Source organism: Bos grunniens, chromosome 23, assembly GCF_055505025.1.
Source record: "Bos grunniens cultivar Pamir isolate PY7600 chromosome 23, Bosgru_T2T1.0, whole genome shotgun sequence".
NCBI classification, from domain to species: Eukaryota; Metazoa; Chordata; class Mammalia; order Artiodactyla; family Bovidae; genus Bos; species Bos grunniens.
In genome coordinates, this window is record NC_141187.1 from 1,361,786 (window position 1) to 2,515,218 (window position 1,153,433).

Here is a 1,153,433-nt window from a genome sequence, read left to right on the forward strand (position 1 = left end):
CATTTAGGGAGCATCTTTAAAACAGATTGTTTCACTGGTGGCTCAAACAGTAAAGAATCTGGCTGCAATGCAGGAGACCTGGGTTCCATCCCTGGGTCAGGAAGATCCCCTGGAGAAGGGAATGGCAACCCACTCCAACTTCTTGCCTGGAGAAGTCCATGGACAGAGGAACCTGGTGGGCTACAGTCCATTGGATCACAAAGAGTCGGACACGACTGAGGGACTAACACTTCCACTTTTCTTTGTATAAAATAGTTGCCTATAATTAAAGATGCCACAGAGATGTGTCCCAAGGGTTTGGACAAACCACAGATTATATAGCTGTTTTTGGTCAGTCTCCTAACATGGGGTGGCAAAGATTCAGACAGAAGATTATACTAAAATACACCATTTTAACCAAGTGTACAGTTGAAGAACGTTAAGTACAGTCATACTATGCTACAAGATCAAAGTATTTCTTTAAGTCCTGTGTGCTACCATAGAACAAAATGATGCCTGTGAAGTCTAGGTTGAAAAGGGAGGGAAAGGAAGGTAGGTAAAATGATAGAGGCAAAGGTAACAGCTTTGGCTTGGAATGAGTGAATCCAGACTCAGCCCTTAAAACGCTGCCTGGCTTTGGCTAAGTCTTTTTAACCTTTCTGGACCATTCTTTTCCACGTCTGAATAATGAGAGGTTAGGTTTAGATGATTTCTAAGGAATCTTTAAGTTCTGAAATAGCTTATGTAGAAAAAAATAAAATCACTTATGAAGAAAAAGAGAGAAGAAACATTTCCCAAAGAACAGAAGATGGGGAATGTCACCAATAAACTCAAGCCCCACCTGCTGACTAAAGTGGGTGTCGGTAAAGAGAGTATCTGCTCTGCTGCTTCAGCCTGGAGCTCTGCAATATGAAAGTTGACTACTTCTATCTGCACCCAGTACCACTCTCAGCACCCACCTCTTAATCAATTCCAATCCCCGGGTTCCCAGGGGGCACGCTGGTTCTCAAACAGGTTTTGGTGGTCTCTCAATAATAGGGTTCCAGGCTTGAGTGATGAGAGTCGCTGCACTGTCTCAGCAGGGAAGGGAGGGAGAGCTTTGCAAAGGGGACTGAGGGCATTTAAGAAAAGCTTCCAGAGCGCGGAACGACTCTGCTGGAGCAGGACAGGGCCAGGCATCAGCCTCGGCACGAGGTAAAGAGCAACAAAACCTGCAGACGGGTATCCAGAAGCTGGGTTCAAAATAGGAGCGCTCGGCCGAGCGTGCTCAGCGCGCCTGCGCCGTACGTGCGTGCGCATGTGCCGCGGCCATCGCGAAAGCTCTCGGTCGCTCAGAGGCGCACACTGGTGGTCCTCGCTCGCTCCGTTTACCTGAGCGACCTTCGGCCGCCCCCGGCCGGCGCCGCAACCCCCCGGGAGCCCGGCCCCGAGGTGTGAGGTGAGCCCCGGGTCGTGCAGGCCCCTTCCCGTCCTGCTCAGCGGGAAAAGGACTTGGGAGTGGGGACTTAGGAGGTGCCGCCGCGGCTGCCCGCTCCTCGGTCTAAGCCTGTGCCAAAGAGGCACGAGCAGCTGCGGCACCTCCTCCTCAAGGACTGTTATTCTCGTCTCTGACAAAACAAAAGCCTTGGGCGCTGTGCTGTGGAGGGGTGTCTCCGGGCTTTCTCGGGGTGGGTGGCGGGCTGGCGGGGGAGCGAGTTTGGGGCTGGGCGGACTGTGCGAGGACTGGATTAACCCTCTTGGTCCTGAATCTGCGCCGAGCAACCTGGTCGAGTGTGGCCCACGCACCCTGCACGCCGCCCTCGGCCCAGCCCTGGGGCTCGGTAGGCGGCGCAGGGGTGGGTGGCGCTCCCGGGCCCCTGGGGGCTGTGGGTGGAGCACGCGGATGCTGGCCGGGAGGACGATGCACGGAGGGCTGGGTGCGGGGGTGTGGGCAGCATCGCAGCATCTGGACTGCTTCCTGTTTCTAGTCCTGAAAGGTGTCCCCTCTCCTCCCTCCCATCAGTTTTGCAAAGTCTGCATATTCCTCCTTGAGGCTTTCCCCTCTGCCCCCTTGGAGGCTCCGTGTGTTTGCCCTGGGGTACCTCGGGGAGGTTCATCCATAGCCTCTGAAATAAGGTTCTGTTAAACATTTCAAGACATTCTAACATCTTCCTAGAGGCCTTTTTCAGAATTAGTTGCCTTCCTCAATAAGAGAATAAGGGGTGGTTTTTTCTTTCTTTCTTTTTTTTTTCTTAACAAAAACATATGCCACTAATTTAGGCAGAGGAGTCAACTCGAAGTTGCAAAATATCTAGGAAGGACAAAAGGTCTGGTTTTGGGCCCAGAATAAATGAAATTTTGAATTTTTGTTCCCTTTCTGAATGTAGGCAGACAGAGCAGCAGAGCAGACCAGCAGCTATAGAAATAAATGACTGCTCTATAAGATTGGTCAGACAATATCTTATTTTATAGAAGTAGTTTGGAGAGACCTGTAATGTTTATATAGGGGAATTGGGTTACTTGGCAAGGCCAATACCACAGGAGCAAGGAAACAAACACTTGACAAGGGGGATGTTAACCTCCCTCTTGAGCCTTCTGAAGCCGTTAGTGGCATGCTAACAGTCAAAGGGATGGATAAATCCGTAGTTCTGTTATTAAGAACCAATTACTCCTCAAGATAATGATTTCCCTCCGTCCTTTTTTTTTTTTTTAACCCATCCGTACTTTTAAGCAAATAAATACCATCTTTTTCCTCTATAAGAAGAAGGGGGAAAAAAAGTGTTTGTTTGAAGTACCAAACCACAACATAGAGGTAATAAGACAGGAAAGTGATGTAAAAGTTTAAGTGGGCAGGCTTGCAAGGATGTAGCTGAAAATAAAAGATAATTGAGATGCAGTTCTTCTTACAGTGTTGCCTTTTATTTAGTGAAATAAGAGGTTCCTCCTCTACTCCCCTCCCCACAAATGCTTTGAAACTGTCAGGAAAATAAGGTAATTAGTTTTCAGGAAGCATTTAACAGGAGGCTTCCTGTGTGCTGTTTTGGATCTGTCAGAAATTCTCTGTTCCTTATTAATTCCTAAATACTCAAGCGTCTCCTGGGGGCTGAGGAATCCAGGCATTTCCTTCATTAGATTTTCTATACGGAGATAAGTACCCTCTCCTTCTTGTGAACCATACAGTAAAAGTGATTGTTTACAACTCTCTCTCTCTTTAATATGGATCGCCTATGTTTTGTAAGTCTGGAATTTTAATCTTTACATTTGCTGAGAATAACTACCTTGTAAGACAGTCTATATGCTCACACCATGTTAATTAAAACACCTTTGCTCCATCAGAGCTCTGATTCCCGTGTCTTTCTTTTTCTCTATCAGGCTATTTCTTTGGAGCACAGAAGCCCTCTGAATTCACTTTTCTGCCCAGGCTTCTAAGACCCCCTTGAGAAGGTGTTGTGCGCCTTCACCGCATTGAGAGGGAGCCTGAGGCCTCTGTGAACTGAGCGAACCCCGTGCCAGGGGCTTTCTTGGCTTTCTGCGTAAACCAAGGAATATCAGCCTCTTTCTCTCCTTTACTTTCTTATCGTCGACTCTGGACCACCAGGGTCTGGTCCGTTAAAGGACCTCAACAATTAGTAAAGCCTATCGTCTAACCTTCTCTTTCCTCCTCCTCCGTTTTTTCTTTTTTCTTTTTCTCTTCCACTAATATTCCCTGCCTCTACATCTCTCCTAAATCTACCAGTGCCCTATTAATAGAGGAAGAAAGGACTTTAGGTTCTTTGATCCCTTTTTTCATCTTAGGTATTGTATTCCTCTGACCTTTATTTTGTGCTTTGAACATTTAGGTGGATTTTTCTAGAGAGATCCCAGCCATGATTGAGATATTTGAAGTAGGGAGACTTGCTGCTGCTGCCACCAAGTCACTTCAGTCGTGTCCGACTCTATGCGACCCCATAGACAGCAGCCCACAAAGCTACCACATTCCTGGGATTCTCCAGGCAAGAACACTGGAGTGGGTTGCCATTTCCTTGTCCAATGCATAAAAGTGAAAAGTGAAAGTGAAGTTGCTCAGTCGTGTCCAACTCTTGGCGATCCCATGGACTGCAGTGCACCAGGCTCCTCAGTCCATGGAATTCTCCAAGCAAGAGTACTGGAGTGGGGTGCCATTGCCTTCTCCGGGGAAGCTAAATAGTAAAGTGCACGTTCTTTTTTTGTATGTCACAGTGTTGTGAGCGAGTCATCACTGGGCAAAGAGAGGGGATTTTAAACTCACTGTAAGTCCTCTGTTGCCCACTTGACAGGCAAAACATCTCTCTCCCCAACTTAAATTTCATAAGTGTTAGTAAAACTGTGAGATTTCATACTGAAAACTTATTCTGAGCATGTTAGTTTGTTGATGTTAGACTGCTGTTGACTTTTATTTTCTTCAGGAGACATGTGCTAGGAAACAGTTCTTACTGCATCTTTACCTTCTTTCATAGGGAACAGCAGTGTTGGCCTCAAGCATTTTTTAACCTCTAAATCTCTAGAATTAGAGACATTTAAAGCTGCAGCTGCCCACAAAAAGAGCAGTAGTGCAAATGAAAAGCAAAACTTTGAAATATGTATGAGAGGAATTGTTCAGTATAGATTTGGGAGAAGAAGGGTCACAGCATCTTGAGGAAAGAAGTGAAGGTTTTTAATAGTGGCATTTCCAGAAGGTTAGGAATGAATGTTTGAAGAGTAGCAGCTCCTCTTTGAGTAGAAATTAGTTTTAACTGACTGTTGCATCAGAAATGATGAATCTGTCTTTGAGTTACAATTTGTTATGCTGAGAACTAGCAATAGTTTTGGGGGATCCAAGGAATGCACTGTGAATGAAGTTTAAGAAAAAACAACTAGGCTGCTGCTGCTCCTGCTAAGTCACTTCAGTCATGTCTGACTCTGTGCAACCCCATTGACTGCAGCCTACTAGGTTCCTCCATCCATGGGATCTTCCAGGCAAGGGTACTGGAGTGGGGTGCCATTGCCTTCTCCAAACAACTAGGCTAGTAGGCCTAAAAAAAAAATCCTGGTCCTCAAAGTTTATCTCATTAAACTAATTTTATAGTTAAAACATGCAACCATGCTAAAGGGGAAAAAAAAATCAGGAGCTTGATATTAGAGCATTTCCTGAACACATTTTAATGGAACAGGGAAATGAGGCTGGAATTTCAACCTGTTTTGTTTTTTTTTTTTAAAGTCCAGACTCTGGCCATCTTTTAGGACTTCCCTGGTGGCTCAGATGGTTAAGTGTCTGCCTACAATGCGGGAGACCTGGGTTCAATCCCTGGGTTGGGAAGATCCCCTGGAGAAAGAAATGGCAACCCACTCCAGTACTATTGCCTGGAAAATCCCATGGACAGAGAGGCCTGGTAGGCTACAGTCCATGGGGTCGAAAAGAGTCGGAAACGACTGAGAGACTCCACTTCACTTCACTTCTGGCCATCTTTTAACTTTCCAGTTTTAGTTTTAAAAGATCTTCTGCTTCTGCTGTCTCTAGAATTAAAAGTATATATAAGTTGTAAGATGGCCTGGATTTTGATGCCTACTATTCATTTTAGTTTTGAAATTTATTTGTTTTTCCTGTATTTTTTTAAGCCCCATCACTCAGCACACTGGAAGATTAGAATATCTTTTGTAATCAGTGGATGAGTAGACGGACTTTAAAAATGAGATAATGTAGCAAAGTGATACCTTGAGATTCGTAAGAATCTAGGCCCTATGAATTAAATATGCTACTGCTAAATCGCTTCAGTCATTTCCAACTCTGTGCGACCCCATAGACGGCAGCCTACAAGGCTCCTCCACCCATGGGATTTTCCAGGCAAGAGTACTGGAGTGGGTTGCCATTGCCTTCTCTGATGAATTAAATATGGAGCAGAGATCAGCCCTGGGATTTCTTTAGAAGGAATGATGCTAAAGCTGAAATTCCAGTACTTTGGCCACCTCATGTGAAGAATTAAATCATTGGAAAAGACTCTGATGCTGTGAGGGATTGGGGGCAGGAGGAGAAGGGGACGACAGAGGATGAGATGGCTGGATGGCATCACTGACTTGATGGACGTGAGTCTGGGTGAACTCCGGGAGTTGGTAATGGACACGGAGTCCGGGCTTGCTGCGATTTATGGGGTCGCAAAGAGTCGGACATGACTGAGCGACTGAACTGAACTTTTTATCATCAAAAGAGAACTGGTAAATTGGGGAATATCAGATTTCTGATGTTACACATTGATAAAAATTAAAATGTAGGGTTAAATGTATCTAGTCCTTTTTGTTTTCTGATGAAATAGTCATCAGGTCACTTAACTGGAAATTAGTTTTCCACATATATTGCTCTGTAAAGAAGTGAATGTCTTCGCTCAGGGTTAGGGCATGAAAAACTGTTGCCAGACCCCTCACTTTTTACTGGTCCTTGATGCCTGAGACTGTTCCCTCCAGTTAATCCACCAATTCCCTTTATTCAACTGAGATTCTGCAGATTGCTATAGTAAAAGATATAATATCAAAAAGAATGGAAAAAATCTTTTAACCTTTATGTGATCAGTTGCTGTATTTGGTCAGTATTTCCTGGTTTCCTCAATCTTCTGTGTCCTCTCTGAAACTTACAGCTTCTTCAAGGATGGTTCTCTTAGGAAAAAGGACTGTTGCTATGCATACTCACGTGATCCTGATTAGAAGCATTCATTTCATTATGTTATTGAAAAGCAACTTAGAATATATATCAAAAGTTTTTTTTTTAATGTGCATAATATTTGGTTCAGCTGAGAGGTGATCTGATTTTTTTCAGTATTCAAAACCAATTTTTGACCCATTCTAAATTTATCATCATTTTTTTTTGCTTTTCTTGCTACCTGTAGTAGGGTATTTTTGTGTCCCTTGGCTTGTTATTTAATCAACAGCCAGTAAATCATTGATTCAAGTAGTAGTATTGTCAGCAGACATTCACAGATTTAGCACTTAATGTTCCCATACATAAATAACATGCGACAGACTTTAAAATACCATTGCAGCATTTATAATACTTTACTACTTTTTTGTTTTGTTTTTGTTTTTTGACCACGCTGTGCAGCTTGTGGGACCTTAATTCCCTGACCAGTGATGAAATGCGAACTCCCTGACAATCACTGGATTGCCAGGGAAGTCCCTATAATATTGTATTTTTAAACAGTTCAGGTAATTTTATTCTGTTCCGTGTATGTATATTTTTGACAGAAGTGGGAGACTATATGCTGTTTTGTAAACCATTTAAAATTCTATTTTTCAGTTTTTGTATTGTTACTGTCTTTTGAAGTCAGTATATACAGATCCTGCTCATCATTTTTAGTTAGTGTGTTATATGTGGTTGTACCTTAGTTTAACCAGTTCCTTATTGGCAGACTTTCAGATTGTCTCTGGGTTTTTGTACTAACATTTCAGTTATACATCATGTATACTTGTGTTTACTTTCTTAGCATAAATTGTAGAATAGGTCTGCTGAATCAAATTATATACATTTTAAGGGCTTTTGATGTCCATAGCTATTTTTTTTTTTTGAAATACCAACTAGTTTGCTTTTCCTCCAGTAGTATTTGAAAATGGAGAATTTCCTGGCGGTCTAGTGGTTAGACACTCCACTACTCTGGCCCGGGTTCAGTCCTTGTTTGGGGAACTAAGATTCTGCAAGCCGTGTGGGACAGCCAAAAAAAAAACAAAAAAAAAGTACTTCCAAGTGTTGGAATGTTGAATATATTCCTTTTTCTGCACCCTCTCCTATACTGTGTTCTGTTATTCTTACTTTGCTCATCTGATTGGCAAAAATGTAAAATATCATGTTTGTATGTTTTTATTAGTAAAGTTGAGTATCTTTTCATATGTTTTTTGGCCATTTGTAAATTTATGTCCTTTTTCAATTTTTCTATTAAGGTAGTATTCTTTATCTGCTTTTTAAAAAATTCATTTTAGATACTACTTTTGCTAAGCACATAATTATGTGCAAATATCCTGTACTGTTTTAAGTTATTCTATTTTAGAATAGCATTTCTCAAAATATGACTTATAGATCACTTGTAACAGTACAGAGATAATCGTTAGAATGCATGTATATAATTCATTTTCCAGAGGTTCGGATTTCTTAGACCCATGGGGTTTCTATGAATCTACTGCACATTAAAATTAGGGAACCTCTAATTTGGAAGAAATATGAATTCCTTAATATTTTTACTGTTCCTATTTTTCTTCTTGTCTCATGGCATTCTACTGTTTTTTCTTATTTATCTTAATAATCATAAACTAGTCTTAATGTATTAAGGTTTTATCCTATCCCAGCCTAACAATAATTTTACAAAAATGTTTGGATATATGGAAATTTGAATGTTAAAGTACATAAAGGAAAGCACTTTTGTAAGTCTGTGAGAAGTATTGTTTGTAAATGAGGCAAAAGGAATAACTGAGGGAAAACCAAGTAAAATAGAGTAGACAGAAGTATAAGGGGGTTTCTCATCTAGTTTAAAAAACTCAATATTACTTTGTTTCTTCCTCAAGTTTTGTGTGGTCATCTTCTTTGAACCATCAATTTAGAACCCATACAGCTTGAATAATAGTCTAAATGAAAAATTTGAGATTCTCATTGTTATACACATATTCAGTAGGGAGCAATGTTCCCTTTAACTTTTTTTAAGTTGCAAGCAGATGAACATGCTGCATAAGGAGCAAACTACAAAAATGGAACTTCTATGGATGTTTGATACTGTAGCCAAATAAAGCGTTCAGGGCTTATTTGACACATTTAATGATATGCATAATTGTTACCGTGCTGCATGATAATTAAGCTTAAATATACATGACTGTGTTTAATATCTCTTTTCCATAGCCAGACATCACATTTCTGGGCCCAGCTTGAAGGAGGAAAAAATATGGCAGGCCAAGAAGCTTTAACAGATATTTCTGGTTTAGAGATTTCCGTATTAGAGAGATGAAACGTTTGGGGCAGAGGTTGCTTGTAACTTTGGTGTCTCTAATTCCTAAGGTTGTAGACTTTACTTTTCTCTTCTTCTACTCAAGACCATATGCTTGGGGGAGAAATTGGGAAGATTCAGCCATGGCTTTACTTTCTCCAAATAGTTTTTTCTGCCCAGTAATGAAAGCCTGGGATGCAGAGGGCCCTGTCATTGGTAGTGTGCAAAGGACAGTTTCTTTCTCTGCTTTAGCCAAGACGGTTCAAGTTCTCTGTCACAGGCCCTAATATCTATTTGAGTTGTCCTGTTAACCTGGGTCTCTGAGAATTTCTGAACCTGACTTTCTCATGTTTTCCCAGCTGAGGTTGTGTACTTGAAACAGAAGTATTTGACATCTGTGAAGCAAAAGTAAAGTAAAAGCAGACTTAACATCATTACAAAACCAAATGTAAGTATGATAGTTTTAGAATACGCTTTTTTCCTACCAATCCTGCCTTCCACTCTACCTACCCTTCCAGCCCCAAAAGAGATGCATATTTTTGTCCCTAGAAAAAAAAGTGAATGTGAAAGTTGCATCCAACTCTCTGCGACCCCACGGACTGTAGCCTGCCAGGCTCCTCTGTCCATGGCATTCTCCAGGCAAGAATACTGGAGTGGGTTGCCATTTCCTCCTCCAGGGAATCTTCCCAACCCAGGGATCGAACCCATGTCTCTAAGGGATCGAACCCATGTCTCTAGCATTGCAGGTGGATTCTTTACCATCTGAGCCACCAGGGAAGCCCCCAGGAAAGGCAGTGTCAAATCCAACTCTGAAACTTGGTAAAACTCTTCACTGGAAATCATTCATATTCCATGCTGTAACTTTCTAGAGTTGACTCTTCTCTGCAGCCTGACTGTGTATAATGAAGCATTTGTTGGTCAAACGTTTTCTCCATCTATGTACTGAATTTTTGTACTATCTAAAAGGATGAAGCATTGTTGGGAAAATGTCCTGATACTACTTTTAGAATCTTCTGTTTGCCAGTTCAGTATTGGTTGATAGAAGTAAGTCTTTGTATCTGCTGTCATTCAGTAATAAAACTACCTAAAGTTTGATGTTGCTTTACCTTTTATAGAGTGCATTATTTTATAATTCACTCATACATCTTTGATAGGGAGGTGCAATTTTTAGAAAGGAAAGTTCTGAGCTCAGAGAAGTTAAGTGATTCACATGGTTGGAAAGAGGCTTCAATCCATATCTTTTGATTTCTTTATAGTTTACACCTTTCACAGATACCATCTGCTGAATCATGTAATGATTAAAACGTATATAATAACATTTAAATAACTTGTTACTAAGTGTGGCAGATATTTAAATAAAATTTAGGACAACAGCATGCAAGTTTTTCAAAATGGATCAATTATGTCTTGTGACAAATGAAAAACTACCACTGTAGATGGGAAATTAAACTATATGTTATATAAACAACTGAGGGAGGAAATAGTGCTTTCCTTTAAATGCTGTTTATGGATTCTCTTGTATATCTATAGCAAGAATGAGAAGGTAGAGAAAGTGTTGTATTTTTTCTGAAATATCCATGTATTTTATCTGTAAGGCAGTCAAAGTTTGTGATTGTTGTTGTTAGCCACACGCCTGGCACTTGGAATTTTAGTTCTCCACCAGGGAGTGCACTGGAGCTCATCAGTGGATGTGTGCAGTTTTAATTACTGGACCACCAGAAAGTCCCAAAGGCAGTATTTTAAAATTTCTCTTTCTAGTAGCTGATTGTTAGTGTGTAGAAGCGCAACTGATTTTTGTATACTGATTTTGTATCCTGCAACTTTACTGAGCTAATCGAAGTTTTAATATCAAGCTTGCAATATTTTAAGAGGAAATTGCTAATTTCACCCATTTTTTTTCAATTATTTTTCAGATATTTCAGTCAAAGGAAGAAATAGCTCTTCTCCTAAGATGGAACCTGTTGTTTGGGAATGTGGTTGATCAGCTTGACACGTTGGCCACATGGTACCCGATGTAAGAAAATGAAAAGAAGAGGCAAGATGATGTCATTTTCCCATATTGTGAAACCAAAAACAAATGCCTTTTGTGAGACCAAGCTAACAAACCTCTGACGGTGCAGAGTAATTCTGTTTGAAGAACTTAACAGTAAGATAGAAGAAGTACTTTCAAGCTGAGACCTGTAGGTGTACAAAGATCTAAAATACATATTGAGTAGGCCTGATCATCTGAATCCCATTCAATCGAGAAAGTGTGGCTATGGGTTGGATCATCTTTTGACTGTGGCCCTTGACTATGTTTGTGGGCCAAACCGGTGGGCACAGTTTATTTTCTTTGAGCCTATTACCTTGAGGGTGTGCCAGGATTTGCCTTACACTGCCTTCATGCCCAATCTTCTGAATCACTATGACCAACAGATGGTAGTTTTAGCAATGGAGGTAAGACTTCATCTATTATTTGGCATATCATAGAAAATTATTCTTGTATTGCCCTTTTAATCAGTCTAATGAATGTGTTTGATAAACACCAGGAACAACTAACATGTTATTTTTAACTGCATCTTGTACATTAAAAAGTTATGTATTTAGGCTCAGACTCTGATAGATTGAAGATTTCATGTTTGGGGGATGTTACTTATCTGAGTTTTCAGATATTATTCTTTTATGAAGAACTTTGAAACATTGGAACTGGGGAAGTAATAGCTTTTCAGAAGTTTAAATTGTCCAAGTTATGGTTACATCTTTTCTGTTATTTGATAATAAGACTTTAAAGAGCAGACTATAATAATAATATTCATAATTCACTTAGTAAATATTGAAGGTTACATGATTTTGAAAATGGGTGCTTTGGTTCAGCCTTTAGGCTGGTGAGTGTACAGTATTTACATTGTCTTAAATAGTTAAGATGGTATCCTGGTCTTACTATCTTTACATCAATTTAAGAACAGTAACTCCCAAGCAGTGATAGAGGTTTTGTTGTGTGAATTATCTGTTCTTGACCTCTCAATACGTCATGAAAATCTGTTGCCTTACTTGAATTTTTCTAATGATAATTCTTTAGGCACTTTTTATTTATTTATTTATTTTTATTATTATTATTATTTTTTACTTTACAATATTGTATTGGTTTTGCCATACATCAACATGCATCCATCATGGGTATACACGTGTTCCCCATCCTGAACCCCCCTCCCTCCTCCCTCCCCATGCCATCCCTCTGGGTCATCCCAGTGCACCAGCCCCAAGCTTCCTGTATCCCACATCGAACCCGGACTGGCGATTCGTTTCTTATATGATATTATACATGTTTTAATGCCATTTTCCCAAATCGTCCCCCCTCCCTCTCCCACAGGGTCCAAAAAACTGTTCTATACATCTGTGTCTCTTTTGCTGTCTCGCATACAGGGTTGTTGTTACCATCTTTAGGCACTTTTTAATTATTTTACTTTAGAAGCTATGACAAATTAATGGATACAGTTAATAATAGGTTTAAATAATTTTGTATGTGTTTCAACAGTGGTTTTAGAATTGTGGACAAAGATATGTTTACCAGATAGGAATTGGAGCAGTAAACTGTGACAACAAGAGGTAAAAGCTTTGGAATTGTATAAACTGCAGCAGCAGCTACCACTTTCTACCTGTATTACTTTGGTCAAGTTACTTGGGCTTTCTTACCATTGTCACTTTGCTTGTAAAATAGAGTTAACACTTTGGAAGATACAAAATGAAGTGTTGATACAAAATGAAGTGTTTATAAAGTATTTGGCACAGTACTTTTGGAGTAAGTTCTGTTAAAGTGATAGCTTTTACCGTTTTCTCATATTCTAAGATTAATGTAGCTACATAGTACATAGAATTTAAAGTTGTTGTTGTTGTTTTAATTTTAGTCTTTAAGTCTTTGTTACAGTGCTTTCAGCAAATCGAATACTACTTATTTTGGAATCTTCATTTTATTGTAAAATTCAAAGATTTAATACTTCCAAGTAAACTAGCATAAATCTGGGAAATTTTGTAGAAAGATGATTATTCATAGATTTTGAAACGTAGAGGGCAAGTTGTATAGTCCAAATACTTGAAAATATTGTAGAGGTTGAATAAAATATTTCTGCTCTTCCACTGACTACACACAGTCTAACTGGTAAGGAGAGATTTGGTATAGACTGTTAGAGTGGGTATATGAAAATGGGTATTGGTTTAATATAGGAATTTGGTTCCTTGCATGGTAGTCCCTATTGGGTGTTAAAACTACCCAGTTCTCTCACCAAAAAAATGAAGGAGGACTATCTTTGGTTCTGGTATCATTTTAAGTCAGTATAATTCCTTTGGAAAGCAAATAGAGTTGTCAGAAATAAGTCATAAAGATTTATATACTGATTTGGGTTTAACTTTTGCCTCTTTCACGTAGTAGCTTTCAGACTTTGAAATTAAGTCACCTAACATCTCTGTGATCTGGAGAAGGAAACCCACTCCAGTCCTCTTGCCTGGAAAAGCCCATGGACAGAGGAGCCTGGTAGGCTACAGTCCATGGGGTCGCAAAGAGTCAGACACGACTGAGTCACTTCACTTCACTTCAACATCTTTGTGAAAATCATTTGTGAAAAGGCACTAATAACAAAAATACTTTGAATGGCTATTAGGATTAAATGAGAGATTTAAGTAGCTAGCACAATGCATGATGCAGAATAGATGGTCCAGAAGTGTTACTTCTATTCCAAATTTCATTTCTAAGTGACCCTAGAGAGAAAGTACTAGAAAGACGATGTATTTGTTTCATATGAATTTGCATCTCTCATTGTGGCCTCCTGGGGGTTTCATAATGGTGGCATGGTGAGCTGTCTCTGTCCTCTCTTCAAACATGCCCATATAGGCTAGACATTTTACTGGCAGTGAGACTGCATCTTTTTGAATTTCACTCCTTCTAGGGAGAGCACCTAGATGTGTAAGAGAAAGCTCTGGTGATATGAAGTGATGTCGGGGATAGTTGGCTTGGTTGTCATATCAGGCCAGTGATGTCACTGACAGAGTCTCCTGACAGTCTGAGAGTGTAAAGTTTCTGTAATAGCAAAGGATATGGAAATTCAGCAATCAACACAGCACACTTGCAAATAGAAGTAAGGATTCTTAGATCCTTACAAGGACTTGTCTGCTGATGACTCCCTCCTGTCTCTGATTCCAGGAACTTTGGATCAGCTTGCCAGCTTTTAGTGGGAGCAAATAATTGGAGCAGGTAACCCCAGCACATTCTTGAGTGTTCTTTGTGGGACTGGATGAGTTGAAAGACATTTCCTAGGTAAAGCATCTTTCAGCAGACCCAGGCTTCAAGCCTGCCTTGGGTTCATTCCTGTACTGATGTTTGGTGAAATCAAAATGAGTGCTTCGAATGAAATAATATATGGTATTGAGCTAAGGATGCCAGGAGAGAAATTGCAGAATTTGGGTTATTTCAAATTTGCTTATTATTGTTCACAATCAACAAGTTGGGTGTTCTTTCATTGGGTAGAGAGAATTCCTCCTCAATACTTCGATTGAAATTGGAACATGTTCAAATAAATGGGGTGAATGTCCATTTATTAAATTGGAGAAAAGATCCTTGTTAGTATGTTAGTATGTTTATTTCTCTTTACAAAACGTGCATTTATACACAAACACACACGTTAAATTTTTCTTAAGTTCTTAACTTGATGTCTGTCTTTTCCCCGAGTATTGTGGCTTTTGGTAGAAACAAGATTGCTCATTCCTGAGTTTGGCACACTGTTTTGAACTGTCTCAATTGCCAAGTACATGGTACAGTATAGTTGTCTCCAATGTACAATTGACATTGTACAGGAGACAGGAATCAAGACCATCCCCAAGAAAAAGAAATGCAAAAAAGCAAAATGGCTGTCTGAGGAGGCCTTACAAATAGCTGTGAAAAGACGGTAAGGAAAAGCAAAGGAGTAAAGGGAAGATATCCCCATTTGAATGCAGAGTTCCAAACAATAGCAAAGAGAGATAAGAAAGCCTTCCTCAGCGATCAGTGCAAAGAGATAGAGGAAAACAATAGAATGGGAAAGACTAGAGATCTCTTCAAGAAAATTAGAGATACCAAGGGAACATTTCATGCAAAGATGGGCTCAATAAAGGACAGAAATAGTAGGGACCTAACAGAAGCAGAGGATACTAAGAGGTGGCAAGAATACACAGAACTGTCCAAAAAAGATCTTCATGACCCAGGTAATCACGATCGTGTGATCACTCACCTAGAGCCAGGCATCCTGGAATGTCAGGTCAAGTGGGCCTTAGGAAGCATCACTACGAACAAAGCTGGTGGACGGGATGGAATTCCAGTTGAGCTATTTCAAATCCTAAAAGATGACGCTGTGAAAGTGCGGCACTTGATATGCCAGCAAATATGGAACACTCAGCAGTGGCCACAGGACCAGAAAAGGTCAGTTTTCATTCCAATCCCAAAGAAAGACAAAGGCAAAGAATGCTCAAACTACCGCACAATTGCACTCATCTCACACTCCAGTTCAGTTCAGTTCAGTCGCTCAGTCGCATCCGACTCTTTGCAACCCCATGAATCGCAGCACGCCAGGCCTCTCTGTCCATCACCAACTCCAGGAGTTCACTCAGACTCATGTTCATCGAGTCGGTGATGCCATCCAGCCATCTCATCCTCTGTCGTCCCCTTCCCCTCCAGCCCCCAATCCCTCCCAGCATCAGAGTCTTTTCCAATGAGTCAACTCTTCGCATGAGGTGGCCAAAATATTGGAGTTTCAGCTTCAGCATCAGTCCCTCCATTGAACACCTGGGACTGATCTCCTTTAGGATGGGCTGGTTGCATCTCCTTGCAGTCCAAGGGACTCTCAAGAGTCTACTCCAACACCACAGTTCAGAAGCATCAGTTCTTCAGCACTCAGCTTTCTTCACAGTCCAACTCTCACATCCATACATGACCACTGGGAAAACCATAGCCTTGACTAGACGGACCTTTGTTGGCAAATTAGTATCTCTGCTTTTCAATATGCTATCTAGGTTAGTCATAACTTTCCTTCCAAGGAGTATGCGTTTTTTAATTTCATGGCTGCAGTCACCATCTGCAATGATTTTGGAGCCCAGAAAAATAAAGTCTGACCCTGTTTCCACCATGTCCCCATCTCTCTGCCATGAAGTGATGGGACCGGATGCCATGATCTTCGTTTTCTGAATGTTGAGCTTTAAGCCTACTTTTTCACTCTCCTCTTTTACTTTCATCAAGAGGCTTTTTAGTTCTTCTTCACTTTCCTGCCATAAGGGTGGTGTCATCTGCATATCTGAGGTTATTGATATTTCTCCCGGCAGTCTCGATTGCAGCTTGTACTTCTTCCAGCCCAACAATTCTCATGATGTACTCTGCATATAAGTTAAATAAGCAGGGTGACAATATACAGCCTTGACGTACTCCTTTTCCTATTTGGAACCAGTCTGTTGTTCCATGTCCAGTTCTAACTGTTGCTTCCTGACCTGCATACAGGTTTCTCAAGAGGCAGGTCAGGTGGTCTGGTATTCCCATCTCTTTCAGAATTTTCCACAGTTTATTGTGGTCGACACTGTCAAAGGCTTTGGCATCGTCAATAAAGCAGAAATAGATGTTTTTCTGGAACTCTCTTGCTTTTTCCATGATCCAGCGGATGTTGGCAATTAAGTAATGCTTAAAATTCTCCAAGCCAGGCTTCAGCAATACATGGAAAGAGAACTTCCAGATGTTCAAGCTGGTTTTAGACAAGGCAGAAGAACTAGAGATCAAATTGCCAACATCCGCTGGATCATGGAAAATGCAAGAGAGTTCCAGCAAAACATCTATTTCTGCTTTATTGACTATGCTAAAGCCTTTGACTGTGTGGATCACAATAAACTGTGGAAAATTCTGAAAGGGATGGGAATACCAGACCACCTCACCTGCTGCTTGAGAAACCTGTATGCAGGTCAGGAAGAACTGGACATGGAACAACAGACTGGTTCCAAATAGGAAAATGAGTACGTCAAGGCTGTATATTGTCACCCTGCTTATTTAACTTCTATGCAGAGAATATCATGAGAAACGCTGGGCTGGAGGAAGCACAAGCTGCAATCAAGATTGCCGGGAGAAATATCAATAACCTCAGATATGCAGATGACACCACCCTTATGGCATAACGTGAAGAAGAATTAAAGAGCCTCTTGATGAATGTGAAAGAGGAGAGTGAAAAAGTTGGCTTAAAGGTCAATATGTAGAAAACGAAGATCATGGCATCCGGTCCCATCACTTCATGGCAGAGAGATGGGGAGACAGTGGAAACAGTGGCTGACTTTATTTTTGGGGGCTCCAGAATCACTACAGATAGTGATTGCTGCCATGTTATTAAAAGATGCTTACTCCTTGGAAGGAAAGTTATGACCAACCTAGACAGCATATTAAAAAGCAGAGACATTACTTTGCTAACAAAGGTCCGTCTAGTGAAGGCTATGGTTTTTCCAGTGGTCATGTATAGATGTGAGAGTTGGCCTATAAAGAAAGCTGAGCGCTGAAGAATTGATGCTTTTGAACTGTGGTGTTGGAGAAGGTTCTTGAGATTCCCTTGGACTGCAAGGAGATGCAACCAGTCCATTCTAAAGGAGATCAGTCCTAGGTGTTCATTGGACGGACTGATGTTGAAGTTGAAACTCCAATACTTTGGCCACCTGATGCGAAGAGCTGACTCATTGGAAAAGACCCTGGTGCTGGGACAGATTGAGGGCAGGAGGAGAAGGGGACGGCAAAGGATGAGATGGTTGGATGACATTATTGACTTGATCGATATGGATTTGGGTAGACTCTGGGAGTTGGTGATGGGCAGCGAGGCCTGGCGTGCTGCAGTTCATGGGATCACAAAGAGTTGGACATGACAGCTACTGAACTGAACTGATATGCTTCTTAATTTATAGTTTCTCCTTCCCTTTCCCATCTTCCTTTTTTCTCGTAACACACTTGCCCTGCAGATTGTCTCAGACTTTATTTTGCTGTTTGCATCCCTGTGATGCTTTTGACCATGTTCCTCTGTCTGTTTTTGTTTTGAAAGAATAGTTCCAAGGCCCTGTAATATCTGCTTGTTACTCTGTATAATTTTAGCAGCCGTCGATCTTTCCCTAGTCAAGAATTTTATTAGGGGTTTGTAAAATGGTGATATTCTGTCATTCTTCGTTTCTCAGCTAGAATACTTTATCAACAGAAACTTCCTCATTTTGATTATTGGACTGTTGAGTTACTCTTGTGTTCAGTTTATATAAAAAAGACAGTAAATATGCAGCTGTTCTGCTTTGTTAGTTTTTAGGATAATAAATTGATTCATAAGAATCTTTCAAAAGTGACTAATGAGATCTTTCTCCTTTCAAATATCATCATTCTCCTTTCAAGTATCGTTATGAAGTCATGGATTTTTTATCATATTTTATGTGTTTCAGTCCTTTTGCAGTTATTATTTTGTTGTGGCTCAGTCTGTTCTGCTTTTGGCAGTGAGCACCTCTTCAAGATAGCTCCTAAGTGTTTTTGATACTATCCTAGTGGTTTCTGACTGCTTCCTTGCTTTCTGGTATGATCCAACCTCATTTCGTAAAATTCTGCCTCAGAAGTTGAATTATCAGTTTCTTTTGTGAGCGCTGGTTCCTTTTAGTTGGAAGGAATTTTCACGGATTTTTACAGACTGCTCTCTGGGTGCTATGCTTATTGATACTAGGTTAGTAATTGATAGGTCTCTTCAAAGATGGAGCTAGGAAATACTTTTTTTAAAAAAGAAAGTTCAGCATGAGTTTATACTGATAACTTGTAATGAAATATTATTGGAGAGTTTTTATTTAAAATTTTAGAATTTTTGTTTCTTCTCATACCGAAACCTTATGATATACAGACATTACATAATTTCAGAATAATATCAGTATCATTACTGAAAGCACTGTAAGGTTTCTTTGTATTTCTTATGTCCTTAGGATGCATTTCACCAAGGATGTGCAGTCAGATTGCTGTGTTTTAGAGTTAAGCACTCCTCTGTTTGGTTTAACTCAATACACAGTGTAGGTTTGTTTTTCATTTTGATTTTGAGGAACGACTTAAAAATATTTTTTTGTTTAAATTTATTTTATAATCATGTTTAACAACTTGATATATATGACAAGGTACATTGAGAGGAGTCTAGTTTCTGGACTGTGTTTGTGCTTAGTCCCTCATTTGTGTCTGACTCTTTGAGACCCAATGGACTGTAGCCTGTTAGGCTCCTGTGTCCGTGGGGATTCTGCAGGCAAGAATACTGGAGTGGGTAGTCATGCCCTCCTTCAGGGGATCTTCCCAGCCCAGGGATTGAACTCAGGTCTCCCGAATTTCAGGCAAATTATTTACCATCTGAGCCACCAGGGAAGGCCATGAATACTGGAGTGGATAGCCTATCCTTTCTCCAAGGGATCTTCCCGACCCAGGAATTGAATCGGAGTCTGCAGCTGGATTCTTTACCAGCTGAATCCTAACCTTATTCTTTCCTTCCCTTGGGGGTAGTTGTTTTTTTAAAGCTTTTTGTTTATCCTTCCATTAAAAGTTATAGTAATTGTAGAAAATGTCTATATAATATCTGTGTATAGCTATATATTCTTCCACGCTCTTTTGGTGTAGTGTCATACTGTTTGTTTTCTCTACCTTGTTTTTTCTTTACTTAACAATATATCCTGGCTATTTCATAGTAGCACTTATAGATAGTATTCCTCAGAATTTTTTTTTTAAATTGTGGCAAAATATACATGTTGCACTAGTGGTAAAGAAACTGCCTGCCGATGCAGGAGATGTGGGTTCGAGCCTAGGGTTGGGGAGATCCCCTCGAGGGAGGGCATGGCTTCCCAATCCAGTATTCTTGCCTAGAGAATCCAGTGAACAGTGGAGTGTGACAGGCTACAATCCATAGTGTTGCAAAGAGTTTGACATGACTGAAGTGACTTAGCATGCATGTACACAAAATATATATAACATAAAACTTACCATTTGAATCTTTTCTTGTTTGTTTTTTGGCATGCCATGCAGTTTGTGGGATCTTAATTCCTCAACCAGGGATTCAACCCAGTCCCCAGCAGTGACAGTTCAGAGTCCTAACCATGAAACCACCAAGGAATTCCCCCATTCCAGTCATTTTTAAGTGTGCAGTTCAGTGGCATTAAGTACAGTCACCTTGGTATGTCATTACCACTATCCTTTACTTTTTCAGCTTCTGAAACTGAAACACTACCTATTAAACACTAATTCCCTGTTCTCCCCTCCCCTCAACCTTTGGCAACCACCATTCTACTTTTTTTCTTTCTCTCTGAATTTGACTACTCCAGTACCTCATTTAAGTGAAATCATAAAATATTTGTCCTTTTGTGATTGGCTTATTTCACTTTGTACAATGTCTTCAAGATTCATGCATGTCGTAACAAATGTCAGAATTTCCTTCCTTTTTAAGACTGAATAATATTTTGTTGCATATTTATGCCCAACGTTTAGTTTAATCATTCATGCATCAGACACTTGAGTTCCTTCCACTTTTTGGCTATTATGAATATAGCTGCTATGAATACAGATGTATAAATATTTGTTCCAGACATTGCTTTAAATTTTTTTTGGTTATTCTCAGAAGTGAAATTTTAGGATAGCATGATAATTCTGTTTAATTTTTTGAGGACCCTCCGAACTGTTTTGTATAGCAGCTGCTCCATTCTACATTTTTGCTAGCGATGCACAAGGGTTCCAGTATCTCTGTACCCTCAGCAACACTAGTTATTTTCTGGGTTTTTGTTTTGGAATAATAGCCATTGTATTGGGTACGAACTTGTCCTCATTTTTTAGTTCAGGTCCTACTGCAGGACACTTGCTTTTGAAAGCAGAACTTGCTATTGAGGTCCTTATTCATCTTTGTAGGGCCAGCAGGTAACATAGTACCTAACACATCAGATCAGATGAGGTCAGATCAGTCGCTCAGTCGCGTGTGACTCTTTGCGACCCCATGAATCACAGCACACCAGGCCTCCCTGTCCATCACCAACTCCCGGAGTTCACTCAGACTCATGTCCATCGAATCAGTGATGCCATCCAGCCATCTCATCCTCTGTCATCCCCTTCTCCTCCTGCCCCCAATCCCTCCCAGCATCAGTCTTTTCCAATGAGTCAACTCTTCGCATGAGGTGGCCAAAGTACTGGAGTTTCAGCTTTAGCATCATTCCTTCCAAAGAAATCCCAGGGCTGATCTTTAGGCAGGCAGGGTAGGGAGTTCTGAGATATCATGGAAACAAGCCACAAATATGTTCCCTCAGATATCCACACGTTCTTTCCTCTTAAATGGCAAAATGTGCATTGACTCCTATACTTGCAACAAAGTAAATGATTTTTGGAATAAAAAAAAAAAAAAAAAAAACTCTTTCTGTGCTAAAAAAAAAAAAAAAAAAAATGAAATCCCAGGGCTGATCTCCTTTAGAATGGACTGGTTGGATCTCCTTGTAGTCCAAGAGACTCTGAAGAATCTTCTCCAACACCACAGTTCAAAAGCATCAATTCTTCAGCGCTCAGCTTTCTTCACAGTCCAACTCTCACATCCATACATGACCACAGGAAAAACCATAGCCTTGACTGGACGAACCTTTGTTGGTAAAGTAATGTCTCTGCTTTTGAATATGCTATCTAGGTTGGTCATAACTTTCCTTCCAAGGAGTAAGTGTCTTTTAATTTCATGGCTGCAGTCATCATCTGCAGTGATTTTGGAGCCCAGAAAAATAAAGTCTGACACTGTTTCCCTATCTATTTCCCATGAAGTGTTGGGACCGGATGCCATGATCTTCGTTTTCTGAATGTTGAGCTTTAAGCCAACTTTTTCACTCTCTCTTTCACTCTCATCAAGAGGCTTTTTAGTTCCTCTTCACTTTCTGCCATAAGGGTGGTGTCATCTGCATATCTGAGGTTATTGATATTTCTCCCGGCAATCTTGATTCCAGCTTGTGTGTCTTCCAGGCCAGCGTTTCTCATGATGTACTCTGCATAGAAGTTAAATAAACCGGGTGACAATAAACAGCCTTGACGAACTCTTTTTCCTATTTGGAACAAGTCATAGGTAACTGCTAAATAAATGTTTGAGTGAGTTAATGAACTTCATAAACTGTGAATTCCAGAAGAGGTGGTTAGTCGTGTAGAGGTTGTAGAGCTGTACCCAAGCACATGATCTCCTGGAATTGTAAGTAGCTGTGAGTTTGTTGGGGTTAGTAATGGTAGTCCTGACAGGAGTACCAGAGATACCACTTTTCTGTGAACACCAGTGTTTTACTTGGCCCTTTTTTTTTTTTTTTGGAGCAGGGAAAGGTCAAAGTGACTTGAAGCTTTCGACAGTATGTGTTTACACTTGTAAGTAGTATAGTAAAGTAAAGTACTAAAACAAACCTGCTTTCTTATCTCTAGACCTCTCATTCTCTTTCTGCCTAAAGAATCATCTCATCTCCATCTTTGCCTGTCAAATTCTAATGGTTATACTTGATGGATCCCTCCAGGCTTCTCTGTCAGTGGGATTTCCCAGGCAAGAATACTGGAGTGGCTTTGCCATTTCCTCCTCCAGGGAATCTCCCTGAGCCAGGGATTGAACCAGAGTCTCCTGCTTGGCAGGTGGATTCTTTACTACTGAGCCACCAGCGAAGCCAAATCTGATACATTAATTAATAGGAAAAAAAATAGGAAGAGATAATAAAATACTATATATGATATCATCCTGTTTTTGTTGAAGAAAAGAAGTGTATTCATGTTCATGTAGTGTAAGTGATCTGGAAAGATTTTTGTCAAGACCAACAGTGATTGTTCTTGAATTAGCACAGTTTATTGTGTTTTCTGTGTTTTTCATTTAATGTTTGTGTTTTCTGGGTTTTTTTTTTTTTTTTTTTTGTAAGAAACGCATTGTATTTTTAAAATAGTAAAATTAGTACAGAAACTTTATTTTTAAAAATCCCAGCTGTCCTTTTTTGTCTAGCTCCCAGTTGCAGTGTCTAAGACTTAGTAACTTTTATTAAATATGTTTTTATCTGAATGACTGAACTTAAGGAAGAACTTGGTAAATGCCATAAATAGGCATATAGTGCTGAGAGGATTCAAAGAGAAAGAAAAGGATCATGTGTGGAAAGGATCAGTTGCAGATGATGTTTGAATTGACCTTGAAAGACAGAGTTTTCTGTTGTTTTGTTTTTAAGAGGATACTATAATTTAATACCTCTTTGTACCCGTGATTAACATTTTGTGGATAGGCATTTGAGGAAATGAAATTTCTTTGATTGTATTTATTCTTTAAACTCATGGCTTATATTTTTAGGATACGTGCATTATCCAGCAGACTGACTTATTATCTTCTATTTGGGTTAGTATTATTACGGTGGTTTTCCCTAAGCAAACAACAGCCTGGTGAAGTGGATTGAAGAGCCTATTGTGTGATAGGGAAAGCAGCCAGGAATTAGGAAACTTCTGAATCGAAAAGTGTGGAAAATACACAAGTAGTGGAGAATTAATTGCATTTAGTGATTTCTGACTTGAAGAAAAAATAAGCTTTTAAAATTTTAATTGATTATCTTGCATTTTAGATTACTTTAAAAGAATGCCTTAAAATGCTTATTGTAAAGTATTAATTGTGATGAATTTGGTTTGTAAAGTTTTATCTTTTGAGTCAGACTATAATTCACAACCATTCATGATACTTGAAATGTTAAAAGTACTTCCTGAAGAAAAGTCAGATTTTATGGGCTGCTCCAGGAGCTCCCCTTTGACTTAAGATAAATATACTCCTGTGATAAAGTCATATTTCTGCAAACTAGCTCACTGAACTAATATTGGAAAGTATTTAATATGCTGTCATAAGACATTAACAAAATAAATTTGTAAAAGAAAAGCAAATCTATGGGACTAAAGGTATTTTACAAACATAGAATTTTTAATATATTCTATATAAAGTAATTCTTAAAGTTTTAGACCTTTTCTCTTTAGAATTTTATTCTCGCAAAAATGTTTTCAAAGGTCTTATTTTACGTCACTTAAAATTATTCTAAAAAATTGTTTAAAATAATTTCTTACTCTAATTTGGACCTAAAATAGAATGAATACCATTTTTGAATTTTCAAGGCCATTCCACATTTGGTTTCACATTTAGTAAATTTAGTCATAATATTCCCAAACCCAGTAGGATACAGTTTCTGTGGTTCTCAGACCCTTTGTAGAGTGACAGAGATTGGAATTCTGAATCTCACGAGTCAAATTTTGGCCTTTGACTCTGTTCCCCTTTCACACTCCTTGCTAAGCTTGGGCTGTTGCTATGCTTGAAGGCTTGTCAGCTAGCAGGTTCCTATGGTAACAGGAATGGAAATTTCAAAGAAGAAAGAGAATAGGAGCACAAAGGCTTGGTTGATTTGACTTTGAACAAAAAATAGAAGGTTCCCTGTCTTGCACCTTTGTTGAAGAAACCAGAAATTTAATATTAGAAAGTTATTTTTGAGTTTGTAAACTTCATATACCCTAGTCTTAATTTTGTGAATAAAAGTGCTGCTGCTTAGGGGAGTACTCAGTAAGAATCTTCTAAAAACTTTATCAGCTGAAGATTCTTTTCTCCTCCTTTATAGAGCTTTGATAGCCTGTGTTCCTTATATATATTCTCAACTTGGCAGTATGCTGGCTAACATTTAATTTTTACTTTGATGAAATTAAAAATTGTGAAGAGTTCTAATCAGGGCAGTTTGCTTATTTGAAAAATATTAATGTTTCTTGTTTTGACATAATTGTATTGAGGTATGATTTGTATACAGTTAACTGTACCCATTGAACAGTGTTCAGCTTGAGTTTTGACAGAAGTATATATCTGTGAAACCATCATCACTATCAAGATATCATACATTTCCATCACCTCAAAAGCTTCCTAGGGATCTTCCCTGTGGCTCAGACACTGAAGAATCTGCCTGCAATGCAGGAGACCCAGGTTCGATTCCTGGATTGGGAAGATCCTCTGGAGAAGGGAATGGCAATCCACTCCAGTATTGTTGCGTGGAGAATCCCATGGACAGAGGAGCCTGGTGGGCCACAGTCCGTGGGGTCGCACAGAGTCCAACACTACTGAGCGACTAACACTGCTGCTGCTGCTAGGTCGCTTGAGTCATGTCCGACTCTGTGTGACCCCATCGACGGCAGCCCACCAGGCTTCCCCATCCCTGGGATTCTCCAGGCAACTGACACTACTACGCTGCAAAAGCTTCCCTGTGCCCATTGTAGTCCACCCCTCTGAGTTGACTCCCTGCAGAAACAGCCACTGATCTGCTTTCTGTCACTGTGGATTAGTGTGTTCATTTTCTAGAGTTTTATATGAATGTACTTTTTTATGTCTGATTTCTTTCACCCAGAATTGGGATTTAGATTTTAATGCATGTTTTATTTTGCTTTTTAAAAACACCATTCCAGTTGACAATTGACTTTTTCACTTGGTAATTGATTGTGCACAGGGAATTGAGCAGGGTTCCTGGTGCCCATCAAATAGGCCTTCTGCAGCTTTATTAATTTGTAACTCTTTCCTAATCTGTTTTTAAGCTGTCATTTACTAGGAGCTGTATCCTATTTTATATATTCTTATTTGTATATGTTGTTGTTGTTCGGTCGCTAAGTTGTGTCCGACTCTTTGCAACCCCATGGACTGCAGCATGCCAGGCTTCCCTGTCCTTCACCATCTCCCGGAATTTGCTCAAACTCATCTCCATTGAGTCTGTGATGCCATCCAGTCATCTCATCCTCTGTCATCTCCTTGTCCTCCTGCCCTCAGTCTTTCCCAGCATCAGGGTCTTTTCTAGTGAGTCGGCTCTTCACATCAGGTGGCCTAAGTATTGGAGCTTCAGCATCAGTCCTTGCAGTGAATATTCAGGGTTGATTCCCTTTAGGATTGACTGGACTGGTTTGATCTCCTTAATACTTCTATATATATTAACACCATTTTATAGAGGAAAAGCTGAAATTTAGAGAGGTTACAGAGAACAAACTGGTTAATAAGCTCAAGGGCTCTAGACAAGAATGCCAAGGTTGAACTCTTGGGACTGTCTCTGTAGCTCTGTGATCTTCGGTGAGCTACTTAGATTTCTGTGTCTTCTTTTCTTCACATTTATTATCAAATGGTATGACTAATGATAGTACCTGCCTTATGGGATTGTTGAGAAGATTAAGTTAGGTGTGTGAAGCACTTACAGCACTGCCCAGCCTGTAGTGAGTGTCCATCAATGCTAGCTGAGCCACAGCACAAGATACTTAGAGCTAGTGAGTGACAGAAGCATACACTTAAAGCCTTATACTCAGTGCAAACAGCACAAAATGGTGATTCAAGTCAGTTTTATAATTCATGATGGGGCTCACAAATGCAGGTTTTACTAACATGGTAACATATCAATATCAGATTAGTTGGTATTGTATAGTTGAGGACTAAGCAAGTTTGAGACTTACTTAAGGCATACATATGCTTGTATGTATGATGTCTATACATACATCAGCATGTGAATATAATGCATTTTTAAGCTTTGAATTTTTTTTTTTTTTGGTGGCACTGGGTCTTTGTTGCTGTGCACAGTCTTTCTCTAGTTGTGGTTTAAGAGCTTCTCCGTTGCAGGGGCTTCTCTTGTTTCAGGGCACAGGCTCGAAAGTGCATAGGCTTCAGTAGTCATGGAGCGTGGGCTTAATAGTTGCAACTTGCAGGCTCCAGAGCTCGGGCTCACTAGTTGTGGCCCACTGGCTCAGTTGCCCTGTGGCATGTGGGATCTTCCCAGACCAGGGATTGAACTGGTGTCCCTTGCATTACAAGGTGGATTCTTAACCACTGGACCACCAGGGAATCCCTAAACTTGAAAATAGTTACAGGCTCACAGGGAGAAGGCAATGGCAACCCACTCCAGTACTCTTGCCTGGAAAATCCCATGGATGGAGGAGCCTGGTAGGCTGCAGGCCATGGGCTGGCCAAGAGTCAGACACGACTGAGCGACTTCACTTTCACTTTTCCCTTTCACGCATTGGAGAAGGAAATGGCAACCCACTCCAGTGTTCTTGCCTGGAGAATCCCAGGGACAGGGGAGTCTGGTGACCTGCCATCTATGGGGTCGCACAGGGTTGGACATGACTGAAGCAACTTAGCAACAGCAGCAGCTCAGGAAATTAAAGGCGTGTAGAAATTCTATATACTGTAGCTAGTTTCACTGGGGGCGGGGGGCTGGGGAACTGTGCCTTGCTATCTTATGTAGCCATTAGTATCAAAACTGGGACCTTGGACTTCCCTAGTGGTCAAGTGGTTAAGAATCCTCCTGCCAGTTTGATACTGGGGGCACCAGTTTGATCCCTGATCCAGGAAGATCCCACATGCTTCGGGACAGCTGAGCCCAGGTACCACAACTACTGAAGCCTCTATTCCCTAGAGTCTGTGTTCTGCAACAAGAGAAGCTGCTGCAATGAGAAGCCTGCACACTGCAACTAGAGAGTAGCCCCCACTCACTGCAGCTAGAGAAAGCCTGCACTCAGCAGTGAAGACCCAGCACAGCCAAATAAATAAATAAAAAGTTTTAAAGGCACAGGTGATCTAAAAAAAAAAAAAAAAGGAAAGTTATCATAGGTATACTCTTTAGCCCGTTATCATATTTCACCCGTTTTTACATATACTCATTTTTGTGTCTGTATATGCACATGTCCATGTATTTTTATTGTCTTTGCATTTGTATCACATGTATAAGTTCATGGAGCCATCACTTTGGTTAAGATACTGTGGAAATTCCCTGGCAGTCCAGTGGTTAGGATTCTGTGCTTCCACTGCAGGGGGCACGAGTTCAGATCCCTGGTTGGGGAACTGAGATCCCACAAGACCCCCAGCGTGGCAAAAAGAAAACAAAACCCCCAAATGATACAGAACTGTTTTTATCACCACATCTTTCTTGTGCTTCCTTTCTCCCTACCACTCTTTCCTGTTCCCAGGCAACCACTAATTTGTTCTCTGTCCCTATAATTTTGTCAAGAATGTTATATAAATAGATTCATACAGTGTATAATCTTTTGAGATTGACTTTTTTCATTTAGCATAATACCTTGAGAGCCATCCAAGGTGCTTCATGTACCAGTAGTGACTGTTTTTAATTGCTGAGAAGTATTCCGTTACAGAGATGTTCTGCAGTTTGTTTAATCGTCCACTGAAGGATACTGAGTTGTTTCCAGCTTTTTGCTATTGCAAGTAAAGCTGCTCTGAACGTTCATGTACAGGTTTCTGTGCAGACGTAAATTTTCCTTTCATGTAAATAAATGCCCAGGAGTGTGATTGCTGGGTTGCAGGATAAGCATGTATTTGAATTTTTAAGAAACTACTCAGTTATTTTCCATAGAAGTTCCACCATTTTACATTCTACCAGCAGTGTATGAGAGACGTATGTTCTCAGCATTCTTACCACCGTTTGGTATTTTCACTATTTTTTATTCAGCTTTTCTCAGATGATGTGATATCTTACATGATTTCAATTTGCATTTCCCTTATGACTAATAATATTGAACATCTTCATGTGCCATTCATGTATCTTCTTTGATAAAATGTCTGTTCATGTCTATTGTTCATTTTCAGTTGAATTGCTTTTTACTTTTGAGCTTTGAGAGTTCTTTATAGATTCTAGATACAAATCCTTTGTTGGAAATATAGTTTGTAAATAGTTTATTCTAGTCTGTAGCTTGCTTTTTCAGCCTTTTAACAAAGTCTAGGAGACTAGAAGTCTTAAATTTTAACAAAGTCCAGTTTACCAAGTTTTTTTCCTTTTAGGGACTGCATTTTTGGTGTCGTTTCTAAGAATTCTTCAGTGGGTCTGCAAATTCTCTGAAGTTTTATAGCTTTATGTCTCACATTTAAATCTATGATCAATTTTGAGTTAATTTGTATCAATTGAGTTTCATTTTTTTGCCTGTGAATATCCAATAGCTTAAGCACCATTTGTTGGGAAGGCTATCTATCCTTCCACCATTGAACTGCTTTTGCTTCTTCCTCAAAAATCAGTTATCTGTCCTTGTATAGATTTATATTTGGGTTCTCTATTCTGTCTTGTTGATCTTTGTGCCTATTTCACCACCAATACCACAGTGTCTTGATTTTTGGAGCACCAAAGAATTGATGCTTTTGAACTGTGCTGTTGGAGAAGACTCTTGAGAGTCCCTTGGACTGCAAGGAGATGCAACCAGTCCATTCTAAAGGAGATCAGTCCTGGGTGTTCTTTGGAAGGAATGATGCTAAAGCTGTAACTCCAATACTTTGGCCACCTCATGCGAAGAGTTGACTCATTTGAAAAGACTCTGATGCTGGGAGGGATTGAGGGGCAGGAGGAGATGGGGGACCACAGAGGATGAGATGGTTGGATGGCATCAGCAACTCAATGGACATGAGTTTGAGTAAACTCTGGGAGTTGCTGATGGACAGGGATACCTGGCTTGCTGCAATCCACGGGGTCTCAAAGAGTTGGACACGACTGAGCAAGTAAACTGAACTGAATATTAAGTAATCCGGACTTCATAGAATTGGTTTGGATTAGTCCTCTGCTGTTTTCTGGAAGAGATTGTGTAGAATTGGTATCCCTTTAAAATTGTTAGATTTTACCAATGAAAGCATCAGGCCTGAACATCTTTGTTCAGGAGATTTTAAACTACAAATTCAATTTGTTGAATCGTTACAGGACTGTTCATATTATCAGTTTCATCTTGGGTGAGTTTTGGCAGTCTGAGGAATTGGTCTACTTCATCTAAATTGTCTGGTTTATATGCATAGAGTTGTTTGTACTATTACTTAGGTATTTTTAACATTTTTATTGGAAAGTGAAAGTTAGTTTTGGTTGTGCTGGGTTTTCATTGCTGTGTGCAGTCTTTCCCTAGTTGCAGAATGTGGGGGCTACTCTTTGTTTTAGGCTTTTCATTGTGGTGGCTTCTCTTGTTGCAGAGCCTGGGCTGCAGAGTGTGTGGGCTTCAGTAGTTGTGGCACATGGGCATGTCACTCTGAAGCATGAGGGAATTTCCTGGACCAGGGATTGAACCCATGTCCCCTGCATTGGCAGGCAGATTCTTAACCACTGGGCCACTAGGGAAGTCCTTCCTTATCATATTTTTAATGTCAGTACGGTCTCTAGTGATACCCTCTTTTTCATTCTTGATATTGGTTAAGTTGTGTTTCTCTGTCGTTTTAAATCATTTGTACTAGAACCTTATCAATTGTACTAAAGTTTTCAAAGAACCAGCTCTTGGGTTGTGTGATTTTTTTAAAAAAATTGGTTTTCTGATTTCAGTGTCATTGACTTCTCTTCTTTGTTATTTCCTTTCCTTTGCTTGCTTTTGCTTTATTTTGCTCTTTATGGTTATTATGAATAACACTGCTCTGTTATGAACATTCATATGCACATTTTTGCTTCAGTTCAGGTCAGTCGCTCAGCCGTGTCCAACTCTCTGCGACCCCATGGACTGTAGCATGCCAGGCCTCCCTGTCCATCACCAACTGCCAGAGCTTGCTCAAACTTCTGTCCATTTAGTCGGTGATGCCATCCAACCATCTCATCCTCTGTCGTCCCCTTCTCGTCCCGTCTTCAATCTTTCCCAGCATCAAGGTCTTTCCCAGTGAATCAGTTCTTCCCATCAGGTGGCCACAGTATTGGAGTTTCAGCTTCAGCATCAGTCCTTCCAATGAATATTCAGGACTGATTTCCTTTATGATAGAGTGGTTTGATCTCCTTGCCGTCCAAGGGACTCTCAAGAGTCTTCTTCAACACCACAGTTCAAAAGCCTCAATTCTTTGGCACTCAGCTTTCTTTATAGTTCAATTCTCACATCCATACATGACTACTGGAAAAACTACAGCTTTGATGAGACGGACCTTTGTTGGTAAGTAATGTCTCTGCTTTTTAATATGCCGTCTAAGATGATCATAACTTTTCTTCCAAGGAGCAAGTGTCTTTTAATATCATGGATGCAGTCAGCATCTGCAGTGATTTTGGAGGCCCCCAAAATAGTCTGTCACTGTTTCCATTGTTTTCCTGTCTATTTGCCATGAAGTGATGGGACTGGATGCCGTGATCTTAGTTTTCTGAATGTTGAGTTGTAAGCCCACTTTTTCACTCTCCTCTTTCACTTTTCATGCAGAGGCTCTTTGGTCCTTCTTTGCTTTCTGCCGTAAGGGTCGTGTCATCTGCACATCTGAGGTTATTGATATTTCTCCCAGCAATCTTGATTCTGGCTTGTGTTTTGTCCAGTCTGGCATTTCACATGATGTACTCTGCATAGAAGTTAAATAAGCAGGATTATTTTTGCTTAGACATGATTTAAAATTATTTGGGGTATATTCCTAGGAGTGGAATTCTGGATCACGTGGCAGTTTTATGTTTAACTGCTTGAATAGTCACCAGACTGTTCTCCATAGTGGTTGCCTCATTTTACATTCCTATCAGCAAATTTTTTTTGTACCTAGTCCAGCAATCTTACTCTCTTATGTAGTCGATAGTTCATTTATATATAATGCAATTGGTGATGTACTTGGGTTAATATCTGCCATCTTATTATTCGATTTCAGTTTTTCCAAACTGTTTTTCTTTTTCTCTCTCCTGTCTTGACTTCTTTTGTATTATTGTATTTCTCTCTCTGATTACCTAGTTAGTTGTGCATTCTTTTATTGATTACCCCAGAAATTATGATATGTACTCTTGACTTACAGTATTCTAATACAAATAATAACTTGGATCACTCTCCCATTAGTGTTCCTCTGACTCCTGTCTTTATCATTTTATTATTACACATAATTATTTTGTATTTTATATGTCTCTTAAGGCATTATTGTTTGTTTTTACAGAGAATATTCATTTCTGTTTTCCCACATCTTCCTATTTATTTAGGGGCTTCTAAGAGGCTCAAAGCATTTTATGAAAGAGTTACACATTTCAAAGTTTGTTGATATTTCTAGAAAGCCATTCACATGTAACATATTTATTAAGAACATGGGGTTTACAGTCCCATCTGTAACACTTTGAGTCTCAGTTTCCTCATGGAAATATAGGGAATAATATGTTAAATACAGTAATATCTACCTCATAGGTGGCTGTGAAGATTAAATGAGAAAATAAAGTTAAGCCTCTTACTAGAATGCCATACACAAAGAAAAATTTCATTATTCTGTTGTGGCAAGTACATAATTCCTGAGGTTTAAAAAAGAATTGTTCTTATATTCTGTATTAGAATCATCATTTTGTCTTTTAAACATTGATTTTCAAAAGAACATGTTTCCTTTCCTAAAGTTTCCCCCTTCAGTTTTTTCTCTTTCATCCATCTAATCCAATTATCTATGTCCCAAGGAATATTGATACTAGAACCTGTGTTTCAATAATAGAAATGTGTTACTGTAATAGAAGCAGCTTAGCCAAGACTGTCAAGTTCACCTTAGAGCCATTTGTAGAATTAAAATTATTTGTGTAGAAAACAAACAACCCATTATTTCTATTTTCAGCCACAGAAGGCAGCCCATCTGTTGTTTATCTAATCTTGATTCAGAAACATACAAAAATAGAACAATAACATCATATCTAACTTATAATTTTAGTTTCATTTTCTGATAACAGTGTTTCCCCTTCACCAGACAATAACAGAAGGACCTGACAGAGGAGCACAGAACTAGAGAAACACTGTTTATGTGTTTAAAAGACAAACTAGAGAAGCATTGTTTATGAAAGGACCATAAGGAAATGGGTATGTTTTGCTCTTCCAACATTAATGACAGCAAGTAATTCTCTATGAATATATAGTATATACTACTAATCTTTTTTTTTCTGCTACTAATCTTTAAAGTTGGTAAGTATCCTGCCTGTGACTTCCTAGCACCAAACTGATTTTTCCTCAACATTGTTCAATGCCTGTCATAGAGGGAAAGAGGGAGAGTTACTGAAAAAATATTCAAAGTCTCTTATAGGAAAATATTTTGAAATATTATATTTTAGAAGTATAGACTATTAAATTTATTTTAAAAATATTCATCCTATTATGTACAGGCTGTAAAATGCTATCAAGGGGCACTTTTGGATAAATACTTTAAAATATACGAGTCATTTTGGCCTGTGTGAAACAGACTAAATAGCCTAAGCCATGAGTTCCGTTTTAGTCTTAACTTAGATCAACTGGTGGTGGTGGTGGTGGTGGTGGTGGTCATTCGTTAAGTCGTGTCTGACTCTTTGTGACCCATGAACTGCAGCACGCCAGGCTTCTCTGTCCTTCACTATCAAAGAGCCCTGTCTTTTTCACTATCAAAGAGCCCTGTCTTTTTGGGCTACTGTTGTAAATCCCGTAGACTAGCTGATAAACAACAGAAAGTTGTTTCTTGTAGTCCTAGAGGCTGAGGAGTCCCAAGATCATCAGCAGGTGCCACGTCTGGTGAGTCATGTTTCCTGGTTCCTAGACTGCCTGCTGCTTCTCCCTGTCCTCGCAGCACGGGAGCCCATTCCTTCCTGGCCTGACCCCTCCCAGAGTGCCTGCCTCCTAGCATCATCACCACGTGCGGGGTGAAGTTTGAGGGCCCATAAACTGTCAGCCCATTGCAGTCCCTAAGTATACTCTGCATTATTTCAGTCTTTTGAAATAATTCGAGCTTTCCTAATAGCCCAATACATGTTCTTTTTGTTATATGTTCGTTGGGCTCTTGAAAATAATATGTATCAGTGGGAATGCAGTGTTCCGTGTGTATCAGTTACATCAGGTTTGTCACTCATGTAATTCAGATTCCAGTAGCCACGTTGAGTAAAAGCAGAAGTAGGTGAAATTACCTGTAATATATTTTATTTTAACACACCCCAAATATTATCATTTCAGTGTGTAATCAACATGATAAAACCTAATGCAATAGTTCACGTTCTTTTTTTCATGCTAAGTCTTTAAAATCCAGCATGTGTTTCAGGCTTGCAGCGCATCTCATTGTAGAGCCAGCCACATTTCAGGCACTTCATGGTTGCAGGTGACTACGTACCAGGGAGCCCAGTTCCAGGAGAGATGTGTCTTTAATGTCTCCCACTGGGATTATGAACTCGGCTGTTACTCCTTTTCTATTTCTGTCAGTTTTTATGTATTGATATTTTGAGGTTATGTTATTAGGTACATTCAAGTTTAGAATCCTCATCTTCTTGCTAGACTGAACTTGTATCAGTATGAGATGTTCTTTTTTATTGCTAGTAATGCTTCTTTCTTTAGACACTATTTGACAGTGATGTTGCCATGTCAGTTTTCTGTCTGTGTTAGCTTGGGTATCTTTTACTTTCACCTGTCTAAAAGATCTTCCATCTTAACATGTACCTCTGAATAGTGTATAGTTTTCACTGGAATCAGTTTGAGTATTGGCTCTGTTTATAATGTTGATTATTTCAGTGTGTAGACACCATGTTGCTGTGTGATTTCTGTTTGTCCCACCTAGTCTGTGTTCTTTGCTCTTGCCTTCTTTTAGAAGTATGAAGTGTTTCTCTAGTTCTGTGCTCCTCTGTCAGGTTGTTGGGTGTACATTTGCAGACACAGTGTGTGTTTTACATTCAAGTCTAACTTAGTACTCTTACTGCCTCCCTGACACGACTGTTTCCTCCTTGTCACTGTCACACTTTAAACGGTTAGATATATTTTTGGCATTAACATCATTGTTTTGTAGAGTTAGTATTTACCCTCACAGTTACCTCATTGTTGGTCTTTACTTGTTTTTTATATTTCCATCAGAGACTACTTTTCTTTTTCCCAAAGCACTGCCTTTTTTTTTTTCTTTAATAGAAAATTATTTAATTAGTATACATGTGTTCCCCATCCTGAACCCTCCTCCCTCCTCCTTCTCCACACCATCCCTCTGGGTCGTCCCAGTGCACCAGCCCCAAGCATCCAGCATCGTGCATTGAACCTGGACTGGCATCTCGTTTCATACATGACGTTTCACATGTTTCAATGCCATTCTCCCAAATCTTCCCACCCTCTCCCTCTCCCACAGAGTCCATAAGACTGTTCTATACATCAGTGTCTCTTTTGCTGTCTCGTATACAGGGTTATCGTTACCATCTTTCTAAATTCCATATATATGCGTTAGTATACTGTATTGGTGTTTTTCCTTCTGGCTTACTTCACTCTGTATAATAGGCTCCAGTTTCATCCACCTCATTAGAACTGATTCAAATATATTCTTTTTAATGGCTGAGTAATACTCCATTGTGTATATGTACCACAGCTTTCTTATCCATTCATCTGCTGATGGACATCTAGGTTGCTTCCATGTGCTGGCTATTATAAACAGTGCTGCGAGGAACATTTGGGTATACGTGTCTCTTTCCCTTCTGGTTTCCTCAGTGTGTATGCCCAGCAGTGGGATTGCTGGATCATAAGGCAGTTCTATTTCCAGTTTTTTAAGGAATCTCCACACTGTTCTCCATAGTGGCTGTACTAGTTTGCATTCCCACCAACAGTGTAAGAGGGTTCCCTTTTCTCCACACCCTGTCCAGGATTTATTATTTGTAGACTTTTGGATTGCAGCCATTCTGACTGGTGTGAAATGGTACCTCATAGTGGTTTTGATTTGCATTTCTCTGATAATGAGTGATGTTGAGCATCTTTTCATGTGTTTGTTAGCCATCTGTATGTCTTCTTTGGAGAAATGTCTATTTAGTTCTTTGGCCCATTTTTTGATTGGGTCATTTATTTTTCTGGAGTTGAGCTGTAGGAGTTGCTTGTATATTTTTGAGATTAGTTGTTTGTCGGTTGCTTCATTTGCTATTATTTTCTCCCATTCTGAAGGCTGCCTTTTCACCTTGCTAATACTTTCCTTTGATGTGCAGAAGCTTTTAAGTTTAATTAGGTCCCATTTGTTTATTTTTACTTTTATTTCCAATATTCTGGGAGGTGGATCATAGAGGATCCTGCTGTGATGTATGTCAGAGAGTGTTTTGCCTATGTTCTCCTCTAGGAGTTTTATAGTTTCTGGTCTTACGTTGAGATCTTTAATCCATTTTGAGTTTATTTTTGTATATGGTGTTAGAAAGTGTTCTAGTTTCATTCTTTTACAAGTGGTTGACCAGATTTCCCAGCACCACTTGTTAAAGAGATTGTCTTTAATCCATTGTATATTCTTGCCTCCTTTGTCAAAGATAAGGTGTCCATATGTGCGTGGATTTATCTCTGGGCTTTCTATTTTGTTCCATTGATCTATATTTCTGTCTTTGTGCCAGTACCATACTGTCTTGATAACTGTGGCTTTGTAGTAGAGCCTGAAGTCAGGTAGGTTGATTCCTCCAGTTCCATTTTTCTTTCTCAAGATCGCTTTGGCTATTCGAGGTTTTTTGTATTTCCATACAAATTGTGAAATTATTTGTTCTAGCTCTGTGAAGAATACTGTTGGTAGCTTGATAGGGATTGCATCGAATCTATAAATTGCTTTGGGTAGTATACTCATTTTCACTATATTGTTTCTTCCAATCCATGAACATGGTATATTTCTCCATCTTTTAGTGTCCTCTTTGATTTCTTTCACCAGTGTTTTATAGTTTTCTATATATAGGTCTTTAGTTTCTTTAGGTAGATATATTCCTAAGTATTTTATTCTTTCCGTTGCAATGGTGAATGGAATTGTTTCCTTAATTTCTCTTTCTGTTTTCTGATTATTAGTGTATAGGAATGCAAGGGATTTCTGTGTGTTGATTTTATATCCTGCAACTTTACTATAATCATTGATTAGTTCTAGTAATTTTCTGGTGGAGTCTTTAGGGTTTTCTATGTAGAGGATCATGTCATCTGCAAATAGTGAGAGTTTTACCTCTTCTTTTCCAATTTGGATTCCTTTTATTTCTTTTTCTGCTCTGATTGCTGTAGCCAAAACTTCCAAAACTATGTTGAATAGTAATGGTGAAAGTGGGCACCCTTGTCTGGTTCCTGACTTTAGAGGAAATGCTTTCAATTTTTCACCATTGAGGATAATGTTTGCTATGGGTTTGTCATATATAGCTTTTATTATGTTGAGGTATGTTCCTTCTATTCCTGCTTTCTGGAGAGTTCTTATCATAAATGGATGTTGAATTTTGTCAAAGGCTTTCTCTGCATCTATTGAGATAATCATATGGTTTTTGTTTTTCAATTTGTTAATGTGGTGTATAACGTTGATTGATTTGCGGATATTGAAGAATCCTTGCATTACTGGGATAAAGCCCACTTGGTCATGGTGTATGATCTTTTTAATGTGTTGTTGGATTCTGATTGCTAAAATTTTGTTAAGGATTTTTGCATCTATGTTCATCAGTGATATTGGCCTGTAGTTTTCTTTTTTTGTGGCATCTTTGTCAGGTTTTGGTATTAGGGTGATGGTGGCCTCATAGAATGAGTTTGGAAGTTTACCTTCCTCTGCAATTTTCTGGAAGAGTTTGAGTAGGATAGGTGGTAGCTCTGCTCTAAATTTTTGGTAGAATTCAGCTGTGAAGCCGTCTGGACCTGGGCTTTTGTTTGCTGGAAGATTTTTGATTACAGTTTCAATTTCCGTGCTTGTGATGGGTCTGTTAAGATTTTCTATTTCTTCCTGGTCCAGTTTTGGAAAGTTGTACTTTTCTAAGAATTTGTCCATTTCTTCCTCGTTGTCCATTTTATTGGCATATAATTGTTGATAATAGTCTCTTATGATCCTTTGTAGTTCTGTGTTGTCTGTTGTGATCTCTCCATTTTCGTTTCTAATTTTATTGATTTGATTTTTCTCCCTTTGTTTCTTGATGCGTCTGGCTAATGGTTTGTCAATTTTATTTATCCTTTCAAAGAACCAGCTTTTGGCTTTGTTGATTTTTGCTATGGTCTCTTTTGTTTCTTTTGCATTTATTTCTGCTCTAATTTTTAAGATTTCTTTCCTTCTACTAACCCTGGGGTTCTTCATTTCTTCCTTTTCTAGTTGCTTTAGGTGTAGAGTTAGGTTATTTATTTGACTTTTTTCTTGTTTCTTGAGGTGTGCCTGTATTGCTATGAACTTTCCCCTTAGAACTGCTTTTACCGTGTCCCACAGGTTTTGGGTTGTTGTGTTTTCATTTTCATTCGTTTCTATGCAAATTTTGATTTCTTTTTTGATTTCTTCTGTGATTTGTTGGTTATTCAGCAGCGTGTTGTTCAGCCTCCATATGTTGGAATTTTTAATAGTTTTTCTCCTGTAATTGAGATCTAATCTTACTGCATTGTGGTCAGAAAAGATGCTTGGAATGACTTCTATTTTTTTGAATTTACCAAGGCTAGCTTTATGGCCCAGGATGTGATCTATCCTGGAGAAGGTTCCATGTGCGCTTGAGAAAAAGGTGAAATTCATTGTTTTGGGATGAAATGTCCTATAGATATCAATTAGGTCTAACTGGTCTATTGTATCGTTTAAAGTTTGTGTTTCCTTGTTAATTTTCTGTTTAGTTGATCTATCCATAGGTGTGAGTGGGGTATTAAAGTCTCCCACTATTATTGTGTTATTGTTCATTTCTCCTTTCATACTTGTTAGCATTTGTCTTACATACTGCGGTGCTCCCATGTTGGGTGCATATATATTTATAATTGTTATATCTTCTTCTTGGATTGATCCTTTGATCATTATGTAGTGACCTTCTTTGTCTCTTTTCACAGCCTTTGTTTTAAAGTCTATTTTATCTGATATGAGTATTGCTACTCCTGCTTTCTTTTGGTCCCTATTTGCATGGAAAATCTTTTTCCAGCCCTTCACTTTCAGTCTGTATGTGTCCCCTGTTTTGAGGTGGGTCTCCTGTAGACAACATATGTAGGGGTCTTGTTTTTGTATCCATTCAGCCAGTCTTTGTCTTTTGGTTGGGGCATTCAACCCATTTGCGTTTAAGGTAATTACTGATAAGTATGATCCCGTTGCCATTTACTTTATTGTTTGGGGTTTGAATTTATACACCATTTTTGTGTTTCCTGTCTAGAGAATATCCTTTAGTATTTGTTGGAGAGCTGGTTTGGTGGTGCAGAATTCTCTCAGCTTTTGCTTGTCTGAGAAGCTTTTGATTTCTCCTTCATACTTGAATGAAATCCTTGCTGGGTACAATAATCTGGGCTGTAGGTTATTTTCTTTCATCATTTTAAGTATGTCTTGCCATTCCCTCCTGGCTTGAAGAGTTTCTATTGAAAGATCAGCTGTTATCCTTATGGGAATTCCCTTGTGTGTTATTTGTTGTTTTTCCCTTGCTGCTTTTAATATTTGTTCTTTGTGTTTGATCTTTGTTAATTTGATTAATATGTGTCTTGGGGTGTTTCGCCTTGGGTTTATCCTGTTTGGGATTCTCTGGGTTTCTTGGACTTGGGTGATTATTTCCTTCCCCATTTTAGGGAAGTTTTCAAGTATTATCTCCTCAAGTATTTTCTCATGGTCTTTCTTTTTGTCTTCTTCTTCTGGAACCCCTATGATTCGAATGTTGTAGCGTTTAATATTGTCCTGGAGGTCTCTGAGATTGTCCTCATTTCTTTTAATTCGTTTTTCTTTTATTTTCTCTGATTCATTTATTTGTGCCATTCTATCTTCTAATTCACTAATCCTATCTTCTGCCTCTGTTATTCTACTATTTGTTGCCTCCAGAGTGTTTTTAATTTCATTTATTACATTATTCATTATATATTGACTCTTTTTTATTTCTTCTAGGTCCTTGTTAAATCTATCTTGCATCTTCTCAATCCTTGTCTCCAAGCTATTTATCTGTGATTCCATTTTAATTTCAAGATTTTGGATCAATTTCACTATCATTATTCGGAATTCTTTATCAGGTAGATTCCCTATCTCTTCCTCTTTTGTTTGGTTTGGTGGGCATTTATCCTGTTCCTTTATCTGCTGGCTATTCCTCTGTCTCTTCATCTTGTTTAAATTGCTGAGTTTGGGGTGTCCTTTCTGTATTCTGGCAGTTTGTGGAGTTCTCTTTATTGTGGCTTTTCCTCGCTGTGTGTGGGTTTGTACAGGTGGCTTGTCAAGGTTTCCTGGTTAGGGAAGCTTGTGTCGGTGTTCTGATGGGTGGAGCTGTATTTCTTCTCTTTGTTCAGTCGCGCTCCTTTCGAAGAGTTGGGTTGCTTTTCTGGGTGCCTGATGTCCTCTGCCGGCATTCAGAAGTTGTCTTGTTGAATTTACTCGACGTTTAAATGCTCTTTTGATGAATTTGTGGGGGAGAAAGTGTTCTCCCCGTCCTACTCCTCCGCCATCTTGGCCAGCACTGCCTTAATATTTTTTTTTAGTTGATGTGTGTGGGTGATGAGTTGTCTCATTTCCATTTGCCCTCAAAGTCTCTATTTTGCTTTCACTTTCGAAGAGAGTTTTTGTTGGATGTAGAATTCCAGGTTGGTGGTTATTTGTTTTTCAGCATTTTACAGATGCCAGTCCATTATCTTCTGACTTCCTTGTTCTTGGAAAGTCAGCTCTCAGTGTTGTTGTGCCATTAAAAGCCACACCCTTTTTCCTCTGAGTGCTTGAACATTTGCTTCTTGCCTTAGGCACCCGCAGAGCTGCTGAAACCAATGTGTGGTTTTCATTTTTGACTCAATGGTCTGATTCTTGAACCAACTCTTACCACTGTCCCTGTCAGTCAGTTCAGTCGCTCCGTGTCTGACCCGTTGCAACCCCATGGGCTGCAGCATGCCAGGCTTCCCTGTCCATCACCAACTCCTGGAGCTTGCTCAAGCTCATGTCCATCGAGTTGGTGATGCCATCCAACCAGCTCATCCTCTGTCGTCCCCTTCTCCTCCTGCCTTCAGTCTTCCCCATCATCAGGTTCTTTTCCAATGAGTCAGCTCTTTGCATCAGATGGCCAAAGTATTGGGGCTTCAGCATCAGTCTTTCCAATGAATATTCAGGACTGATTTGCATTAGGATTGACTGACTGATTGGATCTCCTAGTAGTCCATGGGGCTCTCAAGAGTCTTCTCCAACTCCCCAGTTCAGAAGCATTGATTCTTTGGCATTCAGCCTTCTTCATGGGCCAACTCTCACATCCATACATGACTACTGGAAAAACCATAGCTTTGACTAAATGAACCTTTGTTGGCAGAGTAATGTCTCTGCTTTTTAATATGCTGTCTAGATTTGTCATAGGTTTCCTTCCGAGGAGCAAGCATCTTTTAATTTCACCATCTGCAGTAATTTCGGAGCCCAAGAAAATAAAGTGTGTCACTGTTTCCACTGTTTCCCCATTTATTTGCCATGAAGTGATGGGGCTGGATGCTATGATCTTCATTTTTTGAATGTTGAGTTTTATGCCAGCTTTTTCACTCTCCCCTTTCACTTTCACTAAGAGGCTCTTTAGTTTCAACCCCTGGAGGCATTTCTTATTCCCCTTTCTGTCTTTTCTCCACCATGAGGGTCCCCATTTATAGTTTTTAACAACATAGTTTAACAACAGATTCCTTAAATACATTCTATCCCTTTTCCCTCTTATATATATATTGTAACCGATCCGTCCTTCAGTTCACTGATCGTCTCTTCAGCTACGTCCAATCTGATGTTAAGCCCAGAGACTGAGTTCTTAAATTCAGTCACTGTTATTATAAAGTTCTAGATTGGTTTTGATTCTCAGAAATTTTTCCTTTTGTCAAGTATATTTTTGAACAGGTGACATTTGCATCTGATACCTCTAGCATACCTCTGATACGCTGATATATATCTCATACCTCTGGATCTGGTTCAGTTCTTTTTCTCTTGGTCCTGTTTGTTGTTACACCCTCTTTTGCTTCTTTGGTTGCATGTTGGACATTATGTTTGGAAAACCCTAGACGTTCTGAGTGATGCTGCCTTCTCCAGAGTTTCCTCTGACGCAGACCTCCAGTGGGGACAGAGCTGTCTGTTCACTCAGGGCCTGAGGGACTTGAGGCTTGGGGGTCCTTTTAAGCTCAGTCTCAGTAGCCTTCACCCACCTTCCCCCCAGACCCCAGGGAGGAGCTTTCCAGCGTCTCCAGTGTCTGGAAGCCTGGGGTGCCTCCCAGGGCCCCGTGTTCTCGGCAGGTCCTGAAGCCCACCGTCTCTCCTGAGCACCACGAGGTGACTGATAGTCAGCGCTCAGCCGGTTTGGGCAGAGTGTTGGGTACGTTTTCTGACATCCAGACTGACTCGTCAGGCCTGTGCTTGACTTTTTGTCTCCACAGCCCAAGGAACCCTCCAGAGCTGTGTTAGCCAGCCCCCTCTGCTTGACTTTTTCCCTTCCTTTTCTTCACAGGGTCAGCTTTGCTCAGATGCCCCGAGGGAACGAGCGGCCCTCTCAGTCTCCAGCTCCCTCACCGAGCTTCGCTTTTGTTTGAAATCTTGGATTGTGGCTGCCTAAGGACCTCTTTTAAACCTTATTTAGCTTTTCTAACTCTTGGTAGGCTGACCTACAAGATGCTTGCGTCTGTCACTGGAAGTGGAGACACCCTGGGGGGGGGGGGGTCTTCTGTCATCTGAAGCCACATGTAACAGTCACAGTAATTGTCTTGATCAAGTTTATTTGATACCAGGGAAAACAAGAACCAGGGGTCCTTGCTTGGTACCCATGGTTGTGTTTCTGGTCAGAGTCCCCAGCTTGCCTGGGCTGTTTCAGTGCCATGTGAACTTGGGAAGGAGGTGGAGCAGGCGGCCCACGCGGCCTGGAGACAGAGGAGCCGGTCTCCCCTCTGCCCTTGCCCCTGGCGGCCCAGGGCAGGCCTTGCATTGCTGGGCTGCTGGTGGTGGAGGCCAAGGCTGAGGAGGGAGGGGTTACGTGACCTGTATTCTGTGACATGGTCACATGTGGGTTTTCTTTTTCAGTTTGAAAAAATGACTGCTTTTAGTCTTTCCTCCAGTTTCACTTTAAGGTGGAAAATGAAGATTTTATTCGTAAAGTTGAGCACAGTGACCTTACAGTCTTTTTGAAAGCAACAGTTGATGTTTTAAGAACACATCTCAGAGAACTCCAGTAGATAAAGCTAAAAAAAGAGAACGTGTTCAGAGTGAACTGTGGGCGGGACCCCAAACTGTACCCTGTCTCTCCCAGAGTGTGTAATTGGTGAGATGGGTGGATATAGGACCCCAAGCACCCTGGGGACCGAGGTCCTCAAGTGACAGCAGAGGTCCGGGCTGAGCCAGGAGCAAGTGGCCTGTGGAGAACCGCGAGGGTGGGAATGGAGCCAGGAGAGGGGTGGGAGACTCAGGCGGGGTCTGGGAGGCGCTGGCTGTCGTGGCTCGAGGCAGGGACACCCCTGAACCTCCACCATGCAGTCCCCACGGGGCAGAGTCGTCTGGCAGCCGAGGGTCGAAGTAAAGAGGGCGAGTTCACAGCAGGTTGAATGAACCCCTGTACTCACTGTGGGTTCATTTTAAGTGCCTGGAGTGAAGTTGGTCAAGCCCTTGCTGAGCTCGAGTGAGGGAGTCCGACAGGGAGGACCGAGCTCAGGGTGAGAGTGAGGGGCAGCTAGCGTGGTGAGTCCTCCTCAGCTGAGTGGGTTCTGGGGACGCCCTTGAGTTCAGGGCTGCCCTTTCAGTAGCATCACTGGAGGCTTGTTTGGGGGGTAGAGGGGGCAGAAGCCCACTTAGAAGACGTGCTCATTCCCAGGGGTGGTGGTTTCTGAAGGAGTTTATACTGGTTGGTTCGACTGTGACCCAGTACCTTGCAGGGTCGTGTTTGACAGGGGGCCTGAGCTGTGGGCACAGCCTGCCTTCTCCTGCACTCCGCACTCAATTGTTGTCTTTTTGGCAGCCCCTCCCCCCTCTCTGCACCCTTGACAGTGGACCTGAGCCCAGCCCCCTGTTGCCACGGAGCCCCTTGTGACCGAGTGGGTTCCAGTTCTGGGCTCCTGGGAGATGTGCTGGAGGCGGAGTCTTCATGCCATTTGGTGGTCATAGTGTGAGAGCAGTGGTCATAGTGTGAGAACAGTGTGTGTGAGAGTGGTGTGTGAGAGCAGTGTGTGTGAGAGTGGTGGTCGTAGTGTGAGATTGGTGGTGATAGCTCGGTAGCCGAGGTATCCTACCGTGAAACAGCGGTTGCCCCCGAGTGGGGGGCTGCCCCTATCCGCGAGGATGGGTCGCAGAAGGGCCCGCCTTTGGGCATTATTCCAGCGCTGCAACCCCAAGGCAAAGGCGAAGACTAGGAAGGACTTGGCCTCGGCCCACGTCCTGGAAGCAGAGCGGCCTGAGGTGAGAGCAGCCGGGGGCTGGGCCCGTCAGATTGGCCCTCACCCGGCGAAGCATTGGGGCTGTGTTTCATTTTGTTAGCATGGTTGTGGGCCCTGCCGGCCAGGGCATTCTGGTCTTAGTGGGCAGGATCGACCCCAGCAGGTTTACCTTGTAAGAGGTTGTGCAGTTGCTGTATGGAGGATGGGCGGGGGCCCCACAAGAAGGGAAACACTGGCTGGAGAAGTCACTGGGGCAAATGGACTGAGCTATAGAGTCAGTCCTTGAAGCAGAAAGGATAAGGCCCTTAATGTCTCCCTTCTTGCAAAGAAAGGATATACGGGCTGGGGGAATCTCTGGGGCATGAGGATCGAGCTAGAGAGTCAGTCCTTGAAGCAGAACGGCTAAGCCCATTAATGTCTCCCATGTTACAAAGCACAGACCAGTGTGTCCAGTATTTTAATGACAGGTACCTACTGTTTACGTGTATGACATACACCCTCATAGCTACACATGTCTACTGCATGCCTCTTACAAGTGCTGGGCACTGTTCTGGGTGCTGAACACTCAGTATGTAGTAGTGGATACGTAGCCCAGGATTTTTTTAATTTCTGCAAAGAAAAATAGAAGAACGAAAGACTCCTTGTGGTTCAGTTTGAGCAAGTTCACCACGTGGATGGCCCCGCATGCACGCAAATTGTGGTAAAGTACATATAACATAAATTTAACATTTTAACCAGTTGATTGAATGACTGGGTGGCTTCTGTGGAGTCAGGCTAACAGATGGCTTTGAGGTGCCATCTGCCTTTTTCCCAGAGGAACACTCCAAAGCCTCGTGGCCTTGTAGACCTTCCTTTTTTTTTTCACTTTCCCCAGTGGCTCCAGGTCTGTGTGTCATTTAAGAATCTCTTTATCCACTTTGTTGTTAGGTTTACGTTTTGGAAAGTTTCTCAAGTGTCCCTGGGTCTTGAGAAGGCAGGCTTGGATTCCAGGTTCTCTCCTGCCACGTGCCGGCCAGGTCGAGGTGGAGGCTGAAGGCCGGTCTGAGTTGTGGTGGTCTGTGTGGTCTTGGGGTGAGTGGACCCCTCTTCTCTGGAGGGGCATGGAGATCCTTTGTGTGGAGCCTGGAGAGACTTGACAGGGTCAGTCTTCACAGTCTCGCTCTCTTTTTAATTTATGTTTGCATTTAGTTTCTCATTTAACTGTTTTCTAGGAATTTCCAACTCCCGAAGGATACACCTACAGGGAGCAGCTTTGTAAAAGCAAAGAGGAAATCGCTCAGCTGAAAGCTGAAAGAAACAACACCAGGGTCAGTAGGGGGATTCTCACGTGTTGACATTTGCCCCGCGGGGGTCACCGCTGGCCTCCGTGTGCTGTCTTTAAACTTTGTCTGATTTTCAAGTCATTTTCCACATCTTCCCACTGAACAGACCAGGGTGGATCAGTTCTGGGTTCTCATACCTTGCTTCAAATTTCTGATGAGAGCTAATGTAATTTTAGTACATATGAGGGGGGAGTTCTCTTAACTTACATTTTTGTCCATGCTACACTTTGTGTGGGATCTTAGTTCCCCGACCAGGGGTTAAAACCCATGATCCTTGCAGAAGTGTGGAGTCATAACTACTGGACCCCTGGGGAAGTCCACTCTAACTTTCGACTGAACTGGCAGGATTCCGACGTGCCTTAGCATGTTTCCGGCTATAGCGTGAGGCTGAGAGGAGTTATCGGCCCGGAATTCAAGCATGAGGTTGAAGGTGTTCCTTTGGCCCTGCCCTGCAGCTGTTGCTGGAGCACCTGGAGTGCCTGGTTTCGCGATATATTCCACCCGTCGGGATGACAGCAGGCAAGCGGCAGGCGCAGTTCCCAGCCGGCATGAGGAGTGAGGTGGAGGTGCTCAGGGCGCTGAAATGGCTCTTTGAACACCACAAGGCCCTGGACGAGAAGGTACCAGCCATCCGGCCGTCCTGGATTTGTACACTTGCTGCCTTGTTAGGCGGATGATGCACATATTTATGTAACTAGTTGACTTTTGAGCGTCTTGAATTCTTGTATATACATTTTTTTCTGTAAGAATTCAGAGTTTTATATGGTTAAAAAGCGTTGCCTGCATACATGCTCAGTCGTGTCCGAATCTTTGCAACCCTGTGGACTGTAGCCCACAATGCTCCTCTCTTCATGGGGCTTCCCAGTCATGAATACTGGAGTGGGTGGCCATCTTCTACTCCAGGGAATCTTCCTGACCCAGGGATCGAACCTGCCCTCTTGCATTGGCAGGCGGATTCTTTACCACTGAGCCACCTGGGAAGCCCCCAGTTAAAAAGTATTAGTTGGCATGAATGTCTCAAGATTTATTATATTCTGTATATCAATTTGCAGTTAAAAACTGGGTAACAATTAATTTAGGAGAACATTTTGTTCTCTCAAACTTAGAATTTAAAGCTGTTAACAAGCAGATTCTCTTGACGTTAAGATCAATGAGAGACATTCAAGGTATTCTGTGACAGTATCCATGTATTAGGGTGAGTATACACTAAGAAGTGTACTAACGTATATACACACATCAACACACAGTGACTCGGCCCCTTTTATTTGAGTTGAGAGCGTGATTACGAGTAGCACTCGAAAGGTGTAGTTTGTTAGAAGAAGAATTAGGTGCCACACATAAAGAGGTAAGTTTGATCAGTCTTTGTGTAATTTCCATGAAGGGTTTGTCATTTGAATCCTTTCATTTTAAAAAAGAATGAAGGCTGTAGTGGTGGGCATCAGATGTTATTTATCTTTCTGATTGAGGACCCGCCCACCAGGGTTATTTTAATGACTAGTAAACTAGACTTGTGGCTCAGAGTTGCAGGATCTCTTAAGTACCCCTTTGTCCAGTAGAAGACAAATTCTGACTCTAATCACCTGGTGGTATTCGGGATGGATAGCATCACCATGTATTTTCTTTTTATGTTGTGTTTTCAGTTTAGAGTTGAGTTTTCCAGGTGGAGTTTTGCTGTCTTTACTTATTTCTTTACTCTGATTCAATTTTTTTGGTTTTAGCAGATGATTCTTTCAGAGGAGAATAACCAGGAAAAGATACTAATGGACAGGGTGCTTGATGTACATCATGAGCAAGAAAACATGCCAAGCGCCAATGGAAAGGCAAGTCCTTGGTCTCGCTCTCTGTCTGGTTCTCGTCTTACCATCCAGTCTGTGCGGGGCTGTTGGGACCTCTCACCGATGCACCATGTAGGTCTGAGTGGCCACGAGGGTCCTGTGAGCTCCCAGAGCACAGAAGGCAGTTTTGACCTCACAGATTGCCTGGAAGTACTATGTTCCCTCCCTCCCAAAACCAGGCTGTGTAAGGCTTCCTTTCCCCCTTAGAGACCCTCCGACGGCTCTCTAAGCCACAAGGAAGACATGGTTAAGAAGATGGAGCTCCAGGAAATCATAGAGAGGCAGTTGCGGGGGCAGAGCCAGATGGAGGAGCGCCTGGCAGCCCTCTCTGCCCACGTGAAACATCTGGAGGAGGACCTGGACACGGCCAGGAAGGACCTCCTCAAGTCCAAGGACATGAACGGAGAACTTGAGCAGGACGTCCGCGAAGTGAGTGACTGCAGCTGTGTCTGTTGTCCTGAGGTGGAATGTGGGTTTCTTGTTCTCCCGGGGAGCTCAGCCTTGGGATGGCTGCGTGAGTAAGAGCAGAGCACTGGAGAGACCACAACTGGCTGCCTCCCTGCCTCTGCATCGAGGTCTCTGGGGCAGAAGAGGCCTGGTCCAGGCGGTCCGTTGGCAGTGGACCAACATGAAGGCAGCCCTGACGCTGTGCCACACCCTGGGTGTGGACTCCTCATTTCCACAAGTTCTAGGGGGCCCACTGTGTTCCTTTTTTAAAAATTCATTCATCCATTCATTCATTTATTGGCGTATAGTTGCTTTACACTGCTGTGTCAATTTCTGCTGTACAGCAAACTGAATCAGTCATCTATCTATTTACGTATCTGTCTCTCTTTTAGATTTCCTGCCCATTTGCTTCACCACAGAGCACTGAGCAGACTTCCCTGTGCTGTACACTAGGTCCTCACTCGTTGACTTTATGTGTAGTATCAGTGCTGTATATGTCAACCCGAGTCTCCCAGTTCATCCCCGCCCCCCGCCCCCCACTACTGCCTGTCAAATGTGTTCCTGATGATGCTGAAATTTGCTTCTGATTCACTCAGGCGAGTCTGGTGACACCTGTGGAGCCTGTTCTCTCGGAGAGATGCGAGCATGCTGTGTGGGCTCTGCTGAGGCAGCTTGCCTGGCCATCTTCTCGAGTTTTCTGAGGTTCCGCTCCTTGAAGGGATGTGTGACAGTGATACCGGCGGTCAGACAAGTCGAGTGGTGTTTGCTCACCCTCAGATCCTCAGGCCCGAGCTGTGTAACCATGTGGAATCATGATGTCTCTGGCGGTCATGTCTGCGGGTGTCCTGATTTATGAGAAACTCCCTAGCGGTCACTGTGAAAACAGAGAGTGCTGGGGACTCAGGCCTCTTCCTGTGAGCCTCGCCTCTCCTCTGTGCACAGACAGACAGCACCCACCCGGCCCACCCCTCCCCCGTGAGACCATCTCAGAGAGAACCCCTCCAACATGTGGTACAGCAGGTGTACTTGTTTAGTAGCTTGGTGTGAGTAATTCTGTGTGAGAACTCAAAACAGAAATATTTGCACAGGTTTGCATAAGCTATTCACACTACTCTTTGGCAACAGGAGATTAGGTGGCAGAGTTTAATACGTATAGAATTCTAGAAAACGCGTTTTCAAGACCTTTCACTTTTAAAGTTAGGACTTTGCCCACATTGGTTACTTAGTGACCAGGGAGGGACCTGAAGTGGATTTTGAAGTGGCGGACAGGAGTTGCACCAGCAGCAAGTTCTGGTCCTGGTTTGAGCGTTTCATCCATGTGGTGTAACTCTGCTTTTGAAGAACTAGGCTTGAGAAGGCTGCTCCCAGTTGTGTACAATTTGACTTCTGTTTCCACTCGTTAATATTCTACTTTAATTCTGAGGAAATTGCATGAGACTTTTCCAACTTTCACTCGAGGAAACGAGCCTCAGAGCTCCCCGTTGGATCTGTTGAAGGTCCCTCCTTGTTCTGGGTCAAGCCCGCCTGTATGGTGTAGCAGACAGAGGTCCTGACTTCATGCCAGATACCTTCCCTCCTGGAATTCTTGCAATAACAGGGTAGTTTAGTATACTTTGCGTTTGCTGTTTGGGTTTATTATGTAGAAAAGAAGCTTGGTAAACCAAGTGGCTGGACAGAACGTTAAGACAGATGGGTGCCAATCGTGACCTTTGGGATAGGCGCATTTTTGCTCACGTCCGAGAAAACTGCCGTGTCTAGGACTTTTATTCTGAGGACGTTAACTTTATGTTTGATTTGAAACTTAGGACGACATCAGTAATAAACTTGAAAATGAAATTGCAAATAAGGATTCTAGGCATCGACAGGTAATGGCTTTTATGAACTGTGTCTGACTTTTATAGTAGTGAATTACTGAGGAAGGAAGGTAAAGATCTTTTCATGTGACTCCCACATTGGAAATCAAGTCCCAGTGTAAAGTTCTTATGACCCTAAAATACTGTGTTCAAAAGTGTGGATGTACATCATGGTAAATCAGCTGTACTGGAAGGAAATACATTTTTTAAAAATTGCGGGTGACTGCAACTTACAGGTTTGAATTATTTGGGACTTGGTTTAACCATTTTGTGGAATTCCATTCCTGACTCTTTTGTTGTACTTGAAGGTGAATCTGTTGGCTTGTTAGAGTTTTTACCGAAAGAGTAGAGAGCAGCAGGGAACTTCACGGCAGCTGGCTGCCTGTTGGGAACTGGGGTCACTGTGACAAAAGGCAGGGTTAGAGCTCCGGTCTGATTAGGGTTTGTACTTCCTGTGGTGTGGTGAGCCTTACTCGCTCCTGTTCCCGAGTGGTCTCAGATAATCAGGACTTAACCAGGAAAACCAAATCTGGCTTCTCCAAAACAAAGTGAGTCAGTCTGGTGTGTGCCAAAGTGTATCATTGTCCCCACCACAAAAATAAAATACTAGAAAGCCATTGAAAAGTATGATGGGGAATGCTAATTAAAAGCATCACGATATACAAAATAATGGCTGTAAAAGGCAGATCAGAAAATACTATGTACCATATGCTATTATTTTCTGTGGGTTTTAAAGCATAGCATATTGTTTGTGTACGTACATAGAGGAATACGCACACAGAAAAAGTAAGAAAGCTGCTTAGAAACAAATGCTAACCTCTCAGGAACCTGAGCTTATAGATAGTTTAATTTTTTTCTTTTTTAAAAAAGAATCTGTCTAAATGTTCTACATTGAAAGTTTTTCAGAGTAAGAAGATCTGTTAAAAGAATAATCGTGCATTTACGAATACTAGTTGACTGGCATTTCACCAGGCATGCTCTTATCAGGTCTGTATTTCAGAGGAGATGAAAGCCATATTTTGGCTTACACGCCTGTAGCCATCTGCGGTCGGTAGGGTTCCCTCTAAATGATGATTCTGGTGATGTTTTAAGAAGGGTCTGTAATGAACCCTTCTTCCCTTAACTTGTCAATAAGAATGAATAAGATTCTACAGATCTTCTTTAATATAGAATAACTTTTTTGTTTGTTTGTTTTTTAAGATGTCCTTGGGGAATGTTTAGGAAAAGCAAATACTCTGGCAGGAGGCGTTCTGCTCACTGAGACCAAGCCCAGGAACACTGAGAGAAAATTTACCCTGAGGGAGCTTCCGAAACAGAATGAATCCACTAGACACGTGCATTTAGGTTTTGTCTCAGCTTACTTAAAGCGACAGTGGCTACACCTCTCGGCCTGTGTTGATCCTCTGCTCTCCCTTTGTAGACAGAGGATAAGAACCGCCAGTTGCAGGAGCGCCTGGAGCTGGTAGAGAAGCTGCAGCAGAGACTGCGGAGGGCAGAGACGCTGCCCGAGGTGGAGGCGGAGCAGGCGCAGAGGGTGGCCTCGCTCTCCAAGGTGCTGCTCTGGGTCCCTGGGGGGCGGGCACAGGGAGGGCCTGTTCCCCTGCTCTCCCACCGCGCCCCTGCCCGTGCTGCTCAGTCCACACAGGAGCGCAGACGTGGGGGTTGTGCTGCCCGTCTGAGATGGGAGCTCTCCCTGAGTGTCAGGTACGCCCCACTTCTGCGTCATCCCTACGTTAATTTCCTTCCAGTTTTGTCCCGAGTTCTGTGTGTCCCTAGGACGCTTCAGCTCCGAGTCACTGCTGCTCAGAGTTCAGTCAGCCACTCAAAGCCTAGCAAGATAGAGACCTAGAAAAATCCCATTCTCGTTTAAGAGATGGCCAAAATAGCTCTGTAATGAACACAGTTTTAAGTTGTTATCCATACACTTGTTAAAGAAGTACCAGCAGGGCACGTGCAGACCCGAGGCCCCACTCTCCACTCGCCGTCCCCAGGAGCCCACGGGTGAGAGGCCATGTCCTTGGGATGTGGCGCTGCTGGGGGCACCGACCCCATTGCCAGCCAGCCAGCCCACCCTGTCCTTCTGACGGGAAAGGTGTTGCCCTGCGCTGCCGGTGGGCACTGGCTGAACATAGAGAGTCGGGCCGGGTCTGTGCTGACGCGGCTGTCGGAAGCCTTGCCGGGAGCTCAGTGAGCTCCCGAGGGGCCATCACGTCGCGGGAGGCCGCAGGTGTCCTGTGCTCACAGACCCTCCCAGAGCAGGGTCACTAACAGCCGCCAGGGGGCACCCTTCTGCCTGTGATCTTCCTCTCCAGGCTTGGTTTCTCCTCTCCCCTGGCATCTCTGCTGTCCATCCCCAGTCGGCCTTGTAGTCCGACCTTTTGTCTTCCGGAAGCTCTACCACTCAGGAGGCTAAACAGTTCGAACTTCCTTCCCAGTTTAGGAAGGTAGAACGTGTGCCTCGGGTTTGCCGCTGTCTGCTGCCCACGCGGGCTCGCCACAGGCAGTCCGAGGAGGGAGCGCAGCGGCCGTGGGTGTGGGGCCTGGGGCATGGGGAGCACGTCTCCTCTCACGAGCTGGTCACCAGCATCCTCTGTGAGCCATGTGTCACACACGAAGCCGCGCAGGCTGTGTGAGCAGGCATGCGGGCGTGCCCCCGGCGAACCCAGGGCCCGTGGTTCGCACAGAGCATGGCCCGCTTGCCGCCCCTGCGATCACAGCCCGCGTGCTGTCAGGACAGGGTTGTTGTGAGCGGAGCTGACGCTGTTCTTGGCCGACAGGCAGGAGAGAGAGACACAGCAGCATCGAGGATAGGCTGCGCCAGATGGAGGCCCAACTGGAGGCAAAGAACAAGGAGCTGCAGCGGGTGCCTGTGCTGACAGGGAGGCGGCGTCTGGGCAGGAGACGTGGCTTGGGCGGGGGCCAGCACTGCCTTTCTCCACCACTCCCGTCTCTGGCATCGAGTGTGTGCCTGTGTGGCCCCATCTGCTGATCCGGGCACCCACCTCCTTGGGAGCAGGGCCAGAGGTGGTCGCCCATAGGCAGTGGGTAGGAGCCAGGGCTTCCCCACATTCAAAGAGGCTGCTTGTTGCTCTGACCAGCCAGTCCAGAGAGCTGCTTGGGATACAGGTGGACCTCCCAACTGCCCCTCAGACAAACCTAGGGGTGCCAGCCCAGGGCCCATGAAACTGAAGGCATGGCACCCAGGTGTGGAGCCTACTTGCCTCGGACATGGCGCTGGAGTCCCACATGCCAAACCGCTGGTCCAGACACGGTGTGTGTGTAGGATGGCTGCCTCTAGACAGGAGAACCGCAGTTGCGCTGCAACAGAAGGCGCGTCAGCAAAGGGTGATGGTGGAGGCTCACATCACCGAGTCCTGAGAGAGGTTTCCTGGAAAGGTTGGCCACACGGCAATACAGACCATCCAGGAAATGGAGTGGGGATCCCGGGTCCAGCCTCACGTGTCAGTACTGTCCCCACCATACCTGTGTTCTTGGGCCTGGACTGCAGAGCCTCACAGGCGGACTTCCAGGGGGCAGTGGTTCTGACTCCCATCGTGAGACCCGCGGTGAGGCGCCCTCCCCGTTTAGGCAGAGAGCTCAATATCTCCCGATCAGGTGTGCACTTCTTACTTTCATAACTGCTGCTCAGAGGCTGTTGAGATCGGGATGCTGTTTATGACTAGACTAAGCCAATTCAAAGTTAACTTTTGTTTTGCTTTAAAAATCTTTGAATGCCGATGCCTTATTGTGGAAGCTGTGACAGGTTTTGTTTCCTTGGGCTCAAAAATCACTGCAGACGGTGACTGCAGCCATGAGATTAAAAAATGCTTGCTCCTTGGAAAGCTATGGCAAACATAGACAGCATATTGAAAAGTAAGAGACATCACTTTGCCGACAAACCATATACTCAAACCATATATGACAAACCATATACTCAAAACTATGGTTTTTCCGGTAGTAACGTATGGGTGTGAGAGTTGGACCATAAAGAAGGCTGAGCACTGAAGAATTGATGCTTTCGAATTGTGTTGCTGGAGAAGACTCTGCTTTAACAGAAAATAAACTTTTTAAATGTATTATGATGGAGAATTGCAAACATGCACAAAAGTGGATGGAGTAGTATAATAAATACCCATGACCCGTCCCGTCAATTAGTCTCAGCAATTTCTCATACAGAGCCAATCTCAAATAGATCATTCTTTTGTCTTCTCTCCATTTTTTTTAATACAGTAGGTCCTAAAACAGCTTTTTAAACCTTGAAATTGATGCTCATCTTATAAAACACAGACTTGGCAACTTTGTTATTGCATTTAAAAATTGCTTGAGGTAATTATTTCCAGTTTTTTAATATGAATTCTCATATTGGAAAAGACCCTGATGCTGGGAAAGATTGAAGTCAGGAAGAGAGTGGATGACAGAGGATGAGATGGTTGGACGGCATCACCAACTCAGTGGACATGAGTTTGAGCAGATGCTTAGCAGAAGTCGAGTTCTATTTTCCTTATGGCTAATCCACTGCTATAACACGTATAGCACTTCTGGTTTTGAACACTGAATGTGTTTGCATTATAGATGGATTTAGAGTGTGTGGCTGTTGTGTGTGGTTCAGAATTCTGAGTAGTCCTTTCAGGGATCACCCAAAAGCTCAGACAAAGCGTGAGCCATTCACGTGGACTGTGCTGTGCGTCAGAAAGATAATACGAGCCACCTACACAATCTAAAATTTCCTAAAAACCAACGGGCTACTCGACGTCCTTCTTTCACCACGAGTCTTGAAATCCTCTGTGTGATTTCCACATCGGGCTTTGCACCAGCCTGTCTCACGTGCTCAGGGGCTGCACGTGGCGAGTGACTGCTGTGGCCGACAGCACAGAGCTTCCAGGTTGAGTTGAGTGACTCACAAACTTGGCCCGTTTGACTTGTTTTACCCCATGAGCAAGTGAAGTGGGCTGTAGAGGAATGAATGTGAGGAATGCAGGTGAGCTCCATGGAGACAGTTTAAAGCAGTGAGAGGAGGGAGGGCAATAGAGTGAGTCATGTCCCCCTGACCCGAAACCCCCGCCTGAAGTCTAGCTTCTCTCTACAGACTTCATCGTTGTTAATGGCTTGCCATGTTTCCTCCAGAGAAACCTTTTCTACACCTGAGATGGAACTTCCTCTTCATTATGGTTTATAAGGGTTAATATTGTTCTGAGTGTTTCTATTTGCTAGGGACTCTTAGAGAACATTTTCTCAGAATTAAAATGTTGGGAGTTGATACCTACTGATGTAACCTGTTCTGCACATTTTGGTGCAAGTCACTTTACATCCAAAAAGCAAGCGGTGCAGGCTGTGTCATTTGCTGTTTCGTAGGACCAGCTGATTCTAAACCTGGAAACCCTGAGAGCCGAAGTGGACCAGACGAGACTGCGAGGGGCTCCCTTCCACCACAGGTAGGCTGCTCCCCCGGGCAGCTCCCCCCAGCGCTGTCGAGTGTGACGAGGGCCTGTCTGGTGTGTGGACAGTATGACTGGGTGTTGCTCATGGTCGCACCTCGAGGAGCCTCTAGCTTCGTGGCCAGCGAGAGGGAAGAGACAAGCATCGTTCCTTAGGGTCAAACTTGGTACCACGGAGTGGTCGTCACAGGATTGACAACACTCAAAACCACAGGCAGAGGTTTGGAAGTAGGGGGCCGACCAGTTGATATTTGAGCGTATTCATTTGAGGGGCCTGACAGACTGTGACACTGATGTTTCTGAAGAGTCGCAGAAGGTTAATGACCTGTAGTCTTTTGACTGTGGTGGGAGGAATCACCTGGCTTGTGAATGAGGAGAGCAGATTACTGAGCATCCTGATTTTTTCTTCCTCGTTGTTATAGGGGCAGTCATTCTTATTAAGTATTTAAATGTTTCTTTGGCTTCTTCACGGAAAATGGTCACAAGTGAGAGATAAACTTTAGCAAAGGTTATTAAGTGCTTACTGGTGACATTCATTCATCTGTAGGAAATGGACTACTGCTTGAATCCTGACTTAGGAGACAGTTTGAAGCCCATACGCATATTTCTGTGTTTGTGTGCTTAGGGGATCCTCGCAGTCCAGAGCCCCCACCCAGCCTTCTTCTAGAGAAAAGGAGATGTCATTTGAGACAAAGGCAGAGCCAGAAACTGGTCCTGTGTCTGAAACCATGGTGGGTGGAGTTCAAGGAGAGCACGTGCCCTGCAGAACAGGAGGGGACGTGGCCAGACTTGGTGGCAGAGCTCCTCCAGGGTGAGGGGCTGGGGCTGTCAGAGGTGGGGAACCCCTGCTCCCGGGGTGGACAAGGTGAGTGTGAGGAGGACTGCATAGACATTGGAGGAAGAGGAGGTGGACACGGCCTCCTCCTCTTGGGGGTTTTTGGGTAACGAGGAGGGACCTGGTGACAGGAACCGAGGCCTGACACAATTGGGGGCTTCAGATGGAGAAGCCTGGGGCCTGGTCACCAGTCCCGTGTGTGTCAGTGAGAGTGAGAGACGAGAAGAGGAAGCAGCCGCGGGGCAGGAGGAGCCGCTGTGCTCTGAAGACAGTGGGCCACAGCGGCTGGTGCAAGGGAGGGGTGTCTCCAGGAGGCAGCTCTGGAGGGGTCACAGCAGTGACTTAGCAGCACAGGTGGGGCCTCAGAGTGGGGCTTGTGGGCAGTGTGGGCTGGGTGGGGGGCACTGTGCTGCCTCAGGAGGGAGGGAGTGGGGACTGAAAACTGGCTCACAGGCAGGGCAGGCACGGCGTATTTGGTGGGACCTCCCAGAGGAATTGGTCACCTTGTCTCTGAGACCTTCTCCCAGAGGAAAGAGCTTCGGGTGAGGAGGGGGAGAGAGATGGAGGCTGCACCCCGCGAGGGGACTGGGAGGTGATGGTTGGGGGTCGACCCAACCTGGAGGCCTCTGTGGCCCTCAGAGGACCCTCGAGGGTCCCCAGTCCACAGCGGGACTGTGTCGTACCCCCCACTCAGTTCCCAAGTGTGCTCTAGCCCCAGGCCCTTGGGTGGCAGTGGAGCAGAGAAGGGAACAGTTCTGTCAGGAGGGAGGGGAGATGGGAGAGAAGACAGGTGTGGCTCCGGGAGATTCCAGATTTCCATCTCCTGTGCAGCACAGTGTTCGCAAAACGGTCGAGCAGAGCAGCGTGTGACCCCGAGCAGGCTGAGCTGGTGGTTGGCCCTGGCTACTCTGCAGACGTATGGGGTGTCCTGTCCTCGGAGGAAGGCCCTGTCTCCTGGGTTTAGGGAATCCTGCACATGAAGGCACCACCCTCATCCCAGAGACAAGACTGAGCAGAGCCCGGGCGGTCCTGCAGTGCAGGCGGCTCACAGTCAAGGCGGGGCTGCCCTGCCTCCCAGCAGGCCCCTGCTGAGTGAGCTCCTGGTACCTGCAGGCCCAGGCCTTAGTGCTCAGGGCCTGAGCATCTGTGCTGGGCCTTGTTCAGCCCAGACTCTGGTGACACGCTCACCTCTGCTTTAATGGGAGACACCAATGGTGCTCAGCTCCGAGCTGTGGGTCTGAGGCTTTTCTGCTGCGGGTTGTCTGAGGCGCCTTTAAAAACACTGAGAGCGGTGCAGACAGTGTTCCAGGCAGACCGGTGACTGTGATCCACAGACTTCCCGTGGGAGAGGGAGGTCAGAGCAGGCGTGGGCCAAAGGGGAGGTGGGGTGCCAAGGGGAAAGCAGAGCAGGTGCACGCCCTGCCCTGGGACCTGAGAGCGGGCTCCAGGGGGACCCTGGACGCCCCAACCCCAGACAGCCGATCCTGTCCTAGTCAGCTCCACACCCTCGCGTCAGCACTCTCTTCCCCACATTCGGGAGTTTTCCAGCTGCTGGGGATGAGCCCTGAGTGTCTGCGGAGCAGCGGGTGGCCTGTTGCTATTGGAGCCAGGAGGGCAGTGCCCTCCCAGGGACCCTTTTGCTGTGAAATTGCCGATCTTCCAAATGCACAGGCTTTGGCTCGTCTGACAGAGTGAGCTCTCTTTTCTTCTAACAGTGCTCTTCTTCCCCGTGTGTTTCAGCCGACCCCACTTGGGCAGCGCCCCGGACCTCAGGTTCCCTGTGGCGGACCGGCCGGCAGACTCCTTGGGCAATGGGGCGGTGCTGCGGTGCCCCCAGAAAGGCCGGCTGGCAGCGCTGCACGATGAGCCATCCGAGGCAAGGACCCCACCGCCCCCTTCCCGTCCCTGGTGGGCACCTTGTGAGGCACCTGCCCCCTCACACCGTGGTCCTGAGGTGGGTTTGGAATAAAGCGCTGATAGATTGCTTTACATCTCCCCATTTTCCTTTTTCTGGCTAAGAGTTTACTTTGAAGGCATGCTTTTTTTCCTTAACCAATTTTGATAATTTGTGGCCTACTGTGAGGCCCAGCATGGTACTAATTAGCAGTTTTGAAATCGTCCTACAAGTAAATGGATACACATATCCATCAGCTTATAGTGAGAAGAATTCTCATTGGAAGTTTAAGTGCCTTTATCTTTTCACCTCATTGATGCCATGTATTTGTTCATACATGTCTGTGTTTTGAGCTTCCACATTCAGTGAGCAGTTAGTTTGGGCCAGACATGGTCAGAAGTAGGACTCCAGCAGTGAATTAAAAACCGTGTGTGTCCTTTATCCACTGCTACGTAACGAATCATTGCAAAGCTTAGTGACTTCCCAGGGAGCAGCTCACAGTCCCCAGTGCCTGTGCATTGTAGCAGGCGGGCCTGGTTCAGGGCCTCCTGAGGGCAAGGGAAGGCCCCCCAGGGCTGGATAGCAGGCTTTCAGACTCACCTGGCTGCTGGGGACAGGCCAAGGTCCCTGCCGTGTGGCTTTCCCATGGCCTGGGTTTCCTCGGAATACCCTCTGAGAGCGAGAGCGTGGGGTTTAGCCCGGGTCTTTCATGCCCTGGTCTCGAGGCCGCACACCTTCACTTCTGTTTGTGAGAGTGAGCTGCAAAGTCCTGCCTCGCTCAGGGGCTGAGCAGGAGTTGCGCCTTCTGCCTCTTGAAGGGAGGAGGATGGAAGAATTTGTGGACCCCTTTTTAAACCCGCACAGCCTGTTGAACAGTAATGAGCAGGTAAAGGAGACCAGAGTGCCTGAGTTGTCCAAGGAGGATGGGACGATCGTGTGTAAACAGGGTGGCCAGTGAGGTGACACCAGGAGGGTGACCTTGAACCAGAGACCTGGAGGCAGGAAGAGAAGTAGCCACTTGGAGAAAGAAAAAGGGTCATGTCAACCAGCGGGGACAAGGGAGAGAGCGGGCCACATCAGGGAGGAGCCTGGGCTCAGGCCTGAGCAGCTCGAGGCCAGAGCCTGTTTCCTGAGGTGAGGAGGGCTGCCGGGGCGGGGAGCTAAGAGCCGGGCCTCAGCCCTGTTGAGGTGGACGAGCCCATTGGGTGTCCCGGGGACGTGTCAGGAGAACAGCTGAGTGTTGTGGCCTGCATCCGGGAGAGAACTCATTCAGCTCAGGGTGGACTTTGGGTTGTGGGCGTACAGATGGCATTTAAAGGCACGAGCACGGTAAAGTCACCAGGTGGGTGCCGGTGGAGAGAGATGGGGTGCAAGGGTAGGGCTGTGGGGCATCTTGCATTCCAAGGTTGAGAAGGGGCGCAAGGGACTGAGGAATAACCCCAAGGGAAGGCAGGGCCTGGAGCCCAGGGAGAGACATGCTGTGGGGGGGGGGGGGGTGGCGTGGGGGAGGGCAAGGAAGGGAAGGGGCTTGGTAACATGGGTTCCTCGAGCCCCCAGGGAATTGCCCTGCAGGGCAGGGCTCACCGCGTGCTGGCAGAGAAGTGGAGACCTGGCGGGGAGGGGGACTGTAGAGGCCACTCCCAGGGAGCTTTCAGAGACCTGCAGTGGGCGCTGCAGGGAGCCCTGGAGGAGGAATCTGCTGGTTCCCCTTGTGCGATTGGAAGGCGAGAGAAGGGAGAGGACATGCGGACCAGGCTGATGGGGGTGAACCCATAGGCAGCTGGTTCGCTGGAGCAGAGCAGGAATGATGGCAGGTGGTCCTGGAGCCAGCGAATGGAGTAGCCCAGCCCTGGGGCGGGGTCGTGATGAAGACAGGAGGCCAGGGCCCTGGCCCCAGGGGTAGGGAGCCAGCAAGCCAGCACCTCGAGGCTGCCCCTCAGTTCCTTTGAGGTCATGTCTGTGAAAGAAGGCAGGACCTGGGTGACAGTGTGGCAGGGGGGATGTTTTCAGAGAGAAGGGTGTGAGGTGTGAGAGCGGGAGGGCGGCACGGGGCCCCGCAGGCACTATCCCATGTGTCTCTGATGACAGAGCCACCCTTGCGGCGCGAGGAGCCATCCCCTAGAACAGCCCAAGGGCCTGTGTCCTGAGAGGAGAGCCGCGGAGGGGCTGGCCCTCCCGTCTCCTGGCTGCCCCTGCTCGCTCCTGTCTGTGGGTGTTCAGACCAGCCTGGGAAAAGGAGGTCTGGGAGCCTGGGAGGACGGCACACTCTGGTGAACTGGTACCAGTGATGACCGCTGATAGGGACCCAGCGGCTGCCGAGCTGAAAGGTTCTTTTTTCTTATTTTCCTCCAGCCTGGCTGATGGAGGCATGGATGTATTTTTGTAATTTTCAGTTTCTGTCTCTGACTCCATCAGCCCACCCTTGTGAATAACCTCATAGGATTGCCTGCCGTCCACGCTGAGACCTGAGTGTCACCAGGCCATCTAGGAACTGGATTCTTCCCCTGCCTGTTTCTTGAGTCCTGTTCGCTTAAGAGATGGCAGTGTCTCATGAGCATGGCCCATTTATCCAGAGTCAGGGCTTCCATGTAAAATTGGGTTCAGTTCCTGATAGACTTGAGCTGCCCTGAATGTCGCTGATGAGACGTGGTCCTCTTGTGCCCAGGTGCAGACCCCAAAGGAGCAGGACTACGAGCACACGCAGCAAGCCAGCATGCTGGCCGACGTGGCCCAGGCATTTGAGAGTGACGAGGGCGTGTCTGATGACGAGGGCGACAGGGTCACCCTCTTCAACTCGGCCACTCAGCTGTCGCCCAGCAGGCAGGCCAATGCCAAGACTCTGACCGTGATGATGCAGGAGCAGCTGGACGTCATCAATGAAGAGATCCGGTGGGTGATCCTTAACTCAGCACCAGAAACTCAGTTTCTCTGAGGAGCTGTCTTCTCCTAGGGACGTCTGAGTGTTCCAGAGTAAGAAACCTGACCTCAGGTCTGCGTCAAGAATTTTCAGTTTTGAGATGGCCCTTGATTACAGAGCTCGGTCAGCCGGGGCGTTCTGTCCATGGTGTGGTTTCCGTACTCTGTGGGGGCGGCAGGAGGCGTTGTGGGGTGTCCCCCCTCAGCTCTGAGCACCAAGGTGGGTGAGGTGCCGAGGCGGTGTCCCCTGCGGCCCGTGGACCCTCCTGTGTCCCTCAGAGTCCCCCATGTTCTGGTGAAAAGCCACCTGGTGAAAGCTGGGGTTTTGGGGTTGGCAAATTCCCACTCAGATCTGCATTTTCCTTTTTAACTTAATGTAGTGTGAAGATTGGCTTGTTGTAAGACAGTGGTCCAAGGACATGTGTTTGAGTTTTTCTCATCTCATCAGTATATTTAAGATGTTTTCTTTAGACACCGTCTTGGCAGTTATAACAATTTTCAAAACAGGATAGAATCCAAAGGCCTCCCTCGTGGTGAGCAGGGGGCCTTGGGTCTGGGTGCAGCCAGGTGGCTGGGGGTCCCGAGGCCTGCCTGGTGCCACACCCTCACAGCTATGCCCATGTCCCGAGTCCACCTTCAGAGTGGCCGCAGGCCGGTGACCCTGCACAGGACCAGGCAGAGCTGCTGCTCAGACTGTTCTCACCACGTCAGCCCAGGCCGAGGTGCCCGTTCCTGTCGGCCGAGCGGGATGCTCCGGGGGAAAGGCAGGGGGTGTATGGGACAACCAGCAAACGCAAGTGGTGTCACCTGCCCATTTGACGCCAAGACAGACAGCTTTGTGGGCCGTGTTTGAGCACAGATGAGCTCAGAAAGATGGTCTTTCCACGTCCCTGCAGGAAGTATGGAACGGTTATAGATTAATATTTTTATTTTTACAGCAAGTTGTCACGTAAAAGTGATTTTTCCTTATTCGACAAGTTGACTTGATGTAAATGGTCAACTCTATCCATCAACTTGTTATCAACAGTGAAAAACTTTCCAGATGTATGAGTAGAAGTGAAGCTGGAGAGTTTACTTCCTGTAAGAATCTTGTATTTTAATTTGAAAATCATTTTATTTGCATAATCGTGTATTTAAACTGCTATATAAAAACATCCACCACACCTTAGGGGAGAAGAGCAGAAACTATTCTAGGTTAATGCAGCACATTGACATGAATCCAGAAACTCAGACAAAACTGGTGGAGAACTTGATCAAGTGATGCGTTTGTATATATACAACCTTAAAAAAAAAAAAAATCAACTCAGCACTTCATCTGGTCTGGAGACTTGTGTTTAGAAACTGCAGCTTGTTTGTGAATTGGTGTTTTGATTATACAGAGTTCCTGATTCCCAGTGGAAAAGACTTGAGGCACTGACGTGCATCTTTGCCCTGAGAGCAGGGGAGGTAAGGGTTGTCAACTTGAGGTATCTCTTCACAGGAAAGAGAGTTGCCACCAGGGCCCCTTCAGAATGTTAGAGTAAATAAGTGAACATCAAGCGTGAGTGATCAGGGCCAGTTTGTAAGACTCAACGCTAAGTTATTCTAAGTTTGAGAATATTCAAAAGAGGAAACGTAGAACCTTTTGGCTGAGATGTTCATTGAGCAACTGTTTGTGGAATTTGCTAATCATGACACAGAATGCCAGCCCAAATTTATTGTCCAGACAGGTTCCTCTGCTGACAAAGGCAGGTGATGCATTTTATTCTATTTTAGGTTGATCGAAGAAGAGAAGGAGAACACAGAGCAGTGGGCCGAGGATACTGAGAGCAGGGAGGGCAGGGGGAGCTTAGGCAGCCTCCGTCGTTTTAAATCAGTGAGCTCCCTCAACCTGCTTCCCACCTCCTTGCATGCTGGCTCCTGCCCGCCCCTGCCCAAGCCCAGAAGGAGGCGGCACAGCCTGGCGCAGGAGGGAGACCAGCTGGGCATCATGACTCTGGTATGTGTCTGCCTCCTCCCTGCTGCATCCCTCCCCCAGCACGCTGTTTTCTGTTTGTTTTTTGTTTTTTCTCTTTATACCCAGAAGAAAATTAGGTACATTTGCTACGCTCAGAGGTCTAAAAGTTTTTAAACTGCCTAGTCTTTAATCATTCCACAATGGCACAGCGACAAATTAGTCTTGATATTTGGACCACTACTTAGCACGTCATCATGAACTCAGCCAGAGCCTGCCTCTGTAACGTTGCAACTGGCCTGTGCTGGGCACAGCAGCTGCAGGGAAGTTTCTGTTCTCAGGGAGCAGACAGCTTCGTGAAAGTAACCATAGGCAGCTCTCATGGCATGGGAAAGCCGTACAGCAGATTTTCCATTAGGGATGCCTGGCTGCAGGGTGCAGGGCATGCGGTGGGTACAAAACCAAGAATCTACACTGGTCTGCTTGCTGATGGACCTGGCCACGTGCCCAGTCCAGCTCTGCGTGTGAAACCAGGTTAAAAGCCCAGGGCCCCAGGGCCCCAGGGAAGACGTCGGGCTGCCTCACTTTTCCGAGTCTAAAACTGGGATGACGACCTAGGGCTTTTGGTGACAGAGTGTGCGGCTCTAAAGCACATGTTCCAGCTTTCTTGCGTGTTTAGCTTAGGTGTTGTGAGTGTATTGCTGTTTACCCCATGAAATCACGTGTGCAACATTCTGCTTTGTAACTGGACTTGTATTGTCTCTTTTTTCTGTTACCACTCATTTCATGTTAGCTGCATTGTTAGTCAGCTTATAATTAAATTAACCGTGAATCATTTTAGCGGCCTGTGAAGTGGTAACTAGTCCATTTTGTGGTCTTTTGACACTGTTTTTATAATTGGCATCATTGGCTAATTAGTTGATATTTAAAATTCTTTGATGATTTCTCTGCGGATTCATGCTTGATTTCTTTCCAAATATTTGGAAAAGAACAGTTCTGTATGTTTTCCCTGCTGTTGGAGTTCTCTGACAGTGTGTCTGCTTTCATCATTGCTTTTGATTCCCTCTCTCATCCTGTTATCTGCTTAGTCGTCATGAATCCAGATCCCCACCAGCCCCCGAGGCTGTAGTTTACCTATCCATCTCCCCACCCCTGTCCCCCCACTTCCTCTGGTCATAGCCGTTCTGTGGTCCACAGCATGTGTCCCCTTAGTTGGGTTTGTGCTTTGTCTTCATGTCTCATTAAATGGTGTTTTTCCCCCATAGCAGTAAGTCGAATTGGTGTATCACTGTGCAGTTACAGGAGAAGGCAATGGCAACCCACTCCAGTACTCTTGCCTGGAAAATCCCATGGACAGAGGAACCTGGTAGGCTGCAGTCCATGGGGTCACACAGAGTCGGACATGACTGAAGCAACTTAGCAGCAGCAGCACGCAGTTATAAGCATAATATATGTAGATGGATCCTAAACTACATATCATGTGTAATTCATAAATGAGATTGTGCTTACATAAAGAAATGATCCTCTTAAGTGTAGAATTAATGGACTTTTAGATATGCAGATGACATCACCCTTAAGGCAGAAAGTGAGAGGAACTAGAAAGCCTCTTGATGAAAGTGAAAGAGGAGAGTGAAAAAGTTGGCTTAAAGCTCACCATTCAGAAAACTAAGATCATGGTATCTGGTCCCATCACTTCATAGGAAATAGATGGGGAAACAGTGTCAGACTTTATTTTTTGGGGGCTCCAAAATCACTGCAGATGGTGACTGCAGCCATGAAATTAAAAGGCGCTTACTCCTTGGAAGCAAAGTTATGACCAACATAGATAGCGTATTCAAAAGCAGAGACATTACTTTGCCACCAAAGGTCCATCTAGTCAAGGCTATGGTTTTTCCAGTTGTCATGTGTAGATATGAAAGTTGGACTGTGAAGAAAGCTGAGCATCAAAGAATTGATGCTTTTGAGCTGTGCTGTTGGAGAAGACTCTTGAGAGTGAGTCCCTTGGACCGCAAGGAGATGCAACCAGTCCATTCTAAAGGAGATCAGTCCTGGGTGTTCATTGGAAGGACTGATGCTAAAGCTGAAACTCCAGCACTTTGGCCACCTCAAGTGAAGAGTTGACGCACTGGAAAAGACTCTTATGCTGGGAGGAATTGGGGGAAGGAAGAGAAGGGGACGACAGAGGATGAATGGCTGGATGGCATCACCAACTCAATGGACATGAGTTTGGGTGAACTCCAAGAGTTGGTGATGGACAGGGGGTCCTGGCATGCTGCGATTCATGCGGTCACAAAGAGTCGGACACGACTGAGCAACTGAACTGAACTGAACTGACACAATATCCTTTCTGTCTTGGTGCTTGTATTTAAGACTGTAAATCTCATCAGCTTTTGCACAGTTAATGTCTCTATTAGACTCGTTAAGAAAGTATCTTCTATGGTTAATAAAATGTAAAGACTGCACCTGCTATTATGCTAGCTTTCATTCTTACATATTTTCACAGCGAACTTGCTTTAATGAATTTATTGTGAGAAGTTTTAAATCAAATTCTATGTCAGGATTTTACATTAATGTCCAGGAGGTGGTTAGATTTGTTCAATGTTAAAATAGATATTATGGTAACTTCCTCATCAGTTAAATTAATAATTTAAAGTATAACATGTTTTTGATTAAGAGAAACTAACTTATAGAGAAATTTGGCTGAGAATAGACACCTGTTAAGGCCCTTTGTTGTACAGAATGCTATGCTTTAATAAATCATGATGTTGTAATAGAATGGTATCTTCCTGAGTAATAATTTATACTGTTTCTCTAGTAAATCTTGAATAGCTTATTTAACTTCTGTGGTCAAAAAAAATGTTCTGTTTCCAGTCACATGTTCTCTAAATCTTTATGTCACTCACATGTTTGCCATCATTTTTGCTTTACTGTATTTGCCTCTATGGATTCTTGAAATTTTAGCTTCAAAGTTGCAATAAATCTGGTTTCTCTTCATTTCTTTGCATGCATCTATCAGCCTAGTGATTTAAGGAAGCAGTGTCGAAAGGTAAACTATTTAGTAATGTAGCACGCCTTTGTTTCTCTGTGAAGTATTAAAGAGTCCTTATCATTTAACGTGAATGAACACTGTGTGGTTATGTCCTGGTGAATAACTGACGTTTTAATGGAAGTGATGAAACTCACCCACCACTTAAAATGTGCTGATGGTTCTGTTGGAAATAGGTCATTCGTTGGGACAATTGTAACAGTTTGCCTTTCTCCCACTTGTTTGCCTTCTGATCATCTCATGCTTGTTTATAATAGACATAGTATTATTTCTTATTTTAAAAAATTTCTGTACTTATGTTTTTGGCCATGCTGCACAGCTTATGGGATCTTAGTTCCCCAAGCAGGGGTCAGACCAGTGTGCCGGCAGTGAAAGTGCCAAGTCTTAACCTTTGGACCACCATGGAATTTCTGCTTAGTGTTTTCATGTAAGAAATGACTGAGGCACACAGCCATCCATCCTCCCTTCCCCTTCTCTTCCCTGTTCTTCTCTCTAGGCCTCCATCTCCGCCGCCGGCCAGGGGGGCACAAAAAAGAAGAGAGAAAAAAAAAAAAAAAGAAATGACTGAATCAGAGCCATAGACGTTAGATTTGCGGGAAGCCAATTTAATGATGGTGGGTAGGAGTGTGCAGGAGACTCTGTGTGCTGGGCTTGTGCTTTCCGAGTCTGTCTTCTCATCCTCAGGTGAGGTCCAGGCTGCTGCTATCCCCATTCAGCAGACATAGACACTGAGGCTTAGCGAGGCCGGGCACCGTGCCCAGGCTGTCACACCCAGCAGCGTGGTGCGGACTGGTCTGATCAGAGCCTAGACACTTAACCATGGTGCTGTCCAGCCCGCTTTCCTCTAGAGGCTCTCGTGTCCATCACGGCATCCCTGATGGAGGGAGCATCAGGAGGGAGTTCTGCCTCTCCCCTCAGGTCACTTGGATGAGCCCCTGTTGTTGGAGTCCAGTGCCCCAAGGGCTGGCCTTCCATGTCCCTCTCCTGCTCCCAGCACACTGACCAAGCACTCCTGGGCCTTCCCGCAGGACTGGGGTGGCCGTGCTCCAGTTCAGGCAGCTCAGTGCCCAGGAGACCTGCTGAGCACAGCAGAGCAGCGCCGTCCCCCTGGGGTTGGTGACCTGGGTGTGCCGCTCGCCTGCTCTGTGGCCTGCTTTGCTCTCCTGTTCAGCGAGGACACGGCACTGCCCTTCCTAGCCACATGTGGCACCAGTGGGGCAGCTCCCATCCTGGGGGAGGGCAGCTGGGCTGCAGACCCAGAGGCCTTCCTCAGGAGGAGGCCCGGGGGAAGGTGCTGGCCTGGGCCCTGACTCTGAGGCAGGTGTTTGTCTCCACTGAGTCCATAGTCAACCCAGGTGTGTCACTTCCCTGCTCTGTTTGTTGTTGTTTTCTGATTTTTATAAATGCTTCTTTTTACTTGACTTTGAGATTGATCCCTGTTCAGTTCCATGTGGAAAATTTCTAGCCTTTGTAGCCTTCTGTTGTCTGAGGGTTCTTGTTAGAGCTCAGGGGAGGGAGCCCAGTTTATCCAGCTGCTGTTAAATGAGTTCAGCTGTATTTTGCACTAAGTTACTTTGTTGTCACCAAGCTCCTGTGGGGCTGCACGGGATCAGTATTCCTTACAGAATCCCACCAAAGAGGCACAGGTTAGTTGGTCAAAACAACGCACTCATTGTTTATAACAATACATGCCATGCATGTTTCCTAAAACCTCCCCTGGTTTAACCACACACCGAAATGTATCAGTGAGACCTGTTTGGACCCTGTAGGGTTAATCTGTTCCCACACTGTCTTTCCTTTCCTCACACCCAGGACCAGTGGAAACGCTGGGAGTCCAAGAGAGATCATCTTCTTCTTCTTTTTTTTGATTAGTTTATTTTTTAATTGAAAGGTAATTGCTTTACAGAATTTTCTTTTCTGTCAAACCTCAACATGAATCAGCCATAGGTACCCATATATCTCCTCCCTTTTGAACTTCCCACTGCTCTAGGGTGATACAAGATCATCTCTTAGTGAAGACCTGGGGGTGCCTTATGGAAACCACTGTGAGCGAATGACACTCAAACTGCGTGTAAGTACTTCAGTGGGTAGTCCCCAGTCTGTATGTTACCGAGAAATATGATCCAGGCACACGGTGTTCACGTGGAGGGGTTAGGTACCTTTTCTGTGTTTCTGTTGTTGTCATGGCTTCCAGTAACCTGCATCATCACTACAAATGATCTTGGATGGTGGCACAAGCTGTGTCTTTTTCTCCTTCAAACAGAAAGGTCTGGACGCCTTTGCTGAGAGGTTTTGTACTCTAGCTGTGGTGCTTCTGAGCAGCATCTGGTGATGAGCACAGTCCTTTCATCAGGGCAGTTCATGCCATGCAGGATTCATGGTGCCAGCATCGCTCTGCTGTCCTGCCCCGCAGGGCCATCTGGTCGCTGGATTCCAGGGAGGGCCGAGGCCGGCTGCAGGGAGGCTCCCATCTGGGGTCTCTGCACTCAGATGCTCTCACTGCCCCATAGCCCCGCATTTTTTGAACAAGACAGTCCTTTAAGATGGCATTAAGCTATAACAAGGGTTTTTTTGTACTTGGGGGAAAGCATAGCTAATAGATCTTCAAATAAGTTTCTGGTTATAATGTAAAGCCTGTGTGATTGCCTTTTTCAGAACAGTCTATTGTTAGCCAATTTGACACTTACCTCACTCCCTCAGCTGCCAGCTATACGGGAAGAGGTAGGAGATGACAAGACCTCCATCAAATGTGAAACCTCGACCCTCGCCTGGCCGCGGTCCCTTCAGCTGGGCCGCCTGCACACGGGGGCGCTGCGCACAGCCACCCATGAGGACCTCAGGGACGCCCACAAGTAAGCGACCTGTGTGTGCATCGTCAGTTTCAGGAGCCCTGCGCCTCTTGTCTTGAAAGAGTTGCAAGGATGATTTTAAAGGAATACCACTGAGTTCGGTGCCTGTGTTTAGTGGTGAACTTCAGGTGCTGGGGAAGAAGAGCTCAGTGACCTCAGTGATTTTAGAAAACGTCCATCTCTACAGATTGACTCCTGTGGGAGCTTTCTTCCTGCTCTTGGTAGAGGTCTGCCTGGCCTGGGGCACGTTCCTGATGGTGACGGCCCCGTGCCTCTCGGGTTCGCTCTTGAGGGTCCCTCCCTTTTCTGCAGGGGTCTCCTCTCAGGAGACCCTGTCCCCTCCTGTGACTGACACTGTCCTCATTCAGACCACTACTTGCTGAGCTCCCGTCCTGAGCCAGGCAGCACTCGATGGGGAGCACGTGTGGTCACCTGACCAGCAGCCCTACACGGTGACCTGCCACGGCCGCGGATGGTTACCCTGTGGGAGGCGGGGGGACCTACCCAGAGCAGGGGAGCTCGTCTTCTCCTGGAGCGTCATCACCTGCCGAGCAGCGACTCTAAGGGAGGGTCAGAGCGCCCTCTGCACCAGCTGGCCTGGAGTCAAGCCCTCCTCAGGGGAGAGCTCGAGGCAGAGAATCTCAGCTTCCCGGTGCGGTTGTCTTACGCCGCGAGCCTGCATTGCTCGTGTGGAGTGTGGTTGGTGAAGGAGACTCCAACTGTCAGCTGCGAGGTTGAGGCGCGGGTGTTGCTGGGTGCCCGTTTCTATCAGTAGCTCTTGTGGAGGGGTGTGTGTTTGCACAAGGGTGCCAGTTAAAGGTCGTTTTCTCTCCCCGAAGCTCCACAGGCTCTCAGGACAGCCCCAGGAATAACCCCAGCAGCAGCACCAGCAGCCAGGGCTCGCTGCACAAAGCCCCAAAGAAGAAGGGCATCAAGTCCTCCATCAGCCGCTTGTTTCGCAAGAAGGAAAAGGGCCGGCCTGAACACCCCAGCAAGGAGGCGTTAGGACCAGGTGGGTGCTTCACCGATCAGAGGGAGGAGGGCCTGCAGGCATCTCCCTTCTGTGTCTCCCCTGCCGTCCCCATGAGGCTCCTGTCAATCACGCTGGGGGTCCTCCTGGGAGCAGGAGTGGAGGAGGCATCTGTCTTCTCAATGGGTCTGAGATGATCGGCTGAGTTAATGAGTGGATGGTTGGATGGATGGATGAATTAGGAGTGGATGGATGGATTGATTAGTGAGTGGTGGATGGATGAACAGATGGCTGGCTGGATGGGTGGATGAACGGAGCATGGAATGAATAAAGCAGATGATTGTACTCCAGTGCTAGAAACATATTCTACGAAATTGATTGAGTAGGAGCTGGGCGATGATTGTTTCATCCTAACAGTGACATGTGTTTGGAAACGGCCTAAGTGCTCCTCAGTGAGGGGTGAGGTACAATCTGTGGACACCCCACAAGGAACAGCCCGCCCTCCTTCCTGCCACCTTCCCCATCCCCAGGAGCTCATCAGGGGTTCTGCCCATGCCCCCCCACCCCACCCCACAGCCACACAGGTCCTCCTGGGGTCCCCTCATCACACAGGGTTATCATCAGGCCCCCATATCACTCAGCTTCCTCTCCTTGAGGACAGCGTATGTTCCTGCCTCTTCAGCCACAAATGTGTTGAGTCTCATTTGTGCTGGGTGTGGGATTTACAGGGGTAAGTAAAGCAGATGTGGTCTGGAGCACAGTTAAGTGACAAGAGAGAAAAAGGAGCAGATTATTAAATGCTGTCCCTATTAGTAGTAAATACAATGCTGAGATGGATGGTGCATTGATTATGTACCAGATGCCGTGTGTGCCCCTTACCAAGCAGGTGCTGCCCCCTCCCGATTTACAGAGGAGGACACAGTGACAGTCACGTGGTTAGGGAGCGGTGAGGGCAGGTTCACACCCACCCAGTGGGACCAGACACTTTGCCGAGCCCCAGCCACCTCTCTCGTGGATGAAACAGGAATGAGATGGCTCTATGGCATGATGATTCAATGGACATGAGTTGGAGCAAACTCCAGGAGATAGTGAAGGACAGGAAAGCCTGGAGTGCTGCAATCCAAGGAGTGACAAGAGTCGGACACAACTGAGCGACTGAACTAAAACCTGAGTGTGTGCTAACCTGGTTCAGTCGTGTCTGACTCTGCGACCCCAGGAACTGTAGCCCACTAGCTCCTCTGTCCATGGGATTCTCCAGGCAAGAAGACTGGAGTGGGTTGCCATGCTCTCTTCCAGGGCATCTTCTCAACCCAGGGATTGAACCCACATCTCTCATTATCTATTGCATTGGCAGGCAGGATCTTTACCCCTAGCGCCACCTGGAAAGCCCCAGTGAATGCTGACAACTAGAAATGCAGAAAATAAGGGCTGCTCCTAAGTTAAACTGGAAGAGCAGCAAGCACAGGTTGTAAAGAGGAAAACACACGATGAGCGACAACAGCGCCAACAGAAACAAGGGATGCGTTCACCCACAGAAAGAAAATATCTGTGCCATTCGGAAGAGGAGCCCGTCAGCCCTTGGAGGGACAGTTGGAACCAGAATAGAAACCGAGGCCATGGTCAGCAGTGCCCACCACACGGCCTGGGTGGCGTGGTGTCACTCACCGGGCTTCCTGTATCCCCAGAGCTGCTGGCAGTAACATCTCTGAGTGCCAGGCCGGGCAGCGTTCCCGAGTGAGCTAAGGCACCACTGCTGTCCTTCCAGTGCTGCTCCGGGACCCTCTGTGGGCGGCCACCCTCATCCCCTGCCCTGCCACTTGCTGGGGCCCGGCTGTCCCCCTGGAATCCTTTCAGCCCTTGAGCTTGGGTGTTCCCAGCCCTCTGCCACACTGGACTGGGACGCAACTCAGGACTTGGGCTTGAGATATCAAGGAGACCGTGAATCTGGAAGGACATCACCCTGCGGCCTGTGAGAGAGCAGGAGAGCAAAGCCCCTATGGGGAGGAAGCAGAGCTGGGGGAATGTGCCCACAGCCTCCACTGCCTCCTGCACAAGTGCTTTTTCTTTGTCTCTCCTTGACCTGAAACAAACCCCAGCTGCTGCTGCTCTGCAGGTGATTCCTAAAGATGCACCTCCTGCCAGAGCTATTGTCCTGCTGCTCTGGGGCTGCCTGAGTGTGCTCAGGAGTATCAGACAATTAGGGCTGCCACACCTCATACTGGAGTTGGGGGGCCTGATACTGGGGAAGGGTCGGAGGTGGGGGGAGGGTTTGAAGGTCGGGGAGGGCCTGATGCTGGCCTAGGGCCATGACGCTGGACTGGGGTCTGATGCTGGGGGAGGACCTGATGCTGGGGGAGGACCTGATGCTGGACTAGGGTGCATCATTTGGGTCCCCGTCAAGGTTGCCCTCGGACACCCCACCCTGTGACTGATGGCGAGCCTAGACACCTGCACTTTGTTCCCACCCTTGGCCAGCTGCCCACGCCTCAGCAGCAGAGGGGCCCTGTCCCCACAGATGCTGAAGTGATGGAGCCTCTTATCTCCAGAGCCAAGGGCGTGAACACACCGTCGGTCGTCCTCTAGGGACACCTATGCTTCCGCCTTCTGGCCTTTCCATTGCATCCGTCCGTTTCTCTTAACAGAATGTCCGTGTGATGACACGGGCTCCCATTACCAGCTCTGGTCTGTTCTCAGTGAGAGTACAGCTTACCCTCGGCACTCTTTATTGGCCCTGGGAAATTTTGCTTCAGTACTTTATTGAAAGAAAGCAATAAATAATACTGTGATAAAAATAGTTCAAAAGTAGACTGTACATACTTTGTCACATATTCGGGAAGTTCACAAAAGATTAATAGGAAAATAGAATGATAACAATGAATTGTACAAGTAAATTAAAGGCGGAACCCACATGTAAAGAGACATGCTGTCTCTGTCTACCAAGATACTAGCTGCATAATAAATACCACACTGTGACCTGAACGCATCTCTTGCTGGCTTTTTTAATGTGCCACTGAAAAAGTAAAAATTACATTTGCTACTTATACAATCCAGAATGGCTATGTCATCACAATCTAAAAATGTACACCTAGGTCCATTCTTTAAACATGTTTACAATCATGTAAAAAGATGATTTACATAAAAATAAGGCCTTTGACAGAGCTACACTACCCTGTCTGTCTGGGAAGTGGCACCTTCACTGTCCAGCTCGATGGCTCTGCAGCGGGTGCAGGGCATCGTGATTGGTCCCCAAAGAGTCTCACCAGACAGGAGGGATCCAGGTCCACAGATTTTCATAGTCTTCTAGGCATCCTTTCAGCCCAAATTTCATTAGAAGCTCACATTTAACACCCAGTACTTTTAAATCACTTCACGCTGCAGACAAAAAGCATTTCTTGCTAGAAAAAGTACAGTTTAGGCCAGTCGTTAACATACAACAACAATTGGTTGAAATTAAGTTTGCTTATTTCAGAGTGATTGTTGGAGAGCTTGGTTACATTCTGGAAGGATAATAAAGCACACCGTGTCATGATGATTTTACAATCGCAGGAAAACCCCTTCTCTCATGGTTTAACATTGAAAAATTAAACAAGAATAATTACAATAAATGCATCATTTACAAAAGCCCTGTGTTTGTTCATAGGATTTATACAGACAAGCACTACAGTACATTCATTTGAAAGACTGAAATCAGGTATCAGAACATGAATTGGTCTGAAAGGATATTCATAGCCTGAATAGACAAGAAAAAGGAAGTAATTATATAAATGAAGTCATAAGTTTACATAAATATCAGAAACATTAAATTCTAAAATATTTTCTCTATGGTATTCATGAATTTTTCACTAATTAAAAACCCTGTAATATCTTCGGGTCCATGTAACAAGTATTAACAGAGTAAAGATTACATCGAGTTCAAAATGTAGTCTTTGTTGTATACTGGATGCTGTATAAACATCTGGAGAATTCGTGCAGGTAAACTGGAAACACACACAGAAAAGTCCTGGGTTGGCAGCTGGTGCCCCAGCCCCTGCCCCTCCTGGCACCCCCACCCCCTACCCCATTTGGGGCTTCAGCTGCTTTGAGAATTCAGAGAAACATGGAGGACCAAGCAGATCAAGGAGAGAACTCTGTGGCTGACTTTATTCTGACATATAGCTAAAAGCTGCTGGTAAAAAAAACCTCAAAAGCCCAATCCAGCTTTCTAGCTGAGATGTGAACAGGACAGAGCAGACAGCCTCCTGCCCTCAGAGTTGCTTGAGCAGGGCTGGGCCCCAGGGCCGGACCCACCAGAGGACCACCTAGAGCAGCACCTGCAAGGGAGGGTGGCCCCTTAGCGGTGGCCGAGCCCCAGATGCCGGTGCACCTCCGTGTGAAACGCTGGCCTCCACACGGAGAGGCCCAGGGCAGGGCAGCCTCGTGAACCCTGACGCTCTGGGCCCGCTTCCCTCCGAGAACGTGCACGCAGGGCATGGCCGGCAGCACTGCCGCTGTGGGAGGGATACCCATGCGTCCCTATGCCAAGGGCCTTGGCCATGCTCTGACCACTCCGGCGGCAGTGGGGCACCAAGGTCACATTCTCTGCTGTGAGGGTTCTCCCAGGCTAACCTCTGGAGACCCACTGACCCTCCACTCCCTGGGGCGTGGGCTCCGTGCCCCCGCAGGACCAGGCCGGCCTGTACTCACCCCGAAGCACATCAGGAGCAAGTCCTGACTGTAGCAGAATCCAGCCCCTGCGTTCCCGCCACGCTACCTGGTCCCATGAGCGCGGGAGGAAGGGTGCAAACACAGAGTGCGGTTAGTCGTGCAACGTCACATGGGGCACGAGGACACACAACGCACACCCGCAGCAGTGCCCACTCCTACTGAGGGTCTGGGGAAACTTGTAGAGGGTGGATGAGCCAGAGAGAGCGAGCCTGGGGGCTGCCACGTGGGGGTCCCTGCCACCCGGGGTGGGGGGAGGGCGGTCAGTGGCACATTTGATGACATAAACGTGGTCATGGGGACAGATACTCCACGTCGGCAGCTTCCAGTCTCTCCTTAGACCTACGGATTCACAGAGCTCCACATTCACAGATTCTACACAGTCTATTGTTATTCAATTTTACACTTACCTCATTCCCTCAGCTGCCAGCTTTACGAGAAAGAGGTACAAGATGACAAGACCACCATCAAATGTGAGCCCTCGAGATCAGACGAGATCAGGTGCGTTCAGGGTGGTATGGCCGTAGAAGGAGGCGGCTGCCGCCGGGCGCCCTCAGAGCCCTGCGCTGTGCCTCCCTTTCGCTCTGACCTGCCGGTCGGGCCAGCCGGCCGCACCTCACCACGGGGGCGAGCGATGTACTTGAGCCGAACGACCTGCGACCAGACTCCGGCCGGCCAATGCCGCCACGCCCCTGAACACCGCCACCCCGCGGCCAGCAAACGCCTGGCCAGGTTCGGCAGCCCGGAGGGCTTCCGGGACCCCCAGCGGCATGCCGGGCGTGCGTGCGTGCGGGGCCTGGGGGGGTGGGCTGAGGGGCGCGGAGGTCTCGGCGCCCTCCACCCCGGGCCTTTCCAGGCCCGGCCGAACTCGGCGAGCCGGGCCTCCCCCTATCCCGTTTGCTGCCCAGGGCCACGCGGCCCGGAGGTGTCTGGCTTTCGGCCCCGCCGCCGCCCGACCCCCGCGGCCCTCGGGCCTCTGAGCCTCCTGTGGGCCTAGGCGCAGCCCAGCCAGGGCCCTGAGTGCCCATCCTGCCCGACACCTGCCTGGTGCCAAATCCCACCGGGAGCCACGGAGGCGCGGTCCACCCGAGCGCCTCAGCCCCGCCCCTTCACCCTACCGAGGCCCCCAACCCCTTTCCCCCATGTCGCCGGACAAGCACACAACCTTCCTGCGAGAGCAGACGAGCGACAGGCAGGCACACGGACAGACACACAGACAGTCGACAGCTCGCCGTCGCAACCTCGTCAACCAGAGCCATAGCACCTGTGAGAGGCCGGGGCCAGAGGAACGGACGGGCCGCCGGGTGTCAGGAGAGACAGAGGCAGAAAGAGATGAAAGTTCAGAGATAGACTCCAGGACTGTGAGAGGGAGATACAGATAGACAGACAGACAGACGCATGCGCGTGCGCACACACACACACACACACGGAGGCAGAGACAGAGGGAGACACAGAGCGAGTGACAGAGAGACAGCAAACAGGAGACAGACAGGGAAGAGAGGATGGCATCGGATCTGAGACAGACACACTGGCACAGCCCGTGACGCACCTCAGAGGAAGGCCACGAGGAAGAAGCAGCTTCCCCAAGGGAGGGGGCGTCAGCTTTGGGCAGGGCCCGGCTGGACGTGGTGCCCTGGGGCTGGCGGTCACCCGTGGGGACCCCAAGACTTCCTCGAAGCCGAGGTCTCAAAGGTCCCCTTCGGCCTGGCTACCTAAGGCGAGACCCAGCCCCCACCCCCAGGCCAGAGGGTGAGTGTGTGAGAGTGTGTGTGAGTGTGTCGGTGGGTGAGGGTTGGGTCGGGTCGACTTGGGGCCGGGTGGATACCCAGAGTGGAGGGGGGAGGGTGTGGAGGCCGGGGGTTGGGAAGCTTGGGTGTCCTCTTGCTGTCTCTCTCTCCCTCTTTCTCGTTCTCCCTTACCTGTGGTTTCTAGCTCTTGACCTGTCTCGGCGGCAGGGTGTGTGTGTGTGTGTGTGTACCTCCAAACCCAAAGCAACTTTCTATGGAGACATAGTGAAGGGTAAATGCATTCTTACTCATCTGATATATCCTAAAACACTGAACATGTCTGGACTCAAACTTTCAGGGCCGCCTTCCTGCCACCTCTGGCAAGCATTGATGGTGCAACTGTAATCCTCTAAAGGACCAAAAGTCCTGTACAAGTCCAGACATCTGCTCTGTACAGTCTCTTCCTACAGTACAGAAAAGTATAGAACAGAATAACACATTCTTTGTTAATTGTACAGATGAATCAGCTGCTATCTGCTGCCTAGTCAACATGGTCAACATGAGGGAGTCAAGCAAGAGTTCCAAATCTCTTGAATGTGGTCCTTGGAAATACTTCTGTTCTTAGTTGCTCAGTTGTGCCCAACTTTTATGCTACCCATGGACTGTGGCCCGTCAGGCTCCTCTGTCCGTGGCATTTCCCAGTCAAGAATACTGGAGTGGTTTGCCATTTCTTTCTTCAGGGGATCTTCCCAACCCAGGGATCAAACCTGAGTCTCCTGCAGGTGGATGCCTTCCCATCTGAGCCACAATACAACTAACTGCCTAGTCAAAATACAAAGAAAAGAGCTAGTGTTCTACTAAGTGGAAAGATGATTTAAGAAACGGAAGCTTTCCTTTGTTGGTATATTTGAATCTTTATTTAGTTTTATTTTATTTTTACGATTAAGGCTACTTGAACAAGGCAATGGAGAAACCCCAGAGTTGAAAAGCAATTGACTTTTTAAAAGACCCATGTAGCAGGTGAAACTTTCTTCATTTTTTAGAGTTGGTTCAATGCAAAATCTTTATTCAACAAATATGACTCTTGTGAACTTTATTTCAAATCTCCATGATGAATCACTAAGGCATCAAGGAAGAAAGGAGTAGAGGTGGAGAGAAAAAGAGCAACCTTTCCCCTTGGCTCCATCTCAACCAGCTGCTTAGTTCCTTCATCTCATGGACTACGATCTGGGATAATCTTGTTTGTCTGATTTTTGTTTGGGGACCGTTTCTAGTCACAGGGCTAGAAACAGTGGAGGGGGTAAGCCCTTCTTTCCATTCCACATCAGACCCAAGTGGGCAGTCCAGGCCCTGCCCACTGCATTGAGTCTGTAGCAACAGAATCACCAGTGATGCTGGTTAACAATGCATATTGCTGGAATCCACTCCATTCGCTACTGACTCTTTGAGGTGGTGGTCTGGAACCTATACCTGGAAACTTTCTTGATGATTCCAAATCACACCAAAGTCTGAGGACTATGGAAGATCTTCACATTTCTGGAAGAGCCACACACCTCCAGAAGGAACCACAAGACTTGCCTGAAATCATCAAGGTATAAGTATTGGACTGAAAGTTGGAAGATCTCCACCTTTGCTATGTAAGTAAAATGATCTTTCTTTGAAATGAAAATGGATAATACTAAAAGTTCACATTGTTCTAGAGCATTAAAAAAAAAACACCTGAATTATAGAAATCTGATGTACGAGTTCCTGGAAAGCAAGAACCTATATTTATTGATATGTCTTCATGCCTTAGATCATGCCTTGAATATAGTGTGCACATCAACAGAAGAAAGAAAAGAACTGAATCGACAAAGATACAAAGAGATCAAAAGTGCTGAGCCAAGTGAAAAGTTGAGGCTTCACAGAACTTTTCTGTCTTTCACACACTGAATAAATATTGAGCACCTACTATGAGCATGCAATATGTTTCTGGAAATAGAATGCTGAGAGAAGAAGAAACACAGTTCCTTCTTTCACTGAGACTAATCTAATGATAAATAACAGGCAGATACTTTGAGAACTTCTATAGGGGCCTCTTCCCTCACCAAAAACTGGGTGTCAGAGAAGGCTTTTCAGCCTAATAATTGAGTTGAGATCCATAGGTTGAACCAACGTAAACCAGGGTTGAGATGCAGGAAGAATTTCAGGCAGGTAAAATAGCATCTTGGAAGGCTACGTGACAAGGGAACCTTAGTACATTCAAGAAATGAAAAATGCCCTATGGGATGGAACCAAAAGAGTGCAGAGGGCATTCCAGTGAAAAGAAATCAGAGAAGAAAGTGGGGACCAAGCAATGAAGGGATTTGGTCATATCTTCTCTATGATGGGAAAATACAAGAGCAGTTGGAGCAGGGAGGTGATAGAAATGCATCTGCATTTTAAAAAGGTCATCTTGCTCCACATCACTCATGATTGGACAGACTCAACTCCAAACTACAACGAGGTTCCACTTCACATTAGTCAGAATGGTCCTCATGGAAAAGTCTGTAGATAACAAATGCTGGAGAGGATGTGGAGAAAAGGGAACTCGCCTCCACCTTTAGTAGGAATGTGAGTTGGTAGAGCCACTATGGAAAAGAGTATGGAGGTTCCTGAAGGAACTAAAACTAGAAGTACCATATGATTCAGCAGTTCCACTCCCAGGCATATATCCACCAAAAGTATACATGCACCGTCTGTGCACATATATCTGTGTGTGCGCGCGGGTGCGCGCGAGCTCGGGCATTCGCCTGGGAGGATGGGGGGTGGGCGGTGGGGCTGGGGGTAGGGCTGGGGCTGGGGCTGGGGCTGGAGCTGGTGCAGCCCTCCGGGATTGCCTGAGGCACGCCAAGGGAGCCCCAGACGGAGACCCGAGGGAAGGTCGTCTGGTTTCCTGGAAGCCAAATGCGGAGGGGCTCGCAGGCCGCGCGGAGGCAACCCAGGTCTGCAGCGGGAGTCGGTGCCCTGGCCACCCACCCCCAGGAGGGGCTGGGGCTGCGGGAGCCCAAGAGTTGGGACTTGGGGCGGGGGCTAAAGGAGAGGGAAGGCAAAGAGCCTACAGCATCCGGTATTCCCAGGCGGTCTCCCACCCAAGTACTAACCAGGCCCGACCCTGCTTAGCTTCAGAGATCAGACGAGATAGGGCGCGTTCAGGGTGCTATGGCCTTAGATGCAGGCTGCTGCCGCCCGGCGCCCTAAGAGCCCTGCGCTGCACCTCCCTTTTGCTCTGACCTGCCGGTCAGCCATTCCGTCTACAAGTAATTTTACTCCCTCCCCTTTCTCTCCCTGCTTTCTGAGAGTCTCTCTCCTTCCATACTTGATGGTGTAATGAATGGATGCCTTAGATCATTTTCCCTGAACATTTTTTTCTCTTTATTTTTACATTGATTTCTATGAATTCATCTTCAAGTTTATGGATTATTTCTGCTAGCATCTCAAATGTGCTGTTGAACCTATCAGTTTTTCATTTCAATTATTTTAGTTTTCAAATCCAGAATTTATGTTAGTTTTCTTTAAAAAAAATAATAATTTGTAGCTCTTCATTGAGTCTCTCTGTTGACTTAGTATCATACTGTCATCTAATTCTTCAAACATGGTTCCATTATTTCATTTTGTAGTTATCATTTTGATATTTTATCTTTTGACCTTCATACTGAATTTATACGTGATATACTTATATGAGTTATCAGTGGTATGTTATACAAATGCTTTACTCACCACCATTACAACATTAGAGTTTTCTGAGTTTAACTGTATACTTACCTGTCCCAGCAGGTTGATAAAGAGTCCAAGCCTAAAGCCCCTTTAAGGAGGAGGCAAGCTTGCTTTCTTTTTCACATTCTTTTGCTTAAGACAAGTAGGCATTGTAGGGAGCAGTATCTCAGGTTCAAGGACATTCCTCTTTTTGAGCTTTGGATGTATGTTATAGGAAAGGGTCTGGGCAAAACGCTCACATCCTTGAGATGTTTTTTGTCTATTCTCAGAGGCTAGTTGAGAAGTATATATGGCCCCACTTAAATTAGTGAGCCCCTTCTGATGTCTGTGTCAGAAGCTTTTTCTGTCACCTTCACTTTAAATAAAATATACACAAAGCTCTGAGTGACTGAGACTGTCTTTGACCCCAGATTAATATCTTCTTCTTCAGACACCATGAATCCAGTGGCATTGGTCACCGTTGACTGCTAGGTTATCATCTTGGGGGCTTGTCCAAGATCTTCGAGACAAGGTAAGAACACTCAGAGTTGAGATTCTTTTGCTCTTTTACTGTGGTCTCTACTACGGAGAAGGCAATGGCACCCCACTCCAGTACTCTTGCCTGGAAAATCCCATGGGTGGAGGAGCCTGGTAGGCTGAAGTCCATGGGGTCACTAAGAGTTGGACACGACTGAGTGACTTCACTTTCCCTTTTCACTTTCCTGCATTGGAGAAGGAAAGGGCAATCCACTACAGTACTCTTGCCTGGAGAATCCCAGGGGCGGGGGAGCCTGGTGGGCTGCCAACTCTGGGGTCTCACAGAGTCAGACACGACTGAAGCAACTTAGCAGCAGCAGCTACTTTACTAAATCAGAAGCATGTGGACTGAACTTCTTTTCCCCAGTCAGCTTTTCCTGGTCCCTCTGACCATTTCATATCTGCTTGGGGAATTAAAGTTATTAACCTTGTGTGCCGGATTGCAGACTTTCAAGGGACTGGCAATCCATGCTGTTATTGTGCTTTTCTAGCAAGGTCCCCATTCCAAGTTTTATAGGACACTGCAGACAGGAGCACTTTAGGGAGCTAGCTGGAGCTCTAGCTCCAGGGACATCTCTCAGACTGGAAATCACCATCCTGACCCCACAGACACTCAGGAAAGTTCTTGTCATGGCTATGCCTCTGGACTATATGGATTGAGGCATTGCTGGTGAGCATGAGATTCCTGAGGACACAGATTGGGACACCCCAGATTTGGGCAGATTGAAAGTGCATTGGGCTTCTTCCCTTAGTAACGCTAGCTCTTAGCAGAGCAGACGAAGCCCTCCAGTGGCTCTTGTCTCAACTCCTTAGGTATTCTTTTTGTACAGTCTGATGGACAGGAATAAAAAGGATGATGTTGGCATTCCATGAATATGAAGGATTAGTTTTTCCTCGCAGGCAGGCCCTCCATTGCCTCCTTTGTTATTAAATAGACTCGTGTGGCCACTCTCAGGAGGATGTCTTGGGTTTTCTGTTCATCCCTTTATGACTTGCCACTTATACTGTTATGAGGAATGTGTGCAGGTACACAGAAGTTGGGTGCTTCCCCTAGTGGTCTTGGCTCGGCAAGCATCCGGAAAACTACTCTGTTCCACCCCAGGTGGTGCCGGAATAAAAGGGAAATCAAACCAAGGTTTTAATGGTGAAGACCTGGACATCAATCTGGGATGCCATCAGGTCTAACCCTGGTGCATCTCCACCATGCCTGGGTGGTAGAACGAGGGGGGTTGGGAGTAGGACACCTCCACCTGTAAGAGACAGGTTAGCTCTGGCCAGGGAAGGAAGCTTAGGTGGAAAATCAGTCTCCAACCCTGTCTAGAGCAGGGGCAGACACCTCTGGTAGAAAAAAGCCATGGCACTGGGCACTGCTTTTTTCTCTCTTACAGATGGGGCCTAACAGTCCAGAACCACCCCCCTTGAATAATATCTTGAAAAACTGGGATAATTTTGATCCTCAAGGCCTAAAAATCCCTTATATATGAGGTTTCTTTTCTTTAAGAGAAGACCTCGCCTGCCCAGAGAGATAATCCCTGCTGGGACATCTTATCGATCAGTCTACCCCTGTCATCAGAGCCAATTTGAGCACTCTCTGGTTTAAATTTTAGCTATGAAGCTATGACTACATGAAGGAGAAACGACATTTTGAACCCTGAATGGCCATGTGTATTCTTTAGACTCCGGAGAAAACTAGGTAAAATGGAATCTTTTTGAAATTGCAAAACTGGTTCTTTTTGCACATGTAATTACTAAAAGTTTGACTTGTGAAAATACTCTTTTGGGGAGCTCTGATCCTGCCTGAGAAACAGAAACATGCCTGGGGAAAAACCTGAGTTAACTCTTATCATGTCCTTGAGATAAACAGCCCACTCTATCTGGGACTCCAGCCATGAGCTGGGACTCAAGCCAAGAAAATAAAAGGGACAAAGAGACATTTTAAATTTCAGGTGGAAAATCTGAGGTTTCTGTCTGTCCAGATTTGTGTGTGTCTCAGTGTGTCTCCATCCTTGGAAAAAATTGCTAAAGGCTAAGTGGTTCAATGAGCTCTAATTAATTGGCCTAAAGAGAAGTAAATGCTTACAAATCAAACAATTCTAAATTCAAGAAAATTAAAGTAAATGAATTGGAGGCTTGTGTGAACTGGGAAATAATCATTATTGAATTGATACATGATATTGATGTTTGTTTATTGATCTAATTAACAGAGACATTGTGAAGATACTTTTATAAATGATATAACTTTGGGTGATTTATCCTTACCAATCTACAGAATGATGATGTAAAGTACAAGTCATGGTTTCTGAAGAAAAGTAAGATGTGTGTTTTTAATAAAAAGTAATAAGGAATGGAGTTACATTCTTTAAGGAAAAGCAAAGTAAGTCTAAACGTACAGGTGGCTGTCTTCTAAATGGACAAATGAAGTGATGAATACAGAAAGTGTAAACAGGTGTGTTGCAAGTGAAAGAAGAGTTTTGTGCATGGTATAAGTTTGTTAAGACATTAAACTGCCTTTGAAGTCTTATTGTTACTATGACTAAGTGAATAACTATTATTTCACAGTGAATATAAGCTGTTACCAAACTCGAATTTGGTTTTCTCTCACTGATTAAAAGAACACAGTTTTCTTGGAATGTGGCTTTTGACAATAGACTACAGCACATATGAACAAAGCTCCTTCTGCTTCTACAAAAGTTAACACCTCTTCAGGGAATTTAAAATGGATTAAAAATGGCCATAAACCAAAGAGTTGGGGCTATGAGAGGTCCAAGATGGCCACTTGGCTTTTCCTGGCTCCCTGACAAACCTCATTTTTATTTGATAATGCCTTTCCTGGCTTCAGGATTAATATCTCAGAATAGAAAAAATGGTTAAAAGGTGCTTTCCACAATCTCCAGTGATCAGGGCACCCACTTTGCTGGACAGGTCACACAGACGTTCACAAAAACTTCATGAGTCTCTTCGAGACTATTGCTTTCCCTGATGTCCTTGGTCATTGGGCAAGGACAGCAGAACAAAGGGATCAATTGCATGGGATGGAGTAGACTGCTAAATATGACCACAATTTTCACGACTTTTTGTCTGACATATTGTTGACTTTTACTCTGTGTTTTCAGATATAAAGAAGCACTTCTCCTCGAGTTACTGATCATTTAAAACAATCTAGTGATTTACTCCTAGGGGTAAAATTATGCCTTTTTTCTCCCTGCCTCATCCCTCCAGAAACTGGAGACACTTGGGTTCTGAACAGCCTTAACAGGTAAATAAAAAGACTGTCTCCTGACATATACAGAAATCTCAACGTATACTGGGGAGCTCTAAAAGAAAAATCCACCTAACTGATGTCAGGCCTATGGCATCTATTATGTTTCATTGAATATTAAGTTCCAGTTTTTTTAATTAAGGTCTGTATTTACTAAGACTCACTCCTTAGATAGTTCCTTGTGGTTATGTTACATTGCTAAGAGGTTTAATTAAGTTGTTAAAAAGGACATTCTGAGTTTGTTTCTAAAGCTTATCTCAATAACCAGTCTTTGAATAAAGATGAGATGCTCAGGATCTACAACCAGGATATCAACAGCAAGCTATAGTCATTTAGCAAACTAAGTCAGATGACATGGAGATGTCACTGGGCTACACCTAATAGAAGTTCTTGACTTAACTTCTTACTTATGATTCTACTATTACTGCTATTGTTTTCTATATTGCCTGTTTCAAGAAGTGTTGTTCCTTACATTATCAAGTGTGTGACTGAGCCACTAAGTGAGTCACTGTATGACTTAGCTGTAAAAAGAAGAGAAGTGAAAAGCAAAGGAGATAAGGAAAGATATAAGCATCTGAATGCAGAGTTCCAAAGAACAGCAAGGAGAGATAAGCAAGCCTTCCTCAGTGATCAATGCAAAAAAATAGAGGAAAACAACAGAATGGGAAAGACTAGAGATCTCTTCAAGAAAATTAGAGATACCAAGGGGACATTTCATGCAAAGATGGGCTCGATAAAGGACGGAAATGGTATGGACCTAACAGAAGCAGCAGATATTAAGAAGAGGTGGCAAGAATACACAGAAGAACTGTACAGAAAAGATCTGCATGACCCAGATAATCACGACGGTGTGATCACTGACCTAGAGCCAGACATCCTGGAATGTGAAGTCAAGTGGGCCTTAGAAAGCATCACTACGAACAAAGCTAGTGGAGGTGATGGAATTCCAGAGGAGCTATTTCAAATCCTGAAAGATGATGCTGTGAAAGTGCTGCACTCAATATGCCAGCAAATTTGGAAAACTCAGCAGTGGCCGCAGGACTGGAAAAGGTCAGTTTTCATTCCAATCCCAAAGAAAGCAATGCCAAAGAATGCTCAAACTACCGCACAATTGCACTCATCTCACATGCTAGTAAAGTAATGCTCAAAGTTCTCCAAGCCAGGCTTCAGCAATACACGAACCGTGAACTTCCAGATGTTCAAGCTGGATTTATATTTTCTTCTTTTTTGTAGCAAAGTCAGTTGTAGTTTATTTATTCCTTGATCATGTATACTTAATGTCAAACCCAGTTAAAATAGCAAGAGTTTGTGTGTGTGTATATATATATATATATATATATATATATATATATATACACACACATATATTTTCCCCAATACTTACAATGTTACTTCACAAACAGATCACACAGTGACTTGCGTTTCAGACTGTAAGACTTGCCATGTAGACTATAAGGCTGGACTTTACACTATGTTGTATTTAGATCTATATATTCTTTTCACTTAAGTAAAATAATCGCAGTTCACAAATACACACAAAAAAATCTCTAGGTACTTGATTAAAAGAAATCTAGAGTTGTAGGATACGAGGCTAGGTATATAGTTCTGAAAGGAGTTTGCAGTATGTGATTGTTCTTATTTTCCTATAACTGCCTTTTTGTTTTTGTTTATTCGCTGAATCATGTCCAGCTATTTTGCATCCCCATGGGCTGTAGCCCACCAGAATCCTCTCTCCGTGGGATTTCCCAGGCAAAAACACTGGAGTAGGCAGCCATTTCCTTCTCCAGAGGATCTTCCTGGCCCAAGGATTGAACCTGTGTCTCCTGCATTAGCAGGTGGGTTCTTTAACTGTCTTTTACCTTTTAACATATTATTACCTTTTATACCTTGAGGCCAAGTATTTTGAGAGCGAGGTCTCCCCCAGGTTTAGCCTTCAATACAGGCAGGATCACTCTCCCTCCAGATTTTTCAGTGTGTTTTTACTCTGTAAAAAGTTTTCTTTTCTTTTCTTTTTTTTTTAAACAAAGGGGATTATTAGTGAAAAGTGAAATCAAGGAAAATGCATTGAGAGGAAAATAAAGAAGGAACCACTGAAGGCAAGCTGTTGTTGGAGGCTTGGCTTTTACACATTCTGAATGATTTTCCCATTAGCAGGAGAGAATCAGCAACAGAGGGAGTGATGAGAAGACAGTCACTGGCGTCAGAGACAAATGACCTTCAGATCATTAAGCTCCCTTCCCAGAACCTTTTATTGCACCAAACTCTTCTTATGGAATTTTTCATCTCCATGTTTCTAAGTGTGTAGATAAGCGGGTTGAGCATGGGGACAATAATTGTGTAGAAGAGCGTAAACACTTTATCTTTTGGGTATGTGGCAGGTCTAATGTAAACAAAGATGACAGGTGTGAAAAAGAGGATCACGGACTGTGATGTGGGAACTACAGGTGGAAAGTGCTTTATGGTGGCTTTCTGCAGAATATGTGCACACATTATACAGAATCAAAATGTAGGAGGCCATCAAAACCACAAAGAGCACCAGTCCCATCAAGCCAGAGTTGGCAATGACAAGAAAGCCAATTTTGTGTGTATCAGTGCAGGCTAGTTTCAACAAAAGATATGCATCACAGAAATAGTGATCTATTTCACTGGGGTCACAGAAAGGTAAAACAATCGCAAGAAGAAAGAGACCAAGAGAATGAAGAAGTCCCCCTGCACACGATGCTATGAGAATTGAGTGACGTTTTTGCCTGTTCATGGTGATGGCGTCGTGGAGAGGTTTGCTGACGGCCACGTAGCAGTCACAGGCCATCCCTATGAGGATGAAGACCTCAATCTCCCCCCAAAGAAGTGGGTGGTGAAAAGCTGTGTCATGCAGTTTTTATAGGAAATGGCCTTTTTCTCCATCAGTAAGTCAGTCATGAGTTTGGGTGTCACAGTGGAGGTGTAGAAGAGGTCTGAGAGTGCAAGGCAGTTAAGGAAGAAGTACATGGGCTGGGTGATTAGCTGACTGCATGTAATAGAAATCACAGTGATCAAATTCCCCAACCAAATGGCCAGGTAACAGAATAAGAAAAATAAACAGCAGAGGATCTGGACTTTCTTGTCCATAGAAAGTTCTAAGAGGATAAATTCAGTAACATTATTTCTATCTTCCATGATATGATGTTCAAGAAAGTTATCTGAAATGACAAAACCAATGAAACGAATCATTGATGAGAAAATGGAAACCTAATATCTACTTAAAATGGCACCAATGCCTTTTAAAGACAAGTTATTTTGAGACCCACTGAAATCATTTTCATTTAATATGAGTCTTTTGAATATCTAGTACTAATATTCTTCTAAGAGCTAAGAATACAGTGATAAATTAGACAAAGTTCCAGTTTTTATATAATTTAAATTATTTTGTGAGGAAGCAAGGAATTATATTTGTCAAGAATTTAAAAAAAAAGAGATAATCTTAATAGTGTTAAGTAGAGTGACATATAATGTGCCAATTTAGGATGTAAAATAGAGGCAACTGTAGAATTTGCTTGATTAAGTGGTTTCTAATGAAATTACAAAATTGGTGTAGGGTGTGTGGGTGGGTTTTGCAGTGCTGGCACAGAGTCAATGTTAAATAAATATCAATTAAATAAAAATCTGGAAAGTGAACAATGTGCTATAATTTTGAAGGAATAATACAATAAATAATCATCCTTTAGTCAGGTAATTCATGATAAAACTGAAGAACAAATCATTTTTATGAGTGGACTCATAATCCTTTTTGACTTTTAAGTTAGTTAAGTTGCTCAGTTGTGTCTGACTCTTGGTGACCCTGTGGACTGTAGCCCACCAGGCTCCTCTGTCCATGGGATTCTCCAGGCAAGAATACTGGAGTGGGTTGCCATTTCCTTCTCCAGGGGATCTTCCTGACTCAGGGGTCAAACCCAGGTCTTCTGCATTGCAGGCAGGTGCTTTAACCTCTGAGCCACCAGGGAAGCCCTTTTGACTTTTAAGAGGAAATAATTCCTTCATGTGAAATACTCCATGAAACTTTCATATTTCTTAAAATTTATTTGTAGCATCTCTAGGTTAATATATTTACAACTCTGCTTTTCCTATTTGTCTACATTTCTCTTGCAAGATTATTTCCTCTTTCAAAATAAATTAACATTCAGAAGTTATTTGAGTTACATCTTATCAGACTGTAATTATAGTTGCCTAGTTTGGAAATAATATACTGAGAAATGGGCTCCTCTAATTCCAAAATAGTTCCCCCAAACACAATACAATAAACAAGATGTAGCACTTCTTCCCTTAATTTCTTAGAGAATTCACCCACACAATCTGCATGACTATATAGAGGAATCTCTTCGGTTCTCTAAAATAGAAACAGTTATACCTGTATTCATGTAATCATCTGGTAAATACACTATGTAAGTAGGCAAAATAGCTAGTTTTTTCCTCCCACTTTGTTGCTTAATTGTTCATTCCCTAGGATCCCAGGCTCCCATTCATAAAACAAAAGTGATTAGATAATCTCTGAAGATCTTCCCAGATTCCAATAATGTGTGACTTCTGATTCTCCATTAATTTGGGGAAGACATCTGTTTACCTCTCTCCTGCCTTCCCTTCTCTGTTTGATACATTGAAACTATAAAAAGTAACAAGTACAGTGGTAATTTCATTACAATTCCTGTGCCTCAGTTTACTTCTCTGTAAAATCAAGGTAAAGATAATATCTCTTTATATGGTGATTTTTTGAATAATTAGTTTCTAAATATGAAATTTCTTAAAGCAATATCTGGAAAGTACTATATATTTAATAGTTATTGGCCATCCTCAACAATTACTAAGGGCTTCCGTGGTAGCTTCGCTGGTAAAAATCTGCTTGCCATGAAGGAGACCAGGGTTCAATCCCTGGGTTGGGAAGATCTCCTGGAGAAGGGAATGGCTACACACTTCAATAAATATTTTTGCCTGGTGAATTCCATGGACAGAGGAGCCTGGTAGGCTATAGTCCACTGGGTCACAAAGAGTCAGATACAACTGAGCAAATAACACACACATGATTACTAACTATAAGATCAAGGCCTCAGAGAAAATGTGAGTACACCACCTCAGGAACTGTACATTGTACTATCCTTCCCTGAACAAGATAGGAAATATTATTAATATTAATATCAGAAACTTCAGAGATAAGAGTTGTGTTCAGACACAGCTCTGATACTCAAATGCAAGACTCTTCACCTCCTTAAATACTTTTTCCTTCTTCCTTAAAATAAGCATGCAGTGCCTAATTTACAGGATTACTGTGGAATGTAAATAAGCTTACATATACAGAACTTGATGCTCAAAAACATGTTAGTTTCCCCTCCTTCCTCTTGGAACCCCCATAGTGTTATAAATTTAGGAGGTCCTCACACTATTTGAGTGGTAGTAGAGTCTAGTAATTAAGGTTATGAGTTCTGGACCTACATAGAATGAGATACTGGCTCCAAAATTCACTTGGAGCATAATCACAGATAAAATATATAACCTCAGTTTCTTCATCTATAAAATGAATAATACTGTAATTAACTCTGGGATCTGCTGTAAAGATATGATGAGTTCACTTATATAACAGCTTAAGACAGAAACTGGTATATATTAAGATAAAACATTTAGTAAATATTCATTGTCATTGACATTATATTTGTCCTATCAATGGGTACACTGTATTATTCTTACTTTTTATTTTGAATCGCTTACTTAAAATATGTAATATTGTAACATGGGATAAATATGGATAAGACATAGCAGAGTTTCCCTGCCATAAACAATCTGCTCTTTCTTACCTGAAGGCTGGGGTTGCTCACTGTGGGGAAACATCCTGTCATTAAGCCAAATCGTTCTCTTTGGTCAGGGTTGAGCTGACTTTCCACATTTCTGAAGATAAATGTACTGCTTATTTCATCCAGTTAATACTTTTGTTTTCTTTCTTTTGAATTAATTAACCTTATTGATGGACAGGTGCTGTGATTCATGGCGTCCTAGTCGGACACGACTGAGCGACTGAACTGGACTGAACGACTGAACTGAACTGAACTGAACTGATCTGAATTAGACAGATATTTATGTTCCCCTTTGATAATTTTTCTTCATCTCAACTAAGGAAAAAGAAACCTACCACTTAAATACTATCCATTCAAATAGCTTCTTTGAAAATTTCATCATATATTTTTGCTTCTGCATAATCTTAGAAGCGTACTGGTGTTTTGATTTTAATTTTTTAAAATACATCTTCAGTTCCTTCACTGCAATACTGTCCACTTATCTGCTGGGCCAGTGCATTCTTCTTCATATTAAACTTTTTTCCATAATGGAATCCAAAGAGCTAATAATATGATTAAATTTTTGAAATATGAAAAGACAAATCTAGCAATATTTTGAGAGCTGCTGAGAGACATGGCACTGATAATTTTAAGAGCTCATGTACAAATCACAAGTCATGATAGTTGAAGCCAGGTTTTCCCAAATAGTAAAAATAGCATTTTAAAGTTTCTGGAATTTTTCAAAGGTTAGTTAGAAGGCTTAGATCATAAATACAATCAGAATGATTCAAATATTCATTTTAAGGAAAATCACTATTATAATTACGAACTGGATTTAACTTACCAGCTGCTTAACTCATCAGACAGATTTCTTATAAGATGAGGCTTCATACCTAAGATAAAGTCAGAATTTAAAAAACTGGAATTTCCATGCAGTAATCCATCTCTAATTGCATAAAATCTTACAAGAGAACTTGTGAGTTCCACTGCTACAGATATGTTTGGTAAATTGAACTAATTTTGAGATTTTTTTTAACATGCAGTTTTTCCACTTCTAAAAAATAAATATGTGTCTCTCTGATATTTTGCCTTTGTCTCTATAGAAAAGTGACATATATACATATATATGTATCAGTTCAGTTCAGTCGCTCCATAGTGTCTGACTCTGCGACCCCATGAATCGCAGCACGCCAGGCTTCCCTGTCCATCACCAACTCCTGGAGTTCACTCAGACTCATGTCCATCAAGTCAGTGATGCCATCCAGCCATCTCATCCTCTGTCGTCCCCTTCTCCTCCTGCCCCCAATCCCTCCCAGCATCAGAGTCTTTTCCAATGAGTCAACTCTTCGCATGAGGTGGCCAAAGTACTGGAGTTTCAGCTTTAACATCATTCCTTCCAAAGAAATCCCAGGGCTGATCTCCTTCAGAATGGACTGGTTGGATCTCCTTGCAGTCCAAGGGACTCTCAAGAGTCTTCTCCAACACCACAGTTCAAAAGCATCAATTCTTCAGCGCTCAGCCTTCTTCACAGTCCAACTCTCACATCCATACATGACCACAGGAAAAACCATAGCCTTGACTAGATGGACCTTTGTTGGCAAAGTAATGTCTCTGCTTTTGAATATTCTGCTTGATGTTAAATTGGCATTTAAGGAGAATTCTGACAAAATGTGTAATATAGAAAAGGTCTCAATATCTCTAAAAATATAGAAATTTCCCATCAGTATACTTTGCCAAAGACGTAAATCATAGCTTCAATTTCTCAATTTCTACCTAATCAATAAATATGCCAAAGTTCTTAATTATATTTCCCTATTGCATCAACATCCAAAGCACTGAGATCAGACATGGGACATAGAGACTATGAGGAAATGGAGTATATGATGACTATGGACATGGAGTATATAATGCTCATTTGTCAGGACGGGGCAGAATCAGTTAGCTGAGGGAGACTGAAGTGAGCTGCCATGGGAAATACTGAGAGCCCTACAGCTAGAATTAAAAGTTCAGCGAGTAGACCCAGGATTTAAGACAATTCTTCCTGGGGAGGAAAAAAATAAGCTTGTTAGGGCATTATAATTTCTGGCTGATGCCTGGAAAAGACTCCTGTGCTTTACTCCTTTATTCATATAAAAATATATACTATGTCCTAATTCTAAAAGGTCTGACTTGGACAAAACTTACTATGGAGAATGCATTTGTTGCTGTTTAGTCGCTAAGATATGCCCCACTCCTTTGCAAACCCACAGAATGTAGCCTGCCAGGCTCCTCTGTCCATGGAATTTTCCAGCAAGAATATTGGAGTGGGTTTCTGCAATATGTTTCCTTCTCCAGGGGAACTTCTTGACACGGATCAAACTCACATCTCCTGCATTGGCAAGTGGGTTCTTTACCATAGAGCCACCAGGGAAGCCCTAGAGAATATATTTAGTGGTGACCAAAACAGCCTTTGTCCTCAGTGAGGCTGGAGACTAAGGAAAGAGATAGACAATGAAATAAACAAGAAAATAAGCAAATGTATAATTACAAATAGTATATTTTAAATAAATGAATAGGAAGTTGTGGGTCATTTCTTTTTAATCTATACAAATTTTAATCTATAGACATTTTAGTCAAGTGTAAATCTTGGACATTCTTATGTTATACAGACATTTATTCCTTAGTTGCCTCTTGAATTTTACTTTATGTAATTCCATAAGACAATTGTATTTTCTCATCCATTTTTTACCTGCAAATGTAGTATTTATATTTGTTGAAAGTTGAAATCATATGATTGAATTCTTATTTTTAAAAATTTATTTAATCTTTATTGTTTGTCTAAAAGCTTCTAAGATCTTTTCATGTACCATTGAATTTTTTAAAACAGTCAGTGGGTATCTGTGAATGGATCTATTTCTATAGTTCTTTAAAGTTTACCATTTGAAAAGGATACATTTTAAAAGAGAATATTATTGAATTTTTATGCAAATGATGAATGGACACATGTCAAAGATTCTATTGAATTTATTATTAATATTTAATGTAGAAACCAGTAAGATGTTACCATCAGTTCAGGCAACAGTTTACCACATATTTTTCATCAGTAAGGGGTGCTAAAATGAATTTATAAGTTGATGCAAAACTAGTCAAGTATCCAAAGGGCTATCATTACTTGCATTTCACCTGACACAATTTGAATTTCTATGGCCAGACATTGTTGACATTGATATTATTTTGTGTGAGTCAACTTCTCTATTTTGAGTTGTAAAATGTCTTAGCCAAAAATACTGAAAGATAGGTAATAACCTGAATGCAAGAACTAGTAAGGTCACTCACTAAATTACAGAGAATCTCACTGCTCTTTCTTGATATTATATGTGCTATTAATGACTCAACTGAAGAGAGAAATATGGCTGATGCTCTTGAGAAGCTGAGAAGGGAGGAGATCACAGTGCAAAAGTGAAGGAGTTAATCATAATTCCCTAGTTAATGATTAATATTAACAATGAAGTGTTTGCTTGCTTATCTTATTAAACTATAGTTTATTTACAATGTTGTATTGGTTTTGGGTATATAGTCATGTGATTCAGTTCATATATATGTGGTTCATATGTATGTATATTTTCCATCTCAGATTACTTTTCATTATAGGTTATTATAAGATATTGAGTATAGTTTCCTGTGCTATACAATAGATCATTGTTGTTTATCTATTTTATATTTGGTAGTCTGTATCTGTTAATCCCAAACTCCCAATTTATCCCTCCCCTCCCCCTTTTTCTTTTGGTAACCATAAGTTTGTTTTCTGTGTCTGTGAGTCTTTTTCTGTTTTGTAAATAAGTCCACCTGTGTAATTTTTTTTATAAACCACATATTAGTGATTATATATGTTTGCTTTTCTCTGACTTACTTTACTTAGTAAGATAATTTATTGGTCCATCCATGTTGCTGCAGACTCCAAGTATTTTAATAATCCACATTCACAACTTTTGTTCCAAGAATAAAAGTAAAACAGAAACATTCGTGTTAATTTTTGAAGTTTTATTTGTCAATAATACAAGTCTGGTTGGTTGGAGGATAGGGCTTCTGACGCAGAGGGAAACTTTGAGGGTTGGCTGGTCTTATTAAAGACCCTGCTTATTTCATACCAGAAAGTGATCTTTCACTTTCCTGCTCTGTTATGTTCTCTGATATGTATACTGTGCATGCCCTATCCAGGAGTTTTCAGAGAGCTGTCAAGAAGTAGGTTTAAAACAACAACAAGCAAATATGTTAGGATCTTTCTATAAGAATTTCTAGCACATAATATTTTTAGGTTTATTTGTTGGGCATTTTCAACTGAGTCATAGGACTATGCTATTTTTCTTTTTTATATTATGAACCCATCTTAAGAATCCTCAACATTGACAACTCATTTTTATCTAACCTGGCTCTCTCTACAACTTGAAAATAAATTATCATGCAAGTACATCATATCCATGAAGCTTTGAGATTTTTTTGAGAGTTTTGAGATTCTACTCATTCCTAATCAGTTATCTAGTGGCCTGATCTTGCTCCTAGTCATTTCTGACATTGGGCAAAGGTGCTCCAGGGTGACTTTAAATTCCTACTGGAAAAACTGCTATTAACTTGAACAGTGCCAAAGATGTGATCATTGACTTTGAGTGATATTCTCCACTTGCCCACTCTAAGAAAAGATTAATTTCACCAGTAATAGGTGCCCATTGCACACTGTGCTGTGCTTAGTCACTCAGTCATGTCCTACTCTTTGTGACCCCCTGGACTGTAGCCTGCCAGGTACTTCTTTCCATGGGGATTCTCCAGGCAAGAATACTGTAACAGATTGTCATGAGCTCCTCCAAGGGATCTTCCCACCCAGGGATTGAACCCAGATCCCCCACATTGCAGGTGGATTCTTTACTGTCTGAGCCACCAGGGAAGCCTAGTAATAGGAGCATGACATTAATATGAGCCCCATTCTCACACCCTCACTGTTGCAAAGGAAAGTTATTATCAGAAGGGTTACATTTCTGATGCATAACAGGAGACTGGGCAATAAAATAGCTCATACGTGTTGAGCACATACTGTGTGACCAACAGTGTTTCAGTCCTGCACATATCCTCACTAGACTGGGTGCTGGGCTATTATTATCACTTGATGGATGGTTTGTTGAGCATATGTCCCAGTCCTCATAGTTAGTAAGCAATTCTGAGTCCAGAACACATGCCCATAACAAATATACACTATCAGGTGCTAGAATTAGCCAGAGTTGCAGTTCACATTTACACGGACAGAGTTGGGAGAGACAGTTCCTTTGAACAAAAGAAAAGAGATTGATGTGGGACTTAGGTAAGAGTACTGGTGTTGGACATATGAGAAGCTCCAGATCACCGTTGGCTACAAAATTATCAGAGTAGAAAGCTATATTTTTAAGAAATATAGTTGCAGGTCCAAAATTTGGTCTTTTAGAATATTCTTTAAAAGATGCAAGTAAAATGTTGGAATTATCTTCTAAATCATTGCTACCTGGGACTGGCTTTATGACTAAAGTCACATACAAGAATGGGCTGTATAGGTTCTCAGTGTTGATTTGTATTACATGATGCCTTTGATAGTCTACTGCTAAATATCTAAATTGATTACACAGCCAAAAGATCAGAGGGGAAGAGGAGCTATAAATAAGAAAACAAGAAAACTAGAAAAGAGCACAGTAGAGTCTGGACAAATCCAGGGAGTCGTAAGCTTTTGCTCATACTTAAATCTATATATTGCTAAAACAAAATGAAACAAAAAAGCATATAAGGCAAGCGTTATACATTTTAAAGTCTTCATTGTAGAAAATCCATATATTCAACCAAGTTCAGCAGTGAAAATCAGAGGTATATTTTAGTTCATTTCCTTTCTTACTGTGATATGGCATCAGAATTTCTTTATGTCATTCTTCATCTCCAAGTTTCTCAGTGTGTAGATTAGAGGATTGAGCATGGGAGCAATGATAGTATAAAAAAGAGCGAACACTTTGTCTTCTGGTAAAGTAGTTGCTGGTCGAATGTAAATGAAGAACAAAGGAGCAAAAAAGAGAACCATCACGGTGTTGTGGGAACTGCAGGTGGAGAGAGCTTTGTGGCGATTCTCTACAGAGTAGGACCTGACAGTGGACAAGATCACAGCGTAGGATACCAACAAGACCACAGAAGTCACCAGGCCCATGAGGCCCGAGTTGGCAATGACAGGGAGACCAATTCTGGTGGTGTCAGTGCAGGCCAGTTTCAGCAAATGATACACATGGGCCACAGTAGGGTAAAAAGATTGCCAGGAGAAACTGACCGAAGGAACGCAGGAACCCCCCAGCGCAGCAAGCAGCGATCATGGCAATGCACTTCTGTCTGGCCATGATCAGAGTATAGAGCAGAGGTTTGAAGATGGTCACATAGCGGTCACAGGCCATCCCTATGAGGATGAAGACCTCAATCACCCCAAAGAAGTGCATGGTGAAGAGCTGTGTCATGCAGCCATGGTAGAAAATGATCTTCTTTGCTGCCAGCAAGTCAGCAATCAACTTGGGGGTCACAGTGGAGGTGTAACAAAGGTCTGCGAGGGAGAGGTGACTCAGAAAGAAATACATGGGCTGCTTCACAAGTTGACTGGAGGCGATAGAAATCGTGACAAGTAGGTTTCCAATCAGAATTGCAACGTAACAAAGTAAGAACAGTAAAAACCAGAGAATTTCAGTTTCCTTTTTCTGAGAAAGTCCTAAGAGAATAAATTCTGTGATGTTATTCCTATTTTCCATGACTCAGAGCAGTTTGTAGCCACTTGAAATTAAATAGTTATCAATCTTTACAAATATGTAAATACAATTATGTATATTATTCCTTATTATGGGCATTTTAAAATGGAAAGCATTCAAAACTTGAAGAAAAAGATTTGATTTTTATTTGAAAGGCTTCCCTTGCATTCTTTTTGTCCCTCTCTGGAAAATATTAATTCCTGATAAACAACTTTGATACCTGATTTAAAAACTAACCCTGTAGAATGCAGCATATTTATGCAACCATTCTATTAGCATGTATTATCAAACATAACTGGATAATAGGCCCTGGTTGAATTCAAAAATGGTACTGTAGATAAAAATCAGTCATCCCTTTCCTATTCTCACTATTTGTTATTGAGAAAATAGACACAGAAATGAAACCTTGAGAGAAAATTAAAAAGCACTTATATGTGGATAATGCTATATGTGAGAAATTTCCTTCCATCCATCCTAGGTGGAAATGTGATAAATAGAAAAAAAATCAACCAATTTGGAATCATGAGGTATATCAGTTCAGTTCAGTCCCTCAGTCATGTCTGACTCTTTGCGACCCCATGAACCACAGCACGCCAGGCCTCCCTGTCCATCACCAACTCCCAGAGTTCACTCAGACTCACATCCATCAAGTCAGTGATGCCATCCAGCCATCTCATCCTCTGTCCTCCCCTTCTCCTCCTGCCCCCAATCCCTCCCAGCATCAGAGTCTTTTCCAATGAGTCAACTTTTCGCATGAGGTGGCCAAAGTACTATATACATGACCAAAATCAGCTATATATCTGTTGTACCTAATTTACAAATATTATTAATTTACAAATGTGCTTAATTTACAGATAGAATATTATATTTTATAGTCAAACAAAAGGATAACAAGCAAAGTATAAGTACCTCTATTTTTTCAAAAGGTATCACCTCAAACTTTAAAAATATTTGTTTTTTACGTTCAGTAAGGCATTTGAGGTTAATAGTAGGTTTCACTTGAATTTTAGTCTCATACAGTGTCTTACTCACTTGCATAAATTGGCTTCTTTCTAAGCGATGTACTCAAGCTGTTCAACTCTTCCTAATAATCACTCATCCTGAAAACGTTTGCTTCTTTCTGTTCCTATATCATATGTCTTAGTATTTCAGGCTGGCTTTTCTCTCTTCCATTCCTGTTATTTTTACCTCCTCCTCCTTCTAGTCACTGCTGTAAAGTAATGTAAAACCAGCTCTAATAATATGCTCATAACTATTATGCCTTTGAACAAACCAATACCTTTCTCCTGGCAGAAGTTCAAGAAGCATAGACTAGGGAGAACTACTGAGAATTAATCATTCCACTAAATCACACCAAAATTCTCTACTTCAACTATATAAAACACAAGGCCTTAATATTTAAAATATTTTATTTCATTTACTCCAAACTTCAGAACCAATATATCCACAATTTATTTTCAAATCTGTAATGCTCCTCTCCTTATTTTTCATTTTCAGTGAAATTGCCATTCAAATCTGTGTACATAAAGTAGGGTTTGGAAGAGAAAAACTGCAAATCTATCTAGTGTGTGAGAGTCAACATCAGTGGCCACAAAATGACATTCAAGTATGTAACAACTGAATAGTGAAGAGAGGATATTTGTAGTGGTCAAATAAACCATCTCATTCAACTAACAATTACATTTTAGGCTTTTAAAATAATTCCCAATAATTTTTAAAAATTCAGGGCTCTATTCTAACTTCTCCCCTAAATTATATTCTTCTGATTTGGTGGGAAACACTGTAAGTTATATACTCAATCACAGATTATTCTTAATTTAATACTTGACTTACTGCTTGAATTGATCAATTAACTTATATCTTCTCAGCATCTTTTCCCTTACTATTTGTCTAAAATCCTACCTCTGAGATTCTTTATCAGATAGCAGGTCAAATCATATTTGAAAAAGACAATGTAAATGCCATTTTGGTAAGTGTATTTGCAGACTAAAAGTGGAAAATCAATGAAATGATTATGAATTACCAAGAAAATAAACAAAAGCTTTTAAAATGCAGATTCTTTTGTCTTACCAATACTTGAATATTTCAGACAGATTGAAAATTATTTTAAAAATTTTAATCTTGAAAATGCACTCAGTCTAGGCCATTAGAAAGAGAGGGAATATGTGAAAAATACATAAAAATTAATTTGCATTTTAAAATATAAAAACTGTTTAATGCATGACTCAAAACCATAATCTATATTCCTGAACGACTTGAAAGCATTTTCCCTATTTTCAGGTATTTCTATGGAAAATAAGAAAGCATGCCTCCATCAAAGGAAACTATTAGCAAGGTGAAAAGACAGCCTTCAGAATGGGAGAAAATAATAGCAAATGAAGCAACTGACAAACAACTAATCTCAAAAATATACAAGCAACTCCTACAGCTCAACTCCAGAAAAATAAATGACCCAATCAAAAAATGGGCCAAAGAACTAAATAGACATTTCTCCAAAGAAGACATACAGATGGCTAACAAACACATGAAAAGATGCTCAACATCACTCATTATCAGAGAAATGCAAATCAAAACCACTATAAGGTACCATTTCACACCAGTCAGAATGGCTGTGATTCAAAAGTCTACAAATAATAAATGCTGGAGAGGGTGTGGAGAAAAGGGAACCCTCTTACACTGTTGGTGGGAATGCAAACTAGTACAGCCACTATGGAGAACAGTGTGGAGATTCCTTTAAAAACAAAATAGAACTGCCTTATGATCCAGCAATCCCACTGCTGGGTATACACACTGAGGAAACCAGAAGGGAAAGAGACACGTGTACCCCAATGTTCATTGCAGCACTGTTTATAATAGCCAGGACATGGAAGCAACCTAGATGTCCATCAGCAGATGAATGGATAAGAAAGCTGTAGTACACATACACAATGGAGTATTACTCAGCCATTAAAAAGAATACATTTGAATCAGTTCTAATGAGGTGGATGAAACTGGAGCCTATTATAAAGAGTGAAGTAAGCCAGAAAGAAAAACACCAATACAGTATACTAATGCATATATATGGAATTTAGAAAAATGGTAACAATAACCCTGTGTACGAGACAGCAAAAGAGACACTGATGTATAGAACAGTCTTATGGATTCTGTGGGAGAGGGAGAGGGTGGGAAGATTTGGGAGAATGGCATTGAAACATGTAAAATATCATGTATGAAACGAGTTGCCAGTCCAGGTTCAATGCACGATACTGGATGCTTGGGCCTAGTGCACTGGGATGACCCAGAGGGATGGTATGGGGAGGGAGGAGGGAGGAGGGTTCAGGATGGGGAACACATGTATACCTGTGGTGGATTCATTTTGATATTTGGCAAAACTAATACAATTATGTAAAGTTTAAAAATAAAATAAAATTTTAAAAAAAGGAAAAAAATTAAAAAAAAAGAAAGCATGCCTCATTTGTCTATAAGCATCATTTTCATATTTTAAAATATTAATAATTATATCAACAGAAGGTATTCTTTAAAATACTGGACTATTTGGAAAATGAAGCAAAATATTGTCTCCTTCATCTCGTTGTACTATTTTCTAACTTGTTGGCATGAGTATACCACATCCCTTTTTTGTATTTCAGTTTAGGCATCAATAAGCAATGGGAGTTAAACTATATGTTTAAGGATCTCTGCTGGACCCTAACTCCTTGTCCATGGTTCCGACATATATTTTGAGGAGTTAATAGCTGGATTTTGATGACTATTATTTTCCAAACAAATCAGAATAAATTTACAACTCCCCTCCAGGTTATTGTCTCTCATTTCCTTTAAGATTAACTGATCCAGTCTCAGAAAGAAACACAACTCCTCCAGCTTTCCTTTTCTTTGGATCCTTTATAGCCTGATATTTTAAATTCCCTTTATCCAATCCAAGTATATAGAAGGCTCCATCATCTATAGTTCAAACTTAAGTGTTCTTCTCTGGAATCCCTAATGATTCCCTGAAGTAGTGAACCTGGACTAGCAGTTTCAAACCAATCTTTGCTCAATACTATCACAGTGTATTAAACTCTGTGAAATCTACTACTTCCAGGTAGATTTCACTAACTACAGCCCACCATGCTATGGTTACTCAAATATTCTAAGTCTTGGGGTTCTTAGAACTATCTACCTTGCTTCATATTTTTTTTTCTAATAATTACCAGATACTGTTAAGTGCTTTAGCTTATCTCTCTAAAACAATCTTATCTTGGTGAGAGTTAGGGCCAGTGCCTCATTTTCTCCCTAACCTGGACATAATGAAAAACAAAACCAAACAAAATTTATGCCATTCAAATCTATGTTGAACAGTGAATGTTTGACTTTGGAACAGATTATATAAACTTTCTGAGCCATCTTACTTGTTTGATCTCTAAAGAAAGGAAAATAAAGCTCATCTCTTTTGGATGAAGGTTCATCTAGTCAAGGCTATGTTTTTTCCTGTGTCCATGTATGGATGTGAGAGTTGGACTGTGAAGAAGGCTGAGCACCGAAGAATTGATGCTTTTGAACTGTGGTGTTGGAGAAGACTCTTGAGAGTCCCTTGGACTGCAAGGAGACCCAACCAGTCCATTCTAAAGGAGATCAGCCCTGGGATTTCTTTGGAAGGAATGATGCTAAAGCTGAAACTCCAGTACTTTGGCCACCTCATGCGAAGAGCTGACTCATTGGAAAAGACTCTGATGCTGGGAGGTCTCGATGGAGGTGAGTCTGAGCAAACTCCGGGAGTTGGTGATGCACAGGGAGGCCTGGTGTGCTGCAATTCATGGGGTCACAAAGAGTCAGACACGACTGAGCGACTGATCTGATCTGATCTGATCTTGGATGTGGGAAAAGTTATTAACCAGTTATCAATTACTATGTGTCAAGAATTGTGCTAGGTGAAAAAAAGACTAAAATCATTCAGGAGGCTTTATTGAAATTCTCATTTAGTAAGTTAGTTATCTAGTTCTCCCATAATAAGGTTGTGACTGGATAATGACAAATTATCAAGGATTTGATGAATTAGGTTATACAAAACACTCCTCATTTAATCAATTATATGGCACTGTGTCTCATCATGAATTAAATTATTAATTCTGTTGGCTTTCCCATTATACCCTCACTCTATACTTTGATTATTTTAAGTATTCAGTATGCATTTGTCAAATAAATAAATTTTATTTCAATATTTGATAGAATGAAATGAAAATTCATTTTAATTACATGTCATTATCATTATAATTATTTTGTCATGTATTTAAGAGACATAAAAACACAGAATGCTTATAATAAAATTTACTTTAGAATGATAGAGACTCAGAAAGATCATCTTAGAATTGCTGTCAAATTTTTCCTAATATTCTATCAGAAAAAACCATTTGAAGGTCACATAAATCCATCCCTGTAACCTTCCCCCACTTCTCACTCCCTTGGCTTACTGTGGAGACTAGACCTTTAAGAGTAGTCTTATATATTAAAACTCAGTCACTTGCCCTAAAACCCTGGTTGTCTCCAACCTGGGTGGTCTCCAAACTGTACAGAACTAAATCTTCCCATGTACTATTAGCCACTCTCATTTATTCTGATATTTATTCAGATCATATTCATTAACCTCCTCTTTTAATAGACAGCCCTGTCTTGGCCAACTTGTAATAGAATAAGTGGTGTTTTTAAATACAGGAGTGAGAAACTCAAGCTACAAATATGGCACATTCAGGCAATTAATAGAAAGTTAGTGCAGAGTGATTTAATATACTTTGTACTACTTGAGTTTTTCCTTAACAGATTTTCTGTATCCTTTACTGGAATTTAAGTCACAGACTTTCTGCTTTACTAGCTTCCCTTTAACATTCCCCAAGTTATGAAAAAATGTTTATCACTGTCATTTTTATTACTTTATGCAATTGACATAGGAAGGGTAAGTTATCACACATAACTTGCACAAAAAATGTGTAGCCATGAAAGAGATGCTCTGTGTTACCAGGTAGATAGAGCAATAGTTTCAAATGTTGACTGTATGAAAATGTGGTTAAAGTTTTTTAACAAACATTAGCCAAGGGGCAAATGATCATTAAATTATATTTAAATAATAAATTCTAAAATCATATTGATCTGATTAATTGTGGATTGATTAAAGAAAAGTTAATTCATGTCCAACTCACTTGGCTTAAATCTCAGGTACATGTAATATTTCACAGTACCATAATGTAAATTAACCAGTAAATTCTATGACTATGAAGTAATATGTCTCATTATACAAATAATTCTCTAGAAATCTGAAAATAGAAGTTACCTGCTCTCTAAGGTAAAGTGTCCAGCTTTTTTCTTAAGCAAATTCAAAAGGCTTTTCCCAGTTTTATTTTAATGTTTAAGAGAACAAAATGGTGCCATCATTTATGTTGGCAACTATTCTTTATTTCTCTTTAAAAAACACTTTTATTATATTCTATGGTGAACATTAAAACAAAGACAGCATAAGGTTCCTATCTGATTTCTAAGCAAGTTTACTAGGGAGATATTTAACTTGCAGACATTTATTGCAGTATCTCTGTGAGTTTGGGAATTCCCTTTGGGATAATGTGACCAAAGTGAAGCTGAACTTTTCTGAACATTATTCAAAGACCTAAAAATAATTATATCGACCAAATCATATTTTCCCTATGTGTATATGGAAACTAAGTACAACTTTCATTGGGGGACTATTGTGAGAAAACTCAGATGACCTGGAAAGAAAGCTCATAATACGCACACCTCAGAAAGAAGAGGCAAAGAAAGAGAAGGAAACTCTTTCTTTGTTGCAGGTAAAAGGAAAACATTGATGCTGCCTCAATTCAGTTTGTGGAGTGTGCTGGCTATTTCAGCATGCATCTCCTGTAGTCTATCAATAATAAAACCACTTTGAAAAGTTACCACAATCTGTTGTCCATTTTTCCTCAATTTCTTTCACTGTTGATTTTTCTGTCCACAGTTTACCAAAATAGCTCCCTTATATACCTCATCCCTGTAATGGAAGGTAACACCAAGTCTTTTTGTGGTTACTTATGTTTTTCTTATTTCTCAGTAACATTTGGAGACAATATTTTCTCTTCTCTGACAGCATTTTATTCAAGCTCCAGAGACCATATTCCTCAAATGTTCACGTTTTTAAAAAATGGCACTTGTAACAAATTTAAGTGCACAACTCAGTGGCATTGCTTATATTTACAATATGGTGTAATTGCTATATATTTCCAAAACTTTTTAATCACTCCAAACAGAAACTTCACACCCATTAAGTAATAACTCCTCATCCTCCTTTCCCTCTGCCACTGATATCCTTTAATATACTCTGCCTCTGTGAATCTTCTTCTATTTCATGTAAGGGAAATCATGCAATGTTTGTTTCTCCTATCTTTTTTTTTTTAATTACTTAGTTACCTTGGCTGTATCAGGTCTCAGCTGTGGCACAGGGATATCTCATTGCACTGCCTGGGCTCTTCACTGCAGTGGGGGGTGTCAGTTGCTCCTCCACAGGTGGGATCTTAGTTTCCAACAAGGGATTGAACCTGTGTTCCCTGTGTTGCAAGGTGGATTCTTAACCACTGAACCACCAAGGAAGCCCCCTATCCCTTTTTTTATACATTGCAATTTAATCTTGATTTCTCACAAAATTCTTTTTTTTTCTTTTTTTTTACAATCTCTTTCTTGAGTCCAACCAACTCCTTTTTGGCATAATCTCTTTTTTCTATTCATGTTTTGTTTTATATTTATGACATATTTTTAATATTTCCAAATAATATTTAAGGAGATTTTCATGCAAAGATGGGCTCGATAAAGGACAGAAATGGTATGGACCTAACAGAAACAGCAGATATTAAGAAGAGGTGGCAAGAATACACAGAAGAACTGTACAAAAAAGATCTTCATGACCAAGATAATCACGATGGTATGATCACTGACCTAGAGCCAGACATCCTGGAATGTGAATTCAAGTGGGCCTTAGAAAGCATCACCACAAACAAAGCTAGTGGAGGTGATGGAATTCCAGTTGAGCTGTTTCAAATCCTGAAAGATGATGCTGTGAAAGTGCTGTACTCAATATGCCAGCAAATTTGGAAAACTCAGCAGTGGCCACAGGACTGGAAAAGGGCAGTTTTCATTCCAATCCCAAAGAAAGGCAGTGCCAGAGAATGCTCAAACTACCACACAACTGCACTCAATTCACACACTAGTAAAGTAATACTCAAAATTCTCCAAGCCAGGCTTCAGCAATACATAAACCATGAACTTCCTGATGTTCAAGCTGGTTTTAGAAAAGGCAGAAGAACCAGAGATCAAATTGTCAACATCCACTGGATCATGGAAAAAGCAAGAGAGTTCCAGAAAAACATCTATTTCTGCTTTTTTGACTATGCCAAAGCCTTTGACTGTGTGGATCACAATAAACTGTGGAAAATTCTGAAAGAGATGGGAATACCAGACCACCTGACCTGCCTCTTGAGAAACCTATGCAGGTCAGGAGGCAACAGTTAGAACTGGACATGGAACAACAGACTGGTTCCAAATAGGAAAAGGAGTACGTCAAGGCTGTATATTGTCACCCTGCTTATTTAACTTCTATGCAGAGTACATCATGAGAAACGCTGGGCTGGAAGAAGCACAGCTGGAATCAAGATTGCCAGGAGAAATATCAATAACCTCAGATATGCAGATGACACCACCCTTATGGCAGAAAGTGAAGAGGAACTAAAAAGCCTCTTGATGAAAGTGAAAGAGGAGAGTGAAAAAGTTGGCTTAAAGCTCAACATTCAGAAAACGAAGATCATGGCATCTGGTCCCATCACTTCATGGGAAATAGATGGGGAAACAGTGGAAACAATGTCAGACTTTATTTTTTGGGCTCCAATATCACTGCAGATGGTGACTGCAGCCATGAAATTAAAAGACGCTTACTCCTTGGAAGGAAAGTTATGACCAACCTAGATAGCATATTGAAAAGCAGAGACATTACTTTGCCAACAAAGGTCCATCTAGTCATTCCAGTTGTCATGTATGGATGTGAGAGTTGGACTGTGAAGAAAGTTGAGCACCGAAGAATTGATGCTTTTGAACTGTGATGTTGGAGAAGACTCTTGAGAGTCCCTTGGACTGCAAGAAGATCCAACCAGTGCATTCTAAAGGAAATCAGTCCTGGGTGTTCATCGGAAGGACTGATGCAAATCTGAAACTCCAATACTTTGGCCACCTCATGCAAAGAGTTGACTCATTGGAAAAGACTCTGATGCTGGGAGGGATTGGGGGCAGGAGGAGAAGGGGATGACAGAGGATGAGATGGCTGGATGGCATCACCGACTCGATGGACATGAGTTTGAGTGAACTCCGGGACTTGGTGATGGACAGGGAGGCCTGGCGTGCTACGATTCATGGGGTCGCAAAGAGTCGAATACGACTGAGTGACTGAACTGAACTGAATAAATGATATTTTTATTATTAAAATTGTTGTGTTTTACTTATGGGCTAAGACATAGTCAATTTTTAAAACTTCTTAAGAAAGATTGGAAAAAATTCTATTCCTTATTAGTAGATTTCTGTAATGTAATTGTGTCATTTGGGATTATAACAGAAACACAATCACATATATATATATATAAATATATATATACATATATATGTATACATATATACATATGTATACATACATACATATACATATATATACACATATATATATATATATATATCATATATTGTTTTTAGTTTGAATTTAGAGTCTTTTTATTTCTCCTCTCATCTCTTATAGTTTATGGCTTATTAATATTTTTGCTTTGTCATTGAATTATATATATATATGTTAATAAAATTATAACTTCATTATGCATTCTTGTTTTTGTAATATATTAATAGTATTTGCTTCTGTAAGATTTTAATATTTATACTAATATTTGCACATATTATTAACCATGTTTTTGTGTATTTACTTCTTATAAAATTAATTGAGATGTATACATCAGTGTCTCTTTTGCTGTCTCGTACACAGGGTTATTGTTACCATCTTTCTAAATTCCATATATATGTGTTAGTATACTGTATTGGTGTTTTTCTTTCTGGCTTACTTCACTCTTTATAATAGGTTCCAGTTTTATCCATCTCATTAGAACTGATTCAAATGTATTCTTTTTAATGGCTGAGTAATACTCCATTGTGTATATGTACCACAGCTTTCTTATCCATTCATCTGCTGATGGGCATCTAGGTTGCTCTTATGGACTCTGTGGGAGAGGGAGAGGGTGGGGAGATTTGGGAGAATAGCATTGAAACATGTATAATATGTATGAAACGAGTCGCCAGTCCAGGTTCGATGCATGGTACTGGATGCTTGGGGCTGGTGCACTGGGACGACCCAGAGGGAGGGGAGGGGAGGGAGGAGGGAGGTGGGTTCAGGATGGGGAACACGGGTATACCTGTGGCAGATTCATTTCGATATTTGGCAAAACTAATACAATATTGTAAAGTTTAAAAATAAATTAAAAAAAATTAATTGAGATGAAGTGTTAACACTCTTCATTACCTAAACTATGCGATTATGTATCACTCACAGTTCAAAAATGAAAATTGGAAAAAACAAAGATAAAAATCAAAGGTGAACTGCTGCTTGAATGTGATCTAGTTAATTGCCATCATTGAACACTGGTTTCCTTATTCCTGAAAGAGACATGAAATTACTAACGGACCAAAAAACAAACAAACAACAACAACAAAACCTAAAAACAGAATTATTTTTTATTCTATGGACTTAAACCTAGAAAATAAGTGGCTTCCCTGGTGGCTCAGATAATAAATAATTCACCTGTAATGTAGGAGACCCAGGTTCAATCCCTAGGTCAGGAAGATCCCCTGGAGGAGGAATTGGCTACCCACTCCAATACTCTTGCCTGGAGAATCCCATGGACAGAGGAGCCTGGTGGGCTACAGTCCATCGGGTCACAAGAGTCGGACATGACTGAGCGGCCACGCACACACAAACCTGCAAGACAACTTCAGAGAAACTGCTCTGAAAAGGGAAACGAGGAGTCAGAATGTATATGCATTTTGCAACAAAAAACAGGTAGTCAGACCATCAGAAGATTATCGGAAATTAAAACCAGAATGCTCACGTTAATGAATTTAGGGCTTTTCTGTGCCTGGGAGAGGGAACAGTCTGGGCTCCTTGAAATCAACCTTTTGAGCTGCACCTTGACTACTTAGGGCCAGTGCCCTGCTCTTTTCTATCCTGTGTTCCCTCAGGGTGCAGCTCTGTTCCAGAGTTCCTCAGGGCTCAGCAGCCTGAGCGGGAGGTGGGGGTGCAGGAGCCGTGCAGATGGCTTGGTGGCCTGAGCATCCTCTGTCGGTCGACATGACAGAGCACATTTTTCATTCACGGAATAAAATGTTTTCAAAGTTATATTTAAACCACGAACATCTTGCTTTCTATCAGTTTCTGCTACTTTCTCTAAAGCAGTCAATCAATGCACATTATTTGTGCCTTGATTTAAATTACAGTGTCACTCTGCCATCTAGTGGATATGCTATTTGTATCACTTGCTGCTGCTGCTGCTGCTAAGTCGCTTAAGTCGCTTCGGTCGTGTCCGACTCTATGCGACCCCATAGACAGCAGCCCACCAGACTCTGCTGTCCCTGGGATTCTCCAGGCAAGAACACTGGAGTGGGCTTCCATTTCCTTCTCCAATGCATGAAAGTGAAAAGTGAACGTGAAGTCGCTCGGTCGTGTCCGACTCTTAGTGACCCCATGGACTGCAGCCTACCAGGCTCCTCTGCCCATGGGATTTTCCAGGCAAGAGTACTGGAGTGGGGTGGGGTGCCATTGCATCACTTGTTAGGGAAAGACAAATTCATACTCTTTGCTACTAATTTGCAGAGGGATTTTATGCTACTTGAGGCTCAAAAGGTAAAGGATCCGTCTAGAATGTGAGAGATTCTGGATTCGATTCCTGGATTGGGAAAATACCCTGGGGAAGGGAACAGCAACCCACTCCAGTATTCTTGCCAGGAGAATTCCAGGCAGAGAGGAGGCTACAGTCCACAGGGTTGCAAAGAGTCAACCATGACTGAGCGATTAGCACTTTATACTCTTAGATCCTATGAAAAAATTCTACCAATTACTATGTAATTTTGCTGAGAATGAGACCACAAATAGATAATGTAGGGTCAAACTGGGAATGTTGGGGGAAATAAAACCAACATTTCCTTCCCATTGTGTCAAACTAGTATTTAAACTGTATATAAACTTAAGCGGAAAAAATAACCTCTTGTGTAATAAATGATACTGGACTGAGACTGTCAGATTTACTTTAATCCTTTAATCTTTTCTGAATATGTGCCAAACTGGAGCCCCAGACCAGATCAAAGAAAGATAAATAAAAGTGCCTGTGTGCACACTAGACACCAGGGTGCCTGTGACAGCCTGCACTTCATACTTGCCATTCTCAGAGGTATCTACACATAAATACATGCAGGGAAAAAAGAGCAAGTGTTAGTTGCTCTGTCGTGTCTGACTCTTCATGACCTCATGGACTATAGCCCACCAGGCTCCTCCATTTATGGAATTTTCCAGGCAAGAATACTGGAGTGAGTAGCCATTCCCTTCTCCAGGGGATCTTCCCACTCTAGGGATAGAAGCCAGGTCTCCTGCATTGCAGGTCAAATCTTCACCATCCGAGCCACCAGGAATCTATCTAAAATTATGATTTACATGTCATACTGTATTTAGGAGGCTATTTTGAATTGAATTTCTTGCTTTTTTTAAGCATGCTTTACCTACATACACTTATAGGAATGATCTCTTCAGTTATGTGCTGTGCTCAGTCACTCAGTTGTGTCTGACTCTTTGTGACTTCATGGACTAGAGCCCACCAAGCTCTTCTGTCCATGGGAATTCTCCAGGCAAAAATACTGGAGTGAGTTGCCATTCCCTCCTCCAGAGGATCTTCCCAACCCAGGGATCAAATCTGGGTCTTCTGCATTGCAGGAGGATTCTTAACCATCTGAGTCACCAGGGAAGCCCCTCCTCAGTTATAGACAAAGATTAATAAAGTTTGTATTTAATTCAATCCTTATGTATTAAGGTGGTTAGAATGTACTACTTAGTTATAGTAATAGATTTTTTATCAGATGGAGTAGTTAAGTCAACCTGTTACAGATGTGTAAATTATGGATTTTGAGAATTATACAGATAATTTTAAAACAGTATTTTGGGAACACCAAGCAAAAGGTGATCTTAGTGAAAGCTCTAGGCCAGTGTGAGGACCAGTCACAGAATATGGGAAATGTAGAGAGACATTGTGGAGTTTAATATCTTGTCTGCATTCTTCCGGAAGAGTCTCCCTTTTCCTTTTGTTTACATTAAAGTTTGTGTCTCTAGAGCCCCTTATATACTTTTAGTGAAACTGGGCAACCCAGAGACTCTGAGTCATTCACACTATTCTGTTCATTGACACTGGAGAAAAAAAAAGAAAATTCTTTTATTGTTGTTGGTCTGAAATTAGCTTCCTGCGGCTTTTAAAAGTTAATTCATTTAAAATTAAATTTTTGTTCTCAGGACACAGAAAAAAGGTCAGTGTTTCTTTCATACTTTAGCCTTGAAATATTTGAAGACAGTGGTAAGAGTCTCCTTTTGTTTTCCCTCTGTGTTCCAGATGTCTTCAGGCCTTTGATTTGTTTATCAGCTGCTCTAGCTCCCATATTACACCTCACTGTTTACTACTTCACATTGTAGGTGCCTGTGTAATTATTGTAGCTTCTGGGAATCATTGACTCGTCTGCAATGAGATGCTGTCAAGAACATAATGTTTGTTTCTGAAACAAAATGAAAATGGGAGTTACTTCTTTCTGTTTACATCAACTACTAATGCAACTGCATTGAATGCCATGATTATAATATTGAAACTGAGTCAATTTCATTCCTATTGTCGACACAGGTTTACAACCACACTCTCTTCATTACTACATACTTGTCCTGTGGGCATAGAACTCTATTTCAACTCTATTCAGCAATCGGTTTAGTTCAGTTCAGTTCAGTCACTCAGTCATGTCCGACTCTTTGCGACCCCATGAATCACAGCACACCAGGCCTCCCTGCCATCACCAACTCCCGGAGTTCACCCAGACTCACGTTCATCGAGTCAGTGATGCCATCCAGCCATCTCATCCTCTGTCGTCCCCTTCTCCTCCTGCCCCCAATCCCTCCCAGCATCAGTACTAATCCTAATTGCATTCTTTACACGATTTAGATTCTCTGGTCCTCTGATCGTATCTCATACTTTTTGTTGTTGTTCACTCTTGCAGTCATGTAAGACTCTTTGCAACCCCATGTCCTGCAGCATGCCAGGCTTCTCTGTCCCTCACCATCTCCCAAAGTTTGCCCTGCAAAAACTCTACTTCTAATTGAAAAAAAAATTTTGAACATTCAAATTCCTACCTTGGTTCAGACTGTCTTCTCTGTTTAAAATGTCTTTTGTTTTTCTTTCTTATCCCTTCAATCTATCTTAACACTATGACTCAAAGTTCAAAGTCCTATTGTGATTTTATTGATCAGGAAATATCTTGGTCATTATTCAAGTATCTCAACATGTGAAGAACACTCTTAATATGCTTGACAAAAGGTTAATGAAAAATAAATAAGCAAAACAAAAATATTTTGCGCAGTGCAATGCAGAAAAGTGTAGTATTTTTTAAAACAAATTATTATTTCTCTCACTACATTATAATTATACCATAACAATGCCATTGTTGAACTTCCCAGGTGGCGCTAGTGGTAAACAACCCAACTGCCAATCCAAGAGAGACAGGTTTGATCCCTGGGCTGGGAAGATTCCCTGGAGGAGAGCACTGCAACCCACTCCAGAATTCTGCCTGGAGAATCCCATGGACAGAAGAGCGTGGCAGGCTTCAGTCCATACCCTCTCACAGAGTTAGACACCACTAAAGTGACTTAACACACACGCACCCAGTCACATTATCATAAGCCATAATTGAGAACAAGCTTAAGTCTCTGCATTGCCACTCAGAGGACATCTGCCTACTGATCTTGAAATAATTTTAGATTTTGAACAGTCAAGAAATGCCTTCTATTCCATAGGTTGACAAGGTGTGTTCTGCAAACCAAATCTGTCCTACTGTCTTTTATAAATAAAATTTTATTGGAACAGAGTCATGCCTATTGATTTATATATTGCCTACAGGTGAATCCATGCTGCAAGATACAAAACAGCATAGCTGAAATTGAGACTATGTGGCCTACAAAGGCTAAAATATTTACTTTACAGCTTTTTCCACTTTTTTGTGCTGCTCCCTGTTCTATTAAATTAAGTCACTGGAGTTGAGATGTTTATATGTTAAGATATGACAGCCTTTTAAATAATAAATATACTATACTTCTCATAACCTAGACTACAAATTGAAAAATAGAATACCAGAATACTTTTTTGCAATTTCAATAATAAATGTAAGAATAAAAAAGAATTGTGCTCATATTTGTAATAGTAATGCAAGTTGTATTATCTTAAGAAAACCAATGGTTTTTACAGAAAATGAAACTCACAACACAATGTTAAAGAAAGGATAAAAAACACTATAATATTATTCATCTTGTATAAGTTTTACATCCAAACACATCAATATGTCCCTCAGATACAGAGAAAGTGAAAGTCGCTCAGTTGTGTCAGACTCTTTGTGACCCCATGGCCTGTACAGTCCATGGACTTCTCGAGGCCAGGATAATGGAGTGGGTAGCCTTTCCCTTCTCCACGGGATCTTCCCAACCCAGAGATCAACTCCAGATCTTCCACATTGCAGGTGGATTCTTCACCAGCTGAGCCACAAGGGAAGCCCAAGAATACTGAAGTGGGTATCCTATCCCTTTTCCAGGAGATCTGCCTGACCAGGAATTGAACTGGGGTTTCCTGAATTGCAAGAGGATTCTTTACCAACTGAGCTATGAGGGAAGCCCACAGATACAGGGGGACAACCAGAAATTCAACAAAAATTAAGAATCTTTGGATTGTTACCCAATAGCTGATTTTACTTTTTCATATTTCTGCATTTTGCAAGTATTTAAAAACAAAAATATAGTGTCTAGTTCAACATTTTAAAAAGATCAATGGACTAGAGTGCAGGATGAAATTGTTCCCCAAACTTTGGGAAAAAAATGCATATGCAACCAAAGTGTCACAAGGGCATTATTTCATCTAATTGCCCCATTTGTGGTCTCAAGGCAATAGTTAAATAATATTCTCTAAGGTTAACCTCCTTAGGATTTTGGTGGCATATATATGTGACAATTTTATGTTAGGGTTCAGCTTTTTTGGTCTCCTTTTTTCTTGGTCAAGTCTGAATATATTTTTAATACATTATAAGAGAAATTCATTTTTATGAAATATTCACTGCAATATACTCTAGATTCCTGTTACTATTTTTCAGGCTTATTACTATATTAAAAAAAAATGACTTCTCAGCAGAAATTTTCCTGGAATCCTTTAAACTTAGAAAAGTTTTATTAAATAAGCCAGTCAAATTCTTCTACACTCAGGTGAGTTGATTTTTATTTCACTTTAAAAGGAATATAATATGTTCCTAATATACTCCATTAATCTTTGCAGGAGGCAAACAAGCACGTGTATATATCTAACTGCCAGGTTACCTGTTTAGTTGACTAGAAGTCTTTGATTATTTATCTTTCACCACATTTATTATTGTTCACCACACTACATCACAAGGAAATTTTTTTGTTTTTTTCTGGATCACAATATTTTCATTCCCTTTATACATATAAACTTTAATAATAAACAAGAACTATAAGTTGTCATTTGTGCTTATATAGATTATATCCTGGAATAATGCTCTAAGAAACAAATTGAGGCTGAGATTTTATAATTTTATAGTTTCTAAAATGCTTGTTACATGACTGAGTACATAGTGGGTCTGCAATGGGAAAATTATTCCAGACTAATTGCACAGAAAAGAAGATAAATACTATGCACAGCACCTGTGCTCACAGCTGAGCATGGCTGACACTTCCTGGGCCACATGAGTGATTGGGAACGTTGGCCTCAAGCCTGTTGACAAATACAGAGTGTGGGAGATGGCATGAAAAGCTACAGGTGTGGAGAAGGAGTGTGGGGAAGAAGAAACAAGTGTGCATCAGAAATTGTATTCATCTTTGGAAATGAAGATTTCCCTTTCAACCCTGGACTACTCAAACTTTGTTACCATAGACATAGGGAACACATCCTGACTTTTTAAAAAAGTATTTTCAGTTAGAGAATATGTGCTCTATGATTTATATGTTAAATTGAAACATACTTTCAGGATATCAGGAATTAATCACATGTTTAAGAATGTAAAGGAATAACTGAAGAAAAAGAGTGGGGGAATATGTGAATGACATAGTTATACATGTACAGGAAATCTTGAAGTGTTATATGTGTTCTTGGAGTATAAATTTATAAAACCTGAATGAAAATAACAGTGTTTAATTTCAACTCCTAATGAGATATAGAATTTTTAGAGAATTCTATGTGGAATGAACTTCCCTTTATACTGAGTGCCATTTCAGGTTTTGGTAAGAATTTAGGAAGTAGCTTTGAAAAGAATGAATTTTAATGTCAAAAAAAGACAGTAGAGGCATTTTGGAGGGAAAGAGGCTAATTAAAAAAAAAAAAATAATTCAATGCACTCTTTTTCCCCATAAGTACTCTCAGTCTTTGCCTACGTGAGGAAGATCCCCTGCAGGAGGGCATGATAACCCTTCCAGTGTTCTTGCCCAGAGAATCTCATGGACAGAGGAACCTGGCAGGCTACAGTCCATGGAGTTGCAAAAAAGTCCGACAATACTGAGGGAATAACATTCTCTTTCATTCAAATTTTGCTTCAGATTTCTCTGAATCAACTTTTACATTCTGTCCACAGGAACCAAGAAAACCAGATTGCTGAAGTCACTTTCATTCTCTTGGGGTTCTCAGAATATCCAGAACTCCAGATACCCCTTGTCCTGTTATTCTTAACCATCTACTCCGTCACTGTGCTGGGGAACCTGGGCATGATTCTAATTATCAAGATAAATCCCAAACTCCACACCCCTATGTACTACTTCCTCAGATATTTGTCCTTTGTTGATCTCTGTTACTCAACAGTAGTTACACCCAAGCTACTAGAAAACTTGATTGTGGAAGACAGAACCATCTTCTTCATAGGATGTATCATGCAATTCTTCTTTGTCTGTATATTTGTGGTGACAGAGACATTCCTGTTGGCAGTGATGGCATATGACTGATTTGTGGCCGTTTGTAACCCTCTTCTCTACACAGTTGTCATGTCCCAGAAGCTTTGTTCCTTATTGGTGGGTGCATGATACTCTTGGGGTACAGTCTGTCCCCTGACTCTTACCCACTTTTTATCTGAATTGTCCTTTAGAGGGAATAATATCATAAATAACTTTGTCTGTGAGCACGCGGCCATTGTTGCTGTTTCCTGCTCTGACCCCTACATTAGCCAGGGGATCATTTTAGTCTCTGCCACGTTTAATGAAATAAGCAGCCTGATGATTATTCTCACCTTCTATGTTTTCATTTCTATCACTGAGGATGCCTTCAACTGGGGGGCGCCACAAAGCCTTCTCCACCTGTGCCTCCTACCTGACCGCCATTACCATCTTCCCCGGGACCATCCTTTTCCTTTACTGTGTTCCTAACTCCAGAAGTTCATGGCTCATGGTCAAGGTGGCCTCTATCTTTTATGCAGTGGTCATCCCCATGCTGAAGCCAGTGATCTACAGCCTCAGGAACAAAGATGTGAAAGAGACTGCTAGGAAGCTGGTCAATATCAAATTATTATGTCAATGAATGTAAAACGGCTTAGGTTTGCTTTTTCATTTACAAGAGCACTGTGGAAAACTGTGCAAGTTTTCTAGCATTTTTAATAGCATTTCAAATTCCAACTTTAAGGAAGAAAAACAGTGCACACATTTAACGAAATTCCCTTGTTGATATGTCATTCAACAACTTTAGTAAACTGTAGAGACTTAGCAATAAAATAATAAATAACACCTACTTAAAACCTAGACTATTTAAGTCTCTAGATAAAGCATTTGTCATGTAAAGATTTCTGAGTAAAGACACATTACCATTTGGCTGTTCAGGTGAGTCTTCTTTTTTCTTTTTTTTTAGTTTTTTTTTTTTTAATTTAATTTAATTTAATTTAATTTTTTTAAATTTTATTTTATTTTTAAACTTTACAATATTTTATTAGTTTTGCCAAATATCGAAATGAATCTGCCACAGGTATACCCGCGTTCTCCATCCTGAACCCTCCAACCTCCTCCCTACCCTCCCCTGCCTCTGGGTCGTCCCAGTGCACCAGCCCCAAGCATCCAGTACCGTGCATCGAACCTGGATTGGCAATTCATTTCATACATGATATTATACATGTTTCAATGCTATTCTCCCAAATCTCCCCACCCTCTCCCTCTCCCACAGAGTCCATAAGACTGATCTATACATCGGTGTCTCTTTTGCTGTCTCGTACACAGGGTTATTGTTACCAACTTTCTAAATTCCATATATATGCATTAGTATACTGTATTGGTATTTTTCTTTCTAGCTTACTTCACTCTGTATAATAGGTTCCAGTTTCATCCATCTCATTAGAACTGATTCAAATGTATTCTTTTTAATGGCTGAGTAATACTCCATTGTGTATATGTACCACAGCTTTCTTAACCATTCATCTGCTGATGGGCATCTAGGTTGCTTCCATGTCCTGGCTATTATAAACAGTGCTGCAATGAACATTGGGGTACATGTGTCTCTTTCCCTTCTGGTTTCCTCAGTGTGTATGCCCAGCAGTGGGATTGCTGGATCATAAGGCAGTTCTATTTCCAGTTTTTTAAGGAATCTCCACACTGTTCTCCAGAGTGGCTGTACTAGTTTGCATTCCCACCAACAGTGTAAGAGGGTTCCCTTTTCTCCACACCCTCTCCAGCATTTATTGTTTGTAGACTTATGGATTGCAGCCATTCTGACTGGCGTGAAATGGTACCTCATAGTGGTTTTGATTTGCATTTCTCTGATAATGAGTGATGTTGAGCATCTTTTCGTGTGTTTGTTAGCCATCAGTATGTCTTCTTTGGAGAAATGTCTATTTAGTTCTTTGGCCCATTTTTTGATTGGGTCATTTATTTTTCTGGAGTTGTGCTGTAGGAGTTGCTTGTATATTTTTGAGATTAGTTGTTTGTCCATTGCTTCATTTGCTATTATTTTCTTCCATTCTGAAGGCTGCCTTTTCACCTTGCTAATAGTTTCCTTTGATGTGCAGAAGCTTTTAAGTTTAATTAGGTCCCATTTGTTTATTTTTGCTCTTATTTCCAATATTCTGGGAGATGGGTCATAGAGGATCCTGCTGTGATGTATGTTGGAGAGTGTTTTGCCTATGTTCTCCTCTAGGAGTTTTATAGTTTCTGGTCTTACATTTAGATCTTTAATCCATTTTGAGTTTATTTTTGTGTGTGGTGTTAGAAAGTGTTCTAGTTTCATTCTTTTACAAGTGGTTGACCAGTTTTCCCAGCACCACTTGTTAAAGAGATTGTCTTTAATCCATTGTATATTCTTGCCTCCTTTGTCAAAGATAAGGTGCCCATATGCGTGTGGATTTATCTCTGGGCTTTCTATTTTGTTCCATTGATCAATATTTCTGTCTTTGTGCCAGTACCATACTGTCTTGATAACTGTGGCTTTGTAATAGAGCCTGAAGTCAGGTAGGTTGATTCCTTCAGTTCCATTCTTCTTTCTCAAGATCGCTTTGGCTATTCGAGGTTTTTTGTATTTCCATACAAATTGTGAAATTATTTGTTCTAGCTCTGTGAAGAATACCATTGGTAGCTTGATAGGGATTGCATTGAATCTATAAATTGCTTTGGGTAGTATACTCATTTTCACTATATTGATTCTTCCAATCCATGAACATGGTATATTTCTCCATCTATTAGTGTCCTCTTTGATTTCTTTCACCAGTGTTTTATAGTTTTCTATATAGAGGTCTTTAGTTTCTTTAGGTAGATATATTCCTCAAGTATTTTATCCTTTCCGTTGCAATGGTGAATGGAATTGTTTCCTTAATTTCTCTTTCTGTTTTCTGATTATTAGTGTATAGGAATGCAAGGGATTTCTGTGTGTTGATTTTATATCCTGCAACTTTACTATAATCATTGATTAGTTCTAGTAATTTTCTGGTGGAGTCTTTAGGATTTTCTATGTAAAGGATCATGTCATCTGCAAACAGTGAGAGTTTTACTTCTTCTTTTCCAATTTGGATTCCTTTTATTTCTTTTTCTGCTCTGATTGCTGTGGCCAAAACTTCCAAAACTTATGTTGAATAGTAATGGTGAAAGTGGGCACCCTTGTCTTGTTCCTGACTTTAGAGGAAATGCTTTCAATTTTTCACCATTGAGGATAATGTTTGCTGTGGGTTTGTCATATATAGCTTTTATTATGTTGAGGTATGTTCCTTCTATTCCTGCTTTCTGGAGAGTTCTTATCATAAATGGATGTTGAATTTTGTCAAAGGCTTTCTCTGCATCTATTGAGATAATCATATGGTTTTTGTTTTTCAATTTGTTAATGTGGTGTATAACATTGATTGATTTGCGGATATTGAAGAATCCTTGCATTACTGGGATAAAGCCCACTTGGTCATGGTGTATGATCTTTTTAATGTGTTGTTGGATTCTGATTGCTAAAATTTTGTTAAGGATTTTTGCATCTATGTTCATCAGTGATATTGGCCTGTAGTTTTCTTTTTTTGTGGGATCTTTGTCAGGTTTTGGTATTAGGGTGATGGTGGCCTCATAGAATGAGTTTGGAAGTTTAGCTTCCACTCCAATTTTCTGGAAGAGTTTGAGCAGGATAGGTGTTAGCTCTTCCCTAAATTTTTGGTAGAATTCAGCTGTGAAGCCGTCTGGACCTGGGCTTTTGTTTGCTGGAAGATTTTTGATTACAGTTTCAATTTCCGTGCTTGTGATGGGTCTGTTAAGATTTTCTATTTCTTCCTGGTCCAGTTTTGGAAAGTTGTACTTTTCTAAGAATTTGTCCATTTCTTCCACGTTGTCCATTTTATTGGCATATAATTGTTGATAGTAGTCTCTTATGATCCTGTGTATTTCTGTGTTTTCTGTTGTGATCTCTCCATTTTCATTTCTAATTTTATTGATTTGATTTTTCTCCCTTTGTTTCTTGATGAGTCTGGCTAATGGTTTGTCAATTTTATTTATCCTTTCAAAGAACTAGCTTTTGGCTTTGTTGATTTTTGCTATGGTCTCTTTTGTTTCTTTTGCATTTATTTCTGCCCTAATTTTTAAGATTTATTTCCTTCTACTAACCCTGGGTTTCTTTATTTCTTCCTTTTCTAGTTGCTTTAGGTGTAGGGTTAGGTTATTTATTTGACTTTTTTCTTGTTTCTTTAGGTATGCCTTTATTGCTATGAACTTTCCCCTTAGGACTGCTTTTACCGTGCCCCACAGGTTTTGAGTTGTTGTGTTTTGATTTTCATTCATTTCTATGCAAATTTTTATTTCTTTTTTGATTTCTTCTGTGATTTGTTGGTTATTCAACAGGGTGTTGTTCATCCTCCATATGTTGGAATTTTTAATAGTTTTTCTCCTGTAATTGAGATCTAATCTTACTGCATTGTGGTCAGAAAAGATGCTTGGAATGATTTCTATTTTTTTGGATTTACCAAGGCTAGCTTTATGGCCCAGGATGTGATCTATCCTGGAGAAGGTTCCATGTGCGCTTGAGAAAAAGGTGAAATTCACTGTTTTGGGATGAAATGTCCTATAGATATCAATGAGGTCTAACTGGTCTATTTTATCGTTTAACGTTTGTGTTTCCTTGTTAATTTTCTGTTTAGTTGATCTATCCATAGGTGTGAGTGGGGTATTAAAGTCTCCCACTATTATTGTTATTGTTAATTTCTCCTTTCATACTTGTTAGCATTTGTCTTACATATTGCAGCGCTCCCGTGTTAGGTGCATATATATTTATAATTGTTATATCTTCTTCTTGGATTGATCCTTTGATCATTATGTAGTGACCATCTTTGTCTCTTTTCACAGCCTGTTTTAAAGTCTATTTTATCTGATATAAGTATTGCTACTCCTGCTTTCTTTTGGTTCATATTTGCATGAAAAATCTTTTTCCAGCCCTTCACTTTCAGTCTGTATGTGTCCCCTGTTTTGAGGTGGGTCTCTTGTAGACAACATATGTAGGGGTCTTGTTTTTGTATCCATTCAGCCAGTCTTTGTCTTTTGGTTGGGGCATTCAACCCATTTACATTTAAGGTAATTACTGATAAGTATGATCCCATTGCCATTTACTTTATTATTTTCGGTTCGAGTTTATACACTGTTTTTGTGTTTCCTGCCTAGAGAATATCCTTTAGTATTTGTTGGAGAGCTGGTTTGGTGGTGCTGAATTCTCTCAGCTTTTGCTTGTCTGTAAAGCTTTTGATTTCTCCTTCATATTTGAATGAGATCCTTGCTGGGTACAATAATCTGGGCTGTAGGTTAGTTTCTTTCATCACTTTAAGTATGTCTTGCCATTCCCTCCTGGCTTGAAGAGTTTCTATTGAAAGATCAGCTGTTATCCTTATGGGAATTCCCTTGTGTGTTATTTGTTGTTTTTCCCTTGCTGCTTTTAATATTTGTCCTTTGTGTTTGATCTTTGTTAATTTGATTAATATGTGTCTTGGGGTGTTTCGCCTTGGGTTTATCCTGTTTGGGACTCTCTGGGTTTCTTGGACTTGGGTGATTATTTCCTTCCCCATTTTAGGGAAGTTTTCAAGTATTATCTCCTCAAGTATTTTTTCATGGTCTTTATTTTTGTCTTCTTCTTCTGGGACCCCTATGATTCGAATGTTATAGCGTTTAATATTGTCCTGGAGGTCTCTGAGATTGTCCTCATTTCTTTTAATTAGTTTTTGTTTTATCCTGTCTGATTCATTTATTTCTACCATTCTATCTTCTAATCACTAATCCTATCTTCTGCCTCTGTTATTCTACTATTTGTTGCCTCCAGAGTGTTTTTAATTTCATTTATTGCATTATTCATTTTATATTGACTCTCTTTTATTTCTTCTAGGTCCTTGTTAAACCTTTCTTGCATCTTCTCAATCTTTGTCTCCAAGCTATTTATCTGTGATTCCATTTTGATTTCAATATTTTGGATCAATTTCACTATCATTATTCAGAATTCTTTATCAGGTAGATTCCCTATCTCTTCCTCTTTTGTTTGGTTTGGTGGGCATTTATCCTGTTCCTTTATCTGCTGCGTATTCCTCTGTCTCTTCATCTTGTTTAAATTGCTGAGTTTGGGGTGTCCTTTCTATATTCTGGCAGTTTGTGGAGTTCTATTTATTGTGGCGTTTCCTCGCTGTGTGTGGGTTTGTACAGGTGGCTTGTCAAGGTTTCTTGGTTAGGGAAGCTTGTGTCGGTGTTCTGGTGAGTGGAGCTGTATTTCTTCTCTCTGGAGTGCAATGAAATGTCCAGTAATGAGTTATGGGATGTCTATGGTTTTGGGGTGACTTTGGGCTGCCTGTATCTTGGAGCTCAGGGCTGTGTTCCTTGCTGCTGGAGAATTTGCTTGGTATGTCTTGTCCTGAAACTTGTTTCGCCCAGAGAGGTGTACAGCGTTATATGGAGAAGAGAAGAGTGAGGAGAGAATTAGAGGTGACCCGAATGAGATGAGTTGGAATCAATAGAGAGTGGGCTATTCAGTAATCTCTTCCTTATATGCAGTCCACAGCTGGACTGCTCAGAGTTGTTCACAGAGTTATACAGAGAAGAGAAGAAGGAAGAAGGTGGCAGAGGTGGCCAGGAGGATAAATGGGGGGAATAAAAAGGAGGGAGACAGATCCAGCCAGTAATCAGTTCCCTAAGTGTTCTCCACCCTCTGGAACACACAGAAATTCACAGAGTTGGGTAGAGTAGAGAGGGGTTAGGGAGGAGACACAGGCGACCTGGTGGAGAAAAAGGAGAGTCCAAAGGGAGAGAGAGCAGTTAAGCCAGTAATCTCGCTCCCTAGTGAAAAATGGGTACTGAAGATTGGGTTCTTAAAGGTACAAAATTGGTAACAAATATGTAAAAGCAAAATTTTAAAATCTAGAGTAGAGTTTGGAATTTCAAAAATACGATGTTAAAGAAAAGAAGAAGGAAAAGAAAGAGAGAAAAAATGAACAAACAAAAACAAACAAGGTCGCAAAAATTATAAAAAAAAAAAGAATACAGGTACAAAATTGATAACAAATACCAAAAAGCATAAATTAAAAATCTAGAATAGAGTTTGGAATTTCAGATATACAATGTTATTTAAAAGAAGAAACAGAGAAAAAGAAAAAATAAAAAAGGGTCACAGAAATTATATAAAAACAAAACAAAAAAAAACTATAGGTACAAAATTGATAACAAATACTAAAAAGCTAAAATTAAAAATATAGAGTAGAGTTTGGAATTACAAAAATACAATGTTAAAGAAAAGAAGGAAAAAGAAAAAAAAGTCAAAAAATTATTTTAAAAAATATATATGAAGTTTGCTTTAAAAAAAATAGGATCTTTTTTTTTTTTTTTGCAAAGTAATCGGTTATAAAAGTGGAAATTAAAGGAATAATAGAGGACTTAATTTTTTTTTTTTTTTTTTATAGGCTCACTTGTTCAGTCGCACTGAGAGGAGTTAGGGAGGGATGCTGCAATCAAATAACACTGGCGTGTGCTCGCACTGCCTCAGCCACACTGGGTCTGCCCTCTGTTCACGGCGCATGTAGCCTCTCTGCCCACGCTGCTCAGGCTCTAGGTTGCTCTGCCGCGAACCATCCACGCCCGGCCCTGGGCTGCCTGTACTTCCCAGGTCCAAGCCGCTCAGGTTCAGGCACTCGGGTAGTCCTCAGAGGCGCAGACTCTCGGTTGGGCCTGCGTTTTGTGCCCTTCCCAGATCCGAGCAGCTCAGGTGATGAGGTGTTTTGCGCGCATGCTTGCTGTGACTTATTTCCTCCCCGCCGCTCGGTTATCTAGTTGTGAACCGGCACACCTTCTCAGGCAGATGTTGACTGTCCAGACCCCCAAGAAGTTTTAGTTAGCAAAGAAGCCTGCTTACAGTTTTATAGATAATGTCTCTCTGAGGCTGCAATTGTCCCCTTCTGGCTCTGGCTGCCTGTCACCAGAGGGAGATGGTCTGCCGCCGGCTATCTCTGTTCAGTCCTTTGTTCTGTGCGCGGGCCTGGTGGTGTCATAGGTTAGGGCTGGCTTTTCACGTGGTAGATATCCCACAGGCTGGTTTGCTAGCGCAAATTATTTCGCTCAGATAGTGCTCGGGGTATTCAGGCCAGATTCTTGCAATGCAGCCCGTGCCGCACCTCCCTGCCCAGCCCCCACTTGCTAATGGCGTATGCAGGCGTCTGCGCTGCTTCTCTGCTGGGGGAATTACCGTAGGGCTTGCAATGTGCGGGTTTTAATTATTTATTTTTCCTCCCTGTTATGTTGCCCTCTGTGCTTCCAAGGCTCGGCACAGATTCGGCAGTGAGAAGGTTTCCTGGTGTTTGGAAACTTCTCTCTTTTTAAGACTCCCTTCCCAGGACGGAACTCCATCCCTCCCTCTTTTGTCCCTTTTTGTTTTTTGTCTTTTATATTTTTCCCTACCTCCTTTCGAAGACTTGGGTTGCCTTTCTGGGTGCCTGATGTCCTCTGCTGGCATCCAGAAGTTGTTTTGTGGAATTTACTCAGCGTTTAAATGTTCTTTTGATGAATTTGTGGGGGAGAAAGTGTTCTCCCCGTCCTACTCCTCCACCATCTTCGCTCCTCCCTCCCTTTTTTTCTTTTCTTTAAGTCATTATAAGTCATTGAAGAATGGATTTGAGTTCTTATGAAAGTTTATAGTTAACCATGAGGGAGTTACATCAGTTGAATCATAGTAGCTAAGAGTTGTTCAACACTAAGACACTAAAGTTAAAAGACATGCCTGTGCTTAGTTGCTCAGTTATGTCTGACTCTCTACAATTCTATGGGCTTTGGCCTGACAGGCTCCTGTGTCCATGGCAAGAATACTGGAGTGGGTAGTCATTCTCTTCTCCAGGGGATCTGCATGACCGGTAATCAAACCTATGTCTCCTGCATTGAAGGCAGATTTTTGTCGTCTAAAGTACGAGGGAAGCCTAAATTTAAAGGATATATTTATTTAACACCACATAGAAAGAATTGGTACATTGTAAGTGCAAAGTACATTGTACCCCACGTCCAAGGTAAGAGAAACCCAAGTAAGACAGTAGGTGTTTCAAGAGGGCATCAGAGGGCAGACACACTGAAACCATACTCACAGAAAACTAGTCAATCTAATCACACTAAGACGACAACCTTGTCTAACTCAATGAAACTAAGCCATGCTCGTTGGGCCACCCAAGATGGGCGGGTCATGGTGGAGAGGTCTGACAGAATGTGGTCCACTGGAGAAGGGAATGGCAAACCACTTTAGTATTCTTGCCTTGAGAACCCCATGAACAGTATGAAAAGGCAAAATGATAGAATCCTGAAAGAGGAACTCCCCAGGTCAGTAGGTACCCAATATGCTAGTGGAGATCAGTGGAGAAATAACTCCAGAAAGAATGAAGGGATGGAGCCAAAGCAAAAACAATACCCAGTTGTGGATGTGACTGGTGATAGAAGCAAGTTCCAATGCTGTAAAGAGCAATATTGCATAGGAACCTGGAATGTCAGGTCCATGAATCAAGGCAAATTGGAAGTGGTCAAACAGGACATGGCAAGAGGGAACGTCGACATTTTAGGAATCAGTGAACTAAAATGGACTGGAATGGGTGAATTTAACTCAGATGACCATTATATCTACTACTACGGGCAGGAATCCCTCAGAAGAAATGGAGTAGCCATCGTGGTCAACAAAAGAGTTCGAAATGCAGTACTTGGATGCAATCTCAAAAACAACAGAATGATCTCTGTTCGTTTCCAAGGCAAACCATTCAATATCGCAGTAATCCAAGTCTATGCCCCAACCAGTAACGCTGAAGAAGCTGAAGTTGAACGGTTCTATGAAGACCTACAAGGCCTTTTAGAACTAACACCCCCCAAAAATGTCCTTTTCATTATAGGGGACTGGAATGCAAAAGTAGGAAGTCAAGAAACACCTGGAGTAACAGGTAAATTTGGCCTTGGAATATGGAATGAAGCAGGGCAAACGCTAATAGAGTTTTGCCAAGAAAATGCACTGGTCATAGAAAACACCCTCTTCCAACAGCACAAGAGAAGACTCTACACATGGACATCACCAGATGGTCAACACCGAAATCAGATTGATTATATTCTTTGCAGCCAAAGATGGAGAAGCTCTATACAGTCAACAAAAAAAGACCAGGAGCTGACTGTGGCTCAGATCATGAACTCCTTATTGCCAAATTCAGACTGAAATGGAAGAAAGTAGGGAAAACCACTAGACCATTCAGGTATGACCTAAATCAAATCCCCTATGATTATACAGTGGAAGTGAGAAATAGATTTAAGGGACTAGATCTGATAGATAGAGTGCCTGATAAACTATGGACAGAGGTTCATGACATTGTACAGGAGACAGGGATCAAGACCATCCCCATGGAAAAGTAATGCAAAAAAGCAAAATGGTGTCTGGAGAGGCCTTACAAATAGCTATGAAAAGAAAAGAAGCAAAAAGCAAAGGATAAAAGTAAAGATATAAGTATCTGAATGCAGAGTTCCAAAGAATAGCAAGAAGAGATAAGAAAGCCTTCCTCAGCGACCAGTGCAAAAAAATAGAGGAAAAAAACAGTGGGAAAGACTAGAGATCTCTTCAAGAAAATTAGAGATAACAAGGGAACATTTCATGGACCTAACAGAAACAGAAGATATGAAGAAGAGATGGCAAGAATACACAGAAGAACTGCACAAAAAAGATCTTCACAACGCAGATAATCACGATGGTGTGATCACTGACCTAGAGCCAGACAACCTGGAATGTGAAGTCAAGTGGGCCTTAGAAAGCATCACTACCAACAAAGCTAGTGGACATGATGGAATTCCAGTTGAGCTATTTCAAATCCTGAAAGATGCAAGGATTAGGATCATAAAATCAGTTCCTGAAAATACCTAAATATCTACAGACCTGTTCCACCAGTTTCCCTGGGGCACAGAGTGCCTCCCTCTCTACCCTGAGTTCCCCTCAGGGGTGTCGCAGGTCAGCAGCAGCTGCAGCAAAGGGTTTAGTCTCCACAGAGGCGGATGGCAAAGGCCTTTGCTGTTGTTCAGTTGTTGGCAAAGATTTTGGCAAGAGATAATTTGTAGTTGACACCTCCATCAATATTCTCCTTCTCTAGTCAGAAGAAATCTAACAAAAATCAAATACATCCCTCTTTTCCAAATTCTTTGGATTGTTCATTGTGTTTTAGAAGCATTCTCCTTAACTACCTCATGTGGGGATATTACTACACTTTGATCATATTTATTTTTATTTAAATGTTATACACACACACACCATTAAATTTACTCTTTTCATATAAATAATTCTTTGGGTTTAAATATATGTTCAAGGTTGTTCACCCATCACCATTATCTCCTTCTGGAACATTTGCAGCAATGAGACACTCATGCTAATGTCTGTCACTACCTCTTCTTCCCTTCCCCAGCTCTGGCAACCACTAATCTGCTTTTTCAGTCTAAGTAATTGCATATCTGCCCATCTCATGTAAAAAGAATCATGAAATAATGTGTGTCTATGTGTGTGTGTGTCCTGTCAGGTTTCTTTTCTTCAGTTAAATATCTTTAAGGTTAAGTCATGTCGCTGAATGCATTGGAATTTTGTTTCAGTAAGTGGCATAACAATATTGCATTTTACAGATACAGCACATTTTATTGATCCATTCTTCAGATGGATGAATGTTGGCTTGTCTCTACTTTTTATCTATTATGAATAATGATGTTTTAATATTTATATCAATGTTGCCTTTCAAGTTCAGTTCAGTTCAGTTGCTCAGTTGTGTCCAACTCTTAGCGACTTCATGAATCGCAGCACGTCAGACCTCCCTGTCCATCACCAACACCTGGAGCTCACTCAGACTCACGTCCATTGAGTTGGTGATGCCATCCAGCCATCTAATCCTCTGTCGTCCCCTTCTCCTCCTGCCCCCAATCCCTCCCAGCATCCGAGTCTTTTCCAATGAGTCAACTCTTTGCACGAGGTGGCCAAAGTACTGGAGTTTCAGCTTTAGCATCATTCCTTACAAAGAAATCCCAGGGCTGATTTCCTTTAGAATGGACTGGTTGGATCTCCTTGCAGTCCAAGAGACTCTCCAGAGTCTTCTCCAACACCACAGTTCAAGAGCATCAATTCTTCAGTGCTCAGCCTCCTTCACAGTCCAACTCTCACATCCATACATGACCACTGGAAAAATCATAGCCTTGACTAGATGGACCTTTGTTGGCAAAATAATGTCTCTGCTTTTCAATATGCTATCTATGTTGGTCATAACTTTTCTTCCAAGGAGTAAGCATCTTTTACTTTCATGGCTGCAGTCATCATCTGCAGTGATTTTGGAGCCCCCCAAAATAAAGTATGACACTGATTCCACTGTTTCCCCATCTATTTCCCATGAAGTGATGGGACCAGATGCCATGATCTTCGTTTTCTGAATGTTGAGCTTTAAGCCAACTTTTTCACTCTCCTCTTTCACTTTCATCAAGAGGCTTTTTGGTTCCTCTTCACTTTCTGCCATAAGTGTGGTGTCATCTGCATATCTGAGGTTATTGATATTTCTCCCAGCAATCTTGATTCCAGCTGTGCTTCTTCCAGCCCAGCGTTTCTCATGATGTACTCTGTATAGAAGTTAAATAAGAAGGGTGACAATAGACAGCCTTGACGTACTCCTTTTCCTATTTGGAACCAGTCTGTTGTTCCATGTCCAGTTCTAACTGTTGCCTCCTGACCTGCATAGGTTTCTCAAGAGGCAGGTCAGGTGGTCTGGTATTCCCATCTCTTTCAGAATTTTCCACAGGTTATTGTGATCCACACAGTCAAAGGCTTTGGCATAGTCAATAAAGCAGAAATAGATGTTTTTCTGGAACTCTCTTGCTTTTTTGATGATCCAGCGGATGTTGGCTGGATCTCTGATTTCTCTGCCTTTTCTAAAACCAGCTTGAACATCTGGAAGTCCACAGTTCATGTATTGCTGAAGCCTGGTTTGGAGAATTTTGAGCATTTTATTAACGTTTGAGATGAGTGCAATTGTGTGGTAGTTTGAGTATTCTTTGGCATTTCCTTTCTTTGGGATTAGAATGAAAACTGACTGTTTCCAGTCCCATGGCCACTGCTGAGTTTTCCAAATTTGCTGGCATATTGAGTGCAGCACTTTCACAGCATCACCTTTCAGGATTTGAATTAGCTCAACTGGAATTCCATAACCTCCACCAGCTTTGTTGGTAGTGATGCTTTCTAAGGCCCACTTGACTTCACATTCCAGGTTGTCTGGCTCTAGGTCAGTGATCACACTATCGTGATTATCTGGGTCGTGAAGATCTTTTTTGTACAGTTCTTCTGTGTATTCTTGCCACCTCTTCTTAATATCTGCTGCTTCTGTTAGGTCCATACCATTTCTGTCCTTTATCGAGCCCATCTTTGCATGAAATGTTCCCTTGTTATCTCCAATTTTCTTGAAGAGATCTCTAGTCTTTCCCATTGTGTTGTTTTCCTCTATTTCTTTGTACTGGTCGCTGAGGAAGGCTTTCTTATCTCTTCTTGCTATTCTTTGGAACTCTGCATTCAGATGCTTATATCTTTACTTTTCACTTCTTTTCTTTTCACAGCTATTTGTAAGGCCTCTCCAGACACCATTTTGCTTTTTTGCATTACTTTTCCATGGGGATGGTCTTGATCCCTGTCTCCTGTACAATGTCATGAAACTCCGTCCATAGTTTATCAGGCACTCTATCTATCAGATCTAGTCCCTTAAATCTATTTCTCACTTCCACTGTATAATCATAAGGGATTTGATTTAGGTCATACCTGAATGGTCTAGTGGTTTTCCCTACTTTCTTCCATTTCAGTCTGAATTTGGCAATAAGGAGTTCATGATCTGAGCCACAGTCAGCTCCTGGTCTTTTTTTGTTGACTGTATAGAGCTTCTCCATCTTTGGCTGCAAAGAATATAATCAATCTGATTTCGGTGTTGACCATCTGGTGATGTCCATGTGTAGAGTCTTCTCTTGTGCTGTTGGAAGAGGGTGTTTTCTATGACCAGTGCATTTTCTTGGCAAAACTCTATTAGCGTTTGCCCTGCTTCATTCCATATTCCAAGGCCAAATTTACCTGTTACTCCAGGTGTTTCTTGACTTCCTACTTTTGCATTCCAGTCCCCTATAATGAAAAGGACATTTTGGGGGGGTGTTAGTTCTAAAAGGCCTTGTAGGTCTTCATAGAACCGTTCAACTTCAGCTTCTTCAGCGTTACTGGTTGGGGCATAGACTTGGATTACTGCGATATTGAATGGTTTGCCTTGGAAACGAACAGAGATCATTCTGTTGTTTTTGAGATTGCATCCAAGTACTGCATTTCGAACTCTTTTGTTGACCACGATGGCTACTCCATTTCTTCTGAGGGATTCCTGCCCGTAGTAGTAGATATAATGGTCATCTGAGTTAAATTCACCCTTTCCAGTCTATTTTAGTTCGCTGGTTCCTAGAATGTCGACGTTCCCTCTCGCCATGTCCTGTTTGACCACTTCCAACTTGCCTTGATTCATGGACCTGGCATTCCAGGTTCCTATGCAATATTGCTCTTTACAGCATCGAACCTTGCTTCTATCACCAGTCACATCCACAACTGGGTATTGTTTTTGCTTTGGCTCCATTCCTTTGTTCTTTCTGGAATTATTTCTTCACTCATCTCCAGTAGCGTATTGGGCACCTACTGACCTGGGGAGTTCCTCTTTCAGGATTCTATCATTTTGCCTTTTCATACTGTCATGAACATTACTGCTGTTCTATTTGTAAGTAGTTTACTTATACAGCCTAAAACAAGTATGAGTGTGTTTGTTCTTTGCATCAGACATTTACCAAATCTAACATTGCCTTGCCATGTTTCAGTTTAGTTCAGTCACTCAGTCATGGCCGACTCTTTGCAACCCCATGGACTGAAGTACGCCATGCTTCCCTGCCATCACCAACTCCTGGAGCTTCCTCAAACTCATGCCATTGAGTCAATGATTGCCATTTTTATGCTAAAGTATTTCAGTGGCAAGGATGAAGAAAGAGGTCAAGATATAGGAATTTGACTGCAATATTAAAAACATTATATCTGTCATTGATAAATTGCATTTGCACAATGATATTTTCCATGAGTCATTGGTGCATGTATGAGGAGAATATGATATGAAGACATTAAAATGGTAAAGAATGAAGAATACTGAAATTGACAAGCTCAAATAAATTTTGTGTTGTATTGTTCCATTTTTTTTCCTCAGATTAATATCAGGAAAGAAGAATCATTTTGCCCAAATTCCTATCTGACTTAGAAATTATCTTTAAAAATTTCCATAATTTCTTGTTAATTTCTTCAATTCAAGGAGAGGAAGCCTACAATCAACAGAATCAGTTCTTTGGAAGTCCATTTAATGGGCTTAAAATTTTCTTCTCCTTACGTATTACTCACTAGATACAATAAAATGGGCTAGTATTCATATTGAATCAGTCTTTAGACTGATGTAAAACTAATCATATATATGAAGATGGATTAATTAGATCAGTGTTTATTAATCTCTGAATTAATGGTAATCCATTGACACCCATTTTGATTAGCTATATTTCTGACCATGTTTGCTGTCATGTTGCTGCCTTGTTGTTGGAACAAGTCAAAAGAAGTTTGAATGAATTGATAAAGTATGCCAGGAGCACACATGTAAGTCTTTTATATTATTCAAGAATTTAGGGTTTTTCTTTACATGTCATAGTGTTTTACAAATACCACCTTGAACAACAGAGGAATTATGTAGGCTTTATTTTTCCATTCTGAAATATTGTCACACAAGGACATTTTACAATGGCAGCTAGAAAATTGAAGACCATCATAGGCTTTTAATTTTATAATTGCAATGAATAAATATCAGTCTCTTTCAGTACATTATGGTATTTAAAATACATTGTCACATCCTAGCTTTCTCAACAAACTAATTTAGTGCTTTAGCCTTCAGGAAGCCAGATCAAAGGCAGATGAAATAGTCAAATAGCAAGAACTTGGAGCTTATTCATTCTAGTGAGGTTAATAAGCATGTCTTTATAGTATATTATCTTAATGTCCAAAACCATTTTATGTACCTTCCAAACAAACTTGTGTATATGTATTCAATATGTTAACTGTATCCCGATATACATTTTTAAGCTACTTATCAAACCCTCATTTAATTTTGCATTAAGGAAAGTGAAAGTGAAGTCACTCAGTTGTGTCTGAATAAAGATGAACACACTGAAATAACTCGAGAGGATCTCTCACAATTACAGAGGAAGAATCCCACTAAAAACTAGTGAGGAGAACCCAGTGCCAAAATTAGAGAGGACTCCCCACCCACGGAGACAATCCACCACAACTTGAGAGGAGATTCAACAAAACTCGACAAGAGCTCTGGGTCCTCAACTCAAGTGGAGCCTTCCACGGCAACCCAAGAGGAACTCTGAATTCCAAGCTGTAATCAAGAGGAACACCAAGTACCCGCTGCAAATCGAGAGAAGCCCTGAGTCCATTGCTGCAACTGGAGATGTGGCACCAAAAGAACTTGAGAGGAGCTCTGAGTCCCCTGCCTCAACTCAAGAGAAGCTATCATGGCAAATCCAGATAAGACCTCAGCACAACTAGAGAGGAGCACCACACCACCACAAGAGAGGAACCCAGGCACACATCACTATAAGAGAGGATCACCCTCAATTAGAGACGTGCAGCTCTCCACAATTAGAGAGGAGTCCACACACCACATCTGGAGAAGAGCCCCACTACACATTGCAACTACTGGATCTGGAGGGCTCCTCTCTCATTGAGGATGGTGGCTTTCCAGGAGTTGCATTGTAGGGCTCCTCTAGAGTTTCTGCAGGGTACTCGGGTCTCCCTTTGAGTTGCGTGTGTTCCTCCTCTCAGGTTTGTCATGTGGGGGACTCCACAGTGAGGGGGGGTCTTCTCTACTTTTAGCACTAGGGGTTCCTCACTAACTTTGGTGGGGTTGACCCTCTCTATTGTGACAGGTGGTCAAGCCTCTAGTTGGGTTGTGGTGGGTACCTGGCTAGTTGCATTGGGTGGGGATTTTCCACAACCCAAAGGGGTTGTGTGGGGCTCTTTTATGGGGTGTGTGGGGTTCTTCTCCACCTGAGGAATGCAGTCTCCTCTGGAGTTGTGGCAGGAGGCTTGTGTATTTTTGTGCCAGCGGGCTCTTCTCAAAGTCGAATTCCAGTGGCTCCTGTCTAGTTGTGCAGGTCTTCTCTCTAGTTTTGATGTGCAAGCTCCTCTGTAGTTGTGGCAGGGTTCGAGGTTCTTGTTGTGGCAGGGCACTCCAAACAATGCAATTAGAGAGGAGACCTCCACCACAAATAGAGACTTGACCACCCACTTCAAATAGAGAGTTACCCAACTGTAACAAGAGAGGAGCCTTCTGGATAAAACTATATTGGAAACCCCACCACAACTACAGAGCCACCCGTTGCCAATAGCAAATAGAGTAACAAGTGTAACAACTCAAAGGAGCCACCAGATCACAAATAGTCAGAAACCTCTAGTACAGTGCACCTAGAGAGAGCCCCTGGGCACAACTAGTGTGTTGACCAGGTGCCACAACTAGAGAGGAGCCTGAATACCACATCTTGACAAGAGACCCCCCCATCCTGTGATGATTGAGGGGCAACACTGCCCAACACAACTATAGAGGAACCACCAAGTCCTGTGCTGCATCATGAGCAGAGCCACTGGCCACAATGACAGAGGAGCTACCCACCAAAACTGGAGAGGTTTCCTCAGCCGCAAGTAGAGAGGAATCCATCACGACATCACACATAGAGAGGAGTGCCTCTGCTGCAAATAAAGACGAGCCCACTGAAGTAACTCAAGAGTAGGCCCTCACAAGTAGAGAGGAGCAATCATGCTACAATTTTGAGGAACACGTAGTTCCCAACGAAGATAGAACCCCACTGCAGAGCCCCCCATCACAACCTAAGAGGAAGCCCCAATACAAATCGAGGGGCCCCAAATCCACTGCCACAACTCAAGAGGAGGACTCCACCACTGCTCGAAAAAAGCCACCAGCCACAATGGAAGAGGATACCCCAGACAGCATACTTAGAAGGAGTCACTCTGCAGCAAATATAGATGAGACACCCCCTCCCCCGACCAAAAAAGAAAGGAGGCCCCTGAACATTGCGATGAGAGAGGACTCACTGAAGATATTGCAACTAAAGAGCCCCTCACCATAACTAGAAAGGAGCTAGCACACCACAACTATAGAGCAGCCCACCAGCACACCAGAACTAGAAAGGAGCAGCCACACTGCAGCTAGGGATATTCCCCCACAACAACTAAAGAGGAGACCTCACTGATACTCAAGAGGAGCTCACCAGCACACCACAACTATAAAGAAACCCCCAAGCTACGGAAAAGAGGAGTTGCTGACCACAACTAGAGAAGAGTCCTCCACCGAAACTCGAGAGGAGCCACTGGCTTCATCTCGACAGGATCTGCTGCCTAATTTTAGAGGAGCCCCGAGGCCCCACAACAAATTGTTATGTGGCTGCTGATACTATTACAGAGGAGCCAATCATTGCAAGTACAGAGATACAACCACCACAACATGAGAGCCCTGTGAACAATGTAACTAGCTTGGAGTGCCCTGCCACAACAAGAACCTCGAACCCTGCCACAACTACAGAGGAGCTTGCACATCAAAACTAGAGAGAAGACCTGCACAACTAGACAGGAGCCACTGGAATTCGACTTTGAGAAGAGCCCGCTGGCACAAAAATACACAAGCCTCCTGCCACAACTCCAGAGGAGACTGCATTCCTCAGGTGGAGAAGAACCCCACACACCCCATAAAAGAGCCCCACACAACCCCTTTGGGTTGTGGAAAATCCCCACCCAATGCAACTAGCCAGGTACCCACCACAACCCAACTAGAGGCTTGACCACCTGTCACAATAGAGAGGGTCAACCCCACCAAAGTTAGTGAGGAACCCCTAGTGCTAAAAGAGAAGACCCCCCCTCACTGTGGAGTCCCCCACATGACAAACCTGAGAGGAGGAACACCCGCAACTCAAAGGGAGACCCGAGTACCCTGCAGAAACTCTAGAGGAGCCCTACAATGCAACTTCTGGAAAGCCACCATCCTCAATGAGAGAGGAGCCCTCCAGATCCAGAAAGGAGCTCTCATGGAACAATTAAACAAGTGCAGCTCACCATATGTAGAGAAGAGCCTGCACACCACATCTGGAGAAGAGTCCCACACATACCACAATGATTGAGAAACACCACTGCCCATGGCAACTAGAGAGAATCCACTAAGTCCTTTGCTGAAACATCAGAGGAGCCACTGGCCCCAATGACAGAGGATCCCCCCACCAAAACTAGGGAAGTTTCCCTCACCACAAGTAGAGAGAAGTCCACCAAGACATCACACATAGATAGGAACACCTCTGCCGAAGATAGAGATGAACCCCCCTGAAGTAACTTGAGAGGAGGCCCTCACAAATACAGAGGAGCAACCACACACAGGTTTGTGAGGAAAACCTAGTGCCAAAAGAAGAGAGGACCACCCTGCACAGCCACCCATCAGAATATAAGAGCAGTGACAACTGAAACTCAAGAGGAGCCACAAGTCCACTGTCACAACTCAAGAGGAGGATGTCGCTGATACTTGAGAGAAGTCTCAGACCACAATACGAGAGGATGTGCCCAGATACTGTACCTAGAGATGAGTCACTCTGCAGCAATTATAAATGAGCCTCCCAACCACAACAAGAAAAAAGGCCCCTGCACATTGCAATGAGAGAGGATTCCCCTCAGATATTGCAACTAAAGAAACCCACACCACAACTAGAAGGGAGCCCACACACCAGAATTAGAGAGTAGTCCACCAGCACACCACAACTATGAAGAAGCAGCCACATCACAGCTGGAGAAAATTCCCCATACAAATAGAGTGGAGCTCCCACTGATACTTTAGAGGAGCTCACCAGAACACCACAATTAGAAAGAAACCCCCATGCCACATGTAGAGAGGAGTCCCCAACCATAATTAGAGCGGAGTCTTCCAATGAAACTTGAGAGGATCCACCTGCTTCATCTCAACGGGATTCCCTGCCTCCTTTTAGAGGAGCCTGAGCCCCCACAGCAAATTGATCTGTGCCTCCTGAGACAAAGAGAGAGGAGTCCACAACTGCAAGTACAAAGAGGCCCTCCACCACAACTCGAGAGCCCTGTGAATACCACAATTAGCTTGGAGTCCATTGCCACAATAAGAAAGTTGCACCCTGCCATCACTAGAGAGGAGCTCAAACATCACAACTAGAGAGAAGCACCCCCGCAACTAGACAGGAGCCTCTGGAAATTCACTTAGAGAGGAGCCAGCTGGCACAACAACACACAAGTCTTCTGCCACAACTCCAGAAGAGCCTGCATTCCTCATGTGGAGAAGAGCCACATACACACCACAACTATTGAGGAAAAGCCTCAGCATCAGAGAGCCACCCACCGAAACTGAAGAGATCACCAGCACACCACAACTGGAAAGGCAGCCCCACACCATAGCTAGATAGGAGTCCCCCACCATAATTACAGATGAGCCCCGCACAAAATCTTGAGAGGTGCCCCCTACAGCAATGTGAGAGATGCCTCTCACTACAGCTATAGAGGAGCTGCAGCCACAAGTTGAGAGCCCCGTGAACCCTGCAACGAACTTAGAGCCCACTGCCACAACTAGAAAGGATCAACCCTCCACAGCTAGAGAGAAATCTGCATACCACAACTAGAGAGGAGCCCACCCAACATAATTGAGTTGATATCCAACACCAACTACAGAGGATCCCCATGATGCAGGTAGTGTAGCCACCTACACACTGCAACTAAACAGAAACCACCCTGTACATTGCTACTACAGAGGACCACCCCACCACCACTGAAGTGCAGCCCCACCTCACCTTGAAAGGAATACCAAGGCCCCTGATGCAACCTCACTGGAGTCTCCCACCACAGCTTGAGAGGAACCCACACACTGCAACAAGAGAGGAGCCCACCTGGACACCACATGTGGAAAGAAGAACCCGAACCCTGAAACTAGGGAGGAGCAATTTTGCATACCACATCTTGAGAGGAGGCTCCCCACAACTACTAGAGAGTAGCCCATCAAACCACAAATAGAGATGAGTCAGCAAACTGCACCTAGAGAAGAGACACACAGCATAAAGCAACAAGACAGGAGTTACAACTCCACAAATAGAGAGGACTCCCCCAGGTACAGCACATCTAGGGAGGAGCACCCCAGCACATTACAACTAGACAGAAGCCCAACCGCCAAAATAGAGAGTTGAATACATGCCAGAACTAGATAGGTGATCCTCAGATGCAACTATTGAGGAGCACACTGCAGACACTAGAGAGGTGCCCCCCAATACATCATATCTAGAATCTAGAACTACTGACACAACTGGAGTGGACACCCCTGCCATAGAAAAGTGCCTATGCACATCAAAACTAGAGTGGAACTACCATACATATCATAAGAAAAGAGGAGGCCAATACTGCAACTAGAGAGGCTACCCCTGCTTCAGTTAGATATAAGCCCCCCTGAACATCACCATTAGAGAGGAGCATATGCACACATCCCAATTAGACAGAAGACCCCTGCCAAAAATAGAGAGGAGCCCACCATGCTACAACAAAAGAGGACTCCCACTGCCACAACTTGAGAGTAGCCTCCTGCACATCACAACTAGAAAACGTGTCCCTTTCCATCACACTGGAAAGGAGCCACCCCCATCACAATTTGAGAAGAGCACACTACTGCAACTAGAGAGGAGCTGACCCACCACAAATGAAGAGTGGAAACCCACTGCAACTAGAGTGGAGCCCCATGCTGCAACTAGAGAGTAGCATCCCACATATTCCCGCCAGACAGAAGCCAGCCTGCACATCACTACTAGAGAGGATCTCTCCCACTGCAGCTAGAGAGGAGGCTCCAGCACAAATCTAAAGGAACCCTGAGTCACCTGCTGCAACTCAAATGGAACCTCGAGTTCCCCACTGCAATTCTCTTGGAGCTCAGTGCTGTAACAAGGCAGGAAACTCTGGCAAAATGACATAGGAACCCCCCAGCCATTAGTGAAGTGGACTCCCCTGGCACTATCAGAGTGGACACCCAGAATATCACCTAGAGAGAAGCCCCTCTGCCACACATACAGATGAGCTCCCTGAAGTAAGTTGAGTGGAATTCCTCACAACTAGAGAGAAGAAGCCCCATTAATATTAGCAAGGAACCCCTAGCACCAAAATTACAGAGAACCTACCCAGTGGAAATTCCCACACCCTAACCAGAGAGGACACAGCCCCACAACTTGAGAGGAGCCCTCCACCACAACTCAAGAAGAGCCCACTAGGCCTCACACATAGAGAAGAGCCCCTCTGCTGCTAATAGAGATGAACCTCATGACAAAACTAAAGAGGAGCTGTCACACCACAACTAGAGAGAATCGAACCCACCACAACTACAGAGTTTACCCTGAAAACAACTAGAAAAAAGACAAATGTCAAAACTAGCGACTAGCCATCCACATATTGCAACAAGACAGGAGCCATCCTGCACATCCCTGATAGAGATGAGCTGCCCCAAGGCAATTCAAGAGGAGGCCCCACTGTAACTTGAGAGGAAGCCACACCGCAACTAGAAAGGAATCCTGCATACTGCTCAACATGAGAGGAATCCCAAGATGCCCCCTTGGCTCAAGTGGAACCCTGAGTTCTGTGCTGCAACTGGAGAGGAACACAGTGGTCTTGCCACAACTTGAGAGGAGCTCTGAGTCCCCTGCCTCAACTCAAGAGGAGCCTTCCATGGCAACTAGAGAGGAAATCTGAGTTGTGCACTGTAACCAAGAGGAACACAGAATATCTGCTCCAACTCGTGAGAGGCCCCGATTCCACTGGTGCAACATGAGAGGAACCTGGAGCTTACCACCACAACTGAAAAGGACCCCGAGCCCCCTGCTGCAACTCCAGAGGAGGCACCACCAGAACTCTAGAGGAGCTCTGAGTCCCCTGCCTCAACTCAAGAGGAGGTCTCACAGCAAATTGAGCTAAGACCTCAGCACACTAGAGAGGAGCATCAAACCATACAAGAGAGGAGTCCAGGCACACATCATTACAAGAGAGGAGCACCCATGGCACAACTAGAGAAGTGCAGCTCACCACAACTAGAGAGGCTCTCACACATCACATCTGGAGAAGAGACCCACCTCACATTGAAACTATTCAGGAAAAGCCCTGCCCAATGCAACTAGAGAGGAGATTCCTACCACAACTAGAGACAACCAAGAACCACAACTAGAGAGTTGACCCCCACAGGAACTAGAGGGGAGCCTTCTGGGTAAAACTAAATTGGATATCCCACCTTAACTAGAGAGTAGCACCTTGCCCACAGCAACTAGATTAATGACTGCAACAACTCAAAAGAGCAGCACACCACATCTAGAGAGAAACTCCTAGTACAGTGCAACTAGAGCTCCTGGCCTCAGCTAATGTGTTTACCACAAGCCATAGTGAGAGAAGCCTACACACCGCTTATGTAAAGTGTCCCCTGCATACCACAGTGACTGAGAAACACCATTGCCCAATGCAACTAGAGAGGTCCCACCGAGTCCTTCCCTGAAACATGAGACCTGACACTGGCCACAATGACAGAGGAGCCCTCCACCAAAACTGGAGAGATTTCTCCCTCTACAAGTAGAGAGGAGTCCACCAAAGCATCACAGATAGAGATAAGCTCCTGAAGTAAGTTGAGAGGAGGCCCTCACAAGTAGAGAGGAGTAACCATGCTAAAATTTATGAGGAACACCTAGTGTCAAAAGAAGAGCAGAGCCACCCACAGAGCTCCCCATCACAAAACTAAGAGGAGGGACTACTGCAACTCGAGAGGAGCCCTGAGTACACTGCCACAACTCAAGAAAAGAACTCTGAGCTACTCGAGAGAAGCCACTTGCCACAACATGAGAGGATGCCCATAGACATCATAAATAGAGAGGAGTCACTCTTCAGCAAATATAGATGAGGCCCTCCACCATAACCAGAAAGGAGGCCCCTGAACGTTACAATGAGAGAGGACTCCCCACAAGTATTGCAGCAAATGACCCCCTCACCATAACCAGAAAGGAGCCCACATACCACAACTATAGTTTAGCCTATAAACACACCACAACTAGAAAGGAGAAGCCACACAACTGCTAGAGATAACCCCCCACCACAACTACAGAGGAGCCCACCAGCACACCATAACTAGAAAGAAACACCCATGACACAGTTAGAGAGAAGTCCCCAACCACAACTAGAGAGGTGCTTGCAAACCACAACTAGAGAGAATCAAAACCACCACAGCTACAGAATTAAATCTGACCCAAACTAGAGGAAAAAAACCCATGCCCAAACTACAGAGTAGCCACCTGCACATTGCAACAAGACAGGGGCCCCCCTCTGAACATCCTTGCTAGAGATGAGTCACACCACTACAACTTGAGAGGAGGCCCCATTGCAACTGGAGAGGAAACCTGAGTACACCCCAAATGGAGAGGAACCCTGAATTCCCTGACACAGCTCGAGTGGAACACTGATTCTAGCGCTTCAACTTGAGAGGAATCCTGAGATCCCTCTGCAACTCAAGAGGAGCTCTGAGTCCCCTGCTGCAACTTGAGAGGTACCCCAACTTCCCAGCTGCAACTCAAGTGGAGGCCCAGGTCCCCTGTTACAACTTAATAGGAAGCCCGAGTTTTCTGCTGCAATTGGAGAGGAACTCTGAGTTTTCAGCTGCAATTCTAGTGGGCCATAGTCCCCTGTTGCAACTTGAGAGGAACCATGAGTTCTCTACCTCAACTTAAGAGGAGCATTGACTCTCTTCCTGCAACTCGAGAGGAATCTTGAGTTTCCCATTGAAAACTGAGACTAGATCCTAGCCCCCTAATGCAACTTGAGAGGATTCCCAAGACCCCAACCCCAGCTCAAGAGGAACTGGGAGAATCTGCCTCAGTTCAAGAGGAGCCCTATTCTGCATCATGAGGGAAGCCCCCAGCAACAAAGTCAGAGGCACTCCTATGCCAGAGTTGGAGGCCCCAGGACATCACACTTTATAGGGGTCACTCTGTCACAAATAGAGATGAGCCCATGAACTTGAACGGAGCCACTCAAAATTAGAGAGTAGCAATCCCATGAAAAACTAGTGAGGAGACCCCAGTGCCAAAAGTAGAGAGGACTCCCCACTCCACAGAGACAACACACCACAACTCAAGAGGAAGCATCACTGCAACATGAGAGAAGCTCTGAGTCCCCTGCCTCAAATCAAGAGGAGCCTTTCATGGCAACTTGAGAGGAAATCTGAGTTGTGCACTGTAATCCAGAGGAAAATCAAGTACCTGCCACAACTCAGATAGGAGATCTGGGTCCACTGCTGCAATTTGAGAGGAATCCCTAGTTCCCCAATGCAATTCGAAAGGACCCCAACACCCCTGGTGCAACTTGAGAGGAGGCACCACCAGAACTCTAGAGGAGCTCTGAATCCATTGCCTCAACTCAAGAGGAGCTCCCATGGCAAATCGAGATAAGACCTCAGCACGACTAGAGAGGAGCACCACACCACCACAAGAGGAACCCAGGCACATATAAATACAAGAAAGGAGCACCCACAGTACAATTAGAGAAGTGCAGCTCACCACAACTAGAGAGGTGCCCACATATCAAATTTGGAGAAGAGTCCCACCACACATAGCAGCTGTTGAGGAAAATCCCTGCCCGATTCAACTAGAGAGGGGAACCCCACCACAACTAGAGACTAGATCACCCACCGCAAATAGAGTGTTGACCTCCATTGCAACTAGAGAGGAGGCTTCTGGATAAAACTAGATTGGATATCCCACCTCAACTAGAGAGTAGCACCTTGCTCACAGCAACTAGAGTAACGACTACAACTCGAAAGAGCCACCACACCACAAGTAGAGAGAAACCCTTAGTATAGTGCAACTAGAGAGAGCCCCTGGCCACAGCTAGCTTGTTGACCACATGCCAAAATGAGAGAGGAGTCTGCACACCGCATATGTATACAGTCCCCTGCATACTGCAATAATTGAGAAATACCACTGCCAAGGAAACTAGAGAGGTACCACAGAGTTCTTTGCTGCAATACGAGAGGAGTCACTGGTCACAATGACAGAGACCTCCACCAAAACTGGAGAGGTTTCCCCCACCACAAGTAGAGAAGAGTTCACCAAGACATCACACATAGAGAATCACACATCTCCCCTCTGCTGCAAATAGAGGGGAGCCCCCTGAAGTAAGTCGAGAGGAGGCCCTCACAAGTAGAGAGGAGTAACCATGCTAAAATTTGTGAGGAACACCTAGTGTCAAAAGAAGAGTATAGCCACCTGCAGAGCCCCCCATCACAACCTTAGAGGAGGGAATATTGCAACTTGGGAGGAGCCCTGAGTACACTGCCACAATTGAAGAAAAGAACTTCACCGCCACTTGAGAAAAGCCACTGGACACAATGCGAGACGATGTCCCTAAACATCATACCTAGAGTGGAGTCACACTGTGGCAAATGTTGATGAGTTACCCCACCACAAGAAAGGAAGCCTTTGCACATTGCAATGAGAGAGGACTCCCCTCAGATATTGCAACTAAAGAGACCCTCACTAGAAAGGATCCTGCACACCGCATCTAGAGAGTAGCCCACCAGCACACCACAGATAGAAGGGAGCAGCCACACTGCATCTAGAGATAATCACCCACCACAACTAGAGAAGAGCCCCCACTGATATTCGAGAGGAGCTCACCAGCACACCACAACTAGAAAGAAACCCCCATGCAACAGGTAGAGAGGAGTCCCCAACCACAATTAGAGAGGAGCCCCAAAGGAACTCCAGAGGAGCCCCCTGCTTCATCTTGACAGGATCCTCTGCCTCCTTTTAGAGGAGCCCCGAGCCCCCACAGCAAAATGATATGTGTCTCCTGAGACAAATAAGGAGGAGCCCACAATCGCAAATACAGAGATGCCCCCACCACAATTAGACAGCCCCATGAACAACACAACTAGCTTGGAGTCCTTTGCCACAATAAGAAAGTTTCACCCTGCCACCACTAGAGAGGAGCCCGCGCAACACAACTAGAGAGAAGCCCCCCACAACTAAACAAGAGTATCTGGAATTAGACTTAGAGTGGAGCCTGCCTTAACAACAATAGATAAGCCTCCCGCTGAAACTCCAGAGGAGACTGCGTTCCTCATGTGGAGAAGACCCCCAGACAAACCACAACTATTGAGGAAAAGCCCCCACACACACCAACGCAACTGGAGAGGAGCTCCCTCACCACAACTAGAGAGTTGACCACCCATCACAACTAGAGGGGGTCAACCCCACCAAGATGAGTGAGGAATCCATAGCGCAAAATTAGAGAAGACCCCTTGCCATGTAGTCCCCCCCCCCACATGACAAATGCTATAGGAGGCACAACTACATCTCAAGAGGGGTTCCGAGTACCCTGTGAAAATTCTAGAGGGGACCTTCCACCCAACTCGAGAGAAGCCCCAGTCTACAATGGGAGAGGAGCCCTCCGGACATCACATCTAGAGAGGAGGCCATTCACTGCAAAGAGAGACAAGCCTCACATCACAACTAGAGAGCAGACCCCCTGCACATTGCAATGAGAGAGGAATCCCCACAGACATCACAACTGAAGAAGAGCACCTCACTACAACTAGAGAGGACCCTGTGCACTGCAGCTAGAAAGAGGCCCCCTTATTACAGCCATAGATGAGCTAGCTAGAGAGGAGTTGCCCACCGAAACTTAAGTGGAGCTCACCAGCACAACACAACTAGAAAGGAGCCATGCCACAGCTAGAAAGGAGTCCCCCACCACAATTACAGATGATTGTGTGTTAACTGCTCAGTCATCTCCAACTCTTTGTGACCCCATGGACAGTGTAGCTAGCCAGGCTCTTCTGTCCATGGGATTCTACAGGCAAGAATACAAGAGTGGGTTGTCATGCACTTCTCCAGGGGATCTTTGTGACCCAGGGATCAAACCCAGGTCTCCTGCATCCCAGGCAGATTCTTTACCATCTTAGCCACAGGGGCCTATGATGAAAAGGGAAAGTGAAAGTGAATATGCTCAATAGTGTCTGACTTTTTGCAACCCCATGGACTGTAGCCTGCCAGGCTCCTCCATCTACGGGATTTTCCAGGCATGAGTACTGGAGTTGGTTGCCATTTACATCTCCAATTTCAGATGAGCCCCCCACCAAAACTCTAGAGGTGCTTCCTGCATTAACTTGAGAGGTGACTCATGCAACAACTGGAGAGGAGCCCCAGCCACAAGTTGAGAGCCTCGTACACCCTGCAGCTAGCTCAGAGCCCCTGTCACAACTAGAAAGGGGCACCCCTCCACAACTAGAGAAAAGGCCTCCACAACTAGAGAAAAGGCCCCCACAACTAGAGAGGACCTTTCACTCAGATCATAATAAGAGAGGAGCCCCACACCACAACTAGAGGAGAGAACCCCACGGGAACTAGACATTAGCCCTGCTGATCATTGCCACTAGAGAGAACACCAACACATCACAGCTAAACATAAGCCCCCTGCTATGAGTCGAGAAGAGGCCAATACACCACAATAAAAGAGGATGTCCCTTGCTATGATTAGAGTATATTCCTTCAACTCACAACTGGAAAAAATGCCCTTTCACATCACAAGCAGAGAAGAAACACCCTCACCACAATCCAAGAGGAGTATGTTACAACATCTGGAGAGGAATCCTCATACCACAACTAAAGAGGAGCCCTGCACCCCGCCACAACTGTAGACAAGTCTGCAAACCACAGCTAGAGGAGAGCAGAAACAAAAATGTCAGTTGACCCCCACTGCAACTAGAGTGGAACCCTATGCCGTAACTATACAGTAGCATACCACACATCACAACTAGACAGGAGCCAGCCTACTAATTGCTATTAGTGAGGAGCTGCCCCACACAGCTCAAGAGGATGCCCCTCCACAACTCTAAAGGAACCCCAAGTCACCTGTCACAACTCGAGAGGAACACCAAGTCCTCCACCACAACTTGACTGGAGTCCTTTGCAATCACAAGGAAGGAGCCCCCAGCAATGAAACTAGGGGACCTCCCCTCACCAAAACTATAGAGAGTTTCCCTGCCAAAACTAGAGAGGAGCCCTCTGGCACATTGCGCCTAGAGAGGACCCCTGTGCTGCAAACAGTGATGAAGCAACTGAACTAATTCAAGAGAAGCCTGTCATAACTAGAGTGGAGCAACCCCATGAAAAGCAGTTAGGAGCCCCCAAACAACAAGTAGAGTGAACACCCACCCCACAGAGAACCCCCAGATGAGGCACCCTGTAATGAAAGAGGAGCCCAAAAACCCCTCCTGAATTTGAGAGGAGGCCTATGCCACAATGAGAGAGAAGCCAATGGCCACAATGAGAGAGGAGCCTACCCACCAAAACTGGAGAGTATCACCCCTACCACAGCTAGAGAGGAGACCTCTGACATTGCACACAGAGAGGGTCACCTCCACAGCAAAAAGAGATGAACCCACTCCTGCAAGTCGAGTAGATGCCCCTACAAATGTTAGAGAGGAACAAATTAGCCAAAACTAGCAAGTAGACCACATGCCACAAATAGAGAGCAGCTCACTAAACATCAACACTTGAGAGGAGCATTCCAGCACAATGCAATTAGACACAAATCTCCTGTCAAAACAAGAGAGGAGGCACAGATGCCACAACTGAAGAGGAGGGGCCATGCCAAAATTAGAGAGTAGGCTTGCAGATACTGAACTTGGAAAGAGTGCCTGTGCACATCACTCGCAGAGACTAAACCCCCACCACAATTGGAGAGGAACACTCCACCACAACTCTAGAGGTGCCCCCCAAATGCTACAACTAGGGAAGACTTCCCTTAACACAACTTGAGAGGAGTCTGCACACCACCACTAGAGAGGAGCCCATCCAAAACAACTAAGTGTTGACCCCCCACACCAACTAGAGAGGAGCCCCATGCCACAGGTAGTTTAGCCACCCACACATCAAAATTAAACAGAAGCAACCCTGCACACTGCTACTAGAGAGGAGCAACCCCCCGAAAAACTCGAGTGGAGGCCCTACCTCAACTCGAGAGAAACAAGAAGTCCCCCAAAGCAACTCTATTGGAGTCTCCTACCACAACTTGGGAGGAGCCCAACACTGCAACAAGAGAGGAGCCAAACCGGACACTGCATGTAGAAAGGAGCCCCCACACCCCACCCCTAGAGAGAAGCAGTCTTGCACACCACATCTAGAGAGGAGGATCCACTCCAATACTAGAGAGTAGCCACTCAAACCACAAATAGAGATGAGCCAGCAAACTGCACCTAGAGAGGAGCAGCACAGCATAATGCAACAAGATAGGAGTTCTCACTCCGCAACTAGAGAGGACAACCTCAGGAAGCATACAACTAGGGAAGAGCACCACAGCACTTCACCACTAGAGTGAAGCCCAACTGCCAAAACTAGAGAGTTGAATACAAGGCACAACTAGATAGCTGACATTCAGGCATAAGGAGCATATTGCTGCAACTACATAGTAAAGAGCATATCGCTGCAACTACAGAGGTGCCACCCCCGCCTTAAATCACAACTAGAGTGGAGCACCACTGCCATAACTAGAGTCAATAACCCTTGCACAGATAGATAGGAGTGCACCCAAAACATCACAATTAGAGAAAAGTGCCCATGCACATCAAAACTAGAGTAGAACTCCCACATGGATCAAAAAGAAAGAGGAGGCCAACACTGTAACTAAAGAGGTGACTCTTGTCACAACTAGAGATAAGCCCCCATGAACATCACCATTAGAGAGGAGCATACCCACACATCACAATTAGACAGAAGCCCCTTGCTATGAGTAGAATGGAGCCCACCATATCACAGCTAAAGAAAACACTCACTACCACAACTAGAGAGTACATTGCAACTAGAAAAAGGCCCCTTAACATCACAACTAGAGAGGAGCCATACCCATCACAATTTGAGGAGAGCTCTTTACCACAACTGGAGAGGAGTCCAACTACATAACTAAGGAGGACTCCCCCCCCCCGCCCCGCCACAACTAGTGAGGAGGAGCCCCCCTGCCAAAGCTAGAGAGGAGTCTGCAAATGACAACTAGAGAAGAGCTGACCCACTACAAATAAAGAGTGGATCCCGACTGCAACTGGAGTTGAGCCCCATGCCGCAACTAGAGAGTAGAGTCCCACAAATTGCAACAAGACAGGAGTCAGCCTGCACATCATTTCTGTAGGATCTGCCCCAGTGCAGTTCAAAAGGAGGCTTCACCACAACTTAAAGGAACCCCAAGTATCCTGCTGAAACTCAAGAGAAATGCCAAGTTCCCCACTGCAATCTGACAGGAACACTATGCTGTAACAAGAAAGGATAACCTGGCCAAATGACAGAGGAGCTCTCCTGGTAAAACTGTAGTGGATTCCCCAGGCAGAAATAGAGTGGAGTCCCCCAGGACATCACACCTAGAGAGAAGTCCCTCTGCGGCAAATAGAAGTAAGCTCCCTGAATTAAATCGAGTGGAGTCACTCACAACTAGAGAGAAGCAAGCCCACTAATATTAGAAACCTCTAGCACCAAAAGTAGAGAGGACCCTTCCCATGGAACCGTCCACACTCCAACCAGAGAGGACACAACCCCACAACTCAAGAGGAGCCCTTCACTATAACTTTAGAGGAACCTGGTGGACATCACACATAGAGAGGAACTCTTCTGCTGCTAATAGAGACGACCCTCACAACACAACTAGACAGGAGCTTGCAGACCACAACTAGAGAGAATAGAACCCACCACAACTACAGAGTTGATCCCAACCATATCCAGAGAGAAGTTTCATGCCAAAACTAGTGAGTAGTCACCTGCACATTGTAACAAGAGAAAAGCCAACCTGCACATCCCTACTAGAGACCAGTCGCCCCAAGACATCACGAGAGGAGGCCCCAAAACAACATGAGAGGAACCATATGTAGCCCCCCAACTTGAGAAGAAAACTTAGTTCCCTGCCACAGCTCAAGTGGAACCCTGAGTCCTGCACTGCAAATAAAGAGGAACCCTGAGTTCTTGCCACAACTCGAGAGGAGTTCTGAGTACCCTGCTGCAACTTGAAAGGAACCCCAAGATTTATGCTGCAACTTGAGAGTAACCCAGTGTTACCAGCCACAACTCGAGTGGAAACCCAAGTCCCCTGTTGCAACTAGAGAGGAACCCTGAGTTCCCCCTTATAACTTGAGAGGAGGCCCAACTCCCCTGCTGCAATTCGAGAGGAAACCCAAGTTCCTCACCTCAACTCGAGAGACCTGACTCCCCTGTTACAACTCGAGATGAACCTCGAGTTTCCCCATCACAACTCAAGAGAAATCCTGAGTTTTCTGCTGAAATCTGAGAGGAACCCTGAGTTACCCACCTCAACTGGAGAAGAGGCCCGATTCCCCTGCTGTGACTCGAGAGGAACACCAAATTTCCCATCACAAATCGAGACAAGCCCCAAGCACTGAGGCAACTCGAGAGGATTCCCAAGAGGAGCCACCCCCACCACAATTCAAGAGGAGAACTCTACCACAACAAGAGAGGTAGCATCATACCACATACCACTAAAGAGGAGCCCTACCCTGCCACAACTATAGAGGAGTCTGCAAACCACAACTAGAGGAGTGGAAACAAAAAAGTCAGTTGACCCCATTGCAACTAGAGTGCAGCCCCATGCTGTAACTATACAGTAGCCTACTGCACGTCACAAGTAGACAGGAGGCAGCCTGTTAATTGCTACTAGAGAGGAGCTGCCCCATGCATCTCAAGAGGAGGCTCCACCATGACTCTAAAGGAACCCCAAGTCATCTGTCCCAACTTGACAGGAACCCCGAGTCCTCCACTGCATCTCAAGAGGAGCCCTATGCCATCACAAGGAAGGAACCCCCAGGGACAAAGCTAGGAGCCTGCCCTCCACTGCCAAAACTGGAGAGGATTCCCCTGCAAAAATTAGATAGGAGCTCTCCAGCACATTGCACCTAGGGAGGAGCCCCTCTGCTGCAAATAGAGAGGAGGCCCTGAAGTAACTTGAGATAAGCCTGTCACAACTAGAGCAGAAGAACCCCATGAAAACTAGTGAGGAACCCCCAATGCTACAAGTAGAGAGAACAAACTCCTCACATAGAACCCTTGGAAGAATCACCACCCCAACTAGAGAGGAGCCCCGAGTCCCCTCCTGAACTTGAGAGGAGGCCTATACCACAGCTCAAGAGAAGCCCATGGCCACAACAAGAGAGGAGCCCACCTGCCAAAACTGGAGAGTGTCCCACCACCACAACAGGAGAGGAAACCCTGGACATTTCACCTAGAGAGGGTCTGCTCCACTGCAAATAGAGATGATCCCTGGCTGCAAGTCGAGTTCATCCCCCTACCACCATCAGAGAGGAGTATCCTCGCCACATCTAGAGAGTAGACCCCATGTTGCAAATAGAGAGCAGCCTCTTGAACATCACCACTTGAGAAGAGCATTCCCACACATCACAATTACACAGAAGCCTCCTTCCACAACTAGAGAGGAGGCTCCCACGCCACAGATAAAGAGGAGGGGCCGTGCCAAAATTAGAGTAGGCTCACAAGTATCACACCTGGAAAGAGTACCTATGCACATTGTTACCAGAGAGGAAACCCCCTTCCCAATTCTAGAGGAATATTCCACTGCAGCTCTAGAGGTGCCCCCCAAACACCATAGAGAAGAGATCCCTAACACAACTTGAGAGGAGATTGCACACCACAACTAAAGAGAAGCCAAATCAACACAACTAAGAGTTGACCCCCCATACCAGCTAGAGAGGAGACCCATGCTGCAGGGAGTTTAGCTACCTACACATCACAGCTAAACAGAAGCCACCCTGTACAATGCTACTAGAGAGGAGCTACCCCACCAAAACTCGAGTGGAGGCCCCACCTCACCTCAAAAGGAATACCAAGTCTCCCGATGAAACTCAAGAGGAGTCCCCAACCACAACTAGAGAGGAGCCCACACACTGCAACAAGAAAGGAGCCTACCGAGACACTGCATGAAGAAAGAAGGCCCTGCACCCTGCTCCTAGAGAGGCGCAATCTCGTACACTTCGTCTAGAGAGGAGGCTCTCCACCACTACTAGAGAGTAGCCCATCAAACCACAAATAGAGATGAGCCAGAAAACTGCAACTAGAGAAGAGCTGCACAGCTTAATGCAACAAGATAGGAGTTCCCACTCCACAGCTAAAGAGGACTTCCCCAGGCACAGCAGTCCTAGAGAGAAGTGCCCTGGCACATCACAACTAGAGAGAAGTCCAACTGCCAAAACTGGAGATTTGACTACATGCCACAACTTGATAGTTGACCCTCAGGTGCAATTAGAGGAGCACACCACCGAAATTAGAGCAGTACCCTGCCCTCCCTTACATCACATTTAGAGTGGAGAACCACTGCCACAACTAGAGTGGAGACACCTCCCACAGGTAGATATGAATGTGCCCCACACATTGCAATTAGAAAAAAGTGCCCATGCACATCACAACTAGAGTGGGATTCCCACACGGACCAAAACAAAAGAGGAGGCCAACACTGTAGCTAGAGAGGAGACCCCTGCCACATTTAGAGATGTTGTCTTAATCCCCTCTTAACATCACCATTAGAGAGGAGCATACACATCACAATTAGACAGAAGCCTCATTCCACAACTAGAGTGGAGCTCACCATGTTACAACTAAAGAGGCCTCCCATTTTCACTAGAGAGTAGCCTCCTACACATTAAAGCTAGAAAAAGTGCCCCTTCACATCACAACCATATAGTAGCCGCCCCCATCACAGTTTGAGGAGAGCACTCTACCACAACTAGAGAGGAGCCCAACTACCACAACTAAAGAGGAGCCTCCCTGACACAACTAGAGAGGAGTCTGCAAATGACAAGTAGAGAGGAGCTTACCCACCACAAATAAAGAGTGGACCCCCACTGCAACTAGAGTGGCGCCCCATGCCGCAACTAGAGAGTAGCCTCCCACACAATGGAGGTAGACAGGGACTAGCCTGCACAGCACTACTAGAGAGGATCTTCCCCACTGCCCCTCGAGAGGAGGCTCCACCACAACTCTAAAGGAACCCTGAGTCACCTGCTGTAACTCAAGAGGCACACAGTTCCCTGCTGCAATTTGACAGGAGCCCTAGGCAATAATAAGAAAAGCGGCCTCTGGCCATAATGATACTGGGGCTCCCTGGATAAAACTGAAGCGGATTCCCCCAGAAAAACTAGAGTGGATTCCCCCAGGACATCACACCTGAAGAGAAGCCACTCTGCCACAAATAGAGACGAGCTCCCTGAAGTAAGTTGAGTGGCATCCTTCACAACTAGAAAGAAGAAATCCCACTAATGTTAGTGAGGAACTCCTATCGCCAAAAATAGAGGACCTTCCCCATGGAGCCACCCACACTCCAACTAGAGAGAACATTGCCCTGCAACTCAAGAGGAACCCTCCACCACTATTTGAGAGGAACCCAATGGACATCATACATTGAGAGGAGCCCCTCTGCTGCTAATAGAGATGAACCTCACACCACAACTAGAGAGAATCGAACCCCCCACAACTACAGAGTTGACCCTGACCACAACTAGAGAAATCCTATGCCAAAACTAGTGAGCAGCCACCTGCACATTGCAACAAGAAAGGATCTGCCCTGCACATCCCTACTAGAGATTAATTGCCCCAAGGAAACTTGAGAGGAGGCTGCACCACAAGTTGAGAAGAACCCTGAGTAACCTCCAAACTCTAGAGGGACCCAAGTTCCCCACCACACCTCTAGTGGAACCCTGAGTTCCATTCTGCATTTGAAGAGGAACCCTGAGTTCCCGCTGCAACTAGAGGGGAGCTTTGAGTCCCCTGATACAACACAAGAGGAATCCCGAGTTTCCCACTGCAACTTGAGAGGAACCCCATGTTCCCTACTGCAACTCTAGAGGAACCTTGGGATCAGATTTCCACATTCTTCAGAGTGACACCCTTCACAGACCCTGTGGGGTCACACATCCATGTTCACCAGGGTGTAAACCCTCCCAGTTCATACACCTGGTCTCACATGTCCACAGTCTTCAGTGTGACCCCATGTCTCAGGCGCTGCACCTGGGGTCATGTGGCCACAGTCTCCAATGTGACTCCCTTCTTCCACCTGGGGTCACATGTTCATAGATTCCAGGGTGACACCCCTCCCAGAACCTGCAGTTGGGGCTACACATCCACAGTCTCCAGTGTGACCCCACCTCATCAAACTTTGTACCTCAGTTTACTTGGCCTCTGTCTCCAGGGTGAAACCATATCTCAGACCCTGTACCTGGGATCACATGTTCATGGTGGCCAGGATGACAACCATCCCCAGACACTGTAGCTGGTGTCACATGGGCACAGTTGCCAGGGTCACCCCAACTTCCAGACCCTGTACCTGGGGTCACACATACACAGTCTCTAAGGTGAGCCCCTTGCAGACACTCCCCCTGGAGTCACATATCCACAGTCTCCAGAGTGACTCATCCAAAATCCTGTACCTGGGGTCACACATCCAGTCTCCAGGGTGACTCTCTCCCAGACCCTGAACCTGGGATCATATGTCCACAGTCTCCTGTGTGATGTCACATCCCAGACACTGAACCTGTGGTCACAGGTCCACAGGCTCCAGTGTAACCCCCTTCCCAGACTCTGTAATTGGGATCATATGTCCTCAGTTTCCAGTGTGACCCCACCTCTCATAATTTGTACTTGGGGTTAGTTGTCCAGTTTCCAGGGTGACCCCACAGTTTCCAGGGTGACCCTACCCTGCCAGACCCTGTACTTGTTTCCACACATCCACAATCTCCAGGGTGAATGCCCTCCCTTACCCTGCAGCTGGATTCACATGTCCACAGTCTCCAGCATGAACTCCATTTCACACACTGCACCTGGGCTCACATGTCCACATTCTCCAGGGTGACACCCCTTAAAGATGTCTTTACCTGTGGTTAAAAGTCTGCTGTCTGCAGAGGAACCTCCCCATACACTGTACCTGGGGTCACATGTCCACAGTCTCCTGGGTCATTCCTGTCCCAGACCCTGTACCTGGGGTCAGATAGCCAAGTGTCTAGGGTGACCCCATTCAGATCCTGTATCTATGGTCACATGTCCAGTCTTCAGAATGATGTCCATCCCAGACAGTGCACTTGGGGTCACACTTCCACAATCTCCAGGGTGACCCTGCCACACTAGACCATGCACCTGGGGTCACATGTCCACAGTCTGTAGGGTGACCTCCCAAACACTATACTTAGGGTCACATAGCTACAGTCCCCTGGGTGATCCCTCCCAGACACTACCTGGAGTCACACGTCCACAGTCTCCAGGGTGACCCCTTCCCAAGCCCTGCAACTGGGCTCACAATTCTACAGTCTCCATGGTGGCCCCCTCCCGACTATTCCCCTGGGGTCACATATCCACATTCTCCAGGGTGACCACCCCAGTCCCTGTCCATGGGGTCACATACCCACAGTCTCCAGCGTGACACTCCTCCCCAGACCCTGAACCTGGGGTCACATGTCCACAGTTTCCAGGGTGACTGCATCCTCCAGACCAGAACCTGGGTCACACATCCACCGTCTTCATGGTGAACCTGCTCCCTAAGCCCTGCAACTGGGATCACATGTCCACAGTCTCCAGGGTGACTCCACCACCCAGATCCTGCACCCAAGGTCTCATGTCCACTGTCTCCAGGGTGACACCCCTCCCAGACTCTGAACCTGGAGTCACACGTCTTCAGTCTCTGGGGTGACAACACCTCACAGTGCCTCCGTCTGAGGTCAAATTTCCACAGTCTCCAAGGTTACCCACTCCTAGACCCTGTACCTGCAGGCACACGTCCACAGTCTCAAGGGTGATCTCATACTTCAGACCCTTTTCCTGGGGTCACGTATCCAGTCTCCATGGTGAAACCCTTCCCCAGGCCCTGTACACATATCCGTCTCAAAGGTGACATGCCTCCCCACATCCTGTACCAGTGATCACATGTTTAGTCTCCAGGGTGATCCCACCCTCAAGACCCTGTATCCGGCTTCACAAGTCCACACTCCCCGGGTGACCCCACCTCCCAGACTCCACACCTAGGCTCACACGTCCACAGTCTCCAGGTTGACCCCACCTCCTAGACCCTCTATTGGGGTCACACATCCACAGTCTCCATGGTGAACCCACCTCCCAGAACCTGTACCTGAGTAGCGGTTACAACAGACAATGCAGAAATACAAAGGATTATAATAGACTATTATGAACAACTATATGTCAATAAAATTGATAAATGGAAGAAATGGATAGATTCTTAGAAAAGTTCAACTATTCAAGACTGTCTCCACAGTATCCAAATTTGGTGAAGATTGAAACACACCTGGCCAAGGAAGATAAAGAGATTATAAATAAGCATACAAGGGTATACTCAAGATGCTAATGAAATGCATGTACAGTCAACTTTGGAAGACAGTTTGGCACTTTTCTCCAAATCTAAAGAGTCTCACCCTAGGAATCAAGAAGTGCACCTCTTGTATTTAGACAACTGCTTTGGAAAACCGAAATAAAAACTAGCATCAAGTAATGTATGAGAGCGCTATTCATGATTCATAATAATTAAAAACTTTAAAATATCAGGATATCCTTCCATAGATGTGCATTCATAGGTAAATTAGGGCACAGACATTTCAAGGGGAGCACAAAACAGCACAACCAAAATATGCCCATTTGACAAAAGGATTATTTTAGATTGATTAATTAAAAAAAAAAAAAAAAAACAGCAGCCCCTGGAGAATTTTTGAAAACCAAGTAGAAATGCCATTTTATGAAGTAGATTTACATTTATTAAGGACATCTCCATCTGTAAGGATGTGTCCCTCTATGGACAATGAAATGGAGGATGACTAAATATCAAGAATGACTTGACTTTGCTAAATATCAAGAAGATCTATGTACTGGACCTGGATGTTAATCTGCATAACCACCATACCTTTGTTTACTGTGCTTCACTTAAAAATCTCTCTTAAATAGCTTCTTCCATCCTCTAACCTCCTTCTTTCATTCTTAGCTGATGATAGCATTTAAGGTGAAGTCTTGGACCATTTCAGGAAATGACTCAGTTTTCCCACGTATCTTTAAACTATACAGGAGGTATGCATGGCATATATTAGACTTCTGATTGTTTTTCTCCAGTCCATCTCCCTTTCATTATGAGTATCTCAATGAAGAACATTAAGGGTAGAGGTAAAATTATTTTTCCTCTCATATAATGCAATACAATAGTATTCAGAGATATAAAGGAATGACCAATCAACCCATTTATAAAAAAAAAGAAAAGTAAAGCATATATCTAACACTTATATTACTAAGTGAAGGAATCCAGCCTCAAGTGCTACACACTGTATGACCTTATAAGATATTCTATAAAAAGTAAAATAGATATGATAAACAGTTTATGGAATAAGTGGCTGAAATATTTCACATGGTATTTTAGTGATGAATACCTGCCACTATGAATTTGTCTAAGCACATAGATTTTTGTTTTCAGAACCCAACAAGTAAATTATTAACTATTAACATTTATTTATTTATGATATGGGAACATCAAAGACTAGAATGAAGAATTTAACAAAGAATCTAACAGATTGAGAAGTATATGAAAAGCTTCAGACTTCCCTGGTGGGCCAGTGGTTAAGACTCCATGTTGCCAATGCAGGAGAGGTGGGTTCAGTTCCTGGTGAGGGACCTAAAATCCCACATGCCACAGCACAGCCAAGAGATTAAAAAAGAAGAAGAAAAGGTTTTATTTAAAAAACCACTCTTAGTATTAGGACAAAATTATCTGACCTAAGCTCACTGTGGAAATGAATAGATTCTTCAGGCCAAAAGCAAAATGTGCCAAACATAAACAATTGGCTCTGTAAGTTCTTTCCACAGGAGGTTGTAGCTAACAGGTTTGAAACCACTGTTTCAGTCATCGAATGGAGCAAGCACTGAATTTGATAAATGACAAGTAGTGGAAACCAGGTTTCACTGGAGGGGGAAGTTATAGGCAGACAAAGGGAGAAGGTTATAATACTTGTGTCATGAAAATTAAGGTTGGGGACATCATTATAAACTATCTTTACCTAATACAGAAACACATAGCTCCATGTGAAAATCTTCATAACCATGTGTATGCATAGTCTGGAATACAGGCATATGTATTTCCATGCATTTTCTGCTGAGATTATTAAGCTCCCACATGCAAATTTTTTTAACATTCTTTAATAAAAAGGAACAAGGACTCTTTAAATATGTGGCTGATACTAGGACTGAGACAGTAAATATGTAAAGCAGCATAATCTTAAAATATGAGAAAGAAGAACCAAAAAAACCCATGAAAGCTGAATTATTTAAAATAAAAACAGGACAGCATGGAAGAAGCTCTCAATAGTCAAAGCAAGAATGAACTAAGAAGTCTAATTAGCTGGATTATAGTCAAAAGAAAGTGAAAGTGAAGTCTCTCAGTCGTGTTTGACTCTTTGAGACCCCATGGACCATAGCCTATGAGGCTCCTTCATCCATAAAGCTTTCCAGGCAAGAGTACTGGAGTGGTTTGCCATTTCCTTCTGCAGGGGATCTTTCCCATCCAGGGATTGAACCCAGGTCTCCTGCATTGTAAGCAGATGCTTTTACAGTCTGAGCCACTAGGGAAGCTCCCAAAACTTTAAAATAATTTTCAGGTGTCCAAACAGGTTAAAAAAAACATGGGAGAAAACAATAGCAAATGAAGCAACTGACAAACAACTAATCTCAAAAATATACAAGCAACTCCTACAGCTCAACTCCAGAAAAATAAATGACCCAATCAAAAAATGGGCCAAAGAACTAAATAGACATTTCTCCAAAGAAGACATACAGATGGCTAACAAACACATGAAAAGATGCTCAACATCACTCATTATCAGAGAAATGCAAATCAAAACCACTATGAGGTACAGTTTCACGCCAGTCAGAATGGCTGTGATCCAAAAGTCTACAAGCAATAAATGCTGGAGAGGGTGTGGAGAAAAGGGAACTCTCTTACACTGTTGGTGGGAATGCAAACTAGTACAGCCACTATGGAGAACAGTGTGGAGATTCCTTAAAAAACTGGAAATAGAACTGCCTTATGATCCAGCAATCCCACTGCTGGGTATACACACTGAGGAAACCAGAAGGGAAAGAGACACGTGCACCCCAATGTTCATCACAGCAGGGACATGGAAGCAACCTAGATGCCCATCAGCAGATGAATGGATAAGAAAGCTGTGGTACATATACACAATGGAGTATTACTCAGCCATTAAAAAGAATACATTTGAATCAGTTCTAATGAGATGGATGAAACTGGAACCTATTATACACAGTGAAGTAAGCCAGAAAGAAAAACACCAATACAGTATACTAACGCATATATATGGAATTTAGAAAGATGGTAACAATAACCCTGTGTACGAGACAGCAAAAGAGACACTGATGTATAGATCAGTCTTATGGACTCTGTGGGAGAGGGAGAGGGTGGGGAGATTTGGGAGAATGGCATTGAAACATGTATAATATCATGTATGAAACGAGTCGCCAGTCCAGGTTCAATGCACGGTACTGGATGCTTGGGGCTGGTGCACTGGGACGACCCAGAGGGATGGTATGGGGAGGGAGGAGGGAGGAGGGTTCAGGATGGGGAACACAGGTATACCTGTGGCGGATTCATTTGGATATTTGGCAAAACTAATACAATATTGTAAAGTTTAAAAATAAAATAAAATTTAAAAAAACATAGGTTTTATGAGTAGTGTTGAACAAATATCTCTACATAGAAAGATTCTAAATAATTGATACAGACACTCAGCTGTCCATTAAGTATGTGAAGCTAACTCCCCTCTCCTCAAATGTAGGTCCTGCATTATGACTTCCTCTTTAATAAGGCACTCAGGATGGACGTGGGGGAAATCAACAATAAAGTCAAATGACAAATGTTGGGGGGAAATGTACAGAAATTGGAACTGAAACTTTACTTGTGGAGATGTAAAATGGTGCGATCTATGTGTGCAAAACCAGCATTTTCTCAAAAACATAAAAATGTAATTATCATATCACTCAGCAGTGGCCACAGGACTGAAAAAGTTCACTTTTCATTCCAATTCAAAAGAAAGGCAATGCCAAAGAATGTTCCAACTACCACACAGTTGCACTCATCTTACACATTAGCAAAGTAATGCTCAAAATTCTCCAAGCCAGGCTTCAACAGTATGTGAACCATCAAATTCCAGATGTTCAAGCTGGATTTAGAAAAGGCAGAGGAACCAGACTTCAAATTGCCAACATCCATTGGATCATTGAAAAAGCAAGAGAGAAAAACTTCCAGAAAAACATCTACTTCTGCTTTATTGACAACACCAAAGCATTTGACTGTGCAGAGCACCACAAACTGTGGAAAATTCTTAAAGAGATGGGAATACCAGACCACCTTACCTGCCTCCTGAGAAATCTGTATGCACGTCAAGAAGCAACAGTTAGACCTGGACATAGAACAACAGACTGGTTCCAAATTGGGAAAGGAGTATGGCAAGGCTGTATATTGTCACCCTGCTTATTTAACTTATATGCAGAATACATCATGTGAAATTCCAGGGCTGTATGAAGCACAAGCTGGAATCAAGACTGCCAGAAGAAATATCAATAATCTCAGATACACATATGACACCACTCTTATGCAGAAAGCAAAGAAGAACTAAAGAGCCTCTTGATGAAAGTGAAAGAGCAGAGTAAAAAATTGGCTTAAAACTCAGTATTCAGAAAACTAAGATCATGTCATCTGGTCCCATCACTTCATAGCAAATAGATGGGAAAACAATGGAAACAGTGACAGACTTTATTTTGGGGGGCTCCAAAATCACTGCAGATGGTGACTGCAGCCATGAAATTAAAAGATGCCTGCTCCTTGGAAGAAAAGTTATGACCGACCTAGACAGCATATTAAAAAGCAGAGACATTACCAACAAAGGTCTGTGTACTCAAAGATATGTTTTTTCCAGTAGTCATGTATACATGTTAGAGCTGGACTACAAAGAAAACTGAGTACCTAAGAAGTAATAGTTTTGAACTGTGGTGTTTGAAAAGACTCTTGAGAGTGCCTTGGACTGCAAGGAGATCCAACCAGTCAATCCTAAGGGAAATCAGCCCTGAATATTCATTGGAAGGGATGCTGAAGCTGAAACTGCAATACTTTGGCCACATGATGTGAAGAACTTATTCGTTGGGAAAGACCCTGATGCTGGATAAGACTGAGGGCAGGAGCAGAATGGGATAACAGGATGAGATGGTTGGATGGCATCACCAACTTGATGGACATGAGTTTAAGCAAGCTCTGGGAGTTGGTGATGGATAGGGAAGCCTGGTGTGCTGCAATCCATGGGGTCCCAAAGAGTCGGATATGATTGAGTGACTGAACTGAATTATCATGTGTTTTGGCAACTCCTCTCCTAGATATACATCCAAAGAATTTAAAGCAGGTGTTCAAATATAAACTTGTACACCAATATTCCCTGCAACAGTGTTCTTGAGAGCCCAAGTTAAAAGCAATGAAAATGCCCACCAACAGGTTAATGGAAGAGCAAAGAGGGTAGATCCATCCATAAGATGAATTACTCTACCATATAAAGGAATATAGTAAAATAGTGCCACAGCTGCAGAAAAGAGGGGGCTTCTCAAAAACATAAACACAGAGTTAACACAGAATCCATCCATTCAGGTCCAGGTTATACACCCAAAATATTTAAAACCAAGAACCGGAACAGATATTCGAGCCCTATATTCATAGCAGCATTATTCATAGTAGCCAAAAGGTGGAAGCAACACAAGTGTTAAACAGATGACTGGACAAGCACAATGTAGTATAAACACAATGGAATATGATTCAACCTTTAAAAACAAGATAACTCTCACACATGATATAATGTGGATGAAACTTCAAGTCATTATGCCAAGTGAAAGAAGCCCGACACAAAAGGAAAACTGTTCTATGATTCCACTAGTATGAGATATCCATATAAGACAAATTCCAAGTAGAATAAGATGGCCAGGGGTTGAGTGTGGTTGAGTGTTTAATGGTTACAGTGTCACTTCAGGAAAAGGAAAAGATTCTGGAGATGTATATGGTGGGGAAATTTTTACAATGTGAGTGCAGTTAATGCTATAGAAGTACATACTTAAAATGAGTCAAATGATAAATGTTGTTATATGTCTGTAAGCTCAATGAAAAAATGACACGTGGAACAACATGGAAAAGCACTGAAAACATTCTCAGTGAAAGAAACCACACAGAAAAAGCCACCCAGATCATAGTCATCTTTTCACTTTAAATCCACGAAGGCTTTTAATATGAGGGAAAGGCCCAGTGATAGCTCCAGAAAATGAAAACTGCATTAGAATGGAGAAAGACATTTGCACAAAGCTTGGACAGCTGATTAAAGTTGAACTGCTCCTATGGATAAGATTGTAATATGGAACCATAATTATCCCCAATTTTGGGGTTATGGGCTGGTTCCCCAGGAAAGTGACCCTGTTTTGAGCAAAACACATTGCAGTATTTGGTGTGACTGTAGAAAAATTTGTACCACTATTTAAAGTTGAAGCATTTGAAAATTTACTAGAAAGTAAATTACTTTCAATACAACCATGTATGTCACATGCAGAAAATCAGAGATGACATTGAACATTGCAATAGAGGCCAAGACTTAACCAAACCAAATTCAATGAAAGTAGTCATGCTAATTGCCTTATACTAGTCCACATGGTATTAAAAGTCACTGTAGGAAGAGTATATTAGTAGACACCATGCCTTGGGTGCTGTGGATGACCCAGATAGAACTAAAACTATGAGATATTTTAATTCTAGTTTTCCCATAACACTACACCAAAGCAACTTTCAGAACTAAAAAGTTAATTCATGGACTTGCCTGGCAGTCCAGTGGTTAAGACTCTGCACTTCCACTACAGGGGATACAGGTTTGATCCTTTGTCAGGGAACTATGATCCAACATGTCAAGCTGCAGGGTCAAAAAGAAAAAAGAAAGTCAATAGAACTGCAAGATAATTTGTGATTCTCTACACTAATAATGAACTATTATAAAGAGAAATTAAGAAAATAATCCCTTTTACAATTGCATGCCCCCCCCCCACCCCTGCAACCCAGCCAAAAAACTAGAAATCTAACCAAGGACTTGAAAGCCCTGCAAGCTAAAAATGACAAGACAATGATCAAAAAAACTGAATGGACACGAGTAAAAATATATCCCATGTTTAAGGGTGAAAATACCATTAAAATATCCATTCTAACCAAAGCAAAGTACACATTCATGCAATCACTGCCAACATTTCAATGACATTTTTCACAGAAACAAAAGCAATCTTCACATCTGTGTGGAGCCTCAAAGGAACCAGAAGAGCCAAAGGGACCTTGAGAAAGCAGAACAGGCTGGTGGCATGTCTATCCCTGACTTTAATCTAGAGTACGCACCTAAAGTCACCACAAGACGTGTGGAATTGGCACAGAAACAGGCACAGAGACAAGAGAGCTCCGAAGTAAACCTACAGGTACATGGTAATTAATTTACAAGAAAGGAACTAAGAACATTACACACAGGAAAGGACAGCTCCCCCCCCCCCCTGCCCCCGCCAATAAACCATGCTGGGAAAAATGGAAACCACACACCAAGAAACAATACAGGACACCATCTTATACCACAGACAAAAACTGACTAAATTCTCACAACTTTCCACATCAAGCCCTAACAGTCCTGGGTTCTCATAAGGCAGACTTTCAGCAACAGCCACACACAGAAAGCTTCTTCCCAATTTTCCTCACATTTTCCTTCTCCAGCACCACCTCCTTGCAGGTCTTGAGGAAACTAGATTCCCGTCAGACTCGACTGAATCCCATGATGTCCCAAAGCTGAAGCCCCAGCAGGTCCTGAGGAGACCAGAGTCCTGTAAGCCTCAACTGAACCCCACAATGTCCAAAAACTGAAGCCCAAGTGGGTCCCCAGGGACCAGGCTCCCATCAGCCTCAACTGAACCCCACCATACCCCAAAACTGAAGCTCAAGTGGGTCCTGAGGAGACCACATTCCATCAGCCTGAACTGAACCCCACAATGTCCTGAAGCTGAAGCCCCAGCAGGTCCTGAGGAGACCAGATTCCATCAGCCTGAACTGAACCCCACAATGCCCCAAAACTGAAACCCCAGTGGGTTCTGAGGAGGCAAGACTTCCATCCAGCTGAGCTGAACCCCACCATGTCCCCATGAGCTGAAACCTCATGGGTCCTGTAGTGACCCATCTCCTGTCAGCCTGCACTGAACCTCACAGTCTCCTGAAGCTGAAGCCTCAGCGGGTCCTGAAGAGGCCAGAGTCCTCTCAGTGGCCACCCATAGCCACTGGAAGTGTTCCAGCAGAGCGGGGAGTTCCACTTGGCTGTGGTGGGGGGGGAGTGTCAGGGAGGCGGGCTCTGCATTACCATGGACAGGCATGATCAAGCAGGTTTGCAGGGGCGAGGGCCAGGGTGAAGGAGGCAAGCTCCAGCTCCAAGTATTGTAAGTGCCCACTTTCTGAGACTGTGTAACCTACATGATCCAGACTTTGCAAGGAGCAAGCTGAGTTACAGAGGCAGAAGGAGCAGGAGGTGATGTAAAATTTTAACATTTCCTCTTCAGGTTCAGGAACATGAAGGCCTCCCAGGTTCCCAGTTCCTTGTGCCCTGGTGACTGTGAGCTCCTCCTCCAGGGCATATGGCCAACCCCCACACTAAGTCCCTCGACATCCACAGCCTTGGCCCAAGCCTAACCCCTCCATCAGGCCCTGATGAAGCTCCCTGCCACCATGGTGCATCTCTAACATGGTCTTTTTGACCATGGTCTTTTTGAATCCCACCTAACATGTTTTTTTTTTTTTTAATTTTATTTTATTTTTAAACTTTACAATACTATATTGGTTTTGCCGAATATCAAAATGAATCTGCCACAGGTATACATGTGTTCCCCATCCTGAACCCTCCTCCCTCCCCATACCATCCCTCTGGGTCGTCCCAGTGCACCAGCCCCAAGCATCTTTTTGAATCCTGAATAAGGCATGCCCCTCTTCTCCCTGTGATTTCCCTCACCTGATGAAGCCAGGCCTTCATCTGTTCCAGGTGACTCCAAGGGCCTCATTCTCTATAGACTCCATGTGTGTGGCCACCGTCTGTACCCATCTATATGGGCCTGTGGTGATCTTCTAAAATGAGGGTTATTTGATACACAGAGAATGGGGTGAATTGTGGCCACCAAAGACATGTCCCCGCAGAACAGGGCCATATCTGGGAAAAGGGTCTTTGTAAGGTAAGGTGATCTAGGGTTAGGATGACCTTCATTCCAACTGACAGAGTCCTTCGAAGAGACAAAAGAGGACACAGAGGAGAAGCCTCTTAAATGCAGAGGCAGAGATGGGAGGGAGAGGGCCACAAGTCCAGGGACCCCTGAAGCCCCTGAAGCTGGAAAAGGCAGGAAGGACCCTATCCTGGAGCCTCTGGAGGGACCTCAGCCCTGTGCCACCTTGATCTCAGGTGTCTGGTCTCCAGGACTGGGGGAGGATGAACTCCTGTTGTTTTAACCCACCCAGCTTGTGATCATTTGTTAGAGAAGCCACAGAGCAGCCACACAGACCCTGCTTTTTAGGATCCTGCTGTTGCTGCTGCTACATTGCTTCAGTAGTGTCCGACTCTGTGTGACCCCATAGATGGCAGCCCACTAGGGTTACCCCCGTCCCTGGGATTCTCCAGGCAAGAACACCGGAGTGGGTTGCCATTTCCTTCTCCAACGCATGAAAGTGAAAAGTGAAAGTGAAGTCGCTCAGTCATGTCTGACTCTTCGCGACCCCATGGACTGCAGCCTACCAGGCTCCTCTGTCCATGGGATTCGCCAGGCAAGAGTACTGGAGTGGGGTGCCATTGCTTTCTCCAGTAGGATCCTAGAAGTGTGGATATCACTAAAGGAAGATGGAGGGTGGATTACAGAACCTTAGAGTCAGTACTGGGCCCTCAGAAATGCTAAAGCAGTAGCTGGACATCAAAATGTTGAGGGGTCAAGTCTGAAGCCTGTCTCAAGGGGTACTGGCTGCACCCGCCTCCTCAGGTTCTTACACTGGTACATGTGGTATAACATCTCAGTCCTGACTGAGGACATTTTTTAAATCACTGTTCACATTGATAATTAAGAAACCACTAGTTACACAGGTGAAAACTGAATTAGGATGCTTGCTCCAGGGATGAACAATTCTGAAGATGGTCAGGGGTGAGGACTCACACATGTGCAGCCAGCAGCCCTTCCACACTCCCTACCCCCATCCCTCCTAATGAGGGTCTTCAGTGGGTAGCTGGGAGACTCCCATGGAGTCATCTCTAAGTAAATGCTGGCTGACCCCTAGGCTAGCCGCTCCCGAACCTCAACCACACTTCCCAAGTAAAACACTTGAATGAGGCAAAGACCTCACAGGCTGGAGAAAAGTTTTGGAGCCACTCCAGTGACAGCAGGCTTACCGAGTTGGCTCCTGTAGGTCAGGCAGGATGGTCCTGGCCTGGGTGATCTTCTGGAAGCTTCCCACTTTCCTACCTGAGTTACTTCTCCTGTCCTGCTCCCACTGCCTGTTTTCTTGCTTCCTCACCTCTGCCTGAAAAGATTTCCAACAGCAGGAACAGGCGACACAGCCCATTCTTAGCAAGTGACAGCCTAGCACCTCCTGAAGAAGGTCTAGCAGAGCCCCACACAGACCAGATCCCCTGAAATGCCATGGCCCCTCACTCTCTCTCACCAAACAGGCGCTGCAACGTCTAGGCAGAAAAGACGGCATCAAGTACAGCTGCAGGCACTTGAGTGGGTTTATCTACACCTAAACCCACGAACATGTACAAAGGGCAGGACAGCCAGGCCAGCCAATCATTGCCCACATGGGCTTGTGATTTCAGAAAATGGGCCTCATTGTGCTGGTCAAGGTTCCAGGAGCACCTGTGGGTCCTGAGGGTAAGGATGGATATAGGGCTGCAGCTCTGACTTGTTTTCTATTTTATCTGGCCCACAACTGGGAGAGAATTTCAGGAAGGACTTCTTCTAAATGAGAGAGACCCAGGAGTCAGGGAGAGGAGGGGTGGTGGGTGGAGACAGGCTCAGTGCCCAGGTGCAATGGAAGCCTCTGGAAAACCTGCTGGAAGGAGGCTGCACACAGTGAAGCACAGGGTCACAGACCTGTCCAGAAGCTGCTGTTTGTTACCTCAGGTCCTGCTCTGAGGGGCTCAAGGTCAGATCTGTCTAACAGAAGGGCTTGGGGTGCTCTGAAAAGAGGGCTTTGTGGAAAGTTCCTGGGTGCTGAGCCCTGTGGGATAACTGCCCAGGTGAACCCCATATCCTGGGAGGCACCTGCCAGTAAGAATCCTGTGTTCCTGGGAGGTGCGAGTGAACAAGTATTCTCTCTGTGCAGTCATCACAGAGTAGCTTAGCGACTCTAATGTGGGCAGTGCTGGGATTAGATGAGAACAAGGACATGTTGGGGGATGTCCCCTGAAACACCCTCAGGCCCATCCAAAGTGAAGAGGTCAGTAGCAGGGTACTGGTTGCTGTGCTGGTGTGAGAGACTTCATGGGTACCTCTTGTTTCTTCCACCTGACACCGCAGAGGCATCTCCAGGACACAGAAGACAGCCTGCCCAGGAACAGTGGGAGTTCCTGGTGACCAGGCGTGGGACGTGGGAGGGAAAGACCAGGCTGAGGGGGCCTTTCTGCTCTGAGCTGGGAGTGGACAACAAATGGTGAGTGTGATCCAGGAAAGAGGCCCTGGTGATGGGAGACTTGTTGAGGCAGTCAGAGCACGAGTTGGAAAAGAATTTCGAGACATAGAGTGTTTCAGAAGGGAGTGAGTTTTTATTAAGAACAAAGAGCAGAGATAAAGTGGGTACTGTGAGCATAGCAGGCCAGCCTGCTTACAGACTAAGGAAAGTCTGTAAGCTGTAAGACAGCTTTCATGGCTTCAAGACAAAGAAAATTCCTTCTGGAAGGTTGATGTTAGGTGATTGGTTGGGGCACCATAGGGTGTTTACTGGAGTTGGCATCTTTGCCTGGTAGGCAGTCAGGAAGCTTGTTCATGATGATCAGGGGCTTTTGGCAACAGTTGCAAAGGGACTCAGTCAGATTCACAGATGACCTTGGTTCTGGGCTCCACTTTTGTGGCCTTGTTGTGAGGCCTCCCAGCTGTGGCCTTGGGGAAGGACTCACCTCAAGACTCACCCTTGAGAGTAAAAGTTCCATCAAGTTATCTCTTTAGGAGAGATCCAGTGATCCTAGGTCTGTTTGGAAAATTCTTGGATACTGCAGGGACACATACTGAGTGTGAACCTGGTTATTGAAACTTGTTGGCAAAATTAGCATTTTCTCTCTGTTGGTGCTAAAAGGGTGTGGGCTGGCAGCTGACTGATAATCCAGTCAAATGATATTTTCCTACTTATGACATCAATAGGTTTGGTCAAACTTTTTTGATTTCTTGTGTAAGCAGGCAGCTTGCAACTCTTTTCTGCAGGATCATTTCCATTAGAATGTCAACTAATCAAGGTAACAACAATATGGCACTCAGCACTCCTAGACAATTTCCCAAGCCTGTTTCCTCAGGGGCAGACCCAATATGAGCTAGGAATGGGTTCACAAGGCTCAGAAAATGCAGGGTAATATACTGCCTATGACCCTGAAAATTAGGGGCTCTTGCAAACCTGGAGTTCTCACATCTTAGAATCTAGACAGTTGCTGATAGATAGATATCTGAAAAGCACTCTGTTTTTATGCCTTTCATTCATATGGGAGGCGGGGTCACCCTGAGGACTGTGTATGTGTGATTTAAAGTGCAGATTTAGGGGAGGATGATCTCCATGGAGACTGTGGACATGTCATCCAAGATGCATGCTTTAGGAGGGGGTCACCATAGAAACTGTGGATGTGTGACTCCAGGTGTAGGGTCTAGGAAGTGGGGTTATCCTGCTGATTATGGACATGTTTCCACAGGGGCAGGGTCTAGGAGATGGTGCCTGTATGACCCCAGGTACAGGATCTGTGGAGATGTGCCAGCCTAGAGACTGGAATGTGACCCCAGGTGCAGGGTTGGGTGGGGGTCACCCTGGAGATAGTCATCTTGTGATCCTGGATGCATGGTCTAGGAAGGAGTCACCATGAATACTATGGATGTGTGACTACAGGCTTAGGTTTTGGGGTTACCCTGGACTGTGGATATGTACTCCTAGTTGTTCAGTCTGGGGGGTGGAGTCACCCTGGAGACTGTGGACATGTGACCCCAGATACAGTGTCTGCAGAGGGGTGTCACCCTAGACACTGGAAATGTGACCCCAAGTCCAGGGTCAAGAGGGTTCACCATGGATATTGTGGACATGTGACCCCAGGTGCAGGGTGTAGGAGGTGGGGTCACACTGGAGACTTTGGACATGTAACACCAGATGCAGGATATCTGAGGTGGGGTCTCCCTGGAGACTGTACACATGTCCCCCAGTACAGGTTCTGGGAGGTGGGTTCATTAGGAAACTGTGGACATGTGACCCAAAGTGCAGTGTCTGGGGAAGAGGCTGACCCTGGAGACTGTGGAATTATGACAATATGTATATAGTCTTGGAGGGGGTAACCCTGGACATTATGTACTTGTGACCACAGATGTAGGTTTGGGAGGGGTGTCACCTTGAGACTGTAGATGTGAGAACCCAGGTGCAAAGTCTGAGAGCTGGGATCACCCTGGAAACTATGGACATTTGACCTCAGGTACAGGGTCAAGGAGGTGGGGTCACCCTGGAGACTGTGGACATGTGACCCCAAGTCCAAGGTCTGGGAAGGGGACAGCTTGGAGCTTGTAGATGTGCCAACCCAGGTGAAGGGTCTAGGGGGTGGGGTAAGCCTGGAGACTGTGGATGTGTGACCCAAGGTTCAGGTTATGGGGAGGGTCTCACCCAGGAGATTGTGGACCTATGATCCCAGATACCTGGTCACTGAGCTGGGGTCTGTGAGATGGGGTCACCCTGGAGACTGTGAATGTGTTACCTCAGGTGCAGGTTCTGGGAGGGGTTTACCCTGGAGACTGTGGTCATGAGAACCCAGGGGCAGGGTCTGTAAGGTTAGACCACCTCAAGACTGTGGTCCTGATACCCCAGACCAGGGTCAGTGAGGTTGGGTCACCCTGGAAAGTGTGGACGTGTGACCCCAAGTATACAATCTGGGGAAGATTGTCACCCTGAAGACTGTGGACATGTGGACACCAGGTACAGGGTATGGCAGGGGGGCTGTCACAATGGAGACCATGGACATATGACCCCAGGTGCAGGGTCTGGGAGAGGTGTCACCCTGGATACTGTGGACCTGTTAACCGAGGTGCAGGGTCTGGATGGGGTCACATAAGAGACTTTGGATATGTGAACCCAGGTGCAGGGCCTGGATAGGGTCACATAGAAGACTCTGGATATCTGAACCCAGGTGCAGTGTTAGGGAGTTGTCACCCTGGAGTCTGGATATGTGACCCCAGATACAGTGTTTGGGAAGGGTGTCACCCTGGAGACTATTCATGTGTGACTCCAGGTGCAGGGTGTGTGAGAGGGGTCACCTTTGAGACTGGACGTGTGACCCCAGGTACACAATCTGGGAGGGAAATCACACTGGTGAGTGTGGACATGTGACACCAGGGACAGGGTCTGGGAGAAGGGGTCACCCTGGGGTCTCTGGACCTGTGACCCCAGGTGCTGGATCATGGAGGGGTTCACCCTGGGAGACATGGATGTGTGTGCCGAGGTACAGGGTCTGGGAATGAGGTCACACTAGAGACTGTGCACAGGTGACACCAGGTGCAGGATCTGGCCGGGGATGTCATCCTGGATATTTTGTAACTGTGACCTCAGGTACAGGGTAGGAAGGGTGTCCTCTGGACATGGCAGATATTTGACCCCAGGTACAGGGTCTGGGTGCGGGTTCACACTTAAGACTGTGGACATGTGACCCAGGTACAAGATCTGGGAAATGACATCACCCCGGAGACTATGGACATGTGTCACCAGGTACTGGGTCTGGGAGAATGCACACAGTAGAGACTGGATATATGACCCCCAAATACTGTGCCTGGGAGAGGTAACCCTGGGGACTGAAGACATGTGATCTCAGATACGGGATCTGGGAGGGTGTCACCCTGGAAACTGTGGACATGTAACACCAGGGTATGGTCTTGGAGGAGAGCTCACAGTGGAAACTGTGTCTGTGTCATCCCAGGTGCTCAGACTGATGTGGTAGTGTCACTCTGAAGTCTGTGGACTGTATCCACAGGTACGGGTCTTGGGGGGGTGTCACCCTGGAGACTGGAAATGTGACCAGAGGTTCAAAGTCTGGGAGTGGTGGTCACCCTGGAGACTGTGTACATGTGACCAGAGGTAAAAGCTCTGATGAGGTGGGGTCACCATGGAGAATGTGGACATGTGACCCCAGGTGTAGGGTCTGGGAGAGGCAGTTACCCTGGAAACAGGAAATGTAACCCCAGGTACAGGGTCTGGGCGAGGTGTCACCAAGGAGACTGTGGACATTTGACCCCAGGTGCTTGTATTTCAAAGGGATCACCCTTTAGCCTGTGGATGTGTGACCCCAGGTGAAAGGTCTGGGAGTAGGGCTCACTCTGGACTGTGGTTGTCTAACACCATGTGCAGGGTCTGGAGAGAGGGCTCTCTGGAGAATGTGGACATGTGACCCCAGGTGCAGGTTCTGTGAGGTGTTTTCTCCCTGGAGAAAGTGGACGGGTGACCCAAAATGCAGTGTCTGGGGTAGAGGCTGACCCTGGAGCCTGTGATATGTAAAGCCAGGTGAAGTTTCTGGGAGGTGGGGGTCACTGTGGAGACTGTGGACGTGTGAACCCAGGTGCAGGGTCTGGAAGAGTGTTCACCCTGGGGACTACGGACATGTGACCCTATGAATAGGGTCTATGAAGGGGTTCATCAGGGAAACTGTGGCCATGTGACACCAGGTAAAGGATCTGATGTGGGGTGTGAACGTGGAGACTATGGTCATATAACCCCCGATGCATGGGGGAAGGGAATCACCCTGGAAACTGTGGGTGTGTGATCCCAGGCACATGGTCTGGGAGGGGTTCATCATGGAGACTATGGATGTGAAATTCCAGGTATAGGATCTGGGAGGTGGGGTTACCATGCAGATTGTGTGCAGGTGTTTCTGGTTACTGGGTCTGGGTGGTGGGGTCACCCTGAGGACTATGGATGTGTGACCCAAAGTGCAGGGTCTGGGGAGGGGGCTCTCCCTGCATACTGTGGATGTGTGATCCCAGATGCAGGATCTGGGGTGTGGGGTCACTCTTGGGATTGTGGACATGTTACATCAGGTGAATGGTCTGGGAGGTGGTTACCCTGGAGACTCTGGACATGTTACCCTAAGTGCAGGGACTGGGAGGTGGTGTCACAGGACACTGTGGTCATGAGACCTCAGGTACAGAGTCTGGATGTTGGCTCATACTAGAGACTGTAGACATGTGATCCCATGTATGTGGTCTGGGAGGGAGTCACCCTGCACACTACAGAAATTTGACCCCAGGTACAGGGTCAAGAGGGGGTTACCCTGGAGACTGTTTATGTGTGACCCCACATGCAGTTTCTGGGAGGTGGAGTCACACTTTAGACTTTAGACATGTGACCCTGGTCCAGGGTGTGGGAGGGGGGTCACCCTGAATCTTGTGGACATGGGACCTTAGGTGCAGGGTCTGGGAAGTGGTGTCACTCTGGGGATTGTGGACATGTTACTCCAGGTGTTTGATCTGGGAGGGTTTTACCCTCGAGACTGTGGATGGGCAACCTTAGGTGCAGGGACTGGGAGGAGATGCCACACTGGGCACTGTGGTCATGTGACCCCAGGTACATAGTCTGGAGGTGGTTTCACCCTAGAGACTGTTTATGTGTGACCCCAGGTGCAGGCTTTGGGAGGGTGTCACCCAGATGAATGTGGACTTGTGAACCTGGTAAGATGTAGTCACCCTGGAGACTGTGGACCTGTGAACCCAAGTGTGGGGTGTGAGCAGTGTCAACAAGAATTTTGACATGTGACCCCAGATGCTGGTACTTCAAAGCAGTCAACATGGAGCCTGTGGATGTGTGAACCCAGGGCAAGGGTCTGGGAGGTGGGGTCACTCTTGAGACTGGATGTGTGACCCCAGGTGCAGGGTCTTGAGGTGGGTTCACCTTGGAAACTGTGGATATGTGACCCCAGGTTCAGGGTCTTGGAGGACATTCACCCTGCAGAATGTGGACATTTGATCCCTTGTACAGGGTCTGCAAAGGGAGACTGTGGCCCTGTGACACCTGGTATAGTGTCTGATAAGGGGTATCAGCATGGAGACTGTGGACATGTACACCAGGTGCTTGAATGTGGGCTGTGGTCACCATGGAGACTGTGCATGTGTGACCCAGTTTCAGTGTCTTATATGTTTGTCACCCTGGAGATGGTGCACCTTTGACTTCAGGTACAGGTTCTGGGGGGTGCTATCACCAGGGGGACTGTGGACATATGACAGCAGGTATAGTGTCTAGGAGGTGGGGTACCTTAGAGACTTTGCACATGTGACTCCAGTTACAGGGTTTGTGAGGTGGGGTCTCCCAGGAGACTGTGTACATATGTTCCCAGTACAGGTTCTGGGAGGTGGGTTCATTTCTGGGACTGAATGTGTGACCTAAAGTTCAGTGTCTGGGGAAGAGGATGACTCTGGAGACTGTGGACTTGTGACAACATATATATGGCCTGGGGGGCTGGGTAACCCTGGAGACTATGTACATGTGGCCACAGCTGTAGGGTCTGGATGGAGGGTTCACCTTGAGACTGAATGTGAAAACCCACATGCTGGGTCTGAGACCTGGGGTAACCCTGGAGACTGTGGACATGAGGCCTCAGGTACAGGGTCTCTGTGGTAGGGTCACCCTGGGGACTGTGGACATGTGACCCAAAGTGCAGTGTCTGGGGAAGAGGTTGACTCGGGAGATTGTGGATGTGTGACCAATATATATGGTCTGGGAGGGGTTCATCGTGGATACTGCAGACATTTGACATCAGGTATAGGATCTGGGAGGGGGGTTACAATGGAAACTGTGGCCATGTGACCCAAGTACAGGGTCTGGGCAGGGTTGTCATCTGGTGACTGTGAACATGTGACCCCAGATGCAGCATTTGGAGGGGGGTCACCCTGAAGACTATGGACATGTGACACTAGATGCAGGGTCTGGGAGGGGATCACCCTGTAGACTGAGGACATGTGAACTCAGTACTGGGTCTTGGAGGCAGGGTAACCCTGGAGATTATGTATCCGACCACAGGCTCAAGTCTGGGAGGTGGGGTCACCCAGGAGACTGTGGATGTGTGACTGAAAGTGCTGCATTTGGGGAGGGGGCTCTCCCTGGAGACTATGCACATGTGATCCAAGGTGAGTGATCTGAGAGGGGATCATCAAGGAGATGTGGACTTGCAACTCCAGGTATTGGGTCTAGGAGTTGGGGTTACTCTGGAGAGGGTGGACATGTGATCCCAGGTGCAGGGTCTGGTAGGTGGGGTCACCCTGGAGACTGTGGATGTGTGGTCCCAGGTACAGGGTCTGGGAGGTGGGATCACTTGGGGCCAGTGGACATGTGACCCCCAAGTGCAGGGTCAGGGAGGTGGGGTCACCCTGGAGACTATGGACATGTTATCTCAGGTACAGGGTCTGGGAGGGGTTTATCCTGGGCCATGGATATGAGAACCCAGGAACAGGGTCTGGGTGAGTGTCACTCGGGAGACTGCAGATATTTGACCCCAGGTACAGGGTCTGGGAAGGGAGTCACCCCAGAGAATGTGGACATGTGACCCAGGTACAGGGTCTGGGAATGGACATCATGATGGAAACTGTGGATGTGTGACCCCAGGTACAATGTCTGGGAGGATGTCACAGTAGAGACTGTGGATGTGTGACCCCAAATACAGTGCCTGGGCTTGGGCACTGAAGACATGTGATCTCGGGTACAGGGTCTGGGAGGGTGTCATCCTGGAAATGGTGGTCATGTGACCCCATGTGTAGTGACTGAGCGGTAGGTTAACCTGGAGGCTGTGGACATGTGATCCCAGGTGCTCAGATCAGTGTTGTGGGGTCACCCTGAAATCTGTGGACACGTAACCACAAGTTCAGCATCTTTGGTGCTGTCATCCTGGAGACTATGGATGTGTGACCACAGGTAAAAGTTCTGATGAGGTGGGGTCACCCTAGAGACTGTGGATATGTGACCCAATGTACAAGTTCTGGTGAAGTGCAGTCACACTGGAGACTGTGGAGGTGTGACCCCAGGTGCAGGGTTTGGGGGGGTTTTCACCCTGGAGACATGGACATGTGACCCCATGTGCAGGGTCTGGAAGTGAATTTACCCTTGAAACTGAAAATGTGACCCCAGATACAGTTTTAGAGAGGAGTCACCAAGGAGACTCTGGACATGTGACCCAGGTGCAGGTATTCCAAAGGGGTCACCCTACAGCCTGTGGACGTGTGATGCCAGGTGCAGGGTCTTGGGAGAGGGCTCTCCCTGGAGGCTGTGGATGTGTGACACCAGTTACAGGGTCTGGGGAGAGGGGATCACCCTGGAGACTGTTAACATGTGACCCCAAGTGCAGGGTTTGGTGTGTGGGATCATCGTAGAAACTGTGGAGTTTTGAAACCTGGTACAGGTTTTGGGAGGTGGGTTCATGCTGGAGATGGGACATGAGACCCTATGTTCATGGTTTTGGAAGGGGGTCACCCTGGATATGGTGGACATGTGACCTCAGGTGCATGGTCTGTGAGGGGGTTCACCCTGGAGACTGTGACCATGTGACTCCAGGTACAGGGTCTGAGCTGGGGTGTCAGCCTGGAAACTCTGGACATGTTACCCCAGGTGCAGGATCTGGAAGGAAGTCAACCTGGAGATTCTGGACATGTGATTCCAGGAACAGTGTCTAGGGATGTGTGTCACCCTATAGACAGTGGAAATGTTACCCCAGGTGCAGGTTTGGGAGGGGGGTCACCCTGAAGACTGTGAACATGTGACACAAGGTGCATGGTCTGCAAGGTGTGGTCTCCCTGGAGAGAGTGGACATGTGACCCCAGGTAAAGGGTCTTGGAAGTGGGGTCACCCTGGAGAATGTGGACATGTTACCTTGGGTGCAGGGTCTGGGAGGGATTTACCCTGGTGACCGTGGATGTTAGAATACAGGTGCAGGGTCTGGGAGTTTTGATCACCCTAGAGACAGTGGTTGTGATACCCCAGTACAGGGTCAGGGAGGTTGGGTCACCTGGAAAATGTGGATGTGTCACTCCAGACAGGATGTGAGGAGGATTGTCACCCTGGATACTGTGGACATGTATCCCCACATTCAGGGTCTGGGACGATGGTCCCAGTAGAGACTGCAAATTTGACCCCAGGTGTAGTGTCTGTGAGGGAAGGTTACCCTGGAGACTGTGGATGTATGATCCCAGGTGCGCAAACTGTAGTTGTGGGGTCACATTGAAGTCTGTGGACATGTGACCACAGGTTCAGTGTCCTGGACGGTGTCACCCTGGAGGCTGTGGACGTGTGACCCCAGGTACAGGGTCTGGGAGGATGGTCACAGTAGAGACTGTGGAAATGTAACCCCAGGTGTAGTGTCTGTGAGGGAAGGTTACCCTGGAGACTGTGGATCTGTGACCCAGGCGCTTGGACCATAGTTGTGGGGTCACCCTGAAGTCTGTGGATGTGTGACCACAAGTTCAGTGTCCTGGGAAGTGTCACCCTGGAGACTATGGACGAGTGAACAGATGTTCACCGTCTGGTAGTGGTGGTCACCCTGGAGACTGGAGGTGTGACCACAGGTAATAGTTCTGATGAGGTGGGGTCACCCTAGAGACTGTGGACATGTGACCCAAGGTACAAGTACTGGTAAGGTGCAGTCACCATGCAGGTTGTGGTGGTGTGACCCCAGATGCAGGGTCTGGGAGGGAAGGTTACTCTGGAAACTAGAAATGTGACCCCAAGTCATAGTGGGGTGTCACCAAGGAGACTCTGGACATGTGACCCAGGTGCAGGTATTTCAAAGGGGTCATCCTGGAACCTGTGGACTTGTGACCCTAGGTGAAAGGTCTAGGAGGTGGGGTCACCCTGGAGACTGTGGACGTGTAACCCTAGGTGCAGGGTCTGGCAAGAGGGTTCTCCCTGGAGACTGACATGTGACCCCAGGTGCAGGGTTTGCTGGTGTGGGACACCCTGCTACTGTGGACCTGTGACCCCAGGTGCAGGGCCAGAGAGGGGGGTAACCCTGGAAATTTCGGATGTGTGACCCCAGGTATAGTGTCTGGGAGGTGGGAATATACTGGAACTGTGGAGGTGGCTCAGACGAAAAGCGTCTGCCTGTAATGCAGGAGACCCATGTTCAATCCCTGGGTTGGGAAGATCCCCTGGAGAAGGAAATGACAACCCACTCCAGTACTCTTGCCTAGAAAATTCCATGGATGGAGGAGCCTGGTGGGCTACAGTCGATGGGGTCGCAAAGAGTCAGACACGACTGAGCGACTTCACTTTTACTTTCACTTTTCATACGGTCTGCGAGGTGGAGTCAGACTGGAGACTGGATATTAGACCCCATTTACGTGGTCTGGGAAGGGGGTCACCCTTGGACATGGTGGAGATGTGACCTCAGGTACAGGGTCTGTGTGGCGGTTCACCATGGTGACTGTGGCCATGTGACCCCAGGTACAGGGTCTAGGGTAGGGTGTCAGCCTGAAGACTCTGAATATGTTACCCCAGGTGCAGGTTCTGGAAGGGGGTCACCCTGGAGATTCTGGATGTTTTATTCCAGGTACAGCCTCTGGGTACATGTATCACCCTATAGACAGTAGAAATGTGACCCCAGGTGCAGGTTCAGGAAGGGGTCACCCTGGATACTGTGAATGTGTGATCCCAGGTGCATGGTCTGAGAGGTGTTGTCTCCCTGGAGACAGTGGGCATGTGACTCCAGGCACAGGATCTGGGAGGTGGGGTCACTTGGGGACTGTGGACATGTGACTCCAAGTACAGGGTCTGGAAGGATGGTCAATGTAGAGACTGTGGACATGTGACCCCAATTACAGTGCTTGGGAGGGGTCACCCAGGGGGCTGAAGACATGTGACTTCAGGTACAGGGTCTGGGAGTGTGTCCTGGGAAACTGTGGACATGTGAGCCCAAATGCAGGATTTGGTGGGGGGTCACATAGGAGATTTTGGATATGGGAACCCAGGTGTTGTGTTTGGGAGTCATCACCCTGGACTGTGGATGTGTGACCCCAGGTTCAGGGTCTTGGAGGGGTGTCACCCTGGAAACAGTGTACATTTGACCCCAGGTGCCGTGTGTTTGGAGGTGGGTCACCTTGGAGACTGTTGACGTGTGACTGCAGGTGCAGGGTCTGTTAAGGGGTGCCACACCAGAGACTACAGATATTTGACCCCAGGTACAGGGAGGCCTGGCGTGCTGCAATTCATGGGGTCGCAGAGTCGGACATGACTGAGAGACTGAACTGACTGACAGACTAACAGAGTCTGGGTCGGGGGGTCACACTAGACACTGTGAAAGTGTGATCCCAGGTGCAGGGTCTGGGAGGGAGGTAATGCTGGAAACTGTGGATATGTGACACCAGGTGCAGGATTGGGCAGGGGTGTCACCATGGATATTATGGAAGTGTGATCCCAGGTACAGAGTCTGGGAAAAGGCATCAGACTGGAGACTGTGGATGTGTGACCCAGGCACAGGTTCTGAAAAGGGTGTCAGCCTGGAGACAGGATGTGTGAACCAGGCACAGGGTCTGGGAAAGGGCGTCAAGCTGGAGATTGGACATGTGAACCTAATTACAGTGTCTGGGAGGATAGTCACAGTAGAGACTTGGATATGTGACCTCAAGTACAGTGCCTAGGAGAGGACACCCTGGGATATGAAAATGTGTGATCTCAGAAAAAGGGTCTGGGAGGGTGTCAACCTGGAAACTGGACATGTGACCCCAGGTGTAGGTCTGTTAGGGGTAGTTACCTTGGAGATTGTAGACATGTGATCCCAGGTGCTCAGATTGGTGTGGTGGGGTCACCCTGAAGTCTGTGGATGTGTGACTACAGGTACAGGGTCTGGGGGGGCAGGGTGTCACCCTGGAGACTGTGGATGTGTGACCACAGCTAAAAGTTCTGATGAGGTGGGTTCACCCTGAAGCTTTGGACATGTGATCCCAGGTAAAGGGTCTAGAAGTTGGGGTCACCCTGTAGACTGTGGATGTGTGACCTCATGTACTGGGACAGGATAGGGATCACATAGGAGACTTTGAGATATGTGAACTCAGGTGCAGTGATTGGGAGTCCTCACCCTAAAGACAGTAAACATGTGACTGCAGGTACAGTGCCTGGGCAGTGATGCCACCATAGAGACAGTGGAAGTATGACCCATGTGCAGGTTTGGGAGGACATTGCCCTGGAGACTTTGGAAGTGTGACCCCAGGTACAGAGTCTGGGGAAGTGGGGTCACCCTGGAGACTGGACATGTGATCCCAGGTACAGGGTCTGGGAGGCGAGGTCTCTCGGGGACTGTGGACATGTGATCCCATATGCAGAGTCTGGGGAAGGGGCTCATCCGAGAGACTGTGGACATATGTCCCCAGGGACCTGGTCTGGGAGGTGGGGTCACCCTGGAGACTGTGAACATGTTACCTCAGGTGCAGGGTCTGGGAGTGGTTTACCGTGGAGACCGTGGACCTGTGACCCAGGTGCCAGGTCTGTGAGGTTTGGTTACTGCGGTCGTGATACCACAGTACAGGGTCAGGGAGGTTAGGTCACCTGGAGAATGTGGATGTGTGACCCTATGTACAAATCTGGTGAGGAGTGTCCATCGTGGACTGTGGACATGTGACCCCAGATGCAGGTTTGGAGACTGTGGATGTATGACCCCAGGTGCAGGGTCTGGGAGCGGCTGTCACCATGGGGACTGTGGACCTGTAACCCCAGGTATAGGGTCTGGGAGGGGTTCACCCTGGAGACCATGGATGTGTGAGCCGGGAAATGGGATCACTCTTGGGATTGCTGAAAGGTTACCCCAGGTGCATGGTGTGGGAAAGAGTCACCTTGTAGACCATGGATGTGCAATACTAGGTGCAGGGTCAGGGAGGTGCTGTCACCCTGAAAACTGTGGTCATGTGACCCCAGGTACAGGGTCTGGAGGTGGGCTTATCCAGGCAACTGTTGATGTGTGACCCCAGGTAAAGTGTCTGGGGTGGTTTGTCACCCTGTAGACTCTGGACATGTTACCAACGTGCAGGGTCTGGGAAGGGGTAACCATGGAGACTGTGGACATGTAACCCCAGGTACAGGTTCTGGGAGAGGTAAACCCTGGGACTGTGGGCATGTGACTCCAGGTGTAGGGACTCAGAGGTGGGCTCACCTTGAGACTGTGGACATGTGATCCCAGGAACATGGCCTGGGAGGAGGTCACCATGGAGACTGTGGATGACTCCAGGTATATGGCCTGGGAGGTGGGGTTACCCTGGACTGTGGACATGTGATCCAAGTTACTCAGTGTGAAAGGTGGGGTCACACTGGAGACTGTGGATGTGTGAGCCCAGATACAATGTTTGTGGAGGGATATCACACTAGACACTGGAAATGTGACCCCAGGTCCAGGATCTAGAGGGTATCACACTGAAGACTGTAGACATGTGACTCCAGGTGCAGGGTCTGGGAAGTGGGGTCACCCTGGAGACTGTGAACATGGGACCCCAGGTACTGGGTGTTGGAGGTGGGGTCACACAGTAGACTGTGGACATGTGACTCTAGGTACAGGGTCTGCGAGGTGGGGTCACCCTGGAGACTGTGGACGTGTGACTAAAATTGAAGGATTTGGTGAGGCAGCTCTCCCCAGAGACTCTGATGTGTGATCCAAGGTGAATGGTCTGGGAGGGGATCACCATGGAGACTGTGGACTTGTGACTCCAGGTATAAGGTCTAGGAGTTGGGGTTACCCTAAGACTGTGAACATGTGACCCTGGTATAGGGTCTGAAGGTGGGCTCATCCTGGAAAGTGGAGGTGTGACACCATGTTTATGGTCTGAGGGGTGGAGTTTACCTGGGATACTGCAGATATTTGACCCCAGGTATGGGTCTGCAAGGGGGGGTCACCATGGAGACTATGCACATGTGACCACAGGTACAGGACCTGGGAGAGGTATCACCCAGGGGACTGTAGAAATGTGACCCCAACTGCAGGATCAGGAGCAATCACCCTGGAGACTGTATAAGTGTGACTGCAGGTACAGGGTTGGGAGGTGGGGTCACCCTTCAAACTGTAGACATGAGACCCCAGTCCAGGGTCTGAAAGGGTGTCACCCTGGAGCCTGTGGACATGCAACCCAGATGCAGCGTTGGGAGGGTTTCACCGTGAAGACTGTGGGCATGTGACTGCAGGTGCAGGGTCTGGGAGGTGGGTCACCCTGGAGATATCGGACGCGTGACCCCAGGTGTAGGGTGTGTGGAGGGGGGTCACCTTGGAGACTGGAAGTTTGATCCCAGGTACAGGGTCTGGGAAAGGGAGTTACCCAGGAGACTGTGGATGTTTTTCAGGGTAGGTTCTGGGAGGGGTTCATCACAGAGACTGTGGACATGTGACCCCAGGTGTAGATTCTGGGAGATGGAGTCACTCTGTGGAGTGTGGACATGTTCAGGGACTTGAGAGTGGATGTGTGACCCCAGGTATTGGGTATTGGAGGTGGGGTCACGTAGTAGTATCCAGGGACATGTGACGCCAGGAACAGAGTCTATGAGGTGAGGTCATTGTGGACATGTGACTAAAAGTGCAAAATTTGGTGAGGGGGCTCTCCCTGGAGAATCTGATCTGTGATTCAAGGTGCATAGTCTGGGAGGGGGTCACCATGGAGACTGTGATTCCAGGTAGAGGGCCTAGGAGTTGAAGTTACCCTGCAGACTGTGGACATGTGACCCCTGATGGAGGGTCTGGAGGTGGACTCATCCTGGAAACTGTGGAGGTGTGACCCCATGTTTATGATCTGGGGGGAGTTACACTGGATACTGCAGATATTTGACCCCAGGGACAGGGTCTGGGAGGGGTGTCATCCAGGGGACTGTAGATATGTGACCCCAGGTGCAGGATCAGGAGTGGTCACCCTGGAAACTGCTAAAGTGTGAGCCAGGTGCAGGGCCTGGAAGGTGGGGTCACCCTTCAGACTGTAGACATGTGACCCCAGTCCAGGGTCTGGGAGGATGTTACCCTGGAGCTTGTGGATGTGTGACCCAGGTGCAGGGTTGGGAAGGGTTTCATGGTGGAGACTGTGGACATGTGACCCCAGGTGTAAGGTCTGGGAAGTGGGTTTACTCTGGAAACTGGAAATGTAATGCCAGGTACATGGTCTGGGAGGTGGGTTCACCCTGGAGACTGTGGACGAGTGACATCAAGGTCAGGGTCTTGGAGGTGGGACCACCCTGGAGACTGTGGACGTTTGAACCCAGGTATAGGGTCTGGGAGGTGGAGTCACTCTGAGGAGTGTGGAAGTGTAACCCCAGGTGCAGGGACTAGAGAAGTTATTCACCCTGGAGTCAGTGACATCTGACCCCAGGTACATCATGTGGGAGGTGAGGTTACCTGGTGATGGTGTACATGTTACCCTAGGGGCAGGGTCTGAGGTAGGTCACACTGGAGACTGTGGATGTGTGACACCAGGTACAGTATCTGGGCAGGGAATCACCCTGGATTTTGTGGAAGTATGACAACAGGTATAGGGTCTGGGAGGGTTGTCACCCTGGAGACTGGACGTGTGACCCAGGTACAGTGTCTTGGAAAGGGCATCACCCTGGAGACTGTGGACATGTGACCCTGGGCACAGCATATGAGAGGAAGGTCACAGAAGAGACTGTGGATCTGTGAACCCAAAGACAGTGCTTAGGAGGGGTCACCTTGGGGACTGAAGACATGTGACCTCAGGTACAGGGTCTGAGAAGTTGTCACCCTGGAAGCTGTGGACATGTGACATCAGGTGTAGGGTTTGTGAGGGGCAGTTACCCTGAAGACTGTGGACAGATGATCCTAGGTGCTCAATCAGGTGTGGTGTGTCACCCTGAAGTCTGTGGACATGTGACCACAGGTACAGGGTCTGGGGTTGGGGTGTCACCCTGGAGACTGTGGACATGTGACCAGAGTTAAAAGTTCTGATGAGGCAGAGTCACTCTAGAGACTGTAGACATATGACCCAAAGTAAAAATTCTAGTGAGGTGGGGACACTCTGGAAACTGTATGTGTGACCCAACATGTAGGTTCTGGGAGGGGATGTTACTCTGGAAACTGGAAATGTGATCCCAGGTACAGAGTCTTGGAGGGATGTCATCAAGGAGACTGTGGACATGTGACCCCAGGTGCAGGTACTTCTGAAGGTTCAACCTGGAGTCTGTGGACATGTGACCCCAGGTGAAGGGTCTGGGAAGGGTTTACCCTGGAGACTGTGAATGTGAGAAGCCAGTTGCAGGGTCTGGGAGGATGGTCATCCTGAAAACTGTGGTTGTGATACCCCGTGCAGAGTCAGGGAGGTTGGGTCACCCTGGAGAATGTGGATGTGTGACCCCATGTACATAATCTGGGGGGTATTGTCACCCTGGAGACTGTGGTTAGGTGACCACAGGTGCAGGATCTGGTACATGGGTGTCACAATGGAGACTGTGGACATATAATCCCAGGAACAAGGTCTGGGAGGGTTGTCCCCCTAGAGAGTGTACATGTTTGACCCCAGGTGCTGGGTGTATGGAGATGGGTCACCTTGGAGACTGTCGACATGTGACCCTAGGTGCAGGTTCTGGGGAGGGAGCTCACCTGGGAGACTGTAGACATATGGCCCTAGGTACATGGTCTGGGATGTGGGGTCATCTTGGAGATAATGAACATATGACCCCAGGTGTAACATCTAGGAGGGGAGGTTCCCTGTAGACTGTGGTTGTAAGACTCCAGTACAGGGACAGGAAGGTTGGGTCACCCTGGAGAATGTGTATGTGACACCATGTACAAAATATGGGGAGTATTGTCACCCTGAAAACTGTGGACATGTAACCCCAGGTACAGGGTCTGGGATGGAGGTCATGCTAGAGACTCAGAACATGTGACACCAGGTTCAGGATCTGGGCAAGGCTGTCACATAGGATATTGTAGGAGTGTGACCCCAGGTACAGGGTCTGGGAGGGCATCACTCAGGAGACTGAAGATATTTCTTTCAAGGTACAGTGTCTGGGAGGGTGACCTGCCCTAGAGACTGTGGACATGTGTCCCAGGCACGGGTCTGGGAGGTGGGTTTACACTGGACACTGTGGACATGTGACCCCAGGTGCAGGTTCTGTGAGGTGGTGTCCTCCTGGAGACTGTACATGTGACCCTAGGTACAGGATCTGGGAAGTGTGGTCTCCCTGAGGACTGTGGATGTGTGATTCAAAGTGCATGGTTTGGGGAATGAGCTCTCCACAGACACTGTAGACATGAGATCCAAGTTACATGCTATGGGAGGGGATCACCATAGGGACTGTGGACATGCGACTCCAGGTATAGGGTCTAGGAAGTAGAGTTACACTGCAGACTGTGGACATGTGACCCCAGGTGCAGGGTCTGGGAGAGGTGTCACCAAGGAGACTCTGAACATGTGACCTCAGGTGCAGGGTCTGGGGAGGTGTTCACCCTGAAGACTGTGGACATGTGTCCCAATGTACATGGTCTGTGAGGGGCTTCACCAGGGAGATTGTCCATGTGACACCAGGTAAAGTGTCTGAAGAGTGGTGTCAGTGTGGAGACTATGTATTTGTAACCCCTGGGCAGGGTCTGGAAGGGGCTCACCCTGGAGACAGTGGATGTGTGATTGCAGGTTCATGGTCTGGGTGGGGCTCACCATGCAGACTGTGGATGTGTGAATCCAGGTCCAGGGTTGGGAGGGATCAACCTGGAGACTCTGGAAGTCTGACCCCAGGTGCAGGGTCTGAGAGGTGGGGTCAGCCTGGGGATTGTGGACATGTGACCACAGGTCCAAGGTCGGGGAAGGGAGCTTGGAGCTTGTAAATGTGCCAACTCAGGTGCAGGATCTGGGAAGTGGTGTCTCTCTTGATACTGTTGAAGTGTGTCCCACATACAGGTTCTGGGAGGTGTCGTCACCCTTGAGACTGGAGGTGTTACCCCAGATACAGAGTCTGGGAGGGTGTCTCCCTGGAGAATGTGGACTGTGAACCCAGATGCTGGGTCTGGTTGGGAGTCACATAGGAAACTGGAAATGTGAATCCAGGTACAAGTTCTGATGAGTTGGGGTCACCCTGGAAACTGTCAACGTCTGAACCCAGGTTCATGGTCTAGGATGGTGTCACCAAAGAGAATCGACATATGACCCCAGGTGCAGGTACTTCAAAGGGGTCACCCTGGAGCTTGTGGACATGTGACCCCAGGTACAGGGCCTGGGAAGGGGTCACTGGAGGGGAGTACCCTGGGGACTATAGACCTGTGACCCAAGGCACAGGGTCTAGGGATTGGGCATCACCCTGGATACTTTGTGTGTGTGACCCCAGGTACAGTGCCTGGGAGGGGTCACCCTGGGGACTCTAAACATGTAACTTCAGGTACAGGGTCTGGGAACATGTCACCATGCAGACTGTGGACTTGTGACTCCAGTTGCAGGGTCTGGTGTGTGGGGTCACCGAGAAGATTGTGGACATGTGACCCCATTTATAGTGTCTGGGTTGTGTCACCCTGGAAACTGTGGATCTGTGGTTCAGTGCTTAGAAGCAGTGGGCACCCTGGAGACTTGGACATGTGACCACAGTCAAAAGGTCTGGTGAAATGGGGTAACCTAGAGACTGTGGATATGTGCCTCCAGGTACAAGTTCTTATAAGGTGGGGTCACCCTGGACACGGTGGACCTGAGAGACCAGGTGCAGTGTTTGGGAAGGTTGTCACCCTTGCGACTGTGGACGTGTGACCCAAGGAGCAGGTTCTGTGAGGGCTCACCATGGATACTGTGGACGTGTGATGCCAGTTTCAGTTTCTGGTGAGGGGGGGATCCCTGAAGACTTGGATGTGTGACCCCATTTACAGCGTCTGGTGGGTATCACCCTGGAGACTTTGGACATGTGGCCCCAGGTCCAAGCTCTGGGAGGGGTTCATGCTAGAGCCTGTGGACCTGAGACACCAGGTGTAGGGTCAGGGAGGCAGGATCACCCTGGAGACTGAACATGTGACCCCAAGTTCAGTTTCGGGAGGGCTTCACCATGGAGACTCTGGACATGTGATGACAGGGGCAGCAACTGGAGACATTGTATGTGTGTCCCCCGGTACAGGTTCTAGGAGGTGGTATTACCTGGAGACTGTGGATGTCTGACACCAAGTTCAGTGTCTGGGAGGAGGGGTCACCTTGGAGTCTATGGATGTTTGACCCCAGGTACAGAGGGTGTCACTCTGGAGAATTTAGATATTTGACCCCAAGAAGGATCAGGGAGATGATCACCCTAGGGACTGTGGACATGTGATCCCAGGTGCAGGGTCTGGGAGGTGGGGTCACCCTGGAGACAGTGGACATGTGACTGACTCTGGTCCTCGAAAGGCCCTGACTGTGGTTCTCACTGTTCCCTGATTCTGGTCTTCTCTATAGCCTAAATGTGGTCCTATTGGTCCCTGAATCTGGTCCTGAATTGGCACTCACACTGGACCTCACTCTGCCCTGACTCTGGTCTTCACTAGGTCCTGACGCTCATCCTCACTATAGCCTATTTTGGTCCTTTCTATGGCCTGAATTTTGCCTAAGAGCTTCCTGATTCTTTGCCTCACTACAGCCTTACTCTTATCATCACTGGGGCCTGAATCTTTGTCTCACTGGGCCCTGACACCTGTCCTCACTACTGATTGACCCTGATCCTCACTGGACCCTAAATGTGGTTCTCTCTCTGGCTTGACTCTGGTCCTTTCCACGGCATGCCTGTCTATGGCCTGAATCTCGTCCTCAGTATGGTCTGATTCTTCTCCTCTCTCCAGCCTATTTATTTCCCTCACTTGGACTGATGCTTTCCTCACTGGGCCCTGCTATTGGTCCTCACTGGGCCCTGAGTCTCGTCCTCTAGACAGTTTGACTCCGGTCTCACTATGGCCTGACCCTGTTCTTCACTACAACAAGATTCTGTTGCTTACTAAAGCCTGACTCTGGTCCTCTCTAACAGTTGACTCTTTGTCTCACTCTGTCTTGAAGATTTGATCACTGGCCATAACTTGGGTCCTGTCTGGTCCTCACTGGGCACTGAATCTGTTCCTCTGTACATCCTGACTTGGGTCCTCACTACAGCCTGACTCTCATCCTCAATATGGCCTGACTTTTGTCCTCCCTACAACCAGACTCTTTGCTTCACAACAGCCTCACTTTTTACTTCACTGTGACCTGACTCTATGACCTTAGCTCACTAGGCCCCAGATCTGTTCCTCATTGGGCTCGGACGTGAGTCCACACTACGGACTGACTGGTTTTTCACTTCTGCCTGACACTGGTCCTCAATAGGGCCCGATTCTCATCCTCACTTGTGCCTGAATCTCACACTCTCTATGTCCTCTCCTGACTTGTGCTCACAAGGACACACTTGTCCTCATTAGATATTGACTCTTGTTTTCACTGCACCATGAGTCTGGTCTTCACTGGACTCTGACTTTGGTCCTCACTCTGGCTTGACTCTGGTTGTACTAGGGGCTGACTCTTCCACCTCATTTTGGCCCAACTCTCTTCCTTACCACAGCCTGACTCTTATCCTCACTGGGGCCTGACTCTGTAGACTATGGCCTGACACTGCCTCACTACGGCATGACTCTCATTCTCATTAGGGCCTGACTCTAGCTTCAGTTCCCCCAGACTCTGACCCTCACTAGGCACTGATTCTGTCCTCACTGGGCTCTGAACCTTGTCCTCTCTGTGCCATGACTGGTCCTCTCTACAACCTGGCTTTTTGCCTAACTATGGCCTGATGCTTTGCCTCACTGACCCTGACTCTGGTCTTCACCACAGCTTGACTCTCATCATAACTATGGCGTGAGTCACATGCTCACTAGGGCCTTACTTTTGTCTCTGTATGGCTTCACTCTGGTCCTCACAGTACCCTCACTCTGGTCCTCACTATGTCCTCATTCTGGTCCTCACTATGAACTAACTCTGGTCCCTCTTCTTCCTCACTCTTTCCTCTCTATTACCTGACATGCTTCTCATTCTGCACTGCCTCTTCTCCTCAATTGTACTGACCCTGGTTTCTCACTCTGCTTTGAGTGTGGTCCTCTCTATGGCTTGACTCTGAACCTCTCTATGGACTGAATCTGGTCCTGCCAACAGCCTGAATCAGTCCTCACTATGGCCGAACTGTGGTCCTCAGTACAGCCTGACTCTGTTCCTGTCTACAGACTGGATCTTTGACTCACTATGGTCTGATTCTTTGCCTCAGTGGGCCCTGACTTGGGTCCTCATTAGGCCCTTACTCTGGTCCTTTCTTGAGCCTGGCTCTGGTCCTCAATATGGCCTGACTCTGGTCCTCTCTACAACTTTACTCATTCCTCTCAGGGCCAGACCAAGTTTCACACTATTGCATGAGCCTGGTCTTCACTACAGCATGTCTCTGGTCCTCACTCATCCTCATTCTTTTCCTCCCAAGTACCTCAGTCTGATTCTATCTATGCCCTGACACTGTTTTTCACAATACCCTGACTTTTGTCCTCACTACGGGCTGACCCTGGTTCTCACTATAGCCTGACTCTGGTCCTCTCTACATCCTGACTCTTAGCCTCACAACAGCTATTCTTTGCCTCACTGTGACCTGACTCTGATGCTCTCTATGTCTTGACACCCGTCCTCACTATACACTGTCTATGGTCCTCACTGTGCCCTGATTCTAGTCCTGACTACCACTTAACTCTTTTCCTTACCATGATCTGACTATTGTCCTCTCTGGCCTGACTCTTATCCTCACTAGTGCCTGAAGCTCCCCTCCTCTCTACATCCTGACACTCATCCTCACTATACGCTGTTTATGGTCCTCACTGCACCCTGATTCTTGTCCTGACTACTGCTTGACTCTGTTCCTCACCTGGGCCTGACTACTGTCTTTCTTTGGCCTGGCTTTCATCCTTACTAGGGCTTGTCTCTCTTCCTGATTTTAGTGATTCTCACCACTGCCAGACTCTTATCCTCACAAAGGTCTGACTCTGTCCTATATGGTCTGACATTTTGCCTCACTATGACCTCACTCTTGGCTCACTAGGACCTGACTCTTGTCCTCACTATGCCCTGAATGGTTGTCACTCAGCCCTGAATCAGTTCCCCACTGAGCCCTGACACTGGTCCTCTATACAGCTTAACTCTGGTTCTCACTATGGACTGACTCCTTTCCTCCTTATGGGCTTTTTTCTTTGACTTGTTTCACACTTTGACTCACTGGGCCTGACTCTGGTCCTCACATAGCCCTGATTCTCATCCTCACTCTGTCCTGATTCTTGTTCTGGCTATGGTCTTAATCTTTACCTCACTACAGCCTGACTGTTTTCCACACAGGGACCTGACTGTGGTGCTTACTAGGCTCTGATTCTGTTCCTCACAGGGCTCTGATCCTGGACCACTCTACAGCTTGACTGGTCCTTTCTACAGCCTGCATCTGGTCCTCTCTATGGCCTGACTGTTTGCCTCACTACAGCCTGACCTTTTCCTCACTGGGGCCTGACTCTTTTCCTCTATGGAGACTGAAACAGTTCCTCACTGGGCCCTGTTTCTGGTCCTCACTGTGGCCTGACTCTGGTCCTAGTACAACATGACTCTCATCTTCACTAGGGTCTTACTCTTGTGTTTACCAGAGCCTGACAATCATCCTTTGTATGTCCTGAATCTGGTCCTCATAAGGCCCAGGGTTTGTTCCTCACTAGTCTCTGACACTGGTACTAACTAGGCCCTATTTCTGGTCGCTACAGACTGACTCTGTCCTCACTAAAGCAAGATTCTCATCATCACTAGGGCCTGAAATTATTGTGTACTAGGACCTGATTTTCTTCCTCATATGCCCTCACACATGTCCTCACTATGTCCTCACTGTTCCTCACTAAGTCCTCACTCTGGTCATTTCTATGGCCTCACTCTGGTATTCACTAAAGCCTGACTCTGGTCCTCACTGTGGCCTGATTCTGGTCCTCACGGCCTCAAATTTGTCCTCTCTACAGCCTGACTCTTTACCTCACAATGGCCTGATGTTTGCCTAACTGGAACCTAACTGGTTCTCACTGGGCCCTGCATCTCTTCCTCACTGGGCTATGATGCTAGTCTTCACTACAGTTTGACTCTTGTCCTCACTATTGCCTGACTCTGGTCCTCACTAGGGTCTAGCTCTTTTCTTCACTAGGTCCTGACTCTTGTCCTCTCTATATTCTGACGTTCATCCTAATTAGACGCTGACTCAGGTTTTCACTGCACTCTGAGTCTGGCCCTAACTGGACCTGACTCTGGTCCTCACTACAGAATGACTATGGTCATCACTAGGGCCTGACTCTCATCTTCAGTAGAGCCAGAATCTCATCCTCACTTTGGCCTGACTATCATCCTCACTGTGGCCTGACTCCCTTCCTCTCCACGGCCTGACTCTGTACTGTATGCCCTGACACTTAGCATCACTACTGCTTGACTTTTTGCCTCACTGGGTCTTGAATCTTGTCCTCACTTGAAACTGACATTGTTCCTCACTGGGCTCTGATTTTGGTCCTCACTACAGCCTGACCCTTGTCCTAATTATGGCATGACTCTGCTCATTTTCAATAGGGCCTGGCTGTCATGCTCATTAGGCCCTGACTCTCAGCTCAGTACTCCTTGACTCTGGTCCTTACTAGGCACTGATTCTGTTCTACCTTGGGCTCTGTTCATGGTCTCTCTATGGCTTGACTCTGCTTCTTTCTACATTTTGAACATAGTCCTCTCTACAACCTGACTCTATTCCTCTATTTAGCCTGACTCTTTGCCTTATTGTGGTCTGATATTTTGCTTCAATGGGTGAAGGAGGACTCTGGTCCTCACTGCATCCTTTCTCTTCGGCTCACTATGGCCTAACTCTTTACCTCACTGGGACTGACACTGGTCCTCAGTGGACCCTGATGCTGAACATCACTATGGCCTGGATATGGTCCTCACTATGTACTCATTCTTGTCCTCACTAGTGTCTGAATATCATCCTCACTAGGACCTGACTCTCATTTTCTCTAAGTCTTGACACTCGGCCTCACTAGAGGCTAACTCTGGACCTCAGTGTACCCTCAATCTCCCTGATTCTTGTCCTCAATACATCTTGACTCTGATCATCACTAGGGCTTGACTCTCATTCTCACTTGGGCCTGACACTCATCCTCACTAGGGCTAGAGTTTCTTCCTCACTTTGTATGATAATGTCCTCTATGACCTGAACCTTTGCCTCACTATGGACTGACTCTGTCTCAGTGGGGCCTGACTCTTATCCTCACTGGAACTGACAGTATTTCTCATTGATCCTTGATTCTGATCCTCCCTATGGCCTGTTTCTAGTCCTCACAATGGCATTACTCTCATCCTCACTAGAGCCCGCAATCGTGCTCACTACAACCTGATATTTTGTTGTTGTTGTTGTTGCATTAAACCCTGACTTGACTTTGGTCCTCACTGTGCCCTGAATCTCTTCCTCACTTCACCTTGATGCTTGTGTCTGTACAGCTTGACTCTTGTCCTCACAACAGCCTGACTCTGGTCCTCTCTGGTCATCTTACTGCTTGATTCTTTGGCTCACTATGGCTTGACACTTTGACACACTGTGGCTGGTGGTTCTCAGTGGGCCCTGACTCTGGTCCTCTCTATACCCTGACTTTTTGGCTCACTATGGTCTGACTCTTTGCCTCACTCAGATCTGACACTGGTCCTCAGTGGGCCCTGATGCTGGACATACTTGCAACCTGATTCTGGTCCTCACTACAGTCTGAGTCTCATTCTCACTAGGACCTGACTCTTGTCTTTTCTATCTCCTGACACTCATCCTTGCTAACTTCTGAATCTGGACCTCACTCCATCCAGAGTCTGCTCCTCACTCAGGCCTGATTCTGGTCCTCACTACATCTAGACTCTGATCCTCACTAGGGCCTGACTCTCATCCTCACTTTGCTTGAAACTCTCATCTTGACCTGAGACTTTGCCTTACTACAGTCTGACTCATTGCCTCACTAGGACCTGACTCTTATCCTCATTGTGGCTGATAGTGTTCCTCACTGTTCCATGATTCAGGTCTTCCATACAGACTGATTCTAGTCCTGAATATATCATGACTCTAGTCCTCACTATAGCCTGCATGCGTGTTCACTACAGCCTGACATTCATCCTCAGTAAGCCCTGACTTTGGTCCTCATAGTGCCCTGAGTCTGTTCCTCACTGGACCCTGAAACTGGTCTCTTTAAGGCTTGACCCTGGTCCTCACAACATCCTGACTCTGGTCCTCTCTATGGCCTGAGCTGTTCCTCTCAACTGCTTGACTCTCTGGCTCATAATGGCCTGGAACTTTAACACACAGGACTGCCTCTTGTCCTCAATAGGCCCTGACTCTCGTCTTCTCTACGGTTTGACTCTTTGCCTCATAGTGACCTGAGTATGGTACTCACAGTTGTCTGACTCTGGTCCTCTCTATGGCCTGACTCTGGTCCTCTCTAAGGCCTAACTCTTTGTCTAAGTACTCCCTGCAGCTTTGCCTCATTGGACCCTGAATTTGGTCCACACTATCCCCTGAGTTTGATCCTCAATAAGGCCTGAATCTTGTCCACACTATGGCATGACTCTTGTCCTTGGTAGGGAATGAATCTCATGTTCATTTAGGACCTGACTTTCATCCTTGCTATGCCCTGACTGGTCTTCAATGGACCCTGATTCTATTTCTTGCTGGGTTCTGCCTCTCATCCTCACTAGTAGGGCCTGGCTGTCATCCTCACTACAGATGACTCTGTCCTTTATGGCCTGGCAGTTTGACTCATTAAGACCTGACTCTCTGCCTCAGTGGGGCATGAATCTTGTGCTTACTGGAACCTGAAACTTCTTCACTGGCCCCTGGTTCTGCTCTTCACTATGGCCTGACTCTGCTCCTCCCTACGGCGTGAAATTCGTCCTCTCCACTGTCTTACTATCATTTTCACTATGCCCTGACTCTGGTCCTCACTGTGCTCTAGTCTGTTCCTACTGGGTCCTGAGTGTGGTCCTCACTACAGCCTGACTCTTGTCCTCATTAGGCCCTGATTCCATTCCTCACTACAGACTGACTCTGTCTGCACTACAGCATGATTCTCATCATCACTGGGGCCTGAAGCTCAAGTCTACTAGGGCCTGACTCTCGTCCTCACTAGAATATGACTTTCCTCCTCATTATGGTTTACACATTTCCTCACTACATGCTCACTCTAGTCCTCATTCTGGCCTCACTCTGTTCCTTACTATGGCATCACTGTGGTCCTAATTCCTCACTCTGGTCTTCTCTGTGGCCTCACTCTCATCGTTAATACTAACTGACTTTGGTTTTCACCAAAGCCTGACTTTGGGCCTCATTATGGCCTCTGTGTAGTCCTCTCTACAGCCTGACTTTTTGCCTCACTGGGACCTGACTCTGGTGCTCACTGTGTCCTGAGTCTTTTCCACACAGGACTCTGATGATTGTCTTCACTTCAGTCTGACTCTATTGCCTAACTTTGGTGCTTACTAGGGCCTGGCTCTCATCTTCATTAGGTTCTGACTTTTGTCCTCTCTACGTTCTGACACTCATCCCCATTAGATGCTGACCTAGGTTTTCACTGTGCCCTGAGTCTGGTCCTCACTGTGCCCTGAGTCTGGTCCTCACTATATTTTGACTCATCCTCACTAAGTACTGACTCTCATCCTCACTTTGGCTGACACTGTCCTCTATGACCTGACACTTTGTCTCCTTACAGCTTGACTCATTGCCTCACCGGGACATGACTCTTGTCCTCATTAGTGCTGACAATGTTCCTCATGGATCGCTGACTCTGTTTCTCTCAATGGCTTGAATTTAGCCTCATGACAACTTAAGTCTGCTTCTCAAAATTGGCTGACTCTGGTTTGCTCTAAGGCCTGACTCTTTGCCTCATTACCACCTGATACTTTGCCTCACTGGGCCCTGAACCCAGTCCACACTATGGCCTGACTATAATCCTCAATACAGGCTAACTCTGGTCCTCACTGCAGGCTGACACTGTTTATCACTGGGCCATGATTATGGTCCTAACTATGACCTGAATCTGCTCCGCACTATGTCATGACTCATCCTCAATGGAGCTGGACCTTCATGCTCATTTAGGCCTGACTCTCATCCTCACTTCAGTCTCACTAGCATCCTCATTACATTCCCAGTCTTGTCCATTCTCTGGCCTCACTCTTGTCATCAGTATAGACTCTGGTCCTCATTATGCCTCACTGTGATCTTCACTATAGCCTCACTTTTGTGCTCACTACATTGTTATTCTTTTTTTCTTTCAATTACCTGACATTGCTTCTCAATATGTCCTGACACCACTTCTCGCTGTGACCTGACTGTGCTCTTCACTATGCACGGACGCTTGTCCTCACTATGAACTGAGTTTGGTCCTCACTAGGCCCTGAATCTGGTCTTTTTAGGGCTTTAATCTGGTCCTCATAATGGACTGACTCTGAACCTCACGGAGTCTGATCCTCTCAACTGCTTGACTCTTTGCCTCACTACGGCCTGACAGTTTGCCACACTGGGCCTGACTCTGTTCCTCAATGGGTGCTGAATCTAGTCCTCTCTATGGCTTGACTTTTGCCTCACAATGACCTGACTCTGATTCTCACAATGGCCTGACTCTGGTCCTTTCTATGGCTTGACTCTGGTGCTCTTTACACCCTGAATCTTTGTCTCACTACCAACTGATGCTTTGCCTCACGGGGCCTGATTCTGCTCCCCAATGGGCTCTGAGTCAGTTCTTCACTGGGCCCTAAGTATGGTCCACAATATTGCCTGACTCTGATCCTCAATACAGCCTGAATCTGGTCCTCACTATGGCATAACTCTCGTCATCACTAGGACCTGACTGTCATGTTCACTAGGACCTGACTCTTGTCCCTACTACATCATGACTCTGGTCCTCAATGGGCCCTGATTCTGTTCCTCACTGGGTCCTGACACTTGTCCTCACTAGGGCCTCGTTTTTGTAATCACTATCACTGACTGTCCTCTATTGTCTGGACACTTTGTCTCATTATGACCTAACTCTTTGCCTCAATTGGGGCATGAATCTTGTGCTCACTGGAGCCTGAAACTGTTTTTAACTGGCCCTTTATTCCGGTTCTCACTATGCTGTGACTCTGATCCTCACTGTGCCCTAGTCTTTTCTTCACCGGGTCCTGACAGTGGTCCTCACTATGGCTTGACTCTGGTCATCACTGAGGCCTCACTCTGGTTCACTCCTAGGGCCTCACCATGGTCCTCCGTATGCCCTGACACACTGTTTCACTGGGTCTGTCTCTGGTCCTCATTAGGCCATGATTTTGCTCCTCATTCATACTAACTATCCTCACTACAGCAAGATTCTCATCATAATTAGGGCCTGAAGCTTGGGTCTACTAGGGTCTGGCTCTGGTCCTCACTAGGGTCTGACTTTCTTCCTCACTATGATGAAACAGAAGCAGAAGATATTAAGAAGAGTTGGCAAGAATACACAGAAGAACTGTACAAAAAAGATCTTCATGACCCAGATAATCACAATGGTGTAATCACTCACCTACAGCCAGACATTCTGGAATATGAAGTCAAGTGGGCCTTAGGAAGCATCACTGCGAACAAAGCTACTGGAGGTGATGGAATTCCAGTTGACCTATTTCAAATCCTGAAAAATGATGCTGTTAAAGTGCTACACTCAATATGCCATTAAATTTGGAAAACTCAGCAGTGACCACAGGACTGGAAAAGGTCAGTTTTCATTCCAATCCCACAGAAAGGCAATGTCAAAGAATGCTCAAACTACTGCACAATTGCACGGTAGTTTTTCATCATCACAGTTAATTCATCTCACACACTAGTAAAGTAATGCTCAAAATTCTCCAAGCCACGCTTCAGCAATACATGAACTGTGAACTTCCAGATGTTCAGGCTGGTTTTAGAAAAGGCAGAGGAACCAGAAATCAAATTGCCAACATCCGCTGGATCATCAAAAAAGCAAGAAAGTTCCAGAAAAACATCTATTTCTGCTTTATTGACTATGCCAAAGCCTTTGACTGTGTGAAAAACAATAAAATGTGGAAAATTCTGAAAGAGATGGGAATACCAGACCACCTGACCTGCCTCTTGAGAAACCTATATGCAGGTCAGGAAGCAACGGTTGGAACTGGACATGGAACAACAGACTGGTTCCAAATAGGAAAAGGAGTATGTCAAGGCTGTATATTGTCACCCTGCTTACTTAACTTCTATGCAGAGTACTTCATGAGAAACACTGGGCTGGAAGAAGCACAAGCTGGAATCAAGATTGCCGGGAGAAATATCAACAACCTCAGATACGCAGATGACATCACCCTTATGGCAGAAAGTGAAGAGGAACTAAAGAGCCTCTTGAGGAAAGTGAAAGAGGAGAGTGAAAAAGTTGGCTTAAAGCTCAACATTCAGAAAACTAAGATCATGGCATCTGGTCCCAGCACTTCAAGGGAAATAGATGGGGAAACAGTGTCAGGCTTTATTTTGGGGTGCTCCAAAATCACTGCAGACCATGATTGTAGCCATGAAATTAAAAGACGTTTACTCCTTAGAAGGAAAGTTATGACCAACCTTGACAGCATATTAAAAAGCGGAGACATTACTTTGCCAACAAAGGTCCATCTAGTCAAGGCTTGGTTTTTCCAGTAGTCATGTATGGATGTGAGAGTTATACTGTGAAGGAAGCTGAGCCCTGAAGAATTGATGCTTTTGAACTGTGGTGTTGGAGAAGACTCTTGAGACTCCCTTGGACTGCAAGGAGATCCAACCAGTCCATTCTAAAGGAGATCAGTCCTGCGTGTTCATTGGAAGGACTGATGCTAAAGCTGAAACTCCAATACTTTGGCCACCTCATGCGAAGAGTTGATTCATTGGAAAAGATCCTGATGCTGGAAGGGATTGGGGGCAGGAGGAGAAGGGGACGACAGAGGATGAGATGGCTGGATGGCATCACCCACTCGATGGACATGAGTTTGAGTAAGCTCCTGGAGTTGGTGATGGACAGTGAGGCCTGGCATACTGTGATTTATGGGGTTGCAAAGATTCGCACATGACTGAGCAACTGAACTGAACTGAACTGATAGTCTCACACATGTCCTCACTGCATCCTCACTTGAGTCCTCAGTCTGGCATCACTGAGGTGTTTACGATGGCATCACTCTGGTCCTCATTAAGTCCTCACTCTCTTCCTCTCTATGGCCTCACTCTGGTCTTCAGTACTACCTGACTTTAGTCCTCACCAAGGCCTGGCTCAGGTCCTCAGTATGGCCTCAATCTAATCATCTCTACATTCTGACTATTTGCCTCAAAATGAACTGATACTTTGCCTCTCTGGGACCTGACTGTGGTCCTCATTGTGCTCCTAATCTGTTCCTCACTGGGCTCTGATGCTTGTCTTCACTATGGCCTGACTCTGGTCCTCACTATTGCCTGCCCTCAGTTGTAACTAGGGCCTGACTCTCATCTTCATTAGGTCCTGACACACATCCTCTGTACATTCTGACACTCATCCTCATTAGACGATGACTCAGGTTTTCACTGTGACTTGAATCTGGTCCTAACTGGTCCCTGACTCTGTTCCTCACTAGGGACTGACACTTTTCCTCACTTTGGCCTCACTCCCATCCTCACCACGGCCTGACTCTCCTCTATGGCCTGTCATGTTGCCTCCCTATGGTCTGATTTTTGCCTCACTGGGCCGTGAATCTTATCCTCTGTGGAGCCCGACATTGTTCCTCACTGGGCTCTGATTTTTTTCCTTATTACAGCATGACTCTCATTCTCAATAGGGCCTGAGTTTCATGCTTGCTAGGACCTGAATCTCATCCTCAGTACACCAATTCTGGTCCTCACTAGGCACTGATTCTCTTCCTCAATGTGCTCTGATCCTGGTCATCTCTATGGCTTGAATCTGGTCCTTTTTACATTCTGAATCTGGTCCTCACTATGGCCTACTCCTGTCCTGTCTATGGCCTGATTTCTTGCCTTGCTACAGCTTGACATTTCACTTCACTGGGCCTGACTCTTGTCCTCACTGAGCCCTAATCTTTGGCTCATTATGGCCTGACTTTTTGCTTCACTGGGACCTGACACTGATCCTCAGTGGGCCCTGACACTGGACATTCTGTGGCCTTAATATGGTCCTCACTATGTCCTGATTCTGGTCCTCACTAGGGTCTAAGTCTTGTTTTCGCTAGGGCATGACTCTCGTCTTCTCTACCTCCTGACACTCGTCCTCATTAGCCTCTGACCCTGGACCTCAATGTGTCCCAAGTCTGGTCCTCACTGGGCCCTGATTCTGGTTCTCAGTACACCTTGACTCTGATCTTCACAGGGGCCAACTCTCCTTGAGGAGCTGACAATGTTCCTCACTTGTCCCAGATTATGGTCCTACCGATGGACTAATTCTAGTCCTCATTTTGTCATGACTCTCATCCTCAATAGAGCCTTCACTCGTGCTCACTAGGACCTATCTTTCATCCTCTGTAAGCCCTCACTGTGATCCTCACTGTGCCCTGAGTCTGTTCCTCACTGGGCTTGAATGTGGTCCTCACAATGGCCTGATCTGGTCCTCTCTATGGCCTGAGTCTGGTCCTTTCAACTGCTTGACTCTTTGCCTCACTAAGGCCTGGCACGTTGCCACACTGGGCCTGACTATTCCTCAGTGGGCCCTGTCTCTTGTTCTCTCTATGGTTTGACTCTTTGCCTCACAATGACTGGACTCTGATTCTCACAATGGCCTGATTTTATTCCTCTCTATGGCCTATTTCTTTTTTTTTTTTTTAATTTTATTTTATTTTTTAACTTTACAATATTGTATTGGTTTTGCCATATATCAAAATGAATCCACCACAGGTATACATGTGTTATCCATCCTGAACCCTCCTTCCTCCCCATACCATCCCTCTGGGTCGTCCCAGTGCACCAGCCCCAAGCATCCAGTATCATGCATCGAACCTGGTCTATGGCCTATTTCATTCACTCGTAGAATGAATGCTTTCCTCACTGGGCCCTGAATTGGACCATCACTGGGCCCTGTGTCCTGTACTCACTAGGCCCTGAGTCTGGTCTTTTCTACTGTCTGACTCTGGTCTCACTATGGCCTGATTCTGCTCCTTTCTATGGCCTGACTCTGCTACTTTTTACCATCTCACTCTTTGCCTCACTCTGGCTTGACGATTTGCCTCACTAGGCCATAACTTGGGTCCTGTCTTGTCCCCAATGAGCCCTGACTCTTGTCCTCTATACATCTTGACTCGGGTCCTCACTACAACCTGACTTTCATACTCAATACAGTATAACTCTGGTCCTCTCTACAAACTGACACTTTGCCTCACAACGGCCTCATTTTTTGCCTCACTATGACCTGACTCTGTTCCTCAAAGGGTCCTGAGTCTGTTCCTCACTGGGCTGTGATGTGAGTCCTCACTATGGCCTGACTCTGGTCCTCACAAGTGCTTGAATCATGTCCTCACTAGGGCCTGACTCTTGTCCACACTAGCAGTTGAATTTCATCCTATGTTCTCCAATTGTCCTCATTAGACGCTGGCTCTGGATCTAATTGCACCCTGAGTCTGGTCTTCACTGGACTCTCAATATTGTCTTCACTGTGGCTTGGCTCTTTTTCTTACTAGGGCCTGAATTTCCACCTCACTTGGCCTGACTCTTGTCCTCACCACAGCCTAACTCTTGTGCTCACCAAGGCCTGACTCTGTCCTCTGTGGACTGATACTTTGTGTCACTGTGGCCTGAGTCTTTGCTTCACTGGGGCATGAATCTTGTCCTCACTGGAGTCTGACACTGTTCCTCACTGGCCCTGATTTTGTCCTGATTTCAGCCTGACTCTCAGCCTCACTAGAATCTGACTCTCGTGCTCCCTATGATGACCCTGACTCTGGTCCTTACTGGGCCCTGATACTGGTCCTTTCTATGTCCTGACTCTGGTCCTCTCTATGGTTTTACTCTAGCTTCTCTATGGCCTGACTCTGGCTCTTACTATGGCCTGACCATGTCCCTCACTTCAGCCAGACCCTGATCCTCACTAAGGCCTCACTCTAGTCCTCACTACATTCTCACTCTTTTTCTCTCTATTATATGACCTTGAAACTCACTATGCTCTGACACTGTTTTTCATTATGACTTTGGTCCTCATTATGGACTGACACCTGTCCTCACTTGGCACTGAGTCTGGTCTTCACTGAGCCCTGCCTTGATTATCTCTATGGCTTGACTCTTTTCCTCTATACAGACTGTTTCTGGCCTTCATTATGGCCTCACTCTTGTTTTCAGTATGTCTTGACCCTGTTCATCTCTATATCCTGACTCTAGTCCTCTCTATGAACTAATGCTTTGACTCACTGTGCCTGACTCTGGTCCTCACTGGGCCCTGAGTTGGGTCCTCATTGGGTTCTTACTTGGGTGCTCACTGGGACCTGAGTCTGGTCCTCACCATGGCCCTACTCTGATCCTCACGAAAGTCTATAATCATCTCACTAGAGCCTGACTCTGGTCCTCTCTATGGTCTATCTTTTTGCCTCCAAATTGACTGTAGCTTTGCTTACTATGGCCTGAGTTTTTTCTTCACCTGACACTTTGTCTCAATGGGTCCTGACCCTTTCATCACAAAGCCTTAAAAATTCCTCACTAAGCACTGATTCTGGACCTTGCTAGAGGCCTAATATGGTCCACACTACCTGCTGAGTCTGGTTCTCACTGGGACCTGAGTCTGGTACTCACAAGGGCTTAACTCTGGTGTTCACCAGGACCTGATTTTCATCCTCTCTTTAGCCTGTTTCTCATCCTCACTTCGGCCTGACTCTTGTCCTCACTATGGCCTATGTCCAATATGTCTTGACCCTTTGCCTCATGACGGCCTGACACTTTGCCTCACTGGGGCCTGACTCTTTTCCTCTCTGGAGACGGACACAGTTCCTCACTGTGTCCTGATTCTGGTCCTCACTACAGCCTGATTCTGGTCTTAGTACAGCATGAATCTGGTCCTGACTAGGGTCTGACTCTCGTGATTACTAGAGCCTGACTCTCGTCCTTAGTATGTCCTGAATCTGGTCCTCACTTGGCCCAGACTTTGTTCCTCAGGTGACTCTGATACTGGTCTACTCTACAGCTTGCATCTGGTCCACTCTCTGGCCTGACTCTGGGTCTGTCTGCAACTGAATCTGGTCCTGTCTACAGCCTGAATAGGTCCTCCCTATGGCCAAACTCTGGTCCTCGCTATGGCCTGACTGTTCCTCTCTACAACCTGAATCTTTGACACAGTACTTACTGATGCTTTCCTCAATGGGCCCTGACTTGGGTCCTCAATGGTCCCTTAGACTTTTCCTTTGTAGATCCTGCCTCTGGTCCTGAATATAGCCTGAGCCTGGTCCTTTCTCTCTATAGCTTTACTCTTTCCCCTCCATGGCCTAAATTAGTTCTTCACTATGGCATGAACCTATTCTTCATGACTGCATGATTCTGGTTCTCATTACATCCTCACTCTTTTCCTCACAAGTACCTGAATCTGATTCTCTATATGGCCTGATATTGTTTCTCATGATACTCTGACTCTTCCCCTCACTAGGGACTGACCCTTGTTCTCGCTACACCCTGAATCTGGCCCTCTTGACTGCCTGACTCTTTGCCTCACAACAGCTTGATTCTTAGCCTCACTGGGACCTGACTCTCGTCCTCCCTGGGCTCTGAGCCAGGTCCTCAATGGGCACTTCCCTTGGTCCTCACAACAGCTAGACTCTGGTCCTCTCTAGGGCCTGACTCTGTTTCTCACTAGGGCTTGACTCTCATCCTCTCTATGTCCTGACACTCATCCTCACCGTAGACCATCTATGGTCCTCACAGCAACCTGATTTTTTTCCTGACTATAACTTAACTCTGGTTCTCACTTGAGCCTGCTTATCTTCCTCACTTTGGCCTGACTCTTATACTCATGAGGGCTTGTCTCTCTTCCTCATTCTAAGCCTAACTCTTGTCTACCTGATGATTAGATTCTTGTCCTTACCATAGCCAGACTCTGTCCACTATGGTGTGACACTTTGTCTCAGTATGGCCAACTCTTTGCCTCTCTAGGACCTGACTCTCGTCCTCACTGGAGACTTATACCATTCTTCACCAGTCCCTGATTCTGGTCCTAACTAGGACCTGACTCTTGTCCTCACTATGGCATGACTCTCCTCCTCACTAGGGCCTGACACTCGTCCTCATTTGTACTGAATCTGATTGTCACTTGGCCCTGATTCTGTTCCACACTGGACTCTGATGCTGGTCCTCTCTACAGCCTGACTCTGGTCTTTGTTATGACCTAGCTCTGGTTCTCTGTATGGTCTGACCCTTTGCCTCCCTGGGCCTGACTCTGGTCCTCACATAGCCCTGATTATCATCCTGATTCTTGTCCTGTCTAAGGCCTAAATCTTTCCCTCACTACTGACTGACTGTTTTCCACACAGGGACCTGATTCTGGCCCTCATTGGCCCAGATTCTTGTCCTGACTATATTCCTCACTACGACCTGACCCTGGTCTTCACTAGACCTGCCTCTGGTCCTATTATGAAATGACTAGGTCCTCACTAAGGACTAAATATTGTCCTCACTAGGTCCTCACTCTCGTCCCCACTCCATTCTGACACTCGTCCTCATCAGACAGTGATTCTGATCTCACTGGGTCCTGACTCTCTTCCTAACTAATACTTGACTCTTGTACTCACCAGGGCCTGACTTGCGTCCTCACAATGACCTGACATTTTCCTATGTGGTCTGACTCTTTGCCTCACTATGACTGATATTTTGCTTCACTACAGCCTGCTTGTCCTCACTGGCGCCTGACCTTGTTCCTACTTGGCCCTGAATCTGGCCCTCACTATGACCTGTCTCTCATCCTGACTCTGGTAATAATCTTTTGTTTATTAGGTCCTGACTCTCATGCTAACTAGGGCCTGATTCTCGTACTCACTACACCCTAACTCTGGTCCTCACTGTGACCTCACTCTGTTCCTAACTGTGGCATGTCTCTCATCATTAACGTGGCCTGCCTCTAGTCTTCTCTATGCTCTGACTCTTGTCCTCACTATGACCTGACACTTTGCCTCACTGGGCCTGACTCTGGTCCTCACTGGGTCCTGAATCAGGTTCTCACTGGACCCTGAGTCTGGTCTTCACTGGCCCTGACTATAGTCCTCTCTACAGCCTGTTGTGTCCTCACTATGGATTGACTCTGATGGCTTAACTCTTTCGTATCTACTGCCTGACACTTTTCTTCACTACACACTGATTCTTGTCTTAATGGTGCCTAACTCTGGCCATCAGTAGGCCATAAGTATTGTCCTTAGTGGCCCTGACTCAGATCCTCACTTTGACCTGACTTTGATCCATCCTCTCATCCTCTCCAGGACCTGACTATCATTTTCACTTCGTCCTGACTCTGGTCCTCACTGTGCCCTAGTCTATACTTCACTGGGCCAAGACTGTGGTCCTCACTATGGCTTGACTCTGCTCCTCACTTTGACCTGACTCTGGTCCCCTCTACAGCCTGACTCTGGTCCTCTAATGGCCCGATACATTGCCTCACAGGTCCTGACTCTGGTCCTCTAATGGCCCTGATCTTGTCCTCACTACAGACTGACTCTGTCCTCACTAAAGCATGATCTTCATCATCACTAGGGCCTGAAATTCGTGTCTACAATGGCCTGACTTTTGTCTTCACTATGGCTTCAGACATGTCCTCAGTACATCCTCACTCTAGTCCTCACTCTGGCCTCACTCTGATCTCACTAAATCATCTCTTTGATCTGCTCTATGGTCTCACTCTGGTCCTCACTATGGCCTGACTCTCATCCTCACTTGGGCCTGACTCTCGTCTTCAGTAGGGCCAAACTCTTGTCCTCACTGTGGCCTGACTGTTTATCCTCATCATGGCCTGACTCTGTTCTCTATGACCTGACACTTTGCATCACTATGATTTGACTCTTTGACTCACTAGTTTATGAAGCCTGTCCTCACTGGAGATTGATACTGTTCTTCCCTGGGCCCTGACTATGGTCCTCACTATGGCTTGACTATGGTCCTGTCTTTGGCCTGACTGTGTACCTGTCTGAGACCTGATACATTGCCTCACTGGGCCTCACTCTGGTCCTTATTAGGCCCTGATTCTGGTCCTCACTACAGACTGACCCTTCCTCATATACAGCAACATTCTCATCATCATTAGGGCCAGAAAATCATATCTACTAGCCTGACTCTTATCCTCACTAGGGACCGATTTTATCCTCACTGTGGCCTCACACATGTCCTCACTATGTCCTCATGCTAGTCTTCAACCTGGCCTCACTCGGGTTCTCTCTGGCATCACTCTGATCTTCACTAAGTCCTCACATTTCTCCTCCCTGCAGCCTCACTCTGTTCTTCACTACTACCTGACTTTGGTCCTCACTGTGGCCTGATTCTTGTCCTCATTATGGTCTCAATCTAGTCCTGTCTATAGCCTGACACTTTGCCTCACTGGGACATGACCCTTTTCCTCACTGTGCCCTGATCCTTTTTCTCACTGGGCTCTGACACTAGTCTTCACAACAGCCTGGCTCTGGTCCTCACTATTGCCTGACCTTAGTCCTCACTAGGGCGTGACTCTTGTCTTCATTTGGTTCTGACTCTCATCCTCTCTGCCTCCTGAATCTTGTCTTCATTAGTCTCTGACACAGATTTTCACTGCACTGTGAGTCTGGTCCTAACTGAGCCCTGATTATAGTCCTCACTAGGGCCTGACACTTTTCCTCACTTTGTCCTGACTCTCGTCCTCAACGGGGCCTGACTCTGTCCTTTATGGCCTGACACTTTGCATCACTACTTCCTGACTCATTGCTTCACTGGGCCATGAAACTTATCCTCCCTGGAGACTGACATTCCTCACTGGGCTCTGATTTGGGTCCTTACTACAGCCTAACTCTGGTCCTGACCACATCAAGACTCCTGTTTCAAAAGGGCCTGATTGTCATGCTCACAAGGACCTGATTCTTGTCCTCTACACCCTAACTCTCTTCCTCTCTAGGCACTGATTCTGTTCCTCACTGGATCCGATCCTGGTCCACTCTATGGGCTTGAATCTGGTCCTTTCTACATCCTGAATCTGGTCTTCTATACAGTCTGACTCAGGTCTGACAGTGCAGCTCTTTGCCTGACCATTGCCTGAAATTTTGTTTTAGTGGGTCTGACTTTGGTCCTCACAGCACCCTGACTCTTTGGCTCACTGGGAATTGACACTAGTCCTCAGTGGGCCCTAATGCTGGAGATTACAAAAGCCTTAATATGACCCTCACTATGTCTTGATTCAGGTCCTCATTACAGTCTGAGTCTCATCCTATTAGGGCCTGACTGTTTTCTTGCCCACGTCTTGCCACTTGTCTTGACTACATCTGACCCTGGACCTCAATGTGCCCTGAGTCTCATCCTCATTGGGCCATGATTTTTATCCCCACTACCTCTTGACTCTGATCCTCACTAGGGCTTGACTCCTGTCATCAGTTTGCCCTGACTTTCATTTTTACCACGGCCTGACTCTCATCCTCACCATGGCCTGACTTTGTCCTCTATGGTTGAGGCTTTGCATCACTACAACCTGACTCTTTGCCTCACTCTGTCATAAATCTTGTCCTCACAGGACACTGACACTGCTGCTCACTCAGCTCTGAATCTCGTCCTTACTATGGCCTGACCCTGGTACTAAGTGGTACCTCACACTAGTCTTCACTATGGCATGACTTGGTCATCTCTAAGGCCTGGCACATTGCCTCACTTTGACTCTGGTCCTCATTAGGCCCTGATTCTGGTCCTCACACTGAATGATTCTGTCCTCACTACAACATGATCCTCACCATCACTAGGGCTTGAACCTTGTGTCTAATAGAGCCTGACTCTCATCCTTACTTTTGCCTGACTCATCCTCACCATGGCTTGAATCTGTACTCTATGGCCTGATACTTTGCATCACTACCTCCTGACTCTTTGCCTTACTGGCTCATGAATCTTGTCCTCACTGGAGACTGACACTGCTCCTCACTGGGCTCTGATTTTGGTCCTCATTACAGTCTGACTCTTGTCCTCACTATGGCACGAAACTTGTTCTCGATAGGGCCTGACTTGTGCTCACTAGGACATGAGTCTTACCTCAGTATGCACTGAGTTTGGTTCTCACTAGGCAGTGATTCTCTTCTCACTGGGCTCTGCTCTTGGTCAACTGAATGGCTTGACTCTGGTCCTTTCTACATCCTGACTCTGGTCCTCTCTATGGCCTGACACTTTGACTCACCTCTGCCTGACATTTGTTTCGCTGGGCTTGGTCCTCCCTGTCCCCTGACTCTTTGGCTCACTACAGTCTGACTCTTTGCTTCACTGGGATCTGACACTGGTCCTCCATGGGCACTGATGCTGGACATCACTTAGCCTGAATATGGTCCCCACTATGTCCTGATTCTGGTCCTCACTAGGGTCTGAGTCTCATCCTCACTATGGCCTAAGTGAGCACGAAGGTCAGGCCCTAGTGAGGATGAGAGTCATCCATATTGTGGAACGGAATCAGATCATAGTTAAGACCATATTACAGCCCAGTAAGGAACAGTGTCAACATGCAGTGAGGACCAGAGTCAGGCCATATTGAGGATCAGAGTGAGGTATAGTGTGGACCAGACACAAGTCCCAATGAGGAATTAACACAGGGTCCTGTGAGAAGCAGAGTCCTGAGCAATGAGGCAAAACACTCTGCATCCTGACACTTGTCCTCACTGGAGGCTGACTCTGGACCTCGGTGTGCCCTGAGCCTCATCCTCACTGGGTACTGATTCTGGTACTCACTACATATTGCCTGTGGTCCTCACTAGGGCTTGACTCTTGTCCTCACTTTGGCCTGACTCTCATCCTCACTAGTGCCTGACTCTCTTCCTCACTCTGGATGAAAATTTCCAAGTAATTGGTTACTCTCAGGAAAAAGAATGCTGGGAAACATATGTTCCTTGGTTGAATTAATGGCAATAAATAGAGTGTTTTTCAGGCATCTAGCTTTCAGCAAATGTCTAGATTCTAAGATGTGAGAGCACCACATTTCCACAGAGGCCCTAATTTTCAGAGTCACAGCCAGGATGTTTCCCTTCACTTTCTGAGCCTTGGGAACACAGTACTACATCATAATGGGACTACCCATGAGGAAACAGGCTGCAGGAGTGTATCCAACCGAGATGAGTGCCATACTGCTTTTACCTAGTTTAGTTGATGTTCCAGTGGAAATGAGCTTGCCACAAGGAGTTGCAAGCCACCTGCTTGCTTTAGAAAGCCCAGTGTTTTGATCAAAGTGATTGCTGTCATAAATGGGAAAACAGCAATTAGACTGATTTTCAAGCAGGTACTAAGTTGGAGCCTACTATGGCCAAAAGAGAGAAAATGCTAATTTTGCCAATAAGATCTAATATTCAGGTTCACACTCAGTATGTGTCCCTGAAGTATCCAAGAATTTTCCAGACAGACCTAGGATCACTGGATCCTTCCTACAGAGAAAAATTGATGAAACTTGGGTTTCTTTTGTGTGTGTGTGTGTGTGTGTGTGTGTGTTCATTTTTCCATGTAATTATCCTTCCCTTCTGTGTCACCTGTGAGGGGAAATTGTTACTTAAAGTTGATCTCCAAGCAGCGATTTCCAAGTAGTGGGTTACTCACAGCAAACAGAAGGCTGGGAAATGTACATTGCTTTGATGAATGAAAGGCAAGAAAAAAGAGTGCTCTTCAGGCATCTATCTATCAGCAACTGTCTAGATTCTAAGATGTGGGAACTCCAGGTTCGCACTCAGTATCCAGGTTCACACTCAGTGTGAGTCCCTGTAGTATCCAAGAATTTTCCAGATAGAACTAGGATCATTGGATCTCTCCTACATAGAAAACTAGATGGAACAGATGTTTGGATGTTTGTTTGTTTTTCCTTGTGAGTGTGGGGCCCTTCCCTATGGTAACATAGTCAGGGGAAATTGTTACTGAAAAATGACTTCCAAGCAAACATTTTCAAGCAGTGTGTTACTCTCAGGAAACAGAATGCTGGGAAAGCTATGTTCCTTCAATGAATGAAAGGCATAAAAAGAGAGTGTTTTTCAGGCATCTGCAGGGATTTCAGGCATCTTTAAGTCTGCAAGGATTCCGGTTTCATTAGGTGAAAATGCTGCTTTCTCTTCAGGTCCCGAGTTCTGTGTTCAGAAAAACGTTTCCCCACAGGGTCAGGGTTGTGCCAAGACACTACTAGAACACACTGTACCATTCCCTTAGAAAAGAGTTTAGGCGAGAGTGTTCTGTGAGTGCTTCTGCCATATCAGTTGTTACCCTGAGTGGGTGAAATTACACTGTCAGATGACTTTATAGCATTAATAAGCAGGAGCCAGTGCTTTCAGAAAACACAAATACTTAAGCCAAGCTGTGGTCAGAAAGAGGAGAAAACTGAGCCCGCGTGCACTTCTTTCAGGCTTATGACTGCAGCCACTCTGCAGCCACACAAAGAAATGCTGCTTCTGTCATTAGGCTCCAAATCCCATGTTAAGAAAAACAAACGTCCCTGTAGTTGAAAGTTATATAAGGGAGCCCAAGGACAGATTGCACTATTCCAAGAGTAAAGAGTTCAGTGGGGAGTGTTCTGTGAGTGCTGACTTCCACACCTGTTATCAGCCTAATTTGGTGAAATGGGACTGGGTGATGACTTGCCAGTAAGAAATGGCAAGGAGCGCTGCAACAATCCAGCTTTCACAGGAAGAATACTGTGATTTTCCCTTATTGCCTGGATTTCCAGCTTGAAGATTATACATTTCCCTCCATATTTGCTGTTTCTGTTAAGTTGCTTCAGTCGTGTCTGACTCTGTGCGACCCCATAGACAGCAGCCCACTAGGCTCCTCTGTCCCTAGGATTCTCTGGGCAAGAATACTGGAGTGGGTTGCCATTTCCTTCTCCAGTACATGAAAGTGAAAAGTGAAAGTGAAGTCGCTCAGTCGTGCCCGACTCTTAGCGATCCCATGGACTGGAGCCTACCAGGCTCCTCCATCCATGGGATTTTCCAGGCAAGAGTACTGGAGTGGGGTGCCATTGCCTTCTCCATCCCTCCACATTTAGAGCTCTGTAAAGACACTCATAGCATACAGACAGTGTGCCATTTCTGAACAAAGATATCAGTGGAGAGTGCTCTGGGAACTTGGATGGCCAAGCCTGTTTTTACTCTGATTAGGTGAAATGTACTGTCAGATGACCTCCCAGCAAGAAGTGGCAAGCAGAATGATTCATGAGAAGTGAAGTTACTTTGCCGTGTGTGGCTCCTTCAGATCTCATGATTTGTAGCCTACCAGGATGGTCTGTCCATGGAATTTTCCAGGCAAGAATATTGGAATGGGTTGTCATTTCCTTCTCCAGAGGATCTTCCAGACCCAGGGGTGAACCCAGGTCTCCCACATGACAAGCAGACACTTTACCCTCTAAGCCACAAGGGAAGCCCCCTGGATTCATTAAAAACTCAGCTACTTAACCAAAGCTGTTCTAGGATTGAAGAGTAGAAGGAGCCTGTGTCTTTTTCTGGCAGGTTGGATGATGCAAACGATACAGTTTTCACAGAGGAACTGACTGCTTTTTGACATCATCCCCCTGTTCAATGTTCACAAAAGCACATCTGTCTGAATTCCCAAAGCTGTGTCAATTTATTCCTAGGACAAAATTTATAGTCCCTGAATGTTAACTTTTATATCTGTTTTTACCATGATCAGCTAAAACTATACTGTCAGAGGACTTCCCATCAAGAAATGGCAAGCAGTGTGTTTTATCAAACACAAACATGTGATGAAACTTTCTGTCATAAAAAAGGGAAAAATGCACCAATGTCTTTTTTCATCATATTTGAGACCACAAGGATTCCATTTTGTTAGGCAAAAATGCTGCTTTCTCTTCAGGCCCCAATTTCTGAATTCAGAAAAACCTTTCCCCACTGGGTCAGAGCTATGCCAAGACACTAGTAAAATATGCTGTACCATTCCCTTAGACAAGGATTCGGGAAAGAGTGTTCTGTGGGTGCTTCTGCCATATCAGTTGCTACCCCAAGTGGGTGAAATTACACTGTCAGATGACTATGTAGCATTAATAAGTAGGCGCCAGTGCTTCCAGAAAACAGATCCTTAAGCAAAGCTGCAGTCATAAGAAAGAGAAAAATGAACCCAGGTGCGTTTCTTTCAGACTGAAGACTTCAACCACCCTGCAGTCACAGGAAGAAAGGCTGCTTCTGACATGAGGCTCCAAATTCCATGTTAACAAAAACAAATGTCCCTGTAGTTAGAGAGCTGTGTAAGACAGCCCAAGGACAGATTGTACCATTCCAAGAGCAAAGAGTTCAGTGGGGACTGTTCTGAGACTTCAGTGGGTAGGATTTTCTGAGTGTTGACTGCTGTACTTGTTGTCAGCCTAATTTGGTGAAACGGCCTGGGAGATGATTTCCCAGTAAGAAGTGGCAAGCAGCATGATCCTCTCAGCAAACTCAAATAATTGACCAAAGCTGTTGTCATAATGAACAGAGACATGCCCCCAGTGAGTTTTGAGTTATCCTGGCTGGTTGGAGGCTACAACTATCCTGCTTTCACAGGAGAAATATACTGATTTTGCCATATCAGCTGGATTTCCAACTTCAAGATAACACAATTTCCTGCACATTTAGAGCTGTGTAGACACTCCTAGTGTAAAGACACTGTACCGTGTGCTGAACAAAGATATCATTGAAGCGTGCTCTGTGAATGTGGATGTCCAAGCCTATTTTATTTTGATTAGGTGAAACTTAAATGTACTGTGAGATGACCTCCAGCAAGAAGTAGCAAGCAGCCTGATTCATGAGGTGTGAAGCTGCCCAGCCATGTGAGACTCTTTGCCATCCCTTGGACTATAGCTTGCAGGTAAGAATACTGGAGAGAGTTGCCATTTCCTTTTTCAGGGGATTTTCCTGACCCAGGGATCGAGCCCGGTCTCCCACATTGCAGTTCGATGCTTTACCCGCTGAGCCACCAGGAAAGCTGGCCTGATTCACTGAAAACTCAACTACTTAAAGAAAGCTGTTCTAGGATTGAAGAGTAGAATGAGCCTGTGTGTTTTTCTGACAGGTTGGGTGCTGCAACTATACAGGTTTCACAGGGGAAATGACTGCTTTCTAGGCAAGAGTACTGGAGTCAGTTGTCATTTCCTTCTCCAGGAGATCTTCCCAACCCGGGGATCAAACCCATGTCTCCCTCTCACATTTCAGGCAGACCAGGGAAGCCCGCTTGATTCCTTGAACCCTCAACTACTTCACCAAAACTATTCTAGGGTTGAAGAGTACAATATGCCTGTGTGTTTCTCTGGCAGGTCGGATGCTGAAGCTATCCAGGTTATATGCAAGACAAATGACTGCTTTTTGACATCATACTCCAATTCCAGGTGCAGAAAAACACATCTCCCTCAGCTTCCCAGCTGAGTAAATTATTCCTAAGACACAATGTACTTATCTGTGAATGTTGACTTCTGTATCTGTTTTTACCCTGATGAGGGTAAAACTGTACTGTCATGGGACATCCCAACAAGAAAGAGCAAGCCGCGTGTTTCCCTCAGAAGACAGAAATACTTGGTGAAACTGGCTGTCATAAAGAAGGGGGAAATGTACCAACGTGTTTTTCCATCAGGTTGAAGACTGCAAGTATTCCAGATTCAGTTTGCGAAAATGCTGCTTTCTCTTCAAGCACCGAGTTCTAGGTTCAGAAAAATGTTTCCCTACAGTTGTGGAAATATGCAAAAGCACTCCAAGATCACACCAGACCTTTCATTCCCTTAGAAAAGTGTTCAGGGAAGAGTTTCTGTGAGTGCTTCTGCCCTACCTGTTGTTACCCTGAGTGGGTGAAATTACACTGTCAGGTGACTTTGTAGCATTGATAAGCCAGTGCTTGGGCTTTGAGAAGATGCAGATACTTCAGCAATGCTGTGGCCATAAGGAAGAGGAGAATGAATCTGTGTGCATTTCTTTTAGGCTTAAGATGACCACCATCCTGCAGTCGCATAAAGACATGCTGCCTCTGCAATTAGGCTGCAAATCCCATGCGAACAAAAAGCAAATGTCCCTGTTGTTAGAAAGCTGTCTAAGAGAGCCCAAGGACAGATGACACCATTCCATGCAGTAAAACGTTCAGAGGGAAGTGTTCTGAGAGTCCAGCGGAGAGTGTTCTGTGAGCGTTGACTACCATACCTGTTGTAAACCTAATTCAGTGAAACTGGACTGGGTGATGACTTTCCAGTAAGAAGTGTCCAGCAACGTGTTTCTTTCAGAAAAATCAAATAAGAAACCAAAGGTGTTGTCATAATGCACAGAAAAATGACCCAGTGTGTTTTTGTGGCTGGTTTGAGGCTGCAAGTATCCTGCTTTCACAGGAGTAATATACTGATTTTGCCATATTTCCTGGAATCCCAGCTTCAAGGTAACCCATTTCCTTGCACATTTAGAGCTGTGTAAAGGCTCTTGTAGTGGACAGACACTGTACCATTTAAGAAGCAAAGATTTCAGTGGAGAATGCTCTGTGAATGTGTATTGCCAAGTCTGTTTTTACCCTGATTAGGTGAAATGTAGTCAGGTGACCTTGCAGCAAGAAGCAGCAAGCAGACTGATTCATGAGAAGTGAAGTTGCTCAGTTGTGTACAACTCTCTGAGATCCCATTGATTGTAGCCTGCCAGACTCCTCATCCATAAAATTTTGCAGGCAAGAGTACTGGATTGGATTGCTATTTACTTCTCCAGGGGATCTTCTCGACCAGGGATCGAACTCAGGTCTCCCGCCCACATTACAGACAGATGTTTTACCCTCTGAGCCACCAGGAAAGCCTGCCTGATTCCTTGAACCCTCAACTACTTCACCAAAGCTTTTCTAGAGTTAAGAGTAGAATGAGCCTATGTTTTGCTGGCAGGTTGGATGCTGCAGCTATCCAAGTTTCACAGGACAAATGACTGCTTTTTGATGTCTTACTCCAATTCCAGGTGCACAAAAATGCATCTATCTCAGTTTCCAAGATGTGTAAATTCATTTCTAGGATACAAAGTATTTATCCGTGAATGTTGACTCCTGTATTTGTTTTTACCTTGATGAGGGTAAAACTGTATTGTCAGAGGACTTCCCAGCAAGAAAGGGTAAGCTGCGTGTTTCTCTCAGAAAACAGAAATACTTGATGAAAGTGGCTGTCATAAAGAAGGGGAAAATGCACCAGTGTGTTTTTTCCATCAAGTTGGAGACTGCAAGTATTCCTGATTCTTCATTTGGTGAAAATGCTGCTTTCTCTTCAGGCACCGAGTTCTAGGTTCAGAAAAACATTTCCCCACAGGTGTGGAAATGTGCAAAGACACTCCTAGATTATACTGGACCATTCATTCCCTTAGAAAGCACTCAGGGAGGAGTATTTTGTGAGTTCTTCTGCCCTACCTGTTGTTACCCTGAGTGGGTGAAATTACACTGTCAGATGACTTTGTAGCATTAATAAGTCAGTGCCTGGGCTTTGAGAAGACACATATACTTCAGCAAAACTGTGATCCTAAGGAAGAGAAAAATGAACCCTTTTGCATTTCTTTCAGGCTTAAGATGGCAACCATCCTGCAATCACACAAAGACATGCTGCCTCTGCCATTAGGCTGCAAATCCCAAGCAAACAGAAACAAATGTCCCTGTAGTTAGAAAGTTGTCTGAGAGAGCCCAAGGACAGATGACCTCATTCCATGAGTAAAGCATTAAGTGGGGAGTGTTCTGAGAGTCCAGCAGGGAGTGTTCTGTGAGTGTTGACTCCTAATTCAGTGAAACTGAATTAGGTTCAGTTTCTTACTGACTTCCCAGTAAGAAGTGGCCAGCAATATGTTAATTTCAGAAAACTCAAATAATGGACAAAAGCTGTTGTCATAACTAACAGAAATATCAGCCAGTATGTTTCTGTGGCTGGTTTGAGGCTGCAACTATCCAGCTTTCACAGGAGGAGTATACCGATTTTGCCATAATGCCTTTATTTCCACCCTCAGGATAACACATTTCCCTGCACATTTAGAGCTGTGTGAAGACACTCCTCATGTACAACACTGTACTGTTTGCTGAGCAAAGATATCAGTGGAGAGTGCTTTGTCAATGTGGATGACCATGTCTATTTTTAACCCTAATTACGTCAAGCATACTGTCAGATGACCTCGCAGCAAGAAGTGACAAGCAGCCTGATTCATAAGTAGTGAAGTGCTTAGTCATGTGTGACTCTTTGGGATCTGATGGACTGTGGCCTACAAGTCCTCCATCTATGGAATTTTCCAGGCAAGAATACTGGAGTGGGTTGCCATCTCCTTCTCCAGGGGATCTTCCTGATCCAGGGACCAAACCCAGGTCTCCCACATTGCAGGCAGATGCTTTACCCTCTGAGCTACCAGGGAAGCCCACCTGGTTCATTGAAAACTCAACTACTTAACCATGACAAATATTTGGGGAAACTATGTAAACAGTGACAGACTTTATTTTCTTACACGTGTCTTACAAATCACTCATGGGTTAGACTAAGGTAGTTGCTGAGTTGAGTAAAGAAAAAGAAAAAGAAACCAAAGTTCTCTCCATCTCACTTGCATTCTATACCCACCTAGCTTTCCATGGCAGACGTATAGCTTTAGTGATGTGCTCGGATTCAGAGTTACACACAGCATATTTCTGAATGTTGTGGAGAGTTGAACAGGACACACTGGATCCTTCTTTGTGAACACTGGTTTGAACAGAATTCCGGGACTACTTAGTACTATACTTCTGTTACCCTGGATAGGTGGCAATGGAATCTGAGATGAACTCCTAACAAGGAGTTAAAAGGAGGCTGTTTCTTAGAAAAAACTCAAGTGTCAGACTAAGAAAGCCATTGAACTGAATAAATCTAAAGAAATGAGATGCCAGTCCAGGTTCGATGCACGATACTGGATGCTTGGGGCTAGTGCACTGGGACGACCCAGAGGGATGGTATGGGGAGGGAGGAGGGAAGAGGGTTCAGGATGGGGAACACATGTATACCTGTGGTTGATTCATTTTGATATTTGGCAAAACTAATACAATATTGTAAAGTTTAAAAATAAAATAAAATTTAAAAAAATGAAGAAACCAAAGTGTTTTTTGCCTGTCAGTCTGCAACTAACTAGCTTTCAGAGGTAGATGGTACAACTTGAGTGATGAGGCTCGGATTCCAAGATTCACTCACAGCATGACTCTGAACAGTGCAGAAACTTAAACAGCACACGACAGATCTTTCCTTGGGAACACTGGTTAGAGCAGAATTATGAGACTAGTTCATGCTATATCTTTAAGTAATCTGGTTAGGTGAAAGTGTACTCTGAGATGTTCTCTTAACAAGGAGTTCCAAATGGCATGTTTCTTTCAGAAAACTCAAAGATTAGATGAAAGAATTTGTTGAACTGAATACAATAAAAGCAACCAATAAGTTTTACAACATTCATACATAAAATGTTTCTGATGAATGTTAAGACATAAACAGAGCACACTGGTTCCTTCATTGTGAATATAGGTTCGAGCACAAAGTTCTGTAAGTAGCTAGTATTATATATACTGAGAACTAATCTGGTTAGGGGAAATATACAGTCAGAGATGACCTCCTTGGATGATTATTTCCAAGCCAAGCAGCCCTTTCCTTTTGGAACACTCAAGGGTTAGCCTAAGGAAGCTGTGGAACTGAATAAAAGAAAAGCAATCAAACTGGTTTTCAACAAACTTTTAGTCTATTACTAACAGGCTTTCTGAGGCAGAAAATACAGCTTTAGGCAAAAAGGAACATCATTCAAGGCTCACTCACAGAAAGCTCCTGATGAATGAAAGATACAGACAAAGCACACTGCTTCCTTCAGGGAGAATGCTGGTTTGACCGGAGGGTTCTGTGACTAGTGAGTAACCCAGGTAGGTGAAAGGTCACTCTAAAGGTAGGTAACCCAGGTAGGTGAAAGGTCACTCTCAAGTGACCTCCTAACAAGGAGTTCCAGGCAGGGTGATTCTGACCTACAACTCAAGTGTTAGACTGAGGAAGCTGTTGACCTAATAAAACTAAAGAAACCAAAGTATTCATTGCCTGTCAGTCTGCACCTAACTAGCTTTCAGAGGTAGATGGTACTACTTTTTGATGAGGCTCTGATTTCAAAATTCACTCTGAACAGCATAGAAACTGAAACAGGAAACAATGGATCCTTCCTTGGGAACACTGGTTTGAGCAGAGTTTGGGACTGGTTCATGCTAGAAGTAACAAAATTACGGGTTAGGCGAAATTGTACTCTGATATGTCCTCCTAACAAAGAGTTCCATGCAGTGTGTTTCCTACATAAAATTCAAGGGTTAGATGAAGGAATTTGTTGAAATGAATACGATGAAAGCAACCAACAAATTTTACAACATTCACACGGTGTTCCTGATGAATGCAAAGACACAAACACAACACACGTTCCTTCATTGTGAATATAGGTTTGAGAACATAGTTCTGTGAGTAGCTAGTATTATATTCATAACTAACCTGGTGAGGGTAAAAATGAAATTAGAGAGAACCTCCTAACAAATTTTTCCAAGCAGCATGTTTCTTTAGGAAAACACAATGGTTGATCTAAGAAAATTGTTGAATGTAATACAACAAAAGCAACCAAAATGTTTTCCAACTAACTTTAATTCTATGATTATCAAGCTTTCAGAGGCAAACAAACAAACAAACAAAACTGCAGCTTTATCCTAGAGCCTCTGATTTCATTGTTCACACACAGAATGTTCCTAATGAATAAATGCAAAGACAGAAATAAGACTTCTGGTTCTTTCAGTGAGAGTACTGATTTGACCAGAGAGTTGTGTGGCTAGTTAGTAGTATACTTTTAACTAACCTGGCTCAGTGAAAATATACTCTGAGAGGACATCCTAACAATTATTTCCAAGCCCATTCCTTTCATTATAGTCAAGAGTTAGACTAAGGAAGTGGTTGAACTGAATAGAACAAAAACAACCTGTATTTTTCAACTAATCAGTCTACAACTAACTAGCTTTCAGAAGCAGAGAATACAGCTTTAACCAACAGTTTCCAATTTTGAGATTCACACACAGCATGTTTCCAAACTGTAGAGACTTAAACAGGACACACTGGATCCTTCTTTGTGAACACTGTTTTGATCAGAGAGTTGTGTGAATAGTCAGTATTCTAACTATAACTAACCTGGTTTGGTGAAAATGTACTTTGAGATGACCACCTAACAAAGTTCCAAGAAAACTGTTTCTTTCAAAAACTCAAGAGTTAGACTAAGGAAGTTGTGGAACTGAATTAAACAACAATAACCAAAGCATTTTTCAAGGAACTTTCAGTCTACAACTAACTAGCTTTCAGAGGCACTAAATACAGCTTTGCCAAGAGTCTCAGATTTCAAGATTCTCACTCAGCATGTTTCTGAGCAGTGTAGAGACTCAAACAGGACACACCGGGTCCTTCTTTGTGAACAGTGCTTCGAGCAGAGCTTCTGTGACTAGTCAGTACTCTAGCTATAATTAACTTGGTTAGGTAAAATGGACTCTGAGTTGATCTCCTAACAAGGAGTTCCAGCAGTCTGTTTCATTCAGAAAAATCACTTGTTAGGTTAAAGAAAGTGTTGCACTGAATAGTAGAAAAGCAATCAAAGAGTTTTCAAGTCACTTCTGGTGTGAAACTAACTAGCTTTCAGAGATAGAGCTTTTACCAACAGACTCTGATTTCCAGGTTCACACACAGTTTGAGCAATGTAGAAACGAACACAGATCACGGTAGTAGTGAGCGCTGTGAGCAGTGATAGCCATTGAGAACAGAAGCCCTAGCTTGCACCTTGTTCTGGCTGTAACCCTTCCATGTCCAGCCATGCCTTCCACCAATGCAGTGAGTGAGTGAGTGAAAATCCCTCAGTTGTGCCTGACTCTTTGCAACCTCATGGACTATGCAATCCATGGAATTCTCCAGGCCAGAATACTGAAGTGGGTAGCCTTTCCCTTCTCCAGGGAATCAAACCCAGTTCTCCCGCATTACAGGCAGATTCTTTACCAGCTGAGCCACAAGAGAAGCCCCCACCAAGGCAGTGGCTACCAGCATACCCAGGGAAAGATGCACTGTGTACACTTCAGTCCCATATCATAGCAAAGCTACAGAGACATAAAATGACATAAGGATGCTCCCACACAAGCACAGGCCTTCATGGCTGGGAGAGGTAATTTTTTACCTAATTTCATAAAGTTAAGTAAAAAAAACAGAAGAATTTTCTTCAAATAAAAGAACAAAAAAGAAGAAGAATAGCAAACAAACAAAACCTTGAAAAACCAACAAATGAAACAAAAAGTCCAAAACAGTATTAAGAATGCTAACTGAATTAGGGGAAGCGTAGACAAATACAGGGAGATTTTAATAAGAAATTAGAGAACAAAAAAAGAACCAGTAACAACTGAAGAATATAGTACCTGAAATTGAAAATACAGTAGACAGGGACTTCCCTGACAGTCCAATATTTGAGACTCTGCCCCTCCACTGCAAGGGGTATGGGTTCAATCTTTGACCTGGGAACTAAGTTTCTGCATGCTGCACAGTGTGGCCAAGAAAAGAAGAAGAAAGAAATTTTTTTTTTTTTAATACAATAAGGAAAGTGAACAAGACGGTGGAGGAGTAGAAGGATGTGGAATACATCTCTCTCCTTGGATGCACCAAGAATACCTTTTCAGAGGCAGAAGTTGTTACAGAGCACCAGCTGAGTATTGGCAAGTCTCCCTGACCACTGGAAAGGAATATATAGATCCATGCACAACTTGATAGGAAGAAGGGAGAAGGAAGAGCAGAGTGAGTGGAATTGGACCTGTACCTGGGGGTGGTACAGGTACCACCTGGAAGCTGAAGCAGAGGAGAGATCCTCACATCAGGACCAATTGTATGGGAGAGAAGGGAAGCATTTGAGGCTGTCAGAGAGTGACGCAACTGATTTGTGACAGTCTGAATGGTGTGAGAACCACATGGATGATCCATGCTGTGGCCCTACTTACAACAGACAGGGACCAGAGTCAACTGGTGGGCATGGTGACTGGGAGCTGGAGCATATGGACTGGAAAGAAATCTCGGGGTGAGGACTGCTGTTGATGTGGGCAGAGGGCACGAGGGGATGGTAGGGTGGAAATTTGCAGTGGGGAATGCATTTTGAGGAAACCCAGGTGGCCATGGAGGTAGAGTGCTACTGCTGAGTCACAATGGGGAATGAAACCACCATTATAGCCTCTCCCTCCCCACATGCCAGTTATGGGCAGCTGATCAATGGAGGAAGACCCCAGTGAGGGTAGACTTTTTAGTGCCTGATGTGTCAAGAAATAGAGAAAGACCAGCCTTAGAGACCCTTGAGTGCCAGCTGCAGATGCTAGAAAAGACTCCTTATAGAGCCATATTTCCTGTACCCATAGCCATTGACTTCCCTGTGTACCTGGCACTGCTGAAGTCCCCATGATCCAAAGAGCCACACCACTTCCATGAATGGACCTCACTGGGGGCAGACCCAACCCTCCAGGACAGCCTTGGGTGCGAATTCCTATAGATGACCCACATAAACCCCCATGCCCCCATAAATTCCTATAGATGACCCGCATAAACAACAAATGAGCTCCAGGGGTGGAACAACTAAGGAAGGGATCCACCAGTTGTACAAGATGCAGATTAAATCCACATGATCAACTAGGTAGACTCTGTGTCTATGGAATATATAAAAGGACAATGAGTGTTCCCACAAAAGATAACACTCTAGCTCTGGCAGCTGCGGATGTTGGAAGCAAGTACACACAAATGTAGGACAAGAGTAGAGTCTGAGCTGTCCTCACAGTAGGTTCACAGACCAATCTTCCTCAGTACCAGAGGGACTCCTAGGTAGATGGAAGTAGGCTATGGCTCACAGTGGGGGAAAGGACACTGAGACCTGAGAAAAACATATATAATTTTTTATGTTTTGATTTGTTTTGCAGTTGATTCTGTTTTTTTTATTTTTCTATTCTTTTTTTCTTTGTTGTTGTGGTTGCTGTTTACATTATTATCTGTAGGCTTTTGGGAATTATTTTTAATCACACATTTTGTTTCTTTTATATATTTCTACTTCTAGTTTGGCTTTCTGTGGTTTTCTGTTTTTGCTTTTTGTCTTTCTTTTTTTATTTTTTATTTATTTTCTTCTTGCAGTTTTCCCTTTTATTATGTATAAATCTTTTTATACATGTCTATTTATCTTTGTTTTTCTATTTTTTTCTTTTTTTTCACCATGTTTGTTTCTTTTATTTTCTTTGCTTTATCCCTCAATTGACACTTTAGTCTCTTGTTTTCTGTTTTGTGTTTTACTTAGCTTTGTTTTTAATTGATGATAGCATTTTTGGTTTCATTTGCTAGCTGAGTCACTCTCTTGTACTTTATTTTCTTTGGATGCTTTTGGTTTCATATGCATGTTGTGTATTACTTTATTTTCATTTCTATTTGTCTGATTTTGTTTTTATCTTTTGTGGGTTTCATTTTGCTTCTTGCTTTTGCTTGTTTGTTTTAATCCCCTTTTATTACCATAATAAACTGCTTGTGGGACCTTGCTTCCCTGATCAGAAGTTGGGCCTGAGCCCAACTTGTTGAATCCTGGGGTTGTTGAGTCCAGGGCTCTAGACCATCAGATAATTCCTGACCCCTGGGAGTATTAATCAGTCAGAACTCCCACAGAGGTCTCCACTCAAATCCAGCATCCAGTACCACTCAAGTGCCTGCAGCATCCAGTGCTGGATGCTTCACCCAAACAACAAACAAGACAGGAATATAAACCAAGTTATCACAGACAGGCTGCAAGACACCCCAAAACACACCACATCACATGATCTTTCCCATCAGAGGGAAAAAGCTCACCTCCTCCCACCAGAATATGGGCACAGGTCCCTTCCAACACAAAGTTGACAGAAGCCACTGGACCAACCTTACCCACTGGGGTCAGAGACCAAAAGCAAGAAGAACTGTGACCCTATACCCTGAGGAATGGAGACCACAAACACAGTAAGTTAAACAAAATGAACAGACAGAGAAATATTGTGCAGATGAAGGAACAAGGTAAAAACCCACAAGACCAAATGAACAAAGAGGAAACAGGCAAACTACTCTGAAAAATAATTTAAAGTAATGATAGTAAAAATCATCCAAAATCTCAAAGATAGAATGGGAAAAATGCAAGAATCATTTAGCACATTTAACAAGGATCTAGAAGAAATAAAGAGCAAGCAATCAGTGATGAACAACAAAATAACTGAAATTAAAATTTTTTCTATAAAAGATCAAAAGCAGAATAAATGAGATAGAAGAATGGATAAGTGTGCTGGAAGACAGAATTGTGGAAATAACTACTGAAGAGCAGAATATAGAATGGAGAATGTAAAGAATTAAAGATAGTCTCAGAGAGCTCTGGGATGATATTAAACACACCAACATTCGAATTACAGAGGTCCCAGAGAAAGAAAAGAAAAAGAAAGGAAAAATCCTACAAGATTACTCTACTCAGCAAGGACTTCATTCAAAATAAATAGAGAAATAAAAAGCTTTACAGACAAGCAAAAATTAGAATTCAGTACCACCAAACCAGCTTTTCAACAAATACTGAAGGGATTTCTCTCTGCATGAAACACAAAGGAAGAAAAAAGCCTACAAAAACAAAATAAAAACAATTAAGAAAATGACAATAAGTACATGCACTGTGTGCTCAGTCCTGTCTGACTCTTTATGATCCCATGGACTATAACCCTCCAGATTCATCTATCCATTAAATTTTCCAGGCAATAATCCTGGAGTGGATTGCCATTTTCTTCCTCAGGGGGTCTTTCTTGACCCAGGGATTGAATCCACTTCTCTTGCATCTCCTGCACAGGCAAATGGATTCTTTACCACTAGGGCCTTCTGGGGAGCCCACTAATAGATACATATATATCAATAATAGCTTCAAACATAAATGGATTAAACACCCCCGTAAAAAATGACACAGACAGACTGAATGGATACAAAAATAAGGGCAATTGGATTCTGGGGCATTAGGTCTACATTTGTTTTAAAGAGGCTTGTACGTTCTGAGACTGACCGATAAATGACAATGCTGCAAAACTTTGTTGTTATAAAGCTGAATTTTAAAATACAGCACAAAAAAATCTATGAATAAAGATATGTATAAAAAGCAAGATAAAAGGAAGAGTGAAAATTAACTTCACTGAAAAGCATTACCTAAGTTATTTAATAAATTACCAAATTTCATATAAAATTCCATATTATTTTTTGCTATTGTTGTTCAGTCACTAAGTCATGTCTGACTCTGTGACCCATGGACTGCAGCATACCAGTCTTCCCTGTCCTTCACTATCTCTCATAGTTTGCTCAAATTCATGTCCATCGAGTTGATGATGCTTTCTAACAATCTCATCTACTGCTGCCCCCTTCTCCTGTTACCTTCAATTATTCCCAACATCAGAATCTTTTCCAGTGAGTCAACTCTTTGCATAAGGTGGCCAAAGTATTGGAGCTTCAGTTTCAGTATCACTCCTTGTAGTGAATATTCAAGGATGATTTCCCTTAGGATTGACTAGTTTGACCTCCTCACAGTTCAAAGGACTCTCAAGAGTCTTCTCCAGCACTACAACTGAAAAGCATCAATTGTTTGGTGCTCAGCCTTCTTTGGAGAAGGCAATGGCACCCCATTCCAGTACTCTTGCCTAAAAAATCCCATGGATGGAGGAGGCTGGTAGGCTTCAGTCCATGGGGTCGCTAAGTCGAACACGACTGAGCGACTTCACTTTCACTTTTCGCTTTCATGCATTGGAGAAGGAAATGGCAACCCACTCCAGTGTTCTTGCCTAGAGAATCCCAGGGATGGGGGAGCCTGGTGGGCTGCCATCTGTGGGGTCACACAGAGTCGGACACGACTGAAGTGACTTAGCAATAGCAATAGCAGCCTTCTTTATGGTCTAATTCTCACATCCATACATGACTACTGGAAAAACCATAGCTTTGATTTGGATATATATATGGACAAATATATGGATATTTGTCAGTAAAGGGACATTTCTTCTTTTTAACACACTGTCTGGGATTGTCATAGCTTTCCTTCCAAAGAGCAAATGTCTTTTCATTTCATGGCTGCAGTCACAATCTGCAGTGATTTTGGAGTCCAAGAATATAAATTTTGTCACTGCTTCCACTTTTTCCCCATCTATTTGCCATGAAGTGATGTTACTATTTGCTGTGATCTTAGTTTTTTGAATGTCCATTTTTAAGCCAGCCTTTTCACTCTTATCTTTCACCCTCATCAAGAATTCCTCTTCACTTTCTGAATTGGAGTGGTATCATCTGCTTATCTGGGTTGTTGATATTTCTCCTGGCAACTTTGATTCAAGCTTGTGATTCATCCAGCCAGGCATTTCACATGAGGTGCTTGGCATAGAAATTAAATAAGCATGGTGACAATATACAGCCTTGTCATACTCCATTCCCAATACTGAACCAGACTGTTGTTCCATGTTCAGTTCTAACTGTTGCTTCCTGACCTGTATACAGGTTTCTTGGGAGACAGGTAAGGTGGTCTGGTTCTCCCATCTCTTCAAGAATTTTCCACAGTATGTTGTGATTGAAATAGTCCAGTGTTCTACATAGTCAATGAAGCAGAAATAGATGTTTATCTGGAATTCCCTTACTTTTTCTATGATCTAACGAATGTTGGCAATTTGATCTCTTGTTCCTCTGCCTTTTCTAAACTCAGTTCTGTGCATCTGGTAGTTTTTGGTTCATGTACTGCCTAATTTGAAGGATTTTGAGCATTACCTTGGTAGCATTAAAATAGTTTGAACATTCTTTGGCATTGCACTTCTTTGGGATTGGAATGAAAACTGATCTTTTCCAGTCCTGTGGCCACTGCTAAGTTTTCCAAACTTGCTGACAGTAGTTAGTGCAGCACTTTAACAGTGTCATCTTTTAGGATTTGAAATATCTCAGCTGGAATTCCATCATTTCCACTAGCTTTGTTCACAGTAATTCTTCTTAAGGTCCACTTGACTTCACATTTCAGGATGTCTGACTCTAGGTGAATGACTACATCATCATGGTTATCCAGGTCATTAACTTTTCTGTATAGTTCTTCTGTGTATTCTTATACCTCTGATTAATGCCTCCTGCTTCTGTGAGGACCATACTATTTCTGTCCTTTATTGTGCCCATTTTCCCATGTTATGTTCCCTTGGTATCTCCAATTCCTTAAAGAGATCTCCAGTCTTTCCCATTCTATTGTTTTCCTCTATCTTTTTTTTTTTTGTATTGTTCACTTAAGAAGGCCTTCTCATCACTTTTTTATATTCTCTGGAACTCCTCTCTTCTTTAATCAGCTATTTGTAAAGCCTCCTTGTGGAAGTGGAAGTCACTCCGTTGTGTCAGACTCTTTGTGACCCCATGGACTATACAGTCCATGGAATTCTCTAGGCCAGAATACTAGAGTGGGTATCCTTTTCCTTCTTGAGGGGATCTTCCCAACCCAGGGATTGAACCCAGGTGTCCCTCATTGCAGACAGATTCTTTACCAGCTGAGACACAAGAGAAGCCTCCTGAGACAACCTTTTTGCCTTTACAAGAAGCATTTCTTTTTCTTGGGGACAGCTTTGGTCACCACTTCCTGTGGTGTTACCAACAATGTTATGACCCTTTGTTCAGTTCTTCATGCACTCTGTTTACCAGATCTAATCCCTTGAATCTATTGATCACCTCCACTGTATAATCTTAAGGGATTTGATTTAGGTCATACCTGAGTGGTCTAGTGGCTTTCACTTTCTTCAATTGAAGCCTGAATTTTGCAATAAGGAGCTCATTATCTGAACCACAGTCAGCTCCAGGTCTTGTTTTTGCTGACTGTATAGAGCTTCTCCATCTTTGGCTGCAAAGAATACAATCAATCTAACTTCAGTATTGTCCATCTGGTGATGTCCATGTATGGAGTTCTCTCTTGTATTGTTGGAAGAGAGCGTTTGTTATGACCAGCATGCTTCTTGATGAAACTCTGTTAACCTTTGCCCTGTTTTGTTTTGTACTACAAGGACAAACTTACCTGTTACTCCAGGTGTCTCTTGACTTCCTACTTTTGCATCCAATCCCTATGATCTTTTTTTGGTGTTAGTTCAAGAAGGTATTGTAGATCTTAGAACCATTCAACTTCAACTTCTTCAGCATCGGTAGTTGGGGCATAGACTTACTGGGATGTTGAATGGCTTATCTTGTATATGAACTGAGATCATTCTGTCATTTTTGAGACCACACACAAATGATGCATTTCAGACTCTTTTGTTGACTATGAAAGCTATTCCACTTCTAAAGGATTCTTGCCCACAGTAGTAGATATAATGGTCCTCTGAATTAAATTCACCCATTTCCATCCATTTTAGTTCACTGATTCCTAAGATGTTGATGTGCACTCTTGTCATGTTCTACTTAACAATGTCCAATATACCTTGACTTAACATTTAATATTCCTAGGCAAAGATGTTCTTTATAGCATCAGACTTTCACCACCAGATACATCCACAACACAGCATTGCTTCCACTTTGGCAAAGTCTCTTAATTCTTTATGGAGCTATTAGTAATTGCCCTCTGCTCTTCCCCAGTAACATATAGGACTCCTTTTGGCCCGGGGGGGGCTCATCTTCTGGTGTAATATCTTTTGCCTTTTACACTGTTCATGGGGGCTTTGTGGAGAGAATACTGAAGTGGGTTGCCATTCCTTCCTCTAGTGAACCGGGTTTCCCTGGTGGTGCTAGTGGTAAAATTTCGCTTGCCAATGTAGAAAATGTAAGACATGCAAAATTGATTCCTGAGTTGGGATGATACCCCTGGAGGAGGGCACAGCAACCCACTTTAGTTCTTTCCTGGAGAAACCCTTGGACAGAGGAGCCTGGTGGGCAACAGTCCTTAGGGTCACAAAGAGTTAGACATGACTGAAGCGACTTAGCAAAGTATTTCTAGTGGATTATGTTTTGTCAGAACTCTCCACTATGACCCACCAGTCTTGGGTGATCTTGCATTGCATGGCTCATAACTTCATTGAGTTATGCAAATCCATTTGCCCTGACAAGGCTGTGATCCACAAAGGGGATATTTTTAACCACAGTCAATAGAAATATATTTTTACAGATCTTGCTTTGTCAAATACAGTCTTGTAGTGGTTCCATATTGCTAAAGCTTATGATTTTTCTCAAGTAGTATTTTCACCTACAGCTTTGTGTGTCAATATTCATTAAAAAACACTCAGCAGGATTTTAAAAGTAACTTACATCAATTCAGAGGGATAGCAAAACTTTTTAGTGATATAATGGTCTGTAAAATGAGATGGCAACTGAAAAATTCAGCCATTTCTACTTTCTTAATCTTGCTTCTTAAATTAGTTGTTAAGCATTCTATTGAGCTGGTAAGAAATCAGATTAGTAGAAAGAAATGTACACATGTGTATATTTTAAACACATTTAGTTTCAAATTCTACAGTATATACTGTATGGTAAATATAGATCATCCTTGAACCAAAGTAAATTTAAGCAGTAAAGTTTAGCACAGTCACTCAGTCATGTCTGACTGTTTGGGACCCCATGGATTGCAGCACACCAGGCTTCCCTGTCCATCACCATCTCCTCAAGCTCAATCAAACTCATGTCCATCAGGTCGGTGATGCCATCCAACCATCTCATCCTCTGTTGTCCCCTTATCCTCCCGCCTTCAATCTTTCCCAGCATCAGGGTCTTTTCCAATGAGTCAGTTCTTTACATCAGGTGGCCAAAGTATTGGAGTTTCAGCTTCAGCATCATTTGTTCCAATGAATGTTCAGGGCTGATTTCCTTTAGGATTGACTGGTTGGATCTCCTTGAAGTCCAAGGTAATCTCAAGAGTCTTCTCCAACAACACAGTTCAAAAGCAGTAAAAGGAAGAGCCAAAACAGAGGTGAATGACTGCTTTCTGGTGAAGGTCCCCAACTCCAACTAATAGAGGGTCCAATCTTTTCCATGGTGAACATGATTGCCTTTTGAGGAAATTACCTGGAACCAAATAAGAAGTATGTGTTTAAGAAAGGCTTTGGGGGAAATTTGTCACATGAAATAATGTGTTGAATTATGGCAACAGTGCTGCATATTCCTGTGAGTGACAGTAAATTTAAAATGACGCCTAAAATGAGGAAATGCAGAATAGATTCCAACTGAGTATGTTTTCTATCTTAGGGTGTCCTCAGGCATTGGTTTTGAGAACAAATTTGCCAGAAGACTGTGGTAAGTGTGGGGAGCAGGAAAAGAGATTTCATTATATCACCAAGAGGGAATAGCTGAAGCTCTATACACAGAAAATAAAACTGTCCCAAAGAATGACATCTTGGAGTTTGGTGCATGTTTCTAGGGTTGAACTGAGTGATGAAGTCTTATGTCAGGATTCTGCATATACTTCATATTTGTCTCATTTGATTCTTTGGCCTTTGAGACTCTTTAAGGAGAGACAATATTGCTTTAGAAACAAATTATTTTGATTCATGTTAGGAGCCCCAAGTCATGTCTCTTGCTTTTTCTGATGAGCATCTGAAATTACACTAGAAGTGGGAAGAAATATAAAAAGAAGGAGAGAAAGGAAGAATTTTACCTAGAAGTGAGGCATCAGTACATTTTTGGCACCAGAAACACAATGCATAATACTATAAATGTCATTTATTCAACAGTCATTTTTCAGCATTTCTGACATGGCAACAATTTAGTAGACATTTGAGCACTGGTATGACCCAGAGGGATGGTATGGGGAGGGAGGTGGGAGGGGGGTTCAGAATGGTGAACACTTGTACACCCATGGAGGACTCATGTTGATATATGGCAAAACAAATATAAAGTTGTAAAGTAATTGGCCACCAATTAAAATAAATAAATTAAAAAAAAAATGAATTGAAGGTGTTTCTTTCTGCCCAAAGCAGACATATGCTAATGGGGGATATGGACAGATAAGCAAAATGTGACAACAAAGTATCCTTTCTCTGATAAATTTGCTGGGGACATCTGGAAGGGGAGGGGGTACCTAACCCACATCAGGGACAAGGGGGAAGGATCAAAAATATTTTTTTAAAGGGGGAGGGTGAGCCAAGTTTCATTTTCAGATAAATGTACTTGGAATTTCTTCCACTGAGTTGTAACAAGTAATTATATCAATGCTATTTAAAGATGGGTTAGTATTAAGCCTTGAAAGTCAAACTAGGGGATTTAATTTGATAAAAAATGGGAGGTCATTTAAGTTTTTAAACTGGGAGTGAAAATATGATCAGTTCAGTCAGGTCAGTTACTGAGTCATGTCCAACTCTGTGACCCTGTGGACTGCAGCATGCCAGGCTGCCCTGTCAATCACCAATTCCCAGAGTTTACTCAAACTCATGCCCATCAAGTTGGTGATGCCATCCGACGATCTCACCCTCTCTCTCTCGTGCCATTCTCCTCCTGCCTTCAATATTTCCGAGCATCAGGGCCTTTTCTAATGAGTCAGTTCTTCACATCAGGTGGCCAAAGTATGAGAGTTTCAGCTTTAGCATCAGTCCTTCCAATGAATATTCAGGGTTGATTTCCTTTAGGATTGACTGGTTTGATCTCCTTGCAGTCCAAGGGACTCTCAAGAGACTTCTCCGACAACACAGTTCAAAAGCATCAATTCTTTGGCACTCAGATTTCTTTATAGTCCAACTTTCACATCCGTAAATGACTACTGGAAAAACCATAGCTTTGACTAGATGGACCTTTTTCAGCAAATTAATGTCTCTGCTTTATAATATGCTGTCATGGTTGGTCATAGATTCCTTCCAAGGAGCAAGCTTCTTTTAATTTCATGGCTGCAGCCACCATCTGCAGTGATTTTGGTGCCCCAAGATATAAAGTCTGTCACTGTTTCCATTGTTTCCCCGTCTATTTGCCACGAAGTGATGGGGCCTGATCATGATCTTAGTTTCTTGAGTGTTGAGTTTTAAGCCAACATTAACATTCTCCTCTTTCACTTTCATCAAGAGGCTCTTTAGCTTTTCTTTGCTTTCTGCCATAAGGGTAGTGACAACTGCGTATCTGCGGTTATTGATATTTTTCCTGGCAATATTGATTCCAGCTTGTGTTTCATCATGATATACTCTGTATATAAGTTAAATAAGCTGGGTGACAATATACAGCCTTGACGTACTCCTTTCCCAATTTAGAAGCAGTCTGTTGTTCCATGTCCAGTTCTAACTGTTTCTTCTTCACTTGCATACAGATTTCCACCTCATCTCATTCGGATCACCTCTAACTCCCTCCTTCCTCTTCTCTTCTCCATGTAATGCTTTGAACCTTTCTGGGTGACCCTCATGGTGGAGAAACTTTTCATCTTTAACCCAGATGTTTTATCAATGGTGCTGTATAGAAGGAGAAGTTTTGAGACTACTGTAAAAATAAGACCGATAACAGGAAGCAGGAGGCTCAAATCCAAACCCTGACTCCAGGGAATTCCTGACACCAGGGAACATTAATTGACAGGAGCTCATCAAATGCCTCCATACCTATACTGAAACCAAGCACCACACAAGGGCCAACAAGTTCCAGGGCAAGACATACCAAGCAAATTCTCCAGCAACAAAGGAACACAGCCCTGAGCTACAATATACAGGCTGCCCAAAGTCACCCCAAAACCATAGACATCTCATAATTCATTACTGGACACTTCATTGCACTCCAGAGAGAAGAAATCCAGCTCCACCCACCAGAACACCGACACAAGCTTCCCTAACTAAGAAACCTTGACAAGCCACCTGTACAAACCCACACACAGCAAGGAAACACCACAAAAAAGAGAGCTCCACGAACTGCCAGAATACAGAAAGGACACCCCAAACTCAGCAATTTAAACGAGAGGAAGAGACAGAGAAATACACAGCAGGTAAAAGAACAGGATAAATGCCCACCAAACCAAACAAAAGAGGAAGAGATAGGGAATCTACCTGATAAAGAATTCCGAATAATGATACTGAAATTGATCCAAAATCTTGAAATCAAAATGGAATCACAGATAAATAGCTTGGAGACAAGGATTGAGAAGATCCAAGAAAGGTTTAATAAGGACCTAGAAGAAATAAAAAAGAGTCAATATATAGCGAATAATGCAATAAATGAGATCAAAAACACTCTAGAGGCAACAAATAGTAGAATAACAGAGGCAGAAGATAGGATTAGTGAATTAGAAGATAGAATGGTAGAAATAAATGAATCAGAGAGGATAAAAGAAAAACGAATTAAAAGAAATGAGGACAATCTCAGAGACCTCCAGGACAATATTAAACACTACAAAATTCGAATCATAGGGGTCCCAGAAGAAGAAGACTGAAAGAAAGACCATGAGAAAATACATGAGGAGATAATAGTTGAAAAATTCCCTAAAATGGGGGAGGAAATAATCACTCAAGGCCAAGAAACCCAGAGAGTCCCAAACAGGATAAACCCAAGGCAAAACACCCCAAGACACATATTATTCAAATTAACAAAGATCAAACATAAAGAACAAATAATAAAAGCAGCAAGGGAAAAACAACAAATAACACACAAGGGAATTCCCATAAGGATAACAGCTGATCTTTCAATAGAAACTCTTCAAGCCAGGAGGGAATGGCAAGACATACTTAAAGTGATGAAAGAAAACCTACAGCCCAGATTATTGTACCCAGCAAGGATCTCATTCAAATATGAAGGAGAAATCAAAAGCTTTTCAGACAAGCAAAAGCTGAGAGAATTCTGCACCACCAAACCAGCTCTCCAACAAATATTAAAGGATATTCTCTAGACAGGAAACACAAAAACGGTGTATAAATTCGAACCCAAAACAATAAAGTAAATGGCAATGGGATCATACTTATCAATAATTACCTTAAACCTAAATGGGTTGAATGCCCCAACCAAAAGACAAAGACTGGCTGAATGGATACAAAAACAAGACCCCTACATATGTTGTCTACAAGAGACCCACCTCAAAATAGGGGACACATACAGACTGAAAGTGAAGGGCTGGAAAAAGATTTTCCATGCAAATAGGGACCAAAAGAAAGCAGGAGTAGCAATACTCATATCAGATAAAATAGACTTTAAAACAAAGGCTGTGAAAAGAGACAAAGAAGGTCACTACATAATGATCAAAGGATCAATCCAAGAAGATATAACAATTATAAATATATATGCACCCAACATAGGAGCACCGCAATATGTAAGACAAAGTATATATATGCTAACAAGTATGAAATGAGAAATTAACAATAACACAATAATTGTGGGAGACTTTAATACCTCACTCACACCTATAGATAGATCAACTAAACAGAAAATTAACAAGGAAACACAAACTTTAAACAATACAATAGACTGGTTAGATCTAATTGATATCTATAGGACATTTCATCCCAAAACAATGAATTTCACCTTTTTCTCAAGTGCCCATGGAACCTTCTCCAGGATAGATCACATCCTGGTCCATAAATCTAGCCTTGGTAAATCCAAAAAAATAGAAATCATTGCAAGCATCTTTTCTGACCACAATGCAGTAAGATTAGATCTCAATTACAGGAGAAAAGCTATTAAAAATTCCAACATATGGAGGATGAACAACACCCTGCTGAATAACCAACAAATCACAGAAGAAATCAAAAAAGAAATCAAAATTTGCATAGAAATGAATGAAAATCAAAACATAACAACCCAAAACCTGTGGGACACAGTAAAAGCAGTCCTAAGGGGAAAGTTCATAGCAATACAGGCATACCTCAAGAAACAAGAAAAAAGTCAAATAAATAACCGAACTCTACACCTAAAACAACTAGAAAAGGAAGAAATGAAGAACCCCAAGTTTAGTAGAAGGAAAGAAATCTTAAAAATTAGGACAGAAAGAAGTGAAAAAGAAACAAAAGAGACCATAGCAAAAATCAACAAAGCCAAAAGCTAGTTCTTTGAAAGGATAAATAAAATTGACAAACCATTAGCCAGACTCATCAAGAGACCAAGAGAGAAAAACCAAATCAAGAAAATTAGAAATGAAAATGGAGAGATCACAACAGATAACACAGAAATACAAAGGATCATAAGAGACTACTATCAGCATTTATATGCCAATAAAATGGACAACGGAGAAGAAATGGACAAATTCTTAGAAAAGTACAACTTTCCAAAACTGGACCAGGAAGAAATAGAAAATCTTAGCAGACCCATCACAAGCACGGAAATTGAAACTATAATCAGAAATCTTCCAGCAAACAAAAGCCCAGGTCCAGACGGCTTCACAGCTGAATTCTACCAAAAATTTAGAGAAGAGCTAATACCTATCCTACTCAAACTCTTCCAGAAAATTGCAGAGGAAGGTAAACTTCCAAACTCATTCTATGAGGCCACCACCCTAATACCAAAACCTGACAAAGATGCCACAAAAAAAGAAAACTACAGGCCAATATCACTGATGAACATTGATGCAAAAATCCTTAACAAAATTCTAGTAATCAGAATCCAACAACACATTAAAAAGATCATACACCATGACCAAGTGGGCTTGATCCCAGGGTTGCAAGGATTCTTCAATATCCAAAAATCAATCAATGTAATACACCACATTAACAAATTAAAAAATAAAAACCATATGATTATCTCAATAGATGCAGAAAAAGCCTTTGACAAAACTCAACATCCATTTATGATAAAAACTCTCCAGAAAGCAGGAATAGAAGGAACATACCTCAACAAAATAAAAGCTATATATGACAAACCCACAGCAAACATTATCCTCAATGGTGAAAAATTGAAAGCATTTCCTCTAAAGTCAGGAACAAGACAAGGGTGCCCACTTTCACCATTACTATTCAACATAGTTTTGGCCACAGCAATCAGAGCAGAAAAAGAAATAAAAGGAATCCAAATTGGAAAAGAAGAAGTAAAACTCTCACTGTTTGCAGATGACATGATCCTCTACATAGAAAACCCTAAAGACTCCACCAGAAAATTACTAGAACTAATCAATGAATATAGTGAAGTTGAAGGATATAAAATGAACACACAAAAATGCCTTGCATTCCTATGCACTAATAACGAGAAAATAGAAAGAGAAATTAAGGAAACAATTCCATTCACCATTGCAATGAAAAGAATAAAATACTTAGGAATATATCTACCTAAAGAAACTGGAAACCTATATATAGAAAACTATAAAACATTGGTGAAAGAAATCAAAGAGGACACTAATAGATGGAGAAATATACCATGTTCATGGATTGGAAGAATCAATATGGTGGAGATGAGTATACTACCTAAAGCAATTTATAGATTCAATTCAATCCCTATCAAGCTACAAACAGTATTCTTCACAGAGCTAGAACAAATAATTTCACAATTTGTATGGAAATACAAAAAACCTCGAATAGCCAAAGCGATCCTGAGAAAGAAGAATGGAACTGGAGGAATCAACCTGCCTGACTTCAGGCTCTACTACAAAGCCACAGTTATCAAGACAGTATGGTACTGGCACAAAGACAGAAATATAGATCAATGGAACAAAACAGAAAGCCCAGAGATAAATCCACGCACATATGGACACCTTATCTTTGACAAAGCAGGCAAGAATATACAATGCATTAAAGACAATCTCTTTAACAAGTCGTGCTGGGAAAACTGGTCAGCCACTTGTAAAAGAATGAAACTAAAGCACTTTCTAACACCGTACACAAAAATAAACTCAACATGGATTAAAGATCTAAACGTAAGACCAGAAACTATAAAACTCCTAGAGGAGAACATAGGCAAAACACTCTCTGACATACATTACAGCAGGATCCTCTATGACCCATCTCCCAGAATATTGGAAATAAAAGCAAAAATAAACAAATGGGACCTAATTAAACTTAAAAGCTTTTGCACAACAAAGGAAACTATAAGCAAGGTGAAAAGACAGCCTTCAGAATGGGAGAAAATAATACAAATGAAGCAAATGACAAGCAACTAATCTCAAAAATATACAAGCAACTCCTACAGCTCAATTCCAGAAAAATAAATGACCCAATCAAAAAATGGGCCAAAGAAATAAATAGACATTTCTCCAAAGAAGATATACAGATGGCTAACAAACACCTGAAAAGATGCTTAACATTACTCATTATCAGAGAAATGCAAATCAAAACCACTATGAGGTACCATTTCACGCCAGTCAGAATGGCTGCAATCCAAAAATTTACAAGCAATAAATGCTGGAGAGGGTGTGGAGAAAAGGGAACCCTCTTACACTGTTGGTGGGAATGCAAACTAGTATAGCCACTATGGAGAACAGTGTGGTGATTCCTTAAAAAACTGGAAATAGAACTGCCTTATGATCCAGCAATCCCACTGCTGGGCATACACACTGAGGAAACCAGAAGGGAAAGAGACACGTGTACCCCAATGTTCATCGCAGCACTGTTTATAATAGCCAGGACATGGAAGCAACCTAGATGTCCATCAGCAGATTAATGGATAAAAAAGCTTTGATACATGTACACAATAGTGTATTACTCAGCCATTAAAAAGAATACATTTGAATCAGCTCTAATTAGGTGGATGAAACTGGAGCCTATTGTACAGAGTGAAGTAAGCCAGAAAGAAAAACACCAATACAGTATACTAACGCATATATATGGAATTTAGAAAGATGGTAACAATAACCCTGTATATGAGACAGCAAAAGAGACACTGATGTATAGAACAGTCTTATGGACTCTGGGAGGGGGAGAGGGTGGGGTGATTTGGGATAATGGCATTGAAATATGTATAATATCATATATGAAACGAGTCACCAGTCCAGGTTCGATGCACAATACTGGATACTTGGCGCTCGTGCACTGGGGCGACCCAGAGAGATGGTATGGGTAGGGAGGAGAGTTCAGGATGGGGAACACATGTATACCTGTGACAGATTCATTTTGCTATATGGCAAAACCAATACAATATTGTAAAGTTAAGTAAAATATAATTTAAAAAAAATAGAGAGACATTACTTTGCCAACAAAGGTCCATATAGTCAAGGCTATGGTTTTTCCAGTAGTTGTGCATGGATGTGAGAGTTGGACTATAAAGAAAGCTGAGTGCCGAAGAATTGATAGTTTTGAACTGTGGTGTTGGAGAAGACTCTTGAGAGTCCCTTGGACTGCAATGAAATCCAACTAGTCCATCCTAAAGAAGATCAGTCCTGAGTGTTCATTGAAAGGACTGATGTTGAGGCTGAAACTCTAATACTTTGGCCACCTGATGTGAAGAGCTGACTCATTTGAAAAGACCCTCATGGTGGGAAAGATTGAAGGTGGGAGAAGGGGATGACAGAGGATGAGATGGTTGGATCACATCACCAAGTCAATGGATATGAGTTTGGGTAAACTCCGGGTGTTGGTGATGAACAGGGAGGCCTGGCGTGCTACTGTGTATGGAGTCTAAAGAATCTGACACGACTAAGTGTCTGAACTAAACCGAAGCACCAAGAAAGTAACAGAGCATCTACAAAGATGAAACATAGTTCTTTCATTAGAGAACTTTGAAATCTAATTTGAGATAGAAACAAATATATTTCACACAAATTATTTGGGGGCATGAACAGGGGTCAAGTGTGTAGGAAAATTCAGAGCATACTCCTGGAAAGATGGTTATTTGATTGAGAATTCATAACACAACAAAAGAAAATAGAAGGAAAAAGAATATCATTTCATTTAGGGGGAGCAAAACATGCATTGCGTTAGGATGGAGTGTAGGGGGAAATGCAAAAAAACATTTATAAAATGATATTTTTAGAAACTCAGCATTAATGAATATTTCAATGTTCGGAGTCCAAAATAAGTTTAATAAATACATGAACATATAATGCTAGCTTGATACCTCTGGTGTAAGAGAATAATTATAGAGCTAATTTAAACTCCCTAAAATCAATTTAAGATATGGAGTTGTTAAGTGGCCCAAAGTTACTTTCTTGAAAAGAAAGAAGGGATATAGTTTTAGAGTGGTAACATCTCACAGATGCATATTCTAGTCAGATACATGAAAATATTCATTTTCGGATACATTAAAATTATCTATAGGCTCTATCATCCTTTGTGATTCTCTAGAAAGGGTAATAATGTCTGAGAAAACCACTACCTGCAAGTGAATTTCAGGGACATAACCTGAAGAAGGAGGCAGGCTGGGCTAACAAGTGTAATGGCTGAGGTTCTTCTTTTTTTCTTTTTAATTTAAATTTATTTATTTTAATTGGAGGCTAATTAATTTAAAATATTGTATTGGTTTAGAACAGTCTTATGGCTGAGGTTCTTGTGACTCTGATGTTAGCAGAAATAAAGAAAATTACTTTTTCTCTGACTCCATCTCAGATACATGGTGCAGAGCAGTCTCGAGGTAGAGCTGTCATTTAACTAAAGGAAAAGTGCTGTGAAGGGGAGAGTGACCTCAGAAGCTCATGCTACAGAAAGGCCTATGAGACCTTTGTGATGGATACAGAGGAGTTGTGCTTTCAACAGTGTCATGTGCCTGAGAATTCAGTTAACTAGGAGGCCTGTGTTAGATCTTGGGCCAATCAGGTTCCAGTCAAGGAAAACTGTATTCACCTATAATACTTCAATGTTGGCTTCTAACACAGGGAACTGATTAAAGCATAAAACAGATGATGGAAGGGATAGATGAAGCCAACCAGAGAAAAATGAGGCAACCCAGAAATTAGCAACAGGGGTAAGCCATACCAACCTTGGGCAGGAGGGTCACAAGGATCAGGAGTTGCTGCTATAAAATAGGAGTCTTGGATTACCTGATGAGAGCTGCAATCATGCAGGCAACAGTGGTGGGAAGTGGAGCATCGAAGAGACATAGCTCCTGATTAAGAAGGTGCAGGAGGCAAGTTGGCTGTTGGAAGAAACAGCTTGGTTCCTCTCTACCCCCTAACCCTCAGTCTTGTACCCCAACCCTCAGCCCGTATCAGCAGAGCCAGGTTTCCAGAACAGGAAGCCTCAGGGGTCAGATCTCGCTCCCCATCACTGACCCAGGGGATCCAAGCACAAAATCACCTGAGACTCAATTTAGAGAGATAACAGGACTATGTGGTTGAAAAAAAAAAAAAAGGAAGCCTGCAAAGACTAGGTTCTTATAAGTTCTGAGTGTAAGAAAATACATGTAAAACACATTCCCTCTCTTATTCAACAGTGCTTGACTAGAAGCAGTACTTGACTAGAAGGTCAACATAAAATGGGAACATCTGTATGCACACCCCCAAATTAGTTTTAATTTGGCTAGAAACACTCATCAGAAAAGACAATTGTTTTTTTTTTCTCTAAAGAAAATTACATTTTAATATCCTATTTTGCAAAATAGCCTGCATGTAAGATTTTCTCTTTGTTGTGCTAGTGCATTCTACAAATTAGAAGATCCTTGAATAATCAAAGGCTTACTTACCAAATTACAAAGCTGGCCTGACCCTGAGATGCAAAGTTTGATTTGAGTCTCTGTGCTTTTAGTGACCTGTAGTATTTTGATAAATGCCATTGCCTAAAACTACTCAGTAGAAGGTTTGGGCACCATTTATGTTTGTTTCTCTAGAAGCAGTAATATCTCCTAAAGGAAAATATGGTGCTTATTTCAAAGATGCAGTATAAATAAAATTCAAGATGATGCCTTTTACATAATTATTCAATCTTTCATTACATAGTGCTTTATGCATTTCAAAGTGATTTGATGTGTTTTCATTTAACTGATCATCACAAAATTTATGGAAGTTGGGTAAGGGCTTCTAAAATATACAAAAGCTCAACAAAGAAAATAACACAATTGAGGCAGGTTTTTACACCAGGTCTGTAAATAATCATACAGTCTTATTTATTGTTAATACTAGTAGAAAATACTTGCTGAGCACTTTATATGTGCCAGGCACTTTAAAAAGAGCACCACATAGGAGGTGGGAGGGGGGTTCAGGATTGGGAACACATGTACACCTGTGGCAGATTCATGTTGATGTATGGCAAAACCAATACAATATTGTAAAGTAATTAGCCTATAATTAAAATAAATAAATTTTAATTAAAAAAAAAAGCACCACATATATTAATTCTTTGAGTCATCAGAACCATTCTATGAAGTAGTTATTATAATGTTTTTGTTTTAAGGATAGAAAAACTAAGACAAAAGGAGGTTAAATGATGGCTAATAACAAAGTGAGCTTTGGTAGTCTAATGAAATGCCTTCTCTTTAAAATAGTGTCTTTAAATATTTACTCAGCAAGCAATATTCTTAAGTACAAAACCATACATTTGTATTAGGACTCTTCTTCTAAAATGTGTATGTAATTCAGTGGTGTGCTGTCAAACTATTTCAGTGGCTCTCTGCAAAATAGAAAGCCCTGATTTGTTGAATGCTATGGTGGCTCAGTGGGTAAAGAATCTGCTTTCAAGGCAGGAGATGCAGGTTTGATCTCTGGGTTGGGAAGGTCCCTTGGAGAAGGAAATGGCAATCCATTTCATATTCTTGCCTGGAGAATCCCATGAACAGAGGAGACTGGAGGGTTACAGTCCATATCGTTGCAAAGAGTAGGACATGATTGAAGCGACTCAGCACTCATGCATAGTCTGAATGCTTGTGTTCACCATCCCCCCAAGTTCATGTATTGGAATTCGAATGCTCAATTTGATGATGTTAGAAGATGGAGCCTGTGGGAGGTAATTAGATCCTCTTGAAAGGGATTAGAGATCCCATTGAGCTCCTTATCTCCTTCCACCATGAAGAAAAGTGAAAGTGAAATCGCTCAGTCCCGTCCAACTCTTTGCAACCCCGTGGACTATAGCCCATCAGGCTCTTCTGTCCATGGGATTCTCCAGGCAAGAATACTGGAGTGGGTTGCCATTTCCTTCCACCATATAAGGATACAAAGAGAACTTTGCAATCTGGAAGAAGACTTACACTTGACCACACAGGCACCTGATCTGAGATATCAGCCTCCAGAACTGTGAGAAATAAATTTCAGTTTTTGATAAGCCACCTAGTCTGTGTCGTTTTGTTGTAACAGCCCAAAGGGATTAAGAATCCTGTTTGCCAATTTCTGTGGTATAAAAATCCTATCTGGATCTACATAAAGCTACCAAAGTGAGGAGAGAAGCACACATTTGGAATGCATAGACCTGTGGCTCTAGCACACCCTTGTCTGATTAAAATTACTACTGTACCCAAGATGACATGTAAGGCCTTAAATGTGATAAGCCACCCTTGAAAATATTAAAATACAAATTCATTTTATTTTCTGCTATTCTGTGCAACCTAATGTGAATTAAACTATTTAAGATATGTTCATGTTCAGTCACTGCTTATGAAGAATTATGTTTATTTTTGATTTTTTTTTTTTTTTTACTGATTACAATCAGGCTTGTCTGGGATGAGGCAATCATGTAGCAGCGGAGGGGCCAAAAATTTGCCACAGTACGATGATCAGTAGATGTAATCCTTGAGTCAGGTGCCAGATACTTTCAAAATCATAGTTCCTGAGGTTATTTTGCAGCCAGAACAGTTACCAAGAGTCCAAATAGTACCTTGGAAGTCTTGAGTTTGGGTCTATGAATTACACGTTTGCCAAAGAATGTAGTTTCCCCAAGAGTTCCTTCAGTAGTTCTTTAGGGGAAAATGGCCATTTATTTAGGTCCTTATAGCCTACAGCCATGTCAGCTGAACTAAAAGCAGCCAGTGGGACAGCCTGGACTTCTCCTGAATGGCACCAAGGTTGATCTCACAGGCATCTTGTTCTGTGACACCTCCTTCTGACCAAGCTCCCTCTTCTCTAATACCAGTATTGTCTATCCTTATTATTAAAGCTGCTGCACAATAAAAATATTTTATAAATACATGTCTGGAACTAAACACTGTCTAATATTTTGCATTTTCTCCCTCTTTGTTCTCCAAAATACATATGTGAAAAATAAAATCAAAGTCTTCTGTCATCAGCTCACCATACTCTTCCCATCTGTGTTTTGTTTTCTGTTCATTCTTCTTATTCTGCCCCTGCCATGAAACTGTTCCAGAAGTATCATAAAACTCTCCTGAGGAAATGTGAATATCTTCTGACATTTTTTTCTGTAACAACAGTGCTGAAAGGATGTAATACAGCAAGATAAAAGTTCTTAGTGATCTTTTTTGCTGTCATGCCTTTACAATTCTATTAACATTTCAAATCTAAACAATGACAAAATCACCTTATTCTATGAAACTGTATGGCCAAGCTTGAGCAAGCTGGGAGGCCCTGCTGCTTTCTGCTAACATGTGGGTGACTCAGCTTACCGCACCCTCTGGAGAGACTGGTCTGAAGAGAAAGCTTTACCAGCTGGTGTATGTGTCCACATGGATGGAAAACTCCCCTGGTATTAGGATGCTTGGAACTCTTTTGCCTTTTCCATTGTTATTATTTTCCTTCAGTCTTTCATTGGGAAAGAAAAAGCCTAAAAGTTAATGATTGTTAAAAGTCTTTGCCAGCTCATTGGTTCTGGATTAATAAAGAAAAAACAAACCAAAACCATTATAAAATTCTTATATCAAAGAATTTGATCAAGATTAAAATTCTTGATCTTTCAAATGGAGACTATTGAAATCTGCCCCACAACCAAGGTGGGATGAATTAACCAAGTAAACCCAAATATTTCATTCATTCAACAAACAAATGTATGTTATTCAGCTTCCAGATACCAATCCTATATTAAAGATCTAAGAATCCAAATTTGGATAAAACATCAATTGGCAATTTTTCATCCAAAATGCATTTACTAGCTTTGATAAAATTTTCAAATTAATATATTAATGCTAATCTGTAGCAATTAGTGAATTTTCAAGCAAAATATTAAATCGGAGTTTCATGTAGCCACATCATGGATTTATGAGAAGCTAAACATTTCCTGGAATTTATTATTATAAGTTTTATTATCTATTCTAGATCAACCCAATTAGGAATCTGAAACACAGATAAAATTCTTAAAGGAAAGATTTTATTTTGAGGTAAAAAGTAAAAGAAAGCAGCCTGTTTCACCTACCTTCTGTCCATCTCATCTTTCATTCAAATCTCATCTCTTCTATGAAGCCATCTTTTAAAATTTCAGCCTAAATTAACCTCTTCTTTTTTAATCTGTGTATATAGTATATTAATGTTAAACCAATGATTGTTATTCCTAGTACACTTTATTTTTTTATTTTTATTTTTTTTTAATTTTTCAGCACTTTATTATTTTTTTTATTTGATAAATTTAACGCCTTTTATTGCCATACCTCATTTTACTGTGCTTTGCTTTAGTGAGCTTTATAGATACATGTTTTTTTTTTTTTTCCTTGTTAATTTTCTGTTTAGTTGATCTATCCATAAGTGTGAGTGGGGTATTAAAGTCTCCCACTATTATTGTGTTATTGTTAATTTCTCCTTTCATACTTGTTAGGATTTGTCTTACATACTGCGGTGCTCCCATGTTGGGTGGATATATATTTATAATTGTTATATCTTCTTCTTGGATTGATCCTTTAATCATTATGTAGTGACCTTCTTCGTCTCTTTTCACAGCCTTTGTTTTAAAGTCTAATTTATCTGATACGAGTATTGTGACTCCTGCTTTCTTTTGGTCCCAATTTGCATGGAAAATCTTTTTCCAGCCCTTCACTTTCAGTCTGTATGTGTCCCCTGTTTTGAGGTGGGTCTCTTGTAGACAACATATGTAGGGGTCTTGTTTTTGTATCCATTCAGCCAGTCTTTGTCTTTTGGTTGGGGCATTCAACCCATTTAGGTTTAAGGTAATTACTAATAAGTATGATCCCGTTGCCATTTACTTTATTGTTTTGGGTTGGAGTTTATACACCATTTTTGTGTTTCCTGTCTAGAGAATATCCTTTAGTATTTGTTGGAGAGCTGGTTTGGTGGTGCAGAATTCTCTCAGCTTTTGCTTGTCTGAAAAGCTTTTGATTTCTCCTTCATACTTGAATGAGATCCTTGCTGGGTACAACAATCTGGGCTGTAGGTTATTTTCTTTCATCATTTTAAGTATGTCTTGCCATTCCCTCCTGGCTTGAAGAGTTTCTATTGAAAGATCAGCTGTTATCCTTATGGGAATTCCCTTGTGTGTTATTTGTTGTTTTTCCCTTGCTGCTTTTAATATTTGTTCTTTGTGTTTGATCTTTGTTAATTTGAATAATATGTGTCTTGGGGTGTTTCTCCTTGGGTTTATCCTGTTTGGGACTCTCTGGGTTTCTTGGACTTGGGTGATTATTTCCTTCCCCATTTTAGGGAATTTTTCAACTATTATCTCCTCAAGTATTTTCTCATGGTCTTTCTTTTTGTCTTCTTCTTCTGGAACCCCTATGATTCGAATGTTGTAGCGTTTAATATTGTCCTGGAGGTCTCTGAGATTGTCCTCATTTCTTTTAATTCGTTTTTCTTTTATCCTCTCTGATTCATTTATTTCTACCATCTATCTCCTAATTCACTAATCCTATCTTCTGCCTCTGTTATTCTACTATTTGTTGGCTCCAGAGTGTTTTTAATTTCATTTATTGCATTATTCATTATATATTGACTCTTTTTTATTTCTTCTAGGTCCTTGTTAAACCTTTCTTGCATCTTCTCAATCCTTGTCTCCAGGCTATTTATCTGTGATTCCATTTTAATTTCAAGATTTTGGATCAATTTCACTATCATTATTTGGAATTCTTTATCAGGTAGATTCCCTATCTCTTCCTCTTTTGTTTGGTTTGGTGGGCATTTATCCTGTTCCTTTATCTGCTGGGTATTCCTCTGTCTCTTCATCTTGTTTAAATTGCTGAGTTTGGGAGTCCTTTCTGTATTCTGGCAGTTTGTGGAGTTCTCTTTATTGTGGCGTTTCCTCGCTGTGTGTGGGTATGTAGAGGTGGCTTGTCAAGGTTTCCTGGTTAGGGAAGCTTGTGTCGGTGTTCTGGTGGGTGGAGCTGTATTTCTTCTCTTTGTTCAGTCGCGCTATGGGGAGGGAGGGAGGGATGCTGCAAACAAATGACACTGGCGTGCGCTCGCAGTGCCTCAGCCACACTGGGTCTGCCCCCGCTCACGGCGCGTGTAGCCTCCCTGCCCACACTGCTCAGGCTCTAGGTTGTTCCGCCAGGAACAATCCGAGGCTGGCCCTGGGTTGCGTGCACCTCCCAGGTCCAAGCCGCTCAGGTTCAGGCACTCAGGTAGTCCTCAGAGGCGCAGACTCAGTTGGGGCTGCGTTTTGTGCTCTTCCCAGGTCCGAGCAGCTCAGGTGATGAGGTGTTTGGCGAGCGCCAATGCTGCGACTTATCGCCTCCCCGCCACTTGGTTATCTGGGTGTAAAACCGGCGCACCTTCTCAGGCAGATGTTGACCGTCCAGACCCCCAATAAGTTTTAGTTAGCAAAGAAGCCAGTTTTATAGATAATGTCTCTCTGGGGCTGCGATTGCCCCCTTCCGGCTCTGGCTGCCTGTCACCGGAGGGGGAAGGTTTGCAGCCGGCTACCTCTGTTTAGTCCTTTGTTGCGTGCGCGGGCTGGCGGTGTCTTAGGTTAGGGCTGGCTTTTCGCATGGTAGATATCCCACAGTCTGGTTTGCTAGCCCAAATTATTTCGCTCAGATAGTGCTCAGGGTATTCAGGCCAGATTCTTACTCTCAGCGATGCAGCCCGCGCCGCGCCTCCCTGCCCAGCCCCCGCTTGCTAATGGCGGATGCAGGCGTCTGCGCTGCTTCTCCGCTGGAGGAGTTACCGTAGGGCTCGCAATCTGCGAGTTTTAATTGTTTATTTATTTTTTCTCCCTGTTATGTTGTCCTCTGTGCTTCCAAAGCTCGGCACGGATTCGGCAGTGAGAAGGTTTCCTGGTGTTTGGAAACTTCTCTCTTTTTAAGATTCCCTTCCTGGGACGGAACTCCGTCCCTCCCACTTTTGTCTCTTTTATTGTGTTTAATATTTTTTCCTACCTCCTTTCGAGGAGTTGGGTTGCTTTTCTGGGTGCCTGGTGTCCTCTGCCGGTATTCAGAAGTTGTTTTGTGGAATTTACTCGACGTTTAAATGCTCTTTTGATGAATTTGTGGGGGAGAAAGTGTTTTCCCCGTCCTACTCCTCCGCCATCTTGGCGCCTTCCCTACACTTTATTTTTTAAATTTTATTTTATTTTTAAACTTTACCTAATTGTATTAGTTTTGCCAAATATCAAAATGAATCTGCCACAGGTATACATGTGTTCCCCATCCTGAACCCTCTTCCCTCCTCCCTCCCCATACCATCCCTCTGGGTCGTCCCAGTGCACTAGCCCCAAGCATCCAGTATTATGCATCGAACCTGGACTGGCAACTCATTTCATACATGATATTATACATGTTTCAATGCCATTCTCCCAAATCTTCCCACCCTCTCCCTTCTCCCACAGAGTCCATAAGACTGTTCTATACATCAGTGTCTCTTTTGCTGTCTCATACACAGGGTTATTGTTACCATCTTTCTAAATTCCATATATATGCGTTAGTATACTGTATTGGTGTTTTTCTTTCTGGCTTACTTCACTCTGTATAATAGGCTCCAGTTTCATCCACCTCATTAGAACTGATTCAAATGTATTCTTTTTAATGGCTAATACTCCATTGTGTATATGTACCAAAGCTTTCTTATCCATTCATCTGCTGATGGACATCTAGGTTGCTTCCATGTCCTGGCTATTATAAACAGTGCTGCGATGAACATTGGGGTACACGTGTCTCTTTCCCTTCTGGTTTCCTCAGAGTGTATGCCCAGGAGTGAGATTGCTGGATCATAAGGCAGTTCTATTTCCAGTTTTTTAAGGAATCTCCACACTGTTCTCCATAGTGGCTGTACTAGTTTGCATTCCCACCAACAGTTTAAGAGGGTTCCCTTTTCTCCACACCCTCTCCAGCATTTATTATTTGTAGACTTTTGGATCGCAGCCATTCTGACTGGTGTGAAATGGTACCTCATAGTGGTTTTGATTTGCATTTCTCTGATAATGAGTGATGTTGAGCATCTTTTCATGTGTTTGTTAGCCATCTGTATGTCTTCTTTGGAAAAATGTCCATTTAGTTCTTAATCAACACACAGAAATCCCTAGTACACTTTAGAATCACCTGTCGAGTTTAAAATTACATGCACATTTCCAAGCTACAACCTTAGAAACTTACTTGGTAAACACATGTATGGTCCTGGCATTTGCATTTTTATTTTATTTTTTTTTATTTTACAGAAAAAGTCTTTTATTTTACATTTGCATTTTTAAAACATACCACATATAACATATTCTTAGCTAAAAAGCACTATTCAAGTTACACTCTACAATTTGGTACTTTATAATAATACCTAATCTATATTTGTATTCTTGTATCCCAACTGAACTGTGACTATTGTTTGGGTACAAGCACAGACTCATATGTACTTTGTTCTTTGCAACACATGAAAACTTACTCTGAACGTGTAAGTATTTCCACACTACTTGTTTGAAAAAGTGGCAAGGAATTTCCTTTCAATACCTCTATATGATACACTTGTTTTTCTATTCATATTATGTATACAGTGGTGAATCATGTGTAAATGTTATTTATTCATTTACATTTAATATTGATTTTCAGAAAGTTTCCTAAATTAGAGAAGATACTAGAGAGTCAGAGAGGGATACTCTCTCTAGTATAGTGGAGTTAAACTTATATTGGATCAAATCCAAAATTTGGCCTTTTTTATTTTTATTTTTTATTGAAGGATAATTGCTTTACATAATTTGGTGTTTTCTGTCAAATCTCAACATGAATCAGCCATAGATATACATATACCCCTCCCTTTTGAACCCCCTCCCATCTCCCTCCACATCCCACCCCTCTAGCGTAATACAGAGTCCCTGTTCAAGTTTCCTCAGCCATACAGCAAATTCCCATTGGCTATGTAATTTGCATATGGTAATATAAGTTTCCATATTACTCTTTCCATACATCTCACCTTCTCCTCCTCTCGCTTCATGTACATAAGTCTATTCTCTATGTCTGTTTCTCCATTTCTACCCTGTAAATAAATTCCTCAGTATCATTTTTCTAGATTCGGTATATATGCATTGCTGTTTTTGCTGCTGCTGCTGCTGCTGCTGCTGCTGCTGCTGCTAAGTCACTTCAGTCGTGTCCGACTCTGTGCGACCCTAGAGACAGCAGCCCATCAGGCTCCCCCGTCCCTGGGATTCTCCAGGCAAGCTCTGGAGTGGGTTGCTATTTCCTTCTCCAATGCATGAAAGTCAAAAGTGAAAGTGAAGTCGCTCAGTCGTGTCCAACTCCTAGCAACCTCATGGACTGCAGCCTACCAGGCTCCTCAGTCCATTTTCCAGGCAAGAGTACTGGAGTGGGTTGCCATTTCCTTCTCCAATATATGCATTAGAATATGGTATTTATATTTCTCTTTCTGACTTACTTCACTCTGTATAATAGGTTCTAGGTTCATCCACCTCATCAGAACCGACTCAAATGTGTTCCTTTTTATGGCTGAGTAGTATTCCAATGTGTACATGTACCACAACTTCTTTATGCATTCATCTGTCAATGGGCAAGTAGTTAGCTTCCATGTCCTAGCTATTGTAAATACTGCTGCAATGAACAAAGGGATACATGTGTCTTTTAAAAAAAGTATTTATTTTAATTGGAGGCTAATTATTTTAAAATATTGTGGTGGTTTTTGGCATACATTGATATGAATCAGCCATGGGGTACATGTGTTCCCCATCCTGAACTCCCCTCCCATCCCCTTCTCCATCCCATCCCTCAGGGTCGTCCCAGTGCACTGACTTTGATTGCCCTGTTTCATGCATCAAACCTGGACTGGTGATCTATTTCACATATGGTAATATACATGTTTCAGTGCTATTCTGTCAAATCATTCCACCCTCAACTTCTCCCACAGAGTCCAAAAGTCTGCTCTTTATATCTGTGTCTCTTTTGCTGTCTTACATATAGGGTCATTGTTACCATCTTTCTAAACTCCATATGTATGTGTTAATATACTCTACTGATGTTTTTCTTTCTGACTTACTTCACTCTGTATAATAGGCTCCAGTATCATCCACCTCATGAGAAATGATTCAAATGTGTTCTTTTTAATAGCTGAGTAATATTCCATTGTGTATATGTACCACAGTGTTCTTATCCATTCGTCTGCTAAAAGACATCTAGGTTGCTTCCATGTCCTAGCTATTGTAAACAGTGCTGCGATGAACATTGGGGTGTATGTCTTTCTTTCAATTCTGGTTTCCTCAGTGTATATGCCCAGTAGTGGGATGTTGGGTTGTATGGCAGTTCTATTTCCAGTTTTTTAAGGAATTTCTACACTGTTCTCTATAGTGGCAGTACTAGTTTGCATTCCCACCAACAGCGTAAGAGGGTTTCCTTTTCTTGGCACACTCTACAACATTTATTGTTTGTAGATTTTTTGATAACAGCCATTTTGACCAGTGTGAGATGGTTCTTCATAGTGGTTTTGATTTGCATTTTTCTGATAATGAGTGATGTTGAGCATTTTTTCATGTTTCTTAACCATCTGTGTGTCTTCTTTGGAGAAATGTCTGTTTAGTTCTTTGGCCCATTTTTTGATTGGATCGTTTATTTTTCTGGAATTGAGCTGCAGGAGTTGCTTGTATATTTTTGAGTTCAATTCTTTGTCAGTCGCTTCATTTGTTGTTATTTTCTCCCATTCTGAACGCTGTCTTTTCACCTTGCTTATAGTTTCCTTTCCTTTACAAAAGCTTTTAAGTTTAATCAGGTCTGACCTGTTTACTTTTGTTTCTATTTCCATTACTCTAGGAGGTGAGTCATAGAGGATCTTGCTTTGATTTATGTCATTGAGTGTTCTGCTTATGTTTTCATCTAAGTGTTTTATAGTTTCTGGTCTTACATTCAGGTCTTTAATCCATTTTTAGTTTATCTTTGTCTATGGTGTTAAGAAGTATTCTAACTTCATTATTTTACATCTTGCTGTTGTGTCTTCGCAGGACTACTTTTTGAAGAAGTCTTTTCCCCCATTGTATATTCTTGCCTCCTTTGTCAAAAATAAGGTACCCATAGGTGCATGGGCTTATTTCTGGGTTTTCTATCTTATTCCATTCATCTACATTTCTGTTTTTGTGCTAGTACCATACATGCTTATTTAACTTATGTACAGAGTACATCATGAGAAACTCTGGGCTGGAAGAAGCACAGACTGGAATCAAGATTGCTGACAGAAATACCAATAACCTCAGATATGCAGATGACACCACCCTTATGGCAGAAAGTGAAGAGGAACTAAAAGCCTCTTCATGAAAGTGAAAAAGGAGACTAAAATATTTGGCTTAAAGATCAACATTCAGAAAACTAAGATCATGGCAAATGGTCCCATTACTTCATGGCAAATAGATGGGGAAACAGTGGAAACAGTGTCAGACTTTATTTTGGGGTGCTCCAAAATCACTGCAGATGGTGGCTGCAACCATGAAATTAAAAGACACTTACTCCTTGGAAGGAAAGTCATGACCAACCTAGATAGCATATTCAAAAGCAGAGATATTACTTTGTCAACAAAGGTCTGTCTAGTCAAGGCTATGGTTTTTCCTGTGGTCATGTATGGATGTGAGAGTTGGACTGTGAAGAAAGCTGAGCACTGAAGAATTGATGCTTTTGAACTGTGGTGTTGGAGAAGACTCTTGAGATTCCCTTGGACTGCAAGGAAGTCCAACCAGTCCATCCTACAGGAGACCAGTCATGGGTGTTCATTGGAAGGACTGATGCTGAAGCTGAAACTCCAATACTTTGGCCACCTCATGCGAAGAGTTGACTCATTGGAAAAGACCCTGATGATGGGAGGGACTGCGGGCAGGAGGAGAAGGGGACAACAGAGGATGAGATGGCTGGATGGCATCACTGATTCGATGGACATGAGTTTGAGTAGACTCCAGGAGTTGGTGACGGACAGGGAGGCCTGCATGCTGCAATGCATGGGGTTGCAAAAAGTTGGACATGACTGAGCGACTGAACTGAACTGAACTGAACCATACTGTCTTGATTACTGTAGCTTTGCAGTATAATCTGAAGACAGGAAGGTTGATTCCTCCAGCCCCATTCTTCTTTCTCAAGACTGCTTTGGCTATTCGGGTTTTTTGTGTTTCCATATGAATTGTGAAATATTTTGTTCTAGTTCTGTGGAAAATGCCATTGGTAATTTGATAAGGATCACATTGAATCTATAGGTTGTATTTGGTAGTTCAGTTATTTTCACAAAATTGATTCTTCCTACCCAGAAACATAGTATACCTCTCCATCTGCTTATGTCACCTTTGGTTCTTTCATCAGTTCAGTTCAGTCACTCAGTCATGTCCGACTCTTTGTGACCCCATGAACCACAGCACGCCAGGCCTCCCTATCCATCACCAACTCCCAGAGTCCACCCAAACCCATGTCCATTGAGTCAGTGATGCCATCCAACAATCTCATCCTTTGTCTTCCCCTTCTCTCCCTGCCTTCAGTCTTTTCCAGCATCAAGGTCTTTTCCAGTGAGTCAGTTCTTCACATCAGGTGGCCATAGTATTGGAGTTTCAGCTTCAGCATCAGCCCTTCCAGTGAACACCCAGAACTGATTTCCTTTAGGATTGACTGGTTAGATCTCCTTGCAGTCCAAGGGAATCTCAAGAGTCTTCTGCAACACCACAGTTCAAAAGCATCAATTCTTCGGCGCTCAGCTTTCTTTATAGTCTAACTCTCACATCCATATATGACTATGGAAAAACCTTAGCTTTGACTGGAGGGACCTTTATTGACTAAGTAATGTCTCTGCTTTTTAATATGCTGTCTAGGTTGGTCATAACTTTCCTTCCAAGGAGTAAGCATCTTTTAATTTCATGGCTGCAATCACCATCTCAGTGATTTTGGACTCCCCCCCCAAAATAAAGTTAGCCACTGTTTCCACTGTTTTTCTATTTATTTTCCATGAAGTGCTGGGACCAGATGCCATGATCTTAGTTTTCTGAATGTTGATCTTTAAGTCAACTTTTTTACTCTCCTCTTTCACTTTCATCAGGAGGATCTTTAGCTGTTCTTCACTTTCTTTCATCATTGTCTTATAATTTTCAGTGTACAGTTCTTTTCTCTCCTTAGGTAAGTTTCTTCCTAGATATTATTTCTTTTTGTTGCAATGGTGAATGGGATTGATTACTTAATTTCTCTGATTTTTCATTGTTAGTATATAGAAATGCAAATTATTTCTGTGTGTTGTTTTTTTATCTCACAACTTTGCTAAATTCACTAATTAGCTCTAGTAATTTTCTGATGCTATCTTTAGGGTTTTCTGTGTGCAGTATCATGTCATTTGCACACAGTGAGAGCTTTACTTTTTCTTTTCTGATCTGAACTCCTTTTCCTTCTTTTTCTTTTCTGATTGCTGTAGCCAGGACTTCCAAAACTATGTTAAATAATAGTGGTTAAAGTGGGCACCCTTGTTTTCTTCCTGATCTTAGGGGAAATGCTTTCAATTTTTCACCATTGAGAATAACGTTTGCTATAGGGTTATCATATATGGTCCTTACTATGTTGAGGTAGGTTCCTTCTATGCCAATTTTTTAAAAAGTTTTAATCATAAATGGGTGCTGAATTTTGTCAAATGCTTTTTCTGCATCTGATGAGATTATCATATGATTTTTACCTTTCAATTTGTTAATACGGTGTATCATATTGATTGATTTGTGTATATTGAAGAATCCTTGCATTCCTGGAATAAACCCAAGTTGATCATGGTGTATGAGCTTTTTGATATGTTGCTGAATTCTGTTTGCTAAAAGTTTGTTGAGGATATTTACATCTATGTTCATCAGTGATATTGGCCTGTAGCTTTCTTTTTTGTGTTGTCTTTGTATGATTTTGGTATCAGGAAGATGGTGGCCTCAAAGAATGTGTTTGGAAGTTTTCCTTCCTCTGCAATTTATTGATAGAGTTGTAGAAGGATAGGCATTAGCTCTTCTCTAAATGTTTGATTGAATTCTCCTGTGAAGCCCCATCTAGTCCTGGACTTCTGATTTTGGGGAGATTTTTGATCACATCTTCAATTTCAGTGCTTTTAATTGGGTTGTTCATAATTTCTATTTCTTCCTAGTTCAGTTTTGGAAGATCAAACTTTTCTAAGAATATGCCCCATTTCTTCCAGGTTAACCATTTTATTGACATATAGTTTTTCATAATAGTCTTATAATCCTTTGCATGTCATTTTCTGTTGTAACCTTTCCTTTTTCATTTCTAATTTTCTTGACTTGATTCTTCTCTCATTTTTCTTGATGAGTCTGGCTAAAGTCTTGTCAGTTTTGTTTATCTTCTCAAAACCAGCTTTTAGTTTTATTAATCTTTACTATTGCTTCTTTCATTTCTTTTTCATTTATTTCTGCTTGGATCTTTATGATTTTTTTCCTTCTAATAATTTTGAGGGTTTTTTTTCCCAGTTGTTTCGGGTGTAAAGTTAGGTTGTCTACTCAATGTTTTTCTTGTTCCCTAAGGTAGGATTGTATTGCTATAAACTGCATCCCATAGGTGTTGAGTTGTCGTGTTTTCATTGTTATTTGTTTCCAGAAAATTTTTTATTTCCCTTTTGATTTCTTCAGTAACCTGTTGGCTAGTTAGAAAAATGTTGTTTAACCTTCATGTGTTTGTGTTTCTTACAGTTTTTTTTCTTATAATGGATATCTAGTCTCATAGTGTTGTGGCCTAAGAAGATGTCTGATATGGTTTCAATTTTCTTAAATTTACTGAGGTTTGATTTGTGACACAAGATGTGGCCTATCCTGGAGAATGTTCCATGTGAACTTGAGAAGAAGGTGTATTCTTCTGCATTTGGATGGAATGTCCTGAAGATATCAATGAGATCAATCTCATCTAATGTATCATTTAAGACTCGTGTTTCCTTATTAATTTTCTGTTTTGATGTGCTGCAATTCATGGGTTCGCAAAGAGTCGGACACGACTGAGTGAACTGAACTTGATGATCTGTCCATTGGTAAGAGTAGAGTGTTAAAGTCTCTTACTATTATTGTGTAACTGTCAATTTCCCCTTTTATGTCTGTTCAGTTCAGTTTAGTTGCTCAGTTATGTCCGACTCTTTGCGATCCCATGAACCACAGCATGCCAGGCCTCCCTGTCCATCATGAACTCCTGGAGTACACCCAAACCCATGTCCATTGAGTTGGTGATGCCATCCAACCATTTCATCCTCTGTTGTCCCCTTCTCCTCCTGCCCTCAGTCTTTCCCAGCATCAGGGTCTTTTCCAATGAGTCAGCTCTTCATATCAGGTGGCCAAAGTATTGGATTTCAGCTTCAACATCAGTCCTTCCAATAAATACCCAGGACTGATCTCCTTTAGGATGGACTGGTTGGATCTCCTTGCAGTCCAAGGGACTCTCAAGAGTCTTCTCCAACACCACGGTTCAAAAGCATCAATTCTTCGGCATTCAGCTTTCTTTATAGTCCAACTCTCACATCCATACACGAACACTGGAAAAACCATAGCCTTGACTAGACGGACCTTTGTTGACAAAGTAACGTCTCTGCTTTTTAATATGCTGTCTAGGTTGGTCATAACTTTCCTTCCAAGGAGCAAATGTCTTTTAATTTAATGGCTGCAATCACCATCTGCAGTGATTTTGGAGCCCAGAAAAACAAAGTCAGCTACTGTTTCCCCATCTATTTGCCATGAAGTGATGGGATCGGATGCCATGATCTTAGTTTTCTGAATATTGAGCTTTACACCAACTTTTTTACTCTCCACTTTCACTTTCATCAAGAGGCTCTTTAGTTCTTCTTCACTTTCTTCCATAAAGGTGGTGTCATATGCATATCTGAGGTTATTGATATTTCTCCCAGCAATCTTGATTGCAGCTTGTGCTTCCTCCAGCCCAGCGTTTCTCATGATGTACTCTGCATATAAGTTAAATAAGCACGGTGACAATAGTGTTTGTGTTATATATTGAGGTACTCTTATCTTGGGTATATAGACATTTACAATTGTTAAGTTCCTCTTGGATTTATCCCTTCATCATTATGTAATGTCCTTCCTTATCTCTTGTAATCTTCTTTAAGATCTATTTGGTCTGATATGAGGATTGCTACTTGAGCTTTCTTTTGCTTCCCATTTGCATGAATATATTTTTCCATACTCTCACTTTTAGTCTATATGTGTCTTTAGGTCTGAAGTAGGTTTCTTGTAGACAGCATATATATGGGTCTTGTTTTTGTACCCATTCAGCTAGTCTGTGTCTTTTGGTTGGAGCATTTAATCCAGTTACATTTAAAGTAATTATATATATATATATATATATATATATATATGTTCTGGTTGCCATTTTCTTAACTGTTTGGGGTTGATTTTACAGATCTCTTTTCTTCTCTTGTATTCCTTGACTATATACATCTCTTTAACATTTATTGTAAAGCTGGTTTGGTGGTCCTGAATTCTCTTAATGTTTGCCTGTCTAAAAAGTTTTTTAATTCTCCATCAATTTTGAATGAGATCCTTGTTGGGTATGGTAATCTTGGTTGTAGATTTTTCCCTTTTGGTACTTTAAATATATCCTGATATTCCCTTCTGGCCTGCAGAGTTTCTGCTGAAAGATCATTTGTTAAGCGTATGGATATTCCCTTGTATGTTACTTGTTTTTTCTCCCTTGCTGCTTTTACTATTCTCTCTTTGTGTTCAGCCTTTGTTAGTTTGATTAGTATGTGGCTTGGCATGATTCTTCTTGGGTTTATCCTTTATGGGACTCTTGCACCTCTTGGGTGATTGACTATTTCCTTTTCCATGTTGGGGACATTTTCAACTATAATCTCTTCAAAAATTTTTTCATACCATTTTTTATATTGTCCTAGAGGTTTCTGAGACTATCCTCAGTTATTTTCATTCTTTTTACTTTATTCTGCTCTTCAGAAGTGATTACCACTGTTTTATCTTCCAGCTCACTGATTCGTTCTTCTGCTTCAGATGTTCTGCTATTGATTCCTTCTACAGTATTTTTAATTTCAGTCATTGTGCTGTTTGTCTCTGTTTGCTTATTCTTTAATTCTTGTATGTCTTTGATTCTTTCATTTTCTCTATTTTGTTTTCAAGGTTTTTGATGATCTTAACTATTATTATTCTGAATTCTTTTTCAGGTACTGTACCTATTTCCTCTTCATTTATTTGGACTTCTGTGTTTCCAGTTTTTTCCTTCATTTGTGTAGTATTTCTCTGCCCCTCCCCCCCTTTTTTTTGTTTCTTTTGTGTTTGAGGTGTCATTTTCCCAGGCTTCAAGGTTGAATCCTTTCTTCCTTTTAGTTTCTGCCATCCTAAGATTGGTCCAGTGATTTGTGCAAGTTTTGTATAGAGTGGGATTTGTGCTGAGTTTTTCTTTGCTTGTTTGTTTTTCCTCTGCTGGGCAAGACTGAGTGAGGTGGTAGTCCTGTCTGCTGATGATTGGTTTTGTATTTTTGTTTTATTTGTTGTTTAGATGAGGCATCCTGCACAGGGTGCAACTGTTGGTTGGGTGATGCTGGGTCTTTTATTCAAGTGGTTTCTTTTGTGTGGATTGTCACTATTTGATACTCCCTAGGTGACTATGCCAAAGCCTTTGACTGTGTGGATCACAATAAACTGTGAAAAATTCTGAAAGAGATGAGAATACCAGATCACCTGACCTGCCTCTTGAGAAACCTATATGCAGGTCAGGAAGCAACAGTTAGAACTGGACGTGGAACAACAGACTGGTTCCAAATAGGAAAAGGAGTACGTCAAGGCTGTATATTGTCACCCTGCTTATTTAACTTATATGCAGAGTACATCATGAGAAACACTGGGCTGGAAGAAGCACAAGCTGGAATCAAGATTGCCGTGAGAAATATCAATAACCTCAGATATGCATATGACACCACCCTTATGACAGAAAGTGAAGAGGAACTAAAAAGCCTATTGATGAAAGTGAAAGAGGAGAGTGAAAAAGTTGGCTTAAAGCTCAACATTCAGAAAACGAAAACCATGGCATCTGGTCCCATCACTTCATGGGAAATAGATGGGGAAACAGTGGAAACAGTGTCAGACTTTATTTTTGTTTTAATTTTTATTTATTTAAAGTATATATATATCTATATCTATCTATCTATCTACATATATATTTTATATATATATATATATATATATATATATATATATATATATATATATATATATACTTTACAATATTGTATTGGTTTTGCCATACATCAACATGCATCTGCCACGGGTGACTTTATTTTTGGGGGCTCCAAAATCACTGCAGATGGTGATTGCAGCCATGAAATTAAAAGACGCTTACTTCTTGGAAGGTAAGTTATGACCAATATAGATAGCATTCAAAAGCAGAGACATTACTTTGTCAACAAAGGTCCGTCTAGTCAAGGCTATGGTTTTTCCAATGGTCATGTATGGATGTGAGAGTTGGACTGTGAAGAAAGCTGAGCACCCAAGAATTGATGCTTTTGAACTGTAGTGTTGGAGAAGACTCTTGAGAGTCCCTTGGATTGCAAGGAGATCCAACCAATCCATTCTAAAGGAGATCTGTCCTGGGTGTTCTTTGGAAGTAATGATGCTAAAGCTGAAACTTCACTACTTTGGCCACCTCATGCGAAGAGTTGACTCATTGGATAAGATTCTGATGCTGGGAGGGATTGGGGGCAGGAGGAGAAGGGGACGACAGAGGATGAGATGGCTGGATGGCATCAATGACTCGATGGACGTGAGTTTGAGTGAATTCCGGGAGTTGGTGATGGACAGGGAGGCCTGGCGTACTGCAAATCACAGGGTTGCAAAGAGTCGGACACGACTGAGCGACCAAACTGAACTGAACTGAGGGTTAGTTCTCTGGTGGTCTAGGGTCTTGGAGTCAGTCCTCCCACTCCAAAGGCTCAGGGCTTGATCGCTGGTCAGGAACAAAGATTGCACAAGTGGTTTGTTATGGCATTAAGTAAGATTAAACAAAATCCAAAACTGAGAAACCAAAGATGAACCCCAGACAAATGGCAGTTATAAAATCAGGCAAATAATAATAAAATAATGGAATATACATATACAACTATGAGCAAAGTCAAAACAGTCCAACAAAAATAAAGTACAATTGATTGACCCAGCGAACAAAGGAAATCAAAAATTATATATAATTTACCACTTAAGAACAAAACTAACTAAATAAAAAAAATGGAAAACAAAACTAAAGCAAGGTGCCAAGTGAGGAATAAATCAGTGCAAACAAAATTAGCAAATATGTTGAAAGGAAAGGAAGGAGAGAAAAGAAAGAATGAATAGATATGCAAAGTTAAAAAGAGGTAGATGAAAATTTATATATGTTAAAGATTAACTGCAAGGGGAAAATAACAATAGGAAAGGCAAACAAAGGAATAAATGTAGGAATAGCATAATACATTTTAAAAAATTAAAATTTAAAATTATAAATATGAGAAAAGAAAAAAAAATGGAAGAAGAAAGAAAAAAAGGAAAAAATAAAAAGGAAAACTCTACAGAACTGCAAAGGCCCAATGTAGATGCAGAGGTTTATAACAAAAATAAAAAGTGTGACTGAATATACACATATACATATATAGCCATAAGCAAAATCAAAACAGTCCAACAAAAACAAAGTACAATAAATTGATCCAGTGAACAAAGGAAACAAAAAATCATGTATATCAGAACAAAACTAACTAAAGCACAAACTGGAAAACAAAACTAAAGGAAGGTGCCAATTGGTGAATAAAGCAATGAAAATAAAACTAATAAATATGTTGAGAGGAGAGGAAAGAAAGAAAGAATAGATATACAAATTTAAATAGAAGTAGATAAAGAAGATTTATATACATTAAAGTTTAACTGCAAGGGAAAAAGAACAGTAGGGAAAGCAAACAAAGGAATAAATGTAGAAAAACAATAATAGGTTAAAAAATTAACCATTATAATTAAAAAAAGAGAAAAGAAAGTTAAAAAAAAGAAATAAGAAGACTCCCCAGAACTGCAAAAGCCTGTTGTAGAGGCAGAGGTTTATAACAACAATAAAAAATGTGTCTGAGAAAAAAAAGAAAAAAATTTCAAAAGCTTAATTAGATTTCATAGTGCCAATGAAATCGACAACTACAACAGAGGGGGGAAAAGGGCAAAAAAAAAAAAAAAACAAGAAAGAAAGAAAAAATCCAAAAGAATCTACAGAACAAATCAAAACATAATAAATGTTTTTCTTGAATCAGTGCTGTCAGAGTCCTTTCATTTGCTGGGAGTCACAATCCACCTCACCAGCTTAGGATGCTCTCCAACACCGTACTGATCTCTGGACCTGTTGTGGGGGCAGCTCAGGTTCTAATCCAGTCCTACTTCTATGCCTCCAATGTCCACAGCTATCAGAACTAGTGCATTTTCATTTGTGGGAGCTCTCAATGTCCTTCTATATGTTCTTTAGACACAGAACCTGCCTAACTGATCATGTGGATTTAATCTGCAGCTTGTACTGCTGGTGGGAAACTTTTGTGTCTTCTTCCTTAGTCACACTGCCTCTGGGTTTGAATTGTGGTTTTATTTGCACTTCTGCATGTGGGTCGTCCACTAGGGTTTGCTCCTGAGGCTGCCCTGGAGGACTTGGGTTTGCCCCTGAGAGGGCCGGGTGTGGAGGTGGTGCAGCTGCTTGGGTCACAGGGGTTCTGGCAGTACCAGGTATTCAGGAGGGCTGGCGGCTAGGGCAGCAGGAATATAGTGCTCTACATGCTTATGGCAATCAGTATTGGCCAATATGTTTCAGTATTCTTGCCTGGAGAATCCCTTCTCCGACAGAGAAGCCTGGCAGGCCACAGGCCACAGGCCACATTCCACAGGGTCACAAAGAGTCAGACACGAAGATGCAAGATTTTCCCCCCCGCCCCTGTGGCAGCTCTGCCCCAGTGAGGGTTGAGCCTGAAGGTGGCTCAGCTGCTTGGCCCGGGGACCCTGGTGATGCCAAGTGTGCAGGGACACAGACTGCCTCCGTGGCAGGAGTTATGGCCCTATCAGAGTCTTTTTTTGAGCCTCTTATAGCTGGAGATCAGGCCTCTTTGGCCAGTCTTTCTCTGTAGCTCTGCTATTCAGACACTCAGAGGCCCCCCTTACCTGAGGTCCTTCTCTATTGTTTGGCTTGTCAGGCATATAGAAGGGCCCCCCTGGCTGGGGTCCTACTCTGTAGATCGGGGCATCAGTCACTTAAAAGTTTCCCACCCCCCACCCCACCTGCCTCCGCACCTTGGAGTACTACTCTAGTTAGGCTCATCAGGTGCTTGATGGCTTGATGGGCCAGCCTCTCTATTGGTCAGCTACCAATGTTGACATGTGGGGAGAGAGAGGCTATGGTGATGGCTTCACCACCTACGTGTGACTCAGCAGTATCCATGGCTGTCTGGCTTTCCTCCACAGGAATTTTCCACCACAGTCTCCTTCCTCACTTCCCCTCAATCCATCTCTCCAGTCAACAGCAGCCCTCACCCTGGGATTGCTCCACAATCCACAAACTCCAGCTCCCAGCTGCTGCACCTTGAAGGGGATCTATGTCTCTGTCTGGCTATGGCAAGGACTGTCTGATTCTCATTTCATTTAGGCTGCCACAGATCAGCTGTCTCACTCTCAACCTTAAATGTTTCTCCTCTGACCCAGACAATTGCCACAATGTGGGGATCGGATGCCTGTTCCAGTTTCCCCACCTGCTGGGTGCAGATCCAGTCCTACCAACACTCCCATTTCCCCCCTAGTTCCTTCATCCTACTCAGTTTTGCATGGGTCTATACATCTCCTCCACTGGTCAGATACTCCTGTCTGCTCTCAGCTGGTGTTCTGCATGCACTTCTGTGTCTGAAGGTGTATTCCTGATGCATCCATGGAGAGAGATGCACTCCACTTCCACCTATTCCTCTGCCAACTTGTTCTCCCCCCAATTTTCTTCTTATTTGGCTTATGGTGAGGAGAAAAAAAAAAGATAAAAGTTAGTAAGATTCATACCCCTTCCGAGTAAATGCTCAATATATATGATAGCTAATATAAATGTAAGGTATTAGGGAAGTCGCTGCCCCCATGAATTTTCCTCAGCATTTAAATTCTATGCCTTACATACTGATATCAGAGATTGAGAGGCCTGCTGAAATTCTTTAATCCCCCAATCTTCGTTTTATATCTCTGAACCAATTCCAGGCTAAAGCAATTCAAACACATTTGTGGGGTGCAAATGCTCTGATTCACAGATCTGTTATACGGGTCAATGAGAAAACACAGGGAAAATCCCATGTACAGTGCCTGGCATAAACTAGTTATTTAACAAGCCGTCATTATTATCACTAAGTTGATGATAGTGGTATCCTGAACTACAAACCAGCTGACTTTTAGTTCAGTTCAATACTCTTTTTCTACCTCAAAATGAACTATATAAAATATGATTATAACAAGCTAAGAAGTATAACAAATTAGAACTATTGGGAACCTTTGGACTTTGTAAAGTAAAAGCAAGTTTATTATGCCAATCAGCAAATAGGAAGATAGTATATCACCTTCTGGCATCTATTGTTATAGAATCAGACTTTCATCAAGTTTCCTGACTTTGAGAAAAACCTTGCTGTTTAACTCTATCCATGTTCTATCTCATTGTTTCCTCAATTGTGAAAAACCTTTCTCATTGAGTTATTTCAAAGAATTCATTACATATGAAAGTATTTCAGTGTCTGACACATTGCAAGCTTCCAATAAAGGTTGTCTTATTAGAATTTTATTATTATTTATTGATAAGTTAACTGTAATTCATCCTCTTAATTAGGACACCCCTGAGACTGAAAGGTGATGTTCTTAATAATTACACTGGGACAGGATGCATGGTCACCTTATCAACAACATATTTTATAACTCAAAACAAATTTATAAAAGAGTGTTATATTATGCAGGATAATTTACATCTTGTGTAAGTTAGAAAGATGTTATGTGTGGGTCAGATTCAAGGTGAGCATGAAATTATGGTGCTACTTCCTTCCAAACTCCTCTGAGACAAAATGGAAGGAGGTGGGCTGTTTCTATAGTATTTATAACTGTCTTTCCTTTTTCTAATTTAATCTCACCCAAGTCATTTGTGAAGATCAGGTCCTGGGACATACACTTTCATTTTTAAAATTTTATGTACTTTCAAGTGAAAATTTCTGAGTGGTTTAGTTGCTAAGTTGTATCCAACTCTTGTGACCTCATAAACTGTCGCCCACCAGTCTCCTGTGTCCCTGGGATTTCCCAGGCAAGAATATTGGAGTGGGTTGCCATTTCCTTCTCCAGGGAATCTTTCCTACTCAGGAATTGAACCCAGGTCTCCTGCATTGCTGGCAGATTCTTTACCTACTGAGCTACAAGGGAATTTCTGTACTATATATACCAATAACTAATCTGATTAGGGAAATATGCAGTCAGAGAGAACCACCTAACAATTATTTCCAAGCAGCCTGTTCCTTTCTTCTATAAAATTTCCTGTCTCATTAAACAAAGCTACTTTAATTTATATTTTAAGTTCTTTTTTATAAAAAATATGTATAAAGAAGGAATCAGGATCTTCTTTAGTTTTTCAACCATCTGTACCACTGACCACTCATCCAGTCATATATTTATTTTTCCTTATTAATTTTTAGAACAAATCAGACATTTAGGAGAGAACAAATAAGCATGGTCCTAGTCTATCATGTTCTGCTCCACTTTGCTCCATTTCAACCGATTTACTTCTTCAGACATATATTGGAAGCACACTATGTATTGACCTTCTGTCTAATAAAACTAAACTTTCCCTCTAATACAAAAATAGCATATTGGGAAGGATGACTATAATAACTCTTTAGACAAAGACTCCATGAAAATCCATCAGGTATGGTGGATGACATTTCCTCTCTTCAGGAACTTTTTGTCTCCTACCCACTTATTACCAGAAATAGTGTGAATATTTACCACATTCTCTAAAAAACATGAATATTTCCTTATTAATTGATTTTTTGGTAAAATACAGAAATTCTCAACCTCAAATTCTGTTGATTAAGACATACGAAAATCATGTGCATAAAAGAACTGATATATTATGCTATGCTGCTACAATTAAGAATAAAACTAAAAGCTCCACACTTGTTTGACTTTAATTTAATGTCCCATTTAGCTTCTATCATATGCAAAGAGATGTCTCATCCATTTAAGACTTTCCTTTTGGGTCTATAATGAAGTGTTCCATATTTGTCTTGTAAACAGAGTGCATTCATGAAATCATAAAGGGACATGGGGACTCACTTTCATTGCCAAAAACATTGAACCTCCAAACAGCTATTGTCAGATTTATTCTAGTTTTTGTTTTTCTTTTTTTTTTAACCATTTTATTTATTTATTTTATTTTTTAAAATTTTATTTTACTTTTAAACATTACAATATTGTATTGGTTTTGCCAAATATCAAAATGAATCCGCCACCGGTATACATGTGTTCCCCACCCTGAACCCTCCTCCCTCCTCTCTCCCCATACCATCCCTCTGGGTCTTCCCAGTGCACCAGCCCCAAGCATCCAGTATCGTGCATCAAACCTGGACTGGCGACTCATTTCATATATGATATTATACGTATTTCAATGCCATTCTCCCATATCATCTCACCCTCTCCCTCTCCCACAGAGTCCAAAAGACTGTTCTATACATCAGTATCTCTTTTTCTGTCTCCTATACAGGGTTATTGTTACCATCTTTCTAAATTCCATATATATGCGTTAGTATACTGTATTGGTGTTTTTCTTTCTGGCTTACTTTACTCTGTATAACAGGCTCCAGTTTCATCCACCTCATTAGAACTGATTCAAATGTATTCTTTTTAATGGCTGAGTAATACTCCATTGTGTATATGTACCAAAGCTTTCTTATCCATTCATCTGCTGATGGACATCTAGGTTGCTTCCATGTCCTGGCTATTATAAACAGTGCTGTGATGAACATTGGGGTACACGTGTCTCTTTCCCTTCTGGTTTCCTCAGTGTGTATGCCCAGCAGTGGGATTGCTGGATCATAAGGCAGTTCTATTTCCAGGTTTTTAAGGAATCTCTACACTGTTCTCCATAGTGGCTGTATTAGTTTGCATTCACATCAACAGTGTAAGAGACTCTTCCCTTTTCTCCACACCCTCTCCAGCATTTATTGCTTGTAGACTTTTGGATCGCAGCCATTCTGACTGGTGTGAAATGGTACCTCATAGTGGTTTTGATTTGCATTTCTCTGATAATGAGTGATGTTGAGCATCTTTTCATGTGTTTGTTAGCCATCTGCATATCTTCTTTGGAGAAGTGTCTAGTTCTTTGGCCCATTTTTTGATTGGGTCATTTATTTTTCTGGAATTGAGCTGTAGGAGTTGCTTGTATATTTTTGAGATTAGTTGTTTGTCAGTTGCTTCATTTGCTATTATTTTCTCCCATTCTGAAGGCTGTCTTTTCACCTTGCTTATAGTTTCCTTTGTTTTGCAGAAGCTTTTAAGTTTAATTAGGTCCCATCTGTTTATTTTTGCTTTTGTTTACAATATTCTGGGAGGTTGGTCATAGAGGATCCTGCTGTGATGTATGTCGGAGAGTGTTTTGCCTATGTTCTCCTCTAGGAGTTTTATAGTTTCTGGGCTTACGTTTAGATCTTTAATCCATTTTGATTTTATTTTTGCGTATGGTGTTAGAAAGTGTTCTACTAGTTCTAAAGTGTTCTAAAGTGTTTTACAAGCGATTGACCAATTTTCCCAGATCCACTTGTTAAAGAGATTGTCTTTAATCCATTGTATATTCTTGCCTCCTTTGTCAAAGATAAGGTGTCCATATGTGCGTGGATTTATCTCTGGGCTTTCTATTTTTTTTCCCATTGATCTATATTTCTGTCTTTGTGCCAATACCATACTGTCTTGATGACTGTGGCTTTGTAGTAGAACCTGAAGTCAGACAGGTTGATTCCTCCAGTTCCATTCTTCTTTCTCAAGATTGCTTTGCTATTCGAGGTTTTTTGTATTTCCATACAAATTGTGAAATTATTTGTTCTAGCTCTGTGAAGAATACCGTTGGTAGCTTGATAGGGATTGCATTGAATCTATAAATTGCTTTGGGTAGTATACTCATTTTCACTATATTGATTCTTCCAATCCATGAACATGGTATATTTCTCCATCTATTAGTGTCCTCTTTGATTTCTTTCACCAGTGTTTTATAATTAGAGCTAATACCTATCCTACCCAAACTCTTCCAGAAAATTGCAGAGGAAGGTAAAATTCCAAACTCATTCTTTGAGGCCACCTTCACCCTAATACCAAAACCTGATAAAGATGCCACAAATAAAGAAAACTACAGGCCAATATCATTGATGAACATAGATGCAAAAATCCTTAACAAAATTCTAGCAATCAGTATCCAACAACACATTAAAAAGATCATACACCATGACCAAGTGGGCTTTATCCCAGGGATGCAAGCATTCTTTAATATTAGCTTTTGTTTTTCTATCAAACATCTTTACCTATATTCCCCGATGAGCTGAACAACTTTAAAGCATTATGCAATCACACATGCAGGCTCTATAAGGCATTCCCATATGTGTGTTAGTCACTCTGTGTCTGACCCTTTGTGACCCCGAAGATTGTAGCCCACTAGGCTCCTCTGTCCATGGGAATCTCCAGGTAAGAATACTGGAGTAGATAGCCATTCCCTTCTTCAGGGGATCTCCCTGACCCAGGAATCTAACCCAAGTTCCCTGGATTACAGGTGGATTCTTTACAATGTGAGCCACCAGGGAAGCCCATGGCATTCACATATGGAATATCAGTTAGGTTCATGGCAAATTTAACAATGGTATCAGTTGTCAAACATATTCAAAGTAAATTATTCAATTCACCTCTTGTACTGTGTTTAATATTCCATTTTAAAAAACCGGTTTAACTTTTCGTATTCTAGCTATGATTTGTCTCTCCTGAGGAAGTATTTTATGAGATTTAGTGAGGACAATGACAACTGTTAGTCACTGCCATTAGCATAAGGCATGAGACACACTACAGCTAAGCCATGACAGTCAAAATATGACTTCCTCTGTACCCCAGGCAAGCTTCTGAGCACAGCTGACATTTTATAAAGTGTGCCTCTAGGCTCAGTGTGGTAGGAGCACAGCTGATGGAACCTCAACTATTATTAAAAATTTCAAGGTTTCTATAGTAGCTCAAAGTATCAATTAAAGAATACAGAACATACATTGATATTCAAAAATCTTCTACTCTTCTACAAGGACAGAAAAGTCAAATGTCTGGAAGGAAATGACCTGTGTAGCTTGAACCTTGCTGCCTTCAAGTTGAAGATCAAAATAGAGTTAGAATAGAAATGACCTAGTCAAATCAAGTCAAAAATGAAAATTTTGTTTGTTAACAAACACTAATATAAACATTATATAATTTAATTACTTTCTTAACTTTTAACTTCACACCTATCATATAAGACTTAGCAGAAAGCACTAGTTGATTGACTGTATTAACTAAACACCCTCTGATAGAAGCTTTGTAAAATAACTGAAAATGCATTTTCACTGAAGAACTGTCATTTTCGCATTTGTGAAAAAAAAATGACTTCTGACTTTTGTAGTTATATGGATGTAGCAGTACTCTATTCCTTCACCACTTTTCATTCTATTATAAGAACCATAATCTCACCAACACTAGGGAAATTAATTAATATTATCCCTTATTGTAGGGTCTCCCTGGTGACTCAGTGGTAAAGAATTCACCTGCAATGCAGCAGACACCAGAAGCCTCGGTTCAATCCCTGGATCAGGAATATCCTCTGGAGCAGGACATGACAATGTGCTCAGTATTCTCATCTAGAGAATCCCATGGACAGCAGAGCCTGGTGGACTACAGTTCATGAAGTCACAAAGACATGCAGGACAGAAGCGGCTGAGCACACATGAACACACACATTCCTTATTGTCCCAAATTAGCTGGGTACTATTAGATGCAAGAAAAAGAAAGAAAGGTAAAAAAGAAAACTGAAGACATAAGATATTGCACATTTCTTTATAGAAATTCGGGGTCCTTTAATACTATGAATAATAATATTTACAAATGCTGTGGTATAAATTTTATTAGGGCTGTGGCTGTCCTCTTATTTCTGTCTTACAGTTTAACATAATATCAACATGAGGCTCATTAACAGGGAAAAATGAGATAATAAGTTTAAAAAATATCAACTGTTCTTGACAACTTCCCACCAAGAAAATTGAGACATGACAGACTTGCCACTAGGTTGCTTGAAGTTTAAAGCTCACTGCTTTTGATTGTAAGGTGATAAAGCTTTCATTTTTCAGTCTGTGATTCTTAAACATTGTTTCAATGAAATGTATGTAACTGAATTGGTTTGAAGTTATAATTGGTAACACATAAAATTGGCTCTATTGTTTAAAGTACATTAAGAAACATTTTAGCAGAACAATTGATTTGCTTTCATTATCAGTTTAAAATATATAATTACTTGATATTTAAATGTATGCATTTAATGTGTAATTTCAACTTAGGTCATTTCAGTCACTAAGTCATGTACAACTGTGACCCCTTGGACTGCAGCATCTCTGTCCTTCACCATCTCCTGGAGATTTCTCCAAGTCATGCCAATTGAGTTGGTGATGCCATCCAGCCACCTCATCTTGTATGGTCCCTTTCTCCTCCTGCCTTCAATCTTTCCAAGCATTAGGGCCTTTTCTAATGACTTGGCTCTTTGCATCAGGTGGCCAAAGTATTGGAACTTCACCATCAGTCCTCCCAATGAATAGTCCAGGTTGATTTCCTTTAGGATTGACTAGTTTGATCTACTTGCTGTCCAAGGGGCTCTCAAGAGTCTCCTTCAGCACCACAGTTTAAAAGCATCAATTTTCAGGCACTCAGCCTTCTTTATGGTTCAACTCTCACATCCATACATGTTATTACTTGATAATTAAATTCATTGCAACTTAACTGGATATACTTTTCTAATTCTACATACTTTAGGTACTAATACTCATCTGGTCTAATTTTGAAGATACAGATCATGTGACAGAAATAACATGTGACAAAAATTTGAATGTGTTGGGTGAGCATTAGGAGGATAAACTGATTAGGAATGAAATAAAATATCCTAAATATTATTTGCAATTAAAAATACACATATTGTGTTTCTTCAGTTATTTTATATCTGATTTTCACAAGTCAAAAATTAGAGTAGAAGAAAATAGTTTTGGAAATGAAACAACAGGGATGTCTTGGGATTTATTATAAGACATGAATTATGAATTATAAGACATGAATTATAGTGTTAGGTGCAGATAGAACTATTACATGATACTGAAGTGTTTTATGTTATACATATTTTCTATTAACTTCACTATAAGGGTATATTTTGAGATGTGAAAGTAATTATATCACTTAGAAGTAATGCTTACATTCTCCACAAATGCAAAGTGAAGAAGAAAGTTCACAACTTGATAGGTTATTTTGCAAGTGTCCTATTTTGAATTGCTTATAAGATCAACAGATAATACTTATTTCTCAACTTCATTGTTTTAAAACAGAAAAGAAAATATTATAAACTTTCAGAAATGCTTAATCAATAAATTTGGAGGCAGGGTATGTACCCAATATGGAAAATAGAAGATATATACAAATTCAATTAAAATCTGAAATAAAATTCTTATCATTTACTCAAGTTCTGGTAAGGTTCTGAATATCTTTTGAAGGAACAATTATACCCAGAGTTAAAGATTTTGTGAAATTGCTATTTTATACAATATAAGCAAGACTTTATTTTGTTATTTTTAAAAACCTTGAAGATGATTAATAGCTTATTTTGTACTCGTTATTTGATTTTGAAATGTCATTTAATCATAATACATAGTTATTGACAAATTAACAAATTGTACTCTTCCTGAAATTCTGTTCTTAAACTCTATTTTCTTCTCTATTTGTAAAGCCAAATTTAGCTTCTGTACTGGCATCTGGCCCCATTACTTCTTGGGAAATAGATGGGAAAACAGTGGAAGGAGTGTCAGACTTTATTTTTGGGGCTCCAAAATCACTGCAGATGGTGATTGCAGCCATGAAATTAAAAGATGCTTACTCTTTAGAAGGAAAGTTATGACCAACCTAGATAGCATATTGAAAAGCAGAGATATTACTTTGCCAACAAAGGTCCATCTAGTCAAGCCTATGGTTTTTCTTGTGGTCATGTATGGACGTCAGAGTTGGACTATAAAGAAAGCTGAGCACCCGAGAATTGATGCTTTTGAACTGTGGTGGAGAAGACTCTTGAGAGTCCCTTGGACTGCAAGGAGATCTAACCAGTCCATCCTAAAGGAAATCAGTCCTGGGTGTTCATTGGAAGGACTGATGCTGAAGCTTAAACTCCAATACTTTGGCCACCTGATGCAAAGAGTTGACTCATTGGAAAAGACTCTGATGCTGGGAGGGATTGGAGGCAGGAGGAGAAGGGGACGACAGAGGATGAGATGGTTGGATGGCATCACCGACTAGATGGACATGAGTTTGAGTGAACTCTGGGAGTTGGTGATGGACAGGGAGGCCTGGCATGCTGTGATTCATGGGGTCGCAAAGATTTGGACACGACTGAGTGACTGAACTGACTGACTGAACTGACCGTGACACCAAACTAAATCTCAGAGATGGAGTTTTGGATGAAGAAAAGAATAGCTTTAATTCTTTATCAAGAAAAGGGGGCCACTATGGATTAACATCCTCAAAACTGTGTGCCCTGAGCCAGGGGAGTTTGTGAGGGGTTTTATGGTTGGGGTTGGGGCTGCTACTAAGAATTGCAGTGCTATGCAGGGTCCACATTTCTTCAAACCATAAATCATGTGGTGTCAGGTAATGATGGGCAAACTGTGACCTCTGGAATGACAAATGCTTTATCAAATAGTTAACATCTTCCATTTTGTGGGGATTTCAGTTCTGCAGTAGAGTTTAAGGTTGTTGTTATGTGCATCCCTTGAGGCCCCTTCATGGATCACTGTCTTGTTGTTGTGCAGGGGGTTGCATAACTCAATGAAATTATGAGTCATGCCATGTAGGGGCACCCAAGATGGACAGGTCATACTGAAGAGTTCTGACAAGACATGATCCACTGAAACAGGGAAAGGAAATCAATTCCAGTACACTAGCTGTGAGAACCCCATGAGCTATATAAAAGGGCCCAAAAATATGACAACAAAAGATGAGCCCCCAGGTCAGAAGATGGCCAATATTCTACTGGAGAAAAGTGGAGGACAACTACTAAGCTCCAGAAAGAATGAGGCAGCTGAGCCAAACTGGAAATGATGCTCAGTTTGGATATGTTCAGTGATGAAAATAAAATCCAATGCTGTAAAGAACAGTATTGCATAGGAATCTGGAATGTTAGGTCCATGAATCAAGGTAAATTGAACATGGTCAAGCAGGAGATGGCAAGAGTAAACACTGACATCTTGGGAATCAGTGAAGTAAAATGGATGGGAATGGGTGAATTTAAGTCCAATGACTATTATATCTACTACTGTTGGCAAGAATCACATAAAGTAAATAGAGTGGCCTTCATAATCAACAAGAAATGTGGTACTTGGTCAGTCAGTTCAGTTGCTCAGTCGTGTCCAACTTTTTGTGACCCCATGGACTGCAACACACCAGGTTTCCCTGTCCATCACCATCTTCCAGAGCTTACTCAAACTCATTTCTGTCAATTCAGTAATGCCATCCAACCATCTCATCCTCTGTCATCCCCTTCTCCTCCTGCCTTCAATTTCCCCCAGCATCAGGGTCTTTGCCAATAAGCCAGTTCCTTGCATCAGGTGGCCAAAGTATTGGAGTTTCAGCTTCAGCATCAGTCCTTCCAATGAATATTCAGGACTCATTTCCTTTAGGATGGGTTGGTTGGATCTCTTTGCCATCCAAGAGACTCTCAAGAGTCTTCTCCAACACTATATTTCAAAAGCATCAATTCTTTGGCACTCAGCTTTCTGTATAGTCCAACTCTCACATCCATACATGACTATTGGAAAAACCATAGCTTTGACTAGACAAACCTTCGTTGGAAAAGTAATGTCTCTGCTTTCTAATATGCTGTCTAGGTTGGTCATAACTTTTCTTCTAAGGAGTAAGCGTTTTTTAATTTCATGGCTGCAGTCACTGTCTGCAGTGATTTTGGGGCCCAAGAAAATAAAGTCTGTCACTGTTTCCATTGTTTCCCCATTTATTGGCATGATGTGATGGGACCAGATTCCATGATATTAGTTTTCTGAATGTTGAGTTTTAAGCCAACTGTTTCACTCTTCTCTTTCACTTTCATCAACAGGCTCTTTAGGTCATCACTTTCTGCTATAAGGGTGGTGTCATCTGCATATCTGAGGTTATTGATATTTCTCCCATCAATCTTGATTCCAGCTTGTGCTTCATCCAGTCTGGCATTTTTCATAATGTACTACTCTGCATGTAAGTTAAATAATCAGGGTGACAATATGCATAGTTGACATGCTCCTGATTTGAAACCAGTCTGTTGTTCCATGTCCAGTTCTAACTGTTTCTTCTTGACCTGCATATAGATTTCTCAAAATGTAGGTAAGGTGGACTGGAAATCCCAAATCTTCAAGAATTTTCCACAGGTTGTTGTAATCCACACAGTCAAAGGCTTTGGCATATTTCAATAAAGCAGAAGTAGAGGTTTTTTCTGGAACTCTTGTTCTTTCAATGATCCAACCAATGTTGACAATTTCATTTCTGGTTCCTCTGCCTTTTCTAAATCCAGCTTGAACATCTGGAAGTTAACAGTTCATGTACTGTTGAAGCCTGGCTTGGCGAATTTGGGGCATTATTTTGCTAGCGTGTGAGATGATTGCAATTGTATTCTGGTTTGAATATTCTTTGCCATTGCCTTTCTTTGGGACTGGGATGAAAATGATCTTTTCCAGTCCTGTGGCCATTGCTGAGTTTTCAAACTTTGCTGGCATATTGAGTGCAGCACTTTCACAGCATCATCTCTTAGGATTGAAATACCTCAACTAGAATTCCATCACCTCCACGAGCTTTGTTCATAGTGATGCTTCCTAAGGACCGCTTGACTTTGGATTCCAAGATGTTTGACTCTAGGTGAGTAATCATATCATCGTGGTTATCTGGGTCATGAAGTTTTTTTGTATAGTTATCCTATGTATTCTTATCACCTCTTATTAACATCTTCTGCTTCTGTTAGGACAATACCATTTTTGTCCTTTATGGTTGTACCTGGATGAAACCTTAAAAATGACAGAATGATCTCAGTTCACTTCCAAGGCAAACCATTCAACATCACAGTAATCCAAGTCTATGCTCCAAAACTGACACCAAAGACGCTGAAGTCAATCAGTTCTATGAAGACCTAGAAGACTTCCTGGAACTAACATCAAAAAAAGATATCCTATTTATCATAGGGGATTGGAATGAAAAGTAGGAAATCAAGAAATACCTGAAGTAACAGACAAGTAAGTACTTAGAGTAAAAAATTAAGCAGGGCAAAAGCGAACAGAATTCTGCCAAGATAATGCACTGGTCATGGCAAACACCCCTTTTCAACAATACAAGAGACAACTTTATAGATGAACATCACCAAATGGTCAATATCAAAATCAGATTGACTACATTCTTTGTAGCTGAAGATGGAGAAACTGTATACAGTCAGCAAAAATAAGACCTGCAGCTGACTCTGGCTCAGATAATCAGCTACTCATAGCAAAATTCATGCTGAAACTAAAGAAAGTGGGGAAAACCACTAGGTCTGTCAGGTATGATTTAAATCAAATTCCCTATGAAAATACAATGGAGGTGACAAATAGATTCAATAGATTAGATCTAGTAAAAAGTGCCTGAAGGACTATGGACAGTAGTTAATAATCCTTTACAGGAGGCAGTGAACAAAATCATCTCAAAGGAAAAAAAAATGCAAGAAGGCAAAGTTGTTATCTCAGGTGGCTTTACAAGCAGCTGAGGAAAGAAGAGAAGTGAAAAGCAAGGGAGAAAGGGAATGGTACACCTACCTAAGTGCAGAGTTCCAGAGAATGCCAAGAAGAGATAAGAAGGTCTTCATCAATGAACAATGCAAAGAAATAGAGGATGACAACAGAAAAGGTAAAGCTAGAGATCTCTTCAAGAACATTGGAAATATCAAGGGAACATTTCATCCAAAGATGGGCAAATAAAGGACAGAAATGGTAGAGACCTCATAGAAGCAGATGAGATGGAAAGAATAAACAGAAAAACTGTACAAAAAAGATCTTAATGACCCAGATAAGAATGATCTTGTAGTCTCTCCAGACATTCTGGTGTGTGAAGTCAAGAAGGCCTTAAGAAGCACTGCTGCCAATAAAGCTAGTGGAGGTGACGGAATTCCAGCAGAGCTATTTAAAATCCTAAAAGATGATGCTATTAAAGGGTGGCACTCAATATGTCAACAAATATGGAAAACCCAGTAGTAGCCACAGGACTGGAAAAGGTCAATACTCATCCCAATTTCCAAGAAGGGCAGTTTTTTGACAATTGCACTGGATAATTTCATTCATCTCCCATGCTAGTAAGAGAATGCTCAAAATCCTCCAAGCGAGGCTCAGCATTACATGAACCGAGAACTTCTAGATGAGCAAGCTGGGTTTAGAAATGGAAGAGAAACCAGAAATCAACTTGTCAACATTCACTGGATCATAGAGAAAGTAAGAGAATTCCAGGAAACATCTACTTCTGTTTCATTGTTTACACTAAATCCTTTCTGTGGATCATAACAAACTGTGGAAAACACTTAAAGAGGTGAGAATACCAGATCATCTTACCTGTCTCCTGAGAAACCTGTATGTGGGTCAAGAAGCAAGAATTAGAACCCTGTATGGAAAAACTGACTGGTTCAGGATTTAGAAAGGAGTAGAACAAGGCTGTGTTGTTGTCACTTAATTTAACTTATACACAGAGCACATCAAGAGAAATGCTGGGCTGGATGAGTTACAAGCTGGAATCAAGTTTGCCAGGAGAAATACTACCAACTTCAGATATGCAAATGATACCACTCTAATGGCATAAAGTGAAGAGGAACTAAAGAGACTGTTGATGAGCATGAAGGAGGAGAGTGAAAAAATTGGCTTAAAACTCAATATTAAAACAAACAAACAAACAAAAAAAAACACTAAGATCATCTTGTCCCATCCCTTCTTGGCAAATAAAAGGGGGGAAAGTGGAAGCAGTGACAGATTTCCTCTTCTTGGTCTCTAAAATCACTGTGGATGGTGACTTCAGCCATGAAATTTGGAGACAATTGCTTCTCGGAAAGAAAGCTATGACAAACATAGACATTGCATTAAAAAGCAAAGACATCACTTTGCCAACAAAGGTCCATTTAGTTAAGGTTATGGTCTTTCCAATAGTCATGTATGGATGTGAGAGCCGGAAAATAAAGAAGGCAGAACACTGAAGACTGATGCTTTCAAACTGTGGTGCTGGGGAAGACTCTTGAGAGTACCTTGGAAAGCAAGATCAAATTAATCAATCCTAAAGGATGTTGCCGGGGTCCAGCCCCAGTGGATCCAGGGAAATTCAAAGGAGAGACGGCATAGGCGAATACACTGGCTTTAATTAGATATTAATTAGAGACATAAAGAGTAATAGAATGAGAATAGCTCAGCAGGAAAATTCAGTGGAGAAAAGAGGCTGAGTAGCTTGGTTTACGCGGGAAACCAAAAAAACTTCAAGACAAGAAGCTTGCACCGCTTACGTAGGCCGCAGGTGTCCTTCCGTTCTCCTGAAGGAGAGGAGACACTGAGACCTCCCCGGTCGGATCTTAGAAGCCCAGGCAAAATTAGTAAGCTTGGCGGGCTCCACGCTCCAGATGGAAACTCAGCCAGAGTTTGAGAGAGAGTGACATGGGGAGACCAGTATTTCGAGGAACTGATCCCAATTCTTTATTTTCCAGAGTCTGTTTTTATACACTGAGGTGTTATACAAAAGTCACATGGGGTCAGCAGTCCTGACTTTTATTAAAGTCAGGTGCTTCATACAGATGTATACAGAGGTCTTAGGGGTGTTACATCATCTTCTGGCCAGGGGGCCTGCTGACAATTTATGACCCTCTCCTTGTGACAGTGGTCAGTCAACCAGAACACTTATTTCTCCAGGGGTGATTATTCTTAAAACAGATGCCACCTTCCGAAGGTACCAGATAAAGTTACATTCCTATAGGGTGAGGGTGTAGTGGGTTTTAATTAAGGAAAGAATTGGCTTAGCCTAAGGTCTAACGTGATTAATATCAAAGGTTAATACTTATTTCTTCTATATATTCATTAATGTGTATAAGGGCAGGGGATGTGGAGACTTAGCAGTAAACATTGGCTCAACAAATGATAAACCCTTCACCAACACAATTTCTAATCGGCCCACTATACTTATGATAATAGTTTTCTAACTTCTCTAAAGAACCTGTTTTTATAAGGTTTAAAGCATCTCGTGCCTCTCATGGTTGGGAGGCTGTGAGCAATCACATGTGGCCGGACAAGCCTGTCAGGCAGGCTAGAGAACCTTCAGAGGAGTTTGTAGGTTGAAACACTCCTATCACACCCAGGAATTATTATTAACTGGAGCTCTAAGTTAACTCCTTCTCTGAAAGAGGTGGTGGGGGACAGCCCTCCGTAAAGTCAGAGGTGTAGGTGGGAGCACAAAGTAGTAAAGTAGGCAGACTCTGGTTTGGGGGATAGATGCTCGAGAATTTCCAGGGGGACTCCTGAGGCTCAATCCTGCCTTTGCATATGTCGAGCCTCCTTCCTCATGACCTTTGCCACGGGTGGAGGTCCTTACACCAGCTCCTGGCAGGATGTCAACCCTGAATACTCTTTGGGAGGACTGATGCTGAAAGTCCACTACTTTGGCCACCTGATGTAAATAACTGACTCATTGGCAAAGACCCTAATGCTGGGCAAGACTGAAGGCAGAAGGAGAAGACGGCAACAGAGGATGAGATGGTTGGATGGCATCACCAATTCAATGGTCATGAACTTGGGCAAATGGCAGGAGATGGTGAGGGAAAGGGAAACCTGGCATGCTGCACTCCATGTGGTCATGAAGTCTCGAACATTACTTGGTGACTGAACAACAGCAATCCCTTGAAGGGGAACCAGGACCTTGCCCCAAGGCTGCACTATTATTTTCCGGCTGCTCCTGCTTTGTCTCTGAATTCTTTCCTTTCCCTGGTTAGCACCTGCCCATTGGAACTCAGTGAAGGACATGGAGGCTAAATCTTATTTTGTGCACACAAGAAAACAGGGGGGCACATAAAGGCTTTTGTGCCAGTGAGCCCCAGAATGTCTTGTTTGTCTTCAATCCTCACTTTTCTTTGATATCTTTCAATCCTAAAGAGAACAAGTACTGGACAAGAAAGGGGATAATTACTTTAGATAGAGACATTAATCACAAACTCAGCAGAGGAACTTGGTTTTAGTAGACTTGCTGTCAATTGCCCCTTTTAACCTTTTCCCAATCTTTCAGCGAATGGGACAACAATCACTCTGATTATTTCCTGTTGAATTAGGGCATGTGCTGTGTTGTACTCAGTTGTGTCCAACTCTTTAAAACCCTATGGACTGTAGCCTGCCAAGCTTCTCTGTCCATGGAATTTTCCAGGCAAGAATGTGGGAGGGGTTGCCATTTCCTACTCCAGGGGATCTTCCTGACCCATGGATAGAACCTATATCTCCTGCATCTCCTGCATTTGTAGGTGGATTCTTTATCAGTGTGCTATCTGGGGAGCTTGAAATGGGGATTAGTCCTGACTAAAATTGGGGAGTAAGGGAATGGATATAAAATTAGATATATCTGAGTACCAAGTCCTGGATCTGAGTCTTGAATGATTAATATCTCAATCCCTTGGTCCACAAATTTTGTGCAGCAGATCAAATTAGTAGTTGTTGGAGGAATGACAACTGGGATTTTAATAAGCAAAATAGATTTCATTCTCTTTGGAATCAGGGAGAATTAGCCTGAAACCCAGTTAGGACCTGGCACATCAAGGGAGACTTGTGCCAGTTGTCTAACTATTCCCAAGTAGGTTTTAACTTCTGATATGGTATTAATATATACATAACAGAATTTATCAGTCACTACCCATCTCCTTTCTTGTTAATACCTGATCTAAAGCAATTTTATCTTCTAAAATTTTTATAGTTGTTAGGAGACCTTGAAAGAGTAAGGTTACAACTGCCATCTGTAAGCAAGTGCTGCTTTGACAACGTCTGGTGCCATCCCCTATTCTGACACAGTTCAGAAAATTAAAGTCCTCAGCAATACAAGAATGTGCCTGAAAATTCACAGTAGCCACCTAGTTTTACCTTGACTGTTTGAACCATCATTAACTTCATTTTTTGACTTTTAATTGCATTTTTCTCCTTAATGTCCAAAGCATATGTCACTGTTAAGGTTTCAGTGTTTTTCTGGGTATGATAAGATATAAAAATTGGGCTCATAAAATCTTCTGAAATTTCTCACCATCTCAAGGCCTGTTCTGCCAGTTATTCCCAGAGTATGAGTGTCTCTTTCTTGACCTCCACCCTGAACTCCATTCAGGGGGTCTTGAAGGTCAGTGGCTGCAGTGGCCATTGACTTAATCCTTGCAGAGGTGGATGGCAAGTGCTATTTTTCAGTTGGCAGGGCCCCTTCAGGGTTATAAATTCAACCAGGACTTGGGAGGCATTCATGACTATTTCATACTGTGGTGCTAGGAATGCTCACTCCCAGATCTGACAAAGATTTGTTGATAGGCCACTCAGTGGCCTATTACTGAACTAAGCTTTATTAAGGCCCAGGTAGCCAAAGGTCTCCAGGCCACCTGTCTCTTACGATCTAGGATAATATTTTCTCTTCTTGCTTCTTTCCATATCTACAGTTACACTATTACAATTATTAATCTCATATGGAACTATACACCCTCAGTCACACATTTGGTAACACAAGAGACAACAATTTTGTAAAACAATATAAAAATAATATAGCTAGCAGTATTAGTAAGCTCATAATTAAGAATTTAAATCAAATTTAAATTTAAATCAAGAACTTACATTAGGTGCAGTCTAGCATATTCCACGGAGAAGGCAATGGCACCCCACTCCAGCACTCTTGCCTGGCAAATCCCATGGATGGAGGAACCTGGTAGGCTGCAGTCCATGGGGTCGCTGGGAGTCAGAAACGACTGAGTGACTTCATTTTAACTTTTCACTTTCATGCATTGGAGAAGGAAATGGCAACCCACTCCAGTGTTCTTGCCTGGAGAATTCCAGGGATGGGAAAGCCCGGTGGGCTGCCATCTCTGGGGTCGCACAGAGTCAGACACGACTGAAGCAACTTAGCAGCAGCAGCAGCATATTCCAGGCCATTTGACTTAGTCTGATCTATACCAATCCTTTAAGATAAATTGTATATTGTCATTTTCCATAAGGCACCCAGCCCAATTTCTTAGTGTCACTAGGCCGGTTATCCGTAGTGTGGTTTAATTGTCCTCAATATTAGTGAACCTTTAAATTTAAATTACCTAGTATTAATCTTTTGGCTACAGATCATGGACCATCTGACCTTCATTCACAGGTAGAATCCTGAGATAAGTTTCAGATACAAATTTAGAGTATCTTTTTAATAACTCAAACGTTTCAAAAATATAGCAACAAGGAACTATCTGGGAAGTAAATTTTAGTGAATTCAGTTCAGTTCAGTTCAGTTCAGTCGCTCAGTTGTGTCCAACTCTTTGTGACCCCATGAACTGCAGCATGCCAGGCCTCCCTGTCCATCACCAACTCCCGGAGTTCACTCAGACTCACGTCCATCGAGTCAGTGATGCCATCCAGCCATCTCATCCTCTGTCGTCCCCTTCTCCTCCTGCCCCCAATCCCTCCCAGCATCAGAGTCTTTTCCAATGAGTCAACACTTCACACGAGGTGGCCAAAATACTGGAGTTTCAGCTTTAGCATCATTCCTTCCAAAGAAATCCCAGGGCTGATCTCCTTCAAAATGGACTGGTTGGATCTCCTTGCAGTCCAAGACACTCTCAAGAGTCTTCTCCAACACCACAGTTCAAAGGTGTCGATTCTTCAGCACTCAGCCTTCTTCACAGTCCAACTCTCACATCCATACATGACCACAGGAAAACCAAAGCCTTGACTAGAGGGACCTTTGTTGGCAAAGTAATGTCTCTGCTTTTGAATATGCTATCTAGGTTGGTCATAACTTTCCTCCCAAGGAGTAAGCGTCTTTTAGTTTCATGGCTGCAGTCACCATCTGCCGTGATTTTGGAGCCCCCAAAAATAAAGTCTGACACTGTTTCCACTGTTTCCCCATCTATTTCCCAGGAAGTGATGGGACCAGATGCCATAATACAGACCTCAATAAAGAGAATTAGAATTTCACACTTGCCGGGAGCCGGCGAGAAACATTCCACTTGTGACAAAGGTCATGAGGAAGGGGGCTCGGCATACTCAAAGGCGGGATTGAGCCTCGGGAGTCTCCCCAGATATTCTCGAGCATCTTCCCCCCAAAAAACAGAGTCTGCCTACTTTATTGCTTTGTGCTCTCACCTCTGACTTTACTGGGGGCTGTCCCCCACCACCATCTCGCTCTCTCTGTCAAAGAGTTAACTTACAGCTCCAATTAATAAAGTTCCTGGGCAATTAGGAGTGTTTAAATCCAAACCCCTCAGATGGCTCTCTAACTCGCCTGACAAGTTTACTCGGACTCCTACAGCTAGGCATACGATTGTTTACAGTCTCCCAGCCTCGAGAGGCACGGGAAACTTAAGATATTCAAATAGTTTAGAGCCTCTCAGAGAGTTAGAAACTGTCAGAATAAACTAGTAAAGGATTTCATTTATGAGCCAATGCTTGTTGCCAAGTTTTCACATCCCCTGAATTGTATCCTTGAATATGTGTTAATTAATAGTTGGTATGTAGAAAAAATAAGTAGTGGCCTCGGTGTTAGTAACTTTAGACCCTTAAGGTAATAAATTCTTTTCTTTGTTGTAAACCCATTACACATCTGCCCTATAGGAATGCAATTTTATCTTAGGAAGATGGTGCCAAACCTTAAAATAATTACTCTTAGAGAAAATAAGTCTTTGTTAATAAGTCCTTGTCAAGAGTCATAAGATGTTAGTAGGCCTTCTGGCCAGAAGGTGATGTAAATCACCTAAACCATTTGTATACGATAAATTTGCAGGAAAGAAACCCTGGTTTTTGATAAGACTGCTGACTTTGCATCCCCTATTATCCTCTATGTGTAACTTAGGGTATATAAGCCCCTGTTAAAAATAAAGCTACGGGCCTTGCTCACCAATGCTTGGTCTCCCCATGTCATTCTTCCCCTTAACTTCCGGTTGAAGTCTCCATCTGGAGCGTGGATATCCTCTGCAACCACTTATTTGCCTGGGCTTCTAAGACCCACTCAAGAAGGTGTCTAAGGTGGGGCACCTTCCGCTATTCGAGAGGGCGCCTGCGGCCTCCGTGGTCAGAGCTAACCTGGTGTCATGGGTTATATTGATTTTCCGCGTAAACCAAGCTACTCAGCCTCTTTTCTCCACTGAATTTTCCTACTGAGCTATCCTCATTCTATTACTCTTTATATCTCTAATTACCATTTGAATAGGTCACCGATGCCGTCTCCCCTTTGAATACCCTGGATCAGCCGGGGCTGGTCCCTGGCACACACCCACTGAAACATGTTATTTTCTCTGAAATTGCTCTCATTTCAACCAAACACAGCTAATCAGAACTCATCTGCTTGCAAAATAAGTCTGGTCAATTGACCATAAAGTCTCTTCCACACTGGCTGTGGTGGAACTCTAGGAGTCTCAGACTGAATTCCCAATAGGCCTCTCAAAGCCAAGAAAGCCAAGCCAAAAACCTGACATCAGGCTCCACCTCAGCGGAGTTTTCTTTTCTAGAGGTCCCCAAAATATTGAGAATCCTAAACATGAACAGGAGAGAGACAGTCTTTCCCATGCAGCTGATTAGGCTTCTCAGAATCCAAAAGTCTCCAATTTCTGGAGGGACCAGGTGGAGAAAAAAGAAAAAAAAAAATCCTTAATTTTACCCACAAATGTAGTTTTAAAAATTGCTATAAATCATAACCAACATGAGGGTAAGGTCTTCCCTATACCTAAAAAACAAAACAAAATAACAACAACAACAACAACAACAAAAGATCAAAACCAGTAACATTTCAGATAAAACCTATAAACATTAAAACTGTATTCACCAATTCACTCAACCAATCCTCTAGTTAACTTGTAATGAAGCCATCAAATTTTCCCTTAGGAGTCTTTAATTTCTTACCCAGTTCTCCAGTATAATCTGAGATTTATCAGAGCATAACAATAATTGTGTATAAATCACAAAAAGACTTAAAAGGTCATGATTAAACATTGGTCTCAATGTAAATGACAAAACAATCTTTTTTTTTTTTTTCATTTTCTGAATGTTAAGCTTTTTTTTTTAAATTTTATTTTATTTTTAAACTTTACATAATTGTATCAGTTTTGCCAAATATCAAAATGAATCTGCCACAGGTATACATGTGTTCCCCATCCTGAACCCTCCTCCCTCCTCCCTCCCCATACCATCCCTCTGGGTCGTCCCAGTGCACTAGCCCCAAGCATCCAGTATTGTGCATCGAACCTGGACTGGCAACTCATTTCATACATGATATTTTACATGTTTCAATGCCATTCTCCCAAATCTTCCCACCCTCTCCCTCTCCCACAGAGTCCATAAGACTGTTCTATACATCAGTGTCTCTTTTGCTCTCTCGTACACAGGGTTATTGTTACCGTCTTTCTAAATTCCATATATATGCGTTAGTATACTGTATTGGTGTTTTTCCTTCTGGCTTACTTCACTCTGTATAATAGGCTCCAGTTTCATCCATCTCATTAGAACTGATTCAAATGTACTCTTTTTAATGGCTGAGTAATACTCCATTGTGTATATGTACCGCAGCTTTCTTATCCATTCATCTGCTGATGGACATCTAGGTTGCTTCCATGTCCTGGCTATTATAAACAGTGTTGTGATGAACACTGGGGTACACGTGTCTCTTTCCCTTCTGGTTTCCTCAGTGTGTATGCCAAGCAGTGGGATTGCTGGATCATAAGGCAGTTCTATTTCCAGTTTTTTAAGGAATCTCCACACTGTTCTCCATAGTGGCTGTACTAGTTTGCATTCCCACCAACAGTGTAAGAGGGTTCCCTTTTCTCCACACCCTCTCCAGCATTTATTATTTGTAGACTTTTGGATCGCAGCCATTCTGACTGGTATGAAATGGTACCTCATAGTGGTTTTGATTTGCATTTCTCTGATAATAGAAGAGCTAACACCTATCCTGGTCAAACTCTTCCAGAAAATTACAGAGGAAGGTAAACTTCCAAACTCATTCTATGAGGCCACCATCACCCTAATACCAAAACCTGACAAAGATCCCACAAAAAAAGAAAACTACAGGCAAATATCACTGATGAACATAGATGCAAAAATCCTTAACAAAATTCTAGCAATCAGAATCCAACAACACATTAAAAAGATCATACACCATGACCAAGTGCGCTTTATCCCAGGGATGCAAGGATTCTTCAGTATCCGCAAATCAATCAATGTAATACACCACAGTAACAAATTGAAAAATAAAAACCACATGATTATCTCAATAGATGCAGAGAAAGTATTTGACAAAATTCAACATCCATTTATGATAAAAACTCTCCAGAAAGCAGGAATAGAAGGAACATACCTCAACATAATAAAAGCTATATATGACAAACCCACAGCAAACATTATCCTCAATGGTGAAAAATTGAAAGCATTTCCTCTAAAGTCAGGAACAAGACAAGGGTGCCCACTTTCACCATTACTATTCAACATAGTTTTGGAAGTTTTGGCCACAGCAATCAGAGCAGAAAAAGAAATAAAAGGAATCCAAATTGGAAAAGAAGAAGTAAAACTCTCACTGTTTGCAGATGACATGATCCTCTACATAGAAAACCCTAAAGACTCCACCAGAAAATTACTAGAACTAATCAATGACTATAGTAAAGTTGCAGGATATAAAGTCAACACACAGAAATCCCTTGCATTCCTATACACTAATAATGAGAATACAGAAAGAGAAATTAAGGAAACAATTCCATTCACCATTGCAACGGAAAGAATAAAATACTTAGGAATATATCTACCTAAAGAAACTAAAGACCTATATATAGAAAACCATAAAACACTGATGAAAGAAATCAAAGAGGACATTAATAGATGGAGAAATATACCATGTTCATGAATTGGAAGAATCAATATAGTGAAAATGAGTATACTACCCAAAGCAATTTATAGATTCAATGCAATCCCTATCAAGCTACCAACAGTATTCTTCACAGAGCTAGAACAAATAATTTCACAATTTGTATGGAAATACAAAAAAACCTCGAATAGCCAAAGCGATCTTGAGAAAGAAGAATGGAACTGGAGGTATCAACCTGCCTGACTTCAGGCTCTACTACAAAGCCACAGTCATCAAGACAGTATGGTACTGGCACAAAGACAGAAATATAGATCAATGGAACAAAATAGAAAGCCCAGAGATAAATCCACGCACATATGGACACCTTATCTTTGACAAAGGAGGCAAGAATATACAATGGATTAAAGACAATCTCTTTAACAAGTGGTGCTGGGAAATCTGGTCAACCACTTGTAAAAGAATGAAACTAGAACACTTTCTAACACCATACACAAAAATAAACTCAAAATGGACTAAAGATCTAAACATAAGACCAGAAACTATAAAACTCCTAGAGGAGAACATAGGCAAAACACTCTCTGACATACATCATAGCAGGATCCTCTATGACCCATCTCCCAGAATATTGGAAATAAAAACAAAAATAAACAAATGGGACCTAATTAAACTTAAAAGCTTCTGCACATCAAAGGAAACTATTAGCAAGGTGAAAAGACAGCCTTCAGAATGGGAGAAAATAATAGCAACTGACAATCAACTAATCTCAAAAATATACAAGCAACTCCTATAGCTCAACTCCAGAAAAATAAATGACCCAATCAAAAAATGGGCCAAAGAACTAAATAGACATTTCTCCAAAGAAGACATACAGATGGCTAACAAACACATGAAAAAATGCTCAACATCACTCATTATCAGAGACAAAAGAATCTTAGTAATTGCTGTGATAATTTTTTTTAATAACTAGAATTATGACAGATAACATTTTATCAGGTCATACTAGACTTCTAAGAATTCTATGTAATTTAAAACAGCAATTAAATAATTTTGTTTGAGGTGACTTGGGGGCCACAAATTTAGCATCTCAAAATTAGCTGGAGGTCAAAACTATTAGAATCCATGAACAGATTTCAAAAGCAAATACATATTACTTAAAGGCAGAGAAACTTAAGATCTTATCAGAAGTAGCTTAACATTTTAAGAAAACTTTTCTTCTTAACAGATAAAAGACAAATTCAAGTTGTGCATGAGCTTATTTTTAAAATTTGTTTACTCAATTAAGTTTATTCTAAACTTGGCCAGTCTCAACCATACATGAAACTCTTTTCAAGATCCACTTTCCACAAAACCTCTATCACTTTCTGCATCCATACTAGCCTTTTCATTGTTCATCCAAAACCAAACGACTCCAAGACAGACTCACTTTCTTTTTCCTAAATGCAATGGGATTTCATTCCTCATACCTTCTTTTACTGAAAAAAACACATCCTACTTTCTATAAGCAAGCATGAATTGTCTTCTATATCAGCACTCTGTAGACTGAACATAAATATCAATACTTTCTCATAGAGAAATGCTTTCTCATAGAGAACATCTCAGGGTGGTACCAAACATATTATTCATCAGTAGTCCTAAATACCTTTAGTTTCTCTGTAAAAGGAAGCCCATATTCAGCAGTTAAATGTTTCAGTTAAATGTTTCATCTTATTTTATTTGGAAATGACTTACCTTTTAAATAAACTTCCATCATTTAACTTAATTTAGCACAACTTTGAATTTTAAACTACCAAATATCTGGGGAGATTATTCTTAAGTAGACATTACTAAAATAGTTATTCCTTAAGAGCTCACCCCGAAGTCCTTATTTTATTTTCATTTAATCTATATCAAACCAACTTATTTCTTTTTTTCTGCTACCAAATATTGCAGCAGAAGTAACATAAACTTATTGAACTTCAGTAAACCTAGTTATAATATATATTGATAAAATAAACTAATAATCCACATTTAATAGCAGATATGGATTCAATACTAAATATTTCCTACATTATGTGGGCCTGAAACTCCTCTTGGCAAGTTTTCTAAATAATTAGACTTAATTTGTAAGCACTTACTTTTAAGCCAATTAAATAGAGCTCATTTACAAATTAACTTCATTATTATGCAAAGACAAAGGCACATGCTACGAGACAAATGGAGATCTCATTGTTTCATCTCAATGAAGTTTTTCTGGATTCTGAAGAATATTGTTGTCACATAGTGTTCCATATTTATAGGTTCATAGCTATAGGTAGAACAGTCTGTCATAATCTTCCTTAGGGAGCTATCAGATATAACTGAAGAAGTACTTCACATATGTGATCAAAAACACTCACATGCAAACTGAGAAAAACCAAAACTCTCACCAGCAGACAGAACACTTACAGTAGAAAAAGACAGCACAAAGCTCAGAGTGGCCACGTCCAAGTCCAAATAAACCCATGACCTTAGTACAAGCAGCACCTTGTATGTGTGTATGAGTGCACTTAGTTGTGTCCTACTCTTTGCAACCCCCTGGCCTTTAGCCCACCAGGCTCCTCTGTTAAGAATATTTGAGTACATTGGAATTTTCCAGCCAAGAATATTGCAATTGGTTGCTATTTCCTAGCAGCACCTTACAGATGGGATTTCCAAAACGGAAAATCCCCAGATGGGAACTGAATGTTCCCAGTATGAAAACAAAAGTTCCTCAGAGGTACAAGCTCAAAGGGGCCTTGGAATACATACCAGGGGACTTACCCAGATTCTGGCAGAGGTGTCATGACATAGACACCATCCTTCCTCTTCCCCAAAATAATTCCTCGAGTAGAAATTTTAGGCTGAGTAAGGCAGGAGGAAGAGTGAGTGTCCTCAAGGCAAAGGTATGACTGGGACTTGGCCTTTACAGGCAAGGTCCCGAGTGATCTAGCCTCTAAAGGAATTCTCCTACCCCTGACTCTCTTGAAAGAGGCTGGGATGGAGAAAATATTTGAGCATCTGATCAAACCAGGGGACCTTTCTTGGGCCATCTCCAAGTCAGCCCCATGTTGGTACCAAAATTTGAAGCTGAAACTGACCTCTGTACCATGACACCAAATTAAAACTCAGAGACAAAGTTCTGGGTGAAGTAGAAAAGAATAGCTTTATTTCTTTGCCAAGCAAAGGGGGCCAATATGGGGTAATGCCTTCAAAACTGTGTGTCCAACATAGGGGGTTTGCTAGGAGCTTTATAGTCAAGGGGCAAAGTTGATGATGATGGTCAGGGTGCTGTGGAGGGCCTGCATTCCTTCAGTCTAGGGACCATCTGGTGTCAGGTGACGATGAGGAAACCGTGACCTCTACAATGAAGAATGCTTCATCAAATAGTTAACAACTTCCATTCAGTGAGGGCTTTTGTTCTACCAAAAAGAGCTCAAAGATACTGCTATGTGTATCCCCTGAGGGAGGACCAGGGACTTGCCCCAAGGCTGCACTATTGTTTATATTTTTAAACTTTACCTAATTGTATTAGTTTTGCCAAATATCAAAATAAATCCGCCACCGGTATACATGTGTTCCCCATCCTGAACCCTCCTCCCTCCTCCCTCCCCATACCATCCCTCTGGGTCGTCCCAGTGCACTAGCCCCAAGCATCCAGTATCGTGCATCGAACCTGGACTGGCATCTCATTTCATACATGATATTTTACATGTTTCAATGCCATTCTCCCAAATCTTCCCACCCTCTACCTCTCCCATAGAGTCCATAAGACCGTTCTATACGTCAGTGTTTCTTTTGCTGTCTCATACACAGGGTTATTGTTACCATCTTTCTAAATTCCATATATATGCGTTAGTATACTGTATTGGTGTTTTTCCTTCTGGCTTACTTCACTCTGTATAATAGGCTCCAGTTTCATCCACCTCATTAGGACTGATTCAAATGTATTCTTTTTAATGGCTGAGTAATACTCCATTGTGTATATGTACCACTACTTTCTTAACCATTCATCTGCTGATGGACATCTAGGTTGCTTCCATGTCCTGGCTATTATAAACAGTGCTGCAATGAACATTGGGGTACACGTGTCTCTTTCCCTTCTGGTTTCCTCAGTGTGTATGCCAAGCAGTGGGATTGCTGGATCATAAGGCAGTTCTATTTCCAGTTTTTTAAGAAATCTCCACACTGTTCTCCAAAGTGGCTGGACTAGTTTGTATTCCCACCAACAGTGTAAGCGGGTTCCCTTTTCTCCACACCCTCTCCAGCATTTATTACTTGTAGACTTTTGGATCGCAGCCATTCTGACTGGCGTGAAATGGTACCTCATAGGGGTTTTGATTTGCATTTCTCTGATAATGAGTGATGTTGAGCATCCTTTCATGTGTTTGTTAGCCATCTGTATGTCTTCTTTGGAGAAATGTCTATTTAGTTCTTTGGCCCATTTTTTGATTGGGTCATTTATTTTCCTGGAATTGAGCTGTAGGAGTTGCTTGTATATTTTTGAGATTAGTTGATTGTCAGTTGCTTCATTTGCTATTATTTTCTCCCTTTCTGAAGGCTGTCTTTTCACCTTGCTTATAGTTTCCTTTGTTGTGCAGAAGCTTTTAAGTTTAATTAGGTCCCATTTGTTTATTTTTGCTTGTATTTCCAATATTCTGGGAGATGGGTCATAGAGGATCCTGCTGTGATGTATGTCAGAGAGTGTTTTGCCTATGTTCTCCTCTAGGAGTTTTATAGTTTCTGGTCTTATGTTTAGATCTTTAGTCCATTTTGAGTTTATTTTTGTGTATGGTGTTAGAAAGTGTTCTAGTTTCATTCTTTTACAAGTGGTTGACCAGATTTCCCAGCACCACTTGTTAAAGAGATTATCTTTAATCCATTGTATATTCTTGCCTCCTTTGTCAAAGATAAGGTGTCCATATGTGCGTGGATTTATCTCTGGGCTTTCTATTTTGTTCCATTGATCTATATTTCTGTCTTTGTGCCAGTACCATACTGTCTTGATGACTGTGGCTTTGTAGTAGAGCCTGAAGTCAGGCAGGTTGATTCCTCCAGTTCCATTCTTCTTTCTCAAGATCGCTTTGGCTATTCGAGGTTTTTTTGTATTTCCATACAAATTGTGAAATTATTTGTTCTAGCTCTGTGAAGAATACTGTTGGTAGCTTGATAGGGATTGCATTGAATCTATAAATTGCTTTGGGTAGTATACTCATTTTCACTATATTGATTCTTCCAATCCATGAACATGGTATATTTCTCCATCTATTAATGTCCTCTTTGATTTCTTTCATCAGTGTTTTATGGTTTTCTATATATAGGTCTTTAGTTTCTTTAGGTAGATATATTCCTAAGTATTTTATTCTTTCCGTTGCAATGGTGAATGGAATTGTTTCCTTAATTTCTCTTTCTGTATTCTCATTATTAGTGTATAGGAATGCAAGGGATTTCTGTGTGTTGACTTTATATCCTGCAACTTTACTATAGTCATTGATTAGTTCTAGTAATTTTCTGGTGGAGTCTTTAGGGTTTTCTATGTAGAGGATCATGTCATCTGCAAACAGTGAGAGTTTTACTTCTTCTTTTCCAATTTGGATTCCTTTTATTTCTTTTTCTGCTCTGATTGTTGTGGCCAAAACTTCCAAAACTATGTTGAATAGTAATGGTGAAAGTGGGCACCCTTGTCTTGTTCCTGACTTTAGAGGAAATGCTTTCAATTTTTCACCATTGAGGATAATGTTTGCTGTGGGTTTGTCATATATAGCTTTTATTATGTTGAGGTATGTTCCTTCTATTCCTGCTTTCTGGAGAGTTTTTATCATAAATGGATGTTGAATTTTGTCAAATACTTTCTCTGCATCTATTGAGATAATCATATGGTTTTTATTTTTCAATTTGTTACTGTGGTGTATTACATTGATTGATTTGCGGATACTGAAGAATCCTTGCATCCCTGGGATAAAGCGCACTTGGTCATGGTGTATGATCTTTTTAATGTGTTGTTGGATTCTGATTGCTAGAATTTTGTTAAGGATTTTTGCATCTATGTTCATCAGTGATATTTGCCTGTAGTTTTCTTTTTTTGTGTGGGATCTTTGTCAGGTTTTGGTATTAGGGTGATGGTGGCCTCATAGAATGAGTTTGGAAGTTTACCTTCCTCTGTAATTTTCTGGAAGAGTTTGAGCAGGATAGGTGTTAGCTCTTCTCTAAATTTTTGGTAGAATTCAGCTGTGAAGCCATCTGGACCTGGGCTTTTGTTTGCTGGAAGATTTTTGATTACAGTTTCAATTTCCATGCTTGTGATGGGTCTGTTAAAATTTTCTATTTCTTCCTGGTCGGGTTTTGGAAAGTTGTACTTTTCTAAAAATTTGTCCATTTCTTCCACATTGTCCATTTTATTGACATATAATTGTTGATAATAGTCTCTTATGATCCTTTGTATTTCTGTGTTGTCTGTTGTGATCTCTCCGTTTTCATTTCTAATTTTATTGATTTGATTTTTCTCCCTTTGTTTCTTGATGAGTCTGGCTAATGGTTTGTCAATTTTATTTATCCTTTCAAAGAACCAGCTTTTGGCTTTGTTGATTTTTGTTATGGTCTCTTTTGTTTCTTTTGCATTTATTTCTGCCCTAATTTTTAAGATTTCTTTCCTTCTACTAACCCTGGGGTTCTTCATTTATTCCTTTTCTAGTTACTTTAGGTGTAGAGTTAGGTTATTTATTTGACTTTTTTCTTTTTTCTTGAGGTGTGCCTGTATTGCTATGAACTCTTGCCTTAGGACTGCTTTTACTGTGTCCCACAGGTTTTGGGTTGTTGTGTTTTCATTTTCATTTGTTTCTATGCAAATTTTGATTTCTTTCTTGATGTCTTCTGTGATTTGTTGGTTATTCAGCAATGTGTTTTTCAGCCTCCATATGTTGGACTTTTTAATAGTTTTTCTCCTGTAATTGAGATCTAATCTTACTGCATTGTGGTCAGAAAAGATGCTTGCAATGATTTCTATTTTTTTGAATTTACCAAGGCTAGTTTTATGGCCCAGGATGTGATCTGTCCTGGAGAATGTTCCATGTGCACTTGAGAAACAGGTGAAATTCATTGTTTTGGGATGAAATGTCTTATCGATATCAATTAGGTCTAACTGGTCTATTGTATCGTTTAACCTTTGTGTTTCCTTGTTAATTTTCTGTTTAGTTGATCTATCCATAGGTGTGAGTGGGGCATTAAAGTCTCCCACTATTATTGTGTTATTGTTAATTTCTCCTTTCATACTTGTTAGCATTTGTCTTACATACTGCGGTGCTCCCGTGTTGGGTGCATATATATTTATAATTGTTATATCTTCTTCTTGGATTGATCCTTTGATCATTATGTAGTGACCTTCTTTGTCTCTTTTCACAGCCTTTGTTTTAAAGTCTATTTTATCTGATATGAGTATTGCTACTCCTGCTTTCTTTTGGTCCCTATTTGCATGGAAAATCTTTTTCCAGCCCTTCACTTTCAGTCTGTATGTGTCCCCTGTTTTGAGGTGGGTCTCCTGTAGACAACATATGTAGGGGTCTTGTTTTTGTATCCATTCAGCCAGTCTTTGTCTTTTGGTTGGGGCATTCAACCCATTTACATTTAAGGTAATTACTGATAAGTATGATCCCATTGCCATTTACTTTATTGTTTTGGGTTCGAGTTTATACACCGTTTTTGTGTTTCCTGTCTAGAGAATGTCCTTTAGTATTTGTTGGAGAGCTGGTTTGGTGGTGCAGAATTCTCTCAGCTTTTGCTTGTCTGAGAAGCTTTTGATTTCTCCTTCATACTTGAATGAAATCCTTGCTGAGTACAATAATCTGGGCTGTAGGTTATTTTCTTTCATCACTTTAAGTATGTCTTGCCATTCCCTCCCGGCTTGAAGAGTTTCTATTGAAAGATCAGCTGTTATCCTTATGGGAATTCCCTTGTGTGTTATTTGTTGTTTTTCCCTTGCTGCTTTTAATATTTGTTCTTTGTGTTTGATCTTTGTTAATTTGATTAATATGTGTCTTGTGGTTTTTGCCTTGGGTTTATCCTGTTTGGGACTCTCTGGGTTTCTTGGACTTGGGTGATTATTTCCTTCCCCATTTTAGGGAATTTTTCAACTATTATCTCCTCAAGAATTTTCTCATGGTCTTTCTTTTTGTCTTCTTCTTCTGGGACCCCTATGATTCGAATGCTGTAGCATTTAATATTGTCCTGGAGGTCTCTGAGATCATCCTCATTTCTTTTAATTTGTTTTTCTTTTATCCTCTCTGATTCATTTATTTCTACCATTCTATCTTCTAATTCACTAATCCTATCTTCTGCCTCTGTTATTCTACTATTTGTTGCCTCCAGAGTGTTTTTAATTTCATTTATTGCATTATTCATTGTTTTTCAGCATTTCCTTCCATTTTTAGCATCTGTTTAAACCAGCCTTTGAAACTCAGGGAAGGTCACGGAGGCTCAATGAAGCCTGTTTCCTATAATCCAGAAAAGAGGACACAGGAGGGTTTTTGTGCCCAGGAGTTCCATAGGGTGCTTCTGAGTTTCATTTGTACATTGAAGACAATTAAAAATAAACAAAACAAGTACTATATTTGGGAACAGTTATATTTTGTGTTGTCTGTCATCTTATTAACAATATAAATATTAGTTATAAATAAAAATCATTTGAGAATTGAGGTAGGTATCATTTCTATAAAATTTCTATAATATAGACTGAACACAGCAATGTATTAATGCTAAAAATCATGGTTACTTTGAGAGGTAAGGTACATTTCTACTATAGTAATAATGAAGTTTAATTAGAAAACAAATAAAACATTTATATTTTAACATGCTAAAAGCACGTTTAGCCAAAATAGGGAAGGAAATAATGCCCAACGGATATTTACCAAAATGGGGGCTCCCCTGGTGGCTCAGACGGTAAAGTGTCTGCCTGCAGAGCAGAACGGGGTTTGATCCCTGGGTTGGGAAGATCCCCTGGAGAAGGAAATGGCAACCCACTCCAGTACTCTTGCCAGAAAATTCCATGGACTGAGGAGCCTGGTAGGCTACAGTCCATGGGGTCGCAAAGAGTCAGACATGACTGAGTGACTTCAGTTTAATGTCAAATAATCTATCTTTAAAAATAAATACATGTTCTAGAAAAGTGACAGCATATTGAAATTCTACTACTTTTGTGTGAACATCACAGACATAAAGTCATCTCTCATTTATTCTGCATTTCTAGGCATTTCTTTCCTTTAAATTTGGGGAGGGAGGCAGCAAGGATCATTTCATCACAAACACATGTATTTGTTTCACTATTTACAACTTTTGTGCCATATCTTATTTACATAATTTGCCCTAATATTTTAATAGCTATTTACACTTAATAAAAAGTACATTTCCTGATCTCAGTAGTGCATCAGAAATATACAAGGTTCTGAGCACACCACAACCTGAAGTGTATAACAGACTCCAGCTATCTGACCACAGAAGCAAGAATTCAGGAATTCATATCAAATTCAGAAATGAGGTTTGACCTGAAACTGAGTAAATCTAAGACCCTCAGTAATGTTAGTAAGAGGGTAACAGGCAGGAAGGCCAGGGGTATCCAAATGGAGGAAACAGGTGGCAAATGTCAGACATTTTTTCTCTCTCCTTTAAGCGGCAGGAGGAAACAAACTACAAGTGTCAGATTTTTTTCTCTAAAAATTCTGTGTTGCCATGATGACACCTGGTTCCACCTGAACTTAACTTTTCTCAAACCTGGAAATGCTTTTCTTAAGCTATGTTAATGAAACTATGTATTTACTTTGGAATTTGCCTTTCTTCAAAATGGTTCCACCTAGGACTAACTTTTGGCTGATACTAGCTCAACAAACCAGTATTTATATCAATTGTTTTATGGCTGGGGGATGACACACCTCGTATCATCCTATCTCAAACGTGTGTGTTGTGGGAGAGGAAACAGGTGAAACTTCGTCACCATGAGGTGTCTCTCTTATCCAATTAATAGCTTTATTAACAGACATAAAAGAGCTTGCTAAACTAGCAAAGGGGGGCACTCTCCATCCCCTTTTGATATCCATGTCAGAAGCTTTCTCTGTCCCTTTTTCACTTTAATAAAACTCTGCTACACAAAAGCTCTTGAGTGATCAAGCCTGGTCACTGGTCCCACAGCTAAATCTTCTTCAGAGATCACAAATCCAACACTTCACTATAAGCTATCATTAGCATATAGGAAAAGGAGCTAGTATATTTCAACAATGCACCTGTGACAAATAGATATTTCTTGATCCTTTCTATACACTTTTACAATAAAGTGGATGGAGATAAATTGGACCAAATAGCAGAATCTTTCTAGATGTCTAAACTCTTAGGAAGAAACCCAACTCTTTGCACAGTTAAATGAAATTGCTTAAAATTAAATCAAGATCAATTTAACTGATCAAATGTTTAATTTAGACTCAAATGTTCTGGGATCTTTCCCTCAAAACAGTTTCTTGTTTTCAAATTAGGAATTTGCTGTGACTTTTTTTGGTCTTTGTAGACCAAGCCAAAATTAGATTTTTCAACTCACAGGCATTTAAAAATCTCAGTTATCCAATGCTCATAAATTCCAGTAAAAATAAGAGAGAATAATGTAAGACAATGATGGCCACAGTTATGCTAATACTTATCTAGTGGTACAATAATTACACATTTTTTTTCTATTGACCTTCTTATAATCACAGATGGTAAAGAAATGGAGTCAAAATCTTGATCTATTATAAATAAAAATGAGAAGGTTTCCATTGATTTTTCTTAATTTCAATTCCATCTTCTTCCAGTTAAAATCAGAAAAATTATTAGTTAATTTCAATATTACAGATTCACTATACATCTTCATATTCATTAGGCTCTTGAACAATGTCATTGTATCAGAAACCAAAGGCTGTTTTTTAAAGTATTCAGTACTATGGCATATTTTAAGGAGAAGTCATATAAATGTTAATTATTAAAGTTCTGAGTAAATATTTATATATATAAATGTTGTAGTTGTCTAGTCGCTAAGTTGTGTCCAACTCTCTTGTGACCCCATGGACTGTAGCCCTCTAGGCTCCTCTGTCCATGGGATTTCTCAGGCAAGAATACTGGAGTTGGTTACCATTTCCTTCCCCAGGGGATCTTCCCAGACCAGGGATAAAAACCCACATCTCCAGCACTGAAAGGTGGATTGATTACCACTGAGCCACCTGGGAAGCCCAATACTTCTATCTCAAGACATTTGATTAAGTGTGCTTAGTTGCTCAGTCCTGTCCGACTCTTTGTGACCCCATGGACTGCAGCCCTCCAGGCTCCTCTGTCCATGGGGATTCTCCAGGCAAGAATACTGAAATGGGTTGCCATGCTCTCCTCTTTGGTTAAGTAGGAATTTATTAAGATATGTTAATAATTACTTCACATGAGTAGTGTTCTCTCATACAACTTGATCTCTTCCATCACTGGACACTGCTGCTGCTAAGTTGCTTCAGTTGTGTCCGACTCTGTACGACCCCATAGACTGCAGCCCACCAGGCTCACCTGTCCCTGGGATTCTCAAGGCAAGAACACTGGAGTGGGTACTGTCACTTAGCAAAAAAAAAAAAAAAAAAATTGTTATTTATTTTGGAGAGGTAAATGTTGCAGATCAAATCATATGATTTTGCACAGACCTTTTAACCCTTTGAAGTATTATCTCCTCATTTTTAAAATGAGGATAGGAAAATTTGCCATTTTCATCATAGAGCTGTTGTGATAATATTACCTTAAACATTTTTAAAGTATAACTGCATATAAATAGTTATGTATGTGCACATAATGTCATATATGGTATTAATATTTTATAAATAAATCAACTTAATTTCCATATATTCTAAATAGTACATAAGAAATATGATTAGAAAAAGATAGAGTCAAATTGATATTTATTAATTTAGTTGTATTTGATAAATGCCTTTCATCAATTTGTTTTTTATTTAATTTTATTACTATTATTATTATTTTTTTTTTTACTTTACAATATTGTATTGGTTTTGCCATACATCAACATGCATCCACCACGGGTGTACACGTGTTCCCCATCCTGAACCCCCCTCCCACCTCCCTCCCCATACCATCCCTCTGGGTCATCCCTGTGCACCAGCCCCAAGCTTCCATCAATTTGAATGAATATAGTAGATTGAGCCAAAGATTAAAATGTTAAGCCTTTTCTTTGGAGGGCTCTGATTTTGTTGTTGTTGTTGTTTTTATTAGAAAAGTAAAGCCTGACTTTTCTTTCCCAAAATATTTCTTTTTTTTTTTTTTTTTTGCACACCCAGCTGTATTTATTGTGAGCAACCATGTGTCTGACTAAAAATTAAGAATCCTAATACAATGTGAGAATGGTGATAACAGATAACGGGCACAAGTAGCATATATCCATCAACATTTTTCCTATTACTTAACAAAGTATTTCCATCAGCCAACAAATGATATTTATACAGGCATCACTCTGACCTCTCTAAAGAATCATGCCAATGGTGTGAGTCACAAGAAAATCCAACTGTTATATTGGGTAAAACACAGTGAATTGTAAAACTATTTTTCTTTCAAAGTTCTTTTCAGGGATACTCCTAGAGAATAATTTACAATGGTGGTTTTGCCTAAGGGCTCTTAAATCTCCTAAATGTTGCTCTCTAGACATTGGGTTGGCTAAAATTTTTGTTTGGATTTTTCCATAAGATGTTATGGAAAAAGCTGAATGAACATATTGGTCAACCCAGTATTTATATTCTTCATTCCTTCATGTATTGTCAGAAAATATAGAGCTAACAAAAAATATTTTCTCTATGTAAGAGGCTGGAGACATCACTATGACATTAGGAACTGCAAGGAACACCATCATGTTCCTGATCTATAATTTTCCTTTCACATACAATCCATTCTTGGATACCCACAGTAGTGGATTTTTAAAATTTTATTTAACAATATGGTCAACCCCAATCAAAGCATTTAAAACTGCCTCCTTTTGTGCATTAGTCAAACTAAAACAAATTAGGGAAACATATATCCAGAAATACATTACAAAACCAAAGAGAAATTAGTTTAAAGTATTAAACGGCTTACTGCAAAGCATATATTATTGTTTCCTTACATCATTGTGAAAAATGAGGGTATTGTAATTCCAAGACAATCTGCTTTTGATTGGTCCCAGTGGTTATTAGATGGCTATTATCAAATAATTCAGGCTACAGAGGTCAAGGCTTATAGATATGATTTGACATATTGCTACCCAGTTCATTTTCACATAAAGTCCTCCATTTTCACCCAGATACTTAGTCATCAGTTAGCATGACATAAATAAAACACAGTGAATCTTACAAAATTTCACCATAAAAAGACTCAGTCTGAGTTCACATAATCTTTTCATGATGTCATGTACTGCACTGTGCTTTTTTTTTTTTTTTTCAAGTAAGGAATGTAAAATTCAAAGGCAAGGATTATAAGTGTTCTGTAAAGTATTTCAATGCCACACTCTCAGTGCTCAGTAAATTTTAAATAGCAAAAAGTAAAGTTACAAGTTCTAAAGTCTTATTCTGACATCCTAGAGTATGATAGTATTAATATTTAAGATTTTGATCCTGTCGCCTATAAACAAATGCTGTAAGAGTGAACATCTTCAAACCAGGATGCTGCACTTGATGACATTTTTCTTTGCAATGTACTTAGCCCAGTGGACTATTGGGCACTCACTAAATATGCGCCCCCCCCCCCCCAACACTGCCATTGGATGGACTGATGCTGAAGCTCTAAAACTTTTGCCACCTGATGCAAAGAGCCTGCTGTTGAAAACAATTGAAGGCAAAAGGAGAAAAGGACTGGCAGAAGATGAGATGGTTAGATAGCATTACTGACTGAATTTGACCAAACTCTGGGAGACAGTGAAGGACAGGTAAGCCTGTTGTGCTGCTGTCCATGGGGTCACAAAGAGTCAGACGTGCCATAGTGACTGAAGAAGAACAACAGTAAAATACGTTTTAGTTGCAAACTGTCATAAGGCCACTTTCTTTAGAACCTTTTTTAATTTAGTAACAGGCTCTTATTTCTATTATTATTTTCAGGTAAAAGTGTTTCCTTGAATAACATAATTAACTGCTATATTTAGAGACAGAAAACTATGTGGATTTGGTAAGTCATTTGAATTTTACTAAAAATACAAAAATACCTTGGACTTAAATCCTGAGAGAATTAATTAATGGTCTTCTCTTACTTCTGAACAATCAAACTCATGATCAAGTTTTACTTATTAGTGAATTAACCTTTATGATGCCCTATTTAGATATCCCCATAATAATCTTACTAGAGGAAACAATTCTTATTGAGAAAACATACAGTTAATGCTTCCAATAAGGTCTATTATTTTTATTTACTCATAGTAGCTACATAGTACAAAACTATATGTTTCTTAAAATATAGGTTGAAGGACAGTAACTCTCAAACCTCAAAGTACTTGTAAACCAATGTGATAAAATTATTTTGGTGTATACTTGATTTGTACATTTAGTACTCCTAATTTTTAAAATATATTTGAACAGTTCTGAAGTTCTATGTATCTAGTAATTTGTAATTTTCTAAAAGATCAAATTGGTACAAATTTTTGTTCTTGATAATCAACATTGGACACATAGAAATTTTCTTGAGGTTATTTAAAAAATAAAACAAAAAAAACAACTCTACTGGTGGAAGTGAAGGGTAAATGCAGTGGATCATGAGGGTGACTGTTCTGAGAAAGACAACAGACTCATGCAACAGTGACATGTTCTGTATTTGCTCTAGAGGAGAGGCACGTTTTTAATTTCTAAAGTCACTGCTTTTTGTGATAAACTGCCTGGTTGTGACTTAATGAGAATTTTCAGATGTTAGGGCACTCCAGTGTTTTAAGGTTGTAAGGGGTGGGTTATTTTACATTTTTTGTGTTACTACCTGTTTTAGCACTTCTAATAGGCCTTTCTCAACCTTTCAGCCATGTTACCTTCTAAACTGATTTTTTCCTTATTCTCATGTTCATTTTGGCATCCTTTCAAATATTTATAAAGTATAAATACATTATACATTTAAATGGCATGCTAAGTCGCTTCAGTTGTGTCCGACTTAGTGTGACACCACAGATGGCAGCCCACCAGGCTCTGCCATCCCCGGGATCCTCCAGGCAAGAACACTGGAGTGGGTTGCCATTAAATGGTATATATCATCTATATAGGATAAGAGACAATAAAGGAAAACATTTTTTAAATAATAATCACACAGATTTAGAGAAATCAATAGAGCATGCTGTTACAAGTAAGTGACCATGACTATTTTTCTAGACATATATTTATCCAGTTTATTTTTATTTTTCATTGATGGTTTATGTCAAGCTCCATGAAGTCTACATTCTATACTTAGACAGAGATAACTTCCACTTAATCCATGGTAAGATGTGAAAATAAATATAGTCGGGCACAACCTACATCAAGTTAAGGTTACTAAGCAAGACTTACTTTCTAGATAATTCAGGAAAAAGAGATATTCTGAATACTTCGGCTTATGCAGATAGAGGCATTTAGAAAATTATCATTAGACTTCAAAGTTAGTACTGACTTTGCCACTACTCATGGTAAAAGAATTTATCTTAATTCTTTTACTAGCTTGAAGAATGAATTACATATCTGCATTTTGTTTTCGTCTAAAATTTAGTTTACTACAGAATCTGTGATCAAAGTAATAGAGCACAGTAAAGCATATGAACTAAAGATTAAGCCTCTGGGTTTAGTCCAACCCACTGGCCAGTTATGACCTTGGTGGGATTAATTCTCCTCTCAGGCTTAGTGCCCTCATTTAGAAAATGAGAATGCCCCAGAACTTATATCATGGGGCTGTTGAGAAAATATATGAAATAATTCCTAAAAATACCCAATACAATGTTTATGTGTTCACTCCATTATTGTAAATATCTGTTTATTCACATTATTATTACTACTGCTGAAATAGTTATACAAACTTATTGCTAGTTTTATCTTTGTTTTTAACCCTATTTCATTGTGAGCAAAATATATGCAACAGTATTATAAGATTCTTCTGTATAAACATATAATACATGTTATATATGTTATGCCCATATAATATACCCATTATACCCAATATATGCTTTCTTAATGCTATAATGATAATCATTTTTGCAACTGTGTTCTTTTTTTTTTTTCTAATTTTATTTTATTTTTAAACTTTACATAATTGTATTAGTTTTGCCAAATATCAAAATGAATCCGCCACAGGTATACATGTGTTCCCCATCCCGAACCCTTCTCCCTCCTCCCTCCCCATACCATCCCTCTGGGCCGTCCCAGTGCACCAGCCCCAAGCATCCAGCATCGTGCATCAAACCTGGACTGGCATCTCGTTTCCTACATGATATTTTACATGTTTCATTGCCATTCTCCCAAATCTTCCCACCCTCTCCCTCTCCCACAGAGTCCATAAGACTGTTCTATACATCAGTGTCTCTTTTGCTGTCTCGTACAAAGGGTTATTGTTACCATCTTTCTAAATTCCATATATATATGCGTTAGTATACTGTATTTGTTTTTCCTTCTGGCTTACTTCACTCTGTATAATAGGCTCCAGTTTCATCCACCTCATTAGAACTGATTCAAATGTATTCTTTTTAATGGCTGAGTAATACTCCATTGTGTATATGTACCACAGCTTTCTTATCCATTCATCTGCTGATGGACATCTAGGTTGCTTCCATGTCTTGTGTACCCCAGTGTTCATCGCAGCACTGTTTATAATAGCCAAGACATGCAACTGTGTTCTAAAGCCTACATTACTTGATTTCAGTAAAGAATATTTTAAAAATGTTTAGGCTATAAATTGATTTGGGTAATAAGAATATTTTTATGGATTAAACTAGCTTCTATTCATGCATTTGATAAAAACCATGAAGACATTTTACAATTAAAGTCTTTAGTCAAGGAAAAATAACTTGGGAAAGAATAACTAAATTTGGGAGAGGGATATATGTATGATTTTACTTTATATATGTCACAGTTATATGATTATATACTATTAATTTTTTACCCAATTTTACCTATAAAAACTGAAACTCAAAAAGTGAAAGCAAGTTTGTTTACACTCTAGAGCATGTACTTTGGGTTAAAGTTCATAGTGTCACAATACAACTTTAATCCTCCACACAAACAAACATTAAGGGAATAGATCCCTTTTTCACAAAATAACAAAATTCATCTCACTTCTGAAAGTTAAAATTGCACTTATGGATAAAGTAGAATTTCACTGCCAATGAATAAGTAACAAGCAATTGAGGAATGGAGGAAGGAGGGAAGTGAAACAAGATGAAGAAAATCAGAAGGCATATAAAGCAATCTATTAACAGAGTTGTCTCTAAGGGATAGGATTATAGACTTTTGATTTTTACATTACACATTTTACATTATACAATATAATTTTTAACCCTGACTGTGGATTAATTTGTAATAAAAAAGGAGACAGTATTAAAAAAGACACCCCCTCCCCCCAAATTACTAATTCACTGACAATTCTGACATTTTGTAAGACAATCATTACATGTTCCTGAATAATTTACTCACAAGAAATGAAGAAAGGTCTTTAAGAAGTTAAACCAATTTGTACTTTGAGGTTAACAATAATTAAACAGTTCCAAAGTATATCTGATGGATTACTTATTTTAAAATATATTGCCTTATAAGAAGGCAGCACATCTAATGTTAGCTCTAAATAAGTATGTATTGGTCAATAAATACATTTACATTCAAAGTTTCCAATAATAAAATTGAAAGAAACAGTTTAAAAAATGCAGCATTAATTTTATCATGAAGATTATCTTTATGTAACATTTAAATATAATCCTCCCTGGTTAAAGACATATAAAACTGGCTCCCTTCCAGTCACAGACACTATGCACTGATCTTTTTGAATTCCATTAGGAGGTTTATTTATTTGTAAGTTTAAGGTTTCTATTTTGAAATTGAGAACTTAGACTAATTGGACACATTTTCTTACCTATTGCATCACCTTCTACATTACAGGTAAGAAACCAAGATTTTGTGACCAGTAGGACTCCCCTGGTAGCTCAGTTAGTAAAAAATCCACCTGCAATACAGGAGACCCCAGTTCAGTTCCTGGGTAGGGAAGATCCCCTGGAGAAAGGATAGGCTACCCACTCCAGTATTTTGGGCTTCTCTGGTGGCTCAGCTGATCTACCTGCAACGTGGGAGATCTAGGTTCAATCCCTGGGTTGGGAAGTTCCCCTGGAGAAGGGAACCCTCTCCAGTATTCTGGCCTGGAGAATTCCATGGATTGTATAGTTCATGGGGTCGCAAAGAGTTGGACACTACTGAGCGACTTTCACTTATGACTCCCTAGGTGGTGCTAGTGATAAAGAATCCACCTGCCAATGCAAGAGAAACAAAAGAGGTAGTTTCCACCCTTGGGCTGAGAAGATCCCTTGGGGTAGGAAATGGCAACCCGCTCCAGTATTCTTGCCTGGAAAATTCTGCCGACAGAAGAGCCTGACGGGCTACAGAACAAGCCAGAAAGAGCTGGACGTAATGGGGGAACTGAGCACACACACAGGTTATAAATAAATGTGAACAGTTGTTCTTTTTCTGTTTTAAGTAAATACTTTTCATAGTTTTTAGCTTACAATGGGTATGTATTGGTTTCATAATTAATACAACGAACATTTCTTAATGTGGGGAAGGCCCTATTGTATAGATTGGGCACCACTCCCTTCCCTAGAGACATCGACTAATTGCCTTTTTCTTTTTCCTCTCATATCCCATGTGCCGTTGGGAAAACGACAGCGACAGCGACCTTGAGAAACGAGGGGTGAGATGGCATCAGAAAGGTTGAAAAATGTCCTGATCTAAAAAAAGGCAGGCTGTGAGGTCAGAATGCGGCAAATGCAGTGCACTTTTGTGGGGGCAGACAGAGACAGACAGGAGGGAGGGGACATTTTCCTGTTGGTGGAAGTCATCCTGAGATGCATTAAGGGGACAGGAAACCTGTGTCCAGTGGTGACATTTCCTTCCAGTGAGGTTCTAGGACGAGGCTCCAAGAGTCTCCAAATTTCTCTTGGAAATAGATAATTGTCTATATCCCACTGTGACATATAAAACATGATGAAACAGAAGCTTGAACAAAATAAGCATTCAGTAGTTTGTTACCAATTTTTCAGATGGCTCATTCTGTACTTGTTTTTGGTAAAGGCAGCATACAGAATATTGAAGACTGATACTGCCAATCAATAAGAAAAGTGTCTTACTTTCAACTCAGATATTTTAATAGGAAATTAGAATGTCCAGGCACATGCTACACATTATATTGGCAACAGAAAATGTTTTGTTTAAAATATTTTAAATTGAGTAATAACTTCACTTTGTTTCTTAACACATGATTGCATGGTTTACACAAAGTATTTCTAATTTGAATGGACTCTCATACTTTAAAACAGAGTTCTGACTTATAGATTGAAGAATAAAAGCCTGAAATTTCTTTCATGCTTATTTATGTGAGGATTTTTGATATTAAAACGGACCTTAAAAGTATAAATGAATCCATTTGTTCTACAAAGCACGGTAGCATTTGCCTCCATTTTCTATGGTGGAACTGTTGACAGAATGACAAAATTGAGGAAAGATCAAAGTAGATGCAAGTCAAGCTAAAATATTTTATCATAGCCTTTTAATTTTTTTTTCAATTTTCTGTTTTCTTTTTTTTTGACTTTTTCTTCATTTTATTTTTTAACTTTACAATATTGTATTGGTTTTGCCATACATCAAAATAAATCCACCACAGGTATATACCATGTTCATGGATTGGAAGAATCAATATAGTGAAAGTGAGTATACTACCCAAAGCAATTTATAGATTCAATGCAATCCCTATCAAGCTACCAACAGTATTCTTCATAGAGCTAGAACAAATAATTTCACAATTTGTATGGAAATACAAAAAACCTCGAATAGCCAAAGCAATCTTGAGAAAGAAGAATGGAACTGGAGGAATCAACCTACCTGACTTCAGGCTCTACTACAAAGCCACAGTTATCAAGACAGTATGGTACTGGCACAAAGACAGAAATATAGATCAATGGAACAAAATAGAAAGCCCAGAGATAAATCCACACACATATGGGCACCTTATCTTTGACAAAGGAGGCAAGAATATACAATGGATTAAAGACAATCTCTTTAACAAGTGGTGCTGGGAAAACTGGTCAACCACTTGTAAAAGGATGAAACTAGAACACTTTCTAACACCATACACAAAAATAAAATCAAAATGGATTAAAGATCTAAACGTAAGCCCAGAAACTATAAAACTCCTAGAGGAGAACATAGGCAAAACACTCTCCAACATACATCACAGCAGGATCCTCTATGACCCACCTCCTAGAATATTAGAAATAAAATCAAAAATAAACAAATGGGACCTAATTAAACTTAAAAGCTTCTGCACAACAAAGGAAACTATAAGAAAAGTGAAAAGACAGCCTTCAGAATGGGAGAAAATAATAGCAAATGAAGCAACTGACAAACAACTAATCTCAAAAATATACAAGCAACTCCTATAGCTCAACTCCAGAAAAATAAATGACCCAATCAAAAAATGGGCCAAAGAACTAAATAGACATTTCTCCAAAGAAGACATACAGATGGCTAACAAACACATGACAAGATGCTCAACATCACTCATTGTCAGAGAAATGCAAATCAAAACAACTATGAGGTACCATTTCACGCCAGTCAGAATGACTGTGATCCAAAAGTCTACAAGCAATAAATGCTAGAGAGGGTGTGGAGAAAAGGGAACCCTTTTACACTGTTGGTGGGAATGCAAACTAGTACAGCCACTTTGGAGAACAGTGTGGAGATTCCTTAAAAAACTGGAAATATAATAGCTTTTTTAGTAAGCTGCCACAAATAAAAATTATTCTATGGTTATCTGAGATTTTAGATTCACTTTGAATCAAATTCATTAAAAGTTGGGACTCATGACAGCATTTTGGGAAATGTATGTGCTATAAAATTTTGTTTTAAATACTGGTTTTCTTATATGTTAGTACTGTGACATTAGCTAAGTCACTGAACTTTGACTTTCTCTTCTATAAAATGGGATTACCTGTTCTTCCTAGTACCTTGCCTGGTATGTACACTCAGAAAACTGATGGCCTCATTATTATTGTTGCTGTTATTCCCTGGCCTCATACATAATGTAAATAATGTGATCAGTTTTGTTAATTACTGTTCAATTGACTATTTGCAGTCATTCACTCCATAATTTTTCTGCAACAAAAATTAAGCTTTTCAATGGAACCTGAAGTTAACAATTTCTTTATACTAAAACTGATACTTGATATTCAATCAACTTGGGAGATTACCAATCACTGCTTTCTATTCCCTTTAAAGCCTCCCAAAGTAGACAAATTTCTGTAATTATTTTAACCAAGAGACACAGAGATTGAGATAAGGAAGAAAATGCTACATAATTAAAGGGTGACATTTTTAAGGGACATTTATGATTTCAAAATACAAACCTGTATATTTTTAAGTGGAAAACAAAAGGAACAAGAGTAATATTTTAATAATATAGTTTGAAAAGCAATTTCCTTGAAAGGAATTCATGAAAATCTTTAGCATGTCTTTCTGTGCCAAATGTATTTAAAAACTGTTAGTGTTTCAGTTGTTATTAAGCTAAATGGCCTTCAGTTCAGTTCAGTCACTCAGTTGTGGCCTGAGTTCCTTTGATCTACTGAAAGTGAAAATTATCTAAATATTACAAATAAGTCCTAAAAGTATTATCTGGTCTTATAATTGACATCAAAATGATTCTGATTTAATCCTACTGAAATGCCCTAAAACTTTTTGTTGGACATACATGAGTAGGTATAAAGACTTTCTTACTTATTAGTGTTTAGTGCCCAAACTAGCTACCTTTGGTGCTTTGTTGAGCTCCCTGATGTCACAGGATCATTAGTGTACCAAGAGCTATAGCATTATCTGAAAGACTGTGTGGAGGATGGACATGAATAATGTCAACTGTAATTTAGAGAGCTTGATATGTCATGTAACTTACACAGACAAATGTCAGACATGAGAATATCTATACAGACACTGGCTCCTGAACTGGCATAGTACCTGTTTCTGCCATCTTTGGAAGACAACACTTTGAAATGAGTGAGAGGGGACATGATTCCATGAAAGGATCCAATGGGACCAGTATCACTGACAAAAGAAAGCTCCCTCCAATTGGGCAGATGTCCACTAGTCAGGGCCACAATGAACAGTTTTCATTCTATCGAAAGTTTCTGCTGAGAGACCACTGACGTAGGGAAATTCTCATTCTCTGTTGTGTTCATTTCTGCTTATTTTGAGTTGGGAAAGTTATGTGATAAGTGACTGCAATGTTAATACATCATTATATTTATACATCCTGGTCAGTGCTGGTCAAAGCTAATGCTGCAACTTCCTTCCCTGCCTTCCGGCAGAGGTGTCTGTGAGTGGCTCTCTGCCACATAAGCTCCAAGCCTGCCAGCATGTAGAAACATTCTATACAAATGTTTTCTTAGATGATTGCACCTAAAATACACTGAGATGGGGAAATTCAGTGAAGCTGAACTCAGTGAATCCTCTCCAGGCTCCACTCTAGACAAATATTTCTTTTGTGTTCTAAGCCTATCTGAGCGTAAGGCTTTTATTGAATAATTGATTTAGTGTATAGACTCAGATTCAAGACCACACTGATGTCTTTATACTAGTATCTTAGATATTGCTATCTCTTGAGCTTTCTTCTCAGTCTGAACAATATTTGTCTTATAGATATATGGAGGTGGATAGGAGTCTTTATTAATTCATTAATTAATTTGTTCTTTATTTTTGGATAGGAGTCTTTAAAATATACTCTTTTATGTCTTATTCTGAACCTACTCAAAACACAGGTTTTGAAACTAAAATTCTCCTTTCTTACAAATCATTGTTTTTGAACTTTAAAAACTCTTACTTTTAACTTAAATAGCCAAGAATATTTTCTCTTGTTCAACATTGGCATTTCTGCTGTGATAGTCCTGCTCTGAGTTAATGCATTAGAAGATCAAGTCTGAATGATTAGAGAATCATGGCATATACAATGACAATAACAGCAACATAAAATAATTACAGTGGAGACAAAAACATATTATTAATATATCCAAGTAGTAACAAATTGCAACTGATTTCTCTATCTGGCTTTACAAAATAAAGCCTACTGTTTAAAAAGGATCAGAGAAGAAGAATATGCAGGATACTGGATTAAAGATTCCTCTCCCCTTGGTTTATAAAAAGAGTAATTTTTTAAACCTTTTTTAAAGTTAATTTTATTGAAGCATAGCTGCTTTGGGGTTCCCTCATGGCTCAGATTCTAAAGAACCTGCCTGCAATGTAGGAGATCTGAGTTTGATCCTTGCGTCAGGAAGATTCCCTGGAGAAGGGAATGGCTACCCACTCCTGTATTCCTGTCTGGAGAATTCCATGAACAGAGGAGCCTGAAGAGTCAGATATGACTGAGAGACTAGTACTTATTATAGTTGCTTTACAATGTTGTGTTAGTTTCTAAGGTATAGCAAAATGAATCAGTTATATGTATACATATATCTTCTCTTTCCTTGGATTTCTTTCCCATTTAGGTCACCATAGAGTACTGAGTAGGGTTCCCTAAGCTATACAGTAGGTTCTCATTATTTATTTATCTTATGTGCTTAGTCACTCGGTCATGTCTGACTGCAACTCCATGGACTGTAGCCTACCAGGCTGCTCTGTCCATGGGGATTCTCCAGGCAAGAATACTGGAGTGGGTTGCCATGCCCCTTCTCCAGGAGATCTTCCCAACCCAGGGATCAAGCCAGGTCTCCTGCATTGCAGGCAGATTCTTTATCATCTAAGCCACCAGAGAAGCCCATGAATACTGGAGTGGGTAGCCTATCACTTCTCCAGGGGATCTTCCCAACCTAGGAATCAAACTGGGGTCTCCTGCATTACAGGTGGATTCTTTACTGCTGAGCCACCAGGAAATATAAGGTATTAAACAGTTATTTTAACAGTTTGGGTCTTAGAAAAGCTCGCTCAGATGTAAAGGCAGTTCTTAACTATAAGACTTAATGTAAGTTTTGCCTTATTTTCTTGGGAATATTTCTTCTGATTCAAACCTACAGTGGCTTCCTTTTATTTTTCCCATAAAATCTAAACAATTTAGTACAGTACTCAGGGACGACTCTGACTTGACTCAACCCCATCTCTCCAGGCTTTGCTTTTGCTCGGTGCCTTCATGAATTGGACCCTCATGGCCCATTGACCTGCTCCTCTAGGCACATCCTGAGCTGTTTGGACTCCAAGATCTGCTTCAGCCCATTCCCTCCCCAGGCAGCCCTCCCTTCCTCCTCCCTGCATACTGCTAAGTTGCTTCAGTCGTGTCCAATTCTGTGCAACCCCATAGACAGCAGCCCACCAGGTTCCTCTATCCCTGGGATTCTCTAGGCAAGAACACCTGAGTGGGTTGCCATTTCCTTCTCCAATGCATGAAAGTGAAAAGGGAAAGTGAAGTCGTTCAGTCATGTCCGACTCTTCGTGACCTCATGGACTGTAGTCCACCAGGCTCCACCGTCCATGGGATTTTCCAGGCAAGAGTACTGGAGTGGGGTGCCATGCCTTCTCCTCCTCCCTGCATAAGCTGCCCCTATTAGTCCCTGAGTCTCTCAGCCTCTTTGCTCCGTCCAGTCATGAGAAATCTTCTGGCTCTCTCATCCCTTGCCTATGGCATTAGTTTAAGGCTACAATATATTAGGAATGCTTGTGTGGTGATAAGAGGACCAGACCCAGCAGGAGAAAACTTGGGTTTTATCTTGGTTTCAAGCATCCTGGCAAGATCATGTCAATTCTCAGGTCTGTCTGTGGATCCCAAAACTGGCAGTGCATTGTTTTCAGTCTGAGGTTTATTGACTAGAGATTTCTGCTCTTTGTGTATAGAACAATATTTTAAAGTAATTAACCTCCAATTAAAATAAATAAATTTATATTAAAAAAAAAAGAAATTAAGTTTCAGTTCCCAATAGTGCTTTGTACTTAGAAATATTTGCTGAATCAAATACAACAACAGATAAGAAACAAGGACTTTACTGATAAATGTAATGGGATAATGAGGAAAATGATGGTAAGTTTATTTATTTGACTAAATATCAATGTTAATAAATAGTATCTTATTGACAGAGAGTAGGCAAGGAGTTGGTTATGGGGCTTCCTTTCCCATCCCCTCTATCTCAGTCAACAATTGTGATTTCCTTTTCTTATACCTGCAGAATAAAATTTTTAACACTTTTTCTTTGTACAGTGAAGAAGAGGTAATATATAGAAGCTCATAGCAAAAGGGCTGTAGATTAACTACAAATTCATGTTTCATTTGACAAGCGTCTGACTAAGCTCAGAAAACTTTGCCAGTAAATACAAAATTAGATCACTTTATTCAAAAGAAGATACAAATATCTCAATTCCTAGACAACAAAGTAAACCTTTAGTATTTCAACAAGTGACATTTGGTGTTTTAGCTTGCTGCACAGCTTCATGTTGGTGAAGATTATCTATCTTTCTCTGGATAAAAATAATCTTACCTCTGTGCTTCTTAGCTCATCACACCTGTTATTCAACTATGTGCTCTTTGCTTGTGGTTACCTGAAATATTGAAAAAAAAAAATAGAGTACAAATTAAATACAACTCAATAGCACTTTGTGAAACATAAATGTTAGACATTTAATTGATGACAGACACATACTTCATAAAACTATCAGCATGCAACTCCAGCTGCAAAAACTGAACAGCAATATGCCTAAGCTGGTTAGCAGCAAAAAAGTAAACCAATTACATTGACAAAAGCCACCATAAACAAAAAAAAAAAATCATTTTTAAGAGATTAACAGTTTTGGCATTCATCCCTACCATCGAGTCTTTCATTTTCTTTGTTCCATCAAAATTTAGCTTACATTTGATGTTAACAAGAGTTGCATTACTATTATTGTTAATTTTAGTTCTGTTTATTACCTTGAGGGTTATATATTGTAAAATAATTTTGGTGCCTCTAGTTAACGTTAATTAGTTGTTTTAATAACCTATATACCTATTTGTTATGTTTTTGTAGGTTTACTTTTTTAACTATCAGGAACTTAATAACTGAGAATATTTAACATTACTGTTGCATAGCAAAATTACAGAGTTACTATTAGTGTTACCTGTTTTAACGTTTAGTCATCCTTTGAGTCCTGCGACATATTTCGTTAACAATCATCAGCCATCAAGTCTGATAGTCTCAAAAGAAATATCAGCCCTCTAAACTGCCTTCAAGGGAGGTGATATTTAGCACTGAAAATTACAAATAGAGTTTTTGAGGTTGAATAGCAACAAGTGGCCAGTGACACTGATGATTTGTTTGTCAAAACAAATTGTTGTAAACTACGCAAATGAAGACCACATATTCCTTTGAGTGAAAACAATAAAGTGAATCTACGCAATGCTTACATGTTGGATGGGATATTTAATGTGCGGGAAACTCAAAGGTTGAAGAACTAGGCATTTAGACAGTGGTAAGTAGTAATCTTACCTCTTTACACTCCATTACTCTTTCTCACGAGAGACAAGCTAATGCAAACAAGTCAACCAGAATTTGTGTTTAGCAAGATAAAGCTTAGAGGATAGTTTAAAATCCATTTATTATTCTAAATCCATTTTTTTCCATTAACATGTTATACATTAGTGTCTACTAACCACGATTCATGTAACAGTTTAGTTTTCTAACTTTTAAATTATTTAACAACCATAAGTTATTGGTACACTTTTAAAGTATTACACAAATATCTTAAAACAGGCTTGGGTTCATTTTTGTAATTTTTAAATAGAAAACATTTTAGGCATATCTTGAAGAAGAAATAAAGCAGGCATTTAAAGCTAGAAAACAAGTAATTCCAAATTTAGTTTTTACAAAAGCTTTCAGCTTTATTGACAAATTATGGCAAACATATTTGACAAATTGTGGTTTCCTATTTAGAGAAACTTACACATGGAACTTTATGTGTGTGTGTGTGTGTGTGTGTGTGTGTTTCCTTTTTAAACAAATACAGGTTAAAACACTAAACAAATTCAGTTAGCTACATACATACAGTAGCTTCTTGTTTGCAACCCCATTAAAACAGCATTTAAAATTAAATTTACAAACTTAATATCAAACAGCTTCATCTAACAGATATTAAAAGACAGGTTAAAACATCTTATCTACAACTTTTATTATAGCTAGTTCAAATGTTGTGTTACAGTCTTTTAGTAAACTTAAACAAAGTTTTTCTGATGGAGACTCAAAGTCTGTTAAGAGATTCATGCTCTTTGTTAAATTTGAAAAAAAAAAAAAAAGAGAGAGAGAGAGAGAAAAAGATTACACACAACAATGAAAACAACCCAGAGCATATCATCCTACTGAATGATGGTTTATAGACGATGCTTGCCAACATCTTTTTTAGTCTGTCTTGTAAAATAATAATAGTGTCATTGTCATGCCAACTGTATAGGGGAAATACAAGAAATATATGGGAGCAATCATGGGCAGTTATCCCTAGAATAGGAACAAAAAAAAGGACTATTACTTGTCATGTTGTTGTTTATGTGGAGACCACAGGCTATGAACTGTCTTTGAGGTGAGGTCACAGGTGAGGAGAACCCTCAGTATCTACCATAGGGGTGCTCCCTGTATCCCCCTCGGGCTGACCTTGACGGAGGTGCTTTCAGGCTGGAGTGAGTCGTGGCCCATTCTTCTGGTGCTATGAACAAGAGATAGATAGTAAAATTCATTTTGCTTCACAGTTATTGAAAGCAGTTACTTACAATGCAATAGTAGAAAAGAGAGTAAAGCATCTTAACACTGAAGGTCTAGCTTTACTACATGTTTCACATGGTGAGATCATCCAAAAAAGCATATATTTTGAAATGCAACCACTTAGAAATAAGCCAGCATGGCATTTTTCAAAGCACAGAAAGTTAAGAACGTTTAAACAGAAAGTCCATATTAAAAAAAAAAGAGGAGCATCAAGGTAAATCACCCCTTCCTTATTCTTTACACAGACTCCTAAAAGAAACTGGATAGGGGAAAACAGCAGTTTTTAGCCACTGATTAACATTAGAATAATCTAGAAATCTTGAAACGAAACCAGAACCAAAATGCCTAATGTCTGTTTTCTATCTCCAAAATCAAATGATTAGAAACTCTAAAGGTTGAGACCCAGGGTTTGGCATTTTTTACATGGTTCCCTAGATCAAGGGTCCCCAGCCTCTGGGCCATGGATTGGTACCTCCTGTCAGATCAGCAGCAGCATTAAGTTAGAAATAAAGTGCACTTGAATCATCCCCAAACCTTCCCACACCCCTGGTCTATGGAAACATTGTCTTCCATGAAACCAGTCCCTGATGCCATAAAGGTTGTGGCCACCGATCAGGGTCAAAGTTTGAGGTTCATTGTGCTAAACTATCCAAGTTAGTGAAAGTAAGTTTCAGTAGCCAAATAAATGAAAAATCTTCTATCAGTTTTTCCAATAAACAAGTTGGAAAATAAAGAGGTATTAGTACACTAGGACAATTCATCGTTTATGTTTATTCTGACTTCCAGTAACCTCAATGTTCTGGGACCTGGCCAACAGACAAGAAAAGCAACCAAGCTTTTGGGTATTGTGAAAAATAGTTTCTGTAAAGTCCGTGTACCCATAAGGGAAACATAGTGCTTTTCCAAAGGGCCAAGGGGTCTGTGGTGATTTATACAGTCCCAGAAGCTAGGTTATTTAGGCCTTTCAATCAGAATTCAGTTCTTTATTAGAAAGCAGACTGGATTTTGGTGGGAGGAAATATGGGACTAAGAAGAGGAATTACTAGAAAGACACACACTGACATCGATAGCTGATATAAAAGGTGGTGGTAATGGAAATAACTGGAAAATCACTGCAGACTGAGGGCATATACCTCTGGAAAGTTCAAGTGCCTCTAAAAAATGTCTTCAGCAAACATAATAAGAAAAAATTTAAATTGTACTTACTATAAGGCAAGGAATAATGACCTACAATATAGAAAAATGAACAAAAGTTGGATCAATGTAGGGGAAAATAGCATTAAAGGGGTGAACATTAGGTGTCTAAGGATATCCTTCATTAGAATACCTTCATTACAAATGATATATGATGATAAATGAAGGGTTTCATCTCTTTCACTATTTATTCTTTATCGTCTGAGCCACAAGGGAAATGCTTTAAGGTACATGCTTATGTTTATTGCAATATATGTTGGGGCATAAAAGTGAGACCCTAGATAAATATGAGAAATGTTACTTTGGGTCAGAATATAGATATACCTGGATCAGGGGTTGGAAAACTAAGACCTTTGAGCCAGATTTGGCCAGCTGTCTGTTTTAATAAATGCAGTTTTTTTAGAATACAAGTATGCTTATTTATTAAAACATTGTATGTGGTTGCCTTTTCTCTACAAAGGAAGACTTGCTTGATTACTTTCGTGATTGTGACCATACTGGCGCAAAGCCTAAAGTATTTACACTCTGGACTTTTACAGGAAACACTTACAGGCCACAGTCCAGATCATGTTTTTTTGATGGGGGATTGTAGGTATTGGTCTTTTTCACAGTATCTCTTGAAGACAGGAACTTAAGTCTGAGCTGCTGGACTTTCTCAACATAGACATTTTGGAGAATAATGTTATCTGTGTACTTCATTGGAATTAAAGAAAAGTTTCTTTGATGTACTGGAAGGGAAAATAAATCTTGCTTCGAAGCTTGAAAGTGCCTTGTCAGCCTCATATAATGTGAATTTTATATTTTGTCTATGAATTATCAAGAATATGTCAATTTCTTCACCCTCTGGTGGTAGAAGATAAAATCTACCCTATTCTATTACTGTATTTAACAAAGGGAATGTACCACCTTTTGCTTCATTTGGTCTAAGGTGTTGAAGATCCCTGAGTTGCAATTTATGTGTTTTAGGAGCTGCAAATAATATAGGCTTCAAGTTTCCCAGGGGGTGGAAGTCCTGGATTATTTCTTAGATGCTGAATGTTCCTGCAGAAGAGCAAAACAACACAGTCGTAACTGCCACATCTACTCCCAGATTTGTCACATCTTTTAAACTGGCATAATCTTGGGGACGTGTCACAGAGCACATAATAAAAACTCACTGACTTAGTTTTATTTGACTTTATCTAAAGCTCCAGGAGGCTTCCTTGGTGGCTCAGTGATAGTCTGCCTGCAAATGTAGAATTCACCAGTTCAGTCCCTGGGTCAAGAAGTTATCCTGGAGAAGGAAATGACAATCCACTCCGGTATTCTTGCCTGAGAAATTCCATGAATGGAGGAACCTGGCGAGCTACATTCCATAGGGTCACAAAAGAGTCAGATATGACTTAGCAACTACATAACAACAACTCTGCTGTCGCTGCTGCTGCTAAGTCGCCTCAGTCGTGTCTGGCTCTGTGCGACCCCATAGACAGCAGCCCACCAGGCTCTGCCATCCCTGGGATTCTCCAGGCAAGAACACTGGAGTGCGTTGCCATTTCCTTCTCCAATGCAGGAAAGTGAAAAGTGGAAGTGAAGTCGCTCAGTCGTGTCTGACTCTTAGCGACCCCATGGACTGCAGCCTACCAGGCTCCTCAGTCCACGGGATTTTCCAGACAAGAGTACTGGAGTGGGTTGCCATTGCCTTCTCCAACAACAGCTCTCCCGAACAGCAAACTGATGGTGGAGGTGTGGTGGCTGGGCGCCACCACTAGGGGCCCCTGGGCCGTTCAAAATGATCCGGATTCAAGTAGGCCCCCGGGACCCGCCAAGGGATCTCACCGTCAGAGGCCTCCAGCACAGGGCCGGTCCGGGCACCCGCCCTGGGTCGGGGGGCGGGTGCCCCTCTCGGGGGTGGGGGGGGTGCCCCTCTCGGGGCTGGCAACCTCCAGCGCCAGTACCCGGAGCCGGGAGAACACTCCGGTACTGCTGTCCTACGCCCCCACGCGCAGCCTTGCGTGCCCAGCTGCCCCCAGGCACACGAAGGGCACTCCGCCCGGCGGGCCGCCGGCCAAGAGGCAGGGAGACTGCACCCCCGCGAGACGAGGCCAGTTCGGCGCCAGACTGGGGACGTGGGCGAGGTTGGCCCCTTGCGGGCCTGGGCAGTGCCGGCCGCGACTGGGGGCGGTGCGCCAGCACGGCGAGGGGCGCAGGCGCTCCGGGGGCCGGAAGACCGAGACGCGGCGGTCTGGCGGGAACACAGGCCACGCAGACACGGGGGTGGCCCGGGGGCGCCGGCCGGCCCAGCCACCCCGGAGCCTTCCGCGTCCCTGGCCCGCGGTCGGGGCCGGCGGGCGGCGGCCTCACCGCATGTAGCGGAGGCGCCCAGCCCGCCCTTCTCGCCTGTCTGTCCTCCGCAGAGCCGTCTTTTTCTAGCCCGACCCCAAGGCTCTCATCCTGGGGACACGCTCTCGAGCGAGGCGACCCAGCCGGGTCCGCACACAGGCTGCGGCTGGAGGCTCCTCAAGGCTGCGGGACTGCGGAGCCCGACCTCTCTTCCCCGCCCTGGGCTCACCACTGGGCCTGCCGGGCAAACGAGTGGCCCCACTTGCCGGGTGCCTGGCGGGCCCAGCAGGACCCTCCCCCGACTGACGGAAGAGGCATGGGCCCAAGTCTGTTCTTTTCTGCTTCACCCCAAATTCAGTCTCTGAGATTTAATTTGGTGTCAGGCTACAAAGGCCATATTCCACTTCAATGTTAACAAAAAAGGCAAACTGAAGTCCTCGCAGTCTAAGCGTCCTTACCATTAGCAGAAGAAATCAATTTCACTTAATTCAGATCTTGGGCCCGTTGTTTACATCTTTTCAATAATAAAAGGTCAGGGGAATACTATATCTATCTGTGCGTATTTCCTTGATCTATATTTTTCTTAATATCAGAATGGCTACATATAGTGAGTCACGTCTACACCACAATATAATAGAAGCCAGCTTCTCTCACTCAAGTTTTGGTCTTTGGGTCTGGACTGGAAAGCACTGACTCAATAAACAGTCTCCTTGGTCATGAATCATCTAGTGTGTCAGTGAGCCTTGTGTCGCCAGCCAATACCCTCACTGCTCACCAGAAGCTCTTGAATTAATTCAGAGAAATAAGTAATTTTTAGAAATTCAGAGTGATTTCAACTTAAGTCCACCATAGAACCTTGCACATAGGGATAGACAAATTATTATAAAGTGGTAATGATGGGAATTCTCTAAAATGTGAACTTACAAAGATCCAGGTGCACTTTGAATTTGTCTGTCTTCTTGCGATTCTTCTATTTAGAAGATAGAGTAGATTTAAAATATTTTAGGACTCCATACAAATTTCGGAGTCCTGGTCAAATGTTTCAATTCCTATGAAGGATGCTATTAAAAAATCATTGCAGACAATAAAATTTAGAGATCTTTCTTTTTACTTTTGGAAAATGATAAAGTAAAATTCTCTCAATATCAAGATCATTGTTTCCTGAGAAGCACTAGCTACTCTATGCATATGAATAGAGCAAATAAATACATTTTTCCTTAGAAAAGGTAACACACTCACTGCCAAGTTGGAAATTACTGGAATGGTTTACTGAATTGTGACTCAGGAAAAAGCAAATAAAGATATGAGAAGTAGAGTTCAACTGATTTGATCAAATCCCTACCATTTCTGGTTGGGTTTCCCAATCCAGATTTTAATGTACCTTACAGTATATAATGAAAGCTGAGCTCCAAAGAACTTATGCTTTTGAACTGTAGTGTTGGAGGAGACTCTTGAGAGTCCCTTGGACTGCAAGGAGATCCACTCAGTGTATCCTAAAGGAAATTAGTCCTGAATATTTGTTGGAAGGACTTACACTGAAGCTGAAACTCCAATACTTTGGCCACCTGATGCAAACTGACTCATTTGAAAAGACCATGATGCTGGGAAAGATTGAAGGTGGGAGGCGAAGGGGATGACAGAGGATGAGATGGTTGGATGGCATCACCAACTCAATGGACACGAATTTGGGTAAACTCTGAGAGTTGGTGATGGACAGGGAGCCTGGCATGCTGCAGTCCATGGAGTCACAAAGAGTCAGACAGGACTGAGTGACTGAACTGACTGACAGTATATGATAGGAAGGAAAGTAGGCAAATAAAGCATTCATTAAATAAAATTTTCTTGTTTTTCCTTCAGATCTCATATGTGCCAGTCCTTATACTAAGCCCTGCATATGAAGATGGTTTAAAGAGCCTTGAGGAGACCACAGGACAACACTAACATGTCATAAATTACGACAGTTGTAATAGACATTTGAGGAAAACACTGAGGAAAGCCTGCAGAAGGGAGTTACTAACTTCCATCATTCAATTGACTTGGATTGAACTCTAACACTGAATCAAATAGCTTATTTTCTGAGTAAATATATGGCACGACTAAGAATTCAGGCCCTGTTTAACCCAGAGAACTCATATTCTTTAAAATGTTGCCTGTATTAATTATTTTGTACCGAAATGGAGCAGGACTCTATGATCCTTGCCCACATCCCCAGCCCCAACCATGCCTTCTGCCTGCCTTTTGCTTGTGGAAAACTTTAGTCAAAGAATAAATTTAATCAGAGAAGTGAGAAATGCTGAAGCAAAGGAAAACAGTCTAAGGAGACAAATAATAATAACGTAGTCATTAAACATAGTCAAGGACGTTTAGTTGTTTCTCAAAGGCTATAGATAATATTCTGAGCCATATCCTGTGAGCTGTCTTATAGATACCAAAACACCAGGTGGAGAAGTTAACTACATGATGACCAGACTGTACCCAGGACTTGCAAGATGATGTTCTCTGATTGCTGTAGAGATACTATGAACATTGAGGTTGTTAGAGGGGAAATGAAGCTCAGGAACAAGGTGCCAATTTATGAAAAGTCTGTATTATTTACCTGGAAAATAAAATTTTAATGTTTATGCTCCCAGTAGTAGGTTTAACATGCTATCTTCAGAGTAAATTGACATTAGAGAGCAGTTCAGAAAGAACATAGTGCGTCATAAAGATTATCTAGGGCATAGCTCTTATGCTCACATTTTGCTAGATAACTAGTTGCTTATATTTCTGAGATATGAAAAAGAATATCAAAAATTTTTAATCACACTGCAACAAAAAAGACAGCTCTTGTCACTTATTTTTCACATACTGCAAACCAATTTGCAAAAAGTGCAGATTAATGTGAGAAACCTAAATTGATCTCTATTATTACAAATCACAAGTGTCTGTAGTTTCCCATCATATAATCATAAAAGAGCATTATAACAGATTGATTAAAGTTCACATTGGCTCTGAGCCACTCAGTTTGTTGGACTCAGATTTCTCATTTCTTAAAGGAATATCATTCTATTTAAAAGCATCTTTCAAATATTTAAGAACATGTTGCTTTATGGCTATTTATTCCCAAAGAGAATATGTTAAGTTAGATGCTTTTTAGTTATTGTAAGACTCTATAATAATAATGCAAATTTTCATTATTTAATTATAAAATACCTATCCTGCTAAAAAGATGAAGATACACCTACTAGGGGTCATGTATAGTGCTAGGCATTTTATGTATTTTATTAGCAAATACAATTTTCTTGCAAGATAGTTGCTAGTGTTATCTTCCTTTAAGATGAGAAAGCAATAACTCAGAAAGTTTAGTAGCTTTCCTAACATATATATGGAATTCCTTGCTAAAATTTGGGACTTCATCTTAAATGTGCTACAAGAGTATAGAACATATATATTTGTAATTGTCTCACCATCTTTCCACCCAGTGAGCAGACGGTAAAGCGTCTACCTGCAATGTGGGAGACCCGGGTTCGATCCCTGGATAAGGAAGATCCCTGTAGAAGGAAATGGAAACCCACTCCAGTACTCTTGCCTAGAAAATTCCATGGATGGAGGAGCCTGGTGGGCTACAGTCCATGGGGTCACAAAGAGTCGAACATGACTGAGCAACTTCACTTTCTTTCATTTTCTTTTATCTGAAGGAAGCCCCTGGATTCCATTCTCTTTTTACTTTGCTTGGTTAGCAAATAAGACAATTTATTTTACTCCTCTCTGATGGTATAATAATTGGTGAGTCCAACAACAAATAATTGATGAGCTAAATGTGTGAGAATGTAGCTTTAATTTTGTTAACCAAAATGTGGGCTGCTTGAAGTGAATTTGCTGAGGGGAAAATCTAGGTGTATATTTATCCAAAGTGAAAGTCATTTTTAGCCTATCTGCTCTGAACTTTTTATAATATTAATGAAATATTGGAACCTAAAGGTTCAACCATTTCTTTCACACAATTTGTATTGTCATTATATGTAATTGCAGAGTTTATTGTTTTAAGACATAAAGGGTAAAATCAAAGAGTAATGAGGGGGAAATATGACTGACCGATATCTCTTTTCAGAGATGAACATAATGAGTTACGTTTTAAGAAGTGACAACTACAAATTGACAGTCGCCATCTACCACTAGAAGGACTAAACCATGTACTGCTGCAGCTGTTGATTTTCAACACCCCCTGAAAGAAGTGCATGATGGAGAGCAGAAATGAGGCATTCTTTGAGCAAAAACTAGAAGAACGGGTCTTCAGGTATCTCGGTATTTTCAGGAACCAATTTTATAAGCCTGATCTGCCTTTTCATGCCTAGCAAAGTACCAACATTCTTAATAGTGATGACTACTTCTTGTGACTGGCACAGAAAGTGAACGTGAAGTTGCTCAGTCATATCTGATTATTTGTGACCCCATGGACTGTAGCCTATCAGGTTCCTCAGTCCATGGGATTTTCCAGGCAAGAATATTGGAGTGGGTTGCCATTTCCTTCTCCAGGGGATCTTCCTGACCCAGGGATCAAACCCAGATCTCCCACATTGCAGGCAGACGCTTTACGGTCTGAGCCACCAGGGAAGTGACTGGCACAAGCCCTCAGAATAAGATATGTGTTTGACTGCATGTACTCCCGTCTTCATCAAAATTACGTATATACTGATCTTCCCACCTAACCTCTTTGGAATTAGAAACAAGTAACACTTGGGATAATCCACTTAGAGAATAATTAAGCTATTCCAATCCAAACTCTATGGCTTAGAGGGTAAAGCGTCTGCCTGCAATGCAGGAGACCTGGGTTTGATCCCTGGGTAAGGAAGATCCCCTGAAGAAGGAAATGGCAACCCACTTCAGTACTCTTGCCTGGAAAATCCCATGGATAGAGAAGCCTGGTAGACTACAGTCCATGGGATCACAAAGAGTCAGACACGACTGAGCAGCTTCACATGATAGGTACTTGGTAATTGTTTATTGAATAAACTATTATATTTAAATATTTTGCATGTTCATTTTGTACCCAAAAAGAAGCCACAGGCCTCCCTCAGATGTATCCTTCAGCTTGAATGAAAGTCCTGTTAGTCCTAACCCATGGACAGAGGATCCTGGCAGATTCCTCTGTCCATGGGGGTCACAACAGTTGGATATGACTTAGCAACTAAGCAACAACAACAACAACCTGTTAGTCCTATAGCCAGTCCTGTGTTTGGGTTCTAGTTCTGCCTCTTTCTTGTGGAAAAGCATCTTTGACAAGTCAGCAAGTCTTTTCATCTACATATTGATGGTGTATTTTAATTGTCACAAACCATTGTGAGCTTCTGACATGCATATCTAAATGCCTGCGGAATATCTCCTCGAGTGTCTCAAAGTCATTTTTTTTAAAAATTAAACTCTTTCTCCATGCTACTTAATGCTCTAAATTGCATATTTTAGTGACTAGCACTATTACCAACAACTTACCTAGTTGCATATCAAAAACCCTCAGCATCCTCTGAAGTTTGCTCAGTATATCTAAGCAATCATCAGGCTTTATCTTTTCTCAACCATTTAATTCACCCATTTCTTTCTATTCCTACTAATCCTATCCATGCCAAGCCATTATCATCTTTGCCCAGAGTATATATACAATTACCTTGTTATTGTTTTGTTTTCCCATTATTTTAAGCATCTATACATGTATATGTAAGTATATATGTATATGCCATAATTATATATGTTTTATTATACATATGCACACACATTATACACATACATATATATGTATTATATATATATATATATACACACATATACAGTAGAGTGTATATATATATATATTCTCTACTGTTGTGTGTGTGTATACATTATTCTTCTCCATCTTCTTGAGAGAAGGACTTGTCCAAGTACAATTAGTTATTCTTATTCAGTTGCTCATGCAGCACACTTAAGATAAAGTCCCAAATTTTTAGTAAGGATTTCCATGCAGGGCCAAACATGGTCTGACTCTTGACTCTATTTTATAAAATTAGAGTTGATGATTTGGTGATCATGTGAAGAATATAAGTATTCTATATTGCTTATTGAAAAAAAATTCTATGGTTTCAAAATACAAGTAATGTTATTGATAAAGGTAAGACTTTAAAATCTTTTAAAAATGGAAAGTCATTTTATTATTGCATGGAAATGGACAAATTAGGGAAAAGAATGAGTAGAATACATTAATTTAATATTTCAAGTACAAAAGACCCAAATTGAGATACCTATTAAATATTGGCAAATGAAAAATTTCACTTTGCTTAATTTATTGAGAAAAACATTGCATTTTCCCTAACAATGAGCAAATATTATAGATTATATTTTTTGATCACTTACTATTTTGGTTCATCTTAAGAATGATTATTTCTGGTAAACCTCCCACAAGTTGGAGACGGGTTGGGTCTTTGGGAATTTTGAAGTGCTTCTCTTGGCTATTGAGATTGTTGTTATTTGGTCACTAAGTTGTGTTCAACTCTTTGTGACCTCATGAACTGCAGCATGACAGGCTTCTTTGTCCATCACTATTTCCCTGAATTTGCTCAAGCTCATGTCCATTGAGTCAATAATGACAGGAACTTCTTCTGAATACTGATATTTTCCTGAAACACTGAGACCCATTTAAGTCTTTGAAGAAGTTCTTAGGTGAAGTCCCTAATGATTGGCATAACATCCCTCTCCTTTGTGCTTGTGCTATTTATTTTTATTTTTTAATTTATTGATTAAAAATAATTTATATTATAGTTGATTTATGATGTTGTTAGTTTCAGGTGTACAGCAAAGTGATTCATGTATCTATTCTTTTCAAATTATTTTATCATTTATATTGTTACATAATACTGAGTGGAATTTCCTATGTTATACATTAGGTTCTTGCTGGTTATCCATTTTAAACAGAGCAGTGTGTACATGTCAACCCCAAACTCCCTAACTATCCTTGCCCCCCCAACCATTCCACTTGGTAACCATAAGTTTGTTCTCTAAGTCAGTGAGTCTGTTTCTGTTCTGTATCATTTTTTAAAAGATTCTGCATATAAGTGATCTCATACAATATTTCTCTTTCTTTGTCTGACTTATTTCACTCCATGACAAATCTTTAGGTTCATCCATGTTGCTGCAAATGGTATTATTTCATTGTTTTTAATGGCTGAATAATATTCCATTGTGTATATGTATATATATTCACATCTTTATCCATTTTTATTTTGATGGACATTTAAATTGCTTCCATACCTTGCCTATTGTAAACAGTGTGCTGTAATAAGCATTGGGGTGTATGTATCTTTTCAGACTATACTTTTCTCCAGATACATGCCAAGGAGTGGATTTGCAGGGTCATATGATAGCTCTGGGGAGAAGGCAAGGGCACCCCACTCCAGTACTGTTGCCTGGAAAATCCCATGGATGGAGGAACCTGGTAGGCTGCAGTCCATGGGGTCGCTAAGAGTCGGACATGACTGAGCGACTTCACTTTCACTTTCCACTTTCATGCATTGGAGAAGGAAATGGCTACCCACTCCAGAGTTCTTTCCTGGAGAATCCCATGGATGGAGCAGCCTGGTAGGCTGCAGTCCATGGGGTCGCACAGAGTCAGACACGACTGAAGTGACTTAGCAGCAGCATGATAGCTCTGGGTCTTCCCTGGTAGCTCAGCTGGTAAAGAATCCACCTGCAATGCAGGAGATCACAATTTGATTTCTGGGTCAGGAAGACCCCCTGGAGAAGGGTTAGGTTACTCACTCCAGTATTCTTGGGCTTCCCTGGTGGCTGAGATGGTAAAGAATCTGCAAGCAATGTGGGAGACCCGGATTCGACCCCTGGGTTGGGAAGATCCCCTGGAGGAGAGCATGGCAACCCTCTCCAGTATCTTGCCTGGAGAAACCTGTGGACAGAAGAGCCTGGAGGGCTACAGTCCATGGGGTCACAAAGAGTTGAACACAACTGAGCGACTAAGCACAGTGCAGCACATGGTAGCTCTATTTTTAGTTTCTTAAGGAGCCTCCACACTGTTTTCCATAGTGGCCAACCCAATTCATATTCCTATGAACAGTGTAGGAGGGTTTCCATCTCTCCACACCTTGTCCAGCATTTATTGTTTGTGGATCTTTTGATGACAGCCATTCTGACAGGTGTGAGGTGATATCTCTTAGTTTGATTTGCATTTCTCTAATAATTAGCAGTGTTGAACATCTTTTCATGTGCCTCTTGGCTATCTATATGTCTTCTTTGGAGAAATGTCTGTTTAAATCTTCAGCCCATTCTTTGATTAGCTTGTTTGTTTTGATGATGGTAAGTCTCATGAGCTGCTTGTGCATGTTAGAAACTAATTCCTTGTTGGTCACAATGTTTGCAAATATTTTCTCCCATTCTGTGGGTTGTCTTTTTGCTTTGTTTATGGTTTCCTTTTCTGTATTAAAGCTTGTGTGTTTAATTAAGTCCTATTTGCTTTGCTTTTATTTCTATTACTCTGAGAGATGAATCTTTATCTTGATCCTGTGACTCATGTCAGAGACTGTTCTAACTATATTTTCATCTAAGAGTTTTATTATGTCCGGCTTCATATTAGATTTTTAATCCATTTTGAGTTTATTTTTGTGTATGGTGTTAAAGAATAATATAATTTCAATTTTTTTTCCGCATAGTTGTCCAGTTTTATCAGCACCATTTATTGAAGAGAATGTCCTTTTCCCATTATATAGTCTTGGCTTCATCATCATAGATTCTTTGACCATAGGTGCATGGGATTATTTCTGAGCTTCTCCTGTTCTATTCATCTATATTTCCATTTTTGTGCCAACAACATACTGTTTTGATGACTATAGCATTGTAGTATAGTCTGAAGTCAGAGAGTCTGATTCCTCCAGCTCTATTTTCCTTTCTCAAGATTTCTTTGGGTATTTGGGGTTTCTTTTCATTCCATACACATTAAATTTTGTCTCTAGTTCTATGAAAAATGGCACTGGCAATTTGATTGGGATTGCATTGCATCTGTAGATGGCTTTGGGTAGTATAGTCATTTTGACAGTACTAATCAAGAAGACTCTTGATAGTCCCTTGGACTGCAAGGAGATCCAGCCAGTCCATTCTAAAGGAGATCAGTCTTTTAGGTAGATATATTCCTAAGTATTTTATTCTTTTCATTGCAATGGTGAATGGAATTTTTTCCTTAATTTCTCTATTTTCTCATTATTAGTGTATAGGAATGCAAGGGATTTCTGTGTGTTGATTATATATCCTGCAACTCTACTATATTCATTGATTAGTTCTAGTAATTTTCTGGTGGAGTCTTTAGGATTTTCTATATAGAGGATCATGTCATCTGCAAACAGTGAGTTTTACTTCTTCTTTTCCAACTTGGATTCCTTTTATTTCTTTTTCTGCTCTGATTGCTGTGGCCAAGACTTCCAAAACTATGTTGAATAGTAATGGTGAAAGTGGGCACTCTTGTCTTCTTCCTGACTTTAGAGGAAATGCTTTCAATTTTTCACCATTGAGGACAATGTTTGCTGTGGGTTTGTCATATATAGCTTTTATTATGTTGAGGTATGTTCCTTCTATTCCTGCTTTCTGGAGAGTTTTTATCATAAATGGATGTTGAATTTTGTCAAGGGCTTTCTCTGCATCTATTGAGATAATCATATGGTTTTTATTTTTCAATTTGTTAATGTGGTGTATTACATTGATAGATTTGCGGATATTGAAGAATCCTTGTATCCCTGGGATCAAGCCCACTTGGTCATGGTGTATGAACTTTTTAATGTGTTGTTGGATTCTGATTGCTAGAATTTTGTTAAGGATTTTTGCATCTATGTTCATCAGTGATATTTGCCTGTAGTTTTCTTTTTTTGTGGGATCTTTGTCAGGTTTTGGTATTAGAGTGATGGTGGCCTCATAGAATGAGTTTGGAAGTTTACCTTCCTCTGCAATTTTCTGGAAGAGTTTGAGCAGGATAGGTGTTAGCTCTTCCCTAAATTTTTGGTAGAATTCAGCTGTGAAGCCGTCTGGACCTAGGCTTTTGTCTGCTGGAAGATTTCTGGTTACAGTTTCAATTTCCATGCTTGTGATGGGTCTGCTAAGATTTTCTATTTCTTCCTGGCCCAGTTTTGGAAAGTTGTACTTTTCTAAGAATTTGTCCATTTCTTCCCTGTTGTCCATTTTATTGGCATATAAATGCTGATAGTAGTCTCTTATGATCCTTTGTATTTGTGTGTTATCTGTTGTGATCTCTCCATTTTCATTCTAATTTTATTGATTTGGTTTTTCTCCCTTTGTTTCTTGATGAGTCTGGCTAATGGTTTGTCAATTTTATTTATCCTTTCAAAGAACCAGCTTTTGGCTTTGTTGATTTTTTGCTATGGTCTCTTTTGTTTATTTTGCATTTATTTCTGCCCTAATTTTTAAGATTTCTTTCCTTCTACTAACCCTGGGGTTCTTCATTTCTTCCTTTTCTAGTTGCTTTAGGTGTAGAGTTTGGTTATTTATTTGACTTGACACTATTAGATGGAGAAATATGCCATGTTCATGGATTGGAAGAATCAATATAGTGAAAATGAGTATACTACCCAAAGCAATTTATAGATTCAATGCAATCCCTATCAAGCTACCAAAGGTATTCTTCACAGAGCTAGAACAAATAATTTCACAATTGGTATGGAAATACAAAAAAACCGCAAAAAGCCAAAGCAATCTTGAGAAAGAAGAATGGAACTGGAGGAATCAACTTGCCTGACTTCAGGCTCTACTACAAAGCTACAGTCATCAAGACAGTATGGTATTGGCACAAAGACAGAAATATAGATCAATGGAAAAAAATAGAAAGCCCAGAGATAAATCCACACACAAATGGACACCTTAGGCAAGAATATACAATGGATTAAAGACAATCTCTTTAACAAGTGGTGCTAGGAAAACTGATCAACCACTTGTAAAAGAATGAAGCCAGAACACTTTCTAACACCATACACCAAAATAAACTCAAAATGGATTAAAGATCTAAACATAAGATCAAAATGGATTAAAGACCAGAAACTATAAAACTTCTAGAGGAGAACATAGGCAAAACACTCTCTGACATACATCACAGCAGGATCCTCTATGACCCACCTCCTAGAATATTGGAAATACAAGCAAGAATAAACAAATGGGACCTAATTAAACTTAAAAGCTTCTGCACAACAAAGGAAACTATAAGCAAGGTGAAAAGACAGCCTTCAGAATGGGAGAAAATAATAGCAAATGAAGCAACTGACAAACAACTAATCTCAAAAATACACAAGCAACTCCTACAGCTCAATTCCAGAAAAATAAATGACCCAACAAAAAATGGGCCAAAGAACTAAATAGACACTTCTCCAAAGAAGACATACAGATGGTTAACAAACACATGACAAGATACTCAACATCACTCATCAGAGAAATGCAAATCAAAACCACTACGAGGTACTCTTTCATGCCAGTCAGAATGGCAGCGATCCAAAAGTCTACAAGCAATAAATGCTGGAGAGGGTGTGGAGAAAAGGGAACCCTCTTACACTGTTGGTGGGGATGCAAACTAGTACAGCCACTTTGGAAAACAGTGTGGAGATTCCTTAAAAAACTGGAAATAGAACTGCCTTATGATCCAGCAATCCCACTGCTGGGCATACACCCTGAGGAAACCAGAAGGGAAAGAGACACGTGTACCCCAATGTTCATTGCAGCACTGTTTATAATAGCCAGGACATGGAAGCAACCTAGATGTCCATCAGCAGATGAATGGATGAGAAAGTAGTGGTACATATACACAATGGAGTTTTACTCAGCCATTAAAAAGAATACATTTGAATCAGTTCTAATGAGGTGGATGAAACTGGAGCCTATTATACAGAGTGAAGTAAGCCAGAAAGAAAAACACCAATACAGTATACTAATGCATATATATGGGATTTAGAAAGATGGTAACAATAACGCTGTGTACGAGACAGCAAAAGAGACACTGATGTATAGAACAGTCTTTTGGACTCTGTGGGAGAGGGAGAGGGTGGGATGATTTGGGAGAATGGCATTGAAATATGTATAATATCATATATGAAACGAGTCGCCAGTCTAGGTTCGATGCACGATACTGGATGCTTGGGGCTGGTGCACCGGGACGACCCAGAGGGATGGTATGGGGAGGGAGGAGGGAGGAGGGTTCAGGATGGGGGACACATGTATACCTGTGGCAGATTCATTTCTATATATAGCAATACCAATACAATATTGTAAAGTTAAAAAATAAAATTAAAAAAAAATAAAGGAGATCAGTCCTGGGTGTTCTTTAGAAGGAATGATGGTAAAGCTGAAACTCCAGTACTTTGGCCACCTCGTGTGAAGAGTTGTATCACTGGAAAAGACTCTGATGTTGGGAGGGATTGGGGGCATGAGGAGAAGGGGACAACAGAGGATGAGATGGCTAGATGGCATCACCGACTCGATGGATGTGAGTCTGAGTGAACTCCAGGAGTTGGTGATGGACAGGGAGGCCTGGCGTGCTGCAATTCATGGGGTCGCAAAGAGTCAGACATGATTGAGTGACTGAACTGAACTGAACTGAACTGAATCCTTTCAATTGGAGAACATGGTATATCTTTTCATTTGTTTGTGTAATATTTAATTTCTTTCATCAACATATTATTGTTTCAGAGTACAATAAAATTGTTTCAGAGTACAATAAAATTGTCTCTTTAGGCATGCTTATTCCTAAATATGCATTTATTTAGAAATGGCAGATTTAGAAAAGGCAGAGGAAATAGAGATCAAACTGCCAATATCTGGTGAATCATAGAAAAGCAAGAGAGTCCCAGAAAAACATCTACTTCTGCTTTATTGAATATGCCAAAGCCTTTGTGTATACAACAAACTCTGGAAAATTCTTAAAGAAATGGGAATACCAGACCACCTTACCTGCCTCCTAAGAAATCTGTATGCAGGTCTAGAGCAACAGTTAGAACTGGACATGGAACAACAGACTGGTTCCAAATTGGAAAAGGAGTACATCAAGGTGGTATATTGTCACCCTGATTATTTAACTTATACGCAGAGCACATCATGTGAAATGCTGGGCCGGATAAAGCACAAGCTGGAATCAAGATTGCTGGGGAAAATATCAATAACCTCAGATATGCAGATGACACCACCCTGATGGCAGAAAGTGAAAAGGAACTGAAGAGCTTCTTGATGAAAGTGAAAGAGAAAAGTGAAAAAGCTGGCTTAATACTCAACATTCAAAAAAAGATCATGGGGAGCACATGTATACGTGTGATGGATTCATTTTGATATTTGGCAAAACTAATACAATTATGTAAAGTTTAAAAATAAAATGAAAAAAAAAAAAAAGATCATGGCATCCAGTCCCATAACTTCATGGAAAATAAGTGGGGAAACAGAAACAGTGACAGACTTTATTTTCTTGGGCTCCAATATCACTGCAGATGGTGACTGCGGCCATGAGATTAAAAGATGCTTGTTCCTTGGAAGAAAAGCTATGACCAACCTAGACAGCATATTAAAAGCAGTGACATTACTTTGCAAACAGAGGTCTGTCTAGTCAAAGCTATGATTTTCCCAGTAGTCATGTATGGATGCGCTGCTGCTGCTGCTAAGTTGCTTCAGTCGTGTCCGACTCTGTGTGACCCCAAAGATGGCAGCCCACCAGGCTCCCCCATCCCTGGGATTCTCCAGGCAAGAACACTGGAATGGGTTGCCATTTCCTTCTCCAATGAGTGAAAGTGAAGTAGCTCAGTCGTGTCCGACTCTTAGCAACCCCATGGACTGCAGTGTGTGCATGTGAGAGTTGGACAATAAAGGAAGCTGAACACCAAAGAATTGATGCTTTTGAATTGTGGTGTTGGGGAAGACTCTTGAGAGTCCCTTGGACTGCAAGGACATCAAACCAGTCAGTCCTAAAGGAAATCAGTCCTGAATTTTCACTGGAAGGACTGATGCTGAAGCTGAAGCTACAATACTTTGACCATCTGATGTGAAGAACTGACTCTGGAAAAGATTGAAGGAGGGAGAGAAGGGGACAACAGAGGATGAGATCATTGGGTGGCATCACTGATTCAATGGACATGAGTTTGAGCAAGCTTCAGGAGTTGGTGATGGACAGGAAAGCCTGGAGTGCTGCGTGAAGTCCATGGGGTTGCAAAGAGCTTTACATGACTAAGTGATTGAATTGAACTGATTCCTAGGTATTTATTTTATTTTTTGGTAAAAAGGTAAATGGGATTGTTTCTTGAATTTCTTTCTTATCTTTTTATCTTTATCTTTTATCTTAACTATCATATTGTTAGTATGTTAGAAATGCAACAGTTTTGGGTATTAAATTTGTACCCTGCAAAGTTACCAAATACATTGATGAGGTCTAGTAGTTACTGATAGCCCCTTTAGGATTTTTTATGTATAGTATCATGTCATCTGCAAACAGCGACATATAATTTCTTCTTTTTATATTTGGATTCTTTTTATTTATTTTTTCCTCTCTGATTTCCATGGCTAGGGCTTCCAAAACTATGTTGAATAAAAGTGATAAGAGTAAGCATCCTGGTCTTCTTTCTGACCTTAGAGGAAATGCTTTTTGCTTTTCACCATTGAGAGTAATGTCTTCTGTAGCTTTGTCTCTATGACCTTTATTATTTTAATGTAGGTTCCTTCTATGCCTACTTTCTGGAGAGTTATTATCATACATGGGTGTTGAAATTTGTCCAAAGATTTATATGCATCTCTTGACATAATCCTATGATTTCTATTCTTTAAATTGTTGATGTTGTGTATCACATGGATTGATTTTTGAGAATGTTGAAAAATTCTTCACCCCAGACCTCATCATGGTGTATGATCCTTTTAATATATTGTGGGATTCAGATTACTAGTATTTTGTTGAGGGTTGTCCTATCTAGTTCATCAATGATATTAGTCTATAATTTTCTTTTGTTGTGTATCTTTTTCTGATTTTGGTATCAGTGTAATGGTGGTCTCTTAGAATGAGTATAAATGTTTTCCTTCCTCTGAGGTTTTTTTTGTTTTTGTTTTTTTTAAATAGTTTCAGAAGGATAGATGTTAGCTCTTCCCAAAATGTTTGATTGAATTTGGCTGTGAAGATTCTGGAACTTTTTTTTTTTTTTTTTGAGAATTTTTAAATTAAAATTTATATTTCAGTACTTGTGGTTAGTCTTTTTATATTTTCTATTTCTATCCATTTCAATCTTGGGTGATTGTACCTTTCTAAGAGTTTGCTCATTTCTCCAAAGTTGTTCATTTTATTTACATACAGTTTCTTGAAGTAGTCTCTTGTACTCATCTGTATTTGTGTGGAGTCTGTTGTAATTTTTCCTTTCTAATTTTATTGAATTGAGTTCTTTCCCTTTTTTATGAGTCTAGCTAAAAGTTTAATAATATATTTTTTTATCTTTTCAAAGAACCAGATTTTCATTTCATTGATCTTTGCTATTGTTTTCTTCATATTTATTTCGTTTAATTTTACTTTGATTTTTCTGATTTTTTTCCCTTTTACTAGCTTTAGGTTTTATTGTTCTTTCTATAGTTGTTTCAGGTGTAAGGTTAGATTTTGTTTATTTGTTTCCTGAGGTAAGATTGTACTGCTATTATAATAGCTTCCCTCTTAGAACTGCTGAGTTTTGCATCCCATAGGTTTTGGATCATTGTGTTTTTTGTTTTCATTTGTCTCTAGGCATTTTTTTTTTTAATTTTCCTTGACTTCTTCAGCGATCCATTGGTTGTTTAGTAGCATATTATTTAACCTCCACTTTTTGTGTGTTTTATGCAATTTTTTTTCCTTGTAGTTTATTTGTGGTGGTTGGAATTATTGTGGTTGGAAAAGCATTGTGGTGTTTGATAGGATTTCAGTTTTCTTAAATTTACTGAGGCTCATTTTGTGGCCCAGCATGTGATCACTACTGGAGAATATTCCATGTACACAGGAGAAAATATATATTCTGCTGCTTTTGAATGGAATGCTATATAAATATCAATTAAGTCCATCTGTTGTAATGTTGTCATTTAACCCTATGTTTCCTTATTAATTTTCTATCTGGATGTTCTGTCCATTGATGTAAGTGAGGTGTCAATGTCTCCCATTGGGCAAACTCTGGAAGATAATGAGGAGTGCTGCAGTCCCTGGGGTCACAAAGAGTCAACAAATGTCTCCTACTATTACTGTGTTACTGTCAATTTCTCCTTATATGGCTTTTAGTATTTGCCTTATGTATTGAGGTTCTATGTTGGGTGCATATATATTTGCAATTGATAAATCTTCTTTTAGTATCCCTTGATCATTATGTAATGTCCCTCTGTTTATCTTATAGCAGTCTTCATTTTAAAGTCTATTTTATCTGTTTTGGGTATTGTCACTCCAACTTTCTTTAGATTTCTATTTACATGGAATATCTTTTATCATCCTCTTTACTTTCTGTCTGTATGTATCCCTATGTCTGAAGTGCATCTTGTGTATACAGCATATATACAGGTCTTGTTTTAGTATCCATTCAGCAAGTCTTTGTCTTTTGGTTGGAGATTTTAATCCATTTAATTAAAAATAATTATCAATATAGATGTCCTATATGCATTTTCTTAATTGTTTTGGGTTTGTTTCTGTAGGTCATTTTTTTTCTTCTTCCTTATTCTCTTCTCTTGTGATGTGATGACCATCTTCAATGTTGTATTTAGGTTGCTTTTTCTTTATTATTTTTGTTTGTTTGCTTGTATCCACTGTAGTTTTGGGGTTTGCTGTTCTCATGAGATTTGATATAGCAGTCTCTATATGTACAAAGTCATTTTAATTTGCTGTCCTCTTTCCTGCCTAGAGAATCTCCTTTAGCATTTATTGAAAAGCTGGTCTAGTGGTGCTGAATTCTCTTACCTTATGCTTATCTGTGAAGCTTTTGATTTCTTTGTCAATTCTAAATGAGAGCCTTGCTGGGTAGAATATTCTTGATTATATTTTTTTCCCTTTATCATATTGACCATATCTGTCACTCCCTCTGATCTGCAGAATTCCTGCTGTGAAATTAGCTGATAATCTCATGGGAGTTTCTTTGTATATTACTTGTTGCTTTTATATTGGTGCTTTTAATACTTTTAATTTGAATTTTATTTTTGTCAATTTGATTACTTTTGTCTTGGCATGTTCCTTCTTGAGTTTATCCTGCCTGGTTTTCCCTATGCTTCCTGGGTGTAGGAGACAGTTTCCTTTTCCATGTTAGGGGAGTTTTCAGCGATTATCTCTTCAAATATTTTCTTGGGTCCTTTCTCTCTTCTCCTTCTAGGATCCCTATAATCTGAATGTTGGTATGTTTAATGTTGTCCCAGAGGTTTCTTAGACTGCCTTCATTCCTTTTAAATGTTTTTCCTTTATTCTGTTTTGCAGCAGTGATTTCTACCATTCTGTCTTCAAAATCACTTATCTGTTCTTCTTCCTCTGTTATTCTTCTTTCATTACTTCTATTGTATTTTTCAATTCAGTTATTATATTGTTCATCTTTATTTGCTTTTTAGTTCTTCTATGTGTTTGTTAAACGTTTATTACATCTTCTCAATGCTTGCCTGCATTTTTTCCCCAAGATTCTGTATCATCTTCATTATTATTATACAATTTTTGGAGGGTTGCCTATCTCAACTTCGTTTACTTGTTTTACTGGGGTTTCATCGTGTTTCTTCATCTTAGACATATTCCTCTACCATTCCATTTTATCTACTTTCTGTGATTGTGGTATCAGTTCTAAAGGCTGAAGGATTGGTGGATGAGGCTATAAAAGAGGCTTGTGTAAGTTTCCTGATGGTTGTTGTGGTTCAGTCACTCAGTCGTATCCAACTCTTTGTGAACCCATGGACTGCACCATGCCAAGCTTCCTCTCCTGCCTTCACCATCCCCCAGAGTTTGCTCAAACTCTTGTCCATTGATTCAGTGATGCCATCCAACCATCTCATCCTTGATCATCCCCTTCTCCTCCTGCCTTCAATCTTTCCCAACACCAGGGTCTTTTCCAATGAGTCAATTCTTTGCATCAGGTGGCCAAAATATTGGAGTTTCAGCATCAGTCCTTCCAATGAATATTCAGGATTGATTTCCTTTCTAATTGATTGGTTTGATCTTCTTGCAGTCCAAGGGACTCTCAATAATCTTCTCCAACACCATAGTTCAAAAGCATCAATTGTTCAGCGCTCAGCTTTCTCTATGGTCCAACTCTCACATCCATACATGACTACTGGAAAAACCTTGACTAGCCTTGACTGCCTTTTAATATGCTGCAGATGGTAAAGCATTTCCCTACAATGAGGGAGATCTGGGTTCGATCCCTGGGTTGGGAAGATTCCCTGGAGAAGGAAATGACAACTCACTCAAGTGTTCTTGCCTGGAAAATCCCATGGAGTGACGAGCCTGGTAGGCTACAGTCCATGGGGTTGCAAAAGAGTCAGACACCACTGAGCAACTTCACTTCACTTCACTTCACTAGGTTTGTCATAGCTATTCTTCCAAGGAACAAGCATCTTTCAAATTCATGACTGCAGTCAATATCTGCAGTGATTTTGGAGTCCAAGAAAATGAAGTCTGTCACTGTTTCCATTGTTTCCCCATCTATTTGCCATGAAGTGATGGGACCAAACGCCATGATCTTTATGTTATGAATGTTGAGTGGTAAGCCAGCTTTTTCACTCTCCTCTTACACTTTCATCAAGAGGCTCTTCAGTTCCTCTTTGCTTTCTGCCATGAGGGTGATATCATCTGCATATCTGAGGTTATTGATATTTTCCACAGAAATCTTGATTCCAGTTTGTACTTCATCCATCCTGGCATTTCACATGATGTGCTCTGCATATATGTTAAATAAGCAGGGTGACAATATACAGCCTTGATTTACTCCTTTCCCAGTTTGGAACCAGTGTGTTGTTACATGTCTGGTTCTAACTGTTGCTTCTTGACCTGCATACAGGTTTCTCAGGAGGCAGTTGAGGCAATCTGGTATTCCCATCTCTCTAAGAATTTTCCACAGTTATTGTGATATACACAGTCCAAGAAGCTAGCATAGTCAGTAAAGCAGAATTAGATGTTTTTATAGAATTCTCTTGCTTTTTCTTTGATCCAGTGCATCTTGGGAACTTGGCCTGAGTTCCTGTGCCTTTTCTAAATCCAGCTTGAACATCTTGAGGTTCTCAGTTCATGTTCTGTTGAAGCCTCGCTTGGAGAATTTTGAGCATTACTTTGCTATAGGTGGACTTTTGACTGAGTGAATTTTAGACAAAATTAACTTTTAATTTAACTGTTTAAACATACTTCTTCAAAAAGGGACTAAATTTCCTCAAAAAGGGACTAAATTTGATTTTTCATTATTAAAATAAATTTTAAAATGCCCAGTTCCATAACACAATGTTCACTTATAAAATACTCAGTGTTCTAAAAGTAGCCTGTATAAAAATTGTATTACCTTCAAGAATGTATATGGCTGACACAGTTTTGACCCTTCATATTAAGACTGTGAGTCACATCAGAATGCTCCCATATATCCACCTAAAACTTATTATCAACCTTAACATCCAGGAAGACCACCCAGCAAACTTAACCAAGGACCATTTCTCAACTTAAAATATTTTGATAAAGCTCTACTGGGATGGTAACTGGACACTGGTATTTTTTTCAAACTTCACCAGCTGGTTTTAAAATGTAAAATTAAGGTTAAGAATCTCTGATCTAAAATACTGAAACACATGTTCCAGTGTTTCTAAAACTGTTGAATTCAGGAGTTCAGGATTCAAAACAAAATTGAAACCATTGTAAGCATATCTACCTTAAAATGAGTAATGCAAGCAGTGAAGTAGTGATGCCATGCTCATTTTGGCTGTTTCTTCCTAGGCAACATAGTCTGCATTTATTACTAGGATAGTTGGTTTAGATATCCATTTCATTGCAACCTCTGAAATAGTAAGGGACAGAAAACTAGCTTCTCCTTAAATTCTCTGATGGCTCAGATGGTAAAGGATCCACCTATAATGCAGGAGACCCGGGTTTGATCTCTGGGTTGGGAAGATCCCCCTGGAGAAGGGAAGGGCTTCTCACTCTGTTATTCTTGCCTAGAGAATTCTGTGGACAGAGGAGCCTGGTGGGCTACAGCCCAAGGTCTTGAAAAGGTCAAACACAACTGGGCAACTAATACTTAAGTTAATTTTACAACTGGATTTTAAAAATACTTTAGAAGCACAATTTCTTTAGTTCTTCTTTAGTTGAAAATAAAGTTTAAAAAAATTAAAAAAAAAGAAAATAAAGTTTAATAATCTATATTAAAAGTAAAATTCGATATATCACAGTGACATTTTCTCAATATTTCTCAATAACATCAATATTAATAAATCCTACAATATTTCGTATACATTACTTTTAAAAATTACTGATACATTCTTGCTTATATTAAGAAAACTCATCTTTATTTGTAGAATCAATTTCCTCAAATTTCTATTTTTATTTAATATTGCAAATGAACAGTGATTGCTCATGAATCACATGGCAGTATGTTTGCCAAGTAGCTTCATTTTCCTTTGCTGTTTTCACAGCTTAATTGAAACAGGGTTCATTCAGCTCCTTGACACAAAATGAATGCATTTGTGTTCTGCAATCAGCTTGAAGTGAGGCACTCAAATGTCCTAGAATAGGGCACACAAATTTTTGCTTTCATTCATTTCAAGACAGTGTGTTAGTATTACCCTCCATGTTTCCATACAGCCATCATCTAAAGTTCCACTATGAAATAGATCCATAATTAATTGTTCAGTTTGTACATTAGATACATTTTAACAAACAGCTCTCTTCTCTGAGAAGAGAATGTTACTGCCATTCTTAGCTAACAATCTCAGTTTAGAGGGTATTGATTACATAACATACTCGTAAGACAAGCTGATACATTGTCTCTATTCAAAATGCGTCCTTATTGAATTATGAGCTATTTAGACTTATCCAAAGTAATTATAATGGACTCTAATAAACTAGGAAATATTTTAAAACTGTAAAAACTGTTTTGTGATTTCTGTAATTCAAATAGTCATGTGCCAAAAATAAGTTTAAGTTATTATAAATCTACCATTTAAATATTAATTTGACAATAATTTAGCATCAATGAAATGTTTAATAATAATTAATTCATTGATGGTTATTAAATATTATATTTCTATATTAAATAGAATTGTATATTTAATATTAATATTTATTTAAAATATTAAATATTTACATCATTGTAAGAAAATAGTTTAATATCCAAATTAAATTTTAGAAAAATATCTTGAATAATTTAATTGCAGTGAAGCCTAAAAGGATACATGATATTCACAAAAGTCAGCATATTTGTCACTTCAACATGAAATATGAGCCCAAAAGAGACAAATACAATTTCAATCTGGTGATATATGAAATATGATATGTAAAGATTCAGAGTGAAGTGTCATACTCAGTGACTAGATTTCTGCTTCCACTGGTTAATCTTGAAATATTTTGGAAGGAATCCTGAATAAGAGATTCCATCCATGAATCTTTTAATGCAGGATCCAATCATCCTGGGTAGCATTCCTTGTTCCTCTCTTGCAACTCAATCCTGAGATGAAGAGGAGGGTCTGGGGCAGCTGGTTGTGAGTCTCCTCACACCATTGTTCAAGTCTAGGTGTTATCAGGAAACTGAGAATTGGGAGTTCTTTATTTTATAAAAATAGAGATCTGTATCCATGATACAACCAAAATGTAACAGAGAGGAATTAGTAATTCAAAATATAAGTGGATAAACAGAGATGCAAAGTTTACACTTCGAAGTAGATGTTATTAATTTAAAAGACTGCACATAGTTCATTACACATAAGCTATAAGTGGATACTTGGTAACATGTGAGGTATAGAAAATTAATGAAATGCATCAATCTATAATTTATATGAATGGGTCCTCAAATCACTTGTCCACATGCATATTTAAATGTTATCATCTGTCCATTTGGACATGGCAAGATGAGCAACCTATGGAACAAGAAGCAGAACTGAAAGCTCACTTTTCATAATAATCTAATACTAAAATCAGTGAGTCTAATGCATATTAATTTAATTAGCCTCCAAATTTATGATGCTCAACACTTACTATTTCTCATCATTTGACTATCCTTTTTCAATTGTCTGTATAGGGTATGGGAACATGAACACTCCCCAAATATAAATCTCATGACTATATACATTGACATGCAAACAGTTTCTTTAAAAAGAACAATTCTATGAAGACCTACAAAACCTTCTAGAACTAACACCCAAAAAAGATGTCCTTTTCATTATAGGGGACTGGAATGCAAAAGTAGGAAGTCAAGAAACACCTGGAGTAACAGGCAAATTTGGCCTTGGAATATGGAATGAAGCAGGGCAAGGGCTAATAGAGTTTTGCCAAGAAAATGCGCTGGTCATAGCAAACACCCTGTTTCAACAACAAAAGAGAAGACTCTACACATGGACATCACCAGATGGTTGACACTGAAATCAGATTGATTACATTCTTTGCAGCCAAAGATGGAGAAGCTCTATATAGTCAGCAAAAACAAGACCAGGAGAGGTGACTGTAGCTCGGATCATCAGTGCCTTACCAAATTCAGACTGAAATTGAAGAAGTGGACAAAACCACTATACCATTCAGGTATGACCTAAATCAAATCCCTTATGACTATACAGCGGAAGTGAGAAATAGATTTAAGGGACTAGATGTGATAGACAGAGTGCCTGATGAACTATGGATGGAAGTTTGTGATATTGTACAGGAGGCAGGAATCAAGACCATTTGCAAAAAAAGAACTGCAAAAAAGCAAAATGGCTGTCTGGGGAAGGCTTACAAATAGCTGCGAAAAGAAGAGAAGCAAAAAGCAAAGGAGAAAAGGAAAGATATACCCATTTGAATGCAGAGTTCAAAAGAAGAGCAAGGAAAGATAAGACAGCCTTCCTCAGTGATCAATACAAAGAAACAGAGGAAAACAATAGAATGGGAAAGACTAGAGATCTCATTAAGGATATTAGAGATACCAAGGGAACATTTCATGCAAAGATGGGCTCACTAAGGACAGAAATGGTAGGGACCTAACAGAAGCAGAAGATATTAAGAAGACGTGGCAAGAATCCACAGAAGAACTGTACAAAAAAGATCTTAAGACCCAGATAATCACAATGGTGTGATCACTCTCCTAGAGCCAGACATCCTGGAATGTGAAGTCAAGTGGGCTGTAGGAACCATCACTACAAACAAAGCTAGTGGAAGTGATGGAATTCCAGTTGAGCTACTTCAAATCCTGAAAGACAATGCTGTGAAAGTGCTGCACTCAATATGCCAGCAAATTTGGAAAACTCAGCAGTGGCCACAGGACTGGAAAAGTCAGTTTCATTCCAATCCCAAAGAAAGGCAATGCCAAAGAATGCTCAAACTACCACACAATTGCACTCATTTCACATGCTAGTAAAGTAATGCTTAAAATTCTCCAAGCCAGGCTTCAGCAATACATGAACCATGAACTTCCACATGTTCAGGTTGGTTTTAGAAAAGGCAGAGGAACCAGAGATCAAATTGCCAACATTCGCTGGATCATGGAAAAAGCAAGAGAGTTCCAGAAAAACATCTATTTCTGCTTTACTGAGTATGCCAGAGCCTTTGACTGTGTGGATCACAATAAACTGTGGAAAATTCTGAGAGATGGGAATACCAGACCCCCTGACCTGCCTCTTGAGAAACCTGTATGCAGGTCAGGAAACAACAGTTAGAACTGGACATGGAACAACAGACTGGTGCCAAATAGGAAAATGAGTATGTCAAGGCTGTATATTGCCACCCTGCTTATTTAACTTATATGCAGAGTACATCATGAGAAATCCTGGGCTGGAGGAAGCACAAGCTGGAATCAAGATTCCTGGGAGGAATATCAATAACCTAAGATATGCAGATGTCACCACTCTTATGGCAGAAAGTAAAGAAGAACAAAAAAGTGAAAGTGAAAGAGGAGAGTGAAAAAGTTGGCTTAAAGCTCAACATTCAGAAAAATAAGATCATTGCATCTGGTCCCATCACTTCATGGGAAATAGATGGGGAAACAATGGAAACAGTGGCTGACTTTATTTTTCTGGGCTCCAAAATCACTCTGGATGGTGACTGCAGCCATGAAATTAAAAGATGCTTACTCCTTGGAAGGAAAGTTATAACCAACCTAGACAGCATATTAAAAAGCAGAGACATTACTTTGCCAACAAAGGTCCATCTAGTAAAGGCTATCGTTTTTCCAGTGGTCATATATGGATGTGAGAGTTGGATTATAAAGAAAGCTGAGCACGGAAGTATTGATGGTTTTGAACTGTGGTGTTGGAGAAGACTCTTGAGTGTCCCTTGGACTGCAAGGAAATCCAACCAGTGCATCCTAAAGGAGATCAGTCCTGGGTGTCCATTGGAAGGACTTATGCTGAAGCTGAAACTCCAATACTTTGGCCACCTGATGCGAAGAGCTGACTCATTTGAAAAGACCCTGATGCTGGGAAAGATTGAGGGCAGGAGGAGAAGGGGACAAGAGAGGATGAGATGGTTGGATGGCATCACTGACTCGATGAATGTGGGTTTGGGTGGACTCTGGGAGTTGGTGATGGACAGGGAGGCCTGGTGTGCTGGGAGGTTCAAGGACAGGGAGGTTCATGGCGTCGCAATGAGTTGGACACGACTGAGCAACTGAATTGAACTGAACTGAACTTAATCACTCATGTCTGACTCTTTGTGACCCCATGAACTGTAGCCCGCTGGGCTCCTCTATCCATGGAATTCTCCAGACAAATATACTTGAGTGGGTTGCCAGGGGATCTTCCCACCCAGTCATCAAACCCGGGTGTCCTGCATTGCAGGCAGATTCTTTACCAACCGACTCATATGGGAAGCAGTTTCTTTATTTCCTGGTTATACAAAAGGAGCATCCTGTTTCAAATCTATATGTTCACAGATAATTATAACAGTACATATGAATATATATTAAATTTTACATTTTGTCAAATGCAGAACTAAAAGAAACTTTTATGATAGGAAAATCTTATAAGAAGCTTTAGAAAGCAGTCTATATTTTGTTTTCTTTTTAAATAAGATATGTATCATGATGGACTTAAAAATCAGTGAAACATATAACAAACAGTAAAGAATGAATAAATAAATGAGTATAATTTAAGTTTCCTTTTTTAACCTAAATTTTCTATAGTGTATACATATTATTTTTAGAGTAATAAAAATAACTTATTTTTAGGTTAGTCATACCTATGTATCTACTTACACTTCTTAACATCTGTGGCAAAATTTTTCTAATAATATGTAATTAATTTCACATGTGCAATGTGTAAAACACAGGCACTTTTGTTCATAGTTCCAAACTGCATTCTGTGGCCCAGTGCAGCAGAGATGGGTTATAGTGAGTGGATAATGGGATGGTGGAAGGGGCACTGAGATGCTGGAATCCTGATTTGTGAGTAGCCTCCTTTCTGTACTTCATTGTTTTCTATGAACTAAATCATGGAAAAGCATTGCAGTGCATTGGTTACTGTCTCTGGAATGTTATCTCCAGACTCCAACAAAAGAAACAAATTCTGTCAGAATAATTACCCTTCTGACATGAAAATCAAGAAACACTTCCTAAGTCAGCATGCATAAAGGGTTGATACATCAACATTTACAAACAGCGAGTCAAATTATCTTGAATGTGAAGTGTATTTTTGAACTAACATTTGCTCAACAATGTCAGAAAATGGCAAAAGAAGTTGGTGGCCAAAGAAAAAGTCAAGATCCTAAAGAGAAGTCTTCTTTTGGCCATAAATGTGTTTAATCTTTCAACATTAAGAATATGGCCAATTTGGCTGAAATATTAGGTAATAAAAGTTATTATATACAAATTCCTGACTCAAATCTTTCTTAGTGTGTCCAGATAAGCCAAACAATTTTCTACATTTTCCTCATCACTTAAGAAGTATTTTATTATTATTATTATTATCAATTGCTTTCTGTATGCAGAGAATCGCTTGTTGGTTAATTCTAATTTATTCAGAATGAAATCTAGTGTTTATGAGCAGGGTGGCTTATAAAATGATAGAGTCTATCTCTAGAATTGGCTGCAGCAGAAGAGCTAAACAAACATGAAAGAACAGAATAGGTTTCAGAAGTGAGTCCAGATCTCCTGACGATGGCTCCTGCAGCTCCATCAGAAGGTCTGAGAAGTAATTATTTATATTCACACATTTTCCCTATTGCCTTATTTACATGTATTAACATTTTAAATGTAAATAACTGAGAAATAGAAATAGATAGCCTGCATGGGCAAAGAATCTTTAAAAAAAAGAGTGGATATATGTGTATGTGTAACTGATCCACTTTGCTCTACACCTGAAATTAATAAAACATTGTAGATCAACTATACTGCAACAAAAAATAAAATGAGAGTAAAGAAATATGAGAATAAAATGCAATGCTTACAGAAAGAAAATATTGATAGAAAAAGTGATACAATCTAAATAAACTCCCATCCTGTTACCAAATATGCAGTCACATATCATCAATTTCATCCTTGCCATTTTCTTCAGAGCATATAATTTTGTAAACTAAATCTCACAGGTGATGATTCTTCCTCAAATTTATGTGCCACATGTGAAAAGCAATTACTGTATTTTATAAATAAAAATTCCATTTGAAAAAGTGATCCATAAATAATAATGTATCTTCTACTTAGAATGTAAGCTTTAAAAGATTGTTCACTGAAGTATCTCCAGGATTGAGGTCAATGGCATGCATGTGTTAGCCATTAATTAAGTATTTGTTGCATGAGTAATGATTTCTGGTCTTCTACTTCATCCCATGATTTATAGTCTGGCACAATTTTTAAATGTAGGAATATGTTTCTCAAAAGTAGACAGTAAGAACCAGGGAGGGACAATGTCTGTTGTGTACACCATCATATTCCTAAAGCCTGACAATATCTTTGTGCTCAAAGGACAAACTCAATTTTTGGATAGAAATCATTATGATGGTGGCTCCTGTTTCTGAATTGACCTTATGATAGTCACCAGAGAAGTGAGTTGATTTGATGCTTCTGTTCTGAGGAGGGTGCACTTTCTCCCAATGTCTGAACACTTCCTTCCCTGTCCCAATGGAGTACTACACCTTCATTACATGGAGCCCCAAACACAGGCCACATTCATCACTTCTTTTACTGCTTCTCATAAAGAGGAACAGATTGGCCTTCATATTATTTTAATAAAAATCTAGGACTGGGAGTATTTAAGTGAATGATATTTTTTCAAGGCAGTCAACTGGTGATACTGCATATATATTTTCAGGAACCATAAACTATACTTCTAAAGTAATGAACTGTATTGATATATCATAGGCACTCAATAATATTACTGAGTTGAAGTACAATTAACTTCAAATGGGTTTTAAATTAAATTATGTAGTTTTGAAATTAATTTATAGACTGATATGCTTACTATTAATTCTTATTAATCAATCATTATTTGGCACTTTCAGGAACTACATGCAATAAAAATAACTTGAAAGTTATAATTTCTGTCCTTAAAAGTTTATAAATCTTTTAACCATGTATTATTCTAATGAACTTTATGGTAACAGAAAGACAAAACATTGTTGTCATATCAATGAGTCAGACAATGGAAACAGTGAAACATTTAAGAAAGACACTATCCAGAATGTTCATTGTTGCTGTTGAAAATTATCTATGATTGTGGTTAATTGCTTTTGGAATTTTGATAAAAATTAATCTGTCCAATTTTCTGGCTCTTTAGGTAAAATCTCATCCTGTAATTACATAAATTAGTGTGACCTGGACTTCTAAAAAAAAACTGGGGTTAGAAAGATAGAAGTAATTTCTGAGTTGTCAGTGACTGATGAATGTTTTGATTTCAGTTTTAGTAAAGAAAAGGTCTTACCGTAGCTGTCATAGGCATCCTCACTTACTCCATGACCATAGTCATAGTACTCAGGAACACTGCAATAGATTTAGACAGTAATCAATGTTACTGTATTTGGGAGGAATCAACCCTAAAACTTATATGGAATTTGAAATCAAAATGTGTACTAAGGTAATATCCCAAGAGTCTCTAGACATAAAACACATATTTGAACATAAATAATAATAGAATAATATTCACTGAATAATACAATTCTAACAAGAATATTCAGTAACCTGTGGCGGATTCATTTTGATATTTGGCAAAACTAATACAATTATGTAAAGTTTAAAAATAAAGTAAAATTTTTAAAAAATAAAAAATTAAAAAAAAAAGAATATTCAGTAAGAACAATACAGGTTATTGACAATGAGTGCTATAATTTTCTCATCCCACATTAGTACTTTATAAAAAATCTCTATCCTCCACTTATATAAATCAAATGTCCTCTAAAACACAAGTATGGACTTCAAGAGAAGAATTATGAAAGGTCTATTTCCAAGAAAAAGTGCTACAGAAGATGACAATCTGGTCAATTGTGTATAACCTTTAATGCAATTAGCTTAAGAAATATACATAAATTTCATCTTCACTTTCATACACTGAAATTATACTCCTCTCCAACTTTTTCACAGCATAGGTCCATAGGTTTCTCATATATATAAGCTATTTCCTCTCATTTAATATTTTGCTAGATGCTTAGCATAATGTAACCAAGTTATAATTTTTAAAAATACTACACAAAAAGTGGAAAATATTTAAACTAACTTAATATTTGGATAATTAATGTGTATTATACTTAAAAATCCACAATATTTTTGGTACACTATATTTTTTCACCCCAGCTCCTTCATCTAAAGATTTCTGCCTGAATAAATTTATGCTTATGTACATAAAATTTATATGTATATTCACATATATAATTTTATGTATAAATTTATAAATTCTATCACAATTATGAATTCTTACCAAGTATATAAAAGGGTAACAATAAAAGGGCTTAATATCAAATACCAAATTGTATAAGGGTGGAAGGTGTGTGATAAATTGCCAAAGGGTTAGGTTGGAAGGAAGACAGGAAGACCTAAAATTATTTGGTTGTCTTTATCCCTCAAGACAATCCCATAGGCCTAATTTTATAAAATACTTGAGACTTCATCAATAGTAAGGAATGAGAAGGGAAAAAGAAATGTCTATATATTAGAGGTGAAAAGAAAGATAGATGGAAGTTCTGTCAATTTTATATTTCTGGGAAGCAATTGATATGGAATAATTCATTTTAGTGTAATGTAGCTGGAAAAGAGAAAGATAACTTCATCTTCATTGGCAGGATAATTATATACAGACTCTCTAAGGAAAAAAAAAAACTTACAGTAATAAGTTTTCTCTGCATACTTCTAAGACTTGAGATTGTAGAAATCTAAGGCTGGTGGCTGGATGTTTATCTTCTTAGAAATGATGCAACCCAATTGAGAACCCACATATATGTGTACCAAAGTCCTGAGAGTTTACACTGATTTCCAGGATTATCAAGAAGTGGCAGTCATGACTATCTAGCGGTGGTAATTTGTTTTTGAATGGATTTCAGTTTAATTTTAATTGACCAAGCTAAGAATGGAAAAGGAACATGACTAAGAGAGACCATGACAAGAAGCTGAGTTATTGTCTAACATAAATGACATATTTACACAAAGAGGGAATTTTAACTTTCAAAACTCAGACCTTTGTTCCATCCCTCTGTCCATGGGATTCACCTTGCAAGAATAGTGGAAAGGGTTACCATGCCTTATTCCAGGGGATCTTCCAAACCCAGGGATCAAACCTATGTCTCTTATGTCTCCTATTGGCAGATGGGTTCTTTACCATTAGCACCAGCTGGGAAGTTGAAAATAATGGATAATGCAAAATAATGGGAGAATAATAGATAACAATCATAATGGACTCTTACAGAGTTCATGCTTTTACTTATCCAAATATTACTTCTCATTGCTTCCATAAGAAAATATTTTACATTAACAAATGGCCACACAGTGAATGAAATACACTCTCAACCAATCTAGAAGCAAGAAATGCCCTTGTGACTGTGTCAGGAAACATGGGATATGCACGAAAATAAGGGTGTTAACTTTGAGGTCATTTCCAAATGAAGAGCAAGCTCCTCATCTTGTTACTGTGCAGTCACCTCCTCAGATGGTAGAATGCACTAAAAAATATGATCTAGCATTTACCATGGAAATAAAGTTAATACCTAGGAAGTCTTTCACTGCAGCATATAAGGAACTTGTCTCTAAATTATTACATAGAAGCAGACTTACTCTAAATCACTGCCTACCTCAGGGATTGTTATGACAAAAAAAAAAAATCTCAAATATAGACTATTAGTTCACTGGAAGAGCAGAATGTGTAAGAAAAAAGTACTGTTTGATAGAAAGCTGATGGCTCATTTTATACTATCACCAGTAAAACCTAAATGGCAGGCTATAAGCATATGTATTATAGCATTATGAGGAAAAACCAGAAAAAGCCCAATTATTGGTAATCCTTGCTGCTTTAAAAAAATGTTTAAAGAAGTTATGAACTCAAATAAGAATGTGCCATTTTTCCAGAAAAAACAAAAGTGAATAGAGATTTGTTAAGAGCGGTGGCAGCACAGGCACAGGAGGGCCGAGAGGAGCTACTCCACGTTCAAGGTCAGGAGGGGTGGCCGTAAGGGGATACCCCTTGTCCAAGGTAAGGAGCAGCCATGAAGCGATACCCCACGTCCAAGGTAAGAGAAACCCAAGTAAGATGGTAGGTGTTGGGAGAGGGCATCAGAGGGCAGACACAATGAAACCTTAATCACAGAAAACTAGTCAAGCATATCACACGGACCACAGCCTTGTTTAACTCATTGAAACCAAGCCATGTTGTGTGGGGCCACCCAAGATGGGTGGGCAATGGTGGAGAGGTCTGACGGGATGTGGTCCGCTGGAGAAGGGAATGACAAACCACTTCAGTATTCTTGCCTTGAGAACCCCATGAACAGTATGAAAAGGCAAAATGATAGGATACTGAAAGAGGAAATCCCCCGGTCGGTAGGTGCCCAATATGCTACTGGAGATCAGTGGAGAAATATCTCCAGAAAGAATGAAGGGATGGAGCCAGGCAAAAATAATACCCAGCTGTGGATGTGACTGGTGATAGAAGCAAGGTCTGATGCTGTAAAGAGCAATATTGCATAGGAACCTGGAATGTCAGGTCCATGAATTAAGGCAAATTGGAAGAAGTCAAACAGGAGATGGCAAGAGTGAACATCAACATTCTAGGAATCAGCAAACTAAAATGGACTGGAATGGGTGAATTTAACTCAGATGACCATTATATCTACTACTGTGGGCAGGAATCCCTTAGAGGAAATGGAGTGGCCATCATGGTCAACTAAAGAGTCCAAAATGCAGTACTTAGATGCAATCTCAGAAATGACAGAATGATCTTTGTTCGTTTCCAAGGCAAACCATTCAATATCATGGTAATCCAAGCCTATTCCCCAACCAGAAAGGCTGAAGAAGCTGAAGTTGAACGGTTCTATGAAGACCTACAAGACCTTTTAGAACTAACACTCAAAAAAGATGTCCTTTTCATTATAGGGGACTGGAATGCAAAAGCATGAAGTCAAGAAACACCTGGAGTAAGAGGCAAATTTGGCCTTGGAGTACAGAATGAAGCAGGGCAAAGGCTAATAGAGTTTTTCTAAGGGAACACCCTGGTCATAGCAAGCAACCACTTCCAAGAACACAAGAGAAGACTCTATACATGGACATCACCAGATGGTCAACACCGAAATCAGATCGATTATATTCTCTGCAGCCAAAGATGGAGAAGCTCTATACAGTCAGCAAAAACAAGACCAGGAGCTGACTGTGTCTCATATCATGAACTCCTTATGCCAAATTCAGACTTAAATTGAAGAAAGTAGTGAAAACTACTAGACCATTCAGGTATGACCTAAATCAAATCCCTTATGATTATACAGTGGAAATGAGAAATAGATTTAAGGGACTAGATCTGATAGACAGAGTGCCTGATGAACTATGGATGGAGGTTCGTGACATTGTACAGGAGACAGGGGTCAAGACCATTCCCATAGAAAAGAAATGCAAAAAAGCAAAATGGCTGTCTGGCGAAGGCTTACAAATAGCTGTGAAAAGAAGAAATTTATTTGTTCAAATCTCAATCCCTATTGTGGTGGTATTAGGAGGTGAGACTTTTGGGTATTAAATTAGATTATGAGGGTGGAGCCCTATTAATGAGATTAGTGCCTTTAAAAAGGTGAAGCCCCAGAGAGCTCTCTTGCTCTCTTTCCTCCATATGAGGATACAAAGATACAGCAGTCTGCAACCCAGAAGGCTTCATCAGAACCCAACCATGCTGATATTCTGATCTAGGACTTACTGCCTCCAGAACTGAAAAAAAAAAAAAAATCTATTGTTTATAAAACCCCCAATCTATGGTATCATGTAGAGCAGCCTGAATTAAGACAGGTGGCATTCCACTTGCCTGGAACCCTGAATGGTGTCATGAAGCAAAGCCCACCTACTTGCCATGCTTTAGTGTGTGTGAGGGAGATAAGTGTTTCTCTTGTATGGGCAACTGAATTGTGGATCTTCTTATAACAGAAGCTTAGCCCATATCCCAAATAATAGAATTGGCAATTAAAGAAATTCATTGAAGATAAACAGGTATTCAGAAAATATTTGTTGATGAATAAATGATTAAATAAAAGAATTCAAAATAATAAAACATTTGGCAAAAAAATCTTTAGAAAACTTTGCATATGCTTTAGAAATGCTGTCTACTTATATCAGTAGCAATGGAAACAGCAAAGAAGAAAAAGAACAAAAGAACCGATAGTTACAATAGCCAGGACATGGAAGCAACCTGCTGCTGCTGCTGCTGCTGCTGCTAAGTCACTTCAGTCGTGTCCGACTCTATGTGATCCCATAGATGGCAGCCCACCAGGCTCCCCCGTTCCTGGAATTCTCCAGGCGAGAACACTGGAGTGGGTTGCCATTTCCTTCTCCAATGCATGAAAGTGAAAAGTGAAAGTGAAGTCGCTCAAGTCGTGCCGGACACTCAGGGACCCCATGGACTGCAGCCTACCAGGCTCCTCCATCCACAGGATTTCCAGGCAGGAGTACTGGAGTGGGGTGTCATTGCCTTCTCCAATGGAAGCAACCTAAATGTCCATAAACAGATGAGTGGATAAAAAAGATGTGGTACATGTACACAATGCAATAATACTCAGTCACAATAAAGAATAAAATTTGCAGCAACACAGATGCCACTAGAGATTATCATACTAAGTCAGTCAAAAAGTGAAGGACAAATACTGTAGGTCTTCATTTATATGTTGACTCTAAAAAAAAGGCAAACATAGCAATAAATGAATGGACTCACAGATACAAAGGACAAACTAGTGGTTACCAGCAGGCAGAAGAGTAGAGGCTTGTGCAAAATCAATGAAGGGGATTAAAAAGTGCAAACAGGTGTAAAATAAGTATATAACATGTCAGTTACAGGATGTAGTGCTCAGCACAGGGAATACAGTCAATATTTTATAGCAACTTTATTTTTTTATTTTTATTTTTTATTAAATTTTATTTCATTTTTAAACTTTACAAATTGTATTAGTTTTGCCAAATATCAAAATGAATTTGCCACAGGTATACATAATCTATAGAGATATTGAATGACTATACTACACATAAACTGAAACTAATAAAACATTTAAGACAAATATAATTCATTAATAAAAAGAAAAATCAGTTCAGTTCAGTTCAGTCACTCAGTCATGTCCGACTCTTTGTGACCCCATGAATCACAGCAGGCCTGATTAAAATTCAAATTAAAAGTTTAAAAATATTGTAACTGATGCATTTGTAATTTCTACAATGTTATGCTTTTTTTCAATCATTTTTAAATACATATATGATTTGGTTAGAGACAGTAAGCTATGTTATTGGCTCTATTTCTTCCTTTTCATTATTTCAGAAAGTTATATTGCATTATATTTATTTTAATTTATCATGTTGTTTAAATATGTTACATACAAGTTAAAAGTGGACAAATGAATTCAAGCACAATATGATCATTTACTTTGAATGGACATTATTATTCCACCTTATATTTTAGAAAATGTAGCAATCAAAGCTTGCAAACACAGTTACAACTAGAGAAGTGTTAATTAAAATTAGGATAATTATTGGTGATTTGAAACTTGAAACTTTATTACTCCAGTGGTTAGAGCAGATATAATTTTCCTAGTAGCTGGTATATATGTAAAATCATGATAGAACACGTTACCTGCATTAATGCATTAATCCTTGTCTAGTTATTCATTAAAAAAAATTATATACAACATTTTGGCTTTTTGACATCATGACTTAGACACTAATACATATATAGAAAAAGTACATAAAATTTCTGACAGGAAAAATACCAGAATGCTCAAACTACTGGACAATTGCACTAATCTCACACACTAGTAAAGTAATGCTCAAAATTCTGCAAGCCAGGCTTCAGCAATATGTGAACCGTGAACTTCCTGGCGTTCAAGCTGGTTTTAGAAAAGGCAGAGGTATTTGGCAAAACTAATACAATTATGTAAAGTTTAAAATTTAATAAAATAAAAAAAAAAATAGAAAAGGCAGAGGAACCAGAGATCAAATTGCCAACATCCACTGGATCATGGAAAAAACAAGAGAGTTCCAGAAAAACATCTATTTCTGTTTTACTGAGTATGCCAGAGCCTTTGACTGTGTGGATCACAATAAACTGTGGAAAATTCTGAAAGAGAGGGTAATACCAGACCACCTGACCTGCCTCTTGAGAAATCTGTATGCAGGTCAGGAAGCAACAATTAGAACTGGATATGGAACAACAGACTGGTTCAAAATAGGAAAAGGAGTACGTCAAGGCTGTATATTATCACCCTGCTTATTTAACTTATATGCAGAGTACATCATGAGAAACGCTGGACTGGAAGAAACACAAGCTGGAATCAAGATTGCTGGGAGAAATATGAATAACGTCAGATATGCAGATGACACCACCCTTATGGCAGAACGTGAAGAGGAACTAAAAAGCCTCTTGATGAAAGTGAAAGTGGAGAGTGAAAAAGTTGGCTTAAAGTTCAACATTCAGAAAACGAAGATCATGGCATCTGGTCCCATCACTTCATGGGAAATGGATGGGGAAACAGTGGAAAGAGTGTCAGACTTTATTTTGGGGGGCTCCAAAATCACCTCAGATGGCGACTGCAGCCATGAAATTAAAAGACGCTTACTCCTTGGAAGGAAAGTTATGACCAACCTAGATAGCATATTCAAAAGTAGAGACATTACTTTGCCAACAAAGGTCCATCTAATCAAGGCTATGGTTTCTCCTGTGGTCATGTATGGATGTGAGAGTTGGACTGTGAAGAAGGCTGAGCGCTGAAGAGTTGATGCTTTTGAACTGTGGTGTTGGAGAAGAATCTTGAGAGTCTCTTGGACTGCAAGGAGATCCAACCAGTCCATTCTGAAGGAGATCAGCCCTGGGATTTCTTTGGAAGGAATGATGCTAAAGCTGAAACTCCAGTACTTTGGCCACCTCATGTGAAGAGTTGACTCATTGGAAAAGACTCTGATGCTGGGAGGGATTGGGGGCAGGAGGAGAAGGGGATGACAGAGGATGAGATGGCTGGATGGCATCACTGACTCGATGGACGTAGGTCTGAGTGAACTCCAGGAGTTGGTGATGGACAGGGAGGCCTGGCGTGCTGCAATTCATGGGGTCTCAGAGAGTCGGACATGACTGAGCGACTGAACAGAACTGAACTGAAGACAACTAATTAAATGGAAATTAAAACAATAGAAAAAAAGTAAGATAAAATTTAGTTTCTGGGGAAAGCTTCATTATAATCAAGCTAATTTTTGAAGAAAGTTCTTAGTGAGCCCACCAGTGTCATGATGAAACTGCCATTCCCATAGTGCTTCTCATCCAGCACTCGGTGCTCATGTTCCTGTGGCCAGAGAAACTGCACTGATGCTAGGATAAACCTGTTCACAGGTCAGTGAGACTAACCAAGCTTATAAACAAGTTTTTAGACATTCAATTATTGTGAATAGAGACATTGGCAGTAACAAAAATGAGATCTGTTCTATAGGTTTGTGTTCATATAATCAAACCAATTAGACCTGTAAATTTGGGAGGAATAGAGAATGAAATTTGTTAAAGAGCAACATTTACTTAACTTTTCAAACTATGTACTTTGGTAGGATATTAAAAAATATATCAGAGATGATTAAACACTCTACAGATACACCAGAGATTATTGTGGCCTCATAAGATTAAAGCTTTCACATTCACAGTGTTCGAGTCATTTGGTTTATACCCTGTGTGTATTCCAATGTTTTTAAGCTGTAGATTTTTGGGTATAAAAGTAGAAAACACAGATGACTATGAATTTCAACTAAAGCTTTACTGACTATTTTCTGAATTGAAGAGAAGTAAAACTTATAAAATAATATTTCAGATGAAAGGATAAAGGGATTTAATGTATTAATATGAATGATTCATAACTATCTTACTATTCTTAGTGCTTAAGTGGGTTCTCTTAATATTTGTTTCTTCAGCATTTACCCTGAAACTTTGTTATATTGTGCATTTACACTGTATTTTCAGAGATAACTGTTAAGTAAAGACACATTTTCAGCCCAATCCCCACCTTCAAATCAAAAATTGTTAGTTCCCTTATTTTTAATCCATTGACATGATCATCAAGCCCATCTGTTAAATTCAATAAAGCTTCATACAAGTGCTATTTATAAAGCTCTTGAATCTAGTGTGTAGATTAATGGGTAAAACACACAGGTTTATGAATCAGTTCTTGCCACCAACCACAACCTTTCTCAGTGTCATCCAGGGCATTAACCAAACACTGGTGGGACAGAGACATTACAGACCCTTCATCAAATAGCTCAAGACTTCACAGCTTCCTTCAACATCATGTTACTGTAATGTTACCTGATAATTCTCATAGCTCTTCCCAGGTCTTCCTTTGGCAGTCATCTCCTATTATTTCCAACACTGAAGGTTAAGACTGCCAATAGGATCAACTTTATGCTTACATTAGAGAATGTGACCTATTTGCAAATAGATTCTTATAAATAATTTCCATTTTGACATCTTTTCTAGAACAAAATTTACTTTCCCATGGAAATTAGCTGCATTTTTTCCCTTCTCTCAGCACTCAATATATTCTTTGTTGTTCAATCACCCAGTCATTTCCAACTCTTTGCAATTCTGTGGACTACAGCACACCAGCTTTCCCATCTCCTGAACCTTTCTCAGACTCACGTCCATTGAGTCGGTGATGTCATCCAACCATGTTGTCCTCTGCCTTCTCCTCCTGCCTTCAATCTTTCCCAGAGTCAGGGTCTTATCCAATGAGTCAGTTCTTCACATCAGGTGGCAAAAGTATTGGAGTTTCCGCCTCAGCATCAGTCCTTCCAATGAATATTCAGGATTGATTTCTTTTAAAATTGATTGGTTTGATCTCCTTGCAATCCAAGGGACTCACGAGAATCTTCTCCAACACCGCACTTCAAAAGCATCAATTCTTTGGTGTTCAGCCTTCTTTATGGTCCAACTCTCACATCCATACATGACTACTGGAAAAACCATAGTTTTGACTATAGGAACCTTTGTTGGCAAAATAATTTTTCTGCTTTTTACATGCTGTCTAGGTTGGTCATAGCTTTTCTTCCAAGGAGCAAGCATCTTTTAATTTCATGGATGCAGTCACCATCTGCAGTGATTTTGGAGTCCAAGAAAATAAAGTCTGTCACTGCTTCCATTGTTTCCCCATCTATTTGCCATTAAATGATGGAATTTAATGCTATGATCTTACTTTCTTGAATGTTGACTTTTAAGTAAGCCCTTCCACTTTTCTCTTTAACTTTCATCAGGAGACTATTTAGTTCCTCTTCACTTTCTGCCATAAAGGTGGTGTCATCTGCATATATGAGGTTATTGATACTTCTCCTGGCAATCTTAATTCCAGCTTGTGCTTCATCCAGCCCAACATTTCACATGATGTACTCTGCATATAAGTTAAATAAACATGGTGACATACTTGACGTACTCCTTTCCCAATTTTGAACCAGTCCATTGTACCATGTCTGGTTCTAACTGTTGCTTCTTGACCTGCATACAGGTTTCTCAGGGGGCAGGTAAGGTGATCTGGTATTCTTTAATTTTCATTATCTCTGCCTATACATGTAACAATACAATAACCATTATAAAACATAGCAGTTCCATATAGATACATTCAGTCTATTTTGTAAAACACTAAAAATGAAACAAATGGCCCTGGAAAAGCCGTTATGAAAATTACAGTCTCACAGAAAAGCCACTAAGCAAGTGATAAGGAGTGACTTATTGGTTTTTCATTCATCAAATGACAAAACTGAAAAGAAGAAGAAATTAAGTGCTTAAATGAAAATGGAGTAAAGAAGGCTTAAGGGCAAGTCACTGGCACAAGTTCAGAGGTGATTAAAAGCATGGCATGGGCAGCTACTCCTCCAGAGCAGGTGCAGGCGGGTGTGAGCTAGACAGGGTGAAAAAGGAGGCAGGGGCCACGACTTGAAGGACCTTTATTAATCATGGTAAAGAGTTTGGAATGATTTAAAAAGGGGACAAACATAAGCATTTCTTGTCTTAAGCAAATCCCTCTGTTGGTGGTGTCTCATTCTTGTTGTTGTATCATCATTAACAGCCAGAGTATCAATCATATAGTAGGTACTCAAATATTTATTGGAAAAATGAATACCTGTACAATGAATATTTCTCTTCACAACTGCTTTCTCCCTTGTGTTTTTCCATCTCTATTTTCTTTATATCTATGATCTTAGACTTTTTTTTGTTAAAACACGTGAGAAAATTCAAATATTAGGATAAATTATTTGAAGATAACTCACAACTATTTCATTTCATTAGATGTCACATTCAATAACTGCAGTTTGAATTGCTACACATCTAGGTTTTTTTTTTTTTTTTCCCTTACAACTTTACAGGTATTAAAAGGCAAGAAAAGAGGTTAATTCCAGGTTAACCTCACTCAGCAGTTTAAAAAGTATTTTGGAAGATTTGGTGGATCTTGAGAGTGATACATATATTAAGCCAGATGTTTTGGAGGCCCAAACTCAAATGCATGGGTTATAAACTACCATGATTTGTTTAATTCTCTTTTGCTAATATTTTTAATAACACTTGCAGTGAAAGACAGAACCTATATCACGTTATTTCCTTATTGATTTAAATCTTCTTTTCTATTTCCTAACCATTTTCATCACCTGATTTTTAGAACTGAGAAATTTAAAATGGAAAGGGGCCTTAAACAAGAAATTAGATTATTTGTCCTTTTGAAATTCTCCCACTCTTCCTTCCCAGAGGCCATAATAACTGTAATAACCATAAAAACAAACATTTAATACTTTTCTCATATTTAATACATCCCAAACTTTGCTAAGTTAAAACTGTCATATTTAATCATAACAACAATTTTTGAGTTAGTTGTATTGAGCAAAATACAGAATAGATAATCTGGGTTTATCTGATTAAGTTATTTGTCCTAAGCTAACCAGGTCTTTGGTGGTAAAACTGGAATTGAACTTTGGTGTATCTGATGACAGAATTCAGTGGACAACCTATACTTCATGTAGTCCATTATATCTATTCAAACAATCATTATCAACTTATCTACACAGTACTAGACAAAAAGATGGGAAATAATTTACCTAATGACATTTTGATCTTGACTTAACTGTGATTAGGAAGACCAGATGTGAGAGTTGTGAGAATCCCTCTGCATTTACCTGTCTTCCTCCTCAAAAAAAATCCCAACATGATCAAGAACAAGGCCTGACCCAAGCACACAAAATTTTCAAAACCCTCTTAATTTCCTGCTCAACTATTTCCTCCTCTAGGAAACCTTCTCAGATTCCAAATAACCTTATGATGTGTTCCAACAACTCTGTTTACCTCTCACATATATCATTGTCATTTTTGAATTTCACTTTTATGTGTGCTAGTAATTATTTATGTCTTTCCAAATAAAGCTTTATTTATAATATTCAGGGCTATTTGGACCATCATATATTTACAGGGAGTAACCCAGTGCCTGATATATGGTAAATGCTCAAGAAATGTTGGCCAACTGAGTAAATTGATGTCTTGGAACTGATGAGTTTTATGCCAATTTCAGTTTAAACAGCTAACTTCTAATGTAGTTATCATCCAACAATCTATTGCATTGGTTACATCCCTCACTACCTGTGTATTCATCCCTTAACTCCCCTTTCTATTTGGAGAATCTAATGCTATCTTATTCCACTGAGGTCTTAGCATTCAGTTCTATTTAGAACAGGTCTCCATTTTTTTTTTTAACCAATTTATTTGATCCTTACTTAACATAACTTCAATTAGAGTTATCTATTTATCTATCTTTCTCAGGCTATGTTAGTGGTAAAAAATCTGCCTGCCAATGCAGAAGTTAGAGACTCAGGTTCTATCCCTGGATGGGGAAGATCCCATGGAGGAGGAAATGGCAACCCACTCCAGTATTCTTGCAGGGAGAATTAAATTAACAGAGCAGCCTGGTGGGCTACAGTCCAAGGGACTGCAGTCAGTCATGACTGAGCATTTGAGCCACATCTATATATCCATCTATCTATCTACCTAAAGGTTTCAAGAGGTTTTATCAGGAAAAGTAGATTTGGTGCTTACTTAGAAAACTTCTATGTAGCAGAATAAAAGATTTTATTCACCTACAAAAGAATAGCACACAGGTTAAGGAACTTAGATAAGATGCCTTTAAGCCATTGCAGGCAGTTTGAACCTGGGGTTTTAAAGTACAGAGATTTTGAGTTTATTATTCTCCTTTTCAATTTCTTATGGGATTGAGGGTCAAAACTTTGCTTTCAGTGCACTGTAGACTGTCAGACTCCTCTGTCCATGGGATTTTCCAAGCAAGAATACTAGAGTGGGTTGCCATGCTCTCCTCCAGGGGGTCTTTCTGACCCAGGGATCAAACCCACATCTTGTGCATCTCCTACCCTGGCAGGCAGATTCTTTACCACCGAGAAGCTACCTAGAAAATTGTGACTACATGAAATCATTCAATAAATATTTACTGAACAGCAGTATCATCCTGAGAATACAAATAGGAGTAATATTAACATATTACTTAGATATGTTGGAATAATAAATGTAAGTACTACAAGGAAGTATGGGCTTTCCAGATGGCACTCAGTTCAGTTCAGTCACTCAGTCATGTCCAACTCTTTGCAACCCCATGAACTGCAGCACGCCAGGCCTCCCTGTCCATCACCAACTCCCGGAGTTCACCCAAACCCATGTCCATCGAGTCAGTAATGACATACAACCGTCTCATCCTCTGTCATTCCCTTCTCCTCCTGCCCTCAATCTTTCCCAGCATCAGAGTCTTTTCAAATGAGTCAGCTCTTTGCCTCAGGTGGCCAAAGTATTGGAGTTTCAGCTTCAACATCAGTCCTTCCAATGAACACCCAGGACTGATCTCCTTTAAGATGGACTGGCTGGATCTCCAGATGGCACTAACAGTAAAGAATTAACCTGTAGATGCAGTAGATTTAAGCGATGCGTGTTCAATCCCTGGGTCAGGAAGATCCCCTGGAGGAAGAAATAGAAATCCACACCAGTATTCTTGCCTGGAGAATCCCATTGGCAGAGGGCTACTGTCCATAGAGTTGAAAAGAGTCAGACAGAACTGAAGTGACTTAGCACACGTGTACAAGGAAGTATAAATAGATGAATATTGTGGATATTTCCAACCTACTTTCTCTTCATTTATCTGACAAAATTTATTGAGAACCTATTATGTACCAGGCACCATTCTAAGTGCTAAGGACTACAGCAGTGAACAAAATAGACAAAGATGCCTGCCCTCACAGAGTTGAGAAGTAAAAAAGTTTAATAGTCATAAGTGCCAAAGAGAAAAGACTAAAGCTGGAAGAAGGACATCAAGTATTAAAATAGGGGGTAAAATCATAGTTAAAGTGGTCAAAGGAGTGGCCAGATGAGGTTGGCATGCTGCCAATCACTGAGTAAGACACAGCTTAGCATGTGAACAACAAAAGCGGTCAAAAAGTGCTTTTCTGTTAAATCAATATTAAACTGTTGGCTCTTTACCATCAGGTCAGATGGTAAAGAAGCTGCCTGCAAAGCAGGAGACTCATGTTCAATCCTTGGGCCAGGAATATCCCCTGGAGGAGGCAATGACAACCCACTCCAGTATTCTTGCCTCAAAAATTCCATGGACAGAGGAGCCTGGTAGGCTACAGTTCATGGGGTCACAAAGAGTTGAACATGACTGAGCAACTAACACGGCAATATTATACAAACACCTGTAGGAGATAAAGGAGCAAGTCTTAGAAATTTAGAGGAAGAGTATTCCAGAAAAAAACTAAAAAGACTATGAAGTAGGTGTGTGCTTAGCACATTTGAGTAATGGCAAGACAGCTAGTGTGGCAGGGCAGAGGTGGGTTTCAGGAGATGAAGTTGGAAGAATGGTCAAGGCGACAGATGCTTTTCCACATCCACCCATACATGTGGTCCTTCCCAAGGCTGTCTCCTGAGTTCAATTCCTCAACCTCTAATTCTTCACTTTTACTTCAGATCCATTCCCAAGACTCCACTGATCACAAACTAGGCAATGTCTATATAGAAGTTCTTAACATAAAAACAATGCTTGTTAGATTCTCCACATTAACATCAAGTAGTACAATTGGTTCAAAGTATTAATTATCATGTTGTAAAAGTTAAAATGTACTTTATCATCCAAATATTAAAAGCTAATTATTTAATTTAAATGTAAAGCAACATAGTGGTTTATAGAAGGCATTATTTGAAAGCAACCAAATGTGCTTGAATTTTGATAACAGACATTATAAATGAGTGGTGGTCTTTAAACTCACTGTCATGATTCATACTAATAGTAAATAGAATAAAGACTCAAAATATTTATTAGGTCATTAGCAAATATTTTCAAGAGTTTATAAATTAAACTCTCTTAATTATAAATCTGAATGCAGAGTTCCAAAGAATAGCAGGAGAGATAAGAAAGCCTTCCTCAGTGATCAATGCAAATAAATGGAGGAAAACAACAGAATGAGAAAGATTAGAGACCTATTCAAGAAAATTAGAGATACCAAGGGAATATTTCATGAAAATATGGGTACAAAAAAGGACAGAAATGGTATGGAATTAACAGAAGCAGAAGATATTAAGAAGAAGTGGCAAGAATAGACAGAAGAACTATACAAAAAGGATCTTAATGACCTAGATAAACACGATGGTGTGATCACTCACTTAGAGCCAGCCATCTTGGAGTGTGAAGTCAAGTGGGCCTTAGGAACCATCACTATGATCAAATCTAGTGGAGGTTATTGAATTCCAGTTGAGCTATTTCAAATTCTAAAAGATGATGCTGTTAAAGTGCTGCACTCAATATGCCAGCAAATTTGTAAAACCCAGCAGTGGCCACAGGACTAGAAAAGGTCAGTTTTCTTTCCAATCACAAAGAAAGGCAGTGTGAAAAAATGTTCAAACTACCACACAATTGCACTCATTTCATGTGCTAGGATAGCAAAGTAATGCTCAAAATTTTCATATTCTAGCATAGCAAAGTAATGCTCAAAATTCTCCAAATTAGGCTTCAATAGTACATGAACTTAGAACTTTCAGATGCTCAAGCTGAACTTAGAAAAGGCTGAGGAACCAGAGATCAAATTGCCAACATCTGTTGGATCACAGAAAAAGCAAGAGAATTCCAGAAAAACAACTGCTTCTGCCTCATTGACTATGCTAAATCCTTTGACTGTGTGGATCACAACAAATTATGGAAAATTCTTTAGGAGATGCTAATGCCAGACCACCTTATCTTCCTCCTGAGAAATCTGTATGCAGGTCAAGAAGTAGTAGTTAGAACTGGACATGGGATGATGGACCAGTTCCAAATTGGGAAAGGAATATGTCAAGGCTGTATTTTGTCATCCTGCTTATTTAACTTATATGCAGAAGACATCATATGAAATGCCAGACTGGGTGAAGCACACACTGGAATCAAGATTGCAGGGGGTAATAACCTCAGATATGCAGATGATTCCACCCTTACAACAGAAAGTGAAGAGGAACTGAAGAGCCTCTTGATGAAGGTGAAAGAGGAGAGTGAAAAAGCTGGCTTAAAACTCAACATCAAAAAACAAAGATCATGGCATCTGGTTTCATCACTTCATGATCAATAGATGAGGAAACAATGGAAACAGTCAGAGACTTTATTTTCTTGGGCTCCAAAAGCACTGAAGACGGTGACTGCATCCATAAAATTAAAAGATGCTTGCTCCTTGGAAGAAAAGTTATGACAAACCTAAATAGCATATTAAAAAACAGATATATTATTTGCCCACAAATGTCCATATAGTCAAAGCCATTGTTTTTCCAGTAGTCATGTATGTATGTGAGAGTTGGACCATAAAGACCGAGCACCAACGAATCAATGCTTTTGAACTGTGGTGTTGGAGAACACTCTTGAGAGCCCCTTGGACTGAGAAGAAACCAAACAAGTCAATCCTAAATGAATTTAATCCTGAATAGTCATCGGAAGGATGCTGAAGCTGAAGCTTCGATACTTTGGCCACCTGACGTGAAGAGCTGACTCATCAGAAAAGACCCTGATGCTCGGAAAGATCGAATGCAGGAGAGAAGGGGACGACAGTGAATGAAATTTTTGGATGACATCATCTACCCAATGGACCTAAGTTTGAGCAAACTCCAGGAGGTAGTGAAGGACAGGGGAGCCTGGCATGGTGCTGTCCATTGGGTCACAAAGAGTCAGACATAACTGAGTGACTGACCAACAAGTATGAAACACTATTTGATATATCCAGCCATAAAGCAAAAGAGAACATAGGAAAGAAAACATATACTACATGCAGTTGCCAATTATTAGTGAATTCATATATATAATTCAAAGCTCATAATCTCATATTTTTAGAATTAAAATCATAGGGACTAATATCATTGGAATTAATAAGTGATTTAAATATTAAAAATTTATAGCTTAAATTACTTAGCCACAATTGTGTACATATTTTATAACTTCATTTTCTGTTTAAGAATTTCTATGCTTAGAAACTTGCCTTTTTCTGAGGACAAAAGGAGGATTAAAATAAACAAATTAACCTTCCTTCACTAGAAATTAGTGTTTAAGCATAGCTGTTTTCTTTGTTGAGTATTCACTCTCAAAACTTGGTATTAAATATAAACCATATCAAAACTTTAAACTCTTCTGCATAACTTTTATTTCATACATTTCTAGTACAAAAATAATTAAAATGGATTTGAAAATGAAACTCAAAAGTAATTTTATTCAAAAATTGAAGGATGTTGATAATTTTATGTATGTGTTAAAAAATGTTAATTGAAATATGTTCCTTTTTGTGTGTATGTGTTAGCTAAAACATAAATACCTGTTTCCATACTCTACTGTCAGTGGTTTTCAGAGATATCTATCATGGGGAAAGAGAAATGATTTATATTCTATATTTCTAAAATACTCCTTCAAAATCCATCAAGATTCCATGAATAGTTTCAAAGTATCTTTGAAATTTACATTGTATCTTTTTTTTTTTTTTAATTCATTGCATTCAACCATTCATATCACAGAAAAAGTACTGTGGTATAGAACAATCATGTTTGTGGATAAATAGAACATAAATATTGTCTCCTGAAATTATTCAGTAAACTAAATACATTAAACATAGATATACAGATAGATAGATAACACAACAAAGCTCTGTGGTTATTTTTCTGACCAGTTTGTTTTGAGAAAGTCAAAGCTATGAGTATTCCACTCAAAAGTAGCTCATTAAAAAGTTCACCATTTCAAGATATCCTTTGTCTGATCCATGCAGAGGAAAATCAGCATGTCTTGTAAAAAATGATACAGAATACAGAAAAAAAAAAAGATATTTGAACTGCAATTTGAGATCTGTTATCTTTCATTTTTATTGAACTGTTATTTGGACAAATCTCTTTGAACTCCATTTTTTCACCTTTATGGCAATGGTTATATTTCTCTCAAGTATTAATAAGAATCTGTGACAGCCCATGATAAGTGCTTAGTATATAGCAGACACTCAATAAATACTGATATTGGATAACTGTCCATCATTGAAGCCATAGATATAAAGATCCTATTTTCTATATTCATAAATGTTGCAGTATTGATAGAGAGATTCCCATCTTTCTTCTTGAAATATGCTGAAATGTAAAATAACCACAAATACCCTCTTAAGTTTCAACTGATGGTATTTGATATTCAGAAGATGAAATATAGGATGATTATTCATGAGGGAAGTGACATATTTGTTCTTCTCATAGACTAAGGATTAATATAAATGATACATATAAGGCATGTCATATAGAATTATGATCAGCTTTGCAGTGAATCCCTTTATAGAAAATAGATCTATTGAGAGTATAGCCTCATGCCTTAAATGAGAGAGAAAAACATTTAAATATGCTTTTTTTCCCATGATTCAGCACTGTGCATAAATTTATGAAAAGTCTTTTATAAACACTTTAATCATTTTTTCTAATTCAAGTTATATTTTTTGCTTACTGTGATGCTTTATTACATAAGTGAGGAGTGAGCAATTTTTTAATAAAACATTAATTTTGTTTCATTGTGTGTAATAATCATTACTTAGTAGCAATTATTTTCTATAAATAAGACCTTCAACTGACTGATTCATTAAGCTCAAGAATACATGACATTAATAAATGCACTGTTGCTTACTTTTGGTACAAATACCTGGGTTCAAAGCTATTGAACCCTAGCTTGAAATGGACATAATTTTGACTGTGTACGCACATTTCTTTGGTTGAGTCATAATTCATGAGTATCAATAAGATTTTAGTGCTGTAAAAATCAGTATAATTTCTAATTATTTTAATACTTAATCTAGTTGCCTTTGAGACTAAATTCATTGGTACAAGCTGCACTATGTCTATTTAATAATAGTGATTTATATTATTTTCCATTTAAATCACAAATGAAATCTCACCTGTTTTGTGTAATGTCCCAAGATGACTTGCTACTTATTAAAGAGTTATTTTCATGCTCTAGACTTTGAAATTTCAAATAAGTAAGTTATTTAGTGTGTTAATCACACAGTTGAGTCTGACTCTTTGGAATCCCGTGTACTGTAGCCCTCCAGGCTCCTCTGTTCATGGGTTTTCCATGCAAGAATACTGAAGTGGGTTGCCATGCCTTTCTCCAAAGGATCTTCCTGACCCAGGGATCAGGAAGATCTCTGATGTTCCTCTAGGTCTACCATGTTGCAGGTAGATTCTTTACTTCCTAAACCACCAGGGAAGCCCCAAAATTTGATAAGAGGGATTCTACTTCTTTAAGTCTTTTCTTTATGTGAGGAAACAAGGCTACATTTATTCAGAGACTCTAAGCATATAATGTGAGTCAGGTGCTATCTCCATGCGCCACCAGAGTAGCATCATGCTTTGAACTGAATTATAATTATGTATTTTCATGTCTTCCTTTTCTCCAATTCTGAGACTGAGTGATATTTCCTTAGTACAGCATACTAGTCCCTTTTCTATCTATGTTCTAATTATGCAGCCTCTTCCCTATTACTCCCCTATTTATATACCCTACACCCTGAAATGGTGGAGTCTGTCTCAAAGTTACAAATCTTTTCACAGCCGCATGCCCCTGACCATGGTTATCCTTCTATCTAGATGAAAATTCCTCTACTTCTTCACATAGGAAGGTATTCGTACTCTTCCCAAGATCCAACTCCACAGTCAGCATCTTATCAAAACTTTATTCAGGGACTGGAACCAAGATAACAGAGGGGAAAGACATGGAGTCCATGTTACCCCTACATCTAGGATACTCACCAGACTTTGGTGAGGGACTTCCAACAATCAGGCAGATAGAAAGAAACCCCCAGGCAACCAGGTACCATGTAGGGTGAGGGGGCAAGGAGGAGAGGGGAAGTCGAAGCCAGAGGGGACCAGTGTGGCTGAGGGGTGGCTAGGGAGGGGAGAAATTCAGGTATCAGGAGAGGAACACTTGCTTCCAGGAGACTGACAAGGAAGGAGGAGAGCCTCAGGGGTTGGAGGATCAATTGCAGGAAGTGCCTTGAATTCCCCCTACACTTAACCACAAGGAGCCTCTCGAGGCCCTGGCCCTGGTCCTCTGCCCTCCAGAGATCCCTCTATTTTTCAGGGTCCCTCTACCAGGGGTAGGTCCTGTGAGTGTGAGAGGAAGAGGGAAGGAGAAAAAGCCAGGATGCCTGGGAGAGGCTCCTCAGGGTTTGAGGAATGGGGAGCCACCTGGTGTTCTCCCTTCCACTTGGCCCTGAGGAGCATCCTGAGTCCTCAGGCCAAAGCCCTTTGCCCTCCAGGACCCCTCTGCCTTTCGGGAGCCATCTGCCTTCTGAGCCCCCTTTCTTCCTCTGGGGACCCCCTCTACCTTCCTGTCACTCATCCTCCTTCTGCCCACTGTGGCCCCCTCTGTAGTCCAGGGTTCCCTCAAAGGGCACCCTCTGTCCATGTATGTCTGGCAGGTGCAAGAGGAAGAGGAGAGGATAAACAGCCACCTGACCAGGAGAGAGTGCCTATAGGTGTGGAGGAACAGGAACCCATCAGGGGTCACCCCACCACTCAGCCCTGGGGTGCCCCCTGGTGCCCTGGGCCTGACACTCTGGAGGACCCCATGGCTGGTTTCAGCCTAGCCCCCACTTCCCCAGGCCCACATAAGACCTTTTCCTGAGGTGTGGGTCATGAGCAGGAGCCCACCCCTGCCTAGACTCTGCCTCCACGTAAACCTGACCACTGCCTAGGCCCTTCCCCATTTAAGCCCCAACAACAAAAACCAGAGATTTTTCTACCTTCCTTTTTTTCTTTTAACTCTTTGCCAGTGGAGTTCAATTTTACCTTCCAGTGCTTGTTTCACATTTATTTTTATTTTTTTTCTATTTCTGTTAGTTTTCTAAATTTATTTTATTTCATATATTTGTTATTATTCTCCTCCTTCTAGTCTTTATCTATTAATATAATATATATAATATTAATATAATTATCAGATATATATATATAATATATAATAATATATATTTCCCTCTCTTTGCTATTGGAGTCTGGTTTCATCCTCAAGGGGTTGTTTCATTTAGACTTTTATATTTTCTAATAGATCTGTTAGTTTTCTAAATTCACTTTATTTTTATTCTTTGATATTGTTATGCTCCCTTTTATTTTTTTATTATTTTTTTCTTTACTTTTGGAGCTCAGTTTTACTCTCTAGTGCCTATTTTATAGGTTCATATTTTCTCTAACATGTCTGTTAAATTCTAAATTTACTATATATATATATATTTTTTTGTCTGCTTCTGTTTTGTATTTTTCTTTTTTTGCAGTGCCCTACAGCTTATAGGATTCTGGTTCATGGGCCAGAGACCAGACCTAAGCTCCTGTGGCAGGAGTGCTGAGAGCCTGATCTGCTGCACTAACAGAGAACATCAGGCCCCAGGGGATATAAATCAGAGCATGGCATCCCTGAATTCTACATCTCAACACCAAGACCTGACCCTACCCAACATCCTGCAAGCTCCACTGCTGGAAACCTTAAGCCAAACAAATAGTAATATAGGAACAGTCCCATTCATCAAAAATAAAGAAAATTACAAAAAAAAAAAAGAATGCTACAGATGAAGGAGCAAGATAAAAATATATAAGACCAAATAAATGAAAAGGAAGTAGGTAACTTAACTGAAAAAGAATTTAGAGTAATGGCAGTAAAGAAGTTCCAAAATTTTGAAAATAGAATGGAGAAAATGTAAGAAACATTTAACATATTTAACAGGAATTTAGAAGAAATGAAAAACAAACAAACAGCAATGAACAAAACAATTACTGAAACTAAAAATGCCCTAGAAGGAATCAATAGCTAATTACTGAGAAGAGTGGATAAGTGAGCTGAAAGGTAGAATGACAGAATAACTGCTGAAGAAAAAAAAATTAAGAAAAAGGAATGAAAAGAACTGAAGACAGTCTCAGAAATCTCTGGAACAATATTAAATAAAAAAACACTAGAATTATAGGGGTCCCAGAAGAAGAAAAGAGTTTGAGAAAATATTTGAAGAGATTATAGTTGAAAACACCCCTATCATGGGAAAGGAAATAACCACCCAAGTTCAGGAAGTGCAGAGAGTTCCATACAGGATAAACTGTAGAAGAAACACATCAAAATACATGCTAATCAAACTAACAAAAACTAAATACAAAGAAAAGAATATTAAAAGCAGCACAAGGAAAGGAAAAAATCAAAACAACAACAACAATAAAACAGCATACAAAGGAATTCACATAAGGCTATCACCTGATTTTTCAGCAGACACTCTGCAGGCCAGAAGGGAGTGATAGAATATATTTAAAGTGATGAAAGGGGAAGAAACCTACAACCAAGAATACTCTGCCCAACAAAGAACTCATGTAGGTTTGGCAGAAAAATTAAAAGCTTTGCAGACAAGCAAAAGTTAAGAGAATTCAGCACCACCAAACTAGCTGTACGACAAGTGCTAAAGCAGCATTTCTAGGCAGGAAACACAAGGCAAGAAAAAGAACCATGAAAACAAACCCAAAACAAGAAAATAGCACCAGGAACACACATATAAATAATTATCTTAAGGGTAAATGGAAAAAAAATGCCCCAACCAAAAGATACAGACTGCTTGAATGAATACAGAAAAAAAGATCCATGTATATGTTGTCTACAAGAGACTCATTTCAGACCTAGGGACACATATAGCCTGAAAGTGAGAGGATGGAAAAAGATATTCTATACAAATGGAAATCAAAAGAAAGCTGGAGTAGCAATATTCATTCAATATTCATTCAAACAAAATAGACTTTAAAATAAACACTTACAAGAGAGAAAGAAGGACACAAAATAATTACCAAGGGATGAATCCAAGAAGAAGAAATAACAGTTATACATATTTATGCACCCAACATGGTAACACTTCAACATATGAGACAAACGCTAACAACCACATCACATCAGATGGATCTAATTGATATCTACAGGATATTTCATACAAAAGCAGCAGAATACACTTTTTTTTTTTCCTCAAGTACATATGAAACATTCTGCAGGACAGATCACATATTGGGTCACAAGCCAAGCCTTGGTAAAATTAACAAAACTGGAATCGTATAAGTATCTGTTCTGACCAGAACACTAGCATATTAAATATCAATTACAGGAAAAATTCTGTAAAAAAAAAAAAAAGTGGAAGCTAAAAAATATTATTCTAAATAACCAAGAAATCAAAGAGGAAATTTAAGAGAAATAGCTAGAATTACTTAACAGTGAAAACATGATGAGCCATGAAATTGAAAGACGCTTATTCCTTGGAAGGAAAGTTATGACCAACCTAGATAGCATATTCAAAAGCAGAGACATTACTTTGCCAACAAAGGCTTGTCTAGTCAAGGCTATGGTTTTTCCTGTGGTCATGTATGGATGTGAGAGTTGGACTGTGAAGAAGGCTGAGCACCGAAGAATTGATGCTTTTGAACTGTGGTGTTGGAGAAGAATCTTGAGAGTGTCTTGGACTGCAAGGAGATCCAACCAGTCCATCTGAAGGAGATCAGCCCTGGGATTTCTTTGGAAGGAATGATGCTAAAGCTGAAACTCCAATACTTTGGCCACCTCATGTGAAGAGATGACTCATTGGAAAAGACTCTGATGCTGGGAGGGACTGGGGGCAAGAGGAGAAGGGGACGACAGAGGATGAGATGGCTGGATGGCATCACTGACTCTATGGACATGAGTCTGAGTGAACTCCTGGAGTTGGTGATGGACAGGGAGGCCTGGTGTGCTGAATTCATGGGGTCGCAAAGAGTCGGACACGACTGAGCGACTGATCTGATCTGAAAACATGATGACCCAAAACCTGTAGGATGCAGCAAAAACAGTTCTAAGAGGAAAGTTTAGAGCAATAGAACCTATCTCAAGAAATGAGAAAAAATCAAGTAGACAATCTAACCTTACACCTAAAACAACTAGAAAAAGAAAAAAAGGGGAAAAAATCAGTTAGTAGAAGAAAAGAAGTCATAAAGATCAGAGCAGAAATTAATGAATATGTAATTAAAAAAGCAAAAGTCAAAGATCAATACAATTAAAAACTGTTTCTTTGAGAGGATAAAAGAAAGAGAATGGGAAAATACACAAAACAATAAAATTAGAAATGAAATTCAAGAACTTAAAACAGAGAACACAGAAATATAATGAATCAAAAGAGACTACTACAAGCAACTATATGCCAATATAATGGACGAGTTGTAAAAATGGACAAATTCATATAAAAGTATAAGCATTTATGTTTGAAACAGGAAGAAACAGAAAATATGAACAGACCAATCACAAGCATGGAAATCGAAACTGTAATCAAACATCTTTCAACAAACAAAGCCCAGGAGCAGTTGGCTTCACAGATGAATTCTACCAAAAATTTAGAAAAGACCTAGCACCTATCCTGCTCAAACTCTTCCAGAAAATTTCATAGGAAGGAAAACCCCCAAACTCTACAAGCCCACCATCACCCCGATACCAAGACAAAACAAAGATATCACTGAAAAAGAAAATTACATGCCAATATCACTGATGAACATAGATGCAAAACTCCTCAAGAAAATTCTAGCAAACAGAATCCAACAACATATTAAAATGATCATACATCATGACCAAGTGGACTTTATCTCAGGAATGCAAGCATTCTCCAATAGTCACAAATCAATCAATGTGATACACCACATTAACAAATTGAAAAATAAAAGCCATATGATTATCTCAATATATGCAGAGAAAGCCTTTGACAAAATTCAACATCCATTTGTGATAAAAACCCTCTGGAAAGCAGGCACAGAAAGAACATACTTCAACATAATAAAAGCCATATATGATAAGCCCATGGCAAATATTATCCTTAATGGTGCAAAATTGAAAGCATTTCCCCTAAAGTCAGGAATAAAATAAGGGTGCCCATTCTCACCACTACTATTCAACATAGTTTTGGAAGTTTTAACCACAGCAGTCAGAGAAGAAAAAGAAATAAAAGGAATCCTGATTGGAAAAGAAGAAGTAAAACTCTCACTGATGCAGATGACAAGTGTTGATGCTTTTGAACTGTGGTGTTGGAGAAGACTCTTGAGAGTCCCTTGGACTACAAGGAGACTGAGCAACTGAACTGAACTGAACTGAAACAAACAAAATCAGTCGCTCAGTCGTGTCCGACTCTTTGCAACCCCACGAACTGCAGCATGCCATACCTCCCTGTCCATCACCAACTCCCAGAGTTTACCCAAATTCATGTCCATCAAGTTGGTGATGCCATCCAGCCATCTCATCCTCTGTCGTCCCCTTCTCCTCCTGCCCCCATTCAGTCCCAGCATCAGGATCTTTTCCAATGAGTCAACTCTTTGCATGAGGTGGCCAAAGTACTGGAGTTTCAGCTTTAGCATCAATCCTTCCAATGAACACCCAGGACTGATTACCTTTAGGATGGACTGGTTGGATCTCCTTACAGTCCAAGGGACTCTCAAGAGTCTTCTCCAACACCACAGTTCAAAAGCATCAATTCTTCAGTGCTCAGCTTTCTTCACAGCCCAACTCTCACATCCATACATGACCACTGGAAAAACCATAGTCTTGACTAGATGGAACTTTATTGGCAAAGTAATGTCTCTGTTTTTTAACATGCTATCTAGGTTGGTCATAACTTTCCTTCCAAGGAGTAAGCATCTTTTAATTTCATAGAAAACTACAAAACACTGATAAAAGAAATCAAAGGTGACACAAATAGATGAAGAAATTTACCACATTTATTGATTGGAAGAATCAATGCAGTGAAAATGAGTATACTCCCCAAAGCAATCTCTAGATTCAATGCAATCCCTATCAAACTACCAATGGCATTTCTTAGAGAACTGCTGCTGCATCTCTTTAGTCGTGTCCGACTCTGTGAAACCCCATAGACGGCAGCCCACCAGTCTTCCCTTCACTGGCATTCTCCAGGCAAGAACACTGGAGTGGGTTGCCATTTCCTTCTCCAATGCATGAAAGTGAAGTCGCTCAGTCGTTTCCGACTCTAGCGACCCCATGGACTGCAGCCCAGCAGGCTCCTCCGTCCATAGGACTTTCCAGGCAAAAGTGCTGGAATGGGGTGACAATGGCATTTCTCAGAGAACTAGAACAAATAATTTCACAATCTGTATGGAAATACAAAAACCTTGTATATCCAAAGCAATCTTGAGAAAGAAGAATGGAATTGGAGGAATCAACCTTGCTGACTTTTGACTATACTACAAAGCTACAGTCATCAAGACAGTATGGTACTGGCACAAAGACAGAAACATAGATCAAGGGAACAAAATCCAAAGCCCAGAGATAAATCCACTCATCTATGGACACCTTATCTTTGACAAAGGAGGCAAGAATATACAACAGAGAAAAGACAATCTCTTTAATAAGTGGTGCTGGGAAAACTGGTCAACCACTTATAAAAGAATTAAACTAGAATACTTTCTAACACCGTACACAAAAATAAAATTGATTAAAGATCTAAATGTTAAGACCAGAAACTATAAAACTCCTACAGGAAAACACAGGCAAAACACTCCTTGACATAAATCACAGCAGGATCCTCTATGACCCACCACCAAGAGAAATGGAAATAAAAGCAAAAATAAACAAATGGGACCTAATTAAGCTTAAAAGCTTCTGCACAATGAAGGAAACTATACGTGAGGTGAAAAGACAGCCTTCAGAATGGGAGAAAATAATAGCAAATGAAGCAATTGACAAAGAATTAATCTAAAAAATATACAAGCAGCTCATGCAGCTCAATTCAAGAAAAATAAGAGACCTGATCAAAAAATTGGCCAAAGAATTAAACAGACATTTCTCCAAAGAAGACATGCATATGGCCAACAATCACATGAAAAGATGCTCAACATTACTCATTATCAGAGAAATGCAAGTCAAAAACCACAATGAGGTACCGTCTCACACTGATCAGAATGGCTGCTATCAAAAAGTCTATAAACAATTAATGCTAGAGAGGGTGTGGAGAAAAAAGAACCCTCTTACACTACTGGTGGGAATTCAAACTAGCACAGTCACTATGGAGAACAATGTGAAGATTCCTTAAAACCTGGAAATAGAAGTGCCATACAACCCAGCAATCCCACTGCTAGGCATACACACTAAGGAAACCAGAATTGAAAGAGACACATGTACCCCCAATGTTCATCTCAGCACTGTTTACAATAGCCAGGACATGGAAGCAACCTAGATGTTCACCAGCAGATGAATGGATAAAAAAGCTGTGGTACATATACACAGTGGAATATTACTCAGCTTTTGAAAAGAATGCATTTGAATCAGTTCTAATGAAGTGGATGAAACTGGAGCCTATTATCCAAAATGAAGTAAATCAGAAAGAAAAATACCAATACAGTATACTAACACATATATATGGAATTTATAAAGATGGTAACAATGACCCTATATGCGAGACAGCAAGAGACACAGATGTATAGAACAGTCTTTTGGACTCTGTGGGAGAAGGCGAGGGAGGGATGATTTGAGAGAATAGCATTGAAACATGTATATTACTATATGTAAAACAGATCACCAGTCCAGGTTCGATGCATAAGACATGGTGCTCAGGGCCGGTGCACTGGGATGACTCTGATGGATGGGATGGGTAGGGAGGTGGGAGGGGGTACAGGATGGGGAACACATGCACACCCATGGCTAATTCATGTCAGTGTATGGCAAAAACCACTACAATATTGTAAAGTAATTAGCATCCAATTAAAATAAATTAATTAATTTCAAAAAAACCCAAGAACCTGGAAACAAAGAGGAAGAGTTGGTGACATTCCACCATTCATGTGGTTAAAAGCAAGAGTAGGATGTCTTTCTACTGTTGCTGAGAGGTCATGTAAACATGATGCAGTAGAAATAAACCAGCCTATACCTTTTTATTTGCGAGTGGGTTCTTCTAATGAGACCTGTCAGATGCTTGTTACTACAAAATAAACTCCTTTTGTCTGCTTTAAAAAAAAGAAAAGAAAAAGAAAATTGTATATTAACACATATATTTTGAATCTAGAAAAATGGTATTGATGAACCTATTTGCATGGAAGGTATGGAGACACAGATATAGAGATGGCTTGTGGACACAGCAGAGGAGGTAGAAAGGAAGACTAATGGATTAAGTAATGTGGGGAGCGAGCTCCGCCCGTGGCAAAGGTCATGAGGAAGGAGGCTTGACATACGCAAAGGCGGGATCAAGCCTCAGGAGTCTCCCTGGAAATTCTCGAGCAATCTACCCCCAAAACCAGAGTCTGCCTACTTTCTGCTTTGTGCTTTCACCTACACCTCTGACTTTACGGGGGGCTGTCCCCCACTACCTCTCTGAAAAAAGAGTTAGCTTACAGCTCCAGTTAATAATTCCTGGGTGTGACAGTGTTTAACCTACAAACTCCTTTGGAAATCCTCTAGCCTGCCTGAATAGGTTTTTCCGGCCACATGTGATTGTTCAGAGCCTCCCAACTGTGAGAGGCAGGAGATGTTCTAAACTGTGTAAACACAGATGCTTTTGAATAGTTAAAAGATTGATTAGAAATTGTATTGGTGAAGGGATTTTCACTTGTTGGGCCAATGTTTGCTGCTAAGTTTCCATATCCCTTACCTGCTGTGTCCCTGGCAGTGTATTGATTAATATAATTGGTGTAAATAGTAGCTTTAATGTTTGTAACCTGGGACCCTTAATTCTTTTTCTTGTTATAGCCCACCACACTTTTGCTCTGTAGGAATGCAACTTTATCTAATGCTTTTGGAGGGTGGCTCCTGACCAATCACCTTTAGAGAAAAATAAGTTTTCTGAAGAAAAGGTCTTAAAATGTTAACAGGCCTCCGGGCCAGAAGATGATGCAAATCACCTAAGCTTTTGCATATGATAAGTTTGCAGGAAGAAAGCCTGGCTTGCTGCCTGACTCTACCCCTTCCCCCATTATCCTCTATGCATAACTTAAGGTATAAAAACTACTTTGGAAAATAAAGTGTGGGGCCTTGTTCACCGAAACTTGGTCTCACCATGTCGTTCTTTCTCTTACCTTCTGGCTGAATTATTCAGCCTCTTTTCTCCACTGAATTTCCTCACTGAGCTATCCTTATTTCAGCCTCTTTTCTTCACTGAATTTTACTGAGCTATCCTCATTCTATTACTCTTTATATCCTTAATTAACATTTAATTAGGCAATTGTTTCCTGATCTTCGCCTACGCCGTCTCTCCTTCGAATACCCTGGATCAGCTGGGGCTGGTCCCCGGCAAAGTAACATCAACATGTATACACTATCATGTTTAAAATGGATAGCTGGTGAGTGGTGGCTGTTTAACACAGGGAGCCCAGTCTCATGCTCTTTGATGAAACATGGTCTGTGATGACAGGGGTGGGATGGAAGAGGTGAGGGAAGCTCAAGAGGGAGGGGGTTTATGTATAATTATGTCTGATTTGTGTTATACAGCAGAAACTAACACAACATTGTAAAGTTGAAAAAACAGAAAAACAAAAAATAAAAAGTATCCTGAAAAAAAAATATCCAAAAAGGTAGCTCAAAATCAACCACAGAAGGCTAAAAGCAAGGTGAATCTTCACAGTGATCAATGTACATTTATGTGTTTATTAAAAAAAAAATTCTAAAGACACTGGATGGTGTTGGAACTGGTTCAACAGCAGTTCATATAGAAAGAGCCAAGATTTTCAGTTGAAAAGAAATTCAATAAAATCCAGTAACATGACATAGTCATTATGGAAAACTGCATGGTCAGATGATGTTGAGGGGCTTTAAAGCAAGAAGCAGAGGATGTAATGTATTTTGTTTGTGCCAGTCAACTCTCATCTAATAAAATATACCTCATGATCACTGCCATATTTTGAGATGAACAACAGGAATGCTTCTAGAAGAGAACAACTATGGTATTTGGTGAAGTAAGAATCATGATACACAAAGAACAATTGAGGAAACATGCCTGTCTGGTGGGCATTCACTCTGGATACTGTTTTGCTGTGGGTACAATAATGTTGCTTAATGAACAATCATAAAATATTAGCTTCATACAAAAATAAACAGTTATTTAGCTCATGTATTTTGGCTTGGCTGGGAGTTTGCTGACAGAGGCTGGGCTTGCTGGGGGCTCTGTCCCAGGCTGTGTGTGGTGCTGTGCTTGGCCTTGCTCAAGTTTGGGCTTTGTTCAATCTGTTCACTGTATTCACTCTGGAGTTCTGATTAAGGGCACAGCAATTACCTGGGGAAGCTCTTCTATGACAATGACAAAAGAGCAAGTGGGAAACACAGTCCTCTTAACAAACAGTCTAGGCTTAGAAAAGTCATTATTCTATTAGTCAAAGCAAGGTACACAATGATGAGGAATCAGGAAAACATACTCTTGCACTCTTGTTTTGAAAAGGCCTGAAAAAAATCACACAGCAAAGGGTGTGAACACAGAAGGGATGAAGAATTGTAGTCAAGAGTGTACTGCAGTACACTCTGGATTGGATATCATTAGAGGAACATTATCTTCATAAAGAAAGGGTGAAAGTGGAAGAAAAACTTGTTTTGTGTAGCTTCACAAAGACAATTAGTGATCAATGTAAATAAATAGAAATTACAGAATAGGATATGTTACTTCTCTTTAAGTTTCCTAATAAGCTGATGTTTTTAAAAGTATGGTTAAAATTAAAAGGAAACAATATGGCAATAATACACGGGGCCAATCTTTGAAATTGGATAGGAATTACTTTAAAGCTTTGATATTTTGCCTATTAAGCTATAAAGTCCTGGGAAAGGTAACATTCAAGGTCTTCAGTTAAGTTCAGTTGCTCAGTTGTGTCCAACTCTTTGCAACCCCATGAATCACAGCATGTCAGGCCTCCCTGTCCATCACCAACTCCCGGAGTTCACTCAAACTCATGTCCATCAAGCCGGTGATGCCACCCAGCCATCTCATCCTCTGTCGTCCTCTTCTCTTCCTTCCCCCAATCCCTCCCAGCATCAGGGTCTTTTCCAATGAGTCAACTCCTCGCATGAGGTGGCCAAAGTACTGGAGTTTCAGCTTTAGCATCAGTCCTTCCAAGGATCACCCAGGACTGATCTCCTTTAGGATGGACTGGTTGGATCTCCTTGCAGTCCATGGGACTCTCAAGAGTTTTCTCCAACACCACAGTTCAAAAGCATCAACTCTTTGGTGCTCAGCTTTCTTCACAGTCCAACTCTCATATCCACACACGACCACTGGAAAAACCATAGCCTTGACTAGACAGACCTTTGTGGGCAAAGTAATATCTCTGCTTTTCAATATACTATCTAGGTTGGTCATGACTTTCCTTCCAAGGAGTAAACGTCTTTTAATTTCATGGCTGCAGTCACCATCTGCAGTGATTTTGGAGCCCCAAAACATAAACTCTGACACTGTTTCCACTGTTTCCCCATCTGTTTCCCATGAAGTGATGGGACCGGATGCCGTGATCTTTGTTTTCTGAATGTTGAGCTTTAAGCCAGCTTTTTCACTCTCCTCTTTCACCTTCATCAAGAGGCTCTTTAGTTCCTCTTCACATTCTGCCATAAGGGTGGTGTCATCTGCATATCTGGGGTTATTGATATTCCTCCTGGAAATCTTGATTCCAGCTTGTGCTTCTTCCAGCCCAGCATTTCTCATGATGTACTCTGCATAGAAGTTAAATAAGCAGGGTGACAATATACAGCCTTGATGTACTCCTTTTCCTATTTGGAACCAGTCTGTTGTTCCATGTCCAGTTCTAACTGTTGCTTCCTGACCTGCATATAGGTTTCTCAAGAGGCAGGTCAGGTGGTCTGGTTTTCCCATCTCTTTCAGAATTTTCCACAGTTTATTGTGATCCATACATTCAAAGGTTTTGGCATAGTTAATATAGCAGAAATAGATGTTTTTCTGGAACTCTCTTGCTTTTTTCATGATCCAGCAGATGATGGCAATTTGATCTCTGGTTCCTCTGCCTTTTCTAAGTTCATGGTTCACATCCTGCTGAAGCTTGGCTTGGAGATTCTTTATTTATGACATGAAGATAAAAGTGTCTCCCTCATTCAGTAACTACCTAATATAGGTATTTGCACATAGCAACTGCTCTGTATTGTGGCCATTATTATTATTATTAGAGTCTAACTGTCTTTAAGAATGGTTGAGTGTTCCTTGACTGTGTGTGCTTAGTAGTTCTCTCGTGTCTGACTCTGTGGGACCCTATGGACTACAGCTTGTCAAGCTCCTCTGTTCATTTGGATTCTCCAGGCAAGAATACTGGAGTGGGTTGCTATGCCCTTCTCCAGGGGATCTTCCCAAGCCAGGGATTGAACCCAGCTTTCCCACAATGCAGGTGGATTCTTTATCATCTGAGCCACAGGGAAGCCCTTGACTTTCTGTTTGAATTCCTCTCTTGCCTCTCACCTATAATTCAGAATTGAATGGCTACCCACTCTGGCATTCTTGGCTGGAGACTTCAATCCACGGAGTTGCAAAAAGTTGGACATGACTGAGCAACTAATACACACACACACACACACACACACACACATGCTAAATATTATCAATATAAGAATACAAGTTCAGAATCACACTTGAATTCTAAATCCAAGAACTTGGACATCAAAATTTGTTCTTTAATTGAGTGCATAAAATCATTAGGTAACCTAAATTCTGATCCAAAATAAGAAACTATTATAGACATTTATTGGAGAAGGCAATGGCACCCCACTCCAGTACTCTTGCCTGAAGAATCCCGTGGATGGAGGAGCCTGGTAGGCTGCAGTCCATGGGGTCGCTAAGAGTCGAACACGACTGAGCGACTTCACTTTCACTTTTCACTTTCCTGCATTGGAGAAGGAAATGGCAACCCACTCCAGTGTTCTTGCCTGAAGAATCCCAGGGACGGGGGAGCCTGGTGAGCTGCCTTCTATGGGGTCACACCGTCGGACACGACTGAAGTGACTTAGCAGCAGCATAGATATTTATAACCTGCTTAACTGTGAAGAAAGCTGAGCACCGAAGAATTGATGCTTTTGAACTGTGGTGTTGAAGAAGACTCTTGAGAGTCCCTTGGACCGCGAGGAGATCCAACCAGTCCACTCTAAAGGAGATCAGTCCTGGGATTTCTTTGGAAGGAATGATGCTAAAGGTGAAACTCCAGTACTTGGCCACCTCATGCGAAGAGTTGACTCATTGGAAAAGACTCTGATGCTGGGAGGGATTGGGGGCAGGAGGAAAAGGGGACGACAGAGGATGAGATGGCTGGATGGCATCACCAACTCGATGGACGTGAGTTTGAGTGAACTCCGGAAGATGGTGATGGATAGGGAGGCCTGGCATGTTGCGATTCATGGGGTCGCAAACAGTCGGACACGACTGAGCGACTGAACTAAACTGAACCGAACTGAATTTATTTATTCATATTTCAATACAATAGTATTGACATGTTGTGGCCTAGATGCCACTGGGAGTGATATGTAGTACCTGTGTTGTATTGCCATTCTAAAATACAAACATATCTGAATATGAAACATCTGGTCTGCATTATTGCAACTATAAGATTGTGAACCTCTACTGAAGTGCACCAAATTATTTATTTTTCTACTTCCATCACATAGAAAACAGTGCACCTTTAATAAACACTAATTTAATGAAACTGTAAAATAAGATATTGCAAATACTGTAGTAATCATGGAAAACAAATAATATCTGCATCTTCTTATAATTCTATTTCATGTGCATCCAAGATAAATTCTATTTCCTTTTCTGAAGTCATCAAAAGTGTCTTGTTTTTGGTATTCTAACCTTGAAACTTAATAGATCACAGATTACATTTTCCATCTTGATCACAGTATTATAAGAAAAAATATCTCCCCTCTTTCATTATCAGTGTGCAAGTGCAAAAAAGCAAGACCTGCAGGGTATTTTTTTTTTTTTTTAGTGTAAATTGACTAAGAAATGAAGGAAAACAAAGAAAGGAAAAAAAAGTTTTTCAGGAAAGGGGCAAAGTAGCAACTAAGAACTTAGTGCAAATGACCAAATCTGCCTGATATGGAAAAAGGATAATCGTAATTTTCCCCAGTGATGATTAATTTCTGGACTTGAAGACAACCTCAGATCAGATCAGATCAGATCAGTCACTCAGTCGTGTCCAACTCTTTGCGACCCCATGAATTGCAGCATGCCAGGCTTCCCTGTCCATCACCAACTCCCGGAGTTCACTCAGACTCACATCCATCGAGTCAGTGATGCAATCCTGCCATCTCATCCTCTGTTGTCCCCTTCTCCTCTTGCCCCCAATCCCTCCCAGCATCAGAGTCTTTTCCAGTGAGTCATCTCTTTGCATGAGGTGGTCAAAATACTGGAGTTTCAGCTTTAGCATCATTCCTTCCAAAGAAATCCCAGGGCTGATCTCCTTCAGAATGGACTGGTTGGATCTCCTTGCAGTCCAAGGGATTCTCAAGAGTCTTCTCCAACACCGCAGTTCAAAAGCATCAATTCTTCGGCACTCAGCCTTCTTCACAGTCCAACTCTCACATCCATACATGACCACAGGAAAAACCATAGCCTTGACTAGACGAATCTTTGTTGGCAAAGTAATGTCTCTGCTTTTTAACATGCTATATAGGTTGGTCATAACTTTCCTTCCAAGGAGTAAGCGTCTTTTAATTTCATGGCTGCAATCACCATCTGCTCAGATTGTATCCAAATAGCATTCTTTTCTTACTTCTATATACAAGCTTTCTTGCTCCCTTTCTATTACATAGCTAAACGCCCTGCCACTGTTATAATCTGATTCACCTGAAGGACATGTGATTCTTTACTAATATATTTTCATTTCTTTCTCTTTGCACATGAGGATACACTTGCCTGGCTAAATTTTATTTCCCTGGTTAAATGGTAGCTTGGCATCAGTTCTTCTGAGGAGATTTTTGGTACTTTCTCTTAACCTTATATTTAGATGGCCTCCTATATACCCTCAAACCCTCTGGCACATCCTAGGATAGTACTCATCACAGGCTTATGCACTTGTTTGCATGTCTGCCTTCTTAATTGTCTGCAAATAAACCACCCTCGGACTTCAGAATATTCTTCAACAGACCATATAGTGCCCTCAGAGAGCTGTTCTGAAGGACTCCTTTTTTTTACAATGCCCTTGGAAGCATTTTCTGAATATGTCTTCTTCTCTATTTTTATTTATTTATTTTTTGTTTTTGTAAGGCAGAATTTGGGAAACACTGTTATGTGTATGGCTACCTAACACTAGTCTCTAAAGTATTTAATTTAAAAAGGAATTTCATCATATAAAATTCAGAATATTGCACTGAAAAACTGATGTGTCAAGTTATATTTTCCAAAAAGGCCCATGATATAATTTTTCATCCTTGAACCATGCCAGTCCCCATTGTATGGTGATGTCTAATAAACCATCTCTTGAATCTGGCTGGACTTGTGACTTGCTTGTAACTAACAGAATGAGGCAAAGTCACAAAAGATGATATAACGTTTATTTTGTTCCTGGGGTATTCATATCTGGCAGCTCTGAGCTGCCAAATGATGAGGAAGCCTAAGTGACATGGAGAGCACTAAACATGAGTATTTCAAACAGCAGCCACAATTAAGATACCAACAGACATATAGCATCAACTGCTAAAGGAACCTCCAGATGATTCTAGCTTCCAGCTTTACCTTATTAGACTTCCCAGCTAAGGTCCCAGACACAGGAAAGTAGAAGCAACTCACATCTCCTGTACCTTGTTAATATTCCTGATGTGAAAAATCCTCAAGATAATAAAGATGGTAAACTTGTACCACTTGGTTTTGAAGAGGTTTGTTATGTAGGAATAGTAACCAGAAAAGCTAGACTTCCAGATTTTCTTTGGAGGAAATAATGAACACTACTGAGTCCTTTACCATACATGGACCACGTGGCCACAATATCCTAAAGTTGAACAGGAGATGGTTGGTTTAGACAGAGTACATACTTTCCAGTTTGCAACAGGTTTATTGTTACACCTTGACAATTACACACATTCATGAACATTCACGACCCCTTAAGTATGTTGATTAACTATTTGTTCAATGTATTTCTTTTTTTTTTTTTTTTTCTGTGAAACCAAACTTCTTTGTCTACCATTTAAGCCAGAATTTCACCTTGGATTCTTTAACTTGCTTTTTGAAACACATACGGTTCTTCAAGAGTCTAAGCTGATCTCATATTACACATTTCTGAAGCTCTGATTGCACGCGGTATGCCTAATACATTCCTGATTCATGTTGCTGCTTGCTGCTGCTGCTGCTAATTCGCTTCAGTTGTGTCCGACTCTGTGCCACCCCATATACGGCAGCCCACCAGGCTCCCCCGTCCCTGGGATTCTCCAGGCAAGAACACTAGAGTGGGTTACCATTTCCTTCTCCAGTGAATGAAAGTGAAAAGTGAAAGTGAAGTCGCTCAGTCATGTCTGACTCTTAGCGACCCCATAGACGGCAGCCTACCAGGCTCCTCTGCCCATGGGATTTTTCCAGGCAAGAGTACTGGAGTGGGTTGCCATTGCCTTCTCCGGATTCATGTTGAGGGCTGTCTATAAATCTAAATGAATTTTCTGACATGTGCTGATTTCAGCAACTGATTGAGCAGGTCTCAGGTACTAACTGTATGCTTCCTTAAGTCCTCTTAGGAAACTTGTTATTCAAATAATCAAGGAAAATTATTTTTATAACTCTTATTAGAGTCTTATGAAATGCACCTTAATGTATATTTTATATACAAACTGACTATTTAGACAAATAGTTACAATATCATTAAAATTAAATTAACAAAAATACAATGAATACATAATTAATAATTTTAAGAAACTCATTGCTTCTTTCCTAAAACTATCAGTTATCTTAGATACTTAAAATAAATATGTCAGATAATAATAATAGAAGAGTAGTGTGTATCAAGATATGGGTTCCCCCTCTGGTGAGATATTTTCAAACAGCACCAGATCCACTGTCTGTGTAGAGGTCTGTAGATGTGTGAGAAAGCCATGAATGGGGAAATATCTAAAATCAAAAAACCATCTGTAAGTTCAAACTCATTGCTGACTGTAGTTTAAGACATAAGAGAACTGAATTACAAATAAGGATGAGTCTTTCATTCTCATCAGGAGACTCTTTAGTTCCTCTTCACTTTCTGCTATTAGAGTTGTATTATCTGCATAACTGAGGTTGTTGATATTTCTCCCAGAAATCTTGATTCCAGCTTGTGATTCACCCAGCCCAGTATTTTACACGATGTACTCTGCATGTGATCTAAATAAACAAGGTTACAATATACAGCCTTGTCACACTACTTTCCCAATTTTGAACTAGTCTGTTGTTCCACGTCTGATTTTGTTGCTTCTTGACTTGCTTACAGGTTTCTCAGGAGACAGTTAAGTTGGTCTGGTATTCCCACCTCTTTAAGAATTTTCCACAGGATTTTGTGATCCACACAGTCAAAGGCTTTAGAGTAGTCAATGAAGCAGAAGTAGATGTTTTTCTGGAATTCTTTTGCTTTTTCCATGATCCAGTGAATGTTGGCAATTTGATCTCTGGTTCCTCTGCCTTCTCTAAGCCCAGCTTGTATATCTGGCAGTTTTTGGTTCACGGACTGATGAAGTCCAGATTGAAGAATTTTGAGCATGACCTTTCTAGCATGTAAAATGAGTGAAATTGTACTGTAGTTTCAACATTCTTTGACATTACCCTTCCTTGGATTTGGAATTAAAACTGACCTTTCCTAGTCCTGAGTGCAGCACTTTAACAGCCTCACTTTTAGGATTTAAATAGCTCAGATGGAATTCCATTATCCCCACTAGCTTTGTTCCCAGTAGTTCTGCCCAAGGCCCACTTGACTTCACACTCCTGGCTTCTAGGTGGAATAACATACTATTGTGGTTGTAGGGGACATTATTATTATTACAGTTCTTCTGTGTATTCATGTCACCTGTTCTTAATGTCTTCTATTTCTATTAAGTCCTTACCATTTCTGTTCTTTATTGTACCCATCCTTACATGAAATATTCCCTTGATATCTCCAATTTTCTTGAAGAGATCTCTAGTCTTTCCCATTCTATTATTTTCCTCTATTTTTTGCATCATTTACTTAAAAAGGCCTTCTTATTTCTCCTTGCTGTTCTTTGGAACTCTGCATTCAGTTGCGTATACCTTTCCAATTCTCCCTTTCTGTTCACTTTCTACTTTCCTCAGCTGTTTGTAAAGCTTCTTCAGACAACTACTTTGCCTCCTGTGTTTCTTTTTCTTTGATGTGGTTTTGGTCACTTCCTCCTGTACAATGTTACTAAGTTTCATGCATAGTTCTTCAGGCTCTCTCCCTACCAGTCCCTTGAATCTCTTCATTACCTCCACTGTATAATCACAGGAATTTGATTTTTGTCATACCTGAATGGTCCAGTGATTTTTCCCTACTTTCTTTGATTTATGCCTGAAGTAGCAATGAGGAGCACATGATCTGAGCTACAGTCAGCTCCAGGTCTTGTTTTGCTGACTATATAAAGCTTCTCCATCTTCAACAGCAAAAAATATAATCAATTTGATTTCAGTATTGAACATCTGATGCTGCCCATGTGTAGAGTCATCTTTTGTGTAAAGAAAGAGTGTTTGCTATGACCAGTGTGTTCTCTTGACAAAACTGTTAGTCTTTTCCCTGCTTTATTTTATACCCCAAGGCCAAACTTGCCTGTTATTCTGGGTATATTGTGATTTCCTACTTGTACATTTCAATCCCCTATGATGCAAAGGACGTGTGTGTGTGTGTGTGTGTGTGTGTGTGTGTGTGTGTGTTAATTCTAGAAGATGTTACAGAACTTCACAGCACTAGTCAACTTCTGCTTCTTCAGCATCAGTGCTTGGGGGATAGACTTGGATTACTGTGATGCTGAATTATTTGCCTTGGAAATGAACCAAGGTCATTCTGCTGTTTTTGAGGTTGCACTCAAGTACTGCATTTTGGACTCTTGTTGACTATGAGGCTACTTTAAGGGCTAATATTTCTTTTAAGGGATTCTTGCCCATAATATTGAATATAATGTAAATATGAATTAAATTTGTTTATTACAGTCCATTTTAGTTCAGTGATTCCTAAGATGTCGATGTTCAATCTTGCCATCTCCCACATGACCACATCCAATTCATAGACCTAACACTCCAGATTCCTATGAAATATCAAATACCATGGCTCACATTAAACTTATAGCCTAAAAAAAAATTTAAGCAATTTTATTTTTTCCTGCTTATTAGTATCCTTTCGGAGAAGGCAATGGCACCCCACTCCAGTATTCTTGCCTGGAAAATCCCATGGACAGAGGAGCCTGGTAGGCTGCAGTCCATGGGGTCGCTAAGAGTCGGACACAACTGAGCGACTTCACCTTCACTTTTCACTTTCATGCATTGGAGAAGGAAATGGCAACCCACTCCAGGGTTCTTGCCTGGAGAAACCCAGGGATGGGGGAGCCTGGTGGGCTGCCATCTATGGGGTCGCATAGAGTTGGACACGACTGAAGTGACTTAGCAGCAGCAGCAGCAGCAGCAGTATCCTTTGTTCAGAGCCCTTTGAAAAACATGCAAATAGCTCACTATATTGTTATTATATTAAAGCATATTCTATCTGGATTATTTGGGTATATAACAAGTCTGCTGAATCAATAAATCAATTTAGATTTTTCAGACAGTATTTATTAGTCTTTATGTCTCAAACATCTGGAGTTAGCAGATATGATTTTGAAGCCAACATTCACTACTTTATGAACAAGGGAAAGTCATTTAACATTTTTAAGCTTCATTTTTTTCTGCCTCATGGTATTGCAAGGATTAAATGAGATAAAGATCCTAAACAATTAGCATAGAAACTAGCACAAAACTAATGCTAGTTATCATGAATCATGAGGTCCAAGCAGCCTCTGAACAACAGAACAGTGGTCCCCACCCTGGATGCCCTGACCCTCAAGGAGCTAACCTGTGCCAGGAGATTCAAGAAGATATTAGCTCATGAATGTATAGTTTTATGTTCATGCATATTGTGACTTTTCAAGTAAAAATTCTTTGTCATTAATAAAATACAAATTTAAAAGCACTGCTGTTTCCATAGCAAATGCATGTCATTATATCGTCAAGCAACTGACACTAATATATACAATGAACTGTCATCAAATTTTGATAATCATTCTGGATGTTGTGTTGGGTCTCTTCCATTTGCCTCCCCTGCTTCCACCCTTCCCTCCACCCTGCTCTATACCCAGATGACTGCTGGCAACTTCATCTACTCAGTTTCTTGTCCTTTGCCTCCTAATGGGTTCAGCCAATGGGAACAAAGTGAGGTCAGGATATGAACACCTGAGCTTCTTCTATGTTGGTTGGCCATGGTTGCCACACTGATTCAAAGGAGAGGAGCCTTTTTCTATTAGGACAGCTCTCTGACAGTTTGCCATCTTCCTTCCATTCCTGGATTTTGGTGGTAAACACCTTGCCCTGGGATATACTCTGAAGAGAGTTCCCTCATTAAGATCTCTTTAAACTTTCATAATTTGTCTCATTTACACCTGACAGTTGTAAATATTCCAAGATGGTCTCCATTCTATAAAACTTTGGAAACTATTGTCTAATATATGTGAGATGGACCTTTATCTTTCCTCCCGTAGCACATTCCTCCATTAATCTAAAGAGGATTATTTTCCTAGTTTGTGTGAATTAAACACCTGATCATACAAGGAAAGCAAAGTCTTTCGTTTTTATATTTGCCTATTACAATTCTGCACTTAGAAATTTATATTGAAAAACTACAAAATCTTAAAACTTCACAAAAATTACAAAATCTTAAAATCTTATAAGAATCAGGGCTGTGTTCCTTTGTTGCTGGAGAATTTGCTTGGTATGTCTTGCCCTGGAACTTGTTGGCCCTTGTGTGGTGCTTGGTTTCAGTGTCGGTATGGAGGTGTTTGATGAGCTCCTGTCTATTAATGTTCCTTGGAGAAAGGAGTTCCCTGGAGTCAGGGTTTGGACTTAAGCCTCCTGCTTCCAGTTATTGGTCTTATTTTTATAGTAGTTTCAAAACTTCTCCTTCGATATAGCACCATTGATAAAACATCTACATTAAAGATGAAAAGTTTCTCTACTGTGAGGGTCACTCAGAGAGGTTCACAGCGTTACATGGAGAAGAGAAGAGGGAGGAGGGAGTTAGAGGTGACCCAAATGAGATGAGGTGAAATCAATTGTGGAGAGAGTGGGGTAGCCAGTAGTCACTTCCTTATGTGCACTCCACAACTGGACCACTCAGAGATGTTTACGGAGTTATACAGAGAAGAGAAGAAGGAGGAAGGAGACAGAGGTGGCCAGAAGGATAAAAGGGGGGAATGAAAAGGAGGGAGACAGATCCAGCCAGTAATCAGTTCCCTAAGTGTTCTCCACCATCTGGAACACACAGAAACTCACAGAGTTGGGTAGAGTAGAGAGGGGTTAAGGAGGAGACACAGGCCACCTGGTGGAGAAAAAGGAGAGTCCAAAGGGAGGGAGAGCAGTCAAGTCAGTAATCTCGCTCCCTAGTGAAAAATGGGTCCTGAGGATTGGGTTCTTAAAGGTACAAAATTGGTAACAAATACATAAAAGCAAAAATTAAAAATCTAGAGTAGAGTTTGGAATTTCAAAAATACGATGTTAAAGAAAAGGAGAAGGAAAAGAAAGAGAGAAAAAACGAACAAAGAAAAACAAACAAGGTCGTGAAAATTATAAAGAAAATACAGGTACAAAATTGATAACTAATACCAAAAAGCAAAAATTAAAAATCTAGAGTAGAGTTTGGAATTTCAAAAATACAATGTTAAAAAAAAGGAAGAAGAGACATAAAGAGAGAAAACAAACAAAAACAAACAATGTCACAAAAATTATAAAGAAAATACAGGTACAAAATTAATATAAAATACCAAAAAGCATAAATTAAAAATCTAGAGTAGAGTTTGGAATTTCAGATATACAATGTTATATAAAAGAAGAAGAGAAAGAAACAGGAAAAAAAAAAGTCACAGAAATTATAAAAAAAGCTATAGGTACAAAATTGATAACATATACCAAAACGCTAAAACTAAAAAATTAGAGTAGAGTTTGGAATTTCAAAAATACGATGTTAAAGAAAAGAAAAAAAATATATAACAAGGTCAAGAAATTATAATATATATATATATATATATATATATATATATATATATATGGAGTTTGCTGAAGAAGAAAAAAAATAGGGTCTTTTTTTTTTTGCAAAGTAATAGGTTATAAAAGTGAAAATTAAAGGAACAATAGAGGACTTAAAAAATTTTTTTTTCTAAAAATTAAAAAAGAAAGAAAGAAAGAAAGAATGATCATAAAAATAGTAAAAATATATCTAGGACTTTTTCTGGTTTTATTGTGAGTATTGTGGGTTCAGTTCATTTTTGGCTAGTTCCTTGGTCCGACTTATATTTCTCAAGATCTATAGGCCCCTTCCTATGTAGTCCGTAGTAACCACGGGGTGTTAATCTATTGCCTGTAGCTTCCAAGGCGTTTCCCTCTGTTATAACTTCTTCTATTTACTGGTCTCTTCAGCGTCTGGTTACCGCCCTGACACAAAGGGGACGGTGGGGGAAACTTTTTTTTTTAGGCTCACTTGTTCAGTCGCGCTGTGGGGAGGGAGGGAGGGATGCTGCAAACAAATAACACTGGCATGCGCTCGCAGTGCCTCAGCCACACTGGGTCTGCCCCCGCTCATGGCACATGTAGCCTCCCTGCCCATACTGCTCGGGCTCTAGGTTGTTCTGCCGGGAACAATCCGAGGCCAGCCCTGGGCTGCATGCACCTCCTAGGTCCAAGCCGCTCAGGTTCAGGCACTCGGGTAGTCCTCAGAGGCGCAGACTCAGTTGGGCCTGCGTTTTGTGCTCTTCCCAGGTCCGAGCATCTCAGGTGATGAGGTGTATGGCGAGCGCCAATGCTGCGACTTATCGCCTCCCCGCCACTCCGTTATCTGGGTGTAAAACTGGCGCACCTTCTCGGGCAAATGTTGACTGTCCAGACCCCCAAGAAGTTTTAGTTAGCAAGATACAAGCTGCCCAAAATCACCCCAAAACCATAGACATCTCATAACTCATTGCTGGATATTTCATTGCACTCCAGAGAGAAGAAATCCAGCTCCACCCACCAGAACACCGACACAAGCTTCCCTAACCAGGAAACCTTGACAAGCCACCTGTACAAACCCACACACAGCGAGGAAAAGCCACAATAAAGAGAACTCCACAAACTGCCAGAATACAGAAAGGACACCCCAAACTCAGCAATTTAAACAAGATGAAGAGACAGAGGAATACCCAGCAGATAAAGGAACAGGATAAATGCCCACCAAACCAAACAAAAGAGGAAGAGATGGGGAATCTACCTGATAAAGAATTCCGAATAATGATAGTGAAATTGATCTAAAATCTTGAAATCAAAATGGAATCACAGATAAATAGCCTGGAGACAAGGATTGAGAAGATGCAAGAAAGGTTTAACAAGGACCTAGAAGACATAAAAGAGAGTCAATATATAATGAATAATGCAATAAATGAAATTAAAAACACTCTGGAGGCAACAAATAGTAGAAAAACAGAGGCAGAAGACAGGATTAGTGAATTAGAAGATAGAATGGTAGAAATAAATGAATCAGAGAGGATAAAAGAAAAACGAATTAAAAGAAATGAGGACAATCTCAGAGACCTCCAGGACAATATTAAACGCTACAACATTCGAATCATAGGGGTCCCAGAAGAAGAAGACAAAAAGAAAGACCATGAGAAAATACTTGAGGAGATAATAGCTGAAAACTTCCCTAAAATGGGGAAGGAAATAATCACCCAAGTCCAAGAAACCCAGAGAGTCCCAAACAGGATAAACCCAAGGCAAAACACCCCAAGACACATATTAATCAAATTAACAAAGATCAAACACAAAGAACAAATATTAAAAGCAGCAAGGGAAAAACAACAAATAACACACAAGGGAATTCCCATAAGGATAACAGCTGATCTTTCAATAGAAACTCTTCAAGCCAGGAGGGAATGGCAAGACATACTTAAAATGATGGAAGAAAATAACCTAGAGCCCAGAGTATTGTACCCAGCAAGGATCTCATTCAAATATGAAGGAGAAATCAAAAGCTTCTCAGACAAGCAAAAGCTGAGAGAATTCTGCACCACCAAACCAGCTCTCCAACAAATACTAAAGGACATTCTCTAGACAGGAAACACAAAAACGGTGTATAAATTCGAACCCAAAACAATAAAGTAAATGGCAATGGGATCATACTTATCAGTAATTACCTTAAACGTAAATGGGTTGAATGCCCCAACCAAAAGACAAAGACTGGCTGAATGGATACAAAAACAAGACCCCTACATATGTTGTCTACAAGAGACCCACCTCAAAACAGGGGACACATACAGACTGAAAGTGAAGGGCTGGAAAAAGATTTTCCATGCAAATAGGGACCAAAAGAAAGCAGGAGTAGCAATACCCATATCAGATAAAATAGACTTTAAAACAAAGGCTGTGAAAAGAGACAAAGAAGGTCACTACATAATGATCAAAGGATCAATCCAAGAAGATATAACAATTATAAATATATATGCACCCAACACGGGAGTACCGCAGTATGTAAGACAAATGCTAACAAGTATGAAAGGAGAAATTAACAATAACACAATAATAGTGGGAGACTTTAATACCCCACTCACACCTATAGATAGATCAACTAAACAGAAAATTAACAAGGAAACACAAACTTTAAATGATACAATAGACCAGTTAGACCTAATTGATATCTATAGGACATTTCATCCCAAAACAATGAATTTCAGCTTTTTCTCAAGTGCACACGGAACCTTCTCCAGGATAGATCACATCCTGGGCCATAAAGCTAGCCTTGGTAAATTCAAAAAAATAGAAATCATTGCAAGCATCTTTTCTGACCACAATGCAGTAAGATTAGATCTCAATTACAGGAGAAAAACTATTAAAAATTCCAACATATGGAGGCTGAACAACACGCTGCTGAATAACCAACAAATCACAGAAGAAATCAAAAAAGAAATCAAAATGTGCATATAAACAAATGAAAATGAAAACACAACAACCCAAAACCTGTGGGACACGGTAAAAGCAGTGCTAAGGGGAAAGTTCATACCAATAAAGGCACACCTCAAGAAACAAGAAAAAAGTCAAATAAATAACCTAACTCTACACCTAAAGCAACTAGAAAAGGAAGAAATGAAGAACCCCAGGGTTAGTAGAAGGAAAGAAATCTTAAAAATTAGAGCAGAAATAAATGCAAAAGAAACAAAAGAGACCATAGCAAAAATCAACAAAGCCAAAAGCTGGTTCTTTGAAAGGATAAATAAAATTGACAAACCATTAGCCAGACTCATCAAGAAACAAAGGGAGAAAAATCAAATCAATAAAATTAGAAATGAAAAGGGAGAGATCACAACAGACAACACAGAAATACAAAGGATCGTAAGAGACTACTATCAACAATTATATGCCAATAAAATGGACAACGTGGAAGAAATGGACAAATTCTTAGAAAAATACAACTTTCCAAAACTGGACCAGGAAAAAATAGAAAATCTCAACAGACCCATCACAAGCACGGAAATTGAAACTGTAATCAAAAATCTTCCAGCAAACAAAAGCCCAGGTCCAGACGGCTTCACAGCTGAATTCTACCAAAAATTTAGAGAAGAGCTAACACCTATCCTGCTCAAACTCTTCCAGAAAATTGCAGAGGAAGGTAAACTTCCAAACTCATTCTATGAGGCCACCATCACCCTAATACCAAAACCTGACAAAGATCCCACAAAAAAAGAAAACTACAGGCCAATATCACTGATGAACATAGATGCAAAAATCCTTAACAAAATTCTAGCAATGACAATCCAACAACACATTAAAAAGTTCATACACCATGACCAAGTGGGCTTGATCCCAGGGATACAAGGATTCTTCAATATCTGCAAATCAATCAATGTAATACACCACATTGACAAATTGAAAAATAAAAACCATATGATTATCTCAATAGATGCAGAGAAAGCCTTTGACAAAATTCAACACCCATTTATGATAAAAACTCTCCAGAAAGCAGGAATAGAAGGAACATACCTCTACATAATAAAAGCTATATATGACAAACCCACAGCAAACATTATCCTCAAAGGTGAAAAATTGAAAGCATTTCCTCTAAAGTCAGGAACAAGACAAGGGTGCCCACTTTCACCTTTACTATTCAACATAGTTTTGGAAGTTTTGGCCACAGCAATCAGAGCAGAAAAAGAAATAAAAGGAATCCAAATCGGAAAAGAAGAAGTAAAACTCTATTTGCAGATGACATGATCCTCTACATAGAAAACCCTAAAGACTCCACCAGAAAATTACTAGAACTAATCAATGACTATAGTAAAGTTGCAGGATATAAAGTCAACACACAGAAATCCCTTGCATTCCTATACACTAATAATCAGAAAACAGAAAGAGAAATTAAGGAAACAATTCCATTCACCGTTGCAACGAAGGAATAAAATACTTGGGAATATATCCACCTAAAGAAACTAAAGACTTATATATAGAAAACTATAAAACACTGGTGAAAGAAATCAAAGAGGACACTAATAGATGGAGAAATATACCATGTTCATGGATTGGAAGAATCAATATAGTGAAAATGAGTATACTACCCAAAGCAATTTATAGATTCAATGCAATCCCTATCAAGCTACCAACAGTATTCTTCACAGAGCTAGAACAAATAATTTCACAATTTGCATGGAAATACAAAAAACCTCGAATAGACAAAGCGATCTTGAGAAAGAAGAATGGAAATGGAGGAATCAACCTACCTGACTTCAGGCTCTACTACAAAGCCACAGTTATCAAGACAGTATGGTACTGGCACAAAGACAGAAATATAGATCAATGGAACAAAATAGAAAGCCCAGAGATAAATCCACGCACATATGGACACCTTATCTTTGACAAAGGAGGCAAGAATATATAATGGATTAAAGACAATCTCTATAACAAGTGGTGCTGGGAAATCTGGTCAACCACTTGTAGAAGAATGAAACTAGAACACTTTCTAACAACATACACAAAAATAAACTCAAAATGGATTAAAGATCTAAACGTAAGACCAGAAACTATAAAACTCCTAGAGGTGAACATAGGCAAAACCCTCTCTGACATACATCACAGCAGGATCCTCTATGACCCACCTCCCAGAATATTGGCAATAAAAGCAAAAATAAACAAATGGGACATAATTAACCTTAAAAGCTTCTGCACATCAAAGGAAACTATTAACAAGGTGAAAAGGCAGCCTTCAGAATGGGAGAAAATAATAGCAAATGAAGCAACTGACAAACAACTAATCTCAAAAATATACAAGCAACTCCTATAGCTCAACTCCAGAAAAATAAATGACCCAATCAAAAAATGGGCCAAAGAACTAAATAGACATTTCTCCAAAGAAGACATACAGATGGCTAACAAACACATGAAAAGATGCTCAACACCACCCATTATCAGAGAAATGCAAATCAAAACCACTATGAGATACCATTTCACACCAGTCAGAATGGCTGCGATCCAAAATTATACAAATAATAAATGCTGGAGAGGGTGTGGAGAAAAGGGAACCCTCTTACACTGTTGGTGGGAATGCAAACTAGTACAGCCACTATGGAGAACAGTGTGGAGATTCCTTAAAAAACTGGAAATAGAACTGCCTTATGATCCAGCAATCCCACTGCTAGGCATATGCACTGAGGAAACCAGAAGGGAAAGAGACACGTGTACCCCAATGTTCATCGCAGCACTGTTTATAATAGCCAGGAAATGGAAGCAACCTAGATGCCCATCAGCAGATGAATGGATAAGAAAGCTGTGGTACATATACACAATGGAGTATTACTCAGCCATTAAAAAGAATACATTTGAATCAGTTCTAATGAGGTGGATGAAACTGGAGCCTATTATACAGAGTGAAGTAAGCCAGAAGGAAAAACACCAATACAGTATACTAACGCATATATATGGAATTTAGAAATGTGGTAACAATAACCCTGTGAACAAGACAGTAAAAGAGACAGTGATGTATAGAACAGTCTTATGGACTCTGTGGGAGAGGGAGAGGTGGGAATATTTGGGAGAATGGCATTGAAACATGTAAAATATCATGTATGAAACGAGATGCCAGTCCAGGTTCGATGCGCGATTCTGGACGCTTGGGGCTAGTGCACTGGGACGACCCAGAGGGATGGTATGGGGAGGGAGGAGGGAGGAGGGTTCAGGATGGGGAACACATGTATACCTGTGGCGGATTCATTTTTATATTTGGCATAAAAATTAAATAAAATTTAAAAAAATCTTATAAGAATCAAAGATCAGAATTGATCTTTCGACTTTCATTTGCAAAATTACTATTTGCCTCTAAGTACATGAAAGTTACTTTTCTTCTGTATCTATTTGATTTGGTGTAGAGTTTTGTGTTGGGGAAAAAAACAATTTGTTTGTAAAGACTTGTGAATTTACGTGATTACAGAGGACTGATTTCTGAGAATGTTAATGACTTTGAGGAGTAACAAAAAATAAGATACCAGAACATATACAGAATTTAATATTTGATCTAATTACAGGTGTTGATCACAGATGTTGATTCTATAGCTTGTCTCAAGCCATAGAATTCAAGTAATTGAGCTCCCCTGGAAACTGCAATACTAGCCCTGCAATTTGAAACTTGTATAGTAATCTTATTAATCTATTTCTTTACTTTTCCTTCTCATAGATGCAGTACAAGAGAAAAAGATGACTGGAAACCCTCCATATCATTTTCATCTTCATCAGACCTTAACGTATTATTTAGTTGAGCTGCCTCCTAAGGAATTTTTAGTAAAGCCCCTTTTATGATCCTTTTGAAATTTTCCACAACTAACTAACAACATCTTATAAGACAGTTGGGGGCTAATTGATGTCTTATAGTTTCTGAACTCCAGGTGAACATTTGTAGGGCTGTTACCTTGTGAACTTCTGTTAGATTCTCTACTAAAAATGAAATAATTATTCCATTTAGGCAACTGCCAGATCTGATTTTATAATCTCCACAAATTCTGTATTCACTTGTGCTGAGTAACTAGTCAATTAAGACCCATTTTATCTAAATAATTTTTTCCTTTTATCTCAGTTCTGCTAAGTCACACAAAACCTATAGTTTTACCTTCAAAGTTCTAAATCAGTGTTTCTTCTGATTTTACCACTACATTGTCAAAATAATACTCATATTATTTTTAAATAATAGATATGCTTTATGATCACATATTTCTCTAAAAGCTTTCTCCATTTGTCCTCATAAATCTAAACAATACTTTAAAAAGTCCAATTAAAGAACCACCAGCTGAAAACAGAACCAATTTCAAACTGATTTTTCTAGAAAGTAAACTTTTATTTCTAATTCTTAATAATTGTTTACTCTATAATAGCTGTTTCACGTATATTAATTTAAGTATATATGCAGCTTGCACATGACTCCTTCTCCAACACATTCTTAGGAGAAAATGTTAAAATACATTTACAAACTGAAAAATATTTATTGTCACTGTATGGTGAGTATATTCTCTGGCACAAGTAATCATTTAACAAGTGCTTAATTATTATTACATACAGAGTACTAATATCACTGTAGTTAATTTCATGACCTCTTTCTTTCTGCTTTAGCACTGATATTCAGAAATATATAAATATTTTGTTGGTAAAAATGATACATGTAATTCCAAATATTGGATTCTCTTTGAGGGATAAGGCTCTTATTTTTTATCCCCATCTTGTAGATACCTCTCAGGTCTCACATCCATGATTTCTATGATCATCTGTTCAGCACACACATCATGAAATGCTCAAAGATAGATTTTGTGAAAGACAAGAGGATGTATCAGACTAGGATTATAGGCAAGTAGTTAGAGTGAAAAGGGACAGGTACATAAATATTCCCAGCACAAGGCAGAGAGAGAAAATGTAAAGAAATAAAGATAGGATGCTGTTGAAATTCAGCATAGAAACAGATTATTCACAAATATAGATTTAACAAAAGACTTCAGAAGTATTGGTTTTTGAACTTGGTCTAGGAATGTGGGAAGTATTTATCCATAAAAAATTGAATGGATAAGAAATGGAAAAGAGAAGGTAGTAGAATGCATAGAAAATATATTTTACATATAAATTATGTTTCATAAATACAAAGTGATTTTCAGGTTATTCTACATAGCCATTAAATTTTATACATGTGTGTGTGTGTTCAGTTACTTCAGTCAGACCCTTTGCAATCTTATGGACTGTAGGCCACCAGGCTCCTCTGTCCAGGGGATTCTACAGACAAGAATACTGGAATGGGTTGCCATGCCCTCCTCCAGGGGATCTTCCTGACTCAGAGATTGAACCCGCATCTCATGCATTTTCTGCATTGCAGGCAGTTTCTTTACTGCTGAGCCACTGGGGAAGCCAAATTTTATTCATAATTATATCCAATTATTCTAGTATTCACTTTTCAAACATTCAAGGTAAGTTATTATAATCTCCAATTTTTTCTTCTTCCTTGTTTATTAGAGTAAACCATATCCAATTAAATCTAACCAGAATAAAGATGCAGAAAGTCATTCCAAAATTTCTACAAGTTGAATGTAACTGTAGAGCTACATAAAAAAAATCATTTTACTCTATTTTAGCAGTGTTCATAGTATGTGGTAATTATATTTTCTGTCAACACTTTCTGAAACATGGTACAGAACTTTATTATCACTGTTTTTATGCACTAATATACAGTGATGAAATATAAATTTGATTGAAAATATTAGCAAGTATTTTAAATAGCCAATTTGCATACAGTAGTCTATTTAAGGTTTGGGATGTGGTACAAAGCTTCTCCCCCACACTAAGTAACTGCTGTGTTCCAATGTGTAATTGGAACAATTAAGTTATTACCTGAAGCAGTAGCTTTTGGTTCATGATGCCTTTTTTATTTACTCTGATACAAAGTAATCAAGAACTCAAAGCTGAAAATGGTCATTTCCTTAGTGATATCTTAAGTTACATTGAGTTTTACAGGCGTATGTTCACATGAGTTTTTTTTTTTTTTTTTCTAATTGTCTAAAGTGATTTCCCAAAATAGAATTCTCTGTCATACCTTTCACTATGCTGTCTCTCAGGCCATAAAACATTCACTATGTAATACAACACATAGATGTCCTCCACCACTTAATGAACTTAAAGTGATTTCTTTATTTGCCATTTCCCTCCTCCAAATATTACTTAATGCATTCAAATCTTTTTGGGTGTGAATAAACTGATCAGTAAATGATCAATGTTATCATGATTTTGTGACCTTTAGTCCTATTGTGTTTCTGTGAATCATATATGGGAAGAATCATTTAGCTAATAATCACATGGATTCCTACTTGCCCATGAAATTTATAATTTATTTTCAGAAAAAAAAAATACATGATTAACTTTTCTAAAGATGTATTTGTTTTATACCAACTTTATTCATAATTGCAAAATATAGAAATAACTCAAATGTCCTTAAACTGGTGAATGAGGACACTGTGGTACAGTGAAATGCCACACCATAGTAAAAAGGGAAAGAACACTAATACACACAACAACATGAATAGATATGGAGTGAATAAGAAGGCAGATTAAGAATTCTATACTTTTTATTGGTTCTTCTTATACAACTCTTGAAGATGGCAAACAATGGGCTGAAACAAAGGATTAGAATTGGGAGCTTGATGTTTAAGATTTACAAAACTTAATGAATTTGGAGGAAGTTCAAGTGAACTCTCAGGTGATGTTTTATAAGTTTGTAGCATTTATACTTCTACAAGTATCAGAGCTTCAAATTGCACAAAGACTTCAGGAGGATATTTTGTATCTTTATAGACTTGGCCACCTCTTTTTAAAATAGTGCTTTGTCTAGGTGGGCTGTTTATCTGCTTGAGCACCAAAGTTTCTTTTTTCTAGATTTAGTAAAGGAATTATGAACAACAGCATTAATTCTCCTGTAATAAATTGAAGGGAATTGGGCCCTAATAGTAGTCTTGCCTGGAAAATCCCATGGATGGAGGAGCCTCGTAGGCTGCAGTACATGGGATTGCTAGGAGTCGGACACAACTGACCGACTTCACTTTCACTTTTCACTTTCATGCATTGGAGAAAGAAATGGCAACCCACTCCAGTGTTCTTGCCTGGAGAATCCCAGGGACAGGGGAGCCTGGTGGGCTGCCGTCTCTGGGGTTACACAGAATCGGACATGACTGAAGTGACTTAGCAGCATATGACATTCTAGAAAACTATAGTGACAAGGTGAATCATGGTTCCCAGGGCCTCGGGTGTGGAAAATGTTGACCCTAAAGACCAGTATGGAAATACTTGGGGTTGATTAAAAAGCCCTATATTATAATGTTGGCATAATAATGGATTGTATTGGTCAAACTTGTACAACTGTAGCCTAGATGGGCAAATTTTACCATATGTAAATATAATACTTCAATAAATCCAACTTTCAAAAAGTAGAAATTCATTTTATCACAGATTGTGAGTATATATAGAGATATTTATAAGCTATTCACTAAGAAAGGAAAGAATTCTTTCTTTGCTTGCTTTTTTTTAATTGTAATTCACTTTTATTGTTGATGACCCCTCCAGTTCCTTCAGACTAAATTTTATGAAAATATGTTGTCTCTATGTAAGAATTGCAGGTATTTGAACACAAAAATGAGGGAAAAGGCTTGAAAAAAATACAATTTCTAAAGACTGAATATTTGTGTCCTAAAATTCATATATTGAGCCTATAATTCACTTTCTTAAAAGCATATTATATTAGAGTTGATTAACAACATTGCATTATTTTCAGGTGTAGAGAAAAGTGATTCAGTTATACATATGTATGCATCTATTCTTTTTCAAATTATTTTCCCATTTAGGTTACTGTATAATATTGAACAGAGTTTCCTGTGCTAGACAGTAGGTTCATGTTCATTTAGTTCAATTCAGCCACTCCATCATGTCCGACTCTTTGCAATTCCATGGACTGTAGCACACCAGGCTTCCTTGTCCATCACCAACTCCCAGAGCTTGCTCAAACTCATGACCATTGAGTCGGTGACGCCATCCAACCATCTCATCTTCTCTTGTCCCCTTCTGCTCCTGCCTTCAATCTTTCCCAGCATCAGGGTCTTTTCTAATGAGTCAGCTCTTAGCATCAGGTGGCCAAATTATTGGAGCTTCAGCTTCAACATCAGTCCTTCCAATGAATATTCAGGGTTGGTTTCCTTTAGGATTGACTGGTTTGATCTCCTTGCAATCTAAGGGACTCTCAAGAGTCTTCATGTTGGTTATCCATTTTAAATACAGCAGTGTGTACATGTCAATCCCAAATTTCCAAACTCTCCCTTCCTCAACTCTTCACCCCTGGTAACCATAAATTCATTCTCTAAGTCTGTGATTCTGTTTATGTTTTGTAAATACATTCATTTGTATAATTTATTTTAGATTTTGTGTATAATCAGTCCCATATGATGTTTGTTTTGTCTGGCTTACTTTACTTAGTATGATAATTTCCAAATCTATTCATGTTGATGCAAATTAGATCATTTGATTATTTTTAAGCTGAGTAATATTCTATTGTATATATGTACCAATTTTTCTTTATCTACTTATCTATTTTTCTGTCAATGGGCATTCATGTTGCTTCCATGTCTTGGCTATTGCAATAAGCATTGGAATACATGCATCTATTCAAATCATGTTTTTCTCTGGATACAAGCTCAGGAGTTGGATTATTAATAATATGGTAGCTCTTTTAGTTTCTTTTTTTAATATAAATTTATTTATTTTAATTGGAGGTTAATTACTTTACAATATTGTATTGGAGCCATTAAAAAGAATACATTTGAATCAGTTCTAATGAGGTGGATGAAACTGGAGCCTATTATACAGAGTGAAGTAAGCTCTTTTAGTTTCTTAAGGGACTTTCTTATTATACTCAATAGTGGTTTCACCAATTTACATTCCCACCAATTGTGTAAGAGGACTCCCTTTTCTCCACACCCTCTCCAGCATTTATTGTTGATAGGTGTTTTTTTGATAATAGCCATTCTGACTGATGTGAGGTGATACATCCTTGTAGTTTTGATTAGCATTTCTCTAATCATTAGTGATATCAAACACCTTTTCATTCACCTGTTAGCCATCTGTTGTCTTCTTCAGAGATATGTCTCTTTAAGAGCATCTTCTGCCCATTTTGGATTGCTACTTTTATGATATTAAGCTGTGTGACCTGTTTGTAGATTTTGGAGATTAATCCCTTGCTGGTCACATAATTTGCAAATATTTTCACCCATTTTGTGGGTTGTCTTTTCCTTTGCTTAGGTTTCTTTTTCTGTGCAAAAGATTTTGAGTTTGATTAGGTCCCATTTGTTTATTTTCATTTTTATGTCCCTTACTCTAAGAGACAGAGGGGAAAGTATATTGTTATGATTTATATAAAATAGTATTCTACCTATATTTTCCTCTAATAATTTTATAATATCGGGTCTTACATTTAGATCTTTGATCCGTTTTGAGTTTATTTTTGTGTATGGCATTAAAAAATGTTCTAATTTCCTTCTTTTGCACATAGCTGTTCAGTTTTCTCAGCACCACTTATTGAAGAGACTGTCTTTTCTTCATTATATATTCTTGCCTCCCTTATCATAGATTAATTGACCATAGGTGTGCGAGTTTATTTCTGGGCTTTCCACCCTGTTCTATTGATCTTTATTTCTGTTTTTGTGCCAGTATCACACTCTTTTGATGACTGTAGCTTTGTAGTATAGTCTGAAGTCAGGCAGCCTGATTTTTCCAGCTCCATTTTTGTTTGAAGATTTCTTTAACTATTTGAGGTCTTCTGTGTCTCCACAGAAGTTTTAAGATTTAAAAAAATTCTAGTTCTGTGAAAAATGGCATTGGTCATTTGAGAGCAATTGCATTGAATCTGTAGATTTCCATGGGTAGTATATTCATTTTGACAATATTGATTCTTCAAATCCAAGAACTTGATATATCTTTACTCCATCCATTTGTGTAATCATTTCTTTCTTTCCTCCTTTCATTCTTTCTTTCTTATCATTTTCTTATAGTCTCTTGTAGTTTTCAGAGTAAAAGTATTTTGGCTCCCTAGATAGGTTTATACCAGGATATTTTATTTATTTATTTTTTTGCAGCAATTGGATGGTTTCCTTGGTTTCCCTTTCTTATCTTTGTTAGTGTGTAGAAATGCAACAGACTTCTGTGTGTTAATTTTGCACCCCAAAACACCAATTAGCCAAATTCATTGATTAGCAGATGGCACCACCCTTCTGGTAGAAAACAAAGAACCAAAGAACCTCTTGATAAAAGTGGAAGGAAGAGTGAAAAAGTTGGCTTAAAACTCAACATTCAGAAAACTAAGATCATGGCATCTGGTCCCATCACTTCATGGAAAATAGATGGGGAAACAATGGAAACAGTGACAAACTTTATTTGGGGGGGGGGGGGGGCGCTCCAAAATCACTGCAGATAGTGACTGCAGCCATAAAATTAAAAGATGCTTGCTCCCTGGAAGAAAAGCTATGACCAACCTAGACAGTATATTAAAAAGCAGAGACATTACTTTACCCACAAAGGTCCCTGTCTAGTCAAAGCTATGGTTTTTCCATTAGTCGTGTATGGATGTGACAGTTGGACTATAAAGAAAGCTGAGCACAGAAGAATTGATGCTTCTGAACTGTGGTGTTGGAGAAGACTCTTGAGAGTCCCTTGGATTGCATGGAGAACTAACCTGTTAATCCTAAAGGAAATAAGTCCTGAATATTCATTGGAAAGACTGATGTTGAAGCTGAAACTCCAATACTTTGGCCATCTGGTGCAAAGAACTGACTCATTTGAAAAGACCCTGATGCTGGGAAAAATTAAAGGGGGGGAAATAAGGGGACAGCAGAGATGTTTGGATGGCATCACTGACTCAATGGACATGAGTTTGAGTAAGTTCCAGGGGTTGGTTATGGACAGGAAAGCCTGGTGTGCTGAAGTCTGTGGAGTTGAAAAATGTCAGACACAACTGAGTGACTGAACTGAACTGAACTGAGCCATCTGGTGGCATCTTTAGGATTTTCTACGTATAGTATCATATTGTATACAAACGATGACAGTTTCACTCCCCCGCCCCCAATTTGTGTTCCCTTTATTTCTTTTATTTTTTCTCTGATTTCCAAATCTAAGACTTCCAAACCTATGTTAAATAAAAGTGCAAGAGTGGAAATCCTTGTCTTGTTACCGATCTTAGAGAAAATGCTTTCAGTTTTTCACCATTGAGTATGAAGTTAGCTGTAGGTTAGTCATATATGGCCTCTATTATGTTGAGGTATGCTCCTTCTATGCCCACTTTCTGGAGAGTTATTGTCATAACTGAGTGTTGAATTTTGTAAAAAGCTTTTTATGTATCCATTGAAATGATAGTATGGTTAATATTCTCCAACTTGTTGATGTGGTGTATCACACATTGATTTGTTGATATTGAAAAGTCCTTGCATCCCTGGAATAAATACCACATGATCATGGTGTATGATGATTTAATGGAACGTGCTAGTATTTTGTACGATTGTTTTAATCTATTTTCATCAGTGATGTTGGCCATTAATTTTCTTTTCTTTTCTTTTTGCAGTATCTTTGTCTGGTATTGGTATCAGGGTGCTAGTGGCCTCCTAGAATGAGTTTTGGAGTTTTCCTTTCTCTGAGACTTTTGGAATGATTTCAGAAGGACAGGTGTTAGTTCTTTGCTAAATGTTTTTTAGAGTTTGTTTGTGAAGCTGTCTGGTTTTATACTTTCGTTTGTTGGAAATTTTAAATCAGTTAAAAGAAATAAATTCTTGATTCCATAAGATGTTTTAAGATTTTTTCTCTTTTCACAGCACCAATATTTTCCTATCTTTTGTCTTAAAAATAAAAATTAAATTTCTGGCAATATAGCCCCAATGAACAAGAGATTTGTTTTTATTATTGTCTTAATTATGAATTCACTAAAAATAAACTCTAATATTAACAGTATTTTTTAAAATATAAACTCACATAATGAGTTGATTAGTTATGATAATCACCTAGTTTTAAAACTGCATACTACTATTTCATTATTACCAATTGTAAGATCATTATCTTTTACTTCTCATAGTCTAGTAAGTAATTTGATAATTCAGAAGGACAATAAATTAAATCCACTGCTGGAAACTTTCACAAAATGTAACTAATATTCAGATACAAGAAACAAAATAGCATGATAAAAAATCATCCCAAGAAGGATGCTTTAGACAAAGTATACCTTACCTTTGTGCTTGGATGGGATAGCTATTGTCATAAGTCTCATAGATTTCATCATCATATTCACCCCCATAGCCATCATAACCCTGAGGCAAAAATGGTAAAAAGATATATTAGCAAACAGCTTGAGTAACTGATTAATCTGTTTTTCATTAATGAGATCTTAACTTAGTTTTTATGTTTGTTTAATCACTTTACATCATATTTTACTAGGTAAACAATTTGTATGCAATGTCGAGCAATATTTCATGGTCCAAATTTTAATATATAATAATCAAACTCAACATATCATTGAAGCAGCAATGCCTATTCAAGGATTTATTTAGAATTTTGTTCAAGACAAATTTTAAAAATCATAATATTTTGTTAAATGCTATGAGAGAGTCCCTTGGACTGCAAGGAGATCCAACCAGTCCATTCTGAAGATCAGCCCTGGGATTTCTTTGGAAGGAATGATGCTAAAGCTGAAACTCCAGTACTTTGGCCACCTCATGCGAAGAGATGACTCATTGGAAAAGACTCTGATGCTGGGAGGGATTGGGGGCAAGAGGAAAAGGGGACAACAGAGGATGAGATGGCTGGATGGCATCACTGACTCAATGGACATGAGTCTGAGTGAACTCTGGGAATTGGTGATGGACAGGGAGGCCTGGCGTGCTGCGATTCATGGGGTCGCAAAGAGTCGGACACAACTGAGCGGCTGATCTGATCTGATCTGATGAGAGAATATGAATAGTTATGATAACCTAATGGTGACAAAAATCTATTTGTTACAATGCTACTGGAATTTGTTTCTTCCCATAATAATAATAATTAGACTGAATCTGAAATCTGGATTCTTAAACTTTTAGTAAAAAAGGTATAGTAATTATTGTTAAAAAAAATGAAAGGAGAAAGGAAAGAATGTATAATGTATACAAAGTATATATTCCAGTTGTACGTTGTTCTTTTAGTGATTTAGTTTTGTTTTCTTTTGTGGTCATTGACTTTATTTTAAACTCTTGCTATCCATCTCGATTACTCTGAACTTGTAAGAAAACCTTTATTTTTTCTGCTCTGTATCTTTGTTGGTGCAATACTTTCTTTAGAATGTACATCCATCCCACCCTATCAATTTTATAACTCCATTTCAGTCTGGAGGCTTGCAAATCTCTCCTTATTGTGTTCATAAATTTAAACCAAAATATGTGTATTTTTCCACATTAATTTTGACTAAGATTTCTGAGTTAATTTAATCTGAAAACAAGTTTAATCAAGACCTAGCTTCCCCTTTAGCCAGTCTATCCCATCAGGAAGCTTCCATAAGCTTCTTATCCTTCTCCATCAGAGGGCAGTAGATTGAAAATCACAATCACAGAAAGTTAACCAATCTGATCACATGGACCACAGCCTTGTCTAACTCACTGAAACTATGAGCCATGATGTGTAGGGCCACCCAAGATGGACAGGTCATGGTGGAGAGGTCTGGCAAAACGTGGTCCACTGGAGAAGGGAATGGCAAACTACTTCAGTATTCTTGCCTTGAGAACCCCATGAATAGGAAGAAAAGACAAAATGATAGGACACTGAAAGATGAACTCTCCAGGTCGGTAGGTGCCCAATATGCTACTGGAGATCAGTTGAGACCTAGCTCAAGGAAGAATGAAGAGACAGAGCCAAAGCAAAACCAACACCAAGTTGTGGACATGACTGGTGATGGAAGTAGAGTCCGATGGTGTAAAGAGCAATATTGCATAGGAACCTGGAATGTTAGGTCCATGAATCAAGTCAAATTGGAAGTGGTCAAACAAGAGATGGCAAGAGTGAACATAGACATTTTAGGGATCAGTGAACTAAAATTGACTGGAATGGGTGAATTTAACTCAGATGACCATTATATCTACTACTGTGGGCAAGAATCCCTTAAAAGAAATGGAGTAGCCATCATAGTCAATAAGAGTCTGAAATGCAGTACTTGGGTGCAACCTCAAAAATGACAGAATGATCTTTGTTCGTTTCCAAGGCAAACCATTCAATATAATGATAATCCAAGCCTATGCCCCAACCAGCAATGCTGAAGAAGCTGAAGTTAAACAATTCTATGAAGACTTACAGGATCTTCTAGAACTAACACCAAAAAAAGATGTCTTCTACTTGATAGGGGACTGGAATACAAAATAAGAAAGTAAAAAAAATAACTGGAGTAACAGGCAAATTTGGCAATCAAGTACAGAAAAGGCAGGGCAAAGGCTAATAGAGTTTTGCCAAGGGAACACTGGTCATAGCAAACACCCTGTTCCAAAAACACAAGAGAAGATTCTACACATGGATCACCAGATGGCCAAAACCAAATCAGATTGATTATATTCTTTGCAGCCAAAGATGGAGAAACTCTATACAGTCAGCAAAAACAAAACTGGGAGCTGACTGTGGCTCAGATCATGAACTTATTATTGCCAAATTCAGACTTAAATTGAAGAAAGTAGGGAAAACCACTAGACCATGTATGACCTAAATCAAATCCCATATGATTATACAGTGGAAGTGACAAATAGATTCAAGGGATTAGATCTGATAGACAGGGTACCTGAATAACTATGGATGGAGGTTTGTGACATTGTACAGGAGATCATTCCCAAGAAAAAGAAGTGAAAAAAGGCAAAATGGTTGTCTGAGGAGGCCTTACAGATAACTATGAAAGGAAGAGAAGCAAATGGCAAAGGAGAAAAGAAAAGATATACCCATTTGAATGCAGAGTTCCAAAGAATAGCAAGGAGAAATAAGAAAGCATTCCTCAGTGATCAATGAAAAGAAATAGAGGAAAACAACAGAATGGTAAAGACTAGAGATCTATTCAAGAAATTAGAGATAGCAAGGGAACATTTCATACAAAGATGGGCTTGATAAAGGACAGAAATGGTAGGGACCTAACAGAAGCAGAAGATATTAAGAAGAAGTGGCAAGAATACACAGAAGAACTGTACAAAAAAGATCTTAAGACCCAGATAATCACAATGGTGTGATCACTCTCCTAGAGCTAGACATCCTGGAGTGTGAAGTCAAGTGGGGCTTAGGAAGCATCACTACAAACAAAGCTGGTGGAGGTGATGGAATTCTAGTTGAGCTATTTCAAATCCTAAAAGACGACGCTGTGAAAGTGCTACACTCAATATGCCAGCAAATTTGGAAAACTCAGCAGTGGCCACAGGACAGGAAAAGGTCAGTTTTCATTCCAATCGCAAAGAAATGCAATGCCAAAGAACGCTCAAATTACTGCACAATTGCACTCATCTCACATGCTAGTAAAGGAATGCTTAAAATTCTAAGCCAGGATTCAGCAATGCGTGAGCCATGAACTTCCAGATGTTCAAGCTTGTTTTAGAATATATGCCAATAAAATGCACAACTTGGAATAAATGGACAAATTCTTAGAAAAGTACAACTTTCCAAAACTGAACCTGGAAGAAATAGAAAATCTTAACAGACCCATCATAAGCACAGAAATTGAAACTGTAATCAGAGATCTTCCAGCAAAAAAAAAAAAAAAGCCCAGGTCCAGACAGCTTCACAGCTGAATTCTACCAAAAATTTAGAGAAGAGCTAACACCTATCCTACTCAAACTCTTCTAGAAAATTACAGAGGAAGGTAAACTTTCAAACTTATTCTATGAGGCCACCATCACCCTAATACCAAAACCTGACAAAGATCCCACAAAAAAAGAAAACTACAGGCCTATATCACTGATGAACATAGATGCAAAAATCCTTAACAAAATTCTAGTAATAGAATCCAACAACACATTAAAAAGATCATACACCATGACCAAGGGGGCTTTATTCCAGAGATGCAAGGATTCTTCAATATCCACAAATCAATCAATGTAATATAACACATTAACAAATTTAAAAATAAAAGCCATATGTCTATCTCAATAGATGCAGAGAAAGCCTTTGACAAAATTCAACATCCATTTATGATAAAAGCTCTCCAGAAAGCAGGAATAGAAGGTACATACCCCAACATAGTAAAAGCTATATGTGATAAACCAACAGCAAGCATTATCTTCAATGGTGAAAAATTGAAAGCATTTCCCATAAAGTCAGAAACAAGACAAGGGTGCCCACTCTCACCACTAGTATTCAATATAGTTTTGGAAGTTTTGGCCCCAGCAATCAGAGCAGAAAAAGAAATAAAGGGAATCCAAGTTGAAAAAGAAGTAAAACTCTCACTGTTTGCAGATAAGATGATCCTCTACATAGAAAACCCTAAAGACTCCACCGGAAAATTACTAGAGCTAATCAATGAATATAGAAAAGTTGCAGGATATAAAATCAACACACAGAAAACCCTTGCGTTCCTATACTCTAATAATGAGAAAATAGAAAGATAAATTAAGGAAACAATTCCATTCACCAATTACAATGAAAAGAATAAAATATTTAGGAATCTATCTACCTAAGGAAACTAAAGACCTATATATATAGAAAACTATAAAACACTGCTGAAAGAAATCAAAAAGGACACTAATAGATGGAGAAATATACCATGTTCATGGATCAGAAGAATCTATATATTGAAAATGAGTATACTACTCAAAGCAATCTATAGATACAATGCAATCCCTATTAAGCTACCAACAGTATTTTTCACAGAGCTAGACAAATAATTTCACAATCTGTATTAAAACAAACAAACAAACAAACAAACAAAAAAAAAACCTCGAATAGCCAAAGCTATCTTGAGAAAGAAGAATGGAACTGGAGGAATCAACCTGCCTGAATTCAGGCTGTACTACAAAGCCACAGTCATCAAGACAGTATGGTACGGGCACAAAGACAGAAGTATAGATCAATGGAAGAAAATAGAAAGCCCAGAGATAAATCCACACATTTATGGACACCTTATCTTTGACAAAGGAGGCAAGAATATACAATGGAGAAAAGACAATCTCTTTAACAAGTGGTGCTGGGAAACCTGGTCAGCCACTTGTAAAAGAATAAACTAGAACACTTTCTAACACCATACAAAAAGATAAACTCAAAATGGATTAAAGATCTAAATGTAAGACCAGAAACTATAAAACTCCTAGAGGAGAACATAGGCAAAACACTATCTGACATAAATCACAGCAGGATCCTCTATGACTCACCTCCCAGAACACTGGAAATAAAATAAAAAATAAATAAATTGGACCTAATTAAAACTAAAAGCTTCTGCACAACAAAGAAAACTCTAAGCAAGGTGAAAAGACAGCCTTCAGAATGGGAGAAAATAATAGCAAATGAAGCAACTGACAAACAACTAATCTCAAAAATATACAAGCAACTTCTGCAGCTCAATTCCAGAAAAATAAAGGACCCAATCAAAAAATGGGCCAAAGAACTAAACAGACATTTATCCAAAGAAGACATACAGATAGCGAACAAACACATGAAAAGATGCTCAACATCACTCATTATCAGAGAAATGCAAATCAAAAACACAATGAGGTACCATTTCATGCCAGTCAGAATGGCTGCGATCCAAAAGTCTACAAGCAGTAAATGCTGGAGAGGGTGTGGAGAAAAGGGAACCCTCTTGCACTGTTGGTGGGAATGCAAACTAGTTCAGCCACTATGGAGAACAGTGTGGAGAGTCCTTAAAAAACTGGAAATAGAACCCTCTTACGACCCAGCAATCCCACTACTGAGCATACACACCGAGGAAACCAGAATTGAAAGAGACACAGGTTGTTTCCATGTCTTGGCTATTATAAACAGTGCTGCGATGAACATTGGGGTACACGTGTCTCTTTCCCTTCTGGTTTCCTCAGTGTGTATGCCCAGCAGTGGGATTGCTGGATCATAAGGCAGTTCTATTTCCAGTTTTTTTAGGAATCTCCACACTGTTCTCCATAGTGGCTGTACTAGTTTGCATCCCCACCAACAGTGTAAGAGGGTTCCCTTTTCTCCACACCCTCTCCGAACACATGTATACCTGTGGCAGATTCATTTTGATATTTGGCAAAACTAATACGATTATGTAAAGTTTAAAAATAAAATAAAATTAGAAAAAAAAAAGAAAGAGACACAGGTACCCCAATGTTCATTGTAGCACCATTTATAATAGCCAGGACATGGAAGCAACCTAGATGTCCATCAACAGATGAATGGATAAGAAAGCTGTGGTACATATACACAATGGAATATTACGCAGCCATTAAAAAGAATACATTTGAATCAGTTCTAATGAGGTGGATGAAACTGGAACTGATTATACAGAGTGAAGTAAGCCAGAAAGAAAAACACCAATACAGTATACTAATGCATATATATGGAATTTAGAAAGATGGTAACAATAATGCTGCATGCGAGACAGCAAAGAGACACAGATGTATAGAACAGTCTTTTGGACTCTGTGGGAGAGGGAGAGGGTGGGATGATTTGGAAGAATGGCATTGAAACATGCATAATATCAGATAAGAAATGAATCGCCAGTCCAGGTTTGATGCAGGATACAGGATGCTTGGGGCTGGTGCACTGGGATGACCCAGAGGGATGGTACGGGGAGGGAGGTGGGAGGGGGTTCAGGATGAGGAATATGTGTATACCCATGGTGGATTCATATTAATGTATGGCAAAACCAATACAATATTGTAAAGTAATTAGCCTCCAATTAAAATAAATAAATTTACATTAAAAAAAAAAAGAAAAGTCAGAGGAACCAGAGATCAAATTGCCAACATCCGCTGGATCATCTAAAAAGCAAGAGAGTTCCAGAAAAACATCTATTTCTGCTTTATTGACTATGCCAAAGCCTTTGACTATGTGGGTCATAACAGACTGTGGACTCTTCAAGAGATGGGAATACCAAACCACCTCACCTGCCTCCTGAGGAATCTACACGCAGGTCAGGAAGAAATGGTTAGAACTTGACGTGGGACAAAAGACTGGTTCCAAATAGGAAAGGAGTATGTCAAAGCTGTATACTGTCACCCTGTTTATTTAACTGATATGCAGAGTACATCATGAAAAAAGGTGGAGTCAAGATTTCCCAAAGAAATATCAATAACCTCAGATATGCAGATGACACTACACTTGTGGTAGAAAGTGAAGAAGAACTAAAGAGCCTCTTGATGAAAGTGAAAGAGGATGTGAAAAAGTTGGCTTAAAGCTCAACATTCAGAAAACGAAGATCATGGCATCTGGTCCCATCACTTTATGGCAAAAAGGTGGGGAAACAGTGGAAGCAGTGATAGACTTTATTTATTTGGGCTCCAAAATCACTGCAGATGGTAACTGCATCCATGAAATTAAAAGACACTTGCTCCTTGGAAGAAAAGTTATGACAACCTAGACACCATATTAAAAAGCAGAGGCATTACTTTGCCAACAAAGGTCCATCTAGTCAAAGCTATAGTTTTCCCAGTAGTCATATATGGATGTAAAAGTTGGACTATAAAGAAAGCTGAGCACCAAAGAATTGATGTTTTTGAACTGTGATGTTTGATAAGACTCTTGAGAGTCCCTTGGACTGCAAGGGGATCCAACCAGTCCATCCTAAAGGAAATCAGTCCTGAATATTCATTGGAAAGACTGATGCTGAAGCTGAATCTCTAATACTTTGGCCACCTAATGTGAAGAACTGACTTACTTGAAAAAAACTTAAAGCTGGGAAAGACTGAAGGCGGAAGGAGAAGGCGATGACAGAGGATGAGATGGTTGGATGGCATCATCGACTCAATGGATATGAGTTTTATTAAACTCCGAGAGTTGGTGATGGACAGGGAGGCCTGGCGTGCTGCGGTTCATGGGGTTGCAAAGAGTCGGACACAATTGAGCAACCGACCTGAACTGAATCTGAGAGCTACTATTTTTCATCAACAAAGAATATCTTAAAAACATTACTTCTTTATTACTCCCCCATTTGATTTACTCATATATAATGATAGTTTGGGTTTTTTCTGAGTCTGATCTCAATTATTTCTATTTTCTTGTACTTTTCTTGTATTTTTCTGTTAATGGTTTTGATTTCATCTTATTTATGCTCTGAAGTATGGACCAGTTCCTCAGTTTGATCTTTCAAGTTCCTAATTGTTTCTATTGAATTAAAAAAAAAAATAGTGTCTGTATATAATATTGCATACAGATTGTTTTAAAATAGGGCCAAAGGATTTTCTTTTCCCCAAAACGCAACAGCTACTTTTCTTCTCCTTCTCCAACTTCCAGTTCTCATATAGCTTTTTCACCTATTGTTTTAGTAGTATTTTAGTATTTCAGTTCAGTTCAGTTTGGTAGCTCACTTGTGTCCAACTTTTTTGGACCCCATGAATCACAGCACGCCACACCTCCCTGTGCATCACCAACTCCCATAGTTCACTCAAACTCATGTGCATCGAATTGGTGATGCCATCCAGACAACTCATCCTCTGTCGATCCCTTCTCCTCCTGTCCCCAGCCCCTCCCAGCATCAGGGTCTTTTCCAATGAGTCAACTCTTCGCATGAGGTGGCCAAAGTATTGGAGTTTCAGCCTCAGCATCAGTCCTTCCAATAAACACCCAGGACTGGTCTCTTTTAGGATGGACTGGCTGGATCTCCTTGCAGTCCAAGGGACTCACAAGGGCCAAAGGATTTTTTTTTTTTTTTTTCTCCAGCCCCACAGTTCAAAAGCATCAATTCTTTGGCATTCAGTTTTCCTTATAGTCCAATTCTCACATCCATAAATGTGATTTTATTTATTTTTGTGTTAAATAATATGTTTAAATTTATGCTGCTTGATTTACGAATGTTAGTCATCTTTCTCTTGACTGGCCATTCATTCTTTACAATAGTTCTTTAGAACTTTATTATAGACTCCACCAAACATGTCTTCCTAATATAGTTGCATCATAACTTTTCATTAAATTTTGCTTGTTACTGAGTAATAACTAATTATTATTCTCAAATGAGACAAAGAGTTTATAATATTTCTACCTTATTTTCATATCTTCTTGTTTCTTCTAAAGTTAATCATTGCTCATTAACTTTATTGTTTTCTTATTTTTCTATATGTTTAGAATTGTTTTACTTCAATTGTTCCAATAGTTACACTAATATAGCAATACTATTTCCACATATTCCCAAGTATCAGATAATCTCTCATATCCTTTTGTTCTCCATGGAGATCACCTCCTTCAGGACCAGATTATTGCACTGGTCTAGACTGTTGAACTCCTAGGCCTGAAGGCAGAGTATTTTTCCCAAACCTCCCCCACCCCTGCAGTTCATGTGGAGTTCCATTTTACCACATTCCATCTTCTGCTTGTTCTCATTTCTTCCTGAAACATGGCTTTCAGTAAACTTTGATAAGAGGTATATAGGAGAGAAATATCTATATTTTATCTCTCTTTCTCTCCTTTTTAGTTTTATATTCCCTCCATACCTAGCTTTTTTATTTTACTTTTCTTGGCATGAAAACTTTAATTATACAGAAAAGTTAAATAATAGTACAATGAACTCATCTACTCTTCATCTAGATACGTCAATTTTGTCCCATCTGTATTATCTCAATATATATATGCTAAACCATTCACAAGTCTACTCCAAGAATATGACATTTCATCATTAAACATCTCAGCTTCCAGCTCCTGAGTATATTACCCTACATAGATATAGTACTATTGCTCCCTCAAAATTGCTCACAATAATTTAATAATACCATTTACTGTGATACCATTTACTGTGTGTAGTTAAAATTCTGTTATTGTCAAAAACAGGGCTTTCTTTTACAGGTTTTTTTTTTTTTTTTTGGAAGGATAATTGCTTTACATAATTTTGGTGCTTTCTGTCAACCCTCAACATGAATCAGCCATAGATATACATATATCTCCTCCCTTTTGAAACTTCCTCCCATCTCCCTCCACAACACACCCCTCTAGGTTGATACAGAGTCCTTGTTTGAGTTTTCTGAGCCATACAGCAAATTCTCCTTGGTTATCTATTTTACATATGGTAATATGTTACTCTTTTCATACATCTCATCCTCTCCTCCCCTCTCCCCATGTCCATAAGTCTATTCTCTATATCGGTTTCTCCATTGTTGCCCTGTAAATAGATTCTTCAGTACCATTTTTCTAAATTCCATATATGTGCATTAAAATACAATATTTATCTGTCTTTATGACTCACCTCACTCTGTATAATAGGTTCTAGGTTCATCCACCTCATCAGAACTGACTCAAATGTGTTCCTTTATATGGCTGAGTAGTATTCTATTGTGTATATGTACCACACCTTCTTTATCCATTCACCTGTCGATGGACATCTAGGCTGCTTCCATGTTCTAGATATTGTAAATAATCCCACTCCTAGGCATATACCCTGAGGAAACCAAAATTGAAAGACACAGGTATCCCATTGCTCTCTGCAGCACTATTTACAATAGCTAGAACATGGAAGCAACCTTTTACAAGTATTTTTTAAAGATCAAAATCCAATGAAAATTCATGAATAGTATTTAGTCACCAAATCTGTTTAGTTTTTTTGGAACTATCATAGTCTCCAGCCATTTATTATTTTCTGTAGCATTAATTTTTGAGTAGTCCGGATAAGTTGTTTTTCAGACTGTCCAATATTCTTAATTTGCCTGATTAGTCTCATAATTATATTCCAACTGGATATTTTTGAAAGAATACTACATATGTGATATTGTGTTGAACATTTACAAAATTTAAAATTCTAGATTTACATTTGACTGATTGGCTGAGTATTAAACTTATACTGGGAGTTTTGGCTGAGAGTAAATCTTACACTGGGAGAAGGCTGGGACTTTCCTGGAGGTCCAGTGGCTAAGACTTCGTGCTCCTAATGCATGGAATATGGGTTGAATTTCTGGTTGGGGAATATCCTGCATGCCATGTCTCATGATTTAAAAAAAAATCGTTTAAGCTGAAAATTATTTTCATTCAAAATTTCCCATTCTTTGATTCAATGTATTCTATCATTATATACATATGATGTTGGGAATTCTTGCTCTTGTATGTTACCTAGTTTCGTTTTGTCTCATTTCATTTTTCCCCCCTTTCTAGATGCTTTTTACAACTTTTCTCTAATGTTCTGAAATTTTCCAATTCTGTGTTCATATGTTCACTTCCTTTCACTCCTTGTGCAGGGTACTTAATAAGCTCTTTCCATCTGGAAGCTTATGCTCTCCAGTTCTGGGAAGTGCTTCGTTTTTGTTTTCAATTTCTTGAGCTCCTACTAGTGAAATGCTGGATCTTCTGGATTGGTGCATTAATTTTTATCTTTGTATCCTATGTGAAACCTCTTACTCTTTTTGTTTTACTAAAGTGAGACTTCTATAAGTTCATCTTCCAACCATTCTATAAAATATACACATGAACACTCATAACTATTAGGGTGTGGAGAGAAGATTTCCTTGTATTAACATCTTATCCTCATCTCTCCTCTGGTAGATTAAGAGTTAACATCACAGTTAGAATTTCTCAGTGCAGCAATGGGCAGTGCCTGGTCCCAGCTTTTTATCCTGGTATCCACCTGGGGCTGTACCTGGGAGATGAATGATATTTGCCACAGGTGTCTTTTTTTCCAGCACCTGAGCTATTGTTCCTCTGCCAAGCTTGTAAAAATTTAGCTTCAGTCATCTTTATGTCCTGCTCATGACTCAAGAGCTCAAGCATCCCACCGGAGGCAAGCAAGTTTTGTTTCATCTTGTTTCTTTGTATGTATGTGCGTGTCCTACAGCAAATGGCTAGAATAGCTATGGAGGGGCAGATGCATGTCTTTGGGGCCTCCAGTCTCCTGAATTCCCTTCCCTTGTCGTATTCCCATCTATTAAAATGCTACTGACTTCAAAAGGCCATTGAAATTACATAATTTCAAGAGATTTTCCTACTCTTACCAAGCATATGGTAACCCTCCATGCATGCTAAGTCTCTTCAGTTATATAAGATTCTTTGTGATGCTATGGACTGTAGCCTGTCAGTCTTCTCTCTCCATAGGATTCTCCAGGCTAGAATATGAGGGTTAGAATAAGAGGGTTTTTGTGCCCCCCTCCAATGATCTTCCCCACCCAAGGATCAAACCCACATCTCCTATATCTTCTTCAGTGCAAGCAGATTCCTTATCACTGAGCATTAGTAACTCTCTACCCTCTGAATTTTCATAGCCCATTGTTTTCTTCTCACTGCTACTGTGGATATCTAAACATATACCATATTTATTTTTCTATAATTTTCTCTTTTCAGAATTTAAGTTCCTGAAAAGCAAGTTAATCACTTTTTTGTTGCCTTGTGGTGTTTATCATAGTGTCTTCCACAGAGTATTTGCAGGGAGAGAGCAAATTAACCAAAATGGTGTGTCCAGGCTCTCTTGTCCCACATTGGCAAATAATGACTATGTAACAGCTGAGATCATTTATAGCACTGCACATGCTCATCAGGAGGTACTCACTTGGTCACGAACTACTTTGGGCTGTAGGGATATATCAGCTCACCTAGAAAGTGGTGGCATTTACTGCTGCATCACAGTTGGGTCATCCACGAGAGTAGAGAATATAGCGTGTCTAGTGCTACAGCTACTGCATCAACCAGGAGTGAATAATGTTATGGCCACTGTGCCAGCCAGGAGAGAATAAATGTGCTTGTAGTTCCTATGGCTTCGCTAGTCTCCTCCCAGCCCTCAAGCCTTGCCTACCCTGGGTTAAACGAACAGTGTGGACACTGTGAAGAGTGAGACAATTGTTGCTGTGAACAGGATCAGCAATACAGTATTTATTAAATAAATATGCACTGAGTTGTTAAATTAACACAAAGAAGACTATTTTCACCCAGTGTAGATACATGTTGACTCATATCAATCACTACTAATAGGCAAATATTACAAATGATGAGTAGAAAGTAGCTTTATCTCTATTTATGAAGAATAGCTTTATCATTTGGCCTTTGGATGACTATTACATTTTTTCCCTTATTTACATTTACACTCTTTAAAAGTCTTAACACAAAAAATCCACAGAATAGATAGAGATCTTTCCTGGCAGCCCACAATTTCCTAAAGCACATAGAGCAGTCATCTATAATTACTTGTATGTTTGCACAAGAAAGATACTTATACTTAATATGTTTTTGTTTTGTAACAACTGATGTAAATGTTTCTGTGATTTTCTTAGGACAGGAAAAATATTGATCATGCTGGTGGTGTTCTAAGGTAAATCACTAATATAGATATGCTTTCAAAAGGGCCACTCAATATCTGCAAGACATTCAAATTAAATAAAAGCAAGAGAGTTTCAGAAAAACATCTGCTTCTTCTTTATTGTCTATGCCATAGCCTTTGACTGAGTTCAGTTCAGTTCAGTCGCTCAGTGCTGTCCAACTCTTTGTGACCTCATGGACTGCAGCATGTCAGGCCTCCCTGTCGATCACCAACTCCCAGAGTTTACTCAAACTCATGTCCATTGAGTCGGTGATGCCATCCAACCATCTCATCCTCTGTCGTCCCTGTCTCCTCCCACCTTCAGTCTTTCCTGTCTCCTCCCACCTTCAGTCTTTCCCAGCATCAGGATCTTTTCAAATGAGTCAGCTCTTCGCATCATGTGGCCAAGGTATTGGAGTTTCAGCTTCAACATCAGTCCTTCCAACGAATATTCAGGACTCAATTCCTTTAGGATGAACTGGTTGGATTTCCTTGCAATAGAAGGGACTCTCAAGAGTCCTTTGACTATGTGGAGTGTGTGGATCAGAACAAACTGTGGAAAATTCTCAAAGAGATGGGAATACCAGGCCACCTGAACTGCCTCCTGAGAAATCTGTATGCAGGTCAGGATGTAACAGTCAGAAATGGACATGGGACAACAGACTGGTTCCAAATCGGGAAAGGAGCACATCAAGGCTGTATATTGTCACGCTGCTTATTTAACTTATATTCAGAGTACATCATGAGAAATGCTGGACTGGATGGAGCACAAGCTGGAATCAAGATTGTCAGGAGAAATATAAATAACCTCAGATATGCAGATAACACCACCCTTATGGCAGAAACTGAAGAAGAACTAAAGAGGCTCTTGATGAAAGTAAAAGAGGAGAGAAAAAAAGTTGGCTTAAAACTCCATATTCAGATAACTAAGACTATGGCATCTTGTCCCATCACTTCATGGCAAATAGATGGGGAAACAATGGAAACAGTGACAGACTTTATTTTTGGGGGCTCCAAAACTGCAGATGGTGACTGCAGCCATAAAATTAAAAGATGCTTGCTCCTTGGAAGAAAAGTTATGATCAACCTAGACAGCATATTAAAAGGCAGAGACATTACTTTGCTAACAAAGATCCATCTAGTCAAAGCTATAGTTTTTCCAGTAGTCATGTATGGATGTGAGAGTTGGACTAAAAAGAAAGCTGAGCCCGGAAGAATTGATGCTTTTGAACTGTGGTGTTGAAGAAGACTCTTGAGAGTCCCTTGGACAGCAAGGAGATCCAACCAGTCCATCCTAAAGGAAATCAGTCCTGAATATTCATTGGAAGGATTGATGCTGAAGCTGAAACCCCAGTACTTTGGCCACCCGATGTCAAGAAATGACTCATTTGAAAAGACCCTGATGCTGGGAAAGATTGAAGGCAGGAGGAGAAGGGGATGACCGAGGATGAGATGGTTGGATGGCATCACCAACTCAATGGACATGAGTTTGAGTAAGCTCCGGGACAGGGAAGCCTGGTGTGCTGCAGTCCATGCAGTCATAAAGACTCTGACATGACTGAGTGACTGAACTGAATTGAATGGACAGCTGAAGTATGTATGAGATACAAAATTTTAAATATATTTGTGTAAGATAAAATATTAATATATATTAATATAAATATAAATTTATTACATCTAAATTATTAATGACATCATTCAAGATGCTCCTATTCTATTTTTCTGCAGTTTATAAAATATTCTCAAGAATACTAAATGTTAATATGTCTCACTATGATTTTGTATCTTTTTCTTTTCCCTTGTATTTCATCTGATTTTTGCTTTATGTATCTTTGTTTCTTTTTTAGGTGTCTAGCACCTATTATACAGAGTGAAGTAAGTCAGAAAGAGAAAGAAAAGTATTGTATATTGATGCATATATGTATGAAATCCAAATACTGATGCATTTATTTTTAGGACAGCAATAGAGAAACAGACATAGAGAACAGATATATGGACACAGGGGGATGGGAGGAGGGAGAGGGTGAGATGTATTGGTACAGTAACATTGATATTTACAATAGCATATATAAAATAGCCAATGGGAATTGATGTATGACTCAGGGAACTAAAACAGCAGAGGCTCTGTGGCAGTCTAGAAGGATGGGAAGGAGAGGGAAATGGGAGGCAGGTTCAGGAGGAGGGGACATGGGTGTACCTATTGCTGATTCTTATTGATATCTGACAGAAAATGACAAATTCTGCAAAGCAATTATCTTTCAGTTAAAAATTAAGTTTAAAAAAGTCTTTATCATGATTAAGGTCATGAAATATAACACATTATTTGCTCAATAAACATTTTTATGACAAAACAACACAAATTTTATTGGAGGAATTTGTAAAATATTTTCAAAATTAAAGTAATTCATAATACTGACACTGCTAGAGAAAAGCAAAATCAAAGAATATGCTAAATCAAGCAAAGCTAACTTTATTGGCAGAGAAAAGGCAGGAGTTTATAAAGACAAAAAAATAAAACTGCAACGTTGCAAAATTTCTTTTCAAAAGATTATGGTTGGTGCTGCAAACTAAAGCTGTGCTTATCTGTATATGGTTAGCTGCTAAAAGCTATCACTAGAGGGAGGTAGAAGTCCAGTACTGAGACAAGTTGCAGGTGTTCTTGAGTGTCCTTGGCACTGTTTTCCTTCCAGTGTTATTGAGATGTAATCAACATACAGTTCTGTTTAAGGTGTGCAGCATGATAATTTGACATATACATCATTAAATAAAAAAAGTCTAGTGATCATCATCAATTATGGATACAAGATTAAATAAATATAAAAAAGTCTTTCCTTGTAAGGAGAACTCTTTGTATTTAGTCTCTTAGTAACTCTCATATATAACATGTAACAGTGTAAATTATGTGTATTAAATTGTATGTTACATATTAAGTATTTATCTTATAACTGGAAGCTTATACTTTGTGACTACTTTCCTCCAATTCACCCTCAGCCACCTGTTGCTTCTGGTAGTCACAAATCTGATCACTTCTATGAGTTTGTTTATTTGTTTTGGAAATATAATTAACCTAGAACACAATGTTATTTCCTGATATGTCACATAGACAATATTTCTCTACATTTCAAAATGTTCATCACAGTAAGTCAAGTTATGATATGTCACCATACAAAGTTACTACGAAGTTATTAACTCTGTATTCCATGCCCAGGAGTCACTTGTTTTGCAACTGGAAGTTGGTATCTCTGAAATCTCCTTCACCTATTGTTTTTTCATTCTCCCATCCCACACCTGTTGCTTCTCTGTGTCTATAACTCTGTTTCACTTATGTTTGTTCATTTGTTTTGTTTTTTAGATTCCACGTGTAAGTGAAATTAGGCAGTATTTGTTTTTCTCTGATTTATAACAGTCTGGATAATATCCTCTAGGTCCATCCATGTATTTGCAAGTGGCAAAATTTCATTCCGTTTTCACGACTAATATTATATTATATATCTATACATATTATTTATCTATTTATCTACTGATGGGCACTTAGATGGCTTCCCAGGTGGCATTGGTGGTAAAGAACCTGCCTACCAATGCAGGGGATGTAAGAGACACGGGTTTGATCCCTAGGTCAGAAAGATCCCCTAGAGGAGGACATCGTGACCCACTCCAGAATTCTTGCCTGGAGAATCCCATGGATAGAGGAGCCTATTGGGCTACAGTCTATAGAGTTGCCAAAAGTTTAACACAACTGAAGTGACTTAGCATGCATGGGCAATTAGATTGCTTCTGTATCTTGATAATTACAAATAAGGCTACACTGAACATACAAGTCTATTTTTTTTTTTGTTTTTTTGTTTTTGAAAATTAGTTTTCTTTTCTTTAGATAAACACACAAGAGTGGAATTGTTGGATAAAATGGTAGATTAAAAAATATATATATTTTGAGTAATCTTTACATTGTTTTCCATAGTGGCTGCACTGATGTACATTCCCACCAACAGATTATGAGGATTCAATTTTTCTCCATATCCTCACTAACACTTGTAATTTTATATATTTTTGATAATTGCCATTCTGACAGGTGTGAGATATCTCACTTTTCTTTTGATTTGAATTTTTCTGATGATTAAAGATGGCAAGGGTCTTTTCATGTGCGATTGGCCATCTGTATATCTTCTTTGAGGAAAAAAGTATTTTCAGAACTTCTGCCTATATTTTAATCAGGTCATTTATTATATTTTCTTTTTAAATTTATATCAGTTCTTTGCATATTTTGAATATTAACCCCTTATCAGATATATCAATTTAAAATATACTCTGCCATTCAGTACGTGACCTTTTCATTTTCCTGAAAGTTTCCTTAATTTTGCAAAAGCTTTTTAGTTTGATGTGGTCTCACTTGTTTACTTTTGCTTTTACTTCCATTGTATGAGGATACACTCAAAATAAATATACTAAAACTAAAGAGTTTACTGCTTTTGTTTACTACTGGAGGTTTTATGGTTTCAAGTCTTACTTTTAAGTCTTTAATACATTTTTAATGTATTTTTGTGAATGGTGTGAGAGAGTAGTCTAGTTTCATTATTTTGTATGTAGTTGTCTAGTTTTCCCAACACCATTTATTGAAGAGGTGCTCTTTTACTGACAGTATATTATTGCCTCCTTTGTTTTAGGTTAATTGCCCAAATAAGTGTGGATACATTTCTGGGTGCCCAGTTCTGTTCCATTAATCTAATTGCCTCTTTGTTCCAGTTTCATCCTTCGTGGATTACTTTAGCTTGTAGTATAGACTAAAGTCTAGGACTATGGTAAGTCCAGCTTTGTTCTTCTTTCTCAAGATTGCTTTGACTATTCAGTCTTTTGTGTGTCTGTACAAATTTTAATATTTTATGTTCTAGATAAACAAAAAAAAGCCATTGTAACTTGATGGGGATTGCACTGAATCTATCAGAGAAGGCAATGGAAACCCATTCAAGGACTCTTGCCTGGAAAATCCCATGGATGGAGGAGCCTGGTAGACTGCAGTCCATGGGGTCGCTAAGAGTCAGACAGGACTGAGCGACTTCTCTTTCACTTTTCACTTTCATGCATTGGATAAGGAAATGGCAACAGACTCTAGTGTTCTTGCCTTGAGAATCCCAGGGACGGGGGAGCCTGGTGGGCTGCTGTCTATGGGGTCACACAGAGTCGGACACGACTGAAGTGACTTAGCAGCAGTAGCAGCAGCCTTGTATCTACAGATTGCCTTCGGGAGTGTGATCATTTTAACAATATTAATTCTTGCAATCCATGAACATAGATTATCTTTCCAACTGTTTGTGTCATCGTCAGTTTCTTTCATCAATATCTTATAATCTTATTTTTAGGTATCTTGTTCTTTTTGATTTTATTGTAAGTGGGATTGTTTACTTAATTTCTCTTTCTGTTTTCTCAGTTTTGATGTATAGAAATCCAACAGATTTCTGTATTTTAGTTTTGTATTCTATAAGTATACTGAAGTTTTTAATGAGTTCTAATAGATTTTTGATTTTTTACACACCAAAATCATACAGTATTTGTCTTTCTCCATTTGACTTATTTCAGTTAGTGTAATATCCTCTATGTCCATCCATGTTTTTGCAAATGACAAAATTTCATTCCTTTTTATGGTTGAGTAATATTTCATTATATAGCTATACGTTTTCTTTATTTATCTACTGATTTTTTATGTATATTATCCTATCAACTGCAAAGTGAGAGTTTTAATACTTTCTATATAATTTAGATACATTTTATTCCCTTTTCTAATTATTGTGTCTAGTATTTCTAACGCTATGTTGAATAAACCTTTGAGATTGGACTTGTCTTGCTCTTAATCTTAGAGGTTAGGGTCAGGGACAGCGGGCCAGAGGAGCTACCCTATGCCCCTAAGCCTGAGGCCAAGGGTGGCAGCAAGGAGGAGCAACTGCACAACCAAGGCCAGGGGCGGTGGCCGGGAGGACCAACCCCACGTCCAAGGAGCCATGGCTGTGCGGGCGCAGGAGGGCCTAGAGGAGCTACCCCACATTGAAGGTCAGGAAGGGCGGCAGTGAGGAGATACCCCTTGTCCAAGGTAAGGAGCAATGGCTGCACTTTGCTGGAGCAGCCGTGAAGAGATACCCCATGCCCAAGGTAAGAGAAACCCATGTAAGATGGTAGGTGTTGCAAGAGAGCATCAGGGCAAACACACTGAAACCATACTCACAGAAAACTAGTCAATCTAATCACACTAGGACAATGAAACTAAGCCATGCCCGTGGGGCAACCCAAGATGGGTGGGTCATGGTGGAAAGATTTGACAGGATGTGGTCCACTGGAGAAGGGAATGGCAAACCACTTTAGTATTCTTGCCTTGAGAACCCCATGAACAGTATGAAAAGGCAAAATGATAGGATACTGAAAGAGAAACTCCCCAGGTCAGTAGGTGCCCAATATGCTACTGGAGATCAGTGGAGAAATAACTCCAGAAAGAATGAAGGGATGGAGGCAAAGCAAAAACAATACCCAGCTGTGGACGGGACTGGTGATAGAAGCAAGGTCCGATGCTGTAAAGAGCAATATTGCATAGGAACCTGGAATGTCAGGTCCATGAATCAAGGCAAATAGGAAGTGGTCAAACAAGATATGGCAAGAGTGAATGTCGACATTCTAGGAATCAGTGAACTGAAATGGACTGGAATGGGTGAATTTAACTCAGATGACCATTACATCTATTACTGCGGGCAGGAATCCCTCAGAAGAAATGGAGTGGCCATCATGGTCAACAAAACAGTCCAAAATGTAGTACTTGCATGCAATCTCAAAAACGACAGAATGATCTCTGTTCGTTTCCAAGGCAAACCATTCAATATCACAATAATCCAAGTCTATGCCCCAACCAGTAATGCTGAAGAAGCTGAAGTTGAACGGTTCTATGAAGACCTACAAGACCTTTTAGAACTAACACCCCAAAAAGATGTCCTTTTCATTATAGGGGACTGGAATGCAAAAGTAGGAAGTCAAGAAACACCTGGATGTATACCTGTGATGGATTCATTTTGATATTTGGCAAAACTAATACAATTATGTAAAGTTTAAAAATAAAATAAAATTAGAAAAAAAAATAAATAAATGTTAACCCCTTAAAAAAAAAAAAAAAAGAAAAAAAGAGAAAGAAACACCTGGAGTAACAGGCAAATTTGGCCTTGGAAAATGGAATGAAGCAGGGCAAAGACTAATAGAGTTTTGCCAAGAAAATGCACTGGTCATAGCAAACACCCTCTTCCAACAACACAAGAGAAGACTACACATGGACATCACCAGATGGTCAACACTGAAATAAGATTGATTATATTCTTTGCAGCCAAAGATGGGGAAGCTCTATACAGTCAGCAAAAACAAGAAGAGAAGCTGACTGTGGCTCAGATCATGAACTCCTTATTGCCAAATTCAGACTTAAATTGAAGAAAGTAGGGAAAACCAGTAGACCATTCAGGTATGACCTATTCAAATCCCTTATGATTATACAGTGGAAGTGAGAAATAGATTTAAGGGCCTGGATCTGATAGATAGAGTGCCTGATGAACTATGGAATGAGGTTCGTGACAATGTACAGGAGACAGGGATCAAAACCATTCCCATAGAAAAGAAATGCAAAAAAGCAAAATGGCTGTCTGGGGAGGCCTTACAAATAGCTGTGAAAAGAAGAGAAGCGAAAAGCAAAGGAGAAAAGGAAAGATAAAAACATCTGAATGCAGAATTCCAAAGAATAGCAAGAAGAGATAAGAAAGCCTTCTTCAGTGATCAATGCAAAGAAATAGAGGAAAACAACAGAATGGGAAAAACTAGGGATTTCTTCAAGAAAATCAGAGATACCAAAGGAACATTTCATGCAAAGATGAGCTCGATAAAGGACAGAAATGGTAGGGATCTAACAGAAGCAGAAGATATTGAGATGGCAAGAATACACAGAAGAACTGTACAAAAAAGATCTTCATGACCCAGATAATCACAATGGTGTGATCACTGACCTAGAGCCAGACATCCTGGAATGTGAAGTCAAGTGGGCCTTAGAAAGCATCACTATGAACAAAGCTAGTGGAGGTGATGGAATTCCAATTGAACTATTCCAAATCCTGAAAGATAATGCTGTGAAAGTGCTGCACTCAATATGCCAGCAAATTTGGAAAACTCAGCAGTGGTCACAGGACTGGAGAAGGTCAGTTTTCATTCCAATCCCAAAGAAAGGCAATGCCAAAGAATACTCAAACTACTGCACAATTGCACTCATCTCACATGCTAGTAAAGTAATGCTCAAAATTCTCCAAGCCAGGCTTCAGCAATATATGAACCATGAACTTCCTGATGTTCAAGCTGGTTTTAGAAAAGGCAGAGGAACCAGAAATCAAATTGCCAACATCCGTTGGATCATAGGAAAAGCAAGAGAGTTCCAGAAAAACATCTGTTTCTGCTTTATTGACTATGCAGAGAATATATGAGGTTATAATTTGTACCAGTGAAACTTCTTTAGTTATGTGACATTATTAGAAAAGAATGATTAATTATGGTTAGTTTGCTCAGAGAACTCGATAGGTAGTTAAATATCTACTGTGAGGCTTGATATTCTTTCAAGGCTTTGCAGCATCAATTATAAATTGTGGTGCAGTAATTTTTACACTGTAGTATTTTGTTTCCAAAGTACCTTTTCCAAGGCATTATATATAAATATAAATATATATGACTAAAGTATTAAATAAATGATCAGAGATATGAGGAGGCACAATAAAAGCTATAGAAGTGTTCTTTTTTTTTCTTTCTTTTTATCATTTTGAGCATCTTGATGGCTTTTCCTTGCAGATTCTTACTGCTCTAATCTTAGAAAAAAAAAAAGTTCCTGATTTCTAAGCTTACTAAGACTTTTTCAGTTTGTGATTTTGTTCACAATTTATACATTAAATAAAATAACCAAGAGGGATTACTATCATTACGACACCTTAGTGAAACAAAGTAATGACTTATAATTTCTAAAATGAAATCAAACATTTTTTAAAGCACATAATCACAAAACCATTTTTGATTGATTATCTTTCCATTAGTCCCCTCCTGGACATGGAACAATGGACTGGTTCCAAATTGGGTAAAGAGTATGTCATGGCTGTATATTGTTACCCTGCTTATTTCACTTATATGCAGAGTACATCAGTGGAATGCTGTACTGGATGAAGCACAAGCTGGAATCAAGATTGCCGGGAGAAATATCAATAACTTCAGATACACAGATGATACTACATTAAGGCTCAAAATGAAGAGGAGCTAAACGGCCTCTTGAGGATAGTGAAAAAGGAAAGTGAAAAAGCTGGCTTAAAACCCAACATTCAAAAGACGAAGATGATGGCATCCTTGGAAGAAAAGCTATGACCAACCTTGACAACATATTAAAAGGCAGAGACATTAATTTTCCAGGAAACGTTCATATATTCAAAGCTATGGTTTTCCCAGTAGTCATGTATGGATGTGAGAATTGGACTATAAAGAAAGCTGAACAGCGAAGAATTGATGCTTTTTAAGTGTGGTGTTGGAGAAGACTCTTGAGAGTCCCTTGGATTGCAAGGAGATCAAACCAGTCAGTCCTAAGGGAAATTGTCCTGAATATTAATTGGAAGAACTAATGCTGCAGCTGGATCTCCAATACTTTGGCCACCTGATGTGAAGAGCTGACTCACTGGAAAAGACCCTAATGCTGGGAGAGATTGAAGGCAGGAGAAGAAGGGGACGACAGGCATTAGATGGTTGGATGGCATCACCGACTCGATGGACATGAGTTTGAGCAAGCTCCGGGAGTTGGTGATGCACAGGGCAGCCTGGCGTGCTACAGTCCATGGGGTCTCAAAGAGTTGGACACAACTGAGTGACTGAACTGAACTGAGTTAGCTTCTCAAATAAATCTCTTGACATATGAATTCAAAATATTCATCAATAATAGTATGCCTCTATTTCTCCATTCATGCATGGAATGTACTAATATAAAGTGTAGAAGGAAAAAATAGCTGGATGGGCAGTAAAGATGGTTTTAGTATGTAATCTTAATTTAATTCATCCCTCTATTCCATCTCATACTTTCAACACTTTATGACTCCATTGTGGCTCAATAGTTTCATGAAATATTATTTATGAGTATTGATTATTGCACATGGAAGTTATAAAGTAGTAAGCTATGTGTATTAATCAAAACATATGTGTAGCTAAGTTACATGTATGCCTGTAAATAACACATTTCTAATAAGATTTCCTTTATAATATACCTACACGAATCACTGCAAAATGGCATTTTAGCATCTTTAGCTCAAGTTTGCATTTCTACTTATGCTGGTTGGACTTGTCCTAGTGTCTCTAAGTTTTTTATCCTTTGAGGTAGGAGACAGTTCTTGATCCCTGACTAATCTTAGCATAAATTGTTTACAAGAGAATGATTATGAAATTAAGTTCATATTTTTGTGATTCAAGTCCTATTCAGATGAACAGCACACCGCTTTGGACAGCACTCCTAATTCTAAACATCTGTGACTATGGCTCTGCTTTCTGATGCACACTGTTTTCAAGGATATTTAAATATCAAGAGCTCCCAGATTCTGTGTTTCCATAGGACGTCCAGCTGCCTGTGAGGACGTCCTGGGTGCATGTGCTGATTTCATTTGTGTTGAGTATTTGTCTACAGGAATGTATCTATTTAATAATTTAATAATTTCACATCTTATTTGTTATGCCAGGACATTTCTTGAGGATGATCAGTTCAGTTCAGTCACTCAGTCGTGTCTGACTCTTTGAGACCCCATGAATTGCAGCACGCCAGGCCTCCCTGTCCATCACCAACTCTCAGAGTTCACTCAAACTCATGTCCATTGAGTCAGTGATGCCATCCAGCCATTTCATCCTCTGTTGTCCCCTTCTCCTCCTGCCCTCAATCCCTCCCAGCATCAGAGCCTTTTCCAATGAGTCAACTCTTCGCATGAGGTGGCCAAAGTACTGGAGTTTCAGCTTTAGCATCAGTCCTTCCAAAGAACACCCAGGACTGATCTCCTTTAGAATGGACTGGTTGACTCTCCTTGCAGTCCAAGGGACTCTCAAGAGTCTTCTCCAACACCACAGTTCAAAAGCATCAATTCTTTGGCACTCAGCTTTCTTCACAGTCCAACTCTCACATCCATACATGACCACTGGAAAAACCATAGCCTTGACTAGATGGACCTTTGTTGGCAAAGTAATGTCTCTGCTTTTGAATATGCTATCTAGGTTGGTCATAATAGGCATTATTTTTTATCCATAAAGAATCTAAATGCTACTTGAAGAATAAAATATAAAAGTAGATGGCCCCAAAAGAGTACAAATATTCTTTAATTAAGCTGGGATAGAAAAAAGAAGGAAATGTCAGTAGAACTTTCTAGAGAAGGTGATGGCATTTATGTTGACTATTCATGATTATTATTTGAAGCAATGTCCAGTGGAATTATAATCTGCCTTCATATTTCTTAACTTAAAGTGATAATTCAGAGACATTATATCTGATAAAGAAAGAACATCAATGAGCAGCTGTTTGGCCTCATTCACTTTAGCTGCATTTCAGCCAAAATTTGATGTAGGGTGTCACTGCTCCCCCTCCTGTGTTGGTGATGACTGTGATGAAATCAGTGGTGTTGATGATGAGTGCTCTTATATTCCAAGAAGTTTGCTAAATGGCTTTATAGCCTTGCATACCAGATTCCATTTGGTTCTTGTAGTGGGTAGAATTTTAAGCTGGTCTCTGATTTCTGGCAACTGGTGTACATACAGCTTCTCCCAATATTCAAATACTAATCTAGGTATTTCCATGAAGGGGTTTAACAGCTATAATAAAGGCTTCAAGTCAGCTGACCTTAAGAGTATTATTTGGGTGAGCCTGAACTAATCATATGAGCCCTTTAAATCTGATCACAGAGAGAGAAATTTGGAGAGATCCAAAGTACAAGAAAGATTCACTGTGCCATTGCTGGCTTTGTGGAGCCTCATGGCAAGGAAGTGGGTGGCCTTCAGGATCTGAGAGTGACTCCTATATGACAAGAAGCAAGGATTCAAGGGTCTCAGACTTTACTCAACTGAGAAACTGAATTCTTCCATGACACATGAGCTTGAAAGAGGACTCTGTGCTCCAAATGATATCAGAGACTGATTGACACCATTGTTTTAGACTTATGATACTTGGAACAAAAGACAGTTGAGCACACCCAGGCTTCTGACTTACAGAAATGAGATAAGAAATAGATATTGGTTTGAGCTACTAGGTTTGTCATGAAAAAATAGAAAATAGACAATCATCCTAACCAATAAATTAGTAGCAGCATTTTACTCATTCTAAGATGAGAAAATTGAAAACTAAAGACTTTACCTATTTTGCTCATATTTATCATGTATCAGTATAGCTGGTAAGGCAAAACACAGAACTTCAATATTGCAAAGATAATACTTTCAAATTACACTAGTTTTATTTTCATGCTATGACTAAGAGTTGTTGCCTGTTCAATATATTCATTAGAAGTTATATTTTTTTCATCACAAGTCTAGTTCCAAATATCGACAAATATGGACAAAGAATTGCAAAAACACTATTTAGAAAATGCTTCTAATTTTGTGGAGATGGGAATGGCAACCCACTCCAGTATTCTTGCCTGGAGAATCCCATGGACAGAGGAGCCTGGAGGGCTACAGTCCATGGAGTCACAAAGAGTCACATGCGACTGAATGACTAACACTGTCATTTTTCTAATTTTGTTTAAGGTGTCTTTTCTCCAGTACTTAATCTATAATTTTATACTTTTCCCTTGTGGCTCAGCTGGTAAAGAATCTACCTGCAATGTGGGACACCTGGGTTTGATCCTTGGGTTGGGAAGATACCCTGGAAAAGGGAAAGGCTACCCACTCCAGTATTCTGGCCTGGAGAATTCCATGAACTATATAGTTCATGGGGTCACAAAGAGTTGGACACGACAGAGTGACTTTCACTTCTTTTCACTTTATACATTTCCCTAGGTACAGTTTTTAGCTATGAGCTTCAGAAACTCCTTTTTCTCATTTATTCATTGGAAGATCTTTCTCATCAACTGAGGCTTGGATGGGTCATGGAAGAGGTAAGGAGAGTTAAATTCATGTCTTTATGCTCCCCTATCTTGAAATGATGGAAGAATGAGGAACAGATGGTAAGATGAAGTGTGTGTGTGTGTGTGTGTGTGTGTGTGAGAGAGAGAGAGAGAGAGAGAGAGAGAGAGAAAAGGCAGAGACAGAAAATTATGGCTTTCCACATTCTGACAAAGAGCAGACATAAAGATTTAAGGCAATTATCTAAAAAAATATATAAGGGTAAAAGAAGGGAAATTAGGTTTCTTTCCTTGAGCTTTTTTGACTACGACACTGCTGATTTACATCTTGACTTGTTTTTCACAGATTTTAAATATATTTTTATGGATTATGGACTGAATCGTGCTTCCCCACTTCCTACTCCTTCTTCTCATTCTTTAGTTGTTCTGTACAATGGGAACTGAGAACAAAACAATTTGCCAATTGTTTGCAGACATAAAGATACAATTCTTTTACAGGCATCCTTGTTGTCTATGGAAACAATATTTATTAAGAAACATGAGAATTGAGGTCATTCCCAACACCCCCTTCCAGAGAGGGACTGAACACCTAAAAGCATCCTTGCAAGGAATAATATTAAAAGCCTACAAACTCTGGAGTTATAGTGGTGATTTAGACATACTATCTGATGTCAAAAATTCCACAGACTCATATGTTTATACTCTCAAACTTACTTGAACAAATAAAGCTAAATAATTATAACTGTAGACACTTACCTGTGCTTCTCAGGTGGCTCAGATGGTAAAATGTTTGCCTGCAATGCAGGAGACCTGGGTTTGATCCCTGGGTCGGGAAGATCCCCTGGAGAAGGAAATGACAACCCACTCCAGTACTCTTGCATGGAAAATTCCACGGACAGAGGAGCCTAGTAGGTTACAGTCCATGGTGTCACAAAGAGTCAAACACAACTGAGTGACTTCACTTTTACTTTCTTTTCACCTGTTCTTACTATATGCCAGACACCGGCTTATGGTAATTTTACACATATCATCTCATTTAATCTTGAAAATATTTTTGGCTAGATGTAACTACATTCCCTTCTTAGAGATTGAGGCAGAGTGGTTCAATTTGTGCATGGTCCAGCTAGTGCTGGGACACAAACCCAAGAAGTCAGGCTTCAGAAACTCCTCTAACCATTGATGCTGGCAGAATTTATTTTCTAAAGATGTTTGCCACAATATTACATATCCAACTTGCTTTTCTTATAAAGTACTATTGACATACTTAACTTTAGCATATACTATTTTTTCTTAAATTGGAGCAGGGTTTGAGGCTAAGTTAGAAATGAGACTATGTAATATTTAAGATCAGATGATAAAGCTTTCATCTGATTCTCTGTTGAGCTATATACTTTTGCAGCCCTGAGCTGCCATGTAAAACAGTGTAATATCCCTGACATCCCATGATGTGAGGAAGCCCAATTTCATCAAAAAGAGAGATCACAGAGAGGCCTTGAACCTTCATGAAGATGGAGAGATGCTCAGGAAGCCCCTGGTGGCTTTAGCATCCCCAATACCTCAGCCACCATCCGAATCCAGCCACATGTGAGGCCTAAGTAACAGCTCCTTGGCCCAAACATCCCCAAATTTCTGACACAAAAGACCAAGAGACAATAAAACAGCTGTTGTTTTAAGCCATAACATTTGAGATGACTTGTTATATAGCAATGAATGATTGGAACATCCTTTTTATGGAAGATAAGTGAATTCAGTTAAAAATGAATTATAATTGCTATTATACTACTTAAAATGACTTTTAATTGTAAGTTTATATTTGGTATATTTATTTGTTTCCTAGACAGAAATATTCCTACTATGGTATCATTTTTAAAGTTAATAATAATTTAAGAATTTGTATTTTCTATTAGAGTACAGTTGGCTAATGGGCTTCCCAGGTGGTGCTAGTGGTAGAGAACCCATCTGCCAATGCAGGAGACATAAGAGATGCAGGTTCAATCCCTGGGTTGGGAAGAACCCTTGGTGGAGAGCTTAGCAACCCAGTCCAGAATTCTTGCCTGGAGAATCTCATTGACATAGGAGGCTGGTAGACAAAAGTTCATGATTTTCAAAGAGTCAGACACAACTGAAGTGACTTAGCACATATGCATAGTTGATTAACAATGTTTTGTTAGTTTTAGGTGTACAGCAAGTTATACACATATATGTATCTATTCTTTTCCAAATTTACTTGCCATTTAGGTTGTTACTGAATATTAAGCAAAGTTTTATGTGCTATACAGTAGGTCCTTATTGGCTATCTACTTTAAGTATAGTAGTGTGTAACATTGTATGGGGACATAAAAGACCCAAAATAGCCAAAGTAATCTTGAGAAAGAACAATGGAGCTAGAGGAATCAGTTTTTCAAACTTTAGACTATATTACAAAGTATTACAAAAAACAGTATAGTAGTGGCACAAAAAAACTGAAATATAGATCAACGGAACTGGGTGGAAAGCCTGGAATTAAACCCATGCACCTAGGGTTAATTAATCCATGACCAGGAAGGGGAAACAAAAATGCAATGAAGAAGGGAAAATCTCTTTAATAAATGGTTCTGGGAAAAGTGGAAAGCTACATGTAAAAAATAAAATTAGAACATTCTTTAACAGCACATTCAAATATAAACTCAAAAATGGTTAAAGACCTAAAGGTAAGACCTGATACTATAAATCTCTTAAAGGAAACATTGGCAGAACACACTTTGATGTAAACTGCAACAATATCTTTTTCAATCAGTCATCTACAGCAAAGGGAATAAAAACAAAAACAAACAAATGGGACTCAAATAAACTCAAAAGCTTTTGCACAGCAAGGGAAACCATTAACAAAGCAAAAGACAACCACATAAGTAAATGATGTGACCAACAAGCATTACCCTCTGAAAGTTACAAACAGCTCACTGCAGCTTAATATCAAAAAAGTAAACACCTAATCAGAAAATGGGCAGAAGACTTAAACAGACATTTCTCCAAAGGACACACACAACTGGCCAATGGGCACATGAAATGAGGCTCAATGTCAGTAATTATTAGAGAAATAATAATAATAAGAAAACTATAATGAGATATCACTTCACAAGGGTCAGGATGGAAATCATTAAAAGTCTACAAATAATAACGGCTGGAGAAGTTGTGGAGAAATGGAACCCTCCTGCACTGTTGGTGGGAATGCAACATTAAGAAACTATGGAATTTTACTATATTCATTGATTAGTTCTAATAATTTTCTAGTGGAGTCTTTAGGGTTTTCTATGTAGAGGATCATGTCATCTACAAACAGTGAGGGTTTTACTTCTTCTTTTCCAATTTAGATTCCTTTTATTTCTTTTTCTGCTCCGATTGCTGTGGCCAAAACTTCCAAAACTATGTTGAATAGTAATGGTGAAAGTGGGCACCCTTGTCTTGTTACTGACTTTAGGGAAAATACTTTCAATTTTTCATCATTAAGGATAATGTTTGCTGTGGGTTTGTCATATATAGCTTTTATTATGTTGAGGTATGTTCCTTCTATTCCTGCTTTCTGGAGAGTTTTTATCACAACTGGATGTTGAATTTTATCAAAGGCTTTCTCTGCATCTATTGAGATAATCTTATGGTTTTTATTTTTCAATTTGTTACTGTGGTGTATTACATTGATTGGTTTGCAGATATTGAAGAATCCTTGCATCCCTGGGATCAAGCCCACTTGGTCATAGTGTATGATCTTTTTAATGTGTTGTTGGATTGTCATTGCTAGAATTTTGTTAAAGATTTTTGCATCTGTGTTCATCAGTGATATTGCCCTATAGTTTTCTTTTTTTGTGTGGCATCTTTGTCAGGTTTTGGTATTAGGGTGATGATGGCCTCATAGAATGAGTTTGGAAGTTTACCTTCCTCTGCACTTTTCTGGAAGAGTTTGAGCAGGATAGGTGTTAGCTATTCTCTAAATTTTTGATAGAATTCAGCTGTGATGCCGTCTGGACCTGGGCTTTTGTTTGCTGGAAGATTTCTGATTACAGTTTCAATTTCCGTGCTTGTGATGGGTCTGTTAAGATTTTCTATTTCTTCTGGTCCAGTTTTGGAAAGCTGTACTTTTCTAAGAATTTGTCCATTTCTTCCATGTTGTCCATTTTATTGGCATATAATTGCTGATTGTAGTCTCTCATGATTCTCTGTATTTGTGTATTGTCTGTTGTGATCTCTCCATTTTCATTTCTAATTTTATTGATTTGATTTTTCTCCCTTTGTTTCTTGATGAGTCTGGCTAATGATTTATCAATTCTATTTATCCTTTCAAAGAACCAGCTTTTGGTTTTGTTGATTTTTTGCTATGGTTCCTTTTGTTTCTTTTGCATTTCTTTCTGCCCTAATTTTTAAGATTTCTTTCCTTCTACTAACCCTGGGGTTCTTCATTTCTTCCTTTTCTAGTTGTTTTAGGTGTAGAGTTCGGTTATTTATTTGACTTTTTTCTTGTTTCTTGAGGTATGCCTGTATTGCTATAAGCTTTCCTCTTAGGACTGCTTTTACAGTGTCCCACAGGTTTTGGGTTGTTGTGTTTTCATTTTCATTCATTTCTATGCAAATTTTGATTTCTTTCTTGATTTCTTCTGTGATTTGTTGGTTATTTAGCAGCATGTTGTTTACGTGTACCCTAATGTTCATTGCAGCACTGTTTCAGCAGATGAATGGATAAGAAAGCTGTGATACATATACACAATGGAGTATTACTCAGCCATTAAAAAGAATACATTTGAATCAGTTCTAATGAGGTGGATGAAACTGGAGCCTATTATACAGAGTGAAGTAAGCCAGAAAGGAAAACACCAATACAGTATACTAATGCATATATATGGAATTTAGAAAGATGGTGACAATAACTCTGTATACAAGACAGCAAAAGAGACACTGAAGTATAGAACAGTCTTATGGACTCTGTGGGAGAAGGAGAGGGTGGGATGATTTGGGAGAATGGCATTGAAACATGTATAATATCATATATGAAATGAGTCGCCAGTCCAGGTTCGATGCACGATACTGGATGCCTGGGGCTGGTGCACTGGGACAACCCAGAGGGATGGTATGGGGAGGGAGGAGGGTTCAGGATGGGGAACACGTGTATACCTGTGGTGGATTCATATTGATATATGGCAAAACCAACACAATATTGTAAAGTTAAAAAATATTTTTTTTAAAGGAAAAAAAAAAAGAAATTATGGAAGAGGAACAAGATGGTGGAGGAGCAGGTGGATGTGGAGTACATCTCTCTCCATGGATACATCAGGTATACACCTTCAGACACTAAAGTGCTTTCAGAACACCAGCTGAGAGTGGGAAGGAGTACCTGTATACTGGAAAAGAATACACAGCACCAAGCAAAACTTGGTAGGACTCAGGAACTAAGGGAAGAAACAGGAGAGTTAGTAGGACTGGACCTGCCCTTGGTGGGTGGGGGAACTGAAGCAGGGGTCCAATTTCCACTCTGGGGCAATTGTTTGGGTCACAGGAGAAACATTTGAGGCTGAGAGTGAAGCAGCTGACCTGTGGCAGCCTAAATGAAATAAGAATCACACAGACAACACTTGCTGCAGACATACATACCCCGGACAGGGATGTGGGTCCCCTAGAAGGCACAGCAGCTGGGAGCTGGAAAGCAGGGGTTGTGGAGCAATCCCAGGGTGAGGTCCTCTACTGACTGTGGGGAGACCGCCTGAGGGGCATGAGGGAGGAGACTGTGGTGGGAAATGCCTGTGAAGGAAAGCTAGGCAGCCAAGGCAGCAAGGTGATACTACTGAGTCATGCGTATGGGGTGGAGCCATCACCTTAGCCTCTCTCCCCCCACAGACCACTAACGGCAGCTAAACAATAGAGAGGCTGGCCCTTTCAGTGCCTGATGCATAGAACAGCAGAGTAGGACCCCAGGGTGCCCTTTAAGTGCCTGACACACCAAACAGCAGAGAAGGACCCTAGTCAGGGGAGCCCTTTAGGTGCCTGATGAACTGAACATCAGAATAGGATCCCAGCCAGAGGGACGGCTTTATGTGCCTGACATGTCAAACAACAGAAAGGACCCAAGGCAAGGGAGCCCTTTAAGTGTCTGAAAAGGTGGAGCAACAGATAAGGACTATCCAAAGAGGCCCTCTGATCACCAGCTTCCAGAAGCTAGAAAATTATTCTCATAGGGCCACAACTTCTACAGCTGAGGCAGTCTGTATACCTGCACACTTGGTACGGCCAGGGTTTCCATGACACAAGCAGATGTGCCTCCTTCATGCTCGATCCACAGTGGGACAAAGCTGCTACAGGCTAGAAAAAGTACTGCCTGTGTATATGCAGGGTCATTTCAGTTGTGTCCAACTCTTTGCCACCCTGTGGCCTGACAGGCTTCTCTGTCCAAGAGATTCTCCAGGTAAGAATAAAAGTGTGGGTTGCCACATGCTTCTAGAAAACCATATTTCTTGCTTCCTTATCCACCAGCATTCCTGAGTATGTGTTGCTTCCAGGGCCCCTGCGACGTAAGCAGCTGCAACACCTCCACACCTGGCACTCACTGGGGAAGACCCAAGCCCTCTAGGGCAGCCTCAAGAGCAAACCGCTGTGGATGACCCACATGCAGAGGTGGAGATAAAACCACAATTGAAACCCAGGGGCAGTGTGGCTAAGGAAGAGAATCCAAAACCTTTCCACCAGCTGTACAAGCTGAAGATTAAACCCACACTATCAACTAGGCTTCCCTGGTGGCTCAGATGGTAAAGAATCTGCCTGAAATGGAGACTTGGGTTTGATCCCTGAGTTGGAAGATCCTCTGGAGGAGGGCTTGGCAACCCCCTCCACTATTCTTGCCTGAAAAGTCCGCATGGACAGAGGAGCTTCGTGGGCAACTTGGGATCGTGAAGAGTCAGACAAGACTGAATGACTAAGCACCCACATATCAACTAGGCAAATTTTGTGTCTATGGAATATATAAAAGGACATTGAGAGTTCTCACAAAAGAAAATGCACTAGTTCTGACAGCAGTGGACATTGGAGGCAAGAACATTCAGGAGTAGGACCAGATTAGAGTGTGAGCTGCTTCTACAGCAGGTCCAGAAACCAGCACAGTTGTTGGAGGGCATCTGAGACTCCCAGAGAGGGAAAGGACACTGACAGCAGAGACTCAAGAAAAACATTTATTATTTATGCTTTGACTTGTTCTGTACTTTCTTCTGAATTTCCCCCTTTTTTCCCTCTGTAGTTGTAGGATTTATTAGTATTAAATTATTTAAGATTTTGATAAAAATATTTTTAATCACACTTTATTTCTGTTATAAACTTCTGCCTCTATTGACAGAAGTTCTGCCTCTGTTGACCTTTTGTGGTTCTGTGTAGTTTTCCTTCCCCCCCACCCCCCCCTCTTTTTTAATTTTAATTACTTTTTGAAATTTATTATTATTTTTTCTACATTTATTCTTTTGTTTGCTTTCCTACTGTTCTTTCACCCTTGTGGTTAATCTTTAATATACATAAACCTTTATCTACCTCTATTTAACTTTTAATTTTATTCTTTCTTTCCTTTCTTTGTCTCACCATATTTGTTAGTTTGTTTGGCTTTCATTGCTTTATTCCCCAGTTGGCTCTTGCTTTAATTTTGTTTTCCACTTTGTGCTTTAGTTAGTTTTGTTCTTAACTGGTGGATAATATTTTTGGTTTCCTTTGTTTACCAGGCCTATTGTACTATATTTTTCTTGAACTGTTGTGATTTTGCTTATTCGTGCATATGTGTGCAAGTATATTCCATTACTTTAGTGATTATTTGCCTGACTTTGTACTTGTCATTTGTCTGGGGTGCATCTTTTGCTTCTTGTTTTGAGGTATTTTTTTAAACCCTGCTTAATGCCATAACCAACCACCTGTGGAATCTCTGTTCCCAGCCAGAGATCAAGACCTGAGCCTTTGCAATGGGAGTGCTGATTCTGAGATCCTAGATTACCAGAGAACTAATAACCCCAGGGAGTAGCAAATAATGAAAACTCCCACAAAGGCAACCACTTGTATACAAGACCCCATATCACCCAATGGCCAGTAGCACCCTGTGCAGGACACCTCATTCAAACAACAAACAAGAGAAAAATACAAACCCAGTCATCAGCAGAGAGGATTACCACCTCACTCAGCCTTTCCCACTGAGTTAGATTTGCATTCACTTGAAGGAAAAAAAAGCTTACCTACTCCCACCAGAATGCAAGCAAAAGTCACAACATACCCAAAGATTACACAAACTACTGGGCCAACCTCAAAAGGGCAGAAACCAAAAGGAAGAAAGAATTCAAACTTGGAGCCTAGGAAAAGGAGATCTCAAACACAATAAGCATCCAATGCTGAGGAGGAGTCTGGCTCCAGCAGTGCCTCTGAGGAAGAAGACACAAAACTGAAGCCCACCAAGCAGAAACGGAAAGGGTCCTCTGCAGCGGGGTCTGACAGTGACTGAGGCCCTGTTCCCTGTCCACCTACAGTTGGGCTGCCCTCCCCTCCTTGGTGAATCAGAGGTTAACAGAGGCTGGAGAGATCGCAGTGGAAGCAGCCTGTCCCCATCCCAGAGCTCACCCGGGGAGAAGGATGGGCTGCCTCCTGGAGCCTAGCCCTCACGAGAAGCTGCCATGCAGCCCCAACCCCACCCCCTCCTCTCTGGGGCCTGCAGCCCTGGCACTGCTGCTCCCACTGAAGCCAGAGGCTGTGCGAAGCCTGGACTGTGGAGGAAGTCCTCGCCCCCTCCCCCAGCCTCCCCAAAAGCTATTTCAATAAAGGAGAGAAATGGCCGAGGGGTGGCCACAGAGGCTAGGATGAAAGTAAAAACTGTGCATGCCCCTCCCTGCTCCCCTTTTGGGTCTTGATCTGCTCTGAATAGGCATCTTATAGTTGCCCTCTGTACATTGGTGTGAAATGAGAATTTAATCTGTGATGTGCTCACTTCACCTTTTCCTCTCCGAGGGCCAGATGCCACAGGTGTTCAGGAAGGAATCCGAGAGGGAGGCCACAGGGGTGTCCTGGAGGCTTGTGCTGACCCGAAGTTGCACCTCACGCCAGGCCAGAGCCCTGGGAGTCCCAGAGATATGTTCCACAGAACTGTCAAATGGTCCCATTTCCTTGGATCTGTCCGTTTTTTCTTTTTCTTTTTTGGCGGAGATAATCACATTTTAAAAGTTGTTTTTAAATGAGACTAGAACAAGCCAGAACCACACAAAAAAAAAGAAAAAGAAAAGGGAGGGAAATACTGCACAAATAAAGGAACAACCTAGAAACACACAAATCCAAATAAATGAAGAGGAAATAGGCAAACTACCTGAAAAATAATTCAGAATAATGATAGTAAAGATGATCTAAAACCTTGAAAATGGAATGCAGAAAAAGCAAGAATCAAAGCAAGAATAATTTAATGAGGATACAGAAGAATTAAATAATAAATATACAGAGACAAAAAACACAATTACAGAAATTAAAAATATCCTAGAAGGAATCAATAGCAGAATATCTGAAGCAGAAGAATGGATCAGAGAGCTGGAAGATAGAATGGGGGAAATAACTGCTGAAGAGCATAATAAAATAAAAACAATGAAAAGAAATAAGGATAGTCTCAGAGACCTCAGGGACAATATTAAATGCACCACCATTCGGTTTATAGGAGTCCCAGAAGAAGAAGAGAAAAAGAAAGGATGTGAGAAAATTTTTGAAGAGATTATAGCTGAAATTTTCCCCAATACGGGAAAGGAAATAGTCAATCAAATTCAAGAAACACAAAGTATCCCATACAAGATACACCCAATGAGAAACACACCAAGACACATACTAATCAAACTGACAAAGATTAAACACAAAGAAAGAATATTAAAAGCAGCAAGGGAAAAGCAAACAGTAACATACAAAGGAAACACTATATGTTTAATGGCTGATCTTTCAGCAGAAACTCTGCAGGGCAGAAGAGAATGGCAGGATATATTTAAAGTAGTGAAAGGGAAAAACCTACAGCCATGATTACTCTACCCAGCACAGATCTCATTCAAAACCTATGGAGAAATCAAAAGGTTTACAGACAAGGAAATGTTAAGAGAATTTAGCACCACCAAACCATCTTTACAACAAATATTAGAGGGAATTATATAGTCAGGAAACGCAAGAGAAGAAAAGAGATCTACAAAAACAAACCTCCAAAAATGAAGAAAATGTCAATAGGAACATATATATCAATAATTGCTTTAAGTGTAAATGAATTTAATGCTCCAAACAAAAGACACAAACTGGCTGAATGGATATATACATATCCATTATATATGTCTGTAAGAAACTCATTTAAGACCCAAAGCACATATATTCTGAGAGTGAGAGAATGGAAAAACATATTCCATGAAAATGGAAATAAAAAGAAAGCTGGAGCAGCAATCCTCATTTCAGACAAAATAGACTTTAAGGTAAAGAATATTACAAGAGATAAAGATAGACACTACATAATTATCAAGGGATCAATCCAAAAGGAAACATAACAGTAGTAATTATCTATGTACCCAACATAGGAGCATCTCAATGCATAAGACAAACAATAACAGACATGAAGGAGAAATTGACAGCAATAATAGTAGGATATGATAATTGACAGTAATAATAGTAGGAGACTTTAACACCCTACTTACACCAATGGACAGAAAATCAACAAGGAAACACTAGTCTTAAATGACACATTAGACCAGATGGATCACATTGATATCTTCAGGACATTCCATCCAAATGCAGAAAATCACACCTTCTTCTCAAGTGCACATGGAACATTCTACAGGATAGACCATCTCTTGGGTCACAAATCATGTCTCAGTAAATTTAAGAAAGTTGATATCATATCAAGCATGTTTTCTGACTACAACATTATAAAACTAGATATCAATTACAAGGAAAAAAAACACAAAAAACACGGAGATCAAACAATATATTACTAAACAACAAAGAGGTTACTAAGGAAAAAAAAAATCCTAGAAACTAATGACAGTGAAAACATAATGACTCAAACCTAAGGGATGCACCAAAAGCAGTTCTAAGAGGGAAGTTTAACAGCAATACATTCCTACCTGAAGAAACAAGAATAACATCGAATAGATAACCTAATTTTACAACTAAAACAAGAGGAAAAAGAAGAAGAAGAAGAACAACAACAACAAAAAAAAACCCTTATTTAGAAGAAGGAAAGAAATCATAAAGATCAGAGCAGAAATGAATAAAAAAGAAAAGAAAGGAAGATTAATAAAACTAAAAGCTGGTTCTTTGAGAAGATAAACAAAATTGACAAACCTTTAGTCAGACTAATCAAGAAAAAAGAGAATAATAAAATCAACAAAGTTATAAATGAAAAAGGAGAGGTTACAACAGACAATGTAGAAATAGAATCTGGAAATAGAACTTCCATATGACCCAGCAATCCCACTGCTGGGCATACACACTGAGGAAACAAGAATCGAAAGAGACACGTGTACCCCAACGTTCATCACAGCACTGTTTATAATAGCCAGGACATGGAAGCAACCTAGATGTCCATCAGCAGATGAATGGATGAGAAAGCTTTGGTACATATACACAATGGAGTATTACTCAGCCATTAAAAAGAATACATTTGAATCAGTTCTAATGAGGTGGATGAAACTGGAGCCGATTATACAGAGTGAAGTAAGCCAGAAAGAAAAACACCAATACAGTATACTAATGCATATATATGGAATTTAGAAAGGTGGTAACAATAACCCTGTATGTGAGACAGCAAAAGAGACACTGATGTATAGAACAGTCTTTTGGACTCTGTGGGAGAAGGAGAAGGTGGGATGATTTGGGAGAATGGCATTGAAATATGTATAATATCATATATGAAACGAGTCGCCAGTCCAGGTTCGATGTATGATACTGAATGCTTGGGGATGGTGCACTGGGACGACCCAGAGGGATGACATGGGGAGGGAGGAGGGAGGAAGGTTCCGGATGGGGAACACAAGTATACCTGTGGCAGATTCATTTTGATATATGGCAAAACCAATATAATACTGTAAAGTTAAATAAAATTAAATTAAAAAAAGAAAATAAATTTACTAGCATCTCATTTAACTTAGTATGAACTTTGAAAAACAAAAGAATGTTCAGATATGAATGCTTCCTAAAATCAAAGTTCATTGCAGCAGGATAGGTACTGTCACCCAGAGACTTCAGTCAAATCCAGGCCCTGACACTTAGTAACTCTCCATCTGTGAGTAACCTCAGAGCTTCAACCTCCAAACAGTTAGGATGGAGATATAAACCTGCATTTCAATTGTCAACTCTCAGGCATAGAGCTTCTGTCAGTTGAATTCAGGCAGCTGCTGAGGGCAAGCTGAGGCAACGCTCCTTCAGAGAGAGAGGGGGCTCTGATGTGCTGGGGCTAAGAAGATCCAGAATAGCAGGGGTGCTTTAGAACATCACCCCTCCCCCAGATCACTGTTGTTATAACCAAAGGTTTTATTGTTTCCTTCAGACTCGTTCTTGTTGGAGAGGTTGTAAATAACTTGTCAAAGAATCTGAAAATGCCACTTGAACGGTCATCTTATGTTGTCAACTGGTTACAACATTGCTGAGAACCTCAAGGTTTCCATCCTAGATTCTTCTAAGAGTCCTCTGGCTGATCACCCATCTCCATTTTTTCTCTCAACCTTCAATAATGTTGTTAGCATCAACTATCCCACAAACAAATACTATTTTAACTTACTTGTCTAAAAACCTCTTCAAGAAAACTGAACAAAAAATATCCTCTACTTGTCTCACAATGTAAATTCTGTCTTTCAGCATTTGGATATTATAAGCTGAACTGTGTTTCTAAAAATCCATGTTGAAGTCCTAACCTGACCCAAGACCTCAGAATGTGATTGGTTTTGAAGAGGGGCCTGTAAAGAGGTATCTAAGGTGATAAAAGGCCATTTGTCTGCCTCTAATCCCATATTACTGGTGATCTTATTAGAAAATATTAGGACACAAACAACATACAGACTGAGGGGTAACCTGTGAGGACATGGAGAGGATTTGACCATCTGCAAGCCTATGTCTCAAGAGACAGGTCAGGTGGTCTGGTATTCTCATCTCTTTCAGAATTTTCCACAGTTTACTGTGATCCACACAGTCAAAGGATTTAGTTTCTTGAGAAACCTATATGCAGGTCAGGAAGCACCAGTAAGAACTGGACATGGAACAACAGACTGGTTCCAAGTAGGAAAAGGAGTACGCCAAGGCTGTATATTGTCGCCCTGCTTATTTAACTTATACGCAGAATATATCATGAGAAACGCTGGGCTGGAAGAAACACAAGCTGGAATCAAGATTGCTGGGAGAAATATCAATAACCTCAGATATGCAGATGACACCACCCTTATGGCAGAAAGTGAAGAGGAACTCAAAAGCCTCTTGATGAAAGTGAAAGAGGAGACTGAAAAAGTTGGCTTAAAGCTCAACATTCAGAAAACTAAGATCATGGCATCTGGTCCCATCACTTCCTGGCAAATAGATATGTCAGACTTTATTTTTCTGGGCTCCAAAATCACTGCAGATGGTGATTGCAGCCATGAAATTAAAAGACGCTTACTCCTTGGAAGGAAGGTTATGACCAACCTAGATAGCATATTCAAGAGCAGAGACATTCCTTTACCAACAAAGGTCTGTCTAGTCAAGGCTATGTTTTTTTCAGTAGTCATGTATGGATATGAGAGTTGGACTGTGAAGAAAGCTGAGCACCAAAGAACTGATGCTTTTGAACTGTGGTGTTGGAGAAGACTCTTGAGAGTCCCTTGGACTGCAAGGAGATCCAACCAGTCCATTCCAAAGGAGATCAGTCCTGGGTGTTCTTTGGAAGGAATGATGCTAAAGCTGAAACTCCAATACTTTGGCCACCTCATGCGTAGAGTTGACTCATTGGAAAAGACTCTGATGCTGGGAGGGATTGAGAGCAGGAGGAGAAGGGGACAACAGAGAATGAGATGGCTGGATGGCATCACTGACTCAATGGACGTGAGTTTGAGTGAACTCCGGGAGTTGGTGATGGACAGGGAGGCCTGGCATGCTGCAATTCATGGGGTCACAAATAGTCGGACACAACTGAGCAACTGAACTGAACTGAACTGAACTGAAGCCTATGTCTGTTGGATCATAGAAAAAGCAAGAGAATTCCAAAAAACATCTCCTTCTACTTCACTGACTACACTAAAGCCTTTGTGTGGATCACAAGAAACTGTGGAAAATTCTTAAAGAGATGGGAATACCAGACTACCTTACCTGCCTCCTGAGAAATGAAGGAAAAGAAACAGCAGTTAGAACCAGACATCAAAGAACAGACTCGTTTAAAATTGGGAAAGTAGTACATCAACACTCTATATTGGCCCCTGCATGTTTAACTTATATGCAGAGTACATCATGTGAAGTTTGGGCTAGATGAAGCATAAACTGGAATCAAGATTGCTGGGAGAAATATCAATAACCTCAGATATGCAGATGACACCACCCTCATGGCAGAAAGCAAAAGGAACTAAAAAGCTTCTTGATGAAGGTGAATGAGGAGAGTGAAAAAGCTGGCTTAAAACTTAACATTCAAATAACTAAGAGCATAGCATCTGGTCCCATCACTTCATGGCAAATACATGGGGAAACAACAGAAACAGTAACAGATTTTATTTTCTTGGGCTCCAAAATCATTACAGATGGTGACTGAAGCCATGAAATTAAAAGACACTTGCTCCTTGGAAGAAAAACTATGACATATTAAAAAGCAGAGACATTACTTTGACAACAAAAGTCCATATAGTCAAAGCTATGGTTTTTCCAGTAGTCACATATGGATGTGAGAGTCGAACCATAAAGAAGGCTGAGCACTGTGATGTTGGACAAGACTCTTGAGAGTCCCTTGGACTGCAAGGAGATCAAACCAATCTATCTTAAAGGAAATCAATCCTGAATATTCATTGGAAGGACTGATGGTGAAGCTGAAACTTCAATATTTTGGCCACCCAATGTGAAGATCTGACTCCTTGGAAAAGACCCTGATGCTGGGAAAGATTGAAGGCAGGAGAAGAAGGTGATGGCATGGACAAGATGGTTGGATGGCATCACTGACTCAATGGATATGAGTTTGAGCAAGCTCTGGGAGATGGTAGAGGACAGGGAAGCCTGGCATGCTGCAGACCAGGGGACTGCAAAGAATCGGGCATGACTGAAGTTATTTAGCAGCAGCAGCAGGAAGGCTAGGAGTAGGCCTCAGAAGAAGTTAAACCTGCTGACACCTCATCCTAGAATCCTAGCCTCCATGACAGTGAGAAAATAAAATTTAAGGCCCTAGTCTGTGATATTTCCTTAGGACAACCCTAAGCAAACTGATACATACATCTTAAAGAAATAGTCACTAAGTTTTGTCCCTTATGTTGTTGTTTTTCATTCACTAAGTCATGTTGACTCTTTGCAACCCCATGAACTGCACTGCAGTACTACTGCACAAATGAAGCGTGCATTTGACAGATAAGCCAAGAATATTAATATACAATTAAAAACTAAAATTAGTACATAATGGTAAGAAAATATGCACTTTCTGTATTGATTAAACCAATGTAAACCAGAATAACATTGACTTAGTCACCTATCAAAGAATTTTTTTCCTTTTAATATTTCTGATAATATCAGTATGATTAAAGAAGAAGGTCAAATCTACCACTGGTAGAAGTCTTATTTGCTAGAAGCTTTACAGAAACCAACTGAGAAAATTTTATAAAGAATTAAAAAAACACACACACAAAAAGTGAAATATTGCCTAGCAATTCCATTTCTTCTAAATAATTCATGAAAGTAATCTAAAAAATTGAATGTGTGTTTGTGGAGGTGAGTGGGCTATGTTTTCTTTACTGAAATATTTATAAAGAAAAATTAAAAACCTCTTACAAATGTAACTGAGGATCACTTTCATCTTAACTCTGCCTGCCACATCTAACTGGTTAAGCAAAAACCTACTAAATGCCAAGACCCTGTTCCCTCCATCCTTGTACCCATGCACACAAGCATCCTCCCCACCCCAACATGCATATACAATTTTAAGATACTCTTGTGTTAGGATCCTGCCCTTGAGGTGGGAATCCCTCCTTGGTCAGTCCAGAGCTGGTCATGTTTGATGGTTTTCATTTCTTTGGCCTCCGTGGGCCCTGCCCTCCTCGTGATTCCCCACCCCTCCACCTTTGTGTCCTCTGCTCCTCTGGCTGTATGTTGTTCTAATGAGTTCTCTTTGCAGCCATAAACTGTCTAGAATTTATCCCCAAATCTAGTCAATGAGTCTCTTGCCTAACTAAACTATTCTTACACGTTCATACTTTATACCCATTACATTTACTTCCCATAGTTAAGTAAGTAAGTAAGTGTTCATCACTCAGTCATATCAGACTCTTTGTGACCTCATGGACTGTGGCCTGCCAGCCTCCTCTGTCCATGGAACTCTCTAAGCAAGAATAGTGGAGTGGGTAGCCAATCACTTATCCAGGGGATCTTCCTGATCCAGGGATGAAACCTGGGTCTCCTGCACTGCAGATGGATTATTTACTGTCTGAGCCACCAGGGAAGCCCTTACTTCCCATATGCTTTAAAAACCTATTGCCATTAAAACGTATGTGTTGTTTTCTATGTGCTAAGGGCTACCCTTGTGGTTCAGATGGTAAAGAATCCACCTGCAATGTGAGAGACCTGGGTTTGATCCCTGGGTTGAGAAGATCCCCTGGAAAAGGGAATGGTTACCCTCTCCAGTGTTCTGGCCTAGAGAATTCCATGGGCTATACACACCGTGGGGTCGCAAAGAGTCAGACACAACTGAGCAAATTTCACTTTCATTGGTATGTGCTAAGTCGCTTCAGTCATGTCTAACTCTTTGAGACCCTATGGGCTATAGCTCACCAGGCTCCTCTGTCCATGGATTCTCCAGGCAAGAATACTGGAGAGTGTTGCCATGTCCAACTCGAGGGGATCCTCCTGACCCAGGGACCGAACCCATGTTTCTTAAGTCTCATGCATCAGCAGGCGGGTTCTTTACCACTAGTGCCACCTGGTATTAAAAGTTATGTCTTAAGTCTATGTAAATACCACAGAAAAATAATTTAAAGGCTGCATAAATATAATAACAATTATGTGACCAAAAATCTAGTCATTGGGAAAAAGAAGACTAGAAGGAAATAAACTAAAATATTAATAATGAGTTTCGTTTCCTACCTTCTTTCATCCTGCTGACAGTTGGGAATGTAAAAATATCTTGAAAAGTAATGGTTACCCAGGCAAGTTCATATACATATGCATACATATATATGTATACATATATATATATATATATATATAATCATATATCTCAAATGTACATCAATATATACACTGACCTATATATCAACTATACATCAAATATGTGTGTGTGTGTGTGTGTGTATATATATATATATATATGTGTGTGTGTGTGTGTGTGTGTTAATTGATATGTCTGCAGCAACAGTGGCAATATTCTTATTTGCTTAATTTTGTCTCTATGTCCAATAGGATTAGGTTCAAGGGCAGGAAACATAAAGCCCCAGATAGAGATAATTTAAAAATCATTCTGCCTAAAAGTCAAGGTGAATGCTTAAGTTTGCTGTGGTTTCCTAAACATCAGGTCCTTCTGTTGTTGCTTCCCTGTCCTGAAATACTTTGACCTCAAGGTCCACTAGGGATAGCATCTGCTTTACTGAGAGTTGGCTGGATGAAATGGAGAATAAGAGAAAACAAAGATCTCTTACACTATCTTGAAAAACAATTTTAGAAACTCCTATTAGAATATTCTATCCTGGCCAGAACTTAGTCACAGGTCTCCCCTACCTGCAAGTATACCAGTGGCCCCAGCTATGAAACTTAGAGAATTATTGAAAACTCATCATTTCTGGCACAGTCTCAACAATTTTGCAAATTTTGAAATATGATTGTGAAATTAAAGCTATGGGACTTTATACTTTTTCCATAGCAGTTTTACAATATACTCTAATTTTCCTTCTGCCTCTTTATTAATATCATCTTTGGCTTATATCATCTCGATTCGAATTTCTTAATTATTTTAGAATTAATTTATTCTTTAATGTATGGCTTTTATGACATAAATATTTGCTCAGAACCAGACCTATAAACCTGGGTGTTGGTTGTTGCTATTTTCTCTTGAAGCTTGGAGAAAGCACTCAGTCCATACAGGCACTTGGGACTCCAGGAAAGCATCTCATGCACTGTCCCAATGTCCCTTTCCTTTGGTGTATGTTCCTGAGGTGTCTTCCACATGGCTCTGGAGAGGACACCAGTGAGAATGAGCCACATCAGTAACCAGTTACACAATGCACCTTTTAGGGCTTTGTGTCCCTTCCCTTTCAGTCAGTTCAGTTGCTCAATTGTGGCCAACTCTTTGAGACCCCATGGACTGCAGCACACCAGGCTTCCGTGCCCATCACCAACTCCCGAAGCCTACTCAAACTCATTGTGTCAGGGATACCATCCAACCACCTCATCCTCTGTCATCCCTTTCTCCTCATGCTTTCAATCTTTCCCAGCATCAGGGTCTTTTCCAATGAGTTAGCTCTTTGCATCAGGTGCCAAAGTACTGGAGTTTCAGCTTTAGCATCAGTCCTTCCAATGAATATTCAGGACTGATCTCCTTTAGGATGGACTGGTTGGATCTCCTTGCAGTCCAAGGGACTCTCAAGAGTCTTCTCCAACACCACAGTTCAAAAGCATCAATTCTTTGGTGTTCAGATTTCTTTATAGTTCAACACTCACATCCATACATAGCTATTGGAAAAACCTTTACTAGATGGACCTTTGTTGGCAAAGTAATGTCTTTGCTTTTTTTTTTTTTTTATTACTTTACAATAGTGTATTGGTTTTGCCATGCATCAACATGAATCTGCCATGGGTGTACACGTGTTCCCAATCCTTAACCTCCCACCCCCACCTCCCTCCCCATACCATCCTTCTAGGTCATCCCAGTGCACCAGCTCTGAGCATCCTGTATCATGTATGGAACCTGGACTGGCGATTGGGAACCCTGTTACACTGTTGGTGGGAATGTAAACTAGTACAGCCACTATGGAGAACAGTGTGTAGATTCCTTAAAAAAATGGAAATAGAACTGCCTTATGACCCAGCAATCCCACTGCTGGACATATACACCGAGGAAACCAGAATTGAAAGAGACATGTGTACCCCAATGTTCATCACAGCAGTGTTTATAATAGCCAGGACATGGAAGCAACCTAGATGTTCACCAGCAGATGAATGGGTAAGAAAGCTGTGGTGCATATACACAATGGAGTATTACTCAGCCATTAAAAAGAATACATTTGAATCAGTTCTAATGAGGTAGATGAAACTGAAGCCTATTATGCACAGTGAAGTAAGCCAGAATGTCTCTGCTTTTTAATATGCTGTCTAGGTTTGTCATAGCTTTTCTTCCAAGGAGCAAGTGTCTTTTAATTTCATGGCTGCAGTCACCATCTGCAGTGATTTCAATCATACTACTCCTTAAATTTTGGCTATTGGATAAGCTACCTCACTTATATCCTTTTAAATAAACCATCTCTACCAAACTCCTTGTCTCCAGCTCTGATTTTTATCAGAACAAAAACTAAGAGCAACTTTACCATTCTCATGTTCAGTCTGAGCTATACCTGCCACCACCTTCTAATTCCAGTCTCACTTCCTTTTCCCTTTACTTGTGTATCAGTTCAGTTCAGTTCAGTCACTCAGTAGTGTCTGACTCTTTGCAACCCCATGAATTGCAGCATGCCAGGCCTCCCTTTCCATCTCCATCTCCCGGAGTTTAATCAAACTCACATCCATCGAGTCGGTGATGCCATCCAGCCATCTCATCCTCTGTCGTTCCCTTCTCCTGCTGCTCCCAATCCCTCCCAGCATCAGAGTCTTTTCCAATGAGTCAACTCTTCACATGAGGTGATGTGTATAGTGAGTTTTTATCCAGTTGATTTTTCCCACCTCTCTCATGTCTGACGTTAAATTTTCACTTTGTACTTTCATTCTCTATTTTGTATTTTAATTTCTCTGTGCCTCTCCTTCCCTGACCCTTTATTACATTCATGGTCCACAGTGGGATCCCTGACACACGTGTTCATGCTTTAATGTCTGAGCTTCACCGCTGGTGTGGTTGAGAGTAGATAATGCTGATTCAGCCCCAACCTGGTGACTAGTCTGTTGCCCTGCTAATAACAGAAACAAAACCACCTCGATTTTTGCTTCTATATCACATACCTATTTTTACCCAGGACAGATGACTGAATTTGAAGGAAGTCCCCCAATCTTTATAAATATGCTTAAAGTCTCATGGTTTTATCTGAAAATAGAAGAATATTGTGGGGTATAATGAAAAGCCCATGAAGCCCATGTTACAGTCACTTTATTTTGAAAGATAATTTTGTGCTATTTTTTAGTTTAGATGTAAGTTTTATTTTAAAGCTTTCCTTTTGCCTCTTCAGTTAGAAGATAGATTTAGGAGATTCTTTCCCAGGTTACTGAGTTATTGTGCTGTTTTGTAAAACCATTGTGTTTTTCCCTTATGCTTCCCCCTAGGAGTATGGGTGTATTTTCTGCTGAGACCTCAACAGCAGTGCTTTTTAAGGCTTGCAGGTGCTTGAAAAGGTCCAGGCACATTCCTGGAATTTCTGAGCAAGGCCAGCAATACAATACAGTGGCTGTTCATCCTGTGTTTTTGCATAGTTTTTCTGTCCAGAATATGAGAACAATCATGAGCGGCAAGTCCCTTCAAATATTGTGTTGATGAGTATAGCTCTAAACTTGCTTTGGACACATTTAATAATATGACATAGTAATTTCAGGCTTCCTTGGTGGCTCAGATGGTAAAGAATCTACCTGCAATACAGGAGTACTGGGTTTGATCCCTGAGTCGGGAAGATCCCCTGGAGAAAAGAATAGCAAACCACTCTAGTATTCTTGCTTGGATAACTCCATAGACAGAGGAGCTTGGTGGGCTACAACCCATGGTGCCTCAAAGAGCTGGACACCACTGAGCAACTTTCACTCACTCACTCATAGTAATTTCAGTAATGATAATAGTATAAATTAGACTTTAATTAAGTAACTGGCCTTCCTGGATTTGCCTCACCCACCTTATTTTTAAGGTGGACTTAAAAATGGACTTAATGGACTCCAGACTTTATTTTTGGGGGGTCCAAAATCACTGCACATGGTGATTGCAGCCATGAAATTAAAAGATGCTTACTCCTTGGAAGGAAAGTTTTGACCAACCTAGATAACACATTAAAAAGCAGAGACATTACTTTGCCAACAAAGGTCCATCTAGTCAAGGCTATGGTTTTTCCTGTGGTCATGTATGGATGTGAGAGTTGACTGTGAAGAAAGCTGAGTGCTGAAGAACTGATGCTTTTGAACTGTGGTGTTGGAGAAGACTCTTGAGAGTCCCTTGGACTGCAAGGAGATCCAATCAGTCCATTATAAAGGAGATCAGTCCTGGGATTTCTTTGGAAGGACTGATACTAAGGCTGAAACTCCAATACTTGGCCACCTCATGCGAAGAGCTGACTCATTGGAAAAGACCCTGATGCTGGGATGGATTGGGGACAGGAGGAGAAGGGGACGACAGGGGATGAGATGGCTGGATGGCATCACCGACTCGATGGACATGAGTTTGGGTAAACTCTGGGAGTTGGTGGTGGATAGGGAGGCCTGGCGTGCTGTGATTCATGGGGTCGCAAAGAGTTGGACACAACTGCGTGACTGAACTGAACTGAACTGAATGGACTCCAGTAATATTATAACTATGTATTTCACAAATATATGGAAAATATATGCCAGATTAGTCTTGGATATAATAGCATATTCATTTCATTTTATGAAGTGAAATGACTACATAAATTAAGATGAATTGGAAAATATAACTTTCAGTATATAGGTTAAAAGAATGATTAAAATTTTCTCTAAAATCCCATGACATTTTCATGGTATCCCTTTTTGTATGTTATCATTTAACTGTAATTAAAGCTTTACAATTTTCACAAATTATCAACTAGCATTCAAAATAAGGAACGGGTATGCATAGCAAAGAAAGAAAAGAAAATCAAGACTGGTGTAAGAGTATGATTTTCTCTGGAGCCTCATAGAATCTATAATCAATCTTTCCATGGATAAAGGAAAATACAACTGTTTATTACATTAAAAAAAGACAATTGAAATTGCCACACCCCCTTTAAATAAAAAACATGTTAGTAACATACTGCAGGTTAGTTTACCCAACCCCAAAGTGAACCCCCAGGCTACTTACATACATGTCGTTTACCTTCATAGCTTTTAGAATTGATTAAACAGTATGATGTATAGAACAGTCTTATGGACTCTGTGGGAGAGGGAGAGGGTGGGAAGATTTGGGAGAATGGCATTGAAACATGTGAAACGTCATGTATGAAACGAGATGCCAGTCCAGGTTCAATGCACGATGCTGGATGCTTGGGGCTGGTGCACTGGGACGACCCAGAGGGATGGTGTGGGGAGGGAGGAGGGAGGAGGGTTCAGGATGGGGAACACATGTATACTAATTAAATAATTTTCTATTAAAAAAAAATAAAAACCAAAACTAAACAGTATGATCTCATAAATCTCAAGCAGGGTAATGTTGATGTGATCATAAATCATTTGTAGCAACTCTTGCTCCCTGTAATGCTTTGAAATTCTTGGTATATTGAAATTCTTGGTATACAACATGACATGGACTTTTCACTGTCAGATTGTCAAACAACCAGACTTATTTGGTTGATTGTTTTTTTTTTTTTTTTCTTTTAATCTCTGAAACAACTGAATGAACACTTCAGAAGCATTTATTCCTACTTGATATTCTACATTACATTAACAGCTGTTTGTATTTGAGAGACTTAATGTTTCACTTCCAAAAATCTTCCTTTCCATTAAAAAAAAGCAAAAATTGTGTGTTTTTGATGTAATGGTATATAAAGTTTTTGTTTCTTTATAATGTATAAGGACTAAATTTACTCATAAGGGAATATAAGAGTTAATATTGAATCTTCTTATTTCATTTTTGACTTTTATCATTTTTTTTTAATTACTAACTTTGTAATATAATATACAACAGCCAGTTTTTACATAAGAGCTGTATAGTCACCAGATTCTCCAAGAACCTATGCAAATGATATAGTATATTTGCTCAGTATTCAACTCATAATATATATTGTAATGTATACATTTAAAGCCTAGATCTGATAGATAGAGTGCCTGATGAACTATGGAATGAGGTTCATGACATTGTACAGGAGACAGGGATCAAGACCATTCCCATGGAAAAGAAATGCAAAAAAGCAAAATGGCTGTCTGGGGAAGCCTTTCAACTAGCTGTGAAAAGAAGACAAGTGAAAAGCAAAGGAGAGAAGGAAAGCTATAAACATCTGAATGCAGAGTTCCAAAGAATAGCAAGAAGAGATAAGAAAGCCTTTTTCAGCGATCAGTGCAAAGAAATAGAGGAAAACAACAGAATGGGAAAGATTAGGGATCACTTCAAGAAAATCAGAGATACCAAAGGAACATTTCATGTAAAGATGAGCTCAATAAAGGACAGAAATGGTATGGACCTAACAGAAGCAGAAGATATTAAGAAGAGATGGCAAGAATACACAGAAGAACTGTACAAAAAAGATCTTCATGACCCAGATAATCACGATGGTGTGATCACTGACCTAGAGCCAGACATCCTGGAATGTGAAGTCAAGTGGGCCTTAGAAAGCATCACTATGAACAAAGCTAGTGGAGGTGATGGAATTCCAGTTCACCTGTTCCAAATCCTGAAAGATGGTGCTGTGAAAGTGCTGCACTCAATATGCCAGCAAATTTGGAAAACTCAGCAGTGGCCACAGGGCTGGAAAAGGTCAGTTTTCATTCCAATCTCAAAGAAACGCAATGCCAAAGAATACTCAAACTACTGCACAATTGCACTCATCTCACATGCTAGTAAAGTAATGCTCAAAATTCTCCAAGCCAGGCTTCAGCAATATGTGAACTGTGAACTTCCTGATGTTCAAGCTGGTTTTAGAAAAGGCAGAGGAACCAGAAATCAAATTGCCAACATCCGTTGGATCATAGGAAAAGCAAGAGAGTTCCAGAAAAGCATCTATTTCTGCTTTATTGACTATGCCAAAGCCTTTGACTGTGTGGATAACAATAAACTGGAAAATTCTGAAAGAGATGGGAGTACCAGACCACCTCATCTGCCTCTTGAGAAATTTGTATGATGGTCAGGAAGCAACAGTTAGAACTGGACATGGAACAACAGGCTGGTTTCAAATAGGAAAAGGAGTTCGTCAAGGCTGTATATTGTCACTCTGTTTATTTAACTTCTATGCAGAGCACATCATGAGAAACGCTGGACTGGAAGAAACACAAGCTGGAATCAAGATTTCCGGGATAAATATTAATAACCTCAGATATGCAGATAACACCACACTTACAGCAGAAAGTGAAGAGGAACTCAAAAGCCTTTTGATGAAAGTGAGAGTGGAGAGTGAAAAAGTTGGCTTAAAGCCCAACATTCAGAAAACGAAGATCATGGCATCTGGACCCATCACTTCATGGGAAATAGATGGGGAAACAGTGGAAACAGTGTCAGACTTTATTATTTTCGGCTCCAAAATCATGACAGATGGTGACTGCAACGATGAAATTAAAAGACTCTTACACCTTGGAAGGAAAGTTATGACCAACCTAGATAGCATATTCAAAAGCAGAGACAATACTTTGCCAACAAAGGTCCATCTAGTCAAGGCTATGGTTTTTCCTATGGTCATGTATGGATGTGAGAGTTGGACTGTGAAGAAGGCTGAGCGCTGAAGAATTGATGCTTTTGAACTGTGGTGTTGGAGAAGACTCTTGAGAGTCCCTTGGACTGCAAGGAGATCCAACCAGTCCATTCTGAAGGAGATCAGCCCTGAGATTTCTTTGGAAAGAATGATGCTGAAGCTGAAACTGCAGTACTTTGGCCACCTCATGGGAAGAGTTGACTCATTGGAAAAGACTGATGCTGGGAGGGGTTGGGGGCAAGAGGAGAAGGGGACGACAGAGGATGAGATGGCTGGATGGCATCACTGACCCAATGGACGTTAGTCTGAGTGAACTCTGGGAGTTGGTGATGGACAGGGAGGCCTGGCGTGCTGCAATTCATGGGGTCGCAAAGAGTTGGACACGACTGAGTGACTGATCTGATCTGATCTGATACATTTAAAATTATGTATAAATGTGGATAAAGGCTTCAAAAAAATTTTAGAAAGCTTTTCTCTTTTGGATGCTGGGTACTATGGATGAGAAATTCAGAAAAGCTTTTTAGACCTAAATATGAGGGACAAAATATATTTTAAAATGTGCATATGTGTGTGTGTTTAGTTGCTAAGTAGTGCCCAACTCTGTGTGATTCCATGGAATATAACCTACAAGGTTCCTTTGTCCATGGGATTTCCCAGGCAAGAATACTGAAGTGGGTTGCCATTTCCTCCTCCAGGGGATCTTCCTGACCCAAGGATCACACCTGAGTCTTCTACACTGCAGGCCATTGCCTTACCACTGAGTCTCGTGGAAAGCCCCTATTTTAAAATCTGTATTTTTAAATTATATAGGTGAGCATATGTAAAAATAAAGAAGCCCCAGATAGTTAGAAAATGGGATTTCAGAAAAGTGAGAAAGTTCTGTGCCCACAGGTATGGAAGCAACCTAAGCGCCCATCAACAGATGAATAGATAAAGAAGATGTAGTGCATATATACTATGGAATATTACTCAGTACAAAAAGAACAAAATAATGCCATTTCCAGCAACATAGATGGACTTGGAGGGCATTATGTTGAGTGAAATAAGTCAGACAGAGAAAGATCAATAGTGTATGATGTCACTTGTATGTAGAATCTAAACAAATACAACAAATTCATGAATAAGGGGGGGGGAAGTAGACTCACAAATATAGACAGCAAACCTAGTAGTTACCATTGGGGGTGGGAAGGGGAGAGGGGAAAAGTAGGGGTAGGGGGAAATAGTTTTATTATGGAATTATATGAAATTGTGTGTGTGAAACTTTTGAAAATTTTAAAGCACTACAGAATTTAAAGAACCTGTCATTCATTAAAAAAACAAAACAAAACCTCAGAACGCTATGGCCAAACTTTTCCCCTGGATTATGTACTTATACATGCTGCCTAATGCTTGATTTTTAATAGTCTGCATACATGCATCAATAGGAAATACAGTAACTTTTAGGACTGTTGCTGCTGCTGCTAAGTTGCTTCAGGCATGTCTGACTATGTGCGACCCCATAGACGGAAGCCCACCAGGCTCCCCCATCCCTGGGATTCTCCAGGCAAGAACACTGGAGTGGGTTGCCATTTCCTTCTCCAATGCATGAAAGTGAAAAGTGAAAGTGAAGTTGCTCAGTCGTGTCTGACTCTTAGCAACCTCATGGTTTGCAGCCTACCAGACTCCTCCATCCATGGGATTTTCCAGACAAGAGTACTGGAGTGGTAGAAAGGTCAAAATCAGGTTAAAAAATTTTTTTTATAACTCACAAAATTTTGGAATCCTTTTAAAGATGACACTTTATTGGGTAATAAGGAAAAATCACCTAACAGAGAAAACCAATGCAAATACCTTCCAGAAAAGATCTTTGAGTAAAACTGACAAAAAAAAACAAACAAACAAACAAAAAATCCTTCCATTCATATGGGATTTGGGACTATATTTATAATATCAACTGACTCAAAGCCTTTTAAGTTCCAGATTTGGTTAAATGGTTCTCTTTGGCAGTGCTCCCACAAGCCTGGGAAGCACTTCTGGCCTCAGTGTAGTTCCAGTGGTTCTGAGCTCACACTTCATCATGAAATAAGCCATCTCAAGTATGAACCAACACAGAAATCAAAGCTCAGAATGATGTTCAGAAAAACTTCAGGTATCAGAACTGCAGAAAGGATGGAGATGTGTTCAATGCTGCTGCTGCTGCTAAGTCGCTTCAGTCATGTCCGACTCTGTGCGACCCCATAGACAGGAGCCCACCAGGCTCCCCCTCCCTGAGAGTCTCCAGGCAAGAACAATGGAGTGGGTTGCCATTTCCTTCTCCAGTGCATGAAAGTGAAAAGTGAAAGTGAAGTTGCTCCATTGTGTCCAACTCTTCATGACCCCATGGACTGCAGCCTACCAAGCTCCTCTGCCCATGGGATTTTCCAGGCAAGAGTACTGGAGTGGAGTGCCATTCCCTTCTCCAGGTGTGTTCAATACATTTACATAAATAGAAATGGGTAACTGAGAAGAAGTAGGAGGCAGTAGAATGTGATTGGATTGAAACACAAAATATAAGTTAAAGATATAACTATTAAAGTAACCAAATATCAGATTAAATAAAGTAACATGGAAGAAAGATCTGAGAAATGAGATGAGATCTCATTCATGCAGATGAGAGGAATAGGAAAAAAATGAAAAAAATTCTGGTATAATCAATGTTTGAAAATGACATAACAAATGGAATAAAAAAGGGCAGTTTTGAAATTATAAGAGCTTCTAGAATTGTTGAAAAAACTAGCCCGCAAATTTAGTAAGTCTAAAAAACCTAAAGAAGAATACATAAAAATAAATCCATACTTAGGCATTTCAGGGTAAAAACAGTAGTATATCAAAGATGAAGAGAAAGTCTTAAAAGAAACCAGAGATAAATGGGTTCTCTATCAGTCAAGGCCGATTTCTGAATAACAACCATGAAAGCAAGGTGAATATCTTCAACGTAATGAGAGAAAATATTTGGTAACTCAGACTTCTATGTCCAGTGAAACTATCTTTCAGTGAACAAGGGTAAAAATGAAAACATATCAGACAGATTAAAAACTTAGAGAATTACTATTAAGAACTGACAAAATTAGCTTATAAGGAATGCATTTTAGACCGGAAATTTATCTCAAATTTTGAGAGTAAGGAAGCATGAATAATTCAGAAATAAAGTGAAAAATTACTGGAAAGTAGTCTAGGATTTGAGAAGTTCATAGGAATTAGTTAATTCTGTGTTATCACTTCATGAGAAATAGATGGGGAAACAGTGGAAACAGTGTCAGACTTTATTTTGGGGGGCTCCAAAATCACTGCAGATGGTGACTGCAGCCATGAAATTAAAAGACTCTTTACTCCTTGTAAGGAAAGTTATGACCAACCTAGATAGCATATTCAAAAGCAGAGACATTACTTTGCCAACAAAGGTCCATCTAGTCGAGGCTATGGTTTTTCCTGTGGTCATGTATGGATGTGAGAGTTGACTGTGAAGAAAGCTGAGCGCCAAAGAATTGATGCTTTTGAACTGTGGTGTTGGAGAAGACTCTTGAGAGTCTCTTGGACTGCAAGGAGATCCAACCAGTCCATTCTGAAGGAGATCAGCCCTGGGATTTCTTTGGAAGGAATGATGCTAAAGCTGAAACTCCAGTACTTTGGCCACCTCATGCGAAGAGTTGACTCATTGGAGAAGACTCTGATGCTGGGAGGGATTGCGGGCAGGAGGAGAAGGGGATGACAGAGGATGAGATGGCTGGATGGCATCAATGACTCGATGTATGTGAGTCTGAGTGAACTCTGGGAGTTGGTGACGGACAGGGAGGCCTGGCATGCTGCGATTCATGGGGTCGCAAAGAGTCGGACACGACTGAGCAACTGAACTGAACTGAACTGAACTGTGTTGTAAGGGAGCTGTTTTAAAATATTTATAGACTTTTTTTTTAAAGTATAATGCACACAGGTCCAAATTTCTGGGCTCAAAGAATCTTCAGACGCATTATTAGAATTAGCAAAAAGCTTTGTAATATTATAGGAGATTATATTCATATACAAGATTTAATTAAACTGCTTTATGGTAAAAACAAATCTTAGAATAATATGTTTTACAAGTTTACCATGTAATATGGAAGCCTAAAAGATATATATATATATATATTTTTTTTTTTTTTTGGGGGGGGACATTTTATTTTATTTATTTATTTTATTGTATTTTTTAACTTTACAATAGACTGTTTACAAAAACATAAAACTTTTTGAATGAAATTGGAAACTCAATCTCATAAAGATATTAATTCCTTCCCAAATAATATATCAATGCTTTTTGTATGAAGGAAAACAGGCTCAGAGTAGTGTAGGATGTTCCTGAAGAGGGAACAAGAGGACTTGGGTGACTAGATACCAGGATTCAATAAAAAAAAAGTTATGAAAATTAGTCACTGTTGTATAGACTTGCAGAAAGAAAACTAAGGACCAGAGAACTTGGAAACAGATCTGCATGTTTGTATACATACACTTGTATATATGAGAACAGACTGCTCAATATATTGCGCTGATTTAATTGGTAATCATGGAAGGAAAAAAAAATGAAACGCTGTTCACATACCACACAAAACATCTGTTTCTGGTCATTCAATAGAGAAAGAAAAACAATATCACTTTCAAAAGACATCTAATGGAAAGATTTTTACTAGTTTAAAATAGGAGAGGATTTCTTATATAGGACACAAAAATCACATTCTGTAAAAGAAAAACTAACAAATGCTACCACATTCAAAGAATAACCTATATTCATCAAACATCATAAAAAAGAGTTAAAACCACAAATCAGGGGATGATTTAAAAAATAAATATAAATGACAAAAGGTTACTAACACATATATGCATATGTATACATAGAAAGAATTCTTAAAAATAAAGGCAAAAGACAACCCAAAAGAGGCAAACATCATGCAAACACATCCCCAAAGAGAAAATTGCATAAATATATGAAAATATAACAAATCATAAAAATGCAAGATAAAACCACAATAAAATTTGATTTATTCGATTAATTGAAAAGAATGTGGAGTAATGAGGACTCTAATAATACATTGGGTAACATATCTCAAGAAACTAAACATTCTCTTTTCCTATGGCACAGCCCCAGGAAACAAGCACAAGAATGTTCATAAAAGTAAAAAATGAGAAACTTTCCGAATGAATTTTAAAAACTATGGTATATTCCCCACTGAAAATGAACAAGCTATAGCTACGTGTACCAGTATAAATAAACTTTAAAATTAAGAACAAGCATAGTCGGTATATAAAGTTTAAAAAGAAACAAAACTAAACAGCACATTATTTTGATATATAAGTGACAAAAGAGAAGCAAGGTGATGATTACTATTCAGTTCAGCCTATTACATGTGAAAGGGCTGTGATTAGATAGGGATGTATGGGGAGCTTCAGACTTGTAATGGTTAATTTTTTTGTCTCTGTGTTGTCCACGTATTTATTTTATGAATAATGTTATTCTTAATAAAAAATTAAAAAAAAATAAAAATAAAAAAAAATAAAAGCAATCAAGAGCTCTGGAAAAAAAAAAAAAAACTTCACATTAATGATATAAACTCTTATATGTATGAAAATCTCTACAGGGGAAAAAAAGAATAATGAAAGCAATTTAGGATAAGGGATGATTGCAGTTTTAATTTTTGAAAATTGCCTTTGATTTTATAATGCTGCTTTTATATTAAATACCAGAGGAATTGATTCATTTGTATGATTTTTTTTTTTTCAGATAAGAAATAGCAGCTAAAAGACTGTTCTATACATCTGTGTCTCTTTTGCTGTCTCCCATACAGGGTTATCTTTACCATCTTTCTAAATTACATATATATGCATTAGTATACTGTATTGGTGTTTTTCTTTCTGGATTACTTCACTCTGTATAATCGGCTCCAGTTTCATCCACCCATTGAAACATGTATAATATCATATAAGAAACAAATTGCCAGCCCAGGTTCGATGCAGGATACAGGAAGCTTGGGGCTGGTGCACTGGGATGACCCAGAGGGATGGCATGGGGAGGGAGGTGGGAGGGGGGTTCAGGATTGGGAACACGTGTACATCCATGGAAGATTTATGTTGATGTATGTCAAAACCAATACAATATTGTAAAGTCATTAGTCTCTAATTAAAACAAATAAATTTAATTTTAAAAAATTTAAAAAATTAAAAAAAAAAAGAAATAGCAGCTAACATTCATTACACATATGCACAAAACATAAGTTTAAATGTCCTCAAAAATAAATCCTGATAAATAATTTTCTTTTAAGAAACCTAGTAATTAACAGCCATTTCCACAAAGTGCTTCATTTAAAACTTTTGTCAGCATCATGTAAGAATTCATATTGTTTAAACAGAATAGCTGGCAAAGACACTCAGTCATGTCTGACTTTTTGTGACCCCCATGGACTACACAGTCCATGGAATTCTCCAGGCTAGAATACTGGAATGGGTAGCCTCTCCCTCCTGCAGGGGTCTTCCCAACCCAGGAATCAAACCCAGGTCTCCTGCATTGCAGGGAGATTCTTTACCAGCTGAGCCACAAGGGAAGCCCAAGAACACTGGAGTGGGTAGCCTATCCCTTCTCCAGCGGATCTTCCTGACCCAGGAATCAAACCAGTGTCTCCAGCATTGCAGGTGGATTCTTTATCAACTGAGCTATCAGGGAAGCCTGGCAAAATGAACACAAAGTAGTCTCTAGTTTACATCAGGAATCAATTGATGTGATTTAGCTCCCTTCTATCTAAATGGTATACTTTTTTTTTTTTCTCCTTTATCCAAATCATTAATTACTACTAAGAAAATACTTTATTTAATCAGTATTTAACCTAAATATTTGCTTAATTGCTTCTTTATTATTTGTGCCTGTATCACAAGGTTGATGCTGGTAAAGAAAGTGATGCCTTATGAGAATACATAGCTCAACCCCAATGGGCACCTCATGTAGATGAATCCGAAGGTCTAAAGGAATGAGTAAAACACCTCTGGATAATGGAGGCAACTTGATGGACAGTAGCCTATACACAGATGGCTAGCCTTGCCCACCACACTCATCCCCAGTCAGTACTGGAGTCTAGTCAGAACTCCTGATGCCACAGTTTAAAAGCCTCTTGGGACTTTCACATCATTCTATCCCCTCACTGGGTTTCACATCTTTTTTCAAGTGACTGACTAGATTGATTATGGTTATTCATTTAATTGATTCTTCTTATTGGCTGCTTGTTTGTAAATAACATAGAAAATAAATGAGAATAAGCCATATGGTGTCCTCAGTGGGACTTACAATCTAGCAGAAGAAATAGTCAAGTGTGTAATTAATTATATTAAAGGCAGACCACACCCAGGATCACTTTTTAAGGTGTCACAGTTAAAGTAATGCTTGTGTAAATTCTGAGTTGGGAACCTGAAGGTTGAGTAGAACTTATGTGTAAATCTTTGTGTGTATATGTTTGAAAAGTAGAAAGAAACAGAACAAATGCAGGAGGTGTGAAAATGCACATAGTGTTGTGGGTTAGTAAATAGAAGCTAGGGTTTATAGAAGTAAGATGCAGGAGGAAATGAAGCAGAATGTCAAGCCAGCATTGAAATACCAGTTCCAGGGTAAACAAAAAACATCTCATCATACACCCATGTAACAGGTGCCAATGAGTAAAGTCCATTCAGTCTGTTTTACTCAGATCCCACTCTTGCCTGAAGGTGATGCTCTTCAGAAATTTACAATCTACACTGTTCAGGACTGATTCAGGTTCTCTGAGAAATTTGTTGCAATTATCTTTCTAAAACTGCCTGTCCTTCACAGACCATGGGGAGCCATGAACAAAGAACTTTCCACATGTCCATGAAATATTACATCTATGCTTCTATTGAATTCTGTCATTACTATAACATGTGCCACTAACATCAAGCTTCTAAAAGGTGTCACATACAAATATGACTTTTTCACCCTCTCTTATCAACTTGATAATTATTTAAATCTCCATGCCCATAATAGTTGATTCCATATTATTTTATTTCTAAAGCCAAACTAGCCTATTTGGTTATAACTCTCCAAATGTAAATTCAATTATAGTCATCTTATTGTACTTATTAATTGTTACATTCTTTTAAAAATCATTTGCTGTTTTTCTGCTGTCCTCTGTCCTCTGTGAAGATGGAATAATCTTAAAATCTTCAGATCTATCCTCCTTAGATTAAAAAAAAAGTGCCGAGAAGGAAGACATTATTTATTTATTAGTTTGTACATGTGGGGAACCCTAGAGCAGCAGTAGGTGACAAATAAATGACCAACTTGAGAGATTAGGTTGGTAACCTGTTCCAATTTCTCAATTTATGCCTTTAGAACTATTACCTTGGAAGTCAGTTGTTGCCTCTCTGGCTTACTGATTGCCGAAGTCCCTAAGTGGCCTTAATGTCAAATCTAAGGTGCTAAATTTTACAACAAGATCAATTCCCACAAGATTTTTACTGCCAGATACATTTTTAAAAGGTTGCATTAAATTTGAGTCTGTCTGAGGCATGGTGGTGAATGAGTTCTTTCAGGAGAAAACAAGTAGTGCACTTTTGTGAATATTTATCTGACAGCAGGTTATAATACTAGATTAATACAAATGGCAGGGCTATAGCACTCCCAGTGAGGTGACAAAGAGGAGAATTTATCATCAGAAGTAGGTGGCATTATACAATATTAGTATTACCGTATCTACATTATTCTAAAAACCATGATGATCGAAGTTCACTTATCATTTAACAAGACACTCATCTGCATTATGCCTCCATTCCCCAGCCTTCAGAAACTCTGCTTAAAATGAGATATTTTTCTTCAGTGGTATTCAGCTGTTGTGGTGAGGTGTTTGTCAGTGTGCTTCATGACATAAGCATCTTTAAAAGGGCAGGAAGGGCTTGAAATGAAATTAATTTTATGTAAACAGCCATCTCTGAGAACTGATGGAGTAAATTTCATATGGTTTGTTGTAATATCTTACCCTTCTCTTTGGTAGGCAGCTCCTATGAGATCAGGGGCTGCCTCAGGTAATTTACTTGAGATAAAACTCCAGGGTCTTCTTTTTCCCACCATTGCAGTAATATGTTACTTGTAAATCTGATTCTGGTATGTGTTTTGGGATAAATGCAAAATGCAATGGCTGCTATACATTAAGCCAGTGGGCCAAATCAGCCCTGCCATATATTTTTTTGTTATTTTTTATTGGACACAGAAGTCACTTTCATTCATTTTTATGCTGTGCATGGCTGCTTTTGTGCTACAAAAGCAAATCTAAGTAGTTCTGACAATTACTATGTTTCTCAAAAGCCAAAAATGGTGACTTTCTGGCCCTTTATAGTCAGAGCTTGCTGACCCCTGTGTTGGAATAGCTCCATTGTGTACTGTCCAGATGTTCTGGTGGTTCTGGCTGAAGAGCCTGAAAGAACAGAAAGGTAAGAGGCAAAGGAATGCAAATGCCTACAAAATACACTGGGGTAAAAACAATTCCACAATTCCTAAACATTGTAAATGTTTTCCTAAAAGTAGAAAGAAAATGTAATAGGTGATAAGCAAAAGGAAGGTGGTCTATTACTCATCCCGGCTTCTCTTCCTCAAACTCCCCTCCTCACCCACATCACTTCCCCACTCAGGCTCAGCACTGCTCCTCCTCTCAGAGGTCATTGCTCCTTGGACCACACCATCCCCCCAGAGGAACTGCAGAAGCCCTGCAAACAGAAAAATGACCTCTGACACATAATGAAGATTAAACGGATGAACAGAACAAAACGAGAAACTTGTTCCCCACTATTATGTAACCAGAGCAAGGTCTAAAATTGCCTTTGACAGATGGGTGCCTCTAAAAAAAATAGTGTAAAAACCATGTTGTTATAGTGATGATATATCACTTGAAATATCACTTTAGAAAGTGGGTCAAGCATTTGGCTGAAGTGAAATCAGTAATCACTATAGGAGTACATTATATTATTTTACTTAAAGAAAAAAATGAATACAATTTTTCTTTTCTAAATCTCTTTTTTAAAATCTCATTTAAAGTTGTGATTTTCATAAACAATTGTCTAAAATGTGTCTTAAATTAAGCTTTTATTATGATGTAGATATATTGGAAAACAAGACTTACAGTAAAAGAGAGTGAAAAAAAAGTAATATTGAGAGTAGAGAAATGGGACGATGTTGGTCAAAGGAAATAAACTCCCACTTAAAAGATAAATAAGATTTATGGTCACAATAACAATAATGTGTTATATACTTGAAGGTTGTTAAGACAATAGATACTAAATGTTATCACCACACACAGAGAAATATTGTAATTATGTGAGAGGATGGAAGTGTTAACTAATCTAATTGTGATAATCAATTTGCAATATATAATCTATCTAATTATTGCATCATACATGTTATAATTGCATATGTTTTATGTCAGTAGTATCTCAACAGGGCTGGAAAAGAAACTGATTGCCACATATATAAATTTTTAAAAGACATTTTCTATGATAAGCTGTTTTCAACCTGAAAATAGGGAAACAGAAATAGTAATGAATAGCATTTTATTTTTACATTACCTGAAGTGGTTTGCTGAACTGAAATTTTGAAATTAGTTCCAGAGTTCATAATTCACCATCTCTTTCATTCTCCCCTTTTGTCTATTCCCTCTTGTTGAGATCATGACACAGAGTTTTCCATGGTGTTTCCTGCCTCTGGTGTCTGCCTGCCTCAGTCCTTGCCTATTTGCACAGCCACATTAATCCCCGGGTGTCTTAGAAATGTTTAATCAGTCCCTACTAACGATCAACTTAAATCCTATATCTCCTTCCAGGCATTTCCCCACAATTCATTTTATTATTTGGCTCCAACACATGATCAAGCCTTCCCTCCTCATTCCATCCCTGACAGGTTCTTGATTGTATTTGTTCATTCTAGAACAGGTGGATTTACCAGGTGGTTTTCTGAAGTGTTTCACTCATTTCTTTTTCATTGGTATCATTTGCAAATAATTTTTCAAATGACTTTTTTTTTTTTGCTAGTTCCCTAGTTCCCTTAGAGACAGCAGAGCAAGGTGATGTGGATTGGAACCAGAAGGTTTGAAATCCCAGTTCTGCTGTTGGTTACCTGGGTGATGTTGGCTGAGCTACTCAATCTCAATCTATCCTATATGTAAGCTTTTGTTTCTAAGAAAGTAATAGTACCTAATGCATAGAGATGACAAGAGGGTCACTTGAATCTGTGCACATAGAGTACTTAGGCAAGCACCTGCTGTGTACTATGGACCATGTTATAGCTTGAGAGCATGAGAACCATCCTTGGGTTCTTAAGAACACTTTGCTTTGTTGCTTACTGGCCATGTAACTTTGAGTGAACGATTTACCCTCTTTAAATCTCAGTTTCTTCAACTGTTAAATGGGAATAATGCCAACATAGTAAGACTGTTGTAAAAATTCAATGCTGAAGCTGAAGAATAGTGTGTAGTATCTGGCTGGTAATAAGTACTTTTATTATTAATAATTGTTTCTATTATCAATATTATCATTATTTATTATTGTCTTTGGACTTTTTGCTACTTTTTATTTTATGCTTCTGGAGAACTTGAGGATGTGCCCAACTGCCCCAGTTTTTTCTATTGACTACTATAAAGTTGAAGATTATTAGTTGCTTTCCTTCTAAATTTCTTTATTTGCAGGATATCAAATAGACAGCATTAGAACTAATAAGTTCATCAAACTTTCTGAGTGGAAGAAAAGCAAATTAAAAAATTACAAATATGTTTAGTTAGTGGGATTTCCAGCAAGTGTCATAACTACTTTACACCCAGTTTATTAAATAAATCAGAAAAATATCAGCATATTTCATACAATGAAGTCTTAATCCACTCTCAAAAATTCTACTCTGCCCTGAACTTGTGGAGTTTTGTCCAGGTGTTTTTTATCTGTTGTCCTTTTAAGCCAGGAGATTTGAATTTTGCATATTTATATCCAAATATATATTACTTATGAAGACAGAGCTATCTGGTTCTGCTGTCAGATGGGTGACTGATAGAATTGTTTAATCCTCTGACCCCACAATTTCCTAATAGAAAAGCAAAGATTCTACCTCCTACCCTTTATGCTTGTTGTGAGATTATGTATGTAAATGTCTTAAAATACAACAGCCAACTATTAAAAGATACCACAGATTTTTTTTTTTAATCCCGCATTGCCTCTTCCTGTGGAAATTCACATAATATAGACTGAGCATTCAATAAGTGATAAGTTGAATTGAATCAACTAGCACAATACATTCTAATATGCTAAGCATTATGAAGTTGCTGATAACTGGATTGGCTATATAAATTTAGAACTTTTATCTCTTGTTTATTCATTTCTGTATTCATGTTCAAAATCTCATTTGAAAAGGAAACAAGGTTAATAGCAAGTAAGCACATAAAATTAGAGTGCTTCTCCTTCTAATAAAATTAAGAAGATGGACTTTTATTCTTTAGGCACCAGGGAGAGATTGTTGTTTTTTAACAAAGTAGTAACATTACGAATTCAGTATTTTAGTAAAACAAACCTGAATTTAGCAGTTAAAACAAAATAAAGAAACAAAATTGAGTGCAAATTGTGTGTGTGTGTGTACTCAGTCACTAAATTGTGTCCAACTCTTTGTGACCCCATGGACTGTAGCCTGCCAGGTTCCTCTGTCCATGAGATTTTTCAGACAAGAATATTGAGTAGGTTTCCATTTCCTTCTCCAGGGAATATTCTTGATGCAGGGATCAAGCGTGCATCTTCTGAGTCTCCTGCATTGGCAGGTGTATTCTTTACCATTGAGCCACTTGGAAATATTTTGAGGTTCAAATAAATAGAAGAAGACAAATCAGTAGAAACACTAAAATGGGAGACACTGATGGATAGTTTAGATGAGCATGCATAGGAAGAGAAAGGTGTTTGAGTGGAAAGCTCCACAAAGATTTGGAACCTCTAAAGACAAGTAGGTCCACAAGGAGAGTCAAAATTTAAGATAGTTTTGGAGATGGAAACTGAAAATGTTATGTTATGATAACCCAATAGAAAAAGTGGAATACAGCTAGATTAAACTCGGTTGTTTAGGAAGAAATTTTAATGGAAATGTTTAATGGAGGAAGGGGATTTGGTAGATTTATTTTAGAATGTTTATTTGCTGCCTAAATTACATATGAAAACTATCATACAGTATGGTTTCATTTAGAGGGAAAGTAAGATTTCCTATCTTCACTAATTAAGAGAAATTGCTTTAATTCAAATAATGAGCTTATTAAAAGTTATTGCAAAGAACATATAGTTTCACCAGTAAAAGGCTTTAGTTCATAAAACATCATGGAAAATCATCACAAAAATCTGTAACTGATGGAAACAATTAGCAGCCACTATTTTCCACTGAATGAAGACACCAAAATGGAAGACAGCCAAAATATGGACAAGGACTTAATGCTATGTAACCATTTCAATTTTGAAAAACCATTGATAATCAAACTACCCATGCAAGTTGCATTTAATTAAGCTTTCTTTTACTGAAAGTTATAAAAGTGGTGTTGGCAAAACACACAGAATAATGCTTTTCAACCAGCAAAACAAAACAAAACAAACAAAAAAAAACTTTGGGATTCTTAAGTATGCTTAGGTATTTGTCACCTTTTACTGTGTCTTAATTTTTCATTGGACATATAATCATCAAAATCATAAACAATTCAGAAAAAAATTATATAAAAACTATTAGCTTGTACCCAAAGAGCCTTTCAAGAACATACCTATAGCAATAAATTAAGGCTCACCTCACTTTCATTATTAAACCTTAGGCCATGTTTAAAAACTAAAGATAACTAAAGATAAAAAAACTAACCTAATATATACTAATAATGGCGAAAAAACAAGGGAAAAACAACAGAATGGTAGACTTTCTCAACGTTGAAGTGGCAGTTTTGCTCTTCTCCCCACATAAGACACTATGAAAAGATCATAGCTGCAGAGTTTAGAAGAAGCTTTAAAATACTATTAATACATAAGATGTATTTTCTATCAGCTAAAATTTATCTTAAAAAGATGCAGAAAGAAAAATCTATTTTCATCCTTGCAAATGTTACAAAAGAAATTAATTATCATGGCAATTATAAGGTACAAGTTTGGGGGTGGGTCCCAGGATGGTGGAGGAATAGGATAGGGAGACCACTTTCTCCCCTACAAATTCTTCAAAAGATCATTTGAATATGGAACAACTTCCACAAAACCACTGAATGCTGGTGGAGGACTCCAGACACCAAGAAAGGCAGCCCAGTCTCTTTGAAAGGAGGTAGGACAAAATATAAAAGATGAAAACAGAGACAAAGGATTTAGGGATGGAGCCCAATCCTGAGGAGGGAGTAATGGGCGATAGGTTTCCAGACAACAGGAAACCCTCTCACAGGTGTGTCAGTGGGGAGCTTTGAAACCTCAGAGGGCAAAATAATTGGAATGTAAACACCCACAGAGTATGGGCCTAACTGCAGTTACCAGCGGAAGAGGGGCTCAGATGCTCATGTCCACCAGCAGTGAGTGTAGGCTGGTCAGGGAGGCGTAGGTTGCATCATCGGTCCTTAGGGTAAGGACTGGGCTTGAATGTCCTGAGAACAATGTGAGAGGGCTAATGTGACATAGCAACCCAAACTGTGGGATGGCCAGAGAGACATTAAAACAACAACAACAACAACAACAACCTTTCCCATGAAAGGCTCTAATGCTGCACAGTGACACTTGGTGTGCTCACAGAACAAAGGACTGTGCCCTAGTGAATAACAAAAGAGAAGAAGCTGGCTTCCATTTAGGGCTCTCCCTCCCTGGAGGCAGAAAGGCAGGTGCAACAGCCAGAGCCAGAAGGCTAGGGGCCATGGCAATCTCAGTCCCAGAGACCTCATGTTCTACCAAACTGTGAGCAGGCTGCCAGTTGTAAAGCACATCTTCCTGGGATCCTTGATGGTTCACATCCACCAGGAGTGTCACAGCTGGAGATCAGCTCCCCAGAGGAGACACATGGCATACTTGGGACTGTGCCCTCATGGTTCCCCCAGGAAACCAAGCAGCCAGGAACAGGGAGGTACATAAGATGCATAACCCACCTGGTACAGTGTGCTCACCAAGCACCTGATCACCTGAGAAGCTTGGACCTGGGAAGAGCACAAGATGCATAGCCCATCTCCGTCTGTGCCCTTGCAGAGCAGCTGAGAACCTGAGCACCTTAGACTTGGGAATGCACGAAACACAGGGTCCAGTTGGGACAGTGCCCGCATGGAACACCCTGGGAGCCGGAGCAGCGTGCACCCGGGAAATACACGCTGCCTTGGGCTATGGCTAACCCAGTGTGGTCCATCCACCGCGAGCACTCCCCACATACACCAGCAGTATTTGTTGCAGCGTTCCTCTCTCCACAGCACAACTGAACAAGTGAACTTAAAGAGTGGCCACTTTCACCCCATCATGTCAGGGCAGAAATTACACTGAAGAGACTTGTTAACAGAGGACGCCAAAATGAACAAAGAAGAAGGAACTGCTCTGGAAGTCACAGGTGCAACAGATTAAAACCCTCCGACATACATCACAGCAGGATCCTCTATGACCCACCTCCCAGAATATTGGAAATAAAAGCAAAAATAAACAAATGGGATCTAAATAAAATTAAAAGCTTCTGCACAACAACAGAAACTATAAGCAAGGTGAAAAGACAGCCTTCAGAATGGGAGAAAATAATAGCAAATGAAGCAACTGACAAACAACTAATCTCAAAAATATACAAGCAACTCCTGCAGCTCAATTCCAGAAAAATAAACGACCCAATCAAAAAGTGGGCCAAAGAACTAAATAGACATTTCTCCAAAGAAGACATACAGATGGCTAACAAACACATGAAAAAATGCTCAACATCACTCATTATCAGAGAAATGCAAATCAAAACCACAATGAGGTACCATTTCATGCCAGTCAGAATGGCTGCGACCCAAAAGTCTACAAGCAATAAGTGCTGGAGAGGGTGTGGAGAAAAGGGAACCTTCTTACACTGTTGATGGGAATGCAAACTAGTACAGCCACTATGGAGAACAGTGTGGAGAGTCCTTAAAAAAAATGGAAATAGAACTGCCATACGACCCAGCAATCCCACTGCTGGGCATACACACTGAGGAAACCAGAACGGAAAGAGACACGTGTACCCCAATGTTCATCGCAGCACTGTTTATAATAGCCAGGACATGGAAGCAACCTAGATGTCCATCAGCAGATGAATGGATAAGAAAGCTTTGGTACATATACACAATGGAGTATTACTCATCCATTAAAAAGAATACATTTGAATCATTTCTAATGAGGTGGATGAAACTGGAGCCTATTATACAGAGTGAAAGAATTTAGAAAGATGGTAACAACAACCCTGTATATGAGACAGCAAAAGAGACACAGATGTATAGAACAGTCTTTTGGGCTCTGTGGGAGAGGGAATGGGGGATGATTTGGGACAATGGCATTAAAACATGTATACTATCATATAAGAAATGAATCGCCAGTCCAGGTTCGATGCAGGATACAGGAAGCCTGGGGCTGGTGCACTGGGATGACCCAGAGGGATGGTATGGGGAAGGAGGTGGGAGGGGGGTTCAGGACGGGGAACACATGTACACCCGTGGCAGATGCATGTTGATGTATGGCAAAAACAATACAATATTGTAAAGTAAAAATAATAAGGAAAAAAAAAAAAAAACAACACCCTACAGTTAATGCTGAGACTGCATTTGAGCAGCAACTATATACTTTGAGAACAAGTACAAGTAGGAACAAGGGATAATCTTACACTGAACTGACCCCACATCGCCCACAACAGCTCCAGAGAAATTTCTAGATATATTTTTACTATTATCATTTTTTATTATTTTTTAAAATTTTAGTTATTACTTTTAACTTTCACTTTTATAGCCTACTAGCCTATTATAATCTTTCTTTAAAAAAAAAAACTATTAAAAAACATATTCCACATTTTTTTTTAATTTTTGTAGTCAATTCTGTTTTGTATTTTTTATATTGTATTTTCTAGAGTCTAACCTCTATTCTAGGTTTTTAATCTTTGCTTTTTGATATTTGTTATCAATTTTATACATTTAAGAATCTAACCTACATTATCTGTTATCACTTATGGATCTGATTACTGGCTTGATACATCTCTCCCACTTTGACTCTCCCTTATCTCCTCCTGGTCATCTCTATCTCCCCCTCCCTCCCTCTTCTCTTATTTAAATAATTCTGTGAATCTCTCTGGATGTTCTTGGCTGTGGAGAGCACTTACGGAGTTGATTACTGGCTTGATTATTCTTTCCTCTTTTGACTCTCCCTTTTCTCCTGGTCACCTCTATATCCCTCCTCCCACTTCTTCTTTCTATATAACTCTGTGAATCCTCTCTGGGTGTTCCTAGCTGTGGAGAGTTGTATCACAATTAATCTAGGGTTTTATGTTCTGTGCCGTATGGATGGAAAAGTATTGATCTACTGTAAGATGGGGACCAAAAGTCAGAGGCAGGAGGCTAAACTACAGAACTTTAGAATATCAGAGAATGTCTGACTCCAGGGAACATTAATAGATAAGAGCCCACACAAAAGTCTCCATACAAACACTGAAACCAAGCTCCACCCAAAAGGAAGCAAGTTCCACGGCAAGACAAACCATGATAATTCTCCAGAAAATAGGAACACAACCTTGACCACTAAAAGATGGGCTGCCCAAAGCCATACCAAATTCACAGACACCCCAAAACACATTACTGGACATGTCATTACACTTCAGAGAGAGGAGATCGAGCTCCACACACCATAAGACAGAAACAAGTTCCAGCAACCAGGAAACATTCACAAGCCACTAGTCCAACCCCACCAACATGGAGCAGATTCAAAATTAAAAAGAACCAAGACTGTGAGCTGACAGTGGCTCAGATCATGAACTTCTTATTGCCAAATTCATACTGAAATTGAAGAAAGTGGAGAAAACCACTAGACCATTCAGGTATGACCTAAATAAAATCCCTTATGATTATACAGTGGAAGGGAGAAATAGATTTAAGGGACTAGATCTGATAGACAGAGTGCCTGATGAACTATGGATGGAGATTCATGACATTGTAGAGGAGACAGGAATCAAGACCATCTCCAAGAAAAAGAAATGCAAAAAAGCAAAATGGCTGTCTGAGGAGGCCTTACTAGCTGTGAAAAGAAGAGAAGTGAAAAGCAAAGGAGAAAAGGAAAGATATAAGCATCTGAATGAAGAGTTCCAAAGAATAGCCAGGAGAGATAAGAAAGCCTTCCTTAGTGATCAGTGCAAAGAAATAGAGGAAAATAATAGAATACGAAAGACTAGAAATCTCTTCAAGAAAATTAGAGATATTAAGGGAACATTTCATGCAAAGCTGGGCTCAATAAAGGACAGAAACTGTGTGGACCTAACAGAAGCAGAAGCTATTAAGAAGAGGTGGCAAGAATATACAAAAGGCTTGTACAAAAAAGATCTTTATGACCCAGATAATCATGATGGTGTTATCACTCACACTCACCTAGAGCCAGACATCCTGGAATGTGAAGTCAAGTGGGCCTTAGAAAGCATCACTATGAACAAAGCTAGTGGAGGTGATGGGATTTCAATTGAGCTATTTCAAATACTAAAAGATGATGCTGTGAAAGTGTTGCACTCAATATGTCAGCAAATTTGGAAACTCAGCAGTGTCCACAGGAATGGAAAAGTTCAGTTTTCATTCCAATCCCACAGAAGGGCAATGCCAAAGAATGCTCAAAGTACTGCACAATTGCACTCATCTCACACACTAGTCAAGTAATGCTCAAAATTCTCCAAGCTAGGCTTCAGCAATATGTGAACCATGAACTTCCAGATGTTCAAGATGGTTTTAGAAAAGGCAGAGGAAGCAGAGATCAAATTGCCAACGTCAGCTGGATCATCAAAAAAGCAAGACAGTTCCAGAAAAACATCTATTCCTGCTTTATTGACTATGCCAAAGCCTTTGACTGTGTTAATTACAATAAACTGTGGATAATTCTAAAAGAAATGGGAACACCAGACCACCTAACCTGCCTCTTGAGAAACATGTATGCAGGTCAGGAAGCAACAGTTAGAACTGGACATGGAACAACAGACTGGTTCCAAATAGGAAAAGGAGTATGTCAAGGCTGTATATTGTCAGACTGTTTATTTAACTAACATGCAGATTATATCATGAGAAACGCTGGACTGGAGGAAGCACAAGCTAGAATCTAGATTGCCAGGAGAAATATTAATAACCTCCGCTATGCAGATGACACCACCCTTATGACAAAAGTGAAGAACTAAAGAGCCTCTTGAAGAAAGTGAAAGAGGAGACTGAAAAAATTGGCTTAAAGCTCAACATTCAGAAAATTAAGATCATGGCATCCGGTCCCATCATTTCATGGCAAATAGATGGGGAAACAGTGGAAACAGTGGCTGACTTTATTTATTTGGCTCCAAAGTCACTGCAGATGGTGATTGCAGCCATGAAATTAAAAGACGCTTACTCCTTGGAAGGAAAGTTTTGACCAATCTAGACAGCATACTAAAAAGCAGACATTACTTTGTCAACAAAGTTCCGTCTAGTCAAGGCTGTGGTTTTTCCAATAGTCATGTATGGATGTAAGAATTGACGCTTTTGAACTGTGGTGTTGGAGAAGACTCTTGAGAGTCCCTGGGACTGCAAGAAGATCCAACCAGTCCATCCTAGAGGAGATCGGTCCTGCGTGTTCATTGGAAGGACTGATGCTGAAGCTGAAACTCCAATACTTTGGCCACCTGATGTGAAGAACTGACTCATTTGAAAAGACCCTGATGCTGGGAAAGATTGAGGGCAGGAGGACAAGGAGATGACAGAGGATGAGATGGCTGGATGGCATCACCAACTCAATGGACATGGGCTTGGGTAGACTCTGGCAGTTGGTGATGGATAGGGAGGCCTATCGTTCTGTGGTTCATGGAGTTGCAAAGATTTGGACACAACTGAGTGACTGAAATGAACTGAACTGATTATTTACCAGCCTGCAGAATGGGGCACCCCAAACACAGCATGTTAACAAAAAGAAAAGACAGAGAAATCCATCAGGTGAAGGAATATGATAAAAAAAAAAAAAAAAAAAAACAAAAAAAAACACCAAATCAAACGAAGAGAAGAAGATAGGGAGTTTACCTGAAAAATAATTCAGAAAAATACTGTTTAAGATGATCCAAAAATTTCAAAACAAAATGGAATTACAGATAACAGATTAGAGACAAAGATTGAGAAGAGACAAGGAATGTTTAACAAGAACCTAGAAAAATAAAAAAAGCCAATCAATAATGGGCAATGACATAACTGATGTTAAAAACACTCTGGAGGGAACTCAGTTCAGTTCAGTTCAGTTCAGTCTCTCAGTCATGTCCGACTCTTTGTCGGACATGAATTGCAGCACACCAGGCCTCCCTGTCCATCACTAACTCCCGGAGTTCACTCAAACTCACGTCCATCGAGTCGGTGATGCCATCCAGCCATCTCATCCTCTGTCGTCCCCTTCTCCTCCTGCCCCCAATCCCTCCCAGCATCGGAGTCTTTTTCAATGAGTCAACTCTTTGCATGAGGTGGCCAAAATACTGGAGTTTCATCTTCAGCATCATTCCTTGCAAAGAACATCCAGGACTGATCTGCTTTAGAATGGACTCATTGGATCTCCTTGCAGTCCAAGGGACTCTCAAGAGTCTTCTCTAACACCACAGTTCAAAAGCATCAATTCTTCAGCATTCAGCTTTCTTCACATTCCAACTCTCACATCCATACATGACTACTGGAAAAACCATAGCCTTGACTAGATGGACCTTTGTTGGCAAAGTAATGTCTCTGCTTTTGAAAATGCTATCTAGGTTGGTCATAACTTTCCTTCCAAGGAGTAAGTTTCTTTTAATTTCATGGCTGCAATAGAATAACTGAGACAGAAGAGAGGATAAGTGAGGTGGAAGATAGAATGTTGTAAATAAATGAAGCAGACAGGAAAAAAAAGATTAAAGAATTAAAATAAGTGAAGATAACCTCAGAGACCTCTGGAACACTGTTAAACATCATTAAACACCATTAAACATTCAAATAATAGGTGTCCTAGGAGAAGATGAAAAGTTCATGAGAAAATACTTAAGAAGATAATAGGCAGAACTTCCATAAAATGGGGAAAGAAACAGCCACCCAAGGTCAAGAAACCCAGAGAGTCCCAAAATGGGTAAACACAAGGCAAAACACCCCAAAACACATATTAACCAGGCTAACAAAAACTAAACACAAAGAGCAAATATTAAAAGCAGCAGGGAAAAGCAACAAATAACACATGAGGGAATCCACATAAGGATAACATCTGATCTTTCAATGGAAACCTCAGGCAAGAAGGGAATGGCAGGACATATTTAAAATGAGGAAAGAGAAAAATGTACAACCAAGATTACTCTACTCAGCCAGGATCTCATTCATATTCAAAGGAGAAATCAAAAGCTTTATAGATAAACAAAAACTGAAAGAATTCATACCATCAAACCATCTCTTCAAAATATGCTAAAGGATCTTCTCTAGACAGAAAATACATAAAAGGTTTATAAAAATGAACCCAAACAACAAAGTAAATGGTAAAGGGATCACACTTATCAATAATTACCTTAATTGCAAATAGGTTAAATGTTCCAACCCAAAGACAAAGGCTGGCCAATTGGATGCAAAAACAAAACTCCTATATATGCTGTCTCCATAAGACCCACGGAAAACCTAGTGACACATACAGACTGAAAGTGAGGGGTTGGGGAAAAGTTTTTTTTTTTTTTTTTTTTCACACAAATGCAGACCAAAAGAAAACAGGATCAGCAATGTTCATATCAGATAAAATAAAGTTTGAAATAAAGGACATGATACCACATAATGATCAAGGGATCAATCCAAGAGAAAGATATAACAATTATAAATATATATGCACCCAACATAGAAGCACCTCAATACGTAAGGCAAATATTCACAAATATGTAAGGGGAAATTAACAGTAACACGATAATAGTGGAGGACTTTAATTCCTCACTCACACCTATGAATACATCAACCAAACAGAAAATTAGCAAGAAAACATAATCTTTAAATGACACAAGAGACTAGTTAAACCTAACTGATATCTAAAGGACATTTTACCCAAAAGCAATGGATTTCACTCTTCTCAAGTGCACATGAGACATTCTCTAGGATACATCACACCCTGGGCCACAAATCTAGCCTTAGTAAATTAAAACAAAAACAACCACAACAACAACAACAAATGAAAACATTTCATGCATCTTTTCTGATCATAATGTAGTAAGATTAGATATGAACCAAAAACAAAAACCAAAAAATCTATGACCATATGGAGGCAAAACATATGAATAACCAAACACATCATGGAAGAAATCAAAAAGGAAATCAAAACATACAGAAGAGCAATGATAATAAAAATATGACAACCCAAAACTTATGGGATTAGTAAAAGCAGTACAAAGAGGGAGGTTCATAGCAATAGAAGTCTACCTCAAGGAACAACAGAAACATCAAATAAACAACCTAACATTACACCTAAAGCAACTAGAACAATAACAAGAGAACCCCAAAGTTAGTAGAAGGAAACAAATCATAAAAATCAGAGCAGAAATAAATAAAAAATAAATAAAAGACACTATAGCTAAGATCAACAAAACTAAAAGATGGCTCATTGAGAAGATAAATAAAATAGACAAACTGTTAGCCAGACTCATCAAGGAAAAAAGGGAGAAGATTCAAACAAATAAAATTAGAAATGAAAATGGAGAAATCACAACAGACAGCACAGAAATAAAAAAGATCATAAGAGACTACTATGAGCAACTATATGCCAATAAAATGGACAACTTGGAAGAAATGGACAAATTCTTAGAAAAGTGTAACCTGAACAAGGAAAAATAGAAAACCTGAGGAGACCAATCACAACTGTAATAAAAAATCAAAGCTGTAATAAAAAATCTTCCAACAATCAAAAGCCCAGAACCAGGTGGGTTCACAGGTGAATTCTACCAAAAAATTAGAGGAAAGCTAACACCTATCCTACTCAAAATCTACAATAAAATTGAAGATGAAGGTAAACTCTCAAACACATCATGATCAAGATTTATTCCAGGGATTTAAAGATTCTTCAATATTTGCAAATGAATCAAGGTGATAAACCATATTAACAAATTCAAAGATAAAATATCATGACTTTCTTAATAGATGCAGAGAAAGTCTTTCACGAAATTCAACCCCCATTTATGACAAAAACTCTCCAGAAAGCAAACATACAAAGAACATACCTCAATATAATAAGCACCATATATGACAAACTCACAAGAAACATTATCCTCAATGGCAAAAAACTGAAAGCATTTCCTTTAAAATTAGGAACAAGACAAGCGTGCCCACTCTCACCATTACTATTCAACATAGTTTTGGAAGTCCTAACCACAGCAACCAGAGAAGAAAAATAAATAAAAGGAATCCTGGTTGGAAAAGAAGAGGTAAAACACTCACTGTTTGCAGATGACATGACCCTCTACATAGAAAACCCTAAAGAAACCTTGAGAAAATTACTAGAGCTAATCAATGAATATAGTAAAGTAGCAGGATATAAAGTTCATACACAGAAATCTCTTGCATTCCTATACACTAACAATGAAAAAACAGAGAAATTAAGGAAACAATCCCATTCACCATTGCAATGAAAAGAATAAAATACTTAGAAATAATGTTGCCTAAAGAAATGAGAAGAGGTGACAAGAATACACAGAAGAATTGTACAAAAAAGATCTTCACGACCCAGATAATCATGATGGTGTCATCACTCACCTAGAGCCAAACATCCTGGAATATGAAGTCAAGTGGGCCTTAGAAAGCATCACTACGAACAAAGCTAGTGGAGGTGATGGAATCCCAGTTGAGCTATTTCAGATCCTAAAAGATGATGCTGTGAAAGTGCTGTACTCAATATGCCAGCATATTTGGAAAACTCAGCAGTGGCCACAGGACTGGAAAAGGTCAGTTTTCATTACAATCCCAAAGAAAAGCAATGCCAAAGAATGCTCAAACTACTGCACAATTGCACTCATCTCACACGCTAGTCAAGTAATGCTTAAAAGTCTCCAAGCCAGGCTTCAGCAATATGTGAACCGTGAACTTCCAGATGTTCAAGCTGGTTTTAGAAAATGCAGAGGAACCAGAGATCAAATTGCCAACATCCACTGGATCATTGAGAAAGCAAGAGAGTTCCTGAAAAATATATATTTCTGCTTGATCGACTATGCCAAAGCCTTTGACTGCATGGATCACAATAAACTGTGGAAAATTCTGAAAGAGATGGGAATATCAGACCACCTGAACTGCCTCTTGAGAAACCTATATGCAGGCCAGGAAGCAACAGTTAGAACTGGACATGGAACATACTGGTTCCAAATAGGAAAAGGAGTATGTCAAGGGTGTATATTGTCACCCTGTTTATTTAACTTATATGCAGAGTACATCATGAGAAATGCTGGGCTGGAAGAAGCACAAGCTGAAATCAAGATTGCCGGGAGAAATATCAATAACCTCAGATATGCAGATGACACCACTATTATGACAGAAAGAGAAGAGGAACTAAAAAGCCTCTTGATGAAAATGAAAGAGGAGAGTGAAAAAGTTGGCTTAAAGCTCAACATTCAGAAAACGAAGATCATGGCATATAGTCCCACCAATTTATGGGAAATAGATGGGGAAACTGTGGAAATAGTATACAACTTTATCTTTCTGGGAACCAAAATCACTGTAGATGGTGACTGCAGCCATGAAATTAAAAGAGGCTTACTCCTTGGAAGGAAAGGTATGACCAATATAGATAGCATATTACAGTGCAGAGACATTACTTCGCCAACAAAGGTCCGTTTAGTCAAGGCTATGGTTTTTCCTGTGGTCATGTATGGGTGTGAGAGTTGGACTGTGAAGAAGGCTGAGCACCGAAGAATTGATGCTTTCGAACTGTGGTGTTGGAGAAGACTCTTGAGAGTCCCTTGGACTGCAAGGAGATCCAACCAGTCCATTCTTAAGGAGATCAGCCCTGGGATTTCTTTGGAAGGAATTATGCTAAAGGTGAAACTCCAGTACTTTGGCCACCTAATGCGAAGAGTTGACTCATTGGAAAAGACTCTGATGCTGGGCGGGGTTGAGGGCAGGAAAAGAAGGCGACGACAGAGGATGAGATGGCTGGATGCCATCCCTGACTCGATGGACATGAGTCTCAGTGAACTCTGGGAGTTGGTGATGGACAGGGAGGCCTGGCGTGCTGCGATTCATGGGGTCATAAAGAGTCAGACACGGCTGAGCGACTGAACTGAACTGAACTGAATTGATACAGAAAACTATAAAACACTGATGAAAGAACTCAAAGAGGACACAAATAGATGGAGAAGTATACCATGTCCATTCATTGGAAGAATCAATATAGTGAAAATGAGTATACTACCCAAAGCAATCTATAGATTCAATGCAATCCCTATCAAGCTACCAATGGTATTTTTCACAGAACTAGAACAAATAATTTCACAATTTGTATGGAAATACAAAAAACCTAGAATGGTCAAAGCAATCTTGAGACAGAAGATTGGAACTGGAAAAATCAACATGTCTGACTTCAGGTTATACTACAAAGCTACAGTCATCAGGACAGCATGGTCCTGGCATAAAGACAGAAAAGTAAATCAATGGAACAAAATAGAAAGCTCAGAGATAAATCCACACTCCTATGGACACCTTATCTTTGACAAAGGAGGCAAAAATATACAATGGAAAAAACACAATCTCTTTAAAAAGTGGTACTGGGAAAACTGGTCAACCACATGTAGAAGAATGAAACCAGAATACTTTCTTTCTTTCTTTCTTTTTTTTCAGAATACTTTCTAACACCATACACATAAATAAACTCAAATGGATTAAAGATCTAAATGTAAGACCAGAAACTATAAAGCTTTTAGAGGAAACATAAGGTTTTTCTCTATTATCTACCTCAGAGTAATGGAAGGTGGATCGCTCTATGATCCTCCTCCCAGAGTAATGGAAATAAAAGCAAAAATAAGCAAATGGTACCTAATTAAACTTAAAAGCTTTTGCACAAAAAAGGCAACTGTAAGCAAAGTGAAAAGGCAGCCTTCAGAATGGGAGAAAATAATAGCATAGGAAACTGACAAAATATTAATCTCCAAAATATGCAAGCAGTTCACATAGCTCAATATCAGAAAAATGAGCAATTCAATAAAAAAGTGGGCAAAAGAACTAAACAGACATTTCTCTATAGAAGACATATAGATGGCTAATAAACTCACGAAAAGATGCTCAATATCATTCGTTTTTAGAGAAATGCAAATCAAAACCACGATGAGGTATCATCTCACGTTGGTCAGAATGGCTGTCATTAAAAAGTCTACAAACAACAAATACTGGAGAGGGTGTGAAAAAAGGGAACCCTCTTCCATTGTTGGTGGGAGTGCAAACTGGTACAGCCACTTTGGAGAACAATGTGGAGATTCCTTAAAAAAAAAAAAAAAAAATGGAAATAGAACTGTCATATGGCCCAGCAATCCCACTGCTGGGCATGCACACAGAGGAAAGCAGAACTGAAAGAAACACATGGACCCCAATGTTCATTGCAACACTGTTTAAAAAATCTGGGACATGGAAGCAACCTAGGTGTCCATCTGCAGAAGAACTAATAAGGAAGTTGTGGTACATATACAAATGGAATATTACTCACCTATAAAATGGAACACATTTAAGTGAGTTCTAATGATGTAGATGAAACTGGCGCCTATTATACAGAGTAAAGTGTCAGAAAGAGAAACACCAGTACTATATACTAACACATTAATATGGAATTTAGAAAGATGGTAACAATGATCCTATATGCAAGGCAGCAAAAGAGACACAGAAGTAAAGAACAGACTTTTGGACTCTGTGGGAGAAGGCAAGGGTGGGATGATTTGAGAGAAGAGCATTGAAACATTTATATTCAGATCAGATCAGATCAGTCAGTCAGTCGTGTCCAACTCTTTGCGACCCCATGAATCGCAGCACGCCAGGCCTCCCTGTCCATCACCAACTCCCAGAGTTCACTGAGACTCACGTCCATCGAGTCAGTGATGCCATCCAGCCATCTCATCCTCTGTTGTCCCCTTCTCCTCCTGCCCCCAATCCCTCCCAGCATCAGAGTCTTTTCCAATGAGTCAACTCTTTGCATGATGTGGCCAAAGTATTGGAGTTTCAGCTTTAGCATCATTCCTTCCAAAGAAATCCCAGGGCTGATCTCCTTCAGACTGCACTGATTGGATCTCCTTGCAGTCCAAGGGGCTCTCAAGAGTCTTCTCCAACACCACAGTTCAAATGCATCAATTCTTCGGCACTCAGCCTTCTTCACAGTCCAACCCTCACATCCATACATGACCACTGGTAAAACCATAGCCTTGACTAGATGAACATTTGTTGGCAAAGTAATGTCTCTGCTTTTGAATATGCTATCTAGGTTGGTCATAACTTTCCTTCCAAGGAGTAAGCGTCTTTTAATTTCATGGCTGCAGTCACCATCTGCAGTGATTTTGGAGCCCAGTAAAATAAAGTCTGACACTGTTTCCCCATCTATTTCCCATGAAGTGATGGGACTGGATGCCATGATCTTCGTTTTCTGAATGCTGAGCTTTAAGCCAACTTTTTCTCTCTCCACTTTCACTTTCATCAAGAGGCTTTTGAGTTCCCCTTTGCTTTCTGCCATAAGGGTAGTGTCATCTGCCTATCTGAGGTTATTGATATTTCTCCCGAGGTAAGAGAAACCCAAGTAAGATGGTAAGTGTTGCAAGAGGGCATCAGAGGGCAAACACACTGAAACCATACTCACAGAAAACTAGTCAATCTAATCACACTAGGACCACAGCCTTGTCTAACTCAATGAAACTAAGCCATGCCCGTCAGGCAACCCAAGATGGGCGGGTCATGGTGGACAGATCTGACAGAATGTGGTCCACTGGAGAAGGGAATGGCAAACCACTTCAGTATTCTTGCCTTGAGAACCCCATGAACATTTATATTACCATATATATAATTGATGACCAGTGCAAGTTCAATGCATGAATCAGGGTGTTCAAGGCCGGTTGTCTGGGTGGGGGATTCAGGATAGGGGGAAACATGTGCATCCATGGCTGATTCATGCTAATATATGGCAAAAAAGCATCACAGTATTTTAAAGCAATAGTCCTCCAATTAAAATTGATTAAGAACATTAAGAACACCATTAAAAGAGTCAAATATGCCAAAGTTCAATTAATTTAAAAATTAAATTTCGTCCACTATTTGAGCTCTTATTTTTTCATTTATTGAGGGACTCCCTCACTTCTAGGGAGATACATTTACTGTCTTCCTATTTGCAAGTCTTATTTTGAATAAATGGAATTTTCTGGAAAAAAAAAAGCTGCAAGTACAATCTTTAAGTGTGTGGTAATTGAAGAATCTTAATCTGTTCTTATTGTTGTTGTTCAATCTCTAAATCATGTTTAACTCTTTGTGACCCCATGGACTGTAGCATTCCAAGCTTCTCTGGCCTGCTGTATCTCCCGGAGTTTAGTCAAGTCCATGTCCGTTGAGCTGGTAATGCTAAAACCTCAGTTATACCAACTCATTCTCTGCTGCCCCCTTCTCCTTTTTCTAAGGTGGCTTAAAAATCTAAAACACGAGGCTAGAAGGATAGTTTATTCAAGGCTCAACCTTGAAAGAAAAAATGCACACAATTTTAAAAGACAGAAGTTATACTCTTTGGGAATATAATTTAATATTTAATACTGTTTAAATATCACTAACTTTCTATGGGCATTTGAACCACACTAGTATTATGCCCATAGTATAGTTTCAAAAAATACTTCATTAACCTTACATGTTTTAGTTATTGCGAATGTTAGTTGTTGTTCCATCACTACATCGTTTTTGACTCTTTGAGATCCCATGGACAACAGCACACCAAGCTTCCCTGTCCTTAACTATCACCCGGAGTTTGCTCAAACTCATGTTCACTGAGTTGGTGATGACATCCAACCATCTCATCGTCTGTCATTCCCTTCTCCTCCTGCACTTAATCATTCCATTTCACAAAACAAAATTCTACAATGCATTCTGGTTAATTTGTCTCTACTAATGGGAGAGCTGAGTATGAAACTTAAACAAGAACATTTAATGGAATACAAATATCCAATCTAGAAACTCTAATAAGAATCTCCCTTCACTGGGTAATGGTTCTTAGCTATTACACAGAAAATTAACTAACACATGGCTCCTCCTAAAATGTGTTGTAAATCAGACTCATAATCTTTCCTTCCAAAAAATGGCACAAGAATTGATTTCAATGAGTATTTAATATTTATTTCCCTCCCTTTTCAAAAAAATGCTCCATACACATGAAATATAAGGTTGGCAGCCTGAATTCATTCATGGAACTTTTAAGGACTCTTCATTTACAGTGAATTTTCTAGTTCTATCAATGTTACTGGAAATCTGAAATAGATGGTAGGATGTGCTGAAGTGCCAATAGGCTTAGGGGAAGAAAAGCTTCTCAAAATTTTTCTAAAATGAATTTTATGAATTAGGTTAACATGATATTATATATAACCAGTACCTCTAGCACAGAACTCAGCTGACAACATTCCTTGCTTTGCTTGCTCCCATACATGTCTCTGATGTCTGCGTATGAACTGTCAGCAAAACATCAGATAAAGTAATTAGCCTCCAATTAAAATAAGTTAATTAAAACAATAAAATAAAACAAAAATAAATTAGGTCTATGTCTTTGAAAGCTAGAAAGTATTTTGTGCATTGGAAGGGTTTTCTTTTTTTTTTAATTTATTTTTATTGGAGGCTAATTTCTTTACAATATTGTGGTGGTTTTTGCCATACATCGACATGAATCAGCCATGGGTGTACATGTGTCCCACCATCCTGAACCTCCTTCCCACCTCCCTCCCTTCCCCCTCCTTCTGGATTGTCCCAGAGCACCAGCTTTGGGTGCCCTGCTTCATGTATTGAATTTGCACTGGTTTGACTTCTTCTTTTGTTTGTTTTCATGTTATACCAATGCATAAGGTGCTAGAGGGTATTTATAGTGTTGGCAGTGTGTTTTCACAGAGTGTTAGGTTCCAGTGGGCACTTCCAAAATTGTGTGCCTTTACTTACATGCTCAATTCTCCCACAAAGGTTTTGTTAAAAGGACAGCATCTCCACCGGGAACAGCATACATATCAATAGTAGCAGCATGCAGTACTGGAAACAAACTAAGATTACACAGTTTTGTTTTTAAACAATACCCACTGGACCCCTCCAACCTTATATATACACTTTCCTATCAATGTTTCTATTGTTTTCCTCTATAGGATCCAGAGTTCATGGGTTTGAAGATAATAAAATTTTGCATTCTATCTTTAAGAAAAAAGGTTGCAAAATTATTAATGGAAGTTAAACACTAGAGTGAACAGTTATTTTGAGAGAGAAAAGCAATCAATACCAACTGCAAAATTTTAAAAGCTGATGATCATAAAATCCAGAAAATGATACAGTATTTTATTAACTACCTGATATAGCCCTAAACCTTTCCCTACTTTTTGACGCATAGTTCTTCTTCATCTCTAATATGACATAGTATTTTCTATGCAGAGGTGGAGAAATTCAAATTTTTCCCTTTAGTGTGATTGATAGAAAACATTTTTAACACTGATATTTTTGAAGCCTTTCTTTCAGTTTCACATCTCATTAGTGTTATGGTATATAGACTGTTAGAATTGTCAAACTGGGGGAAGCCTCTATCAAATTTCTTTCCCAACTGAACTAAATGTCATAGAAGAGTTTTTGACAGATCATTTCTGGCCCCAAACAATTCAGTCCCTGTTACTCCAACACTAACCACATATTGCAGCACCAGTGCCGGAGGTCACAAATGCACAGCAGAATCAGACCTCCATCCATCAAGACAACAGAAGAGATGGGAAAAATATCCTTGGAGTCATTTCTACAAAAGAGTGCTACTTATAACTAAATCACACAAATAAAACTAGTCTGATAAATCCAAACTTACAGATCTCCAACAGAAACTCCACTTGGCATGATCCCACAAGCAACTTTGTTTACTCTAATACAACCCACCTAAGGGGAAGTGTGACAGATGGGCAAGTGATCACATCTGATAGCAGGTAAAACACTTTACTTTCCAAACAAGGAAACATGACCGTGTGAGCACCCTTGGCAGGCTCTTCCCTGAAGCTGGGAGGTCAGTTCTTTACTGCTCACCCTCCCTGGCACAGCCTTCCTTTCTCCTATCCCCCATGAGCAATCCCCCAAACACAGAGACACACCTCTGCTTGAGCCTAGACCACCTGACCTGATTCCTTCCTCATCCCCCTGATGTCAGATTTTAGTGTTTCCATCTTCAGTGTTACCTTTGCCTGATTTGCAAGCCCATCATTGTGCATCTAGCCAAGGCCACATCTCAGTAAATCTCATAATGGTTGAATTCCTAAATATTTTCCCCTTTCTTTACTCTGTTCTCCAATCCTCCCTTAATCATTGAGAATTAGAAAATCCTCCCAAACCTTACTGTATCCTCTGCCTAAAAACTTTCAGGTGGCCCTTAATTACAATCAGTAATGTTATAACCTCAGCCTTTGAGGTCATCTTTATCCCTGTATTATTTTCCCTGCTATTTTAAATGAATTCTGATTCTGCTAACTGTTTTCCCACATATTTTAGGTTTGCTTTAGAAAGTCCCTCTTCTTGTCTTGTATTCCACCCCCACTCCACTTTTTTTTTTTTTTTTTGGCATGGAGCATCCTAGCTCTTCTCTCTCCTTTTCAAATAAACGTCTAAACTAATTGTAATTGAATATCAATGATATTATTGATCCTCAAATTTCTAGAATAAAAAGGTTTTCAAATAAAAAATAAAAGAACAAATATAATTGATTTATATTATACTGGTTAAAAAGAAAAAAAAAAGTAATTCTTATTCATCTTGGTCTGCTGCTGTTTTGCTTACCATCTTTGGGATTTCTCTAAATACCTATAGTCATAAAGATAATTCTCTTTTCTGGAGAAGGTACAGTCTCTATTTGACACAATACATACTATGATGTGACAGGAAACAATAAAGGACTGAAATGGTATGGACCTAACAGAAGCAGAAGATATTAAGAAGAGGTGGCAAGAATACACAGAAGAACTATACAAAAAAGATTTTTATAACCCAGATAATCACAAAGATGTGATCACTCACCTAGAGCCAGAAATCCTGGAATGCAAAATGAAATGGGCCTTAGGAAGCATCATTATGAACAAAGCTAGTGGAGGTGATGGAATTCCAATTGAGCTATTTCAAATCCGAAAAGATAATGCTGGCAAAGCGCTGCACTCAGTATGTCAACAAATTTGGAAAACTCAGCAGTGGCCATAGGACTGGAAGAGGTCAGTTTTCATTTCAACTCCAAAGAAAGGCAATGCCAAAGAATGATCAAACTACTATACAATTGCACCCATCTCACTCGCTAGTAATGTTCAAAATTCTCCAAGACAGGCTTCAACAATACGTGAACTGTGAACTTCGAGATATTCAAGCTGGTTTTAGAAAAGGCAGAGGAACCAGAGGTCAAATTGACAATATCCACTGGATCATCAAAAAAGCAAAAGAGTTCCAGAAAAACATCTATTTCTGCTTGATTAACTATGCCAAAGCCTTTGACTGTGTAGGTCACAATAAACTGTGGAAAATTATGAAAGATATGGGAATACCAGACCACTTGACCTGCCTCTTGAGAAATTTGTATGCAGGTCAGGAAGCAATAGCTAAAACTAGACATGGAGCATCAGACTGATTCCAATAAGGAAAGGAGTACGCCAAGGTTGTGTATTGTCACCCTGCTTATTTAACTTATATGAAGAGTACATCATGAGAAATGCTGGGCTGGAAGAAGCACAAGCTGGAATCAAGATTGCCATGAGAAATATCAATAACCTCAGATATGCAGATGACACTATCCTTATGACAGAAAGTGAAGAAGAACTAAAGAGCCTTTTGATGAACGTGAAAGAGCAGAATGAAAAGTTGGCTTAAAATCCAATTAAAATAAATAAATTTATATTTAAAAAAATAAAAAAGTAAAAAAAAAAAATAGAATAGAATGTAAAAAAAAAAAAAAAAGTCCAGCATTCAGAAAACTAAGATCATGGCATCTGGTCCCATCACTTCATGGTTCCAATAAGGAAAGGACTACGTCAAGCAGTTGCACCACCCTCATGCTCAATCCTCACTGGGCCAGAACTGCCACAGGCCAGGGGAAAAAAAAAAAAAAACAAAAACACGAAGTCACATGCAGGGTCACTTCTGTCCTGTCTGACTCTTTGTGACTCTGTAGACTGTGGCCTTCAGGCTTCTGTGTCAGGGAAGAGGTTCTCCAGGCAAAAGCTCTACATTTCCTACTACCCTAGCTGCCAAGACTCTGAGTACCTGGTGCTGCCAGAACCCCTGCGACCCAAGCAGCTGCACCAGCTCCACACCTGGCCCTCACAGGGGCAAACCCAAGTCCTCCACGGTAGCCTCAGGAGCAAACCCCAGTGGAGGACCCATATCCAGAAGTGGAAATAAAATCACAATTGAAACCCAGGGGCAATGTGGCTAAGGAAGAAGATTCAAAACCTTCAGACCATTTGTACAAGCTGTAGAGTAAATCCACACAATCAAAAAGGCAGACAATGTGTCTATGGAATATATAAAAGGACATTGAGAATTCCCACAAAAGAAAATGAACTAGCTCTGACAGCTGTGGACATTGGAGGCAAGAGCACAGAGGCATAGGACCAGATGAGAATCTGAGCAGCTTCCATAGCAGGTCCAGAGATCAGTACAGTGTTGGAAGGCATCCTAGTGAGGTAAGCACAGGAAAGGACTCTGAGAACAGAGTCCTTTTAAGGACTCAAGACTCAAGAAAAACATTTATTATTCTTATTTTTTGACTTGTTCTGTAGATTCTTTGGATTTTTTTTTTTCTTTTATTCCTTCCACTCCCCCACCCCCCACCCCCGCCCCGCGTTGTAGTTGTTGATCTTACTGTCACTAAGAAATCCAATTAAAAGTTTGAGCTTTTTTTTCCCCTCAGTCACAATTTTTTATTGTTGTCATAAACCTCTGCCTCTATGTTGGGCTTTTGCAGTTTTGTGGAGTTTTCTTTTCTCTTTTTCTAATTTTAAATTTTAATTTTTTAAAACTATTATTATTTTGTCTACATTTATTCCCTTGTGCACATTTCCTACTGTTCTTTTCCCCTTGCAGTTAGTCTTTAATGTATATAAATCATCTTTATCTACCTCTATTTAACTTTGCATATTTCTTTCTTCCATTTATTTCTCTCCTTTCCTCGCAACATATTTGTTATTTTTATTTTCATTGCTTTATTCTGCAATTGGCACCTTGCTTTAGTTTTCTTTTCCATTTTGTGTTTTAATTAGTTTTATTATGGTAGATATAATTTTTCGTTTCCTTTGCTCACTGGGTCAATCTATTGTACTTTTTGTTGGACTGTTTTGATTTTGCTTATGGATGTATATGTATATGTGTATATTCAGTCATACTTTCTATTATTTTCTTTTTATTAATCCTCTGTCAGATGTGTCTCTTGCAAATATTTTTTCTCAGTTTGTGGTTTCCTCATTCTCTTGGCATTATTTTTTACAGAGCAGAAGTTATTAATTTTAATGAAGTTCAATATCAATTCTTTCAAGATCTGTGCTTTGGTGTTGTATTTAAAGTCATTGCTCTATCCAAGGTAATCTAGTTTTTCTTCTATGTTACAATAACCCTGTGTACGAGACTGCAAAAGAGACACCGATGTATAGATCAGTCTTATGGACTCTGTGGGAGAGGGAGAGGGTGGGGAGATTTGGAAGAATAGCATTGAAACATGTATAATATCATGTATGAAACGAATCGCCAGCCCAGGTTCGATGCACGGTACTGGATGCTTGGGGCTGGTGCACTGGGATGACCCAGAGGGAGAGTAGGGGAGGGAGGAGGGAGGAGGGTTTAGGATGGGGAACGCGGATATACCTGCGGCGGATTCATTTCGATATTTGGCAAAACTAATACAATATTGTAAAGTTTAAAAATAAAATAAAATTTAAAACAAAATAATAAAATAAAAGCATCTGGAATGGGAAAAAAAACAATAATAAATGCAAAGGAGTGAATATAGATACAAGCCTTTTACACCCGTCACAAAAATTAACTGAAAATGAATCAAAGACCTAAATGTAAAATTATAAAGAATAACATAACATAACTTTCTATTATTTTTATAAATCTCTGCCTCTATATTGGGCTCTTGCAGTTCTGTGGAGTTCCCCCCACCCCCGACCCTGCCTTTTTCTTTCTTCTGCTTTTTTGTTTCTCTTTTCTATGATTTTAATTTTTAAAACCTATTATATTTTTCTACATTTATTCCTTCATTTGCCTTCCCTACTGTTCTTTTCTCCTTGCAGTTAATCTTTAATGTATATAAATCTTCCTCATCTACCTCTATTTACCTTTGCATATCTATTCTTTCTTTCCTTTCCTTTCAACTCTTTGTTAGTTTTGTTTTCATTGCTTTATTCACCACTTGGCACCTTGCTTTAGTCTTGTTTTCCAGTTTGTGCTTAAGCTAGTTTTGTTCTTAACTGGTAAATATAATTTTTTTTATTCCCTTTGTTCACTGGATCAATCTACTGTACTTTATTTTGTTGGACTGTTTTCACTTTGCACATAGGTGTATATGCATATGTGTATATTCCATTATTTTAATTATTATTTGCCTGATTTGGTAACTGCCATTAGTCTGGGGTTCATCTTTGGTTTCTTGTTTTTAGATATTTGTTTTACTCTCCCTTAATGCCATAACAAACCACTTATGGAACATTCATTCCTGACCAGAGATCAAAGCCTGAGCCTTTGCAGTGGGAACACTGACTACAAGACCCTAGATTACTAGAAAACTAACCCTAGGGAGTGTCAAATACTGAGAACTCACACAAAGGAAACCACCTGAATACAAAACCCAGCATCACCCAACCAACAGTAGCACCCCATGCAGGTCGCCTCATCTACACAACAACAACAATAACAAATACCAACCCAATCATCAGCATACAGGAGTACCATCTCATTCATCCTTGTCCATCAGAGGAAAAACAAACAAATAAAAACTGATCACAAATCTCACCCTATACAAAGCTCACACAAACCACTGTACCAACCTTAGGAGGACAGAAAACCAAAAGGAAGAAAGATTTCAACCTTCTTCAAGGAAATAATTCAACTTTCCTTTAAGCCTGGGAAAAGGAGACCTCAATAACTTAAAAAAAGAAAATGAAAAGGCAAAGAAATACTGCACAAATGAAGGAACAAACTAGAAACACAGAAGTCCAAATAAACACAGAGGAAATAGGAAAATTACCTGAAAAAGAATTCAGAAAAATGATAATAAAGATGATAAAAAACCTTGAGAACAAAATGGAGAAAATGAAAGAATCAATTAACAAAGACCTAGAGAAATTAAAGAATAAGAATAAAGAGACAAATAACACAATTACTGAAATTAAAAATACTCCAGAAGGAATCAATAGCAGAATATCTAAAGCAGAAGAATGAGTCAGTGAGCTGGAAGATAAAATGGTGGAAATAACTTCTAAAGAGTAGAATAAAATAAAAAGAATGAAAAGAGCTGAGGACAGTCTCAGAGACCTTTGGGACCATATCAAATGCACCAACATTTGAACTAGAGGGGTCCCAGAAGAATAAAAGGGAAATAAAGAGTATAAGAACATTTTTGAAGAGATTATAGTTGAAAATTTCCCCATCAAGGATGGGAAAAGGAAATAGCCCATCAATTACCAAGAGGCACAAAGAGTCCTATACAGGATAAACCCAAGGAGAAACATGCCAAGACACATACTAATCAAACTAATAAATACTAAGCACAGAGAAAGAATATTAAAAGCAGCAAGGGAAATGCAACAAGTTACATACAAGGGAAACCCCATACTCTTAACAGCTGATCTTACAGCAGAAACTCTGCAGACCAGAAGGGAATGGCAGGATATATTTAAAGTACTGAAAGGGGAAAATCTACAACCAAGATTACTGCACCCAGCAAGGATCTCATTCAAAATTGATGGAGAAATAAAAAGCTTTTCAGACAAGCAAAAGTTAAGAGAATTCAGTACCACCAAACCAGCTTTATGACAAATGTTAAATGGACTTCTATAGTCAAGAAATACAACAGAAGAAAAAAGATCTACAAAATCAACCCCCAACAATTAGAAAATGGCAATAGAAACATATATATTAATAGTTACTTTAGTTATCCAAGATGAAGTGTTTTTTTTTTTTTTTTTTAATATAAATGTATTTAAATTGTATGCAAGACAGCAAAAGAGACACAGATATATAGAACTGTCTTTTGGACTCAATAGTTATCTTAAATGTAAATGGATTAAATGCTCCAACCAAAACAGACTGGCTGAATGAATACAAAAAACAAAACAAAACAAAAAAAACAAAAACCCACTCATATGCTGTCTACAGGGAATCCATTTCAGACCTCAAGACACATATAGCCTGAAAGTGAGAGGAAAAATATATTCCACGCAAATGGGAAGCAAAAGAAAGCTGGAGTATCAATCCTATTATCAGACAAAACAGACCTTAAAATAAAGAAGATAACAAGAGATAAGGAAGGACAACACATATTGATAAAGGGATCAATCCAAGAGGAAGACATAAAAATTGTAAATATCTATGCACCCAAATACAGTCCCTGTAGGCTTCCCTGGTGGCTCAGAGGTTAAAGCATCTGCCTGCAATGCAGAAGACCTGGGTTCGATTCCTGGGTTGGGAAGATCCCCTGGAGAAGGAAATGGCAACCCACTCCAATATTCTTGCCTGGAGAATCCCATGGATGGAGGAGCTTGGTGGGCTACAGTCCATGGGGTCACAAAGAGTCGGACATGACTGAGCAACTCTACTTTCATGCACCCAAATAGGAGCACCTCAATACATAAAACAAACACTAACAGACATAAAAGGAGAAGTTGACAGTAACAAAATAATAGTGGGAGGCTTTACCACCCCACTCACACCAAAGGACAGATCATCAAACAGAAAATTAAGAAGAAAATGCAAGTCTTAAATGATACATTAGATGAAATGGATCTTATTGATATCTTCAGGACATTCCATCCAAATGCAGAGAAATACACCTTCTTCTCAAGTGCACTTGGAACATTCTCCAGGATAGACCACATCTTGGGTCACAAATAAAACCTCAGTAAATTTAAGAAAATTGAAACCGTATCAGACATCTTCTTCAACCACAATGCTATGAGACTAGATACCAATACAAGAAAAAGAATGAAGAATCACAAACACATGGAGATTATACAACACGTTTCTAAACAACCAACAGGTTACTGAAGAAATAAAAATGGAAATCAAACAAAACCAATACAATATTGTAAAGTAATTAACCTCCAATTAAAATAAATAACTTTATATTAAAAAAAAGTTCTAGAAACAAATGACAATGAGAACACAACTCAATACCTATGGGATGTAGCAAAAGCAACTCTCAGAGGGAAGTTTAGGGCAATACAATCCTACCACAAGAAACAAGAAAAATATTTAACAGACAACCTAACCTTACACCTAAAGCAACTGGAAAAAAGAAGAACAAAAAACCTCAAAATTAATAGAAGGAAAGAAAGATCCGAGCAGAAATCAATGAAAAAGAAATCTAGGAAACAAGAGTAAAGATTAATAAAAATAAAAGCTGGTTCTTTGAGAAGATAAACAAAATTGACAAATCCTTAAACATACTCATCAAGAAAAAAAGAGAGAAGAACCAAATCAACAAAATTAGAGAAAAAATGGCGGAGGAGTAGGACAGGGAGAACACTTTCTCCCCCACAAATTCATCAAAAGAACATATAAAAGCCGAGTAAATTCCACAAAACAACTTCTGAATGCTAGCAGAAGACATCAGACACCCAGAAAAGCAACCCAAATCTTCGAAAGGAGGTAGGAAAAAACATAAAAGATAAAAAAAGAGACAAAAGAGGGAGGGAGGGAGTTCCATCCCGGGAAGGGAGTCTTAAAAAGAGAGAAGTTTCCAAACATCAGGAAACCTTCTCACTGCCAAATCTGTGCCGAGCTTTGGAAGCACAGAGGGCAACATAATGGAGAAAAAATAAATAAACAATTAAAACTCGCAGATTGCAAGCCCTACGGTAACTCCCCCAGTGGAGAAGCAGCGCAGATGCCTGCACACGCCATTAGCAAGCAGGGGCTGGGCAGGGAGGTGCGGCGCGGGCTGCATCGCTTAGAGTAAGGACCTGACCTGAATACCCTGAGAGCTATCTGAGCGAAATAATCTGGGCTAGCAAACCAGACTGTGGGATATCTACCATGCGAAAAGACAGCCCTAACCTAAGACACCGCCAGGCCCGCGCACGGAACAAAGGACTGAACAGAGATAACTGGCTGCAGACCTTCCCCCTCCGGTGACACGCAGCCAGAGCCAGAAGGGGGCAATCACAGCCCCAGAGAGACATTATCCATAAAACTGTAAGCAGGCTTCTTTGCTAACTAAAACTTCTTGGGGGTCTGGACGGTCAACATCTCCCTGAGAAGGTGTGCCGGTTGTACACCTGGATAACCGAGCGGCCAGGAGGCGATTAAGTCGCAGCAATTGCGCTTGCTAAAAACCTTATCACCTGAGCTGCTCGGACCTGGGAAGGGCACAAAACGCAGGCCCAACCGAGTCTGCGCCTCTGAGGACTACCCGAGTGTCTGAACCTGAGCGGCTTGGACCTGGGAGGTTCAGGCAGTCCAGGGCCGGCCACGGATGGTTCCCGGCTGAACAACCTAGAGCCTGAGCAGTGTGAGCAAGGAGGCTACACGCGCCCTGAGCGGGGGCAGACCCAGTGTGGCAGAGGTACTGCGAGCACAAGCCAGTGTTACTTGTTTGCAGCGTCCCTCCTTCCCCACAGCGCGACTGAACAAGTGAGCCTAAAAAAAAAAAAAAAAGTGTCCTCCACCATCCACTTTGTGTCCAGACACTGAAGAGTCCAGCAAACAGAAGAAGCTATAACAGAGGGAACCACCTTTGAAGCTACAGGCAGTAGATTAAAACCCTGTGGTTACTACTGACTACATAGGAAGGGGCCTATAGATCTTGAGAAATAAAAGTCGGACCAAGGAACTAGCCAAAAATGAGCTGAACCCACAATACTCACAACAAAACCAGAGAAAGTCCTCGATATATTTTTACTATTTTTATGATCATTCTTTTTTTTTTAAATTTAAGTCCTCTATTATTCCTTTAATTTTCACTTTTATAACCTATTACTTTGCAAAAAAAAAAAAAAAGACCCTTTTTTTCTTCAGCAAACTTCATATATATATATATATTTATAATTTTTTGACCTTGTTTTTTTTTTTTTTTTTCTTTTCTTCTTTTCTTTAACATTGTATTTTTGAAATTCCAAACTCTACTCTAGATTTTTAACTTTAGCTTTTTGGTATTTGTTATCAATTTTGTACCTATAGTTTTTTTTTTTTATAATTTCTGTGACTTTTTTTTTTTCTCTGTTTCTTTCTCTTCTTCTTTTATATAACATTGTATATCTGAAATTCCAAACTCTACTCTAGATTTTTAATTTGTGCTTTTTAGTATTTGTTAACAATTTTGTACCTGTATTTTCTTTATAATTTTTGCGACATTGTTTCTCTTTCTTTTTCTTCTTCTTTTTTTATAACACTGTATTTTTGAAATTCCAAACTCTACTCTAGATTTTTAACTTTTGCTTTTTGGTATTAGTTATCAATTTTGTACCTATATTTTCTTTATAATTTTTGCGACCTTGTTTGTTTTGGTTTGTTAGTTTTTTCTCTCTTTCTTTTCCTTCTTCTTTTCTTTAACACCATATTTTTAAAATTCCAAACTCTACTCTAGATTTTTAATTTTTGCTTTTATGTATTTGTTACCAATTTTTTACCTTTAAGAACCCAATCTTCAGTACCCATTTTTCACTAGGGAAAGAGATTACTGGCTTAACTGCTGTCTCTCCCTTTGGACTCTCCTTTTTCTCCACCAGGTCGCCTGTGTTTCCTCCCTAACCCCTCTCTACTCTACCCAACTCTGAATTTCTGTGTGTTCCAGATGATGGAGAACACTTAGGGAATTGATTACTGGCTGGATCTGTCTCCCTCCTTTTCATTCCCCCCTTTTATCCTTCTGGCCATCTCTGTCTCCTTCCTCCATCTTCTCTTCTCTGTATAACTCCATGAACATCTCTGAGCGGTCCAGTTGTGGAGTGCACATAAGGCAGTGATTATTGGCTAGCCCACTCTCTCCACTGTTGATTCCACCTCATCTCATTCGGGTCACCTCTAACTCCCTACTCCCTCTTCTCTTCTCCATGTAATGCTGTGAACCTCTCTGTGTGACCCTCATGGTAGAGAAACTTTTCATCTTTAATGTAGGTGTTTTATCAATGGTGCTGTATCGAAGGAGAAGTTTTGAAACTACTGTAAAAATAAGACCAATAACTGGAAGCAGGAGGCTTAAATCCAAACCCTGACTCCAGGGAACTCCTGACACCAGGGAACATTAATTGACAGAAGCTCATCAAACGCCTCCATACCTACACTGAAACCAAGCACCACACAAGGGCCAACAAGTTCCAGGGCAAGACATACCAAGCAAGTTCTCCAGCAACAAAGGAACACAGACCTGAGCTTCAAGATACAGGCTGCCCAAAGTCACCCCAAAACCATAGACATCTCATAACTCATTACTGGACACTTCATTGCACTCCAGAAAGAAGAAATACAGCTCCATCCACCAGAACACGAACACAAGCTTCCCTAACCAGGAAAACTTGACGAGCCACCTGTAAAAACCCACACACAGTGAGGAAACACCACAATAAAGAGAACTTCACAAACTGCCAGAATACAGAAAGGACACCCCAAACTCAGCAATTTAAACAAGATGAAGAGACAGAGGAATACCCAGCAGATAAAGGAACAGGATAAATGCCCACCAAACCAAACAAAAGAGGAAGAGATAGGGAATCTATCGGATAAAGAATTCTGAATAATTATAGTGAAATTGATCAAAAATCTTGAAATCAAAATGGAATCACAGATAAATAGCCTGGAGACAAGGATTGAGAAGATGCAAGAAAGGTTTAATAAGGACCTGGAAGAAATAAAAAAGAGTCAATATATAATGAATAATGCAATAAATGAAATTAAAAACTCGCTGGAGGTGACAAATAGTAGAATAACAGAGGCAGAAGATAGGATTAGTGAACTAGAAGATAGAATGGCAGAAATAAATGAATCAGAGAGGATAAAAGAAAAACGAATAAAAAGAAATGAGGACAATCTCAGAGACCTCCAGGACAATATTAAACGCTACAACATTCGAATCATAGGGGTCCCAGAAGAAGAAGACAAAAAGAAAGACCATGAGAAAATTCTTAAGGAGATAATAGTTGAAAACTTCCCTAAAATGGGGAAGGAAATAATCACCCAAGTCCAAGAAACCCAGAGAGTCCCAAACAGGATAAACCCAAGGCAAAACACCCCAAGACACATATTAATCAAATTAACAAAGATCAAACACAAAGAACACATATTAAAAGCAGCAAGGGAAAAACAACAAATAACACACAAGGGAATTCCCATAAGGATAACAGCTGATCTTTCAATAGAAACTCTTCAAGCCAGGAGGGAATGGCAAGACATACTTAAAATGATGAAAGAAAATAACCTACAGCCCAGATTATTGTACCCATCAAGGATCTCATTCAAGTATGAAGGAGAAATCAAAAGCTTTTCAGACAAGCAAAAGCTGAGAGAATTCTGCACCACCAAACCAGCTCTCCAGCAAATACTAAAGGATATTCTCTAGACAGGAAACACAAAAACGGTGTATAAATTCAAACCCAAAACAATAAAGTAAATGGCAACGGAATCATACTTATCAGTAATTACTTTAAACGTAAATGGGTTGAATGCCCCAACCAAAAGACAAAGACTGGCTGAATGGATACAAAAACAAGACCCCTACATATGTTGTCTACAAGAGACCAACCTCAGAGCAGGGGTCACATACAGACTGAAAGTGAAGGGCTGGAAAAAGATTTTCCATGCAAATAGCGACCAAAAGAAATCAGGAGTAGCAATACTCATATCAGATAAAATAGACTTTAAAACAAAGGCTGTGAAAAGAGACAAAGATGGTCACTACATAATGATCAAAGGATAGATCAACTAAACAGAAAATTAACAAGGAAACACAAACTTTAAACGATACAATAGACCAGTTAGACCTAATTGATATCTATAGGACATTTCATCCCAAAACAATGAATTTCACCTTTTTCTCAGGCACACATGGAACCTTCTCCAGGATAGATCACATCCTGGGCCATAAATCTAGCCTTGGTAAATTCAAAAAAATAGAAATCATTCCAAGCGTCTTTTCTGACCACAATGCAGTAAGATTAGATCTCAATTACAGGAGAAAAACTATTAAAAATTTCAACATATGGAGGCTGAACAACACCCTGCTGAATAACCAACAAATCACAGAAGAAATCAAAAAAGAAATAAAAATTTGCATAGAAATGAATGAAAATGAAAACACAACGACCCAAAACCTGTGGGACACTGTAAAAGAAGTCCTAAGGGGAAAGTTCATAGCAATACAGGCATACCTCAAGAAACAAGAAAACAGTCAAATAAATAACCGAACTCTACACCTAAAGCAACTAGAAAAGGAAGAAATGAAGAACCCCAGGGTTAGTAGAAGGAAAGAAATCTTAAAAATTAGGGCAGAAATAAATGCAAAAGAAAAAAAGAGACCATAGTAAAAATCAACAAAACCAAAACCTGGTTCTTTGAAAGGATAAATAAAATTGACAAATCATTAGCCAGACTCATCAAGAAACAAAGGGAGAATAATCAAATCAATAAAATTAGAAATGAAAATGGAGAGATCGCAACAGACAACACAGAAATACAAAGGATCATAAGAGACTACTATCAACAATTATATGCCAATAAAATGGACAACGTGGAAGAAATGGACAAATTCTTAGAAAAGTACAACTTTCCAAAACTGGACCAGGAAGAAATAGAAAATCTTAACAGACCCATCACAAGCATGGAAATTGAAACTGTAATAAAAAATCTTCCAGCAGACAAAAGCCCAGGCCCAGACGGCTTCACAGCTGAATTCTACCAAAAATTTAGAGAAGAGCTAACACCTATCCTGCTCAAACTCTTCCAGAAAATTGCAGAGGAAGGTAAACTTCCAAACTCATTCTATGAGGCCACCATCACCCTAATACAAAAACCTGACAAAGATCCCACAAAAAAAGAAAACTACAGGCCAATATCACTGATGAACATAGATGCAAAAATCCTTAACAAAATTCTAGCAATCAGAATCCAACAACACATTAAAAAGATCATACACCATGACCAAGTGGGCTTGATCCTAGGGATGCAAGGATTCTTCAATATCCGCAAATCAATCAATGTAATACACATTAACAAACTGAAAAATAAAAACCATATGATTATCTCAATAGATGCAGAGAAAGCCTTTGACGAAATTCAACATCCATTTATGATAAGAACTCTCCAGAAAGCAGGAATAGAAGGAACATACCTCAACATAATAAAAGCTATATATGACAAACCCACAGCAAACATTATCCTCAATGGTGAAAAATTGAAAGAATTCCCTGTAAAGTCAGGAACAAGACAAGGGTGCCCACTCTCACCATTACTATTCAACATAGTTTTGGAAGTTTTGGCCACAGCAATCAGAGCAGAAAAAGAAATAAAAGGAATCCAAGTTGGAAAAGAAGAAGTAAAACTCTCACTATTTGCAGATGACATGATCCTCTACATAGAAAACCCTAAAGACTCCACCAGAAAATTACTAGAACTAATCAATGATTATAGTAAAGTTGCACCATATAAAATCAACACACAGAAATCCCTTTCATTATTATACACTAATAATGAGAAGACAGAAAGAGAAATTAAGGAAACAATTCCAATCACCATTGCAATGGAAAGAATAAAATACTTAGGAATATATCTACCTAGAGAAACTAAAGACCTATATATAGAAAACTATAGAACACTGGGGAAAGAAATCAAAGAGGACACTAATAGATGGAGAAGTATACCATGTTCATGGATTGGAAGAATCAATATAGTTAAAATGATTATACTACCCAAAGCAATTTACAGATTCAATGCAATCTCTATCAAGCTACCAATGGTATTCTTCACAGAGCTAGAACAAATAATTTCACAATTTGTATGGAAATACAAAAAACCTTGAATAGCCAAAGCTATCTTGAGAAAGAAGAATGGAACTGGAGGAATCAACCTGCCTGACTTCAGGCTCTACTACAAAGCCACAGTTATCAAGACAGTATGGTACTGGCACAAAGACAGAAATATTGATCAATGGAACAAAACAGAAAGCCCAGAGATAAATCCACGTACATATGGACATCTTATCTTTGACAAAGGAGGCAAGAATATACAATGGATTAAAGACAATCTCTTTAACAAGTGGTGCTGGGAAATCTGGTCAACCACTTGTAAAAGAATGAAACTAGAACACTTTCTAACACCATACACAAAAATAAACTCAAAATGGATTAAAGATCTCAACATAAGACCAGAAACTATAAAACTCCTAGAGGAGAACATAGGCAAAACACTCTCTGACATACATCACAGCAGGATCCTCTATGACCCACCTCCCAGAATATTGGAAATAAAAGCAAAAATAAACAAATGGGACCTAATTAAACTTAAAAGCTTCTGCACAACAAACGAAACTATAAGCAAGGTTAAAAGGCAGCCTTCAGAATTGGAGAAAATAATAGCAAATGAAGCAACTGACAAACAACTAATCTCAAAAATATACAAGCAACTCCTACAGCTCAACTCCAGAAAAGTAAATGACCCAATCAAAAAATGAGCCAAAGAACTAAATAGACATTTCTCCAAAGAAGACATACAGATGGCTAACAAACACATGAAAAGATGCTCAACATCACTCATTATCAGAGAAATGCAAATCAAAACCACTATGAGGTACCATTTCACACCAGTCAGAATGGCTGCGATCCAAAAGTCTACAAGCAATAAATGCTGGAGAGGGTGTGGAGAAAAGGGAACTCTCTTACACTGTTGGTGGGAATGCAAACTAGTACAGCCACTATGGAGAACAGTGTGGAGATTCCTTAAAAAAACTAGAAATAGAACTGCCTTGTGATCCAGCAATCCCACCTCTGGGCATACACACTGAGGAAACCAGAACTGAAAGAGACACGTGTACCCCAATGTTCACTGCAGCACTGTTTATAATAGCCAAGACATGGAAGCAACCTAGATGCCCATCAGCAGATAACTGGATAAGAAAGCTGTGGTACATATACACAATGGAGTATTACTCAGCCATTAAAAAGAATACATTTGAATCAGTTCTAATGAGGTGGATGAAACTGGAGCCTATTATACAGAGTGAAGAAAGCCAGAAAGAAAAATACCAATACAGTATACTAATTCATATATATGGAATTTAGAAAGATGCTAACAATAACCCTGTGTACAAGACAGCAAAAGAGACACTGATGTATAGAACAGTCTTATGGACTCTTGCAGAGGGAGAGGGTGGGGAGATTTGGGAGAATGGCATTGAAACATGTATAATACCATGTATGAAACGAGTTGCCAGTCCAGGTTCGATGCATGATACTGGGTGCTTGGGGCTAGTGCACTGGGACGACCCAGAGGGATGGTATGGGGAGGGAGGAGGGAGGAGGGTTCAGGATGGGGAACACGTGTATACCTGTGGTGGATTCATTTTGATATTTGGCAAAACTAATACAATTTGTAAAGTTTAAAAATAAAATAAAATTTAAAAAAAACAAATAAATATTTTAAAAAATTAGAAATGAAAAAGGAGAGGTTACAACAGACTTGCAGAAATATAAGGGATTATAAGAGAATATTGTGAACAAGTATATGGCAATAAAATATATAACCTGGAATAAATGGACACATTCTTAGAAAAGTTGAATCTTTCAACACTGAACCAGGAAGAAATAGAAATTATGAACAACCCAATTATAAGCACTGAAATTGAAGCTGTGATAAAAAAAAAAAAAAAAAAAAAAAAACTCCCCCAAAACAAAAGCCCAGGACCAGATGGCTTCACAGAAGTCTATCAAACATTTAGAAAAGAGCTAATGCCTATCCTTCTAAAAGTCTTTCAAAAAATTGCAGAGGAAGGAACACTTCCAAATTCATTCTTCGAGGCTACCATCATCCTGATACCAAAACCAGATGAAGACAACACACAAAAAAAGGAAACTACAGGCCAACATCACTGATGAACATAGATGCAAAAATCCTCAACAAAATTTTAGCAAACAGAATTGAGCAACACATCAAAAAGCTCATACACCATGATGAGGTTGGTATTATTCCAGAGATGCAAGCATTCTTCAATATATGCAAATCAAACAATGTGATACACTATATTAATAAACAAAGATAAAAACCACATGATCATCTCAATAGATGCAGATAAAGCCTTTGACAAAATTAAGCACCTATTTATGATTAAAGTTCTTCAAAAAATGGGCATAGAAGGAACCTACCTCGACACAGTAAAGGCCCGGTATGATAAGCCTACAGCAAAAATTATTCTCAATGGTGAAAAACTGAAAGCATTCCCCCTAAGATCAGGATCACGACAAAACTGTCCACTTTCACCACTATTATTCAACATAGTTCTAGAAATCCAAGTGACAGCAATCAGAGAAGAAAAAGAAATAAAAAAGAATCCAGGTCAGAAAAGAAGAACTAAAGCTCTCACTGTTTGCAGAGAACATGATACTGCACATAGAAAACCCTAAAGATAGTATCAGAAAACTATTACAGCTAATAAGTGAATTTAGCAAAGTTGTGGGATACAAAATCAATACGGAGAACTCAGTTGCATTTCTAGATATTAACACTGAAAATCAGAAAGAGCAATTAAAGAATCAATCCCATTCACCACTGCAAAAAAAAGCATTAGATATCTAGGAATAAACGTAGGCATCTGGTCCAATCACTACATGGGAAATAGAAGGGGAAACAGTGGAAACAGTGTCAGACTTTATTTTGGGGGGCTCCAAAATCACTGCAGATGGTGACTGCAGCCATGAAATTAAAAGATGCTTACTCCTTGGAAGGAAAGTTATGACCAATCTAGATAGCATATTCAAAAGCAAAGACATTACTTTGCCAAAAAAGGTCCATCTAGTCAAGGCTATGATTTTTCCAGTGGTCATGTATGGATGTGAGAGTTGGACTGTGAGGAAAGTTGAGAACCAAAGAACTGAGGCTTTTGAACTGTGGTGTTGGAGGACTCTTGGGAGTCTCTTGGACTACAGGGAGATTCAACCAATCCATTCTAAAGGAGATCAGCCCTGGGATTTCTTTGGAAGGAATGATGCTAAAGCTGAAACTCCAATACTTTGGGCACCTCATGCAAAGAATTGGCTCATTGAAAGAGACTCTGATCCTGGGAGGGATTGGGGGCAGAAGGAGAAGGGAACAACAGACGATGAGACGGCTGGATGCCATCACCAACTCGATGGACATGAGTTTGGGTGAACTCGGGGAGTCGGTGCTGGACAGGGAGGCTTGGCGTGCTGTGGTTCATGGGGTTGCAAAGAGTCAGACACGATTGAGTGACTGAACTGAACTGAAGGAGATGAAAGAACTACACACATAAAATTATAAGACACTAATGAAAAAAATCAAAGATGACATAAACAGATGGAGGGATATTCATTGTTCCTGGGTAGAAAGAATCAATATTTTGAGAATGACTATACTATCAAATGATATCTACTGATTCTATTAGATCTCTATAAAATTTCCAATGGCATTTTTCACAGAACTGGAACAAAAAAATTCAGAATTCATATGGAAACACAAAAGACCCCGAATAGCCAAAGCAGTCTTGAAAAAGGAGATTGGAGCTGGAGAGAACAAGCTTAATGACTTCAGGTTATACTACAAAGCTACAGTCATCAAGACAGTATGGTACTGGCACAAAAATAGAAATATAGACCAAATAAACAAGATAGAAAGCTCAGAAATAAACTCATCCATCTATGGGTACTTTATTTTTGACAAATGGAGCAAGAATATTCAATGGGGCAAAGACAGCCTCTTCAATAAATGGTGCTGGGAATACTGGACAGCCATATGTAAAAGAGTGAAAGTAGAACACTTCCTAATTCCATACACAAAGATAAACTCAAAATGGATTAAAAACCTAAATGTAAGATCAGAAACTAGAAAACTTTTAGAGGAAAACATAGGCAAAACACTCGATGACATAAATCAATGCAAGATCGCCTATGATCCACCTCCTAGAGTAATACAAATAAAAACAAAAGTAAACAACTGGGACCTGATTAAACTTAAAAGCTTTTTCACATCAAAGGAAACTCTAAGCAATGTGGAAAAAACAAAAAACAAAAAACAAAACAAAAAAAAAAAACCTCAGAATGGGAAAAAAAACAATAGCAAATGAAACAACTGACAAAGGATTAATTTCCAAAATATACAAGCAGCTCATGCAACTCAATACCAGAAAAATAAACAACCTAATCAAAAAGTGGGGAAAAGGCCTAAACCTAAAGACTATTCTTCTCCAAAGAATACATACAGATGGCTAACAAACACATGAAAAGATGCTCAACGTTGCTCATTATACAGTTCAGTTCAGTTCAGTCACTCAGTCGTGTCCGACTCTTTGCAAACCCATGAATCGCAGCACGCCAGGCCTCCCTGTCCATCACCAACTCCCAGAGTTCACTCAGACTCATGTCCATTGAGTCAGTGATGCCATCCAGCCATCCCATCCTCTGTCGTCCCCTTCTCCTCCTGCCCTCAACCCCTCCCAGAATCAGAGTCTTTTCCAATGAGTCAACTCTTCGCATGAGGTGGCCAAAGTACTGGAGCTTCAGCTTCAGCATCATTCCTTCCAAAGAAATCCCAGGGCTGATTTTCAGAATGGACTGGTTGGATCTCCTTGCAGTCCAAGGGACTCTCAAGAGTCTTCTCCAACACCACAGTTAAAAAGCATCACTTCTTTGGCGCTCAGCCTTCTTCACAGTCCAACTCTCACATCCATACATGACCACTGGAAAAACCATAGCCTTGACTAGATGGACCTTTGTTGGCAAAGTAATGTCTCTGCTTTTGAATATGCTATCTAGGTTGGACATAACTTTCTTTCCAAGGAGTAAGCGTCTTTTAATGTCATGGCTCCAGTCACCATCTGCAGTGATTTGGAGCCCAGAAAAATAAAGTCTGACACTGTTTCCCCCGTTTCCCCATCTATTTCCCATGAAGTGATGGGACCCGATGCCATGATCTTCGTTTTCTGAGTGTTGAGCTTTAAGCCAGCTTTTTCACTCTCCTCTTTCACCTTCATCAAGAGGCTTTTTAGTTCCTCTTCACTTTCTGCCATAAGGGTGGTGTCATCTGCATATCTGAGGTTATTGATATTTCTCCTGGCAATCTTGATTCCAGCTTGTGCTTCTTCCAGCCCAGCATTTCTCATGTACTCTGCATATAAGTTAAATAAGCAGGGTGACAATATACAGCCTTGATATACTCCTTTTCCTATTTGGAACCTGTCTATTGTTCCATGGCCAGTTCTAACTGTTGCTTCCATATGACCCAACAATTCTACCCCTAGCCATATACCTTGAGGAAACCAAAACTGAAAGAGTCACATGTATCCCATTGTTCACTGCAGCACTATTTACAGTAGCTAGAACATGGAAGCTACCTAGATGTCCATCATTAGATGAATGGATAAATAATTTTTGGCATATATACACAGTGAAATATTACTCAGCCATAAAAAGAATGCATTTGAGTCAGTTCTAATGAGGTGGATGAACCTAGAACCATTATACAGAGTGAAGTGAGTCAGAAAGAGAAAGATAAATACCGTATTCTAACACATATATATGGAATCTAGAAAAATGGTACTAATTTATTTACAGGGCAACAATGGAGAAACAGCCATAGAGAATAGACTTATGAACATGGGGAGAGGGGAGGAGAGGGTGAGATGTATAGAAAGAGTAACATGGAAACTTACGTCAGCATATATGAAATAGATAGCCAATGAGAATTTGCTGTATGGCTCAGGACACTCAAACAGAGGCTCTGTATCAAACTAGGGGGGTGGGATGGGGAGGGATATGGGAGGGAGTTTCAAAAGGGAGGATATATATGTATACCTGTGGCTGATTCATGTTGAGGTTTTACAGAAAACAGCAAAATTCTATAAAGCAATTATCCTTCAAAAATTAATTAAAAAAAAAAAAGAAATGAAAAACCATAGCTTTGACAAGACGAACCTTTATCAGCAAAGTAATGTCTCTACTAATACTAATGATGGTTTTAAACAGCAGTCTCATTGATGGTGAGCCACAAAGAGATGATCTGGCCACCTGTAGACAGTCATGTGATCAGAGCCTTAGCAGGGAAGGAAGAAAATTGTGAAGAGTGAATTGCTCTGTAGTGTCATTTATAATAAAGGGAAACTTGTCTAAGAAATTTTATCTTAAAGTGAAGAACTCCTTTGATATTTGCACCATAAACTTATCATGGTCCTGTTATTTTGCTACTGAGACACTTAAACTTTTGTTTAAGAGGAATCAATTGTTTAAAATTAAAGCAGAGAGCAGCAGCCTTTGAATGTTTGGATGGAGATATCAAAGACTAGTGTCAGAGATTATCAGCCAAGTGTTCAACTTTGTATGTATTCATTGCATTATTTATAGAAAAAATGAAAATATGACAGGTTTTAATAAAATATGTTTTTTTAAGAGATAATATCTCCTTTTACTTATTATCAACAGTATGCTATTAAAGGTATAGTTAGGATATCTGCAAAATTTATAATATTTTTCTCCTTTTGTGGAAACTAATGTCTCTCCATATGACACTTGGAGCTGAGTCCCCAGGAACCGTGCTTGTATCCATGAACTTGTATCAGTGAACTTCACACCTGAACCACCCATGTCACTGGTGGCTAATGAGTGTGGATCCCAGATCTGATTTCCTGAAACTCTTGTTCTATAGTCATAGACACCTGGCATGCCCAAGTGAATATGATTCTCCTACCTAAGTATCTGAATTCTATTCAGCCAGCCAGCCAGTATCTGCAGGTGAGGAGAACTGGACGTGTAGATGTGGCAGTCCTAGGGTGGACGTATTTCACCACGAGCTGAGCCAAGTTGACCAGAGAAGCCAAATATCCAGTCTGTATGTTAGCATAGGATGAAAACATATGGGCACATAAAATAGAGAGGAAATGTGGGGAGACAATCCAGTGCCTCAGTCTAGCTGTTTCTTCAGCCCTGATGGCATTCCTATTACTGGACTTCATGACACCTGATAAAAGCAATGCTCACATGCTGAGGTGTAGGGAAGTCATTCTGGCCTATAAACGTTAACTTGACTTTTTTGCTAACTAGAACAGTCAGTTTGATAACATACATTGTATATCTGCTTTAATTATTAAAGAAAAGAGTGCATTGACCAGAAGTAAAAAAATGTCCAAGTTTACAATAAGATTAAATGCTTCCCTTCCCAGGACAGTGTTAGTCCTGCTGGTTGATAAGATTCCCTTTGCATGTGCCAAGGCCATGCTGACTACCTGTGTATATGTTGATCTGGCTTTTCAGAAAACTTGAAGGGAAGAATCTCTAAATTGTTTGGTGCTCCTTCCTCCGACAAGACATAAAACTATGCTGAAAACCCTGCTTATCCTGAACAGTTCTTGAGAGTAATCTTGGAAGCTGTCTTCTGGGTTATTGTCTTAAGTTTGGCTCAAATAAAACTCTATTTTATTCCTATTATAGATAGTTTAGTGAATGTTTTCATCAACACAGCACCCCCCAGGTTTGTTTGTTCACTTATTTATTTATCATTAAAAGAAGATGATAGAGCTTCTCTATTTGAAAACAACTAATTTGCCCAGTTAATTTACAAAAAGTACCTAAATATTTGTGACTTCAGTGGGTCCATAATTTACCTAGGGAGAAACTGTAGAGTATGATACATAATGAAATTTTTATAATAGTTACTTCTTATTTACTGTCTATAATCTTCAGGGTACTCATGAATACTCATGTTTTAAGTGCTTATGGATGTTTATTTCTAATATTCAGTGCAGTCTTGTGAGGCTGAAATGATTATCCCCATTTTATAGAAGAGGAAATCCAGGACCCAGAGTGTTCTAAATTACACAGCTAGTGACACAGTTAGAATTCAAACTGTGGGATGCTGCTTTCTGTTTTGAAAGTCAGGTAAGGTCCACCCAGCAACACTACAGACTTTCCTGAAAGCCAAACACCACTAGCTCTCCAATGACCTTTCCATTCCCTCCACCCCCACCACCCTGCACTCAATTCAACAAATGACACCTCAATTTTATCTGGTTGGTAAGTTTAACCTGCGTTTCACAAAACTTCACAAAGTTATCTTTTACTCCTTTCTGTTTACACACATTCTCCCTCTGTGCCATCATCAAATCCTTCTAGATCATTTCCATAGACTCAGAATAGATCTCTTCTCACCCCTCTGAGCCTTGTTCTGTCCATGGGGATGTCACTAGCCTCCTTGTTTCTATTCCTGCGTCCATCTCATTGTATATTCTGTCCACTGCAATGTGTACAGAAGAAATCTTTTAAAACATAAACCTGCTCATGTGGCTTTCCTGCCTCAAACTCTCCAACAGCAACATGAATTGGCCTGCCCCACCCTTGTCCTTCTCTGTCTCCCCCACATACTCTCTAGCTCTGATGTTTTCCTAGCTGACCCCCAAACATTTTGAGCAGATTCTTCCCAGTGCCTTTCTGCTTGCTGTTTCCTTAACCATGGATGTGCTTATACAGATGCAGACCCTTGATCTAGACTCAGAGGTTTACTGAAACCTGAATGAATGAATGAATTGATACTTTAAGTTTTAAAAAAATCAGATTTACAAGGCTTGACATACTTTCTTTACTTACTATAAGAACCATCCTCCTAAAATTTCCAATTCAGAATATAACCTTTTTCAGAATATACTCATGTTTCCATAAAATCTTTATGCCTTTGCAGCTTACTGCTTTTGCCTTGCATTCCTTGATTTATTCACTACAAATTGGAATGAATGTGAAAGGCCACAATGCTTTTGTAGCTACATGAAAGACTACAGTTTTTCAAATCTTGTTCTCTTTTATTGTGCCATATAAGTGCTGTAAATTTATTTATTGATAACAATGTTGACTACTAGTTCTCTCTTTTAATTTTTGAGATAAAGATCTGACTGTTTAGCTTTCTGTTTGGTAGACAAAAACATCATAGTGTCCATACACATGAATGTGGTAGACCTAGTTCCTCAGAGATTAAAAAAAGAAGAAAAACAAAACAAAATAAAACAATTCCACTGTCCCTATTGTGGATTATTCATTCATTCATTTAAAAAGCACTTATTTCTGAAGCAGTACATATGTCTTACTGAAGAGACAGTAGGACCAGGACCAGGTTCTAAGTTTCTAGACCTATGGGCTTGTTCAGAAGGTAGAATACAACATCGGCTGCAGATTTTTCAATTTTTCAGACTAAGATTTTAAATATTGATAGCTGATGTTGTACAAAAGATACTTAGATGAACACATTTCCATTTTCCCATAGAAATGGATCGTTAAACTTAATATTTTTCTTCACTCTTAGAGACATTATTCCATGTTTCATACTTAATCAGTAACTTTCCTAAAAACTAACATGCTCTAACCATTAAAGTTCTTAGAGATGCCTAGCAAACATTTTTACTTTATTTTAGGATTAAGTTTTGCTTGATTATTGACCAATTCATAAAATATTTATATGCTTTCAATGAATAGAATGTGATGCTAACTGTCCCTGAAGAGTTTATATAACTAATAATTCACAAAGGACAGTGTATCTATGTTAGAATGAAGCAAACACCTAGGTTAGTGGATGGACATCTTGGAGAGGTTAAAGGCAAAATGTATCTGTTTCATAGGATGATAATCTGGTTGTGTCAATTCAATCAAACTTTTACAGTGGACTTATTATAGTTCCAAAAGTGAATAGGAAACTACCCCTTTTAACAAGTTTCACAATCCAGTAGGAGAAATGGAGACAGAAAGTAAAACATGTGATCAGCAGAAAGTTAACAACTCAGGTGAAAGGTTCAAAGGGAGTGTAACGTAATACAGAGGATTAGAAGGGGAAGAGGTACTTAGAGACACTGCAATTCATATATTCATTCTGTACTGAGCTCTGAATTCACACCTGCCAATTCCTTATCTTTCATACACTCAGAGAGTAGGATATTTAAATGAAAAACCAACCACATGGTCTTAAATTACTAACAAAGTTTGTAATATAATCACATTATATTTGTCAAATATTTCTGAGTTATATTCATCTTTATCATGTCCCAGGAGAATCTTCTACATAATGACTATTCACATTATGTTCATAATTATTTCTTTTTGAAATGACTCAAGTCTTCTAAATATAAGAAAACCCCAAGATAGTTTGTTTCTTAAAATGTAAGCTATTTAACTGGTAATAACAAGTGATGGAACCTGTACAATGAAAGCTTTTTACAAAATGGCCTCATTTAAATGCACTACTACATTCTGTTGCAAATGACACTTGTTTCCTGCAACAAACATCATCTACTATACTGATGGTATATGAATGTCTTTGAAGATTAGCTTGATGCTCAACCAGTTTAACTCCTCCTAACAACTGATTTCTCAAGAGTACTTACATACGCTTCATACCCCTTGTGGGCTGGCAGAGGGGGTGCCCTGTATCCTGGCATGGTGGGTGACCCCCGGGCTCGCGGGGTAGGAACGCCTCTCGCTATAGGGGGCACTGGAAGAGCACCACGGGTCACAGTGGTCCCTCGAGGGGTGAGAATGCCTCGTCCAGGTGGTGGGGGAGGAGGAATGGCTCCCCCACGTCCCCTAGGAGAAACAGGCCAAGTACAGATGAGAAACAAGTGATGAGAGAAAGGAATTAAAGCTGGTGAATTTCTCATCTTACAGGCTGTATACAATGGGAAGAAAACCACATTAATTTCTGTATGTCTGAGAGTGTGAGTGTGTGTGTTTAATGGAGATTCTTTAAGATATAAAGCATTTTGACCTCCACAGAATAAGTTTTGTAAATATTGGGTATGACTTAGTTATCATGAAAACCGTATAAAATACTTTGATATTTTTTATAACACTAAAAATTTAAAGCAAAACAACCAAAAATTAACCCACTCTGATTTCTATTCCAAGTTTACCAAAAAGGCGAAAATGAGAGCAATGTCTAATATATGACTCACTGGTCCATTCAGAGCACCTAATTTTCAATGTCTCCTCCATGCTGGAGGTAACCGACAGTGATAGGTAATTTTGTCACTTAAAGAAAAAAAAAAAAAAAAAAGCTGTATGCACTTTGACAATACTTGGAGCTAAGGGTATCATTCTGCTTATTATAGTAGCTTAGATTTAATTTAAGGTCACTTGAATCACAACTCATTGTCACTGATTTATTGTTATGCATGTAACCCTTTAAACAGCAGAGTCTCTGATATAATTTATTTCCTGGGGTAACTATGGTGCTAGTGAACACATGCGGACTCTGCTATAAAAATAATAACTGAGTACCTTGTACTGTAGTGCTGGACACAAAAGTAACTTGTACTAAAAGCATGAGATCAAATGGCTGCAGTTAATTGTTAAGTATTATGAGGCCTTTGGAAAGGTTGAATGTTTGTCTAAAATCTTTGGGCAAAACCATCATTATTTCACTTTTTATTTTGTCTGAAATTATGGCCTTCAGAAAGCACTACTTTCAGCAAGATCACTAAGCCTTTTAGGAAAATGATGATAATGGGATGTAGAATGGGAAAGACTAGAGGTCTCTTCAAGAAAATTAAAGGGAAATTTTCAGGCAAAAATGGGCACAATAAAGGACAGAAATGGTATGGACCTAACAGAAGCAGAAGATACTAAGAAGAGGTGACAAGAAAGCACAGAAGAACTATACAAAAAAGATTTTCATGATCCAGATAACCACAATGGTGTGACCACTCATCTAGAGCCAGGCATCCTGGAATTCAAAGTCAAGTGGGCCTTAGGAAGCATCACTATGAACAAAGCTAGTGGAGGTGATGGAATTCCAGTTGAGCTATTTCAAATCCTAAAAGATGATGCTGTTAAAGTGTTGCACACAACATGCCAGCAAATGTGGAATATTCAGCTTTGGCCACAAGACTGCAAAAGGTCAGTTTTCATTCCAATCCCAAATAAAGACAATACCATAGGATACTCAACTACCACACAGTTGCACTCATTTCACATGTTAGCAAAGAAATGCTCAAAATTCTGCAAGCAAGGCTTCAACAGTACATGAACTTCTAGATGTTCAGGCTGGATTTAGAAAAGGCAGAAGAATCAGAGATCAAATTGCCAACATCTGTTGGATCATCAAAAAAGCAAGAGTGTTCCAGAACAACATCTATTTCTGCTTTATTAACTATGCCAAAGCCTTTGACTGTGTGGATCACAATAAACTGTGGGAAATTCTTCAAAAGATGGGAATACCAGACCAACTCACCTGCCTCCTGAGAAATCTGTATGCAGGTCAGGAAGCAGCAGTTAGAATTGGACAGAACAACTGACTGGTTCCAAATAGGTAAAGGAGTACATCAAGGCTGTATATTGTCCCCCTGATTTTTTAACTTATATGCAAAATACATCATGATAAATGCTGTGCTGGATGAAGCACAAGCTGGAATCAAGATTTCCGGGAAAATATCAATAACCCCAGATATGCAGATGACACCACCCTTATGGCAGAAAGCAAAGAAGAACTAAAGAGCCTCTTGATGAACGTGAAAGAGGAGAGTGAAAAAGTTGACTTAAAGCTCAACATTCAGAAAACTAAGATCATGACATCTGATCCCATTCAGAACAGATAAGATCAGATCAGTCACTCAGTCCTGTCTGACTCTTTGTGACCCCATGAATCGCAGCATGCCAGGCCTCCCTGTACATCACCAACTCCCAGAGTTCACTGAGACTCACGTCCATCGAGCCAGTGATGCCATCCAGCCATCTCATCCTCTGTCATCCCCTTCCCCTCTTACCCTTAATCCCTCCTAGCATCAGAGTCTTTTCCAATGAGTCAGCTCTTCGCATGAGGTGGCCAAAGTACTGGAGTTTCAGCTTCAGCATCATTCCTTCCAAAGAAATCCCAGGGCTGATCTCCTTCAGAATGGACTGGTTGGATCTCCTTGCGTCCAAGAGACTCTCAAGAGTCTTCTCCAACACCACAGTTCAAAAGCATCAATTCTTCGGCGCTCAGCCTTCTTCACAGTCCAACTCTCACATCCATACATAACCACAGGAAAAACCATAGCCGTGACTAGATGAACCTTTGTTGGCAAAGTAATGTCTCTGCTTTTGAATATGCCATCTAGGTTGGTCAACTTTCCTTCCAAGGAGTAAGCATCTTTTAATTTCATGGCTGCAGTCACCATCTGTAGTGATTTTGGAGCCCAGAAAAATAAAGTGTGCCACTGTTTCCACTGTTTCCCCATCTATTTCCCATGAAGTGATGGGACCAGATGCCATGATCTTCGTTTTCTGAATGTTGAGCTTTAAGCCAACTTTTTCACTCTCTACTTTCACTTTCATCAAGAGGCTTTTTAGTTCCTCTTCACTTTCTGCCATAAGGGTGGTGTCATCTGCATATTTGAGGTTATTGATATTTCTCCCAGCAATCTTGATTCCAGCTTGTGTTTCTTCCAGCCCAGCGTTTCTCATGATGTACTCTGCATAGAAGTTAAATAAACAGGGTGACAATATGCAGCCTTGACGTACTCCTTTTTCTATTTGGAACCAGTCTGTTGTTCCATGTCCATTTCTAACTGTTGCTTCCTGACCTGCATACAAATTTCTCAAGAGGTAGATCAGGTGGTCTGGTATTCCCATCTCTTTCAGAATTTTCCACAGTTTATTGTGATCCACACAGTCAAAGGCTTTGGCATAAATAGATGTTTTTAATAAAGCAGAAATAGATGTTTTTCTGGAACTCTCTTGCTTTTTCCATGATCCAGTGGATGTTAGCAATTTGATCTCTGGTTCCTCTGCCTTTTCTAAAACCAGCTTGAACATCAGGAAGTTCACGGTTCACATATTGCTGAAGCCTGGCTTGGAGAATTTTGAGCATTACTTTACTAGCATGTGAGATGAGTGCAATTGTGTGGTAGTTTGAGCATTCTCTGGCATTGCCTTTCTTTGGGATTGGAATGAAAACTGACCTTTTCCAGTCCTGTGGCCACTGCTGAGTTTTCCAAATTTTCTGGCATATTGAGTGCAGCACTTTCACAGCATCATCTTTCAGGATTTGTAATAGCTCAACTGGCATTCTATCACCTCCACTAGCTTTGTTCATAGTGATGCTTTCTAAGGCCCACTTGACTTCACATTCCAGGATGTCTGGCTCTAGGTCAGTGATCACACCATTGTGATTATCTGGGTCGTGAAGATCTTTTTCGTACAGTTCTGTGTATTCTTGCCATCTGGTCCCATTACATCATGGCAAATAGATCAGGAAACAATGAAAACAGTGACACACATTATTTTTAGGCTCCAAAATAAAAAATTAGGCAAAAATTAGTCTATATTTCCATAGTGACTGAAGGCATGTAATTAAAAGATGCTTACTCTTTAGAAGGAAAGTTATGACCAATCTAGACAGCATATTAAAATGCAGAGACATTACTTTGCCATCAAAGTTCTGTCTAGTCAAAGCTATAGTTTTTCCAGTAGTCATGTATGGATGTGAGACTTGGACTCTAAAGAAAGCTGAGCACTGAAGAATTGATGGTTTTGAACTGTGGTGTTGGAGAAGATTTTTGAGAGTCCCTTGGACAGCAATGAGATCCAACCAGTCCATCCTAAAGGAAATCAGTCCTGAATATTTATTGGAAAAACTGCTGTTGAAACTCCAATTCTCTGGCCACCTGATTGTAAGAACTGACTCATTTGAAAAGACCCTGATGCTGGAAAGATTGAAGGCAGGAGAAGAAAGGGACAACAGAGGATGAGATGATTGGATGTCATCACCAACTCAATGCACATGAGTTTGAGTAAACTCTGGGAGTTGGTGATGGACAGGGAGGCCTGCCTTGCTGTAGTCCATGGGGTCGCAAAGAGTCAGACAGGACTGCGTGACTGAATTGAATTGAACTGAACTGAACAGGTAGGAGTGTAGGTTATGCTTTCTGCTATGAATAGTAGGCAGTTGGCTTTTGTGGTAAATGAGCTTTAAGAATGAACAATAAGAATACTGGTAAAGCTTTTAAAAGTTTTCAATAGATTATAGAACTGATGAATAGAGAAATTATTAGGGAACTTATGGTGAATCTAATGTATAGAGAATGCTCTCCTATTTTGGGAGACCCTGAAAGGCCCAGTGCCCCCTTCAATCACAATATATCTAAGCCCATAATATTCTAAACTACTGTGATAACACAAAAGCCCATCTATAAAATGGAAATATAGACTAATTTTTGCCTTCACTGGGCTTCCTAACACTTCATATGTAAGATGTGCATATATCCAGGTTTGCCCAGCATAGTTCAGAATTATAACTGTTGTCCTAGTTTAGCATTTTAATACTTTTGAAAGTGTCCCTTGGGTGGGTAGTAAATCATGTCACCATACTTTAGCCACAAATTCTATTTATGCCATTGAACAATCACAGGTAAGTTGTTAAAACTCCCTGAGCCTGAGTTGTTATAACTGTTTTCTTAATGGGTAAAATAAGATTTCTGCTGCTGCTGCTGCTAAGTCACTTCAGTCGTGTCCGATTCTGTGCGACCCCATAGATGGCAGCCCACCGGGCTCCTCCATCCCTGGGTTTCTCCAGGCAAGAACACTGGAGTGGGTTGTCATTTCCTTCTCCAATGCATGAAAGTGAAGTCGCTCAGTCGTGTCTGACCCTTCGTGACCCAATGGACTGCAGCCTACCAGGCTCCTCCGTCCGTGGAATTCTCCAGGCAAGAGTACTAGAGTGGGGTGCCATTGCCTTCTTCCTGCTTTAGAATTACATTACGCTCACATCAAATCTAATTTCTCATTCCATTCCTTCATCAAGTGTCTCCCAGACAGAGCCTTGCCTGTCTCTTGAACCTGACTCATTATCTCTGATATCGTATGTTCTTACTCTGAAATATTAACCCTATATCTCTCATCAACTCAGATTTTCAATTCAACTCAAGATTGATATCACCTATTTAGAACATAGTGTTCCTGGCTGAACCAACACTATAGTGTTCTTTTCTCTACTTTTCTGACTTCTTGAAAGTTTTCTATTCTTAATTCCACACTCCCTGCTCATTCCTGAATCAAATGAAATCTAGTTATTATTTTCTCCACTTTGTTGAAAATACTCTTGACTGGTGTCACCAGTATTTTACTAGTTTCCAAAACCACTGGGTTCATTTACATAGTCCCATATCACAGTACCTGCTACATTTATCACTGTGGGTTATAAATGCCTTCTTTGGATATGTATAACTCTGCTTATCTTCCCAGTCTTCCTTTTTACTCTTCAGGTTTATTCACTGACATCTGCTCCTAGGCCCTCCTTGGGAGATTAATGTCACTATTTTCTGTGCCTCACAGTGCACTTTGAACTCTCTCACTCTGATGGCTGTTAGCACTTTCCTCCCTACCATACACCATAACCTGGACCATGTATCCTTAGCTGGTCTGCATGTTAGAGTCACCTAAAATTCGTTGAAAACGTCCAGACTCCAGACTCCACTCCACGATGATTAAATCACAGTCTCCAGCAGCAGTGATCTTCAGTGATTCCAGTGTGCTAACCAGTTTGGCCATGGTGTCAGAGAGTCAGATATGACTGAGCAACTGAACTGAACAGAACCAGTTTGGGAAACAGTGCTTAACATGTGTCATCTAACTTAAAAATCTTGACAAAGTTGTCACATAGCTATTTCTAAGCTATTATAAAAGATTGAGAACCAAGTCACATAAAATACAAGTCATGTTCCCAAGGACACACCAGCAATCCATAGACCTAGGATCAATTATAGGAATAATTATATTCTTCATTAAACTTGGTCTTTTACCGAATTTTAATGGATGCCATTAATCTCTAACCAGGGCATACATCAGAGATTTATCCTGTGTAGGACCACTCTCTGATCTCCAACATCTAATCAGGTACTGAAAATAAAGTGAAAATGAAAGCCGCTCAGTTGTGTCTGACTCATTGCAACCCCATGGACTATACAGTCTGTGGAATTCTACAGGCCAGAATACTTAAGTGGGTAGCTTTCCCCTTCTTCAGGGGATCTTCCCATGGGTTGGGAATCCAGGTCTCCCACATTACAGGCAATTCTTTACCAGCTGAGCTAAATGGGCAGCCCAACCAGAAACTAATTCATAAAAATTTTCATCTCTAATCTCATCACTTACCTCTAATATTCTGAGTGGTATTTATTTCTGGGTGGAATAATGGACTTGCCTTTTCACTGGGTTCTCTGCCATGAGTGTCTATCTCTCTGTGTCTTTCTCTAATTTTTCTCTGTCATCACAGTGGTGATTGAGTCATCTTTCTTAGAAACAAATGTGATTACTCTTCTCTTTCACAAGCTCCATTTGTTCTATCTATTTGTCAGTTCTCATTTTTGCTGCTGCTGCTAAGTCGCTTCAGTCGTGTCCGACTCTGTGTGACCTCATAGATGGCAGCCCACAAGGCTCCCCCATCCCTGGGATTCTCCAGGCAAGAACACTGGAGTGGGTTGTCATTTCCTTCTCAATGCATGAAAGTGAAGACGCTCAGTCGTGTCTGACTCTTAGCGACCCCATGGACTGCAGCCTACCAGGCTCCTCCATCCATAGTTCTCATTGTAGCAAACAAACAAAAATAACTTCAAAGACTGCTTCAATATTTTTCTAATGTTCACATTCATCCAACATGTAGTGGTGATATATGTAAAGATCTTAAATCTTCAATTATGTAATGTTTTTATTGTTCAGTAGCTAAGTCATGTCCGACTCTTTGTGACCCCATGGACTATAGCACATCAGTGTCCTCTGACCTCCACTGTCTCCCAGAGTTTGCTCAAGTTTATGTCCATTGAGTTGGTGATGCTATCGAACCATCTCATCCTCTGTAGCCACCTTCTCCTTTTGATTCAATCTTTCCCAGTGTCAGGGTATTCAGCAATAAGCTAATTCTTCATATCAGATTTGTCACAGCTTTCTTTCCAAAAAGCAAGCATCTTTTGATGCTTATTCTTACAATTGCAGATGCATTTCATCATGTGGTCTGAAACAGAAGACATCAGAGTTCTGCTACATTTACTTTTATTAATGTTAATATATTAATGACATTAAGATGGCATTGAAATTAAGGTTTAATTTTCAATATTAGTTCTCTTTTTTACATATGCAGTATCAGATTAAGCAAAGCTTTCAATCAAATTTTTTCCAAGGTATTTAAAAATCAAGAATACAATGCTCTATCCTTTACTAAACAATTGGAGAAATTAATACTTTAGAGTAAAAACTCACTAAAGTTGAAATTTTATATGGCTTACTCAAATATGGCAGCTATATTATTATCTTAAGAAACATCAATAACAAAACAAAATCCTTTAATAGAATTATTTTATAATTTCAAAAACAGGTTAATGCATTATTTTTAAAAAATGGTCTCAATTCCAAGGAATATAGAATATAAAAAGACTAGTTCCCTGTATACTCGTTCAATACATACTTGGTGGTGGTGGTTTAGTTACTAAGTCATGTCCATCTCTTTTGACCCCATGGACTATAGCCCACCAGGCACCTCTGTCCATGGGATTTCCCAGACAAGAATACCGGAGTGGATTGCCATTTCCTTCTCCTTTAATACATAATTTACACAATAAAAAACTGCCAAAATTATCACTTTTTTAACTACAAAAATGACAATTTCATTATTTAAACACTAAGATATGATCAATTTAATATTAGTTGCAGTGATGTCATCCCCCAACCCATAAAAATGGGGTTAATATAAGGGTTTTATAAAAGGCTGATTCTATAAAAGGTATATCCATAAAAATAAACTGTTTCTGGGTAGCATTAGAATGCTCAATTATAAAAAAAAACTTTTAAAGAATAAAATGTAAAAATAATCACTGAAACATTTTCAGAAGGTTTTTCATTAGGCAAAGTAATTGCATAACTGCCAGGTTTTACATTTAGATAGTCAATTATTCCCTTGATACTTTATTTGGGGAATTTTTCATTCTTATTTTTTTCCTGATAAGTATAAATGTTTTGATGTGTGTGATTAAAGGTTAAAACCAATGATGGAAGGTGGTTAAAATATTTGGGACATAATTGAAAAAAAAAAAAAAAGGCACAGTTCAGAGGGATAGGGTGAGGAAAGAGGTGGGAAGGATTTCAGGATGGAAGGACGCATATATAGCTGTGACTGATTCATGTTGATGTATGGCAAAAATTGTCACAAAATTGTTAAGTAATTATCCTCTAATTAAAATAAATAATTTAATTAAAAAAGAAAAATAAATTAATGATGATGTTAATAAAAGCAAATAAAAGGCAAATTGAATTAGTAAAGTATCTTGGAATCTCTGGAGATGGTTTCTAGGCATTATACTACTCTAATTCTAAGACATTTAAAGATTTGAAAGCCAACTTCAACAGAATAAAGAGGACAGAATTACACAGTCTCTGTGTGAAATGTGTGAGTATTTTTCATTTTACCTCTTTACAGAACAATGCTTTCTGTTGAAAGACTGACAAACACAGAATCCTACAAAACAAATTCTGATACAGAAAGATTCCAGTTTATTTGCGAAGTTAATAATATCAAATAAAATATTCTCTAATGACATTGCACAACCCAATATAACTAAACTTAAAGTATTTTTACACTCACCCATGTATGTAATATGCATCTGGCTTTCTGGACTCTTTATTTATTTAAATATCTACTTACTTACCTCCATCTATCATTATCCTCATTTATCTCTATACCTATCTGGCAAGACTGTATCAATTCAAGGGCCACTTAAGGCACCAAAAATTTGAAGTTTTCTCTTTATGCAAGGTCATCCTGGTTCAAAGATGTGTATAACTATATCATCTGCTTGCCTTAATCCTGGGGACAAGACCAGAGTAAAAAGTCTCAGGTTTGCTCCTCTTTTCTTTTTGGAACAGTTATTAAGAGCTCAGACTCTGAATTTTGGAGTCAGACTGTTTATGTGTTCTCAGGCATATTGGTTACATCTTTATCAGTTGCTCACTTGTAGATAATGCTTAACAGTATGCTGGTGATAATTTATGTAAAGCTCTTATGAGCTATATAAGCATCTGTTGTTGTTGATTTTTTTGTCAGTGGTAGTTATTGTTGCTGATGTTGTTTATTCCTAGCTGTGATCATGACACAGAACAGGCCAGTGAGGGATTGCCATGCTTAGTGACTGTTAATTTATTTAAAGCAAGAAGTAATGTACCTTGATGGAGCTGTGGGGGCTATTCTTATCCCTCTGCCTCTAACACCTCTGCCACGACCAGAGTCCTCTGAGCCATTTAAGTAAGATAATTCACGTAGTTGTTCCTGACGAATTTCATCATTATAGTCCTAGGAAAAACAAAAAACAAAAAACACATGACCTGTTGAGTTAAAATGGGGCCTGGAGTTCTTAGAACTGAACAAACACAGTAAGAAAAAGTTTTTTTTTTTTTTTTTTGCTGGAGGCACATACAAAAATCCAAAATGATGTAAAAGTAAACATACTGTAAGTTCTTAGTTTTATAGAGAGAAATTGAAATTGCTTCTTTTGTCAAGGAAGTACACAGCTGGAAATCAAATGAGATTTGCTGGGATATCACTTTATATGTTAGCCAGAAAATAAAAGATAACAATACAGAACAAGATTTTAGAAGGTACCACCGGTTATGGTTGCTCATAAGAGAAACAACTTTAGTAGAATGAGTATGTGCAGATTGTGTATGACTGCATAACACTCAATTATCCCTGACATAAACTGAAGAGGGTCAACTCCAAGGAGCAAAGTAGACATTGTGGTAAAATAATTTAAAAATTCAGTGAATGGCCAGTTTCAGACAACTTGAAAGCTGTGCAATTGAACTAAACAACTTGATGAGCAGTGTTTAAAAATAAATACTTTCCTATGTGTTCTAGCTATGGGCTGATGGAGAATAATAGCCAGAGCAGAAAGCAAGCTTCATAGCAGTCAGAGACTGGGTCAAAGTCAAAGAGACTAGCTTGGTCCTGCACCAGTGTGGAAACATACCTGTCATTTAAATAGGACCAAATAATGACCTGAGTCACTGAAGATGAATACTATCTGCAAAAAACTAGTGTCAGTCTTACATGTTCCTCTTTTTACTGCTACACTTATGTGAATGTACACACACACACTCCTGGTGGAGCAATGCAAAACTGGATAATTGGTATTTTTGCCAAATGGGCAATCCAAGTAAATTCTATTTCATTAAAGATGGGTTTAGGTGAAAGTCATGAGCTATCTAGGAATTGAGATGAGAAATATTTGTAGCAATGTTTGGGTTAACATAAATGATGTCTGAAGTCTTGTGGACACTTGAGCCAGGTTAGCTCTATGCATGTGAGTTATAGTAACAGCACATGGAAACTGCGCACTCACCTGCATAGCCCAGCCTAGAAGATAGGGGAATGCATGCAATCTACAAACATTTCTAACACAAATTTTACCTCAAGCTCCCAAAACTATTTTGTTCACAAGTAAAAGTACTAGTCATCCCAAAGCATTTACTTTTTATTTTTAACATGTTGCTTTCATGTTCACCCTGTTCAGCACCTGACTATAGTGATAATGGATTCAGGAGAGTAGACTGACAGAAGAGCTATTGACAATTAACAAGTCATATATTACTCAATTTATACCTCTTATTTTTCACATTCATACAGAAATAAAACTGAAGAATTAACATGCCTAATATTTTATTAGGATTGGGGAATGTGACGAATTGCTACTTCTGATTGAAATGACTAGTCACTATCAAATGAAAAATTAATTCCATAATGTTTCTCCCATGTAATATTCCTAATTTGACAGCAGATTTTTGCAGCTTCTTATCTAATGAAAATCCATGGACCCCCAAAGTTGTTTTTATTTATTTTAATTGAAGAATAATTTCAATATTGTGATGGTTTTTGCCATACATTAATGTGAATTGGCCATAGGTATACATATATGTGTCTCTTCCATCCTGAATCCCCTCTTCCACTTCTCTCCCCACCCTATCCCTCCAGGTTGTCATGAATTAAAAAAAGAGACATATTCTAATTCTTGCAACATTGAAGACTGAGAAAAAGTTAACAAATTGCAGATAAATTTATACATGTAATATTACTTTAGAGCATATATTATGACAGAATTAGACAATGTACTATTATGAATATTAATGTCAAAAGTTGACACTAAAATTAAGTTAGCTCTTAGTGTAAGCAAAACACTATTGCTAATATGTAATCAAATTTCTTATGAGCTAGCTAGATATAATATATTTTAAAAACTGGATCATCTTCCAGGGTTGTGTTGGCCAACTGAACTCAGAGCTGTAACTGCAGATGTAACTGACAATAGAATTCCTCTTGCTTTGTTCTGAACTCATATTTCTCCCAAGGCCATCTACCCAAGAGCAACTCCCAGTGAATGATCAAATGTGATTGAAATGCTAAAATAAGTGATACCTGGGAGTTACAGGTCTCCTCTGCCTGTGCCACAAGGATTTCTAGACAGCCAAGCTGAATTTCCCTGTAATGCCATTTTCCCAGGCTGTCTAGGACCTCTCTTTACTTTGGGTCAGATATTCTATTGTGAGGGCTCTCCAGCCTTCCTTGGCTCCCTCTTTACTTACCGATTTATCTTTTTAGCCATAAAAACATTTTCCTTAATGAAGTCCTTATATGTCTAATCCAAGTTAATCCTGATTCTGGGAGAACCAGAACTAACATAGAGAATGCTGACAAAATCAAGCTCCCAACATTACAGGCTGAGAGCTTTGGTATATCCATTGATGTAAATGCTGGTGGAGCCTATTCTATTCAACATACCTTGTACTCTGATTAATTAGAATATTTGTCACTCTCTTATTTTAAAATGATTACATATAAATTAAACATGGAACGGATTGCTGATTAGCAAAATGTGTTAATTGCTCAGTCCTATCTGGCTCTTTGTGATGCCATGGATTATTGTCCACCAGGTTCCTCTATCTATGAAATTTTCCAGGCAAGAATACTGGAGTGGGTTGCCATTCCCTTTTCCTGGGTATCTTCTCAACCCAGAGTTCAAACCTGGTTTCCTTCATTGCAGGCAGGTTCTTTGTCATCTGAGCCATGAGAGAAGCCCCACTGACTAGCAAAAAGGATAGTAATTGATATTTTAAGAAAATAAATTGAATGTTGTCCACTTTTCTAAATCATTTCACTTAATAAAAAGGTATGGGAGAGTCACAGAATGAGCAAAACAAGACATGTTTTAGGCTTTAGCTAAGGTAGATGAATTGTGGAAACAATGAAATTCTATTTAGTATGTACCTGTGTGATGTAGTGAGAGAGGATGGGCAACCACAAGCTCTTCAAGAATACCTTAGTGGAAGGTGTACAATATGACTTGGGAAGGTAGGAATAAAATACATTTTAATGCAGAAATGGCTATAAGTATAATGACACCATTAACCAGAGAAAGAAAGGAATGAAAAAAGTTTGAATGTAGAGAATTTACATTTGATCTTGATAACCTTAGTTTAAAATGCTAAGGAAACATTAAGGTTTATCTTAGAAATTCAGAGATGGGTTGGGGGAGTAATTCTGAATGTCATTTGCATGTTAAATTTGAATGTCAAATTTGGAGTAAATTTGAATGTCATTTGTGATAAATGAAACAGATATTGCATAAGAGAATTGCAAAGTAATAGGGACAAACATTTTTTAATCATACTTTTAATACAAATTTATATCATTGAAGAAAAATCAGTCAATACATTAATTACAATATTCAGTTCAGTTCAGTCACTCAGTCATGTCCGACTCTTTGTGACCCCATGAATTGCAGCACGCCAGGTCTCCCTGTCCATCACCAACTCCTGGAGTTCACTCAGACTCACATCCATCGAGTCAGTGATGCCATCCAGCCATCTCATGCTCTGTTATCCCCTTCTCCTCCTGCCCCCAATCCCTCCCAGCATCAGAGTCTTTTCCAATGAGTCAACTCTTCGCATGAGGTGGCCAAAGTGCTGGAGTTTCAGCTTTAGCATCATTCTTTCCAAAGAAATCCCAGGGCTGATCTCCTTCAGAACGGACTGGTTGGATCTCCTTGTAGTCCAAGGGACTCCCAAGAGTCTTCTCCAACAGTTCAAAAGCATCGATTCTTTGGCACTCAGCTTTCTTCACAGTCCAACTCTCACATCCATATATGACCACTGGTAAAACCATAGCCTTGAGTAGACGGACCTTTGTTGGCAAAGTAATGTTTCTGCTTTTGAATATACTATCTAGGTTGGTCATAACTTTCCTTCCAAGGAGTAAGCGTCTTTTAATTTCATGGCTGCAGTCACCATCTGCAGTGATTTTGGAGCCCCCCCAAAATAAAATCTGACAATGTTTCCACTGTTCCCCATCTATTTCCCATGAAGTGATGGGACCAGATGCCATGATCTTAGTTTTCTGAATGTTGAGCTTTAAGCCAACTTTTTCACTCTCCTCTTTCACCTTCATCAAGAGGCTTTTTAGTTCCTCTTCCCTTTCTGCCATAAGGGTGGTGTCATCTGAGGTTATTGCTATTTCTCCCAGCAATCTTGATTCCAGCTCGTGCTTCTTCCAGCCCAGTGTTTCTCATGATTACAATATTAGGACTATTAAATTGCTAGGTTTTTAATAAACTCAAGTTTTTCTAAGTATGCAACTAAAGTATATATATCACTGTATTTATGGTAATAAAGTATCTAGCTCTTTCAAATAAATGATAAATAATTTTAAATGCCCAAATGTAAAGCTACTGAAACTCTAAGTATTCTCTAGACTAAATATATCTTGTGTATTATTTTCTTGATATAAATTTAATTTTTTAAACTCCAAAGCTTTTAAATGTGTATCATGTGCTCATATCCAGTTCTTCATTAAGCACAGATCAAACTTTGAATTAATCGTTCGTTACTAGGTCATGAATCCAGCTGAAACTAGAGCATCTTGCTGCTAAGTCACTTAAGTCGTGTCTGACTCTGTGCGACCCCATAGACGGCAGCCCACCAGGCTCCTCGTCCCTGGGATTCTCCAGGGAAGAACACTGGAGTGGGTTGCCATTTCCTTCTCCAGTGCCTGAAAGTGAAAAGTGAAAGTGAAGTTGCTCAGTCGTGTCCGACTCTTAGCGACCCCATGGACTGCAGCCTGCCAGGCTCCTCCGTCCATGGGATTTTCCAGGCAAGAGTCCTGGAGTGGGGTGCTATTGCCAACGTTTAATTGAAGCATATGTTCCTGATATTTTTGTTACTTAGAATCTTAAAATTACTAGTAAAAAAAGAAATGCTCCACGATTGCATTGCAAATGTGATATTATAAAAAATATACTACAACCTGAACTGGAGACAAGATGTTTGAGTAGAAGGACTTGAGCTCATCTCCTCTGAAAAATAAGATAAAATAAAATAAAATTTAAAAACTCCACCAAAATCACAACTAAATATTGACCAAGCATCAACCAAAAATACTGGAACTAACAAAAAATGATAGTCTACCTCCAAAGACAGAGAAGAAGCCACATTAAGATGGTAGGAGGTATGCATTTGTGATATAATTAAATCCAATATCCACTGAGTAGGTGACCCACAAACTGGACAATAATTGTACTGCAGAAGCTCTCCTACAGAAGTGATCATTTTGAGACACACAGCAGGCTCCCAGGACTGGGGAGTCTGGCATTAGGAGGAGGAACTTCTAGAGCCTTTGGTTTGGAGGCCAGTGAGGCTTAATCTCAGGAGCTCCACAAAATTTGGGGAAAGAAAGTCTGCTTTTAGCAGCACAGACAAGCTCTTGTGCATGCTGGGACCCAGGGAAAAAGCAGTAACTTCACAGGAACATGAGCCAGACCATGGTTTTTAAGGGTCTCTTGTGGTGGCAGGGGCAGCTGTGGATCACTGTAGGAATGAGGACATTAATAATACAGGGGTCATAGAGTGCTAACTGGGATGAGCCTTCTGGAGGTTACTTTTTTGGCAATAAGATCTGGACTCACCCAATAGACTACAGTCTCCAGTGCTAGGATGCTTCAGGCCTAACAAGGAACAGGGCAGAAACGCAGATTCACACATCAGCAGATAGGCTGCCAAAAGTGCTACTGAGCTAACAGCCACTTGTAAACACACCATTTGGCATGGATCTTCCTACATGATATCTTGCTCACTAGTGGTCAGACACTAGTCCCTCCCACCAGGAAGCCTGCACAAAGTTCTGGTCCAGTCTCACTCACCAACAGCAGACACTAGAAGCAAGTGGAGCTACAATCCTGCATTTGTGGAATGGAGGCCATGAATACAGACAAAATGAGATAGCAGAGAAATATGTCCCAGATGAAAGGACAAAATAAAACTCCAGAAGAACAGGTAAGTGAAATGGAGGTAGGAAATCTACCCCAAAATAAATCAGAGTAATGATGGTAAAGATGACGCAAGGTCTTGGAGAAAATGGAGATACAGACCTAGAAGATACAAGAAATTTTTAACAAAGAGCTAGAAGATAGAAAGAACAAACAGCTGAAGAATAAAATAACTGAAGTAGAACATACACTAGAAGGAATCAGGAGCAGAATAAATGAGGCAGGAAAACTGATAAGTGATCTGGAAGATAGAATGATGGAAATCATCAAGTGGAACAGAATAAAGCAAAAAGGACTGGAAAGAAATGAGGAAAGTTAAGAGACTTCCAATATTAAATGCACCAAGATTTGCATTATATAGTCCCAAAGGAGAAGATAGAGAAAGAGACTGAGAAAATATTTGAAGAGAAAATAAATGAAAACTTCACTAAAGGGGAAAGAAAACAGTCAAACAAGTTCAGAAAGTGCAGAGATTCCTATACAAGAAAAGCCAAGGAAGAACATTCCAAAACACATGTTAATCAAATTGACAAAACTTAAAGACAAAGAAAATATACTAAACTCAGCAAAGGAAAAGCAATAAATAACAAACAAGGGAATCCCATAAGATTATCATCTGATTTTGTTCATCAGAAACTTTGGAGACCAGAAGGGATTTGCATGATATATATAGAGTGATGAAAGAGAAAAATTTTCAACCAAGAATACACAACAGAGCAAGGTTCTCATTCAGATATGAAGAGACCAAACGATCTATAATAAGCAAAAGCTAAGAAAATGGTAATAAAGATATTTTTTGTTGTTGTTCAGTCACTAAGTCATGTCTGACTCTTTGAAACCCCATGGGCTACAGTATGCCAGGTTTTCCTGTCCTCCACTATCTCCTAGAGTTTGCTTAAGTTCATGTCCATTGAATTGGTGATGCTATCTAACTATTTCATAATATATATCAATAACTACTTTAGGTATAAGTGGATTAAATGCTCCAACCAAAAGACAGACTGGCTGAATGGATACAAAAACAAGACCCATATATACGGTGTCTACAAGAGACGTATTTCAGACCTAGGAACACAAGAAAACATACAGACTGAAAGTAAGGAGATGGAAGACATTGCTTCATGCAAATAGAATTCAAAAGAAAGCTGGAGTAGCAATACTAATATCAGACAAAATGGACTTTAAAATAAAGACTATTACAGGAGACAAGGAAGAACACCACATAATGATCAAGGAATCAATCTGAGAAGAAGATATAACAAGTGTAAATATACATGCACCAAACATAGGAGCACTTCAATACATAAGGCAATATTAAGAGTCATGAAAACCAAGAAGCAACAGTTAGAACTGGACATGGAACAACTGACTGGTTCCAAATCAAGAAAGGAGTATGCCGTCTATGGGGTCGCACAGAGTTGGGCACGACTGAAGCGACTTAGTAGCAGCAGCAGCAAGGCTGTATATTGTCACCTTGCTTAATTAATTTATATGTAGAGTAAATCATGGAAAATATTGGACTGAATGAAGCACAAACTGGGATCAAGATTGCCAGGAGAAATATCAGTAACCTCAGATACGAAGATGGCACCACCCTTATGTCAGAAAGTGAAGAAGGACTAAAGAGACTATTGATGAAAGTGAAAGAGGAGAGTGAAAAAGTAGGCTTAAAACTCAACATTCAGAAAAACAAGATCATGGCATGTGGTCCCATCATTTCATGGCAAATATAAAGGGAAACAGTGACACACTTTACTTTTTTGGGCTCCAAAATCACTGTAGATGATGACTGCAGCCATGATATTAAAAGACACTTGCTCCTCGGAAGGAAAGTTATGACCAACATAGACAGTATATTAAAATGCAGAGATATTACTTTTCCAACAAAGATCTGTCTCATCAAAGCTATGGTTTTTCCAGTAGTCATGCATGGGTGTGAGAGTTGGACTATAAAGAAAGTCAAGAGCTGAAGAATTGATGCCTTTGAATTGTGGTGTTGGAGAAGACTCTTGAGAGTCCCTTGGACTGCAAGGAGATCCAACCAGTCCATCCTCACAGAAATCAGTCCTGAATATTCATTGTAAGGACTGATGCTGAAACTGAAACTGCATTCCTTTGGCCACCTGATGTGAAGAACTGACTCATGTGAAAAAGTAGAAAAAAAAAAAAAAAAAAACAACCAGATGCTTGGAAAGATTGAAGGCGGGAGGATAAAGGGATGACAGAGAATGAGATGCTTGGATGGCATCACCGACTTGATGGACATGAGTTTGAGCAACCTCTGGGAGTTGGTGGTAGACAAGGAAGGCTGGCGTTCTACAGTCCATGGGGTTGCAAAGAGTTGGACACGACTGAACGACTGAGCTGAACTGAACTGAACTGAACAGCCATGAAAGGGGAAATTGACAGTGACTCAATAATAGTTGGGGGCTTTAATGTTCTTCTTACACCAATGGATAGACCATTCAGACAGAAAACTGTTAAGGAAACACAAGTTTTACATGACACATTAGACCAGATAGAATTAATGGGACATTCCATCCAAAAACAGCAGAATACATGCATACAGAATATTCTCTAGAATAGATCACATCTTGATACACAAATCAATCCTTGGTAAATACAAGAAAATTGAAGTCATACCAAGAATCTTTCTGATTACAACACTATGAGATTAGAAATCAACAACAAGAAATCAATCAAACTTTAGGAGTCAAAATATAGGAAGCAAACACATGGAGGCTAAACAATATGCTACTAAATAACCAATGGATCACTTAAGAAATCAAAGAAAAAAATAAAAAAGTACATAGAGATAAACGATAACAAAGGCAAGGTTATCCAAAACACGGGATGCAGCAAAGCTGTTATAAAAGGGATGTTTATAGCAAAACAAGGTTACCTCAGAAAACAAGAAAAATCACAAATAATCAACCTAATCTTTTCTTTAAAACAATTAGAGGAAGACGAACAAGCAAAACCCAAAGTTAGTAGAAGGAAAGGAATCATAAAAATCAAAGCAGAACTAAATGAAATACCAATGAAGAAAACAATAACAAAGCTTAATGACACTAAAAGTTGGTTCTTTGGAAAGATAAACAAAATTGATAAACCTTCAGCCAGACTTATCAAGAAAAAAAGAAGAGGACTCAAATCAATAAAATTATTAATGAAAAAGAAGTTACCAGTGACATTGCAAAAATACAAAGGATCATAAAAGACTACTATAAGCAAGTATATGCCAATAAAATGGACAATCTAGAAGAAATGGATACATTCTTGAGAATTCCAAGTTCCAAGATTGGTTACGTTCCCAAGACTGAACCAGCAAGAAATAGATAATATGAAAATAATAATTATAAGTATGATTTAAAATCTTCCAACAGACAAAAATCCAGGAACACATGGCTTCATAGGTGAATTCTATCAAATATTTAGAAAAGACTTAACACTTATCCTTCTCAAGTTCTTCTGAAAGCTTGCAAAGGGATGGATACTGCCAAGCTCATTCTACAAGGCCATAACTACCCTGATACCAAAATTGATAAATATATCACATAAAAAAAGAAAACTACAGGCAAATATCATTGATGAACATAGATCCAAAGTTTTCTTAAAAATATTAGTAAACAAAATCCAACAACACATTAAAAAGATCAGATAACACAGTTAAGTGGGATTTATCAAGTGCACAGATGCAAGGATTCTTCAGTATATGCAAATTAATAAATGTGATTCACCATACTAACAAACTAAAGAATAAAAACCATTCGAGCATCTCAGTGGATTCAGTAACAGCTTTTGACAAAATTAAATAAACATTTATGATAAAAACTTCCCAGAAAGTGGGCATAAAGGGAAATAACCTCAACACATTAAAGGCCATATATATATATATATATATATATATATATATATATGAAAAATCCACAACAAACATCATTCTCAATGATAAAAATGGAATAATTTCATCTAAAAGCTGGAACAAGGCAAGAATGTCCTTTATTAATTACTCCAGCCTTTATTAATCAATACAGTTTGGAAGTCCTAGCGAAAGCAATCAGACAAGGAAAGGGAATAAACCGGAATCCATACTGGAAAATAATAAAACTGTCACTATTTGCAGATGACATGATATTACATGTAAAATATCCCAAAGATCCCGCCAGACACTACTAGTGATAATCAATGAATTTTGCATAGCTGCAGGATGTGAAATTAATATACAGAAATCTTTTTCATTTCTATACACTAAAGATGAAAAATCTGAAAGAGAAATTAAGGAAACAATCCCTCTTACCATTGCTGCAAAAAGTAAAATACTTAGGAATAAATGTATGTAAGAAGGCAAAAGATGGGCACAGAATATGTGATACTGTTATAAGAAAGTAAAGATGACATAAGCAGATGCAGAGATAGACCATATTCTTGTATGGGAAGAATTAATATTTTGAAAGTGACTGTACTAGCCAAAGCAATCTACAGACTGAATGCAATCTCTGTCAAATTACCAATGGTATTTATCACAGAATTAGAAGAAAAAAAACTGTATAATTTGTATGGAACACAAAATACCTCAAATCGTTAAAATAATCTTTAGAAAGAAAAATGAAGCTGGAAGATTCAGGCTCCTTGATTTCACACTATACCGCAAAACTACAATAGTCAAGATAGCATGGTAAAGGCAGCAAAATGGAAATATAAATTGATTGTATTCTTTGCAGTTGATGATGAAGAGGCTCTATACTGTCAACAAAAACAAGACCTAAAGCTGACTGTGGCTCTTATCAAAACTCTTTATTGGAAATTTCAGGCTTATGTTAAGGAAAGTTGGGAAAGCCACTAAGCCATTCAGATGTAGCCTAAATCAAATCTTTTATGATTTTAGGCTGGAGATGACACATAGATTCAAGGGATTAGATCTGGTGGACAGAGTGTTGGAAAAACTACAGACAGAAGTTTGTAACATTGTACAGGAGGCAGTGATCAAAACCATCCCAAAGAAAAAGAAATTCAAGAAGGCAAAGTGATTATCTAAAGAAGTTTTACAAATATATGAGAAAAGAAGAAAAATGAAAGGCAAAGGAGAAAGAGAAATACATACCAAAATGAAGGCAGAGATCCAGAGAATAGAAAGGAGAGATAAGAAGGCCTTCTTAAATGTGCAATGTGAAGAAATAGAGGAAAACAATAGAATGGGAAAGACTAGACATCTCTTCAAAAAAATTAGAGAAATCAAGGGAATATTTCATGCAAGTATGTGCGTGATAAAGGGCAGCAACAGTAAGGACCTAACAGAAGTAGAAAAGAAGGGTGGCAAGAATTACACAGAACTATATTAAAAACATCTTAGTGACTCAGATAACCACGATGGTTGTGGTCAGTCACCTAGAGCTAAATATCCTGGAATGTCAAGTCAAGTGGGCCTAAGGAAGAATTACTATGAACAAAGCTAGTGGAGGTGATGGAATTCCAAATGAACTATTTAAATTCTTATAAGATGTTGTTATTAAAGTACTGCATTCAATATGTCAGCAAATTTGTAAAAGTTAGCAGTGGCCACAGGACTGGAAATGGTCAGTTTTCATTCCAGTCCCAAATAAGGGGAGTGCCAAAGAAAGTTCAAACTACCACACGATTGTGCTCATTTCCCATACTAGAAAGGTTATGCTCAAAATCCTTCAAGCTAGGCTTCAGCAGTACATGAATCAAGAACTTCCAAATGAACAAGTTAGGTTTAGAAAAGGCAGGGGAAACAGAGATCAAATTGCCAACATTCATTGGATCATACAGAAAGCCAGGGAATTCCAGAAAAACATCAGTTCCACTGACTATGCTAGGCTTCCCTGGTGGCTCAGAGGTTAAAGTGTCTGCCTGCAATGCGGGAGACCTGGGTTCGATCCCTGAGTCAGGAAGATCCCCTGGAGAAGGAAATGGCAACCCACTCCAGTATTCTTGCCTGGAGAATCCCATGGACGGAGGAGCCTGGTGGGCTATAGTCCACGGGGTCACAAAGAGTTGGACATGACTGAACGACTTCACTTTCACTTCACTCACTGACTATGCTAGAGCTTTGACTATGTGGATCACAACAAACTGGAAACTTCTTAAGATGGGAATACCATCTTTACCTGTCACTTTACCTGTCTCTTGAGAAACCTGTATGCAGATCAAGAAACAACACTTAGATCCCAACATGCAAAATGGGAAAGGAGTTTGATAAGGCTGTATATTGTCACCCAGCTTATTTACCTTGTATGTAGAGTATATTATGCCAAATGTCAGGCTGGTGAATCACAAACTCGAATCAAGATTTCTGGGAGAAATATCAACACTCTCAGATATGCAGATAATACCACTCTAATGGCATAAAGTGAAGAAGAACTAAAGAACCTCTTGAAAAAAGTGAAAGAGAAAAGTGAGAAAGCTGGTTCTACACTCAACATTCAAAAAAAAAAAAAAAATATGGCATCCAATTCCCTTCATGACAAATAGAAGAGGAAAAATTGGAAGTGGTGACAGATTTTATTTTCTTGTACTTCAAAATCACTTGTGGACATGTGCTCTTTCTTAAAAGACAAAAAGCGGTCAAAGAATCTCACTCTACCATCGTTTCTAAATTGGTATTATTGTCATTCATGGTGGTGGTGGTGCTAATGTTGAATTTTTGACATGTGTGTAAAGTGTGTGATGGTAGCTGTCTGACTAAGGAATTGAGACAGGGGAAGAAAATGATTAGATAAGTGTAGAAATCAGATCAATTTCTAGGCCTAAAAACAGGCATTTTGAGCTCTAGTTCAGATTCTGACTGTGTGACATTACGAAAATCAGCTTTCTCAGTCAGGGAAAGGTCAGCAAAAGCAACATAAGTGTGACTTGGGGCACAGAGAAATGGGATTTGTAGCTCACACTGTAACAAAATGGGCAATAAATGACGGCATAGTCATTTTTAGTACGTTGGAAATTGACCAACAGAGGCTGATGAGATCTAAGCTCACAGTGTGACTAGATAAAACTGTTGTGTCAAAATTATTTACATGAACTGTATAGCTCTAAGATTTTTTTTTTTTATTTTTAATTCTCATGGACTGGCTAGTTTGGCATAACGTGACTCTTCTTTAATATCTCCCTTCTAAAAGGTAGTCTTTTATCTAATTTCCTCATTTCAAATTATTTCTGGCCATGTCAACTGGCATAAATTCTAAAAAGAATAACCCCAAAACAGTCACATTTTCCAGAGTTTGAAAACCACTGGCTTATATATGAGGTAAGAAGAAAAGACCTACATTCCCTCTGTGGGAGCTGCAAGATCTGGCACATTCACATGGGGCTCAGAACTGATGTTTCAGAGAGATGAGGGGGTGAAATATCACTTAGTGCCTTTCTCTCTACTTGTACAATTCTGAGTGGTGTGGAAAAAATCTATTTTTATGTATTTGAGTTGAGATGAAAATCATTTTCTACTTTAAAAAAATGATACACGACATTGAGAGCTTAAAGGGGAAATAACACATGATATGGCATCACTGTAAAATAATTGTGGCATTACTGTGCATTGGTAGGATTTAGGTTAATTTCATGATAAAAATATTTTATGAGCCATGGCAGTTTTCTGAAGAGTTAAGTTTTAAAACCATGAGCAAAAAATAAAATTATCTGTATACAACTCTGAAGACACAATGTTTACCAATTATTCATGTAAAATTTTGGTCCCATTGCCTGCCTGGGTCAGATTCTGGCATTGGTGCTGATTATCTGTGTGGTTTAATGTAAGAATTCAAGGCCATGAATTTTCTTATCAATAAATGAAATTAATAATAGTAATGAAACAGTATGACTATTTGGAGGATTAAATAAATAAGAATATGTAAACTGCTTGAGATAATGCCTTGCACATACTGATCACATGAAAAATGTTCGCTATTATTTTTCCATGCAGGTTACAGGATTCCCCAATCTGATATATTATCTACTTAAATGTTATATCAACCTCATTTTATTTCTTTGCAGAATTATTTTTTTTAGTTAAAAAGGAAATCTTCAAATATTGCATGCATGTGAATGTATTATATCACATAAGTTTCTAAAGTAGTAGAGACTTTTAGGACTATACTAAATCATGAAATATTAAAAATTTGCTATTGGTTATTTAGACTCAAAAGCTTAAGGCCTTGGGTGAAAATGTGTAAACAGGAAAACCCTTATTTGATGAATTCAGGAAGTTTCAGAGCCATGAAGTAGGACTGCTTTTTTGTACAGTAAATTTAACCTACAGTCAAGTCTGAAGTTAGTCTGACTGAATATCTGAAAAATATCCTGTCCTAAAAAGTCTGCAAGCTAGAGCATATTTAGACTTAGTGAGCATAATATCATTGGTATGAGATGAAGTCCTACGGACAATAAATAAAACAAAAATTTCTTGTTGTTTAGTTGCTAAGTCATGTCCCATACTTTTGCAACCTACTCACTTTTAAAAGAAGGTGAGAATGCAACTGGAAAAATAAAAGTGAAATGCTTGTGATGAAACAGAAGACTCATTTAAATCACTCCATAAAAGAAGTTAATAAAGTATCAACATAAGCAAAAATATTAGAACAGTGTGAGGAGGGACACTGTGAAGTCGCTAAGTTGTGTCTGATTCTGTTACCCTATGGACTGTAGCCTACCAGGCTCCTCTATGAGATTTTCCAGGCAAGAGTACTGGAGTGGGTTACCATTTCCTTCTCCAGGGGATCTTCCTGACCCAGGGATTGAATGCGGGTCTCCCGCATTGTAGGCAGATGCTGTACCATCTGAGCCACAAGGGAAGTCTCTCGTGAAGAGGGACATTACCCATCTTAAAAATCAGATAAATTTTAAAAATAAAAAACTACAAAAGCCAAAAATTTTAAAGAAAACAAATATTTAAGAGAAAAGTTTAAATTCAATTTATTTATAAGGGGTATATAAACAAGGAAAACAAAATATCAGTTCACTAGGTCAAATCTCGGAGAAGGCAATGGCACCCCACTCCAGTACTCTTGCCTGGAAAATCCCATAGACGGAGGAGACTGGTAGGCTGCAGTCCATGGGGTCACTAAGAGTCGGACATAACTGAGGGACCTCCCTTTCACTTTTCACTTTCACGCATTGGAGAAGGAAATGGCAACCCACTCCAGTGTTCTTGCCTGGAGAATCCCAGGGATGAGGGAGCCTGGTGGGCTTCCATCTATGGGGTTGCACAGAGTCGGACACGACTGAAGTGACTTAGCAGTAGCAGCAGGTCAAATCTGTATTCTTACTTTACATTACATGATAAAATACTCAGGCAATGAGCATCACAGGTCAAAGTTACGGGATATGTTGCTGCTGCTGCTGCTAAGTCGCTTCAGTCGTGTCCAACTCTGTACGACCCAATAGATGGCAACCCACCAAGTTCTGCCCTCCTTAGGATTCTCCAGGCAAGAACACTGGAGTGGGTTGCCATTTCCTTCTCCAATGCATGAAAGTGAAAAGTGAAAGCGAAGTCGCTCAGTCGTGTCCGACTCTTTGCGACCCCATGGACTGCAGCCTACCAGGCTTTTCCATCCATGGGATTTTCCAGGCAAGACTACAGGATTGGGTTGCCATTGTCTTTTCTACTGGATATGTTGAGGTACTTGTAAATGTTCCTGCCATTTCTAGTGCCTTAATCGTACCCATCTGCAACTGTTCTTGTATCATTTAACTAGTAAGTAACTTCTCTTGCAGTTATATTTAAATGGTATATTCTATACACTTCTCGTTTCATTCAGTTCAGTTCAGTTCAGTCGCTCAGTCGTGTCTGACTCTTTGCGACGCCATGAATCACAGCACACCAGGCCTCCCTGTCCATCACCAACTCCCAGAGTTCACTCAGACTCACGTCCATCGAGCCAGTGATGCCATCCAGCCATCTCATCCTCTGTCGTCCCCTTCTCCTCCTGCCCCCAATCCCTCCCAGCATCAGGGTCTTTTCCAATGAGTCAACTCTTCACATGAGGTGGCCAAAGTATTGGAGTTTCAGCTTCAACATCAGTCATTCCAATGAACACCCAGGACTGATCTCCTAAAGGATGGACTGGTTGGATCTCCTTGCAGTCCAAGGGACTCTCAAGAGTCTTCTCGAACACCACAGTTTCATTACCTACACAATGAAGTGAACTTCCTTATTTATTTTATTTCACTCTTTGTGTAAATATTTTAGCAAATTATGTTTGACAATATGATTGGCAATATTCCTGGGATTTTCAAATTCTTATTAATTCTTAAGATTGAAAGCAATACTTGTTTAGAATAAAAGGCAATAGGTAATGAAAAAGTAAGTAATCTTTTAATGGCATCTCTCCAGCACACACTCCTGAAGTTTTAAAAAAAATAGAATGGTGTTTATTCTTTTGCTTTTTCCTCTATCATTTTATTTTTCCTAATAAAAATCATCAGAGTATTCATGTTGCTTAGTGAGTTTCTCTTTTAACTGAACAAGATATCATGACCAGTCTTCATGGTCACAGAGATAGACCTCACTCTTTTTAGTAGCTGATTAGGTTTCCATAGGGGGGAAAAAAAAAAAAAAAATATATATATATATATATATATATATATATATATATATATTTATATATAACTGATATGTTTTATCATTCTACTGCTTGTGGAAGCTTAAAAACTGTCTACTCCTTTGTGATTATTATTTTGTTGCATTATTTTTATGCTGAAATTAGATTCTCTGAAAAGGAATATTGAGTCAAATGATTTTTTTTTAATTGCCAGACTTTCCAAAATGGTTTGCATTAATTCACACTTGTACTAACAAGATATTAAAGTACTCATTATCCATAACTTTGCAAACAATAGTAAGTCATTATTTTTTAAAAATAATCATTGATGTGGGTAAAAGTTTTTAACTCATGGTGAATATCTTCTTCTTAGTCATTTGGATACCCTTCCTAAATACCCTATTCACATTTCTATTGAGTTATTTTTAAATTTTAAAACTCTCTTTATAGTAATTCCTGTTTCAATTCATGATGAACTAATGGGGAGTAAATTTATCTTTCCAGCTGACAAAAATAACAAAATGAATGCACCATCATCTTTATTCCATTGCTTTGAAACTGTTGAGTTTTTTAAAATTTTTTCCATTCTCTTTCAAAATGAGAGAAATTTTTAAAAAACTCAACAGTTTCAAAGCAATGGAATAAAGGTGATGATGCATTGTCATCTATTAGTAACAGGAAACAAATCGGGTAAACTTTATGATTTATTGCCCTTTGAAATTTTCCAAGCCATGACATACATAAAAGAAATTGATGCAGAACCCAGAACACTTCCTGTGTTGTAAAGACATGGCTGAGGTTCCATGGAGACCAAAGTGGTTAGAGTTCCAGGGAAAGAGTAGTGAAGAGCTGCAAAATTAGACAACTCTGAAATATAAAGAGGATGACTTCTGAACATTCAACAGAGTCCATTTCAGTGACTGTTTGAGAAGAAACTACCCAGAGACAAGAAAAGCATCACCAGAAAAGACTAGAAGAAAATGCTGATGTTTCTTAGAGGACCAGGAGTGGAGATTGTCCAACTACACTGAAAACTTTTAATTAACAACAATATTGGGTCAGGTACTCAGAGTCTTTCATCAGGTTGGGGAATTACTAGCCCTAGATTGACCCGTTCCTTGTCCTTGTCTAAAAAAACCTCAAAAGTGAGACTAAGAAGAATCAATCTGTTTAAAGTAACTTAACCACATTCCAGACTACAGTTCAACAATTAAGAAAATGGTAATAGGGATATGTATATCAATAATTACTTTAAATGTAAATGAATTAAATGCTTCAACCAAAAGACACAGACTAGCTTAATTTGTAACTCCATGGACTGTAGCCTGCCAGGCTCCTCTGTCCGTGGGATTTTCCAGGCAAGAATACTAAAGTGGATTCTCATTTCCTTCTCCAGGGGATCCTCCTTATCCAGGGATCAAACATGTGTCTCCTGCATTGCAGGCAGATTCTCTACTGACTGAGCCACCAGGCATGTCCTCAGTTCAGTTCAGTCACTCAGTCATGTCTGACTCTTTGTGACCCCATGAATTGCAGCATGCCAGGCCTCCCTGTCCATCACCAACTCCCAGAATTCACTCAAACTCACGTCCATCAAGTCGGTAATGCCATCTAGCCATCTCATCCTCTGTCGTCCCCTTTTCCTCCTGCCCCCAATCCCTCCCAGCATCTCTTTTCCAATGAGTCAACTCTTCGCATGAGGTGGCCAAAGTAATAGAGTTTTCACTTTAGCATCATTCCTTCCAAGGAACACCCAGGGCTGATCGCCTTTAGAATGGACTGGTTGGATCTCCTTGCAGTCCAAGGGACTCTCAAGAGTCTTCTCCAACACCACAGTTCAAAAGCATCAATTCTTTGGCACTCAGCTTTCTTCACAGTCCAATTCTCACATCCTTACATGACCACTGGAAAAACCATAGCCTTGACTAGACGGACCTTTGTTGGCAAAGTAATGTCTCTGCTTTTAAATATGCTCTCTAGGTTGGTCACAACTTTTCTCCCAAGGAGTAAGTGTCTTTTAATTTCACGGCTGCAGTCACGATCTGAAGTGATTTTGGAGCCCCCCAAAATAAAGTCTGATACTGTTTCCACTGTTTCCCAATCTATTTCCCGTGAAGTGATGGGACCAGATGCCATGATCTTAGTTTTCTGAATGTTGAGCTTTAAGCGGACTTTTTCACTCTCCTCTTTCACTTTCATCAAAAGGCTTTTTAGTTCCTCTTCACTAACATACCTAACATAGGTGCATTCAATACATAAAGCAAATGCTAACAACCATAAAGGGGGAAATTGACAGTAGAACAATAATAGTGGGAGACATTAACACCCTACTTGCAACAATGGACAGACCATGCAGAAAGAAATTTAGTAAAAGCATATAAGGCTTAAATGACTCATCAGATGAAAAAAGATTGGTATTTATAGTAATTCCATCTTAATGCAGAAGGATACACTCTCTACACAAATGCATGCAGAACTTTCTCCAGGATATATTTCATCTTGGATCACAATCAAGCCTCAGAAAATCTGAATAAAATCAAATTTTATCAAGCATCCTTTCTGACCACAAAACTATGAGATTAGAAATCAATTACTGGGGGGAAAAAAGGTGAAAAATACAAACACATGGAGTCTAAACAATACATCCCTAAATACATAGATGATTATAGAAGAGATTTCTAAAACTACATAGAAACAAATGACAAGGAAAACACAAAAACTCAGACCTATATGATGCAGCAAAAGAAGTTCTAAATAAAAACTATGTCAAAACAAACAAACAAACAAACAAACCCAAGAAAAATCTCAAATAAATAACCTAACTTTCCCCCAAAGCAGCTACAGAAATAAGAACAATATTATAAGTTAGTAAAAGAGAAGTCATAAAAATCAGAGCAGAAATAAATGACATAGAAACAAATAAAACAATAGCAAGATCAATGAAACCAAAAGCTGATTCTTTGAAAAGATAAACAGACTTTAGCCAGATTCACCAAGAAAAAAAGGATAGAACTCAAATCAGTTAAATTGGAAATTAAAGGAAGAAATTACTCCAGACAACATAGAAATACAAATATAAGAGACTACTATTAGCAACTAGATGCCAATAAAATGAACAACCTGGAAGAAACGGACAAATTCTTAGAGTGCTACAATCTTCCAAGACTAAATCAGGAAGAAATAGAAAACGTGACCAGATGAATTACAAGTAATTAAATTGTAACTGTGATTAAAAATCTTCCTACAAACAAAGTTCAGGACCAGATGACTTTGCAGGTGAATTCTATCAAACATTTAGAAAACGGTTAACACCCATTCTTCTCAAACTCTTCCAAAAATTTGCAGGGAAAGAAATACACCAAAGTTAATTCTATGAGGCCACCATCACCCTGATACAAAAACAAGACAAAGAAGTCACAAAAAATTAAATAACAATATAGACGCAAAACTTTTCAATAAATATTAGCAAGCAGAATCCAACAACACATCAAAAAGATCATAAACCATGATCAAGTGTGGTTTATACCAGGGATACAAGGATTCTTCAATAAATGCTGATAGATCAATGTGATACATCATATTAACAAATTAAAGAACAAAATCCATATAATAATCTCAATGGATGCAGAAAAAGCTTTTGACAATATTCAACATTCATGTATGATAAAAACTCTCCAGAAAGTGGGCATAGAGGGAACCTACCTCAACATAATAAAGGCTATATATGACAAACTCACAGCAAACATCATTTTCAATTGTAAAAACTGAAAGCATTTCCTCTAAGTTCAGGAACAAGACAAGGACTTTCACTCTGGCCACTAGTAAGCAACATAGTTTTGGAAGTATAGCTATGGCAATCACAGAAGGAAAAGAAATAAAAGTAATCCAAATTAGAAAAAAAAAAAAACTGTCAGTGTTTTGCAGATGACCTAATATTATACATAGAATATCCTAAAGATACCATCAGAAAACTACTGGCACTAATCACAGAATTTAATAAAGTTTCAGGGTATAAAACTAATTCACAGAAATCTCTGCATTCCTGTACACTAGCAGCAAAAAATCAGCAAAAGAAGTTAAGGAGAAAATAATCTCATTTACCATTGCAACAAAGAGAATAAAACACCTAGGAATAAACTTATGTAAGGAGGGAAAAATCTGTACTCAGAAAACTCTAAGACACTGATGAAAACAATCAAAGATGACACAAACAGATGGAAAGATATAGCATATTCTTGGACTGGAAGAATCAATATTGTGAAAATGACTCAACTACCCGAGGCAATCTACAGATTCGTTGCAATCCCTGTCAAATTACCAAGGGCATTTTTTCACAAAATTAGAACAAAAATTTTCACAGTTTTCATGAAAATACAAAAGACCCCAGATAGTCAAAGCAATCTTGAGGAAAAAGAAACAAACAAACACAAAGCTGGAGGAATTAGGCCTTTTGACTTAAGGTTAAACTGCAAAGCTACAGTAATCAAGACAGTATGCTGCTGCTGCTGCTAAGGTGCTTCAGTTGTGTCTGACTCTGTGCGACCCCATAGATGGGAGCCCACCAGGCTCCCCCATCCCTGGGATTCTCCAGGTAAGAACACTGGAGTGGGTTGCCATTTCCTTCTCCAATGCATGAACGTGAAAAGTGAAAGTGAAGTCACTCAGTTGTGTCTGACTGTGACCCCATGGCCTGCAGCCTACCAGGCTCCTCCACCCATGGGATTTTCCAGGCAAGAGTACTGGAGTGGGGTGCTATTGCCTTCTCCAAGGCAGTATGGTACTGGCCAAAATTTAGATCAATGAAATAGAATAGAAAGTCCAAAGTCAAATCTATGCACCTACTAATCCATGCATCACTTTATGACAAAGGAGTCAAGAATGGAGGAAATATAGCCTCTTCAATAAGTGGTGCTGGGAAAACTGGACAGCTATGTATAAAATAGTGAAACAAGAACACTTCCTTACAACATATACAAAAATAAACCTAAAATGGATTAACCATATATAGGTAAGGCCAGAAACTGTAAAACTCTTAGAGGAAATATAGGCAGAACAGTCTTTGACATAAATTGCTGTAAGATTTTTTTGATACACCTCCTAGAGTAATGAAAATTTAAATAAATAAATAAGCAGATGGGACCTAGTTAAACTTTTACAGCAAAGGAAATCATAAACAATACGAAAAGATAACTCTCAGAACGGGAGAAAACATTTGCAAGTGAAGCAACTAACAGGAATTAATCTCCAAAATATAAAATAGCTAATGTAGGTCAGTATTATAAAAACAAACAACCCAATAAAAAAAAAAAATGTGTGGAAGATCTAAATAGCCATTTCTCCAAAGAAGACATATGTTCATTATCACTAATATTTAGAAAAATGCAATGAGGTATCATCTCACACTGATCAGAATGGCCATTATCAAAAATATCTGCAAACAATAAATGCTGGAGAGGGTGTAGAGAAAAGGGAACTCTTACACTGTTAATACAGTCACTATGAAAAGTAGTATGGAGATTCCTTAAAACCCAAGCATAGAACTACCATATGACCCAGAAATTCCACTTTTGGCCCCAGGAAAATCATAATTCTAAAATACACATGCACATCAATATTCACTGCAGCACTATTTGCACCACCAAGACATGGAACAATCTAAATGCCCATCAACAGAGGAATACATGAAGAAGATGTAGTACATATATACAACAGAATATTACTCAGTATAAAAAGGAAAAAAATGAGGACATTTATAGAGACATGGATTGACCTTTAGACTGTCATACAGAGTGAAGTAAGTCAGAGAGAGAAAAACAAATGTATATTAACCCATATATATGGAATCTATAAAAATGGTACAGATAAACCTAATTGCAAAGCATAAATAGTGATGCAGACATAGAGAACTAATGTATGGTTGCCAAGGGGGTGAAGGGGGGTGGGATGAATTGGGATATTGCATTTGGTATATATACAGTAATCATATGTACTAATGGTACGGATGTGAGAGTTGGACCATAAAGAAGGCTGAGAACTGAAGAACTGATGTTTTCAAATTGTGCTGCTGAAGAAGACAATTCAGAGTCCTTTGGACAGCAAGGAGATGAATCCTAAAGAAAATCAACCCTGAATACTCAATCGAAGGACTGATGCTGAAGCTCCAGTAATTTGGCCACCTGATGCAAAGACCCAATTCATTGTCAGAAAAAGATGAATGGCATTGAAAACATGGCAACAGCAACTGCATACCATAAACACAAGAAATAAAAAAGAATGAAGAAAAAAGGAACAGAAAAAGAGAAAACATGAATTACTAAGGTCAGAATCAAGAAAGGTAATATCAGTACAGATCTTACAGGTATTAAACCTACTAAGGAAATATTATAACCAAATTTATTGACAATATATATAATGACTTAGATAAAGGGGATAAATTCGTTGAAAGACAAAAGCCACCAAAGTTCACTTGAGATGATATAATAATACAGATAATAATCTTTCTTTTCACAAAACTTCAATCTGAGATATCTTCACTGATGAAGTTAACTAAGTATTTAAACAAAAAATACTACCAATTCACCACAAAATCTTTCAGAAATTTGAAGAGCATGGGATACTTGTCTGACCAAAAACAAAGCAAAATAAAAAAATAAAAATGAAACCTTAACAAAATAAGAATAGAAGCAAACTTTCTTAACCTGTTAAAGGGCAAGGGTGGGATGATTTGAGGAATAGCACTGAAACATGTATAATATCATATGTGAAACGAATTTCCAGTTCAGGTTCAAAGCATGATACAGGATGCTCGGGGCTGGAGAACTGGGATGACCCAGGGGGATGGGGAACACGTGTACACACGTGGCAGACTCATGTTGATGCATGGCAAAACCAATACAATATTGTAAGCTAATTAGCCTCCAATTAAAATAAATAAATTTATATTAAAAAAGAACTATGAAAAGTCTATAACCAATATCATACTAATTATGAAAGATTGAATCATTCTGCTTCAAACCAGGGAAAAGGTAAGTCTGCTTGCATCACTTCTACTTAACACAATATTGAGGTTCTGGCTAATGAAACAGGACAGGAAAAAAAGAAGACATCCAAATTGAAATGTAAGAAGTTAAACTGCCTTTGTCCACAGACGACATATTTATTCATCTATATAAGGAATCTAATGGAATTTACTAAAAAGTTAATAAAACCTTTTTATGAATGAACTCAGGAATCCTGAATATATATGAAATACATATAAACTAAATTATATTTATGTGCTCAAAATAAATGATTAGAAATTAAAAATATAAAAGCATGTTCTTTGTAATAGCATCAAAAATATGAAATAGAGATACTCTAGTAAAAGATGTAAGAAAATTTTACACGAAATTTATAAAACTGGCTAGAGAAATTAAGGAAAATCCAATAAATGGAGAAATAAACCATGCCATGGGTTGGGAGATCCAATATTGTTACATGGTCAATTTTTGTCAAATTGTTTTATTTCTTTAATGCAATCTAATCTATAGTGTCATCCTGGGGACAGTAAATGGACCATGTGGATAGCTGGGAGGAAGAGATTTTTTACAAAGATCTGTAAGGAAAATTTGGGGTGATGGAGATATTAATTATTTTGAGTGTTGTGATTGTTTCACAGCTGCATACATATGCCAAAATATAAAAATTTTCACTTTAATTATGTTCAATTTTTAACAATCATAATATATTTAATAAAAAATTTTAGATGTTCCTTTTACATTATAAATGTTAGTCCTTAAAGTGTAATGGACATTATAATTTTTGAAGTCTAACCATGGTCTTCAGATTTTATGATATATTAAAATAGGTCTAGTCAGATAAATATCCAGTTTTTTATTCATAAAATCTAGGATTATTGGATTGCATTATGCTATGCTATGCTAAGTCACTTCAGTCGTGTCCGACTCTGTGTGACCCCATAGACGGCAGCCACCAGGCTCCCCAGTCCCTGGGATTCTCCAGGCAAGAACACTGGAGTGGGTTGCCATTTCCTTCTCCAATGTACGAAAGTGAAAAGTGAAAGTGAAGTCACTCAGTTGTGTCCGACTCTTAGTGACCCCATGGATTGCAGCCTACCAGACTCCTGCATCCATGGGATTTTCCAGGCAAAAGTACTGGAGTGGGGTGCCATTGCCTTCTCCAGGATTGCATTAAATACTGTAAGAAACTAAAGTTATGTAAATGTTATCTCATAGTTTATTTAATATCATTGACATTAGATTTTATACAATTTAGAATTATTCATTAATTTAAAGATGTGTTAATTATGCATCATTTATTATAAGCAGTAATTGTACAGAAATAAATGTTAACTTGGACCATAATAGTTATGCTTAATTATCCCTACATTTCTTTTCTTTTTTTTTTTTTGCTATTCAATTAAATTATTCACTCAGTATTTATTGAAAGGCTATCATGTATCAATAAAGGAGTTCAGGAGTGAACTAAATTGACAAAAATTCTTGCCTGAAGTGAGTAAAAATTTTAGCGGTGTGGAGGTGATAGGCAAACAATTTATTTATTTTTGTTTTTTAAATTTTATTATTATTATTATTTTACTTTACAATATTGTATTGATTTTGCCATACATCAACATGCATCCGCCATGGGTGTATACGTGTTCTCCATCCTGAAACCCCCTCCCACCTCCCTCCCCATACCATCCCTCTGGGTCATCCCAGTGCACCACCCCCAAGCTTCTTGTATCCTGCATCGAACCTGGACTGGTGATTCGTTTCTTATATGATATTATACATGTTTAAATGCCATTCTCCCAAATCATCCCTCCCCTTCCTCTCCCACAGAATCCAAAAGACTGTTCTATACATCTGTGTCTCTTTTGCTGTCTCACATACAGGGTTGTCGTTACCATCTTTCTAAATTAAAATAAATAATGTGATGAAGTGATGTATTAAATATTAAATATATGATGATACTGCTACACTAAAGAATGTGATGATATGTGCTATATGAAAAAATATGGTAGGAAAATAGAACCAGAAAATGTTGGAAAAGGTGATAGTAATCTGAATTTTTAAACAAGGTAAGGCCTTGTGGGCTAAGACTTACTGGGGTGAATGGAAAGCTCTGAGGAAGAACTTAAAGGAAGTAGAGAGAGGGAAGGCAGGGGGATATGTGGTGGGAATATGTCTGTCCTGCTTATGGATATCAGTAAGGCCTGTGTGGCTTGAGCAGCCTTTGGTCTTTACTCTCAGCACACTAGAAGTCAATGAAGATTTTTAAACAGAGAAGTGCCAAGATATGACATATGCTTCAAAGGGATCACTAGATGTGCTGTGCTGAGGCTAAGTGATGAGCAAGAGAGAGGCTCTGAGTAGGATGGAGGTGAATCAGAACAGTCAGGAGGTCGGTTTACTTTAGCCTAAAAACATGGTGTCCAGATAAATGAGGTACATGGGAATGAAGCCAAATGAGGAGGAACACCTTTTCCCATGTGTTCTATAACACTCAGGGTTGCTCTGCATAGTTTCAATTAGCCCACTCTACTGAGCTGGTGGTAGTGAATCGAATGGATTGAATAAACCATGAAAATAACAAGGGTTTGGGTTAAAAACTGCTAATACTAAGATTAAGCCATTTACTTTTTTCACTTAAATGAACAGCTATTTTATAAAGTGGTGCAGGCTTGTGATTGAGTTGGTTGATGTTAGAACTTGCAAAATTTGCTACAAGCATGATCACTAAGATTTCTAACTAAACAGAGAACAGTCACATTGTACTGCTTCACAGGTATGCATTGTGTGTGGTCTTTGCAACATGATTTAAATCACTGCTTAACAGTGATTGTCATCCAAAATTTGTAAAATCCACACTTTCTGAAAAGAGAAATGGGATTAAAATTAGTGCTAATTGAAGTGTTAAGGAATAATAACAAACTTGTAAAAAAGAATTTATCACATAGTATGTGTCAGTAACAAGGAGATTTCTTGCAGTTACAAAGATGAATATTATCCTTATTAAAAGAATTCATAGTTTTGTGGGTTAAAGAAAGTTCCAATAGAGATAAATGCATGAATATTCCTCAGAATATTTATTGAGCACTCACTGTGTGCTGGGCATTTTGTTTCACAAGTATTATATCTTCAATTTTATGTACCTATAAAGTAGGGATATATTCAAGAAAATTAGAGATACAAAGGGAACATTTCATGCAAAGATGGGTTCTGTAAGGACAGAAATGGTAGGGACCTAACAGAAGCAGAAGATATTAAGAAGAGGTGACAAGAATACACATAAGAACTATACAAAAAAGATCTTAATGACCCAGATTACCATGATGCTATGATCACTCACCTAGAACCAGATATCCTGGAATTAGAAGTCAAGTGGGCCTTAGAAAGCATCAGTAAAAACAAAGCTAGTGGAGGTGAGGAATTCCAGTTGAGCTATTTCAAATCCTAAAAGATGAAGCTGTTAAAGTGCTGCATTCAATATGCCAGCAAATTTGGAAAACTCAGCCGTGACCACAGGACTGGAAAAGGTCAGTTTTCATTCCAATTCCAAAGAAGGGCAATGCTAAAAAATGTTCAAATCACCACACAACTGCACTCATTTCACACACTAGCAAAGTAACACTCAAAATTCTCCAAGCCAGACTTCAACAGTTCATGAACAATGAACTTACAGATGTTCAAGTTGGATTTATAAAAGGCAGAGGAACCAGAGATAAAATTTCCAACATTAACTGGATCATAGAAAAAGCAAGAGAATTCCAGAAAAACATCTACTTCTGCTTTATTGATCATGCCAAAGCCTTTGGTTGTGTAGATTACAACAAACTGTATAAAATTCTTCAAGAGATGGGAATAGCAGATCTACTACCTGAGAAATCTGTATGCAGGTCAAGAAGCAACAGTTAGAACCAGACATGGAACAACAGATGGGTTCCAAACTGGGAAGGGAGTACATCAAAGTTGTATATTGTCACTCTGCTTATTTAACTTATATTAAGAGTATATCATGTGGCATGTTGGGCTGGATGAAGAACAAACAAGAATCAAGATTGCCAGAAGACATAGCAATAACCTCAGATATACATATGACACCACCCTTATAGCAGAAAGCAAAGAGAAACTGAAGACTCTTGATGAAAGTGAAAAAGGAGAGTGAAAAAACTGGCTTACAACTCAACATTCAGAAAACTAAGATCATGGCATCTGGTCCCAGCACTTCATGGCAAATAGATAGGGAAACAATGGAAACAGTGACAGACTTTATTTTCTTGGGCTCCAAAATCACTGCAGATGGTGCCTGCAGCCTAGAAATTAAAACTTGCTCCTTGGAAGAAAACCTATGACCAAACTTGACAGCATATTAAAAAGCAGAGACATTACTTTGCCAACAAAGGTCCATCAAGTCAAAGCTATCACTGTTTCATAGTCAAGTATGTGAGTTCAGTTCAGTTCAGTTGCTCAGTCATGTCCGACTCTTTGTGACCCCATGGACTGAAGCAAGTCCCTGTCCATCACCAACTCCTGGAGTTTACTCAAATGCATATCCATTGAGTCAGTGATGCCATCCAACCATCTCATCCTCTGTCGTCCCCTTCTCCTCCTGCCTTCAATCTTTTCCAGCACCTCAGGGTCTTTTCCAATGAGTCAATTCTTCACATCAGCTGGCCAAAGTACTGGAGCTTCAGCTTCAGCATCAGTCCTTCCAATGAATACTCAGGACTGATTTCCTTTAGGATGGACTGGTTGGATCTCCTTACAATACAAGGGACTCTCAAGAGTCTTCTCCAACACCACAATTCAAAAGCATCAATCCTGCGGTGCTCAGCTTTCTTCACAGTCCAACTCTCACATCCATACATGACTACTGGAAAAACTATAGCTTTGACTAGATGGACCTTTGTTGGCAAAGTAGGTCTCTGCTTTTTAATATGCCATCTAGGATGGTCATAACTTTTCTTCCAAGGAGCAAGCATCTTTTAACTTCATGACTTTTTCATGCTTCATCCAGCCCAGTGTTGGAAAAGAAGAAGTAAAACTCTCACTGTTTGCAGATGACATGATCCTCTACATTGAAAACCCTAAAGATGCCACCAGAAAATTACTAGAGCTAATCAATGAATATAGTAAAGTAGCAGCATATAAAGTTAATACACAGAAATCCCTTCCATTCTTATAAACTAACAATGAAAAATCAAAGAGTAATTAAGGAAACAAGCCCACTCACCATTACAATGAAAAGAATAAATTTACCTAAAGAAAGAAAACACCTGTATACAGAGAACTATAAAACACTAATGAAAGAAATCAAAGATGAAACAAATAGATGGAGAAATATGTCATGTTCTTGAATTGGAAAAATTCAATATAGCGAAAATTAGTATAGTACCCAAAGTAATCTATAGATTCAGTGCAATCCATATCAAACTAAAAACAGTTTTTGTTTTTGCTTTTTTTTTAAACAGAACTAGCACAAATAATTTCACAATTTGTATGGTAACATAAAAGAGGTTTCTGGAGGTTTCATTTGATTCTAAAGTGATCTTGAAGTGAACAGTGATCTATCTGGCAGAAGAAATAAGAATGACACCTTAAGGAACCAAAGTGTTTGTGATTTCATATGATGTGACAGATGACAGACCAATCCTTATTTTTATGTTCTATAAATAACTAAGTTTTCCCCAGCTTTACTGAGGTATATTTGACAAACAAAGTTGTACGATATATGCAGTATACAATGTGAGGATTTGATATATATGTACATTGTGAAGGAATTCCCCTACTGAATTAATTAATGTCATATATTTATCTTCTTATCCCAAAGTCTTAATATTGTACCTAGCTGCATGAGTACCCCATAACCATTTTAACCCTGACTTCATCTTTTTGGACGGTGGATTATATGATACATAAGAGGCCATGAACCACTGGAATAAAGTGAACATTCCTGGTTTCGAGATTTTATGTTTTTTTTTTTTTTTTTCCTTGTCTCTCCCTATCCTGTATTTAAAAGAAACATTTTAAAAGCATAAATAGATATTTATTCATTCATATATTTATAATTTATAAAAATCAAGCTAATTTAAGTAACACTGAGAACATATTTAAACAACACTAAGAACATATTTGGGCTTCCCTGGTGGCTCAGATGGTAAAAGTGTCTGCCTAAAATGCGGGATACCCGGGTTCGATCTGTGGGTTGGGAAGATCCCCTGGAGAAGGAAATGGCACCCCACTCCAGTACTCTTGCCTGGAAAATCCCAAGGATGAAGGAGCCTAGTAGACTACAGTCCATGGAGTCACAAAGAGCCATACAGTACTGAGCAACTTCACTTTCACTTTTCATTTTTAAGGACATATTTGAGTGATTTATCAAATAATTCCTGATACTTATTAAATGGATGGCTTAGTGTTATGAACTAAAGTATATCAAAATTATACATTTTCAATTGGAATACATTTTAAAGGACATTAGAATTTGTGCTATTTTCTTTTAAAATTTAAGAAATATCTTTTTCCGTTAAAGTCATACAAATATAACAACACATATAAAGTTACAGTTTCAATACTGTGTTATGTTTGAGTCACTGGAGAATAAAATAGTAATCCACTCAAGTATTCTTGCCTGGCAAATCCCATGAACAGAGAAACCTGGCGGACTGCAGTCCAGGGGGTTGCAAAGAGCTGGGCATGACTTAGCTAATAAACAAAAATGAAAAGGCTTTCCCTCTCTCATGTTTACAAGAAATAAATAAATGCCTCTACTGAAACTTAAGAAAGAAAAGAAGGGAAAAAAAAAGGAAGAAAAGTGAAGAGAGAAATACCTTATGGTAACAATATATCAGTGAAACTTGAGGCAGAAAAGAATTAGATTTGAAAGTGCTTTAATATTTAAGTCAATTTTCCAAGCTGTACGCCTTGAATCAGTAATCACAGATACATGCAGATGGACACCAAGGGCACATGGGAGCCACACTGGAAGGAGACCCAGAGGGTAGAGGGAGAGGAAAATGAAGTTGGAAGAGTCTGGAAGCCTCAGAAGAAGAACGGAGAGGTGTGGACATGACTGGTAATGGAGGCCTGGAAGGAAGTTAAGGAGAGACCAGACACACAGAGGGGTGGATTGTTTTTGTATTGAAAATGCTTCATGGATTCCCCTCAGTGCCTGGGACCCCCAAGATTAGGTTTTCTGTGAGGCCTCATCACTATGTTTCCTGATCTCAGATTGCCTTGAGAATCTGCCTTCAGTCTCTGTTTCTGACAATCTCTCTCTCCCTCCAACCCGCATTTGTTAACTTATTGGTAAATGATTTTACGATCTAACCCAAATGAATCATTTCTCAAGGTGTCTAAATTAAATAGAATAGCCTCTTCATAGTGAACTTTGTTAAATCTATGACTTCGTTGGTCTTCTCAGGTGACACTAGTGATAAAGAATCTGCCTGCCAAAGCATAAGACATAAGAGACATGCATTCTGTCCCAGGTTGGGGAAGATCCCATGGAAGAGGGTATGACAACCCACTCCAGTATTCTGGCAAGGAGAATCCTGAAAGGTTACAGCCATGAGCTGTGAGCAAATCTGGTATCCTTGGCCTCTGAAGAGGATTTTGATCTGGGGCCAGAGATGAGGCCAGATCACTCAGAGCTTTTGTGTAGTAGAGCTTTATTAAAGTGTAAAAGGTATAAGGAAAGTTTCTGAAATAGACATTGAAAGAGGACAGAAAGAGTGTCCCCTTGCTAGTTTTTAGCAAAGTGTTACATACTTGTTGCTGCTGCTGCTGCTGCTAAGTCGCTTCAGTCGTGTCCGACTCTGTGCGACCGCATAGACGGCAGCCCATTAGGGTCCTCTGTCCCTGGGATTCTCCAGGCAAGAACACTGGAGTGGGTTGCCATTTCCTTCTCCAATGCATGAAAGTGAGAAGGGAAAGTGAAGTCGCTCAGTCATGCCCGACTCTTCGTGACCCCATGGACTGCAGCCTACCAGGCCACTCCATCCATGGGATTTTCCAGGCAAGAGTACTAGAGTGGGGTGCCACTGCCTTAGCAAGCTGCTAATCAGGTAAAAGAAATGCCTCAAGACTGAAAGAATTGTACTAGGCTCCTCCCCTACAAAATATATTTAGAGATAGAATGGTACAAGGGGAGTCATCTCCTGCCATAAAACAATTGACATGAATCTTGAAGAAAGGCAGGTTTCAAAGCAAATACATAGCTTCATTAACATAGCTTAAGAAAAACATTTCTATGACTGAGACTTGTTTACTGAGCCATTAACAGTTCAAGGTTTGAGAAAAGTTCAATTTTAGGTGGAACTGATTTGAAGAAAGGCAGATTCCAAAGCAAATACATACTTTCATTCAGTTCAGTTCAGTTCAGTCGCTCAGTCCTGTCTGACTCTTTGCGATCCCATGAATCACAGCACGCCAGGCCTCCCTGTAAGTCACCAACTCCCATAGTTCACTCAAACTCATGTCCATCGAGTTGTTGATGCCATCCAGCCATCTCATCTTCTGTCGTCCCCTTCTCCTCCTGCCCCTAATCCCTCTCAGCATCAGAGTTTTTTCTAATGAGTCAACTCTTCGCACAAGGTGGCCAAAGTATAGGAGTTTCAGCTTTAGTATCATTCCTTCCAAAGAACACCCAGGACTGATCTCCCTTAGAATGGACTGGTTGGATCTCCTTGCAGTCCAAGGGGCTCTCAAGAGTCTTCTCCAACACCACAGTTCAAAAGCATTAATTCTTCAGCACTCAGCTTTCTTCACAGACCAACTCTCCCATCCATACATGACCACTGGAAAAACCATAGCCTTAACTAGACCAACCTTTGTTGGCAAAGTAATGTCTCTTCTTTTGAATATGCTATCTAGGTTGGTCATAACTTTTCTTCAAAGGAGTAAGCGTCTTTTAATTTCATGGCTGCAATAATCATCTGCAGTGATTTTGGAGCCCCCCAAAATAAAGCCTGACACTGTTTCCACTGTTTTCCCATCTATTTCCCATGAAGTGATGGGACCAGATGCCATGATCTTAGTTTTCTGAATGTTGAGCTTTAAGCCAAGTTTTTCACCCTCCTCTTTCACTTTCATCAAGAGGATTTTTAGTTCCTCTTCACTTTCTGCCATAAGGGTGGTGTCATCTGCATATCTGAGATTATTGATATTTCTCCCAGCAATCTTGATTCCAGCTTGTGCTTCTTCCAGCCCAGCGTTTCTCATGATGTACTCTGCATAGAAGTTAAATAAGCAGGGTGACAATATACAGCCTTGACGTACTCCTTTTCCTATTTGGAACCAGTCTGTTTTTCAATGTCCAGTTCCAACTGTTGCTTCCTGACCTGCATACAGGTTTCTCAAGAGCCAAGTCAGGTGGTCTGGTACTCTCATCTCTTTCAGAATTTTCCACAGTTTATTGTGATCCACACAGTCAAAGGCTTTGGCATAGTCAATAAAGCAAAAATAGATGTTTTTCTGGAACTCTCTTGCTTTTTTGATGATTGAGCGGATGTTGGCAATTTGATCTCTGGTTCCTCTGCCTTTTCTAAAAGCAGCTTGAACATCTGGAAGTCGACAGCTATGCATTGCTGAAGCCTGGCTTGGAGAATTTTGAGCATTACTTTACTAGAGTGTGAGATGAGTGCAATTGTGCAGTAGTTTGAGCATTCTTTCACATTGCCTTCCTTTGGGATTAGAATGAAAACTGACCTTTTCTCGTCCTGTGGCCACTGCTGAGTTTTCCAAATTTGCTGACATATTGAGTGCAGCACTTTCACAGCATCATCTTTCAGGATTTAGAATAGATGAACTGGAATTCCATCACCTCCACTAGCTTTGTTCGTAGTGATGTTTTCTAAGGCCCACTTGACTTCACATTCCAGCACACCTGGCTGTAGGTGAGTTATCACATCATAGCGATTATCTTGGTCATGAAGATCTTTTTTGTACAGTTCTTCTGTGTATTCTTGCCACCTCTTCTTAACATCTTCTGCTTCTGTTAGGTCCATACCATTTCTGTCCTTTATCGAGCCCATCTTTGCATGAAATATTCCCTTGGTGTCTCTAATTTTCTTGAAGAGATCTCTAGTTTTTCCCATTCTGTTGTTTTCTTCTATTTCTTTGCAGTGATCACTGAGGAAGGATTTCTTATCTCTCCTTGTTATTCTTTGGAACTCTGCATTCAGATGCTTATATCTTTCCTTTTCTCCTTTGCATTTTGCGTCTATTCTTTTCACAGCTATTTCTAAGGCATTCACAGACAGGCATTTTGCTTTTTGACATTTCCTTTCCATGGGGATGGTCTTGATCCCTGTCTCCTGTACAGTGTCACGAACCTCATTCCATAGTTCATCAGGCACTCTAACTATCAGATCTAGGCCCTTAAATTTATTTCTCACTCCCACTGTATAACCATAAGGGATTTGATTTAGGTCATACCTGAATGGTCTAGTGGTTTTCCCCACTTTCTTCAATTTAAGTCTGAATTTGGCAATAAGGAGTTCATGATCTGAGCCACAGTCAGCTCCCAGTCTTGTTTTTGCTGACTGTATAGAGCTTCTCCATCTTTGGCTGCAAAGAATATAGTCAATCTGATTTCAGTGTTGACCATCGGGTGATGTCCATGTGTTGTCTTCTCTTGTGTTCTTGGAAGAGGGTGTTTGCTATGACCAGTGCATTCTCTTTGCAAAACTCTATTAGCCTTTGCCCTGCTTCATTCTGTATTCCAAGGCCAAATTTGCCTGTCACCCCATGTGTTTCTTGACTTCCTACTTTTGCATTCAGTCCCCTATAATGAAAAGGACATCATTTTTGGATGTTAGTTCTAAAAGGTCTTGTAGGTCTTCATAGAACCATTCAACTTCAGCTTCTTCAGTGTTACTGGTTGGGGCATAGACTTGGATTACTGTGATATTGAATGATTTGCCTTGGAAACAAACATAGATCATTCTATTATTTTGAGATTGCATCCAAGTACTGCATTTCAGACTCTTTTGTTGACCATGATGGCTACTCCATTTCTTCTGAGGGATTCCTGCCCGCAGTAGTAGATGTGATGGTCATCTGAGTTAAATTCACCCATTCCAGTCCATTTTAGTTCGCTGATTCCTATAATGTCGACATTCACTCTTGCCATCTCCTGTTTGACCACTTCCAATTTGCCTTGATTTATGGACTTAACATTCCAGGTTACTATGCAATATTGCTCTTTACAGCATTGGACCTTGCTTCTGTCACTAGTCACATACACAACTGGGTATTGTTTTTGCTTTGGCTCCATTTCCCCACTGATCTCCAGTAGCATATTGAACACCTACCGACCTGGGGAGTTCTTCTTTTAGTATCCTAACATTTTGCCTTTTTATACTTTTCATGAGGTTCTCAAGGCAAGAATACTGAAGTGGTTTGCCATTCCCTTCTCCAGTGCACCACATTCTGTCAGACCTCTCCACCATGACCCACCCATCTTGGGTGGCCCCACATGGCATGGCCTAGTTTCATTGAGTTAGACATAATATTTAAAAATTTTTTTTAAATTTTTAATTAAATTATTTTAATTGGATGATAATTGTTTTACAATATTGTGATGGTATTAGCCATATATCAACATAACACTTCTTTAAGTAAATAATAGTTCCTATACACTAGATCATTTATTCATTTCTTATTCAGTAAGTCTGTTTCATATTTATAAGTGTGTCTTGGATAAGAAAGCATGTGTATTTTGCATGAGGACTAACTTTAGCTGAAACCTTGTTTTGTCTATGGCTTGTCTATTTATAAGTTTCAGAGTGTAGGAGGTCCTCAAGAGAATTTGAGAATGTCAAGAGAATTTCACTTTGATTCTGATATATGTCCTTGCCTATGATGTTGTTTCTAAAGCTTCTCAAATTTCTCAAATAAGTAGATTAGGATGAAAAGGGAAAGGCAGAAAAATTAAACCAGATGGGGCTTTCTAGCTCTCAATGTGCTCTGGATAATAGATATGACCAATAAGGCAGGATAAAATTATGGCAAGATTTTGTGTGCTCAAACATTATTTTGACTTAGATGAGACATGTGGTTTAAATAGCAACCACCTAACATTCTAAGATTCCATTATTATTGTTAAAACAAAGTAAATTTTCTGTATTATATCAGCCAAGCTCTAAAATTCTAAACTTCAGAATAGGAAAAAAAAAAAGAAAATGAAAAAAATGAAGAAGCAAAGGGCATCTGAGAAATGGTGACAATCTAAAAGTAATCAGGCTTTCAAGAATCTCACACTGCAAAGGACCAGTTTCAAAAGTTATTGATAGCAATGAACAGATTATTCATATATTTACAAAGTGATTTTTTTTTTTATGTTTGTACAGTGTCATAGTCCTGGTGGTTGACTAACCAAAATTCACTCTCAGTAATTCAACATTTCAGTGCATATTACTTGACTGAGTCATTTGGAGAAAAGCTTCCTATTTGCATAAATAATGTGAAGAGCTGCCACACTGAAATTACTGAATATTTTTAGTCTCTTTCAAACACATTTTAAACAATCTCATAATTTTACTCATTCATTTTCATAGAAACCTAAATATATACTATTTTTATCAATGTTAAAAGCAGTAACAACAAAAATTCCAGACATTCCTAATTTACCTTAAGCTAATTAAAGTTTTACATTTTTATACTCTGCATGTCAGGGTATACTCTCAAATACCAGATAATTAAGTTAATTAAATTATAATAGCTTTAACCCTTCCTTTCTTATTTATGACACTTAATGTGAAAAACTAAGAGTAACTACAAACTAAGTAGGGAAAGAGATCATTGTTAAGATAAATTTCTGCCAAACATCAGAGTTAGAAAATAGACTTTAAAAAATTGCCCTGTAATATTAGCATTTTTACAACAGCAAATTATTATCTTCTGGCAATTGTTCATCATATTTATCTCCAATCATCAGTGGTAAATAATATATGAAAACATGCAAAGATAATTTTTCCTATGTTTTATAAAAATTTAGTTTATGGAAAAGGAAATGGCAACCCACTCCAGTATTCTTGCCTGCAGATTCCCAGGGACAGAGGAGCCTGGTGGGCTTCTCTGTCTGTGGGGTCGCACAGAGTTGGACATGACTGAAACAACTTAGCAGCAGTTTATGCCACTTATCAATAGATTTGTGATTAAAGGGAGATGTCTAACTGGATCAAATCTTAGACAGCTTTTGTTTTTATTATCCACAATGAGAAAGCCCTGGACTGTCATGTCATATGAGCCATGCTGAGGGCCATGCTGCTGGTGTAGCTACAGCTGGTACTCAGATTGGGTCTCCTTACCTACATGATGATCACTACATGCCTTTCTCAGACTTGTTGTGAGGGTGAGAAAAGGTAATGCCTATAAGCCACCCACCAGATTACCTTGCAGTTCAGAGATTCTAACCTTCCATACTTTCCCTAAAGAAAAACTTACAGGTGGAAGGTATGCAAAGAGAACAGAAATAAGGCACTAGCATTCTAATTTTTCCAGTGAAAAACATTTTAAAATGAAATTTACCCTCAGAATTGACTATTAGTGAGAAATAAGAATTACTAATGACAGATTCATCACTTACACGAGTGCTTTGATTCCCATGTAGGTTATCATAACAATCCTATCATTAGAGTGATACCTTCATTAGTATCTGTGCATATTAACTTGGCAGCATCTATGTAAGATATAGGGAAACAACTGTGTATCTAGTCTTTACAGAGGTAGATGTTCACAGAATCTTATGCTTTTTCTCTGTGAAACTTTTAATTTTAAATATATAATTTGTCATTTATCACAAAATAAAGTACTTAGAAAAGTTGCATGGTATACAGGGTTCAAATTTAAAAGCTCTGGTGCCTATAAACTTACTTCAGATGCTTTTTTCCATATGCTATATAAAAAGTGACCCCATTAAACTAAACTGTGAAAGATTTACTAATTCTGGGAAGATGGTGACCTAAATTCAGGTTTCTTCTCTTTCTTTACCAGTTCTAAAGCAGCAGCATGTTTTAGGGGAAATAGTGGCTAAGATCCTGAGAAGCTCATGTGCATGTCAGGCCTTGAGCTCTCTGAGAGACTCAGCTGACAGAATTGACTGGACTGGCCATATCACCCATGGGCTGAGTAAGTACATGAAACCTGGTGTTGAAAAATCCAGAATGGTCATGGTGGAGTAGATATTTGGGAAACAGTTTGGTTTGCACAGATATATACTTCATCCAAGTGGAAAGCTGCCACAGACCTACTGGAATCTGCCTATTCAACCTAGTGGGGAGGCCAAGAAGGACCAGAATGGGTGAGCCTTCAAGTCTGTGAGGGTGATGGGAGACTAGAGAAGGAGATTTATTTTAGGTTCTTACCACATTTTTGGTGGCCTGCTTAGTTAGACATTTTTGGTCCATGTTGGGGAGACTATTTCACTTTCTAACACTTTTGGGGGACTGCTGCTACTGCTAAGTCGCTTCAGTCGTGTCCGACTCTGTGTGACCCCATAGACGGCAGCCCACCAGGCTCCCCCGTCCTTGGGATTCTCCAGGCAAGAACACTGGAGTGGGTTGCCATTTCCTTCTCCAATGCATGAAAGTGAAAAGTGAAAGTGAAGTCGCTCAGTCGTGTCCGACTCCCAGCAACCCCAAGGACTGCAGCCTACCAGGCTCCTCTGTCCATGGGATTTTCCAGGCAAGAGTACTGGAGTCGGGTGCCATTGCCTTAGCAACCTACATCAAGATACAAAGAAAACCTACACAGTGAAATAAAACTGCTGGAGATGATAGAAATAAACAGCAAAACAGAAGAACCACTTAAGACAATGTAGTTATAATGAATATTTTCTGAATAAATACAACAAAACAACTAAACTCTTCACCTGAACATGTGGCTTAGAAGACCATGGATACTGTATCTTTAACACTCATGACTAAAACGATAAGAAGATAGAAATCATTAGGAAAAGACAATTTGAAAAGAAGAGCCAGGAGACTTGCCAAAAGTAGTAGGAGTAACCAAAGAAGAAAAGAGGAAAATATTTCAGAGAAAATATACAAAAAATAGGTAGAGCATTCTCCTGAAAGAAAGACCTAATCCTGTCAGTGGGCAAAGCTCAGCAGTGGCTGGTGGATGGATGAGGACAGGACTGGATCTGCTAGATTCTGGTGAACCCTTCAGCCCCAGGTTCAGGTATAATAACCTTACAGGTACTTAGGATGGACAAGCTCACCTGCAGGAGGAAGGAGACCTGTAGCAAGAGGTACTGAAAGAAGGGGAACACTGTTTTGAGAAGGTGACTCCCTCCCCCAGTTCACTGGACTGAGAGGATGATGAGTTCTTTGATGATCAGCAACAATTCTGCAGCCAGTATTTGATGATCAGCAACAGTTTCACAACTCATCATCCAAATAGTCCATCAGAGGATAGTACGTGAAGGATGACTCCAACAAACAAAACTCCCCAAGTTGAGATTTATAGTCCATCTTTCTCCAATTTCCTGATATCTCCTGCCCCACCTGCCAAGACCACCCACAAAGCTCCAGGAGCACCAAACCCTGCTGGTGGAGATGAGGTAGGAGATAATGGGTCTTTGGGCCAGACACCTGTAGTTTGTTAAGTGGAGTAAAATTCAAGCTGTGTTCTCACCCAGACACTCCAAGGACAAAACTCCTGGCAAAAGGTGAGCTCAGCTAAATCAAAGAGATAAGGTGCCCACTCCTGAGGTCAAGAAAGATTTCCTTGTCTGCACGTGCCCAGGAAGGTTTCCTCGGGGTCAAAAACGGAAGGGGCCCTACCTCATAATAAGTGCAGACAAGTACCCACTGCTTCTGCAGTGGGGTCCATCTTAGAAAAAAGTTGTACACACATCTTGGTAAGGGCCCATGGACCAGTCAGGTGTGAAGAAAGAAACAAGAGAATTGGCTAAAGGCAAAAGAATACCCAGAAGTGTTGTCCTCTGTAAGTGATTTACATCCCTCTTTATGGTGCTGCTCCTCATTCAGGATGTTAGCACTCCTCTCCGGGTGTGTATCTCTGCCTGGCTTCTGGCTTCTGACTTAGAGAAGACATCCCAACCCTTTCTTTCTGGGTGTGTATCTCTGCTTAGTTTTTGCCTTATTGCACTCCTCCCTCAGGATGTCCACACTCCGTTTTGGGTGTGTATTTCTGCCTTGCTTCTGCCTTAAATAAACAACCTGTTTCTCTGTGTGCACTCTCAAACATTGTGCAGTGTCTGTAATAATAAATTTGTACCTGCTTTTACAGCGTTTGCCTTCTTGAAATATTCTTGCTTTCAAACAGGGGAAAGGGCCAGGGACTTTGCTTCTAGCCTCTAGCCCTTGGCAGTGTGATGCCTAGGATTCCTCGTTTTCATCCAGGATACCAAGGTTCAATTCCTGGTCATGGAACTAAGATATCTCTTCAGGGTCACTCACTGCTCTTCCTTTGAGATGGAGGTAGTGGTCAGAGCTGAATGAGAAACCCACCCTCCTTCACCACTGCTCTGCTCTGGACCATAGATTTCATAGATTTGAGGACAAGGGGAGTTTTAATTGGATTTTAAATCATAAATTGAAAGTATATAGACTTAAAACTTACATTATGTAAATTAAGAGACTCTTTAACAATGATAATGAGAATAAAGCTATGTAATTTGTTCAAACTGTTGGGAATAAATAAGGAAGAAAGATACTGACCTGCCTCTTGAGAAACCTTATATGCAGGTCAGGAAGCAACAGTTAGAACTGGGCATGGAACAACAGACTGGTTCCAAATAGGAAAAGGAGTACATCAAGGCTGTATATTGTCACCCTGCTTATTTAACTTATATGCAGAGTACATCACAAGAAACGCTGGGCTGAAAGAATCACAAGCTGGAATCAAGATTGCCGGGAGAAATATCAGTAACCTCAGATATGCAGATGACACCATCCTTATGGCAGAAAGTGAAGAGGAACTCAAAAGCCTCTTGATGAAAGTGAAAGAGGAGAGTGAAAAAGTTGGCTTAAAGCTCAACATTCAGAAAACAAAGATCATGGCATCCGGTCCCATCACTTCATGGGAAATAGATGGGGAAAAAGTGGAAACAATGGCTGACTTCATTTTGGGGGGCTCCAAAATCACTGCAGATGGTGACTGCAGCCATGAGATTAAAAGACCTTTACTCCTTGGAAGCAAAGTTATGACCAACCTAGATATCATATTAAAAAGCAGAGACATTACTTTGCCAAAAAAGGTCCATCTAGTCAAGGCTATGTTTTTTCCAGCGGTCATGTATGGATGTGAGAGTTGGACTGTAAAGAAGGCTGAGCACCAAAGAATTGATGCTTTTGAACTGTGGTGTTGGAGAAGACTCCTGAGAGTCCCTTGGACTGCAAGGAGATCCAACCAGTTCATTCTAAAGGAGATCAGTTATGGGTGTTCATTGGAAGCACTGATGCTAAAGCTGAAACTCCAATACTTTGGCCACCTCATGTGTAGAGTTGACTCATTGTAAGAGACCCTGATGCTGGGAGGAATTGGGGGCAGGAGAAGAAGGGTCGACAGAGGATGAGATGGCTGAATGGCATCACCAACTCGATGGACATGAATTTGAGTGAACTCTGGGAGTTGGTGATGGACAGGGAGGCCTGGTGTGCTGTGATTCACGGGGTCACAGAGTCAGACACGACTGAGTGACTGAACTGAACGTTTTGAAACAATAGAAAAATAAAACCAAGTCCACTTTGTACTATTCCTGAGTACTAGTAAGATGTTTACACTTGTATTTTAAGGAATTGTATATGGATCCTTACACAAACTACATAGAAAGATAGAATAGAGAAGGAAGAGAAAGGAACTAAAAGCAAGAAATAGAGATGAGATAAAATATACATTTCTTGGAGAAATGGGGATTCTTTCGATTTCCCTAGATATCTAGGTTAAATACTCTTTGGAGGAATCAAACCTTTTCCATTTTAGCTTGCTAAAAGAAGCTTCAGAACAGCAAAATGACAGCAGTTCTTTAAGGAAAAGCGATTAAAAATAAGCTTACAGACTTCCAATTCAAGATGGCAGAGTAGAAGGATATGCACTCATCTCCTCCTGTGAGAGCAACAACATTGCAACTAGCTGTTGAACAATCACTGAGTACTATTGGATGCTGGATCCCACAAAAACAAAACAAACAAACAAACACCTCACATCCAAAGGCAAAGAAGAAGCCACAGTGAGACAGTAGAAGGGGCTCAATCATGATAAAATCAAATTCTATACCCATTGGGTGGGTGATCCACAGACTGGAGAACAATAATGTCAAAGAAGTTCTTGCAGTATTGTGAAGGTTCTTAACCCCATGTCAGTCTTCCTAGCCTGGAGATCCAAAAAAGAGACTGGGAATCCCCAGGGAATCTGGCCTTGAGGGCCAGTGGGATTTGACTAGCACTTGCAGAGGACTAGGGGATACAGACACTCCAGTCTTGGAGAGCACAAACAAAATTTTGCAGGCATCAAGAACCAGAGAAGAGGATCAGTGACCCCATAGGGGACTGAAGCAAAACTACCTGCGAGTGTTGGAGGGCCTCCTGTGGAGATGTGGGTCAGCCGGGGCTCACCACAGGGCTCACCACCCTGAGGGCTTGCCCTCAGGGATGAGGGCACCGGAAGGTCAGCCTACCAATAGAACCTGTAGAACCCAAGGCTGGGTCGCCTCAGGTAAAACAACTACCAGGGAGGGAGTACAACCACACCCATCAGCAGATAATTGGATTAAAGCCTTACTGAACAAGACCCTGCCCACCAGAGCAAGACCCAGTTTTTCTCACTGACAGTCCCTCCCATCAAGCTTACACAAGTTTCTTAGCCTATCCATGAAAGGACAGACAAAAGAAGCAAGAAGAAGCACAGTCTTACAGCAGCTTAAACAAAAACCATATTACAGAATCTTAATCATAATGAAAAAAACAGAAAGTTATGTCCCAGATGAAGGGACAAATTAAAATCCCAGAAAAACAAATAAATGAAGGGAGATAGGCAACCTTCCAGAAAAAGAATTCAGAATAATGATAGTGATGATGATATAGGATCTTGGGGGAAGAATGGAGGCAAAGATTGAGAAGAGGCAAGAAATATTTACAAAAGACCTAGAAGAACTAAAAAACAAACAAAGATGAATGATACACTAGAAGGAATCAAAAGATGAATAAATGAGGCCGAAGAATGGATAAATGACCTGGAGGACAGAATAGTGGAAATCACTGCTGCAGAACAGAATATAGAAAAAAGAATAAAAAGAAATGAAGACAGCCTAAGAGACTGCTGGGATAACATTAAACACACCAACATTTGCATTATAGGGGTCTGAGAAGGAGAAGAGAGAGAGAAAGGACCTAAGAAAATATTTGAAGAGATAATAGCTGAAAAATTCCTGAACATGGGAATGGAAATAGTTAATGAAGTCCAGGAAGCACAGAGAGTCCTAGGAAGGAAAAATCCAAGGAGGAATACACAAAGACTGACATAGTAATCAAACTGACAAGAATTAAAGACAGAAAAGTATTAAAAACAACAAGGGAAAAATTACAAATAATACACAAGGGAACTCCCTTCAGGCTATCAGCTGACTTCTCAACAGAAATAAGCCAGAAGAGAATGGCATGATATATTTAAAGTGATAAAAGGGAAGAAGCTACAACTGGGAATACCACTCAGCAAGACTCTCCTTCAGATATAATGGAGAAGTCAAAAGCTTTCCAGACAAGCAAAAGTTAAGAGAATTCTGTACCACCAAACCAGATTTATGACAAATGCTAAAGGAATTTCTCTAGGCATGAAACACAAGAGAAGGAAAAGACCTACAGAAAATAAACCCCAAAACAATTAATAAAGTAGTAATAGGATCATATCTATCAGTATTTACCTTAAATGTAAATAGATTAAATGCACCAACCAAAAGACATATTCTGGTTGGGTGGATGAAAACACATGCATATATGCACTTTCACTTATCACATTACTCTGCTTGAAGCCCCAAATTGTGTGTAATTATTTTGTATTGTTAAGTTAATCATGTTCTCATTATGACTTGCAATTGTAATTATCTTTTCTTTTTTGTCTATCTATTGATTGTGAGACCTGATAAACATCTTTTACTATTGTATGTAACTATTACTCACTTAGTACCATTGTATCATGATTGGTCAACAGAAAAATAATAGAATTTTGTATCACCAAAATTAGCATCTAATAGGAAAACCTGTAATCACTTTTTAAAATCCAGCTTCACAAAAGAATTATCTTGACAGTTTTTGAAAAATACAAATGTTCAGATATTCCTTTTTTGCTTGAGAGCTCCAGATGTTTCTAGTGAGTAGTCATGTTTAAAAACAACTGAACTATATGATGATCTTTTATCTAGTTTGTTTTACTTTTTCTATTTCATATCAGTGCTCCAATTTCATTTAGTATATGTTCTCCAATTTCTCTATCTCTCTTTTTTTTAATGTTCTTTCTCAATCTGTTATCAAGTCTAGTAGAAAAGCTTTTGTATAAATATATATATATATATATATATATATATATATATATATATATATATGCTTATATGTGTTTTAGAAAACTTACAAATTTTTGCCTCACTAAAAAGTTTATGACATTTTGGTTCCACTTGTTTGACTTAGTATGAAAAGAATGCTAGGTTTATAATTAAAAAATATATATGCAACAAGCAACAAAGGTTTATTGTATAGCATAGGGCACTATAGTCAATATCTTATAGTAACCTATGATGGAAAATAATTTCAAAATTATATATGTGTATTTGTATAACTGAATCACCTTGCTGTGCACTTGAAACATTGTAAATCAACTAAATTCAATAATATATATATATATTAAAAAATAAGCTTACATTGTATCTTGTGGAATGGCAAAATAAACTCTGTAAAAAGTAAGAACTAATTGCAAGAACAAAAGTTGAAGACACATTTCAGAAATACGTAATTTTGCAAAAATACTCATTTTAAAAATATGATATTCTCTATAAGTTTTTCTTGTTGCATGACAATACATTTTGTCAACATGAAATTTATGGGTCATCAACATTCAAGAAGCTGATCAAAGCAATCTCTTTCTTTGTCCCCCACATCCTTCTCTCTTTTCGCTCTCTGTCTCAGGGAATAATTTACCATTGTCTGTATAGCAATAATCTTTGTCAACGATCAATTTTTTTGGCTCTAGAAATAATACTTTGTTTGATCACTGTTGCCTGGTCAATCATCACTATTGTTCATACTGTCTTCATTCTCCAACCTGGCCTCCCATTTCCAATACTCTCTTAAATATTTCTCCATAATGTTCACCTTTTAAGTCTTGAAAACATTTTCTAGCTCTTAAATTCTACAAGGGGAGTGTACAATGTAACACAAATTCCTAGAATCATGCTTGGCATACATTTGATGCTTAGAAATATTCCTGGAATTTAAACAAACTGTCTTGCATTAGACAATACCACTTATGTTACTTAAATTAACTTTTACTTTTCATTAATTAATGTCATTTATTTTATTTATTTAAATTATTTAGTTAAAATTTATATATATTTATTTAACAGCTTCTGATTATTGAGGCACTTTTCTGACTTGTTTCCTTTCTTTGGATAAATTCCTTCAATAATCATGAGTCTTTTTTTTCATCAATAACAGTATTTGCATGGACTGTTGTTGGCATGTGTTTATTATGCAGCTAAGCACAAGTGCATGATTCAGTCAGTTCACTTCAGTCACTCAGTCGTGTCCGACTCTTTGCGACCCCATGAATCACAGCACACCAGGCCTCCCTGTCCATCACCAACTCCCGGAGTTCACCCAGACTCACGTCCATCGAGTCAGTGATGCCATCCAGCCATCTCATCCTCTGTCATCCCCTTCTCCTCCTGCCCCCAATCCCTCCCAGCTTCAGAATCTTTTCCAATGTGTCAACTCTTTGCATGAGGTGGCCAAAGTACTGGAGTTTCAGCTTTAGTATCATCCCTTCCAAAGAAATCCCAGGACTGATCTCCTTCAGAATGGACTGGTTGGATCTCCTTGCAGTCCAAGGGACTCTCAAGAGTCTTCTCCAACACCACAGTTCAAAAGCATCAATTCTTCGGCACTCAGCCTTCTTCACAGTCCAACTCTCACATCCATACATGACCACAAGAAAAACCATAGCCTTGACTAGACGAACCTTTGTTGGCAAAGTAATGTCTCTTCTTTTGAATATGCTATCTAGGTTGGTCATAACTTTTCTTCCAAGGAGTTAAGTGTCTTTTAATTTCATGGCTGCAGTCACCATCTGCAGTAATTTTGGAGCCCCCAAAAATAATTTCCCATGAAGTGATGGGACCGGATGCCATGATCTTCATTTTCTGAATGTTGAGCTTTAAGCCAACTTTTTCACTCTCCAGTGCATGATTAGCATTCAGTAAAGTTTCAGATAAAATACACAACTTCTATTTCATCTTCTAAGACTTTCCTTAATACTAAAATTACATAAAATTAATAGGTGATTTTCCCCTTAGAGATCAAACCTATATCCTTAGAAACTGCAGTCTGTAAAAACATACATAACTCATTAGAAATGCTGCTAAGCCTTCATGTTAATGACTAAATATGGAATTGGAAAGGCAGTTCTTTTGATTATAATATCACTTAATGCAGGAGAAGTAGCTCATCAACATGAAATCAAGGCACTCATATAAAGGGGAGAATCATGCTGAGCATCTAAAAAGAAATCACTGCTCATGAAAGCAGTAGCCTTAGAGAACTTGGAGGCCTGGCATCAAATGAGACCATATATAATTACTGATAACTTTTTTCTTAAGATAGAAAGCAGATGATCACATCCTGATCTTAGATGCATGAAGTGAACATTTGATTATCTGTAATAGAGAGGCCTGAGACAACACTTGTATTAAGGTTGGTAGAAAAATCACACTGAAAGAATCTATGGATGATTCCATCTGTTTTTCAGGTTATGTCAATCAATAAATATGCTAAAGTAGTCTTGGGTGTTAATAGTAATATTAAGAATAATAATGTCATATGTATTGTTAATAATAAACCATCTTATTATTGATTATACTATTGTTATTATTACTTCATTTTAAGAAAAAGTAATCGTTTGAATTCTTTTAAAATAATTGGCCTGTATTATCTATTACAATTTTTCACATAACAAGAAGTACTCGATATTAGATGATGATAAATGTTTCCAAATATAATCAGAATATGATCAAAGTGCTATAGCAACACAGGAAACATTTCTGCTCAAGTAATAACTACACAAATGCATGGCTTTTCATTTAGGCTCTTAGCTACTACACTATTAGATTATGGTGGATGTTGTTCAGTTGCTAAGTGTATCCAAAGTTTGTAACCCCATGGACTGCAGTATGCCAGACTCCTCTGTACTTCACTATCTCCAGAGGTTTGCTCAAATTCATGTTCATTGAGTCAGTGATGGAATCTAACAATCTCATCCTTTGGTGCCCCCTTCTACTTTTGCCTTCAATCTTTTGCAGCATCAGGGTCTTTTCCAATGTGTCAGCTCTTCCCATCAGGTGGCCAAAGTTTTGGAGCTTCAGCTTCAGCATCAGTCTTTCCAATGAATATTCAGGACTGATTCCCTTTAGGACGGACTGGTTTGATCTCTCTGCAGACCAAGGAACTCTCAAGAGTCTTCTCCAGCACCACAGTTTGAAAGCATCCATTTTTTGGCACTCAGGCTTCTTAATGACCCAACTTTCAATCCATATGTGAGCACTGAAAAGACCACAGTTTGACCTGTATGGACCTGTGTGGGCAAAGTGATGTCTATACTTTTTAATATGTTGTCTAAGTTTGTCATAGCTTTGCTTCCAAGGAGCAAGTGTCTTTCGTTTCCATGGCTGCAGTCACCATCGACAATAATTCTGGAGACCAAGGAAAGGAAAGCTGTCACGGCTTCCACTTTTCCCCCTACTATTTTCTATGAAGGGATGGGGCTGGAGGGGCTTCTCTTATAGCTCAATTGGTAAAGAATCTGTCTGCAGAGTCCCTGGTTCGATTCCTGGGTCAGGAAGGTCCACTGGAGAAGGGATAGGCTACCCACTCCAGTATTCTTGGGCTTCCCTTGTGGCTCAGCTGGTGATGGTGCTGGAGGTCATGGTCTTAGCTTATTTTAATGTTGATATTTAAGCCAGCTTTTTCTCTTTCCTCTTAAGAGGCTGTTTAGTTCCTCTTCACTTTCTGCCATTAGAATGGTATCATTTGCATATCTGAGGTTGTTGATATTTCTCTTGGCAAACTTGATTCAAGATTGTGATTCATCCAGCCTGACATTTCACGTGATGTACTCTGTATATGAATTAAATAAGTAGGGTGGCAATATACAGCCTTGTCATGTTCCTTTCCAAATTCTGAACCAGTGCATTGTTCCATGTCTGGTTCTAACTGTTGCTTCTTGATGGCATATAGGTTTCTCAGGTGAGATGGTCTGGTATTCTAATTTCTTTAAGAATTTTCCAGTCTGTGGTGGTCCAACAGTCACCATGTAGTCTTTAGTGTAGTCAATGAAGCAGAAGTAGATGTTTTTCTGGACTCCCATGCTATGGTTTTTCCAGTAGTCATGTATGGATGTGAGAGTTGGACTGTGAAGAAAGCTGAGCGCCAAAGGATTGATGCTTTTGAACTGTGGTGTTGGAGAAGATTTTTGAGAGTCCCTTGGACTGCAAAGAGATCCAACCAGTCCATCTTAAAGAAGATCAATCCTGAGTGTTCATTGCAAGGACTGATGTTGAAGCTGACATTCCAATACTTTGGCCACCTGATGTGAAGAACTGACTCATTTGAAAAGACTCTGATGCTGGGAAAGATTGAAGGTGGGAGGAGAAGGGGACGACAGAGGATGAGATGGTTGGATGGCATCATCGACTCAATGGACAGGAGTTTGGGCTAACTCTGGGAGTTGGTAATGGATAGGGGGGCCTGGTGTGCTGAAGTCCATGGAATCAAAAAGAATCAGACATGAATGAGCGACTGTACTGAACTGAACTGATTGATGCTTTCTTATGAACTAATGAATGGTGTCAATTTGACCTCTGATTCCTCTGCCTTTTCAAAACCCAGCTTGTACCTCTAGAAGTTCTCAGTTTGTATACTGCTGAAAGCTAACTTGAAAGATTTTGAGTATAAACCTACTAGTCTGTGAAATGAGTAAAGTTGCATAGAAGTTTTAACACTCTTGGCATTGCCCTAACTTGGGATTAGAATGAAAACTGAGGCTTTCCAGTCCTGTGGCCACTGGTGAATTTTCCAAATTTGCTTATATATCGTGTGCAGTACTTTAACAGCATCATCTTTTAGGATTTTCAATAGCTCAGCTGGATTTCCATCACCTCCACTACCTCGGTTCCTAGTAATATTTTCTAAGGCCCACTTGACTTTGTACTCCAGCATGTCGGGCTCTAAGTGAGTGACCACATCATCATGGTTATCTGGGTCATTAAGAAATTTTTTGAATAGTTCCAGTGTTCATTCTTGCTATCTCTTCTTAATTTCTTCTGCTTCTGTTAGGTCCATAACACTTTTGTTCTTTATTATGTCCATTTTTGCATAAAAAGTTCCCTTGATATCTCCAATTTTCTTGAAGAGTTATCTAGTTTTTACCATTCTATTGTTTTCCTCCATTTATTTGCATTGTTCATTTAAGAAGGCCTTCTTATCTCTCCTCTGGAACTCTGCATTCACTTGTGTATACCTTTCCCTTTCTCCCTTGACTTTCACTTCTCTCATTTTCTCAGCTTTTTGTAAAGACGATGAGACAACTACTTTGACTTCTTGCATTTCTTTGGGATGGTTTTAGTCCCTGCCTCCTGTACAATGTTTTGAACTTCCATGCATAGTTCTTCAGGCACTCTGTCTACCAGATTTAATTTCTTGAATCTATTTGTCACCTCCAGTGTATAGTCATTAGGGATTTGATTTAGGTCATACCTGAATGGCCTAGTGGTTTTCTTACTTTTGTCAATTTAATCTGAATTTTGCAATGAGGAGCTCAAGATCTGAGCCACAGTCAACTCCATGTCTTGATCTGGTGAGTGGATAGAAATTTCCATCTTTGGCTGCCAATAATATACTCAATCTGCTTTTGGTACTGACATTTTGGTGATTTCCATGGATATAGTCATCTCTTGTGTTGCTAGAAAAGGTTGTTTCCTATGACCAATGTGTTCTCTTGACAAAACTGTTACCTTTGTCTTGCTTCATTTCATATTTCAAGAACAAACTTGCCTGTTCATCCAGGTATCTCTTTCTACTTTTGCATTCTAATTCCCTGCGATTAAAAGGACATTTTTTCTGGTATTAGATTTAGAAGGTCTTGTAAGTCTTCATTGAACCAGTCAACTTTAACTTCTTCAGAAATAGTGGTTGAGTCAATAGACTTGGGTTACTGTGATGCTGAATGGTTTGCCTTGGAAAGGAACCAAGGGCATTCTGTTGTTTTTGAGACTGCACCAAATACTGTATTTTGGACTCTTCTGTTGACCATGAAGGTAATTTCATTTATTCTAAGGGATTCTTAAAGTAGCATAATGGTCATCTGAATTAAATTTTCTCATTCCCCATCGATTTTAGTTCACTAATTTCTAAGATGTCATTGATCACTGTTACCATTTCCTGCTTAAGTACATCCAACTTGATTTATGGACCTAAATTACCAGGTTCTTATGCAATATTATTCTTTACAGCATTGGACTTTACTTTCAACACCAGACACATCCACAACTGGAGTGTTGCTCCCTTAAAGCATCACAGTCTTTTTGTGGTGAAGGGACTTGCATAATTCAGTGAATCTCTGAGCTATGATGTGCAGGATCATCCAGGTCATAGAGAAGAGTTCTGACAAAACGTGGTCCACTGGAAGAGGGAATGGCAAATCACTGTATTATTTTTGCAATGACAACCCATGAACAGTTGTTGTTTTTAAGTTGCACAGTCGTGTTCAACTCTTTGTGACCCCATGGACTGCAGGATGCCAGACTTTCCTGTCCTTCACCATCTCCTAGAGCTTGCTCAGATACATGTCCATTGAGTTGATGATGCCATCCAAACATCTCATCTTCTGTCATCTCCTTCTCCTCCTACTTTCAATCTTTCCCAGCATCAGAGTATTTTCCAAAGAGTCTGGTCTTTGCATCAGGTGGCCAAAACACTGGAGTTTCAGCTTCAGCATCAGTCCTTCAAATGAATATTCATGACTGATTTCCTTTAGGATTTACTGGATTAATCTCCTTACAGTCCAAGGGACTCTCAACAGTCTTCTCCAACACCACAGTTTGAAAATATCAATTCTTCAATCCTCAGCCTTCTTTATGGTTTAACTCACATATCCATATGTGACTACTGAAAAACCATAGCTTTGACTATATGGACCCTTGTCAGCAAATTAATGTCTCTTCTTTTTAACATGCTGTCTAGATTTGTCATAGCTTTTCTTCCAAGAAGCAAGCATCTTTTAATTTCATGTCAGATCAGATCAGATCAGATCAGTCACTCAGTCATGTCCGACTCTTTGCGACCCCATGAATCACAGCACGTCAGGCCTCCCTGTCCATCACCAACTCCTGGAGTTCACTCAGACTCACGTCCATCGAGTCAGTGATGACATCCAGCCATCTCATCCTCTGTCGTCCCCTTCTCCTTCTGCCCCCAATCCCTTCCAGCATCAGAGTCTTCTCCAATGAGTCAAATCTTCGCATGAGGTGGCCAAAGTACTGGAGTTTCAGCTTTAGCATCATTCCTCTCAAAGAAATCCCAGGACTGATCTCCTTCAGACTGGACTGGTTGGATCTCCTTGCAGTCCAAGGGACTCTCAAGAGTCTTCTCCAACACCACAGTTCACAGTTCAAAAGCATCAATTCTTCAGCGCTCAGCCTTCTTCACAGTCCAACTCTCACATCCATACATGAGCACAGGAAAAACCATAGCCTTGACTAGACAAACCTTTGTTGGCAAAGTAATGTCTCTGCTTTTGAATATGCTATCTAGGTTGGTCATAACTTTCATGTAGGGAAAGGCAAAAAGATATGACACTGGAAGATGTGCCCCACAGGTCAGAAGGTGTCCAATATGCTATTGGGGAAGAGTGGAGGTCCATTACTAATAGAGCATGGTTAATAATGGGAAACAAAAGGGAATTCATTGGTTTGGAAGATAGAAATCTGTGGACACTTGATTACATTTTAACAACCACCATGACAATGAAAAATGACATCCAGGTTGTGAGTTCTCTTTCCCCTCTGCATTGAATGTTATTGTTTTACTCCATTCCCCATCATTCTCTTGCTTGCAGGATGTTGTTCCTTCTCTGTCAGTCAGACAAAACATACCTGCCATGGCCCAACTCATGGTCTTAATATATATCAATATTGCTTTAGCTAGCTGATGGGTTTTCCATATATATACATATATATATATATATATATATATATATATATATATATATATATATATATATGTTTCCATATATATTAACTTTGACCAAATTTTTACTTTTTCAAATTATTACTTTTTAAAATTATAGTATGAATTTGTATATATATTTCTATTATACTAGATCTATTTCTAAATATTCTTATGTTTATAATCTACCCAAATGCTATAAATCTTTTTTCAGTGCATGAAAATCTCCCCTTCATGGTTAACAGCCTTGTTGTGGTGAAAGGGCTTGCACAAGTCAATGAAGTTATAAGCTATGCCATGCAGGGTCACCCAAGACAGATGGGTATAGTGAAGATTTCTGACAACACATTGTCCACTGGAGGAAGGAAAGGTAAACCCTCCAGTATTCTTGCCTCGAAAACTCAATTAACAATATGAAAATGCAAAAAGATATGACACTGGAAGATGAGCCTGATCAGGTCAGAAAGTATCCAAAATGCTACTGGGGAAGAGCAGAGGGCAATTACTAATCACTCCAGAAAAAATGAAGTGCCTGAGCCAAAGGGGAAATTACCTCAGCTATGCACATGTCCGGTGGTAAAAGTAAAGTCTGATGCTGTAAAGAACAATATTGCAAAGGAACCTGGAACGTTACGTCCATGAGTCACGGTAAATAGGACACGGTCAAGCAGGAGATGGAAAGAGTGAACATTGACATCTTAAGAATTAGTGAACTAAAATGGACAGGAATGAGCAAATTTAATTCAGATTATCATTATATAGATAACTATGGGCAAGTATCCCTTAGAAGAAATGGAATTGTCATCATGGTCAACAAAAGAGTCCAAAATGCAGGAACGGGGTGCAATCCCCAAAATTACAGGATATCCTTCATTCCCAAGGCAAACCATTCAACATCACAGTAATCCAAGTCTATGCTCCAATCTTTAATGTTGAAGAAGCTGAAGTTGACTGGTTCTATGATGACTTACAAGACCTAAATCTAATACCAAAAAAAGAAAAAGATATCCTTTTACACACAGGGGATTAGAATGCAAAAGTAGGAAGAGATACCTGGATTAACAGGCAAGTTTGCTCTTGGAGTACCAAATGAAGTAGGTAGGGCAAAGGTAACTGAGCTTTGTCAAGCGAACACATTGGTTATAGCAAACAATCTTTTCTAACAACACAAAAGATGACTCTATCCATGGAAATCATGAAAAGGTTGATAGCAAAAGCAGATTGAATGCATTCTTTGCAGCCAAAGACGGAGGATCTATACACTCAGGGGGGAAAAAAAAAAAAAAAAAGACCTGGAGTTGACTGGCTCAGATCATGAGCTCCTCATTGCAAAAGTGAAAGTGAAAGTCATTCAGTCTTGTCTGATTCTGTGAATTCTCCAGGCCAGAATACTGGAGTGGGTAGCCTTTCTCTTCTCCAGGGGATCTTCCCAACCCAGCGATCAAATCCAGGTCTCTCACATTGCAGGCAGATTCTTTAGCAGCTGAGCCACAAGGGAAGCCCCGTCATTGCAAAACTCAGGCTTAAATTGAAGTAAGTAGGGAACAGCAATAGGCCATTCAGGTATGACCTAAATCAAATCTCATGATTATACAGTGGAGGTAATACATAAATTTAAGGGATTAGATCTGGTATACAGAGTGCCTGAAGAACTATGGACAGAGGTTCATAACATTGTAGAGGAGGCAGTAACCAAAACCATCCCAAAGAAAAAGAAATGCAAGAAGGCAAAGTGGTTGTCTCAGGCAATTTATATTTAACTAAGGAAGAAACAGAACGGAAAGGCTGGGGGAAAAGTAAAGATATGCTCAAGTGAATGCAGAGTTCCAGAGAATAGCAAGGAGAGATAAGAAGGCCTTCTTAAATAAACAATGCAAAGAAATAGAGGAAAACAATAGAATTGAAAAAACTAGATATCTCTTCAAGAAAATTGGAGGTACCAAGGGAACATTTCATGCAAGGTTGGGCATGATAAATGCCAGAAACTGTAAGGACCTAACAGAAGCAGAAGAGATTAAGAAGAGATGGCAAGAATACAAGGAAGAAAACCCAATCAAAAAATGGGCCAAAGATCTAAATAGACATTTCTCCAAAGAAGACATACAGGTGGCTAACAAACACATGAAAAGATGCTCAACATCACTCATTATCAGAGAAATGCAAATCAAAACCACTATGAGGTACCATTTCACACCAGTCAGAATGGCTGCGATCCAAAAGTCTACAAATAATAATGCTGGAGAGGGTGTGGAGAAAAGGGAACCCTCTTACACTGTTGGTGGGAATGCAAACTAGTACAGCCACTATGGAGAACAGTGTGGAGATTCCTTAAAAAACTGGAAATAGAACTGCCTTATGATCCAGCAATCCCACTGCTGGGCATACACACTGAGGAAACCAGAAGGGAAAGAGACACGTGTACCCCAATGTTCATCGCAGCACTGTTTATAATAGCCAGGACATGGAAGCAACCTAGATGTCCATCAGCAGAATAATGGATAAGAAAGCTGTGGTACATATACACAATGGAGTATTACTCAGCCATTAAAAAGAATACATTTGAATCAGTTCTAATGAGGTGGATGAAACTGGAGCCTATTATACAGAGTGAAGTAAGCCAGAAGGAAAAACACCAATACAGTATACTAACACATATATATGGAATTTAGAAAGATGGTGATGATAACCCTGTATACGAGACAGCAAAAGAGACACTGATGTATAGAACAGTCTTATGGACTCTGTGGGAGAGGGAGAGGGTGGGAAGATTTGGGAGAATGGCATTGAAACATGTAAAATATCATGTATGAAATGAGATGCCAGTCCAGGTTCAATGCACGATACTGGATGCTTGGGGCTGGTGCACGACCCAGAGGGATGGTATGGGGAGGGAGGAGGGAGGAGGGTTCAGGATGGGGAACACATGTATACCTGTGGTGGATTCATTTTGATATTTGGCAAAACTAATACAATTATGTAAAGTTCAAAAATAAAATAAAATTAATTAAAAAGAATACAAGGAAGAACTATACAAAAAAGGTCTTGATTACCTAGATAACCACAGTTGCGTGGTCACTCACTGAGAGCCAGACATTCTGGAGTGTGAAGTCAAATGGGCCTTAGGAAGCATAGCTACAAGCAAAGCTAGTGGAGGTGATAGAATTCTGGCTGAGCTATTTAAAATCCTAAAAGATGGTGCTTTTAAAATACTGCACTCAGTATGTCAGCAAATTTATAAAACTCAGCAGTGTCCACAGCATGGGAACAGGTCAATTTTCTTTCCAGTCCCAAAGGAAGAAAATCCTAACTATCGTACAGTTGTGCTCATTTCACATGCTAGGAAGATAATGTACAAAGTCCTTCAAGGTAGGCTTCAGTAGTACATCAATGAAGAACTTCCAGGAGTACCAGCTGCATTTGGAAAAGACAGAGGAACAGAGATTAAATTGCCAACATCCATTGGATCATAGGGAAAGCAAGATAATTTCGTAGAAAATCATCTAATTTTTCTCCACTGATTATGCTCAAGCCATTGACTTTGTGGATCACAATAAACTGGAAAATTATTAAAGACATAGGAATACTAGACCTTACCTGCCTCCTGATAATCTTGTTTGTGGGTCAAGATGCAACACTTAGAACTGGACACAGAACAACTGACTGGTTCAAAATTGGGAAAGAAGTACATCAAGGCTATATGTTGTCACCCTGATTATTTAACTTATATGCAGAGTACATCATGCAAAATGCCAGGCTGGATGAAGCACAAGCTGGAGTCAAGATTTCCAGGAGAAATATCAATAATCTCAGTTATTTAGATGACACCACCTTAATGGCAGAAAGTGAAGAAGAATAAAGAACCTCTTGAGGTAGGTGAAAAAGGAGAGTGAAAAAGCTGGCTTAAAACTCAACATTCAAAAAACAGAGATCATGTCATCTTGCCCCATCACTTCATGACAAATAGAAGGGGGGAGGTTAAAAACAATGAGATTTTCTTTTATTGGGCTTCAAAATCACTGTAGACAGTGACTGCAACCATGAAATTACAAGACACTTGCTCCTTAGAAATAAAGCTATGACAAACCTAGACAGCAAATTAAAAAGCAGAGACATCACTTTGCCAACAAAGGTCCATATAGTCAAAGCTGTGATGTTTTTAGTAGTCATATTCAAAAGCAGAAACATTACTTTGCCAACAAAGGTCTGTCTAGTCAAGGCTATGATTTTTCCAGTGGTCATGTATGGATGTGAGAGTTGGACTGTGAAGAAAGCTGAGCACAGAAGAATTGATGCTTTTGAACTGTGGTGTTGGAGAAGACTTTTGAGAGTCCCTTGGACTGCAAGGAGATCCAACCAGTCCATTCTGAAGATCAGCCTTGGGATTTCTTTGGAAGGAATGATGCTAAATCTGAAACTCCAGTACTTTGGCCACCTCATGCAAAGAGTTGACTCATTGGAAAAGACTCTGAGGCTGGGAGGCATTGGGGGCAGGAGGAGAAGGGGACGACAGAAGATGAGATGGCTGGATGGCATCGCTGAGTCGATGGATGTGAGTCTGAGTGAACTCTGGGAGTTGGTGATGGACAGGGAGGCCTGGCATGCTGTGATTCATGGGGTCTCAAAGAGTCCAACACGACTGAGCGACTGAACTGAAATGAACTGAACTGAACAGATTGAGAGTTGGGCCATGAAGAAGGCTGAGTGCAGAAGAATTGATGCTTTCAAACTGTGGTGCTGGAGAAGACTCTTGAGAGTCCCTTGGATTGAAATGAGATCAAACCAGTCAATGTTTTTACAAGGAGTGTTACAAGATGTAATAATGATAATACTTGTTTCCTTTTATATCTTATAAAGTGAGGAGAAGGGCATTCACATATTGAAATATGTATTAGTTTAGGGTTTTATATCCCTTTTGTCATTATTTGTCAAATAATTTATTTGATGCTTCTAACCTTGTTTGCAAGACAAGTTAGCTAATATATGGAAGTCCTTAATACAGTACCTTCTCAACACGTTAGAGATTTAAAATCAGCAGAGTTCAATTTATTGATGCTTTATTGATCTGCCACTGTACTTGTTTTGATAAGACTGAATGGAAACTATCCAGCTGAAAATTTTCCACACAGCAATAATATTGAGTTATATGTTCTACAGTTGGCAGTCTTAGATGATTATGGCCCATTGTAGGACAAGCTATATAGATGTTGAGTGACACAGATAGAGGTGAAGGTTTTAACCATGGGAAGATGCTGCAAGTTAGAGGAGTGTTATGTAACATGAACAGAGGAATCTGACGTCAGTGGACGTCATCTGACAGTAGCCTTCTGTGTTGTTTCAGCTTGCCTCTTCCTGGGCATAATTCTTCACCTGCGATGTTTGTAAATATTAGTATCTTGATATGTTAGCATTTCTATGGACCTTCATATAAACATCAAAAGAAACATAAATCACTAAGTGATTCCAGATAAATGAAAAAGAACTGGCAGATAATTTTCACTCCTTGCAGTTCTGATGTTGAGTGAAGTGAACAGATGCTATCCTCTGCTTGGTGCTGAGACCAGCAAAGCAAAATGGGCAACATTTACCAAATAGTATTGCTTCATTGATTGTAAAATTTGCTAATTCAACATTGAGAGATATCAGAATATTTTTAAAGCTTTCTTCATTCATAAAAAACATTTATTAAGTGCTTCCTTATGTACCTGGCACAAAGTTATGAGGAAAATATATAAGTGAAGAGGGCCAGGGAGTGACAGGACAGTGAACTGCAGAAACTGAGTGTCAGACGGTGTTGCAGACACAATATAATAAGGCTGTACAAATACAGGGAGGCTGCTTTAGATTGTATGGTGAGGGAAGAATTTCCTGCAGTGCTACCCTGTGAGCTGGGACCTGTTGTCAATATTTTGGAGAAGAATTGTCAAAGGCCCTTAGTAAAGAGGAAGCCTGGAATGTTGGATGTACAGTGAGGAAGATTTGGATGGGCAAAGATAAAACTGAGAGGAAGCAGGAGCAGAACACACTGATCAAAGGAAGGTTTTCAACCACATGTAGATCTGTTTAGGGAGAGCATGTTGACTGTTCCCCAAATCTCACCCAGATAGCTGTTTAACCCCTTGCATCATCTCCAGTGACTCCCTCCATCAGACTATCAAACAGTTAGTGTGCCAGGTATGAATCTAAATGTGGGTAGTATGAAAGGCGTGGCCAGGCCTGCCCTCACAGAGGATAATTCAGTGGAGAAGAAATAAATCAAATGATTACAAGTATCAAGAAGTCCAAGAGGTAAGTGAAATGTATCACTGGTATTTATAACAAAATAGGGTCAACCTAGCCTACAGACTAGGTCTAAAATCTTGTAGTAATGAAATAGTATTTCATCTTACATATTTCACTTTAAAATGTCATTCCAAGTTTCTACTACAATAATAAAATAGATTAAAAATGCAAATTTACTTATATATAATATATAATAAAACATATATCATCCTTTATAATTTTCTGTGTCCTTTCATATGCATTATCCCACTTAATATTCACAATGCTTGTTATTATTATTGTTCACAATAACAATATCTGCTATTTTTAGTATTCACAATACCTATTTTACTATCATCTTTTTAAAGATGAATAAGCTACAGTCAGTCTTAAAGGAAATCAGTCCTGAATATTCATGGGAAGGATTGATGTCACTGAAACTCCAATACTTTGGCCACCTGATGTGAAGAACTGACTCTTTGGAAAAGACTCTGATGCTGGAAAAGATTGAAAGCAGGAGGAGAAGGGGACGACAGAAGATGAGATGGTTGGATGGCATCACTGACTTGATGGACATGATTTTGAGCAAGCTCCAGGAGTTGGTGAAGTACAGGGAAGTCTGGCATGCTATAGTCCATGGGGTCACAAAGAATCAGACACAACTGAGCAATTGAACTGAACTGAAGCTAAAGTTGTGGAAATTTAACTGACTTGTCTACAGTCACAAAATGAATTAATAATGTAGGCAGTTCTAGTCTTTTTTGATACTGCTTAGATCACCAAAGGTTGGGCTGGTCTGAGCTAAATATAATAAAACTATTTACCCAACAGCACCAGGCATTTAGTTCAAAAACAAAAGGAAGAGAGGACATAGCATCCTCATTCTTAAGAAATATAGGATCTATTTAGGAAGATGTTCAGATAAGTACCAGATAATAAATTGGGCAGAAATTCTGGGTGTATACAAAGTTATGGAATAATCAGAGTGGTATGGGATTATTCTATAACCTCATCTTGACAGAAATTTTAAAACTGGGCATACACATAGGTTGTATGGTTATATTTTTGTACTTTTCTGTTGTGAAATTCTGTTGTTGTTGTTGTTTTCCCTAATTTCAAAATGACTGCCAATCAATAATCTTACCCACATTTCCTCTGAGTTTATTACTTAGTTTAGAAATCTATAGTGTTTCTCCATTGCACAGATAAATCTCAGCTACTCTTTTTTTCTCTCTGCTGAAGACATCTGCCAGGACAAATCCAGAAAACTTTACTCAGCATTCTCTAATTATTTTATTCCCAGGTCCAAGCCTGATGCCAAGCTTTCTGTTCAAACAACCTCTTACTGGAATGCTAAATTGTTGACCTTTAGGAAAGCTTCATTATTTAACCTTCTTCTATTTCTTAGAAAATCAGTAGAAAATTCTATTCAAATGCAACCCTGAATATGCTGGCTTACGTTTTCTGAACACTGAATGTTCTGTTTCTCTCATACAGTGCAATGATTTTATTTTTCTGACTTTTGCATGATGTCAATAAATGTTTAGTTTTATTAATATTGATTATTTTACATTATGTTTTACAATGAATCAGCACCTGGAATACTATTGCATAAAAGTACATGATCATTCCAAATACTATCACTGTCATTACACATATTGCATATTGAGTCTCTTTCCCCTTCCACTATACCTGGAAATATTTTCTATGTTAATTAAAAGTTATGAATAATACATGTCAACCAACAAGTAATTAAGAAACAAAAGAAAAGTATACAACTTCAGTTATGTATTTAAGCTTTAGTGTTAATTGTCTTACTCTTCATGGCTGTGAAGGATCGCATGTAACATGCTGAAGAAAAACAATTGCCAAATCACCACTTGGTAGCAATATGCCAGAGCCTGTGCTAAGTGTTTTTTGTATGCCTTTTTATTTTCACTTTCACATTAACTCTACAAATAATTAATCTGCAACATAAACTTGTTTTCTAGAAAGTCAGTGAAGATCAAAGGCACATTTTTAATAGGAACTGATGAGAAACATCTTTGTAGAAAATGAAAAATACTTACGGGAACCAGAAATTTTTTAATCTCTTCCAAAGCGTGGCTCATACGTGAATAAGCCTCCCCCGGTGGAGCAAACACTTCAATTAATACGTGAAGTTCATCACTCAAGTGGGCATACTTGGCTTCCCCACTTTTTCTTAATTCTTCTTCCTGTGAAAAAAGTTATTTTTATAAATACAAATCCACTCATTTTACATCGATTTAACATTTACTGAGGAGATGACAAAAGGATATAATCTAAGCAAATTTTCCCCAAATGGAAAGTAAAAATCTGGCATAAGTCATTTAAAGACTTCAAAATAATTTTAAGAGTTTGATTTTTTTTTAATCTGACATAATTAGCTGCACATTTTAATCAGCTAAATGAAAAATACTAAATCCCCCAAAAGAAGCGATAGAAATGCCATTAACTCCACTGGAAGAAAAGTATTGCTTTTGTGTCTGACAAGTAATCATTTGCAGGCAATGAACCCACAATGCCACTGTTCTTTAAGAAAACCAGAATTTTATAGATACTTTTTGAGAGGTGGTGAAATGGTTACTTGCTCTCCATGAAAGTGAGCAAAACAGAGGCTTCTTTCACAGGCTCATTCCCATGGGAATAGGTCCTACCCTCACTCTGCTATCATTTGCCACCTCATACAGGAGTAAGTTAAAGCAATGGTTGTTAAGCATTATGTTGACCTTGATTCTGAGTGAGCTGCATACCCAAGATTTTTGTGAGCACTGCAACTGAGTTATTACACATGACTGATCAGTTCAGTTCAGATGCTTCTGACTTTACTCATGTGTGCAAAGTTTTTCACTCATGTTGTCTCTAACCTTTCAATAACATTGCATAGCATTCACATAATTCAAATTAGGATATTGAGTTTAAAAGACTTAAGTAACCTCAGCAAAGTTGGGATTCAAGTCCAGCTCATTTTGCAAGGATTTCAGGGAAGTAAAATTCAGTGAAAAATTAACACATGCTTGCTCAGTCATGTCTGACTCTTTGCAACCTATAGGTTTTATCCTACATGGCTCCTCTGTCCATGAGACTCTCCGAGAAATAATACTGGAGTGGGTTGCCATTCTCTGCTCCAAGAAATCTTCCCAACTCAGGGGTCAAACCTAAGTCTCCTGCATTATAGGTGGATTGTTAATCTGCTGAGCATCCTGAGAAGCTCAAAAGTTACCATAAATAATATTAATTGTATTTTATTTTTCTTGACTCTCCTTTCCCAAACTAGCAATTGATTCACTAAATTTCAAAGGATTAAAAAAAAAAAAAAAAAAGGATTGCTGCTGATTCCTGCTTCTTGGCTGAACATATAATGAGAGCATCACTTCAGGACCTTTTCTGTCAGACAAGCTTTCTGAGAAATCTGAAATAATTCTCATTTTGAACTTACAAAAAGATTAAGCCCTGAGCGTTTTCAGTGGGAGAACTGACTGCAAGACCCCAGACTACCAGAGAACTAACCCTAAGGAGTTTCCAATAGTGAGAACTCACATAGAGGAAACCACTTGAATATAATATCTGGTATCACACAACCTGTGCAAGACTCCTCATCTAAACAACAAACAAAACAAAAATACAAACCCAATCATCAGCAGACAGGATTACCACTTCACTCAGCCTTGTCCATCAGAGGAAAAACAAACAAACAAACAAACACATACACACACACACACACACACACACACACACACACAAAACTGAGCACGAAGCTCACCCTATACAAAGCTTACACAAACAACTGGACCAACCTTAGAAAACCAGAAATAAAAAGGAAGGAAGAATTCATCCTTAAAGCCTGAGAAAAGGGGACCTCAAACACAATTTTTTTTTTTAAATGATAAAAAGGCAGAGAAATACTACACAAAAGAGGAACAAACTAGAAACACAAAAGACCAAATAAATGAAGAGGAAATAGGCAAACTATCTGAAAAATAATTCAGAATAATGATAGTAAACATGATAAAAAAAAAACCTTAAAAACAGAATGGAGAAAATGAAAGAATCAGTTAACAAAGACCTAGAATAGTTAAAGAAAGGGTGTACAATTGCACTCATCTCACATGCTAGTAAAGCAATGCTCAAAATTCTCCAAACCAGGCTTCAGCAATATGTGAACCATGAACTTCCAATGCTCAAGCTGGTTTTAGCAAAGGCAGAGAAACCAGAGATAAAATTGCCAACATCCCCTGGATCATAGAAAAAGCAAGAGAGTTCCAGAAAACATCTATTCCTGCTTTATTGACTATGCAAAAGCTTTTGACTGTGTGGATTGCAATAAACTGTGGAAAATTCTGAAAGAGATGGGAATACCAGACCACCTGACCTGGCTCTTGAGAAACCTATATGCAGGTCAGGATGCAATAGTTAGAACTGGACATGAAACAACAGACTGGTTCCAAATAGGAAAAGGAGTATTCGAGGCTGTATATTGTCACCCTGCTTATTTAACTTATATGCAGAGTACATCATGAGAAACGCTGGGCTGGAAGAAGCACTAGCTGGAATCAAGATTGCTGGGAGAAATATCAATAAACTCAGATATGTAGATGACATCACTCTTATGGCAGAAAGTGAAGAGGAACTAAAAAGCCTCTTGATGAAAGTGAAAGAGGAGAGTGAAAAAGTTGGCTTAAAGCTCAACATTCAGAAAACTAAGATCATGGCATCTGGTCCCATTACTTCATAGGAAATAGATGGGGAAACAATGGAAACAGTGTCAGACTTTATTTTTCTGGGCTCCAAAATCACTGCAGATGGTGATTGCAGCCATGAAATTAAAATATTCTTACTCCTTGGAAGGAAAGTTATAACCAACCTAGATAGCATATTGAAAAGCATAGACATTAATTTGCCAACAAAGGTCCATCTAGCCAAGGGTATGGTTTTTCCAGTGGTCATGTATGGATGTGCGAGTTGGTCTGTGAAGAAAGCTGAGAAGTGAAGAATTGATGCTTCTGAACTATGGTGTTGGAGAAAACTCTTGAGAGTCCCTTGGACTGCAAGGAGATCCAACCAGCCCATCCTAAAGGAGATCAGTCTTGGGTATTCATTGAAAGGACTGATGCTGAAGCTGAAGCTCCAATACTTTGGCTACCTCATGCGAAGAGTTGACTCATTGGAAAAGACCCTGATGCTGGGAGGGATTGGGGGCAGGAGAAGAAGGGGACGGCAGAGGATGAGATGGCTGGATGGCATCACCGACTCGATGGACATGAGTTTGGGTAGACTCCAGGAGTTGGTGATTGACAAGGAGGCCTGACATGCTGCACTTCATGGGGTCGCAAAGAGTCGAGCACAACTTAGTAACTGAACTGAACTGAAACATAGACAAACAAAACAATCACAGAAATTAAAAATACTCTAGAAGGAATCAATAGCAGAATATCTGAAGCAGAAGGATGAATCAGTGAACTGGAAGATAAAATGTTGGAAATAACTTCTGAAGAGCAGAATAAAGTAAAAAAATGAGAAGAACTGAAGATAATCTCAGAGACCTCTGGAACAAAATCAAACACACCAGCATTCAAATTATAGGGGTCCCAGAAGAGTAACAGAGAAAGAAAGTGTATGAAAAAAAGTTTTGAAGAGATTATAGTTGAAACATTTCCCCAGCATGGAAAAGGAAATAGTCAATCAAGTTCAAGAGGGACAAAGAGTCCCATACAGGGTAAACCCAAGCAGAAATATGCCAAGACCCATACTAATCAAACTAACAAAGACTAAACACAAAGAAATAATACTAAAATCATCAAGGGAAAAGCAACAAGTAAAACACTAGGGAAACCCCATATGTTTAACAGCTGATCTTTCAGCAGGAACTCTGCAGGCCAGAAGGGGATGGCAGGATATATTTGAAGTATGGGGAAAATGTACAACAAAGATTACTGTACCCAGAAAGGATCTCATTCAAAATTGATAGAGAAATAAAAAGCTTTTCAGATAAGCAAAATTTAAGGGAATTCAGTACTGGCAAACCAGCTTTAAAACAAATGTTAAAGGGACTTATATAGTCAAGAAACACAAGAGTTAGAAAAAGATCTGCAAAATCAACCCCAAACAATTAAGAAAATGGCAATAGGAATATATATATCAATAATTACTTTAAACATAAATGGATTAAATGCTCCAACCAAAAGAATGGATACATTCTTTTGGCAGAATGGATACAAAAACAAGACCCATACATATGATGTCTGGAAGAAACACACTTCAGACCTAAAGACAGATATAGAGTGAAAGTGAGAGGATGGAAAAATATATTCCATGCAAATAGGAAGCAAAAGAAAGCTGAAGTAGCGATCCTCATATCAGACAAAATAGACCTTAAAATAAAGATTACAAGAGATAAAGAAGGAAACCACATAACCATCAGGGATCAATCCAAGAGGAAGACATAGCATTGTAAATATCTAAGCCCCCAATATAGGAGCACCTCAATACATAAGACAAACACTAACAGACATAAAAGGAGAAATTAATAGTAACACAATAATAATCAGTTCAGTTCACTCACTCAGTCGTGTCCGACTCTTTGTGACCCCATGAACTGCAACACGTCAGGCCTCCCTGTCCATCAACAACTCCTGGAGTCTACCCAAACCCATGTCCATTGAGTCGGTGATGACATCCAACCATCTCATCCTCTGTCACCCCCTTCTCCTCCTGGCCTCAATCTTTCCCAGCATCAGGGTCTTTTCAAATGAGTCAGCTCTTCCAATCAGTTGGCCAAAGTATTGGAGCTTCAGCTTCAACATCAGTCCTTCCAATGAACATCCAGGACTGATCTCTTTTAGGATGGACTGGTTGGATCTCCTTGCAGTCCAAGGGACTCTCAAGAGTCTTTTCAACATCACAGTTCAAAAACATCAATTCTTCAGTGCTCAGCTTTCTGTATAGTTCAACTCTCACATCCGTACATGACTACTGGAAAAACCATAGCCTTGACTAGATGGACCTCTGCTGACAAAGTAATGTCTCTGCTTTTTAAAATGCTGTCTAGGTTGGTCATAACTATCCTTCCAAGGAGTAAGTGTGTTTTAATTTCATGACTACAATCACCGTCTGCAGTGATTTTGGAGCCCCCAAAAATAAAGTCAGCTACTGTTTCCACTGTTTCCTCTCTTTCCCCATCCATTTGCCATGAAGTGATGGGATCAGATGTCATGATCTTAGTTTTCTGAATGTTGACCTTTAAGCCAACTTTTTCACTCTCTTCTTTCACTTTCATCAAGAGGCTTTTTAGTTCCTCTTCACTTTCTGCCATAAGGGTGGTGTCATCTGCATGTATGAGGTTATTGATATTTCTCTGAATAATAATAATAACAATAAAAATACAAGACTTTAAAACCCCACTCACGCCAATGGACAGATCATCAAAACAGAAAATTAATTAAAGAAACACAAGTCTTAAATGAGGCACTAGATGAGATGGATCTCATTGATATCTTCAGGACATTCCATTCAAATGCAGAAGAATACACCTTCTTCTCAAGTGCACATGGAACATTCTCCAGAATAGATCACATCTAGGGTCACAAATGAAACCGCAGTAAATTTAAGAAAATTGGAATTGTGTCAAACATCTTTTCTGACCACAATGCTATAAAAGTAGACATCAATTACAAGAAAAAACCTGTAAAAAAAATACAAACAAATGGAGATTAAACAATACATTTATAAATAACCGATATGTTACTGAAGAAATCAAAAGGGAAATAAAAAAATGTCTATAAAAAAATGACAAGGAAAAGACAACAACTCAAAACCTATGCAGCAACAGCTGTTATAAGACGGAAGTTTATAGCAATACAATCCTACCTGAAGAAACAAGGAAAACATTGAATAGATAACCTAACTGTACACCTAAAACAACTGTAGAAAAAAGAACAAGAAGCCTCAAAATTAGTAGAAGGAAAGAAATCATAAAGAACTGAGCATAAATAAATGAAAATTAAATGAAAGCAACAATAGTAAAGATTAATAAAACTAAAAGTGGTTCTTTGAGAAGATAAAAGTGACAAACCTTTAGCCAGACTCATCAAGAAAAAAAGAGAGAAGAATCAAGTCAACAAAATTAGAAATGAAACAGGAGAGGTTACAACAGGCAACACAGAAATACAAAGGATTGCAAAAGACTATTATGAACAACTATATGGCAATAAAATTGATAACCTGGAAGAAATGGACAGATTCTTAGAAAAGCTCAATCTTCCAAGACTGTACCAGGAAGAAATAGAAATTATGAAGAACCCAATTACAAGCACTGAAATTGAAGCTGTGTTCAAAAATCTCCCAAAAAACAAACGCCCAGGACCAGATGGCTTCACAGAATTTTATCAAACATTTAGAGAAGAGCTAATGCCTATCCTAAAACTCTCAAAAAACTGCAGAGGAAGGAACACTTCCAAACTCATCCTATAAAGGCCACCATCACCCTGATACTAAAACCAGACAAAGACAACACAAAAAAAGAAAACTACATGCCAGTATCAATGATGAACATAGATGCAAAAATCCTCAACAAAATATTATCAAACGGAATTCAGCAAGACATCAAAAAGCTCATACACCGTGATCAGACTGGGTTTATTCTAGGGATGCAAGAATTATTCAGTTCAGTTCAGTCACTCAGTGGGGTCCAACTCTTTGTGACCTCATGGACTGCAATACACCAGGCTTTCCTGTCCTTTACCATCTCCCTGAGCTTGTTCAAATTCATGTCCATTGAGTCAGTGATGCCATCCAACCATATCATCCTCTGTCATCCCATTCTCCTCCTGCCTTCTGTGTTCCCCAGCATCAGGGTCTTTTCCAATGAGTTGCCTCGTCACAGCAGGTGGCCACAGTATTGGAGCTTCAGCTTCAGTATCAGTCTTTCAATGAATATTCAGGATTGATTTCCTTTAGGATTGACTAGTTGGATTTCCTTGCAGTTCAAGGGACTCTCAAGAGTCTTCTCAAGGACCACAGTTTAAAAACATCAATTCTTTGGTGTTTAGCCTTCTTTATGGCCCAGCTCTCACGTCCATACATGACTATTGGAAAAAGCTAATTATTATTAAATTAATTTAAATGTACTACTTTACTCCAAGAGATCATACATTTGAAAACTACTCTAAGCCAAAGAGCTCATGCGTTTCAGAATAAGAAAAAAAATCAAAATCACCATGTCTATGTTCTTGAATTTTAACTTTCAAATGAATCATACAGCACATCAAATGGATGATATAACTCTGAAAGAACACATGTCATATTAGCTTCGACAGTCCAGATTCTGATCATGGGTACTAGAGCAAAAATTGCAACTCTTCCCCTCAATAGTATATAAATTATGATAAGTGACCTCACTAGTTTTGACCTTCTAATTCTTCAATGGTAAAACGATGATAATAATAACAATAATAGCATTAGTCAAACATGACTTGCTAAATATTATTATGCTAAATATCTAAGGTTCAAAACAATATAAAAACAGATATGAACTAAAAAAGGCGATGCATTCAAATATCCTAATTATCCTCCTGAAAACTCTACCAGTGCCAGGAATAAGCTAAACAATAAAAGAAATGTTGGAAACACATAATACATAGTACACAAAAGTTTTATATTTTGGTTTTTACTTTAGCAATTACTCTTGTTATATTTTATCCTTAGAGTTATAATTTACTGAGTGTTTTCTGCAGATTTTTTATTATTATTATTAATGCCCAGAGAACTTTCTTTTAATACAAATCCTCTCAGTAATAAATAAGTCTCTTATCTGTACAACTTTCTCTGTCATGAAATTCAAATAGAAACAAATGAATTATTTATACCTTGGGCTGAATGGGATTGTCTGAATGATTAATTGAAAAGCATTTGTAACTACACTTATGTAGAAATTCTTTTCTAGTATGTTCATCCGTTCAAATTGCATCCTCACATAGGGATTTTGTACAAATGTATGTATGTGTATAAATGTATATATATATATATATATATATATATATATATATATGTGTGTGTGTGTGTGTGTGTACATATTTGTCTGTGGTAGAGATGCAATGGCTGACCCTGAAGAGGATCTCAGTTACTTTTGCCTTTGCCTTGCTCCCTGAGACTAAACAGGCAAGAACTCTCCTAGATTATAGCATCTGTGGCCCAAACAGTCAGCTCTGTGAGGAAATCTTGTCAGAGCTGTACCCTCACTCCTTTTTCTCGGAGCAATTTTTTGTTTCTCCCCCTCCCAGAGTCTTTAATTTAAAAAACTTCTGATTGTAAGTACTTTCTCCTCTCTTTGAAAAGTACATAAACCCTTTGGAAGATATAAGTTAGGCCTTTTGTCAGTTTTATGTCCTAGGAATGTCTTTCTCCTTTTAAATGCAAGCACCAAAACAGGCATCTATCTTCTAGTTTCTGTGAGGGGATGGTAGAAGCCTAACTTTGGTAGGGGCCTTGCTCCAGGTTGCAAAACTACTTCCTGTCATAAAGATACGAGAAGTTTGCTTTTTCCTGGATGAACCCAATTAGCTAACCAATAATTATGCAAAGTTAGGATGCTCTCTGTGTGCTATCAGGACCTCTTATTTGGGGATTACTTGTTTTTTACATTGAGAACAAGTATGTAATGGTTTGTATCTGCTTGGCTATAAAAGGATGAGATCTCTCCCTGTCTTTTCATCTCTTGATGAATGGCCCATGATGCCCATCACATTCAGATCTAATGCTTAATAATAATAAAAGCATCTTCTTCTCTACAAAAAGAGTTCTTTTTGTAGACACAATTCTGGGCCGGGAGAAGATTTTCTTATTACATAAATTCCACCAATACTCTTTATAACAGATGCTGTGCATACTCTACCCATATTCATTGACTTCATTATCTTCATGTAACCAGCATTTATTTATTTTCTTGCTGGAGGCTTGATCTGGCCTTGAGGGATAGCCCTACTTAAGCACAGAGCAGGGAAGACACGCCAGGACTCAACTCTCTATGGACCAGTTGTCAACTAGTGATTGGAGAGAGCCAGCTTATAAACACCTCAGCCTGCTCCTCCCTTAGATGTGGTACCAGCTATAGTTGCCCCATATGTTTGGTTGCTTAAGTTCAACTGCTAAGCTTCAGCTGCTTCAAAGAAAGCTTATCAGTTGCACAAAGCAACTGCTCTGTGCACAAGTGGAGGTATGTCTTTAGCCTGTTTGAGAATGCACATTACATGGGTTTCCTTACATTTCTTATTTTACTTCCTTACTCCTATACTGAGGTTTCCAGAGTTTTCCTTCCAAATAAACTTCACATAACTAAATTTTTCTACATTGTCCTTGTCTAGGGGAACTCAAAGCAAGACAATACAGTAGTTTAAATTAAGGATAGATGATGGAAGTCAGAAATTTTGTACAGAAAGATTAAATACAAAGCAAAGTACATGAATAGATAAAGATTATGAAGGAAATATCAGAGACATGTAAAATAGATCCAGTAAAGCTGATATGTAATAGTAAGAATTACACAAAGAGAAAACAAAACATAAGAAAAATAAATAAATAATAGAAGAAAACTTTTTGCAGGATGCAGAATATAAGTGTTTACCTAATTCTATTCTGAACTTAAGAGAAAAGAGCCAAAGTGAGATGCATTTCAGGAAAATCCCTGAATTTTAAGAAAAGCAAGAATAAGCAAGCAAAAAAAAATGAACAGAAATAAAAAAATTACTATATGCCTCTAAAGCTGATCCAAAAAGGGAAAATATACAATCGACAATGGACTTCCCATGTACAAAATTTCAGATTTAGAAACAAGGATAGTAGGTTTGCCAGTGAGTATGCACTAGGTTCTGTGCTGAGGGCAACTTTCTGTTTACTGCCCCTGAAACAACCCAGGGCCTAAGAGTCTTCTGGAACACCAAGAACTGTCTGATTTCAGTTTCTGGGGCCATGGATGCTGATGATGTCATAAGATGATAATTCATTATTTTAACTATTCCACTATAATTTATGGCATTTGTTATGCTCTTCTAAGAAATACAATGTTCAGACTACCTGGAATTTGTCTGTTGAAAATTTTCACCACTGAAAAAGACAATGCCTATTCCCAAGAAGGCCCAGTAGTCTAGAATTCATGAGGAATTAAACTGTCTTGAGTGTATGGCGACTAAAGCAAAAAGCAAAATGAAAGATTCTTGACAAGACATCGTTAAAGATGGAAGCATGCTTCCAACTCTTTGAGACCCCATGGCTGCCAGGCTATTCTGTACATGGAATTCTCCAGGCAAGAACGCTGGAGCGGGTAGCCATTCCCTTATCCAGGGGATCTTCCCGATCTAGGGATTGAACCCAGGTGACCTGCATTGCAGGCAGATTATTTACCATTTGAGGCACCAGAGAACTGTATTTTACAAATCACTTAGAATGTTGATTCTCAGGGGGGCTGTATCCTGTTTCCATTTCAAGAAAACATATCTTCAAGGATAAAGTGTCTTAAGTAAAACCTAAACAGGAACCTGTTGAATTGGAATAGGGCTGTGGGAGAAAATTAAGAAGTGAAAACAACTAGTGAGCTGGTGAGGGGATTTCATTCAGTACAGTCACTTTTGACCCAGTAGATATGGTCAGATTTGCTTCTGAGCCTCATGATGCTCTAGCCAATGATGGAAAAGCAAGTACTAGTGAATCCCAGTTGGTAAGGAGCAAAGCCAAATGACTGGTTCTAAGAGAAAATGTGGAGGTGGGATATCAATTTGGGGAAGGTCACCTTGCACAGCCATTACTGTCTGTAGAGGAGATAGCAACAGGATACCAGACAGCAATGACAAGGGTGCTGAAGCCAGAGATAAAAAAAAAAATAGAACAAAAGAAAGGCCACAAAACCTGCTGAAGACATTCAGAGGACCCTAGAGAGGCTGTCTCCTGCCCTTGAAAGGAAAGTAGCACACAAGGCAATTTGGCCTTGAAGGTAGGATTTGGAAGGCTTTACTTTAGACAATGCATTATGCTGTTCATCAAGCAGCCAGACCGAGAAGCAAACACATTAGGACTTATAAAGTGGCTAACCACTGAATAGAATACTTGTGGCGTCAGCACAGAATGGCATCCAAATTTACAACATATGGATGCAAAATTAATAAAAGGCACAGACAGAATAATCATTTTGACACTTTTAGCTTTCTGTAAAAAAATTTTCCAGATTATACCAGTTGCTGCTGACAAGCCTCTGCTGACATATTGTATACCTAAAATTCAATGATTTCCACATGGCATTACAGGATTTTTTCATCTGGTGCTGGCTGAGCTCAACAGCTTCATCTTCTGCATGCCCTCTGCAGATACTCACTAGAAAAACCTTACCTTTCTCTGAAATCATCATCTGCTTTCAACCCCCTGTGGACTTTTATTTGGAACAAATATATTCATCCAACTCCACATAGTCAGCAACATAGAAATGATTGCTCAATAGAATCTTAACTGCAACACCTTCTAAATATGATTATATCACAAATACTTGGTATTATATTACTAATATTGATAGTATACTTCAACAGAACATTTGGTTCCATGGATCCTTGAACACTAAGTGTTTTGCTGTTGGCATCATGTATGTGTGATTGGGGAGTGGATTATGGCAGAGTATACATAAATGATGTTTCTTAGATCATATCTAAATCTTAATAGAAAGTATAATCTCTATATACTTTTATATTAATTGCTTTATTCAAATAAATGGCTAAGTTTTCTGTTACCTGGTAATAAATACTTTCCAAAGGAAATGGGGAACATAAAAATTTGATCTTATAGATGTTGTCACTTTCCCTTTCTGTCCTTCATATTGTTTTAGCAAAAGTATACTTGATAATGTCTAAAAGGAAAATTTATTTTATAGACTAGGCAAAAGAATGGAGAGAGTGAAGATATTTCTATTCTCTTCAAATAATTCAATTACATGGAAAGACTATATTTGTAGAAAGTGAATGTTAATTCTTAAAATTTTTATTTCTGATGAGTTTATCTCTGTTTCATTTTTATAGACTACAAAAGGTTCTATCAGTGCTGGGAAATAGAAACTGAGCACAGAACCTCTGAAACACCTCAGAATCAAAGCAGAGTGGAGGCAGTGTGTACACATACCTCTAGAACTCACTTCCAAGTGCTGCAGTTTACTAGGAATCTGAGCTTGGGTGTTTGGCACTGGAGCAACTATAAAACTTCTCCTGGATGTGGAAAGCCCTTCTGCATTTTTTTTTTTTTAAGTCTGTGAAATCAATGTTTTTGGAAAAGCATAAGGAAAAGTAATGAGCTCAGGACCTAGACTTGGACTGATCGTGACACTTTATATTGATCAAGGTTTGTTCTGCTTCATAGCACAGAATATGTCTTTCCCAGGAGAGGAGTTATTCCCATCACTAATCCTGACAATTGTTACTTTCATGGTATGTCTGAAAATTTTCAATATCACCTACATACACTTAAGTGAATTTAGACTCACTCTTTCTTTATCTTAGGGCAACAAACCTTTTTGGATGTTGCATAAACACACAAGTGGAGTCATAATGGTTTGATGTACTAGTGTTTGTCCTATAGCACTGGTACAGGATGTATGTAAAATATAAATAGAATCTATTAATCCAAAGTATTAATCCAACCTCTTAGCACAGTCCTCTCTCTGTCCCTGCTGGTCCAAGAGCAAGGATATGGAGTTAGCAAGGATGGAAACATTTGGAGAACATGGGTCAATGCAGGGAGGCTACGATGGCCCTCTAATCTTTCACACACACACACACACACACACACACACACACACACACACACAGCATATTGTATACTAAATTAAGAGTATATTTTCAGCTGTCTTGCCCCAGTGCTAACACTGCTAGGCTCTTTGGGGAACAAAACAGAACATATATTGACTGACCACAAGATGCTGAGACTATACCAAGGATTTCCTCATCTGTGATTTAGTTAAGCTGCATCATAGGTTGGGCTTCCCAGGTCACTAAGTAGGCAAAGAATTTGCCAGCCAATGCGGTAGACACAGGAAATGTGGGTTTGATCCCTAGGTTGGGAATATTCCCTGGAGGAGGGCATGGCCACCCACTCCAGTATTCTTGCCTGGAAAATCCCTTGGATAGAGGAACCTGGCAGGCTACAGTCCACAGGGTTGTAAAGAATTGGACACGACTGAAGTGACTTAGCACGCAGCTCAATATCTGATTTAAAATTTAAAAACCATCAAATACATGCCAAGTTTCAGCAAAGCAGATAGCACACTACTTTCTATGAATGGAGAATCACTACAGGAATCGATTTAAAGTTGAGGATACAAAATCGCTTTGTATTGATTGGGGGTCCTCTTACTGTAACACTATGATTAGAAATGCTGCATATATTAGAAAAAGTTAAACACATTTCAAAATAGCACATACTTTTGAGAGAGTACTACAAAAGGCAAACTTGAAATTGTCCAGAGTAGAAAAAGTTTACTGAAAACCAAGATTAACAACGAAACAAAGTAAGCTTTAGTGATATCAGTGATTAAATTTTGGTAAATACATTCACTTCTAAACGTAATGCAAGTCATTCACAGAATCTGTTTATATTACTTTAAATTTATTAAATACCAGTGGAATAATTTGGCCTTTCCATGAAGCACAGCCATCAGGATCCATGAAAATATTAATGACACATACAAAAGATGAACTAAAGTGACACTGGGGTGAACAGATATTAGAATTGAAAAGTTTTTGGATTGTTGTTTCAATTTTCTTTGTGCTTACCACTAATGCATCTATTTCATCCTTAGGTTGAAGAGAGATGGATTCTGTGGCATTGCCTTTACTGAAAGAAGTTTATTTGAGACATTACTTGAAAGGAGCAAGGGAACATTTGAAGCAGAACAAAGATAAAATTAAATTTTAGCACATTATGGCACTGTACTAACTTTAGATGAAGCACAGGAGGTATAATTTTTCTTGACCTCTCTAAGGTGCTTACCCAACAGTTAGAACATCTGCCGTCAGTAGACAGAAGGTGAAGACTATAGAAACCATTCATTTATGCTACTGTTCCCTATATCTACATTAAGTTTAGTGACTATAATGTTTCTTTCTTTTTTTTTAATTTAATTGTAGGTGTTTAATACTTTTCTTCATGAGTCCCCCAGATTTTCCAGTATTGAAAGTTGGACCATGTGTAAAAGGAGATGATTCTCTCGGGTATGAGTGCTTTTCTTCATCCATTGCTATCATGGCAAATAATGAATAAAGTAAGAGCTAAGATATTTAAAAATATCTGTTACTCAACTGGAAATTGGAGAATTTTACTGAGAAAAATGCATCTTCAAATCTACTAATTTAATACCATAAATACCTGTCATTTCTACCATTTCTGTCTATAAAAATTGCTATGATAATGTTATAAAATTAGTTTTATCTAATTTCCTTTTTATTTTAATCTATTAAATACTATATATTTTGTTTTGAAATAAATTATTTATCAGAACATTTAAATTATCAGATCAGATCAGTCGCTCAGTCCTGTCTGACTCTTTGCGACCCCATGAATCGCAGCACGCCAGGCCTCCCTGTCCATCACCAACTCCCGGAGTTCACTCAGACTCACGTCCATCGAGTCAGTGATGCCATCCAGCCATCTCATCTTCTGTCGTCCCCTTCTCCTCTTGCCCCCAATCCCTCCCAGCATTAGAGTCTTTTCCAATGAATCAACTCTTCGCAAGAGGTGGCCAAAGTACTGGAGTTTCAGCTTTAGCATCATTCCTTCCAAAGAAATCCCAGGGCTGATCTCCTTCAGAATGGACTGGTTGGATCTCCTTGCAGTCCAAGGGACTCTCAAGAGTCTTCTCCAACACCACAGTTTAAAACCATCAATTCTTTGGCGCTCAGCCTTCTTCACAGTCCAACTCTCACATCCATACATGATCACAGGAAAAACCGTACACTTAAATGGTATAAAATCATTACAATTATTTTAAAACTATTGATTCAATAAAAATTACAAAGAAGGCATTATAAATTACTATTATAAAATTCTCATTTGATTTATGCTTCTTTTGTGGGTGATTATACTTTATTGTTGCTGCTGCTTAGTTGTGTCAGTTATGTCTGACTCCGTCCAACCGTATGGACTGTAGCCTGCCAGGCTCCTCTGTCCATGGGATTCTCTGGGCAAGAGTACTGGTGTAGGTTGCCATGCCCTCCCTCCTCCAGGGAATTTTCCTGACACAAGGATCGAACTCTGGTTTCCTGAATTGAAGGCAGAGTCTTTACTGTGAGCCACCAGGGAAGCCTGTGATTATATTTCAATGACAAGTGAAAGCTGCTCAGTCATGTCTGACTCTTTGTGACCCCATGGAATTCTCCAGGCCAGAATGCTGAAGTGCGTAGCCGTTACCTTCTCTAGGGGATCTTCCCAATCCAGGGATCAAACACAGGTCTCCCACATTGTAGGCAGATTCTTTACCAGCTGAGCCACCAGGGAAGACCACTTTGCTCAGAAACAAAGAAATTGCAGTTCTTTCCAGCCAGTGCCGAGCGATGGGCATCTCTCGGGACAACTGGCACAAGCGCCATAAGACTGGGGGCAAGAGAAAGTCCTACCACAAGAAGCAGAAGTATGAGCTGGAACGCCCCGCTGCCAACACAAAGATTGGCCCCCGTGGCATACACACAGTCCGTGTGCGGGGAGGCAACAAGAGGTACCGGGCCTTAAGGCTGGACGTTGGGAACTTCTCCTGGGGCTCGGAGTGTTGTACACGCAAGGTAAGAATCAATTTATAGATTGAATGCAATCCCTATCAAGCTACCAACAGTATTTTTTAGAGAACTATAACAAATAATTTCACAATTTGTATGGAAATACAAAAAACCTCAAATCGCCAATGCAATCTTGAGAAAGAAGAATGGAACTGCAGGAATCAACCTGACTGACTTCAGTCTCTACTATAAAGCTACAGTCACGAAGACATTATGGTGCTGGCACAAAGACAGACATATAGATCAGTGGAACAAAATAGAAAGGCCAGAGGTAATTCCATGCACCTATGGATACCTTATCTTTGACAAAGGAGGCAAGAATATACAATGGAGAAAAGACAACCTCTTTAACAAGTGGTGCTGGGAAAACTGGTCAAAAACTTGTAAAAGAATAAAACTAGAACACTTTCTAACACCATACACAAAAATAAACTCAAAATGGATTAAAGATCTAAACGTAAGACCAGAAACTATTAAACTCCTAGAAGAAAACATAGGCAAAACACTCTAGACATAAACCACAGCAGGATCCTCTATGACTCATCTCCCAGAATATTGGAAATAAAAGCAAAAATAAACAAATGGGATCTAATTAACCTTAAAAGCTTCTGCACAACAAAGGAAATTCTAAGCAAGGTGAAAAGACAGCCTTCAGAATGGGAGAAAACAATAGCAAATGAAGCAACTGACAAAGGACTAATCTCAAAAATATACAAGCAACTCCTGCAGCTCAAATCCAGAAAAATAAACGACCCAATCAAGAAATGGACCAAAGAACTAAATAGACATTTCTCCAAAGAAGACATACAGATGGCTAACAAACATATGAAAAGATGCTCAAAATCACTCATTATCAGAAAAATGCAAATCAAAACCACAATAAGGTACGATTTCACCCCAGTAAGAATGGCTGTGATCCAAAAGTCTACAAGCAATAAATGCTGGAGAGGGTGTGGAGGAAAGGGAACCCTCTTACACTGTTGGTGGGAATGCAAACTAGTACAGCCACTATGGAGAACAGTGTGGAGATTCCTTAAAAACCTGGAAATAGAACTGCCTTATGACCCAGAAATCCCACTACTGGGCATACACACTAAGGAAACCAGAGTTGAAAGAGACATGTGTACCCCAATGTTCATTGCAGCACTGTTTATAATAGCCAGGAAATGGAAGCAACCTAGATGTCCATCAGCAGATGAATGGATAAGAAAGTAGTGGTACATATACACAATGGAGTATTACTCAGCCTTTAAAAAGAATACATTTGGTAAGATGGTAACAATAACCCCTGTGTACGAGACAGCAAAAGAGACACTGAAGTATAGATCAGTCTTATGGACTCTGTGGGAGAGGGAGAGGGAGGGGAGATTTGGGAGAATGGCATTGAAACATGTACAATATCATGTATGAAATGAGTCACCAGTCCAGGTTCAATGCACGATACTGGATGCTTGGGGCTGGTGCACTGGGAGGACCCAGAGGGAGGATATGGGGAGGGAGGAAGGAGGAGGGTTCAGGATGGGGAACACAGGTATACCTGTGGCAGATTCATTTTGATATTTGGCAAAACTAATACAATATTGTAAAGTTTAAAAATAAAATAAAATTAGAAAAAAAAAATGTTAACAGGCCTCTGGGCCAGAAGATGATGCAAATCACCTAAGCTTTTGCATATGATAAGTTTGCAGGAAGAAAGCCTGGCTTGCTGCATGACTCTACCCCTTCCCCCATTATCCTCTATGCATAACTTAAGGTATAAAAACTACTTTGGAAAACAAAGTGCAGGCCTTGTTCACCGAAAAAAAAAAATTAAATTAAATTAAATTAAATTAAATTAAAAAAAAAAAAAGAATACATTTGAATCAGTTCTAATGAGGTGGATGAAACTGGAGCCTATTAAAAAGAGTGAAGTAAGCCAGAAAGAAAAACACCAATGCAGTATACTAACATGTATATATGGAATTTAGAAAGAAGGTAACGATAACCCTGTATGTGAGACAGCAAAAGAGACACAGATGTATTGAACAGTCTTTTGGACTCTGTAGGAGAGGGCGAGAGTGGGATGATATGGGGAATGGCATTTAAACATGTAAAATATCATATGTAAAATGAATTGCCAGTCCATGTTTGATGCATGATACAGGGTGCTCGGGGCTGGTGCACTGGGATGACTCAGAGGAATGGGATGAGGAGAGAGGTGGGTGGGGGTTTCAGGATGGGGAACACGTGTACACTCATGGCAGATTCAAGTCAATGTATAGCATAACCACTACAATATTGTAAGGTAAAATAAATAAATTAATTAATTTAAAAAAGAAATCACAGTATTAATAAAATTCCTTATGATTTAATTTTATCTATGTCCTATATAGCAATAAATATTAGATTCTATCAAATCATTTAAAGATAATACCTTATGCAAGAAGGAAATGAAGGCAATTAAAATTTTATAACAAAACCATTTTGAGAATTTAGTATACCTGCTACTTCCTAACACCTAGTCACATGTAAACGTTTCATGGATAAACCTAAGATATATAAAACCTCCCTTTTCTTTTTGGCTAAATTACAGACATTTTTCTCTGATTTTCTAAATTATTTTCCTTTGTATGTAGTCATACTGTAAATTAAGACAAGAGTCCTTGTCTATCTTAATAGCACTGTCTTCAAGTAGTGGTTTCCTCCAAGTATTTGTTAATTAAAAAATTATCAAATGTATTAAAATATAAATACAATAACAGGAAAGCAAAATCATGTTATAAAAAATTCCTCCAATCCAAAATGAATAAAAAAAATTGAGAGAATGAATTTAATGGAACACTTAGCTTTCTAGGGCACTAACCCTCTAACCCATCATATTATCATTTTAAGTAGTTTTTGGATATTAGAAATTTGTTTGCTTTAGTAATATGAAGGATAATATACTAACAACATAAAATTTCACTCTGGAGAGAGTAACTTTTCCAGATATTGTCAGGGCTAAAATAATAGTCATTCTGGCAGATTCACTGAGCTGATATGTATATTTATTTGTATTGATTGTCTATAATACAACATTTATAGCACTAGCCCTATTCTCCTCTGACCTGAACTCTCTATAAAAATTATATTAAAACTTTCCATGTAACTATGGAAATAGAGAGCACAAATTAAAAATTAATAATAAGAAAAGCAAAATTTAGTAAATGTTGATGGAATTAATGTTTGTTGATGCTCTTTCCAGTTTACAACAATCTGTCATTTGTTAGGATGTATTCATAGCAGAATATATCACTGTTCCTACAATGCCACCCTTTTCTACTTTTTCAATTAAATCAACATTGCCAAAGTAGAATTATTATGACTAGTACACAAAATAAAGCTGCTTCTAACACAATAAATACACTTTGTATCCACATAAATGTAGTTTATGTGGTAGAAATGGGAAAAAAAAAAGATCACTTATCCAATGAAAATATCATTCTTATTAGCTAAACCAAAACTACTTGAGTAGAAAGTCTTTCACATCCATGGTTGAGAATTGTGTCTGTTTTTATTATTGTTATTATTGAGGCAAAGGCAAAACTCTTTCATTTTCAAAATTCACTTAAGAGATTTGATGATCTGATCACAATTTCTTAATATTATTGGGAAACATTGATGGCAAAAGGAGAAGGGGGTGGCAGAAGATGATTTGATTAGATATAATCACCAACTCAATAGACATAAGTTGAGCAAACTCCAGGAGATAGTGAAGGACAAGGAAGCCTGGCTTGCTGCAATCAATGGGGTCTCAAAGAGTCAACACAATTTAGTGACTGAACAAAAATAGCAATGTGAATAAACCTGATGGCAAGGTTCTGTCTGCAAATATAAAAGTTGTTCAATCCACTCTTCTTCCTAATCAATAAAAGTAACATATGTAAAAAGGGCTACATCAATGGAAGTTATATATGCAAGTATAACTTCCACTGATTTACATTTTTGTTATTATTAATATTTTCATTATTTCTACTACTTGCCATCATCATTTGAAGCCACAACAATACTCTATGCTTTTTATAAAAAGAAGGATTAAAATTCATTTCTAATATGAAAAATAAAACAGAATCATCTCAATATGATTTGGCAGTATGAAGGAATAGTTACTTTGAAGAACTGCCTCCCTAAACCATGAGTTGTCTTCATGTTGATATATGGCAAAACCAATACAATATTAAAGTTAAAAAATAAAATAAAATAAGTTTAAAAAAATTTAAAAAAGAAATAAAATCAGATATAATCAATACATTTATATACTTAGTAGAAAAGAGAAAATTTTAATTACCAAAAATTGAATTTAATTAAATATTGAAAATATACAAAACAAAACAAACTTCCTGAGACCTCAGAGGAGAGGCACTCACTTTTTGCTTTCCCTATCCTACACTCTTATGCCAGATCTCTTAGAGGACACTCGCATACATATCTGGAGCCCTAGATTTTATGTCTGGTACATGTTTTTTTATAGCTTCTTCCCAGGACATTCCCCTTGATTGCCTGGCTCTATTGGCCAGGGCTCCCTATGATCTTGGATCCCAGAGGACTCTAACAATTGGAGAGATAGTTCTTGGCTGTCTGTCACCTCAGGGCACTGTAACATCTTTCCAGCCTTTCTATGAAACAGAGTGAAGTAAGCCAGAAAGAAAAACACCAATAGAGTATACTAACACATATATATGGAATTTAGAAAGATGGTAATGATAACCCTGTATGCGAGACAGCAAAAGAGACACAGATGTATAGAACAGTCTTTTGGATTCTGTGGGAGAGGGATAGGGTGGGATGATTTGGGAAAATGGCATTGTAACATGTATAATATCATATAGGAAATGAATCGCCAGTCCAAGTTTGATGCAGGATACAGGATGCTTGGGGCTGGTGCATTGGGATGACCCAGAGGGATGGTATGGGGAGGGAGGTGGGAGGGGGGTTCAGGATTGGGAACACGTGTACACCTGTGGCAGATTCATGTTGATGTATGGTAAAACCAATACACTATTGCAAAGTAAAAAAAAAAATAATAATAAATAATAAATTTTTAAAAATGAAAAAAAAAAAAAACATAGAAAATGACTTACTTGTCCTGAAATTTAGACCTGAAAGGCAGGCTTGAGGTCTAACACACATCAGAAGGCTATGAAGGTGTCCTTCAGGAACACAGGTGAGAGAATGCTGTCTTTGTGCTCTTGCTCTGCCTTGCTACAGCTGACTGGTGTCTTGTATAAAGGAGCTTCCACATTTGTCTGTTGCCCCAGTTCCTGTGACTATCATCCAGGGGTATTAGATATTTGCATTCTCTAAAAGATACTGTCTGGGGATCTAGTTTCCAATTAGTCTAAATCTGGTCATTAACTGAGATCCTACCCTTTGGCACACTGACTAGCATACCCATAACTACTGGTAGTTATTAAAGTAAAATAGGCTGTTTGGACAATCACATAGGTTTGAGAGACATCCAATAGCTAGTGCAGGGTTGAATGAGAAGTTTCATCTTTTACATAAGACCAGTTCTACAAGCCTTGTTATTTCATTTAATGCATAGAAACAAACACAGGGAGTCAACAAAAATAAAGAAAGAGGTATATGTTCCAAATGAAAGAACAAGATAAAGCCTCGGGGGGAAAAAAAGCCTTATTGAAATGGAGATAAGTAATTTACCTGATAAAAGATAAAAGTATAGTCACAAAGATGCTCAAATATTGGTAGATGAAAACAGTGAAAATTTTAACAAAGAGATTAAAATCAAGAAAATAGCAGACAGAAGCCACAAAGCTAAATAATACAATTAGTGAACTGAAAAATACACAAGAAGGGACAAAAGCAGACTAGATGAACCAAGAGAAATGATGGGTTAATGAAAAAGCAGGGCAGAAGAACTCATCCAATTACAGCAGCAAAAGAAAAAGAAATGATTTTTTTTTAATAAAGGTAACTTAAGAGACTTATAGAGCAAAGAGTGAACTAACATTTGCATTACCGAAGTCTTAGAAGGAAAAGAGAGAGAGAGAAAGGGGCAGAAAACTTATTCAGGTAAAAAAAAAAAAAAATTCTGAAAACTTCCCTAAACTGTTGGCAATTTGATCTCTTGTTCCTCTGCCTTTTCTAAAACCAGCTTTAACATATGGAAGTTCATGGTTCATATATTGTTGAAGCCTGGCTTGGAGAATCTTGAGCATTACTTTACTAGCATGTGAGATGAGTGCAACTGTGTGGTAGTTTGAATATTCTTTGACATATTAGAATAGATAAAGTTAATTGACATACACAGAATGTTCTATCCAAAAGCAACAGAATACACATTCTTCCAAGTGACATGTAAGATTATCCAGGATAGATCATGGTTATGCCAAAAAATGTGTTAGCAAATTTAAAAGTTGAAGATCATATTAAGAATCTTTTCCAACAATAGCACTATGAAACTAGAAATAAAATACAAGAAGAAACCTGAAATACCAATATGTAAAGATTAAGCATAATGCTACTGCACAGCTCAATGAACAAATGAAAAGAGAAGTTAAAAAGATACTTTGAGGTAAATTAAAATGAAAATGAAAAACACCAATTAAGAGGAAACTTCCTGGAATAAATAACTACCTCAAGAAAGAAGGAAAATCTCAAATAACAAGCCAACTCTATACCTTAAAGAATTAGGAAAGGATTAATAAACAAAGCCCAAAGTCAGTATAAAGAAGGAAATGACTAAAAACAGAGCAAAAATAAAATAAATATAATGTAAACAGATAATAGAAAAGATCAATGGAACTTAGATCTGGTTCCCTGAATACATCAAAATGTCAAAAACCCTTTAGTGAGACTCAGAAAAGAGAGAGAACTCAATCAAATAAATAAACTCAGAACTGAAAGAAAAAACATTACAATTGTATGCATACAAAGCATACAAAGACATTACAATTGCATAAATACAAAGGACCCAATAGGCTATGAACACGTTGGACAAACTGAAATAAATAGATGCAATCCTAGAAACATATAACCATCTAAGTGTGAATCATGAAGAAAAAGAAAATCTGAACAGACTGATTAACAGTAAGGATATTAAGTCAGTCATCAAAAACCTCTCAACAAATAGAAGTCTATTACCAGAGATGTTCACTGGAGAATTCTATCAAATGTTCAGAGAATCAATAGCAGTCCTTCTCAAACACTTTCAAAAGACACAAAGAAGGAAAGCACATTCAAACTCACTTTAGGAGGCCAGTACTACTGATACCAAAATCAGACAAGGGCATCACAAGAAAATAAGCTTATAGGCTAATATTCCTGAGAATGTGGATGTAAACATCCTCAACAAAATATTAGCAAAATGAATTCAACAATACTTTAAGAGGATTACAAACCATGATCAAGTTTGATTTATTCTAGGGATGCAGGAAATATATCTCAACATGAAAAAAGGCCATATACAACAAATTCACAGATACTATCCTCAATGTGAAAATCTGAAAGCTTTTCCTCTAAGTCCCAGAAAAAGAAAAGGATGCCCAATTTTCCCATTTTCAGTTAACATACTATTGAAGTCCTGGTCAGAGATATTAGACAAGAAAACATTCAAATTTGAAAGGGATAAATAAAACTATTATTATTTGTAGGTGCATATTATATACAGAAAACCATAGACTCCACCAGAAAGCTATTATAATTAATAATTTCGTTTTCAGTCATGTTGTAGGATACAAATTCAGTTGGTTACAGCTACTGGGAAAATAATATGGAGGTTTCTCAAAAAGAATTAAAAATGGAATGACAATATAATTCAGCATTTTCACTGCTGGTTGTTTATCTGGAAAAACTAAAAATACTGACGTGAAAAGTTGTATGCACCCCCTGCCCATTACCGGATTATTTATAATAATCAATATATAGGAGAAAGAAAGAATGAATTTGCTGGCTTGCTTAGATTGGAGAGTGGGAACAAGGCTTCTGCTTGGAAAGATGACTCAAGAGGGAGAGGAGTCAAGATGGAAGAATAGGAGGATGTGGATGTCATATCTCAAAAACATCAAGAATCCATCTACAAAAGAAACAGTTCTCAGGGAGCACGTGCTGACCATTAATGGAAGACTTCAGACATCTAAAAGGACAAGAAAAAGTCCCTCAGAAGCAGGTAGTATGAAAGAAGGGTTGGGTGAAAAAAGAAAAGAGGAATTTAAAAAAAGGCACTAGCAACACCAGTGGGAAGCTGAAGGTGAGGAGAAATCACTGCACTCAGAAAAACCACCTTATAGTGAGGAAATCAGTTGGTACAGAAAGGGACCTTAGGGAATTGAAGGATAATGTAGCCAATGGCCTGTGGAAGGAAGGACAAAATAAGAACTGTGTAAATTGCTGCATATTGAGAACAGCACTTTAATAGCATCATCTTACAGGATTTGAAATAGCTCAGGTGGAATTCCATCACCTCCACTAGCTTTGTAGTGATGCTTCCTAAGGCCCACATGACTTTACACTCCACGATGTCTGGCTGTAGGTGAGTGATCACACCACTGTGGTTATCTGGGTTATTAAGATCTTTTATCATATAGTTCTGTGTATTCTTGCCACATCTTCTTTTTTTTTTTTTTTTTTGCTGCATCTTCTTAACCTCTTTTGCTTCTGTGAGATCCATACCATTTCTGTCCTTTTTTGTGCCTATCTTTGCATGAAATGTCCCCTTGGTATCTCTATTTTTCTTGAAGAGATCTCTAGTTTTTCCCATTCTATTGTTTTCCTTTATTTCTTTGCATTAATCACTTAGGAAAGCTCTATCTCTCCTTGCTATTCTTTGGAACTCTGCATTCAGATGAATATATCTTTCCTTTTCTCCTTTGCCTTTTGCTTCTCTTTTTTTCTCAGCTATTTGTAAGGCCTCCTTAGACAACCATTTTATCTATTGCATTTCTTTTTCTTGGGGATGTTTTTGATCTCTGCCTCTTGTATGATGTTGTGAACCTCTGTCCATAGTTCTTCAGGCATTCTATATATCAGATCTGATGCCTTGAATTGATTTGTCACTTCCACTGCATAATCATGAGGGATTTAATTTATCATGAGGTCCTATCTGAATGGTCCTATCATGAGGTCCTATCTGAATGGTCTAGAGGTTTCCCCCAATTTCTTCAAGTTAAGTCTGATTTTGGCAATAAGAAATTCATGTTCTGAGCTACAATCAGCTCCTGGTCTTGTTTTTGCTGACTGTATAGAGCTTCTGCATCTTTGGCTGCAAATAATATGATCAATCTGATTTCAGTATTGACTGTCTGGTGATGTCCATGTGTAGTTGTCTCTTGTGTTGTTGGAATAGGGTGTTTGCCATGACCCATGCATTTTCTTGGCAAAACTTGGCAATCTGATTTCAGTATTGACCATCTGGTGATGTCCATGTGTAGATGTCTCTTGTGTTGTTGGAATACAGTGTTTCCAATAACCTATGCGTTTTCTTGGCAAAGCTTTGTTAGCCTTTGTCCTTCTACATTTGTACTCCAAGGCCAAATTTGCATATTACTCCAGGTATCTCTTATCTTTCTATTTTTGCATTACAGTCCCCTACGATGAAAAGGACATCTTTTTTGGTGTTAGTTCTGGAAGGTTTTTGTAGGTCTCCATAGAACCATTTAACTTCAGCTTCTTCACCATTAGTGGTTGGTACATAGACTTGGATTACTGTGATATTGAATGATTTGTCTTGGCAACAATCAGAGATCATTCTACATTTTTGACATTGCCCCCAAGTACTGCATTTTGGACACTTTTGTGGACTCTAAAGGCTACTTCATTTCCTCTAGTGTATTCTTGCCCACTGAAGTAAATATAATGGTTATCTGAATTAAATTTGCCCATTCTGGTCCATTTTAGTTCATGGATTCCTAAAAGGTAGTTAATTCAATTCAAAAATAGAATGCAGTGTAAGAGGGTTCCCTTTTCTCCACACTGTCTCCAGCATTTATTATTTGTAGACTTTTGGATCGCAGCCATTCTGACTCTTGTGAAATGGTACCTCATAGTGGTTCTGATTTGCATTTCTCTGATAATGAGTGATGTTGAGCATCTTTTCATGTGTTTGTTAGCCATCTGTATGTCTTCTTTGAGGAAATGTCTATTTAGTTCTTTGGCCCATTTTTTGATTGGGTCATTTATTTTTCTGGAGTTGAGCTGTAGGAGTTGCTTGTATATTTTTGAGATTAGTAGTTTGTCAGTTGCTTCATTTGCTATTATTTTCTCCCATTCTGAAGGCTGTCTTTTCACCTTGCTAATAGTTTCCTTTGATGTGCAGAAGCTTTTAAGGTTAATTAGGTCCCATTTGTTTATTTTTGCTTTTATTTCCAATATTCTGGGAGGTGGGACATAGAGGATCCTGCTGTGATGTATGTCAGAGAGTGTTTTGCCTGTGTTCTTCTCTAGGAGTTTTATAGTTTCTGGTCTTACGTTTAGATCTTTAATCCATTTTGAGTTTATTTTTGTGTATGGTGTTAGAAAGTGGTCTAGTTTCATTTTTTTACAAGTGGTTGACCAGATTTCCCAGCACCACTTGAACCCTCTTACACTGTTGGTGGGAATGCAAACTAGTACAGCCACTATGGAGAACAGTGTGGAGATTCCTTAAAAAACTGGAAATAGAACTGCCTTATGATCCAGCAATCCCACTACCAGGCATACACACTGAGGAAACCAGAAGGGAAAGAGACACGTGTACCCCAATGTTCATCGCAGCACTGTTTATAATAGCCAGGACATGGAAGCAACCTAGATGTCCATCAGCAGTTGAATGGATAAGAAAGCTGTGGTACATATACACAATGGAGTATTACTCAGCCATTAAAAAGAATACATTTGAATCAGTTCTAATGAGGTGGATGAAACTGGAGCCTATTATACAGAGTGAAGTAAGCCAGAAAGAAAAACACCAATACAGTATACTTACGCATATATATGGAATTTAGAAAGATGGTAACAATAACCCTTTGTACGAGACAGCAAAAGAGACACTGATGTATAGAACAGTCTTATGGACTCTGTGGGAGAGAGAGAGGGTGGGAAGATTTGGGAGAATGACATTGAAACATGTAAAATATCATGTAAGAAACGAGTTGCCAGTCCAGGTTCGATGCACGATACTGGATGCTTGGGGCTAGTGCACTGGGACGACCCAGAGGGATGGTATGGGGAGGGAGAAGGGAGGAGGGTTCAGGATGGGGAACACATGTATACCTGTGGCGGATTCATTTTGATATTTGGCAAAACTAATACAATTATGTAAAGTTTAAAAATAAAATTAAATGTTAACACGAAAAAAAAAAATAGAATGCATTCATGGATCAAGAAGATACTAGAAGTTTTATAGTTTCTGGTCTTATGTTTAGATCTTTAATCCATTTTGAGTTTATTTTTTTGTGTATGGTGTTAGAAAGTGTTCTAGTTTCATTCTTTTATAAATTGTTGAACAGCTTGCCCAGCACCACTTGTTTAAGAGATTGTCTTTTCTCCATTGTATATTCTTGCCTCCTTTGTCAAAGATAAGGTGTCCATATGTGTGTGGATTTATCTCTGGGCTTTTTATTTTGTTCCATTGATCTATATGTCTGTCTTTGTGCCAGTACCATACTGTCTTGATGACTGTGGCTTTGTAGTAGAGCCTGAAGTCAGGCAGGTTGATTCCTGCAGTTCCATTCTTCTTTCTCAAGATTGCTTTGGCTATTTGAGATGTTTTGTATTTCCATACAAATTTTGAAATTATTTGTTCTAGCTCTGTGAAAAATACCGTTGGTATCTTGATAGGGATTGCATTGAGTCTATGGATTGCTTTGGGTAGTATACTCATTTTCACTATATTGATTCTTCCAATCCATGAACATGGTATATTTCTCCATCTATTAGTGTCCTCTTTGATTTCTTTCACCAGTGTTTTATAGTTTTCTATATATAGGTCTTTAGTCTCTTTAGGTAGATATATTCCTAAGTATTTTATTATTTTCGTTGCAATGGTGAATGGAATTGTTTCCTTAATTTCTCTTTCTATCTTATCATTATTAGTGTATAGGAATGCAAGGGATTTCTGTGTGTTGATTTTACATCCTGCAACTTTACTATATTTATTGATTAGTTCTAGTAATTTTCTGGTGGAGTTTTTAGTGTTTTCTAGGTAGAGGATCATGTCACCTGCAAACAGTGAGAATTTTACTTCTTCTTTTCCAATTTGGATTCCTTTTATTTCTTTTTCTGCTCTGATTGCTGTGGCCAAAACTTCCAAAACTATGTTGAATAGTAATGGTGAGAGTGGGCACCCTTGTCTTGTTCCTGACTTTAGGGGAAATGCTTTCAATTTTTCACCATTGAGGGTAATGTTTGCTGTGGGTTTGTCGTATATAGCTTTTATTATGTTGAGGTATGTTCCTTCTATTCCTGCTTTCTGGAGAGTTTTTTTTTTTTTTTTTATCATAAATTGATGTTGAATCTTGTCAAAGGCTTTCACTGCATCTATTGAGATAATCATATGGCTTTTATTGTTCAATTTGTTAATGTGGTGTATTACATTGATTGATTTGCGGATATTGAAGAATCCTTGCATTCCTGGGATAAAGTCCACTTGGTCATGGTGTATGATCTTTCTAATGTATTGTTGGATTCTGATTGCTAGAATTTTGTTAAGGATTTTTGCATCTATTTTAATCAGTGATATTGGCCTGTCGTTTTCTTTTTTTGTGGGATCTTTGTCAGGTTTTGGTATTAGGGTGATGGTGGCCTCATAGAATGAGTTTGGGAAGTTTACCTTCCTCTGCAATTTTCTGGAAGAGTTTGAATACGATAAGTATTAGTTCTTCTATAAATTTTTGGTAGAATTCAGCTGTGAAGCCATCTGGACCTGGGCTTTTTTTTTTTTTTTTTTGCTGGAAGATTTCTGATTACAGTTTCAATTTCTGTGCTTGTGATGGGTCTGTTAAGATTCTCTATTTCTTCCTGGTCCAGTTTTGGAAAGTTGTACTTTTCTAAGAATTTGTCCATTTCTTCCAAGTCATCCATTTTATTGGTATATAAGTGCTGATAGTAGTCTATTATGATCCTTTGTATTTCTGTGTTGTCTGTTGTGCTCCCTCAATTTTCATTTCTAATTTTATTGATTTGATTGTTCTCCATTTGTTTCTTGATAAATCTGGCTAATGGTTTGTCAATTTTATTTATCCTTTCAAAGAACCAGCGTTTGGCTTTATTGATTTTTGCAATGGTCTCTTTTGTTTCTTCTGCATTTATTTCTGCCCTAATTTTTAAGATTTCTTTCCTTCTACTAACCCTGGGGTAAGACCGGAAACTATAAAACTCCTAGAGGAGAACATAGGCAAAACACTCTCCGACATAAATCACAGCAGGATCCTTTATGACCCATCTCCCAGAATATTGGAAATGAAAGCAAAAATAAACAAATGGGACCTAATTAACCTTAAAAGCTTCTGCATAGCAAAGGAAACTATAAACAAGGTGAAAAGACAGCCTTCAGAATGGGAGAAAATAATAGCAAATGAAGCAACTGACAAAGGACTAATCTCAAAAATATACAAGCAACTCCTACAGCTCAATTCCAGAAAAATAAAGGACCCAATCAAAAAATGGGCCAAAGAACTAAACAGACATTTCTCCAAAGCAGACATACAGTTGGCTAACAAACACATGAAAAGATACTCAACATCACTCATTATCAGAAAAATGCAAATCAAAACCCACTATGAGGTACCATTTCACACCAGTCAGAATGGCTGCTATCCAAAAGTCTACAAGCAATAAATGCTGGAGAGGGTGTGGAAAAAAGGGAACCTTCTTACACTGTTGGTGGAATGCAAACGAGTACAGCCACTATGGAGAACAGTGTGTGCTAAGTCATGTCAGTCATGTCCAACTCTGTGCGACCCCATAGACAGAAGCCCACCAGGGTCCTCTGTTCCTGGGATTCTCTGGCAAGAACACTGGAGTGGGTTGCCATTTCCTTCTCCATGAGCAGTGTGTAGATTCCTTAAAAAACTGGAAATAGAACTTCCTTATGACCTAGCGATCCCACTACTAGGTATACACACTGAGGAAACCAGAAGGGAAAGAGACACGTGTACCCCAATGTTCATCGCAGCACTGTTTATAATAGCCAGGACATGGAAGCAACCTAGATGTCCATCAGCAGTTGAATGGATAAGAAAGCTGTGGTACATATACACAATGGAGTATTACTCAGCCATTAAAAAGAATACATTTGAATCAGTTCTAATGAGGTGGATGAAACTGGAGCCTATTATACAGAGTGAAGTAAGCCAGAAGGAAAGACATCAATACAGTATACTAACGCATATATATGGAATTTAGAAAGAAGGTAACGATAACCCTGTATGCGAGACAGCAAAAGAGACACAGATGTATAGAACATTCTTTTGGACTCTGTGGGAGAGGGATAGGGTGGGATGATTTGGGAGAACGTCATTGAAACATGTATAATATCATATATGAAATGAATTGCCAGTCCAGGTTCGATGCATGATACAGGATGCTTGGGGCTGGTGCACTGGGATGACCCAGAGGGATGGTACGGGGAGGGAGGTGGGAGGGAGGTTCAGGATGGGGAACACGTGTACACTCGTGGTGGATTCATGTTGATGTATGGCAAAACCAATACAATACTGTAAAATAATTAACTTCCAATTAAAATAAATAAATTTATATTTAAAAAAATAAAAAAAGAAGATACTAGAAATATTTAACAAGACCTAGAAGAACTAAAGAACAAGCACACAGAGAGGAACAACACAAAAACTGAAATGAAAAATACACTAGAAAGAATTAATAGAATAACTTAGGCAGAAGAATCGATAAGTGAGCTGTTGAGAAAGTGGCAGAAATAACTGCTGCCAAGTAAACAGAAAAAAAAAAAAAAAAAAAAAACAAAACTAGAAAATGGGAAGAATTAACAACAGCCACAGAGATATCTGGGACATCTCCACCAATAATGTTTCCTAGGAAATTGCTAGAAATATAGTTCAAGAATTAGGAAATGATCTTAAACAGCTGTTAAAATCCACCTGCAAATGAAACAAAAATGCATTTCCTGACTACTTGCCCAGTTACCATCTCTTCTAGAGAGAGATAAGCTTAATCTAAATAATTTCATCTGATTGATGATTGTCATTTATAACTTTATTGCTACTTCTATCCTGGGTATTTCTTTGGAAATGGTGTATGGATTCATTGCATATTCTAACATATTGTCTATAGATGATAAAATAAAGTCAAGCATGTATGTGCTGATACTTTTTAAGTTGACTTGTCTTTATACTTAGACATGTCTCTTAATAGTAGGCTTCCGTTTTGGCTCAGATGGTAAAGAATCTGCCTGTGATGCAGGAGACCATTGTTTGATCTCTGGGTTGGGAAGACCCCCTGAAGAAGGAAATGGCAACCCACTCCAGTATTCTTGCCTGGAGAATTCCATGGACAAAGGAGCCTGGCAGGCTACAGTCCATGGGATCTCAAAGAGTCAGACATGACTGACTGTCATTCAGTCACTCTACAAATGCAGGGCACATAGGGGCTTTCCTACTGTCTCAGTGGTAAAGAACTCACCAGTCAATAAAGGACACATCAGATCAGATCAGTCGCTCAGTCATGTCTGACTCTGCAACCCCATGAATCGCAGCACGCCAGGCCTCCCTGTCCATCACCAACTCCCAGAGTTCACTCAGACTCACGTCCATCGAGCCAGTGATGCCATCCAGCCATCTCATCCTCTGTTGTCCCTTTCTCCTCTTGCCCCCAATCCCTCCCAGCATCAGAGTCTTTTCCAATGAGTCAACTCTTCGCATGAGGTGGCCAAAGTACTGGAGTTTCAGCTTCAGCATCATTTCTTTCAAAGAAATCCCAGGGCTGATCTCCTTCAGAATGGACTGGTTGGATCTCCTTGCAGTCCAGGGGACTCTCAAGAGTCTTCTCCAACACCACAGTTCAAAAGCATCAATTCTTCAGTGCTCAGCCTTCTTCACAGTCCAACTCTCACATCCATACATGACCACAGGAAAAACCATAGCCTTGACTAGACGAACCTTTGTTGGCAAAGTAATGTCTCTGCTTTTGAACATGTTATCTAGGTTGGTAATAACTTTCCTTCCAAGGAGTAAGCGTCTTTTAATTTCATGGCTGCAGTCACCATCTGCAGTGATTTTGGAGCCCAGAAAAATAAAGTCTGACACTGTTTCCCCATCTATTTCCCATGAAGTGATGGGACCGGATGCCATGATCTTCGTTTTCTGAATGTTGAGCTTTAAGCCAACTTTTTCACTCTCCACTTTCACTTTCATCAAGAGGCTTTTGAGTTCCTCTTCACTTTCTGCCATAAGGGTGGTGTCATCTGCATATCTGAGGTTATTGATATTTCTCCTGGCCATCTTGATTCCAGCTTGTGTTTCTTCCAGCCCAGCGTTTCTCATGATGTACTCTGCATAGAAGTTAAATAAACAGGGTGACAGTATACAGCCTTGACGTACTCCTTTTCCTATTTGGAATCAGTCTGTTGTTCCATGTCCAGTTCTAACTGTTGCTTCCTGATCTGCATACAAATTTCTCAAGAGGCAGGTCAGGTGGTCTGATATTCCCATCTCTTTCAAAATTTTCCAGTTTATTGTGATCCACACAGTCAAAGGCTTTGGCATAGTCAATAATGCAGAAATAGATGATTTTCTGGAACTCTCTTGATTTTTTCATTATCCAGCAGATGTTGTAAATTTTATCTCTGGTTCCTCTGCCTTTTCTATAACCAGCTTGAACATCAGGAATTTCACAGTTCACATATTGCTGAAGCCTGGCTTGAAGAATTTTGAGCATTACTTTACTAGTGTGTGAGATGAGTGCAATTGTGTGAGTTTGAGCATTCTTTGGCATTGCCTTTCTTTGGGATTGGAATGAAAACTGACTTTTTCCAGTCCTGTTGCCACTGCTGAGTTTTCCAAATTTGCTGGCATATTGAGTGAAGCACTTTCACAGCATCATCTTTCAGGATTTGAAATAGCTCCACTAGAATTCCATCACCTCCACTAGCTTTGCACATAGTGATGCTTTCTAAGGCCCACTAAACTTCACATTCCAGGATGTCTGGCTCTAGGTCAGTTATCACACCATCGTGATTATCTTGGGCACATGGGTTCTTATGAACAGTCTGAACAGTCCCACATGCTTCAGAGCAACAAAGTCCATGTGTCACAACTGTTGAGCCTAAAGCTTGTGTGCCTAGTGTCCCTGCTTCACAACAAGAGAAGCCACTACAATGAGAAGCCTGCACAGGGCAACTAGAGAGCAGCCTCCACTCACTGCAACTAGATAAAGCCTGCACAGTGACAAAGACCCAGAACAGACAAAAGTAAATAGATTAAAAAAAAAATTAAGTGTAGGGTGTCCAGGTTTCACACCTGGTCCTGGAGGATTTCACATACCACAGAGCAACTAAGTTCATGCACGATAACTACTGAGCCTGAACATTCTAGAGCTTGTGCTCAGCAACAAGAGAAGTCACTGTATCAAGAAGTCCCTACTATAGAGTAGCCCCTGTTCTCTGCAACTAGAGAAAGCCACAGCACAGCAACAAAGACCCAACATGGTTGTATACAATAAATAAATAATTAAAAAAACAGAGTAGAGATGCAAAGAGGAATGAGGAATGAAATATTTAAATATACTGGTGAATCTAATGAAGCATTACAATAAAGACAGGAATAGTAGTGCCCACAGTGTGGTTTAGAACACACCAAGCACACACATACTCACACACAGGACTAAAACATTGGAACTTGTAAAATACAGATTCAATGGGCAATATTGAAGAGTCATTAATTCCTTTTGCAGTTCATGGATGGAGTTAAAATACTGATTGTATCTGTTAATTGGGTATAAAAAGAATTTCAAAGATAGTTTATAGAGTTTGATATAGAGTATTCATTTTAATGATAACCCTGTATGTGAGACAGCAAAAGAGACACAGATGTATAGAACAGTCTTTTGGACTCTGTAGGAGAGGGATAGGGTGGGATGATTTGGGAGAATGTCATTGAAACATGTATAATATCATATATGAAATGAATTGCCAGTCCAGGTTTGATGCATGATACAGGATGCTCGGGGCTGGTGCACTGGGATGACCCAGAGGGATGGTATGGGGAGGGAGGTAGGAGGGGGGGCTCAGGATGGGGACACATGTACACCCGTGGCGGATTCATGTTGATGTATAGCAAACCCAATACAATATTGTAAAGTAATTAGCTTCCAATTAAAATAAATAAATTTATATTTAAAAAAATAAAACACATTTTTGAAAAATTGAATAATAAAAAATTTAATTGGAAAAGTTGGAATTTAAAAGAAGTAAAAAAGGAAAGTGAAACAAAGCAAAACAAATCAAGATAACTAAGACTAATAATAGAAAAGTTTAAATAACCAATAAGCATAATTATATAAAACCCCAAATTACAAGGCGGGAGTTGTTAGATTGTGTTAAACAACAACAAAAAATCCAGCTTTGTGATATGTACAAGAAACCCAAACAAATATTACAGCACAATAATATTGAAAGATAAAAGCATGGAAAGGGTTATGAAAGGCAATATTAGTCAAAACTTGTGTGTATACACACACACACACACACACACACACACACATATAGGGATATAATACAAAATAGGGGTTACTTCTTTGACAAAGTGGCTACTTCTCTGCTACCATTTTCTCCACTTTAAACATGGGAATTGTGAACTCCCCTTAAGAAGACAAAAAAAGGCATTAAATGTGTACAGTAAGATATTTTGAGAAAGAGAGGCCACATTTACATAACATATTTTACAATATACTGTTGCAATTATTCTTTTTTTTTTCTTTTAACTTTTTATTTTGTATTGGAGTATAGCTGATTAACAAGGCTTCTCAGGTGGCTCTAGCAGTAAAGAACTGGCCTTCCAATGCAGGAGACATGAGAGATGCAGGTTTGATCTCTGGGTCAGGAAGATCCTCTGGAGGAGGACATGGCAATCCACTCCAGCAGTGTTGCCTGGAGAATCCCATGGACAGAAGAGCATAGTAGGCTATGGTCTACAGGGTCACAAAAAGTCGGACATGACTGAGTGACTTAGCAAGTACTCATAGCTGATTAACAATGTTATGGTTTCAGGTGAACCACAAAGGGACTCAGCCATACATATACATATATTCATTCTCCCCAAATTCCTCTCCCATCCAGGATGCCACATAACATTGAACAGAGTTCCCTGTGCTATACAGTAGGACCTTGTTGGTTATCCATTTTAAATATAGCAGTGTGAACAAGTACATTCCAAACTCTCGAACTACCCCTTCCCTGCCATGAACCAGAAATTCATTCTCTAAGTCTATAATTGCTTTATTTTATGATTAGATACATTTTAAAGCTCTTACTGTGCCTGATTTATAAAGTAAACCTTACCACAGGCGTATATGTGCAGGATAAAACAGTATTTACAGGGTTTGGTACAGTTTTAGTCCTCCACTGGAGGTCTTGGAGTGTGTCCCCTATAGATAGGGGGAACTACTGTAGTTTCACTTTTAGTATTTTGTCCAGATTTTATAATTATGTCAGTGGGACACATATATTCAAAGAGTCAGAGGAAGAGTGTTTTGCTGTTTACAAATCCTAAAAAAGTTTCGTCATGTACATCTTACATGGTTTTAAAACGTTCATGAATTTACTTCTCTGATTCATCAGATGTATGAAAATTTATGCCATGTATCACATTTTATTTATGCTTATATTCTCATGCAATTTTAATTTGTTGGATTATTACTTTTAAAAACAGAAAGTGAAACAGCATGCAATAAACATTCTGTAGAAAACCATTCAAACATACATATATGTTAATAAGGAACCAACACACATTGCATCTTCTATTCTTGCTGCTGCTAAGTCGCTTCAGTCGTGTCCAACTCTTTGCAACCCCATAGACCACAGCCCACCAGGCTCCTCTGTCCCTGGGATTCTCCAGGCAAGAATACTGGAGTGGGTTGCCATGTCTTTCTCCAATGCATGAAAGTGAAAAGTGAAAGTGAAGTCACTCAGTCGTGCCCGACTCGTAGCGACCCCATGGACTGGAGCTTACCAGGCTCCTCCGTCCATGGGATTTTCCAGGCAAGAGTACTGGAGTGGGGTGCCATCGCCTTCTCCCTCTTCTATTCTTAGGCAATATCAAATATAAATCACTGCAGAGATGTTTAGTGGCTGAAGTGAATGCTCAATCAGTGGCAAAACTTTTCTTTAACTCAAACCTTTAATATCGTACATTAAAAATAAAAACTTTGCCAATGTATGCCTTCAAACTTTTGTCAAATTCCTAAAGGAATATTTGATGCTGGAGAAACAAAAACTAGAATACACATGTTGTGCTAACTCCACTGTACAATGACAAAGTCCAGCAGAGAATATCTGTAAAAGTAAATACCAGGGAGAAACAAATTCCTTATTTTCCATATTAACAAATGACAAGGATTGATCATGAATAGACATGAAAACGTCAAATGAGATAGTTGAAAAAAATTATACATTCTGATTGAAATATCACACAATTTTACTATTTTTTATCACAAATTTTCTAATTTAAGACAAAATATTGCTTACATTCCAGGTCACCTAAATCAAGTAAAATATAAATTACTAGCTAGGTATTACCTCCCTTAGAAAGGTATAATGTTGTTGCTGTTTAGTTGCTAAACTGTGTCTGACTCTTTTGTGACCCCATGGACAGCATCTCACTGGGTCGTCTGTCCATGAGATTTTCCAGGCAACGAAACTGGATTGAGTTGCCATTCCTGATCCAGGAATCAAACCCAGGTCTCCTATATTGGCAGGAGTTACCTATAATAGTTAACTAGTAGTTAACTATTATGGTTATCCTAATATCTTTAATATTTTTATTTTAATATCTTTATTTAATATCTTTATTTAAGACTAGAGATCTCTTCAAGAAAATTAGAGATATCAAAGGAACATTTCATGCAAAGATGGGCTCAATAAAGGACAGAAATGGTATGGACCTAACAGAAGCAGAAGATATTAAGAAGAGGTGGCAAGAATACACAGAAGAACTGTATAAAAAGGATCTTCATGACCCAGATAATCACGATAGTGTGATCACTGACCTAGAGCCAGATATCCTGGAATGTGAAGTCAAGTGGGCCTTAGAAAGCATCACTACGTACAAAGCTAGTGGAGGTGATGGAATTCCAGTTGAGCTATTCCAAATCCTGAAAGATGATGCTGTGAAAGTGCTGCACTCAATATGCCAGCAAATTTGGAAAACTCAGCTGTGGCCACAGGACGGGAAAAGGTCAGTTTTCATTCCAATTCCAAAGAAAGGCAATGCCAAAGAATGCTCCAACAACCGCACAATTGCACTCATCTCACACGCTCGTAAAGTAATGCTCAAAATTCTCCAAGCCAGGCTTCAGCAATATGTGAACCATTAACTTCCGGATGTTCAAGCTGGTTTTAGATAAGGTAGAGGAACCAGAGACCAAATTGCCAACATCTGCTGGATCATGAAAAAAGCAAGAGAGTTCCAGAAAAATATCTCACAGCCATACGTGACCACAGGAAAAACCATAGTCTTTTTTTTTTTCTTTAATAGAAAATTATTTAATTAGTATACATGTGTTCCCCATCCTGAACCCTCCTCCCTCCTCCCTCCCCACACCATCCCTCTAGTCTTGACTAGACGGACATTTGTTGGCAAAGTAATGTCTCTGTTTTTGAATATGCTATCTATGTTGGTCATAACTTTCCTTCCAAGGAGTAAGCGTCTTTTAATTCCATGGCTGCAGTCACCATCTGTAGTGATTTTGGAGCCCAGAAAAATAAAGTTTGACAGTGTTTCCACTGTTTCCCCATCTATTTGCCATGAAGTGATGGGACCAGATGCCATGGTCTTTGTTTTCTGAATGTTGAGTTTTAAGCCGACTTTTTCACTCTCCTCTTTCACCTTCATCAAGAGGCTTTTTGTTCCTCTTCACTTTCTGCCATAAGGGTGGTGTCATCTGCATATCTGAGGTTATTGATATTTCTCCTGGCAATCTTGATTCCAGCTTGTGTTTCTTCCAGTTCAGTGTTTTTCATGATGTACTCTGCATATAAGTTAAATAAACAGGGTGACAATATACAGCCTTGATGAACTCCTTTTCCTATTTGGAACCAGTCTGTTCCATGTCCAGTTCTAACTGTTGCTTCCTGATCTGCATACAAATTTCTCAAGAAGCAGATCAGGTGGTCTCGTATTCCCATCTCTTTCAGAATTTTCCACAGTTAATTACAATACCATCCTACAATTAGATCTGTCCTGTAATAAACAAGGGAAATGGGCAGAAATCCCCTATGTCCAAATTTTCTTCCAATTAAAACGTAAAGGAACTCTGTCTCAAGTGTGAGACTGATGCATGCCTTGAGTGAACCTGCTAGACAAATGGTGTTACATGCAGACAAACAAGAAAAAGAAGCCCCCATGAAGATTCACCTCCCACTGCTCCAAAATTACCTAGTGCTCCCTCCTCAGGGTATCCAGAATTACTCCCTCTATGAGCTCAAGTGTGCCCTTTGGTCAAAATTGGAGGGGAATTCAGACTGACCTGGATCCATAAGCTCTCTCCCTGCCTAGAGCTAAGGCAAATCAAACAGGATTTGGGAAGCTACATGGATGACCCAGGTATATATATAGAGGCACTTCAACATATCACCTTGGCCTTTCACTGAACACGGAATGATGTCATAGTCATATTTAATCAAACCTTATCTGACCCCAAGGATGCTAGGGTCATAAGAGAGGCCCAAAAATATGTTACAGGGATTCATAGGTACTGGGCTATGTTGTGCTCAGTTGCTTCAGTCATGTCTGACTCTGAGACCCTAGGAACTATATAGCCTGCCGGTCTCCTCTGTCCAAAGGATTCTCCAGGCAAGAATACGGAAATGGTTGCCATGCTCTCCTTCAGGGAATCTCCCCAACACAAGGATGGAACAAATGTTTAAGTGTGCCTCCTGCATTGCAGGCAGAATCTTTACTGCTGAGCCACTGGGGAATCCCATAGGGATTTACATGTTAAGCAGTAAATATCCAGTGGGGGAAACAGCAGTTTTCTCTTTGGATACCAACTGGAATTACAATGACCCTGATCACATTGGGGAAAGAGACCATTTTCTTACCTATGTAAAGGCAGGACTGAAAGCAGCCCAACAGAAAATAATCAGCTGTCCCTGAGTCTCAGCAGTAACTCAGATGCCCAATGAAAACCCCATCACCTTTTTGGAAAGACTATAAAACGCCCTCCAAAGTTCACCAACCTGGACCTAGAGTCCTATGAGGCACAGGTGATATTAAAAAACAAATTACTGACCCAGTGTGCATCAAATATAAGAATAAAGTTACAGAAGTTACAACAACAGGACCCTGTGACCTTGTTGGATGAGATGATCCAGACAGCCACTAGTGCTTTTTACAATCAGGAGCAGGAAAGGGAGTCCAAGGCTCAGAAAATGGAAAAATGAAGGAGACAAGGCATGCTCAGATGCTGTCCACCCTCCAGGGATGCACTATGAAAAACTCAAATATCAAATCCTTAAAATACAGTTCAGTTTAGTCCCTCAGTTGTGTCCAACTCGTTGCAACCCCACAGAATGCAGTACCAGGCTTCCATGTCCATCACCGACTCCCAGAGCTTGCTCAAACTCATGTTCATCGAGTCGGTGGTATCGTCCAACCATCTCATCCTCTGTTGTCCCCTTCTCATTCAGCATCAGGGTCTTTTCCAATGAGTTAGTTCTTCACATCAGGTGGCCAAATTATTGGAGCTTCAGCTTCAGTATCAGCCCTTCCAGTGAATATTTGGGGCTGATTTCCTTGAGGATTAACTGGTTTGGTCTCCTTGCAGTCCAAAGGACTCTCAAGAGTCTTTTCTAACACCACAGTTCAAAATCATCAATTCTTTTGTGTTCAGCCTTCTTTATGGTCCAACTCTCACATACATACATGACCACTGGAAAAACCATAGCCTTGACTAGATGGACCTTTGTTGGCAAAGTAATGTCTCTGCTTTTCAATATGCTCTCTAGGTTGGTCATATATTTTTCCCCAAGAAGCAAGAGTCTTTTAATTTCATGGCTGCAGTCACCATCTGCAGTGATTTTGGAGCCCAAGAAAATAAAGTCTGGCACTGTTTCCATTGTCTCCCCATCTATTTGCCATGAAGTGATGGGACCAGATGCCATGATCTGAGTTTTTTCAATGTTGAGTTTAAGTCAACTTTTTACTCTCCTCTTTCACTTTGATCAAGAGGTTCTTTAGTTCTTCTTTACTCTCTTCCATAAGGGTGGTGTCAGCTGCATATCTGATGTTATTGATATTTCTCCTGGCAATCTTGATTCCAGCTTGTGCTTCATCCAGCCCAGCATTTCTCATGATGTACTCTGCATATTAATTAAATAAGCAGGGTGACAATATACAGCCTTGATGTATTCCTTTCCCAATTTGGAAATAGTCTGTTGTCCCATGTCCAGTTCTAGGTCTTGCTTCTTGACCTGCATATAGATTTCTCAAGAGGACGGTAAGGTGGTCTGGTATTCCTATTTCTTGAAGAATTTTCCACAGTTTGTTGTGGTCTACACAATCAAAGGCTTTGGCGTAGTCAATAAAGCAGAAGTAGATGTTTTTTCTGGAACCCTCTTGCTTTTTCTATGATCCAATGAAAATCCCTTCACCTTTTCGGAAAGACTAAAAGAGGCCCTTCAAAAGTTCACCAACCTGGACCTAGTGTCCTGTGAGGGACAGGTGATATTAAAGGACAAATTACTGACCCAATGTACATCAGAAATAAGTATAAAGTTACAGAAGTTGCAACAACAGGACCCCATGACCTCATTGAATGAGATGATCTAGCAACAGCCATTAATGCCTTTTACAATTGGAAGCAGGAAAGGGAGTCCAAGGCCTTTCCTTAAAAGCAAGTTATAAAAATAAATAAATAAATAAATGCCTGATCTATAGACAGGTGAAGCATTGGGCTAAAGCATGTCCAAATTGTGACAAGCCTCCTACCATGGCCTGCTTCAAATTCCATCAATCAGGACACTGGTTGGCACTTTGCCCTGGGGACCCAAGAACCCCAAAGTCAAGTGCTAAGCCATCCCTTGTGATGGCCCAGTGAGAATGAAGCAGCCCACTCCAGCCAGCCCTCCTGTCACAGATAACTTTTGCAGAATTGGAACCAAGGGTGCAACTGGATGTGGCAGGTGGGTCTGAGAATTTTCTGATCAACACAGGGACTGCCTACTCTGTCCTGACCTATTCTGGAGGCTTCTTCCCCAAATCCATACGATTTTGGTTGTCATAGGAAGAAGAGTTACTAAAAGATACACCCAGGCACTTCTATATTTCTGGGGTGAACAGAAATTCTCCCACCAGTTTCTGGTAGTTCCTGAGTGTCCCACACCATTGTTGGGAAGAGACATACTCTCCAAGCTGAGGAACACTTGTCATGGGAGGCATCTCAATACCCAAGGCTTTACAACTTCTGATGACAGCAGAGAAGACTCACTATCCCTCCAACAGGGAAAGCCCAAGAACCCTGGGAAAATTAAATTGACCCCCAAGTTTGGGACCACGGGGTCCCTGGGCAAGAACACCAAGCAAAGCCCATCATTATAGCCCTCAGAAACCCCACTCAGTTCCTCAGGTGGGAATGATATCCAGTAAAAAAAGGAAGCCAGGGTGGGACTACAACTACTGATATATAAATTCCGTTCCTGCAGACTATTAATTCCCACTAATGCAACATGGGATACCACAATTTTTCCTGTAAAGAAAAAGGGTGGAACATGGAATATGGTCCAGGACATAAGAGTCATAAATGATGTCGTGGTCTCACTGCACACAATGATCCTCAATCCATCTTTGGCAAGATCCCACCTGTTGCAAGGTTGTTTACTGTCCTAGATCTTAAAGATGCATTATTTTGCATATCACTGGCCAGAGAATCACAGTTTCCTTTTACCTTTTAGTGGTAGGCCCCAGGAGAAAAATATCAAGTAACTTGGATGGTATTACCCCAAGTGTTGAGATAGTTCCCAACTGTAGGGTTTCCCTGGTGGTTCAGACAGTAGAGAATCCGTTTGCAATGCAGAAGACATGGGTTAAATACGTGGGTTGGGAAGATCTCCTGTAGATGGGAACAGCTACCCACTCCAGTATTCTTGCCTGGAGAATTCCATGGACAGAGGAACCTGGCATGCTACAGCCAGTGGGGTTTGCAAAAAGTTGGACACGAATGAGCAACTTTTACTTTTTAGCCAAGACCTTCTAGATCTAGAGTTGGGACTGGGAAGAAAAATAATATAGTATGTAGATATGTATTACTTTGCTCAGCTGATAAATAATGGGCTCACTAATACATGGTCCAGCTTCTAAACTTCCTGGTGGAACAAGGATATAAGGTCTCCTGTATCAAGGCACATTTAGTCTACCCAGAAGCAGTTTACTAAGGATACAAATTGCCCATGGACAAGAAGTATTTACTCAGATCAAGCACAGGGAATACTCCAAATACCCAGTCCTATGACCCATAAACAACTATGAACCTTTTTAGGCCTGAGTATTGCAGAATTTGGATACCCAGTTACTGTACTATATATAGCACAGCCCCTCTATGAGAGCCTAAAGTGACAAGAGGACACTATCCCATTGACATGGGGATCACCCTAGAAAAAAGAAATATCCACCTTAAAAGGGATTGATTAGGGCTCCTGCACTACTACCAGACCAAGAAAAGTCATTTCAACTGTATAGTCATGAAAGGGAAGGAATGATCTTGGGAGCCCTAACTCAGAGGTTGCAGTCCAAACACTAGCCAGTGGGACACTTATCTAAAAAACTTGACCCAATAGCTTAGGGGTGGGCTTCTTGGCTTTGAAATACAGCTGCCATTGCATATTAGAGGGTTCCCTCAAGCTCTCACTGGGGGAAATCTAACCTCATTAACTAATCATTGGGGAAATCAACTCTTCAATGGAAAAGGTCATTTGTGGATGTCAGACCAGAGGATCCTCAGATATCAGGTAATGCTACTGGAAAACCTGGGATTGACCATAGTCTCCTGCAGGACACTCAATTCCACTACTCTCTTACCCTTACCAGAAGAGTCTCTCCCCTTCCACTCTTGTCTAGAGACCATAGACCATTGGACAAAGCCCTAAGAGGGATTATCAGTAGATCTTCTGATCAACCCTGAAGAGTTTGGTACACTGATGGGAGCAACTTGTCTTAGGTGGAAAAAGGAGAGCAGGATATGCTGTAGTTTCCAATCAAGAGACCATAGAGGCTAAACCTTTGCCACCAGAGACTTTAGCCCAATTGGCTGAGGTTATAGCTCTGACCTGAGGTTTAGAGCTGGGAAAAGGGAAAAGAGTAGCTATTCATACTGACTCCAACTATGCCTGCTTGCTGCCATTTGGAAAAAGAGAGGCCTCTTGACCACCCAAGGGTGCCCAATGAAGTATGGTGACCAAATCATCAGGCTCTTGGGAGCAGCCCATTTGCCTGTCAAGGTTTCAGTCCCACTGCAGGGGACATCAAAAAGGAAGTACAGAAGTGGCACAAGGGAACCAGGCTGCTAATCAGGCAGCTAAGAGAGCAGTACTACAGAGTAATGACCTAATAGGGGTTAGCACCCTAGTTTCACAGTCTACCCTGCCAGAAACTCCTTCATATATCGAAGATGAGACTCTCAAGACTAAAGCCTCAACTTAGAGCTTTCAACAAGATCAAAAGGAGGGAGATTTCATTCTTCCCAGGTACCTCCAATGGAAACCGGTTAACTCCCTACATGCCACCACTCATCTAGGGGACAAAGCTCGCCAAAGATAACTGGAAAGATATATTGGAGGAATGGGCCTCCAAACAACCATATGGCAAGTGGTTTTCTCATCTCTCACTGCCAACTAAATAACTCCCAATGAGTTTGAAAGTCAGTAGACCCAGTATGTCCAACAGCAAGGAATATACCCAGGGGAAGATTGGCGGATACACTTTACCCAAATGCAGGCCTCTCAAGGATATAATTATCTACTGGTCATTTCAGATGCCTTCACAGGGTAGACTGAAGGCTTTCCTATTTGGGCTGAAGAAGTAGTTAAAAAAAAAAAAAAAAAAAAGCTGCTTCATAAAATTATTCCAAGGTTTGATCTGCCCTGGTGGCTCATATGGTAAGGTCAACCTGCAATGCAGGAGACCTGGTTTAGATCCCTGGGTTAGGAAGATCCCCTGGAGAAGGAAATGGCAACCCACTCCAGTATTCTTGTCTGGTAAATCTCATGGACAGAGGAGACTGAAGAGCGACAGTCCATGGGGTTGCGTGACTGAGGGACTAGCACTTTCACTTTCACTTTGTCTGTCCAGGTCACCTCAAAGTGACAATAGGACCTCATTTACTTCTAAAGTCACCCAAAGGTTTCAAAAGCATTGGGCATTATCTATTACCTCCACTGCACATGGAGGCTTCAATCCTCAGGAAAAGTATAAAAAGCCAGCAAATTCTTAAGATCAGCAATAAAAAAGATAACCCAGGAGACCTCCTTCAGTTTGGAGGAGGCTTTGCCAATAGCCCATCTTTGCACTCACATGGCTCCTAAAGAACAGGTAAGTCTTAGCCCCTATGAGGTGCTATATGAGAGACCATTTATGTTAATGACCTCCTTTTAGATCCAGAAACTCAGGCTCTCTGATCTTACACTATGGTGGTTGGACAATTCCATCAAGAAATGCACTTGTGGCATGTCAACCAGCAGCCAAAAGACCGAGGAACTACCACTATATACCCCAGGGACCCAATTCCTAATCAAGGTGTGGAAAGATGGGCCCCTGAAGGCTCAATTCCAGCCCACATGAAAGAACCCATGACCTGTAAAACTTTCTACACCTACAGCAGTCTAAGTACCAAGGCACGACTCCTCTGTACACAACTCTTGAGTCAAGCCATGGAAGGGAAAAGGAGAAGACCCCCAGTACACCTGTGAGCTCCTGAGAGAACTTCAATACCTATATAAAACTATGGATAAATGTCATTCTGATGAACATCCAGGGAATTGAACTTCTCAGAATAAGCATACTGCTCTGTCTATATTTCATTACTATCTCTCTCTTGGTTTGCCTATCCCAAGGAAACCTCAACTCTACTATTCCCAAAGAACTGGGCCTCCTATCTCTTGAGGGGGGAAATGTTAGCCTGTTAGAGTAGGGAGAAAGGGGTCCAAAATGGGCAATTAGAGGAAGTGGCATTTAGAAGACCATGCACATGAAAGGTGGGAAGAAGAAGAGGAGGAGGAGGAGGAGAAGAAGAAGAAACTGCACACCTGAGTGAAGACTTCCAGCAGGAGAACGAGCCCAACACACCCTCTTCTATGATTGGTCTTAGACATATGCCCTATTTGCATCTCCTTCCCTGATTGGTCTTAGGCATAACATACAGGGTGTTATTTGCACAGGACACAGCCAATCAGGCCCCAGGGACCACTCAGGGGTGGGAACAAGGGATATACAAGAGGGAAGTTAAAATGGAACAGGGCCAATCCTGCCAGGGTTGGTCTGCTCTCATGTCTTGAGGGTGTTTGCTATTGCCTACTGCTTTCCCAAATAAATCCTGCCTGCTTGAGCTCTGCTGGTCTGTCATTTAAATTCTTTACTATGATGAGACAAGAACCAAGGAAGAACTGACCCAACACTAGTTTTAATTAAGTATTGATATCTGAGTTATGTTAAACTATTATACAATGTATGTTGCTGCAATTGTATCTTTAAATTTAATATTTTTTAGTTTGGAAGTTTTGTCTTTTTATCAAAATAGATTCTTAGTCAGATGAAAAACCAGGTTAATTAAACTAGAAATTGTTACTACACTTAGTTGGTTGCTATTACAAAAGTTCACTTCTTATGGTGACTTTTTTTTTTAATTGGAGGATAATTGCTTTACAATATCGTGGTAGTTTCTGCCATATATCAACATGAATCAACCATACGTAACATATGACCCCTCTCTCTTGAACCTCCTTTCCACTTCCCACTCCATTCCACCCCTCTAGATTGTTACAGAACACCAATTTGGACTCCCTGCATCATATAGAAAATTCCCATTGGTTATCTATTTTACATATGATAATGTATGTCTTTCAATGGGCACCTTATCTTTGACAAAGGAGGCAAGAATATACAATGGAAAAAAGACAGTCTTTAATAAGTGGTGCTGGGAAAACTTAACAGCTCCATGTAAAAGAATGAAATTAAAACTTCTCCTAACACCACATACAAAAATAAATTCAAACTGGATTAAAGACTTAAAAGTAAGTCCAGAAACTAAAAAAAAACACAAACAAACAAAAAAAAGAACACTCCTGGGGGAAAGCACAGGCAGCACAGTCCCTGATGTAAATTATGGCAAGATCTTCTATGACCCATATCCTCGAATGATGGAAATAAAAACAAAAATAAACAAACACGGCCTAATTAAAGTTAAAATTTTTGCACAGTAAAGGACACTATAAACAAGGTAAAAGGATAACCATCAGAATGGGAGAAAATAATAGCAAATGAAACAACTGACAAAAGGTCGATCTCCAAAATATACAAGCAGCTCATGGAGCTCAAGACCAGAAAAACAGACATTTCAATCAAAAAGTAGGTAGACCACTCAATAGACATTTCTCTAATGTCTTCTCCTTCCAAAGAAGATATACAGATGGCTAATAAACACATGGAAAGATGCTCAGCATTGCTCATTATTCAGTTCAGTTGCCCAGTAGTATCTGCCTCTTTGTGATACCATGGACTGCAGGATACCAAACTTCCCTGTCTGTCACCAGCTCCTGGTGCTCTCTCAAACTCACGTCCATCAAGTCAGTGATGCCCTCCAACCATCCCATCCTCTTCATCCCCTTCTCCTCCTGCCATCAATCTTTCCCAGCATCAGGGTCTTTTCCAAAGAGTCACTTCTTTGCAACAGGGGGCCAAAGTATTGGAGCTTCAGCTTCAGCATCAGTCCTTCCAATGAATATTCGGGACTGATTTCCTTTAGGACTGACTGGTTTGATCTCCCTGCATTCCAAGGGGCTCTCAAGAGTCTTCTCCAATACCCCCAGTTCAAAAGCATCAATTCTTTGGTGCTCAGCTGTCTTTATTTTGCTCATTATTAGAGAAATGCAAATCAAAACTACAATGAGGTATTACCTCACACTTGTCAGAATGACCATCATCAAAAAATCTACAAACAACCAATCCTGGAGTAGGTATGGAGAAAAGGGAACCCTCTTGCTTTGCTGGTGGGTATGAAATTCACCTTTTAAAACTAATGAAGAGAAACATATAAACAAAAACAAAAAATGAATATTTAACTCCATCTTCAGTGTTCCAAATATAAACACAATTATCTTTCTTACTACAGATTCTCACTTTTAGGTTCTGAGTTTTTTGTTTACCAATGCAGTTCTTTACTTTGTGGCTTTCAGTCAACAGCTCATTATTAGATAATAAGCCAACTTAAAAGGAGGGGTATGTGATGATAACTATAGTTCCCCCTTAAAATGTGCAATTATGCTGTTGTGAAGGATCATTCATAGCAGGATGCTGAACTCAAGGAGCACTTAGAATGCAGAATGAGTCAGATTGAAATGGATTTCTCTTCTTCAATGTTGACAAAAACTTGTCATGAAAAATCAAGTGACAGTATTGACCAACATGGATTCTATACTAGGAATCAACATTATAAAACAATGACACAATGCACATAAAAAAAAAAAAAAAAACACTGAAAGTAAACCTTTATGCAGCTCAGTGACCTTCAACCAGTGATAAACATTTTGTGGTACAGTGCATTTTTGATGATTTTGAAGATACCAAGAAATAAATATAGAATTTATTTCTAGTCATATTAAAATAAATGTCCAATAAACTATATGTGGACATAATTAAAATTTATTCTTATGTCCACCTCCAAAATCTTATGATTCATATCATCATACTGTATTGATAAGACCTGTGGTGGATTCATTTTGATATTTGGCAAAACTAATACAATTATGTAAAGTTTAAAAATAAAATAAAATTTAAAAAAACAATAATAAGAAGGATCAAAAACAATCAAAAACAAGGATAATTCATATCCTCTCATTTAACACTGAACTCCACTCAATCATGTGAACAGGGACAATGACAGTGAGAAGAGCATGTGAAAAGCAAGATCATTGCTCTCTATAAACAGATGGATAATATTTACTCACTTAATTGCACATTAGTCACAAGCAAGGTCTGATTAATCCAATGATACATATGAGATGACCCTTGCTTTTCAGGGTAAGAAACATATAAGAATGTGACACAGTCACACACTTACATGTAACATAAGGGTACTAGCAACTGTAAGACCCATCCATGTTTAATGTGCCACTAAAAAGAAAAAAAAAAAAATGCTTCAATTGGACCTCAAAACATTGCTTTCTTCTTCCTTAGAATTTTTATTTTATATTATTGACATAGCTCTTTTAGATTTATTTAGATAGATTTGTGCAAATGCAAACATTTCAATATCAACAAAATAAATTGTTTCAAGTATTTCAATTTTTTCACATTCAGAGATGAATTTTCTGAATCACTTTCAATTCAGAATCATTGATATTTGTTTCTTCCCCGTAAGTATCAGCTAGCTTTTGCTGAATAACAAACTGCCTAAAACTCAAAGGCATACAACAATAAACTTCTGCTGAGTTCAGCAAATATGAAGCTAGCTGGGTGCTGGGTACAGGGTTTGTGTGATTTTAGGTAGATTTACTTAGACATCTGAGGCCAGTTGACTTTGGGCATGTGTGTCATCTTCACATGTGTCTCATCTTCCAGCAGGCTACTCTCAGAATGTTCTCACATTGATGGCTAATACTCCTTGTCAAGCCTCTGTTTCCATCATGTACATTAATTCTCTACTGGTCAAAATAAGAGCCCAGTGCCTAAGTGTCAGTTAGGCCAATGCCACCACCATGGAAAGACACTGTAGAGTGACAATGCAGAGGGAGCTCATGTTGAGAAGTTTGAGACCTGAAATCATCCGTGTGTCCATCCCACCACCTGGGTGTTTTCAGTGCCTCCAGGAATGTTTGATGAGTCAGCTTTTCTGGGGAAAAAAAAAACAGCTTTGATATTGTCCCAGGGCTTTATTCCAAACACACATTCTGTAAGTTTTAAAGCCCATGGATAATGACAACTATTTCATGACTGCTGTTTGCATTTTCATGATTAGAAATGTGGAAGAGTGAATATACATATTAAAACAATGAAATATGGTGATATAATATTCCCTAAATAATATTCCATGTGGGAAAACTCTTTTATTATATAGTCCTGGGAAAATATTGTTTCCCTTGAAGAATTATTTTCTCCTTTTTGACTAGAAGAATTATACCATATATATTAGTGGAAACTCGGTTCCATATTTGGTCCAGAGAGAGTAACATCATTAACACTTCTGGCTCTCACACTTGCTCTTTTAGCTTCCTGGTATTGATTTCTTAGTTTTTTTAGAAGTTACATCTTAGGACTGTTGTGATGACTAAGTTTGGTAACAGAGTTCTGAAGCACTTGTAGCAATGCCTGAAAAACACTAAGCACTCAGTAGAAGTTATATCTCATTATTACTATTTGTTTTATTTTTATTCCTTTTATAAACTGCCTCAAATATATTATGAAAAAATGAGTTCAACAAATATAAAGTTATGAAAAGCGTTTATAAAAGCAGCATAGATTTCAAAAGATGTAGCACAGCTTTAGGACAATATTTACACAAACAAAAAGGAAGAAAGTGGCAGGGGATATTTCCAGAAAATAAGCAAACAGAAAATGGCATCTAATAAGTGTTTCTTGACATGAACAAAGAACTGATCCCTCCCAATATTTTTGGATTCATATTATAACATCTCCACTTCAAACTCTTCTTTCTGGCTGAAATATCCCATTTGATCTCAGTCTTGCTAGTGTCCTGACCTCATTTTGCACTCTTCACCCACTACATTCAAGGTAAAGTATGTCACACACACTAAGCAGGTACTTTACTTTTTGGTCTTCACTGTAGCTCTTCCTCTGCCTGGAATGCTCTGTTCCTGAACCGCAGGCATTGACTCTTTATTATGAGTCATCCTGGTACCTAAAACTTCAGTGCCAAACCTTAGATAGGTCTTTCCTGAAGACCTCTGCCCTAAATAAAGTATCCTTATCACATGACCTGATTTCCATCACCGTTGTAAGAACTTATCACAATTTGATGTGCTTTCTTGTCCTTTACTTTCTTGTCTCTTATCTTTTGCTTCCACTACACTTCTAAATAGAATTTAAGTTCAGTTAAAGCAGGGACATTGTTTGTCCTATTCTGGTAAGTCTCCAGCATCTACATTCCAGAGTACTAGTGGAACATGTAAGTTCTCAATGAGTATCTGCTGAAAAATAAACTAACCTAAAGAAAACTTATAGAAAGAAAACTAACCTTATAGAAAACTATAAGACACTAATGAAAGAAATCAAAGATGATACAAACAGATGTGTCACATGATGTGTCACACATCACAAATTCAATGTTCTAGGATTGGAAGTATCAGTATTATAAAAATGACTATACTAACAAAAGCAATCTGTAGATTTAATGCAATCCTGATCAAACTACTAATGGCATTTTTCACAGAACCAGAACAAATAATTTTACAATTTTTATGGAAATACAAAACACCCTGAATAGCCAAAGCAATCTTGAGAAAGAAGAATGGAGCTGGATGAATTAACCTTCCTGACTTCAGACTATACTAAAAAGCTACAATCATCAAGACATTAGGTATTGGCACAAACATAGAAATATAGACCAAGGTAACAAGACAGAAAACCCAGAGATAAATATATGCAACTATGGGCACTTTATCTTTGACAAAGGAGGCAAAAATATGCATTGGAGAAAAGACAGTCTCTTCCAAAAAATGGTGCTGGGAAAATTAGGCAGCAATGTGCAAAAGAGTGAAATTAGAATACTTTCTAAGATCATAAACAAAAATAAACTAAAGATGGGTTAAAAACCTAAATGTAAGACCAGAAACTATAAAACTCTTAAAGGTAAACATAGGCAGAACACTCCTTACATAAACTACAGCAAGATCCTCTACCCACCTCCTTGAGTAATGGAAATAAAAACAAAACTAAACAAATGGGACCTAATGAAACTTAAAAGATTTTACACAACGAAGGAAACTATAAACAAGGTGAAAAAAGAAAATCCTCAGAATGGGAGAAAATAATAGTGAATGAAAGACCTGACAAAGGACTAGTCTCCAAAATATACAAGCAACTCATGAAGCTCAAGACCAGAAAAACAAACAACCCAATCAAAGGGATGTCAAAAGACAGAAATTTCTCCAAAGAAGACATACAGGTGGCCAATAGACATTTGTTAATAGACGGATGAAAAGATGCTCAACATCACCCATTATTAGAGAAATGCAAATCAAAACCATATGAGGTATTATCTCACACTAGTCAGAATGGCCATCATCAAAAAGTCTACGAACAATAAATGCTGGAGAAAGTGTGGAGAAAGGTAACCTTCTTTCACTGTTGGTGTGAATGCAAATTGATATAGCCACTATTGAAAATAGTACGGAGATTACTTCAAAACTTAGGAACAAAATTACAATATGGCCTAGCAATCTCACTACTGAGCATATCAGATCAGATCAGATCAGTCGCTCAGTCGTGTCCAACTCTTTGCAACCCCATGAATTGCAGCACGCCAGGCCTCCCTGTCCATCACAAACTGCCGGAGTTCACTCAGACTCACGCCCATCAAGTCAGTGATGCCATCCAGCCATCTCATCCTCTGTCGTCCCCTTCTCCTCTTGCCCCCAATCCCTCCCAGCATCAGAGTCTTTTCCAATGAGTCAACTCTTCGCATGAGGTGGCCAAAGTACTGGAGTTTCAGCTTTAGCATCATTCCTTCCAAAGAAATCCCAGGGCTGATCTCCTTCAGAATGGACTGAGCATATACCTTGAAGAAATCGTAATTTAAAAAAAATTATATATATATATATATATATATATATATATATATATATATATATATATATATAACACCCAATGGTCATTGCAGCACTACTTACAATAGCTAGGGCATGGGGCAACATAGATGTCCATCAACAGATGAATAGATAAAGAAGTTATGGTACATACACACAATGGAATATTACTCAGCTATAAAAATAAATGCATTTGATTCAGTTTTAATGAGGTAGATGAACCTAGAGCCTATTATACAGAGTGAAGGAAGTCAGAAAGAGAAAGGCACATATTGCATATTCACACACACACACACACACACACACATATATAGAATCTAGAAAGATGATACTGATGAAACTCTACATTGCAGCAATGAAGATGCAGACATAGAAGACAGACTTTGGATACAGTGGCGGAGGGAGAAGGTGGGATGATTTGAGAAAGTAGTGTTGAAATACATGCATTACCATATGTAAAATAGCTATAGCCAGTGAGAATTTGTGGTATGACACAGAGAATCCAAATCTGTGTTCTGTGACAACCTAGAGGGGTGGGATGGAGAGGGAGATGCAAGGGAGGTTTTAAGAGGAAGAGGACTTTTATACATATTTATAAGTTTCTCTGATGAGACTGATTTCCTAAGTGTAATCAAGCAAACTGCTGAAAATAGACATTTTTTGGGAAAAAAAAAAAGATTTGTCTACTAATAATTTGACTGAGTAACCTAGGAAATGACTAAGCATTTATCCTTCTTATATGTAAGGATTGCTTTCTTTAGGAGAAAAATGCATAAACGTATAAATATGGGTACAATTTTTAAAGGGAAAGAGGTAGTTGCATGGATTTTATATACATGTTGCTGCCGCTGCTGCTGCTGCTGCTGTCACTTCAGTCGTGTCCGACTCTGTGTGACCTCATAGACAGAAGCCCACCAGGCTCCCCTGTCCCTGGAATTCCCCAGGCAAGAACACTGGAGTGGGTTGCCATTTCTTTCTACAATGCATGAAAGTGAAAAGTGAAAGTGAAGTCGCTCAGTCGTGTCTGACTCTTAGTGATCCCATGGACTGCAGCCTACCAGGCTCTTCCACCCATGGGATTTTCCAGGCAAGAGTACTGGAGTGGGTTGCCATTGCTTTCTCCTTATATAAACGTGTTTGTGTGTGTGTGTGTGTGTGTGTGTGTACACAGTGTGTGTGTATGTATATATATACACTAACACATATGATTCATGTTAATGTATGGCAGAGACCAGCAAAATGTTGTAAAGTACTCATGCTGTAATTAAAAATAATATTTAAAAAAAGAAATGAATGGATAGTGCTATGGAAGAAGTGTCCCAAAACGATGCATTTAGTATAATTTAAAATCAGAGGAAAGATTATTGATGTTATTATTTTTTCATAGTACACATATTTTCATAAAAATGTGTATACTCCTACTCTTTACTAGTTGGTGACCATGGCTAACTTTCTTAACTTTTCTAAGGCTCAATTTTCACATCATGTAGAATGGTTATCTTTCACACAGGGTTCTGAGGGCTAAACTGGATCATGCACACACATAGCATAGTCCCTGACACAGAAAGAGCAAATGATAGACATTAGTTACTATTACCTTATTTAAGGAATAGATTTAAAGATTAGTGTGATAAAGTTGTTCTGCAAAAAATAATATATTAGTATAGTTTAGAAGGAGTTTATTTAAAGATTACAGTGAAACATTTGATGAATATTAATGAACTAAAACAGAAAACAGATCTGTGTAGATATAGAGATAACTGAAGAAGGAAGTTGTGATAATAGGGTATAAGAATGGTGTTTAGAATGGGAGAACAAGTTGACAGCTACCAAAGAAGCAAAGGAATGAAAAATTGGGGGTCAAAATGTGTTTCTCAAAAATTGATTGCTTCCATTTAAAGATATATTGGTTAGCTTTCAACTCAAAGTTGATATTTAAATAATCTGGACAATGCAGATTAAAACATGCATTTCATAACAGAACTATTTTAAAGAGAAGCAAAAACATGATCCAAACATTCAGCAATTGAAAGTATTTTTAACAACATAGTTGTTTAGGGAAGAGTTCTAATTTTGAATTTAATTAAATATAGCTACATATAGTGAATGTTAATAATATTTTCAATTAAAGGTATAATAGTATTAAGTGTTTATTTTGAGTGAAAATTACTTTCATCACATACATATCTTAATTTTAAATTATCAGTAGAACTATATATATATATATATATATATATTGACAGATAAATAGTTGGTAGATAGGTAGATAGATGGCAAATTAAAGCATCCTTATCATCAGAATTCCAGGTGATTTACTCCAAAGTTGTTCTTAATCAAGTGTTGGTGGCAACACTGGTTCTCTGGAAGGGCCATTGATCCCAATGAGAAGCAAGCGGCCAGGACTAATGCCCACCTCATTGCAGGGCTATACTGGTGACACTGGCACTGTTGTCTACCACCTAGCCCTAACCATACTCACAAGGGAATGCCAGAGCCCTTCCACAACCAACCCTCAGTTCAGAGCCCTCACCCCATCTCTGTGGGACAGCCAGCTCCTGCCCACATCTGCCCCCATGCTGACTTCAGGTTGGAGGAACTGACTCACAGCTTCAAGGGAGTCCATAAAATGTAAGTTGGCTTTTCGGCCTCCAGATAAGAGGGATTTGAAAAGGGTATAGAGTGAGTAAACATACTGTCTGTCATATTGTCCCCAACCACATCTTAAAAGAAATCTTAACATTAACAACAGGATGCCAAACTCCTGTTTGCTTTTATTTAAAAATGACACAACATCTGAGGCTCCTCTAGTAAAATCGGTATTCCTCTTTCCTCACCAAAATATTTCTGAGAGATTCAAGAGACACGTTATGATTCTAACCAACGTTCAAAATTCAAAGTCGCTACCCAAGAAACTGCTTTGAGTCATGTTTACCCCAACTCTGATGGCAAGGGCCACGTGTCCTGCCCTGGCTACTTCCAATGTCCAAACTCCTGAGAATTATAACATTACAATCACAACATGACTTTTATTATGAAGTGACCCTCAGGTAGAGGTTTCTCAAACGTTATCTTCTCTGTACCCTATAATAACTCAGTCTGGTGGATAGTACCTTCCCACAGCATCACCAAACCCCCATTTCTATGAGCAAAAAGTACTAAGATGCCACCAAAGCTCACCAATGTGGCAAGTGGCAGAGCAAAATCTCAAAATCAGGAACACCCTAGGGAAGTGACAGGCAACCATCAAGAGAAGGAAGAAAGGACCCCATCGTTGGCCCACTTCCCAGATCACAGAGCTGCCACAATGGTTCAGAGCTGCACTACAGACTTTTGATGGAAAGATTTGGTAAAATAAGTGGATTGTTCCAGTGAGATATAAATGACACTGATGATTAATATTAAGAAAATACTGGTAAAATGAGATTAAATGCATGGTGTGTGTACTAATTACAAATGTACTGTAATAAATAAATATTACTTATTTCTCTATATAAATTTTAGGTGGTATCTTTACTCTAAATGAATACACTATTTCCATTCTTTCCCCATTTATTTGCCATGAAATGATGGGACCAGATGCCATGATATTAGTTTTCTGAAAGTTGAGTTTTAAGCCAAAGATTTCACTCCCCTCTTTCACTTTCATCAAGAGGTTCTTCAGTTCTTCTTCACTTTCTGCCATAAGGGTGGTGTCATTTGCATATCTGAGGTTATTGATATTTCCCCTGGCAATCTTGATTCCAGCTTGTGTTTCATCCAGGCCGGCATTTCACATGATATATTCTGCATATAAGTTAAATAAGAAGGGTTAAAATATACAATCTTGACATACTCCTTCCCTGATTTGGAACCAGTCTGTTGTTCCACGCCCAGTTCTAACAGTTGCTTCTTGACCTGCATACAGATTTCTTAGGAGGCAGGTAATGTGGTCTGGTATTCCCATCTCTCTTTTTTTTTTTTTTTTTCAGTTTGATTATATATATATTTTTTAATTTTATTTTATTTTTAAACTTTACAATATTGTATTAGTTTTGCCCAACATCGAAATGAATCCGCCACAGGTATACCCGTGCTCCCCATCCTGAACCCTCCTCCCTCCTCCCTCCCCATACCCTCCCTCTAGGCCGTCCCAGTGCACCAGCCCCAAGCATCCAGCATCGTGCATCAAATCTGGACTGGTGACTCGTCTCATACATGATATTACATATGTTTCAAATTTTCAGAATTTGTTGTGATTCACACAGTCAAAGGCTTTGGTGTAGTCAATAAAGCAGAAGTATATGTTTTTCTGGAACTCACTTGTTTTTTGATAATCCAACTATTTTGATCTCTGGTTCCTCTGCCTTTTCTAAATACAGCTTGAACATCTGGAAGTTCATGGTTCATGTACTGTTGAAGCCTGGCTTGGAGAATTTTGAGCATTACTTTACTAACATGTGAGATGAGCACAATTGTTCAGTAGTTTGATCATTTTTTGGCATTGCCTTTCTTTGGGATTGGAATGAAAACTGACCTTTTCCCGGCCAGTGGCCACTGCTGAGTTTTCCAAGGTGCTGGCATATTGAGTTCAGCCCTTTCACAGCATCATCTTTTAGGATTTGAAAAAGCTCAGCTGGAATTCCATCACCTCCACTAGCTTTGTTCATAGTGAAGCTTCCTAAGGCCCGCTTGACTTTGCTCTCCAGGATGTCTGGCTCTAGGTGAGTGATTGCACCATTGTGGTTATTTGGATCATGATCATTTTTGTACAGCTCTTCTGAGTACTCTTGCCACCTCTTCTTAATATGTTCGACTTCTGTTAGGTCCATAATATTTCTTTCCTTTATTGTGCCCATTTTTGCATGAAATGTTCCCTTGGTGTCTCCAATTTTCTTGAAGAGATCTTTATTCTTTCCCATTCTATTGTTTACCTCTATTTCTTTACATTAATCACTGAGGAAGGTTTTATCACTCCTTGCAATTCTTTGAAACTCTGCATTCAAATTGGTATATCTTTCCTTTTCTCCTTTACCATTCACTTCTCTTCTTTTCTCAGCTATTTGTAAGACCTCCTCAGACAACCATTTTGCCTTTTTTGCATTTCTTTTTCTTGGGGATGATCTTGATCCCTGACTTCTGTACAATATCATGAACCTCTGTCCATAGTTTCTCAGGCACTCTGTCTATCAGATCTAATACCTTGAATCTATTTGTCACTTTCACTTTATAATCTTAAGGAATTTGATTTATTTCATGCCTGAATGGCATATTGGTTTTCCCTACTTTCTTCAATTTATGTCTGAATTTGGCAATAAGGAGTCCATGATCTGAACACCCTGCATCATTTTGGCTGACTGTATAGAGCTTCCACATCTTCAGCTGCAAAGTAGATAATTAATCTTACTTTGGTATTGCTCATCTTGTGATGTCCATGTGTAGAGTCATCTCTTGTGTTGTTGGAAAAGGGTGTTTACTATGATCAGTGCGTTATCTTGGCAAAACTCTGTTAGCCTTTGCCCTGCCTCATTTTGTACTCCGAGGCCAAACTTGCCTGTTACTTCAGGTATCTCTTGACTTCCCACTTTTGCATTCCAGTCCCCTATAATGAAAAGAGCATCTTTTTTGGGTGTTAGTTCTAGAACGTCTTTAGGTCTGCAGAGAACCATTCAACTTTAGCTTCTTCAGCATTACTGATCAAGGCATAGGCTTAGATTACTGTGATACTGAATGGTTCTCCTTGGAAAAGAAAAGTGATCATTTTGTCATTTTTGAGATTGTACCCAACTACTGCATTTTGGACTCTTATTTTGATTATGAGGGCTACTCCATTGCTTCTGAGGGATTCTTGCCCACAATAGTAGATATAATGGTCATCTGAGTTACATTCACCCATTGCAGTCTATTTTAGTTCACAGATTCCTAAAATGTTGATGTTCACTCTTGCCATCTCCTGTTTGACCACTTCCAATTTACCTTGATTCATGGATCTAACATCCCAGGTTCCTATGCAATATTTTTCTTTACAGCATTGGATTTTACTTCCATCACCAGTCATATCCACAACTGGGTGTTGTTTTTGCTTCGGCTCTGTCTCTTAATTCTTTCTCGAATTATTTTCCCACTGTTCTCCAGTAGCATATTGGGCCCCTATCGACCTGAGCAATTCATTTTTCAGTGCCCTATCTTTTTGCCTTTTCATTCTGTTCATGGTGTTGTCACGGCAAGAATACTGAATTGATTTGAATTTCTCTTCTCCAGTGGACTACGTTTCTTCAGAACTCTCCACCATGACCTGTCCTCCTTGGGTGCCCTACACAAAATGGCTCATAGTTTCATTGATTTAGACAAGACTGTGATCCATGTGATCATTTTGATTAGTTTTCAGCGATTGTGGTTTTCATTCTGTCTGTTGTCAGGGCTTCTCTGATAGCTCAAGGGCTTCCCCAATAGCTCAGTTATTACAGGATATGCCTATGATGCATGAGACCCTGGTAAGATCCCTGTGTGGGGATGATCTGCTGGAGAAGGGATAGGCTACCCAGTCCAGTATTTTTGGGCTTCCCTTGTGGCTCATCTGGTAAAGCATCTGCTTGCAATGCAGGAGCCTGGGTTCAATCCCTGGGTTGGGATCCCTGATTCCTCTGCCTTTTCTAAATCTAGCTCATACATCTGAAAATTCTTGGTTCACATACTGTTTAAGCCTACCTTGAAGGATTTTGAGCATTGCATTGCTAGCATGTGAAATGAGTGCAATTCTGTGGTAGTTTGAAAGTTCTTTGGCATTGCTTTTCTTTGGAACTGGAATGAAAACTGAATCTTTCCAGTCCTGTGGCCACTGCTGAGGTTTCCAAATTTGCTTGCACATTGAGTGTGGTACTTTCACAGCATCATCTTTTAGGATTTGAAATAGCTCAGCTGGAATTCCATCACCTCCTCTAGCTTTGTTCATAGCAATGTTTCCTAAGGCCCACTTGACTTTACATTCCAAGATGTCAGTCTCTAGGTGAGGGACCACGCTGGTATGGTTTTCCATGTCATTAAGACCTTTTTTTTTGTACAGTTTTTCTGTGTATTCTTGCCACCTCTTCTTAATCTGTTTTGCTTCTGTAAGGTCCTTGCTGTTGTCCTTTGTTGTGCCCATCTTTGCAAGAAACATTCCATTAGCATCTAATTTTCTTGAAGAGATCTGTAGTCTTACCTATTCTATCATTGTCCTCTATTTCTTTGTATTGTTCACTTAAGAAAACTTTCTTATCTCTCCCTGCTACTCTTTGAAACTGCATTCAGTAGGGTATATCTTTCCCTTTCTCCTTTGCCTTTAGCTTCATATATTTTTTCAGCTATTTGTAAGGCCCCTTCAAGCAACCACTTTGCCTTCATGCATTTATTTTTCTTAGGGATGGTTTTAGTCACTACCTCATGTAAAATAGAATGAACTTTCTGTAGTTCTTCAGGAGCTCAGTCTACCAGATCTAGTCCCTTGAATCTATTTGTCACCTGCACTGTGTAATCATAAGTGATTTGATTTACTGCATGGCCTTTCCTTACTTTCTTCAATTTAAGCCTGAATTTTGCAATAGGGAGCTGATGATCTGAATCACAGTCAGGTTCAGGTCTTGTTTTTTCTGACTATGTAGAGCTTCTCCATTTCCAGCTGTAAAGAATATAATCAATCTGATTTCGTTATTGATCATCTGGTGATGTCCACGTGTAGTGTCATCTCTTGTGAGAGTGCTTGCTTAGAATCAGTGTTTGCTATGACCAGCCCATTCTCTTGGAAAAACCCTGATAGTCTTTACCTTGTTTCATTTTGTACTCCAAAGCTAAACTTGCCTTTTACTCCAGTTATCTCTTGACTTTGTACTTTTGCATTCCAGTACTCTATGATGAAAAGGACATTATTTTATTTTATTTTATTTTATTTATTTATTTATTTGCTTGTTGTTGTTTAGGAGATCTTGTAGGTTTTTATAGAATCATTCAACTTTAGCTTCTTCAGCAGTAATGGTTGGGGCATAGACTTGGATTACTGTGATGTTGCATAGTTTGCCTTGGAAACAAATGGAGATCATTCTGTCGCTCTTAAGACTGCATCTAAACGCTGCATTTCAGACTTTTCTGTTGACTCTGAGGGCTACTCCATTCCTTCTAAGGAATTCTTGCCCACAGTAGTAGATATAATGATCATCTGGATCAAATTCATGCATTCCCATTCATTTTAGTTCACTGATTCTTAAACTGTTGATGTTCACTCTTGCCATTTCCTGTTTGACCATTTCCAATTTACCTTGATTCATGGACCTAACATTCTAGGTTCCTATGCAGTATTGCTCTTTATAGCATCAGGCTGCCATCACCAGACATATGCACATCTAGATGTCCTTTTCTCTTTGGTTCAGCCTCTTCATTCTTTCTGGAACTCTTTCTCCATTCTTCCCCTGTATCATATTGAACACCTACAGACCGGGGGCGGGGGGAGGTGTTCATATTTCAGTGTCATGTCTTTTTGCCTTTTCATACAGTTCATGCAGTTCTGATGGCAAGAATACTGAAGTGGTTTGCCACTCCCTTCTCCACTGGACCATATTTTGTCCTGCCCTGACTAGCAGAGACATGCCCTTCAGCCACCTCATGTAGCTGAATGACATGCCTGGCACTCTGGTTGTCTCACTGCTGGTCCTCATTAAGTGTATAAAACTTCACCGGCCATTGGATGTTAGTCAACGTGCTGCCCCGGGGCTGAAGCACAGGCTCTACTGGGGTCACCAGGAAGGGGTTGCATGGAAGCTGGAGCTGATGTTGGAGAATGCGCAGGAGTGGAGGGCACCCCAGCCTCTCTGCTGCCATTAGCCATGGATATATTAGGGATGCTGCTGCTAAGTCGCTTCAGTCGTGTCCGACTCTGTGCGACCCCATAGTCGGCAGCCCACCAGGCCCCGCCGTCCCTGGGATTCTCCAGGCAAGAACACTGGAGTGGGTTGCCATTTCCTCCTCCAATGCATGAAAGTGAAAAGTGAAAGTGAAGTCGCTCAGTCTTGTCCGACTCTTAGCGACCCCATGGACCGCAGCCTACCAGGCTCCTCCGTCCATGGGATTTTCCAGGCAAGAGTACTGGATTGGGGTGCCATTGCTTTCTCCCTATTAGGGATAGCAATAATGTTTATTTTCCAACATTAATATGATCAACTGGCATATAATATTGACATTTGAGGAAAAGAGGTTTTTTGATTTTATATTGTAACATAGATGAGGTATAGCACTAAACAAAACCTTCAAATAACTTTTAAGATCTGCCCAATTCATTTCACATCCTTCTATGAAACTGTTTCATAAAACATAGCAAACATTTTCTAATCAAATAAATTACCCTGTCACCTACTATAATGTCCCCTAAATTCATGAATAAGTAACATTTATAGGGAAACATAACAAGATTTAGAAATTAACTTGTAACTCCCGTGCAGTATGTCATGGAAGACAAACACTTCCCAAAATAACTATCTAAATATGTCTGTCTTCATCACATAAAAGAGTTGAATGGTTAATCTGTGTCATTAACACAGCACAAGAGAGAGAGAAAAAAAATCAAACCTCTATGCAGCAAAAATAAAACAGGAGTATGGCATATTAACAGACTTGTGAATTTTCATAATAAATCAACCTCCAGGATTTTCCCTACTAAAGCAACCATATGAGATGTTAAATTAATAGATTATAATGACATGGATAAAATTCTATTCATGTTATACATAGACTTTGCATTTTATTTATTTTTAAGTGAAAGTACTTTTAGTAAGAACATTCTTTGAATGAGAGAGGAATGCAGACATTATATTCTGAAATAAGTCATCCACTTTCCATTAGAGAAAAGATGTCTTAGAGTTTCAAGAAAAAAAAAAAAAAACATAAACATAAACACTGGACTTAATGACTACAGTTTAATTTTACAGTGGAGCAGTGGAGGAGAAAAGACAAGGCAGGCTTTTTTTTTTTTTTTTTTTTGAACAGCTACAAGAGATGCACCACTAACCTGTCAGAGCTGAGAAGTGGGAAATCTTCTCCAATAGCAGATGGGCAGAAGAAGACCAGCCTTTCATTCTCACCACTCTGCTGCACCAGCAATAAAATAAGGATCTTGCAGCATGTGTTCAAAGCCTGATGTAATTCTTCAGTGAGTATCCCCTTAGACCAATATAATTTTCTAAAGTACCAACCCTAGAATGTGCAGTTCTTCAGAGAAATTTAAATGTTCTCAGTGATCAAGTTTTGAAAATGCCACTGCTAATTACATGGAAGTATTATACACTTCATGAATCAGTTTGGTAGAACTATTTAAATTGATGCAGATGGCTTCATTTATCTAACAAATCAGCATCTCCATTTTGCTTCTGAACTTTGGAATCTTAATTGAGGTCATTGATGCAAAAATATTCTCTAAAATCTTAATTTTATTTTATTTTTACATTTAATTAATTTATTTAATTGGAGGCTAATTACTTTACAATATTGTATTTAAAACATTAATTTTAAAATGATTACTTCTAGAATAAAAATTACATAGCTAATAAAAAATTCTTACATAGAAATTAATAGGAAAGTGAAATTGGAGAGTGAAAAAGTTGGCTTAAAACTCAACATTCAGAAAACGAAGATCATGGCATCCAGTCCCACCACTTCATGGGAAATAGATGGGGAAACAGTGGAAACAGTGTCAGACTTTATTTTTCTGGGCTCCAAAATCACTACAGATGGTGACTGCAGCCATGAAATTAAAAGACGCTTACTCCTTGGAAGGAAAGTTATGACCAACCTAGATAGCATATTGAAAAGCAGAGACATTACTTTGCCAACAAAGGTTTGTCTAGTCAAGGCTATGGTTTTTCCTGTGGTCATGTATGGATGTGAGAGTTGGACTGTGAAGAACGCTGAGTGCCGAAGAATTGATGCTTTTGAACTGTGGTGTTGGAGAAGACTCTTTAGAGTCCCTTGGACTGCAAGGAGATCCAACCAGTCCATTCTTTTGTGTGTGTGTGTGTGTGTGTGTGTGTGTGTGTGTGTGTGTTTTATTTATTTATTTATTTATTTATTTTTAGGCTGTTCAGGTATGATTTATTTTTATTTATTTATTTATTTTTTAATTTCCTGACTTTTATTTTTTTTATTTTTTATTTTTTTTTAATTTTTATTTAATTAGTATACATGTGTTCCCCATCCTGAACCCTCCTCCCTCCTCCCTCCCCACAACATCCCTCTGGGTCGTCCCAGTGCACCAGCCCCAAGCATCCAGCATCGTGCATTGAACCTGGACTGGCATCTCGTTTCATACATGACGTTTCACATGTTTCAATGCCATTCTCCCAAATCTTCCCACCCTCTCCCTCTCCCACAGAGTCCATAAGACTGTTCTATACATCAGTGTCTCTTTTGCTGTCTCGCAACCAGTCCATTCTGAAGGAGATCAGCCCTGGGATTTCTTTGGAAGGAATGATGCTAAAGCTGAAACTCCAGTACTTTGGCTACCTCATGCGAAGAGTTGACTCATTGGAAAAGACTCTGATGCTGGGAGGGATTGGCGGCAGGAGAAGAAGGGGACGACAGAGGATGAGATGGCTGGATGGCATCACCGACTCGATGGACGTGAGTCTCAGTGAACTCCGGGAGTTGGTGATGGACAGGGAGGCCTGGCATGCTGTGATTCATGGGGTCACAAAGAGTCAGACACGACTGAGCGACTGATCTGATCTGATCTTATCCGAATGGCAAGTAAATCACACCAAAAAATCGGAGAGTAAATATACAACTGATGTTATTAGGAGAACTTCTTTAAAATTCTAAAAAAAAAGGTATAATCTTGTGATAAATATGCTACATTATTTCTAAAAAAGGTATAATCCTGTGATAAATATGCTACACTAATGGGAAAAATATATGAATGTCTTGTGCTTTAACTTTTGATGAATAATTTCCAAATCCTCTATTGTGAAATTATGTATTCATAGAAAAATTTACATATGGATCTTCATAACAGCCTTCAAACTATAGCTAATCTAAATTACCATGAAAAAAGAATGGATAAACAAAATGTGGTATAGCATACCACAGAAAACTCTTCAGTAATAAAAGAACAAACTCTTGATTCAGTCCTCAAAAATAAAAACATTGTTTTCAGTGAAAGAATGCAGGAGCAAGCCTATATACTGTATAAATCAGTTCATGAAATGCTAGACAAAGGATAGTTGATAGTAACAGAAAGTAGATCAGTGGTTACCAGAGACCCGGGGTGCAGTGGCGATGAAAGGAAATTTTTGGTGCGACAAAAATATTTTTTATCTTGACTGTGATAATACACGCATGACTGCATATATTTTTGTATGCTTTGAGAGGTAAATTTCCATGTATGTAAGTCACATCCTCATAGAAGTAAGGCAAAAAGGTGTAATGGCCTAACTCTGGTGGTTTAATAAAACCAATGGTTAAAGAAAACGTCTACACTAAAATGACATTTTTTTGCCTTATTATTTTGATGATAATTTGCAGCAATGTGAAATAAATTCTGCATAATGTGTGCAGTTAAATACACTGTCATTAATTTGCTACCCTATAAAATTCCACATAAATGAAGAAATGAGAACTTCCCCCTAAAAAGGAAGCTCTGGTGGCCAGGTTTGGAATTTCCCAAGGAGCCCAGAAAGCCTCTCATCTTCCCCCTGGGATGGGGTTAGAGTTGCCTAGTGGTGACCTCAGCTCTCTGTACCTGTTGTTACCAAATGGAGATGACCCACCATCCCTAGCCTGTAAGTGTGTTCTTTCCAGAACCTTTCCACCAGGATGCACACAGAATGTGATAAAGAGGAAGAAGGAGGCATCCTGGCATTTTCATAAATAAACTATATTGAAGCTACTTGGTTTTACAGAGACCAGACCCTGAGAAACAATCATGGTCAAGTCAATCTTTTATATCCTACAGGTAATGTTAAACTATTTAAAACAATTTGGATGCATTTTCTATTTATTTTGGATATAATAGTTTAATAAAATGTAATAAAATCTATTTTTTCCAATGATATGGTTCCTTGACACTAATATGCTAATTAAAGTAAGCTAAAGTAATGAAATTGGCTCTCATATTTATATTTTCTTTTTTACATCTAGTAATTAAATATTTTCTTCTAATTTTGTACCAATCTCAGGCAAATTATTGTCTCTTAGGCAATGATACGTCATGAGAAACGCTGGGCTGGAAGAAGCACAAGCTGGAATCAAGATTGCCGGGAGAAATATCAATAACCTCAGATATGCAGATGACACCACCCTTATGGCAGAAAGTGAAGAGGAACTAAAAAGCCTCCTTATGAAAGTGAAAGTAGAGAGTGAAAAAGTTGGCTTAAAGCTCAACATTCAGAAAATGAAGATCATGGCATCTGGTCCCATCACTTCATGGGAAACAGATGGGGAAACAGTGGAAACGGTGTCAGACTTTATTTGTTTTGGGCTCCAAAATCACTGCAGATGGTGACTGCAGCACGATACTGGATGTTTGGGGCTAGTGCACTGGGACCAGCCAGAGGGATGGTATCGGGAGGGAGGAGGGAGGAGGGTTCAGTATGGGGAACACATGTATACCTGTGGAGGATTCATTTTGATATTTGGCAAAACTAATACAATTATGTAAAGTTTAAAAATAAAATAAAATTTAAAAAAATTAATAAAAGACACTTACTGCTTGGAAGAAAAGTTATGACCAACTAGATAGCATATTCAAAAGCAGGGACGTTACTTTGCCAACAAAGGTCCATCCAGTCAAGGCTATGGTTTTACCAGTGGTCATGTATGGATGTGAAAGTTGGACTGTGAAGAAAGCTGAGCACCAAAGAATAGATGCTTTTGAACTGTGGTGTTGGAAAGATTCTTGAGAGTCCCTTGGACTGCAAGGAGATCCAACCAGTCCATTCTGAAGGAGATCAGCCCTGGGATTTCTTTGGAAGGAATGATGCTAAAGCTGAAACTCCAGTATTTTGGCCACCTCATGTGAAGAGTTGACTCATTGGAAAAGTCTCTGATGCTGGGAGGGATTGGGAGCAGGAGGAGAAGGGGATGACAGAGGATGAGATGGCTGGATGGCATCACCAACTCGATGCACGTGAGTCTGAGTGAACTCCGGGAGTTGGTGATGGACAGGGAGGCCTGGCGTGCTGCGATTCATGGGGTCGCAAAGAGTCATACATGATTGTGCGACTGAACTGAACTGAACTGAATGGAGGCAATGATATATCTTGGCGATAAAAACGAGTGAGTTAAACTAACATCTTTATCTTCAATGCCTACTTGAAGACTGTATGAACTGACTTACCAGTGCATGTACACCTAGGACACGGAAGCACCAGTAGACTTCTGACCAGCTGGATGGAAATAACATGGCCCCACAGTCATCATCACATTATTTATGGTTGAGCAAGTTTAATTATTATGACACACATTATTATGTTCAAGCCATAGAGTTAGCAAAAAAAAAAAAAAAAAAGCATAGTTTTGCCTTACTCATTTTGTGAACTTCCATTAAGACTATCCTAATAAAAGCATCACATACTTTTTTTTTGGATGATTATTCCTATTGTCATTATTATTAAATAAACTGTGGATAAATTATTTTTTTTGTATATATAATTTTATTTTATTTTATGTGTTCCCCATCCTGAACCCTCCTCCCTCCTCCCTCCCCATACCATCCCTCTGGGTCGTCCCAGTGCACCAGCCCCAAGCATCCAGTATCGTGCATTGAACCTGGACTGGCATCTCGTTTCATACATGATATTTTACATGTTTCAATGCCATTCTCCCAAATCTTCCCACCCTCTCCCTCTCCCACAGAGTCCATAAGACTGTTCTATACATCAATGTCTCTTTTGCTGTCTCGTACAAAGGGTTATTGTTACCATCTTTCTAAATTCCATATATATGTGTTAGTATACTGTATTTATGTTTTTCCTTCTGGCTTACTTCACTCTGTATAATAGGCTCCAGTTTCATCCACCTCATTAGAACTGATTCAAATGTATTCTTTTTAATGGCTGAGTAATACTCCATTGTGTATATGTACCATAGCTTTCTTATCCATTCATCTGCTGATGGACATCTAGGTTGCTTCCATGTCCTGGCTATTAATCTCAACAGTATAGAATTATAATCCCGAAAATAGTAACTCAGTACAACATGGGCTACATCTATCCAGCTGATGGCTACTGTCTGTCTGTTTTTTTTGTTTGTTTGTTTGTTTTTAATTATTTTTCATTGGGTGAAAACTACAGCTTGTTTTGCCCACACAACAAGGCAAATCAGCCATAATTATACATATATCACTTCCCTCTTGAGCATCCTTCCGCACTCCGCATCCCACCCCTCTAGGTCATCACAGACCACCAAGCTGGGGTCCCTATGTTATATAGCAACTTCTCAGAAGCTATCTATTTTACATTTAGTAGTGTATAATGTGGAGAAGGCAATGACTCCCAACTCCAGTACTCTTGCCTGGAAAATCCCATGGATGGAGGAGACTGGTAGGCTGTAGTCCATGGGGTCGCTAAGAGTCAGACTTGACTAGGCAACTTCACTTTCACTTTTCAGTTTCATGCATTGGAGAAGGAAATGGCAACCCACTCCAGTGTTCTTGCCTGGAGAATCCCAGGGACAGGGGAGCCTGGTGGGAGGCCGTCCGTGGGGTCGCATAGAGTCGGACACGACTGAAGCAACTTAGCAACAGCAGCAGTAGCGGCAGTGTATAATGTCGATGCCATTTTCTCCATTCGTCCCATTCTCTCCTTCTTCCACTTTGTTCACAAGTTCATTTTCTATATCTGAGTTTCTACTCCTTCCCTGCAAATAGGTTCATCAATACCATTCTCCTAAATTCCATATATATACATTAATATATTAGTTTTTGTGTTTCTGATTTGCCTAATATATCATTTAAAGCTTGTGCTTCCTTACTAATTTTCTGTCTGGATGATCTGTCCATTACTCAGAGTAGGGTGTTAAAATCCCCCACTATTATTGTGTCACTGTCAATTTCCCCTTTAATAGTTGTTAGCATTTGCCTTAGGTATTGAAGTTCTCCTATTTTGGGTGCAAATATATTTATAATTGTTATATCTCCTTCTTGGATTGATCTCTTGATCATTATGTAATGGCCTTCTTTGTTTCTGGTAGCAGTCTTTACTTTAAAGTCTATGTAGTCTGATATGAGTATTACTATTCTTGCTTTCTTTTGATTTCTATTTCCATGTAATAACTTTTTCCAGTCCCTCGTTTTCAGTCTGTCTGTGTCCCTAGATCTGAAGATGGTCTCTTGTAGACTGCATATTCAGAGCTATTATTTTTATATCCATTCAGTGAATCTGTGTCTTTTCATTGGAGCATTTACCCCATTTACATTAAGGTAATTATTGATATGTATGATCCTATTATCATTTACCTTATTTTGGGAGGTCGGTTTTTGTACGCCTTTTCTTTCTCTTATGTTTTCTGTCTAGAGAAGCTCTTTTAGTATTTATTGTAAAGCGGTTTTGTCGTGCTGAATTCTCTTAGTTTAGTTCAGTTCAGTTGCTCAGTGGTGTCCAACTCTTTGCAACACCCATGAACCGCAGCATGCCAGGCCTCCCTGTCCATTACCAACTCCTGGAGTTTGTCCAAACTCATGTGCATTGAGTCGGTGATGCCACCTAAACATCTCTTCTCCTCCTGCCTTCAATCTTTCCCAATATCAGGGTCTTTTCAAATGAGTCAGCTTTTCACATCAGGCAGCCAAAGTATGGAAGTTTCAGCTTCAATATCAGTCCTCCCAATGAACACTCAGGACTGATTTCCTTTAGGATAGACTGGTTGGATCTCCTTGCAGTCCAAGGGACTCTCAAGAGTCTTCTCCAACACCACATTTCAAAAGCATCAATTCTTCAGCCCTCAGCTTTCTTTATAGTCCAACTCTCACATCCATACATGACTGCTGGAAAAACCATAGCCTTGACTAGACAGACCTTTGTTAACAAAATAATGTCTCTGCTTTTTAATATGCTGTTTAGGTTGGTCATAACTTTCCTTCCAAGGAGTAAGCGCCTTTTAATTTCATGGCTGCAATCACCATCTACAGTGATTGTAGAGCCCCCCAAAATAAAGTCAGCCACTGTTTCCACTGTTTCCCCATCTACTTCCCATGAAGTGATGGGACCAGATGCAGTGATCTCAGTTTTTGGAATTATGAGCTTTAAGCCAACTTTTTCACTCTTCTCTTTCACTTTCATCAAGAGGCTCTTTAGTTCTTCTTCACTTTCTGCCATAAGGGTGGTGTTATCTGCATATCTGAGGTTATTGATATTTCTCCCTGCAATCTTGATTCTAGCTTGTGCTTCATCCAGCCCAGCTTTTGATTTACCCTTCAAATATGATGAGATCCTTGCTGGATAGAGTAACCTTGTTGTTGTTTAGTTACTAAGTCATATCTGATTTTTTGCAACTCCATGGACTCTGTTTACGGGATTTTCCAGGCGAGAATACTGAAGTGGATTGCTATTTCCTTCTCCAGGTGGTCTCCCTGATTTGGGGATTTGAACCTCGAGTTTTCTTCATTAAAATCTGTGCTGTCTTCTGCTTGCAGGCAGATTCTTTACTGCTGAGTCACTGAGGATGTCACTACAGTATCTTATCCTTTCATCACTTTAAGGATTAATATACCCTGCTACTCTCTTTTGGTTATTACCACTATTCTATCTTCCAGCTCAGTTATTCATTCTTCTGCTTCAGTTATTCTGTTCTTGGTTTCCTATAGTGTATTTTTAATCTCAGTTATTGTGTTGTTCATTTATTTATTATAAGTCCTTGTTAAATATTTCTTGTATTTTCTTGATTCATGCCTCTATTCTACTTATCTCTGTCTACATTTTATTTCCAAGATTTTCAATCATCTTTACTATCATTGCTTTGAATTCTTTTTCAGGTAAAACTGTCAGAAAGTTTTACCATGCTCCTTTATCTGCCGTATGTTTCTCTGTCTTTTTATTTTGTTTAATTTACTGTGTTTAGAAGATCATAGTTCCTCTTATTTGTGGAATCTTTCCCCCTACGAATGGGTTTATGAAGTTTTCCTGGTTGGGGGGACTTGTACCTGTGTTCTAGTGGATATAGCTGGATCTTATCTCTCTGAAGGGCAGTGCCAAGCCCAGTAGTGTGTTTTGGGGTGTCTATGGGCTTGATATGGCTTAAGGTAGCCTGTCTGTTAATTTCCAGGGTTGTGTTCCTGTTTTGCTAAAGGTTTGGTATGAGGCATCTGGCACTGGTGCTTGCTGCCCTTTGGGTGGGGCCTTGTTTAAGTGATATGATGGAGGCCTTTAGGAATGCTTCTGCAGATTAATATTCCATGGTATTGGAAGTTCTCTGTTTGTCCAAAGTTCTGGACTCATGTCTCTCACCTCTGAGGTTCAGGCCTGATCACTTACTATAGCACCAAGACTTCACAGGCCATGAAGCACCGAAGAGAAAATCCCTAGAAAGACCAATGGTGAAAGCAACACTCAACAGCCAATTACAAGGAAAGAAATTAACACACAAATAGAAAAGAAGAGAGAAAAAGGAGGGGAAAAAAAGAATAAGAATAAATATCAGAATCAGAAAAGAAGAGAGCACTCATACTAATAAACAAACCCCAAATTAAAAATGAATACTAAAAACTAGACTAGGAAAAATACAAAATCAAAAGCATGGAAAAAGCAATATAGTTATGGGAAGGGAGGTGGGAAGGGGGTACAGGATTGGGAACACGTGTACACCTGTGGTGGATTCATGTTGATGTATGGCAAAACCAATACAATATTGTAAAGTAATTATCCTCTAATTAAAATAAATAAATTTAATTTAAAAATAAAGAGTACTATAAAAATAGGAAAATGCAAAATTAACTTATCTAAAGATAAGATTTTTTTTGAAGGAAAAGGTAGGTTAAAAAGTAAGTAAAAGATTGTTTTGCCTATGTTCTCCTCTAGGAGTTTTATAGTTTCTGGTCTTACATTTAGATCTTTAATCCATTTTGAGTTTATTTTTGTGTATGGTGTTAGAAAGTGCTCTAGTTTCATTCTTTTACAAGTGGTTGACCAGATTTCCCAGCACCACTTGTTAAAGAGATTGTCTTTAATCCATTGTATATTCTTGCCTCCTTTGTCAAAGATAAGGTGTCCATATGTGCATGGATTTATCTCTGGGATTTCTATTTTATTCCATTGATCTATATTTCTGTCTTTGTGCCAGTACCATACTGTCTTGATAACTGTGGCTTTGTAGTAGAGCCTGAAGTCAGGTAGGTTGATTCTTCCAGTTCCATTCTTCTTTCTCAAGATCGCTTTGGCTATTCGAGGTTTTTTGTATTTCCATACAAATTGTGAAATTATTTGTTCTAGCTCTGTGAAGAATACTGTTGGTAGCTTGATAGGGATTGCGTTGAATCTATAAATTGCTTTGGGTAGTATACTCATTTTCACTATATTGATTCTTCCAATCCATGAACATGGTATATTTCTCCATCTATTAGTGTCCTCTTTGATTTCTTTCACCAGTGGTTTATAGTTTTCTATATAAAGGTCTTTAGTTTCTTTAGGTAGATATATTCCTAAGTATTTTATTCTTTCCGTTGCAATGGTGAATGGAATTGTTTCCTTAATTTCTCTTTCTGTTTTCTCATTATTAGTGTATAGGAATGCAAGGGATTTCTGTGTGTTGATTTTATATCCTGCAACTGGCAAAACACTCTCTGACATACATCACAGCAGGATCCTCTATGACCCACCTCCCAGAATATTGGAAATAAAAGCAAAAATAAACAAATGGGACCTAATTAACCTTAAAAGCTTCTGCACATCAAAGGAAACTCTTAGCAAGGTGAAAAGACAGCCTTCAGAATGGGAGAAAATAATAGCAAATGAAGCAACTGACAAACAACTAATCTCAAAAATATACAAGCAACTCCTACAGCTCAACACCAGAAAAATAAATGACCCAATCAAAAAATGGGCCAAAGAACTAAATAGACATGTCTCCAAAGAAGACATACAGGTGGCTAACAAACACATGAAAAGATGCTCAACATCACTCATTATCAGAGAAATGCAAATCAAAACCACTATGAGGTACCATTTCACACCAGTCAGAATGGCTGCGATCCAAAAGTCTACAAATAATAAATGCTGGAGAGGGTGTGGAGAAAAGGGAACCCTCTTACACTGTTGGTGGGAATGCAAACTAGTATAGCCACTATGGAGAACAGTGTGGAGATTCCTTAAAAAACTGGAAATAGAACTGCCTTATGATCCAGCAATCCCACTGCTGGGCATACACACTGAGGAAACCAGAAGGGAAAGAGACACATGTACCCCAATGTTCATCACAGCACTGTTTATAATAGCCAGGACATGGAAGCAACCTAGATGTCCATCAGCAGATGAATGGATAAGAAAGCTGTGGTACATATACACAATGGAATATTACTCAGCCATTAAAAAGAATACATTTGAATCAGTTCTAATGAGGTGGATGAAACTGGAGCCTATTATACAGAGTGAAGTAAGCCAGAAGGAAAAACATAAATACAGTATACTAACACATATATATGGAATTTAGAAAGATGGTAACAATAACCCTTTGTACGAGACAGCAAAAGAGACATTGATGTATAGAACAGTCTTATGGACTCTGTGGGAGAGGGAGAGGGTGGGAAGATTTGGGAGAATGACATTGAAACATGTAAAATATCATGTAAGAAACGAGTTGCCAGTCCAGGTTCGATGCACGATACTGGATGCTCGGGGCTAGTGCACTGGAACGACCCAGAGGGATGGTATGGGGAGGGAGGAGGGAGGAGGGTTCAGGATGGGGAACACATGTATACCTGTGGTGGATTCATTTCGATATTTGGCAAAACTAATACAATTATGTAAAGTTTAAAAATAAAATTTAAAAAAGTAAGTAGAAATTAAAAGAATAATAATAAAAAAGAACAATATTAAAACAATACAAAAGCAAGCAAAGAAAGAAAAAAATATGAGAGAGTGATAGAAGATTGTCATCGTGATTCCTTGGTTGTCCTCTCCACATAGTGATCACCAGTCAATCTGCTTACTCAGGAGGTCCTCTAATATTTCTAGGAAGTTCTCTGGACCTGCTGTCAGTGCTGTAAGGTCTGTTCAGACTCAGATCTGGGCTTACTCCAGCTTGAACTTGCTCCCAAAGTCCACAATTGACACAAGGTCCACAGTCTCAGACTACTTGTGGATATTTAATCTGTTGCACCTGTTGCTGCAAAGTGACTTTCCTTCCACTTTGCTCACACAGCCCCTGGTGCTCTGCTTTGGTTTTCGCCCCACCTCTGCTTATACCCTTCTGTGTCTATTCCCTGCCCAGAGCAAAGGGGATGAAAGTGGTGACTTATTAGGGCTCACTTGCTCAGTCAGGCTGGTGAAAGGGAGGGGTATGGCACTTTCAGTTATGGTGTTTGGGGAGGGCCTATTGTGCCCCAATGCCTGTGTGAAGCCACTATAGTCTGAGGTGGGTAATACACTCTCCTCTGGGGTTGTGGCTGCAACAACTGTGTTTTATCCCCTGCCTCCAGCACTCACCCTGGCTTTGGCAGTTCCCCAATCTGGGATTGTAAACTGCAGCTGAGTCTTGTTCTGCCTCTGGCACTCGTGCTGGCTTTAACAGTAGTTTTGGCCAGATGTATCTACCTCTGGGGTACAGCAGTTCACAGCCATTGCTCATCCCATCCATGCCATTCACACAGGCAAGTTTCTGTGTTCTGTGAGTGCAGGGAGTTAGAGGGTCCCAGCAGCAAGATCCCTTGCATCTCTGAGAGGCCCAAGCTTTTCCCTTGACCCCCTCAGTAGTGTCATACTAGCTCCATCAGAGTCTCTTTCATGGCAGGCAACCCTGATCTTCTGTCTGGGGTCCAACTCCTCAAGCCTGAGTCTCAGTATCCAGCCCCCACTCACTGCGGTGGTCATGCAAGCCACTTCTCAGCTGGGAAGTGTTGTTTGGCAATGATCTCTGTGGTGAATTCTCTGTTTTGCCTCCTGAGCATCTGCTGGTGCATTCCCCTCTGAGGTTCCAAAGCTCCCTCCATCCCCACCCATGAGGAGGTTTGAATGTGTGGAAACTCTTCCTCCTTTAGGACTCCTTCCCCAGGGTGCAAGTCCCCATCCTGAAATCTTTTGCCTCTTTTGTTTAACCTTTATCTGTTGCCCTACCTCATTCTGAAGATGAAACTCCAATAATTTGGCCACCTGATGCAAAGAGCTGACTCACTTGAAAAGACCCTGATGCCGGGAAAGACTGAGGGTGGAAGAAGAAGGGGATGACAGAGAAGATGGCTGTATAGCATCACTGACTCAGTGGACATGGGTTTGGGTGAATTTTGGCATTTGGTGATGGACAGGGAGGCCTGGCGTGCTGCGATTCATGGAGTCGCAAAGAGTCGGATGTGACTGAGCAACTGAACTGAACTGAATCTTATTCTGAGGACATTGGCTTGCCTTTTAGAAAGTCTGTTCTGTCAGTGTTCAGAAGGTGTTCTGTAGTTGTTCCACATGCAGATTTATCTTTGATGTATTTGTGGGGAAGAAGATGATCTCCCCATCTTACTCCCCCACCATCTTGAAAGTCCAATGGCTACTATCTTATTCTTTCTCATTTGTACTCCTAAATTGGAGGGTCAACTGTTGATTTAAGTAGTTTTATTTAAATAAATGTGATAACAGTGGTGGTGCTGAAGAAGGAAACATCTCTCACACATTCTAGTTATATTCAAGAAAATAGAAATGAGAGTTCCTCAGGATTCAACATGGGAGAAATTATTCTGGTTTTATATTACTTTGGCTTTTTTAAAGGTAGATAAATGAAGGCAAGAAAAATGTAAAAGACTGGGGAAAACATGAAAATGTGCTAAATGATGGAAATAAAATATTTTTCAAAATGTGTAAAACATTAAAAAGGAAGAGAAAAAGCAATACAATGAACCTACTGTTTAAAAAGAGGACACAGCATAGAGAGGCCATTATATGCTTAGAAATGTAATCATTAAGTTTTTTCGAGACATCCCAAATTCTCTTAATCAAAAGCCAAGTTAGTTTGCCTTTTTTTTTTTTTAGCACAATAGCAATGCTAGCATTGTAGATGATTGCAATTATGTTCTTATAGGTTTGGGATGCTTCCTCTGGTATAAACCAGACAGAAGAACATGGGCACACCAATTGATAGTCTATCTCAAAACTCTGATCTCAAAAGGAAAAATAATATTTTCAAAGTTTAAACAAATGCTCCATTTGAACAAACAACTTACAAAAAATACATATCTTTGTGGATAACATTAAAAAAAATAAATGCATTTAGAAGGATTCTGGGTTATTTGTACTGTTTAGATATTAATAAAAAAATTACATGAAAGTGTTTCATTTATTGACATCTGGTAAGTTTGCTCCTGTAACTAGTTTAAGTTCTGGTGAGAGAATGTCTTGTGAATGTATCCCTGAAGCTGTACAAAACATGGTCTTGGTTGCAAAAAGTAAATGGTTCAATTAATTGTGTTCATAGCAAAATACTGTGAAATAAAATGTATATTCCATGGCAAGATAGAAATTTAAATATAAAAAATACTCTCTGCCCCTTGGTCTCCTCTCTCCCTGCGCTGTATCTGAATTAGGCATCAACTAGACCTTCCTCATTGGCAGAAATGCCTGCTTAACCATAATGAACAACAGTTTCCCAGCACCAATGAGAGATGTGAAAAGGAAAGTAAAATTTGATAAAGATATATTTATATGTGCATGCTCAGTTGCTCAGGCTTCCCTAGTGGTTCAGGGTAAAGAATCCACCTGCAGTGCTGGAGTCACAGGAGACACAGGTTCAATCCCCGGGTCAGGAAGATCCCCTGGAGGAGGGCACAGGCAACCCATTCCAGTATTATTACCTGGAGAATCCCATGGGCAGAGGAGCCTGGTGGGCTACAGTCAACAGGGTCAAAAAGAGTGACCAAAGTGCCTGAACACACACACACTGTCCATGGGATTTTCCAGGCAAAAACACTGAAACGGGTTGCCATTTCCTCCTCCAAGGGATCTCCTCGACCCAGGGATCAAACCCACATCGTCTGCATCTCCTGCATTGATAGGCAGATTGTTTACCACTGAGCTACCTATATACCTACCAGAATATATTTATGCATATAAAAAACAACCTAGTTTACCCATTTTTCACCATACAGTGAGATAGACTACTAAATATATAATACCTATATAGCACTAAATAACTTGAAATATAATATACAAACATACATCACTACATTAAATCACCCTAGGATTCTTAGAAATTCTTCTCTAATACAGGAAATTGAAAAAAAAAAGAAATAATATCAACAAGTACAGATATTGTAGATAATTATAATGATGCATCCATATGTATAACCTGCTCCCATATCTAAATTCTACCATGTGTAAGAAACATAAGAACTGATGAGAAAGCAGAAATTTGGTTTATGTTCTCAGCACAAAAATGCCAGTGACCTTTTCTTGACTAAGACAAATCTTTAACTATTCTACTTGGTCAAACAGAGGGACTAAGAAATAAAACTGTCCCAGTCTTGGTCTGGAGCAGTATTTTCAGTACAGTGCAATTTACATCCCATCCTGGAAACCATTTGTTATTGTTCAGTCACACAGTCATGTCTGACTGTTTGTGAACCCATGGAAAGCAGCTCCCATGGACGCCAGGCTTCCCTGTCCTTCATTATCTCCTGGAGATTGCTCGAGTTAGTGCTCATTGAGTTGGTGAGGCCATCTAACTATCTCAGCCTCTGTCATCCTCTTGTTCTCCTGCCTTCAATCTTTCCCAGCATCAGGGTCTTTTCTAATGAGCTCGCTCTTCACATCAGGTGGCCAAAGTATTGGAGCTTCAACTTCAGATTCAGTCCTTTCAATGAATATTCAAGACTGATTTTCCTTAGGAGTGTCTGACTTGAACTCCTTGCAGTCCAAAGCATCCTCAAGAGTCTTCTCTAACACTCAGTTCAAAACCATCAATTGTTCAACACTCAGTCTTATTTATGGTCCAACTTTCACATCTATACATGACTAAAGGAAAGACCATAGCTTTGACTTGATGGACATTTGTTAGCAAAGTGATGTCTCTGCTTCTTAATATGCTGCCTAGGTTTGCCACAGATTTACTTTCAAGAAGCAAGTGCCTTTTAATTTCATGGCTGCCATCTCAATCTGCAGTGATTTTGGAGGCCAACAAAATAAATTCTGTCCCTGTTTCCATTGTTTCCCCATCTATTTGCCATGCAGTGATGGGACCAGATGCAATGATCTTTGTTTTCTGAATGTTGAGTTTTAAGCCAGCCTTTTCACTTTCCTCTTTCACTTTCATCAAGAGGCTCTTTAGTTCCTCTTCACGTTCTGCCATATGGGAGGTGTTATTTGCATATCTGAGGTTATTGCTATTTTCCCCAGCAATCTTGATTTCAGCTTGTGCTTCATCCAGCCCAGCATTTCATGTGATGTACACTGCATACAAGATAAATAAGTAGGATGACAATAAGCAGCCTTAACATACTCCTTTCCCGATTTGGAATCAGTCTATTGTTCCATGAAGGGTTCTAACTTGCTTCTTGACCTGTATACAGGTTTCTCAGGAGGCAGATAAGGTGGCCTGGTATTCCCATCACTTTAAGACTTTTCCAGTTTGTTGTGATCCACACAGTCAAAGGCTTTTGTGTAGTCAATGAAGTAAAAGTAGATGTTTTCTGGAATTCTCTCGCTTTTGGGATAGTCCAACAGATGTTGACAATGTGATCTCTGCTTCCTCTGCCTTTTCTATATCCAGCTTGAATATCTGGAAGTTCTTGGTTCACATACTGTTGAAATCTCACTTGGAGAATTTTGAGCATTATTTTCCAGTATGTGAGATGAGTGCAATTGTGTGGTAGTTTGAATATTCTTTGGCATTGCCTTTCTTTGAGTTTGGAATGAAAATTGACATTTTCCAGTCCCGTGGCCACAGTGGAGCTTTCTAAATTTGCTGGTATATTAAGTCCAGCACTTTAACAGCATCATCTTTTAGGATTTAAAATAGCTCAGCTGTAATTCCATCACCTCCACTAGCTTTGTTCATAGTGATGCTTCCTAAGGTTCATTTGACTTCACACTGCATGATTTGTGGCTCTAGGTGAGTGATCACACCATCATGGTTATCTGGGTCATGTATAGTTCTTCTGTGTCTTCTTGCCACCTGTTCTTAATATTGTCTGCTTCTGATAGATGCATACCATTTCTGTCATTTATTGTGCCCATCTTTGCATGAAATATTCTCTTGGTATCTCTAATTTTCTTGAGATCTCTAGTCATTCCCATTCTATTGTTTTCCTCTATTAATTTGTATTGATCACTTAGGAAGGCTTTATTATCTCTCCTTGCTATTCTTGGGAACTGTACATTCATATAGACATATCTTTCCTTTTCTCCATTGCCTTTCACTTCTCTTCTTTTCTCTCCTATTTGTAAGGTCTCCTCAGGAAAACATTTTGCCTTTTTGTATTTCTTTTTCTTGGGGATGATTTTGATCACTGCCTCCTGTACAATGTTGCAAACCTCTGTCCATAGTTCTTCAGACATTCTATCATTTCTAATCCCTTGAATCTGTTTGTCACTTCCACTGTATAATCATCATGGTTTTGATTTAGATCATACCTGAATGGTCTAGTCTTCTCCAAACTTTCTCCAGTTTATGTCTGAATTTGGCAATAAGAAACTCATTATCTGAGCCACAGTCAGCTCCTGGTCTTACTTTTGCTGACTGTAGAGAGCTTCTCCATCTTCAGCTGCAAAGAATATAATTATTCTGATTTTGGTATTGACCACCTAGTGATGTCCATGTGTAGAGTCATCTCTTGTGTTGATAAAAGAGGGTGTTTGCTATGACCAGTGTGTTCTCTTGGTAAAACTCTGTTAGCCTTTGCCCTGCTTCATTTTTTACTCTAAGGCCTACTTGCCTGTTACTCCAGATATCTCTTGACGTCCTACTTTTGTATTCCAGTCTTCTATGATGAAAAGGACATCTTTTTTGTTTGTTTGTGTGTTTCTTTATAGTCCTAGAATGTCTTGTAGCTAGTCATAGAACCTTTCAACTTCATCTTTTCTAGCATTAATGGTTGAGATTGTCAACTAAAAAATATAGTTACAACCTGAGAGTAGAGTTATTTTTTTGGTGGGGATGTTTAGGACTCCAAGCCCAAAAGACAGCATCTCAGTAGTTCTGAGAAAATTGTTCCAAGGAGGCAGAAGCAGATGTCAGGCTATATACAAGTTTGCAACAAAGGGAGCAGGCAGTCTGAACATCAAAGATTGATATCTTAGTACTCTGTGTTTCTGAAGATGGAAGCCTCTGGCCTCACTGAATTCATTCCTTTCTTATGCACTTAGTTATCTGTGGCCAAATCCTGTTTCCTTGTTCACTTGGCTTCTTGCATTCTCCCAACTTCTCAGCAATCAACATGGGTGGTGGCAGCATCCACTGGATCACAATTTTGGGAGACCTCATTCACATTTGGAGGCCAGAAATTGCTATGATTGTGGCATTTCTTGTTTATTATGGCAGCAGATATTTTCACTTCACAGGGCATAGACTTGGATTACTGTGATGTTGAATGACTTGCATTGGAAAGGAAATGAGATGAATCCCTCATTTTTGAGACTGCACCCTAGTATTGTGTTTCATATTCTTTTGTTGACTATGAGGGCTACTCTATTTCTTTCAAGGGATTTTTGCCCACAGTAGTACATAAAATGGTCATCTGAATTAAATTTGCCTCTTCTCACCCTTCTTAGTTCACTGATTCCTAAAATGTCAGTGTTCACTCTTGCCATCTCCTGTTTTTTTTTTTTTTTTTTTTTTTTTTCCTTTTTTATTTTTATTTTTATTTTTTTTTATTTTTAAAAAAAAAATCACATGCTCCCCATCCTGAACCCTCCTCCCTCCCAACCTCCCCATACCATCCCCCTGGGCCTTCCCAGCGCACCAGCCCCAAGCATCCAGCATCGTGCACTGAACCTGGACTGGCATCTCGTTTCATACATGACATTTCACATGTTTCAATGACATTCTCCCAAATCTTCCCACCCTCTCCCACAGAGTCCATAAGACTGTTCTATACATCAGTGTCTCTTTTGCTGTCTCGTACACAGGGTTATCGTTACCATCTTTCTAAATTCCATATACATGCGTTAGTATACTGTTACCTCTGTGTCCCCGGCATGTCTGTCAAGGAGCCTCCAGTGGGCAGGTGCATCTTGGCAGTTTTCTTTGCTTGTTTTCAGGCACCACATCTTAGGTCTCGATCTTCAAGTGGGAGGTGGGTCCTCAGGCTGGATGTTTTGTTCCAGTGCCCACAACTGGAATCTTGGCTTCACCAGAGTGTAGTAGAACTCCTGGACTTTCTCCTAGGCCCACCTGTGCCCTACCTTGTCAAATACAGTTTTGGCAAGAACTCTATGGTGTCAGAGGGGGTGCCCAAGATGAGCTACCACATGCCTTAGGTCAAGGCAGCAGCTGAGAGGATCTACCCCATGTCCAAGGAGCAACAGCTGAGTGGAAACAGGAGGGCCGACAGGAGCTACTCCATGTTCAAGGTCAGGAGGGGTGGCAGTGAGGCGATACCCCTCGTACAAAGTAAGGAGCAGCGTCTGCACTTTGCTGGAGCATCCGTGAAGAGATACCCCATGTCCAAGGTAAGAGAAACCCAAGTAAGATGGTATGTGTTGCAAGAGGGCATCAGAGGACAGACACACTGAAACCATAATCACAGAAAACTAGCTAATATGATCACATGGACCACAGCCTTGTCTAACTCAATGAAACTAAGCCATGCCATGTGGGGCTACCCAAGACGGATGGATCATGGTGGACAGGGCTGACAGAATGTGGTCCACTGGAGAAGGGAATGGCAAACCATTTCACTATTCTTGCCTTGAGAACCCCATGAACAGTATGAAAAGGAAAAATGATAGGATATTGAAAGGGGAACTCCCCGGGTCGGTAGATGCCCAATATGCTACTGCAGATCAGTGGAGAAATAACTCCAGAAAGAATGAAGGGATGGAGCCAAAACAATACCCAGTTGTGGATGTGACTGGTGATAGAAGCAAGGTCCAATGCTGTAAAGAGCAATATTGCATAGGAACCTGGAATGTCAGGTCGTGAATCAAGGCAAATTGGAAGTGCTCAAACAGGAGATGCCAAGACTGAACACTGACGTTCTAAGAATCAGTGAATTAAAATGGACTGGAATGGGTGAATTTAACTCAGATGACCATTATATCTACTACTGTCGGCAGGAATTCCTTAGAAGAAATTGAGTAGCCATCATGGTAAACAAAGAGTCCAAAATGCAGTAATTGGATGCAATCTCAAAAATGACAGAAATATCTCTGTTCATTTCCAAGGCAAACCAATCAATATCACAGTAATCCAAGCCTATACTTCAATCCGTAACGCTAGAGAAGCTGAAGTTGAACGGTTCTCTGAAGACCTACAAGACCTTTTAGAACTAACACCGCAAAACGATGTCTTTTTTCATTATAGGGGACTATAGTGCAAAAGTAGGAAGTCAAGAAACACCTGGAATAACAGGCAAATTTGGCTTGGAATACGGAATGAAGCAGGGCTAAGGCTAAAAGAGTTTTGCCAAGAGAACGGACTGGTCATAGCAAACACCCTCTTCCAACAACATAAGAGAAGACTCTACACATGGATATCACCAGATGGTCAACACCAAAAGCAAGTTGATTATATTCTTTGCAGCCAAAGATGGAGAAGCTCTATACAGTAAGCAAAAAAAAAAAAAAAGAGATTGGGAGCTGACTGTGGCTCAGATCATGAACTCATTATTGCCAAATTCAGACTTAAATTGAAGAATGTAGGGAAAACCACTCGACCATTCAGGTATGCCCTAAATTAAATCTCTTATGATTATACAGTGGAAGTGAGAAATAGATTTAAGGGACTAGATCTGATAGACAGAGTGCCTGGTGAACTATGGACAGAGGTTCATGACATTACACAGGAGACGGGGATCAAGATCATCCCCATGGAAAAGAAATCCAAAAAAGCAAAATGGCTGTCTGATGAGGACTTACAAATAGCTGTAAAAAGAAGAGAAGTGAAAAGCAAAGGAGAAAAGGAAAAATATAAGCATCTGAATGCAGAGTTCTAAAGAATAGCAAGAAGAGATAAGAACACTGTCCTTAGCAATCAATGCAAAGGAATAGAGGAAAACAGCAGAATGGGAAAGGCTGGAGATATCTTCAAGAAAATTAGAGATACCAAGGGAACATTTCAGGCAAACATGGGCTTGATAAAGGACAGAAATGGTATGGACCTAACAGAAGCAGAAGATATTAAGAAGAGGTGATAAGAATACACAGAAGAACTGTACAAAAAAGAGCTTCACGACCAAGATGACCACGATGGTGTGATCACTGACCTAGAGCCAGACATGCTTGAATGTGCAGTCAAGTGAGCCTTAGAAAGCATCGCTATGAACAAAGCTAGTGTAGGTGATGGAATTCCAGTTGAGCTATTTCAAATCCTGAAAGATGATGCTGTGAAAGTGCTTCACTCAATATGCCAGCAAATTTGGAATACTCAGCAGTGGCCACAAGGCTGGAAAAGGTGTTTTCATTCCAATCCCAAAGAAAGGCAATGCCAAAGAATGCTCAAACTACTGCACAAATGCACTCATCTCACACTCTAGTAAAGTAATGCTCAAAGTTCTCCAAGCCAGGCTTCAGCAGTACGTGAACCACAGAATTCCAAATGTTCAAGCTGATTTTAGAAAAGGCAGAGGAACCAGAGATCAAATTGCCAACATCCGCTGGATCATGGAAAAAGGAAGTAAGTTCCAGAAAAACATCTGTTTCTGCTTTATTGACTATGCCAAAACCTTTGACTGTACGGATCACAATAAACTGTAGAAAATTCTGAAAGAGATGGGAATACCAGACCACCTGACCTGCCTCTTGAGAAATCTGTATGCAGATCAGGAAGCAACAGTTAGAACTAGACATGGAACAACAGACTGGTTCCAAATAGGAAAAGGAGTACATCCAGACTGTATACTGTCACCCTGTTTATTTAACTTCTATGCAGAGTACATCATGAGAAATGCTGGGCTGGAAGAAGCACAAGCTGGAATCAAGATTTCTGGGAGAAATATAAATTTCCTCAGATATGCAGATGACACCACCCTTATGGCAGAAAGTGAAGAGGAACTAAAAGCCCTCTTGATGAAGGTGAAAGAGGAGAGTGAAAATGTTGGCTTAAAGCTCAACATTCAGAAAATGAAGATCATGGCATCTAGTCCCATCACTTCGTGGCAAATAGATGGGGAAACAGTGGAAACAGTGTCAGAATTTATTTTGGGGGGCTCCAAAATCACTGAAGATGGTGATTGCATCCATGAAATTGAAAAATGCTTACTCCTTGGAATGAAATTTATGGCCAACCTTGATAGCATATTCAAAAGCAGAGACACTACTTTGCCAACAAAGGTCCATCTAACCAAGGCTATGGTTTTTCCTGTGGTCATGTATGGATGTGAGAGTTGGACTGTGAAGAAAGCTGAGCACCAAAGAATTGATGCTTTTGAACTGGTGTTGGAGAAGACTCTTGAGAGTCCCTTGGACTGCAAGCAGATCCAACCAGTCCATTCTAAAGGAGATCAGTCCTGGGTGTTCTTTGGAAGGAATGATGCTGAAGCTGAAACTCCAGTACTTTGGCCACCTCATGCGAAGAGTTGACTCATTGGAAAAGACCCTGATACTGGGAGGGTTTGGGGGCAGGAGGAGAAGGGGACGACAGAAGATGAGATGGCTGGATGGCATCGCTGACTCGATGACATGAGTTTGAGTGAACTCCGGGAGTTGGTGATGGACAGAGAGGCCTGGCATGCTGCGATTCATGGGGTCGCAAGGAATCGGACACAACTCAGTGACTGGACTGAACTGAACTGAATTTACCTTGACTCATGGGCCTAACATCTCGTTTCCTATGCAATATTGTGCTTTACATGGTAGTAATTTACTTTCACCACCAGGCACATCCACAACTGGGCGTTGTTTCTGCTGTGGCCCAGCCTCTTCATTCCTTCTGGAGCTATTTTTCTGCTCTTCTCCATTAATATATATTTATACCTACTGACCTTGGTGGGGTTTATCTTTCAGAGTCATTTCTTTTTCCTTTTCATTACTGGTCATGGAGTTCTCAAGGCAAGAAAGCTGAAGTGGTGTGTCATTCCCTTCTCCAGTGGACCACATTTTATCATAACTCTTCACCATGACCTGTCTGTCTTGGATGGCCCTACATGGCTTGTAGTTTCATTGAGTTACACAAGGTTATGATCCATGTGGTCATTCTGGATGTGGCTGAACTGAGAAGAATTAAAGAATAAACATGTGGTGAAAGTGGGCACCCTGTCTTGTTGCTGATGATAGATGGAATGCTTTCAGTTTTTCACCATTGAGAATAATGCTTGCTGTAGACTTAAAATATACAGCCTTTACTAAGCTGAGGTAGCTTCCTTCCATGCCTATTTTTCTGAAGCATTTTGATCATAAAAGCGTGCTGAATTTTGTCAAAGGCTTTTTCTGCGTCTATTGAGATGATCATGTTTCTTACCTCCAGTACTCTTGCCTGGAAAATCCCATGGACTGAGAAGCCTGGTAGGTTACAGTCCATGGGTCACAAAGAGTCGGACATGACTGAGAGACTTCATTTCACTTCACTTCACCATTTTTCTAGATTCATATATATGCGTGAGAATACAATATTTATCTTTCTCTTTCTGACCTACTTCGTATAATAGGTTGTACGTTCATCCACCTCATAGGAACTGAATCAAACATGCTCCTTTTTATGGCTGAGTAGTATTCCATTGTGTATTTGTACCACTACTTCTTTATCCATTCACCTGTGAATGGATATCTAGGTTGCTTCTATGTTCTAGCTATTGTAAATAGTGCTACAATGAATGATGGGATATACATGTGCTTTTTTCAATTTCTGGTTCCCCTGGTATATGCCTAGGAGTGAGATTGCTGGGTCATTCAGTGGTATTATTCCTAGTTTTTTAAGGAATATACATACCATCTTCCAAGGTGGATGTATCAATTTACATTCCCACCAACAGTGCAAGAGCATTCCCTTTTCTCCATGCGCTTCCCAGAATTTTTTGCTTGTAGACTTTTGGAAGATGGCCATTCTGACTGGTGTGAGGTGATATCTAATTGCAGTTTTGATTTGCATTTCTCTAATAATGGACTTTCCAAATTTGCTGGCATATTGAGTGCAGCACTTTCACAGCATCATCTTTCAGGATTTGAAATAGCTCAACTGGAATTCCATCACCTCCACTAGCTTTTTTCATAGTGATGCTTTCTAAGGCCCACTTGACTTCACATTCAAGGATATCTGGTTCTAGTGGAGTGATCACACCATCATGTTTACCTGGGTCGTGAAGACCATTTTTGTACAGTTCTTCAGTGTATTCTTGCCACCTCTTCTTATTATCTTCTGCTTCTATTAGGTCTATACCACTTCTGTCCTTTATCGAGCCCATGTTTGCATGAAATGTTCCCTTGGTATCTCTAATTTTCTTGAAGAGATCTGTAGTCTTTCCCATTCTGTTGTTTTCCTCTATTTCTTTGCATTGATTGCTGAGGAAGGCTTTCTTATCTATTCTTGCTATCCTTTGGAACTCTGCATTCAGATGCTTACATCTTTCATTTTCTTCTTTGTGTTTTGCTTCTCTTCTTTTCCCAGCTATTTGTAAGTCCTCCTCAGACAGCCATTTTGCCTTTTTGGATTTCTTTTCCATGGGGATGGTCTTGCTCCCTGTCTCCTGTACAATGTCATGACCCTCAGTCCATAGTTCATCAGTCACTCTGTCTACCAGATCTAGTCCCTGAAATCTATTTCTCACTTCCACTGTATTATCATAAGGGATTTGATTTAGGTCACACCTGAATGGTCTAGTGGTTTTCCCTACTTTCTTCAATTTCAGTCTGACTTTGGCAATAAGGAGTTCATGATCTGAGCCACAGTCAGTTCCCAGTCTTATTTTTGTTGACTGTATAGAGCTTCTCCATCGTTGGCTGCAAGGAATATAATCAATCTGATTTCGGTGATGACCCATCTGGTAATTTCCACGTGTCGAGTCTTCCCTTGTGTTGTTGGAAGAGGGTGTTTGTTATGACCAGTGCATTTTCTTGGCAAAACTCTATTAGTCTTTGCCCTGCTTCATTCTGTATTCCAAGGCAAAATTTGCCTGTTACTCTTAAGTGTTTCTTGACTTCCTACTTTTTCATTCCAGTTCCCTATAATGAAAAGGGCATTTTTCGGGGGGTTAGTTCTAACAGGTATTGTAGGTCTTCATAGAACTGTTCAAATTCAGCTTCTTCAGCATTACTGGTTGGGGCATAGACTTGGATTACTGTGATATTGAATGGTTTGCCTTGGAAATGAACAGAGATCATTCTGTCGTTTTGGAGATTGCATCCAAGTACTGCATTTCAAACTCTTTTGTTGACCAGGATGGCTACTCCATTTCTTCTGAGGGATTCCTGCCTGCAATACTAGATATAATGGTCATCTGAGTTAAATTTACCCATTCCAGAAGGCGATGGCACCCCACTCCAGTACTCTTGCCTGGAAAATCCCATGGATGGAGGAGCCTGGTGGGCTACAGTCCATGGGGTCACTAAGAGTCGGACACGACTGAGCGACTTCACTTTCACTTTTCACTTCCATGCATTGGAGAAGGAAATGGCAACCCACTCCAGTGTTCTTGCCTGGAGAATCCCAGGGACTGGGGAGCCTGGTGGGCTGCCATCTATGGGATCGCACAGAGTCGGACACAACTGAAGCAACTTAGCAGCAGCAGCAGCAGTCCATTTTAGTTCGCTGATTCCTAGAATGTCGACATTCACTCTTGCCATCTCTTGTTTGACCACTTCCAATTTGCCTGAATTCATGGACCTGACATTCCAGGTTCTTATGCAATACTGCTCTTTACAGCATCGGACCTTGCTTCCAACACCAGTCACATCCACAACTGGGTATTGTTTTTGCTTTGGATCCATCCCTTCATTCTTTCTGGAGTTATTTCTCCACTGATCTCCAGTAGCATATTGGGCACCTACTGACCTGGGGAGTTCCTCTTTCAGTATCCTATCATTTTGCCTTTTCATACTGTTCATGGGGTTCTCAAGGCAAGAATACTGAAGTGGTTTGCCATTCCCTTCTCCAGTGGACCACATTCTGTCAGATCTCTCCACCATGACCCACCCGTATTGGGTGGCCCCATGAGCATGGCTTAGTTTCACTGACTTAGACAAGGCTGTGGTCCTAGTGTAATTAGATTGACTAGTTTTCTGTGATTATGGTTTCAGTGTGTCTGCCCTCTGATTCCCTCTTGCAAACTTGGAAAACTCAGCAGTGGCCACAAGGCTGGAAAAGGTCAGTTTTCATTCCAATCCCAAAGAAAGGCAATGCCAAAGAATGCTCAAACTACCACACAACTGCACTCATCTCACACGCTAGTAAAGTAGTGTTCAAAATTCTCCAAGCCAGGCTTCAGCAATACGTGAACCGTGAACTTCCAGATGTTCAAGCTGGTCTTAGAAAAGGCAGAGGAACCAGAGACCAAATTGCCAACATCCGCTGGATCATGGAAAAAGCAAGAGAGTTCCAGAAAAACATCTATGTCCGCTTTATTGACTATATCAAAGCCTTTGACTGTGTGGATCACAATAAACTGTGGAACATTTTGAAAGAGGCAGAAATATCAGACCATCTGACCTGCCTCTTGAGAAATCTGTATGTAGGTCAGGAAGCAACAGTTAGAACTGGACATGGAACAACAGACTGGTTCCCAATAGGAAAAGAGTACGTCAAGGCTGTATATTGTCACCCTGTTTATTTAACTTATATGCAGAGTACATCATGAGAAATGCTGGGATGGAAGAAGCACAAGCTGGAATCATGATTGCCGGGAGAAATATCAATAACCTCAGATATGCATATGACACCACCCTTATGGCAGAAAGTGAAGAGGAACAAAAAGCCTCTTGATGAAAGTGAAAGAGGAGTCTGAAAAAGTTGGCTTAAAGCTCAACATTCAGAAAACGAAAATCATGACATCTGGTCCCATCACTTCATGGCAAATAGATGGGGAAACAGTGGAAACAGTGTCAGCCTTTATTTATTTATTTATTTATTTATTTATTTTTGGCTCCAAAATCACTGCAGGTGGTGACTGCAGCCATGAAATTACAAGTGCTTACTCCTTGGAAGAAAAGTTATGGCCAACCTAGATAGCATATTCAAAAGCAGAGACATTACTTTGCCAACAAAGGTCCATCTAGTCAAGGCTATGGTTTTTCCAGTGGTCATGTGTGGATGTGAGATTTGGACTGTGAAGAAGGCTGAGCGCCAAAGAATTGATGCTTTTGAACTATGGTGTTGGAGAAGATTCTTGAGAGTCCCTTGGACTGCAAGGAGATCCAACCAGTCCATTCTGAAGGAGATCAGCCCTGGGATTTCTTTGGAAGAGATTATGGTAAAGCTGAAACTCCAGTACTTTGGCCACCTCATGCAAAGTGTTGACTCATTGGAAGAGACTCTGATGCTAGGAGGGATTGGGGGCAGGAGGAGAAGGGGACGACAGAGGATGAGATGGCTGGATGGCATCACTGACTCGATGGACGTGAGTCTGAGTGAACTCTGGGAGTTGGTGATGGACAGGGAGGCCTGGCATGCTGCGATTCATGGGCTCACAAAGAGTCGGACATGACTGAGTGACTGAACTGAACTGAACTGAATAATGGACTTCCCTGGTGGCTCAGACGGTAGAAGCATCTGCCTACAATGTGGGAGACCCAGGTTCGATCCCTAGGTTGTGAAGATCACCCTGGAGAAGGAAATGGCAATCCACTCTCATACTCTTGCCTGGAAAATCCCATGGATGGACGGAGGAGCTTAGTAGGCTACAGTCCATAGTGTTGCAAAGAATTGGACACCACTGAGCCACTTCACTTCATTTCACTGCACTTCAATAATGAGTGATGTTGACCATCTTTTCATGTGTTAGTTAGCCATCTGTATGTCTTCTTTGGAGAAATGTTTATTTAGGTCTTTTTCCTACTTTATGATTGGGTTGTTTGTTTTTCTGGCATTAAGTTGTATGAGCTGCTTGTATATTTTTGCAATTAATCCTTTGTTAGTTGTTTCATTTGCTATTATTTTCTCCCATTCTGAGGGTTGTGTTTTCAGCTTGCTATAGTTTCCTTTGCTGTGCAAAAGCTTTTAAATTTAATCAAGTCTTACTTTTTTACTTTTGTTTTTATTTCCTTTACTCTAACAGGTGGGTCATAGAGGTTCTTGTTTTGATTTATGTCATCGAGTGTTCTGCCTGTTTTAGTCTCAGAGTTTTATAGTTTCTGGTCTTACATTTAGGTCTTTAAGCCATTTTGAGTTTACCTTTGTGTATGGTGTTAGGAAGACTTCCAATTTCATTCTTTTACATGTAGCTGTCCAGTTTTCCCAGCATGATTTATTGAAGAGGATGTCTTTGTCCCATTGTATATTCTTGCCTCCTTTGTCAAAAATGAGGTACCCATAGGTGCATGGGTTTATTTCTGGGTTTTCTATTTTGTTCATTGGTTTATGTTTCTGTTTTTGTGCCAGTACCATACTGCCTTGATGACTGTAGCTTTGTAGTATAATCTGACATCAGAAAGATTGATTCCTCCAGCTCCATTCTTTCTCAAGACTGCTTTGGCTATTCAGGGTCTTTTGTGTTTCCATATGAATTGTGAAATGTTTTGTTCTAGTTCTGTGAAAAATGACATTGGTAATTTGATAGGGGTAGCACTGAATCTGTAAATTGCATTTGGAAGTACAGTCATTTTCACATTATTGATTCTTCCTACCTGGGAACATGGAATATCTTTCCATCTGGAGTGGGTTGCTATGCCCTCCTCCAGGGGATCTCCCCGACTCAGAGATTCAACCTGCATCTCTTACATTTCCTACACTGGCAGGCAAGTTCTTTACCACTAGTGCCACCTGGGAAGGTTCAAATGGGAACGCTATGCTATGCTAAGTCACTTCAGTCATGTCTGACTCTGTGTAACCCCATAGACGGCAGACCACCAGGCTCCCCCGTCCCTGGGATTCTCCAGGCAAGAACACTGGAGTGGGTTGCCATTTCCTTCTCCAATGCATGAAAGTGAAAAGTAAAAGTGAAGTCACTCAGTCGTGTCCGACTCCTAGCGACCCCATGGATTGCAGACTAACAGGCTACGCCATCCATGGGATTTTCCAAGCAAGAGTACTGGAGTGGGGTGCCATTTCCTTCTCCGCCAAATGGGAATAAGCATGGTTATAAACAAAGATAGGGCTATGGCTGCCAGGATAGTTACAGATAAAGACATGAATTCTCCTTCAGAGACATCACTTGCATTCTCTCTTCTCTGATTTTCCTTGTGTTGGTCCCTTCTCCTTGTCCAGGGTTACACTTGATCATCATACCAAACTACTACTACCAGCATTAACATATTTCCCTTCCTCTGTTTTGTTTTAATCCATAACAGTTAACAATGTCTGAAAGTAGAAAATATATTTGTTCACTTATTTATTGTCTGTCTCTCCCATTGGAATGCAAACTCCAAGGAGAATTTTTTTCCCCCTCACATTTATTACTGTGAACTAGAGCTGCAAAATCAGATAAGTTTTAATTATTTGCTAGAAAAATAAAATTACATAAAATATTCCTTTCTGTTCAGGTCATGTAGCAGAGACAAAATTAGCAACATAGCAATAAAAAATTTACCAAGCATTTATTTTTATTTTAATCAAGTGTTTACTAAGGTAAGTTTTTTTCACATCTACATCTGTGGTTTTATTTCAGCTGTGTTGTCTTTGGTAGTTAAGGTCTTATATAGAGTCTAACAAGCATATTTTATACTACTATATATTATTATTGATATTGTTGCTATTAAATGTTTCCATTTTCTTTCATTTTTAAAATGAAACAATGAAAATACTCATGAAAACATGATGGATCATTCAAAATGTAATCAATATAGAAACAGGATTTTAAATAACAGGTAAATTAGAGAAGGAAATGGCAACCCACTCCAGTATTCTTGCCTGGAAAATCCCCTTGGGCAGAGTAGCCTGGTGGGCTACAGTCTATGGGGTTGCAAGAGTCAGACGTGACTGAGTGACTAAGCACACAGCACAATATTAGTAAACTAAACCTAACAGAAAGTTAATAGGATCAAATCTGTTTCTTGCTAGATTTTTCTAATAATTATGTTGGTAGCTAACCATGTTCACAGGAAAAAGAGAATCCTATATAAAATTATATATGTGGAAATAAAAAATACACTTATTTGTTTTAAAAAGTACGAAGAGACTACATGGTGACTCTGGGTGTGCAAAGCTAACTAAGACATTTCTCTGGTCCATGAAAGTTAACAGTGTAATGAGTGAAACAGAAAATTTCAGTAAAATATGTTTTATGGTTAAGTAAGCCTATCACAGGGGTTAGGAAATCTCTGCCTGATCTAAATCTTAAAGACTATGTGAGAGTATAAAAACATACAAAATGCACTTTCTATTATATGACTTTGAGATATCTGGAAAACATATAACAAATAATTAAAGAATATATGAAAGAACAGATATAGATAATCATGTGTCAATTTATCCTCATATACATAGAAAACCTAAATATGCTTACAGCAGAAGACAAAAGCTATCTCTTAAATACTTTTATTATTTCTTCTAAATATACTCTGATTAACTAGAAGCAGTACATTTGGCCAAAAAGTCATCCTTATGAAATTATACACAGTACAAAGTAACTAAATTTTACTCAAAATTTAACACTTGCAAGTGGCATCCTTTGGCAAATTACAGAACTGATTATTATTTTTTTTAAGTACCCATATAGCATGTCTATGGCACCCCACTCCAGTACTCTTGCCTGGAAAATCCCATGGACAGAGGAGCCTGGTAGGCTGCAGTCCATGGGATAGCGAAGAGTCGGACACGACTGAGCGACTTCACTTTCACTTTTCACCTTCATGCATTGGAGAAGGCAATGGCAACCCACTCCAGTGTTCTTGCCTGGAGAATCCCAGGGATGGCGGAGCCTGGTGGGCTGCTGTCTATGGGGTCGCACAGAGTTGGACATGACTGAAGCGACTTAGCAACAGTAGCATGTCTTGGTTAAACACCATACACAGCCTTGTTACAATAAAGATCAAACATGCATGGTACATTCACAAATTCAGTAACATTTCCCACTATGAATTTCTCCCTTTAATATTTCATCCTAATAGTTGAGCAACTCCTAAACTATCTCTAAGCAATTTTTATAATCATAATTAAAATGTATGATTATTTTATTTTCCCTGGTAACATATCAAATAAGAAAAAGTATGGCCAGGTCAAATGATACTACCATAAAACAGTCACCCTTTCTCAATTAATTTTAAGAGATACTTTATGAATAAATATCTATAAATAGTTATTTCAACAAAACAAAAAAAAACAAAAGTAGAGGCTATTTCCTATTTATAAAATGGGGAAATGATGTAGTTCAAATGTAATGTAAATCATTTCAAATATCCAAGTTGATATATTTATTAGCTTATTTGTCTTTGAGGATCAGTTAAGTCATTTAATATCACTGACACATTATAAAAAAAAAAAAATGGAACTCTCATGTGTGCACGTGTGTGTGTGCTAGTAGCTTAGTTGTGTCCAACTCTTTGCAACCCCGTGGACTGTAGCCTGACAGGCTCCTCTATTCATGGGATTCTCCAAGCAACAGCACTGGAGTGGGTTGCCATTTCCTTCTCCAAAAATCTCTTAGATTTGCAGATAAATATGTGAAATTGCTTCAGGTAAGAGGATCGGAGTGAAGTGGAGTGGAAAGATAAAGTGAGGGAATGATACATGGGATGGGATCAGAAGATACAACTGAAGAAAGAAAAAGGATTCAGTTAGGGAATTAAAGAAAATGAGCACACACATACAGAAACATCCTACAGAGGACACGAAAGAAATGAACAGATTTGATAGCCACCTAAACAAAGGACTAAAAATTACATGCTTTGGTAGAAAAAGACTGGTAGCTTATTTTTATAAATAGAGAAGATATGAAGGTGAAGACTAGTCCTAAAAGGGTAAAGATAATGGGAACTGATTGGAGGAGAGCTCAGATGTGCTTGTGAATGTGGCCACCCTGTTACAGCTGATTCCCTGTGAATCTTTAGTACAAATTCAAAGTACATACCTTTGCTTTATCTCTCATTGATCCTTTGCCCAGGATAGACATTTTAGCACCTGTTTCTTCCTGTAGCCTCTTCAAGGAGTTTCCTCTCGGCCCGAGCAATTTGCCCACAAAATTGAACTAGGAAACAAAATCATTAGAATACCTATATTAAGTAGAGAAAAATAATGATTTAAACCAAGCAAAACTGATGGGTTATGGTTTTTCGAACTTTACCATGGAGAACAGAGTTATGCCTCTCACACACCTAAACACACACACACACACACACACACACACACACAGGAATCGACCCCAGACCTATGAACCCAGATCAGATCAGTTGCTCAGTTGTGTCTGAGTCTTTGTGACCCCATCAATCGCAGCACGCCAGGCCTCCCTGTCCATCACCGACTCCCGGAGTTCACTCAGACTCAAGTCCATCGAGTCAGTGATGCCATCCAGCCATCTCATCCTCTGTCGTCCCTTTCTCCTCTTGCCCCCAATCCCTCTCAGAATCAGAGTCTTTCCCAATAAGTCAACTCTTCGCATGAGGTGGCCAAAGTACTGGAGTTTCAGCTTTACCATAATCTCTTCCAAAGAAATCCCAGGGCTGATCTCCTTCAGAATGGACTGGTTGGATCTCCTTGCAGTCCAAGGGACTCTCAAGAATCTTCTCCAACACCACAGTTCAAAAGCATTAATTCTTTGGTGCTCAGCCTTCTTCACAGTCCAACTCTCACACCCATACATGACCACAGGAAAAACCATAGCCTTGACTAGACAAACCTTTGTTGGCAAAGTAATGTCTCTGCTTTTGAATATGCTATCTAGGTTGGTCATAACTTTCCTTCCAAGAAGTACGCGTCTTTTAATTTCATGGCTGCAGTCACCATCTGTAGTGATTTTGGAGCCAGGAAAAATAAAGTCTGACACTGTTTCCCCACCTATTTCCCATGAAGTGATGGGACCAGATGCCATGATCTTCGTTTTCTGAATGTTGAGTTTTAAGCCAACTTTTTCACTCTTCACTTTCACTTTCACCAAGAGGCTTCTTAGTTCCTATGAGCTCAGATACACTTTTTTTTTTTTTTTAACTTTACAATATTGTATTGGTTTTGCTATACATCAACATGCATCCACCACAGGTGTACACGTGTAAAGAGATGCTTCTTCCTAAAGAAATGCTAACGTCAGTAATCTTTGAAAATATAATTTACTCATATAATTACATAAATTATTTAAAAAGAAATTAGGGAGATGTACTATGATTTATAAAATTTCTAAAGGGTTTTTCTCTCCAATCTGATTACTGAAATGAGGGAAAATTTTAACATGCCTGTGCATATTCAAAATTGCAAAAAAAAAATTATTTTAAATTAAAATTTAACATTCATGTTTGGCAAGTATTGTCTATGCACGTAAGAGTCCATTTCCAATTTCATGATTGGTAATAAAGAGATTCAACTGTTCTTCAACCTTACCTTCTTTGTGTTAAAGAGTTGTTCTAAAGATCAGCAAATAAGAGATGTGAACGCATACAAAAGGGTTTAAAATGCTAGAAAGAACATATATACAAAACAGTTTGCTTACATGCAAAATTCCAGGGTTAGGGGCATATATCCCCACTCCAGTACTCTTGCCTGGAAAATCCCATGGACGGAGGAGCCTGGTAGGCTGCAGTCCATGGGGTCGCTAACAGTCAGACACGACTGAGTGACTTCACTTTCACTTTTCACTTTCATGCATTGGAGAAGGAAATGGCAACCCACTCCAATGTTCTTGCCTGGAGAATCCCAGGGATGGCGGAGCCTGGTGGGCTTCCGTCTATGGGGTCACACAGAGTCAGACATGACTGAAGCAACTTAGCAGCAGCAGCAGGCGCATATATAACTGGTTTATTAATTATGAAATCTGGTTATAAACAAGGAAAATAAAGGCAGTTATCAGCATTTGTTGCCAACTACTAAATGAATATCACTACAAGAAATGACTGAGGTAATTACTCATTAATTTAAAAAAAAAGGATTAGAACGTATTAAAGACTATGTTGGGCACGTGAAACAGAAATAAAATTAAGTAATTGTCTTCCATATCAGAGTTATTATATATTATAAAATACCTAAAGTAAGAAATAAACCACACTTAATGGTGAAAAACTAAATACTTTCCCCATAAATACATGATAAAATCAAGATGCCTGTTCTCACTACACCTTTTCAGTGCTGCACTGGAGTGTGGCTATCTACAGGCATGTAAGATAAATGAAACAGAATAACGTTCAAAAAGACCACATTTAGATCAACTGATTCTCAACAAAAGTTCCAGAACAGTAATATTTGAAAAGTAAAATCTTTAACAAATGGTGCTGGAACAACTGGATATTCATATGCAAAAACCAAGCACAAAAAATACCTTTACATTTTAACACATATTAAAGCATAGTGAAGTTTCTCAGTCGTGTCTGACTCTTTGTGACCCTATGGACTGTAGCTCACCAAGCGCCTGCATTCATGGGATTTTTCCAGGCACGAATACTGGAGTGGGTTGCCATTTCCTTCTCCAGGGGATATTCCCAGCTCAGGGATCAAACTGGGTCTCCCACATTTCAGGCAGACTCTTTACCATATGAGCCACCAAGGAATCCCTGGTCTAGGAAGACATTCTGGAGGAGGGCATGGCAACCCACTCCAGTATTCCTGACTGGAGAATCCCCATGGACAGGGAGCCTGGGGGGCTACAGTCTATGGGGTCACAAAGAGTTGGACATGACTGAGCAACTTTCACAACACACATTAAGGCAACTCCTATTTTAAGGTCTACCATAGGCCTAAGCTAAGAAAGGATGAGAAGTGAGAGACAAAGGAGAAGAGGAAAAACTTACCCATCTGAATGCAGAGTTCCAAAGAATAGCACGGAGAGATAGAAAGTCTTCTTAATTGAAAAAATACAAAGAAAGAGAAGAAAATAATAGAATGGGAAAGACTAGAGATCGCTTCTAGAAAATTAGAGATACAAAGGAAACATTTCAGAAATGGTAAGGCCCTAACATAAACAGAAGATATTAAGAAGTAGTGGCAAGAATACACAGAACTGCACCAAAAAAGTCTTAATGACTCAGACAACCATGATAATGTGATCACTCCTCTAGAACCAGACATCCTGGAGTGTGAAGTCAAGCCGAGCTTAGGAAGCATTACTATGAACAAAGCTAGTGGAGGTTATAGAATTCCAGCTAAGCTATTTCAAATCCCAAAAGATGATGCTGTTTCAGTGTTGCACTCAAGATGCCAGCCAACTTGGAAAACTCAGCAGTGGCCACAGGACTGGAAAACGTGTTTTCATTTCAATTCCAAAGAAAGTCAATACCAAAGAATGTTCCAACTACTGCAAAATTGTGTTCATTTCACATGCTAGCAAGGTAATACACAAAATCCTTCAAGCTGAATTTCCCTGATAGCTCAGCTGGCAAAGAATCCACCTGCAATGCAGGAGACCCCATTTGATCCCCGGGTCAGGAAGATCCCCTGGAAAAGGAAATGGCAACCTGCTCCTGTATTCTCACATGGAAAAACCCATGGACAGTGGAGCCTAGTAGACTACAATCCTTGAGGTCCCAAAGAGTCAGACACAACTGAGCAACTAACCATGAATGAATGAGGCACCAACAGTAGGTGAACTGAGAACTTGCAGACGTACAAGTTGGATTTAGAAAAGGCATAAGAAGTAGAGATCAAATTGCCAATATCCACTGGATCATAGAAAAAGCAAGGAAATTCCAGAAAGAAAAAAAAAAAATCTACCTCTGCTTCATTGACTACTCTAAAGACTTTGACTGTGTGAATCACAACAAACTGTGGAAAATTCTTAAAGACATGGGAATACCAGACCACCTGACCTGCCTCTTGAGAAATCTGTATGCAGGTCAGGAAGCAATAGTTAGAAATGGACATGGAACAATGGATTGGTTCCAAATTGGGAAAGGAGTACGTCAAGGCTATATATTGTCACCTTGCTTATATAACTTCTATGCAGAATATATCCTGTGAAATGCCAGGATGGATGAAGTTCAAGCTGGAATCAAGATTGCCAGGAGAAATATAATTAACCTCAGATATTCAGATGACACCACCCTTATGGCAGAAAGTGAAGAGGAACTGAAGAGATTCCGGATGAAAGTGAGAGAGGAGAGTGAAAAACCTGGTTTAAAACACAACATTCAAAACACTAAGATCATGGCATCCGGTCCCATCACTTCGCGGCAAATAGATGGGGAAAAATGGAAACAGTGTTTTCTTGGGCTCCAAAATCACTGCAGATGATGAATGTAGCCATGAAATTAAAAGATGGTTGTTTCTTGAAAGAAAAACTATGACAAACCTATACAGCATATTTAAAAGCTGAGACATCACTTTACCAAATAAGGTCTGTATAATAAAAGCTATTATTTTTCCAGTAGTCATGTACTGATGTGGGAGTTGGACTATAAAGAAGGCTGAGCACTGAAGAATTGATTTTTTCAAATGTGCTGGAGAAGACTCTTGAGAGTCCCTTAGACAACAAGGAGGTCAGACTAGTCAATCTTAAAGAAGTCAACCCTGAGTATTAATTGGAAAGACTGATGCTGAAGTTGAAGCTCCAATACTTTGGGCACCTTATGTGAAGAATGAAAATGAAATGAAAAAGCCCCTGATTGAGGGCAGGAGGAGGAAGGGGCAACAGACGGTAAGATGGTTGGATGGTATCATTGACTCAATGAATATGAGTTTGAGCCAACTCTGGGAGATGGTGAAGTGCAGAATGAACTAGTAACCAAAATACGCTCTAAACTCAAAGGATTGACACTATCATTAATAAAATTATGGAAGACAGGAAGAAAAGTTTTAAAGAAATTTAGTTGCTCTTCACATTGAGAACTCTAGGAACCATGAGTGAATAGACATCAAGAAAGATATTTAACAGGAAAATAAAAGTCTACCAATGTTCTCATAGGACCATTACTTACAGGCAAGAAATTAGTAAGGGAGAGGAATAAAAAAGGAGAGCATGAATACATATATTCAGAAGAGAAAAATAAGAAAGAAGGGCAAAAGACTAGTTTCTGAAGGAACAGGAGGAATGAGAAACAGAAGAAAGGGAGTTTGTTTGTTTGTTTGTTTTTAAATAAATCACTCAACACACAAATATGTATCAAGTGACAATTATGCTCCAAGCACTGGCCCAGAAGAACTTTAGGATTTCACAGGAAAGTATAAATGAAGTCACTAAAAAACCTTTCCTGAAAAACAGCATTTAAACTGGGCTATGAGCTACAGGAAGTGAGGACAAGTCAGCCAGGGGGAGTTCTACTGGAGACAATCCAGGAAGAAGAAATAATGTGTGAGAAAATCCAAAGCAGGTAAGTTTGATAAACTGAAAGGAATTCATTTTGGAGATTTGAGAAATGGGGCTAGATGGGAAAAGTAGAGAAAATATTCATGTACTTACTGACTGTGTTAAGAATTTTGGTCTTTATCAATTTATGAATTTTTAGCCTAATTTATGTTATTTATCCTCATTTTATTGAAATATAATTGATGTACAATGTTTTATAAGTTACAGGTGTACAATATAGTGATTCATAAATGTTAAAGGTTATGGGGAAGCTCATATTCCATTTATATGTATTGCAAAACGTTGACTATATCCCTGTGCTGTACAATATATACTTGTACTTTATTTTATACATGATAGTTTGTACCATTTAGCCCCTACATCTATTGTTGCTCTTCCCCCCATTCCTCTTGCCACTGGTAAGCACAGTTCATTCTTTAAATCTGTGAGTTTGCTTCTTCTTTGTTCTATTTATTAGTTTTGAATTTTTAGATTCCACATATAAGTGATATCATACAGTATTTGTCTTTTTCTGTCAGACTTATTTCAATTGTGTGATACCCTCCATGTCTATCCATGTTGTTACAAATGGCAAAAATTTCATTCTTTTATGGCGAAGTACTATTCCATTGTATGTATATATACCATATCTTCATCCATTCGCGTGTTAATGGGCACTTAGGTTGCTTTCATATCTTGGCTACTGTAAACAGTGCTGCAATAAATACTTGGGTGCCTGTATCCTTTAAAGTTAGTGATTTTTTTTTTTTTTTTAATTTCTACTGAAGAGTGGAATTGCTGAATCATGTGGTGTTTCTATTTTTAGATTTTTAAGAAATCTCCATACTGTTTTCCAAAGTTGCTGTACCAAATTTGCATTCCCACCTGCACTGTAAAAGTGTTCCTTTTCTGTACATCTTTGCCAAAACTTATCATTTGTGTTCTTTTTGATGATGGTCATTCTGACAGATGTGAAATGATATGTCATTGTGGTTTTGATTTGCATTTCCCAGATGATTAATGATATTGCACATCCTTTCATGTGCCTGTTGGCCATCTGCATTTCCTCTTTGGAAAAATGTCTACTCAGTTCCCCTGCACATTTTTAAAATGGGCTGTTTCTGTTTTTATTGAGTTGAGCTTCCTCAGTGGCTCAGCAGGTAAAGAATCTACCTATAAGGCAGGAGACACAGGAGACTTGGGTTTGATCCCTGGATCAGGAAGATCCTCTGGAAGAGGAAATGGCAACCCACTCCAATACTCTTGCCTGGAGAATCCCCATGGACAGAAGGGCCTGGTGGGCTTCAGTCCATGGGGTTGCAAAGAGTCCGACACAACTGAGTGACTAAGCATGCACATACACACATAAATAAAATATAACATTTAACATTTATGAATCACTATATTGTACACCCATAACTTATAAAACATTGTACATCAATTATATTTCAATAAAATGGGAATAAATAACATAAATTAGGCCAAAAATTCCTAAATTGATAAGACTAAAATGCATATGATTTTACAGTTTTCTTTATTTAATTACTGTGTGTGATTATACCTTCTTATATTGATCTATTATTAGCTTATAAAGGTTTCCCACTTGAATAGGTTTTGCGACACCATGGACTATAACCTCTGTACATGGAATTCTCCAGGCAAGGATACTGGAGTTGGTAGTCATTCCTTTCTCCAGGGCATCTTCTTAACTCAGAGACTGAACCTGTGTCACCTGCATTGCAGGCAGATTCTTTACTGTCTGAGCCACTAGGGAACCCCCGACTAACACAAAGGTTTCCCATTTGAATATGGAAATGTTTAAGTGCTAAAGTTGAATGTTAAATAGAGAAAGGAATACACCATAAAGGATGGCTTTATTTAAATCAGTAACCAGCAGATTAAGAGTTAGAAATCCTATAGGCATGCTATATGTTTTACATTAATTATCTTATTTAATTCTTAGCCAAACCTCTGAGGAGGTGCCGTTTTCCAGACAGTGCAGGGATGGAATTGTTAAGTAATGAACCCAGGCTCTGGGGCAATAATAGCAAAGGATATTTCAAGGACAGTTACTGTATTGGCACAAAGATTCAAGAAAACAAGGTGTTTGTAATCATGGGCATTAATTTAGAGATAACATATAGATTTTATAGGTGTAAAACTGAGCCCAAAGCCCTGTAATATAGCATCCAGTACACTATTTTTCTCAAGCAAATAAGAAATAAAACTTAAGCAGTGACCTGATGGTCATACTTTGTTGCAACAACCTGAACTGAAATGCTGCCCATTAGTCATTCTTCTGGATTTCTGAATATGTACATTGAGACCCCCTTATTCTCCTCTATTCCATGCTATGTCCCTGAGTTTTTCGGAACCAACTGTCGCGAGGCTCCTTGCCTTTTGCAACTGGTTGTGTTTGGTCAATAAGATAGGATTCAAATAACTGGAGTGTAGGACAGAGAAGCTGATGTGTTTATTTTCCTAGCTTCTTCCTTGATGTCCTGGTTTGGCAGTGATTCTGTCCCTCTGTTATGGACACATCTCCTGTCTGCTGGCTCCTCTGTAGCTGTCTCTTCCCTTAGCCCTTCAGACTTTGGAGGAGCCAAGCTCCTCACTTTAACATGCCTAGATATCTCACTATTCCATGTTAGCACCTTTAATATGGATCATACTTTGTAAACTTTCCCTCAATAATCTCCTTGAACTAGTTTGCATTCTCACCAACAGTGTAAGAGGGTTCCCTTTTCTCCACACCCTCTCCAGCATTTACTGCTTGTAGACTTTTGGATCACATCCATTCTGACTGGCGTGAAATGGTACCTCATAGTGGCTTTGATTTGCATTTCTCTGATAATGAGTGATGTTGAGCATCTTTTCATGTGTTTGTTAGCCATCTGTATGTCTTCTTTGGAGAAATGTCTATTTAGTTCTTTGGCCCATTTTTTTGATTGGGTCATTTATTTTTCTGGAATTGAGCTGTAGGAGTTGCTTGTGTATTTTTGAGATTAGTTGTTTGTCTGTTGCTTCATTTGCTATTATTTTCTCCCATTCTGAAGGCTGTCTTTTCACCTTACTTATAGTTTCCTTTATTGTGCAGAAGCTTTTAAGTTTAATTAGGTCCCATTTGTTTATTTTTGCTTTTATTTCCAATATTCTGGGAGGTGGGTCACAGAGGATCCTGCTGTGATGTATGTCGGAGAGTGTTTTGCCTATGTTCTCCTCTAGGAGTTTTATAGTTTCTGGTCTTACATTTAGATCTTTAATCCATTTTGAGTTTATTTTTGTGTATGGTGTTAGAAAGTGCTCTAGTTTCATTCTTTTACAAGTGGTTGACCAGTTTTCCCAGCACCATTTGTTAAAGAGATTGTCTATATTTTTTTTTAAATTTTATTTTATTTTTAAACTTTACATAATTGTATTAGTTTTGCCAAATATCAAAATGAATCCGCCACAGGTATACATGTGTTCCCCATCCTGAACCCTCCTCCCTCCTCCCTCCCCATACCGTCCCTCTGGGTCGTCCCAGTGCACTAGCCCCAAGCATCCAGTATCGTGTATCGAACCTGGACTGGCAACTCGTTTCTTACATGATATTTTACATGTTTCAATGTCATTCTCCCAAATCTTCCCACCCTCTCCCTCTCCCACAGAGTCCATAAGACTGTTCTATACATCAGTGTCTCTTTTGCTGTCTCGTACACTGGGTTATTGTTACCATCTTCCTAAATTCCATATGTATGCGTTAGTATACTGTATTTATGTTTTCCCTTCTGGCTTACTTCACTCTGTATAATAGGCTCCAGTTTCACCCACCTCATTAGAACTGATTCAAATATATTCTTTTTAATGGCCGAGTAATACTCCATTGTGTATATGTACCATAGCTTTCTTATCCATTCATCTGATGATGGACTTTAATCCATTGTATATTCTTGCCTCCTTTGTCAAAGATAAGGTGTCCATATGTGCATGGATTTATCTCTGGGCTTTCTATTTTGTTCCATGGAGAATGGCATTGAAATATGTATAATATCATATATGAAACGAGTCACCAGTCCAGATTCGATGCACGATACTGGATGCTTGGGGCTGGTGCACTGGGATGACCCAGAGGGACGGTATGGGGAGGGAGGAGGGAGGAGGATTCAGGATGGGGAACACATGTATACCTGTGGCAGATTCATTTTGATATATGGCAAAACCAATACAATATTGTAAAGTTAAATAAAATAAAAAAATAATCTCCTGTTGACCACCATCTTTTGAGTGTGCTGTTTCTTTTTGAGAATCTGACCAAAAATAGGGTTAATGTATTTTTCAAACTTATGCCTAAACAAGGTTTTCACTTAATAGAGGACTATGCCACGTTAGGAAAAGGAGTACGTCAAGGCTGTGTATTCTCACCCTGCTTATTTAACTTATATGCAGAGTACATCGTGAGAAATGCTGGGCTGGAAGAAGCACAAGCTGGAATCAAGATTTCCAGGAGAAATATCAATAACCACAGATATGCAGAAAGTGAAGAGGAACTAAAAAGTCTCTTGACGAAAGTGAAAGAGGAGAGTGAAAAAGTTGGCTTAAAGCTCAACATTCAGAAAACGAAGATCGTGGCATCTGGTCCCACCACTTCATGGCAAATAGATGGGGAAACAGTGGAAACATTGTCAGATTTTATTTTTGTGGGGCTCCAAAATCACTGCAGATGGTGATTGCAGCCATGAAATTAAAAGACACTTACTCCTTGGAAGGAAAGTTATGACCAACCTAGATAGCATATTCAAAAGCAGAGATATTACCTTGCCAACAAAGGTCCATCTAGTTAAGGTTATGGTTTTTCCAGTAGTCATGTATGCATGTGAGAGTTGGACTGTGAAGAAAGCTGAGCGCTGAAGAATTGATGCTTTTGAACTGTGGTGTTGGAGAAGACTCTTGAGAGTCCCTTGGACTGCAAGCAGATCCAACCAGTCCATCCTAAAGGAGATCAGTCCTGGGTGTTCTTTGGAAGGAATGATGCTGAAGCTGAAACTCCAGTACTTTGGCCACCTCATGCGAAGAGTTGATTCATTTGAAAAAACCCTGATGCTGGGAGGGATTGGGGGCAGGAGGAGAAGGGGACGATAGAGGATGAGATGACTGGATGACATCACTGTTTTGATGGACGTGAGTTTGAGTGAACTCCGGGAGTTGGTGATGGACAGGGAGGCATGGCGTGCTGCGATTCATGGGGTCACAAAGAGTTGAACACGACTGAGCGACTGAAATGAACTGAACTGAACTCATATACATGGAATCTAGAAAGATGGGACTATATGTATGGGATCACAGAAAATTAACCAATCTAATCACATGTGCCACAGCCTCATCTAACTGAATGAAACTGTGAGCCATGCCTTGCAGGGCCACCCAAGACAAATGGGTCAGGGTGAAGAGTTCTGACAAAATGTGGTCCACTGGAGAAGGGAATGGCAAACTACTTCAGCATTCTTGCCTTGAGAACTCCATGAACAGTATGAAAAGGCAAAAGTTTAGGAGACTGAAAGATGAACTCCCCAGGTTGGTAGGTGCCCAATATGCTACTGGAGAAAAATGGAGAAATAATTTCACAAAGAATGAAGAGATGCAACCAAAGCAAAAACAACAACCAATTGTCGGAGGGACTGGTGATGGAAGCAAGGTCCAATACTGTAAACAGCAAATAGGAATCTGGAATGTTAGCCCATGAATCAAGGCAAACTGGAAGGCTGCATACAGGAGATAGCAAGAGTGTACATTGACATTTTAGGAATCAGCAAACTAAAATGGACTGGAATGGGTGAATTTAACTCAGATGACCATTATATCTACTACAATAGGCAAGAATCCCTTAGAAGAAATAGAGTAGACATCATAGTCAATAAAAGATTCAGAAATGCAGTACTTGGATATAATCTCAAACAAACAAACAAACTAACGAAACAAAACAAACAAAACAAAACAAACAAACAAAAAAACACAGAATGATTGCTGTTCGTTTCCAAGGCAAACCATTCAATATCAGAGTAATCCAAGTCTAAGCCCCAATCGGTAATGCTGAAGAAGCTGAAATTGAACGGCTCTATGAAGACCTACAAGACCTTCTAGAAATAACATACAAAAAAGAAGTCCTCTTTATTACAGTAGACTGGAATGCAAAAGTAAGAAGTCAAGAAACATCTGGAATAACAGACAAATTTGGGCTTGGAGTACAGAATGAAACAGGGCAAAGGCTAATAGAGTTTAGACAAGAGAATGCACTGGTCATAGCAAACACCCTCTTCCAGTAACATAAGAGAAGACTCTACACATGGACATCACCAGATGGTCAACACTGAAATCACATTGGTTCCATTCTTTGCAGCCAAAGATGCACAAGCTCTAAACAGTCAGCAAAAACAAGACCAGGAGCTGACTGTGGCTCAGATCATATACTCCTTATTTCCAAATTCAGACTTAAATTGAAGAAACTGAGGAAAACCACTAGACCATTCAGGTATGACCTAAATCAAATCCCTAACGATTATACAGTGGAAGTGAGAAATAGATTTAAGGGACTAGATCTGATATACAGAGTGCCTGATGAACTATGGGTGGAGGTTTGTGACATTGTACAGGAGACAGGGAGGAAGACCATCCCGAAGAAAAAGAAATATAAAAACACAAAATGGCTGCCTGAGGATGCCTTACAAATAGCTGTGAAAAGAAGAAAAGTGAAAAGCAAAGGAGAAAAGGAAAGATATAAGCATCTGAATCCAGAGTTCCAAAGAAGAGCAAGGAGAGATTAGAAAGCCTTCCTCAGCGATCAATGCAAAGAAATAGAGGAAAACAATAGAATGGGAAACACTAGATCTCTTCAAGAGAATTAGAGATACCAAGGGAATATTTCATGCAAAGATGGGCTCAATAAAGGACAGAAATATTATGGATGTAACTGAAGAAGAAGATATTAAGAAGTCTGAATTTGGCGCTAAGAATTTCATTATCTTATGGGAAAAGGATGGAAAAACACTGGAAACAGTGTCAGACTTTATTTTGGGGGGCTCCAAAATCACTGCAGATAGTGACTGCAGCCATGAAATTAAAAGACTCTCACTACTTGAAAGAAAAGTTATGACCAACCTAGATAGCATATTCAAAAGCAGAGACATTACTTTGCCAACAAAGGTCCATCTAGTCAAGGCTATGGTTTTTCCAGTGGTCATGTATGGATGTGAGAGTTGGACTGTGAAGAAAGCTGAGCACCAAAGAATTGATGCTTTTGAACTGTGGTGTTGAAGCAGACTCTTGAGAGTGCTTTGGACTGCAAGGAGATCCAATCAGTCCATTCTGAAGGAGATCAGTCCTGAATATCCTTTGGAAGGACTGATATTGAAGCTGAAACTCCAGTTCTTTGGCCACCTGATGAGAAGAATTGACTCATTGGAAAAGACTCTGATCCTGGGAAAGATTGAAGGCGGGAGGAGAAGGGGAAGACAGAGAATGAGATGGTTGGATGGGATCACCAACTCAATGGACATGAGTTTGAGTGAACTCCGAGAGTTGGTGATGGACAGGGAGGCCTGGCGTGCTGCAGTCCATGGGATCGCAGAGAGTCAGACATGACTGAGTGACTGAACTCTAAAAGATGATACTGATGGAATAATTTGCAGGGCAGCAATGGAGACACAGCCATGGAGAACAGACTTAAGGATCATTGGAATGCAGGTGGTGGGGGTGGAGGAAGGAGAAGGTGGAGTGTATGGGAAGAGTAACATGGAAACTTACATTACCATATATAAAATTGATAGCCAGTGAGCATTTCTGTGTGACTCAGGGAACTCAAACCATGCCTCTGCAACAACCCAGAGGAGTGAAATGTGGAGAGGGATAGGAGGGTGGTCCAAGAGGGAGCGGACATATGTATACCTATGGCTGATTCATGCTGATGTTTGGCAGAAACAAACATAATTCTGTAAGCCAACTATCCTTCAATAAAAAACAAGTATTTTTTTGAAAGACCATACAGGAAAAAAAAAAAAAAAATTCAAAACACCAGCCTCCATGACTGGTGAAAAGCAAGCATTTTAAACAAGGACACCTTCACTAGCATCACCAAACTAACTGAAGATAGATTGTATGTTTTTGTTTACAAAGACATGCTACAAATTTATCCCGAACCCTTAAATTCTTCATTTTTATAAAAAATTATAGTCAGACCCCTAATGTCTTAGAATTATTTATACAATTTTATGTTTTACATTGCACACCACTCAATAAATTACATTTACTCAAAGTTGGGCTTAATTCTTTAAATGACAACCCTTAAACCTCATCACTGATGCTACTCCAAGTGCTCTATATTCTTGTAATTACACTTGTGTTCAGGTGTGTGAATCCCACGTTGCTATTTGATATCTGGTAGTACCCATTCTGCGGGGATTTACAAGCACTGTTCCTCTGTCATTGTTTTCATGAGCAGACTTGCATTTGTCAGTTATAATACAAAGCAATAATGATATGTTTTTTGTAAAATAATTGCTCTTTTGAGTCTTTATAAGATGCTAAGAAAAAGGAATGATGCTAAAGCTGAAACTCCAGTACTTTGGCCACCTCATGCAAAGAGTTGACTCATTGGAAAAGACTCTGATGCTGGGAGGGATTGGGGGCAGGAGGAGAAGGGGACGATAGAGGATGAGATGGCTGGATGGCATCACCGACTCGATGGACGTGAGTTTGAGTGAACTCCGGGAGTTGGTGATGGACAGGGAGGTCTGGCATGCTGCAATTCATGGTGTTGCAAAGAGTCGGACACAACTAAGCGACTGAACTGAAGACAAAATATCACACTAACTCATTGTTTTTTATATGTGCCTTTTGCAGTGCGTATGTTTAAACTGCTTTGGTAAATGTTACAAATTGCTAAATTTGATGGACACTTTTTTGTTCTCATCTTTCTTGTTTGTGTAGATTCTAAATAACAGCATCTCCAAGGATGAATGTGGGCACCTGAGTGACCCTGTTTACTTTCTTGGCTTTGTCTTTGGCTAAGTGTCACACAGTAAATGTTTACCTGGAACCTCATTCTGAGCACCAATATCAAGCAGTTTGCAACTTCCTAAAGGACAGAGTTTGCCCATGACTCTGAGTTACCTGTGAGATCATGTCCAAGCTTTTTAGAAATGGATACATGACTCTTGTTTGAATTAGGGGTCACCCCTACTCCCTGGAGTGTTCCTCTGACTCCACACGACTTGAAACTCTGTGCTGTGCTTAGTCCCTCAGTCATGTTCGACTCTTTGAAACCCCATGGACTGTAGCCCACCAGGCTCTTCTCTCCATGGGGATTCTCCAGGCAAGAATACTGGAGTGGGTTGCCATGCCCTCCTCCAGGGGATCTTCCCAACCCAGGGTCAAACCCAGGTCTCCCACATTGCAGGTGGGTTCTTTCCTGTGTTGCAAGAGAAAAAAATAAAAAAGAACACTTAGAATTTTCTAGTATGCAAAACTGCACCATGTCTTATTCACATCTTTCCCTTTTCCTGGAACGTCTTAATTCTATAAAATCTTGCTAAATTTAAGGATCAATTCTAATAGAAAATCTTTCCTAATCTCTCCTTCTCTTAACAGTCTCCTCTGGGCCTGGCAGCTACCACACCAGACTTCATTGTAAGTCTACAAGTGGCCTCATGTTTCAAAACAGGTAACTCTTTATTTATGTATTTACTTTTTTATGCAGGTGATTCAACTAACATTTTATTGTCCCTTAGTCTTCATGTCAGGCAATCTTGATACACCCAGGAAAAGTCATTTTATTTATTCATTTATTATTATTATTTTTTACTTTACAATATTGTATTGGTTTTGCAGGTAACTCTTTAAAGTCAGGGATGGAACTTCTGTTTTTTGTCTCAGACCATGTTGTTCAATAGTACATAGAGATGTTCAGTAATTACAAAGAATAAAGGCCACCATGCTTTACTCTAGTGCTGACATTTGCATCCTATCAACAGTGATATCCACATAATCTATAATATTCATGAAGAATTGGGTTTGGCTAAAGATGGTTTTGTGTAAATCAGATCAGATCAGATTAGATCAGTCTCTCAGTCATGTTAAACTCTTTGCGACCCCATGAATCACAGTACGCCAGGCCTCCCTGTCCATCACCAACTCCCGGAGTTCACTTAGACTCACGTCCATTGAGTCAGTGATGCCATCCAGCCATCTCACCCTCTGTCACCCCCTTCTCCTCCTGCCCCCAATCCCTCCCAGCATCAGAGTCTTTTCCAATGAGTCTTCGCATGAGGTGGCCAAAGTACTGGAGTTTCAGCTTTAGCATCATTCCTTCCAAAGATATCCCAGGCCTGATCTCTTTCAGAATGGACTGGTTGGATCTCCTTGCAGTCCAAGGGACTCTCAAGAGTCTTCTCCAACACCACAGTTCAAAGGCATCAATTCTTGGGCACTCAGCCTTCTTCACAGTCCAACTCTCACATCCATACATGACTACAGGAAAAGCCATAGCATTGACTAGGCGGACCTTTGTTGGCAAAGTAATGTCTCTGCTTTTGAATATGCTATCTAGGTTGTCATAACTTTCCTTCCAAGGAGCAACTGTCTTTTAATTTCATGGCTGCAGTTACCATCTGTAGTGATTTTGGACCCCAGAAAAGTAAAGTCTGATACTGTTTCCACTGCTTCCCCATCTATTTCCCATGAAGTGATGAGACCGGATGCCATGATCTTCGTTTTCTGAATGTTGAGCTTTAAGCCAACTTTTCACTCTCTACTTTCACCTTCATCAAGAGGCTTTTTAGTTCCTCTTCACTTTCTGCCATAAGGGTGGTGTCGTCTGCATATCTGAGGTTATTGATATTTCTCCTGGCAATCTTGATTCCAGCTTGTGTTTCTTCCAGTCCAGCGCTTCTCATGATGTACTCTGCATATAAGTTAAATAAACAGGGTGACAATATACAGCCGTGACGTACTCCTTTTCCTATTTGGAACCAGTGTGTTGTTCCATGTCCAGTTTTAACTGTTGCTTCCTGACCTGCATACAGATTTCTCAAGAGGCAGATCAGATGGTCTGATATTCCCAACTCTTTCAGAATTTTCCACAGTTTATTGTGATCCACACAGTCAAAGGCTTTGGCATAGTCAATAAAGCAGAAATAGATGCTTTTCTGGAACTCTCTCGGTTTTCCATGGTCCAGCGGATGTTGGCAATTTGATCTCTGGTTCCTCTGCCTTTTCTAAAACCAGCTTGAACACCAGGAAGTTCACGGTTCACATATTGCTGAAGCCTGACTTGGAGAATTTTAAGCATTACTTGACTAGCGTGTGAGATGAGTGCAATTGTGCGGTAGTTGAGCTTTCTTTGGTATTGCCTTTCTTTGGGATTGGAATGAAAACTGACCTTTTCCAGTCCTGTGGCCACTGCTGAGTTTTCCAAATTTGCTGGCATATTGAGTGCAACACTTTCACAGCATCATCTTTCAGGATTTGGAATAGCTCAACTGGAATTCCATCACCTCCACTAGCTTTGTTCATAGTGATGCTTTCCAAGGCCCACTTGACTACACATTGCAGGTTGTCTGGCTCTAGGTCAGTGATCACAGCATGGTGATTATCTGGGTTTTGAAGGTCATTTTTGTACAGTTCTTCTGTGTATTCTTGCCACCTCCTCTTAATATCTTCTGCTTCTGTTAGATCCATACCATTTCTGTCCTTTATTGAGCCCATCTTGGCATGTAATATTCCTTTGGTAGCTCTGATTTTCTTGAAGAGATCCCTAGTCTTTCCCGTTGTGTTGTTTTCCTCTCTTTCTTTGCATTGATCGCTGAAGAAGGCTTTCTTATCTCTTCTTGCTATTCTTTGGTACTCTGCATTCAGATGTTTATATCTTTCCTTTCCTCCTTTGCTTTTCGCTTCTCTTCTTTTCACAGGTATTTGTAAGGCCTCCCCAGACAGCCATTTTGCTTTCTTGCATTTCTTTTCCATGGGGATGGTCTTGATCCCTGTCTCCTGTATAATGTCATGAACCTCATTCCATAGCTCATCAGGCACTCTATCAGATCTAGTCCCTTAAATCTATTTCTCACTTCCACTGTATAATCATAAGGGATTTGATTTAGGTCATACCTGAAGGGTCTAGTGGTTTTCCCTACTTTCTTCAATTTAAGTCTGAATTTGGCAATAAGGAGTTCATGGTCTGTGACACAGTCAGCTCCTGGTCTTGTTTTTGCTGACTGTATAGAGCTTCTCTATCTTTGGCTGCAAATAATATAATCAATCTGATTTTGGTGTTGATCATCTGGTGATGTCCATGTAAAGAGTCTTCTCTTGTGTTGTTGGAAGAGGGTGTTTGTTACGACCAGTGCATTTTCTTGGCAAAACTTTATTAGTCTTTGCCCTGCTTCATTCCTTATTCCAAGGCAAAATTTGCCTGTTACTCCAGGTGTTTCTTAACTTCCTACTTTTGCATTCCAGTCCCCTATAATGAAAAGGACATCTTTTTTGGTGTTAGTTCTAAAAGGTCTTGTAGGTCTTCATAGAACCGTTCAACTTCAGCTTCTTCAGCGTTACTGGTTGGGGCATAGACTTGGATTACTGTCATATTGAATGGTTTGCCTTGGAAACAAACAGAGATCATCCTGTTGATTTTCAGATTGCATCCAAGTACTGCATTTCAGACTCTTTTGTTGACCATGATGGCCACTCCATTTCTTCTGAGGGATTCCTGCCCGCAGTAGTAGATATAATGGTCATCTGAGTTAAATTCACCCATTCCAGACCATTTCAGTTCAATGATTCCTAGAATGTCAACATTCACTCTTGCCATCTCTTGTTTGACCACTTCCAATTTGCCTTGATTCATGGACCTGACATTCCAGGTTCCTACGCAATATTGCTCTTTACAGCATTGGACCTTGCTTCTATCACCAGTCACATCCACAGCTGGGATTGTTTTTGCTTTGGCTCCATCCCTTCATTCTTTCTGGAGTTATTTCTCCACTGATCGCCAGTAGCATATTGGGCACCTACTGACCTGGGGAGTTTCTCTTTCAGTATCCTATCATTTTGCCTTTTTATACTGTTTATGGGGTTCTCAAGGCAAGAATGCTGAAGTGGTTTGCCATTCCCTTCTCCAGTGGACCACATTCGGTCAGATCTCTCCACTATGACCCGCCCATCTTGGGTTGCCCCACAGGCATGGGTTAGTTTCATTGAGTTAGACAAGGCTGTGGTCCTAGTGTGATTAAATTGACTAGTTTTCTGTGAGTATGGTTTCAGTGTGTTTGCCCTCTGATGCCCTCTTGCAACACCTACCGTCTTATTTGGGTTTCCATAATTGTGTTTGTCTTTATGGTTTCTTTTGCATCCATCCTTTCCTCTGATTCATAAACTTTCAATTCATAGTTCAAGAGTATTTAATATTATCCTAACATTAACAACAATCGTATGAGGTACCTTAATAAATCAGTTACTATTTATAGACCTCAGGCATATTCCATCTCCTTCCTAAGAAGAATACCTCTTCCATGAAAAACTTTTCACTTCTTCTGCATCTCAAAGTTTTCCATTCCTCATGAAGCTAAAAAGATTCCCTGACTTTATCATACTTTTTTTTTTTTTTTTAAATCCCTGAGGCTGCTCTTTTGCTGCTTTTTCCATCAAAGTGAAAATCTGTGAAAATTAGCTTCAGGACCCTGATTTCTTTAACATTATAAAGGGAATATGCACACCCTTTAAACATTGAGTTCTCCTGTATCCCTTCCCTTTTGTCCCTTTTGTCAAATTAGCCATCCTCTGAATGGCTGAATGAGTGAGTCATGAAATAGTACTTTGGCATCTTTTATGATATGAGGAAGACGTGTATGGTGATTGAGGACCTGTTTAAAGAGAGGGTTTTCATTGGGTGGGGTTTGGAGTGGTGAAGGACAGGAAAGCCTGGCATGCTGCAGTCCATGGGGTCTTGCGTCAGACATGACTGAGTGACTGAACAACAAAAAGTGGAGGAAGGATAAGAAGGGAGTCATTTACTCTGATGCAATTAAAGATGAAAAAACTAAGATACTGAAATAGAATGAAAAGTAATGCATAATGACATGTATATGCTGAAAATGAATTTAGAATAGAAATACTTGTGCTACCAATGTTCTTTTGATTTGTGTATTGAGCCTCCCTTTGGAACATGGTTTTCAAAAGAAATTAAAAAAAAATACTTTAACATTGTTTTTTATTTTTACTTTATGTAGGTTTTTGTTTTTTGTTTTTTTTTGTTTTTTTTTTGGATTGTGAAGACATTTCAACTCTACTCTCTAAGGAAACTTAAATTATCTAACACAATGTTAGCCAATAGCTACTAGATTTTACATTGGATCCTCAGAACTTATTGCTGAAAGTTTGTATCCTTTTACTATTTTCTCCTTTATTTCCTCTACCCACCAGGCTTTGGCCACCACTTCTCTACTCTCTGCATCTGTAAGTTTGACTTTTTTAAAGGTTCTGCCTAGAAGTGATACCAGGCAGTATTTGACTTTGGCTAATTTCACTTAGCATGATGCCTTTGAGTTTCATTCATATTGTTGCTCACTGTAAGATTTCCTACTTTCTCATGGTTGAATAATATTCAGTTGTATACACTGATCACATCTTTATCTGTTCATCCTTATACAGATACTTAGGCTGTTTACATATGTGGGCTATTTTGAATAATGCTGCAATGTGGGAATGCAGCTGTTTCTCCTGATTTCATCCCCTTTGAATAAATGCCCAGAAGTAGAATTGCTAGATCATAAAATAGTTCCAAAATCACTGCAGATGGTGATTGCAACCATGAAATTAAAAAACGCTTACTCCTTGGAAGGAAAGTTATGACCAAACTAGATAGCATATTCAAAAGCAGAGACACTACTTTGCCAAAAAAGGTCTAGTCAAGGCTATGGTTTTTCCAGTGGTTATGTATGGATGTGAGAGTTGGACTGTGAAGAAAGCTGAGCACCGAAGAATTGATGCTTTTGAACTGTGGTGTTGGAGAAGACTCTTGAGAGTCCCTTGGACTGCAAGGAGATCCAACCAGTCCATCCTAAAGATCTGTCCTGGGTGTTCACTGGAAGGACTGATGCTGAGGCTGAAACTCCAATACTTTGGCCACCTCATGTGAAGAGTTGACTCATTGGAAAAGACTCTGATGCTGGGAGGGATTGGGAGCAGGAGGAGAAAGGGATGGCAGAGGATGAGATGGCTGGATGGCATCACCGACTCGATGGACATGAGTTTGGGTAAACTCCGGGAATTGGTGATGGACAGGGAAACCTGGTGTGCTGTGATTCATGAGGTCGAAAGAGTTGGACACGACTGAGCGACTGAAGTAAACTGAACCGAAAATAGTTCTATTTTTAACTTTTAAGAACACTCATTACTGTTTTCCATAGTGACTAAATTAACATTCCCACCAACAGTGCACAAGGGTTTCTTTTTCTCCACATCCTCACCGATACTTGTTATCTATTGTCTTTTTCATCATAGTCCTTCTAAAATATGTGTAACTGGTATCTTACTGTAGTTTGATCTGCATTTCTTTGATTATTAGTGATGCTGAGCATCTTTTCATGTACCTGTTCACCATTTGTGTGTCTCCTTTGGAAAAAATGCCAATTCTGATGCTCTACCCAGTTTTGTTTTCCTTTTTAAAAAGTTATTTCTTTTGCATTACCAAACTTCTTAGTTTGATGTAGTCCCACTTTCATGTTTCCTTTGTTGACTTTGTTTTTGGTGTTACATCCAAAAAGTCATTGCCAAAATTATGTCAAGTTGCTTACCCACTATGTTTTCTGCTAGGAGTTTTATGATTTCAGGTTTTATATGCAAGTTGTTAACACTATTTGAGTTGATTTTTATGTATGGTGTGAGATCAAAGTCCAGTGTTTTACTTTTGCATGCAGTTATCCAGTCTCCCCAATACCATTTATTGGGGAAAGAACCTATTCTTTCCTCTTTATAAATTTTTGGCATCCTTGTCATGAATTAATTGATTATATACCCATGGGTTTATTTCTGAGATCTTTATTCTGTTCCACTGAACTATGCATCCGTTTTCATCCCAATACCATATTATTTTGATTACTGTAGCTTTGTGATACAGTTCAAAATCTAGAAGTATGATACTTCAAGCTTTGTTCTTTCTCAGAATGCTTTGGCCAATCAGGGTCTTGCACACTCTGTGAGTTTTGGCAAATACATAATGACAGGTACTCATTTTTGCAGTACCATACAAAGTATTTTCACTGCCTTAAAAATCCTCTGTACTCCACCTGTTCATCCTTCCTTCTCCTCCACCAACTATGGGAGACTACTGATCTTGTTGCCTCCATAGGTTTTTCCTTTTCCAGAATGCTATATAGCTGGAATCATACAGATTTCAAATTGGCATATTTCACTTAGTAATGCATGCTGGGTGCATGCTAAGTCACTTCAATCATGTCTGACTCTTTGTGACCCTATGGACTGAGGCCTGCCAGGCTCCTCTGTCCATGGGATTCTCCAGGCAAGAATACTGAAGTAGTTTGCCATTTCCTCCTCCAGGGGATCATGCCAACCCACAAGTTTGAACCCACATCTCTTATGTCTCCTGAATTGACAGGCAGGTTCTTTACCACTAGTGCCACCTGTGAAGCCCTCTTCAAAAATATGTTCCCCAACATTAGTAACCTCACTCTTGTGCATTGAAATTTTTAAGCATTTGAGAGACAAATGAACTTAAGCATTTAAGAGATAATTTATTTCTGAATTGGTCATATAAAAATATTTACTCTGAAGAAGGAGCTAAGATGGCCGAGGAATAGAACAGGGAGAACACTTTCTCCCCCACAAATTCATCAAAAGAACATTTAAACACCAAGTAAATTCCACAAAACAACTTCTGAATGTCAGCAGAGGACATCAGGCACCCAGAAAAGCAACCCATTGTCTTTGAAAGGACGTAGGAAAAAATATAAAAGACCAAAAAAGAGACAAAAGAGGGAGGAACAGAGCTCCATCCCAGGAAGGGAGTCTTAAAAAGAGAGAAGTTTCCAAACACCAGGAAACAGTCTCACTGCCGAGTCTGTGCCGAGGCTTGGAAGCACAGAGGGCAACATAACAGGGAGGAAAAATAAATAAACAATTAAAACCCACAGATTACGAGCCCTACGGTAACTCCCCCAGTGGAGAAGCAGTGCAGACGCCTGCATCCACCATTAGCAAGAGGGGGCTGGGCAGGGAGGTGTGGCACGGGCTGCATCGCTTAGAGTAAGGATCTGGCCTGAATACCCCGAGTGCTACCTGAGCGAAATAATTTGGGCTAGCAAACCAGACTGTGGGATATCTACCACGCAAAAAGCCAGCCCTAACCTAAGACACCATCAGGCCTGCGCACGGAACAAAGGACTGTACAGAGATAGCCGGCTGCAGACCGTCCCCCTCCAGTGACAGGCAGCCAGAGCCAGAAGGGGGCAATCACAGCCCCAGAGAGACATTATCTACAAAACTGTAAGCAGGCTTTTTTGCTAACTAAAACTTCTTGGGGTTCTGGACAGTCAACATCCGCCTGAGAAGGTGCGCCGGTTGTACACCCAGATAACCGAGCGGTGGGGAGGCAATAAGTCACAGCAACCGTGCTCGCCAAACACCTCATCACCTGAGCTGCTCGGACCTGGGAAGGGCACAAAACGCAAACCCAACCGAGTCTGTGCCTCTGAGGACTACCCGAGTGCCTGAACCTGAGCGGCTTAGACCTGGGAGGTGCAAGCAGCCCAGGGCCGGCCGCAGTTGGTTCCCAGCGGAGCAACCTAGAGCCTGAGCAGTGTGGGCAGGGAGGCTATACGCGCCGTGAGAGGGGGCACGATCAGTGTGGCTGAGGCACTGTGAGCACACACCAGTCTTATTTATTTGTAGCATCGCTCCCTCCCCGCAGCATGACTGAACAAGTGAGCCTTAAAAAAAAAAAAAAAAAAAACAGCAAAAAAAGGTGTCCACCACCGCCCCCTTTGTATCAGGGTGGAAATCAGACACCGAAGAGACCAGCAAACAGAAGAAGCTATAACAGAGGGAACCGACTTGGAAGCGACAGGCAATAGATTAGAACCCCATGGTTAGTACCAACTACATAGGAAGGGGCCTGTAGATCTTGAGAAATATAAGCCGGAACAAGGAACTAGCCGAAAATGAACTGAATACACAATACCCACAACAACATCAGAGAAAGTCCTATATATATTTTTACTATTTTTACGATCATTCTTTCTTTCTTTTTTTTAATTTTTTAAAAATTTTAAGTCCTCTATTACTCCTTTAATTTTCACTTTTATAACCTACTATTACTTTGCAAAAAAAAAAGACCCTTTTTAAAAAAGCAAACTTCATATATGTATTTTCTTATAACTTTTGTGACCTTGTTTTTTTTTTCTTCTTCTTCTTCTTTTCTTTAACATTGTATTTTTGAAATTCCAAACTCTGCTCTAGATATTTAATTTTAGCTTTTTGGTATTTGTTATCAATTTTGTACCTATATATTTTTTTAAATAACTTTTGTGACTTTTTTCTTTCTTTCTTTCTTTCTCTTCATCTTTTCTTTAACATTGTATTCCTGAAATTCCAAACTCTACTCTAGATTTTTAATTTATGCTTTTTGGTATTTGTTATCAATTTTGTACCTATATCTTTTTTATAATTTTTGTGATTTTGTTTGTTTTTGATATGTTTTGTTTTTTTCCTCTTTCTTTTTCTTCTTCTTTTCTTTAACATTGTATCTTTGAAATTCCAAACTCTACTCTAGATTTTTAACTTTTGCTTTTTGGTATTTGTTATCAATTTTGTACCTATATTTTCTTTATAATTTTTTGACTTTTTTTTTTTCTTTTTCCTTTTCTCTCTTTCTTTTCCTTCTTCTTTTCTTTAACATTGTATCTTTGAAATTCCAAACTCGACTCTAGATTTTTAATTTTTGCTTTTAGGTATTTGTTACCAATTTTGTACCTTTAAGAACCCAATCTTCAGTACCCATTTTTTACTAGGAGTGAGATTACTGGCTTGACTGCTCTCTCCCCCTTTGGACTCTCCTTTTTCTTCCACCAGTTCGCCTGTGTCTCCTCCCTAACCCTTCTCTACTCTACCCAACTCTGTGAATTTCTGTGTGTTCCAGATGGTGGAGAATACTTAGGGAACTGATTACTGGCTGGATCTGTCTCTCTCCTTCTCATTCCCTTCTTTTATCCTCCTGGCCACCTCTGTCTCCTTCCTCCCTCTTCTCTTCTCTGTATAACTCAGTGAACATCTCTGAGCTGTCCAGTTGTGGAGTGCACATAAGGAAGTCATTACTGGTTAGCCCGTTCTCTCCTCTACTGATTCCACCTCATCTCATTCGGGTCATCTCTAACTCCCTCCCCCCTTTTCTCTTCTCCATGTAATTCTGTGAACCTCTCTGGGTGACCCTCATGGTGGAGAAACTTTTCATCTTTAACCTAGATGTTTTATCAATGGTCCTGTATAGAAGGAGAAGTTTTGAGACTACTGTAAAAATAAGACCGATAACTGCAAGCAGGAGGCTTAAGTCCAAACCCTGACTCCAGGGAACATTAATTGACAGGAGCTCATCAAATGCCTCCATACCTACACTGAAATCAAGCACCACACAAGGGCCAACAAATTCCAGGGCAAGACATACCAAGCAAATTCTCCAGCAACACAGGAACACAGCCCTGAGCTCCAATATACAGGCTGCCCAAAGTCACCCCAAAACCATAGACATCTCATAACTCATTACTGGACACTTCATTGCACTCCAGAGAGAAGAAATCAAGCTCCACCCACAAGAACACCGGCACACACTTCCCTAACCAAGAAACCTTGACAAGCCACCTGTACAAACTGACACACAGTGAGGAAATGCCACAATAAAGAGAACTCCACAAACTGCCAGAATACAGAAAGGACACCCCAAACTCAGCTATTTAAATAAGATGAAGAGACAGAGGAATACCCAGCAGGTAAAGGAACAGGATAAATGCCCACCAAACCAAACAAAAGAAGAAAAGATAGGGAATCCACCTGATAGAATTCTGAATGATGATAGGGAAACTGACCCAAAATCTTGAAATCAAAATGGAATCACAGATAAATAGCCTGGAGACAAGGATTGAGAAGATGCAGAAAGGTTTAACAAGGACCTAGAAGAAATAAAAAAGAGTAAATATATAATGAATAATGAAATAAATGAGATAAAAAACACTCTGGAGGCAACAAATAGTAGAATAACAGAGGCAGAAGACAGGATTAGTGAATTAGAAGACAGAATGGTAGAAATAAATGAATCAGAGAGGATAAAAGAAAAATGAATTAAAATAAATGAGGACAATCTCAGAGACCTCCAGGACAATATTAAATGCTACAACATTCTAATCATAGGGGTCCCAGAAGAAGAAGACAAAAAGAAAGACCATTGGAAAATACTTGAGGAGATAATAGTTGAAAACTTCCCTAAAATGGGGAAGGAAATAATCACCCAAGTCCAAGAAACCCAGAGAGTCCCAAACAGGATAAACCCAAGGCGAAACACCCCAAGACACATATTAATCAAATTAACAAAGATCAAACACAAAGAACAAATATTAAAAGCAGCAAGGGAAAAACAACAAATAACACACAAGGGAATTCCCATAAGGCTAACAGCTGATCTTTCAATAGAAACTCTCCAAGCCAGGAGGGAATGGCAAGACATACTTAAAGTGAAGAAAGAAAATAACCTACAGCCCAGATTATTGTAGCCAGAAAGGATCTCGTTCAAATATGAAGGAGAAATCAAAAGCGTTACAGACAAGCAAAAGATGAGAGAATTCAGCACCACCAAACCAGCTCTCCAACAAATACTAACGGATATTCTCTAGACAGGAAACACAAAAACGGTGTATAAATTCGAACCCAAAACAATAAAGTAAACGGCAACGGGATCATACTTATCAACAATTACCTTAAACGTAAATGGGTTGAATGCCCCAACCAAAAGACAAAGACTGGCTGAATGGATACAAAAACAAGACCCCTACAATATGTTGTCTACAAGAGACCCACCTCAATACAGGGGACACATACAGACTGAAAGTGAAGGGCTGGAAAAGGATTTCCTATGCAAATAGGGACCAAAAGAAAGCAGGAGTAGCAATACTCATATCAGATAAAATAGACTTTAAAACAAAGGCTGTGAAGAGACACAAAGAAGGATACTACATAATGATCAAAGGATCAGTCCAAGAAGAAGATATAACAATTATGTACGACAAATACTAACAAGTATGAAAGGAGAAATTAACAATAACACAGTAATAGTGGGAGACTTTAATACCCCACTCACACCTATAGATAGATCAATTAAACAGAAAATTAACAAGGAAACACAAACTTTATTTTTATTTTATTTTATTTTATTTTATTTTTTTTTTAAATTTTATTTTTTTAAAAAAAATCACATGCTCCCCATCCTGAACCCTCCTCCCTCCCAACCTCCCCATACCATCCCCCTGGGCCTTCCCAGCGCACCAGCCCCAAGCATCCAGCATCGTGCACTGAACCTGGACTGGCATCTCGTTTCAATGTCATTGAAACATGTGAAATGTCATGTAGGAAACACAAACTTTAAATGATACAATAGACCAGTTAGACCTAATTGATATGTATAGGACATTTCATCCCAAAACAATGAATTTCACCTTTTTCTCAAGCACACACGGAACCTTCTCCAGGATAGATCACATCCTGGGCCATAAATCTAGCCTTGGTAAATTCAAAAAAATTGAAATCATTCCAAGCATCTTTTCTGACCACAATGCAGTAAGATTAGATCTCAATTACAGGAAAAAAAACTATTAAAAATTCCAACATATGGAGGCTGAAGAACATGCTGCTGAATAACCAACAAATCAAAGGAGAAATCAAAAAAGAAATCAAAATTTACATAGAAACGAATGAAAATGAAAACACAACAACCCAAAACCTGTGGGACACGGTAAAAGCAGTCCTAAGGGGGAAGTTCATAGCAATACAGGCACACCTCAAGAAACAAGAAAAAAGTCAAACAAATAACCTAACTCTACACCTAAAGCAACTAGAAAAGGAAGAAATGAAGAACCCCAGGGTTAGTAGAACGAAAGAAATCTTAAAAATTAGGGAAGAAATAAATGCAAAAGAAACAAAAGAGACCATAGCAAAAATCAACAAAGCCAAAAGTTGGTTCTTTGAAAGGACAAATAAAATTGACAAACCATTAGCCAGACTCATCAAAAAGCAAAGGGAGAAAAATCAAATCGATAAAATTAGAAATGAAAATGAAGAGACCACCACAGACAACACAGAAATACAAAGGATCATAAGAGACTACTATCAGCAATTATATGCCAATAAAATGGATAACGTGGAAAAAATGGACAAATCCTTAGAAAAGTAAAACTTTCCAAAACTGGACCAGGAAGAAATAGAAAATCTTAACAGACCCATCACAAGCATGGAAATTGAAACTGTAATCAGAAATCTTCCAGCAAACAAAAGGCCAGGTCCAGACGGCTTCACAGCTGAATTCTACCAAAAATTTAGAGCAGAGCTAACACCTATCCTACTCAAACTCTTCCAGATAATTGAAGAGGAAGGTAAACTTCCAAACTCATTCTATGAGGCCACCATCACCCTAATACCAAAACCTGACAAAGATCCCACAAAAAAAGAAAACTACAGGCCAATACCACTGATGAACATAGATGCAAAAATCCTTAACAAAATCCTAGCAATCAGAATCCAATAACACATTAAAAAGATCATACACCATGACCAAGTAGGCTTGATCCCAGGGATACAAGGATTCTTCAGTATCCACAAATCAACCGATGTAATGCACCACATTAACAAATTGAAAAATAAAAACAATACACTTATTTCAATAGATGCAGAGAAAGCCTTTGACAAAATTCAACATCCATTTATGATAAAAACTCTCCAGAAAGCAGGAATAGAAGGAACATACCTAAACATAATAAAAGCTATATACGACAAACCCACAGCAAACATTATCCTCAATGGTGAAAAATTGAAAGCATTTCCTCTAAAGTCAGGAACAAGATAAGGGTGCCCACTTTCACCATTACTATTCAACATAGTTTTGGAAGTTTTGGCCACAGCAATCAGAGCAGAAAAAGAAATAAAAGGAATCCAAATTGGAAAAGAAGAAGTAAAACTCTCACTGTTTGCAGATGACATGATCCTCTATATAGAAAACCCTAAAGACTCCACCAGAAAATTACTAGAACTAATCAATGAATATAGTAAAGTGGCAGGATATAAAATCAACACACAGAAATCCCTTGCATTCCTATACACTAATAATGAGAAAACAGAGAAATTAAGGAAACAATTCCATTCACCATTGCAACGGAAAGAATAAAATACTTAGGAATATATCTACCTAAAGAAACTAAAGACCTATATATAGAAAACTATAAAACACTGGTGAAAGAAATCAAAGAGGACACTAATAGATGGAGAAATATACCATGTTCATGGATTGGAAGAATCAATATAGTGAAAATGAGTATACTACGCAAAGCAATTTATGGATTCAATGCAATCCCTATCAAGCTACCAACAGTATTCTTCACAGAGCTAGAACAAATAATTCCACAATTTGTATGTAAATACAAAAAACCTTGAATAGCCAAAACGATCTTGAGAAAGAAGAATGGAACTGGAGGAATCATCCTACCTGACTTCAGGCTCTACTACAAAGCCACAGTCATCAAGACAGTATGGTGCTGGCACAAAGACAGAAATATAGAAAAATGGAACAAAATAGAAAGCCCAGAGATAAATCAAGCACATATGGACACCTTATCTTTGACAAAGAAGACAAGAATATACAATGGATTAAAGACAACCTCTTTAACAAGTGGTGCTGTGAAAACTGGTCAACCACTTGTAAAAGAATGAAACTAGAGCACTTTCTAACACCATACACAAAAATAAACTCAAAATGGAGTAAAGATCTAAATGTAAGACCAGAAACTATAAAACTCCTAGAGGAGAACATAGGCAAAACACTCTCTGACATACATCACAGCAGGATCCTCTATGACCCACCTCCCAGAATATTGGAAATAAAAGCAAAAATAAACAAATGGGACCTAATTAAACTTAAAAACTTCTGCACAACAAAGGAAACTATAAACAAGGTGAAAAGACAGCCTTCAGAATGGGAGAAAATAATAGCAAATGAAGCAACTGACAAACAACTAATCTCCAAAATATACAAGCAACTCCTACAGCTCAATTCCAGAAAAATAAAGGACCCAATCAAAAAATGGGCCAAAGAACTAAATAGACATTTCTCCAAAGAAGACATACAGATGGCTAACAAACACATGACAAGATGCTCAACATCACTCATTATCAGAGAAATGCAAATCAAAACCACTATGAGGTACCATTTCACGCCAGTCAGAATGGCTGTGATCCAAAAGTCTACAAATAATAAATGCTGGAGAGGGTGTGGAGAAAAGGGAACCCTCTTACACTGTTGGTGGGAATGCAAACTAGTACAGCCACTATGGAGAACAGTGTGGAGAGTCCTTAAAAAACTGGAAATAGAACTGCTTTATGATCCAGCAACCCAACTGCTGGGCATACACACTGAGGAAACCAGAAGGTAAAGAGACACGTGTACCCCAATGTTCATCACAGCACTGTTTATAATAGCCAGGACATGGAAGCAACCTAGATGTCCATCAGCAGATGAATGGATAAGAAAGCAGTGGTACATATACACAATGGAATATTACTCAGCCATTAAAAAGAATACATTTGAATCAGTTCTAATGAGGTGGATGAAACTGGAGCCTATTATACAGAGTGAAGTAAGCCAGAAAGAAAAACACCAATACAGTATACTAACGCATATATATATGGAATTTAGAAAGATGGTAACAATAACCCTGTATATGAGACAGCAAAAGAGACACTGATGTATAGAACAGTCTTTTGGACTCTGTGGGAGAGGGAGAGGGTGGAATGATTTGGTAGAATGGCATTGAAATATGTATAATATCATATATGAAACGAGTCACCAGTCCAGGATCAATGCATGATACTGGATACTTGGGGCTGGTGCACTGGGACGACCCAGAGGGATGGTATGGGGAGGGAGGAGGGAGGAGGGAGGAGAGTTCAGGATGGGGAACACATGTATACCTGTGGCAGATTCATTTTTATATATGGCAAAACCAATACAATATTGTAACATTAAATAAAATAAAATTAAATATATATATATATATATATATATATATTGCATTAATAGGTTAAAAACTGATGGGTCTAAAATATACACAATTTGAAAAGAACGAAAGTTTAATTATACTAAGGTTTTTTACATTTCATAAATTAAGATGCAAATGAGAATAATTCTTAGGTAAGTCTTTCTTATTGCTGTTATTTAATCACTAAGTCATTTCTGACTCTTTTGTGACCCCATGGACTTTAGCTCACTAGGCTCCTCTGTGCATGGGATTCCCCATGCAAGAATACTGGAGTGGGTTGACATTTCTTCTCTTAGGTGTCTTCCCAACCCAGGGATCAAAACTGCATCTCCTGTGCTGGCAGGTGCATTCTTTTACCACTGAGCCACCAGAGAAGCCCAAGTCTTTCTTACTTTGTGTCAGATTTGCTGTATTTTAAGTGATACTAATTTGTCCTACTCTTGCCTTCTGAAGTCATACAGGAAAAATCTACCTGGTTTTCAATTATCTGAAAGAGTTTTACTAGTAAGGAGATTATCTTTCTTTTAAGGTTAATATTATTAGTTTTCTCATAACATTTCAAGATCCCTTGAACACTCTGATTATGATTTTCTGTAAAGTCTCCCATTTACTAATAGATTCATTGACTAACTAATTTATTTATTCAAACTGTAATTATTACATACCTAGACTCTGCCAGGCCCCATGGCTTGTGCTGAGAAGCCACTGAAAATAGCTGATCACTAACTTAAAAAAGAAAAAAAAAAAAAGAAAGAAAGAAAAAAAAAAAAAAAACAGTTTCTGTCTTATCTCCTCCCCACCTTTTATAGAATTAGCAACTTTCTCTTTGATGCATTTATAGCAGCTTATGTAAGTCTAATCAAGTACCTTTTCTCCATTTAATTGCTCACAAATCTATCCTCTCCTGTTAGTCTACAGTTTCTCTCAGGGTAGGGACAGTTAAGCATTTACAGAGAGCTTAGGTTAAGGGCATGGACTCAGAAGCCAAAGCAGGTTCAAATCATGCTCTGCCTCCTACTCCCCAAGGACCCCAGGTAAACAGTCCTATGCAGGTAAGTGGGGATGTGATCAGTGTCTACTTCACAGGCCACTGTGGGGACTCCTGTTGCTGAACCGGCCAAACTATTTCCTTTGGTCTCATACTGTATTTGGTAAAAATATTTCTGTGATTCTGAATATAGATAGATTGTGAGTCCAATACTCACTGTGCAGATTTTCTCTTTAGTGATGTGTTTTATGGGCTATTTTAGTAGAAATGCAGAAGAGATGATTTTTAGGAGCTAGACACTAAGTGAAAGACTCCAAATTTAACTTAAACATTGCCTCTTATGAACAAGAAAGCATTATATCTTCTCAAAATAATAACTGCCTTTCAAATTTATTTGATAAATGAACTGCATTAATTTTGTTTTTACATCAGCTTGATAAATTTAAGATTTATATCTTTCTAAATACATTTTCAGTGTAGATGTTTGTAAGCATGACAGAACTGATAACTTCTTCCAGATGACAATAATTATAAAGACACATTAAGAACATCAATATTTTAAAACCACATCCTAGCCAACAAACATTAATACAAAGTTATATTTGAAGTAGTTATAGTCTTCTTATATACTTAACATAATTATAAGTGCTTTTACTATATAATTATTATGTAGTAAGACAAAAGAGTTTCAGAAAATAATATTCTTTTATGGATATGATAAATATATATGTGTATGACTATCAATGCATGATAAATAGGGCCTTTTTTATTCATGAAGTTGGATGTCAAACTCAACTGAAAAATGTGTATCATATTCAACGTATTTATTCCAAGGCTTATTAAAATTATTCTACTTTGCTGCAGATGGATAAAATAACAATCACTTTTCTATGTTTTATGGATTAAAATGGTGTAAAATGATGACTTAAAACTTCCTATGTTTACAATTTTATTAAAACCCCAAGTTATATGCTTGATTAATATTTGCAAAGATGCACTGCAGTGCCTTCTTAATAGTAACTGTCATGATTTCATGGGGTGCTGCTCAAATATTGAAGTACTCTGACAACATCCATCATAGCTACAAAAAAGAAAGTTCCAACATAGATAAAATGCAGTCATAAAAAATCTAACACAAGATCAAAAAATAATAGATAATTAGACACTGAATACATAAAACATCAACAATATATTTTTGGCACACTGGGTTAAGTTTAAATAGCAGTAGAAAAAGAGCAAGTAATAAAGAAAGTCTAAATCTGTTAATGATTTTAATATCTTAACCATTCCAAATATAAAAAGAACACAACTTGATTTAAAAGATTATTTAAATATGTCAACTAAAGAAGCAGTGATCAGAGAATGCTGTTAAATGAGAAATCCAGAACTATGCAATCCAACATTATGGCCACTAGTCACATGTGACTATTTAAATTTAATCAATTGAAATTAATTAGCATTCAAAATTCAGCTGATTGGTCACATTAGCTAGGTTTCAAGTGCCCAAAGCCACATGTAGGTGGTGACTAATAAAAGTGACAGCACAGACAGAACATTTCCAACAACACAGATATCTCTGTTGGAGAACTTTAACTGGAATATTTTAGAGTTTTAGGAAAACACTACTATGGAGAGTTGAGAATATAGAATTAAATTTTTATTATCACGTGAAGCCAATGTTCCAGGTATTTATTATGATATTTTAGAATAGAAAAGTTAGCAAATTAACTCAGGTTCACTGTATATGACTAGTTGAAAGAATGATTGTACATTTTAATAATGGACACATGTCATCCATAACTACTAAACCCAGGTATAAAGAAACTAGCTTCATCACTCATGCTTATCATTTTTAAAATTCCAAAGTACTTAGAAAAGCTACAATTCTGTCCAATAAAATTAACAAAGAACAACAACAATGAGAATAACAACAACAAAAACTAGTGGTATTATTCCTTTCACAGTTCTTGGGATGAGGAAGTAAATTAAGAATTCCATGGCTATAATCATAGTAAACTCATTCTCTTTAAATAACTAGATACACATGATTAGTGAGAAAACTGACAGGCGGTGAGATTGGTATTTAGTTGCAGCTTACTATAAATGTCAAAGTGAGTTTCATAGAGGGACATTCTAGAGCCTGGGCTCATGAACAGATACACAAGTCATGCATTGAAGTATATACACTTAGGTACTGATAAGTTACTTAAATTCTCCATCAGTTTCTTGATCTGTAAAAAGGGAGTTCAGTCCTGGAGGAATCAACATGCCTGACTTCAGAATATACTAAACAGCTACAGTTATCATCAAGACATTATGGTACTGGCACAAAGACATAAATATAGATCAACGGAACAAAATTGAAAGCCCAGAGATAAATCCATGTATCTATGGATGCACATCTTATCTTTGACAAAGGAGGCAACAACATACACTGGACAAAAGACAATCTCTTTAACCAGTGGTGCTGGGAAAACTGGTCAACCACTTGTTAAAAAAAAAAAAAAAAAAAACTAGAACACTTTCTAACACCATACACAAAAATAAACTCAAAATGGATTAAAGATCTAAATGTAAGACCAGAAACTATAAAACTCCTAGAGGAAAACAGGCAAAACACTCACTGACATAAATCACAGCAGGATCGTCTAGGAACCACCTCACAGAATAATGGAAATAAAAGCAAAAATAAACAAATGGGACCTAATTAAACTTAAAAGCTTTTGCACAATGAAGGAACTATAAGCAAGGTGAAAAGACAGCCTTCAGAATGGGAAAAAATAATAGCAAATGAAGCAACTGACAAAGAATTAATCTCAAAAATAAACAAGCAGCTCATGTAGCTCAATTCAAGAAAAATAAATGACTCAATCAAAAAATGGGCCAAAGAACTTAACAGACATTTCTCTAAAGAAGACATATAGATGGTTAACAAACACATGAAAAGATGCTAAGCACCATTCATTATTAGAGAAATGCAAATCAAAACCACAATGATACACCATCTCATGCCAGTCAGAATGGCTGCTATCAAAAAGTCTACGAACTGTAAGTGCTGGAGAGGGTGTGGAAAAATGAACCCTCTTACACTGTTGGTGGGAATGTAAACTAGTACAGCCACTATAGAGAACAGTACAGATATTCCTTAAAAAAAAAAAAAAAAAAAAAAAACTGGAAATAGAACTGCCATACAACCCAGCAATTCCACTGCTGATCACACACACCAAGGAAACCAGAACTGAAAGAGACACATGTACCCCCAATGTTCACCGCAGCACTGTTTACAATAGCTAGGACATGGAAGCAATTTAGATGTCTATCCTCAGACGAATGCATAAGAAAGCTATGGTACAGATACACAGTGGAATATTACTCAGCTATTAAAGAAAATTCATTTGAATCAGTTCTAATGAGGTGGATGAAACTGGACCCTAATATATAGGGTGAAGTAAGTCAGAAAGAAAAACACCAATACTGTATATTAACGCATATATATGAAATTTAGAAAGATGGTAATGATGACCTTATATGCGAGATAGCTAAAGAGACACAGATGTAAAGAACAGACTTTTGGACTCTGTGGGAGAAGGCAAGGGTGCGATGATTTGAGAGAACAGCATTGAAAAGTGTGTATTACTGTATGTGAAACAGATTGCCAATTTAGGTTCAATACGTGAGACAGGGCGCTCAGGGCTGGTGCACTGTGACGACCATGAGGGATGGGATAGGGAGGGAGGGGAATGGGGATTCAGGATGGGAAACACATGTACACCCATGGCTGATTCATGGCAACGTATGCCAAAAATCACTACAATATTGAAAAGTAATCAGCCTTCCATTAAAATAAATAAATACATGTTTAAAAAAGGAAGAAAAAAAAAAGAGTTCAGTTCAGTTCAGTCACTCAACTTTTTCTGACTTTTTGCAGCATTATGGACTGCAGTATGCCAGGCTTCCCTGTCCATCACCAACTCCCGGAGGCTGCTTTAACTCATACCCATCAAGTAGGTGAGGCCACCCAACCATTTCATCCTGCCATCCTCTTCTCCTCCTGCATTCAATCTTTCTCAACATCATTGTCTTTTCCAATGAGTAAGTTCTTGGCATCAGTTGGCTAAAGTATTGGAGGTTCAGCTTCAGCATCAGTCCTTCCAATGAACATTGAGGACTGATTTCCTTTATGATTTACTGGTTTGATCTCCTTGCAGTCCAGGGATGCTGAAGAGTCTTCTCCAACACCCCAGTCCAAAAGCATCAATTTTTCAGTACTCAGCTTTCTTTATGGTCCAACTTACACATCCATACATGAATACTGGAAAAACCATAGCTTTGACTAGACAGACATTTGTCAGCAAACTAATGTCTCTCCTTTTTAATATGCTGCCTAGGTTTGTCACAGTTTTTCTTCCAAGGAGCAAGCATATTTTAATTTCATGGCTGCAGTCACCATCTGCAGTGATTTTGGAGCCAAAGAAAATAAAATCTGTCACTGTTTCCATTGTTTCCCTTTCTATTTACCATAAAGTGATGAGACTGGATGCCATGATCTTTGTTTTTTGAATGCTCAGTTTTAAGCCAGCTGTTTCACTCTCCTCTTTCACTTTCATCAAGGGGCTCTTTAGTTCCTCTTTGCTTTCTGCCATAAGGGTGGTGTCATCTGCATATCTGAGATTATTGATATTTCTTCATGCAATCTTGATTCCAGCTTGTGCTTCATCCAGCCCAGCATTTCACACGATGTACCCTGCATATATGTTAAATAAGCAGGATGGTGCAGCCTTGATGTATTCCTTTCCCAAGTTGGAACCAGTCTGTTGTTTGAAGTCCAGTTCTAACTGTAGCTTCTTGACCTGCATACAGATTTCTCAGGAGGAGTTAATGTTGTTTGGTATTCCCATCTCTTGAAGAATTTTCCACAGTTCATTGTGATTCACACAGTCAAAGGCTTTGGAGTAGTCAATTAAAAAAGTAGATGTTTTTCTGGAACTCTCTTACTTTTTCTACAATCAAATGGATGCCGGCAATTTGATCTCTGGTTTCTCTGCATTTTCTAAATCCAGCTTGAACATCTGGAAGTTCTCATTTCAAGTACTGTTGAAGTCTGCCTTTGATAATTTTGAGCATTATTTGCTAGCGTGTGAGATGAGTGCAATTGTGTGATAGTTTGAACAATCTTTGGCATTGCCTTTCTTTGGGATTGGAATGAAAACTGACCTTTTCCAGTCCTGCATCCACTGCCGAATTTTCAGAATTTGCTGGTGTATTGAGTGCCAACACTCTCATAGCACTATCTTTTAGGATTTGAAATAACTAAACAAGAATTTTATCACCTCCACTAGCTTTGTTCCCAGTGATACTTCTGAAGGACCACTTAACTTCACATTCTAGGACGTCTGGCTCTAGGTGAATGATCACACCATCATCTTTATCTGGGTCATTAAGATCTTTGTGTGTGTGTGTGTGTGTGTGTGTGTGTGTGTGTGTGTAGTTCTTTTTTGTATTCTTACCATCTTTTCTTAATATCTTCTGCTTCTGTTAGGTCCATACCATTTCTGTCCTTTACTGAGCCCATCTTTGCATGAAATATTCCCTTGTTATCTCTGATTTTCTTGAAGAGATCTCCAGCCTTTTCCATTCTACTGTTTTACTCTATTTCTTTGCATTGATCACTGGGGAAGGCTTTCTTATCTCTCTTTGCTATTCTTTAGAACTCTGCATTCAGATGGGTATATCTTTCCTTTTCTCCTTTGCCTTTCACTCTTCTTTTTCTCAGCTCTTTGCAAGACCTCCTCAGACAACTGTTTTGCTTCTTTGCATTTCTTTTTCTTGGGAATGGTCTTGATCACTGCCTCCTGTATAATGCCACGAACCTCTGACCATAGTTCTTCAGGAACTCTATCTATAAGATCTAATCCCTTAATCTGTTTGTCACTTCTACTCTATAACTGTAAGGGATTTAATTTAGGTCATACCGGAATGGTCTAGTGGTTTTCCCTACTTCCTTCAATTTAAGTCTGAATTTTGCAATAAGGATTCCATGACCTGAACCAGAGTTTGTGTCTTGTCTTTTTTTTTTTTTTTTCCCTGACTGTATAGAGCTTCTCCATTTTCAACTGGAAAGAATATAATCAAGCTGATTTGGTATTGACCATCTGGTGATATCCATGTGCAGTGTTGTTTCTTGTGTTGTTGGAAGAGGGTATTTGCTATGAACAGTTCCTTCTCTTGGCAAATCTCTGTTAGCCTTTCCCCTGGTTCATTTTGTACTCCAAGGCTAAACTTGCCTGTTACCCCAGGTATCTCTTGACTTCAGACTTTTGCATTCCAATTCCCTCTGATGAAAAATACTTCTTTTTAGGTGTTAGTTCTAGAAGGTCTTGTAGGTCTTCATAGAACCATTCAACTTTAGCTTCTTCAGCATTAGCAGTTGGTTCATAGATTTGGATTACCTTGATATTGAATGGTTTCCCTGGAAACTAGCAGAGTCCATTCTGTCGTTTTTGAGATGCACCCAAGTACTGCGTTTTGGGCTCTTTTTTTGAGTATGAGTGCCATTTCATTTCTTCTAAGGGACTCTTGCCCATATTAGTAGATATAATGGTCATCTGAATTAAATTTGCCCACTCTGGTCCATTTTAGTTCATTGATTCCTAAAATGTCGTTGTTCACTCTTGCCATCTCAGGGGGATGGTATGGGGAGGTTGGGAGGGAGGAGGGTTCAGGATGGGGAGCATGTGATTTTTTTTTTTTAAATAAAAATAAAAAAAAAAAATAAAAAAATAAAAAAAAAAAAAAAAGAAAGAAAACTTCCAATTCACCTTGATTCATGGACCTAACATGAAGAGATAAGAGTTACATATTCTTCATTTTGACTTTTATGAAGATGCCAGCTAATAGAGAACATGTGGTAGTGGTTTAGTTGCTAAGTTGTGTCCAACTTTTGCAACTCTTTAACTATAGCCTGCCAGGCTCCTCTGTCCAAGCAATTTCCCAGGCAAGAATACTGGAATAGGTTGTCATTTCTTTCTCCAGGGAGAGAATATAACAAATGTTAATTAGTAGTGGTATTTAGAAATATAATGAAATTAGTATTACTATTATTTTTATATACAGAAAAAAACAGCTTATTTTAAAGTGTAGGTTTCCAATATTTATCCTATATACTAGAATCAGAATTTTTGTTGAGGAGGAAGCTTATTAATCAATATGTTTTACAAATTCCCCAAGTAATCCTTCTTTGTACTAACATTTGAGAAACTTTAAGATCAGAAAGTTTTTACACTTAGGAATTAGGACTGAATTTGAATCTAGACAATGCCATTTCTTAAAGCCTTAGTTTCCTCATCTGTAAAATGGTAGGATAATATTTATTTCATAAGATCATCATGAGGGTGCTATTATTACTTAGGATACCAAGAAGATCCACTGAAATTGTTGATAATTGTTTCATCACCCATCATTCACAGGTCATTTTTTCACCACTGAGCAAATATCTTAATGCTGTGATTTTTCAAACGTGGTCACTGAACTAAGCTGCTGAATCAGCATCGCTGGTGAACTTGTTAGAAATGCAAATGGGAAGGACTCTTCCCCAGTCCTACTAAGTCAGAAATCCTGTGGCTAGGGCCCAGGCATCTGGTTCTTTCCAAGTGCTCCAGGTGAGCACTGATGCAGCTAGTCTGAGAGCAACTCTTTTTTTTTTTTTTTTTCTTTTTTTTATTTTATTTTTATTTTTATTTTTATTGTGGAATTTATTTATTTTTTTTAATTTTATTTTATTTTTAAACTTTACAATATTGTATTAGTTTTGCCAAGTATCGAAATGAATCCGCCACAGGTATACCCGCGTTCCCCATCCTGAACCCTCCTTCTTATGCACGGTACTGAGAGCAATTCTTTCAATGGATTATTTTTAATCAACTGTTGGCAGCCACCAAAGCTGAAAACCAAGTATCTGAAAAAACCCAAAACATAATGATAGGGACTTTTATATAGTTTTAGTCTGATTTAAAATGATACATTTGTCACCATGTTAGCTTACTCACCATTATGTCTTTTTTCTCCCAAAACATAAAGCACAGTGATATTACTATTTTTATTAACCCATTAATTGCAATGTGCTTAAAATAAATCAGGTGTCATTCTCTTCCCTTCTAGTGGATTTTAGAGAACCCCATAAACTGCATCATGACCAGAAATCAAGCATTTTAACATGAGATGCAAATAGTTTTGAACCAAATTAACATGGCCTGCTTTGGTCTGATTTGCTCAGGCAAATTCATGGAATATTTAAGGCATGGGTCAACATTTTATTTTCTGTAAAGGGTCAGGCAACAAATATTTGGTGTTTATCAGATCATATGGCCTCTTGGAATTACTCAACTACTCCTGTAACACAAAATTGCTATAGAAAATAAATAAACAAATGTGTATAATTATGTTCTAATAAAACTGTACCAAAACAGGTCATGGATTTGATCCATGGGTTCATCAATGCTTGTGGACTAAAAAATCATGACAATATTTTACACATGAAAATGGAACTAAGGCAGCTAAAAAATTTTATTTAAGTCATATAGCTTAATAAGAGGAAGTTTCACTAAATGATTCCCAATCAGGAGATATGCCCCTTTAAGTATGAGTAACTCATTATATCTAAAGGTTCAGTGCCACTTCATTACTATATAAATATGTTTTCATCCATTATAGTGTATTCAAGATTATCTTAATTTTGTAAGAGTACTACATAAGCAATATTATTTGCTTTTGCTTAGGTAGTAGATTTGATTTGATGATATTAAGGCTTTGCTTTGATTTTTTTTTCTCCCCTAGGAAAAAACATTATAAAACCAATTACCATGTAAGACTATCACTAATGTTAAGATGTCAGTGAGTGGTTACCAGAGAGAACAACCACTATGATGTGAGAGTTTTGGCTCCTGCCTGCCTGCAAATGGTTGTCAGGCACTTAAAGCATAGCAATTTAGACACAGAGTCTTTTAGTCCATTCCCTGAGGCAAAGCTAGTAGCTCTTTGGTAACACATTGAAGAACTAACAGGACCTTTGAAGTCTGCCTTGCCTCCCTATTTGAAATGCATTCCTCTCCTTCCCCACAGTCTGGCAGAAGCCCCTGGATGCTAAACCTCACCACACAGAGATTTTCAGCTCTTTCTAAAATCAATGTAATACTCAGATTCTGAGACTGATTGTTTCATCTTCTAGATTTCTGGCATCTAAAGCACATGATTTTGGGGGGATAACTCACGTTAGGCATGTAAGCCAGGTATAAATCAAAAAGCACTGCAAGATTTATACTAAGTGACAAGTGACACTTGACCTCAGTGTCAGTGAGCAGCAAGGAGTGATGGAGCCTTGGGAAGACCAGAGGGAGCACAGACCATCTAAGGGAGGAGTCACACTGTCTCACCAATTGATTAGTGACCTCATGATATAAAAGCCCAGTAACACCCTCTTTTCCAATTTTTTTCATAAAATAATTTTCTAACAGAATAGATTTTCTAGGTGAAATATGCAAGTTGAGATCCCGCCCACTAATCTTATTTGTTAAATACTAAAAGGATTGAACACACACTTCATGAGCTGCCACTTTAGAAACACTGGCCTGTTTCAGTCACTTATTTTAGATGTTTTCATCCATATCCTGATGTTTCCAAAGCTAAATGTACAGTTTCCTCAAAGCAGTGGAATTGTGTGTTCAATGGGCCTTATTCAGCTGGGACCTTAAATTACATCAAATATCCACAGTGTGTTACCTGGCCACATTTGCTGTCCTGCATTCTGGCTTTGCTGCCCTGTTCACTTGCTCATGTCCTGTTCCTTTGCTGACCAGACCTGAAGTTGATTGATGTTAATAACAGATTTGTGGGCTGACTCTTCTATGGCCAGGAAGCACAATCATGATTGATCCCCATGTTCTGAATAGGACTTAGAGCCAAAGCAACAGCATGCAAAGGCACTCAGCAAACTTCTGTCTGTTTGACTCTCAATACTCTGTGCATAAGGGTTATCACAGCCTCTTTTCCAACCATCTAGGTGCTCTTGACAAGCTCCAATTATTCGGTAATTGCATCCATTTTTCAACAGCTATGCCCTTGGAATGCATTTGCACTTTTAACTAATCAGATAACTGGAAAATGCAGTGCCACTTCTGCAATAAAACCAATACTGATAAGAATCATTTGGTATCTTAAAAAATCCATATTTCAGAAGAAAATTATACTATCAACTGCAATATATGTGAAATTTTTGTTATATGTAAAGCAAATGACCCTCTAAATTTCTATGTATGTAAAATTCAACCAAAAAAAAAATGTTATCTATTACTACTTTGGCTAATTCAAAGGCTAATAATAAAGAAAAAAGGGAGTGATTCTAGAGTTAGTTGCTTGTATTGCACTTTAACTCAATCTTAAAAGAGCAGTCTGCTGTCAAACAAAAGAATTACCAAAGCTTGTCAAGACCAACTACAAGGAGGTTGATTAAACACAGAATTAGTTCTGTGTGAAATTGACTGTGAACTAGATTTTATGAATCCATTATACTTTTCAGATATGACAGATATAACTTCATCAAGAAAAATTCAAGGAAAATAGAGATATGTCACCAAAAACTATATGTGTTACCATTACAACAAAGTATAAGGTCAAATATAAACCTGCATATTTAATGTTTTATCTTAGAAATCTGAAATATTTTTACAAGAAGAATGTAAAAGTGGATATTATTTTTTTTCCAAGACAGTGCATAAAATTGTCACTGGCAAATCATAAGAAATTGTTTGCTATGCACTTGTCCCTCAGCAAATATAGTGCTGCTCTTTTAATCCTGAAAAGGACAGAGCTAAAAACAAATTAAATGACTTTTATTAAAAGATGGAAGGCAATTTGAAAAATTAGTATTTTTTTTTAAATATTTAGTTTAAGGTTTTATTAGTTTTCAAAAAGTCCCTGACAAAATTTTTCAAAAACAATATTTCACTTGATGCCACTAGAAAGGCAATAGAGAATCCTGCTGTGATGTATGTCGGAGAGTGTTTTGCCTATGTTCTCCTCTAGGAGTTTTATAGTTTCTGGTCTTAGGTTTAGATCTTTAATCCATTTTGAGTTTATTTTTGTGTATGGTGTTAGAAAGTGGTCCAGTTTCATTCTTTTACAAGTGGTTGACCAGATTTCCCAGCACCACTTGTTAAAGAGATTGTCTTTAATCCATTGTATATTCTTGCCTCCTTTGTCAAAGATAAGGTGTCCATATGTGCGTGGATTTATCTCTGGGCTTTCTATTTTATTCCATTGATCAATATTTCTGTCTTTGTGCCAGTACCATACTGTCTTGATAACTGTGGCTTTGTAGTAGAGCCTGAAGTCAGGTAGGTTGATTCCTCCAGTTCCATTCTTCTTTCTCAAGATCGCTTTGGCTATTCGAGGTTTTTTGTATTTCCTTACAAATTGTGAAATTATTTGTTCTAGCTCTGTGAAGAATACTGTTGGTAGCTTGATAGGGATTGCGTTGAATCCATAAATTGCTTTGGGTAGTATACTCATTTTCACTATATTGATTCTTCCAATCCATGAACATGGTATATTTCTCCATCTATTAGTGTCCTCTTTGATTTCTTTCACCAGTGTTTTATAGTTTTCTATATATAGGTCTTTAGTTTCTTTAGGTAGATATATTCCTAAGTATTTTATTCTTTCCGTTGCAATGGTGAATGGAATTGTTTCCTTAATTTCTCTTTCTGTTTTCTCATTATTAGTGTATAGGAATGCAAGGGATTTCTGTGTGTTGATTTTATATCCTGCAACTTTACTATAGTCATTGATTAGTTCTAGTAATTTTCTGGTGGAATCTTTAGGGTTTTATATGTAGAGGATCATGTCATCTGCAAATAGTGAGAGTTTTACTTCTTCTTTTCCAATTTGGATTCCTTTTATTTCTTTTTCTGCTCTGATTGCTGTGGCCAAAACTTCCAAAACTATGTTGAATAGTAATGGTGAAAGTGGGCACCCTTGTCTTGTTCCTGACTTTAGAGGAAATGCTTTCAATTTTTCACCATTGAGGATAATGTTTGCTGTGGGTTTGTCGTATATAGCTTTTATTATGGTGAGGTATGTTCCTTCTATTCCTGCTTTCTGGAGAGTTATTATCATAAATGGATGTTGAATTTTGTCAAAGGCTTTCTCTGCATCTATTGAGATAATCATATGGTTTTTATTTTTCAATTTGTTAATGTGGTGTATTACATTGATTGATTTGCGGATATTGAAGAATCCTTGCATCCTTGGGATAAAGCTCACTTGATCATGGTGTATGATATTTTTAATGTGTTGTTGGATTCTGATTGCTAGAATTTTGTTAAGGATTTTTGCATCTATGTTCATCAGTGATATTGGCCTGTAGTTTTCTTTTTTTGTGGCATCTTTGTCAGGTTTTGGTATTAGGGTGATGGTGGCCTCATAGAATGAGTTTGGAAGTTTACCTTCCTCTGCAATTTTCTGGAAGAGTTTGAGCAGGATAGGTGTTAGCTCTTCTCTAAATTTTTGGTGGAATTCAGCTGTGAAGCCGTCTGGACCGGGGCTTTTGTTTGCTGGAAGATTTTTGATTACAGTTTCAATTTCCATGCTTGTGATGGGTCTGTTAAGATTTTCTATTTCTTCCTGGTCAAGTTTTGGAAAGTTGTACTTTTCTAAGAATTTGTCCATTTCTTCCACGTTGTCCATTTTATTGGCATATAATTGTTGATAGTAGTCTCTTATGATCCTTTGTATTTCTGTGTTGTCTGTTGTGATCTCTCCATTTTCGTTTCTAATTTTGTTGATTTGATTTTTCTCCCTTTGTTTCTTGATGAGTCTGGCTAATGGTTTGTCAATTTTATTTATCCTTTCAAAGAACCAGCTTTTGGTTTTGTTGATTTTTGCATTTATTTCTGCTCTAATTTTTAAGATTTCTTTCCTTCTACTAACCCTGGGGTTCTTCATTTCTTCCTTTTCTAGTTGCTTTAGGTGTAGAGTTAGGTTATTTGTTTGACTTTTTTCTTGTTTCTTGAGGTGTGCCTGTATTGCTATGAACTTCCCCCTTAGAACTGCTTTTACCGTGTCCCACAGGTTTTGGGTTGTTGTGTTTTCATTTTCATTCGTTTCTATGCAAATTTTGATTTCTTTCTTGATTTCTTCTGTGATTTGTTGGTTATTTAGCAGTGTGTTGTTCAGCCTCCATATGTTGGAATTTTTAATAGTTTTTCTCCTGTAATTGAGATCTAATCTTACTGCATTGTGGTCAGAAAAAATGCTTGGAATGATTTCTGTTTTTTTGAATTTACCAAGGCTCCTCTATGACCCACCTCCCAGAATATTGGAAATAAAAGCAAAAATAAACAAATGGGACCTAATTAACCTTAAAAGCTTCTGCACATCAAAGGAAACTATTAGCAAGGTGAAAAGACAGCCTTCAGAATGGGAGAAAATAATAGCAAATGAAGCAACCGACAAACAACTAATCTCAAAAATATACAAGCAACTCCTACAGCTCAACGCCAGAAAAATAAATGACCCAATCAAAAAATGGGCCAAAGAACTAAATAGACATTTCTCCAAAGAAGACATACAGATGGCTAACAAACACATGAAAAGATGCTCAACATCACTCATTATCAGAGAAATGCAAATCAAAACCACTATGAGGTACCATTTCACACCAGTCAGAATGGCTGCGATCCAAAAGTCTACAAATAATAAATGCTGGAGAGGGTGTGGAGAAAAGGGAACCCTCTTACACTGTTGGTGGGAATGCAAACTAGTACAGCCACTATGGAGAACAGTGTGGAGATTCCTTAAAAAACTGGAAATAGAACTGCCTTATGATCCAGCAACCCCACTGCTGGGCATACACACTGAGGAAACCAGAAGGGAAAGAGACACGTGTACCCCAATGTTCATCACAGCACTGTTTATAATAGCCAAGACATGGAAGCAACCTAGATGTCCATCAGCAGATGAATGGATAAGAAAGCTGTGGTACATATACACAATGGAGTATTACTCAGCCATTAAAAAGAATACATTTGAATCAGTTCTAATGAGGTGGATGAAACTGGAGCCTATTATACAGAGTGAAGTAAGCCAGAAGGAAAAACATAAATACAGTATACTAACACATATATATGGAATTTGGAAAGAGGGTAACAATAACCCTGTGTACGAGACAGCAAAAGAGACACTGATGTATAGAACAGTCTTATGGACTCTGTGGGAGAGGGAGAGGGTGGGAAGATTTGGGAGAATGGCAATGAAACAGGTAAAATATCATGTAGGAAACGAGTTGCCAGTCCAGGTTCGATGCACGATGCTGGATGCTTGGGGCTGGTGCACTAGGACGGCCCAGAGGGAGGGTATGGGGAGGGAGGAGGGAGGAGGGTTCGGGATGGGGAACACATGTATACCTGTGGCGGATTCATTTTGATATTTGGCAAAACTAATACAATTATGTAAAGTTTAAAAATAAAATAAAATAAAAAATAAAGTAAAAAATAAATAAATAAAGTGATTATTGATATTAAAAAAAAAAGAAAGGCAATAGAGAGAATGTATATTACTTTCTTAAAAGTACTTTGTTAATTTGAGTTTAAAAGCTTTTTATCATTTATATATATTGAAAGGTACAGAAGAAATATAACTAAATTCTGAGGCTACCATTTATTGGCCCATCTCCTAGAGCTGATTTAATCTACATAGTACTCATTATATAGCACAGTGTACACTTAATCACAGTGATTAGAAACTGATAAGAACAGTGACAAAGTCACTGATTTTTATTTACTTAACTTTTATGGAGGTTTGATTGAGTTACAGTACTGTGTTAGTTTCAGATGTATAGCATCAGTTCAGTTCAGTTCAGTTCAATCGCTCAGTCATGTCCAACTCTTTGGGACCCCATGAATAGCAGCATGCCAGGCCTTCCTGTCCATCACCAACTCCCGGAGTTCACCCAGACTCACGTCCATCAAGTCAGTGATGCCATCCAGTCATCTCATCCTCTGTCGTCCCCTTCTCCTCCTGCCCCCAATCCCTCCCAGCATCAGAATCTTTTCCAATGAGTCAACTCTTCGCATGAGGTGGCCAAAGTACTGGAGTTTCAGCTTCAGCATCATTCCTTCCAAAGAAATCCCAGGGCTGATCTCCTTCAGAATGGACTGCTTGTATCTCCTTGCAGTCCAAGAGACTCTCAAGAGTCTTCTCCAACACCACAGTTCAAAAGCATCAATTCTTTGGCGCTCAGCTTTCTTCACAGTCAACTCTCACATCCATACATGACCACAGGAAAAACCATAGCCTTGACTAGACAGACCTTTGGTGGCAAAGTAATGTCTCTGATTTTGAATATGCTATCTAGGTCATAACTTTCCTTCCAAGGAGTAAGTGTGTTTTAATTTCATGGCTGCAGTCACCATCTGTAGTGATTTTGGAGCCAAAAAAATAGTCTGACACTGTTTCCACTGTTTCCCCATCTATTTCCCATGAAGTGATGGGACCAGATGCCATGATCTTCGTTTTCTGAATGCTGAGTTTTAAGCCAACTTTTTCACTCTCCTCTTTCACCTTCATCAAGAGGGTTTTTAGTTCCTCTTCACTTTCTGCCATAAGGGTGGTGTCATCTGCATATCTGAGGTTATTGATATTTCTCCTGGCAATCTTGATTCCAGCTTGTGTTTCTTCCAGCCAAGCATTTCTCATGATGTACTCTGCATCAAAGTTAAATAAGCAGGGTGACAATATACAGCCTTGACGTACTCCTTTTCCTATTTGGAACCAGACTGTTGTTCCATGTCCAGTTCTAACTGTTGCTTCCTGACCTGCATACAGATTTCTCAAGAGGCAGGTCAGGTGCTCTGGTATTCCCATCTCTTTCAGAATTTTCCACAGTTTATTGTGAATCACACAACATAAGGGATTCAGTATTTTGGCAAACTATATTCCATTATATGTTATTACAAATGAATGATTTTTAAGCCATTAGAGTAACAGGAGATATGTCAAACTTGCATTTTTCTTAGCTCTCCATTACTTCATTTTCTTGCCTTTAAGTAATTACTTTAGAGATAGATTTTAAAAGAAGAAAATTTAAAAGTTTAAAGCTTCTCTTACATGATTTTTAACTTGGAATTATGGCTTATACATAAGTTTCTACAGACTGGATTCACATTCTTGTAAAACATTTTCTCTGCTGCAATGTTTTCATTTACTGCTAAGGTCTCTTATTCACAGAGTAATCAACAGTCTTGCTAAAAACAAAAAAAAAAAAAAAAAAGGAGGGGACTTCTCTGGTTGTCCAGTAGTCCTGAGCTCCTAATTCGGGGGGCACAGGTTTGATCCCTGGTCAGGGAACTAATTGCTGCATTCTGTGCAATGTGGCCAAATAGATAAATGATCAATTAAAAAAAAAAAAAAAGAATGGAAAGAAAGGGGGCACATGAGCACAAAAACTCCATTTATGTGTTAACATGTAAAGCAACTAAAAGAACCCATCTCCTAAATCATAATTATATCTGTCATAAGTATTTCCAAACTGAGTACTTAAACACAGGACCAAGCATAGCACTGTGTCCTGTGGCAGAAAAGCATAATTTGTCTCCTCCACACCAGTCCCTATTCAAGGGTTTAAGAAAAATGACACCTCTACACATCTATGATAAGTGCTAACTTTTCAAGTATCAGCAAACAAATTCACATGCAGATATGAACTTTTCTGTATAACAATATCCTCCATTGCCACTGTGAGAGGCTACACTTTTATGCACAAATGCACGCCCTGAGCAGCTGTACCTTCATTCAGTTATAGAGATGTCTTCCTATCAAAACTGCTTACAACATAAGATCTACAGAAGGATAGTCACAAGACCATCTGTGCACCTATTTATCCTCTGACTGGTTCCTCTTCAGAGGTTGCACTTCAGGTATTTTTGCTTGCAGAGTGACCTAGTCCCATGAATTTAGAAGTTTGCACTATGTTACCTCAACTTACCGAGGACAATCAATCCTAGGAATTCAAAGACTTTGGAGATGGCCCAATCTGAAGTAAGAATTTTTTCTACCTTTTCCCAGAAATGCTCTACTAAGCATTAAATCTGCCAAAATTAGCAATATTTAATAGGCTAGTATTTTCTCATTTTATAAATTATATCTTTTAAAAAGAGAGAGAAAAAGAAATTATCCCACTTCTGATAAGTCACTGGTCATTGCTGCTAAGTCACCTCAGTCGTGTCCGACTCTGTGCGACCCCATAGACGGCAGCCCAAGAGGCTCCCCCGTCCCTGGGATTCTCCAGGAAAGAACACTGGAGTGGGTTGCCATTTCCTTCTCCAATGCATGAAAGTGAAAAGTGAAAGTGAAGTCGCTCAGTCGTGTCTGACCCTCATCGACTCCATGGACTGCAGCCTACCAGGCTCCTCCGTCCATGGGATTTTCTAGGCAAGAGTACTGGAGTGGGGTGCCATTGCTTTCTCCGGAGCCACTGGTCATTGGATGCTGCTAAATTTCACTTTATTCAGTTCAATCAGGATTTCTCCTGTTTTCAGTCAGTTTGGGCTCTACCTGTGCCTCTTCCCAAATACCATGAAAGAAGTCACTACTCAAAGGTCTTTTACAGTAATATTATGTTAAAAGGGGGATGCATAATAACAAAGAACTCGATTAATTAATAAACCCTAGGAACTGCTAACACTTCTAAGGGTGTCCCAGGATAACATGGCAAGTGCTGGGCTGGAGCAGGTAATGAATGTGATGATTAACTACTTGCAGTGCCATTAAGACGGGCTGTATCTGGGTGTGATGATGCTGATAGCATCTCTTCTCTTTACACCAAGGGTTCTTAGCTTGATGAGGGTCTAGGCTGAGGTCAAGACTGAGGGTCTAAGGAAGTCAGACATCCAGTGGTTGAGTAACTCATTTCAATACTGAAAGCCTGCTTGTGAAAGGCTAATACAAAGCTCTTACAAGTAGAACTAGGAGCAAATAAATAAGGACAGCTGTGCTCCACAGCATTTAAATAGAGAAAACATGTTCTGAAGAAAGCAAACTGGGGTTGTAAGTACTGTTCATTTATGTAAATGAGTTTAGACACATTTTTTTACATTCACATTTACAGAACAGACTGACTTAATAAATTGACTTTGGAAATTAATAAAAAGTTTGCAATTGAATTATCTTGGGGCATATTTTTGATTATTGACGGTATACAAATAAAAGCAACATCCTGGTGTCCTCTTTCTAAAAGGCCTATTTATTCTCTGACCCTAGACTAAACCTCTAGTTTTTATTATTTACCAATATAAACAACAAGGCCCATGACATGGATGTAAATTACTCCACTGATGGACTGTTGACTGGCCTAGGAGACTGGACCCTGCTTGGAACTAAGAGGAAGGAGGTAAAGACAGTCTTTAGCCTCAGGAACCCCATGAGTCCCAGAAACAAACAGCTGCACGTTAATAGAGATTCCCAGGGCAATGCGACAAGCATGATGATGTAAGGAAGCACAGGGGCCATTTTAAGAACTAAAAAAGGTAAATTCTCTCTTTTGCATGCAAAGTTGCTTTAACAACAATAGACAGGCCTTGAGTGTTCACTAAGATATCCACAAGGCTCTCACCCCTTCATCAATGCCTATCTCTTGTCCCTCCCCCTCCACACATTAATTCATTAATGTCTTAAATTTCTCTCAGACCCTCTGAGGAGCTATTCCTCATGCTGGAGACCTGCACAAGGACAAACTTCCATGCTTCCAGCCCCTAAAGCTCACCTGCCACCACAGGGGCAGCTAACACAGACCTGTGTCACAGGGGCAGCTACCTGTCGGTTTCCCAAGCAGAACGCTCTGCCAAGCAAAAGTGATCATTTAAAAAAAAAAAAAAAGATTACTACTGGTGTTTGATGAACCACTGTCTAGCATAGCACAAACCAAAAGTTATTTGCTCAACAAATATTTATTAAGTACATTAACTTATGGAGAACATAACTATCAACTACAAATTGGAACTTGCCTGTCAACTGAAAATTGACACTTCCCAAAAGTATTTGTCAGTGACTGACTTTCTGAAACTAACACCAAAAAAACAGATGTCTTTTTCAACACATGAGACTGGAATGAAAAAGTAGGAAGTCAAGAGATACCTGGAGTAACAGGCAAGTTTAGCCTTGGAGTACAAAATGAAGCAGGGAAAAGGATAACAGAGTTTGGCCAAGGGAATGCACTGGTCATAGCAAACACCCTCTTCCAACAAGAGACAACTCTACAAATGGACATCACCAGATGGTTAAAACCAAATCAGCAAAAACAAAGCAAAACAAAACAAAAAAACAACCAAATCAGCTTGATTACATTGTTTCCAGTTGAAAATGGAAAAGCTCTAAATAGTCAGCAAAAACAAGACCAAGAGCAAACCATGGCTCAGATCATGAACTCCTTATTGTAAAATTCAGACTTAAATTGAAGAAAGTAGGGAAAACTAGTAGAACATTTAGGTATGACCTAAATAAAATCCCTTACAATTATACAGTGGAAGTGAGAAAGATTCAAGGGAACAGATATGATAGACAGAGTTTCTGAAGAACTATAGATGGAGGTTCCTAACATTGTACAGGAGGCGGTGATCAAAACCATCCCCAAGAAAAAGAAAGGCAAAAAGGCAAAACGGCTATCTGAGGAGGCCTTACAAATAGCTGAGAAAAGAAAAGAAGTGAAAGGCAAAGAAGAAAAAGAAAGACATGCTTATCTGAATGCAGAGTTCCAAAGAATAGCAAGGAGAGTTAAGAAAGCCTTTCTCAGTGATCAAAGCAAAAAAAAAAAAAAAAAGAGAAAAACAATAGCATGAGAAAGACTAGAGACCTCTTTAACAAAATTAGAGATACAAAGGTCACATTTCAGGCAAAAATAGGCACAATAAAGGACAGGGATGGTATGGACCTAAAAGCAGCAGAAGATATTAAGAAAAGGTGGCAAGAATAGACAGGAGAACTATGCGAGAAAGATCTTAATGACCCAGATAACCACGATGGTGGTGTGGTCAATCACCTAGAGCCAGACATCCTGGAACGCGAGGTCAAGTGGGCCTTAGGAAGCATCACTATGAGCAAAGCTAGTGGAGGTGATAGAATTCTAGCTGTTATTTCAAATCCTAAAAGATGTTCCTGTGAAAATGCTTCACTCAATATGCCAGCAAACTTGGAAAACTCAGCAGTGGTTATGGGACTGGAAAAGGTCAGTTTTCATTCCAGTCCCAAAGCAGAGAAATGCCAAAGAGTGTTCAAACTACTGCACAATTGCACTCATCTCACACGTTACCAAAGTAATACTCAATATTCTCCAAGCGCGTCAATAGTACATGAAGCGAGAACTTTCAGATGTTCAAACTGGATTTAGAAAAGGCAGAGGAACCACAGATCAAATTGCCAACATCTGTTGGATCATAGAAAGAGCAAGACAATTCTAGCAAACATCTACTTCTGTTTCATTGACTACACTAAAGGCTTTGACTATGTGGATCACAACAAACTGTGGAAAATTCTTCAAGAGATGGGGATATTAGACCTCCTTACATCAAGGCTGTATATTGTCACCCTGCTTATTTAACTTCTATGCAGAGTACATCATGAGAAACATTGGACTGGAAGAAACACAAGCTGGAATCAAGATTTCCGGGAGAAATATCAATAACCTCAGATATGCAGATATGGCAGAAAGTGAAGAGAAACTAAAAAGCCTCTTGATGAAAGTGAAAGTGGAGAGTGAAAAAGTTGGCTTAAAGCTCAACATTCAGAAAATGAAGATCATGGCATCTGGTCCCATCACTTCATGGAAAATAGATGGGGAAACAGTAGAAACAATGTCAGACTTTATTTTTGGGGCTCCAAAATCACTACAGATGGTGACTGCAGCCATGAAATTAAAACACACTTACTCCTTGGAAGGAAAGTTATGACCAAACTAGATAGCATATTCAAAATCAGAGACATTACTTTGCTACCAAAGGTCTGTCTAGTCAAGGCTATGGTTTTTCCTGTGGTCATGTATGGATGTGAGAGTTGGACTGTGAAGAAGGCTGAGCACTGAAGAATTGATGCTTTTGAACTGTGGTGTTGGAAAAGACTCTTGAGAGTCCTTTGGACTGCAAGGAGATCCAATCAGTCCATTCTGAAGGAGATCAGCCCTGGGATTTCTTTGGAAGGAATGATGCTAAAGCTGAAACTCCAGTACTTTGGCCACCTCATGTGAAGAGTTGACTCATTGGAAAAGACTCTGATGCTGGGAGGGATTGGGGGCAGGAGGAGAAGGCGACGCCAGAGGATGAGATGGCTGGATGGCATCACTGACTCGATGGACGTGAGTCTGAGTGAACTCCGGGAGTTGGTGATGGACAGGAAGGCCTGGCATGCTGCTATTCATGGGGTCCCAAAGAGTTGGACATGACTGAGCGATTGAACTGAACTGAACTGAACCTGCCTCCTGAGAAATCTGTATGCAAGTCAAGAAGCGACTGTTAGAAATAGACCTAGAACAATGGACTGGTTCCAAATTGGGAAAGGAGTACATCAAGGCTGTGTATTGTCACCCTGCTTATTTAACTTATATACAGAGTATATTATGTGAAATGCCGCACTGGATGAAACACAAGCTGGATTCAAGATTGCAGGGGAAAATATCAGTAACCTCAGATATGCAGATGACACCACCCTTATGGCAGGAAGTGAAGAGGAACTAAAGTGCCTCTTGATGAAAGTGAAAGAGGAGAGTGAAAAAGCTGGTTTAAAACTCAACATTCAAAAATCTAAGATCATGGCATCTGGCCCAATCACTCCATGGCAAACAGATGGGGAAAGAACAAAAACAGTGACAGACTTTATTTTCTTAGGCTCCAGAATCACTGCACATGGGACTGTAGCCATGAAAATAAAAGATGCCTGCTTCTTGCAAGAAAAGCTATGACCAACCTAAACAGCATATTAAAAAGCAGAGGCATTACTTTACCGACAATGGCTGAATGTGAGAGTTGGACCATACAGAAAGCTGAGAACTGAAGAATTGATGCTTTTGAACTGTGGTGTTGGAGAAGACTCTTGAGAGTCCCTTGGACTGCAAGGAGATCCAACCAGTCCATCCTAAAGGAAATCAGTCCTGAATATTCATTGGAAGCACTGATGCTGAAGCTTCAATACTTTGCCCACCTGTTGTGAAGAACTGACTCATTGAAAAAGACCCTGACGTTGGGAAAGATTGAAGGCAGTAGGAGAAGTGGACACCAGAGGACGAGATGGTTGGATGGCATCAACTTGATGGACATGAGTTTGAGTAAGCTCTGGTGATGGACAGGAAGCCTGGCATGCTGCAGACCATGGGGGTCACAGAGTCAGACACGACTGAGTGAATGAACTGAACCTACTGATGGACTGAAGTTCCCTTGTTTTCAGGATTTTTCACCTGTAATCAACAGCCTGGTGCTGTCAAACTAATATCCTCACCTCTCAGAGGAACAATACCTGCTGGGACAATTTTTAATCAGCCCATTGCCCTTGTTATCATGGACAATTTCAGCAGTATACGGTCCAAATTTTGGCTATGAAGCTATGACCACAGAAAAATAAAGATGATGTTTGACAAAGTCGTCATAATATTCTTTAGACTCCAGAGAAAGCTTGAAGGGAAAACTTGTTCTCCTTGTAGCCCAAGGGACTCTCAAGAGTCTTTGCCAACCCCACAGTTCAAAGGCATCAATTCTTCAACACTCAGCCTTCTTTATGGTTCAGCTCTCACATCCCTACATACTACTAGAAAAACCACAGCTTAGACTATATGGACCTTTGTTGGTAAAGTGATATCTCTTCTTTTTAATATCTCTTTAGAATTTTTGCCCTGAGAGAATAATTTCACTATGCCTTTTTAATTTCTCTTATTATAACTGTTATTTTCAATCAGTGAGTTTTATATTGTGATATCTTAGTCATAACTTAGTTTGAAGAACAAAGCTATGAGATCTCTTGTTATGCCAATACAGATATATGTAAGTCTCAGTATGTGTCTTTGTCTTTTGATAATATTGCTGATTGCTGAGGTTAGTTTATAAATGAGCTCTAATTTAACTGACCTAAAGAAAAGTAAGTGTTTACAAATCAAACAATTCTAAATACAAGAGAAATCAACCTAAATTAATTTCAGGTTTATGTGAATTGAGAAATATTTGGTATTAAATTAATATCTAGCATTAATGTTTGCTGTTGGTCTAACTAATATAGACTTTTTAAGAGTTAATAACATTAATATTTTCATTGTGCCTAGGTTTAATATGAGTTAAGTACTGTTATATCTGTTACAAGTTTGTCAGCAAGGAAAGTAATTCCAGTAAAGAAACTTCTAAGGAGAGAAAAATGTGAGATCAGATCTTTTAGAATAATTATGCTTCAGGAGTGTCTATTTACAAGTCTCTCCTCACATACACCAAGTATCTCCAGACTTGGGTAATTTGAATTTCTAGGGTTGTGCTAAACTGAGTGATGAAAATTTATTGAATAGCTAGGTCATTTCCAAATAAAGTAATATTCTGAAGCACTGATTACTGAAAACTAACTTCCTCTTACAGAGAAACAAAAGAGATTTTAGATTGATTGTGTGTGTGAAGTAGCTTCAGTCGTGTTTGACTCTTTGCAAGCCCATGAACTGTAGATGGCCAGGGTCCTCTGTCCATAAGATTCTCCAGGCAAGAATACTGGACTGAGTTGCCATTTCCTATTCCAAGGGATCTTCCCAAATCAGGGATTGAACCATCTCATGTCTCCTGCATTGGCAGGCCAGTTCTTACCACTTGTCACCTTGGAAGCCTAATTTTAGATTACTAATGAATAATGTTGGGTGCTATACTGAGATGTTCAATTTTTTTTTTTAAATTATCACTGATTTATGTTTATCACTGTTTATGTTCACCAATCTACAGAATGCTAATATAAAGGAAAAATAAATTTAACTAGGTAAATGAATTTGAAATTAAGCTGGTGCAACACCTGACTGTGGCTTCTCTGTTTAGAGGATAAGCTTTCTTCAGATGTTGAATTGCCTTTGATAATAGAATTAATTTCTTCACCTCTTAGGTGATCTGTTCTGTATTTTCCCTTGAAATCTTTTATTATTACTCCAGCTAAGTGAATAGCTTTTGTTTCACAATGACTTACGGTCCCATCTGACTTGAGTATTCTAAACCCATTTGATCCTTATTGACAAAACTTCCTAAATCAAATTATAATGAAGCACTTTTGACCTCTGGCTAACTGTGATGCCTCAGAAGGCCCATGAAACACCTCAAAGAGATATATGAAACTAATTAGGTTCATTTGGTAGGTTGAATTACATGTAAAGTATCATCAAGTGAGTAATAAATCTCAGGTTATATCATATGGTAAATGTTACTAATAAAGCTATCCTAAAAATAGTATAGAGCTTATAAAATTCTGATGTATGTCCTGATAAAATGTTATCATTCATAATTCTAGTTACTATCTTAAAGTGTCTGCAAAAAATGCTTCCTCTTCAAGAAGATTAACAAAAGGACTGAACTGGTGAATATGCTTATAACTTTTATGATTTCTAACTGTAAAAAAAAAAAAAAATACTGATTTGAATCTGTGTTTTCCAAGTGCAATGAAAAGCTTCACCTAATCATGACTTACAATAATTTGGTAAAATTATACTTTTGTAAGCAAAACTGAAACATTTAATTTTTTTATCTATCTGATCCCTCCAGATATTAGAAACTTGTAGGTTTCCAGTAGTTTATCAGATAAATTAGGAAGGCTATCTCATTTATAGGTACAAAAATCTGAAGGAATTTTGGAGACTCTGAGAAGGGAAGAATTCACCTAGATCTGTTAGGCAAAAATTGGTGAGAAGTCTTTGGCATGACTCCACCTCCAGGTACAGAAGCTCCAATACTCTAGCCACCTGATGTGAAGGACTGATTCATTGGTAAAGACCCTGATCCTGGGAAAAAATGAAGGCAGGAGGAGAAGGGGACCACAGAGGATGAAATGGTTGGTTGGCATCACAGACTTGATAGACATGATTCTGAGCAAGCTGTGGGAGCTGGTGATGGACAGGAAAGCCTGGTGTGCTGCAGTCCATGGGGTTGCAGTCGAACACAACTGAACAACTGAACTGAACTGAGTCCTGTTCTGGAGATATGGTTAAGAAACACAAAACAATATTACCACTGTTATCTATTTTCCAACCTAACCATTTTGGGAAAAAGCAGCAGGGAAAAAAAAGACAAAGCCTTTGGTTTTAACAATGAGGCTTGTTAACAATTAAACAAGGTAAGAAGCAATGGCCCCCAGAAGCCTGTGTCTCTGCATGTGGGAGCTGGACTCGAGTAGCACCTCCCCAGGAGCCTGGGTTCCCAGCTCAGGGCACTCATCCACCAGCAGAGCTGAAGCTTCATCTTTGGTTAATTTCACTGAGTTGCCACCAGTTTTAAAACTGTGCTCTTCTTGGCAAAATTAGCCACATGGCATATAACATTTGTTATTTTAAGTTGTTTGAAAAGCAATGCCCATCAAAATATGTGAATGCTGTGCATCATTTTAGTTGACATAACTGATATAATACAAGTAAAGCACTTTACAAGAATTCAACATCAGTTCTTGTAAAGCCACATATACATGGTGCAGCATGTAAGTACTTACTTAATAAGTCATAGCAAAAAAAAATAAAAAATAAAAAATAAAATAATAATAATTTTAAAAAAGCCACCCTAGTTAAAAGAACACCAGAAACTTGGTGATAAAAGCTGACTACTATCTGCTTCACCCCACAAGCCTGTCAAGTAATACAATGCTGTGTTCTAAGCACCGGATGGTAAGCAATCTATCTGATTCAACCGAATTCAATTTTTCTGTTTCACATGTAAAACTAAGCTGTTGTGTCTACATCATAAAGTGTTAAAAAAAAGACCGAATGAGGTAACAGATGAGAAGCATTTAGCTCTGTGGCTGGCATGCTGTCCATCCTGAATCCACACTCATCTTTTCTCCACTCTGCATCCATGGTAACAATAGCTCTGCCTGGGGTGGGGGCAAGCATCCTAATCTGTTATCTAGAAAAGGGGAAAACAGTACATTCCGTGTAGCTACGCGGGGCTGCGTCCTTGTCAGATTCCAGGCGGCTCTGGTGCTGTGTGTGCTGCCACCATGTGGTTGGTGGCAGTCCATACAGGGATCATGCTTAGATGTTTAAAACATCTTCAGAAATTAAGATGGAGGGAGGAGCCTGGTAGGCTACAGTCCATGGGGTCGCAAAGAGTCGGACTCGACTGAGAGACTTTACTTTCACTTTCACTTTCAGAAATTATAGCCCACACCGGGAACTTGCTTACCATTGTTTAGAAGGTGTGCTAATGTTTGATATGTATTTTCTCACTTAGTTTATTAAGAAAAGAAAAGCCTGTGGTGCCATCTTAAAGACGGGCAGTAGTTATTGCCTTGGGAAGGGCCGCCTACTGCCTACATCCTTGCTAGAGCAGTATTTGCATTCAGAGCAAATTTCAATTCCAGCACCTGAACATCAAACCATAAAGCTGTCCTTTCTAAGTGATTTTCCACTGAAGATTGAAATAAGAATTATTTAGAAAAGTATTTTATCCAAATGAACAATTTTCAAAGCAACTTTACCTCCACCCCCCCCCCCAAAAAAAAGAAAAAAAGCTGGTTCCTCTCCTTAACTTACTTGGGTATTTTGCTCTAATGCATAAACTGCTTATCCTACAGGGAGTTTGTCAGTCCTTTAAGATCTAGGGCTGGTCATAGAAGTTTTTCTATTCCCAGAATACAGTTTTTTTTTTTTTTTTTTTTTTTTAATGAAGGAGACATCAAATTAATGTGCTAATGATTTTAATTTATAGTTCTATAAGCAACTGGCAGATCTCTATCTTATTCTTACATCAGATAAAGATAATCCCTCTCTATTAGTCATGCTTGATCTTCATTTGTTCTCAATTTTCCTAGAACAACCTTTCAGATTCACGGGGTCATTTTCATCCTGGCCCTCTCTCTGCCCCCGGGGTGATTCCACCTGTATCTTTTCTAATGAGGCAGCAAGGGAGCAGAGAGCACAGGTGGGCTTTTACTCAGACCCTCACATTCTGACTCAGCTACACAGTAATGATGGGATTTCCAGATGTTTAATTAATTTCCCTTAGCCTTGGTTTCTTCATCTCTAAATTGGGTACGAGAACTTACTATCCTAACACAGCCAAACAACTGCATTGCTATTTTAAAACCCAAATACTAATAGACCAAATTAAACAAATAAATAAAATAAAATAAAAATAACTACTTACTATGTCAGACTTTCCCCTTAATATACAGTCAATAGACACTCTCCCTTCATCTAGCTTCCCTGGTCTGGTGGCTCAGACGGTAAAGCATCTGCCTGCAATGTGGGAGACCTGGGTTCAATTCTTGGGTTGGGAAGATCCTCTGGAGAAGGAAATGGCAACCCACTCCAATACCTTAGGCTAGCAAATCCCATGGACAGAGGAGCCTGGTATGCTACAGTCCATGGGGTCGCAAAGAATCAGACATGATTGAACAACTTCACTTTTCACTTTACTTCATCTAGTGCATGTGCGCATACACACACAACAAATACAATTCACATACCATCTCATAAAACCCACCTGTTTCTATGTTTCACAATCACCATCCCAGAATTAATATTTTCCTTTTTAGGAATATTCTTGAAATGCTGCTTTTTAAAACCATAAGCAATAGGGTTGCTTCTATTAATAGATTTAAGATTCTTCTCTTCAGTGATGAATAGGGCTTCCTTTAAACCTTAAGTAAAAAGAAAAAAATTTCTAAGTTTGTAGGAAAAAATGCTACTTGGTCTTATCTAGGCCTATATACTCTAAAATGGAGAGTGACACTCATCTTGCAGACACAAGTCATCTGAACAGATACTGAAGGAAATGTCAGCTGGACACTCAAGCCAGTGGTGAACTGAAGTCCCTGTTAGCACTAGAAGACAGTTTGTGCATGTGCATGCGCATATTTGGTGGTTCAGATGGTAAAGCGTCTGTCTACAATGCGGGAGACCCGGGTTTGAGCCCTGGGTTGGAAAGATCCCCTGGAGAAGGAAATGGCACTCCACTCCAGTACTATTCCCTGGAAAATCCCATGGACAGAGGAGCCTGGTAGGCTACAGTCTATGGGGTCGCAAAGAGTCGGACACAACTGAGCGACTTCACTTTAATTTTCACTTTCACGCACATTTTAAAAATATATAAAATGTATTGTATGCAACAAATATTAATCATATGGGTAAAGATGTAAAGAAGAGATGAAAACTGTGTACAACTATAAGAGCAGCTAATAGACACAAATGGACTGCAGCCAAGGGCCTGATTTGAGACCAACATCATATCTTGATATTTATGTGATTAGGCAACACATTTTCCTTCTTTATGCCTTGTGTCCTCATCTGTTAAGTTGGAATAAGACATCATATAAGGGGTTATGTGAGGCTAGTGCCTGGCCCTCAATAAGAATTCAGTAAATGTTAGTTTTCATGCATATTAAGACAAATGGAGTATCTTGCTTTAGAAAAGGTACTATTTTATTTACTTAATCCACTGACCCTCAATAGAATATATAATCGACATAAAAACTCTTCTTAGTGTGATATATAACTACTCACTTAACCAGGTTATTTCAAAAGTTGAAGGCACAGCATTTTTGTGAGACTGTCTAATAGGTAATTAGAAATGATGATGGAAAATCTATAATTGAGTCCTGACCTCAGTTCCTCTCTGCACTCACTGATACCTCTGCCACTTGCCAGCTGTCACAGAATGGCTGTAGGTGGCACTGGGGCTGTCATCCACACACATTATGCCTTGGGAATGACTGCACATGGCAAGCAACCTCAGGGAACATAGCTCAGACTTGAGAAAAACAAAGTAGCATCTTCACCCTGCAACAAGTTCTTTAAATTGCATACTCAAAGCTCAAGAACACAGCAGGGTAAAGTAAAAAGCCCTGGGTCCATCCAACAGCATGGGGCTTGAACACACCAGTGATTATATATGGGAATGAAGGGTTTGGCAGGCATAACATGGATTGAGAAATGGGATTTCACAGTTTATGGCTTCCTCAATGGGATAAACCTTAAACTTCACATTGTAAGGTCCTATCTCAAGGATTAGCTTCACTCTCTTCTAAGTCTTAAATTCTTTACCGCAAACTGTAAATGAACTGAGCCTTAGGGGATAAACTTATTTAGTGTTTTAACCAAAACACAGTCAAATGTCAAGTCCAAATTTCCATATACATTATTTTTTATTTCATTTTATTTTTAAACTTTACAAATTGTATTAGTTTTGCCAAATATCAAAATGAATCCGCCACAGGTATACATGTGTTCCCCATCCTGAACCCTCCTCCCTCTTCTCTCCCCATACCATCCCTCTGGGTCATCCCAGTGCACTAGCCCCAAGCATCCAGTATTGTGCATCGAACCTGGATTGGCAACTCGTTTCATACATGATATTATACATGTTTCAATGCCATTCTCCCAAATCTTCCTACCCTCTCCCTCTGCAACAGAGTCCATAAGACTGTTCTATACATCAGTGTCTCTTTTGCTGTCTCGTACACAGGGTTATTGTTAGCATCTTTCTAAATTCCATATATATGCGTTAGTATACTGTATTGGTGTTTTTCTTTCTGGCTTACTTCACTCTGTATAATAGGCTCCAGTTTCATCCACCTCATTAGAACTGATTCAAATGTATTCTTTTTAATGGCTGAGTAATATTCCATTGTGTATATGTACCACAGCTTGCTTATCCATTCATCTGCTGATGGACATCTAGGTTGCTTCCATGTCCTGGCTATTATAAACAGTGCTGTGATGAACATTGGGGTACACGTGTCTCTTTCAATTCTGGTTTCCTCGGTGTGTATGCCCAGCAGTGGGATTGCTGGATCATAAGGCAGTTCTATTTCCAGTTTTTTAAGGACTCTCCACACTGTTCTCCATAGTGGCTGTACTAGTTTGCATTCCCACCAACAGTGTAAGAGGGTTCCCTTTTCTCCACGTCCTCTCCAGCATTTATTGCTTGTAGACTTTTGGATCACAGCCATTATGACTAGTGTGAAATGGTACTTCATAGTGGTTTTGATTTGCATTTCTCTGATAATGAGTGATGTTGAGCATCTTTTCATGTGTTTGTTAGCCATCTGTATGTCTTCTTTGGAGAAATGTCTATTTAGTTCTTTGGCCCATTTTTTGATTGGGTCCTTTATTTTTCTGGAATTGAGCTGTAGGAGTTGCTTGTATATTTTGGAGATTAGTTGTTTGTCCGTTGCTTCATTTGCTATTATTTTCTCCCATTCTGAAGGCTGCCTTTTCACCTTGCTAATAGTTTCTTTTGATGTGCAGAAGCTTTTAAGTTTAATTAGGTCCCATTTGTTTATTTTTGCTTTTATTTCCAATATTCTGGGAGGTGGGTCATAGAGGATCCTGCTGTGATGTATGTCAGAGAGTGTTTTGCCTATGTTGTCCTCTAGGAGTTTTATAGTTTCTGGTTTTACATTCGGATCTTTAATTCATTTTGAGTTTATTTTTGTGCATGGTGTTAGAAAGTGCTCTAGTTTCACTCTTTTACAAGTGGTTGACCAGATTTCCCAGCACCACTTGTTAAAGAGATTGTCTTTAATCCATTGTATATTCTTGCCTCCTTTGTCAAAGATAAGGTGTCCATATGTGCGTGGATTTATCTCTGGGCTTTCTATTTTGTTCCATTGCTGAACAAATTGATGTACATCCTTAATGCCTATTCACTGTAAAGAAAATATACTTATTAATTAAAAAATTAGCATAGAGAGAGTCATATTTTGGAAGCCCCTGCAAATTTCATCTTAAATAGAAAAAAAAGCACTATCTTTTTGTGTTCTGCTATCCTGGAGAGTGAAGTCAAGTACGCCTTAGGAAGCATCACTATGAACAAAGCTAGTGGAGGTAATGGAATTCCAGCTGAGCTATTTTCAAATCCTAAAAGATGATGCTGTGAAAGTGCTGCACTCAATATGCAAGCAAGTTTTGGAAAGCTCAGCAGTGGACACAGGACTGGAAACGGTCAGTTTTCTTTGTTTTCTGTTTATTTATTTTGCTGCACATTTTCATTCCAATTCCAAAAAAAGACAATGCCAAAGAATGCTCAAACTACTGCACAACTGCACTCATCTCACACACAAGCAAAGTAATGCTCAAAATTCTTGAAGCCTGGCTTCAACAGTATGTGAAGTGAGAACTTCCAGTTGTTCAAGCTAGATTCAGAAAGTGCAGAGGAACCAGAGATTAAATTGCCAACATCGTTGGATCATAGAAAAGGCAAGAGAATTCCATAAAAAAAAAAACATCTACTTCTGCTTCAGTGATTATGCTAAAGTCATTGACTATGTACATCAAAACAAACTGTAGAAACTTCTTAAAGAGATGGGAATACCAGACCACCTTACCTGCCTCCTGAGAACTCTATATACAGGTCAAGAAGCAATAGTTGAAACCTGACATGGAATAGTGGACTGGTTCCAAATTGGGAAAGTATAACAAGGCTGTATATTGTCACTCTGTTTATTTAACTTATATGCAGAGTACATCACGCAAAATACTGGGCTGGAGGAAGCACAAGCTGGAATCAAGATTGCCAGGAGAAAAATCAATAACCTCAGATATGCAGATGACACCACCCCCATGGCAGAAAGCAAAGACGAACTAAAGAGCCTCTTGATGAAAGTGAAAGAGGACAGTGAAAAAGTTGGCTTAAAACTCAACATTCAGAAAACTAGGATCATGGCATCCAGTCCCATCATTTCATGGCAAATAAATGGGGAAAGAGTGCAAACAGTGAAAGCCTTTATTTTCTTCAGCTCTAAAATCACTGCAGATGGTGACTGCAGCCATGAAATTAAAAATGCTTGTTCCTTGGAAGAAAAGCTATGACAAACTTACACAGCATATTAAAAAGCAGAGACATTACTTTGCCAACAAATGTCTGTTTACTCAAAGCTATGGTTTTTTGCAGTAGTCATGTAAGAGTTGGGCCATAAAGAAAGCAGAGCACCAAAGAACTGATGCTTTTGAACTGTGGTGTTGGAGGAGACTCTCAAGAGTCCCTTGGACTGCAAAGAGATCCAACCAGTCAATCATAAAGGAAGTTAGTCCTGAATACTCATTGGAAAAACTGATGCTGAAGCTGAAGGTCAAATAGTTTGGCTACCTGATTGCAAAAAGCCAACTGATTGGAAAAGACCCTGATGCTGGGAAAGACTGAAGGCAGGAGGAGAAGGGGATGACAGAGGTTGAGATGGTTGGATGACATTACTGACTCTGTATACATGAGTTTGAGCAAGCTGTGGGAATTGGTGATGGACAGGGAAGCCTGGCATGCTGCAGCCCATGTGGTCACAAAGAGTCAGACATGACTGACTGAACTGAACTGAACTGAAATGATGCTTGGTGCTGTGATAAACCATATCCTGAGAAAAGCACAATTCTGTGTTTAACTTATTTAATCCTGTAAATACCCAATGAAATGAATATTCTCCTCCATTTTTTTAATCAAAAAAAAATAGTTTACTCACAATTTTATGTTACTTTCAGGTAGAGGACATGTAATCTGATACCCTACATATTATACTGCATATGATGTTACTATGGGTTTCCCAAGTGGCACTAGGGGTAAAGAACCCATCTGCCAAAGCAGGAGACATAAGAGACACAGGTTCAATCTTTGATTTGGGAAGTTCCCTTAGAGTGGAAAATGGCAACAAACTCCAGTACCCTTGCCTGGAAAATCCCATGGACAGACGAGCCTGGAGGGCTGCAGTCCATGGAGTCACAAAGAGTCGGACACAACTGAAGTGATTCAGCATGCACGCACATGATGTTACTATACTATATTGACAATATTCCCTGTGCTAAGCACTGTATTTTAGGAACTCATTTATCTCACACCCAGTAGCTTGTCCTTCTTAACCCCCTTCAACTTACATTGCCCATCCCCCCTCTCTCTACACTCTTGGAACAATTAGTTTGTTTTCTGTATCTATGGGGCTTCGTGAGTGGCTTAGATGGGAAGAATTCGCCTGTAATGCAGAAGACACAAGAGACACGGGTTTGATCCCTGTGTGTTGGGAAGACTCCCTGAAGAAAAGAATGGCTACTCACACCAGTATTCCTGCCTGCAGAATTCCATGGAGAGTGGAGCCTGTATCTCTGGATGTGTTTCTGTTTTGTTATAGTTGTTTGTTTTGTTTTTAGAGTCCACGTATAAGTGAACACATACAGTTCTCCTTTTAAAAAGAGGATTCATTTAAATAAAAATGATATAAATATTAATTGCAATATTTATCTTTGTTGATATTATTTTAAAACAAGAAATAAATCAGTAAAAGGCGATCAGTGTCCTAGGGCCATAGTTACAACATGATGTGATGGGCAGAAAAGCCAGGGACTGAGAGCAGCTGCTGTCAGACTTACTCAATTTGCCTTCTGCCCTTTTTAAAGGCCTGGCACAATTGCACCCAGTCCTCTTGAATCGCAAGGATAGCCTCCGCCACCAGAAGTCCTCCATTGAGACTCTGTCTGAAGCATTGATAGCATGACTTTAATGACAACAAGCTCACACCTCGCCCTGGCATGAGGCTTCATCATATCCCTACTCCTCTGCCCTAAAGTCACAAAACAAACGTTTCTTAAGGACTTTGGGATATGAGAGTCCTGGGCACATGGCCTTTTTTTTTTTTTTTTTTTTTCCTTAGCGGAATTTTTTTTTTTTTTTCCTTTATCACTGGGTTAGTCATCTTGGTAGTAAAATACCACTTCCTGGGCAAGACAAAATGGAGGAAGAAATTAGGCATTGAGAGTCTGCACCAGAAGATACTTTGCATGGTAAAGGTCAGAGGACATCAGCACAGAGGTAGGGCACATACCAGGCTCCAGGACACACCACCACCAGCAGCACTGGAATCAGCCTGCATTCTTTCCTGCTATATCCTTCTCCTTTTTTCTTTTTTTAATAAATATTTCACCTCTTTTTTGGATTTCCTTCCCATTTAGGTTACCACCAAGCATTAAGTAGAGTTCCCTAAGCTGTAGAGTAGGCGAAAGTATCTGTTTTATCAGTTTAGTTCAGTCTCTCAGTTGTGTCTTTGACTCTTTGCAATCCCATGGATTACAGCACGCCAGTCTTCCCTGTCCATCACCAACTCCCAGAGTTTGCTCAGACTCATGCCCATCATGTTGGTGATGCCATACAGCCATCTCATCCTGCCTTGAACCTTTCCTAGCATCAGGGTCTTTTCAATGAGTCAGTTCTTCACATCAGCTGGCCAAAGAATTGGAGTTTAGCTTTAGCATTAGTCCTTCCATTGAATATTCAGGACTGATCTCCTTTAGGATGGACTGGTTGGATCTCCTTGCAGTCCAAGGGACTCTCAAGAGTCTTCTCCAACAACACAGTTCAAAAGCATCAATTCTTCGGTGCTCAGCTTTCATTATAGTCCAACTCTCACAACCATACATGACTACTGGAGAAACCATAGCCTTGACTAGATGGACCTTTGCTGAAAAAGTAATGTCTCTGCTTTTTAATATGCTGTCTAGGTTGGTCTTAATCCTTCCAAGGAGTGTCTTTTAATTTTATGGCTGCAATCACCATCTGCTGTGATTTTGGAGCCCCAAAAATAAAGTCTGTCACTGTTTCCCCATCTATTTCCGATGAAGTGATGGGACCGGATGTCATAATCTTTGCTTTCTGAATGTTGAGCTTTAAGCCAACTTTTTCACTCTCCTCTTTCACTTTCATCAAGAGGCTCTTTAGTTCTTCACTTTCTCCCATAAGGGTGGTGTTGTCTGCATATCTGAGGTTATTGATATTTCTCCTGGAATCTTGATTCCAGCTTAGGCTTCATCCAGCCCAGCATTTCTCATGACGTACTCTGCATATAAGATAAATAAGCACAGTGACAATATACAGCCTTGACATACTTCTTTCCCAATTTGGAACCAGTTTGTTGTTCTATGTCCAGTTCTAACTGTTCCTTCTTGACCTGCATACAGATTTCTCAGGAGGCAGGTAAGGTGGTCTGGTATTCCCAACTCTTGAAGAATGTTCCACAGTTTGTTGTGACCCACAGAGTCAAAGGGTTTAGTGTAGTCAATAAAAGACAAGTAGATGTTTTTTGGAAACTCCATTGATTTTTTGACGATGCAATGGATGTTGGCAATTTGATCTCTGGTTCCTCTGCCTTTTCTGAATCCAGCTTGAACATCTGGAAGTTCTCACTTCATGTACTGTGAAAGCCTGACTTGTAGAATTTTGAGCATAACTTTGCTAGCGTGTGAGATGAGTGCAATTGTGTGGTAGTTTGAACATTCTTTGGCCTTGCCTTTCTTTGGGATTAGAATGAAAACTGACCTTTTCTAGTTCCTGTGTCCACTGCTGAGTTTTCCAAATGTGCTGGTATATTGAATCTAGTACTTTCATAGCATCATCTTTTAGGATTTGAAATAGCTCAACTGGAATTCCATCACCTCCACTAGCTTTGTTCATAGTGATGCTTCCTAAGGCCCACTTGACTATGCATTCCAGGATGTCTGGCTCTAGGTGGGTGATTTCACCATCCTGGTTATCTGGGTCATGAAGATATTTTTTTCATAGTTCTTCTGTGTAGTCTTGTTACCTCTTCTTAATATCTTCTCCATCTGTTAGGTCCATACCATATCTGTCCTTTATTGAGCCCATCTTTGCATGAAATAATCCCTTACTATCTCTAATTTTCTTGAAGAGATGTCTAGTCTTCCCATTCTATTGTTTTCTTCTATTTCTTTGCATTGGTCACTGAGGAAGGCTTTCTTATCTCTCCTTGCTATTCTTGAAATTCTGCATTCAATCAGTTTTATACCTAGCATCAGCAGTGTATATATGTTAATCTCAATCTCCCAATTCATTCCACCCTGCTTCCTCCATTTGGTGTCCAAATGTTTCTTCTTTACATCTGTGTCTCCAATTCTGTTTTGCAAATAAGATTGTCTATACTATTTTTCTAGATTCCAGCCACATGCATTAATATATATTGTTTTTCTCTTTCTGATTTACTTCACTCTGTATGATAGTCTCTAGGTCCATCCATGTCTATATAAAAGACTCAATTTTGTTCCTTTTATGTTGGAGAGTCTTCCATTGTATATACATACCACATCTTCTTTATCCATTCCTCTGTTGATGGACATTTAGGTTGCTTCCATGTACTGGTATTGTAAATAGTGTAGCTGTGGGGAACATGTCTTTTAGGATTATGATTTTTCTCTGGTATGTGCCCAGGAGTGGGATTGCTGGGTTACATGGCAGTTCTATGTTTAGTTTTCTTAAGGAGCGTCCATACTGTCCTCTACCACTCCCATCTTCTCCTGCCTTATTTCATCTGCTGCATTGCTTACTAACCTAGATTTGAAGAGAAGAAAAGGGGAATGACAAGCCCTGAAACTATTTCACCAAAGTGACTTATGGAACATCTAGCCAGAATATTTTTAGAATATATCAAAAATTAATCAAAAATAGCACATAATACAAGCCCTGGTGCTTGGCCTATATAATAAAAAAAAAAGAAAAGATTCTGACTTGAATATTCTCTCCATCTTTGCTAATTTTCTCTTTGTAGAAGGATCATTTCTCAGTATCCCCTCAGTTTCCCCTATCTATCTTAAGAAATGTAGGGGAAAAAAATAAAAAGGAATTAAAGTTTCACAAGCAAAGAGGTTAAAGTAACATCATGGGAACAAAAAACAAAATTGCAAGTATATGGCAAATAACGTTGAAGAGAAAAATCTCAACTTTTATAAGTTCACTGTTTTACAAGTACAAGATGACATAACTTTATTTCATTTTCATTTTGGTTATATATTCACACTGAGGATTAGTCATGCCACAAATATACCAGAGACAGAATCAAGGTGATGGCAGGATTCAAGGGAAAATGAACTATTCAAATCATATGAGAAGTAACATGGAGACTGGATTTAGGCAGTGGAGAAACCCTGAAAGTTCTTATGCAGGAGAAAATGACATTATCTAAAAATATTGTCTCAAAATCCTTTGTGAAGAATGCATCAGAAAGTGAAAGGCTAAATTCTGCAAAATATGTCAGAAAGCTCTTGCAGAAATGAATGTCAGGGCTGATTGTGGCCTGGAAGAAGGGGCAGCAGTGGGACTGGGGAAACAGGAATGTATTTGAATTGTGTTTAGGAGGTAATAATATACAAGGTCTGGTGACTGGAAAGTCAAGGAGTCAAAGATGCTCCTCAAATTTCTATTTTTGCCACAAAGAGGATGGTGTCTGTTTCACTGAAACAGAAGCAAAAACATGAGAGCAGATTCTAATGAAGAGCACTATTTTGGTTTTTGTCTTGCTGGGAGTTTGAATTATCTCCAGAATATTCAGATGAAGATATCAAATACTGAATGCATAAACCTGGAGATCAAGAAGAGGTATCTACTAAAGCTAAGGAGCGGGGGTCATCCCTAAAAGTATGGCCCTGAAGATAATGGGGCAGGAAACCATTGGGGACCAGGAGGAAGCCACACATGGGACCTGGGCAGAGACCACAGTGCCTGAATCCCTTGCCTCATCTACAGACTTCAAGGTCTGGCTCTGTTCCCTATGCTGCCCAGAGTGGCCAAATGCACATGCATCATTTAATTCAGCTTCATGACTAAGCTATTATACCCCCTTAATGCATAAACACTATTCACATAATAAAAAAGTTTTCCTCCTGCAGTTGTTTTTAGCACAAAACAGGCTATTCTCAGATCTGTCTTCCACAGATTATAGAATGACAAGAATTCATGTAAATCATTTGCAAGAATGATGGAAATGGGGAAAATAGTAATATTTGCTGCATAATATTTCCATTTTTGTGAAGATTGGAGCATTTTATCCCATTGGTGTGTGTTGGGGGAAATCTCATCATATTTTCATAGGATATAATGGGCTCATTACAGGCTCATTTTCAAATTGGGAAAGGAGTATGTCAAGGCTGTATATTGTCACCCTGCTTATTTAATTTTTATGCAGAGTATATTATGAGAAATGTCAGGCTGAATGAAGCACAAGCTGGAATCAAGATGGCTGGGAGAAATATCAGTAACCTCAGATATGCAGATGACACCACCCTCATGGTAGAAAGAGAAGAGGAACTAAAGAAACTAGATGAAGGTGAAAGAGAAGAGTGAAAAAGCTGGCTTAAAACTCGACATTCAGAAAACTAAGATCATGGCATCTGGTTCCATCACTTCATGGCAAATAGATGGGGAAACAATGGCAACGGTGACAGACTTTATTTTCTTGGGCTTCAAAAATCACTGCAGATAGTGACTTTAGCCATGAAATTAAAAGACATTTGCCCCTTGGAAGAAAAGCTATGACAAACCTAGACAGCATATTAAAAGCAGAGATATTACTCTGCCAAAAATATCCATATACTCAAAGATATGGTTTTCCCAGTAGTCATGTATGGATATGAAAGTTAGACCACAGAGAAGGCCTAGTGCCAAAGAACTGATGAGGGATGGTATGGGGAGGGAGGAGGGAGGAGGGTTCGGGATGGGGAACACATGTATACCTGTGGCGGATTCATTTTGATATTTGGCAAAACTAATACAATTATGTAAATTTAAAAATAAAATAAAATTAATCCTAAAAAAAATAATAAAGTATAGTATTGGAGAAGACTTGAAAAATCTCTTGGACTGCAAGGAGATGAAAGCAGTCAATCCTAAAGGAAATAAACCCTGAATATTCATTAGAAGGACTGATGCTGAACCTGAAGCTCCAATACTTTGGCTACCTAATGTGAAGAGCCAACTCACTAGGAAAAAACTCTGATGCTGGGAAAGATTGAAGGCAGGAGGAGAAGGGGTTGGCTGAGAGTGAGATGTTTGGATTGCATCACTGATTCAAAGGGCATGAGTTTGAGCAAGCTCTGGAGATTGGTGATGGACAGGGAAGCCTGGCATGCTGCAGTCCATGGGGTTGCAAAGAGTAGGACATGAACAACAGCAACAATGGGCTCAACCTTCTTTGCACATGTGTGAAATATGGTTGCAGCAATCTCTCTGTCCACTTAGATAGCATATTTTTTGGCAGAAAAATGCTGTGTGTTTCTTTAATGCCTGTCTCCATACATTTCCCAGGGTGTAGCCAGAAACAATTTTTTATGTACTGAACAATAAAAGGTTTTTTTGTGATGCCATCAATCAAATTATATCTGATAGCTCAGGTACAGAATCACTTGTGTGTAAAGAAGATTTTAATATTTTCAAACCATCTGTAATGTGAATATAAAAATGTCAAACATGTGAAAAATGTTTTCCAAGTTCCAATAAGCCATTTTGGGTCTATACTATATATATATATATATATTTTTTTTATCAATCCAAAAGTTACATATTTTAAGTCAATTTGAGAGAGAATTTTTGAAGACTGCATTAAATCTTACCCTAAAATATTTAACTAGTTCAGCAGACTCAGACTGACCTAAAGCAAGATTTAAAAATGGGGTAGATGAACAAATGTTGATAATAAAGTCAACTGCATGATTAATATGAAACTGTGACATCAAAAACTATTTTAAGACCTTGAAATTAGACTCCAAAAGATAACCAAAACTTGCAAAAGTTTTCATAAATTTCAGAATGTTTTGAACTTTATGAAAACTCAGATGGCAATTGGCCACTTCATTAATTAAATTTTCCTCATTAAAACTTGATCTTAAAATATAAATCCCATTTTGATCTAATGTTAGTATTCTATATTTACAGCAATAAATCAGAGTGTATAAATGGAAATACTCTTCTAAGCATTTTGCTAGATTCTATTTCTTAAAAAGCAAAACAAAAAATATTATCAGTTTTCTTTGGCAGTGAGAGTTACTCTTTCAAATGTTGATCTTTCAGTTTTATATGGCACTATGAAATTAATAATTTTTTCCATTCAGCTAAATATAATATCTTACTCTAAAAGAATAAAATAAAAATTAGGGAAGCTGAGCCCAACATGGGCTGTGATTTCTAATTTCATATTACGTAGCCTATCATATCAATGAAGCACAAGTGATAATGAAGAATTCTCTGAGGCTCCAACACTTGCTTCACAGTCCTGGAACCATGCACACACATCCAATTTCACTCTCAGCTATAATAGTTAGATTCAGTATAGGAATTTAAAAGTAGATCAGCAAAAGCATTAATTCCTACCTCTGAAAAGATGGGTCTTCAGATGGTAACACAGGAAGTAAACAAAATATACTGTCAGGGATGTACTCATATGTCTTAACACAATGCAGTATGTAACCATGAGTCAAAAATCTAATATTTAAAATATAATAGTAATATTGTTATTTAAACATTAATCATTGAATATTCCATGCATAATATTCATTTTTACATTTATGAAATTTCACAAATTTCAATCGCATATTCCAAACACTGAACAAGGAGGAGGGTATACATTAAGAATGCTTTAGAATTGTATTTAAATAAACAAGGATGAAATTTACCTTGTAAATAAACATTGTGGTGAAGATAATTTTCATGCCTAAGTTTTCTCCCTTTTTCATCTTGGTTCATTATTAAATGTCTATGTAAATAATTTAATTTTACCTATGCCTAAATTTCCTTCTCCATTATAGTCTGAATTCCATAGAATATTAAGTGAAATAAATCAAGTAATAATATAAGTCATAGAAAATATCACTTGGTACATAGTAAAGAGTCAATAAAGAAAAAAACTTTATTATGGCCAATGTAATTGTAACCCCCTTTTAGTCATTTTATCTCTATTTTTATTAATGTATTAATTGTTCTCCCTTTCAGGAGTGAAGCTATAGTACTCTCAGGGAAATAATTCCAATGATTTGTTTTAACACATATACACAGGCAAAGAATAGGTGCTTCCCCATCAAAAAGAGTATTATTAAGTGAAAAAAAAAAAGAAGAAGAAGAAGAAGAAGACAATATTTATTCAGTGGTTATACAAGCTGTACAAGCTTTTGTGGTATGCTGATACTATGCCAAGTATGAACAGTTATTCTCACATGTCCCTGATGAAACCTCTGAGCACATGATTACATTCAGGTTGCACCTGAAAAACTTGGGTGATGAAAATGTTAATGGAAATTTCCATGGTCATAGCTGGGAAAAAGTAGAACTGTGACTCATACTTAGGTATTTCTGGGTCAAAATTCTACTATTTTCCCATTATATTACACTATCTCTTCACAGCAATCTTTAGCATCTCAAGAAGATCTACATTTTAATATATCCTTATAGATTTCTTTCCAAAAACAGAGAAACTCTACAAAAGAAGCCTGGTCTGAAAGTTATCACAATGCAAAAACAACCATATAAATGAAGATTTCTCTTCTGAGAGGACTTGAAAGTAAGATGATCACCCTGACTCTACATTCTGCACCTCTCAACCCTACACCCCAAATGATGCTCAAGCTCTCTTTCTCTACTCTGCTATGCTTTTCAAATACTAGTTTAGCTTTTCTGTATCCTTGTCTTCTTTTCATGCCTTAGCCTCTAAAATTTAACAAACAAAATGTTAAAGACTATCTAACACAGTCCCAAAGCTTCTGGATTCATCCTAGTATAAAGCCATGTTAGAACATCTGTTTAAATCTACTGCAAGACTTCTTAAGACTAGCAAAAGCATCTTTTATAATTTTCCACTTATGAGTTGAATACCAAGTGACTACTATATAGATCTAATACATGTATCCTTAATGACAACGAATAAACTGGAATTAATATTTATACTAATGATATGGAGGCCTTGTAGGCTCTTTTGTAAAAGGTCAAATAATGTTTAATATACTGTAGTTAATAAAATGGATAATTAATAAAACATGATATTCAGAGTTGACTTAATTTGAGTTAAACTTTTTTAAAAAAATTATTATTATTATTTTTTTTTTTTACTTTACAATATAGTATTGGTTTTGCCATACATAAACATCCATCCGCCATGGGTGTACACATGTTAAACTTTTAACTTGATTTTAATTAGAAAATTTGGTAAAGCAAAGTAACTGACTATAGGCATCAGAATTGAGTAAAATTTTCACTATGATTACTTTCTTCTTATATTTGAACTCTCTGCTAAGACTAGTACTGAGACTGGAATGAGAACAGTGATGCCGTGTCTCTCCCAGAGGATGTGTAATGTCACTGTGATGACTATAATAGGTGCCCTGCAAATTCTTTAAAAAGAGAACACAGAGATCTTTTTCTGGATAACTACAATAATTGTGGAGAAGGCAATGGCACCCCACTCCAGTACTTTTGCCTATAAAATCCCATGGATGGAGGAGCCTGGTGGGCTGCAGTCCATGGGGTCGCGAAGAGTCAGACATGACTGAGCAACTTCACTTTCACTTTTCAGTTTCATGCATTGAAGAAGGAAATGGCAACCCACTCCAGTGTTCTTGCCTGGAGAATCCCAGGGACGGGGGAGCCTGGTGGGCTGACGTCTATGGGGTCAAACAGAGTCAGACACGACTGAAGTGACTTAGCAGCAGAAGCAGCTACAATAATTGATTTCCTTCAGCAGGAGTGTCTTAGAGAAGAAGCTGTGTAATTACATTGACTTAGCAAATGTTAGTAGCCACTTAACTCTTGAAGCATATTGAGGATAAAATGACCGAACATTCCTAGCAGGTGGGATGGGGTGTGTGGGAGAGAGAGGTGTCAGGGAGGAGTCCATAGTTCCTGACCTAGTGAGGTAAAAGGATAGCACTGCCAACAACTGAGACAGGTAGGTGACAGACAGGCAAAGGACATGTGGGCAGGAAGAATGCCAACCGAGCCTGGACTGTCCAGACAGCTACGTGCTGGTGTCCAGTAGGCAGCTCCACATGTAAGTCTTGGAGAGTGGTCTTGACTGAACCGTCAGCCACATAAAGCCAAACCCAGATAAAACCATGCCACAGGGGACTGAAGGTGTGTGCATGTAGACAGGACGGAGCATCATGGACAGTCCTGGGGACTCAGTATTATGAAATTGTGTGGAAGAGCACAGACCAGCAGAGGAGACTGAGAAATGGAACCTCTATTGTAACAGGAGACAAAAACAAATTGTGTGCCCAAAAACCAAATGAAAACCATGTGTCAGTGATAATTTAGGCAAGACCATGGTTCAAGTGTTTCAAGTCAGTTCTTTAGTGACACAGAAATCCAATAGCAGCTTTCAGGCATAAAGATCATCTTTCAATGAGAAAAAGAAATTGAACAGCAATGTCTACACATTATTAGTTATAAAAGTTGTATATGTAGTGAACTTTCTTTTACTAGAGGTATTAGTAGACATGCTAATCAGTATCACAGATATTGTAGAAATGATCCGTAAATTGAGTAGAAGATTAGACCACAGCAACTGTGAGATACACTCCAACTAATGAGTCTATCATTTCTGCCTCACTTAACACTAGAGGAGAAAGACATCTGCTTTTCCATCTGTGAAACTTTGCAATCCTAGCTGTGTCCAAAATTATCTCAACACCTCTTCCAATAAAATAAAATGAAACACAGCAATGATTTAATGCAAAGAAGAGAGGCTCTGTAGCCAGTGGACCTGAGCTCCAACATTAACACTATTATTAACATACTGAGTGGCTTTAGGAAAATTCCTTAAATACTTTTAAAGTATAGTCTCTCTGATAATGAGTGATGTTGAGCATCTTTTCATGTGTTTGTTAGCCATCTGTACATCTTCAAATCAAAACCACTATGAGGTACCATTTCACGCCAGTCAGAATGGCTGCGATCCAAAACTCTACAAGAAATAAGTGCTAGAGAGGGTGTGGAGAAAAGGGAACCCTCTTACACTGTTGGTGGGAATGCAAACTAGTACAGCCACTATGGAGAACAGTGTGGAGAGTCCTTAAAAAACGAAATAGAACTGCCTTATGACCCAGCAATCCCACTGCTGGGCATACACATCGAGGAAACCAGAATTGAAAGAGACACGTGTACCCCAATGTTCATCACAGCACTGTTTATAATAGCCAGGACATGGAAGCAACCTAGATGTCCATCAGCAGATGAATGGATAAGAAAGCTTTGGTACATATACACAGTGGAGTATTACTCAGCCATTAAAAAGAATACATTTGAATCAGTTCTAATAAGGTGGGTGAAACTGGAGCCGATTATATAGAGTGAAGTAAGCCAGAAAGAAAAACACCAATACAATATACTAACGCATATATATGGAATTTAGAAAGATGGTAACAATAACCCTGTATGCGAGACAGCAAAAGAGACACAGATGTATAGAACAGTCTTTTGGACTCTGTGGGAGAGGGAGAGGGTGGGATGATTTGGGAGAATGGCATTGAAACATGTATAATATCATATATGAAACGAGTCGCCAGTCCAGGTTCGATGCATGATACTGGATGCTTGGGGCTGGTGCACTGGATTGACCCAGAGGGATGGTACGGGGAGGGAGGAGGGAGGAGGGTTCAGGATGGGGAACACGTGTATAACTGTGGCAGATTCATGTTGATATATGGCAAAACCAATACAATATTTTAAAGTTAAAAAATAAAATAAAGAAAAATTGGCAAAAAAAAAAAAAAAAAAGAAGTATAGTCTCTTCAGAACTCAACCAGTATTCTTCAGAGAGTAAAACCTTTCATTGTGCTTTGCTGAGTGTTTGATAAACAATGGTTATTTGCAAAAACTTTAATTCTGTGAGGTCCCAGATTGAAGGACTAGTTTATAATGCTTTAGTTGGTCACCTGAACTTCAGTTTTATGCTGTGCAGTTCACATAAGAACTATTTCTACTCATCAACCAGAAAAAGGAGTGTATGATTTATTTCATGAAATCAGTATTTTCATTTGTTTTTTTTTTTTTTTATAAATTCATACTGTATTTTGATGAGTCATATTTGGCACCAAATTTTATAATGGATATTTTAGGATATCACTTACAGTATAGGAATAGAAAAACAATACAAAGAGGCAAAGTCAGTTCTTTGCACCAGGAGGCCAAAGAATTGGAGTTTCAGCATCAGTCCTTCCAATAAATATTCAGAACTGATTTCCTTTAGGATTGACTGATTTGATCTCCTTGCAGTCCAAGGGACTCTCAAGAGTTTTCTCCAACACCACAGTTCAAAAGCATCAATTATTTGGTGCTAAGCTTTCTTTATGGGCTTCCCTTGTGGCTCATCTGGTAAAAGATCCACCTGCAATGCAGTTGACCTGAGTTTGAACCCTGGATTGAGAAGACTGCCTTGAGAAGTAAATGGCTATCCACTCCAGTATTCTGGCCTAGTGAATACCATGGACTGTATAGCCCATGGGGTTGCAAAGAGCTGGACATAATCAAGAGACTTTCACAGTTTTCTTTATGGCCCAATGCTCATATCCATACATGACTACTAGAAAAACCACAGCTTTGAATAGATGGAACTTTGCGGACAAAGTAATGTCTCTACTTTTTAATATGCTGTCTAGGTTGGTTATAGCTCTTCTTCCAAGGAGCAAGCATCTCTTAATTTCATGGCTGCAGTCACCATGTGCAGTGATTTTGGAGCCCAAGAAAATAAAGTCTGTCACTATTTCCTTAAAACACATATCTATAAAAATATATTAATTCTAAAATAAATCACTAGATATTCAACTGACTCCAAGTCTGTGCCTTTGTGATTTTCATTGATTTTGCAAAAGTGCTCCATAAAATGGTTGCATTTCCACCACCTGACTGGCCTCCTGTGAAATCTGTATGCAGGTCAGGAAGCAACAGCTAAAGAGCCTCTTGATGAAAGTGAAGGAGACTGGAAAAGTTGGCTTAAAACTCAATATTCATAAAAATAAGATCATGGCACCTGGTCCCATCATTTGATGGCAAATAGATCAGGAAACAATGGAAACAGTGACAGACTTTATTTTGGGGGGCTCCAAAATCACTGCAGATGGTGACTACAGGAATGAAATTAAAAGACACTGCAAGGAGATCCAACCAGTCCATCCCAAAGGAAACCAGTCCTGATTATTCATTGGAAAGACTGATGCTGAAGCTGAAACTCCAATACTTTGGCCACCTGATATGAAGAACTGGCTGATTTGAAAAGACCCTGATGCTGGGAATGATTGAAAGTGGGAGGAGAAGGGGATGACAGAGCATGATATGGTTGGATGGCATCATGGATTCAATGGACATGAGTTTGAGTAACCTCTGGGAGTTGGTGATGGACAAGGAGGACTGACATGCTGCAGTCCATGGGGTTACAAACAGTCAGACATGACTGAGTGACTGAACTGAACTGAACTGAACGTCCCCCCCCATACTCTAATACTGTTATAGAAAGGAGTATGGGGTCAGGCTGCTTGCTGCTCAAAAACCAATAAAAGATCAGGTTGTTGGGAAAGAAACTTTGCTTTATTTCAGATGCCATCAACTGTCCTATGGCTGACTCCTCCCAACTCTGACAAGCAGGGGTTGAGAGCTTTTATATACAGGTAGGAGTGGGTCACTACATGCAGAAACAGCACATTCATCTCTAACAGTTATCTTCAAATTGGTCATCAGTGGTCTGACCAGCATCATCTCAGTTATTTTAGGTAGAGTTAATCTTCAGTTCCAGGGTCCATTTACTCACATTTCTTTGTAATCAAGTCTCAGAATTTGGAAGCTCGTGCCCTGGGTAGAGTCTGAAGACCATGTAGTTAGCTTCCACACCCTGGGGTTTCAGTATCTCTAAGACAGCTCACAGGATATGGCTCAGAATATTATCTACAGTCCTTGAGAAGGAACTAAAGATCTTTGACTATGCTTAATGATAACATTATTATTACTTGGTCTCCTTTGACTGATTTCCTTTGTTTTCACATGTTGTGATTTCTCTGATTAAACTTATACTTTGACTAAAGTTTTCCATGGACAAAAGAGAGGCAGGGATCATATGGGTAGGGCAAGGACCATAGGGTCCTGCTCCATTTCAATACCACTATTAGTTAGAATTAAACTTCGTTGTTGTTGTTGTTTGATCAGTCTTCTAGAAAACAGAAGCATTTCAAATTTATCTGAATTTTTCTGATAAGTGAGGTCGGGTTTTTTTTCTATTTGCTTTAAATGGTTGTCACATGTGTGACAACTGTCTGTTGTATCATTGGCTTCTTGTTGAATTTAGAATAAGTGGGGAATATATCTCTACATATGGCTGAATCACAGTGTTGTCTATCAGAAACTAACACAACATTGTAAAGCAATTATATTTCAAAGTGAGACCATTACATATAAATAAAAAGAATGTTCTGTCATTTGTTTCAAATTTTTCTCAAATACTGATCCAATTAGGTATTTTAATTGTGACTTTTTATTTTGTGGTACCCATCATCATTATTTTTGCTTATGCATAAGTTTTAGTTTTCTGGTGTAAAGTATTTTAGTTATTTACTTATGGCTTCATCTATTTTCTATATATTTAAAAAATGCTTTCCATCAAATAAATATTATAAAATAAATCTGCCACAAGTTATTCCAATATTTTTTTTTTCTTTTGCATTTAATCTTATACCCCATTGAGATTTATGCTGGTACAAAAGATGGATTAGGGATTTAGTCTTCATCTTCTTTTGCCCCATATGCCTCACTAAGGTTCTCTCTAACACTTAATGAATAAATGATTTATTCACACTGATTCCAAATATATAATTATCTTAGTCTATGTTCATTTCATGACGAATGGAAAATTGATGTTATCAAATGCTAGATTTGATCCTAAAATTTAGGGACTTTTTCTGTATCTTTTAAAAAATAATTAATTGTAATTGGAGGGTAATTACTTTAAAATACTGTGGTGATTTTGCCATACGATGACATGAATCAGCTGTGGGTGTACATTTGTCCCAATACCCTGAACCCCACTCCAACCTCCATCCCCAAAACTTCCCTCTGGGTTGGCTCAGAGCATAAGTTTTGAGTGCCCTTCTTCAGGTATCAGACTTACACTGTTCATGTATTTCACATATGGTAATAGAAGACTCTACACACAGACATCACTAGATATTCAACACTGAAATCAGAGTGATTATATTCTTTGCAGCCAAAGATGGAGAAGCTCTATACAGTCAGCCAAAAAAAAAAAAAAAAAGACTGGGAGCTGACTGTGGCTCAGATCATGAACTCGTTATTGTCAAATTCAGACTTAAATTGAAGAAAGTAGGGAAAATCATTAGATCATTCAGGTATGACCTAAATCAAATTCCTTATGATTATACAGTGGAAGTTGAGAAATAGATTTAAGGGACTACATCTGATAGAGTGTCTGATGAACTATGGACGGAGGTTCGTGACATTGCATAGGAGAAAGGGATCAAGACTATCCACATGGAAAAGAAATGCAAAAAAGCAAAATGGCTGTCTGGGGAGGCTTATAAATAGCTGTGCAAAGAAGAAAAGCAAAAAGCAAAGGAGAAAAGGAAAGATATAAGCATCAGAATGCACAGTTCCAAAGAAGAGCAAGGAGAGATAAGAAAGCCTTCTTCAGCGATCTGCAAAGAAATAGAGGAAAACAAAAAAATGGGAAAGACTATACATCTCTTCCAGAAAATTAGAGATGCCAAGGGAACATTTCATGCAAAGATAGGCTCGAAATAGGAGAGAAATGGTATAGACCTGACAGAAGCAGAAGATATCAAGAAAAGTTGGAAAGAATACACAGTAGAACTATACAAAAGAGATCTTCATGACTAAGATAATCACGATGGTGTAATCACTCACCTAGAGCCAGATATACTGGAATGCAAAGTCAAGTGTGCCTTAGACAGTGTCACTACAAACAAAGATAGTGGAGGTGATGGAATTCCAGTTGAGCTATTTCAAATCCTGGAAGATGATGTTGTCAAAGTGCTGCACTCAATATGCCAACAAATTTGGAAAACTCAGCAGTGGCCACAGGACTGAAAAAGGTCAGTTTTCATTCCAATTCCAAAGAAAGGCAATGCCAAAGAATGTTCAAACTACTGCACAGTTGCACTCATCTCAGTTCAGTTCAGTTCAGTCACTCAGTCGTGTCCGACTTTTTGCGACCCCATGAATCACAGCACGCCAGGCTTCCCTGTCCATCACCAACTCCCAGAGTTCACTCAGATTCACGTCCATCAGGTCAGTGATGCCATCCAGCCATCTCATCCTCTGTCGTCCCCTTCTCCTCCTGCCCCTAATCCCTCCCAGCATCAGAGTCTTTTCCAATGAGTCAACTCTTCACATGAGGTGCCAAAGTACTGGAGTTTCAGCTTTAGCATCATTCCTTCCAAAGAAATCCCAGGGCTGATCTCCTTCAGAATGGACTGGTTGGATCTCCTTGCAGACCAAGCGACTCTCAAGAGTCTTCTCCAACACCACAGTTTAAAAGCATCAATTCATCGGCGCTCAGCCTTCTTCACAGTCCAACACTGATATCCATACATGACCACAGGAAAAACGATAGCCTTGACTAGACGAATCTTTGTTGGCAAAGTAATGTCTCTGCTTTTGAATATGCTATCTAGGTTGGTCATAACTTTCCTTCCAAGGAGTAAGCGTCTTTTAATTTCATGGCTGCAGTCACCATCTGCAGTGATTTTGGAGCCAAAATAAATAAATAAATAAATAAATAAAGGCTGACACTGTTTCCACTGTTTCCCCATCTATTTCCCATGAAGTGATGGGACCAGATGCCATGATCTTTGTTTTCTGAATGTTGAGCTTTAAGCCAACTTTTTCACTCTCCACTTTCACTTTCATCAAAAGGCTTTTGAGTTCCTCTTCACTTTCTGCCATAAGGGTGGTGTCATCTTCATATCTGAGATTATTGATATTTCTCCCGGCAATCTTGATTCCAGCTTGTGCTTCTTCCAGCCCAGCGTTTCTCATGATGTACTCTGTATATAAGGGAAATAAGCAGGGTGACAATATACAGCCTTGACGTTCTCCTTTTCCTATTTGGAACCAGTCTGCTGTTCCATATCCAGTTCTAACTGTTGCTTCCTGACCTTCATATAGATTTCTCAAAAGGCAGATCAGGTGGTCTGGTATTCCCATCTCTTTCAGAATTTTCCAGTTTATTGTGATCCACACTCATCTCACAGGCTAGTAAAGTAATGCTCAAAATTCTCGAAGCCAGGCTTCAGCAATACGTGAAATGTGAACTTCCAGATGTTCTAGCTGGTTTTAGAAAAGGCAGAGGAACCAGAGATCAAAGTGCCAACATCCGCTGGATCATGGAAAAAGCAAGAGAGTTTCAAAAAACATATATTTCTGCTTTATTGACTATGTCAAAGCCTTTGACTGTGTGGATCACAATAAACTGTGGAGGACTGATCCTGAAGCTGAAACTCCAATACTTTGGCCACCTTACGCAAAGAGTTGACTCATTGGAAAAGTCTCTGATGATGGGAGGGATTGGGGGCAGGAGGAGAAGGGGACAACAGAGCATCAGATAGCTGAATGGCATTACCGACTTGATGGACATGAGTTTGGGTGACCTCCGGGGGTTGGTGATGGGCAGGGAGGCCTGGTGTGCTGCCATTCATGGGGTCGCAAAGAGTTGGACATGACTGAGCGACTGAACTGAATATACGTTTCAATGCTATTCTCTCATATCATCCCAACCTCGCCTTCTCCCACATAGTCCAAAAGTCTGTTCTTTACATGTGTGTCTATTTTGCTGTCTTGCATTTGGGTAGTTATTAACGTCTTTCTAAATTCCATATATATGTGTTAATATACTGTATTGGTGTTTGTCTTTCCGGCTAACTTCATTCTGTGTAATAGTCTCCAGTTTCATCCACCTCATTAGAACGGACTCAAACATTTTTTTTTTTTTTTTTAAATAGCTGAGTAGTATTCCATTGTGTATACGTACCACTGCTTTCTTATCTATTCTTCTGCTGATGGACATTTAGGTTGCTTTCATGTCCTAGCTATTGTAAACAGTGCTGCAATGAATATTGGAGTACATGTGTCTCTTTCAATTCTGGTTTCCTCAGTGTGTAGCCCAGCAGTGGGATTGCTGGGTCGTAAGGCAGTTCTATTTCCAGTTTTTTAAGGAATCTCCACACTGTTCTCCATAGTGGCTGTACTAGTTTGCATTGCCACCAACAGTGTAAGAGGGTTCCCTTTTCTCCACAACCTCTACAGCATTTATTGTTTGTAGACTTTTTGATCGCAGTTATTCTGACCAGTGTGAGATTGTTTTCATTTCACTGTTGTTTTCATTTGCATTTCTCTGATAATGAGTGATATTGAGCGTCATTTAATGTGTTTGTTAGCCATCTGTGTGTCTTCCTTGAAGAGATGTCTGTTTAGTTCTTTTGCCCATTTTTGACTGAGTCATTTATTTTTCTGGAATTGAGCTGCATGAGCTACTTGTATATTTTGGAGATTGTCCGTTGCTTCACTTGCTGTTATTTTTTCTCATTCTGAAGGCTTCTTTTTCATCTTGCCTATAGTTTCCTTCATTCTGCAAAAACTTTTAAAGTACTAAACTAATTTTGTATTTCTATAATGAAACTATATATGTATATAGTTTATTTTGTTTGTAATATGTTGTTAAAACACATTTGGTAATATTTGTGTAACATTTTCATTGCAATAAAATAAATACAAAATAAAATTTACTATTTAAAAAGTGGAATTTAGTGGCATTAATTAGATTCACAAGGTTGTGAAATCACAGCACATCCATTCCCAGAACTTTTTCATCTTACCAAAGAGAAACTCTACATACATTAAACACAAATACTCCATCCATCTCCCTCCACAGCCCCTGAGGACCTCGCTTCCACTTTCAGCATCTATGAACGTGCCTGTTCTAAATATCTTTCTTAAGTGGAATCATACAATATTTGTCCTCTCGTGTCTGACTTTTTCTCTTATTAATGTGTTTTTCAGTCACTCAGTTCAGTTCAGTTCAGTTGCTTAGTCGTGTCCGACTCTTTGTGACCACATGAATCGCAGCACGCCAGGTCTCCCTGTCCATCACCAATTCCCGGAGTTCACTCAAACTCACCTCCATCGAGTCGGTGATGCCATCTCATCCTCTGTCATCCCCTTTTCCTCCCGCCCCCAATCCCTCCCAGCATCAGAGTCTTTTCCAATAAGTCAGCTCTTGGCATGAAGTGGACAAAGTACTGGAGTCAGTCACTCAGTCATGTCCAAATCTTTGTGATCCCATGGACTGCAGCGTGCCAGGGTTCTCTGCCCTTCATTATCTCCCAGACTTTGTTCAAACTCATCTACACTGAGTTGGAGATGCCATCAAACCACCCCATTCACTGTCACCCTCTTCTACTCCTGCCCTCAATCTTTCCCAGAATCAGGATTTTTTCCAATGAGTTGGCTCTTCTTATCAGGTAGCAAAAGTACTGGAGCTTCAACTCCAGCATCAGTCCCTCTAGTGAATATCCAGTATTGGTTTTCTCTAGGATTGACTGATTTGATCTCCTTGCAGCTCAAGGGACTCTCAAGTGTGTTCTCCAAGACCACAGTTCAAAAGCATCAATTTTTCGACACTCAGCTTTCTTTATGGTCCATCCATACATGACTACTGGAAAAACCTTAGCTTTGACTGATGGACTTTTGTTGGCAAAGTAATGTCTCTGTTTTTTTAATATGATGTCTAGGTTGGTCATAGCTTTTCTTTCAAGGAGTAAGCATCTTTTAATTTAATGGCTGCAATCACCATCCCCAGTGATTTTGGAGCCAAATAAAATAATGTCTGTCACTGTTTCCATTGTTTCTCCATCTATTTGTCAATAAATTATGGAACTGGATGCCATGATCTTAGTTTTTTTCAAGGATGAGCTTTAGGTCAGCCTTTTCAGTCTTCTCTTTCACATTCATCAAGAGACTCTACTTCCTCTTCACTTCCTGCCATTAGGATAGTGCCATCTGCATATATGAGGTTACTGTTATTTCTTCTGGCAATCTTCATTTCAACTTGAGCTTCCTCCAGCCTGGCATTTTGCATAATGTACTCTGCATAGAAGTTAAATAAGCAGGGTGACAATATACAGCACTGATGTACTTCTTTCCCAATTTGGAACCAGTCCACTGTTTCATGTCCAGTTCTAAGTGTTGCTTCTTGGACTGCATTCAGGTTTCTCAGGAGACAGGTAAGGTGGTCTGGTATTCCCATCTCTTTAAGAATTTTTCACAGATTGTTGTGATCCACACAGTCAAAAGCTTAGCATAGTCAATAAAGCAGAAGTAGATGTTTTTCTGGAATTTTCTTGCCTTTTCTATGATCCAAGGAATGTTGGCAATTTGATCTTTTGTTCCTCTGCCTTTTCTAAATTCAGCTTGTACATCTGGAATTTCTTGGTTCATGTACTATTGAAGCCTAGGTTGAAGGATTTTGAGCATTACCTTGCTAGCATGTGAAATGAGTGCAATTGTGAAGTATTCTGAACATTATTTGACATTGCCCTTCTTTGGAATTGAAATGAAAACTGACCTTTTCCAGTCCTGTGACCACTGCTGAGTTTTCCATATTTGCTGGCATATTGAGTGCAGCACTTTAACAACATCATCTTTTAGGACTTTAAATAGTTTAGCTGAAATTCTATCACCTCCACTAGCTTTGTTTGTAGTGATGCTTCCTAAGGCCCACTTGACTTTGCATTCCAGGATGTCTGGCTCTAGGTGAGTGATCACACCATCATGGTTATCCAGGTCACTAAGACCTTTATTTATTTATTTATATTTTTTACAGTTTTCTGTGTATTCTTGCCACCTCTTCTTAATATCTTCTGCTTCTGCTGGGTCCATACCATTTCTGTCCTTTATTGTGCCTATTTTTACATGAAATGTTCCCTTGGTAACTCTGATTTTCATGAAGAGATCTCTAGTCTTTCCCATTCTTCTGTTTTCCTCAATTTCTTTGCATTGTTCACTTAAGAAAGCTTTATCATCTCTCTTTGCTATTCTTTGGAACTCTGAATTAAGATGAGTATATCTTTCTTTTCTTCCTTTGGAGAAATACCTAAACCTGGAGGAATAGGTATCTCTTGACCTTAACTTTGCTTTCCAGTACCCTGTGATGTAAGGGACATCTTTTTTGGTGTTAGTTCTAGAAAGTATTTTAGGTCTTCATAGAACTTCTTCAGTTGCAGCTTCTTTGGCATTAGTGATTATGGCATAGACTTGGATTACTGTAATGTTGTAATGGTTTGCCTTAGAAACAAACCAAGATCACTCTCGAATTTTTGAGATTGTGCCCAACTACTTCATTTTGAACTCCTTTTTTTTTTTTCCACTATGAGGGCTACTTCATTTCTTTTAAGGGATTCTTACCCACACTAGTAGATATAATGGTAATCTAAATTAAATTCACCCATTCCTGTCCATTTTAGTTCACTGATCATTAAAATATCAATGTTCACTCTTGCCATCTCCTATTTGACCACTTCCAATTTACCTTGATTCAATAAATATTTATCCATGTGTTAACATGTATCCAAATTTCATCATTCTTTATGGCTGAATAATATTCCATTGTGTATATACCACATTTTGTGTAACCATGCATCACCTGAGGATATTTGAGTTGTTTCTGTCTTTTGGCACTTGTGAATAATGGTGCTGTGAATACTGTGAATATTTATATACAACATTTGGTAACATTTTTAACGTTTTTGGATTGATATTCATAATTTAATTATTGATATACTTGTAAAACCCATATATTTAAAGAAAATTCCTCATAAAATGGTAGAAATATAAATATGTTACACAAATTTCTTTTGGTTGCTTGTGTGCTAAGTCACTTCAGTCATCCAACTATTTGAGACCCTATGGACTTTAGCCCACCAGGTTCTTATGCTCATAGTATGTTCCAGGCAAGAATACTAGAGTATGTTGCTGTGCCCTGCTCCATGGAAAATTTCCTACCCAGGGACTGAATGTACATCTCTTATGTCTCTTGCATTGGCAGGTGGGTTCTTTACCACTAGTGCCATTTGGGAAGCTCAAATTTCTTTCAACAACTACTTAAATTTGAAAAAGTAAATAAAAGTCACTCACAACTTTTCTACATGCATCTAAATTTTTTTCAAGTAATTGGTTGTAGTCAGGTCCTAACTTAGTATTATAAGTAGTAATAATCCCTTATCTAAATGTTTCTGGAGGTAAGGAGGAGATGCATTAATTTCTATTTCTTGTACCCTTTCCAGAGAAAGTTTTTTCTTCCCACGCCAATCTCAAGGTATTTAATAGTGCTTGAATTTATATCAAATTTGCTTGTTTCCATATGTCAGTATGTCCTTCAAAGTCAATAATAATATGAGAATTCATTCAATTTATGATGTAATACCTCTTGATTTTACCAGTGATCTTTCTCCTCTACCCTCTTGAAAATCTGTCTACATAAAAATCCATTTCTACCAAAACATCAAAACAAATGGCAGAAGGCCCATCTATGCTCTATTGGGTATAGAAAAATTTACTGAAAGGTCACTGAATTAAACAAATGAACAATGACTCACAGGAAGACTGGCAAGATTATAGAAGGGATGTGGGAGTGAAGATCCTTTGGTTCTCAAAGGACCCCTGAGCAAGGATACCTGTTTGGACACATTTCAAAAGGCACTAGATTTTAACTATCCTTTTGAAATAGTTTCCAGTTTTACAGTTAAGGGTGAGTGTGAAATAAACTGGAGGAACAGAAACAGTAGGTTAAAACAGACTGAAGGTGACCTAGAAGGTGTAGATTCAGAAAAGAAGGTGAGGTCATTTTGTGAAGTGTAAGCACACATTTCATGAGGATGTACTGAGCTCCTAAAAAAGAGGGGAGGGAAAGGCATAGTCAACTCAATATTAGGAACACATGGGTCAAAGAAGACAAAGAGGTTTAAGTGCTGAATGGGAAAATGGGATTTAAATACATGAGATGAGCATTAATTTAAAAGTCGTTGGAAAAGATAAACACTAGACAGAATATCTATGCAAATTTCTAAATTTTGCTGGAAAATAGGGTTATTTCAAGTTCCTCTCTATTTAAGAGAATGCACTGTATAAGCACGTTGGAATTATTTTCTTTCTCTCATCAAAAATGTAACACTTCACCTAGGAGAGTCATTATCTTCTCAATTAAGATTTAAATTCACAAGAGATCAGGAAACTGATATGAATGAAACCAAAATCGGAAGACCATCAAATCCTCTTTTCTGTTTCCTTTAGAAACATAAAAAGCAACTGATACTATGCAGCTGTCTCCAAGAAAGATAAAACAAGCTTAAGATGTAAGCTACACAGTGGCTTTTAAAAAACCACATTGCTTTTATTTCCAATATTCTGGGAGGTAGGTCATAGAGGATCCTGCTGTGATGTATGTCAGAGAGTGTTTTGCCTATGTTCTCCTCTAGGAGTTTTACAGTTTCTGGTCTTAGGTTTAGATCTTTAATCCATTTTGAGTTTATTTTGTGTATGGTGTTAGAAAGTGCTCTAGTTTCATTCTTTTACAAGTGGTTGACCAGTTTTCCCAGCACCACTTGTAAAAGAGATTATCTTTAATCCCTTGTATATTCTTGCCCCCTTTGTCAACGATAAGGTGTCCATATGTGCGTGGATTTATCTCTGGGCTTTCTATTTTGTTCCATTGATCTATATTTCTGTCTTTGTGCCAGTAACATACTGTCTTACCCTAGTGTTCATCGCAGCACTGTTTATAATAGCCAGGACATGGAAGCAACCTAGATGTCCATCAACAGATGAATGGATAAGAAAGCTGTGGTACATATACACAATGGAGTATTACTCAGCCATTAAAAAGAATACATTTGAATCAGTTCTAATGAGGTGGATGAAACTGGAGCCTATTATACAGAGTGAAGTAAGCCAGAAAGAAAAACACCAATACAGTATACTAATGCATATATATGGAATTTAGAAAAATGGTAACAATAACCCTGTGTACGAGACAGCAAAAGAGACACTGATGTATAGAACAGTCTTATGGATTCTGTGGGAGAGGGAGAGGGTGGGATGATTTGGGAGAATGGCATTGAAACATGTATAATATCATATATGGAACGAGTCGCCAGTCCAGGTTCGATGCATGGTACTGGATGCTTGGGGCTGGTGCACTGGGATGACCCAGAGGGATGATATAGGGAGGGAGGAGGGAGGAGGGTTCAGGATGGGGAACACATGTATACCTGTGGTGGATTCATTTCGATATTTGGCAAAACCAATACAATATTGTAAAGTTTAAACATAAAATAAAATTAAAACAAACAAACAAACACACTGCTTAGAAAAACAGAGTTGTTTCTAAATTGGTAAGTGTAATTCTGGGTCTGAAATGTGGTTACAGTTTTCACAATTAGTAATGTTGGGTTTATATTAACCATTCTTAAATGTTCTGATAATTACTCACAAAGTTAGGAAGAAAGAGAGAGAGGAAAAAAAAAAAAAACAACTCATCAAGGCTTTGGATTTAGGTTTTCACCTTTAGAAGTACAAAGAAGGAAACAGGCAGGCTGTGGAGAATGCTTCCCACCAGACACAGAAGGCAGCCCCACTTTCTGTGACCAAGCAGGCAAACACAAAATACAGAGCAAGCACAGCACTTTTGAACATATTTTGGAACTTTAATTTCTGCATCAATTTACATAAGAAATTGATTTCAAAAGCAGCACTGGAGAACATGGCTGCTTTGATCTTAAAAGGGGCCAAATTTGGGGGCTGATTTACACTCCTGGTAGTTTATTGCTTTAAAAACTTGTAAGTAACTGGAGTTGAGAAATGAAAAGTGGGCCTTGGGGTAAACTTAATTGAATAAAATATCTGATATTTTTCAGAGGATTCTGAAGGCAACATCATAAAATGTAATTTTAAAAGACATTGAGCAACTGAATTGCCCATGTGGATGAACAGGTACCATAGTAACAAGCAGACCTCCAGCAGGTGGAATAGCACCGCCTACCTTTCGACACACGTCACTGTGCCCATGCACGTGGTACTCATCCTTTGAGCAGAACAAAACAGAGTGCAGCATCTGACATTTTGTGTATCTTACTTCCCTAGGTACTGTAAGGCACTTGTTTGTTGAGATCAAGAAATTTTGGCCCTTTTTTTTTTCTTTTTCATTCTCTTTTAAAATTTTCATTGGGGTACAGCTGATTTACACTGTTGTGATATTTTCTTCTGTACGGCAAAGTGAATCAGTTATGTGTGCTTGCCTATACTCAGTTGCTTAGTCATGTCCAGCTCTTTGCGGCTCCATGAACTGTAGCCCACCAAATCCCTCTGTCCATGGGATTATCCCATGGACAAGAATACTGAAGTGGGTTGCCATTTCCTCCTCCAGGGTATCTTCCTGACTCGGGGATCAAACCCACATCTCCTGCATCAGCAGGCATATTCTTTACCACTGAGGCACATGGAGATCCTATGAATCATATATCCATATATCCACTCTTCTTTACATTCTTTTCCCATGTAGGACATTACAGAGTATTGAGTAGAATTCCCTGTACTATACAGTAGGTTCTTGCTGATTATCTATTTTTTTAATCATTTTATATATAGTCATGTGTACATGTCAATCCCCATCTTCAAGGATGAATATGTCTTCATTAATACCAAATTTATACCCCAAGGTTCAGTTTTGTTCTTTTTCTGTATATATCATCACTTTGCGTGCCAACACTAAATTATAATGCCATCTTTGAAGACACTTTCAAAAACAACTAAACTCAATACACATATTTCAAACACTACAAACAACATAAAAAGCCATGACCAAGTTCACATGTGCAAAGTTTACAGACAAAAACAGTGAGTTACAGCCACCAACAACCTGATAGAGACTGCATACTGATTCTAAGATGTGTAAGAGCTGGAAACATCCAGATTTGAAAAAAAAACTAAATTAATATTGGACTATAGAGTACGTCTTTGAATTCAGATAGAAAGAGCTAATGTTAAAGGTGGTGAATTTTCCACATGAATCTCAGGATCATAGAGTAACATAATGATTGATGTTGCCTCCTTAGAGACATGATTATGAAGAAATAAAGGCTCTGATTCTAAAACATTTTCAAATGTAAACAACAGATGTATAAAGTCTATTTATTTACTAACCTTACTACGAATAAAAACATTGAAAACAAACAAGAAAAACAGTCCACGAAAATAATTTGGTAACATAGCACATTTTCTCCAAATTAAGTGATTAATCACAAAACATTAGATAAATCATTCTTAATGTGTTTGTAAAGCATTCTTATGTTTTTTATTATTTAAAATCTTAAACTTCTCTCAATTCTTTGACTTACTGAATTAAATCAGTAAATTAACTTGAATTAGAGTCTAACTGAAAGAAAATCTATCCAAAAAAGCCAAGTAGTAAAATTAGGATAAGGCCATTTCCTCAAGTATGCCCCTAATTCTTCTTTGCTCTTTGTATGGGAGGACAGTGTCATTGCCACATAGACTGTCAGTCTGCACAGCAGGTGTCAAGGGCAGAGACAGCCCTGGAGGAAGTTGAGAAGGCAATCCTAGCCCTGATGAGATACAAAGAGTAAGTCACTTTTTATTTTAAAAGAGTGAAACTTGAACCCATAAATACTGTTGTGTGCTGCTAAACAGTTCACAGGATCACACCACACTACATGTGCTACAGCTTACAGTACACAGCAAATACAGCTCAGGCTGAGTGCTTATAATCTTACCCCACAGCAGAGAATCATCACTTTAGAAATAATATACCTTTATCAAAAGGTTGATTTTAATTTTATTGTTACAGTATAAAAAGCAAAAACAAATGTAGGTCAAGTTGATAGATGATTGTGTTTGTCAGTATTCTTTTTTATGTAAAAGGTTCTAATATATGAAATTCATATCATTCATAAATAATTTGTTTGGCATTATATTCATAGAAACTGTACATTTTCTAAGGCATACATTGTTATTTGATAATATTCCATAAAACTATTAATCATTAGGATCTATTATTTTTCATAATCTTCCACATTATACATGAAAAAGTAATGCAAAATGTGAGCATTACGGGGAAGGAGGAGGGAGGAGGGTTCAGGACAGTGAACATGTGTGTACCTGTGGCGGATTCATGTTGATATATGGCAAAATCAATACAATATTGTAAAGTTAAAAAATAAAATAAAAAAAATGCAAAGACTCACAAAAAATAAAGGATTTAAAATAACATCAAATTTTAAAAGTATCCCATCACTTACACCATCATTTAGCATTATTTAGGACTTGAAATGCCAGCACATCTTGATCAGAGATTCAGAGCTGCATTTTATGAGAAGTAGATACTGAGTCTATTACAAGCTTTTCCATGTCCAAAGAATAGATAAGGATTATCCCAAGAAACAGTATCAAGTAATATATATATTTAAATATATGATTTCAAGACTGAAGCTGTACTCCATCTAGACTTTAACAGTTTTAATTAACCAAGTTCCTTTAAAGAGTTACATTTGCCTTAAGACCCTATCATATTTCTACCTTATTTCATTATTACGTAAAATTTTTCATGTACATTTCTATGACAGGCCAACTTGATATTCATTAAAACAATTGTAAATTTAATAAAACTTAAATTACAAATACTGGAGAAGGCAATGGCACCCCACTCCAGTACTCTTGCCTGGAAAATCCCATGGATGGAGGAGCCTGGTGGGCTGCAGTCCATGGTGTCGCAAAGAGTCGGACACGACTGAGCGACTTCACTTTCACTTTTCACTTCTATGCACTGGAGAAGGAAATGGCAACCCACTCCAGTGTTCTTGCCTGGAGAATCCCAGGGACGGGGGAGCCTCTTGGGCTGCCGTCTATGGGGTCGCACAGAGTCGGACACAACTGAAGCGACTTAGCAGCAAATTACAAATACATATTCATTGTATGTGGTGATCTTGCAATAGTGTAAGTCTAGCTCAAAATAAGCACAAAATCCAAAAGCTTACATATCCAAAACCTCACCTGAAAGTTAAATGTTTTGATGTGCTGTTAACTTATTTGAAATAATTATAAACACACCTTCTACTTAATTATATTTACCAAAATTTATCATATTAGAAGCCATTTGGTAAACTATAGCATTTATTTCTGTACTCTTTCTTCTTAGGATAATTACATGGGCTTTCCTTCAAACTCTTCAGAAAGTTAACTACCAGCTTAAATGTTTGAGTTTCCATTTTTCTGCTTAGGCAATTTACTTGGAAAAAAAATAAGAAACTGTTTTCAACCATTGGAATATATGAACATAAATAATGAAAGCAAGCCATTGAATGCTATATTTTATAATCATGATTCTGGTGATAAAAACATCATGTAATGACAAAATATCTAATGAAAAGTTATTTTCAAGAGAATAATATCATAATCATTATATAAATGGACCCTGAATATAGAAGAGTAGAGGTTACAACCCAAGTGTCTAATAAAGATTATATTGCCTTCCTAGATAAAAAGATTCTCAGCTATTTGCCTCATGCTGTATATTTTGTAGAATTAATTCTACACTCTTATAATAAAATGTACATTTTAACATGAACCAAAACATTATTGATTGAGCATATTTGGACAAATTGCTGAACTACTTACATGTTAAATGATGAAAATATCTAATTTTATTTCCTGTATTCACAGAATAAAGTGTTGCACCCATCAACAGAAAATTATTATACTTTCAAAGAGTTTTCCTTCTTCTATGTTAGTATCATTTATTTGTATATATTAATAAAATGAAGATTTGTACATTTATTTCGTAACGGCAATGAACAAAACATCATCTTATTTTCATCATTTTTTTTAATTCAATGAGGTTAAAAAGCATATATTGTAGTACCTTTGGATACTGTTTGACAGGAATCAATACCCTTTCTGAGAGCTTTATATTTTTGTTGCTGATGACATCAAGATATTTCTCTTCTTCATCTTCACTTTTTCCATCAGAACCTTGAAATTTTTCAATTTCTGAAAACAAAATTCACAAGAAAAACATTAAATGAAATGTGAAACCATTATAAATATGCTGGTTGTTCTTATTACTCCTCTTATTAAATAAGATTTTGAAGAATCTTGATAAAGGCTGAAACAGCACCTTGGTGAATCACATCAATGCCACTATTGTCTGCACAATGATCTGTTCTCAACTGAAATTAAAAAGCAGTGATTGAAGATATGACTAATGTGGAAAAAAATGTGAAGATATGGTCTAATGTGAAAAAAGGATGCATCTGATTAAAATTTAACATGTTCCAACAAAATTTGAGAAATATACCCTTGAAATATTTAAAAATATTTAAGCCAGCATAAATTTTCTAGGAGGAATGAAGAGAACAAGTATATTTTGAGGTTAAATGTTTCATTTTTATTCAAAATTGTTCCTAAGAAAACATAATTTAAAATAAAAATCATTCATTACCTATAATAGAGTAGTATAGATGAATAGAGATAAGTAGTAAAGAAAAGGCAGAGGAAAAAGAGATCAAATTGCCAACATCAATTGGATCAGCTGGATCATTGAAAAAGCGAGAAAGTTCCAGAAAAACATCTACTTAAGCTTTACTGACTATGCCAAAGTCTTTGACTGTGTATCACAACAAATTGTAGAAAATTCTGAAAGAGATGGGAATACCAGACCACCTGACTTGACTCTTGAGAAATCTGTATGCAGGTCAGGAAGCAACAGTTAGAACTGGACATGGAACAAGAGACTGGTTCCAAATCAGGAAAGGAGTACATCAAGGCTGCATATTGTCACCCTGCTTATTTAACTTATATGCAGAGTACCTCATGAGAAATGCTGGGTTGGATGAAATACAAGCTGGAATCAAGATTGCAGGGAGAAATATCAATAACCTCAGATATGCAGATGACACCACCCTTATGGCAGAAAGTGAAGAACTAAAGAGCCTCTTGGTGAAAATGAAAGAGGAGAGTGAAAAAGTTGGCTTAAAACTCAACATTCAGAAAACTAAGATCATGGCATCCAGTCCCGTCACTTAATGGAAAATAGATGGGGCAATAGTGGAAAGAGTGAGAGACTTTATTTTGGGGGGCTCCAAAATCACTTCAGATGGTGACTGCAGCCATGAAATTAAAAGATGCTTGCTCCTTGGGAGAAAATTTATGACCAACTTAGACAGCATATTAAAAAGCAGAGACATTACTTTGCCAACAAAGGTCCATCTGGTCAAAGCTTTGGTTTTTCCAGTAGTCATGTATGGATGTGAGAATTGGACTACAAAGAAAGCTGAGTGCCAAGCATTGGTGCTTTTGAATTCTGGTATTGGAGGAGACACTTGAGAGTCCCTTGGACTGCAAAAAAGACCCAACCAGTCTATCCAAATGGAAATAAGTCATAAATATTCATTGGAAGGACTGATGCTGAAGCTGAAACTCCAATACTTTGGCCACCTGATGGGAAGAACTGACTCATCTGAAAAGACCCTGATGCTGGGAAAGATTGAAGGCAGGAAGAGAAGGGGATGACAGAGGATGAGATGGTTGGATCTCAACACTGACTCAATGGATATGAGTTTGAATAAACTCCAGGAGTTTGTGATGGGCAGGGAATCCTGGCATACTGCAGTCCATGGGGTTGCAATGAGTCAGACACAACGGTGTGACTGAACTGAATTGAACTGAACTGAACTGGGAGATAAATAGTGCGATACCATATACCCCAAACAAACTTAAATACAATTAAAAAGGGGATATCATGAAATAGTCCTATAAAGAATTAAATCTGTAATTGATGTCACTCATATTCATCAACATGAAATTACCTACCTAGAGGTTTAAGAAGAACTGGTAACTTTCCCTATAAGAATGCTCCCAGGAGAAGAAGATGGGATAGAGTAGGCAGATGTGGAGTGCATCTCTCTCCAGGGATACATCATGAATCCATCTTCAGATACAGAAATGCATGCAGAACATCAGCTGAGAGCAGGCAGGAGTGCCTGACCAGTGAAAAAGAAAATATAGACCCACACAAAACTTGGTAAGACAAAGGAATTAGGGGGGACTAATTCTAGGACTGGACCTGCCCTCGGCAGTGGGGGGAACTGAAGCAGGGGTCCAATCCCCACAGAGGGGCAATTGTCTAAGTCAGAAGAGAAACATTTAAGGCTGAGAGTGAAATAGGTGATCTGTGGCAGCCTAAGTGGAATGAGAATCAGACAGTCCTTGCCACAGTCATTCATACACGAGGCAGGAACACGGATCTCCTGGAAGTGGCAGTGGCTGGGAACTGTAGTTTAGGGATTGTGGAGCAGTCCCAGGGCGAGGGCTGCTGTTGACTGTGGAGAGATGGATAGAGGGGATGTGAGGGAGAAGATCGTGGTTGGAAATGCCTATGGAACAAAGCTAGGCAGCCATGGAAGGCAATACAGATGAGTGACGCGTAGGGGGTGGAGCCATCACAATAGCCTCTCTCTCTCCACACGAAAGTATCAGCAGCTGAACATTAGAGAGGCTGGCCCACCAAATGTCTGACACACTGAACTACAGAGCAGGACCCCACCCATGGTGCTCCTTTCAGTGACTGATGGGCCAAACTACAGAGTAGGACCCAAGTTGGGGGACCCCTCTCTGCGACTGACACTCAGAACAAGAGAAGGACCCCAGGCAAGGGAATCTTCTAAATGCCTGAACGGGCGGACCTAGAGAGAAAGACTGTCCAGAGAGGTCTTCCAATCCCCAGCTACAAGAGGCTCGAAAAAAAGACTCTGATAGGGCCATAACTCCTGCCACAGAGGCAGTCTGTGTCCCTGCACACTCTTCACCACCAGGGTCTCCACAAGCCAAGAAGCGGCACCACCTTCATGCTCAACTCTCACTGGGGAAGAGCTGCCACAGGCAAAAAAAAAAGAAGAAGAAGTCTTGTGTTTATGCACGCAGAGTCACTTCAGTCCTGTCTGACTCTGCAACCCTGTAGACTGTGGCCTGCCAGGCTTCCCTGTCAGAGAAGGGGTTCTCCAGGCAATAATACTGGGGCATATTGGCCAATACTGGTTGCCATAGGCTTCTTAGAGCACTGTATTTCTTGCTACCCTAGCCACCAACCCCCTCTGAGTACCTGGTGCTGCCAAAACCCCTGTGATCCAAGCAGCTGCACCATCTCCACACCTGGCCCTCACAGAGGCAAACCCAAGCCCTCCAGGGTAGTTTAAGGAGCTAATCCCCAGTAGACAACCCACATGCAGAAGTAGAAATAAAATCGCAATTGAAACCTGGGAGCAGTTTGGCTAAGGAAGAAGATCCAAAACCTTCAGACCATCTGTAAAAGCTGCAGATTAAATCCAGATGATCAACTAGGCAGACTCTGTGCCTATGGAATATCTAAAAGGACATTGAGAGCCCCCACAAAAGAAAATGCACTAGCTCTGATAACAGTGGACATTGGAAGTGAGAACACAGAGGAGTAGGACCATATTAGAATCTGAACAGCCTCCACAGGAGGTCCAGAGATCAGCACAGTGTTGTAGGGCATCCTAGGAAGGTGAGGTGGACTGTTATTCCCACTGAGGGAAAGCACTCTGACAGCAGTGACTCAAGAAAACCGTTTATTATACTTATTTTTTGACGTGTTTTGTAGATTCTTTCGGATTTTTTTGCCCTTCCCCTCACCTCCGTCTTGTAGTTGCTGATTTTATTGGCACTGATAAATCTGATTAAACTTTTGAGCTTATTTTTTTCCCCCCAGTCACATTTATTATTGTTGCCATAAACCTCTGCCTCTACGTTGGGCTTCTGCAGTTCTGTGGAGTTTCTCTCTCTCTCTCTCTCTTCTTTTTTTCTTGTCTCTTTTTTAAATTTTTAAAACCAATTAATATTTTTTTCTAATTTATTCCTTTGTTCGATTTTCCTACTGTTCTTTTCCCCTTGCAGCTAAACTTTAACATATATAAATCTTCCTTATCTACCTCTATTTAACTTTGCACCACGCAGAAGCACTGCGTCTGTGATGGACCACGAAGAAGCATGGTGGACCACCCAGAAATGCCACTGAGAGGAGCTATCCCACGCCCAAGGTCAGGGGTGGCGACCTAGAGTGCCAGGCTGCAATGGTGCAGGAGCGGCCCAGAGAAGCTATCCCACGTCCGAGGTCAGGGGCAACAGCCAAGAGGAGCTACCCCACGTCCAAGGAGTGGCAGCTGTGTGGGTACAGAAGGGTTGCGAGGAGCTATTCCATATTCAAGGTCAGGAGAAACGACCTCGTTCAAGGTAAGGTGCAGCGGCAGCGCTTTGCTGGAGCAGCAGTGAAGAGATATTCCATATCCAAGGTAAGAGAAACCCAAGTAAGATGGTAGGTGTTGTGAAAGGGCATCAGAGGACAGATATACTGAAATCATTATTACAGAAAACTAGCCAATCTGATCACGTGGACCACAGCCTTGTCTAACTCAATGAAACTAAGCCATGCCATGAGGGGGTCACTCAAAACGGACGGGTCATGGTGGAGAGGCAAACAACTTCAGTATTCTTGCCTTGAGAACCCCATGAACAGTATGAAAAGGCAAAATAATACAATACTGAAAGAGGAACTCCCCAGGTTGGTAAGTGCCCAATATGCTACTGGAGATCGGTGGAGAAATAATGCCAGAGAGAATGAAGGGATGGGGCCAAAGCAAAAACAATACCCAGTTGTGGATGTGACTGGTGATAGAAGTAATGTCCAATGCTGTAAAGAGCAATACTGCATAGGAACCTGGAATGTTAGGTCCATGAATCAAGGCAAATTGGAAGTGGTCAAACAGGAGACAGCAAGAGTGAACGTTGACATTCTAGGAATCAGCGAACTAAAATGGACTGGAATGGGTGAATTTAACTCAGATGACCATTATAGCTACTACTTTGGGAAAGAATCCCTTAGAAGAAATGGAGTAGTCATCACCCTAACCACTAATGCTGAAGAAGCTGAAGTTAAACAGTCTTATGAAGACCAACAAGACCTTTTAGAACTAACACCCCAAAAGACATCCTTTTCATTATAGGGGACTGGAATGCAAAAGTAGGAAGTCAAGAAACACTTGGAGTAACAGGCAAATGTGGCCTTGGAGTACAGAATGAAGCTGGGCAAAGGCTAACAGACTTTTGCCAAGAGAACGCACTGGTCATAGCAAACACCCTCTTCCAACAACATAAAAGAAGACTCTACATATGGACACCACCAGATGGTCAACACCAAAATCAGATTGATTATATGCTTTGCAGCCAAAGATGGAGAAGCTCTATACAGTCAGCAAAAACAAGGCTGGGAGCTGATTGTGGCTCAGATCATGAACTCCTTATTGTCAAATTCAGATTTAAATTGAAGCAAGTGGGGAAAACCACTAGATCATTCAGGTACGACCTAATCAAATCCCTTACGACTATACAGTGGAAGTGAGAAATAGATTTAAGAGACTAGATCTGATAGAGTGACTGAAGACCTATGGACGGAGGTTCGTGACATCATACAGGAGAGAGGAATGAAGAGGAAATTCTTTTTTTTTTTTTGAAAAAAATTCATTTTTTTCAAGGAATTTTTTTTTGAAAAAATTCATTTTTTTCAAGGAAAAAAAAATGCAAAAAAGCAAAATGGCTGTCGCAGGAGGCCTTACAAATAGCTGTGAAAAGAAGAGAAGTGAAAAGCAAAGGAAAAAAGGAAAGATATATGCATCTGAATGTAGAGTTCCAAAGAACAGCAAGGAGAGATAAGAAAGCCTTCCTCAGTGATAAATGCAAAGAAATAGAGGAATACAACAGAATGGGAAAGACTAGAGATCTCTTCAAGAAAATTAGAGACACCAAGGGAACATTTCATGCAAAGATGGGTTCGATAAAGGACAGAAATGGTATGGACCTAACAGAAGCAGAAGATATTAGAAATAGGTGGCAAAAATACACAGAAGAATTATACAAAAAAGATCTTCATGACCCAGATATCATGATGGTGTGATCACTCACCTAGAGCCAGACATCCTGCAACGTGAAGTCAAGTGGGCCTTAGAAAGCATCACTACAAACAAAGCTAGAGGAGGTGATGGAATTCCACTTGAACTATTTCAAATCCTGGAAGATGATGCTGTGAAAGTGCTGCACTCAATATGCCAGCAAATTTGGAAAACTCAGCAGTAGCCACAGGACTGGAAAAGGTTAATTTTCATTCCAATCCCAAAGAAAGGCAATGCCGAAGAATGCTCAAACTACCGCACAATTGCACTCATCTCACACGATATTAAAGTAATGCTCAAAATTCTCCAAGCCAGGCTTCAGCAATACATGAACTGTGAACTTCCAGATGTTCAAGCTGGTTTTAGAAAAGGCAGAGGAACCAGAGATCAAATTTCCAACATCTGCTGGATAATTGAAAAAGCAAGAGAGTTCCAAAAAAAGCACCTATTTCTGCTTTATTGACTATGCCAAAGGCTTTGACTGTGTGGATCACAATAAACTGTGGAAAATTCTTTAAGAGATGGGAATAACAGACCACCTGACCTGCCTCTTGAGAAACCTAGATGCAGGTCAGGAAGCAACAGTTAGAACTGGACATCAAAGTTATGTTAGTTGCTCCGCCTTCAAATTAAAATTTTAGTTTCTAAGAAAAAAATGTTTTCTCCTTTTTGAATTTGAATGCAGAATCCAATCTTTAATGATTAGTGCTAATAAAATGGAGTACAATATAGTAGAATAATAAACTCTCTCAAATCTATCTCATAAATAACTGATAAAGACCACTTTATTTTAGGGCTTCAGCAGTGGCTCAGGGTTAAAGAATATGCCAGCAAAGGTGGAGATGCTGGAGACATGGGTTCAATCCCTGAGTCAGGAAGATCCCCTGAAGGAGGAAATGGCAACCCACTTACAATATTCTTGCCAGGAAAGTCCTATGGACAGAGAAGACTTGTGGGCTACAGTCCATAAAGTCACAAAGAGTCAAATAATATTGGGCAGTCACTCCCTCACCACTTTATTTTAAAATCATTTAATATTCTGCATTAATAACTATTAAATCAACAATCTCTACTAATTTAAATTTTTTTGAGCTCTGTTTGTGGTTTTTGGAGTCAAATTTGAGTGCTAAAATAGCTTTGTCACTTGCTGTGGTGGTTTAGTCACTAAGTCATGCCCGACTCTTACAACCTCATAGACTGTCATGCCTGACAAGTCTCCTCTGTTCATGTGATTTTCCAGGAAAGAATACTGGAGTGAGTTGACATTTCCTTCTCCAGGGGATCTTCCCAACACAGGAATTGAACTCAGGTCTCCTGCATTGCAAGCAGATTCTTTAATGACTGAGCTATGAGGGAAGTTCCTCTTGCTATTAAGCAAGTTAATTAGCCTCAGTTCCTTCTTTTTTTATTTTTTTTGAGTAAAGTACATCTATCAAGTGATGACATTATATGAACTAGCATTTTGTATCTATCTCTCTGGCAATAATTATCACATTGTTTTGAGGTCATAATGTTTCGTATCTGTCTCTCTATATATTATAAACTGAGCAGAAGGTTTATTTTATTTACTCTCATGGCCTCTGTACTTAGCCCAGTGACTAACAAGATAGAAATTAATCTCTAAGCCCTGTGTTTTTCACCAAAGAAAAACGAAATGGGTCATTTCTTATAAGTCAGAGCTTAAATGATAAGAGGGATAACCTTCAGTTCAGTTCAGTTCAGTCACTCAGTTATGTCTGACTCTTTGTGACCTCATGAATTACAGCACACCAGGCCTCCCTGTCCATCACCAACTCCCAGAGTTCACTCAAACTCACATCCATTGAGTCCATGATGCCATCCAGCCATCTCATCCTCTGTCGTCTCTCAGGAGCCACTTTAGGCATTACTGACAAAATGGAGGCACGGCCCCAGCCCCCTCTCCTCATTCCTCAGGCACGGACCTGGGATGAAGGAGTTACGCCTTGTAATTCTGACTTGTTTTTTCCTCTCCTTGGCTGAGTTGACTGAAAAGGAATATTAAGGTGCTTATTGTTCTTGAGAGGAGCATGAGAAGGCACAAAGCCTTCTGCAGCTGTGCTCAGAGAATAATTAATAAAGTTAATCATTGACATTTGTTTAAGGACTTTTACAAAAGAGTCTTCCAGGATGAGCACATAGGCCACAGCTTGAGGCCATGGGACGGATTGCTATCTGAAGCCTATTATTTGTGAGGAAAATGTTTATGGCAAAGGAATTTACTGCATTTAGGGCTTAGAAATAATTAAAATAGTTAGAAGTTAAAGATATAAGGAATGTTGTAAAGTTAGCATATTTTACTATAGCTTATAGAAGTTAGGAATTTTTAGAGACACTATAACTAGAATCCCTTTTAAGAGATAGTGAGCTCAGGATGTTAGGCGCAAACGGGATTTAGGAAGATAAATAGTAAACTGAGGAATATAGCATGAGTTACAATGTAATCACAAGTTAACTATAGGACACATAAGAGGAAGTAGATAACAGATGGTAAAGCTGATTTCGAGAGAATCACTGAAGCAGGAACTCTGAAGAGCAACAATGATTTATGGAGATAATAAATCTGGGTTAGGGGGAACTGAAAATGTCAAACCTCTGACATAATGTTTTTGTAAAAGTATAAAAGATAATCTTAAACTTGAAATAAATAGGCAGTCCAAGAAAATAGAGGCTGCCTCATTTTCCTTGCCGACACCGTCCATCTCTTCAGGTTGATTCCTTGGCTGCTGGAGCTGGACTCCAGCAGTCGTCCCCTTTTCCTCCTGCCCCCAATCCCTCTCAGCATCAGAATCTTTTCCAATGAGTCAACTCTTCACATGAGGTGGCCAAAGTACTGAAGTTTCAGCTTCAGCATCATTCCTTCCAAAGAACACCCAGGACTGATCTCCTTTAGAATGGACTGGCTGGATCTCCTTGCAGTCCATGGGACTCTCAAGAGTCTTCTCCAGCACCGCAGTTCAAAAGCATCAATTCTTCGGAACTCAGCTTTCTTCACAGTCCAACTCTCAAATCCATACATGACTACTGGAAAAACCATAGCCTTGACTAGACGGACCTTTGGTGGCAAAGTAACGTCTCTCTGCTTTTGAATATGCTATCTAGGTTGGTCGTAACTTTGCTTCCAAGGAGTAAGTGTCTTTTAATTTCATGGCTGTAATCACCATCTGCCGTGATTTTGGAGCCCCAAAAAATAAATTCTGACACTGTTTCCACTGTTTCCCCATCTATTTCCCATGAAGTGATGGGACCGGATGCCATGATCTTCGTTTTCTGAATGTTGAGCTTTAAGCCAACTTTTTCACTCTCCACTTTTACTTTCATCAAAAGACTTTTTAGTTCCTCTTCACTTTCTGCCATAAGGGTGGTGTCATCTGCATATCTGAGGTTATTGACATTTCTCCTGGCAATCTTGATTCCAGCTTGTGTTTCTTCCAGCCCAGCGTTTCTCATGATGTACTCTGCATATAAGTTAAATAAGCAGGGTGACAATATACAGTCTTGAAGTACTCCTTTTCCTATTGGAACCTTACATGTGAACAATGATGGCAGGAAAGCAGATGTAAATAATGGATCACTCAGATACAAGGTCAGCAGATCGAGTGGATAACTTAAGACACGGGAAGTGGTTCTTAAACATGGAATAATATGTTCCTTTTCATTGTAGGCAAGAATATTTCAGATCCACTGAAAATAAATTACTAGTAAAAATTGGCAAGTAATTTAAACCTACCTACACAAGTAATTATTTTGGTGAATGAAATAAAAAGTGGTAAAATTGATTATAAAATAATCAAAGTGGTTTTCAACAAGATACATCATAAAGTTAGCTATTTTAATTACTATTAATGCATTTTAAGACCCTGAACATACTAAAACTGAAACCATCAGATACCACTCTGCCCTAAGTGTCAGCTCACCAGTCCTCTCCCCACGGAACATATAGCATGGCTCCCAGGGAGCTCTGTTCAGGCCCCCACCTATCACTTACTTCTCATGTCATACATTCAGTCAGTACATTTCAGCCCTCACACCAGGCATGTCTTAACCCTGTGGCTGTGAACAAATCAATATTGCACTCTGGGCCTCATCTTTTCCTGCTCACAACTAATTCACCGACCCTTAAATGGCATTCAAATTTTATAAAATCTTAGTATATTCTAAACTTCACAGACCTCCTGACACAGTATTGTACCTGTCACCTATTAGCTGTATAGCACTTGGCATCAGGGATGATGATAGCTATTGCTTTCTACAAAGTTTCTATATGCCAAAAAGTAGTCTAATTCTTCCCCTTAGCTAGTTCATTTAATCATTTTACTTAAATTTTCTGTCATGCTGCTCACTTCTAAAAATGGGTTTAAAATCTCCATAAAGTTCTTGTGAGGCTTAAATGAATCAAGTCATTAAAATAACTTAGAGCATTACATGCACATAATAAAGGCATGATAGCATGATAAATGTTAGTTATTATCATCCTATTTCCTTGTATTTGGGGCTGGACACAAGCCTTCATAGAACTCTATCCCATTATTCAAATGGAAGATCATGAAGCCAATGTTGTATTTCACATGATTACACCATGTATTCAGGGACACTTAACATGAGGACAAATCCATTAATCATACTTAAAAGTTTGCTGAATTAGACTAATAACATATTGTTCTTGTATTGTTGTGAGAAGCAGTGTCTGACTATTTGAGACCCCGTGGACTGTACCATGCCAGGCTCCTCTGTCTACCACTATCTCCTGGAGGTTGTTCAAATTCGTGTCCATTGAGTTGGTGATGCTATCTAACAATCTCATCCTCTGCCACCCTCTTCTTTTACCTTCACTCTATCCTAGTATCAGGGACTTTTCCAGTGAGTTTGCTCTTTGAATGAGGTGGCCAAAATATTAGAGCTTCAGCAACAGTTCTACCAAGGAATATTCAGGGCCGATTTCCTTTTGGATTGGTTGGTTTGATCTCCTTGCAGTCCAAGGGATTGTCAAGAGTCTTCTTCAGTACCACTAATTCAAAAGCATCAAATTTTCATATCTAAGCCTTCTTTTCGGTACAAATCTCATATCTGTACATGACTACTGGAAAAAACTATAGCTCTGACCATATGAAATATGTCACCAAAGCGATGACTCTGCTTTTTAATATGCTGTCTAGTTTTGTCATAGCTTTCCTTCCAGGGGCAAGTATCATTTAATTTCATGGCTACAGTTAATGTCCACAGTGATTTTGGAGGTCAAGAAAATAAAATCTGTCAATGCTTCCACTTTTTCTGTTTCTATTTGCCATGAAGTGATGGGACCAGAAGACATGATCTTAGTTTTTTGAATGTTGAGTTTCAAGCCAGCATTTTTAGTTTCCTCTTTCAGCCTCATCAAGAGGCTCTTTAGTTCCTCTTCACTTTTTGCTATTAGAGTGGTGCATATCTGAGACCATTGATATTTCTCCTGGCAACCTTGATTCCAGCTTGTAATTCATCCAGCTCATCTTTACATGTACTAAACATAGAAGTTAAATAAGCAGGAAGATGATATACAGCCTTTACGTACTTCTTCCCCTATTTTGAATCAGTCCATTGTTCCGTGTCTGGTTATAACTGTTGCTTCTTGTCCTACATACAGGTTCCTCAGAAGATAGGTAAGGTGGTCCAGTACTCCTGTTCCTTTAATAATTTTCCACAGTTTGTTGTGATCCACACAGTCAAAGGTTTTAGCGTAGTCAATGAAGCAGAAGTAGATATATTTTCTTGAATTCCCTGCTTTCCTCATGATCCAATGCACACTGGCAATTTGATTTGTTTCCTCTGCCTCTTTGAAATGTAGCTTATACAACTGGACTTTTCAGTTCATGTACCCCTGAAGTCTAGGTAGAAGGATTTTAAGCACAACCTTGCTAGCATGTGAAATGAGCACAATTGTACAGTAGTTTGAACATTCTTTGGCACTGGCTTTCTCTGAGACTGGATTGAAAACTTACATTTTCTGTCCTGTGGCCACTGTCAGAATATTTCAAATTTGCTGAAATATTGAGCACAACACGTTAACAGCACCGTCTTTTAGGATTTTCAATAGCTCGGCTGGAATTCCATCACCTCCACTAGGTTTGTTTGTAGTAATGATTCCTAAGGCCCAATTGACTTCTCACACGAGGATATCTGGTTCTAGGTGATTGAACACACCAGTGGTTACCAAGGGCATTAAGAACTGTCTTGTATAATTCTTCTGTTTATTCTTGCCACTTCCTCTAATCTCTTCTGCTTCTGTTAGGTCCTTACTCTTTCCATACTTCATCATGCCCATCCTTGCATGAAATGTTCCCTTGAATCTCAAATTTTCTTGAAGAGATCTCTAGTCTTTCCCATTCTATAGTTTTCCTCCATTTCTTTTCATTGCTCATTTAAGAAGACCTTCTTATCTTCCTTGGGCTTCCCTTGTGTCTCAGCTGGTATAGAATCCGCCTGCAATGTAGGAGACCTGGGTCCGATCCCTGGGTTGGGAAGATCCCCTGGAGAAGGGAAAGGCTACCCACTCCAGTATTCTGGTTCGGAGAATTCCATGGACAGTATAGTCAATGGGGTCACAAAGAGTTGGACACAACTGAGTATAAATGCTGTGCATATCTCATCTTCCCTTGCTATTTTCTGCATCTCGGCATTCAGTTGGGTGTATCTTTCCCTTTCTCCATTGCCTTTCACTTCTCTTCTTTCCTCAGCCATTTGTAGCCTCCTCAGACAACCACTTGGATTTCTTTTTCTTTGGCACGGTTTTGGTCACTGCCTCCTCTACAATGCTATTAACTTCAACCCATAGTTCTTCAGTTACTCTGTCTACTAGATCTAATCCCTTGAATCTGTTCATTACCTCAACTGTATAATCATAAGAGATTTGATTTAGGTCATACCTGAAAGGCCTAGTAGTTTTCTCTACTTTGTTCAATTTAAACCTGAATTTTGCAATGAGAGCTCAAGATCTGAGCCACAGTCAGCTCCAGTAAGCTTGCTGATGGTATAGAGCTTTTCCATTCATCTGAAAAGAGCAAAATCAATTTGATTTAAATATTAACCATCTGGTGATGTCCACATAGAGAACCGTTTCTTGGGTTGTTGGAAAAGCATGTTTGCTATGACCAACATGTTCTCTTGACAAGTCTGTTAGCCTTTGTCCTCCTTCATTTTGTACTCCAAGGTTCAACTTGCCTTTGACCTTGGAAGTCAAGGTATCTCTTGACTTCCTACTTTTATATTCCAATCCCTCATGATGAAAAGAACATCTTTTTTAATGTTAATTCTAGAAGATGTTGTAGGTCTTCATAGAACTGTTCAACTTCAGTTTCTTCAGCATCAGTAGTTGGTGCATAGACTTGGATTACTGTGATGGTAGTATGTCTTGGAAACAAACTGAGATCATTCTGTTATTTTTGAGGTTGCACATAGTTACTGCATTTCAAACATTTTTGTTGACCATGAAGGTGACTCCATTTCTTCTAAGGGATTCTTACCCACAGTAGTTCAGTTCAGTTCAGTTCAGCCCCTCAGTCATGTCTGACTCTTTGCGACTCCATGAATTGCAGCACGCCAGGCCTCCCTATCCATCACCACCTCCCAGAGTTCACTCAATCTCACGTTCATTGAGTCGGTGATGCCATCCAGCCATCTCGTCCTCTGTTGTCCTCTTCTCCTCCTGCCCCCAATCCCTCCCAGCATCAGAGGCTTTTCCAATGAGTTAACTCTTAGCATGAGGTGGCCAAAGTACTGGAGTTTCAGCTTCAGTATCATTCCTTCGAAAGAACACCCAGGGCTGATCTCCTTTAGAATGGACTGGTTGGATCTCCTTGCAATCCAAGGGACACTCAAGAGCTTCTCCAACACCACAGTTCAAAAGCACCAATTCTTCACCACTCAGCTTTCTTCACAGTCCAACTCTACATCTGTACATGACTACTGGAAAAACCATAGCCTTGACTAGACAGACCTTTGTTGGCAAAGTAGGTCATCTGAATTAAATTCGCCCATTCTGTCCATTTTAGTTTACTGACTCCTAAGATACTGATGTTCTTGCCATTTCCAGCTTGACCACATCATATTTACCTTGATTCATGGACATAAGATTCCAGGTTTATATGCAATATTATTCTTTACAGCATTAGACTTTACTTTTACCACCAGACACGTCCACAACTGAGCATCTTTTCCACTTTGTCCAGCTGCTTCATTTTCTCTGGAAGTATTAGTATTTGCCCTCCACTCTTCCACAGTAGCATATTGGACACCTTCTGACCTATGGAGCTCATGTTCTGATGTAATTTTTTTTTTTTTTTTTTTACATTTTCGTACTGTCCATGGGGTTCTCCTTGCAAGAATACTGGAGTGGCTTACCATTTTCTCCTCCAGAGGTCACATTTTGTCAAAACTCTTCACTATGATCCATCCGTCTTGAATGGTCCTGCTTGTGGCTCATAGCTTCACTGAGTTATGCAAGCCCCTTCACCACAAGGCTGTGATCCATGAAGGGGATCACATACCATTTTGCATGTGTTTAAAAGCTCTCATACATATTGATTTAAATTAAAAAATGGAACAAAATGAAAAAATGCATGAGGAGTATTATGCCAGTAATAACAAGTATAGGATGTAGAATAAATCTGCTGAAACATCATCAAAAACACATTAACTTTGGATAGTACTGTCATCTAAGGGTGGACGATTGCACTTCATGAAAAGCAGGAGTGCAAGTTCCCTTCTTTTTTTAACCTTGTCAACTGCCAGACACAAAGTCTTACAAATTAAGGTTAGTGTCTTTTCAAAAGAAGCAAGTATTTTATTGAAATGTGTTCTGAATATATTTCAGGCACAGTCCTACTTTGAATGCATGCAAGGTTTGATTTTAGTTCTTAAGTTAAACACACATAGAATTGCACACAACAGAACAGTGCAGGATATATATTTCTGCTTGCTGAGCAACTATAATGTCACCATACAGGAAAGCGAGAAAGAAGTTCACATCTCTAACCTGCTGCTTGGATGTGGGTCCATGAAGCATCACTCTGACAAAGGCCATGTGACTTACTGGAAAATTTGGAAAGTAAGCCGGTTGCTTATCCTATTTCCTCAGCTCTGTACTCAGGGAAAGGAATTTTCCAAGTAATTTGTATGTATTGTCAGAGAAGGCAATGGCACCCCACTCCAATACTCTTTGCCTGGAAAATCCAATGGATGGAGGAGCCTGGTAGGCTGCAGTCCATGGGGTTGCTAAGAGTCAGACACAACTGAGCGACTTCATTTTCACTTTTTCCTTTCATGCATTGGAGAAGGAAATGGCAACCCACTCCAGTATTCTTGCCTGGAGAATCCGAAGGGCAGTGGAGCCTGTTGGGTTGCCGGTCTATGGGGTCACAGAGTCGGATATGACTGAGGCGACTTAGCAGCAGCAATTGTATCTATTCTAACACTCAAACCTCACTTTAACTCAATATAACAGTCCCAGTTATTACTTTAGTATACAAAAAGGAAACCCCAAGATTAATATCCCCAGTTGCATGGCTAGCAATGTAATGCACAGGGATTTGAATCTCAAAGCTCACATAATTTTTTTAAGCATATTTTCACAGTTTTTTTTTAATTTAAATTTATTTTAATTGGATGTTAATTACTTTACAATATTTTATTGGTTTTGCCATACATCAACATGAATCCACCACGGGTATACACGTGCTCCCCATCCTGAACCCCCCACCCACCTCCCTCCCTGTACCATCCTTCTGGATCATCCTAATGCACCAGCCTCAAGCATCCTGTATCCTGCATTGAACCTGGACTGGCGATTCATTTCTTATAAGATATTATACATGTTTCGATGCCATTCTCCCAAATCATCCCACCTTCTCCCTCTCCCACAGAGTCCAAAAGACTGTTCTATACATCTGTGTCTCTTTTGCTGTCTCGCATACAGGATTATCGTTACCATCTTTCTAAATTCCATATATATGCATTAGTATACTGTATTGGTGTTTTTCTTTCTGGCTTACTTCACTCTGTATAATCGGCTCCAGTTTCATCCACCTCGTTAGAACTGATTCAAATGTATTTTTAATGGCTGAGTAATACTCCATTGTGTAAATGTACCAAAGCTTTCTTATCCATTCATCTGCCGATGGACATGTAGGTTGCTTCCATGTCCTGGCTACTATAAACAGCGCTGTGATGAACACTGGGGTACACGTGTCTCTTTCAGTTCTGGTTTCCTCGGTGTGTATGCCCAGCAGTGGGATTGCTGGGTCATAAGGCAGTTCTATTTCCAGTTTTTTAAGGAATCTCCACACTGTTCTCCATAGTGGCTCTACTAGCTTGCACTCCTACCAACAGTGTAAGAGGGTTCCCTTTTCTCCACACCCTCTCCAGCATTTATTGCTTGCAGACTTTTGGATGGCAGCCATTCTGACTGGCGTGAAATAGTACATTATAGTGGTTTTGATTTGCATTTCTCTGATAATGAGTGATGTTGAGCACCTTTTCATGTGTTTGTTAGCCATCTGTATATATGTCTAAAGACCTATATATAGAAAACTATAAAACACTGGTGAAAGAAATCAAAGAGGACACTAATAGATAAGAGAAATATACCATGTTCATGGATCGAAAGAATCAATATAGTGAAAATGAGTATACTACCCAAAGCAATCTATAGATTCCACGCAATCCTTATCAAGCTACCAATGGTATTTTTCACAGAGCTAGAGCAAATAATTTAACAATTTATATGGAAATACAAAAAAACCTCGATTAGCCAAAGCAATCTTGAAAAAGAAGAATGGAACTGGAGGAATCAACCTGCCTGACTTCAGGCTCTACTACAAAATACAGTCATCAAGACAGTATGGTACTGGCACAAAGACATAAATATAGAACAATGGAACAAAATAGAAAGCCCAAAGATAAATCCACACACCTATGGACACCTTATCTTTGACAAAGGAGGCAAGAACATACAATGGAGAAAAGACAATCTCTTTAACAAGTGCTGCTGGGAAACTGGTCATGTACTTGTAAAAGAATGAAACTAGAACACTTTCTAACACCATATACCAAAATAAACTCAAAATGGATTAAAGATCTAAATGTAAGACCAGAAAATAAAAAACCGCTAGAGGAGAACATAGGCAAAACACTCTCCAACATACATCACAGCAGGATCCTCTATGACCCACCTCCCAGAACACTGGAAATAAAAGCAAAAATAAACAAATGGGACCTAATTAAAATTAAAAGCTTCTGCACAACGAAGGAAACTAAGCAAGGTGAAAAGATAGCCTTCAGAATGGGAGAAAATAATAGCAAATGAAGCAACTGACAAAGAACTAACCTCAAAAATATACAAGCAAGTCCTGCAGCTCAATACCAGAAAAATAAATGACCCAATCAAAAAATGGGCCAAAGAACTAAATAGACATTTCTCCAAAAAAGCTCACATTTTTTATAACAAGAGTCCCTCACCCTCTCTCTCATTCAGCCCTTCTGTGTGCCAGGCACCATTCCAGGAACTAGATGCACTGTGATGAAGTAGTCAGAACCCCTTTGCTCTTGAATCCTCTAGACAAATGAGGTAGGAATGAAAGAATAAGTAAATTAATATATAATTGGCATAGGCGTAAGTGATTCAAAGAACAATGCAGGATAACATAAAGAAAGTGGGGGGAATGGTGTGATATTTAGAAGGGGTGACTTAGAAAAGCCTCTTTGAGGAAGTAATAGTTTATCAGAGACCTGGATTAAGTACAGGGGTGTGCTCACGAATATCTGGCAGCCAAGTTTTACAGGCAGAGGGAACTGGAAAGAATATGGAATCATAAGAAGCTGTCAGAGGACAGCATGATTAAAGGAGAGATTATACATGAGAAAATGGCAGATGATGAGGTGGTGGAGGCAGGCAGGGTCACGTCATGAAGCCCAGAGAGCTCACAGAGTTTCAGTGACTAGAATACAGCAGAGGTGATGGTGGATGACTTCCGAGACTAAGTCACAGGAGGCTAGGGGTTAGTCTTGACCCTCGTGGTGGGGTTGCAGGTCTAGAGAGAGTCAGCTACCCTGCCTTGAGTGTGCTCTCCTAACAGCCCTGTCAGAAAGCCACTCTGGAGGCAGAAGCTCTGCCCCCAGTAAATCCTGGCAATGCTTACAGCTTCTTCAGAGACTCTAAAGTAGAACCACCCATCTAAGGTTCTTCCCAATTCCTCATTTACATAAAAGGTGAGAAGATGTTATGTTTTGAGGTAATTTGTTAGGTAGCAAAAGAATACATTTTGATACAGAATTTTTATTTTATAAGTATATGTAAATATTTTGAAGAGTCTTATTGCAGTTGTCATCAAATTTGTGTTTTTCTTAAGGATTTTATTGGGGTATAGTTGATTTACAATGTTGGGTTAGTTTCAGGTATAAAGCAAAGTAAATCATTTATATATATACATGTATCCAAATCTTTTTAGATGATTTTCCCCTATAGGTCATTAAAGAGTATTGGATAGAGTTCCCTGTGCTATACAGTTGGTCTTAGTTATTTATTTCATATATACTATTGTGTATATCTGTGGACAAGAATTCCATAGAAGAAATGGAGTAACCTCATAATCAACAAAATAGTCCAAAATGCAGTACTTGCATACAACCTCAAAAGTGGCAGAAAGATCTTGGTTGGGTTCCAGGGCAAACTATTCAACATCACAGTAATTCAAGTCTATGCCCCAACCACAGATGCCAAAGAAGCTGATATCAATCAGTTCTATGAAGACCTAGAAGACCTCCTGGAACTAACACACACAAAAATGTCCTATTCAACATAGGGGGCTGGAATGCAAAAGTAGAAAGTCAAGAGATACTTGAAGTAACAGGCACGTTTGGCCTTATACTACAAAATGAGGCAGGGCAAGAGCTAACAGAATTGTGAATGAATTTTCAGCAACACAAGAGATGACTTCACATGTGGACATCACCAAGTGGTCAATACCGAAATCAGTTGGATTACATTCTTTGTAGCCGAAGATGGAGAAGCTGTATACAATCAGCAAAAACAAGATCCAGAGCTGACTGTGTCTCAGATCATCAGTTTTTCATAACAAAATTCAGGTTTAAACTAAAGAAAGCAGGAAAAACCACAAGGCCAGCCAGGTATGACTTAAACCAAATCTCGTATGAATATACAATGGAGGTGAAGAGTAGATTCAAGGGATTAGATCTAGTAAACAGAGTGCCCAAAGAACTATGGACATAAATCTGTGATATTGTATAGGAGGCAGCAAACAAAACCATACCAAAAAATGGAAAAGCAAGAAGGCTAAATGGTTGTTTGAGAAGGCTTTACAGATAGTGGGTGAAAGAAGAGAAGTGAAAAGAAAGGGATAAAGGGGAAAGTATACCCAACTAAACATGAAATTCCAGAGACTAGTGGGGAGAGAAAAGAAAGCCTTCTTAAATAAACAATGCAAAGAAATAGAGGAAAACAAAAGAAGGGGAAAAACCAGAGATCTCTTTTAGAAAACTGGAAATATCAAAGGCACATTTCATCCAAAGATGGGCACAATGAAGGACAGAAATGGTAACAACTTAATAGAAGCAGAAGAGAAAAAGAACAGATAGAAAGAAAACACAGAACTGTATTAAAAAGATCTTAATGACCGAGATGACCATGATGGTGTGGTTACTCACCCAGAGCCAGACATTCTGGATTGCAAAGTCAAGTGGGCCTTAGGAAGTACTGCTGTTAATAAAACTAGTGGAGGTGATGGGATTTCAGCAGAGCTATTAAAAATCATAAAAGATGATGCTATTAAAGTGTGGCACTCAATGTATCAGCAAATTTGGAAAACCCAACTGTGGCCACAGGACTGGAAAAGACTAATCCTTACCCTAATTCTCAAGAAAGGCAGTACTAAAGAATACTCAAACCACCAGACAATTGCACTCATCTCCCATGCTAGTAAGGTTATGTTTAAAATACTACATGCTAGACTTCAGTATTATCTGAACTGAGAACTTCCAGATACCCAAGCTGGATTTAGAAAAGGCAGAGGAACCAGACATCAAATTGCCAACATTCACTGGGTCATACAGAAAGCAAGGGAATTCGGGAAAAACATCTACTTCTGCTTCACTGACTATACTAAAGCCTTTCACTGTGTGAACCATAAAAAATCTGTGGAAAGCTCTTAAAGAGATGAGAATAACAGACCATCTTTCCTGTCCTGAGAAACCTGTATGCAGGTCAAGAATTATGAGTTAGAACCTTGTATGGGACAACTAACTGGTTCAAGGTTGATAAAGGAGTATAAAGTACTACAAATCTGTTTATTGTCACCCTATTTATTTAACTTATATGCAGAGCACATCATGAGAAATGCCAGGCTGGATGAGTTACAAGCTGGAGTCAAGACTGCCTGAAGTATCAACAACCTCAGATACGCAGATGATACCACACTAATGGCAGAAAGCAAAGAGAAACTAAAGAACCTCTTGATGAGTGTAAAGGGGGAAAGTGAAAAAGCTGGCTTAAAACTAAATATTAAAAAAAAAAAGGCTATGATCACAGCATCCGGCCCCATCACTTCATGACAAATAGAAGGGGAAGAGGTGGAAGCAGTGACCAATTTCATCTTCATAGGCTCTAAAGTCACTGCAGACTGTACCCATGAAATTAGAAGATTATTGCTTCTTGGCAGGAAAACTATGACAGAGACAGTGTGTTAGAAAGCAAAGATATCACTTTGTTAACAAAGGTCTATGTGGTCAAGGCTATGATCCTTCCAGTAGTCATGTACAGTTGTGAGAGCTGGATCTTAAAGAAGGCAGAGAGTAGAAGAATTGATGCTTATGAACTGTGGTGTTGGAGAAGACTCTTGAGAGTCTCTTGGATTGCAAGGCGATCCAACCACTCCATCCTAAATGGAATCAGTCCTGAATATTCATTGAAAGGACTGATGCTGAAACTGAAGCTCCAACACTTTGGCCACCTGATGCAAACAGCTGACTCACTGGAAAAGACCCTGATGCTAGGGAAGATTGACAGCAGAAGGATAAGAGGATGATAGAGGATGAGATGGTTGGACGGCATCACTGATGCAATGGATGTGAACTTGGGCAAACTCAGGGAGATGGTGAGGGACAGGAAGCTTGGCATGCTACAGTCCATGGGCTTGGTAAGAGTTGGACACGACTTGGTGACTGAACAACAATTATGTATATGTCAATCCCAATCTCCCAACTTATCCCTTCCCCATATCTTCCTTCCCCCTGGTAAGCATGACTTTCATTTTTACATTTGTAATTCTACTTATGTTTTATAAATAAGTCATTTTTACAATAGTTTTATATTCCACATGCCAATATAAGCAATATCATATGATATTTATCTTTCTCTGTTTGACTTTTAAGTCAGTATGCTAATTTCTAGATTGACCCATGTTGCTACAAATGGCATTACTTTGTTCTTTTTATGGCTGAGTAATATTCTATTGCATATATGTACATATCCTTTTATCCATTTCTCTACTGATAGACATATAGCTTGCTTCCAAACTTTGGCTATTATGAATAGTGCTGCTATGAACATTGGGGTGCATTTATCTTTTGAATTATGATTTTCGTTGCATATATGCCCAAGAGAGGGGTTGCTAAGTCTTATGGTAGCTTTAGTTTTAGTTGTTAAAGGAACCTTCTTAGTGGCTGTGTCAATCTACATTCCCACCAACAGTGCTTGGTGGGAATGTACCGTTCCCACCAGTGCAACACCTGCACCGTTTTTCTCCAGAAAAGGTGTTGCACATTTTCCCCACATCCTCTTCAGCATTTATTTTTTGCAAATTTTTTAATGATGGCCATTCTGACCAATGTGAGGTGATATCTAATTGTAATTTTGATTTGCATTTTTCTAAGTGAGGTTGACCATCTTTTCATGTGCTTTTTGGCTAACGGTATGTCTTCATTGGAGAAACGTCTTATTAGATCTTTTGCACATTTTTTTATTGGGTTGTTTGTTTTTTCATATTAAGCGTTTGGATTGTACCACAGTGTTTTGATGATTATAGATTTGTAATATAGTCTGAAGTCAGGGACTCTATTTCTCCAGCTCTATTTTTCTTTTTCCTTAAGATTTTGGCGATTTGGGGTCTTTCTTGATACAAATTGTAAATTTTTTTGTTCTAATTCTGTGAAGAATGACATTACTAATTGCCCTGAATCTGTAGATTGCTTTGAGTAGTATATTGACTTTTAACAATATTGATTCTTTAAATAAAAGAATGTGGTATATCTCTCCATCTGCTTGTGTCATATTTTATTTCTTTCACCACTACCCTATAGTTTTCAGAATGCAGGTCTTTTGCTTCCTTCCTGCTGATATTGCTGCTAAGTTGCCCCAGTTGTGTCCGACTCTGTGCGACCCCACAGACGGCAGTCCACCAGGCTCCCCCATCCCTGGGATGCTCCAGGCAAGAACACTGGAGTGGGTTGCCATTTCCTTCTCCAATGCATGAAAGTGAAAAGTGAAAGTGATGTCGCTCAGTCGTGTCTGACTCTTAGTGACCTCATGGACTGCAGCCTACCAGGCTCCTTCGTCCATGGGATTCTCCAGTATAGGGTACTGCAGTGGGGTGCCATTGCCTTCTCCTTAGGTAAGTTCATTTACCGTCGTTTTATTTTTTAATGCAATGGTAAATGGGATTGTTGCCTTAATTTCTCTTTCTGATCTTTCATTGTTTGTGTGTGTGTGTGTGTGTAACATGTGTGCTCAGAGTCACTCAGTTCACTTCAGTTCAGTCACTCAGTCGTGTCCAACTCTTAGCAACCCCATGAATTGCAGCATGCCAGGCCTCCTTGTCCATCACCAACTCCCAGAGTTCACTCAGATTCACGTCCATCAAGTCAGTGATGCCATCCAGCCATCTCATCCTCTGTCGTCCCCTTCTCCTCCTGCCCCCAATCCCTCCCAGCATCAGAGTCTTTTCCAGTGAGTCAACTCTTCGCATGAGGTAGCCAAAGTACTGGAGTTTCAGCTTTAGCATCATTGCTTCCAAAGAAATCCCAGGTCTGATCTCCTTCAGAATGGACTGGTTGGATCTCCTTGCAGTCCAAGGGACTCTCAAGAGTCTTCTCCAACACTACAGTTCAAAAGCATCAATTCTTCGGTCCTCAGCCTTCTTCACAGTCCAACTCTCACATCCATATGTGACCACAGGAAAAACCATAGCCTTGACTAGACGAACCTTTGTTGGCAAAGTAATGTCTCTGCTTTTGAATATGCTACCTAGGTTGGTCATAACTTTCCTTCCAAGGAGTAAGCGTCTTTTAATTCCATGGCTGCAGTCACCATCTGCAGTGACTTTGGAGCCCCAAAAAATAAAGTCTGACACTGTTTCCACAGTTTACCCATCTATTTCCCATGAAGTGATGGGACCATGGATGCCTTGATCTTCGTTTTCTGAATGTTGAGCTTTAAGCCAACTTTTTCACTCTCCACTTTCACTTTCATCAAGAGGCTCTTTAGTTCCTCTTCACTTTCTGCCATAAAGCTGGTGTCATCTGCTTATCTGTGGTTATTGATATTTCTCCTGGCAATCTTGATTCCAGCTTGTGTCCAATTCTTTGTGACCCCATGGACTGTAGCCCACCAGGCTCCTCTTGTCTGTGGAACTTTTCAGGCAAGAATATTAGAGTGATTGCCATTTTCCTCCACTAGGTGATCTTTCCCACCCAGGGATCAAATCCATGTTTTTTGCATCTACCGCACTAGCAGGCAGATTCTTTACCACTAGGGCTAACTGGGAAACTTCCACTTTTACAATGCACGACATTTCTATGTATCAATTTTGCATCTTGCAACTTTACCAAATTCATTGATGAGATCTAGTAGTTTTCTGTTAGTATCTTTAGGATTTTCTATTTATAGTATCACGTCATCTGCAAACACTGACGGTTTTACTTCTTTTCCAATTTGTATTCCTTTTGTTTCTTTCTCTTCTCTGATTGGCATGGCTAGGACTTCATAAACTATGTTGAGTAAAAGTGGCAAGAGTGAATATGTTTGTCTTGTTCCTGATCTTAGGGGAAATGTTTTCAGTTATTTTTCCATTGAGAATGATGTTTCTTGTGGGTTTGCTGTATGTGGTCTTTGTTATGTTGAGATAGGTTCCCTATATGCCCACTTTCTAGAGAAGTTTTATCATAAATGGATGTTGAATTTTGTCAAAAGTTTTTTTCTGCCATCATTTGAGGTGATCATATGATTTTATCCTTTAGTTTGTTGACATGATTTATCACATTGACTGATCTGCATATATTGCAGAATTCTTGCTCCCTTGAGAAAAATTCCAAATGATCATGGTGTATTATCCTTTTAATGTGTTGTTGGATTCAGGCTAGTATTTTGTTGATGATTTTTGAATTTATGTTCATCAGTGATACTGGTCTGTAATTTTATTTTGGTGTGTGTGATATCTTTGATTGTGGTATCACGGTTATGCTGGCTTAGAAAAATAAGCTGGCAAGTGTTTTTCTGACACAGTTTTTGGAAGAGTTTGAGAAGATAAGTGTAGCTTGTCTCTAAATGTTTGATAAAATTCACCTTTGAAGCCATCTGGTTCTGAACTTTGGTTTGTTGGGAGTTTTAAAATCACAATTTCAAATTTAGTAGCTGTGACTTATCTGATCATACAATTTTTTTCCTGATGCAGTCTTTGGAGAGTGTATGTTTCTAAGAATTTGTGTCAGAGTTGTTTCCTTAAGAGGTTACTCTGGCAGTCCAATTCAGGAGGGCCAGAGTGGGGGCAAGGAGACAAGGCATATGGCAGTTACACTGGACCTGGCTGGATATGGTGAAGGCTGAGGTGCTTATTTAACTTATACCCAGACTACATTATGTGAAATGCTGGGCTGGAAGAAGCACAAACTGGAATCAAGATTGCCAGGAGAAATATCAATAACCTCAGATATGCAGACAACATCACCCTTATGGCAGAAAGTGAAAAACTAAAGAACCACTTGATGAAAGTGAAAGAGGAAAGTGAAAAAGTTGGCTTGAAAATCAACATTCAGAAAACTAAGGTCACGGCATCTGGTCCCATCACTTCATGGCAAATAGATTTGGAAACAGTGAGAGACTTCATTTTCAGGGTCTCCAAAATCACTGCAGATGGTAATTGCAGCCATTAAATTAAAAGACACTTGCTCCTTGGAAGAAAAGCTATGACCAAACTAGACAGCATGTTAAAAAGCAGAGACATTAATTTGCCAACAAAGGTCCATCTAGTTCAAGCTATGGTTTTCCCAGTAGTCATGTATGGATGTGAGAGTTGGACTCCAAAGAAAGCTGAGCACCAAAGAACTGATGCTTTTGAAATGTGGTTTTGGAGAAGACTCTTGAGAGTGCCTTGGACTACAAGGAGTTCCAACCAGTCAACCTAAAGGAAATCAGTCCTGAATATTCATTGAAAGGACTGATGCTGAAGCTGAAACTCCAATACTTTCACCACCTGATGCAAAGAACTGACTCATTTGAAAAGACCCTGATGCCAGGAAAGATTGAAGACAGGAGGAGTGGGGGATGACAGAGGATGAGATGGTTGGATGGCATCACTGACTCGATGGACAATAGTTTGAGAAATCTCCAGGAGTTGGTGATGAACAGGGAAGCCTGGCATGCTCCCATCCATGGGGTTGCAAAAGGTCAGACATGACTGAATGACTAAACTGAACTGAACTGAGGTGTTCCAAGTGTGGGTCTAAAATCAGATGGATTATTTTGAAGGTATACATTTGCTATAGATTGTAACATTTATGCTTAGGTTTTACCTTTAGCAAGCAAGTGAAGAAGAACAGCCTCTACTAGCCAGAAACAGAATCATGGGCATAGAGAACAGACTGGTGATTGCCAAGAGGGAGTGGATGGAAGAAGGTAGGAGTGAGATGCTGGGATTAGTGAAAAGTATTGTGAAAGTGTTAGTCACTCAGTCCTGTCCAGCTGTTTGTGATCCCATGGACTGTAACCCACCAGGCTGCTCTGTCCATAGTTCTACAGGCAAGAGTACTGGAGTGGGTTGTCATTCCTTTCTCCAGGGGATCTTCTAGACCCAGGGATCAAGCCTGTTCTGCAGTACTTCAGGAAGATTCTTTACCATCTGAGTGACCAGGGAAGACTCTGGGATTAGTAGATGAAAACTATTATATATAGAATGGATAAACAACAAGGTCCTACCATACAGCACAGGGAACTATATTCAACATCCAGTGATAAGTCATAATGGAAAAGAATATAAAAAATGGTGTACATATATGTATAACTGAATCACTTTGCTATACAGCAGCAATTAACACAACATTGTAAATTAACTATGCTTCAATTAAAAAAAAAAAGAGTGGAAAAAAAAAATCTCCTTGAGACTAATATGCACTACAGCTCCTTCAACCTTTCCTCTTTCTTTCTATCCTTGGAAGGAAATCAGTTTCTTAGGAGTGACCTGAGTAAGCACACTTTCAGATGGTCTCAGCCAGTGTCACCATCCACATCAACCACCTTTAACCTTTACAGATATTGAGTCCAAACTATCTTCCTGAGTTCTAAAACTTCTCACTTGACATTTCCACCTTAAACTTCTCAAGAAGCATGAAACTCAAACTCATGACGCATCTTATAAATCCTACTCTTTCTAGTCACCAGAGAACAAGAACGCAGATCTTGGGCATCACCCATGAGCTGCTGCCTGGCCCTCAGCTCTATTCAGGCAGCCATCACCAAGTACCTGTGGTCCCACTGGGCTCCCCCAACTCCAGTCTCCTCTAAGGGGCTCTCCCTTAATGGCTTTTCATCCACTTCCCCCAATGGCACCAGCCTTTAAACTAGTTTCCTCAAAGACCATACATGACATTTTTTTGCATTCCAGCTATGTTTTAAAAATAAAAGATCCCCTTTTCTATTGCAATGTGGTACTTTTATCATGTTTATTCCCTGGCTCTACTGAGCATTCAGATATTCTTTGTTGGGTGAATGAGTATCACTACTCTGACAAGGACCTGCTTCTCATTGCCTGAAATTTAAATCATTAATTTTTCCTGTCACTAGTAAGCAATCAGCCATTCATTTCTCGTCTCTGTCTCACACAGCATTCACTCCTCCTCAGACCCTTAGCAGACGGTGTGCTTCTAACTTTCTTAGGCTTCTGCTCCTATCCCTACTCTGTCCTCTGATAAGGGGAGGGTGACTTTCCTCTCTAATGCAGGCCCAGCTCAAACAGTCATCTTGCATGATTATCTCATCCTGGATCTCCCATAACTCTTTGTATTTTTTAAAACAACACTTTTATCACTTTTTAATGTTCTGTGTACAATTGTTTACCACAATGAAACTGTGACTTCTTTGAAGCCAGGGACCACATCACTTTTATTATTATTATTTTTTTTTACTCTCAGTACATATTATAATAAATGTATAAATTCAAAATTAAACTAATTATCAGACATTACAAATAAATTTTTCTAAATGAAAGTCTCTTGGGTTTTAAGACAAAAAATCCACTGTATACAATATGATGATTTTTAGATTGCTGCTTATATGGGAAAACTTTTATTTATTTCCACACACACACACAAAAAACAATATTTTAAAGTTCACATTTATTTCCACAAAATGCAATAAAATAGTTTTATATTCTGGTGTGAATTTAATTTCATGTAATCTCACTTAATCACACGTCAGTCAGTTCAGTAGATCAGCTGAGTCCGATTGTTTTAGAACCCATGGACTGCAGCATGAAAGGCCTCCCTATCCATCACCAACTTCTGGAGTTTAATCAAACTCATGTTCATTGAGTTGGTGATGTCATCCAACCATCTCATCCTCTGTCGTCCCCTTCTCCCACCTTCAATCGTTACTAGCATAAGGGTCTTTTTAAATGAGTCAGTTCTTCACATCAGGGAGCCAAAGTATTTGAGTTTCAGTTTCAGCATTAGTCCTTCCAATGAATACTCAGGACTGATTTCCTTTAGGATTGACTGGTTTGACCGCCTTGCAGTCCAAGGGACTCTCAAGAGTTTTCTCCAACACCACAGTTCAAAACCATCAATTCTTCAGCACTCAGCTTTCTTTGGAATCCAACTCTCACAACCATACATGACTACTGGAAAAGTTGTAGCTTTGACTAGATGGACCTTTGTTGGCAAAGCAATGTCTCTGCTTTTTAATATGCTGCATAGGTTTGTAACTTTTCTTCCAAGGAGCAAGCGTATTTTAATTTCATGTTTGCAGTCACCATCTTCGGTGATTCTGGAGCCCCCAACGATAAAGTCTGTCACTGTTTTCATTGTTTCCCGATCTATTTGTTATGAATTGACGGGACAAGATGCCATGATCTTAGTTTTCTGAATGTTGAGTTTTAAGCCAACTTTTTCACTTTTCTCTTTCATTTTCATCATGAGGCTTGTCTGCCATAAAGGTGGTGTCATCTGAAAATCTGAGCAATCTTGCAGCAATCTTGATTCCAACTTGTGCTTCATCCAGTCTAGTGTTTCTCATGATGTACTGTGCATATAAGTTAAATAAGCAGGGTGACAAAAAAACAACTTTGATGTACTCCTTTCCCGATTTGGACCAGCCTGTTCTTCCATGTACAGTTCTAACTGTTGCTTCTTGACCTGCATACAGACTTCTCAGATGGCAGGTAAGCCCATCTGGTATTTCCATCTCTTGAAGAATTTTCAATCATTTGTTGTGATCTACACAGTCAAAGGCTTTGGCATAGTCAATAAAGCAGAAATAGATTTTTTTCTGGAACCCTTTTGCTTTTTCAACGATCCAGCAGATGTTGGCAATTTGATCTCTGGTTCCTCAACTTTTCTAAATCCAGCTTGAACATCTGGAAGTTCTCGGTTCACTTACTGTTGAAGCCTGGCTTTGAGAATTTTGAGCATTAATTCGCTAGTGTGTGAGATGAGTCCAATTGTGTGGTAGTTTGAACATTCTTTGGAATTGCCTTTCTTTGAGTTTGGAATGAAAGCTGGCCTTTTCCAGTCCTGTGGCCATTGCTGCATTTTCCTAATTTCCTGGCATATTGAGTGAAGCACTTTCACAGCATCATCTTTTAGGATTTGAAAAAGCTCAACTGAAATTCCATCATCTCCACTAGCTTTGTCTGTAGTGATGCTTCCTAGGCTCACTTGACTTCACATTCCAGGATGTCTGGCTCTGGGTTAAGTGATCACACCATTGTGGTTATCTTGGTCATGAAGACCTTTTTGTATATTTCTGCTATGTATTCTTGCCACCTCTTCTTAATATCTTCTGCTTCTGTCAGTTCCACACAGTTTCTGTCCTTTATCAAGCCCATCTTTGCATGAAATGTTCCCATGGTATCTCTAATTTTACTGAAGATATCTCTAGTCTTTCCCATTCTATATTTTCCTCTATTTCTCTGCAATGATCACTGAGGAAGGTTTTCTTATCTCTCCTTGCTATTCTTTGGAACTCTGTATTCAGATGGGTATATCTTTCCTTTTTGCCTTTGTCTTTCACTTCCCTTCTTTTCTGAGGTATTTGTAAGGCCTCCTGAAACAATTATTTTGCCTTTTTGCATTTCTTTTTCTTAGGGATAGTCTTTATCTCTTCCTCTTGTACAGTGTCATGAACCTCTGACCATAGTTCTTCAGGCACTCTGTCTATTAAATCTAATCCCTTGAATCTATTTGTCACTTCCACTGTATAACTGTAAGGGATTTGATTTAGGTCATACCTGAATGGTCTAGTGGTTTTCCCTACTTTCTTCAATATGAGTCTGAATTTGGCAATAAGGAGTTCATGATCTGAGCTACAGTCACCTCCTGGTCTTGCTTTTGCTAACTGTATAGAGCTTCTTCATGTTTGGCTGCAAAGAATATAGTCAATCTGATTTTGGTATTGACCATCTGGTTATGTCCATGTGTTTAGTCTTCTCTGTGTTGTTGGAAGAGCGTGTTTGCTATGGCCAGTGCATTCCCATGGCAAAACTCTGTTAGCCTTTGATCTGCTTCATTTTGTACTCCAAGGCCAAATTTGCCTGTTACTCCAGGTGTTTCTTGACTTCCTACTTTTGCATTCCAGTCCCCTATAATGAAAAGGACATCTTTTTTGGGTGTCAGTTCTAGAAGGTCTTGTAGATCTACATAGAACCATTCAACTTCAGCTCTTTAATCATTACTGCTTGAGGCATAGACTGGGATTACTGTTTTATGGAATTTTTTGTCTTGGAAACAAGCAGAGGTCATTCTGTCATTTTTGAGATTACATCCAGGTACTGTATTTCAGGCTCTTTTGTTGACTATGATGGCTACTCCATTTTTTCGAAGGGATTCCTCCCACAGTAGTAGATTAATTGTAATCTGAGTTAAATTCATCCATTCCAGTCCATTCTGATTCACCAATTCCTAAAATGTCAATGTTCACTCTTGTCATCTTCTGCTTGACCACTTCCAATTTACTTTGATTCATGGACCTAACATTTCAGGTTCCTATGCAATATTGCTCTTTACAGCATCGGAGTTTATTTCCATCACCAGTTACATCCACAACAGGATGTTACTTTTGCTTTGGCTCCATCTCTTCATTCTTTTTGAAGTTATTTTTCCACTCTTCTCCAGTAGTAATATTGGGACCCTACCGACCTGGGGAGTTCATCTTTCAGTGTCCTATTTTTTGCCTTTTCATACTGTTCTTGGTGTTCTCAAGGCAAGAATATTGAAGTGGTTTGCCATTCCCTTCTCCAGTGGACAACATTTTGTCAGAACTCTCCATCACGACCTGTCCGTCTTGGGTGGCGCTACATGGCATGGCTCAGTTTCATTGAGTTAGACAAGGTTGTGGTCTATGTGATCAGTTTGGTTAGTTTTTTGTGATTGTGGTTTTCATTTTGTCTGCTCTCTGATGGATAAGCATAAAAGGCTTATGTTAGTTTCCTGGTGGGAGAGACTGACCGAGGGGGAAACTTGGTCTTGTTCTGATGGGCACGGTCATGCTCAGTAAATCTGTAATCCAATATCCTGTTGATGGACAGGGATGTGTTCCCTCCCTGTTGTTCAACCTGAGGCCAAACTATGATGGAGGTGTCTCCTTCAAAAAGTCCCACGTACACACTGCTGCACTTGGTGTCCCCAACCCTGCAGCAGGCCACCACCGACCCACACCTCCACTGGAGACTCCTGGACAGTCATGGGCAAGTCTGGGTCAGTCTCTTGTGGGGTCACTGCTCCTTCCTCCTGGGTCCTGGTGTGCACAAGGTTGTTTTTGTTTGTTTGGTTATTTGCTTTTTTAAATGGTGGCCTCTTGAGAATAAATTACTATAATTAGCTTCCAATTAAAATAAATTTATATTAAAAATAAAAATAATATAAATAAAAATTTGTATTTTCCTGAGGAAAAACTGTGGTACAGTAAACTCAGCATGAATTCTAACTATTGTCATATGTTATACATGCCCAATCACTTATAGAAACTGTTCCTTAAGGTTATTCTAAGAACATTGCTTCTAAAAAAATGGGTCTGGAAGGAGTTTACTATTCTAGTATGATACATATAGCCAATATGACTATTTATCATGTTAAGCATTAAAAAATGAACTTTCCTGAACTCAGTCTTTCACACTAATTAACATGAAAGTCCCCTAGTGTGTCTAGTGAAGACAATGCCCATGAATTTATGAGTACAGATTTTAGAGGCAAGAATTCTAATGCTTATATAAATAGATGGAAAATGCTTATATAAATATAGAACAGAAAAGGTACGATTAAGGTGTGCCAGATATGGCAAACTTTTGAGAGTCATTTTGAAAATTGTAAGAAAGGGAATTAAATGTTAAAAACACTTACAACTATAGTATGTAGCTCATAGTAAAGTGTCCCAGATGGCATCTGGCTAGTACAACAGAATACAAAGAACTACACTTACACAAATACATACTTTTAACGAAACAATTAATTAGTGAATCGAACTTTCACTTTTGTTTGGACAAATAGATTAGAAAAATAGAACATGTCATCCAATAATGTTAAAACACTAGCCACTGTTATAAAATCACCTGTGTTTAACAATTTAATCTAGTGGGGAGAAGACTATTTCTATGAAAGACAGCCAACATTGAGCAATGTCAGTGTTCACACATTTCAAAATTATGCACTTTCATAAAATTAAAGACATAAGTGTTTGGGGTATGTGTGATATGGAACAATAGAATGGTTCCAAATAGGAAAAGGAGTACGTTAAGGATGCATATTGTCACCCTGCTTATTTAAATTATATGCAGAGTACATCATGAGAAACGCTGGGCTGGAAGAAGCACAAGTTGGAATCAAGATTGCGGAGAGAAATATCAATAACCTCAGATATGCAGATCACACCACCCTTATGACAGAAAGCGAAGAGGAACTAAAAAGCCTCTTGATGAAAGTGAAAGTGGAGAGTGAAAAAGTTGGCCTAAAGCTCAACATTCAGAAAACGAAGATCATGGCATCTGGTCCCATTACTTCATGGGAAATAGATGGGGAAACAGTGTCAGACTTTATTTTGGGGGGCTCCAAAATCACTGCAGATTGTGATTGCAGCCATGAAATTAAAAGACGCTTACTCCTTGGAGGGAAAGTTATGACCAACTTAGATAACATATTAAAAAGCAGAGAACATTACTTTGCCAACAGGGTCCGTCTAGTCAAGGCTATGGTTTTTCCAGTGGTCATGTATAGATGTGAGAGTTGGACTGTGAAGAAAGCTGAGCACCGAAGAATTGATGCTTTAGAACTGTGGTGTTGGAGAAGACTCTTGAGAGTCCCTTGGACTGCAAAGAGATCCAACCAGTCCATCCTAAAGGAGATCAGTCCTGGGTGTTCACTGGGAGGACTGATGCTGAAGCTGAGACTCCAATAGTTTGGCCACCTCATGCGAACAGTTGACTCATTGGAAAAGACCCTGATGCTGGGAGGGATTGGGGGCAGAAGAAGGGAACGACAGAGGATGAGATGGCTGGATGGCATCACCAACTTGATGGCCATGAGTGAGTAAACTCCGGGAGTTGGTGATGGACAGGGAGGCCTGGTGTGCTGCGATTCATTGGGTCGCAAAGAGTCAGACATGATTGAGCGACTGAGCTGAACTGAATAGAATCTATCTCCTTGATAGTAGAAATATTTTTCCTTTTAGATATCCAAGAAGTTACCTTTTAATAACACTTTGGGTAAAAAAAATCTACATCGTTATGTAAATGCATGTGTAGTCAGTATTTGCTATTTAAGATGTAGTTTCCAAGCAATATGCAAAAAGAACTTTATTTTAAAATAAATCAGCACTAAGTAGTATAGGCCTTGTTTTTATTCCAATTATACATTTAAACTAATGGACATATTCTATTATAGGTGCAAATAGTATTTTATAATAGTTACATCATTTCCCAAGTCAGAATTTTGTATTTAATTTTCAGAAACTGTGTTCCTCAGATTCTCACACCAACTTTGACTAGCAATTGACAACTCAGTTCAACTTTATTATCTGTGGGTACCTCAGAAACGGAAATGTGGCAATTTCCCTGATCTTTTATCTCTTTATCCTTTTATAGCAAAGACATTACTCAGTCTTTCCAGTTTCATCTTTAAATATTTTTAGGATACAAATATAAACACACAAGTAATTCTAGTATTATGTATTTCATATTCACAAAAAAGATAAGAAGCATTATGCTACATAAAATATACATAGATAACATAGAAATAGATATATGATTGATAGATACACAAATACGTAATAGAAAAGGATGGATGGATGGCACTGTCCCCTACTGATTTTCTGTCCTTACGGCATATGTAGACACATAGCTACTGGCATGTCTTTTCCATGTTCAGATACTCAAAGTAAGATGTAGGCACAGACACTATTTAACAAATCAAGCCTATAAGCTTCCACCTAACCATATTTAACTCATATGTATCCACATACCCACAAATACATAAAGTATCTATACTATATAATACATGTTATCAGTAGAGAAAGAATAACATATTATACAACCTAGGAAAGAGTAGAACAGAAAAATTAAATAATCTAACAGCTGCTACTATCAAACTTCTATCTATGCATCCAAATTTCAAATATGATTTTTCTATACTCAACAAGCATCAATTATCTATTCTGGAACAGACACTGTTCAACGTGATTATGAAATATCAGTGAATAAAAAACAAAAAACTTTGTAAGCCATAATATAAAAAATTAGAATACCATATATTTATTCCATATATACATACACATTAATAATAAAGCATTTATTTTAAATGGTATAATTTGCTATCCAGAGAAGTATTCCAATACTTTTTGTAAATGCTGTTTTATCCAAAAAAATCAAAATTATATGACTAGCAAAACTGATGTCTCTGTTGGCTAAAAGAATGGCAGCCTGTATACTTACATTACAAAACCCAATACCTATTTAGTCATGAAGGGAGTGGATAAATAGTCTATCAATTTATTTCACAAAAGGCTTGAAGCCAAAGTGAAAATCCATGTGAAAGTTAATTTTTAAATTTGAAAAAAAACTTTACAACAAATAAAAGAAGTACATAATATAAAATCTAAGGAAATTTAAGAGTTTCACAAAACTTCTGCTATCTAAACAGTATCATATGAAGGCATGCTATCTTTGATATCTGCCACCCCAGCTCATTACCATTTGCTAACCACAATGCCATCTTTGTATTCTGAGGATCATTACATGCAAAGATTATTGAGGAAGACACCGGCATTTTCACAAGAAGAAGTAGAAAATGCAAAGTAGGAAGAACAAAAAGTGTTTCTGCATCTCTCACTCCTGTCACTTTCATTTCTGGTATGTGAGAATAGAAATAAAGGGAAGATTAGAAGACTAGAATCAAAGAAAAAAATAATATATTTTGTGAAAGTGGATGAGCTTCATTTTTGATGATTCAAGGAAAATTCCTTAAAGTGTGGCATAAGGTCTAATACACCCCATATGAACATGTATGAACCTCAGATATGCAGATGACAACACCCTTATGGAAGAAAGTGAAAAAGAACTAAAGATGAAAGTGAAAGAGGAGAGTGAAGAGGGTGGCTTAAAACTCAACATTCAAAAAACTAAGATCATGGCATCCGGTCCCATTACTTAATGGCAAATAGGTGGCAAAAACAATGGAAACATTGACAGACGTTATTTTGAGGGGCTCCAAAATCACTGCAGGTGGTGACTGCACCCACGAAATTAAAAGATGTTTGTTCCTTGGGAAAAAGTTATGACAACCCAAACAGCATATTAAAAAGCAGAGAAGTTAATTTGTCAAAAAAAAAAAAAAAAAAAGTCCATCTAGTGAAAGCTATGGTTCCTTCAGTAGTCATGTATGGATGTGAGAGTTGAACTACAAAGAAAGCTGAGTGCCAAAGAATTGATGCTTTTGAACTGTGGTGTTAAAGAAGACTCTTGAGAATCCTTTGGACTGCAAGGACATCAAACCAGTTAATCCTAAAGGAAATCCGTCCTGAATATTCATTGGAAGGACTGATGCTGAAGTTGAAGCTCCAACACTTTGGCCATCTGATGCAAAGAACTGAGTCATTGGAAAAGACCCTGATGCTGGGAAAGATTGAAGGCAGGAGGAGAAGGGGATGACAGGGGATGAGATTATTGGAGGGCATCATCGACTTGATGGACATGAGTTTGAGTAAACTCTGGGAGTGGTGATGGACAGGGAAGCCTGGAGTGCTGGAGTCCATGGGGTCACAAAGATTCAGATATGACTGAACTGACTGATGAATATGTATGCACATGTGTAAACCCACTCACTCACTAACACAGTACTATCAGATATTGAGAATACAACACAAAGTGCCATTTACAACTAACATCTCCTAATCAAGAAATACTGAAAATTGGCTTTTACTTATCTGTTAAGATAAATTATTATCAAAGAGTCTTAGACAACTCACTTTTATTGGATGGAACTCACAGAAGCAGAAGAGATTAAGAAGTGGCAAGAATACACAGAAAACTACACACACACACAAATATTTTAATGATCCAGATAATTACGATGGTGTGGTCATTCACCTAGAGACAGACATCCTGGAATGTGAAGTCAAGTGGGTCTTAGCATCACTGCAAACACAGCTAGAGGAGGTAATGGAATTCCAGCTGAGCTACTTCAAATTTTGAAAGATGATAGCATTTGGAAAACGCAGCAGTGGCCACAGAAATGGAAAAGGTCAGTTTTCTTTACAATCCCTAAGAAAGGCAATGCCAAAGAATGTTTAAACTACTGCACAATTGTGCTCATTTCACATGTTAGCAAGGTAAACCTCAAAATCCTTCAAACAAGGCTTCAATGGTACATGAATTAAGAACTTCCAGATATACAAGATGGATTTAGAAAAGGCACAGGAATCAGAGATCAAATTGCCAACATCCAATGGATCATAGAAAAAGCAAGAGAATTCCAGAAAAATCTATTTCTGCTTCCTTGACTACACTAATCTGTAGAAAATTCTTCAAGATATGGGAATACCAGATGACCTTACCTGTCTCTTGAGAAAACTATATGTGGGTCAAGAAGCAATAGTTAGAACCAGACATGGAACAACAGACTGGTTCAAAATTGGGAAAGGAGTACATCAAGGCTGTATATTGTCACCTTGTTTACTTAACTTATATGCAGAATACATTTTGTGAAAGGCTGGGCTGGATGAATCACAAGCAAGACAGCCAGGAGAAATATCAATAACCTTAGACATGCAGATGATACCACTCTTATGGAAGAAAGTGAAGATGATCTCAAGGGCCTCTTGATGAATGTGAAAGGAGAGTGAAAAAGCTGGCTTAAAATTCAACATTCAAAAAACTAAGTTCATGGCATCTGGATCTATCTTTATGACAAATAAATGGAGAAAAAATGGAAACAATGATAGATTATATTTTCCTGGGCTCCCAAATCACTGTGGATGGAAATTGCAGTCAAGAAATTAAAAGACACTTGCTCCTTGGACTAAAAGGTATGACAAACTATGGCTGCTGCTAAGTCGCTTCAGTCATGTCCGACTCTGTGCGGCCCCAGAGATGGCAGCCCACCAGGCTCCACCGTCCCTGGGATTCTCCAGGCAAGAACACTGGAATGGGTTGCCATTTCCTTCTCCAATGCATGAAGTGAAAAGTGAAAGTGAAGTCCCTCAGTCGTGTCCGACTCTTCTCGACCCCATGGACTGCAGCCTTCCAGGCTCCTCCATCCATGGGATTTTCCAGGCAAGAGTACTGGAGTGGGGTGCCATTACCTTCTCCACAAACTATGGCAGCGTATTAAAAAGCAGAGACATAATTTTGCTGACAAAGGTCTGTCTAGTCAAAGTTGTGGTTTTTCTAGTAGTCATGTAGAGATGTGAGAGTTGGACCATAATAGAAGGCTAAGTACCGAAGAACTGATATTTTGAAACTATGGTGCTGCAGAAGACTTTTGAGAGTCCCTTGGAGAGCAAGGAGATCAAACCAGTCAATTCTAAAGGAAATCAACCCTGAATATTCATTGGAAGGGATGATAACTGAAACTGAAGTTCCAATACTTTGGCTAGCTGATGTGAAAAGCCGACTCATTGGAAAAGATTCTGATGCTGGGAAAGATTGAGGGCATGAGGAGATGACAGAGGATAAGAGGGTTGGATGGCATCACCAACTCAATGGACATGAATTGGTGCAAACCCTGGGAGATAGTGAAGGACAGGGAAGCCTGATGTGCTACACTCCATGGCGTCTCAGAGTGTTGGACATGACAGATAGACTAAACAACAACAAAGTAGAAAATAGAGATGATGTTCCTAATAATTCTCTGCCTTGATAATAAATTCCTGATAAATACTTAATACTTGCTCATCCCTGCTGTTGCTGCTGCTAAGTCGCTGCGGGGAGCTGCCCGTGAGAACGGGGTCCTTTGTCCGAAGGACACAGCTCTGGGAGCTGCCTCAGTCCTTGAGGGTTTGCTTGCAAACATAGCTCTCTGTCCCGCCACCCCAGAGATTAGGCGCTTATTTACTGCAGGCACCTGGAGTTCTGTGCAAACTTCTCACGCACAGAGAAATGTTATCTGGTGTAAGAAATAATAACAGGGAGCCATTCCCATGCTCTCAAGATTTCTTGTGACTGTTTGTAAGATGTATAGGCTAACCAAGAAAAAATGTCAACTGTTTTGTCTTTCTCACGCTTTTCTGTATAAATATGAGATGTTGAATAAAGTTGGTGTCAGACTGCGTCCCTTCGTGGTGACGTGTCTGAACCTCTCGACCCTATCTTTGTAGTCTCTTGCTTTAGTTTCTTTCTTAGCCCCGCCGTGCACGTTCTCGGGACCTGATCAACTTTGCCGGCTGGCTCCGGCAAGTCGCTTCAGTCGTGTCTGACTCTCTGCGACCCCATAGACGGCAGCCCAACAGGCACCCCCGTCCCTGGGATTCTCCAGGCAAGAACACTGGAGTGGGTTGCCATTTCCCTCTTCAATGCATGAAAATGAAAAGTGAAAGTGAAGTCGCTCAGTCGTGTCTGACTCTTTGCGACCTCATGGACTGCAGCCCACCAGGCTCCTCCATCCATGGGATTTTCCAGGCAAGAGTACTGGAGTGGGGTGCTATTGCCTTCTCCGTTGCTCATCCCTATAGAATAATAAAAGCCTATTATTTTAGCATTTTTAAAATCATCAGTAAATAGGTTATCTCTTTTCTAGAAATGTCATATTTCTTCATATGCTTCCAGTTAAGAAATATTCACAGGATAAATTACTTTACCAGAGAAACCTGAACATGAATGATTAGATTAACACTCTGATCCACAAATAGCAACACAGTCACTGATTTTCTTTCAATAATTTTAGAGATGAGGTTAAGAAACTCCACCAGAGTTAGTCTCTAAAGATAGAGAAGAAAATTAGGCAGAGGTACAAGTCAACAAGCCACTGAACTTTTTCTCTTTCTTTTCTTTTTTTTTTTTTTAATTGGAGTTTAGTTGCTCCACAATATTTAGTTTCTCCTGTAAAGGAAAGTGAATTAACTATGTATACACATATCCCCTCTTTGTCACCACAGAGTATTGAGTTGAGTTCCCTGGAATATATAGTAGGTTTTCATTAGTTATCTATTTTATACATGGTGTGTGTGTGTGTGTGTGTGTGTGTGTGTGTGTGTGTGTGTTTATGTATATATAGTGAAGTGAAGTGAAGTCGCTCAGTTGTGTCCGACTCTTTGCTATACCATGGACTGTAGCCTATCAGGCTCCTCCGTCCATGGGATTTTCCAGGCAAGAGTGCTGGAGTGGATTGCCATTTCCTTTTCCAGGGGATCTTCCCAACCGAGGAATCGAATCCGGGTCTCCCGCATTGCAGGCAGACGCTTTACTGTCTGAGCCACCAGGGAAGCCCTATGTGTATGTGTGTATGTATTATGTATGTATGTATATATATATATGTATATGTGTGTATGTATATATATGTATATGTGTGTATGTATGTGTATATGTATGTATGTATGTATGTGTATGTATATATATATATATATATATATATATATATATATATATATATATATATGGTTCCCTGTTAGTTCAGATGGTAAAGAATCACCTGGAATGTGGGAGACCTTGGTTAGATCCTTGGGTTGGGAAGATCCCCTCAAGGAGAGCATGGCAACCCACTCTAGTATCCATGCCTGAAGAATCCCCAGCTCCACTGCTGATGAGGTCGCAAAGAGTTGGACACAACTGAGCAACTAACCACACAGAACATATGCAAAGCAGAAAAAAATACACAGCTGTAGAAAACAAATGAACAGACATCAAGAGGAGAAATGAAGAGTTGAGTGAATTGAGAGATTGGGATTTACATATATACACTCTTTATTAACACACTTAAAGGAAAAGCTATGACTAACCGAGACAGCATATTAAAAAAACAGAGACATTGCATTTCCAAAAAAGGTCCATCTAGTCAAAGCTATAGTTTTTGTAGTAGTCATGTATGGATGTGAAAGCTGGGCCATAAAGAAAGCTCAGCACTAAATAATTGATACTTTTGAGCTGTGGTGTTGGAGAAGACTCTTGAGAGTGTCTTCAACTGCAAGGGGATCAAACCGGTAAAGGAAATCAGTCCTGAATATACATTGGAAGGACTGATGCTGAAGTTGAAGCTCCAACACTTTGGGAACCTGATGCGAAGAACTGACTCATTGGAAAAGACCCTGATGCTGGGAAAGATTGAAGGCAGGAGAAGGGGACGACAGAGGATGAGACAGTTGCATGGTATCACCAACTCAAAGGACATGAGTTTGAGCAAGATCTGGGAGTTGGTGATGGACAGGGAAGCCTGGTGTGCTATAGTCCTTGGGGTCAGAAAGAGTTGGACACAACTGAGCAACTGAACTGAACTGAATAACATGCTAAAGCATTCAACTGGTACAAAAGTAGTCATGGTTTTGCATTGTTGAACTTTGCTGTTTGCTGTTGGAAAACTTTCTGAAATAAATGTGCTTATGTTATACACTGTTTTCATGTGAATTTCTCATTTTATGGGCTTTTTGCTAGTGTCATTACTTGCTGTGTAATTTATATTTATTTTAGACTGTGAAAAATATTTTAGACAAAAAACAAAGTTGGGTAATTTTCTTATTTGAGTTTAAAATTGTTCATAAAGCAGTGGAGAAACTTGCAGTATCAATAATGCATTTGGTGAAGAACTGCTAAAAAATCTACAGTGTGGCCATGGTTCAAATTTGTAAAGGAGACGAGAGCCTTGAAGATGGCAGGCCATTGGAAGTTGACAACAACCAACTGAGAAAAATCACTGAAGCTGATCCTCTTTTAAATACATGAGAAATTGCTGAGGACCTCAGCATTGACCATTCTACAGTTGTTCAGCATTTGAAGTAAAATGGAAGGGTGAAAAAGATGAATAAGTGAGTGCCTCATGAACTGACCAAAAAAAGAAAAAAAAAAAAAATCATCATTGTGAAATGACATCTCTTATTCTATGCATCAATAATGAATCATGTCTTGATTGGATTGTGATGTGTGATGAAAAGTGGGTTTTATATGACAACCAGTGATGAATAGCTCAGTGGTTGGACCACGAAGAAGCTCCAAAGCACTTCCCAAAGCCAAACTTGCACACACACACACACACACACACACACACACACACACACAAAACAACCTGGTCACTGTTTGGTGGTCTGCTGCCCATCTAATCCACTGCAGCTTTCTGAATTCTGGAAATACATTACATTCAAGAAGTATGCTCAGAAAATCTGAGATCCACTGAAGACTTCAACACCTGCAGCCAGCAGTGGTCAACAGAAAGGGGCCAAATCTCAAAACAACACTCCCAACACACAGCGCAATCAATGCTTCAAAAGTGGAATGAATTCGGCTACGAAATTGTGCCTCATCGACCATATTCACCTGACCTCTTGCCAACAGACTACCACGTCTTCAAGCATCTTGACAACATTTTGCAGAGAAAATGCTTTCACAATCAACAGGATGCAGAAAATGCTTTCCTAGTGTTCTTTGAATCTTGAAACATGGATTTTTATGCTACAGGAATGAACGAACTCTTTCTCATTAGCAAAAATGTGTTGATTGTAACGGTTCCCATTTTGATGAACAAAGATGTGTTTGAGCCTAGTATAAATGATTTAAAATTCATGGTTCAAAACTGCACTTGCATTTGCAGAAACCTATTAATAAGAAGTTCCATCTACAATGAATACTCTAAAACGGCTATGCAAATTTCAAACCCAACCCCAATTCTCTTTCTCTAAATATACATAAATGCAAACATTCACACCCAGTTCTAAAGGTACCCTTTGGTATCTCCAAAAAACAAACATGTCATAAATTAAGAATTAGAGTTGTTAAAAAAAAAAAAAAACATTTAGTCATTATCAAACAGGTAGTGTACTCATCAAATAAGATTATTGTAGAATATTAACTTTTTAAAAAACAAAATATACAGATTTAATAGAGTCATGCAGAAAAAAAAAAAGGAGCCATACTGTAGTAATATTTCAGAGGTGAAAGGGGACTGGGATATAATATCGTTGTTGTAATAGAAAATTATTATCTTGAACTTTTTATTCTACTGCATGTGTGTTTAATTTTCTTAAATAGGTTTTAGGTCAAGAGACAAGAGTAATGACAGAACACTTTGGTATATATTACAAGATAAAATATATTTAGAAGATAACTGTAAAACTCTGAGATTCTGTCCATTGGAAACTAGACAGCCATACCTTGGTACTCTTGCAGGTCTATCTCTCTGAATGTTCAAAACCTGGTTTTGGCCTTTCGATGTTTCACTTGTTTACTTTTATTTGATTTACACTGAAGAAAATAATCCATGGCAAAATTTACTTGTGCAAAAAATACTATTGTTGGATTGTTGATATGCTTTGTTTTTTGAACTCCACTACAAACATGTTATATCATTCCACCACAAGCAGAAGTGGATTATGTATCACATTAGAATTATCACTCATGATAACATAAATACAAATAAGAAATTTTAATATTTTATGGGACCTTTAAGTATCAAATAAAATTGTGATCTCCAACATATCTCCCCAACAATGGTTCCACAAAGAGCTGTGACTTATTACTTGAAATTATTAGCCTTTGCTATTCAGTCTTGTTGCTTCATAGCAAATAGATGGGGAAACAGTGGGAACAGTGAAAGACTTTATTTCCTTGGGCTCCAAAATCACTCCAGATGGTTACTGCAGCCATGAAATTAAAAGACGCTTGCTCCTTAGAAAAAAAGCTTTGAGCAACATAGTCAGCTATTAAAAATCAGAGACATTACTTTGCTGACAAAAGTCTGTCTAGTCAAAGCTCAGGTTTTTCCAGGAGTCATGTATGGATGTAAGAGTTGGACTATAAAGAAAGCTGATCACTGAAGAATTGATGCTTTTGAACTCTGGTGTTGGAAAAGACTCTTGAGAGTGCCTTGGGTAGCAAGGTGATCAAATCAGTCAATCCTAAATGAAATCAGTCCTGAATATTCAATGGAAGGACTGACTGATGCTGAAACTCAAGATCCAATACTTTGGCCACTTGATGAGAAGAATTGACTCACTGCAAAATACAATGATGTTGAGAAAGATTAAAGGCAGAAGGACAAGGGGACGACAGAGGATGAGATAGTTGCATGGTATTACCGACTCAATGGACATGAGTGTGAGCAAGCTCTAGGAGTTGGTGATGGACAGTGAAGCCTAGTGTGCTACAGTCAGTGGGGTCAGAAAGAGTCAGACACGACTGAGCAACTGAACTGAATAACACACTAAAGCATTCAGTTGGTGCAAAAGTAGTTACAGTTTTGGATTGTTGAACATTGCTGTTTGATATTAGAATACATTCTTAAATAAATGTAGTTATGTTATACATCATTTTAATGTATATTTCTCATTTTATGGTTTCTTTGCTAATGACATTACTTGCAGTGTGATTTATATTTTAGACTACTAAAATGATGTTAGACAAAAAGCAAAGTCAAATAATTTTCTTATTTGAGTTCAAAATTTTTCATAGAGCAGTGGAGACAACTTGCAATATCAACAATGTATTTGGTGAGGAATTGCTAACAAATGTACAGTGCCGTCATGGTTCAAAGGAGACAAGAGCCTTGAAGATGAGAAATACAGTGGCAGGCCATTGGAATCTGACAACAACCAACTGACAACAATCACTGTAGCTGACCTCTTTCAACTACATGAGAAGTTACCACGGACTACAGCATTGACCATTATATAGTTCTTTGGCATTTGAAGTAAATTGGAGGCGTGAAAAAGATGAATAAGTGGGTGTCTCATAAGCTGACCAAAAGGAAAAATAAATCATTGTGAAATATCATCTCTTATTTTATGCAGCAATAATGAATCATTTCTAGATCGGATTGTGTCGCGTGATGAAAAGTGGGTTTTATATGACAACCAGTGATGATCAGCTCAGTGGTTGGACCAAGAAGAAGCTCCAAAGCACTTCTCAAAGCCAAACTTGCACCAAAAACCAAACAAAACAAATACTGGTCATTGTTTGGTGGTCTGCTGCCAATTTGATCCATTGCAACTTTCTAAATTCTGGCAATACCATTACATCTAAGAAGTATGATCAGGAAATCGGAGATGCAACAAAAACTGCAAAAAACTACAGCCAGCAGTGGTCAACAGAAAGGGCCCAATTCTTCAAAACAACACCCCAATGCAAAGCATAACCAATGCTTCAAAAGTTGAATGAACTGGGCTACAAAAATTTGTCTCATTCACCATATTCACATAACCTTTTGCCAACAGACTACCACTTCTTCAAGCATCTTGACAACTTTTTGCAGAGAAATCCTTTCACAATCGACAGGATGCAGAAAAATTTTTCCTAGCGTTCTTCCAATCTTGAAATATGTATTTGTATGCTACAGGAATAATGAACGAACTCTTTCTCACTGGCAACAATGTGTTGATTGTAACGCTTACTATTTTGATTAATAAAGATGTGTTTGAACCTAGTTATGGTGGCTCAGAGGATGAAGCGTCTGCCTGCAATGCAGGAGACCTGGGTTCGATCCCTGGGTTGGGAAGATCCCCTGGAGAAGGAAATGGCAACCCTCTCCAGTACTCTTGCCTGGAGAATCCCATGGATGGAGGAGCCTGGCAGGCTACAGTCCACAAGGTCTCAAAGAGTCGGACACGACTGAGCGACTTCACTTTCTCTTTCACTTTAACTTTGACCCTAGTAATACTGATTTAAAATCATGGTTCACAACGGAAATTGCATTTGTATAACCCTAATACTACCAAGTTCCTAGATAGCATATTGAAAAGCAGAGACATTACTTTACCAACAAAGGTCCATCTAGTCAAGGTTATGGTTTTTCCAGTGGTCATGTATGGATGTGAGAGTTGGACTGTGAAGAAAGATGAACACCAAAGAATGTATGCTTTTGAACTGTGGTGTGGCAGAAGACTCTTGAGAGTCCCTTGGACTGCAAGGAGATCCAACCAGCCCATTCTAAAGGAGATCAACCCTGGGTGTTCTTTGGAAGGAATGATGCTAAAGCTGAAACTCCAGTACTTTGGCCACCTCATGCGAAGAGTTGACTCATTGGAAAAGACTCTGATGCTGGGAGGGATTGGGGGCAGGAGGAAGAGGGGACAACAGGATGAGATAGCTGGATGGCATCACCGACTCAATGGACGTGAGTTTGAGTGAACTCCGGGAGATGGTGATGGACAGGGAGGCCTGGTGTGCTGCAATTCATGGGGTTGCAAAGTCGGACACGACTGAGCAACTAAACTGAACTAAACTGAACCAAATTCCATCTAAAATGAATACTTAAAATACCAGTTATGCAAATTTCAAACCCAACCCAAATTCTTTCTTTCTCTTTCTCTAAATATAAATGTATGCAAACATTTGGACCCAGTTCTCACAAGCTAGTAAAGTAATGCTCAAAATTCTCCAAGTCAGGCTTCAACAGTACATGAACCATGAAATTCCAGTTGTTCAAAGTATTTAGAAAAGGCAGAGGAACCAGAGATCAAATTGCCAATATCCATTGGATAATCAATAAAGCAAGAGAGTTCCAGAAAAAAAACATCTACTTTTGCTTTATTGACTATGCCTTTGACTATGTAGACCACTAAAAACACTAGAAAATTCTTAAAGTCATGAGAATACCAGATCACCTGACCTGCCACTTGAGAAATTTGTATGTAGGTCATGAAGCAACATTTAGAACTGGACATGAAAAACAGACTGGTTCCAAATAGGTAAAGGTGAACGTCAAGGCTGCATATTGCCATCCTGCTTAATTAACTTATATGTAGGGTACATCATGAGAAAAGCTGGGCTGGATGAAGCACAAGTTGGAATCAAGATATGCAGATGACACCATCCTTATGGCATACAGTGAAGAAGAACTAAATAGCCTCTTGATGAAAGTGAAAGAGGAGAGTGAAAAAGTTGGCTTAAAACTCAACATTCAGAAAACTAAGATCATGGCATCCAGTCCCATCACTTCCTGGCAAATAGATGGGGAAACAGTGGAAACAGGGAAGAGACTTTATTTTCTTGGGCTCCAAAATCACTCCAGATGGTGACTGCAGCCATGAAATTAAAAGACGCTTGCTCCTTGGAAGAAAAGCTATGACCTGCCTAGACAGCCTATTATAAAGCAGAATCGTTACTTTGCCAAAAAAGGTCTGTCTAATCAAAGCTTTGGTGTTTCCAGTGTTGAATGAGAGCTTATTTTTTACAAAAGAGACAAGAATATACAATGGGGAAAAGACAATCTCTTTGGTAAATGGTGCTGGAAACACTGTACAGCTACATATAAATGAATGGAATTAGAACACTTCCTAATACCATACACAAAGATAAACTCAAAATGAATTAAAGACCTAAATGCAAGATGAGAAAGTATAAAACTCCTAAAGGAAAACATAGGCAGGACACTTGATAACATGAATCAAAGCAAGATCCTCTATGACTCATGTCCTAGAATAATAGAAATAAAAACAAAAGTAAACAAGTGGGATATGACTAAGCTTAAACTCTTTTGCACAGCAAAGGAAACATAAGCAAGCTAAAAATACAATCCTCAGAATGGGAGAAAATAAAACCAAATGAAACAACTGAAAAAGGATTAATTTCCAAAATATAAAAGCAGCTCATACAACTCAATACCAGAAAAACAAAAAATCTAATCAAAAAGTGGGGGGGAAAACCCTGAACAGTCATTTCTCCAAAAAACACATACAGATTTCTAACAAACACACGAGAAGATGCTCAACATTATTCATTATTAGAGAAATGCAAATCAAGACTACACTTAGATATCACCTCACACCAGTCAGAATGGCCATCTTCAAAGTCTACAAATAATAAATTTTGGGAAGGACATGGAGGAAAGGGAACACTCTTGCACTATGGGTGGCCATGTAAATCGATACAGCCACTATGGAAAACTGTATGGAGATTCCTTAAAATAACTAGGAATAAAACCACCATATGACCCAGCAATCCAACTCCTAGACATATACCCTGAGGAAACCAGGGTTGAAAAAGACACATTTATGCCATTGTTCATTACAGTAATATTTAAAATAGCTAGAACATGGAAGCAAACTAAATGCCCATTGACAGAAGAATGGATAAAGAAGTTGTGGTACACAAAAAAATACTATCAGCCATAAAAAGGAACATATTTGAGTCCATTCTAATGAGGTGGATGAACTTAGTATTGTACAGAGTGAAATAAGTCAAAAAGAGAAAGATAAATATTGTATACTAAGGCATATTTATGGAATCTTGAAAAACCGTACTGAAGAATTTATTTGCAGGGCAGCAGTGGAGAAATAGACATAGACAATAGATTTATGGACACAGGGGGGAGGGGAGGAGAGAGTGAGATGTATGGTGAGAGTAACATGGAAACTTAAATTCCGTTCAGTTTAGTTCAGTCACTCAGTCGTGTCTGACTCTTTGCGACCCCATGAATCGCAGCACGCCAGGCCTCCCTGTCCATCACCATCTCCCAGAGTTCACTCAAACTCACGTCCATCGAGTCAGTGATGCCATCCAGCCATCTCATCCTCTGTCGTCCCCTTCTCCTCCTGACCCCAATCCCTCCCAGCATCAGAGTCTTTTCCAATGAGTCAACTCTTTGCATGAGGTGGCCAAAGTGCTGGAGTTTCAGCTTCAGCATCATTCCTTCCAAAGAAATCCCAGGGCTGATCTCCTTCAGAATGGACTGGTTGGATCTCCTTGCAGTCCAAGGGACTCTCAAGAGTCTTCTCCAACACCACAGTTCAAAAGCATCAATTCTTCAGCACTCAGCCTTCTTCACAGTCCAGCTCTCACATCCATACATGACCACAGGAAAAACCATAGCCTTGACTAGATGAACCTTTGTCAGCAAAGTAATGTCTCTGATTTTGAATATGCTGTCTAGGTTGGTCATAACTTTCCTTCCGAGGAGTAAGCGTCTTTTAATTTCATGGCGGCAGTCACTATCTGCAGGGATTTTGGAGCCCCCAAAAATAAAGTCTGACACTGTTTCCACTGTTTCCCCATCTATTTCCCATGAAGTGATGGGACCGGATGCCATCATCTTCGTTTTCTGAATGTTGAGCTTTAAGCCAAATTTTTCACTCTCCACTTTCACTTTCATCAAGAGGCCTTTTAGTTCCTCTTCACTTTCTGCCATAAAGATGGTGTCATCTGCATATCTGAGGTTATTGATATTTCTCCCAGTAATCTTGATTCCAGCTTGTGCTTCTTCCAGTCCAGCGTTTCTCATGATGTACTCTGTATATAAGTTAAATAAGCAGGGTGACAATACACAGCCTTGACGTACTCCTTTGCCTATTTGGAACAAGTCTGTTGTTCCATGTCCAGTTCTATCTGTTGCTTCCTGACCCGCATACAGATTTCTCAAGAGGCAGGTCAGGTGGTCTGGTATTCCCATCTCTTTCAGAATTTTCCAAACTTTATTGTGATCCACACAGTCAAAGGCTTTGGCATAGTCAATAAAGCAGAAATAGATGTTTTTCTGGAACTCTGTTGCTTTTTCCATGATCCAGCAGATGTTGGCAATTTGATCTCTGGTTCCTCTGCCTTTTCTAAAACCAACTTGAACATCAGGAAGTTACATTACCATATGTAAAATAGATAGCCAACAAGAATTTGCTGTATGTCTCAGGGAACTCAAAGAAGGGCTCTGTATCAATCTAGAGGTTTGGGATGAGGAGAGACATGGGAGGGAGGTTCAAAATGGAGGGGATATATGTATACCTACGGCTGATTCATGTTCAGGTTTGACAGAAAACAACAAAATTCTGTAAAGTGAAACTGAAGGTCACTCAGTCGTGTCTGACTCTTTGTGATCCCTTGGACTACACAGTCCATGGAATTCTCCAGGCTAGAATAGTGGAATGGGTAGCCTTTCCCTTCTCCAGGGGATCTTCCTGACCCAGGTATTGAACTCAGGTATCCTGCGTTGCAGGTGGATTCTTTACTGGCTGAGCCACAAGGGAAGCCCTGTAAAGCAATTATCCTTCAATTAAAAAATAAATTAAAAAAAAAAAAAAAGAAATACATGGAAAATTTAAAGTGGAAAATAAAATGTCTTATGTCACTTAGGATATTTTGAGTTTAGAAACTTCAGGATAAATATTTCAGCACATTAGAATGACCATTTAGAATTTCTAGTTTTGTTTCATGTTCACTAATTTGCAAACCACAGATAACATTTAAAACAATGTCAGTCATTGCAAACTTTCACCTTATAACTTAATACATTTGTAGGTAAATAGGATTTTATGACAGTTTATACACCATGAACTATCTCTCCACAAAGTTTGCATCCCATTTGGAAATAATGATAAAAAGAAAACTTTCACATTGTATAATTTTAAAAAAATCATTAAACATTTTGGACATAAATATTTTTATACATGTTGATTTAATGAAATCCTCAGAGGCTCAATATTTTAAGTTCTATATGAGTTATAAAAACTTTAATTTAAAACTCATTTTGGGTTTACCCTTAAACAACAAAAAGCTTCAGAAGAGTGACTTTCAAGTACTAGAAGCACTGTTTATGAAAATGTCTACAGTGTTACATAAAATATCCAGTCACTATTTCGAATAATTTGACAAAAGATTTAAAAATAGGTTCAAGAATAAAGTTGAACCCTTCAAGATGCTGGAGGAGCAAGACACAGAAATTATCTTTGTCCCCACAAATTCATCAAAAATACATCTGATCATTAAACACCTTCCACAGAACAGCTGGGCTAGAAGAAGCACAAGCTGGAATCAAGACTGCTGGAAGAAATATCAATAACCTCAGGTATGCAGATAACACCACCCTTATGGCAGAAAGTGAAGAGGAACTAAAAAGCCTCTTGATGAAAGTGAAAGAGAAGAGTGAAAAGGTTGGCTTAAACCTCAACATTCAAAAACCGAAGATCATGGAATCTGGTCCCATCTCTGCATGGGGAAACAGTGGAAACAGTGTCAGACTTTATTTTTGGGGGTTCCAAAATCACTGCAGATGGTGATTGCAGCCATGAAATTAAAAGACGCTTACTCCTTGGAAGGAAAGTTATGACCAACCTAGATAGCATATTCAAAAGCTGAGACATTACTTTGCCAACAAAGGTCCGTCTAGTCAAGGCTATGGTTTTTCCAGTGGTCACGTATGGATGTGAGAGTTGGACTGTGAAGAAGGCTGAGCACTGAAGAATTGATGCTTTTGAACTGTGGTGTTGGAGAAGACTCTTGAGAGTCCCTTGGACTGCAAGGAGATCCAACCAGTCCATTCTGAAGGAGATCAGCCCTGGGATTTCTTTGGAAGGAATGATGCTGAAGCTAAAACCCTGGTACTTTGGCCACCTCATGCGAAGATTTGACTCACTGGAAAAGACTCTGATGCTGGGAGGGATTGGGAGCAGGAGGAGAAGGGGATGGCAGAGGTTGAGACGGCTGGATGGCATCACTGACTCGATGGACGTGAGTCTGAGTGAACTCTGGGAGTTGGTGATGGACAGGGGGGCCTGGCATGCTGCGATTCATGGGGTCACAAAGAGTCGTATACGACTGAATGACTGAACTGAACTTAACTGAACAGAACAGCTACTGAATTCTGGCAAAAGTCCTCAGACTTCCAAAAAGGCAAGCTAATCTCCACATTATGGGGTACAGCAAAAGAAATAGATAAAGAAAAAGACACAAATGTTTCACGACAGAACTTGCACCTTTGGGAAGGAACTGTGAAGGAGGAAAATTTTCCACCCACTTGGAAACCCGCTCATGAGCAGGGACAGGAAGGACTTTCAAAATCTTAGAGGAGAGGCAGCAGCAGATGTGCAGAAGGCAAACCAGAGGGAATTCTGCAGAGAGATAGGTGCCAATCAGCACTCCCCAAACTGAGATGCTTGTTTGCACTAAGGAAAGAAATCATGAAGATCAGAGCAGAAATAAATGAAAAAGAAATAAAGGAGGCAATAGCAAAAATCAATAAAACTGGAAGACAAACAAAATTGACAGACCTTAGCCAGCATCATCAAGAAAATAAGGGAGAAGACTCAAGTCAATAAAATTAGAAATGAAATCAATAAAATGACATGAATGAAAATGAAATCAACAAAATCAGAAAATTCAGAAATAAAATAATCATGAGAGTACTATGAGCAAACATGTGCCAATAAAATGGACAGCCTGGGAGAAATGAAAAAATTCTTAGAAAGGAACTGTCTCCCAAGACTGAACCAAGAAGAAATAGAAAATATCAACAGACTTATACAGGGTGATTCAAGAGACATGGACTTGATCCCTGGGTCAGGGGTATTCTCTAGAAAAGGAAATGGCAACTCACTCCATTATTTTTGCCTAGGAAATCCCATGGACAAAGAAGCCTAGTGGGCTATAGTCCATGGAGTCAGAAAGAGTGGGATGTGACTGAGTGTGCATACATACAATCACAAGCACTGAAATCAAAACTGTGATTAAAAAAAAAAAAAAAGAAAAAATCTTACAACAAACAAAAGCTCAGGGCCAGATGGCTTCACAGGTGAATTCTATCAAATGTATAGAGAGGATCAAACAACCTATCCTGCTCAAACTCATTCAAAACATTGCAGAGGAAGAAACACTCCAAAACTCACTCTTTGAGGTCACTATCACCCTGACACCAGAACCAGACAAAGATATCACACAAAAAATAAATAAATAAACTTGCAGGCTCAAAACTCTGGTGAATGTAGATGCAAAAAATCCTCAACAAAATTCTAGCAAACAGAATCCAACAACACATTAAAAGGATCATACACCAACATCAAGTGGGGTTCATCCAAGTATGCAAGGACTGGATGCAAATCAATGTGATAGACAATATTAGCAAACTGAAAGTAAAAAACCATATGATCATCTCAACAGATTGAGAGAAAGCTTTTGACAAAATTCAACACCAATTTATTATGAAAACTCTCCAAAATTTCTGCATGGAAGGAAACTATCTCAACATAACAAAGGATAAACTCATAGCAAACATGATTCTCAACCGTGAAAAAATGATAGCATGTCATCTTAAATCAGGAAAAAGACAAGTGTGCCCAATTGTGCCACTATTATTCAGTATAGTTTTGGAAGCCCTAGCCATGGCGACCAGAGAAGAAAGAGAAACACAGGCAATTCAGACTAGAAAATAAGAAGTAAAACTCACCTTTGTTTGAAGATGACATGGTACTATACATAGAAAACCCTAAAGATGCCACCAGAAAATTACTAGAGCTAATCAATGAATCTAGTAAAGCTGCAGGATACAAAATTAATACACATAAATCCTTTGTGTTCCTATAAATTAACACTGAAAAATCAGAAAGGGAAATTAAGAAAACAATCTCATTCACCACAGTACAAAGAATAAAATACCTATGAATAAACCTACCTAAAGAGACAAAGATCTATATGCAGAAAGTATAAGACACTAATGAAAAAAATCAGAGACAATACAAACAGATGGAGAGATATGCCATGTTCTTGGGTTGGAAGAATTAATTTTGTGAAAATAAATATGCTACCCCACACAATCTCCAGACCCAATGCAATCTCTATCAAATTACCAATGGCATACGTCCCAGAACTAGAGCAAAACATGGTTACAATTTGTATGCAAACACATAATATAGGCAAAGCAACCTTGAGAAAGAAAAAAGGAAAAGAAAAAAAAAAAAAAAAAAACACAGAGAAATAAAAGAATAAAAAAACAAAGCTGGAGGATTCAACCTTCCTGACTTCAAAGTATACTATAAAGCTATGGTCATCAAGACAGTATGATACTGACACAAAAACAGAAATATAAACCAAAAGAACAAGATAAAAATACCAGAGATAAACCCATGAACCTTTGGGTAACTTATCTTTCACAAAGGAGGTAAGATTACACTGTGGAAAAAACACAGCTTCTTCAATAAGTCGTGCTGGGAAAAGTGGACATCTTGTATAGCAGAATGAAAGCAGAACACGTTCTAATACCACACACAAAAATAAACTCAAAATGGATTAAAGACTTAAATATAAGGCCAGAAACTACAAAACTCAGGGAAAACCACAAATAAAACATTCCTTGACATTAATTTCAACAATATCCTCTATAATCCACCTTCTAAAGAAATAGAAATTAGAACAAAAATTAAAAAAAAAAAAAAAAAAAACATCTAATTAAAAGCTTTGGCATGGTGAAGAATAAACATAATGAAGACAACCCCCAGAATGGAAGAAAATAACTGCAAGTGAAACAGTTCAGTATCAGTTCAGTCACTCAGTCGTATCCATCTTTGTAACCCCATAAACTGCAGTATGCCAGGCCTCCTTGTCCATCACCAACACCCGGAGTCAACCCAAATCCATGTCCATTGTGTCAGTGATGCCATCCAACCATCTCATCCTCTGTCATCCCCTTCTCCTCTGGCCCTCAATCTTTCCCAACATCAGGGTCTTTAAAAATGTGGGGAGGGAGGAGGGAGGAGGGTTCAGGATGGGGAGCATATGTATACCTGTGATGGATTCATTTTGATATTTGGCAAAACTAATACAATTATGTAAAGTTTAAAAATAAAATAAAATTAAAATTACAAAAAAAAAAAAAAAAAGTGTCAGCTCTCTGAATCAGGTGGCCAAAGAATTGGAGTTTCGGCTTCAACATCAGTCCTTCCAATGAACACCAAGGACTGATCTCCTTTAGGATGGATTGATTGGATCTCCTTGCAGTTCAAGGGACTGTCAAGAGTCTTCTCCAAAGAAAAGCATCAATTCTTTGGCGCTCAGCCTTCTTTATACTCCAACTCTCACATCCATTACATGACCACTGGAAAAACCATAGCCTTGACTAGATGGACCTTTGTTGACAAAGAAATGTCTCTGATTTTTAATATGCTCTCTAGGTTGGTCATAATGTTCCTTCCAAGGGTCAAGCGTTTTTTAATTTCATGGTGGCAATCACCATCCGTAGTGATTTTGGAGCCCAGAATAATAAAGTCAGCCACTGTTTCCACTGTTTCCCCATCTATTTGCCATGAAGTGATGGGACCGGATGCCATGATCTTAGTTTTCTGAATGTTGAGCTTTAAGCCAACTTTTTCACTCTCTTCTTTCACTTTTATCAAGAGGTTCTTTAGTTCTTCACTTTCTACCATAAGGGTGGCGTCATCTGAATATCTGAGGTTATTGATATATCTCCTGGCTATATTGATTCCAGCTTGTGCTTCTTCCAGCCCAGCGTTTCTCATGATGTACTCTGCATATAAGTTAAATAAGCAGGGTGACAATATACAGCCTTGACACACCTTTTTGGAACCAGTCTGTTGTTCCATGTCCACTTCTAACTGTTGCTTCCTGACCTGTATAAAGGTTTCTCAAGAGGCAGGTCAGGAGGTCTGGTATTCCCATCTCTTTCAGAATTTTCCACAGTTTATTGTGTTTCACATAATCAAAGGCTTTGGCATAGTCAATAAAGCAGAAATATATATTTTTCTGGAACTCTCTTGTTTTTTTGATAATCCATCGGATGTTGGCAATTTGATCTCTGGCCCCTCTGCCTTTTCTAAAACCAGCTTGAACATCTGGTAGTTCATGGTTCACGTATTGCTGAAGCCTGGCTTGGAGAATTTTGAGCATTACTTTACTTGTGTGTGAGATGAGTGCAATTGTGCAGTAGTTTGAAGATTATTTGGCGTTACACTTCTTTGGGATTGGAATGAAAACTGACCTTTTCCAGTCCTGTGGCCACTGCTGAGTTTTCCAAATTTGCTGACATATTGAGTGCAGCACTTTCACAGCATCATCAGTTAACAAAGAATTAATCTCCAAAGCAGTGCATGCAGCTAAATATCAGAAAAACATACTGCCCAATCAAAAAATGGACAGAAGACCTAAAAAGATATTTTTTCAAAGAAGACTTAAGCATGTCCAATAAACATATGAAAATATGCTCAACATCGCTCATTATTAGACAAATGCAAATCAAATGTACAACAAGGTATTGCTTCACACCAATCAGAATGGCCATCATCAAAAAAATCAACAAAAATTAAATGCTGGAGAAGATTAGGAAAAAAGGGAATCCTCTCGCTCTGTTAGTGGAAATATAAATTGATACAAGCACTATGGGGCATAGTATGGACAGTTCTTAAAAATCTAGGAACAAAAACTACCATATGACTCAGCATTCCCTCTACTGAGAATATACCCAGAGAAAACCATAACTGACAAGGCACATGTACTTCAATGTTCACTGCAGCACTATTTACAATAGCCAGAAGATTAACCAAACTTTATGTGTCAGTCAACAGATTAATGGACAAAGAAGTTGTGGTACATAATGAATTTGAATCAGTTTTAGTGAGGTAGATGAACCTAAAGATTGTTATGCAGAATGAAGTAAGTTAGAAAAACAAATATCATATACTATGCATAAATATAGTATCTAGAAAAATGGTACTGGTGAACCCCTTTGCAAGGATGGAATAGAGGCACAGATATAGCAAACGGATTTGTGGTCACAGCAGGGGAAGGGAAGGGTGGGACAAATTGAGAAAGTAGCACTGATATATACAGTGGCATGAGTAAAATAGCCAGTGGGAAGATGCTATGTAACATAGGGAACCCAGCCTAGCATGCTATGATGATCTAGAGGGGAAGGATGGTTGTGGTGGGAGGGAGGCTGAAGACGGAGGGGATGTATTATAGTTATGATTGATGGCTTTTGTTGTATCAGTTCAGTTCAGTCACTCAGTTGTGTTCGACTCTTTGCGACCCCATGCACTGCAGCACGCCAGGCTTCCCGGTCCATCACCAACCCTTGGAGCTTGCACAAACTCATGTCCATTGAGTTGGTGATGCCACCCAACCATCTCATCCTGTCATCTCCTTTTGCTCCCACCTTGAATCATTCCTAGCATCATGATCTTTTCAAATGAGTCAGTTCTTTGCATCAGGTGGCCAAAGTATTGGATTTTCAGTTTCAGTCCTTCCAATGAATACTCAGGACTGATTTCCTTTAGAATGAACTGGTTGGAAACCAATACAACATTGTAAAGCAATTCAGTTCAGTTGCTCAGTCATGTCCAACTCTTTGCAACCCCATGAACCACAGCACATCAGGCCTCCCTGTCCATCACCAACTCCCAGAGTTTACCTAAACTCATGTCCATTGAGTTGGTGATGCCATCCAACCATCTCATCCTCTGTGGTCCCCTTCTTCTCCTGCCCCCAATCCCTCCCAGCATCAGGGTCTTATCAAATGAGTCAGTTCTTCGCATTGGGTGGCAAAACTATTCGAGTTTCAGCTTCAATATCAGTCCTTCCAATGAATACCCAGGGCTGATGTCCTTTAGGATGGACTAGTTGGACCTCCTTGCAGTCCAAGGGACTCTCAACAGTCTTCTCCAACACCACAGTTCAAAAGCATCAATTCTTCAGCACTCAGCTTTCTTTATAGTCTAACTCTGACATCCATACATAACTACTGGAAAAACCACAGTCTTGACTAGACGGACCTTTGTTGACAAAGTAATGTCTCTGCTTTTTAACATGCTGTCTAGTTTGGTCATAAATTTCCTTCCAAGGAGTAAGCATCTTTTAATTTCATGGCTGCAATCACCATCTGCAGTGATTTTAGAGCCCAAAAAATAAAGTCAGCCACTGTTTCCCCATCTATTTGCCATGAAGTGATGGGACCAGATGCCATGATCTTAGTTTTCTGAATGTTGAGTTTTTTTTTTTTTCTTTAATAGAAAATTATTTAATTAGTATACATGTGTTCCCCATCCTAAACCCTCCTCCCTCCTCCCTCCCCACACCATCCCTCTGGGTCGTCCCAGTGCACCAGCCCCAAGCATCCAGCATCGTGCATTGAACCTGGACTGGCATCTCGTTTCATACATGACGTTTCACATGTTGAGTTTTAAGCCAACTTTGTCAGTCTCCTCTTTCATTTTCATCAAGAGGCTCTTTAGTTCTTCACTTTCTACCATAAGGGTGGTGTCATCTGCATATCTGAGGTTATTGATATTTCTCCCGGCAATCTTGATTCCAGCTTGTGCTTCCTCCAGCCCAGCGTTTCTCATGATGCACTCTGCATAGAAGTTAAATAAGCAGGGTGACAATATATAGCCTTGACGTACTCCTTTGGAACCAGTCTGTTGTTCCATGTCCAGTTCTAACTGTTGCTCCGTGATCTGTATACAGGTTTCTCAAGCAATTATCCTATTAAAAAATTAAAAATGTCTGCAGGATATAATAAATATCAAATAAAGTACAGTATGTCCATCTAAAAGAAATTCATAAATTTGAGTGAAACTTCTAAATAGAACTTTGTGGGGGGGTGATTTGGGAGAATGGCACTGAAACATGTATAATATCATATAAGAAATGAATCGCCAGTCCAGGTTCGATGCAGGATACAGGATACTTGGGGCTGGTGCACTGGGATGACCCAGAGGGATGGTATAGGGAGGGAGGTGGGAGGGGGGTTCAGGATTGGGAACACGTGTACACCCGTGGTGGATTCATGTTGATGTATGGCAAAACCAGTACAATATTGTAAATTAATTAGCCTCTAATTAAAATAAATAAATTTAAATTTAAAAATAAATAAATAAAAAGAACTATTGGCACAATGATTTATTCTGCGGACCTTTAAAATCTCTCAATTTTAAAGAGCATATCTAATCTGTTTTATCATAAAATGTAAAAGCTTTTATGAAATATGCAGAAATGTTTATATGTAAGGAAAGCATTAGATCATTTAAATGTTAGTAAACTAAAAGGGCTGAAAACACAACCTAAGCATTTAAAGTATATTTGTTCCAAAAGTCTCTGCGAGACTAAAGTTCCATAGATTACTACAGTTATGCACTACAGGTATGGTGGTGGTCTTTCAAAGCAAAGAAGAAGTCACATAAGCAAGGTCTAATCCACTTTCTTAAAAGAATTTGAACATGTTTCTTTTTCTTCCTTCTTCACTTTTTTCTTATTCAGCACTTGTTTTGCTCCTAGTGGAAGAAGAGAAAGTCTCAAGCAGAGAAGAACAGACACAAATAGATTTAAGCCTGGGTCCCCAAGACTTGGCCAGATATAAAAACCCTAAGTCTGCACTGGGACACATTTGTCCAGACACCTTTAGTATTTAGTTCCTGCAGAGCCAAGTGCTATTATTAAAACCAGGGACCTAACAATTGATGCTTTTGAACTGTGGTGTTGGAGAAGAGTCTTGAGACTCCCTTGGACTACAAGGAGATCCAACCAGTCCATCCTAAAGGAGATCAGTCCTGGGTGTTCATTGGAAGGACTGATGCTGAAGCTGCAACTCCAATACTTTGGCCACCTCATGCGAAGAGCTAACTCACTGGAAAAGACCCTGAAGCTGGGAGGGATTGGGGGCAGGAGGAGAAGGGGATGACAGAGGAGGAGATGGCTGGATGGCATCACCAACTTGATGGACATGAGTTTGAGTGGGGTATGGACAGGGAGGCCTGGCATGCTGTGATTCATGGGGTCACAAAGAGTTGGACACGACTGAGCAACTGAACTGAACTGAACTGAAAATCTGTGACAGTGGTTACAGGGGCTGCAACCAACAGCAGGTAGACTAGCAGACTATGGAAACTGTATAGAATGAAGTTCTTCAAATCTTAAATAGAGATTATCTGATAAAATAAGGTGTCAAAGAACAAAATTTGAGACTACGTTCTTGTTATCTTCAATATCTCTACTACACTTTTATTTATTCTGAACACTGAATCAATTCAAAAAGAAAAATACATGCACTTAAACAATGTAGAAGAAGAAATGTTTCTATGCCTTTTTCAAGAGAGGTGGGTCTCTCACAAATCTAAAACTCCATACTAAAAGACAGTGAGAGTACGTTTGATCAATCAACCCTATATTCAAAGTAGCAGAAAAAATAAAGGAGCCTTTAGCAACTGGTTTCTGGTTTTAATATACAAAGGATTTTTTGAATTTTTTATATCATATCACTGATAATTTTTAATTAGTATTTCTGATTTAGAAGTAAATTTTTAATATATTTAAACATTTATAATGTGCACTAAATTCCAGATGCTATGCTAAACTCTGTCAACAATATTAACTATTTATTATTGAAGAGCTATTTCCAAACATATAATTGTAATGTAATATAGAAAATGTGATGAGAGGAATTAGCAAAATATCAAGAGAGCAGAGAACAAAAAATGCGCTAGAATACTTACAAATAGACTCATAAGTACAATGATATTTAAGCTACATTTGCTAGAAGAGTGACCAACTGATCTCTTGATTAGAACAGATTTGTTATAAAAGAATTTGTCTCATAGTGGTTTTGATTTGCATTTCTCTGATAATGAGTGATGTTGAACATCTTTTCATGTGTTTGTTAGCTATCTGTATGTCTTCTTTGGAGAAATGTCTATTTAGTTCTTTGGCCCATTTTTTGATTGGGTCATTTATTTTTCTGGAGTTGAGCTGTAGGAGTTGCAGTGGTGGATTCATTTCGATATTTGGCAAAACTAATACAATATTGTAAAGTTTAAAAATAAAATAAAATTTTAAAAAAATTATAAAAAAGAATCTGTCATATTGTCTAAAATATGTAGCATGGAAACATATCTTGATTCCCATAACTGTAACTTATTTTTAAAGCAAAAGGGAAAATATAGTAACACAGAAGCATAAAGTATCAAAATATAGAATCCTAAAGTTTAAATAAATGATGTTTTAAAACGTATTACTGATTAGTATTGGGATAGAGATTCTGCTTTCACGGAGAATAGATTGGATAACTTGAATCAATCCTCCTACTGGAGTTAAAATTTACAAAATCTTAAATGTCTAGTGGAGAGAGAAAAGAATTTCTGGGCCCACTGCCAGTGGAAGAGTGAAATTTGGAGCAGTCAGCTGGGCATTTTGGTTTGCTTTAGCCCTTGGATCATCTGTCAACACAGGGACCAGACTGATTGTGTTGAGCTACACAGAAAAATGTGGAATTGTGCTGGGTAAAGGGGAAAAGAATAAAGGAACACTCAAAGAATAGACATCAGACAGGCCACTAATCATCTGAGGAGTTCAGAAATACCTCAGGTCCCAAATTGTCACTAATGTGATTTTTGAATCTCTAGTGTGCTTGGCAACTGACAGAGCAAAGGTTTATAATCTTTGGAATAAGATATCATCATCCTAGAAAAATGTTGATTTCTTCAAGTATTTTTAAATAACAATGTCCAGCAACAAATAAAATCATGTACAAAGATAAAGACAATATGAACAGAACACAAACTACAGAAACAGGCACAGACTCATAAGTACAGAAATAAAAAAAGATTCAAAAGACAAATATTTTATATTTATGGTTTTATATTTATAATATTATGCTTTTATTAAGATAAAATCTAGAACTAAACCTTCAGACAAGATTTTGTAACATTTAAGGATTTGGAAGAGAATATTCATAATATAAATATTCAATAATTAAATACAGAAGGAAGCATGAAGAAAAAAAGAAAATATATATGTGAATATGTGGTGGTTGAGTCACTAAGTTGTGTCTGACTCTTTGTGACCCCATGGACTGTAGCCTTCCTCTGTCCACGGATTTCCCAGAAAGAATACTGGAGTGGATTGCCATTACTTTGGGGAGAAGGAAATGGCAACCCACTCCACTATTCTTGCCTAGAGAATTCCGTGGACAGAGGAGCCTGGTGGGCTGCTGCCCAAGGGGTCGCACAGAGTCAGACACGACTGAAGCGACTTAGCATGCGTGCATGTATTGGAGAAGGAAATGGCAACCCATTTCATTATTCTTGCCTGGAGAATCCCAGGGACAGAGGAGCCTGGTGGGCTGCAGTCTATGGGGTTGCACAGAGTCTGACACGATTGAAACGACTTAGCAGCAGCAGCAGCCATTACTTCTAAAAGCAGAGAGAAGGGTTTAACACAAATGTATTTGAAGTACCAGAGAGAAAAGAGTAAAGGAGTAAAAGCAAAATAATAATAATAATAATAATGGCTAAGAGGATTCTAAAACAGATGACAGCCATCAAGCCACACATTTGACATTCCAATCAATCCCAAGAAAAATAAATAAAAGGTTCAATGCACGATACTGGATGCTTGGGGCTAGAGCACTGGGACGACCCAGAGGGATGGTATGGGGAGGGAGGAGAGAGGAGGGTTCAGGATGGGGAACACATGTATACCTGTGGCGGATTCATTTTGATATTTGGCAAAACTAATACAATTATGTAAAGTTTAAAAATAAAATAAAATAAAAGAAAAAAAATAAATATAAAAATAAAATAAAATTTAAAAAAAAATAAATAAATAAATTTATGCCTGATTATATCAACATGTATCAGAAAATTAAAGATAAAGAGAATATGGTATAAATCACTAGAGTAAACAAGATGTACTGATGGAAGCATAAGTTCTCAAAACAGCATTGCCATCCAGCAAGTTTATTGACATAATTTTTCCTACAGTATTCACTCTCTTACTCTGAGTTACGTTTTGGTAATTGTCACAGTATTTCAAGTTTTTTATTATTATATTTATTATGATGATCAATGATCAACGAATTTTTTCCATATAGTTGATTTTTTTTTATATAGTTGATTTTTTTTATTGGAGTAAAATTGCTTTACAATGTCATGTTTGTTTCTGCTATATAACATCATGAATCAACTATATAACTATCTATATTACACTTGATAGAGTAAGTACATCAATGCTACTCTCCCAAATCATCCCATCCTCCATTCCTCTCCTATGCTCACATATTCATTCTCTACATCTGTGTCTCTCTCTAGTCCTGCCCTGCAAATAAGTTCATCTGTATCATTTTTCTAGATTCCACATAAATGCATTAATATATGGTGATATTAGTTTTCCTTTCTCTGACTTATTTCAACCTATATTACAGACTCTAGGCCCATTCACATCTCTATAAATGGCACAATTCTACTTTTTATGGTTGAATAATATCCCATTGCATATATGTACCATTATTTCATTATCCATTCATCTGTTGATGGACATTGAGATTTGCTACTGGTTTCACGCCTTGCCAACTGGACATAAGTGTTGAAACAAAAACTGAGGGGACATGGATCTTTTGTTTTTTTTTAATATAAATTTATTTATTTTAATTGGAGGCTAATTACTTTACCATATTGTATTGGTTTTGCCATACATCAACATGAATCCGCCACGGGTGTACACGTGTTCCCCATCCTGAATCCCCCTCCCACCTCCCTCCCCATCCCATCCCTCAGGGTCATCCCAGTGCACCAGCCCCGAGCATCCTGTATCATGCATCAAACCTGGACTGGTGATTCATTTCACATATGATATTATACATTTTTCAATGCCATTCTCCAAAATCATCCCACCCTCACCCTCTCCCACAGAGTCCAAAAGACTGTTCTATACATCTGTGTCTCTTTTGCTGTCTCGCATACAGGGTTATCGTTACCATCTTTCTAAATTCCATATATATGTGTTAGTATACTATATTGGTGTTTTTCTTTCTGGCTTACTTCACTCTGTATAATAGGCTACAGTTTCATCCACCTCATTAGAACTGATTCAAATGTATTCTTTTTAATGGCTGAGTAATACTCCATTGTGTATATGTACCACAGCTTTCTTATACATTCGACGACATGGATCTTTTTGAATTATGGTTTTCTCCAGCTCTAGGCCCAGCAGTAGGATTGCTGAGTCATATGGTAGCTCTCAGTTCAGTTCAGTCGCTGAGTCGTGTCCGAATTGTTGCGACCCTATGGACTGCAGCATGCCAGGCTGCCCTGTCCATCACCAACTCCCAGAGCTTGCTCAAACTCATGTCGATTGACTTGGTGATGCCATCCAACTATCTTAATCTCTGGCGTCCCCTTCTTCTCCTGCTTTTAATCTTTCCCAGCATCAGGGTCTTTCCCAATGAGTCAGGTGGCCAAAGCATTGGAGCTTCAGATTCCCAGCATTTATTTTTTTGTAGATTTTTTGATGATGGCCATTCTGACTGGTGTGAGGTCTGAGTGGTGTGAGAATAGTCTCATTGTAGTTTTGATCTGCATTTCTCTAATAATTAGTAATATGGAGCATCTTTTCATGTGTCTCATGGCTATTTGTGTATCTTCTTTAGACAAATATCTATTTATATCTTCTGCCTGGTTTTTTATTGCTGTTGTTGTTATTGTTTATTTTTTCCAGTTGAGGTTCATGAGCTCTTTGTATATTCTGAAAATAAGTCTCTGGTCAAGTTTCATTTGCAAATATTTTCTCCCATTCTGAGGCTTGTCTTTTTGTCTAATGTATCATGTTCTTTGCTATGTAAAAGGTTTTAATTTAAATAAGGCCCCATTTGTTTATTTTTGATTTTCATTATTCTAGGATACAGGTCAAAATTGATCTTGCCATGGTTTACATCAAAGAGTGTTTTTCCTATATTTTCTATGAGTTCATATAGTCTGGTATTACATTTAGGTCTTCAATCCATTTTTAGTTCATGTATGGTGTTAGGTAGTGTTCCAATGTCATTCTTTTAGATCTAGCTGTCCAGTATTCCCAGTACCACTTATTGAAAAGGATGTTGCTTCCCCACAGTATACTCTTTCTTCCTTTGTCCTAGATTAAGTGACCACCAGTGCATCGGTTTATCTCTGGGCTTTCCATCCTGTTTCATGGATTATTTCTGTTTTTGTGCCACTACCATACTGTCCTGATTACTCTGGCTTTCATAGTTTTTGAAGTTGTGGAGCCTGATTCTTTCAGCTCCATCTTCCTTTCTCAAGATTGCTTTGGCTATTAGGATATTTTGTCTGTCTGTACAAATGTAAAGTTTTGCCCTAAGTCTGTGAAGAATGTCATAGGTAATTTGATAGTGACTCCATCGAATATGTAGATTGCTTTGGATAATAAATCATTTTGACAATATTGATTCTTCCAAAATAAGAACATAGTATATCTCTCTGTCTGTTTGTGTCATTTCTGATTTCTTTTATCAGTGTTTTACAGTTTTCAGAGTATAGGTGTTTTGCTTCTGAGGGTGGGTTTATTCCTAGATATTTTATTTTTTGTTGAGATGGTAAATGGAATTGCTTCCTTAATTTCTCTTTATGATCATTCATTCTTTAGTTTACAGGGATGCAGGAGATATATGTATAATAATTTTGTATCCTGCAACTTTTCTAAATTTATGGATTAGCTCTAATAGATTTCTGTTATCATGTTAAGGATTTTCTATGTATAGTATAGCATGCAATTTGCAAACAGTGACAGTTTTAATCTTCTATTCCAACTTATATTCCTTTATTTTTCTTTCCTGATTGCTGTGGCTAGGATTTCTAAAACTATGTTGAATAAGAGTGGTGAGAATAGGCACCCTGTCATGTTCCTGAACTTAAGTTTCCTTCAAGTTTTCAGCATTGAGAATAATGTTTGCTGTGGGTTTCTCATTTATGGCCTGTGTTAAGTTGAAATAGTTTCCCTCTATGCCCACTTTGGGGAGAGTTTTTATCATAAATCCGTGTTGAATTTTGTTGAAACCTTTCTCTGCATCTATTGAAGTGATTATATGGTTTTAATGTCTCAAGTTGTTAATATGGTGTATCACATTGATTGATTCGCATATATTGAATAATCTTTGCTTCCATGGGATAAACCCCACTTGATCATGGTGTATGATCCTTTTAATGCATTGTGGGATTCGGTTTGCTAGCATTTTGAAGAACTATGTTCATTAGTGATAATGGCCTATAATTTTGTTTTTTGTGTGTGTGTGTGATACTGTCTGCTTTTGGTATCAAGGTGATGGTGCCTTTGTAGAGTGAGGGTGGGAGTGTTTCTTTGTCTGCAGTTTCTGGAAGAGCCTGAGAAGTTTATCTGTTAGCTCTTCTTTCCTTTTTTGATAGAATTCACCTATGAAGCCATCCGTTTCTGGACTATTGTTTGCTGGAAGATTTTTTTAAATATAAATTTATTTATTTATTTTTGGCTGTACTGGGCCCTTATTGCTACATAGACTTTTCTCTAGCTGTGGCAATTGAGGGCTAATCTTTGTTGCAGTGTGTAGGCTTCTCATTTCAGTGATTTCTCTTGTTCTGTAGCACAGGTTCTAGGGCATGGGGCTTCAGTGGTTATGGTATGTGGACTCCATAGTTTCAGCTCCTGGACTCTAAAGCACAATAGTTGTGGTGGAAAGGCTTAATTGCTCCGTGGCATGTGGGATCTTCCTAGAGCAGAGCTTGAAACTTTGTCTCCTGCAATGGCAGGCAAAGTCTTTATCACTGAGCCACCAGGGAAGCCCATGTTGGAAGAATTTTAATAACAGTTTAATTTCCTTACTTGTGTTTGGTCTGTTTATATTTTGTAATTCTTCCTGGTTCAGTCTTAGAAAGTTGCACCATTCCAAGAATTTGTTCATTTCTCCCAGACTGTCCATTTTATTGGCATATTCTTGCTGTGCTGTGCTATACTTAGTTGCTCAGTCATGTCTTACTGTTTGTGACCCCTTGGACTATAACCCACCAGGCTCCCATGTCCATGGGGATTCTACAGGCAAGAATACTGGAGTGGGTTGTCATGCCCTCCTCCAGGGGATCTTCCTAACTCAGGGATTGAACCCAGGTTTCCCACATTGCAGGGAGATTATTTACTGTTTGAGCCACTAACGTATCCAGTAATCTCTTACTACTTTGCATTTGTGTTATCTGTTTTAATTTCTTCTTATTCATTTCTAAATTTGTTGATGAGTCATCTCTGTTTTTCCTGATGAGTCTGGCTAAAGGTTTATCAGTTGTGTTTATCTTCTCATAAAACAATCTTTTAGTTTTATTTACCTTTGATATTATTTTCTTCACTTCTGTTTCACTTATTTCTGCTTTATGATTTATTTCCTTCTATTTACTTTGGGTTTTATTTGTTCTTTTCATAGTTGCTTTAGGTGTAAGGTTAGATTGTTCATTTGAAATTTTTGTTACTAAGGTGAGACTAAACTGCTATAAACTTCACTCTCCCTGGTGGCTCAGACAGTAAAGCATCTGCCTGCAATGCAGGAGACCTGGGTTCAATCCCTGGGTCAGGAAGATCCCCTGGAGAAGGAAATGGCAACCCACTCCAGTACTCTTGACTGGAAAATTCCATGGATGGAAGAACCTGATGGGCTACAATCCATGGGATCTCAAAGAGTTGGACACAACTGAGCAACTTCACTTTCACTTTTCACACTTAGAACAGTTTTTGCCACATCTCATAGGTTTTCCATCATTGTGTTTTCATTGTCAGTTGTTTCTAGGTATTTTAAAATTTTGTCTTCGTTTTCTTCCATAATCCCTTGGTTATATAGCACTGCTCACAACCTTTGTGTTTTGCAAACATTCTTGCAGTTTTTACATCCCCACTCCCCCGTAACTGTTTCCTAATCTCATAGTCTTGTAGTCAGAAAAAGATGTTTGATATAATTTCAATTCTCTTAAAATTTCTGAGGCTTTATTTGTGACCTAAGATGTGATCCATCTTGGATAATGTTCCCTGTGAACTTGAGAAGAAATTTTATTCTGCAGCTTTCAATTGGAATGTCCCATAGATAACAATTAAATCTGTCTACTGTGCCATTTAAAATTGATGTTTATTTATCTTCTGTCAGATGATCTGTTCATCATGTAAATAGGATGTTAAAGTCCCCCACTATATTGTGCTATTTTCAATATTCCCTTCTATGGTGGTTAGCACTTGCCTTATATATTGAGGTGGTCCTATGATGTCTGCTTAAATATTTATAGTTGTCATTTCTTCTTGGAATGATCCTTTTATTACTTTGTAGTGTTCTTCTTTATCTGTTGTAACAGTCTTTATTTTAAAGTCCATTTTATCTAATATGGGTATTGCTATTCCAGATTTCTTTTGATTTCCATTTGCAAGGAATATCATTTTCCATCACTTCACTTTTGGTCTGTATGTGTCCCTAGGTCAGAAGTGGTTCTCTTGTAGACAGCATATATCTTGTTTTTGTACCCATTCAACTAGTCTGTGTCTTCTGTTTGGAGCATTTAATCCATTTACATTCAATGTAATTATAAATATGTATATAGCCATTTAAAATTGTTTTGAGTTTCTTTTGTGGATCTATTACTTTTCTTGTGTTTCCTGTCTAGAGATATTCCTTTAGCATTTGTTGTAATGCTGGTTTGGTGGTACTGAATTTTCTTAGCTTTTCTTTTTCTGTAAAGCTTTTCATTTCTCTACTGAACCTGAGATTCTTGCTGAATAGATTAATTTTGGTTGTAGGTTCTTCCCTTTCATCACTTTAAATGCATCCTGCCACTCCCTTCTGGCCTGCCAATTTTCTTCTGAAAAACCAGTTTAAAATCTTCTGGGTATTTCCTTATTTTGTTTTTCTTTTCTCCTGCTTCTTTTGTTTTTCTTTGAATTTAATTTTTGCTAGCTTGATTTAAAATATGTGTCTTGATGCATTTCTCCTAGGATTTATCTCTGCACCTCCTGAACTTGGGTTCAGGGAGGGAACATGGGTTCCCCCATGATAGGGAAGTTTTCATCTATAATCTTTTGAATATTTTCTCAGATCCTTTCTCTTTCTCTCCTTTTTCTGGAACCCTTATAATCTGAATATGTTGCCTATTTTCTCTTCATTTATTTGTTTTTGTGGGTGTTTACCTTGCTTCTTCATCTGGAACATAATTTTTGGCCTTTTTTTTTTTTTCTGATGGGTGGGACTGTGTTCCTGTCTTACTGGTTGTTTGGACTGACTTCCAACATTGGAGTTTGCAGACAGTTGGGAAGATCCAAGTCTTGGTGCTGAGATGAGAACCTCTGGGAGACTTCATTTCAGTTAATGCTTCCTGGGGTCTAAGCTTCTCTGTTAGTCCAGTGGTTTGGGCTCAGTGCTCCTACCAAAGGAATTCAAGCCTGACCCCCTGGCCCATGAACCAATATCCCACAAATTGCAAAAACCCAATACAAACAAAGGCACTAACTCTCTTCAATTCTATGAAGATTGAGAAAGGTGAGGAAGCTGTAGAGGAAAAGTTCAAATCTATCAGAGATACATTCATGTGGTTTAAATAAAGAAGCCATCTCCATAACGTAAAAGTGAAAGGTGAAGCAATAAGTGCTGATGTAGAAGATGCATCAAGTTATTCAGAAGATGTATTTAAAATAATTCATGAAGGGAGTTACACCAAATAACAGATTTACAATATAAATTAAAAAGGTTTTCTTGGAAGAAGATGTCATCTAGGACTTTCATAGCTGGACAGAAGTCAATGCCTGGCTTCAAAGGATAGGCTGACTATCTTGTTAGGGCTTGATGCAGCTGGTGACTTTAAGTTGAACCTAATGCCCATTTGTTATTCTGAAAATGGAGAGCCCTTTGTAATTATGCTAAATCTATTCTGCCTGTGCTCTATAAAGGGAAATACATAGTCTAGATGACAGCACATCTGTTTACAACATGATTTACTCAATATTTTGAGCCTGTCGCTGAGACCTACTTGGGGGTGGGGGTGGCAGGTGGTGGGAAGAGCTCTTTCAAAATGGCACCGCTCATTGACAGTGAATCTGGGAACATAAGCTCTTTGATGGAGATAGACAATGAGATTCATGTTGTTTTCATGTCTGCTAATGCAATATTCATCCAGCAGACCCTAAATTAAAGATTATTAATAATTTCAACTGCCAAGTCTTATAGTTTAAGAAATACATTTCATAAGGTTATGACTGCCATAGATGGTGATTCCTCTGATAGGTCTGGGCAAAATGAACTGGAAACCTTCTGGAAAGGATTCACTATTCTGGTAGCCATTAAAAACATCTGTGATTCATGGGAAGAAGTCAAAACACCAACATTAACATCAGTTTGGAAGAAGTTGATTCCAACCTTCATGAATGACTTTGAAGGGTTCAAGACTTCAGTGAAGGAAATAATTACGGATGTAGTGGGAAATAGTAATAGAATTAGAATTAGAAATGAAGCCTGAAGATATGATTTAATTGCTTCAATCTCATGATAAAACTTGCAAGGAAGAGGAAGTGTTTTTCATGGAGTTGTTAGGGAAATTAAGTGGAAGTAGTCTTGTTTAGGCTTCAGGGACAAGAAAGCAGAGCAGGCCTCTAACCTCGCTTTTGAACTGTCTGGACACTGTTCTGACTATTTGCCTGCTTGCAAGTGCACTGGTTTTTACCAGTGAGATGAGTAGCAAAATAGATAAGATAAGAAGCAGGTCTTAGTATTACTGAGCCCCTAGAAGAGATTGGCCAACCATATCCCTGACCTAACAAAATCCTGACTTGCAAGATAAAACAAACAGCATTGTGAAAAAGATTAAAGTGAAACCAGAGCTGCAATTTATAAGTGGCAACCTCCAAAACGGCAATTTTGAAATCTCACCTGTGTGTGGGGGGGGGGGGGGTGGGATGGATGTACCACCTGGGATCTTTTCCCAAGTGGGACTTAAGATTGCTGATAATTGGGACTTTCCAGTGTTGTTTGAGTCTAGATGCGAGTCGGTCCCAATTAGGTGATGTATTTGCTATTACTCTCCTCTCTGTTTCTATTCCATTTTTCTTTTAATGATTACATATCAAAAGTAAGTTAGATAATTCTCTAGTGAATACTGATTCTTTCTTTTTTACTTTTAATGATTATATATTGAAAATAAGTTAGATAATTCTCTATTAAAATTGAAATTATTTATTTAAGTATTATAAGTGATTTCTTTTGTTAACAAATCCTTTGAATCTGAAACAAAAGCTAAAACTTCTGGCAAAACAGGACCAAAGAAAGTAATTTAATATGATGGAATCTACTCCTATGAAGATGCTGCTTCTATTGTTGAAATGATAACAAAGGATTTAGAATACTACATAAGTTTAGCTGGTCAAACAGTGGCAGGCTATGAGGACATTGATTCCAGTTTTGAAAGATTTCCCACTATGGGTAAAAGGTTACAGAGAAATAATTCACGAAAGGAAGAGGCAATTAATATGGAAAACTTCATTGCTGTCTTATTTTTAGAAACTACAGCAGCCACCCCAACCTTTAGGAACCACCTCCCTAATTATTCACCAGTCATTAACATGAAAGCAAGAACCTCCACCAGCAAAAATGTTAGGACTTGCTGAAGGCTCAGGTGACAGCACATTTTAGCAGTAAAGTAATTTTTATAAGTAAGTGTATTGACATATTTTCTAGAGATAATACTGTTGCCCACTTAAAAAACTACAGTATAGTATATACATAACTTTATCTGAACTGAGAAACCAAAACATTCATTTACTCACTTCACTGTGCCATTCACTTCATTATGGTAGTCTGGAACAGAACCTGTGATATTTTAGAGGTACACAGGTATATTCTTCTGACTAAGCCACTGCCCAATTATGCAATTAAAGAGAGTCCAAAACAAGAAAATGTACCAGTCACTCTCCCTTTGAAACAAAATGCAATCTGAAACTCACACACTTGAAACTTATACACACTTACTTGAAACAGGCACACATAACTGAAACCCACACACTATCTAAACTTGCCTCCTCAGACTGAGCCAGGAAATTAGTTTCATATTTTCTTTTACTCTATTTTCTATTCTGAAAACTATTCTACCAAAATGCCTTATAAGAATCAGTTAGATTGGAAGAATTTACATAAATGACCATACTACCCAAGGAAATACAGATTCAATGCAATCACTAGCAAATTACCATTGGCATCTTCACAGAACTATAACAAATAATTTTTGAATTTGTATGGAAACAGAATAGATCTTATGTCGCCAAAGCAATCTTGAGAAAGAAAAACAGAGCTGGAGAAATCATGCTCCCTGACTTCAGACTGTACTACAAAGTTACAGTCATCAAAGCAATGTGATATTGGCACAAAAACAGACAAATAGTTCAATGGAACAAAGTAGAGAACCCCCAAACAAACCCACACAGTATAGTCCATTATCTACAACAAATGAAGCAAGAATATACAATGGAGAAAGGCAGCCTATTCAATAAGTGATGCTGGGAGATCTGGACATCTCCATGTAAAAATAAAATTAGAGGAATTGGTTCAAGATGGAAGAGTAGGACATGCACTCATCTTCTCCCGTGAGTGCACCAAAATCACAGCTAGCTGTTAAATAACCACTGACAGGAGGACACTGGAATCCACCAAAAAAAAAAAAAAAAAGAGAGAGAGAGAGAAAGAAAGAAAAAAACACATCCAAAGACAAAGGAGTAGCTGTAATGAGATAGTAGGAGGGGTGCAATCACAATGAAAACAAATTGCATACCCAGCAGGTAGGTGACTTACAATAATACAAAACAATAGAGAACAATAATACCAAAGACGTTCTCCCACTGTTATGAAGGTTCTGAACCCCACGTCAGGCCTCCCAGCCTGGGGATTTGTCAAAGAAACTAGAATCCCCAGGGAATCTAATTTTGAAGTACAGTGGGATTTGATCACAGGACTTTCACATGACTGGGGGAAAGCCCTCTTGAAGGGCATAAACAAAATCTTGCGTGCACCAGGACCCATGGGAAAAGAGAAGTGACCTCACAGGAGATTCAACTAGACATACCTGCTAGTGATGGAGGATCATCTGTGGAGTCATGGGTTGCCAGTGGCTTGCTGCAGGGATGGGGTCGCTGGCAGCAGCAGTCCTGGGAGGTTCCCCTTGGTGTGAGCACTCTCAGAGGTCACAATTAATCCTATCATAAAGTCTGTAGGGGCTTCCCTGGTAGCTCAGACGGTAATGCGTCTGCCTGCAATGCGGGGACCTGGGTTCAATCCCCAGGTTGGGAAGATCCATTGGAGAAGGAAATGACAATCCACTCCAGTACTCTTGCCTGGGAAGTTCCATGGATGGAGGAGCCTAGTAGGCTACAGTCCATGAGATGTCAAAGAGTTGGATGACTGAACAACTTCACTGTCACTAAAGCCTGTAGATTTCAGGGCTGGGTTGTCTCAGGCCAAACAGATAACATGGAGGGAGTGCAGCCCCACCCTTTAGCAGATGATCAGATTAAAGTTTTACTGAGCATCCTCCTGCCCAGGAGCACAAGACCCAGTTTTTCCCACTACTGGTTCCTCCCATCAAGAAACTCACACAATCCTCTTAGCCTCATCCATCAGAGGGCAGACAGAAGAAGCAAGAATACAATCCTGCAGCAGCTATAAGGGAAATCACATCACAGGATGAAAAAGCAAAAGATTAAGTTTCAGATGAAGAAACAGATAAAACCACAGGAAAACAACTAACTGGAGTGGAAAAATAATTTCTAGAAAAATAATTCAAAATAATGATAATGATGATGATTCAGGATCTCAGAAAAAGAATGAAAAGAATGGAGAGGAAATGCAAGACATGCTTACTAAAGACCAAAGAAGAACTAAAGAACAAACCGATGAACAATACACTATCAAAGGATTACTCATCAGTCAGGTCTCAGTAGGGAGGCCACAGGTCCCTGAGGAAGAGAAGTAAATGGAACATGTTTTATTTATTTATTTTTCCCTGTATTCCTTTATTCTGCAGGAGGTTTCTCAAGTCCTGTGTTGCTAAATGACTATCTGAAATTAAGTTTTTCAAGACCTGAGCTGCTAACTGCTCAGCAAAACAGTTTATCTTGCTCCTGAGAATGTCTTTTATAAGCTATGTTAATGAAACAATTGCATCTTGCTTGTAAACTTGCTTTTCTTCAAAAACTTATGTCGGTTGCTTTTTGGATACAATATATTTTGCCTAGGGACACCTCACCAGAGATGGCTCTCCTCCTGCAGATGCTATCTCAGAATGTATGTTGTGGGAGAGGAGTCTGGTGCAGTATTCTCAGCCTTGAGGTGTTTCTTTTATCTATGATTACCATCTCACTAAAGCCTTTGACTGTGTGGATCACAATAAACTGTGGAAAATTCTGAAAGAGATGGGAATACCAGACCACCTGATCTGCCTCTTGAGAAATTTGTATGCAGGTCAGGAAGCAACAGTTAGAACTGGACATGGAACAACAGACTGGTTCCAAATAGGAAAAGGAATACATCAAGGCTGTATATTGTCACCCTGGTTATTTAACTTATATGCAGAGTACATAATGAGAAACGCTGGGCTGGAAGAAGCACATGCTGGAATCAAGATTGCCGGGAGAAATATCAATAACCTCAGATATGCAGATGACACCACCCTTATGGCAGAACGTGAAGAGGAACTCAAAAGCCTCTTGATGAAAGTGAAAGTGGAGAGTGAAAAAGTTGGCTTAAAGCTCAACATTCAGAAAATGAAGATCATGGCATCTGGTCCCACCACTTCATGGGAAATAGATGGGGAAACAGTGGAAACAGTGTCAGACTTTATTTTCTGGGCTCCAAAATCACTGCAGATGGTGACTGCAACCATGAAATTAAAAGACGCTTACTCCTTGGAAGGAAAGTTATGACCAACCTAGATAGCATATTCAAAAGCAGACATTACTTTGCTAACAAAGGTCCGTCTAGTCAAGGCTATGGTTTTTCCTGTAGTCATGTATGGATGTGAGAGTTGGACTGTGAAGAAGGCTGAGCGCCAAAGAATTGATGCTTTTGAATTGTGGTGTTGGAGAAGACTCCTGAGAGTTCCTTGGACTGCAAGGAGATCTAACCAGTCCAGTCTTAAGGAGATCAGCCCTGGTATTTCTTTGAAAGGAATGATGCTAAAGCTGAAACTCCAGTACTTTGGCTACCTCATGCGAAGAGTTGACTCATTGGAAAAGACTGATGCTGGGAGGGATTGGGGGCAGGAGGAGAAGGGGACGACAAAGGATGAGATGGCTGGATGGCATCACTGACTCAATGGACATGAGTCTGAGTGAACTCCGGGAGTTGGTGATGGACAGGGAGACCTGGCGTGCTGCGATTCACGGGGTTGCGAAGAGTCAGACACGACTGAGCGACTGATCTGATCTGATCTCTGGCCATCTTGCTAACAAGTATATAACACCTTGCTAAAGACTAACAATGGGGTACTCTCCTGCCCCCTTCTAGTGCCTCTTACTGGAAGTCTTTCTCTATGCCTTTTACTTTAATAAAACTTTGCTATCAGAAGCTCTGAGTGATGAAGCCTCATCTCTGGCCCTGGATTGAAGTTCTCTCTTCCAGAGACCAAGAAGACCAGCTTTGCTCATAATTCATGGCCATAACCTTTCAATTACAAGGAATCAAATGCAAAATAACTGAGCCAGAAGAACAGATAAGTGACATGGAAGACAGAATGGTGGAAATCACTGCCACAAAACACAATATAGAAAAAAGAATGAAAAAAAAAAAATGAAGATAGCCTAAAGACATCTCTGGGACAACAATACAAGCACCAATATTCATCACTATAGGGGTTCCAGAAGGATAAGAGAGAGAGAAAAGACCTGAGAAAATATCTTAAGAGATAATAGCTAGAAACTTCCCTAGCATATAAGAGGAAACAGCCAACTAAGTCCAAGAAACAGAGAGAGTCCCAGGCAGAAAAAACCCAAGGAAGAACACACTGAGACACAAGGTAATCAGACTGACAAAAATTAAAGACAAAGATAAAATATTAAAAGCAATAAGGGAAAAACAACAAATAACATGCAAGGGAATCCCCATAATGTTATCAGCTGATTTTGCAACAGAAACTCTGTAAGCCAGAAGGGAATGGCACAATATATTCAAAGTGTTGAAAGGGAAGATCCTGCAGCCAAGAATATTCTACCCAGTTACACTCTCATTCATATTTGATGGAGAAATCAAAAGCTTTCCAGACAAGCAAAAGTTAAGAGAATTAAGCACCATTAAATCAGCTTTACAACAAATGCTCAAGGAATTTCTCTAGGAAGGAAACACAACAGAAGGGAAAGACCTAAGCAAAATAAACCCAAAACGATTACAAAAATAGTAATAGGATCACCAACCAAGAGACACAGACTGGCTGGGTGGATGAAAACATGTACATCCACATGAAAACAAATGCATGTGTATGCACTTCCACTTATCACATCACTGTACTTAAACCCCTTCCCAAATTGTATGCAACTATTTTATATTGTTAGGTTAATCATGTTTCCATTATGACTTGCAAATATAATAATCTTCTATTTTTCCTCTGGTTATTGATTGTGAAAATTGATAAATATCTTTTACTATTGTGATGATCTCTCTTGGTACTTGTCACATTGTACTTGAAAATATGTGGATTATTTTCAAATATTTTTAATAGTGATTTCTAACATAATTCCATAGTGTTAAGGAACTGACTCTGTATGATTTCAATACGCTGGTAAGTAAACCCAGTAAAGTTGCTCAGTCATGTCTGACTTTGCGACCCCATGGTCTGTAGCCTACCAGGCTCCTCTGTCCATGGGATTTTTCAGGCAAGAGTACTGGAGTGGGTTTCTATTTCCTTCTCCAGAGGATATTCCCAACCCAAGGATCGAACCCAGGTCTCCAGCACTGCAGACAGATGCTTTACCATCTGAGCCAATGAGGGAAGCCCTCAATACCCTTAGACCATGAAATTTTTGCACCTTGTTTTATGTCCCTGGATATGTTCCAGTGTCTCCTGGTTTATAGTCTATGGGAACTTGAATAGAATTTGTATCTTGCTCTTGTGTGAGAATTGTATAAATCTTAATTATGTTGAATTGGTTCAAAGTATTTTTCAGGTCTTCTGTATCCTTTTCTGTTTATTCATTCTATTAATTTTTGAGAGCTTGATACTAAAACACCAACTAAAACCTTAATTTATCTACTTAAAACATTGTAATATATACTGGAACTAAATATAACTTTCTTCTGTATTTTCCAAGATTCCTGTAAATGTGATATCATACCTCCATAATTTAAGAAATGGAAAAAGTTTAAACTCAACTAGACTCCATATAAAAGTTCAATTAAAAATAGAAAATTAGAAAATTCTCTAATATCATATACAAAAATAAACTCAATATGGATTAAAGACCTAAATGTAAGACCTTCTACTGTAAAACTACTATGGAAAAACATAGAACACTATTTGATAGAAATCACAGCAATATTTTTTTGATTCATCTCCTAAAATAATGGAAGCAAAAGTGATAATAAACAAATGAAACCCAATTATAATTTAAGTGTTTTTGCACAGCAAAGTAAATCACAAACAAAAATATAACCTATTTAATGGGAGAAAATTTTTGCAAACTATGAGACAACAAGAAATTAATTTTCAAAATATGCCCACAGCTGATAAAGGTTATAAATAATTCAAAACACTGGGGAAAACACCTAGATACACATATTTCTAAAGCCATACAGATGGCTAATAAGCACATGAAAAGATATTTAGGACTGCTGATTATTAGAGAAATGCAAATCAAAACTATAATAAGGTTTCACTTCACACCAGTCAGAATGGCCATCATAAAAAAAAAAAAATCTACAAATAATAAATGCTGGAGATGGTGTGGAGAAAGGGGAACCCTTCTATACTGCTGGTAATGTAGATTAGTGCACCACTGTGGAGAAGAGTATGGAGTTCCTTAAAAAAATAAAAAAAGTAAAGCTACCATATGAACTGCAATTGTAATCCTGGCCATATATCCAGCGAAAATGCTAATTAGAGAATATGCATGCACCCAAATGATCATAGCAGCACTATTTACAACAGTCAAGATATGAAAGCAAGTTAACTGTTCATTAACAGATGAATGGATAAAGATGTGGTACACACATACAAACACATTACTCAATCACAAAATAAATGAAATAATGCCATTTCCAGAAACATGGATGAATCTAGAGATTATCATACTAAGTGAAGTCAGAAAAAGGAAAATATATGATATCACTTATATGAATATATGGAAACTAAAACATAGTAAAAATGAAAGTACAATACAGGAATAGACTCATAGACATGGAAAATAAACTTATGGTTACCAAAAGGGGAAAGGGGGTGATAAATTGGGGACTTGGGATTAACATACACACACTACTATATATAAAATAGATAAACAACAAGGACCTAACTTATAGTGAAAATGAATCCGAAAAAGAATATATATATATACACACACACACATATGTATATATTCATATATAATTCATTATATATATATATATATATATATATATATATATATATATATATATATATCAGATCAGTCACTTAGTCGTGTCTGACTCTTTGCGACCCCATGAATCGCAGCATGCCAGGCCTCATAAATAAAGCATTTTGCTGTATACCTGAAACTAACACAATTTTGTATGTCAACTATAATTTAATAAAAAAATAAAAAAAATCATTTAGGTTGGATTTAGCTTATAGTAACAGAAAACAAACTCTAAAAAGTTTCAGTAAGGAAACTCAGTATTTGACATATTAAGATATAAAGATTTAAAGCAAGCCAATAACAACTAGAGTCCACCATAAAAGGAGGACTAGGTCACAGAGAACTTAATTTTCCCTGCTTTGCCACCCAACCAAAGAAGAACACTTAACAGGACTGGCTCATTGCTACATCTTACATAAAGAGAAAGAAACCTCTCTGGGAACCAGGATCATAATCCCTCCTTTCAGTTTTACTGGACTATATTAGACTGTCCACAGTTGGTAGAAAAGTGTCATATGATAACTGGTATAGATTAACTGAGATCCAGCCATAAGCCAGTGAGAAGACCGGCTTTCTCAGAAGTGCAGAGCTATGTGAAGGAGGCTCAGATACCAGAGAAAGTTCTGTCTTCTGGAAAGAAAGAAGACATGATGGGCAAACAGGCTGTTGACCACACCGATAGTCTCCTCTTCAGTTCTGGACTCCACCCGGTATTGTCTCAATGTTTCTAGACTCCTGAAAGTCTAAACTGGAAATTTAACAGATTTTTCTTCCAAAAACTATCAGAATCACAGAAAACAAAGATGCATTTTTTCATATCCAATCGATACATTTAGTCTTCAAGTTTTAAAAACATTTAAAAGAAATATAACATATAGTGTCTTTAGGAAGAGCATAGTTTTTAAAAATCTAGTCAATTAAAGTGACATATGACCAGAACTATTAATAGCTTCCAGGTAGATAATTGCCTATAATCCTTATGAAAACAAGCCCTGTCTGGATCTCCTTAGGATCTTCAAAAAATTGCACTTTTCATCTACTCTCAGTTACACCAAGATCAGCATTAAAAAAAGATGATAAACAGCACCTTTACTGCTGACAGGGCCCAACTGGAGAATGCCCTTTGAGTCTGTTAGTTAAATGTGCTTTTTAACCCATAAAAGCTTCACAAAGAGATCCATCCCATGGGAAACTGATCTAGATGAAGCAAGGGCAGGTGGGCTAAGCATTCACAGGCTTATGCACCAGATCTGAGTCCACTTGCAGGGTGGAGTCCACAAGAGTTCAGAGTTATACCACAGACCACCAGCAAATGACAGTTGTTCTCTGCCTTGGGTATACTTTCTTATGCAGTGATCACCAGGGTAAAAATTAATAGCTGGAAACAGATGTCAAATTATTAAGCTGCACACATGAAACTTATATATTTTACAAGTAAATTAGAGAGAAGTGTTTCATATCTAAGGAATTAATCATAGATTCAGATTAAGTTCTGATGAACAAAACAAAAAAATTCTATCATGGCTACACATGTGAGCATTGCAAATATTTAAAGATGGGTTTAATTCAATAGCCATGTTCTGTTAGAGAGAATAGACTATGTCACCAAAATTTCCACTGCTCCTTTGGTCCTGACAGTGTCCCTCCCTGACCTGCAGTGAGAGGTTTCCAGTTCACAGGAGTGCTTGAGCATAAATCACCCAGGAGCTTCTAGCACCACCATGAAATCATTATCTATTGCCATCTCTAATGACTAAAACAGGTTTGACAAGGATTAAAGTTGAGTTCCTGGGACAGGGTGAAGCCCAATGTGTTTCTCCTTCTGCATCAAAACCCAGCTAAAATAAGACTTTCAACTTAAAGTGATTATTTTTAAATGGTATAGTACCTCATGTTAAAGTGGCTTGGTTGATAATTTTGAACACCTAGTAAAGTATTTAACACAAATTATCCTATGAAATTATAGAATGTTTATTATGTTACAAAGTGGGGCTATAACCATCTCCTGTAGGCCTTTTAGAGCTAGCTCAATAAAATAAAGCTCTACATTTTTGTTTTTAAGTTCTCAATTTAAGATGGCCACATACTGTATCCCTTGGGATGTAAACTGTTGAAGAGAAACCTCTCTTTTCTATCATCTAACTCATATCCCCTCTTTCCTCTGTTTTAAATTTCTCTCTCCATCGATTCCTGATTGTTGTTGTTTAGTCACTAAGTTGTGCCCAAATCTTTGAGACTTCGTGGACTGTAGACTGCCATGCTCTTCTGATCATGGGATTTACCAGACAAGAATACTAGAGTGGGTTGTCATTTCCTTCTCCACCATTGATTCTTGATATTCTCAAACTATTTTTATCTTAATGTTCTACTTATTCCTAATCCACCTGTTTGCCAGCTAACATTCTGTTTCTTCTTTAGTAACATGCCAGCTGAAAGTCACATTACCTTCTAAAATCTTTCTGAGAATAATTATTACAGAGAATTTTATTTTTTAATTCTATCTTTGGCCCCAGTATTATATTTATTTCCTTTGGGACAGGATTATATTTATTTGTCTTGTGTTTTCTCAATGAATATTACCAATGATATTCCCAGGAAAGCAGTAGAAATGCAAAATTTCCCCTGAGAATTTGATGATAATATAAAGATATCAGTGAAATACAAAAGAATTCTGAATTCATTTAAAATTTAACAAAATAAATGGTTAAATAAGCAAAGTATTTCCCTCCTTCACTATCCACCTCCCCAAAATAAACAAACCTCAATTCTACCATAGTGCAATTTTGGAGTTGATATAACATAAAAACCATGCTAATTACCTTGAACATAGTTTGTGAGTCTGCAAAAATGACAGATCAAACATTCTGAGTTTCCTAGAATTTTTTTTTTTTTAATTTAGCATTATAGTCTCAGGTAAGTCATATAACCAGTTGGAACTACCACTTTTTAGTGCAAAGGAGGAAAATCAGATCATAATTTTTTTTTTAATTGGGAAGTAGTAGTGTTTGTATCTTATTTTTTTTTATTATTTAATTAGTATACATGTGTTCCCCATCCTGAACCCTCCTCCCTCCTCCCTCTCCACACCATCCCTCTGGGTCGTCCCAGTGCACCAGCCCCAAGCATCCAGCATCGTGCATTGAACCTGGACTGGAATCTCGTTTCATATATGACGTTTCACATGTTTCAATGCCATTCTCCCAAATCTTCCCACCCTCTCCCTCTCCCACAGATCATATTTTAAGGCCTTTCCATATTTTCTTTCTGTTTAGAGAGTCGGTTTAATGGAAATAATCATCAAAATTTTTCATTGTATTGACACAGGCCACTAACTCATTATCAAAAGAATTCTCAATGACTATTTTTCACATACTGTAAAAATACTTCTTAATATAATGCACTAGAGTTCTCCATGAACTGCTTATGTATAGCACTCCTTATACCTCAATAATAAAAGAGATCATAAAAATATTTCATTTACAATATGTACCAGGTGATGAAAGGGAGTGAGAAAATGTGAGAAAATGTACCAATTGTTGCTGCTAGTGGGTGAGGATACTGTTCCATCATTGCTCTGTCTTATCCAAGAAAAGTGTGGGTGCAGTACCTTGGACAGAACAAAGAGATCTAAATTAGAATTTCATAAAGACCAGAAAAATGTAAAGGAATGATTCTAAAGAGATGGAAACTCAGGGGTTTCTAAGGACTCAGTTTACCAATACAGTACCATAAACAGAAAACAGTAGTAGATGCCAAAGGGAAGTGTTGAAATGTTATTTAACTATCAAGAAGCTTATATATTACCTATAATAGAGAAAGACAAGGGTACATAATATATATAAATTTTAGCTTAAAAATTTTAGGAAACAACTCTCAGCAGCACCTGCCTTCCCACATCACCTATTGAGAGCCTGGCCTCCTCAGGACGTGTAAGGAGGTGATGCTGCTGAAGGAAAAGTCACAAACTTAGCATGTGAGATCTTAGTACTCTGATGATATCCCTTGCAGTGAGTGGAAGTGCAGGGTCTTAACTGCTGGATCACCAAATCATCTGCAGGACTCAAGATTTAGTAGCTACTAACACCCTCTTCCCATAATGTCTCTTAATATTAATAACATATGGACTCCTACAAGGGAAATAAGTATCACGACTTTGGTTGAACATGGTCTGGAGATCAAGCCCTGAGCCTCTGGAGTGGGAACACTGAGTCCAAGACTCTAGACTACCAGAGAACTAACCCTAGGGAGTATCAAATAGTGAAAACTGACACAAAGGAAACCACTTGAATTCAAGACCCAGTATCACCCAACCACCATTAGTACTCTGGGCAGGATGCCTAATCTAAACAACAAACAAACAAAAAATACAAACCCAATCATCAGCCAACATCCACTGGATCATGGAAAAAAACAAGAGAGTTCCAGAAAAAACATCTATTTATGCTTTATTGACTATACCAAAGCCTTTCAATGTGTGGATCATAATAAACTGTGGAAAATTCTGAAAGAGATGGGAATACAGGACCACCCGACCTGCATCTTGAGAAGACTATATGCAGGACAGGAAGCAACAGTTAGAACTGGACATGGAACAACAGACTGGTTCCAAATAGGAAAAGGAGTACGTCAAGGCTGTATATTGTCATCCTGATTATATAACTTATATGCAGAGCACATCATGAGAAACGCTGGGCTGGAAGAAGCACAAGCTGGAATCAAGATTGCCGGGACAAATATCAATAACCTCAGATATGCAGATGACACCACCCTTATGGCAGAAAGTGAAGAGGAATTAAAAAGCCTCTTGATGAAGGTGAAAGAGGAGAGTGAAAAAGTTGGCTTAAAGCTCAACATTCAGAAAATGAAGATCATGGCATCTGGTCCCATCACTTCATGGCAAATAGATGGGAAAACAGTGGAAACAGTGTCAGACTTTATATTTTTGGGCTCCAAAATCACTGCAGATGATGACTGCAACCATGAAATTAAAAGACGCTTACTCCTTGGAAGGAAAGTTATGACCAAACTAGATAGCATATTGAAAAGCAGAGACACTACTTTGCCAACAAAGGTCCGTGTAGTCAAGGCTATGGCTTTTCCAGTGGTCATTTATGGATGTGAGAGTTAGACTGTGAAGAAAGCTGAATGCCAAAGAATTGATGCTTTTGAACTGTGGTGTTGGAGAAGACTCTTGAGAGTCCCTTGGACTGCAAGGAGATCCAACCAGTTCATTCTAAAGGAGATCAGTCCTGGATGTTCTTTGGAAGAAATGATGCTAAAACTGAAACTCCCATACTTCGGCCACCTCATGCGAAGATTTGACTCATTGGAAAAGACTCTGATGCTGGGAGGGATTGGGAGCAGGAGGAAAAGGGGACGACAGAGGATGAGATGGCTGGATGTTATCACCGACTCGATGGACATGAGTTTGAGTGAACTCCGGGAGTTGGTGATGGACAGGGAGGCCTGGCGTGCTGCTATTCATGGGGTCGCAAAGAGTCGGACAGGATTGAGTGACTGAACTGAACTGAATAATCAGCAGACAGGATTATCACCCTACTCAGCCTTGCCTATCAAAGGAAAATCAAACAAAAACTCAGCACAAATCTAACCCTATGCAAAGCTTGCACAAACCACTGGACCAAGCTTAGGAGGGTAAAAAACAAAAGGAAGAAAGAATTCTACCTTCTTCAAGGACAGAATTCAACTCTCCTTGAAGCCTGGGAAAAGGAAACCTCAAACACAATAACGTAACAAAAAAGAAAGAAAGAAAGAAAGAAAAGGCAGAGGACTACTACACAAATAAAGGAACAAGCTGGAAACACAGAAAGCACAAAAAAAAAAAAAAAGAAGAAGAAGAAGAAGAAGAAGAAGAGTAAATAGGCAAACTACCTGAAAAATAATTCAGAATAATGATAGTAAAAATGATGAAAAACCTTGAAAACAAATTGGAGAAAATGCAAGAATCAATTAGCAAAGACCTAGAAGAAAAAAAAAAAAAAAAAACAATAAACATACAGAGACAAACAACACAATTACTGAAATTAACAATACTCTAGAAGGAATCAATAGCAGAATATCTGAAGAAGAAGAATGAATCAGTGAGATGGAAGGTAAAATGGTGGAAATAACTTCTGAAGAGCAGAATAAAGTAAAAAGAATGAAAAGAACTGAGGATAGGCTCAGAAACCACTGGGACAATATCAAACGCACCAACATTCTAATCATTGGGGTCACAGAAGAAGAAGAGAAAAAGAAAGGGTATGAGAAAATTTTTGAAGAGATTTATAGTTGAAAATTTCCCCAACATGGAAGAGGAAACAGTTAATCAAGTCCAAGAGGCACAAAGAGTCCCATAAAGGATAAACGTAAGGAGAAACATGCCAAGACACATACTAATGAAACTAACAAAGACTAAACACAAAGAAAGACTATTAAAAGCAGCAAGGGAGAAGCAACAAGTAACATACAAGGGAAATTCTATATGTTTAACAGCTGATCTATCAGAAGAAACTCTGCAGTTCAGAAGAGAATGACAGGATATATTTAAAATACTGAAAGGGAAAAGTATCCAATCAAGATTATTGTACCCAGCAAGGATCTCATTCAATATTGATGGAGAATACAAAGCTCTTCAGACAAGAAAAAGTTAAGAGAATTCGGTACCACCAAACCAGATTCACAACAAATGTTAAAGGGACTGATATAGTCAAAAAATACAAGGGAAGAAAAACGATCTACAAAATCAACCCCAAACAATTAAGAAAATAGAAACTGGTACATGTATATCTATATTTACTTTAAATGTATATGGATTAAATGTTACAACCAAAAGACACAGACTGGCTGAATGGATACAAAAACAAGATCCATATATATTTATTCTATGAGAAACCCACTTCAGACCTAAAGACACATACAGACTGAAAGTGAGAGAAAGCAAAATGTATTCAATGCAAATGGGAAGCAAAAGAAAGTTGGAGTAGCAATCCTCATATCAGACAAAAGAGACATTAAAATCAAAAAGATTATAAGAGATAAGGAAGGACACTATATAATTACCAAGGGATAAATCCACAAGGAAGACATATGACTGTTAATATCTGTTGTCCCAACATAGTAGTACCTCAATACATAAGACAAACAGTAACAAACAAAAATGGAGAAATTGACAGTCACACAATAATAGTAGGAGACTTGAACACCTCACTTACACCAATGGAGAGATCATTAAAGAGAAAATTAATAGGAAATACTAGTCTTAAATGATACATCAGAAGAGATGAATCTCACTGATATTTTTAGGACATTACGCCCAAGGTAAGAGAAACCCAAGTAAGACAGTAGGTGTTGCAAGAGGGCATCAGAGGGCAAAAACACTGAAACCATACTCACAGAAAACTAGTCAATCTAATCACACTAGGACCACAGCCTTGTCTAACTCAATGAAATTAAGCCATGCCTGTAGGGTAACCAAGACGGGTGGGTCATGGTGGAGAGATCTAACAAAATGTGGTCCGCTGGAGAAGGGAATGGCAAACCACTTCAGTATTCTTGCCTTGAGAACCCCATGAACAGTATGAAAAGGCAAAATAATAAGATACTGAAAGAGAAACTCCCCAGCTCAGTAGGTGCCCAATATGCCACTGGAGATCAGTGGAGAAATAACTTCAGAAAGAATGAAGGGATGGAGCCAAAGCAAAAAAAAAAAAAAAAAAAAATACCCAGCTATGGATGTGACTGGTGATAGCAGCAAGGTCCGATGCTGGAAAGAGCAATATTTCAAAGGAACCTGGAATGTCAGGTCCATGAATCAAGGCAAATTGGAAGTGGTCAAACAAGAGATGGCAAGAGTGAATGTCGACATTCTAGGAATTAGCAAACTGAAATGGACTGGAAAGGGTGAATTTAACTCAGATGACCATTATATCTACTACAGTGGGCAGGAATCCCTCAGAAGAAATGGAGTCGCCATCATGGTAAACAAAAGAGTCCGAAATGCAGTACTTGGATGCAATCTCAAAAACGACAGAATGATTTCTGTTCGTTTCCAAGGCACACCATTCAATATCACAGTAATCCAAGTCTATACCCCAACCAGTAATGCTGAAGAAGCTGAAGTTGAATGGTTCTATGAAGATCTACAAGACCTTTTAGAACTAACAGACAAAAAAGATGTCCTTTTCATTACAGGGGACTGGAATGCAAAAGTAGGAAGTCAAGAAACACCTGGAGTAACAGGCAAATTTGGCCTTGGAATATGGAATGAAGCATGGCAAAGACTAACAGAGTTTTGCCAAGAAAATGCACTGGTCATAACAAACACCCTCTTCCAACAACACAAGAGAAGACTCTATACATGGACAACACCATATGGTCAACACCAAAATCAGATTGATTATATTCTTTGCAGCCAAAGATGGAGAAGCTCTATTCAGTCAACAAAAACAAGACCAGGAGCTGACTTTGGCTCAGACCCTGAACTCCTTATTGCCAAATTCAGACTTAAATTGAAGAAAGTAGGGAAAACCACTAGACCATTCAGGTATGACCTAAATCAAATCCCTTATGATTATACAATGGAAGTGAGAAATAGATTTAAGGGCCTAGATCTGATAGATAGAGTGCCTAATGAACTATGGAATGAGGTTCGTGACATTGTAAAGGAGACAGGGATCAAGACCATCCCCATGGAAAAGAAATGCAAAAAAGCAAAATGGCTGCCTGGGGAGGCTTTACAAATAGCTGCAAAAAGAAGAGAAGTGAAAAGCAAAGGAGGAAAGGAAAGATATAAACACCTGAATGCAGAGTTCCAAAGAATAGCAAGAAGAGATAAGAAAGCCTTCTTCAGTGATCAATGCAAAGAAATATAGGAAAATAACAGAATGGGAAAGGCTAGGGATCTCTTCAAGAAAATCAGAGATACCAAAGGAACATTTCATGCAAATATGGGCTCGATAAAGGACAGAAATGGTATGGACCTAACAGAAGCAGAAGATATTAAGAAGAAATGGCAAGAATACACAGAAGAACTGTACAAAAAAGATCTTCACGACCCAGATAACCACAATGGTGTGATCACTGACCTAGAGCCAGACATCCTGGAATGTGAAGTCAAGTGAGCCTTAGAAAGCATCACTGTGAACAAAGCTAGTGGAGGTGATGGAATTCCAGTGGAGCTATTTCAAATCCTGAAAGATGATGCTGTGAAAGTGCTGCACTCAATATGCCAGCAAATTTGGAAAATTCAGCAGTGGCCACAGGACTAAAAAAGGTCAGTTTTCATTCCAATCCCAAAGAAAGGCAAAGCCAAAGAATGGTCAAACTACTGCACAATTGCACTTATCTCACATGCTAGTAAAGTAATGCTCAAAATTCTCCAAGCCAGGCTTCAGCAATATGTGAACTGTGAAATTCCTGATGTTCAAGCTGGTTTTAGAAAAGGCAGAGGAACCAGAGATCAAATTGCCAACATCCACTGGATCATGGAAAAAGTAACAGAGTTCCAGAAAAATATCTATTTCTGCTTTATTGACTATGCCAAAGCCTTTGACTGTGTGGATCACAATAAATTGTGGAAAATTCTGAAAGAGATGGGAATACCAGACCACCTGACTTGCCTCTTGAGAAATTTGTATGCAGGTCAGGAAGCAAAAGTTAAAACTGGACATGGAACAACAGACTGATTCCAAATAAGAAAAGGAATACATCAAGGCTGTATATTGTCACCCTGTTTATTTAACTTATATGCAGAGTACATCATGAGAAACACTGGATTGGAAGAAACACAAGCTGGAATCAAGATTGCCAGGAGAAATATCAATAACCTCAGATATGCAGATGGCACCACCCTTAATGACAGAAAGTGAAGAGGAACTAAAAAGCCTCTTGATGAAAGTGAAAGTGGAGAGTGAAAAAGTTGGCTTAAAGCTCAACATTCAGAAAACGAAGATCATGGCATCTGGTCCCATCACTTCATGGGATATAGATCGGGAAACAGTGTCAGACTTTATTTTTCTGGGCTCCAAAATCACTACAGATGGTGACTGCAGCCATCAAATTAAAAGACGCTTACTCCTTGGAAGGAAATTTATGACCAACCTAGATATCATATTCAAAAGCAGAGACATTACTTTGCCAGCAAAGGTCCGTGTAGTCAAGGCTATGGTTTTTCCAGTGGTCATGTTTGGACCTGAGAGTTGGACTCTGAAGAAAGCTGAGCACAGAAGAATTGATGCTTTTGAACTGTAGTATTGGAGTAGACTCTTGAGAGTCCCTTGGACTGCAAGGAGATCCAACCAGTCCATTCTGAAGGAGATCAGCCCTGGGATTTCTTTGGAAGGAATGATGCTAAAGCTGAAACGCCAGTACTTTGGCCACCTCATGCGAAGATTTGACTCATTGGAAAAGACTCTGATGCTGGGAGGGATTCGGGGCAGGAGGAAAAGGGGATGACAGAGGATGAGATGGCTGGATGGTATCACCAACTCAATGGAGGTGAGTTTGAGTGAACTCCGCATAATGGTGATGGACAGGGAGGCCTGGTGTGCTGCGATTCATGGGGTCGCAAAGAGTCAGACACGACTGAGCGACTCAACTAAACTGACTGAAATGACCAACAGGTTACTGAAGAAATCAAAAGGGAAATCAAAAAATTCTAGAAACAAATTACAATGAAAACAAGACAACTCAAAACCAATGGGATGTAGGAAAAGCAGTTCTAAGAGGGAAGTTTACAGCAATACAATCTTACCTCAAGAAACAAGAAAAACATTGAATAGACAACCTAATTTTAAACCTAAAACAACTGTGAAAGAAGAACAAAAAAAATTGTAGAAGGAAATAAATTATAAAGATTTGAGAAAAAATAAATGAAAAAGAAATGAAAGCAACAACAGTAAAGATTAATAAAACTAAAATCTGGTTCTTTGAGAAGATACACATAATTGACAAACCTTTAGCCAGACCCATCAAGAAGAAAAGAGAAGAATCAAATCAAAAAAACTAGAAATGAAAAAAGAGGTTACAACAGACAAGGCAGAAATACAAATAATTATAAGTGATTATTATGAAAAACTATGAGGCAATAATGTATATAACCTGGAAGAAATGGACAGTTCCTTAGAAAAGTTCAATACTCCAAGACTGAACCAGGAAGAAATAGAAATTTTGAACAATCCATTTACAAGCACTGAAACTGAGCTGTGATCAAAAATCTCTCAAAAAACAAAAGCCGAAGACCAGATGGCTTCACAGGCGAATTCTATCAAATATTTAGAGAAGAGTTAATGCCTCTCCTCTTAAAATTCTTTCAAAAAGTTGCAGAGGAAGGAACCCTTCCAAACTCATTCTATGAGGTCACCATCACCCTGATACCAAAACCAGAAAAGGACAACAAAAAAGAGAAAACTACACATCAGTATCACTGATGAACATAGATGCAATAATCCTCAACAAAATTGTAGCAAATAGAATTCAGCAACACATCAAAAAGTTCATACACCATGATCAAGTTGGATTTATTTAAGGGATACAAGGATTATTCAATATACAGAGATCAATCAACACGATACACCATATTAACAAATTGAAAGATAAAAACCATATGATAATCTCAATAGATGCAGGAAAAACCTTTGACAAAATTCAGCACCGATTTATGATTAAAACTCCTCAAAAATGGGCATAGAAGGAATCTACTTCAACATAGCAAAGACCATATATGATAAGCCTACAGCAAATATTATTCTCAAAGGTGAAAAACTGAAAAGTATTCTCCCTAAGAACAAGAACAAGATTAGGGTGCCCATTTACCCCACTGTTACTCAACATAGTTCTAGAAGTCCTAGATACAACTATCAAGAAGGAAAATAAATAAAATGTATCCAGGTTGGAAAAGAAGTAAACCTCTCACTGACTGCAGATGACATGATAGTGTATATAGAAAACCGTAAAGATGTATCAGAAAATTACTAGAGCTAATCAGTGAATTTAGCAAAGCTGCTGCGGCTAAGTCACTTCAGTCGTGCCCGACTCTGTGAGACCCCATAGACGGCAGCCCACCAGGCTCCCCCATCCCTGGGATAATCAATACACAGAAATCAAAGAAAGAATCAATACAAAGAAATTAAGTAATCAATCCCATTCACCAGTGCAACAAAAATAATTAAATATCTAGGAATAAACTTACCTAAGGAGACAAAAGAACTGTACACAGAAAATTATCAGACACTGATGAAAGAAATCACATGTGACATAAACAGATAGAGAGATATTCCATGTTCCTGGGTAGGAAAAATCAATGTTGTGAAAATGACTATACTATCAAATGCAACCTACAGATTCAATGCAATCTCTATCAAATTACCAATGGCATTTTTCACAGAACAAGAACAAAAAATTTCCCAATTCATATGGAAATACAAAAGACCCCAAATAGCCAAAGCAGTCTTGAGAAAGATGAATGGAGCTGGAGGAATCAACCTTCCAGACTTCAGATTATACTACAAAACTACAGTCATAAAGACACTATGGTACTGGCACAAAAACAGATGTATAGACAAATGGAACAAGATAGAAAGCCCAGAAATAAACCCATGCATCTATGGGTAGCTTATTTTTGACAAAGGAGGTAAGAATATACAATGGGGCAAAGACAGCATCTTTAATAAATGGTCCTGTGAAAACTGGACTTTCGCTTGTAAAAGAATGAAATTAGAACACTTCCTAACACTGTACACAAAGTATAAACTCAAAATGCATTAAAGACCTAAATGCAAGACCAGAAACTATGAAACTCTTAAAGGAAAACATTGGTAGAACACTTGATGATATAAAGCAAAATCCTCTATGACCCACCTCCTGGAGTAATGGAAATAAAAACAAAAGTAAACAAGTGGGACCTGACTAAATGCAAAAGCTTTTACACAGCAAAGGAAATTATAAGAAAGGTGAAAAGACAACCCTCAGAATGGGAGAAAATAATTCCAAGTGAAACAACAGAGGACTAACTTAAAAAATATAGAAGCAGCTCATGCAACTCAATACCAGAAAAAAAAAAAAAAAAAATCAAAAAGTGGGGGAAAGACCTAAACAGACATTTATCTAAAGATATACAGATGATTAACAAACACATGAAAACATGCTCAACATTGCTCATTATTCAGCTCAGTGCAGTTCAGTTCCGTTCAGTCACTCGGTCGTATCTGACTCTTTGCAACCCCATGGACTGCAGCATGCCAGTCCTCCCTGTCCATCACCAACTCCTGGAGTTCACTCAAACTCATGTTCATTGAGTTGGTGATGTCATCCAACCATCTCATCTTCTGTTGTCCCCTTCCCCTCCTGCCTTCAATCTTTCCCAGCATCAGGGTCTTTTCAAATGAGTCAGTTCTTCATATCAGGTGGCCAATATATTGAAGTTTCAGCTTCAGCATCAGTCCTTACAATGAATATTCAGGACTGATTTCCTTTAGGATGGACTGGTTGTACACTTAGGATAGACATTATTAGAGAAATGCATATCACATCTATAATGAGATATCACCTCACACCAGTCAGAATGGCCATCATCAAAAAGTACAAATAATAAATGCTGGAGAGTATGTGGAGAAAAGGGAACACTCTTGTTGGTGGGAATGTAAATTGATACAGCCACTCTGGCAGATGGTATGGAGTTCCCTTTAAAAACCAGGCATAATACCATCTTACAACCCAGCAATCTGACTCCTACGCATATACCCTGAGGAGACCAAAATCGAAAAAGATGCATGTATTCCATTGTTCATTGTAGCACTATTTACATTAGCTAGAACATGGAAGCAACCTACATATACATTGACAGATGAATGGATAAAGAAATTATGGTACATATAAACAATAGAATATTACTCAGCCATAAAACGGAGAAGGCAATGGCACCCCACTCCAGTACTCTTGCCTGGAAAATCTCATGGATGGAGGAGGCTGATAGGCTGCAGTCCATGGGCTCGCGAAGAGTTGGACACGACTGAGCGACTTCACTTTCACTTTTCACTTTCATTCATTGAAGAAGAAAATGGCAACCCACTCCAGCGTTCTTGCCTGGAGAATCCCAGGGACGGGGGAGCTTGGTGGGCTGCCGTCATGGGTCGCACAGAGTCAGACATGACTGAAGTGACTTAGCAGCAGCAGCCATAAAAAGGAATGTGTTTGGATCTGTTCTAATGAGGTGGATGAACCTAGAATCTATTATACAGAGTGAAGTAAATCAGAAAGAGAAAGATAAATATCGTATTCTAACACATATATATGGAATCTAGAAAAATGTTACTGAAGAATTAATTTATAGGGCAACATGGAGAAAAAGACCTAGAGAATATACTTATGTACTTGGGGAGAGGGGAGGAGAGGGTGAAATGTATGAAAATTGTAACATGGAAACTTACATTATGTAAAATAGATAGCCAAGGAGAATTTGCTGTATGGCTCAGGAAACTCAAACAGAGGCTCTGTATCACCCTAGAGGGGTGGGGTGGGGTGGGGAAGGAAATGGGATGGAGTTTCAAAAGGGAGGGGATATGTGTGTATCTATGGCTGATTCATGTTGAGGTTTGGCAGAAAACAGCAAAATTCTGTAAAGCAATTATCCTTCAGTGAAAAATAAATAAATTTGAAAAGAAAATAATTACAAAGCAATCTGCTTCTTTGCTTGACAGTTTTTGTTTTTCTCTGAAACAAGTTCTGATTTCAATACTCAAGACAGAAAACAAACAAGTAACTCAATCATTGATACTTTCTACTACAGCACCCCTGAGATTTTAAACTGAGGAACATTTCATGGACAGAGGAGCCTGGTGTGCTACAGTCCATGGGGTTTCAAAGAGTTGGACAGGACTGATCAACTGATACTATCAGAAAGAACTAAATCACAGCCTAAGCTAATGTAATAAGCAGTCATGGATATCAGCAACACTAAGTGTTTTCTTTGACCTCTCAATATCCAGCTGCATGACCTTGGACAAGGCATTAAAACACTGTGAACCTCAGTTTCATCACGATTAAAATTTAGGAACATGATTATAAGATCAAATGATCTGGTCAAAACCAGAGCTTTAAAATCATGCATTTCCAATAAAACATCCTTTTGTAAGGGACAAACACACTCTTTAGGTGGAGGAAACATAGAAAAGAGTTAAAAATAATGTCAGCAATTCCAAGCAAGCTGAAGTCCAAAGTATGTATGAACAAATAAACAGCCAGCAGTATTTGATTTTATTTGTCATAAAGATACTGAAAAGAAAGTCACTTTTTACTATTGACAAATATTTATATGGTTTCAAAACGTGTGGAATTTTTATAAAATTTCTAAATGCCAGCCCTGTAAAATTCCCCATGGATATGTGTGCGTGTGTGTGTGTGTGTGTGTGTGTGTGTGTATATATATATATACACATATATATATATATAATCTGTATATGTTAATGCTTACATTTTGATATAATATAATAAGATATAATCTGAAGTAGAAGATTCTATTACATAAAGGAAAAAACATTTTCCTTTCATAAACAAAATACACTCAAGCTCATGAACTAGACCACAGTCAATCTTTGAATGCATTAAAGAGAATTTACATTACCCTAAAGCACTCATTATTCTAAAGAATGCATTGTTCCAACATGGTTTCAGGACATTATTTTATCATGAGTTAAATTAAGACTGTTTTCTGATTAAAGCAAAAAAAAAAAAAACCTCCAAAGCACTTAATTTGCCCTTAAAATCTAGGAAATACTGCACATGAATCATAAACTGATTAAAGCACTAATAATGATGCATTTTATACACACTGACCATTAACTGTCAAACCTGAAAAAAAAGCAGACTCAAGATATGGTGGATTAGACTCAGATCAACATAAAAGATGAAAACATCATAAAGTTATTTAATATAAAGTCCATTTGTTACATATTAATTTATATGCCTGCATATTCTTGTTTACCTTATTTTTCATACTATTTCACCAATACCCATGAATGAAATGCATGCATCTTAATGTACCAGGACTTCATCCAGGATTGCAAGGTACTCATTTTGTATGAGGCCTGAGTTATACAAATATTGATCTAATTCACATCTCATCTATACAGCTTATTCTGGATTAATGTTTATCATAAAGTTTGGCTACTGTTGTCCCTAACCCAAGCCAAGTTGGTGAATTTAATTTTTCACTTATGAATGGGCTGTGACTGTACTTTTATGAAATGATACTGAAAGCAAATCTGTCCTTAGACATTAGACAAAAATGAGAAAATAAATAAAATAAATAAATAAAACTAATTGAAATATTTTTAAGCTGAAACTTTATGAGGTCAAGGTAAGGAAGTATTGACAAAAGAAGCACCAATATTTCCCATGAGGGCACATCTAAATCAAAACTGACTCTGCTTCCATGCAGCCCAATTCCTCCTCCTGGTTCTAAATGGCATTTAATGCAACACTTTTGTGTAGAAACGTTAGATTTTCCTTCTGTTAGGAAAGTTGTCTGTTTTGTCAATGGTTTCATTTGCTGTACAGAAGTTTTTAAGTTTATTAGGTCCCATTTGCTTGTTTTTGCTTTTATTTTCTTTGCTTTAGGAAACTGATCCAAAAACATTGATATGATTTATGTCTAAAAGTGTTCTGCTTATTTATTATCCTAAGAGTTTTAGGGAAAAGTCAGTTTTAATTCCAATCCCAAAGAAAGATAATGTGAAAGCATGTTCAAACTACTGCACAATTGCTCATCTCACATGCTAGCAAAGTAATGCTCAAAATTCTCGAAGCTAGGCTTCAACAGTGAATTGAGAACATCCAGATGTTCAAGCTGGATTTAGAAAAGGTAGAGGAGCCAGAGATCAAATTGCCAACATCCACTGGATCATAGAAAAAGCAAGAGAATTCCAGTAAAACACTACTTTGCTTCATTGACTAGGCTAAAGCTCTTGACTGTTTGGATCACAACAAACTGTGGAATATTCTTAAAGTGATGGAAATACAAGACCATCTTATCTTCCTCCTGAGAAATCTGTATGCAGGTCAAGAAGCAATAGTTAGAACTAGACATGGAACAATGGACTGATTCCAAATTGGTAAAGGAGTACGACAAGGCTGTATATCGTCACCCTGTTTATTTAACTTATAAGAAGAGTATATCATGTGAAATGCCAAGATGAATGAAGCACAAGCTGGAATCACGACTGCCAGGGGAAATATCAATAACCTCAGATATGCAGATGACACCACCCTCATGGCAGAAAACAAAGATGAACTAAAGCGCCTCCTGATGAAAGTGAAAGGAGAGAGTGAAAAAGCTGGCTTAATACTTAACGTTTGAAAATGAAGATCATGGAATCCAGTCCTATCAATTCATGGCAAATAGATGGAGAAACAATGAAAAAAAGTGACAAACTTTATTTTCTTGGGCTCCAATGTCACAGCAGATAGTGACTGCAACCATGAAATTAAAAGACACTTGCTCCCTGGAAGAAAAGCTATGACCAACATAGACAGCATATTAAAAAGCAGAGACATTACTTTACTGACCAAAGTCCATCTAGTCAACGCTATGGTTTTCCCAGTAGTCATGTATGGATGTGAGAGCTGGACCATAAAGAAAGTTGAGTGCCGAAGAATTGATGCTTTTGATCTGTGGTGTTGGAGAAGATCCTTGAGAATCTCTTGGATTGCAAGGATGATCAAACCAGTCAATCATAAAGGAAATCAGTTCTGAATGTTTATTGGAAGGACAGTTGCTGGAGCTGAAGCTTTAATACTTTGGCCACTTGATGTGAAGAACTGACTTACTGAAAGAGACCCTAATGCTGGGAAAGATTGAAGGCAGGAAGAGAAGGGGATGACAGAGGATGAGATGGTTGGATGGCATCACCGACTCAATTGACATGAGTGTGAACAAGCTCTGGGAGTTGGTGATGGACAGGAAAGTGTGGCGTGCTGTAGTGCATGGGGTTGCAAAGAGTTGAGCACAAATAAGTTACTGAACTAAACTGAACTGGAGAGTTTTATAGTATCCAGACTTACATTTAGGTCTGTGATGTTTTGAGTTTATTTTTGTGTATGGTATTAGAGAATGTTCAAGTTTCATTCTATGTAGCTGTCCAGCACCACTTATTGAAGAGACCATCTTTTCTCCATTGTATATTCTTACCTCCTTTGTCATAGATTAATTGTCCATTAGATTTGTGAACATTCTACCCTCTTTCATTGATTTATTTGTCTATTTTTTATGCCAGTATTTTATTGTTTTGATGACTCTAGCTTTGGATTGATAGTAGTTTGAAGACAGGGAGCCTGATTCCTCCAGCTGTGTTCTTTCTCAAGATTGTTTTATCTATTAATGGTCTTTTGTGTTTCCGTATAATTTTAAAATTACTTGTTCTAGTTCTGTGAAAATGACATTGGAAATTTGACAGAAATTGCATTGAGCCTGGAGAAAGAAATGACAATACAGCCTGTATTTTTACCTGGAAAATCCCATGGACAGAGGAACCTGGCAGGGCTACAGTCCGTAAGGTCACAGGTAGTCGGACATGACTGAAGCAACTTAGCATGCATGCATTGAACCTGTAGATTGCTTTGGGTAGTATAGTCATTTTATGAAAATTGATTATTCCAATCCAAGAAAACAATTATTCCTGTTTGTATCCTCTTTAATTTCTTTCACTTCTATCTTTAATTTCTTACAGTTTTCAGAGTACTGGTCTTTTGCCTCCTTCAGTAGATTTATTTATTCCTATGTTATTCTTTTTGGTGTGATGGTAAATGGGATTGCTTCTTTAATTTCTCTCTCTGATATATTATTGTTAGTGTATAGAAATACAACAGATTTTTGTATATGAATTCCATATCCTGTGAATGCCAAATTCATTAATGAGGTATAGTAGTTTTCTGGCAGCATCATTAGGATTTTCTATGTAAAGTATCTTGTCATCTACAAACAATGGCAGTTTTACTTTTTCCTTTGCAACTTGGATTTCTTTTTCTTCTCTGATTAACATGGCCAGGACTTCTAAAAACTATGTTGAATAAGAGTGGTGAGAGTAGGCATCCTTGTCTTATTCTTAATCTTAGAGGAAATGCTATCAGCTTTTCACTGTTGAGTATGATGTTAGCTGTGGGTTTGTCATATATAGCCTTTATTATGTTGAGGTATATATCTTCTGGAGAAGGCAATGGCACCCCACTCCAGTACTCTCGCCTGGAGAATCCCATGGACGGAGGAGCCTGGTGGGCTGCAGTCCATGGGGTCTCTAAGAGTCGGACACGACTGAGCGACTTCACTTTAACTTTTCACTTTCATGCTTTGGAGAAGGAAATGGCAACCCACTCCAGTGTTCTTGCCTGGAGAATCCCAGGGACGGGGGAGCCTGGTGGGCTACCAACTATGGGGTCGCAGAGAGGCAGACACTACTGAAGCGACTTAGCAGCAGCAGCAGCAGCAGCATGTTCCCTCTATGTCTGCTTTCTGGAAAGTTTTTTTTTTTTTTTTTAAACATAAATGCAAGTTGTGTTTTACTAAAAGATTTTTCAGCATCTACTGTGATGATTTTTTTTCATTTATTTTAATTAGAGGATAATTACTTTACAACATTGTGATGGTTTTTGCCATACATCAGTATGAATCAGCCATAGGTATACATGTCTGCTCCATCCTGAAATCCCTCCCATCTCCCTCCCCACCCTATATTCCTCAATGTTAAATGGTGTATCACATTAATTGATTTGTGAACACTGAAAAATCCTTGAATTCCCAGGATAAACTTACTGCATGGGAGAAAATATTCACAAGTTTTATGATCAAAAAAGGATTAATATCCAACATATATAAATAGCTCCTACAACTTAACATCAAAAAAAAAATTTTTAATGTGAAGAAGAACTGAATGTACATTTTTCCAAATAGGAAATGTAGATGGCCAACTGGCACATGAGAAGATGCTCAACATCACTAATCATTAGGGTAATGCAAATCAAAACCACAATAAGGTATCACTCCAGAAGGGTCAGGTGGCTATCATTAAAAACAACACAAATAGCAAATGTCAGCAAGGATGTGGAGAAAAAGGAATCCTCATACTCTGTTGGTGGGAATGTAAATTGTTACAGACACAGTAGCAAACAGTATGGAGGATTTGAACTACCATACGACCCAGAAATTCTACTCCTGGGTTATATCCAAATAAAACCCCACTAATTCAAAAAGATACATGCACTCCAATGTTCACAGCAGTCTTATTACAATTGCCAAGATATAGAAGCAACACAAGTGTACATCAACAGGTGAATGGATAAATGGTAAATATATATAATGCACTGCTACTGCTAAGTCACTTCAGTTGTGTCTGACTCTGTGTGACCCCATAGATGGCAACCCACCAGGCACCCCAGTCCCTGGGATTCTCCAGGCAAGAACACTGGAGTGGATTGCTATTTCCTTCTCCAATGCATGAAAGTGAAAAGTGAAAGTGAAGTCGCTCAGTCATGTCCGACTCTTAGCGACCCCATGGACTGCAGCCCACCAGGCTCTTCCGTCTATGGGATTTTCCAGGCGAGAGTACTGGAGTGGGGTGCCATTGCCTCCTCCTTCTTCTACATCAACAGATGAATGGATAAATGGTAAATATATATAATGCACTACTACTCAGCTAATATATACCAAAAAAAAAAAAAGGAAATTTTTCCATTTACATCAACATAGAAAAATTTGCAGGGCGTTATGCCAAGTGAAGTAAATCAGACAGCGAAAGACAAATATTGTATAATGCATACGTGGAATCTAAAAGCTACAGCAAACTAGTGAATATATCAAAAAAGAAGCAGATTCACAGATTGAAAGAACATTAGTGGTTACCAGTGAAGGGCAGAACATATAGGTAGTGGACTGGGAGGTACAAACTGTTTTGTGCAAGAGAGGCTACAAGGAGGTATTGTGCAACATGGGGAATACAGCCAATGTTTTGCAATAACTGTAAATAGAGTATAAACTTTTAAAATTGTATAATTTTTTCAAGTTAAAAAAAAAACAGAATTGTGTGTCTCTTTATTTTATATTTTCCTTCATTTATCTTAGAAAAGTCAGATTTACTTTTAGGGAAAAAAAAAAAAAAGAACAAAGCTTTTTTTGGTCATAATCCCAAATGAATATGTCAGTAGAGCTATTTTCAACCTACCCCCCAAAATATAATTTTTTGTCTTAATTTTAGTATTTTTTTTATATTTTTTCAGAAGACAGTGTCATTTTAAAAAAAGAAAAGCATTTCATTAGATACAATATTTTGGGATTATCACCTTAAAAAGGAACAAAATGAATAAGGTGATTAAATTTTTTAAAAAATTGGAAAGTTGGGAAGTTTCTTCTAAAGTTACAAAAACACTTCATGGTACTTACTCAAGTAAAATGAAAACTATGTTCACACAAACACTTATAAGAAAATATCCAGTGATTTACTCAGAAAACCAGAGACAGAACAGGTAAATGAATAAACAGGCTATGATGCATTCATGCCATGAAACACAACTCAGCAACAGAAAGGAACAAACTCCTGATTCATGCAAGACAGGGATGGAAAAACTAGACGTTGTATGTTTAGCTTAGAAAGATATTCTGAATGATACAGAAATATAGGAATTGGTGTTTCACTTGGTTTAAAATTAATGAAAATAAAAATTCTAAAACCACATATAAGGAAACAAATATGCCTCACAGAATACCAAAGTTAATAACATAAACATAGCTACATACAGAAGTAATTCAAGCTACTTTAGATTTAGTGTTTTTATCCTATATCTTTATTAGATATACAGTAGGAATATAAAGAACTGCCAAGGCTTATCCTAAAATTACCAAAACCAGAAATGGATCAGAATGATCTTGAAACAAAAGGACGGCTTTATCATTTGCAGGTTTGCAAATCAGGGATGCATAGCCTAGAGCTATAGAGTGAACACCTCCCTGGAGGTGAAGGGGAGTTAAAGCCTAAACTCCAGAAACACTGGGAGATTCTAAGGGGTTTGGGAGTGACATTTACAGCCTGGTCGCATGTCCTCATGATGGGCTCTTACCCTGCTTTTTGCTGGGGACTTTCCAAGCAGGAACCCTGGTAAAGGCAGGAGTTCTTATGGCTTCCTCGGTGGGAATTTTTGTTTTGTGTTGAAGGCATAAAGTAGTGATGAAGCTCAGGTCTGCCCTGGTTGCCAGGCTACACATTCGTCTGGGCCTGGTTTTTCATGTTCTTTCCTCAAGGGCATTTTACATTATTGTAACACAAGCAAACTTAAATTTAATTAGTAGGGTTTTAATGGAGAAGGCAATGGCACCCCACTCCAGTACTCTTGCCTGGAAAATCCCATGGACAGAGGAGCCTGGTAGGCTGCAGTCCATGGAGTCGCTGGGAGTCGGACACGACTGAGTGACTTCACTTTCACTTTCATGCATTGGAGAAGGAAACGGCAACCCACTCCAGTGTTCTTGCCTGGAGAATCCCAGGGACGGGGGAGCCTGGTGGGCTGCCGTCTATGGGGTCACACAGAGTTGGACACGACTGAAGTGACTTAGCAGCAGCAGCAGCAGGGTTTTTAAAATGAGAAGTGACATCAGTGTAGACATTCAGCAACTAGTTCAAGTATACAGCATATGAGTACATGTACTGATATCTGCAGAACCAGAACTTTTACCATGGAAACAGGAGGACACAGATATGTAACGTGGGGTGAACTGTAAATTGCTATATTTGAATAACAGCAGTGAAAATCATCTCATGTTATTTAAATATACACACACACACACACACACACATATTCACATATATGTGTCTGATTCTGGCATGGGTAGGTATACCTGTGTGTATTTCATAGCTATGTATCCTAAAAGTCACCCCAGTAACAATAAACACACCCATCACCCTGAATTTTATTTTAAAAATAAATTAGAAAAAAAATCTAATATTTTTAGAGAAATGTTTGATTCCAGGGTGATAGTGTACCTTCTTGTGCATGTGGCTCCTCCTTGCCAAAGTTGGGACAATGTGAATAGGAAAAGAACAATGGAAGGAACAGAGTGTCAAATAGGAAATAGAAATTATTTGAAATCACAGCAATACTCAAACGTGTATTTAAGAGGGAAGGGAAGATGCATTTAAAGAAGACTGCAAGTTACTAAATGTAGAAGAAAACTGACAGAATCATAAAATAGCCAAAGTAATAAATGATTCAGCAAAGACCATCAATAGGTGCTAAGACAATTGGGTAGAAGATCTGTAGGAACAAGATATATATATGCACAGTCCCAAACTACAGTCCAGAGATTGCTTATGAATTACATCAGGAAAATATTATTTTAAATTAATATAAAAAGGGGAAATCAACAGTAACACAATAATAGTAGGGGATTTTAACATCGCACTCACAACAATGAAAAGGTCATCCAGACAGAAAAGGTGACATATCATAGACAAAGGAAAGATTGATAAACTTCTGATAAAACGCTCACTCTTTCTAGTAATTAAGTAACTGAGAATTAAAAATAATAATAATAATAATAAATCTCAACACTTTAAGTGAGCAAACTTAGTAGAAGCAATAATGGGACACATTGAAATCATGTGCCTTCCACTGTGATACCATGGAAATTTTCCCATGTAGCATTTTGCGAAAAAAAAAAAAAAAAAACATTTAATATGAATCTAATCATAAGTAAACTATCCAAAGTAAGGATACTATAAAATAGCTAGAATGAACTGTAAAACAATTCTTTCTACATTATAAAAGACAAGGAAGGTAAGAGAACTCAGAATAAAGGGGATTAAAAGGCATTTATACTGTATTGGTGTTTTTCTTTCTGGCTTACTTCACTCTGTATAATAGGCTCCAGTTTCATCCACCTCATTAGAACTGATTCAAATGTATTCTTTTTAATGGCTGAGTAATACTCCATTGTGTATATGTTTTCTTGGGGATGGTGCACTAGGATGACCCAGAGGGATGGTATGGGGAGGGAAGAGGAAGAGGGGTTCAGGATGGGGAACATGTGTGTACCTGTGGCAGATTCATGTTGATGTATGGCAAAACCAATACAATATTGTAAAGTAATTAACCTCCAATTAAAAAATAATAATAATAATAAATAAAAAATAAATAAAAGGCATTTATACTAAATGAAATATATTAGCTTCGATTCCATCCTGATTCTTCTTAAATAGATTGTGTCAATGAAATATTATGAATTCAATGTTGAATTCCTCAGTGTTAATGTGGCACTGCTGTGTAGAACGTCCTTGTTCACAGGAGAACATGCCACAGTGGCAAGGGGAGGGCTAAGAGTTTTGAGGTCAATCACTTACCTTCAAATAGCTCATGGAAATGCTTAACCCACACTCACTCTAACACAGAGATTCAGAGTACAAATCCAGAGGACAGTCATTTTGTTTTTAAACTTTTTAAACATATTATTTTAGAGTAGATTTAGTGGAAAAAAGTTGTGAAGGTGGGATAGACAGTTTCCACATACCACACACTCAGTTTCTCTCATTATTGACAACTTCTGTTATATGATCTGGATAACCATGATATGGTCACACAGTGAGAGCCAGACATCCTGGAATGTGAAGTCAAGTGGGACTTAGGGAGCATTAGTAGGAACAAAGCTAGTGGATGTGATGGAAATCCAGCTGAGCTATTGAAAATCCTAAAAGATTATGCTGTTAAAGTGCTGCAATCAATATGCCAGCAAATTTGGAAAACTCAGCAGTGACCACAGGAATGGAAAAGGCCAATTTTCATTCCAATCCCTGAAAGACAATGTCAAAGAATGTTCAAACTACTGTAAAATTGCACTCATTTCCCATGCTAGCAAGGTAATTCTCAAAATCTTCAAGTTGGCTCCAACAGTACGTAAAATGGGAACTTCCAGATGTACAAGCTGCATTCAGAATTTGGACTCTGCTGGGGAGGGGAGGATGATTTGGGAGAATGGCATTGAAACATGTATAATATAATATAATAAGTGAATCACCAGTCCAGGTTTGATGCAGGATATACGAAGCTTGGGGCTGGTGCACTGGAATGACCCAGAGGGTTGGTATGGGGAGGGAGGTGGGAGGGGGGTTCAGGATTGGGAACACATGTACACCCATGGCAGATTCATGTTGATGTATGGCAAAACCAATACAATATTGTAAAGTAATTAGCCTCTAATTAAAATAAATAAATTAAAATTTAAAAAAAAAGTTAGAGGAACCAGAAATCAAATTCTCAACAACTGCTGGATCATAAAAAAGCAGGAAAATTTCAGAAAAAAATATTTGCTTCTGTTTCACTGACTATGTGAAAGTCTTTGACTGTGTGGATCACAACAAACTGTGGAAAATTCTTAAAGAGATGGGAATACCAGACTACCATACCTGCCTCCTGAGAAACCTGTATGCAGGTCAAGAAGTAACAGTTAAAACTGGACATGTAATAATGGACTAGTTCAAAATTGGGAAAGGAGATATGCAGAGTACATCATGTAAAATGCCAGGCTGGATGAATTACAAGGTGGAATCAAGATTTCCAGGAGAAATATCAACAACCTTAGATATGCAGATGGTAACATCCTTATGGCAAAAAGTGAAGAGGAACTAAAGAGTCTCTTGATGCAGGTGAAAGAGGGAGAGGGTGGGATGATTTGGGAGAATGGCATTGAAACATGTATAATACCATATATGAAATGAGTTGCCAGTCCAGGTTCGATGCATGATACTGGATGCTTGGGGCTGGTGCACTGGGACGACCCAGAGGGAGGGTACGGGGAGGGAGGAGGGAGGAGGGTTCAAGATGGGGAACACATGTATACCTGTGGCGGATTCATGTTGATATATGGCAAAATCAATACAATATTGTAAAGTTAAAAAATAAAATAAAATTAACTAAAATAAAAAAATATTCAAAAAACGAAGATCATGGCATCTGATCTGATCATTCCATGGCAAATAGATGGAGAAACAATGAAAAAACTGACAAACTTTATTTTCTTGGGCTCCAATATCACTACAGATAATGACTGCAACCATGAAATTAAAAGACATTTGCTCCTTGGAAGAAAAGCTATGACCAACGTAGACAGCATATTAAAAAGCAGAGACATTACTTTGCTGACAAAGGTTTGTATAGTCAAAGTTACGGTTTTTCAAGTACTCATGTAGAGATGTGACAGTCAGACCATAAAGAAGGCTGAGCACTGAAGAACTGATGCTTTTGAACTGTGGTTCTGCAGAAGACTTGTGAGAGTCCCTTGGACAGCAAGGAGATCAAACCAGTCAATCTAAAGGAAATAAACCCTGAATCTTCATTGGAAGTACCCCTGGAGCTGAAGCTCCGATATTTCAGCCACCTGATGCAAAGAACTGACTCATTGGAAAAGATTCTAATACTGGGAAAGGTTGAAGGCAGGAGGAGACAGGGATGACAGAGGATGAGATGGTTGGATGGCATCATCAACTCAATGGACACACATTTGAGCAAACTCTGAGAGCCTATAAAGGACAGGGAAGCTTGGTGTGCTACAGTCCATGGGGCTGCAAAAACTTGAACAACAGTTAGTAACTGAACATGCACCAAAACCAATACACTATTATTAACTAAAATCTGTGCTTAATTTTCTTAGCTTATGCCTAATGTCCTTTTTCTCTTTCAGTATCCCAGTAAAATACATATGGTTGTCAGTCTCCTTAGGCTTCTCTTGGTTGGGATATTGTTAGGATTTTATTTTATTTTATTTTATTTTTTATCCCCTTGACAGTTTTGAAGTGTACTGGTTAAAGGTTTTATAAAATACAAATAATTGGCATTTGCCTGATGCTTTCCTCATGACTGCACTGGAGTGATGTGTGTTAGGGTGAAGTGACAAACTCATTACATTATAACAAGGATACATAATATGACTGATGTTACCCTGATTACCCAGCTAAGGTAGCATTCATCAGATTTCTTCACTGGAAAGGTGCTCTTTTCCTCATTGCCCATACTGCAGTCTTTGGAAGTTATCATACAGTCAATACTTCAGTGAGAAGTAATGCTTTACTTCCTTCCTCCTTGAGGGCAAACTATCTGCATAAATTATTTAGAATTCTCTTGAACAGGACTGTTCATGGGGTTCTGAAGAAATGGTTTCCAAGGAAAACTATTCAGTATCACAGTAATCCAAGTCTATGCCCTGACCAATAATTATGAAGAAGCAGAAGTTGAATGGTTCTATGAAGACCTACAAGACCTTCTAGAACTAACACTTAAAATAAATGTCCTTTTCATTAGAGGGGACTGGAATGCAAAAGTAAGAAATCAAGAAACAGTTGGAGTAACAAGCAAATTTGGCTTTGGAGTACAGAATGAAGCAGGGCAAAGGCTAATAGAGTTCTGCCAAGAGAATGCACTGGTCATATAGCAAATATTCTCTTCCAACAACAAAAGAGAAGATTCGACACATGGACATCACCAGATAGTCAACACCGAATCATATTTTTGCAGCCAAAGATGGAGAAGCTCTATACAGTCACCAAAAACAAGACTAGCAGCTGACTGTGGCTCAGATCATGAACTCCTTATTCAGGCCTAAATAAAAGAAATTAGGGAAAACCACTAGACCATTCAGGAATCACCTATATAAAACCCCATATGATTATACAGTGGAAATGACAAATAGATTCAAGGGATTAGATCTGATAGAGTGCTTGAAGAATTATGGGTGGAGGTTCGTGACATTCTATAAAAGGCAGGGATCAAGACGAACACCACATAAGGTAATGCAAAAAGATAAAATGGTTGTATGAGGAGGCCTTAAATATAGCTGTAAATAGAAGAGAAGCGAAAGGCAAAGGAGAAAAGGGAAGATATATCCATGTGAATGCAGAGTTCCAAAGAATAGCAAGGAGAGATAATAAAGGCTTCCTCAGTGATCAACACAAAGAAATAGAGGAAAACAAAAAAATGGGAAAGGCTAGAGATGTCTTCAAGAAAATTAGATACCAAGGGAACATTTCATGCAAAGATGGGCATAATAAAAGGACAGAAATGGTACAGACCTAACAGAAGCACAAGATATTAACAAGAGATAGCAAGAATACACAAAAGAACTATACAAAAAAGATCTTCATGACCCAGATAATCATGATGGTGTGATCACCAACCTAGAGCCAGACATCCTGGAATGTGAAGTCATGTGGGCTTTAGGAAGCATCACTATGAACAAAGCTAGTGGAGGTGATAGAATTCCAGTTGAGCTATTTCAAATCCAAAAGATAATGGTGTGAAAATGCCACACTCATTATGTCAGCAAATTTGGAAAACTCAGTGGCCACAGGACTGGAAAAGGTCAGCTTTCATTCCAATCCCAAAGAAAGGTAATGCCAAAGAATGCTCGAACTACAGCAAAATTGCACTCATCTCAAACACTAGCAAAAAAATGCTCAAAATTCTTCAAACCAGGCTTCAACAGTATGTGAACTGTGAAATTCCAGATGTTCAAACTGGATTTAGAAAAGCCAGAGGAACCAGAGACCAAATTGCCAACATGCATTAGATCATTGAAAAAGCAAGAGAGGGCCAGAAAAACATCTACTTCTGCTTTATTTACTATGCCAAAGCCTCTGACTGTGTGGACCACAATAAACTGTGGAAAATTCTGAAAGAGATGGGAATACCAGAGCACCTGACCTGCCTCTTGAGAAATCTGTATGCAGGTCAGGAAGCAATAGTTAGAACTGGACAAGGAACAAGAGACTGGTTCCAAATAGGAAAAGGAGTACATCAAAGCTGCATATTTTCACCCTGCTTATTTAACTTATACGCAGAGTACATCATGAGAAATACTGGGTTGGATGAAACACAAGCTGGAATCAAGATTGCTGGGAGAAATATCAATAACCTCAGATATGCAGATGGCACATCCTTATGGTAGAAAGCGAAGAAGTACTAAAGAGCCTCTTGATGAAAGTGAAGGAGGACAGTGTAACAGTTATCTTAAAATTCAACATTCAGAAAACTAACATAATGGCATCTGGTCCCATCATTTCATGGCAAATATATGGGGAAACAGTGGAAACAGTGACAGACTTTATTTTGGGGGGCTCCAAAATCACTGCAGATGGTGACTGCTGCCATGAAATTAAAAGATGCTTGTTCCTTGGAGGAAAAGTTATGACCAACCTGGACAGCATACTAAAAAGCAGAGACATCACTTTGCTAACAAAGGTCCTTCTAGTCAAAGCTATGGTTTTTCCAGTAGTCATGTATGGATGTGAGAGTTGGACTATAAAGTAAGCTGAGCACTAAAGAATTAATGCTTTTGAACTGTGGTGTTGGAGAAGACTCTTGAGAGTCCCTTGGACTGCAAGGAGATCCAACCAGTTCATCCTAAAGGAAACCAGTCCTGAATATTCATTGGAAGGACTGATGCTGAAGCTGAAACTCCAATACTTTGGCCACCTGATACGAACAACTGACTCCCTACAAAAGACCGTGATGCTGGGAAAGATTGAAGGTTGGAGGAGAAGGGGATTACAGAGGATGAGATGGTTGGATGGCATCACCGACTGAATGGACATAAGTTTGAGTAAACTCCTGGAATTGCTAATGGGCAGGGAAGCCCGACATACTGCAGTCCACGGGGTTGGACACGACTGAGTGACTGAAATGAACTGAACAGGACATTCGTGTGTTTTTCCCACTTAATTATTTATCAGTGACAGTGTGGACTCACAGATATTTATTTTATGTTGGGCATTATAATCCAACATGACTTCACTTTTTTTTTTTTTAATTCAAATCGCTACTGATTTGTTGTCTGGAGTTCTCTCTGTGGGCCTCAGTGTCATTTTGACACATTCTTGTCATTGTGGACTTCCTGTGAAGAACTTCTTTACTTTTTCACACTTTAAAATGCTCAGGTTAACCTGCTTTATATCTTGCCCTATCCTATAATCAGGCTTTCCTCCAAGGAGCTTGGTTTCTTTTATAATAAGTAGAAATATATTAAAAAGTAGAATCTGGGTACTGAATATGCTCATGTCCCTGAGGTGTCACTGCTTCTCGGCTCAACAGACAGAGCAAGGAAATACGTGTGTATGTTATTCATGTATATACAACACATATAAAGCCATATACAATGAAATACTACTCAGTTATACAAAAGAATGAAATGATGCCATTTATAACAATATGGATGGACCCAGAGATTTTATTGAGGTAATTAAGATAGAGAAAGGCAAATACCGTATGATATCACTTATAAGTGGAATAAAATATAATACAAATGAACTTATTTTCAAAACAGAAACAGACTCATAGACATAGAGAAGAGACTGGTGGTTGCCAATGGGGAGAGGTTGGGGAGTGATGGATTGGGAGATTGGGCTTAACAGGTGCAAAATATTACACACAGAAAGGATGGACAACAAGGTCCTACTGTATAGCACAGAGAACTATATTCAATATCCTATGATAAACCATAATGAAAAGAATATTAAAAAGAACATATATGCATGTAACTAAATCACCTTGCTGTGAAACAGAAAATGGCACAACGTTGTAAATCAACCATACTTTAAATTAAAAAAAAAAAAAAAAAGTTTTAAAGGTCATCTGTATATTTAACACCAGTAGTCAAGTACAGATATGAGAAGTGAAAGTGAAGTCGCTCAGTCGTGTCCGACTCTGTGACCCCGTGGACTGTGTAGCCCACCAGGCTCCTCCATCCATGGGATTCTCCAGGCAAGAATACTGAAGTGGGTTGCCATTTCCTTCTCCAGGGGAATCTTCCCGACCCAGGGATCAAACCCAGGTCTCCTGCATTGCAGGCAGACGCTTTAATCTCTGAGCCACCAGATATGAGAGGCGGTCCATAAAGAAGGCTGAGTGTCAAAGAATTGATGCTTTTGAACTGTGGTGCTGGAGAAGACTCTTGAGAGTCCTTTAGATTGGAAGGAGATCAAATCTGTCAATCCTAAAGGAAATCAACCCTGAATATTCATTGGAAGGACTGATGCTGAAGCTGAAGCTACAATACTTTGACCACCTGATGTGAAGAGCTGACTCACTGGAAAAACCCTGATGCGGGGAAAGATTGAAGGCAGGAGGAGAAGAGAGAAGCAGAGGATGAGATGGTTCAACAGCATTGCTAACTCAATGAACATGAATTTGAACAAACTCCAGGAGACAGTGGAGGACAGAGCAGCTGGCATGCTACAGTCCATGGGTCACAGAGTCAGACACCAGTTATTGACTGAAAAATGACAAAAAATAACATAACAGAATGTAGCATCATATATATTATACCAAACATGAGTCATACTTAGTCTTCACCTGAATCTCTTACTGCAGGAATTATCCTGGCCATCTCCCTTCTAATGGCTGAAGCCTCTCATCTAACAGCTAACACTGTGGCCCTAACCACCCCCTACACTGACCACATATCTAATCCCAGCATACAGGTGTTTTCAGAAGTGTTACTCTATTTCCATAATACACCTTCATTAACAGAGCATAAGGTTTCATGCAGGTTCTTCTGCCTTTGGACTTATAGCCTGCACTTATGCCCAAAGTTAGTTAGATCAGCCCTTTTCCCCTATGGATATTTTTCTTGCTTTGTCTTTCTGTATGTATTTATATTTTATATTTCAAAATTTAAAAAAAGTTGAAAGAATAAAGTAAAATTTTCTCATTTCAGAAAATGCATAAAATCAAAACCATTGGAGCACATTGCTAGGGGCCCTACCAGAGCCTTGAAAACAACATATAAAAGACCCTGAAGCAAAACCGTTATTAACTTAGCATTTTCATGGTTACTTTATGAGGAAAAACTAAAATGAAGATGAGACTAGACATCATATATGGATACAAAAGAAGATATTGATCAAGAATCAATAGAAAACCCCAATAATTCGTTTTCCTTATTTCTTTCTCCTATGACAAAACTGAATAGTCATATATTTGAAATAAGAAGCTCTGGATAAACTTTAGGAAAGTGCTTGAAGGCACTAGTTAGTTCATCTGAAAGTAGAAGGAAAAAATAAAACATATTGGTTATTAAGTAAACCTGGTGAGGTTGGAAAATATATTTAAATCTGTAATAGATCACACAGTTCTGTGTGATTTTTTTCCCAACAAGTGCTGTTATCCCAAAAAAGAATGTTGAAGGCAGGTATCTGTAACCAGAGAGGCAGCATACCACCATGGTTAAGAGCACATGTTCTGGGACCAGATGGTTTGAATCTCAGTCCCTCCATTATTGTGAGTGAAACTTTAGATAAATTACTAAAGTGCTGCATGTCTAATTTTTATTTGTAAATGGGGATGATGAAACATTTGTTATGGTGCTTGGAACATAGTGATTGCTCAAAAAGTGTTAGCAATCATTATCATGAAAATGTAGGGTCTCAGATTTGGGAGTCAAGTACAGCAAAAACAAAAATAGCCCTGACTACCAAACCTTTCAGTCAGATTATTCATTTTTCTTGATGATCTCTTCATCTCTATTTACTAAAATTAAAAATCAGAATACAGTTTTGAGCAGGGTTTCTTCACTAGTGAGTGATATGCTGGGACAGAAGTATTTTGTTGTGGTTGTGGCATACTTAGCAGCATTCTGGGCTCTACCTACTGGGTGCCAGTAGCATCTCCCACAAAACCCCACTAGGATGAGCAAAATGTCTCTAGATAGCCAATGGCCCCTGGAGAGACAGTACCCCAGCTGAGAACCAAACCTCTAGAGGACTGGTAGTTACTAAATTTAAATAGAAGATAATACAGCAAAGGAAAATAAATCTTTGTTTAAAAGAGCTTTTTTCTAGGAGCAACTTCTATTTCAATAGAGTCAACCTCTGCAGCACCAAAGGAAAAAAGAAAACTACATCTCTTTCATAAATCACATCCTCACAAGTAGAGAACTGAACAGTGCACTGTCTCTCAAAACCAGTGTTTTCTTGTTTATTTAAAGATATCTGCCCTTATGGTATTGACACGATTTCACATCCAGCCCAAAGCCAGCCTGCATGTTTGCTTATAGGACATGGCTCTTTGCTTTTATACCTTTTGTTAGATGCCACAAATACAACCCTCACAGATGATGAAAAATGTGAAAGAAGCAGTATGTTTACTAGATCACTTTCTCACAAATGCCTTCCTCATTTTGTGAGCTGAGCCTCAGCTCAGTCCCTGGGTCTGAAATTAAAGGGAAGTGACACAGTGGTCCAAATAAAGGATGCAGGGCTACCTGTGTGGGCACAGGACAAGTGGCTCCAGCAACACTCATCTACACACAGCTTAACAGAATATTTTTTTGAGAAAATTTTAGTGATTTTTAAGATAGGAAGCATTCAGTTTCTATGCACTTCTACAATGGTCAAAAAAACCTCTTGGTAAATATTGACATGATGCAGTCATATGTACTTGTGTATAAATTTCAAATTTATATGCAAATATTACTCCAGTAGAGTAGAGTCTCTAAGATTCAGTAGCCTCAGCATAGAAACCTAACATAAGACAAATCTGGCTCTGAGTCAGTCTTATAAACCAACTGCAGACATGTGAGGTGATGATATTGAGAGGTCCACCATCCAGAGTAGTCTTCTTAGATTTCACCTTTACTCTGAAGTATAAGAAAAGCACAATGTTCAGCAGACTTAAAAATAAAATATAATAGCTCCCTGAAAAATAATTTTTAAAAGGTCATTCTTTTTCAAAACTATTTATTTTAACTGGAGGATAATTACTCTAATTGGAGGATAATTACTTTACAATATTGTGATGGTTTCTGCCATATATCAACATGAATTGGCCATAGGTATACATGTATCACTCCCCCCCATCCTGAACCCCCCACCTCCCTCCCACCCTATCCCTCTGGGTGGTCCCAGAGCCCTGGCTTTGGGTGCTCTGCTTCAAGCATTGAACTTGCATTGGTCATTTATTTTAGATATGGTAAATGTATCTGTTTCAACACTGTTCTCTCAAATCATCCCAACCCTCGCTTTCTCCCATTGAATACAAGTCTGTCTTTCACCTCTGTGTCTCCTTTGCTGCCCTGCATAAATATATAGATATAATTCTTAACAGAAGTTCATAATAAGGGGCTAAAGAAAAGCATGGACTCCAGACTCAGACTGTGGGCTTAGACTCCATATATCAATGCATAACCCTTGGGGTCTTTGTGTATAAAATAAAGACACCATCGGTGTCCTTAATGAGTGCTGGGGGGATGGAAAGATAGGTCAGGAAGTAAGTAAAATGCCAGCTATCTAAAATGCTTGAAACAGATGCTCACTAAATGGTAACTGTGAGTAAAGCAGGTAAAGGAAGTCCCTTATGCACAGTGTACTAATAATCCATTAGACCTTTTCAAATACCTTTTTTGAGTTTTTGAAAGTATCCCATGTCTTCTTTTCCTCTTTAATCAATTAGTATGATAAATTAAATGAATTGTATTTCTAATGATTGAATCACACTACCATTCCTGGAACAAAACAGAAACAAAATATTCCTTGTTCCTGTCACCTGCTACTTTTAAAAGAGATTTCCATCTAAATTATACATGAAAGTATCCTTTTGGCTTGCTTTATGTTGGGTTCTGTGCTGGGTTTTGCTAGCTAGCATAAACATAATAAGTTGAAATATCTCCATATTTTTTTTATGTTAGAAAAGTGTGTATGTGTGTGTATGTATATATATATATATATATAAATATAAAGCTTGGGCTCTGTTATATATATATATATATATATACACACACACACACACACACACACATAAACAATCATGTTATTTATTATATATATATATATATATAATATATGTTATATATACATATATATAGTATAAGAGAAGAGAAAGCAATGGCACCCCACTCCAGTACTGTTGCCTGGAAAATCCCATGGATGGAGGAGCCTGGTAGGCTGCAGTCCATGGGGTCACTAAGAGTCAGACACGACTGAGCGACTTCACTTTCACTTCTCACTTTCATGCATTGGAGAAGGAAATGGCAACCCAATCCAGTGTTCTTGCCGGGAGAATCCCAGGGACAGGGGAGCCTGGTGGGCTGCCATCTATGGGGTCGCACAGAGTTGGACACGACTGAAGCGACTTAGCAGCAGCAGCATAGTTTATAAAAGGAACATAAGTTCAAGGAAAAATGGAAGGGATTAGTCTCTTTTTAAATGGGTCATTAATTGCTAAGCAACTGTAATTTAAAAAAAAAATTATTTAAAGGCATTTGAAGTCCATACATCTGGAAGGACTCCTCAAGGTCTCAAATTGATTTAAAAATCAAAGGCAGAGAAAGGAGCAACATGTCAATGCTACCATAATAAAGGAAGCACAAATGTGCTGTTCAGTGGCAATTAAAAGACTATTTAGAGAATTACTTAAAGACAATGAACTGGACCTCAGGAGAACCATCACACAGGTATAAAGGAGAAATGTGTTGCACTGGAAATTTAGTCAATATTTTACACTATGTAATAATTCTGCATGGTGTGTAATGTATAAAAATATTGAATCACCATGCTGTACAGCTGAACTAATATTGCAAGTCAGCTATCAGTTCAGTTCAGTTGCTTGATCCCGTCCAACTCTTTGCAACCCCATGCAATGCAGCACGCCAGGCTTCCCTGTCCAAATCCTGGAGCTTGCTCAAACTCATGTCCATTGAATTGGTGATGCTATCCAATCATCTCATTCTCTGTCGTCAACTTTTCTTCCTGCCTTCAATCTTTCCCAGCATCAGGGTCTTTTCTAAAGAGTCAATTATTTGCATGAGGTAGCCAAAGTATTGGAGCTTCAGCTTCAGCATCAGTTCTTCCAGTGAAAATTCAGGACTAATTTCCTTTAGGATAGACTGGCTGAATCTCCTTGCAGTCCAAGGGACGCTCAGGAGTCTTCTCCAACACCACAGTTCAAAAGCGTCAGTTCTTCAGCACTCAGCTTTCTTTATGGTTCAACTCTCACATCCATACATGACTACTGGGAAAACCATAGCTTTGACTAGACAGACCTTTTCAGCAAAGTAATGTCTCTGCTTTTTAATACACTGTCTAGGTTGGTCATACTTTTTCTTCCAAGGAACAAACATCTTTTAATTTCATGGCTGCAGTCAAAATCTGCAGTGATTTTGAAGCCCAAGAAAATAAAATCTGTCAGTGTTCCCCATCTATTTGCCATGAAGTATCAAACCAGATGCCATGATCTTTGTTTTTTGAATGCTGAATTTTAAGCCAGCTTTTTCATTCTCTTTTACTTTCAACAAGAGGCTCTTTAGTTCCTTTTTGCTTTCTGCCATCAGGGTGGTGTTATCTGCATATCTAAGGGTATTGACATTTCTCCCAGCAAACTTGATTCCAGCTTGTGCTTCATCCAGACCAGCATTTTGCATGATATACTCTGCATATAAGTTAAATAATCAGGGTGACAACATACAGTCTTGACGTACTCCTTTCCCAATTTGGAACCAGTCCATTTCTCCATGTCCAGTTCTAACTGTTGCTTCTTGACCTGCATATAGATTTCTCAGGAGGCAGGAAAGGTGGTCTGGTATTCCCATTTCTTTAAGAATTTACCACACTTTGTTGTGATCCACACAGTCAAAGGCTTTGGCATTGTCAATAAAGCTGAAGTAGATGTTTTTCTGAAACTCTCTTGCTTTTTCTATGACCCAATGGATATTAGTATTTTGATCTCTGGTTCCTCAGCCTTTTATATTGCAGCTGGAACATCTGGAACTCCTTAATGTAAAATTCAGACTTAAATTGAAAAACGTAGGGAAAACCACTAAAACATTCAGGTATGACCTAAATCAAATCCCTTAAGATTATACAGTGGAACTGACAATAGGTTCAAGGGATTATATCTGATAGACAGATATCCTTCCTAAATGCAAAGAAATAGAGGAAAACAATAGAATAGGAAATACTAGAGATCTCATCAAGAAAATTAGATATCAAGGGGATATTTCATGCAAAGATGGGCAAAATAAAGGACAGAAATGGTATGGACCTAACAGAAGATATTAAGAAGAGGTGGCAAAAATACACAGAATAGCTATATAAAAAAGATCTTAATGACCCAGATAATCATGATGGTGTGATCAGCCACCTAGAGGCAGACATCCTGCAATGTAAAGTCAAGTGGCCTTAGGAAAGTACACTGTGAACAAAGCTAATGGAGGTGATGGAATTCCAGCCAAGCTATTTCAAATCCTAAAAGATGATACTCTTAAAGTACTACACTTAAGTGTAGCCAGCAAATTTGGAAAATTTAGCAGTGGCCACAGGACTGGAAAAATTAACTATACTCCAATATTTTTTTTCTTTGATATAAAGTTATTTAATTGGAGGCCAATTACTTTAAAATATTGTATTACTTTTGCCATACATCAACATGAATCCGCCACGGGTGTACACGTGTTCCCCATCCTGAAACCACCTACCACCTCCCTCCCCGTACCATCCCTCTGGGTCATCCCAGTGCACCAGCAAAGAAACTTTTTTTTCTGACAGCCAACATCTAAGTGGGTAGCTGCACTGAGTCACCATGTTATCAGTCCAGTGTCCACTGTAGATTGATGGGTAGAAATAGAATAACCAACAGATTTAATCTGTTTCTGATGATTTCCATTGCAGATTTCTGAACTGGGCCTGCTTACATACAAACCCCATGTCTCTGAATGGGATCTCTATATAATGCAGCAGTGGTACTACCCTGCCATGCTTCAGCCCTCCCATGTGGTTCATTATGTCCCTATTTAGGGGACAACAGGCAGATCAGCTGAACAATATCTGCACCTCACAACCTTTGGACTGCTGTCTCCCAGGCCACATAGCCTAGTACAACCCTGTTCACACCAATGAATAAAGGTAGCTTCTGCTCAGGAAGTGATGGGAATTATGGCACTTAAGAGTTCTAAGCCTTCTTCTCAAGGTCTTCATGTACTACAAAGCTAAGACATAGCCAACATAGTCATGCAGCTGGAAAGGTTTCTGAGGACTGGAAGGGTTTCAGGACTACAAATCTGAACCCAGGGTGGAGAGGGCAATTCAGAAACATTCCTCATCCTATTATTGTTTACAGGAAGGCCGTCTTCTCTTTGTTTCTGCAATTCTCAGCTATTCTTAAACACAGATCTTTTGTTGCTTTTTTAGCATTTTATTCTCATAAATGTCATCTCTGGGGCCCAGATATCTTAAAAAGGAAATTCTAATTAAATGTTCTAAATCTATGCAAGTTTCACAAGGAAAATCTTGGCTTCAGTGCTCTAAAAGACACTGTATTGGATATTGTTTTCAGTGTAGTCCCTCTCAATTCAAACTTGTGGCCAAACTGTAGAAAACTCAACATCAAATAATTAAATTTGATTTTTTAATTAATTTCTTTTAATTGGATGCTAATTACTTCCCAATATTGTGGTGGGTTTTGCCATACATCAACATGAATCAGCCATGGGTGTACATGTGTCCCACCATCTTGTTTCTGCTTTAAGCACTTTCAGTTGAAAGCAAGGCTGCTGTTGTTTCAGTTCAATTCCGTTCAGTTGCTCAGTAATGTCCGACTCTTTGTGACCCTATGAACTGCAGCACTCCAGGCGTCCCTGTCCATCACCAACTCCCAGAGTTTACCCAAACTCATGTCCATTGAGTCGATGATACCATCCAGCCATCTCATCCTCTGTCGTCCCCTTCTCCTCAGCCTTCAATCATTCCCAGCATCAGGGTCTTTTCCAATGAGTCAGCTCTTCGCGTCAGGTCACCAAAGTATTGGAGTTTCAGCCTCAGCATCAGTCCTTCCAATGAACACCCAGGACTGATCCCCTTTAGGATTGACTGGATAGATCTTCTTGCTGTCCAAGGGACTCTCAAGAGTCTTCTCTAACACCACAGTTCAAAAGCATCAATTCTTCGGTGCTCAGCCTTTTTCACAGTCCAACTGGAAAATGACCACTGGAAAGACCATAGCCTTGACTAGACAGACCTTTGTTGGCAAAGTAATGTCTCTGCTTTTTAATATGCTGTCCAGGTTGGTCCTAACTTGCTGTTGCTTAATTGCTAAGTCAAATCATGTCTGATCTTTTGCAACCCCATGAACTGTAGCCCACCAGCCTCCTCTGCCCATGTGATCTTCCAGGAAAGAATACTAGAGTGGGTTGCCATTTCCTTCTATTCTAAATATACGTGATTATTGAAATAACTTCTGGCAAGAACCAGCTCAATATCTATTTACACCTTAAAAGAGTCAATCTACATTTTAAATATTAATAGAAAATAGAAACCATGTGCCAAAACCTATTTGTTGAGAGGAATTTCTACAAATATGACAGTCATAACATTTACAAACACACATACACATAGACAGATTGATCACCAAACAATATGTTCTAATTGGAGATTTTAGAGATCTTAATATAATTAATTATTTGATACATAAAATTAAGTGCTCAAGTTGCCCCTATAAGCTAGTAACTATCCTCTCTGTTAGTTTCTATGTAAAAGTTTTACATAGATTTATGTAAAAGATTTATAGATAGATTTATGTAAAAGATTTATAGATTTATGTAAAAGATTTATACATAGATTTATGTAAAAGATTTACATAAGAAATCTTAATATAATTAATTATTTGATACATAAAATTAAGTGCTCAGATTGCCCGTATAGGCTAGTAACTAACCTCTCTGTTAGTTTCTATGTAAAACGTTTACTTTTCTATGTAAAAGTTTCACCAAATCAGAGGAATGAATATTACAATAAAGGACTCTTGTTATAGAGAACTGTCTGCAAAAGAGGACAAGGGAGTGTGAACCCCAGAGGACGAGAGCAAAAGGTCATCACTGGGCTCAAGCGGTCCATGATGTGGACAAGATATTTTTGATAATTCAGCAACTTCCATAAACTAGCTGGAGTTTTGTGATTTTGCACCTTTGAAAACTTATTGTCTCACCTGAAATAAATTCCAGAAACTTGTACACAAAAAACCTCCACTCCCCTCTCTTCTGAACCCTAACATTTCATTTTTGAAATGTGGTTTCCCAGATGCTCTTATCAGCTGGACTGAAAAGATGTGTAATAGGAATTCTGTTCTTTGCAATCTACAGCATGCAACTTTAAATATCCTCTTTAACAACGTAAGAAACTTTTCAGTGCATAGTATACAGGGCATTTAATCAAAGTCAGCTTTCAAAAGAAAGACATACAGCCATTTTCAAATGCTGACAAAGTAGGAAAAGAAAAATGAACCCTCATGCATCTTTAATGAAACTTTCAGGGGAAATAGATCTATACATATCTTAGTGGCTTCTGATTTTCTTTTTTTATATTTTTTCCTAATTTGGCAAAGCAAGATATTATACTGTCATGCTCCCCACCAAATGATTTTAGTTTTAATCAAATATAAAGGATTGTTTTTAAGTATAAGAAACATAATTGATCAGGCAAGTCATAAAAAGAGGCAACACTAAATAATTAACTGATGGTGAATAAAGTTTTTCTGAATAAATATGTAGATCACTGAACCCTAAACCTAGGTTTGACTGAGATAACTAAAATCAAAACAAACAAACAAAAAAAACAAACCCAACTCTTGTTAAAATTGAAGGCTGTCTGCTCAATTGCCCCACACACTAATACACAGAAATTATCTCCTTGGGGAGAAGAGAGAGAGATTTGCTCTAAAAGCTGAGAAAACAACCACTTGCTCTGCTCTGACCCTCTGGTGAACAGCAGTATTGAGTTGAATGTTTCTGGTACTTTCTGTGGTGTTTTTTTTTTTTTTTTGGTTTAATTGTTTGAAAGACTTCATTTTTTAGAGCAGCTTTTAGTTAACAGAAGAACTGAATAGATGGTACAGAGAGTTCTCATATGATGGAAGGTGGGTTTTGATTTAATTTATATATTTATTCAAAATTATGAAAGTATGATAACACATTAACAGGAAACTTGGAAAATACAGAAAAGGTTACATAAAGTTTTATTATATGTTACAATTAGTTTTTTAAGTAAATAAATTAAGATTTTTAGTTGAAGTTTCAATATCATAGTATTAAAAATTAAAAGAATACATACACAGAGGAACAGAAGAATATAGTAGCCCTAAAAAGCACTGTGAACCAAATCCACATAATTAAGATTGATACAATTTTCACACAACAGTAGAATACAAATTATATTCAAGTTCCCATAAGACACTGGAACATACCCAGGGAAACAAATCAAAGTGCAAAAATTTCATGATCTAAAGGTATTGAAATCATAATCATACAGAGCTGTTATCTTATCACTGTGGAATTATGTTAGAAATCAATATCAAAAGATATTTGAAAATAACCCACATATTTCCAAGTGCAAAGTGACATTTACCAAGAGAGATTTAGCTATCAAAGGCCTCAATAAAGTAAGACTGAAAAAAACACAGATGGTGATTTCAGATAAGAAAGCATTTAAATGGAAAACTAGTATTAAAAAGATGAATTAATATTAAAGATACTTCAAACAAAATCCCATGTATTTGGAATTAAATGTCCACTTTTAAATGATGGGTGTATCTAAGAAGCAATAGCAAGGATATTTAGAAAATATTTGTAATGGAATAAAAATGAAAAAAGAAGTTACCAGGATTTGTTGCATGTATTGAGGCTGCTCAATGCAGTTATATACAAGGTGGAGTCTTGAATAAGGTATGAAGACAAATAATGGACATTAGCATAAAATTTTGTAAAATTTGAACAAAATCTGTAGTTAATAATACTGCATCACTTAATTTCCTATTGCTTTTACAACATAGTATTTGTTTATATTTTCAGAATTGGATTAGAAGTTTCAAGCTTCATTCAAATTTTTTTAATCACTAAAATAATAATTTTTTATACTTTTAGCTGTGTATTACATGGAACTATATCAAAGATCAGCGTGAATATAAATAAGAAATCTAGCATTCTAGTCATACTAAGTCTAACAAGTGGAATCAAACTGTCATGAATTTATTCAGCTAGGCAAAAATACAGAAGTTTTCTAAAATATATTATATTATACATACTAATGCTTTACTACTGAACTTGATAAAGGCTTGAGAAAGAACAACAACAATAAAAAAAAAAAAACAGAAATATAAACTAAATGAAATGGAAGCATTGACTATAAAATACAAAAAGTGAAAAAAAACAGATAAACATAAAAGATCATCAGATAGCCCAGTTGTTTTTAAACAGGATTGCTTTTAAGATTTTGGAGAAAAACAGCAATATCTGGGAATTAGTATTTTTCAAATAGTCCAAAAAAATTCTGATATGCATCTGGATTTTAAAAAGTGAGTACATGTTTTTCTATTAAGTGGTAGTTTAGTGATACAGAATTCTATATGAGATTTGTGCTGAGTTTTTGTTTGTTTTTCCTGGGATGGGCAAGGCTGAGTGAGGTTGTAATCCTGTCTGCTCATGATTGGATTTGTATTTTTGTTTTGTTTGTTGTTTAGATGAGGTGTCCTGCACAGGGTGCTACTGGTGATTGGGTGATGCCAGGTCTTGTATTCAAGTGGTTTCCTTTATGTGAGTTCTCACTATTTAATATCCCCTCGGGTTGTTTCTTTGGTATTCTATGGTCTTGGAGTCAGGCTCAGGGCTTGATCTTCAGTCTTTGGTCTATGAGGATTCAAGGATCTCCTTGGAGAAGTGTGACCAAGGCACGGACCTCCCTTAATGGCTATTGTGAGACTCCCAGAAGGAAAGGCCACCATCAGTCCACAGTCCTGGCAGATTATAACATCAACAGCAATATATGCCAAATGGGTCTAGAAATGCCCAGGGGACCAGGATTCTGAGTCCTATGATCTACCTGTCACAGGACAGCTGCCTCCCAGTGAGCATCCCATCTTGCAATTGATGGGAGTCTTCTTGGGGGTGAAATATGAACACTGACCTGTCCTCACTGGCATGGCTAGTGCTCAATGTTCTTGTCCTCAGGCTCCCAGTAGCAACTTGTCCTCCTGTGTGTTTTTAACCTCAGTTATTGCATTGTTCATTATTGATAGACTCTCCTTTATTTCTTCTAGGTCCTTGGTTAAACATTTCTCGCATCTTCTCAATCCATGTCTCTAGTATATTTATCTGTAACTCCATTTTGTTTTCAAGATTTTAGGTCATCTTTACTATCATTATTCTGAATTCTTTTTTAGGTAGACTCCCTGTCTCTTCTGTTTGGTTTGGTGGGTTTTTGTTATGTTCCTTCACCTGCTGGACATTTCACTGCCTTTCATTTTGTTTACATTGCTGTGTTTGGGGTGCCCTTTCTGCAGGCTGGGAGGTCATGGTTCCTCTTAATTATAGAGTCTGATCCCTGTGTGCAGGGTTGGACCAGTGTCTTGTCAAGGTTTCCTGGTTGAGGGAACTTTTGTCTGTGTTCTGCTGGGTGGAGATGGATCTCTTCTCTCTGGAGTGCAGTGATTGTCTTGTAGTGAGTTTTGGGGTGTCTACGGGTTTGCTATGGCTTTGGGCATCCCATCTTTTAATGTTTAGGCTTGCATTCTTGTTTTGCTGAAGAATTACTGTGGTGTCTTTTGCACTGGAACTTGCTGGCTCTTGTGTGGAGCTTGGTTTTAGTGAAGGTATGGAAACTTTTTGGTAGGCTCTTATCTATTAATTTTCCCTGGAGTCAGGAGTTCTCTGATGTTCTAAAGTTCTGGAGTTTAGCCTCCTGACTCTGGGTTTCAGTCCCCCTTTGTACAGTAGCCTCAAGACTTCTCCAGACACACAGCAAAGAAAATAAAACTTCTAGGTTTTATAAGAACTCCAGGTACTAAAACCCTAATCTACATACACATTGAACATTTTACATTTGATAAAATCACACATTATGGAAGTTAGTTTCAAAACCAAAATAAAAATAATGTTTCTTACACCCATGCAAGGTATCACCTTTTTACTTAAAATTCAATTATTAAGAAAGAAAACAGTAAAAGTAGTTTTAAAGGGAAGAGAATAAATATTTTAAGTTGTGAAACTAGTAAGATTTCTATGGAAGGCTAAATGTTCACAGTAATGTAAAATCTGATTCCATTACCATATATAATATCTCATAGTGGGACATTGTTAACATCACCAAATAATTTACTTGCTACCAAGGAGGAGGACACTCCTGGCTTAGCACCTCATGTAACAATACCTGTCCACTGAATTTATAAGAGGATAGGTATAAGAAATGTGTTAGGAATGTGTTCTTCACCTCAGGTTCTAATATTTCTAGTAGGCCCTGATAAACAGTAACATAATATTCATTGCCACACAGCAATGCAGAGCCCAGATGCCCTCTGGGGAACATCACAGAAGCCAGTCTGCAGCTACACTTCCTGCTTCCAGGGGTCTCTGCTCCCATTATATCATCTGCCAACCAGAGACATAGCATACCCTCTCTGTTCATCTCTTAAAAGAATTTCTTCTCTTTAAAGAAAACTTTTCCTGTTTCAGACCCAAATGCTTTCATTCATTTATCAATAAATTCCAAATTCTAGTATGCCTTCTCATTACTGTGAATAGATTATTTAAGCCTTATTTTAGAAATTGGAATTTTTTAACCAGTTTTATTATTTCCAACCAAACTGATTATAAACCAGGACATAAGTAAAATGTTTTTATTTTAATCATAATGCCTAATAGCCTCTGGATGAATTAATTCAATATTTATGTACTGATTTTATTTTTAATTTGTCCCAAAGTTTCATAAAGAAAGCTAAAATGACTTTAACCTTGTTTGACAATACTGCTGATGATTTAAAAGAAAACAAATGTCAAGAATGTTCCTCTTCTATCCAATTGTGAATTCACATGTGAAGTAGCTCAGTCGTGTCGGACTCTGTGACCTCATGGACTGTAGCCTATCAGGCTCCTCAGTCCATGGAATATTCCAGGCAAGAGTACTGGAGTGGGTTGCCATTTCCTTCTCCATGGGATCTTCCCGACCCAGGGATCGAACCCGGGTCACCCAAATTTTGGGCAGACGCTTTACAGTCTGAGCCACCAGGGAAGCTCAACTCAGTTCAAAGAAAGGCCTTATAAAATGTTTCAGACATAGAGAACAGACTTGTGGTTTCCAAGGGGGAGTGATGGACTGGAAATTTGAGATTAGCAGACACAGACTACTACATACAGCATGGGTAAACAACAAGGTCCTACTGTATACAGCACAGCACCTGGAACTATGTTCAGTATCCTGTTAAGAAACCACATGGAAATTAATACGAAAAATCATGTATATACATATATAGCTGAATAACTTTGCTGTGCAGCAAAAATTAGCAGAACATTGTAAATCAACTATACTTCAATAAAATTTTAGAAAAGAAAATAAAATTTAAAAAATATTCCAGTTACCCTTTGTCTTCTCCTAGTTGGTATGTTGATAATTTGAATCTGAATATCAGGCCTGTACTTAAGGTGTGAAATAAAAACAAACCAAAAAGTGTATATAAAATACAATCATAACTATAAAAAGGACAAATTATACTATAAAGCTACCACAATGGCAAATATAAACATTTTCAGTACAGGTTCCAAGTAGCAAGACTATCTTCATGTTTTAACTAGAGGAGGGCTTTTGCTTAATGTATGCTTACACATGAATTATACAACATTTATGCACATTCATACAAAATAATGGACACTCAAAAATATGAAATCTTTACTGTTTTTCTCCTCTCGCCCCTCTGTTGGAAAGAGCTGGTTGAGACCATATGTTCAATATACCCCTCCAAGAAATTTTGCGGGGGATCAGAAAAATTATTAAGGTAATATATTTCTCTTTACTCTCATTAAGGTAATATATCTCATTATTTTGCCAACAAAGATCCATCTAGTCAAAGCTATGGTTTTTCCAGTAGTCATGTATGGATGTGAGAGGTGGACTATAAACAAAGCTGAGTGCCAAAGAATTGATGCTTTTGAACTGTGGTGTTGGAGAAAACTCTTGAGAGTCCTTTGGACTGCAAGGAGATCCAACCAGTCAATCCTAAAGGAAATCAGTCCTGAATATTCATTGGAAGGACGAATGCTGAAGCTGAAACTTTAATACTTTGGGCACCTGATGCGAAGAACTGACTCATTTGAAAAGACCCTGATGCTGGGAAAGATTGAAGGTGGGAGAAGGGGACGACAGAGGATGAGATGATTGGATGGCATCGCTGACTGAATGGATATGAGTCTGAGTAAACTCCGGGAATTGGTGATGTACGGGGAGGCCTGGCATGCTGCAGTCCATGGGGTCACAAAGAGTCAGACACGACTGAGTGACTGAACTGATCTCAATATATCTCTCTTTCCATTCTGTCTCTGTCTCTGTTTTTTTTCTCCCTTTCAAATAAAGCTACAGGGTGTACAACTTGAAAACTGCTTGACACTCAGGTTCCATTTGATTTAAAAAATTACCTATAATGTGGATAAATAAAATTGACTCACCAAAGAAGGAAAAGGAAGAATACGAGAAAGAGAAAATCCTATTATCACCTTAATACATTTGCAACAATTCTTACAAGCTATCTTGTGACAATTTATAATTATTCTACTTTGTGTTATTGGAGTACATATTTTCATCTCATCTTGATAACCCAAATGTCTTTCACCTTTCCTTAAATGATTTTAAATGACTTTGAATGTTAGACTTATAAACTACTACAATTAGCAGTACTTTTTTTGAAATAGTAAAACTTTGCTCTTTCTGGTATAACTGTCGGCACACACATCACCCTGGAACCTGATGCCCAAGGACTCTGTGTGGAGCATCCTCCTGCCAGTTAGCAGCCATGCAGAACAGCACAGGTAAGAAAGCCCAACCCTCAACACAGACTGGAAACACTTACCCAGAGCATAACTGTCACAGAAACACATACCTTGGAGGTAAGAGGTGCAAGAGGAACCCAAACATGGTGTTTCTTCCTTGCAAAAGGGTGAGAAAATAAAACCAATGTGGCAAATCTATTACATTATAACTTGCACAGTTTTCTTCCAGTTGTCAATCAGGCATTTGATGTTCTCTTATCTTTGAGGAGAGTGGGCTTGGACTCATAGTGTTGCCTCTTCACCAGCTCCAGGATGATAGACAGACACAGTTTGTAACCTTTCTAAACTGTGTCTAGTCAATCATTCCACAAATATGTGCAGGCTTAGCATATGCCAAGTACTTTTTCAGATACAGTGAACCACAGCAAGAAAGAATTCTGCAGTCATGGAATTTACAGTGCATAAAAGGAGACAACAGGGCAGTAAGAATAGACGTAAGTTAATGATTTAAGTTTGTGACAAATGTTTTCAATCGAAGAAAAGATGGTAATGGGAGAGAGGGTCAGGCAGAAGACTTCCTGATTTAAGCTGGTGTGGACAGTCATTCAGAGCTGAGGCAAGAGTGAGGAAAGGTGGTCAGTCATGCAGAGCTCTGGGGGTCGTGCTTCCACAGGAAAGTAAATGGTACAAAGGTTCTAAGATAGGAAAGAACAAACAGTTACACCGGAAGAGAAAAGAAACCAGTGCTACTGTACAATCATAAGCCGTGGAATGAACATGGTGTGAAGTCAGATGAGAACAGGACAAGGGCAGAGAAGCCGTGACTTAAATACTGCACACTTTTCCAGAGCTATGTCCCCTGAGGCTTCTGAAAGTGGCTGGATTACAGAGGGACCATGAAAGAACAGTAATGATACCACCATAGAACTGTTAAATTGATGATGTGTGTAGTAAAGTGTTACAAACCACATGGCATATTCTAAGTCCAAAATTAATGTTAGAGACAAAAAGCTATTGTCAGGACTTCACTGCCAATACAGCAGTTAGGACTCAGCACTTTCATTGCCCCCTAGTGGCTGAAAGTCAATCCTTGGTCATGAAACTAAGATCCTACAAACTGTGGCATGGCCTAAAAAAAAAAAAAAGTCATTGTCAATTTCTTCACAAATTCTCAAATCTGCATAGGGAGTCATAACATAATCCTGAGCTTCAAAGTGAAGGTCAACTCCACTCAGGTCCAAGCAAATGTAATTGCTTCACAGGTGATTTTATAAAATAAGAAAAATAAACAGGCAGGTTCCAAAAGCAAGCGGATCATCTTCAAGTTCACTCATATATCAGTTACCAGAAACTAATGGAGGATGTTCTCATAGAAATGATTAATGCTAACTATTTTCAAGGTAGCTCTGAGAATTTTATTTAATGTAGCATGTGTTAATACTCCCACCCCATAGTTTTGATGTGGGAGTCAGAAGTTCATGTGACATATAAGAGGAAAATACAGTGAAGGCCACCATGTAAGACACTAATAAAGGCTGGTAAATAACCAGACCACATTCAGGTACCGTTGCAGAATGGGGAGTCAAAATCAGACATTTTAAGCCAAGTTTGTTCTCTTTTAAACCCTAACAATCATGCAATAGTCTATTTACTCTTATTCTTCATGCTTTAAAAAATATCCTGTAGGAACAGTCATTATTTGTCTGTGAATCCTTAGGCTTTTTGGAATGTATCCCTATACCCTGGTAAACAGGGCATCCTACTGCACTATCCCAGGTAAAACCACCCTACAAACTTTTACATGATAAGGTTAAATTAGTAGACTGAATCTTTAATAAAATCCTGTATTGATACAAATTATAAAACAAACTCCAAGCAAAAACTTTCATGTGAGGGCTGAAGAAGAACCTTAAACTTTGAAAAGCAGCTCCTGGGGGCCCTTCTGGCTGAGTAACCCAAGGGAATCATCTGTTACTGTTTTTCCCAGTTTCTTACCTGCATCTACATTTGAAGAATTGTACTTTTTCTCCACAATTTCCAGAGGGACAGCAATGCTAACTCAGCAGCAGGGGAAGGGACTGAAGCACTCATTTTCATGCATTCATGATGCACAAGAGGAGAAAAGATACAGAATGAAAAGATGGAAACATGGGATTCAGATAAACTAAGCAACTATAGGCTAGTTGCCTATAGTCTTTAATCCTCAGTCTCCCCAAGTAGGGCTAAGACAGTGTTCATCTAACAAGCTGCTGTATAGATGAGGAAAAACCAGGTCGCAAGGAGGAGGAGCAACAGCTACTTCACTAAGTGCATCCCGTGTATCAAGCACTTTATCAGCGATGCAGACGGCTCTACCTTCAGAACTACAAGCGTTAGTTCAGATGTAATCTCCATTTTACAGATGAGAAAACAAGATGTGTAGAATGATAAGAAATTTCTCAAAGATTATAGAGTCTAAGCACTGCCACTGGGATCTGAACACAACATCTGAATCTCAGTCTCAACGTTAACCGTTAGGTGCAGCCTCTCCTCTACTAAGACCACCACAAAGTGCAGCCTGACAAATTCCCATTATCAGCCTTCTTCTCAGGCTACTGGATAGGTTAAGAACATATAAAACACTAGACATGGATCTGCACATAACCAGTGTTTTATAAGCTAATTGCCTTCTCTGTTCCATAAACACTGTATTATCTGTTTGGATTTATTAAAACCATCAAAAATAAGAATATTTTAAATAAATATGAAAGCAGATTAATTTTACAGAAATGTGAGGCAATTAACCCTTTATAATAGAGATTTGAATCATTTATTACTAATTATTTTTACTTTAATAAATCATATTTATTTTGAAAACTCACTGTGAATATTAAGTTAGTGCCAGAAAACCGTAAGACCAGGTCCACAGTTTTCTTGGTGACAAGCAGACAAATTCTGCATACTCCTTTTCTCCTGACCTGCTCAAGAGTTTCAAACTTCTTATTCAACCTGGTCTTTAACAAGCTTTTTTTTTTTTTTAACAGTTGAGCCATGTAGCTTGCTTCTTCCCAGAAGCTTAAGCTCACATCTATCTCCTGTCTTTACCTGATTACAAGAAATATTTTTGTCCTGTAATTCCTGGGACAACCTGGCTTGACCTGAAGCCCAGGGCAGGTCTGACAGTTAGCAATTGATCTACACAAGTAGTGCTACCAGTAGTGGTCCCAGGGAGGCAGCTCAAATCTCCCACGTTTTGTCAGGTTAACTTCTCAGGTAAGGTATCATCCTGGACAGTGCCAGCGTGAGGGCAGACACAGACCTCAGGTAATCAGGTGCAATGTTTCCTTTCACAGAGACAAGAGGGAGCAAGAAAAAAAAAAAAAAAAACCTTTTTCAAGGTTCCAGGTTCCAAAGCCCAAGCCCAGTCCAGGAGAGAAGCAGTCTCTGCTCTCAAAGTATTCTTAGATATACAAGCTTTGAGTTGGTACTTTCAACAGGTATAATTCTCTGGCTGTTGAGGCACATCCAGCTCATAGAGAATTACGCCTTTTGAAAGTACCAACTCAAAGCTTGAATATCTAAGAATACTTTTCTGATTAAAAAAAAAAAAAATACACGTATACCTGTGGCGGATTCATTTTGATATTTGGCAAAACTAATACAATTATGTAAAGTTTAAAAATAAAATAAAATTAGAAAAAAAAATACAGTCACTAGAAAATTTAGGAATTACTAAAAATATAATGAAAATAATCATGGATAATTCCAGAATTTAGAGAGAACTTCTAGTGCACACAATCCAATATTTATGTCAGTGGCACTCTGGCTATGAAGTCTCTTTTCCAAGGCAACTCAAAGGGATTGATATCACACAGGACAGTCTGTTACCTGTTGGTATAGGTGAGTAACTGGGCTGCCCAGCTGCCCACAGGAAGACTCTTCAGTGCTTGGTGGGGAACAGGGGTGCACTCTCCAGTGGCTCTGGGGTACAGGCCAAGTGTGAACTTTCAGGCCTGAGCTCCAATGTCAGTGAGATGCAATCACTGCTACACATTTTGCAAAGATCTGTTTGAAGCTCAAATGATATATCAGTAATACTAACATGAACATTAATCTTAAAGACTCAGATTTATGTATATCATGCTTAATTATATATAATTTATGTATACTATGTGTATTTACATATATAATGTGTATTATTAATAATTTATGCATAATTTGCTTAATTATACATTAATTAATAACATTAATCTTAAAGACTCAGATTTATGTATGCTTCTGGATAGAAGGGAAGAATGACTTTCTCATTAAATACAATTATTGATCCCATAATCCAAATCTGATTGTCAGAGGAGCTTGAGCTAAGTTATGTGTTTAGACTGAATGGGACTCAGTGGCAGCCACTTTCCTACATCACAACAGCCAACTTGTATGTCACCTCCAGTGCTTCAGAGAAAATGAAGATGCCACTACACTCTCAAGCAGCCCTTAACCTCTGCTTCTTTACTCCTGAGCAAATGAAAGACATCTGAGCTTTTCATCTGAAATTCCCAGTGACCCCTCATAAGACTGATACAGTACCTTAGATAAATTTATCAAATTTGGAAGCTATATTCTACAGGAAAATCATTTTAAAAACAGTTTCACACTCTCTGTGACAAAACTAATCATGAGGTCCCCTTAATTTTTAGGTCTTAGCATTTCCATTTCTACTGCTCTATCACCTTTATTTTGATTATAATGAATCAGCATAATACCTAATACATTTTTCAGAACCAAAATTAAGAAATGAGGAAAAGTAGTGACAATTCATAACAGAGCTAGTGTAGTTTTGTTTTCCTGTATCCTGTTTTAAGGACTTTATTTCCTTTTCTCACAGCCAGAGTTCTCTCCTCCTGAAAGCCAGATACTGGCAATACATCTACTTCTAGGTTAGAAAACAAAAACACTTGCTCTTAGTAGTCCATATTGCTAGCTTTTCATGAGAAAAACAGAAGAGATCTCAAATCAATGTACTACAGTTGTTTAAGTAGCAGTGTTTAAGTAGATTTTTAAAAATTGATAATTTTGCTATTTATTTAAGACCTAAAATTGCTCCTTTACACAAGCTGGAATCAAGATTTTCAGGAGAAATATCGATAACCTCAGATATGCAGATGACACCACCCTCATGGAAAAAAGCAAAGAAGAACTAAACAGCCTCTTGATGAAAGTGAAAGAGGAGAGTGAAATGTTGGCCTAAAACTCAACATTCAGAAAACTAAGATCATAGCATCCAATCCCATCACTTCATGGCAAATAGATGGAGAAACAATGTAAACAGTGAGAAACTTTAATTTGGGGGGCTCCAAAATCACTGTAGATAGTGACTGCAGCCATGAAATTAAAAGATGCTTGCTCCTTGGAAGAAAAGCTATGACTAATCTAGACAGCATATTAAAAAGCAGAGACATTAATTTGCCAACAAAGGTGCATCTAGTCAAAGCTATGGTTTTTCCAGTAGTCACATATGGATGTGAGAGCTGGACTATAAAGAAAGCTGAGCACCAAAGAATTGATACTTTTGAACTATAGTGTTGGAGAAGACTCTTGAGAGTCCCTTATACTGCAAGGAGATCCAACCCATCCATCCTAAAGTAAATTAGTTCTGAATATTCATTGGAAGGACTGATGCTGAAACTCCAACACTTTGGTCACCTGATGTGAAGAACTGACTCATTTGAAAAGCCCCTGATACTGGGAAAGACTAAAAGCAGGAGAAGGGGATGACAGAGGATGAGATGGTTGGATGGCATCAGTGACTCTATGGACATGAGCTTGAGTAAGCTCCAGGAGTTGATAATGGACAGGGAAAACCGGCCTGCCACCGTCCCTCAGGTTGCAGAGTCGGACACGACTGAGCGACTAAACTGTCTGATTAAAAGGATAAATGCTTAACTAATTAGGGCATGAATTTCTTCGTGACTTTGTCCCTAACAGCTTCTATGGTCTAACCTGTTCCATACGTGCCTCTATGCTCCAGAGATCAGAATTAGCAGCAACAGCAGTTTTCCATTTTGATAGAAACACATTTGTGTCAATGAGTCATAACTAGTTAGGCACCCCACTTTACAGTATGAGAAATGTGCTACTAAAATTATAACAGAAGTCACTACAGACAGTCACAACTAAGTACATACACGTATGTTTTACACAATGCTACTAAAGCAGCTAAAAGGAAGGCGGACTTGGGAGAAGAAAGATGAGCCACTTTCCATTCACTGCAGAGTTAGACAGCAAGAGTTCTTAAAGCAGAAAGCAAGCAATGTCCTTTGTTACAATTTTAAATAAATCAGATGAGATTGTAAGAAATAACATTTTAAAATCATATATTACTCAATGCACCACAGGCTGATAGCATATGAATTTCTGGATTTAGTGTTTTAATCCAATAAACATTAATTCTAAGTTCTTTGTTACTATCTTAAACACAGAGTATTAAACAGTTAATAAATTAGGTAATAATTCTGAAAGCATTATGTAGCAATGAAATTTTTCTCTACCCCCAAAGAGCCAAAACAAGCTTAAGAATAAAGAACAAAGCTGAAGGTACCATACTCTCTGATTTCAAAGTATACTACAAAGCTACAGTAATCAAAAGAGTATAATACTGGCACAGCAAAAGACATAGAACAATGGTACAGAATAGAGAGACCAGAAATGAACCCACACTAAAATGGTCAATAATCTACAACAAAGGAGGCAAGAACACATGATGGGGAAAAGGCAGCCTCTTCAACAAATAGTGTTGAAAAAACTTGACAACTACATGCAAAAGAATCAACCTAGACTACTTTCCCACATCATGCACACAAATAAACTCAAACTGTATTAAACACTTTGGAAACAATCTAGATGTTCATCAGCAGATGAATGGATAAGAAAGCTGTGATACATATACACAGTGGAATATTACTCAGCTATTAAAAAAAATACATTTGAATCAGTTCTAATGAGGTGGATGAAACTGGAGCCAATTATACAGAGTGAAGTAAGCCAGAAAGAAAAACACCAATACAGTATACTAACACATATATATGGAATTTAGAAAGATGGTAACGATAACCCTGTAAGGGAGACAGAAAAAGAGACACAGATGTATCAATTCAGTTCAGTTCAGTCACTCAGTCATGTCCGACTCTTTGTGACCCCATGAATCAAAGCGTGCCAGGCCTCCCTGTCCATCACAAACTGCTGGAGTTCACTGAGACTCACGTCCATCGAGTCAGTAATGCCATCCAGCCATCTCATCCTCTGTCGTCCCCTTTTCCTCTTGCCCGTAATCCCTCCCAGCATCAGAGTCTTTTCCAATGAGTCAACTCTTCGCATGAGGTGGGAAAGTACTGGAGTTTCAGCTTTAGCATCATTCCTTCCAAAGAAATCCCAGGGCTGACCTCCTTCAGAATGGACTGGTTGGATCTTCGTGCAGTCCAAGGGACTCTCAAGAGTCTCAAGAGTCTTCTCCAATACCACAGTTCAAAAGCATCAATTATTCGGCACTCAGCTTCCTTCATAGTCTAACTCTCACATCCATACATGACCACTGGAAAAACCATAGCCTTGACTAGGTGGACCTTTGTTGGCAAAGTAATGTCTATGCTTTTGAATATGCAATCTAGGTTGGTCATAACTTTTCTTCCAAGGAGTAAGTGTCTTTTAATTTCACGGCTGCAGTCACCATCTGCAGTGATTTTGGAGCCAAAAAAAATAAAGTCTGACACTGTTTCCACTGTTTCCCCATCTATTTCCCATGAAGTGATGGGACCAGATGCCATGATCTTCAGTTTCTGAATGTTGAGTTTTAAGCCAACTTTTTCACTCTCCTCTTTTACCTTCATGACAGGCTTTTTAGTTCCTCTTCACTTTCTGCCATAAGGATGGTGTCATCTGCATATCTGAGGTTATTGATATTTCTCCCAGCAATCTTGATTCCAGCTTGTGCTTCTTCCAGCCCAGTGTTTCTCATGATGTACTCTGCATATAAGTTAAATAAACAGGGTGACAATATACAGCCTTGACGTACTCCTTTTCCTATTTGGAACTAGTCTGTTGCTCCATGTCCAGTTCTAACTGTTGCTTCCTGACCTGCATATAGGTTTCTCAAGAGGCAGGTCAGGTGGTCTGGTATTCCCATCTCTTTCAGAATTTTCCACAGTTGATTGTGATCCACACAGCCAAAGGCTTTGGCATAGTCAATAAAGCAGAAATAGATGTTTTTCTGGAACTCTCTTGTTTTTCCATGATCCAGCGGATGTTGGCAATTTGATCTCTGGTTCCTCTGCCTTTTCTAAAACCAGCTTGAACATCTGGAAGTTCACGGTTCAGGTATTGCTGAAGCCTGGCTTGGAGAATTTTGATCATTATTTTACTAGCATGGGAGATGAGTGCAATTGTGCGGTAGTTTGAGCATTCTTTGGCATTGCCTTTCTTTGGGATTGGAATGAAAACTGACCTTTTCCAGTCTTGTGGCCACTGCTGAGTTTTTCAAATTTGCTGGCATATTGAGTGCAGTACTTTCACAGCATCATCTTTCAGGGTTTGAAATAGCTGAGTGATCACACTATCGTGATTATCTGCGTCCTGAAGATCTTTTTTGTACAGTTCTTCTGTGTATTCTTGCCACCTCTTCTTAACATCTTCTGCTTCTGTTAGGTCCATACCATTTCTGTCCTTTATCGAGCCCATCTTTCAATGAAATGATCCCTTGGTATCTCTAATTTTCTTGAAGAGATCCCTAGTCTTTCCCATTCTGTTGTTTTCCTCTATTTCTTTGCATTGATCGCTGAGGAAGGCTTTCTTCTCTCTTCTTGCTATTCTTTGGAACTCTGCATTCAGATGCTTATATCTTTCCTTTTGTCCTTTGTTTTTGGCTTCTCTTCTTTTCACAGCTATTTGTGAGGCCTCCCCAGACAGCCATTTTGCTTTTTTGCATTTCTTTTCCATGGGGATGGTCTTGATCCCTGTCTCCTGTACAATGTCATGAACCTAATTCCATAGTTCATCAGACACTCTATCTATCAGATCTAGGCCCTTAAATCTATTTCTCACTTCCACTGTATAATCATAAGGAATTTGATTTAGGTCATACCTGACTGGTCTAGTGTTCTTCCATACTTTCTTCAATTTCAGTCTGAATTTGGCAATAAGAAGTTCATGATCTGAGCCACAGTCACCTCTTGTCTTGTTTTTGTTGACTGTATATAGCTTCTCCGTCTTTGGCTGCAAAGAATATAATCAATCTGATTTCGGTGTTGACCATCTGATGATGTCCATGTGTAGAGTCTTCTCTTGTGTTGTTCAAGAGGGTGTTTGCTATGACCAGTGCATTTTCTTGACAAAACTCTTTTGGACTCTGTGGGAGAGGGAGGGGCGTATGATTTGGCAGAATGGCATTGAAACATGTATAATATAATATAAGAAATGAATCGCCAGTCCAGGTTTGATGCAGGATACAGGAAGCTTGGGAATGGTGCACTGGGATGACCCAGAGGGATCGCATGGGGAGCGAGGTGGGGGTGGGGTATTCAGGATGGGAACACGTGTACACCAATGGCAGATTCATGTTGATGTATGGCAAAACCAATACAATATTGTAATTAGCCTCTAATTAAAATAAATAAATAATAATAAATAAATAAAGAAGACTTAAATGTAAAACCTGAAAGTATAAAAATGCTAGAAGAACACATAGGCAATAAACACTTTACATCACTCTTAGCAATATTTTTTAAATCTGTCTCCTCAGGTAAACTGTGTCCAAATCTTTAAGACTGCATGGACTGTAGCCTACTAGGCTCCCCTGTCCAAGGGATTTCCCAGGCAAGAAAACTGGAGTGGGTTTCCAATTCCTTCTCCAGGGGATCTTCCATACCCAGGGATAGAACCCAGTTTCCTCCATTGGAAGGCAGATTCTTAACCACTGAACCATTAGGCTTCCCCAGTAGCACTAGTTGTAAAGAACCTGCTTGCAAATGCAGGAGTTGTGAGAGACACGAGTTTGATCCCTGGGTTAGGAAGATCCTCTAGAGGAAGGCATGTAAACCCACTCCAGTATTCATGCCTGGAGAATACCCAAGGACCCTGGAGCCTGGAAGGCTACAGTCCATAGGGTCACGGAGTTGGACACAACTGAAGCAACAGTATGCACATTCCTCAAGGAAAGAATTTTTGCGAAGAAGATATATACATGGCCAACAGGCACATGAAAAGATGCTCAACATCACTATTCTTTAGGTAAATGCAAATCAAAACCACCATGAGATGTCACCTAACACCTTTCAGAATGAAAGTGAAAGTCAGTCACTCAGCCATGTCCACTCTTTGCCTGCCATTTCCTCTGTCCACAGAATTCCCAGGCAAGAATACTAGAGTGGGTTGCCATTCCTTTTTCCAGGGAAAATTCCCAATGCAAGGTCCAAACCCAGGTCTCCTGCATTGCTGGCAGATTCATTACCATCTGAGCTACCAGGGAAGCCCCCTTTCAGCATGGCCACCATCGAAAAGTCTACAGGTAACCAGATAGCAAATGTTGATAAGGATGTACAGAAAAGAGAACCCTTGTGCACTACGGGTCGGAATGTAAATTGGTGCAATCACTGTGGAAAATAGTATGGAGGGTCTTCAAAAATAAAAGCAGAACTATGATATGTTCCAGAAATTGTACTCCTGGTTATTTACCAGGAAAAATCAAAAGCACGCATTTGAAAAGATATATGGATCTCTATGTTCATAGTGGCATTATTTACAATAGCCAAAATAGGGAAACAGCGTAAGTTTCCATCAAGAGATGAATGGATAAAGAAGATGTGACGTAAATATGCAATGGAATATTATTGATTCATAAAAATATGTAATTTTTCTATTTGGGACAACATGGATGGACCTAGAGAATATCATGCTATGAGAAACAAGTTCAGACAAAGATAATTACTGTATGATTTTATTGATATGTAGAATCTAAAAACAAACAAATGAAAAACCAAACAAATATAATAAAACAGAAACAAGGCATAGACACAGCGAGCAAACAGGTATTTGCCAATGGGAGGGAAGTGAGGAAAGGAGAGATAGATAAGGGAGATTAAGAGACACAAACTTTAACTTACAAAATAAATGAGTCACAGGTATGAAATGTACAAAGGGGGAAATATAGTCAATAATTACTTAACACCTCTGTGTTGGTGACAAGGTAATTAGACTTACCTTGGTGATCATGTTGAAACACACAGAAATATCAAATCACTGTGCTTTGTAACAGAAGCTTGCAGGTCAATTATACTTCAAACACAAATAAACAAGATTATAGAAAAAGAGATCAAATTCGTGATTATCACAAGCATGCGGGAGGGAGAGAGGGAACTGGTTGAAGGTGGTCAAAATTATAAAATAAATACTAGAGATATAATATACAACATGATACATATAAACAACACAACTGTATGTTATGTGTGAAAGTTGTTAAACGTAAATCCTAAGAGTTCTCATAACAATAACAAAAATTTTTATCTGTTTGTATCAATGTGAGATGATGAATGTTCACTAAACTTACTGTGATAATCATTTCACGATATATGTGAGTCAAACCATTATGCTATACATCTTAAACTTACACAGTGCTGAATGTCAATTACATTACAACAAAACTGGAGGAAAAGAGAGATCAAACTTTGACTATGTGCATAAACATAAAAACCATATGAAAGAAACTTGATATTCATACAGTACCATACACAGCATTTGCCAAGAAAATTCAAAAAAAGAATTCATTAGTAACATACTTTTATATTTGCATCTTGTGGTAAATTTGTTTTAACTTAATTTTAAAAAGCACATTAAGTGATATGAAATTTCCATAGAAAAAAGCTAATCTACTTTCTATAGCAATTTTATAACATTTCTTACAAATGTGTAATTCAGCACAAGATGTAGAATGCCTTTTATGCTTAAACATGCAGAATATACTTTAGTATTTTTACAGTTTAGAAGGCTGTTATAATATCAACTCATTTTTCCATTAAACAAATTATCAACTATATTTATCAAAAATATTTAAAAAAATAAGAATTGCAACATTTTGTCTCAACCATACTAATACTTGACTAAAGGTCCATTGCAGTGAAAAGTGAAAGTCACTCAGTCGTGTCCGACTCTTTGCGACCCCATGGACTATACAGTTCATACAATTCTCCAGGCAAGAATACTGGAGTGGATAGCCTTTCCCTTCTCCAGGGGATCTTCCCAACCGAGGGATCGAATGCAGATCTCATGCAGGTGGATTCTTTACCAGCTGAGCCACAGGGAAGCCCAAGAATACTGGAGTGGGTAGCCTATCCCTTCTCCAGTGCATCTTCCTGACCCAGGAATCAAACCGGGGTCACCTGCATTGCAGGCAGATTCTTTACCAACTGAGCTATCAGAGAACAGAAATTTTCACTATTCATTCCTTTCATCAGATTCTCCATGACTCAAAGAAATACATCCAAAACTTTTTGATTCTAAGCACTCTAATATTGATATTATATTCATCTCAAAATAAAACTTATTTGCTTGCATCAGACCAGATCAGATCAGTCGCTCAGTCGTGTCCAACTCTTTGCGACCCCATGAATCGCAGCACGCCAGGCCTCCCTGTCCACTGCCAACTCCCGGAGTTCATCGAGACTCACGTCCATCGAGTCAGTGATGCCATCCAGCCATCTCATCCTCTGTCGTCCCCTTCTTTGCTTGCATAGAGAATCTCAAATTCAATGTGCTGGCTTTCTGAAGCACACACAGGGCATGGACACTCCAGCAGACCACAGGCTGGCTCTTCTACTGTTTACCTCAGCCTTCATCCTCTTATAGTTTTAGAGATCTTTCTTTCTGTAAGCACTCAACCAGAACTGTTCACAGTTTCAAGTTACCTTATTCTCTTTGTGAAATGTGACAGTGGATTAGATTTGCATTTGTTCAGACTCTCCGTAACAGCAGAGTTTTCAGCCATGTCATTCCAATCTCACAGATTGGTCATTGAGTCTTTCCTTCCCCCTTTTCCCTACTTTTTGAAATCTAACAAATTTAAACTTATTTTCCTTATTATCCAATTTATAGAGACTATATTTTTTATTATTCCTTATTAGAATCAAAGGCTTCCCAGAGGGTGCTAGTGGTAAAGGATCTGCATGCCAATGCAGAAGACACAAGAGACACAGGTCCGATCCCTGGCGGGAAGATCCTCTGGAGAAGGAAATGGCAGCCTACTTCAGTATTTGTGCCCAGGAAATTCCATGGACAGAAGAGCCTGTTGCCTATAGACCATGGGGTCACAAACAGTCGGACATGACTGAGTGATTGAGCACTTTATAATCAAAATAAATGAATTAAAAAAAAAAAAAAAACAGTGAGTCTATAAGCTGAAAAGGAGCTCAAAGATTAACTGGCATTCAAAGTTGAACTGTCTGTCCAGAAAACCCCACTAATGTAATTTTGCATGGCTAACACTGAAAAACAAGTCTCAGGTCCCTATTCCTACATACTAAAATCCATCAGATCAACAATTCCAAAAGTAGGCAAAATGAAAATAAACTCTAAAGCACAATAGATCCAGAAAATTTATATTTTGGTTAATGTCAGTAATGTAAAGAATTTCTTTTATTAAGTTGGGGTTCACAAATTTTCAGAGAATTAGTAAACTGAAAGTTTCATTAATACTTAATACACTGTTGGGGCTTCCCAGGTGATGCTAGTGGTAAAGAACATGCCTGCCAATGCAGGAGACATAAGAGACGCAAGTTCAGTCTCTGGGTTAGGAAGATAGGAGAAGGAAATGGCAACCCACTCCAGTATTCTTGCCTGGAGATTCCCATGGACAAGGAGGCTGGGGGGGCTATAGTGCATAGGGTTGCACAGAGTTGGACACGACTAAGCAACTCAGCACACAAAACATTAGGTAAACTAAGAGAATAGGAATTCCACAAATGCATGTTGTGGTGCAACATGCATTACAACATTATTTAGACAGAAAATGAATTTATTTGTTGGTCTGCCGACACAGTAGGTCATTAAATGACCAGAGGTTGAAGATAAAACAAAACCCTGGAAAAGATGTCTCCTGCATTACCCTTGCTAAACAAACTGCTATCTCCTCTCAAATATAAGCCAATTGTGTTTTGTTATTTAGCTTCTATTGTGATGGGCAGAAATGACAGAATTCCTCTAACAAGAATGTGTGTGTGCCTCTCCTACAAGCCATGCATGTACTTGCATGTGTGTTTGTATGTAGACATTTTTTGTCATGTCATTAGTAATTAAAAGTGCTGTGCTGTGCTTAGTCACTCAGTCATGTTTGACACTTCCAAATTTACCATGCGAAAAAGATATGGAATTTTTTTTTTTAATAAGAAAGTTAATTGATGAAGGTTTAAGAAAGTGAATTAGCTAAATGTTATATTTTCAATTACAATTAGTTTAACCAACCTGAAATTCTATGAGTATTACAATCGGAAACAAGAGACCTTGTTTCACAAAGTTTTTTTTCACATTTTCTTCTTCAATTAGGAACATCTATTCCCCTGCTCACTGTAGGCTTTCTGTTCCCGCAGCAAACAGAAAGGCAGCATGTGGCAACAGGCGTTTTGAAACCAAAAGACAAGACTGTCACTCCCAAACTATCAGCTCTTTCCTTTTTGAATACAAACATACTATTTGAAGTAATTCATGCAGTTTTTACTAAAAGGCACCTTGTATAACCTTGTAAGTGGTGATTTGTCATGTGGCAGGCTGTTATCAGGCAGCTACAATATTTTGCCTCAGTTCAAATAAAGACCAGCAATATTCTAAACTTCATTCAACATTACAGAGGAGGGATTCGCCAGATTTAGTTCATTTTTATCCCGTGTTATAGGTGGGCAGAAGGAAGTTGGGTAGAGGAACCATCTTCCTCCCTATTTGGCTGACTCTTTTGTGACTCACAAGTGACTCTGGCACTTTCTGTCTGTCCTATACAGACCACACATGGACTAAAATGACCTACATTACAACATGCTATACACTGCATACCTGCCCAGCTTCTAAAGCCAGGATCTATACAGTCTAGTTCAGTTCAGTTGCTCAGTTGTGTCCAACTCTTTGTGACCCTATGGCCTTCCTGTCCATCACCAACTCCAGGAGCTTGCTCAAATTCATGTCCATAGAGTCAGTGATGCCATCCAACCATCTCATCCTCTGTGACCCCTTCTTCTCCCACCTTCAATCTTTCCCAGCATCAGGGCCTTTTCCAATGAGTCAGTTCTTTGCATCAAGTGGCCAAAGTATTGGAGTTTCAGCTTCAGCATCAGTCCTTCCAATGAATACTCAGGACTAATTTCCTTTAGGATTGACTAGTTGGATCTCCCTGCAGTCCAAGGGACTCTCAAGAGTCTTCTCCAACACCACAGTTCAAAAGGATCAGTTCTTTGGCACTCAGGTTTCTTTATAGTCCAATTCTCACATCTATACATGACTACTGGAAAAAACATAGCTTTGACTAGACAGACCTTTGCTAGCAAAGTAATGTCTCTGCTTTTTAATATGCTATCTAGGTTGGTCATAGCTTTTCTTCCAAGGAACAAGCATCTTTTAATTTCATGGCTGCATTCACCATGGCAGATTCACCACCTGCAGTGATTTTGGAGGCCCCAAAATTAAAGTTTCTCACTGTTTCCATTGTTTCCCCATCTATTTGCCATGAAGTGATGGGACTGGATGCCATGATCTTAGTTTTCTGAATGTTGAGTTTTAAGCCACCTTTTTCACTCTCCTCTTTCACTTTCATGAAGAGCCTATTTAGTTCTTCACTTTCTGCCTTGAGGGTGGTGTCATCTGCATATCTGAGGTTATTGATATAATAACCTATACAGTCCTTGCCTAAAGGCTGTCACTGGCAGATAGAGTCTGCTTTTTGCCCCTAAGTTACATGTTTGTGCTACAGTGGTGCCCCAAATGTCCCAGTGTGATTAAGCATCGGTTGCCTACACTAGTAACTTGACTGTTAAAAAAAAAAAAAAAAAAAACTTCAGTGACTGCTTTTCCTCCATGTCTAACTTCCTCATTTCTCAAGATCACTTTCAAAATAAATTAATTGCATGCTCTTATTTGTTTCCAGGTCTACTTCTGGAGAAGATTCTAAGATATTATGCACCTCTTATTAAATAAGTTTGAACTTAAAGTCACTGTAAATGAAGAGGGCAAATCTGAAATACCTGCTTATCCTAACATGCCAATGAAGATTCAACAGAGAACAGGAAAATCTAATGTCTGTTTTTTTTTTTTTTTTTGTCCTGCTTACCCATCACCTAGGATTAATAGGGTTTGAAAGGAAAATATTCTAAATAATGATGTATACTTACATAGGCATTTTCAATTTAAACATAATTATAACTCTATTCAAGCATTCAAACAAACAAAGAAAATGCCATCTCTTTAATGATTATCAAATGTGCTTTGGCTTTTCAGTGCTGGCAATTAGTGCCAGAACAAGTAAGTTTCTACATTCAAATCCTCATCTCAATGTCTCCTTTTAGAGGAACACAAACTAAACATTACACAAGATTGCTATTATCCTAAGACCAGTTCTGTTTTCTCTGAAAGTTTTTTGGTTTCAAATAACATAAAACAAATGGAAACCACGTTAAATAATTATCAGAAAGTGTATATCTCGGAAAAAAACCTGGAGCTTCTCCAGAAACCAAGGTTAGCTGGGACCCTGGATAGACCTCCTTGGAATGGCCTCAGTCTGTGTATCTGTTCTGCTCTATCTGACTTAGAACGCCAGAGTTTACTTTTCTCCTGTATTAGGAACCAACCAAATCAGATGGCTTTGTCTCTCCTTTAATGCCAATTTCTCACCAGAAGCAATCAGGTGGCTGCTCTGAGCCCTTTGACTGAAGCTGAGTGGACAAGTGTCAGTAATTCAGTGCCTTGAAGAAGAAGGTCGGGGTTTTAAGAGAATATGAGTCAAACAAACAGAAAATACTGTGAAACATCAATTATATGATATCAGTTATCAAGGACTAGAAGGTGAATTGCATCTAAGAAAGGTTGTACTTGGTTTTTCATTTCTAACTGGAAGTGGTCAAAATGAGCTACTGATGGTAAACATCAGACACTTCAGACTTTCCTTATTTATCCATTGTGAAACTTAAACTAATACTGTGAAAGTCTGATTATATGTATATATGTATATCTATATATATACATATATATATGTATATCTATATATATATACATATATATATGTATATCTATCTATATATCTATATCTATATATATATATGACACATTTTCTTTCAGGGATTTAAACATATCTATGAACTACTATTTAACAAAAGTCATACGCTAACATTTCATGTTTGGACAAATTTCAAAAGCAAATCTCAATCTGAACTGTACAAAAAAGATCCTAATGAACCGGATAACTATGATGGGTGTGGTCAGTCACCCACAGCAGACATTCTGGAGTGTGAAGTCCAGTGTGCTTTAGTGAGCAATCCTGTTAATAAAGCTAGTGGATGTGATGGAATTCCAGTAGAGCTATTCAAAACCCTAAAAGACGATGCTATCAAAGTGCTGCACATCTAGAAGACACAGCAGTGGCCATGGGACTGGAAAAGGTCAATCCTCATCCCAATTCCCAAGAAGGGCAGTACTAGAGAATGCTCTAACCGTTGGACAGTTGCACTTATCTCCCACGCTAGTAAGGTCATGCTTAAAATCTTGCATGCTAAGCTTCAGCATTACTTGAACCAAGAACTTCCAGACATCAAAACCGGGTTTAGAAAAGGCAGAGGAACCAGAGATCAAATTGCCAACATTTGCTGCATCACAGAGAAAGCAAGGGAATTCCAGAAAAACATTTATCTCTGTTACATTGACTATACTAAAGTCTTTGACTGTGTGGATCATAACAAACTGTGGACAGCTCTTAAAGATATGGGGATACCAGACCATCTTATCTGTCTCCCAAGAAACCTATATGCATGTCAAGAAGCAAGTTAGAACTCTGTATAGAACAACTGATTGGTTCAGACTGAGAAAGTATGACAGGGCTGTCCTCACCATGATTTAATGTATACACTGAGAACATCCTGAGAAATGCTAGATTGGATTAGTTACAAGCTGGAATTAAGATAGGCAGGAGAAACATCAACAACCTCAGAAGCTGAAGCTCCAGTATTTTGGTCACCTGTTGTGAACAGCTGACTCACTGGAAAAGTCCCTGGTGCTGGGAGAGATAGAGAGCAGAAGAAGAGGGTGTCAGAGGATGAGATAGGTGGATGGCATCACCAATGCAATGGACATGAACTTGGGCAAACTTGGGGAGATGGTGAGGAACAGGGAGGCCTGGCATGCTGCAGTCCACGGGGTTGCAAAGAGTCAGATATGATCATATGACTGAACAACAACAACAAATAAATTAGTAGTTAACCTAAATCATACACTAACATTTCATGTTTAGACAAACTTCAAAAGCAGTTTTCCTTTACGGCAACAAAGAATTATTGTCCAATACTACGAAATTTTTAAAATATAAGATAAAGTGGACATTCATAAATTTTCTAATCCAAACTTTCATTTCCAAGGAATTATCAATACATATCTTTTGAGAAAAGCAAAACAGCTATTTTTCCTTTTTGCAACTTTTTATCAGAGGTTTTTTAAAATACTTTCATAGGAAGAGATTTCAGTACTTCACAAGGTTGTGTCACTTGATGACATCTTTATTCATTTTTTTTTCCTTGTTCAAATCCAAGCAGAAATTGTCCATTGCATCTCTAACTTCTAAAATGCAGAACAAAACTAATTGCCTTCCCCTGTGTAAACACATTGTCCCAGGAATTACCTTGCCAGAATCCAGCACTGATGTACTGTTTCAGTCTGGATCGTTATTAAATCTCTTTTTTGGCTGTTAGTATTGACATGATAGGTACCTACGTGTTTACAAAATCATAGTGGTATGGTATCTGTGCTTTAGGGATTAATCTAAAGTCATCAGTCACTTATGCCTTTGGGAAATTTCTAAAACTATGCCACATTTCAGGGTGATAGTGATGCTGGCTTTTAATATGCCACAGAAGATCAAGAGGTAATGGGCCATCACTGTGTGTGGAGATGCAGGTCATACTTTTTTATCTGTAGGTATATCTATTTCACCCAGGGCAGGTTTCTCAATTCTGTACAGTGTACTGTTTCAATACATACATTTTTTACCTGCAAAAATAGAAAAAGCATGTAACCAATAGTATGAAATTTTTTAAATATAAAATATGGTCTTATATTTTATAAAGTATTATAATATAATATAGTATCTTATATTTTATAAGATAAAATATAAAAGAAAATTATATGGTCTTTTTTAAAATTAAATGTTTAATGAATATACTTTGCTTGCTTCTGTGTGATACTAGAACCTACTTTGCTACTGAGGATAGTGCAGTTGTTCAGGTTTCATAAGACTTCATTACCACTGAGTAGCAACAAAAGCCTTACTTTATTGAATGTTATCCTTGTCAGAGTCAGTAAACTTCAAGGTCTCTGGGATGGCTAGTCTCCTCCTCAAAAAAGTAAGAAAAGTGCATCCATGTGTCCTTAAAGGATTATGTTCTAAATTCTGACGACATGGGAAAAGTTTCATATAGCTATATATAATTTTAAAGCACAGTCTACACATGTCATGCTTAATAAATCTAAGGCGCTCATGATTCCCTTTTGTATTAAAACAGATACATTGAGGGTCAATATTGTAGACATTTCACATATACTTAGACACTAAGTATCTTACGTGTACCCCAATGTTCACCACAGCACTGTTTATAATAGCCAGAACATGGAAGCAACATGTCCATCAGCAGATGAATGGATAAGAAAGCTGTGGTACATATACACAATGGAGTATTACTCAGCCATTAAAAAGAATACATTTGAATCAGTTCTAATGAGGTGGATGAAACTAGAGCCTATTATACAGAGTGAAGTAAGCCAGAAAGAAAAACGCCAATATAGTATACTAAAGCATATATATGGAATTTAGAAAGATGGTAACAATAACCCTGTATGAGAGGCAGCAAAAGAGACACAGATGTACAGAACAGTTTTTTGGACTCTGTGGGAGAGGGAGAGGGTGGGATGATTTGGAAGAATGGCATTTAAACATGTATAATATCATGTATGAAACAAATCGCCAGTCCAGGTTCAATGCATGATACAGGATGCTTGGGACTGGTGCACTGGGACGACCCAGAGGGATGGTACAGGGAGGGAGATGGGAGGAGGGCTCAGGATGGGGAACACGTGTACACCCATGGCAGATTCATGTTGATGTATGGCAAAACCAATACAATATTGTAAAGTAATTAGCCTCCAATTAAAATAAATTTATATTATAAAAAGTATAAAAAACATAGATATTTATTTTTCTATACTTTATGTGCTTAAACACTATATGTTTATCATATTTACACTGTATCTTTTAATACATTAAACATGATACTGAACAAAGGAAAATCCTTTCAGTAAGTGATACTGGATATTTAAATTTAAAAAAAAAGAACCGACCCTATGTTGAAATTATAAACAAAAGTTATCTCTGGATGTGTCATAAACTTAAAGCTAAAACCATAAAGCTCCTAGAAAAAATACTGAAAAGATCCTCTGTGACTTTGAGGTAGGCAAAGAAGTACTAGAGAGGACACAATACGAAGTATAAGAAAAAACATGTATAATATCATATATGAAACGAGTTGCCAGTCCAGGTTCGATGCACGATACTGGATGCTTGGGGCTGGTGCACTGGGACGACCCAGAGGGATGGTACAGGGAGGGAGGTGGGAGGACGATTCAGGATGGGGAACACGTGTATACCTGTGGTGGATTCATGTTGATATAGGGCAAAACCAATACAATACTGTAAAGTTAAAAAATAAAATTAAAAAAAAAAGAAAAATAAATAAATTATAGCAGTAAAAAAAGAAAAAACAAAGGATTATACTTCAGAAAAAAAGTAACAACTGGGGCTCTTCAAAGGACCCTCAAGAATTAAAAATTTGTCAACATTCTAGCCAATTGTTTCAAGTAATAACATGTCCAACATCAGTAATCATCAAGGAACTAAAAACTAAAAGGGGAAGAGAGGGAGGGATAAATTAGGAGTTTGGGATTAACACATACACACTTCTATATATGAACTAGATAACCAAGGACCTACCGCATAGCACAGGAAACCATATTCAAAATCTTATAATAACTTTAATGAAAAATAATCTGGAAAAAAATATATTTAATACAGATATATGTGCATGTGTGTGTGTCACACTTTGTGTGTCAAACTGAATCACTTTGCTGTATATCAGAAACTACAACACTGTAAATCAACTATTTGTGTGAGTGTGTGTGAAGGTCGCTCAGTCGTGTCCAACCCTTTGCAATCCCATGGATTATACAATCCATGGAATTTTCCAGGCCAGAATATTGGAGTGGGGAGCCTTTCCCTTCTCCAGGGGATCTTCCCAACCCAGAGATCGAACTCAGGTCTCCTACATTGCAGGGGGATTCTATACCAGCTGAACCACAAGGAAGCCCATACTTCAACTAAAAAAAAAATAAAATAAAATAAAAAACACAATTTAAAAATGATTCAAACAAACAAAATACACAATGTTACCACTGAAATACTAGAATAGCTGTTGTTAAAAAGACTGAGAACTTCAAGTGTTGCCATGCAAGTGGAACTACCAGACTTTTCATGCAATGTTGGTGAGAGACAAAACAGTGCAATCACTGTAGGAAATTATTTTGCAACCTCATACAATGTGTGTATGTGTGTGTGTGGGGGGTGTATATATATATACATGGTTAACCTTATTTACATTATATATATATATATATATATTTATAAAATATACACATACATTCACATTCTAAGACCAGCAATTCTGCTTCATATAGAGAATGCATGTCTGCATAAATCTAGCACATGAATATTCATAGCAGTCTGCTCATAAGCTAACCCTGAAGACAATCCAGATGTCCATGTACAAGATATATGACTATTAAATTGTGAGACATTGATACAATGGAACATTACACAGCAAGAAAAATGAACTACTGACAAATGCAGCAACATGGATAACTTTCAACACTATACTGACCTTAAGAAGAAGGAAGAATGCACACTCTTTGAACCTCTGATTCTCTCCTAATCCAACATCTACTGCAGGTACCTACTTTTTCCTCCAAGGGTTCTTACTGACTTATTGTCTTATGTGACTCTGTTGACCAGTGCCACTTTCTTATTTTCCCCTTGAATTTGTGATTCTACAGTCAATGTAGAAATTTAGACTTTCCATTTTGATCAGTGATCCACAGTGAGCACAAGATGACCACCAGAATGTGCTGGACATTAAGATTTTTAAAGCTTGTATTAGGAACATTTCTCTACACTAAGCAGCATTACAGTGTGAAAAGAGACATGTATTTTGTTTCCAAGATTTCTGGTTGAAATATTAACTATATAGTAAAGGTTTATTACAGAGTGACATCCTCAGGAATTAAGAATGGAAGAGATGACCAGGTCAGATCTAGGAAAGGGTGCAGAGCTTCCAAGCCCTGTGGGAGCACCCCATTCTCCCCAGATCTCCTTGAGCTATGGGTCTGGATGCAATCTGAACCCAGTTCCTCCATGCACTAATATCAAGGTTTCATTACACCGGCACAGTTGATTAAATCAGCATGGCCACTGGCAACTGATTCAACCTCCAGTCCCTCTCCTCAAAGGTCTGTGGGGTAGTAAGGAAGAGAGGGGCAAAAAGTTCCTATCCTCTAATTACAAGCTGGTTCCCCTGGCAACCAGCCTCTGTCCTTAAGTTTCCTACTTCAAAAAGTCACTTTATTTGTATTAAAAAAGATTCCTTTCTAGTGAAGAAGGAATTCATAGGGCCTGGACTCCATCTTAGGCCTGTTCATGCTGATCATGCTCGGCTACCTTTCCAATGTACTGTGAACTCTGTGTTTAGTGTCTATGAAAACAACAACAGAAGGATAAGACCCCCTCCAGACAGGGGAACCTTGAAGATCGTATCTAGGTTACTCATCGCCTAAGACAAAACATACACTAATCACCCCTTCCTCCAAACAGGCCATAAATTTTTCTGTATCTATTGGAGTGTAACCTTGGGTTTATTGATTATTGGATAATTGTTTGACTGAGCACGTGAACACATAGCACGTGAATGATGGGGTTATTGGGATTGTATTTCCTTAGTTTATGTAAGTCTCAAGGAATTTGGAGTGGTGGGTTCAGACATGTACACATGGGTTATAGAAGATTTTCACAAATGCTGGTTGGGGTCCTTCACTAAGAGGAGACTTTGCCTTGGGCCCACCGGTGTAATAAACTGCACTCCACCATCTGCATTGTCCATCTGAGTGAGTTTGTTTCCCAGAACGCGTGGCTACAACACCAGCTCTTCTCACTTAGGATATTCCACAGTGGATATAGGGGCTGTGGCCAGAAACAGGTAAGATGACCAAACATATAAATATATTTATTTATTTATTTTTAAGCAATATATTTATTTTTTTATGTATAACATCCTTTTTTTTTTTTTTTTTTTTTTACTTAACAATATTGTATTAGTTTTGCCATACACCAACATGTATCTGCCACGGGTGTACATGTGTTCCCCATCCTGAATCCCTCTCCCACCTCCCTCCCCATACCATCCCTCTGGGTCATCCCAGTGCACCAGCCCCAGGCTTCCTGTATCCTGCATTGAACCTGGACTGGCGATTCATTTCTTATATTATATTATACATGTTTTAATGCCATTCTCACAAATCATCCCCCTCTCCCTCTCCCACAGAGTCCAAAAGACTGTTCTATACATCTGTGTCTCTTTTGCCATCTCGCATGCAGGGTTGTCATTACCATCTTTCTAAATTGTAAATCATAAAAATCACACAAAGTCTACCCATTTTTAAAAGTTTTTTTTTTTTTTTTCCAGGCTTTGGAAGTGTTGTTTCCTATATCTGTATATCCTTCTTCTAGATTAAAACCCCTCCTTCACTGAATCCCCACCATATCTTACTTGTGCTTTACATCTCAGCTAATATGGTCCTTCCATTGAGCCTACCCATGATCTCTGTGGGCTGCTAAAGCATTATCTATGTGCCTTATCACTGCATTTCTCCAATCCTATGGAGATTGTGTATTTAATTAGCTGTAAGTCTGTCCTCTATCCCTTGTCCTCCATCTAAGTGTAGGTCTCAGATAGTAATACAGACTACAGGTCCATAGCAACCAACTGGCCAAGTCTGTATTGTTTCTCATTTATCACCTGGTTAGTTTTTGCTTCACACACACACACACACACACACACACACACACACACACAGTCTGCTCATTTTACTCAAAGAGAAACAATTTGGGTTATTCACCTCATTCCAAATGCTTATCACCTCATCTAATTCCATTAAATGGCTCTTAATTATCACAATGATTTTTCTACCAGATTTTCTTTATATAGATATGATATAATTTTCAATCTTTCACTAATTTCAGAATACTAGCTTTTACAGAGTCATGTCTCCTCTTGAAGTCCATTTCAAAACACCTGCATGTAACAGAAACGTCATTTGCCTCAGCCTGTCAAAATGCTCCATCTTCACACAATTCTTTAGGCTTTCCTGGTGGCTCAGCTGGTAAAGAATCCATCCACAATGTGGGAGACCTGGGTTCAATCCCTGGGTTGGGAAGATCCCCTGGAGAAGCGAACAACTACACACTCCAGCATTTTAGCCCTGAGAATCCCAAGGACTGTATAGACCACTGGGTCGCAAGAGTCAAACACGACTGAGCAACTTTTACTTCACTCACACAATTCCTTAACACCCCCCTTTTCCACCAGATCTTGGATGGACAAAAATACATCTAGTTTTTGACTTATAGGAAGGAAAACTTAGATTATGTGGAGATATGGATGACACCTAATTCAACACTCACGTAAATTTCTCCATTTACAACATTCACATGCCTAAACAGTCACAACTAAATTCTATTATGTATTCATGCTACTGTTTCCATTTTATAGTCAGATCTTATATAATGAGTGTATTGCTGTATGTGAATCAAATTTCTAAACAATCAAATTCCTTAAATTTTCTGAAGGAAATTACTTTAAAGGAAAAATATTATCTAGTAATAGACATTTAACTCTCCTAAAAGTTTTTATAGCAAGCTCTTGGTTCTTACTTAAACAACTCATATTCTGCAGTATCTTTAACATATCAGTGTTTAATGGTTGCTTTATGACACCTTCACATTAAAACTGGACATTTATGAAACCTTTGACTTCTTACTTTAAAACTCCAAATGAATTATGCTACCCTGCAATCTGCCTCTTTATCTTTCCCATAATATAGGGACAATACCACCTGCCTTTTTGGATATAATGTAAGGACATGACCCATAGTGTGTGCTCAAGAAAAACAATTATTACTCTAGTCATCCCCCCTTTCTCAAAATGAACAGGATTCTCCTTCAGCCTCTGCAGAGTTTCTGTCACACAGGCTCTGTCTCCTGAGTTGCATCAGGGCTTATCATTTTCTGACATACAGTGAACCTGCTAAAAATAGCTATAATTGAGAGGAAACACATTCTGCTTTTCTATTAGAAAAGTAAAATCTAATATTCAATGATTTGAAGGAAATGGGCATCAATTGTGCAATCCTGATAACAGTGCATAATACTGACCATTCTGCTTCAAAGAATAAATATTAAGCTTCAGAACCTATAGAAAACATTTGAACAAGGCCATGCTGCTGAGCTCTCAAGTTCTGACAACATGCAAATTCTGCTAAACTATTAAATTTTAAACAAACACTCCCTCAAGACACAAGAGAGGGGCTCCTCAAGACACAAGAGAGGGGCTATGGTTGTTCTTCCTTCCTAGAAGAATTTAGCAAGTTAAACAGTTCTCCTTAAAGGAAAAAAAAAATGTAGAGAAAAATGTCTCAACAAATCACAGAAACTTCTCCAATCCTTTAGATCCAAAAAAAGAACTGCCATATTCCCCTACTCTGGCCTCCTAAACCCCAAACTTCCTGAGAAACAACTGTGAGTGTAAGACATTCTGAAAAGTTAGGCTTTCCCAATAATCCTTAACACAATTCTGTACTAAGATAGTTTCACTGAGTTAGGATTGGGGTGGAGAGTACTGACAAAACGTGGTCCACTGGAGAAGGAATGGCAAACCACTTCAGTATTCTTGCCTTGAGAACCCCATGAACAGTATGAAAAGGCAAAAAGATAGGACACTGAAAGATGAACTCCCCAGGTCGGCAGGTGCCCAATATGCTACAGGAGATCAGTGGAGAACTAACTCCAGAAAGACTGAAAGGATAGAGCCAAAGTAAAAACAATACCCATTTGTGGACATGACTGGAGATGGAAGTATAGTCTGATTGTGTAAAGAGCAATATTGCATAGGAACCTGGAAAGTTAGGTCCATGAATCAAGGCAAATTGGAAGTAATCAAACATGAGATAGCAAGAGCGAACATCAACATTTTAGAAACCAGAGAACTAAAATGGACTGGAAAAGGTGAATTTAACTCAGATGACCATTATACCTACTACTATGGGCAAGAATACCTTAGAAGAAATGGAGTAACCATCACAGTCAACAAAACAGTCCAAAATGAAGTACTTGGATGCAATTTCAAAAACGACAAACTGATCTCTGTTTGTTTTCAAGGTACACCATTCAAATTCACAGTAATCCAAGTCTATGCCCCAACCAATAATGCTGAAAGGTGAGGCTCAGTAGATCTATGAAGACCTACAAGACCTTCCAGAACTAACACCCAAAAAAGATGTCCTTTTAATTATAGAGGACTAGAATGCAAAAGTAGGAAGTCAAGAGATAGCTGGAGTAACAGGCAAATTTGGTCTTGGAGTACAGAATTAAACAGGGCAAAGGCTAATAAGAGTTTTGCCAAGAAAATGCAATGGTCATAGCAAACACCCTCTTCCAACAACACAAGAGAAAACTCCACACAGGAACATCACCAGATGGTCAACATTGAAATCAGATTGATTATATTCCTTGCAGTCAAAGATGGAGAAGCTATACATGGTCAGCAAAAACAAGACCGGGAGCTGACTGTGGCTAAGATCATGAACTTCTTATTGCCAAATTCAGACTTAGATTGAGGAAAGTGGGGAAAACCACTAGACCATTCAGGTATGACCTAAATCAAATCCCTTACGATTATACAGTGGAGGTGAGACATAGATTCAAGGAATTAGATTTGATAGACAGAGTGCCTGAAGAACTATGGACAGAGGTTCGTGACATTTTATAGGAGGCAGGGATCAAGACCGTCGCCAAGAAAAAAGTGCAAAAAGGCAAAACGGTTGTCAGAGGCCTTACAAATAATTGTGAAAAGAAGAGAAGTGAAAGGCAAAGGAGAAAAGGAAAGATATAACCATTTGAATGAAGAGTTTGAAAAAATATAAAGGAGAAATAAAAAAGCCTTCCTCAGTGATCAATGCAAAGAAATGAGGAAAACAACAGAATGGGAAAGACTAGAGATCTCAAAAAATTAGAGATACCAATGGAACATTTCATGCAAAGATGCACTCAATAAGGACAGAAACGGTATGGACCTGACAGAAGCAGAAGATATTAAGGAGAGGTGGCAAGAATACACAGAAGAACTATACACAAAATATTTTCACAACTCAGATAATCACAATGGTGTGATCACTCACCTACAGCCAGACAGAATGTGAATTCAAGTGGGCCTTAGGAACAAAGTTAGTGGTGGTGATGGAATTCCAGTTGAGCTATTTCAAATTCTAAAAGATGATATTGTGAAAATGCTGCATTCAATATGCCAGCAAATTTGGAAAACTCAGCAATGGCCACAGGATTGGAAATGATCAGTTTTCATTCCAGTCCCAAAGAAACGCAATGCCAAAGAATTCTCAAACTACTGCAAAATTGCACTCATCTCAAAGTAATGCTCAAAATTCTCCAAGCCAAGCTTAAACAGTACATAAACTGTGAACTCCCAGGTGTTCAAGCTGGATTTAGAAAAGGCAGAGGAACCAGAGATCAAATTGCCAACATCCACTGGATCATGGAAAAAGCAACAGAGTTCCAGAAAAACATCTATCTCTTCTTTACTGACTACGCCAAAGCCTTTGACTGTGTGGATCACAACAAATTGTGGAAAATTCTGAAAGAGATGGGAATACCAGACAACCTGATCTGCCTCCTGAGAAATCTGTATGCAAGTCAGGAAGCAACAGTTAGAACTGGACATGGAACAACAGACTAATTACAAGTCGGAAAAGGAGTACATCAAGGCTGTATATTGCCACCCTACTTATTTAACTTATATGTAGGGTACATCAAGGAGAAGGTGATGGCATCTCACTCCAGTACTCTTGCCTGGAAAATCCCATGGATGGAGGAGCCTGGTGGGCTGCAGTCCATGGGGTCGCTAAGACTTGGACATGACTGAGTGACTTCACTTTCACTTTTCACTTTCACGCATTGGAGAAGGAAATAGCAACCCACTCTAGTGTTCTTGCCTGGAGAATCCCAGGGACAGGGGAGCCTGGTGGGCTACCAACTATGGGGTCGCATAGAGTTGGAGATGACTGAAGTGACTTAGCAGCAGGGTACATCATGAGAAACACTGTGCTGGATGAAACACAAGCTGGAATCAAGATTGCCAGGAGAAATATCAATAAGCTCAGATATGCAGAACATCACACTTATGGCAAAAATGGAAGAAGAAGAAAGTGAAAGAGGAGAGTGAAAAAGTTGGCTTAAAACTCAATATTCAGAAAGCTAAGATCATGGAATCTGGTCCAATCACTTTATAGCAAATAGATGGGGAAACAGTGACTGACTTTATTTTGGGGGGCTCTAAAATCACTGCAGATGGTGACTGCAGCCATGAAATTAAAGATGCTTGCTCCTTGGAAGAAAAGCTATGATCAACCTAGACAGCATATTGAAAAGCAGAAACATTACTTTGACAACAAAGATCCATCTCATCAAAGCTATGGTTTTTCCAGTAGTTATGTATGGATGTGAGAGTTGGACGATAAAGCTGAGCACCAAAGAATTAATGCTTTTGAACTGTGGTGTTGGAAGAGACTCATGAGAGTCCCTTGGACTGCAAGGAGATCCAACCAGTTCATCCTAAAGGAGATCAGTCCTGGGTGTTCATTGGAAGGACTGATGCTGAAGCTGAAACTCCAATACTTTGGCCACCTGATGTGAAGAGCTGACTCATTGGAAAAGACCCTCATGCTTGGAAAGATTGAAGGTGAGAGTAGAAGGGGATTACAGAGGATGAGATGGTTGGATGGCATCACTGACTCAATGGACATGAGTTTGAGTAAACTCCAGGGGTTGATGATGGACAGAGAGGCCTGGCGTGCTACAGTCCATGGGATCACGAAGAGTTGGACACAATAGAGCAACTGAACTGAACTGTACTAAGGTAAATTTCCTTCTTTATACATGTACTAACCTTTTATAAACTATACTTATTTAAAGATGCTGTGGAAGAATTCACCCAATATTCCCATTCAGAAACATATTTCAGAAATTACGGGTACCACTACACTGATCTCCTTGACTTACTTTGCATGTTAACATTTGACCTTCCTATAAGGCTTGCATTTCTCCCACAGGAGACAGGATGTTTTGACCACTTCAGGAGCCTCTGGATGAGAAAACCTGGGTTTCAGCTTTATGATTTGCTTGCTGAGTGATCTGAAATAAATTAACTTGCTTAATTGTTAATTTTTCTCATTTGTAAGACAGGGTAACACTAATAACGATCTCATAGGATTATGAATGGATTAACAGTGGTAGACATGTTGACATCTAGTTTCAGTTCAGTTCAGTTAAGTCACTCAGTCGTGTCCAACTCTTTGCAACCCCATGAATCACAGCATGCCAGGCCTCCCTGTCCATCACCAACTCCCGGAGTTCACTCAGACTCATGTCCATCGAGTCAGTAATGCCATCCAGCCATCTCATCCTCTGTCGTCCCCTTCTTCTCCTGCCCCCAATCCCTCCCAGCATCAGAGTCTTTTACAGTGAGTCAGCTCTTCGCATGAGGTGGCGAAAGTACTGGAGTTTCAGCTTCAGCATCATTCCCTCAAAAGAAATCCCAGGGCTGATCTCCTTCAGAATGGACTGGTTGGATCCCCTTGCAGTCCAAGGGACTCTCAAGAGTCTTCTCCAACACCACAGTTCAAAAGCATCAATTCTTCGGCACTGAGCCTTCTTCACAGTCCAACTCTCACATCCATACATGACTACTGGAAAAACCATAGCCTTGACTAGAAGTACCTTTGTTGGCAAAGTAATGTTTCTGCTTTTGAATATGCTATCTAGGTTGGTCATAACTTTCCTTCCAAGGAGTAAGCGTCTTTTAATTTCATGGCTGCAGTCACCATCTGCAGTGATTTTGAGCCCCAAAAAATAAAGTCTGACACTGTTTCCACTGTTTCCCCATCTATTTCCCATGAAGTGATGGGACCAGATGCTTTCTGAATGTTTTCTGAATGTTGAGCTTTAAGCCAACTTTTTCACTCTCCACTTTCTCAACGTTGAGCTTTAAGCCAACTTTTTCACTCTCCTCTTTCACTTTCATCAAGAGGCTTTTGAGTTCCTCTTCACTTTCTGCCATAAGGCTGGCGTCATCTGCATATCTGAGGTTATTGATATTTCTCCCGGCAGTCTTGATTCCAGCTTGTGCTTCTTCCAGTCCAGCATTTCTCATGATGTACTCTGCATATAAGTTAAATAAGCAGAGTGACAATATACAACCTTGACATACTTCTTTTCCTATTTGGAACCAGTCTGTTGTTCCATGTCCAGTTCTAACTGTTGCTTCCTGACCTGCATACAGATTTCTCAAGAGGCAGGTCAGGTGGTCTGGTATTCCCATCTCTTTCAGAATTTTCCACAGTTTATTGTGATCCACACAGTCAAAGGCTTTGGCATAGTCAGTCAAACAGAAATAGATGTTTTTCTGGAACTCTCTTGCTTTTTCCATGATCCAGCAGATATTAGCAATTTGATCTCTGGTTCCTCTGCCTTTTCTAAAACCAGCTTGAACATCAGAAAGTTCATGGTTGACATATTGCTGAAGCCTGGCTTGGAGAACTTTGAGCATTACTTTACTAGCATGTGAGATGAGTGCAATTGTGCAGTAGTTTGAGCATTCTTTGGCATTGCCTGTCTTTGGGATTGGAATGAACACTGACCTTTTCCAGTCTTGTGGCCATTGCTGAGTTTTCCAAATTTGTTGGCATATTGAGTACAGCACTTTCACAGCATCATCTTTCAGGATTTGAAATAGCTCCACTGGAATTCCATCACCTCCACTAGCTGTGTTCGTAGTGATGCTTTCTAAGGCCCACTTGACTTCACATTCCAGGATGTCTGGCTCTAGGTGAGTGATCACACCTTCGTGATTATCTGGGTCATGAAGATCTTTTTTGTACAGTTCTTCTGTGGTATTCTTGCCACCTCTTTTTAATATCTTCTGCTTCTGTTAGGTCCATACCATTTCTGTCCTTTATCGAGCCCATCTTTGCATGAAATGTTCCCTTGGTATCTCTAATTTTCTTGAAGAGATCTCTAGTCTTTCCCATTCTGTTGTTTTCCTCTATTTCTTTGCATTGATCGCTGAGGAAGGCTTTCTTATCTCTTCTTGCTATTCTTTGGAACTCTGCATTCAGATGCTTATATCTTTCCTTTTCTCCTTTGCTTTTTGCTTCTCTTCTTTTCACAGCTATTTGTAAGGCCTCCCCTGATAGCCATTTTATTTTTTTGCATTTCTTTTCCATGGGGATGGTCTTGATCCCTGTCTCCTGTACAATGTCACGAACCTCATTCCAGAGTTCATCAGGCACTCTATCTATCAGATCTAGGCCCTTAAATCTATTTCTGACTTCCACTGTATAGTTTAGTGACTGACAAAGAGTATCTCCCCATCAATGATGATGACAGAGAGATGATGAGGACAAAGATCTATGATCACCATGACTTCCTCAGAATCCCTGTACCACTAACAGTCTGTAAACTCCAGCAGTTGTCACCATATACTGCTAATTTATATCATGTATATTTTTAAAAACTAACAAATTAAACATCTGACATCTCTTCAAATACCAATAACACACACCGAGTGTTACCAACACACATCCAAGGGCAAATGTAATCACATAGTTCAGTGTGGTAGAGTTCTTGCCCTACAAACTGACCCCCAGACTTTACCTGAACTATATCTATAGTAAGGGACCTAAAACTTTGTCATTCATTTGTTCTTGAATTTTTTTTAATCACTCTCTACTGCAGAAATTTTTTGGAAGTAGTGTTTCAGAGGGTAAGGTAAGCACTGGAGAATATGCTACAAATCATTTGCTTCCAAAAATAGTTTTTAAAAACTGAGCAAAAGGATGGAGCTGTGACGTCTCAACTTTTTGACAAACAAAACGTGACTATTTCAGAACACTCCATTGGATAAAATGAAAAAGTCATGTAACATGGGTATTTGCTAACATTCATTTCAGAGATCAGTTATTAACCAGCACTCTATTATTATTTTTAATCTATTTCTATTTCAGTTCAGTCGCTCAGTCATGTTCGACTCTTTGCAACCCCATGAATCACAGCACGCTAGGCCTCCCTGTCCATCACCAACTCCCGGAGTTCACTCAAACTCATGTCCATCGAGTCAGTGATGCCATCCAGCCATCTCATCCTCTGTTGTTCCCTTCTCTTCCTTCCCGCAATCCCTCCCAGCTTCAGGGTCTTTTCCAATGAGTCAACTCTTCACATGAGGTGGCCAAAGTATTGGAGTTTCAGCTTTAGCATCAGTCCTTCCAATGAACAACTAGGACTGATCTCCTTTAGGATGGACTGGTTGGACCTCCTTACAGTCCAAGGGACTCTTCAGAGTCTTCTCCAACACCACAGTTCAAAAGCATCAATTCTTCAGTGCTCAGCTTTCTTCACAGTCCAACTCTCACATCCATACATGACCACTGGAAAAACCATAGCCTTGACTAGACAGACCTTTGTTGGCAAAGTAATGTCTCTGCTTTTTAATATGCTATCTAGGTTGTTCATAACTTTCCTTCCAAAGAGTAAGCGTCTTTTAATTTCATGGCTACAATTACCATCTGTGGTGATTTCAGAGCCCCAAAAAATATTTCATTGAAATTCACCATTGCTTTAAGAAAAGGATTATATTACAATCTATTAATATATTGTCTTACACTGATAATAGCTTTAAACAAACCAACTGGTCTTAATATAATTCCAATTAAGCTACATTTCTTCTCTGTATTCAGACAAGAACAAATACGGACATAGGAAAGGCTGGTGACATTATGGAATCATCTCCAAGGGTTACTAAAATATCTTTCCTTTCTACAGCTGCCATGGGGACACAGAGCTCCAGTCTAGATTTATACTTAATTAAACCAAAAATCTGGATCTCATATTGCATTCTGATTACCCAAATGGATTTATCCTGGTCATGCTAATTCTTACATAAATAATTAATGAAATATTAATGTATAAGAATGAACCTACCTTCACAAGAAAACCTTATAAAGAAATATATATTATAACACAAATGAATGGCGACGGGTTATTATACATAAAATAAACACAAAAGACTTTGTGGAAGAAGGCAGCCCTGCTGGGTACCATGGGAACTAGGTAGTGGTTTCCCCAGATTTTCTTGTGCTTCATATACACCAAAGTGGGAGCTAAAGAGGTTAGCAAACCAAAAACATTGACAGAAAGAGACAAAAACAAAGGCTCAAGCAACGCCTGCTCTTTCCAGCAGCAGGACTAGAAAGAGGGCAACCTTGCATGACAGAAAAAATTTAAATGACAAACACCCTCCGTTAGCCAAAGAACAGACATAGAAAACAAAACCAGGCCCCAAAACCAGTGTCTCATGCTCACCTCAGTCAAGAAAGGTAAATAGGGAGCTGAGGTGTCCAGCTTTTCCCTGCTGTGAAGGGGCACCCCTTCTCTTTAGAAGAACTGGAGGCCTGAATGGGCAATGAGGGTTCTGTTCCACTGGCAGTGGGGACAGAGGCCATGTGGAGACCCAGGTGTCCACCCTCAGGAGCAGGAGCAATGCATACTCCCCCTCCAAGCCAGTGGGTGTCAGAGCAGCTTTCACCCCTGCTGGAACTTCTCCCCACCCATCTTGGTGTCACTAGAGGTCACATGGGCATCAACAAGAAGGGCCCTTCACTCTCCTGGGCACCTGGGAGAGCCTGGATTCTCCCTGCCCTGGGAACATCCAGGAGGCACCCCCACCCCCCACCCCTCTCCTCTGCTGGCCTGTGGTCTGAGACAGCCTGCCTTCCAGAACAGCATTTAAAGGTATGATGCGGTTAGACCTTGCCTTTAAATGAACCATTCTGATAGGGTGTGTGTGCTGGGGTGATGATGAAAAAGAGGGAGGATTCTGAGAGTAACAGAGAGAAGAGAAAACCAACAGTGTGTAGTGTTCAAAAGCCAAGGGAGAAACCAAAAAATTGGGAAAAGACCAACAGTGAAAAATACACCCAAGTACCCTGATGAGAGGTCAGAAACATCTTATTGGATTTGGTAATTAGATGATTCTCATTGGAGCCTCTGGTTGCAGGACAAAATGGGAGGCTGCAACCAGAACAGAGCTGTGGAAGGTAAATTGAGAAAGTGAGCAGCAGCAATACAGACTCACAGTATCAGAAACTGGAAGGAAACAAGGGAGGAAAAGTGTCTAGAAAGATTATGTTTGGAAATATTACTTTTGGAAAGTGAAATAAGTATTCTATTTTTTTTTAAAGTGATTCTAGTTGAATCATGTTTACAAGCTGCCCCAAGGAAAGATGGGGAAGAAGAAGGTGGAGCCACTAAAGAAAGGACATAATGACAGGACAGGCCTGGGGGAAGAGGGACACCAGGGTTAAGGATGCTGAGAACAAGTCAGCCTTGAACAAAAAGAGGCATTTCATCCTTGGGGAATGAAAAGAGTACAGGAGTTTCTAGGTAGTAGGAGGCTGAAGAACGTTGGAAGAGACAGATCCACTTCCCTTGATAAAAAAGAAGGATGAAATCAGCTGCCCAGAGTGACAGCCAAGCAAATGTGGAATTAGTCTTGAGCTACCTATGTCCTGGTCCAATCAGGCTCAAGTCAGACATGGACAAGCAAGCACTGACAGAAGGAACATATTTTAAAAACACTCATTAGAACCATCTTTCATAAGATAATTTATTTCATAATTTGGCTTATGAGTTAAAATTTCACTCAGCAATAATTCAAAAAATTAAGTACTAACGTGAGTCAATGTTCATGTTATTAAAAAATCAAACTTCAATTTGACGTCAAGTCCATAATGTCATTAAAATGCTAAGGACAATCTTAAAAGTATTATCTTATATTTTCTGCTTCAGTTTTTGCTTTGGTTGTATAAAATCTATATTTTAAAATATAGCTTACATGTCACAAACAGTATTTTTTTTAACCTTAAAAGAACCATGCCTGATGGATATTAGTTTTGTTGTTTTACCAATGAAGAAACTGAGGATCAGAAAGTAAATAAATGAAATATCCTTTATTTCTTAGTTGGCAGGGGTGTCAAGATTCTATCCCAAGTGTTTTATTTGTTAAAGCAGAATTTCTCCACTACATAATAAATATGTTTTAACTGCAGATCAAAGATATCTTTCAAATCAAAGAAAATCTTTAAGTTAATTTTTTCCATTTTTTGTTTTAAGAAACATAAATAGGATTATCCCAAATTTATTGGGAAAGCAAAGCGATTACACTGATCAAAGGAAAAGTCACATGAATACTAGTTTTTATCAGAAGTGGGTTTTAGATATTATACCAATACCTTTATCTTAAGAACACACCATATTTAAATATTTCAAGGAACACATTCAAAATTAAAAATAATCCTTACTGAAAATCTAAATGTAGTTAAACCACTATGAGTCAGCGTTTGTAAAAAATTATTGATCCTTGTTCTTCTCATTCACCCACACCTGCAAACAGGCCAATCCTAAATGGAAGGGCAAAATTTTCACAAAAGTTTGAAAAAAGCATTCAGAGTTTTTTAAAAATACTTGAACTGTTGGGATATTAGCAATATTTGACTTTATCATATGATGAGTAAACCAAAACAATGATGAATTTTCCAATATTTGTGAAGAGACAGAGAACTCAAACACTCTGAATTGGATAATAATTTATTAATCCTTCTAAAGGTATGGAATTACCATAATTGAACATATACATTTGAACAGATGCAAAAAAGAATATTTCCATGTATATACATTTTTAACTCCCAAGCATTGAAAATAGTTCAGTAAGAACATAAATCTGTCCCCAGTGCCCAAAATAATGTGTATGCCTCAAACTGCAATACAATGCAATAAACATATTATTAATCATTAACCTAAGAAATGGAAAAAGTTTCCAAAAGGTTTAACCACTGATTTTGGTATTCTGAATATACAAACTGCACTCCTTTGCATCAGGAGGAGTCCCAGATTTAATTAGAATTACAAAGAAGCATACAGATCATCTAGTCCAGCTCCTCAATTTGAAAGACAAGAAAACTGGCCCAGGGAAGAGAAATTTACCAAGATTCATTTTAGGCAAAAGTGGAATTAAAATCCAGGTATCTGGATTCACAGTTTAGTGTGCTTCCCTGAAGTATCATAGATATAAATAACCTCATCTAATTTCATCTGGCAAGCAAATTCAGAGACTGAGTGGAACTTCAAGGATTGTGCTGAATCTGCTGTTTTATCATACTTCAAAGCACCTTCCATACAAATAGATAATAAATAATATTATAATCCAGAAGAAAATTATTTGAATTACTCAAGCAATATTATACTATTCAAAACATATTATTCAAGATCTTTTCTAAGTAACAACATAGTACATATAATGTTCAGGCTCTTCTATCAGCTTTGTCAGACTCATTCCTATTGAAAGCACCCAGCCAAAACAAAGTGAAGTAATAAACTACAACAAAAATAACAAAATAACCAGCAAACTAGCACTTTTAACCCCATGACCTTCAATTCTAAGTCTGTAGTCACAATGGCACACTGATTTGCATCTACCACCAATCAAAACAGCAAAACAAATCATTATGAATGCTCAGTGGCTTACATCACTGACCTTGTATATATTACCTTCCAGAAAATCATTCTGAAGAACTGAATCATCTGGATCATTTTTATTACACACTCAGTCTTGAGACAGTCTGAACAGTGCTGGCTGAAATGTACTTCTTGGAACACCTTCTTTCCAAACGAACATCTATGTCAGGTGTATTTATAGCCACTGCCTTCAATCAGTACATTTCCAGGGGTGAGAAATAAAATTATCTCAACAACAATTTCCTATAGAGATTTGAAATAAGACCTAAGAATCTAGGTAGACGGCCTTTGAAAAGACAATGAAAGATCTGTAATGTAAAATGTACGTTAAGGTTTATTCAGAAGGACACTGTTCCATGAGAACATGAAGAGGCTTGGGTACAATTAGAGAATTTAGATCTTGTGGATCTTTCAGCCAGTTGCAAAGAGTCTCTTTATATACTCAAGATTATTATCATTACTCACCTCCTCCTCCTCCTCCTCCTTATGATTCCTCTGAAATGTGGACACCTATCTTTGTTTCTTCCTTAGACATTTCTCTATTTAGGCATTTTTTACTTCTAATTCGTTACAAAAGCAGAACATGCTTCCCCCTACTGGGAAAATATTAAATTACAAAGTACATAGGAACATGTTCCTAAGTATCAAAAAACCAAATTTCTGAGAAAAATAAAATGTTAAGGAAATGTTAAGGAACCAGGTGCACTTTTCTGACTATTTTACCACAGAGAAATACTCCCATACTCTGTTTAGAGCTCCTCACATGCATTGCTTTAGTTTGGCAGTTTTCAGTACACTAACTCTCATTAATGACTGATGAATTAATCATCTAGCCTACTGTCCCCAAAAGAAGTCCAATTAGCAGGTCTGAGAAAATGATTAATTTGTAAATTTTTCTATTTTAAAGACTTTGCCAGCTAAATGAAGACATTTCTGGAAAATGCATTGAAATAGATGATTTAAGAACACAATTGCATTTTTAATCATTTTGAACATTTGTTAATCCATTAATTTTCAATGTCCCTATTATTTTATGTAGTTTATTTATTTTTAATAGAGTACAGGGAGAGTTTAATTTTTTAACTGACTTTCATTTACAATTTTAGGTTTCATTTTTTTATTCAGTAACCAAGAAAGTAGTAAGAATGACTGCATTTTCCATCCCAAACCCTCTACAAAATCAACTTGTCCCCTGAAAAGTAGTTTATTTGTTTCACACGTTCAATATTTCAATTGTTGTTTTTCTTAATTACTTAATATACAAAATAGAAAAATATCTGATACTTTATTGTTGCAAATAATAATCCATCAATAAAACATTTAAATAAGTGTAATGCCTATTTAATTCGTACATGGAGGATTAGAATTTCTCTTTCCATGTAAAACTAAATCTCACAAAAGAAAACATTTCTTTTGATGCTGAAGGGCTGAGGAGAAGAAAGTTACTACTTTTAGTTTTGCTAAGTTCCTAAGAACCTAAGCAACAAAACTGCATTGTAGTCAATTTGATGATGAAGCAACTCATTATTGAGACATTCATCCCCCCCCCAAAAAAAAAGCCTTTAGTTTTTATAAAGGTAAATGTAGATTGCTACAGATATCTTGGGTACCTTTAGCAGTTAGATAGCACTGTTTCAAGATAAATGGAAGTAATTAGGTTAATATTTCTATCATACATAAGTTCCTGTGTGTGTGTGTGTGTTTAAACAACCCTTCAAGAGAACACAAAAGACAAGATATTTATGTTCCTCGGGGAATTAAATCTCTTTTAACATTAAGGCACACACACACACACAAACTGCACACTTGGTACAACAGTTGATCAATCGTGGAGGGTTCCCAGGGACCAGCATCTCCCAGAGCACCCAATCATCACACCTCAAATAAACGGATATGCATTTCAGCCACTTCCACATTCACAAACAGAACACGCATAATTTAATCTAGGATAATACTAAGACTTTCCATAGGAAAGACTGTAATTAGACTAAGGAAATCAAAATCACTTCTCAATCAGAACGGAGAGAGAAATAAGAGAAAAGTGGGGAAAGGGAAAGAAAAAGAAATACTGATTTGTAGATAAGAAGCTCATCGAACACCACATTGATCACCATTCACTCCAAACTGACTTCCCTTTCCTTGGCGGAGTTAAAACATCCCGGTGGACCACTCAGCTCCTTAACGTCGCTCCATCAGTGATCCTAAAGTGCACTGTCTTCACAGCCAGCGCCCGCCGCTCCGGGCTACCCGGATTCAGCCGCGGATGGAGTGAGGGAGTAGCACCCGCCTCCCAAGGACCAGCTCCGCCGCGGCTCTGGGCGAGCATCTTCCAGGGCAGTTTCCGCGAAGGAGACAGGCGTCCTCCCGGACTCCGCTCCCCGAGCCCCGCCGCGGCTACGGGGGCCGGCGGTCTACGCCCACCCGGGGGCAAGTCCTACCTTCGGCCAGCAGGCGCGAGGCGTGCAGGAAGGACGGGTCCAGGCTGTCTCTCTCTGCCATCAGCTCAGGCAAGTACTTCTCCTCTTCCATAGCGCGGACTTCGTACGGCCCCCGGCCAGGCTCAGGGCTCCGTGCGCCGGACGCACGTTCCCGCCGTCCTGCTCGCCCACCGCCCGCCCGCCTCAGCTACGGCCGGGGTCTGGCGCCCTCTCTGGGCCGTCGCCGCCCGCCCCGCAGAGGGCTGAAGCGGTGCGGAGCCTCCCGGCCGGTCGAGCGGCCGTACCTCGCTCCAGCCCAGGACGGCTTGCTCCGGCGGCCTGGACGGGGAGGCGGGCACAGGGCTCGTCCCGCCCTTGCCAAGCGCTCATTGGCGGGTGTGCCTTGAGGGGCGGGGCCCGCAGCGGCTGAGAGTCGCCATTGGGCAGCATCGCACGTCGGTCGGCCGAACTGGCAGGAGGCGGGGCCGCCGGGAGGAGAGCAAGGAAGGTGCGCGCGCTTTCTCCTCACAGCCGGCGCCCTCAGGCTGTTAGGCGCGCTCAGCTGTGGAGCCCAGGTGTAAGGAGCGGTCTGTCTTCTGCGGAGGCGCGAGCGTAGAAGAGCAGGAAAGGCCGTAACCGAGAAGCCGGAGTCCGAGACAGCGGGGAGATGGGGCGAGGAAGCGCGCAGCAAAGACGGGAGAGCGCCGGGAGCGCCTCAGGAGCGCAGAGGCGACTTCTCCCGCATCCGGAGGCTCAGGTGTTCCCTCTCCTGCCTGCACACGCGCTCGGTGCGCAGAGATCGGCGTCGCTCCCTCTCTGGAAATACAGTGAAGACTGCTTGTGATGGGTGGCTGCTGTTTCCAGTGGGCTTGACCTGTATCTAGGGGATGCAGTAGATGCTGCATTGATGAACAAATTGATGAACATCATTGATGAACAAATAAAGCGGCTCCGCGGCTGTATCGCCGCACAGCAACGCGCCTCCACTGGACAGTCACAGCGGGACTGACTGGGTTTCTTCCGTCCGTTCCTCCTTCCCCAGTCCCTATCTATAGGGGCCTTCTGGAAGGGGGCTGAATTTTAAAACTAAAAAGCCACATAATCAGTCTGTGGAGGAATTAGAAAAACATGTGGAAGAAGGAAGGGACTAGGAAGCAGGCAACGACAGTTGCTCCGCCCTCCCCGTTTCTCCGTCATTTAGGATGTGCAGTCTCTTTCGCCAAGTGCAATTGCTATTCCTCTTCTGATAAAGCAGAGTTAAACCCCCCGGGTATCACCAACACTGCCCATCCTTGTCTCACAAATGCACTTGAAAATGCAGCTTAAGTACTTTGGATATTACAAAATAAATTTTTCCACCATCTCTTTGCATAAAGTCATTTTCTAATTCGCCTCTCCCCCATCATTTTTGTTTGTGGAAGAAGGAGGGCTAACTTCCCTATAAATAAAGCATGATGAAACTTTTCCAAGTTATCTTATTCTATTCTGAATTTTCTTATTTATTTTTCAAGATAAGGTTGGAAATTATCTTTTATATCTTATAAATATAATTATATATCATATAATAAATATATTTATAAATGTATATTGTAAAATAAAATTAAATATTATATGAATAATATATATTATATAAATAATATAAATTAAATGTTATTTTAACATTTATTTAAACCTGGCACAAGTATTACTTTCTTTGTTTTACAGTTGTGGAAACAGAGAAGGTCAGTGGCCCAGAAGTGACAAACATGCACTCATGTGACACCAATCACCATCCCTCACCCAGAAGCTAAATGTATGCTACCACATGACCAATGGAAAGGACTATGTCACCAATACATGTTGTAGGAATGCTAAAAGTTCATGAAATAAGCTGGGAGAATCATGACTCAGTGATAATTTTAGTTTTAGCTTGTAAGGAAGAAAATCACATTTCTTCAGGATTTTTTTTTTTTTTAATCAAGAACTTTCCTGTATAGCACTTGAAAATGATCTGTGTTCCCTGTATTATTGTTACCCTAGAGTATACGAATATGGAGTATAAGAGTATCTTGTGATGTGTGTGTGCACTGTTTTAGTCATATCCAACTCTTTGTGACCCTGTGGACTGTAGCCCGACAGGCTCTTCTGTCCACAGGATTCTCCAGGCATCAGTACTGGAGTGAGTTGCCATGCCCTCCTCAGGGGATCTTCCTGACCTGGGATGAAACCTGGGTTTCTTATGTCTCCTACATTGACAGGCAGTTCTTTACCATTAGTGCCACCTGGAAAACCCTCAAATTCAAGTCTACTAGGTACCATTTGCACTGCTTTAGCCTACCTTTTTGTAACTAAATATTTAATTTACTTATGCATGTTTGCATTCAATAGTACTTACTAAATATTGAAAAGAGCCTAGAGAGAAATTGGAAAAATACTGCTGAATGAACCCTGCCATCATTTAGATGATCTTTGAATGGGGAAAAATAAAAACCAAGTATACAAGAGAACAGGTAATTACTGCACGCATCAAGGCCAAAAGGGAGCTAAGGAAGGAGTCAAGGAAGAGAATAAGGGAATAAAGGAAAGCCTTGGTTTTTTTTTTTTTAATTTTTTGCCAGGATAGATGTGCAGTCTTGCTAAGGAGTTGACATTTAAAACAAAATCTAGTGGAAAGGAAGGAACTTTCTATATAAAATGAACAGAGATGAGTATTCCAGGCAGCCGGATTTGCCCTTGAGAAAGTCATGTAATCTGATAGAGCTTGGCTTCTTCCCAGGACAGACTGAGGTCCTGTGGCTGCAGTCATCTAGGAGACATGGGACAGATAAGAGTGGGGGATGAATGGAGACAGACTACTTAAGAGACAAATTACTTAAGATTTGCTGGATAAAATAAATATATATGTGTGTGCATATATATCAGGCTTTATTCCAAATGTTAGGGGCACCATAAAGAAATATCATCACTTTTTAGATGAGCTTCTCAAATGATCTCTTCTGGCAGGATGTTTAGTAGTTGAAGGATCCTGTTTCTGTGGGAAACATGCTACCAGTCCATAGAAAGGTGGCTGAGAACTGATATAGCACCAGAGAATGGGTAAAACACCAACCACAGCTAATAAATTGTAAGTGTTGTGGAATGAATTATAAATTAGGAAAATTATTGTGCAATAATTGCAATTACATTTTGCTTTGCAGCCTACCAAGAGATTAAAAGAATATGGTACTGATGGGAATAAGCACAAATCCAGTTTCATGAATCAAAAAGATGAAGTAACTCTTGTTCTGTCAAGTCACAGCAATTACATTACCCATTCATAGTTCTGTTTTCCTTGATTAAAGGTGCACTAAAGAGATACAATGAAGAGCTATTCAAATGTGTGACTTTATTATACAATGAATCTGGATATCTGGGTCATTAATACAAATGGTAAGCTAGCTTTCACTTGTCTTCCTTATTATCAAAAAATATTTATAATTTTATTTCCTTTGGTAAACATTCAACAAATGCCTAAAATATATTCTAACAGAAAAAAAAAGTATATTTATGTAGCTTTAAAGAACTAAAAGAAAACTAATATTAACCTAATCTTTAGGATAGTTTGTATGTTTAACACATGATGGGCATCATAGACTAAAAGTATAGAAGCTATATTGCCCCTTAATAATCAATATGCTTCATAATTGAATCACAGATATTGCTTGTTTACAAACAAAATATGGCTGAGTAAAGGCAAACTGTCCAATTTCCTCACATGTACACTTATCCAGCATCAGATTCATGTGTTTTCAGTAGATGACTCTGTGTTCCCCATTTACTTCACATATAAATATTTTATGGGTACCACAATTGTTTAGTGGATTTTTCACAGCAACCCTAATAATGCAAACATTTTATAAATACAAATGTAAATAAATTGAGAGCCTTCTATAGATGATTGTTGAATTGAGAGTATTAAGTGCCTATACATGAATTTATGATTACTGGTAAAAGACTATCTCCCCTACTAATAGTGTGAATAACTTAACCAAACTCATCAGTGAATTAATTCATGTACCTTAGATAAAGATTTATCTTGTTTTAACCATGAGTTCTAATTCTAAAGGGTTATTTTCAATAGCATTCCATTTACTGCATTATAATTTCAACAATTTCAGAGCTATCATCAACTTTAGGGAAACCTTACTAGCCTACTTACCCCAAGGATTAGTAGAATCCACTCACAATAACTATGGCTTAACAAAATTGTAGCAGCCCAGTCATTTATGTAATGACTCTAAGACAGAGTGTAATGGAGGACTAAGATATTGACTGACTCGTCGCCTCCTGAAGAATACTGCAAAGCCCATTACCCTGAAGATGCTCCTTTATTATTTCTATTCATTGTAGTTATAACATCCATGATATATTTTAGGGTTGAGAGAAGGGAGTGGGGACTTAGCTCTGCTGACAACCAAGCAGTAGTAGCACGTGCAGCAAATGATCTATCATATATAGTGTGTTTAGAGTTGAAATTATGCTATGTGCTAATATGCCATGGCACAAAATGAATATTCGCCACTCAAAGCTGAGCTATATATATGTGTATGCTGCGAAGTCGCTTCAGTCGTGTCCGACTCTGTGCGACCCCATGGACTGCAGCCTACCAGGCTTCTCCATCCATGGGATTCTCCAGGCAAGAACACTGGAGTGGGTTGCCATTTCCTTCTCCAATATATATGTATAGGCATATATATATATACACATATATGTATACACATATACATACATACAGGGTAAAAAAAGTGTTTTCTGATTGGAACACTTTAAAATTAATGTATTATATGGGATTTAAGCTGATACAATGGTGTAGTTAAAGGGCAGAAGAAAAGAGAAAAATGAACTGATATTTGTCAAAGACTTAACAGTGTGTTTGGAATACTGCTATTTTGAATCCTCAAAAATGTAAGCTATTTTTAATTCTAAAGTGGCCCAACAACTCAAATAAACCATTTCTGATATTGAAATTATCTCTATTTGGAGACTGATCAAGTTCTTCAGGCTGTGTCTCTGTGGTCAGTCACTGCACTGACACATGTGGGCTGGTCTCCCTGGAACGCAAGGAGTAGTCACTACATTTGGGACAGGGGAAGGAAGCTGTGGTTCCAAGGTGAAATTACTGTCTTTTTAAAGTTAAATCCTTAAGTTGTTGAATTGAAGTTCGTGTATTGATTATTTCTGGAGGTCAATGTGTTGTTGTTCAGTTGCTAAGTCATGTCCAAATCTCTGTGACCCAGTGGACTGTAGCACGCCAGGCTTCCCTGTCATTTAGTATCTCCCAGAATTTGCTGAAACTCATGTCCATTAATCGGTGATGCCATACAACCAGCTCATCCTCTACTGCCCTCTTCTCCTCCTGCGCTCAGTCTTTCCCAGCATCAGGGTCTTTTTCAATTGATCGGGTCTTCACATCAGGTGGGCAAAGTATCGGAGCTTCCAGTTTTAGCATCAGTCCTTCCAATGAATATTCAGGGTTGATTTCCTTTAAGATTGACTGGTTTGATCTCATTGCTGTCCTAGGGATTCTCAAGAATCCAGCACCACAGTTTGAAAGCACCCATTCTTCGGTGCTCAGACTTCCTTATGATCCAACTCTCACATCCGTACATGACTACTGAAAAAAATCATAACTTTGAATATATGGATCTTTGTCAGCAAAGTGATGTTTCTGCTTTTTAATACACTGTCTAGGTTTATCATAGCTTTTCTTCCAAGGAGCAACCATCTTTTAATTTTGTGGCTGTAATCACTGTCCGTACTGAATTTTCCAGTTTGCTGTGATCCACACATGTCAGTAATGCCTAACGCAGATGAGTCAGAGGCTACATCATCATCACCAACACCGTCCATCTCTTCAGGTTGAATTCCTAGCTGCTGGAGCTGGACTCCGGCACACACAGCCAAAGGCTTTAGCATGGTAGATGAAGCAGAACTAAATGTTTTTTCTGGCATTCTCTTGCTTTTTCTATGATCTAATGATGCTGGCAATTTCATCTGTGGTTTCTCTGCCTTTTCTAAATCTGGCTTTTACATATGGAAGTTCTTGGTTTATGTACTGTTGAAGCCTAGCTTGAAGATCAGTATATTAAGGTAAAAAAATCACATCAGTAAAATATTTTTCATACATAGCAAATATAGATCTGATGCCTGTTGTATTTAGTATAAGTTGATGAAATCTAAGAGATGATTTAATAAAGACAGGCTTCAAGTATACTAAAACTTCTGCCACAGACATAAACATATTAGCAATTTGTTTTATATCATGATTAAATCAAAGGAATAAAGAGTGGATTAAGATTTAGTTGGAGGGATTATTTTAAAAATTCACAGAAAGAATTAGTTAATATTGAAATAGTATTTTAAGAGAATATCATTCCATTCAAGTTTTTTGTTTTGTTTTATTCTGTTTTTTGGCCACTTGCCCTCTCATTTGATGCTAAGTTTAGTAAAATACCAAGTGGGGATGGGTGGGGATGGGGAGCCATTAAACATCTTAAAAATACTATAGATACTTGTTTGGTATAATTTTTAAAATCATTCCGGTCTCTCAAATTATATTACCCTACAAGAAGCAATCATTATGACATCCTACTGTATAGAATAGTTCTTACAAAGCAAGTGCAAGCTGTTTGAAGAGAATGATAATGAAATAGAAAACAGTTCCAGAGCTAAGATTTCCTCAATCCAACACAAGAGAGTCAACAAATAAAAAATTAAAATACATAGACATTGTGTAAGATGTTGAGTGATACCATAACCGTTCAACTACCAAGGAGCTAACAAGTATCATGAAAAGCGTCTCAGTACACAACAACTAAACACAAAGTGTAATTCTAGATTAGATCCTGGATGAGTTTGTTTTTATTTTGCATTTATTTTTACCATAAAGGACAGAGATGAGATACTTGGAAAAATGTAAATAAGGTCTATTATATTAGTTTTTGGATTTTTCCAATGGTATTAGGTTTATACAGGTGAATGTCTGTGATTTTAAGCATACACAATAAAGTATTTGGGGGCTTCCCACATGGCTTAGTGGTAAAGAATCTGCCTGCCAATGTAGGAGACACAGATTTGATCCCTGGGTTGGGAAGATCCCCTGAAGAAGGAAATTGCAAACCACTCCAGTATTCTTGCTGGAAAATTCCATGGACAAAGGAGCCTAGCAGGTTATACCATCTGTGGGGTCACAAAGAATTGGACACAACTGAGCCCATACATTGGAGAAGGAAATGGTAACCCACTCCAGTATTCTTGCCTGGAGAATTCTGTGGATGGAGGAGCCTGGTGGACTGCTGTCCATGGGGTCGCACAGAGTCGGACACGACTGAAGCAACTTAGCATGCGTGCATGCATTGGAGAGGGAAATGGCCACCCACTCCAGTATTCTTGCCTGGAAAATCCCAGGGACAGAGGAGCCCGGTGGGCTGTGGTCTATGGGGTCGCACAGAGTCGGACACAACTGAAGTGACTTAGCAGCAGCAGCAGCGAGCCCGTATGTATGTATCAATAAAGTATTTAAAAGGTAAAAGAGCCCTATGTGTGTAACTTGCTCTCAAATAATTAAGAAAAACATATATACTTACATGTGTATACAGAGAAAAGTAGAGGGAGAGACAAAGATACAGAGAGAGAGAGAGAATATAATAAACTGATAGATCAAATGTATAAAATAATAACATTTGGAGAAATTGGATGAAGGATATGTTGAAATTTTCTCTATTCTTTTAGCGACTTTTCCACAAATCTGAAATTACTTAAAAAAAAAAAAAAAAAAAACTTAGAAAGATCTAGATATGACCAAAAACAACCTCAAAGTATCTTATTCAAACTTCAGTTTACTAGCTAGCCATGGAGAGCCAGAGCCACACTTACTTCATATAACCCGTACTATAGCATGTAATGGATTAATTAATTTGGCCACATATCACCAAACCTTTTAAACAACTTTACAAATCGTAGTAAAAGTACCAAACACATAGGTGTGAATTACTCACTTATTTCTTTCCAAATGAAAAATGATACAATAATTAAGTTGGCTCAATTATTCTATTTAAAATAACAGTTGCATAAATTTACTATAAAGCCACTTTAAAAGAATTAGTCAGTGAAGGATTGTCTTCTTTTAAGTGAAAATAATTTTATGTATGAAATGACCATTATGATGTCCTGGTGGCTCTGTGTAAAGAGTCTGCCTGCATCACGGGAGATGTCTGGGTTGTGAAGACCCCATGGGGAAGGAAAAGACAACCCACTCCATTGCTCTCCCCTGGGAAACCCCATGGACAGAGGAGCCTGGTGGGCTGCAGTCCATGGGGTCACAAGAGTCTGACACGACTTAGCTACTAAACCACCAACAACCACCACCATGTAGCTGTAAATTTGGTTAAAAAATGTAATTGGGCTTCCCCAGGTGGCACAGTTGTAAAGAGTCTGCCTGTCAGTGCAAGAGATACAATAGATGTGGGTTTGATCCCTGGGTCAGGAAGATCCCCTGGAGTTGGAAATGGCAACTACTCCAGTATTCTAACCTGGGAAATCCCATGGACATAGGAGCTGAGCAGGCTACTGTCCATGGGATTGCAAATGAATCAAACGAGACTGAGCAGCAGGCATGGCATTCCACCATTACATCAAAGAAGTATTCACTTGCCCAGGCTGGGTAATGGCTTTCAAAAGCTTTGTCCTTTCTTAAAAGTTTCTGATAAATCCTTCATAAAAATAAAAATTATTTCTACAAAGCAGCCAAATGGAAATGTGACCAAACTCAAAATGTATAGTATTCTCCCATGAATACTAATAATCCTTCCATTAAAAATAAAATATAGCTCAGCTAAAAGGTTTGACAGTGTACTGTTTCACCAATATTTATAACCTATCTGGCATAGGTTTAAAAAATTAAAAAATGTACTGAAGTCTCAAATATGGCTTGTAGAAAGTAAAATAAAGATAAATTTAAGTCTCCTGCAAGGCAAACCAAAAGAACAAATGAAACCAGATCAATAATGATAAAAAAAAATGAGAAAAATCTAAATGGTACACCAATATCATATGACAGAAAAAATCTTTAAATAAAACTAATCAAAGTACAGACAGAAACAGCTAAGAGCACTGAGAATAATGTTATTCATGTTATTGATTTCAATTTTTTTATTCATTAGTGAAGGTAATTTTTTATATTCTTTTTAATATTCATTATAGAAAGTAAAAGTGTCATTTGATGGAAGGCAAAACCTGACTATTGACAATGGAACACAAAGCTAGTTTAAGAGATGTTTAGGATTGACAAACTTTCATAAGATATGCAGGTATTCATCCAATTGAATTGATTTCCAGGGAAAATACATGAGTTTATATTCAGCAAAACACTTTTATATTCATTACTGTATAGGCAGAAGTCCTTGTAATATATTTGGGTTCCTTATAAACAATTACAGCAGCAGATAGGGCACTGTATAAGACATTCATAAATGTAATCCCTATATTTCTGTGCCTGGACTTTCAGAGAAGTCTGTTAGTCTTGACCCATAAACATGATTCTAAAATGTATGCAAAGTATTTTCTTGGGAGGCAGTAAATAAACATTTTTAAAATTTGGATTTGCCTGTTTCATTTTCACTTGAAGAGTTGAATCCAATATGAATTTCAAAATATTTCACAAGTGTTTTAAGATCAATTTTGATTGTTTCCACAGTTAAGATAAAATTACTCAATTAATATTGAACTGACTGTATTTTCTTTTTCTGAACCATAACTTTGAGTCATGAGTTATATTCCATATAAAATGGAATAATGACTAATAGGAAGATGAAAGCCAAACCAGCAAGCCCTCCTTAAAGATTAGCATCCCTGGGTTTTCAAAAGGATTTATATTGTATATTTTCTTTCCTTAATCCCTTCCTTCTTTCCTTTTCAATTTTTTTTACTAATAGCTATTGGGCTTCTACTGTGTAGCAGCACTGTACACTGAGAATAAAAGTTAGTTCCCACCCTTATAGATCTTTTAGACTAGTGGATAAAATAGAGAGAAATCTAGAAAAATTACAGATAAATGTTATTAATGGTTAGTGTCATCAAGAAAAAAATTGTATCCTCTGAGAGAGAGGAACAAGGGGTTGATGGAAGGGGAAACTTTAATTGGATTATCAGAGAAGTGATATTAAAGCAGTACCTGAAAGATAAGGCATTATTAGGCGAGGAATGGAATTAAAAGCCTCTGAGCAGATAGCACAGTTTGTGCTAACACACTGTGTACAAGAAGTAGTTTAGTACCTCCCTGGATATTATTACTGGACCATAAAGAATGCAGAACACCAAAGAATTGTTGCCTTCGAACTACTGTGCTAAAGACGACTCCTGAATGTCCCTTGAGCAGCAAGGAGATCAAACCAGTCAATCCTAAAGGAAGTCAGCCATGCGTACTCATTGAAAGGACTGATGCTGAAAAAAGCTCCAGTGTTTTGGTCGTCTGATCCAAACAGCCGACTCATTGGAAAAGTCCCTGATGCTGGGAAAGATTAAGGGCAGAAGGAGAAGAGGGCATCAGAAGATGAGATGGCTGGATGACATCACTGATGCAATGGACATGAACTTGGGCAAACGTTGGGAGATGGTCAGGGACAGGAAGGTCTGGCGTGCTGCAGTCTATGGAGTTGCAAAGAGCCAGACACGACTGGGCAATTGAACAACAACAACAAATATTATTACATGGGAACATAGTGGGAGCATCCTAGAGCCTCATGTGTTGGGGGGAGACAAGAAGAAAACAGATAGAAACCACCCCAGCTATTAGCTGGTCACATTGACCTTAAAATATTTTCCAGGTCCCCTTGAAACTAGTGACACGTGATTAATTTCTGGCCAATGTGGCACAAAATGAAGCATCATGTGTACTTTTAGGTAGTCCCTAAAGAAAAGAGCTGTGTACTTTTGCCCTCTGTTAAAACACTGCTGCTTCTCTGCCTGGAGTTCTGACTCTCTGGTAGCTTCTTAGGATCTCGTGGCAGCTCTGGGTTACTTACCTCTATGTTTTTTTTGTTTTTTGTTTTTGTTTTTTGTTGTTGTTGTTGTTGTTGTTGTTTGTTTTTTTTATCTTAGAGAGGAAACAAATGACTTTTAAAAAGCACTGGTTACTTTGAGTGTTTCTGTTATTGCAGCCAATACCTCCTCTAGGAGACTGATACAACAGTTCCAATGGGAGAGGACAGTGGCTTATTCTCTAAAGACAGTGGATGTGGAGCAAAAAAGGAAATATTCAAGGTATATTCTGGAGGTAGAGAACAAAGGGCTTAGCAGGAGTCTAGATACAGCCCGGTGAGAAGACTAGAAATGAACACTAATCCAGGCAAGAGTGTGAGCAACCACTTGGTAGGTGATGTCACCATCCCTAAGTGGGACAGAGAAGGGGGCACAGACTTGGGGGAAATAAAGACTTCACTTTAGATATATTTCAGAAATACTAAGTTCCTCCTTCATATTTATTTTAAATCTGTGCTAAATTAATCAAGCAATATGTATGTACATGTTCATATACAGTCCTGAATGAATATATATGATTGGGAAATGGTGAAGGACAGAGAAGCCGGGCATGCTGCAGTCCATGGGGTCGCAAAGAGTCAGACACAACTGAGTGACCTAACAACAACAACAACAACAATATTATATACAGAAATGAACATATTTGTTAAATGCATTATAAAATTCATACTTACTCATAATTTTACTAAAAGATCTATAGCCAGTTTAGGAATTCTCACTAAACTTGGGTTTTCTTTTGTCTTTATGTTATTCATACACAGATTAAGCTGCTGAACAAACAAGTCATTTTCTTTTGGTTGTTACACATTCTAGATAGGAAAAAGACAAGAGGGCCTATATTTAAACAAGTAGTTTCTAATTTTTCTCTTAAGGGGACTGCTAATGGTTTTGAAGGCTAGTGATTTACAATGTGATCTTACTCAGACCTTAGTCATAGGGCTTGTCATCATTATTTTCCATATGAATAACTCAGAGAAGTTAAATAATGTCACCAAGATTACATAGCCAGGAAAAAAAAAAAAAGCAGAACAAGAATTCAAAGCTTGATTAGCCAAATCCAAGGCTGAGTTCTTACTGCTAAAAATTGCTTCCTTTTTGTATGTCAATCCAATAAATAAAGTCAAACAAATTCCAAGATACTGTCTTAATGCTAATTAGTTCTAATGATGAAAATTACTTTTGCAAATATATTTACATTTTTATTCACACATATTCATGTATATGCACGCTGCAAATTTTCCAATAAGGAACAATATATAAAGAGTTCAACTAGAGTAGAACTTTTCATGAGAAACCCTGTATCTCTGGGTAGCCTCTGGCATTGATTAAATTGAAGTTTAAAAAATTATAATTTAGTTCTATCTTCAGACAGCCCATTATCAAAACATAATGCCTTTTAAATGACTTGAAAAAAGCCCATAGGCAGTAAAAAGTAGTAAAATCAGAAGTGATAGTCTAGTGCAAGATATTAAAATGAGAAGCAAGAGAAGTAAATAAAAGGGCACTGCCAATTCCAGCCAGGAGAAATGACAGTGCAATTCCTGGGGAGAGACTATAATATATTGTTATAGAAAAAAATAATAGTTTAGAGAGAGAGAGAGTTCTTTCCCCTAGATTCCTTCTTTTTAAAGTGCCGTGCTTTTCTACTGTATGTCAATTGCTCAATGTCCTGGAATTTAGTTCTTGCAATACCTATACAGTGCAAACTAGCATGAAAATTGCTTGTCCTAAGTATTAGATTCATATGTAAAGAGGTTATATCAAAGTACAATTCTATCACACTTAGAGTCATCAGAAACTCTTTATATGAAAGGATTTGCACTAAGTGATGAGTGAAAACAAAAAAGAAACTGTTACCTTAAAAAGTTCACATACCAGTGAAAGTAATGCACAGACACCAACTCAGAAAACTGTACACCAGTGAAGGCTGTCAGTATGTGTATGCTGTGTCTAAGTTGACAAAAACAAGCCTCAATGTTCATGAAATTACGTAGTATATGGTTCACTGCTCATGGTTGTGTGAGAAAAATAAACAAAAATGTAATATCAAATAAATTATAGATCTTTATATGTGGTCTCTGCATTATACTCACTGGGCATATTTGAACATTCTATCTTGAAAACCCAAACATTTTAAATGCTAAATGGGTGTATAAATTTATATTAAAAAATATACATAAAAAATAAATGCTAAATGGGGTCTTTTTGAGACAGGCTAGGCCCTGCAACCGTTTGCTGTAGGGCTTCACCTGGATAAATGTCTCCTCCAGCAGCAACATACAAATAAATCATAAGGGACTATAAAGGACTGCATGCATGAATATTTGAGACAAATTATGGATAAAAAAATACAAAAAGACAAAAAAAAAAAAAACCTACCAACTGCCACTTCTGAAGAGCTGATAGCAAAAGTGGGGTGCATGCCCTTGTACCCAATGCCAACAAAGGGATGGGCAAACCGCCTAAACCACCTCTCCAGCCTGAACCTTGTACACACCCCTACCCTAACCCCATGTAAGGAACCAGCTTGCCCATTTTGGGCAATGAGCAAGGAAACCTGTGCAGCAGTTCAGTTCAGTTCAGTCACTCAGTTGTGTCCCACTCTTCATGACCCCATTGACTGCAGCATGCCAGGCCTCCCTGTCCATCAGCAACTCCCAGAGTTTAGTCAAATTCATATCCATTGAGTTGGTGATGCCATCCAACCATCTCATCCTCGGTCATCCCCTTCTACTCCAGCCTTCAATCTTTCCTAGCACCAGGGTCTTTCTTTCTTTCTTTTTTAATATAAATTTATTTATTTTAATTGGAGGCTAATTACTTTACAATATTGTATTGGTTTTGCCATACATTGACATGAATCCACCATGGATGTATATGTGTTCCCCATTCTGAACCCCTCTCCCACCTCCCTCCCCATCCCATCCCTCTGGGACATCCCAGTGCACCAGCCCTGAGCGCCCTGTCTCATGCATCAAACCTGGACTGTTGATCCTTTTCACATATGATAATATACATATTTCAATGCCATTCTCCCAAATCATCCCACCCTCACCCTCTCCCACAGAGCCCAAAAGATTGTTCTGTACATCTGTGTCTCTTTTGCTGTCTCACATGTGGTGTTATCGTTACCACCTTTCTAAATTCCATATATATGCGTTAGTATACTGTATTGGTGTTTTTCTTTTTGGCTTACTTCACCCTGTATAATAGGCTCCAGTTTCATCCACCTCATTAGAACTGATTCAAGTGTATTCTTTTTAATGGCTGAGTAATATCCTATTGTGTATATGTACCACAGCTTTCTTATCCATTTGTCTCCTGATGGGCATCTAGGTTGCTTCCATGTCCTGGCTATTATAAACAGTGTTGTGATGAACACTGGGGTACACGTGTCTCTTTCAATTCTGGTTTCCTCAGTGTGTATGCACAGCAATGGGATTGCTGGGTCATATGGCAGTTCTATTTCCAGTTTTTTAAGGAATCTTCACACTGTTCTCCATAGTGGCTGTACTAGTTTGCATTCCCACCAACAGTGTAAGAAGGTTCCCTTTTCTCCACACCCTCTCTAGCATTCATTACTTGTAAACTTTTGTATAGCAGCCATTCTGACTGGTGTGAAATGGTACCTTATTGTGGTTTTGATTTGCATTTCTCTGATAATGAGTGATGTTGAGCATCTTTTCATGTGTTTCTTAGCCATCTGTATGTCTTCTTTGGAGAAATGTCTGTTTAGTTCTTTGGCCCATTTTTTGATTGGGTCGTTTATTTTTCTGGAATTGAGCTGCAGGAGTTGCTTGTATATTTTTGAGATTAATTCTTTGTCAGTTGCTTCATTTGCTATTATTTTCTCCCATTCTGAAGGCTGTCTTTTCACATTTCTTATAGTTTCCTTTGTTGTGCAGAAGCTGTTAATTTTAATTAGGTCCCATTTGTTTACTTTTGCTTTTATTTCCAATATTCTGGGAGGTGGGTCCTAGAGGATCCTGATGTGATTTATGTCAGAAAGTGTTTTGCCTATGTTTTCCTCTAGGAGTTTTATAGTTTCTGGTCTTATGTTCAGATCTTTAATCCATTTTGAGTTTATTTTTGTGTATGGTGTTAGAAAGTGTTCTACTTTCATTCTTTTACAAGCGGTTGACCAGTTTTTCCAGCACCACTTGTTAAAGAGATTGTCTTTTCTCCATTGTATATTCTCATCTCCTCTGTCAAAGATAAGATGTCCATAGGTGCATGGATTTATCTCTGGGCTTTCTATTTTGTTCCATTGATCTATATTTCTGTCTTTGTGCCAGTACCATACTGTCTTGATGATTGTGGCTTTGTAGTAGAGCCTGAAGTCAGGCAGGTTGATTCTTCCAGTTCCATTCTTCTTTCTCAAGAATGCTTTGGCTATTCGAGGTTTTTTGTATTTCCATACAAATTGTGAAATTATTTGTTCTAGCTCTGCAAAAATTACCATTGGTAGCTTGATAGGGATTGCATTGAATCTATAGATTGCTTTGGGTAGAATACTCATTTTCAGTATATAGATTCTTCCAATCCATGAACATGGTATATTTCTCCATCTATTTGTGTCCTCTTTGATTTCTTTCATCAGTGTTTTATAGTTTTTGATATATAGGTCTTTTGTTTTTTTGGTTTTTTTTCCCAAGACTATTATTTTTCCTTTTTTTTAATTTCTTTTTTAATTTAATTTTATATTTTAACTTTACAATATCGTATTGGTTTTGCCATATATCAAAATGAATCTGCCAATGGAGGTCTTTTGTTTTTTTAGGCAGATATATTCCTAAGTATTTTATTCTTTTTGTTGCAATGGTGAATGGAATTGTTTCCTTAATTTCTCTTTCTGTTTTCTCATTATTAGTGTATAGGAATGCAAGGGATTTCTGTGTGTTGATTTTATATCCTGCAACTTTACTCTAGTCACTGATTAGCTCTAGTAATTTTCTGGTGGAGTCTTTAGGGTTTTCTGTGTATAGGACCATGTCATCTGCAAACAGTGAGAGTTTTACTTCTTCTTTTTCAATCTGGATTCCTTTTATTTCTTTTTCTGCTCTGATTGCTGTGGCCAAAACTTCCAAAACTATGTTGACTAGTAGTGGTGAGAGTGGGCACCCTTGTCTTGTTCCTAACTTTAGGGGAAATGCTTTCAATTTTTCACCATTGAGGATAATGTTTGCTGTGGGTTTGTCATATATAGCTTTTATTATTTTGAGGTATGCTTTCTGGAGGGTTTTTGTTATAAATGGATGTTGAATTTTGTCAAAGGCTTTCTCTGCATCTATTGAGATAATCATATGGTTTTTATCTTTCAATTTGTTAATGTGGTGTATTACATTGATTGATTTGCGGATATTAAAGAATCCTTGCATCCCTGGGTTAAAGCCCACTTGGTCATGATGTATGATCTTTTTAATATGTTGTTGGATTCTGTTTGCTAGGATTTTGTTAAGGATTTTTGCATCTATGTTCATCAGTTATATTGGCCCATAGTTTTCTTTTTTGTGTGTGGCATCTTTGTCAGGTTTTGGTATTAGGGGGATGGTGGCCTCATAGAATGAGTTTGAAAGTTTACCTTCCTCTACAATTTTCTGGGAGAGTTTGAGTATGATAGGCATTAGCTCTTCTCTAAATTTATGGTAGAATTCATCTGTGAAGTTGTCTGGTCCTGGGGTTTTGTTTGCTGGAAGATTTCTGATTACAGTTTCAATTTCCGTGCTTGTGATGGGTCTGTTAAGAATTTCTATTTCTTCCTGGTTCAGTGTTGGAAAGTTGTACTTTTCTAAGAATTTGTCCATTTCTTCCAAGTTGTCCATTTTATTGGCATATAGTTGCTGATAGTAGTCTCTTATGATCTTTTGTATTTCTGTGTTATCTGTTGTAATCTCTCCATTTTAATTTCTAATTTTGTTGATTTGATTCTTCTCCCTTTGTTTCTTGATGAGTCTGCCTAATGGTTTGTCAATTTTATTTATCTTCTCAAAAATACAGCTTATGGCTTTGTTGGTTTTTGCTATGGTCTCTTTTGTTTCTTTTGCATTTATTTCTGCCCTAATTTTTAATATTTCTTTCTTTCTGCTAATCCTGGGGTTCTTAATTTCTTCCTGTGTTTGTTGCTTTAGGTGTAGAGTTAAGTTATTTATTTCATTTTTTTCTTGTTTCTTGAGGTAAGCCTGATTTGCTATGAACCTTCCCCTTAGCACTGCTTTTACAGTATCTCATATGTTTAGGGTTGTTGTGTTATCATTTTCACTCGTTACTATGCATATTTTTATTTCATTTTTGATTTCTTCTGTGATTTGTTGGTTATTCAGCAGCGTGTTGTTCAGCCTCCATATGTTAGAATTTTTAATAGTTTTTCTCCTGTAATTGACATATAATCTTACTGCATTGTGTTCAGAAAAGATGCTTAGAAAGATTTCAATTTTTTTTTTAATTTACCAAGGCTAGATTTATGGCCCAGGATGTGATCTATCCCGGAGAAATTCCACGTGCACTTGAGAAAAAGGTGAAATTCATTGTTTTGGGGTGAAATGTCCTATAGATATCAATTAGGTCTAACTGGTCTAATGTATCATTTAAATTTGGTGTTTCCTTGTTGATTTTCTGTTTAGTTGATCTATCCATATGTGTGAGTGGGGTATTAAAGTCTCCCACTATTATTGTGTTGTTCTTAATTTCTGCTTTCATACTTGTTAGCATTTGTCTTACGTACTGCAGTGCTCCTATGTTGGGTGCATATATATTTATAATTGTTATATCTTCTTCTTGGGTTGATCCTTTGATCATCATGTAGTTTCCTTCTTTGTCTCTTTTCACAGCCTTTATTTTAAAGTCTATTTTATCAGATATGAGTATTGCTACTCCTGCTTTCTTTTGGTCTCTATTTGTATGGAAAATCTTTTTCCAGCCCTTCACTTTCAGTCTGTATGTGTCCCTTGTTTTTAGGTGGGTCTCTTGTAGACAACATATATGGGGGTCTTGTTTTTGTATCCATTCAGCCAGTCTTTGTCTTTTGGTTGGGGCATTCAATCCATTTACATTTAAGGTAATTATTGATAGGTATGATCCCGTTGCCATTTACTTTGTTGTTTAATGTTCGAGTTTATACACCCTTTCTGTGTTTCCTGTCTAGAGAAGATCCTTTAGCATTTGTTGGAGAGCTGATTTGGTGGTGCTGAATTCTCTCAGCTTTTGCTTGTCTGTAAAGCTTTTTATTTCTCCTTCGTATTTGAATGAGATCCTTGCTGGGTACAGTAATCTGGGCTGTAGGTTATTTTCTTTCATCACTTTAAGTATGTCCTGCCATTCCCTGCTGGCCTGAAGAGTTTCTATTGAAAGATCAGCTGTTATCCTTAGGGGAATCCCCTTGTGCATTATTTGTTCTTTTTCCCTTGCTGCTTTTAATATTTGTTCCTTGTGTTTGATGTTTGTTAATTTGATTAATATGTGCCTTGGGGTATTTCACCTTGGGTTTATCTTGTTTGGAACTCTCTAGGTTTCTTGGATTTGGGTAATTATTCCCTTCCCCATTTTAGGGAAGTTTTCAACGATTATCTCCTCAAGTATTTTCTCATGGCCTTTCTTTTTGTCTTCTTCTTCTGTGACTCCTATGATGCAAATTTTGGGATGTTTAACATTGTCCCAGAGTTCTCTGAAGTTGCCCTCACTTCTTTTAATTCTTTTTTCTTTTTTCCTCTCTGTTTTATTTATTTCTATCATTCTATCTTCAACCTCACTTATCCTATTTTCTGCCTCTGTTATTCTACTGTTGGTTCCCTCCAGAGTATTTTTTATATCATTTGTTGCATTATTCATTATATATTGACTTTTTTTTTTTTTTCTTCTCGGTCTTTGTTAAACCTTTCTTGAATCTTCTCAATCCTGTCTCCAAGATATTTATCTGTAACTCCATTTTGTTTTCTAGATTTGGGATCATTTTCACTATCATTATTTGGAATTCTTTATCAAGCAGATTCCCTATCTCTTCCTCTTTTGTTTGGTTTGGTGGGCATTTATCCTGTTCCTTTACTTGCTGGGTATTTCTCTGCTTTTTCATCTTGTTTATATTGCTGGTTTTGGGGTGGCATTTCCATTTTTGGGCAGTTTGTGGAGTTATCTTTATTGTGGAGTTTCCTCACTGTGGGTGGGATGGGATAGGTGGCTTGTCAATGTTTCCTGGTTAGTGAAGCTTGTGTCGGTGTTCTGGTGAGTGGAGCTGGATTTCTTCTCTCTGGAGTGCAATGAAGTGTCCAGTAATGAGTTTTGAGATGTCAATGGGTTTGGTGTGATTTTGGACAGCCTGTATATTGAAGCTCAGGGCTATGTTCTTGTGTTGCTGGAAAATTTGCATGGTATGTATTGATGAGAAGTTTCTCCACAGTGAGTGACACATGGAGAGGTACACACAGTTACATGGAGAAGAGAAGAGGGAGATAGAGATGAGCAGGAGGAGAAGAGGGGGAATCAAAAGGGGAGAGACAGATCTAGCCAGTAATCAGTTCCCTAAGTGTTCTACACAGTCTGGATCCCTCAGAGATGTTTATGAAGTTACAGAAAAGAGACAGGAAGGAGATAGAGGTGGCCAGGAGGATAATATGAGGAATCAAAAGGAGAGAGACAGATCCAGCCAGTAATCAGTTGCCTAAGTGTTTTCCACAGCCTGGAACACACAAAGAGATTCATAGAATTGGGTAGAGAAGAGAAGGGCGAGGGAGGAGATAGAGGCTACCTAGTGGAGAAAAAGGAGAGTACAAAGTGGGAGAGAGCAGTCAAGCCAGTAATCTTGCTCCCAAGTAAAAATGGGTACTGAAGATTTGGGTTCTTAAAGGTACAAAATTAATAACAAATACCAAAAAGCAAAGATTGAAAATCTAGAGTAGAGGTTGGATTCTCAAAAAAAAAAAAAAAAATTAAAGAAAAGAACAAAGTCACAAAAATTATTATATATATGTATATATATATATATAATTTGCTTTAAAAATAGGGTCTTTCTGTTTGAAAAGTAATAGTAGGTTATAAAAATGAAACTTGAAGGAGTAATAGAGGACTTAAAAATAATTTTTTTAATTAAAAAAATGATAACAGTAAAAATATATCTAGGACTTTCTCTGGTGTTGTTGTGGACAGTGTGGGGTCAGTTCATTTTCAGATAGTTCCTTGATCTGGCTTATACTTCTCAAGATCTATAGGCCCCTTCCTATGTAGTCGGTGCTAACTGCAGGGTTTTAATCTATTGCACCTGTCACTTCCAAAGAGGTTCCCTCTGTTTATTTTAGCTCCTTCTGTTTGCTGGTCTCTTCAGTGTCTAATTTCTGCCCTGACACAAGGGGGCGGTGGTGGTCACTTTTTTAGGCTTACTTGTTCAGTGTACTGTGGGGAGGGAGGAACACTACAAACAAATATCACTGGTGTGTGTGGGGAGTGCTCGCAGTGTCTCATCCACACTGGGTTTGCTCCCGCTCACGGCGTGTGTGCTTTCCCAGTCTACACTCTTCAGGCTCTAGGTTGCTCTGCCAGGAATTGTCTGAGGCAGGCTCTGGGTTGCATGCATTTCCCAGGTCTAAGCCACTCAGGTTCAGGTTCTTGGGTACTCCACAAAGGCGCAGACTTGTTTGGGACTGCATTTTGTGCCCTTCCCAGGTCCGAGCAGCTCAGGTGACCAAGTCCTTGGCGAGCGTGGTCGCCTCCAGTTGGGGGCTGCATCTTATCACCTTCTCCATCCCAGTTGCTCAGGTTTCTAGGTGTACAATGGTGGTGCCGTGTGTCTCTTCTGGGGAGCTGATCTCTGGCTGTGACCCTCCCAGCGGATGTCAACCATCCAGAACCCCAAGAAGTCTTGGTTAGCAACGAAGCCTGCTTGCAGTTTGGTAGGTGATGCCTTTCTGGGCCCACAATTACCCACTTCCAGCTCTGGCTGCCCTCGCCTGCCTGTCTCTGGTAGGGGATGGACCGGTCTGCAGTCAACTAGCTCTGCTCATTCCTTTGCTCTGTGAGTGGGCCTATCGGTGTCTTAGGGTAGGGTTTTTCCCGGGATAGCTATCCCACAGACTGGATTGTTATCTCAAGTTAGTTCCCTGAGATGCCCTTGGGGCATTCAGGCCCGGTCCTTAGCAATGCACCCCACGCCTCCCTGTCCAGGCCCAGCTTGCTAGTGGATACGAAAGGCTGGGCTGCTTCTCCACTGGGAGTTGCCCTTAGGCACGTAATCTGTGGGTTTTAATTATTTATTTACTTTTCCTCCCGGTTATGTTGCCCTCTGAGGTTCCAAGGCTCACCACAGACTCACCACAGACTCGCTGGTTAGAGTGTTTCCTGGTGTTTGGAAACTTCTCTCTTTTTTAAGACTCCCTTCCTGGGACGGATCTCCATCCCCACCTCTTTTGTCTCTCTTTTTATCTTTTATATTTTTTCCTATCTCCTTTTGAAGACAATGGGCTGACTTTCTGGGTGACTGATGTTCTCTGCCAGCATTCAGAAGTTGTTTTGTGGAATTTACTCAGCGTTCAAATGTTCTTTTGATGAATTTGTGGGGGAGAAAGTGGTCTCCCTGTCCTATTTCTCCACCATTGTAGAACCCCCCGGTCCCCCCAGGGTCTTTTCAAATGAGCCAGTTCTTCGCATCAAGTGGCCAAAGTATTGGAATTTCAGCTTCAGCATCAGGCCTTCCAATGAATATTCAGGACTGATTACCTTTAAGATGGACTGGTTGGATCTCCTCGCTATCCAAAAGACTCTCAAGAGTCTTCTTTAACACCACAGTTCAAAAGCATTGATTCTTTGGTGCTCAGCTTTCTTTATAGTCCAAATCTTACATCCATACATGACTACTGGAAAAACCATAGCTTTGACTAGATACACCTTTGTTGACAAAGTAATGTCTCTGCTTTTTAATATACTGTCTAGGTTGGTCATAACTTTTCTTCCAAGGAGCAAGTGTCTTTTAATTTAATGGCTGCAGTCACCATCTGCAGTGATTTTGGAGCCCTCAAAAATAAATTCTGCCACTGTTTCCCCATCTATTTGCCATGAAGTGATGGGACCAGATGCTATGATCTTAGTTTTCTGAATGTTGAGTTTTAAGCCAACTTCTTCACTCTCCTCTTTCACTTTCATCAAGAGACTCTTTAGTTCTTCTTAGCTTTCTGCCATAAGCATGGTGTCATCTTCATATCTGAGATTATTGACATTTCTCCTGGCAATCTTGATTCCAGCTTTTGCTTCATCCTGCCCAGTGTTTCTCATGATGTACTCTGAATATAAGTTAAATAAGCGGGGTTAAAATATAAACCCTTGACGTACTCATTTCCTGGTTTGTAACCAGTCTGTTCCATGTCCAGTTCTAACTGTTGCTTTGACCTGCCTACCGAAGGCAGTGTCACAATAAAACGTTGCCTGAACTTCTTCTCTTGCCTCTGGTCAATTTCTATTGATTAAGGAGGAACTTCCAGATGTTCAAGCTGGTTTTAGAAAAGGCAAAGGAACCAGAGATCAAATTGCCAACATCCGCTGGATCATGGAAAAAGCAACAGAGTTCCAGAAAAATATCTATTTCTGCTTTATTGACTATGCCAAGGCCTTTGACTGTGTGGAACACAATAAACTGTGGGAAATTCTGAAAGAGATGTGAATACCAGACCACCTGACCTGCCTCTTGAGAAACCTATATGCAGGTCAGGAAGCAACAGTTAGAACTGGACATGGAACAACAGACTGGTTCCAAATAGGAACAGGAGTAAGTCAAGGCTGTATATTGTCACCCTGCTTATTTAACTGATATGCAGAGTACATCATGAGAAACGCTGGGCTGGAAGAAGCACAAGCTGGAATCAAGATTGCCAGGAGAAATATCAATAACCTCAGATATGCAAATGACACCAGCCTTATGGTAGAAAGTGAAGAGGAACTAAAAAGCCTCTTGAAAGTGGAAAAGTTAGCTTAAAGCTCAACATTCAGAAAATGAAGATCATGGCATTTTAGTTTGCTGATTCCTAGAACGTTGACATTCAATCTTGCCATCTCCTGTTTCACCACTTCCAATTTGCCTTGATTCATGGACCTGACATTCCAGGTTCCTATGCAATATTGCTCTTCACAGCATCAGACCTTACTTCTATCACCAGTCACATCCACAACTGTGTATTGTTTTTGGTTTGGCTCCACCCCTTCATTAGTTCTGGAGTTATTTCTCCACTGATCTCCAGTAGCATATTGGGCGCCTACAGATCCGGGGAGTTCCCCCTCAGTATACTATCATTTTGCCTTTTCATACTGTTTATGGGGTTCTCAAGGCAAGAATACTGAAGTGGCTTGCCATTCCCTTCTCCAGTGGACCACATTCTGTCAGACCTCTCCACCATGACCCTCCTGTCTTGGGTGGCCCCACATGGCATGCCTTAGTTTCATTGAGTTAGACAAGGCTGTGGTCTGTGTGATCAGATTGGCTAGTTTTCTGTGATTATGGTTTCAGTGTGTCTGCTCTTTGATAGCCTCTAGCAACACTTACCATCTTACTTGGGTTTCTCTTACCTTGGACGTGGGGTATCTCTTCACAGTGGCTCCAGCAAAGCACAGCGGCTGTTCCTTGCCTTGGACAAGGGGTATCCCCTCATGGCCACCTCTCCTGTCACTGAACATGGAATAGCTCTTCTCGGTCCTCCTGCACCTGCGCAGCCGCTGCTCCTTGGATGTGGGGTAGCTCTTCTCGGCCGCCTCCCCTCACCTCCAGCGTGTGGTAGTGCAGAATTCCAAAGAATAGCAAGGAGAGAAAGAAAGCCTTCTTCAGCGATCAATGCAAAGAAATAGAGGAAAACAATAGAATGGGAAAGACTAGATATCTCTTCAAGAAAATTAGAGATACCAAGGGAATATTTCATGCAAAGATGGGCTTAATAAAGGACAAAAATGGTATGGATCTAACAGAAGCAGAAGGTATTAAGAAGTGGCAAGAATACACAGAAGAGCTATACAAAAAAGAGCTTCATGACCTTGATAATCATGATGGTGTGATCACTCATCTAGAGCCAGACATCCTGGAATGTGAAGTCAATTGGGCCTTAGAAAGAATCATTATGAACAAAGCTAGTGGAGGTGATGGAACTCCAGTTGAGCTATTTCAAATCCTGAAAGATGATGCTGTGAAAGTGCTGCATTCAATATGCCAGCAAATTTGGAAAACTCAGCAGTGGCCACAGGACTTGAAAAGGTCAGTTTCATTTCAATCTCAAAGAAAGGCAATGCCAAAGAATACTCAAACTACCACACAATTGCACTTATCTCACATGCTAGTAAAGTAATGCCCAAATTCTCCAAGCCAGGCTTCAACAATGGGTGAACTGTGAGCTTCCAGATGTTCAAGCTGGTTTTAGAAAGGGCAGAGGAACCAGAGATCAAATTGCCAAAATCTGCTGGATCATGGAAAAAGCAAGAGAGTTCCAGAAAAACATCTATTTCTGCTTTATTGACTATGCCAAAGTCTTTGACTGTGTGGATCACAATAAACTGTGGAAAATTCTGAAAGAGGTGGGAATACCAGACCACCTGACCTGCCTCTTGAGAAACCTATATGCAGGACAGGAAGCAACAGTTAGAAATGGACATGGAACAACAGACTGGTTCCAAATAGAAACAAGTGTTGTCAAGGCTGTATATCGTCACTCTGCTTATTTAACTTACATGCAGAGTACATCATGAGAAACACTATGCTGGAGGAAGCACAAGCTGGAATCAAGATTGCTGGGACAAATATCAGTAACCTCAGATATGCAGATGACACCACCCTTATGGCAGAAGTGAAGAAAAACTAAAGAGCCTCTTGATGAAAGTGAAAGAGGAGAGTGAAAAAGTTGGCTTAAAGCTCAACATTCAGAAAACTAAGATCATGGCATCTGGTCCCATCGTTTCATGGGAAATAGATGGGGAAACAGTGGAAACAGTGTCAGACTTTATTTTTCTGGGCTCCAAAACCACTGCAGATGGTGATTGCAGCCATGAAACTAAAGTATGCTTGCTCGTTGGAAGGAAAGTTATGACCAACCTAGACAGCATATTTAAAAGCAGAGACATTACTTTGTCAATAAAGGTTTGTCTAGTCAAGGCTATATATTTTCCAGTGGTCATGTATGGATATGAGCGTTGGACTGTGAAGAAAGCTGAATGCTGAAGAATTGATGCTTTTTGAACTGCGGTGCTAGAGATGACTCTTGAGAGTCCCTTGGACTGCAAAGAGATCCAACCAGTCCATTCTGAAGGAGATCAGTCTTGGGTTTTCATTGGAAGGAGTGATGCTAAAGCTGAAACTCCAATATTTTGGGCACATCATGTGAACATTGGAGAAGTCCCTGATGCTAGGAGGGATTGAGGACAGGAGGAGAAGGGGACGACAGAAGATGAGATGGCTGGATGACATCACCGACTCAATAGACATGAGTTTAAGTGAACTCCAGGAGTTGGTGATGGACAGGGAGGCCTGGTGTGCTGTGATTCATGGGGTCACAAAGAGTCTGACAAGACTGAGTGACTGAACTGAACAGAAGCAATGTTTTAATTGAATCTTACTGAATAGTAGCCTGCAGCTTGTATATACTGAGTTATTTTCATTTAATCTAATTATTTATAATTTACTTCAAGATTATTCTTCTCATAAATTAAAAAGAAGTATTTGTTTGTAGTCTAAATATTTGAAGATTTTGGGATATTTTTCTGATATTGGTTCCTAAATTGATTTTGCTATGATAGAGAACATACTATGACATAAATCATTCTAAAATTATTGAGGCACATTTTATTTTGTATGCTGTGTGTGTGTGGTAAATGGGTATTTATCTGTCTATGCAGATAGGATAAATGGATATTTATGAGATAGATAAATGGGAAGAAAATATGATATATTAAGCTCTATAAATTATTCCTCAGGTTTTTAAGCTTAGGTTCATACACATTTAGGGTTTTCATAGTCTGTTGATAAATTGACTCCATTATTATTATGAAATGATGTTCTTTATTGTTTTATACAATATTGCCACTATAAATTTCTTATGATTAAGGTTTTCATAGTTTCACTTTTAGCTTTTTTTTAAATTTTAAAGTTAGTTTACTTAAAGACTGCATAAAGTTGGTTCTTTGGATTTATTGACTATTGGAATAATTATATCATTTATTTTTAATTTAATCATATATATATATATACATACACACACACACATATGCTTCTATCTACCTTATTGATAGTCCTTTTCTGTTGTACCATATTCTTCCTGCCCCCTTTCTCTGCTTGTTTTTTCTTCTTCTATACTTAGTCAGGTGGTTCTGAAGCATTGATAATTCTGGGTCCCCTCATTCTCTATTTCTGGCGTGAGACTTCCTGAGCACTCTACCCAATATTCTATAAATTATGGGGTTTTATTCATTCTGGTTGGGTGGAATGGGCATTATTGTTGTTCCTCCTGGATATGGGGCACTGGTTGCCAGCCTCCACATCACTGGGCTCTGCAGTTTCTCTTAAAGACTTGAGGGAGACCCTCTTCAGTAATTCTCTGGGGTTCTCCCTAGGCTGAGCCCTCCTCCCTGGTCTCTGTCTTATGAACTCCAGTTTCCTCATCTTTCTGCATGTCATCTCCACCTCCAGGTGGCAGCTCTTCAGGTGACTACCTTGGCTTAGAAGCTGGTGCTGCTAAATCGCTTCAGTCATGTCCAACTCTTTGCAACTCCATGAACTGTAGCCTGCCAGGCTCCTCTGTCCATGGGATTCTCCAGTTAAGAATTCCAGAATGGGCTGCCATATTCTCCTCCAGTGGATTTTTCCAACCCAGAGATTAAACCCACTTCTCTTATGTCTCCTGCCTTGGCAAATGAGTTCTTTACCATTAGTGCCACCTGAGAAGCTCAAAATGTTTGAATGATCACAGAACTCGCCATTTTTGTTTCCTGTCTCTCAAGGATCATTGTCCATTACTACCTTATTTTTCATTTCTCAATTTTTCTTGTTTTAGCAGCAGAATAAATTTTTGTCCCACTTTCATGGTGGAAAGCAGAATTCTGCAATTAAAATTTTAAAATACAAAACTAAACATACCCATTTCAATTAGGGTTCCAACAGAAGTGGATGGCAAACAAACAAATTAGAAAAATTCCAAAGGGTTATTTATTGAGATTTCGTGACATATAAGGAGCCAATAATAGACAGTATAGCAACCCTAGGCCAATACAAGCAAAGTTGTCACTAGCCATAGGCTCTGGGGCCTGGGACAGATGATGGTGTTCGCTAGAACCTGGGGAGGTTGTGGGTGAGAAGGCTTGACCAGGGATATATATTGACCTCACTCTTTTGCATTTTTGTTTCTTCTGCCTGTGTGATAAATCTAAGCCAGAGGGCAGAGGCATGGTAGAGGGTGGAACAGTTTGCAAAGGCCAGCTTCTCAGAGCACAGGGTGAGGTGGCATTGCAAAGGCACTGGGATACACTGACCAGTGTCTGTCCATGCAGTGGTTGTGATCTCCTTCAGCTCTCCTGCCTGTCACGTCCCCATTCCAGATGGCCGCCGATTCTGTACATTTTACTTTTACTATGTTGCATATTTATTGCTTCCTCACCAACATAACATGCACTGTGTTAACACTGATGCCATGCGTTCACTTTTCTCACAGTCTCCTGACCATGTCCTGGCTTCCCACCTCCAGTCTGCCTTCCTCATTCCATCCAATTCTTCAGAAATAATAGCATAGATTATTTTTAATCTTGTTTTAATTTAAGTTGTATCACCCACCATTTTCAATCTTTATATTTTCCAATTACTCAAATATTTTTGTGTGTGTTTCAAGACAATTTGTTTTCTGCCTTCTATCATTGTCATCCCTTACAATTATACAGTGGAAGTGACAAATAGATTCAAGGGATTAGATCTGATAGAATGCCTGAAGAATTATGTTTTTTTTTTTTCTAATTTTATTTTATTTTTAAACTTTACATAATTGTATTAGTTTTGCCAAATATCAAAATGAATCCACCACAGATGGTATGGGGAGGGAGGAGGGAGGAGGGTTCGGGATGGGGAACACATGTATACCTGTTTTTTGTTTTTTTTTTTCTGAAGAATTATGAACAGAAGTTCATTACATTTTATAGGAGGCAGTGATCAAGACCATCCACAAGAAAAACAAATTCAAAAAGGCAAAATGTTTGTCTGAAGAGGCCTTACATTCCAGAGAGAAAACAAAGAGAAGATAAAGGCAAAGAAGAAAAGGAAAGATAAGCCACTTGAATGCGGAGTTCCAAAGAATAGCAAGGAGAGATAAGAAAGCCTTCCTCAGGGATCAATGCAAAGAAATGGAGGAAAACAATAGAATGGGAAAGACTATCGATCTCATCAAGAAAATTAAAGATGCCAAGGGAATATTTCCTGCAAAGATGGGCACAATAAAGGACAAAAATGGTATGGCCCTAATAGAAGCAGAAGATATTAAGAAGAGGTGGCAAGAATACACAGAAGAGCTATACAAAAAAGGTTCTTTATGACCCAGAAAATCACGATGGTATGATCAGTCACCTAGAGCCAGACATCCTGGAATGTGAAGTCAAGTCAGCCTTAGGAAGCATCACTACGAACAAAGCTAGTAGAGGTGGTGGAATTCCAGCTGAGCTATTCCAAGTCCTAGAAGATGATTCTGTGAAAGTGCTGTACCTGATATGTCAGCAAATTTGGAAAACTAAGCAGTGGCCACAGGACTGGAAAAAGTCAGTTTTCATTCCAGTCCCTAAGAAAGGCATTACCAAAGAATGTTCAAACTACCACACAGTTGTACTCATCTCACATGCTAGAAAAGTAATTCTCAAAATTCTCCAAAGGAGGCTTCAACAGGACATGCACCGAGAACTTCAAGATGTTTAAACTGGATTAGAAAAGGCAGAGGAACCAGAGATAATGTTGTCAACATATGTTGGATCATCAAAAAAAACCCCAAAATTCCAGAAAAAAAAACCCATCTACTTCTGCTTTATTGACAATGCCAAAGCCTTTGATTCTGTGGATCACAACAAACTGGAAAATTCTTAAAGAGATGGTAATACCAGAACACTTTACCTGCCTCCTGAGAAATCCGTATGCAGGTCAAGAAGCAACAGTTAGAGCCAGATATGGAACAATGGACTTGTTCCAAATCGGGGAAGGAGTACGTCAAGGCTGTATATTGTCACCCTGCTTATTTAGCTTATATGCAGAGGAAATCATGTAAAATGCTGGGATGGATGAAGCACAAGCTGGAATCAAGATTGACTGGAAAAATATCAATAACCTCAGCTATGCAGATGAAACCACCCTTATAGCAGAAAGTGAAGAGAAACTGAAGGGCTTCTTGATGAGGCTGAAAGAAGAGAGTGAGGAAGTTGGCTTAAAACTCAATATTCAAAAGACAAAGACCATGGCATCTGGTCCCATCACTTCATGACAAATAGATGGGGAAAAAGTGGAAACCATGACAGACTTTATCTTCTTGCACTCCAAAATCACTGCAGATGTGACTGTAGCCATGAAATTAAAAGATGCTTGCTCTTTGGAAGAAAAGCTATGACCAACCTAGACAGCATATTAAAAAGCAGTGCCATTATTTTGCCACAAAATTCTGTATAGTCAAAGCTATGGTTTTTCCAGTAGTCATGTATGGACGTGAGCATTGGACCATAAAGAAAACTGAGCATTTAACTGATGCTTTTGAATTGTGATGTTGGAGTAGACTGAGAGTCCCTTGGACTGCAAGGAGCTCCAACCAGTCCATCCTAAAGGAAATCGGTCCTGAATATTCATTGGAAGGACTGATGTTGAAGCTGAAACTCCAATACTTTGGTCACATGATGTGAAGAACTGATTCATTGCAAAAGACCCTGATGCTGGGCAAGATTGAAGGCTGGAGGAGAAGGGGACGACAATGGATAAGATGGTTGGATGGCATCACCGACTCGATGGACATGAGTTTGAGCAAGCTCCGAGAGTTGGTGATGGACAGGGAAGCCTAGTGTGCTGCAGCCCATGGGGTGGCAAAGTGTCAGAACCAACTGAACTGAACTGAACTGATCATTGTCACCGTCTTAAGCAAGAAGAAATCATAGTAAAAATTTTTTTTAAAAAAATTTAAAAAGCTCATTAGTTTTCATAAATTTCCCTTAACTTCTGATCTCCTTGTGTTTTGAATGTCATCAGTCTTGTGTTGCAACTGTTACTATGCTACCATTTCTTCATAATAGTAAACTAGCTCCCTATGTCAACCAATTGATGTCTTTCTTGCACTCACTAAACTATGAATTACTTCTACTCATATTATATTATTTCTTTAATAAAAAAAGACTGCTTTTTATGTAGGTCATGCCTTATATCAAATTCAGATGTGAACTAGTTTCTCATTCTTAAACTATTCAGGATCATACTTAATTCACTTTATTGCTTAGTGAATCTTCAATTAATTCAGTTTCTAATCCAATTTTTATTTTATGTGCACAATGAAACACTTTATGTAGTATCTTAACATTTAAATCATTTAAATGTTAATAGTTAAGCACTTTATATAGTATCTTATCATTAAAATCTTGCCTGCAGAGTATACATTTGATCCATTTTTAAAATATCTCAAATACTCAAATATTGTTCCAGTGACACTTCATTTACCTACCTCAGTTTAGGATTGTAGAAGTCACTTGCCATGTTCAGAGGGGAGCAGAGGCCTTGGTGAACAAAGATTGGGAAAAGTGATATGAACATACAGGTCCAGCTTCCCCACTGGAGTTTCTGTTTGACTAAAATTCCACCCCTCACAACAGTAGTCTCATTTTTATATTCTGTTCCTTCTGAAGTTTAGTCATTTCTGGACTGCCTAGCATTTCATCTGATTCCACGACTTATTACACTTATTAGCTTGTGACCTTGAACAATCTTCTTTGGATCTGTTTTCTTATCACTAAATGTAAATAATAACTCCTACTCTAGGACAGTTTTGTGAGAAATGACTGAATTAACACATTAATGCTTAGAGCAGGGTTTGGAATCTAGGAAGCAATTGGCAATGTTGTTATTATTTAATCAAATACAGATATTCTCTGTCCTTCTTCCTCTCTAAGGCCAATCCATTAGCCTGATCTGTCTCTTGCTGCTCATAAACTGACATCTTATGCAGTGTCTCACTTGATCATCAACTGTCAACATTCCGGTCCCAGGTTGAGGAGGACCTGGAGTAACCAAGTTTATCACCTGAAAGCAGGAATTGGGCCCTGAAAATACTGCGGGATAGTCTCTCCTGTTTGCTTCTCAGGGCAGGGGATCCTATATATCTACGTTCTGTGAGGGCTTAATTCAGTCACTGTCATAGGGTATGTATCAGCAAACATGAATTGAAAGATTAATAAAAATAATAGAAAAGGCACGGCATGAATCACAAGCAACAGGACAGATATTTAGTTAATAGCTTGTCAGCCCCAGGTCAGAGTAGGATTAATATATGGTTGAGTTTAGGCTGTCTTACCGAACTACAGAAATAGAACACTTCTTAATTTTCCTACTTAAAAATAGAGGGCCAGGGCTGAAACCCTGGTAGTTCATTTATATACAAATCCTTTAAAAATGTTATAGTGTAAAGATCTTGTATATTTACTGGTGAAGAGAAGTGCTCATTGGCTGTCTCTAATCAGTGTTTGTTCTATGCAGGTGTGGGTATTGCAAAAAATATATATAATTATGTGATATAGAAGATAATTTTAAAAATTAAAGTGCATACAGTGGGTGGAGAAGGCGATGGCACCCCACTCCAGTACTCTTGTCTGGAAAAACCATGAACGGAGGAGGCTGGAGGGCTGCAGTCCGTGGGGTCGCTGGGAGTCAGACACGACTTCACTTTCACTTTCACTTTTCACTTTCATGCATTGGAGAAGGAAATAGCAACCCACTCCAGTGTTCTTGCCTGGAGAATCCTGGGACAGGATTCCCAACTCCCGGAGTTCAGTCAAACTCATGTCCATCAAGTTGTTGATGCCATCCAGCCATCTCATCTTCTGTCGTCCCTTTCTCCTCCTGCCCCCAATCCCTCAAGCATCAGGGTCTTTTCCAATGAGTCAACTCTTCGCATGAGGTGGCCAAAGTATTGGAGTTTCAGCTTCAGCATCAGTCCTTCCAATGAACACCCAGGATTGATCTCCTTTAGAATGGACTGGTTGGATCTCCTTGCAGTCCAAGGGACTCTCAAGAGTCTTCTCCAACACCACAGTTCAAAAACATCAAATCTTCGCCACTCAGCTTTCTTCACAGTCCAAGTCTCACATCCATACATGATCACTGGAAAAACCATAGCCTTGACTGGATGGACCTTTGTTGGAAAAGTAACGTCTCTGCTTTTTAATATGCTATCTTTATTTTACCCAGTGGTTAATTAAATAGCTATGAATTATATACTGAATTAGGCTGAGCTGATAGAAGTCTGAGGGAAAGGTGTCTGATGTGGGAAATAACTGAACAGAGGTGAAGAGCCACAGAGCCAAGAGGAATGCTAACATTTAAAAGAGGCTGGAGTCTACATGACCCAGGGGCTCCAAGGCAGGAGAGACAGGGCAGAGATGCAACCCTATCCTTGGCAACATCAGTTGTGGGCTGGAGGAAAAGTAGAATTAGTGGATGATGCTACCAGGATGTTCTGCAATAGTACAAAGAGTGTTAGGACAGAGATATTTTGAAGGAAAAAAGGAAATTTGTGGAACTCACACTGAATTACTTGATTTTATCAATATGTTGCCAACAAATCCATCTTCTAGGGTTAAAGAAGAGAGAATGAATTGATGACTAACAGGGAAGGGAATAAGTTTACAGTATTTTCTATGGGGAAGGACACAAAAATCCACAAAAATGAATGAAAATATTGGTCCACAACATTGAGAACCACCTGAAGGAAGATAAAATCAATCCTAGTGAACCCAGTCAACATGATTTTCTTACTTTTATCCAGAACACTTAGACCTTATAACAGTTATTGTTACCATATAACACTACAAAAAATTGCATAGAAACAATTAAAATATTGAATGTAGGTTTTTAATAAATAAGGTGGTGTGGTGCATGTGAATGTGTACACACAGTCAATTCTTACACTATGTTGTTGTTAATTGTATTAAATAGTGTATTTACAGAGGTAAGATAGATATGCTGTTGCTTAGACACTGCGTCATGTCTGATTCTTTTGCAACTCTATGGACTGTATCCTGCCAGGTTCCTCTGTCCATGGACTTCTCCAAACAAGAATACTGGAGCAGGTTGCCATTCTCTTCTCTGGAGGATCTTCCCAACTTTTCCCAATCTGGGTCTCCTGCATTGTATGCAGATTCTTGCATTGCAAGCTGAGACACCAGGGAAGCCCAAGATATATATGTACATACATATCAATTAAACATGCAATATAATTAAGTTATATATCTTAACATGTGCATATACAACACATGGAACATACATATAACAATTAAAGGTCACATTACAGATGAGGGGAGAAAGTAATAAAATTACACTTCTTCTGAAAAAGTATTATGTTCATATTCAAATGCAGCTGCTTGTAACGAAAATAAGTCTATTTGACTAGGAAGATAATGATTCAAATATTGCAAAATGTTATCACTTTTCTACAATAAAAGCTATGTTATTTAATGATCAAAACTTCTTGAGAGTTGCTTGGACTTCAAGGAGATCCAACTAGTCCATTCTAAAGGAGATCAGTCCTGGGTGTTCTTTGGAAGGACTGACGCTGGAGCTGAAACTCCAATACTTTGGCCACCTCATTCGAAGAGTTGACTCATTGGAAAAGACCCTGATGCTTGGAGGGATTGGGGTCAGGAGGAGAAGGGGACGACAGAGGATGAGATGCCTGGATGGCATCAATAACTCGATGGACATGAGTTTGAGTGAACTCCGGGGGTTGGAGATGGACAGGGAGGCCTGGTGTGCTTCAATTCATGGGGTCACAAAGAGTCGGACATGACTGAACGACTGAACTGAATTGAAAATAAAGATGGATATAACTAGTAAGGCCAAATTCCTCTATTAAGCAATTTGCTCTCTGATAAGCTGAATAGTACCCATATACACCGTGACTACCACAAAACTGAGTTAAGGGGTTTTACTGATGCACAGATCAAATGAAACAGGGGCCCAAGAAAGAGAATGCTCCCCTGTCTACTAAGATTTTCTCAGGAACACATTAATCATTGTGTTTTCATTTCAAAAAGATAGACTAGGAAGTGCATAGCATGACAATCAAGGCAGAACGATCTTAGGCATTGAGCCACAGTATCAGAAAAATGACGTAGATTGCTTAGGAATTGTCATCTAGGAAAAACAGTCTATGCGAGGCCAACATAATTGGAGTTTCACATTATAACAATTTTTCAAACAGCAAGTTTAGGATAAATCACTGTCAAGAGTGATTGTACCAAAGGACAGGATGTAAGCAGTTCAGTTCAGTTCAGTTCAGTCGCTCAGTCCTGTCCTACTCCTTGCGACCCCATGGACTGCAGCACACCATGTCAATCACCAACCCTTGGAGTTTATCCAAACTCACCTTCACTGAGTCGGCAATGCTGTCCTACCATCTCATCCTCTGTCGTCCCCTTCTCTTCCTGCCTTCAATCTTTCCCAGCTTTCCAATGAGTCAGCTGTTTGCATCAAAGTTTTGGAGTTTCAGCTTCAACATCAGTCACCCCAGTGAACACTCAGGACTGATTTCCTTTAGGATGGACTGGTTGGATCTCCTTGCAGTCCAAGGGACTCTCAAGAGTCTTCTCCAACACTACAGTTCAAAAGTATCAATTCTTCGGGGCTCAGGTTTCTTTAAAGTCCAACTCTCACATCCATACCTGACTACTGGGAAAACCATACTTTTACTAGGCAGACCTTTGTTGGCAAAGTAATGTCTGTGCTTTTTAAATGCTGTTTAGGTTGGTCATAGCTTTTCTTCCATGGAGCAGGCTTCTTTTAATTTCATGTCTGCAGTCACCATCTGCAGTGATTTTGGAGCCCCCAAAATAATCTGCCACTGTTGCCACTATTTCCCCATCTATTTGCCATGAAGTGATGGGACTGGATGCCATGATCTTCGTTTTATGAATGTTGAGATTTAAGCCAACTTTTTCATTCTCCTCTTTCGTTTTCATCAAGAGACATTTTAGTTCCTCTTCACTTTCTGCCATAAGAGTGGTATCATCTGAAAATATGATGTTATTGATATTTCTCCTGGCAATCTTGATTTGATCTTGTGCTTCATCCAGTCTAGTGTTTCTCATGATGTACTCTGCATATAAGTTAAATAAGCAGGGTGACAATATACAGCCCTGACGTATTCCTTTTCCTATTTGGAACCAGTCTGCTGTTCCATGTCCAGTTCTAACTGTTGCTTCCTGACCTGCATACAGACTTCTCAAGAGGCAGGTCAGGTGGTCTGGTATTTCCACGTCTTTCAGAATTTTCCACAGTTTATTGTGATCCACACAATCAAAGGCTTGGGCATAGTCAATAAAGCAGAAATAGATGTTTTTCTGGAACTCTCTTGCTTTTTCAATGATCCAGCGGATGTTGGCAATTTGGTCTCTGGTTCCTCTGCCTTTCCTAAAACCAGCTTGAACAACTGGAAGTTCACGGTTCACGTATTGCTGAATCCCAGCTTGGAGAATTTTGAGCATTACTTTACTAGCATGTGAGGTGAGTGCAATTGTGCAGTAGTTTGAACATTCTTTGGCATTGGCTCTCTGTGGGATTGGAATGAAAACTTAACTTTCCCAGTCCTGTGGCCACTGCCGAGTTTTCCAAATTTGATGGCTTACTGAGTGCAGCACTTTCACAGCATCATCTTTCAAGATTTGAAATAGCTCAACTGGAATTCCATCACCTCCACTAGCTTTATTCGTAGTGATGCTTCTTAAGGCCCGCTTGACTTCACATCTCAGGATGGCTGGGTCTAGGTGAATGATCACACCACTGTGATTATCTGGGTCATGAAGATCTTTATCGTACAGTTCTTCTGTGTATTATTGCCACCTCTTCTTAACATCTTCTGCTTCTGTTAAGTCCATACCATTTCTGTCCTTTATTGAGCCCATCTTTGCATGAAATATTCCCTTGGTATCTCCAATTTTCTTGAAGAAATCTCTAGTCTTCCATTCTATCATTTTCCTCTATTTCTTTATACTGATCACTGAGGAAGGCTTTCTTATCTCTCCTTGCTATTCTTTGGAACTCTGCATTCAAATATGCATATCTTTCCTTTTCTCCTTTCCTTTTCACTTCTCTTCTTTTCACAGCTATTGGTAGGGCCTCCTCAGACAGTCATTTTGCTTTTTAGTATTTCTTTTTCTTGGGGATGGTCTTGATTCCTGTCTCCTGTAGAATGTCATGAACCTCTATGCATAGTTCATCAGGCACTCTGTCTATCAGATCTAGTCCCTTAAATCTATTTGTCACTTCCACTGTATAATTGTAAGGGATTTGATTTAGGCCATACCTGACTGGTCTAGTGGTTTTCCCCACTTTCTTCAATTTAAGTCTCAATTTGGCAATAAGGAGTTCGTGGTCTTAGCCACTGTCAGCTCCCAGTCTTGTTTTTGCTGACTGTACAGAGTTTCTCCATTTTTGGATGCAAAGAATATAATCAGTCTGATTTCATTTTTGACCATCTGGTGATATCCATGTGTAGAGTCTTCTCTTGTGTTGTTGGAAGAGGCTGTTTGCTATGACCAGTGCATTCTCTTGGCAAAACACTATTAGCCTTTGCCCTGCTTCATTCTGTACTCCAAGGCCAAATTTACCTGTTACTCCAGGTGTTTCTTGACTTCCTAATTTTGCTTCCAGTCCCCTATAATGAAAAGGACATCTTTTTGGGTGTTAGTTCTAAAACGTCTTGTAGTTCTCCATAGAACTATTCAACTTCAGGTTCTTCAGCATTACTGGTCGGGTCATAGACTTGGATTACTATGATATTGAATGGTTTGCCTTGGAAACAAACAGATTATCCTGTCATTTCTGAGATTGCATCATTCTGTCATTTTTTGAGATGTAGGCAGAAGTCTGTTTAAATGTGTCTGTGGAAGGCAAATGTGCACACGTGTAAGATTTTGGGTTTTTGAGTGGGCTTGGTTTGCTCAACTCCTGACTCAGATGTCAGCAGATGAGAGGACCTTGTCCTTTTTTTGCAGAAAGAAATCCAGAAAGAGATATTGTAAAGCAGGCACAGAGTTTATTGGAAGAACAGTATGTGCAAAGAGATTACAAATGCAGTTTATTTAGAGCAGATGCAAAGCAGGAGTACCTACCCAAAGAAGAATGTGAGTCCTCTCTAATGAGGAGTGTGCCAGAGATGTGATTTAAATCACTTATATTCGATAGTTCTTCTAGGTCTTTGTTTTCCTCTGGTCAATCATCTCATTTCGTTTCACACTTCTGACCTGCCCCAAGGCCCTTCCCAATATGCGTGTGCACATTTTAGCCAAGATGAATCCCAGTGTGGGGATCCTTGGGAGGTTGATAGAACTTATTATGGGTTAGTGTCCCCCCCACCCCCGCTTTTTGACCCCGAAGAAGTTTCTTTGCACATGTGTAGTTGAGGTGGTCTCCTTGACAGCAAGAATGACAGATGTGATCATCTCCTCTTAACTTCAGCAGATCTCATCTCCTCTCTGCTCCTGTCATTAACAGTTGTTCTTGAAGTGTCAAGGGAAGCAAACCCCAATTTACTCCACTTAACAAACTTCAAATGCTCAGCCCAGGAACCCATCTACCGCCTACTTCAACTCCGTTTTGTATTACCTTGGCTACTTAAAGCAAATCTCTTCAAGGACTACTTTCCTCATCTGGAAAAGAGAAACCGCACCAATTCCTCCCGTTTGGATTATTTGGTGAATGAGGATGGTAAAGTCACCTTGCTCATCAAATAGCCACAGCTTTTGTTGTTACGAATACTGTAACTGAAACATGGTGGCAGGAGGAAACTACAAGTAGAATGTGAAAGTAAAAAGCATTTTGGAAGGTAACTGAGGACGTTTTTAACTTATCAAGTAGAAGTGGAAAGAGTCAGAGATGTCTCAGAAGTTTCATTCTGGGTAAGCCAGAGACTGCATGTGCTATTAATCAAAACATGCAAGTCACTAAAAGTTGCTGCTTTGGAGCCAAAGCAATAAATTTGGGTTTGCACGTGCTGATTTCAAAGTACAAGTAGGTCATACAGGTAGAGCAATTATTATGCAGTTGAGATGAATTTTACAAATCAGGGATAGAAATATAAATCCTAGAATTGCAGAGAAAGCCTGAAATCCTGAGAAAGAAGAAAACCCCTTGTAGAATAAATGACATTTTCAGAAGTGAAGGAATCACATCTCACCCACCCTCAAGGCTTCCCTCTGAACTGTGAGCTAACACAGATTTTGTGAGAAAATCCTCTCACTTTCTCTGTAGTGGGACCACCACTTCTGCATATCTGCTTTAGTTTGTTAATTCATAAGTCATTTTTCTCTTAATGCCAAGAATCCAGCCACCTGCATCAGCATGACTGTGTTGGCACAAAGCATTTGGAAGAACAGACAACATATCTCTTGATTCAGTGTCAACGGACTTGCTTTCAGGATTTCCTACCCCTCCCCTGACACTCTGAGTTAGACTGGAAAATCACTCACATGGCACTCATTGTGCTATATGCAGGACCTCTATTCTTATAATGAATATTTTCCCAGGGGATTCTGAAATTCATACTATAATTCTAATTCATCCATTCAAATAGACATCTTGGGCTCAGTGGAATTTCCCCCAGTATATTCTGTTTCCTGTTTCATACACTTATCTCTGGGAGTGAGCTCCTGGATCACTTCCACTCTGAAAGATTATGTATTTTGACATCATTGCTGCCCAGGTTTAAGGATTTTTCTTTTTTATTTTCAGAGGTGTTTTCTCAGAACTGTATGCCACTCACTCCGACTCTTTCAGACCCTATAGAATGTAGCCTGCCAGGGTCTTCCATGGAGATTCCATGTCCATGGGGATTCTCCAGGCAAGAACATTGGAGTCCGTTGCCAAACCCTCCTCTAGCGGATTTTCCCAACACGGGAACTCCAGCAAACCCGTCTCCCACACTGCCCACACTGGATTTTTTACTATCTGAGCCACCAGGGAAGCCCCCTCCTACTATTAGGGGAATCAAATAGTCTTGTTTAGGCTTCAGAGACACCTTGCTTCTCACCTGCCTGGATGCTACCCTGACTGCCAGTGACTGTGAGTGACTGTCTGCTATGAGGGCAAGACTTGTGTGACCATATAAGATGGGGGAGAAATCTTGAGACTGTTGAGCCCTGAGGGGGTCTGGCCAACCAAGCTCCAGGCTTAACTGCATCCCATGTTTTGTATAACAAAATAAACAGCATTAACATGAAACCACAGCTGCAATTTGGTCACAGATTGATGATAATATCAGTTAGCATCTTGAGATTATAAACTGGAATCCAAACTGCAACTTTGTTTGAAATCAAAATTTCACCTTTGGAACAGACATGCTGCCAGGGACCTTTTCACAATTGGGACCCAGATGTGCCTTGACCATGGGACCTCCCAGTGCTGTTTAAATCTGGATGTGGGTCAAAATTCAATTTGGTGATGTATCATCTGCTCTTTCTATTTCTCTTTTCTTCTGCTATTAGTATATTGAAAGTAAGCTCGATAATTCTATAAAAATGTATTATTTATTTTATGTAATGAGTAGCTTATTTTGTTAACAAGTCCTTTGAATCTGAATGAAAGTGAAAGTAAAAGTGAAAGTTTTCAGGAAAGTGAAACACCTGCTTAGTCTACTTTCCTGGAAGTAGCCTTTGCATTAAATGTGGTTTGTGAAGTTGAATGTTGAGTTCAGCTCAGTTCAGTGGCTCAGTTGTGTCTGACTCTTTGCGACCCCATGGACTGCAGCAAACTAGGATTCCCTGACCATCACTAACTCCCGGAGCTTACTCAAACTCATGTCCATTGAGTCAGTGATGCTATCCAACCATCTCATCCTCTTTCATCCCGTTCTCCTCCAGCCTTCAATTTTTCCCAGCATCAGGGTTTTTTCAATGAGTCAGTTCTTCACATCAGGTGGCCAAGTATTAGAGTTTCAGCTTCAGCGTCAGTCCTTCCAATGAATATTCAGGACTGATTTCCTTTAGAATACACTGGTTGGAACTCCTTGCAGTCCAAGGAACTCTCAAGAGGCTTCTCAAACACCACAGTTCAAAAGTATGTATTCTTCGGCACTCAGCTTTCTTTATAGTCCAACACTCACATCCATACATAATTTCTGGAAAAACCGTAGCTTTGGCTATACAGAATTTCCTGGCAAAGTAATGGTTCTGCTTGTTAATATGCCGTCTAAATTGGTCATAGCTTTTCATCCAAGGAGCAAGCATATTTTAATTTAATGGCTGCAGTGACCATTTGCAGCGATTTTGGAGCTGCCCAAAAATAAACTCTGTCACTGTTTCCATTCTTTCCCCCATCTACTTGCCATGAAATGATGGGACCAGATGCCATGATCTTCATTTTATGAATGTTCAGTTTTAAGTGGACTTTATCACTCTCCTCTTTCACTTTCATCAAGACTCTTTATTCTTCTTCACTTTCTGCCATAAGGCTGATACCATTTGTATATATGAGGTTATTGATATTTCTCCAAGCGATCTTCATTCCAGTTTGTGCTTTATACAGCCTGGCATTTCACATGATGTACTCTGCATATTAGTTAAATAAGCAGGGTGACAATATACAGCCTTGATGTACTCCTTTCCCGATTTGGAGCCAGTCTGTTCTATGTCCAGTTCTTTTTTTTTTTTTTTTCCACTTTTTTTTTTTTCATGTCCAGTTCTAACTGTTGCTTCTTGACCTGCATACAGATTTCTCAGGAGGCAAGTAAGGTGGTCTGGTTCCCATCTCTTGAAGAATTTTTCACAGTTTGTTGTGATCCACACAGTGAAAGGTTTTGACATAGTCACTAAAGCAGAAGTAGATGTTTTTCTGGAAATCTCTTGCTTTTTCATGATCCATCGGATGTTGGCAATTTGATCTCTGGTTCCTCTACCTTTTCTAAAACCAGTTTGAACATCTGGAAGTTCACAGTTCACATATTGGTGAAGCCTGGAGCCTTGGAGAATTTTGAGCATTACTTTACTAGCATGTGAGATGAGTGCAATTGTGCAGAAGTTTGAGCATTCTTTGGCATTGTCTTTCTTTGGTATTGGGATGAAAATTGTCTTTGTCCAGTCCTGTGGCCACTGCTGAGTTTTCCAGATTTGCTGGCTTATTGAGTGCAACACTTTCACAGCATCATCTTTCAGGATTTGACATAGCTCAACTGGAATTCCATCCCCTCCACTAACTTTGTTTGTCAAGATGCTTCCTAAGGCCCACTTGATGTCACATTCCAGGATGTCTGGCTCTAGGTGACTGACCATACCATCGCAATTATCTAAGTCATAAAGATCTTTTGTGTGTAGCTCTTCTGTGTATTCTTGCCACCTCATCTTAATATCTTATGCTTCTGTTAGGTCCATACCATTTCTGTCCTTTATTGAGCCCATCTTTGCATGAACTGCTCCCTTGGTATGTCTAATTTTCTTGAAGAGATCTCTAGTCTTTCCTCTTCTATTGTTTTCCTCTATTTCTTTGCATTAATCACTGAGGAAGGTTTTCTTCTCTCTTTGCTATTCTTTGGAACTCTGTGTTCATATGGTTATATCTTTCCCTTTCTCCCTTGCCTTTCTCTTCTCTGCTATTTGTAAGGCCTCCTCAGACAACCATTTTGCCTTTTTGAATTTATTTTTCTTGGGGGTGGTCATGATAACTGCCTCCTGTACAATGTTATGAACCTCTGCCCATAGTTCTTTAGGCACTCTGTCTATCAGATCTGATCCCTTTCATCTATTTGTCTATATGCTACTGGAGAACAGTGGAAAATAGCTCCAGAAATAATGAATAGATGGAGTCAAAGCAAAATCAATACCAAGTTGTGGATATCACGGTGATGGAAGTAAAGTCTGATGCTATAAAGAGCAGTCTTGTATAAGAACCTGGAATGTTAGGCCCATGAATCAAGGCAAATTAGAAGTGATCAAGAGGAAATGGTAAGAATGAACATCAACATTTTAGGAAATAGTGAACTAAAATCAACTGGAACTGGTGAGTTTAACTCAGATGATCTTTATAACTACTACTGTGGGCAAGAATCCCTTAGAAGAAATGGAGTAGCCATCATAGTCAACAAAAGAGTCTGAAATGCAGTACTTGGATGCAATCTCAAAAATGACAGAATGATCTTTGTTCGTTTCCAAGGCAAACCATTCAATATCATGGTATTCCAAGTCTATACCCCAACCAGTAATGGTGAAGAAGCTGAAGTTGAATGGTTCTCTGAAGACCTACAAGACCTTCTAGAACTAACACCCCCCAAATATGTGCTTTTCATTATAGCAAAAGTAGGAAGTCAAGGGATATCTGGAGTAACAGGCAAAATTGGCCTTGGAGTACAAAATGAAGCAGGGCAAAGATTAGCAGAGTTCTGACAAGAGAATGCACTGGTCATAGCAAATACCCTCTTTCAACAACAAAAGAAAAGACTCTACACATGGTCATCACCAGATTGTCAATAGTGAAACCAGACTGATTATATTCTTTGCAGCCAAAGATGTAGAAGCTCTATACCATTGGTAAAAATAAGACTGGAGCTGACTCTGGGTCAGATCACGAATGTTATAGAAGCTCTATTTCTGACTCTTTGTAACTGAGAAATTAGCAACAGGATCAGCTGCAAACTACCTTAGTAGCTCAGGTGAAATGTGAAATCAGTAATATGAGGCTGAAAACCTTACAATAAAAAATGATGCAAGAAAGTTAATAACATTTTTAGACCCTATATTTCTAAGATAATTACTTAGCTATTTCTAGATCTGAAATACTCAATCGAGATTTTAGAAATTTTCTTGGTTTTGGCCTGAGATATTAAAGTTATTGCTAAACTTTTTTCTTATATTTAATAAATTTGTTATTTTTGCTTTGTACAACCCCAGCAAGCATTTGTGTGCAATAAAGAGGTTGGTGTACTGACAATCATATCTCTTTTTTCTACTTCTAAATAAAAATTTGGTTCATTTTTCTTCTAGCCCCAAAGTGAGGTATTTGATCTAAGAGTAGCATAAGGTCAGTCTTTGCCATGGATATTGTGGACACGCAAAGCTCAAGACCCTGAGCACAAAATGACTGCTCAGAGGGTCATCAGCATCTCAGGCTCCACACAAACCTCAGCCACAGACACAAAACCAAAAGGAAACACAACTCACTGCTGCCAGGACTGTGCTTAGTTCACCTTTGTAAAATGAAACTCCCTGCCCTAATGCTAGTTTTTCCTTGTACGTACTATTTGCTTGTCTTGAGATTTGAGGGAAAAGAAAAAGTAGAGGTTTTGTCATACTCTAAGAATGTCTCAGGAGTTAGTAAAGTTAATCAGAGATCACAGCACATAACTATGTATAAACACAGATACAGCCTTGGAATCCAAATATATTAGATTTAGGTCTTATTTATTTATTTGCCAGTTCTATTGAAAGTGGGTAAAAGAAAAATAATTTTCATTTTGTTTAGTCAATGGCAAAACATATGGTCAAATAAGACTTAAATAATTTCATAAGCTTTAACTTAATTGTTTATTTCTTTTGCTTTTGTCTCCAAGTGTATGACTCAATTTTCTACAGAAAATGATGACTCAGTAAATACTATAAGGTAGTGTTATACCCTTGATAAATACTACTTTAGGAGGAGACATAAGCTCCAAAATTACCTGTATTAATATTTTTATAATTTTGATGTTGTACAGATATTGAGTGTCTATTTTATGCCAGATGTTTACAAGTCCTTGAGTATAGAATACTGACAAAACAAACATCAATCACTGGATTCTTAGAATGGTAGTCTAATGTACAATTCTTGTGTATTTATTCTATGGACTGAACTATGGAAGTAAGTCAATAGTAGCTTAGCTCATAAAAGCCAAATCTACACACAGAGATCAATCATAGTTTTCAATATTAAGATAAATACTGTTAATTGGGGGAAAATGTGTAACAAAGCAAATAAAACTTAGCTTTTCAATAAAATTTTACCATTAACAAGGTGATCTTTAATTATGACTTTAAAGGAAAAGGAAATATTTGCACTGATATATAGCGATACATTGCTAACCATTAATGGTTATTTATCCTCTAATTCTATTTATTTTTAGTTGGAATATGGTAATTTTTATAATGGAAAATCATATCTGTAGCTTCTTGAATATGGTAATTCATTGCTTTCAGTTCAATTTTCTAAACATGTATTCAACACTTTCTACCTGCCAGGCATATGGTCAGTGTTGAAACTACAAATATACCAAAGGCAAGCATTTCCCTTATAAGAAATGAACAATCTAATATGTCCATGGCCTTCAGAATGTCTCTAAGAGTTATTTGTCTCTGTGATAAATATTTAGCCAATCCTAAAATACAATGCTAAAAGTAAATTTTAATTTACAATGTTTAATAAACCTAATGAAAATAGTTTGAATGAAATGAATGAAATGAATAGTTTGAGTGAAATGAAATGAAAATTCATATTGTTTGTTGCAATTAGATTGTAGGCAAAGAAAAAAGATCCATGATGGCAAGTTTTGGAAATGTAATTAATTTAGCTTATTGATTTCAATAATATATTTAGAATCACTAGAGCACCTATAGATTTTTATCTACTTATTGGCTCTAAGCTAATTATTAATGATTATATCTACTACCGTAGGCAAGAATCCCTTAGAAGAAAAGGAGTAGTCCACATAGTCAACAAGAGAATCTGAAGAGCAGTACTTGGGTGCAATCTCAAAAGCAATAGAATGATCGTTCATTTCTAAAGCAAACCGTTCAACATCAGAAAAGTCCAAGCCTATGTCTCAATCATTAATGTCAAAGAAGTTTATGTTGAATTGCTCTATGAAGACCTATATGACATTCCAGAACTAAGACCAAAAAATAAAGAAAGAAAGAAAAGAAATATCTTTTTCATCACGGGTACTGGAACACAAAATGCAAAAATAGGAAGTCAAGAGATACCTGGATTAACAAGCAACTTTAGCCATGGAGTACAAAATGAAGCAGGGCAAAGGTTAACAGAATTTTGCCAAGAGAAAACACTACTCATAGCAAACACCCATTTTCAACAATACAAGCGACAACTCTACATATGGACATCACTAGATGGTCGATACTGAAATCAGATTGATTATATTCTTTGCAGCCAAAGATGAAAAAACTCTATTCAAACAGCAAAAAATAAGACAAGGAGCTGACTGCAGCTCAGATTATGAGCCCCTTATCCCAAAATTCAGGCTTAAATTGAAAAAAAGTATAAAAAATCACTATTCAGGTATGACATAAATCAAATCCCTTATGATTATACAGTGGACGTGACAAATAGATTCAAGGGATTAGATCTGGTAGAGTGCCTGAAGAACTATGTACAGAGGGTCGTGACCAAAACCAACCCAAAGAAAAAGAAATGCAAGAAGGCAAAGTGGTTGTCTGAGGAAGTGGTTGTCTTACAAAAGCTGGGGGAAAAAGTAAAGAAGGAAAAGAGAAGTGAAAGGCAAAGGAGAAAGGGAAAGGTATACTCAACTGAATGCAGAGTTCCACAGAAGAGCAAGGAGTGATAAGAAAACCTTCTTAATTAAACAATACAAAGAAATAGAGCAAAATAATAGAATGGGAAAAACAGAGATTGTGTCAAGAAAATTGGAAATACCAAGGGAATATTTCATGCCAAAAATGGATACAATAGAGGACAGAAATGGCAAGGACCTAACAGAAGAAGAGATTAACAAAAGGTGGCAAGAATACATAGAACTAAAAAAAAATGTTTCAATGACCAGGATAATCATGATGAGGTGGTCACTTACCTAGGGCCAGACATGTTGGAGTTTGAAATCAAGTGAGCCTTAGGAAACATTCCTATGAACTAAGCTAGCAGAGGTGATGGAATTCCAGCTAAGCCATTTCAGCTCCTAAAAGATGATGATGTTAAAGTGCCTCACTCAATATATCAGCAAATTTGTACAATTCAGCAGTAGCCACAGTAATGGAAAAGATCAGTTTTCATTCCAGTACCAGAGAAAGGAAATGCCAAGGGTAATGTTTAAATAACTGTGTACAGTTGTGCTGATTTCACATGCTAGCAAGGTAATGCTCAAAATCCTTCAAGCTAGTCTTCAACAGTACATGAGAATTTCCAGATGTTAAAGCTGGATTTATAAAAGGCTGAGGAACCAGAGACCAAATTGACAAGATCAGTTAAATCACAGAAGAAGCAAGAGAATTCCAAAACCATCTACTTCTGCTTCACTGATTATGCTAAAGCCTTTGACTGTGTGGATCACAACAAACTGGAAAATTGGGAATTGCAGACCACCTTATCTGTCTCCTGAAAAAACTGTATGCTGGTCAAGAAGCAACAGTTTGAACTGGACATGAAGCAACAGACTGGTTCAAAACTGTGAAAAGAGTATGTCAAGACTGTATATCGTAATCCTGCTTATTAAACTTTTATGCACAGTACATCATTCCAAATGCCAGGCAGGATTAATGACAAGCTGGAATCAAGATTCCTGGGAGAAATATCAACAATCTCAGATATGCAGATGATACCACTCTAGTGGTAGAAAGCATAGAGGAACTGAAGAACCTTTTGGTGAAGGCAAAGGACAGTGAAAAATCTGGCTTAAAATTCAACATTCAAAAAGCTAAGATGATGGCATATAGTCCCATCACTTCATAGAAAATTAATGGGGGGAAAAGTGGAAATGGTGATGAATTTTCTTTTCCTGGGCTCCAAAATCACTGAGGACTGTGACCGTAGTCATGAAATTAAAAGATGCTTGCTCCTTTGAAGAAAAGCTATGACAAACCTAGGCAGCAAAGTGAAAAGTAGACACATCACTTTGCTGACTAAGTTCCATATAGGCAAACCTATGGTTTTTCTGGTAGTCACGTACAGATGTGAGAGTCGGATTATAAAGGAGGCTAAACACCAAAGAATTATTGCTTTTGAACTGTGGTTCTGGAAAAGATTCTTGAGGGTCCCTTGGACTGCAAGGTGCTCAAAGCAGTCAATCCTAAAGGAAATCAACTCTGAATATTCATTGGAAAGCTTCATGCTGAAGGTGAAGTATTGATACTTTGGCCACTTGTTAGGAAGAACTGACTCATGGAAAACACTCTGATAATAGAAAATATTGAGGGCAGGAGGAGATGGAGTGGCAGAGGATGAGATGGTTGGATGGCATCACTGACTCAATGGACATGAGTTTGAGCAACCTCCAGGAGAAAGTGAAGGACAGGGAAGCACGGTATGCTGCAGCCCATGGGGTTGCAAAGAGTCAGACAGGACTTATCAACTGAACATTTGTTGATGAATCTTTCAGTTGAGTGCTAAAACTCATTTGTTTATACTCAGTTTTGAAAAAGCACTAAAAGTTAGAAAAACACATAACATTAATTAATCACTTGAAGACTACCTTAAGAAATGCCTCCTAAATTTCAATACAACATTAACAGTTCCATAATCTCAGGAAGTCTCTTAAGCCATTAGTAGCTATGAGTTTAAACTTGTAAATAATTTTGTCTGAGTCTACTTTGGCCACCTCATGCGAAGAGTTGACTCATTGGAAAAGACTCCAATGCTGGGAGGGATGGAAACCAGGAGGAAAAGGGGAGGACAGAGGATGAGATGGCTGGATGGTATCACTGACTCGATGGACATGAGTTTGAGTGAATTCCGGGAATTGGTGATGGACAGGGAGGCCTGGCGTGCTGCGATTCATGGGGTCACAAAGAGTCGGACACGACTGAGCGACTGAACTGAACTGAGTTAACTCATACAATATTTTTAATTTACCCAAATTTCAGTCTTTCCTGTCTTCTGCATTCCTTAATTGGACTTTCACTTGGCGCCATTTTGAATCTTCCGTGTGAGCACCTAAAAAACCCCCGGGGTGGGAACAGTCTACAATGCTAATAACGCTATGCTGCTGCTGCTGCTGCGTCACTTCAGTCTTGTCCGACTCTGTGTGACCCCATAGACGGTAGCCCACCAGGCTTCCCCATCCCTGGGATTCTCCAGGCAGGAACAATGGAGTGGGTTGCCATTTCCTTCTCCAATGCATGAAAGTGAAAAGTGAAAGTGAAGTCACTCAGTCATGTTCGACCCTCAGCAACCCCATGGACTGCAGCCTTCCAGGCTCATCCATCCATGGGATTTTCCAGGCAAGAGTACTGGAGTGGGGTGCCATTGCCTGCTATAATGACATTAAAATGTGGACAAGCTCACTAGATGACTTGAAACCCCTCTGCACATGTGTTAGGCTGAGAAATCCTCTCCACCACAAAAATGAGGCGTCTGTGAGTGGGCTGCTTTTTTTCCTTCATTCAACCAGGGCACATCATTCCCATTGGCAGTTTATCTCAGATCAGTGTGAACCTGGCTAAATTGGTTAACTTATGTTATTTGTACCTTATGGCCTATCCATACCTATCTCATTTTGACGCATGAACATTTTAATTTTGATGGTATTTATCTTTTTTTTTTTTTCCTCGCTTGTTGCTGTACTTGTGCTGTTACTGCCTAGGAACCATTTGCCAGAACCTAAGCTCGTGCAGATTTGTTCCTATGTTTTCTTCTGAGTTTTATAGTTTCTGCATTTAATTCTTCTTCTTCTTCTCTCTCTCTCTCTCTCTTGCTGGGATACTCTTCCCTGAACACTTTCCTCTCCACATATTTCTCTATTTCAACCAACATTGTTATCTTCACAGCAGCTTTCACAATCAGAAACCATGCTATTCATTCTTAATTTGCTTACTTACCCTCTTAGTTGTTGTCAATTTCTGGCCACTGAAATTTAATCTCCCAAAGTGCTGTGTTACTCTTGAATTAGTGCTAGCACTATTTAGGTGCTCAATAAATAATACACTAATGCATAGCAAGCAATAAAAATGGAAATTGGTGCAGGGTTCCAGATTAGAGACAGGAAAACATCCTTGGTGAGTCTAATAGTGATTATGTTGATATATTCCTCTATTAATCAGATATCTTAATGTTGAATTCTACCTATATGCAGATGTCAGGGTTAGTCACTGCCTTCAATATCCAAACATAAGTTCAGGAAAAAGAAGTATGTAAATAAAAGAGATCATGATACACCATGTCTTCATTTTCTTAATTTTCTAAGAGTTAAAAAATATTGATGATTGGAAAGTAAAAAATCAGAAAATGAGGCTGATATTTAAAGATCATCTTGAGACTATTGATCTAGTCACAAAAGGTCAACTATTTGAATACACAAGTGATTTACACAAATTTAATGCATTTGAGTGCATTAAAACCTGAAATTATTTCCACATTTTAATGTGTATGCCTCTAGAATTTTCATTAAAAAATAAACTATAATGAAACTGCTCTTTGGATACCAAATCTTGCTTTTTATCTGAGACCTTGAGAAACTCTCCAGTTTTCAGAAATGTGACTGTGAATACTCTTCTTTGACCTCCTCCCACAGAATTTCTTCACCCTCCACTTTCCACCTTCTACCCAGATGTCTTCCCTAAAGAGGGGAAATACAGTAAAGAGGGCCTTTGTTCTTCTCTGGCCAATCAACTTGCTTCTTTCCCCACTTCTGACTTGGTTCAGGGCCCTCTCCAATATGTGTGCACATCTTTTAGCCAAGATGGATTGTAGCATGGGGGCCCATGGGAGATTATCAACACAAATTATGGGATGGTGACCCCTTTGCTTCTGACTCCCAAGGAACCTTCCTGGGCATGTACATTTGGGGAAGTTCTCTTGACCTCAGGAGTGACAGATGTGGTCATCTTATATCTTTATTCCAGCAGAGTTCAGCTCCTTTATTCTTGGAGTGTCAGGGAAAACAAAGTTCCACTTTATTCTGCTTGACAAACTCCAGCTATTCAGCCCAGGAGACCATCTACTTCCTATGTCATCAAGACCAATCCTCCCCTGCCCATTCTATCTCCCCAATCTAAAACACCCTTTCCTCTCTCTACAGTCTAAATTCCACTTTGTTTTTATTGTTTTTCCTAGTTCAGGTCTCCCCAACCTCAGCCCTTAGCTCCATGCACCTGGGACCATAGGTATCTTGAGAGGCTCAGTCTCCTCACCACTGATCCAATCCTTAAAAGAGTAAAAATCTTTAAATAGAATCAGTTTCAAAATGGCATATATCAAAGAATCAGATGTTTTTAAGCATGTTTTTTTTCTGTGTATGAACAAATAGAAACAGGAAAAGAAAGCAATTAAGCTTACAGGTGAGACAGAAGAACTCCAAACACACTGTGAGAAATGAAATGGAGATGGCCTGGTGGTGATGGTCAGCAGGGAGGTTCAGGAGAATACACTCTCCAGTGAGGTTACAGAAGAAAGAGGGCAAAGTGTGTCTCTATTAAGAGAGACTTGAGGCTTTGAGAAAGTTACAGAAGCTCTTGTCAAGGTGATAAAGCTTGAAGCCCTGATATGAGAAATGCACAAAGCAGTAAAGTGGAGAAGTTTATGTGTATCAGGCTTAAATAGAAAATATCTTTAGGGTGTGCCAGTCTCTGGAAGTTTCCAAAATTAGGTTTGTCACATTTATTATGGAGATGCCAAAACTTTGCTGCTGCTTCTGTTTAGTTGCTTCAGTTCTGTCTGTCTCTGTGAGACCCTATGGACTGTAGCCCGCCAGGCTCCTCTGTCCGTGGAATTCTCCAGGCAAGAGTACTGGTGTGGGTTGCCATGCCTTCCTCCAGGGGATCTTGCCAAACCAGGGATCAAACCTGGTCTCCTGAACTTCAGGCAGGTTCTTTACCACTGAACCACCAGGGAAGCCCGACAAAACTTTACTCCTATCATTAACTCAGGCTCCTGGACAAACAAGGTCACTGGGCTCGACTGGGTGTCCTAATCTGTTGATTGAATCTTTGTGAGGATGGGCAAGTAGTGTATGTGAATTGTTGTACTTAGTACAAAGGCATGTGGCTGATCACAGAGGATTTTCTGACCATTGTTAATCAGACAATCTTCTTCAATACCAACCATTCCCTGAAACATTTGCAGTTATTTTGATGAGAACCAGAGAGTTCCAGAAAAATATGCTTCTGAAAACATAATTATAAATACATCAAAGAAAATATTTCCCACTTGACAAGAGATGGGCAAATAAAAAAGGTACATAACTTGAGTTTATATTTTTGCAGTATGTTTTCTTTTTCTTTTAATTTTGTTTTTTAACTTTACAATATTGTACTGGTTTTGCCATGTATCAACATGAATCCACCACAAGTATACAAGTGTTCCCCATCTTGAACCCTCCTCCCTCCTCCCTCCGCATACCATCCCTTTGGGTCGTCCCAGTGCACCAGCCCCAAGCATCCAGTATCGTGCATCGAACCTGGACTGGTGACTCATTTCATATATGATATTATACATGTTTCTATGCCATTCTCCCAAATCATCCCACCCTCTCCCTCTTCCACAGAGTCCAAAAGACTGTTCTACACATCTGTGTCTCTTTTGCTGTCTTGTATACAGGGTTATTGTTACCATCTTTCTAAATTCCATATATATGCATTAGAATACTGTATTGGTGTTTTTCTTTCTGGCTTACTTCACTCTGTATAATAGGCTCCAGTTTCATCTACCTCATTAGAACTGATTCAAATGTATTCTTTTTAATGGCTGAGTAATACTCCATTGTGTACATGTACCACAGCTTTCTTATCCAGTATGTTTAAAACTGACCCAAGCCTCCTCATTGTAATTGTCATTTCTTCATAATTATATATATATATATATATATATATATATATATATATATATGTGTGTGTGTGTATATATATGTGTGTGTGTGTGTGTGTTGGATTCTTTCATTTATAGTATTATTTTCCAGAGAAAACATTTGCTAAAGTATTTAACATTGTTAAAGTATTTGTTGAAATTCTAAATTTCTTTAATTAAAAAGAATGGTAGGGGTCATGGCCAAATCTATGGCTGATTCATGTTGATGTTTGGTAGAAATGCCAAAGCCTTTGACTGTGTGGATCACAATAAACTGTGGAAAATTCTGAAAGAGATGGGAACACCAGAGCACCTGATCTGCCTCTTGAGAAATTTGTATGCAGGTCAGGAAGCAACAGTTAGAACTGGATATGGAAAAACATTGGTTCCAAATAGGAAAAGGAGTACATCAAGGCTGTATATGGTCACCCTGTTTATTTAACTTATATGCAGAGTACATCATGAGAAATGCTGGACTGGAAGAAACACAGGCTGGAATCAAGATTGCCGGGAGAAATATCAATAACCTCAGATATGCAGATGACACCACCCTTATGGCAGAACGTGAAGAGGAACTCAAAAGCCTCTTGATGAAAGTGAAAGAGGAGAGTGAAAGACTTGGCTTAAAGCTCAACATTCAGAAAATGAACATCATGGCATCCGGTCCCATCACTTCATGGGAAATAGATGGGGAAACAGTGGAAACAGTGTCAGACTTTATTTTTCTGGGCTCCAAAATCACTGCAGATGGTGACTGCAGCCATGAAATTAAAAGACACTTACTCCTTGGAACTAACACCTTTTAGAACTAACACCCAAAAAAGATGTCCTTTTCATTATAGAGGACTGGAATGCAAAAGTAGGAAGTCAAGAAACACCTGGAGTAACAGGCAAATTTGGCCTTGGAATACAGAATGAAGCAGGGCAAAGACTAATAGAGTTTTGCCAAGAAAATGCAATGGTCATAGCAAACACCCACTTCCAACAACACAAGAGAAGACTATATACATGGACATCACCAGATGATCAACACTGAAATCAGATTGATTATATTCTTTGCAGCCAAAGATGGAGAAGCTCTATACAGTCAGCAAAAACAAGACCAGGAGCTGACTGTGGCTCAGATCATAAACTCCTTATTGCCAAATTCAGACTTAAATGGAAGAAAGTAGGGAAAACCACTAGACCATTCAGTTATGACCTAAATCAAATCCCTTATGATTATACAGTGGAAGTGAGAAATAGATTTAAGGGCATAGATCTGATAGACATAGTACCTGATGAGCTATGGAATGAGGTTCGTGACATTGTATAGGAGACAGGGATCAAGACCATCCCCATGGAAAAGGAATGCAAAAAAGCAAAATGGCTGTCTGGGGAGGCCTTACAAATGGCTGTGAAAAGAAGAGAAGAGAAAAGCAAAGGAGAAAAGGAAAGATATAAACAACTGAATGCAGAGTTCCAAAGAATAGCAAGGAGAGATAAGAAAGCCTTCTTCAGCAATTAATGCAAAGAAATAGAGGAAAACAACAGAATGGGAAAGACTAGGGATCCCTTCAAGACAATCAGAGATACCAAAGGAACATTTCATGCAAAGATGGGCTCGATAAAGGACAGAAATGGTATGGATCTAACAGAAGCAGAAGATATTAAGAAGAGATGGCAAGAACACACAGAAGAACTGTACAAAAAAGATCTTCACGACCCAGATAATCAAGATGGTGTGATCACTGACCTAGAGCCAGACATCCTGGAATGTGAAGTCAAGTGGGCCTTAGAAAACATCACTATGAACAAAGCTAGTGGAGGTGATGGAACTGCAGTTGAGCTATTCCAAATCCTGAAAGATGATGCTGTGAAAGTGGTGCACTCAATATGCCAGCAAATTTGGAAATCTCAGCAGTGGCCACAGGACTGGAAAAGATCAGTTTTCATTCCAATCCCAAAGAAAGGCAATGCCAAAGAATGCTCAAGCTACCGTACAATTGCACTCATCTCACATGCTAGTAAAGTAATGCTCAAAATTCTCCAAGCCAGGCTTCAGCAATATGTGAATCATGAACTTCCTGATGGTCAAGCTGGTTTTAGAAAAGGCAGAGGAACCAGAGATCAAATAGCCCACATCCGCTGGATCATGGAAAAAGAGAGTTCCAGAAAAGCATCTATTTCTGCTTTATTGACTATGCCAAAGCCTTTGACTGTGTACATCACAATAAACTGTGGAAAATTCTGAACGAGATGGGAATACCATACTACCTGATCTGCCTCTTGAGAAATCTGTATGCAGGTCAGGAAGCAACAGTTAGAACTGGACATGAAACAACAGACTGGTTCCAAATAAGAAAAGGAGTTCGTCAAGGCTGTATATTGTCACCCTGTTTATTTAACTTATATGCAGAGTACATCATGAGGAATGCTGGACTGGAAGAAACACAGGCTGGAATCAAGATTGCTGGGAGAAATATCAATAAGCTCAGATATGCAGATGACACCGCCCTTATGGCAGAAAGTGAAGAGGAACTAAAAAGCCTTTTGATGAAAGTGAAAGTGGAGAGTGAAAAAGTTGGTTTAAAGCTCAACATTCAGAAAATAAAGATCATGGCATCCAGTCCCACCACTTCATGGGAAATAGATGGGGAAACAGTGGAAACAGTGTCAGATTTTATTTTTCTGGGCTCCAAAATCACTGCAGATGGTGACTGCAGCCATGAAATTAAAAGACGCTTCTCCTTGGAAGGAAAGTTATGACCAACCTAGATAGCATATTCAAAAGCAGAGACATTACTTTCTCACAAAGGTTCGTCTAGTCAAGGCTATGGTTTTTCCTGTTGTCGTGTATGGATGTGAGAGTTGGACTTGAAGAAGGCTGAGTGCTGAAGAATTGATGCTTTTGAACTGTGGTGTTGGACAAGATTCTTGAGAGTCCTTTGGACTGCAAGTAGATCCAACCAGTCCATTCTGAAGGAGATCAGCCCTGGGATTTCTTTGGAAGGAATGATGCTAAAGCTGAAACTCCAATATTTTGGCCACCCCATGGGAAGAGTTGACTCATTGGAAAAGACTCTGATGCTGGGAGGGATTGGGGGCAGGAGGAGAAGGGGACGACAGAGGGTGAGATGGCTGGAAGGCATCACTGACTCGACGGGCGTGAGTCTGAGTGAACTCCGGGAGTTGGTGATGGACAGCGAGGCCTGGCATGCTGCGATTCTTGGGGTCTCAAAGAGTCAGACACGACTGAGCGACTGATCTGATCTGAATGGAATACTATAAAACAATTATTCTTCAGTTAAACATAAATAGATCAAAAACGTTGTAAAAAGAACAACAAAAAAAGAAAATACATACGCAGGACATGTTCATGATCTCACAGGTAACATATCAAGTCAATAGAAAGAAATTAATTTTTAATTTATTATTTTATTATTATTATTTTTTACTTTACAATATTGTTGGCTTTGCCATACATCAACATGCATCTGCCACGGGTGTACACGTGTTCCCCATCCTGAACCCCCCTCCCACTTCCCTCCCCATAGCAAATGATTTTGAAATTGTATGACATTGGGGTCCTGTAATTCAATAGACCATGGAAATTATCAACAAGTATATCAGAAAAATAAAATTAATACTTTATGGCTTAAAGAGAGGAACACTACAAGTTGATAAATAAGTTCTGGGAATTATCCAAATTCTGAAAGCAGCATGTTAGGGCTTAAAATTTGTTCTAATGTTATCAAAACCACTATAGTAAAATGCATCAGTTTGTTCAAGACAAATGGAATAAACAGAAGATGCAGTAGGTATTGGAGGAGAGAGACCCTAGAGACAGGAGACTCAACAGGTCAGCCATGCTTTTGGCTGAAATAATGAATCTTTAAATGTCTAGAGCAAATGTTTCATTTGAAAAATAAATCTCTCCAACCAGTGTCTGTTCTGTATCTAAAAGTCAACCAGAGCTAATCAGGAAGTGGTTGTGTTGCTTGTGAGATACTGAAGAGATTTTTCTTCTCCTTTTCATCTTTTAAAATTTATTTATTTAAAGTGGAAGCTAATTACTTTACAATATTGTAGTGGTTTTTGCCATACATTGACATGAATCAGCCATGGGTGTACATGTGTTCCCCCTCCTGAACCCCTCTCCCACCTCCCTCCCCATTATTTTTAATGATACAGGTGTTCTACTAACACTGAACTAGAGGGATGGAGGGGACAAGTTTTTTGACTATGACCACAAAACCCAGGAGTGTGTCTGGCTTCTTGAAAACCCATTCTGGCAACCCCCAGACTGGGTCCACACAGACGCTCTCACCTCCTGCTTAGCCCCTAGAAACTGCCCAGGGCAATGACCAACATGACCACCCTAAACTATCGGGCAGTAGAAGTCAATTCTGAAGCACTCAGAATATAGGATCCTCCAGATGGTCCTGTGGGATTGACCACCTCTCACTCTAGTCATCGGCCACCCCAAGGCAAATGCACCTGGATCTTCATCTGCTCCCTTCTACTCACATACCCCTCACTCTTCCTGCTAAGATTATATCCCTATAAACCACACACATGCATCTCTCTCAGGCTCTGATGTGGATGGACTTAGGCTAAGAGAGAGCAGCTGTTTCTGCCTTTGATGTAATAGTTAAAAATAAGTTTTTTTTCTTTCTCAGAAATGATCCAAATTTGTTTGCCCAGATGTATAGCTTTTAAACATGTTTTCTCTAATTGGTTTATCTGTTTGTGTAAAAAGACAAATGATAGGAAATGAAGTTAATTTAAACTTACTTTATGAGGGAAAAAACATGAAAACTAGCACCAGCGTCATTCTTTCTGTAAACATGAATTTCACCTATTGCTCACGTGTGATGATTAATTTTGTGTGTCATGTTGGCATAGGACCCAGCTACAGAATTACACACTGAGTGTTGCTGTGAAGGTATTTTGCAAGCATGGTTAACATCTACAATCACCTGACCCCAAGTAAAGAAAATTATTCTGGACAATGTGGGTGGGCTTTATCTAATCAGTTGAAAGCTTTTAAAAGTTAAGAACTATGGTTTCCTAAAGATGAAATTCCACCTCAAGGATGTAGCATCAACTATTGCTCAAGAACTTAAAGCCTCCTGGCAGCCCTGTTTCAAACTTGCTGGCCCACATAACCACCAGAGCCTATTATTTAAATTAATGCTCTCTCATTATGTATATGTATGTATGTACACAAGCATATGTACATAGGTATATTTGTATCTTATTGGTTCTGTTTCCCTGGAAAACCTTGGCTAATACATCATGTAATATTTTAAACTTGACATATTGTATAATATATAATATGAAAGAAAATTTGCCCTCAAGATCATATTTATATTGAATAAATAAAGGGGAAAGAAAATATAAATCCTTCTTACAGAAGAATTCAAAACCATGTGTAAATATACTCCCCTCAAGGAGGGTGTGATGGACTTACTGATTCACTTTCAAAAATTGAGAACGGAAAGGGAAGAGCCTACCTGGACCCGGTTATGAAACCCGGCCCCACGAGGGTTGCAGTGAGGATGCCACGTATCACCAAGGCGATGTGACAAAGAAAAAAGCCTCACATCTGTGCTATTCTTTACCAAAAGACTATAACCCCAGGCAAAGTGTAGGAACATCAGACAAACCCATATTGGGGGACATTCCACAGGACACATGGATACGGATCCTCAAACTGCTGTGAACTTGAAAACCACATCAAGAGAGAAAAAGTGACAGACCAGAGATATAACAATTAAATGCACTGCAGTAGCTTGAATTTAATCTTGGAAAAGAAACAGGACATTAATGAAACAATTGGTAAAAGAGTTTATTTAATAGTAATGTACCAATATGGTTTCTTGGGCTTCCCAGGTGGTAAAACCCTGCCTGCCAATGAAGAAGACATTAAGAGACCCAGTTTGATCCCTGAGTTGGAAAAATCCCCTGAAGAAAGGCATGGCAACCCTCTCCATTATTCTTGCCTGGAGAAAGTTATGGACAGAGGAGCCTTGTGGGTGTCAGTACTTAGTATCACAAAATTTCGGACATGACTGAAGCAACTTAGCATGCAAATATGGTTTCTTAGCTCTAACAAAAGGATCACAGAAAAGTAAGATGTTAAAATGGGAGTCAGTGGACGCAACTGTATATAGCACCTAATTTTTTGCTACTTTTATGAAGTCTAAAATTATCACCAAATAAAAATTTGCTTTAAAAAGAAAATAATATTTACTTATATTAACTGTACTGTCACAATTTTAAGAAACATTTTTGACATAAATGTTTTGAAAAAATTCAGTGGTTAAAATTTTTTATTTAATAAAAAGATTCTACTATTTAATAACCATGAAAGTTACATTATGCTTACAAATGGAAAGACCTTCATATAAAAGACAAATCTTTTTTTTTACTTTACAATATTGTATTGGTTCTGCCACACATCAACATGAATCTGCCACGGGCATACACGTGTTCCCCCCTGCCCCGCTCCCCCCCCCCAAAAAAAGTAAAAGACAAACCTGACATCAGTTGATTTTAGAGGAAAAATTTTAGACGTTAAAATTGCGGAGTGGAATATCATATAATATATATTGTGACTTTTCTGCTTTTATTTCATCTCAATTTATTCTGTAAGTTCAAAATTGAAATTTTATTAATGATCATATAAATTCTGTTATAGTATTATTAATAATAAAAGTGATATATAAACAAACCCAATTTTTTTACATATTTGTTCTAAGTTTTAGTTATGAAATATTGGGAGTAAAGATCTATTTTGATATCAGAAACAGCTTGTTTGAAATAAAGATTAAAAAGCATAAATTTAATATAATATTAGACTCTACATTTTTATCATTGATATCTCAACTTGCATTGGCAAAATATGTTCCATGAGAGGGCTAAAAATATTTCTGGATCATTTTCTTTTTATTTTATACCTTCATAAGATAGTAAGAAAAATAACACATTTTTTGGTGAAGTAGTACTGAGCTGGCTGAGTTCACTTCATATTTGACTCATAATGTCATCAAAATGTATAGAAACAGTATATAAATAAATGACACCATGAAAAATTGTTTCTATTTGACAATCTTGTAGATTCACTAAAACAAGATTCTACGTCTACCCTCTGCCTTTTCTTAAGACAGACGTTCCTTGTTTCCTAATTATCCTTTTTCTGCAGGCTTTGTTTAGGGCAATATGACAAGTGAAAATTCTTGCATCTCCAGACTGTCTTGAAATTAGTGGTGCATCTGGGATTTTGTTATGTGGAACATGTTGCAAACACGTATCTACTGAGAACAAAATTCTGGGAACAGTTTCTCTAATAAAGAAAGCATTAACTAGCATGTGTCCTTTGTTCTCTGCCCTTTTCACTTTTCTATGCCTTAGACATTGAACCAGTTTCTGAAGATTGATCAATCAGCTTGAATCATTGAGACAAAGTGCACATGTCTTGGAAAGTGGAACAAGAAGCTTAAATAAATCAGAATCTTTGCTTATATACCAGAGCAATTTAATTAACTCTGGGCAGCCTGCTTGAAGATTTCTTATAACTGATCATATAAACCAGTATTTTGCCAAATGCTATCATCAAATTTCTGTTGCATGCAAATTCCCTCATCCTTTATGCCATCTTTTGTACCAGAAATTTACTATAGATCAGTATTCTCATTCTTAGTCTGAAATTATAGCTCATTCAGTTATTTAATCTCTTGATCATCCAAAAGGTGGGGAAAAGTTCTGTAGCATCTTTCACTGTGGTTGGTAATTTGAGAAACATAGTGACAATTCTTCAAGACATACAAACCACCAGGGCCATTTCAAAACTTTCTCTTGGTTGAACATGGCATAAATAAGATGAAAATCTCTCATGCTGAGAGAGCCTGGAGATGAGGAGTCCAAATATATATGGTGGTTTTATGCTAACATCAGAGTAAAGTCTCTGTAGGAGATAGTATCTGTAGTAAAGAATTCGGCCTAACCTAGGGAAAGGCAATGGCAACCCACTCCAGTGTTCTTGCCTGGAGAATCCCAGGGATGGGGGACCCTCATAGGTTGCCATCTATGGGGTCGCACAGAATTGGACACAACTGAAGCGACTTAGCAGCAGTAGCAGCAGCGGGGAAAGGTATGAGTTACTTCTTTGGCTCCTGAGAGGTAATTTCTAAGTGGTCAGAGTACTCTGTCTAATAAAAATGACTTTGTTTGTCTCAGGGCCTTGGACTAGTTGTATGTGAGAATGTGATTTAGACTGAGAGCTTTGTAATACACAAATAAAAAGGTAATTTTATTTAGGGACCTGGGGTCAGGCCAGGTATGAACACAGTGATTTAGAAGCTTTGGGTGATATGCTGTCAAAGGATTTCCAAAGGAATTGGGGTCTGAAGTCAGCCACATGGGTGTTTAACAAGATTTGCATCATCCACTTCCTGTTAATATCCTGACATAAAGGCTCTGGTAAACTTCCTGGCTGGACTACCCCATTCATCTTGTCACACATCACAGGTGGTAGTCTACACCTCCATCAGAAGAAGACAGAATACTGGCAGCTGAAAGCCCAGGCATTTGAATTTGGCTGGGCTCTTTCTATGTGCTTCTTTCCTTGGTTGATTTTAATCTGTTTACTTTAACTATAATATATCATAACCATGAGCTTTCAGTGAGGTTTATGAGTCACTCTGGCAAATTACTGAACCAAACAGTGGTCTTGGAGACCTCTGCATTTGAAACTGGTGTTGGAAGTGAGAGTGTTCTTATGGACTGCTCCCTTCAACTTGGCAGGGACCCACCTCCCATTCTCATTCTATCCAGACACAAGGCTTCTGTCTTCTACATTACCTTATAGCCCAGGCTGCTGCTGAAATTTTATTATCACTGAAGACTGAAAGGAACATAAAAGTCATATTTGCAGTTAGTTGTCCCTCCAAGCTTACGTAAACATGACCAAAGCAGCTTCCCCCAAATTCCTAACAGCATGTCTAGTCACAATTCTGGCTGGTACTTAATCATATGGCCACATTTAACTGCAATGGGATTTGGGAAGTCTTGATTCAGTAACAATGTACTTAGTAAAAACATTAAAATTCTGTGGCTTAAGAAAGTGAGAAACATGAAATTTGAATTAGAAGACTACTGATTTGAAACATGATTTATATGCTGTATATTTAATGCAGCATAAAAATCATATTTAAATAAACTGATTGCTGAATAAAATATTTTAACATCATTTCAATTATGAAAATAAAATTTTTGAATGTTTGATAGCTAGTTTTAAAAATGAATTATGTGAAGGTACATAAGAAAAATGAAAACATAATGTCCATATAGGTTCATACATAGATCATCATATTTATAATTTCCAAAAACTTGAAATGATTAAAATACCTATCTATTGAAATAATTTACTTTTAAAATATAGTAAATCTGCACAAAGGACTAATATTGGTCAGTGAAAAGGAACAAACCACTGATACATGATATAACATGGATAGGTCTCAAATCATTTTGTTAAGTCAAAGAAACCAGACCAAGAAAAATCACACAGTGAATGATTACATTTACATGAAATGTAAAGAAAAAGGAAAGACATTGAGACAGAAAGCAAGTAGCAGACTCCAAAGAGCATAAGGAAGCTTTTGAAGTAATGGGTATATCCTAAAGTCTGATGGTAATAATGATTACCACAATTTAATGAATTCAGTAAAAAATCTTGAGTTGTATTCTTACAATAGATGTATCTTACTAAATGTACATTTTCATCCCAATACATATTTAAAAATACTTAAGTTATGTGAGCTTCCAGGGAAGATGTGTAAAAGAATTTCCTTAGCAAAAGTACAGCTGTGTGAGTTTGAGTGTTTTGTAGCATCTGTCTGACACAGTGATTCTTAAATGTAGCCTAAAGACTCCTTTTCATTAGTATTTTATAGTGAAGTTTGTTACAGATGTTCTTGTATCCCACCCCAGCATCCTGTGTAGGAACCAGACAATTTTCATTTTAGTGAGTTCTTCCAGTGATTATTTTTTTCACACTAACATTTATAAATGAGTCCCTGATTAAAATAGCTATGTAATTAACGTTAATGACATCAGACATTAAGGATTTGGATGAGGGGTAAGTGGAAAATGACTAGTTTTAAGCTTAACTGGGATTTCATTTTATACCACATTGTTTATGTCAAACATTTTTTAAAAATCATAATTTTTCATGTTAATAGAAGTAAAATTCTCTTAAGTTTCAAAACAAAAGTACCTTATAAAATAATATAAGCCTACAGCATAAGGTAAATATCTCACACACAGTAAGTGTTTTTGATTCAATGGAGACAGGTTGAGAAAAGAAAGGAAGAATTTTGGGTGGGAGTGTGTGGGATTTAATTATAACAAATCAAAGAGAAGTTGCTTAAGCTGTTGATATAGTTCTTATTTTAAATCTCAGAAATATAGTTCAAAGTTTCTAAAGTTAGAAAAACAAATTAAGGACAGTGCAAATTAACACTAATTTTATCTATGCTCAAGGGAGAAATATAATACAAGGTAGTTTCAGAATAGAACTTTAGTTTAATCAAGGTTAAGAGTAAGTACTGATATTGTTTTTGGACTAGGTGTATAATCGATAGTCTTCAAAAAGCAGAAAATGTGTGTCCACTTTTGGAGAGAAACTTGCCAATTCAAAGAAAGAAGACAGAAAAAATTTTTTTAAATATGATAATGGTGATCTATTCATGTGTGACTGGATGGATAGTGGTAGTTAAGTGGTAAAAAATTGGGTTAGAGAGTTAAAAAGCTTTGGGAAGCAAATAATTCTTCCTCAAGGGAAATCAATGACAAATGGGGTTACTAGTTTTCCCATAAAAAATTCCATGTCATTCTGAAGACAAAGCAAATCACAAGCAATTTCTTAGAACTGAAAACTCATCTCTTAAAAAGTTCTTTGCTTGAAAATTTAATTAGTGAAAGGTTAATTATTACCTCAGAGTGGTGAAGAGAAAGATCAAGTGTTCACAGAAGGTACCTAAAATAATCTGGGTTCCAATACATTGTATCAGTAAGAATTTGGACAAGTAAGTTTATTTCTTTATTTTTATTTCCTCACTCTGTAAAATGGGGCTGGTAATACTATGCAATTCAAATGATTTTTTGAAGATAAAATTGGATAGAGAGTACTTGGTGCAATGTCTGGTACATAAGCCTTCAACAAATGTTATTATATAGTATAAATTATGGCATATAATATGATGCTATGCATATTATGTTACATTTGCATGTGTTATTCTATACTATATTAGGCTATATTGCACATGTCTATTTAATATGCTGCTATTTATTATACTTATTAATGACTGTTCTCCCAAAAAGTCACATTTTTTAAACTTTTATTTTATTCTTAAACTTGACAAAATTGTATTAGTTTTGCCAAATATCACATTTTTAAAAAGATATTTAATTCAAAAGAAAAAACAACCATGATTTTAGTTACCATATTCTAAGACATTATAAATACTGGTCCTTCCTTGGTGCTGAATTGAGTGCTTCAGCAAACCTGGAATGTCATGGTATCAGTGGTGCCTATTCTAGCTGATTCATGTTGCCCTCTGCTTCTAATCATGTTTTTTTTTCCCCCTCTGCTTGAATTTCTATTTCTTCCAGCTTCTCCCCTCTTTTCTAACTGCTCAGATTTCCAGTGTTTTCTTAGTCTTTCCTCCCTAACCACCATTTATAGCCCACCACTGATTCATCATACTCTTTTATAAGTGTCTATGTCAGCTGCCTTTCTTAAGATAGAGGCTGCTGTTATGTCTGTGTGGCAGTGGTTAGAATAGAGACCATTTTACCTTAAGCACCTGGTAAATATTGTTTGAATTTGATTGGTTTGAATCAGTGTCTGGAAACTGTTAAAGCTGTGATACAATTTTAAATATTTGAAAAACACATAGGTGAATGACTTACAATGACATAAGAAATGAATAAAAAAGCATATATTTATTTAAGTATCATTTTATAAAGAATATTGCCCTCTAGGCAAATGTCCTGCTATTAAATGTGTTTGGAACATTCAATTATGTAAACTGTGCATCTTTCTCATTTTGATATTTCTTAAGTTTGGGGTATTTTCTCTCTACTAATTTCCCAATCATTAGCCAAAACTAGTAATAGTCAGGCAAAATTAACTAGGTTTATATAGCCCTTTGATTCTTCATAAAATAAATGTTTGCTTTGATAATGTTTTATTGTATCCAAAAGTTTTCCTTGCTCTTTCAAGTTTCAATTCTTCCATAATTTGAAATACGTGTCCAACAAAACATGAAACATACAAAATGATTCATTACTCAAGTGATTTTTACTTTTCATACAGCCATAACTCATTTTGTTTGATTTTCAGATATTCCTTTTTCTTTTTTTTTAACAAAGTGAAGGTTTTGGGGAACCCTCCCTAAATCAAGTTGTTTCATATCATTTTTCCAACATTTGCTCACTTTGTATTTGTTCAGATTATGGTAATTTTTGCAATATTTAAAACTTTTTCATTATTATTATATTTGTTATGATGCTCTGTGATCAGTGATGTTTGATATTGCTAGTCTAATTGGTTTGGGACATCATGAACCACACCCCTAACCCAGTGAGCTTAAGGAATGTTGTGTGTGTTCTGAATGCTCCACCAATTGGCAATTACCCCATCTTTCTCCCTCTCCTTAGACCTCCCTATTGCTTGAGATACAATATTGAAATTAGGCCAAACAATAACCCTGCAATGGCCTCCAAATGTTCAAGTGAATGGAAGACTCACATTTTCTCATTCTAGATCAAAAGCTAGCAATGATTAAGCTCAATGAGGAAGGTATGTCAAAACCCAAGATAGCTGAAAGCTAGGCCTATACCAAACAGTTAACCAAGCCGTGAATGCAAAGGAAAAGTTCATAAAGGAAATACAAAGTGCTACTACACAAGTGAACAAATAAATTAGAAGAAGGTGAAACAACTTTATTGCTGATACGGAGAAAGATTTAGTCTCTGGATGGAAGATCAAATGACCCCAGCATTCCCTTAGTCCAAAGCCTAATCCAGAGCAAGATCCTAACTCCCGTCAATTCTGTGGAGGCTGAGAGATGTGAGAAAGCTATAGAAGAAAAGTCTGAAGACAACAGAGTTGGTTCATGTGGTTTAAGGAAAGAAGACGTCTCCATAATGTAAAAGTGCAAGATGAAGCAGTAAGTGTTCATGTAGAAGCTGCAGCATGTTGTCCAGAGGATTTAGGTAAGGTAATTTGTGAAGGTGGCTGCAATAAACAACAGATTTCAATATAGACAAAACAGTCATCTGTTGGAAGATGTCAATTTAGGACTTTCATAGCTGGAGAAGAGAAGTCAGTGCCAGTCTTCAAAGCTTCAAATGACAGGCTGACTTTCTTGTTAGGTGGTGATTCAGCAGGTGACTTTAAGGTGAAGACAAGACTCATTTATTATTCTGAATATTCTAAATCTACCCTGCCTGTTCTCCATAAGTAGAACAAAATTTGATGACAGAACATGTGTTTACAACATGGTTTACTGAATTTTTGAGCTCGCTGTTGAGACCTACTCCTCAGAGAAAAAGAATGTTTTAAAATGATTACTGCTCATGGAAAATACACCTGGTCACCCCAGAACTCTGATAGAGATGTGCAATGAGATTCATGTTGTTTTCCTTGTTTAATAACACAACATCCAATCCTTAACCAGTGGATCAATGAGCAGTTTTTGTCTTTCAGGTCTTATTATTTAAGAAATACATTTTGCAATGCTATAGCTGTCATAGATAATGACTCCTTTGATGGATTTGGGCAAAGTTAATTGAAATTCTAGAAATAATTAATTATTCTGGATGCCATGAAAAACATGTATGATTCATGGAAGAAGGTCAGAATACCAACATGGACAGGAGTTTGGAAGAAGATGATTCCAATCCTCATGCATGATTTTGAAGGATTCAAGACTTCAGTGGAGAAGGTAACACCAGATATGGTGGAAATAGCAAGAGAACTAGAATTAGAAGAGGAGCCTGAAGATGTGACTGAATTGCTGCCATCTCATGATAAAGATTTAATTGATAAGGGGTTGCTTCTTATGGATGAGCAATAAAACTGGTATGTTGAAATGGTCTCTACTTATGTGAAGATTACTGAAATTACAAGAAATAATTACAAAAAAGTTGCAAGAAAAAATATTACATAAACTTGGTTAATAAAGCAACAGCAGTACTTGAGAGGATTGACTCCAATTTTGAAAGAAGATCTTCTGTGGATAAAATGCTACCACACAACATTGCAGATTACAGAGAAATCACTCAAGAATGAAAGAGTCAATTGATGTTCCAAACTTCACTGTTGCCTCACTAAGAAATTGCCATCCCATCCTTTAGCAACCACCACTCTGATCAGTTGGCTACAGTTCATGGGTTTGCAAGAGTTGGACATGACTTAGAGACTAAACCACTCTCATCAGTCAACACTGAGGGAAAACCTTCCACCAGCCAAAAGATGATGATTTGCTAAAGATGATGGTTAGCATTTTAAAGCAATAAGGTGTTTTTAAATTAAGGTATGTATATTTTTCGACGTAGAGATATTGCATACTTAAGAGTCTATAATATGGTATAAAAACAACTTTTATATGCACTGAGAAACCAAAAAATTTATGTAACTTGCTTTTTTACAAAAGTCGCTTTACTATAATGGATCTGGAACAGAACACACAATATCTTCGAGCTTGCTAACCCTGCAGTAATTTGCATAGCAAAATCCAAATTTCCTTCTTTTTTTTTAATAAAAATTCTCTCTGGAACATGTTCCATTTAATTGATGTTGAAAACTTTACATTACGTTCAGTCCAATTAGTGTATATTTAATTCATTAAGGCAAAAGTAACTAAGATGTGGTCTGCTTTTATATAATATCAAATCTAGAAAGATGTTTATTCATTGATATAATATTTCACCCCCTTCTCTCATCAAAGGATCTGAAGTGTTATTACTGGCAAATCTGATTTCGGTATTGACCATCTGGTGATGTCCATGTGTATAGTCTTCTCTTGTGTTGTTGGAAGAGGGTGTTCGCTATGACCAGTGTGTTCGCTTGGCAGAACTCTATTAGCCTTTACTCTGCTTCATTCTGTAATCCAAGGCCAAATTTGCCTGTTACTCCAGGTGTTTCTTGACTTCCTACTTTTGATTTTCAGTCTCCTATAATGAAAAGAACATCTTTAGACTTAGTTCTAGAAGGTTTTGTAGGTCTTCATAGAACAGTTCAACTTTGGCTTCAGCATTACTGGTCGGGGCACAGACTTGGATTACCGTGATATTGAATAGTATGCTTGGAAACAGAGATCATTCTGTCGTTTTTGAGACTGTATCCAAGTACTGAATTTCAGACTCTTTTGTTGACTATGATGGCTACTCCATTTCTTCTAAGGGATTCTTGCCCACTGTAGTAGATATAATAGTCATCTGAATTAAATTCACCCATTCCAGTCCATTTTAGTTCGCTGATTTCTAAAATGTCGACATTCACTCTTGCCATCTCCTGTTTGATCTCTTCAAATTTGCCTTGATTCATGGGCCTATCATTCCAGATTCCTATGCAATATTGCTCTTTACAACATTGGGCTTTGCTTCTGTCACCAGTCACATCCACAACTTGGTGTTGTTTTTGCTTTGGCTCTATCTCTTCATTTTTTCTGAAGTTATTTCTCCACTGATCTCCAGTAGCATGTTGGGCACCTGCTGACCTGGGGAGTTCGTCTTTCAGTGTCCTGTCTTTTTGTCTTTTCATTCCGTTCATGGGGTTCTCAAGGCAAGAACACTGGTTTGCCACTTCTCCAGTGGGCCACATTTTGCCAGAACTCTCCATCATGACCCATCCATCTTGGGTGTTCTTACATGGCATGGCTGATAGTTTCATTGAGTTAAACAAAGCTGTGGTCCATGTGATCAGTTTGGTTAGTTTACTGTGATTGTGGTTTTTAATCTATTTGCCCTCTGATGGAGAAGGATAAGAGGCTTATGGAAGCTTCCTGGTGGTAGAGACTGACTAAGGGGGAAATTGGGTCTTGTTCTGATGGGCAGGGCCATGATCAGTATATCTTTAATCCAATTTTCTGTTGATGAGTGAACCTGTGTTCTCTCCCTGCTATTTACCTGGGGCCAAACTATGGTGGGGGTAATGAAGATAATGGCGATCCCCTTCAAAAGATCCCATTCATGTACTGCTACACTCAGTAACCCCAACCCTGCAACAGGCCACCACCAACCTACCACTCCACTGGAGACTCCTGAGCACTCTTGGAAAAGTCTGGGTCAGTCTCTCGTGGGGTCACTGCTCCTTTCTTCTTGGTCCTGGTGCACACAAAGTTCTGTTTGTGCCCTCCAAGAGTCTATTTCCCAGTCCTGTGTAAGTTCTGGAAGTTCTATGTTGGAGTTAGTGGTGACCTCCTCCAAGAGGGCTTATGCCATACCCAAGTCTGCTGCACTTTATTTTTGGGGGCTCCAAAATCACTGAAGATGGTGACTGCAGCCATGAAATTAAAAGATGCTTGCTCATTGGAAGAAGAGCTATGACCAACCTAGACAGCATATTAGAAAGCAGAGGTGTTACTTTGCCAACAAAGGTCCATCTAGTCAAGGCTATGGTTTTTCCAGTAGTCATGTATGGGTGTGAGAGATGGACTATAAAGAAAGTTGAGTGCTAAAGAATTGATGCTTTTGAACTGCCGTGTTGGAGAAGACTTTTGAGAGTCCCTTGGACTGCAAGGAGATCCAACCAGTCCGTCCTAAAGGAAATCAGTTCTGAATATTCATTGGAAGGACTGATGTTGAAGCTGAAACTCCAATACTCTGGCCACCTGATGTGAGGAACTGACTCATTGGAAAAGCCCCTCATTCTGGGAAAGATTGAAGATAGGAAGGGAAGGGGACGACAGAGGATGAGATGTTAGGATGACATCACTGACTCAATGGACATGAGTTTGAGTAAACTCCAGGAGTTGGTGATGGACAGGGAGACCTGGCATGCTGCAGTCCATGGGATCACAAAGAGTCTGACATGACTGAGTGATTGAACTGAACTACTGGCAAATATCTGTACCAAAAATAATGATAATAAATAGCAGTTGAATAAACTTCAAGGCTAGGGGGAGACAAGCAAGCAATGAAATATGACACAAGAGGAAAATGAAATCTTATCATAATATACTAGGTGGTATCAGAACACAAAACAAGAAATAGTTGGTTCAGGGTGGAACTTCCCAGTAGCTCAGAAAACAAAGAATCTGCCTGCAAAGCAGGAGACCCAGGTTTGATGCCTGGGCTGGGCTGGTCCTCTGGAGAAGGAAATGGCAACCCACTCCAGTATTCTTGCCTGGAGAATCCCATGGACAGAGGAGTCTGGGGGGCTACAGTCCGTGGGGTTGCAAGGAGTCAGAAGCGACTGAGCAATTAACACTACTAGAAAGAAATGAAAGAAGACTTCTTAAAAGAGGTGGGGTTTGAATCTGAATATGATGGCCAAGAAGGCATTATAAATGGATAAAGGCATGTAGCATCAAAGGAATAGCTAATACGTCACCAAATTATTATGGAATGGGTATTTTGGTGATGTGAGTGAATAGTGTGCACGGGTGGGATGTTGGTAAAGGTGAAACTAGAGAAGACAACTGGAGTCACATACTAAAAAAAATGTGGACTGTCTGCTAAAGCAGTTCAGGGCAAGAGGGAAACAAAATATTTGGAGGACATTTTGACAGAAAATTCTGGTGATTTTAAGTAGAAAGAGTTGAGTGAAGAAAAAAGAGTTAGGTAAACATTTTAACAGCCAAGGTAAGAAAACGTGTGACTCAGAACTGGGTCATTGAAACATGTATAATATCATATATGAAATGAGTCTCCAGTCCAGGTTCAATGCACGATACTGGATGCTTGGGGCTGGTGCACTGGGAAGACCCAGAGGGATGGTATGGGGAGGGAGGAGGGAGGAGGGTTCAGGATGGGGAATACGTGTATTCCTGAAGCGGATTCATGTTGATATATGGCAAAACCAATACAATATTGTAAAGTTAAATAATAAAATCAAAAAAATAATGTAAAAAAAATTAAAAAAGAAAGATACTAAAACAAAAAAAAAAAGAACTGGGTCATTGGCAATCACATCAGATCAGTCGCTCAGTCGCGTCCGACTCTTTGCGACCCCATGAATCGCAGCATGCCAGGCCTCCCTGTCCATCACCAACTCCCGGAGTTCACTGAGACCCACGCCCGTCGAGTCAGTGATGCCATCCAGCCATCTCACTCTCTCTCATCCCCTTCTCCTCCTGCCCCCAATCCCTCCCAGCATCAGGGTCTTTTCCAATGAGTCAACTCTTCACATGAGGTGGCCAAAGTACTGGAGTTTCAGCTTTAGCATCATTCCTTCCAAAGAAATCCCGGGGCTGATCTCTTTCAGAATGGACTGGTTGGATCTCCTTGCAGTCCAAGGGACTTTCAAGAGTCTTCTCCAACACCACGGTTCAAAAGCATCAATTCTTCGGTGCTCAGCCTTCTTCACAGTCGAACTCTCACATCCATACATGACCACAGGAAAAACCATAGCCTTGACTGGATGGACCTTTGTTGGCAAAGTAACGTCTCTGCTTTTGAATATGCTATCTAGGTTTGTCATAACTTTCCTTCCAAGGAGTAAGCGTCTTTTAATTTCATGGCTGCAGTCACCATCTGAACAGGAACTTCATTTCTTATATTTCATAATGCCTAACAAATGTCTTGCATAAAATCAGTGCTTGATGGAAGGATATGATTTTAAGTGAGTTAATCCATCTCTTTATTCTCTTTTCAGCATAAAGTATGACTTATTTCATTACATTTTGAGTCAACTTCTAGAATCTTCTTATTTTCAGGAATAGCAACAATTCCTGGAAAATATGCATATATTAATTTGTATACATTATTGAAAGAATGTAGGCTGCCAATATGAATTTGAGTACAGAATTTAGATTGTTGACTTAAAAAGCTGAAAGTGTCCCATATAGAGAAGTAATTTACTCCAGTGACTAGATTTTGAAAAAGAGAAACCACCTGAAAGAATAATGTCAATAATTTATTTCAATAAATGAAGATTATTAGCCTTATTTGTTACCAAACATTCAAAATGTAAGAACCACTTTACTGAATAACTGATTGCAATAAATTATCTTCTGAGTATAACATATAACACTATTTCCATTTTATCTATTTTTCCCCTATTCCTCTTCACTATTAGTTGAATAATTGGTGATTGACAGGAAGCCTGGTGTGCTGCAGACCATGGGGACTGAGTGACTGAACTAAATGTAACTGATTCACTATTAAACAAACCAACAAAGTTTGTAACATGGAAGATGCAAGTATTCATTTTGAGTTATATTCTTAAGGCTGAGTCAGTCTTTCTGTTAGATACTGGAACTGAAAGATTATTCTCTGGAATCCAGAAATTACTGGGAGCAGTGCTTCATACCTCACCTCTGGTTGGGTGACTTAGTCCATCTCCTTACTGCCAACAGTGCCAACTTGCCCATTGTAGATAAAACCAACTGGAATATTTGTTTGGATATTGGTGAATAGAAGCTGTCAGAAAGAATTTAAACAGTTAAGTACTCCTGAAATGTTATATTTCCCCCTCTTCCAAGCTTTCATTATCTACACTTACCACATCCACTCACTGGTATCCGTGGCCCAGTTCTAGAGCAGGCTGTCTCTGCTTCATGTGACGTGTAGAAACTACACAAATATTATCTACAATTTCCCTGATACTCCCAGCATAAGCTCTGTTTAAAAAAAATATGTATTTTAGTTGTAGGCTAATTACTTTACAATATTGTACTGGTTTTTGCTATACATTGATATGAGTCAACCATGAATTTACATATGTTCCCCATCCCCAGCATAAGCTCTTCAACCAATAACTCTTGAGAGCTTTAAGGAAAGTATATATTTATTTATTTTTCAAACTTTGTATTTATTTTCAGCATTTTATATTCTCTTCTGATTTTGTTTTCTTCATGATTTTTATCAAAGCTGAGACTCTGAATTATTTTTTGCTACAAGTAACTCTTTAAGATCAAGATTAAAGGCAAATATGAAAAAGTGCAATATTGACAATAATGTCTTCAATAAGGAACACAAAGTGTGTATCTAATATCATATGAATGAAAAAAATTATTTACATTGAAGTTGAAAGTGGAAAATCCCTTGTCAATGAAAACCTGAACTTGCATATTAATTCCTATGGGTGGCATGAAGATTAATACTTAAAGTAATGTTCTTTCAGCTTTTCTTAAAAATAAACAAAGCTCTCAAGCAAAACTATTCCTCTTGAAAAAGAAAAAAGGCTCAATTTCTTTGTTTCGTCAGCAGAAAACCATCCAAGTTAGCTTTGAATAAAAGTTAAAGCTACATTTTTTTTTTTTTTTTTTTTTTTAGAAACATGATTTCTCAGTGGAAAGGTTTTTGGGAGTCTAGAAGTGATGGCTAACTCTGGCAGGTATGCAACCACACACACCTACTTCATACAAGCTGCAGCCTCAATCAGTGAAGGGACATCTTGTTATGTTTTAAAACTCCAACATCATGAAAGTGATAAAAGACCAAAAGTAGAGTTATTTTACATTCCAGAACTTCATATAAAGTCACACTCAAGAATACATGTAGTCTGTTTGATTTCAAATATAAAATTATGAAAGAATGAAGGGTTCATATACAGAGTATGTCAACATCCCCTCTTCTCTCCTTGTAACTTTCAAGGGAGTCACGAACTATAACAAATGGAGAGCTTATATTGATCTGTGGAGAACTGAGAGCAACAACAAATTTAACTGAGGATCAGTTCAGTTCAGTCACTCAGTGGTGTCCACCTCTTTGAGACCCCACGGACTGCACCATGCCAGGCTTCCCTGTCCATCACCAACTCCCTGAATTTACTCAAACTCACATTCATTGAGTCAGTGATGTCATCCAAACATCTTATCATCTGTCGTCCCCTTCTCCTCCTACCTTCAATCTTTCCCAGCATGAGAGGCTTTTCCAATGAGTCAGTTCTTCGCATTAGGTGGCCAGAGTATTGGAGTTTCAGCTTCAACATCAGTCCTTCCAATGAATATTCAAGACTGATTTCCTTTAGGATGGACTGGTTGGATCTCCTTGCAGTCCAAGAGACTCCTTAGAATCTTCTCCAACACCACAGTTCAAAAGCATAAGTTCTTCAGTGCTCAGCTTTCTTCACAGTCCATCTCTCACACCTATACATGACTACTAGAAAAACCATAGTCTTGACTAGATGGACATTTGTTGGCAAAGTAATGTCTCTGCTTTTGAATATGCTGTCTAGATTGGTCATAGCTTTTCTTCCAAGGAGCAAGCATCTTTTAATTTCATGGCTCCAGTCACCATCTTCAGTGATTTTGGAGTCCCCCAAAATAAGGTCTGTCACTGTTTCCAGTGTTTCCCCATTTATTTGCCATGAAGCTATTGGACTGGATGCCATGATAGTTTTCTGAGTGTTGAGCTTTAAGCCAACTTTTTCACTCTGTTCTTTCACTTTCATCAAGAGGCTCTTTTGTTCCTCTTTGCTTTCTGCCATAAGGGTGGTGTCATCTCCATATCTGAGGTTATTGATATTTCTCCTGGAAATCTTGATTCCAGCTTGTGCTTCAGCCAGGCCAGCGTTTCTGATGATATATAAGTTAAAACAAACAAATAAACAAACAAAAAACAGGGTGACAATATACAACTTTGATGTACACCTTTTCCTATTTGGACCAGTCTGTTCCATGTTCTAACTGTTGCTTCCTGACCTGCATACAGATTTCTCAGGAGACAGGTCAGGTGGTCTGATATTCCCATCTCTTTCAGAATGTTCAACAGTTTGTTGTGATCCACACAGTCAAAGGCTTTGGCATAATCAATAAAGCAGAAATAGATGTTTTTCTGGAATTATCTTGCTTTTTAGATAATTCAACGGATGTTGACAATTTATCTCTGGTTCCTCTGTCTTTTCTAAAACGAGCTTAACCATCTGGAAGTTCATGGTTCATGTACTGTTGAATCCTGGCTTGGGGAATTTTGAACATTACTTTACTAGTGTGTGAGATGAATGCACTTGTGTGGTAGTTTGAGCAATCTTTGGTACTGCCTTTCTTCGGGATTGGAATGATAACTGACCTTTTCTAGCCCTGTGGCCACTGCTACATTTTCCAAATTTACTGGCATATTGAGCACAGTACTTTCACAGCATCATCTTTTAGGATTTGAAATAGCTCAGCTGGAATTCCTTCACCTCCACTAGCTTTGTCCGTAGTGATGCTTCCTAAGGCCCGCTTGACTTCACATTCCAGGATGCCTGGCTCTAGGTGAGTGATCACACCATGGTGATTATCTGGGTCATAAAGCTCTTTATCATACAGTTCTTCTGTGTATTCTTGCCACCTCTTCTTAACATCTTCTGCTTCTGCTAGGTCCATACCATTTCTGTCCTTTATTGAGCCTATCTTTGCATGAAATATTCCCTTAGTATCTCTAAATTTATGGCTAGTATTGCCAAATATAAGGGATAATGCTACCAAGTTTCACATTGTCTGGCCTTTTTTGGTCTTTAATTAAATATTTTCAGATTTGGGGAGAAATAATTCCTAAAATACAGTGGCCATTTGTTCTGGTACACTTCTCTTTTAGATTGAATTTTCCTTTGTATTTAAGCTACAAATATGATCATTTAAATTGTTACAGCTCAGGCAGAGACTAATAAGAAGTGTTCAGTTAGACTCTGAAAATCACTTTGAAATGGTGTTAAAGAAGTGGAGCAATAAAATCAGTTTTCAATCCAATCAAAGTAAAATAAATATTATTTAATATAGAATAAAAGGAAAACTAAACTACTATCCAAAGATTTAAAAAAAGAGGGAAATATTTATTCAAAATTGTTGTGCCATGATTACTTGAAAGCCACCATTAATGTTTAAGTTTTCTCTAGGTAAAAGAGGAATGCTGTATTATTTTAGAAAATACATTTCTAGAAGGCCCTTTATATGCATGGTTGACTGTATTCACTGTTCACCTGAAACTATCATTTTTAATTAGCTACATTGCGATACAAAATAAAAAGTTGAAAAAACATCTTTTGGGGACATATCGTATATCATATTTACTTTCTGATATATGTATATAAACAATATATACACACATTATATATATATATATATATATATATATATATATATATATATATATATACATAATATTCACACATATACTAGGAAGAAGTAAAGACCATTTGTGTCCACAAAGAATAAAAAAATATCCTGATAGGTGCAGATGTCTGAATATATTACTGATAAAAGAAGTTTTATCAAAATCTGTGACTTACCAGCCATATTTCAATGGCAGATGCCTAAAGCTAAACTCAGAGTCCTTACTTTTTATAAATTGGTGTTATAAAAATTTAATTTCCAAGGGAAAAGTTCATATACACAGATGTAGGTTAATTGTGATTTCCTTCTGTGTTACTAGAGAATTCAAATGTTTAAATTTGGATTTTACCTAAATTCCTATTTGCAATACTTCAAATGTTGTCTTCTAAATGTGCGATATTTTTTTCAATTAGAGTTATGCATAACCAATGTTGCTATTTTTTAGATTTTGTTAGAATATTTATTTACACTCACACTTGAATTAGTTTTGTTGTCAGTCAACTAATTTTCAGGTTGGTTGTTTCAGAGTCTTCCAGATAACTGGCCTAATCCTGTGGAATAGGAAAACGTGTGTTAGTTTGGTGTTCTGGCCTTGTTTGTTCATGTTAAGTCGCTTCTGTCTTGTCTGACTCTTTACAACCTTATGGACTATATAGCCCACCAGCCTCCTCTGTCCATGGATTTTCCAGGCAAGAATATTGGAGTGCATTGCCATTCCTTTCTCCAGGATTTTCCCGACCCAGGTATTCAACCCAAGTATCCTATTTCTCCTTCATTGCAAGCAGATTCTTTATTGCTGAGCCATGGTGAAAGCCTGCTCTATCTTTGGCTTGCCCATATTTTCCTCAAGATCACAGTGATACCAGGGCTTTTGATCTTTCCTGACTTGCTGGGGCTACTCTCACCACTCTCATTCACTCACTCTTTGCCTCTCCTCTGGCTTCTTTTTTGTGCAATTTTAAATTGCACAAAATCTCAATTCAGATTTAAAATACCTGTCTTGATTCATACCTGTGGTGGATTCATTTCGATGTTGGGCAAAACTAATACAATACTGTAAAGTTTAAAAATAAAATATAAAATAAAAAAAAACAAAGATGGTTGTGCTGTTTTTCTCTTTTTTGTTTTTCTTTTCATCTCAAAACTCTGGAAAGAATAATCCACAAATTCAGATATCCTTTACTCATACCTCTCCACCCTTGATCTCTAATGTGAATTCTGTGCACAGAACTGAATCCAAATTTCTCATTTACCAGTTTTAGTGTTTTTGTCTCAGTTTTCACTTCTTAAACTTCTCTGACTTACAGGACATTTACTCTCATAATTTCTTTCCTATACACATGAAAGATTTCTATATTAACTGTTTATCTGGCCTTCTTAAGTATTAACAGTAAAATGACATGTGATATTATTCCAAGGTTAATCTTTAGAGCTATACATTTGTAAATTTTCTATCCTAGAGAATTCAATGATTATCATGGAATTAATATGATTTTTTTTCCTTTCAAACTTCTTCTTTAATATGATCAGTGTTTCATCTGCAAAAATTACCATCATTCATGATATACTTTTTTTTATTTGAAAAACCCAAGGTCATCAAGTTTTAAAAAGTCTGTGTAAAACAATGAGAGAATTTGGTGAGATGTATGCTGACAAAAATTATAGAATATTTACAAGAGTGATAACAGATTCTGGAAATAAACCAAGCTAAACATCAGCTTCACCTCTATATAGAAAAAATTCCACAGGGATCAAAGATTGTTTATAATAATGAACCTGTGATTTCTAGAGGGAAATATGGATAAGTTATTTGTGACATTAGAGTGGTGAAAAACAAAACAGAATAATTATGATATGCCATAAATGAATCAACAATTATCTTCCTATAAAGGAATTTACAAGTAGTTATGAAAATCAATATTATACAAGTCAATAAAAAAGGAGCAAAGTAAATGTATAAACATGATGCTGAGAGAGAAGTAGAAACACTACTGTTAAGTGAATACATATGAAAATGTTCAATCTCACTTGAACTAAAGAAACAAGATACTGTGTGTGTATGAATGCTGAGTCATGTCTAACTCTTTATGATCCTGTGGACTGTAGCCCACCAGGCTTCTCTGTACATAGAATTTTTCCAGCCAAGAATACTGGAGTGGGTTTCCATTTCCTACTCCAGGGGACCTTACCAACCAGGGATCAAACCTACATCTCTTGCATCTCCCACATTGGTAGGTGGATTCTTTACCACCCTGCCACCCTGACAAATAAATAAGATATTAGTTTTTATCAATCATAAGTAATACTTGATTCTGCCAAAAATATGTGTATATGATGAGGGGAACACTTTTGTGGGTTTGTGATAGTGAAAGTACTACAAAAAGTTTGAGGGATAATTTGAGTATGTCTACAAAAATTTAAAATGTGCATCATTTTGATACAACTATTTTCACTAATGAAATATACATACATACATATACATACATATATGTATGCATACATAAAAATACACCTATAAAGGTAGTAATAGCAAGAAGAAACATAAATTTTCATTAAAATAGTTAAATTTACTATGTCTGTATAATAATTTTAAATCTAAATACAGTACATTTTCTAATATAGAAAGAACTCTAAGATAGATTATTAAGTAAAAACAGGATGTAGATCACATATTAGTTTGAGTCACATAAAACTGCTGGTGAACAGTGAGCAATTCATGTTTCAAATTAATATACTCCTATCCCTGGTGGCTCAGATGGTAAAGCGTCTCCCTACAATGCGGGATACCCGGATTCAATCCCTGGGTCGGGAAGATCTCCTGGAGAAGGAAATGGCAACCCACTCCAGTATTCTTGCCTGGAAAATCCCATGGACGGAGGAGCATGGTAGGCTACAGTCCATGGGGTCACAAAGAGTCGGACATGACTGAGTGAGTTCACTTTCACTTTTTCACTTTATGTATAATGAAATTTAAGTTAACATAAGAAATTCTCAAAGTGTTTATGTTTAGAAGAGAATAGGCTTTGAGACAGAGTTTTACTTGTTAATTAATTTTCTAATTACATAGACATTTAGCTTTTATTTTAACAAATCAAAATGAACTGCCTGGCTAATGAGCTTACAAATAATTTTGCTTCCTTCATGACTTTGTGTATGTGCATATATGTGTATATATATTTATAGTATTAAATATTTTAAAAATTATTTTTACTACTAGAAAAATGCCACGGCCACTGGACTTCCAAACCCGATACTTACTATGAATATTGACTTTTCTATCAGAATGTTTGTTAACAAGTTTTACTAGTGTATTTAAATATCATCATCTTATTGTCATTGAACATATTAAAAAGAAGTACAAGTTAATGGAGTGCCCTTTAAAAATATATTTTCTTTCTTATTTTTAAGCCTTTGGATTATTGCAAAATAAATAGTTTTGTTAAAATAAATATTAAAATATCTACTAAAATTGCAGGTGGATTTGAATTGACATATTAATAAAAAGGAATTTTGGTAAGTGTGGTGCTTTTAAAGGGGATATAGTAAACCCTAATCTGAAATGTGGGGCAAACATATTATTAATGTTAGAGACATATGACTCTACATGAGACTTTTCTTATGTGACTTTTTGTTTAGCTAGCGACTCAATTGTAAGTACTTGAAAGCTAACCATCAATATATTCACTTAACACATATATACTATTTAAATGTATGCACTCTATCATTGTTATTATCTATTTACCATTTGTATCAGTATTGGTACAAATCAATATTTTTATATGTTTTGACTAAAGATGAACTAGGGCATGGTGACAGTGTGCCCAAGGCAACAGAATATTTCTATAAATATATTTCTATTGTTAGCCTCTTTTTTATCCAGAGTTTTACACAATAAGTCATGTAGAAGAGTGGTTTAATAATCTTTGAAACTTCCCGTTCTTGTCAGATAGAGGTTCTATGTCAGATAGATCCCATCTGTGGATTGAACTGTGTCCCACAAAATTCAAGTGTAGATACCCAAGCCCCTACTGTGACAGTATATAGATATAGGCCTTTAAGGAAGTTATTCAGGTCAAATAAGGTCAAAAGGATGAATCACTAATCCAACGGGACTGGGATGCTTATAAGAAGAGGAATGTGAGAGCACAAAAATTGCAACCAGCTGTTGAATAACCATTGACAAGAGGATGTTGGAACCTACCAAAAAACAAAAAATGATACCCCATATCCAAAGATAGAGCTGTGATGAGACAGTAGGAGGGGTGCAATCAGAATAAAATCAAATTCCATACCCACTGGGTGGGCGACCCATAAACTGGAGAACAATAGTACCAAAGAAGCTCTCCTACTGTTGTGAAGGTTCTGAGCCCCACATCAGACTTCCCAGCCTGGGGAGTTGGAATAATGACTGGGGGTCCTCAGGGAATCTGACTTTGAAGGCCAGTGGGATTTGATTACCTGGCTTCCACAGAACTAGGGGAAACAGAGACTCCACCCTTGGAGGGTGCATCAAGACCCAAGGGAAAGAAGCAGTGACTCCACAGAAGACTAGACATATCTCATAGTGTTGGAAGGGGTCTCCTGTGGAGGTGTGGGTTGGCAGTGGTTTGCTGAGAGGATATGAACACAGGCAGAAACAGTCCTGGAAGGTGCTCCTTGATATAAGTCATCTTGGGGTGATTTTGCCATTAACCCTACCACAGACCCCAGAACAACTAACCCACCCACCATCAGACAATTAAAGTTTTACTGAGTATGGCCCACTGAGTATCAGAGCAAGACCACTTTTTCCCATGCCAGTCCCTCCCATCAGGAATCTTAAACAAGCCTCTTGGCCTCATCCACCAGAGGGTATACAAAAGATGCAAGAAGAACCACAATCCCACAGCAGCTAGAATGAAAGTCACATCAGAAAAAGTTAATCAGAGAGGGTTCTGTTCCAGATGGAGGGAAAAGATAAAACCCCAGAAAAACAAGTAAATGAAGTAGAGATAGGCAATATTCCAGAAAAAAAGAATTCAGAATAGTGATAGTGAAGATGATCCAGCATCTTGGAATAAGAATAGAGAAGATGCATAAATGTTTACCAAAGACCCAGAAGAACTAAAGAATAAACAAACAGAGATGATCAACACACTAGAAGGAATCAATAGCAGAATAGCTGAGGCAGAAGAACAGATAAGTGACATGGAAGACAGAATGGTAGAAATCACTACTACAGCACAGAATATAGAAAGAAAAAAAAAAGACAGCCCCAAAGACCTCTAAGACAATAGTTAATGCACCAACATTTACATTTTAGGGGTCCCAGAAGGAGAAGAAACAGAGAGAAAGGACCTGAGAAAATATTTGAAGAGATAATAGCTGAAGACTTCCCTAACATGGGAAAGGATATAATCAACTCAGTCCAGGAAACACAGAGTCCCCCAAGACACATAGTAAGCAAAATGATGAAAATTAAAGACAAAGATAAAATATTAAATGCAACAAGGGAAAAACAACAGATAACGTACAAGGAAACTTCCACAAGGTAATCAGCTGATTTCTCAATAGAAACTCTATGAGTTAGAAGAGAAGAGCATGATACATTTAAAGTGGTGAAATGGAAGAACCACAACCAAGAACACTACCCAGCAAGACTCTCATTCAGATTAGATAGAGAAATCAAAAGCTTCCTAGACAAGCACAAATTAAAAGAATGCAGCAGCATTAAACCAGCTTTACAACAAATGCTAAAGGAACTGCTCTAGGTAGGAAACATAAGACAAGGAAAAGACCTAAGCAAAATAAACCCAAAACAATTAAGAAAATGATAATAGGATCATACATATTGATGATAAGCTTAAATGTAAATGGATTAAATACATCCACCAAAAGACATAGACTGGCTGTGTGGATGAAAGCATGTGCATGTATTCACTTCCACTTACCATATCACTCTACTTAATCCCCTAAATTGTGTGCAATTATTTTATATAGCTAGGTTAACTATGTTTCCATTTCTGCTTGCAACTGTAATTATCTTTTGTTTAGCTATTGATTGTGAAAACTAATAAGCATCTTTAATTGTTGAGGTTATGTAACTATTATTTGCTTAATACCATTGTATAGGAGAAGGCAATGGCACCCCACTCCAGTACTCTTGCCTGGAAAATCCCACGGACAGAAGAGCCTGGAAGGCTGCACTCCATGGGGTTGCTGAGGGTCGGACACGACTGAGCGACTTCACTTTCACTTTTCACTTTCATGCATTGGAGAAGGAAATGGCAACCCACTCCAGTGTTCTTGCCTGGAGAATCCCAGGGACGGGGGAGCCTGGTGGGCTGCCTTCTCTGGGGTCCCACAGAGTTGGACACGACTGAAGTGACTTAGCAGCACTATTGTATAATTGGTCAAAAAAAAAAATAGAATTATGTCAATAAAAGCATTATTTAATGTAAGAATCTAAAAAACAAGAAAAACCTGCAGTCACTTTTTAAAATCAAGATGTATATCAGAATTGTCTAGGAATTTTTTGAACAAACAAAAAAAAAAGCCCAGATACTGTGTTTTTTGTTCCAAAATTCCAGATGTGTTTCTAATCAGCATCCATGTTTCAAAACAACTGGATTATATATATTTTTTACTTTTATCTAGTTTATTTAACCTTTTCTGTTTCATATTCAGTATTCCTATTTAATTTAGCTTATATTTTCCAATTTTTCCATCACCTTTTGCTGTTGTTGTTCTTTCCCAAGACTTTATCAAGTGTAGTACAAAAGTTTTTGTACACATACACACACACACACACACACACACACACACACATATATATCAGTTCAGTTCAGTTGCTCAATCGTGTCCGACTCTTTGCAACCCATGAATCACAGCACACGAGGACTCCCTGTCCATCACAAACTCCTGGAGTTCACTCAGACTCATGTCCATTGAGTCGGTGACGCCATTCAGCCATCTCATCCTCTGTCGTCCACTTCTCCACATGCCCCCCAAACCCTCCCAGCATTAGAATCTTTTCCAATGAGTCAGCACTTTGCATGAGGTGGCCAAAGTACTGGATTTTCAGCTTTAGCATCAGTCCTTCCAATGAACACCCAGGACTGATCTCCTTTAGGATGGACTGGTTGGATCTCCCTGCAGTCGAAGGGACCCTCAAGAGTCTTCTCCAACACCACAGTTCAAAAATTTCAATTCTTCACTCAAAGCTCTCAGCTTTCTTCATGTCCAACTCTCACATCCATACATGACTACTGGAAAAACCATAGACTTGACTAGACAGACCTTTGTTGGCAAAGTAATATCTCTGCTTTTGAATGTGCTATCTAGGTTGGTCATAATTTTCCTTCCAAGGAGTAAGCGTCTTTTAATTTCATGGCTGTAATCACCATCTGCAGTGATTTTGGAGCCCAGAAAAACAAAGTCTGACACTGCTTCCACAGTTTCCCCATCTATTTCCCGTGAAGTGATGGGACCAGTTGCCATGATCTTCGTTTTCTGAATGTTGAGCTTTAAGCCAATCTTTTCTCTCTCCTCTTTCACTTTCATCAAGAGGCTTTTGAGTTCCTCTTCACTTTCTGCCATAAGGATGGTGTCATCTGCATATCTGAGGTTATTGATATTTTCCCCAGGAATCGTGATTCCAGCTTGTGCTTCTTCCAGCCAAGCATTTCTCATGATGTACTCTGCATGTAAGTTAAATAAGCAGGGTGACAATATACAGCCTTGACGTACTCCTTTTCCTATTTGGAACCAGTCTGTTGTTCCATGTCCAGTTCTAACTGTTGCTTCCTGACCTGCATATAGGTTTCTCAAGAGGCAGATCAGGTGGTCTGGTATTCCCATCTCTTTCAGAATTTTCCACACTTTATTGTGATCCACACAGTCAAAGGCTTTGGCATAGTCTATAAAGCAGAAATAGATGTTTTTTTTCTAGAACTCTCTTGCTTTTTTGATGATCCAGCGGATGTTGGCAATTTGATCTCTGGTTCCTCTGCCTTTTTAAAACCAACTTGAACATCTGAGACTTCATGGTTCACGTATTGTTGAAGCCTGGCTTGGAGAATTTTGAGCATTACTTTACTAGCATGTGAAATGAGTGCAATTGTGCAGTAGTTTGAGCATTCCTTGGCATTGCCTTTCTTTGGGATTGGAATGAAAACTGACCTTTTCCAGTCCTGTGGCCACTGCTGAGTTTTCCAAATTTTCTGGCATATTGAGTGCAGTACTTTCACAGCATCATCTTTCAGGAATTGAAATAGCTCAACTGGAATTTCATCACCTCCACTAGCTTTGTTCATAGTGATGCTTTCTAAGTCTCACTTGACTTCACATTCCTGGATGCCTGGTTCTAGGTGAGTGATCACACCATGGTGATTATCTGGGTCATAAAGCTCTTTATTGTACAGTTCTTCTGTGTATTCTTGCCACCTCTTCTTAATATCTTCTGCTTCTGTTAGGTCCATACAATTTCTGTCCTTTCTGGAGCCCATCTTTGAATGAAATGTTCCCTTGGTATCTCTAATTTTCTTGAAGAGATCTCTAATCTTTCCCATTCTGTTGTTTTCCTCTATTTCTTTGCATTGATTGCTGAGGAAGGCATTCTTATCTCTCCTTGCTATTCTTTGGAACTCTTCATTCAGATGCTTATATCTTTCCTTTTCTCCTTTGCTTTTCACTTCTCTTCTTTTGCAGCTATTTGTAAGGACTCCTCAGACAGCCGTTTTGCTTTTTTGCATTTCTTCTCCATGGGGATGGTCTTGATCCCTGTCTCTTGTACAATGTCACAAACCTCTGTCCATAGTTCATCAAGGACTCTGTCTACCAGATCTAGTCCCTTAAATCTATTTCCACTTCCACTGTATAATCATAAGGGATTTGATTTAAGTTATACTTGAATGGCCTAGTGGTTTTCAACACTTTCTTCAATTTTAGTCTGAATTTGGCAATAAGGAGTTCATGATCTGAGCCATAGCTCCCAGTCTTGTTTTTTCTGACTGTATAGAGCTTCTCCATCTTTGGCTGCAAAGAATATGCTCAGTCTGATTTTGGTGTGAACCATCTGGTGATGTCCACGTGTAGAGTCTTCTCTTGTGTTATTGGAAGAGGGTGTTTGCTGTGACCAGTGCGTTCTCTTGGCAAAACTTTATCAGCCTTTGCCCTACTTCATTCTGTACTCCAAGGCCAAATGTGCCTGTTACTCCAGGTGTTTCTTGACTTCCTACTTTTGCATTCCAGTCCCCTATAATGAAAACGAGATCTTTTTTGGGTATTAGTTCTAAAAGGTCTTGTAGGTCTTCATAGAACCGTCCAACTTCAGCTTCTTCAGCATTACTGGTTGGGGTATCAGCTTGGATTACCGTGATATTGAATGGTTTGCTTGGAAACAAACAGAGATCATTCTGTCATATTTGAGATTGCATCCAAGTACTGCATTTTGGACTCTTGTTGACCATGATGGCTACTCCATTTCTTCTAAGGGATTCCTGCCCACAGTAGTAGATATAATGGTCATCTGAGTTAAATTCACCCATCCCAGTCCATTTGTATTCACTGATTCCTAGAATGTCAAAGTTCACTCTTGCTATCTCCTGTTGACCACTTCCAATTTGCCTCGATTCACGGACCTGACATTCCAGGTTCCTATGCAATATTGCTCTTTATAGCATTGGACCTTGCTTCTATCACTAGTCGCATTCACAACTGGGTATTGTTTTTGCTTTGGCTCCATCCCTTCATTCTTTCTGGAGTTATTTGTCCACTGATCTCCAGTGGCATATTGGCCACCTACCAACCCGGGGAGTTCCCTTTTCAATATCCTATCATTTTGCCTTTTCATACTGTTCATGGGGTTCTCAAGGCAAGAATACTGAAATGGTTTCCCATTCCCTTCTCCAGTGGACCTCATTCTGTCAGACCTCTCCACCATGACCCTTCCGTCTTGGATGACCCCACATGGCATGACTTAGTTTCATTGAGTTACACAAGACTGTGGTCCATGTGATCAGATTGGCTAGTTTTCTGTGATTATGGTTTCAGTGTGTCTGCCCTCTGATGCCCTCTCGCAATACGTACCGTCTTACTTGGGTTTTCCTTACCTTGGAAGTGGGATATCTCTTCACAGCTGCTCCAGCAAAGCACAGCCGCTGCTCCTTACCTTGGATGAGGGGTATCTCCTCACGGCCACTACTCCTGACCTTGAGCATGGAGTAGCTCCTCTTAGCCCTCCTGTGCCCACACAGTCGCCGCTCCTTTGACGAGGGGTTGCACCTCTCGGCCACCTCCCCTGACCTCGGGCATGTGATAGCTCCTCTTTATATGTATTATATTATACACACTGTATAATGTATAATGTAGCATAATATCGGAGAAGGCAATGGCAACCCACTCAGTACTCTTGCCTGGAGAATCCCATGGATGGAGGTGCCTGGTAGGCTGCAGTCCATGGGTTCGTGAAGAGTCGTGCACAACTGAGCGACTTCACTTTCACTTTTCACTTTCATGCATTGGAAAAGGAAATGGCAACCCACTCCAGTGTTCTTGCCTGGAGAATCCCAGGGACGGGGGAGCATGGTGGGCTGCCGTCTATGAGGTCGCACAGAGTTGGACACGACTGAAGCGACTTAGCAGCAGCAGCAGCATAATATATATTTTAGAAACATGAATTTCTTCCTAGCTAAAATATTTATGACATTTTGATTCCAGTTTTTTGACTTAGTATGAACGGAATCCTAGATCTCTAATGTATATTCACTCAAAATTTTGTTATTTTTTCATGAATTTTGGCATCCAACATTACTGCTGAAAAACTAGAAATTTTATTATCTTAGTGATTAAAAAAATTTTTTTAGTGAGGCTTGAAACTTCTCATCCAATTCTGAGACTATAAAGAAATACCATGTTGTGAAAAAAAATCAGGAAATTAGCATGGGATACAGTATTATTAACTAAGATACAGTTTTTCTTAAAATCAAAGAAGAAAAAAACCTAAAAATAAAGTCCCAATATTGAATATATGCCCAAAGCTTCTCACTGAAAATGCAGACACACTATTATTCCCAAACCAGGAATTAGTAAAACAATAATGAATACACTAGATTTTGGCTGCCAGGATGAAATCGCTCATTAAAAAATAAAGAATAAACTAAATATAAGAAACAAACAAACTGCTTGACTAAAACTTTTCAGAAATCCTCAGTTTATTACAACTAACCATTTCAAACAAAATATCTTTAAACTTTTTAAATAAATAATATTTTCCAGTAAATTGGTAAATTTGGCAAATTGACAATTCAGAACATTGATCATTCAGCCTATACATGAAATACTTTTAAAGATTCAGTCATTTTGCAACTGTTGCACATTTTATCTTGAGGGAATTGAACTAAAATCATGCATTCATTTATCTTCATTGGAATATCATGAATAATCCAAACTAGTCTCTCCTCTCCTTCCCCTCCCCCTTCTCTCCTCCCCCACCACCATCCTCATCCCTCTCCTCCTTCTGATGTGTATTCTACCAATTCTTTCTGTCCACAATATTCACTTTAAAATGCTATAATGACCTTCCAATTTATATTGTAAAATCTAATCTCCTTGAAAGCTTTCGGTTTCTTGGGTGATATGACTCCTGACTACATTTTCAAATTTACATTATACTACTGTCTTCCAGTTCACCACAGCTTAGTACTCTGAGTCTCTCTCCTACTCCAGGACAGATAAAATATTTTCTGTCCAGAGTTTTTGCATTGTTTTCTCTGCCTTGAAATTTATTTTGCTGATTTTTCACTTTCCTGGCCCCTTTTAATAAAAAATATTTCTTCCAGCAATTCCACTCCGGGGTACATAACCAAAAGAAAATAAAAAGACTCACTTGACAAGATATATGGACTCCAGTGCTCATAGTTGCATCATGAACAATTATTAAGACATAGAAACAGTCTAAGTGCACATCAACAGATGAATGGATAAAGAAGATGTGGCACATATACAAAGGCATAAAAACAGAATGATATTTTGCTATTTGCAGGAACATGAATGGACTTTCAGGGCATTTTGTTTAGTGAAATAAGTCAGACAAAGAAGACAAATCCTGTATGATATCACTTATATGTGGAATCTAAAATTATAGTAAAGCTAGTGGCTATAATAAAAAAGAAGCAGGCTCATACATATAGAGAATAAAGCAATGATAATCAGTGAGAAGCAGGATGAGGGAGGGGTAATATAGGGTAAGAGACACAAACCTTTATGTGTTAGATAAACTATAAGGAAATACTTTACAGCACAGAGAATATAGCCAATATTTTATAATAACTACAAGTGAAGTACAACCTTTAAAATTGTAAAGGACCATACACAATTGTTATACACCTGTTATTTATATAATATTGTACATTAGCTATACAACAATAAATAAATAAAAATATTAAAAATAAATGGACTCACATAGGATATAACTTATTAGACTGGTTTTCTTCATTCAGTGAGGCCCTTGTTGCTGCTGTCACTTCAGTCGTGTCTGACTCTGTGCGACCCACTAGATGGCGTCATACCAGGTTCCCCTGTACCTGGGATTCTCCAGGTAAGAGCACTGGAATGGGTTGCCATTTCCTTCTCCAGTGCATGAAAGTGAAAAGTGGAAGTGAAGTCGCCCAGTAGTGTCTAACTCTTCGTGACCCCATGGACTGCAGCCTTCCCGGCTCCTCCATTCATGGGATTTTCCAGGCAAGAGTGCTGTAGTGGGTTGCCACTGCCTTCTTCATAAGCTCCTTGAGGTTTGTGTTAATATTTGGAAAATTTCCAGGAATATTAAGATTCTTCTTTTATTGACTTCTAATACAATTCCATTGGCATCAGAGAATATAACACAAACATTTCAACTTACTTAGATGTGTTGAGAACTGTTTTGCAGCATAGCATTTGGCCTATCTTGCTGAGTAGTCCTTGTATACTTGAGAAAAAAAAATGTATATTTTGTTCTTCGGGGTGAAACGTTTTATAAATATTAATTAATACAAAAAATAAATAAAATACTACTCAGATAATCACTACTCAACCATTTATCTGTGAAAAACTGCCTCTGCTATTCTCTATCATAGGATCTATCCATTTTTTGGTGAATTCTATCTCATTCTGAATTACTTCTTTTATGTATTAAGTGATACATTTACTGTCTATCTTACTTCTTGTAAAATAAATTTTATAAGGAAAAGAATCTTAACTAGTTCATCACTGCATCATCACTTAGCTGAGTACATGGTAAGTATTCCTCATATATTTGTTATTCCATAAAATGAAAACAATAAATTATATTTGGAACAAAAAATAAACGAAGTGAAATATTTAATAGAAAAAATAATGATATATATAATCCATTATATCAAATCAATATGTTTGATAGCAGGGTAAAAATTCCACAAAGATTATTAAAAATAAATTATTTGTTAAGAAATACCAAACTAATATTGATAACTACCATCCTGCTAAAAGACATAAGTATAAAAATAAATTGATTTACTATATAGTCTGACTGGCTCTTTGGGCCAAGGGATTAAGTGATTCTATAAACAACATGATTTTACTTTAATTTATATACAGAAAAATGTTTTCATGGCATTATAGATAAGGAGACATGAACAGGGCACTGTATTATAACCTTGCAGATTAATGACTGAGAAACTATCTTAAAAATGAGTTTTTATTAATTCAATGTTGTCAGCCTAGCAAAATTGTTCTAGGTGCATATCATAGGATTATATATATATATATAAATATATGTATACATATATATGTATACATATATATATTGTATGTATATATATATATTTCTATTTCTTCTAAGCAGGAAGTCAAGAAACACCTGGAGTAACAGGCAAATTTGGCCTTGGAGTACAGAATGAAGCAGGGCAAAGGCTAAAGAGTTCTGCCAAGAGAACGCAATGGTCATAGCAAACACCCTCTTCCAGCAACACAAGAGAAGACTCTATACGTGGACATCACCAGATGGTCGACACCAAAATCAGACTGATTATATTCTTTGCAGCCAAAGATGAAGAAGCTCTATATAGCCAGCAAAAACAAGACTGGGAGCTGACTGTGGCTCAGATATCAGACTGCAACTCCTTATTGCCAAATACAGATGGAAATTGAAGAAAGTAGATAAAACCACTATACCATTCAGGTATGACCTAAATCAAATCCCTTATGATTATACAGTGGAAGTGAGAAATAGATTTAAGGGAGTAGATCTGATAGACAGAGGGCCTGATGGACTATGGAAGGAGGTTCGTGACATTGTACAGGAGACAGGAACCAAGACCATCCTCCAGAAAAAGAAATGCAAAAAAGCAAATGGTTGTCTGAGGAGGCCTTAAAAATAGCTGTGAAAACAAGGGAAGTGAAAAGCAAAGGAGAAAAGGAAAGATATAAGCATCTGAATGCAGAGTTCCAAAGAATAGCAAGGAGAGATAAGAATGCCTTCCTCAAGTGATCAATGCAAAGAAATAGAGGAAAACTGCCGGGGTCCAGCCCCGGTGGATCCAGGGAATTCGAAGCGGGGACGGCGTCGGCGAGGATCAGGAAACAACTGCTGAATCAAACTTTAATTAAGGATATAAAGACTAATAGAATAAGGATAGCTCAGTGAGGAAATTCAGTGGAGAAAAGAGGCTGAATAATTCAGCCAGAAGGTAAGAGAAAGAATGACATGGTGAGACCAAGTTTCGGTGAACAAGGCCCGCACTTTATTTTCCAAAGTAGTTTTTATATCTTAAGTTTTGCATAGAGGATAATGGGGGAAGGGGTAGAGTCATGCAGTAAGCCAGGCTTTCTTCCTGCAAGCTTATCATATGCAAAAGTTTAGGTGATTTGCATCATCTTCTGGCCCGGAGGCCTTTTTCTCTAAAGGTGATTATTCTAAAGTCAGGCGCCAGCCTCCAAAAAGCATTAGATAAAGTTGCATTCCTACAGAGCAAAGGTATGGTGGGCTATAACATGAAAAAGAATTAACTCAAGGGTCCCAGGTTACAAACATTAAAGCTACTACTTACACCAATTATATTAATCAATACACTGCCAGGGACACAGCAGGTAAGAGATATGGAGACTTAGCAGCAAACATTGACCCAACAAGTGAAAATCCCTTCACCAATACAATTTCTAATCAATCTTTTAACTGCTCAAAGGAATCTGTATTTAGACAGTTTAGAACATCTCATGCCTCTCACAGTTTGGAGGCTCTGAGCAATCACATGTGGCCGGAAAATCCTATTCAGGCAGGCTAGAGGACTTCCAAGGGAGTTTGTAGGTTGAAACACTGTCACACCCAGGAATTATCAACTGGAGCTGTAAGCTAATTCTTTTTTCAGAGAGAGGTAGTGGGGGACAGCCCCCCGTAAAGTCAGAGGTGTAGGTGAAAGCACAAAGCAGAAAGTAGGCAGACTCTGGTTTTGGGGGTAGATTGCTCGAGAATTTCCGGGGAGACTCCTGAGGCTTGATCCCACCTTTGCGTATGCCAAGCCTCCTTCCTCATGACCTTTGCCAGGGGCGGAGCTCGCTCCCCACAGAAAACAATAGATTAAGAAAGACTAGAGATCACTTCAAGAAAATTAGAGATACCAAGGGAACATTTCATGCAAAGATGGGCTCCATAAAGGACAGAAATGGTAAGGACTTAACAGAAGCAGAAGACATTAAGAAGAGGTGGCAAGAATACACAGAAGAACTGTACAAAAAAGAGCTTCACGACCCAGATAACCACAATGGTGTGATCACTCACCTAGAGCCAGGCATCCTGGAAAGTGAAGTCAAGTAGGCCTTAGGAAGCATCACTACAAACAAAGTTAGTGGAGATGATGGAATTCCTGTTGAACTATTTCAAATCATGAAAGATGATGTTGTGAGAGTAGTGCACTCAGATCAGATCAGATCAGATCAGTCGCTCAGTTGTGTCCGACTCTTTGCAACCCCATGAATCACAGCACGCCAGGCCTCCCTGTCCATCACCAACTCCAGGAGTTCACTGAGACTCATGTTCATCGAGTCAGTGATGCCATTCAGCCATCTCAGCCTCTGTCGTCCCCTTCTCCTCTTGCCCTCAATCCCTCCCAGCATCAGAGTCTTTTCCAATGAGTCAACTCTTCGCATGAGGTGGCCAAAGTACTGGAGTTTCAGCTTTAGCATCACTCAAGATGTCAGCAAATTTGGAAAACTCACCAGTGGCCACAGGACTGGACAAGGTCAGTTTTCATTCCAATCCCAAAGAAAGGCAATGCCAGAGAATGCTCAAACTACCACACAATTGCACTCATCTCACATGCTAGTAAAGTAATGCTCAAAATTCTCCAAGCCAGGCTTCAGAAATATGTGAATCATGAACTTCCTGATGTTCAAGCTGGTTTTAGGAAAGGCAGAGGAACCAGAGATCAAATTGACATCTGCTGGATCATCAAAAAAGCAAAAGAGTTCCAGAAAAACATCCGTTTCTGCTTTATTGACAATGCCAAAGCTTTTGACTGTGTGACTTACAATAAACTGTGGAACATTTTGAAAGAGATGGGAATACCAGACCACCTGACCTGCCTCTAGAGAAACCTGTACACAGGTCAGGAAGCAATAATTAGAACTGGACATAGAACAACAGACTGGTTCCAAATAGGAAAAGGAGTACGTCAGGGCTGTCTATTGTCACCCTGCTTGTTTAACTTATATGCAGAGTATATCATGAGAAATGCTGGGCTGGATGAAGCAGAAGCTGGAATCAAGTTTGCTGGGAGAAATATCAGTAACCTCAGATATGCAGATGACACCAACCTTAAGGCAGAAAGTGAAGAGGAACTAAAGGTCTTCTTGATGGAAGTGAAAGAGGAGAGTGAAAACGTTGGCTTAAAGCTCAACATTCAGAAAACTAAGATCATGGCATCTTGTCCCATCACTTCATGGCAAATAGATGGGGAAACAGTGGAAACACTGGATGAATTTATTTTTCTGGGCTTCAAAATCGCTGCAGATGATGACTTCAGCCATGAAATTAAAAGACACTTACTCCTTGGAAGGAAAGTTATGACTAAGCTAGACAGCATATTGAAAAACAGAGACACTACTTTGTCAGGAAAGGTTCATCTAGTCAACGCTATGGTTTTTCCTGTGGTGATGTATGGATGCGAAAGTTGGCATATAAAGAAAGCTGAGCACTAAAAAATCGATGCTTTTGGACTGTTGTGTTGGAGAAAACTCTTGACAGTCCCTTGGACTTCACGGACTTCCAACTAGTCCATCCCAAAGGAAATCAGTCCTGAATATTCATTGGATGGACTGATGTTGAAGCTGAAACTCCAATACTTTGGCCACCTGATTGGAAGAACTGACTCATTTGAAAAGACCCTGATGCTGGGAAAGATTGAGGGCAGGAAAAGGGGACATCAGAGGATGAGATGGTTGGATGGCATCACCTAGTCAAAAACATGGGTTTGGGTGGACTCCGGCAGTTGGTGATGGACATGGAGGCCTGGCATGCTGGAGTTCATGGGATCGCAAAAAGTCGGACACGACTGAGCGACTAAACTGATAAAGCATTCAGTCAATGCTACAAAGCAAAATGATTTGTTTAAATATTAATTGATAGGATTGGAAGAAAAGTATATGCAATTAGGCTAGAATAATGAGCTTAAAAAGACATTAAATTATTAAGAATAAACATATACAATCTTTAATATCCCTGATGAACATAGATACAAAAATCCTCAAAAATGTTCTGGCAAACAGAATCTAACAACACATTAAAAATATCACACAGCATGATAAATTGTGTTTTATACCAGGAATGCAAGGATTCTTCAACATATATAAATCAATCGTTATGATATACCACATTAAAAATTTAAAATTTAAAACCACATGATTACCTCAATATATAGAGAGAAAGCTTTGACAACATCCAATTATGATAAAAGCTCTGCAGAAGGTAGGCATAAAAGGAACACATCTCATCATAATAAAGGCTATATATTACAAACTCACAGTAAACATTATTCTCAATGGTGAAAAGCTGAAAGCATTTTCTCAAAGATCAGGCCAAGACAAGGGTGCCCACTCTAGCCACTATTATTCATTATAATTTTGGAAATCCTAGCCATAGCAATCAGAGAAGAAAAAGAAATAAAAGGAATCCAAATTCAAAAATAAGTTTTAAAACTCTTATTGCTTGCTAATCAATGAATATAGTAAAGTCACGGGATAAAAAAAAAATTAATACACTGAAATCCCAAGGATTCCTACACACTAACAATGAAAAGTCAGAAAGAGTAATTAATGATGATCATCACATTCACCATTGTAACAAAAAGAAAAAAAAAATCTAGAAATAAATCTACCTAAAGAGACAAAAGGCTTCCCTGTTGAGACCTGAGTTTGATCCCTGGGTTGGGACAATCTCCTGGAAGAGGGCTTGGCAACCCACTTCAGTATTCTTGCCTGGAGAATCTGCAAGGACAGAGGAACCTGGTGGGCTACAGTCCATGGGGTCGCAAAGAGTCAGACACAGCTGAGTGACTAAACACACACAGCACACAAACAGACAAAAGAGCTATATGCATAAAACTATAAGACACTGATCAAAGAAATCAAAGATGACACAAACAAATAGATATACCTTGTTCCTGGATTGGAAGAATCAATATTGAAAACGACTATACTACCCAAAGCAATCTACAGATTCAATGCAATCCCTATCAAACGCCCAGTGATATTTTTCACAGAACTAAAACAATTTCACAATGTGTATAGAAACAGAAAAGGCCCCAAATAGCTAAAGCAATCTTGAGAAAGAAGAATGAAGTTGGAAGAATCAAGTTCCCTGAGTTCAGACTATACTACAAAGCTACAGTCATTAAGACAGCCTGGTACTGGCACAAAAAGAGAAATACAGACCCATAGAAAGCCCAGAGATAAGCCCACACACCTATGGGTGCCTTATTTTATTTTATTTTTTTACAAAGGAGGCAAGAATATATAATGGAGAAAAGAGAGTATCTTCAATAAGTGGTGCTGGGGAAACTTGACAGCTATATGTACAAGAATAAAATTAGAACACTTCCTAACACCATACACAAAATTAAACTCAAAATAGATTACAGACCTAAATGTAAGGCCAGAAACTATAAAACTCATAGAGGAAAACATAGGCAGAACACTCTATGACCTAAATCACAGAAAGATCCTCTATGACTGACTTTCTAGATTAATGGAAATAAAAATAAACAAATGGGACTTAATTACACTTGGAAAGTTCTACATAGCAAAGGAAACTATAAACAAAGCGAAAAGACAACCATCAGAATGGGAGAAAATAATAGCAAATGAAACAACTGGCAAAGGATTTGTCTTCAAAATATACAAGCAGGTCATGCACCACAATACCAGAAAAGCAAACAACTCAATTAAAAAAACAAAAATGTGAGCAGAAAACCTCGACAGACATATCTCCAAAGAAGATGTACAGATGGCTAATAGACACATGAAATGATGCTCAACATGGCTCATTATTAGAGAAAAGGAAATAAAAACTACAGTGAGGTATCACCTTACATCAGTCAGAAAGACCACCATCAAAAAAAATGTATCATAATTTTTTTTTGCCATAGAGGATGTGGTGAAAAGGGAACCTTCTTGCACTGTTGGTGGGAATGTAAATTGATACAGCCAGTGTGGAAAATAGTGTGGAGATTTCTTAAATAACTATGAATAAAGCTACAATATGGCCCACAATCCCACTACTGGACATACACCCTGAGGAAAAAATAATTGAAAATAAAATACGTACCCTAATGTTCATTGTATAACAATATTTACCAAAGCTAGAACATGGAAGCAACTTAGATGAATGGATAAAGAAGTTGTGGTCCATATATACAATGGGCTATTACTCAACCATAAAAAGGAATGCATTTGAGTTAGTTCTATTGTGATGGATTAACCTAGAGTCTATTGTACAGAGTGAAGTTAAGGAGAAAGAGAAAAATATCATATTTTAAAACACATATATGGAATCTAGAAAGAACTGATGAACCTATTTGCAGGACAGTAGTGGAAACACAGACCTAGAGAACAGATTTGTGGACATGTTGGGGAAAAAAGAGGGTGGGACGAATTGAGAGAATAGCATTGAAACATATACATTACTGTATGTAAAATAGACAGTTGGAATTTGCTGTATGATGCAAGGACCTCAAATCCAGTGCTCTGTGACAATCTGGAGGGTGACAAGGAGTGGGAGGTGGAAGAGAGTTTCAAGAGGGAGGGGACATATGTATACCGAAAACTGATTCATGCTGAGGTATGGCAGAAACGAACACAATATTGCAAGGCAATTATTCTTCCATTAAAAATAAATAAATTAATAAAAGCAATAGATATATATGGCCTTTATTATATTGAGGTAGGTTACCTCTATGCCAATTTTCTGGGGAAGTTTTTTTTTTTTTTTTTTTAAATCATAAATGATTGCTGTATTTCATAGAAAGTTTTCTCTGCATCTATTGAGATGATCATATGATTTTTGTCCTTCATTTTGTTAATATGGTGCATCACCTTGGCCAATTAGCAAATGTTGAAGAATCGTTGCATCCCTAGAGTAAACCCCACCGATCATGGTGTATGAATTTTTTTAAAGTATTGGATCTTCACTGGAGCTTTATTAAACATTTTTGCATCTATGTTCATCTATGATATTGACCTGCAATTTTCTTTTGGTGTGGTGTATTTTTCTGCTTTGATATGAAGGTGATGGTGACCCTGTAGAATAAGTTTGGGGGTTTTCCTCCCAAATTTTTGGAACAGTTTGAGCAGGATTGGTGTTAGCTCTTCTCTAAACATTGAAAGGATTTGCGTGTGAAGCCAACTTCTCCTAGACTTTTGTTTGTTGATAGATTTTTAATCACAGTTTCAATTTCAGTGATTATGATTTGTCTATTCATATTTTCTAATTCTTCCTGGTTCAGTCTTGGAAGCTTGTATTTTTCTAATAATTTGTCCATATCTTCCAGGTTATCCAATTTATTGGCATATATTTGTTCAAAGCAGTCTCTTATGATCCTTTTCACTTTTGCATTGTCTGTTTTAACTTCTTTTTCATTTGTAATGTTATTGATTTGAATCTTCTCCCTTTTTTCTCGATAATTCTGGCTAATGGCTTGTCAAATTTATCTATCTTTTCAAAGAATCAGCCTTTAGTTTTATTGATATTTGTTATTGTTTCTTTCATATTTTTTTTCATTTATTCCTGCTTGGATATTTATGATTTCTTTCCTTTTACTAACTTTCTTTTTAAATTTAATTTAATTTTATTTTTAACTTTATAATATTGTATTGGTTTTGCCATATATCAAAATGAATCCGCCACAAGTATACGTGTGTTCTCCATCCTGAACTCTCCTCCCTCCTCCCTCCCCATACCATCCCTCTGGGTCGTCCCAGTGCACCATCCCCAAGCACTGTTCTCCATAGTGGCTGTATTAGTTTGCATTCCCACCAACAGTGTAAGAGGATTTCCTTTTTTCCACACGCTCTCCAGCATTTATTGCTTGTAGACTTTGGATCACAGCCATTCTGACTGGCGTGAAATGGTACCTTAGAGTGGTTTTGATTTGCATTTCTCTGATAATGAGTGATGTTGAGCATCTTTTCATGTGTTTCTTAGCCATCTGTATGTCTTCTTTGGAGAAATGTCTATTTAGTTCTTTGGCCTATTTTTTGATTGGGTCATTTATTTTTCTGGAATTGAGCTGTAGGTGTTGCTTGTATATTTTTGAGATTAGTTGTTTGTCAGTTGCTTCATTTGCTATTATTTTCTCCCATTCTGAAGGCTGTCTTTTCACCTTGCTTATAGTTTCCTTTGTTGTGCAGAAGCTTTTAAGTTTAATTAGGTCCCATTTGTTTATTTTTGTTTTTATTTTCAATATTCTGGGAGGTGGGTCATAGAGGATCCTGCTGTGATGCTTGGATATTTATGATTTCTTTCCTTTTACTAACTTATTTTTTAATTTTTTTTTTAACTGCTTTAGGTATAAGGTTAGGTGGTTTATTTTTTTTTTTTTTCATTTTTTGAGATGTGCTTGTATTCCTATAAACTTCCCTCTTAGCACTGATTTTACTGGAGCTCACAGTATTCAGTTGGTGAGGTTTTGTTGTGATTTTTTCTAGGCATTTTTTTTTTATTTCCTCTTTGATTTCTTCAGTAATATCTTGGCAACATAGAAATCTGTTGTTTAGCCTCCATGTGCTTGTGTTTTATACAGTTGTTTCCTGTAATTGATATCTAATCTTATAGCACTGTGGTCAGAAATTGGATGATATAATTTCAATTTTCTTAAATTTACCAAGGATTGATTTGTGATGCAAGATGTGATCTATCCTGAAAAATGTTCCATGTTCCCTTGATAAAAAAAAAGTGTGTCCTATACATATCAATTAGGTCTATCTCATCCAATATGTCCTTTAAGATTTGTGTTTCCTTATTAATTTTCTGTCTGGAGGATCTGTCCATTGTTGTGAGTGGGGTGTTAAATTCCCCCACTATTATTGTGTTACTGTCAATTTCCCCTTTAATAATTGTTAGCATTTGCTTTACATATTGAGGTGCTCCTATGTTGGATGCATCAGTTCAGATCAGATCAGTTGCTCAGTCATATCAGATTCTTTGTGACCCCATGGAATGCAGCATGCCAGTCATCCCTGTCCACCACCAATTCTGGAAGTTTACTCAAAGTCATGTCCATTGAGTCGATGAGGCCATCTAACTATGTCATCCTCTGTAGTCCCCTACTCCTCCTGCCTTCAATCTTTCCTAGCATCAGGGTCTTTTCTAGTGAGTCAGTTCTTCACATCAGATGGCCGAAGTATTGGAATTTCACCTTCAGCATGAGTCCTTCCAATGAATATTCAGGAGTGATTTCCTTTAGGATGGACTGGTTGGATCTCCTTGTAGTCCAAGGGACTCTCAAGAGTCTTTTCCAACACCAAAGATCAAAAGCATCACTTTTTTGGTGTTCAGCTTTCTTTATTGTTCAACTCTCACATCCATACATGACTACTAGAGAGTTGATGTATGGCAAAACCAATACAATATTGTAAAGTAAAAAAAAAAAAATAATAATAATAATAATAAAAAATAAAGAAAAAAAAGAAAAGAAAAACCATAGCTTTGACTAGATGGACTTCTGTTGGCAAAGTAATGTCTCTGCTTTTTAATATGCTGTCTAGGTTGATCATAACTTTTCTACCAAGGAGCAAACCTCTTTTAATTTCATGGCTGCAGTGACCATCTGCAGTGATTTTGGAGCCCCCCAAAAATAGTCTGCCAGTTTCCATTGTTTCCCAGTCTATTTGGCATGAACTGATGGGATCAGATGCTATGATGTTAGTTTTCTGAATGTTGAGTTTTAAGCCAACTTTTTCACTCTCCTCTTTCACATTCATCAAAAGGCTCTTTAATTCTTTACTTTCTGCCATAAGGGTGGTGTCATCTGCATATCTAAGGTTATTGGTATTTCTCCCAGAAATCTTGATTCCAGCTTGTTCTTCATTCATTCCAGCGTTTCTCATGATGTATTCTTCATTTAAGTTAAATAAGCAGGGTGATAATATACAGCCTTGACATACTCCTTTCCCAATTTGGAACCAGTCTGTTTTTCCATATCCAGTTCTAGCTGTTGCTTCCTGACATGCACACGGATTTCTCAAGAGGCTACTCAGGTGGTCTGGTATCCCAATCTCTTTCACAATTTTCCACAGATTGTTGTGATCTAAACAGTCAAAGGCTTTGACATAGTAAACCAGAAATAGTTGTTTTTCTGGAGCTCTCTTGCTTTCTAATGATCCAACGAATGTTGGCAATTTGATCTCTGGTTCCACTGCCTTTCCTAAATCCAGTTTGAACATCTGGAATTTCATGGTTCATGTACTGTTGAAGGCTGGCTTGGAAAATTTTGAGTGTTACGTTGCCACCGTGTGAGATGAGTGCAACTGTGCAGTAGTTTACGTATTCTTTGGCATTGTCTTTCTTTGGAATTGGAATGAAAACTGACCTTTTCCAGTCCTGTGGCCACTGATGAGTTTCCAAATTTGCTGGAATATTGAGTGCAGGACTTTCACAGCATCATCTTTTAGGATTTGAAAGAGCTCAACTGGAATTCCTTCACCTCCACTAGCTTTGTTCATAGTGATGCTTCCTCAGGGCCACTTGACTTCGAATTCCAGGATGTCCGTCCCTAGGTGAGTGATCATACCATCACAATGATCTGGGTTATAAAGATCTTTTCTGTATAGATCTTTTGTGTATTCTTGCCACCTCTTCTTAATATCTTATGCTTCTTTTAGGTCCACAGCATTCCTGTCTTTTATCGAGCCCATCTTTGCATGAAATGTTCCTTTGGTATCTCCAATTTTCTTGAAGAGATCTCTAGTCTTTCCCATTCTGTTGTTTTCCTCTATTTCTTTGCATTGATCACCGAAGAAGGATTTATCTCTTCTTGCTATTCTTTGGAACTCTGCATTCAAATGGGTATATCTTTCCTTTTCTCCTTTGCTTTTCACTTCTCTTCTTTTCACAGCTATTTGGAAGGCCTCCTCAGACAGTCATTTTGCTTTTTTGCATTTCCTTTTCTTGGGGATGATCTTGATCCCTGTCTCCTGTACAATGTCACGAATCTCCATCCACAGTTCATCAGGGACACTGTCTATCAGATCTAGTCCCTTAAATCTATTTCTCACTTCCACTGTATAATTGTAAGGGATTTGATTTAGGTCTTACCTGAATGGTGTACTGGTTTTCTCCATTTTCTTCAATTTCAGTCTGAATTTGGCAATAAAGAATTCATGACCTGAGCCACAGTCAGCTCCCTGTCTTGTTTTTGCTGACTGTATAGAACTTCTCCATCTTTGGCTACAAAGAATATAATCAATCTGATTTTGGTGTTGACCATCTGGTGATGTCCATGTGTAGAGTCTTCTCTTGTGTGGTTGGCAGAGGGTGTATCCTTTCACCAGTGCATTATCTTGGCAAAACTCTATTAGCCTTTGCCTTGCTTCATTCTGTACTCTAAGGCCAAATTTGCCTGTTACTCCAGGTGTTTCTTGATGTCCTACTTTTGCATTCCAATCCCCTATAATGAAAAGGACATCTTTTTTGCTGTTATTTCTAGAAGGTCTTATAGGTCATCATAGACTTATCAGGGCATAGACTTGGATTACTGTGATATTGAATGATTTGCCTTGGAAATGAACAGAGATCATTCTATTGTTGAGATTGCATCCCAGTACTGCATTTTGGACCATTTTTTTCACTATGATGGCTAGTACATTTCATCTAAGGAATTTTTTTTTTCCCACAGTAGTAGATATAATGGTCATCTGAGTTAAATACACCTATTCCAGTCCATTTTAGTTCTCTAATTCCTAAAATGTTGATGTTCACTATTGACATTTCCTGTTTTATCACTTCCAATTTGCATTGATTCATGGACTTAACACCCCAGGTTTCTATGCAATATTGCTCTTTACAACAATCAGAGTTTGCTTCCATCATCAGTCATATCCACAACTGGGTGTTGCTTTTTTTTTGGCTCTGTCTCTTCATTGTTTCTGGAGTTATTTCTCCACTTATCTCCAGTAGCATATTGGGCACCCACTGACTCATCTTTCTGTGCCCCCTTTTTTGCTTTTTCATACTGTTCATGGCGTTCTCAAGGCAAGAATACTGAAGTGATTTGCCATTCCCTTCTCCAGTGGACCACGTTTTGTCAGAGCTATCCACTATGACCTGTCCACTGAGTTAGACAAGGCAGTGGTATGTGATCATATTGGTTAGTTTTCTGTGACTGTGGTTTTCATTCTGCTTATTCTCTAATGGAGAAGTACAAGAGGCTTATGGAAGCTTCCTGATGGGAGAGACTGACTGAGGGGGAAACTGGATCTTGTTCTGATGGGTGGGGCCATGCTCAGTTAGTTCTTTAATAGAGTTTTCTGTTGATGGGTGGAGTTGTGTCCCCACCTCACCCCCCGTTATTTACCTGGGGCCAAACTATGGTGGAGGTAATGAAGATAATGGTTACCTCCTTCAAAAGGTCCCATGCATATACTGTTGGATGCATCAGTTCAGTCGCTCAGTTGTGTCTGACTCTGCGACACCATGAATCGCAGCATGCCAGGCCTCCCTGTCCATCACCAACTCCCGGAGTTCACTCAAACTCACGTCCATCGAGTTGGTGATGCCTTCCAGCCATCTCATCCACTGTCGTCCCCTTTTCCTCCAGCTCCCAATCCCTCCCAACATCAGAGTCTTTTCCAATGAGTCAACTCTTCGCATGAGGTGGCCAAAGTACTGGAGTTTCAGCTTTAGCATCATTCTTTCCAAAGAACACCCCGGGCTGATCTCCTTTAGAATGGACTCGTTGAATCTCCTTGCAGTCCAATGGACTCTCAAGAGTCTTCTCCAACATTACAGTTCAAAAGCATCAATTCTTTGGCACTCAGCTTTCTTCACAGTCCAACTCTCACATCCATACATGACTACTGGGAAAACCATAGCCTTGACTAGACTACTTTGTTGGCAAAGTAGTGTCTCTGCTTTTGAATGTGCTATCTAGGTTGATCATAACTTTCCTTCCAAGGAGTAAGCGTCTTTTAATTTCATGGCTGCAGTCACCATCTGCAGTGATTTTGGACTCCCCCCAAATAAAGTCTGACACTGTTTCCACTGTTTCCCCATCTATTTCCCATGAAGTGATGGGGCCAGATGCCATGATCTTCGTTCTCTGAATGTTGAGCTTTAAGCCAACTTTTTCACTCTCCTCTCACTTTCATTAAGAAGCTTTTTAGTTCCTCTTCACTTTCTGCCATAAGGGTGGTGTCATCTGCATATCTGAGGTTATTGATATTTCTCCTGGCAATCTTGATTCCAGCTTGTACTTCTTCCAGCCTAGCGTTTCTCATGATGTACTCTGCATCGAAGTTATATAAGCAGAGTGACAATATACAGCCTTGACGTACTCCTTTTCCTATTTGGAACCAGTCTGTTGTTCCATGTCCAGTCCTAACTGTTGCTTCCTAACCTGCATATAGGTTTCTCAAGAGGCAGGTCAGGTGGTCTGGTATTCCCATCTCTTGAAGAACTTCCCACATATTGGATGCATATATATTTATAATTTTTATATCTTCTTGGAGTGATGGCTTAACCATTATGCAGAATCTTTCCTTTGTATCTTGTAACAGACTTTTTAAATCTAATATGAATGTTGCTGCTCCAACTTTGTTTTGATTTCTATTTGCATGTAATAGGTTTTCAGTCTATATGTGTCCCTAGATCTGAAATGGGTCTCTTGCAGGCAGAATATATATATGGGTCTTGTTTTTGTATCTGTTCAGCCAATCTGTATCTTTTAGTTGGAGCGTTTATTCTATTTGCATTTAAGGTAATTATTGATATGTATGATCCTATTAACATTTACCTTATTGATTTGGGTTTGTTTCTGTAGGTCTTTTCTTTCTTTCATGTTTCCCAGAGGTAACATTTCTGATTTCATAAAAGATAAAAATTACCTTTAAAATGTTTAGCAAAGAAATGAGAATATTAAGCATGATTCCATGAGAAGTTGGTGTCTTGTTGATAAGAGCTGTCATTTATGAAGCACTTATGTGTCACTTTCTGTGGAAGACAGGTTTCCTATATTATTTCATATCATTCACACAGAATTTCTTGGAAAAGTGGATATTGTCTTCCTTGCCATATATTTCAAAATTTTTGAAATAAAGTCTTTTAATAATTTTCCTCACAGTTCAGAGTGAGAATGTAGAAATATTGATATTGATCTTTTGGTTCTCCAGTCCATAGTTCTTCCAATATAAAATGTTGTTTTTCATTTCATTTACACTTTATTTACATTTTGTGTCATTATCATATGTGTGGATTATTCTGATGAAGAGAAATGTGTTTAAGCTAAACCAATACAAATTCACTAAATATTGAGTTACATGAGAGTCTTGAAATAAAAGCAGAAAATGGTTTGCAAATGGACAAAGAAATACTTTTGAAGAATAAAATCTGTTTTCTCTAAGTGGTTATATTAACTTGTCTCTGTTTCATAAATATTCTTTCATGGCTAATAACTTCTCATATCTAGAGTAAAGTACATACGGTCTTCTGTTTTGCAGAAAACAGTTTCAGCTTTAAAATTCAGACTATTATCAGAAACCATGAAATAAGCCTCAACTACTATTAAATTAACAATTAACATTCATGTTTCTGCAATCTTTGTCAAAATTGTCCACTATTTAATTCTTACAAAATCCTTCATTTCAGAGATAACAGAAAACCAGAAAATTGAGTCCCCAGAGGAAGCAAGTGGCAGAATAAGCCTACAGTTTGATACTTCTAACTCCAAATTTTGTTGTACAGCACATAGCCTCAACACAGCAAATGAAGGGAGTGTGTATAAAATAACACAAAATGCATACATTGTAAAATCAGAATTATTTTCAGGAATTCATCAAGAGTAAAAATACTGATGTTGAGATTTTGAGTCTAGCAGGTAGTGGTCTTGGTGGTGCCTTTGTCCAGCTGAATATCCTCAAAATGCTACATGATTGCAGATGGAAAATCTGTCATTTGCAAGGTCACTTTTTTTTATTTTTATATTTTATTAGTAATTCTATTCTACAAAGAGAAATAGAACAATAGAACTTTCACTGTTTCCATCTGAAGAAATTCTGTACAGTTTTTCTTACACAGACTTGTTTGGTATAGTGCATTGAGCTAATTTATCATCAAGGTTGTGGTGAAAATGTGCTTTTTATAGAAATATGGTTTAAAGCTTTAATAAGTAAAAATAGTTTTATACAACAAATACCCCAATAGGTGTGATTTCTTATAACTAACATCCTCTAAAGTTTATACATCAATAATGACTTGATGAAAGCGATAGAGGAGAGTGAAAAAGTTGGCTTAAGGCTCAACATTCAGAAAACTAAGATCATGGCATCTGGTCCCATCACTTCATGGAAAATAGATGGGGAAACAGTGGAAACAGTGTCGGACTTTATTTTTGGGGACTCCAAAATCACTGCAGATGGTGACTGCAGCCATGAAATTAAAAGACACTTACTCCTTGGAAAGAAAATTATGACCAACCTAGATAGCAAATTCAAAAGCAGAAACATTACTTTGCTAACAAATGTCCATCTAGTCAAGGCTATGGTTTTTCCAGTGGTCATGTATGGGTGTGAAAGTTGGACTGTGAAGAAAGCTGAGCACCAAAGAATTGATGCTTTTGAACTGTGGTGTTGGAGAAGACTCTTGAGAGTCCATTGGACTGCAAGGAGATTCAATGAGTCCATTCTAAAGGAGATCAGTCCTGGGCGTTCTTTGGAAGGAATGATGCTAAAGCTGAAACTCCAGTACTTTGGCCACCTCATGTGAAAAGTTGACTCATTGGAAAAGACTGATGCTGGGATGGACTGGGGGCAGGAGGAGAAGGGGACGACTGTGGATGAGATGGCTGGATGACATCACTGACTCGATGGACATGAATTTGAGTGAACTCTGGGAGTTGGTGATGGACAGGGAGGCCTGGCATGCTGCAATTCATGGGGTCATTAAGAGTCAGACACGAATGAGCGACTGAACTGAACTGAACTGAATGTCTGACAATAGTAATACTAATATTTCAACGTTCCTTGTTAGTATTGATATTAGTATTATATTACCATTAATATTTCTACATAGTTAACTCTGCCATGATTAACAAATAGATTTAGATGGAAGCTTAAATTTATGATTCCCCAATACAGAATGCATTTAACTTAAAGTTTAAGATGAAAGTGAATATTTGTTAAACACTTTTTAAGCTGTTCTTCAGCAAAATAAACTGTCTAGCTTGTGCAGTGTTTTCTCAAATTGCTTATGTCAACAGTCTATTACTCCTGACTTCTGGTCTTCTGCTAAGGTGGGAAAGGGACTCCAACATTTTCTTCCCATATGACGTGGAGTGTTGGAGGTGCAGACTGGAAGGCTACCTGTGAGAAGCTTCCTCCCGACTTTTAACATATCTTAGAATTCTCGACCCCTGACACCTGTGGACCCACCACATCAATCCTTCCTGGCCATAATAAATCTTTACACATTTAGTTAGAAGAAAGTTATTCCTTTTGATGTGATATAATTGTTCAGTTCCTGGTTTTCATTACGTGAACTGCACAGAAGTCTTTCCAGAAACAAGGCATAATCGCGAATATTAATGGTCCTAACCTACTGAACTCTACAAGCCTGTGTTAGGGCATTTCAAACTGGGAACCAGAAATCCACAGGCTTGGAGAGACCTAGGATCTTTTGGCTGATGTTGATTTAGGTAAGAAAACGCACTTAAGTGCAGTCAAATTTGAACAGTGAATGCTGCAAAACCAACAACTTCATAGTATCAATAGCATAAACTGCTAGATGTCTTTTAGAGATCAAGCCCTGGGCTTTTGGAGTGGGAGAATGAGTCCAAGACCGTAGACTACCAGAGAACTATCCCTAGGGAGTATCAAATAGTGAGAACTCCCACAAAGGAAACCACTTGAATACAAGACCCACCATCACCCAATCACCAGTAGTACTCTGTGCAGGACGCCTCATCTAAACAACAAGCAAAACAAAAATACAAGCCCAATCATCAGCAGGCAGGATTACTACTCTTTCAGCCTTACCCATCAGAGGGGGAAAAACAAAAACAAAAACTTAGCATAAAACTCACCCTATACAAAGCTTACACAAACCACTACAGCAATAGGAGGGCAGAAACCAAAAGGAAGAAAGAATTCAACCTCAAAGCCTGAGAAAAGGAGACCTCAAACACAATAAGTTTTAAAAAAGTAATGAAAAGGCAGAGATATACTACACAAATGAAGGAACAAACTAGAAACATAGAAGTCCAAATAAATGAAGAGGAAATAGGCAAATTACCCGAAAAAGAATAAAAATTATCAAAAACCTTGAAAACAGAATGGAGAAAATGCAAGAATCAATTAACAAAGACCTGGGAGAATTAAAGAATAAACATACAGAGACAAAAGACAAAATTACTGAAATTAAAAATACTCTAGAAGGAATCAATAGCAGGATATCTGAAGCAGAAGAATGAATCAGTGAGCTGGAAGATATAATGGTGGAAATAACTTCTGAAGAGTAGAATAAAGTAAAAAGAATGAAAAGAACTGAGTGTAGTCTCAGAGATCTCTGGGACAATATCAAACGTGGTATATATACACAATGGAATATTACTCAGCCATAGAAAGGAACACATTTAGTCAGTTCTAAAGAGGTGGATGAACCTAAAGCCTATTATACAGAATGAAGACAGAAAGACAAAGATAAATATCAAATACTAACATATACATATGGAATCTAGAAAAATGGTACTGAAGAATTTATTTGCAAGGCAGCAATGGAGAAACAGAAAAATTAAATAAATTAATTTTTTAAAAAAATCTACTACTCCTTCAAGGTTTTTTATTAACCAATGGAAAATTATACTTCCTAATCATGGCCAAACTAAAGAACACAAGAATCGTAATTCTGTCTCTTCATATCCAAAGCTAGTCTGTAAAATTTAATACTAAGATAGCCCTGGGGAGTGGTTGAGCATTAATTGGAGATAGATATACTTGAGAGTAAGAAAAATATCTTAGCAAATTATTTTTAAATTTCCAATTTGAATGTGTATATGCAGAGAATGTGAGTATATAACTTCACATGATGGTTAATTGTTCTATTTCTCCTCTGTGTCCTTGCTTTTTTTCCCCCTTATTCTTCACCATTGCCAAGAGTACAATGCAAACATTAACTTTGTGTAGAAAAAATAATTTAAAAAATTAAATGATCTGATTAAATTAATAAAAATTCTCCTCTTTCCTTTGATTCTGTACTTCTCTTTAAAAGAATCCTACTTTAATGAATGTTTAGAAATTGTTATTCAAAATTTAAAATGATAATGAGTCTGAAATCCATCAAAATGGGACATTCCATCACAGTGTAAGAATTTGGGGGAGATGAAAAAGTTAAAAATGATTATTGAATGTTACTATTTTGGCATAACATCATTAAGCAGCATGTCATTCAAGAAATAGACAGTAGAATAAAGCCAACATTTTCCCAGAAAGGTTAGCTGGCAAAATATGAAACCAAGAGAGTAAAATGCTCATGGCTGAGCCACTGGACCCAGTGTCGCTGAAGTGTGTGTTTGTAATTTGTCCATAAAGTGTAGATTTCCACAGATGTGAAATATCAGTCCTTCCACCAGTGAAAGCAGGGTAAGCCTTAGATACAACCAAGAGCTGTGTCACTATTGAGACACACATTAGGTAAATAATATGTTGCATTAAACTGACTCAGGGATCATGAGGTTTGCTCAAGTCCATGAGCAGTAGGGGTGTCACAAGGCTAGCATCTGCCATTAACAAGACAAGCCCTCAAAAATCCTATGCCAACCAAATCTTTGGGACATTCAATTCTGCTGCAGTCGAAGAAATTTAGTGTAAAAATGGATTACTGCTTTATGCAAAATTGAGAACAACCAAAATCACTGTAGAAAGATACAATTCCATAAGGACATGCCTAAGCATAATTTCAAGCAACAGGGCCCAGCCAGTTGCTGCTGGGAAACCATAGCAACAGGCAGATCAAGCTGGCATGTTAGTAATCTGACCTGGGATGGTTCTTGTGAAGGAGGAAGCTGAGCTGTAAGCGGGATCAAGCCTGTAAAACTAAAACAAATACACTTTCTCTCTTACAGAAAAGAAAGCAGCCTTGGTTACAATATTCTGAGAGATGATAGCAAGAGTAAAAGTGACATTAAACAAGGGTCATACTGGGGTCTTCTTCACCTTTAGAATCCATGTATCAAGACTACATTATAAAGAAATAATTTTTGGCAACTCAGTAATTTATCCCTCTTGGATGATACTTGAGAAAAAAAAATTATCAGAAGCAATAGTAAAGAATACTAGAATAAGGCTCTAATATGTATCATCTAAGTTAAATGGCAAATAATTTTATTTGGTGGTCTACATTTATAAATTGAGGGTGTACAAAAAGTGCTATAAGTGACAGATTTTTTAGATGAAACATGGAGATTCAAAATATAAGCTATTCATAAAAAATGGAACATAGCATAAATCCTGAGGACACAAGGAACATATAAATTTGCAGAAACAGAAATATTAGGATTCATTTTCATGAAGGAAAATTATTTCTTCTTTTCCATGGCAACTCTAAGATATCTAAACTACAACATAAGGTAAAAAAGAACCACTGAGCACTAATAAGATGCAAGGTGCTCTCTGTATTTTGTTTGTCTCATTATCACTGTCTTTAATATTTATAAAACTGGACTACACATTTTCCTGCATGAATTAGCTGTAAATCTCCAGTCATATTTCAGCCAAGTAAATACATCTTTAAGGAAAGATATTTAAAGAAGAGAAAAAATGGGATTTAAAAGCCAAATTTTAAGTCTAACTCCCTAGATAGTATTCTGTTTGAGATACTTTGCTGTGCTATAAGAGAGAAAATCACTTTGAAGATGATCACTTTTAGGAATTGAGACTGAAAGTGGGTTGATCCATACTTATTTCCAACAGAATAAAATAAATTTTGTAAAAGTATGATCATATTAATTTTTTAAAAATCACTATTTTTAAAAGTTATTAAAAATCTTAACCACTACTAAAAGGTAATTTTAAATACAGGTCTAAACTTGACAATATGGGGATATTTTTACTTTCTTTGCTTTTGCTCTCAAATAAAATTAGACGAATTAAACATAGACAAAGAAACTTTTCTTTAATGAAACTGAAAAGAGATCAAAACCTCAGTGCAAAAATTGTGTTAAAAATGCTGTCAAGTACTCTGAAATTAGCACCAATATGCAGGGGGCCACGAGAAGCTTACCTGTGCTTCCTCAGATATGAGGGGGCAAGAAGGGATTAAAATGGGCCTCATCGTGTATGTCAGGCTCCTGAGAGGTGTTTCCAGTGGCTGACATAGATCTAGGTGGTCATAGACATGTGAGTTTTGCCTCAGTTCAGCACTTTATAAATTCAGTGGCACCAAATAAGTAACTATAATAGCATTAGGTTTTAAAATTTGAGACAGTTTCTTACTGAAGGAGTTTGTCAAAATGAATTGCAAAAATAGATGGTTGAAAAACAGTTATAATAACATGAACACTCAGTGAATTGAGGGGCTTTGTTACATGTAATATCAACCAGCTGAATGAAAACAGCCTAGTGGGCAAAAAAAAAAAAAAAACTTAGTGTCTTAGTGATCACGACCATCATCAAATGTCTGCCCTCCACACCATCCCACACTGTTGTTCAGCAAGTGGCTGGCTTGAGTCACAAATGGGCAATCATAAGGAAGGAACCACAATTGTGTATACTTATATCTATATGGGTATGACCAAAAGTCAAGGGATGAAGAATGAAAAATCAATACAATTAAGGTGAAGAATATGGTAAATCTAAAGAGAAAAACAATAATCTAAATAATATCTCCTTAGTTTTTATGTAATAACACACAACACATTTTCCATAAAGAATGGATCCTACAACTGCAAGAACAACAACTGTAACAAAACAACAGCACATGGAAGAGAACAACTTGAGATAAATGGCAAGAAGTTGTACTTGAGAAGCAGACCTGATGGTGGCTTAAAGTAACTAACATCAGAGCATAAATTATACTAAAAACACTGTTAAGTACTCTGAAATTAACAACAAATACAGGGGAACTTGAGAAGCCTACCTGTGCTGCTCGTGTGGCTACTGTGGCAGAACATAATAGATGTGGGAACCATGTATATGGAACACTGACTCTAAGTCATACATGGATTTTTGGCTCACAGAGTCAGCTGCCCTAGCTCTGCACTCTCTAAGGGTCAACTCTATTTAGGCTCAAGATAGATATTGGATAAGTGAGCAGTTTAAAGGATCCAAAATATTTTAACAAAAATTTACGGTGAAGAGTGTCGAGTATTCATAGCTTTTGTTTCCCTGATCCTCCTAATGTAATAACACTGTTTTGATTCATATATTTTTTGTTCCCCAAACTAGCCCATCTGACTTCCTGGAAGCTGGCCTCATTTTCACTTTTAGGGCTGATGCCAATTGGTCATAATCCATCATGTTAGTTCTTTACTAATTTCCAGTTACAAAATTTCAATTTTAAGCAAATTAGCATTTGACATATTTTCCTGATTAAAGGTACTGGCCCTTTAATGTAGTCACATGACAAAATTTGGCACAATCATAGTAAAGAAAAAAACTTATTTTCAGAAGAGAAAATAAATTTGCCTTCCACAGGGTGAAAATACCTTGTATATGTTGATTGTTCTCTGTGCTCAGTCAGTCATTTCTGACTCCTTGCAATTGTATGGACTGTAGCCTGCCAGGCTTCTCTGTCATGGGATTTTTCCAGGCAAGAATAATGGAGTGGGTTGCTATTTCCTCCTTCAGGAGATCTTCCCTACCCAGGGTTCAAATCCATATCTCCTGTGTCTTCTGCATTGGCAGGTGGATTTTCTACCACTATGCCACCTGGGAAGCCACATAAGTTGATTAGGCAGTTGAAAAACTGCCTAAAAACAAGTCTGTTTTTAATATTAAGTCTAAATATATTAAACTGGGAATCAATTTTTTATACAGTGTTAGTATGTTGAATAAGATGAACTCATAGGATTGATTTGTAAAAGGCACTTTGTTTTAAAACAAATTTTTAAAATGAGAGACTATACTGAGTCTTGAATAACTACTGGGTTTTCAATTTACTAGGAATGTCATAGTATATCAACAAAAGCTGATATAAAACAAAGTTCCTTTTACAAATCAATCCTATGAGATCATTTTATTCAATGTGCCAACACTGTATAAGAAATTGATTTCCAGTTTAATATACTTAAACTTAATATTAAATTCAGGGCTTCCCTTGGGGCTCAGTGGTAAAGAATCCGCCTGCAATACTGGAGACCTGGGACTGATCCCTGGATTGGGAAGATCCTCTGGAAAAGGTAAAGGCTACCCACTCCAGTATTCTAGCCTGGAGAATTCCATGGACTTTACAGTCTATGGAGTCACAAAGTGTTGGACATGACTGAACGATTTTCACTTCATTTCACTTCACGTCTCTAATTTAAATTTAATTTTAGTAGTGAGATAAGTTCATTCTGTCCCTCCGTTACTTCTCTGCTGGTCCCTTGATGGGGATGGATAATGCTCCCCACTTTTCCTTCTACCTCTAATCCCACTAACTGGCATTTCAAATCAGGACCCATCAGGAGGAAGGAGCCAATTTAAGTGTTATTACACAAGTGTATGGATGTGAGAGTTGGACTGTGAAGAAAGCTGAGCACCAAAGAATTGATACTTTTGAACTGTGGTGTTGGAGAAGACTCTTTAGAGTCTCTTGGACTGCAAGGAGATCCAATCAGTCCATTCTAAAGGAGATCAGTCCTGGGCGTTCTTTGGAAGGAATGATGCTAAAGCTGAAACTCCAGTACTTTAGCCACCTCATGCGAAGAGTTGACTCATTGGAAAAGACTCTGATGCTGGGAAGGATTGGGGGCAGGAGGAGAAGGGGACAGCAGTGGATGAGATGGCTGGATGGCATCACTGACTCGATGGACGTGGGTTTGAGTGAACTCCAGGAGTTGGTGATGGACAGAGAGGCCTGGCGTGCTGCAATTCACGGGGTCGCAAAGAGTCAGACACAACTGAGAGACTGAACTGAACTGAACTGAACACAAGCTGATAGGTGTCTAAGATGGATTTGTGTTCTCTGGGTCTGGTGTGTATTTAAAGATGACTTTCAAAGCTTCTTTATGGCCCATGCTTGTGATTTCTGACTGCACATAATGAAATGCAGGATATTCATTTCCTGGATCCTTCTTAATTTCACCCCACTCCTTCCTAGGTTGTTTTTCCTTTTCTGGAAACTTTCTTAGAGGATGAAACTGGCCTCAGGTTATCTTTCTTTCCTCATTGGCCTCTGATCTGTGGAAAATGCTCAGGTATTTTGTCTGGACAATTTCCAGAACCCAGGCCAATTCCAACATAGTATTTCTCCCCTCTTCTTTCATCCCATAGTCAACCAATGCATCTTACACTTGCAACCAGGCCCCAAATGGAATCAAGTACCAATACACTTAGCCCCACTAACTTCACCAAATACACATTAAACTCTTAAACAGAATTAATTAAAGTACGACTTCTCTGATTCAAAAACCCAACAAATATCAATCAGGAAAATTAAAAGAAAGATACAGCTAGATAGGTCATGAAAGGACTGTTGATTATCTCTTTATGTCTGTACCTTTGTCTCAGTATCCTATTTGCTGTATAATTTCTTCAGATATAACTCCCAAATGACTAATATTCTTCTAATGGTGTTTAATGAAAGTAGTAGGGTAAGAGTGAAGGGTACATCTCTGAAGCCAACCTGGCTCAGCTAAATTCTACATCTTCTATTTACCAATCACACAGTGTGGGGTCAAACACTTAACATTATTGGTTTTACCTTTTCTGATTGTTTCTGGCCTCAGAGAGGTTTCCTTCTTTTTCTGCCAACTCAATTTTACATAGACAGAAAGATGACAGAGTCAGAAATTCATATCTAAAATTTAGGCAGTGGGAAGACAAGATATATAAGTAAATAATATTATTAGAATCACAGAGAAGAAACTTTATGTATAAGCAGTGAGGTGACTGCATTGGACATTGTAACTGGTGACCCTAATTATATCCTAAGGAATACTTAAAAATCCAATAAGAGGTATTAAGAACTTATTCGTCATTGGTAAGGATAGGACTAAAAATAGGATGAGTCATTTAAATAACATTGTAAAAAAATAATTGCATATAATGAGGGAGGGGCCAAATATTAAGATCTGGGACGAAAGAACCAAATAGAAACTGTGCATAGTGTGGGCACATTATGTTTGAAGTCTCAAGATGATAATCAGGATAAGGTGTCTATCATGGCATTATGTGTGTAGATTTTAGCTCAGAAGGAGATAAAACACACACAGAAATAATAGCTAACTCTGAGAAGGAGGAGAGTGTCATGAAAAAAAGTTATAGACAAAGACAGAAGGCATATACCAAGAAGTTAGTGGTTCTTCTGAGCCCTTCACTTGCACAGACCCGTTCCAAGGCCATGAATATCTTCACATGGTCCCTTTGTGAAAAATTGTAAAACTAAACTTTTTTGTTTTTGTTCATTTCTTTGAAGAGAGCTCCCCTCCCTTATTTTCTAAGTGCCATACCTTATAAAACATATATCTACTTATCTTAAGAGTTACATTTTCTTGAGAGCAGAAGATAAAGACTAATGAAGGTCATTTATTTGGAAGATGATCCCAGAAAGCAAGCAAGAGAGAGCAGGAAAAGTTGGGTAGGGAAGAAGGAAAAGCCAACATAAAGATGAATTATCAAGGTCATTGTTGTAAATAATAGGACTCAGATCCCCCAGGACTTGCAAGCGAAATAAAAATTGTGTCCTAGAATTCTACTAAAAGCCAGAGGCTAGAGCTTTTGTCTTCTAGTTCCAATAACTCTACAGCCATTGGTAGGGAAGAGCTCCCAGAGGGTAACTCTTGTTGAATTTCTAGGGTGCTCCCTGAGTTAACTACCCTTTTCTGGGAAACCTGAGGAAAACTGCTGAAAGACAGGCACACGAAAGGAACGGAGCAGACAGGATGAGTCTGAGGATGCTCTGAGCTATGAGAAGTAGGCTGAAGATAGAGCACACATTCATGAGGTGAGTCTATGTCAACCCCTTGGGTAGGAGCATAAATGCCAGAATGCCTTTCTGTAGGGCACAAGAGAAAGAGCATAAAAAGAAAATAGGAGCAGCTAAATCAAAGCAATATTAAAGAAACAAAAAAGGAGATGATATCAGAAGGAAATCTGGTCAAGTATGACATTTTTCAAGCAGCTCAGGAATTATATGTTTTAAAACTATTGAATTAGATTAAAGAGAAAAGATAATTAACTTTACAGAGAAATTTCATTGAAACGTGGGTCAGAAAAGTACATTAAAAGCCATAATTACTTTATTTTCCTGCATTTTGAACAGCAAATTATTTTCCTGAAAATCAAACACCTTTGTTTCTATTACATTTGAGTCAGTTAATACATGTAAGGGGCTTAGAACTATCTCCAGGCAATCATGGGAACATTGGAACAGTTTTGCATTGTTATTATTTATTATTATTATTAGAGAGTGGAAATAAGAGAGTGAAAATAAGAGAAGTGAAAGGTAAAACAGAAAAGGAAAGATATACCCATTTGAATGCAGAGTTCCAAAAAATAGCCAGGAGAGATAAGAAAGCCTTCCTCAGTGATAAATGTAAATAAATAGAGGAAAACAATAGAATGAGAAAGACTAGAGATCTCTTCAAGAAAATTAGAGATATCAAAAGTACATTTCATGCAAAGATGGGCTCAATAAAGGACAGAAATGGTATGGACCTAACAGAAGAAGAAGATATTAAGAAGAGGTGGCAAGAATACACAGAAGAACTGTACAAAAAAGATCTTCATTACCCAGATAATCACGATGGTGTGACCTAGAGCCAGACATCCTGGAATGTGAAGTCAAGTCGGCCTTAGAAAGCATCACTATAAACAAGGCTAGTGGAGGTGAGGGAATTCCAGTTGAGCTATTTCAAATACTGAAAGAAGATGCTGTGAAAGTGCTGCACTCAATAGGCCAGGAAATTTGGAAAACTCAAAAGTGGCCACATGACTGGAAAAGGTCAGTTTTCATTTCAGTACCAAAGAAAGGCAATGTCAAAGAATGCTCAAACTACCACACAGTTGCACTAATCTCACACACTGGTAAAGCAATCCTCAAAATTCTTCAAGCCAGGCTTCAGAAATACATGAACCATGAACCATGAACTTCCAGATATTTAAGCTGGATTTAGAAAAGGCAGAGGAACCAGAGATCAAAATGCCAACATCAGTTTTCTTTTTTTGTGGCATCTTTGTCATATTTTGGTATTAGGGTGATGGTGGCCTCATAGAATGAGTTTGGGAGTTTACCTTCCTTTGCAATTTTCTGGAAGAGTTTGAGTATTATAGGTGTTAGCTGTTCTCTAAATTTTTGGTAGAATTCAGCTGTGAAGCCGTCTGGACCTAGGCTTTTGTTTGCTGGAAGATTTCTTATTACAGTTTCAATTTCCATGCTTGTGATGGATCTGTTAAGATTTTCTATTTCTTCCTGGTTCAGTTCTGGAAAGTTGTACTTATCTAAGAATTTGTCCATTTCTTCCACGTTGTCCATTTTATTGGCATGTAATTGCTGATAGTAGTCTCTTATGATCCTTTGCATTTCTGTGTTGTCTGTTGTGATCTCTCCATTTTCATTTCTAATTTTATTGATTTGATATTTCTCTCTTTGTTTCTTGATGAGTCTGGCTAATGTTTTGTCAATTTTATTTATCCTTTCAAAGAACCAGCTTTTGGCTTTGTTGATTTTTGTTATGGTCTCTTTTGTTTCTTTTGCATTTATTTCTGCTCTAATTTTTAAGATTTCTTTCCTTCTACTAACCCTGGGGTTCTTCATTTCTTCCTTTTCTAGTTGCTTTAGGTGTAGAGTTAGGTTATTTATTTGACTTTTTTCTTGTTTCTTGAGATCTGCCTGTACTGTTATGAACTTTCCCTTTAGCACTGCTTTTACAGTGTCCCATAGGTTTTGGGTTGTTGTTTTTTCATTTTCATTCCTTTCTATGCAAATTTTGATTTCTTTTTGATTTCTTCTGTGATTTGTTGGTTATTCAGCAGCATGTTGCTCAGCCTCCATATGTTGGAATTTTTAATAGTTCTTCTCCTGTAATTGAGATCTAATCTTACTGCATTGTGGTCAGCAAAGATGCTTGGAATGATTTAAATTTTTTTGAATTTACCAAGGCTAGATTTATGGTCAAGAATGTGATCTATCCTGGAGAAGTTTCCGTGTGAGCTTGAGAAAAAGGTGAAATTCATTGTTTTGGGGTGAAATGTCCTAATACCAAAACCTGACAAAGATGCCACAAAAAAAGAAAACTACAGGCCAATATCACTGATGAACATAGATGAAAAAATCCTTAACAAAATTCTAGCAATCAGAATCCAACAACACATTAAAAAGATCATACACTATGACCAAGTGGGCTTTATCCCAGGGATGCAAGGATTCTTCAATATCCACAAATCAATCAATGTAATACACCACATCAACAAATTGATAAATAAAAGACATATGATTATCTTAATAGATGCAGAGAAAGCCTTTGACAAAATTCAACATCCATTTATGATAAAAAAGAAAAAAAAAAACTCTCCAGAAAGCAGGAATAGAAGGAACATACCTCAACATAATAAAAGTTATATATGACAAACCCACATAAACATTATCTTCAATGGTGAAAAATTGAAAGCATTTCCCCTAAAGTCAGGAACAAGACAAGGGTGCCCACTTTCACCACTACTATTCAACATAGTTTTGGAAGTTTGGGGCACAGCAATCAGAGCAGAAAAAGAAATAAAAGGAATCCAAATTGGAAAAGAAGAAGTAAAACTCTCACTGTTTGCAGATGACATAATCCTCTACATAGAAAACCCTAAAGACTCCACGAGAAAATTACTACAGCTAATCAATGAATATAGTAAAGTTGCAGGATATAAAACCAACACACAGAAATACCCTGCATTCCTATACACTAATAATGAGAAAATAGAAAGAGAAATTAAGGAAACAATCCCATTCACCATTGCAACGAAAAGAATAAAATACTTAGGAATATATCTACCTAAAGAAACTACAGACCTATATATAGAAAACTATAAAACACTGGTGAAAGAAATCAAAGAGGACACTAATAGGTGGAGAAACATACCGTGTTCATGGATCAGAAGAATCAATATAGTGAAAATGAGTACATTATCCAAAGCAATTTATAGATTCAATGCCATCCCTATCAAGCTACCAACGGTGTTTTTCACACAGCTAGAACAAATAATTTCACAATTTGTATGGAAATACAAAAAACCTTGAATAGCCAAAGCAATCTAAAGAGAAAGAAGAATGCAACTGGAGGAATCAACCTGCCTGACTTCAGGCTCTACTACAAAGCCACAGTCATCAAGACAGTATGGTACTGGCACAAAGACAGAAATATAGATCAATGGAACAAAATAGACAGCCCAGAGATAAACCCATGCACCTATGGACACCTTATCTTTGACAAAGGAGGCAAGAATATACAATGGAGAAAAGACAATCTCTTTAACAAGGGGTGCTGGGGAAACTGGTCAACAAATTGTACAAAAATGAAAATAGAACACTTTCTAACACCATCCAAAAAAAATAAATGAATAAACTCAAAATGGATAAAGATCTAAACTTAAGACCAGAAACTATTAAACTCCTAGAGGAGAACATAGGCAAACACTCTCTGACATACATCACAGCAGAATCCTCTATGATCCACCTTCCGGAATATTGGAAATAAAAGCAAAAATAAACAAATGGGATCTAATTAAAATTAAAAGCTTCTGCACAGCAAAAGAAACTATAAGCAAGGTGAAAATACAGCCTTCAGAATGGGAGAAAAATAATAGCAAATGAAGCAACTGACAAACAACTAATCTCAAAAATATACAAACAACTCCTACAGCTCAATTCCAGAAAAATAAATGACCCAATCAAAAAATGGGCCAAAGAACTAAATAGACAATTCTCCAAAGAATACATACAGATGACTAACAAACACATGAAAAGATGCTCAACATCACTCATTATCAGAGAAATGCAAATCAAAACCACAATGAGGTACCATTTCACACCAGTCAGAATGGCTGTGATCGAAGTCTACAAGCAATAAATGCTGGAGAGGGTGTGGAAAAAAGGGAACCCTCTTACACTGTTGGTGGGAATGCAAACTAGTACAGCCACTATGGAGAACAGTGTGGAGATTACTTAAAAAACTGGAAATAGAACTGCCATACGACCCAGCAATCCCAGTGCTGGGCATACACACTGAGGAAACCAGAATTGAAAGAGACACATGTACCTCAATGTTCATCACAGCACTGTTTATAATAGCCAGGACATGGAAGAAACCTAGATGTCCATCAGCAGATGAATGGATAAGAAAGCTGTGGTACATATACACAATGGAGCATTACTCAGCCATTAAAAAGAATACATTTGAATCAGTTCTAATGAGGTGGATGAAACTGGAGCCGATTATACAGAGTGAAGTAAGCCAGAAAGAAAAACACCAATACAGTATACTAACGCATATATATGGAATTTAGAAAGATGGTAACGATAACCCTGTATGCAAGACAGCAAAAGAGACACAGATGTATAGAACAGTCCTTTGGACTCTGTGGGAGAGAGGTGGGGATGATTTGGGAGAATGGCATTGAAACATATATAATATCATATAAGAAACGATTTGCCAGTCCAGGTTTGATGCGAGATACAGAATGCTTGGGTCTGGTGCACTGGAATGACCCAGAAGGATGGTATGGGGAGGGAGGTGGGGGAGGGGTTCAGGATGGGGAACACATGTATACCCGTGGTGGATTCATGTTGATGTATGGCAAAACCAATACAATATTGTAAAGTAATTAGCCTCTAATTAAAATAAATAAATTAAAAAATGCCAACATCATTTGAATCATTGAAAAAGCAAGAGAGTTTCAGAAAAAACATTTATTTCTGCTTTATTGATTATGCCATAGCCTTTGAATGTGTGGATTACAATAAACTGTGGAAAAATTCTGAAAGAGATGGGAATACCAGAACACCTGACCTGCTTCTTGAGAAATCTGTATGCAAGTCAGGGAGTAACAAGTTAGAACTGGACATGGAGCATCAGACTGGTTCCAAATAGGAAAAAGATTCCAAAAGAAAAAGAATTTCCAAAAAGGAAAAATATCAAGGCTATATATTGTCACCCTGCTTTTTTAGCTTGTATGCAGAGTACATCATGAGACACACTGGGCTGGACGAAGCACAAGCTGGAATCAAGATTGCCAGGAGAAATATCAATAACCTCAGATATGCAGATGACACCACCCTTATGGCAGAATGTGAAGAACTAAAGAGCCTCTTGATGAATGTGAATGAGGAGAGAGAAAATGTTGGCTTAAAGTTCAACATTCAGAAAACTAAGATCATGGCATCTGGTCCCACCACTTCATGACAAATAGGTGGGGAAACGGTGGAAACAGTGGCTAACTTTATTTTGGGGGGCTCCAAAATCACTGCAGATGGTGGTTCCAACCATGAAATTAACTCCTTGGAAGGAAAGTTATGACCAACCTAGACAGCATATTCAAAAGCAGAGACATTACTTTGCCAACAAAGCTCCATCTAGTCAAGACTATGGTTTTTCTTGTGGTCATGTATGGATGTGAGAGTTGGACTGTGAAGAAGGCTATAGCTGAAACTCCAGTACTTTGGCCACCTCATGCAAAGAGTTGATTCACTGGAAAAGAGTCTGATGCTTGGAGGGATTGGGGGCAGGAGGAGAAGGGGACGACAGAGGATGGGATGGCTGGATGGCATCACTGACTCAATGGACGTGAGTTTGAGTGAACTCCGCGAGTTGGTGATGGACAGGGAGGCCTGGCATGCTGCAATTCATGGGGTCACAAACAGTCGGACAAGACTGAACTGAACTGAGACAGCATATTAACAAACAGAGACATTATTTTGCCAACAGAGGTCCGTCTAGTCAAAGCTGTGGTTTTTCTTTTTTTTTTTTTTTTAAGCTGTGGTTTTTCAAGTAGTCATGTATGGATGTGAGAGTTGGGCCATAAAGAAAGCTGAGCACCAAAGAATTTATGCTTTTGAACTGTGGCTTTGGAGAAGACTCTTGAGAGTCCCTTGGACTTCAAGGTGATCCAACCAGTACATCCTAAAGTAAATCAGTTATGGGTTTTCATTGGAAGGACTGATACTGAAGCTGAAACTACAATATATTGACCACCTGATGCGAAGAACTGACTCATTGGAAAAGAATCTGATGCTGGTAAAGATTGAAGGCGGGAGGAGAAGGGGACGACAGAGGATGAGCTGGTTGGATGGCATCATCAACTCAATGGACATGGGTTTGAGTACACTCTGGGAGCTGGTGATGGACAGGAAACCCTGGTGTGCTTCAGTCCATGGGGTTGGAAAGAGTCAGATATAACTGAGTGACTGAATTGAACTGAGCTGAAAGACATTGTGAACAATGTAATAACTCAAGTAGAGACAAAGATTATTAAGAAAATAGCAGATTCTTCTAGAGTCAAAGAAGATTATTTTATGATGAGGTAAGAAGGGCTCAGGAGCTCAGGATCTCTCTCTCTCACACACACACACACACACCCCACACACACACATGCATTCACACGCATGATGCTCATGTGCTATGCTATGCTAAGTCACTTCAGTCGTGTCGGACTCTGTGCGACCCCATAGACGGCAGCCCACCAGGCTCCCCCGTCCCTGGGATTCTCCAGGCAAGAACACTGGAGTGGGCTGCCATTTCCTTCTCTAATGCATGAAAGTGAAAAGTGAAAGTGAAATCGCTTAGTGTGTCCGACTCTTAGCGACCCCATGGATTGCAGCCTAACAGGCTCCTCCATCCATGGGATTTTCCAAGCAAGAGTACTGGAGTGGGGTGCCATTGCCTTCTCCCCGCATGATGCTCAGGGAAATATAATTTCTAGGGACAGAAGCCAAGAGGTTCTGGATAAGGCTCAGAGATTAGAATAGTGAATGAGGGTGGGTAAAGGCTGCTTGTAGATGATCAAAGATCAGATAGGCAAAGAGAGAACAGATGGAGCTATGGAGATGCCCTTCAGAGCATAACTGCAAAAATGGAGATATTAGAACAATTCTAAAATCCATAGGCCTGATATACAAATGGAATGAACATTCCAGACGTAGTCACATAATATTAATATAAACTTATACTTAAAGCTTACAGCACCTCATACTTCAAAGTAATGCTTGTTTATGCAAGACACATTCATATGTATATATATGTGCATTCTATATGCTTATATACATGCAAAATGCACTATATACATGAGGATATTTACTATCTTAAATTAGTTGGAAACCAAAATATTGGAAAGATAGTTAGTAAGAATAGATAGTTTAACTTATGATTCTACTAGAATTTCACTAATGATTGTTCCTTCAATCCTTTATTCTTATTAATAAAACACAGCAGTGACCTTACAGATATCATTTTTTAATTAAAGGCATTTTACTGAAATATTTTAAATCTTCTTACAGAATTAAATAAAAATACAAAGTTCTCAATGACCATGACCAATATGCTCTAACTGACACTCATGTTTCTTTAGTTTAATTTTTGGCTCATTGTGTTTCTATGCATTGATGTCATTTTATAATTTTAAATGTTCAAAGAGATCTCTCTTATGTTTCTTTCATTTACTTTGTATTTCAAATAATGAATTCAACTTGTCACAACTGAATACTTTTTGGTCTTTACAGCAGTTGTTTCCATACACTCTCAGTGTCTGTGTAAGAAATATATGCTACTTTATTTTTCCCATCAATGAGTAAATATCAGAATTTTGAAAATATCTCTCATTTCACTACATAAAATATTTCTGAGATTATAAACATAAGTCTCTTACATTTTTCACTAGTATTAAACATTATACCCAAAGATACATTCACCTCAATGCCTTCCAGTTTTCTCAAAATATTATTTCAAAATGTGTTTTTTTTAATACAAAAAAGTGAATACAAATGTCACCATGGTATTGATTATTGCAGGTCAATATGAATACACTTTTACCATGCAAACAAGAATGGCACCTTGTGTTCCCAAATGAGCAACACATCCAGATTAAATCTCTATTGCAGAAAATTAATTTCATATAAGTTAGTCTATGAATCAACTAGCTACTATCTTCTATTAATACAGGATATCTTATGGAAATATCTCTTCCGTGAACTTTGAGCACAAATCACCAAAATGAAGAGCAGAAAGACATCTGTTTTATTTTGCTAGAAAAAGAGGGAAATGAACTTTTCTTATCCTTTAGAGAAAATTTTAACAAAATAGTTTAAAGCCTATTTTGGAAATTTATTGAATTTATTTGCTTTATCAAATTAGTAGCAAAATAAGGAACTGTACTGATTAGAAGAAACTTTTCAACTTAGAGATGTAAATTACCGAGAAAGATGCTTATTTATGAATAGCTAGTTACTCCAATTAACTTTCTGTTAAACATGAATTATGTTTCACTTCCAATGTTCTGTTATAAATGGTGAAAATTACTTTATTCATTTATTTGTTGGTCAGCCAATAAATACTGAATAACCACTACCTGTGTGTTTTGAACTTCTGAACTTTGGGAGTTACAAATTTTTCAGTAATTAAAGAACATAAAATCTAGTAGGAAATAAAAAGTATACACATAAATAACTAAAATATAGTATTTGTTGTTTAATCACCAAGTCGTGTCTGATTCTTTTGTGACCCTATGAACTGTAGCTCTCCAGACTCCTCTGCCCATGGGATTTCCCAGGTGAGAATACTGGAGTGAGTTGCCATTTGCTTCTCCAGAGGATCTTCCTGACCCAGGGATCCATCTCATGTCTCCTGAATTGGCAGGCAGATTCTTTACCACTGAGCTGCTGCTGCTACTGCTGCTAAGTCACTTCAATCGTGTCCGACTCTGTGTGACCCCATAGATGGCAGCCCACCAGGCTCCCCCATCCCTGGGATTCTCCTGGCAAGAACACTGGAGTGGGTTGCCATTTCCTTCTCCAATGCAGGAAAGTGAAAAGTGAAAGGGAAGTTGCTCATGTCTGACTCTTCACGACCCCATGGACTGCAGTCTACCAGGTTCCTCCATCCATGGGATTTTCCAGGCAAGAGTACTGGAGTGGGGTGCCATTGCCTTCTCCAACCACTGAGCTACCAAAGCCAAAAATAAAATATAGTAAATTTTAAATTGATAATTATACTCAAAAATGAAAAATATTATCTTAATTTTATGTTTTTCCCCATCATCATCACTATAATAAGTTTTATTAGATATCTAACGTTTAAAATTTTAATTGACCTATTCTTGATAATATCGTACTCTTAGTAAAGATGATGGTCGTGGTGACAATGATATTATTTAACAGTTATTGGGGGTAGCAAAGAGTCAGACACAATTGAGTGACTGAACAACAACAATATTGGACAATATTCCCAGTCACTGATCTAAGTAACTAATGTGTATTAACTAGGAAAATCCTCATAAAATCTCTTGGAATTAAGTGTTATTATATTCACCACCTATAGAAAGGAAATCTGAACATCATAGAGGTTAGGCAGTCTATGGGCAGCTAGGCAGTAAAATTTGGCTAGCTGGTGCTAGAGGTCAGATTGTCAAGCACCACAAAATATTTTCGCTTAAATCATAGATAGAAAAAATACTTACATATTTGTAACTGTATAATATATATATATATTTACATATATGTATTAATATATATGTGTGTGTATATATATATATACACACACACACTATAGTAGGGTTGACAAACTTTTCCTGTAAAGAGGCTCAGTTCAGTTCAGTTTTTCAATCGTGTCTGACTCTTTGTGACCCTGTGGACACCAGCACGCCAGGTTTCCCTATCCATCACCAACTCCTGGAGCCTACTCAAACTTATGTCCATCACATTAGTGATGCCATCCAACCATCTCATCCTCTGTCATCCCCTTCTCCTCCTGCTTTCAATCTTTACCAGCATCAGGGTCTTTTCCAAAGAGTTGGCTCTTCCCATTAGGTGGCCAAAGTACTGGAGTTTCAGCTTCAGCATGTCCTTCCAATGAATACTCAGTACTTATTTCCTTTGGAATGACTGGTTGGATTTTCTTGCAGTCCAAGGGTCACAAGAGTCTTCTCCAACACCACAGTTTTCAAAAGCATCAATTCTTTGGCCCTTGGCTATCTTTACAGTCCAACTCTCACATCCATACATGACTACTGGAAAAACCATAGCTTTGACTAGATGGACCCTTGTTGGTAAAGTAATGTCTCTGCTTTTTAATATGCTGTCTAGGTTAGTCATAGTGTTTCTTCCAAGGAGCAAGTTTCTTTTAATTTCATGGCTGCAGTCACCATCTGCAGTGATTTTGGAGCCCCCCAAAAAAGAGTCTTTCACTGTTTCCATTATTTCCCCATCTATTTGCCATCAAGTGATGGGACTGGATGCCATTATCTTCATTTTCTGAATATTGAGTTTTAAGCCACCCTCTTCACTCTCCTCTTTCACTTTCATCAAGAAGCCCTTTAGTTCTTCTTTGCTTTCTGCCACAAGGGTATTGTCATCTGCATATCTGAGGTTATTGATATTTCTCCCAGAAATCTTGATTCCAGCCTGTGCTTCATTTAGCCTGGCATTTCACATGATGTACTCTGCATGTAAGTTCAATAAGCAGTGTGACAATATATAGCCTTGATATTATTCCTTTTTGGAAATCGTTTCCCAATTTGGAACCAGTCTGCTGTTCCACATCAAGTTCTAACTGTTGCTTCTTTACCTGAATACAGATTTCTTAGGAGGTGGGTCAGGTGCTTTGGTATCCCCATCTCTTTAAGAACTTTCCACAGTTTGTTGTAATCCACAGAGTCAAAGGCTTTGGTGTAGTTAATAAAGCAATATAGATGTTTTTCTGAGACCGTCTTGCATTTTGATAAACCAGTGGATGTTGACATTCCGATCTCTGGTTCTTCTGACTTTCTAAATTGAGATTGAACATGTGAAAGCTCTCGGTACACATACTGTTGAAGCCTGGCTTGGAGAGTTTGAAGCATTACTTTGCTAGTGTGTGAGATGAGAACAATTGTACGGTAGTTTGAACACTCTTGGGCATTACCTTTCTTTGGGATTGGAATTACAACTGACCTTTTCCAGTTCTGTGGCCACTGCTGAGTTTCCCAGATTTGCTGGCATATTGAGTGCAGCACTTTCACAGCATCATATTCCAGGATTTGAAATAGTTCAGCTGGAATTCCATCCCCTCCACTAGCTTTGTTCATAGTGATGCTTCCTAAGGCCCACTTGCCTTCGCATTCCAGGATGTCTGGCTCTAGGTGAGTGATCACACTGTCATGGTTATCTGGGCCATGAAGATATTTTTCGAATCGGTCTTCTGTGTATTCTTGCCACCTCTTTTTAATGTGTTCTGCTTCTGTTAGGTCCATAACATTTCTGTCCTTTAGTGAGACATATTTGCATAAAATTTTCCCTTGGTATCTCTAATTTTCTTAGAGAGATCTCTAGTCTTTTCCATTCTATTGCTTTCATCTATTTCTTTGCATTGATCATGGAGGAAGGCTTTCTTATCTCCCCTTTCTATTCTTTGGAACTTTGCATTCAAATAGGTATATGTTTACTTTTCTCCTTTGTCTTTAGAGTCTCTTCTTTTCTCAGCTATTTGTAAGGCCTCATCAGACAACCATTTTGCTTTTTTGTATTTCTTTTTCTTGGGGATGGTCTTGATCCCTGCCTCCTGTACAATATCACGAAACTCAGTCCATAGTTTTTCAGGCATTCTGTCTATCAGATCTAGTCCCTTAAATCTATTTGTCACTTCCACTGTTTAATTGTAAGGGATTTGATTTAGGTCATACCTGAATGGTGTATTGAATTTCCATACTTTCTTCAACTTAAGCCTGAATTTGGCAATAAGAAGTTCATGATCTGAGCCACAGTCAGCTCCAGGTCTTGTTTTTGTTGACTGTATAGAGCTTCTCCATCTTTGGCTGCAAAGAAATTAATCAGTCAGATTTCTGTATTGACCGTCTGGTGATGTCCATGTATAGAGTCTTCTCTTGTGTTGTTGGAAGTGGATGTTTGCTATAACCAGTGTGTTCTCTTGGCAAAACTCTGTTAGCTTTGATCTGCTTCATTTTGTACTCCAAGGCCAAATTTGCCTGTTACTCCAGGTGTTTCTTGACTTCCTACTTTTGCATTCCAGTCCCCTATAAGGTACAGGACATTTTGGGGTCGGGGGTATTAGTTCTAGAAGGTCTTATAGGTCTTCATAGAGTTGTTCAACTTCAGCTTCTTCAGCATTACTGATTGGGGCATAACTAGGATTACTGTGATGTTAAAAGTTTTGCCTTGGAAATAAACAGAGATCATTCTGTTTTGTTGACTTTTTTTGTCGATTGTGGTGGCTACTCCATTTCTTTCAAGGGATTCTTGCCCACAGTAGTAGATATAATGGTTATCTGAGTTAAATTCACCAATTCCAGTCCATTTTAATTCTCTGATTCCTAAAATTTCGATGTTCACTCTTGCTATCTCCTATTTGACCACTTCCAATTTGCCTTGGACTTAAGCTTCCAGGTTCCTATGCAATATTGCTCTTTACAGAATTGGACTTTACTTCTATCACCAGTCACATCCACAACTTGGTGTTGTTTTTGCTTTAGCTCCATCTCTTCATTCTTTCTGGAGTTATATCTCCACTCTTCTCCAGTAGCATATTGGGCACCTACTGACCTGGGGTGTTCAACTTTCAGTATCATATCTTTTTGTCTTTTCATAATTTTCACGGGGTTCTCAAGGCAAGAATACTGAAGTGGCTTGCCATTCCCTTCGCCAGTGGACCACGTCTTGTCATAACACTCCACCAGGACCCATCCATCTTGGGTAGCTCTAAATGGCATGACTCATAGTTTCATTGAGCTAGACAAGGCTGTAGTCCATGTGATCAGTTTGGTCAGTTTTCTGTGAGTGTGGTTTTCATTCTGTCTGCCCTCTGATGGATAAGGATAAGAGGCTTATGGAAGCTTCCTGGTGGGACAGACTGAAGGAAAAATTGGGCCTTGTTCTGATGGGAAGGGCCATGTTCAGTTCAGTTCAGTCGAGTCGCTCAGTCGTGTCCGACTCTTTGCGACCTCATGAATTGCAACAAGCCAGGCCTTGCTGTCCATCATCAACTCCCGGAGTTCACTCAAACTCATGTCCATCGAGTTGGTGATGCCATCCAGCCATCTCATCCTCTGTCGTCCCCTTCTCCTTCTGCCCCCAATCCCTCCCAGCATCAGAGTCTTTTCCAATGAGTCAACTCTTTGCAAGAGGTGGCCAAAGTACTGAAGTTTCAGCTTTAGCATCATTGCTTCCAAAAAACACCCAGGACTGATCCCCTTTAGGATGGACTGGTTGGGTCTCCCTGCAGTCCAAGGGACCCTCAAGAGTCTTCTCCAACACCACAGTTCAAAAGCATCAATTCTTCGGCGCTCAGCTTTCTCCACAGTCTCACATCCATACATGACCACAGGAAAAACCATAGCCTTGAAAAATGGACCTTTGTTGGCAAAGTAATGTCTCTGTTTTTCAATATGCTATCTAGGTTGGTCATAACTTTTCTTCCAAGGAGTAACTGTCTTTTAATTTCATGGCTGCTGTTACCATCTGCAGTGATTTTGGAGCCCCCCAAAATAAAGTCTGACACTGCTTCCACTGTTTCTCCATCTATTTGCCATGAAGTGTTGGGACCATATGCCATGATCTTCGTTTTCTGAATGTTGAATTTTAAGCCAACGTTTTCAGTCTCCTCTTTCACTTCCATCAAGAGGCTTTTTAGGTGCTCTTCACTTTCTGCCATAAGGGTGGTGTCATCTGTATATCTGAGGTTATTGATACTTCTCCTGGCAATCTTGAGTCCAGCTTGTGTTTCTTCCAGCCCAGCGTTTCTCATGATGTACTCTGCATAGAAGTTAAATAAGCAGGGTGACAATATACAGCCTTGACGGGCTCCTTTTCCTATCTGGAACCAGTCTGTTGTTCCATGTCCAGTTCTAACTGTTGCTTCCTGACCTGTATATAGGTTTCTCAAGAAGCAGGTCAGGTGGTCTTGTATTCCCATCTCTTTCAGAATGTTCCACAGTTTATTGTGATCCACACAGTCAAAGGCTTTGGCATAGTCAATCAAGCAGAAATAGATGTTTTTCTGGAACTCTCTTGCTTTTTCCATGATCCAGCAGATGTTGGCAATTTGATCTCTGGTTCCTCTGCCTTTTCTAAAATCAACTTGAATAACTGGAAGTTCACAGTTCACGTATTGCTGAAGCCTGGCTTGGAGAATTTTAAGCATTACTTTACTAGTGTGTGAGATAAGTGCAATTGTGCCGTAGTTTGAGCATTCTTAGGTATTGCCTTTCTTTAGGATTGGAATGCAAACTGACCTTTTCCAGTCCCGTGGCCACTGCTGAGTTTTCCAAATTTGCTGACATACTGAGTGCAGCACTTTCACAGCATTATCTTTCAGGACTTGAAATAGCTCAACTGGAATGCCATCACCTCCACTAGCTTTGTTTGTAGTAATGCTTCCAAAGGCCCACTTGACTTCACATTCCAGGATATCTGGCTATAGGTGAGTGATCACACCTCTTGATTATCTTGGTCGTGAAGATCTTTTTTGTACGGTTCTTCTTTATATTCTTTCCACCTCTTCTTAATATCTTTTGCTTCTGTAGGTCCATACCATTTCTGTCCTTTTTCGAGCCCATCGTTGCATGAAATGTTCCCTTGGTATCTCTAATTTTCTTGAAGAGATCTCTAGTCTTTCCCATTCTGTTGTTTTCCTCTATTTCTTTGCATTGATCACTGAGGAAGGCTTTCTTACCTCTTCTTGATATTCTTGGGAACTGGGCTATGTTCAGTAAATCTTTAATCCAATTTTCTGTTGATGGGTCGGGCTATGTTCCCTCCCTCTTGCTTGACCTGAGGCCAAACTACAGTGGAGGCAATGAAGATAATGGTGCCCTCCTTCTAAAGGTCCCATGCAGCCACTGGTGTACTCACCACCCCTGACCCCACAGCAGGCCACCAGGCACACTCACTTCCACCGGAGACTCCTGGACACTCATAGGCATGTCTAGGTCAGTCTCTTGTGGGGTCACTGCTCCATTCTTCTGGGTCTTGGTGTGCACAGGGTTTTGTTTGTGCCCTCCAAGAGTCTGTTTCCCCAGTCCTGTGTAAGTTCCAGTGGTTCTTTGGTGAAATTAATGTCAGCCTCCTCCAAGAGAGCTTATGCCATACCCAGGTCTGCTGTATCCAGAGCCCATACCTCTGCAGCAGGCCATTGCTGACCCATACCTCCACAGGAGACACTCAGACACAGTTCTGACTCAGTCTCTGTGGGTTGAGCATGCATTTTGTGCCCTTTCCAGATCTGAGCAGCTCAGGCAACCAGGTGCTTGGCGAGTGCACTGTTTCAGGTGGACCATGCATCTTAATCACCTCCCCTGTCCCAGCTGCTCAGTTTCCCGGGTTTCCTGCAAGAGCACTGTCTCAGGTGTTGTATGTCTCCTCTGGATAGCTGATCTCAGGCTGCGACCCTCCTGGCAGATGTCAATCACCCAGAGTCTCAGGAAGATGTGATTAGTAGCTGGGAGTCTGCTCACAGTTTGGTGGAAAATGCTGTCTCTGGGGCTGAGATTGCAGCAGCCCTTGCCTTCTGGCTCTGGCCACCACCAGCCTGCCTCTCTGCCTCAGGGCGAGCAGGGGCCAGTAAGCAGCCTGGCTAGGTCTTCTTCCGTATTCACTCAATCCTTTGCTCTGTGAGTGGGCCAGGCTGTGCCTTAGGTTGTTAGATTAGAGCCTTTAGCAGGAAGGTTCTGTGTTCCATAGTTGCGGTTAGGTGTGTATTTGGTGGGGAGAACAACTGAGAGGTGGCCTCTGGTGCAATACCAGGGTGCAAGGGTGCCTGGTGGGCCAGCAATAATAAATCCCAGTTGGCTGATGAAGGGATCCAGCTCAGACAGGAAAGCAGAAAGAAGTGCCTGGAAAGGACTGAGGGGCTTGAGATGGTAGAGGTTTAGTGGAATACGAGGCTCTGTGAGAGTCAGAAGATGGCTTACTGTGTGTGGCGGTGAGAGATTGAGACGCATCTGATCGGTATCAGGCTCAGGTCACTGAGTGCCTGGCATCTCAAATGTGGGCATTGAGATCAATAAATTAAGGAGGGATAAAAATGGACAAACAATTTGCAAAGGTTGCAATATTTCTGTCATGCTCAGCAATATTTATCAGGCATTCCATCACTGAAGGACTCTGCAGCAAGCAACCAAAAGAATGGACTTCAGAGGAATATGTACTGTTCTGCTCCTTTGTCAGGGGGCAGAGATGCCTGGATTTCTAAATTCAGAACTACCTCCTACAAATCAGGAAGCAGTCCAAGATATACAATATATACTTGTAAAACATCTATCTCCTTGAGGCCCAGGAACCACGTGGCACCCAGTACCCACAACGCCAAATCCAAGTCGGGAGGTGTGCAGGGGATCGCGTGTGTGTCTGGTGGTCAGGAATGTGAATCTCAGCAGCGAGGGTGGCCCCAGAAGCAAACGCTCAGAGTCTTGCCACCGTATCGCCCGCTAACAGAATCTGGGGGCCAACTCCAGTGTCGCCACAGGCAAGGCCCTGGCATGCAGCCAGGCTAATGGCAGCGCTGGGGGCAGGGCAGGGCCGAGCAGATGGCGAGCTGGTGTCCCGGCCAGGCCTCCCTGAGCCTGCCCAGTGCCAGCCCTGCACTGCCTTCTTCCTTCCAGCTGATGCCCGGTCGAGCCCCTGCAGAGCCGACACATATAGTGAATATGTTAAGTTTTGTGAATCACACAATCACTGTTGCAAATACTAAATTCTACTGTCCTAATGCAAAGTAGTAGCCATAAGTTCAGTTCAGTTCACTAGCTCAGTTGCTTCTGACTCTTTGCAAGCCCCTGGACTATAGTATGCCAGGGTCCCCTGTCCACCACCAACTCCCAGAGTTTACTCAAATTCATGTCCATTGAGTCAGTGAGGCCATCCAACAATCTCATCCTCTGTTTTCCCCTTCTTCTCCTGACTTCAATCTTTCCCAGCATCAGGGGCTTTTCCAGTGAGTCAGTTCTTTGCATCAGGTGGCCAAAGTATTGGAGTTTCAGTTTCAACATCAATCCTCCCAATAAATATTCAGGACTGATTTCCTTTAGGATGGACTGGTTGAATCTCGTTGCAGTCCAAGGGACTCTCAAGAGCCTTCTCCAAAACCACAGTTCAAAAGCATAAATTCTTCTGTGCTCAGCTTTCTTTATAGTCCAACTCTCACATTCATACATGACTACTGGAAAAACCATAGCTTTGACTAGATGCACCTTTGTTGGCAAAATAATGTCTCTGCTTTTTAATAGGTTGACTAGGTTGTTCATAACTTTTCTTCCAAGGAGCAAGTGTCTTTTAATTTCATGGCTGTAGTCACCATCCACAGTGATTTTGGAGCCCCCTCAAAGTAAAGACTTTTAAAATAGCAATAACTTGATTGAACTAGACTCCTCAAAATTTAAAAAAAAAAAATTAATTCTCTCACGTCTTCAGTTGGTTCCTTGCAATCATTCTTCAGTAACCATTCAGATCAGATCAGATCAGTGGCTCAGTTGTGTCCGACTCTTTGCGACCCCATGAATCGCAGCACGCCAGGCCTCCCTGTCCATCACCAACTCCCGGAGTTCACTGAGACTCACGTTCATCGAGTCAGTGATGCCATCCAGCCATCTCATCCTCTGTCGTCCCCTTCTCCTCCTGCCACCAATCCCTCCCAGCATCGAGTCTTTTCCAATGAGTCAACTCTTCGCATGAGGTGGCCAAAGTACTGGAGTTTCAGCTTCAGCATCATTCCTTCCAAAGAAATCCCAGGGCTGATTTCCTTCAGAATGGACTGGTTGGATTTCCTTGCAGTCCAAGGGACTCGCAAGAGTCTTCTCCAACACCACAGTTCAAAAGCATCAATTCTTTTGTGCTCAGCCTTCTTCACAGTCCAGCTCTCACATCCATACATGACCACAGGAAAAACCATAGCCTTGACTAGATGAACCTTTGTTGGCAAAGTAATGTCTCTGCTTTTGAATATCCTATCTAGGTTGGTCATAACCTTCCTTCCAAGGAGTAAGTGTCTTTTAATTTCATGGCTGCAGTCACCATCTGTAGTGATTTTGGAGCCCAGAAAAATAAAATTTGACACTGTTTCCACTGTTTCCCCATCTATTTCCCATAATACTCGATTAACTGCTTGTACTCCATCTGCTGTGTGACCCTTGAAAATCTAATGTTTAGAGAACTGAGAAATTTCCCAGTATGTTAAATGGAGTTAATAATAAAATTGTCCTATCTAAGCTCACATTTTCATGCAACTCAGAATGTGTTTTATCAGGTCAAAATTACCCCTTAATTGAATTATTCCAAAATTGCCATTCTTTTCTTAAAACAAATGTTTTTGAAGCATAATTTAAATACAGTGACATATATTGTATGAGGCATACATCGTGATGATTTTTGAGTTATATGCCAAAATATATAACACAGAATTCAAGATACAAAACATCTCCATCACCATCTACAGGCATTTCAGCCACTTTCTAGGAGAACACCACTCCCACCTCTACTATCAGTCAACAAGTAATATGTGTTCTTTCACAATAGGTTAAATTGTTTTTCTTATCCTACAGTTTCATGTATAAATACTTACAAAGAATATAAAGTCTTATGAATCTTGCATCTGTTGCTCTGCAAAATAATTTAGAATTTCGTTAAGATTGCTGTTTGGTTTTGAAGGACATCACTTTGTACCAGAAATTTTTACTCATGTTTTTGTTGGTGAAAACATGGTTTGTTTCTAGTTTGGGACTTTTATTAATAAAAGTACTATGAATATTCATATACAGATCTTTGTGTGAATATATATTTCAATTTTCCTAAAGTGAAACTCATGATCTTATGGTATGTCTGATTGCAACTTTATGTAAGAAATGTCCAAATGTTTATGTGTCCAAATATAGTGCATTGGCTCTACTTGAGGTTTCCACATGTTCTAGCTTCTTGCCAACATTTTGTATTTTAAGGGTTTATAATCTTAATAAATGTGTAATGGTATCTCATTTTGGTTTTAATTAATTTCCATCACCCTTGTTGTTCAGTCACTAAGTCCTGTTTAACTCTCTGTGACCCCATGAAATGCAGCATTTCAGGATTCCCTCTCCTTCACTATATTTTGGAGTTTGTGAAAACCTATATACATTGAGTCAGTGATGCCATCCAGTCATCTCATCCTCTGTTCCCACCTTGCCCTCCTGCCCTCAGCTTACCCAGCATCAGGGTACTTTCCAATGAGTCACCTCTTCGCATCAGGTGGACAAAGTATTGGAGGTTCAGCTTCAGCATCAATCCTTCCAGTTCAGGGTTGATTTCCATTAAGATTGACTGGTTTGATCTACTTGCAGTCCCAGGGACTCTCAAGAGTCTTCTCTAGCACCACGTTTTGAAAGTATCAGTTCTTCAGTGCTTGACCTTCTTTATAATTCAAATCTCACATCTGTACATGACTACTGGAAAAAACAAAATTTGACTCTACAGACCATTGTCAGCAAAGTGATGTCTCTGGTTTTTAATATGCTGTCTGGTTTTGTTATATCTGTTTTCCAAGGAGCAAGTGTCTTTTACTTTCATGGCTGCAATCACCATCTGCAGTAATTTTGGAGCCCGAGAAAATAAAACCTGTCACTGCTTCCACTTTTTCTCCATCTATTTGCTATGAAGGGTTGGGACTGAATGCCATGATCTCAGTTTTTTTGAATGCAGAATTTTAAGCAAGCTTTTTTTAAGTCTCCTCTTTCAACTCATCAAGAGGCTCTTTAGTTCCTCTTCACTTTCTGCCATTAGAATGGTATCTGCATATTAGATTGCTGCTATTTCTCCTGACAATTTTTATTCCAGCTTGTGATTCATCCAGCCCAGCATTTCGCATATAGCCTGCTATGCATACAGCTTAAATACTCTGCACACAGCTTAAATAAGCAGGGTGACAAAATAACACCTTGACTTACTCCTTTCCCAATTTTGAACCAGTCCATTGTTTTGTGTACGGTTCTAACTATTGCTTCTTGACCTGCTTACAGTTTCTCAGGAGGCAGGTATTGTGGTCTGGTATTTCAATCACTTTCAGAATTTTCCACAGTTTGTTGTGATCAACACAGTCAAAGACTTAAGCATAGCCAATGAAGCAGAAGTAGATTTAAAAAAAAAAAAAAATTCCTTTGCTTTTTTGATCCAATAGATGTAGACAATTTGATCTCTGGTTCAACTGCCTTTTCTAAATCCAGCATGTACATCTGGAAGTTCTCAGTTCACCTACTGTGGAAGTTCTCAGTTCACCTACTGTTGAAGCCCACCTTGAAGGATTTTGAGCATCACCTTGCTAGCACATGAAATATGCTCTATTGTATGGTAGTTTGAACATTATTTGACATTGCTCTTCTTTGGGATTGGGAAAAAAAAAAACAGATATTGTCCACTCCTGTGGCCACTTCTGAGTTTTCCAAATTTGCTCACATATTGAAGGCAGCATCAGCTTTTAGGGTTTGAAATAGCTCATCTGGAATTCCATCACCTCCATTAACTTTGCTCAAAGTAATGCTTTGTAATGTTCATTTCACTTCACACACCAGGATGTCTGTCTCTGGGTGAGTGACCACACCATCATGGTTGTTATTAAGACCTTTTTTGTATAGTTCTTTTGTGTATTCTTTCCACCTCCTCTTAATCTCTGCTTCTTTTAGGTCCTTGCCTTTTCTGTCTTTTATTGTGCCCATCATGCATGAAATGTTCCCTTGATACCTCCAGTTTTTTGAAGCAATCTTTGGTCTTTCCCATTCCATTATTTTCCTCTATTTCTTTGCACTTTTCATTTAAGAAGGCTTTCTTATCTCTCCTTCCTATTCTCTGTAACTCTGCATTCAGATGGGTATAACTTTCCCTTCTTCCCTTGACTTTCACTTCTCTTCTGTTGTCACTTGTTTGTAAGGCCTCCTCAGTCAACCACATTATCTTTTTGCATTTCTTTTTCTTGGGGGTGGTTTTGGTCACCACCTCCTGTGCAATGTTAAGAACCTTCATCCATAGTTCTCAGACACTCTATCAGATCTAAAATCTGTCACTTCCACTGTATAATTGTAAGGGATTTTATTTAGGTCTTACCTGAATAGCTTAGTAGTTTTCCCTGCTGTCTTCAATTTAAGCCTGAATTTTGTAATAAGGAGCTTATGATCTGAGCCACAGTCATTTCCAGGTCTCGTTTTTTGCAGACTGTATAGAGCTTCTTCATCTTTGGCTTCAAGGAATATAATCTATCAGATTTTAGTGTTGTCTTTCCAGTGATGGCCATGTGTAGAGTCATCTTTTGTGTTGTTGAAATAGGGTGTTTACTATGACCAATGTGTTCTCTTGGCAAAGCTCTGTTAACCCTTGCTCTGCTTCATGTTTTACTCCAAGGTCAAACTTGCCTGTTACTTCAGGTATATCTTGATTTCTTACTTTTGCATTCTAATCCCCTATGCTGAAATATCTTTTTTGGGTGTTCATTCTAGAAGGTCTTATAGGTCTTCATAGAGTCATTCAACTTCAGCTTCTTTTGCATTAGTGATTGGGACACTGACTTGGATTACTGTAATACTGAGTGGTTTGCCTTGAAAATGAACTGAGTTCGTTCTGTCTTTTTTGAGATTGTACCCAAGTACTGCTCTTTAGACTCTGGTTGACTGTGAGGGCAACTCCATTTTCTAAGGAATTCTTTTCCACAGCATTAAATATACTGGCAGCAGCTGTCCTGGGAGTTGAATACTTGCATAAGTTCTTTTTGAGGACTACCACTCTCCAGTAGCCCTACCATAGAGCCTGTAGACTCCAGGACTGGGTCACCTCAGGCCAAACGACTAACAGGAAGGGATCACAGCCCCACAAATAAACAGACAATTGGATTAAAGATTTACTAAGCATGGCCCTGCCCACCAGAGCAAGACCCAGTTTTCCCCATAGCCAGTGCCTCCCAACAGGAAGCTAGCACAAGTCTCTTATCTTCATCCATCAGAGAGCAGACAAAAGGAGCAAGAACTATGATTTCACAAGCTTTAGCTCTAAACCCACAATCATAGAAAGCTCACCAAAATGATTATGTGTATCACTGCCTTGTTTAATTCAATGAAGTTATGAGCCATGCTGTGCAGGGCAACCCAAGATGAATGGGTCATGGTAGAGATTTCTGGCAAAATGTGATCCACTGGAGAGGAGAATGGCAAACCACTTTAGTATTCTTTCCTTGAGAGCCTTATGCACAGTATGAAAAGGCAAAAAGATATTACACTGGTAGATGAGCCCCTCAGGTCAGTAGGTTTCCCATATGCCACTGGGGAAGAGTGGAGAAATAACCCCAGAAAAGAATGAAAAAGATGGACCAAAGTGAAAATGATGTTCACTTGTGGATGTGTCTGGTGGTGAAAGTAAAGTTTGATGCTGTAAAGAACAATATTCCATAGGAACCTGGAATCTTAGGTCCACGAATCAAGGTAAATTGGATGTGGTCAAGCAGGAGATGGCAAGAGTGAACATTTACATTTTAGAGATCAGTAAGATAAAATGAACAGGAATGGGTGGAGTTAATTCAGATGACCATGATATCTACTACTGTGTGTAAGAATGCATTACCCTAATGGCATATGAATCTTCAATGACTTTACATTTCAATGACTTAAACTTTTTTCTATTTTATTATGCAGGTTTTGCTTTAATCTTATTGAGTTGTAGGAGGTCTTTATATATTCTGGACATTCATTTATTCAGATTCAAGTTGATGTTTCATATATTTTTTCTACTTGCAGCACTTCTCTGAACATTTATTGTAATGCAGGTCTGCTGATAATAAATTCTCTCAGCTGTTGATTTTTTAAAAAGGTCTTTTTCTTTTTGTCCTTTATTTTTTTTAATTTTATTTTATTTTTAAACTTTACAAATTGTATTAGTTTTGCCAAATATCAAAATGAATCTGCCACAGGTATACACGTGTCCTTTATTTTTGAAAGAGATTTTCCCTGGATTACAATTTCATATTGAAGACTACTTTTCTTTATTGAAAATGGTTTCTTTTCTTGTCCTATAAAAGATGCCAATTTTCTTCTTGCTTATTTAGTTTCTGAAGCAATGTTTGCTTTGTATTTAATCATTTTGTTTTTCTATATGTAATGTGTTCTTTTTTTCTGGGTACCTTTAAGATTTTGTCTTTAATTTGGTTTTCTGTTCTTTGAATATGAGTGCATGTGCTCACCCTGCTTGGTGTTCTCTGAGATTGGCAATGTAGTCTAGGGCCATCCACTATTATTGTATCTTTCTTGATCTATTCATCATCACCATTTCAAATTTTCTTCCCTACTCTCTGTCTTTTCCTTCTGAGATTCTAGTTAAAAGAAGGCTAGATTATTTCATATTGTCACAGCTTTTTTATACTCTGTTCCCTCTCAATTCCACCCTTACCCAAACTTTCACCTCTCTTTGTGATTCAATTTGCAGAATCACTCAAATTCCCAAAGAAAGGCAGTGTCAAACAATGTTGAAACTACCGCACAATTGCACTCATCTCACATGCTAGCAAAGTAATGCTCAAATTCTCCAAACCAGGCTACAACAGTATGAACTGTGCACTTCAAGATGTTGAAGTTGGATTTAGAAAAGGCAGAAGAATCAGCGATCAAATTGCCAACATCTGTTGGATCATCAAAAAACCAAGAGAGTTCCAGAAAAACATCTTCTTCTGCTTTATTGACTATGCCAAAGCCTTTGCCTCTGTGGATCACAACCAACTGTGGAAAATTCTAAAAGATATGGGAATACCAGACCACTTCACCTGTCTCCTGAGAAATCTGTATGCAGGTAAAGAAGAAACAGAACTGGACATAGAACAACAGACTGGCTCCAAATCAGGAAAGGAGTATGTCAAGGCTGTATATTGTCACCCTGCTTATTCAACTTATATGTAGAGTACATTATGTGAAATGTCGGACTAGATGAATCACAAGCTGGAGTCAAGATTGCCAGGACAAATATCAATAACCTCAGATATGCAGATGACACCAGCCTTATGGCAGAAAGCAAAGAAGAACTATAGAGCCTCTTGATGAAAGTAAAAGAGGAGACTGAAAAAGGTAGCTTTAAACTCAACATTCAGAAAACTAAGATCATGGCATCCGGTCCCATCATTTCATGGCAAATAGATGGGGGAACAATGGAAACAGTGAGAGACTTTATTTTCTTTGGCTCCAAAATCACTGCAGATGGTGATTGCAGCCACGAAATTAAAAGACGCTTGCTCCTCAGAAGAAAAGTTATGACCAACCTAGGCAGCATATTAAAAAACAGAGACATTACCTTGCCAACAAAGGTCCATCTAGTCAAAGCTATGGTTTTTCCAGTAGTCGTGTATGGATGTGAGAGTTGGACTATAAAGAAAGCTGAATACTTAAGAATTGATGCATTTGAACTGTGGTGTTGGAAAAGACTCTTGAGAGTTTCTTGTACAGCAAGAAGAGCCAACCTGTCAATCCGAAAAGAAATAAGTCCTGAATATTCATTGGAAGGACTGATGCTGCAGCTAAAACTCCAATATTTTGGCCACCTGATCCAAAGATCAGGAAAGACCCTGGGAAAGATTGAAGGTGGGAGGAGAAGGGGATGACAAAGGATGAGATGGTTGGATCGCATCACCGACGTGATGGACATGAGATTAAGTAAGCTCTGGGAGTTGGTGATGGACAGGGAAGCCTGGCTTGCTGCAGTCCATGGGGTCACAAAGAGTCGAACTCAACTGAGCGACTGAACTGAACTCAACTCCAGGAAATGCTACTGAGCATACTGCAGATTCACTGTTTCTAGGCAGTCCAAGTCTGTATCCCACGCACTGATGAGTTTTTTGAGGGCATTCTTCATTTTTGTTACTTTATTTTTCCTCTGACATTTCAAATGTACTCTTTCTTTAAAAAAATGATTTATTTTAAATGAAGGATAATTACTTTACAATATTGTGATGGCCTCTGCCATATATCAACATGAATCGGCCATAGGCATACGTGTGACTCCTCCATCTGAACATCCCTCCTGCCTCATTCCCCACCCCATCTTTCCAGGTTGTCACAGAGCACTGGCTTTGGGCTTCCTGAGTCATACATTAAACTCCCACTGGCTCTCTATTTTACATATGGTATGTATATATTTCTAAGCTATTCTCTCAGATCATCCCACTCTCCCTTTCTTCCACTGTGTCCAAAAGTTTGTTCTTTATGTCTGTGTCTCCTTTACTGTCCTCTAGGTAGGATCATTATTACTATCTTTCTACAGTCCATATATATGCATTAATACATGACATTTGTCTTTCTCTATCTGACTTACTTCATTCTGTAAAATAAGCTCTAGGTTCATCTACCTCATACATGTACCCCAATGTTCATTGCAGCACTATTTATAATATCTAGGGCATGGAAGCAACCTAGATGTCCATCAGCAGATGAATAGATAAGGAAGTTGTGGTACATATACACATATATTAAGCAGTAGTATGTGCCTCAGCCATTAAAATAAATGTATTTGAGTCACTTCAAAGGTTCTCTTTCTTATAGTTTCCATCTTTCTCCTGACATTGCCCATCTTCTATTGCATGTTCTATACCTTTTCTATACCTTTTCAGACTCTCTACCACATTAATTGCAATTATTTAAAATTTTTGTTGAAAGTTCCAACATCTGGGTGACTTCTCAATCTTTTTATTCAACACTTTGTATTTTTAGTGAGTTGTTTATGTTTCCATTCTGTGCATCATGTATTTTGTTGTTAGTGTTGTTGTTGTTCTTGTTGTTGTTGTTGCTGTGATTTAAATTTATCATTGGGTGGATGAGGTGGCACTAGTAGTAAAGAACCCACCTGCCAATGCAGGAGACATAAGAGACATGGGTTCAGTCCCTGGGTTGGTAAGATCCCCTGGAGAAGGAAATGGCTACTTACTCCAGTGTTCTTGCCTGGAGAATCCCATGTACAGAGGAAACTTGCAGACTTCTGTCCATAGGGCCGCACAGAGGTGGACACAACTGAAGAGACTTAGCATGAGCACATGCAGATGACAATAGTGACAAAATAATTTATTTTCTGACCTGGAAACAGCCATACCTCTTTCTAACTGTGAAGGTAGAGTCAATCTAGTTACATGTTGAGTTGATTTTGGCTTTTGTTTTTATTATAGCTATTCTTACTGCACTTCTAGCCTCAAATTCTCCCACTTTTGCCTTATATTTCTAGTGAGGACTTGATTGCTGGAAAATTTGCTCTGTTTTCTTATTTCATCTTCACTGTTTCATGCACTCTTTCTAGATGTTTGCTACTTCCAGGACTAAAAGCAGAATGTCAGCTTCTTGGTACTTGCTAGCTAAGTGTTGCAAAACTGGGATCTGTTCTGATGTCCTGATCCAGTCTCTGTCTTAAGCAGATGCTGTGTCTATGTGTCTTCATGGTGGGACTTTTGAAATAACAGTCCATTCTCCAGCTGTAAGAAATTGCTGATGGTCTGGACTCAGGATGATTTCCCACTCCTTTCTAAGGAATTTTTCCTATTCTCCTCTTCAGATACAAGGGATCTTCATATGTTTCTTGGTGTCAGTATTGTTTGCTTTCCTCCCCCCAGAAGATGAAGGCTTTGTTCTGTAGGAAAAGTGGGGGTTCCTGACTTTCCCAAGGCAGAAAGTGCTCTCTTCCTCCAAACTTGCAAAATAAGGGCAGTTTCTTGAGAAAACCATCATATTCTCACTATTTTCATGTAGAGAGGAACTGAATAAATGCAGACCTCCCTGTGCCTTGTGTGAAGAGTGTTTCTGCACTCTGACATGACTTACATAGAGCATTCATTATAAGTCTTAGCTGAATTACTTCCCCATGTGTATGGAAATGTCACTCCCCTCTGTGGTCTGCCCATCTATGCTAACATTCATGCCTCTTTCCACAATAAAGAGTCTACCTTGGGTCAGAGACTGATTAATTTCCCCATGATCTGACCCCTATGATGATTTGAAAGAAAGTTATAAGTTTTGTAGATTATTTGTTTTCTATATGCTAAGGAAAACCCCAAAGTCTTTCCTTTTATATACATCATTATTAATCTTTACTAAAACACTGGATATTGTTTATTATTAGTATCTCCATATTATGCATAAGGAAACTGAGCTGTAGAGAATTTAAATTATTGCCCATTACCTTTTAGCAACTAAATGACAAGACCCAGTTCATTGGCTTCAAGATCAGTTCATTGTATAAAGTCAGCTATACCATGGGTATAAAAATGAAAAGTAAATGTAGTGATATTTTACCATAGTCCAGGATGTTTCTTGGGTAGTTGGAGACTCTATGGATTTCAAAAAATGAATATTTCAGCTTTCCTCCCATATTGTGCTCGTGATAACAATAAATTATGCTGAGCAAAAGAAGACAGGCATAAATAAGTATACACCATATAATTGAATTTATATTTAGTTCCAGAGTAGAAAAAACTAGTCTCTAGTAATATAAACAAGAACATCAGTGGCCTCTGGGAGGGGGAGGAAGGTGGAGAATGTCTGACAATGAAACAAAGGAAATTTATTATATGATAATTGACTTTTAAGGTGGATAATGATATATATTTTAAAAACTCAGTGTAGTTAGTGTACATTTAAAATATGCGTATTTCATTATATATACATTTTACTTCAGTAAATTTTAGTTACACACAGATTAAAAATAGGAGAGAAGATAAGTGCAGGTTATAATGATCTTGAAAAATAATGAGGTCAATAGAGAGTTTTACTTCTATAAGAAATACTTGTAATTTTAACATATTTTAATGTGCACTGTTTTGTTTAATCTTTACTGTACTGGGAAATGTTTGTTATTATTAAGGCCATTTTACACATGAGGCCTTCTGACTAGTTCTGTTGAAAGAGTTGACTATAATCTGAATTAAAATATTGCAAGTAAGACAAAAGCATTAATATTTTACTGTAATCCTCAGCACCATATGAGATTTTTGCAATTCCCATGGTAGGAAAAATAGAACATATTCACTTTCCCCTCATATTAACACAGGTAACAATGAAGATCCCACTTTCATTACAGAAACCTCCATACCCTCAGTAAATATGGAAATATTCTTGAGTAAATGTCTGCAATAGAAATGCATTATTATTATTTCCCTTAACAATTTAAGTGATAAGAGCATTTATGGCCAATCAAACTGAGTTCTTTCAAAACACCAACCACACAATATACCTGTCCTGTTATCAGGTTAATGAAAAATATTTATTTTACTGTTATTGTGTTCATTTACATGCCATCTGTTGCCAGAGTAATTTGATAAGACAATCTTCACACAAATTATAGTAAGAAGCACTAACCATATAATTATTCAAATAAAACATAACATCAATAAACTAGAGACCATTATTAAAGTAGCTCTCACATGGTCAGGCACTGAATCATAAATTATGGGTACGTTCAGTATATGCTATAATCACTTTATAATATGGTTTTTAGTCTTATCTTTCATTAATGGAAGGTGTTATTGTTTATTTAAGTTCTCTTTGACTCAATGTTCACACAAAGCCCTTGCTCTCAAAAATGATCTTCAGCTCTAATTTGGTAATCATGGTGCACTGGTAGTTTCAAAGGTGCAGTACCACATCCACATAGCTGCTTACTGACTGAAACTCATGTTTCAGAATCCAACAGTCACTACTGTCACTGAGTATTCACATGTCTTGCACTTTTCCCATCTGCTCAAAGGTGAATCTGTGTGCGGAGATGTGTCTGATGGTGACTCATGGGCTTAAACTTCAAAGGCTCACCCATAACATGTCCCACATGTGGCAGCATAACTTAGCTCTCAAAAGAGGCTTTCTCATCTCCAGTTATGGCTCCCACGTTGTTATTCCCGTTACTATTTGTTCAAAATGAACTTCCTTGTGCTGTTTGCTCTTGTTTCTGCCTGCTGGGCTTGAGCAAAGCAAAGCAAATCCCAATGGAAGTGAGCAGTTATTCAGTGTCAGGATATTGACTGCTTCCCAAGAAATCATTCCATTTGGTGCTATTATTAGGTTTCCTTGATGGTTCAGATGGTAAAGAATCCATCTGCAGTGCAGGAGACCCAGATTTAATCCCCAGGTCAGGGAAGATCTGGAGAAGGGAATGGCTACCCACTCCGGTATTCTTGCATAGAGAATCCAAAGGACAGAGGAGCCTGGTGGGCCATGGGGTTGCAAAGGGTTGGACACAGCTAAGTGACTAACACTTTCACTTTTCATAGTGTCCAGAGCCACTGGCAAATTATTTTCAGAAGAACCATATGACTTTATTTTCTAAGTAAGGTTTAGACTATAATTTGAAGGTATCTTTAATATAATTTCAGGGTTGAGTAGTTGCCAATTTCTTCTCTGACAGGATTGCTTATATTTTATTTACTTAAAAATCTGTGTTCTGTTCTGGTCTTCTAGTATAATAAGAGAGACTGGCCATGACTCTTGAGATCACAAAGCTGGTCTTTACCCTCCTGGATCAGAAGAAGGTAGCCGGTGCCCACCAAAATGTTAAAGCTATCTCTCCTAGTGTGATACTTAGAAATTGCACTCTGGACCAGAGTCGTCTTCCTGCCTTGAGTTCCTTGGTTCCAATTAGCCTTCTCATCAATCAGTGCAGTGCTGTGACTGCTGATGAAAGAGTAAATTAAATAATAATTCCTCTTTTTAATTTACCAGCTTAAACTATTATTCCTAAGAGTATGGCTTTTGAAGTACTATATATAACTGAAGTTATTTATTGAATTAAAAAAAAAAGAAACCTACAAATCTCTGCAAGCAGAATGTATTTTCTCCTGATTTTTTCTTTCTAAAACATTGTAATTAGATACTACAGGCCATACGTAGCAATGACAAAGCAGAAATAAAGAGTTATTCTATTTATTTATTTTTTAACTTTACAATAGCAACATCAAACATCTTAGATTGTGTTTCAGTCTCATGTTCTGGGCAATGAATAATGAAACTCTGCCTTTATTTTTGATGGTCAGTAGTTCTTTCAGGTGTGTCCTTAATGAAATCAACACACGATTTTTCAATACTTTCAAAAACACTTGTTCAAAAGACAACCTACACATGTTTTTCAAAGTCCAAATCCTCTTTGGGTGTTTGGTTGAATCTTGAGAGGTATATTCTTCACCCCTTCAACACTGTGGACACAACCATGGCAGATAAGAAAAGGTACTAATTCTGAAGTGGACCTAATTTCAAGTTTCCTATCAAACAGTTACTAAGTGACATGAAATAAGGTGAATAATGTTTGTGTGTTTGAAATCCTTCTTTATAGAATGTGAAAATTCCTTGTCTCACAAGATAATTTGGGGAATGGAATGGTGTGAGACATTGTGATCTGTAATTAATATGTAGTAGACAAATATAAATTTTGCTATAGTAGAATTCAATTTTATTTATAAATTGAAATTTTATTTATAAATTGATTTTTTAATAAATCTCATTGTAGTAGAGTCCTAGCTAACTATTCTTATAACCATGAAGATGTGACTATATTATTATTAACAATAATATAACATATATTATGATTATAAATTTACCTTTATAAGAAAAGAAACATAACCCTTCTTTAATATTTAAATGTTTTTGTGCTTTGTTTGCTTGTTGGGTTTTGCTTTTTTTGGTATGTAGTGATAATCAGGATAGAGAAAGCTCCCAGAATTCTAGGCACTTCCAAAAGCCGCATCCCCAGGTTCACATTCCCATAGTAAACCATCTTCTCTGGGAACAGCATTGACAGTAATTTAAGATTGTGTCACAACTCTGGTGCCTCTTTTTGGAAAATTAAAAGATGTTATGCTTCATTCATATCAAATTTGGTGTTAAGTGATGGCAGAAATGCTAGTGTTACTACCAGAAAACCACTTTTCTTCTCTGTGACAATGAGAAAACAAGCCCTGCCCCTCAGAGGCATAAGTGTGGTGACAACAATCTGTCAATCTGAGAAGTTCAGAAAGCACCAGAATACTGAAATGGCATGTTTTCCCTCACTCTGATTTAAACTTCTGAATACCTTTCCTTTGCTTAACTGCTGGTGTTGTTTATTCGAGTTACAGTAGATGGAATAAACTTATAAATTTACTATAGCAAAGTATTTCTAATTACATAGTTAACAATTACTAAAACATTCACACAAAGCAATCATTTTAAAAGCCTTCACAAGAACCAGTGTAAGATGCCTACATTTTATGAAATTACATAGCTCATTCTTCATCTTTCTTGAGAGAATTTTGCGTGAGATAATAACTTCAGAAAATGATATTAATTCATCTGATGCCACAGCTATTACCAATCCTAATTTGCACCTTTCGTGCTACTTTGAATATTTTATTCATGCTGAAATGTCAACTATGCAACTGAAAATGGCCCCAAAGGAACATTAGCCATTCATCTCTTTAGATAGAATTGCTCAATATCATCCCTGACAATATGAAATAGTCAAAGACACAGGTTTGCATACTTTCCGTATTTATAGATGATTGCAGAGGATTGAAAATCCCATAGATAACTTACACCTATTTTCAGGAGTCTCCCACACAGCAGTATACTTGTATGTGTTTACAAGTTGATACTGGTTGAGATCCATGTTTTTGGAAAATGTGGTGGCTAACTCGAATAATGCAGTGATACAAGTGCAGATACCAAACTTCCTAAGTGATCCAGAGTCAGAAGAATACTTGAATCTTCATATAAAATTCTTATGTTCTCTGGTATAGGACTCTTTAGGAAGAGGTGGCAAGAATACATAGAAGAACTATACAAAAACTATCTTCACGACCCAGATAATCATGATGCTGTGATCACTCACCTAGAGCCAGGCATCCTGGAATGTGAAGTCAAGTGGCCCTTAGGAAGCATCACTATGAACAAAACTAGTGGAGGTGATGGAATTTCAGTTGAGCTATTCAAATCCTGAAAAATGATGCTGTGAAAGTGCTGCACTCAATATGCCAGCAAATTTGGAAAACTCAGCAGTGGCCACAAGGCTGGAAAAGGTCAGTTTTCATTCCAATCTCAAAGAAAGGCAATGCCAAAGAATACTCAAACTGCCACACAATTGCACTCATCTCACATGCTAGTAAAGTAATGCTCAAAATTCTCCAAGTCAGGCTTCAGCAATATGTGAACCATGAACTTCCAGATGTTCAAGCTGGTTTTAGAAAAGGCAGAGGAACCAGAGATCAAATTGCCAACATCTGCTGGATCATCAAAAAAGCAAGAGAGTTCCAGAAAAACTTCTACTTCTGCTTTAGTGACTATGTCAAAGCCTTTGACTGTGTGGATAACAGTAAACTGTGGAACGTTCTGAAAGAGATGGGAATACCAGACCACCTGACCTGCCTCTTGAGAAACCTATATGCAGGTCAGGAAGCAACAGTTAGAACTGGACATGGAACAACAGACTGGTTCCAAATAGGAAAAGGAGTACATCAAGGCCGTATATTGTCACCCTGCTTTTTTAACTTCGATGCAGAGTACATCATGAGAAACGCTGGGCTGGAGGAAGCACAAGCTGGAGTCAAGATTGCCAGGAGAAATATCAATAGCCTCAGATATGCAGATGACACCACCCTTATGGCAGAAAGTGAAGAAGAACTAAAGAGCCTCTTGATGAAGGTGAAAGAGGAGAGTGAAGAAGTTGGCTTAAAGCTCAACATTCAGAAAACGAAGATCATGGCATCCAGTCCCATCACTTCGTGGGAAATAGATGGGGAAACAGGGGAAACAGTGTCAGACTGTATTTTTCTGGGCTCCAAAATCACTGCAGCTGGTGACTGCAGCCATGAAATTAAAAGACGCTTACTCCTTGGAAAGTAAGTTATGACCAACCTAGATAGCATATTCAAAAGCAGAGACATTACTTTGCCAACAAAGGTCCGTCTAGTCAAGGCTATGGTTTTTCCTGTGGTCATGTATGGATGTGAGAGTTGGACTGTGAAGAAGGCTGAGTGCTGAAGAATTGATGCTTTTGAACTGTGGTGTTGGAGAAGACTCTTGAGAGTCCCTTGGACTGCAAGGAAATCCAACCAGTCCATTCTGAAGGAGATCAGCCCTAGGATTTCTTCATAAGGAATGATGCTAAAGCTGAAACTCCAGTACTTTGGCCACCTCATGCGAAGGGTTGACTCATTGGAAAAGACTCTGATGCTGGGAGGGATTGGGGGCAAGAGGAGAAGGGGACGACAGAGGATGAGATGGCTGGATGGCATCACTGACTCTATGGACGTGAGTCTCAGTGAACTCCGGGAGTTGGTGATGGACAGGGAGGTCTGGCATGCGACAATTTATGGGGTCGCAAAGAGTCAGACACGACTGAGCGACTGATCTGATCTTATCTGATCTAAAGGCCCCAAGACTGAGCCCTCTGCCTTTTGGGCCACCACTGCCCTTCTGACACCATCCACTCTCCAGGGCTTTCCCCGGGCCCTCTTCTACTCTCTACCTTCCAGTTTCTTCCTCTCACTGGGGTCCCCCCATCCTCTGGAGAACCTTCATCCCTCTAGGGACCCCCATCTACCATCTGGACTGGACCCTCTATCCCGAGGGGTTCCCCTCTACCCACTGGGGCACCCCTCTACCCTCTGTGGTCCTCTCCCCACTTCCCAGGCCCTTCACCACTCCAGACCAACCCCTCCACCATTCAGGAGCCCTCCTCCACCCTCCAGGATCCCCTTCCATTTTTCAGTTTCCTCCTCCCTTCAGGGACCCTGTGCTGTATGTGCCCCTCTGTATGCCCCTTCACCCCTCCAAGGGCCGTGTCTGAACTGTGGACCATCCAGCTTTCTGCCAAGGTGATCTCTGATCACCACCTACCCTTTACTTCTCTTCTCCTTCTAGGGGCCCCATCCATCCTTTGAGACCCCTCCCTCCATGCACTCTCCACTCTCCAGGCCAAGACCTTCACCCTCCAATGCCCCCTCTGTCTTCCAGGGACACCTTCAAGGGCACCCTTTTCCTATGTTTAAGTCCTTTGGGTGAAGGAGAAAGGAGCAAAGAAGCAGGGACTGCCAGGGAAGTGTTTCTCCCAGTGTGAAAGAGAGGAGAATCCATCTGATACTCCCCCACCAATGGCCCTGGAAACGTCCTAGGGACCTGGGCCTTATCCTCTACACTCTGAAGATGGAGGCACTGCATATGCCCCCTTAGCTGGATGGAGCCATCATTGCCCCCCAACCCCTCCCAGCGCTTTTTCTGAAAGCTTGGGTCCTGAATCAGAACCCCATCCCCGCCTAAATCCCCTGTTAAGTCACTTAGTCATGTCTGACTTGTTGCAACCTTGTAGACTATAGCCCGCCAGGTTCCTCTGTCCATGGGATTCTCCAGGCAAGAATATTGGAATGGGTTGCCTCCTCCAGGGGATCTTCCAACGCAGGGATAGAACACACATCTCTTATGTCTCCTTCAGTGGCAGGCAAATTCTTTACCACTAGTGCCACACTTCCACCTAAACACAGTCACAGCTTAAGCCCTTCCCCACTTAATGGAAAAGAGCAAAACAGCAAAGGTTTTTTTTTTTTTTTTTTTACCTGTTTGCCAGTGGCGTTCAGTTTTACTCTCCAGTGGTTGTTTCATACATATTATTATTATTTTTCTATTTATGTAAGTTTTCTAAACTTAGATTCTACTTGTTTAAAATTTTAGTTATTATTCTGTTCCCTCTTATTTTTGTTTTGCTTACTATACATATAGATATTTTTTTTTCTCTCTCTTTTTGCTATTGGAGACTGGTTTTACACTTCAGGGGTTGGTATTTTTGTTGTTGTTGTTGTTATTCTATTATTCTGCTTTTCTTTTTCTCTTTGCTTTTTTTTTCTTCCTTTTTTTCCCTTTCTTCCCCGCCCTCCCCCCCCCCCCCCGCTCCCCCACATTCCACAGCTTGAGGAAGCCCAGTTTACAGGCCAGAGACCAGGTCTGAACCTCTGAGGCAGGTGTGCTGAGTCCATACTGCTGTAATAACAAAGAACCAGGAAGAAATAGAGAGCATGAACAGGCCAATCACAAACACTGAAATTGAAACTGTAATAAAATATAATTCTTCTTGGGTCCTGGAGTTCTCTGTATCTCAGAGGTCCACATCTCAACAAGACCCAGATCTACAGACTGACCACAAATTCCACTACTAGACCAAACAGCTAGTAATACAGGAACACAGTCCCACCCATCAAGAGAAACAAAAACATTAAAAGATAAAATTTATGTTGCAGATGAAGGAGTAAGATAAAAAATGACAAGACCTGATAAATGAAAAGGAAATAGGGAAACTATCTGAAAAAGAATTTAGAGTAATAGTAGTAAAAAAGTATCAAATTGTTAAAAATAGAATGGAGAAAGTGCAAGAAACATTTAAATCATTTAACAAAAATGTGGCAGAAATAAAGAATTAAAAAACAGTGATCAACATCACAATCACCGAAATTAAAAATGCTCTAGAAGGAATCAGTACCAGAATAACTGAGGCAAAACAGGTAAGTAAGCTAGAATATAAAATGATAAAAATAACTGCAAAGGGGCAGAATATACAAAAAAGAATGAAAATAATTGAGGATAGTTTCAAAGACTTCTAAGACAATACTAAACACACCAACATTCGAGTTAAAGGGGTACCAGAAGAAAAGAAAAAGAATGGATATGAGTATATTTGAAGAGATTATAGTTGGAAACTTACTTAACATGGGATAAAAGAAATAGCCACCAAAGTCCAGAGAGTCCCATATGCTATAAACTCAAAGAGAAATGCACAACGACACATATTAAAAAAGGTGGGGAAAAAATCAAACACAAAGAAAAAATATTAAAACCTGCAAGGGAAAAGCAAGAAATTATACACAAAGGAATCCCCAGGGTTAGCAGCTGATTTTTCCATAGAAATTCTGCAGACCAGAAAGGAGTGGCAGAATAAAGTGAGGAAAGGAAAAAATGTACACCAAGATTAGTCAATCCAGCAAAGATTTCATTGAGATTTGGTGGTAAAACCAAAAGCTTTATAGACAAACAAAGGCTAAGAGAATTCAGAACCACCAGATCAGCCTTATAACATATGCAAAATAAACTTCTCTAGAAAGAAGCACCGGAGAAGGCAATGACACCCCACTCCAGTACTCTTGCCTGGAAAATCCCACAGATGGAGGAGCCTGGTGGGCTGCAGTCCATGGGGTCGCTAAGAGTCGGACACGACTGAGCGACTTCACTTTCACTTCTCACTTTCATGCATTGGAGAAGGAAATGGCAACCCATTCCAGTATTCTTGCCTGGAGAATCCCAGGGACAGGGGAGCCTGGTGGGCTACCATCTATGGGGTCGCACAGAGTCGAACATAACTGAAGTGACTTAGCAGCAGCAGCAGCAGCAGAGAGAAGCACAAGAGGACAATACCCACAAAAATAAATCTTAAATGATTAAAAATGATATACTCATATGTAAAAAATGCATATCAATAACTATCTTAAATGTAAATGGGTTAATGCCCACCCAAAAGACAGACTGGCTGAATGAATACAGAAACAAAACCCTTGTAAATGTTGTTTACATGAAACTCACTTCAGACCTAAGGACACATACAAATTGAAAGTCAGAAGGAAAAACATAAATACAGTATACTAACGCATATATATGGAATTTAGAAAGATGGTAACAATAACCCGGTGTACGAGACAGCAAAAGAGACACTGATGTATAGAACAGTCTTATGGACTCTGTGGGAGAGGGAGAGGGTGGGAAGATTTGGGAGAATGGCATTGAAACATGTAAAATATCATGTAAGAAACGAGTTGCCAGTCCAGGTTCGATGCACGATACTGGATGCTTGGGGCTAGTGCACTGGGACGACCCAGAGGGATGGTATGGGGAGGGAGGAGGGAGGAGGGTTCAGGATGGGGAACACATGTATACCTGTGGCGGATTCATTTTGATATTTGGCAAAACTAATACAATTATGTAAAGTTTAAAAATAAAATAAAATTAGAAAAAAAAAAAAAAAGAAGAAAGTCAGGGGATGAAAAATGATATTCCATACAAGTGGGAGTCAAAAGAAAGTTGGAGCAGAATACGCATATCAGACAAAATAGACTTTAAAAAGTGTTGCACATGTATACCTGTGATGGATTCATTTTGATATTTGGCAAAACTAATACAATTATGTAAAGTTTAAAAATAAAATAAAATTTTTAAAAAAAGTGTTGCAAGAGATAAGGAAAGATATTGCATAATGATCAAGAGATCAATCCAAGAAGAAGATATAACAATTATAAATAATTATGAACTCCACCAACAATACATAAGGCAAAGGCTAACAACCATGAAAGGGGAAATCAACAGTAACACAATAAGAGTAGGCGGTTTTAACAACCCACTTACACCGAGGGACAGATCATCCAGACAGAGAATTAATAAGGGAACACAAGCCTTAAATCATAGATTAGAGCAGATAGACTTAACTGATGTCTTCAGGACATTCCATTCCAAAAGAGAAGAATACACATTTTTCTCAAAGGCACACAGAACATTCTCCAGGATAGATAACATCTTAGGTCACAAATCAAGTCTCAGTAAATTTAAGAACACTGAAACCCTATTAAGAACCTTTTTTGACCACAACACCATGAGACTAGATATCAACTACAGGAAAAAAAAAAAAAAAGTAAACAAACACAAACACATGAAGACTAAACAGCACACTTTTAAAATAACCAATAGGTCACTGAAGACATTAAAAAGGAAATAAACAAATAGAAATGAATAACAATGAACAATGAACCACCAAAAGCCTATGGGACACAGCAAAAGCAGTTCTAAGAGAGAATGTTTTTTTTTTCTTAATTTATTTTTGTATGGAAGGATAATTGCTTTACAAAATTTTGTTGTTTTGTGTCAAATCTCAACATGAATTAGCCATAGGTATACATATACCCCCTCTCTTTTGAACCTCTCTCCCACCTCCCTCCCCATCCCACCCCTCTAGGCTGATACAGAGCCCCTGTTTGATTGGTTGATTCCTGAGCCATACAGCAAATTACCCTTGGTTATTTTACATATGGTAATGTAAGTTTCCATGTTACTCTTTCCATACATCTCACTCTCTCCTCCCCTCTTCCCATGTCCATAGATATATATTCTATGACTGTTTCTCCATTGTTGCCCTGTAAATAAATTCTTCAGAACCATTTTTCTAGATTCTGTATATGTGTGTTAGAATACAATATTTATCTTTCTCTTTCTGACTCACTTCACTCTGTATAATAGGTTCTAGGTTCATCCACCTCATTAGAAACTGACTCAACTCTGTTCCTTTTTATGGCTGAGTAATATTCCATTGTGTATATGTACCACAACTTCTTTATCCATTCATTTGTCGATGGAAATCTAGGTGGCTTCATGTTCTAGCTATTGTAAATAGTGCTTCAATGAACAATGAGATATATGTGTCTTTTTCAACCCTGATTTCCTCAGGGTATGTGCCTAAGAGGGAGATCGCTGAGTCATATAGTGGTTTTATTTCTAGTTTTTTAAGGAATCTCAATACCATCTTCCATAGTGGCTGCATCAATTTATATTCCCACCAACAGTGCAAGAGTATTCTCTTTTCTCCACACCTTCTCCAGAATTTATTGTTTATTGATTTTTTGATGATGGCCATTTTGACCAGTGTGAGGTGATATCTCATTGTGGTTTTGATTTGCATTTCTCTAATAATGAGCAATGTTGAGCATCTTCTCATCTGTTTCTTAGCCATCTGTATGGCTTTTTTTGATAAATGTCTGTTTAGGTCTTTTTCCTACTTCTGGATTGAGTTGTTTGTTTTCTGGGTATTGAGTTGTATGAGCTGCTTGTATAATTTGGAAATTAATCCTTTGTCAGTTGTTTCATTTGCTTTTACTTTCTCCCATTCTAAGAGTTGTCTTTTCACCTTGATTATAGTTTCCTCTGCTGTGTAAAAGCTTTTAAGTTTAATCAGGTTACACTTGTTTACTTTTGTTTTTATTTCTGTTACTGTAGGAGGTGGGTGATGGAGGGCCTTGCTTTGATTTATGTCATTGAGTGTTCTGCCTATGTTTTCCTTTAGGATTTTTATAGTTTCTGGTCTCACATTTAGGTCTTTAATCCATTTTGAGTTTATCTTTGTGTATGGTGTTAGGAAGTGTTCTAACTTCATTCTTTTACATGCAGCTGTCCAGTTTTCACAGGACTGTTTATTGAAGAGGCTATCTTTGCCCCATTGTATATTCTTGACTCCTTTGTCAAAAATAATGTACCCATAGGTGCATGGGTGTAGGAGACAGGAAGAATAGAAGAAAAGCAGGCCCTTGTAAAGGCTGCAGAAGTAATTTATAATTGTTGATAAACTGGATGCTTTAAGGCATGACAATCTTGGAACAAGTCCAGAGGAAACAATTCATAATCTTGAAAACAAGATGTGATCCTGGAGTCAGAAAACCAACCCCAGACTCTTTTCTAACTGGATCTCAGAGTCACATGTTTTATGCATCTGGAGGAAAATCTACAGATAAAAAATATTAGTCTTAGTTACTGATTTGTTATTGGTTACTGTTTCTTGGCTACTCAATCACTACTACTTAGTGATCACTTTGTTCTTTGGCCCTGAAGGCCACATGAGTTATAGCTTAACTCTACACACATTCTTTCCCTAATGGCTAAGAGTATAATGAAGTTGGCATGGATTCAGTTTCTGCACCTTCACCTTAGAGCAGTGTTGGTCCCCTGATCTTTGCCTTTCACTGAGCTTTCATGTCTTGTTTCTCATGCTCCCACTGCATCACACTTTTGGAAAACCTGTTTGTCGAGCCGGACTTGACACATGAATTTATTTCTGGGCTTTCTACATTGTTCCATTGATCTATATTTCTGTTTTTGTGCTAGTACCATACTGTCTTGATGACTGTAGCTTTGCAGAATAATCTGAAGTCTGGAAGGTTGATTCATCCAGCTCCATTCTTCTTTCTCAAGACTGCTCTGGCTATTCGGGGTCTTTTGTGTTTTCATATGAATTGTGAAATATTTTGTTCTACTTATGTGAAAAATGTCATTGGTAATTTGATGGGGATCACATTGAATCTGTATATTGCCTTTGGTAGTATAATTACTTTCACAATATTGATTCTTCCTACCCAGGAACCACCGGACCTTCTTCTTGAGAAATCTGTATGCAGATGAGGAAACAACAGTTAGAATTGAACATGGGAAAAGAGACTTGTTCCAAATAGGGAAAGGAATATGTCAAGGCTGTATATTGTCACTCTGCTTATTTAACTTATATGCAGACTACATCATGAGAAACACTGGGCTGGATAAAGCATAAGCTGGAATCAAGATTGTTGGGAGAAATATCAATAACCTCAGATATGAAGATGACACCACCCTTATGGCAGAAAGCAAAGAAGAACTAAAGAACCTCTTGATGAAAGTGAAAGAAGAGAGTGAAAACGTTGGCTTAAAACTCAACATTCAGAAAATGAACATCTGATCCCATCACTTCATGGAAACTAGATGGGGAAACAGTGGAAACAATGACAGACTTTATTTTTGTCTCTAAAATCACTGCAGATGGTGACTGCAGCCATAAAATTAAAAGATGCTTGCTCCTTGGAAGGAAAGTTATGGCCAAGTGAGGTGGCATACTAAAAAAGCAGAGACATCACTAGGCTGACAAAAGTCCATATAAGCAAAGCTATGGTTTTTACAGTAGTCATGTACAAACACAAGAGCTGAATCATAAAGAAGGCTGAGCAATGAAGAATTAATGCTTTTTGAACTATGGTTCTAGAGAAGACTCTTAAGAGTCCCTTGGACTGCAAGGAGATCCAACCAGTCAATCCTAAGGGAAATCAACCCTGAAAATTTATTGGAAGGACTAGTCCTGAAGCTGAATCTCCAATACTTTGTCCGCTGGATGCAAAGAGCTGACTCATTGGAAAAGACCCTGATGCTGGGAAAGATGGAGGGTAGAAGGAGAAGTGGGCAACAGAGGATAACATAGTTGGATGGCATTAGTGACTCAATGGACATGAGTTTGAGTAAGCTCCAGGGGATGGTGAAAGACAGGAAAGCCTGACATTCTCCAGTCCATGGGGTCACAAAGAGTTGGAACCAACTGAGTGACTAAACATTTCACTGAATATAGTACAGTCACAGGATATAAAATTAACACACAGAAATCCCTTGCATTCCTATACACTAATAATGAAGTATAAGAAAGAGAAGTTAAGGAAACAATTTTATTACCAATTTTAACAAAAAGAATAAAATACCTATGGATAAACCTACATAAAGAGAAAAAAGACCTGTATGCAGAAAACTATGACACTGATGAAAGAATTTAAATATGACACAAACAGATGCAGTGATGTCATGTACTTGATTGTAAGAATCAATTTTTTGAAAATGTCTATACTACCAAATAATCTGCAGATTCAATGCAATACCTATCAAGTCACCAATAGTATGTTTCACAGAACTAAAAGAAAAATATTCACAATTTGTGTAGAAATACAAAGGACTCTGAATAGCCAAAGCTATCTTGAAAAAGAAGAATGGAACTGGGGAAATCAACCTCCCTGACATCAGAATATACTACAAAGCTATAGTCATTAAGATGGTATGTACTGGCATAAAAATAGATGTATAGACTAATGGAACAAGGTAGAAATCCCAGAGGTAAGCCCACACACCTATGGGCAACTTATCTTTGGTAAAGGAGGCAAAAATATACAATGGAAAAAAAACTGGCCACTTTAGTAATTAATGCTGGGAAAACTGGACAACTACATGTAAAAGAATTAAATTAGAGCACTTTCTACAATCTTACCCAAAAGTAAACTCAAAATGGATTAAAGATTTAAATGTAAGTCAATGGAATACAAATCTCTTAGAGGAAAGCATAGGTGATACATTCTTTGACGTACATCACAGCAAGATCCTCTTTGACTCCTAGAGTAGTTAAAATAAAATCAAATGTAAACAAATAGGACTTAAAAGCTTTTCCACAGTAAAGGCAACAATAGGCAACATTAAAAGACAACACTCATATTTGGAGAAAATAATTGCAAGCAAAACAACTGACAAAGATTAACCTCCACAGTATCCAAGCAGCTCATGCAGCTTGATACCAGAAAGACAAACAACCTAATAAAGAAAATGAGTGAAAGACCTACTCAGGTGTTTCTCCAGAGAAGTATACATGGCCAAACAAACACATGAAAAGATTCTTAATATCACTCGTTGTTGGAGAGATTCAAATCAAACTACAATGAGGCATCAACTTACACCAGTAAGAATGGTCATCATTTTAAAATGTACCAAAAATAAATGCTGGAGAGAATGTGGAGAAAAAAGAATCCCCTTGCACTGATGTCAGTAATGTAAATTTATACTATCACTGTGGAGAACAGTATAGAGATTCCTAAAAAAAAAAGAAAAAAGAAAACTAGGAATAGAACTACCATATGACCCAGCAATTTCACTACTTGGCATATACCCTGAGAAAACCAGAATTGAAAGAAGAGCATGTACCTAATTTTCATTGCAACACTTTTTACCATAGTTAGGAAATGGAAGCAACCTAGATATCCGTTGACAGATGAATGGATACAGAAATTCTCTCTCTCTCTCTCTCTCTCTCTCTCTCTCTCTCTATATATATATATATATATATATATATATATATATATATATATACACATACACACACACACACAATGGTATATTGCTCTGCTATAAAAAAAGAACACATCCGTGTCAGTCTTAGTGAGCTGGATGAACATAAAGCCTATTATAGTGAGTGAACTAAGTCAGAAAGACAAATATTGTACATTAATACATGCACTTGGAATCTAGAAAGATGGTACTGAGGAACCCATTTGCAGAGCAGCAATGGAGATGCAGACATAGAAAACAAACTTGTAGACACACTGGGAGAAGGGGAGGGTGGGACAAATTAAGAGAATAGTATGGCAATGTATTCACTAGCATATGTAAAATAGATAGCAAGTAGAAATTTGCTATGTGACACAGGGACTCGAAATCAGTGCTCTGTGATAACCTAGGGGGATTGGATGGGGTTTGAGATGAGACGGGGTACAAGAAAGAGGTGATGTATGTATACTTATGGCTGATTCATGTTGATATATGGCAGAAACTAACAAGAAGCAATCATCCCCCAAATTAAAAAACATACAAACGACAACAACAACAAAAACAAAAAACCTTAAAGACAAAAATACAAAGATCCCAATTTGTTTCCAAGGCAAACCATTCAAGATCACAGTAATTCATGTCTATGCCACAATCACTGATGCTGAAGAAGCTGAAGTTGAACAGTTCTATGAAGACTTACAACAATGTCTAAAATTAACATGAAAAACAGATGTCCTTTCATCATAGGGGAATGCAATGCAAAAGTAGGAAGTCAAGAGATAACCAGAGTAACAGGCAAATTTGACCTTGGAGTACAAAAAGAAGCAGGGCAAAGGCTAGCAGAGTTTTGTCCAGAGAACATGGTGCTCATAGAAGACACACTTTTCCAACAACCCAAGAGACATCTTTACACATGGACATTAAAAAATGGTCGAGAGTGAAATCAGATTGACTAAACGCTTTACAGCTAAAGATGTTCAGTTCAGTTCAGTCACTCAGTCGTGTCTGACTCTTTGTGACCCCATGGACTGCAGCACACCAGGCCTCCCTGTCCATCACCAACTCCTGGAGTCTACTCAAACTCATGTCCATTGAGTCAGTGAGGCCATCCAACCATATAATCCTCTGTCATCCCCTTCTCCTCCCATCTTCAATCTTTCCCAGCATCAGGGTCTTTTCCAATGAGTCAGTTCTTCACATCAGGTGGCCAAAGTATTGGAGTTTCAGCTTCAGCATCAGTCTTTTCAATGAATGTTCAAGACTGATTTCCTTTAGGATGGACTGGTTTGATCTCCTTGCTGTCCAAAGGGCTCTCAGGAGTCTTCACCAACACCACAGTTAAAAAGCATCATTTTTTCAGTGCTCAGCTTTCTTTATGGTCCATCTCTTACATCCATACATGACTACTGGAAAAACCATAGCTTTGACTATGGGCCTTTGTTGACAAAGTAATGTCTCTACTTTGTAATATGCTGTCATGTTATGTCATTGGTCATAACTTTTCTTTCAAGGAGCAAGTGTCTTTTAATTTCAAAGCTGCAGTCACCATCTGCAGTGATTTTGGAGTCCCCCACCCCCCCCAAAAAAAAAATAAAGATGTAGATGCTCTATACAGTCAGCAAAAATGAGACCTGGAGCGGACTATGGCTCAGATCATAAAATCCTTATTGCCAAATTCAGACCTATGTTGAAGAAAGTAAGGAAAACCACTTGTTCATTCAGGTATGATCTAACTCAAATCCCTTAAGATTATACTGGAGGTGATAAATAGATTCCATGGAATTCTATCTGGTAAACAGAGTGTCTGAAGAACTGTGAATAGAGGTTTTTAACATTGTACTGGAGGCAGTGACCAAAACCATACCAAAGAAGAAATGGAAGACAGCAATGTGGTTGTCTGAGGAGGCTTTACAAATACTGAGGAAAAAAGAAGTGAAAGTCAAGGGAGATACAGAAAGATATATCCTACTGAATGCAGAGTTCCAGAGAAGAGCAAGGAGAGATAAGATGGCCTTTTGTAATGAACAAAACAAATAAATAGAGGAAAACTATAGAATGGGAAACATTAGAGATGTCTTCAAGAAAATTAGATATATCATGGGAATATTGCATGCAAAGATGGACACCATAAAGGACAGAAATAGTAAAGATTTAATAGAAGCTAATGACCTAGATAAACACAATGATATGATCATTCACTTAGAGTTGGTCATCCTGGAATGTGAAGTCAAGTGGCCTTAGGAAGCATTACTGCAATCAAAGATAGTGGAGGTAATGGAATTCAAGCTGAGCTATTTAAAATCCTAAAAGCTAATGCTGTTTAAGTGATGACTCCATATGTCAGCAAATCTGGAAAACTCATCAGAGGCCACAGGATCAGAAAATATCAGTTTTCATTACAATTCCAAGGATGGGCAATGCCAAAGCATGTTCAAAGCACTGTATAATTGTGCTTCTTTCACATGTTACCAAGATTATGTTCAAAATCCTTCAAAGTAGGCTTCAGTAGTATGTGAACAGAGAACCTCCAGATGTACAAGCTGGGTTTCAAAGAGGCAGAAGTAGAGATCAAATTGCCAAAATGGAAAAAGCAAGGAAATTCCAGAAAACAAGCATCTACTTCTGCTTCATTGACTATGCTAACACCTTTGACTCTGGATCACAACAAACTGTGGAAAATTCTGCAAGTTATGGGAGTGCCAGAACACCTTACATGTCTCCTGAGAAATCTGTACACAGGCAAAGAAGCAACAGTTAGAACCTTACATGGAACAATGGACTGGTTCAAAATTGGAAAAGGAATGTCACAAGGCTGCATATTGTCACCCTGCTTATTTAACTTATATGCAGAGTACATCATTTGAAATACCAAGCTGAATGAATCACAAGCTGGAATCAAGATTGTCAAGAGAAATACCCTAAAAACCTCAGATATGCAAATGATACCAATCTAACAGGATAAACTGAAGAGGAACTAAAGAGGATTTTGTGAAATGAAATGAATGTGAAAGAGGAGAGTGAAAAAGCTGTCCTAAAGCTCAACATTAAAAAATATAATAATAATAAAGTCATGGCATCTGATCTCATCACTTCATGACAAATAGAAGCCAAAAAATTGGAAGTAGTGACAGATTTTATTTTCTTGACCTCAAAAATCACAGCATATGGTGACTGCAGCTGTGAAATTAAAAACAAAAACAAACAAACAAACAAACAAAAAATGCTTGCTCCTGAAAGGAAAGCTGTGACAAACCTAGACAGAGTATTAAAAAGTAGCAAAATCATTTTTCTGACAAATTTCTGTATAACTCAAGCTATGGTTTTATGAGGAATCATGTATGAATGTAAGAGTTACACCATAAAGAAGGATGAATGCTGAAGAATTTATGCTTTTGAATTGTGGTGCTGCAGAAGGCTCTTGAGAATGTCTTGGACAACAAGGGAATTAAAACAATCAATTCTAAAGCAATTCAATCCTGAATATTCACTGAAAGGACTGTTGCTAAAAATGAAGCTCCAATACTTGGGCCACCTGATGTGAAGAGCTGACTCATTGGAAAAGACTTTGATGCTGGGAAAGATTTAAGGCAAAAGAAGACAGCAGCAGCAGATGAGATATATAGCATCACTGACTCAATCAATGGGCTTGGATTTGAGCACACCCTGGGAGATAGTGGAGGGCAGAGAATCTGCCATATTACAGTCCATGGTGTTGCAGAGTTGGACATTGTTTAGTGACTAAATAACAACAACATGGTTACTACATGGCAAATTTGAAGTTACTGTCTTATCATCACTACAAACAAAGCTAGTGGAGGTGATGGAACTCCAGTTGAGCTATTTCAAATCTTGAAAGATGATGCTGTGAAAGTGCTGCACTCAATATCCCAGCAAATTTGGAAAACTCAGCAGTGGCCACAGGACTGGAAAAGGTCAGTTTGCATTCCAATCCCAAAGAAAGGCAATTGCAAAGAATACTCAAACTACCGCACAATTGCACTCATCTCACACGCTAGTAAAGTAATGCTCAAAATTCTCCAAGCCAGGCTTCAGCAATATGTGAACCGTGAACTTCCTGATGTTCAAGCTGGTTTTAGAAAAGGCAGAGGAACCAGAGATCAAATTGCCAACATCTGCTGGATCACGGAAAAAGCAAGAGAGTTCCAGAAAAACATCTATTTCTGCTTTATAGACTATGCCAAAGCCTTTGACTGTGTGGATCACAATAAACTGTGGAAAATTCTGAAAGAGACGGGAATACCAGACCACCTGATCTGCCTCTTGAGAAATCTGTATGCAGGTCAGAAAGCAACAGTTAGAACTGGACATGGAACAACAGACTGGTTCCAAATAGGAAAAGGAGTTCGTTAAGGCTGTATATTGTCACCCTACTTTTTTAACTTATATGTAGAGTGCATCATGAGAAACGCTGAACTGGAAGAAACGCAAGCTGGACTCAAGATTGCTGGGAGAAATATCAATAACCTCAGATATGCAGATGACACCACCCTTATGGCAGAAAGTGAAGAGGAATTAAACAGCCTCTTGATGAATGTGAAAGTAGAGAGTGAAAAAGTTAGCTTAAGGCTCAACATTCAGAAAACGAAGATCATGGCATCTGGTCCCACCACTTCATGGGAAATAGATGGGAAAACAGTGGAAACAGTGTCAGACTGTATTTTTCTGGGCTCCAAAATCACTGCAGCTGGTGACTGCAGCCATGAAATTAAAAGACGCTTACTCCTTGGAAGGAAAGTTATGACCAACCTAGATAGCATATTCAAAAGCAGGGACATTACTTTGCAACAAAAGTTCGTTTAGTCAAGGCTGTGGTTTTTCCTGTGGTCATATATGGATGTGAGAGTTGGACTGTGAAGAAGGCTGAGTGCTGAAGAATTGATGCCTTTGAACTGTGGTGTTGGAGAAGACTCTTGAGAGTCCCTTGGACTGCAAGGAGATCAGACCAGTCCATTCTGAAGGAGATCAGCCCTGGGATTTCTTTATAAGGAATGATGCTAAAGCTGAAACTCCAGTACTTTGGCCACCTCATGCGAAGGGTTGACTCATTGGAAAAGACTCTGATGCTGGGAGGGACTGGGGGCAAGAGGAGAAGGGGACGACAGAGGATGAGATGGTTGGATGGCATCACTGACTCGATGGACGTGATTCTCAGTGAACTCCAGGAATTGGTGATGAACAGCGAGGTCTGGCATACTGTGATTCATGGGGTCGCAAAGAGTCGGACACGACTGAGGGACTGATCTGACCTGATCTAATCTGATCTTATCATCTGATTCCATTGCGACCCTCTGAACTGTTTTGTATAATGCCTTCTTCAATAGTCAAGCTATTTTACCCATAGAGGAAAGGGTAAGCTTTTTTTTAGTGACTGATCTTTTGAGAAACATTAGTGAAAGTTCCTTACTTTTATTGTCTCTTTCTGCTTTTTGTTTGTTTCTCTATATCTTGTGTGTATCATTTCCTCTCTGTATCTTTCTAGTCCTTCTCTCCTTCCTCCCTTGCCTCATGTTTCCTCCTACCACTTCCTCCTCCTCCAGATTCTTCTTCTACTTCTGCTTCTGCTACTCTTCCTCCTTCTTCACACACACACACACTTCATGATGTGTCGATCACTCAGTTGGATATGAAACAAGATCATATATATAAAACTAAATGAAAGGCAATGTATTAGTTTATATTTTAGTTTTCATAGTAAACGGATTCTGGAAATGGATGATACCAAAAAATATTTATTTAATCCTATGCTGTTTTTCATTGTCAAAAAGGTTCCACCACTAGCCACAGTAAAGTTAAAATACAAAAATATACAAACAACTCCTACAGCTCAACTCCAGAAAAATAAATGACCCAATCAAAAAATGGGCCAAAGAACTAAATAGACATTTCTCCAAAGAAGACATGCAGATGGCTAACAAACACATGAAAAGATGCTCAACATCACTCATTATCAGAGAAATGCAAATCAAAACCACTGTGAGGTACCATTTCATGCCAGTCAGAATGGCTGCGATCCAAAAGTCTACAAGCATAGATGCTGGAGAGGGTGTGGAGAAAAGGGAACCCTCTTACACTGTTGGTGGGAATGCAAACTAGTACAGCCACTATGGAGAACAGTGTGGAGATTCCTTAAAAAACTGGAAGTAGAACTGCCTTATGATCCAGCAATCCCACTGCTGGGCATACACACTGAGGAAACCAGAAGGGAAAGAGACACGTGTACCCCAATGTTCATCACAGCACTGTTTATAATAGCCAAGACATGGAAGCAACCTAGATGCCCATCAGCAGATGAATGGATAAGAAAGCTGTGATACATATACACAATGGAGTATTACTCAGCCATTAAAAAGAATACATTTCAATCAGTTCTAATGAGATGGATGAAACTGGAACCTAATATACAGAGTGAAGTAAGCCAGAAAGAAAAACACCAATACAGTATACTAATGCATATATATGGAATTTAGAAAGATGGTAACAATAACCCTGTGTATGAGACAGCAAAAGAGACACTGATGTATAGATCAGTCTTATGGACTCTGTGGGAGAGGGAGAGGGTGGGGAGATTTGGGAGAATAGCATTGAAACATGTATAATATCATGTATGAAATGAGTCGCCAGTCCAGGTTCGATGCACGGTACTGGATGCTTGGGGCTGGTGCACTGGGACGACCCAGAGGGAGGGTATGGGGAGGGAGGAGGGAGGAGGGTTCAGGATGGGGAACGCAGGTATACCTGTGGCGGATTCATTTCGATATTTGGCAAAACTAACACAATATTGTAAAGTTTAAAAATAAAATAAAATTTTTAAAAATACAAAAATAAATAAATAAATAAAATTTAAAATCAAGTAGTTTATTTCCCACTAAACTTCAAAAATATATAAATAATTTCTACTTTATTTGATCTATTATTTATTGGAAATCTACAAGTCTATGGTAACTACTAGTTTGATTAAAATGAGATATCAAATAATCTATATATTAAAAAGTGTTTTGCAGTTTCATAGCCCTTCAGAAGAAAATAAATCTCAAATTTGATTACAAGACATCATTCCAAAGTTAAAATATGGCAAAGAATAAGTCATTATGAGGATGAACTTATATTTTATACAAATATATATCTTACTCATTAAAAATATATGGTGAAGAGTTGCTTGTTTCATGAGAATTAAAGGTTCTTGAATATTAGTACAAGGAAGAAAATCAAAAAATAATGTTTGGACCATTATGGAGATACAGTTTACAAGCTCTGCTGTGAGATGTAACACTACTTTAAGTGACTGCTAGTGAGATGGGCCTTGCCGCTAGGAGCACACATCCATTTTTTTCTGTTTGTTCAAATGGAAATACGATTTTTAGAAAAGGTCAAGTGATTAGTGATTACTTTCAACAGAATCAGCATGTAGCTACTTCAATAAGGTTTTTTGTTTTGTTTTTTTGTAAATAAAAGTTCTGCTTCATTCTTTCCCATCATAAAGTATTTAGACCCCCTTTAATCAAAACTTGCCAGGATATAAAATTATGATTTGCTATTATATATAATTCAGGCTTAAATTGAAGAAATTAGGGAAAACCACTAGAACATTCAGGTATGACTTAAATCAAATCCCTTATGATTATACAGTGGAAGTGAGAAATAGATTTAAGGGATTAGATCTGATAGAGTGCCTGATGAACTATAGACAGAGGTTTGTGAAATTGTACAGGAGACAGGGATCAAGACCATCCCCACGGAAAAATATTGCAAAAAAGCAAAATGGCTGTCTGGCGAGGCCTTACAATAGCTATGAAAAGAAGAGAAGCAAAAAGCAAAGGAGAAAAGGACAGATATAAGCATCTGAATGCAGAGTTCCAAAGAATAGCAAGGAGAGATAAGAAAGCCTTCCTCAGCAATCAGTGCAAAGAAATAGAGGAAAACAACAGAATGGGAAAGACTAGAGATCTCTTCAAGAAAATTAGAGATACCAAGGGAACATTTCATGCAAAGATGGGCTCCATAAAGGACAGAAATGGTATGGACTTAACAGAAGCAGAAGATATTAGAAGAAGTGGCAAGAATACACAGAAGAACTGTACAAAAAAGAGCTTCATGGCCCAGATAATCACGATGGTGTGATCACTCACCTAGAGCCAGACATCCTGGAATGTGAAGTCAAGTGGGCCTTAGAAAGCATCACTATGAACAAAGCTAGTGGAGGTGATGGCATTCCAGTTGACCTATTTCAAATCCTGAAAGATGATGCTGTGAAAGTGCTGCACTCAATATCCCAGCAAATTTAGAAAACTCAGCAGTAGCCACAGGACTGGAAAAGGTAAGTTTTCATTCCAATCTCAAAGAAAGGCAATGCCAAAGAATGCTCAAACTACTGCACAACTTCACTCATCTCACACACTAGTAAAGTAATGCTCAAAATTCTCCAAGTCAGGCTTCAGCAATATGTGAATCGTGAACTTGCAGATGTTCAAGCTGGTTTTAGAAAAGGCAGAGGAACCAGAGATCAAATTGCCAACATCTGCTGGATCATGGAAAAAGCAAGAGAGTTCCAGAAAAACATCTATTTCTGCTTTATAGACTATGCCAAAGCCTTTGACTGTATGGATCACAATAAACTGTGGAAAATTCTGAAAGAGATGGGAATACCAGGCCACATGACCTGCCTCTTGAGAAACCTATATGCAGGTCAGGAAGCAACAGTTAGAACTGGACATGGAACAACAGACTGGTTCCAAATAGGAAAAGGAGTACATCAAGGCTGTATATTGTCACCCTGCTTATTTAACTTATATACAGGGTACATCATGAGAAACGCTGGGCTGGAAGAAGCACAAGCTGGAATCAAGATTGCCAGGAGAAATATCAATAACCTCAGATATGCAGATGACACCAACCTTATGGCAGAAAGTGAATAAGAACTAAAAAGCCTCTTGATGAAGGTGAAAGAGGAGAGTGAAAAAGTTGGCTTAAAGCTCAACATTCAGAAAACGAAGATCATGGCATCTGGTCCCATCACTTTATGGGAAATAGATGGGGAAATAGTGGAAACAGTGGCTAACTTTATTTTTGGGGCTCCAAAATCACTGCAGATGTTGACTGCAGCAATGAAATTAAAAGAGGCTTATTCCTTGGAAAGTAAGTTATGACCAACCTAGATAGCATATTCAAAAGCAGAGACATTACTTTGCCAACAAAGATCCGTCAAAGCTATAGTTTTTCCAGTAGTCATGTACAGATATGAGAGTTGGACTGTGAAGAAATCTGAGCACCAAAGAATTGATGCTTTTGAACTGTGGTTTTGGAGAAGACTCTTGAGAGTCCCTTGGACTGCAGGGAAATCCAACCAGTCCATCCTAAAGGAGATCAGTCCTGGGTATTCATTGTAAGGACTGATGCTAAAGCTGAAATTCCAATACTTTGGCCACCTCATGTGAAGAGTTGACTCACTGGAGAAGAGCCTGATGCTAAGAGGGATTGGTGGCAGGAGGAGAAGGAAACGACAGAGGATGAGATGGCTGGTTGGCATCACTGACTTGATGGAATAAGTTTGAGTAAACTCCAGGAGTTGGTGATGGACAGGGAGGCCTGGCATGCTGTGATTCATGGGGTTGCAGAGTTGGACATGACTGATCGACTGAACTGAACTGAAAATTGTCCCAGAGGTCTCTGAAATGCTCCTCCTTCTTTTCATTCTTTTTCCTTTATTCTGCTCTTGTTCAGTTATTCCCACCATTCTTTCATTTCTCTTTTCCATTCTTCTGCCTCATTTATTCTGGTATTGGTTCCCTCTAGTGTATGTTTAATCTTAGTAATTGAAGCAGAAGTGATTAAGAAGAGGTGGCAAGAATACACAGAAGTATTTAAAAAAAAAAAAAAGTCTTAATGACCTAGATAACCTCAATGGTGGTAGCTACTCACCTCCACCCAGTTATTCTGGAGTGTCAAGTCAAGTGGGCCTTAGGAAGAATTCCTATGAGCAAAGCTAGTGTTGGTGGTGGAATTCCAGCTGAACTATTTCAAATCCTAAAAGATGTTGTTGCAGTGCTGCACTAACTAACTAAATTGGAAAATTCAGCAGTACATACAGGAATGGAAAAGGTCAATTTTTATTCCAATCCCAAAGAAAGGCAATTCCAAAGAATATTCAAGCTGCCATACAGTTGGAATCATTTTACATGCTAGCAAGGTAATGCTCAAAATTGTCAAGCTAGGCTTCAACAGTACATGAAGTGAGAACTTCCAGATGTACAAGCTAGATTTGGAAAAGGCAGAGGAACCAGAGATCAAATTGCAAACATCTATTGGATCATATGAAAAGCAAGGGGATGCCAGAAAAACATTTACTTCTGCTTCATTGACTATGCTAAAGCCTTTAACTGTGTGGATCACAATAAATTGTGGAAAATTATTCAAGAGATGGGAATACCAGCTCATTTTACCTATCTCCTTAGAATCCTGTATGCAGATCAAGAGGCAAAAGTTAGAACTGGACAGGGAACAATGGACTGGTTCAAAATTTGGAAAGGAGTATATCAATGTTGTATATTCTAACCCTACTTATTTAACTTCTATGCAGAGTACATCATATTAAATCCTCGGCTGGATGAAGCACAAAGTGAAATCAAGATTGCTGGGAGAAATAACAATAAACTCAGATATGCAGATGACACCACCCAAATGGCAGAAAGTAAAGAGGAACTAAAGAGCCTCTTGAAGAGGATTAAAGAGGAGAGTGAAAAAGGTGGCTTAAACACCACACTCAAAAAACTAAGATTATGGCATATGGTCCCATTACATAATAGCAAATAGATGGGAATGAAGTGGAAACAGCAATACATTTCATTTTCTTAGACTCCAAAATTACTGCCATCAGTGACTGCAGCTGTGAAATTAAAAAATGTTTTCTCTTTGGATGAAAAGCTATGACATAACTAGAAAGCATATTAAAAGCAGAGACATCAGTTTGCTGACAAAGGTCCATATAGTCAAAGCTATGATTTTTCCAGTAGTCTTGTATGGATGTGAGAGTTCGATCATACAGAAGGCTGAGTATTGAAGAATTGATGCTTTCAAATTGTGGTGCTGCAAAGGACCCTTGAGAGTCCCTTGCACAGCAAGGAGTTGAAACTAGTCTATCCTAAAGGAAGCAAACAATTAATATTCATTGGAAGGACTGATGCTGAAGTTGAAACTTCAATACCTTGGTCATTGATGTGAAGAGCCGACTTATTGGGAAAACCCTGATGCTGGGAAAGATTGAGGGCAGGAGGAGAGGGGATGACAGAGGATGAGATGGTTGAATGGAATCACTGATTCAATGGACATAGGTTGAGCAATCTCTGGGAGATAGTAAGGATTGGGAAGCCTGGCCTGCTGCAGTCCATGGGGTCACAAAGAGTCAGACAGGATTTAGAGACTGAAAAACAAATTATGTAATTTTCTGCCCTTTATTTCTTCTGGGTCCTTGTTAAACATTTCTTATATCTTCTTGTTCTCTGCTTCCATTCTATTCATCTGTTCCTCTATGTTATTTCCAAAATTTTGGATCATCTTTACTATCATTACTCTGAGTTCTTTTTCAGGTAGACTGCCTATTTCCTTTTCATTTGTTTGGTTTTGAGGATTTTTACCATGATCTTTCATCTGCTGCATGTTTGTCTTTTTATTTTGTTTAAATTACTGTGTTTGGAGTCTTCTTTCTGTAGGCTGGAAGGTCATAGTTCCTGTTATTTGTGGGGTCTGCCCTCCAAGGTTGGGTCGGATAAGTGCTTTATGAAGTTTTCCTGGTTGGCAGGAGTTATGCCTACTTTCTTTTGGATACAGCTAGATCTTTTCTTTCCAAAAAGCAATGCTCTGTCCAGTAGTTTGTTTTGCAGTTTCTATAGTCTTGGTATGGCTTTGGCAGCCTTTCTGCTAATGGCAGGGTTGTATTTCCTCTTTTGATGAATGTTTGGCATGAGGCATCTGGCATTGGAGCTTGCTGGCTTTTGGATGGGTCCTCGTCTTTGTATTGAGTTGGAAGCCTTTGTGAGAGCACTCACTGATAAATGCTCCATATGGTCAGGAGTTCTCAGGTGGTCCTAAGTCCTGGACTCAGGTCTCCCTTCTCAGAAGTTCAGGCCTGACCCTTACTATAGCACCAAAACTTCACAGGCTACATAGCACTGAAGACAAAAGCCAAACCTAATGGTGAAAGCAACACTCAACAGCCAATAATATCCAAAGAAACATACACTTACAAAGAGAAAAGAGTGGGGGAAAAAGAATATAAACAAGAATCAGAAGAGAGCAATGAAGCCAGTAAGCAAATCCAAAAGTGAAAATGAATACTAAAAACTAGATTAATAAAAATAAAAGATAAAAAAATAAATGGAAAAAGTGCAGTATAACTGAAGAGTGCTGTAAAAATTGTAATAAAATAACTTTATTTTTAAAAATGATGTTTTTTAGGAAGCAAAAAGTAAGTTAAAATTAAAATTAAAGAAATAATTTAAAAGTACAATTAGAATAATATAAAAAAGAAAAAAAAATACATATATAGTGAGGATGGTATTAAGAAGAATGTCCTCCCTAGTCCTCCTTTGACCTCTCTGCACAGCACACACCAACCAATCTGCCTACTCAGGAAGCCCTCCAATAATTCTACAAAAGTTTCTGGACCTTCTTTGGATGCTGTGGGGTCAACCAAGAAGCAAGAATCTTTTAGTTTCATGGCTGATGTCACCATCCATAGTGACTTTGGAACTGAAGAAAATAAAACTGGTCACTGCTTCCACTTTTTCCCTTCAATTTGCCATGAAGTGATAGGACCAGATGCCATGATCTTATTTTTCTCTTATTATTAGAGAAATAAAAATCAAAACTACAATGAGGTATCATCTCATACTAGTCAGAAATCCCATCATCAGAAAGTTTATGAATTACTCAATTGTCTTTAAAATGAAAACAGAAAGCATCAAACTCAGAATTTAATACAGGTAAATTTGAAAGGAGAAAAATTGGAGCCCCTATGAATGAGTTCCCCCCTGCCTTTTTTTTTTTCTTTTAATAGAGGCAAGAGTTGTGCTCCTCAGAGCAGATAAAAGTGCTGTTGAAGCTGATTTTCAGTGCAGAAAGAAGCATGGTTCTCTAAGAAGTTTCACCAGTTAAAAGAAGAGAACAAGTTTGACTGATTTTTTAGTATTAACTTGCTTTGTAAGATTTATTTTAGGAAAAAGAAATCTACTCAACGACTCATGCTAAATATACACTTGTATTTCCATGAGAATTTGCCTTTTTAATTTATCTCCTTTTTCTTAATAGATGATCTTAATATAAGGTTTTCAACTTTTAGTGAAATGTTTCAGTTTCAAGAAAGTGAGAACCTTGATCTAAGGAAGACTCCAAGCCTCAAGCTAAGCAATCTGCTCAAGGTCATTAAATAAAGGAAATGAAAATCAATTCAAACCAGATTTTGTGTATTCCAAATTATTATATTGCCTTATCTTCGAAAATTACTCTGTGTGAAATCCAATAACACTATGAGAAGACCAAGCATGGAGATAAGATATCATTCCCTACCCCACTTCTCTGAACTTGCCTCCTTTCAAGTCCAGCCCCAGGATTTGCAGTGCTGTTTCCCTGCTGGGATCTCTCCTATCTCAGATCTCTCTCTCTCTCCTATCTCTACTCACTTCTCTCCCCTAAAGAGAGGCTGTTTATTTAGATTGCCATCACTCCCTATTTTTTGAGCCTCTTTGCACATGTCTCTCTGGCAATTGTAGTATTCACTGCTTAAACTACATCCCCATAAACTCCATGAAGTTGAAGATTTTGTTTTATTCACTATTTTATTCTCAGGTTTTAGAGAAATCCTGAGCTCATAGCAGGTACCCATGAGACACTTGTAGAATGAATGAACAAGTAATTCATTATATCAATTGTTGGAGAGAAAGACTTTTGGAAAAAAATGCCTAATTGTGAAATAGAGAGAAATATATACCTTAATATCATAATTAGACCTGTAAACAAAACCCTGTGGGATTCCAAATAAGGAAGCAATTATTTCCAATTTGAGATTTATGGAAGGCATCATGAGTGAGATGAAATTGAAGTTGTTTTGGAAAAGGGATATTTCGGATAAGAGGCATGTTGAGAGTATAGGAAGGGGGAAGCACATTATGGAACCATTTATGAAAGATTCTCAAGAAAAATTAGGCTGGAATTACAAGTTTGCCTTGAGTTTCATGGCAAACCAATCAGACACCTGCAAGTGGGCCTGTCTCACCAACTGACCCAAGTTGACACCAAGGGGCAGCCTGCTAACCTCAGAGACAAGTGAACAGAGGTCAGGTCCTAATGATTCTAAGTTCTTGTCTATTCATTTGACAAACTGAGAACACTAGTTCTAGTCTTATATGGTTGCTTATTTATATTTATATCAAAAATATATATTGATATATATTACATATCTATCTATCTATCTATCTATGTATATATTATTATATGCTTATTTATATTTATACCAGTGAAGCTCACTGGTTCTGTTTAGCTAGTATGTAGATATACTTACAATTATGTCACTACTGAGATATGAACTAACTGAACTCAGAGTTTTTGTTAAATTTAAGACTGTATCACAAAGAAAAAGACCACATTCCAGGATGCTATCAATAATTTGATAGATGAAGAGAATTTTATGCCCTGATCTCCTTGATATTTAAAATGAAAATAATAACTACTATATGCTTCTAATCATAAGAAATGAAATAGTTATTGCATATAAAGTATTATTCAAGTGAAAATATTAGTAAACAGTACAGACAATAAGATACATATGTGCTAGGGAAGTGCTTTTGCTGATATTTGCTAACAAATACATTTTATTCTTCTACTTTTAAATTATCAATATTCATATTTAAAATGTTTTCAAACATATTGTTTTTAAAATATGTGGTAGACATCACACTCTGAAATGAATAATATAGTGCTTGATCCTCAATAATTCACTTCTAAGTGCAAAAAAATGCATTTAGATGACAGGTTGAACTTTAAAATCTGAACTAATAAAATGAGCAAAAAAACAGAATCAAACATTTCTTACATTGATATATTGAATGGATATTTATACTAAATAAGGATTTTTATTAATAAAGGACAAAATTAATTCATTGGTAGCATGACCTACATTCTTAAGAATTATTATGTAAAGGATATATGTGTGTGTCTGTATATGTGTGTGTATATATATATATATACACACATATATAAGAAGGGTAGAATGGTCTAACCACTGGACAATTACACTTATCTCTCATGCTAATAATGTCATGCTTAAAATCTTCATGCTAGGCTCCAGCATCATGTAAAACAAGAGCTTCCAGACATCTGAGCTGAGTTTAGAAAAGGAAGAGGAACCAGAGATCAAATTGCTAACATTTGCTGGATCATAGAGAAAGCAAGGGAATTTCAGAAAACATCTACCTCTGTTTCATTGACTATATTAAAGCCTTTGATAGTGTGGATCATAACAAACTGTGTAAACTCTTAAAGACCATCTTATCTGTCTCCTGAGAAACTTGTATGCGGGTCACGAAGCAACAGTTAGAACCTTGTATGGAACAACTGACTGGTTCAAGATTGAGAAAGAAGTATGACAGGGACGTCTACTGTCACCCTGCTTGTTTAACCTATGCACTGAGCACATCATGAGAAATTCCAGGCTGGATGAGCTACAAAGTGGAATCTAGATAGGCAGAAGAAACAACAACAACCTCAGATATGCAGGTGATAACCACTGTAAAGGCAGAAAGTGAAGAGGAACTAAAGAGCCTCTTGATGAGGGTAGAGAAGAGTGAAAGAACTGGTTTAAGACTAAATATTAAAAAATTAAGATCATGGCATCTGGCCCCATTACTTCATAGCAAAGAGAAGGCGAAAAGGTGGAAGTAGTGACAGATTTCCTCTTCTTGGGATCTAAAATCACTGCAGATGGTGACTGCAGCTATGAAATCAGAAGACATTTGCTTCTTGGCAGGAAAGCTATAATTGTGCGAAAGCTATCTAGACAGTTTATTGAAAAGCAGAGACATTATTCTGCCAAAAAATGTCCACGTGTCAAAGCTGTGGTCTTCCCAGTGGCCATGTATGATTGTGAGAGTGAACCATAAATAACGCAGAGCACCAAAGAATTGATGCCTTTAAACTATGGTGCTGGAGAAGACTCTTGAAAGTCACTTGAACAGCAAGGAGATCAAAGCAGTCAATTTTAAGGGAAATTAGCCTTAAATAATCATTGGAAGGACTGATGCTGAAACTGAAGCTCCAGAATTTTGGTCATCTGATCTGAACAGCTTATTGACTGGAAAAGTTCTTGATGCTGGGAAGGATTGAGGGCAGCAGATGAGGGACTCAGAGGATGAGATGGTTGGATGGCATCACCAATGCAATGGACGTGAATTTGGGCAAACTTGGGGACATGGAGGTCCCCATGGACATGCTTCAGTCCATGGGGTCACAAGGAGTTGGCCATGACTGGGCAACCAAACAACAACAACTTTATATATATATACACATACACATATACTGCTGCTAAGTCACTTCAGTCATGTCTGACTCTGTACGACCCCACAGACAGCAGCCCACCAGGCTCCCCCATCCCTGGGATTCTCCAGGAAAGAACACTGGAGTGGGTTGAAATTTCCTTCTCCAATGCATGAAAGTGAAAAGTGAAAATGAAGTCGCTCAGTCGTGTCCGACTCCTAGCGACCCCATGGACTGCAGCCTACCAGGCTCCTCCATCACTAGGATTTTCCAGGCAAGAGAACTGGAGTGGGTTGCCATTGCCTTCTCCATGATCTAGTGTTTCTGCTGCTGCTGCTAAGTTGCCTCAGTCGTCTCCAGCTCTGTGCGACCGCATGGACGGCAGCCTACCAGGATCCCCCGTCCCTGGGATTCTCCAGGCAAGAACACTGGAGTGGGTTGCCATTTCCTTCTCCAATGCATGAAAGTGAAAAGTGAAAGTGAAGTAGCTCAGTTGTGTCCAACTCCTAGTGACCCCATGGACTGCAGCCTACCAGGCCCCTCCACCCATGGGATTTTCCAGGCAAGAGTGCTGGAGTGGGTTGCCATTGCCTTCTCCAATACATATTTATGCTTTCAACTCTTTCTCTATTTGCATGAGACTCAGAAGGTATAGAAATAAACAAAATAAAGTCAGTGGCCCAGTTAATGAAAATTAGTTTGCATTAGGTTCCATATTGCTATTAGCACCTTTATAATGTAGTTACTTTCTTTTAATAGATAGACTTGAGTAATATATATATATTATACTCAAGTTTATCCATTAAAAGAAAATTATATATATTATAATATATAATATTATGTATTATATAATATAATATTATATGATATATTATATCATTATATATTATATAATATATATATATAATATATTATATAATCATTTTGAGCAGAGTTCCCTATGCTATACAATAAGTCCTTGTTGGTTATCCATTTTAAAAATAGCAGTGTGTCCATGTCAGTCCCAAACTCTGTTATTGTCTCTTTGGAAAATGTTTTGATTTTACCACTAGGAGCAATGAAATTATGCCATAAATGTGAAGAAAGCAGATTTGGCTACCTTTTCTTTATAGAAGCCTATTCTGTATACCTGGACCCAGATAGTTCTGAATCATACAAAGTGTTGGTAATTTCATCCTATTTTAATTGTGTACAAAGAATGTTACTTGTCTGTTTTAAAAATTTGTTTTAAAATCTTAGATCAGCAATATATAATATAATATTATATATTAAAATATAATATATCATATATAATGTCATATATAATACTATATATTATAATATATATTTATTAACAGTCCATTCTGAAGGAGATCAGCCCTTGGATTTCTTTGGAAGGAATGATGCTAAAGCTGAAACTCCAGTACTTTGGCCACCTCATGTGAAGAGTTGACTCATTGGAAAAGACTCTGATGCTGGGAGGGATTGTGCAATCCTGGGGTCGCAAAGAGTCGGACATGACTGAGAGACTGTACTGCACTGAACTGATTAATATATATTAATATATAATATTTATTATAATATAATATAAGATATACTATATAATTATATATATTATATTACATATAATATATATGTAATTACAATTATATAATATATTATATAATCTATATTATGTGTTATATAATATATTATATTTTTTATATTATATTATATTACACTACATTATATCACTTATATATATTGTATTATATATACATATTATATATATATTATACATGCATTATACATGTATATATATACATATATAATGTATACATGTATATATGTATATATACACATATATAATGTATATATACATTATATATACATATATATTATATTACAAATATATTATATTACATATATATTATATTATATTACATTAGATCGCACACATAGATAACATTATATATATAATTATAATTATATGTAAATATATATAATATATATCATTACAATATAATATGTTATATTATATTTATACATATTATGTAATATATATAATATTATATATAATGTATTGTATTAAATATTATATTTTATATACTATATAATATTATGCAAATAATATATAATATATAAACATATATTTATATATGTTATATATAATATTATATGTTATATTTCTTTATGTATAAAATAATATACTTTATACTCTTTATATATTTATTATATATAATTTATATATATAATTTACATGTATATTATATATACATATATTATAATATAATATATATAATACATTATACATATTATATGATTATAATTACAACTATAATTATATGTTATAATATATAATTATATATATTACATGTAATATATATAATTATAATATATATTATTATCAGATCAAATCAGTCACTCAGTCATGTCCGACTCTTTGTGACCCCAAGAATCACAGCACGCCAGGCCTCCCTGTCCATCACCAACTCCTGGAGTTCACCCAGACTCATGTCCATCGAGTCAGTGATGCCATCCAGCCATCTCATCCTCTGTCGTCCTCTTCTCCTCCCGCCCCCAATCCCTCCCAGCAGCAGAGTCTTTTCCAATGAGTCAACTCTTTGCATGAGGTGGCCAAAGTACTGGAGTTTCAGCTTTAGCACCATTCCTTCCAAAGAAATCCCAGGGCTGATCTCCTTCAGAATGGACTGGTTGGATCTCCTTGCAGTCCAAGGGACTCTCAAGAGTCTTCTCCAACACCACAGTTCAAAAGCATCAATTCTTCGGCGCTCAGTCTTCTTCACAGTCCAGCTCTCACATCCATACATGACCACAGGCAAAACCATAGCCTTTACTAGATGAACCTTTGTTGGCAAAGTAATGTCTCTGCTTTTGAATACGCTATCTAGGTTGGTCATAACTTTCCTTCCGAGGAGTAAGCGTCTTTTAATTTCATGGCTGCAGTCACCATCTGTAGTGATTTTGGAGCCCCCAAAAATAAAGTCTGACACTGTTTCCACTGTTTCCCCATCTATTTTCCATGAAGTGGTGGGACCGGATGCCATGATCTTCATTTTCTGAATGTTGAGCTTTAAGCCAACTTTTTCACTCTCCACTTTCACTTTCATCAAGAGGCTTTTTAGTTCCTCTTCACTTTCTGCCATAAGGGTGGTGTCATCTGCATATCTAAGGTTATTGATATTTCTCCTGGCAATCTTGATTCCAGCTTGTGTTTCTTCCAGTCCAGTGTTTCTCATGATGTACTCTGCATATAAGTTAAATAAGCAGGGTGACAGCATACAGCCTTGACATACTCCTTTTCCTATTTGGAACCAGTCTGTTGTTCCATGTCCAGTTCTAACTGTTGCTCCCTACCTGCATACAAATTTCTGAAGAGGCAGATCAGGTGGTCTGGTATTCCCATCTCTTTCAGAATTTTCCACAGTTTATTGTGATCCACACAGTCAAAGGCTTTGGCATAGTCAATAAAGCAGAAATAGATGTTTTTCTGGAACTCTCCTGCTTTTTCTATGATCCAGTGGATGTTGGCAATTTGATCTCTGGTTCCTCTGTCTTTTCTAAAACCAGCTTGAACATCTGGAAGTTCATGGTTCACATATTGCTGAAACCTGGCTTGGAGAATTTTGAGCATTACTTTACTAGCATGTGAGTTGAATGCAATTGTGCGGTAGTTTGAGTGTTCTTTGGCATTGCCTTTCTTATGGATTGGAATGAAAACTGACCTTTTCCAGTCCTGTGACCACTGCTGAGTGTTCCAAATTTGCTGGCATATTGAGTGCAGCTCTTTCACAGCATCATCTTTCATTTTAATATATATATAATTAAATATTATAAAATAATGTTATATATATAATATTATATATTATAAAAATATATCATATAATTATAAATTATAAATTTATAATATAATAAAATATAATATATATTATATAATATATATTATATATAACATATATAATATATAATATATTATAATATATAACATATATAATATATAATATAATGTTTAAGTGTTAATTACATAGTAACACAACCTTAGCATTGTTCGTGTAGGATGTTTTTTAAAAATGTAGGTCATTTTGTAGTTATCAATAAACTAATTTTGGGAGAAGCATTTTGGGTGTAATGTTTGTGTGATCTTGGGCAAATAAGCCTATCTGTACTCCCACTATATGACAAAAGGCAGAATGTAAGAAAAATGTTACAGAGCACAAAATAAAGTGTGAGACCCAAAGCAGCAGACCAGAATGTTGGAAGAGAGATTTTCTAGTCAAATGTTACAGATCAGGTAAAATTTGAGCTACATTAGGAAAGTTTCCAGGGAAAAAGCCTTCCAGGCATAAGAAGCAGCATGTACAAAGGCATGAAATGAAGCAAAATAAAAGAAAAAACACAAATACAAGAGAATGTAAAGCATATCAGAATTGCAAGAGGTCGAGTGTAACTGGAGGGTAGCTGAGTGATGAGCCAAACTCATAATAGGCCTGGTGACTGAGGCTAAGACATTTGGATTGTGAAAAAGCTAAAGAGAAGACAGTAAGAATTTTTAATAAAGAATAATGTATTGGATCTGTATTTTAAAAAGATCTCTGGCAGCAGGGGTGTGGAGAATGAATTGGTTGAGGGGGTGGGGTGAGACACTAGGTACAAGAAAATCACTTAGAAGGCTAAAAATAATGCACTAGGTAGCAGAAGAGAAGATGGGGCAGATGAGAGGGATTAGAGTGATATTAAAAGCTATTTTGGAGGTGAACTGGTTGAAGCTATTTTGGAGGTGAACTGGTTGAACTGAAGAGGAGACGGGGTGTCTTTTTCTCAGAGACTAAATAAAAGGAAGCAATGTTATAGCAAATTTGTCAATTTTGTTATTATAATTTTGAACTTGAAGGATGTGCAAAAATTAACTGACAACATGGAGTCAGTCAGGCTCTCCTGCCCCACTCTCTCAGGGCCTCATACCTCATGTTCTGCAAGCGATGGTGCTGACCCGGATAGCACTGGGCCTGTGTGTGCACTTGGCCATGGGCCCTTCTGTCTGTCTTAGTGTATCAGTTGTCTTTGAAGACAAACTGCTGCTGTTGCCCAGAGAAAATAAACATGTCTGCAGTCCCCACAGCTCCTGGAGTCTTCTTCCGTCTTCCTGGTAATGCCTTATCTACCCCGGGATCAGTGAACAGTGTGAGCGCAAGACAAAGAAGTTCATGGCTAATGAATTCAATTTAACTCATGGTTTTAAAGCTAGAGAAAGTTTACTGACAATGAGTGTGGCGAGTTGAGAAAAGGCTTAAACGAAGGGTAAAGCTTGGAAAGATGATCGAAGAGAAAGAGTGACATCATGAGCTCAGTAAGACAAAAAAAGATTTTCAAAGAACACGGAGGATTCAACTGAGACTGATTACTCTATATTTGTCATGGTTCTGATGTACAGGGTTATGTTATTCTCCTCCCAGCAGTTGCTTAATCTTTTAGTTAATGCATATATTGGAGTCAGATCATAGTGCTTATCAGGGGAGATTTTTCAGGTGATGCAGCAAGGTAAATGTGTGAGGAGGCAGGATTTGAGGTGTGACAATTTGTGAAAGTGATCCAGACCACGAGGAAGGGAAAGGAGTGAGGAAGGCAAAGTGGGTAAAACCTAGAGAAAAGTAAATAGGTTCTGGAAATCTTGACGATGTCAAAGATTAGTGACAGAGCTAGTGCTGGAGCAATACAGAAAGGGTGATTAGCAAACAAAACATATGTCTCCTTGCTAAGATGTGGAAAAGTGTGGAGCCATAGACATATTAAAGAAGCAGTGCGTAGTTCACTTGCAAATCAGTGGTTAAAGGGTTACAAGTGGTCAGAGGGAATGAAAATCAGATGTGATCCTGGAAGTCTCAGTGGAGAAAGGTACACCTGAGCTGGAAAGATGAAAAGTTAACTTAGGCAGAAGAACAGACAGAAAATATCTCTCCCTCTCCTCTTTAACCTGGGAACTACAAGAAATGGTGGTGACAGGGTGCATTTGTAGGACCTGAAGTTTTTGTTAAAACAAAAAAATTTTTGAAAGACAAATAGAAGATAAAACATGAAGCATTGTTAAAGACAGAATTCAAGCCTTTGAATGAATGGGCAGTGGCGTTATGCTAGAAACATTCTGATTAATAAATTTTAATAGAAGCGCCTCAAGTATTTTTATCTGCCTTTTACTCAAGCTTCAGAATTATCAATACAAAACATCAGATTTTCATGAGTTTCTCAGAAATTAAATTTCACTGTCAGTTTGATGACTTTGTACTATTTACAATAGACTCAGCATCATTCTGGCTTATGGGACAATTGATTGTTAGCAAAGAGCCCAAATTTATGTTCTCTATGACATTTTCAACTGGGAAACTGTCAGAAGAACACATTATCAAACTCATCTATTTAATTATCTGGTGAAATGTGCAACAAAACTGGTAAGTATGCTTAAAGGAATATCACATTATCTGACAGTTTTAGTGTCTAGTATAACTTTTTTAGCTGTTTTAAAGTTATATGTAAAAATTTTTATCATAGAAGTTATATGCTATGTTATAATATTTTAACAAAATACATCTAACTAGATTGTTTATAGAATAATATTATAATATATTTTATAAATAATATTTTATGAAAGTAGTTATTGTAAAGATTTCATTTCTTTCAGTAAAAAATGGAGGCAGAAAGATAATGGATCATATTTATTATTTTGTACTCTCAGTTCAGTTCAGTTCAGTTGCTCAGTCGTGTCTGACTCATTGCGAACCCATGAATCACAGCACACCAGGCCTCCCTGTCCATCACCAACTCCCGGAGTTCACTCAGACTCAAGTCATCGAGTCAGTGATACCATCCAGCCATCTCATCCTCTGTCATCCCCTTCTCCTCTTGCCCCAATCCTTCCCAGCAGCGGAGTCTTTTCCAATGAGTCAACACTTCACATGAGGTGGCCAAAGTACTGGAGTTTCAGCTTCAGCATCATTCCCTCCAAAGAAATCCCAGGTCTGATCTCCTTCAGAAGACTGGTTGGATCTCGCTGCAGTCCAAGGGACTCTCAAGAGTCTTCAAAAGCAACAATTCTTCAGTGCTCAGCTTTCTTCACAGTCCAACTCTCACATCCATACATGAACTACTGTAAAAACCATAGCCTTGACTAGATGGACCTTTGTTGGCAAAGTAATGTCTCTGCTTTTCAATATGCTATCTAAGTTCATCACAACTTTCCTTCCAAGGAGTAAGCATCTTTTAATTTCATGGCTGCAGTCACCATCTGCAGCCCAAAAAAACAAAGTCTGACAATGTTTCCACTGTTTCCCCATCTATTTCCCATGAAGTGATGGGAACAGATGCCATGATCTTCATTTTCTGAATGTTGAGCTAAGCCAACTTTTTCACTCTCCACTTTCACTTTCATCAAGAGGCTTTTTAGTTCCTCTTCACTTTCTGCCATAAGGGTGGTGTCATCTGCATATCTGAGGTTATTGATATTTCTCCCAGCAATCTTGATTCCAGCTTGTGCTTCTTCCAGCCCAGCATTTCTCATGATGTACTCTGCATATAAGTTAAATAAGCAGGGTGACAATATACAGCCTTGATGTACTCCTTTTTCCTATTTGGAACTAGTCCATTGTTCCATGTCCAGTTCTAACTGTTGCTTCCTGACCTGCATATAGGTTCCTCAAGAGGCAGGTGAGGTGCTCTGGTATTCCCATCTCTTTCAGAATGTTCCACAGTTTATTGTGATCCACACAGTCAAAGGCTTTGGCATAGTCAATAAAGCAGAAATAGATGTTTTTCTGGAACTCTCTTGCTTTTTCCATGATCCAGCAGATGTTGGCAATTTGATCTCTGGTTCCTCTGCCTTTTCTAAAACCAGCTTGAACATCTGGAAGTTCATGTTTCACGTATTGCTGAAGCCTGGCTTGGAGAATTTTGAGCATTACTTTACTAGCGTGTGAGATGAGTGCAATTGTGCAGTAGTTTGAGTATTCTTTAGCATTGCCTTTCTTTCTTTAAAAAATCCCTTTATATTTAATGTTTAAATCTACCAAGTAACTAAAAAAAAAAAGATGCAAGATTCTTAAAACCAAAACTAATTCAAAACTAGAATAAATATTCTCAGAGTAAAAGAAAATTCAATTAAGCCAAAAAGCAACTTTTTCTCACATCAAATGTAAATACACAATCAACACTGAGTAATGAAAAACTAACACCACAGACTGATCATACAGACTGGGCATAATCAACTTATATTCATATCTGAATAAATATTTCTGACCTCTTGGGATATTTGAAGAATCTAGACATTCAGTCTGTCCTCAGTTAACTTTTACAATAATTAGAGAATTTAATCAATTTGATTTATAACTAAAATGCAAGATACAAAGCCAAATACAGTATGAAAATTATATAAGTAATTTCATATGAACATGGATTCATTTGCTTTTTCTAGAATAAAGTAAGGCACCATATAAGGCACCATATAAAAAAGGAGAAAGGATAATTTTCTCAAAAAGAACCTGAAAGCAGGCCTTTTACTTTGCCTTTTTTTTGGGGGGGTGGAGGATTTTAATTGAAGTAAAACTGCAAGTATATAGACTTAAATTCTCTTGCTAGAGAAGGGGAACATTGACTCTCTCATGTCAATGATGCCTACATTAGCTATTAAAATTGGGATAAAGGAAGAAAGATTAATTTTAAAAAATTTCCCTGTCTCCTCTGAATAATTTCATTTCAATACTAGACATTTACAATAGAAATATGAGTATTTTGAATGATGTTGGATTTAATAAGAAATATTAAAGGACCCCCAAATGTCTATTTCGGTTAATCAATCCTGGTGCCAGAGAAAACCAACCTCATAGTGTGAGCATTCTGCGTTTGGGTTGCTGCTGAGTTGACAGATTCTTCTGGCTTTCAGGTTACCCTCTTTCACCCCAGGAGCTTCTGTTTGGAGGTTATTGGTGTTAGAGTTGGGGGAGCTGGTCAAAGGAGGGTTAAAGCAAAGTATATGATGGAAGATAGTCAGGAAGCTCTTGCTTCCTGCCCCACCAAATCTAGGCTTGGTGGGGCATGAAGCTCATACAATTTCTCATATTCTACTTGTGCAAAAAGAACCCGCAATAGGCATAAAGTGGAATGCCTATATAAAATGAGAAAATATTTCACAAAATTAGAAAATATGAAGCTGATAAGCATTCAGATCATCACAAAATCTAAGGAAAAAAACCAACATATTAATTATTTACCTGCCTAATCTATCCTCTTATTAATATTTCAATTTTTTGTTTTACCTTTTATTTATTTTATTTATTATATTTTTTTACTTTACAATATTGTATTGGTTTTGCCATACATCAACATTAATCTGCCACAGGTGTACACATGTTCTACATTTTGTTGGCTACAGACACTGGTAGCTTGTTCAATAAGATAGCAAATTGAGAGAATAAAAAAGCAATTTTGCTCTAGCATAATTGATCAAAATAGTTTCTTATTATTGATAGTTTAACATTTCAAAAACTAATATCGTAGCATCTGGTCCCATTCAGTTCAGTTCAGTCACTCACCTGTGTCCGACTCTTTGCGACCACATGAATCGCAGCACTCCAGGCCTCCCTGTCCATCACCAACTCCCGGAGTTCACTCAGACTCACGTCCATCGAGTCAGTGATGCCATCCAGCCATCTCATCCTCTGTCGTCCCCTTCTTCTCCCGCCCCCAATCCCTCCCAGCATCAGAGTCTTTTCCAATGAGTCAACTCTTCACATGAGGTGGCCAAAGTACTGTAGTTTCAGCTTTAGCATCATTCCTTCCAAAGAAATCCCAGGGCTGATCTCCTTCAGAATGGACTGGTTGGATCTCCTTGCAGTCCAAGGGAGTCTCAAGAGTCCTCTCCAACACCACAGTTAAAAAGTATCAATTCTGGTCCCATTGCTTCATGGCAAATAGATGGGGGAAAAAGGAAACAGCGACAGACTTTATTTTCTTGGGCTCCAAAATCACTGATAAAGGTGACGGCTGCCATGAAATGAAAAGATGCTTGGTCCTGAGAAGAAAAGTTATGACAAACATAGCACATTGAAAGCAGAGATTTCACTTTGCTGACAAAGGTCTGTATAGTCAAAGGTATGGTTTTTCCAATAGCCATGTATGGATGTGAGAGTTGAGAAAGCTGAGTGCTGAAGAACTGATGCTTTCAAACTGTGGTGCTGAAGAAGACTTTTGAGAGTCCCTCGGACAGTAAGGTGATCAAACCAGTCAATCCTGAAGGAAATCAGCCCTGAATATTCATTGAAAGGACTGATGCTGAAGCTGAAGCTCCAATACTTTGTTCATCTGGTCCGACTCATTGGAAAAGATCCTGATGCTAGGAAAGATTGAGGGTCTGAGGAGAAGAGGGTAACAGAGAATGAGATAGTTGGTTGGCATCATCAACTCAATGGACATGAGTTGAGAAAACCCTGGGAGATAGTGAAGGACAAGGAGGTCTGGCATGCTACAGTTAGCAGGATCACAAAGAGTCAGACACAACTGAGCAACTGAATAACAACAACAATAATAGATAATTTAGAAAGTTAACTTCACCTTAACAACTCACTGGTTGCCATAAGAGGCAAGTATTTAGAACTACCATCAAATTATTCTCACAAACTAGTTTGGAGGCCTTCTGCAGAGATCAGGCTCCTGGCATTTCAAACTCCATTTCTCTTCCACTACCTACCTAGTTGAAAATAAATGAGACATCCTTTTCTTGTAAAGGATATAGATCATAATCAGAATTTTTTTAAAGAAAAAAATTCATAAGTTATATAGTAAGATATTAAACTGCATATTTTTCAAAATAGTACCCAATTAAATAATAATATCAGTAGGACTAAGTTTCCAAACTATTATTTTGCATGAAGAATAAGATAAATTTATTTTTCTTCTATTTATTTTCTCATGGGAAAATAACCAATGAAAACTGAAGGCAAAATACATGAATAATTGATTTAAGTAGGGAAACCATCAATAGACCAAACTATATATTTTTTTATATTTATTTATTTTTAATTGAAGGATAATTGCTTTACAGTATTGCATTGGTTTCTACCAAACATCAACATGAATCATCCATAGGTTTACCCATGTACCCTCCCACATGAACATCCTTCCCACTTCCCTACCCACTTCACACCTCTAGGTTGTTATTGAGTACTGGCTTGAGCTTCCTGAATCATATAGCAAATTCTGATTGGCTATCTATTTTACATGTGGTAATGTATGTTTCATTATTACTGTCTCCATGCCTCCCACCCTCTCCTTCTTTCCCTCAGCCATGTCCATAAGTCTCTTCTCAATGTCTGGGTCTCTATTGGTGTTCTGCAAATAAGTACATCACTACCATCTTTCTAGATTCCATATACGTATGTTAGTATATGGTAGTTGCTTTTCTAACATATTTCACCCTGTTTAATAGGCTCTAGGTCATCCACCTAATTAGGACAGACTCAAATGAATACCTTTTTATGACTGAGTAATATTCCACTGTATATGTGTACCACATCTTCTTTATCCATTCATCTGTTGATGGGCTTCTAGGTTACTTCCATGTCCTCAATTCAGTTCAGTTGTTCACTCATGTCTAACTCTTTGGACCTCATGAACTGCAGCATGCCAGGCTTCTATGTCTATCACTAACACCCATAGCTTGATAAAACTCATGTCCATTGAGTCAGTGATGCCATTCAAACATCACATCCTCTGTCATCCCCTTCTCCTGCCTTGATATTTGCCAGCATCTGGGTTTTTTCAAATGAGTCAGCTCTTCGCATCAGATGGCTAAAGTCTTGGAGTTTTAGCTTCAAAATCAGTCGTTCAAATATATATCCAGGACTGATCTCCTTTAGAGTGGGCTGGTTGGATCTCCTTGCAGTCCAAGGGATTCTCAAGAGTTTTCTCCAACACCACAGTTCAAAAGCATCAATTCTTTGGCACCCAGCTTTTTTATGGTCCAACACTCATATTCATACATGACTACTGGGAAAATCATAGCTTTCACTAGATAGAACTTTGCCAGCAGAGTGATGTCTCTACTTTTTAATATGCTCCCTAGATTGGTCATAGCTTTTCTTCCAAGGAGCAAGTGTCTTTTAATTTCATGGCTGCAGCCAAATCTGGAGGGATTTGGGGGCTCATGAAAATAGTCACTGTTTCCCTATCTATTTGCCATGAAGTGATGGGATTGAAAGCCATGATCTTCATTTTTCTGAATGTTGAGTTTTAAGCCAGCTTTTTCACTCTCCTCTTTCACTTTTATCAATTATTAGTGTATATTGCCTTCAGTTTTCTCTTTGCTTTCTGCCATAAGGGTGATGTCATCTGCATATCTGAGGTTATTTATATTTTTCCCTGTAATCTTGACTCCAGCTTGTGCTTCATCCAGCCCTGCATTTCACATGATGTATGCTGCATATAAGTTAAATAAACAGGATGACAATATACAGCCTTGACGTACTCTTTTCCCAATTTGGAAGCAGTCCATTGTTCCATGTCTGGTTCTAATTGTTGCTTCTTAACCTGCAAACAGATTTCTCAGGAGACAGGTAAGGTGGTCTGGCATTTCCATCTCTTGAAGAATTTTCTAGTGTTTGTTCTGATCTAAAGAGTCAAACTTCCGTAGTGACTCAGACGGTAAAGCCTCTTCCTGCAATGCGGGAGACCTGGGTTCGATCCCTGGGTTGGGAAGATCCCCTGGAGAAGGAAATGGCAACCCATTCCAGTACTCTTGCCTGGAAAATTCCATGGAAAGGTGAGGCTTGTAGGCTACAGTACATGGAGTTGCAAAGAGTCGGACACGACTGAGTGACTTCACTCACTCACTCAAACAGTCAAAGGCTTTGGAATAATCAATAAAGCAGAAGTAGATGGTTTTCTGGAACTCTCTTGCTTTTTCTATGATCCAACAGATGTTGGTAATTTCATTTCTGGTTCCTCTACCTTTTCTAAATCCAGCTTGAACATCTGGAATTTCTTGGTTCATGTGCTGTTGAGGCCTGGCTTGGAGAATTTTGAGCATTACTTTGCTAATGTGTGAGATGAGTGCAATTATGCAGTAGTTTGAACATTTCTTGGCATTGCCTTTCTTTGAGATTGGATTTAAAACTGACCTTTTCCCATCCTGTGGCCAGTGCTGAGTTTTCCAAATGTACTGGCATATTGAGTGCAGCACTTTCACAGCATCATCTTTTAGGATAGCTTTGTTCGTAGTGATGCTTCCTAAGGCCCACTTGACTTCACATTCCAGGATGTCTGGCTCTAGATGACTGATCATACCATCGTGGTTATCTGAATAATTGAGATTTTTTTGCATAGTTCTTTTGTGTATTCTTGCCACTTCTTCTTAATATCTTCTATTTCTCTTAGTTCCATACTGTTTCTGTGCTTTATTATGCCCATCTTTGCATGAAATGTTCCCTTTTTATCTCAGCTTTCTTGAGGAGATCTCTAGTCGTTTCCATTCTATTTCTTAGCATTTATCGCCAAGGAAGTTTCTGAATTCTGCTTGCTATTCTTTGTAACTCTGTATTTAGATGGATATATCTTTTCTTTTCTCCTTTGCCTTTTGCTCCTCTTCTTTCCTTGGCTACTTTAAGCCCTCCTCAGACAACCATTTTGCTTTTTGCATTTATTTTTCTTGGGGATGGTCTTGATCACTGCCTCCTATATAATTCATAGTTATTCAAACACTGTATCAGATCTAATCCCTTGAATCTGTTTGTCATTTCCACTGTATAATCGTCACAGATTTAGGTTCTACCTGAATGGTCTAGTGGTTTTCCCTGCTTGCTTCAATTTAAGCCTGAATTTGGCAATAAGGAGTTCATGATCACAATCACTCCTGGTCTTGATTGTGCCTACTGTATAGAGTTTCTTCATCTTTGACTGCAAAGAATATAAACTATATGATTTTTGTATCAACCATCGGGTGATGCCCATGTGTAGAGTCATCTCTTGTGTTGTTGGAAGAGGGTGTTTGCTATGACCAGTGCATTCTCTGGGCAAAACTCTGTTAGCCTTTGCCCTGTTTCACTGTGCACTCCAAGTCCAAACTTGTGTGTTATTCCAGGTGTCTCTTGACTTGCTACTTTGGCATTCCAGTCCACTATGATGAAAAGTACATTTGTGTGTGTGTGTGTGTGTGTGTGTGTGTGTGTGTGTGTGTGTTAGTTCTAGAACGTCTTGTAGGTCATCATTGAACTGTTAAACTTCAGCTTCTTTGACCTTAGTAGTTGGGCATAGACTTTGATTACTGTGATATTGAATGGTTTGCCTTGGAAATGGACAGAGGTCATTCTGTCATTTTTGAGATTGCACACAAGTCCTGCATTTTGGACTCTTTTGTTGACTATGAGGGCTACTGCATTTCTTCTAAGGGTTTCTTGCTTACAGTAGTAAATGTAATTGTCATCTGAATTAAATTTGCACATTCTGGTCCATAAAGTTCACTGATTCCTAAAATGTCAGTGTTCACTCTTGCCATCTTCTGTTTGACCAGTTTCAATTTACCTTGATTCATGCACCTAACATGCCAGGTTCCTATCAATATTGTTCTTTACAGCATTGGACTTTACTTCCATCACCAGTCACATCCACAACTGGGCATTGTTTTTGCTATGGCTCTATCTCATCATTTCTGGAGTTATTTCTCCACTGTTCTCCAGCAGCATATTGGGCACCTGGGGAGTTCAACTTCCAGTGTCATAACTTTTTGAATTTTCGTATTTTTCATGGGCTCTCAAAGGAATAAAACTGAAGTGGTTTGCCATTCCCTTCACCAGTGGGCCACTTTCTGTCAGAAATCTCCACAATGGCCTGTCAAACTTGGGTGGCACTACACAATACGGCTCAAAGTTTCATAGTTTCCTTCCATTTCCTAGCTGTTGTAAATAGAGCTGCAAGAAACTTTGGGTTACATATGTCTTTTTCCATTTCCATAGACCTCAAGGTCTATGCCTAGGAGTGGGAATCTTGGGTCGTATGCTGGTTTTCTTCCTAATTTTCTAAGGAATCTCCTTATTATTCTCTATAGTGACTGCATCAATTTGCATTTCTTCACATCCTATCCTGCATTTATTTTTCATAGATATTTAGATGATGGCCATTCTGACCAGTTTGAGATGATATAGAATCATAGTTTTGACTTACATTTCTCTAATAATGAATGAGGTTGAGTATCTTTTCATTTGGTTATTAGTCATTGACATGTCTTCTTTGGAGAAATGTCTGTTTTGGTATTCTGCACACTTTTTGATTGGGTTGTTTTTCTGGTATTGACTTGTGTGAGCTGCTTACATATTTCTGAAATTAATGCTGGTCAGTTATTTCAGTTTATTTTAGTTCAGTTGCTGGGTCGTGTTCGACTCTTTGCAACCCCATGGACTGCAACATGCCAAGCTGCCCTGTCCATCACCAAATCTCAGAGGTTACTCAGACTCATGTCTATTGAGTCAGTGATGCCATCCAACCGTCTCATCCTCTGCCATACCCTTCTCCTCCTGCCTTCAATCTTTCCCAGGATCAGGGTCTTTTCAAATGGGTCAGTTCTTTGCATCAGGTGGCCAATGTATTGGAGTTTCAGCTTCAGCATCAGTCCTTCCAATGAATATTAAGGACTCATTTCCCTTAGGATGGACTGGCTGGATCTCCTTGCAGTCCAAGGGTCTCTCAAGAGTCTTCTCCAACACCACAGTTCAAAAGCATCAATTCTTTGGTGCTCAGCTATCTTTATAGTCCAAATCTCAAACCCATACATGACTACTGGAAAAACCATAGCTTTGACTAGACGGACCACTGTTGGCAAAGTAATATCTCTCCTTTTTAATATGGTGTCTAAGTTAGTCATAACTTTTCTCCCAGGAAGTAAGCATCTTTCAATTTCATGGCTGGAGTCACCATCTGCAGTGATTTTGGAGCCCCATAAAATAAATTCTGTCACTGTTTCCACTGTTTTTCCTTAATTTGCCATGAATTAATGGAACCAGATGCCATAATCTTAGTTTTCTGAATGTTGAGCTTTAAGCCAACTTCTTCACTCTCCTCTTTCACTTTGATCAAGAGGCTCTTTAGTTCTTCGTTTCCTGCCATAATGATGGGACCATCTGCATATCTGGGGTTAATGAAATTTCTCCAGGCAATCTCTTGTGCTTCATCCAGCCCAGCGTTTCTCATGATGCACTCTGCATGTAAGTTAAATAAGCAGGGTGACAATATGTAGCCTTGAGGTACTCCTTTCCCTCTTTGGAAGCAGTCTGTTGTTTCGTGTCCAATTCTCGTTGCTGCTTCCTGACCTACATACAGATTTCTCAAGTGGCATGTCAGGTGTCTGGTATTCTGATATCTTGAAGAGTTTTCCAGAGTTTCCTGTGATCCACACAGTCAAAGGCTTTGGCATAGTCAATAAAGCAGAAGTAGATATTTTTTTCTGGAACTCTCTTTCTTTTCAGTGATCCAAGGGATGTTGGCAATTTGATCTCTGGTTCCTCTGCCTTTTGTAAAACCAGCTTGAACATCTTGAAATTCATGGTTCATGGCTTGTTGATGCCTGGCTTGGAGAATTTGAGCATTACTTTATTAGCGTGTGAAATGAGTGCAATTGTGCGGTAGTTTGAGCATTCTTTGGCATTGCCTTTCTTGGATTGGGATGAAAACTTACCTTTTCCAGTCCTGTGGCCACTGCTGAGTTTTCCAAATTTGCCGGCATATCGAGTGCAGCACTTTCACAGCATCATCTTAGGATTTGAAATAGCTCAACTGGAATTCCATCCCCTCCACTAGCTTTGTTCATAGTGATGCTTCCTAAGGCCCATTTGACTTTGCATCACAGAATATCAGGATATAGGTAATTGATCACACCATCATGATTATCTGTGTCATGAAGATCTTTTTTGTACAGTTCTTCTGTGTATTCTTGCCACCTCTTATTAATATCTTCTGGTTCTGTTAGGTCCATACAATTTCTGTTCTTTATTGTGCCCATCTTTGCATGAAATTTTCCCTTGATATCTCTAATTTTCTTGACGAGAACTCTAGACTTTCCATTCTATTGTTTTCCTCTATTTTTTGCAATGATCACTGAGGAAGGCTTTCTTATCTCTCCTTGCTATTATTTGGAACTCTGCATTTAAATGGGTATGTGTTTCCTTTTCTCCTTTGCCTTTCACTTCCCTTCTATTCATAGCTATTTGTAAGGCCTTCTCAGACAGCCATTTGGCCTTTTTGCATTTCTTTATCTTGGGGATGGTCTTATCCCTGCCTCCAGTACAATGTCATGAGCCTCTGTCCATAGTTCTTCAGGCACCTTGTCTATCAGATCTGACCCCTTGAATCTATTTGTCACTTACACTGTATAGCTGTAGGGGATTTTATTTAGGTCATACATGAATGGTCTAGTGGTCAGTTATTTCATTTGCTATTATTTTTCCCATTCTGAGGTCTGTCTTTTCACTTTGTTTATAGTTTCCATTGCTGTTCAGAAGATTTAAGTTTTATTAGGACACAATGGAACATTTCATGTAAAGATGGGCTCAATAAAGGACAGAAATGGTATGGACCTAACAGAAGCAGAAGATATTAAAAAGAGGTGGCAAGAGTACACAGAAGACCTGTACAAAAATATTCTTCATGATGCAGATAGTGATCATAGTGTGATCAGTCACCTAGAGCCAGATATCCTGGAATGTGAAGTCAAGTGGGCCTTAGAAAGCATCACTACGAACAAAGCTAGTGGAGGGGATGGAATTCCAGTAGAGCTATTTCAAATCCTAAGATGATGCTGTGTAAGTGCTGCACTCAATATGCCAGCAAATTTGAAAAACTCAGCAGTGGCCACAGGACTGGAAAAGATCAGTTTTCATTCCAGTCCCAAAGAATGGCAATGCCAAAGAATACTCAAAATACTGGACAATTGCACTAATCTCATGCTCCAAAATTAATGCTCCAAAATTCTTCAAGCCAGGCTTCATCAATACGTAAACTCTGAACTTCCAGATGTTCAAGTTGGTTTTAGGAAAGGCAAAGGAACCAGAGATCAAGTTGCCAACATCCACAGAAACATAGAAAAAGCAAGAGAGTTCCAGAAAAACATCTATTTCTGCTTTATTGACTATGCCAAAGTCTTTGACTATGTGGATTACAATAAACTGTGGAAAATCTGAAAGAGATGGGAATACCAGACCACTTGACCTGCCTCTTGAGAAACCTATATGCAATTCAGGAAGCAACAGTTAGAATTGGGCATAGAACAACAGACTAGTTCCAAATAGGAAAAGGAGTACATCAAGGCTGTATATTGTCACCCTGTTTATTTAACTTATATGCAGAGTACATTATGAGAAACACTGGGCTGAAAGAAACACAAGCTGAAATCAAGATTGCCAGGAGAAATATCAATAACCTCAGATATGCAGATGACACCACCCCTATTTCAGAAAATGAAGAAGAACTAAAGAGCCTCTTGATGAAAGTGAAAGGGCAGAGTGAAGAAATCCGCTTAAAGCTCAACATTCAGAAGACTAAGATCATGGCATCTTGTCCCATCACTTCATAGCAAATAGATGTGGAAACAGTGGCTGACTTCATTTTTGGGGGCTCCAAAATCATTGCAGAGGGTGATTGCAGCTATGAAATTAAAAGATACTCCTTGAAATAAAGTTATGACCAATCTAGACAGAATATTAAAAAGCAGAAATTACTTTTTCAACAAAGATCCGTCTAATCAAGGCTATGGTTTTTCCTGTAGTCATGTATGGATGTGAGAATTGGGCTATAAAGAAAGCTGAGAGACAAAGAATTGATGCTTTTGAACTGTGGTGTTGGAGAAGACTCTTGAGAGTCCTTTGGACTGCAAGGAGATCCAACCTGTCCATCCTAAAGAAGATCAGTCCTGGGTGTTCATTGGAAGGACTGATGTTGAAGCTGAAAACTCCAATACTTTAGCCACGTGATGGGAAGAGCTGACTCATTTGAAAAGACCCTGATGCTGGGAAAGATTGACGGCAGGAGGAGAAGGGGATAACAGAGGATGAGATAGTTGGATGGCATCACCGACTCAATGGACATAGGTTTGGGTAAACTTCAGGAGTTGGTGATGGACAGGGAGGCCTAGTGTGCTGCGGTTGGTGGGATCGCAAAGAGTTGGACACAACTTAGCTATCTAACTGAACTGAACTGAGGACACACTTCTTTATGTTGCTTTTCCCCCCTTTACTCTAAGAGGTTGGTCATAGAGAATCTTGCTGTGATTTATCTCATAGAGTATTCTGCCTGTGTTTTCCTCTATGAATTTTTTAGTTTCTGGTCTTACATTTACAGCTTTAATCCATTTTAAGTTTATCTTTGTGTATCATGTTAGAAAGTTCTCTACTTTCATTCTTTGACATGTAGCAGCCCAGTTTTTCTATCACCACTCATTGAAGAGACTATCTTTTCCCCATTATATATTTTTGACTTCTTTCTCAAAAGTAAGTTATCCATAGGTTCACGGGTCTATGTCTGGAACTTCTATCCTGTACCATTGTTCTGTATTTTTGTTTTTGTTCCCATACCATACTCTCCTGATGACTGTAGCTTTGTGTTATAGTCTGAAGTCAGGAAGGTTGATTCCTCCATCTTCATTCTTTCTCAAGAATGTTTTGTCTATTCAGAGTCTTTTGTGTTTCCATATGGATTGTGCGATTTTTGTTCTATTTCTGTGAAAAATATCATTGGTAATTTGATATGGATTGCATTGAATCTGTAGATTACATTTGGTAGTACAGTCTCTTTCACAATATTTTTTCATCCAACCCAGGAACATGGAATATATCTCCATCTGTTCATGTTGTTTTCAGTTCTTTCATCAGTGTCTTTTAGTTTTCTGTATTCAGGTCTTTTGTCTCCTTAGTATTTTACTCTTTTAGGTGCAATAGCAAGTGGGATTGATTCCCTTCCTGATATTTAATTGTTAGTGTATATAAATGCAAGTGATTTCTGTGCATTGATTTTGTATCCTGCCACATTGTCTATTTTGCTGATTACCTCTAGTAATTTTCTGATGGTATCTTTAGGGTTTTCTATGTATGGTATCTTGTCTTCTGCAAACAGTGAGAATTTAACTTGTTGTTTTCCAATCTGAATTCCTTTTATTTCTTTTTCTTCTCTGGTTTCAATAGCTAGTGCTTCCAAAACTATATTGAATAATAGTGGTGAGAGTGGGCACCATTGTCTTTTTCCTAATCTGACAGGAGATGCTTTCAATGTTTCACCATTGAGAATAATGTTTGCTGTGAGTTTATCATATATGATATGAGTTTATCATATATGCTGTGAATTTATCATATATGAGGTAGGGTCCTTCCATGTCAATCTTTGGAATTTTTACCATAAATGGGTATTGTATATTGTCAAAATCTTTTTCTGCATCTATTGAGATTATCATATGGCTTTTATGTTTCAGTTTGTTAATATGGTGTATCACATTGATTAGTTTATGCATATTGAATCATTGCATCCCTGAAGTAAACCCTACTTGATCATGGTGTGTTGTCTTTATAATATGTTGTTGTATTATTTTTGCTGGGATTTTTTTTTTGAAGATTTTTACATCTATATTCATCAGTGATATTGGCTTATAATTTTATTTATTTTTTTTTTTGGCCTTGTTTTGGTATCAGGGTAATGGTGGCCTCATAGAATGAGTTTGCAAGTGTTCCTTCCTCTAAAAATTTTTGCAAGAGTTTTAGAAGGATAGAAATTAGTTCTTCTCTACATGTTTGATACAATTCACCTATGAAACAATATGGTCCTGAAGTTTTGTTTTTGTGGAGAGTTTTTATCACAGTTTCAATTTTAGTGCTTGTAATTATATTGCTCATAATTTCCATTTCTTCCTGGCTCAGTCTTGGAAGATTAAACTTTTCTAAGAATGTGTCCATTTCTTACAGCTTGTCCATTTTATTGGCATACAATTGTTTCTAGTAGTTTCTCATGATTCTTTGTATTTCTGTATTGTCTATGGTAACCTCTCCTTTTCACTTCTAATTTTGTTGATTCGATTCTTCTCCCCCCACCTTTTTTGTTTGTTGTTTTTTGTTTTTTTTCTGGATAAGTCTATCTAATAGTTTGTCAATTTTGTTTATCTTCTCAAAGAACCAACTTTATTGTTTCCTTCCTTTCTTTTTCACTTTTTCAGCTCTGATTTTTATTTATTTCCTTCTACTATGGATTTTTTTCATTCTTTCTCCAGTTGTTTTAAGTGTAAAGTTAGACAGTCTGTTCAGTATTTTTCTTGCTTCTTGAGGTAGGATTGTATAAACTTCCTTCTTAGAACTGTTTTTGCTGCATCTCATAGGCTTTGAGTTGCTATGTTTTCATTGTCATTTGTTTCTAGGATTTTTTTTTCCCCATTTGGTTTCTTCAGTAACCTGTTCATTATTTAGACATGTGTTGTTTAGTCTCCCTGTGTTCCCCCCTCTGCCCCCCCCCCCCGCCCCCCCGTAATTGATATCTAGTCTCAGCATTGTGGTCAGAAAAGATGCTTGATATGATTTCATTTTTTTTTTTTTTAATTTACTGAGGTTTCACTTATGACCCAAGATATGGTCTATCCTGGAGAATATTTCATGTACACTTTAGAAGAAAGTGTATTTGTACTCATTTGAGTGTAAAGTTCTGATGATTTCAATTAGGTCAATTTGGTCTACTGTTTCATTTAAGGTTTGTGTTTCCTTATTACTTTTCTGTTTTGATGATTTCTCCATTGGTGTAAGTGAGGTGTTTAATCTCCTACTATTATTGTGATGCTGTCAATTTCCCCTTTTATGTCTATTAGTATTTACCTTATTTTTTGAGGTTCTCTTATGTTGGGTGCATAGATATTTACAAATGTTGCGTCTTCTTGGATTGATCCTTTGATCATTATATAGCGTTCTTCTTTACCTGTTGTAATATTCTTTATTTAAGGTCCATTTATTTAAGCTGTCAGTTTAAAAGGTTTAATAGATATTTATATTTTTTTAATTTTATTTTATTTTTAAACTTTACATAATTGTATTAGTTTTGCCAATTATCAAAATGAATCCGCCACAGGTACACATGTGTTCCCCATCCTGAACCCTCCTCCCTTGTCCCTCACCATACCATCCCTCTAGGTCGTCTCAGTGCACTAGTCCCAAGCATCCAGTATCGTGCATCGAACCTGGACTGGCATCTAGTTTCATACATGATATTTTACATGTTTCAATGCCATTCTCCCAAATCTTCCCACCCTCTCCCTCTCCCACAGAGTCCATAAGACTGTTCTATACATCAGTGTCTCTTTTGCTGTCTCGTACACAGGGTTATTGTTACCATCTTTCTAAATTCCATATATATGCATTATTATACTATATTGGTGTTTTTCCCTCTGGCTTACTTCACTCTGTATAATAGGCTCCAGTTTCATCCACCTCATTAGAACTGATTCAAATGTTTTCTTTTTAATGGCTGAGTAATACTCCATTGTGTATATGTACCATAGCTTTCTTATCCATTCATCTGCTGATGGACATCTAGGTTGCTTCCATGTCCTGGCTATTATAAACAGTGCTGCGATGAACATTGGGGTACACGTGTCTCTTTCCCTTCTGGTTTCCTCAGTGTGTATGCCCAGCAGTGGGATTGCTGGATCATAAGGCAGTTCTGTTTCCAGTTTTTTAAGGAATCTCCACACTGTTCTCCATAGTGGCTGTACTAGTTAAAAGGTTTAATAGATATTTATGACAAATGCATCTGTGTTCCTATTGATGGATTTAGGACATTGGGGTGATTCACTGTCTCAAGCTAACACAATCCAAAGCAGGAACTCCTAAGAAGATAATACTTCCTCAGATCTCAGTGATGCTTTATTGTGACTGTGCTGCTAAGTGTGATTATCATCTTGATTTTACACACTTTCATCAGCCTTTTGGAAAAGGAAATGCTGGAGTGGCAACTCACTCCCATATTCTTGCCTGGAGAATCCCATGGACAGAGGAGCCTGGTAGGCTACAGTCCATGAGGTTGCAGAATGAGACACAACTGAGCGACTAACACACACACACACACACACACACACACACACACAAGGTCCATTTTGGCTGAAATGATAATTTCCACTCCAGTTTTATTTTGATTTCCATTTTCATGGAATATCCTTTTTCCATCCTTTTACTTTCAGTCTGTATGTGTCTCTGTGTCTGAAGTGGGTCTCTTGTAGACAGCATATGTATGGATCTTATTTTTGTATCCATTATTTTGTATCCATTCAGCCAGTCTGTGTCTTTTGGTTGGAGCATTTAATCCATTTACATTTAAAGTAAATATTGATACATATGTTCCCATTGGCATTTTCTTAATTGTTTTGGGCTTGTTTTTGTAAGTCTTTCCTTTCTTTTGTGTTTATTGCCTATATAAGCCCCTTTAGTATTGTTGTAAAGTTGATTTGGTGGTTCTAAATTCTCTTCAATTTTGCTTGTCTGTAAAGTTTTTGATTTCTCCATCAATTTTGAATGAGATCCTTGCCATGTAGAGTAATCTTGATTGTAGATTTTTTCCTTTCAGTACTTTAAATATATGGTGCCATTCCCTGCTGGCCTGCAGAGTTTCCACTGAAAGTTCCACTGTTAATCCTACAGATTTCCCTTGTATGTTACATGTTGCTTTTCCCTTGCCACTTTTAATATTCTTTCTTTGTGTTTAATCTCTGTTAAGCTTGATTAGTATCTGTCTTGACATTTTTCTTCTTGGGTTTATCCTGTATCCTCTTGGATTTGATTGAGTATTTCCTTTCCTATGCTGGGGAAGTTTTCAACTATAATCTCTTCAAAATTTTTTTCAGTGCCTTTCTCATTGTCTTCTTCCTTTGGAACCCTTGCAACTAGAATGTTGGTGTGTTCAACATTGTTCCAGAAGTCTCTGAGGCTTTCCTCAATTATTCTCATTCATTTCCCTTTATTTTGCTTTTCGGCAGTTATTTCCACAATTCCATCTTCCAGATCAATTCTACTTCTACTTCCATTAACCTACTATTAGTTCCTTCCAGAGTATTTTTTAATTTCAATAATTGAATTACTCATTTTGTTTGCTTAAGATTTGTTTCTTCTACGTCCTTGGTAATGGTGTTAATCATGTCGATTGCTTCTTGAATTTTCTTCATTCTATTTTTGAGGTTTTGGAACATCTTTACTATCATTATTCTGAATTATTTTTCAAAAAGTTTGGCTATTTCCTCTTCATTTAGTTGGTCTTGTGTGTTTCTAGGTTTTGCCTTCATTTGTGCAATACTTCTCTGTATTTTCATTTTTTAGAAAATTATTGTGTTTTTTATCTCCTTGTCTTAGGCTTTGATATCAAATTCCTTCTTCCTTTTAGTCCTCCCCGCCACGCCCCCCCCCAACCCCACCCCTGGTCGGTAGGGTTGGTTCAGTGGCCTGTGTAGGTTTCTGTTGGGTGTGACTTGTACTTGTCCTCTTGTGGGATAAAGTAAGTTGTTGTTTGTTTTTTCCCCCTCTGGTGGTCATGGTTGTATGAGGTGGTAATCTTGTTTGCTGATGATTGGGTTTGTGTTTTTGTCTTGTTTGTTGTTTCAGTGAGGTGTTCTGCACTGGGTGCTGCCAGCAGTTGGCTGATGACAGTTCTTATATACAGGTGGAAGTCTTTGTGGGAGTTCTCACTAATTAATACTCTCTGGGGTTAGGAGTTTTCTGGTAGTCTAGAGTCTTGTCAAGAAGGCAATGGCAACCCACTCCAGTACTCTTGCCTGGAAAATCACATGGACAGAGGAGCCTGGTGGGCTGCAGTCCATGGGGTCACCATTGAGTGACTTCACTTTCACTTTTCACTTTCATGCATTGGAGAAAGAAATGGCAGCCCACTCCAGTATTCTTGCGTGGAGAATCCCAGAGATGGTGGAGCCTGGTGGTCTGCTGTCTATGGGGTCGCACAGAGTCGGACATGACTGAAGCTATTTAGCAACAGCAGCAGCAGAGTCTTGTCAGCACTCCCACTCCAAAGGCTCAGGGCCTGATGTCTCTCCAGGGAACTGAGATTCCATAGGTGATTTGCTATGGTATTAAAGGGGATTAAAACTAAAACAAGAACACTAAAACAGGATTAACACTAAAACAGGAAAAGTATGCAAACCCCAGGCAAATGGCAAATGCAAAATCAGGCTAATACTAGCATAAAATAATAGAATATATATATACACACACACACATAAACAAAACCAAAACAGTCCAAAAAGAGAGAGAGAAAAGAAAGTAGAGGAGATTGACCTGGTGAGAAAAGGAAAGTAAAAATGATATCAACCACTACCTAAAGCACAAACTGGAAAACAAAATCAAAGCAATGTGCCAACTGGGGAAAAAAGAAATGATAGCAAAACAGATGAGTAAACATGGTGAAAAAGAACAGAGAAAAAGAAAAAAGAAAAAAAAGTTACATAGAGGTAGATAAAGGAGATTTACATATATACAAGAATAGCTGCAACAGGAAAAGAATAAGAAAAGCAAACAAAATAATATATTATAAAAATAATATATTAAAAAATTAATTAAAAAAAGGGAGAAAACCCTTAAAACAGCAAAAGGCTAATGTAGAGACAGATATATTTAAAGGAAATAAAAAGTGTGATAAATACATAATTTAAAAATTCTTAAAAGCATAAATAGATTTAATAGTACTAATAAAATCAGCAACTACTGTAGCAACAGAGTGGAGGAAAAGGAAAAAAGAAAAGAAAATCCAGAAGCAACTATGGAACAATTTAAAATATAAAGATAATAAATGTTTTTCTTGTATCTCAGTTGTCAGTGTCCTTCCCCTCTCTCTGAGTCAAGTCCACTTGCCTCCAATACTGGGCTGGTCTCTGGATCTGTTGTGGGGACACCTGAGACTCTAATCTGGTCCTACTCCCCCTTCTTCTTGCCTCTAATGTCCGCATCTGGTACTGTGCTTTCTGTTGTGGGACCTTTCAACTTCCTTTTGTATATTCAGACACAAAGTTTGCCTGGTTGATTGTGTGGATTTAATCTGCAGCTTGTACCACTGGTTGGAAGGTTTTGGGTTCAATTCCTTAGTCACACTTCCCCTGGGTTTCAACTGTGGTTTCTTCTCCACCTCTGCATGTGAGTCATCTCCTCAGGCTGCCCTAGAGGACTTGGATCTGCCCCAGAGAGGACCGGGTGTGGAGGTGGTGTAGCTGACTGGGTCACAGGGGCCCTGGTAGTACCAGGTACTCAGGGAAGCTGGCAGCTAGGAAAGCAGGTAATATGGTGTTCTTAGGGTTTTTTCCTAGCAACTGGCTGCTCTGTCCCAGTGAAGATCGCCCAAGGGGGTGTCAAGGGCCCTTGGATCATGAGTACCCTGGTAATACTGGATGTGCCGGGGTGACAGTGACAGTTGTTACAGGAAGTATAACACTATTAGGGGTTTTAGTAGCTTCTAGCAGCTCTGGCCCAGTGAGGACTGAACATGGAGATGGCACAGATTCTAGGATTGTGGGTACACTGGCAGCACCAAGTCTGTAGGGATTCCAACTGTCTCAGCTACAAGAGCTATGGTACTATTAGTGTTTTCCTAGCCTCTGGCAGCTGGCCATCAGAAGGCCTCTTTGGCTGGTCATTCTCTGTTGCTTGGAACATCAGGCACTTCTCTTTTTTTTGGCTCGTCAGATGCTTAAAGGGCCACCCTCTCTGGGGTCTTTCATCTGTCCAGTGCTGATGTGTGTGGAGAGAGAGGCTATAGAGTTGGCTCCACCCCCTGTGTGTAACTCAGCAGTGTCACCCTGCCTCCATGTTTGCCTGGCTTTCTTTCACAAGCATTTCTCATCATAATCTCCTCTCTCATTTCCCCTCAGGCCATCTTCCCACAGTCAACAGCAGACCTGGCCCTGAGATTGCTCACTAATATTTATGCTCAGCTCCCAGCTGCTGAACTTTCTAGGGGACTTGCATCCCTGTCCAAGGTATGTATGGCTGTGGCAAGGATTATCTGTGTACACCCATGACGGATTCATGTTGATGTATGGCAAAACCAATACAATATTGTAAAGTAATTAGCTTCCAATTAAAATAAATAAATTTATATTTAAAAAACAAAATAAATGTTGCTCCAAAGAGTATATACAAATGGCCAGTAAGCACAAGAAGCTCAATGTCTTTAGCCATTAGGAAATGCAAATTAAAACCACAATGAGATACCACCCTATACACTTCAGATAGCTATAATTTAAAAAAAAAAAATATTGCTGGTAAATTGTAAAAGGGTACAGCCACTTTGGAAGAAAAGGTTTGGCATTTCCTCAGATTTTCACACCTTATTTTATCATATGTCTAAGGACCTCTAGGTATTCATCCAAGAGAAATAAAGACATGTCCACACAAATATGAGTGTAAATGTGAGTTATAATGCTTATAACAGCATCATTCATAGCAACCATAATGTGGCAATAACCAAAAAGACTATCAATTCATGAATGGATAAATAATAATGCACAAGAGAGTTTTACTCAACAATAAAAAGGAATAAAGTTTTAACACATGTTACAACATAGGCAGGGCTTCCCTGGTGGCTCAGATGGTAAATAATACATCTGCAATTTAGGAGGCCTGGGTTCAATCCCTGGATTGGGAAGGTCCCATGGAGGAGGGCATGGCAACACATCTCAGTATTCTTGGAGGATCCTGATGGACAGAGGAGCCTGGTGGGCTAGAGTCCATGGGGGTCACAAAGAATCAGACAACTGAGCAACCAAGCAAAACACGACATAGATCAACCTTGAAAAAAAGCTTCTATTTAAAGAAGCCAGTTGAAAAACTCTATATATTTTATGATTCCACTTTTCTTTTTATTTTATTTTATTTTTAAACTTTACAATATTGTATTAGTTTTGCCAAATATCGAAATGAATCCGCCACAGGTATACCTGCGTTCCCCATCCTGAACCCTCCTCCCTCCTCCCTCCCTTACCCTCCCTCTGGGTCGTCCCAGTGCACCAGCCCCAAGCATCCAGTACTGTGCATCAAACCTGGACTGGCGACTCGTTTCATACATGATATTATACATGTTTCAATGCTATTCTCCCAAATCTCCCCACCCTCTTCCTCTCCCACAGAGTCCATAAGACTGATCTATACATCGGTGTCTCTTTTGCTGTCTCATACACAGGGTTATTGTTACCATCTGTCTAAATTCCATATATATGCGTTAGTGTACTGTATTGGTGTTTTTCTTTCTGGCTTACTTCACTCTGTATAATAGGTTCCAGTTTCATCCATCTCATTAGAACTGATTCAAATGTATTCTTTTTAATGGCTGAGTAATACTCCATTGTGTATATGAAATGTATTGAACAGGGAAACTTATAGAGATAGAATGTAAATTAGTGGTTGCATAGGACTAAGAGGTGAGGGAATAAAAAGTGACTGCTAACAGTCACATTTGTGGAAAAATGAAAATATTCTAACTGTAGATTGTGGTGATGGTAATACAATTGTGTAAAAATAATAGGTTATCTAACTGTATAATTTTGATGAGTGAGTTTTATGAAGTGACTGCTAACAGTCACATTTGTGGAAAAATGAAAATATTCTAACTGTAGATTGTGGTGATGGTAATACAATTGTGCAAAAATTATAGGTTATCTAACTGTATAATTTTGATGAGTGAGTTTTATGATATGTTAACTAGATATCAATAAAAATATTTTTTAAAAAATAGCAGAATAGATGAGAAGAAACACCAGGTAAGGTTTCTGCAGATTGTCTGAATCCCAGTAATCTGAACACAACCTTTTATAGGAAACTATTACACTAAATGGTATTGAAGACAGGAAATCAATTTCATATCATGGCAAAATGTGGAGATAAAAGGAAGTTGTGGTTTGTTGGCCCTTTATAAGCCATTGGACTTGCTCCAGATCAATAAATTGCACCAGCCTGCTACTTTGATAGCACCCAATAAACTACCTAAGTGCATAGTTCTCTTAAACCTGTGCTGGCCATGTGACCTGCTTTAATCAATGCAATATGGAGAGTAAGTAATGCTCAGCCAATTATGAGTGTAAAGCTTAATAAGGCCTGGAAGTTTCTACTATAATGCTCTTGGAAACCACTGCCACAATGTAATGTAGGAACAGTCCCAGGTTCCCAGCTGAGCCCCTAGACAGTAGCTAACAGCTGCTGTAAGAAAGCTGGGCTTTGCAGATGGTTCAGTGGTATAAAATCTACCTGCCAATGCAGGAGATGTGATTTCAGTACCTATGTTGGGAAGATCCCCTGGATAAGGAAATGGAAAACCACTTTAGTATCCTTGTCTGGGAAATCCCATGGACAGAGGAGCCTGGCAGGCTATAGTGATGGGATGGCAAAAAGAGCTGGACATGACTTAGTGACTAAACAGCAGCAACAATTATGAGAAAGCCACTTGGATATTCAGGCCCAAGAGAGCTTCCCGATGACAGCAACCTAGATAATAACTTGTGGAGCAGAAGAACTTTCCAGATTAGCCCATCTGGGAAGTCAATTCATAAAATCATGAAAAAAAATAGTTTCTGTTTCAATTTAATAAGTTAAGATCACACAGATAATTGAAATATGAAGCATGGTATAACTCAGATCTACTTGCTAATGGGGATGAAGCATCTATTAACTTATTAGATATTTTGATGTACTGGTCAACTGTGAGACAGGTAACTGTGCAGTTGATTGAAAAGGTAGTTATAGTTATCTACCTAATACATATGGTATGTAACTTTAGATTCCGAATAAAGCATTCAGGTAATCATTGAAAAAACTCAAAATCTGTGTTTCCTTTTGATTAAAATAAGAAAATATTAAGGTTACCCTCAGTCACTTAATTAACAAATATCTATGAAATTCTTATTTTGTCTTGGGAAATGTACTAAGGACAGAACACAACCTTAAAGTAAAAGGGATAATTTTACTCCCTACACAGAGCTGCTGGCTTTGGTGATGCATGGTCCTAAGTCTCTTCAGTCACATCTGACTCTGTGCAAACCTATGGGCTGTAGCCCACCAGGTTCCTTTGTCCATGGGATTCTCCAGGCAAGAATACTGGAGTGGGTTTCCATGCCATCCTCCAGGGAATCTTCCTGATCCAGGGTTTGAACTCACATCTCTTACATATCCTGCATTGGCAAGAGGGTCTTTACCATTAGGGTCATCTGGGAAGCTGTTTATGATAATTCATGGGAGTAACATGGGAAATAAAAAGAAGTGGGAGACAGAAAGATGGGAGAAGTTCCAATATATGTATAATTTAAATGATATGAGTTTCTAATTAATTAAATCTGGCATGAGAGAGAAATGAAGGTTAGCTATTGGGTTTTCAACTGAAAAAATAGAATTGGAGCAAATTGCTTTTCTCTGTTTTATCCACTTTAAGATTTCCTTGGGATAGCTGAGATATATTCAGAAGAGAATTAGAAGTATGAGCCTAAAGCTTATAAAAGAGACATGGGCTAGAATTACAGTTTGTAGTCATCATAATACAGATGTAGATAAACCTATGGGGAAGACTGGCTGCCCAGAGAATATTACAAGGAGAAAGACCAGAGAGTTTGAAATGAAAACAAGGACATTAAAGACTTGACAGAAAAAGAGTAGACAAGAGTAACAGGAGAGCCAGAGATGTATCACATCAGACTCTGCCAAATGCATCTGAGAGAATATATAAGATAAGAGCTGTAAAATATCAACTGGATTTACAAAAAAATCCAATTATTGGTGACTGAAAAAGGTAAATCCAGTAGGACAGTATAATTTCAATGAGGAAACAAATACACTGATCATAGAAAATACTTTCAAGTTGCTTGTTTGGGAAGGAAAAATAAGAAATATGGGTGTAGAGTAGCTGTAATGAGCTAGGGGGTGATTAAGGCATGCAGGCTGTGACTTTGCATTGTCTGTAGAGAATTTTGACCAATAGTAAAATGGACTAAACCTATCAGAGCAGACCACTTATCTCCACTATTTTCTCCCAGCACATTGTACAGGCAAAGGAAGATGAGCAGTTAAAGAAAGATTTTTTATTTGTTTTGTTTGCTGGTATAAGAAGGAAAACACACACACCTCGGCTAGACTAAATTTTATATAGATTTTTTTCTTGCCTCTAGGCCTCCCTTTTCTTAGTGCGTGTATATGAGAAAAGTTGTAATTGCAAATTTTCTCTCTGTCCCTTTGAGACATAAATAGTTTTTAAAGCCTTTTACTAGTTTTATAACCCAGGACTGTCTCTCATGGACCTGGAAACAATCCTTTTGAAATTTAATCACCAAGGATGATGGAGCCATATTCCCAGTCCCTTAGGGAGGTTTGGAAGCTAAGAGAAAGGATCTTACTTCAAATTAAAAAGCTGCCTCCTATCCTGAACATACCAAAATTTTATTTTTCTTTTGGGTAAGTTTAACTACCAAATGTAGATGGCTTATAATCCTCCCTCACCCCAGTTCTTAAAGGCTATCATGTTCATTGTTTCAGGAGAGTTAACACTGTGTTCTGATCTCTTTCCTCTATTGCACTAGCCTTGATGAAAGTTTTCTTTACCTATTTAACTTCAGAAGTGCATTTTCTGCTTTGACAAGAAGAAGTGAACAAAGTTTGTAGATTTAGGTGAGTGAAGAGATAATCAATAGAACAGAGTTTCCAAAAAAAAAAACAAAAAACAAAAACTGAATAAAAGATATGTAGAGAGATTGACTTTAGCCTAGAGTACAGACATCCCCTATTGTAATCTACATTTGTAATCTACAAATGTATAATCTACAAATCTATTGTAATTCTTCAAATGTGTCTAATATTCTCCAGAATAGGAGTAGGTAATGACACTTATTCTTTGGCAAATAAGCAGCTATTTGACATCTTCATGTTGTGTTGACCTAAAACAAAAAGGCTGCCAGTTATTTCTCTACCCAAAAATGGGTTTATTGGAGATCAATAAAAAATTGCATTTCAGGGCTGCAACCATGGCATGCCACAGTTAAATGCCCACATAGAAGGGGAAGGAGAACTGTTTTAAAAGGATAGGGGAAAAAAAAAAGAAGTTGGGAGAGTTATAGTAAACAAAAAGTCAATTGAGAATCCAAATTACAGAGGCTTCTCATTATCTGAGTTGTGACAGTCTCATTGTTGAGCTCTTACCAGACCAGACAAGAAGTTTTTCTTCTTCCTGTTGTGCTCTGCTAACATTGTAAGGTAAGAGAGTTCCCACTTCTGGCCTCCCAACTCTATTTTAATTGAGGTTTCTCTTTATTAATTTTTGATTCCCCCCTTTTTTTCTGGATCTTTCTCTGAAGGCATTACTGATTGAGTCTGGTTTTCCAGTTTCAATGGTTTCTTTCCCCCTCAATTGAAAACTTATTGAGGCTGCATTCAAGTAACAAGAAAGGAAAGCTCTCAGATACTTTTAATATAAAGTTCATATATCATCAAGTTCATAGACCTTAGAGTCTCATTAAAGCGTTACATCATCATCAAAAGTTTGATGACAAACTTCCAACAAGCCTGGTCTGAACATCCTGGGAAAGCTGTCTCATTGCATGTTGTCTGTTTCAATTCTAGAAAAATGTAATTTCAGAACAATAAATGATGTGCAAATCCAATCAGGGTTTGGTGCTTTCTTCAGATGAGCTGTGTGGATCCAAGAGTCTGTTCCCTAGAGTTTAGCAGCACAAGAGATTGTTAGCAAAATTTGACCGAGGCCTTTCCAGAGAGGATTAAGGTAGTTCTACTGGAGGTGTCTTTTCCAATAGATGAAACCTCCAGATTGCAAGATGTGATGTTTAAGGTCTTCCTCTTGGAAAAACACACTGTGAAAAGATTGTTCTACCAAAATATGATTATTTTAACAGAAGCAATTAGGCCATTACAATATTGGAGTATCTCTCTTTTTATCAGATGTGGGTCAAAAGAGGCAGGAGTCAAGGGCATTGTGTGTCCTGTGACTATCTCAAAGGCCAAGAGTTTATGAGTTCCAAAAGGGGTCAAACTAAGATTTAGAAGGACCAATGGCAATGCTTTTGGCCACAGTATTTTGGGGGCTTCTACAAATTTTGCCAATTGAGTCTTAATTATGCTATCATTTCATTCAACTAAACCAGAGATTGAGTGTGATAAGTGTAGTGAAAGTGCTGTAAAATAAGCCAAATAGCACAGACTTGTCAAAGCGCCTGACCAGTACAATGGATTTTCTATCATATGAAGTTTGAAAGAGTTCCCCAGGTAGGGAAAACCATTTCCAAAAGGACTTTAGCCAAAGAACAAGAAAGGCTTCACTCAAGTGTATAAACATACAGATCATGGCTAAAACATATTTCTATCTGTGATATGTAGGAAGTTAGATTAAATCCATTTGCCAGATCTCATATGGTCCACTAGGTAGTTTAAAGACTCAGATGGTAGTATTAACAAGCTTCTCTTAGTTGTACTTTGGACAAGTCGGACAAGTGAGGTAGGCAGTTTTTGTAGCCTTGTGAATAGATCAATAGTTTAATGCATGTAAAGCAGTGATGAATGGAAATTTTAGAATCCCTGGGAAAATTGGGTTGCTATTTTATCCAAATTAATGTTTTCTCTTTTTAACAGACCAGCAATTATTGAATTTTTTATACTTGTTTTTCATCTTCTGAGATCAATTGTTGGCTTCTTTAGCCAGTTTTTCCCTAAGTTATCATTAAGGGAAATATGCTTTTGGACAATGACAGAGATTTAGCTGTTGTTGCTTCCTTTAAGGATAGTATTCATTGTGAAAATGTCAGCAAGGTGACTTCTGTTAATTTCAAGAGAGTCAAATTTAGAACACCTGGAATATTAATAAGAGTTAAAGTGATAGGTAAAAGCATTGCACCTATTAATTCCTGCATATAAGAACTATTTAAAGTCTTACTTCTGCTGAAAATAAGGAAGCCACATTGGTTGAGTAATATCCAAAATCATGAACTATTCTGAAAGTGTATTTACTATTGGTCTAAAAATTGGCAATTTTGGTCTTGGCTAAAGTAAAAGCCCGTGTAACAATGTATAATTCCACCTATTGGGCCAAAGTAGCCATAGTTAAAAGTGCTGCCTCAACAACATCAAAGGCAATTGCACAAGCATGTCCAGGACATTTGCTATAGCCACATTTTAAGAAAGAACCATGAGTGAATCAGAAGTCAGCATTACCCAAAGGAATTTTCTGCAGATCATCATGAGGAGTCAAGAGATGATCCATCAGTGTCAAGCAGTGACTAGGTACTGAGTTGGTGAAGGACAGGAGAAGAATGGTTATTATGATGTAAAAAAGTTCCCTGAAGGCAAGTTAACCAAAGGACTTCACAGAAGGTGAGGTGGCTGACTGAAAAATGTTCAATGTAATGAGAATTAAGGAGAATTTCTAATGTATGAGGTACAAAAGAAGGATCCGTGAAAGATTTACTCGGTGGCCTTAACCAAAAAGGAAGGTAACAATGCAAGGGAGATCCCTGTGCTCCAGGCTTTAGTTGCCGGTTATTAAACCCTATTGACTGATGGTGCTTCTAGTGTTTTTGGGTGAGTACTGGACATGGAACAACAGACTGGTTCCAAAGAGGAAAAGGAGTACATCAAGGCTGTATATTGTCACCTCACTTATTTAACTTATATGCAGAGTACATCATGAGAAACGCTGGACTGGAAGAAACACAAGCTGGAATCAAGATTGCCGGGAGAAATATCAATAACCTCAGATATGCAGATGACACCATCCTTATGGCAGAAAGTGAAGAGGAACTAAAAAGCCTCTTGATGAAAGTGAAAGTGGAGAGTGAAAAAGTTGGCTTAAAGCTCAACATTCAGAAAACGAAGATCATGGCATCTGGTCCCATCACTTCATGAGAAATAGATGGGGAAACAGTGGAAACAGTGTCAGACTTTATTTTTGGGGGCTCCAAAATCACTGTAGATGGTGACTGCAGCCATGAAATTAAAAGACACTTACTCCTTGGAAGGAAAGTTATGACCAACCTAGATAGCGTATTCAAAAGCAGAGACATTACTTTGCCAACAAAGGTTCATCTAGTCAAAGCTATGGTTTTTCCTGTGGTCATGTATGGATGTGATAGTGGACTGTGAAGAAGGCTGAGCACCAAAGAATTGATGCTTTTGAACTGTGGTGTTGGAGAAGACTCTTGAGAGTCCCTTGGACTGCAAGGAGATCCAACCAGTCCATTCTGAAGGAGATCAGCCCTGGGATTTCTTTGGAAAGAATGATGCTAAAGCTGAAACTCCAATACTTTGGCCACCTCATGCGAAGAGTTGACTCATTGGAAAAGACTCTGATGCTGGGAGGGATTGGGGGCAGGAGGAGAAGGGGACGACAGAGGCTGAGATGGCTGGATGGCATCACTGACTTGATGGACGTGAGTCTCATTGAACTCCGGGAGTTGGTGATGGACAGGGAGGCCTGGCATGCTGCCATTCATGGGGTCGCAAAGAGTCGGACATGACTGAGCGAATGAACTGAACAGAACCCCAAGGTTGTTCTCTTGCTTTTCATATACAAAAAAGAAGAGAAAATCTGTTAACTGGGATGCCCTAGGGGAGGTAGGTTCAAAGAATTCTTCTCTAACAAATTGTTATTGCTGTTCAGTCATGTCTGACACTTTGTTACCCCCATAGACTGCAGTATGCCAGGCTTCCCTGTCCTCTACTATCTTCCAAAGTATGCTCAAACTCAGGTTCATTGAGTCAGTGATGCCATCCAACCATTTCATCCTCTGTCAAAACCTTCTCCTCCCACCCTCAATCTTTCCCAGTTTCAGGATTTTTTCCAATGAATTGGCACTTCACATCAGGTGGCCATGTACTAAAACTTAAGTATCAGTCCTTTCAATGAATACTCAGAGTTGATATCCTTTGGGAATTATGGCCTTGATCTTCTTGCAGTGCAAGGGACTTTCAAGAGTTTTCTCCAGCACCACAGTTCAAAAGCATGAATTCATCAGTGCCCAGCTTTCTTTATGGCCCAACTCTCACATTCATACATGACTACTAGAAAAACCACAGCTTTGACTATATGGACCTTTGTTGGTAAAGTGATGTCTCTGCTTTTTGATACACTGTCTAGGTTTGCCGTATCTTTTCTTCCAAGGAGCAAGTGGGTTTTTTTGTTTGTTTATTTTAATTTCATGGCTGCAGTTACCATCTGCAGTGATTTTCAGTTCAGTTCAGATGCTCAGTCATGTCCAACTCTTTGTGACCCCATGAACAGCAAGCCAGGCCTCCCTGTCTATCACCAACTCCCAGAGTCCACCCAAATCTATGTCCATTGAGTCAATGATGCCATCCAACCATCTCATCATCTGTCATCCCCTTCTCCTCCTGCCATAGGTCCATACCATTTCTGTCCTTTATTGAGCCCATCTTTGCATTCAATGTTCCCTTGGTATCTCTAATTTTCTTGAAGAGATCTCTAGTCTTTCCCATTCTGTTGTTTTCCTCTATTTCTTTGTATTGGTCTCCAAGGAAGGCTTTCTTATCTCTCCTTGCTATTCTTTGGAACTCTGCATTCAAATGGGTATATCTTTCCTTTTCTCCTTTGTTTTTCACTTCCCGTCTTTTCACAGCATTTTGTAAGGCCCCCTCAGACAGCCATTTTGCTTTTTTGTCTTTCTTTTTCTTGGGGATGGTCTTGATCCCTGTCTCCTGTATAATGTCATCAACCTCCATTCATAGTTCATCAGGCAGTCTGTCTATCAGATCTAGTTCCTTAAGTCTATTTTTCACTTCCACTGTATAATCATAAGGGATTTGATTTAGGTCATACCTGAATGCTCTAGTGGTTTTCCTTACTTTCTTCAATTTCAGTCTGAATCTGGCAATAAGGAGTTCATGATGTGAGCCACCATCAGCTCCTGGTCTTGTTTTTGCTGACTGTATAGAGCTTCTCCATCTTTGGTTGCAAAGAATATAATCAATCTGATTTCAGTGTCAACCATCTGGTGATGTCCATTTGTAGTGATTTTGGAGCCCAAGAAATTAAAATCTGTCACTTTACCATTTTTCTCTTCCCATCTACCTGCCATGAATGATTTGATTGGATGCCATGACTTCAGTCTTTTTAATATTAAGTTTTAAGCCAGAGTTTTAAGAGTTTTCCCCTCTTCTCTTTCACCTTCATGAAGAGGCTCTTTAATTCCACTTCACTTTCTGCCATTAGGGTGGTGTAATCTGCATATTCGAAGTTGTTGATATTTCTCCCAGCAATCTTGATTCCAGCTTGTGCTTCATCCAGCCCAGCATTTTGCATGATGTACTCTGCATACAAGTTAAACAAGCAGGGTGACAATACACAGCCTTGACATAGTCCTTTCCCAATTTTGAACCAGTCCATTGTTCCATATGTAGTTCTAACTGTTGCTTCTTCACCTGTGTACAGGTTTCCCAGGAGGCAAGTAAGGTGGTCTGGTATTCCCATCTCTTGAAGAATTTTCCACAGTTTGTTGTGATCCACACAGCCAAGACTTTAGCATAGTCAATGAAGCAGAAGTAGATGCCTTTCTGGAATTCCCTTGCCTTTTCTATGATCCCACACATGTTGGAAATTTGATCTCTGGTTCCTCTGACTTTTCTAAACCTAGCTTGTACATCTGGACGTTCTTGTTTCATGTACTGTTGAAGCCTTACTTGAAGGATTTTGAGCATTACCTTTGCTAGCATATGAATGCAGCTGTATGGTAATGTAAACATTCTTTGGCATTGCCCTTCTTTGGGACTGGAATGCTACATTATATCATTCTTCCTGTAAAACTCAGTTGGGATTGCTATTCTTTAGTAAAACAAATGAGGTTTGACTATAAATGAAATTTGCAATCCAATTTCAGCAATAATCTACTAGCTCAAGAAAACCTCATGGTTGGCACTTGATTTTGGGTTTTGGGAAACTTAGGATACTATGAAGCCTACCTGGATCTAGATTCAGTCTTTGTTATGAAATTAGATGCCCTAAATATAAAACTTGGGTTTGGGCAAGCTAGAATTTTTCCTTGGCAAGCTTATGTCCCTTTAAGACTGGAATATTACTCAGCCATTAAAAACAATACATTTGAATCAGTTCTAATGAGGTAGATGAAACTGGAGCCGATTATACAGAGTGAAGTAAGCCAGAAAGAAAAACACCAATACAGTATACTAACGCATATATATGGAATTTAGAAAGATGGTAATGATAACCCTGTAAGTGAGACAGCAAAAGAGACACAGATGTATAGAACAGTCTTTTGGACTCTGTGGGAGAGGGAAGGGGGGATGATTTGAGAGAATGGCATTGAAACATGTAGAATATCATACAAGAAACGAATCGCCAGTCCAGGTTCGATGCAGGATACAGGATACTTGGGGCTGGTGCAATGGGATGACCCAGAAGGATGGTATGGGGAAGGAAGTGGAAGGGGAGTTCAGGATTGGGAACATGTGTACACCCGTGGCGGATTCATGTTGATGTATGGCAAAACCAATATAATATTGTAAAGTAATTAGCCTCTAATTAAAATAAATAAATTTAAATTAAAAAAATAAAAATTTTAGTAAATGAATAATGTCTTTCTATGAGGGGACTTGAGGGAGAGAACAGAGAAGAAAATCACCTATGTATTACATCAAAGGGAAACCCAGATCAGTCTCTAGAATTTGTGAGAAATAAAAATTCTCAGTAAAGCCTTGAGACATTATGTTCCAGGTGAATTTTTTTTTTTTCTTCCCAAATGAAGGAAAAAATACATTGCCTTAATCAACTTGAATACTAAGGAATGGACTGCATATAGCAATTACAGTAAGGAATTTACCTCTGGTGGGAATTGATGCTACTAACATATGAAGGTCAGAGAACAGGGCATTGAAGGATAAAAATATTATCCATTTCTTGCACGTCTTAGACAAACCTCCAGCCTCAACAGTTAGATTTTGTCACCAGTGGAATAGGAGTAAATAGAGGAACCAGTTCAAGTGTCAATGAGACCCTGAGCCTTGTAGTCTTCTATTTGGGTTTTATACTTTGAAGTGATTCTTTAATTTAATTTGATTGTAGGGTGTTGATTAATTCTGGGGAGAGTTTTTGAAAGATCTATTTGTATCTTGATGGGGGGTGTTCTGTAAATTCTGCCAACACCATTTGAATATTTTTTTTTTTCCCTTAAGGAGGCTCATAGCTGATTCAAGAGGAACAAATAACAAAAGTCTCCAAAATATGCTGTAGGATTGTCAGAGCAAATAAAAGGTGCCAAAGTGTCATTTAATTCACCTGGTTGGTTACTTGATGACAACTGTCAACTTCTAGAATTATTCCCTTCTTTTTGGAGAAAGAAATTGTGGCATGATAATTTTCTAAGAAGTCTTAGCCTAAGAAATGAAAAAGAACCAAGAAGAAAAGAATCTAAACATAAGTTCAGAAACAGAAACTTCTTGAAGTTCATTAGAGATTCCCACTATTTCAACTGTTTCAGTTCTCCAAGGCAGGGCTGCTGGGGGACTGAACACTGAATGTGGCCCTGGTATCAGTTAATACTGGGAGAGAATCATCTTTGATCAGAGAATGGTTTCTCTGAGCCAATTAAGAGAGAGGGTTGGTTAGAGGGCTCAAGGTACCTTAAGTGCTCATATTTGTAAGAATCTCTTGGAAGCCATTTTATCTTTAGTCAATTGTTTGTCTCAGTTAACCTTAAAATGTTACTTTGCAGAGATGCAAATTTAGTGTCCTGATGAGGTTTGGAACCCTCAAAATACCAATCAAAACAGATGTTTCATTCATTTGGAAAATTCAGAGATATGGTTGCCCAATTTAGATTTAAGAAATTAAGTTTAGGGACTTCAAAAGTTCCCTGTGAGCACTGATGTTCTAAATTGCCTTTGAGCAGGTTTATCCACTTAATTATAAATGGGCATGAGAAAGGGCAACAGATTTTAAAAATAAAAGTGGCCAGTGTCTCAGGGGAGAGGGACTCAAAATATTTAAATAACTGGTATACCATTTCTCACAGTTTTTTATCTAGTGTAAACGATAATTTTCAAACAGCCTAAACAGTTTAAACAGCTCAACTGTTTATAGGCTTAATGCCAGTCAGTTCTAATGGGACAGTCTAGTCCCAAAGGATCCAGGCTGAAGGCTGCTCAGCTCAGCTCTGAGGGAACAGCTTAATCCTGGGGGAGGCAAACTGAAAACTTAATAGCACAGTTCCAGTAAAACAGCCCCGGTTCCAAAATGTATGGGCTGAAGTCTAGCAGGTTCCAACTGGAACAGCTTAAGTTCAAAAATCAGTACTTGCTGACAGAACAAGGTGCTAACCAAAAAGAATTAAACCTTAAAATAGGTAAAACCCAGATAGCATTAAAACACAAAGAGAAGATCAGATCTATAAAAAAGACAACCTCAAACCCCATGGTTAGTGAGAAAAGCAGAAGCATCAGTGGGCTCAGTGTGTACCACATCTGTTTCCTTAACACCCTCAGCATCATCGGGGGTCTTCTCTGGCCCCTACTTGGGCTTCCACAATGCTGACCTAAAATGAATAGACTGCCAGTTATTTTTCCAGCAAAAATGGATTTATTTGGGATCAACAAAGACTTGTAATTTGGAGTCTGCAACCATGGTGAGCTACCTTCAGGTCCTCTTGCACAGAAGAGGAGTACTCTTTAAAAGAAGGAAATAGGGAGTGGTGGTGCTGTAATAAACAAAGAGTACATTGGAGGGATTGAGAGTCTAAAGTATAGTGGCTTGTCATTGGCTGAGCTGAGGCTGTCTCCTATTGACTGTCTCTTACCAGGAAAAAAAAGGAGTCAGTCTTTTTCCTGTTGGGCTCTGCTGTCATCATGGGGCAAGAGAGTTCCAACTTCTAGCCTCCAGACTCCTTTTTTTTTTTTTCAGAAGGGAAAATTCCAGTTTATTGTAACATTAATCTCACAAATAAACCCAGCACAGCCAGAAACACTGAATAGATAAAGTGCCATTGCAGGGGCCTGGTGACAAAGGAGGGAAGAATCCAGTTTATCTTCTCCACGTGCCCAGCCTGGAAAGATACTCTTATTATAGAAGCATAAGGCAGCTGACATGCCAAACGATCCAGCTATAGACACTATGAGCTAAAGTACAGAAAATCTTACCAAAAGGTGTCTGTGCAAGGCCAGGAAATAGAAAAGTCAGGAAACGTTGATTCCTCAAATAAGTTAGGCATAGAAAGACCAAATGACAAAAATAGTATTTTTAAAACTCCCTGTGTCTTATTTGGAAGTCTAATAAGGAATAAGAGGGTTACAGTTCTACAGAGTTACTTCCTGATACTGCCTGTCTTCAGAACTGTGACCTCTTCAGAACATTGACACTCTCTTCCACACCCTCAGTCAGAGGTACAAGAGACAATTTTCTAGGATTCTGGGAAGAGCTGACCTTACTCACTTGCCAAACCAGCCTGAGAAAAATGGAGTGTATTTTTAATTAATTTTTACAATTATACAGTTAGCTGCTCTGGTAGGCTTAGTTTGTAAAGAATCCTCCTGCAATGCAGGAGACTGCAATACAGGAGACCTGGGCTCAATCTGTGGGTTGGGAAGTTCCCTAGGAGAAGGAAATGGCAACCCACTCTTCAAGTAGTCTCGTCAAGCTTTAATTTAGATAATAATTGAGGGAAAACACTAACTGATTCTTTACTTACCATTTACTCAGTTTATTTTTGTATATTTCAAAGCACTTTTTACAAAGATATGGATGGTGTTTATTTAATTGAACTAAATCCCTACTTTTCATTAAAACATCATAGTGAAGTATCAATACCATTGTATCTCGAATAGCAAAACACTTCATTATTGAATTAATGTTGAATATTGTGCTCCTTATTCTTTAATATTAATCAATATAAGACTTGCTCATTTATACAAAAATTTCTGCTCAATAAAATGAAAAATTTTCTCATAATTAAACTTTCCAATAATGGGATCATTTGCTTTTCAAAGGAATGAAATTTCTGTTCCTGTAAGTATCAGGAAAAGATCAAGCTTTTTTTTTTTTTTAATTTTTTTTTCCCCCATCACTTCTCTCTTTTTTTTTTTAATTTTATTTTATTTAACTTTACAATATTGCATTGGTTTTGCCATATATCAAAATGAATCTGCCACAGGTATACATGTGTTCCCCATCCTGAACCCTCCTCCCTCCTCCGTCCCCGTACCATCCCTCTGGGTCGTCCCAGTGCACCAGCCCCAAGCATCCAGTATCATGCATTTGATCAGTGATAGGAAGTCCATTGATTTGATATTGGTCCTCCTTTCTGTTTTCTTGGCCCTGTCACTGCATGCACCCCTACCCCTCAGCTATACCTCCTGGATGACCCTCTAGAAGCAGAAACAGAACTAACCTGCCATCAGATCCCTGAAACAGGGCTGCTGGGAGGCTGGCCAGGCCCTCTTGAGGCTCCCTAAGCCCCAGGATCCCCCCTGGTTCTGGTCCCTCCTAAAAGGTGTGAACTGAACACATTACATAGTTTTACTGAGTTTCAATTTATTCTTAAGTAATTTACTCATGAACTAATAAGTTCAAATAAGCTAACATATAGCTTATTTTAAAAATTATAAATAAATATATTGCAGTCAGTGTTTTATCAGTAGTTACCACTATATATTTATTTATGAAAGTATACTCTTCTAGGTAATTACATAAACAAATACCCTAACTATGATATACATCTTTTAAGAGACATCAGGCTCATTTCCAGCCACTACTGATCCTAGACCATACTGTGTGTGGTACCAAGCATTTATCCTCAGTTTCCTTTCCTAGTGTTTTCTAAAAGTGAAGTGAAAGTGGGATTCTCAGAATTTCCAGGTGTATCTTCACTTGGTGTTATTCAAGGATGAGCAGAAACAAGAGCGGCAGTACAGGTGGTGACATTAGTTCTAGGACTAAGGTTCCTGTTGCCAAGAGTAGAAATGCTCGCTATAGTTTGCTCTGCTGTGCTTAATCATGTCCGACTCTTTGCAACCCCATGGACTGTAGCTTGCCAGGTTCCTCTGCCTATGGGGATTCTCCAGGCAAGAATACTGGAGTGGGTTTCCATGCCCTCCTTCCGGGGATCTTCCCAACTCTGGCAATAAGAGCTATACAATCATGGCTGATGCATTCTGGTAATTATACTTTATTTTTGCTTTGCGAACATACCATAATGTCTCAGTTGCATTTCTCAGTCATGCCTTTGAATTAAGAACATGCAATTCTGGGAGAAGAACAGGAGTGGTGTCCAAAAAAAGTAAATACCCTTTATCATTCTTAAATTATTTCTACTGAAACTTTACACTTTTCCCACAATAGACACAAAACACATTGATATTCATTTAAAAATAGGAGTTGAGACATCCTAGCCTCTCAAGAATCCAGGCATTTGATAGTAGACATGAAGTAGTGTTCAAAGAGATAACTAGTCCCATAAAAGATCAGGAAAACCATTTGCTGAAGGATAAAATGTCCAATGGCCATTCTGTCCTTTAAAAGTAAGGTAACTATAAGAAATAATTACACTTTGGAGACCCAGGTGCATTAGATAACACACTTTTAAAACTGGAACTTGCAACTATATTTAAAGTCTCCTAATGAAGGACACAGTTGTCTCACTTTTCCCTCTTATCTTCCTAGAATTTGTCTAAGGTGAATTCCATTGGTTTAGGTACTAAAATCATTGGAACTCTAAAATGAAGTTTGACATCTCAACCTGTGTCAAGGTAGATTCTGCTAAATAGCCCTACCCCCAAGTAGCCACTGATAGATCAGGCATAGCTATAAGCTCTCATGGATACTATATTCTTCCTCACATGGCAGCCACCAGGTATGACCATACATATGTCAATACACATGTCAATAATAATGACATCGTCCTCAAATTTCCCTCAATATTTTGGTGGTGTTAATGGAAGGGGTGTAATGTCCTGTGTAAATGCTAATATTAGCTTTGTAAAATAAAAATTCTGAGGTAATATTTCAAGTTTTCAAAAGAAAAAAGCAATAAGAACCATAATATTAACAGGTTTTATAAGAAAAGATAAATAAACATTACAGGAGATTAAATTTGAGTTACCAGATTTTACATTTGCATGTTGGTTATCCTCGTGCTTTTCTCTTTCTCTTTCTACATTGATGGGCTTCCCTTGGGGCTCAGCTGGTAAAGAATCCACCTGCATTGTGGGAGACCTGGGTTCGATCCCTGACTTGGGAAGAGCCCCTGGAGAAGGAAAAGGCTGCCCACTCCAGCATTCTGGCCTGGAGAATTCCATGGAGTCACAAAGAGTCGGACACGACTGAGCGACTTTCACTTTCTACACTGATAGCACACATTCCACATTTGTCTTTAATTTTGTGAGCCACATATAATTGCACATCCAGCTAGTAACATTTCATAATTTGTAATAAAATTGTCACTTTTCAGTATTAACTATTCTTGTCACTTATTTGAAAAACCAAGTAATATCAAATCATAAACTGTTGAAGTTTAGGAAAATTAATATTGTTATCAAGTAAATATATATATATATTTTTATTCACCTATACCATACATTTGGAGAAGGCAATGGCACCCCACTCCAGTACTCTTGCCTGGAAAATCCCATGGATGGAGGAGCCTGATAGGCTGCGGTCCATGGGGTCGCTAAGAGTCGGACACGACTGAGCGACTTCACTTTCACTTTTCACTTTCATGCATTGGAAAAGGAAATGGCAACCCATTCCAGTGTTCTTGCCTGGAGAATCCCAGGGTTGGGGGAGCCTGGTGGGCTGCCGTCTATGGGGTCGCACAGAGTCAGACACAACTGAAGTGACTTACCTTATACCATACATTACGAGTCTTCTCTTACAGATATTTTATTATACCGTATCTGCAAATATGTATTCTAGGCTTGCTTTCTCGTGTATTTAAATATATGATGGAATAATTTTATGAGTATACAATCACATCTAAAACTTTTTATTACTTTAATTTAAGATATAACTTTCTTTTTAAATTGTGTCATTTGATACCAAATAGTCCTTGTCATCCGTTTATTAGGGAAGGAAACTAGTAAGAGATATAAGACAGAATTCAAAGTAGGATATGGTGCTCAAGAAAGATTTGAAACATTTTTAAATGAAAGGAGACACAAATTTTGATCCAGTTCACTAAACAGCCTCACGATCTTTGGAAGAGTCATCTCTTCTTAGTTAAGAGAGAAAGGAAGGCTCTTGAATATGCAAATTAACAGTATTAATTAGCTCCAGCAGCCATATATTTTAACTTTAAGTTTTAGAACTTAGCTATGGCAATAAGACCAAAACAAGTCTCGGTAATTTACTTTTTTATAGTTCTTAAAGCAATCTACGATTGACTGTACTGTTAAGATAGGGCATCAACTAGTATGTAAAATACTCTGCAATCTTGGCTTTGTAACTAAGTGTAATCTCATCAATTTTCAAGATATCTGCTTTTTTTTTTTTTAACTTTACAATATTGTAGTGGTTTTGCCATATATCGAAATGAATCCGCCGCAGGTATACACGTGTTCCCCATCCTGAGCCCTCCTCCCTCCTCCCTCCCCATATCATCCTTCTGGGTCGTCCCAATGCACCAGCCCCAAGCAGCCAGTATCGTGCATCGAACCTGGAACAGTGACTCGTTTCATGTATGATATTATACATGTTTCAATGCCATTCTCCCAAATCATCCCACCATTTTTAAAAGGCATACTCGTTTCTGGGTTGTTCAGTTCAGTTCAATACTCAGTCGTGTCCGACTCATTGTGAACCCATGGACTGCAGCATGCCTGGTCTGCCTGTCCATCACCAACTCCCAGAGCTTACTCAGACTCATGTCCATCAAGTCAGTGATGTTATCCAACCATCTCATCCTCTGTCGTGCTCTTCTCTTCCCGTCTTCAATCTTTCCCAGCATCAGATTTTTTACAATGGATCAGATCTTCGCATTAGGTAGCCAAAGTATTGGAGTTTCAGCTTCAGCATCAGTCCTTCCAATAAATATTCAGGACTGATTTTCTTTAGGATAGATGGCTTGGATCTCCTTGCTGTCCAAGGAACTCTCAAGTGTCTTCTCCAACACCACAGTTCAAAAGCATCAATTCTTTGGTGTTCAGCTTTCCTTATAGTCTAACCCTCACATCCATACATGACTACTGGAAAAGCCACAGTTTTGAGTCAGTTTAGTTCAGTTCAGTTGCTCAGTCATGTCAGACTCTTTGCTACTCCATGGACTGCAGCATTGCCAGGCCTCCCTATCCATCACCAACTCCCGGGGTGTACTCAAAACTCATGTCTATTGAGTCAGTGATGCTATCTAACCATCTCATTCTCTGTTGTCCCCTTCTCCTTCTGCCCTCAGTCTTTCCCAGCATCAGGGTCTTTTCAGATGAGTCAACTCTTCGCATCACGTGGCCAAAGTATTGGAGTTTCAGCTTCAACATCAGTCCTTCCAATGAATATTCAGGGCTGATATATAGCTTTGACTAGATGAACCTTTGTTGGCAAAGTAATGTCTCTGCTTTTAATATTCTGTCTAGTTTAGTCATAACTTTTCTCCTAAGGAGCAAGAGTCTTAATTTCATGGTTGCAGTTACCATCTGAATTGATTTTGGAGCCCAAGAAAATAAAGTATCTCACTGTTTCCATTATTTCCCCATCTATTTGCCATGAAGTGATGGGACCAGACGCCATGATCTTAGTTTTCTGAATGTTGAGTTTTAAGATAATTTTTACACTCTCCTCTTTCACTTTCATCAAGAGGCTCTTTAGTTCTTCTTCGCATTCTGCCATAAGAGTAGTATCATCTGCATATCTGAGGTTATTCATATTTCTCCCAGTAATCTTGATTCCAGTCAGCTTGTGCTTCATTCAGCCCAGCATTTTGAATGATGTGCTCTGCATATGAGTTTAATAAGCAGAGTGCCAATATACAGCATTGACGTACTCCTTTCCTGATTTGGAACCAGTCTGTTGTTCCATGTCCAGTTCTAACTGTTGCTTTTGGACTTGCATACAGATTTCTCAGGAGGCAGGTCAGGTTTTCTGGTATTCGCATCTCTTTCAGAATGTTCCACAGTTTATTGTGATCCACACAGGCAAAAGCTTTGGGGTAATAATAAAACAGAGTAGATGGTTTTCTAGAACTCTCTTGCTTTTTCAATGATCCAATGGATGTTGACAATTTGATCTCTGGTTCCTCTACCTTTCCTAACTCCAGCTTGAACATCTGGAAGTTCATGGTTCACAGACTGTTGAAGCCTGGCATGGAGAATTTTGTGCATTTCTTTGCTAGCATGTGAGATGAGTGCAATTGGGTTGTAGTTTTAATGTTCTTTGGCATTGCCCTTCTTTGGGTTTGTAATGAAAACTGACTTTTTCCAGTCCTGTGGCCACTGCTGAGTTTTCCAAATTTGCTGGCATATTGAGTGCAACACTTTCACAGCATCATCTTTTCAGACTTGAAATAGCTCAATTGGAATTTCATCACCTCCAGTAGCTTTGTTTGGAGTGATGCTAAGTGACCCTATGGCCCTCTTGACTTCACATTGCAGAATGTCTGGCTCTAAGGGAATGATCACACCATTATGGTTATCTGGGTCATGAAGATCCATTTTGTATAGTTCATCTGGGTATTCTTGCTGCCTCTTCTTAATATCTTCTACTTCTGTTAGGCCCACACCATTTCTGTCCTTTATTGTGCCCATCTTTGCATGAAATGTTCCCTTTGTATATCTAATTTTTTTGAAGAGATCTCTAGTCTTTCCCATTCTATTGTTTTCCTCTATTTCTTTTCTTTGATTGCTGAAGAAGGCATTCTTATCTCTCGTTGCTATTCTTTGGAACTCTGCATTGAGATGGTTATCTTTCCTTTTCTCCTTTGCCTTTAGTTTCCCTTCTTTTCTCAGCTATTTGTAAGGCCTCCTCAGACAGCCATTTTGCCTTTTAGCATTTCTTTTTCTTAGGGATTTTCTTGATCACTGCCTCTTATACAATGTCACAAAGTTCCATTCATAGTTCTTCAGGCACTCTGACTCTCAGATGTAATCATTGGAATCTATTTGTCACTTTCACTGTATTATCATAAGGGATTTGACTTAGGTCATAACTAAATGATCTATTGGTTTTCACTACTTTCTTCCATTTACCTCTCAATTTGGGAATAAGGAGTTCATTATCTGAGATACAGTCATCTCCTGGTCTTGATGTTGCTGACTGTATAGAGCTTCTCCATCTTTGGCTGCAAAGAATATAATCAATCTGATTTTGATAGTGACCATCTGGTGATGTCCATGTGTAGAGTCTTCTCTTGTCTTGTTGGAAGAGGGTGTTTATTATGACCAGTGTGTTCTCTTGTCCAAACTCTGTTAGCCTTTGACCTGCTTCACTTTGTACTCCAAGGCCAAATTTGCCTGTCATTCCAGGTATCTCTTGACTCCCTACTTTTGCATTCCAGTCCCCTATAATGAAAAGAATATCTTTTTTGGGGGGGTGTTAGTTCCAGAATGTCTTGTAGGTCTTCATAGAACCATTCAGCTTCAGCCTCTTCAGCATTACTGGTCGGGGCATAGATTTGGATTACTGCAATATTAAATGGTTTGCCTTGGAAATGAACAGAGATCATTCTGTCATTTTTGGGATTGCATCCAAGTACTGCATTTGGACTCTTGTTGACTGTGATGGCTATTCCATTTCTTCTAAGAGATTCCTGCCCACAGTAGTAGATATAATGGTCATCTGAGAAAATTCAACACCTCAGTCCTTTTTAGTTCGTTGATTCCTGAAATGACAATGTTCGCTCTTGCCATTTCCTGTTTGACCACTTCCAAGTTGCCTTTCATTTTTTGGACTCCAAAATAATTTCATTTGGTGATTGCAGCCATGAAATGAAAAGACACTTACTCCTTGGAAGAAAAGTTATGACCAACCTAGACAGTATATTAAAAAGCAGAGACAGTACTTTGCCAACAAAGGTCCATCTAGTCAAAGCTATGGTTTTTCCAGTGGTCATGTATGGATGTGAGATTTGGACTATAAAGAAAGCTGAATGCTGAAGAAGAATTGATGCTTTTGAACTGTGGTGTTAGAGGAGACTCTTGAGAGTCCCTTGGACTGCAAGGAGATCCACCCAGTCCATCCGAAAGAAAATCAGGCCTGATTATTCATTGGAAAGACTGATACTGAAGCTGAAACTCCAATACTTTGGTCACACAATGCGAAGAGCTGACTCATTTGAAAAGACCCTGATGCTGGGAAAGATTGAAGGTGGGAGGAGAAGGGGGTGACAGAGGATGAGATGGTTGGATGGCATCACCGACTCAATGGACATGAATTTGAGTAAACTCCAGGAGTTAGTGATGGACAGGAAGACCTGGTGTGCTGCAGTCCATGGGGTCGCCATGAGTCAGATATGACATAGGACTGAACTGAATCTGCCTTGATTCATGGACCTAACATTCCCAGTTCATACGAAAAGTGCTCTTTACAGCACTGGACTTTACTTCCATCAACACGTCACATACAAAACTGCATGTTGTTTTTGCTTTCCCTCCATCTCTTCATTCTTTCTGTAGTTATTTCTCCAGTGATCTCCTGTGGCATATTGGGCACCTACCGACCTGGGGAGTTCATCTTTCAGTATCCTATCATTTTGCCTTCTCATATTGTTCATTGAGTTCTCAAGCCAAGAGTACTGAAGTGGTTTGCCATTTCCTTCTCCAAAAAAGTGAAAGTCGCTTAGTTTTGTCCAAGTCTTTGTGACCCTATGGACTATACAGTCCATGGAATTCTGCAAGCCAGAATACTGGTGTGGGTAGCCTTTCCCTTCTCCAGGAAATCTTCCCAATCTGGGAATTGAACCCAGGTGTTCCCCATTGCAGGCAGATTCTTTACCAGCTGAACCACAAGGAAAGCCCTGGATTGTTAAACTATGGTAAATAGGACTTCTGAAATCAAGTAACATTTTAAAGTGACAAGAGTATTTCTTTTTCTTTGGAATCTGTTCATTTTTCTCTGGCTGTTTTCATTTTCTTCATTGCTGTGCCCTTAAGTCACAAACAAGAGTCTCCTTTAAAAATATTTTAAACTCATACCCCGCATCAAAGCTAATGAGGATCCAGGACTGAACTGGCTTTAAGTATGTCCTTGTATTTGTTTTTCAGTATGTTTCTCAGAGTTCTAACTAAGCCACCCTCAGTCTTATTGGATGTAATTTTATCCTATATAGAGAGAGTGTGAAGTCACTGAAGATAATGTTCTATTCATTTTGGCTATGCAACAGATTTAGAGAAAACTTAAAGTGGCTCATTTCACAAAGGCAAAAATTTCAGCCTCATTCAGCTGCACTGCATGATTGCAGAACACTAACTTTCTCTTAGAGAATCCTTGTGTTTATCCAGGGGCAGTAATCAGCAATTGCCCATCACAAAAGGACAATGTTAAAATGCTATACTGCTGTCTTCTAGACAGGCAATTTTCAGGAGTGTAAGTTCCTCATGGATATTTCAAAGGATGGAGTTTGTTAAAGTGTATCTTGAAAAGGTTTATTTCATCTCACATTATTTTTACTGTATTTTAAAGTAGACTCCTTCCCTCTGAGACCCCTATAAGTGTGTCCTCATTTCCAACACATTTATTCCAAATTACTTCTGATGGGATAAGGTTAAGCCAACCAGATTTCACATCAATGGACTCCCTGGAAAAACATCAGTTGCAAAAAGGAAGTAGAAACACCCGAGCCACAATTTGAAGAGTGATATGGGAGAAACATCAGCAATGATCCATGGCTTCAGTGCTTTGCATCATGCAGATTGTGTGTTATGCTATTGCAGGTAATTTCTTTTCAACAAGCACATTTGAAGCCATAAGACAGAGACATTTGTTACTCTTCAAGGCTCATTGGAGTTTTCAACATCATATTACTCTTATTTCCTAAGAAGGTTTTCCTTTTTTTAATGGCTCAGAATCAGCACTGCCCTCTTCTACATTACTGAGGTTAGGGTATCACAAAACTGTCCAAGCACAGAGAAAATTTGAACCAGAGAGTCCACTAGGACATGGGGTGAAGCTTTAGTTCTGGTTTGGGAGCAGGGAGTTGAAGGTATGTTTAAACCTATCATGGTAGTGTCATCCTTGACTCTACCAAGTCAAGGTAGAGTTGACTACCAACTCTACCAATTGCAATATTCCATCCCCAATTAATAACTATAAATTAAAATAAGGTCATATTTTTGCTTAATCATAAATAAACAATGTCTGATACTTCAGCATAATGACAAATTAATAACCCAAACACGTTTCTTAAGAATTTAAAACAAACGTTATATCTAAACATCAAGAAGTGGTTGAATCAAGAAAGAAACCCTGATCATTATTTAGTAAAAGTGACTCTGAGCACTAGTCTCAAAATTCAGTAACAGCATTAACTACTAAATTTACATTCTTTTCTGGGAAAAATATCTACATATTGTTCTCCAAATACCAGAGTTTTCTTTACAGGATAAATCTTTTTTTTTTTTTTTTTAATAAGCCAAGGAAGCCTTAAGAATTTTAATTATTAAACATCTTTAAAAAATAGTTTGCGTGTCAATAGAACTGCATTGTTTATAAAGCAGGTGAGGATTTTTGAAAATAATAAAGAGGAAGATAAGCCATCTGTCAGAATCCAGTGACTTCATTTATCTAGAAATACACTGAGCCAGTTCTTGTGTATTTTTCCTAAGAGTCTAAGATACAGCTGTGTCTTTAAAAATCTATTGATTTTAAGAAACAAACCCTCCCTACTGCAGGGCCACTGGTGTACTGGTTTATGTCAAAAGGGTGAGCAGCTTCTCTTCAGATTTTTCATAGCTACTATTTAACTCAATTTTGAGTGTGCCTTACTCACAGCATGTCTGCATTACAAAATAATTTCTGTTATAAAGTCTTTGGTTAACATTACACTTTAAAATTGACCCACTAATTGTAACACCAACTCTCTATTCTGAGGCTTTGAGAATAATTTCACATGTTCTCCCATCTTTCTGGCTTTCTGTCCATACTCAGCACCCATAATCTCCTCGTTCCATGTGTTTATAGTATTAGTATCTGACTGCAAGTTGGCCTCAGTTACCAGCTGTAAGTTCTATTGGAAATTGAATATATTTTGTTATTTACATGCACTTCAGAGGACGGGCAAGTAGTCTGATTTGTGGAGTCAGCAAGAGTTATCATATTCAACAGAGACTAATGGCAAGGAAGTTTATCCCAATATTTCCCTCTTTTCACTTACAGGCATTTCCAAACTATCCCACACTGTGTTTCCACCACTTCCTCCCCACTTACAGACTTGACTAGTTTACAGTTCAACACTAGACTTAAAACCTGACATGTGAAAAAGCTCTCTTCTGGCAAATGACCTGCAAATTGTCAAATCTTGCATTTTTCCCACATCAGTCCTTACTGTTGATTTGCCAACTTTCTGCTGATTTGGTTTGGGATCCCCCAGAAGTATATCGTGAGACAAGGATTCAAGTGCAAGGGGTATATGTGGAAGTGGAAGAAACCCTGGCAGCAGACTGGGGGCCTGGGGCAGGAGAGGGAAGGCAGCCACTAAAGAGCATCATTAAGCCAGCCAGCACAGGCAACAAGAGCTCAAACATGGAGAAACTCTGGGATACAGTGTAGACATCACCATTTATCCAAGAGGGGAGAGAACTGAGGTATTTATACACCAGCCCTCAAGTTATAAAGTGAGGGTTAATGTGGTTCTTAACCAGGAGCAATGTTAATTCATAAATACTGCAGCCTGTCATGAACAAATGCCGAGTAACTACAGTGGAAGGTTATAGCCCTGAAAATCCCCCTGCAGACCCTGAAGGGTTGTTGTTGTTTAGTCACTAAGTCTTGTTCAACTCTTTTGGGACCCCATGAACTGAGCAACCCACAAAGTTTCTCTGCCCATGGAATTTTTTCAGGCAAGAATACTGGAACAGGTTGTCATTTTCTCCTCCAGGGGACCTTCCAGACCCAGGGATCAAACCCACATCTCCTGCATTGACAGGTGATTTTTTTAAACCACCAAACCACCAGGTACTATGGCTAAAAGTATGGGTGGGGCTCCCATAAGCTTTGTTATACTTGCAAGTGACACCATTCTCTGATGGTGATATATTTCCCTTCTCCAAAGAAGTCTTTTACTAAGTTTCTCTATGTATATTCTTTAGGTCTTCTTAAAGTTGAGTTTATCTAGGTTTCCATGTTTGGCTATCTTTTCCGTACTCTTCTTTGACTGGACCTAAAAGCATCAATTATCTATTCCTCACAGATGACTCTTCAAATTCTATCAGCATCCCAACTTAAATATCTCTTCCTTCAGGACAGTTCTTCTGATGATCACACTCTCCTCATCAGTGTACTCATAGTGTTTGGCTTACAAAGTACTTGGCTATATTTTTCTTATATATGTCATCCTCTCCAATGACTTCCAGAGCAGATCAATTTTAGAGTGAGATGAGAGGCATTAGCACATTTTCTTGGGAACAAATTTATTTTCAGAATGATGTAAATTGCATTGTTTGTCATAAATAATCATTTAACTATAGCAATTGTGTTAGTTAAAAAAAAGTCACTGTAACATGATGATAAATATATTTTTATAAGGCCTTGCAGGCTTTTTGGTTTTGCATTTTTAATAGTGATATCTACTTTTAATTTTAAATTATACTATATACATATAAAAGCAAATTTATTAGAAAATAGAATAGATAGTAATATGAGAAATAAAGTAAAAATCACTAGAAATCTTAGTAAGCAGAGATAACCGCTATTACTTATTGATAATGATGATCTTGTATAGATATTTATATATGTAATCATAGGCAATGATAGTTTCCTGACACATGTACTTTTTTTGATGCAATTGTTCAGTAATAGATATTTTTCAAATTTTTAAAGTATTATAAGAATGTAATTAGGCTTAGAGTTTTGCCAAGAAAATACACTGGTCATAGCAAATACCCTCTTCAAACAACACAAGAGAAGATTCTACACATGGACATCACAAGATGGTCAACAGCGAAATCAAATTGATTATATTCTTTGCAGCCAAAGATGGAGAAGCTCTATACAGTCAACAAAAACAAGACCAGGAGCTGACTGTGGCTCAGACCATGAACTCCTTATTGCCAAATTCAGACTTAAATTGAAGAAAGTAGGGAAAAACCACTAGAATATTCAGGTATGACCTAAATCACACCCCTTATGATTATACAGTGGAAGTGAGAAATAGATTTAAGGGCCTAGATCTGATAGATAGAGTGACTGATGAACTATGGAATGAGGTTCATGACATTGTACAGGAGACAGGGATCAAGACCATCCCCATGGAAAAGAAATGCAAAAAAGCAAAATGGCTGTCTGGGAGGCCTTACAAATAGGTGCGAAAAGAAGAGAAGCGAAAAGCAAAGGAGAAAAGGAAAGATATAAACATCTGAATGCAGAGTTCCAAAGAATAGCAACAAGAGATAAGAAAGCCTTCCTCAGCAATCAGTGCAAAGAACTAGAGGAAAACAACAGAATGGGAAAGACTAGAGATCTCTTCAAGAAAATTAGAGATACCAAGGGGATATTTCATGCAAAGATGGGCTTGATAAAGGACAGAAATGGTATGGACCTAACAGAAGCAGGAGGCATTAAGAAGAAGTGGCAAGAAAACACAGAAGAACTGTACAAAAAAGATCTTCATGACCCAGATAATCACAGTGGTGTGATCACTGACCTAGAGCCAGATATCCTGGAATGTGAAGTCAAGTGGGCCTTAGAAAGCATCACTACAAACAAAGCTAGTGGAGGTGATGGAATTCCAGTGGAGCTATTTCAAATCCTGAAAGATGATGTTGTGAAAGTGCTGCACTCAATATGCCATCAAATTTGGAAAACTCAGCAGTGCCCACTGGAAAAGGTCAGTTTTCATTCCAATCCCAAAGAAAGGCAATGTCAAAGAATGCTCAAACTACCGCACAATTGCATTCATCTCACACGCTAGTAAAGTAATGCTCAAAATTCTCGAAGCCAGGCTTTAGCAATACGTGAACCGTGAAGTTCCTGATGTTCAAGCCGGTTTTAGAAAAGGCAGAGAAACCAGAGATCAAATTGCCAACATCTGCTGGATCATGGAAAAAGCAAGAGAGTTCCAGAAAAACATCTATGTCTGCTTTACTGACTATGCCAAAGCCTTTGACTGTGTGGATCACAATAAACTATGGAAAATTCTGAAAGAGATGGGAATACCAGACCACCTGACCTGCCTCTTGGGAAATCTGTATGCAGGTCAGGAAGCAACAGTTAGAACTGGACATGGAACAAGAGACTGGTTCCAAATAGGAAAAGGAGCACGTGAAGGTTGTAAATTGTCACCCTGCTTATTTAACTTATATGCAGAGTACATCATGAGAAACGCTGGACTGGGAGAAACGCTGGACTGGAAGAAACACAGGTGGAATCAAGATTGCTGGGAGAAATATCAATAACCTCAGATATGCAGATGACACCACCCTTATGACAGAAAGTAAAGAGGAACTAAAAAGCCCCTTGATGAAAGTGAAAGTGGAGAATGAAAAAGTTGGCTTAAAGCTCAACATTCAGGAAATGAAGATCATGGCATCCGGTCCCATCACTTCATGGGAAATAGATGGGGAAACAGTGGAAATAATGTCAGACTTTATTTTTTGGGGCTCCAACGTCACTGCAGATGGTGGCTGCAGCCATGAAATTAAAAGACGCTTTCTCCTTGGAAGGAAAGTTATGACCAAACTAGATAGCATATTCAAAAGCAAAGACACTACTTTGCCAACAAAGGTACGTCTAGTCAAGGCTATGGTTTTTCCTGTGGTCATGTATGAATGTGAGAGTTGGACTCTGAAGAAAGCTGAGCGCTGAAGAATTGATGCTTTTGAACTGTGGTGTTGGAGAAGACTCTTGAGAGCCCCTTGGACTGCAAGGAGATCCAACCAGTCCATTCTGAAGGAGATCAGCCCTGGGATTTCTTTGGAAGGAATGATGCTAAAGGTGAAACTCCAGTAGTTTGGCCACCTCA

General features: G+C 39.3%; 3 protein-coding genes, 1 long non-coding RNA gene and 5 pseudogenes across 7 annotated transcripts; 3 read left to right on the top strand and 6 right to left on the bottom strand.

Moving 5' to 3' along the window:
* Nucleotides 1-1,248: 1,248 nt before the first annotated feature.
* Nucleotides 1,249-47,434, top strand: LOC147346494 (liprin-alpha-1-like). Its single transcript, XM_086370603.1, has 6 exons — nucleotides 1,249-1,417; nucleotides 9,266-9,354; nucleotides 10,820-11,342; nucleotides 45,249-45,344; nucleotides 45,815-45,979; nucleotides 47,081-47,434. Exons 3-6 carry the CDS (start codon nucleotides 11,289-11,291, stop codon nucleotides 47,399-47,401), a joined length of 636 nt encoding a protein of 211 aa, XP_086226729.1. The 5' UTR covers nucleotides 1,249-1,417; nucleotides 9,266-9,354; nucleotides 10,820-11,288; the 3' UTR covers nucleotides 47,402-47,434.
* Nucleotides 47,403-72,166, top strand: LOC147346495 (liprin-alpha-1-like). Its single transcript, XM_086370604.1, has 10 exons — nucleotides 47,403-47,623; nucleotides 50,915-51,046; nucleotides 54,847-54,926; nucleotides 57,505-57,718; nucleotides 60,324-60,547; nucleotides 62,330-62,552; nucleotides 67,544-67,624; nucleotides 68,209-68,405; nucleotides 69,242-69,414; nucleotides 70,727-72,166. The coding sequence occupies exons 1-10, from the start codon at nucleotides 47,438-47,440 to the stop codon at nucleotides 70,780-70,782; spliced, it is 1,566 nt and encodes a 521-aa protein (XP_086226730.1). The 5' UTR covers nucleotides 47,403-47,437; the 3' UTR covers nucleotides 70,783-72,166.
* Nucleotides 72,167-74,580: 2,414 nt separating this feature from the next.
* Nucleotides 74,581-75,796, bottom strand: LOC147346496 (uncharacterized; annotated as a pseudogene). The gene has a single exon (XR_015152062.1). The product of XR_015152062.1 is annotated as an uncharacterized LOC147346496 (transcript).
* Nucleotides 75,797-78,873: 3,077 nt separating this feature from the next.
* LOC147346497 (5S ribosomal RNA) lies at nucleotides 78,874-78,992 on the bottom strand (annotated as a pseudogene).
* A 6,396-nt stretch (nucleotides 78,993-85,388) lies between these two features.
* On the bottom strand, nucleotides 85,389-87,097 carry LOC147346498 (olfactory receptor 4P4-like; annotated as a pseudogene). The gene has a single exon (XR_015152675.1). The product of XR_015152675.1 is annotated as an olfactory receptor 4P4-like (transcript).
* Nucleotides 87,098-94,971: 7,874 nt separating this feature from the next.
* LOC147346499 (olfactory receptor 4P4-like) lies at nucleotides 94,972-95,878 on the bottom strand (annotated as a pseudogene).
* Nucleotides 95,879-113,939: 18,061 nt separating this feature from the next.
* LOC147346500 (olfactory receptor 5D3-like) lies at nucleotides 113,940-114,756 on the top strand (annotated as a pseudogene).
* Nucleotides 114,757-159,289: 44,533 nt separating this feature from the next.
* LOC147346501 (uncharacterized) lies at nucleotides 159,290-163,405 on the bottom strand. The gene is made up of 3 exons (XR_015152649.1): nucleotides 162,902-163,405; nucleotides 161,489-161,601; nucleotides 159,290-159,379 (listed from the first exon to the last, which is right to left on the bottom strand). It is a non-coding gene; the product is annotated as an uncharacterized LOC147346501 (long non-coding RNA).
* Nucleotides 163,406-305,239: 141,834 nt separating this feature from the next.
* KHDRBS2 (KH RNA binding domain containing, signal transduction associated 2) lies at nucleotides 305,240-924,713 on the bottom strand. Of its 2 annotated transcripts, XM_086370606.1 has the most exons (10): nucleotides 923,873-924,713; nucleotides 760,030-760,157; nucleotides 666,379-666,495; nucleotides 573,047-573,193; nucleotides 512,559-512,686; nucleotides 502,764-502,962; nucleotides 395,428-395,507; nucleotides 337,652-337,710; nucleotides 307,343-307,363; nucleotides 305,240-306,080 (listed from the first exon to the last, which is right to left on the bottom strand). In XM_086370606.1, the coding sequence occupies exons 1-10, from the start codon at nucleotides 923,961-923,963 to the stop codon at nucleotides 305,983-305,985; spliced, it is 1,068 nt and encodes a 355-aa protein (XP_086226732.1). In that variant the 5' UTR covers nucleotides 923,964-924,713; the 3' UTR covers nucleotides 305,240-305,982. The 2 variants fall into 2 exon arrangements, with proteins under 2 accessions (XP_086226732.1, XP_086226733.1); XM_086370607.1 differs by lacking the exon at nucleotides 307,343-307,363.
* Nucleotides 924,714-1,153,433: the final 228,720 nt, after the last annotated feature.

Excerpts from the sequence above, each read along its gene's own strand:
- LOC147346494 (XM_086370603.1), top strand. The coding sequence starts at position 11,289 with ATGCCCAATCTTCTGAATCACTATGACCAACAGATGGTAGTTTTAGCA. Across the intron at positions 11,343-45,248 it reads TGGTAGTTTTAGCAATGGAG|GAATTTCCAACTCCCGAAGG; the intron begins GTAAGACTTCAT and ends ACTGTTTTCTAG. Across the intron at positions 45,345-45,814 it reads CTGAAAGAAACAACACCAGG|CTGTTGCTGGAGCACCTGGA; the intron begins GTCAGTAGGGGG and ends CCTGCCCTGCAG.
- LOC147346495 (XM_086370604.1), top strand. The coding sequence starts at position 47,438 with ATGGTTAAGAAGATGGAGCTCCAGGAAATCATAGAGAGGCAGTTGCGG. Across the intron at positions 47,624-50,914 it reads TTGAGCAGGACGTCCGCGAA|ACAGAGGATAAGAACCGCCA; the intron begins GTGAGTGACTGC and ends CTCCCTTTGTAG. Across the intron at positions 57,719-60,323 it reads CCTCACACCGTGGTCCTGAG|GTGCAGACCCCAAAGGAGCA; the intron begins GTGGGTTTGGAA and ends TCTTGTGCCCAG.
- KHDRBS2 (XM_086370606.1), bottom strand. The coding sequence starts at position 923,963 with ATGGAAGAGGAGAAGTACTTGCCTGAGCTGATGGCAGAGAGAGACAGC. Across the intron at positions 337,711-395,427 it reads TATCCCATCCAAGCACAAAG|TGTTCCTGAGTACTATGACT; the intron begins GTAAGGTATACT and ends AATCTATTGCAG. Across the intron at positions 307,364-337,651 it reads GGATGCCTATGACAGCTACG|GTCATTATTCCTTGCCTTAT; the intron begins GTAAGACCTTTT and ends TCTATATTGTAG.